Genomic DNA, 1153433 nt, shown 5'->3' on the forward strand with positions numbered 1-1153433 from the left:
TACATATCCTTGCATCAAGAAATACAGTCTGGGAATCTTAGCCAAGATTACAGATGCTTCAGTTGAAGCAAGGTGAAACCTACACCACGGACACCTGAATTTTGAACAGCTGCCTTCAGTGGCAGGGAATTTTAGCAATGCGCAAGTTCTCTTTGTTGGGTGTAACCATCCCATCTCCTCAGGGCTGGATATCAAGACTTCTATCATTCCAAAGACTTGTCCTGCTAGGATATAAGGTAGCACAGGCTATTTTTGTAAGATAAAATAACAGCTGATTTGAGAGGTAAAAGAACTATTGCTCTTATACTGCTTCACACAGCAGAAGTTGAAGGAACAGAAACTTGATGATAAAACCCCACATAATCAGAATATGTTTCTTGGGGAAATGGCAAGAAGTTAGATGTTATGGGCTTGAATAAAATGCAGAGCAAGAAATTAGTAACTTGAGGGAAGCAACAAACAATGAGGGCTAAGGTTTATTTAGAATAAACAGGTTAACAGGAGCACCCAAGCATCAACATGAGCAAGCACAGCCCCATTAAAAACATGCTAATTGCAAGGAAACAAACAGGAACTAGCAATTGTTCATTTTCACTCCTACAGACCTATGTACTCATGGTCTGAGGTCTTCCATCCTGGGAAGCAAGTAGCACCAGATCACAATCTTTTCTGGCAACAGTAAGATACTCAGCCTACCAAGACAAGCTGAGTATAAATGTTTAGAAAAAATATATGACTGTCTGGGCAATAAAACAGCAGATTAAATCCTTTCACTAAAAAAATAAAGTGAGGCACATGGAGGGAAACATGGAAATCACAGTTTCTCACTTAACTCCTACCATTTAAAATAGAGATTCTGGTACTGTGACAGGTGCTGCAGTGAAGCTATTCTGTGTGCTCAACTGGAGTGTCAGGGATCATTACAAAGTAAGGGGAGAAGCGAACAGGAAACACCCCTACACCATCATTATTTAGCCCAGATCTCTTGTGCACTTATATCTCAAATATGATGTGTAGTTCTGGTTTGCTTAAAAGGTGCAAAGGAAAACTTGAAAGACACATGAGAACATAGCAATTGTACCTAAAAGCACATAGAGCAACTAAATACACCAGTATTTCCACCCTAGAAAGGCAGTAATCTGGATGAAATCCTGGCCAATATACTAAAAAACAAAACCAGCATGGAAAGTAATATCAGAGAGAGATACTCATCCACTTAATTTGTGTTTAGAGAAACAATTACTCTTTCTCTAAAGCAAAGGATATCAAGGCAATAGATCAAACATAATCAGAACATAGTAACTTCATACAACATGTTTTCAAACCACAGAACTCCTTATTATAGCACACTGAAGAGGCAAAAAATTTAGGAAGTTTCTTTCTTTAAAGCAAAAATAATGGAAGAAAGTTTAACCAAAACTACACAACACAGAAGTACTATTTTAACTATATGTTACTTGCTGAAAGTGTGCACAGAGGTCCCTGTATGCTACCCAAACTTCCTTCCCTGTGTATATGCTACTGGCTATTTTTCTGGGTAAGGTTTTAAGCTGGTGGACCTTTGGTCTGACACAGTGCTCCTATCCCTATGCTGTTCTCCAGAATAAAATACAAGGTAACGCCCACCTACAGAATGACTAAAATGGAACAGCATGGCATGAAGCAATAAAGTGCACAAACCTGTAAGTAGGTCTGCATTGCAGGCAGCTCTGGCAAAATTTGAGTCTGTGGTAAAAATGAGGGAGCTATGAGGGGCAGTTGTTCGCTGAGAGACAGGGAGCCCTACACAACAGCCAGCAGGACAAGGACCTCACTAGCCAGCCTCATGTACACACACAGGGTAAACAGAACAGGCCCAGGGGCACCATCTGCATTCAGGCACAAGGCCGGGTAATAAAACAGCTTCCAGAAGATGGGGCAGGTCTGAAGTTTGACTGAGAACCCAAGCTGTAGGCCATAAGAAGTTCTGGAGATACATAGAGTAAGGAAAAAGACACACAACCCAAGTGAATACTGAACAGAGTCCATACAGACTAAAAGGGACCAAGCCTAAAACCAAGGCTCTAAAAGATTCCTTAGCCAGGGTAAAGGGTCTGGACCTATGGGCAAAGGATGTGGGTGGAGATTGCAGATGCAGCTCCTCAGGTCCATTAAGACCTATTGGTGCCCTCAGGGCCTTGACCCTGGAAATAGAGCTACTTGGGTATGCTGTCCCAAAACTTGTCCTGCAGTCATCTGGATCAGGTCTCTGCAACACGCACAGCATCAGTCCAAGCTAAGAAAGGTTGGATTGATGCTGAACTTTAGCCCTTCACAAACCAAAAGCTTGGAGAATTACACTGCAAAGACACCTGAGCTATTTTTTAAGGGAGAGATTTGATCTAACCAGGCCTGCTTCCCTTGTAGTGGAAAGATGATACTGAAACATTAGGGCTGTTTGCTTGTGTGATTACAAAATGCGGATTACAGCTTCCACTTTGTATCAAAGCCTGCCTCACATTTATTATCTCAGACTGCAGCACAACAAAGTGACCTGCCTGCTCACAGCCTAGATGTGACTACCTGTGTGCCACACTAGTGTGGGGTGCTGTGCCTGTGAATCCTGGGAAACAGGCCAAACACTGTTATTGCCTTTGAGTTTGTAATACAAATTATCAGATAAAGCACCCACAGCATTGTTAGTTGGCACTGTCTCAAAGAGTAAAAAGTCTTGAACAACATGAGTTTAATGCAGAAACTCTTGAATTCTAATTCATTCCTCATTTAGTCTTTCTTGGCCCTGGTTCTGTAGATAGTATCTACCTGCCTGATCGGCACTCAAAACAGGATAACATTTGTAGGCACATAGAACACAGATACTTTAAGCTTTAATCCCATTTTATGTGAAATAAGGCCAGAAGGAACTATGATTTCATCTTCTGATACCCATTATACAGGCCCACTGCATTTATTCTAAGTATTTCCTAACAGATGCTTCTGACCTGAAGTGGACAGCAGTTTGCTGCCAGTTTCTATTTTCATTGGAAATCTTGGCCCTTACTTCACTGCATGATTGTGCATGAGTAATAAAAAGCATGACAGCAGAATGATTGTGCAGTACTTTGCTGGTAAACACTACATCTGGTGAGACATGGTTAATTGTGCATATACAGACACAAGAGTTTTGGATGCTTCAAGTGTACTGCACTTTTGCAGTAAGCCATGTGATTCAGGGGTCACATAGGGCACACCTCTTCCTGGCTCCTGAAAGAAAGGGACATGCTTAGCCAGAGCAATTTGAAACCCACTGTATTTGCAGGCTCAGTAACTGATTAGTCAAATATTTATGTTCATTAAAGACTCCACTGACAGGGCCTGTCAGGGTCCTGAGGGTGTTAACAAGGCTTCATGGCCTCGACCAGCCTCACCTGAGGCCTCCACCCACACACCTGATTGGTGGGCCCTGAACTCCATTTAAGCTCAGGCCTGGCCAGGTAATTACTTCGTGTTTAAGCTCTAGTGTAGGTGTGTTTGTTTTGGTGGTTGGTTCTGGTCTTGTTTGTTGGCTGATTTGGTTTCTAGCTGACCCTCAGGCTTGCCTCTAGCTTTGTTTTGGGCCTTGCCTTCTGTTCCTTTCTTGCCTCTGTGGCTGTGCTGTAGAGCTGCTTTGTGCTGTCCCTGAGGCTGGAGCCTGTTCCCAGCCCCAGCTCTGCCTGTCCTGCTGCAGGACTGTGCCCTGTCAGCGGAGGTACCTCCTGTGCTGAGCTTGTGTCTGGCTCCTTGCTCACCTCACAATGAGCACTTCTGGCTACTTCTGACAGAGGTAAAGAGAGTTCAGGACAGTACAGTGCTGAGGAACTGAGGTTTGCTAGAGTTGCAATCTGCAAGCTGTCATTTTTGTGGCAGAAGAAGAATTATCGTGTGGGGAGAGTTATGTACTCCTGATATCCGTAGATGTGGTTTGAGGCGAGTGAACAGGCAACTAGACAGCTATTATGTCAGATCACTAATTAGAAAAGACCAGAAGCAAGCCTAAAGACTTAAAAAGCTTACAGAAGTATGATACCTGATGGTAATTTGTACAGCTATCCCAAAACAGGGCTTAGTATACACCAGCATTTTAAGAGCACTGAAAAGACTCTTTCCAGCAACCGCTACTACGAGGACAGTTTACCTAATTAGAACCTTGACAGTCTACTTTAATTGAGATATATTTAGAATGTGTTTATAACTTCTTTAGCAACAGAAAATTTTGGAACAAATTACAATTGCTAAAATGACCTACCTGCTTGATTTTTTTTTTCTTCAAATTTGTAGCGTTGCTCCTGAGTATTGTAATTTTAATGTCTTCCCCCGCTGATTGTTGATTTACTGGGGGAGGATTGCACGGTATCACACATGAGTGTAACCCAAATTGCATTAATATTTCTGATGACTTTTAAGAATGCATCATAAAAGACATGCCACCAGAAAAATTCTGTAAAAGGTGTAAACATTTTGAGGTAAAATGATGAAGTGATAACTGGGAGAATGTTAGGATTTAGATGTGCAAATGAACTACTACAGCCTCTAATAAAGAAAACAGACCTTGAAAGCACTTTATACCAGTAAGTATTTAAAGAAAACCAATAAAGCTAGGTACATAAAGCTCATTGCTAAATTCCTTTGTGTTAATATATCTATGCAAGATGTTCTGTTTAACTTTGCAATGTATTTTTTTTCTGCTTTCCTAAACAGTAAGCATACATGGGGCACCCTTCCCTAAATTATGAGGGCTAATGAAGTATCTTCTTGAAATATCCTGCCCTAGCTAAGAGAAGTGACAGCCCAGCTACGTGATTATTCATTTTTCTAGTATGTGGTGAAACTCTAGGAACTTGATGACTCTCAGCTGTTAGTGCAGTTGCAATGCTTTTCTATGTGAAATCGGTAAGATAGGCTCCTACAGCTGGAGCTGTTAACACAGTATGGTTGCTGTGGTGGGAGGAGGCTTTTCCTGAGCAGAAACCCAAAAGAATATGAACTGGGTAGAGAAAATGGCATCAACAATGGCTAAAAAAACCTGTTTCAGTAACTCACAGAACAGTTGCCTTTCTATTAGAGACTTACAAAGAGTGATTTCAACAAATTAAAAAAAATTTTTTGCAGGTATATTACAAAAGGGAAAATGGCTTGAGGGTTTTCCGCTGTAAAGGACTTATTTAATGTTTTGTAGAAGAAATCTATTCTTTTTTTTTTAGTTGTGGGAAAGAATGAATATTGTAACAGCCATTTCTCACATATATAAATGATGCAATGATCAAACAGAGCAAAATGAAGTTTTTTTCTGATTCTGACACATGCTTAATTTTAAAGACTATAATCTATTGAAGGCAAAAATGAGTAATTTCTCTTGAAGGCAATCTCACATAAGCAAAACAAAAATATTCTGGCAACTTTTTTTGGAAAGTGATTCCTTTTACTCATGCAAGCATTGAGATCTGTTTGACTGGTTTCTTTGTGTTATAAGACTAATTTTTTAAGAAGGCATATTGGTATGTAGAATACTTGAAATCATATGGGGCAAAAAGTATACAAGGAATAGATGAGTAACTGCAGAAAAATAATAGAAAAGCAGATAGCATGAGCTTTCTCACCAGCTGTCACCAGGCATCAGGTGTACACTCCCTCCTTGCTCCATGCACCAGCATCCAGAGGGTACACTTGTGAATTTTTTCTTCAGGAGCTGAAGACAAAAGGTCAACTATCTCCTGCTATTTATTATTATAAAGGAATGCTTTATACACTGTAATCAGCAGAGACATTGCAGCAAATCTAAAAAATTGTCCAAAATGTTGACAGGTGTGGAATCATTGTTTGACCTTTCTGATTATAAAACCACTGATGTTTCCCCTTCACATGCATTTTGAAACTTGCATATAAATAATCACACTGAGTATTTTTTTCTGGGTTTGAAACCGTAATTGCAGACAAAAGAAATATTAATGTTCTAGCCCGAAGTTTAAGTAGCTATTTAAATGGCTAAAGAGCAATCGATGCATTTTACAGCACAGTCTAATTCGAGCTCTTCAGGTTTTGGTTATGTGCACCCATAGGTGTAACTGTACGCGTTTGCTGGCGAAATGCGAGGATGGCTGTTGTCAAGGGGCAGCAAGGCTGCCCGGGGCGTTAGCAGCGGGCTCCAGGCCGCGCCGTGCCGCGGAGCAGGCGGGAGCGCGGCGCGGCTGACGCGGTCCGCAGGCGCCGGGCTCGGCGGGGCCGCCCCGCGCTCCGCCCCTGCGGCGCGGCGGGGGCGCGGCGCCGCCGCTCGCCGCCCGAGGGAGCGGCCCGGCCCTGCCCCATGGCTTCCCCGGCGGCGGCGGGGCCCGGCGCCGCGCTGCCCCCGGCCGCGGCGCGCCGGGACTTCTACTGGCTGCGCTCCTTCATCGCCGGAGGTGGGTGCCCCGGGCCGGCGGGCGCAGGCGGACCGCGGTGTCGCTGGCCCCGGTGACACCGCCGCCGGCTCTCGTCACCTGGGGAAGCAGGGAGCTGGGTTTTCCTTTTTCCCTTCATGGACTGACGCGGTGCCCGACCGTGACTCGCGCGTGTGTCAGAACCAGCGAGGAGCCCCGGTCAGCCGCCAGTTAAATGTTCCCGGAGCCCAAACTCTCCCTTGGGTACTCGGGGAGGGCGGATTATCCCTGGCCTCAGACTGTTGAGGTTGTTGTTGAGAAGATGAAGGTAGTGTGAAGGGGCGAGACAGTAAAATGGCAGGCAGAATACCTCATTACTAACCTTTTACAGAAAAACCTATTTATTCTTTCTGTAAGGTGTTGTCTCAGGTGACTGATTTGCTGCGGGTAGGAGAAGGTTGTGTTTATTTACAGTATTTACATCATGCCACACTCTCTGTTGGATCTCACTCTCTGAAGTACCACAGGGTACACGACAGACATGTAGCCCACCTCCTTGGGAAGATCAGCAAGGGCTGTTTCCCGGAAAAGGGAAGGAGGAAATAGGATGGAAAACTCTTGAGTAACTTTCAGGAAAGTTCCTTCTGCAAGGACCTTAGCAGCTGAGACGACAGTGGCCTGGGTTTTTGTAAACAGGAAAAGTAGCTTAAATGTTTTGGTAAGTCTTCAATGGCTTTTTAGCATTTTATAGAAGCTGTTTACTTGTCACTGGGGCTTTTTCCAGTTCCTAATAGAGTTAGCTACATTAGAAAAATCCCTTATTTAACTGCTGATCTAAAGAACTTTTTTCATCCTGTCTCTTTTCTGGTTCTCTCTTGGAAAGGTGTTGCAGGATGTTGTGCCAAAACAACTACTGCGCCATTGGATCGAGTAAAGATTTTGCTGCAAGCTCATAACCACCATTACAAACATCTAGGTAAGATGGCATCTCATTTTTGGTTTTAAATGCAGTGTGTGTGGTTTGGGTCTAATAATTTACTCGGTGATGAGGCTGATAAAAAAGGTGCTCATCAGACAGGTTATATCTGTCTGGTCAGGCTGCGTGCCATGTTTTGTTGCTGTTTGAAAAGAAAAACAAAGCCCTGTGTAAGTTGTGGTATCAATCGATGTGTTAGAGATTGAGATGTCAGAATAATCCCCAATAAGGCATGTAAGAGCTAAGCTTGATCTTCTGCTTACAGAAGCCAGCAGGAGACTGGTAATCATAGCTTCAAAGCTTGGATGATTTAAGTGAGAACTGTGCTGCAGTGGTTCCCATGGGCTGTGGGGATCCCTGCAATTCAGACAGAGGCATGGCTGGTGGCATGGAGAGAGCAGAGGGTTTGTGCCTGCTCTAAGGTGCAGGTGATCTGTATTCAGCATCTGTGTTGCATCATGGTGAGAGCAAACTCACGTGTCCAGAACTGTTCTCTGTGGGCTGTAACAGTGCCCTCTTGTGCACGGCATTTGAGCCATTTATGTCAGATGTTACTGAAATATGTCATAACTTTTGCTCCAAAATTTCAGTGTTGCAATTGTCAGGGGAAAAAAATATTCAGAGTTGGCTAATTTTGCATGTAACTGAACTTGTTATTAACTTAGACACTAATGTTTTTTAAAAGTTGGAAAAATAAATCATCGCTAAATCATAAAATTCAGTGGATATATATATTCACTGTGGCAAAAAGGGAAACACAAGCAACACAGTAATGCAGACACAAGTATACACTCAAGTCTAAGAACTGAAGGGTGAAATAATTGCTTTGACTGGGATTTTAAATCTTCAATTTGCTTTGTACTGTGCCTTAGCTGGCAAGTAAAATCTTATGTTATTCCCTATTTTGGGAGTCAGATATAATGCTGATGATTTGAACTGTGTCTGACTTGAATGTGTGTCCATGCTACATGTAGGCAAAAAAGGAGAATTATGTGGATGAGGTACCTGTAAGTGCAGAGACATGATGGTTCAGTTCATCAGAGTCCTCCCTCTGTGTTTTTCTGCCTTTGCATTGTGGAGCTTGTGGATCTCGCTGTGTTCTAGGAAGTAGAAACAGTAACTCATCGTTGCAGCATAGAGAGAAATTCTGGTCTTGGCATAAGTAAGTTCAGAGGCATGTGATAACCATGACATCTTAAAAGTAAATTTGCTACTAAATATGTAATAATATATTAATATACAATGATATAGTAACAAAGTGCACTAATCTATTCATATTCTTAGAATCTCAAAAACTAATAGATACTTGTTTTGTTTAAACTTCAAATGAAAGTGTCAGCCACTCTTCTTCCTGCCTGAAAGCAAGATACCTTTTTCATTTTCCATTCTTATTTAGTAGTTGCGTATGAATTAAAACCGTTTGACTATCACAGTTAATTCTTTTATAGAATCAAACTAAAAAGTGAATTTGATAGCAACTGTGCATAGTTAGCGTTTATAGTAAAACTATAGGTTTTGCCAAAACTTTGTGTGATCTTGTGTTATTTGCCACTGAGTAAAATGAAGTAGGATTGCTTCTTGTTGCAACAACTCTGAGATAAAGAATGAGATATTTAAGTTGTAAGTAATGAGAATTTGATTTCCTCAGTGATGGTATTTAATCTATAATTTATCATGTAGCAATATAATTTTGCCAAGGTTTTAGAATTCGAAGCATTATTTATTTATCTAGAATTGACTGAATTATAGGTCAGCCAGTTCCCTCCCCTGTGTTGTTGGCCTTAGGCTGCCCTGATGGGGGTGGCATCTGCAGGAGCATTGTTCACAGTGCAGGCGAGTACTGGGGCCTGAGTGCAGAGCTGAGTCTGGGAGATGAGCAAACTGATAAAACTTAACCTGAAGGCTCTCCCCTCCAGCAGCGTTTGGGCAGTGAAAGGATTTTCCACACTTATATGAGCAACATGATGCAGCCTTAGCTTTATATGCTTACTTTCCCTACAGTAGCATTTCCTTGATTTTTTTTTTTCCTTCCCCAGTGCTAAATACCCTTTTTTGTGTTGCTGCAGGAGTATTTTCTACGTTACGTGCTGTCCCCAAAAAGGAAGGTTACCTTGGGCTGTATAAAGGAAACGGGGCCATGATGATTAGAATCTTTCCCTATGGGGCTATTCAGTTTATGGCATTTGACCAATATAAAAAGGTAGCTGAATTTATTGTTTTCTTTGTCCTTTTGTTTTTTTCCTGTCTGCAGTGAATACAGACTGGTTGAGTAAGTGAAACTAACACTGAAACTTCTGTGTCTTTTAATTAGCTACATATCTTTTCTAAGGTGGTTTAATTTTATCAGAATTTACTCATTAAAAAATACCAAGGCAATGGGGAAGCTTTTGTGATGTTGCTTAAGGAAAAAGAAAATCACACTGATTTCTAAATGCTTGTATTGTTGAGAATAATGCCCTTTCTTTTAATGAAAACAAAAGGTAATTTCAAGTCTACTGCTATTTGTATTGCTATGAGGTAGCCCTTTGTGAATAATACAGGAAAAAATGTAGAATGAAACAACTTTATTGTATTTATGTTGGGATTCCTAGTACTTCATGGATAAAATGACTTAAACTTGAAAGTGTGTCTGGATATGACTGTTACATTTGACCTGACAAATTATCATATCAAGCTGTAGATAAAAATAACCTTGAAGATAAAAATGCTCATTTCAGGGTTCTGCAAGATTGGTTGAGTCTTTTCTGTTTTCCCACATTCACCCTTTCATTAATAAATCTTTACAACATCTTATGGAAGTCAGTTGTTAGCATGAAGGTATTTTTAAACATTGCTGTTTGTGGTAAAAATATCATTTTGTTATTAGTGAGGAGAAATTTAATGTTTGAAAGGTCAGATTTAGTACCCAGCCAAGTAAATGGTGCAATATTCACTGAGGATGATGGGATTGAAATTGTGATTCCCTTCCCTAAATTTCAAAAGACTGATACAAAGAAGTTACTGTAATGGGTTTTGTAGGTTCTTTTCTTTGTGCTCCAGTCATGAATGCTGTTCATCTGTGTGTGTTTTATGTCATGTGGAATAAAAGACAGCATGCCCTCCTTTATAATTGAAATGATTTATGAATCTGCAATTTCAAGAACCTCGTCAGCATCATAGCGCTTTCGTTACCTATTAAGTGACCAGAAACCTTCACAGTATTTCGCAAGGATATGTAAAAGAAAAAAAAAAATCTTAAAGGAGGAAGATACTAAATGATCTTTATAGCACAAAGGGCAAATCTCAGTTATTTGATAAAAAGCTTGGAAAGTAATTTCTAACTTCCTCCCAGGCTGTAATTAACTTACTCTGAAATGTTGTCCTTTTTCTCTTCCTTTTTATTTCTCCTTTTTTTTTATTTTCTTTTTTTCTTTTAATCCAGTTAAAATCTTTATGGGAGTATTTCACATGATGTGCATGTAAGAAAAATTGACTCTTCTTACTTTTCAACTTTGTTCAGTGTATTTTGCTATCTGTATACTCAGTTTGCCTTGTTTAACTCACATTAATGATAGCTAAATAAACAATTAATCTAATTTCTGAAGTGAACAGTACAAATACTTTCAACTTACTGTTTTGCTTTGTTAGTGGAATTTTAATACTTTCATGTTTTTAATAAGAAATTGGAAACAGCAGCAGTGGAGACAGTGTTTAACATTGGAAACAGTGTTAAAAAGTTCTAACAGTAATTAAATGTTCTGGCTTGAATTTGTTTTGTAAATTCGTGGAAACTGCTGCAGAATTTGCACTAATGTGCTAATAAAGTTTGTGCTGTGTTTCCCTGTCTTTTCTGACATCTGACTACTATAAATGTTCCATATCGTGTAGGTAATAAAGAAGCAGCTTGGGATTTCTGGGCATGTGCATCGATTAATGGCTGGATCCATGGCAGGTATAGTTTTGTACTTGGGATTTCAGACTGCCTTTTGCTGAGGAGTTAGCATTCCTTCAGAGGATGACTTGATGACATGATGTTGAGTCAAACTTCTGCAAATTTGTATTAAGCAAATATACTAGTAAATGGCTAGTTTAATGTGGTTGCCTAATTGAAATCTGTTTGTCTAAGAGTATTCTTCTAAAAATGTTCATGCAAGTGGTGAATTCTGTGCTATGCTGTGAAGCACATTTTGTTAATAGTCTTTTATTTTGGCATTTAAAAAGTGTAAAAACCAGTGTGATCAATATGAAATACAAAGCTGCAGGTTCTAGTAGAATTAGCTCATCAGCCCCTCTGCCACTGCTGCTAGGTTGAATATAAGTCCACAGAAATAGAACTGTGGCTTCTTAAATCAGTAGTTGCTTTGGTTTTGTTAGAAATTTATGTACTTTTCCATGTCCAGTGCAGGTTTGTCATAATGCTCTTTAGATCATATTCATGAATATTAAAATTTCTCATTTATTACTTAGTGCAATAGCAACAGAAAAACCTATCAGGAAAGTGCCAGTGTATATTATGATTATATATTTATTTTCCTCTTACTAGTAATTGAGTCAAAAGTAGCTAAGAAAAAAACAGGGGAAGGTAAGTAATAGTGGACTGAGTTTTAATTGAGGTGATTCTTCATTTGCTTTTCCTTTGTAAAATAGGCTTAGTACTATCTAGTGACAGTCCTTAAATAGTTACAGGTATTCATATTTAGCTTCTTTTGGAAAAAAATACACTGATTTTTTTAATACTACCTTCAGTTAAACAAGGGAAGATCTAAATAAATCATTCAGGCTTTTGTGGTGTCAGAGGAAAGAGAATGAAATTAAACAATGAGAATAGTCCTAAAAACTAACAAATGCTGATTGCTAAGATATGTTCCAGAACTTGGCTGGCTTTCTATCTGAAAAATCACAAAAAACCACAGATCTATAGATGTTATTTCTTTTCTTCCTATTTTTTCCTTTCCCCTGGTTTAACTGTTCTAAGGACTATTTTGCAGTTCACTCCCTGCCCCCCTGCAAAAAAGATTATTGTTATTAGTTTTTCCAGGAGCTTTGTCAGAGACTGGGAACCTGACTGGGAGGCACTGTGACAACACTGAATAATCAGCATAGTCTGTCAGTGTTGGATGGGGTAGAATTCTTCCCATAAATAAATTAATAGCATGTGGCATTGTTTTAAGCACTTTACTGGTTAAATCTCTGGTTTGTGTGGTTAGAATAACAGAAATAAATATACAGAGGTATCTGGCAAGCACAATCTGCTTTATGTGCTGTGTTTCAGTACAATATACTCAATAGTTTAATTTTTAGAACCCCAGAAGTGAGGCACTGAGCTTGACTTTGAGATGAGATGAACACAGCAGTAAAATATTTATGTAGTGTCACATGTGAGTGTCTCACTTTTTGTTTACTAGGTGGCATTAACTGCTTATTGGGATATTGTTTAGATAATAAGAGGTAGAGGGTTTATCTTAAGTATATCAAGGAGATAGAGGGGAGGAAGGAGGCACTAAGAAGAGCAGAGAGTTTGAAATCTGGTACAGAAGTTTTCTAGGTTTGCAAACGAAAAAGAAAAGACTTGAAAGCAGTTGGTACTATTTCCTGCTTTCCCTCCTGTGATGGCTCCAATAAAGGAAATTTTTCTGTTTCTTTCACACTTTAACACTAAAGGAGATGAAGTGCTGCACAAACCCCAGTGTTGGTGCAGAGTTTCGTGAGATGCAGTATTGAGACTAGATAACCTGTATTTCTTTGAACTTTTTGTCCCTTCTACACCATCTAGCCAGGCAGCTGTCTGCTTTCACTTCTCTCTACACACTGTACTTAAATCTTGTTTATGTCAGTGTTTCCAACATGACTAGTGGTCAACAGACCTGAATCAGCTCAAAGTGGAGGGAAACATTTAAGTGTCATCTGTAAGTGATAAACAGGATCAAAAGCATATCCACAGGGGAAAACAAGGCAGTGAGGATGGGGGTAGTGGAGGGGAAGAAAAGCCCATTGTAATGCATATATTTAAGGAGACCCAGTTAAAGTTACTGTGGAAACTCTAACTCTGAATTTCCTGAGTCTTATGTGATTCAAATTTCAGCTGTAACACTTCATTAACAGATAAGTAGTGTATAACTTCTTTTAAGGAAAGAGAGCTGGGCAGAAGAGAAATCATAGAGGTTTATGTGGTTTAGGAACTAAATTTATCATATTACAACAAAAATGAACAAGTAACATTCAATAAAACATCACAGGATGATTTTACTTTTTTTTTAAAGTTTTCTAATAGAAAAATCCAAATCAAAACACAGAAATGTGTATTTCCTCTTCTGCATTTGATTAACTTCAAAATGACAAAGCCAAAAGAGACTAGATGTTATCTAGAATAAACTCAAGTCCCATTAAACCAATACAGAAATTATGCTTTTGTTTTTAGCTTTTTACTTTTACTAAAAGTGATTGAAAATACTACTAGCACTATCTAGGAGGACCTAGCACTATCTAGGAGGATATGACTGTCTCCATTTTAAATAGTATGTAATTGACAGTTACCTACTTCAGTCAGCATTTAAAAAAAAAAATCTGGTCTGCTTCTTCAGATGCGCTATGGAGGGAAACAGAATCACATATTGGACATAAAAAATATTAGGACTGATAAATTAGGCATTCTTTAACCTGATAAATATTTATGGTCATCAGCGATTTCTCTGTATGTAGTTTCTGCAGAAAGTTTTATTTTGTTCAGAAGCTGCTACTTGGATAATTTAATCTTTATATTAGCTAAGGAGGAAATCTGCAGTTCAAGGCTGTGTCTTGTGCTTATCAGTTTTTGAGCTTTATTCCTCTGAATCTCCTGTCAGTGCTTAATTTGATCTCTGGAGCTACTGATACAGTACAAAGAGCATGATACAGAGGTCGTAAAACTTGCATACCAGCTGTGTTTGCAATGTAAATGTATTTCACTTGTGTTTTTTTCTTGCTCCAGATAGTTTTTTATTTCCAAAGAAATAAAATTACTAAGAATAGAGAGATAGTAGGGAAATGGGGAGTCAGATGAATCCCTGTGGAGCTAATCTCATTGTTAACTCCCAAAACCTGGGAAGGAAATCAAGGAGTGTCTAATATGCTTCAGTGTCATTGCATCTTTGGTCTGTGTAACCCTGTGTCTTGTCCCCAAGAGTGGCCAAAAGTGCTGAGGACAATATGGGAAGTGAAGGAGGCTCTTTCCCTGACTTCTGAGTAAGCATTGACAGTGAAAGTCTGCTGATTTTGAGGAAGTGGCTCTTTGCAGGGTGTAGCTACATTCCCCTATTATGATTATTTCAGATCAGGGAGTGGCAAGTGCTGTATGTATCTCTGAACTGTTTATACACTTTGGAATCTGTCCTATTTAACCTACCCCTGCAGAGATTTTTGGCTTAGCTATCATTTATGGGAATAGACTTTGATTTTTCAAGCCTGGGACTGAGCTTTAAGATGTTGTGGTCTGACTTCTCATAATGACTGCTCTCAGAGGTGAGATGAGTAGTTTTGTAGACTTCACCACAATGACTTTGTGTCCCACAGCTGGCTGCTGTTCCTCTTGGAAAGCATAGTGTCTCTCTTGAGCCCCAAAAGAAATCCTAATCCCTTCTGTGTACATTTTCCTTAGATGAACAGTAAAGCAGTAACATGCCTCTCCTAATTGCTACAAGACAGCATATATTGTGGCTGATGTCCCAAATCCCATTTTTACTTCTTTATTTTTTTTTCAAAATTCATGGCTAGAAGATTTTAAGAAAAAAGGAAATTAAAAGTTTCTATTTAAATCCTTACTACATACCATTTCTTTCAGTTTCATCTATAGTTTGTTTTTTTTTTTTTTTTTCCTTAAATTGTACTGGTTTCAGAGTATGTTCACTTGATAACACATTCACCAAGCTGTTGGTTGGTCTGTTGCTAGCCTTTGTTCAGAGGAAGTGCCTGGGTAGATATCAGTGAAGAGGGCATAAAGTCTGTTTTCTGAAGTGGGATGGCACTCCTAAAGCTCTGTAAAAGTGCTTCCCCCACCCCCCCCAATTTGTTTTAAACTGCTTGAATTGATTTATTTGATGCTATTTCTGGACATCTCAGGGAATCCATTAGGGAATGGCTCTAGACTGAGGGATTGCATTTTATGTAAGACAGTGAGACAGTGGAAACAGTCTTGAAGCTACTTTAGTGTTTTGCAGCTTCCGACTGTTGAATCCTCTGGGTGAGACAACTTCAGAGATAAACTGCAGATGTCTCCTTTTTGTTCAGAGGACTTTTCCAAAATCTCCAAAAGACATATTTTTGTCTTCAAAAATGAATTACTGGTGGGATAATCCAGAATCCCACAAACTTGGTTCCCAGGTGAGAGTTGACCAGTGTCAGATTTTTGGATAGCTCACTTAGAGTGTTTTTTTATCTCACCATCTAATCCTGGTAACTTTCAGATCATTCAGTTTATCAGAGCAGTGTTTTTTTTTTTGTTGTTGTTTTTTTTTTTTTTTTTAACTCCAGGCATAAAAATTATAAAGAGCTTATCTGCAGGAGTTGTGTTGCATTTGGATTTTGTTGTTGGTTTGTTTGCTTTTTTTCTTTCCCCTGTTACGGATTTGTCTTGGCCTTGTGGAAAGGAGGGGAGAGGATAACTACAAAAACAGGTGTCATTAAGAAACTATTAAAACTTAAAAAGAGGTGACAATTTCCAGACAAAAACAAGTGACAATTTTCTTTCCACAACAAGCCTACTTACCTTCTGTAGGACCAATTTTAAAAAGCTAAAGCTACATTTCCCTAAATCAAAGCAGTTTTTAGAAAACAGTGCCAATTATAAAGGTTTTTTACTTTCTTTTTTGCCTTTCCTCAGATTTTTTGGTTGAGTTTTGGTTTTTTTGGTGGTGTGGGGTTTTTTTTGGGTTTTTTTTGTTTGTTTGTTTTATTGGGTTTTTTTTGGTTTTTTTTTTGGTGACTGTGGTGTACCATCAGAAAATGACCACTGTTGTTAGTCAACAGTTTTATGTATTCCTATTCCTTCCAAAGAATGTCAGCCATTGCGTGGTTTACCTCAATACCTAGCAGATGGAAATAATTTTTACTTAGGTGAGTGTTAGAATTGTTGTTTTCTGTATTGGAGTTGTACCCCAAAATTGCCAGTTGGTCAGCTTTTAAGGTGCTTTGAAGCAGCTCCTAACTGGATGAGTTCTAAGATTTTTTTTTTTCTTTTATTTTGCATCTTAAGTCTAGAAAGCTTTTCTTCATAGTTTTAAAATAGAAGTGCTGATGTAACATGAACTATTAAAATGCAGTAATGCAACACAGTTAAGTACTTCTCATCAGTATCAGCCTGGCTCTATTTTAGATGTAATTAGAATATATTTAGTGTGTTGTTAGAATATGTTTAATATTTTCAGATACAGTAGATAGATACATGTACCTATACCCAGTAATGACACCAAATTCTGACAGAACCTTTTTGGAATAAAACATGTAAATTCGGTGGTTTGAATTTTTTTTAATATTGTAGGTTTAGGTTTCATGGTTGCAATCCAGGAAAGCTGATGTACTTGACTAGCCTGATTCTTAGGAGCTATGAATTTCAATAAGATTGCTCAGGTGAATATAGCCAGGCCTATAAATCTTGGAAAATCTGGGCCTAGGTGTGCTGCTTCAGTGAACACCAAGTACAAACATAAATCCTTTCTGTGTTACTGGAGTTAGTGTTCCTCTTTGCTGATTAGAAGTGACTTTAAGTGTTTATTTGCCCAAATAGTTTGTATATGCTATTGTATTCATTGCCAGAAAAGGAAAGTCTAGTTTTCAAAATAATCCTAGAATCAGATAAGGTGTAGGTGAGTTTTGTTTGCTTGTTTTGTTTTTGTTTTTAATAAAGGTATTACAGCAGTGATTTGTACTTACCCTCTTGATATGGTTAGAGTTCGCCTGGCGTTCCAAGTAAAAGGGGAACACAAGTACATGGGAATTATCCATGCATTCAAGATGATTTACACAAAGGTATTTTTTCTTTTAATCTTCAGTTCTGTCAAAGCAAAGCATGCTCTTAAATAATGGTGTACTGCGTTGAACATAATGGCTTAGTGCAAAGTAACGTGACTTCATTCACTTTGAATTTTTTAATGGAAAAAGTTATTTGGATGCTGCTTTTGACTTAGGCCGCTGAGCTGTAGCTAAGGCTTGTGTACGTGGGAGGTCAGAAACAGCAGAAAAGCTCTTTTCAAGAAAAGCAGTGATGTTACCAAAAAGATTTGGGGAGGTGGGCTATGTATGAATGTTTTCAGTTATAATGGGTGTAGATTTTTCTCTTTTGTTTTCACTTCCTTATTTCCTTTGGAGTCAGGCAGTTGTCCCTTCAATTCTTCAGGCACAGGAAGCAGAGCATGATAGGAGCTCCTTGGTGGTAGATGGTGCTAGTCAGATTGCTGTCATGGGAGTCTGTATGAGCAGCAGAACTCGAGACTTGTATTTCTTGCTACAAATGCTGCTGTGTTTTTCTTTCAAAGGAAGGTGGTTTTAGTGGATTCTACAGAGGCCTGATGCCAACTGTGGTGGGAATGGCACCATATGCAGGTAAGTTAAAAGCAGCAGTTCTGTGCACTGCTAAATTGGTTTAATATATTTGCAGACCTAGTTAATGAGCTTCTGTCCAAATTACATTCAATGAAACCCCTTAAAAAGCGTCTACAATAGTCAAAGCCTAGCTTTTCTGCAATTTGGAGTTGAGAGTGAGAAAGGTAAACTAGTGGTTGTCTTGGACTTCCCAGTTTCCCCCCAAGAAAACGAGGAGGCTGTTTCCCTCCAGCAGGCAGGTCCTCGGGAGCGGTGCTCTGTAAATGCGGCCTCCGTTGGCTCCATCTCCTGGTGGCTTTACACGCTCCCAGCAGCGGCGATGTGGAACAGAGGAGCAGAGCAGCCCGGCTCCATCAACCACCCTCGTTTTTAAAAGCTCAGACACGTCCCTCACTTGGAAAGATCTCAGCAGCAATTCTTAGCGGCAAGGAAAGATTCTTGACAGCAATCTAGTAACTTAAAACTCAGAGTCAAGCTTATTTAAAGTATTCTTGTAGTGTTATGTATAAGCACAAATCCATTTGGACAGAAGTTTCTGTAGAAGTTCAAATTATTGTTTATCTGTTTTCTGCTTAACAAAAAACGTCCAAAAGAACTGGAAAATAGTTTCATTTTGTAAATGCAGCTTTCTGTTTATGATGATACATCAACAAATAGTTTTTTTAATGAAAGTACATAAAATTAAATTTCCTTTTAGGTTTTTCATTTTTTACCTTTGGTACCTTAAAGAGCATTGGACTTGCTCAAGCACCTAACTTGCTTGGACGGCCTTCATTAGATAACCCTGATGTCTTAGTTTTGAAAACACACGTAAACCTGCTGTGTGGTGGCATAGCTGGAGCAATAGCTCAGACAATATCGTAAGTTTGGGTATGGGGTTGGTTGCATCTCTGTAGCTGTTCATTCTAAAGAAACTTTTATCTGACACAATTTTATCTAAGTCTAATTATCAAGGTTTTAAAATTAATCAAATTTATATAAGGTTTTAAAATTAATCAAATACTGAAATGCAGGTTTCCTATTGTTTCACTTACTACATATCTATTTAATCTTCAGGGTCTTTTAAGATTTATCCAGTGAGTCAATTAAACAAATTCAGGCACATCTCCTAAAAACCCACTGGAATCTTTTTTAGTAATGGTCTTGTTTCTTAGCTTCTTTGGAAAACTAAAAAATTTTGACCCTGAACATAATTTGCAGAATTTCACTATTCCAATTTACTTTCAAATCTATGTAAGCTGTGAAGCCATAGGATTAAAAAAAAACCCTAAAACCAGACAGGTCTCAGATATTGTATTTGGCATTTTTATTACTATACTTGCTTTTTCCTTTCTCACCCTGTACTTGTTCTATTTTATTTTGTCCATAAAATAAGTTAATTTAATGAACTTACACAGCATGGATTTTTCACCAAATCCCTGCATTGCATATATCACTGCCTATTAATTTTTAAACTGTCAATTTTATTTTCAATGTAGGTGTCTTCTCCCTTCAGCATTTTACAGACTGTTTCATCCACTCATCTGATCTTCATGTGTCTTCCTTACTAGTGCCAAATAGAATATATTAAGAGCTCTGGTTTGCTGGTTTTGGTTGTGTGAGGGGAGTCTCCCCTTTTGGAGAGCTTTCCGCTGCATTGAGACTCTAAACTGCATTCCTGACACAGTGAAAGGAGAGCTGGGAGTTTGCACGGACTTCTTTGTATTCTTGTTTAGACAACATTGCAACAGTTGTCACACATCTGCTGGAGCTGCTCTTTCAATGTCTTCTGTGTAGATATCCCCTGGATGTAACTCGGAGGCGAATGCAGTTAGGAGCAGTTCTCCCAGACTCTGAAAAGTGCCTGTAAGTATTTCCTTTTCATCTGTACTGAGTTTTTGGATGTCTGAGCTAAGTTCAGTTCTTAATTTTAAACTTTAAAAGAAAGCAACTACCATAAGAAAACAACTACCCCTACCCCCTGAACTACTGTGCTGTTGATTTTTTCATTCTTTTAATAAAGATGTTTCCCCGCAGACAAAAGCTACCATTTTCAACCTGGGATTAAAAAAATACCTGAAATAATATGGCACCCTTGTTAGTAATCCTGTATCTCTACTAGTAAAATAGTTTTTTGTATTTTAAGGCAACTTGTACTACCTTTAATACCAGCAAGATCTTTAAAAAGAGACTGAATGCTTCTACTGAAATTTACTAATTTCAGAGTGTATTTTAATGGTGCAGATTCTGTTCCTTGAGATCATTTTGCATAATACAATTTTATTTGAGCTTTTTTTTGCACTTACAGTAGTCTCCCACACCCTACACATTGTTGAGGTTCCTCCACTAGAAGTGGAAGCACCATAATAACTTAAAAATCCTAATAGTATTAAATCAGGTCTCATCTTGAGAAACTTTCTGAATTTCAAATTGTCTCAATCAATTTCAATTCTTGGACAGCTTTCTCTTGGTTAGTTTCCATCTTGTGGAATTGTGTGTGCCTGAATCCAATGCAGTTCACTGTGAACCTCCTGTGTGGAAGGTTGGATCCTACCGAGAGCAGCCTGAGTGACCTTTCACAAACAACCTTGATATTGCTTAACTGTGAAGTGTGAAGGTTCTGTTCTGTTTTCTTTACTAGCTTTTTTTTTTTTTTTTTGGTTGTGTTATTTTCCACTCCTGATGATTTTAAAAGAAAAATGTGTTCATTGTTCTTTTTACTTTTCGCATTTGTGAGGACTGCTTTTACAGACCTGAGGCTTCCCCATTTAACAATTTTGATGTGACCATATAGAGGGATGTGCTCTGAAGGAGAGACACAGGCCTGTCTTTAGAGGATGAGAGGATAAAGCAAGCAGGAAGTGTCAAAGCTTTGGAACATATGGAAGATGCTCTCCAAGAGCACTGTCTTCAATAGCATGGAAATACCAAGCACTTCAAGTGCTTTCTATTTCATATCTTCTTGGTTTCAATACAAGTATGTGAAGAAAGTTCTCTTTGCACATACAGTTCAATTTCTGCTTTTAAAAAGGTAAAATACTATATACTCAGGTTATTAATTGTAAATGGAATTTATGCTTTTCTGCTCTTTTCCTGCCAGTTAGGCAAGACAGTGTGTGGAGCTGTTCTGGTGTAAAATACTGTAATATGTCTTGTAGGGCAGGTGTTTTCAGGCCAACACTATTTTAGCTGGGACTGCACCATCCTCTTTCCAATTCCCAGTCCTTGGGCCCAAATTTGTTGCAGAAGTCCAGGTTGTCTTTTTAGTCAGATGTGGCTTTTTAGTCATACGTGGCTTTGCTGTGTGGAATGCCATGGGTTTTTCTGCATGGATCTCTTAAAACCCAAGTAAAAAGTATCTTATATTTAAAGAACATGATTTTGATACTGAAGATGTGTATCCACAAATGATTTCTTTTTCTAGTACCATGGTGCAGACACTGAAATATGTGTATCAACAACACGGAGTACGAAGAGGACTGTACCGTGGGCTATCCTTGAATTACATTCGCTGTATTCCTTCCCAGGCCGTGGCTTTCACCACTTACGAACTTATGAAACAATTCTTGCACCTCAACTGATTCTTTCTTTTAGAAGACTTTTCTGTAAAACTACACTATCAATCCTCAAATGATATTGATGAATAAATGACTTGAAGTTTAAAAAAAAAAAGCTTTCTGTTACTGTGGACCTGCTGTTGTCTGACATCTTTATTTGCCAAAATGTGGTTAGTTTCCTGGAGTCCAAACCAGGTGACACATTAAAATAAACATTAGCTAGATCTAAACACTTTTTTTTGTACTTGATCTTTTAGGCTTCATTAGATGAATATTAGGAATGACACAGTTTTGGAGGTGACACCCACGTTTTATACAGGTTCCAAGCTGTTATTATTTAGCTGTAGCACCATTCCAGGAGTTAGATGCTGCTGATTATGCTGCTTTTGAAGCTAGTAATTAGGCATGTTGTTCTTTAAAAATTAAATGGAATAAACTGATTTGAACATAATGCAATGATTTTGGCATTCAGATTCTTGCTAGGTCTGTAGAAGCTGAACTTGGCAGAGCACACTTTAAGCAGCCTTTTATTCTTGCTCTGTACAAATTTTCCATATGCAAGAACAGATTGCTGCCCAGGAAAGTATCTTCAGCCATTTCAGCTAGAACCAGCAAGATGTATTTAGCAGTATTAGCTATCTTGCAATTTGGAAACCAGTTCCTTGGGGTACATTCTATTCTAAGAAAATGCTGTACTACACAAATAAAAGCAGGGGGATTTTACAGGGATGAGTGCTAGAAAAGATGTCCTTGTGGCAGGTAGGGCCTAATCTTAGAGAACTTTTCTGTGGAGCTGCATGTCTTGGTTTGCTTTGTTCAAGGCTGAGTATGTTATGTACTTCCCAGTACTAGCTGGTGTAAACTACCTTAAACCATGGTGCCAAAGAAGACTGCATGTTGCTGTTTAGGCATATAGACCACATGCAACCTCACACAGAAAAGAAAATTAAGATTGTATTGGCTCCGTAGGTATGTGTATGTACTGTTCCTGAAGTCATGGTATGCAGTAGATTATTGCATGTTTGCCTCCTCCTGTAATTCCTTTTCTGGAAGGAATTATTTTATACATGATTTGCATTGGTACTCTTGATTTTACTCACTTGATTCAGGAAACTATAAAACATTTACTTCATGTAAGTTATTTATTTATTGTACATATTTTAGTGTCTTCTAAGAATTGGCAAGGGTTATATTAAGTGGTGGATGGTAAGACTGATTTGCTTAATTTTGACAAATTTAACAAACTGGATTTTCAGTTGTTTGTTCAGTACCAACTTATGTGGCTCAATTTTCCCCCCAGTTTCTTTAAAGTATGTATTTATTTGAAATTTACAGTATAGCAATGAATACAGAGAACGAAATGTATCAGGATATATTTTATTAAAATTTTTGAACTAATATCTTTGTGTGATTTGTGTGTGTTGCAGCCAGGAGGGATACATGTTTCTGGAATGATCTGTTTGCCCTAATAGGCACAGCATTGTAATTCTCAATTAAGTGACAACAAATATGCTTTTTCATCTGATCTTTAGTTTCACATAAAGGAAAGCTAGCCAATATCACAGTGAACTTTTACATTTTAAAGTTCTTGCAGTAGAGATAAATCCACTGTATTAGGAAAACTAAAGTGTCTTTCTTTTTTCTACATTGTTTTGCTATGTGAGCAGATAAGCCACTTGTTTTTCATGTGTATACTGTTAGGGACTATTAAGTTAAGAGTTTTACATCTTAATTCTACTACCAGGGATGTATTTGAGGCATGTCATGATAAGTTAAGCAGTTTTAAGGCAGAATAAAGCAGAACCCAGCATGTTTATGCCTGAGAGGAAGAGAACATAAAAAGTATCTCCTAAATTCTTGTGTCTGGTATTGAATGTGAAAAACATACCTACTTGATGGAACTGTGCTGTATTTTCAGAATTAGGTTTTTCAAAATAAAATTTAACAGTGTATGAAAGTATTTTAATATTGATTCCTGAATTTACAGTTATATGTGGAGAATGCTGATGGATCTTTAAACGGCAAACATTTTTCACAATCTCTGATTTCAGAACACTTGTGTCCAACTTTCTCCCTAGAGACTCCCCAGACTGATTGCATGGCAGATAACTTCAAAAAAGATATTTCAAGCATATTTTGTACTTCATAAACCTGTTCTGTTGAAATATGTATTTTCTGGTGTATGGGAGATAGATAGGCAGCATCCAAGACTACAGTACAAAGGTTTAGCAAGTGTTCAAAACATTTATATAATCTCAATATCACGCCACATCATGACTGCATTTAATATTATCAACAAGGAACTAATAAGTTATAATTAAGCTTCTGTTAGAGAATAATGTTGCAGTGGGAAGCAGCATTAATGTAATTTACTGCATATATTTCAGGACTATCCCAAATAAAACTGAAACGGCTAACCTAAGAATGTTCTCACCTTTTAAAATTCGTCAATTTGAACTCGATTCTTCTGTTGGGATGTCTAGCCATGGGCCAAAGCTGTCATTTCTGCAGCAGAGTGAAACCTGTGTATCCGAAACGTCAGTGCCACCTCAGAAAGCCAGAGACCACACCTTTCTGAGGGGAAAGGCTGGACTCTCGGGCTCAGATTGGCCCATAAGTGAATTGGGAGCGGAAGGCACGTCTAATATGGCCCTGTGCCACCGCACCAGTGGCGGCAGTGGGGCCGGGTGCGCCTCAGCGCCCTCAGCGCCCTCAGCGCCGCTTCGCGCCTCCGGCTCGCGCGCGTGGGAACCGCCCCCTCCGCCGCCTCCCATTGGCCGCGCGGGGCGCGCCGGGCGGGGCTGGCGGAGCGCGCGGCGGCGCTGCGGGGGCGCTGGGTGCGCTGAGTGCGGGCCGGGCCGAGCCGGGCCGAGCCGAGCCGAACCGAGCCGAACCGAGCCGGGCCAGGCCGGACCGAGCCGAGCGCCGCACGGGACCTGCCCATGGCCGAGCGGTAGTGGCAGAATGCGGGGAGCCACAGCGGGGCGGAGACGGCCGGGAGCGCGGGGTTTGAACTTGCAAACCGCTCCCGGCTCCGGGCGCGGGAAGGCGGGATGGGGTCTGAGGCCTTCCTCGGCCTGGGGAGCGCTCGGGGCTGCCGGGATAGCGGGTGAGGGGGAGCCGCCGGGATGGATGGTGAGCGGGAGCCGCCGGGATGGATGGTGAGTTGGAGCCGCCGGGATGGATGGTGAGTTGGAGCCGCCGGGATGGATGGTGAGTTGGAGCCGGCGGGATGGATGGTGAGTTGGAGCCGGCGGGATGGATGGTGAGGGGGAGCCGCCGGGATGGATGGTGGGCGGGAGCCGCCGGGATGGATGGTGAGTTGGAGCCGCCGGGATGGATGGTGAGGGGGAGCCGCGCTGCCTCGGGTGTTCGCGCTGGGCACGGCGCCGCGGGGCCCTGGCGTTCGCTGTGCCCCGATCGCTCCCCAGGCATCACTCGGGACAGGAGAGCGCTGGTTTGGCCGCTCTGTCTCATGGTTTGGCTATTGGAAACTTAACCTTCAGTATGAGTTTTCTAAACAACTCAAGGTCATGGGTAAAACGTACCGCTCCGTGCTCGAGGTGTTTGTGTGGCTGTGGGAATTCATGCGCGCAGGGAGATAAAAGCTTTCTCACAAGCACAGTGTTTGCAGTACAGTTATAATTAGTTTACTAGTGCTTATGGATATGTGGACCCAAAAATGTAATAAATAGCAAACTGCTTAATATTTATAGAGATTTCTTACTCTTTACCTGTACAGAACTGAAAAAAAAAAAACCCAAACAAAATATTTATAAAAATTGAAGGGGAGTAAAATTTGGTTTATGGTTGAAGCTATCTCTCTTTTTGTATGTAGGTCGGCTATTTTCAAAGAGTACAGTATTCTTTGTAATTAGGTGTTCCTTCAGTTTTCAGAAGAAAGTGTCTGACCTACCTCATACGATCCTGAAGAATGGGCTGAACAACAGATACCGAGTGCTGGAGGTCAGCGTAATACAGAGAAATGGAAGTGACCCTGAGAAACACTTGACAATTACAGCCTCCCCCTCACTGGAAGATACAGAACTGTGCATCCTTAGGAGTGGCTGGTAATCCACACAGATACATAGATGTTTGAAAAGAGAATGAAATATTGGATTATTAACTAAATTTTGTTTGTGTTGTCTGTGAGTTGAGTTTTACGGCCTTAAAAGTGATATGGGATCCTGAAAGAACCTTTGTTTAATGTGATATTATCAGTATGCTAGCATAATGGATATCATCTTGAGAGGCCTGATGTTGAGTAGGCATTGCTACCTTGCAGTTTTGTCATTGTAAAAATGCCTTTATTCACTTTCAGGATTTCTTTAAGTCAACTTCTTAAAAGAACCCAACCCAGCATTTCAAAGAATGTTGAATCTGCTCTGTTAATGTGTAAGAAAATACGTTGTGTCTGTTATTTGCAAACATTGGTTGTATGGGTGTATTGCCTTGCAGGGAGTCTGTCCCGGTGGTTCCAGGGGACATTGTTCATTTGGAAGGGGAGTGCAGCTCTGGCACCTGGGTCATCAGTGCCCAGAGTGGATACCTGGTCCTGTACCCAGACCTGCTGCTCTCGGGCACCACCATCTCCAGCAGTATCCGCTGCATGAGGAGGGCAGTGCTGAGTGAGCGCTTCAGGGTGAGTGCTGATTCCACACTGCCAGTGATTTACTGTTCCACTCACACCGGTGGCCTAGCCCAGTGTTAAATCTGGCTGTTAGAAATGTCCTAATTAGCAATTCATAATGTTTGCAACATAGAATAATTTAGGGTGGAAGCTGTCTTTGGTTGAACTTCTCTTGTTTTTTTGAGACTTGCATCTGAAATAATGCAGTACTCTTAAAACGGCTACTGGTCTAAAGAACTGGGCTTTCCACTTATAATTCTGATAATTTTTTTTATAATCTCTTGCTGCATTTTGTGTGGATATGAATCCTTTGTGAGGGATTTGCCTGTTGCCATCCATAAGAAAATATAACCACACTTTGCCAAATTAACAGCTTCTGAAAAATTTAGTTAATTCAGTTAATTGGTGTGGGCTGACTCTGGAGTCTGAATTCAGCTGCTTGATCTTGGAAAGAGGCAAAGTGTCTTGTAGTATCCTTGCTGATACATGTGAAATATGCTGATAAATAGGGAAGCAACAGCTGCCAGTTTCAGCTGATGAAAACTTCCAGACATGGTAGGAATATAAATCCAAATGAATAAGGAAATTTTAATAGAGTGGTAAACAGCCTGGCTGGGAACCTGTGACTGGAACAAGAAAATTAAGTACAGGAGATTAAGACTATGAAATGGTCTTCAACCTTCTATTAGAGGAGTAAGGGGGATAAAATGATTGTTGAGTCAATGCACAGGGTCCTGACTGGGATAACACCATCCACTTGTTGTGAGTGAAGTTCACTGGTCTGTAAGAGATCCATAATACCACAGTGTTTAGGTTTTCAGCTATTTGGTAGTGACTTTCAGTTTTTGTGAGTCTCCAGAGCCCAGCCCTTCTGATGGGTTTCTGAGCCATGTTGGTGATACATGGAATGATTTTGCTGTGAGCTGGTAACAGACAGGAAACTGCTTCGTGCAAGAAATCTGTGTAAGATTGTAAAGATTGTGTTTGCATTAGGAAACGCCTGCAGGCAAAACTTTCTCAAAGTTTTGTTTTAATCTGTGCCTTTGTTTCTCACCTGCCAATCACATAGAGATTGCATCCCGACATTGTCAGGGTTGGGATAGGAGACCCACTTCAGTTCAGCTGCTCTCACAGGCAGGTTTGGCTAGATAACCATTAGTGAGGTGAAAGCTGTCATGATCTTATAGTTAAATAAGTGTAGGTCTTGATGTGCAGCAAATATTGCAGAGAAATTTGGCAGAGAAGTTGGCATGAAATGGGCATAAATCTTCATGTCTGATGACATTTGTTGCAGGGCTCTGAGTCAGGTTCTCACCAAATGCTCGTTGGGACAATTCTTCATGACATCTTCCAGCAATCAGTAACCAATAACTTGACACAAGAAAAGGTGCAAGAACTAGCAAATAAAATTGTGTATGGACAAAAGTACCTCAAAGAAATGTAAGTACCATTACAGCTGCCTTCTATGTTTGGAAGATGGGACAGGAACACTTTGAACTAGTGGATTAAGTTGTACTTTAAAAAATGTAGCACCGGTATCAGGAGAGTATTCTGCCAAATGACTTTGCTTAATGGAAATTGAGGATCTTTTAGTAAGATAATTCCCCTTTTGATAGTTTAATTTTATTTGCCTTCCCTGCTGAGCTACTTCTATATACCTGAGCTAGTCTTTTGGAGTAACTGTATGTGGCAGGGTTTTTTTTACTTTTAGGCCAAGGAGGTTGCAGTGTTTGTGTTTGTAACATTAGATTTGCAGGCATCTCCCAAAGCTCATTTGAATGGGACAAACAGTTAATTATGATCCTCAGCAATGAGCCTAGAACCTTGTGACTGACAAAGAACTGAATGTCTGTTAATTTAATGTCTGTATCAGGTTACTTAGAGTCTCAACTTGTTAGAAGACCTTTAACTTATTTTCTCAGCAAAGCTGATAGAATTGCTAGGCAATGCTTAGTATTTCCCTCAGAAAGTGGGAGGATGAATGGCTGTCAGTTTTAACATAGTACTGCAGGCTTTATTAAAATACAATTCTACTCATGTGAATTAAAAATCATTATATATAGATTATTTTAAATTGTATGTTGGGCAGTGTCAGTATGTGTTGGCCCCAAATGAGTCAGAAGTTAAAGTTGTAGTGGCAAGATTTATTACTCTTAGTTCTGTTATGAAGATAATATTTTGAATTGTGGCTGCTAAGATTACTTAAAGGCCTTTATGTCCCTCTGGGCCTCCATGAAACTGTTAATATGCAATTCCTTTTTGCATATGTAGGCTACTGTTTATTGGCATGGAAAAATAAGTTGCATAAGTCTTCTGCCTGTAGTCATTTGCACTCCTATGAACCTTTTTGTGCAAAATCCATTTGTATTTCCCTGTTGCTGTAGAAAAATGACATTATTTCCAGTGATTGCCAGGACTGAATTATCTAGTGCCACACAATTAGATTCTGTGTCATGTTCTATCAAAATGTGTGTAAGGAGCAGATGAGGATATCCAGACTAAAAGCAAATGGTCTTCTAATTTTTTTTCAAAGTTGCATGAATTGTAGGAATAGCCATTTTTAAATGCATGAGTCTGGTACTCCTTTCCTGCACTCAGACTGTTAGTTTTGTTTCATCACATCTGCCATGCTGATGCTCTCAGTGTGCTGTACCTGTTGTTTCAAAGGTTACATCAGAAATGGATATTCTGGTATATCTCTTGTAATAGATGTTCCATTAATAGTTTGAGGAATTGAGCTGAACCTCTATGCACCTGTTGTTATCTACAGTTCATAGATATTTATAAAAACTTGACAGTTACTTCCAATGATCTTATTGCTACTCGAGGCAAATCTCTTTAGTACCAGCAGCAGATTTAATACTTTGTTTCCTTAATGTGCATGTTTTGGGTTTTTTTTTTAGGTATCTCTTAAATCTGAAACAAGCACAAATAATGCAAGAAGTAGAAGAATATTTGCCATCATTTTTTAAGTGGGCGGAAGACTTCATGCACAATCCAGCAAACCAAAACAAAATGCAACTAAAACTGTAAGAATCCAGAATTAAATTTTAAACCATTCTATGTTGTATATCTTGTTTAATTCACTTGACATTTTTAGAACTTCTTCTGCACATGTATTGGGTGATTTGTAGCTAGTTCATGGCCTCACTGACCGTAGAGCTGACCTTGTGCTGCATGATTAGCTGCCATTGTGAGTTCTGGGCAAGTCATGAAGCCTGAGGGTGAACTGACTTCAAAATCTTAAAATCCTTGTGGACAGCATGGTACAAACCAGAGCTTTTAGTGAGCAAAAGAGCAAGGATATTTGAGCTGCTGACTAAACTAGGAGTTACTGTAGGTATGAGCAAGACTACAAATCAGAACACGCAACTATTAATCAAATGGAGTTCCTGACTGATAGAAGATTTCCTTGGTGAAATGGTGATTTTACTCAACTGCTGCTGAGCGCTTGTCTGTGGCTTCTTGCTGTTAATTGTAATAACCAGAGGGTGCTAAAGTTTCAGTGAAATGGCAGGTCTGAGTAAAACCTGTATGCTACTGTCAAGTGTATGATAGATTGTGGTTATTGAGAAAAGACCAAAAACTATTAAAAACAGTTTAAAGTCTCATTTTAACTTTGAAATTTAGGTGAATAGCAAAGCTAACTGAAGTTAGTTTCTGATATGTTTCTTCCTCTGTTAATGGGAAGATTGAGTGAGGATCAATGCATTTATATTTATTAAGTTAGTGTCTAAAGGCCACTTGTAATGCAGAAATATTATATATTTAGTAGCAACAATTGTAATGTTTAAATATTAATAATTAAGTGAAATTGTTAACTTATGGCTTAATTCTCTTCCTAGGTCAAATGGTGGAAAAACAGAAGATGTATCTTCTAAGATAGAGGTTGTAGATATCTTGGACATTGAAGAGACTATCTGGTCTCCCAGGTTTGGGTTGAAGGGAAAGATTGATGTTACAGCCAGGGTGAAAATCCACTGCCAGTCTGGAGTACAGTCTCGGATAATGCCTTTAGAGCTCAAGTCTGGCAAGGAATCAAACTCCATAGAGCACAGAAGTCAGGTACAAGCACCAAATGTCTAATTTCACTGTTGCTCTTCAGTGGCTGTGTGTACTTTTTTTGTTAGGTGATCTATTTTGTCTTATGAGTATGAAACACTTTGTATGTGGTATAATCTAAATTCATGGATTGCTTATCCTGGCGTGACCAAAGCTGCTGGTATAAAAGTAAAGTGAACTTATTAGGAAGAAGTATACACATTTATCACTTTCAAGCACACCTGTGGTTTTTATCCTGAAAAAAGTCTCTTCTTACTACATTCAAATATGAGGTTGAAGCAAACTGTTTCAGGAACTAGGGTTATACATATTTCCATATAGCTGGCCTGTTTAGAGAGGTAGCAGCCTTGATATAAGGTTTTAAAGATGCTTTTTAATTTAAATCCTTGGTGAAGTTCTTACTACTTACAGCTTCTAAAAGACTTGTGATAATAATGGCTGTTTAGCCATATAAATTGTGAAAGAACTAAACACAGTTTAGAATATGTATTGGTTTTAATGCTGTGCTGGTTTTGACTGGGGTTAGCAATAGTTTTCTTCACAGTAGGTAAATGTGGTCTATGTTTTGGGTTTGTACTGAGCACAAGCTGATAACACAGAGATGTTGCTGCTGTTGCTGAGCACAGGTTGATAACACAGAGATGTTGTTGCTGAGCACAGGTTGGTAACACAGAGATGTTGTTGCTGAGCACAGGTTGGTCACACAGAGATGTTGTTGCTGAGCACAGGTTGGTAACACAGAGATGTTGTTGCTGAGCACAGGTTGGTAACACAGAGATGTTGCTGTTGTTGCTGAGCACAGGTTGGTCACACAGAGATGTTGTTGCTGAGCACAGGTTGGTAACACAGAGATGTTGTTGCTGAGCACAGGTTGGTCACACAGAGATGTTGCTGCTGTTGAGCACAGGTGGGTCACACAGAGGTGTTGTTGCTGAGCACAGGTTGGTCACACAGAGATGTTGTTGCTGAGCACAGGTTGGTCACACAGAGATGTTGTTGCTGAGCACAGGTTGGTCACACAGAGATGTTGTTGCTGAGCACAGGTTGGTCACACAGAGATGTTGCTGCTGTTGAGCACAGGTTGGTAACACAGAGATGTTGCTGCTGTTGCTGAGCCTCACACAGAGCCAAGGCCTTTCCTGCTTCCCCCAGGGCCAGGCTGGGGAGGAGCCTGGGGGTGATGGGAAGTGAGGGGACACAGCCAGGACAGAGAATAAAAGGAATAGCCAAAGGATATTCCAAACCAATGGCATCATGTTCAGTATATAAAGTGGGGGAAAGGGGGAAGGAGGACATTTGGAGTGATGGAGTTTTGCCTTCCCAAGGCACCATTCCACATGATGGGGCCCTGCTCTCCTGGGGGTGGTTGAACATCTGCCCAACCACAGGAAGCCATGAATGAATTCCTTGTTTTGCTTTGCTTGCATGCGTGGCTTTTCTTTTCTCTAGAAAACTGCCTTTATCTCAACCCTCAGCAGGGATGGGGAAGTGAGTGAGCAGCTATGTGGTACTTGATTGCTGCTTGGGTTTAAACCACGACAACTATACTGGAATAATATGTATTCCAGTATGCATTTATGTATATGTTTACAGGTTATTCTGTACACGTTGTTGAATTTAGAGCGGAGAGTAGATCCTGAAGCTGGATTTCTTCTTTATCTAAAAACTGGTACAATGTATCCTGTTTCTGGAGCGCGCATGGACCGAAGAGGTAAAGTTGTTCCCCTTCTGCAAACCATAATTCTCTTAAATATTACTGAAATCTTTCTTTATAACTATAAAGTTTACTCTTATGGAAATAGCTGTACTTGGGGATGCTTCACTTCTTATAATGTTACTAAGATTATGTTAAAAATTCAGTTGTTTTATTAATATGGCACAAGGACTTTGCTCTTTGTGAATAATCAGTTCTTAGTTGACTAAAAAGTTGATAGCTAATTACTTTTGAGGTAAAAATTGTTACAAGCAAGAACATCAGCTTAGTTTATCCTTTTCTTGACAGAATTAATGAAGTTAAGAAATCATGTGGCCTTCTACTTAACACACAGTACCTGTAAATCTGGTGTGGGGAGGCAGAATTCACAGCTTGCTGCTTTGCCTCCTGTGATTGATGACAGTCAAACGTGTAAATACTGCTCCCAAATGCACAACTGCTTTCTATACAGCAGGTAAAAAAAAAGTGTGACTAATGTTTTTAAATGTGATTAGATAATTGTATCTTTTCATGTAATAATTTCATTTTTGTGGTTGACGGTTTTGTATATATTGAAGACTTTTCCACCCCAAAAGAATCTTCCACAGATTTCTCTATAACTTTTATAATTCAGCTCCTGATTTCACAAAGATTTAATATGTTTACTCAGATATGCTTTCTGCAAGACAAAATCTGAGATAAGTCTCAACAAAATACTTGATGACAATAACAGATCTTTTTAAAAATATATTCTTGCAGCTCTCTGTCAAAGGCAGTCTTTGGGCCTGAGTTCTGGCTGGATAACCACTTTTTCAGGTTCATTCTGTAGAAGATTGTTTCCCTGTAAGGCATGACACAAGTAATACATTGATACTTCTCTGCTGAAGTGTTATTGCATCTCCTGGTCAACAGACATAGTGAGCAAATACTTGATGAAATTTCACACAAAGTTATTGAATTATTTTAACAACTGTCAAAATTTTAGTTTCCATGCTGCACAAAAAACAACCAAAATTTTATGTGGAAGAGATTAAATGACGTTTGTTAGAAAAGGAGAGCCTTTGGGGTAATCTTGTGGAAATAGAATGCCTGACTATTTTTAAAATTATAGGGGTAAAAGTGTATGTTGAGGGAGCTTTGTGGGGATACATGACATGTTTCTGTGAAATCCTGCTTCTAATACTCAGTTGTTGCAGCAGCAGGATTATAGCTGGATAGCCATTTACTTCTGAATAAGCTTTTCTCTCTCTGTTTGTATACATGATTTGGTATAATATCTATTTATACTTAGTTTTGGGATAAGTTGACTTGAAGTTTGCTTGTGTATTAACTATTAAATCCCCATTGCTTAGCTAGATATCAAAATAGTATTTGTATGTTACAATAAAAGGAGTAAAAGGTAGATTCCATAAATGTATATGTTACTGTCTTTGAAATGCCTTTATTTGGTCTTTGATTAACTTATTGCTCTTCAAAATCTTAGAGATGATGTAAAGTTACTCATACAAGATTATGCATCTGAACACAGGATACAGATTCTACTTTATTCAAGTAATAATACATTAATCTGTCTGGTATGTTACAGTAGATATTTGGATTGTTGTTATGTACATATGGATTTGCAGGTGAAAAAGGATGCAGGCTGAGCCTTTCCTATGGCTGATTCTATCCCTAGAGCTGTGGAGCAGAAGATGGAAAGTGTGGCCTTTCCTCCTGCTTTGGTGCCTGTCATTGACAGAGAGACCCAGCATCTGAAACCCTCCCACTTGGAGTATTTCAGCCTCTGGTATCTGATGTTAACCTTGGAGCTGCAAAGTGGAGAGCATAAAAAAGGATATAAAAATATATGGATGGCACCTTCTTTGGAAAAGTAAGGTTTAATTTCTAAACTCCCTTCCTTTTGTTTGTTTTGTATTTTGGTTTTGATGGTTTGTTGTGGGTGGTGTGGTTTTTTAACTTGTGGGGTTTTTTTTCTTAATATTTCTTTTTTTAATACTTTCAGAGAGAAGGCTGGAGATTGTGTTGGAAACATGATCAGAGTTGATGAAGTCCATGAAGTTTCTGAGGGACATTATCTACATTTTTTCCAGCGTAGAAATGGTGCCATACCTGGAACAAACCTGTTGGTTGGTGATCGAGTGGTTGTGAGTGGAGAGGAAAAGGGTTTACTTGGTTTGGCTACTGGCTATGTTAGAGAAGTCAGTGGAACGAAAGTCTCCTGTTTGTTGGGCAGGTAATAGGATAAAAAGAAAAGTATCTGTGCAAAAAAGCAAACACTCTGGCACAGCCTTGAGGAAGGGTGCTGCTAGGTGTCTAAAAAGCTGTGACATGTCCTGACTCTTCCTACTGGTGATACCTCAGGTTTTAGTTTTTATGTTTTTCAGATTTTGTGCTGCTTTAGTGGGTGGGTCTGGGCTTCATATTAGGGGATGGTGGCTCTCTGCACAGAGCAGGTTGACAAAACAATTCCTGCTCCAGTTGGGCACCAAGGACAACTGATCCAAATTTCAGGCCCAGGAGCACAAACAACGTGGACTGAAGAAAGAAAAACAAGAAAGATGGGGCTTCATAACCTAAAGCTGTAATTGGACAATGAACTCCAAGGTGCAAATGGAGCAGAACATATAAAAGTGAGAGAACCTGTGACCGGGTGTCCATTTTGGTTCACCTGGGTGTAGCCCTGGCTGGGCTCTTGTACTGCCCAAAGTGGATCCATTGAGGCCTCCGATAAATCCCTACTTTGATCTATAGCTCCATCTTGTCTCTGTTCTAGGCCAGCCTTCACAAGGCATCATTGGCTTTGGAGTAGTACCCTTCAGAAATTCTCCCTTCAGAAATTCTCTTGCCTTTATTGAAACTGCCAGTACTTGGCCTATTTAACTGGTTTATTTGAATAAAAGCAGACTTTAACTCTATTTACTTACATCTCTAGCATGAATCTATATGGATATAGTGATTACTGTGTTAATAGTAACTTTCATTGTTCAGTCTTTATTGTCTTTAAATTTGGCTTATGTTTTATCCCTCATTGGGATAATGCTTTCTTTAGATCAGTTAATAGTGTACTTCAGTTAGTTGTTGCTTCGCTCTGGGATCTTTGGAAGATACCATTTAACATGTAGTAATAATTCTTTAATCAACATACAGCTGGTAAACAAAATTATTTTATCCATGTTCTTGTAATCTTCAGGAATTTGTCAAACCTCCCCAAGGACACTGTATTTAGGTTGGATCATGATGAAGGAGATGTTGGTACAGGAGTCCCTTTTAAAAATCTTTCTAAATTGATGAAAGATTGCCCAGTGAGGTATGAAAAATCAAATTAATTTCATGTTTTCAATATTTTCTGATGAAGTTTCTCAACTAGTAACTCTTACTTGAACTCAATTTTGTCTTATTTTTATCCACAGTGAAAGGCTCCGCAACTTGATAATTGATTTCCAGAAACCATGTTTTATTCAGCACTTGAGCTCTGTCCTTCCTCCTGAAGCAAAGGAAACTGTTGCAAATATTTTAAAGGGTACAAAGCGACTTTCCCCAAAATACTCTGCTTAGTAGTATGTCTCTACAGCCAAAGTATTTATTATGCTATAAATATAAGAGTTTTTCCTACTTTGGGGTCCTGTGATAGTTCTCAGCTTAAAAATTAAAACCAAGTTCTTGCCTTGCGTGTCTTCCAAGTAGCTGAAGGCTCATTTAACCACATGAAGACCTGATCAGGTCCTTGTTCACAGCTTTATTTTACTTTTGCTAGAGGCTGCAGCATGCAGTTGCAGACAGAGGGTCATGTGAATGGACAGAGACAGCTCTTGGGATGGAGGAAGCTGACCTTGAGGGGGAGGAAGGAGATGGGCTTTGGTGAAAATATTCACTTCTCTAATCAATCCCTCTTTCTCACTTGTTGACAGCTCTATGGTATCATGCTTTGTGGCATTTACTTAAAAACAAAACTTGTTTAGGTATGAGGCAGTATCTTGTATTTGGTGGAAATATTTCCTTGTTCTCTGGCGGGGTCTTCTGTGAAAACATAGGTATAACTGAGTTGTCTTAGAGCAAATTGAATTTTTTATAAAAACTGGGTTTGAAGTCTTATTTTGCTTGAGCTTTGCTTAGTCCAGATATCTGAAACATGTTGCTTGTTTGCATCAGACTGGGGCAAACCAGCTCTGCTGTAATGTTTGTTCTAAACAACATGCTGCTCATCAGCCCTTGCTGTGAGCTGTGTGTTTGGATGTGAAAGAGGTATGATCAAACACAAATGCCCATACACAGTATATGGAGGTGGTCAATTAAAATATTAGAAAAAAGTCACAAAGGTCTAAAAAAAAAATGTCTTCAGTAACTTATTTCTAGGAGCACAGTGCAGAACTTCTAGTACTTATCTTGTGTTTTATATTTAATGTCATATCTTCATTAGAACCTACAGACTTTGCTCAGTTCTTATCTCTATTAAGGGCTTTAGTGAAGGAGGAAATTAAAATTTTGCTGTGACTTTAGTAATTATTACAATTATGATAAGTGTAGTAATTTAATTTTGCTTTTTCTTCTGAAAGGTCTAAATAAGCCTCAGAAACAGGCAATGAAACAAGTGCTACTTTCAAAAGACTACACACTTATTGTGGGTATGCCTGGAACAGGAAAAACGACCACAATATGTGCTCTAGTAAGATCATGTACCTCGGTGTTTAATTTTTTTGGTGAACTTTAGATAAAATTAAACCAACTGTGTAGTGTCATGACTTAATCTAACGGTATCTGTATAATTTCAAGGAAGAAAACACACTTCTCTTTGCTTAACCTATATTTGGTAGGACTAAAATTGGATTTTGTGGAGTAGGATGGACTATTGCTTGTGTAGAAATATATGTGGGAGGAAGGAGATTGAAGTGTGATATTTAATCATTTCTGTGATGCTTAGTGTTAACATTCTTTGGCTCCAAATATCAGTAAGTCTTCAAATCCTGAGTTACAGCTTGAAAGAGGGACTCCTATGAACAGCCAGTAACTTGTCCACCGTAAATTGTACCTTAGCAAACCTGGGGTTGTTGATTCTTGCAGATGAATCCTTTTCTGCTTCTCCTTAACAGCTTGTCCTTTTCTTTCCCTTTGCCACTCATTAGGTGAGAATTCTTTCTGCTTGTGGCTTTAGTGTCCTTCTGACCAGTTTTACACACACGGCTGTGGACAATGTCCTGCTGAAGTTGGCCAAATTCAAAGTTGGTTTCTTGCGCTTGGGGCAAGCTCAGAAGGTTCATCCAGATATTCAGAAATATACAGAAGAAGAAATCTGCAGGTCCAGATCAATTAAGTCTGTAACAGATTTGGAAGAGCTGTATAATAGTCAGGTGAGAAAAATGTTTTTTGCTAGGCCTTTAAGTTAATAAAGATAATTACATTAGAATTTTGTTTGGATGCTGAAGAGAAGGAACCCATCCCAAGGGTGTGTACTGCTGTAAGAAAACTGAGCTGAAAGAGATACTCAGCCTCTGCATTGTTTCAATTTCTTTATAGCCTGTAATGACCTACATTAAGGTTGCAAGTTGAGAAGCTTTGTTTATGTCCACACAAAGTAACACATCATTGTAAGTAATAAGCCCCAAAGACTCGAGTGCTTTTATCTGAGGTCTTGTGGATGGGCTACTGCAGCCTCCTTTAGCATTTACATTCTGCTGCTGTTTGTCCCGTCTCCCTCCCACGGGTGCTCCTTGTGCCATTAGTACAATGAGCAGATGGGGAAGTGGAATGCTGTGGAGCTGACCTGGCCAAATCCTTATTTTTGATGGAAAGATTAGTGCTGTGTATATGAATGTTAAATGCAAACCATAATGGCAGCTAGGTCATGTGAGTCAGTGGCAGCTTTCAATTAATTTCACTGACAGAATAAATTCTGATGGTAGCTGGAGTAAATGCCAGTTTCACAAAAGCTGCCATTTACTTTTTATTGATAAGTATTGCAGGGGAATGACTGAAGTCATAAGGGGAATGACTTAGCATTTCTTATTTTGGTCATTTTGGATTGCAGTGGAAGCACAGCAGTGGGACGACCTGTGCTGCTGCTGTTGTATTTTCTTCTCTTCAGTATTGGAAAAAAAACCCAAACCACCTGATTTTTCACAGTAGTCATTTCAGCACCCTCCATTAATAGAACCTGGCATCACTCTGAACACATGACAGGAACAAGTTTGCTACAGTCTGCTCTAAAGCTGGTTTTGTTTATCACTTGCAATTGATATAAGAGCATGTCAGGCCAATATATGTCTAAGGATGCTGATCTGATTTCAAGGATTAATAATTTGGTTTCTGTGATTTTAGAGTTTAGTTCAGTTTAATGGGCAATATATTTTTTTAATATGGAGAATATAGTGCTAAAGGATATAAAATGTACCTTATCCTTGAAGTGTGTCTCAATTTTCAGCCAGTGGTAGCAACGTCTTGCATGGGAGTGAATCACCCCATCTTTGTTCAGAAGCAATTTGACTTCTGTATTGTGGATGAAGCTTCCCAAATCAGCCAGCTTGTCTGCCTGGGCCCACTGTTCTGCTCCAAAAGGTTTGTGCTGGTGGGGGATCATCAGCAGCTGCCTCCACTTGTGCTGAATGCTGAAGCAAGGTAAGATAAAATGCTGCTGGACTATTGCTAGTCACAGATTACGGGAAGGCTCTTGCAGTGTTCTGATTGACACATTTTGATTTTTGTTTTTGTGTTGTAACAGAGATCTTGGCATGAGTGAAAGCTTATTTAAAAGGCTGGAACAAAACCAAAATGCTGTTGTCCAATTAACTGTGCAATACAGAATGAATAGGTACTTTTAATGTTTATTTATTCAAATGTGTTCTTGATGTGGTATTGAAATTGTGAGATTTTTATGCCTTTTCTTGTTCTTTAAATCTTTAGTAAGATTATGTCATTGAGTAACATGCTGGTATATGAAGGCAAATTGGAATGTGGCTCAGAGAAGGTGTCAAATGCCACTGTTAACTTGCCCAACCTAAAGAAATTGAAACTGGACTTTGGGGATGCTTCAAAGACATGGCTGAAAGAAGTCCTTGATCCAGACACACCTGTGTGTTTTCTGAACACAGAGAAGGTAAAGTTCATTATGCTCTTCAACATGTAAAACTTCATTCAGCTTAGGCAGGGTAAAACAGGGAACTTCAGAAATGGTTTTCCCAGGATCATATGAAGTGTGCAGCACACAAAAACATCATTGGCGTTGTTGGCAGAGCTGAGCAGAGGTGGTACAGCTGCTGCTGGAAACGTGGCATCAGAGAGCAGCTGAAAATTTGGAATTAGATACTATTCCAGAAAATATTGAATGGACTTTAACCTTTGTTCTTCCTATTCAAAGTGTGTAGCTGTACTGGATGTCCTTGCAACCAGGGAATGGCCTTGTTTCCATTGGCTGAGGGTCAGTGGTGGCAAAGCTGTGTGCCAGTGGCAGCAAGAACTACAGTTCTCCATGGCATTTTGCAGACATTCTATACATTGAAGTGTAAGGGATGAATAAATTAGTTTAGGCGTGTCCTTTCAAGGAGAACCAAAATTTTGCTGGGAAAGTAAAATTCTAGTGTGGATAAAAAAGTCTGCAAAGCAACTAACTTGCAGGAAAAATGAAGAAGAGTTTAAATGCATGGGGTGAAAGATTAATAAATTAGTACCTGTTTGTGGTCTCTAATAATTGTCATTGGTGATTGGATTATGATTTGAGTCTTTCTTCCTCCTTACCAGGTTTTGTGTTGATTCCTATTAATACTATATTTGCCAATAACTATATCAACTGATGATCTTTTATGCTGACCCTGGTCAGAACTCACCAGTGTTCCTGTGATGTCTTTGACATTGTACAGGATTCATGGTTTTTCCAACAGTTCTGCTAGAATCTCTTCAATGACCTAAAAACAAGCAGTGTTTACTTCGATGACTTAGAGAAATTTCTAAAAATGTCTAAACTAAACAGAGACATTTTCCAGGAATGCCTTGACAGCTGCAGTTGCTTTCCCAGGAAAGCAGAGAGTTGGTCCCAGGGAAGAGGCCTGTTAATAAAAATCTGGCTGAAATACTGTTTATCTAGTAATCATAGCAAAATTGCTAATGAAAAAAGTAGAGTTTCTGTTCCATTTTTTTCCCTAGAAAGCCCATCTCAAGAGTAAGACAATTGTCCTCTTCATGGAGCCAGGAGGAAAGTTTTTATTTCCAAAATATTCTAGATTTGTTGAGACATAAGGCTATAATGTCATTTCTCCTTTTGGACTTCTTGTCAGAACTCCATGTATTGTGGCAGTCATGAAGGGAGAAATGAAAAAAAAAGAACACTGAACATGACAACAAACAAAACCAGCTTTTATTTCCATTAAGTTGGTAGTAGTTTTTTTCCCCTTGTATTGTTTACAGTGTAACCATGAAATGCTTTTGAAGAAGTAGACTTGGCAGGGAGGGATACAAACAGAGAGAGAAGGAAGAGGAAAAAACACCATGACACCACCAGGAAGCTTACATTTATTACGCTGGCTTTAAAAATAATGAAGAAAAAGCCTCTATTGTTTTCTGCTTAACAATGCAACAAGTTTGTGACAGCAGTGGGAAATCTGTTTGTTTCTTCTCTGCCAACCCCTGTTTCAGTCTGCACTTCTCTGACAGCTTGGGGCTGGCAGTTTGAAAAATGACATCCTTGATTTAGGGCAAGTCTCCTGAGAATTTGTAGGCCCAAGTTGTTTTTGTTGGTGGTTCTGCTGGTGTCCTATGGGAACAGGAGAAATAAATGTAAGCATGTGTTACCATAAGCATGATGAAGCTTTTAGAACTTCTTTCCTGAAATTACTGTGTAGTTTTTAGCTACACTAATGCCAGTGTGGTCAGAAATTAACTGCAGTAAAACAGTTCTCTTCTGCTTTAAGAGAACTTGAGCACATGGGGTGTGGAGGCTTCCAAACACACTTTCATTGCTATTGGAATGAATACCCCTCTACTTCAACTTTAGAGAAGGCAGGAGTCAAGCAAAGAGAAAAAATGACAAAACTGTGACTCTACAATGACAAGATTTTACATCCTGAGATTCCTGAGAATGGGAGGTAATAGTTAAGAAATAGTAAAGTCAGTGAATCCTTTATTTAAAAGTTGGGAGTTTATATACAATTTAATACTACCATTTTGGATAGTTCTTGTTGTAGCTGTAAACGTAGTCTTTCAAACATTCCAAAAATTATCCTTTATGCCATAGAATGAAGAAAATTCACTGTAAATAATGCTGTATGGAGAGTGATAAAGCAAAAGTCCCATGTAAAATATAATTTTCTGTCTTACCTTATCAGCAGGAAAATGTCCATTTTTGTGTTTTTTGATTTATGATCTATAATGCTGAACTGTAAAGTCAGAGGATTAAGCTTTGGCAGTTTATTAAGGTGAAAAGCTAGTGCTGGAAAACAATTTTGGGGATTCTTCCAATTTGTTTTGCAAATGCAGTATTCTGAAGTTAATGTACAGTACAGGCTCTTCTGTTTAGTAAAATTCAGCATTTAACTTAATTTCTTTAATTAATACTGTTAGTATAAATCCACATATGACTCAGTGAGTTAGGAACAGAACATAGTACCCCTTTACAGACAGCAAAAGTCATTATTTTCTGTTTGTATTTTTAAAGGTCCCAGCACCAGAACATGCAGAAAAAGGTGGCGTAAGCAATGTGACAGAAGCTAAAATAGTGCTTTTCCTCACATCGTTATTTATTAAGGTATCTTCTACTTTATTACATGATTTGGAGGGAGACCTTTAATACATTGCTTTAGTAGTGTATGTTATGTATTGGGTAGCTCTCTTGGGGATAATCTTAAGGATAAATTTAAGGATAAATTGAAGATTGGCTTCATGTCTGTGTAGTGGGGAGCCTGAGGTCTGCATTCCCTTCCCTGTCCCTTGCCTGCTTGGATCAGAGATGCAAAAAACAAAAGCTGGATGCCAAATTCTTTTAAGAGATGAGGTCTTTCTTGGGAGGGAGAGGAGAGGATTTGCCTTTGTTCCTTATTTAATTTAGAAATACAGACCGGAACCTCTGAGTGTTCACCTTGCCGTTTAAAGAAGAAAGAAAAATGAAGATTTCAAGGATTTCTGTCTTTGTGCCAAGTTAAGACAAAGCTTGAGAGCTTGCAGTAACTGATGTTTTCTATCTCCTTTAGTTAATACTAGTTACACCATTAGTTTAGATAAAATATCTTGCAGCAATATTTAGAAAAAAAAATAATTAGAAGAATCTTTCTGACCGTACTGAGTTTCCCAAGCCAACTTCAGTGACAGATTTTTTGTCCATTTTCTTCTTCATTCAGGCTGGCTGTAAGCCCTCAGACATTGGCATTATATCACCCTACAGACATCAGTTAAAAACAATCACTGATTTGATGGCAAAATGGAAGGAGAACAGAGTGGAAGTTAACACTGTTGACAAATACCAAGGAAGAGACAAAAGTATCATAATTGTGTCTTTTGTTAGGAACAGTATTGATGAAAATGTAAGTTGGTCATTTTAACTTTGTTCCAGTCAATTTTAGTAGTTTAGATGCTTTTTGAAGACGAGTGGTTTGTGTCCATTAAGTAGGAAAAATAAAAGCAAGTGACATTTGTTTTCCAGCTTGGCACCCTGCTGAAGGACTGGCGCCGCCTGAATGTTGCCATCACCAGAGCCAAGCACAAACTGGTCATGGTGGGCTGTGTTCCAACCCTGTGCTGCTATCCTCCCCTGGAGAAGCTCCTCTGCCATTTGCAGTCCCAAGCAATGATATCCTTTTTCTCCATGCTAGTTTGGGAAAGGGGAAAAGGTAGGATTGACTTACTGAGATTTGAGGTAAGAATGGGAAGACCTTTGATTATTTAGGTTATACTTTTAACAGTGATTGGCAACACAGCACAAAATGTGCTGATTAGATTGGCCAGAAGAGTACTTGAGATAAAGCTACTGGATGGGTTTAGAGCCTTCTCTGTCTTCAACAGGAGAAAAAGTCAATGCTGACTTGCAGGTCACCTTGAACTTTTTTTTTTTTTCATTTTGAGGCCTGAATTTATAATTTTTAGTGCTTTTGCATTTTTTCCTGTGATCATTTCAAGTTTCTTGGCATCTTAACATCAGTGTGATTATTTTCTTCCACTCAACACATCTGCTTCATGAATAATCTTGGTGGAAAGGAAAATAGCATCACTTTCAGATGACTTGGTAATTTTTTTATTTCTCTCTGGCATTGTACTGAATAAGCTTTAGCTATTGCTGTTTCCATCTCCTATTTAAACAGGAAAGAACCCTGTTGGCTGCTTTCTTTGCAAACACCAATGCACATTCAAACAGGTTTTGTGAAAGCAAAATGTTGTTAAAGTGCTTCCTTAACTTGCTACATCTTGAATCTTCCAGCCGGGGCTCATGAAGGTATCCACAAGTGTAACATCTTATGAGTGTGAAGATGCAAAGTTTTGCAGGCCTTTGTATCTTTTCTTCTGCTATTGTTTAGTGTAAATAACTGGTAATTGGGGTAACAGTCCTGATATGCACTGTTGGGTATGTAGGCAGCCAAAACAGGAAGCATTCAATTATTTGGAAGTTTCCTTTCAGTAGAATAACAGACATTTCTTGAAAAAGCTGATGGTTACAGAACTAAAGCACACAGCTTACTTGTGACAAACCAGAAATATGAAGCACTCTGTTCCTTCCACTACTGGATATTGCTGTATTCTCTGTTACCTTGATGAACAGTTAGTTACCTGCAGAAGTGAGTGGGGAAGCACTTGAAGAGGAAGGGAGTGTAAACCAATCTTGTACTGAGTCACAGTTTTCTGGGCTCAATTTGGTTTTAAAAACTTGAAAACATAGCTTACATACAATAATTCCTTTTGTTAGAATTCCTAATTAAGGTGCTGTGTTGTGCTGTTTGGAAAAAAAATAGAAAAAACTTCTTCCTCTTCTTCAAAATCTCACCTTGTCCTTTGAAGTCTACTCCTGCTTTTAAAAGTGCTGACTCTTTTGTATTTATATACATGATGTAATTAATCTCTCATGTGAAGATCCCTTGATGACATTTCTAATCTCTTGATTTTGCATACCTCAGGGAGAAATGTGATGTTGATTCACTTAATCCCCTGCTATTAACTTATGTGTTCAGCAGATCAATCTGAAGTGAAATGCCTCATAGTACAACTCTTGTTTTCAGTTTATCTGACCTGTAGTCTTCAAAACAAAAATTTCCCAGAAAACAAAACTAGATATGCAGCTTGCTCACTAAGAAGCTTACATGCTCGGGTTCTATTTTTTAAAAGATGATGGCATATAAACAACAGAAAACACCTTTTACCTGAGATATCTCTGTTAGTTTCTTTGTACTACCTCATATTCTAGACCAAAGAGACTGAGAAGTTTCTTTCCAAGGCTGCTGGTGGAAACATAATTGTTTTTGACTTTTCAGAATCATTAGCATATGTTTTCTCTTGGGTCAATGTCAAGTAGCTGTGTGCATACAGTTGCAGACAAACTTGTTGAATGTGGGCATTTTCACTCTTTTAAACTGCTCCCTAACTTTTTGTAATGTTGAAGTAATAAAAGTTTGCTGTTTGTTTCATTAAAGTTGTTTATACTTAATACTTCACTTTATACAAGGCAAATATTTAGAACAGTACAATAATAATTAAAAGTTGACAGGATATCTGCCTTTTTCAGGTGAAAATACATGCTTCATCAACTGTGTCTGTGCTCTGGGTCTTTCAAAAGATGAAAAATACAGGGTAAAATATACTCTTTATTATAGTAGTGACATCAGAATACTTTTTTAGAAGAGATTTTCTTTCTGTGTTTAGGACCTGTGTGTAGAAAGCTCTTAAGATTTTGCTAATCTGTTTTCTTAGACCAAGCAATGCTTATATAGGAAATGGTTTGCATGCTATTAAAAACTTAATAAATAAATTAAGGGTATTGCCATCCCATCATGAAGTTGCAAGAGAAACAAACACAAGAACATTTCCTTATCCACTTAAAAAATGCATCCTTCCTTGTCATGTGGTAAAAATTACACTGAGCAGCAGATATCCTGAGTCTACAGATGAAACCATGTTATCCTCTGGTAGTCTCAAACAAAACTGAGATGTGATTCCTTAAAACACTTTGTGTTTCAATGAATATACATAGCAAGTGAGTATCTTCTAGCAGTAAAGGATCACTTTTTAAATGTGCTGCCTTTAAAACAGCTTCCTCATGCAGAAGCAGCCATTGGTGCTGCTGGAAAACATGCAGATGCATGCCTGCTGTGTAATGTGCTGCTGGGATCCCCAAAAATGAAAAAAAAAAAGGAAGCTGTTTTATGCTAGACTAGCAGGATCAGAGTATGAGTATTTTAGAATTGTTTAATGTTTAAATGTATAGGTTCCTTTTTCCTTGTAAGAGTTGGGAATGGTGGCTCTAAGAAGTGTCCCTGTCACCATGGGCTGTGTTCTATCCCTGTGGTTTGGTCCTTCCTTGCAGGCCCAGGCAGTGACACCCTTTGTGCTGTTTTGTGCAGTTGCTGAAGCTGGGCAAGGTAAAGAACACCTTTTTATTTGACAGGTTGCTGGTTAGCCTTGCCCAAAAAGTTGTGTGGAAAGAATAATTATTAAGCAAAGCATATTGTAGCACTTAGGGTGCAGTAAGCATCAGCTGAGATCCCATCTGCATGTGACGAATGTTTGGTGATAAACAGCTCAATGAGTTTTGGTTCTTTTCTGGCCAGATTCACATTCTAGGGCTTTTAAAAATTAAACCCAAAAAACTTACCTGTTTTTTTTAAATACTGGTTTTGGTTCCCCAGCACATTACCTTTGACGGTACTAAACTCACAGATTTTTCTAGAGTAATATTTATTCTGATACATGTTATCCAATACTACAGAATTATCGTTTGGAATTAATGCTAGGGATCGAAGCTTTACGTCACAAGCGAAGGGTAGAGCAGCCTCAAGTTTGCGCTGCCTGATTGTGCTTAGCTCCTGCCCGAGGTTTCTGTGCCCAAGGCTGCCCTGGCGTTCTTGCCCATCCCTGAGGCCGATGCCGCTCTCCGGGCGGGCAGCTGGGGCCCGGGGCGGAGCGGCTGTCGCGACAGGGGCGGGCGGTGCGCGGGGCGGAGCGGCTGCCGCGACAGGGGCGGTGTGCGGGGAGAGAGGAGCTGCCGCGACAGGGGCGGTGCGCGGGGAGAGAGGGGCTGCCGCGACAGGGGCGGTGCCCGGGGCGGAGGAGCTGTCGCGACAGGGGCGGTGTGCGGGGAGAGAGGAGCTGCCGCGACAGGGGCGGTGCCCGGGGCGGAGCGGCTGTCGCGACAAGGGCGGTGTGCGGGGAGAGAGGAGCTGCCGCGACAGGGGCGGTGCGCGGGGAGAGAGGGGCTGCCGCGACAGGGGCGGTGCCCGGGGCGGAGGGGCTGCAGCGACAGGGGCGGTGCGCGGGGCGGAGCGGCTGCCGCGACAGGGGCGGGTCCTCCCGCCGCCGGGGGCGCCGCGCGGCGCGGGCTGAGGGCGGGAGGAGCCGCGGGCCCTGAGGGAGCGGCCGCGGCGGCGGCTCCTCCTCTCCAGCCATGGGTGAGCGGGGCTGCGGCAGCGGGAGCGGGCCGGGCCGGGCCGGGCCGGGCCGGGCGGGGGCCGCGGGCAGCGGGGCCGAGGCAGGGCCGGGCCGCGGCCCCGGCGGCAGCGGGCGGTGCCCGGGCGCGGGCGGGCTCGGCCGGGCGGGCCGGCGCTGCCGCGGGGACGGCGCCCGCAGCGCCCGGCCCAGCGCAGCGCTGTCGCCTCACGGGCCCGGGCTCCCGCTCGGAGCCGGTGATGCTGGCGGTGTGCTCGCTGGGGTGCCTGCCCACAGCCCTGCCGGGCCCTGCTGCTGCTTCGCCGAGGAAAGCCCTGCAGAGCTTGCTCTGCCCTCCGTAACACCCCATACGGTACCCGAGCGGCAGCTGCGATTTAGGATTTCACACGCGTTGTTAAATTCTAAATCTTGATTTCAAATTTAAAAGAAATGGTTCGCCATTTATTATTTAAAAGAAGCAGGTGAAGAAAAACATGCAGGTAGATCACAATTTAAACAGACCTAAACTGGATTTGGCCTCAGAAAGAGCAACCGAGGGCTGGTAATTAAACAGCAGACATAGAAGTCTGTCTTGGAGAGGATCACCTCCAGAAGTCAGAATGAGGTCACCTGACAAAGGAATTTTCGTGATGCCTTTGGGGAAATAGCGTATGTAGCAAGGGAGAGCTACCTACCTGAAGTCTGCATTGAGCAAGGCGTTTCCTCCGCCAACACTTGTATTTAATACCGTCAGTAGCAGAGCTGATGAAAAGCAGGATGTCTGCAGGAAGGCTGCTGCTGCCAGCCTCCCCCGTCCCGGGGATGCTGTGCTGGCGCTGCTCCTGGCAGAGCTGGTCAGACCCCAGCAGCTGAGCAGAAAGGAGGGAAGAGACAAAGCACTGAGCTGTGGCTGCTAACTGGGTACAGTTTTGCCAGAGCCCCGTCTCTCATTATCTTATTGTTTCTAATGTCTCCTGGGGTTTTCTGTTGAAGTTCTGGGGAATTATAAAAGCAGTTTTTAAAGCTGTCGCAGGTACATAATCTCAGTCATTATTTTTCTTAGAAAGCAGAGATAGGTTATGTTTTGTGGTAGTTGGGTATTTGGCTGGCAACTAGGGAAACAGAATATTAGAAAGTAGTTTTCAGGGTTTCTAATATCCAATCCCTAAATACCTGAAGGCTGCAGGAAATGAGACAAGTCATTTCACTGCTGTTGAGGAGCTGATAAAATGCCCATCTGTTATGATGATTTGGGTTCTTTGTGCTTTCTGACGTGCAGACAGATACAGTCTGTATCAGATACCAATACTCAGATTTGCAAAGGAACAGGCTCATTTTTTTTTTTTTCTCAGACTCGGGTCTTTCTAGATATTTTGACATCTGTGTCTCAATGTATTAAAAAAAAAAGTTTGTTTTTTTTTTCACTTCACTTGTTGAATTTAATTAAGCAGTAAATCATCAACTCTTTTGTTTCTTTCCAGGTTACTTTGATGATAGTGAATAAACAGGGGCTTGTTTTGTCTCTTAGAAAATAGGGTCTGGCCTGAATGTTTGAATTGCTTTATTATAAATGAAAATAAGCTTAAGAATTTCCTGAGCACTCCGTTCTCAGTAGCAGGATTTCTAAGAAGAGGAGCCTTGTCCATTCTGTCCTACTAAGATGATTGTAAAAAGCTATGGATTTTTTACTGACTAGATTTAATCCTCAAATGTATTTTTGCAGTATACACTTTGTAATGTTTACCAAAAACTTCAAGTTAAAGCAAAACCTTTAATTCTTAAGATTTTCTGTGTAAAAATACTTTGTGGCTAGGTGAGAATGAATTTTCAGTGTGTAGTATTTTCCAGAAAACGCTCCTGGTTTAGTGGCAGTGACTCTGAACAACCTGAGAAGGAGGGCATGTGTTTGTGTCACTGTGCAATTAAAGCTACAGTGGAAAGTGATTATATATAAAAAGTATGATGTCTGCTTCTGTAGGTAGGCTGTAATACACCAAATAAATCTGTAAATTAACAGGAAGGCTGCTTTGATACCGCGGGAGGGGCAGTGGTTGCAGCCATGCAGCAGAGTTGCTGTGTTAATTGCAGTGACTTGGCTGCTTCTGAGACCTGCTGGGACAGCATGGTGCCTCAGAACTGACATTCCCAACCTGGGGTTTTCATTCACCTGTTAAAACACTAAGAATGTGTTTTGGATTGGATGCTTTTCTATGGCATGGTGGTTTATAGCACCTACTGAATTTGTTCTGTTGAGTTTATTAGGTTAAGGTAAGTTTTCCTTTTAACAAGGTGGATGTGAAGCACTTTATTTCTTTGTGTCACTCCTAAAACTTGAACCATAACATTTTTTTCTCTGTTGTCTTAGCTGTAAAGGACCCTACAGCTGTAGAAAGAGCAAATTTATTAAACATGGCTAAACTGAGTATCAAAGGACTCATTGAATCAGCCTTGAGCTTTGGGCGCACTCTGGATTCTGACTACCCACCTTTGCAGCAGTTCTTTGTTGTCATGGAGCACTGCCTGAAGCATGGCCTAAAAGGTGTGGAAATTGGTCTAGCTGCATATTTCTCATCCCAAACATGCCATTTTTCTTCCTTTCTTTCTGGAAGTAGATAAAAAAGGTGTAGTGTTGCATAGAGAACTGAAAAAAAAATTTAAATGGTCACCTTTTATGATGAGTAGTGTAATGATTAATTTTTCACCACATATTTCCACATTTGCTAACGTCTTTTGTACAGCATTTATTGTAAGTGATCCAGGGTTTGCCGACTTGATGTATGTGTGTAGTATATATTTTTAGCTAGACATCCTTTTATATTTTTTTTTCTAGCATATCAATTTTAAATTCACAGCAAAGTAATTTGGAAGTTGGTTTTGGATGCTGGTGAGCTGACCAGTGTCTCAGTTGAGTTACCTGGAACTCTGGACTCAGGAGTTGACCCTTTCACACACCAAATATTATGAAGGAGGCTACTGCAGTGATTTAAATTAATTCAGTTACTTGATTTTTCTTTTCATAGTAAGAAAATCCTTTCTAAGTTACAATAAAACCATCTGGGGTCCTCTGGAACTTGTGGAGAAATTATATCCAGAAGCTGAGGAAATAGCAGCAAGTGTCAGAGATTTGCCTGGCCTTAAGTAAGTAGTTTTGTTAAAATGCAGCAGGAAAATAAAGGACCTGATTGAGAATTTCCAGGTGTCTCATGATTTCATTTGCCATTAATCAAGCCTTTGAAGAGCTAGCACCTGATGTTGGGGAGAGCACAGGTGAATGGGAGGGGGACAACAATGCAAAAAGGAGCAGGCTGTGTATCAGTCACTCTGCATCTAGAATTTCAGCAGACATTGGTGAGCGCAGTCTGCAAAGGCTGTATCAAACCACCAGGTGACATACCAGAGAGGAAAGAATTAGGCAGCTTTTGAGACTCTTGCTTGCACAGTCCTACTCAGTTATAAATTTATTCTCTTCCCATTCCAGTGCACTGTGCTTTTGTATTTAGCTTTATAATTGGCAATCAATGAAATTCCAAAAGGGCTTGGTTGCACTGACTGGTATAGGGCAGCACAAGGGTTCTAATTTCTATCTTTAGACCTTATCTAGTGCACACAGGAATGTAAATTATTATTTACTCTTGTGGCAGGCCAGAGGAAGTAATAGCCTTTGCTAGGTGTGTTACTCTCTTCCTATCCTGACACGACTTGTGAGGGGTTTTTCATTGATGGGCTTCCACTTTTAAGTATGCAAGCATTAGAAGAGGAAGGTCTAAAGGTCCAGGTGTAATTTGCTGGTTATTAGTGTTTGCCAGTTACATGGGTCTTCATCTTTTTTTGGCATTGCCTTCCTAAGATAGTACTGAATTTGTACACAATTAAAGGTAGGATTGAACAGGGGTTGGGCAGAGCCCCAGAGTAGGATTGGGAAGGGAAGCTGCAGTGGTGGCTTGTGATGGGCATTTTCTTGCATTCCCCTCAACTCTTAACAAACTGCAGAAAGGAGTCTCAACTGTTGCAAGCGTTTTACTTCAGCAGAAAACAGGACTTTCAAGATTATCGGGCTCTTGTACAGTGTATACTCCTGTTTTTCCAGGGTCTGCTCCCAAGCTCAACTGAGTAGTTGAAAATCTTTGTTATCCCAAAGCTTGGAGTCAAAAGCCTAAACATTATGGCTTTCCACATGCTGATGCTCAACTAATAATTTAAAATACCCCTTCAGAAATACCAGTTGCTCCACGAGTAGACTGATAAGGTGTTAAAGAGCATGATTTAATCAATATGTTGTTAATTTGGGGCTGTTTGTCCTCATGGCCTTTGTTTCAGGACGCCGCTGGGCCGTGCCCGGGCCTGGCTGCGGTTGGCGCTGATGCAGAAGAAAATGGCCGATTATCTTCGCTGTTTAATCATTCAGAGAGACCTCCTCAGGTAAACAACTCATTGGATTTTGTTTGCAATTTATTTTTCGAGGTTTAGTCTTCTAAAATAATCCTGCATTCCCCTGCTGTGCAGAATAAGCACTAGGGAGGAGGTGACTTCACCCCTACCATGTGTGTTGTTTCCACTGAGCTGGCATTGGAAGGAGGACTCTTGCTTTGAACTTTGCTTTCACAGTTCTAACACTGACATTGCTCTCTCCTGGCATAACTTCTGTCCAATGGAGTCATTAAGAACAAATGGAGAAGAATGCTTCTTCATTTCAGTTTTTGTAAGCTATACTTATTTTTAAGACTGACTTTGTGCCTAGATAACACTGGTATGTCAGGATGTTGTTGGTGTTCACCAGCCATGGACTTCTCCAGTGAAAAGACAGTTTGTTACATAGAATCTAAAATCTTAATTTAAAAATGCAAGGAGGAGAAAGTGCTGATATTCTCTTGTTCACTGAAGTATTTGTATTTGTAGTGGTTTTGGTGCAAAACTATGACAATATTTTAACAGCCTTTTTAGCATTTTAGCCCTTTATGTTTCTTTTTTATCCATTTAATCTCTTCCTTGGATCCTTGAATTTCAAGCATATATTCACTGAATTCCATGCATTTTTTTCACAAAAAGTAATTTTCTGCCATTCTTCCTTTGCATTGCTTGCAGTGCTTCTTAACAACTTGAGTTGTCTGAATCAGTGTGGCCAAGTATCCATTTGTTGCAGTGTCCTCTTCAAGACTGGCTAATAGCAGGTGTAGGGAAGAGCCTTTTCTGGTCTTTTTTTTTGTTTTCTTTTAAAGTCAAAGTAAGTCTTGTCATCCTCCCCACAATGTACCAGCCATCTGGAGCCTAAGGCAGTATCCTTATTTTTAATAGCCTCTGAGACAAACCATGCACTTTGAATTTTAAAATATTTATGAGGTAAAAGTATGGGCAGGGCCAGTTCATCTTTATGGGTGCTGTAGTAAGGCTGCAGTAAGAGAAAATTTAGATATGTATGTCACTTATGATTAATTTATTGGATGCATATAGAATGAATGTACCAGTAAGATGCAATTTTCTTCTCCACACAGTGAGTTTTACGAGTATCACGCACTTATGATGGAGGAGGAAGGGGCAGTGATTGTTGGGCTGTTAGTTGGGCTGAACGTGATCGATGCCAACCTGTGTGTGAAGGGAGAAGACCTGGATTCACAAGTAAGTTCATCCAGGTAAAGGAATGTACATGCAATCCATGAGAGTTTTCTGTACTTTCGTTTGTGGGTTTTGTTACTTCGGAGTGGTAACTTGTTAGAAATCCTACCTGAGACTGTTCAGGCTGTGATGATCCAGCTCCTGGGTCTGTGGGGCTGTTGCCTTAACTTCACTATCAGCAGGGTGACCTTTGAATGGAGATAATGGTCAGAGTGCAAGGGTCAAGTTATGTGCTTTGTCCTCAAATGGGAGCAGCTGTAGCAAGGCAGAGTTCTTTCCATCTGACTTGTGTGACCCATCCTTTTCTTCTGTGGGACAAGTATAGTTCCATGATCAGTTACCCTGCTTGATTTATTTATTGCTGTTCTGAAACAAGCACTCTCTTATGGCCTCATAAGAGGGTGACTACTTTGATTCTGCAAAGCAAGGCTTGGAATTCTTCCTGCTTTGAATGGGCTTTGACTTTTAACCCTGATCTCTTCCAAGAAAATATTAACAGATTCTCTTTAAAGGCAGATGCACAGGTATTTGTAAATAAACGTAGACTGTGTTCAGCTCTGATTGTTTTTTTTTTCAGCTTCTTTGTGGAAAAAAAAATAGTAGCTTAAGTGGTTATTACTATATTCATATATTTGATGAAAAAACAGCTCCTCTGGGAAAGCTAATTGTGTGTGTGTGCTTTTGAATTCCATGGTTAACTTGTCCTCAGTTGTTTGTTCTAGTTACTGTGTAGTGCTGGTTTCAGGCGCTGAATCTTGTGTAAAAGAAGATATAACTTTGACAGGCCTGTAATTACAGAAAACTTATCAACTTGCTCTTAGTGTTGAGAATTAAGTATGTGTATTATAATCCACAAAACCTAGCTACACCGCTGTTATCACTGGGTGGCCTTGCTGCATGAGAGAGAAAATTCAGTTTGAGGTAATGGTTGGCAGATGAGATTCTGATTGCAGTGTGTCCCAGTTTGACATAAGTAAAATGTCCAGAATAATTCTGTTTGTGAAGAGTAGTATAAAGGAGGCACCTTCTCAGAGAAGCCAGAAGCAGCAGGTTTTATTGAGCAGAAAGGCAAACTTCTGAACCTTGATAGAAGTCACAGCCAGGAGCAGAATTTTGGTGTGTTGAAAAAAATGCTACTCAGTGGTGAAATGTGTTTATGCAGCAGTAGTGAATTGAAATAAAGTAACTTTTATAGATAGAACATTTTACCTTATTTATTAGAGATGGTATTTCGCTTTAATCAGAAAAACATATTTTTAAGAAGTTTTTTGTGAAGAGATTTTTTTAGAAAAGACATGGAAAGAAAAACAGGATCCTGACATGATGTATAAACCAGGTAAATATTAAACTTAGTAAAATCTTGTTTAAAGTGTTACAGTTCAGGTTTTTCAACTTCTGGTTCAAACTGGATGAACCTTAAAAATGCTGTAACTGAGGTTTTATTAATTGTATAAATACAAGGCTGTAAATATCAGCAGCACTTATTTGTATGATATGAAACTGTACCTTTGCTTTCTCCTAGGTTGGGGTGATCGATTTCTCTGTGTATTTGAAGAGTGATGATGACATTGGGGGTAAAGAAAGGTATGTCCTCACAAAATTCCTCTTTTCTACGTTAACAAATGATTTCTTGGCTGGGACCTGTTCTTTTAGAAGCAAGTCAGGTTCCCTAAAAATGAAATGTTCTGATCCTGTGTTATTAGTTAGCTGGAGGAATATTTGCAGTCTGAAGCAAACCTCAGCAGCATCACCTGCCTCTAAGCAGGGGAGGCTTGCCGGGTGGCAGTGAAAAGGAACCTGCACACCTTTAAGCCCTGAGCTTGGGATTTAGTCAGAGTTTCAAAAGAACCAGAGTTATGGCAGAGTAAATAAACATCCCTACCCTTCTCAGACTTCATCTTTCATGTAGAGAAATTGTTTGCAGTTAAAGCATTGGATTTTTTTTGTGTCTCACTGATGTAACATCTGTTGTTACCTTCGTAAGTATGAGATGAAGTTGCTTCCTTTCTTTTTGAAAACACAGTTGAGTTGGACATTTGCATATGGTAAATATGTATATTTTCAGTCCATAGTTTAGTACATTATTTTGTTAATTTTATTTTGTGCTCGCTTTAGAAATGTACAGATCGCTGCAATATTGGACCAAAAGAATTATGTAGAGGAACTAAACAGGCAACTGAAGTAAGTATTACTTTGAAGTATGGGTGTCAGGCCAGGCTTACAGGTAAATGCCTTTTGTACCACAGCTTTGTGAGAGAACTTCAGAGAAAAAGCTGCCATTTCTCCATATTTAGACTGAAGATTTAGTGAAGTAGGAAAAGACACTCTCCTGGAGAGCTCAGTATCAGTTTTCGTGCTTTTGGGCAGTCAAAACCTTTATTCTTCAATGAGACACAAAACCAACAGCCCAGAGCTGTGAAAGTCCTCATGATTCATAATATTACAGGAATCAAAAGCTTGGTCTGGATTCTAACTATGTTCCTTTTAACAGTTTGATATGTTCCTTTTAACACTCAAAACAGTGGTTTTGTGTGTGCTGGTGAATCTATGTGTTTTTATTTCTTTGCCTTGCAGAATATTTTAGTTTGTGTCTTTAATGGCTAGGACTGAAACTGAATAAGCTCATTGCTTGCTAGAAGCTACTTATATGTGGTAGGTTGAGGTTCCTGTTAAAACAATTTTCAGGAAAGCAGCTTTTTCCTCCTGCTTTGCTGGATGAAACAAACCTAGTCCACCACTGTGTTTGTTATTGTGCAAATAGAACAACAGTGATTTAAATTCCCTGAAGACTATTCTACAAAAGTAAACAGTCTGAAGGGCTACAAATCTAAAAAAACCCAACAAACCAAACCAAACAACAAAGCCAGAAAGAATTGTAGAATCTGTAGCATAGCTGATCTAGATCCTTTTTGAAATGTAATAATATTTTTAAATTTTTAATGCTGATAATCTGGATCACTGGTTACTCTAAGGCTCCTGTTGGAGTAAGGATATTCTGCTTTGAAATGTTGTCACTGAAGAGAAACCTTCAACAGCACAGAAAAGCTGAGCACATCAAATATGAGCAAAATGAAAGGAGGAGAAAGGAGCTATCACAATTAAGAGCAGTGATGTGTTCTTGTGCTCTGGTTTATGCCATAGAATTTCCTGTCAGATCAGTGATTCAGCAACTCTCCTCTTTTATTTCAGTTCAGCTGTTTGTGTTTAGACATCCTAAAATGCAGTAATCTCTCTGCTCTGCTGTTACAGATGAACTGGCAACTTCTGAGGACACCACAAAGAAATATGTGAAAAAGTAAATGGTGTTACAGAATAGGTTTTCTGTTTCCCTGTGTGTGAAGTGCAGCCTGGAAAAAGGTGCTACCTGCAGAAATAGGTTATGGAAAAGGCCTGGATGTAGTTTGATACTATAAAAAGCAACAGAGTAATAAAAGACAATAAAACTCTGGTGAGATTGCTAAATGAAGTCAAGAAGCATCAAGAAAAGGATAGCTTGAGGACAAATCTCAAAAAAAAATGCAGATAAACAAATGATTTTATAAAATAAATATATTTTGGAGGAAGAGAATCTAGAGCCTGAAGACAAATCCCAAAAAATGCAAAGAAACAAATGCCTTTATAAAAGAATGTATTTTGAGGAAGAGAATCTGCAGAATGGTTTTGTTCTATAGGGGGAACTCATTTATCTTTTGGATGCAATATGGTTGTGAGGATAAAGGAAGGGGAGAGTGCATGGGAAGTCCTAGCCAAGCAGGAGTTTAAGTGACAGGGGTGACATTGGGAATTGGAAAGAAGCATATAAATGTTCAACAAAGGAGAGTAATTTTCTTCTATTTAGGAAAACTTCCAATAATGGGAACAGACCTCACAGTTCTTAACCATTAATCACTGTACCTTGCATTAAAGCTCTTGGGCTTGGTTGAATGAGTTTTGATGTAATCTTGAATACTACTGTTTCTTTTTCCCTTTCAGTAGCACAGTTAGCAGTCTACATGCAAGAGTTGACTCACTGGAGAAATCAAACACTAAACTGATTGAAGAGGTACTTTTTTATTTTAGTAATGTGTAGCATATTGTTTTCTCTAAAAGACTGTTTTTCTAAATATACTTACATTATTTTAAGCTGTGGAAGCTCTGTATAATATATTCAGATACCTTTCTTTTGGCTTAAAGAAGAGTGGCAGCAGCTGCAGGGATTTGAAGTCAGCTTGCCAGGTAGCCTCTAGCATCAGTACATCAATTCTGTAGAACATTGCAATTTCCAACTTTGGACAAAATGAGAAGAGAATCCTTTCTCAGTCCAGCTGTCAGTCTGATTTGTGCAGATGACTGGTCTAGAATGTATGACACCAGTTGCTAGAAAGAGACAGAAAGTAGTTCACCAAGCAATTTCTGTTCCAGTTCCCAGCTTTAACCAAAGGATTGTTTCTTGCTTTTTTACTGGATACTTATGCACAGCTTTCAGACTTGTCTGGTTCTGGATTTGTGTTTATAGCCTATATTTCTGGTTATCTTTGATGCTTGACTAGTTTCCAATATTTTTAGCTTTATAAGAGAGAGCACACCTTTTTTAGTTATTGAAGGGGAAAATTGAAAACTCTAAATTCAGCTGCTGAAGGAACAGCTAGCTCACTCTGCGAGTAATGTATCCAAACAGAGCGAGAACATCTTTTCTGAGTGTTAATTCTCAGAGTATTCTGGTTCCTTTATAAGCCTTCAGCCCAACTGTCCACCTATTTTGATCCTTTGGTTTATAATTCTGACATTAAGCTGTATACTGTAGGGCCCAGTTATAACATGTCATCTTTTATAAATATGTTGTTCATATGGGGGAAGCTTTCTTATGTAAGCTGCTCCAGATGATATATTAAGATGCCCAAAATAGATAAACAAAAACTGGATGAACTTGAAGCCAAGTGGAAAGAAAAAGCTGAGGATGAGAAAAGAGAATTAAGGGTCTTTAAGTCATAATGGAGCAATGAAAAGAAAGCATCTTCTTCACCAGACATGAAACAGTGAAGTATCCTGAACATGCTGCTGCTGTAATGAAAGTGACTCATTATTAAAACCAGGAGCTTCATGCTTTCTTTAAAAACAGCCTGTTCGGCAGGCAGGGAAAATAGTGCGGAGAATGTCTTGGTCTTGCATTAATCAGAATATTTTTTACTTTGTTTCTACTCTCAAAAGTGGTCACAGTACTTCTTTTTTTATTTGTTCCTTTTCAGTTAGCAATAGCAAAAAATAATATAATTAAACTTCAGGAAGAAAACCATCAATTGAGGAGTGAAAATACTCTGATTTTAATGAAAACACAGCATCATCTAGAGGTATGTTAGTTTTACCACTTTTAATATTGTAACATAATGTAGTTATTTTTTGTTCAAAAGTTTGTACATCTCAACTTCAAGTAAGCTTAACTTGTCCAAATCTGAAACAATGTTTATGAGGAGAAGGGCTTACTAAATCCGTGGAGCTTTCTAAATGGCATAAGTAAATTAAAATTCTAGGATGCTAGATTGTTTTACATCCATACGCATGGGTAGTGTATTCAAGTGGCACCAAAGGAGGACAGTACTGCAGTATAGATGTTTTGCTGGTTTTATTCAGTTGTCATTATCAAGCTATGGCCACAGAGCAGAAACAGCTCTTTCCATGTTTTTCTCGGATGATGTGTTTGTAAGGTTTTCTTCTTATTCCCCACAAGCGTTAGATTGTCACAGCACATGTTGCAGTTGGGACGGCCACGATACACAGAGTATCACCATACAATTTCAGGAGGCTGCAAGCATCTGCCCTTCTTGTTCTTCAGCCCAACCTTTTATACCCTCATGTTGATGCATTGCACTGTGTGCCCTCTGTTCCCTGTGTGATTGCTCAGCACACCTGGGCATTCCAGGGCTCATTGCTGGCAGTGCTGCTCACCTGCTTCTCTCAGCTGGACCCACTGGGGATGGGGCTGGGCCACTCCCAGTTAGCACCAGCTGTGTGCCTACTTTAGATTTATTCCATTTAGCTGCAGAACCTCTGTACCTTTGCAGGCAGCCAAGGTGGATGTGGAGGCAGAGCTGCAGACGTACAAGCACTCGAGGCAGGGCCTGGATGAGATGTACACCGAGGCGCGCCGGCAGCTCCGGGAGGAGGCACAGCTGCGGCAGGTGAGTGCTCCTGGCACTGCCCCTCTGCACAGCGCTCACTGTGTGAGCACTGCTACTTCCCTTGGGCTTAGCTCCTGCCTTTCACATACTTCAGTGGCCTTTTCTAACTGCCTCTAATAAAAAGGGAGTTTTTACAGAACATCAATATTTCTGTAGTAATGTTGCTGAAGAACACTAAAAAAACAACCAGATTTTTCTTGGATAATTTTTTAGGTAAGCTTTTAGCAATACTGTATGCTCTCTATCTATGCTAAATTGTTCCTGTGAAAATACAAATACTTCTGTTCTATTTTTGTAATTAATACTTAGGCAGCTCTGTACAACACTGGCAGGGTAATTTCTTATCATGTGACTTGTCTTCTCCCAAAGTTAAAAAACCCCATTGGCCAGTTAGTATATGTATGTCACATTTATGGATAAGTTGCGATGGTAAAGAGGGGCAGAATTTCTGAAGTGGTAAAATAGGTTGTGCTGCAGCTCTGTTAGCGTTTCAAACCAGAAATAAATAATTCCATAATTATTTAAATCCTTTGTGTTGCACTGGCTTGTGTTTTATAGGATATGGAGAATGAGCTAGTGGTTCAAGTTAGCATGAAACACGAGATAGAGCTTGCCATGAAACTGCTGGAGAAGGATATCCATGAGAAGCAGGACACCCTCATCGGCCTGCGGCAGCAACTTGATGAAGTTAAAGCAATTAACGTGGAAATGTACCAAAAGCTGCAGGTAAAGGTTAAACTGCTGAAAGGATCACAGAGAGAGAAATGCATTATTACCATTCTGGTCAGTTGAATGCTGCTGTTCCCTGGAGTTCTGGTTTCCTTGTTCTTCTTAGGTCAGCTTGGCATTTTGGAACATTACCTATGTAAACATGGTTTCATACAAAGGAGTTTTTAAGGCAGTCACTTACTGGCTTTAGGGAAGAAAAGATCATGAGGATAAGATCATGGCCTAATAATGTCCTGTGTGAAATAGAGAGAGTAATAGTGTACTGTAACAAGGATATTTTTTTGGCCTGTGTTGTATAAAAAAAACAGAAGAATGTAGGCACATAATGAGGAGTTGAAGAGAAGCCCTGACCTTCCAAAGTAGAGAAAGGAAGACAAGAATGTGTTAAATGGAGAAAGCTAATTACAATTTCAGATTTATTTTTAAATCTGTTAGCAGATTAAGAAAATATCTTGACAATGAAATGCCTTTTTTTGGGAGCCTATGGATCTCAGGGACCCCAAATGCAGTTAACAAATTACTAAATACCAGCAAATTATTTATGCAAAACATGAATTTGATTTAGGGAATAAATAATGAAAACCAGCACAAGAACCCAGTCAAATCTGTGGCAGAATGAGGGGAGAAAAAATCAGATACTGTAGAGAGATAATTGAAGTGATGGACAAGGGATTCTACTTTTCCCATCTGTGAATGTGAAGAAAATGGACCAGAGGATGACAAATATAAATAGAGCTGGAGAGCAAAATAAGAGAATGTTCTCCAGTGTTAGGATCTGGGGGGGGTTGATTTATAGGAGAACCCTGGGTGATTTTCTGGACTAAGCTCTTTGCTCTTCACTGTAAGGTTCTAATGGGCTACTTGGTCAGTGAATTTAAGTTGACCTCTAAAGTGATTAACTAAGGAAGGAAATCAAAGGGGAACATTTTTACTAATTAAATATTAAATAACCTCTACACTTGCAAAGTATAAAACTACAAATTTTCTAGGCATAAGATTTTACATACTGTCCTCAAGGGTTTTTAGAAGGCAATCCTTAAAGACAATCAAAACTTGAAGCCATTTTTACCATTTGCCCCTTTAGACACTGAAGAAAAAGCTCCCACAAGGTAATGGTGCAATTATATCAATTTCAGTTTTAACCTCTTTTGTAACCCAGGTTTCTGAAGATGCTATGAAAGAAAAGAATGAAATAATTAGTCGATTAGAGGATAAGACCAATCAAATTAATGCAACTATGAAACAACTAGAACAAAGGTACAGCCCCATCTTTGTTTCTCTTTATTCACAACTCCACACCCTTATGTCTTACTGCATTCCCTCAGTTGCCATTGATGTAATTTTCAACTAGAACAATTAAACCAAACCTTCCTGAAACTTCTAATTAGTGCTTTGCTGTTGGACTGTTTTTTTTCTGTATGACAAACACACTCACTTTAAATACAAATTTAATCTTTCAGTTTTCTTCCTCTGCCATCTTTCTTCTGGTCCAAGGTTTTTTATGCTGATACCAAAAGTCATTCTTTCAGTTATTTCAAAATTCTGATTCCTTATTGCCTACTTTTTTTCCCCACTTGAATAAAATGCAATAGAAACGGAAGCATTAATCATGCTTATACTTAAGCATATGCTTAATATAAACATTAATGCCTTCAAAGATCACCGATTGTTTGCTGAAGCTGTTATAATTGTCCATTGCTTTGGAAATGCCATTATTTTCAATGACTTAATGGGTTTTCACACTGAAAGGTTGAAAAGTGAAAGGCTAAAATTTTAAAATATAAATTTACATTATGGTTAGACTGCATGTACTACATAATACTAAGATGTGAATCACATGTTTTAATTTAGTGGCCTTATATGCAACATTGATCTTTCTAATTGTAAAATATAGCATATCCATAAGCCCTGTCATGTTGGTGTTTGACATGTCTTTTTTTTCATTTAAATCTGATTATGAAAAACATGCTTATGTATTAAAAAAATTAGTGACATGAATATTCTTTTATTGACATCCTTTTTTCCTCTTTTTTCTTTTTCTTTTTATCCTTTTATCCCAATTTTTGTTTTTACTGTTTTGCTACCTCCATCTGTCTTTGATTTTTTTGTCCACTGCATTCATAAAGTGACAAAGATCTGTTAACTCAAACTAGGACTATTGCAATGTCATTCGTCAAATGTGCCAGCAATGAGGCTCAGCACCAGTATAAACTTGTCAAGGATATATCATTCTGAGGGCTCCTCCAGATCTCTTGTGTTGAAATAATTGGTGATGAACTAGGACTTCAGAATTATCCAATTCAAACTTGAAAGTGGTATTAGAAATCCTGCACTGTCACTGATAGTAGCTGGGTTCTGTTTTGTTTTCTGAAAGAACATCACCTCCGATCTCACTTTACCCCTCCTAAAAAAAAAAAAAAAGAAAAAGAAAAAAAGTAAATTACTGCACTATTATTAAGCAAATGTAAGCTAGTTTTCTAATGCTATTGAATCGCTTCTTTGTTAGATTTTATTTTAAGAGGTTAGATATCTTTACTTTGACTGTACGTTTTTTTGACACTTGTTTCTAATTACTGATTTTTCCAGTTCTTTGGTACTAAGAGATTTAAAAAGTAGCCATTCTGGCTAAAACTTCCCTTCTCCCCTGCTTATTCCTTTCACTTTTAGGCCGTGTTTATCCCGAAATCACATTCTCTGTTGTGTTCTGTGGTTGTAACTAGCAGTGTTTTCTTGAAGAGAGTGGCAGGAGTTGGAGGGAGGGAGCTGAGCTCCCTCAGGATGGGTGTAAGGAAAGAAGGTGGTGCCAGCATCTTCCTTGTGTGTGTGCACTGGAGGGATGCCAGCCTCTGGGCAGCCAGCAGCTGAAGTTCCACCTCCCTGATGTCCTGGGCTGAAACATTCTCGTGCCTGATTGCTGAGGGTCTCCAGGCAGAGACAGAGTGCTCCAGCAAATTCTCTAGCTGGGACTCCTGCCTAGCACAGCTGCCCTGGGAGGTGGAGCAGTGAGTGGGATGAACAGTTAGGACCCAGATCCTGAACCTGCCTAACCTGTTTGTCAGTTGAGGATCTCCCTGGCTGTGTCTGCACTGAGATCAACACTGTGGTTCTGCCCAAACCCTTTTCCCTCCCTCCACCCATCATTAGGCAGCCTTTACAGCTCCTGTTCCTGCTCTGGGCTGCTGCTTGTCTGCACTGCAGGAAGGTTCAGGCTGCTGACTGCCCTTAATTATTCCCCCTGGTGTTTGCTCTGAAGTCTGTAGTGGATGATGACTGGGAAAATGATCTTTAGAATTTTGCAGCAGAAGGAGATGTGTTTGAAAAAGTGGGGACAGGAAAGGGTTTCTACTGCATGGTTATATACTAGCTTATTCATTGGAATAGGTTGTATTTACTAGCTTATTCCTTGGTTTGGAGGCAGAAGGAGCCTTTAACATGAGCTGGCTACTAAAAAATAACTACCTTCCTTCTTCAAAGAAAACCCAAACCAGAAATACTGAACAGAACAACAGGAAGACCATGGCAGAAATGGGAGCCTTCTTCACCCAGTTGTCATCTATGCAAACAAGTGTTGCCACAGAATCATCTGAATGCCAAATCCAGCTGCAGACTGCAGCCAGCTCGGCATCTGCCTGAATCTCTGCAGTGCAGCCAGCCCTGGTGCTGGGCTGGGGATGATGCTGCAGCTTTTGGGTAGCTAGCTAGCTCCCTTTCTGCCTTGCTTGGGGAAACATCTCTGCAGTTGATTTTGTGATTTAGGGAAGGGTTTAACGTGCTTTTGGTGTTGGTGTCTTGTGTAGCTTCAGTCAGCTTCTGCTCTGGGGAGGGACCTGCTTGTTCCAAATATTCTCCTTCCCATGGCTTGGCCTCTGTGCAGTACCATTGCAGATGTGACTGGGAGCATTCTTCAGGCCCCTGGGGTAGTTGAGTGAGATAGTGCACTCTTGATAAGGTGGTTTAATTCCAGCCTTGTTCACTTGTTTACCAGCAGCTTTTGGAAACTCCCTCTGGTGCAACTTCATCAGCAGAAGCACAAATGCAGACATATTGCTGACACATCTTCTTTTTAGCTGACACTGGGAGCTGGGAGTTACTCTGTGCTCAGGGAGCTGCTGGGAGGTGACAAATCAACCATCTTAACTGATTTCTCCCAACACTTACCTGAGAGGCCCTTGAGACAGTTTTACAGAACACAGAGCAGCAGGTGGGGACATTCACTGTGATTTTACAGGCTCCTGTATTCTCCAGACTATTCTCAGTGTAACCATGATATAGCACAAGTCCCCTTTTAGTACATTTACTTTTGTTACAATACACCAACCACAGAGGTACCACAGTGAGCTAATGTCAACTGAACAAACTTGGAACTCAGAAAATATTAAATCAAATAACAATCCCTTATTTCTTGATTAATCATTTTGATTTGTTTATAGTATGGAGCTATTTTCACCAGTGTAAGAATGCATTATTTTTAATACAGACTATTTAAATTAATGATGATGTAGTTGAGGTAGCTCTATAAATGTAGTGGGACTTGTCAGGTGTATTTTGTTGTATTAGGCTAGTCAAGTCTTTTGCTGTCTGATTGCAGTGCTCTGTATGCAGCCTTATGCCTCAGTTGTTTGGAGCTGCTTTTGCACAACACATGCTCTGCCCTGTCTTAATGGGTGATTAGTGCAAGCCAGGTAATTTTACAGAATTTACTTGGGGGAAAAAAGCTTCAGAAATAACACATGAACGTATGCTAAAGGAAAAAGAAAAGCTTCCATTCTAAAATATGTATCATGCTTTGGCACCTGTTATTCATGAGCATAAAATAAAACAACTATTACTTACAGTGATTACTCTCTTACTGTATGCAAACCCAAGAGCTAAGTTCTCTAGGCATTGTATGGGTTTCTCGTTTGAGTTTGTGAGTTTCCCCCAAACTTAGTTTTTATTTAGAAATGTTTCTATTTCCCCATTTTTCTTTTATTTGTCTTCTTCACCCTCTACACCCTAGTTCTAGCTTCAGTTTTACCCAAAGTTGATTTGAATTACACCAGATTGCAGCAAGCAGAGAAGGCTCAAATGGAGGCTGAGGCTGAGGATGAGAAACTTAAACAGGAATATGTGAATAAATCTGAAAGCCTGCAGAACGAATTCTTCCAGAAGGAGAAACAGCTGTGAGTATTTCTTTCTTGTTTGGAAAAATGCATGGCAGTAAATATTCTACATTGCAATATGTCCTCTGTCCTAGAACAGGCTGCTTGTTGTTAAATGGTTTTGAACAGAATGTAAATACTAAAGATCTTCATGTTAGATACTGACAAGGCAGAAGAAAATATGTCATTCCAAGGAAGCCAAGCTGGCTTTGGGTGCTTCTAAAATGACATACAGCTTGAAAGGAAGGGGAAAACCAGCATTATTTCTTGGCTAAATGTGCCAACTTAATTCAGGAGGAAATTATCCTAAGTTGGGGAAAATATGTTGTGGAGTAGTGGTAAAACACACTTTGAACAAAGCCCACAAGTATGGAGTAGTGTAAACTTAACCAGAAATGGCACAACAATAGTTTGATTGATCCTGCTTAAGGATGAGGTAGAAGTAATTTAACTACCACTGCACAGGAAATAAAAAGTGAAAATTCAATGGAGTCAGAAAAGTTAAAGCTGATTTAAAAGGCAACCCTCTGTCTTTCTCCTGTTACATCCTTCAGTACTAATTAAAATCAGTACATAATGTTAGAAGCTCCCTGTAAGGAGAGGTACTTTCTCTATTTGGGAAGATAAAACATCAGTTAAGTAAATCTTTGGCACAAAGATTGGGGCTTAAAAATTAGTGATTTCCAATCCAGTTATTAGCCCTCCCTTGCCTCTCTCAGAACTCCGAGTTTCAGTCCACTTGTTCAACTGTCATGACAAATGTTCACTTTACTACCACAGTCACCTTTGCAGATTTGAGTAAAAGAACAGTTCAGACCCCAGCCTTAGACTCCTGCAATTCTGAAACCTCCAGGTCATGTTCACTTCTTTTTCCAGCCAGATGCTGAGGTAGTGTCCCAAAATGTAAGTCTTTCCTTTAAAAGTGGGTTTGGTTTTAAAACAGAAAAATTAATGTGGATGTAGATTTCCCATCAAAAGATCTTGCATGAATACTCTCAGATCTTTTCCCCTCTTTTCCTGTGTTGACACAGTTTAAATCTAGAAGATTGGATAGTGTTCTTCCACCCCATAACATTTTAAACACCAAGTCTTCAATGAAACAATAGTAAAACTCTAGCTAGAATGGGTCTTCTGTCAGAGTAGGCCTAATTCCTTTAGCTGAAGTTCAGTTAAGCCAATAGAACCTATATCCCTGTTTATGCTGAACCTCAGCTGTGTAGAAAGCTCAATAAAAACAGAAATGTAAAGTTCTTCCTCCTTTATTTTCAGTTCTGTTCAAAATGCCATAAACCTTAGTCTAAAATAGAAGTTTCACATCAAAGGGTGTAAAATTAAATAACTTTTATGGTACCAGGGATGCCTGCAATGATTGTCTGCATCACCAGTGACACTGTGGCTGGTTGGTTTAGTTTATTTTAGAAAGAAGCTGTATAAAGATAAGGGGCCTTGCCTTATGCATGTTTTAAAAATAATTCAGAATTTTGTGGTTTGTCTTCTCTTACTCATTTATCTCAAAAGTTGGCTCTTCAAAATTATGCCATATTCCTGGTCCTTTAAATAAACTTACTTTGAAAAGCATTTTTGAAGTGGCAGTGCTTTGTTTATTACACTGATACCTAAAATATCATTATATTGACACATTATTTCTGCTTTAGAAATGTAAGTTAATAGTTTGCTATATTAATAATCTATTGCACCCAGAAATAAACTCTGTTTTGTTTTCTTAAGTGATACTGTTGTGCACAGTGGTTTTTGTTTTGTTTTCCCTGTTCTAGGCTTCAGCTGGAAACAGATTTGAAGATAGAAAAGGAGTGGCGGCAAACCCTGGAGGATGATCTTCAGAAGGAAAAGGAAACTGTATCTCATCTGAGAACAGAGACCCAAGAAATAGTTACCCTTAAGAAAGTAAATTCTGCAGCAAATTTTGACTAGTAATTTAAAAATTGACTGCAATGTTGTTTATGGACTTAGACATGGTATTTTAAAGAATTTTTGCAAATATGTGAGGAAGATTACATTAATGTGTTCTCATAAATAGAATAAGGGAAAAAATGGGCTTTTTACTCCCCATTTAGTCCACAGATCAGAGCTCAGTACTTTGGATAAGGAGAAATTAAATCCTTGCTTTCCTTGCTCATTCTGTTGGGGGCTCGGTCCTCACTGTGGGCTCTCTGTGCTCTTGGGCTCTCCAGTCAATCAGGTTTATTTTCCAGGTTTTATCTCCAGTCAGTCAGGTTTATTTTCTCCCTGGAGTGGGATACAGAAGCAGAAATGTTTCCTTATCTCTTGGAGTCTAAGAGAGTTTAATCCTGAGCAGTTGCTGTTCAGGCTGGATTTGGAAGAAGTGTGAGGGATCACTCATGTACTTGGCTTTCTCAACAAGATCAGCTTCAGTAGGAGCAGCTTTCTAGGCAATAGGGCAAGCACAATTTGATAATAATTTGGTTTCATTTTACTTTGTTTGTCTTGTTTTAAGGAGTTTCTTAAACTTCAGGAGAAGAACAAGCAACTGAAAAGCATCTGTGAGGACCAAGAAGCTGCTCTCCAAGAGCTGGCATCCAAGCTGAGCGAGTAATTTTATTATTCTTGATGGCTTATACATTTTATTTTTGTGATATACACGTGAATTAAGGAAAATAGTGGGACAGTGGTAATGCATATTAGACAGTATATGACAATATTGCTATTATTTTGATAACTAACCGGTTATGAGAAGTCACTGTGTCTAGTTAGGTTGGGCCTGTTAATTTTTATTTTTGGTTGGTGGGGTGTCTGTGAACAGAAAGTCCTGGTTTGAAGGGCATTAGGCTTTGTTCTGCAGCAGAACAAAGTTTGCCAGCTGTGACATTGCCAGAGGAGCCCCAAGGAGAAGGTAACAGCTCTGGCTGCAGCAGGGCAGTGCTGCTCTTTGTGAGCCCCAGCCAGACACCAAGCCCCACACAGCTGCTCACTCACTTCCCCACCACTGGGATCAGGGAGAGAACTGGAAAAGCAGAAGCTGGAAAACTCATTAAGGGTTGAGATAAAGGCAGTTTTCTAGAGAAAAGAAAAGCCACGCATGCAAGCAAAGCAAAACAAGGAATTCATTCATGGCTTCCTGTGGTTGGGCAGATGTTCAACCACCCCCAGGAGAGCAGGGCCCCATCATGTGGAATGGTGCCTTGGGAAGGCAAAACTCCATCACTCCAAATGTCCTCCTTCCCCCTTTCCCCCACTTTATATACTGAACATGATGCCATTGGTTTGGAATATCCTTTGGATATTCCTTTTATTCTCTGTCCTGGCTGTGTCCCCTCACTTCCCATCACCCCCAGGCTCCTCCCCAGCCTGGCCCTGGGGGGAGCAGGAAAGGCCTTGGCTCTGTGTGAGGCTCAGCAACAGCAGCAACATCTCTGTGTGACCAACCTGTGCTCAGCAGCAACATCTCTGTGTGACCAACCTGTGCTCAACAGCAGCAACATCTCTGTGTGACCAACCTGTGCTCAGCAACAACATCTCTGTGTGACCAACCTGTGCTCAGCAACAACATCTCTGTGTGACCAACCTGTGCTCAGCAACAACATCTCTGTGTGACCAACCTGTGCTCAGCAACAACATCTCTGTGTGACCAACCTGTGCTCAGCAACAGCAGCAACATCTCTGTGTGACCAACCTGTGCTCAGCAACAACATCTCTGTGTGACCAACCTGTGCTCAGCAACAACATCTCTGTGTGACCAACCTGTGCTCAATAGCAGCAACATCTCTGTGTTACCAACCTGTGCTCAACAGCAACATCTCTGTGTTACCAACCTGTGCTCAGCAACAACATCTCTGTGTGACCAACCTGTGCCCAGCAGGAAGTCAGAGCGTGGTCCCTGCAGCCCCTGGGAGGGAGATGAGCCCCACCCCAGGCAGAGCCAGTGCAGCTTCCCAGACTCAGAGGATGGAAGGGACACCTGGCAAGCAGCACCCTCCTTACTGTTACGTGGTGTTGAAGTTGCATTTAATGATCTCTGTCCTCTCAGTAGTTTGCTGTGATTTATGTGGCCTTTGATGCCCTGTAGAAGAACTTTGTGTGTGTCTCCTGTGACCCAGTTCTCAGTGGGCTGGCCCTGGATGGCTGTGGGGTGGCTGCTTCCTCCAAAATGACAATGTGGTCTTGTACTCCTGTTCAGAGGATTTGGCTTAAAATTTAAGTAACTAAAGCAGTTTTTTAAGTTGTTAGTGCATAACTGACCATGTAAAAGTTTGAACTGGCATTATCTTATTCTTTAGATCAAAACTGAAAATAGAAGATATAAAAGAAGCGAACAAGGCATTGCAGGTTAGTAGTATTTTGAGAAAACAAACTTTTTGATAAACTGGTTTTTTTTGGAATCTTTTGTAAGCATGAGAAGACTTCTCTCCAACAGCAGCTACTCCAGAGAGTGTGTATGATTTCACTGTCTGATTTCCTCCAGGGGAAGAGAACCACAGACTCCCTGTAACGTCCTGGAAAAACTCCATTTGCTTTTGATTTAACTCGTTTGATGCACAGCTGTGCATTTTGGCCCTTTTCTTGCAGTGGTACACACCCTTTTATCATATAAAGAGTGTATCTGGGACAGAATGTGAAGCCAGCTGAGCTTGAATTGCATAGTATAGTACTTCTCAGTGATCAATAAATATTTGATCATCCTAGGAAATAAGTGAACTTGTAGCACCAAAGCTGATAAAATATGATGTGTAATGTCAGCAGGTTTGGGACTTTCTTAAAGACAGCGGGGAGCATTTGAGAGCAGAGACTTTGCACACTTTTGATCATCTGCTGTGTCACCTAGCATATATTACTGCAGTCCAGGGAAAAGTGACTGGAATGGTTGAGCAGACTTCTGGGTTTATTAAGTGGTTTAAACAGAAGGAAAATGACAATTTTTGATACTGTCCTGGTTGTTTTTTTTGTTTGTTTGTTTGTTTGTTTGTTTGTTTGTTTTTTTTTGGCTTCCCTGCATGTTGAGGACTATTCCCGTGTGCTGAGCTGGGACATTGGCTTCACTTGGAGGCTTGCATGCCTTCCTGAGCCACTGCCCAGCTTTAGCACCTCAGGCATGTTCTCTCTGCACCTCTGCTCTGTCTTGTCCCCTGAGGTTTTGCAGTGTTTTGGAGCAGTGCTGTGCTGCTCTAGAGTGTCTTTGTGACATTACACTGGTACCAGGGCACTGAGCATTCAGGCAGTAAATGTTCTGCTCTTGATTTGTCTTGTCCCCTGGAGCCCAGAGTTTAACTTCATCAGCTACATATAATTATGGTAATTTTTTTCTCCAGGGCCAGGTTTGGTTGAAGGACAAAGAAGCTACTCATTGCAAACTCTGTGAAAAGGAATTTTCGCTTTCAAAAAGGAAGGTAAAACTTTAACAAGATTTCTCCCAATGTATTTACAAGTATTATGTAATTATTATTCCAAGTATGTTGTAAATAGTAATTATCTTTGAGGTGTGGCATGAAATGTCAATGATCAGGTGAATGCGGAATTATTTTTGAGATATTTTTCTAGTTCTTTTGTACATACAATGCAGATGAGCCCTAATTTAAAAAAAAACAACCAAACAACAGTGTCATTGTGAAGTTCCACAAAGCAACTTAATTAAAAATTATTTAACTAAATTATTTAACTACTTTGTGGAATTGTTATCTCAAACTCTTATCAGCTCTGGCACTGTTAGAATTTGACATGTGTAGAAGTGTTTTTATGGCAGCTTTTATATACTAGAGGAAGAAAAGACAAGTTTACTGTCATTTTAAAGTAAAATGTGACATTCATTTCCATGCTTTATTAATGTGTGCAGGAGGTTTCCTTTACCTTTTCATGTTAAATCTCAATTAGCGACCTTCACAGAGACATCCACTGTTTCAGATATCATTGCTCATGCTGTGTTTTTCTATAGCAGAATACATTCCTAATCCAAAGTTTGAATGAAATCTTCAGTGCATATATATATATATATATATATATATATATATATATATATATATGCATATATATATATATAAAAGCCTAGAAAGACCATGTGTCTGTCTGTGCTTCATCCTAGACAAACATGATTTGTGTAGGATTGCCTCATAGTTTGGGATGTAGATCAATTATTTTTACAGACTGACTCCAAGAAGGAGTCAGGAATTATGTTTTGGATTGCTATGTGTCTATTGTTTGTTGGTATCGAATTACCAAGTACACTGCCATTGTAAATTTAAATTTTTAATCTTCTGCCCATGATTTAGCATCACTGTAGGAACTGTGGGGAGATTTTCTGCAATGCCTGTTCTGACAATGAGCTGCCTCTGCCCTCTTCACCAAAGCCTGTCCGGGTCTGTGATTCCTGCCATGCAATACTTATACAGAGGTGCTCTTCTAATGTGCCATAAGATATTTATTAATTCTGCTGTTTAGCTCATCCTGTAAAAACCACCACACCAACTAAAGAATGTGCAACAGTATTTCCAGGCTTTCAGGTAAGCAGCGTAGAGTTGCAGTTTCAAGGTACTATGGACGAGTTACTTCTCTGCTTCCTCTTGATACAAATGGAGACAATAGGACCCAAATGTGGAAAATGCACATCTAAAGAGAGAAAAAACCCAGATGGGTATGTTGGTCTACCAAGTGGCTCAGCAGTTTATACAGGAGACTCTGTTAATATGTATTGGATGAATATTTCAGTTGTTAAGATGATCTGGGGAAAGGTGATACTCTTACAGGCTGATGTGCCACAAGTCCAACCTAATTCTGTGCCTGTGCTAGGCTGTTGTGAAGCAAAATCATGCAGTAGCTGGTTTTAAATTGTACTGGAAAAAAGTATGGCAATTAATGCAGCGGTCTGAGAAGTTGTTGCCAAATGCCGTGTGTTTGTTTCCTTCTGTTCATTAGCAGGATTTGGTACATCCCAGAGCATTGCCCTGGCAGCTGTTCCGTGCAGTCCCAGGTGTAAGGGGAGCTGTGCTCAGCCAGGGAACAAACAGTGCCTCGGGGCGCTTGCTGAAGGAAGGTGTGTTCTGCTGAATGTTTTTTTCACATGAGCTGTTAATTTGATATATCTGTGTTTCCACTGAAAGAGAGCTGTTCAGCACAGACCTTTTCTCTGACATTGTCTGTAACCTTGAATAAGTCTCTGCATCATTTTCATGCAAGTCATGCTCTTAAACTTGTACTTGTAGTCACTGCATAGCTCTAGAAACCACCTAGAAAGACTGGGATTAAATACTGGGGATCACATCCTTTCTGTGCTGGCCAGGGAGTTCTTATTTTGTCACCATCTTTCCCAAGCCTTCAGAGCTGGTTCCTAAACTTTGTTTTTTTGCAGAGCACTTTTGAGCCTTTCTGAGTCTACCCACTCTTGTCACTGATGGTAACGTTTTGCTGGAACGTAAGATCCTTGTTCTTTCCATAGGCAAATAGAAATAATATCCTTTGATGGAGTGCCCTCACTTCCAGCTCACTGCACTGCATCCTCTTCCCTTTAGCCACTCCTGGCCTGGGCTCCAGCCCTGCACCCTCCACGCCCCAGGATTTCCAGCCCTGTAGTTCCTTCAGCTGTGGGCTTGGAGTAGCACTGCTGGCAGCAAAAGGGAGGCTGCAAACAGGTCTTTGAGCTGTCCTTGCACTTTGTTTAGCTTGGCTTTGTCTCTGAGGATAGGGATTTAGTGAATATCCTAGAAGCTAACATAGCTATTCTTTTTAACACCTCAATGTAGTTGCTTATGTAGCTTTTGTAAAGAAAAATGTTTTTAAAATGACCTGTTGTAACTTTTTGTAAAATACCACACAAATACTTGTAAATCTGTAAATAACTTTTGGAAAAAAATAAATTTAAGTTATCTGAGAATAATGTCACTTAATTTAAATTTGCAATTCAGAGTATTTTACTTTATTATGTTCAAGTTGCTTAGAAAGCCTTTGCCTGTGCTGGGGAGTGGGGTACCCTGCCAAAGACACAATCAGGTGCTGCTTATGTGCTTCCTGAGAGTGTTTCCAGGTGGGCATGGAGGCAGCAGGGCTTGATGCAGGACAGAGATGCTAGGATAAAGCCAATCTGTATTGCTTTAATAAATAACTTGTCAAAAGGGATGCAACTAAACAGAAATAATATAAAATAGGCAATCTTTAAAAACAAGAATATGCATTTCCATAATGTGCAATTAATGAATTTGTGACTTAATTGCCATCTTTCCTTCCCCTCTGTGCTGTCCTATTTGCATAGGAAAAGCGTGTAATATTCAGATTGCTGTTACTGACTGTAGTTAAGACTTCTGCCTTGAACAAAATGAATGCTGGATGTTCCTCTCATTTTCCTTGGCAGCAAACTACATACCTGGCCTGCATTTAAGTTTTTTGGACACCACTGTGACTAATGCTGTATTTCTGTCTTTCTGTAAAACCCTGCTCCCTTCTCACACGGAGAAGAGCACAGAAGAGCTGTGGGGTACCCACAAGAACCTGGACAGGATCAGAGCAGCATTTTATCCCTCTTGGGACATGAAGCCGCTGCTGCCTTGCTGCCGCCTTGTTCCCCGTGCTCCTCCCCGCGCAGGGCTCGGGGCTGAACCCCGCCCAGCGGGGTCCGTTTGCTCCGGGAGCCGAGGGAGCCCCGGCCCCTCCGGGCAGCGCTGAGCGGCCGCCGCCCGCAGGAACCGGGGCTGCAATTCACGGCCCTGAGTGCGCCGGCCCCTCGGAGCGGACGCAGCTCCTCTGCCGCGCCGCTGCCGGGAGCCGAGGCTCTCGCTGGGCTGAAGGTGCAGGACAGGGACTGCCCTGCCCCGCGCAGCTGAGCGAGCCGGGGCTGAGGCGCAGCGGGCGCTGCAGCTTGCCCGGCTGTGCTCAAGAGCTCGGAGCACAGCCCTGGTCCGCTCTCCAAAGGTGAGGCCCGGGCAGGTGTCAGCTCCTTCTCCCAAGATGGGGCCCCAGGTGTTCCCAGGTGAGGAGGCTGCAGGACTTTGCTGCCTGCAAGTGCACCTTCCCTCCACCTCACTCTGAGGTACTTCTGCAATTGAATTGACTCTGGTGCTACCTACCACTGCCACTTGGAAAACACCTCGGCTTTGCTGGCAACAGACCAAGAACCCCCTAATTCTGCAGAGCAACAATGGTTAAGAACTCCTCTTCCCTCCCCTTCCTGGCCAACTCTGCTCCAGTGCTTGGAAAGCTTCCTGTGCCAGTTACCCTTTTCAGCTCTTCCAGTCCCTTTGACACCCAGACACATTGTCTCGTGAAATAAACTCCATTCTCCTCTCTCCCACAAGAAGACATTTATTACAGATATAACACAGTACTAGCAAAACAGGTGACAAACTTGCAATACCCAAGATCACATTTGACATTTTAAGGGAGGCATTGAGGACAAAGCAGTTAATTTGGGAGATCACACTGGCTCAGAAGAATAAATACCTTTTTCCATTACATATCAGGTATGTTAACGTGTCTTCAAACAGTAATTTTCTTACATATCTTACATGTCACAAATGCACAAAAAGTTTGATCAATGTGTTTGGGTTGTGAGTTACTAAAAAAGTATTGGGCCTATAGATATTTTAGAGAACTTGGCTTCTAATGAGCTATGTAGAATGGCTTGGCAAACTTTGAACAAATACAGACAAATCAGCTCTGTGCAGTGAAAAATAAATGCTGAACCATGTTTAAATACAGTAAATTCAAGAAAGAAAAAAAGTAACTTGCTTTCAAATCCCCCACTCTTCCACTCTCCCCCACTCTTTTGTTTGTGAAAAAAAACCCTAAGTAAAAAGCATCAGAAGAACGACCTATGTCGTGTTAGCTACAAGCTGTGCTGGAGCTCCAGTTAGACTTGCAGGTTACATGTGTGAGGTGCAGGCTCCAGCACACCACAGCAAGGCGGCAATAACCGCGGCTGCTGGGTGGAGGCAGACAGGGCGGTGCTGCTCCTTTACAGGCGTGCGTTTGCTGGGGGCTGCTGGCAGCAGGAGGAAGAAGCCAGAACAATGACTGAGCCTCCACAGCTTTCTGCTGTGCTGCAGTTATTACATACAACTTACCAAAAGGGTTTAGGAAAGTAATTACCAAATAAACTAACCTATTCATCTACCCTTCTCCCCTTAAACAAGTGAATGTTCAAATTCGTTCACTAGACCAAGATTACACAGAACTGAATCAGTGTTCATAGGAGTTACAGTACAACCACCTTTATGGAACCATTTTAACAACATTTTAAACCGACTGTAGTCTTGAATATGTAATACATCCTTAGGAGTAACTAGTATAAAAAGTATCAACATCAGTGGTTTGAATATAAAAATTTATTTAAAGTCAGAGTATGCAACAAATAAAACCTACAGAAAACAGATTTTCCCATCACAATCTGTTGCTTACCAAATAATATTGTGAAAACACATTCCTTCAGTCATTATAAAGTTCTTAAAATACAAAAGAAATTAAATTTTGTAAGAAAGTCTAGTAGACCAGAGACTGTTTCTTCCAAGGTGTTTTGCAGAAGCAAGGCTATCCTTCAATACATCCCACGCCATCCTCCTCCACCCATGCTGCCTTGCCCATAGTATCCTCCACTATTTCCACTGCCACGACCTGCAAACAATTGACACAAGGTCACGCATACATACCTTAAAAAAAGAAAAAACGGGATGGGTAATATGGAACAATGGGATGAAGGTGACAACTTACAATACTCCAACACTGCTGCTCTTAACCAGCAGCATTTGCTGCAGTAGCAGAGTTGGGAGTTTCAAAAAACCACTGCCCCTCTTTCCCTCCCCAGCCCAAAGCCCACCACCCTTGCCCCCTTCTCTGTCAGAATACAGTCACTCACACTTCCCCAGGACATCCAAAAGAGAACTTGTACTTACTATATCCACCCAAGCCATCAGGAGTTCCATATCCACCGCTGTAATTGCTACCCATTCCCATTCTACCAACAGAGCCATAACCTTGATCTGCAAAGCCAAAAGTGCAACATTATAAGCCTGGAACTCATTTGACTTGGCAAAGCGTCAGCTAAATGTGCAGTTGATGCGTACCCATTCCATCTCTGCCATAGCCTCCCATTCCAGAGCCACCTCCAGCAGTGGAATTCAGGAATAGTTCAATATATCGATGCTCTGTAACAAGCAAAAAAGCCTCAGTTTGTATTTTGTTTCCCAGATCAGAAGCAGAGATACAACGCAACCACCTCACTCCCCTCACAGGCAGCAGACAGAAAACAAACAAGCGAGTTTGCAATGTGGAAAAGTGGGAAAAGCTCAGGATGGATCTGCTGCTCCCAGCCCTGCTAGAGCCTGGCCAAGCGGCAGGGAGGGAACACGACACTCACGCATGTGATTCTTGTCCTTGGACATGGCAGCTACTGCATCCTCATGTGTTACAAACTCCACATCTGCCTCTCCTGTAGCTCTTCCATCTGCTCCAATGTCAATGTGAACTCTTATAGGGTTCAATGGTGAGAAAAACTAGGGGAAAACAAAATCAAAAACCAAATCACATTAATGCAGAATTCAAGCCAGGTACTTTCTGTCGTCCTACCGCTTAGATTCAACGACTCATTTCTCAAGTAGTACTTAGTGGTTCTGGGACATTCAACATCAGGTCAACCTATGCTTGCAACCCGTTGTTACTACACAGCTTTGAGAGCTGCAGCTACAGAGCACGAGGAGCTTTCTCTGAATGCAAAGATACAAACAAGTCCTGCCCACACACACTGCTCTGTGCAACACAGTCAAATGCTATGGCACCCTGGACAAGAAAATCATAATTGGTTTTCATTGGCTCTGCTTTTCCAGCTTTCTCAAAACAAGGACGCATTCATGGAATAAAGAGAAGCTGCCTGTCAATCGCACTGCTCTTCCTCACTGCTCCAGATCAAAGCCTGACTTTTGGCCCTTCTTGTCACTGAGTCTTTACCCTAAATGGAACAATCAATCAAACTGGCATAAGAAAATACACCTCCATTTAAGTAAACTAACCCACCCACAAAAGCAAACAAGCACAAGCTTAAGAATGAAGCTCTGCATATAATACATAGGTGCCACTGGCAAGACAGGCTGTCTCCAAGGACATGCTAAGCTTAAACCAGGCCCTGTATGTCAAGAAAGCCTTTTGCCCGACAACACATCTGCACTGGCACAAGAATGCATTCCCAAGATCCTGCAGATGCACCCTCTACCTGCCAGCCGGATCTCTTATGAGAGGGATACAGTCCCCTCCAAGCCAACACAGCCTGCCCACCCTGCCCCTCCTGAAATAAACTCTCAGGACATTAAACAAATATGCAAACTAAGCAATTTCAATTCACACCTTCTGACATGTTCACAAAATCAGATAAGCTTAAAAAAAATCCTAAAGGCCTTAAAATTAGGATACTGATTGCAGGAACTGTTGTCTCTGCAATACACCTTTTATGGAAACAAAAGAGCAGAGTGCAGGGATTAATGTTAAATATAGCTTTGCTGACTCCTCTGGTAATCCCACCTCAGCCAGCAGCTTCATAGAAGCTCGTTAACTTTGTGCAGATGTAGCAGTGACTTGTTTGAGAAGGCTCCCCGAGTTTGGGCTGGGAGGGATCGGGACACACACTGCTGGCATGAGGAAGCCCTTTCCCCGTGGTACTTACGTTAGCAATATCGTTTTCCGTGGCTCGGAAAGGCAGCCCTCTCATGTGAACAAAATGACCGCCACCATGGAACCCCGACCCTGCATCTCCAGCTCCATAGCCATGTCCTCCCATGCCTATTGGAAAACCCAAACCAAAAAAACCCACACACCTCTAAGATCATGAAAAGCCAAAAGTCATCACTACTCTTTTTCTGAAAGCCCTAAATTATACCAGTGAATGCATGGAGTTTACACTTCCCATGTATCAACCCAAACCTTAACCAGAAGCCCTGCTAAGCAATCTGTTTACCTTATGATTACCCAATCCCCTCCCCCTTTAAAACAGCCTTCCTTACCAAATAGCACAATGAAGCTATTATCTCTGTCTTGGAAATACCGTGTCTTGCGACTCAAGTTTAACAGGGAAACCTTTTTAGACAAGCTATTAACTTCTTTTACCTCTCCCATCCCTCATTCTGTCGTCATAGCCGTCGTTTCCATAGCCATAGTTATTATAGCCACCATAATCATCAAAGCCACCATATCCTGTGCAGTGGAGAGAAGGAAAGGAGCGATTACGTTACTGCTCAGAATTCTCAGAGCAATGCACACACAACACTCAATTTTGCAGCCTTTGGGCACCCAGCACTTTGCAAACAGCCTCTGCAGACTGTCAAACCTGGATTTCTGAACATGGTGCAAAAGTACATTTCTTTTTATATAACACAGACTAAAACATGCAAATGGAAAGATCTGATTCTAATGAAAATGGCTCCCTTATTGTTAACGTTCATCGTAAATACTCAACCACAAGTTTTGATATTTAAAGTTTTTTTCACACAAATACATCCAGCCTAATGGGCATTACAGCTACTGCCATTTCTTATTTCTTGACAAGTATGTCAGAAACATGAAACTGCCAAGAGAACCTGTGTTCATTAGATGAACATACCACCGTCATATCCACCACCTCCTCGACGCATTCTGTCATACATACTTCCACGCCCAGCTCCATAATAACCCCCTCTTCCTCCTAATGGTCTATCATATGGTCCAGGTCGCTGTTGTCCCATCATTCTTCTTGGCATGTCAGAGAATCCTCTGATTTCACTCTTACTACTTTTGAAGATTTCAATGTATCTAATAAAAGAGGATTTTCAAGGTACTAGTAAGAACACAGGCAGAAGCAATCTGAATTTTACAAAAGGCCATACTACGTTTTCTAGAGCTAAATGTACAAGCCAATAGCAGTGACTAGAAATACCATACAACTTAAGTTTCTCCTCAAAACTGTAAGAATCTTAAGTGTATTAAAAAAAAACCCACTTTAGAGGGGCAAAAATTATGTGAAAATTCTAGCTGTACAAATTAAGCTTAAAACATGTCTTTCCAGTATGCGAAACATACTGTTAAAAAACAATGTCTGGCTATAGCAGCATTTATCACAAATTACCCAGCACAAGCATGATTGAAACAATTTTCTGAGTTTAGCAAACTACCCAGTGCAATACTGTCTCCCCCACCCCCCAAAATCTACTGTATTTCCCAAGTTAACTTAGGATCAGTTATAAAAATGCTTAAAAACAGCCAATTCCCCAATGGTCCCCAACCCCCCAAAAGCATTACTGACCCACAACCCCCAAAAAATAAAGATTTAACACCATCCCAAACTCTCCATCCCCACCTGTGCCCTATTCTTTCCTTGTGTTTCCCCAGAGCATTTTCTGCTATCTCCTTTGAAGCAAACTGCACGAAGGCCTCCCCTGTGCTTCTCCCCTGGTAGTCCAGCGTCAATGTTATCCCATTTGGCACGATTTCCAACCCTTTAACCCAAGGACAAATAACCCCGTCAAGGGGAACAGTGTTAAAGGCTGAAACATTCCCATCTGTAGCAAATACTTAAAGCATATCTAAACAACAACAAAGAAAAATAAAACCACCTTGTTTCCCCCATCACCCAACAACACAAGCCCACGATCTTTCATTAAACATTTATGGATTTAGCCGTACTTTTCTGTTTAGACTATACAAAAATGCAACCACCTCAGTTACACAAAGGAAATATAGCGACCAATCAAGCAATTTAACTGATCCAAATACTAACATTCAGGTTACCCCAATATGCAAGGTATGTTTCCCACCTCGACAAAATCAGGTACATTTTGTGTTCTACTATATCTACAGTTATTTATGCTTCATTTACAGGGCATAAATCTTAATTAAGATAAACTAATTTTACACAATCCCTCCCCATCCACCCCATTAACAACTATTAAACATGTACAAAACATTAACATTGTGTAAAAGATACAAGAAAAACCTCTAAAGAAACCCACTACACTTTGACTATACTGGAGGTACCTTGGAAAAACTGAACAATCTCTTCTTTACTGCAACCAAATGGCAGGCCTCGGAGTCGTACCACTGTTCCGTCATTGGTTGTATCATTGGGCCCATTGTGTTTTCCACTCCAGTCCATCTTTTATTTAATTTAAATCCTAAAAAAAAAAAATCCAACAAAACACAAATAAAAAAACCCTGAGTTTGCCTAAGTCCCGCCCTTAAGAAGAAATCTATTAACATTGTATTTAGATAACATGGTGGATCATGAGCTTTATTTCTGTTCCGGATTTGAAACTGGGCACCTCAATCCATGCCACCGAGGGATTCACCCCCGGCCCTGGGGCTGCTGCGGGAGCGCCGCGTGGCCGGCGGGCAGCACGTGGGCAGGCACGGCGCATAAAGCCTGGCATTCACTCCGGGTACATTTCACATCCGCTCCGTAAAGCTTTGTGGGTTCTGTTTTTTTCGGTTGCTTTTTCCCCTTGCAGCGTAGCAGTTGAGGCAGGGGCCGGAGCCACAAGGCCTTCCTTTGTCTGCCCTCAGCCGGGGGCGGCGGGGGCGTGTGCGTGGGGCGTGCGCAGGGGGGCACCGCCACCGTCCCACAAAGGGAGCCGCCATCGCCGCCTCGCCAGGCGCGGAGCCATCGCGATCTCGCCTCCCGCCGCCCTGCCGACAGCGCGGCCCTGACCCCCGCCCGCTCCCCGCCGCCATTTACCGCGCCTCCCCGAGGCGCCCGCCGCTCGCCTGCCGCGCTCCCCCCGCTCCCCCCGCCGCGTCCCGCTGCGCACCGCTAGCCCCGGAGCCGCTGCGCTGCGCCGCCCGGCCCGTGCCCCCTCACCGCCCCAGGACCCCCTCCCGCCGCTCTCCCGGGGCCGCCGCCGCCCTCGGCTCCACCGCTCAAAATGGCGGCCGCGATCGAGAGCGAGGCTCCGCGCCGCCTCCCCTCCCCCGCCCGCGGGCGCGCGCCGGGCCCGCCGCGGCGCCGGCCGGGCCCCGGGCCCGCCGAACCGCGCGCCGCGCCGCCCTCCGCCCGCCGAGCCGCCCCGCCGCCGCGCGCCCGGCCCGCGCGCCCTCACCGCGAGCCTCTCGCGCACCCCTGGTCGTGCCCCGGCAGCCGTTCGCACCGGGCAGGACGCGCCTCCTCGCTCACTGCCGAGCCGTCCGGCGGACCCACACTGCGCAGCGTCCACGGGCAGCGGAGCGTCCGGGCCGCGCGACTATCGCGATACCCGCGCCGCGCGTCGCCTCACACCCGCCTGGGCGGCTCCCGCGCACGCGCGACTCGGGGGGGAAAGCGGGGGGAGCGGGGGAAGGGAGCGACGGCGCATGCGGGGTAGGGGAGGGGCGTTCCGCCTCGGCCTTTCGCCGCCTCCTCTGCTGAGGGGCCGCGCGGCCGCCGCCGCTCGTTTTGGCGCCAAGGGGGAGCGAGCGCGGCGCGCGCGTGCTCGCGCGTGGCCCTGCGGCGGCGCGGCCCCGCGCCCGCAGCGCCGCACGGGCCGTGCTCGGAGCGTGCCTCTCGCTCAGCCCGTCCCTCTGCCTCGGCGCAGCTTCGGGAGAGACCGACAATGAGAATGGGGAAGGTTTCCCGGTGTGGGCTGCCGCCACTTCTCGGCAAGCCTGCCGAGCAGGGCAGGATCCCGCCTCCCTCAGTGCGGGGCACAGCGGGCCGGGCGCTGTGGTGAAAGGGCGCGCTGAGGCGTTCAGGGGCTGGTGGCGAGGGAGGTTAAAATGTGTGTTTTAATTAAAAAAAAAATAAATCACTGCGCAACGCCAGGGGCTGGAAAGGAGCCTGGATCCGTGTCGGCGCTAGGAAGTGACGGGATGGGGCTCCGCCTGCCGTCAGGAAAGCATTAACTTGGAGTTGTGCTGCCGGACTGAGTAAAACAGGTGAGAGTGCCTGGCAGAGCACAGCCCGCAGCTAAACAGGTGCACACGACAATGCAGATTCCGGTTATTACGGTCGATGCATTTACAAACCGACCATTCTCTGGAAATCCTGCGGCTGTTTGTCTGCTTGAAAATGTAAGTTAGAAAAAACCCAACTATGTTTTGAGGTACTGCAACGTCGTTCTGTACTTAGCCTGAGCACTCAGCACTCCATTAGACTGCTTTCTTTACTCAAAACATCTGTTTTCCAGACTTGTTTCCTGTGGCACAAGAATACAGAGAAATTAGCACAGAGGTGCTTTTTTTTTTTCATGAAAACAATGTCATACAAGACAACGTTTGAATTTTTTGTGGTCTGTTAAAAATATTTTGTTAAGGAATAGATTGGATTTATATTGAGTTAAAAGAAATGGCTTCATTTCTTCAAGAATAATTCAGAATAAAAATTCTGAAGAATTAAGAGTATTCAGAGTGAAATCTGAAAAGTAATGCTGTAAAACAGAATCAGTACTCGGTAGAAATGCGTTTGGTTTTGGTGTGGGTTTTCTCCCTTTTTTTCTTGAATTTTTCCTGTTTCCCTAGAAAGACAAAGAGTGCATATAGACCTGGATGTGAGTCTTTCACCATTAGTGTGTTGGGTTCAGCTTTAGCCAAGTTTAAACAACCAGCTTATATTGCTTCAGTGTTGCATGATAGTTTTGGTGCCGTTGACACTAGTTATCCTCATCAGGGTGTTGTGAATAGTTGGTACTAATTGGTACCGATTCCTAACAAAAAGAATTAAGATGGATTAGAAACTTACAAGCCTTGTATTGTTTGTGTAGTAGCTCCTGACAAAAATTGTAAATATGAAAATTTATGTAGAGTAGCCAATGGCAACAGCTTGTAATGCCAGTATGAATCCTTTCCAGAGGTTCCTAAGTCTGTCTAAATCTCCTATAACATTGCCTACTTACCAGGTCAGCCAAAGCTATGACTGGGAACCTCTCTCTTCAGACATACCTTTGGCCCCGTAAAATCTAAGTACTCTCAAAATTATCTCTGCATTAAAATTATGAGCTTCTAATTGCATTTTTAATATTAGTTTTACTTTATTGCATCAAGATATTGTGGAGCCACCTTACTTGCATGATGATTTTGGGATGCAGATGTTTAAATTTTTCTACAGTTCCTGGAAGTGTGACAGCTAAAGTCGAGATCCTAATTCAGCATTTTATTCTAAGGCTGAAGAAAGTGTGATGCATCTATGCAAAACACCTATTCTCTGCTCCCTCCAGAGTCTCGGCAGATGCTTTACAGAAAAAATCAGGAAAAATGCAGGAATGACAAAGCCAGTCCTTTCTGCGTTTCAGATGTGCCACAGGATGGCAGTATTTCAATAAGGTTCCTGTTATTAAAAAAAAAGGTTATTTTAATAACGTTTTTACTGGTCTTTGTTCTGGTCTAGGATCTTTACAGTAACTGACAGAACTCTTCCTGAGATAAAGGGAATGTAACTGTCATGTAAAATGTTAGAATGTTGTTTAACTGTGCAGAATTCAGTCTGCAGGTACAGTTCTGTGTACTAATCAGGTATTGGTTTGTCGCTGTAGTATGGGATTATTGGCTGAAAAGCGTTTGTTACTGAAGTCGTTCAAGTTAAATGGGTACGTTTTTATCTCTCAGAGGCTGGACCTGACCAGGTCCCTTTAGTACTTTGTTTCAGTTGAGTTTCAGTATTTGAAAGATCAGATTCTCAAAACTGGCCAGTCAGCATAACCGTGGGGAAAGAGCAGTGGGCCATGGGCCAAGGAGAATGTTATACAATCCCAGGGGCTTGGGTATCTTGGGATCAATGTCCACTGGCTTAAATCACAGGTACTTAGTGTGATCCACTAGTTCTATTTTTTTTTTTTTCTAGTTTGTCTCTTCTCGGTTCCTACTGAGGGAGTGTATTGTCTCACTTACAGTTTTTTTACTCGCAGAGATTATTTTGAATAAAAACTGAACCTATGTTTTATTATAATAGAAAATTAAATTACTGTATTTGACAGAAAGTTTGAATCTGCATTTTTTTTGCCTGCTCTTGACTGGATTTGTTATGTCATCCCTAGGATCTGGATGAAGATCTGCACCAAAAAATTGCAACAGAAATGAACCTTTCAGAAACAGCTTTCATCAGAAAACTGAAACCTGGAGATGACTTTAGCAAAAGTTAGTGTTTCTGCTGACAATAAAACATCAGACAAATGCAGAATGCATTCAGACTTGCTCTGGATTAATTTTTAGCTGAATCAGTTTGCTGAATGTGCTCACTTGTGTGGTGGTGCAGGCCAAGGGGCTCCTCTAGTCCACTAGTCTAGACTTGGATTCTAGGTTAAGGAGTCATGTTTATCATTTTGTTATTTTATGGATTGTTCAGGGAGTAGGATTTTGTACAGTCTTTGTAATTGAAAATATTAAGAATAGTAGTAGTCCTAGTAGTAGTAGTAGTAACTATAGTAGTACTACTAGTAGTAACTATAATTGCTTGCTCCTGTTAATAAATTAGAATTTATTTTAATTGCTTGGAGCAAGAAGTTACAATACTTTTTATTTTTCATGTTAGCACTTCGCCAGTATGTTTAACAGACTTATTTTCAAGTCATCCATACCAAGCAGCATACAAAATGCCAGCTTCTGTATCATTATAGTGCTTTTGGTACTAATGGGCTACTTTGTGGTCTCAGACCCACACAGCTACCCAAGGGGTGCACAGTTCTTTCAAAGGAATTTGGCCACTCAGCTACACCTGAGACTGTGCTCAGGGGCAGTGGGAGTGAACCAGGAACATCAGAATGTCACTTACAATCTGCTTCTGGAACACAAATTGGTCTAGTGAGGGCTCCTGGACACAGCATATGTTTCTGCAGGCCTTCATGATCAGTACATTTCATTTAATGTTAATCAAAGAAAAAACCAAACCAGTGAACTCTGTTATTTGAGGGACATGTGAATTTATGGGAGTGCTTAATGTCCTCTCAGTCCAAGTGCAGCTGTGTGTCTGGAGTGTCCAGGAGGTGTTCTGGGTCGCGTTTGTCCCCACAAAGGCGTGCATGAATCCCTCGTGTGCCGCTCCCGGCGCGGTTTCTGCTTGGGGCAGTGCGTGAGCAGCACGGAGCAGGCTCACGCCTGGGGCTGGCCAGCCCTCACAGCACTTCACTCCTGGGGCCATTAGGTTCCACCACAGGGTTTTATTTGGGTTCTCTTTGTTTTGTTAGAGGGGACTGACTTCAATGCACGAACTTTCCATAGTAGTAATGACAAGACTGGTTTGGATTTAAAAAATCTATTTTGTTTTTTCACATCTTGTTGTGTTTGTATGGTAATTATTCATTTGAAATGCATTTGCAAAAGTTACAGGAAACCGAGTATCGTACATGTGTGTTCCAAATTTTTTAAATAGCAAATAGAAATATGATTTCTAGTGAAATGAAGGATTAGTAGACATTAGAGGCTTTTACCAGTGTTTTAAGCAAAATAATTCATAACTGAGCTAACTTCAGTACAGGTTCTGTTATATCAACAAAACCATCTATAGCCTCTAGATGGTAACCTGGCCTGCAGCTGATACAGATCTTGACTATGCCTCTGCAGGATTTCATAATACACATGGACACAGGGCCTTTATCTTCTAAATAAGACCTGTTAAGGATGAAGAAAAATCTGTGCTGCATGCAAAGGTTGTTAACTTAATTCAAAAGGGATAGCTATTCTGAAAAATCAATGCAAAATGGGTACCTAGAAGTGTGTTTAAGACCCAAAATTGATTGCAACATGCATTTTGATTAACTGAAACATCTTCACTCTGTATATATTGAGATAAAATGAAGATACAGACTTCTTCCACTTAATAGCACTAAATAAACTTTATTTTTTCAAGGTTCCTGCTTTGGGCTCAGATGGTTCACCCCAGCCAATGAAGTTCCTCTCTGTGGTCATGCTACTCTTGCATCAGCTGCTGTGTTATTTCATGTACAAAGTAGGTTTATAACTATGCATTACTATATTTTTTTAGAACATTTACTTCTAATTAACATCTCTATTTTTTAAGATAAAGGCTTTAAAACATTCAGAATATCTATAGAACCCAAATGAAGATACCCTGGGTATCTTTCACTCCTGCTCTGTAGTTACAAGGCTGTAGTCTGATGCCTACCCTCTGATTCCAATGCCCTGCTATTACTTTTGTGTAACGAAAGTGCTAAATAAGCAAATGTCATTTGGGAGAGGTACAGTAGGATTTGATGAATAGGGAATATTGCTCTTTCTGTTAAAAGGACATTCCCATTCATTCTAGGCAAATGCAGGAATGATTCCCTGACAATTGTTGTGCTTATTAGCCTCAGCGGATTTATTTAGTTGGGCATTTTGCCCAAAATACAGTGTTGCTCTGGATATATTTGGGCTTTTTCTGAATCTACTGAGCTGCTCTCAGGGCTATGATAACTTAGGTTAAAATTCTAATGTTTGATAATGTTGCAACATTCTCTCTCTAGAAAATACAAATTCAGTTCTCACGTTTGTGACACTGAGTGGGGAATTAAAGGCCAGACAAGTGAAAGATCATATTGTCCTGGACTTGCCACTTTACACAGCCTACCCCCAGGTTAGTCCAAATTCATGATAGGCTTCCAAGGAAAGTATGCATTTGTATGTGTATGTCAGTATATATGTCTGTCTGTAGTTGCATTGATGCCTACATATATATTACAGTTTTTACAGTGCTTCTATTTTTTTTTTTTCTTCAGGAACTTAAGGAAGTAGAAGAATTAATAAAGGTAAAAGAAGAATCCATCAGTTGTCTTAGAAAAACATTTGTAATAGCTTTGCTTATTTTTATGTATTAAAATGGCTAAAAAATGGTGACAAATGTATTCCTGAATTTGAAACACCAAACTTCAAAGCTCTCAGTATTAACTCAGTAGGTCAGGGAGTGGAATTCTCCAGAGTACTGCAGCTGAATCTGTGTCTCCCATTTCCATTGACCAAAGTGTCAATATTTATTCAAATGGCATTTTCAGCCTTTTGTGTGCATAAGAGGGCAGTCTGTGTCCTTGCCCTCCTTGAGGTCCTGGATTTTTTCCCAAATGGACATACATGGGGCTTGTAACTCACCCATATCCATTCATGCACTTGGTGCATTTGCTTTTCTTGCATTTACTTGAGGGTTGCATACGCCCTCTTCTAGCAGGGAATGTGCTCTACAGAAATGCTAAGGAAATATTTTATATTCAAGTGATGATGGGGTTTTTTCTGTCTCTGCATTTCCCCCCAGGCAGCTGTTGGTGACATGATTGTTCAAGATGTCCGTTATTCTCCTGACACAAAGAAACTCTTAGTCCGCCTCAGTGATGCTTATGAAAGGTATATTACATATATTACACTCTTTTAATTGTTTTAATCAAGAATGCAGACATTGAGTTGGCCTGTTTATTCCTTAAATACTAGGCTCTTTTATCTAGTTTTAAATCAGGTGGAGATTAAAACCTCAGATTTAAATTTCTGCGTAAAGTGGTTATCTTTTAATATGAGCTTATTGAAGCTGCAAAGCTGAGTAAGATCATTCTGAAATCTGTCTTCAAGAGATGGAGGTGTGGGAAACAGTTTTAATGATGGTGTATTTTTTCTGTCCATCTGAGTCTAAAGATGATCCAGTAGTGTGGCAGGAAGCTGGGAGTCCTGCTTCAGTTCAGAGCACACTGACAGTATGCCAGGGACTCTTACTTCCATTGGACTGTAATCTGCTTACACATGCTTAACAGCACCATAAGTAGCTTTAGAGAGGAAATTCCAGTTCAAATTGTTCCAAAGCATTTGTTAATCTCATCTGAATTTCATTAATTCATTAATTTCATTAATTTAGGTATATAGTGCTGAAACATAACTTCTTTAATCAGGCCAAATTACTGTTATTACAAACTTGAAGTTTGGCCTAACTAATGGTTAAAGTCTGGAGTAATGGGGAAAAAGAAGTATTCTTGGCTGAGTACTTAGTATTTCACTCTTTCAGACTGTTTTGTAGGGAGGTATCAGCCAGTTGTAGACTGCTCTAGGGTGCCATGCAGACTCAAATGGTGTTCATTATTTGCCTGCTCTGAAAGGAGGTGGAGCACTTGGTACATTCTGTAGTGAGGCAATACTTCTTTCAATGATGAAAATATTGAAACAAGGTGTGATTTTTTTTTTTTTTTGCGGCTAATATTTCAGGATGCTCTGTTTTCAGAGATAAATAGGAAATGCATGGTTTGATATTTTTTCTCTGCTCATTCACAGCGCATGAGATTCAAGGTGATTTTTTTGTCAAATACCATTGTGAGGACAATGCTAGGGATCTTGTCTCCTCTAGTATTTTAGGGCTTGTTTTGAATTGTAGAGAAGATGATTCTTTATTTTTTCTTTTCAGTACTTATATTCATGTAAAATGAAGAATATGGTCTATTAAAATTTCATAATTATATTCAAGGTCTGTGTTGGAAAACTTGAAAGTGAGTGCACAACACTTTTTATCAGCTGAAAAGACAGGAAAAGTGAAAGGACTCATACTCACTGTTAAGGGAAATTCCAGTGGAAAAGGCCATGATTTTTACTCCAGATATTTTTCACCTTGGTATGGAGTTCTGGAAGACCCTGTTACAGGTATGTGTTTGTATGATAAGCGGCTTGTACTTTTGTTTCAGTTCAATTTTGCTTTCATTGCAATTGTACTTTGGAGTCTCTTATAAATTACTGGTTTATATGGATAGCAAGAGTTCTCATTAAACAAAAAGCTTTTATGACCGAGGCCAACTCATTCAGAAAAAAATCAAATCAGTTTCTTACTGTTATTAGGCCAGATATTCTTGTGTCTTTTTCAGATCATTTCTCTAAAGTATTACAATTAGATGAAAGTGAGAGACTAGTTCAGTACTGGATGAGTATTACAGTGGAAATTTATATCCTCTTCTGTTGGTGTTCTTTTTTTGTTGTGCTTTGGATTTTTGTTTGGGTTCTTTTCCAATGCATTTCAGCTGAGATCTTCCCTAGTTTCATGGCACTGCTGCTGTTCTCAGGCCTGTGAGAGCTCAGCTAGCTGCATGCTTAGGGTAGCAAGGCATGTTCCTGCCTGTTGTTCTGTGTTGCACTCTGCGTTGATGATTGCTGCAGGATGGTGTTCTTTGCTTAGGTACAATTTCATTATTAGTCAGCTGAGTATTGTAGCTAGTGATGATGCCCTCACCTAGAAAGATTTCCTTTGAAGCTAGAGGATGTGGAAGTAATACTGCTTTACCATAAAAATTGAAATTATAAAGCCTTAAGTTCTGTCTGATGTGCAAACTCTTAGGGTTTTTTACCCTAAACACACATGGCACTTGATTTATTATATTTACATTTTGACTATGCTTTTCCTGTAAAGTAGTGATTATAATTTAATTCAGTACTTTGTTTTTCAATTTCTTTTAAGGATCTGCTCATGCTGTTTTAAGCAGCTACTGGTCAGAGCAGCTGGGGAAGAAAGAAATGCTTGGTAAGGAAATTGTTTAATTGCAAAGCTGTCATTTATGTAGATCTACTCACTAGAAAAGAAAAAGTTGTATTACTAGTGCAATCCAAACTGTAGCAATAGCTCCTTATCCATTTCCTCAACATGAATAGAATATTATGTAATATTTTGTGTGTGAGGTAATCTTTGAGAAATTGCTTTCTTTCCTGTCCGCCACCATGACACATCATGCCCCAGGGAGTTTGAAGCGTTCGTTTCTGGATCATAACTCTCTGCTGTCAGTTTTTGATCTTGGCTTTTGGATTTTAGTTCTCAAGGCCTTTTATAACTGAAGCTTGGGGTACCTCGGGGGATGTTAGTGTGTTTTGATTCAGTCAATGAGATATGCTTATTAGATCACATATTTGTTATTCAGCAAGAAACTTAAGAACATGGTGGAAAAAGCCAAGAGAAACTAACCTATGACAATGCTATATGAGGAGGTGTTGGGTGACTCCTTGCTTCTCCTGTTTCTAGTGCTTTGCCAGGGAACAGAAGAACAAGAGAAGCAATGGAAAATACCCTCATCCCCTACCTGGTTCCCCATGAGGGGATGGGGGCAATTCTGCATACAAGGCTTTGGTCACATTTAGTTTAGAACATAGGTTGGATACTTGATCTAATAAGGTTCTTTGTCCATATAAGTAAACACTTTTCCAAACAAACTGCTAGCGTGATTATAAGCCTTCTGTATCGTGTCAAATGAATCTCAGAATGGATTTTCTTCAGGATGGTAAGTCTTTAAAGGATCCACTATGAACAGGACCTTCTCCATCATGGACCAAAGAAAAGATTTAACATTCTGTCCTGAAGATCTTGTATTTGCATTTACACCACACAATATCTTTGACAGCTTAAATAATGTTGGGGGTGGGGGGTGTGAGGGGAATCTCAACATATTTTCTGAAGATGAAAACTGTCTTTGGTAATGTGTCATTATGGACTGACTTTCTCAGAAGATTTTGATACTTTTAGATGTTAATGTGGAACTTAAACCCCCCATAACATCTGTAGACACTGCTTCTTTAAGTACTCAAATAAACTCGAATTCTGTCTGTACTTACAATTGACACTTTCTACCTGTTTTGCATTTTCATGTATTTTGTATGTACTGTCCCTATTCTGCTTTTAGAAAAACTAGCTCAAGCAGCTAGGGCAATTGATACTGTAATCAGCTTCTCTAAATGTGTTTAGCACAAAAAAAGTCCTATCTGTCCACAAGAAAGGTTTGTGGGGTTTGTTGGTTTTTTTTTGTTTTTTTTTTTTTTAATTAATTCATATTCTGTGCCATATATGTCCTCAATCTTCTTCTGTGGTAGAAGAAGTCATACGAAACTGTTTTAAATAGGACAAGTTAATTTGATGTATGTTTATGAGAAAATAACTTTTCCTTACATGTGTCTGTTTAAGAGGTATTGTGTAGTACTGGAGAAATTCTACTACTAATGAGATTATTTGGAAAAGATAGCTGGCATTCAAGGACATTCCATATCAGGAAGTAGTACTAAATAAGAACATCTTTGGACTTTCTAGAAATCTCTGGGGTGTCTTCTGTAATATCCGATGCTTTTTAATGCAAGAATAAGGGAAGAATTTCTTCCATAGAATGAAGGATCTGTTAATTCCCAAATAGATTACATATAAAATAATATAAAAATGTGGAACATGAAATCTATTGTCAGATCTCTCTGCTTATTGAGGCCTTTAGGAGGAGGTCACCTGCAGCTCTGCTGAAGCATCAGACTTAATTTCCTGTGTTTGGGTTCTCTCCCTACCCACCAACTACAAGGAGAATTTTCCAGTCCTTTCACAAGGTGAAATACTTCATGGTCTTTTCTTGAAGCTGGGTCCATGTCCTTGATGTTAAGCTGCTTGTTCAAATCAGTGTTTTGTATAATTCCTTGCCTTTCTTTCATTTGAGGAGTCTCTGCAATCTATACAAATTATAATCTCTCAGATGTATAGACTTTCACAGTTTCTAATGAATGCAGTGTAGAACAACTGTCTGTGTATCCAGCCCTTCACACTGTTGTCATATTTCTAAGGTAACATTTATAAACATGCATAAGGAATTCCATACAACCAAACAGATTAGAGAGGACTTCCCTAATGATTGTGATGAGAAAGGGCTTATCCAGGATACTTTTTATGTCAGTTTAAGCTAGGGGAGTCTTGCTATACCAGTTTACTTGGGACAACTGTATTTATTTGTGTGAAAATTTGTTTCTTGTTACTGCTTTTAACTTCTCTGATTCCTCCCAGTACGGAACAGGTTTATAGCATTTAAGGGTTGTTTTATGGGGGACAGAAATGAAACAAAATTACCACCAACATTACCAACAACAACAAAACACATAAAAAGACAGAAGAAGCTTTGTTAAGGTACAATGAATCTAACTGTATTTAAGTTTTTGCTAATTTGAATTCTCATGAAGTCAAGAGTTTTCATTGCAGTTTTCATATTTTCCAAGTAATCCCAACACATAGATTGACAACATCAGATTTGTGCACAAGTGTAACATTTCTTCAGAGGAGAGGTGTTTCCTTCCATCAATCACCAGATTTGTCCACCTTTTTTCTTAGGATAAAAAAAAGCTTCACTTGGGTTAAGGAACAAATGCATTCCACTATAGGATTTAGAAATTCAAACAAAATACTAGTGGTTTCTTAAAATAGGTATTATTACAAGAATGTCACTTGTTCCTGAGTTGATTTTGATGACATTATGAAGAAAAACCATTAGTCCTTAAATTCGTTAAGCAGGGGTCACTGAGGCTGGTAAGAAGCTCCAGAACAACAGGAAAATGTTTGTACAAGGGCACCAGCTGATGTGTGAATGCAGGGGTGTGATACTGTGATAGCAGCTTACTCAACCTCCCTGGTCTTGTGGCTGCTCCCAAACTTCCATGTGTGTCAGGTTAACCACTGTGAGGTCAGCAGTTAGATGTTGTTTGTACAGTTGTACATTGTTTTCATAGAAAATACGTATAAAATCCATGTATAGGAGGAGGAGGTATTCCTGGTGAATACAGGCATGGAATAGGTGTGCAACAACTTTATGATCTAAAAGGTGAGTGTGCTTCAGAGATGCCAGAATACCTCCAGAGGCTGTTAAATGAAATCCTCTAGGTATTGAAATGTTCCATGCAAGCCTGTTTACTCTTTGACATAGCATATCAGTGCTTTTGTGTAAGAGAAGGAATTGATTATTATTTGCATATAAGCTTGTCTAAAAATTTCTTTTGTGAATTATTTTTTATTTTTCTTCTGCTTTGGAAGTTTCTTTAAAAGTAAAATAAAATGAACCAATATCAAAACAGTCTTAGTAATCCTGACAGGAAGGAGCTAGAGTTTGGACATTTAAAGAAGAAAAAACTAAACCAAACCAACTTTTGAAAAGTTGAAATAATTAATCTCTTTTATTTCAATCTGCTGTCATGTGGGAGTGGAAGAGCTTAGGTGTGTCTCCACATCTGGCAATAATAATTGATCATTTTTAGCTGGCCTGAATCTTTTAGGAGTCTAAAATATTCAGTTAAAGCATTACTCCATTCATAAGTGATGTTCTGACAAGTTAAAAACAACCCATGGTTCTATAAATGGAAAAGAACAGAAAGTATCAATCTCAATCTCTGAATAGCTCCTGTTTCCACTCTTTTGGAGTGTTTGCTTTGTCTGAGAATCCAGTCTGATCAAAGAAGAGCTTTCTTAGCAGCAGTGCCTTAGAAATAGTTTTAAAGCATACAGCATATATGCCATCAGAGAGCCTGTGCTCTGCTGGGATCTGAATACAATCTCTACCCAATTTATAAACTGTGAGTTTGAGAGGGAAAATGTGCCCTTTAGCTTTGGACAACTTCTGGAGCAGTTAGGAAGTTCGTTGACTAAGGAGACTGAACATTATTGCCTCTTCATCCATTTAGAGCCTTTCACAAAAGCAAGACTGCTTGAAACTCAAACCTTTTCTAAATGCTGTCTGAATGAGACCATTTTCTCGTCAAGTCATGCAATTAAAGTAAGACTGCTCAAATGAGGTAGAGACTCCACATGCTAGGTGAACTTCATCCCAACTGTGTACAGCTCAACAGTTCAGGCAAAAGCTTGGTTCTCTAAAGAATTACAAGCAGAAGTCTGTTTCTATTTCAGGTTTATCCAGTTGCAGTAAATTATATCTTCAATATTCTATAAATCAATATCTGTTGCATCCTGTGTAAGAATTTGGTGTCAGTTTCTGACAGCTTAAGCAGCATCTATGTTTCTTTGTAGACTTTTCCCACTGCCTTTGTGAGTTTATTACCATTTAGCCAGGCACATTCTTTGAATGCAGTATCAACTTTTGGTGTTCAGTACCAGTAAAATGGTTATTCATTCTTATGCAGGTAACTCTTGGTGTTCTTCCTTCTTTGCTCCAAAAACTGTATGCCATGAAGGGAGAATTCAAGACTTCTTAGATATATGGAAGAAACTTAATTGCTACAACAAAGCAAACTACCTCTCCCTTGTATTAAGTAGCAGTTTTGTCAGACTCAATAGGCAAGGTCTAGTTGGAAATACACCCTCAGCTGGCCTTCATCTCTAAAGGCAATTCATCCAGGGTGTCCCTGTGCACTGTTTACCCTGGTGCTGCTTGCTTTCTGGAGCCAGAAGCCTCCTTTTCCAAAGTTTTTATGGATTTCTAAATAAATCGTGATACACACTAGTTTTTTGACTCTGGGTTCTTGTTTCTGTTTAGCTTTTCAATGTTCCCGCCGTGGAGGAGAGTTGAAGATTTCTGTGCGCAGTGATGGAAGAATTGACATTGCGGGGCAAACTGCTATTGTGCTAAAAGGAAACCTGACTTTCTGAAAGAACAGGCACTAATCTCCCTCTTCTCTCACTAATCACTAATGACTAATTTTTATGTTACTCTGATTATGTTCATTTTATTTCAGCTCTAGGCAGTGAATGACTACTGTTCTCAAAAGTCTTTGATTACTCATTGGCCATTTAAAAAAAGTGCTTGAAAGTACTCACTTCTGATCTTCAAGATCCTTGGTATTCTTCACTACCATCTTGCCACTTCCTATGTACACTGACCAATGAAAATGTTCAACTACAGCTATCTGGTTTTCTGCTTTTAAATTATTCTTCTCTCCATTTCCAAACTCCATGTCAAAATCCCTTACTACTTCCTGGATTAAACTGTAAGCATCTGTTTGGTAATCAAGCTTTTCCCATACAGATAATTTTTCATGAAATCTGAACTAATTTAAAAATATATATATATTTTTCAGCTATATATGGAAATGCTGGTCATGTTCATTAACTTACTTGAATTAAAATATATAAAAATGTAAATGGTTTATAAATGTGCCTTGTGGTTCTCTTTTATGAACAGTATTTTTCGAAGTTGAATGGTATTGTCTTTGATCATAGCACTGCTGCTTAGTAAATACCTTTAAAAGTTCAGAAGAAAGATTTAACAGATTGACCTTGTGATGCACATAAAGCTGATTAAGATCTGAAAGAAAACTTTATTGGTTACAGCAATGTATTTTTCATTTATTGGTTACAACAATTATTTTTCAAAACCTGAAAATTTTCTCCTAAACTGGAAGTTTCTTCTATGATCTTCATGAAGTGTAGTGCTCCAGATTTTGTCATCATGATGTGGTCTTTCACTGGATTTGTAAGGAATATGGAACTTTCAGTTACTGTAGCTAAAACTGTTTTCCCTTTCAAGTTACCACTCTCTTAAGCTTTGCTTTACTTCTTTGTGATATTTCAGGGTGATATGTTTTGAATTCAGAAGACAGTCTAATACTATGGGAACAGTTGGATGTCATGCCATTAGAAATCATCAGGAACTTAGTTGTGCCAAGTTCCCTTTTTTCCATTTATTTTGAATTTGATCAGAACTTGTTAGTTACATCTTACTTAAGTCCAAGTATCTGGACAAGTGAGAGTGTGAGAATCTTAATTTAAATAGAAAGTTCCATCTCCTGCAGCTACAAAGAACATACAAAAAATGTGATTTAAGTGCACTACTCAGCTCACGGGGTAGGTGGCAAGCAAAAGGAGTCTCCAAATGAAATGCACGTTCTCCTGTATTCAGTCTTGCTGAAGTTGGTGGAGCTGCAGTAGGATTTATAAACACGGACTCGTGATCAGGTGCAGATCACAGCTGTGGTGGCAGCACGGCTGCTTTGGCAGCTTTGGCCCTGGCCTCCTCTCCCCACAGCTCAGATTGTTCCCTGGCTGCAGGGGACGTGCACCTTCTGGAGCAGCAGTGCTGCTGCATTTCATTCTTCCTGCTGGCTTAGGCAAAAACTGAATCTGACCCATAATCAGAGAGGCTTGTGGAAAAAAGCCTTCCTTAGGAGTATAAGTGAACTAAAGAACCAGTTATTGTTCACCCATCCTCATTTAACAAATAGGCAGTACAATAATTTCTTTTACTCAAGAGGACTAATAATGAACAAGGCCCATACATTTCAAAGATACTTGTTAGCTAAATTTCCTGACCAAATGAATATCTTTGCTGCCTAAAGCATTTTTAAAATTGTTTACTACTACTTTGTCTCTATTTCTTTTCAGGATGGAAAAATCACCAGAGCTCAGGTGGGAGGCTATGCAGTAATGTGTTTGTAATCAACATATTAGTTAATCAGCCATGATTTATTAATGATGAATTAATTATACCTGATTGTGCAGTTCTGCTGCCTAAATGAATGTTTAAAGGAGTTATTTTATTAATCATTATTGTCTAATTGCAGACATTTACAGAAATATTGCTAATTAAACATGCAACCATATGCAAAACAAGTAAGGCTGTTGAGAGTGGAAAGAAAAAGAGCACTTATTTTCTGAGGAGCAACTTTATTCTCATGAAATATTGTGTAGCTGACCTGGTGAGCCTGATTATTCACTAAGACTTATTTTAATATATTGCACATGTTCACTTAACAGTAAAGGAAGTCAGTTGTGATAAATTTTGTCTTCCGACCTAAAAAATAGGTTGCAAACTTAAAGTAATATTATTTAGAACTTGTTTCACATCATTTTGCAAAGGATTTGTTTATGGTGCAGAAGATTTGGAGAACTGTTTTGTGCTGCTCTCGTAATTAAGACCGGTGGCATAGAGATGTGTTGAACCAAGAGCAAATTGCATGAAGGGAAATACAATTCCAAAAATTCCTGTGCACTCGAGTGTTATGTATTGTGAGAGTGTCCAGCAGAAGCTTCAGGACACTGTAAGGTTGGAGTAAATTTGTGGCTAGATCCAACAGCCCAGACATGAACATTTAAATGCCCTTTTGCTTATTTTGCTTCTTTGCGTGTTCCTCTGCAGAGGCACAGCTCATGTGGTGTTTGGGAGGAAAGCCCATAGCCTTGAGAAAGGAAGCAAAACAGGAAACTTTAGTGAGCAACAGAAACCGTACAAATTTATTGATATGGAAATGAATGTAGAGCTAAAAGGGATGTAAAGAAAATGGGAATAATTTAATAAGCCATTTTAACAGGTTTGCTTAAAGGAGTCATGAAAATACTTTCTATTTCTTTTGCATTATTTAGATGAGAATAGACAGAAAACATACATTAAAAGTTGTTATTAAATTTGGAAAGTTTTGCAAGAAGAGGAGATTAAGGACTTCATGAATGTGCACACAGCAAGAGGTCATAGAAAGTAGCCATGTGTTCCATGAGAGATGGAAAGGGAAATTAGCAACAGATGAGGCAGTTATTTCTGGGAAAGGAAAGATTTCTTTGTCTCAGTATTCATCAGAGTGACAGGGAAAGATGCTGGGAACGGAGGGAACCTTCCCAGAAGTAAAATAAAAAAAAAAAAAAAACCTAAATTAAAATAAAGGGTGATGCATGGTCAGGTAAAAATTAAATTAGTTCAATTAAAAACTGAAAAACCTGCCAATTAAGCATATTTTATTCTCACATTCATTTTTTCCCCCAAGGATTAAATCTGTCTTGAAATTAATTAAGAGACTTGAACAAAAACACAGAACAAGGGATTTTTCTCAATTGCCGAGTCACTGTCCTTTTATTTCCTGACATTTACTGCAAACCATAAATAAGAATTTCCAAAGAATAGGCAAGTGGAAGAACTAAACCGAGGATATGACCAGATAGTCAATAGTGTGTATGGGTTTTTTTTCCTATGAAGTTGGTTTTAGACTAAGACATTTAGATTTAATGTCTGAAGCAGAATATGAAAAAAATAAACATTTCTAACTCTATTGGTTTCTTCAGTGAGATGTGTACTTTGACTTGGGTTTTGCCTTACTGATTGGGAAAGAAGGATATTCCTTGGGTTTTAATGCTGTGATTCATATTAAGCCCAAGGTTTATTCACATTGCAGCATTCTGTGACTTTTTTGGTGATACACCCAAACCAGGAAACTGCTTTCCCATATATCATTTTTGTCCTGGTAAGGTAAAATACATTAGGCAAACTCAAGGAAAATTCCTCAGAACATTTGTAGGATTGTGAAGAGGCAGAGGTTTTAAGGAGCTGAAGGAGGTGTGTGAGGAGCAGGAGGTGTAATGTCTGTGTGGAGGCTGGAATGTGAGCACCTTGCAAAGACACTTTGGATAATGTGGGAGTCAGGCTGTGAGATGCTGGGCCTGAGAAGAGATAATGTGACAAGAGGTTGTAGTAGAGCTGGAGCAAGGTTTGAGGTGCAGCAAAGCCAAGAACCTGAGTTTGAATTAGATATATTCTTTACTGACCTTTGCTGTGCTTTGGAGCCAAACCAGAGTGCCCATCCTACCAAGGTGGGAAATTCCAGCTGGAATTCTTGAACTTTTTTCTGTTTTGGAAAGCTTTCTTTCTCCATAATTAGTTATGGCTGTAAGCAAAAATAAATTAGAATCTTCATGACTAGAATAATTTCAGTCACCCTTATTTGGGAAGAATCGGCTCATTTCTGAACAATATAATTCTGTTTTAAGAACAGACTTTTGAGCTTTTTTTTGTTTACATGTAGCAGCTTTCTAAAGATGTGTCTGGTTGACTTCCATACTGAACATCACAGTCACTTTCCCTAACTGTTTTTTTAAGGATTATGGGCATTAAAACTTTACAAAACCTTTCAGCAGTCAGTTAATAGCAAAAATTAACAAAATACCCTCTTAATAATAAACTGCAGGCACTTTTAAATAAAGTTACAATTTCAGCAGAAAAAAAAAAAAGTAGATTAAAAGGAAACACCTGCTCCTGTAAATTACTATGCTGCAGGTACCAACCCAGGAGACTCTGCAGATGGTTCTGTATTTGCAAACCTGACCTCACCACCCCTTCATCAATCTCTCACCGATTGATTCTCTCCAGAGCAGAACACACCATATCCCATGGTACTAGAAGACACCTTTGAATTAAATTAGTTCCAGACAGAATTGCAGTTAATTGGTATTTCTGTTTCATTTTGGAAGTTCTTAACAAAGGATTTGATTGTCTTATCAGGCACTAGCACTGACTGAAGAACAGTACAGCCAGTTCCAGGAAGAGCTCCAAAGGGAACTGTACTTTAGAAGGTGGTATTTTCTACATTCCTGCCTGATTAGGAGCATGGATTAAATTGTGCTATGCCCCAGGATTTTGAGATGGGCAAAAACAAAGTGGGATCTTGATTCTTAGAACAGTACAATATTAATTTATTGCTTCTGTTAGGCTTTCCTGCCAGCCAAGGAAAAGTAGGAGATGTCTTAAGTTCTGTGTGTTTGTTTCCTCTCCTCAATTGTTTCAGGCATCTTGTTCTTTTAATGAGACCTGGCACTGATTATGCCAGTCTTTTCTTAACTAGGAGAAATTTCCTTACATGGTTCTTCCAACTGGGCCTGTGCAAAGGCCTTGTACAATTTATTGAAACTCTCTTGCTTTGGGGGAGGAAACATTAACACCCTGTCTGGAAAACAGCCTTGTTTGAAAAAAGTAGAGACAAGTTCATGTGCCTGTCCAGTCATACATACATGTTCCTGTTTTGTCATCCATATTTCTCAAAAGTTTTCCTAGTGTTTGACTTCAAAAGCATCTCTAATTCTTCAAACCGATAGCAATTTCATCGGAGGCACATTTTTCAGTGAGTCTGAATTACACAAGTATAATTATTACTGTGCTCAGATGTTTTTTTTTTAGATTGTAGGGAAATAAAAAGTAATACATATCTTTTTGCTTCTCAATTATACGTGAATAAGGTCAGCTGCAACAGAAATAGAGCTGCCTTCCTGCATTTTCTGTAGGAATTAAAGTCCATGAGTAGTTGACATAAACCATGATGTATGCAATTAAATGATTGTGTAATTTATTTTGTATGGAATGAAGGAAACTTGTATAACTGCAGTGGCAGAAAATATTTCTGAAAAAAATTATTAGAACTCTTAGTTTGAAATTTACACTGTGATAATAATTAAGTTCCACTACTATAATAATTGACTTTTCCATCCTTGAGTTTGTAGAATTTAGAAGAAAACTCCACTGAAATCTGATAGAATGCTGACTTTCAAGGCTCTTGAAATCCTGAAATAATAAGGAACAATTAGCTTCATGGGAGAAAAAAGCAAATACCTAGCTTTTAGATATCAAATGTTCAGTCCTTTTGATGTGTATATGGAGTGCAGTAAGATTTTTGCTCTCCTAGCTATGGCTTATCACTGTATTGTATTGTACCTGATGGGAAACATTGTCCTTTGTGCATTCTGAGCCAGCATTAACTATTAGCAGGCACGACATTAAGTGTTTCTTTATTCACAACTGCCTTTCCTGGTAGCTTTTACAATACACCCGTCACATCCAATTCGTTAGAGCTCACAAATGTGACACTTGGGAGAGCTGAAAATCTGAAACATCAAATGTTACCATGTGCCTAACTAGAACGTCTTAATCTTTTAGAATTGCCTTGCTTTTGATGGGGAAACCTCTGTGGCGTCCTGCTGTCCATCCAGACAAAAGAGCAGATGTGGAATATGAGTGTGTGCGTGGGCACTCAGCTGTCTGGGCAGGGTGCAGAGCAAGAGAGCTCCAAGAGTTCCTCCTAATTTGGAAAGCAGTAATTGCAACATCAGCCCTTAGTATAAACGTTTACTTAAAGTGATTGAGGATTACTTAATTTGCATAAGTTAAATTATAAAGTAAAACTCTAATGGTAAAGTACAATAAAATTGAAGTGAGATCTATATATATAGATTGTATATTTTAAATGTGTGTGTATATGTATATATATATACCAATTTGTTTTAAGGTTTCCTTTTCTTTTACTCTTATACTTGATCCTTGCCGTTTTTGTGTAAGTTTCAAATTTCAGCAGATAAATATAACCTTACTATAGAGGGGTTTTTTAAAAAGCAAGTAAAACTGGGCTTATGGAAAATGTAAAGATTGAACACACATCCTCCCAGCTGAGGTGAAGACTATGCTTTCATGAACAAGGCTCTGCTTTCATGAACTTTGTAATTCACAGCATTATGCACTGCAGTCCTGGACAACAAACCTTATGGCTGTTTTTGCCTGTGGATGCTGGATTAGTCCCATTTGCTGCAGTAGGATTACAGAAACACATGAAGTTAAGCATAAATTGGAAATTAGTATAAAGAACATCAAATTAGAATTCTCATTTTCTTTCATAATGGGATTTTTGTGAGACTTCATTGCTTAACATTCTAAAACATTTTCATGGAATATTTATGTGACAATTCTTAAATATTTCTAAAAGAAAAGAAACTGAATCTGCAGCAGTGTATTTTAAAATATAGTATAACCGTATGGACATACAATATTTAAAATGCCATAAGAGTGGATTTTTGATTTACATAACTGAATACATGAACTCTGAATTATATATATCAAAAGCATTTGATCTATTATTTAAATAATTTCACTGGTTAGATATATATTATTCTGCATTTAAATAATTTAACTGATTATATGTATTCTATATGTATTTTATAGATATATATTTAAATAGGAGTGCCTAGAAGAAGGCACTTAGCTGAGAAACTGGAATTGAAAGCATTTTGCTAGATCTGTTATTGAGAGAATTCTTCTCTCTCATTTTTATGAACACTTGACAGTTCAGATCCTTGAAAATGTTACTGAAAATGCTTTCACTTCTTATTTGTACGTATTTCCTTGGTGGTTATATTTACATTCTGTATTTCTCGAATGCAAAAGTGAAAGTTAAGAAAGCTTCCAAATAAATATGTGGGCTGCATGTCTCTTACCCCAGAAATGCTCATGTGAAGTGCTCTGGAAACTGATAGGAAGTATATTTATGTAACTGTTTTGCAAATATATAAAGTGAAGGATAATCGACAAAAGTCTCATTTGTGTAACAGCTTTGACCCATTAGGGGCTTTTAAATCATGCATCACTGACTTCGGGGTTGCTCTTGTCAAGCTACTTACAGATCCTAGTTAAATCAAGCATTTCGTATTTTTGCCCTCATTCACTTTTGTTTACCAGCAGGAGACAAAATATTTAATTAGTTTTGGGGCATTTATAATCTCCTCTGGGCCAGCTCCAGCCACAAAGCTGGACGCCACTCCTGAGTTAATTCCAGCCAGGCTGGCCCCTCCACTCCAACATATGGGTAACCTCTGAGCCTTTAGCAAAAGTTGCAACTGAACTATGAGAGGGGTGGGACCTCCCCGCTGGGAAAACACTGCCACAAAGCAGAAAGGGGCCAGCGTCACCAGTGCAGGTCAAGGCAACACTTAGACCAAACAGCATCTGGCAAACTGTGCCACGTAGAAATCAATGAGAAGCAGGGCACTGGGTAGTAATTTAATGCCTGTTTACACAAGAAAATAACTCCTGAAGTGAAAAATGATTTTATGAAAAGCTTACAACATCTTTTGGCATCACTCTCTCCATTTTTCCTTGTAGTTTTATTACTCAGTAAACTATAGCACGGTCCATACATGATTCTGTTTTGAGCAAGCAACATTAACTATAACATTAATAATGTTTTTGGGAGATGAGTAGTTTTGACAGTCTTCTTTCTAATTGGCTAGGAGCAAGCTGTATAACTATAATTCATTTCCAAGGTGCATTACATTCTCTTCTCCATGTTACAAGAATCAGTCAGAGGGCTTCAAAAAAAATAAAACAAAGTTCCTGATCTTAGGGACTTTGTGTTCCTGCCACTGCAAACTGTTGCAGCTCAGTCCACTTGAAACCTTCCCATGTTTTATTATTGTCACTTTCTATTCCTGCCTGTATCCCTGCTTATATCTCATCTTGTGGCCCTTGTTTTTCCCCATTCTCTTTTATCACTTTTCTCTTTTTCCCTGAAATTCCAGGTGCTGCTGGCTAATATTGTAAAGAGACTGCCATTCAATTCAGTGAGATTACTTAGGGCTGAATATTGAATATACTCAGGTCTTTAGAGGTTCATGGCATTTAGAGAGTATATTTTATCCCACACAGAGCTTCTTCCTTGTGTACTTTTCGGCTTCTCAAAAAGGAGACCATTCTCTACTGGCTTTTGTTTTTTTGTCTACTTGTCAGGAAGTATTTCTGTTTTCAACAATTTCAACACTATATTTTCATCCCTAAACTACCTTGTATTGTTCTGCACATTCATTATTTCTGTACTTGGAGTGAAGCAGGTTGAAAAGTCTTTACTGTATAGAAACTAACACTTATTTCCAAGTCTCCTTGGGTTTTGTGGCAAAAGTTGCAGGGAAGATGTCAGCTTCAGTCTGAGATCTTTATGCCTTTTGATAGAGAATAGACAGCAGAGAGTGACTTTTCACTATAGGAAAGAATTGAGAAAGCCAATGTTTTTGGAGGCAGGAATAAAAAGGTGAATGTTCAGAGTGACTGTCATTGGTCCTGTCCTCTAGACAGTTGGCATGTAAGGGAAAAAACCTCACTAGAAGTGAGATGGACTAGCTGTTCATGTCTGGGGAGAGAAATGGTGCTTTTACTCAGGGAGTAAAAATTATGTAGTAATGTTTTAATAAAATAGGATGTAATTCAGTAATAAAATGCTGCAATTTTTTTTCCTACTTTTGAAATACACCAAACTCCTGGTTTGACCAAAATCTGCGTATGCAAGCAGTTTCTTTGTTTGCTTGATTGTAAGTAAGATTTTTTCTGATGAGGTATTTGGGAAACTCAGTGGGAGCACATTCTTACACTCCTTTGATACCATGACACACCTTTTATATCTTCCTTTCTCTGCTCCTCTTTTTCCCCTCGAGAGTAAACAGAAAGCTCCACTCCTGTAACAGCTCTCTCTTCTATAGGCTGTGATTAAGTCAGTTCATTGCCAGACTAAAGTCTGTAGATACTGTATGAACAGGTTTAGTTCTCCCATGTATCAGGAATACAATCCCCAGCGATTAAGAGAAAAAGGGTTATAAGAAAATAAAAAGGGGTTGTGTTTTCCCACCTTGATATTTGATGATCTTCAACAGCTGGGGAGAGTCTTATAGGAAATTAGTATGGAAATTAATAATGGAACAGAATTATCTCTCAGCATAGTTACCCATTCAGTTTCTATTTTTAGGACTTTTTATAGGCTTTCTACTCAATAAAAAAAAAAAAAATAAAGGCTAACTTGTGAATGGTCTTGATATTTTTTTAATGTAGAGCAAATGAAATTGAGGGTTTTTTTAAGCAGTGACTGCAATAATGTTGATGTATTTCTTGTGCTTCTGATGTCATAGCAAATAGATAATTTAAGAGTAACTTACTACAGTGTAAGAAAGATTGTTGTCTTGCAAGGTTGGTGTGGGGAACTGACTCAATCTATGACCTCCCATGCTGGTGTTTGGGAGGAAGCAGCTCCTAGGGATAGAAAATCCCTAACACCACATAACCCAGCAAAAGGCTGACCTGTCAGCAGGTAAAATGTAATAAAAAGTCATACTTTCTGCTTGAGGCTGTCTGACCATGTTTTTTGATTAAAGAAGGACACAGCTGATTTCCTATTAAAAGCTTTTGGTTCATCCATTCTTTGCAGCAAGCTTGGGATTTTTGGTTTTGTTTCATTTGTAGCAGTGGTGTTGCTTCAGTGTCGAACATCCCATTAAATTTAGCCACTTTTATGAAGTTCTAAACACAAGTGCACACATCTTAGTACACAGGCAGACTCATAAACAGTTGGGCTTTGGCTGTTGCCATCTCTGTAGAGCAGTTTGGAACAGACATCTCTGGTCTGAGGCTAAAAGGACCAACTGGAGATTCTCCTCTTTGGAGGGCAGTGGGCACGGGGGTAAACATGAGAACTCCCAGCTCTGTAACCTCAAAGATCCCCTTGTATTTTCCAGAGGTGACTGTGATACACAGGTGTGAGGAGTGGGCAGAGTGATAACTGGATCAGAAACACCTGGAAAAGTTAGAGAAGGGAGAGGGGCCAGAAGAGAGAGAGGGATTAAGGTAAGATCCTCAGAACTAAGAGGTAAACAATCTCTGGAGAATTACTTCAGAATCTGGTGCTGAACCCAAAAGTCTTGAGTTTATAATTCCTTCTGCTGTGAGGAAATGTGGTCAAAACAGCTGATGAATTATATCCTGACCATCTACTTAATCTTTTCAATCCTGAGGTATCTGAGCTATGAAAAGATAATAATTTATCACTTGTGCTGCTAATTACCCTGTTAGAGGTTTTATAGAACAGGTTAGGAAAATGTCTATCAGAGATCATAAAACCAGTAATTCCTGTCTGGAATTAGAAGGATAAAGTAGATTCCTTCCCTCATCTGGTTTATTGTTCAGAGCATGCATAGTACTTTTAATAATTCTCAAGCTATATAGTAATGGAAGGTCTTCACTTGAGGACTCTTGTCTTATTGAAACTGAGTACATAGGAAAATAAAAAGAAACTGAACTATATCTTAAATAAATGGGTTCTGCTCTTGCCTGTGTCAGAATGTCTATGTAATGCTTAACAAGTATATGTAACTTTTTAAAATTCATACTGCCCAGTGGTACTGGAGATAGTGCTGATCGAGTTAATTCGCAGCTCAAAGATGAATAGAGAGTCAGTATTTCACCCAGACTAGTGGGTTCAGCTGTAGAACAAAGCAGCCAAGCTTCCTTGCACGGTTCTGCCAGAGCTGTGAACGTTGTGCCAGGTTGCCATGTGTGCCCTGGTCTGTTGTGTCTGTAGGTTCCCTTGTGAAAAACATCAGGACAGCTTTTGCAAATAGCTGAGCACGTGCAGATGCAGTTGACCTTGATAGATAACTGCATTTTTAAGCACATGACGTGTATATAATACTTGGAAAATCCACTAGCTTTGTAATATGTTCGAGTTTTTTGCTGCTCTAGTGGTGCAGCGGGTTGCAGTATCATTCTAGGTGGAGGCTACTTCATGATCTATCCTGTGTGTGGGTATACAAAGGTACATAATGTAACTAAATTCAGTATGTAATGTAGGTGAGAAACGGTTACGCGTTCAAGACATGTTCCTCTAGTTACATGGTAAAAGGACTCCTTTCTCCTTTTTGGGAAAGGTTTTTAAAGAGGTTTCTGACTTCCTGTTGTAAAAGCATGCCTTCAAACAAAGTTATGCTTGAAAGGGTGTTCTGCAGGATCCCTGGGGAATGCTCTGCTTTTTGAGCCTCACCTGAGAGAGGTGAGAAGGATAATGTGGAACAGAAGAGAAGTGGGTGAATTGAGGGTAGTAACTGCAGGGTAGTATGGCAGATCCTGAAGTGTAGTTGGGACAGTTACTTGAGCTGCTAGAAGGAAGAGCTCAGCCCAGAGAGACTGAAGAGGAATGTGAACTATTCTAAGCACTTTAGAGGAAAAGGTGTCCAGTACCAGTGTGGGAAGCTCGGGGTGAAATGACTGCAGACTCCTCCTGCATCTGTAGATTGTTATTCCTTTTCCAGTATTAGTTACTAATTGTCCCTCCAAGATACAACATTCTCTAGTGGATTGTTGGTTTTGGATAGTTCTGTAGCTGTGACACGGAAAAGAGTGCAAATAACCAGGGCAGGAAAAGAAGTGATTCTGCACACCATGGATTTCTAGTCTGCCTTGTGAGCTGAGTCAAATGTTACAAGAAATTGGGCCCTTAAGGATGGCCATATTTTGGTAGTTACCCACCTGCTCTTAATTAGGCAGCGTACAGCATGCCATTCTTTCTGCTTTGCTCAGGGTAAACGACAGTGGTGAGGAGTCTTGAGGCTTTCAGAAAGGATCTAACTGAGAGGAGATAGTTCTGGCTAGAGGGGAGAGGTAAGATTCTTGTTTTGATACATTACTTGTATGTGTTTTTATACATACAGGTAGAGAAAGTAGAGAGGAATTAGACTTTAACCAGAAATATTGCTTTCATTTCATTTTAAATTTAGTATCAGGTCCCAGTCAATCCCCACTAAAAGTAATAAAAGTAATTAGATTGTGTTTTCCATAGTAGTACACGTTCATATCTTAGTGGGTGCTGCACTAATTGCATCTGAGTTTTTAACCTGAATACGTAGCAGACAATTTTGAATGTGTGTATGTATGTAGTCATAAATCCAGAAACTAGCTAATTTCTTTAATGGATTGAAGCTCTCCTTTATTTTCCTAAAATTAGTGGTGACTTCAAGTTGCTAAAGTAATCTGGTTTATGACTGAACTAGCATTCTTATCTGTCTTTTGTTTTTCTCTGAGAGAAACATAATATTTTGGTTAATGATACTGGTTTTGAATTAAAATATGACTCAGGAATAATGCTGTGAGCATCATGGAGTAGCACTAAATCGGTACCTGCGTAGTCAGAGAATCAAAGATTGAAATTTGAGCAACTGGGTAGACACGGAACTTCTTTCTGGTGATTTTGGTGTTTTTCTGCCTTGAGATTATGAGGAGAAAAAAGAGTAAAAGGGATTTTTTTTTGAGAAATGTTTGATGCACAAAACCCATGAAACTAATATAAGTCGGGATTTAAGAAAAGGTTTCAGCACCACAGCAATTTATCACATCAGGATATAGTAATATCTTTTAAAATATTGATAATAATTAAAAATATTTCCAGTAGTAATATATATGAGGAATTATTAAAAGTAAAGAGAGGAGGGAATAAGATTATGTAAGAACTAATTAAGACAAGCTGAAATATAGAGGAAATCAAATTGAGTGAAGGAAACCTGTGAAAACTTCAACTGATACCCTTTCTCTTATTCACTGAACAATAAAGCAGGTGATTTTTTAGGTTGAGGTAACATTATCATAAGGTAATACAATGGGGTTATGCAAATGAACTAGATTGTGTGAATAAGACCTTGATAAGTTTTGTATTTTGCTTTCATAAAGCAGGAACTTTACAAGATTTTAAGTGATGAAAAACAGGTATTTTGATCAGCCAGCATTTTTTAGCTTTGCCTACGAGCTATAAAATCGTGTTATTAGTTTGTTATTAGTCTAAATGGATCTGGGCTCTTGTCCTGTGGTTTGGTAGTAAATCATTTAAGCTGAAGTTACAGCGTGTTCAGTAGGAGAGATAAATCACAGCTTCTCTCCTGAGATTACAGCAGTATGTTAGTCAAAGTATGGTAATGATGGTGAATCAATTAGGAAGGGAAAATTAACAGCACTGCTGTGTACTGGGTTACTGTGCATTAGTGAAGCAAAATGCAAAGTTTCTGAAGCACTGTGATTTTCAATATATTTGAAGTCTTCATTGTAATTTATACTGGCAGGACATACTAAGTTAAAAAAAGAACACTGGTGCCAAGTGAAAAAATACAGTACTCTGTTTTAAAGGGAAGCTTTTCATATTTATGGCATGATGTTAGCATCACTCTTAAGATGAAAAGTGATTAATTACCTGAATTGAGTAACAGATATTTTGTAAGAACACACATGAATACACAGTATTTATTAACTTACAGAATACCATAATTCTCTGATGTTCTTTTGCATGAAGAATCATTTGATATTCATTGTAAGAGACAGAGGGTTTAACTAACAAACTTATTTGGGATAGAAGGCTGCAGGAGCACTAAAATATGCTTTAGCAATAGCATGAAGATCAGATGTGGATTTTCTTTACTGCACATGCGGTACTTCCCACGGAGCATCTTCAGAAACAGAAATCTCACAAGTTCTAATTGCTGATCCTTTAGGGAAAGACATATGTGTCTGTGGGGTTTTTTAAGGGAGCTGTTCTCACACAGATAATCAGAAAGTGGCATTTTAGCGTGTGGTAGTAGCTCTTTATCTCTGGAGAATAGGTCAGCGCACACAGATAGCCAAGTTGAACATTTCTAATGAAACATGACGAAGTTGCACTTCTTTAAAAATTGAAGAAGTGGCATACATTTTGATAATGGAATAATGGAGGCTCCCTACCCCAGCTATCATCTCTGTTCATGATCATTAGGATGCAGAATATTAAGAGCAGAGCAACTGGGCGTAACAGCCGACGTCCAACATCTGTCATGCTGGAGTCCATTAGTGTTCAATTGCATCCTATTGTTTTTGGATTATTCAACCTCATTTCATTGTCATTGCTTTTGCTAGGGATTAATCAGCTGTTTACAACTATGCCAAGTTTTGGAGTCATAGTGAAAACAATTGAGCTATAGTTCTAAATAAATATACAGTATTCAGTCTCTAATGAAAAAAGTTACTAATTTATGAATGCTGGTAACAATTTAATTAAGTTTGAAATCAATACAGATAATAAATCATTGTGTGGCAGGATTTTTTTTCCTGTTTGTGTACATCATAAAAAGATCATGTGATATTTCCTTGTAAGTTTATGTAGTTATGATTTTAGTACAATGCAAGTACAGTAAAAGAAAGATATTTTAGTTATGGGGCGTGGGTATATTGTGGCTCCTCTGGCATTACAGTTGGTAGCAGAATTGATTCCTTGCTGCCAGCAAACAGATTTGTTTTTCACATCCTCTTTTATTCTTGTCACTTATTTAGAGATATTACTAAAAACACACCTTTAATTCACATCAAATACACATACATCCTTGAACAGGATATATTAAAAAGGGCAGTTTTCAGGTGATTAATATACTTACATGTTTTTGTGTATAACTATAATAACCCGTCTAAATAGTTTTGCAGTTATTAGGTAAATCCATAGTTACATTTTAAGTGTTTAAATATGTTTAAATTATTTTATAACTTTGAGTTTGCTGGCAGGGAAATATATAATCCCCTTTTTTCTCAAGATACTACTCTGGTTGCAATGTTGTGTACTTCATACAATATTAAAATTGTGACTGCTGGAGGGTTTCTAAAAATTTAAATTTATTTATTTTGGTACCATATGTACAAACCAGTGGTATTCTTAGTATCTTTTAGCTCTTTAGGCCATGTATCTTTTAGCTCCTTCTCTTGTTTCATTAATGCAGTTATTCTTCTGTCCTCAATACTTAGCCAGAATTTTCACGTGTTTTAATGTACAAATACTACAATGCACAGAGATTTTTTTTTTTTCCTGAGTTGCAACAGATTATCCATTGAAAGGGTCTTTTGCTTAACTGCCCAGAGTCTTGTGGGGCCAGCCAGACACTACTCCAGATGGCAAGTTGTTAGGGCTGGACAGAATGGCTTCGGAAGACTTCTCACCAGATGAAGGCTGCAATGTTGGGATTTTACTGTTTGGCTTTTTTTTCCCCTGTAGTTCCCAGGGTGGGAAGGTGCTGGGATGGCAGCAGTGTGCCGCCCACCCACCTGCTACCACCTGTTCATCTCTTGCAGTTTCTATAAAGCCTCGAGTTGTCCGCTCGACACAATCGTTGCTGGCCGGCAGAGCCAAGCAAAATCTCTCTTAGGAAGTCACGGCTGCAGAGCGCAACCCTTCACCATCACAAAATCCTCTCCTCAACTGAATCAGGACTTCTCTCATTTGAAACAGCCATTTGGAGCTGTTGTGCCTTTAATCCAGTAAGATCCTTCTTGGATTCAACAGACTGTTTTCTTCAGTAGCATAGGTTTTGAGAATGGATATTTCATTGTTTTCTCTCTCTCTTAGAGATTAAAGAATCTAAAAGAATGAAAGCGTAAGACATAAAAATGCTTCATCCTTTCTTTCAACGATAAGAAACGATTTTCAGACATTTCCAGAAGAACTTTTATTTTATTATATTTATTTTTTTAGAACCCAAGAAAAATACTCCATCATTTATATGGGAAGCAGATTCAAGCGGTACGAGGGTTACTCCACGAGTGCTTTCCTTACCACTTTTTTGAAAGCGAATTTTTGCTGGGTGATTTTTGTGCGTGTGAAAGTGAAGCTGCATCGAATATGAAAACCTGTAAATCCAGTCCCCTGGACCCAGTTGTGGAGCCAGACTCGCAGTGCAGAAGCGGAGCAGGCTGTGTTGTGAAGTGCAGCTCGGAAAGGATGGAGAACGCTGCCAAGAGGAGGCTGGCTGCCAATGCCCGCGAGAGGAGGCGCATGCAGGGACTGAACACGGCCTTCGATCGCTTGAGAAAGGTGGTTCCGCAGTGGGGGCAGGATAAGAAACTGTCCAAGTATGAGACCCTGCAGATGGCTCTGAGCTACATCATGGCTCTGACCAGGATCCTTGCTGAAGCTGAGAGGTTCAGTACTGAGCGAGAGTGGCTCAGCCTGCACTGTGAGCACTTCCCTGGAGACAGCTGCCACCACTACCCGGCACAGAAACCCACGGCGGACGGCAATCCTTACACACAGAGGGTGTTCAGCTACCACCCCGAGCACTTCCAGATAGCTAATTAGAACTTGTTGCCAGCTAAGAGTATGCAGCAGGCCAGATGTGTAATTTAATAATTAGCAAGAGTTAATCTGCTTGACTAAGGTAATATTGGCATTATAATAGCTCATTCTTGTTTGCGTCTTATAGTCATTTGGCAAAATAATTTTGCTCTGAGAACATAAAGTCAAAAGGCATTTAAAATGAATTAATTTATTTAATGCTGGTGGAAATTATACTTTTAATTTGAAATATTTCTGACAGTTGTTTCCTAGTTTATCTAGTGTATTTAATGCTTTAACTAAAGAAGTTTTGGAGGTTTTTTTTACTGTGATGAATCATGACAGTATTTCTACAGATCATGGGACAAGTTGACCCATGGTGTAACTAAATAGAATAGCACCATAAATGAACCTTATTCCATATTTTTCTTTTTATGTCAGCTTTAAAGTTGTTCTTTAGTGTCTTTTTGCATAAATGGTTCACATGGAAAAAGTTTTATAATGTATTGGAGTTCTAGTCCTCAGAGAACTAACTTTCTTAAACTTTGTAAGTTTGACATATGGGTTCCAAAGTTGTGTAGGTTTGCTTTAATCCAATTTATGGTGTCTCTTGTATGCTCAAAAAAGAGCTGGTTTCATGGAAGGAATGTTTTATTTTCAGTGATTGTAAAAACACGTGTGATTGTATACCATAAATGAGAACGCTTGTGTGAAAATAGTCTAAGCTTCTAGATTATTGTCGGCTTTAAATGATGGGATTTTATTTTTTAATCTTATGTTATCTGGAAAACAATAACAGATTTTGTAAATCTTAAATAAAGTGTTTCATATGCAATGTCCTCACCAAATACCTGAAATTCCTGCTCTAGGAATTACTTACTAGTGGATTTTCTACCCCAAATGTTACACAACTTCTATCACAATCCTGGCAGTTTAATGTGCTGAAGAAACAACCAGCAATTATATTTTCTTCCCAGTTACAGCGAGGAGTGTATTTTATGTGCAAATTTGGGGAAGGAACGATGGAGTATTTTTGCAGAGCAGTTGAGTTCAGTTTCAGCCCTGGTGATGTGCTGAGTGGCCTTTTGTTTACTTGCACTTTCACTTGTAGGGGACAGAGGGGTCCGGGGAGAAAAGGCAGAAGAGGAAAGGAGGTTGGGAAGATGGAAACACGAGGGGAGGAAGCAGACGTGGGGGAAGCAGACGTGGTTGTAGCAGGGTGCAGCGTCTGCGGCAGCAGCTCAGCTGTCGGTGCCTGGCATGGTGGCAGCGGACTGTGGAGCTGAAGGGTGTCACCCTGATTCTTAAGATTTTCTAAAGCCTTCTGAGTTTACATTCTGTTGGAGAACTTTCCCACACAATTTCTGTAAACAACATATTGTTTACATTCTTTTATGGGGCTGGACAAACTTGATGTACTAGTGGTTTGTCCAATGTCTTTGGAGAGGTGGCCCATTCACTCTCCAATCCAATGTCACCTTTGGGAAAGTATAAATGTCGGAGTCAGAGAATAAACTTTCTTCTTTACCTTGCAAATAGCAGGTGGCTCACGTCGTGCTTTCATGTGTCCTATAGCGACAGAAGGGTGCTGCTGCTGAGGGGAGATTCCAGAGAAAAGGCCTCCCTGGTGTTAGCCCAGAGAGAAGGAGACAAGCTGCTGTCCCACAGCAGCTGCTGGTGGATTTCCAGCAGGGAAGGCTTGCAGGTTCCCTGCTGGCTGCTGCCATGCCTCATAGTTTAGGATTCTTTCAAATGACAAATGAATAGCTTTGATAGGAGTTATTTTCGACAATTAAGCAGCTTTCAGAGGAGAACAAAGGCACGAAGAGGAACTAAGCCGTGTTTGGGGGGAGAGGGACTGCTTTAGGAGCCGTTCAGAGCAGAGTCTGCCCTCCCTGTGTGTCTGTCCCTCGCTAGGGTTCCACCCTGGTCACTGTTCAGGCTCCTGCCTCCCCTGCCCTGCGAGCGGCACGGTGCCTGCCACGGAGGATGGCTTCCAGGCTGGCTTAAACACACTGTGTATTCCGAGCAAGTCTCTCCTTTAAACACTGGCATTCAGGAATGCATTTCTAAATGCATCTTTAGCCTCTTTAAAGGTGATGAATAGTGTTAGTTATTAAAATGTGGGCTTTCTCTTTGTGTGAATTACGTTAGATCTTTATCGGCAAGCAGAAAGTGGACTCGGCCTCAGTGATATGAAGTCATGTTGTTCAGACAGTAGAAATTAATTGTTGTCCATCATATAGTCAAGTTAATACTGTGTGAATGTTACTTACCATTAAGTGGCATGTTTATGTATGTGATAACAATGAATACAGTTCTTAATTAAATAATGTGCTCTCTTACCCTAATGTGTTAGCTGTAAACCTCAGGTAGATACTGTCTCACCTGCACTGCTAACAGCAGTGGGTTTTCCATACTGAAACAGGAATTGCATGCAAATAAGTAATGTGATTATATGATACAGAAAGCTTGCCTAAAGCTGAGGTGCAAAGGGGAATACAGTAGAACAGGATAAATGCCAGGGTAGAGTGCAAGAACACTATTGATGCTTCTGTGCTACTGGCATATGATTTGTTTTTGTGGGACATGACATTGCAGTAATTCAGCTAAAAGTACTTAACAGCCATTTCTCTTCCAATTTTGTTTCTTCTATGCAGCTTTGTACTTTATTTTCTACTGCATATGATGATATAGTTAAAAAAAATAATGGACTAGTGTGCAGGGAATGGTTAAATGGTAATAAACTTACATAAAGAGGAACAAAGCAACACAAGCCATAAAATATCTGTGCTCATGTTACCAAAAGTTCTTAAGAATTGAAACTGAAGTCCTGCAAAGTACTTCAGTGCAGTTTGTAGGTAATGAGCACTTATAAATCAGGTCTCTGCTTCTGATCAATATGGTTAAGGTTATAATCCCAATCCCCTGTAATCCCTATTATCTTAGATTTTGTTGTGCTAATGGGGCATGAATGTTTATTGATACCTTTATTTATAATTAATAATATTGCTGCTGGGGAAATTGTGATTTTATCTAATGTTGTACTGGTTTTGTTTCTTGGGAGGGTGCAGTGCTGAAGTTCGGATTTTCAGTTTACTGTAGTAGTGAAGGGAGCAGGGTAAATTCTGTGTAGTGCACAGACAGCTGTCTATTGATTATCTGCCAAAGCCTTTTGGAGAGTGAGTTGAGGTGATGGGAAAGTTAGATCATTAAAAATTCTGAGTGCAGTTTGAAAAGCAGATAATATCCAAGCTGGTTGGGACTTTTCAAACAAAACAACTATTCAGTAAATGATTGATTTCTTTTAATAGCTTTCCTTTACAAATACTTCAGTGATATTTGTGAAATGCAAAAGTGATTGTTTGACTTGGGTTTGATTATTGCTTCCAAATATTTGTTCCCCACTGACTTTTTGATGCTGGTCAGGTAATGGCTCTGAGCCACCTTCTGTACTGGACTTTGCTGGTGTGGGCATTTTGTGCTCGCTCCCCTTATATAAGTATGGCTTCTATTAGGCCTCCAAATAAGCCAGAGCTCAGATGCTCAGAGCTTGGTGTATTCTCAGAGGCTGAGTTTTGTCTGTCCATAAATCTTTGTCCCACTGAACAGTGCAGTGCAAATCTGAAATACTTCTGTTTGTACTATCAGTACTACATCTGGTCCATCTGTCCAGTTATCACTGTAATTGTAGAACCACGTTATTGTGGGAGCTTTGGGGATGACAAATGCTTGCTTCATTAAATATGTCTTGCATACTTTACATATATGTGTTTCACTATTGAAACTCAGTGTGAAATTCTATGAACTGTTTGTGGGAAATTAACCTCTATTTTTCTGAAAGGACTTTCTGCAGGGTTTTCTATTTGAAGCTACAGGTACTGTGCTTTTGTGATTCTTCTAATCATATCACCCTGTTTTGACATGCCCAGAGTTATTTTTGAGCTTGGAACTAGAGTAACATTTTTAACTGCAGTGACTTTGCAGCAGCTGAAAGCAGAATTAGGGTAGCACATTCCCAAAATGTGTGTTAGCAAAAAAAAACTCAAGTGCCTTCTTCCTCATTATCAACATGTTTTAAACTTCCATTCATCCCAATTTTTTAGGCTTTTGTCTTCCATCTCACCATTTATGAGGTATTTAGTGCACAGACCATCTTGTACTATATGTACACACAGGGCAAGTCTCAGTTCTTGACTAGAATTCTGAAATGGTGCTACAGTACCCATTCTTCACAGTAATAATGTCCCTGACCTCAGCTGTACATTTGTAAAGTCAATGGCAGTGCAGCTTCCTCCTGTGGGGAAGCATGAGTATCATTAGGTATTTCAATATTTAACTCACTCCATCTATATTGTTAAGTAAAATTTTCTGTGAAAAATATTTGTGGAAGTCCCTCCTGTGATGGGATTCATTAGGAACTAATTTTAAAAAGTGCTGTTTCCAGGCCAAAGGAATTGATTTGCCAAAGGAAACTTTTGCCTTAACATAGGTACCCTTACTCTTGGGATTCCAGCTATTTGAGCTAAGCAATATGGATATGGTTCTCTGTAGTTTAGGAGTGAAATTTAACCAGAGTTTTAAAATAATACATGGAAGAGCTGCTTTTTCTCTAAGTATGTTTAGCTCTTCTATTTCTACAAGATATCCAGGGGAAAAGACCAAGTGCACTGAGGATGAAGACATGTTTATTTATGGAGAAGCAGTCCAGTGTTTCTTCTACACAGATATCTTAAAAAAATATTCACCTGGTACTCGTGCCACTTCTTAAAAATTCTCTATATTTTAAACTTTAATTACATGTCAAGCAAACCTGGCTTCAAAACCTCTAACCAGCCCCATGTGTAATATTTAAATGTCTCTTCTACTAAAGAGTACATTTTCATATCATCTACTAATTTGTGGTTCAGTTTTCATTTGTGCAGAAATTAGCATGCAAAAGATACCTTACTAAATTTGCTTGAAGTGTCTGCATATGTAACACCAAGGAATAAGAAATTCATTTTTGACTGGCTTTCTGCAGCCTGGGGTGCATAGTAATATTTTTTCTAATATCTCAGATTGTCTTCAATGTTTTTTCCATTTCCTTACAAAACTGTGTTTCCTGTTGCTAACAGACTGTGCTAACTCACAAAGGATGCTCAGTTTCTGAACAGAATTCCCACTGGCATAAATGGAGAACTCCACTTAAATTCACATACATATGCCCCAAGATTTCTTTTGGTTATGCAATAAATGGTTTCTTATAATGGACTTGATGTATAAAGGCATTAATAGAAGCAACTTGTGCTGCTCAGATGATAAGATGTGAAGGAACTACTTCAGCTCACAGAGCTGTAGCTGAGCTAAAATGCTTTTAAGAACATTTCCTTTGACCTGGCAGGCACAAAAGTACATGGAAATCAGGTGGGAATGGAGAAACACGGTTACATGGGAGTGCAGAAGTGGGCAGGACTCATCCTTTTTTTGGTCCTGTTCTCTTCTCTACCTGAGCTATGAGATCCACATTCCTTCAAGAGTTTGGTTTGGTTCTGCAGCTTATTTAAAACCCATTCCAAACTGTACCGATGGACCCTTACACAAAAAAGATGCTCAATTATTTGTGTTGAAGGCATGCAGAGCGAAGAGGGAACTTCAGTGTGGTTTGTGTGTTTGAGTTGCCCTCATTCAGCTTTTTCCTGTTCAAGTGCTGGATGCACAGCCAGGGTTGCAAAGATCAGGGCTCTGTGCCAGGCCCCTGTGCCTGCAGCACGGGAGCTGCAGCAGGGCTGCTCTGGAGGCAGCACACAGGTATTCCAGGGCACAGGGGCCAGCTGACCCTGAAGGAATTTTTGAGACACCATGGAGTTCAGCTATGGCACACTGTAGGTAGGAGCATGTTTTAAAAAATTTTAAAATGGATACCAAGAATTGTTTAAAAAAGCAACAACTTTATTTCACAGCTACCTACTAGAAGAATTGCTAGTATATAACTTGACAATATTTATTATTTTCTTCTAAATAATGTAGTCTGATTTTATTAATCAGCTGTCACAGCAAAGTTCTGAGAAAACTTCTGGCACTGTTGCACATTTTCACAATTATTTGAACATGTGAAGGACACAGTCTTGTATGCAACTCTGAAGCATTTATTTAAGTTCAGGTGAGATGAAGGGAAATACAAAAACAGGCAGGTGGGTTTTTTTTCCTTTCACATGCAGTTAAAATATACTGTAAAACTGATATGAGCATTTTTCTTCCCAGTGAGAATGACTTTGGAAAAAAAATTAAAAATATCAACTTTAATCAGGAAGAAATATTAACTAGAATGTTAAGGCTCAAAGTGAACATTTTTGTATTGGAAATAATAAGGCAACTTTCAATTAATCACTTACTCAGTATTAACAATATAAATATTTCATTAGGTTTTGTAAAGACGTTTTTCAGAAACTAGTGCTTTTAAACCTGGTAGCATTAAGAACACAGTTCTTAAATGAATCTGTATCCCAGATTTATTGGTTGAAGAACCTACAATTGCCATAAACAATTGGGACTGGCAGTTGTTTGCATATTGAGATGAAAACTGCAGACTTGGGTTTTCCTTTTTGCAGTGTGTGCTCTCATCTCCTCATGTTGGCAGATGTGAGGCATTCAGAAGGGTTGCTCCACCTTCCATGTGGAAGCAAGGAACTCAGTCCAGTGGTTTTAAGGAAGGAGGTCCAATGATATCAGTGCAGCCCCAAATGTAATGCTGCTGTAAGCTGGGTTTGCATCAATTTGGACCAAAAGTTTAAAGCAAAAAGAACACTTTTTGAAATAGAGAATTGCAGCACAAAAGATGTCATTTCTGCTCTAGTGTGCAATATACCGTGCCTCTGATTGGTTGTATACAAAAGCAGGACTAGGAGGAAATGGGAAACTAAATAAACCTACAAGATTGTGCATCTGTGAACACTTGAGAGGTTACAAACGTGGGCGTTTCTGTATCACATTTATACAGAATTATGCTCCACATTGTGGTGGTTTCATGGATTTTGGCAGTTAATAACTAACAGTGACTTTAGTGGAAGGTCTAACATGAAGTTCTGTTGCTGCAGTAGCCTGTCTTGAATGAGAGAATGAAAAGCTGTGAGTGAAAGCTGTGAAAGTGTGAAGTGGAACTGGTTATTCAGTGAAGAGCAGCAATGAGCAGCCAGGCTGTTCAGGAGGGAACAGAGTGGCTCCAACACATCCTGACATGGGGTGGCAACATAGGGCTGTCCTGCTCTCCTTCCTTTCCACAGGCTTTTTTCTCATGTCTTTTCCACCACTTAACAGCACAAATGTAATTTTGCTGTCTTTTTCTTGCAAGTTCTTCCTTCTGATGAGCACATCAATAGCACCTGTGAAAAGCATTGGCATCCATTCCCACAGGCTGCTTTTACAGGCTCACTGCGTGGGCTCAGCACATGCAGAGGAGAGATGTCCTCTAGCAGTTAAGGAACAAAATGTAACAACAGACCATTTGGGATCAGAGTGTGACTTTGTTTTTATCTGAGCTACTGAAAGGAATTGAAATTGCTGACATCTGCATTTTGTAGGGAAATGTGAAGGGTTTTGATCTTTTTGCTAGGAAATACTGTATAGGAGAGACTATTACAGTTCAGCTAACACATTTTTGGTGATCTGCCTTCCATAGCCTGACTCACACTGAGATTTCTGGGGCCCCTTCTTGGATGACTTGAATGACAGATCTTTGGGAAAAATCTTTCAGCTTCTTGTCCTCCCACTTCCGAAAAACAGAATGGACATTGTAAGAAACATTGTACCACATAATGGTCAGCATGTCAGCTCAGGTTATAATGATGTGAGTTTGGGGACACTCCACTGGTATTGCAGAGACATGGTTTGCATGTTTGCACTGTGCACTTTGTTATTTAATTTGCATTGAGTTTTTGGGTGTGATGTCTGATGCTGTAAAATGTGAAAACCACTGCTGCTGTCAGTAATACTGGTCAGTGTGATTCCAGCCCTGGTAACCAGGTACTTGCCAGTGGGGAGTACTAGCATTCCTTTCCCCCACACTGTGTGAAGAACTCTTGTAGCTGGGCTTGCCTAATGGGTTAGATTCCAGCAAAAAGGAAAAGTTTGTGCATGCTTGAATTCTTAGTTTCCACTCAGCTGACAGATAACTTAATCCAGGTAGGATATCTAGACAGGCAGTGGAAAATAAAATAATTTAGGAAGCAAAGAGTGTTTTACGTCTGAAAAAAGCTCAGGGGTCATCTGGTCCAACCCCTCACTCCCAGCCAGGAAAAGGGCCCATGGGGGACTTGCAAGCAGGCAATCTCTTGACTGAGCTTGTGCTTAGGGATAAAGCCTGATGACCTGGAATACTTGAGTTCAAAACCTACTCTCTTTCTGACATGATGGGAAGAACAGGGCTGTAGATGTGAGTTTGATCTTTTGTGTCTTAATTTCCTACCTTTCCATTTCCCAACAGCACTGAATTAAGCAAGTAAAATTCAATAACTTTTCTTGGATTATTTTTCCAAGAGTAACTAATATGGGAAACTTGAAATTTTGGGTGTAGTTTTGGAATCCCTAAGGCATCCTAAAAACCAAATGAAGGTAATAGGAGCAGTAGATTTTCTATCCGAGAAGATCAGAGCCACATTATGTCTTAAGTTCTGCATCTCATTACTGAAATCACTTAACTCAATGCATCGCTTTCAATAGCCATGAGTTTTATTTTGATTTCCAGGGAAGAGGTACAATGTGGGCAATATGCTTTCCCTTGGAAACACCTGTACCTTGTTTTAACTCTTGGGATAAGATTGTTTTACGTTTCTGGTCTGTCCAGTCTGGATTGAATTGCCTGAGATTGCTAACAAAAGTGTAAGAGTTATAATGATGGTTTTGTTTTATGGTGTTCACTCAGGTGGGAAGAAAACATGACATGAAATTCACTTCCTCTAAATCCTGAGGGAATCAATAGTAAGGAACAACAGAAGCTCTGTTTATGGGAATCTCAGTGAAAGACATTATCTTTCTCAGTCTCTGGCTATATCCAATATTATTTTGCTCTTAAGATAACTCTTCATTGTTTTCTTTGCACATGGAGTTTTTGAAAGCTAAAATTTTAAATTTGAAGAATCCCCAAACATAGTCAAAAATGAAAGTATCTATTAATTTTTTTTTTCATCTCTGTGACTTTCTTTGATCATGACTTTGTTGCATTCTGCAGCCATGTTGAAAGCAGTAAGTAAGAAGTGCTTGAAACCATTGTCTAGAGAGAGGGTTAGCAGTGATATAAAGATGCAGGAAAACATATTAAACATTCACAGATTCTAACAGCTGGGGGTATTAATATAATTGTATAGATGCCAAATATATTTAAGTCAATCATTAAGTGCTGTCACTTAACACCTTCCTTTGGGCTTTCATTAATTTGCCTTATTTATTGTTACTGTTGTTTTTTTTAGCTTTTTACATATAACTGCTGCTTAACTTCGTAACTTTTGTATATTAACAGAATTTTCTGTCTTCCTATTAGCCACTACCCTTGTGATTGTTTCCTAAATGGTGGCAAAAATATACCAGGTCATAATTCCTTTCCATTTAGCCATAAAATGAGCTAGATGATAGATGCACATTGAAAATCAGGAAAATTAGACTGATATTTAAAAGCCATGAAGGGACAAGTTTGGTATGATCCATGTTGAAGTCAGAGGATCACTAACATGGGAAAGAAAAAGTATGAAGCACATCTGGTAAATAGTTTCAGTTATGGGCTCAAGAGAACATGCTTCAGACAAGAGGAATTTCCATTTCCTATGCACCTTATGCACATGCCTTGTACCTTATTCAATGAACCCTTACACCAAGAATACACAGTTCATAGAGTACACACACACACAGATATAAATATTTAGGGTATACAGCTGTACCTACATAAAATGCTATATTTACCTAGTCTGGAGTTCAAAAATTCTAGAATAGGCTGGCATAATAATAATAATAGTATATAAAAATGAGTTACATCTTTTCGATTTAACTTGTGCTTCTTGATTATTTGGCATGTTTTTTAAAATTACATTCAAAGTTTTGTTGTTTACCCTCATTCAGGATTGATGTTATTGTAATGTCAGTGTTTTCACTGGCAGTATCCCAGCTAATCATCATCAATCCTTACCATGGCAGCTACAGTGCAGTAGCTCTAATTCAAGAAGTAAAAGTGGTATTGGCTTTTAGGTGCTGAAAACTATGTTGACTATGTAATTCTTAGCAAACTACACAGTACTGAATTTATTGCACAACACTCCATACCACAATTATCCTGCATTAAAATCATATGCAAAAGTCTTGTATGATATATTGCTTGCATCATTTGCAGCAGCAGAACACTGAATTACCAACAAGTTGCTTGTAAACCTTGAGCATCGTGAGTTGTACCTCTTTTGTTTTTATTATTTAGTTTTTCACAGTTCTAAGTATCTCCGCAGGTGCAACTGGAACAAGTGTTTGTTTTTCAAAGTTCTTCACTCTCCACCAACTTTTGGGCTGGGGATGAAAACAGCACAGGGCTCTCAGGAGCTGGAAAGGCAGAGAAGATGTCGAGTCCTTGGCTGCTGAGGTTCGTGTAGCGGCTGCCCCCGGGCCGGAGCTTCAGTGCTTGTGGAATTTGACGGTGCCACTGAGCTGCAGCAACAGAAACACAATGGGCTTTATAAACCTCCAGTTTGGGTCACAAACAAACCGTGGAAATCAATCCACACACCCGGAAAGTTGCTTCCAACATCCCTGAAGAGAGCACAGCATTGGTCTTCCTGGGTTAGGGTCTGTTCTTTCAAATATTATCATTGGCAATGTTTGTATGTTCAGCAATTCTGTAAGATTTCCCCCCCGTTCAATTCCATGGCAATGTTTGCATGGATTTCACAAAGTCACAAATTTAATGATTGAATCTTTGGAGCCTTCTCCAAAACTCTTGCAATCAAAACTAAAAACATAGCTAGATAGCATGAACAGAGATGGACAAAGTGGCCAAGGCTCTGATTTTGTACTGTTTCAGCCTCTGCATGGCTTTTCTTCAAAGAAGTGCTTACAATCTTTATTGCCATAGTAGTTAAAGTTACTAACGTGTTTTCTAGATATTTTTTTTAAATACTAAAAGGAATGTAATCCAAAGACACATATTCAATAATTTTAAAGTACCATTCTACATGTTGCCATATGAACATATGCTACAAATACTGCTACAATTTTGTAAAAATATTGTATTGCATAATATCTAGTAGTTGTTATCCCTAAAACATTTCAGACAAGGGAAAATTATATTGTCTTAGCCAGTGTTTATCCGTACAGGTCTGCACCCAAATTAGAGATATATATCTGTCAACAGTTAAAAGGAAAGGGTATGAAAATGGAAATCAAGCTCAGGCTCCAATGCTATGAGGGAACTTAGTGTGGGAGAAAACAATCTACATGTTAAGCATTGATAAGAAATGTCTTTCCATGCTGAATTTTGACCCTATCTGGAAATATTTTAAAAAGAACTTCCTTTTTTCTTGCAGTGCCCAATTTGTTTCTACTTGTATTGATTATTTACTCATTATTATTTTTCTTTGCGTGCAGAATTGTAAGTATCAGACCTCACCTTCAATCTCTCTACTCCACCCATTCAAAATAGCATAAAGAAAAATTACTTCTGTCACTCACTTTAGGGTGTGAGTTGCATATCTTAGAAAATGTGGTTGGAATTGGGAAACATTTCTTGATTTCTGTATTTTTCCTGTTTGTGTCTTGAATCCTTGAAAATTTATGTCTTTCAACTTTTAGATACCTAAGGAATTTAAAAATTTTGTTTCACCTTTCTTAAATCAGCCTCTCCCTAGCCCTCTCTTGAGCCTTCCATTACTCTTGCCCATATCACCACAAGGTGGCAGGAGGCTGACAGAGATGCACTGGTGCCTTACTTCTGATAATTAGGCAGGGTTTAAAAACCAAAATGGAAATATGAGTTTGGAAACAAGGGCTCTTTGTTTTTTTCTTTTAAGGGTCTGGTTCTAATCCAACCAGTTTGTGGAATATATACATATAGATACAATCCAGTTTGTGGAACATGCTTTCTGTTTTAATATGCTGCTTAAGTGATCAAATACTCTGCTTTTTCTATTCCATCTTGCAGAGATAACAGTTAAATGATGTGCTGTAGCTCTTGAGGTGGGCCCGGGCCTTCTGAGTCCTAGATAAATGTATGGGATGTAAAGTAGCCCCTATCAGCTAGGCTTGCTTTGCACCCCCATGCTCTGTGGAAGAAGGGATCCACTTTCTTGTGTGCAATTCATTGCTCTGTCAGGTCAGGGCTGTAGCACAGACTTGTTAGAGGCAGTAGAGTTAAAGTTCAACTTGAAAATATATGCTTATGTGTCTAGAGATTCTGGGAGGTGGAAAACAGGAGTAGAGAATATTGTGCAAAACTTTGGTGTTTTGTCTTTACTCTCCCTCCTGCCAGTGCAGCAGGGCTGGTTTGGCCATTTAGCTGTATGGTTTTATCTCTTCTGGGGCCTTAGGAAGCTGTGGCCATGCTGTAACACTGATTTCTAACCCATGTCAAATGCAGACTAAGAACCAGTGGGGCCCTGTTTTCTTTCCCAGCCAGTACCCACCATATATGTCAAGCCGAGCAGTACAGGAGACAATGCCAGCTTCGTTCTTTGCAGACAAGGTGTACCAGCCAGCATCTGCTTTCTTGGCAGGCTGGATCAGGAGGCAGACATATCCTGTTGTATCTTGATGCATGCTGGAAAACAAGTGTTTGGGAATTAGTATTTCTCAAGAGAACATCAGCTTTTAGATTTTAAAATATGTATATTAAACATGAAACAGATACGTTGTCATCTTTACTCACAAAGAGGTAGCAGTCTATAGTCAATAGATTTGCTTTCAGTATGGCCTCAAACAATGATCAGGAAATCTCAGATCTGTTCTGGCTCCTCTCAGTTGTGCACAGCCATGGTGTGACTGTGGGAGCTGAGTTGTTACTCTGTATTTGTTAATATTAATGTTATTTATTGAATGCTAATGAGCTAAACCTGTGCAGCAAAGCTGCTGCAGAATCATACTGTATTTTTCCCAGTTCAGAAGCTGGAAAAAGAACATAAAATACCAAGAAGACTTGTACAAAGTTGTGATTTTTTTACAACAGCAGCTAGAGCCAGTTAGAAACTTTCTTTGGGCATGCTTTTCCATGAGAAAATGACCAAGTGGGAAAATCAGAAAGATTTGTTTAGCCAGCACGCTGAAAGAAAGCTACTTGATTGTTCCCTCCACTTCCTTTGCTCTCCAGTGATCTAAGACTTTGTGGCTGCACTTTCCAGGGAAAACCTTTCAGCAGGATATAACAGAAGTGAGACTCCTCTGCTCTCTAGGCTGAGGCTGGTCCTTTTTATCAACCCAAGTGTTTCTCTCATTATAAAGGAAGAGGTGTGAGATGAGCACTTCAGAACACTTGAAGTTCCAGGATGTTCTGAAATTTGAAATTTTGGTTCCTTATGAGCTAGAATGAAACCACGGGCTTGCAGGACAAGAGGACATTTTGTGCTCTAATAAAAAAGGGAGCATTTCACCCTTTGTTCCCTGCATTACACGATTTGCCTTGTGCTGGGGGTGCAGTAGTGCAGGAGCTGGGGTGTGTCCTTGTTGCGGTACCAAAACCTCTCTTGGCTTCAGGCAGGAAGGCAACAGTGAGACAAGATAGGGACAAGCAGGGACGATGCTGCCCGTGGGTCTGTGCAGAGCCACTGGAAGCCTTTGGGGTTTCTGGTCTCAGCTGGCTGAAATAGCAGAGCTGTCACAACTCTTACGCTTGCTCCTGGCACTGTGGGGTGTGGAGGTTTCCATTCCTCTGCCGAGCTGAAGCAAAAATTTGTTTTCTAACCTTTTGTGAAACAACTGGAAATACAAAATCCCTATGAAATGGGAACACATATATGGTGTAATCTATGAATTTGCTAATGGCAGACTCAATTCCCTCCTCCAGATTATCTATAGAGATATTAAACAGGACTGGGTCCAAACCATATAGACTATAGGCTGTAGAAGGTCAGGGTTAGGTGGGGTTTTTGGAGAGGGGCAGCAATCTCTGGGTGGGAACAGGGTGACCACTAGAAGAGTTTTCTAAGAATGCTTTCCCTTGTGCCTGGTGTCCATCCCTAACAGACGCTGCTGCAGAGCTGCTTTCTGTGCTGATGGCCTGCAGGGCTGTGTGTGTGAAGGGTGGTACTTCTTGGAGCTCATCTCAAAGATCCAGTGGCTGCATCAAGTTGTTACTTGGAACCAAGTGAAATTAAATACTAAAAATCAGATATATGCTGAAGTAGAAATCTTAAAAAAAAGAAAGCACTTCATTTATCATTTATAATTACAGCCAGGCACATTATTTCATCAGCTTTTCTTTTGCAAAAATTTAAAAAATAGTGATGCATTGACTGCAAGAGCCAAACTTCAATTTTTTGTATTTTGTAAGTATGGATCAAAGTCTTTACTTTTGTTTGTGACCAACTTTGTTAAGTTTCTCTATCTGACATGATAAATTCTCTATTATCACATACTCTGGGGCACTGAAACTGTTCTGAGTTTGAATTCATACCTAGTTGGAACTAAACTGGGAAAGAATAGCTTAGAGAGAATAAGGTGCTGAAATGCACTAAAATGCCATATCAGGGTATGTTTGATAAGGAGATCCATTCCCTCTGGCAGGCCTGTGGCCCACAGGCTCTGTCCCCACTCTCTGAGGCAGGGGTGCATCATGCCTTTGTTCTGAACCAAGGAAACTGCCATTGTACACCCCACAGGGAAGCAAGATCTCTACAGCTTTCTGTGGGTGAAAGCAGTTGTCACAAAGCACCACCATCTGTACTCATCACAGAGGCTTTCATGGAAACAGTCCAGCCACAAGAGACTTCAGGCATGGGTGTTATGGTGCAGTACCTCATCCTCTCTCTGTTTGATGGGATGGTCTCGTTGTCCTTCTTCCAGTAAAACACGGGAGGTGGCATTCCCACCACCCTGCACTCCAACCTGACAGGATAGCCTTCTGGAACACCACAGTTCTGAAGCTTCTCCAGAAACATGGGGGCTCTTTTGACTTCCTTTGCTGGAAAAAGAATTGTTCGACAACAGATATTTTATTCTTTGTTTCTCTTTGGATAGTATGGGAGAACGTGATAAAAATGATTCTTGTGATACCAAAATAGGTTGTGAATTTTTAGTGGGATGTTGGAAGGGAAGTGAAATGCCATGACATAGCCTCTGTAAGGGAACGTAAAGTAAATAATAGGCAGAACTGAAGTTCGTAAAATAATATATGCATGTCTAATAGGTCTAAACATACAACCATTGCAGAAAATTAATGCTAGATTTATAAATTTCAATGTCTCACATACTTTAGGGCTTTATTAAAGAGCAGTATTCAGATTTAATTTTTGTATTTAAAACCGTTTTTAAACCAATAAAACCTGGGCTGAAATCTGGGATACCTCAACATATATATTATGAATTCAAACCCTAAGCATTTTTTGGGGAGAAAGTTAAGAATGTCATTTTGCCCAGACAAGAGAGGATGGGTGATAATGAGGCAGAATTCTTATGGCTTACTCTCTTGGTAACAGGAGTGCACTCATCTGAGAACCAGGTACATTTCCCTCTATCAGCTGAGGAGGGAAATATATATAGAAAAATTACCTATCTGTATCTACAGCTGTTGGATTTTCCTACTCTCAAGGCATTAACTATCTATAATTGTTTGTAGGGAAACAATATAAGGTAAGATAGCTTAATCACTGAGATGAGTTTTTCAGTGCCTCTTACCTACAACGGTGAGCTCCAGACTGAATGAATTCTGCCCCGTTTTGTTAGTGGCAAGGCAAGTGTAGGTCCCAGCATCGCTTTGGGAGAGAGGGTCGATGAGCAGAGAGTGCACGCCGGTCTCTCGGACCAGCATCTTGTGTCTGCCGTCCGGGAGCACGGGTTTGCCGTTCAGCAGCCACGCCAGGTCTGGAGTTGGTAACCCACTCACCTAAGAGACAGGGAGACAGCTCCAGACAAGTGTCCAACTGGCAGAGAGAGGTTAGGAAATTCAGAGCTAAGCCTTTTCACAAATGCCACCTGAATCGTGCCAAAAGCTAGACCAGGAAGATTTCTTTAAAAAATTCTTTCTCAGATTTTGTTTCTCTGCTGACGGCTTCCGAAAGGGAGAAACCCAGAAAACAAACAAGTAAAAAAGATTTAAACGTACATGAAAGATCTACATTTTCTCAGTCAGAAAGGAAGAAACTTAGTTTGAAATATAAGATTCACGAAAGACTCTTAATAATCTGCTAGTTTTCCTTTTTTTGGTGCTGAATAGAAATCAAATTGTAAAATACTACAGAGTTTAACACAGACAAAAAAAGTTCCTTACAAATTACTTTGTATTTGGTAAAATTTGATGAGTGATATAACACTTCATAGCTGTTAAACTTGCATCCTTTAGAACATTACAAATTAAGTATTTTTTGAAAGATTAGACTGTGTTGTAGTATTAAAAACCTTTTCAACAGGGAGCAGTATTTACTCACATCTAAAATACTGCTTTCCAAACATTTTACAAAGCAGAGAAAGAGGGAAGTGGAACTTCTCTGAGTGAGGACTGCTGTCTCCCAGGTCTGTGCAGTGCCAGACATGCTTTAAGGCTTCACAAGCTCTGCCAGGATAGCAGAGCTAGGAATAACCAAATTCTCTGGCATGCTCCATGTAAACTTAACGCCATGAATTAAGTAGTAATGAGTCTTGCTCATCTTCAGGGCATTAACTTGTGCCTCAGAGCTTCTACCCTCTTCAGGGTAGAGGTCAGTGTCAGCCCTGCCACCTTTGCTGCACTGAAGGGACTTAGAGGGGTTCCAGAACAGGTTGGAGCAGATGTTGCTCCCAAAGGTGTTCAGTAACAGGATGTTCACTCTGTGTACCCTAACGTCTGTCAACTCTTTCATGCCAAGGTTCCAATCAGCAAATGGGGATGTTTCTGCCTCTATGCATGCTGGGGAAGCGTAAAATGAACTGGCTCAGTTTGCTCTTTTCAGGGAGTGTTCATCTTCAGTAATTCAGTCCAATACAATGGGAACATTTGTTTGAACACAAAGCAACGTGCTGCATCCTCTCTTTCTCATGGCTTTGTGCTATTCTGGATTATGTTAAGAATCTGACAATGGAGAAGAACTTCTGGAGTTCATACTGGTAAAGAAGGACAGAGTGAACATGTCTAATAATTTGAACAACCTTGTAAGTGAACCTTCTTGTTTCTGGGTTGTGTTTTCTCTGTTCTTCATCCCATAGAATATTTGTTCAAAAGAAATCCCTGGAATCAGCTCAGAGACAATGGCATTAAGAAATAGTTTTTAAAATGAGATACTGAAACCTGAATGGAAAATGTTCATGCATGCCATACATGCATGCAAACAAGTAGCAATGCATGTACAGAGGTAGGGAAAGTGAGAGTGAACAGAGGAACCAGTTAGTACCTTACAATCCAACCTACAGAGTCGCCCTTCATGTGCCACCATGTCACCTGGAGCTTGTAGGAAGTATGGCCTGAAAAAGTGTTCTTGAACTGCCTCTTTGTCTCCCTCTGGCACCCGGGGTCGTGTTCTGCAACACAAAAATCACACGTGTGTGTTTGGAAGGCAATTTTTTTTACTAATGTTTAAAAAAAAAGGAAGAAATTGAGGAAAAGGATGGAGAGATAGCTTGAGTTACATAAAAGGGCAGCAAGAAATGGACTGATTGTTATTTAATTCTTGCATATTTTCCCTTTAGAAAGATTATAAAGTTAACTATATCATGTAGTATCCTTGGATTCCCAAGCCAGCTTTTGCTTCTTTTTGCTTTTTTTGGCTGAATTTCTTTTTGCTAATCTTGTCTTTAGCTCCACTACAACAAGTAAATGAAATTGTACTCAAACTTCCCTGTATTTGAGGATGACCTTCAAAAACATAGAAGTGACCTGTTGGGAGGGAACTGCTGCTGTTATTTCCATTTTATGACTGAGAATTGAAGTTCAATGAATGCAGTGGTTATTTTGGATGCCTTCAGTAAAAAGCATAAAGAAGGTCTGCAGGACTTTTTTCTTTCACCTGTGAGGCTGAGTTGTGGATATTCGTCCCCGAAAAGGGACACTCTGAACCATCAGGTGTCCTGAACAACTGATCCTCCCCTGCAATTCACAATGGAAACAGAATTAATAGTTGGTTAATGGCTTATTTAATTTTAAAGCATAAATATTGAACTCTTACAGTGCATTAGGTTTTATTTTTATAAAGTAGCTGAACTATAGTGAGAATACCATTTCCCTAAAGCAAATGCTTTCAGCCTGCAGTTGAGGTAGGGGTTTCTCAAACTCTTCCAGGCTGTGGCAATGCATTTAGCAGTGGTGCCTGTCCCTGCTTATTTATTCATGCCACAGGTACTGTCTGCTACTACCTTTGGACTGGTCTGCTTTAAAATGCAGACATACAGAAACTGAAAATGAAAATATTTTTTAAAAAGAGAAACATTAAAACTGGAAAAAGATGCCTGATGAATATACTTCTAAATAAACAGCTAAGCTAGCACATGGGGTCAAGGAGAATGGTGTAAGGGAGTGAGGCTATTTGCAGATCCACATCTTTGCATCCTGGATAAAGAATATAATTGTGTTTGGTAACAGTTCCAAATTTAATGTAACTATTTGTTTGTTCCTGCTCTCTTCTTTCTGCCTGAAAAATCATGCCTGTCTTGTCAGCATATCTCAAAAGGTACCTATCAGCAACAGAGAGTGGAAAGGAGTTAAGGCAGGAATTACTAATATGAAAAATTGTCCTTAGTGCTTTTGACTCTCTGTGTGGCAGGAGAGTAGTTTCATCAGTCATCTTTATATGGTTTCCTCTCCTATGCTCTAAAGCACCTGATTTGTGATAAAGTCACCACTTGATGTCATAGCATGTGGCCTAATTTGTGTTCTTATTAACGTATATTAGAAAAAGATGAAACAAGGATTTCTGTAAAAGAAAATAAAACACCTTACTTGTGGGTTTGCAGCCATAATCGTGTAGTTGCCATCATCATCATTAGTAGCAGCTTCAATATGCAAAGAACATGTTCCATCTTCTTCTCTGTTCATTTTGAAATGTGTGTTTTTCTTTGAAATCTGCTTGCCATCCTTGAACCAGTAGACCTGTAGTGATCAGACACGCCCCCATGACTTAACAGTGACTAGAAAAATAACCCCAGTTGAGCGAGAGCTAATTAAATTTTAGAATATTAAAAACTTTGCAGATCAGTTATACTGTGAAACAGCATGATTCCAGGTTGAGCTCAGGAAGCTGCATATCATAGCTGGGCCTGTCATGCTCTCTTTCCTTGGCTCTAGGCACGTTATTGGTTAGATCAGTTCTCATCTTGCTGGGAAGTTCTGGGGTTTTATGCTGTTCTGTGTCTCCTGGAGTCAGGTGGTTGGACCTCAAGGCCTGATGCATGCTCAGGAGCAGATAGTGTTATTTTAGAAAGGTGGGGGAAATTTTTCATTTGGGAGCTCTCTCCACAGAGCCTAGGAGGGATGAACAGAAACTAGTTGGGAGTTGGGCTTTGTTCCTTTAGCAGTTACAGTGAGAATGACGTACCTTGGGAACAGGTATTCCAACAATTTTGCAGGTGAATGTAATAGGGAATCCTTCCATTACCCGAAAGTGCTTGAGTCTCTTATCAAAGATGGGAGCTATGTATTTGCCTGTGGGGATTTCCTCGTGTTGCACTTCGTCGTCCGATTCATCCACCGGCGTCCGCTCCAGGCGGAATTCGATTTCGTTCATCAGCCTCTGCTCGAAGCTGGAAATGCGATATTCCTGCAGGGGAGAGAGGCGCAGCTCGGAGCAGAACACTCGTGGCAGCCATTGCCATTTTCAGACTAATTCCACAAGTGACAAGAAAAAAGCCGAAGTAAACCTAGGACATCCTGAAACTGTCTGAATTTGGTTTGTGGGCACAGATATTGCATCGTGAGTCTGCACAGTGTAATGACACTGAGTTTTTTCACAGGCAACAAAAGAAATCAAACGTGTAATTCCTCCAAGTCCCTGTCAAAAAAAATTATACTCTTGCACACTGTTGATCAAAAGAAATAATTTAAATATACCAAATTTTTGAGGATTTTGTGTTCAAATCACCTGCTAATTATAGAAAAGAATGCTGTATATTTCAGTTCATAATTAAATATGGAAAACTATACCCACTAAAAGAGAAATTTGGGAAGAAAGGGAAATATTTTCAGAGTAATTAACATCAGATTAAACTTGGACAGATTTCTAGCTGGTGTAATTGAGAATGCAAAATATATTACATTAAAATTCTTCAAAGATTAAACAGATTATGCAATAAAAACAGCATACTCCTACATAAATGAACATCTCCAGATAGTTTGATGTGATTATGAACTTTCTCCTGATCCCCTGAATTCAACTAGAAATGTCTCATCACTTAGCTGTTTTGCATGAGGAAATCTCCTGTCTAGACCAGGAGGCATTTGACCAAATTTCTCTTGCTGTGACTTGTGAAGCCTCAGAGCAAGAGCCAGCTTCAGTCTGTGCCTCCAAACCAATGTTTGTCCTGGGCATGGTGGAGCAGTGCAGCTGCACCTGGATGGACTTCTCAGGTAGCACACTGCCTGCTGCACTCACACACACACCTGCAAAGCTCCTTGCTCAAGTCATTACAAATTGTCTTTTTTGGGGAAATCATGTATTACCTGTAGAAGACAAATCAGTTTGCTCAGACCTGTATTTGTGCAGGTTTTAAGCCCAGAGTTTTCCTGCTTCTATTGAAAATGGAATTTTAGAAAACAACAAGTACTAAGTAAAGATGTAAAAAAGTGTTTTCTAAAATTTTTGTAAATAAAGGTGTTTTGGTAAATAAAGTCGTTTTCTAAAATTTTAGAAAAAAACAAGTACTAAATAATAAATCCTTAGATATATTCAATTTGCTGAGAAAACAAGCTCCAGAAAATGCATCTTGTCTGAAATCTTATAGGAAGTTAATTAAAGAACCAACAGTTATCCCAAAACACTGGCAATTACATCCCTAATCATTTAGCCATTCCATCTTACTGCTGATTATGGTCTTGACCAACAGTTTCCAGATAGCAGGGAGAAAAGATGGAGGCAGCAAAAAATTTTAGCTGACAAACTCTTCTGCTTTCTTCAGGAGACCAAGGAGACAGAAGTGGCCAAAAATTTAGACATTACAGCAGAGTTTTGAGGAGACAGGCGTTTGTAAGACTTGGGCATGAAAATGTGGCAGCCATAAAATAGAAAAAGTTGGAAATTGCTATGGTTAAATAAACAGTGGTAGATGTTGTGTGTTTTCATCTAAAATATCTGTGTTGGGGAGGTTGCTTGAAGATTAGCTATGGTAGGAAAAGGCAGCCAGTTTGGAGTAGGTAAGAAAGGAATTTGGTGAATGAAGCTGCTCCTCTTGCACTGGTCCCTTGTTCTCTGATGCTGCAGGGCTGCTCATTCCATGCAGCTTCAGAGCAGTGCAGGGAGCTGCAAGGTTCTGGGAGTGTTGGCAGGGAGCTGAGGATGCTGAGTCCCCCCTCCAGGATCCCTTCCTTGTGGCATTGGAGTCCCTGGGGTAGCAAGGATAGGTTGGGTTTGATCTGCACAGGGACTCTCAGCCAGAATCATTTGGTTCTCGATGCAGAGGTATCATTGCCCAGGGAGCTGGATGGGGCTAAGACCTCGAGCAACCACAAGTGTAATTGGAGCTCCTATAAAAGGAGCTGGAGGATTAAACTCGAGGCTGTTTGGCACACGGGGCTGTGATGTGTGTGTGGGACAACCACTGACCCCATGGAACATGTAAATACTAAACACACTGCTTCCTTACCTTGAACACTTTGTCCTGCTCTGAGAAGTTTCAGCTCCTCAGCTTTTCTGCTCTCATGCAGCAGGTCTCAGCAAATTGCTTTATAGATCAAATTCTCACCTCATTAAAGCCAGTGTAAAACTGGAGTTTCTCTGATTTCTCACCAACCAAACGGGTCATTTCCCCATGTAGGTGGCAAGAACTGATTCTAGTGTTCCAAGGGAAAGTTTAGCAGTGTTTTACCCTTGATACTGAGAAGAGGCCTGTGTCTTTTTAGGAAGGCAGAATCCTGTAAGAATCAGGGGGTATAGCTGCTGACAGAGAGGTGGGTAATGGGGCTAGAAGGTCATTGCCATTACACTTTCAAGGCATCATGTTAATGGGGAAGGTGTTGGCTGCAGAACAAAATGCTGCAAGACAGAGTTAAATTTTGAAATATTGCAAGCTGATGGCACAGTCTGGCATTGTTTATAGACAGCTGAGTTTAGTAATCAGTTTTTCATATGGATTTTTTTTTTCTAGAATCACTGTTGTCCAAAAGAAGTTATGGTATGTTATAAGAAATTAATAGTGTAGCGTTGCTGTAGCCATGATGGCCAACAGATGAAATCAAATAATGCCTATAGAGACAATCACATCTTTTTTTTCCCCTCTACTCAAAAAGTGTAGATCTGTCTTAAGTGATCTAACCAACTGACATAAATAAAACTCAGAGCAATAATTTTCAAGTTGTACCTAAGCAAATTAACCTTGCATCTGCTTTAGATCCTAAAAAGTTTTCTGTGAATGCAGTGTATAATTTTTTTCCTGGCTGATGTGCTGAGGATATTAAGTAGTCTTATAGACTACTTCAGTAAGAAATATGGGCACTTCCTCCTTTTCAAATGCCTGCTTGCAGAAGAAAATACCATAGAGGAAGGAATGCATTTCATGGGACCCTTTGAAGTTAATAATGGACAGCTTTTCTCCCATGTTTCTTTGCATTTGACCCTGGATATATAGAAAGAGGTATAAAAGTAGCACTTTGTAAAAACAAAAGCATTTTGCTGCACCATCAGCACTGGGTTGTCATTGCTGGCAGCTGCTTCCCTGCCCATGGAAGCCCTGAGCGTCCTTGTACAAATGCAGGTCTCTGGCAGGGAACTGTGCAGGCTGACTGCAGGAGTTTGACTGCTCATTTCAAGGAGTTATATTCAAAAATGCATTTTAAATTAGAAAACATTGAAGTCAATGTTCCCACAGCCCCTGTTTCCTGTGTGTTGCCCTCATACTTCAGTCTTTGCTTTTCTAAACCTGTTCTGTGTGCATATATATATGCTTGTATAAATTTACAGCCAAACAAGAGCAAGTTAACCTTGCTGTGAAAATTTGAACACCAACATTCAGAGGCTGAAGGTGTTACACCAAACTTCTCATAAAGAACAGAAATCTCTGAAATAAGTGAGAATACACTTTTGTATGCAGAGTATAATCTTGGTTGGTTTTGCTTGTTTGGTAGGTTTTCTTTAAGGATTAGCAAGAACAGAAAGGGCTGTTTAAAGAACAGTCCTTTCTAAAGAACTGTTTTTATCACAGAAGCCGTAAGCCTAGTTCTGAATGTGATTACAAAAGTGGTGTAGGTCAAAGTGTTGTTGTTGTGGTTCAGATAAGTATTTCAGAAAGTGTCACACAAATAACAAGCCCATGTAGGCATGGGGTACAATGTTAAAACTAGGCTGCAGTTCAGCATACTGAGGAGACTGAGGGAAAGAGTACAAAGGTTCAGGCCCTGGTTTGGAGTCAAAAGTGTAGCATTGCAGCTCCTTTTTTGGCAGCCTTCCTAGAACATGAAACTTCTACAGGCAGTAATTCACACACTTGTTCAATACAGTAGCCAGATATTTAAAATTATTGTATCCACCAACTAAAAATTCAAGCTCCTCTTCAGTGGTGTAAAGCTCTGTACAAAGCATAATGTATATAATGCATCTATAATTGTATATTATTATATAGGCTGAGTAGATTGCAGCTTTGGAAACTTGGCTATTTCTCCTGCATCTAATGCACATTGTTTAGTGTGCATGATGTGCAAAAGGGGAGCAGGCAGTGGTGCTTGTATTGATATAGTCACAGTATAGTTTGGAGGGTAAAAGACTTAAAACTGGTGAAAGCAAAGCCAGGAAATGTGCTGAATATGTGTCTGAAGGGGTTTTGTATTGTTCTGGTGGAACTCTGTGGCAGATAGAGAAGTGAAATGCAGCTTTCCTTCTGCTGGCCTTTGCTCTGCCTTGGCAATATTGTTGTAGGCTGCTGGTGGGTGGCTGTACTTTGTCCTGCACAACAAACAAAATCTTCTCTCTGTGCCAGTCATGCAGAAGGTACAGGTTCACAGCATTTTATCCTTGTGGTGGATCTGTTTGGCCCCATCACCATCATTTTTGACAACCTGAGAGTACAGCACCCTTCAGGGCAGGGCTGCATTTTACCTGTGGGAAATTGGGACCTAAAGAAGCTGAGGGACCTGTTAAGATAACACAAAATAATGTGACAGAGCAGAGCTGGATCATGGTCTCCTAGATCTTGTCAACTAATTTAACTCTAGGGCCTTTCTGCTACCTGTGAACATTTTTGGCAAAAAAAGAGGAATTGCATAGAGTGTAGTAAATCCCATTAGATTCTAAGCACCTTTGTATATGAATATGAGTTTTAAAATATTGCATCTGTTGTTGTTCAAATTTATCTTTTGCAGGATTCAGATCTTAGTGAATATACATACTAACAGTCAGTAGAAGCTTGTAGAGTCAAAATAATCTGACGTTAGGATAGTAACTCATGGAAATTGCCATAAACAGAAAGGCTAGGGGAGCTCTGCTTGAATGTTGATTATCATACACTATGTAAAAACAATTCTGTTGCCAACTTAATGCCAATGCTAGACAAATTTCCCAATTTAATCCCAGTTTTGTAACTTTTACTAGATTGCCTTTTTGGCAGAATTATTCTAAATCCATGTAACAGTTTGTCTAAGAAAGTGGCATATATTGCATCTCAGCATCTGTTTCCAAGCTGTAACACTCCTTAACTTCACAGTCTAATCTAGACTACTCTGACAGAAATCTCCTGATTAATTTGTGTTCTCTCTCCTCTCCTTGCTCCCCTCTCAGCAGTGGGAATCAAAAGCAGCAGATGCAATGCACAGGCTTTACTCCACTTGGCATGTCCTATGAAGATGTACCACAGGGGTGATACATTTCCTGCAGATGAGTTATATGGGCATGAATCTCATGCTTGCCCAAACATAAACACATGAAGAGCCTGACAAGTCATTGTCTAGCTAGACAATATTCAAAATACAGTTCAGAGTGATTAAGCACGAAAGAAACAGAGGAGAAAGCACATGGAGCTGCCATCTCCATTTCCACAGAATTGCAGCTGGAGTGAGTGTGTGCAAGCACGAGGAGCTCAGCTTCCCTCCCCGACATGGGGAGCTCCGCAAGGAAGGATCCCTGCCATGAAAACCTGTCTGACCTTTGGTGTTGATTAGCTCTAGGTCTTAAGAAGACAGGCACATGTGGTTGTTCCATGTCCATTGCCACAATTAGAGAGAGTTTAGATATGTTAATAGAAATTTGTCTTGGTCAGATTCTCAAATCTCTTTTCATTTCTAGTACAAAGAGACAAGCTTCCATAGGGAATTTGTGGTCAAATTCCCATCCTTAGTCTAAAATTGCTTACATTTGCTGACCTGTGAGAGATTATGTGAAGCTTGATTTTGAGGCAGATTTTTGGAGTGATTGAATGAAGTGTAATTTTTGTGCCCTGGGAACAGAGTTCTGGGTGGCTTGTGGGCCTTTCTGAGACTGAGGGAATGGGAACTGCGAGGAGCTGGCTCTGTGGGATCAGTGTTGAGGCATTACTGGTGTCAGGGCCTGTGTGATCAGCTGGGATCTGCATATGGCCTTGGCTTTTAGTGATCAAAAAGCTTTTGGACAAACTCTGCATCTCTTCTGCTCTGGAATTTCTTATCAAGTATTCTCTAGCACAGGTGAAGAATATTCAGGTGAGGTCTGTGCATAATTTCTAAACAGCTGCAGGTTTTTTCTTTGTCCTAAAAATAAGGCTGCTGTCAGTCTTATGTAAGACACAACCAATCAGCATTGCCACATGATAGTCTTCATAGTAAATTATACAGATATGTGAGCACAATTTGTGGTTCTTACAACTAAAATGTATAAACCAGGCCCTGGTATTTAACTATGCTTTCCTTTATTATTTCATGGGTAATTAATTTAGTTTTATTACTGTACAGCATTTTGAGGTTTAATTACATAATTTTTCTATTTTATATTATTAGTATAACAAAATGTAGAGGAGATAATATCATTAATTTCTGGGTTCTGCTTGTAAAGCCGAATTTCCTCTCTTAACAGAGGAAATATTTATAGATATATTTATATTGGTGAAGCCTGTGAATGATTTCAAATACCAGGGGAAAAATAATTAATTTCCATTACACATTTATATTTTTCCATTTGCCAAAATCTCCCAAAAGTCTCCTTCTTTCCTTTTCTCCCCATACATCTTTTTGTTTCTACATGACTCATTCTAACTGAAGATTACTGAGATGTTTTACTTGTAGGGCAGATGAAAGTCCCAGTGGACTAAAGTGGCAGATTTTGGGAAGTGGAGATAATGCTGACTGTGCTCTCCTTTCATCGAGTGCTGCAGTTATGTGACACTCACTGAGGTTATGAGACTTGGATGCTTGGTCTCACAGCATTTCAATCTCAGTCTCCAAGAGAAAACTCCCAGCTTTGTGCCAATAAAACATTCTGGGGATGGAGAGGAGTGGATGGGGATCTTCTTTGTGCTTCTTGTCCTCTTTCACTTTGCAGAAATACTGAAACATCCACTACAGCAAGGACAAGAGAGCAGGAGATTTTTGTTCTCGTTTCTGGGCAATAGAGTGATTATCTTTTTATTTCTCTGTCTCAGTCTGTCTCTGTTCCTTTTCTCCATCAGAGGACTCTAATCACTGAGCTGAAATGCTCTTTGAAATGTCCTGCTAATTGAGGACCTGTTCTTGATGCCTGAAGTCTTAAGTTTTATTCTTGGACCTGGAGGAGGTGTTTTTCTACCACCTAGCTTTCTAGTTTTTCTAGCTCAAGTCCCCTGTTACAGAAGCTGTTCTGAAAGGTGGAATTTCCATATTTTTCTCCTGCTGTTAAGGAATGTTGAATTATTTGAGCAACCTGGGACAGCACCAAGATGACACGTACCCCTTGGCAAGGAGCGAAGCCTGTCCTTATGGAAGTTCAGAGTTAGGAATTCAATTGTCTTCGAGCCAAGGAAGACACTGAGTCAGATCTCCTCTGTCCTGAGATTTGTCCTAACATCTTCCTGTGATTGCATGAAGCCATTAGTGCCCCTTTTGTTTAAAAGAACTGAGCAAATCTGACTGAAGATGTTTGGGTGTAACTGAATCACATTTTTTTCAGTGCTCCTAGTTGTGACGAAATTTCACCTGGCACTAGAACTTGCCACCATCTACAGAAATTAGGGTCATGGCCATTTTTTCTGGTAAAAATAACAGCTTGTTGTTGCATATACTTGATCAAAGGTGCAGTTATAATCTTGGCAAAGTCATATTTGTATTTCTGTCAGCATCTCCTGGTCATCATGACTGTAGAAGCCCAGAGACTAATCTGTTCTGTCTCATGCAGCATCAGCAAAATTCCCAGCTCTGTTCTGATCCTGGATTTCTTTATTGTTGGTGATGAATGATGTACTGGATGAAACAGAAGGAGTACATCTGGATTATCAGATAGCATGCTGAGCGCATAATGCTGACACTTAGGAAAATCTCATCTTGTGAGCTAAACATTTTTCATACGGAAGTCAATTTTAGATAATAAATAGAGCACCAGAATGCAAATCCCTCCTGTTCATTACTGCCCTTTATGTAGCAGTACAAGACAATACCAGGACGTTAAGGCACAGGCTTGTCATCTGCAGCAGTTGTTCTGGATGATCCCTGCATGCTCTGCAGGTATTGTAAATGAGAATGAGCTCTGCTACTGAAATGCGGGGTCCCAGTACAATGTTCTAAATAAAAATGCACCAGAGGACACATTTTCTGAGAAGGAATTTTTAAAATAGTATGTAGACAATACAAGGAAACCAACATTTGATATTCTTACTGGATGCTACACTCCATTATGCAGTGATCTCACACACAGAGAAGACTTGCATTTGTCTTTATGACAGTGTAAGCCCTGCCCTACCATTACAATAATTGTTTTAATACAGATATTCTATGTGTGAAATGAAAATGTCTCCTTTTTTAATTCTGCGTTAACTGTGAGAGGGAAAATCAGGACAAAATATATGGGTGTGAATGCAGCACTCCAGCATATTATTCTCATGATGTTGATTGTTCTGTATAATGTAAAGCAATAGGAATTTTGGAAAATACCCTTCATCCTGGCTTCTGTTGAAATAACCACTGCCTTCATTGAGGAGAAGACTCAGGCTGGCTTGAATTTGCTGGAGTAGGCTTTTCTCAGATGAGAAGAATAAAATCAGAAGGGATTAAAGTTGGAAATCAAGAGGAAAATGAGGAAACCTTTATTGATTTTAGTTCATTGACATTGGCATTCTAATTGCTGTAACAATTAGAGAAGTGCCACCTTTGAACTTTTCCAGTGTTTGAGGAATTCATGATTTAGGTTTGGTCTCATACAGAATAGCAAATAAGTGTATAAATATCTTTTGCTGTCAGCAGATAATTTTGACACTAGTAGTGACCATTGTTTCTAAAGAGGTCATCATGCAGTTAACTCCAAAGACTGACTGGTATTTCACAGGAGCTCTCTAAATAATTTGTCTTACTAGCATAGCGAGTACAAATTGTAACACTTGTGATTCATCTGCAAAACCTTCTGCTTGCCAATTGTTTTGCTCAAACTGCTTTGGCAGTGTGGTCTGCCAGAAAGAAAGGTCAGCAGCAAAATTAAAAACCCCCAGGGATTACACTGCAGTTGTCCACAGAGGGGACTTTGCTCGGTGGAGTTTTGCTTCTCTCTGCACGTTCTCTGTCAGAAGGGCTGATGGATGTTGGGAAAAGTTCTTTGGTTGACAACAGATGGGGACAAGCCCTGATTTGCTGTGTTAGGCCTGCTGGTGGGGCAGCTATGGAGGGCTCCAGGGCCAAGGGGAGAGAAGAATAATCACCTGCAGGCAGAGCAGCTAACAGTCCTTAGCATGTCCTGCTGTTTGTTCAGGGTGCTTGAACCTGATTTAGTAATTTCAACCTCTAAATACTATTTAATTTTTTATTTCTTCTTTCGTTTCATAGACAGTGTGGAGATCAAGTGCATTTATTGATTCCAGTTAAGAGTGAACTGATGTTTTATTCTTTGAACTTTGTAAAAGGTTTTTTATTTTGCTAAATTCTTTTAAGTTCTCAAAGAAGAACTTTCCCTGTCAATTCATATAAGTTTGGAAATTCAGAAATACAGGATAATGCTAAAAAACGGAAAGCCCATTTTTGTTCAACTGAACTGAAAGAAAACAAAAACTTATACTAAACTATTTTGTTTCATTACTCTTTGTTTTAGAACAGCGTGTATGAATGTGGGTGTGCAATGAACTGAGCAACTTGCAAAGCAAAAAAGTAAAAGCCAATGTCCAGAAGCTTTCATGAAAATAAAGAAGTTTTACATTCATACCAGCCTTTGAGATGATCAGAAATGAAAAATGCTTCTCAGTCACAAAGTGAATTTTCTACAGCTGCATCCCTCATACCTTCTGTTTAAAGTTCCAGTTTCCTATTCCAAACCAGTACTCACACGAAAGCTCCCTCTCTAAAGTAGTGTAGCAGCTCACCCACATGAACACCTTTTTTCTCACATCAGCAAATATGTCTTGTTCATGAGTGCCATTTACTAACACTTGATTTTCTTACCTGCTGACCACTCTGTTGATTAGCATCCTCTCTGAAATGCAGTTTTCTTTCCAGGTCCTTTACAAGTGCGACTTTGTTTTCCCGAATGGAATCTTCTGTTGCTAATGGCAGAGGCTTCAAGTTTTTCTTTAATCCTTGGGTTGGGCTATTAAAAGAAAAGTCTGATACTAGCATGCAACAACCAGCATATGCATATATGTATATATGTATATATTTTGTCACCTGTATGCTATGATACATTATGGTGGAACCTATTCTTTATTTACACAGGAGCCAAAGCACAATACAGGATATTATTTTTTTTTTTTTTTGGTACTATCTTAATGAGGCATCCCATTCTCATGCAGTAGTAGTTAAAAACACACATCTTAAACAAAGTTAGGGTTGTGATGCAGCAACAAACATCTAAGTTCTATTGATATTTACCCTGCAATAATGCTGTCACAGTAAATGCTAAAGAAATTCGTGTAGGTGTTACCTTAGGTGTACAATGTATACATTTGACTGCTATAAGACAATATTTTAAGAGTTAATACAATTTCTCATTGATCTTTATCTCACATCTTCATTGATCATTTACTCTTTCAATAAACTTCTACTTCTTTAATTTCTCTCACCCTTTTATGAGACCAAACATCAACAGTTTGTTCTTATTTTATAGATGTGGTGTGTTTAATTTTAGTGAGGTTTGAAAATAGTTACATTCTGAAATCAGACTTTCAGGAGACAGTGAGAGTGTAGTGCTGGAGCACAGTAACAGGACACTACTAGGAAGTGTGCAATATTCTGGTAGTTTAGTAGAACAGGTGTTGGGATCTTGATAACAGGCTCTAGGTAAAGGCATAACTGGTGATTGCTTGGCAAGGTGCCATCCCTGTATTGTTGTGCAGACACTGAGCTCTCACTCCTTTGGTAGCCAGAATTGCTGTTGTTGATAATGCCAAAAAGGGGAGCTGAAGCTTCAATAGGTATTTACAGATTATCACAGATACTGCTCAGGTTCTTTCCTAACTTTTTGTGCCCTGCTGAGACTCTCTCATGCAGAGGTCAAGATTTGAATCTCAGCAAAATGAGTGCTCGCTGTGTGGGAATTCAGCTCTGGGCTGGGACCCAGGAAAGCTGAAATGAAGAAAACATATTTAACTAGTCATCTGCCTGGCAGGCATATTGTGCTGACTTGTGTGGCCATGCCTGTGCAGCAGTGAAGAAAAGAAAAGCACACGGCAGAATTAAGTGTCATTCATGCAAAGAGAAGAGCCCCTGAGCACTTGTGCCCCAGCTCTGAAGGGGTGGAAGGGCACTGGTGACAGCTGCAGCTGATTTTTGCTTGCTCTTGCAGCAAACAGCCTTTGGTCTGCTTGGGCTGGCCGAAGTGGAAACCTTCACTGTGACCTTACAGCTTTATGCTGTGTGTCTGATCAGGATGCCAGGGCTGGGAAGAGCTCCAGGCACATGCCATGGGGTGATGGCAATTATGGGGCTATGCTGGGCTACTGGGAGGGCTGCAAGGAGCAGTGCAGTACAGGTTTGGAGGCAAGATTCTTGGCACACAGAGTGGTGAATGCTATAGACACAGGGACACATTTTTCTGTTGTAATAACAGATTGGCTGATCTAGTATCAGCAGGATAGTTAGGAGATTGACTTGCTGATAGCTCCCACTACCTTGAACTGTACCATTGATAAGAAGGGAGAATATTCCTTACTTTGTGCAGGATTTGGAGTTCTATGGGTAAATAGTTGTACCAATGTACAGGTGCTAGCCATGCTAACACAGTGTTCACATAGTCCACAAAAGGGAAATTTGCTTCAACTCCACCAGTAGAGAAGAAACTCTCAAGGCCACCACATTGCCAGTACATCATCATCCTTATTTGCTTGTATCATGGTAGCTGTTTTGTCATAAAAATCACGCTGGTTGTTAATTAAAGTATTTATGTGCAAACCATTAACTCTCCTGAGATTTTCTGGGGGACCTCAAATGTTGAAAGTATTGCAACAAAAAAAAAACCTTTACAGAAGTTATTTCTTAGATTTTACCAGGACTAGAAAAACCTTTGCAGTATAAGGTACCTTTAAAACTTTATTTGTTGCTTACAATAGGTATGAATGTTTTTATACCTGGTGTAAGCAAAGAATCTTGGAGTGACTTATCCTGCAAGCTCAGGAAACCTCTTTTCTCATGCTAGTACAGTCTTATGAATCTCTGAGCCCCCACATTCTTGTATACTTCTTTGTACGCTCACATTTCTCTATCTTCAATTCTGTCTTTTTATATCCCTTCTTTTCTTTACTGGATGTAAAGGTTAGATTAAATGCCCAGAATATACGAATAACTCACTTTCCTATTTTACAGAAGACCTGCATTTCAGGGACTCCCCCAGTGAACACCTGAACAGAAATACATCCTAGTTTCCTTTGCGTGTCCCTGCTTTTGCGCCTGTGGTTTCTGCTACTTACGTGGCTGGCGTGCTTCTGGGCAGTCCCATGGCATTGGTGGATGGCGCAGTAGGAAGTGAAGGAAGAACAGCACTGAGGAAAGCCACTGGGTTCTGGATCCGTGCGGTTGGGGAGAGAGGAGCAGGAGTCACAGTCTGGGGCTGAAACTGTTTCACACTGCATGTAGGTAGTGTTAGTGGAGGCACCACGGGTTCTTTAGGGCTTGGGAGGTACTGTTCACTTTTGCTTGTAAACCCTCCTGTGAAGTTCTCCATGTTGTTTGTTCTCGGAGGTGCCTGGGGGATGCTGCTGAATGTGGCTGAGGAGCTGGCAGAGGGGCTGGCTGCCACGGGCGTTTGTGGTGCCACGAGCTGCTTGGGGCGGCCGTAGCCGAAGGCTGAGCTTTGCTTGCACAGGGTTGAGGTGGACTGTTGGTAGAGGCAAGTAGCAGAATTCACCAAAGTGCTGCTGAATGACAGCTCTCTCAGAGATGCCTGGTGCACCTGCTGTTGCTCAAGCAAGACCTGGTTGTGGAGCTGTTTTAACTGGCTCTGATCACTGCACAGAAAATAAAGATGAACAGAATTGGTTTTGAGCCCTGAATGAACCAGTTGGCTGCATTTCCATATATGAATTCAGAAAGAAAAAATCAATGTCCTATGTTACAGTAAGAGACAGAAAACTGCTACATGGCATGTTCTCTAACATTATGAGAGGAGCATATTAGTTTTCTACTAAAATAACCTTTTCCTTCATGTCTTCTTCTTTGCCACAGGCATCAAAGCTTTTTGTCTGCAAATTATTTGACTGAAGATAATTCTTACATTTTAGTATGTGAAATATAAATATAAATCATACTCAAATATATTTAAGGGATATCATTGCCAAAGTCACTTTAGTACCTCTTTGCTTGTGCACCTAAGAGTGAGACTTGGTGTATCATAATTTAAATGAGTGTTTGTAAGCCAGGTTGCATTATTTACCTCCTGCTGAAGTGGTTACTGAAACCAGCACTTTGACTGATAAAGCTTTGTAATAATCCACCACAGGATATACTACCAATGTAGTTTAGGTGGTGTTGACATTCAATGACAGGCAGGAGAGGGTAATTCAGAGAGGACTTGCATTCCATGCAGTAGTTATTATTCTAGATGCTATCTACTAGATAGTTGTTCAGGGATTTTTTACTTTGCAATTAAGGAAAATAATTTGCCTTTTCAAGTGGTTTATTTTGTTATTATGTATATGGAAATACAGCACATGAAGAACAGGAGAGCTTTTTCCCGTCCAAAAATGGAAGAGACATAGAAGATATGGAAAATGATTGTGTAAAAAACTATGGAGTATTAAATAACTACTGATAAAAAGTGGAAAATGTAGATGTAGAGACCAAGCATAATTGCACCTGACAAAGCAAATACATACTCAACCTAATTTGGTTTTAGTTAAAAGACTTAGTTTATACAATATACTTAACAGAAATCACATTAAAGACAAGTAAAGGTAGCAATTTCAAGCTTTCATAAAGTAGAATGTTAGAGTTGGTAGTTGTGTGGGCCTCATTTTGTGCCCTTCATATATACATCTTCATAATAAAGCAATCCTTTGTAACTCAGCTTTTTTGGGAGAGGGATCTGAGAGAAATTCTGCTTTATGTAAGTATTGGGTACTTAAATACGGCTTCTGCCCCCGCTTAAACTCACTACAGCTCAGAAAGTATCTAGGACTATGAATGTATGTGGGCTTCACAAATTCAATTCCTGTGTGCTGAGTTCTTCCTCTGCTACAAGGAATATAAGTTCTGTCTTCTCCTTGAAATATTTGTGCTATGAAATCACATCCTGGCTTAAGAGAACCAGTGAATTACTTTATAGAGTCCTTCCTCAGCTCTTAGGTAAAGCTTCTGCCTATTTAAGAAATTAAATGAAGATGTTTGTGTGCTTGTTGTTAAACTATGTGTAGGAGGTTGAAAAAATGCTGAAAATACTTTTCTTAATAAACTGCAGTGTGAATTCCATAAATTGTCCTCTAAGACAACTACATTACTTCTTCAAATTTCCCCTTGAGCTCCCAGTGCACCAGTCATGCAGGTGCATTTTAGTACAAGTGGTTTCACATTATCAAGCATTTCCAAGTATTTTATCTGTTTTAGGGGGAGATGACGTTTGTGGGACATACAAGGCATGAAGCATGGCCTTTTGGATGACAGTTGCTTGCTGGTTGCCAGTCTGTACTATGTGTAAGCCTGAATATGTCTGCTTTGGGCAATATTTCATACTGAGAATTGAGCAAGATATGTTTGAAGAACCTGCTTTTATTTTGCCTGCATAAGATCAGTGTACTTCACCTTTTGATTGCAGCAGAAAACATAGTGGAATTAATAACATTTCAAAGGGAAAACATTTTCCTTTTTAAACTGGAGATCACTTTTTCTGAGAGGGATATACAGAAAAAATAATCTAGCGCTGGAGAATTTGTTTTCTAAGGTTATGGTTAGTTAGGCCGATGCCATGTAACCTTTATATTCTGCACTTCAATTTTTGCTATAGCGCAATGGTGTTGTGATCAATAAATACTAAATAATATCAGCAATGCTCCTGAGAATTACATTTCTGTTTACTTACAGCTTTGGTTTAGCCAGTACTGGGGGAGGTTCCTTGGATGGTGATGTTGGCTCTGGTATTTTCATTGGCTGTCCATTTATCTTCTCTGGGAAATGGTTGGGTCTGGTGTGGTTTGTGGTGCCAAGTCCATCCTCTGAGGATGATTCACTTCCTTTTTCATCTTCAGGCAGCTTGAAGTGGACACGGAGCCCTGCCTTGGAACTGGACCTGGGTTCGTTGTGGTTCACAAGAACACCTTCGAGTTTGGGTTTGGGTGCTTGGTGGGCTCCGTGGCTGGAAGGAGTTTGTGGGGGAGCTTGGTGCTCAGTGGCTACAAAGTCGATGGAGCTCGTCGTGTGAAGGGCAGCAGCATTACTGCTGTCTTCAGGTGCTGGAAAAGGAAAAGTCAAACCTTTGGGATATGTAAATGCCAGAAATCACTGTGAAATGAAATCACAAAAGTTACAGTTCAAAACACTCACTCTGATGTCCTTCCAGCTGTTGCACTGACTTGTTTGACCTTGTTTGTTTAAGAACAAATTCCCTTGAAAAAGGAATATTGTAAAGGTAGAGGGAAAAGGGACACTGTTCCAGTTTGGAAAATCAATCCGTGGTCTTCAGCCATGTCCCCAGTGAATTATTCCACTACATCTTTGAAATACAAACATTGGTTTTGTTCCAGAGAATTCTCACACTTTTTTGATATGAAGAACATTGCCAGAACTTGAGCTGCGTTGGAGTCAACAGTACACAGCATAAATCACAGCCTGCTCCGCTGTATTTACGAGGAGCAAAAGACTCTAACTCTTACCTTTGACAGCCAGACGAGCTGTACTGGACACTGTGCCATATTTATTGCTTGCAGTACAGGTGAAACTGCCGGAATCTTCTGAAAATACTTCAGCAATAACGAGAGTACAAATCTCCTCTGCAAAGCATCAGAGCAGGGTTAGTCGTTGAAGTGAACACGCAGTGAACAAACACACAGAACCCTGACAACCTTTGGGGAGATTTCCTTAAGGACTTCCACCTTGCTCAGTTTGTTTCTAGTTCTACCAGTATTATCAATTTTGGCAGCCTTTGTGTGCAGCAGCTGTTATCAGCATTGTCTGCAGCAACTGGTACCCTCTGTGCTCCAGCATGCCCAATGAAAGCAAAGAACAGGTGTCAGCAGTGTGTGGAAAACATTAGAAAATGTTTTCCTAACACATGAAGTACAGACTTAAAAGAACTTAAAATTTAATTTGGAAAAGTATATAGTGTACTCCACACTCTCAGCTCACTAAAATAATAGGGATTTTTTATCTCTGAAGATTGAAAGATTAATTATAATTGACTAGTAGCAATTGAAGTCACTCTGTAATGGGGATAAATATAAACCACATACATATATGTTGTGGTTTCAAAAATACCGGTGTTGTTTTCAAAAATACCAGTGCAGTGCAGATTTGCAGATAGAAGGGATTGTGCTAACTGTGCTTACAGAAAGTTGTCTTTTGACTTCTTTGTGAAGATGACTAATGGGCATCAAAAGTATCCTAGCAAAATTGTACTAGAAAAAAATATATTCCATCTAGAAAAGTCAGTGTGGGTTTATCACATTCCTGGCTGACCAGTATCTGACACGTCAGGGCAGCAGTGCCAGCTAATAAATACCTACCAGGATGGGATTTGAAGTCTTTTGGTTTGGCTGCATAGCTGGGAGGAGGAGGAACAGTAATATCTAAAGTGAATTTAAATGTGGGCTGATAACATTTCTTCACCTACTCAGTGATTATTTTTCTACAATTTTGCAATAGACTTTCCTAAAACCTCGCAGGATAAATATTCTATGAGTACTTTTGCACACTTAAACTTGATTGTTATCACCAAGGAAAACCCAATAGCAACAAAGAGATTGTTTCCTATAAACTATAGGAGAATAAAGTTTATTATAGTAGTATGATAACAGAATTAGTTTAAGGCATTATAATATCTAGATCATCGTGCTGGGATCTGCCAACCACTGCATGCATGGAAATCCACATTCCTTCTGAATGAGCAGCAGGTGATGAGGCTGTGACAACTGCACCCAACTGATTATCCCCTAAAAACTGCTTCACATTACTCAGCAGTGATGCCACTGGACAGTAACAGCACAGTGTTGGTGGCTTCTGGCTCCATTTTTATATTCCTAAATCTCAGACAGAGGCAGTTTCTTTCAAGACTCTTTTTGGAGTAAAAATATTTCAAATAGGGCAAGGAGAATACAAAAGTTAATATTCCACAAGAATTATTACTCTTTTGTTAACTTTCCATCTTGAGAGGAGTGGCTTCATATTTTTAATGGCAAAAAGCATAATGAGGAGAGTGAATCTCTCATGGAGAAATAACCAGAGCTATAGGGCTCCTCTGCTCCAACCATGCGAAGTAGCCCACATCCTGCCCTGATCCTTGGTATCAGCAGATCCAGCCCCATTTATAGGATTTGCTGATATCAGGGGTGGAACACCTGATGTGATACTCTCACATTACGCTGGTCGGGAGCACAGGGAATGGCTGACATGGCTGAACATCTGATGCAATGTTCCCTAATGGTAAACGAGATAAAAATAGCTCAGGGCTACCTCATCTCATATACTTCAGTGACGTTCTCCCCCTCACACAGCCCCCTGAATTATCAGGCTAGCCCAGAGATCCAAGGCTGTGAGGGGAGGATTATCAGGAGATGGCAAAGATTTCCAAAAGAGGCTCTTACCCCAGATATGTTGGTTCAGCTCTCTTTATTCTGTGGTGTCCATGGGGAGAGTGGGGCAAAAGAGGATGAACAGGAAATGTCAGGGGTTTATCCAGACTTTGGACAGGGTGGGCTTCCCTGGCTCTCCACCAAGCCCATTGGGGCAGGAAGGAGGGTCCAGGGTTATCTGATCAGAGTCACAGAGTCCCAGGGAAGGGAGCACAGAGTGCCCATGAGCTCACTGTAACACTTCAGCACCTCAGATATACAGGGGACCCTCATACATTAATTTTATTAATCTTTAGCTCATTTAAATCCTGCGTTAAAACTGGGTCTAAGCAAAGTGGAAATATTTTCTGCAAAAGAGACTGAATTAACTCAAGTTCCATGTTTGTGGAACAGTCTATAGTGAAACATGTGCCACTTGTAGCTTTAGAACATGAGGAAAAGAATAAATGTTAATTAAATAATGAAGTTTTAACATTTAATATTTTGTGAGGTTAAACCACTATATCTATGTAATGAAAAATTATGAACCTTTGATGATCCTCACCTGGTTCAGCCATAGATCGTGGTTCTAAAGGGAAGAAGAGCAGAATTATTAGATTTAATATAATTATTTTTGCCAATATTTATTTTTCCTTAAGCACTAAATATAAAGTTTGACCTTCTAAATATGATGGAATACTCTTTTGATCCAATTATCTGTTTAAGGGGAGGTAAAGACAGCCAGGCCTTTTACTCAATGGTATGTCAAGGCCACTGAACAATGTGAACACTCATGAGCACTGTTGAAACTTGGGAATAGGAAATAAATTCTCCAAGTAGCTGGGTGGGGGGTTTTTCAGTATTGGCACAATTTTATTTTGTCTTGAAGACAATTTCTGAAACTCTGACCCACATGAAATCAAGATATGAGGAACCGTTGTTTCACTTAGGTTTACTTTAGTGTGGTATTTAAGGAATTTCTGTTGAATTTTCACAATTTCAGCATTTCAATGACTTAGAGAAAATTGCAGATGTTCTGACTACGTTTGAAAATTAAAATTACAGTTGTAATAAGAAATTCACAGTGTTGCTATGTTAGCAATTTTGTTGCTTGCCTGTATTTTATTAGACACAATATTTTCACACAAGAAACATACTTTTCTGTAATATCCTAAAATCTGGAGAGTCTTCTATCAGTGTTCCTTCTCTATACCATTCAACCTTTGGGGAAGGAGCTCCTTTCACCCGACATTCAAAAACAACAAGCTGCCCCTCAGAAGCTGAAATATCCTGTAACATCTATTAGAGAAAATGAATAGACAGTCAGTAAATGTCTTAATGGTCTGGATGTAATACTGATTTCAGTAAGATTTAATAAAGCCACTTAAACCCTTGAATGGCTTAGGAAAAACTTTTTTTTTTTTTTTTTTTTTTTTTTGAGAGCTCATTTTTAGTTATCTCTCATTACCGTTATCTGACCTCTACTTTTCAAATATGTCATAGAAGAAATTACCTTTGTAAATACAGGAGCAGCAATTATAGGTCTTCCATCCAGTCCTTGCAAATAGTTAGTGGGGCTTTGAGCCTGTAGAATGCAAAACATCACAAGATGATGTTTAGGTGTGCAGACCTTATTTTTCATATACAACAGAAAAGTGCTTTTGGAATGACATAAAAAAGATGTTGGTGGATGAAGTCCAAAGCAAAATACCTAATGCAATGAACAGAAATTCTATTGTGGACAACTGCTGATGATCTTCCTGGATGGGATAACAGCAAAAATGCTGTTAATACTTTATTGCCTTACTCAGTTAATCAGGGCAAGAAAAGCTTTAGTACAGTGTATCGTAACATCTTTTCTTCATATTTCAAACGTAAAGTGAGAAACTCGTGAACCTTTCAGTTTAAAGTAAGTATGGCTCCTCTTTCCTATCAGGAAAAATTCACAGCTGTGAATATGCTGTCAGTTTGCAACAAAAATTACTCCAAATGCATGGTAATGTTAGAACATAGTACTGTTACTTTCCTCTGATGTGGAAAGTAAAATGTTATGTGGCAAGCAAGTGTATCTACATAGCAGTGAAACGATTCAGCTTAAAATAGGTTTCATTGAAAGGAAAAGATTTCAAATGAGCTCTGTAACAAGGGAGAGGAAAACACGCTGGGCTGGAAAGGGGATGAGCCAGTCTGAGATGGGGAAAAGGTGATTCACAGAGCCAGCTGCCCTTCCAGCCTCTGAGCTCCGGGAACGCACCCGGAGCCCGTTTGGGGTAAGGGAACACTGATCTCGTGCAGGATAAGGGAACACTGATCCCGTTTGGGATAAGGGAACACACACTGATCCCGTTTGGGATAAGGGAACACTGATCCCGTTTGGGATAAGGGAACACTGATCTCGTGCAGGATAAGGGAACACACACTGATCCTGTTTGGGGTAAGGGAACACACTGATCCCGTTTGGGATAAGGGAACACACACTGATCCCGTTTGGGATAAGGGAACACTGATCCCATTTGGGATAAGGGAACACTGATCCCATTTGGGATAAGGGAATGCACACTGATCCCGTTTGGGATAAGGGAACACTGATCCCATTTGGGATAAGGGAACACACACTGATCCCGTTTGGGATAAGGGAACACTGATCTCGTGCAGGATAAGGGAACACACACTGATCCCATTTGGGATAAGGGAACACACACTGATCCCGTTTGGGATAAGGGAACACTGATCCCGTTTGGGATAAGGGAATGCACACTGATCCTGTTTGGGATAAGGGAATGCACACTGATCCCGTTTGGGATAAGGGAACACACACTGATCTCGTGCAGGATAAGGGAACACACACTGATCCCATTTGGGATAAGGGAACACTGATCCTGTTTGGGATAAAGGAACACACACTGATCCCGTTTGGGATAAGGGAACACACACTGATCCCATTTGGGATAAGGGAACACTGATCCCGTTTGGGATAAGGGAACACACACTGATCCCGTTTGGGATAAGGGAACGCACACTGATCCCGTTTGGGATAAGGGAACACTGATCCCGTTTGGGATAAGGGAACGCCCCAGAGCCCGCACGGCCCCGTGCACATTCCCGGTGCCGGCCGAGCCTCCTGCTCCTCCGGCAGCGGGCAGAGGAAGGTGCCCGCCTTGGCCGGGCTCCTGGCAGGCAGGGCCTCTCCTCCGTGGGCTGCATGGCTGCCAGGCTCAAAGCTGCAGTTCAACAGCAAAGCAAATGCTAGAAAATTCGGGGTTTTCCGTCACAAATTGTAGAAGAAACACTTTATTAAGAGCTTGCTCTTAGTCCTTGAAATTCGCCATGGTGTCCTCCCTACCTGGGTGGCTGGTGTTGACACAGTCTGGACAAGTACAGACACAGGCTGAACCTCAGCTGATGGTGCCTTGGAGGTTTCTTGGTGCTTGGTTGCAGTTCTGACAGCAGGAGATGCTGAATTCACAGAGGTGTTGGCTGGCTTTGGTTTTCTGTGAAAAATGAACCAAGAACAAGTTCTCTAACTCAAAGCTAGAGCTGTGTGTGTGTCCCTAAGTCACATCTGTCTCAGTCACAGCCTCACTGTTGGGACTGAATTCCCTTGGATCTAAGCTGATCTGTTCTCCTAGGTAAAGCTGCATTTGGTATGTCAGCCTGCATACCTGGCCACTCCAAGATCTCATACTTGCTTCAGCCACACCAAATGCAATGAATGGCCTGGCTTAACCCAGCTGTGGCTGCTACCAGCTCAGAGCAGCATGAGAAAGCAAAGCTGCTTTCCCAGAGGACACTGCTGGTTTCTATTTTGTGAAGAGTTGGGCCTCTAAGGTAATGCAAATACCATGCGTTGCTTGGATACAGATTCAGTAATTAATTGCTGAAAAATAAAAAAGAGACATGCTTTCTGACCAACGTATCATCAATTTTGCTAGTGTGTGGATTGGCACCTCTTCACTTTGTGGTTGTTTATATATGGCAATGCAAGAGTTGACCCTTTTTCATTTTATTGCTAGGTGAAATAAAGCAGACAGTCGGCAGGTAGTCTTTTAATTCAGTTTGAGGTCCCCCCAGGAAATCTAGCCTTCAAAACAGAGGATGCTTTACTCAGACTGAACGTACAACTGTTGTGATCACTGATTTTGAATTTTTTTTAGCACCTGTTCTCATATTAACTCCCTTTAGTTACAGGTATTCAGATTGGTTTGATGGCAGCTGGAAGCTAAGCAGAAATGAAGACATTCTTACTACACGCAAACCTGATCTTTCATAAATGTGATCATTTGAGAACATCCTACTATGATGTAAGAGCAGCATTCTGGGAAAAAAAATTACCTCACAATTTGATCAGGCAAGTGATTTAGAGATATCATCAAGTGATCAGAGTCATGGTCAACCCTACATTGACACCTAATGAGATGAATGTGAAAAAAAAAAAAGCCTGTGACATTTGGACAAGCCTGAGCTAGAATGGAAAACTTCACAATTCATCCCAAACCGATTAGCAGTATATCCTAAGTCTGAGACTTTCTTAACCTTAAGTTTTATAAAGCCCCTAACATTTATCAAAGTGCATAAACCAATTCCATCTGGAGTACTTTATGACCTTGAAGTGTAAATTGCATACAACAGGATTTGCTGTCAGCCTGAGGTCTTCAGTCAAATACACTGCAAATGTCTTCTCTTTGCATTTGAAAAACTGGCATTTGTAATGAGTGTAATTCTCCTTAGTGATGGAAAAAACCAACAGGGTGCATAAATCTATCTGATTAGGGCCTCTTTTATCAAGCATTGCTTGCTTTTGATGTTGAATCTGTGCACACAAAGGAGTTCAAAATAAAAGACTGATTATTTTAGTTTTCAACCAGTCTGACTCCCTTTCTAGTTAATAGAAGGACTTTGATTCTGAAAGATTTTTAACAGCATTGGATCAGGTTCTAAATCATCAAGGGATGGATTTCATTTAGGAAAAATAAATATTTCCCATATTTTAGATTACATCTGATGTGTTTTCTCTTTAAGTAGTATTTTATACTATCACTTTAGTTCACTCTAGTGCATATCTATTAATTTCTTTACCTTAAATCTGAATAATTAATCTCTACCTATATTCTGCCAAAAACCTTGTGTATTTTCATGTGAGAAACTGTACTGCATTCTTTGTCAAGTCAGACACTTAAATCAGCATTTAAGCTGGATCTAGTCAAATGGCTTTTGTTTTAGTAAATTAATTTTAGAATTTTTTCAATCTTTATGGTAACATATTTCCTTTTATATTAATATTTAATATTAAAATTTCAATTCTTAATCCAAAGTTGAGGACACAAAAGCAAACAAATGTTTGTTCCATACTATTTGTAAAGCAAACAAGCACACAAACAAAACCCAACCCACCAATTCAAACTAATCCTAAACAGAATGATGTCTGGAAAGCTGCAAACTGAAATGTCTGCACTTGTGGGTTTTTTAACTATAAGAAATATGGAAGGTGCAATTGATTTTAAACTTACTGATCCATTTCGTCTTTGATGATTTCACCTTCAGAGTCAGAAGAAGAGATGCCTGTTGAAAAAAAAAAATCATTTAGTAGAGAAGTTTTGAGTTTTTCTCTGCATGATACAAACCTTTATTCAGATTTTCTGTAGACCACTTTATGGGTATGTGTTACAAAGCTGTGTCCAGACCAAAGATCCCATGGCAGGAGAAGTGAACCACGTTCCATACTGTGCAAGGTGCAGAACTGCTGTTGGGATAAGGCAGATTTGGGAGGAGTAAGGAGAGCAACATCCAAGAGTGAATGAGTTCCTGGGTGTTCCTTGGGTTCTTTTTCAAATGCCACTATGATTTACTTTGTATTTGTTGTGGATCAATTATGAGCTTTCTTCTCTCAGACACCTGATACTATCAGATACAAAGGAAAAAAAAGAAACCTGGAATTGTAGCTTTTATTCTCCAGCTAGTGCCTTGTACCACGATGTGAAGAAGGTACTTGCTATTTTTGCTAACTGCTGTCACTTACTGAGACATTTTACACTTCTGATTCTGCCTTCGCTGTCTTGGAATTTGCTTTTTCTCTGCAGTTCCTGCCAGTGAGCATCTCCATCAGCCATGGCTCCCATCCAGCACCCACTGAGCTGGGTAAAAGCAGACCTCGGGCCCTGCCTCGAGAGCTTGTAAATGCCTGCCAAGCACAGACATCTCCCATTGATGTCAGGGGCAGTGCTGAAAAAGGATTTGTCCTTTCACTGTCAAATTAGGGTCGTGGAAGAAGAATGACAGCAGAACTAAATTCATGTTTTGGGCAGTGCTTTAATGTATGAATGGCCCCACTGTGCTCAGTGATGGTGCTCACAGTATGCTTCTCTGAGAGAAAAAGAAAAAAAATCCTATGTGTTTAAGTTTATAGTCATGCTAGCACAATAATGGATTCAATCTCAAATCTCACCCAAGAAAATGTAAAAAAGAAATATAATAATTAGACCACTCTTAGGCCTACTAGGTGCACTAAAAAGCGTAAGGAGAAAGAAAATATACCTAAATCTACAAATATATATTCTGTTTGATTTACAGCATCTACTGGGCATGTAGAATATAAAATTGATGGCATATTTCTTTTGATTACAATGTCCCAAGAAAGAGTTAAGAGGAAGCTGTCCTACATTCAATTTGTAATAATGACTGGAATTCCACAGATGAAAAAATACAAGGTAGTTTCAGAATCAGAATATTTTTAGAGTTTGATCTTGCAGTGAGATATAAAATCTCTGGAAAGTAACACAAAAAAATGTAAGGGTTGGTCCCTTGTCTGAAGAGTGTTTTACAGGAAAATAATAATGATATTAGTAATGATGGAAATTGTTGACTCCTGCTATGGTTTTTCTTATGAAAAAACTATCACAGTTAGCAAACAAGATACATAATTATATCTTAATCCTATGACCAGTTTCAACCATCAGTTTCTGCAACACTTGTACCATTACCTTCTATGTAAATCTCTGCAGAAGTGGAGTCTGTTCCATAGATGTTGGAAGCAAAGCACGAGTAACGCCCTGTGTCCTCCTCAAAAGCTTCAACAATGACCAGAGAGTGTCGGTCACCTGTCTGGATAATTTGAATGTCAGGTGAGTTTTCAAGCTCCTTCCCTTCACAGTACCACCTGCAAAGCAAAAAGAAATTGTTTTTCAGTGCAAACAAGTTGATGACTAGGATGATAATGTTTGAAGTTTTTCTGATGATAAAATTGGTAGGTTTAGCCTGAAGGTTCTGACAAAGTACTGCAGGTAAGTGCTGAATCAACAGTCACAGGAATAAAATATAGATGATTTTCATAATAGTCAACAAAGAGTAAAAGAGCTCTGAAATGGAACACTGTCAATCCAGCTCTGAATTTCTCTTGAGGTACAATCAGGCCTGTGTAGTGGCTTAATGTGCAGCAAAAACCACACAACTCTAAGTTAACAAATATCCCTCAAACTCGTGTTTCTTAAGTTTCTGTTAATTCAGAATGTGACTGCAATTTGTCTTTGTTTTGTCATATATTTAACATAATCTGCTTTTTATAAAAGATGGCAGACGTGTATCACAAGGTAAGAGAGTTGATCTCTTGCAATAGGTACTGCCACACAGAAACAGCCAGTGAGACAGCTGCACCTGGAATGCTGTTCTGCACGATGTTGCTGTGTTCCTCTTCAGACACTGCTACATATCCAAGAATTTGTTGGGCCCTCTAGAGCTTTCACACTCTCAGCTCAGGCATTCCTAAGTCCCTCAGTGTTCAGAAGGGTTGTTTCAGTGGAAAATGCAGGAATTCACACAAAAACACCTCCACAGAGAGCTCTATAGGACGTGTCACTGGCAGTAACCACCAGCTCACTCTGAGCTGGGAGGAGGGGAGGGCAGGGCTGATGGATGCTGGTTACAAGGCAGAACAGAAGCACACAAAGCAGGTGGGTCTGCAGAAACAGATTCAAATTAAATCTAGGCTTTATAAAGAAAATGTAGTGTTATGTATCAAGATCCAGAGTTAAATGTTTGAGATAATATTCTGAAATACCTGTAATTATAGATAACTAGCTAAATTTGAAAAGCCAAACTTAACTGCATTCATCTTGACTGTAACTTCTCTCATGAAGATTTTAGATGGATAGATAGACATAAAATGCCACTAAAGTATTTGTATTTTCTTGCTGTGACTTTCTTAATTCCATGTGATTAACTACTGTCTTCTGCATGTGAAGGTGGGAGCTGTCATACTAACAATATTTTTTATTCAATTGACTTTTAAAAAATTAGCAATCATTCAATCTGTCTGTTATGGTAACTTGGTAAAAGAACCTGTTAACATTTGGCTGGTACTACAGAAAATAAGATTGTTGTGGAAAGGATAGGTTTTTAAGTAAGAAGTTGTAATAATTAATATCTTCTGTCTTACACTATAAGGTGCTTCAATGCATTTCCATCTCAGATATTTTAGAAAAACATGAATAAATAAATTTTTTTGATCACCCAGTTGGCAGAACTTTTTAGCAAGTTTGTGCTACAAATTAAGCATGGAGAAAACCCCAAATTAATATATTGAAAAAAAAAAATCTCTAAGCAATCCATATGAGCAGAAACCCAGACTATAACAGAAGTATAATACAGAATTGAGAAAGGAGCCTCAAGGAGTCTCTGAGGTATGGAAGAATACAGATCTAGCACTTAAATGCTGATTCTGTAGCTGAGCAGAAGAGCAGGCCCTGTTTGTGCCCATGAGTCCAAGCCATCCAGAGCAGCAGACAGGGAATTCCCTGCATTTCATTCTCACCAGAGGTGCCCTGAGCTACCTTCTGTCTGTGGACACTGCCTAGGACTGCACTTCACTCCCAGGAGCTTTCAGCAGCCACTCATGCTGTTTCCCAAACCTCAGTGGAGCTTGCTGGAGATGCAGACAGTGCTTTGGCCACCAACCAAACCCATGGAGCATGCAGCACCTTTGGAAGTTGGAGAGGCGGCTGTGCTCTCACAAGAGGGAGCAGGAACAGCAGCACAACTCCAGGGATGCCAGGGGAGCTGGCACATGTGGAAGGATGAGGAAGGAGCCCCTGGGTGTTGTGGCTCAGGTTACAGATCCACCTAACCCAGCACACTCTCCTGCCAGTGGCCCAAAGCAGACACTGAGGGGAGGGTGTAAGAACAGAGTGAACATACACATGTGTGTATATTCACTTATTGCTCTGGAGTGTGTAACCAGAAGTTAGAGACTTCTTTCCCAAGGCGTGAAGCAGCACTTAAAAATAAATCTAAAAATGTGAAATCACTGATCTTAAAATCATAATTTATAAAATACCTCTCTCTTTAAGGATTTCATGATCACAGTACCATTATAATTATTTTCCAATAGCTTTATAGTTTCTTGCTAACATTTATTTTGAAAATACTAATCTTTATTTATGTTATCTTTATTTTGAAACTATTGGTTTGCATTTCCATTCAAAATATATTTCCTTTAAAAATAACTATCTTTCTACCATCTTCTGGTTGACTTTTAGTGGTCTTATTCTGTCACAGATTTGTCAGATACTCTAAAACAAAACTCTTCAAAGAGAAGAAACTACTACATCTATTTTAAACTTTGCCCATAATGGCTTGCCCAAATCTGTAATTTTTACCACTAATAGTTGGATACAAAGGGTTTTTTTTGGTCTGGTTCCCCAGAAGTGAGTATCACATTTTCTTTTCTGTTCAGTGCTGTCCTCACATACGTGTAGGTACAGACACCACAGCTCGTAGTTGGCATCCAGAACACAAACCTCCAGTGCCTGGGATAGATGAACAACCCTACCAGGAGCCAGTAGAGGAAATGCTTAGCAGTCCCGAGGGAGAAGTATGGTAATGTGCATTGCAGGGTCGATTGAAAATATCCTTTGACAATTATTAGTGCCTTTTCAAGTTCCAGACTTGGGAATTATATAGGATTCCTGTGATGCTGAAGGGAGAATTTTAAAAATTTCTGTTTACATTATGGTTTATTCTACTGTTGTTCTCAAGAACTGCAGTTAGTCATCACTGAAAATGTTCACATCAGGAGAGAAGGTTCATGCAGTTGTGTGACTACAGGCACAAATTTGGTATATGAATGTACAAGTTGCCTTTTAGGTGTGTAATTCATGCAGGCAACTGTGTACTTTGAGACATGAGTCATGGCACTTACTCATGTCTTTTTATATACCTACCCCATGCCTCTTCCTTATATTGTAGCCTTGTTTGAGCGTGTGAGCCTTAGCAGATATGAATAAGCATTCAAGAGAATAGCCATGCTCTAGAAATTTGATTTCATTGCCAGCAGCATCTTTTCAGAGCATTAAAATAATTTGCTTAGTACATTGATATTCTATTTATGTGTCCATTTAAATGTGTTTCCTTACTGAAGTGGCACATCGGGCAAAACACATTACACGAAGTGCTGTGATACAATTGCCATTAAGGTAGAATTCACTGTGTTACTGATCAGCTTTTCCAATTAACCTGTTGTGTTTGTGGGGAGTTAAGTCTGTATCACACTTTTGTGAGGCACAATTTAATTTTCCTATAAGCAAATTTTAAAACACCATGTAAGCTAATCTTTACACTTCTCTTTTCAGTATACAAGTATTATATTCCTAAAGTAGACTCAAACTGTGAAGCAGGATTGAGTTAATTGGTTTTTCTGCATTTATTTTTTCCTTTGGTTAGTCCCAAATTTGCAGCATCAGTAATTTAAAACTTCAGGAATAAACTCCTGTTTCAAATCTGTGTTTAGTTCTCTATGCAGTGTGTTCTGTAGTCAGTCTTTTCAGCATAATGTTCAAGTATTTTAATATTAAGTTGGAAAAAGGAGCATGTTGTGTGAACGATGTCTTCTTGCAATGCTTTTAAGTCAAAAGCAATGGTCTCCTGTGAAGTTAAGCTTCCTGGAAAACTTTGGTATGGTGTATCTACTCCTTCCTTGTTAACATTTGATTTTGTACTTGCCGTGAAAACACCATACGTGGTAGCAATGAAATGTCAGCTCCAGGGGAGTTCTGACATTGAGATACGTGGCATGGCTGAAGTAGCAGTACTCTGCCACTGACATTTCACTCCTGCCACGGATTGCAGCGAGAGCTTCCTCATGCGAGGGAGGTTCACATTCAGCACAGGCAATGTCAGCCCTGTGCCAAATTCACCCTAGAGCTTAATCCATTGACTTGACTGGAGCTGAATGTAAGAGAAGTTTGGCTGTAGACTGAACACTAAAACAGAGAAGTGCTTTCATTTGGCAGCCAGGGAGAAAAATCCTAATTAATCTTGCAGAGTCTGAGTTTCTAAAAATATGTGATTAGTTGCAAGTCTGGTCTGTTCAAACAAAGCAGCATAAAATGCAGCTTTTAGGTTTTGTATGCCTATGTTAAAGAATGTTTTCATGGAAACCTTATGACATACAGCCTGTTTTTAGAACATTAAATCCTCATGACACTTCCAGCATAGCCGTGTATGCCAAACCATGCAATGTGATTCATCAGTAAAATTAACCTAAGAGTGATGTGCCAAACACGTTTGGAAAAATGTAGACACCTCTGAACCTGAGGAAAAAAGGAGTGCTCTCCTCACAGAGGGGAGTAAATGTCACACCTACCATTACTCATAGAGAATCAGAGCTGTAGAAGGGAGCATGAGAAGGAGGTCATCAAACACTTTGGAAATACACCACACATTTCTCTCAAAGGTTTGTTTCTAACCCACAGCTCTGTCAGAACAAAGCAATCAACAGGAATTGCAGTAGTGCTCTTTAATTGCCAGCTAAGGTGTGAGCTGGAGGCACACATTCTGTGGTATCAGTCTGCAGCTGATGACACTGAAAAATTAGTCACTTCTCCCAGAAATTTCTAGATAGGTTGGCCAAATGAGCTTCCTCTGAACTGTGGGCTTGTTACATTAAGGCGAGTTATCTTTAAAAACAGTTGGGCAGGTCATTCTCAATTCAGCCAAGAGGACTTAACTTTCCATGTCCTGGTGTTTCAGATCAGTTCCCCATTTCATCTCTTGCTCCACCATCCAGTATTTTTTTCCCTCAGTGAGCCCTGGTGCTGGATAGTTACATATCACACCTGTAATGCTTTATTGTTGCCATTGTTTGGTAATTTGATAAATAATCAAAATGGTATTTTGACCCTGATCCATCACAAATGTAATTTACACCATCCTTTACATCAATTTGGTTCAGTGCTATCTTGCTTTCAGACATGGTATCTGCCCTTCATATTTTCCAGTTCTTTCCGTCCCTGTGATCAGCTCCTTTCTAAATATCCTGTCTCTAATTTCTCTCTTGTAATCCCCATTACATCAGTTTAACCATCAGACTGCTCCTAGTGTTGACTGATTAACTGCATTACAGAGCTTGCTGAATCCTGTTCTTGTTTCACAATGCCCTGGGTTCCCACAGTATGACTTCCACTTTGTAATTGTATCTAATATATGCATTATAAGTCACTTGGGATCCCTTTCTGTGATTAAGAAGTCCATTTTAAGTCAAAGGTCATTGAATTTTCTTTCATCAGTTGATACCTTGGCAGTTGGTCCTTTCCTGGGACTGCTGATTTTTTTATTTCTTTTACCTATCTATTACAATCCTTCTGTCCTTGCCCAGCTCCACAGACACTGAACTAACTCGCCATAAACCTTGGGAAACTCTTACCCTCCAAGCAAGACATTTAGCAATTTTGAGCACAGTTTCACAGTCCCACAGCTATGGCCAACGACTGTGGCCTTCACTCTTTCGGAAGCTTTGCACAGCAGATCAAAGATAATCACTATATTTAGGGAGAAAATGTTGCATTCTTCTGGTCCCCATGATTAATGGTACACAAAACCCAAAGTACATTCTGTTTTCTGGTTTCCTTGTGCTGTAGCAGTGACCAATAAGGCCACGATAAATGGAAGCATGTGAATATTTATCACTCAGTCAAGTGACAATTTTTGCACCCTCTCTTAATGTTACTTCTGCACAGAGGTGGAGTTGAAAGAATCTTGGATGAACATGACAAAGTTTTGTTAATAAATAATTATGATCAGGAAACTCTTCAAGGAGCTAACATTCCCAGCTTTCTCCTCAATATAGCACATACATACACACACAAACACAAGGGAGAGAGAGTTCAGAGTTCTCCCCCTTGTGACTTATCTTTTATTTTTTTAGTTAAAATTGTGAAACTGAAAGCTGAGCCTGATCTTTTTCTTGAGCTGTAACTGCTTGGGACTAACTTTCCCTAGGGCACTTCTTTCTCCATGTCCCTCATTTCCTATATCTGATGGATGCTTATTCTACAGAAGTGTAGTAGCTCTTGTATTGAATGGCATTCACTTAAGTAGCTTATTTAATTAATCAAAATTACCAAAATCAAATGTTGAAATAGAAATTTCAACTAAAAAGCTTCAGTTTTGTTGGGGCACAAATGGACCCAAGTTACAAAGATATCCATCATCCATTTCTGTGGAATCAAGTGGTTCCTGAATTGGGTGTACAGGCATCCTGGTCATCTCTGGATATCTGCAGGATGAGCCATAGTTCCTGGCTTCTCCAATCTGCCCTTGCAAGCCTTCAGTGACTTTATAGTGTCAGCTTCTAATTCTGGTGGTTGTTAAACACCTAAACTTGGATGACATGAGCACCTTGTCACTTTTATGTATGTCAACAGCACAGACATGGCTGTTGTGGCCTTCTGGAAAAACACCTGAATTGAACATTGTGTGTTGGGGTACAGTCTATGAACAAGCAATTCTGTTCTGAATATGAAGAAACCAGACTGAGTTTGTGTACACGTTCAGATACATAAGAGATGATGATCTCACTTGTTGTCTTTGCATTATAAGGTATGAATGATAAAAGGGGGAAGAAATAATTTCTCACTTCCACTGACATTTTTATTATCCAAAGGATTTATCAAGGCCAGTGCCTGGAGAAATAAGCAAAAGAAGTGTTCAGAGTATTGCTTTATAAGCAAAAGAAGTGTTCAGAGTATTGCTTTATAAGCAAGAGAAGTGTTCAGAGAGTGCTGCTAATATCTAGGGGATGATATTTCCTGTTTGTTTTCTTTTTTAAAAAACCCTGAATTTCTAGCACTGTTTTCTCTTTTAGTCAGACTCCTATATGAGTTTATGGGTTGAACACACTACATGATTTGTAATGGCATAAATTCCACCAAAGGAATACCTCAAAACTATTAATTAGAGTGAGTTTAGGCTGAAGCATAGTAGAAATAATATTCTTCCCAAACGAGGTATTTCCAACCTGCACACACCTACCATTACAGAAATACAAAATGACAAGTGCAGAATATGTTTACCTGACTTCAGGTGCTGGGATTCCTACCACAATGCAGTCCAATTGCACTTTGGATCCTTCAGGAACTTCCCTGCTCTTGAGTTTTTGAGTGAAGCGTGGTGGCTGTCCAATGGGCTCATCAGAATATACAGATGCAGAGTCTGACTCTGTTTTCAGCTCTGCACTTGTTAATTGACTGATAGATTCCAGGTTTGCTGCCTGTTGATCATCTGTTTGTTGAAAAGTTTTCTCCGCTTTGTTTTCCAAGTCTTGAGGTGTTGGAATGGAAAGCCTTTCTCTGTTTTCTGATGTGAGAGACAGGCCAGAGCTACCTTTTTGAGCAGACTTGTTCTTAGAATCAATTTTACTCTTGTAGTTTTTGCATGTTCGGGGTCGTATTCTTTCAGAGTTGTGGGCTTTGAAAAGTGAGGAGAGCTCCTCAATGAAATCTGCTGCCTTGTTTAGGAATTCCTTTTTGGATTCTGATTCAGAAGGGAGGTGGTGTTTCTTTAGATCCTGAGAGCTCCCTTTGGACCCCTTTGTATTTCTGACATGTTCCTGGCAAAAGCTGGCATGCAGGCCATTGTCTGATGTTTTCAGAGCTGTAGACTGGGCCATTTGTTTGTGTTTTCCCGTGGTGTTCAGCTGATCTGGGGGGCACTGTGAATGTGCCTGAAGCTCATCCTGTTTAGTTTCCAGTGGATTCTGATCAATAGCTTGTCTTGCCAGGTTTACACTTTGATCAAGCTCTTCTTGGCTCAAAAAGGCAGACAGATCTGGGAAGTCATCCTGGGCAGGTACCTCATCTGAATCACCAGAAGCATTGCCATAGTGGAAATTATGAGAAACTGGCTCTGATCTGCTTCTTTCACTCTTCCCTTGGTGCTTAGTTTCTGCTAAATAACTCTCTCTCAGAAGCTGAGATATTGAAGCTGAGGTTTCTAAACTGTCGTCTTGCATGCTGCCAACAAAAAGGACAAACAGGACCACGCCTTAACAATAGCAATTTTTTGATTGAACACAATGACAGGCAGAACACAACATTTTCAAACTGCATCTGTGTGCTGAATACCTAGAAGTACTTGCAATACTTGCAGCATAAGGATGGCCTTGTGTTAAAGGCCTGCTTGTACACATCCTGCCAGCCACTGCTGCCTTTCCCCAGTAAAGTTCATCTTTCCTCACTTTCTACTGTCAGTAGCTTCACAAAAAGTAACTGAGAGTGTGGTATTTTCTACTCTGTTCAAGGCAAAACTTCAACTACTGAGTTTCAATGTCAAATCTTCATCATTGCTGATGTGTGTTTCTTAGCTAAGAAACAATCTCATCAGATTAGCTTAAGTGATGGATATTTCAGGGACTGAAAGTTGTTGAGAGTAACAGTACTTTAAAGTGAAGTAAATTTAGCTTGAAAAGCACTGAAGTAGTAAGTAAATGAACCCTCAAAATCATAAGAAGGATGTGAGGAGGAAGGAAAAAGAACTAAAATATTCTATAATGACAATTTTTAATGCATTATAAGAATCTGTAATGGGGCTAAATGTTCCAGAGCTTCTTAAATCCAGCATTAACTCTAATAAGCTATTTAAAGTAAGTAGAGAACGATGTCATTATTTATTGAAAGTAAGTAGAGAACCGTGTCATTATTTGATGCAAACATAATTTGTACTACAGGGCTTTCAGAATCATGTTCTTAGGTCATCCTGATTCTGAAAAAATGTACCATATGAGATGAGAGCATCAGGAGGCCCATACTTAACCTGTATGCCTGGTCAGCAAAGCTAAAGCATCCCTTTTGATACTTAAGCAAGTGTAACTGTGTGGTTCTCCCTTTTATTTACATGAGGGCCATGAAGAGTGCAGAGGAATTCAGACACCCTGATAATACCCTCATCTTCTGGTGCCCTAAATATGAAGATAAATGACTGCTCTTTACCCCATTCAGAGAGCTGATTCCTCACAGATACAGAAACAAGTGCATGACTGTTCACTGGATCTGTCTCTCAGACTATGCAGTGATTATCTCTCTCCTACTTCATTTATGGCGTGGCAAATCTTGCTGCAGTGGTTTCAGGCATTCCTACCCCAAGCTGTCTGGTTTTCACCCTGCAGAAGGTTCTGTTCCTGTCGGGACAGCAAGAGAAGAGAACATCCATGCCCCAGCACTGTCCATCTCCATTCACAGCCTTGTGTAACAGCTGAAGTTATCAGGGAAGCAAAAGTTAAAGAGGTATTTCTGCTGTGAAAGGCTTTGGGCTTTTCTAGTGGGACAGTTGTCTCTGGAAAAGGGATGCTTAAGAGCAAATGAACTGGTAATGTCTCATACTGCTGCAGTATTTCTTCCTGGAATATGAGTGCCAGCCCTTATTCTTTATTTACAAACAGGAAGGTTTTAATTTAAACTGTTTATATTCTTCTTCAATGAATAAACATACAGCTGTCATAATCTGATGTGCATTTGAGACCTTAATTCCTCTGCTCAAGATAGGTTTCTTTATACTGAAATCCTCTTCCTTATGTAAATATCGGGCATTTTATATTTATTGATTTTGCTTTATTTTCATAATATTAAACAAATAAAATCACTAAGACTACAGAGGCACCCAATCAAAATATTGCTAAGTTTGTACCTGTACAATGAATGAGAAATAAATTGCCATGTAAATTGTAGGCTTTTAAGCACGCCGTGGGGTCCCTGCAGCTGAGCCAGGGTCTGTGATACCAGCTGAACACTTGGCATTAAATTATCTGGTGCAGTGTTTCAGTGAAGCTGATGCACATAGAGAACATTGATTTGGGAAGCCCCCATGAAATAATATTGTGAGCTGTTTCATGATTGGACAGAGTTTATCATTTAACTTCTTAAGAGTACAAAGAGTTCTCCATGAGGCTTAAAGTTCCTGCTCAGTGGAAACTGCTTTTGCTTGCTCAGCTTTAACTTCTTGGGCAGCTGTGCCCCTTGGTGCAGCTGAACGTGTTTCAGGGGCTCTCGCAGCTTGTTTGTGTGCTGATTACAGACTATGTGCTGTAAAGGTCACAGCCAAAGCTACAGTTTCAGCTCTCAAGAGCTGAAATACATTCTAACAGAGGGAATTTACAGCCTGCAGGACAGACCTGTCCCATGAATGAAGTGCAGCCTAGAACCAGAACCTCCCCACGTGTGGCTGTGGCTGAGTTAGAACATCCAGTCCTTTGTATGGTTACAGTGGAAGGCTGTATTTTACGTGGCTGGAGAAGTGTGTATTTTACAAGGTGGCAAAATTTAGCTTGCTGCGTTTCTTGGACACTCTTTCTGCAGCATTTCAGAATGGCACATCTTTATCTCACTGTCTGTAAAGGTCATCAGAGCTGAAAAACGATGCTGCAGATCTTTAGAGGACACTGGATGCTCCAAGTAGGGAAGGAATACTGTGTGATCAAAACCTGAAGTCAAATGAACTTGAAGAATTCCTATAATGGTTTTGTCTAGAGTATATGGAAATTATCTGACTGAGAGTATTCAAAGTTTCATTTGCTCCTGTTGCACAGACATAAATGCTATTTCACAGTGATATTATCTGTTTCAACAGAGGTTATTAATCACAGTGTAGCTTTTCTGCAGGAAACCATAGTAAAGCAACTGTGTGTTCAGTATGGTTATTTGAGACTTCATTCTGGGTATATTTATCACTTTGTTCTTGCATATCTTCTAATCATCTTTTGATGAATTGAAAACATTGAAATGTGAAAGAAATATTTTCTGCTAATTTGCTTAAGGAGTATTACTGCAACATTAGGAGCTACTCTCAAAGATGTGTTTAGATGTGTTTAGGCAAAATATTTTCATAATTCTAGCTTGAAAAACCCTAGTGAGGAAGCTACTGTTTGATAGCAAAGTGAGGAAAACAAACAGTTCCCCAGCAGAGGACCTGGAACAACTTCCTTCCTTCTGCCCGTTGGTGCAGAAGAGGTAGAAGGGAGCAGAGTTCTCCTTCTAGAGCTGGGAAGCAAGATATTAATGAGAAAGAACCTGATGCCAAATTCTTAATACTTAGAGGCCATCACTTTTCTTTAGAGCTCACTCAGGGCCAGAATTTTATATCTAACTCTTCTCTATTTTCAATTTGTGTAGAAGATTACTTTTTATTCTATTTTTAGTAATGAAGTAGTTGGGTTCTAGTCAAATGTAGTATTTTGAGGCAGTGCTTGTCTACTGAAGTTTTAAAATATTTGGAATTATTTGATATTTTTACTTTAATGGGAAATGTTAAGTTTCAGCGAGTATTGCTGTGAAACTACCAGTAAATCCCATTACAGTTATTAATTCTGCCTTGCTTATGTCTTGAGAGATATCCAGTTTGTTGTGTTTTTTTTTTTTTTTCAAAGACCTGTGCTAATTGTATTGTAATTGCAGATGTCTCTGCTGAGCAGATAAGTGCAGATAGCTGTGCTGAGCACTCAGGAAGAAGGACAGAGTAGCAAAAGCACAGTAGGCAGCAATCTGTGGCAGCAACAAAAGCACTGGTGATTTTGCCGACTGGAAAAGTGTCATAATGAACCTGTATCAGGGGCAGGAATTGCATTGCTGGTTACAAGTAATGTCTCTAAACTGGCATTATTTAGGGGGAAATGGGGTGATGCCACCAGCAGCTTGCAGCTCTCTACTCTTGACTGGCTCGTTAGCTCCAGCACCAAACCACAGTGCCAGGGCATCTTTGGCTTTCCTGGGACACCAACTGTAGTGATCTTGGGCTCCTGCTATCTTGAAAGGCACCAGAGGATGCCATGAACAAAACTGACCCCATGAATTTCTTCACTCTGCTAATTCAGTTTCCATTAGGCAACTAATTGAAAAAGCTTTGAGTTTCCAGGAGCCTATGGTTATGACAATGTTCTCTTACTAGCCACATGATATTTAGGATTAAATATTCACAAAGGTAGAATAAGTTTCCACAGTTGGTTTTAGCAGTGGCTTAATCTGAAAATTGTTACATGGAAGGGAGGAAATGTGTACTGCAGGGGTCTTGCATAATATGATACCAAACACTTTGATTTCTTCTTGTTTGAGTTTTCTTAGACTCATTCTTGAGTCACCACTGAAACAATCTGAACTTTTTCTACAGAAATAGCACTGGTGAAATCTCAGCAATCTTAAGGGAATCCCAGATATATCTCCATTTTAGTTGGTGAGAACAGCTCATGAGAGCTGTTGGTGAGGATACATGGTGAGAATATCTCCATTTTAGTTGGTGAGAACAGTTTCTAATGCTTAACGCCCTAAAGATAATTTTTCAAACTCTCCTGCTCTGTGTCAGAATAAACAGATTATATGCAATTAGATTTAATGCAAAAAGCATTGGAACATCTTTCAAAAGGTAAAAGGAACAATTTCAGTTGGCACATGTTGTTCCTGTCTTAGCTTTTCAACCTCCCATTATTTCTGTTGCTTTTGTGTGAAACCCCAGCATCAGAGCAGCAAACAAACTGCTGCTTCTGCTCTGCAGAGAGGCACCTTTGTGGCCTTTGCACAGCAACACCCTGCATGCCCAGCACCTCAGTGTGGAGACAGGAAAATTTAGCAAATATTAGAGGCCATATCTACTTCATGATAAATTTAATTGCACATAAATTGCATTTACCCGTAGAAAGCTTAACATTTATGGGGATGTTCCAACTGCATGATTGCAGCTGTGGAAAACAAGGTAAGAGGTGACACAAACACTCTGCCTTGCAGACGTTGGAGGATCAGAGTCACATTCTGCAGTGCTTGCAGGAATCTCACTTAGCAGTTGCCATTGTCACCGTTTCTGGTCCTGTGTGTTGACAAGCTGTGGCTGCTGCAAGACAGGCTGAGACTCCAGGCACAGGAAAGGTTAGGCTGGAGTAGAGGACTAAGGTTGTGTGTTTGGGGGGCGTGCATATGAGATCTATTTAAAATAGTGTTTAGAAAACTGTGTGCAAGAGGGTGATTTACTTTTCTGTTTTAGACACTTTGGTGGCTTTGATTTCCATTCCCTGTAATGAGTCAGATAACTAAACTCCTAGTTCCAAGTAATGTAATTAAATATGGAAAATGGAGAATCTCCAGGCTCACGAGTGAACAACTTCTCGTGGAAACAAAATCCCTCAGAAAGGGGATGAGATAAATCCTCTCTCCAAGCTATTCTGCAGCAGACACTGCAGGAGCCCTGTGTGCACTTGGAGTCATGCCCTGGCCCATGACCTCACTGTTACAGTATTAGACACCCTAAGAAGGAGGAAACACTCAACTCTGCTTCACAGGAAATGCACATTAAGAACTCTAACTTTTACAACATTTCCTTTGTACTCTCATATAATGAAAAGACGTTTGATTTTTCACTCTTATCACAGAAAGTCTTCCTTATTCCATAATTAATATTGTCCCTTAGTAGTTCTCAAAATGAGAACTGAGACTCTTTATCCCATGTTTCAAGTTCCTTTTTCCTCCTCAGTGGATCTCCTTGAACTGCAAAGCAAACAATATCTTGAAGAAACAACTTCTCATTGAAACAAATACATTTTCATCTGATTTTTAAATTAAAAGTTTGGAAAGAAAGGCAGGTGATGGCTGTCTTTGAGGCCTGTCTGGGATGGTTCTCCATCCTCCTCTCCCAAAGACCTGTGCAGCCAAGCCTCAAGTATCCGGGTAAGTTATGAGGGAACTTCAAGTGCTCACAATGTAGGACAATTCAAGTATTTTATATAGTCCTCTTTCCTTCAAGGATTGCCCAAATGAGAAAAAGTTCATATGAAAGGCCAAAACAGCTGCAGCAGAGATCCAACAATTTGATGCTGAATGTACATATGGAAGTCCTCAATGAAAATATAATTAACAGGCAACAATATTCATTTATCCTGGTTCAAACACACGCACACCACTCTGCTAGACTGCAAATCCTTTTCCATGGATTGTGAGCCAAATGATCTAAACTCAGCCATTTCTGTGAGTCCTGCTGGCAGTGTGTGGGAGCAGTGCACAAATCCACACATGCACGTGGCTGAGGATTTCAGCTTGGGACTGAAACTACAGCTGAGCTCTCAGTGCTCAGAGGTGCTGCACAGCTGAGCCTGGACTGACAAATGACAGCCCTGCATTGGCACTGTAATGAGAATTTGCACAACTCAACGTGCTGAGCAGAAGTCTCTGTTCTCCCCCTGTGTGTGAGGGCACCAGTGTCAGGGACTCCCACACGAGTGCTGGTGACTGCAGCACTGCCAGCTTGTGCAGCCAGACTCAGCAAGTGCAGGCTGAAAAAGCAGGGCTGTGCAAACCACATGGCATTTGTCTGGAAATTTCAAATCCGTGGGCTGGTTGGATTTAAAATGAGATTCAGTTTTCCTACAAATACAGGTTCCCAGTGGAAAAGGGAACTTAAGTGTTAAATTAGACACAAAAAAAGGCTGGATTGTGTTTTTCTCCTCAGATTTTTCAGTTGGACCTTTCTTTTTTCATGGTCTCACTGTATTTCTTTTTATACACTCATCTGTCTTTTTTTAATGTTTTTTTCAACGGTCTTCCCTAAGAACATTGTAACATAAAAGCCCTCATATTTTAATCATATTTTCAAACTTGCAATGTTTAAATGAGACTTATATTCGACAGGAATAATTTGCCCATTCCTGTACAATATTCCTGTTTATGAAAACAAGCACTAAGCCACTTATGTTTTAAACAGAAAAGTAAACTGATCCTTATTTCTTTCCCCCCTCATCCTGTGGTTTAGATTACAATTGAGGTTGCATTGCCCAATTACCTTTATGGTATTGTGTACATTTTTGACAAATTATCTTAATGTTGTGTTTATGTGCAAATATGCCTAGACTACTAATTGTTACTGGCTTTGGATAAAAAAAATTCCTTTCGTATCACAGCAAGACCTGCTGCAAAGTCTCTGAAGAATGCACAGAAATAAAAACCAGCACAGATCACACAGTTCCCCTTTGTGCTTGTTACTCTGCCATGTCCAAGACCTTTAATATCTCCTGAATTGACTATAAATATTCTTTGATATGTAAAACATTATTCTGCTCAGCTACAGGAACTACCACTCTATTGCTGTTAAATTTTGTTAGCTATTTCTGAAAGTAAAAAAACCACAAACTTAAAGACACACAAAAACAAAGAAATATCCTGACCTTAGGAACCTTCAGGAGGTGTAGGAGAGGGAGAAGAGCAGAGTTGAAGTTTATGAAATTGTTCCATTAACGCTTGCTGATTTTGTTTTCACTCTTAAACTCTAGAGCATCTTCACAAATGGAAACCTCATGACCGAAACAAAACTGCTGATAAAGTAATCAGTGTCTTTAGCATGATTTGTATAATGTTCTATTAATGTATGCTCAGGAACTACTCTGTTCTCTTGTCAATTGTTGATGTATTATTTGGTAACTTAACGTGGGCTTCTGATTACTGCTTAATGTTGCAATATATTGAGCCAAACATTTGCTACTGACAGTCAAATACTTTTCTGAGAGAGAGAAAGAGAGCAAAGGAGATAGTGAGCTCAAGGGTGAGAGCTATGCCCTTCTAGCAGGACTGTTTCTGCAGCTGTTGTGTACATTAATCCGGAGAGCAGATCTCCCTGCACTAAATATAGCCACGGGGGTCATTTTACATGACAGGATAAATAATTAAATAAATAGAAAGCATTTAACTATGGGGGTCACATTAAATTAGGTTTGATTTTGCTTAAGAAGGACTTCCAAATGACGGCATGTTGGTTTTAAGTCTGAATACAATAATGTATATATTTCACTCCTCCATTATTTCATGAAGGAAAGATGAACAGGAAGAGGAAAGAGTCCCAGCAAGGAACTTTTCAGGTCATTAGAATCTTGTTGACTCTTTAGAGGAGTCAGACTGGCTCCAAGGGATTTTGAGAACCCCACCAATGCTATTCAGGTCCTTTATAATGCCGCAGAACACCGTTTCTCTTTCACTGCAATGCACATACCTCAGCATAATCTAAGTCAGTTTAAAAACATATTTGTTCCCTGTATATGCCTTACCAGCTATAATTAGCATTCAAATATACATGCTTGTCAAACCCTTCTGCTACACTCTGCAAAATCAAAAGGTAGACTAATCTGAAACGGAGGGATTACCTTTTTTAATTCCTCCAGATGTTGCTGCCCAACCTGGCAGTGAGTAGCGCTGAGAGTTATCCAGAAGTGTGAGGTTAAAGTAAGGAAGCGAGGGGATTCTTCGAGTCCTCAGGAACAGAAACAGCTAGGAGTCCATGGAGTGAGGGAAGTTAACCTTCGTTATTGTGAGGATGGCTGTAAGGAGCTGGACAACCTGTCACCACCGGAGCAATAGCATTTGTCAGTTTGCAGGTCCCGAGTTATTTTGAGCAGCGTAAACCATGTGCCCGCGGAGCATTCCACCTCATTGGACAGGGAATCCGCTGCTCCCGCAGCACCTATGGGCACCCGATGCCTTCTCCTCGCTCATGCAGTGGCCCCTATAGATGCATATGTGGGTTTTGCTGATTCATCCAAGAGCCTCTGGAGCGGCATTGTATCACTCTTGGCAGCTGCTTTGCATTTCAGCCTTTTCAAATTACTATTTTTCGCTCTTTCATTAAGTTTCCATCAGAACCTGAAGGTTTCGGTCACAGGGAAACCCATCAGATGGTAACGTCAGTTTTGCAACCCTAAAGGCAAACTTGGGAAAATGTATTATTTAAATAGTAAAATATTCCTGACTTTGATGGAGTGTTCGGTTTAATAAACACAGTGAAACAGTGCAGAAATCCTTCAGGATGACCTGTAACTACAGAATCCTCAAAAACCTAGAACTTCTACATTTGTTATTGAATGCACAGAAATGAACTGTTGGAGGAAAAGCAATTAAAAGAGGTAATTGAAACTAAGCTGTAAATAAAACTGAGAAAGAAACATAGGTGGAACAACTTCAATGCACTTGAACCACTACACAGAGAAACCCTGTTACTATATAGAATTTCATTGCTTAAAACCTTGACTTGGCCAAAACCTACCACATCTGTGTAACACAGAGATGAGATTTTCATTGCTACTCTTCCTACACTCCAGCAACAAAAATTGGTCTGTAATTTTAAACAGTTCATCATGCTGCTTGATTGTTGATATTTTATTAAAAATGCTTGCCACAATTCTGATTTTTTAGATTACTAAAATATTATGTATTTATGATGGGGAATTGATATATAAGCCTTCTCATAGCTAATGATGTAAGAGCTGGCTTCTTAACCTTCTCCCAGGTCTCTCAAAATATTATCAAGTGAGCACCTGTGCTAGAAAAGGAGTTCATCTGTGGAATGTAGTTCTTCAGAAAGTTATTTTATGAGTTGCAACAGTATGAAAAGTCAGAGGCAAAGGCAATTCTTTCACGTAAAATTTCCTGATGCATTACAGATACTTTTATGTTTTTTCCCTCTCTTTGTAAAATATTATCATGGTTTAACCCCAGCTGGTAACAAATCCTTACACAGCTGCTCACTCCCAACCCCTGGCAGGATGGTGGAGAGAATTGGAAGAGTTAAAGTGAGGGAACTTATGGACTCAGATAAAGGCAGTTTAATAAATGAAACAAAAGTTGTGCACACAAGCAAATAAAAGCACAGATTTCACATAGAATCACAGAATAAGCTGAGTTGGAAGGGACCCATAAAGATCATCAAGTCCAACTCCTGATCCTGGTCAGGACCATCCCCAAGAGTCATGTGCCTGAGAGAATTGTCCAAACACTTCTTGAGGTCCGTCAGGCTTGGGGCTCTGACCACTTCCCTGGGGATCCTGTTCCAGTGCCCATCTTCCCTCTGAGTCAAGAACCTTTTTCTAAAATCCAGCCTAATCCTCCCCTGCCACAGCTTCAGGCCTTTAGCCCAAGTCCTGTCACTGGTCACCAGAGAGGAAAGATGGTTGCCCTGTTCCAGGTGTAGAATCCAGCCCTTTCCCCTGTTGAACTTCGTGTGGTTGATGATTGCTCAGTCCTCTGATCTGTTGAGGTCTCTCTGCAAGGTCTCCCTGCCTTCAACAGGGTCAGCAGCCCCTCCCAGTTTTGTATCATCTGTAAACTTGCTCAGTGTCCCTTCCAGTCCTGTGTCCAAGTCATTTATGAAGATGTTGAAGAACACAGGCCTTAGGATGGAGCCATGTGGAACCCTGCTAATGACAGGTCACCAGTCTGATGTCTGCCCCATTCACCGTCACCCTTTGCACCAGACCCGTGAGCCAGTTGTTCACTCATCCCATAATGTGTTTGTGGGATGTGCCTTTTGTCCAGAAGGATCTTGGGAGAGACAGTATCAAAAGTTCAGATTCAGATTTACTGAAATCCAGAAAGATTACATCAACAGGCTTCCCTTGATCAACTTGGTGGGCTGCTTTGTCCTACAAGGAAGCCAGATTTGATAAGCAGGACTCCTCTCTCATGAGGCTGTGCTGGCTGTGACCAATGACTGCATTTTTTTCAGGTGTTTTTCAATGCCTCCCAGAATAATCTTCTCCATAACACTGCCAGGCACTGAAGTGACACTGACAGGTTTAATTTCCAGGATCCTCTTTCTTGCCCTTCTTGAAAACTGGGACAACATTTTCCAGCTTCTAGTTACCTGGGATTCCCAACACGGCTCATAAATCATAGAGAGAGGTTTTGCAATGACATCATCAGTTCTTTGTGGAATCTTGGATGGGGCCCATCAGGCCCCATGGATTTGTAGGGATTCAACTGGAGCAGGAGATCCTGCACAGTTTCAGGGTCAGCTGAGAATTGATAATTTTTTCAGTCATGGTCCTCTAGCTTGAGGCACTGAGACCCCCTCGGTCTGTCATCCATGTTGAAGGCAGAGGCAATGAATGTGTTAAACAGCTCTGCCTTGTCCATGTCCCTGTTCATGAGGTGACCATCTTCATCCTGGAACGGGCTGATGTTATTTCTACACTTCCTCCTGCCATTATTACATTTGAAAAAACTCCTTTTTATTGTTCCCTACAGTTCTGTCAGCTTCAACTCTAGCTGAGCTTTGGCCTCATGAATTTTATCCCTACAGCTGCAAGCAACATATCTGTATTCTTCCCATGTCTCCTGGCCTTGCTTCCACTGGCCATACACTTTCCTTTCTTGCCTTATTTCCAAGAGATGATTTCTGTTCAGCCAATCTGGCCTTCTTCCTCACCAGCCTAGTTTCCAACATTTGGGAGTTGCTGCTCCTGTGCACTTAGGAGGTGTTTAAAAAGCAACCAGCACTGGCTGATCCCAGCATCTGCAAAAATACATTCCCAGGGGACCTTGCTGACTAACTCCCTGAGCAGCCTGCAATCTGCTCTCCTCATGCCTAGGGTTGAAGTTCTGCTGGCACTTTTCCTCCTGTCAACAGAGATTTTAAACTCAATCACTTCATGGTCACTATGGCCATGACAGCCCCAGTCCCCACTTTGCTCACAAGATCCTCTCTGTTGACAAGCAGCAGGTCAGTGAGGGGATCTTTCTGAGTCGGCTCCCTTAGGACCTGTTCCATGAAGCTGTCATCTGGAATTTTTAGGAATTCTCTGGCCCAGGTTGTACCAGTTAATTTCTGGAAGTATAAGTCTCCCATAAGGACGCAAGCAGTTGATTTGAAAGCATCAAAGATGCTCAAAGAAAAGTTTGTCAGTGTCATTGTCCTGCATAGGAGGTCTGTGGCAGACTCCCACGATGACATCTGTGTTACTTGTTTGCCTCTTGATTTTATCCAGAGGCTCTCAACTGTGCCCTTGCCAGCTGGGAGCTCCATGCATTCTAACCCTTCTATTCCATACAGTGCCACCCCTCTGTCTCTTCTGCTCTGCCTCTCCCACCTGTAGAGTGTGTAACCATCCAACAGGGAATTCCTGGCACAAGACTCATCACACCAGGTTTCACTTATACAATGATGTCAAGCTCTGGGACTGGGCCAAAGCCTGGAGCTGCTCTTGTTTGTTCCTGGTGCTGTGTGCATTAGTGTAGGAACATTTTAGGTGTGGTACTTTGTAGGCAAACTTTGTGAAGCAGATTGAGGGATCTGTAAGTGCTCGTTTCCTCCTTGTGGCGCAGCGTCCCATCCCTCGGCACTGGTGAGCCTGGTTATGTCTCTTTCCCTCTTCCAAGCTGGTTTAAAGCTCTGTCAATGAGCTTGCTAGCTCCTGTGCTAGAGCACCTTTTCTGCTCTGATTGATGTACCCAGTCAGGTGGCAGAGTAGTACAGCTGCTGAGGAGATCTTCCCATGGTCAAAAACCCCCACATTTTTCCACTGAGACCAACCTCGGAGCCATGCATTGGCCTGATGGATCTGACTATTCCTATTTCATTCCCCACTTCCCATGGCTGGGCAGGTGTTCATCAGGAGAGCAGGGGCCCATCCCATGCAAAGGTGACATGGGAAGACAAAACCCCAGGGCTCTGAATGTCCCTGGAATGTTCTTCTCCTCCCCCCAGCTCTGTGTGCTGAGCATGGCCCCACATGGTTGGGATATCCCTTGGGATATCCCTTGGGGTCAGCTGTCCTGGCTGTGTCCCCTCCCAGCTCCTCACTGGTGGGTTGTGTGAGGCAGAGGAGGCCTTGGCTCTGTGTGAGCTCTGCTCAGCAATGCCCAAAACATCCCTGTGCTACCAGCACTGCTTCCAGCACAGATCCAAAGCACAGCTACTGTGGAAGAAACCTTAATTCTACCCCAGCAAAAACCAGCACAAATACCATTGTCAGAATCCATTATGAGCATGAGTTTGTGGTGAAGGTATGGAAAGATTGTGTGGTGAAGTCAGCCCTTCTCTTGGGCACAGGTGAGGCATTTTATGGGTTGGGTGGTGTATGATGTAAGGTTATATCTGAAATAGAGATCTAAGATATTCTTTATAGTATCTGTAACAGTAGATGTGGCCATACAGTGCTGGCAGGAACTGCCTGTTGATACTGTACCCCATGCTGCTGTGGTTTGGACAGTGTCCGTAGATGCTTAGGCTACAAAGTCTGCAGCCTGAAAATTAAGTCTGATGTGTCTGGTAATAATTGTAAATCTATGGGGAGTTCTGCTGAGATGCAATTATTTACCATGGAGTTTTGCTGGTGGTGTGCTATTTGTGAACTGCTGTTTGTGCATGATTAAGCAAAATTATTTAAACCAATCAAAAAATGAAAAAAAAAATCCACTTTAAGACAGAGTTTAAGATGCTAGAATTGCAAAATCATTGAATAATCTGAGTGACAAATAAACTCAGGGTTACTTAGAAAGTACAGCATTGAGAAACCAAAAAAAAGTTGTGAGCCTTTACTGTGGCAGACAGACCATTGTAATAGCAGATGGTACAAGGCCAAAAAATCCAGGAACCACAAAAAGCTCGAGCCTACACAGTGAATGTGCCAGGTCTTGCAGAGCTGGCATTTTGATAGAGCAACACCAGAGGATTTCAGATTCACTAATTTGTAAGTAACAGTCTAAAGCCTGTGAAGATACTGTGGCTCCTCTGTCTGCATTTATAGAAAAAAAAAAAAAAAGAAATCAGGCTTTTGCCTACTGGGCACTAAAAAAAGCACTTCAAAGTATGATGACCTTCAGCTTTATGTCCTTTTGTCTTTGCTAGCTGGCAGAAGAATGAGGCATAGTGTCCTAGAATAAATTACATGAGCACTATTTCTCTCCAGATTTTTGACAGATGGCTGTCAAAGCCCAGACTACCTTCACAAGCTCGAACAAGAATCACCAGAAGTGAGTTTAAAATGGAACTTTGTACATGGCTGGTTGGATTGTCCAACTTTATTTGTCATACAAATGACAGCTACGGATTTATCATAAATGAAAAATTCTTGATTTTCTAGATATTAGAATGAAATTAATACTATTCTATTATGGCATATGCTGAACCATCAAATGATAAATGAGACATGTCATTTCTTTGAAAGCTTCCTTAAGGCCCTTTGCAGTCAAGTTCCAGTGATTTTGTAGATCTCTCCAGAGCCCTGTGGAGCAAATGTTTACTGCCCACTCCTGGGTTGCACCCCACCAGGCACTGATCCTGCTCTTTCCAAGGCTGATCAGATTTCTTTCTAATGGGTAGTGTGTAATAGTGCATTAGCCAAATTTGTTCTAGTGGGCTGAAGAGAGGCTTAGGCTGTGACCATTCTGCTGATCAAGTATGAATGTTCACCTGTGAAGTACCCACTTGGCCTTTTGCTAGGCTAGGTTGTTCCAGAGGCAGTGAATTGCTCCCTACCTGTGCAGCTTTGGGCAGGAGCAGTGATGTCTTTTCTTGCAGCATCAGTGGCTGTTGCTGCTTTAATAACTGCAATTAGAAGCTGGGTAATTTGAACAGCAGTGGCAAACCCTATTTCTCTTTTATAGACTTTAATGAATTATCGTGAGGCCATTGTCCCTTTGGTAAGGAAAATGTTAATGGCAAATTTCTGGATGTTCCTGGAAAAGCTATTTCAAGTGATTTACAAACCTTGTGTAAGATGAGTTGGGTATTTTCTATTCATATCACTATGCAGCACATCTCTTACCATGAGTCTGCCAGGTATTGTGTAATCCTAATTTGGATTCTAATTTTAGAAGTGGAGAAATATTAGAAGGATGGTAGAAACAGTACCTCTTTTCTATAGAAAGTACAAATAGTAATGTTAAAACATTCCTTGAGTGCTTGTTTCTTTTGCATCCAGCCCAAACCAGACTTTATCATTGCACAGGGAAGCTTCAATCCTCACCTCATTTGAGGATTGCCCAAGTGTTACCAGAGATTTTTTCAGTCTCATTCATTATTTAGATGAAATATACTTGTGATTTATGGGGCCTGATGCTGTTTCCAATGAAATCAGAGTTTGTTCTGTCACTGTCTTCAATAGGAGAGGAGTCAGACTTTTCCAGAAAGTTGTAACTACAGTAATGAAAGCAATCTTCTAGTCATCCACACAGAACCACAACCTCTTGTACCTCAGTGTTCCATCTATTTGCTTTTCAAAATTATTCCATAGATTAAAATATACCAGCAGTTTGCTTTGTTGCTGTAGACAAGGTACAGCTGAAAAATGTTATGTGCATAATCCCCAGAACACGAAGTAATTGATGTTATGGGTGGCAATTGTAAAAACTGATTTGTAAAATTCCTTTTCTTGTAAAAAGCTTCTACTCAATTGTAAGAGCATCAGGTTCTTTAAGGCAGATTCCCTGTGTAAAAAACATGGAGAACACCATGTCCTTATTTTAAATAATGATATTTTTTCTTGACTGTTATTAGCCATTGTACAATATTATCTTATAAATATCAGCCTTTCAAAAATGCCTGTGATACCAAAGAGTTAGCAAAAAGTGTTCAAGGCATTTTGCTGTTCCTGTACAGTTAATATTTTATTAGCTTCTCATACATTCTTCCTTTTCTAAGGGAAATTACTTTTGTTTTAATGTTGGGATACCTAAACAAGCTGTGAACATTCATATTTTAAAGTGAATAGTTTCGCCTTATGGTTCAAATAGAACATGCATCAGCTCTCCCTGGAGAGGTTCATGTGGCTGAGTAGGATCTCCTGGCAGTGGCCACCATGTCTGGGTGCAGAGTTTGGCTCATACCAGCCTTGCTCCCGCGGTCAGCACTCTCAAACCTCAATGATTCATAGAGCACACAGCAAATACCAACACAAAGAGACTGGCAGTTACCCAAAAAGCAAAAGTTGTATGTAACCTCTTGCATTAGATTGATTTTAAAAATAATTTAGAAATTGAGATAAAACTAATGAGGAATCCTATTTATAGGATTCAATGTCTTGGAGACTATGTCTGGTAATTGACAGAAACACAAGACCAGAAAACAATGATTAAAACTAATAACCCAGAAACTGGGTTTGATTACTGGGTGTGGGCTCTTCCATTCATGACTTTCTTTGGGCAAGTGAAGCAGGAGGAATCTTGATTTGACACTGATGCCAAACAACCAGCTTGATTGAAAAGTGTGAGATTTGCAGTCAGGGCTACTGCTCCCAGCATCACCAGAGACTATGGGATCCATTTTGACACTCTAGGATTTCACTGTCCCTATTACAAGGCATGATCAGACCAAAAAGATGAGATGGCATCTGATAATACCAGTTCTAGTGTCTTCACCTAATTTGGGACACTGTGATATATGAGATTTGCCTTCCTACTGACCACTCTCCTTCCCTATCTTCTTTTACTTCATCACTTTATTTTTTGTCTTTCATGTCTTTCCTTCTCTTGTTTTTGGTAGCACCCTGGTGTAGCAGAAAAGGCTAATTTTGCTCTGTTGTTTCAGGTCTCCAACTGAGCCAGAGGTGTGAACATCTCCCTGGAGCTGACACACAATGGACTGTTTTCCTGGGATTTGGTTTTCTCCTTCTTTAGAACATGCATCTCCAAAACATACAATAAGGATATTCATAGCCATAAGAAATACCAACTGAATACATTGTCAGAGTGGCTGGTACAAAGAGTGGCAGCATCTGCTTACTAAATCTTAAGGAAAGGGAAATACTGCTATATTGCTACAATGAAAGCCATATTATGTACTTTATATTTTGATTATTTGGACTTCTTGTTGTTTTACTTGTAGAAAAGTTTAATTTTTTTCTCTTGGTAGCTATTTCTGTGGTTGATATTAAGTAGATATGACATCTGCAGTGTCTGCCTTTGTTAACCCTTTACTGTTGTAACAGGAACATGAATGTTTTTGAGTTGGGGTTGAGATTAAAACAACAACATGTTGTGAATTGTATTTTTAAAAGTGGATTAAGAGCTAGTCCAGGGAGGCATATTTTGTAACTACAGTCTCTATTTCCAATTACACATTTGTCAAATAAGAGATTTACAGTTCACTCCTTATTCTTATCACTTAAATGGCTTCATGCATCTAGAAAAGAGAGCAGAATTTATACCCAGGCTCCTTGCAAAGAAATACCCAAACCCCGAAAGAACAGGGAACATTTACTGAGAGTCTATTTGCAAGTGGTTTTAACATAAAAGAACAAAACAAAGTGTGGCTATTTGTGGAAACCTTATTAATGTGAGTTGTATCGTAGTGAGGAAAATAAGCTCAAAAAATCTTGACTTCAGTCTGAACTAAGAACACTATATATACAATATAGGTATATTCAGTATCTTTTTTCTATGCAGAGGTAGTGTCTTTCCAGTGTTGTTTGGGCTGTGCTGTAGAGGTCCTGAGGCCCACAGCAAATGGACTCCAGAGGGCCGGGCAGGTGGCAGGAGGCTGAGGCTGCTCAGCATGGGGCAGTGTAGATCAGGACCCTCAGGATTTTAGAGAACTCAAACCCAGAATGAATGGCTGGTGTTTTGAGCACCAGAGGTTTTTGAACCTGTTCTGGACAAGCAAAACTGTACAAAATACCAGCTCTATCAGATGTTTAATAGGACAAAACTTTCATAGCTCAGTTGTCAAAATTATACTTCACAAGAAATACCCCTAATTGGAACGTCTTAAATGGTTGGTAGATGAAAATAAGGAGAGAGCATTCATGGATAGTCTGCATTTAAAAAACCATTTCTTGAGAGCCTTTGCTTTCCAGGCACATTCGGATGAGAGTTTCAGTGTTTATCAGTAGTGGCATGACAACCTGCAGTCATGGGATCACTTCAGCTAGGTAGACCTCAGATAAACAATCTGGAGAGCAGCACCACAATTGTTCAGTGAGGTGGCTGGAAGAGCCGGCTGGAGATAAGAGCTTGGTTAGGTAGATTGCATAGAAATGGATGGCTTAAGTAGCAGGAGAGCAGTTTGCTAAAACATGCCAGAAGCAAACTTCATGGAAAGGAGAGCCCGTGTCTAAGTGTATCGCAATGGTGCACCAGGGTGAGCTGAGGGAAGGGGACCGAGCTGGGCGAGCCAGGTTATCTCCACACCTCCAGGGACCCTCTCATCTCCACACACGGGGCAGCAGGAAAGCGTGACTGCGCTGACACGGTGCGGAAGACTCTTAGGGCTTCGCAAAGTTTCCTCCTTCGAATTCAAACAGGGTCATTTTGATGTGAAATCCCCAAACTGTGCCTGCCGTTGGATGGCTGGAGGTCTTGTTTTCCCAGCGCTTCGGCGCGTCGCCTTTGTGGGCACGCCTGGGATCGGTTTGCCGGTTCTGGCGCCGTGTCCCTGGGCTGCCTCATCCCTGGAACGCCTTCCCTCGGGCCGCGAGTCACCTCCCCGCTTTAAATGTCGCACGGTAACACTAGACTGACTTGCATTATAATAAACTGTAAAAATGTCTATGACGATGCACTGCAACATTTCATCTATTTTTTATCTGTAAATTTTATCTATAAATTTTACTGATGAAGCTTCAGAATACCAGGGCGTTTTAGAGATACAACACTACTGACAGATTTAATTGATTTAATTGGGGAAACGGAAAAAAAAAAAAAAAAGGTCTTTCATGTCAAAACACAAGCAAACTTTCAAAAGTGGCAGAGAGGAGAATTAAAGGAAATTACTAGTACCAGCTTATGAAACACCATCAGTACCAGAATCATTCTGTTTAGCTGAAGAACAAATGGTATTCAGGTAATGTAAGCTCTCTTACATGATCATGACTCACAAAATTCCCTCAGAGCAACAATAGTGTGAGGTACTGGCCATTCTGACTAGCCCTAGCTGTGCCAAAGGTGGCTTTTTCACAAGTGTATCAGAGAAAGAATGAGGATAAGAAAAAGAAAGGAGGCTATGCCTTTTCTTTAAGGACCTTAAATAAGATCTCTAAATTAATTCAAATAAGCCACCTTGCAATCAGAAATATCAATGAATACTTTCCCAGGCCAGTGGTTCTGCTTACTCAGTTGACAGTGTCCAGAACCATCTAATTTCATACCAGTCAAACATTATTTACTCAACAGAAGGAGTCAAAAGATCTATCACAGGATTTAAAATACATTGTGATCTGATAAACCATGCATATTACAAGCCAAGTTTAGATCAACTGGTACATCAGTGATATATATTAATACCTTGTGCTATGCCACCAGTTATAGAAAGGAATCCTATTTCTGCCCAGGGTGCCTTTGGAAATTCTTTTCTGAATGTCTCACTTTTTTCTTTTGCTTTAGAAAAGGAAGAATATTGGAAAACTGTGATACTTAGAAAGAAAATGCAAATATGGTAAGTGTTTTTCATTTAATCTGATCAGCAAATGCTTTTTAAAGCACATTGAAACCTTTATGCCATGTTTAATTGATGTGGGGCTGTGGAAAGTCAACATTTGAACTAAATTTTAGATGTAATGCTCTTAATGTTAAATCAGGACAACATGGTAAATCAAGAAAACATCTATTTTATGAAGATATGTTTACTAGTTTGAAAAGCCAAAGGATATGAAAACCAAGACTATATTTTCATTAAATAGTTAAAAAGATAAGCTTTACATTTTATTACATTTTTGTTGAAAATCTAAGTACTTGCCTGTGTAGATCTACTTGTATATTCACATTTGAGGTGTTTACCTTCATATTGGTACAATTAAACATCAGAGTTTGATGTTAAAATGACTAGAGGCAGTCTCCTAAATCTTTACTCACCATTTTTTAAAAATGACAATACACATTTTGAAGGCACATAGTTCAGAAAGTATCAATCACAATGTATATAACCTGTGAGTATGAAAACTATGCCTCCTGTGTGGAATGGATTTGTTGTGCATTTTGCTGCTGAAAAGGATTTAAAGTGTTGCAGGGAATAGGGAAGTGTAAGTGGGGTCTGGAATGGAAGGGGAGCAGAACTGCTGCTCTCATGCAGTTCTGGATAGAGTTCACATGAAATGAAAGGAGTACAAACTTGGGTTTTGTACTGATGGACTCAGCTGTGGGGTTCTGAGCTATGATATCAAATCATCCAGACTCAGCTAGTTTAAATTGGCCATTGACTTCCACAGAGAAATAATTGACCTGTCTCAGGGCTTGACTTAGAGGAAAGGGAAGCAGAGAAAGTGATGTCTTTGAGTGGCTGGAGAAGGTGAAGAGAAAGGGCTCAGCAGGAAGAACTTCCAAAGTTTTCCCAGCAATCAAAATTTTCCCAGTAATCAAGATGATGAAGTTGAAAATCTAAGAGCCAATGGACAAACTGGCTCCCAAGAATGAGCACTCTGAGAACACTCTCTTGCAGGTGTAGTGACTTTCTGTGTGCTCCCACAGGCTCCTTTCAGTTGTGTCACTGGAAGTACCATGGAGGGATAGCAGGGCTCCAAACAGGATTGTTTCCTGGCCTTGGAAAAGTCAGGAAAGAAGATCTTTACATACTAAATGCTTTCTAATCCTGGAATACTCAGTGTCTGTTTCTGAGGCACAAAAGAAAACCTTTGGATCTTTTGCAGAGATGTGAAGATCTCTCTGGTCTAGATTCTAAGATGCAGGATTTCAGGAAGCCAAAGGTTTACATCAGAAAATATTTGATGAGGAATATATTACTAGTTTACTCTTATGTTGAATCAATATATGTCCAAAAGAGTTATAGCACAGTCAAGCACACTGTTTGAATATTTAATTTCTCAAAAATTAGTTTTTAAAAATTTTGAGTTTCTTGAAATATAGCTATAAATATAAATTTATTTGATAATCCTTGAGCTTTTAAATTTCACTTCAAAATATGTATATTTAAATTATATTTCAAAATCCATTTTATTCCACTTGTCAAATGGTATTTCTTCTAACTTGCTGTGGGTTTTCTAAAAAAAATCAGAAATAATTATAATAACAGTATGTGTTTTGTTGTTACTTGGGCAAATAGTTCTGTATCCAGTCAAAATTAGCTGTAAAACTACTGGTGTGGGAAGTTTCAAAAATAAAGATTTTAAAACGGTATGTATTGTTATTAACGATCCTAAACTAAAACTTTGACAAAAGATGACTTGAAAATGTCCAGACACTTTAATCCCAAATACTGGATTCTTGAGGGGTCATTGCTGATACAACACACTGGAAATCACATTGTTTGTAATGGCTATAAATGGAACATTTCTAGGTTCTTGCCTATTATAATTCTGCAGGACTATTATAGTTATGAACAGACTATTTTAATGCTTATGGTTATTATAAACACAGACGACAACACAAACAAGTTTTTTATGGTGATGAACTATTTAGAAACTCAAACTTGAACAAGAGGTCAGGGAAAATTATAAAGACCACATCCTTTGCCTCTCAGAAAAGGGATTTTTAATCCTAATGCTGCTTGCTACAAAGAAACCACTTGTTCATCAGACAAATAAGTATTCCTTTCCTTCATTTTATAAAAAAAATAAAAGGAAAAGAAGTTATAATCAGGGGAATTTAATTTGTAATATTGATACTATCTGTTAAAAAGACAGTTTGCCTGGCTTAATTTTCTACAAGCTAGAAGCATCTAATAGTATTTGTATTGAATTCTTTGTATTTGCAGAGGTTATATCACATTTGGACACAATATTTTTTGACACGTCTACTGGCTAAAATATCATGTGTGATTGTTTTCTGAGGAGATTGGTGTTTCAAGCTGGCTCTCCTGTAATCTGCCTGATTTTGGATGTCTCCACTGGGCTATGGTGAACAGAAGCTCTTGTGTCAGTTGGACGCTCTTGAAATGTTCTGTCTTTTCCTGAGACAGTCTCAGGAACAATCTCACTTAAATTTCCAGGCTCTCAAGGTCTAGGGCTCCTCTCAAATTCATTCTGTGTATTCTAGGCATAATTTTGCTGCTCTAGAACCTTGACCAGGAGCTGAAAATATCTTTGTACTGTTTTCTATGAAAGTAAGTATATATGTGTAAAGTGGGGAGTATCCTGTGCCCCTGAAATGATAATTTCTGACTGGAACCAGTGATCCTATTTATTGGTGTCCTGGTGACTTGCTGACATGAACAGCAAGAAAGCCTTCATCAGGCAGACATAGGTGATGAATCACTGCTGCCTCCTTTCCTATCCAAGAAAAAGGCACAGCTAAATGCAATGGAGGCTTGGCACAAGTGGCTGCTCTACTGTTTCTGCTTCCAAAAGATATACAGTTGCTCTGGCTTCCCCTTTCAAGCTTGATGTCCTAAATGGAAGCAGTTTGTTCTATGCTGGTAGACCAAATAAACAAAGAAACATTACCCCAGAAACATTGAACCAAAGTCTTCTGCAGTGAAATAGGAGCATCCAAATCAATCATACTAAAAAATCAACAACAAAATTGGCAGCACTTTGCACCACTCCAGTGTCAGTAAACAGAAACAAAAGATTACTAATTTGTGGCAATTTTTCTCTCCTAAATAAAGTAAATAATGACTTAGGAGTCCTCTGGGAACATGAGGAGTTACTGGGTTTCTCTACATAGGAATTGTGTTTAGGGAGGAGCAGTGATTCCATTTTTCACACAGTTAAGAGGATTTGATTGCTCAGCTCATACAGCTCACCTCCTACCTCCAAATATATATATTTTTTTAATTCTAATGCCAAGGTTGAGACTTACATTATAGGAACTTAAGAGTTACAATCCTTCAAGGACTCCAAGCTCTGAATGTTCACATACAATTTCTGTGGAACTCCTTAACAACATCTGCAAGAGAAATTTAGTTTTCCATCTGTCTAAGACTCTTTGACCACTGTGAATATTTAATCCCCTTTATGAACAGAGAGGTCCAGTACTGTAATTGATAGAAATGTCATAGATTCACTTTGACACATTTCAGTCCATGCTTCACCAAATATCTGTTGGTTGCTAAGAGCACAAAAGAGATCTTATAGAATCATGACTCTCTGGGTTTCAGTAACACATGTGAAATCATAAATATTATCCTGAATTAAATTCCAAAAGCTACAGAGAATTGTCCAATCATCTTTACTGAACAAAAATACCTGTGTTGTAAAATAGTCCCATATTTCTGAGTGATAACTAATAAGAGAAACAGCTGCATGTAATTTGAATGTACCAGGCACAGTTTACGCCCCAGTGTTTTCTTCCCAGTTATTCTTCCCAGAGTGCTAGCACAGGAATACAGAAAACAGCATGTGCTGACAATTGTTTAGGCACGGGGCCACAGTCTGTCCCACCCAGCTGCTGGGGACATCCTCTGCTTCCTAGAGACATGTGCTGTGCCTCCTTCCCCCAGCACATCCCTCTCATGGCATGCCTCTTGTGCCCTCTGATATTCAAATGTTTCCTTGCTGTTTCTTTTCTCTCCCCATGTGCAAGCGTTATTCTGGGCTGGGACCTTTTCATCCACTGTTTCTGTTCTCAAACACACACATCCACACCCCTGTCTTCCTAGAAGCTGGATTTTTTTTTTTTTTTGGTCTCAAATCTTACTCCTTATAAAGCAAAGGACTTTAATATGCAGTAAGTAGGGCAGGGATAGAACAGAGTATCAGGACAAAATAGTCTGGCTCAATAGAAAGGGATTTTATCATGTTGTTTCTGATTTTCACATCAACCTCTTTTATTCTTCCACTCCCAGTTATATTCCAGTAACAACAAACTTTGTTTTGTAGATCTAATGCCAACTCTCACCACACCCCTAAAAGAGACCATCCATGTAATTGTCCCAGTTAGTTTTCCCTTCTGCTGAATCCCAATCCCCCTGAGAGAACAGGTCCCTCTTCCCCACCTCTGTTTACATGAGCACCTTTTTTTCTTCATAAGAAATTACCTTTAACAGTCCCACATGGAAATTTGCAAAGAAGCCAAATGTGCTCACCATGAAGTGTTGTGACCAGGCTGTGTGTGAGCCTCAGTTCTGGTCCTCTCCTGTGCCTCTTTGTTCTCCTCGGTGCAGGCTGCTACCTTTCTGCCTGCTCTTTAGCAAATAGTAAGAAGGCTAATTTTAGGGTGCTTCATCATGCTGCCGTGCAAAGACACAGTGTCATGTCAGAACCAGCAGCATGTGGCACCACTTGCAGCTATTTTATAAGCTGAGGTTCAGCGTGTTACCAAACTGGTCTCTGCAGGGCGCAACCTGCTCAGTTATTGATATTGTAGACCTGAAGGATTGCATCTTAAAAATCAAAGGTCAGTTTTGGCCTGACCAAAAGCCCAGTTTAATGACATGGGAACTGGTGCCTCAGCATCCATCTCTTAAACCAAAAAACCCAAAAGATTACATGGGAATTTTCGTGCTCGGTTAGCACCTGGCCTGCTGATCTATTTATAACAGAAAAATACATGTAATAGTGTGAAGCATCACTTCAATTGGAAGAAAATATGCCACATGTAGGAATGGGCTGCACTCCCAACCCTCTGTGTAGGATGCTCAGAAATGTTCAGCATCTTCAGCCCCAACCTGCAGGTGCCTCAGCACTTGTGTGGCATCTGGCATACTGCTAGGGCACAGGGGAGTCACTCAGTGCCAGCTTGTGTGGGCCAGGGGACACTGGATCCATACAAGGGTTTGTGAATGCAAGAGCTGCATCTCCTGCACAAAGGTCAGCTCGTTTCCTTCATTATAGATTTCATGTCCAGGGCTCATCCTCACCCTTCACTGCTTTTTCATTTTCTTTGCATGCATCACCCTATAAATAGCTTTCCTTTGGCTATTTCAGCTATAGTTTGTGGCCCGAGAGGATGAGGGGAATGGGGTTGCAGGGTTTTGGTTTTGCTTTTCTTAATTTGAAGGTGTCTCCTCAGTTTTCCCTTAACCAGCTCCCTGTATCAGATGCCTTGAGTTAACCACAGAACTTGCAATGTTGTCAGTTTAGTATTTTTATAGTGATTTATGCTCACAAACAGGTAAAAAACTGTTCAGTGTGTTTCAGCATGTTGCCATCAATTAATAAATGATTGGTCGTACTGGTAAGCACATTTTCATTTGAGCTAACCAGAACTGTTTGTTAGCAGGGTGAGCAGACAGAGAACTACAACACGCTGAGCTATAAAGTGGCAGAGCATATAAAACACATACTCTGTGTGTGTGAGTTCTCTACATGGATACTCTGAAGACTCCAAGGATGAAATGTAAAACTGAAATGGCATAAAAGGGTCTAACTATCCCTTGTTTGTAAGCCTATTTGCATTCTAAAGCCTTTTCTTTGTCTTAATCAAGAATATTCTACACACAGGCTTCACACAAAGGTGGGTAATTTCGCACAGCAAAATGCTGACATCTCGAGTTTCATGTTATCAGCTGTTCTGGACACCCATTTCTGTTTTCTGTAGTCTGTGACACATCGAAGTATAAAGCAAAGGGGTTTGAAATGCAGAATTGAAGTTTATAAAGTATGTCCTGGCTGTTGCCAGGAAAAAATAGAGGCAGAGAGCAGAGTGCATCTCTGTTATTAATACAGAGAGTTTTATGCCATAATGCTGTAGCCAAAACATGCATATTATGTTTTATGCCAAAAACATGTATATTAACTGAAAGATGTTTTTTAGTAATTAAACATGAAGGACATATTAGTTAACCCTAGATATGATTCTTTTCCCATTTTTGTATTACCTCAGTGGGGGATTAACTGGGGTACAATTTAAAGACCATAATTGTGCTGACAGCTATCACCAGGCAGTAGCCAAGCATTGCTGTTTTAATAATGGCAGGGGAACTGAAAATAGTTTCCTGTTTGTTGTGACCATCAATAAGAAGACTGTGCAATGGTAACAGGAAAGTCTTAGGGCTAAGGTACTTACAAGGAAGTAAATACTTTCCTGAAGTTAAGCAGCTTTACATTTCTTGTTTTCACTGGACTTTGAGGTTTTTTTGCAGGTATTAGAACGGACAATGGGAATTTTGAGGTGCAAGCACCCCACAGTTCCCCTGAGCCCTGCAACTGCAGAAGCCCATTGTGGCAGGTCTAGTGCTGGTGGGTGCAGGATGGGCTGTACTGAGTGGCAGGGAGCCCAGGCACCACAGCACACATTCTCTTCTCCTCACTGCCTGTGTGCCCCAAAAAGGGGATGTCATAAGGTACTAAGGCATGGTAGGTAGGATATGGCTCCTCTGGCACAGAAAGAAAAAGCAAATTTGCTAAGATGAATGATAAGTGGAATAAAAATATGGATTGTACTTTATTTTAAGACACACTTGAATTATTCAGTTTACAGTAACCTAATGTTAGGATTAATATAATTCTTTAAAATGAAATAGCTATGTCTATTGCAGAAGGAAATTGAGATTTGTACAACACTGTATGTTGTTTCATGCTTTATATATTTTTTATTTAATGTGTTAAGCCAGTTACACCAAGTGACTTTTCCCTGTATAAAATTGTAGTGGGCATATAATGTTCTCTTCAAGTACATGGGCATATCCCCACATGCTGGTCAGAGGACACATTGCACAATGAATGCCAATATTTAAAATCCATTTCACAGTGTAGTTATTCATAGTTTCTACTCCGTTTGGCTCACAAATAAAGGAAAAAGAAAGTTTAGAAGATAACAAATGAAATGTTTTCCTCCATTTGCTCTGTGTCACACCTGCTGCTAATCTTTGTCTTAGATGCAGAATGGCAAAAGGCAAATCACTCACATTTCTCCTTTAAATAGCAAAATTGGGCATTTGTTGCCCTGAAAAGTGCTGCATCATTTAACTTGTGTCAGCCATGAAGCAATCTAATTTTCTCTAGGTATGAATTTCATATTTCTGGTTTGGATCTTTACTGATAAATCTACAAGTACAAATCCTGAGAAATCCTGTAGGATCTTACCTATTTACATATACAAAAGAGTGTTTAACGGCTGGACCAAGATATCCCGTTTATTGGGATTTTGTTAAACAAAAGGGCAAAAGAACAGCAAACACAGAACTTTCCTCACACACAGTTTGCAAAATCACTTGCTGTGACGTATGCCTGGTCCTGGCCTTTTTTCACTTCCCGACCTACATAAAGGTGGATCCTTCTCTAAAGAGGGTGCTAAATAAGGAAATCTCATTTCGATTACCAACCCGGTCCAATTACATCAATTGCAATGGATTTTCCTCCCAGTACCATGCATAATACCACGGGGGTAAAAAAAAAAAAGTTAAAAAATGTGTCTAGCATGTAAACTTCTCCTTTAGTGGCTCCATTAGAGATACGTGTTCAGTGAAAAAAAAAAAAAAACAATAAAAAACATTTTACTATGCCCTTCTTGTGTATGGACACTGAGAGAAGCTTGTAAGCAGACTGTAAAATCCCAAAAGCTGCCTTTCTTTCTGCGGGAGGGGCAGAGCACAGCCCCAAAGCCACGCCGCTCCGCGGCCGGGCGGCGCGCACCGCGCTGCAGCACCGAGCACCGCGGGGAGCCGCTGCGCGCTCCCACCGGTTAATGACGCGTAACTGAGTGGGGAGAACAGCTTGCTCCTGCATCCCCCCGGCGGATCCAGTTCCTTCCCACTCACTGATCTCACTCCTTTCGTGCCCTCAGAGATCAAGCAGAGGCTTCCGCAGATCTCTGCAGACCACGGATAAAGAACAGCAACACGCGCCCAAGTGTCTGAAGAACTCGGCAAGGCAGCCGACACACGCCACAGGAAGACCCAGAACCACTCAAGTTGTTTAATTCTCAGTTTAAAGCCCCGATGTAACACAACGACGGCTCTGTATTTTCGTGCTCAGATGCGTTCCCGTGCCAAGAACGCGGACAGCTTCAGTCACCACCGGAGGGACCAGCCGCGCCCAGCCCGGCGCTCCCGAGCACCCGGCAGAACCAGAGCTCGCCCCGCGCTCGCCGGGCCGCTGCCAAGCCTCACTTCTGCTGTCAGCTCCTCGCTCCGCCTCCCCCAGCGGCGGGAACCGAGCCACGAGAGGGGCCCGCCGAGCCCGGTGGCGGCCCCGCCCCCGAGCGCGGGGCCGGGCCGGCGGGCGGCGCGGCCGGCGCTGCGGTCCCGCCCGCTCCGCCGGCGCCTGCGCGGCAACGGCGGCCGGGGCCTGTCACCGCGCCCGGGGCCGCTCACGCTGCTCGCGCCCCGGCCGTGGCCGGCGAGCGCCTGCGGTGGGCGGGCTGCGCAGGGGAGCGCGGCGCTTCGCTTCGCTACCGCCGGTGAGTCCCGCCGGGCCTTGGCGGAGCCGGGCGCTGCCGCCCTCGGGCCGCGGCGGGGCGGACGGGAAAGTGGCCGGGGCCGCGCTCGGGCCGCGGAGCGCCGCGGCGGGAGGCGGCCGCGGGAGCGGGCCGGGCCGGGCCGGGCGGCGGCGCCGCGGGCAGGTGCGGCCCGGGACGGCTGGGACCGGGCCGGGCGGCGCCGCTGAGCGGCCCGGGGCACGGAGGGGTCCGGCCGCCGCCGCTCTCCGCACCTCAGCGCGGCGGGCCCGGGGGCCGAACCCCGCCGAGAGAGCGCCGGCGAGCGCCGCGGCGGGCGGGGTCCCTCACGGGGCGCGGCCCGGGCGCGCCGGCGCTCCCCGGGCGGCCGCAGCCCGCGCGGAGCGGCCGGCGCTCCCCGCGGCGCTCCCCGGGCCGCGCCGCCCGGCCGCGCCCGGCGGCCGACGGCGAGAGCTGGCTCCCCTGACCCGCACAGGGGTGAAAGAGTGCCGCGGTTGGAGATCAAAGTACAGAACTTTGGCTACTGACTCTTAAATGGTACAAAACAAAACAATCCCACCTTCTGTGGAAATACATCCGTAGTTCAACAGAATGAACTTTTTGTTTTCCCTACTGGAGATGGAGATAAGCCTTGACCATAGGAATCTTAGAGAGCTATAATCATACATCTTTTCTGATTTCTTGTGTTGCAGGTTGAAGCAAGTCACTGCTACAGATGTGTGACGTGTGCTGTTGCGTAGCTATGTCTTAACTGAAGACGTCATCGTTTCGATGTCCCCTTCCGAATGTGGTAGGATATAGCTAGGGAAATATTAGATCATGCCTCACCTCGTGAGATAGGTAAACAAAATGCAGTATGTTTTAAGCTGTTTGGCTGTTTCGGTTCGGTGTTGCTTTTGGAGTTTTTTTATGCAATCACAAAAATAAGTGTCTTGTTTATTGCATTTTGAAAAATAGTTTATCCAGTTGTGCTGGCAAGAATTCTGCCCTTTGGTGTACATAATGCTTAGATGTTAAGTGTTGGCTTCTTCTGTGAGCAGTTTGGGATTTAGGCAGTTTTATACATGCTATGACCCTGCAGAATGTCTTCTAAATAATGGTCGCAGATGAAAATTTATAGTAATTTCACATTAGATTACAATGACTTTTAAATTGCTCTGAAAATACAGAGACGCTTACTATCATGGAAATGTGGTATAAGTAGAAATGAAAACATTGTCACCGACTTTTGTATGCGCTACTGCAAATGAAAGAGAAGGGCAGCTTTGAATCCTTTTCCGAAAAGGTACAGAGTTTGTCAACACAAATACTGATAATTGGAACTTAGGGATTAGGGGTGTGGACTTGCTTGGGGAAGTTGATGTATATGGCCTCCTGCTACTTCAGAGTTAACTGAAGCTGTAGCTGGTGTTGATTGCAGTGCAAGGCTGGGGACTTGAGTTTCAGCTGTTTATTTTCTTTTAAATTGTGAGTTCAGTTGGTTCCCGGTTGTTTAAATGTAGTGACTGACACAGCATATTGTACTTTGTATTGCATAACTGGATTGATCAGAGCTGACCACTTTGTTCCAAGCTATGAGTCAAGTGTTGTTTTTGGTGATGATCTTGAGGCCATGCACAGTGCTTGCTGGAGTCATGGAACTCCTCAAGTAAAGAACATAGCCTGTACTGTCCCTTTGGAAGATATTTGAAGTCGTTTCCGCTGGCTGGAATTGGCTGCAACTGCAAGTTTGTATAAATTTGGATTGGGGATTAAAGAAGTTTTATGAATAATGATATTTTAAGCTTTTGAAACAAAGTTATGCAAAACCAGTGACCTGCACATCTTAAAAGTTATATCTGAAATGGGAAAGAAAGCATTTTACTGCAGAATTAATGCAAATCTTGTCCAAGAAAGCAAATCACGCTCTTAAAAATTGTTCAGGGTTTTAGTGCATAGAGGAAAATGAGCTCATGGATTACATGCTGTACTAGAAAGTAATGTAAATGTTGGGGACAATACTGAAAAAATGCACATTTTCCTTTTTTTCTTAACAGCTACGCAGAAGGAATATTCTAGAAAAGTGAAGTTGGAAGATCTCTGATAAAAAGAAGTGTAAACATGTTGTGCTGGGGCAATGCATCTTTTGGACAGCTTGGACTGGGTGGAATTGATGAAGAGATTGTTTTAGAACCCAGAAAAAGTGACTTTTTCCTAAATAAAAGGGTCAGAGATGTAGGATGTGGACTGAGACATACTGTTTTTGTCCTGGATGATGGGACAGTTTATACATGTGGATGCAATGATCTGGGACAACTAGGGCATGAAAAGGCCAGGAAAAGACCCGGTAAGTTTAGAAATGATGAGTTGTGGGGATTCTGTGTGGTGGTGGGTGTGGCTTTCATTTTGTTGTGCTTTTTCCAAGCCAAGATTGCTAGTGTCTGTGCATGGGCAAATCCATGCACAGCAGTTCTTCCAAGAATGCACATCTTTTTAACTGGAAAATCATTGCTTGGCTGGGATGGGTTCTTGTTTCAGTTGGAAACAAACAGCTATGAAACATGGCAGTCCCCCCATATTTTTGCATGGTGTGCAGCTGGACACTGCCAGTAGTTTTTATTTCAAGCATGGTTGTGGGAGACTCAGTGACTGTTTTTACTCTTGAGGGGGGCTGACCTGCTGCAATAGGTGTTGTTGGTATTGTACTTCATGTATGGGTTTGGCTGTCGGAGTATGGTGGAAATGAGTATTTGGCATATCACAGCAGAGAAACGCGCAGTTTTTAGTTGTCTAATACATGATGTACAGCAGGTCTGATTAAATCAATGTTCTCTTTTTGTAAGAACTAAAAATAAAGCTTTTGATAAAAGACTTATCAGCATATGCAGTGGTACAGGGAGAGGACGTGGAAAAGCCTAAAGGATGCTGTGTAACACTTCTTTGGGCTTTTTTTCTTCCCACCTATGTTCTGTGTGTGTCTCTGCTCCCTCCTAGTGCAGTTCTGGAGCAGAAGTGGGTAAACATCTTGCAGGGACTGCAGAGGAGTGTGCACATGGGCTCCCATCAGAGCTTGCATGTGAGTCATAGCTGGTGCTGAGAGCCAGGAACAGTGCTGCTCACTCTGCTCAGAGCACAGCGTAGCAAACTGGAAAGGCTTACTGAGGCTTGGTTCTAATCACTCCTAGAGCAATTTCACAACTTGCTTGGCTCAATATTTGCTACAAATTTTTCAAATGGAAATGAGGTGTCATGGGGTATTTTAGTAGATCTCTTTTACACAGAGTTTCAGTTTTGGTTCCAATTACAGATTTTCTTGATTTTTTTCTTTTTAAACTAATGAAGACTTCTCTTGGGAAACAGTATGTGGATATTAAAACTGATAAACTTTATTCCTGTGCAAACATCTGCTTCATGAACATGAAGAGAAACTCAGCATGTCAAACTTATTCTGACTACTTGTCGCCCAGTTAGAAAATTTTGCTGAATTGTCTTCTAGTCTAAAGGTTACAATGAAAATACCTCACTTTTAATTTGTGTGACTTTCATATGTAATGGACCTGCTCTATTTTTTTTTAACATGCTCAGACACATGAGGACTGTAATGTCCTCCCTAATCTTCCTTTCACCCAGAGGTTACTGATTACACTGCTGAGTGTTGTATGAAGTCAGAGCATTGGGATGACTTCAGTCGCACAGCCCAAAGAAGCTTGGTATCTTTATAGATGGGTGGATGCTCTTTTTAAATGTGTTTCTGCTAACTGAAGATAATTTTGTTGCTGACTGTACCTTTCTTCTTTCCTCCTTCTAGAGCTCTACTTGCCGTAGGGACTGCATGGCTGTTCCTTAATCCATTGTAGGCAGTCAGGCTGGCTGGTTCAGCAGCTGGGGCAGATTGCCTGAGCTAATCTGTGTGCTGTTGCCGAGCTGGAGAGTGCTTCCATGAACCTCTCCCACTGGCAGAGCTGTGGGAGGTCCTGATGGGTGAATTGGGGTGGTAACCTCTTTACTCAGACCAGCTGGATGTCATAAAAAGAACTTGTATCTGCTGCCTGTGTTAGTTTATTTTGGAAGCTGAGTGCCTGTCATGCTGCAGATAATGTGAGCTACTGTTGTGAAGCTGACTGGGGCCGGGCTAGGCTGTGTTTAGAGTGCCTGTAACGTTGACAATACACAGGCTTTTTCAGGGGTGAGCCATTCTTAGGCTGGAATAGAATTTGTGTTTGAAAACTGGGGGTAAAATGTCCAAGCAGTCCCTTATTTAAGGGAATTATGAAAAATTCTGGCCTTAATGACAGGCCCTGATGCTATTTCTCTGCTTTGCTTATTGCTGAAATTGATATGTTATTCTTATCACAAATTATAAGCCCAAAACCAAGTTTTGAGTGTTTCCAAATGGTGCAGGCTACTGGGAAAAAATCAGAGATCTTTTAGTGTGTGCTTTTCAGAGGCATGCACTGTATGTCTAGAAAAATTACTCTTTAGGGTCTGTTTCTACAGTATTTTGCATTATAAAGAAGTCATTGTATAGATCACTGCAAAATCAGTAGCTTTAGTCTGTAATTTGCCCTGCCTTGTTTTGCAGGCTCTTTTTTAAATAATGAATAGATGAATTTAATTTGCTGTGGTGGAATGTTTTCCTCTTACATAATGTCTACACGTGTAGTCATTGGACAGTAATCTATTTGACCTTACTGTTGAGTTTCTGCACTCATTTTCAGATGGCACATTTAGACGGGGCTGTTAGATTCAAGCTGCAGGTTTCATGCACTTCTGTGTATTGCTCCAGAAACAGTCATTATTTGGTTACTTCAGGGTGCCAAATTTAACTCACTTCTTCTAGATTTGCATGTTTATAATTTTAAATAAAGGGTGCTTGAGCAGAACTTATGGGCTCAGTTAATGTCTTAGTACTGTGTAAACTGTTTGGAACAAGTCTGGCTTGTTAGTAGCTTTTTTCTTTTAACCAACTAATTTTATTTATTCCTTTTTTCAGAGCATGTTGGTGCACTGGATGCCCAAAATATTGTAGCTGTGTCATGTGGAGAAGCCCACACTCTTGCATTAAATGACAAAGGTCAGGTATATGCTTGGGGTCTGGCTACTGATGGACAGCTTGGCTTGCCAGGAACAGAGGAATGCGTCAGAGTGCCCAGGTTAAAAATAGTGCATAATAAGTTGCCTTTTTTTTTTTTTTAATAATGTATTTAAATCACATTGATTAAGCTATTCTGTTGTTACAGGTATATATAAATATAAATAATAACAATTTCCATATAAATATAGAAAATGTATATTTGCTATGATACTTGAATGCTGTGTGTAGACAGTTTCCTTTCTCAGAAAGTCTTGTGAGAAATGTGTTACAGGCGTGTTTGGTTTGGTTTGTTACTTTTTGGGATGCTTTTGTTTGTTGGTTTTTTTAATAGTCCTCCACTAACAATGAGAGTTACACTGGAAAAGTAGGATGGGTATTTCACAAGTATGAATGCCATTTAAGAGAAGTTAAAGAGAAGTAGTGTTAAACTTCCCATTAGAAGAAGGTACATTTGCTGCCCTATCTTTGTACTTCAGTTTTCACCCCAAAGCTTTTTTAGCTGTGATTGAATAATACACCTTTTAGTTAAAAAAAAAAAAAAAAAATCACGTTGGCCAGGGTCACAGGCTTGTTTTCAGAATGCCATAAGCATTCCAGCTACCTGAAGTCCACACACAAAAGTAACAATTCCTTGGAACCTTAGTAATTCGTGACTATAATATTAAAAATATTATATCTGCACCAAATTTAAAAGCCCACAGGCTTTTTTTCTTTCTTTCTCATCAGAAGTTGAAAGCATTATTAATTTTAGTGCACGTGCTTTTATTTGCAACTTCTTTATAATACTGTGCAATATGTATTATGTCTGTAAACTGAAGTTTTAGAAACTAGAAAGTAAGAATTAATTTCTTCTTGTATTCTGTATTCATTCCTCCATTCAGCTGTGTGAGATTGCCTTCCCAGCACATGAACCTCCCTAATTCTTCATTATGGACTTTTACAGACTTTATTTATTTGAAAATAAGACAGAACCTGACCATAAAAGGTTTAGGAATGAAGCAGTTTTGACTTCATATTTTACTAAATAACATCTAATTGAAGCTGGGATGTTTAATATACTTTGGTGGAAAGGATACACATTTTGTATATTATCCTTTATTTCATACCATGATCTGGTAGCTTAATTCTTTCTCTGTTTTCTTACTCCAATAGAAATATTAAAAGTTTATCAGAGATCCAGATTGTTCAAGTTGCTTGTGGTTATTATCACTCACTAGCACTTTCAAAAGGTAAGCCAAATTCTGCTGAAGTTTTGTGCACTTTCTTACCAGGGAGTTCAGAATTTTTCAAATTTTTTTTTTTTTTAAAGAAAATGTGTTTATTAAACTTGCTACCACATAGCATAGATGGTTGGGGCTGTGTGATTTAATGATGGAAGCTTGAATTTGGAAAACAAACGTACAAACGGATGTTGAGTTGTGCTTTCATTTCTTCTGGGTGTGTGTGTGGTTTTTTTTAAAATTTCATCATCTGGCTTTCATGTAACTTCCTTTGTATTTTGTTTCTTTTTCTTGGTCCCAAATCTTTCTCATTCTGCTGCCACGCTGCTCTGTCCCTGGTAGTTTTAACCTGTAACCTCAAGTTACTGAGGCTGGCAGGAGTGACTTCCTTGTGTGCTTTATTATGGTAAAGCCTATGGTCTTTTGGTGCTTCCATAGTTAAAATGCCATGTCACATATAAGCCACCTTTTGAAAGTTTAAATACCTGTCTTCAAATTTCTGCTGGGCCTGTGAGCACATACTCAGTTGGCTTCACTTGTGTGTCTGGTCAGTGCAGCTCTCCAGAAACAGAAATGAATTTAAATTTGCTTGTTGCTTTTCTCATCACGAAATATGAGAGTTGTGGCCAAAGCTTCCACTTGGAAAAAGTGGATGCTGAAAAAGGTTAATGGAAACTTCCCAACTCAGAAGAAAATTTCAGAAAGTTTGTAGTTTGTCAGTGTTTCTTAATAATGTGTGTTTAAAATATGAATCAAATAACTCTGGGGAGGCAGGTGTTCGTTATATGCTGAATGATTTTTTTTTCCCCTCTGAGTGCACTAGTTTATGCTGATTATGTGTGCCTGGATTCTGTATGTGACTCTTCATGGGCTCATATTGAGCATTTCCTGTGTCATTATGTATTCCAAGGTGTAATTATCATTATAACCCAAGGAATTGCCTTTGTTTCAGGGCAGGCAGGCATAACTTTAGGAGTAACCCTTTGCCTGAGTTGAGATCTAGAGCAGAAAGCAGCGAGTAGCAGAATTGTGTTGTCAAGTGTTCTGTTGGTCAGAGGTGCAAGAATGTCACAGGAATTTGTGATTTAAAATTCACTCAGTGTTTTAAATAGTTACAGGCTTCAAGTACAGCATCACTACTTTATTGCCAGGTCATGGATTTGCATCTCTGTTTCTGTTCTTGATGTGCGCTGTAGGGTTTTCTGAGTTTAGCTGTTAATATAAATAAATAAAATCTGAGAGACCAGTACTCCAGGGGATGGGTTTCATTGTTTCCCCATCTTGATAAAACTGTTATTGGAAAGGTGGAGATGGGAGAGAGATTGGAAGCATTTTGAAGGTAACATTGCTGTTGAAAACATACCACATCAGCACAAATAAATTATTTTGTGTTTGGATGTTGATCTTTAGGATAGTAAGTACCTTGGCAAAACATTGGTTGTTCAAGAGACTATTCTATTTTAGAAGCAGTCTTAACATCAATAGGTCTTTGATTGTCATTCTTTAAAATGTTTTTTTCTTTGTAAATTATCAAATGACATTGTAAACCTTGTGCTTCAGTGATCATGTGATGAAGGCTATTTAAAAATATATGTCTCTTAAATTGTCTGTCAAAATTTAAGTATCTTACCTTAGAAAACCTGAAATGAAGCTTTTGATTGGAAGTAGGAAAATGTTCCATGTCCAGGGTGCAAGTGTAGCAGACATCTGTGCAGTAGTGTTACTTCCCATTGAGCAATGTCTTGCTTTGTAATAACCAAACTCAGTTGATCTAGCACTGTTGAAATAGGAATGTTAAGAGCAGTTTGGAGAGGTTTGAATATGATTTAAATACTTCCAGTCTGATTAAATGCTTGAATTGAATGTCTGCAAATTACACAAGAATGCTTAACTTCAGAAGTCAATAATTTGTATGCGTTTTCAAACTCAAAAATATTTGAAGAATGACATTTGAACTTTTAGCTTTTCTTACAGTGGATAAACATTGTATTATTTAACTATATTAATTGTCTTTCTTGGTTGTTTATTTTTTCCTTCAAACAGGAAGTGAAGTATTTTCCTGGGGTCAAAACAAATATGGCCAGCTGGGCTTAGGTTATGAGTATAAAAAACAAACCTCACCACAAATGATTAAATCTCTGCTGGGAATCCCTTTTGCACAGATTGCAGCAGGAGGAGCTCATAGTTTTGTATTGACTCTTTCTGGAGCCATCTTTGGATGGGGACGCAACAAATTTGGGCAGCTGGGTCTTAATGATGATAATGGTAAGTAAGCATTGCTTCAGGAGAGTTTGATGCTGAAGGGTTTGGGTTGTGAATCTGAAGAGAGCAGTGTTCCTAGGAAAGGAGCAGACACGACAAACCTTGTTCCTTGCTGTCACAATGTGCCAATGCCACATGAGATGGCATGAAGAAGGCACAGAGGTGTTTTCCTCAGCTGTTTTGTAATAAGAATGCTGGCAGTGTTATGTTGAAGTTCTTGGCTGTTTCACTTGTATTCTTTCCCTGTTCAACATCTTCCTGTGATTTAATGGGTTTGAATTAACATACTGTAGTATGCAGTAGTTACAGTTTGAACTGAATTTTATGTGGATGAAACTGTGTGGCAAAAGCAGTAATCTGTCAAAATTAATTGATTTCCTTTAGTCACATTTAAGCCATCTTCATTTTTTACTGCCATTTACTTTTACATGCTTCTCATGCCGCTTTTGATAATTATTCACAATTTTTGGCTAACCATTTCCAAAATTTCCTCTGCTAGGTGGATGGCGCTTGGTGATTTTTAGCAAATTGTTAGATAAGAAAAAACCTGATTTTTTGTTGGTTGTATTGTGTTGTATGTGCAGTATGTGCTCACAGGGTTCCAGGGTAGCAGTGTTTGCTGTCAGGGTCCTGTAGTTCACAGTTTAGTAGTGGATAATATATAGTTGGTTTCATGAGTTCAGATTTTCTTACTGGTTCATTGATGTCAGCACCATTTAAAATAGGAGAAATGGGTTGTAAATAAAATACTCATCTGAATGTGTTAAAAATTGTTATGTAATTCATGTAATAAGAAAATTACAATTATTTTTCAGAAATCACAGGAGACTTCAGTTGCTTCTACGTATTCTTTGGAATGTGTGTAACCCCAGGTTTTCATGTAGTATCACTTGTCAATAAAATTCCTTTTAAAAGTCTTCGTAGGGTTTCTTGCAGACATGTTAGCAGGCCTGACAGGTTTTAAGACGTTAGCAGTAACATTTTAAAAAATTGCCTTTGTGCAGAGTTGACAAAGTTGACTTGTCCTAGTGATGGAGGGAAGTTATGTTTGCTTCCTGTTTGTTCAATGCTCCATTCTGTTATGCAATTAGTAACATTAAAATGTGTGTAGAAATACACTTTCCAAAGAAGCCAAGCTGATACTGATGCCAAAATGATTTTTTGCCTTGTCTTTTATACACCTCTTATGTATCCTCATTATTTTTAGCATGCATCCTTGTAATTCCTTAAGTCTGATACCTTAGCATAGTCCTGGTATTCTCTTAGGCCAGGAGAACAAACATCCTAAAGGCCTCATAGCAAGAGGCTGGAAAACCCTACTGTATCCTGGGAAACCAAGGTTCCCTCTAGAACATGTGCTGTAAAGTAGAGATCTGGCTCATCCAGGGGGGTATTCCACAGATGGGGAAATATCAGGCCATTCATCCAGGTCTCCCACTGGGGCATCCCTGTGAGATATGCTAATTTATAAGATCTGTAAATGGCATATGTGATCTGCTGTGTGTGTGCATTGTGGCACATTCCACCTTGGCAAAGTGGTGCACCAAGAAGGATCCTTACTGAAACACCGAGGTAGAAACCCTTATCCCTGAGCTGTATGTGGCCCTCAAGTTTTAGGACCAAGGAAAAGGCATCAATACCAAATTACAGGAATATTTTAAAAACACGAAACACATAAACAATTAAAAACAATGGTAATTTCTTTTCTTATGGTGAGTGCCAGGTCTAATGTTCCATACTTAGCAGTCTGTGTGCTGACACATGATCCTGTGCTAGTGAAAATGAGAGCATGGGCAACAAACGTTTTCAGTGTAGTAGTCCCTTTTTTCTTCTATAGTAACACTTCCATCTCCAAGATCCATAAACTAAGTCATGGTGATTGTGTTAGGCTAACAAATTTAAACTTCTTGCTTGACTAGAACCAAATTAGAATAAATGAGCAAAACTATTTGGGTCTTGATTTTTATTGTCAAAGTAAGTGACCTTTCTCTATTAAACCTTTCAGACAGGTATGTTCCTACACTGCTGAAGTCCCTGAGAAGTCAGAAAGTTGTTCATATATGTTGCGGAGAAGATCATACTGCTGCCCTTACGAAGGTACAGAACTTAAAGATATGTTCATGCTCCAATTTTTTTATGTTTCCAGGAGAAGATGCTATCTGAACAGGAAATAATAAATTCTGAATAAAATTTCTTCTAAATTTATGGGATTAAGTTGAGGAAAGATTGGAAGAATGGTTAAATATTTGAAAAAAAATTACCAAATACAAGAAATCTTGCATTCTAAATGGTTATTTTCCTTTTTCACGCATAGACATTAACTTCAAACTTACTTTAAAGCTGATGGGCTCGGTTGAGATACTGTATGTACTGTGAATGTTTGTAGAGATTGCCACCTGTGTGTATGGCTCCATTGTCCCCTGCAGAGCCAGGGGCTGATAAACCTTTTGCCTACACAGTAGGTAGTGCTGTGTATATGTGTGTGAGCATTCTCCAAGTCCTTCTGAAGTTCAGAAGAACTTGGCACTGTTTGCTATCCTGACTCAGTGACTGAGGCTGTTGGGTTTTCTCAGTGGATACTGCAGTTTTGGTGATATTTCCAGCTGAGGGCCTGGCTGATGCAGAGTAGAGTTGAAAGATACATTCACAATTTTAAAGCATCTGAAAATGGCAAGTTTCAAAGTTGTTGTGAGGTAAGGTGTATAACTTCTGGAAATATTTCTGGTTTAAACATTGAAGGTGTTGGTTAATTTCTTGATTAATCAAAACTCTTAAATTACTTGCCTTACAACAGTGTTGAAATTTCTAGTTTCTTATGCTTTCAAATAATGAGGCTGTTTCAGTCATTCTGTGTATCATCTGCTGAACAGGGCAGCTTCCTGTTTGCTTATCACGTCAAAATTTCTATTCAGAGATTCAAGGTCAAAGTATACTTTTTAATAGTGTGAGTCTGTATATGGGTGAAGTTCATCAAGAAAACTGGAAAAATGAGGATTAGGATCTATAAATGACACAAGTTAATGGCAGGACTGTTGTATGATAATAAGGAAATTAGACAAGTGTAATTTAACACAAGGTAGTATTTCATAGCTGTGCCATGTTTTCATAACTCCAATAAACTTGTGACTCCTCTGTGTCTCAGGACCCTGTTGTGCTCTGTGTATTTTCTGTCCTTTCCCTGCAATGCCAATGTCGTCAGGATTTATTAAACGCCTGTTTCTGTGAAATTTATTGTTCTGGGATACACAATCATCTTAATGTAAAAAATGTATTTGTTTAGGAAGGTGGAGTTTTTACCTTTGGAGCTGGAGGCTATGGTCAGTTGGGTCATAACTCTACCAGCCATGAGATAAATCCAAGGAAAGTTTTCGAGCTTATGGGAAGCGTTGTCACGCAAATCACCTGTGGCAGGTAAGGTCTACTCTGTGCTAACCCTGTGAATCTTACACGTAACTTGTTTTGTATAAAACTTTATATCTATTGCAATGCCAAGTGGGGGTTTTTGTACCCTTCGTGGTCAGGGAAGACAAAATGACCACTAACAAAAGATATTTAGTGATGTTTTGGGGATTCTAAAAGCATTCACAAGAAGAGCTAAAGGAAGTTGTATATTTGAGAGGCTGTGATTTTCTAAACTGGCAGTGTGAACAATAGTGCGAGGTGTTGAAAGAATTTGTTGCTGTGACTTCATTTCCTATCGAAGAACAAGTGTGTTTGGGAAAGTACAAAATAGTTTACACAAATTCCCAGCTGGTTCTTCACAGGCCTGTGCCAGGAGAGGGGGCATCTGGAGTTGAACAGGATGGGAAGGGAAAGGAGGTGCAGGCAGTCTCTAGACATTCACTTCTCATATGCTCTAAAAGCCAGACAGGGGCTGAGCACTGGCAGCTCCATTCTGGGAACCTTTCCATAAAAAAGGAGGATTGCCTATTGGAGTGTAAATTGAATATTGTCAGTGGCTGGGCATTGCAGGAGGGCAGAGGAGCGTTGGGTATGGCTGGACTTTCACACAATGCTTAGCACAAGTCCTGGCCAGGCCTGCACAAAGCTCCTTCCAGTGCTTAGGTCTGTGTTACTGAATTCTCTTTGCCCTAGGCAGCACACCACTGCATTCGTCCCTTCTTCTGGAAGAATTTACTCTTTTGGACTGGGAGGCAATGGACAGTTGGGTACAGGGACCACCAGTAACAGGAAAAGTCCCTTCACAGTGAAAGGAAGCTGGATTCCCTTTAGTACTCAGTGCCCAATGAGCACAGGTAAGCACCAGCTGATGTATTTACTGCTTGGTTGCCTGTTCCTTTATGGTGGCTTAAAATTCTTGAGATTTGAACTGATGATGGGCTGTAATAACTTTTTCCAAACAGTTTGATTCCCCTGCTGTAGGAATTACATGCCTGTGGCTTGTGGGTGAGGGTCTCTGGTAACACTAGCCCTAGAACTTTCTTCAGGGAAAGGTAGTCTTTACCACTGTATCACTTAACCAGTGTATGAGTGTATTGTATCAAGGTTCTGCCACAGGGGAACCTTTTTGTAACCGACTGTTGGTGGCAGTGTGTGAATAATTTTCAATTTCACATTTTCACAGTGGCCTGTTTTTTATTCCTGTTACAGACAGTGAGGAGTGCTACTGTGTAAAGAGAATCTTCTCTGGTGGGGACCAAAGTTTTGCACACTACTTCTATCCACAGGTAACAAATTAAGTGTAATTTGGCTTGTGAAAGTTGGATTTTAGTTTTTTGAATGTATTTTAAATTATTTTGATGTTGAAGGTGCGTGTTGCACATGTTATGCATGTTTTGATGTTGAGTATTGTAATGTTTGTTGGAGTGGTGTGGAAGCAAAAGACATTGTCATGGTAGCTGCTGGAGGACTTGGATCCAGTTAGGGTGTGTTAGCTGTTAGGAAGCTCTTGAGACTTTTTTGGCATAAGGTTTTTTCTTGATGGATGGATGCACTTCTTTTCATGTCATAAGGGAAGAATTGATTGAATATTTGAGCTCTTTGCTCCTTACCCAGTCCTCCTCATAGCTCCTGACAGCAGCAGCTTTGGTGTCTTCTGCTCTGTAGCCATTTTAAAGTTACCCCAGTGGTAAGGAAACAAATGGAGCTTTTTGCTAAAAATTACTGGTAGTGACATAGTTTTTTAAGTCAGTTTTATCATAGTCTTAATGCTGACATTTTAAAGTAACAAGAATTGATCTGTTTAAATTCTAGTACGTAAAAGAGTCTAGAAGGACTTTACAGTAAAAATGGCAATGTGGAAGTGTGATGGAAAGAAAATGCTATTGGAGGGTGAGTTGGGAGATGAAATAAAAACAAGATGAAGATTCATGGGACTGTTTCCAGTACAGCTCAGCAGATATTAGACCATGGGGATTAAAGAGTTGAGTATGTAAGGTGAAAACTGATTTGGACACAAGGGAAAATGGATTTTAGTGGGGAAGCATGTTTATGAAGAAAAACTGAGTACAAGTCAGACTTGCAGCAGTGCTTTGCGCTCACAGCCTGTTCTGCTTGTACAGAATCAGCAGTTTTTCTAGGATTGACTTGTTGGGTTCTTCTTCTAAATTCTGATAGTTTTAACCATTGCTATATTTGAGAGAAACTTGCTTAGCAGGTGTAAACTGGAAAAATGCTTATAATAGAGACTCAAAACTTGTCTATTAAAGCTTCCTTAATAACTTTATGTACAATTTTCATAATTACTGGAGTAGTTTCTGACTGACTAATTGGGGTGAAAGTGGAGACTGTATATATGCAGTTATTGTGGCTTGTTCTGTACAAAAGGTATTAGCAATAGATGAACTTTGATGCTGCAGAAGTATCCCTTTTAGTACTCTTCAGTTTGGTAATTTGTGTGTAATTCTTCCAAAGTTCTGTGCATACTGTACCCCTGGGGGTTGCGTGTCCCTGCCAGTTAGGATGAACCAGCCAAAAGCAGTTTTCTCAAGTCAGTTTTTGGGCTGCTCCATTCCCTGAGTTGTTTTCTTGGGCTGGACAGAAGGGAAATGGCAAAAGTGTTCCTCAACCCGATGCTGTGGGATGGGATCAGAAGTGCTGATTTTTGGCAGCAGATGGTCATTGTCACACTGAGTCTGCTCATTGTTGTCAGATGGCACCCTCGGGAGGGGTGTTTTCTCTTGATAGTTTTATCTTGTTTTTTGTGCTGTTTGCCATCTCCTTTTGAACCAATGCTCCTATTGAAAACGATGATCTTGCTTCTCCTCCTCTTTACTATTACAGTTCTTAGTGGAATTCATTTCATATGAGCAGCACTTCCAAATGCAGCTCCTCTGATAATGCAGGGTGTGTTCACAGCAGCATGATTCTTTCTCAGAGGAGCCTGATGGAAGTGGGGTGGAAGAACATCTGTCTGAAAAATTGAACAGTTTCCTGTGTGCTCACAGCTTGGCAGGGAGCTAAGTGGCTCCTGGTGGTTGGAGGGGAGATGCTTGCTGCTCACATCTAAAGCTCAGTTAGTGTTCATCGTGGACACAAGCAATGTGTAAGGAGTTGCCATTAAGCTTGGTGTGTGAATTAACACCTAATCGAGATGGTTTTAGTGTATGCTCTGCTTTCCCAGGGAATGCAGAACTGTTAAACAGAGAGCATGAGTCTCACTGCAAGAGTCTGGGTAGGCAAATTGTCAGCTAAGACTGCTCAACCTTAAGCTGATTTTTCCGGAAATCAATTTTTATGTCTGATCCTTTATGCTTTCTTTAAAATTTATTTAGAACATGGTGCCACCAGATGATTTTAGATATCCTGACCTTTTGAAGCAGATCTGGACTGTGAATGAAACGTTTATTCAAAGATTGCTGAGTTTCCCATCTGGAAGACTTCCTGTAGAGATAGCTAAGTAAGTGATGTAAGGGAAAGCAGTAGTCTCTGGTGATTCTGCTTCTGAATTGAGCATTAATGGGGCTTTGGGCATACATAGCAGAGCTATTTGTAATTACTGATTTTATGACGTGCAGAGCTTGTGCTTGCTAAGTAGTTTAGATCCTTCAGACTGTGTCATCTCTGCTCCAGTTTAGATGACTATACAAGATGAAATTAAGTATCTAATTGCACATTGAAAAACAGCAATACATGTAAAGGAATATGAGAACAACTCAAAGATTATTGCTTCTATTTTAATAAAAGAGTATGCAAAGCAATTGAATTCCAAACTGGCTGTGATTTGAGCTGTCTTAAGTGTTGGGTCTTGAATGGAGGTTTAATCTAGTATTGTTTGGTCACATTTGAGTCAGAGTCCCATCCTTTGCACAATGTAATTCATTAGGGATTAAATACAGGCTTTTTTATTGCAAATGCTAATTTTTAAAAGGAAAACCAAATGTAACTTTTCATGTGACCAATTTCAGTGAAATTGATGGAACGTTCTCCTCTGCTGGGTGCCTGAACGGGAGCTTTTTGGCATTGAGGTAAGTGGATGGGTTTTTAACAAGTGTTCCTGTGGACAGCATTAGTGGTGGCTGCCTTCCTGGTGTCTGTTGTATCAGCTGGGACACCTTCCCGGGGTTTCCTGTCTCATTGGTGCTCTGATACCCTCTGTGGAAACTCCTGCTTCTTTCGTGCCCTGTGTTTTGTCAGCTGCCCCAGTGAGAATGGCTCCAGCCTGTCTTGGCTGCTACCATGTAAGCCAGCAGAGCTCATCACATTTGTCAGCCACAGGTTGTTGGTAATTCAGGGGCGGTTCCTTGCGTGGGCTGGTTTCCATCCAAGTCTTTTTGTGTGATTTTCTTGTGGTTAGAGGAGATTTTTTTCCAATTGTTTCTAAGGTCATACAAAACATGGAAGTCTGATATCATTTAAATCCTTGGTCAGTATGTCTGAAATTCAAGGGGTAAAAGTCTTGAGTTGCTGAGAACACAGGATTCAGTCTTTCTGGTTTTTTTCTTCCTGCAGCAATGATGATCATTACAAAACCAGCGCTAGATTCTCAGGGGTTGACATGAATGCTGCTAGACTACTCTTTCACAAACTCATACAGCCTGAGCATACTCACATATCACAACAGGTTTGTGCTGCATATTTTCTCTACATTTTCCAACCCTGTAAAGAGATTTATTTACTCAATAGTATATTGACTGCAAATGTGTGAAACCATGTTTTGTTGTGACAATTAGGTGACACATCAGCATGTTCTATTTTAATATTTACTGTCACTTTCTAAATGTGTAATAATTTTCACTGAAGCTCTTAATTACTGTTTTCTTGATCAGTTTTCATTTGCATGGGCATTTGTTTAAAATCTCAAGTGTGTTAAAATAAACAGAATTTTCTGATGTGCTGTAGGTGGCAGCTAGTTTGGAAAAGAACCTTATTCCCAAATTGACCAGCTCCTTACCAGATGTTGAAGCTTTGAGGCTGTATCTCACTCTACCAGAATGCCCATTGATGAGTGATGAAAACAATTTCACAACATTAGCTATTCCTTTTGGAGCAGCTCTTCTGAACCTAGAAAAAGCTCCTCTGAAAGTTCTTGGTAAGAAACTGAATTTTTACTGATAAAACTAAGGATCTGCAGGTGAAAATGTACAGAAATTCCATCAGTGAAAACCTGGCCTTGGCAGTACCTGCTGTATTTGTACATCTGTACAATTCTCCAGTGAGAAAGTTAAGGCTTAACATTGCTTGGTGTAAGAAAACACTTATTCTGTTTCTTCAGGGTGGGTTAACAGGCCATCCCTGTGAATTCATCTGGTATTGTAGGTTTTGGACTGATGCCATTTGGGAGGAATCAAACCGTGTAGTTCAGTGTAATTGATATGTGTCTTTGCTCTTTAAAGTGAAAATTATGTGGTCAGACAGCTAACAAGCTCTAAGCAATTTACAGAAGTGTTGCAGAACAGATGTTAAATTGTCTTGGTTGTGACTACAGCACCTGTTCTGAGCTTCTGAGGCAGTTGATCTTTTTTTGCTGGTGCCAAGATGTGGTCTTCAAATATGCAGCTGAGAATAGCTCTGTTTTTTTAACTCTACTTCTTTACACTTTCTTGTTGTGACTTGGCTTAAAGAAATTCAGCTTAAAGAATTGTTTTTGGAATATTTTGCTTTTAATTGGTTTCTTTTTGAGAGGGTACTTTCACTTTCCTCAGTTATGCTTTGCTTTGTAATCTTGCTTTAGTTTTTTCAGTAGTTTTTGGTGAGAGTAAAGAAAAGCAAACTGATAGTTTTTTGCACTGTAGATCCCTTTCCATCATTTTCTATTGCTCTCACTACTGTTTGCTGAAGATTTCAGGTTTTGAGCCATCTTTTTTTGATCAAATGTTACATTATGTCACGGTCTGGATGAACAGACTTCAGGGGCCTTAGATTTGATGTGTAACAATAGTGCATTTGTTGTGCTGCAACTTTTTTTTCACTGTCTGTAGTAACTGATGCTTACGCTTTCTAGCCAAACATGTTTCTTAGTTAAGAGGATAACATAACATACTGTGGCAGTGACAAGTACTAAATTTACATGTTCACCATGTGTTGACAGAAAATTGGTGGTCTGCACTTGAACCTCCCTTGTTCCTCAAGATAGTGGAACTCTACAAGGATGTCGTAGTGCACCTTCTGAAGCTGTGCAAGATGGGCCTTCCACCTTCTGACAGAAGAATACTCACAAATTTCCTACACACAGCCTTCAGAGTTCTGGAAATACTGCACAGAGTATGTTTGTAGCATTTCTGAACAGTTCCTTGGCTGCTTGGCTTTGTCAGCATCTCTGTGCTGAGTAGTTTGTAGAAGCTAAGTTACCGATCAGTTTGAAAGATCAGGATTGCATCTACAGAAATATCTGTAGTTGTTCCATCTGGACCTATGAATCATTTGGATTCTGGATTCCAGTCTGACACGATGATGGAATTAACTATTTTTTGGGAACACAGAGTTACCCAGTCGTTTGCTTCTGTGAGGGTATGGGTTAAAGTGAGAGGGGGGAAGGGGTAACAACTCTGGGATATTTTGCAGATTGTGTATCTGGTGGTTTGGAGGGGGATGTGGGAGGCATTTGTGAAAAGTAGGCTTAGATTATCTGGTTGTAAAGGCAGGATCTTTATAACTATCTTGCTGCTTTGCCAGTTAGCAGTGTTTGGCAGTCCTTGGGAAAAGAAGTGTAATAGTATTAGGATAATGTGGAAGCTTCTGGATTAAAATTGTACTGTAGAGACAATACTCTGTATAAAGTTACCTTCCCCAAATCTCTCTTTTTTTAAGCTTATTGTCTTTAAATGGAAACTGTTCCTCTGCTCATAGGTAATAGTGTTCATGCTATAACTAAGACTAGAGTTTTTGAATCATAGCTCTTAAACCTGTGCAAATACAGGAACAAGCATTTATTCCCTTGTGTACCTGAATATGTGTATTATTACACTGTTCCTGTGAGGTCATACCATGTTTCAAAGTGGCAGCCCTGTTATGAAATACTGTAGTGTAGTTAATTGTATTTTCCTTCACTCTTTGATTGGATTTTGAATAGTCCATGTAGCTGTGTCTTTAACATTATTTTTTGCTTTCTTGTAGGCACTCCTGTTTTTCTAGAATTTTTTTGGTAGCTGGGTATCTGTGGCTAACATACAAAATGCTTGAAAAACATGGAAAAATATCCTTTTAAAAGCTAATAAAAAATAAATTGCACTTCCTTAGGTAAATGAAAGAGGACAAGTTATACAGTATGACAGATTTTACATTCATGAGATACAAGATTTGATAGATATCAGAAATGACTATGCCAACTGGTTCCAGCAGCAGGTATTGGGAATGGTAAGTTGTGTTGATTTTTATTTGGGTTTTTTTGGGTTTTTTTTCCTCCCATGTTTTGTGTTTGTTTTATCTCTTCAAAGAAATCCATAGATTCTCTAAATCTGGGATTTTTTTTTTTTTTTTTTTTTTTTTTTTTTTTTTTTTCCATAAAAATACCTTCACAGATGAGCAGTGCTGAGCAGACCTGTGTCAGGTACTGGCTAAGGAGGAATTGAGGAATTGTTAAGGTGGTATTTTTCTTCCAGAGTGTCATTCTTAGGACTGACACTGCTTAATATTTGGATCTGTCAGTTAAAAAGTGATTCCGAATGCTGTCACTGGAGACTTGCTGTGTCAAAAAAGTTAGGAATGTAATAATCCACAGTAGGAAAACATCCAGAATTATCTGAATTGCCATATTAGACAGGTCCAGTCAATGAGAAAGCTGCAGCTGTCTTGGATAATGAATGCAGCAGGGAGCTACAGGGGCAGATAACTGATGGAATTTTCTACTTTGAGTTTAGCAGCCACAACTGAGATAATTAATTCCTGCATCTCTAAACAGAAGAGTGATAAGTGGGAGTAAATCAGTGACGGTGCAGAGAATTAGTGACTTGGATAGGTTTTCACCACAGTTCCTTGACTTTAGCTTTGAAAGAATATTGTAAGTAATTTAATAAGTTTTATCTAGCCACCCATATTGTTTTGCAACAGTACCAGAAGATGTCATTCATTAATGTATGGAAGTAAACATTTTAAGTGTGTAATTTTGTGCTTCCAAGCAAACATGATAACGTTAACAACTCTGTTTTTAAAGACTGATAAACAGGGTGTTGAAAGACAAGCTTGTATTTAATAAATGAATTGGAATGTTTATGGTTAATGTTTATTTCTCAGTAAACCTTCTCTTGGGGGGAAGCAGTAAATAAATATTTTTTAAATTCTACATCAGAGATGAGTAATTAATGCAGACACTAATGCTGCTTTTTCATCTTAATTGTTGCTACCTTTGTGCAAATGCTGTCATAGGATGTCAACCATGGATTAACTGAGGTAAGATTGGTTGCAATCTGATTTCTTTTGAAGAATGTAAGGAAATCAGAATGTGAATGTTAAGGATTGTCTGCTGTGTTCTGTTGGGAGTAAAGCTTCAAATTAGCCATAGCTGTAATCTAAAAAAAATCTTTGTGGTGCAAAACTGTGTAACTGTCTGTATTGCAGATTTGTAACAGCAGTTGGAAAAAAGGGCTACTTCTGTACCCACTAGCTGCAGTAACAGTTCTGAAATTAAAATGTGCTAAGTGAGAGTCTCGTTTGTGCCTGGCTTGATTTGGTTTGGCTTGATTGAGTTTTGCTGGGGTTTTTTTGTTTGTTTTTGGCTGAAGTACTAAACTACTTAATGTTCCTAAGATGCTTTGGTTCTGCATTGATAAGTCAAGGTTGAGTTCTCTTTCCAGTAAAAAATATGTATTGAATGAGTGCTACTTTAAAGGTTTTTTTTTTAACCACGATTGTGGCTTTTCAATAAGCTGAGCTATGACATGGTTTTTTTCATTGCAGTTAACAGATATTCCTGTTATAATTTGCACATACCCATTTGTATTTGATGCCCAGGCAAAGACAACTCTCCTGCAAACAGATGCAATCATACAGATGCAGGTAGGAGGCTCTGTTTTTAATGATATGTATTCATTATTTTTCCCCGAGTTGGGGACCTTGGGGGTTTCTGTTGTTTTTTTGGTTTGGCTGGCTGCTGTTTTGGGTGATTTTTTTAATTGTTTGTTTGTTTGTGGGTTTTTGTTGGGTTGTGTGTTATTTTTTTTTTTAACTCTGTGTAATCTCTCCCCAATAAAAATAAAGGATCTAGTTTTAATCTTAGGGTGTGTACATGATAGAGGGTAGTGGGTTTGGGATCACACTGAAATTAGGCTGTTTTGTAGTTGCCATACATTTCCAAGGAACTTCTTTTCCTTTCAGTAATGAGCTGGCTTTTTGTATGTGTTATCAACCCATAGTATAGGTACAAAACCCCCAAACAGCAATAAAAAACCCAAACCCACAGCCCATACAAACAAACAAACATAAAACCCCAAGCACACACAACCAAAAAAAACCCCCACCTCCCGTTGAGGTGACTTGGAATATTACCTGGGTCATTGATCTGAGTCTGAAAATAACCAGATTATGTAAGTCATGATCAAGTAATGGGCTCATGCAGGAAAATACTACCTTGCTCTTAATTAATAATAAATGTTGTTTCATGTACCTTTAAAAATGTACAGTCAGTACTGACATTTGATGGATTCAGGGAAATGTTCACATTAAATGTTTCTGTTAACAATGCTAAATAGTATTAAAAAAAAAACTCTCAAGAGTTCTGTCATATTCAGAAAATTTGCAACAGCATTTTCTTTTTCAAACAATTTTAATACAGAAATGATGCAAGTTAAATTGCTTTTCATGCTGTGAATTAATGTATGTTTGGTTTCATGCCAGATATATATTAAACAGCTTACTTTTCATTAGGTGAAATACAGGATCTTTTTCCTTCCTTTTGTTATCCTGGAATTGACTGGAATGTCAAAATCTGGGTTCTTATACTTCCCTGAGAGCAATGGGTAAAGAAAAAATATTTCCTGAAATCAAATACTTCTCAAGATAAGAGGAATACAAAGAAAACTTGGGCAAATTCAGTAGCTCTTGTACTAGTTATTCCCATCTGCACTTCTGCAGACAAGACTGCTGGACAGTTGATATTGACAGGGGTGTTTCTCTTTGTTTTTCTCTAGATGGCTGTCGATCAGGCCCACAGGCAGAATTTGTCTTCTCTCTTCCTGCCAGTGTTTGAATCTGTCAATCCCTGCCTGATACTGATGGTCCGGAGGGACAACATCGTGGGGGATGCTGTGGAGGTGCTCAGGAAAACAAAGAATGTGGACTACAAGAAGCCGCTCAAGGTATCGCAGGGCACGCTGCTCACAGCCGTGGAGGTGGTTTTGGACAAACCTTGCTCTGCAATCTCTTTGCACTAAGTGCTCACTGAGTTGTGTGTTTCAGGTTATTTTTGTAGGGGAGGAAGCTGTCGATGCTGGAGGCGTTCGCAAAGAATTTTTCTTGCTCATCATGAGAGAGTTGCTCGATCCCAAATATGGAATGTTCAGGTATTACGAGGAGTCCAGGCTGATCTGGTTCTCTGATAAGGTAGGCTGTGCTCTATATTCAGTCATTTTAACTTACAGTATTTATATTAATAATATATGAACATTGTAGTTTGTGGTTTCATTTCAAGAGTAGGAACTGAAGCAAGTATTTTCAAAAAAAGTTTATTTTTGTCATTGTTAGATCAAAACTTCCCCAATTCCTTGTTTACTCTTTACTGATTGTCCCCAAGCCTACCAGGTTTTTTAGGAAGAAGTAGCCAGGGCAAACTTATTCCAAGGGCAGAATCAGCAAATTGAGGTGGCAGAGACAAATTTTTGAGGTGGTCTATTGAACAGGTTTTCCCGTGTGCAGTTGCATTTCTGGGTGCTAGGTGCTCATGGAGTTATACTTTGTTGGAAGGTTTGATCCCTGGATTTTCAGTCTTCTTCCAGAGAACACTGATTGGGGGTGGCTGGATCCCAAATACCTGAATATTTACATTTCCACAGCTGTGTTTAAAACCTTGGTAATTAATTCTGAGGCTGTCAATAGTGAACTCTTCCCTCTTCTTCCCCAGAATAATTTTTTTTAAAAATTGACATCTTAAATCACTGAGTAGTGCAATAGGAAGTCACTGACAAAACCAGAATCTTAGTGCAGTACGAGTTTCCTGTAACACAGAATATGTTGCAGCTCAGCCTTTTAAATTTTAAGTAGAAAGATTTCTAGTAGATTTGATTTCAGTCTCAGCTGGTTAAACTTTATCCTGTGTTTCCTTGGTATTTACAGATACATGCATATTTAAAGAAAATATTAATTAAATTTACTCAGATTATACTGTACTGTATACTTCTTCCTGGACTCTGCAAGGTTAAAATAACTTCTTTATTTTAAACCATCTTGTCTGTTTTCTGTTCTTAGACCTTTGAAGACAGTGACTTGTTTCATTTGATTGGTGTTGTCTGTGGGCTAGCAATATATAATTTTACTATTGTAGACCTTCACTTTCCTCTGGCTTTGTACAAAAAGCTATTGAATAAGAAACCATCCCTGGATGATTTAAAAGAATTGATGCCAGATGTTGGCAGGTAAGCAAGAAAGGAAAACAGGTGTTGGTAGAAGTTAAATTTGAAATCAGCATTTTCCTCTAAGAACATAACATTTCTTTTCCATAGTAACTGGGTAAGCAGCTCAGAGTAAATTGCAGCCATTGTGTCACTTGATACATTTGACACTTACTGTTGTCAAATACCTGTGTCTCAGTACTTGGTGTTACTGATTGTCTCTTCTGTTTTATGATCCTGCAAGAGTTTTAGGGGGGAAAAACCTTGAAATTCAAACCCCTTGAGTTTTAGCCACTAATTTTATATGCCTAAGTGTGAACATAGTTTCTGTTCTAAATTGAATCCGTCAAGAAAATAGTTTTGCTTATTTCAGGAACAAAGACGTGCTAAATATTTCCTTTTGACACTAGGGATTTGAATAGGACTGACTAGCAGGTAGGAGGCTCAAATGAACAGAAGAGGATGCTTGGTTGCCTCAGTGTTGTGGATGCCACAGTTTTCATAGATTCAAGGAGAAATCAAAGATGTTACTGGAAGAGTAGTCAGTGCTTTTAAGTACCAACTGCCTCTGCTTTGGAAACCCCTTAGGTGAAGTCTTAGGATAGGAATGTTCTCTCTTCACCCTGTGGTATAACCAAAAGGGAATGATTGCTTGGAATTTCCCAGCACTACACAAGGTGCAAGTCAATAAAAAAATAAATGAAATAACAGTAGAAAGATACTTCTTAACTTTTAATTATCAAAGCATATAGAACACTTCAGGAAAATATTTATTTTTCTTTCCCCTGATGCAAGTATTTTGTAACTTATTTTGCAGGGGAATGCAACAACTACTGGACTATCCAGAGGATGACATAGAAGAGGCATTTTGTCTTAATTTTACTGTAAGTTTTATACAGTGTTTGAATATGTCTTGCCAAGCTCATGCCATCTGTTTTAATTGCCTCTGATGGAGTGTTTGAACAAAAGCATCAGCAGCTGATTCCCAAGAGTTTTAGCACCTGTGTCTGCCATTCATGTTGCTTTTAACTAAGTGGTGGGAAGAAGTATTTATGCAGTAAATAAGATTTGCACTATTTTTGTTTGTTTTGAATAGATCACTGTGGAAAATTTTGGTACAACAGAAATTAAGGAGCTTGTTCCTAAAGGTGCTGACATTCCTGTAGTCAAACAAAATAGGTGAGTTGTGTGGGTTACAGTGTTGCTGGCTGCCTTGGGAGTGTTACTGGGCTGCTGTAAATACCCTTTGCTGAGCTCTGACACTGCTGTTGGAGGCAAAACTGCTGTGGCTGTTTGCCCAAGCTCTTCTCGTGTGTTGCTGAAGCAGCTCTTGTCCTGTTGGCACAGACAAGCTGTGGCTGCCCCATCCCCAGCAGTGCTCAAGGCTGGGCTGGACATGGCTTGGACCAGCCTGGTCTGAGGATGTCACTGCCCATGGCAGGAGGTTGGACTAGATCTTCAGAGCTCCCCTTCAACCCCAGTCATAAGCATTTTATAAGATTAAAAATGTTTGAGGTTCTGCTGGTGCCTTGGAGTGCCTAGGACTGGGGCTAGACAAAGTTAAGAGAATAAAGTGGGTGTTTATTAAAGGCCTTCAGTGGACACACCCTGGGCAGCCAAAGCCTTCCAGAGGTTCCACCCAAGATGGACAATGGTCACCAGTTCTTCAGACAATTATAAGTTTGGTCTGTTTGCATATCAGGGGTTAATCCTCCAATTGCAGCTTCAGGTAATGAAATGCTCACCCCCTAATCCACTGTTATTTATACTTTTTGGGGCTGAGGCTCTAGGGTGTCTTTGGGTCACAGGCCCAGAGGGATTGTTTTGTCTAAATAAATGTGAAGAGAATTAACTAACACTTTGTATGGAATTCAGAGTTATGCAATAATGCAGTATAGGATTTGAAAAAATAACAGTTGAAGTCTTAAGGCATCACTGCAGGAAGCTACATATCATTGAAATTCAGTGAATAACGATGAGAACTTTAACTCAAGGGCCATTATTACAACTACTCATTCATACATGAATATGATTTCAGTGAAGTCTTCCCTTTGTAGAGTAGATAACATTAAATAAGTTAATCCAGTGTTGTTGTCAGACAAGTGTGTGACAGGAGGGGTTTTTTCCTCCGTCAAGGATTCTGTAACTTTTATTTATAAAAACAGCCTTTCCTGCCCTTTGTTCCCTTTCTGCTCCTGGAGGATAGGCAGAACATACCTGGTGGTGCTCTTGTCCCCCTTTTGCACAACTTTCCAGTCTGTTCTTTAGTCTTTATGAATTCTCCATGCTTGTACTTCTCCCAGGATAAAGGGAGAATTGAATGGAAAGAGCACACTCCATGAGAACTGCATGCACATGGAAAACACTGTAGCTTTGCAGTTCTCTGGTGTAGGTTTGATGTTCTGTCACTATGTGACTGTAAAATTGGAGTTGAATTATGGGAAAAGTTTCAGAGTGCCTATGGAATGCCTGCTGCATTGTTACCACACATTGTCTTGCAGTAGTGAAGAAATCCTCTTTCTCAAGCTCCAAATATTCCATAATGCTTCAATTAATCTTATAATATAAATGAGTTTATCAGTGACTTTTCCCTGGAGCAGCCTTGCACTGTTAGTGTTACGTAAGTTACCTGCCCTTCTGTAATTACACATCATGGAGAAGAGGGAGATCTCATGGAATGTTGAATGGGAGGAGTGTGGATCACCACTTTGGTCATCTCCAGCATTTTCAGTGCAGCAGCTTCAGTAAACATATCATCTAAATGTGTTCATACAATTGTGTAAACTACTGATGATATTACTCAAAGACTGGGGGTGGTGTTGAAATGCATTTTCTCTTTCCACAGTGAACATGTGTTGGTGGAATAGCTGTAATGTACAACTGAGGTCACTGCCAGTGCAGAAACTAAACGGTGTTCACTGGCACCGATTTCAAAAATTATCATAAATGCTGTATCACATCAAGAAGTTTTAGATCTCCCTTAAGTGCTGCTGGAGATGTTTCCAGCAGGATCTGAGAACTCCTTGTACCAAGCACAGATAACAGGCCATCTGTTCCTCAGTATCCCAGCTCCTTGGCACTGGTCTTCTTACTGTGTAAGACTCAAATGTCCCTCTGAAGTTGATTTGCATTTTTAGTGCAAATATGGTAATCTTTTTAATTTAGAAAAATAGAACAGGGAGTTTGATTAGGGGCTTTCAGACACTCCCTGGAATTCAGGCCTTTCAGCTTGTTGCCAGCAAGTCCAGCTCACTGCAATGCACATAGATAAGGGAGATGTTTGTGGTGCCTGAAGTATATTAAATGTTCCTGCTTTTCTGTTGCAGTCTGCCTTCGGGGGTGTGGTGGGGAAATACATTCATGTGCCATTTTATCTTCACTGTGGTTGTAACATAAAGCAGACAATGCAATACATTAGGCTCCTTGTAGATTCATTTTCTGTGCTCTGTTCTGTACAGAAAGGGCCAGTGGTTTATTGCTAGAAGGATGACATGTACTACTTCCTCTTTATTTCCTTAACATAATTGATTCTTTCTCTTTGTACAGGCAAGATTTTGTAGATGCGTATGTGGATTACATCTTCAATAGATCTGTGGCTTCCTTATACAGTGCATTCCATGAAGGCTTCCACAAAGTATGTGGAGGTAAAGTTCTTCAGCTCTTCCAGCCCAGTGAGTTGCAGGCAATGGTGATTGGGAACACAAATTATGACTGGAAAGAGCTGGAGAAGGTAAGAACCATAGTTAGCTATTGCTTTTGTATAATTCTCGTTTCAGGGTGCAAAAGTAACTAGGTGTCCTCTTCAGCTCTGTTTTGATTAACATGATTCCTGTTATTTATTGACATCTTAAAACATCGGTGAATGAAGATCCTAAAATATTATCTACCTTCCTGATTTAAATTTTTCCATCTAATTTCTGAAGGAAATCAGACTCAGAAGAGAGGCAGAAAAATCCATGGAACCCCCAGGCAGATACACAATCTTTCATATTAGACACGAGAAAGTGAAGTGATTGCACACAGTTATTAAAAGTAAATATTCTCGATTGTCAGAGCTTGGTGAGACTTGGTCTCTATTGGGATTGAAAATGCTTTGCAGTACAGGCATCTGTCCCTGTATTGAATTCAGACTGAACAGCTGAAGAAACTGGAGGGAGGAAAGTGGTACTAGTGTGTTGTTCGCTGTGTCCCTGTACACAAACTGCATTCATTCTGCTGCAGTGTCAGCTTATCCAACTGTTCTGTGAGCAAGCAATAACCCCATTTCCTGCTCATTTTAGAATACAGAATACAAAGGAGAATACTGGGCAGACCATCCTACAATTAAAATATTCTGGGAGGTTTTTCACGAGTTGTCTTTGGAGAAGAAAAAACAGTTTTTGTGTAAGTATTTGAAATTACTTCACAGAAGTTTCTAACTGAACAGGATCACTGGGATTTCAGGCTCGTGCTATAAGAGGGCAAGGTGTATTTGTCTGTAATGATGCGATTAACTGTTTGGGGAAAAAATAATCATAATAGAAAAAATTGATTGTAGCTTGTCTCTGATTTTCTTGGGGGTGTCCTGAGTCATTCTGGGTGATGGGTAGTTACAAATCACAGTAGCTCAGAGCAACATTTTAAAAAAAGAAAAGCCAGCCCCCCAAAACACCAACAACCTAGTCTGCTGGTGACAGTTATTTGGTAACTAGGATATCTTTCTCTGTGCTTTGACATACAGTTGACATCCTCCAGGTTTTTCACTGCACAGAGATGGAAATTTGGAGTAGTAATTGATTGTAAATCTATCAAGGTACTGATATAAGTGATAATGTATAGATGATAAAGTAATCAAAGCTTGCTGTGAGTGAGGATTTGCTTAGAATAGACCACAGATTAGTTTCCAGTTCAAATAAATTATTTACTGAATTAACTAGTTCTGTCTTTACAACATTCTTGGAAACACTCAGTAAAGATACAGCCAATGGATTTTAAGTTAGAAGGTTCTGTTTCATGAAAAACTTGATAGTATTTTTTTAAGGACTGTTTGGTTTCATATGCTAAAATGAAATGCTTTCCTTTATGGATCACTTCTATTAGAGTAATGAGCTCAGATGTAGAAGGTAGAGACAGGGTTAATTCATTATTCCCTGTTTTCCAGACAGAACTTTTGTGTGAAAAGCTGGCCGTTGCTGGAATGATTACAAAAGGCCAGCAATGATTAGAACAGCATATGTGACACAGACAGTGATAGTCTTCAGCTAGTTACAATTACAAGCCTTTGTTTTTTCTTGGCAGTGTTTCTGACAGGCAGTGATCGGATTCCAATTCTTGGAATGAAGTGTCTGAAACTGGTCATCCAGCCAACAGGAGGGGGAGAAGATTACCTGCCGGTAGCTCACACTTGCTTTAATCTTCTTGATCTTCCAAAATACACAGATAAAGAAACCCTGAAATCTAAGTTGATCCAGGCTATAGACCACTATGAAGGTTTCAGTTTAGTATAACTTGAGAAATGAAAGTTCCGTGTAACGTGGGATCATTGAGTTTTTGTGTCTTTCTTGTGGTGGTAAATTCAGTGGATTAAGTGATGCAGTTGATAATATAACTGATTATTTGCAAAAAATGTCCAGTGGTATGGATATACATGGGAGCCAAAAAAAATAATTTCCAAAACTGAGGAGCTGTCTTAATACATACCTTCCTGTACAAAGCCATGTGGATTTTGCCATCTTACAATAAAAATGAGAGTATTGTGAATGGGAGTCAAGTTTCACTAACAAGAATTAACATTTCACCTTATGCAAACAATTTGGCGTGTGAGTGCATGAGAGACTTGCTTCAGTTTTTCAAATCACTTAGTAAGAACATTTAACTTCTTCCCTAATAAATTCACTTGGTAACTTTTCATTTTGTAAATAATAAATTTTTGTGATAAAATAGTTCTGTTCCAATACCAGTATGGTTTCTATTGCTTGTAATTGAATATGAGCTTATTTTATGGCTTTTAACAAAAAAAGTGATTACTCTGATTTCTGAAGATATCTATTTTTCTGGTTTGTTTTAAGAACCTTAATAATGAAAGTGATTGTTCAAGAGACATTCATCTTCACAATGTACAATCCATGAAGCAGTCACTTAGTGCCGATACAAAACCGCATCCAATGGCATTTTTAATATGTGGATGGACAAGCTGACTTAAGACACTGTTTTATTTTTAAGGACTGATTCTGTAATTAAGTGGACACAATTATAAAAGAGGTTAATTTATGATTTGAAACCTCTGCAGTTCATGTGTTGAGAATACAGCTTAAAAGAAAAAGATGCACCAGCCAATTGTTGCTGTCAAGAGGTTAAACGTTTATTTTTAAATGCTGAAGCGTAGTGTATGGTTTCTAATAGAATTTTCACTTTTTTCCAGATAAATGCATTTGAAATAACCTTTAACACCCCTCTCCCTTTTTCTTAAGATTTTATTTTTAGTATAATTGCCCTGAGACGATTGTGCTTAGCTGGACACTTTTGGATTTGACTTTTCTTTCTCTGGTTAAATTCCAGATTTTGTGGTGTTAATGCATATGTGACTTGCAGCTGTGAAACAAATATTTATTTTTTTTAGATTTTTAAATGCAGTGAAAAAATTCAAGCTATAATAAAAGACTTGAATGAAAACCTTTGTTGGTTGATGTGTACAGATGTTTGCAGCAAGCAGAATTCTTCAAGTGGAGAGCAACTTCCAGTGCATTAAATTGGAGAGTACGACTAGGAAAAGCAGGGAAATGCAGTCATTGCAATAAACTATATAACATCAAGTTTCTGTGCTGGCAGTACATATTGATATAATACAAAAGAAAGGTCAGTACAGTTAAAATCAGTCTTTTTCTTTAACACTGCTTTTACAGCTTTCTCACACAGTGTAACCTTTTAGTAATTTCTTTGTATGCAGCCCATATTCCATCTTTTCCAACATTTCTTACCTGCCTTGGAAATCCTCCCTCTTGTGGAAAACAAGAAACCATCAGATACTAAAGCAGCTTAATCTTATTGTACATGGAAGAAAGAAAAGGAGAAAAGAAAAAGGTATTATGCAGTCATTTTACCAGGTAACACTAAAACACGATTTTTAATTACGAAACACCAAGATTGCAAAGGTAGATGTTAAAAAAATTAGGAAGTGGCTAATGTAAATGATCATCTTCCTTTCTCCCTTGTGTATTTTTGCATGTCCAAGTGCTGTTGTTTTTTCCCATGGGAATCTTGTTTCATTGGATGCACACAGTTGGTGTTAAGAGGGGCTTTATGTGCAGTTGTACACATAAAGTGTCATGTAGTGCATATCGTGCAAATCCAGTGGTATATGTATGTGTTTCCTTTCCCTGTGACATATTCTCTGGTCTTTGCTGTATTGGATTTTTAGTCAATGTCAATATTAACCTGAAGGATGACTAAAGAACCTCATTCTGTAGATGAGGGCTCAGAGGCAGAATCCAAGCCGTAATTCACTTGCCCGCTTTTGATGCCCAATTTAGGATGCACTAAACATCACAGAGGTCCTTAATTTTTGATGTGTAGTTCTTGCTGACTGAACTGCTGTGGCAGGTGCTTCATGGTGGCAGCAAAAGTTTCTCCAGCATGAGGCAGACGCATTTCTTACTCTCTTGGAACACGAGTGGACGTGCATTTGGGAGGAGGGTGGTGGTGCTGGAGTGGTTGGTTTAAGATCACCTTCAGAGCCACTGGCAGAGCAGGGCTAGAGCCACTTTCCTCAGGACAGCATTCATCTGGGAATTCCCTGCAGCTCTGGCCTTGGTTTTACTCACTTCTGCAGGAAATGGGGTTGGGTTCTACAGTGCTAAATGCTCCTGATTATCTAACAGGTGTTAGTTCACTCTTTGCAGAGAGGCAGCCTCCAGTTGAAACAGTTGTCTGTGTAACAAGGTAAAGGACTTCTGTGTGAGCCCAGAGCAATGAACAGTCATGGCATCACTTGTGTCAGGCAGTTCTAGGCTTTCTGCAGTGCTCGTGTTGCCCTCAGTTCACTTGACAGTCACAGCAGCCCAGGGAAGCAGCTCTGCTGAAGTTGTGCCCAGAGGAGCAGGGCAGCAGGAAGTGCTTTCTCTTGCTTGGTTCAAGGATCATTTTCCATACAATATTTGATGCTGTGCAGCATGTAAAAAAGGGGGGAAAGCCCCATTCTGTATGTAGCTGGAATAGCTATGATGTTAGTGAAGAAAGCCTAGAGCTTTCCTTTGCCTCAAACTTTCAGTTACTCTGGAAACCTTGGGCACCACTGTTTAAAAGGGTAATGCAAACAACTGGGGAATCACAGTAGTTTGGGCTTTAGTGTGAGCTTTTTACAATAATTAATTTTTAAAGTATTTTTATTTGGGAATTAAATTAACATTTAATAAAGATTCAGAATTCTCACTGGAGGAGATCAGATGCATGTCAGACTTGTCATCATGACTACTGAAGGAGACTTGCTATTGCCAGAGCAGTACAGTCATGGACTGGATTTATTGCACTTTTCACATTAGTATAGGGATGAAAATTGAATTTGCATGGCAGAACTATCCAGACTATTTGAACTACAAGTACAGCAGATGTTTGTCCCTCATTTTCTAGGGCAAAGGTAAGAACACATTGTAGAGCTGTTAAAGCAGTGAGCCCTGCTTAAGCATAATGATTTGTCTCCTTTGACAGTTTGTGGGAGTTGCTATTAAGGGGGTTGTTACTGATCATAGAGCTTCAAGCCATGGTATTCCCTTTAAAAATGTTTATAAACTACTCTGAAGAGGGTTTTAATTCACTGCAGTGCTCTCTGCTGCAATAAACTGGATAATAAATGAAACTTAATGTAATCAAATGTAAATCACTCTAAAAGAGAGCTCCTTAAAGGCACATGAGGTTCTGCAGTTGAGATGAAAGTAGATAAAAGCTTTCATTTAACAGTACAGTTTTCAGCACTGGTAGAGAGTTGAACCCCTCAAGAGTGGCTGTGTTGACCTTCTGTGTGCAACCAGATCTATGTACGTGTATATACTGTGAGGAATTGCCTTACTCAGCTTTTGAAGGGGAGAAGATAGAAGAAGAAAACCAAAATATTTGTTTCCCCTGACAAGTGCTAGGATCCCATTGCTGACCAAGTGAATATTTCTAACTTGCCAGGTCAGAGTGGGGTTTATGTGCACTAATTATCAGCCCTACTGTTTTGGTCCTTCAGTCTACTGTTGGTGTTTGTGTTGGTCAAATCTGGGGCAATGACTTCAAAAACCTTAGCTAGACCTTGAAGGGTGTAGAGCATCTTCTGCCACTTGCTGTCACCAGATTAATACAGCACCTTAGAGCCCCAGAAAATGCCCTTGCCTGCTCTGTGTGCATAATTAATGAATGAAGGAACTCCACCAGCCATCATTTCTGTACTCATGAGTTCTCTGACCATGTGACCGAGTCCTCAGCTTTTTTTATTTTCCTGGCGAAGGAAGCCACTTTGTGCCTATACACATAATTTTTCTCTGTGCCTCTTACACTGACTTCCTTTCTGTGAGAATGCTGAAACTTTGTAACTGCAAACCTTTGCCTGCCCATTCTGCAAGAAGTGTTGAACGAGAAAGATGTGTTATCTAACCACAAGGCAGCTGCGGGGGGAGGGAGCACTGGCAGTAACAGGCACACTGAAATTACCTTATCTACAGCCCTGCTGGTATAAGCAGTCTGAGTTCCTGCATATCCCCTGGGTTTGAACATAACTATTGACTTGACAAAATAAGCTATGGCAGGTGCCATGAGTGTCATCAGAGCCCCCTTACATTTAGCTAGGACAGCACTTGGCATTATTATTTTTCTCCAGCCAAATGCACATCAGTTTCAGATTAGGGAAATGAGGTTTGGAAATCTCATTCCACATAGGAAGTACCAGGTTAATAACTTCATTGTAGTTGGTGTGTACAGTGCTGATGGGGATCTTTATTTCACCAATGCTCCAGGCTAGTCTTACCAGCATGAACCTCACCTGTGCAGCAAATGTCTGCAGGTGCTCACTGCTTCCCTCCATGTGCCTCATTACACAAGGAAACAAGAGATGAATGTTGCACAAAGACCTCGTTTGAGTAGAGTGCAAAAGTCAAGGTTCCTTCCCTTTTTCAAGCAAATACAGCAGCGAATCTGGGAGAAGGAACAGAGATGGCAGACTGTAGCTGAACACCAGCTTCCAGTGGGAATTGTACCTGCAATGTCTTTGGTTTTACCTTTGAAATTCTTCAATGTAATTTTTTGTGGCCTAATCCTGCACAGAGGCTCTGTGGGTGCTCCTGCTAGCAGCAGTGTTTGAGGACTCTGGGGTGCAGCATCTTAAGGAGTCTGAGGCAAGGTGTCCTAACGAGGTGCCAGTGACATTAGGAGTAAGCAAAGGGGGAGGGTAATTGAGGTAAGGAAGACCAGCAGTATCTTTAGATGAGGAAGTAGCTGGAATAGCCCTGCAGGCCGAGGTGTTAATGCAGAGGTCAGGCCCTGCATTGGTTTCTGTTAGTGCCCAGAAAGGAATGCTCAGAGCTTTTGGAACATGAGAGTAGTGATGCTCCAGGGTCCTAAGGCAAATTCTCCATAGCAATCAGCATTACTGGGGTGGTCTCTGTGGAGCCCAGTGCTGGGAGCTCCTGGAGCATCCAGAGCTCCCTGTAGGCTCCCACCTGCTGGGGGGAAGGAGGGTCCCCCTCAGCCAAGGCTTGGACTTCAGACCAGGGAAAGGGTGGTGAATAATTGTACAGTTTAAAAACCCATGGCTAAACAACTAAATCCCACCAAAAGGTGTTTGTGGTTTGTTTCTAAGGACTTCCAGGTTGTGTTTCTTTGTGGCTTTCAAAATGACTTAATTTGCGGTTGATACATGTTTGCTTCGTCCTGGGCGATCCTGGTGCAGGAGCTGCTTGCAGGGAGCCTAGGATGCTCCAGGGCACATGGGAGTGGGGTTTGCTGGGAAACAGTTTCTCTTGCTCTGTGAGAGTAAAAATAACAGTGCAGAGAGCAGCTGTGGCTGTGTCCCTTAAGGAACAGTCCTTTGAAGACCTGTGGTGGTGTACCTGCTTCCACCATCCCCCGAGCAGGGCAGGTGGAGGCTCTGGGTGTGCCTGGCTGGGGTTTCTTGGGCTCTTGTTTTCCCTTGGTGCACCATTATTAGGATCATTAATACTGTTATTTTCCTACTGAGTCCTAACAGTCTGTGTCTTCTTGAAAGTGCCTAGCAAAGAGTAACTCAGTGTACAACTCCATGACTTCTCAAGGATTTACATCTAGCTTAGAAGCCATTGCTACCTAGACACGGCCAGTTGTTTTTGCCTGAAACTCGGCATTTTGCACTGAGTTTTATTCTTCAGTCACTTTATAGATAAGTCTATCGTGCAAATAAATCCAACTGCTTTTCAATTTGACTGTTCTGGTTCAGTATTTAAGCATTAAGATTATTGGTGAGTGGCACAAATGCTTGTACTTTGCTTTTTTTTCAGGACATCTATTCAATATAAATACTGAGCGCTAAGATGCTTTCATAGTGTAGTTATGTAAATTATCAGAAAAATAAGTTGTCACTGAAGGGGTATTGAGGACAAAGGTGATACAGAGACTGCATCATCAGAAGGCATGAAAAAGCACTTTATTATTAGAAATCCACAGTTCTTATAGAAACAATAGGGAACCTAAGACCTGATTGGCCTTTAGGAATCTTCTTACTTACTGGTCAAGAAGGGACCACTGCTTCTTGTAAACATGTTTGACAGAGATTGCCAGAGGTGCAGAGATTGAGATAATAGTTGTTTTAATTCTTTCTCTGAGCTTTCTCACAGCTTCTCACCACTTCCCAGGAAAATCCTGGGGAGAGCAATGTCTCTCTCTGTTCAGAGGATCTGTATTACCACAGTAAGTGTCTCTTTTGGGATTGTACAGATTACAGCTGGACCTGGACATGCTCTGCCATGCCTCCAGACAAATTTTATGCAAGGTGCTGAGTACTTTGGAATAACAAAAAGCTGTGATAGGAAATGCTTCCTCATGCTCACCATTTGCCTCTTCACTGTGTTAAATACTCTTGGAAGACAACATCCTTGCTCTGGGGAAAGGGCAGTTTGTGAAATGGAGGAGTAAGAGATGGTTTGGGGTTCCTCTTGTGTTCAAATAATATTATCAAAGACACAAGGAACAACAAAATACAGAACTTCTTCATCTAAGTATAGAAGAAGGTGCAGCTGTTCTGTTCAAGGGAAAAATGTTTTCAAGTCTTTCAGAGTACTAAGTAATTGATAGGAAGACATCTGTGTGTGTTGAGTCTGTTTTTAATACTGTGGACCTCAAGCATGCGAGTTTTATCACTTTTTGTTCCAATACAAATCAATTTCTATTTGAGAGGTGGTGGTTCAGAAGAACAGTGGAATCATCCACACAGGAAGGTGTTACTGTGGGAAGCTAATTAAACTGGGCCCTGGCCCTTGAGGGCCCCTGGAAACTGTCTGGGGTGTGCTCAGCACAGCTGCAGCTCCCAGGGAGCCACAGGATAAACCCAGAACAATTCAAGGCAGCTTCACTCAGGCTTTGCCACCTTTGGGAAGGTGGAAAAAAGCCATTTAATATGTAATGCCTTCCATTAGCCAGGGTATACCTTCACTTTATAGGGCATCTTTGGTAAGTTTGTAAGGTATAGCTAGAAATTAATGGAAGCCAGAAATCAAATGACAATTTTAATAGACTTTAGAACAGCGTGTACGAGTATAAAACACTGGTTTTGTATTTCAAAAGTTGCAGGAAGATAGCCAGTCATTTTAAACAGTCTTCTACAAAACATATGCCAGTAGATTACATAAAAGACACTATATACAATATAAAAGAGCAGAAACCAATCCTCACTGTAAAAATAATTTAAAACAAAGTATTTCAATTTAAAATATCTCCTATAGCACAAACTAATACATTGTGACATGCAAGTGAAAACTAAACATATTACATTCTTTAATGTAGCCAAATAAGAGCTGTGTTAAATTTGGACAATGAGACAACATGCCAACATTTCCCAATGAATACAGGAGGCTGTTCTTAAATATTTATTAACTGTGGTATTATGTTCAAAGAACAGCCACTATACATCTTCCAAAATGTAATAAATATTAAAGCAAAGTATATGAATCATCTACATCGTTGAGTTCATTTGGGCCAATGTTGAAAAAGTGGTTTATAGAAAAATGCTGTTTCACTGACTACTGCACTGTGCAATTGTACAAAATAGTTCTAAAGGCTTGGAAACAATCTGCACTTGACCATTTGCAACATCCAGTTTTAAGGCAGCCTAGCACTTGAGACGGCAGAGTGGGGGAGAAGCTGCTTCGCTTTTGTCTCCAGGATGGAGCTGGCAGCTGGGAGGAGGTTTCCCAGCTCATGAGGAGCTCAGGCCAGCAGGTCCTTGATCCACGTGGAGCTCCTTGGCAGCACAAACGGAGGCTCCCACCACTGGAGTCAGTCTCTGGCTTGGTGCATCAGTGAGCACATTTCTGTGCCTTCTCACATGCTGGGAGGAACACTCTTCTCAACTCTGCTTCCACACGGGAGCCTTGGCAATTCCTCAGATGCTGTTTATAAAGCAAGCTGCTCTAGATGTGACCACTGGATACAGCGTGACAGGCTCTGACTGGGGGGATCCTTTCTGTTTAAAATGCTGCATTCTAACTGCTAAGGAGCCAACGCCAACAACGCTTCATTTCCACAGCAAGTCATACACAGCAACCTTAGCATTTGCACAGCACTTCTTGATCCATCAAAAAACCATTGGATTCCTCAAGTGCTGCTGTCTTGTTTCCATCTCGCTATCTGCTTGCAATTAAATATGTCTCAAACATACAAAGGAACTGTTAAAGCAAAAAAAATTAGCTGCCACAGTAGGTCTTAGAAAATGCCAGTGTTTAATGACAGACTAGGCGTGAATGAAAGGTTTAGCAGAAGTGTAAGAAGATTTTAAATAAACCAAAGTGTTACAAAGCAAGAGGTGTGAAAATACCATTCTTTGGTCTAAATTAGCTGTTCCCTTTATATTAGTTAAACATTCCAATGGCTTTTTCAAAACTGTTTAAAAATAATATAAGCTGAAATTTATTAAGGAAAAATATGTATTATATACATGGATGTCTGATCAGACAGATGAACTTAAAAGTGAACATAGTGACAGTTGTTTAGATAATCCTAGTACCTTAAAAAAAAGATGAGTTAGTGTTGAGTGCGCAGTAATAGATTTTTATTGAAAAAGGTAAAAAACTAAGCATGAAAATCTGTTTTAGTTATTTAAAAACACTACATCCGTATGGTTTTGTTGCTCTAAATTCAGACGTAAACATTCATTCTGACATGCCAAAGCTCCTAATGCTGGTGGGAAGTTCCTGTAACCAGTCAGTGATCACTTTACAGCGCATTGCTCGGATGTTCAGTCCCTGCAGCTTCATTTGTCTCAGCTGATTCCTCAGCTTCCAATTCCTCCTGTTCTGCTCCATCCTCCCCGAATCCAGGCTCCTCTTCCCTCTCGGGAGCATCCTCATCCTCTATGCCATTGTAAAACTCCTCCATCTCACTCTCATCCTCCACATCTAAGCTCTGACTGCGGCACGAGCCGCTCTCACTGCTGCTGCCACAAGAGCTGGAAGATATGATATCGTCTTCAGAATCCGAGTAGACCTCAGCACCGTGGAAGATATAGCGATTGGGTGGCAAAAACAGATACTGAGTACCTGGAACAGAATTTTAACAGTCAGTCACGTGCTGAAGTAAATGACTGATGCAAGATCTTGTGGTTAGAAGGTGCCTGAATAGATCTGTTCTCAACAGTGACTTAACTGACAAATCAGATGACATGAAAGTGCATTTTTGCCCATGTGTGTGTATTTATTACAAAGGGCAGGAGAAATGCTTCACTGGAAAGCTCAGTGTTCCTCCTCCCCCTCCCTATGATGCCAAAGAGAATTTATACTGATTGTTCAGCAGCTGTTTTATGGGAACACATTCCAAGCTAGACTTCCTCCACCTGTGACAGAATGGGAGCCCCTGCATGGAGTATCAGAAGCCTAAACCCAACCTTTCCTTTGGAAAATTGTACTTTAATTCCTGACTCCTTACATCAGTTACAGGACTACACACAGGCTTCCTTGGAAACTCTGAACTTTCCTTAAATATGTGCCTCACTCCAGCTGTGAGATTTTTAAGTCCTGTCATTACTTTGAATTCCGGCTGCAATACCAAATCATGCTCTACTGTGACCAGGTTCTGAACACCTCAGGATGAAACTAACTTTTCTGAAAATACATTTGAAGATGTTATGAAGGAATTTATTTTTTGATACCTACCTTCAACCTTCTAAACTTTGATCTTTTAGGTGAGGATGTAATCACTGATTTTAAAACCTATTATGAAATACAAAAAATATCTCCTACTGGCTTCTCCAAAATAAATAAATGGTTCGGTGAGAGTTATATAGACACTTGTCTGAACAAAAATAGCCACCAAAACCCACCGATTGAGAGTAACTTATTTATCACTTTAAGGTAAGTCTAGCATAAATGTATCAGCCAAAAGGAAGCAACATACTGAGAAGCATTAACACTTACCATCCAGCCTTTTGCTAATCTGTTCTTTTGCAGATCTGTTTACCCAACACTTCTTCAATATTTCACTCTTTTCTTTATTTTCTCCATCATTAGATACATTTTCCTTCATTGTTTCAGAGTTCATTAGCTCACTAGCAGGATTTTCAGGGTTTTCTGATGACACCTGTGTGTCCTGAAGCGTCTCCTCTGAGCAGGTCCCTTTAGTTTCTGGGGCAGGCTGACAGTTTTCTACCTTACATTCAGGTGGATGTTCTGACGCCCCCACAGAATTGGCTGGGCTCATCCTTTCTGGTGAACTGGAGCCTTCTGAAATGTTCAGAGGGGTTGGTGGGAGCTCAGCTGAGAGCGCTTCGAGCTCCTTGTGCGGCCGTGGAGGCTTTTCTGTGATTTCTGAAAGTTTTACCGAGTTGTAGCAAAGTTTTGTGTATTCACTACCCAACCTCTGACACAATTCATTAATAATGACATCACAGTCTCCAAGAAGCTCCACGTCGAAGTGTAGATGAGGCAAAGGTTCCCTATTAATTAAGATCTGAGGCACTTCATGGGGGATGGAACCTATAGATGGAAAAGAAAATTCAAATGTAGTCACTTGGATTTACTTCCAGCAGGGACCTGCTGAGAAAGCTCGCCTTCTCTTCATGCCTTCACTTGCAACAAGACAAAACCATCCAGGTCAGGCAGAAGACAAGCCAGTCCCAAATTTAACAATGGCAGTTTCACCTGCTATGCCTACTGTAGCCTGGTTAGATGGGTTTTTTTCCCCCTTTTTTTCCAGTTAAAAACACTCCTCAATCACTGAGAAACTTATGCACAGAAATACTGGCTACAGTAATATTAAAAGTACAGTAGTATTAAAAAGATTAAAATTAGTACTGTAATCTCTTCAAATTAGGTTGATTTTGTGCATTTGTTTTAGGTTCTTAAGTGCATGTGAGGAATATACTGCTGTTGAGATGCTTCCTTTCTAAAGCCTTCAAACCTTCTAAAGCATATTGCAAGCACGGAGAGAAATGAATCTTAAAACAAAGTCATTCAGGTTTAAGACAATAGTTTTTCAGATAATCATCTAATTATCTTGACATCTACCTGGAATGTAGAATAAGCACTTAGAATTTGTTACTTTCTCAATTTTCCGTTTGAGCTTTACATAGGCAAACAGCTTTCATCTTACAAAACATGCTGCTCACTAAATTGAGCCAGAGGTGTTTCTAATAGCCTGGAGTTTCTTAACTGAGAATTCCACTTCTGATGCAAATTTTTAAAAGAAAGTATCACCAGAGATAGTCACTTACTTGGGATCAATGCTACTGGTCTTACTTTGAGTGAAGACCCAATGACAATGAGGAGATCCACTTCATTTTTGTCGTACTTCATGGCACGGTGGAACTGCTCAGGCAGGTTCTCCCCAAAGAACACAATATCCGGCTTCATGATGGCCAGCGGCTCCTCGGGGGGACAGCAGGGACAGCGGGGCACCACCTGCACACAACAGCCCTGTTACAGCCCTGCAGGGCTGGCCTCTGAGGAACTCACAGGTCTCACAACCCCCTGTTACAGCCCTGCAGGGCTGGCCTCTGAGGAATTCACACCTCCATGTCTCACAGACACTTATTTTGGCACAGACAGGGAAGTTGCAGTGATATTTCCTCGTTTCATTGTTCTGTGGGTGTACAGGCAGCTACACTTTTCACTGCTGTCTGCAGCAAAGCTACAGCAGGAATAAAGAGGGAGAGACCAGGCAGGTCTATACCACAAGCCAAAGTCCAGCAGTTGTGCTCAACACCAACTGAGCATACCTCCATTTGACAGGAACAGATTTTTCATAGTTTAATCAGAACAAAAACTGAGATTTCGCTGTCAGGTTCCAGTTGAGGATCTGATACAAATACTGTTCTAATCCAAGAGTCTTTTGTAGAGCTTTACCTGCAGTTTCTCCTCTCCTCCAAAAGGTTACATGTGTTATGCTCACAAAGCTGCAGGGCAGGCAACTGGCTAAGAGCATACAGGACAAGAATAGAGGCCAGAACTTGCTTGGTCTCCATTTTAAACTCTTCTAATTCCTCCAGAAATAGAGAGAATCCTGCTTCACTAACCAAAGTGGTCACTAGTTGGGTTTGTGGAGAAGTAGATTCCCTTTTCTCCTGAGCCAGTGAGTTTTCTGATCTTTGGGACTTCTTTCAACTCTTTTCTACTCAAAAAGACTTTTTAAGAGAGAATAAAAGCAAGAAGGTGAGTGATCCACAGACAATACTGAGCAATTTCCTTACAACAGTTCAAGTCTTTTCAGCTGTAGTGTTAAAATATAAAACTTCACAATAAATCCAAGGAGCTGCAATCATATAGAAACCATCACAAGCTACAGATTAGAGCTATAAAGATGTAAAGATATGCATATTACCTATTGGAATAAAAAATACCTGAAAACTGACATTTCAATGCATAACAAGTCCCTACTATTCAGAGAACAACTGCAGAAAAAATAATACAGCACACTGAAAGTTTAAATGAAAATTAATTTTTAGGATGCCTGCAGTGGGACAGAAGACAATACTTTCCAAATTAGAAAATAAGACAAGTAGAAGGCTTTCTTCTAGTGTCAGATAATCTTTCCCAAAAATTAAAGTGTTTGAGCAAAGAAAAACCTTTCGGGATTGATGCCTTGTGGGATAAGAAGCAATTTGGCACAAGAGCTGGGAACTGGTGTGGTGGAAACCACCATCCTGCACCGAAGCAAGAAAGCACCCAATAATCCCACAGTCATGGGAAACCAACTAAAAGATTTCCCAAAAAGGAGCAGGTGGCTAGAATGAGTTTTGAACTTCTCCCTCAAATCTTTATATATTAGAAAGAGAAAATCTAACTTCAGTCAGGTGGCTCTGGAGGTAAAGGAACAAAAATTATCTTTAGAATCTTCTTAAAAATAATACTCTTAATAGCAGAGTAAACCAAATTTCATTAATTCAGTGTTACAAGGCTTCAGGCTTATGAGAGTCACATTTCTTAAAGCTTTAACTCAAAACATCTCTTCTGAAAGGCTTTCACTGAATTCCATTTCAAATGTAATGCCTGAAGGATTTACATCCCTTCCTTGTTTCTCATCTGTGCACTCTGTTGCAACTGTGAACTCTGAGGCATTTATCAAAAAAAAAACAGTGAGCCTGCAGGAGTCCCCTTTCATTTGCATAAACAAGACCTTTTTTGATGACAGAATCATCACCTCTGTTCCTTCAAAAGAAGGGGGAGAGGAGCAAATGTAGATAGGGTCTCCAAGTCAAAGGTTCATCTGCTCTGACAGAGCAGAACCAGCTCTTGCCTTGGTCCTGGGTCACTTCACCCAGAAATGGGGAGTTTGGAACATGGAATAGTTCAGGAGTCCTAGGAACACCAACATCCCATTTGATCCTTGCTCTAGCCTGCTCTGTGATTAGCAATTTCTCCATGGATCAGCTGCATTTGAAACACATTTTTAATACAGATAAATGCTCAAAGAGTAGCCAATGTTATAAAAGGCTTAAGAATGCTTTCTCAGTGTGACTCTAAATTCAGATCAACACAAACCAGGTATAAATCCAGCTTTCTGCTTACCATTTAACCTCTAATTTTTATCAGAGGAGCTATTAAAAATGGGCTCTTAACGTTTTGTTCTGATTTTTGCCATTACCTAATTTTGGAGTACAGTATTTGAATATACTTTTAAATACCAGAGGAAATACTAAAATACAGAGAGGCACTTTTATGAAATACATGCAGAGATCTAGAGGCTTTTAAAAGCAGATCTTGTAAGCAATCCCAGCATGGGGGTTCAGGGTTTGGTTTGGGGTGTTTTTGAGAGAATTACTTCTTAGAAAGCTGAAAGTGTGTTAAAGTAAATTTTTTACCTGATTGAAAATATCTCCTCGAACAACTTCACAATCAACTTTGTATTTACAGATCAGGCAGGAAGCTGTTGCAAAGGAACCTGAAGGGAAAAACCCGTATGGTAGCATCAGGATTTGAAGTCATTCAGATTTGGTCTTATACCCAAGGTGTTTTGACAAAAAGGCTGTTATGTTGCAGTACTACAGAAATCAAGCCATTAAAAAAGGTAATGTAAAATTAAAAAGAGATCCTTGTAATACTAGAAGTTACTGTTCTTCTAGGTGTTAGTGAGTAGAAATCTTGTTTTAGGAGTAGCCATATACCACATGCACGTCATCACAAACGATCCTGTGTCCTCTCACATCTCAGATCCCCTGACCTGTGCAAGCACAGACAAGGAGCAGAGAACAGAACCTGCCCTTCTTGTTACACAGCAGTGGTGCTGCAAACAGCATCAGCAGCACAGGAACCCACAGCAACTCCACACACTGTAGCACAAAATAACTAAGAAATGCATTAATAAAGACCATATGCTTTCAGGGTATTGTATTGGCTAAGACAAAGAGTGAAAGCACAGAAAAACCTGGAGCAGATAATTTATGAGCAGCTGGCAGCTCAGCTCTGATGATCACTGCAGGCCTGCAAACTTCTGAAAAAGTAGAACACAGCTTCTGAAACCTTGCTCAGCACTGCAGCTCCCCCAGTGTGAGGGATTCCAAGGACTATGGGAGGTATGACAGTTATTTGCTCACTTTAATTAGCTGATAGTAATAATTCAGAGCGTCATACAGGGTCACGTCTATCAGGCTTGCAAACCCAACTCAGAGGAATCTGCTGCTACTTCTCTGCAACTCTATTATGTGAATTACTTTTCACCAGCAGAAGTTTGGTGTCCATGTCATTCCCAGCCAGCAAGCCACGCCCTCTGCTCACTCAGCTCCAGAAAGGAATACAGTCTAATTCCAGATGCATTGGTTGAATGCAAGAGCCATTTTAAATACAGCAGAATGCATTTCAGACACCACAGTTTTCATAGGAGGAATTGTGCTGTAGGTCTGCAGTGACAGATGGGTCTGAAGGTTCACATAAGAACTCCCCAAATCACTGCAAGTTTCTGTGTTAACTACTCATTATTAACTTGCCATTGCCCCAGCCACAGGAAAAAGCAGAATAAATACAGCAGTGTATTTATTTTGTGCCCCACAGAAGAGCTTTGGTTTTTCTTCAGCCATCATCATTAGGAAACAACCATTTGTTAAAGAGCAGCAGCAGTAGGTCAGATAAAGCTTGATGGGCTCAAAAGAACCTTTGCTAATTTGCAAAGGCCTCAAAATCTCCAACTGCATATGCTTTTAAAGAATCTGTTTCATTCAGCATCACCTTTTTGTGATCTCATCCCTGCAGTGTGCAACTGGAAAAACGGGGAGCTTGAGCACAGCAGTGATGTGCAAAAACCCAGCCACATAAGAGGTTTGTAACAAATGCCTCAGATGAAATGCCAACCAAAAGAAAATGTGTGGCACATTAAGCACAGAAACCAGCACTGGGGCTGGGAAGCTGACTGGCAGATGCTGCTGTATGCTGCTAGGGTCCCACTCAGAGCACTGTGCTTGCTCTGCCAGGAGAATGAAAATTGGAAACGGATCTGGCACTGAGCTAAGCTTTGTAGGTATGGAAACCACATGAGTTTGGCCCCTGGCAAACGTGCAATTAGTTGGATGGACCTTACAAACATGCCAGTGCTGCTTTTAGATGATCTATGTGTCTGAGGTTTATTAAATGATCCAAACATGCATTTAAGAACTAACTTTCTAAATTCTTTTGAAAACTAATACTTGGACTTTCAGCTTGACATATACAAGTCCTTGGAAATGGAAAGCATATCAAGCAATTAAAGCGATTCCACTTAATTAGGCCTCATAATTACAGAATCTGTATGACACTACAAGATGATCTTCAGTTCAACTGAACTGGTGATTGATGCTCAATGTTTTAAACCTGAGGTGGAGTCACTGAGGTGTCAGGATATTTTAGGATTTCAGTGTAATGTGACATAAAGAGTCAGATAACACCGAGACTCCCATTCCATTATGGGCAGTGAGAGGGACCCATGGCAAGACTGGTTTCCATGCTGTGTTCTCACACAGATCAAGAAGCACCAAAAGCATTTTAGAAGGTACAGTCTAAGCTCATGCCAACAGGGTGTGGATCTTCACTGATACACAGACCCTTTATCGAGCTCAATTCCTGAAAGGAGTTATTTCTATTTGAAACCCTTCTGATTTAAATGTAAGCTGTCTGAAACAAAATTTCACCATTTAAAAATCAGAGTATTTGTTGGCAAGAGACAAGAATTCAAGGAAAGAAAGTTTCATTCCAACAGAGATTACCTTGTCACATGCACCAGTAGGAATTCCCACAGGGAAAATAAGTGAAACTAAACCTACTAACCATGACATTGTATTATCCTTTGGATTCCTGCAACCTGTTCCAGTGTGTCTATGTTCTGAGTATAGTTGCGGAGGAGTTTTCCTTCTTTATCCATCAAAGCGATGAACCTGTGACAGAGAGATGGCTGGAACTGTCCCGGGTAGATTTCCTAGGGAATTCAGAAGCACATTAGACAGTGGAAGTGGATACAGAGTCTCCCCCTGAGCTGGGTACTGTCCCCAGCATCCCAGAGCCCCTTACCCTGGTCCCTCCCTGTGCCCTTTGCCACTGCCCTGGCATCCAACTCCTTTTCCCACTGCTCAGCTCCTCAGCATGGCAGGAGGAACTGCTCCCTGCAACCTGGGGTTTTGGTTTTACACAGCATAAAAGCAATGTTTAGATCTTTTTCTGGTTTTGAGACTTATGAAATAGCAAAGCTTTCTCTCCTTTGTTAAGTGTCAAGTGATCTTAATATTTGTTACTAGAAACACATATTCTGATGAACAGAATAGGAGGGGGAGGAGTGAAAAAGGAGAAAAGTAAAAAGTATCAGCTAAATCAGATTTGGACTTTTCTGGTAAAACCTGTGTGTAGACAGGTTTCAAGTAAGTTGATTTTTTTGCTTGCTGTGGTGTTTTTTGGTTTGGGGTGGGTTTTTGTTTGTGGGGATGGTGTTTTTTTAATATTAAAACCCAAAGGAACAGAGTATACTAATGAACATCAAAATTTGTTAGTATCTGGATAGGAAGCTTTCAGAGAAAGATGAGCAGAAAAAGAATGCATTGGGTTTTCTTTTCCAATCTTTGTAATAAGACAGACCAGTAGTATGAATTGTGAGCAAATGGAAGAAAGAATGAGCACAACCTGTGGTGATTGATTTTCACAAGTCCTTACTGGTCCTGTAGAAATTCTTATATCTTGGGTTTGATTTTTTTTTTTTTTGGTCTGAAGGAAATTGAAGACTAAATGCAATTGGACTTTGGGTTTTTTTTTTTTTTGTTTCTCCATATGTCTACAGTTTCTACAATTCCTTCTTGTCTAAGAGACATAATCACTGCTTTTGATACTGTTTAATATCACTGAGAGATTTTCAGCCATCTGAAATTGCTGTTTATATCATGAACTTACAACAGGAACAGTAAAGTAAATTTTAAAAAGAGAAAGAATGTTGCCAAACAGTTTCTAGTTTTTATCTGAGTTATGCATTTTAATATTGTCATCTGTCTTTACTGACCAAGACAAGAACTGTTGGAAAAGCATACCTTTGCAAACTTAAAAAATGGCCTGGGATCCTTTCTGAAATATTCTATATCAAACATTGCTTGAGGATCTGGAAGGTCTGGGAAGTCTACAGCAAGGCGTGCATAGATGCCATCTCTGGATCTAAAGTCAGGTATTCCACAAGACACTGAAACCTGAAATATATTATTGCAATCTGAAATAAATGAAACTACATATTGGACTGTAAAGTGTTGCTCTGGGAAACCACACATTTCTGTATGCCCAGTGCTCAGAAACATTAAGAACAACCAAACCAGTCTGGGTTCTCTGTATTTATTTTTCTTTTCCTTTTTTTTTTTTTTTTTTTTTTTGGTCCCATATAACAATTCCCAAATCACAACCAGGAGAAACAGCACAGAAACAAAATTTGACAAGTGGACAAAATCCCTTTAGTACAGTCTGCACAGGTAGTAACAGGATACCAGAACTTGCTTTTACCACTGGAAGTTTTGTAAGATGTGAACAAAAATTTAGAGCATTATTGCATTAAATTTAATTATTAATTGTTCACAGATCTGCCAACTCAGGCTTAGAAATGTTGGTTGATATTTTAAATTTTTTTTACATGCTAACACACTAACAGAATAGTCTTGCTTTTAAAAAAATATATTCTTACTTCTGAAGAATAAACCCCTTTTGATAAAAGTTGTTTATCAATAAACACTGCTTATCAAAGCATTGTAGTAGTCAATAAGGACTGAAATCATTGTCTCAGACTACCCCAAAATAGCATGGGAAGAGGAACAGGTGTGTGCAAGTATGGAAAGAGCAAGACTGGGAGTAGCAGTGCTCTTCTAAAAGCTGATTTGAATTACTCATCTGATCTGGATCGTATCATACCATCTGTGTGTGAACAACAGAAACAAGAAATGATCTGGTGCACAGGTACAGAGCTGCAAATGTGCTGCAGCTCAGAAATGTTCTTTAGTCAAAGAGTGAGTAGTTTTATCAGCACCACAGAGCACCACGTGCTGAAAGTAACATTCAGTCTGCTGAAATCTGACCAAACTGTCCTTATGATCATCCTCCTCCTCCCCCCCAACTCTTTTCAAATCCTCTTCTTCCAGTCCCTCAAGCTCCATCTGGGATTTTAAGAGATCCACTGAGATTCTGCTTTAAAACAAAAGACTAGGATAGAAAAAGTTCTGGACAGATAATGTGTTCTTATTCCAAAACTGTTTTGCATGGGAGCAGCTGTTTACAAGTTTCTGTGTCTAAGAATATTTGGTTCTGAGAAGAAAGATGTGTGATTTCCAATGGAAGCTGCAGTCCTTGCAGTGGACTGGACTCTTCCCCCGACAGCTGTTGGCAGATTTACTGCAGGGTTTGCAACCTCTTGTTCCCATCCCTGCAAGCTGTACTGAAGTACTGAACCAACCTGGCTCCACATTTTCACACCGTCATTGCAGCAATACCTACCCCAGCTCCAGTCAAGACCATGATCTTCTTGCACTCCTGCAAAAGTTTCACAGCATCATCAATGGTGTTGATATCTTTCCTCTTCTTCCTTTTTGGTGGCTCTGAAAGGATGTTTATCACGATTTGCCACAGAGTCATGTCATCCAGTTCAGGTGGGGGGATCGTTTCTGGTAGCAGGTCCTTCAGAATCATCCGTGGGTCTGTACCTAACATGAGATGCTGCTGAACAAAAGTGTAGGGACCTAAGAAAATTTAAAAATACAGATATTTAAAACAGAGTTAGGTACTACAAATTATCATGGTTATTGTTCCATTTATTAATCCTTACTAGTACAGTTTCATTAATCCAATTTAATGCTCCATTTATCAAACCCCCTGTATTTTGATCTAAAAGTGAGAGCTGGGCATTTTATTTATATATCATTATTTTATGTTAACCCATGAAGGATTTCATAGAAAGTCGGTCAAGTGAAAATCCCAGTTCACAGCAAAGTTAACCTCTTTTAGAGGTGCAACAGGATTTTCACAATGTGCCTCCATCTGTACTTTCCCAACATTCAGTATTTACAGGAATAAGCTGACAACAAACAAACAACAAACATACATATATTTTCCAGAGATATTATAAACCATCACTCTAACCAGACACATAGAGACCAGAAATCCATGATTTTTGTTGGTTTTTTGGTCATTTAACACAAATTATTTCAGACATTACCTCCTCAAGCCATTAAATCAATCTTTCCAGAAACACTTGAGATGAGGGCTCACTGTCCTAAAATCATACAGGGATCATCTTCTTGTCCCTTAAAGAATTAATACTAAGTAGGCAAGCTATAGAAACATGCCATAAATTAGTCTAATTTAGTGAACCTGTGTGTATGCTTTTCATAGGAATTGTGGCAGGATTTATATTCAAGAAAAAATTAAGACATTGACAATTTTAATCAAAATACAGCAAGTTTCAAGGTTCATTTTTAAACTCCTTAAATAACATACAGAATACAGTCAACACTCTAAGCTGTTCAGAGGCACTAACTGCCAATATTTTTGCAACAGGAAAAATAACTTGAACACTAGGGAGTGATTGTTCAAAGGCAAAGAGCATCCAAGATCATGCTCCAGGCTTTTACCTATACGTGGCCTTGGGGTCCAGTCACTGGAACTTGCATGGGAGGCTCTGTCTTCCTCATCACTGTCACAGGAGTGAAAGCCATTGGCTATGATTTCTTCGCTGAGGAGGAAGTTATCTGCAAGACAGCATGAGCATGGGGTTACACTCCAGCCCAAGGGCACAGTGCATCTTCAAACTGATCACAAAAACAAAAATCACACAGTCAGAAGCTTTGTCACTTAGGCACAGAAAATGTCTATTTCTCTTCACATTTAGAGATGGACTTCCAAGATGTTGGTAGATTTACTGCAGGGTTTGCACCTCAGTGCTGGGCTTCAGGGGGACTGGATGCTGACCTTGGTGAAATCTTGTTCTCTAAAGTGTTGGGCATTATGGGTATTTCACCATAGAAATAATCCAAATGTTTTAAAAGTATAACTGAAAACGTCTTTCCCTTTCCCACTGCATTCAGTTCATTCAAAAACTGGGTAAAATGAAAACATGTCACCAGTGCAGACAGATCTTTGACTAGGTTTTAAGAGCATTTAACAACATTTTGAAAGAAACCCACAAATGCACATTTGCTACAACAAATTCACAGGATTTGGTGAGGATGTTACCTTGCAGCTCGGCTGTATTGCTGACCACATACACAATTTATGATATTTCAGTTGTGACACAGAACATGCTCCCCTGTACCACCTTCACTAAGTTTCTCTCGTCCATTTGGCCCTGCAGCTGGGCCTGGCTCAAAGTGCCAGAGTCACCTCAGCTCAGCCCGTGGCTTTAAGCCAGAGTAACTCAATCTAACTCCATCTCAGACCTCGATGAGTGAGCCCAGGGCAGAACAAGAACAATTTGTGTTACTGAGCTCACGTTGAAGGGGAAATCTAAATTCCAGCCTGAGCAGCTTATTAGAACATAGACTACTCAACAACCTTTTTTACTGGCTTCATTAGAAATAGCCTCAGCACCTGTAGCTTCATTTGCTGAAAATCTATGGACAAAGAACAAATTTCACTCATGCTCTGTAAAGCAAAGAATCACTGACGTAGTTCTCATTCTCGTCTGAAGAACTGAAGAACCCCCTGCACTGTTTTAGCTGTTATTCCGCTCGATTCTCAAATAAAGAACACCACTAAACACCATCATTTTTTATTCAGAGGTTGTGTTGTCCTTCTCCTTGTTAGCATAAATTTTTGATTTGACTTTATTTTTGATTAGAAAATAAAGATCAATGACAGAAATTTGTTGTTGGTCCTTGCTGTCTTGTTCTTCTGAGGCCACAGGTGCTGATGGACATTACTATTTCCTATTAATCTACTTATTTACAGCATTTCAGTTCCATCATGTTATGCATGAAGTCAGTGAACATTGAGAATTTTGGAGAAGGAAAAAGTGCATTAGTACACATCAGTAACCGCGAGGTACAAGTTTAACTTGAGCGACCTTTATGGCTTCTGTATCAAGAAGCAAAATTTACATTGTGAAAGGCTCCTCACAGGCAGGGCATAGGGCCTGGGATTCAGGAAACGCTGACAGATACAAGAAGGATAAAGTAACAGTTCAAACTGTAACACTCCCTGAGTATTCCTCAAAGGACCAGAGGGGATAATGCAGGCCAGAACTAAGCCAGCCACAGCAAAACACCTGAGGCTCGGAGGGACCTGAGCAAAAGGCTTTGTGTAAGGCACTAGTAACAGATCATTGGCTTGGCTGTCAGCTGTTCTAGTGGAGATTTTAAATACTGAGGCTGTTCCAGGTTTACTCTATACCTGTTCCTTTTGTACTGCTTTTGCACAGACATTTGCTACAGAGTTGAAGTACCTCTAACGGCATTCCAAGATAAAATGTAAAGACTATACTGGCAGAATCCAGTGTCTGATAAATTTTAATAAGTCTTTCCAAAGCACTGCTTTAAAAAAAAAAAAAAAAAAAAAAGGCAAGCCAAAATTAACAACTCAAACAAAACAGAACTCAAACCTGATCAGTGTGCACTGTGAGGTACTTTCACAGTGATGCTGATGCTGCCCACCAGTAAATATCTGAAAGAAACTTTTTAGGAAAAGAGAGGATACTGCACCCCGTATCCTCTGAGATCTAGCTTAGTTTTGTGCTGCAGTCACTGAAACCTTAGCCAAGACTGTCACTTGCAGTTCTTTAAAGAACTAGTCAAGACTGCTGCTGCTGAGCCTATGTGCAAGTTTCTAAGGATCAGAAATAAAATAATTAACGCGGCAGAGATTGCGAAAAGGAAACCGGGCTTATATTTGTTCATTTTTAATAACTTGCTGCCAGCAACACAGCAGAATAGATGTTTTCAGGGCTGAGAGCCGAGCCGCTGCCCTGGCCGGCGGGGCCGGGCCGGTGACACGGCGCCCCTGCGACACGCGGGGGCGGCGCTGTGCGGGGAGGAGGGAGCCGCGGAGGAGGGGAGGGAGGGGAGAAGGGAGGGGTCGCTCCTCACCGGGATGCGGGGCCGGCACCGCGGCCGCCCCGTTCGAACACTGCGCCCGCCCGCAGCCCGGGGCCGCCTCCGCCGCGTCTTCGCCGGGCGCCGCCTCCGCGCCCTCCCCCTGATCCCGCCGCGGAGGCGGCTCCGCCCGGGGCAGGCCCCGCAGCCCGGCCCCGCCGTCCGCGCCGCTCCGCGCCGCCGCCGCCTCGCCGCCGTCCTCCCGCTCCGCCCGGCCGCCATCGAACCCCGCGGCCGCCGTCTCCCCCGGCGGCTCCGCGGGCACGGCGGCGAGGGGCGCGGGCGGCGGCCCCGCGGCGCGGTCGGGGCGCGGGGCGGGCGCGGCGCTCCCCGATCCGCGGCGGTGCCGCTTGGCCGCGGGCTCGGCGCCGTCGCTGCCGGGGCCGGCGGGGCCGCGCGGGCGGAGCGGCGCAGCGTCCCCGTCCGCCATCTTGGCGCCGCCGCAGCCGCCGCCCCCCTCGCGCCCGGCCCCCCCCGCCCGCCGCGGGCAGCGCCGCCGCACGTGACCGCGGCACGTGACCGCGCCACAACAAACCGGGGCACGTGACCGGCGGCGCTGCCGGCGTCACGTGGCGCTCGTGCCGCCTCGCGCCCCCTCCCTCGGGCGGCCCCGCCGGCCCCGCCGGCCCCGGGCCCTCCCGTCCTTCCCGGCCCTCCCGTCCTTACCGACCCTCCCGTCCCTTCCCGTCCCTTCCCGAGCCTGCCCCGAGCCTGCTCCCCGCCCTCCTGTCCCTCCTGTCCCTCCCGTCCCTTGCCGCCCCGGCCCTGTGCCGCTCGCCCCCGCCCCTGCCGAGGGAGCGCCCCGGCACCGCGGGGTCCGGCAGGGATGCTGTGGGGCATCGCCCCGTGTCCTCCGGGAAAACACATCAGCCCCACCCGAGATCCTGCATCGCGGTACTTGAGCTCCCGGGATGCAGGGGCTTGTTTGGGGGGGGCAGCACCTGTCTAAATCACTGCTGCTTTAGGAATGGAACCTGCGTGGTGTAGGAGAGGCCTGATGGTAAGCGGCGAGAGTTGGGATTTGTTCGAATAACAAAAACACAAATCCATTGTGTTTCCCGTGCTGCGCGGGAGTGGGCGCGGCTGGTCTCCCTGCTGTCCCGGGGATCTCTCGTTCCCTGGAGTGCAGGAGCAGCCCTTAGAGCCCCACCTGGGCGCTGCAGCCAACAGGACCGTGCCACGCGTGGGCTTCCCATGGCAGAGTTCCCTTCCGCCTTGGAGGTTGGACTGGATAGAACTCAGCCTTCTTCCCAGAACTGCCACCAACACAGAATTTTGGTCTAAACTTCATGGATAGAAATGTAAATGCTGCTTTGTTGTTACTGTTCAACATCACGAGCTATTTGCAGGATAGTATTAGTGGCTTTAATACAATGGAATTCCTAACTTTAGTGGCAAGACCCAGGTTACAGAGGTAGAATTTCTCCCTTGCAGGCCTTGCTAACCAACAGCTTTTAAAAAAACCTTGGGATTAAAAATGTTGATACATGTGGCTTCAAAGGGATTATTTTATGGATAATTAACTTTATAGGTAGTCTTTGTTGGGGGAGAGAGGTTTGGGGATCTTTTCTGGTTCTTTAAGGTATTAAAAACCCTGAAAAATACGTACATACTGGTTTTTCCCACTACCTGCTTCTCAAAACAAGCTGCAGAGTAATCAGATCAGAAAGTTTTTATTATTCTATGCAACTTTGTGTGCAAGCGTTCTTTTTCCTTCTTGCCTCTGGAAGCTGAGGCGAGATCTGTATTTCTTAAAAAACACATGCAAGATGCATTTGTCAGCATATAAAGGGGAGGTGGGGATGTAAGATTGGTTTGGTGGTTATTTTTGTGAAGACAGTTCTAAGGAAGAAATAATCCAAGTGATGCAGAGGTAGTATCTGAGGTTTCTGTGGAGGTACCGGTGAGGGAGTGGCTCAGGGATCCTAAAGCCACCTCTGATCCTGCAGACATTGCTCCACGTCAGCGATGGTGCTGCAGGAGTTACCTTCTTGTGGGAGGTCAGTTTGGCAGTACTTGGGTCCTCTGCTGTTTCTGCAGCTCTGAGCTTCTGTGAGAACAAGGATGGGGCACACCATGCAAAACTCAAATGAATTGTATGGTGCCTTGGACTTCTCATAAATGTGTTCTCTGCCCTCAGGAAGCAAAACCTCTGAAGTCAGTTGAGAAGAACTGGTCCTGGAAGATTTTATGTATTTTACAGGAATAAATTCAAATAGAGATTTCCAGACCTTACTGTTTTATTTCAATGGTTATTTATGACTTTTACAGGTTGTTGGTAAATGTCCTGTTACATTGGAGCAGGATTTAGATTCACTCTAGGCTCTAAACAAACAGAATTGTCAATATGTGTTAGGACTGAGAGACACCTTTTGTTGGTGGTTGGGTACAGAGAACAAATATGAGATTTCCTCACTTCCAGAACAGTTTGTACATCCTGAGCAACACTAACCACGGCATGTGTCTGTGCCATCTCCTGCGCTGCAATTCCCTTTTAAATGAACTTTATGTCCCAGAGCATATCTTTGTAATTTTTTTGTGTAATACACGTGGCTGCTCTTGCACTCCTTTTTGATGATGCCTTGGGAGTTGCCCCTCAGAAGTCAATAGGAGCAGTGAAAGGCTGAGTTCTTGTTCAGTGTATTTTGTGTTCTCCAGACACGAACCTGCACTGGGAGCCTTTGTGCCTCGAGGGGTGAGTGTGGGCACTGCTGCAGTTCGGTCAGAGCCGTGCTGTGTGTGGCAGAGGAGTCCAGGCGGGGCTGAGGCTCCAGGGAGCACATTCCCAGGGAATACCCAGCTGCCAGGTTTGTCACTGCAGTGCAGCCCTTGGACCTGCAGCTGCCCAGCAGCACAGAAATAGCCACTGAAAGCTGGAGGGGAAAAGAGTTAAAGAGCTTCCCTTTCACCTTGCATAAATACACAAGGAATACTTGGAAAAGAAGGGATGTCAGGAATGCTGTTGGGAGGAGGGACAGCTGTTTGTTTTTTGTCCTCCCACAGAGTACAACCTATTTAAATATTTACATGTTCTGTTATTCAAAGACTTTCTTTCCCGTACTTTTGTGGTGGAGGTGGAAAGATTTGTAATTGCTAATTCTTCCACTTGTAGTGACATTGAAAATAAAATTATATTGATTTATTTACTCAGAGAAATATGGTGGTAGTTTTCTATCAGATTTGAATGGTTTCACCCATGATTGTGCTTTTTCTATTAATATTATTGCTTTTAGTTACTGTCTAGGTTTGGAAAGACAGGGGTCTGCTAAGGAAGGCAGGAGCCTCCCCTGAAATGGAAAATGTAAACCCCTTCCCTCCAAGTTGTTATGAATTTGAAATTAAGGGGGGCTCTTGGGCAAAAATATGGGAACAGGAATAACAGCTCTTTATTAGGGAAGAAAATTAAAAAATAAAATAAACAATGTAGTAAACAAAAATAACACTGACAGAGTCAGAATACAACCTGGCACCCTGTTGGAAAGGGTGTTGGCATCAGTCCAATTGGGAATTATGGCTGCAGTCCTCCTGGAGTGGCAGGTGTGGTTCTGTTGCAGCAGTCATCCTGTAGAAAAAGGTGTAGTCTTCCTGCAGTGGAACAGGCAGCTGTTTCTCTGGGAAATCCAGTGCAGGAAAAGCTGTAGGTGTTCCAGAAACTCAAGATTATATCCAGGTAGAAATGCTTGGCTCCTCCCTCTGGGTGGAGCATCTCACAATGGGATGTTCTAGTTCTTGTCAGTCATGCAGTGACATTCAATAGCCCATTATCAGCAGATGTCTTCCATGAGGGGGGACTGATTGTGGAACAGATAAGGAAAACTGTCCACTGAACACAAAACAACTACCATACAGATGGCAAATGGAATGCATCTTGCTTTTCAACCTGGGACAGTTACTTTGTATGTTTTGTAATCTTAGTAGACTATCTGAACATGCAGTAAAAGAAGAAAATTTCAGATGATGCAACCTTGAAGAGAGCATGGTGGAAGATCAATATTAAATGTCATTGCAGAACATTATTAATGCAGATATTAAAGCACTTGTGGGTGCAAAAATTATATACTTGTTATTAATAAATAGCTCTGATTGGTCACTGGGTCCTTCATTGATTCACAAATGGCCTGTTCCAGCCTTGGTCACATCCTGGGGATCTGTTCTCCTACAAGGTCACTGCATCTAGAACTGTATAACCCCTTACAGCATCTATTTGCAACTGTTAAGGAAACATGTTAATGACATTAAACATCTTGGGTTGCAGAATTCATGCAGGGGTGGGAAATGTAAAACCAGAACTAACGCTCCAGGGCAGAGACTTCAGCATGTGGTTAGGTTAGGAAGTAATCTTCTGAAATCAACAGATCATGGGTGACACCAAAGGTGTCCAGAGTCGCTGTTGTGCTGAGGCCTTGGTCATTAATCATAGCTTAAAATTAAGGTATTTCACCTCAATGTGAGTTTCACAAAGAGCATGTTTTGCACACAGTACAGACCTTCAATAGTAATTTGGCATGAGAAAGGGTGTTTAATTTCATAGTAGAAAGTGAGTGTTTCATGTTGTCGGATAGTTTTAGTTGGTCAGATGTAAGTTTGGTTTTGAGGAGTAGTGTCTGTGTAAACCAAGGAGGCCTTCGGAGAGTTAAGGTTGCTCCCTTTGTATTGAGCTGACTGGCAGACCTGTGACAGACTTTGGCAAGGCTGGTGTTTTGTTCTCCAAAGTTTTCACTCTGTAATTGTTATTTTGGAAGTAATCCTTACTCTCTTTTATAATTACCCATCTAATCATCTGGTCAAAGAAGGTGGCAGAAGTTGTAAATAAAAATGGAACAGAAAATGGCCCAGGTGCAGAGCAGCCTCTCGGTGTGTGCCTGGTTTGCAGAGGCTGCCCAGGGGACGGGAGAGAGAAATCTCTGCCACGTTTCAGTGCCCACAACTCTGCGGTCTGGACGGGAGCCAGGGTTTGTGGCTGGAGTGCCTCTGGAACTACAAATCCCAGGGAGCCGCGCCCAGAGCACTGTGTGCGGGCGGGCTGGCACCGTGCGGGGCCAATGGCAGCGGGGAACTCCCCGGCTCCGCTGCCGGCGCTCCGAGGCGCCGCTCGGAGCTCGCCGGACTGCGAGCTGCCTCCTGCCCCTGGCCGCTCCGGATTGCTGTGGGAGCTCCGACTTGGTTCCGCAGCCTCCCTGCCGCCTGCAAGAAACCCGCTGGACCAGCGCCCATGGATGCGATCCTGAGCTGCAAGCCGGAGGACCTGGAGGATTACTACAACTTGCTGGGATGCAATGAGCTATCGACGGTAAGAGCCTCTCCCGCCCCGCCAGCTTCTTCCCGTGTGAACGCGCTCGTGTGTCTGTAGGGAATTTGCAGCTGTGTCTCTGCGGGCAGGAATATTCGAAATGCCTTGTGCACCTTCTTTCTTGCCACTCGCAGGATCTCCCTTGGAGAGCTCAATTTTCTCTCCTGTGGTTTCTCTGACATTAAGAGCCTGGAGTAAGGTTTAGGTTGAAAATGCCATGCGGAACAGGACTGGATTATGGAGAGAGCCAACTGCATGTGTTTGATAGCATCCAAATAATAGTTTGGAGTATATATTACTAGTTTTGAAAACTGAAAAGGAGCTATTTATGTACGAGCAACACAATGAAAGTTCATAGCTTTAGGTGCTGAGTTTCTTGGGCTTTATACATAGTGTAATATTTTTAAAATCTATTCACTTGTTCAGATGAAAACAAAACCAATATCTTTTTATAATTTACCATATTAATATTTAAATGCTGTTTTTAATTAAATTCAATTACTAATTTTAGTAATTTGTTTTGCTAGCAGATAGATGCTTTATAATGAGATTTAGCTAAGCTATTTTTGAGTGATTTACAGCTAAAACAAGTGTGCATCGTGTTAAATGTATCCGCACAACTTTTTGTTAGCTAGTCTAGTATGCTGATTTTCTCTCTCTCTCTTTTTTTTTATTTTTATTCTCTCCTTAATTTAGCTGTTATATTAACTGGAATTATGTTTCTGATTTGGAAAAGGAGTTTTGATTACTCTGCTGTAAGAGGGATGTATTAAGTGGAGATAAAAGCTGTCTTTTGCTCAGTAAATTTAGTCAGATGCTCTCACCCGTCCTAGTAATGAAGTATAAAGACTGGGAGTAAACATCTTCAGTGTGTCCCAGAGGGAAATGCCAAGCTTCTCCTGAGGACACTCCCAGAAGTGATCCCAGCAGAGGGCAGTGCTCAATGCTCCACGCAGCCTTGTTTCGCAGATGCTGCTTCTCACTTTCTACCTCGCACTAATTCCTTAAGAGCTTTGCAATTAATGAACAGTTCAAGTACATGTGATAATGATTTTTCAAATTGCTTGAAAATGAAATAAAAAAGCTGGAATAAATGCTAACGGGTCCTGAAAAACAAGCTGTCAAGTACTATTTGTTGGGAGAAGCAGCAGATGTTGCTGCACTCTTTTTGACATGGCAGAAAGAACTTGGAGATCCCAGGCTGACTGAGCCCCGGGATTGCCTCCCCTCAGGCCCTGCACAGCTCTTCTGGGCTCTCACAGGGATTTAAGTGTTCCAGGGATTTTGCAGCCTCACTACTTTGTACAGGAGTCCAGCATTTGGCACAGACTGCTTTGGGCATGCACGGCACACTCCCAGCTGCAGCATTTTCAGCTAAGCTGCTGAATATCCTGCTCTTGGTTGGATCTGGTTAAATTTAAGCAGAAATACTCTCAGTTTCTACAGATTTATTGCTGTATTCAAGTAAACACAAACCAAGTTCATTCTTGGCTTCTGGTAGAACTGATCTCCCAAACACCTGCTTCATCTTCAGATGTGACAGGAAGAGGGGAGGTTTAATCTCCATCCTTCTTCAAGAACAATGCTGTTTGTGTCTAGTGGGTATTGGATACCTTTCTTTGTAAAACACCTCACTATGTATTTTATATTAATTTAATGTATGTTGTATAAACTTCATTTAAAGTTTTATTTGTACTGATTTTTTTTTTTTTTTTAGCTGAAACCGTTCATCCTACCCTTCTGCTACATTGTAACCCTCTGTACACATTTTAACTTTAAAGTTCCCCTTGAAGTAACTAAGTTTTTGAGATGGTAGCTGGCTATATGGTAACCAGTCTCACCAAGTTCTCTTTACACTTTGTGTGTTTTAAAGTGTTTTACTGACTGCAGATACACCACATTACATCTTTCCCTCTCGAAGGAGCTACTGAAGCAGAGTGAAAACTGTAGAATTCTTAAGCTATTACCATAAACTACATTTTTTCCCAGAATATGGAACAAGATTTGTCCAGCTAGTTGAATGTAGTTTTATTCTAAATAAAAAAATGTTATGAGACCTTATTTTGAAATAAATAATTTAAACTGTATGTGGCTTTTATGGTTTGACAAATTATAAACAGTCTTTGTAGTATGAGGAAGAATGGTAATTTTTGATACCTTAGGGCGAATTGTGAAAGCTTAAGCTGAACTGGAGTAATATAAAGAGTTTTGGCTTCTGAATTGTAAGAACTGGCAAGATACTTGGAAAAACACTAAAGATTTAAAAATCTAAGCTGATGCCCACTCCAGTGGCTTCATGGCTCCACATGTCTTCGTTTTTCCAGTTGATGTAATACTTTATGATATAACAAACTGTGTGGGAATTTGCAATTAACTGATAAACTAATACATACCAATATTTTAATGTTGATTATAAATCTATTCTACTCCAAACCATTCTTCTTGCATGCAAAATTAGCTTGAAGAAAGAATGTGAACTACTGGTTATGGAGCAAGTTATGATGTGTTCTCCAAGATGGAAACCTCATGGGGTACTGGCTGAATTTCCTATGAAGAGGATGTGGAGGAAGTCACCTAAACACACAAATTGATCTTCAGCAATACAGAGAGCCTTTGCTTCTTGCTATGAGGCTCTGTTGAAAGTTGGAGTTGATTAAACAAAGAAAGAGCAAGTGAAGTGATGCATATTGCCTCTGTGGTCAAATGTCTTTGCACATTTTTCTAGAGCTATTACTGGATGACTGAGCCTCACAAAGACAAGACTAAGGATGATTGCATGGAAATGAGATTAAATAAGCAGTGTCACTGGCAGATGGTTGTTGTTGCCTACTTTGCTTGTACTCAAGTTTGTAAAGCTGAATGGAACAAAATATTTCAGTATTCTTTGTTGTTCCTCCCAGGCTCTTTCAAAAAGAAAATTTGCAGTATTTTCTGTATTAACTCACTTTTTCTCAATATTTTGTTTAGGTTGAACAGATTCTTGCCGAATATAAGATTAAAGCCCTTGAATGTCATCCTGACAAACATCCTGGAAACCCCAAAGCAGGTATGTATTGTTTCCTGTGTAAAAACAATCTATTTTTTTCTTATATTAACATATCCAAGATACAAAATTCAGCCTTAAAATTTTATTTCCCCTCAATATATTTTAATCATCATATGCATTGGGCACATTCTATTTAAATAGCAAGCCTGTGATATTCTTTCTAAGACTTGCACACTCCTCTGTGATAAAGCAGGAAGACACTTGTTCGATTTTTTTTTTTTTTTAAATTTCTAGGACCTTGAATCTTTTTTCTTTCCGCAGTAGATCATCTTTTAATACAGAATTTATTTCTGGAGTGTGTCCCTTCCTAGACCTATGGAGTTGTTGCACTTCTACACTCAGTGGGTCTCAGCACCCCACTTAGATCAATAAGTTGATTTACTGCCAGGAACAAGCCCATGAAAAACACATAAATGTGCTGTAGTTTCTTTTAATGTAATTTAATGGCTGGAAGTGAAGAGAAGCAGCCCTATGAGAACAGCAGCTGATGTTTGTGTTCATGAGAGGGGGCAGCTCCTCAGAGCTGGGAGGGCTGAGCAGCACCTGAGTTATTTGGAGCCAATCTTTACCCATTCATAACCTCAGAGAGCCCTGGACAGAGCTCACCAAGGCTGAGCTACAAAAAAGAGCAGCCAAGGGGCAAATATCAGAGCAGCTTTGCTTGTCACAAAGAAATGTTATACTCTCTTTACCTGAACATGCCTTATTTACCTTAAATACCTTTTTACAGTACTAGTGAGAGTTTATTTTATGTGTTTTATTTCATCAGCTTAAAGCTTAATAAAGAATAATTAAAGTAGACTTTTTATTTGTTGAAAACTAGTAACTTTAGAATAAGAAAACCTAGTAACATTAGAATAAGAAAACCTAATACAATTGTTCCCACAGCCTGTTGTCTCTTGTTTGATGTATTGTTATCAATTTTGATTAGTGTTTGGGTGTAGTGTATTTCAAAAGAACTCTCTCTAATTTGTAAACTGGAATAAATGAATAATAGTAATAATAATAGATCACTGTTACATAGGTGAGTCATAGATAAAGTCTAAATCTTTATAACCCTTCCACAAATAGTAACATGCAGCTGCATCCTTAGTAACCATTCCCTGAAGAATTACCCTGTAGGGAAACATGAGAGCTCTTACTCATGCAGTCTGGATAACATTTTAGCATACCTAAAAAATGCACCTAATAAAAGGCACAAATTAGTCAATCTGCACTATATGTAGATTATTATTCATGTTTGTCAGTTCCTGCTCATCTTTTTTTCTCCGTGCTCATGTTCCTTGCTGCTGTTCTCTGCTCTGACTCCTGTGCTGCTGTTGATCTAAGCATGTTGTTCTCAGTGTGTTCCTTCTAAGCATTGTTGCTCTGATTTCCCTTTTTAAGGCGGTCTGCAGGGTCTGACTTGTGCCTTTTACCTGTGTACTCTCTAAGTTTCTCTCAACTTAAGTTTAGGAGCTTTTGAAGCTGGTAGACAAAGGAACATTTCAGTCCTGATTTGCAGGGGTATCAGTCCACCAAAGGTGCCTAAAGCCAGCCAGAACTGTGCCAGCTGGAACCAGAGCCACATCCCTGGGCCACTTGCTTCTCCTTCTGCCTTCTCCTCTACTTTGTTCTGAGCCACTGCTCGCAGGTCCCCTTTCGCACCTGAATTCACTTCTTTGCCAAACAAACCTCGTCCTTTTTGTCTGTGTCCCAGTGGAGCACTTCCAGAGGCTGCAGCAGGCCAAGGAGACTCTGACGGACGAGCAGAGCCGGGCGCGGTACGATCAGTGGCGGCGGAGCAGAGTCCTCGTCCCGTTCCAGCAGTGGCAGGCGCTCCGCGGCTCCGTCCGAACGGTCCGTGCTGCCCGAGCCCGGCCCTCCGCAGGGCGGGGACGGAAAGTGGCCCAGAGGGAGGGGACGAGCTGCGGGATGGCTTCTGCGGCACTGACAGGGTCTGGGGATGGGAATGGTGCAGAGGCATTCCTGCACTGCGGATGGTAAGGAGGTTCAGGAACATTGCAGGGCTTCAGGAGCCCATTCACACAAGGGCGTTAGGCCGGTAATTTTAGAGTGAATTTATCGAGTTACTGCTTTTATAGCAAGTTAAATAAGTTAAGGGCTGTTTTCAAATGGTTCAGCTCACTTTGCTTTAGGAGGAAACTTTTATTTCTTTTCAAAGTTAACTTAAAGCTGGGATATTTTTATAATCTATTCTCCACTTGGTATATTGCTTATCAGATAGATTTTCATGCTGTCTGATTAAATAAAGATGTCATTGGAAAAATCTAGAAGATCGTTCCTTGGAACCCTGGGCTTCCCACAGAGATTTGGAGGGGCCCTGCCAGGCTGGTGGGGTCATCTGGGACAGAGGCAGGAGTTTTGGGGTGATTTCCCTCCTGATTTTGCTATTGAGAAGATTTGGTAGCATGCCCCTAGTAGAATTGAATTCCATCATGTTGGATTGGGCTACATGATCATATTTTAAGGCAGGTGAATAAAAGTTTCCTATGTCAATTCTGCCCGTCTGAATTTTGCTTAGGAGAGAAGTTTGAGTGACTTCAACTACAGCATTATGCCTGAGCTTAAATGTTTGGTGGAAATAACCAATTAGGCTTAGTTCAGTTCCAAACAGATGTTATTCCACAGACTTTGATATTAAATATTTTCAAATTGCCTTGCATTCAAAGGGTTCTCTGAAGTCAAAGACAGCTTTGAAAATGAACATTTCTGAAGTCACTCAAGTCCTCCTAAAAAAAGGTCTGAATTCATGACAGAAGAAACTGGACAAAAGGCCCTTAAAATTCAAATGTACATTTTGTTCTTCACCTCCACCTGACATAAAGTATCCTCTCCAATGCTGTTTGGGACATGTAACCATACTTTCCCCTATCCTGTTGAATGCAGGCTTCTCAATGTTCTTTGTTTAAAGATTTATTGCAGCAATAGAAAAAAGTAATTGAAAACCCTTAAAGCATAGGGCTTAGTTCTTTGCTATGTTTGCATTCCTGTAGTCAATGCACTGGGCTGTCCAAAGTAAGAAGGACCAAATGCTGGAAGCTCCTGACTTGGGAAACACCAACAACACAGCTAAGGAGGAGTGGACCCAACAGATGGAAAACAGTGGGGATGGATTGCTGGAAGGGAGCAGAGAACAAGATGATGTTGCAATCCCTGATGTGAAACCACAGTCTTCAAAGAATCCAGACTCCCCAAGTAAGTGAAAACAGCAGTTACAGAAAATTGCAGTATCCAGGGATTGGCCTGAAATGGGTGCTTTCAGTCATGAGAAAGTCTTCTCCAGAACAGCTTTTTAAATGTGGGTTTGGGTTGGGATTTTGGTTTGGGTTTTATGCTTTTGATCACTTATTTCGTTTTGAAGTTTTCAGATGCTCCTTCCTCCCTATCCCACGTTTCCTTGTTTGTTTGCTAGTAAAAGCTGCAACTGGAGAAGAAGGAGAAAAATAATGCTTCAACCAAAATGGAAAGTTTATTTTTTCTGATATATAAAAATGCAAAGTAAAAAGAGAAGGTAGTTATTGTCAGTGACTTTTTAAAATAAATTTTAGAGCTGTTAAGTAAAATATTTAGGTTTGGGGTTTTTTTATCCATTATTCAGTAGTTTTGCACAGTTTGCATCTGATGAGTTAGTAAGATCTTGAGACTTGAAGGCTTCTTTCTTCAAACAGTTTTGTTTTTTCCAAGGAGTGTATGCACAGAATAAATGTGTGTTTCAAAAGTGTCACCTACCAGTCAGCTCTTCCTGGCTGTGGTTTAGGTCACTGTACCTGATCAAAGCTCCCTTAGCACCATGGGCACCCTCTGTGCTGCCTTGTGCTTCAGGAGTTTCATAATCCTAGGCCTGTGTTAGCACAGAACTATTGTTAAACAAAATCCTGTCATTTCTCCCCAGTTTGATCAAACAGGAAATTTGGCTGAACTGTGAGGGTAGCAAAACCTGATGTAATCCCAAATATTTGTGGAATGCACAAAATTGATAAGAAAATTCTGCAAGGAAGTGTATGCCAGGCCTTACTGAAAACTTGATTTTGAAAAATTATGCTCTATAACTTTATACTATTTGCTCTTTTTTTTTTTTTCGTAATTAAATCATCACCATATCCTTTGCAGAACAGTAAAATTTTGAAGTAAAGAAAACATCATCTTGCTCCTTGTGAAGGTGAATTTTCTTTTCAGGCATCTTCTTTCTCAATTTTTTTTTTTTAAGTTTTACTTTAATTTCCAGATATTTGATTGGGAAAACATCAAATTCATCAAGTGCCTGCTTCATTTATCCAGTGGCATATATTCACATTAATAAATGTTAATGTTATAATATATTTGACAGAAGTGTATGCACTTCAGTGTTTATTCCCAGTGTTAGGATGTTGATAATGTTTTTTGTTTTGATCCAGCAAAAATTTATGTTTTGGGTTCAACTTCGAAACTATGGCCTTGTCTGTTCCTCTCTGCTGGCCTGGATGAATTCTGGACTGCCACCTACATGGCTATTTCAGCTCAAACAACAGATTTGAGCACTAATTCTGCTCATAGGGTCCGTTTTGCTGTAAAAGGCAGGTCACATTTTAGTATTAAAAGGCCCCAGATCACTTACTTGCCGATTTATCACATCACCATCTCCATCTTCTTCCTTAGATTAGGCCAATGCAATTTGTCATTTTCCTTTGTGAGTCCCCTTTAGGAACTGCCAGGGTCCTTGCTGTTCTCCTTTGGACCCTTCCCAGCTGATCCCTGTGCTGAAGGTTGCTTCCGACCTGCCAAAAACTCAGTGCTCATATTTGTCCGTGCTAATCAAGAGCACTGGAAGTGACCACCTTCCTGCTTACTTCTTTTTAGACAAGATTATCAAGTATTATTTCAGAAAATTTAATTTTGTGCATGTTTATAATAATTTAGTGGTCTTTCTCTTTTTTTTTTTCCTCAGAATTTTCAGAGGGGAATTACTGGCACTTGCGTTTCCGCTGGTCAGGCGATGCTCCATCAGACCTTCTGAGGAAATTCAGAAACTATGAGATCTAAAATGAGAAACACACAGAAGCATGAGATCATCTGTTCAGTGTTCAGTTTGGGTTTTTCAACAGCAGTTAAAAGTTATTTGTATTTTGTAATGTGTTGTTCTAGTCAATGTCTAAATACTGATTTATCACACATGCTGTGAGCGTTACAGATAGAGATTTGTCTGCTCAATAAGAAAAACCCTTTTCAATATTAATATAAAGTGATGTTGTGAAGTTATCTAACATCTTGTATTCTCAGATATTGTGTAGTGATTAATATTTCTTTCAATAGTGTGATGTTATAAAAAACATACTCTTAGTAGAACCCTGGGCTCCAGGGTATCCTACTCAGCGAGGATCTTCCAAAAGCTTTATGACAATGAAGTGTAAATAGAGCTGTGCTTATCTATTAACTCTGTGCTCTGCTTCACTTCTCCATTGCATTGGACTCACTGCACTTACTCATTACAAACTTAACTTGTAGGAGAGTTGTGATTTTATGTTATAGATGAAATTAGGAGGTTCTTGTTATCCAAGGTGTCTGTGACAGATCAAGCACTCCTAAAAATCGCTTGTCTTCTACCTTAACAAGAACACTTTTTGCACCAGCTATTTGTTTTGGAAGGCAGTTTCAGAACTTCTCCAGATAGCAATTTTTGTCTTAAGATGTATTGGTGGAAAACTGATCCCGTGTGTATGTGTGCCAGCTTTGTCCTTGCTTCATAGCAATTCCCCTCCATGCTCAGGTGTGCTAGACATGGATTTACCAGGGTTTTGTATGGTGAGGAATGAAAAATCAGACTAGTCAACACTAATGTGTACAAAATCTCACATGAAAAGTTTTTGATACTTCGGGCAACTTTTCAAATTCTACATTGTTGTTTATTTATTTTGTGTTTGTTTTCTTCTTTGCAAACTTGGCTAATATGTCAGGTGTTGACGTGGTTTTGTGCAGGCAGATAATTCCATCAGCAGCAAATAAAACTTCATGCATACAGAAAAGGGGTTTCTTTCATCTTTTTAATTAAATCCTCCACCCACCACAGAGATTCCTTTGCAATTTCTTTTTATTTGTCATCTTAGTGGGTAAAAGCTTAAGGAGTTCAGTTCTGAATCCTAGGCAGTGCAATGGAAAGTGTAACCTGGCAAGTGCCATGTTACATGGAAACAGTCTGATGTCTGTCTCTCCCTGGAGGGATGTGTGGGGCTGGGCTGGGCTGTGCTGCCTGAGTTACTGTGTCCCTCCTGGCTGCTGGCAGTGCAGCTGCTGTTGGTCCCAGTTGGTAAAAGCTGAGCGCTGGAGCTGTGCTGATACAGCCACACTGGCCCTGGAGGGATGGCATTGGTACCAAGGGCCAGTTCTAGAGCACATCATCTTTAATTTTACATGCTTTTCCCTCGCATATTTTGCAGCTGAAAACATTGTAAGATGAGATTAATAATTTTCTGTAACAGTTGTTAAATGTAACTGGTTTGGTTTGTTCTGGTGCATTTGCTGCTTTACTTCATACAAAAGTATTTTTTCAAGAAAGATTTTGGTCCATTTTATATAGAGGGACTGTAAACAATGTTAAACAGTAGTAACAGAAGAAACTTTTACTGTATGTGAAGGATACTAAGTAATAGGGAACAATTTTCCCTTTAACAAAAAGATGGGGATGCAGCCAGCTGGAGCACTTTGAGTCAGATGGCAGCCCAAATTCTCCCCTGCCCATTTCACTTCTGGTAAAGGTAAGAGGGGGTAATTGGATGGATAATTTAGCACCTAATGAGCTGGTTTCCTTTGAGAAGTGAACATACCATAGACCTTTGAACAGCGAACTAATAGCTTGTGTCATTAAAACTGATGTCATTATTAGCCAATTATTGCGTGGTTGGTTTTGGCAAAGAACCTTTGGATGTTTGTTCTGGATGAATAACTGCAGATATTTGGAAGGCTCTTAGCCCAGTAAAAGCTCATGGCAGAAATTGTGTTTTGCAACAACCTGCTCAAGATCAGCCCTGTAATTTGTATTTGTCCTCATGAGGAGGGCAGGTTCTAACTGGTGCTCCAGTACACCAATGCCACCAATACGAACTTTTTTCCCCCCATCTCTTTACATGGAGAAATGGTCTGTTTTTCTGTATTTCTTGAGTTGAATGAATCTATTCTTAGCAGAGCAAACTCAGATTGATTTGAAAATAAGAGGAGCCTGTGCACCCTCTTCTGCTTTTTATTCCCCAAGACCAGGTGGCACCTGACCTGTTGGCCAGTAACAACAGCTAACTGGAATCAGTGGGCAACCCAGTTCTCCCTCGTGTTAGAAAGTAAAGAAAGCACCTGACAGCTTAGTCAGTGTTAGATCACTCAGTGTCCACAGCCCAAAGCATAAACTGCTCATCTGCTTCTTTAAATATACAGTACTTTTAGCAGTTTTTTGCTAGTAGTGTGAAAAGATCCAGTGAATGTCCCACCTGATATTTCAGCAGCAGTTATGGGGTGCTTTAGCCCCTGCACTGGTGAGCACCAAATGTAATTCGCATGCTGGAACTGTAACTGTGGCAGGGGTTGTGCAGTGGATCTCAGGCTCTCTGAAGGTGTGATTAAGGCAACAGAGTCAGACGTTTGTGGTTTTCAGGGGCCCACTGAGATCTTTAACTTTTTGCAAAGTGGAAACAGCAGCAAAGGGTTGTCTGTGGGGGTGGGGAACAAGAGAAACAAGCTCAGACACTATTTATTAGATTAGGGCCTGGGAGTTTCAAGTTGGAGGAGGGCAGCCCTCTGAAGACATGGTAAGCTCCTATTTTATTCTTGAGCTCCCCTTGGGAATTTCTTAGGTGGGCAGTAAAGGGTCCTGAATGTTTTGGGTACGTGAGGGCTCTGATTCAGTGTGCTGTGTTAAGCTCTGAATGATTTGGTATGAAAATAAACAGAGTTGTGAGGTGAGCCCAGATCCTCTGGGGTCCAGACAAAAGCGTTGATAAAACCCAGCCACTACTGGACTTGTGAAGGCTGAGGGGTTTTCATCTGGAAGTTATGAGACAGCAGATGGGGTTCAGGTGTATGATGATAAAATACAGAGTATAGGAGACGTTGTTCAATGCTGTGTTCCTAGGCCCTTGAACTATTTTTAAACAGAAATTAAGCAACTACTTAGCCTGTGAAACTGAATAGCATGGAGGTTCTTTAGAATTATACAAAATGATTCTATCTTTATTTGCTGCTGTTATACTTGTGCAAGTGCAGAATATATAAGATTATCAAAACATTCTCAACCTTTTTGTTTTGCCAGTATTTGAGAAGCTGCTTTGCCAACATTTGCCAAGTGACAGTGCAAGAGTTAGTTTGGACGACAAACACAGACAGTATATGACTTAGAATCTCAGGCTGAGTAATGCTCAATGATAGGTTAAGGTCATTTCTTGATTGTTTGTTTTCCTCTTTAAATGAGATTTTTAACAAAGGCAGTTTATATGTTCTATAATAGCAGCAAGTATCCTGATTATTAAAAGAGATACTGTGTATCTTTAATTTCCTGAGCATGAACATTGCTATCTTACCTTCCCAGCAGGCTCATCTCTTATTTCAGGATATGAAAGTGTAAGCAGTGAGGCTGTTGTAAAGCTGATGAAGTCACACAGCAAAAGATAAAGCCAGTCCGTAGGTTTTTGGGCTGTGTCACTGTCAGATGGCAGATGATTATCAGTTCGTTTAGCTGGGTATTTTACTGCAGTCCGGTGCACAGCTCCCCCTGCCTTTGGCAGAGTTGCCACTTTTTCAGCCCTTGGTTGGTGCTGGGGCCACACAAAGGAGGACACGGACACATCCGGGTGGTGAGAGCTCAGTTTAAGTTAATCACAGACGGTTGGGGAATGCTGCCTTGTTTTGTTTTTCCTGGTTATTAATGGCATAATAACTTCTGTGGTTTTTTCACCATCAACACCATATTGTGTGTGTATGTGCATCATGCATGTGCAGAAGGTCATAAAAGGCAGGAAAAGAGGATTGAGGGCCCTCCTCACTGGAGGTCCAGGAGGAATCAGACCAGCTTCCTTCAGGAAAGGCAAGGTTTGATGGAGCAAATCCATTCCGTATAGAGAAACCTTCTGCTGACAAGATTTAATTTATTTTCTATCAGCCGTAGGACGTGGGGGTAGAACAGCAGAGCTTTGGGTGAATCAGGACACTGTTTGTGTGTACGGCATTGGGTGAATCCTGAGCTTTGCAGCTGACAATGTGTCCTGTCTGCAGGGCCTGGGAGCTGAGCTGTTGAACGAGCACTGAAGCCCAGGTGCTCTTCTCTCACCTCCACCCACTGCTTGGAGGTGCAATGCCAGAACCTTGCCCTGGGACCTGCTGCAGCTTCAGCACTACACTTCCTTTGGCAGGACCAGGGGAGGAGCAGGTAGGCACGGCCTCATGAGCTGTGGTAGCACCAATGTCATAGGGCAACAAAGATGATGGGAGACTGGAGCATGTCATGAGGAAAGGCTGAGGGAGCTGGGCCTACTCGGTGCCACAAAGATGACTGAGAGGGGACCCCTTCAATGAGTACAAATAGCCAAAGGGGGTTAGGAAGGTGGAGCCAGGCTCTGCTCGGTGGTGCCCAGCAACGACAAGAGGCAATGAGCAGGAGCTGCCGCCCCCTCCGTGCCGCGGTCCCGGACGATGGCTCTGGGCGCGGCGCAGCCGTGAGGAGCAAAACCCGTGCGCGGCACGGAGCAGGAGGGGGCAGAAAGAAGCAAAAACGGAAACCGCTCCGGCCCGCAGCGAGCAGGGTTCGAACCTGCGCGGGGAGACCCCATTGGATTTCAAGTCCAACGCCTTAACCACTCGGCCATCGCTGCTGCTGCTCAGCGGCTCCCCGCGCTGCACCCTTATAGGGCGTTCCGCCCGCCGCAGGCCCCGCCCCCCCGCTCGCAGCCAATGGGCGCCGCGGGCCCGGCCCCGCCCCTGCGGCAATGGCGGCCGCGGCTCGGCGGGAGCGGCTCGGGGAAAATCCCGGCTGGGCCTGGGAGGCTCCGAGCCCGAAACAGAGACCGTGTCCGCTCCTCGAGATAAACCTGCGCACGGAGCCTGACAGGCGGAGGCAGCCAGGAGCTCCTGCAGGAGACAGCAGCCATTAAGTGTTGCATTAGCTGCCAGTGGCGTTAATATTTTTCCTGGTTGTACTACTTCTTTCAATTATTGCAAAATCTCGAAAGGCCTCTATCATATGACCTTTATATGTAATTTAATTCGCTGTAGGTATTTTTTTTTTTACCCTAGCAACAATTAATTATGCCATCAGTAGTATAATATAAATTAAATTTGACTTTTTACTTGTATTGCAATGGGTAAAATTAATAATTTTCCTCGACTTTTTATTTGTATACTCAGAGCTTTTGTTTTATTACTATAAGTAGCTGGAGTGATGGAGGTGGAAGCGCAGAGCCCGAGCGAGCGCTGGGACACCCGCGACATCCTGCGCCGCTGCAGCCGGACCCCGCTCCGTGCTGCTGGCTCACGGCTTGCACGGTCTGACTTCAGTGGTCTCAATTTAGGAGCCTTTCTTTCCTAGCAGAACTAAGAAAAATCTTACTTTTTTTTTTTTTTTTTTTTTTTCCTTTTTTTCTTTAAACAACACCTGCTTTGTGTTCACGTATAGGGCTTGAGTTCAAATGTGCAATTTCAGGAAAACAGAATAAATCCGAGGCGGCTGAGAGCTGTTCAGGCACACAGCGAGTTGTATTTCACCAGCTCCACTCGGTGTCTGTCTCTGGAGGAATCTCTGGTTCCTCGAGCAGTGCTGGACTGACCTCCAGTGTTCTGCAGGCGCAAAGAGCAGCTTCCAGCGCTTTGCGGTGACAATCCCTGCCCAGCAGCAGTGACAGAATGCAGAGTGCCACTGGAGTAAGTGGATTTTGAACATGAATTTACCTCCCCAAGGAATCTCAGAAGTTTCATTTCTTAAGCGCTTAAAGGTAGCAAGATCTTGACATGAGAATAGGTGATGGATAGAAGTGTGGTTTAGGTCTGTTATATAAAATAATGGTGCTAGGATAGAATTGCCTATATTTTCTTATGTTTTTAATTTCTTCAAGTAACGAGGACAAATACTGAGAAATCTTCAATAGCACATGGACAGATTAACCAACCAGTATCAAAAATGTACAAGTGGTTTCTTAAGAAATACAGGAACTGAGCCCCAAGTACTGCAGTCCTTCAGGTTTCTTGTCTTGTTGACCTTAAGTGCAATGTCAATTTTGTAATGCTTGTTCCATCCCTTCTCCACTACTTGCTTTCTGGCCTTTTATTTGATCAATCTCTATCAGCTTTACAAATTCAATAGTTTGAACATTTCTGCTTGTTACAAACCTATGATGCTTGCAACAGAAAACCAGAAAAAATAGGTTAGATTCTGCCTAAGTTAACAAGTATTTACAGCAATGTCAGCAGAACAGCAACCGTGTGCTTTGTGTAACTTTGACTGTTCGAGAGTAAATTTTACATCTCCCCTGAAGAATGAAATAATGAACGCAACATAAGTAGTATTTAACAACAAATAATGCTTAAACCACAAGACTACAGAATTTCATGCTTTCTCCCTGAGGAAACATAACAGTAGGAAAACTAATGCTGCATACCGAAGAGTATTTCTTTTGTATTTCTCCTGTTCTGTCTGTTAGTTTTGTAGATCATTTAACAAAGCTGAATCTGTACAATGAAAATAAGAATTTACTATGGAGAATTCTGTATGGCTAAAATTTCACATTCTGTGAATGCCTAAGAATGGATCTGGGGACAAATTTCAGGGAGAGAATCAAAAGTGGCTTTGTTCCTTTAGTTAGGAGATGTCAAAGTTTCCTTGTTTATTTGTCAACGATGACAAAATTTGTTGAGATATAATGGCTGCTGGGCAGCTTCCATGGAATTAATTGGTATTCCACGGTATTTTTTATAAACATTATCTAGAAGAAGAAGAAGAAATTTCTGCTGGTTAGGTAAACCAAAGTGTTCTAGTGCTGGTCCTTTCTGCTCAAGGATTTGAGGCTGCTGGCCAGGGAGTGCTGAGGAAGTGCTGGTGGCTCGGTGGAGGCAAACTGAGCTGCAGCTTCCTGTGCCTGGCTGGCTCTGCTCACAGGTGCTTAATCACCTCACTTACAGCAACATCTGAAATGAAGGCAGCAGGACATCTGTCACCACAAGTGTGTGAATAAACATAGACAGTTTGCCAATCCTGCTCATGCAGCTAAGTATTAATTAAGGTGTCTAAACAGCCATGCATATGTAAAAAGAGGCATACAATTTTATCCTAAAGCTTTCATTTTTCTATTGAAAATGGCTCTTAATGTTGACAGACTGTAAAATCTGCTTTTGCCTCTAATCCTCTTGAATGTTCAGTAATAGATAATTTTTAGAAAAATGCTATTAGTTCTACTTAAATTTTAATGAAATTACAGGACCAGTGTCACAAGATTACCAAATTATATCACTGAATGCTATAGGTGTCAATGCAGCCGAATGTTTTGTTGCATTCTTATTTTTAATAAATAACCTTAGCAAATTTGGGCATGAATGTTCTACTTGATTGGAATCTTTTTCTTTAATAAATCTTTACCAGATTTACTGGGTTTTAAACAAAATGAATGTTCCTGTTTGCAACTCGTTTATCCACACATCTCCTACATTTTTATGAAAACAGAAGGTAAATGGATTATGCTTTCAAAATCCAACTACGCTGAATATAATAGGAAAATGCTACTCTGGGCCAAAACCACCCTCATGGTAGGTTTATTAATGAGACTTGGCATTGATAATGCATCTGCAACACTATTAAGAGTAATATTCTTTCCACCTGTGTGAAAGTAAAATAGGCTTCTGGCTCCCATTTTGTTTTGCTTGGTTTTTGTCTCCATTCTGAGCACAGCTGTTGGTATGGAGACCCTGATTTCCTCACCTTTTGTATGCGTCAAATCTTAAGTTACATGACTTTTTGTTTGATTTATTTTTCATTTAATCATTATTTTCCCATTTATTGGAGTTTTTTTTCCCCCATAAAAACAATATCTGCAGTCTATTTTAAATAGTTGTGATTAAAACCTGTTATTTTGCTTAGTTTTACAGGCTATTTTTCATATTGTCACTGCAGAGAGGAATTATGACATTGGGTAATATCAGCAGGTGTACCTTATGTTAGTACCTCCAGATTAGCAGAAGCTTTAGAATGAAATTAGATGGAGGTCAGTTATGAAAAATATCCTTCATCAGAAAATCTCCCTCTTGGCTGCTCACATTTGTGCCTAACTTTAAATCTGTTTGTAATATTGTCTGGTTGCAACTGTCCTGGGTAAATGACCACTTTAATTCCTATTATACCTCAGAGACAGGTCACAGCAATAAACCTTCCCAATTCTTCAAAATCAAATACTTTGTACATTTTGAATTGGAAGACCTTGAGTGAAGTAAAGCTAAAATTCAGTAACAAATAGACTATAATGAACTTTAATTATGCTTTAGAGGCAATTTACCATGGGTCTTTCAGCTGAATGTCCCATTTTTTCAAATTAAGCTACTACAGATAGGTTATTTTGCACTATTAAAGATGTACTAATCACACTCCTCCTGTTAGCATTGTACTTGCGCAGAAATCTGTGGTGTACAGTATTAGCACTCATGGTTGAAAGTTTGATTTTTGTAGGTCTGTGTTGCTGGTCTCTGTCACTGCTGGGCTGCATGTGGAGGAACACAGTGATCATGTGCTTTTGCTGAATTGTCTGAGAACCTTGGGATCTTCAGGAATAATCCTTTTTAGTCTTCGTTTATTCTCACTTGAATAGTTCACATTTCCTACGCAAGAGAAATCTTCCCGGAGAAAATTCCAAAATATAGTTTGAGGAAACAAACTTCAGCAGTGGATCTCAAGAATTAAGTTTAGGAATTTCAGTCATTGCTATTTCATTTCTGACACTTATGGTGATATGATGAATTTTGCAATTTAAACTCCCAAAGTGCTAATTTCATACTGCATGGTTTCTCAGTGGGAATGGGAATTAGTGCCTTGTAAGCAGGCTGTTTTTCAAGAGTCATCTCTTTAGATAAAATTATTTATTGTTTGTATAAAATTATGTCTTAGGGATTCACTATAATTCTGACAAGGTTGATTAAATAATAATGTACAAATGTGAAATATATTAACTCAATGCTTCCATTAGAAGTAAATAGATGTGTAAACAACTGAAAATAGAAAGAAATTACCAATTACTGGGCTTACTTACAGAAAGCAAATGGAGAGTCAGAATATTGGAATATGCCCTCTTAAAAAATAGATTTTTTTCCAAACTGTTTCAAGTGAGAGCTAACATGAAAAGTTGTTTCAGGACCATGAAATTTTGTTCAAGAATCCAATTACAAAATTTTCTTTTGCCTAGCAGAATTAAGTTTAGAAAATATGATGGCATCTATACTGGTGGGCCCCAGGGTTGTGTCTGTGGTCTTGTGTCTGGTCAGACAGTCTGTCCATGCCCTGCTGCCAGTCTGGGGGTGCATTTAGCCACTCACCAGTTAAGAATTTCTCATTTGCCTTCTGTGGGAATGAAATCCAGGTACATGAGATGCAGAAAGGTGAATCAGCCAAGTTCCTTATGTAGATGATCTCTGGCCAGGACTGGGGTTGTCTTCACCTGACGCAGATATGAATACTATATTTAATTTAAAATTTGCTTTGTTTTCATGGGTACCTTATTTGATTGCTTAAGTTTTAAATGTGTTTCCCAGAAGTGCAGTGTCTCAACAGGTCTAGCTCTCATTCACAGCTGTAAAATCCTACCCAAAGTCTTATAGCAGAAGATAAAAAAGCAGAACCTCGTCTGGTTAATCAAACTGGAGGGGGACTCATGGGAGACTGAAACAACCCAGTACTTGAAAAAACAGTGTACGTCAGGAGGGAGAATACGTGAACAGTGACATAAAATGTTTTTAAATCAATCCCAACAAATAGGCTCAGTGCACAGGTTCCCTCTGTGAGCTAACTACCTGTCACGAGGTGAGGGAAGAGCGGCAGGACCTTCCCTGTGGGCAGGGACAGGGGCAGGGACAGGGATGGGAGCAGGGATGGGAGCAGGGATGGGAGCAGGAGCAGGGATGGGAGCAGGGATGGGAGCAGGAGCAGGGATGGGAGCAGGGACAGGGGCGGGAGCAGGGATGGGAGCAGGGACAGGGGCAGGGGCAGGGATGGGAGCAGGAGCAGGGACTGGAGCAGGGACAGGGACAGGGGCAGGAGCAGGGATGGGAGCAGGAGCAGGGACTGGAGCAGGGACAGGGACAGGGGCAGGAGCAGGGATGGGAGCAGGGAGAGCAGATGTGTGTGTGTCCTCGGGGTGTTGGTGAGGCCGCTTCGGGGTAGAAATTGGGGAGGATTTCGGGCCAAAGGGGCCTATAGATGTCCACCTTACTGAGGAACGTGGCTCAGAGAGGTGTTTCTGGATACTCCGGTGTATCCTGGACCTGGTTGCCTTTTGTTCAGAGCTTTCGGCATTTCAGACTGACTTCTGTGGCAATGAGCATGTAAGTAGGCAAAAATATATTTTATACAGGGAGTTTTGGGAGGTCTCTTTTAGTATAGTGGCTTCTGCTTTTGTCCATCTTGCCAGGGAAATGAATACAGCTGCCTGTGCTGCCCCAGTTTTGGTGTACTAGTGCAAAATCTCAGCCTTGCCAGTGGCTGTCTCAGCAACATCTGAGAACACTTTCAGGGTCTTCTGTAAGAAGGTGCTTACTTTTATTGGGATGGCAAGAACCTTGTCCAAACCCTGCTAATTCTGACTGCTGCCATGAAGTTACCACAGCTTTTGAAATTATGCCTCTTAATAAGCACCAGGAATTTGAAGCAGTTGCCTCTCCAGTTGTGAGAGGTGTTTGAACATAGGTGTCTAGCACCATTTTAGACACTTGGTCTTTTGAAGCATCCCCACATCCCTTGCATATGTGGTTGAAGTCTGTGGGAGACCTGGGGTGTCTTAAGAGGTTTTTCTGATGGATCCTACAGTATATAAAATAGTTTTGGGTGTTTACCTTAAGCAGCCAAATCCCATTCCTCATTTGATAACTCAAAATGATGGGTCAAAAAACTTCCAATAAAATGAGCATTTTTAACACCTCTTGTTAGTGAGTTTATCAAAACAAAGAGGGTTGCTGTTCACCTCCAGAGTAATTTGCTTCATAAATAAAACACTGATGCAGTTACAAAGATCTAATGATTAGAAAAGTGTAATAGGGATCATTTACATGAATCCACTTGTCTATATTGACCTTTGCAGTGAAGTGATTTGTGTTTTTGTTCTTAACTCTTAAATAACATTCATAAAGTAACTGACAGAGCTAAGAAATGCTGAGAAATACTAACTGCAGGTGGTGAGATTTATACTTGTATTGCATTATATAGTTTTAATACTGTACTCAGAAAATTAAATCTTACTCCAGCACCTTTCTTAACTGTCTGTTGCTGTTCATATCTTCTAAATTCATGAGTTGCAGGTGAGAAAAGAAGGATTTTTTTTCAGGGTTTAAGCTTCAAATATGATCATGAGAGGAATGAATTATGATTAAAATTGTAAGCTTAATATGGCAATACCACATACATTTCTCCATAATTAATTATTATATAATCCAGAAAAGTCTGCTTAGTTTACATTAATAATATTGGATGCTTTTGCATCCATAATCCTTTTTTGCTGCATTCCTTCTCCGCATCTCTAAGTGCAGAAGACTCTTTTGAAATCAGTTGGCCATTGCATGACAGGGCTTTTAAGTGTGATTGATTTTTTTCCCCCTGTTCCTTGTAACTGTTTCAGTACTGTCTCTTATGTATGTCCAAGTATTTTTGTTTTCTCATCTCTTCTGTGTAGTCACAATATGTGCTCCTTCCTTAGGTTTGGATGTTTTTTCCCTCATTCCTTGTTGAGCCTCCCCAGTGCTGTTAGGTAGTGTCAGGTTACTCAACCTTGAGTCCGTTTGTGACTTCTTTACCTCTAAATCCACTACAAATAGCCAAACTACTTTGGTTGAAATTTTCCAAAGTGAAAATTCAGGCCGATGTTGTACCAATGTTGAGACTGAATGATTTAAGACCTCCAGTCTCTAGCAGAATAGATGCAAATATTGAGCAGCCTCTGCCTTTCAGAGTTTTAGGAGGGTTTTCTTGTTCTATGTGTATTGTAAAATGCACTCCAGGGTACTCTAATTTGCTGTGTTAGCAGATTAGCAAAACTTAACTCATATCCATTTTTTAAATGGCCGCTTTGGTGGAAAATCTTACAAATGAGGGATTATCAATCTGGAAGTGTGTTTTGAATGTTTTGTGAAGGTGAATGAGGGAGATGTGCATTGCATCTATATTTGAGTGTGGATTTACAGCAGTGGCTTTTGCTTTCCTTCTTCCCCTTTCCCTTCTCGTGTTCAGCCTGAATGGCTTTGCCATTGCCTTCCCTGGTGTCCGATTTGGGTTCCTGTGTCAAACCTGGCTTGCAAGGCTAGGCATGAGCTTGGGTGGCTCTAAGGGGTATTTTCAGTAGCAAGCTGCCACTGAGCTCGGCGCTACTGCTTTGGGAGGAGTCCCAGTGGAGTGCTGCCCTCACATTTTGTTTCTTACAGCTGGGTCTGACTGGCACATTCGCAGCCTCGCTGCCCCTGGAGTCCAGCTGCCTCAGGTGGAGTTCTTCACAGAGCCATTCCTAGGAGCTCCTTTCCTTGGAGTCTTGATTCAAAAGGTAAGATTGGAGAAGAATGTAGGCAATTTTCCTCTTAGTGGTGGAAGTACATGAAGCTATAAATGGAACTGTTGCTGCTTGATAAAACAATCACTCCAAAAGTTTAAAAAAGTTAAAACGCTGGCTTTCTTAGCCAGCTTTCCAAAAAAAAAAAAAAAAAAAAGAACTTTTAAACATGATTAAAAAAATCTGAATATTAAAAAAAATCCTGAATATTCTAAATATTTTAATTGTCATGGTCTTATCACTTCAGGCTAGTAGCTGAAGTTCTGCAGTGTGTTTGCATATTTTCCAGATATGAGAAGCCACTTTGGAATATTGGAAAAGGAAGAATAAGATGTTGTATGGATGCTATTAGTTTAAAAAATTTAGTTTACCTCCTGATACTTTGCTGGAAGTTGCACTTAATTGAAGGAAGGTTTGTGTAAATGTATGTTTATCGCACCTCAGTGTGAAAATAATAAGTTACTGCACAATTTAATGTAATTTTAAAAAAATTCCAAAATATTACAAAAAATATTATAAGAGAGGGCTACAGGAGGGCTGTTACATTCAGTGTAACATTGTGCATATTTCAAGACCCTTATGTGTGCACCTTTCTGTTAGGTTCAGACCTAGTGAAGCCCCAGAGATACCCAACAACAAAGAATTAGGCTATGTGACAGGCATTTAGGAGGAAACCATAATGAATTCTTACTGTTTTCTCCTACTTTGATCAGTGTTGGGAAATTAATTCACCTTGGAACAAAGTTTGGTTTTTTTTTTTCTCTTTATGGCTGCTCTTCAGCCAGATGGTTTTGAGTTGAACTGTGGGCAGAGGTCAGAATGGGCTGGAACGTCCTTAGGCTTTATTTCTGAAGCTGTTTCACCAGAAGTGCTTTAACAGCTTTGTAGGGGTTTTCTGCTGAGCCCTGGTGTGATTTGAAACCAGTTGGAAGAATTGATAAAGGAAATAGGGTGCTGTGCAGCAATGGGAACCCCACTGGAAGAGTAAATCTGCATATTGAGGTCTGTCCATGTTTGCAGGCATGGTGTGGAGGGATTGTGGCTTTACTTAAGTACTATTTTCTGTCCCTTTTCATTAGATTGTGCTGTTGTATGTGCTAAGGAAGCTGCTTGCCAGCATTCAAAGTGAGGCACTTTCTAAGAGTCATTTCTCTCTTATTTTCATGCATATCTCAGAGTCAATATGTTTTATATATATAAGTGTCAGTCACCGTCACCATTGCTACTCTTAATTTTGGGGTTGTTTTGAGCGTGTCTGTAAGCAGTGGGGAAGAAGAAAACTTCTAGAATGCTAAAACACTATTTAGATCACTGGACAAAACAATTAATGCAGACCCTCAATGAAATGGTATGTGATGGTGAAGCATCCTGGGGTAGGCCATGGGTAGGAAACAGCCAAATCTGTTGGCAAAATCAGAAGCAGCTCTACAAAGAGAAGAAACCCTGGTTTTTTACCTCTTTGCAGTTGAGAGTTGAGACACATATTTAAAACGAAACAGCAGAGTGTAATGCTGTAATAGATAACTGTCAGCAAATAGCAATAAGGGGAAATGGGGAGCTGTATTTAAAGTAAATAAAATTTGAAACCTTTTAGTAGCACCTCATGGAATTTCTATTATTGTCTATTATTTTAATGAGTTGAACAACATCCTATTTTTAGTGGAAGGTCAACTTGAACTTTATTTGAACGGGGTCTCTGGTTCTGAACACAGATAGGAGCACGTTAAATGTGATAACAAAAGAGAAGGCTTGGAGCCAGACCTCCTTAACCTATCGTTAGGGGCTCAGATAGCCATCCATGTAAGAACTGTGTGCCACTTAAATGGAGAGCAGTCCTTGTTCTGGGCTCAAACTGCACGCAGTGAAAATAGCACTGAGACTCATGTGGAAGGATTTTGGGGTTTCATTTAAGAATTTAAAATAGATCCAAAAAATAGTAATGATTATTTTAAAAAATGAAATGCTGCCATCTGATGTCACACCACTTTTTTGTGTGTTATTTTTTTTTTTTTAAAGTAAGTGCTTTTTCAGTTTCTTAAATATTAGAACTCTAGTTTTCAGATGAAAAACTGCGGTACCTGCCAAAATGTACATGGAAGAAATGTTACAAACATTAAAGTATATCTAGCCTAAGCAGTATTATTTTAATTCTGCTGTCACTCACAGTTGTGCATATCCAGTAGAACTCCACTGTTGAGTGAAATTATTTTATTTTTCTGGTAGTGAGATACTGTCAGGTTCCCAAGTTTCCATGTTATACTTCACTGGGAAGATGTTTCTTGCAGTGGCTGTAGGTTTAAGGCAGTAGCACATTTTTTGGATAGCTGTTGTTTGAGAAGCAGTCCTGAGTGCCAGTACAAAGCCAAAGGCTGTGGAACTGCTCAGGCTGTAGGATTCACACTTCTGCTGGAACATCTCCTGGAATTAGTTGGTGTTGCAGCTGGCTGAAGTGTGTGCATTCACCAGTGGAGGGGTTCTGATAGGATGTTTAAGGCAGATGGTTTCTGGCCTTACTAGGATGAGCAATACTAATATCAGGGTAACCTGAACATAGGAGTAAGAATAGAGATGATGTTCTATAGAGTTATGGTGTGAATTGTTTCTGAAAGTGTTTTACTCTCCTCAGCCTGCTTTTTGGCCTTGATTAAAGAAAGTGTGGGTAAGGTACTTCAGTGTTGTTATGGTTTTATTCCAGTACTCTGCCACTGGCATTCTCTCTCATCTTGAGTAAATAATTTTTCCTCTGTGATTCTGTTTCCTTCTGTGATACTGGAACACAACCTCTGCTTGAAACAGTGCTTGAAATAGAAAGCACTGTAGGAAAAGAAAACATGAGTACTAAACAAGGAAAAGAGAGCTCGTTCTGAGTGTTATAAATCTGGGAAAAAATCTGAAATTTTTATCTCACTAGCTATAAGAAAGTTTTCACGAGACAAGTTTGTTGAGGTGCAATGCTTTATCCCACCTCAAAAGTTTTTGGTTTTTTTTTTCATAAACCTTAATTAAACCTTTTAATGTCACTACTAGGTCAGTCATGAACCATTGCTTGCCATGGGGATTCTCCAACACCCATAAAGAACTAGGCTTACACTGTTTTCTTGGTAGATTGATTGTAAGGTATGATATATCACATTATTTATGTTGAGAACTGTGTTGAAGAACTTGGTGGAAGTCTTATATTCTTGTGAATTTTAACTGCTCATCAGATGTGGATTGAAAAAGTGCTCTTGGGAGATGGTAAACACAGGCAGAATTGAAAGGAAATACGAAAAAAAAGTGCTATGTTTTTTTGGTTTTAATTTTTGGGGCTGCGATTAAAAAAAATCTTCCAGTTACTTCATTGCTAGCCTACACCTAAATGCAAAGCCTGTTTAAATAAAGTAGCTTTATGTGAATTAATGTTATTAATGGGTCTGAATCTTGCCACCGTCTCCTGCTCTACTTGTGGTGTCTGTGCATTAATAGACACGTGTCTTGTTGCTAGTGGTAAGAAATGATGAATTCTGAGATGGTTATAGAGCAGCCTGACAGCTTTGTTTGGAAATTTAAGTAATTTACCAGGTGCTTTATAGACTTTACCTGGTGTTAAATGGGCCAGGTCCTTTGGAATACTGCTCCATTCCAGAGCATGGTCTGGCCTACAGAGTACAAGTACTCTGCAGTAAAACAGTGTGCACTTTTCTTTGCCTGAACTACAAGCTTTTAGCATCCTGAATGTCTTATTTCATGTGTCAGCTAGCATTAAAGCAAAATGTGGTAATTGTTTTTTGTGGCTTTATGAAGTCTGATTTGCACTCTCTGTACTGACTGTAGCAAAAAGGCTAACAAGTTATATTATCAGAGTGCTGTTGGTAACAATTAATGAAGCTGTAGAGGAAATACTGAAATTAAGAACAAATAGTAAAAAAAATCTGTTATGTATTCTCAGAAATGTTTCGTATCTTGGAAATCCTCAGGTGCCCTGTCCATATGTATCTTGGTAAAAAATACAGATCCTGACTACTTTGTTTAAACATTTCTTCATTTTTTAGAAGGCAATAGGCCTTTGCATTTTCTGAAACTGCTAGGATAATATATTGTGTGTCATTGCAGGGTACCATACAATAGTAAAAAAACAACAGAGAAAACAATTTTGGTGCCAAGTTCTGTGCAAGAGCTTTATGAATCCCTTTGCTGTCCAGCTCAGGAGTCTGAGAGTGAGTCACTGCCTCCAGACTGAAGTTGGCATACAGTCAGAATGTATGGCAAAACAGTTGCTGTGCTGGAAATTACAAGAATTATCACAGGAAGTATAAGTAATTTAATGCTTCGTGTCCTCTAATTGTTCAAAACCTTCTCAGCTCTAAACTTTTTTGCCGTGCTTATGCTCTCCAATACAGCTTTAAGGATGCCCATCCCCCTGCCAGCCCTCCAGCCGCCGCTGTGTGCTGTCAGTCATCCTGAAATACACTGGGAGCTTGTCAGGCTGTCCCTTGCAGATGCCTCAGGAGCCCCATAGCGAGCCAGGGCAGTTGCACTGAAGTTCCTAACCCAAGGAAATTTCATAGGCACTTGCTTTAGTGCTGCATATGGACCATATGTTTTCTAGCATAGGTGAGTGACGCTGTTGGCTTTCTAACAATCTGGCAGGAGATGGATTCTAAAGTAAAGGTTTTCTAATTTATGCAGAATGTCTTTGGCTCTGCTTTCTGACACTTATTAGTTAATGTCTGTATACAGTGTACTTACAGATTCTAAAAAAAAAGCTGCAGGTGCTACGTTCACGTTGCATTGCAGATGGATATAGGCTTCGGCTGGTTTTCCAGTGTCTTTTTCTTATTACACCAAAAGACTCAATAGTTTTGTATTATCTTGAGGTGGGGAGCATTTGGTAGGAGTGTGCAGATGGTTGGTTTTCTGGCTGTTCTGGGACACAGCTATATCTTGTAACACATGCTTAACATCCTAAGTGTTGTAAGAGCTGCTGGTGTACAGGGCTGAGATTGCCTTCTGTAAAGGTTAATCTAACTGAGTGTGAGGTTATACAGCCTTTTACCAAAACATCTCGCAGTTAGGGCCCCTGCTGTAGTTAGGGGGATGTTATACTGGAGTAGACAAATACAGTTAAAAAAAAAAAAAAGGAAGGTGGAATGTTGATTTTAATATTTTTCCTGAGGCAAACATCAGATTTGTCATCTTAATGAATATGATGCGGAAGGACAGAAGTTCAGTTAGTAAGTGGAAATGCCAGAGAAAATCCCAGGATGATCTTTACTGACTGTATTTTCTTCCTATCGCCTCTTATCCTTGCCTTAATTAAAAAGAAATAACTAAAGAGTCCAATTTAAATATTGATTTAGCCAGTATGGTATATAACAATAAAGAGAGCCTGGTAAGCTAAAAATATGCAGTCAGATTATCAAAATGATTTAAGATCTTGTGGTTTTTGCTGCATTGGCTTGCAAAACTGTTTCCATCTTTTTAGAAACAAAAGGAGGTTTCAGGAAGCATTAGAATTTTACTTAAAAAATATTGCTGGAATCAGCAAGTGAACCCTTAAGTGAGCTATTTATAGCTTAAAATATAATTGAAATTTTCAGAGACAATAGTTTTTGCAATTGACTTTCAGTTGATGACTCGTTATGGCCTGACTCAAGGCTAAAAGCTATTATTGCCTTAACTGGCTTTTGAACTCAGGGCTCAAGCAAAGAATAAAAATGCTGATGTTAGACAGTATGCTAAGGGTAAGAAACAAACAAACAAGCAAAAGCCACAGAACAACCCAGAATAGGGAAAGTCATGACACATGGATTCACATTTTTTCTGACCTGCAAAAATGGGGTTGGATTTGTAATACTTTCCAAGTTTGAGAGTGCTCCAATCTGTGGTGGGATTCTGGAGCACGGTGGTCCTATAGTAACAGGAATTTATTACTTTTAATTTAATTACAACGACATATTTATCTGCTAAAATTTAGAAAAAGATCTGATGATTGCAGATAGCATGTAGCAGAGGAGATTGTGCTGTGAGAATGGAGAGCAAGCAGCAAAAAGGCTTAATTTCTCCATTTTGAGTAAAGCAGGTGCTGAGGCCCTTTATCAAGGAATTTATCAAGGTTTAAAGCGTAAGTGTATCTGCAGAAAAACAACCCGATTCACCTCGTGGTTTCTTTAGGGCTCAGCAGGAGCATGAAGTACAGTTCCCATCCCGTTTACCTGTCCCCTTGTAACTGATGTATGTCTGACCAGAAAAAAATGCACAGCACAGTCAATACCATCTGTTTGCGACTGTTATGATGGATTTCAAGAAGTGCCCATAGTTTGGGAGACTTGTGAAAATATCAAAGATAAGGGTTGGTACCCAGCACCATCATAAAGATTTATTATTTTTCCTAGTGTGAATAAAAAGCAGATTCATTGAAATATTGGCCAGAGATTTAGAAAACCAGTGAATTACAGGTGGCAGAAAAGGATCTGTCTTTTCCAGCGTGTGTAATGATGCGGTTTGACGCAATCCCAGTGAAACTGGGGGACAGTATCTTGTTGAATTTAAATGCTTTTTGAAGGAGGGGTGAACACAAGGAAAGGGCTCAGGAGCTGCTGTGCCGTGTGTTCAGAGGCCTCCCCTGGGGACCTGGAGCTCGCTGCAAGTGCAGGGATGACAGACATTAGTGGCGTTCAAAGCTACTTGTTAGTATCGGACAGAAAGATTTAGGGGTCTCAGAGTTTGTTTCCTTGGTGTTTCTTGAAAGTATCTAAATGTTAAATATGTAAAATATGGGCAGATAATTTGCTTTGACATTTCCAGAGTTCTCTTTCCATTCATATCTGTGGAAGGAAAAGTGTTTTTTTCTGGTCGGTCTGATCTCAGGTTTCTTTGTCTTTTGGCTCAGAATTAAAACTGAAAAATCAGTTCTTTCCAAATGCTACCTCCTGGCTGGATGCAGCTGAATTTTTTTGGAACTTAGCTCTGCCATTAGTATAGTTTGTAGTTAAAGATAAACTTGGCGCTTGGGTAACCTTTAATAAGAATGGCAAAACCCTAAATTGCTTTATACCTTAATTCTTTTATTGCTCATATTATCTTTGCTTGTAAGTGAAATGTGAATAACCCTCCAGATTAATATCTACACCCCTTGCTATAGGAACCCTAAACCTACTGTGTTTTATTAAATCAGTGCCAGGTTCACTGGAAGGTGACACTATATCTCTTCAGCCTGCACAATTGCAGTACCGAATTACTACATTGTACAGCAGCAGTGGTTGTAATGAGTTTTGCTTAAAAAGGACAGATAACCGTTATTTGTGTATTTGAAGTCATTATTGGCTAAAAAGGCTTTGCCAAGCTGTATTTTATAAGAAGGTAAGGTACTGTGAAATTTAAAGTGTCTTTTATTTTGGGACAATAATCGGTTGCAATCCAGCTAAAGCAGTTATAATTCTTTGTTGACACACACACACATTTCAGGCTAATGGCCTGAGTCATGGCCCAGTGAACTTGGTAAAAACTATTAATTCACATCAGTAGATTCTGCATCAAGTTCCTAATGAATGATTTATTCACTTTAAAGACCTTACTTAGCTTTACTTTCGTCTTATTGACTTCAATAATAGGTTTTCTCAACTTAATGTGTCTTGACACTTAAAAAATATTTGTTATTACAGGGTATAAAATAACAGAATGTTCCCCTTTTTCTGCTGTTAATTTCTAGAAATTTTAAGGGCTGCCGTATATGCTTGCTGTTCTTAAGGTGCTTATTATATAACCCCTGTAATTTGGTACATGGAATAAGATACAGATATTGTGCACACAGCATTAATGTTTTTGTTTTGTGATATATTCAGTAATGGAATTTAATATCTTTCCTTTAAAGATCCTTTCTAGACTAGTAGAGGACTTTTATTTAATGGTAATCTAATTCAATTATCATTGTATTTTTCAACATGTCATCAATGTAGAAATCTGTGAGTGAACATAAGGAGTTATATGTACTTTAAGCCTATGATTTTGCAATTTAAGTATCAGAGTATTTTTCCCCTAATTTTTTAAATTTAGAAATAGCGAATTGGAAAAGTTAATTGTATTTTGTGACATTAGACTCTGTTGTGAAAAAAGTTTATACTCACATAGGCAGTCTCTGGGCTCTGACAGAAACGAGGCTTGTACTCGTCTTTAATATTGGCTTATTGCACTTCTCTTTTTTTGTACCCAGGTGAAATGTCAACAAAAGTGCCAAACATTAAACTGAAAATTGATCCTCGGAATCTGCAGATCCAGACATTTACAGTGGAGAAATTACTGGAACCACTGATAATTCAGGTATTTTAGAGTTGAAGAAAGTAAGCTGGATAACCATAGAGGGAAGGGAATAAGGCTGAAGAACTTTTGACTGAAGACATTATTCTGAAAGTCACACCCACAGCTCTTCTGCACTTGTACTTTACTCTGGCTCAGGAGCTTTCCAAGGGTCTGCCTTCCAGATTTGGTCACTTCCATCTTTGCCACCAGTCTGTCACAGTAAATGCTGCATGTTCTAGCTGGTCTCTTGCACAATGTTATCTAGGAGATGCTTAAATGTAGAATAAACTGCAAATGGATTTCCAGTGCATGATATAAGTAATTCTTTAAAAATAAAGTTGTATTTTCCCTATTTGAAGCTTTGCCTCTCCCTAACTCATCCAGTTTATTTTCTTTTATTAATTATTCATTGTCATATTTGATTTTTTTTTCCTCTTTTCCTCCCTTACTAATGTTTTCCTCCCTTACTAATTTTTTCCTATCTGGAAGGTTACTTTTCTCAGAAGGTAACCTCTTCTTTTCTATCATGACTTCATATCCAGCTACTATTAACTGAGCTGCCTCTCTCTCACTTTGTCTGCATTTCTTTATTTATTTTTGCCAGGATGTGATTGATGGTGTAAAAATCCTCAGTTCACAGGTCAGTGTTTTGTGGAAGTTGTCAAGGATATGTGGATGGGTTATAAAATTAGTTTCAAAGCAGTAAGAATAGATGTCTTGATAGACTGAATTTAAAAACATCTTATAGACCAGTAGGTCAGACTGTGCTCAGGCAGCTGCAACACTGTAGGTGTTTTTACAGGAGGTAAAGAAAAGCCAATTTTGGTTTGAGTTTTGCAGGATCAAAGAAACCTGACAAAACAAAGTGCAGTTCCAGGATAAAACAAAGAAACCATCTAAGTTTTGTGGTTTTTTTCCCTCCCAGCTCTTCTCAACCATTGAAAAGCTTGGGGCTGTTCAAATTGGAAATGCTTTGGTTCTAATAGAATATTTTGGCTGTCTTTTCCCTCTCTTAAGCTTATTGTTTTGCTTGTTTCATACTTGTGGAAGGAGAACTTAAGTTTTGAGTGGATCCTTCAAAAGAAAATGTTAGAAGGATAAAAGTAGGGATTAAAGCTCATACTCAGTGAAGGCTGATTGAAAGGCTGGAAAGATAATAAATGAAAATTAGTCTGTGATTAGAAAGAGAATCAGACCAGTCACAGATAAAAATTATGTTCTTACCAGATTCACTTTAGAAAATGCTGCTTGGAACACAGTTTAACTTTATTTTGAGATTTCTGTTGTAATTTATTTATTTAATAGTCTTGTAATGCTATGGCAGGAAAGAAACAATGGAAGTGCTTGCGGTTCCCTGAAGTCTGTCCTAGCCAGTTATGCTAAGTGTTAGGGCAGATTAACAGCACCAATATAGAAAAAAATCCAGGCAGAACCAGCCTGGGAAGTAACTAGGAAGTAATTGTGGAAATAGCTGCAAACCCTTTGCTGAACGGACTCTCTTCCCTCCAATGTGCAATTGGCAGTGGTGATTATTATGAACTCTGAAAATAATATAGCAGCTGTTTTGTGTAAAACCCTCTCTGAGCTGGCAACTTGTCTCTCCTTGGAATAAAACACTGTCCCTAAATTGCCCTGGGTGTTTCCCTCTGTCTGTAGCCTTTATTTTATTCCAGGTGTAACTTTTGTTAGTTGTGAAAGGAAAACTTCTCAGACTAGTTCTCAATCAGTGCATCTGGCACATCAAAAAAGGTTTGTCAAAGTTAGCATGGTTCAGCTGACACAATGTGTAGATCACAGTGATCCCTTGGGTCACTGATGAAAGGCAAGTTGAAAGGCTTGTATTCCCACCTATCATCCACACCACAGACTGTTGGTTTTAGTTCTACATATGGTGAGTTTACCTTCTGCTCGCTGGGTGGGATTAGCCAGTGTTTCTTTGTATATAATACAAATACTTTGGATTTGAAACAGTGGACAGGGGTTCTGCTGTTGTCATTACATCATAATTCAGGTCGTGGTTTTCCTAAATGTCTAGGGATTGACATCTAGTTACACTGAACTATATTGTAAACAAAAAAGAATGTTTTACGATTGATGCTTAAAAAGAATATTTATATTAAAATAAAGGTGAACCAAATATTATGATAGTCAAGGTATTAAGACATTGCTTCCTGAACTACTGCAGTATTAAGAGATGGTCTCAAAGTGCTGCCAGTAACTGAATATAGAATTGGAAGAACTGCTTCAGTTTCCTAGAAACTTAGTATTTGGCATATCCATGACCACACAAGAAACCCCACCCCTTTAGCCTAATAAGTAATGGCAATAGCAGGCAACAGTGTCACGATTCAGCTTTGTAAATGTGGTGGCATGTGGCCTGGAAAATGGCTTAGAAACTCCTTGTGCCTTTAGCACAACTCTGTTGCTCCTGCCAGAGCTAGGCTGGGGGATCTGCGGTGCAGGCTAACAACGGCACACTGTATTAGTCTGTGGTTCAGTTCTTTCTGGGTAGGATTGTATAAAGTTTTTACATTCCTCATTGGGGTTCTGTGTTAGAGAATTCAGAGTAGTTTTTCTGTTTTCCATAATTTCCATGAGCAACGAGCTATCTAATAAATTTTGACTTGTATTTGAGATCAGCTGCTGTCTCCCAATATTTCTCGACAATGGCGCTGAATATGCAGGGCCTTACAGTCAAGAATTTTCACCTTCAGGAATGATTTTTTTTTTAAACACTTTTTCATTTGTTTTATTTCCATTCCTCCTCAACATATCAATGAACAGTGTATAGAAGGATATTCTACATTAAAAAAAACAGCAACAAAAATCTGCAAACTAGAGTACATTATTTTCTAGTGAAATAGTAATGAAATACTTAAAATTTTAAAATACCCCTCTATTTGATGGATTTCTTTGGGCTGCTTCTAATTTTTATGTATTTTATGCCTTTCTTATTGCAAGTATTAGCCTGTAATCTGTAACTCATTCTTAAAAATATGGTCATTGAAACTTTCTTAAATGTTCTAAAACTGACATTGGAAGGTTTGTAAAAATAAAAAATAAAGACTTTTATTCCCAGTGCATTCTCTACCAGCTGGCTGATTTATGTGCAATAAATAATTCCATTTTCTTCCTTGGAGCACAGTCAGAAAAATACCCAAGCCTTCTTTAACAATCTGAGCCAGAGTTATTCATGTTGCTCTCTCCCTTGTGATATGCCAAAGCAGTTGATGTCAAGTGGATGGTGCTTTCCCCCCCCCAGATTGCATGAACTGTATAGGGGTCAGGGCTTTTATGTTTGTAGATATGTTTATAGAAATGTTACCCGGAGGATGTTCATCAGTTACGTTTAGAAGTAATGATTCACAAAGAGCACTCAAGTGCATGAATTCCTGGAGGAGATCTGAAGGTGAGCTAAGGCACGTGTATGTAGCATTGCACTAACCATGTTCTGGCAGGGGGAACAGGAGGACAAAAAAGCATCAGTGGACTTAATGAAAATAAGGTGTGCTTTAAAATATCTGTACAACACTTAAGAAAAATATTTTTGGAGTCTTTCCTTAGTGTTGCAGCTCAAGCAATGCCTTAGAGAATAGTCTTTCAGAAACATTCTGTTGGACTGTGGAGGCTGTATTCAGATGATGAGGAATGTGGAGTGGGATGGTCTATAAAAATAGAAAGTTCTTTATGGATGTTGAAGTGCATTAGTAAAAATAAAATTTGGTCTAAGCTGCAGTAAATCTAAATTCCGGGCAAATGGATGTGCAATTTTAACGTTGAGAGCATCCTAAGGAATTTGGAGGTGTTGAGCTCTGGCCACTGGGATACCCCTTTGGTAAAAAGAGAAACCATTGTGAAAGGTGTTGGCACTCATTTCTGGTATTTGTTCTGGGATACCTTGCAAGACTTATGCTGGAAGTGTGGGAAGAGCCAGCACTTCTGGGGAGAAAGAACCTGATAGCAGCTGAACACAAGCCAGCATGTGCCCAAGTGGCCAAGAAGGCCAGTGGGAGCCTGGCTTGTATCAGAAATGGCATGAGCAGCAGGACCAGGGCAGTGATTGTGCAATGGTGAGGCCACACCTTGAGTCCTGGGCCCTTCTTGACAAGAAGGACATCGAGGTGTGCTGGAACCTGTCCAGGGAAGGGCCAGGGAGCACAGGGCCAGGGAAAGGGCTGGAGCACAGGTCTTATGAGGAGCAGCTGAGGGGGCTCAGCCTGGAGAAGAGGAGGCTCAGGGGTCCCTTCTCAGTCTCCACAACTCCCTGACAGGAGGCTATGGCTGAGTGGGGTTGGTCTCTTCTCCCAAGTAACAAGTGCTGGGAGAAGAGGAAATGGCTGCAAGTTGCACCAAGGGACATTTAGATTGGATGTTAAGAAACATTCTTTCCCTGGAAGGAGTGTCCAGCATTGGAACAGGCTGCCAAGGGACACAGTGGAGTCGCTCTCCCTGGAAGTATTTGCAAAAGCACATGGATGTGGTGTTTTTTGGGATGTGGTTTAGTGGTGCTCTTGGCAATGTTAGCTTGACAACTGGATTTGATGCGTTTGGAGGTCTTTTCCTACCTTAATGGTTCCATGATTCCTGTCTTGCTGAAGCGTCCTCAGATAGCATTGGTACTTTTTCATTTTAGTATGGGCAGGTTTTAAAACAAGCAGGGGCAGGAGTTGACATCAGGGTTAATAGAACAGTGACATTTCTGTTAACTTTGCTTTGATCCTACAGAAGGAGGAACACAAAGATGACGCGTATTGAGTAAAATTGCATCAGATTGAATTTGGTACTTTTACCCATTCTTGGTATTTATGCTGAGCTTGCCTGTCTGTCTCTAAAGCAGAAGGAATCTGCTTATTCTTAGTTACATTTTCAATAACAATATAAATTCACTTGTAGAACTTAAACCTTTTTTGTCTCTTGTTTCTTTTAAATGTAGGTTACAACATTAGTGAACTGTCCACAGAATCCTTCCAGTAAGAAAAAGGGCCGTTCCAAAAGAGCTCGTGTCTTGCTTGCTTCTGTGGAAGAAGCCACTCGGAATCTGTTGGACAAGGGAGAAAAAATTGCCAAGGAAGCCGTTGTGTTTAAAGAGGAACTGCACGCGGCTCTCGCTGATGTGCGGAAAGAGAGTAAGTACATGGCAGACAATTCAGGCACCACGAGGAATTGCTTTAACCATGCCTGGTGTCAAAATGAAGCTAGGATATATGTGGGAAATGTGTTGTGATATGCAAATGTTTGAGCTTGCAGTTGTCTGTTATATATTCTGGGATACCACCTATAAGGAGGTAAAGTATGCAAGCTGGGCCCCGTTGGGACAAAAAATTTATATCGATGGAAGTTTTGTCATTTGGAATGTGGTTTTCTCTTCTTTTCACGAGGACAAGATGCCTCTTGATCATTCTAGTGGCTGTTATGCATGACTAAAAGTTAATGTATGTTTTAACTTCTTGAAAAGAACAGTTTACCTGAATCTTGGATTAAGGATTTTTTAATCTTCCCTCTTTTGTGCATTAATAAGGATTTCATTTGGGAAGGTATAATAGTCCAGTGTGGAGGTATGTTTTGAGAGTAGGAGAAAGATGGATCCTTTAACCTACCATACGAGTCCTCCCCTCCTGATAGAGCAGCTCCTCTCAGGTTAGTTGTGTCATATTCTGTGTCCTCCTCACTTCATCTCTCAATTTTGAATCTGATTCCCAGAACTAGGCTAGTTTTTGTGATCTGCAGAGAATGTTGTAGCCATTTTCTTACAGGCTCTTTGTTGTTTTCTTGAGTTTTACTTTTTCCCATGGAAACTGGGAATATTTGCGTGAGCATGAAGGATGAGTCACATGACCAACATCCTAAATGTGTTCCTGCAGAAATCACAAGTTGAAGTTCATGGATGTCTTAATTATAACATCCTCCCCACAGTAAAGATGGAACTTAATCAGATTTTTCTTTAAATTTAAATTTACTTGTTCATCTTGCACATGCAGTGGGGTGGTTTCTAAGTCTCCAGTACCATTTAGGGCAGTGTTTACTTGCTTTTGGCTTCCTCTGAATTTAGAGATGGCTGTGGTTTAGAGTTTGATCTATGCATGTGGTGTCTGAGTTTGATCTATGCATGTGATGTGTGAGATACCTTAAGGTCCTTTGTGATTAAAAGTGTTATGACCAGCAAGTATCACTGTTATCTGTCACACTGAGCAGCTGAGGCTCTTGCAAAATCATTCATTTTGGAGTACTCTTAAAAGGTTAGCTCATCCATTACAGGCTGATAACACAAGGTAAGAATAAAATATATAGTTTTATATTGATTTTTATACATAGAGAAATTGAAAATATGAAATATTTTTTATTACTTATTGATTCTCAGCCAAGACCAGAGGTAACTACAAAAATAAATAATACATAAAATAGGTTATATATACCTCATACATTTTAAAACAAAGTTAAGTCCATGTTATCACCTATCATTATGCAATGATGAAGTGAGTGCTTGCAGCTGATCTTCCTTCAAGGACTTGCTAAACTACACAGGTTAGTTTTAAGAAATTGTTGAAACAATTGTAAAAAAGGTAGAAGGTTCTTAATTTTGCAGATATTTTTAACCTCTGAAGCTGTGTGCTATTTTAAATTTGTGGTATGTCACATGTAACTTAACTGCCTGTTATTCAGGCCACATTCTGCTGCTGTTAAATGTCTCCTGTTATTTACTTCAAGCTCTTTGAAGGGATGTGGGTCATCAGCCACAGTTGCATGTGGTTATCTGCCATGCATGTCATAGCATACAGTATTTAATTTTCTGTGGTGACTGGCAGGGATTTTTATTAATGCAATCTTAAATTAATTAGGAAGTTTTGCACGTGGCTACAGCTTGTATTTCCTGGATAATGGAATTTTGAAGAAATGCTTTAGATAATTTCACTCACATCAGCCAAACTCAGATTTGCACATTAAGATCCATAAAGAATAAATTCTGTCTCACTTCCTCTTGTGTTTTACTTTGTGTTACGTGCTGAACTTGTTCAGTTGGGGATGCATCATGAGCATGAAACACTTTTTCCTTTTGGGTGTCAATTGCCAGTGTGGAAATTCCTTTGTTACTTTTGGAGCTCATTAATTTGGGGCTCCTTTTAAAGGAGTGGTAGACTTTTTTCAGTCTGCTTCTGATAATCTGCTTTGGAGAATAAAGCAGTAAATTAATGGGATAAAAATGAAGAGTGGGGGTCATGTTTGGTGAATTTAATTCATCTGTGTGTGATTCATGGACTCAGAAATCACAACATGGATATGACTTCACTGACTACAGCTTGCTCTTGGCACTGTTAGTAGATGAGATTTTGGAGTCTCAAATTCAGTTGAATTCTGTTAGTGACCTCTGAAAGAAGGTGTTAGTGTAATGGATGACAGATGTGTTACCTGGATAAATAGCGTCTGCTTCCTTTGACATCTGCAAAGTTTTATCAAAGATTTATAGGCGTGGAGCAATTTAAATAGAGGTTCTCTGCATTTTTCTTCATTTCCTCTCAAGAAAGTACTTTTTAAGGCCTGCCCACATCTTGGTAACATCTTCTGGAACTATGCTAATTGGGTGAGCAGGAAGGTTTGTTGGGTGGTGGACTGTATGCATCATCCAGAAAGCCACTGGCCTAGTAATTGAATAACTGCCATGATTTCCTGTTGATCTGATTTGGTGAAGCTTTGTTAGAGGCTTCTTATGTCCACAGTTTATGCTAAAATAGTGTAATAAACCCCAAAGTAAGTGTATTGAAAAACTGTCCTTGAGAGATTTTATGTGCGTGCAGCATTTCGAAAGATTGGCGTCTAATTTAGTGTTCTGTGGAATACCTGAGCTCTATGCATAGATTGTAAGGAGCGTTGTTCAAACCTGAATGCTTCTGACACGTAATATCAGTCTTGAATTCAAGTCCTGATTCTGAGATTTAATAAGTTTTAAGGCAAAACAGTGAAGCTGTTCATGTGGTGAAATGTTGCTTTAGAAATCTGAATTGAAGTCTAGCGTTATCCCTAGGATGATGAATTTTTGCATTTATGTGAAGGTATGATGGCTTACAGTTCTCAAACAGTTGCATGGGCATACCTGAAATGTTTGGTATTTACTGCCATTGCTGACTGACTATATATAGTCAGAAACACAACAGTTGTTGTCTGCCTTGTGTCTATCTATTGCAGTGTCAGTGTTTCTTGTGTTTATCTGTTATCATGTTCAAGTGTGTTCCCAGATAAACCTGTCATCACACAGAGCAGTGAATCAAAAGCAAGTCACTTGCTGGAGTTACATTTTGAGCCTTAAGTTACTCTTTAAAAGGAAATTGTAACAAATACTTTGATGTTTCGAATGGTCATATTTGATGTGTTTTGATATTAAATAGGGCAGACAAGAGTTTGATGGCATGGAAAACACTCCCATTCACGGGCAAGAAATGGGAGCTTACTTAGAAGGGCATTTACTAAAGGAAGGGAATAGGGATCTTTTGTATTATACTATGTTCTTGTTTGTCTCTCCTCTCATCTTAAAATTAAACTTAACTTTCTCATCCTACATGAAGAGGTGTGTGTATTCTTCATCGAAGGGACTTCTGTTCTGGGAGGCAGAACTTAAATGGCTTAAAATAATCTGTGCTGTCCTTTCATCAAACCAAGAACAGATCTCCTGCAGAATAGCTTTTGACATCAGCCTCACTGGATCAGGTGACCCTGAGTGGGAAAGGGAGAATGAAGAGGTGGGTGTAAGGCATGATGGGGATGTGTGCTGGCTCTGATTACATGTTAGGAAAAACTAGATGAAATGTGGAAGTGGAACTTCCTGATATGCAGTGGTGAAATAGTTGCTATGCAACAGAATCCAGTGGTATCTGAGTGGGGTAGGAGACTGTGTGGCGGGAGAAAAATGTCCTGTAACAGCTTCAGAAAGCTATTGTGAGAATCTGAGTTATCACAGTGTTGAGTATTAGGAGCATGCAGGAGGTATTGATCTGCTGTGCCCTGACACTGATAGCGTTGCTTCAGCTGGCTGGCTGAAGCAGAATCCTTTTATTTACTGTAGCAGATGGAGATGGTATTTGTAGGAACAGAACAGGTGATTGCACCGGTGACTTGTATTGTTTAATCTTGTGTTTTTAGAAAGGGTAAATTGTTCTGTGCTGTGATGTGATCTTGATTCCCAGCCTTCTCTGGTACTTATTCTGCTTAATATGTTAGTTCATGCCTGCAGAATTTGAGGCTGCACATACTAGTGTCAGTATGAGCTAAGAAATGTTCTGTTACGTGTGAGATCCCATGTGGAATACTGTATTCAGCTGTGAGGCCCTGAGCATCAGAAGGACATTGGAGCCAGTCCAGAGGAGTCTGCAATGATGCTCAGTGGAATTGAGCCCCTCTCCTGTTAAGGCAGCTTGAGAGAGCTGCACTTGTTCTGCCTGCAGAGAAGGCTCTGGAGAAACATTACTGGAGCCTCTCAGAACCCAAGGGGGACCTAAAAGAGATCTGGAGGGGGACTTTCTACAAGTGGGAAAGGCTTTAAAATAACAAAGGGTGTCTCAGATTAGATACTAGGAAGAAATTCTTCACCATGAAAATGCTGAGGCACTGGCACAGGGTGCCCAGAGGAGCTGTGGCTGCCCCATCCCTGGAAGTGTCAAAGCCAGGATGGATGGGGCTTGCAGCAGCCTGGGCTAGTGGAAAGTGTCCCTGCCCATGGCAAAGGGATTGGAACTAAATGATGTTTGAGGTCCCTTCCAACCCAAAGCATTCTAGGATTCTGTATTATAAACCATAGTGAGTTTTCTCTTTGTTTGTATTTCTGTTCTCTCAAGTTTGAGACTGAAATGTTGGAAATTCTTTCTACTAACTTTGGTATGTTTGTTCCCCCCTTAGTAAATGAGCTCCTATTGTCAACTGTGTTTCTCTGGAGCTGTAAAGCCATCAGTGTCTAACAGTGCAGTTCAAGAGCAGGTGACAGGACTTGGCAGCAGTACCTCCTTGTGGGAGGACACAAGAACGGCATAAAATTCACTGCATTCCATGTGCATTTCACACAGCTGAAGTTAAAAAATGAGATGAGAAAGCCAGTTGTAAATATAAATAGATGAGGGGAAAATGTGATACTCGGGTGAGATTTCAGAAGGAGAAAAACATCTATTCTAATAAATAAAAGAAGAAAGCATAATTTTGTTGATCTTTCCTAAACCAGTGAAGAGCACTTGGCTGTTGTCAGTGTGATGCTGAGCACTGTCTCTGAGGGGTGCTCACTGCCTGCAGTTGGTGGCGTTGTTGCAGTCTCTGTACAGACACAGCCTGGCACAAGCTGTCAGCTAATTGCCAACAGGCTCACAATTCACTTGTTTTTAAAGGAATTTTCATGTAAGTTTTTGGATATTTTTGGTGCTGGGTGTAAAGTGTGTGAATCCTCTAACTTTTTAAAAAAATTACCTGTGGCTGAAGAGGGTTTTTTATATTTCCCTGTGCCTGAGCAGATTTTTGTAGGCACATGTAAGTAACAGTCATTTGACACAGCAGTAGCTGTCAGTAGCTGATCAGCTGATGGTAGACAGACATTTACTTTGGGAGTCATCTTCTCTGGGTGTGTTGAACAGTCTTGGAAATATCTGCCTGACAGTAATTGCACAGTTATGATAGATCCTGGCATTGGTTTCTTTGAATTGCTTTTTGTTTGGTTGTCTGAAAGAATTGAAATACTTTGAATGCTGCTATCTGTCTGAATTCCTATTTGTGCCACTAAAAGGACATATCTTGCGTTTTGTTGTTTGTGACAAATGTAATTATGGAATAATATCCAGTTGATGGGAATTAAAATAAAATAGATTAAATTGCATCAGGCTGTCATACTGTCTACAGCAGTTTAAGAAAGTTTCAACATCGTGTCATTTTCTTCTGTTTGTACTTGGAGCTCCTATCTGTCTAGTCTGCATCTCATAGTTCTATTTTAGGGTTATGATTTTATGTGTTCATCTGGCCATCCCAGCTTATGTCACGTTCATTTTTAAGGGCTTGGTTGTATTCAGATTCTTCTGACTTGTGTTTGCTCACAGAACTGCAGAATACTGAGGGGTGGAAGGGACCTCTGGGGGTTGTCTGGTCCAATACCACAGGTCAGGCAGGGCCAGCAGTCTGCCCAGGACCATGTCCAGTCAGGTTTTTAACATCTCAAGGATGGAGACTCCACAGCTGACATGGCTGGCCTGTGCCACTGCTGAGTCACTCTCGCGGTGTAAAAAACATTTTCTGATGTTTACATGGAATCTCCTGTGTATCAGTTTGTGCCCATTGCTTCTCCTCCTGTTGCTGGGCACCACTGAGGGCAGTCTGGCTCCATCTCCTTTTCACCTCCCTTCGTGTGTTTATGGTGTTTGTCACTATTGTCCATATTATTGAGTTTAATTTACCAGACTTCACATTGGAGAGTAGTATATTGTTGTCTACTGGCAATTACTAGCTTCATGGCACAGATTTCACTTTATGTCAGTCAGATGTTTGAGTGTATGAGGTTTTCATTACATTAGCTTATATTTATAATGAGAAGAGCAATATTTGATTCCTTTCTGTGGCTGGGAATTATTTAATAGCAAGGGCACCAAAGTACACAGTAATAAAACAAGTAGTGACTAGAAAAGTTTAACAGAGCTGCTGGCTTTGTTGTGTACAGTTAAGAGTAATAGTGTGAAGGCCAGGGGAATTATTTCAGAATTAAATGATGCTGTAGAAGAGGAAGGGAACATCATGGAAGATGTGGAACATGAACCTGCATGATCTGTAATAACTGACCTTCATTTCAAGGCATTAGGGCAAGAAGGAGATACCAGATTTGTTGGCAGTACTTGTGACTTGCAAAATAACCGATGGAACTTCACTGCCTTCCTCTCCTCTGGGTGTTGTGATGCAGCCTAAGGAAATGTGTCTCCTTTTGCAGGTCAGGCCCTGCAGGTGTCGGCAGAGGCGTTCACCAGCGATCCCTGCTCCCTGCCCCGGCGGCAGGCTGTTGTCCCGGCCGCTCGCTCGCTGCTGGCCGCTGTCACCAGGCTCCTCGTTCTGGCCGACGTGGTGGACGTGGCTTATCTGCTGCAGCACCTGACCGTGGTGAGTAAGGCTCTGCTCACCTCGGGCTCTGTTAGCCACAGCTGTGTCTGCTCGGGGCTCATGCACATAACACCTGGGCAGCTAGGACAAGTGGAGATTCTAGATGAGATTTGTAAATGGACCAAAAAACTCATCTACTTGCAGCTCAGCATATTTGATCTTTTTTTGGTTCATTTTTTCCCACTAATATTTTCAGTAATTGATCAGAAACTGATAAAAGCACACAAATTTCTGTCGACTTCCTAATATTTCAGGGCAGAGGTAAATAATCAGTGCCATCTCTCATAACGCCTCATGCCACGAGAGAGCACAGTGATTTAGAAGACCATGTTGAAGCAAGTTCAATTTGGTGAGGATGAGAGAATAGAAATTTGGCTCCATAATAAATTCATATGATTCATAATAAAACAATGTTGTGTGGCTTTCAATACTGGGCTTGGAAAATCTGCCACTGACAACTGTTGGAGATGCACCACAGGCTAATTAACACTGACTTGCAGAAGCTTCTGTGTTGTTCTGTATGTTTAAATTTGTCAGCTGTAATAGGAATGGCCTATGTATTTTGTACTGTTCATGGAAAATGATCTTAAATTATGATATTTTTCATGGTAATCTGCTACATTTTTAATATTTATTTTTATAATCCTAGATGTTCTCTTCTAAGATGTATTGAGTATATTTCACATGAGAGAGCTAAAATTAGATGGTTTTCCTTACTAGAGTTTCAGTATTTCTAAACGGCTGTCTAATTCACCTCATGCTTTCCATCTGAAAATGAAAACAAAAAATAACTGAAAATGGTGAAAGAATGCAGAGTATCATTCAGGAACAATTCCAATACTGCAGAGTGCCATTAAATTGTCATCTTCTTCCATATTTCCTCTTTATAGGAGGGAGAACTGAATTTGTAAATGAACCCTTAGAATAAATTAGTGTGGTAAATACTCTCAGTAATGCCTGGGCAAAAGACTCACCCTAGTTGTTAGAGGAGATTGTATTACATTTTGCATATCTATTTAGTCTCTGCTCTGGCTGTTGAACTTGCCAACAGTGGTATTAGCTGTAATGGTGTCTTTTATGTTGACATCTAATTAGGAAATTGACTTAATGTAATTTCAATACATGCTATTGAACATCCCTCAGTTCCTAACAACTTTTGGTCACAGTTAACTGAGCCAGATTTAAAGGCAATTAAATATTATAATGAATTTCAACATGGCTCTATTCTAAATGTTTAACTGTAATCATTATACTTTAAAACTCCCTTAGGAATTCAGTTTTTCATCAGCATGGACTTGCTCCCACAAAAAGACATTGTATTCACACAGTGTCAAAGTAGACCATGTCTTTGCTGTATCAGCTCTAATATTCTTGCATTTTGCAAGCTCATATGCCTTGAAAATCAACTCATGTTTTTAGGAGTGTTTAGCTGTTTTTCTCTGCACTTGTTCTAAAACTTTAATACTTCACCCATATTACCCTGTTCTTCAGACATGGGTGTTACAGCTGTTAAAACTCGAGAGATGGGAAATTTCATTGCTCTTTATTTCCATGTCTCTGAGCACTGTAATTTTTATGGAGTAGAATGAAGACATTAGAAAGGACTAAGACAAAATTTATTTGAAAAATTAAAAAAAGTAATAGTAGAATGAAATACATAAAAAATCTAATCAAGGACCTTTTCTTTGTTTGCAAGTATAAAATGAAAGTTGGTTCAGCTTCATCAAAGAACTCTGTACTGTATTAGTGAGATCTTGCTCAGTATGAAAGTATTTAACGGGGAATTACCCATTTAAGTATTTAATATTTTTCAGACCCATTTATCAAAGAGTGCTGAATATTTTTCGTCTTGGTCACTCACTAAAATTAGTTAATTCCAACACTGACGTATAAAATTATACCTTTTTCTACTGACAGAATATGGTCTGGATCATTAAACTTTAATTTCCTCAGTAACCTGGGAATAAAAACAGAAAGAAAACAAAGACAATCTAACTGACTGTCATAGAAAGCCTCATCTACTGTTACCTGTCGCATCTGCCTGTTGATGTATATCTAGGAAAAAAGGATAAACCTCAGCTGTCTTCCAGTTTATATAGTCTCTAACAATATTGTTTTCTGTACATTTTGCTTAGACTTAGGACTGTTTTGGAATTCTGTGTAATAAAGTCTTCATATTAAACAGTGTGTAATGCTGAAAATACTGAATATTTTTTGTTAGAAAAATACTGAAATGTGACTTTTCAAAACTAGAAATAACAGGTGAGTTTGAAAGGATTGGATAATCCTGGGATGAATTTCAAACCAAATGTTCAAAAACCTAGCTTTGTGAACAGGAAATTAACTTTTTTAGAAGTTTTGGTAATAAAGTAGAGAAAAGTTTGGCTGCTTAATGAATTCTACCCGCTATTCACCAAGCAAAGAGTGAATAAATGTGTGTGTAAATAATGCTTACTAAATGACAGTACAAAGCCTCAGTGACTGGTCACATTCTGGTACAGAACACTTCTGGCCACTTGTGGAACTCAGACTCCTATAAGACTCTGAGGGTGCATTGCAAACAGGAAGATCCTTCTAGAGTTCACTGAAAAAATAAAGTGCATCACACCACAAAGAAAGGTTTTTCTTCTTTAAATAATTTTTTTTAAACAGAGAATAGTTTAAATAAATATGTATCTATGCCTGAGTTTCCATGCTGGAAGAGTTTGAAGTCTCTAAAGAAACAACTGAGTTCTGAAAAATGTGGTCAGACAAAGACCCGTCTTTTGTCTTGCACTCAGAGCTGTGTTAGCAGCTCATTCATTATGGTTAGTAATGCTTGATATTATTTAATTAAGTAAATTAACAGATTAATGATATTGCTTAAGTTTATTGATCGGAAGAGAACAGCAGGAAAGGAACAAGTTTGGAGAATTTCATTCAAAGAGCATTGGCAGTCTGTCTTTCTCTAATCAGTTTCAGATCATGCTGAGCCAACATGTTTTATCTGCCTTTTTCCTCTTCATGTCATGCTTGTAGATTTACTGTGCAAGTCTTCATATTTTTCATGAATGCCTCAGCATGGTCTTTACAAATGCTTGCTTACAGTTATTTGAAACTCCTGCCAGGGAAAAAAAAAAAAAGAGAATGGCTAGTGATAAGAAATAACTTGTGAGGTTGGGCCCTGTGAGCGTAGTGCTGTCTGTTCTTCCCTTTCCTGCAGTGTATTCATCAGCATTAAGAATCTTCTGAGCAAGAACTTGGTAGGGTTACACAGAACAAAGGAGGAAGGTCATCTTGGGCTGCCCTGTGCTTCAGGTTTAGGGGCTTGGTTCAGCTCCCAGAACTGTACTTAACTGATACAGATCCCTGCGGGGAGCCTTCCTCCCCTCCAGTAGATCACTTTGGCATGTGGACTTGTGTGAGCCTTAGATGGTGTAGCTGGTTACTAAACATTTAATTTTGGACTGGGGTGGGATTTGTTCTGCTCCCCATCCTTTGTGCTGAACTTCAGGGGATTGGGTGCTTAGAAAAAAACTGGTCCTGCTGCTAAAGACTGAGATAGAGAAGTTCCTTGTATGTCACTCTGTTTTCCCCTGCATCCAGTAAAGGATGGAGATTGTCCTTAGCCCTCCATTTGTTCCTGATGTGTTTATAGAAACCTTGTTTTTTACAGCAGTAGCCGGATTAAATTCTAACTTCTTGCCACCTTCCTTTGTTGGGTGTTGGTCATTCCCATGACAGGGGAACTTCTGGGTCACAAGGAGTATTAAGAAGGTGACAGGAGTCTTTGGGAGAAGATCTGGTTTCTCCTTTGGTTCACACTCCTATTTATTTTCTCATCAAACAGAGATTCCTGCTATCAATCAGACGTTTGTCTATGGTATGTGGGATGCAGTTGTTTGGAATCAGGCCTGCAGTATTTATCATCACACTCTGCAAATTCCATGGCATTCTGTGATGTGCAGTAAATAACAGAGGAAAAGCAGCTTCCAAAGAACTGCTTTTAGGAGCTGGCTTTTTCAAAGTGAGCATCCTTTTGAGTGCAGCAGGAATCTGGATCCACTTTTGTGCTTGGTATAGGAGCCCCTTGACTGCTCCTTTGTATCTTGTAAAAATAAATAATTGTCAAGCTGTGGGATGATAGATTCTGACTAGGATGTTAAGTTGTAAACATAAAGCTTGGGGAGATCTGTAACATAAAGGTGGTTTGTAGCAGAGGTTAACACAATGCTTGAAGTCATCAGAAGTACAGGTGAGTGTGAGAAGTCATATTGTGTCTGGTGATGAAGTTGGAAGGTGGGGTATTAGAAAAGCAGAGGCCTGTTGGAAATAATTGTTTGGACTGTTCAGATGGCTGCATGCTGCAGTCAGTGACCAGTGCTCCATTGCAGTCAACTCTGTTTGAACCTGTCAGGCAAAGACCATGGCTGAAGGCTTCCCTTGGGAATGTCTGTTTCTGGCTGTGGCCTCTGCAGCAGCATGCATTCACCACTGAAGTGCTGTGCTTAGGAGAGAATAATGTGGAAGTGATGTTCTGAAATTTCCTTCTCTAGGGTGCTGATATGAGAAGGCACATTCTAGGCCAGGAAAATAATCTTGGGAAATTATCTTCTCCTGAGACGTTACTTATTGGTAGTATAGTAACAAAGTTGGTGTAATGTAGAATGGCTTTTCTGATCAACAATTCAAGCATGCAGAGATCATTCTGATCTAGAGAAATGTATTTTATAACTCATTTGTGCTTTGAGAAGCAGAAATGAGGAAATGCTTGCAAAACAAACAGTATCTGCTTTATCATCAGAGTGTATGTCGAAAGACCTTAAAATGACAGCAAAATCATCTGATATTTTCTGAATGGAAAAAGCTGTGAACTGCTTTATGTAAACCTCTCCAAAGGAGGCACATTGCCCATTCCATTACAGCAAAATAGGAGAAGAGCAGTTTTTTTCTCATAAGTATGTGTGTTCAGTAATTGGAATTTAAGAGGGGTTGTGAATGGCTTTTTTCCAACCATATCTTTGGGTAATTTAAATTATACATTTAGTTATAATTCTAGTCTTTTAAAGAACCAGTACCTTATCAAAACAGGAAGGTATATTTTTTCAATGGACAGCTTTCTTTTGTCAAAATAGGACTAAAATTTGCTTCTTGTCCTTAATTCAATTCATATTAATCCATATGAAAATAAAGAGAAATATTTTACCAATGGAGAAAATAGTTCAGTGCTACTGTACTGCCCTGTGCAGTGGAAGATGATGATACTGATACTTTGAAATACAAATACTCTTTGACTTGTGCAGCTCAGGATGAATAAAAAAGAGCCATTTCTCCTAATTTTTGAATAACAGAGTGGCTTTTTGCAGCCCTGGCCCTAAATCTAAACCAGCTGTGTAGAAGGAAACTATGTAAAGGAAGTGCAGCAGGCCCTTTGGTTACATCATCTTTATCCCCAGGCAAGTGACATTAAAGATGTGTGCAGAGCATCATGCACAGACTGGAGAAGCAGGATTGGCTGCCCCCATCCCTCTTCCTGTTTACATGGAGATGTGGTTACCAGGAATATGGCTTTGTACTCTGTATTCAGTGATGTCGCTTCCCACATTTCTGAATTACAAGCAATGAAGCACTTTGCACTGCACGTTTGTAATCTCATAATTCTGTGTCCTGGCCTCTTCTGTGTGGGTGGTAAGCCATTAATTTTTATAGCTCATATGGAAGATGAAATGTAGCAAATTTTGGCTTAAGCAGTATCAAAATTTTGGTATGATTAGTTAGTTTAATATGATTTAATTTTGAAATGTGCAGCCACTCTCTCTCAGCCTCTTTTCTTTGATCTCATTGCCTTATTTTCGTTACATATGACAGCAGAGCAGAAGTTCCAAGGCTCCTGAGTGTAGGTAGAAGGATAGTGGAGAAAACTGTCAAAAAAGCTATGTCAGGAGCTCATAAAGACAGCAGAGGATTCTCAGCTGTTAATCTGCTTTACTGCAGGAGAAGCTTCAGTCAGAGCTCACCTCTCATCTTTGACATTGCAGAGTGTAAGATGTGAGACCATAAGATTTTCAGTACTGATGCTTACAGTCACACTTGTGAATTGGATGAACCGTGGTCAGTATCTGAGAGGAGGCTGCAGGATTCTACCTTACCCTAATCAGGAACATCATACTTCCAAGGAGGCTGTGTTGTAGCACTCTTCTGGCCCATCCACATTTGTGATCCCCCTCACTTTCAGAGTTCTGATGGTATTTGTTGCTTTGTGGTAACTAAAATGGGACAGTGAGAGTTGCTTCACTTAGTTGAAGCATTCACTTTGTGTTGGTTTCCAGTCCAATGAGCATGGAGCCTTCATTCAGTCATGGTGATGGTGCCTGCTCAGGACACTGGGGCTGCTGTGTTATCCACCCTGCCTTATAGGAGCAGGGTGCTGAGCTCTGGTGCTGCATTTGGTAGGTTTGGGGTTTCCTGTGAAAGGAATGCTGTGATATTAATGACTATAAAGGCAGGCTCTTCTCTTTAAGGTACGAAGTTATCTATGTCTGTATGGTAACTTGACAAACAGAAGCAGCTCTGATAAAATCATAGAGATATGATTTTACCATGGAGGGAAAATGAGTCCAGGTAGCTACTTAGTAGTGCCACCAAGAGCAAAAGTAGTAAAAGAATGCTACTTCTCAGCTTCCAGAAACTGTTCAAAGCACTTTGAAAACATAACAGGCAGAAAAGACCTCCTGTGAATCTTTTATTATTATTTATTATTTGGTTATTGGTAAGGGAAAGAAAAGACAGGAATTCTGATATTTCTTTTCACCTCTAGACAGGAGAAATGAGAGAGGTTTTTTTTACCACTCACCCCAAAATGCTGGTTCACACTGATGGAAATATGATGCAGAAAGATCCAGATGTAGTTTTAAGTTTAATATATGTGCTGATAACCTTTGTTATGTCCAAGGCACAGTTGTCTGATTTCCTGCTGATGACAGTGGAAAGAGCAGATCTATGTTTTCTTGAAATGGCTTGGTTGATTTTTTATTTACTTTTGAGTTAATTTTTAAAAAAGTGTTTCTCCCTTACATCTAAAGACAGATGTGGATGTTCTGGCAGTTACCCATCAATTTTATTGAAGCATTTTGTCCTTATAGTTGTACATTTGATTTGTATTTGATCGTGCTCTCATGCTGTTTCTTATATCTCTTTCTAGAGAGCCAAATGTATTATTAATGTTTAGGTTGCTGCAGGACATAAGGAAGTGAGTGATCTTGCTAGCAGAGCTCCTGTTAATGAAGAATTGAAGCTGTGATTAAGTACATCCTTAAAAGGATGATGATCATTCTACAACTGTATTGTAGTCTAACATGATGATTATCTTAAAAAAAAGGAAAAAGGCACCACAAGAAAAGTCTGTGCCTTATGTTTATTTAGTGAGTTTGGGAATCATTGGAGACCTTTTCCCTGTATTATTCAATCCCACAACAGGGTGCAACAGCTTTGGGTTAAGTTCTGGAGAAATATGTCATGGTTTGAAGCAGAAGGTGCACTATGAACTTGCCAGAGACATTACAAGCAGTTTCTTACACACTTGAAAAAAAGCAAGGACTGTGGAGTTCTTTTGGTCACCTTAAACTGAACTGAGGTCTTGTTTGCAAATGTTGCAATTAAGTTGCTTCCAGCTAAGGGGTTAGTGAGGAGTGGGAATTGATGAAAGCAAACATTGCAAATGCAAGGCTTTCAGATCAGCTCAGGATCAGAGATAAAATCTGAAAACAACAAATCATACAAAAATTGGAAGCTAATGAAGTCAAGCAGAAAGAATAGAGTATTGCAGTTTTGTTTTAGCATGTGTGTTCTGTCATATATTCAGGAACATATACTTTTGAGTGAGAAAGTTTTATTTTATTTTTTGGTAGCAAACAATTTAACTGCAGCTTGAAAGTCTCCAGTTAACTTCTAGTAGTGCTGAATGAGGTGGAGTAAGGTAAATTACAAATAGATGAAAACACTGCCTTAGCTTGCCTTTTGGTTATGAGAACAGTGAGACTGAAATAAAGGCTGCAGAGTGGCAAACAAGATATGCTAACTTGCCTGAAGGTTCCAGGCAAGTTTTTGTAAATTGTCAGTGGAAATCCACTGCAGCTGCTTATTATCCCCAAGGAGAAGCACCTGGGGGCTGTTCAGCATCAGGTACAGCCTGGGAGTGAGCTGAGTCACCTGCTCAGGAATGAGGGGCTCTGGAGCACTCCACGTCCATGATCAGCATGGGCTGGCAGTTATTCAGTTATGCTGGCAGTTTCTTGAAGAGAAATAGAAGACGAGTGGAGGTTTGAGGTTTGGCTCTATTTTCTCTATTTTCTTTTTCCTTTTTTTTTTTTTTTCCCTTCTGCTCCGGTGGTTTATTATTCCAATTCAGTGGCTGTAGTTTAAGCAAAAGTATAGAGAAATGTGGGCTGTAGTTACTACAGAAGTGCTTGGTTTTCCAGAACTGACTGGAAACAATCCATTGCCTTGTTTCCTGGGCACTGGTACTATGGATGAGCTTCACCTACGGGCCCTGGAGCTACAGTGGGCTCAGTCAATATTTTGGAAGGATTGACAAGTGTGTAGTTCTTCCTGATTATATCAGTGTAAATATATGTTTATAGACTTGCTTCTGATGGTAATCACAGTGATAACAAAATATTACCGAGCTACCTGTAGCTTTGCAGCTGTCACATGCTCATGAGGTGAAGAAGGATATTTACAGATGGGAAAACAGCAAGTCAGAGGAGAAGGCTCTTGATTTCCTGAAGGTAGCAAGGAAGCTGGACCTCCAGTTCTCCTCTGACACAAGTCTTAACCTTTCTGTTGCAGTTCCTACAGCTGGGCTGGTGTTGTGCATCTCTGAAAAATACCAGTCTTATTTTTAATAATAGTGTATGCATGAAAGAAGTTTTAAATTTAAAAATAAGGTCTATAGTGAAGAATAATTGGAGTTGTCACAGTTTTCATGCAGAATGTGGGCACATTGCCCAAGGTGATTATCCAGTCTTAAATTACTCTGAAGTAAATTAACTTGGTAAGAAGCACCCTGTAATTTCTAAGTTCTACTGTTACGCTTGATTGGATGTGTTTGTGGCATGTATGAAGTTGCATACACTTTTCTTAGTTGAAAAGAAAGTATTTAAATCGATATGAATTTATTACTTCTGGAAACCTGGCACAGAAAAAGGACTCACCTTTAGAGATTGATTTGCTTCTGTTCGGTCTGACCTATGAAGTTAGAGGACTTAATTTAATTGAGGAGGGTGTATGTACAATGCTTTGAATTCTGTGATTGGTTTCAAAACAAAACTGCAGGAATATGTGGAAGGTTAGAGGTGACAAACCTCAATAGCCTTTGTATTTACTAGAAAACAATTGTAATGCAGAATGAAACACAGCAACTCTATGAGTGATATTTTTTTGTTGGCTTTGTTTTTTTTATTTTCCTTCACAGTTTCAAAGAACATTTGAATCTTTAAGAAATGTATCCAGTAAATCGGATCTACAGAAAACTTACCAAAAGTTTCAAAAAGATCTGGAAAATCTTGATTACTTGGCATACAAACGTCAGCAGGTAAGACCACGGAAGCTTGTAAGAAGACAGAATGCTGGGCATAAAGAGGGTGGGTGGTAAAACCGCTGTATTTGATGGAGTTACTGTTCTGTCAGTTGGGTCTGGGGCTTTGTGCAGTGTCATGTAAGGCAGCAGGGGCGAGTTAAGTCTGCATATGATGCTGGACTGCTGGGTTTTGGTTTTTCAGCAGAGAGAAGCACAGGCAAAACAAGTAAGTGAGACTTAGCAGACATTAAAAGTTGCATTAACACGTAATTTTCTAAATGGAAGCGTGTAGAGGTACTATTTGTAATCTTTTACTTGAAAAATCAACCAAATTCACCTAAGTTAATGGAATCCAATACTTCATATGCATGCAAACCACTAATTTTTTTCTCCTTTAGTAGTGAATTGTGAGGTTAGTATGCATCAAACTTTGAAGTGCACATGGTATTTGACTTGTGTTCAAATTTGAATTGTTAACACGTGTTTAATGTTGTATATTCTGTCACTTATACATACCTTATGTGAAAATATCAGCTCTCATTATGGGTATTCACTAATTTTCTTCTCTTGATGATAAAATAAGACTTTACCTCTTCCACAGCATGAGCGTAAATAGCTGTAACATTTCTATGTGGGGTGGTTTGTGTTTTCCTGAATTCTGTCACTTGGTGTCAGTGTTGCCAAACAGTTCATGGGCTTGGGGCAGATCACTTGCAGCTCTTTAGGTCAGGTAATTGATTAGATTACCTGTGTCTTAGTTAATGTGCATTGTTTATCTGAGCAGTAGTTACGTGGTTATGGTCAGGAGTGTTTTACCTGCTTGTTGATACTGAGATTTTCATTTCAGTAGAACTTGCTGAAGAACCTGCAGTGAGGGATTTGAAAAGTGCATGTATGTATGTGTTTAGTGTAGAAGGTGCTTTGAATTTTGTCCAGTTTTAAAAAGAAAGCAGCCTTTTTGTGAAAAGATTGAGAATTGGTTGGATTAATGTGCAGAAATCACTGACCTGCTTTGACACTGAAGCTGTTGTGAATTTGGGACACGTTTATGGAGTGTTTAATTGATACTATGTTTAATTGATAACACTTTTAATTGGTAACACATTTAATTGATAATAATTTATATGCACTTGTATTAGGTTATAGATATATTCATAGTTCTTCTGGCAAAATGCTGAGTAACCACATATGTTTGGAGACAAACGTTTGTATACAGTCTGTGTGAATCTGTTGGTGGTAAAATAAGTGGTTTATATGCTGAAAGCAGTGAATGTTGCTTTTGTAAGAAGTACAGTTATCTGCTTCTTTACCTTTTCTTCAGACATGAGCCATGAAGTGCAATATAGCAATGTACTTCTTAGTTGGGGAAGTTTATAGGACAGATGGGAAATCAAAGCTGGGCTTTTTAAAGGGTTTTCAAAATGTCCTGCCTCAGCTCTGATTAATAAATCTAGACCAAACATCTATAAAGGGCAAACTTGTTTGGGGTGATGGTTGGGCAGCACCCACTAGAGAAATTCCTTTGGGTTGAGAATATGTGTTTATAGCTAGGCTGCCATTTTGAAATGGCCCAAGATATGCCTTCATTTGAGAAATGTAGATTTTCTTTCTTGTCCAGGAGATAGTCTGGCAATTCCTTTGAATTAAAACAAGCTTTTAATTTCCTTGATACTTTCTCATCTCTGAAATGTGACAAAAAAGAACAGCTACATGCCACAATGAGTACTAAAACTTATTTTCTTGCTCTGTGACTTCGTGGAATGTTTCCAGTAAAAGCTAAGTAAAGTTTACATTAGTTTGTATCAACCTAACTATTACCACCTTTGCAATATTAATGTTTTCAGGAGAAGTGAGAGGACAAAATGTTAAAGCACTTGGGGATAAGTTGGGACTTAGTGATAGATCCCAGCTCTGCTCTTGGGATGCTGTGGTAGGTTCACACTTCCTTTTCTCTTACATGGGTCTTTGTTGCTATTGAGGGGAAGTTGTCCATATAGTGTTCAGCTGGAACAGCACTGATTTAAGGCTGTTTATTATAATTGATAAACTGTAAGGTCATTTAAGGTGAGTTGGCAATAGCTGTAAAAAAAAATGGACTTACAGTAAAGTTCAGTGGTATTTAGCACCTGTCAAACTGAAAAATTGCCACTGTTGCTGCTGTTCTTAGAGCTAACAGTGCTTTTAGGATGCCTGTAGCAGTGCTGGCTGTAATCCAAATACATTCAATTTTTGACTAGAAGCCTCCATCAATGTGTCATCTTATAGTTGACAACAGGACTTTAGTATGTGCATACACACAAAAGCAGTATCCTGTTGTAAAGTATTCTAATTTAAGGTTTGCTTGTTTGATGTTGATTGTATGCCCTCAAGGAAATTGTGTGTTAAAGGACACACAATTGGGAATGAATAAATCTATGGGAAATAATTTTGGTTTATCCATTTAAAAAATCATTTTAGGATTTCTTTCTGATATTTGTTATGTTTAAAAATATTCTAAGAAGTTGTGTTGGAAACTGAAGGAGATAAGGGCTGTATCAAAGATCCTTACAGGGCACACAGTGATTTACTTTGCTCATGGGAAATAGTGCTTCCAGAACGTGGAGCAGAGCCATTGCCCACTCGGTTTCACACAGTCCCTTGTTATCAGTAGCAGCTGCCTTCATGATCGTACAAGTCAAATTTGCATATTGAAAGTTTTAATTTTGAATGAAGACTTGCTTCTTCAGTCAGATGATACTTCTTTTTGTTAAAGTGGATTAAATGCACTTTTATTTTTCACCTTTTGTTGTTTGCTTTGGTGGGAGAGAATCAGAAGAGTGAAAGTGAGAACTTGTGGGTTGATAAAGTCATTTTAACAGACAAAGCAAAAGCTATACATAAAAGGAAAGCAGAACAAGGAACTGATTCCCCACTTCCCATGGCTGGGCAGGTGTTCATCCATCCCCAGGAGAGCAGGGCCCCATCACATGTGACAGTGACCGGGGAAGACAAACTCCATCACCCTGAATGTCCTCCTTCCTCCTTCTCCTCCCCCCAGCTCTGTGTGCTGAGCATGGCCCCACATGGCTGGGATATCCCTTGGGATATCCCTTGGGGTCAGCTGTCCTGGCTGTGTCCCCTCCCAGCTCCTCACTGGTGGGTTGGGTGAGGCAGAGGAGGCCTTGGCTCTGTGTGAGCTCTGCTCAGCAATGCCCAAAATGTCCCTGTGCTACCAGCACTGCTTCCAGCACAGATCCAGGTGTGAAGCACAGCCCAGACTGGCATGACGAAAATTAACTATACCCCAACCAAAACCAGCACAGTGCTCCACTCCAGCAGCTGGAGACAAGTTTTTGAAAGAGATTATCACTTACCAACTGGCAGGTTTTTTTTGTGGCAAACGCCTTAAAAGTATGCTGATAATTGGAGGGAGTTCAGGGTGACTTATTTGTTGTCAAGAAAACAAGCATGATGATGGAACGCTGCATAACTCCAGCTCCTTAAGTTATCTGGAAAAGGTTATGGCTTAGAAATGTCAGGAATAGAGGTACTTAACTAAAACTTTATTTTAGTACACAGAAATATGATAAGAGCCAATGGATGGAAGTCAGACAAGTTCAAACCACAAAACAAATGAACTTTTTTGACCATTAACTACTGAGAGGAGTTAGTTAAGGGGTGCAGTACATTAATCACGGCTTGTAGCCATTCTGTCCATTATCCATGCCTTTTGAAAAGATGTGAAATAGCTGAGATGCAAATTAAAGGGCAGGAATTATGGATCTTTCTGTGGCTTGTGCTACTGAACGAATTTGAATGAGAATTCACTTTTTTTCCCCCTCCAGACTTAAGAATGACAGTACATTTGGTTGTTTGTTGGAGGGTAAAGGCAGAATTATGTCTTCTGAATTGCCATCCTGGATTAACAAATGGGTGAATTTCTTCTCTTTCGTATTTACCACTCTAACACTCTCTAATCTTTTAGATTTTAGGGTTGGATGTGTTGAGATCTTATTCAGGAATTTTCAAAGAAACCTTGTACTTTACTCCAGAGTAATTTTAAGGACATACAGGCATTTAAGTCCATTAGATTTCTGAAAATGCCTTCTTTTGTTTTCTGCTTTAATATGTAGTCACACAGTATTGATTATAAAATGAGACTATAGGTTATATTTCCAGTATTGTAGCTGCTTATCTCCCTTTGACATAGGAACAACATCTATCATGTTGTTGTGTAATTAAAATAGTTGATTTATGCATTCATTTTTTAAAAAAAGCAAACAACAAATTAGTCTCAGTAGCTAAGAGTGAAAAATTATGACAATTCTGTTCTCAGCCACCTGACTTGTTTTGGTAATTTCATAATTATAGCTCTGTCATTTGGTCCTTGCTTCTTTCTGTCCTGTGTATCTCCATGGCTTGCTTAATGGGTGAAGGGGTTTTTGCTTTTCCCTGCTCACCTGGAAGTGCTCATATTCTTTTTTATATGTATTCAGAGTTGTAGGGGGAAGAGTTTCATATCAACATTTCCCCTGCCTGTGCCATAGTTTCAGCAGCTCCCTTGTTCAGTTAGATTTGTGTCTGTCTATTCCAGGCTTGAATGATTTTAATTTGTAGTCCATTTGTGCAATTCTTCTGTCTTTGCATGGATGCTAAACCTCTGAGTAAAAAAGTCATGCCTCCCCTAACCTTTCAAAGCTCAGACTATTGCTGTTTCTATGAAACTGAATTAGTTTTGGCTGTGCCCAAGATGTCAGCAGTTTGGATAAAAGATGCCAGTCTAGTCGTGTCTCTGATAAATGTAGCTGAAATGTCTTGGGAGCCAAGGATAGATGATGCTTTACATTCAACTCAGAAGTCACCAGGTAATTTAACAGCAAACAAACAAAACAAATTTGAGTGCTACAGTGGGAAGGAAATGAGAGCTTTGGCTGGAAATTTAAATTACAGAGACAACTATGTAATGTTAAAAGGGCATGACTTAAAAAGCTGTAGAGAATTTTGAGTGCATTCCATGGGGGACTTGGATACACCACTTACTTTGCACATGAACATTTGCTGTGGTACCATGTATGTCTCCTATATGAAATTTGATGTGTTGGGTGGTTATCTCAGTGAGATGACAGTTGCAGTATTTTGTTAGGCAGCAGTGTCTCAAGGGAAAAAACAGAACTGCTGCAGTTTTATACTGCAGGACTAAGGTGAGCCTTTTCACTTTCCTCTGAAGTGTTTCCTCTTAGGTTGTTTCAAATCATACATTGTGCAGCTGCCTGTTCCTGCCTACATGTGATGACTTGTGCTCGTCCTTAATGTATCCTGTGTGAGAGAAGCACACCTATTTTTGAACATTACTGTGAGTTCAGATCCTGCCCTACAGTGCCCTGATGGTTCCTTGTCCTCCCTCTCTCTCAGGAATTCCTCGTCCTCTTCCTCTTTTTTCTTATCCAAGTTATGCTTCATAGTGAGGCAACCAAAACAGACCCCTGTAGAAAATGATTTAATGCATTTCTGTAGTTGCTTGGAATCATTGGTAACTGTTCTGAAGTCTCCATTGATTCCAGAGAAATTTAACCAAATTTTCCCATTTATTTATGTAAAAGTCCTGTGAAGGATGTCAGAATCTAGTCATATTATGAGATACTTGCTACTAATCCTATGACTACCAACCCAGACTAATTTGGCAAGACTTGATCTGGACAAAACTGGTGGCTGTTACTCATTCCTGGATTTATTTCTAGATGAATAAAATAGTGTCTTTCATTATTTGCTGTAACTCTTTTCCTCAGGAATCTAAGCGTAGCTGACTGAACCAATTGCTTTTTTTCTGTCCTTGAGAAAGGACTGGTCAGGTTTGTTCCCTTTCAGTGTCCCGTTGTGATGCAGAGCTCCATTCTCTCACAGTGGATTTTGGTAGCAAGGAGTGTTCAGCAGTGTTGTCATCAGCCCCTGAGTTCTGTCTCATCGCTGGATGGTTCATTCAGCCCACTCCATATGGAACACATTGCTGTTTATTTGGCAGGTTTTTGTCATGCCTCTCCAAGAGAGCCAGCATTAAACTGCAGTGGCTTTCAGAATTTCACATAGTTCCTCCTTTGTTACAATCAAATCTTATAAATGTTATAAAACATAACACTTTGATAGTTGTGCACGGGAGGTAGTATTTCTGTTTGGATGAGGTCTAAGTGCTGACTTCTGGGAAGGGATGAGGAGACTTAACAGACACATGTCCCTACAAAATTGCGTGGCAGTGGACTTTCTACTGCTTGCCCACGGACATGGCTGCTGGGATTTTGAGGGGATGTGCTGCTTCAACCTTTCTTTGCACTCAAAATTCATCCACACAAACATCCAGAAACTGAAGGAACATAAGTAAAAGACATAAACATAAATAAAGGACATAAAAGTGGAGAGCAACCCTGAATAGGTCAATGAACTTTTTGCACACTGGGGATTAACTGGATGGATTTCATCTTTGGTTAAGGGTATTTTATGGATTTTTATTGTGATTCTTACTGTGTTACTTATGTTCCTGTGCCTTTTACATTGCTTTAAAAGAGCTCTTGGGGATGCCTTTTTATTAAATACAAAAGGAGGAGTTGTGGAGAAAGATAGATGTGCCAACCCTCTCCCTTGGAGACGTATCCCTTGAATGGGCTATGATAAGATCTTCCCAAACCCTCCTGGAGTGAGAAATTCTCATTGGTCATGGCGAGTTCCCAGCATCCTTTGGAACCCCATGTAGATTCTTTGGGACCAATTGTTTTTTCCCCCTTTGTACCACCCCTGCTTTTCCTCATAAAAACCCCAGTTTCTGCCCTGTTCAGCAGGGGGCTGTCGTCACTGGTGTCCTTGGCAGGGTGCTGGAATAAAGGCTGCCTCTGCAGAATAGCTTCTTGGTGCTCCAGTCTTTGTCCCTGTGTTGGCCAGGGTACATCTCTCAAGGCAGAGCTGAAATCACTGCTAAGAGCTGGGCTCCCTGCCCCTTGCTGACGTTACCTGGTGGCTGAAGGACTGCCTGAGACCCCTAGAAAGTTGTGTCCTGTGGGACCTCTCTCTGGGAAGGTTGTGGCATCCAGGTTGAGCCATCAGAGCCCCAACCGGCTGCCTCAACAGATTTCCTATCTCTGGAAATAATTGAGGAACGTTATTTTCAAAGACTGTGCTGAGTTCTTTGTCCCTCTCCTAGGTCTACAGCTTTGTATGTATTTATGGGTTGAAATCATCACCTAGTAAAGTGATATACGATTCTTAGCCATAATTGAAGGAGAAAATACATCCCTTAATTTTCTGGGAAGTAACATATCTGCATATTCTACAGAAAAAGCAAGATTTAGAGAGGATGCTTCTTTTGTTGAACACTATAAAAGTGATGTATGTACTATTTTGATTTCACATTCTTTTCTTTAATTTTTTAGAATTAAATGACCTGGAGCAGTAGTGAGTGGTAGCTATAAAAAAAACTCTTTACTGAATCATAAAGGAAAAAAGAGAAGTGGGAGATACGTATATAAATGTCTTGTAAACATTTTTAGATTTGCTTTCTCACAGGTATCTTGTGTGACCTTCAGCAAGCCTCTTAGTACCAGATGTACTGGAGGACCTCACTAAATGCCTCCATCCAAGAGTTAAAGATTTATAGGTGTAAAAGGACTTGCCAGTAAAGTTCTATGGATATTTGAAGTTCCTTGTTTCAGGCTATAACAGATTTATGTCAGACTAGGTAAAAAGTTCAGTCTGAGGACAACTGACATTTTTACAGGCTCAGAGACAGTATGCACCATATAGTCTGAGATACTGTTTTTGTTTGTGGTGAGAGGTTTTTTTTTGTTTGGGGATTGGGTTATTTTTTGTGCTTTTTTTTCTTAGTATGAGAAAAACTGCTATTTAGATGCTGAAAGGATGCAAGTTAGAAGTGCAATAACAGTTTGGAATGCAGAGCTCTGATTACTAAAGTGTGGCTAATGAATGATGCTATGTCCTGGTGAAAATGACAGTAATAGTAGTTCATGAAAGAGTTATCTGAGGGAAATGTTATATTGTATTGATCCCAGCCTGACAGACATACACCAGCTTCTCACAGAAAAATAAATTCCCATGTAAAATGATTCTCTGGTGCTTCGTAAAAATCAGATTAGATGAAGTGCAAAGCCTCGCAAAATAACTGAGCTGTGAATGGAAAATGGTTGGGAATGATAATGCTTGGGAATGATGGACAAATCCTGGAGGAGCACTGTTCCTGATGTGTTTGCTCCAGGAACTCGTAGCAGGCAGCAGCCAAGGCAGACTCTGCCAGGAGCAATTGGGTCTTGCTGTCTTTATCTGAAGGCTGAGCTTGTGGTGCACTTACTGTGGCCATAGTACTTGGCCATTCTTCAGAACATCACCATAGGAAATGAAAAACTTGAATTTTGTGTAGGGTGTAGTGTATTCTTCCCTCATGTGGTAGCAGGTTAGGAGGTAGAAGTGGGGATCTCTGTCTCCTGTGAAACTCGGGTTCTGTAACCAGTTAGGATTATGTACCAGGGAGCTTCTTAGCTTTTCCCTGGCTCACAACCTTGCTGTGGGGGAAGAACTTGTTAGCTCTGTTTATGAGGGTTCTGACCCTTGGTAATCATTCAGCTTTTGGATTTCAGCTGTTCTGGCTAAGATGGAACAATGCTGCACAGAGAGAAATCACTGTTCCATACTCTGACAAATTATTCATTAGTCCAGGACAATATTCCTACTTTTTAGTCTGAGACCTTGTCAAGTTGGCCACTTAGTCCTTCTTTTTATATTGTCGCTTCTGTACACACTCCTGCCCTTTGTCCTGCACGTTCTGCATCAAGTTTCATTCTGTATTTTTCATTTGCATAATCCCATGTGCAATTTCCCTCTAAAACTCATTCTAGTAATTTAGCACTTAAATCTCTTACCCAGTTGTTCTGCATCACTTTTTGCTTACTTTGTCTCCTTATTCTCCAAGCCTTTGTCATCTGTCATCCACACCTCATTGCTGTTGGTGCATTCTAAAGGTATTGACTCATTCATTTTGCTCACAGAAAGGTGCTTATCATATTAGATTCAAACCAACATACCAGTCCTGCCCTCCCAGATGCTGTCTCCTGTTTTCCTGGCTGTCCATGCATGAACAGCACCATGCTGTCAGGGAGGTGTTCATGCAGGGTCTGGGGGTTCACCAGGAAGAGCTGGAATGTGTGCATGTTTGGACAGACACAGGGATATTGTGCATGCAGGAAGGAGGACAGAGGATGGGTCATGACAGAGGGCACTGCCCCAACCTAATTTTGGCCCTCCTGGCCTTAACTTCCTCCTTTCCATCCCTCTGGAGTTTCAGGTTGTTGTCACAACCCAGCCAAAATGCATCTGATTGTCTGTGATATGTAGGCTTGTCATCACTGGCTCTTTTTCTCATCATAGTTTGGGAGAGCAGTCAGACCTTGGCCTTGCTTGGTGGGGCTCAGCAGGCTCTAATATTTTTGTTTATTTGCTGTCTAGCTTTTTTTAGAACATGAGGCTGTATTTTCATTTCTCCATGGTTTGAGAGTGCTGCTTCTGGTTACTTTTCAGCTATCAATGGCTATTACTCAGCTGATCTGCATTGAAGTTTGCCTTCATGTGATTTAGTGAAGTTGGGCCTTTATAGATGGTCATTATGGAAAAAAACTTTATTTGTAGGTAAGATTTTTGACACTTGTAACAGTGCTTTTATAGCTCATAACAATAAATTCTGCTGGCGGGACAGTGAAAGCTTTCTTATGTCCAATTTAAATTTGTTTATTTCCATGAGTAAGAATGTTTGAGTTTTTTCTGCATTAATTTAACCATGGATCTAACTTTGTAAGAACAAGAGATAGTATGTAATAAAATCTTACTTCAGTCAAGATTTATATATGAAACAACAATTATCTTGATTTTAGCTGTAACTTGGCTGGTTAGCACTGGAGGAAGGCTGATCCTTTTTGATTTGTGGGAGAGAGAAGTACAAACTGTACCACAGTTTAGTTTATTTTAGCTAGATCACAAATGATTGCAAAGAAAAAACAACCCCAAGGGCATTTATCAGCTTATGTTATCTGCAGTTATGAAATTCAGCACTGGATTCAACTAAGGTGGAAAAAAATTAAGAGACCACATAGCCAAAGAGTACAGTGTTACATCTTTTCAGGTAAAGAGAACTGGAGGCTATGATCTCCTAGTGATGATTGCTTCTTTTGTTCCTGGGAGCTGGGAAGGAGGTGTCTGAGCAGTTCCTGCAGAAGATGTCTGAAGTGCAGGGTATTTTTGGTTATCTTAAAAAAATACTGCAGCATTTCGCCTCTTCTGCTAAGTTAGTAGAGGTCAATAAATTATTTCAGGATCTGAAAAGTTTTTGCAGCTTTTCAATCAAGTTTCTTACTGATTATTAATTCATAGACAAATAACAGATGTACTGGTCTCTGGGTAAAATTCCTGGCAAAAGTGACATTTTCACTAAAAGCCAGCATTCTTAGAGCAGGACTTTGTATGTCAAGGATATGAACCTAAATGGAGAGCTAAGTTCCCTGTAACTAAAATTTGATTGCAGACCAAAATCTTGGAGATGTTGATGATATTTTATTGGTAAATTAATAGAGAGGATTAGAGAGGATAGGTACAGAGACAATATAAGGACGACTATTACTCCTCTATTTCCTGCCCCCCCAATTTTACGGGTAGGTTATATTTTTTAAACACAAGTAAAATGATAGCCAAATCCTTCTCCACTTGAGCCTTTTCCCATTGAAATCACTGGGAGTGTCTGTGGGAGAAGTGAACTGCTTTCCAGCAGGAATGGTGGGTGTATTCCCTGCTGTGGTGTGAAGAGAGTTGAACCTGGGTGGTCAGGGAAGGGAGTTGGTGAGAACAATAATTAAAGGCTTGCTAAAGAGCTCTTGATCCTGGCCTTGTCCACCTTCTTGACTTAGTGAAAATGAAATGGGGAGGTTTTTATTTGCTTTGGAAAATGGTTCATTAGAATTGCAAAGAGCTAGCTGAGAAGCTGTTAAGAATCTTGAAAAGGTTAGAACAGATGGAGATGAATTTAAAGAAGTGTGTGTACCTGTGCCTGCATGCTACATGAATCTTACCTCAGTAGTAATGATAGTCTAGAAAGGCAATGTATTCTTATTCTAAGTGCCTTTAATAGTTTAGGGGAGAAATGACAGATGCTTCTGATAGTTACAAAATTAAAGCATTTTCAAGGGAGGGAGAAAAAACAATTCTGAAAATAAAATATAGACATTAATAATATACGAAAAAGATGTGAACAATGCTGGGGTCCTCCAAAGAAGATAAGTATTTTAAGATAAGTATTTTAATTTAATGCAACTTGAATAAATTCTCTCTATATCCTTCATTCACTGACTTTATTAGATAATTTTGTCACTGCTTTTAGTAGTGAGCGCTGGTACCTCTCGCTCCCTGTGGGAAGCAGGGAGGGAGCGGAGCTGAGCCACCATCCCCCATGAGTGTACACTGTGTGGTCCTGGGCAGCCAGTGTGCCCTGGGTGCCACTGTGGAGTGAGCTGCAGGGCTGCTGCCCACACACCTGCTCCTCCAGCCTGGATCACTGATGGCCCAAGTTCTACAGCAGCAAATCCTCTAAAACCCCAAGCAGAAAAGCCTGACCCGGTGCATTCATCACTATTCTTGGAGGCAGCTGTGATGGGCCTGCTCCTGTTCACAAGTGAAGGGTCATGGAATCTCAGAGGGCTTTGGGTTGGAAGGGACCTGTAAAGGCTATCTAGTCCAACTCCCCTACAGTGAGCAGGGACATCTCCAGCTACAGGGCTCAGAGCCCTGGCCAACCTTAGCATGAATGTTTCTAGGGATTGCCATCTGCTGCCTTTCTGGGCAACCTGTGCTGGTGTTTCACCCTCTTTGTACAAAAATTCATCCTTCTGTCTACTCTTAAATTTATTCCCTTTTAGTTTAAAATCATTACCCATTGTCTTATTGCAACATGGCCTGCTAAAATGTTGGTTTTTCTTGTTGGGTCTTTAGGAGGTGTTCCATCCTTCAAGGATGCTTTACTAAATATTAGTCTGATCCATATAAGTTTTTTTGTTTTTTTTTTTATTTTATGGATATTGCGTTGTGCATGTGTCCTGTGAAACTGAAGTGCTCTGCCAGGATCTTGTTGTTTCCAGTAGTTCCTGATAGAGATTTGACAGCTGTAGGAAATACATGTGTGAACATGACTGCATGCTCTCAGAGAGCTGCCTCGGGGATGGAACTGACCCGTGTTCTGTGTGGTCAGGTATGAAAACACTTAAGGCACATCTCACACCATTTAAAACAAAAAACCAAAACAAAAACAGAATCAAAACAAAAAATCCAAACCACAAAAATCACACAACAAAATATCCCTCTTCTGGTGGATCTAGGTGAATTGAGGTTAGCCGTAAATTAATCAGGGTTTAAGGTTATTGCAGCACGTTTGCTGTTCTGGTAGTTAAATTAGATTGATGGACACGGGGAGCAAAATGGAAAGTGCTCCTAGTCTAAGGATGTAGTTTGACATAGAGCTTCCTTTGAGATTGATAAATGTGAGTTCTGTAGAGGCAGTGCTAGTGCTAGCACTGGTGGGAATTGTTCTGTAAAATTCTCTGGCATATACAAAATTTATTTAGTTAGAAAATCAAAGTTAAAAGCTGAAGCATGTACATCACTTAAATAATAAAATGCATACTTGCCTCTTAGCAAGATGTACTTAATTGTAATACTTAATCCTCTTCTTTCCAAAGAAGCAATGCTAATAAAATGTAACTAGTTAAATCTTATAAAAGTTTTAAATTAGACTTTTTACCATGCACATAAATTTTACTGTGTTTATGCATACTGTAAGAATGGTTTATGGACCTTCGTATAAAGACTTTATGCCCTTGCATAATAATTTTGCTGCAATATTATTTTATATGTCACAAAAATGTCACAATGATTTATATATGGCTATCAGTTCCTCTGCTTTCTCTTTGTAATTAGAGAATTACAGAATAATTTCTTTTGGAAGAGACCTCATGAGGGTCCTGGTATAACCTCCTGCTCAGCTTGGATCAGCTCAGGGGTCAGTTGAGGTTACTCAGAGCTTTATCCAGGCGTGCCTTGAAATTTTCTGAGGATCAGACTGTTTAGCCCCTCTGGGCAACTGGCTCCCCTGTTGGGGTGTCCTTCCAGGGAAAAAGATTTTGCTTTTATCTAACCTGTATCTTTTTCATTTTATGCCTGTTGTGTCTCATTCTGCTACCATGCAGTGCTGTGCAGGCCTTGACTCTGTCTTATAGAACATCTCTCCTGTACAAGATACTTTTAAATAAAGTACAGTGCATAGACTTTATAAATACTGTTTTCTATATGTGTTTATGGCTTAGGGCTTGTTAAAGGCAGTATCATAAAGCTGCTTTTTGTATTTTTTATGCCTGAAGAAACTTTCTCCTGCAACCCTGTACACTGCTTTCTTTTTGTAATATGCAGCAGTGGCAGACCAAATGACTTAAAATTCAATAGTTTGGTAGAATCAATTGTCAGTCCAGCATGTTTGAGTGGAAAGGCTTTTATCCTTTTTCACAGTTGTTTTGCAATTGTCCTGGAAGATGAATTCTTTTCCAGTATGTCTAATCCATAGGTTTTTAAAATATAGAATAGATTAGTATAGCTTGAAAGAACTCACAGCTATGTAGTTGTAGATCTGTTCATGCTGCACTAATAAATATCTTATGGAAGTAATGGAGTTGTCATAAGACAGAATTTCTGCCACCTCCACTACTAAATCTTTCTGTAGATGATGGGTAGAGACTTGGAGAAGTTTTTTAATTGGCAGGGTTTTACCTGTATGCTGCAATTCATTTAGACATTGATTCTATGCGGCACAGTGGGAAAGTTATTTTTGTAGTAGAAAATGTAAAATTGTATTTTCATATCATGTCCGTTCAGTGCAATGCTGTCATGACAGGAACAGACTAATGCAGCTGCTGCACTGTAATGGAAGAGTGAATGGCAATAATTCCCTGCTACAGAGAATCATTCACTGTTCTTATTTTAGTACAGTTTCTAAAGAAGAAACTAGAAATTTTAGGTGTGGTTTGTGAACAGGATTTTAGGACAGTTCTAGTAGTCATCACACCTGTTTTCTATAAGCTTTGTACTCCATGAATTGGACAGTGGCTTAGTGAAATGACGTTGAGTGCATTTGTACAATTACTTCTTTTTGTGAGAGCTGAATGCTTTATGATACACACTTGCTGCTCTTTCTGCATTTGAAAACAGAGACAGTGCAAAGAAATGTGTACATTTTCTGTTTTGTTTTACACTGCCTGTCATGTACATTACCTATTAAGTTTGCTTTTGTGGTATTGAATAACTGATCCCAAAGAAAAGTCTCTTAAAATGCAAACTATTAAAAAAAGGATATGTAACTACGTAACTGGACCAAGTTAAGAGTTCTTATCTAAGGATTCCAGTCTAGCACTGGTTTGCTTCTATGAGCAGAATGCTTATGTTTTGCCTAGGGAAGTAATCCCCTGTCTTTGTCAGTGTTCCTTATGGTGAAATTGTCACTCTTGTGTTTTTTGCTTCTCACGTCTAATTGTGAATATTTGTGATGCTGAGGTGGAGCTGTGTGAGTGAGTAGTGCTCTGCTGGTACTTGGTGTGTGTAAACACCACTTATTTCCAGAGGGCCTGAGGAGGCTGCCAGACCAAGCTGGGGCACTCCCCCTGTGCCACTGTGTGATTTAGCAAACTGTCCTGGCTGTTGCATTTTAGCAGCTGCAGTTTGCTGTTGTAATGGTGCTGAAGTGTGAGGGCTGGAAGTACAACAGAGAGCAGTAAAGCTGGGTAAATTCCCTGTAGAGTCTGGTCCTTGAAAGCTCTGTGGATGATATGTTGTGTATGACTGTTGAAAACCAGCACGCACATCCCCTCCCCAACCCTACAAAAGCATTAGATTATGTTAACTTATTGTCAAATACTGTGCATAGTCATTATTAGATTTAATGATATTGCATAAATACTAAGCATATACTGCTCCTTTAATTTTCATCTTTTTGCCTTGTGGCACACAATATTTTAACTGTTTGCCTGTAGGGCTTTTCCCTTAAGATTAGGGTCTTTCTTCCCTGTGAATGGTTAGAAAATACTTCATTTTCATAGCAAACGCCTAAGCCACATGTCAGCTTTATTGAAGATAGAATGCTGTTACAGATGCATTTCTATCTGGAAAAAACTAATTTTTTGTCTGGAATAATTTGAATAGGATAAACCTGGTTCAAGTGACCTTTTTATGACTAGTCTTTTTGCAATACTGGTAAACTCTACAGAATTTACTGTAGGTATTTAGCATGTTACAAATTCTTGTAATAATATTTTAATGGTTTATATGTTCTTGGGAATTTAATTATATGGATGATGCTGTTGTAAGAAATTCAGAAAGGAATTAGAAGATACAGGCAGAATAAATCTTAGATTATAAGTATTCCCTATTTTCAGATTATATCCTCTGCATCTGGGAAATAAATTGTTGCATTAAACAGTATTGATAAACAAAACCCCAGTGTTTCAAGGGGATGAAGTGGAGCAGTTTTTCAGGTACTACAAAATCTACCATTGGAAAAAAAGGCAGTTTGCTGGGCTTACAGTTTTTCATCATTTGACTCTACAAAGAATTTATTAAGGAATAATAAATTAATAATTAAGGAAAATGTGAAGAAGCAGTACATTTTGAAGGTAAAATACAAGCAGATGCTCTGGGCAATAGGGGAGCACCATAAGGCAGGTGTAAGGAGCAGCAGGAGGTTTACACAAGTCAACATTCATCTTCATTCTAAGAAATTCAGTGATGAAAACTGGAAGAACTACACTGTTTTAACAGGGCAGTCATACTAGCACTGAGTTACAGTGCACTGGGGAAGGCTGGTGTAGTAGTGAATTGTGGGACTTCTATGAAGTTGAATATTAGTGGGGATATAAGTGATTTAGACTTACTTATGACACCATTAAGATCTGCTTAGAAACATGAACTCTTACTTCCATTCCTCTCTGTCTGCGAAGCCTGTGGACTGTTAATGGTTTGCTGATTTAGGCATTACTTACACAAGCAGTCTTACTGGGGTCCTGTGTTAATCCACCTTAGCATCATGGAACAGCTGACTTCCAAACTGGGTACTTGAAGCAAGAGGTTGTTTTCATGTCCCTGTCTAGATTTGTTGGGGTTTGATGGTTCTTGTGTGTCCCTTCCAACATGGGACATTCTAGGATCCTGTGCTAATGAACACAAACCAAACCGGTGTAAGTACATTATATTTTGATAATGTAAATTATTTCTTACTGTTTTTACTGTTGGACTGAAGTCCAGTGCTTTACTTCAGGAATGCTTATGAAAGAACAGACTTTGTGCTTTGAAAGAGTTAGCTCGTGCTTTTGGGCACAAATATTTCCTTAGGGTCATATTCCATCACTGGGTTAATTCACCCTTAGGAGAGTAAAAAGACAATATTCTTATGAATCAGTAATCCAAGCCAATAGGCCATATGGCTTTGGTTCTGCAGTTTTTTAGTGGATAAATATCCTGTTGAGTCAAATGAGACTTCTGTGTACAGAGACTTAAAGCATCTGTCTTCATGACCCTAATCCACTAAAGCTGTTTAAATGTGTGAGTAGATTCACATGCATGGAGTGGTGCAGGAGCTCTCTAGAAGTTTATGAATAGTTTTTACCTTGACAAAACCTGGAAAATAATTTTATTTTTAAAAGTGTGTTTCCATTGAAAGTAGCTTACACAATATTATTTTAATTTTGTTAACAGTTTGTCTCTGAGAAACTTTTTAGAAAAGGGAGAAAAAAAATGGCAGGGAAGGAGAAGGGAAGAGTTTTGACCAGGTAGAATTGCTGCATTTTGATGTTGGTTGTCAAGGTAATATCAACTGCAGCAAGTTTGAAAGTTCTGTTTAGCACAGCTCAGTCACTTACTGAACAAGACCACAGTCAGCTGTTCAAAACAAGATTCCTTCCTAAGTCCTTCCTGACATTCACAGGGGTGCTGTGATGTTAAATGCTCTTAATTTTTTTAATTTTATGCACTGGAAGCAGATATGGAATTATGTGAACTTAAGGAGTCTCTGGGTCACTTCATGATCTGTCTTGATATATCTGCTTTGAAACAAAGGGGAACAGAAAGAATGGTGGTGGTACTTAAATGCCTGATAAATAATAAAGTTACAGTAATGAAAAGTAAATGCTAAAAATCATGTTGACTGATCAAAAAGATAATTAGTCTGTAAGATGAAATAATCTCTTAACTAGCCCTTCCAGTGGTAGCAACAATTTGTGGAAGTCAGGTTCACAACAGAGCTTGAGATTCTAGACATGCTTTATTAGAACACAAAGCATTTTGGACCTTCATTTTCAACAGTGTTTTTGTTTAAAGCATCTTAATTCTTTATGTAAAGATTAAAAATAAAACAGTAAAAATTCAGAATATTTTAGGGGGTAGGACAAGAAAGAGATTTTTGAAATGCATTGCATAATGATATTTCTTCTTCCATGATATTTCTGGCAACAAGGAGCAGTGATACAGACGGTATTCTTGCATCTCCTGCCTTGTATGTACTGTGCTCAAAGCATTTTCCTCCTCTATTAATGCCCAGTAAGTGACAAATAAAATCTGCCTCTTAGCCCCATGTACCTGTCACTTGATAGTTGAACTCTGCTGCATAGTCCTTCCAGTGACCCTGCCTCAAAAGACACATCAAAGTATCTGTTATGTGGTCCTAAAGAACTGTAAGATTAGTAAGTTTAGTAGGAAATTACTCCCGTTAGTACACGTGCATGCACAGAGTGACAACTGAGAAAATACTTTTTAACTATTATAATCTTCCATTCTAGGAAAGAGGGAGTTATTGTGCACGTCTGTGTTTAATCAGACAAACAAAACCCTGGCTTGACACTTGGTTAGATAAACGTGGTTACAACAGCTGTCAGATCTGCTAGACTTGCTCTAACAAATGAAAGGATGTAAGGTTGCAAGTTATAGAAATGCAGTGATGTTGTTAGCATTTTTTATTGTTAAAGCAAATTATTGTAACACTAGTTCATAGTGTGTAGTGCTTGTAGGTTTTGTGCATGGTTTTTATTTGGTGTTTTTTTCTTAAAGTTCATAAACTGTGACAAGTACCTGATGTTGTTCTTTAGCGCATTTGTGGGATTTTTATCACAGGATGCCACTTTGATCTGAGCTGTCAAGCTGCTCTGGAAAGAAGCTAAATCATAACTGTGGTTCAGTGAAAAATGATTTAATAACAATGGAACAGTACAGGTGTACATTTGTTCTCTGGCTTTGCACTGAATATTCTTACTGCAGAAGTTGAAAATTCGCCAAAATAATCTCCAGTCTTAAAACTGGCATGTGGTAGGAACTTGGTCCTTTAAATGTTCACACAGTAATAAATTGCATCACAGTGCAGCCAACCAGTTTTAATCTGTAGAAATCACATAGCATTGTAAAACCAATGAATAATGAGTCAGTAAGCAGAAAAACCAAAACCCTCCAAGCTTGTATCTCAAGAATCAGATTGATTTTGTTTTGGTACCTGTATCTATACCAGGAATACAGCAAGGGGAATAACTTGCACAGAGGTGTTGGTTCTTTCTCTTTGTCTTCCTCCTCTGCTGCAAAGGGCTCTGAAAAGCCTTTGGGGACACCGTTCATTGGGTTCAGAGGAATTCCAGAAGGTGCAATTCTGGTGACTGGCAACAAGTCCAGCTCTGAAATTGAAGACTGTCTCTGACAGCTCTTCTTGCAAGAAGAGTCTTCAGGGAAAGGAGCTTTTCAGAAATGGGGTGTTCCCTCCAGCCAGGGCATGGTGGCTGCAGCAGAGGTTGCACTCAGCACTGAAGTCTGACTTGTGTCTGAAACTATTTTTGAAGGTACAAGATACAATAAAGACCTGTGTTTGATAAATTCGATATGCATTTAATTACATAGGAATTTTTATAAGGACCAAGTGGGTTAGAACTTGTCACTACAAACAATGGAGCAGATGGTTTATTTAAAATGCACATTGAAATGAAACATATTTCAGCGTTTTCGATCTTTTCTTCCTGCAGACTGTTCCTGAAAGGACATGCACAGAAAGAGTTTTTGCCATGTTTTTAGTTTTGGTGTATATATTGTGCTTGTGTTTTATTTACCACCAGCAGGGACACTGAAAATGAATGTAAGAAAAATACAGGAAAATGCACTTAGGTTACTGTGTATACTGACTTTGTAGTTGAGAAACTACAGCTTTAATTAGTCTTGGTTGGAAGATTTTGGTTCATTTAATTGCAGCATTGGAATGGGAGATAGTAATCCTGAAATAGTATTAAAAGGTTTTAACTAAATAGATAAATAAAATTACACACTAGGGTTTTTTTTTCAGTTTATTTCCTTATACAGAGTGAAATTTCAGGCTATAATCTTTAGAATGGAAAATATGAGAGAAAGATTTCCTGGTATTTTCCTGGCTGGGGGTTGTTAAAAGAAAGTGCAAAACAGACAAGGATGTGTAACTCATTATAATTCTCTATGGGGGAAAAAGCTACCTACAGGTTATTAATATTGGTTCTATAAATAAATTCAGTAATAACTGTACAATATTTTCCCTTATTGCATGCATTTTATCTATAAGAGGAGAATTAATATGTCCTTGGTACAATTATTTAAACAAAAATGTTGTATTTTCCAAAATAAGTGGCTTTTCTGGAGAATTTATTGTCAGTCACTACTTTTAGCAAGGAAAGAGAAAATTGCAGTAGCAGTAGGAGATATTTCTCCTTCAAAACTTGCTGGTTCAAAACACCAGTCTGTGGTTTGAGTTGAAACGCTATTTTGCTTTTGGCATTCTATTTTATATGCTCAGAGCTTTCAAAATATTCATCCTTAAGGCTGAAATTTTTCATGGATGACCTATTCTCAAAGGTGAACTTATTTTTGAATGCTGAAAAAAACCCACTGTCTAGTCCCTTTATTCATAAAGTCATGGAGAAGACAGAAATTTAATCTACTCTGTGAGATTGTTAAAAGTTAGTTTTGAGTATGTCCAACCCTCAGTATAGAGTCTTGATATGTGCTTTGGTGCTTTTAGGATTAAAGTATTTTTAAAATGGCAGGCAGTAGATACCTTGCAAGTCTGTATTACTCCTGATATGATTTTAACCAATCCGTGAATTCTTAAGGAACCATAGCATCCACATTCAGGCATAAATTTAAGGTAACTTTTTAAATTGCCTGCTCCAGTTTTCCCTCTTGACTGATTCATGTAATGCTGGTGTTTTTATCACAGCAGCTGCTGCAGACAGGCAGATACAGTTTCCCTTTTAAGTAAACTCCCCCAAAGCTAAATTAGGGCTCATTATTTATCTTTACCACCCAGAACTGTGGAGATTCTTGGTAATGTTCATTTGTTTTTTGAAACTGCTGGAGTCCTGAATGAGCCTGTCATCTGGGTACCTTTTTAACTACAAGCAGACAGGTATTCCAGCTGTGATTCCTGAATCATGTCCTTCACAGCTTCGCTGTTGTAGACCATGTCTGTGCAAAGCTCAGGAGCAGAGGGCAGGAGGTGCAGAAGGAACAAAAAACTCTTTTTTTCCCCTCCTTTCCACAGAACTGAAAGGGTGATGAAGTAATGAGGAAAAATTAGTGCTAAAAGAAGAACATTTGGTAAAAACATACTTGCAGAACTTAAAGCTGTGCTATGGAAGGTTGGATTTTTTTTCAAGTGGCTTTTAAAAAGCAGTGCTGTGTGACATCTGCATGGAGATAGCTGTGTTATAAGGAGTTATCCGAGGTGTTAATTGTAATGCTCTGCTGCACAGGTTTGCAATAAGATGATTTTCATCCTTGGGAACCTGTTGTGCAGCCCTTTTTTGTGCAGAGCAGCAGTGCTGGATGCTGACATCGACATGTTGTGTAGCTGTTCCGCCTACTTTTGATGTGCTGGCCTACTTGCAATTACTGAAAAATTATGGCAAGGAATTTGGATGTTTCAAATAGATGCAAATTTAAAACAGCCTGCAGGCTGTAAAAAGCTTTAATTTTACATGGTTCTTTAGTTTCTGGCTTGTTAGTGGAATCAGAAGAAACTTTATTAGCAATGTTAAAGCTGCAGCAAAATGTAGTAAGTTTTGACTGATGGTTGGACTTGTGAACTGAATTTATATTTTGCATATAATTTTTGTTACCTTCTGTAGAATAAAATGCAAGCATTGACTAACCATTTCTGGTTTAGACAAAAGAACACCATTCAAGCGTCAGCTTTAGCTCTGTGTGGTACTGAAAAGACATTATTCTGCAAGTCCATTGCCATGTAGCTGTGCCAGCTTGGGACTAGCAATGTGGAGAAGCAATCAGTTGAGACAGAATTTTTTTCCCTTACATCCTACTTCTTCAGTTACTTGAGTATTTCTGGTCATCCTACACTGCAGATATTGTAGCAGTTCTTTTTAATACTCCGTCACACACTGTACTCATCGTTGCTGCCTGGTCCTGAGCTGCTGCTCAGATACCTGTTAATTCTTTTCACACCAGAATCACTTGTCACTATGATCAGGGAGGATGAGACAGCCCTGAGGAGTTGAGGCGTTGTCCGTCTGCCACTCTCTCCCAGGAGTGGTGTGGAGACAAAATGAGTGCTCACATACAAATGAAAGGGAGTTACTGAATAATCTTCCTGCAGAGGATTGTGTGGTACCTATCTCGAGTCACTTCATGTCTGAAAATGGGTAACAGCAGACCTGGGAGAGCAAACCAACTGCTGCAAATTCTACTTCATCACTCCCAATTAAAGAATAAACAATCAGGTGAAAATAATGCAGCTCTACTCTGTCAGTACCTACCTTTTGCATCAACAAATCAGGTCGGAACATTCCTTCAGGTGCTGTAGCCCAAAGCTTTTCCAACAGCACATGAAATATAAGTAATCCAGAGATTGTATCTACAGGTATGTTTGAAACATATGAATAAATATTTCCTTTACTTGTTCAGCTTTACTTAGGCAAAACTGAATGTGTTTGGTAACTTCTCTAATTATAGTAATTTATGATTTCCAGTCTGAGTTGTCATTGTCTCTTACCACACACATTAAGTTGTTGTTCTCGTGGATTTTTGTTTCCTAAAACAGTAGCCAGAAGATAATATATATGAAATTTCCTGTGATTTTGGTTAGTAGCCCTCCAGGGTCTTGATAAATCAGTACAACTGGAACAAATTTTAGAGCCACTGCTTCTGTGTGATCTTGAGACATCCAGATCTTGTGCTTCCCTGCAGCAATTGAAGCTTTCTGGGTCTGTGCTTCAGGCAGAGATATTTGAGCCATCCCAGTAACTATGAGACGTCTTTGTCTGATCTCTCAGTCTTGTAGGAATTGGACAGGGTTTTGCTGCAGCTCCAGTGTGTTCTCTCTAGGGTGAATGTGCCTCTCCTTGAAGCTTTCATTGTCTTCTTTAGTTGGTGATATCCATCGGAAACATGAGGGCAGAAAGCTTAGTTTTCTCTACATAAAATAGAGGAGTTTAGATAATGATACTTCCACTTTACTTTTGTACTTGAAGTGTTCTATTTAGAAAAGTAGTTTAGATTGAGAATCAGAGCAGCATTCTTTTAGCCACATTTGATATAAGTAGTTTTTTAAATCTGCATAAATTGTCTTCATTGTTTTTGCGGAATTTCTCCAGGGGTAGGTCCTCAGCTAGTGATCACAGAATCTTTGAATCACAGAATGGTTTGGGTTGGAAGGGATCTTTTGCATTTAAAATAGATGTGACAGCTGGGGTCAGATTGAAATAAGATTCTAGATCTAGGAACACAGATTCTGTTCAGTGCTAGCACTAATTGTTTTAGTGGTTTGAAAGATGTGATGGCTTGTGGTAACAATTTTGAAGAAGAAATTGAAACTGTTCTTGCTTATGAAAGTATTTCACAGCTTCATAGGAGTTTACTCAGTAATTGCAGTAGTGCCTAGAGACCATTAATAAAGCTAAACCTGTTTGGAATCACGGAGTGTAGAAGAAGTGCGGAAGATGGCTGACATCTGTGATGAAAAAATTAAAACTACACTTAGTCTTTTTAAGAACTGATTCTAGTGCTTTTGGTGGTCGTATAATGATGAAAAATGATGGGAATGGCATAACCTGGCAAGAATTCATTAATCAGTGAAGAGAGAGCTCAGTATGATGCTGTATTTGTTTCGGTTTAGGGCAAATTTTGTGAGTGTTTTTTTTTTTTAGGAAAGTGAATTCAAGCAGCCCCTCCCTCAAGTAGTTTTTCTTTTAGGAGGCAAATTTTTTGTGAGAAAAGTGGAAAAAACCTGTTTATTTAACAAGCAAAGTATTCACGAGCATAAAAATTAATAATATTAAACAATGGAACTTTCTGTTGTTCTGAAGAGATGGCAAATTTAGAGAGAAGAGTCCTTTTTGTGGGTGTAGCTTGGCTCCCTGATTGTGTTACCTGTCACGTCCTGGGCCCCAGTGGGTCACAGGCGTGCACTCCTGATGTTTTTCTGGGTTTTCGGTCCAGAGCAAGCTGATCCGTTCCAAGAAGAAGAAAAGTCATAGTACAGAGAACTTCTCTGCCTCAGCTAGCTAAAAACTGGACTGAAAGTAAAGGAGAGCTCTCTCCTGCTGTCTGTGCTGCAGACAGCACCATCCATGAGAGAGAGTGAGAGCTGAAACTCTTGATGTCTTTGAGCTGCCTCAGACACTCCATTGCTTCTTCTCCCTTCCTTTGCTCTCAAATCTCGTTTGAAAAGCACAGAACTCAATATCCAGCATCAGCAGGGCAGATGACTGGGGATACAAGCATCATAAAGTCACCCTAGGACAGATACCAAATGATGTAGTTACATGATTGTCTTCTACAGAAGAGATTCAGGAGATTTATAAACATTAGGATCTTTGACCTTCCCGGAAAAACCTATTCACTGTTAAATGGCTGTATGTTAATTCATGTGCTTGAAAACTGCAAAAATAAGGGCAGCTATGTAACCATGGGACTACTGCAGAATTTGATGCTCTTAGAGAAGGCTCTGTCTGTTGGGGTTTGGGTCAAACTGGGTTTAACAGGAAGTTGTCAGCATTCCAGTTAGTCTTGGCCTAAAATCCTCATGGACGGCATTTCAGAAGCTTCTGAAAATAAGAGTTGGAATATAACCTGTTCTTTCCAAAGCAGTCTCAAAAAGTAAATGAGAGCCATTCAGTCAATACCTGATGTGCACTGGGTATAAATCTTCCAGGGCTTCAGGTGAAATCCAGGGTGAAAATATCTGAGAGTTGAGCTGCACAGTATCTGGTTCTATGTGAATAGAAGTCTGACTGTTCCTGGGTACCATGAGATGTGGCTGTCTTCCATTTTGTTAAGGAGAAATTATTTTGGATTTTGCAATGTTTAGTTTTTAAATGAATAAGTTTCATCAAAATGAAACTGCTTCAGTATTGTTGCAGTAATACAGAAATCAGGAGATTTCTATTCATTCTAGGGTGTCAGAGAAAATGTAAGATTTTTAACATTACCCAGCTCCCTGGTGCATGAGAGGTGTTCATTTCCCTTCTAGCTCATGACCTATTTAAAATTGAGCAGTGTGATGTGCTTTACATATCCCTTCTGGTACAACCACAATTAATCTTATTTTTTTTCCAGTTTCAACATTTGCTGCAATAATTTTCACATGGTTGATCACAGCAGCCATTAGGGAGGTAAGGTTATAGGATCTGGGAACAAAAAGCTAGTGAGGCAACATTATACCAGGTTTTTTTCAATGACAAACTGAAAATAAAAAGGATGATGAGCAGTGATGTTGGGAGTGTTAACATCTTTGACCTGCAGATTCAGCTGAAGTCTAAACACCGGAAGACTAGAGCATACTTAAAATTTTTGTTCCAAATTTATTATGTAGCTTAATGTTTGTAGTATTTAGGTGTATTTAGAGATCTCTTTTGAAGTCCTATATTTTTGCAGTTTCAGAAGCATTTCCAATATCATGATTTTATGAATCGAATTGAAGCATGGATTTAAATTCTGGTGAATAACCTCTCAGGTTTTTCCTTGGCTTTGTGAAATCACACATCTCTTTTTAGTGTATTGTTATATACATTCCTATTTATTTTGCTAAATTAGTATGACCATAAAAGATAATACACATTGATGAAATCTTTTTCTGTCCTTTTTGTATGCATAATTTATTCAGAAAAAGTGGTGCAACCGTGCCTTTCCTGGAGTTTCTTCTACATAAATAAACTTGGAATTTTTTCATGTAAATAGATAAATAGTTGAATCTTAAGTGCCTGATTATTTCTTCCACTCAGACAGGAGCACTGGGTGTTTATACAGGCATCCTCCCTGGGTGCTGTTCTTTTGGGAGTGTGGGGTGTGCTGACCCCGCTGCCTCCCTTTGAGCTGGACACGGGAGATGTGTAAACCTTCCCTTCTTCCTGTGCAGCTCTCAGCAGGACCAGAAATGAAAGCTGCTTTACGTACCCTGTAGCCCCCAGGCAGTTTCTGATCCTGAGAGCAGTAGCTGGGAGATAGTGAAGGATGCCCTTGGTGACTGGCAGGGGAAGGCTCAGTCAGCATTTGTGTGCTTGCTGAGGGACTCCTCCCAGCTGGGACTGCCAGCACTGCTCTTTGGTCCTGCAAGTGCATCTCCCCATCTCATACAAAAAAAGACAGCTACTTCCCTTTTTTTTTCCCCCTCAGAGTTGCTGAATGGTCCATCCAGGGTAAAGGAGGAGAAAATTGTGCTCCAAGATAAGATTGTGCTTATATTGCAGCCTGAAGAAACTACTTGGTGTGTAGGAATGGCTTTCAGGTCTGTGGGAGCATGGATCTACTGGAGAATTCTGGCATGTCTGATTCAAGGGGTTTGTAAATTCCAGAGCTGGAGTTTGCATTCCTTCTTAAACCTTCTAACTATTTCCTAAAGAATGGACATATTATATGCTGACAGGGTGTGTTTCTGACATAACGTTTCAGGTAGAATCCCTTGTGCATTGGTAATTATGTATCACTCACTGGATTTCATCAATACTTGCTTGTCTAGATATTCATTAGGACATATTTTAACCTTAATAGTTTCATAATGTTCAAAAATTGCTTAGCTTTGCAGCTCATCAATGAATGTGTACTTACTAAATAGACCTTTCTGATTACCTTACTGAACATAAATTTTTATCGTATTTATTAACTTTTCAAGGAATCTAACATTCAGTAAACTAATTGGTAGGTCTATTTCCCATTATTTTGGAAAAATTTCCAAAAGGTCAAAAAACTTCTATTTTTTTTCCTAATTCTGGATCTTAGCACTCTAGATGGAATGTGGCATTTATTCTACTGCTGTAACATACTGATATAAGCTTGGGGTGTATTGTCAAAGTAAGGCTGTTTGAGGGATTTGAAATTGTGCTGTGTCATAATTGTGGGGGTTGGGCTGAAACTGTGTGTAGGTTAACTGGAATCATTATTTTCAAGAGTCTTTTGATTTTGTAATATTTATAGGAGTATTTTTTTTAAGTGAAATGCCAGCTCAATCGTGCTGCAGATATTTCTGCTTTCTGTTTAACTGGTCAGGCTTCACAAATGCTGGGATTTCTTTCTTATGGTCAGACAGAAGAAAGCAATCTTGGCCTTTTTATTTTCTTCTGCAAAATGTCCTTGTGGCCAACAAATATTTTCCTTCATAAATTACATTTGAAGTGCATTCTTTATTTAAGTCAGTGCTGAAGCTGACCTCTGATGGGGCCAGAGTGCCAGCACAAGTATTTTAAATGTGCTCCTTTAAAGCTGTTCCTTACTTCTGTAGGGAGGAGTTAAGGAAATTAAGAAAATCATTTTTTTTAATAATTAAAAAAAAAGGAAGGCTGCAAGTGACAGACTGCTGAGCAGTGACTGTTTATGAAATGCGTAGAGATGTGTGAAAGCTTGTTCTTTCTCAGCTCAAAATTTGTATCAGAAGTTTCACAATTGCAACAATAACTTATTTGAAGCTTTAATTTTAGGATTTTCTGCTCCCAGTCTTGAGGTCACTAAGGATAGGGACTATAAAAACCAAATGTAGGTTTTGATATTGCAACCAGTCTTGCCTTTCTGAAAAGTTATTTCCTACTTTCTGGTAGGCTGGGAGTTGTGTGCAAAAGGAAGGATAGCTTCAGGGGCATTATGAGAGCTGTGATTTCTGTGTGGAAAGCAGGGCTGGGCTATTGATGAGTTGGGTGCTCATCCAGGCTGGATTTGGTGTTTCTGGCTTCACAGACTGCCTCTCCATATTTTGTAAGTGCTGCAGTGAAACGTGGCTGTCCCCCGTGGTCAGCCACTGAGCCCATTTCCTGTGAGCCTGGTAGGCATCTGCTGTGCTGCACTGCAGAGAAGACAGAATTCAAAGGGATAGAGAGGCTATGCCATGGAAATCTGAGCCTGGGGAGCTGGCTCCCAAACTGGGAAAAGCTAGCTGAAAATCAGTTCAGTTCAGGAATCTGAGATGTTCGAATTAAGAACACAGGTTTTCACATTTAGCATAGGATTTACAAAATCAGCTGCTATACAACCAGATAAGGAGAAAAAGAGTGTAACTACTATTCAGATCTTAGTGCAAACAGTACGTCAGTATTTATGTCAGTATTTATTTATTTGGTAACCTACCCAGAATTTCCAAAACATGAAAATGGAAGGTGACTCATTCACTGTAAACATGAAATAGAAAACAAAATATATTAAATGCTCTGAGTCTTAGCCCTCTATCCTTCCACATGTTATTTTGAAAAAGCAGTCATTTTTATATTCTCATGCTGATTTATTCAGACACATAGTGAAGAAATGCATGTTAAGTGATTTAACTGTCCTCCCCTTTGTCTTCTTTCAAATTGCTGTGGTGGTGGAAAATGGGAGACATATGGATTAATCTGGCTTTATGAATAGGTGTGAAATTGGGGAGCAGGAAGATGCTGGAAAAATGTTGTATTTGAGCATTAAGAAGGTGTTACGAATTTTGTCTAGGGGTATGCAAAAACGTGTTTTAAAATAGAACTGGTATAGACTAAGGTGAGTTGTTCTGTAAACAAAACATGATTCTGTAGTTCCCTTGTGTGCTGGAGTGAGAATGGAAGGAGTTGATCGAGGCATTACTTTGTGGAGGGACTCTTTCTTTCCTCAGCCATGAGCACTGACTGCTGGACTTGTCTGGAGTGTGCAGTGCATGCCCCTGGGTGTCCTGGAAGCACACACCTGAGATACTCTTGCCAGGCAGGCCCTGCTCATCACTGCTGGGTTTTGGAGGCTCCTCAGTGCCAGTAAAGCAGCTCCTGAGCCTAAGCACATATTGAATGACTCTGTTTGCATGAAAGTAATTGTCAGAGGTCTTGCAATGACTAAATGCAAAGCTGCCCTGGGTATGACCCAGGTATGGTGTCAGAGGAGATATTTCAGGGTGATTATTGGTTTGGTGTTGTTAAAAAGGACCCAGGGTGGTCTAAGCATAACAGATTGTTGTAAACATTGTGTGTAGGAGGCTTGCAGGGAGGGCTGTGAGACCTATGTTGCCCTTAGAACAGATTAATGCAGTGTCTGTAGTTTGCCAGCTCACTTACAGGACCAATAAAGCAAGAAAGAAAGGGCTCTTAGATGAGGAAATTGGAGAGGAGGGATGATGGCAGATGATGGCAGAGGCTCATCAGAGGCACATCATTTTAATCAGTGAGGGGGAAAAGGCAACACTTGATGGGGATGGATGCCTGTTGAATTCTATGCAACCTTTAACATTTAGCAAAATGATTTCCCTGCTGATGTTTAACCAGGTCTCTCTGCTGCTTTGCAGTTTGTATAGCACTAATTACAGCACTCTTGTGATATGTAAAGATGCTGTGGATTAGTGGTGTGCAAAGCTGTGCCAGGATATGCACCTGATTCATGGAACTGTTGGAAGCAGTGTTTTCCAAGAGATTTTTCAGTCATAAGTTTGGAGATGTGTTCAGGAACATTTGAGAAGGCTTAGGCCTGATAGAGTGTTTGAAGCTAAGCTTGAGAATTGTAATATTACAGATTCCAGAATATGAGTAATAGCGTTTGAACAGGTTATGTGAAAGTTTGGAAGAGACATCACTAAATTATTGCTATTAATAATAAAATGAATATTACTATGAGTCATTTTTCACAGATTCTATGAAAAAAATAAATATACTTCTATTGCTGCATATTTTTGATAAAAATTCATATTTCAGGGGCACAAAGTGCATGGAATGGTTTTCACATGTAGGAGAAAATCAAGAGATTTAACAACTAAGTAAAGGAAAGTGGTTGGCCCACCCACCAAGAGAGTGATGATTCGAACTGTCATATGTGTGTACACTTGTACAGAGATGATCAAGAATCCCAAAGTTGTCCAGCTGCAGCAGCACAAGGCCCATACGATTGGGTTTCCTGTCCCTGCCCTTCTGATCTTGGTAAGACATGCCAGAGTGTGGATCCTCAGTGTCTGCAGGCGTGGGTCTGGGCAGTGAGTGTTCTTTCCCTGCCTGTGTCCCAGCTGTGCTGCTGCATTTCCCTGGGCCAGTGCTAGTGCAGACATCTCTGACTCTTGCTCTGCACAGGAGGAGTGTTTCAGTAGCAGTCAGGATCATCTCAGGTGCTCTGTGGAATAATTCCAGATATACTTGGAAAACAGATCCGAGATACGAACACTGCTGAAATGAGGGTGCCTAAAGCCTGGAACCAAAACACAAGCACTACAATCTGTGTTGGTTTGTACTGTAGTTTAGGAGCTTGCCCAGGCACAGTGAATGTGTGTTTAATAAGTGATTATTTTTAATGTCTTCTTTTTAGATTTTTGTTCTTCATCTGCGGCTTACTCATGAGATTAGTTATAATTGCTGTGTTTTGCAGCATTTAATTTAGAACTGTGTGAGTTGCTGCATTGAGCAAAACTCATGTGCTGGGGTCTGTTCAGCCCCAAAACTGTCTGTGTGTCTGCACAGCAGTGCAGAAGCACAAAGCACAGACCCTGCGTGCTTCTGGCTTGTTCTGACAATGTGCCTGATACTTTCACACAAGTCTCTACAAGACTTGCTTTGGTCACAGCCAAAATAACTGAGATCAATTTACTGACCCATAATGAAAACCTCTATGCCTTTGTAACTCTCTTCTGTTAGTCAGACACGTTTCCTTCTGTACTAGTTGTGAAATCTCTCTTTGCTTAGTCTGGTAGAGAGTTGTGATATTTGATATGTTTCAAAATGTGTGTTCATAGAATCAGAATAGTAGGTGTGAAAGGAGCACAGGAAGTCTTCCAGAATCCATGCATCCCAAACCAGAATTATATATGAGAGAGCAGTTTCACCAGTTGGATTTTTTTTCTGTAGAATGTCTATCCCTATGTGTGCTGCAACTTCTCAGTGCAATCTGTACTGGTATTTCACTATCCTTCTTGTTAAAGTATTTCCCCTTTATTTGTTTTCCTTACTTTCATTTAAATATTTGTGTTTTTTCTCCTGTCCACAGAGAACAGATGATTCAATTCCTTTTTATATACTTGAAAATGACCCACAATTTTTGTAACTTATTTCTTTGCAGCCTCAGTTTCTTCATTTCTCTAAATCCAAGTGCTTTTTTTTTTTTAAGGACTCTCGTGTGTATCCAGTGCTCTCCTCCCCTCTTTTTTCGGAAAGATTTTTTTACAGCAGCAGAGACCAGGGTTTGTATTGCCCACAACTATTCCACATCACTTCAGCTGTGGATTTATCATTGTTAAAGATGATGAAAGGTAACCAGATGTTTCTGCAGGCTCCAATCTATTAATTCACTTCTTTACAATATTGTTCGTTTCAGGCAGAATTGGAGATGGATTTAAAACAGGGCAGCATGTTTCCCGTTGCATTAAGATGTGAATTCTCTGTTTTGGTTCTTTTTTGGTAGGACTGCAATATAGCCAGCAGTTTGTTTTTTCCAATTTGAGTATTAACATTTGTGCATATTGAAATGTATGGTTTTAAATGGCTTTTAGGTGTAGGTCTGCTTATGCTGGTTGTTGAGACTGCTGCAGTTTTCATCTTGCCCTTTGTAATCTTTGTTTTCTCCTTCAGCTTTCTCTCTTTTTCATAACCTTGGTTGAAAATATTTAGGGTTTTTTCCAATTGCAGAAGAAAGCTTTAATTTAATACAAATTTCCATTTGATTGTTGTCCTTCATTGTCTATTCCAGGATGTTTTCCCTGATGATGTTTTTATACAGTCCTTACACTGATTTCATTTAGAGCATGAACCTGCTTCCTGAACCTCCCTTGTCCTGGGGTTAAAAGACATGCTAGAGAAATGACAAACATTATTGCCATCTCCTTTTAGTCACACTCCCTGGTCCTGTTAGAGAAAGAAAGGAGATTACTTGAGCCAGCCCAAATTACTGTAACTTACTTTCAGTTTTCTTTTTCTGTGATTGCAGTGAATTTTTCTTTGAAAAAGTTATAGTAAGACTTGTATTCCATTGCTCTTCCCTGCTTTCCTCTTTTTGTGGAATCTTCACTTTAAGGATATATTATTTTTCCCTAGTTTTCTAATTACCTCATCAGTATTCCAGCAGGGTCTCAGGTGAATCACTTGCAACTCTTGGGCTCGATCAGGGTAGGATGGAATGAAACTAAACAGGTTTAGGCAATTTGAAACATACCAGGTTGTCTTAAATATTCATCAGTGTGTTATTTTCCAGTATTAATATGAAATCTTACATTCTTTCTTGTTTTTAAGTTATGATTGCAACTGACCTTTGAAATAATGTCTGGAAAAAAAAAATCAGTGAATTTATCTTTCAAAGAAGACTGACTAGAGATTTCCATTCAGTGCTCCAGCATACGTAGGTTTACATCAACTTCTTCCTACTCTATCAATGTTTCCAGCACTTTTCTTGCAGTGTTTGGTATCCCTGGCTAATTCAATTTATTTTTCATGTTTTGCTAGTGGTGATATTTGTCCTTTATGTGTTTGACTTATTCTTTTATATTTAGTTCTGGTATTTGATGGAATTTCTATTTTGAATAGGCTACCTTCATTCTCCTAAGAAGGGAAGGAAATTTTTGATGATTAATCCATTTGGTCTTTTTCTCTCAGTTTCTCCCATGAGAATGTCATATGACTGTATGTCATAGGTCACTCCATGTTTGCCCAAGTCATCTTTCTCCAAGGGCATAATTTTTATTTTGGTGAAGTACAAAACTAAGCAAAATGGCACCATGGCAGAGTAAAATGTGTGAGTCCAGAGGCATCCTGGATGTAGTAGCTTCATTATTTGTATTTAGCCTAATTTACAATGGCATGCCTCCTCTGTGGCCTTAGCCTGTTTATTCATTCATATGTGTTTTTGCTTGGCACTGGAGCAGCTGCAACAAATTAAATGTTTTTGCTGACTGTCCTTAGCAAATATTTTTGATGATGAAACTGAGAAAATGGAATTATTCAGAAATTCTCTGACTTAAAATGAAGACTAAATGCGTTACTAAATGTTTTTTTTAGCTTGTTACCCATTTGAATATTTCTGAGTATAGTAAGGCTTTTTTTTTTTCTTTAATGATTTAATATTGTGAGTAAATCATTACAACATGACTGTGCATAAAACTTCTTAATGAAGCAGTGGCATAGTGTAATTTAGCCAACTGTAGCTTCTCCATTTGATCTTTACTGTGATAGTAAACTGCAAATACAAGAGTATAATATTCTTCAGAGCACACATCCATGTGATTTAGAGAACTGTGGATGACATAAATAGAGAAAGTAGTTATGTATAGCTATTATCCTAACACTCCTGTCCTCCTTTAACTGCATATTTCACCACAGAACTGAAAGCAAAGAGGTTTCAGAAAGGTTTACAGGGTTGGAGTAGTGAGTCCTACAGAAGTTAATCTATTGGTGCAAGTATATACAACCATATTCCTGACAAAAAAGGTATCTCTGGCTGTAAGAATTGGAGATACAGAGCAGTCATGTGGAAAGTGGAAAATAAGGCAGTTTAATTTTGACTGTTTCTGGGGTTTTTTGTATACAAGACAGGCTGCTTTGATTTGTTGGCTGTGTTAAGTACACCATGTTGTGATCATTTGGTTCCTCGCTTTCTCATAACTGGTATCATGAATTGTCTACTCATGAAAAGCTAATGCCTTCTATTCATTTCAGTTAAATGTCAGTTTTTCCTTATTGACTGAACAACAGAAAGGTGATAAACTTGTTACCTGTGGTATTTCTAATGAGCTGTTTGCTTTGTGGTTTGTGCCAACTATCAATTTGAAGCCTTGCATTCCTTTAAAAAGATCAAATATTTAACCTTTTATAAAGTAGAAGAATCTGGAAAATGCTGAGCATTTTCTAAGTGATAGAATGAATATTCTTTTAGGATTTGTTACTGACTAGGAAGACTTTATTAGAGTATTTGATTTTTGACATATGGTATTTGATGAACTGTACAGTCCAAGTATTTGATACTAGTGTATGGGGCCCTTGTTTGAAGTCCAGAGGTTCAAATCTTACTTTTTTCTGATGATTAGAGATAACACATAACAGCTGTTCTCTGTTCTACTGACAGTCTGCCCATTTATTAGTCTACCAACGCCCACATCAGAATTATTTTGAATTAAACACCAGGTATGTCTCTAGTCCCACGGAGGCTGGTGGTGTCACTCATGTTTTCCGAGTCACTTCTGTGGGCATTTGCTGAATCAGAGCCTGAGTAAGAGCGTGATCTCAGTAGTGAGTAGGCACAAAGTACCTCATGAATCAAGTCCCTTTTTTATCTTAGAGAACTTATTCCTAAAAAATGCTCCTTGCAGAAAAAAAAGGGTTTTAATGGCTTTGGAAGAGTTTTCTCCAGTCTCAATGAATAGATAGATAGATAGTCTGTGGGAAAATTCTGTACGTTTCCCTGGAGAGGAACTGCCAAATAAATTATTACTTAACCGAATGGTGAAGTTTGGGTCAGTTCTTTGAATATAAATTAATTCTCATTTGAAGGTCATGCTGTGGCTGGTGTTGTTTCCAGCTCAATGATTAAAAGCTTAGTCATTCTCTTCAATTTCTCCTGGATTGGTGCCCTGTGTGTGGGAACTGAGTCTGAGCTTGACAGGGACCAATAGGCCAGGACATTGGTCTGTGTATTGATAAGGAGCTCTTACAAAGAGCAAGAGAGCAGTCACATTCATCTTTTGGGTCTGCTCTCTTTAAGAGGTGAATTAATCTGTTTTTGAAGCAGTTTTTTTTCCCACATCAAAATTAGCTAAAACTTATTTTACTGATTTATCCTCTGGAGTTCTTATTTTCTCTTGTTCTCTGTATGTAAAGAACATTGAGAAGTGAAAATCTGGGGAAACATGGAGCTAGGCAGGCATTGTTTCAGTCTGGGTTTCCACCTCAGAGAAGAGTTCTGGGTGGTTCCTTCACTCTAGGCCCTCTTCTAATCAGAAGAGAAATGACTTCAGATGTTGAAGGTCAGAGCTCTCCCTGGTTCCCCAGCATTAACCTCACCCATGTCTCCCTTGGAGCAGGCTGGAGTTTAGGGAGCTTTCATTCCAGGTGATTTTTTGGCAGGGGAACAACAGGCGTATTTTAGACAGAATACAGGGCTTTTTGGAGCTGCCCCTCTGCAGAGCTTTCCAGGAGCTTCTAATGAGTCCCTGTAGGTTCCACTGAAGGGCTGATGTTATTAACAAGATTTTTCACACTGTGGTGCTCTCAGGGGAAGGAGGAGGAAACCTGCAGTCTGTGTTGGGAAAGTCAAGTAGCCTCATTTGGGAGTAATGATAATTGTCCCATTATTTCCAGAGGGCTGTAGGGAGTGTTGCAGTTCTTCCAAGCTTACAGCAAGACTGAAGTCTCTTGCATAGCCAGTGTGACCCAGAAGTTTCTCTGGTGGGATTTTCTCGTCCAGGCGCTCTGCACAGTTCCACACTCGTGCAGCAGTGCTGCCCCTGCAGCAGCCAGGGAGGGAAGAGTGCCTGAACACTTCAGGTGGATAATGAGCTCTGCTCCTCTTCCATGTAATATGTTGCTAGTTTGCTATGTAGTTTTCTCATGCTAATTGCCTGTAGATCCACTACATCATTAGTGGCATGTAGATCCACTTGCACCACTATTCTTGTAACTTAGTGAAGCTGCGAGTTTAACCAGGTAAGATAAAATTTATATCTTTTTTTGCTGCGTGTTGTGTAATTACTGTAAATGGTCATGAATGATCAGGAAGATTCCTTGCAGTGTAGCACCTATTGAATGCAACATCCAAGTGCTCTATGGAAATAATTTTGTTGTGTTAGGAAAAAAATCATCTTATAGAGATTGTAAATTGCTTTTTACTTGATTATCTTGAGAAGACTGTAATTACCAAAATTGTTTTCCAGGGCAATTGTTATTATGTGGTTGGCTTTTTGGCAGTTTTCTATTACTGTGGCATTAACAGGCTGAATCAGCAGCAGATGTGAACACACTTCAGTGACTTCCACAAACCTGAGTTTTCAGGGCTAGTTGTTTAATACACTGTTCAATAGAATTTCAAATGTTTTGAATTTGGGGCATTTTTCTGTGCTGAAATGATTGATGAGACTAATTTTAAATCTAGAAGTTGTCATTCTGTGACTGTTTAACAAGGACAAATTATTTTTGTCTAAGTTGGAGGAAGAGTGTCTAAGAAGCAGGAAAAATAGTTAATAACAGACATGCCACAGCTGCTGTGTGGGTGTTGTAAGATGAGTAAGTATACAGAATGCAGGTGTATACACTTGTTAAATAGCTTTTTTGGGTGTTTTTTTTGTTGTTGTTGTTGCTGTTAGTGTATGACGGTTTAACAGGAGAATGTTTTCCGTGCTACGCTTTTTACACTTTTAAAGTTTCCAGTTTGGTGATAATTCTGTAGAGAGAACGTGTGATGAAGAACATTAAAATTATATTGAAGACTTGGGCAATTGAAACAAATTTATTTGGTTTCAGAGGATGGTTCCCAAAAAACCCAAGCAATGCAACCCAAAATGACAGAAAAGCCTCAAGCAGAACAAAAAGCTCTCTAAAAAAACTCCCAACGATGCAGAAAGAACCCCCGAAGGCAGGAAATATATGGCTTGGAATGAGATAGGAGCAGGTTTTCCTGATGTTTGCTTAGTGTGGGAAATGCTTGGAGGGCAGGAGTGTGCAGCCTGCCGGGGTGTTTGGAGTCTGCGTGCAGCCCCCTCCCCTCCCGTGCCATGGGGTGAGTGCTCTGTGCCCAGGGCAGCCTACAGGCAGGTGGGGCTGGCAGGAGCCTGGCTGGCTGCTCCTCTCTTTGGGACACTGCTCCTTCCTTCTCCCTTAGCTGCTCCCGTGCCAGCTGCTGTTCTTCCATTCTGTAATTGTTAAAAGGAGTGACGTTTCTTTGATTTTTACTGTTACCATTATTGATGTCCTGAGAATGGCATGTGTGTTTAGCAAGCCTTCCAAAGATTGCTGCAGCCCCAGCCACTTCCTGCTTCCTCCTATTCCGTTCCTTTCTCCCCCTGGCCTGATGGTGAGAACATGAAGCTGAATGTGTGGCTGGAGCGATGGTTCCTCTGCTGCCATGCTGATGTGCTCCTTCCCACGTTTGCCTTACCTGTGAAGGACAGGAGCTGTTGCTGATCCCTGTGTCCCTCCTGCTGGATTCCCAGTGCCTGTGTGCTGAGGCTCTGGGCCTGGTGCTGCTCTCAGTCCCACAGCCAGCTGGAGGAGGGACATCTTCATCTCTGCTCTTACTCCCATTCTGCAACATCAGCTCTGAGTGGGCCACCAACTTCAAATCCACTATGGGAGGACATCAAGGAAGCTTACTTTTAAAATATACAGTTACGCAACTCATCTCACGTTCCTGCTGAAAGAAATTTATATTAGAAATGTTGGAACTTTTTCCCTGAGCAAGAATAATGTCTTCAATATTGTGCAAAAATTGACTATTATAATGAAATACAAAAGATTTGTTCCCTTTCAGGTGGCAGTTATGCTTCTTAGTTTGGAAGATCAGGTCTCTGAAGGATTGCACTTTTTAAAAATTCTGTTCACTTTTCAGAAACTATGTTCTAACAATAATCTAAAAAGTAAATTGATTAGGTAGTCATTGAGTGTGATTTATCATTTTAACAGTGAGGTATTGTCTTACAAAAAAAGTTTTAATGCTGCATTAATATGTCACAAGAATGATCTAGAAGAAAGGAGACATTTCAGAAAGGTTATTTTCATGTTAAATAAACTTTGCAAGACAAAAGAACTCTACTGCAGTTTTTATATAAATGGAATTCACAGTCCTGAAACTATGAGATGATATGTCTCAGCAACCCGAGAAATTGCAACACTCATCCAGAATTGTAAGTGAAAAGTACTATAAATACTTGTAAGCCTTGGGATTTGTGAGTGTACTGCAAACAAAAGACTTGAGACTGTAATGAGAGGAAAGTAATTACATTGAAACTAATTGGGCAATACTTAGCTAGTCAATGAAAGAAATGTCTAAGTCAACTCTTAAAAGAGCAGATCCAGAAATATAAAAGAAGACTGTTGATGTTTATGTTGTGGTCATTTATTCACATTTTTGCAAAGGCTTATTTACTACTTCCCACTTGGTTTGAGAAGATTTTTGATGTAATCTGTGTTTAATCAGATTGTGACACTGTAAAACTATGGGATCATTGGCAATGTGGGATTCATCTCAGAGTGGCTGCTCGTGAGAAGCTCACAGTAGCACAAAGTCATGATGCTTGAGCATGCAGCCCTTGCTGGACACATGAAGCTAAGTATGAAATGGGAAAAAATTAAGTATTTAAGTATTTACATGTGAGAAATTATTTGGTCTTGGGAAATCTGGTTCTGCACAGGCTTACTTTCTTAGCCTCGTTTTTTCTAATGGGGCCTTCCTAGGTGAAATCTAAAACACTACATTATTTTCTGGGAGTAGTTTCAGTGCTGCGTGCTGACCTCTGTTCCTGTCTACCAAATGTTATTTTCTTCTTTGACACACAGCTGGAGAGACAAAAAGTCTTGTGCAGAGGGAGATGGGCCAGAGGAACTGAGCTTTCTGTGTTCTGTGACTTGGGGATGTTGGAATGCCTTTCTCCTCCTGGGCAGGAGGGGCTGCTGTGCTCACCTGTCAAATCCCATGCCCTGAGAAGATCTCGGGCTGCCCAAGATGACCATGTGTGGTGCTCTGCCATACCTGCTCAGTTGCTCTGCCATACCTGATGTTCCTTCTGCTTGGTGTCTTTAAGGAGTCCCCTACCTCTTCCCTTCATTTAGCATCCCTGCTCTGTAACTTAGTTTTCATCCATATCCTCTTCCTCCTTAGTCTGTTCTCTGCAAGTATTTTTCCCTTCAAATTTTCCTTCCTGTAATATGATTTGGATGCAAGGTCTGACAGTCAGTCTCTTATTCTCAAGAGCGTGTGGAGAGTCTGTGAGGGCTGAAGGAAACTCCTTTTTTAGGCAGTGTCTGGTGAATGAAGAAGCTGCTGCTGTGTGATGTGCCCACATCGGTGTGGAGCCCTTCCTCCCCCAAGCTCAGCAAGGAGGGTGCTGTGCACGAGAGCTGCCCAGGGCTGCAGGAGGGAGCAGCGCAGGGGCTCTTTGCAGGCTCCTGATGGAGCACTCCACAGCACTGGCCAACGTTTTGCCAGAAGACTGTAAATCATCAGGTGAGGAGTAAGAAATGTGCCTACTGGTGGTGAGTAGGCTTTGGTGAGATGTAGACTGAAAAAATAGAAGAGAAAAAATAGAAGCGAAAAAAAAAAATCCATCAGGCCTCCAAAGACTTTAATGTGGCAATTACAGAGAATTGCTTTAATTCTGTACAATTTTGCTTCAATTCTGTGCAAAATAGCCAAGTTTTGCACTGAGTGAGTAATTGGAAGAATAGTATGTGATTGCTTCAATACCAAGGCTTATAATTAGTAGGGAGGAATAACTTACTTTCTTTAAGAAGAGTTTTTAAAACCAATTTAGAGAAAATTGCTTTTTCACATTGAGTTTGTGACACAGAGTTAAAGTTAAGAAGTATTCTCAGTTGGACAAATAAATAGGGAAGAGCTGGGGATGCTGTTTCTGCTCTTTCACCTTGTGCATCCTGTCAGAGCAGTCCCTCAGGACCATGGATCCTGAGTTTTCTTCTCTCTGACCATTACTTTGTAGTGTTTTGTGCTTTATATTTATTATTGCTATTTCAACTTCACATGATATCAAAGGAACCAAATCTTAAATCAATTGTTCCAAAATAACCCACAGATAGTGTATTTTCTACAGGAAATGCTGCTCAGGCTTTATTAAGATGGGGAGAATGCTTTCCACAGCCTTTAACCTGAAAGTGCTTGAACCCATGTTTTCTCTGAACAAAAAACCCCATCAAATAAGGAAAAATCAACAGCCCTTTTCAAAGATCTGATGTGAGAAGTTTTAGCCCAACCTATTAATTTGTCAAAATTAGGAACCGGTGAAAGCAGGGGTTTTGTAATGGAAAATGTTACACAACTCAGTGCAAAGTAAGCCAATTTTTTTCAGACTTATTTTCTCACCTGCAATTTTTTTGTTATTAAGTTTCTCCAAACTTTACTGGAACTTGAAGTTCTGTGTGGAGAGGGGATGGGGGGGGGGGGGGTGGGGGGTGGGAAGATCAATTAAAATAATGCCATGTGAGATAATACTTACAAACAGGCTTTGTTTTTAGCGTTCTGTGTCTGACACAGGGGTAAAGCTGAGTTCTGACCAGACTGAAGGGCTTTTATATGACTGAACCTCTGATAGGGCATTTGGTTTAGGAAAATGGAAATTATGTATTGAAACTTCTGACTTTCTGCAACAAAAATTGTAATGAAAGGCCTTATTTCAGACCAGTATGCCTCAGCTGGATTTTTTCATGGAACTTGAACACCTTATTTCTTACCTATTTAGAGATCAAGGAAACAGCATTTACCTACTTTACTGCTACATAAAAAATGCATTTTGGGGAGACCTGGAAGTCATTGAGTCAATTAAAACTGTAAAGGTTTGGTCAGTTCAACTATAAAAATTTGAAGCTGACTTATAATTTAAATAGGAGGTTTAAACCACTGTTAACAGACAATTGTCTCTTAAGTTAATAAATGTACCAGGCAATGCAGTCCCATACTGATCTCAGTCCTGGAGCTGTTTGCAATGTCTTCAGCAAAACAGAATCCTTGTGGCTCCATGGATTTTGAAATGACTTGTGTTAGTAAGGATGTTAATAGAGATTGTGTGGGTGTGTGTTTGTTTGTTTGTTTCAGTAAAAACAACTGTTACAGTGTTTGTTGTCTAGAAAATGTCAGAAGTTCTTCTCCTTTGCTGATTTGCATGCACAAGCTGATGGAAGGTACTTCCTTAGTGAAATATTCAGATCTGCTTCATCCCTAAACAATCCCTTGTTTGGTGTCCACAAATTAGCAACCATTTATAGCTCTTGAGTGGATATGTGAATTTGGGACCCAGAATTTGGAAATGTTTCCATAAAATGAATGACGTTGTGCAGTTTGTAGATACCAGTTACAGTCGATTCTATTTCTATAGCTACTGTTATGTATTTACAGTATATTGGGTCTCGGGCTGGGCACTGTGCTGTGGAGGGGTTACAGACTGCTCTGAAGCATCAGGAGCAATAGGACTGTGGGACATGGTGCCTGTCAGTACTGTTGGTCAGGATGCAGCCTGAGAAAAATCCAACTGTGTAAACCTTTGCCTGTAAGATTTGCCGCTGTGGCTTTGTGTGGCATGTGCCTGCTGTGTAGTGTAAACAGTCTCATCAGAATGCTGCCCTTTTCTCATCTTCTCAAAGCATTTCCTATGTAAAACATAAGCTAATCCTCAGCTTGTTGAGTGTTTATTTTATCAAACTCTTTTGGTGTTTATACTTTTTGAATTCAGTTTAACAGTGGTAAGAATTAAATGGTGTTCTGCACTGATGTGTCACCAGGGAAGATGAATAAAATTTCTTATCTAAATGGCATCTATGTAAGGATAATTTCTAATTTTAATAGGAATGTTAAAAGGAAGAAATCAAGTTCTGTATTTGCAGCATTTCTTGACAGATAGTGATGCTATAAATTATACAGTTGTTCTTCCTCTGTATGGGTTTTGTAGTACTCACAGCAATTTATAGGTCTAGAGTGCAGCTGCTGGAAGTCATTTATTCTCAGTTCTGTATTAAATCTATCACATATAATGCATTAACATTCAGTTCAGAGCTCAAGGGCTTAATGGCTGCTTCTTTCTCTCTCTGAGTTTCTGTTCTGATAGCGTTTGCAAGGTATGCAGAAACCAAAATTAAAAAACTTAAATTGATATACAGGGAAAAAAAAAAAGGGGGAATTGTCCATGATAAATACTTGAAAGCAGCTCATTTTGCAGTTTCAGCTGAGCAGTGAAAACAAACCCTGCTGTTAACATTGCTGAAATTGGTAATGCTAATAAGCCTGTTTTGATGGATTAGCACTTCAGTGGTGTTTGCTTGAGTGATGCTCTTTACACACGTCAATCGGACGTGTCTGCAAGTTGGAGACACTTAATATTCCCTGCAGTTTGGTTTGGGTTCATCTTAGGCTGTAGGAGGCTGTCACTGATTTACGTGATTCAGCTTGTTTTAGTTGGGGGAGGTTTTTTAATTAGAAAAAAGAAAATTACATTATTTTGAATATTTCAGAAGTATTTATAATTAATATTAAAAAGAGTTTAACTACCAGGATTTTGACAGAAGAATTGGGGTAAAGGCCACGAAGATTTATTGAGCATATAATCTGTGAGGAGAAAGCAGGTGGAACAGACTGCTGTGTATAAGTGCTGTACCTGTTTATTGCTGGTGATTTCCCATCTTTCATAATAAGACAATAAATCAAGGAAAACTGCTTGTTCTGCTTGAAATGAAGAGAAATTTGTACCGGGGGAACTGGAGCTGATACTGGAGAAGAGATCCTGAACTCTTTGTGGCATATGTAATATGTTCTTGATCACTTGTTCATGATCACTTACATGAAAAGATGACTTGAACAAGCTAAATGTGTAAGAGTTGTTTGTTGTCTGTTAAACTGTATCAGTGAAATTGGTTGTGGACCTTGTATGAAGTGATCTGCCAGCAGTAATAATTTACTTAGGCTGTTTGTAGGTAACCTAATACCACTAAGGCAGAGAAAGAAACAAGTTTTCAATCCAGTAAATGTCCCCAAATCCCTTCTAATTTTAAAACTTCAGAAAAGAAGGTAACATATGGTGTTGTGAGAGCTTAATAAAATAATGGGAGAATAGTTGTGGATGAAGGCCATTCTGCTGCATTTTTCAGTGAGTCATCTTCCATTGAAAAAAGTCCAGGCCAGAACATTTCCTGAAAGCTTTAACGGCTTAGTTAAAGCTTCCAGATGTGATAAGACCTTCTGAAGGTTTCCTACCTTCTGAGCTCTCTCCTTGATGAATGCTTCCTGCTCTAGTTCTAGGCAAGCTCACTGGTGGCAAATGTGACTGTAGCTGTACTAGGTGAAGAACTTTGTGAGCTAATATATTAATTCTTATAGGGAAAAAACTGCTTTGCTACCTTCCCAAATCAGCTACTTCATCTAGGAGACTGCAGGATAACAGCAGGGTATTGGAGTGCAGGACCAGATCCTGAAATAGCAGATAGAGAAGTGGCAGCAAGGATTGCTCCATCATCAGTAAATGGGGTGGAAGTTGCCAGAGCATGGGGGAGACAGTATTGTGCAGTAGTTGCAATCTGATGCAACTAAATCATCAAAAGAAACTGCATCCTTCCCTGTCTGAATAACAAATTCCTGGAAGACTTCAGTAAATTGCAAGAGCAGGGGTGTTATCCAGTCATGGCTTTGTATGAGGTAACTTTGCTGCTCTGTGGTATTTTATATCACTCCTGTATGATGAGTAGTAAATATGTATTGATACAGAGAGCAAGTCCTGCTGGGAACCTCAGTCCTGTGGATCCCTTCCCTGCCTGCTCTCAGTTATGGTTTCATAAAGACTGCTGCGTTGCCTTAGAGACAGGGGATATTACTGAAAGCTTAGGCTTATGGTAACACTGATATGCATTTGTACTGTAACACTTGATATTTTGTGTATTCATGCATGTGATGCAAACTGCCTACAGTTTTGGCCATACAGTCTGTATCTTGTATGTGCTTATGGTGTTTCTGTGCCCTATACATGCTGTAGGATAGTGATACCATGAGACACTAAGAACTGCCGATGATTTCTCATGTCATTAAAAATGAGTTTAGAGACCAGGTAAGACTTTTGTATTAAAAAGTTAGCTTGGAATTCCTCACAGTCAAGCACATACTATGATCATGCTTGGTAAGGATAGGTTGAATGGTGTTTAAATTGCTGTAAATGCATGTAAGGGAACCTTTGGTCAGTGTAGCACAGCTCTATCATCTAGTGGTGTTTCATTTGTGCTAACAAAGCCTTTGTCCTGCCAGGTGTTTTCCCCACTGTTTGTGTCTCTTTTTTTGTATATGTCATCAGTTCAGAGGTATTTAAAAGCCTTACGTGGAAGAAAGGAGCCACCAGGTCATGCTGTTTGCAACTTGGCAAATTGAGTATTTTGTAGAGCAGGCAGGGTCAGGTTTATGATGAAGCTGATACCAGATGATCCCTGCTAATGGCAAATGCTTATCTGAAAAAGGTGCTGTGGGATGGTCCCTGAGGAAGGGCTTCAGCAGCCAGACATGGACATGGGCAGGAGCTGGGTGTGCCAGCTGCTGCAGCCAGGCTCAGCCACAGTCAGGTCCTCAGGGAGGTTTGGGGTGATGAGGCAGCTCCCAGGACAAGCTGGGAGGTCAGTCCATGGGTGAGAGCCCAGGGCTGTCTCAGAAATGCCCTGGTGACTGCACCAGCTGGAGCTCAGGAGGTCAGACTGGCAGGGGCAGCTGTGGCTGAGCTGCAGCCTGGCACCCCTGTGGCATGGCTTGGAGAGGGACTGGAGGTCCCAGGAGCCTGGCATCCCTGTGGCATGGCTTGGAGAGGGACTGGAGGTCCCAGGAGCCTGGCACCCCTGTGGCATGGCTTGGAGAGGGACAGGAGGTCCCAAACCGTGTGGAACTGGGGCTGCAGGGCCCGGGTGGGGTGTGGGTGCAGCTCCCAGCTGAGGCTGGGCAGAGCCCTGAGGGGTGCAAGCTCTAACAGGTGTGTAGACAAGCGTTCCCTTGGCAGAACTGAGGGAGATCTCCTGTCAGTGTCACCCCGAGGCGTTTTTCACTTGCTTTTGTTGGTGAGATACTTTCTTCCACTGAAAAGGACGACAATACTTAAGAAATTTATCATCTGGAGCCTTGCCCAGATGAACAGTGCATGAATGCACTTGGAAGAGTTTGAGCTTTATTATGTCTTTGAATCAGCAGCTACGCACAATTTGGCAGCCACTTCTGATTGAAAGCTGAATGCTATAGCCCAGGTTTAAGCTGTGATATAAAACAAATGCTTTTGTCCCCTATTTCAATAGTAGCATGAAATTGTGGAGGTTTGTGTGCCTGTGTTTTTCCTGGATACAGAATTTGGTTCAGTAATATCTGTCTCTGCAGAGAGCAGGCTGGGTACTGCAGTGCGCAGTGAAGCTGCAGCTGGTGCAAAATCCAGCAGTGTGATTTGTACCCACGATGATCCCAGCCCCCGTGAGCTGTGCTGATGGGAATGCTCAGTGAACAGGAGCTGCCTTCCTGGTGTATTGAGCTGTCAAACCTTAGATGTATGATTTGGGATAAAGAACAGGGTTTTTTTTTTCCCTCCTTTTTTTCCTCCTTATTGTAGTAGTGCAGTCAAAGCTTAACAGTGAAGGTAGTTTTCAAATTCTTGAAAGTCTTCTTGTCCATTCACTGGGTTTAGGTGGAACAATCCAGAGCTGGAAATCTATGATTTTCCATTCATTTTCCATTCTTGTCATGGACAACCAGATACAAGGAAGACACAAGTATGTCCTGGAAGGACTGGGACAGCAGCCTGGGGAAATGTTACTATAGGGTCTCTTGGATTGGCAGTGGCTGGAAATGGGATTGTCTTTAATCTCAGCTGGTCTCACAAGACATAACTGATTTAGTGTGGAAGAACACATTCTAGTGTGTGGACTATGTTCACTAGTCTAAAAAGAAGTTGGAATAAGAAGAAGGTGATAAACCATGAAGAAAAAATAAAATAGCCTGAAGTGCAGTAAAGTAGCTGGGTGAACTGCAGATATTTGTAGAGACTACCTTCCCCCTTCAAAGAACTAGTTCATTATTCTGATAATCCACATGTGCAGAACTTTGATAGCAAATTCACTCAATCTTAGTGTTTATTTTTGGTCCATGTATGCAAAAGATTAAACTAAGATTATTGCATGTTTCTTCTTTTTCACATGAAAAATCTCAAGGAATAATTTCTTCCTCAATATGGAAAGGAATAACGGTCCTACAGCTTCTTTGGGGGCTCACCAAGCTCACCAACAAAGCTAACCAACAAAGTAGGGATGAATTTCATAGGTCTGAGTATTTTTTTTTTTAATTTAACATGTGACTGAACAAAACTGGGGCTCTTTGTAGGAGAATTTATCAATGCCATGACTCTGAATCTCTCTACAGTATTGTGTGAAACAGAAACATTAATTTACTGAAGGTTTCCAGAAACTGTCACTGGCTGCTCTTACTGACTTTGTGCTACTGGCTTACCAGTTTTGGTTTTCTTATGAACATCTCAATCCTGGTTAGACAGGAGTATTTTAGAGGGAAAAAGTAATTTTAAAATGCTTTTGGGTTTGAATGTTTGCATATGATGTGGCAAAGTAAGAAATGGTTAATAATAGAAGCCAGTTAGGCTGAAGTGTTGCATTGACTTTCCATTGTATCTCTACATCTGTGGCTTCCTTGTAGCACAGGAGAAAAGAGGACAGTCTGCTGTCTCGTAATAATTGCAGGAAAGATAGATTCACTAATTAGAACCAGAGTCAGTGTTTAAATAACACTTCTTTTCTGAGCAAGTCCAGTGCACTGGACAAATTGCAGCTGCTTTACTGAGGTTGGAGATGCAGTAGCATTTAGATTTGAGCACACTGGGCAATAAAATCATTCTTGCACAGTGGTGATTCATTTATATATTTGCTTATTAAAAATTTAAAAATACATTATGTGTTAATACACTGAAGAAAACAGTTTTCTGATTCAGATGATCAGTTGGTTAAACTATTGTCTACTCCTGCTTAAGACTACATCTCTTTCATTTTGTTTGCTATTTTTTTTTTGTTTGTTTGTTTGTTTTGTTATTATATCCCCAAGATTTCCAAGTTAGCCTGAGGAAGTAAGATGCAATCCTATGTCCAATGCATATCTTGGAGTAAATGAGATTTTAAAAATACAGGACTGGTTCATTTAATATCAAATGCTCTTCAGCCATAAGCTTAAAAACTCCTGCAGTGAGAAGTGGCTACTGTGATGCTTTTGTAAATAATGCATATAGAGCCTGATGCAATGCAAAGAAAAATAATTATAGACTTCAGATTGCCTGTGGGCAGGCTGTGAGTAGTTTTGTATGCATTTACTTGTTCGTTCTTCATTGTGCCTCTTCTCATCATTTGAATCTGGTGCCACAGGCTCAGATGTGCTATTTCCCCTATTTTATTTTTCCTCTGAATTTAACTGTCTCCTTCACCCAAGCCATTTCACGAGTATCTATTAGTTTTATTTTCAAAGGGACATGATTCAGAAGAAGCAGGGGAAAATGTCTGTAGTAAAACAGGATGAGACAGGAGGCTCCATACAGCCTGATGCCAACTCTGTGATTGTTCCAAAGCCTGTAACTTTCAGCTGGCCAAATAGCAGCGCCTGTGATTGATTCCTGGAGCCAGTTCAATTGGACTGGGGACTTCTGGCAAGCTGGGTGTCCCTTGTTTCTGCTGATGGGAGGCTTTAGGGTGTCAAGGAGGTCTGGGTGGAGGAGGGAGGAACAAGATGGGTGTGATAAGATCCCCGAGTGCTTTAATGGTGTAGACAGTAGAGACAGAGGGGAAGCAGACCCCTCAAGCACCTCAAGGTGGCTTCTCTCAAGCAGGTTTTTTATTTCCACAACTTCCATGCTTCCCCTTTCTCGGGAGTGCAGGACTGGTATCCCTGACCTGCTGTTCCTTTCTGCAGTGTGTTCAAGACGGAGGCTGCTGGGGCAGGGAAACAAATAGAGGAAATTTGTCCAGATGCAACAGTTACAGAATGCCTTAACTCTGCGTGCGCCTCTGTCCTTCTCTATTGCCACTAAAGAAAGACATGGCTAGGAGGAAAGACAGCTAATTTCCAGGGCAGTTTTCCTTTGAGAAAACAGTTTTCTCAGAGGAAAACTGCTTAAAAACGAACAAAACACAGACAGTTCGTAGTCGTAAGACACACTAAAAATGGTGGTTGTTTTACACATACTTTGTTCATTTCTCTTGAGGTAATGATGATTCAATTGTAACTATCTGTAACAGTCTGTTTTCACAAACTTTGATGAATTTAACTTGATGTTTCCTTAAGCAGAGTAGAGACAGAAATGAAAAAAATGTTTATACGTGTCAGTTTTGGAGTGCTTTTGGAAATAAACAGTGTGTTCTTTTGCTGGCAGGATTTGAAATCTAGCAATCAGCGAGATGAAATTGCTGCAGCACGTGTATCCCTGAAGGAAAATTCTGCTTTCCTACATTCAATATGTTCAGCTTGTTTGGAACATTCAGATGTTGCATCCCTTACAGCCAGCAAGGATTCAATTTGCAATGAAATACAGAATGCTCTCAATGTAATTTCTAATGCTTCCCAAGGAGTTGGAAATAAAGTGGAGCAACCTGCATCTAGCACAGCTACTCTTGGAAGTGCACTTGATGAGCTTGAGGTATGTAAACATGTGAGATGACAATAGTTTTGGAAAAAAGTTTTTTAATTTTTTTAATAACTATTGGTATCACAAATGATGAGCCTAAAGGCATTAAAGACTGTTTCTCTGCTTAGTCCTAGTCTAAATAGTATCACTTGAAATTATTTCATTGAGATGGTTCATTGAAATGATTTCATTTTCTTCAGAGGAGTTTGGAATTAAAGCTTCATGTGTGTTCAGTATTTGGCACTCTTTGAACAGAGGGCAGAGTTAGCTCCAGCTGTGTAACTGCTGCTGGAGACAGACACCTCCTGCAGGAAATGGGCAGATCCCAGGAGTTTGGTTTGCCCAGAAGTGATTCTCACTGACATTGCCCTCTGCTGCCTTGGCTGCATTTGAGCTGCTACCATGCAAGCTGAAGTCCTTATCTCCAGAATGTGTCAGTGGGATCATTCTGTAATTTGTACAATCGAGCAATTCAGAAACCTCATTATATTTACTGCTTATCATTAAATAAAGTGGCGTAGCTGATATGCTTTCACCACCACTGCATTTCTGCTTCCATTATTGAAGCAAATACCTGGGGGAAGGCAGCACTTTTCCTATTCCTGACCTCATCAGAAGCTTTTCTGCGGAGTTTTTCCTTTTTCTCATGGCTGCTCTGGCTCTCACCAGTAATTTTCCATTGTCCTGCCACAAATGGTAAAAGGCCTCCTGTAGGTGAGACTAGAAACCATGATCTTCATGGGGTGTAACTGATAGAGGCTCAGATCAACAAAAGGAATGAATGCTTCTAAACACATTTGGAAATATGGGTGGTTTTGATTGTGAATTTTGGACTTAGCAGACCTCAGCATCCCTGTCCTAAGACTGTGATGCATTTTCAGAATAACTGCTAACTGATGTTAGGACTGATGGTAGTAAATTTTTATCTAAAAATTTCAATGGAAGGTTAAAGAAATACATTGAAATATGACACAAATTTTGTAATGGCAGTTTATTGATCAGAAAAAGGCCTCTCTGGCATGCTCAAAGTCAAATCAGACAGGTTTTTCCCCACAGAGGAACAGGTTACTATTGCACATTATGTGCCATCTCACAACGGGTTTTAAAATTACAGTTCCTAATCTATTTTCCTAACAAATGGAAGTAAAAAGAAACATGTAAGACTAATACATTACTTGTTACAGTGTAATTGTAAATGACAAATGAGATTCCTTATATGAAACCCACTATTTACCTGGATTGCTTAAAAATGAAAAAAAAAAAAAAAAAACAAACCCAAAATGTCAAAAGGAGTGCTTTTTATTACTGCAGACAAATTAATCTTGACTCCATGTAAGCAGTACTATTTAAAAATGCAGTAACATTTATTATTGTTCTAAAATTTGAAATGTTTGGTAATCACAAAATGGGAAAAGTATTTTGAATTTGACTTGCTTTTTTCGCTTGGAAATGTAAGAACATAGAAATCTGACGGTTGTAAAAAGCCATTTGTTTATCGAGTTGTGAATATATTTTTACCTAGGTAGCACAAATAGGAATCGAAGCTGTGTGAGTTAGATAAAGCACAATTTATAGAGCATTTAACTTCTGAAATGATTTTATGAGTTAGATGGTTACACTTTTCTCGCTTTACAGAAAGTTCTATTGGCTAAGGACCTGAAATAACCTTTGCTCTATCTTCTTGTTGCAAATACAGTGCCATGAAATAGATTGATGCAGTAAATAGTCTGGTGGGAACAAATCTCATTAAATGTTTATCATGTGGAAATGTATCTCAGAGCTTGCCCAACAATCTAGTATCTAGATGTTTTGCAATATCATTCTTCCTTTGCCAGTGCTGGCACTGTAAAAGTTATTAAAGATTTATAGGTAAGGGAACCACCAGTAAAATTATAGCAGCTAACTCTTAAATCAGTAGATTCTCAAAAATTTCTCTTAAAGGCTCCCTGTAAATACTGTGTAATTTGTAAATAAAAACAAAATTGTACCTTTAAAATTTACTTGCATATTAAGATCTGTGAAAAGAGCATGTTTGGTACAGGTCCCTGGTCTTTCATCTTGTGAATACTAAGAGATTTCTCACAAAAGGATCCAGGGCCTGCATGCCTGAATCTCTGTTGGCATGCTCAGCTGCTCTGTGGTTCTTGAGTGACCGTGGCCATCCAGCTGAGCAGTTACACATCAGATGCCAAAAGGCTGCAAGTCACTCCAGAACTTCACCAAATACAACCAAGTTTCTGTATACCAACAGGCCTTCTTTTTCTTCCTGGATCACACCAGTGAGGGAGAAAACAGGGATCTAATCAGTCCTCTTAAATGTTCCCTTATGCTTGAGTCTTTGAACTGCTTCAGAGTAGCTGACCACTGTTTAGCCTGTTCAGTCAAACCCACCAGAGATTGCTTCTTGTGTGTCTGGTGAGTTCTCATTGAGTCTTTCCTGTGTAGGTGTACTGATTATTAATAATTAATGAAATTATTAGAAGAATTTTATCTGTAGGGCAGAGTCTGAACTCATCTTTTCCTGGCTGTTATTGCCTAGATTTTTTTATTCAGAGATGAACCATAGTAGTTTTTTTCCCAGTGCTATTTGTCCATCTTGGTGTAAACTTTTTCCACACTGTCTCCCAAAAGAGGACGTTTCTGTTTTGGGTCGGCTGAGATTTGAAGGCAGTCATTTTCCCAGCTAATTGTACAATTGGCTCTGGCCACCAGATGTATTTTAGTCTTCCCCAGTCAATGAAGCTGTTTTTTCTGCAGCAGCACTTCAGTATTCTGCCTGCCAGGTGTGTTTTGCATTATGATGGAGCCCTTTGTACAGCTTGGCATTGAGGGGCTGCTTGAGATACAGGAGCTTGGAGGGAAGCTGATGCTGCAGTGAAGAGTGGCCATGTGGCACAGCTTGAGCAGATGTGAGGGACCGCAGAACACCTTGGTGTTAAGGGCTCTCATGGGAATGAGGGAGGCAGAGTTGCAAATCTCAAACACAGACTTGTGACTTAAGTCTCCTTGAGTCTCACTGTTAAAGCCTTTATCTTACGGTGTTCCAATGTAACACTTTAATTTCAAGCTTAAGCTAGATAGTCCCTGAAATTGTCTTGTTAAAGCTAAACTGGAAAAAAAAAAATTAAATCCTCCAGTTTGCAGTTAGTCTGGCACATACTGGATAAGCACAGATAAGTTTTGATTTACCTAAATTCTGTATCGGGGTATCTGGCATAATTTTCTTCCTTAATATTTCTTCTGAAAGCTTGGAACCAACTATGGATGTGATGTAAGAGGTGAACAGATGTATGTGGAGTCTAGGTTTGGCGATTGGGACCATAATGACACAGTTTTAGATGTTCAGTTACATTAACAATTACTAGTTTGTATTTCTTCAAATGCTGAAGCTCAAATATACTTACTTTCATGTTTCATGAAAATCTCATAGTCTCCTTTTCTTTCTGTTTAGAATATTTGCTTGCCACACAAACATAATTTATTTTATCAAGCCAAAAGAGTTGTCTGCTTTTGTTTACCCTACCTATTGAAAAGCAAAAGCACATTTAGATTTATGTCCTTTGGAGAAATAATTGTTAGACAAAATCTGCAGTTTTTATCTTTACCCATATTCAGCCCATTAAAAGTGGCAGCACTGACTTTCTGCCACAGTGTGGGATTGACTAGACTACTGCTCATGTAATCTAACTCAACCTTCTCTGCTGTGAGCTAGCACTGCTGGCTCTAAGTTAAATCCAGAGGTTCTCCTGATCTCTAAAAGACTAAAGTTTCTAGGCATTGAACCCCTCTTTGAAACAAAGCTTAAGCTCTGGTGTGAGGCTCTGAATGCCAGAGAAAACCTGGGTTTGTCTGCAGATGACCTCCGTGTGTAGTCCCACTAGAGGAGAGGGAATCTGCCATGGTCAAAAGTGTTTTGGATACTTCCAGTGGAAAGGGCTGCAGTTTGTGCAAGTAAAAAACAAAGCAGCAGCTTCATTGAACTGACTTTTTTTACCTGTGCTCCTCATTTTTTCCAGAATCTGATAGTCCTGGATCCTCTGGTAGTGAACAAAGAGAAGGTGAGGCCATCCCTGGAGCAGCGGCTGGAGGCGATCATCAGCGGGGCGGCGCTGCTGGCCGACTCCTCGTGCACGAGGGACTCGCACCGCGAGCGCATCATCGCCGAGTGCAGCGCCATCCGCCAGGCCCTGCAGGAGCTGCTGGCCGAGTACCTGCGCTCCGTGAGTAACAAACCCAGGGAAACCGAGTCGTGAGCCTGGGGCACTGAGTAACAAACCCAGGGAAACCGAGTCGTGAACCTGGGGCACTGAGTAACAAACCCAGGGAAACCAAGTCGTGAACCTGGGGCACTGAGTAACAAACCCAGGGAAACAAAGTCGTGAACCTGGGGCACTGAGTAACAAACCCAGGGAAACCAAGTCGTGAACCTGGGGCACTGAGTAACAAAGGCAGGGAAACCGAGTCGTGAACCTGGGGCACTGAGTAACAAACCCAGGGAAACCGAGTCGTGAACCTGGGGCACTGAGTAACAAACCCAGGGAAACCGAGTCGTGAACCTGGGGCACTGAGTAACAAAGGCAGGGAAACCGAGCCATGAATGTGGGGCACTGAGTAACAAACCCAGGGAAACCGAGTCGTGAACCTGGGGCACTGAGTAACAAACGCAGGGATACTGAGTTGTGAATGTGGGGCAACTGAGTAACAAACGCAGGGAAACCGAGTCGTGAACGTGGGGCGCTGAGTAACAAACCCAGGGAAACCGAGTCGTGAACCTGGGGCACTGAGTAACAAACGCAGGGAAACCAAGTCGTGAACCTGGGGTGCTGAGTAACAAAGGCAGGGAAACCGAGTCGTGAACCTGGGGCACTGAGTAACAAACGCAGGGAAACCGAGTTGTGAATGTGGGGCAACTGAGTACCGAACACGGGGCATTGAGTAACAAACATGGGGCACTGAGTAACAAACGCGGGGCAGCAGAATAATGAACATGGGGCAATTGAGTAATGAACACAGGGCAGCTGAGTGAGGAGCACAGGGCAGCTGAGTAGCCACCACCGGGTAACTGAGTAACAAACACAGGGCAGCTAAGTAATGCAGGGCAACTAACAAAATGGGACAACTGAGAAATGAGCACAGAGCGCTGAGTAACAAACGGGAGGTGCCTGAGTAAGGCACATGGGGTAACAGAGTAACAAACACAGGGCAACAGAATAATGCACATGGGGCCACTGAGTACAAATGTGGGGTCACAAGTAACAAACACAGGGCCACTGAGTAGTTGCTTGGGATGCCTCAGCACCTCCTGCTCTGGGATCTTAGCATTTAACCAAGCATTAAAGTGCATTTTAACCCGTATTTTGTAACATGCTCTTTAGAAGGTTGAAGGGGATGCTTTTCCTCTAGAAATCTAAGTAAAAACTAAATCCACGTCTCCAGAATGATGAATTGTATTATGTCGTGTATATAAAGTCTGTGGAAAATGCCACACCACAGATAAAATATACATTTAGATTATTTTATCCTTGTTGTGAGCCGTCACTGATTCAGAACAATCTTTCATATGCCAGAAGCAAGAATTTCTTCATAATACCACTTCCTAGACAAGAATTTGAAAATGTAATCGCTGCTCCTGTAGAATGCAACAATTTAGATAATAATTTCTTAAAAGGTAAGCAATCTGTTAGTGTTGTTTTCAAGTAGGGTGTTGACACCAGAAGAGGAGAAGAGCACCAATTTACAAGTGTTAGAATGACTAAATTGCTATATTGGGAAGACAGGAGTGTTGGGTAAATCCAGGAATCTGGTTGTCTGACATGCTCGTAACTGTGAATTAGAAAAGGAACGTAGTTTGCATTTTAAAAGTGATTTTTCTTTTAGATTTGACAAATGGATTTGACACTTGTTACATCTGGCAGGTAAATGTTGAAACAGTGGAGACTCAATACTGTTAATATGGGTACACAATGTTAATCTCATGCTTTTTATCTGTAAACATTATCTGTAGGCATAATGTTCTTTTCTAAAGATACCTCAGGATGATTCATTGAGCATATTGAGGGAACAATTGTGTGATACAGATATTTGTTCCCTTTTTGGGAGGCTGAAATTCCTTTCTGTTCCGTAAGTCATGGCAGTTAACACAATCGAAAGCTGTTCTAATGAGACTGTTTACTTTGTCTTATTTTATTGTCCTTAGGATAACGTAGTGTAGGGACTAAAATAATTATGCATATCAAATTTCTTTTTTCATCTCACAGATATTGTACTTTTTGATATTTCTCTTTGTTTATTAGAAGTGTGCCAATGCTTATTAAATTCAAGTTGTGTTTCAGGCCTTATACCAGTGCTATGAAAGCTTTACTCAGAATGCTATTGAATGCAGCCTTAATTTTTGAACCTTTCTGGAAGTGTTTTACACATGGGTTAGATAATGAGATTTCTTCAGCTTTGGTTAACTTAGAATGTAAATCTTTGGTACATTGTTGTAGAAGATTTCTCTTGCAATATGTGTTCTAGGGCGGGTCAGGGCTTGCTGTTAAGCAGCTGAAAGTTTTATACAGGAAAGCATCCACCTTTAATGGTTAGACTTAATAATCTTGAAGGGCTTTTCTGACATAAATGACTCTATGATGCTATCCAGAGCACATGGCAGTATGCTGATGTGGTGACTAGCATCCCATATTAGTCCAGAAGGTTTCTGTGGGTTTGTCCAAAGAACGCTTTCCGATAAATCTCTGGTTGTGAAACTACAAGTTTTTAAGTTAAATGGTCTTAAATTCTTCGACTCTTGAAACAAAATTGTGATGATCTTTTTTACTTCAGAAATAATCATGGTTTTAGGGGTATATAATGTATAATAAGTGAAAGAATAATACATAACCCACCCCACAGATTTGAGAAAGTCAGAAAGCAGCTATTGAAACACGACAGTAAGGGAAAGTGTCACATAATTTGCTGCAGAACACAGTGAATGCACAAGGTGGCAAAGACAAGGAAGCAGAAAAAAAATACAAAATACTTAAAGGTATGAGGTTACAAAACAGGAAGGAATTACAAGTTTTTAATTTTTTAGAGCTTTTCTTATATGAATGGAAACACTCTCACTGAGAAGAGTTTATGGCTATTACTGAGACTGTGTTAAATAAGGTTTTCAATGAGAGGATTATCAGATGTCAGTTACTTATTTCACAGCTCTGACTCACTGAAGAAGAGATGATAAATCCAGGAAACAGTCCTGATTTATCAGTGTCTTTTTGGCTCTTCTATTAGTAGTTTCAGTAAGCCAGGCCTGGGAATTGAATGGGCTGTAAAGATGATAACAGCCATTTGTTGTCATAGCACAATTTAAGCACGATTTAATTTTCCTCTCCTTGGGAATACTGTTGTTCTCCACAGTCAAGTGCTCTGTCTGTGGAATACCTCACATATGTTTGTGTGTATGCTCTCCTGCCTTGTGGCTGTGCTGAGTGAGCTCCAGAGCCTCCGTGCCACAGCTTGTACTTGTGAGAGTGGAAACTTTTCCTTGCCCACAGTCCACACAGGGCGTGCTTTGCTTTGGCTTTGTGCTCCTGGTGTGTGGCTCCCAAGCTCGGCCTCCCTGCTGCCATTTCAGCCCTCTGCGCTCCCTCTCACAAGCTCTGCTGGTCACCTGCTCCGAAGGGTTTGTTTTCCAGGGGATGGGTCTCCTGTTTCTTGCTGGCACATTGGCTTGATCACTTGCCTTGAGGCCTCTTCCTGTTTGAGTGTTGCCAGTGGGAGCTGCATTGCCTCCGAGACACCTCACCCAGTAAGCGCCGCCTCCACAGATCCTCCTCTGGCAGCTGCTTTGCCAGGGAGCTGCACTGTTGGCATCCAGGCTCTCTTTGGCTCTGGTGTTGATGGTGGATGTGCCCTGCCATTAATGTTGAGCTTAAACAAGGCCATTGCCAAGGACTTGGGTGCCTAAATTCTGTGTAGGTTCTGCATTGTCTGTTCTTTTGAAGTTAGGGTCTCAGTGCTTGAGCTTGAAAGAGGGACTTGTCTTTATAAACTCTGGATCTGCTGGTAGATAAAACTAGCAGTGAGAGATAAAAGAAACAGTGGGAAGGATTCCACTGATTGATGAATGGAATGAGAGAGGCTTGTCTTTACAGACAAACTGTAGGTCTGCTGATAAATTGGATACTGGGAGATGAAAGAAACAGTGGGAAGAATGGTAAATTCCATATGAATTCCACTGATTGACACAAGGAAAACAAAAAGCGGGGGGTTACACATTAGAAGGGAGTCTTAGGTATTAGACATTTCGGGAATTCTGTACCTCTGAAGTACATCAGGCAGTGGGGAAGAGAGACCGACGTGCGGCCGGGAAATGGGGATAAAAAGGAGGCTGCATCCTCCAAAATTTTGAGAGACACCAGGAAAAATGCCCCATGGCCTCTCCCTTTATTCAGATAAAGTTACAGGACTCCTCTGTCTCCTTTTGGGACATAAACCTCTGACGTTTGTGGAATAAATTTCCTGACAAACTGTACAGGATTTTAGGATTTATTAGTGCTAACATTTGAAAGAGTATAAGGAGTATAGCTTTTGTGGTTCCTATTTTTTTTTTTTTTTTATTTTCCTCAATTATTTAAAGTGCTTAATAAGCCTCAAGGGCATCAAAGATTAAGAGCCAGTGAGTTAAACTTTGAAAAAGCTTTTTTTAAAGAGTTTTTAATACAAACTCAGAGAAACATTTTTTCAGAAGATACTTGCTTTTATGTGTCTGTTTTTCACAGAGAATGGTACAAAGGAAAGTGAAGCAAAATGCTCTCCACAAGAACTCTGTTCAGAGTAATTCAAACACCCAGTAAATTGCAGATACATTTATAATTCTTCTGAAAGGCAGCAGTTTTTTTCTGAATTGTTAAAAAAATTCTTCAAAATTATTTCTGTACTATTGTTAACCTTTCTGAATTTTACTGAGACATACGTTGTTAGGGGTTATATTTGTGTGTTAGGACATCCAGTAACAGGAATTGCTACTGTGGGTTTGGATATCTTATCAATGGCAGAATCATACTGTCATGTGGGCAATAATGGAATAATGTGTCCACTGGAGCAATCATGTTCTAGTAATAAGCACTTGCTTTTCTTAGTGACAAGCACTTGTCTCTTCATTCTCTACAATGAAAAGTTACTGAACTTAGTGGAGTGCAGCAATATGAGCTCCATGTTTCTTCAGAGCAAAGACATTTCCTGCCCTGGGGGCAGAAGGGATGATGGAGTTGTGGTGAGCCTGAGTGGAAGGGGCTGTTGTGAGCAGCACTGAGTGGTTGCAGGTGCTGCTGTGTCTGGTATCATTAAACAGGGAGGTGTGTCTGAACAATTCTGCATCCTCCTCTGGCTTTCAGTAGAGATGGCTCCTGAATTGTTAGGGCTGGTAAGGAAAGGTCAGATACACTGGTATGAGAGCTACTTTCTTGAACTGAAATCCCCTTACTGTTTGAATGTTGTTTTGTGATATTTGTGCTTCATTAGTTTTAGTTCATAGTTTCTCAGCTTATTATGCCTATAGGTTGGAGATACATATATGTGTGTGTGTATATGTATGTGGGTCAGTGTCTTTTCCTGATTTTTCGGTTCTGATTTCACTTCCTTCTTGTGTATTCTAAAAATGTTTGTTTCTTAACTGGGTTTTTATGTCACGATTACCTAGATGTTTGGGTCAGATGTGGGTAATTTAGTCTGGATGTGCCTGTGGCTCTTGTGCCACAGGTGGTGGCAACTGCTGTGTCCTGCTGTCCCACAGCTGTGCTCTGTGTGTGGCAGGGAGCAGAGTCAAACCAGCCCTTCTTCTTACACCAGCCGTGCTTCCATTTAAAAAATGTGAAGAGAACAATGATACATGTTACCTCGAGGCAGATCAGGAATTGAACTGAAGTTGCCCACCTTGTACATATTTATATTGCTGCTAATCAAGCCCCGGCCATCCATACAGCCTAAGGGCAGGCCATCTGAGGCTGAGCAGGAATGTTGTGTGCTCTGTGGCAGAGCTCAGGAGTGATCAGATGTGCCCTGTATTGCATGTAGGGCATACCTGAACCCTGCTGGGAATGCAACTCCTGAAACTTTATGAACCTGGCTTCCCTCAAGGCTCCGAAGGCTTGTCATTCACCACCAGATTGAGTCCACAGCTTCTGGGAATGAGACCTGTTTGGATCTGAGCACATCAGCTGAAGTGCAGTGAGGGTGAGACGAGGAGCCAGAATCCCTGAAAGCAGAGGGGCAGCTGGGACAGGGAGTGAGCTGGACTGGGTGAGCCCTTAAGGAAAAGATGGCAGTGTGCAGCCTGCTATAGCCATGGGGAAGGGCACACAGTGGAGAGCTGGGACTTGGGGTTGTGTCTCTCTAGATTTCAAACTCTGCATGGTCACTTATTGGAGCCTGAGCATTGCAAATTCAAAACCAGAAAACGGGTGGAAAACCAGGAGTTTTTATTTATTGGTGGTGTGGTTCTGGGCCTTGCTCTTTGTCTCAGCTCTTAAATTTGGTTGCTGTGGAGCACTAATGCCTTGCTCTACCTCTGTGTTGAGTAGTCTTCAACATCATTAAGGTCTGGTCCACTGTCTGGATGTGGAGACTGTAACTGCTGATGTTTCTTTGTGCTATTTTATTGCCATTCTTACTCTTGGAGAGTGGAGGGAGCTAGAGATGCCTCAAGCATGTTGATGTCTCAACTTGCCCTTACTTGCACTTAATGGTTTCCCCATGAAGACTTCTAACACTTTCCTGGGTTGTCAGTGACACCTGAAGAGGTAAAAATAGGGGGCTGTTTGATTTGTCCTTTGTGGTTTCACTTTCTTTCACAAGTATGTAACTTGCAAAGTTCTGTGTAGCTTCTCTCTGAAGAACAGACCCCAGACTTTGTAGATTCGACTAACAGGGAGTTTGAAGAAATTCCTTATTAAAATCATCTAGAACAGAATGGCTTTTGGTTATTTGATGGAAGGGGTTGAAATAACTGAGGACTTGAAATCCTTGTTTTTAAATCTCTTTTTTATTTCTGAACAAATAAAATCCACTCTTATATATGCATTTTTACAAAAAAAGTGGATTTGAATGCTCTCAATTTACTGTCCTCTTCATACTTAAACATCTTAAGAAAACTGGTTCCAGAGAAGTTTGAAACTGAGGTATGTCAAAATGTAAATGAGAAGAATTTCCATGTGTGGGTGGGAAGTGTCACTCAGTTCTTTTCTTATTCATGGCTGTTTTTTTTTTTTTTAAAAAGACTTTATTGAGTATTTTGTTTTTCAAAAAAGGATGTATTCCAGTAAAATTGGTATGCCTATATGGTATATTATGCTGGCATTTATACAAGAAAAGATGTATTTTTCATGATTTTGTTGTTCACATTGTCTGAGTAGTTGATTGAGTTGATTTTGAGCACTCCTACAGAGGATTTTCTTCCATTTTGTATGCAGTGTGTATAATTGAAAATCATTCTTTTAAATGTTAACTTTCAGTGAACATTTTGTTTTATGGGGAAATTAGATATGAATTGTTAAGGAGGAGGATCTTAAGTGTACTTAAAAGACAGAAGTAGTCTAGTGAATTCCCCAAATAGATTTTACAGCTGAAAAATAAGCTGCAGTTACATGTACCTGGTTATAGGTGCTCTTACAGACCTTGCAGTAATCTGGGATTTCTGCACATGAGCTGGAGAAGGATAATGAGAGCTTTTCTTTGAACAGTTGTGAGCTGAGCTGTGTCAGGATTGATCAGATCTGAGCTGGAGGCTTGCACTGCAGTGACGTAGTGTGAGGAGCAGCTCGTGGCTCTGTGGGGATGATTCACTGTAAGAGTGAGTAATTTGTCTTTAGTATACCTGGTGGCACTGAAAATACATTGGGTTCCTGAAGGCTAAATTTTTTTCAAGAAACCTTCAATAAAGCAGCATTTGCTCTCCCCAAGATGAAATAAATCCTTGGTAATGGTATAAACAAGCATTAAAAATAATCAAGTACTTGTTAACTCAGCATCTACCTAGCTATTTAGTTCACAAGAATTTTCCTCTTTTTAGAGGTTATTGAAAATGGTTGTTACTACATAAGATTTTTCTCCACCAGTTTCCTGTTTTTTAGAAGATGTTAGACTGGTCATTTTCTGAAATGTCAGGGTGCCATTTCTGTGAATGCTACTGAAGTCTGCTGTTCCAGATGCATTTGTTTTGGTTTTTTTATCCTCTGGTGTAATGCATCTGATTTTTGTTGCCCAGATACATTTCTAAATTTCATTCTGTTTCAGGTTGAAAGTTAATTTTTGTTTATATAGCAGTTCTAATTAAAAAGATCAATCATAATTGGATTGTTCAGGGAACTCTTTGTAGAATGTTGGTGTTGTAGACCCATCAAAAACCCAAACCAGCCTGGCTGGAGTTGACTCTGCTTTAAGCAGTGGGTTGGGTTGGATAATGTCCAGACATTGCTGCTGTCTTCAATCTGTGGAGTCTGATGCTGAGCATTTGAGTAAATTTCAGTGTTTGTGCAGCATCTTGGATGACCCAAATGTCTCATTTTAATATACAGTAAATCCTGTTATTTACTAATGGAAGATTGAAAGATATTCAGGTAATGAAGCCAGGACAAGAAATTACTTAAAGGAGTAAAAGGAAAGTATCTTTCATTTGAGTAATCTCTGATAATTTTCACATTAGTAGGTACTGTGTTAAATTCTGTTGCAATTAATTCTCTCTATAAAACAATACTTTGTAGAAGTCATTTGGGAAGTGGTTGATTAAAAGCTCTCCCTAAAAATTTCTTCACATGACTGTTGAGGTCTAGTGCATGGCTGACCAAATGCTTTTGCTCTGGTTACTTGAATTCAGGATACGGTATTGCCAGCAACCTGTGAGATGCTGCACTTCTTAACTTCTAGTACCAGAAGTGACTCTGATAGAGGTGGAGATACCTGCATAGTTGTCATCTGACTTTTGGACTTAATTTCTTGCCTAGCTTCTCATCATCTTTTTTGATGAAGCATGAACAATGAAGTTTTATGTGAAATAGCTTATGGCCACTTTTAATGAAATCAGTTCTGTATCATATTGCAGAAAAATTGTAATTCTTGGTCTTAATTGTTCAGCCAGATCTTAAAACAGTGAGTTAAATGAGATCAGGAACTTGAAGATCTAAATCTCAATTCCACATTTCCATCTTCATTCTGAAAAGAAAACCAAAACAACACTTAAAAAACAAACCCTCATCTTTGTCTTTGGTCACAAACAGCATTCATTGGCACTTCTTTCTTATTTTAACTTTCCTTTTAATTAATTCTTTTCCAGTTGTTGTTTGTTGTTCCTGTCTGACATACTACTCTTCTTAAGTAAAATAAAAAGGAAGATTATAATCTTGTATAATTGTATTTTTGACCAATGTGTATGGTCAGAAGGCAGGCTAAGTAAATAATGAACCATCATCCTCCATCATATTAACAAAAAAGATGTACTTCAGTCCTTTCAAGATCAGCTCTTCTCAAGAACTGCTTCTATGGTTGTGTTGCCAATTGGCACATTTTCTTTGAGTATGCAAAGAAAATAAGAGAGCTGCAGTGCTTAGTAGAATACATGCAATAAATAATTCTAATTGCTATATTTACTGGAAAATCCTTTCTATCTTATTCTAACTGTCTTTATTGTTTCATTATCAGGAGAAAAAACAAAGGAAATTTATACAAAGATGGAAAGAAATGATAAGTCAGCTACTTGACTAGGAGCTGTACTCAGGAATATAATTTTTTATTCCATGTAAATAAGAGAAAATAAGAAATATAATAATTACGTACCTCCTGGCAGCAGTTAATGGAAAAAAAAATTGAGCCCAAGGTAAATCTCTTCTCTGGTAACTTGGTTAGTGCTTCTTTTGTGCTTAATACAGCAAAAGAGCACTGTATTATTGATGTGCCTTTACTGACTGTGCACCTGTACACATGGACAGTGCACACAGGAGAGAGCAGATGCACATAAGCCAGAATCATTTTGGTTTTACAGTGCTATTTCTAGTCTACTGCTTGCAGTAATAAGGAAGTGAAATAGGGGAAAACTTCCCTAAGTTCCTGTAAAAAGTGTGAACTGAAGGAGTCCAACCAATGAGTAGGTAAAGAAAATGGGGAATGCTGTGTGAGTGCTCGTAGCTATATGCTAAGGGGGTATGGTCATAATGGCACCTGTGATGTGTCCTACAGTTGGCAAGGAAGTGGAGGTTTTATTGCTTTGCTTTCAAGTAATCAGAAAAACTTGTTTCTAATTTGAAAAACAAGAGGCCTAATAATCTTTTAAATTCTGCCAGCCACCTCCTGTGCTGAACTGTGCAGCTGTACGTTAAAGCAAGGCTTTGAAATGCAGTGCACTGGGATGTTGTAGGTGATGCTGACAGATGCTGCCAGGGCTGGCAGCAGTTTTTATTTGTCCTCTCCTGAGCAGCTGGGGAACAGCTGACCAGATTGTTGAGATGAACAATTATCCTGGATCTCAACAGGAAAGCAGAGTGCTGTTCCGTGTGAGTGAGCATGCAAAAGCTGAGCAAAGCCTGGGTAAGGCTGCCAGCTCCTCAGGCTGTTTGGCTCCTCATTTATTGTGATCCTTGGAACACCTGCCTCTCTCAGCTGTAAGAATGGCATTTTTGTAGAGCAAGGTGGCTCAGTGACTGGTACCTCCAAGTTCTTCCCAGAAAGACTGGGAAGGAACAGCAGACCTGAAAATTTCAAGAGTTTGGTCCCAAGGCTGGCTTACAGAGCTGGCAGGGCATATGCCTATGTTGTGTCAGAAGATCTGTTGTGCTTTCTCTGTTTCCATAAAAGATTCTACTTTTGATAAATTGGCAAAATTTAATAGAAGAAAGATTTCTCTGGAGAATCTCTGGCTATATTCCTGATTTCTGATGTTGTGCTTCAGTTCTTGCTCTGTTTTCCAGTTAATCTGTAGCATTGTCAATGCCATTTTAAATGTCTGATGGAATTATAAGTGAATAGTAAGCCCTTTTTTTCTCATTCCGTGTCTGGATGAAATGTGGTTGGCAGAGGTCAGATAGTAAAATTTACTTGTTTGGCATTTATTCAGATGCAGGTCTAGTAAAGTACTATTACAGATCTATTACAACTATAGCTATTACAACTTAAGTAAAATAGGGAGGCTGAAAGAATGACCAGGAGGAAAGGGTTTAGATTTTTGTTTTGACCACTAATTAAGGAAGGAAGGTTTTTTTTTTTTTTTTTTTTTTTGTTTTTTTTTTTTTTTTTGTCCTCTACCTTATTCTTGTAGTGAAGAGTCTTTGTATATCTGTGATTCAGATGTGTAGGCAAGTTTGTAAATCTGGAATCATCCATTGCTGACAAACAGCAGGAATATGACCCTGTCCTCATATTCCCTGTGGCAGAGGAAGTAAATGAGATGGAGTAAATGAGCAGTGTCCTGGGATTGCTCTGTTACACAGTGCTCCTGTGGGACTCCTAGGAGCCACTGCTGGGAATGCAGTGCTGGGAATGCCCCTGTGGGGCCTGGCTGCTGCAGAGAGACAGAGTTTTTTAGATGGTTTCTAGGCCAGAATGGCTCTTTGTTCCTTTGCCCAAATAACACATTCTGAGGCAAGAGTGATGCAGCAAGGCACAGTCTGATCAACAGTCTGATCAGCACCAAAGGCTTCTTTGCTCAGCTAGAAGAAAGAAGTAACCTGCAAATTTAATAGTGAAGAAAAAGGTGGAAATCTGAGCACTGGAAGTAATTTAGAAGGAAATAATAGGAGAAAAAGTAAAGACCTTTCTAGATGGGGGACAGGAAGTAAAAAATATTGTCTTTTCTACCTGCTTCAGGCTTCCTGTGAATAGTTAGCTGGAACAATTAATGCAGTCAATAAAGCAAAGTGAGTATGTACCAGAAAGAGTTCAGGAATATTTAAGAAAGGCTTCTGTGAACCATTGACCTTGATTGTAAAAATCTGTGAGGAATGACTATTTCCAGCTGACAAAAAAGCCAAATTTATCTTAACAATTAAATTGCTTTATGTAGGGAATTTATAGGTCAGCCCCTCTAACTTGGATAACTGTGAAGTAGCTGCAGGAAATCCTTATATATTCACTTCCTAAAACTGCTCAGGATAAGAAAGTGGTGCTGAGCCACAAGCATCTATTTTGAAAGTATGTTTTGTCAAATACAAGTAGTTGTTTGACAGACTAGCTGGCTGGGGATTAAAAGGGAAGTTGTAAACTGCTGTAATGTTGCACACAGCAATGCACACTGACAGGATGTTTTCATAGGCAAACTTGAGTGCCGCGCTTCCTCGTCCCCAGGAGCCCGTGGATCTTCAACTCTAGCCCCGGCTAGCTCGATCCTGGGGCAAGTAACGGGCAGAAAGGCGCCTCCCGCTGCTCCCTTGACAGGGGTTTGGGAGGTGTCCTGTGGGTCTGGATCTACGCTAGTGACCCTCGGCACAGATGAAAAAGCCGGAACCAGCCTGGGGTAGAACCTTCTTTATTGATGGGCCAACGTGGCCAACGCGGAGAAGTGAAACCTAGAGGCTGGAACCCCGAGTGGGGTTCGGGACAGACTTTTAAGGACTAGGGGAGGGGTTGGCTGTGAGGGTAGAGCCAATGGGAAACGGGGAAGGGAGTGGCTCCAAGGTGGGGTGATTCCGCCTGGTCCAATGGGAAGGGGACATGGGAGCGGCCCCAGGCCCTCGTCCAATCACTCGGTGCCCTGAGTGGAAGCTTCTGGATAGAGGGGAAGGAACACCGAGTGACGGACAAGGCACCTGGGAGGGGACAGGGGAATGACACAGCACTCTTAGGATGGATTGACAGGTGCTGGCAAGGCGGGAAAGGAGGACCAGGTGGGAAAACAGAACAAAAGGATGTACCAACTCAACACCAGGGGGGGAACAGGGACAAACCATTGGGGAATACAAACATATAAAACCGTACATAAAATATATATATAAAACGCACCACCACATCTCCCCCTTTTTTGTTTAAAAAGAAAAGAAGGAGAGGGAGGTAAAACATAAGTCTTTAGACTGGGGAGTCAGAGTCTTTTGCGTCTTCATCGAACCAGACATCGTTTTCAGTTTGGTCTTCTTTTTGCTGCTCTCTGGTGTTGAGGGGCTGGAGCTCACTGGGGTCGGCTATTGCGGCGTGATTCACACGGATGTTGTCGTCGAGGGCTTTTACCAACAGCCTCTTGACCACGCCGAAGCCAACGGCAAAGGCGATGAGCCCCAGCAGCAGCACGATGCCTGTCTGTATTAAGGAACGGATCCACCCAGCGAGGCCCCATCCTTCAAAGAGGGAGTCCAGCCATCCGGCGGACTCCTTCTGAATGTGATGTATCATCTCCTGCATTTGAGAGATGGACGTCCAGACGTCCTCAGCCTTGGAACCCAACTTCACACAGCACACACCAGCGAACTCCAAAGGCTGAGGAATGATCCATGAATGCAGGAGATGTGGGGAGATGGAGAGGCCCAGAAGGATGAGGCACAGTGATGGTAACATGCTGGGTGGACCGGTGGTGGCGTGTGTGACTCTGAAAAATAAACTGAAACGAAAATTAATACTTGAAATTAATGGGGAGGTCCATTCTCCAAAGAAAAAGGGACTCCATGGAGCCGAGGAAAGGAAAAGGGAGGTCATATGAGAAGGATTCGGGGTCAGGGGAAAGGGACCTCCTCCACCTGCGGAGGGCTGCGTGTCCCACCTGAGGACTTGATGGCCCGTTTTCGGTGTTCTTGGGGACGTAGGGCCGGACGAACTTGGAAGGGACCCATCTCAGGCCTGAGGGCGTGGACACGCAAGCATACCCCCGTCCCCAGGTGACTAAGTCATAGGGTCCCTCCTGCCGCCAGGTCTCTGGATCTTTAATGAGAACTGGCGGCCTTTCCCTGACCCGGCTCTGCTCTGACGCACCGAAGTGCCTCACTATAGGGGGGTTGAGGCAGTCGAACGAACAATTTAAGAAGTTTAATGTGAACAGGGCCCGTGATAACTGGGCCTGGGGGGACTCGTGCTTGGATGCTGAAAGTTGTTGCTTCAGCATCCGTTTGATGTTCTGGTGAGTCCTTTCCACCACCGCTTGACCTGAGGGGGAATAGGTGATGCCGGTCTTGTGTTCTATCCCCCATTGTTGCAGGAAGCTGGCAAATTCCCTGGAGGTGTACCTGGGGACGTTATCTGTTTTGATTAATTTGGGGACGCCCAGCATAGAGAAGGCTTGGACCAGATGTTTCTCAACGTCCTTTGCCCTCTCCCCTGTGTGGGCAGAGGCGAAAACTGCCCCAGAGAAGGTGTCCACAGAGACATGGACGTACTTCTGCTTCCCGAAGGAAGGGACGTGAGTAACGTCCATTTGCCACACCTCGCAGGACTGGAGACTCCTGGGATTAGCCCCTGCGCTCACCGATGGTAAGGGGAGCGACTTACAGGACGGGCAGGTTGCCACGATGGCCTTGGCCTGGTCCCGGGTTAGGCGGAATTCCTGGACCAGACCAGGCGCATTTTGATGGTGGAACTGGTGGCTGATCTTTGCCTGTTGGAACTTCTCCGGGAGTGGCGCCAGCTGCACGGGGGTGGCCGCGAGGGCATCGGCACGCCGATTTCCCTCGGCCAAGAACCCCGGCAGGTCGGTGTGGGACCTTATGTGAATTACATAGAAGGGTTGCTCTCGGTGGGAGATTAGCCTAACCAGCTTGGAGAGCAACTCATTGAGGGCCTCGTTGGTAACACCCTGCAGGATTGCATCCTGTGCCCTAGATACTACACCTGCTACATATGCCGAATCAGTGACCAAATTGAAGGATTCAGAGAACTTCTCAAAAGCCCTGACGACTGCGGCCAACTCAGCTAGCTGTGGGGATCCCTCCACCACAGCGACGTCTGACTCCCACCGCTGAGTCTGAGGATCCTTCCAAGTCACTACTGACTTGTGGGAACCTCCGGACGCGTCAGTAAAAACTGTCAGAGCCTTCAAGGGTTTTTTGCTCTGAATCCGTGTTACTTTGAGCTCAAATTGGACATCCGAATCAAAAATTTTGTGGGCCAGTCTCAAAACAGAAATTTCGCCCGTGTAGCTATCTAGAGCAAACTGCAAGGATTCGTTTTCTCGCAGCAGGTGTTCCAACATGGCCTTGGTGAATTGGCCCGATTCCAATTTTAGTGGTATGTAAATGCACTTAAAGTCCTCACCTGCCAACTCCCGGATCCGCATCCGCGCCTTGCGGATCAGTTCCGCCACCAGCTCCTGTGGCTTCGTCAGTCTCTTGGACCTAGCGTGGCTCAGGAATACCCACTCTATGATTAAGAGTGGGTCCCTTTTGCCGTGGTCCGTGCCCTTTCCCAGGGTCTCCATCCATTGGAAAATGATGCCGTGGAGGTGTGGCAGTCTGCCCATGATGATGAATTTAAAGGGCAGGCCCAGATCACACCTGTGGGCCTGCCTGGCAGACATGGCCTCCTGGACCCTCTCTAAAGCAGCCTTGGCCTCTGGGGTGAGCTCCCTGGGAGAACTAGGCTCGTCCCCCCCTTTCAATAAATTGAAAAGAGGGGCTAGGTCTTCGTTGGAAATACCTAACCAGGGTCTCACCCAGTTCAAAGACCCACACAGCTGCTGGACATCTGCAAGGTTCCGAATTGTATTTTTGATCGCCAATTTTTGCGGCACAATGGTCCGCTTACTGATCTCCAAACCCAGATATCTCCAGGGCGGCATCCTTTGAATTTTGTCTTTGCGCAGCTCGAACCCTGCAGCAACCAACGCACTGGTTGTCAGTTCAAGCGCGTGTGTAAGCAGATCGTCATTGGGGGCACAAATCAAAATGTCATCCATATAATGATGGATGATCACGCCCCTCGTGGCTGCGTGCACAGGGGACAGCAATGAGGAGACATACCATTGGCAAATACTTGGGCTGTTCTTCATGCCCTGTGGAAGTACTTTCCAATGGTACCTCTTCATTGGGGCTTCTCGGTTGATGGAAGGAACCGAGAAGGCAAACCGTGGCGCGTCATCAGGGTGCAGGGGAATTTGAAAGAAGCAATTCTTTATGTCAATTATAGCCAAATTCCAATTTTGGGGTAACATCGCTGGGGACGGCATCCCAGGTTGGGGAGAGCCCATATCTTCAATTACTGCATTTATTGCGCGGAGGTCGTGAAGAAGCCGCCACTCGTCTTTGCCCGGAGGAGGGACATGGGCGGGGAGATCCGGGGAAGGGGCGGAGCCTCGGGAGGCGGGAAGAAAGGGGTTGTGGGAAGGGGGAGCACAAGTGGCGGGAAAAGCCACGCGGCCTCCGCCATCTTGTGCCCGGGGAAGAGAAGGAGAAAGGCGGCCATCTTGTGCCGACCCAGGAGAAGGGGCAGAGGAGGAATTTTTGGGGTCTGGGGACAACCGAAACTGAACAGAACTCCTACGGGACGGGGCTGTACACTTAGGGGAAGCGGGGGAACGGGTAGAGGCAGGGACGGCGCCAGTCCCGCCATGAGGGGAGTTAGGGGCAGAGGGAGAGGAAAGAGGTTTAGGGTTGCTACTCCCACCCACAGAACCGGGGAGCGGTTTGTCCGATGGCTGCGGCAAGTTTCCATAATTGTTCTTAACAATATCCCGAATTTGTAAGGCCAATAAGGTGAATTTTGCGAGAGAGAGGTCCGACCTACATAAGAGCTCTCTCCCGACTTGGTCCCAAAAGGGGACTTGATATAATTTTGCAGCCGAAACATCGGGGAACGCTTGCGACAACCATTTGACAAAGCGCTTAACTTCGCTCTTTTTTACTTTAATTCCACCCACTAAAAGGATTCCCGCAACTTGGATATAAAGGCTTTTCTGGGGCACCGAGAGCTTAGCACCCATGGCTCGTTGGTAACTGGTGCCCCAGGAGGTAAGACCCGAAAACTACAAATAAACCAAGAAGACTACCCCCCCGGCTCTTCCCCTACCCTCGAGCACTCCCGCCCGGGAAGGGAGGCAACCAAACCCAGTGAGGGATAGGGGAGAGCCGGACCGTCCCTACGCCGTCCCCACGGCGAGGGCCCACCAAGGGAGGGTAGAAAAGAAAAAGCGGATCTTACCTCTCTTGCCGAGGTGGAGACCGACGCCGGAGGTGCCACCGACGCTGCCGGCTCCGTCCCCCGGGAGCGCAGCTCACTAGAACGGAGCCTGCTCCGACCGGGGGTGGTTGACGGCCACGAGGAACTTCTGGAAGGGTCCGGGAGACCCCAAACTCCTCTTCCGCAGGGTCCTAGACGTAAATCCAGGGCCCCACGTTGGGCGCCAACTTGCCGCGCTTCCTCGTCCCCAGGAGCCCGTGGATCTTCAACTCTAGCCCCGGCTAGCTCGATCCTGGGGCGAGTAACGGGCAGAAAGGCGCCTCCCGCTGCTCCCTTGACAGGGGTTTGGGAGGTGTCCTGTGGGTCCGGATCTACGCTAGTGACCCTCGGCACAGATGAAAAAGCCGGAACCAGCCTGGGGTAGAACCTTCTTTATTGATGGGCCAACGTGGCCAACGTGGAGAAGTGAAACCTAGAGGCTGGAACCCCGAGTGGGGTTCGGGACAGACTTTTAAGGACTAGGGGAGGGGTTGGCTGTGAGGGTAGAGCCAATGGGAAACGGGGAAGGGAGTGGCTCCAAGGTGGGGTGATTCCGCCTGGTCCAATGGGAAGGGGACATGGGAGCGGCCCCAGGCCCTCGTCCAATCACTCGGTGCCCTGAGTGGAAGCTTCTGGATAGAGGGGAAGGAACACCGAGTGACAGACAAGGCACCTGGGAGGGGACAGGGGAATGACACAGCACTCTTAGGATGGATTGACAGGTGCTGGCAAGGCGGGAAAGGAGGACCAGGCGGGAAAACAGAACAAAAGGATGTACCAACTCAACACCAGGGGGGGAACAGGGACAAACCATTGGGGAATACAAACATATAAAACCGTACATAAAATATATATAAAAAACGCACCACCACACTTGAGAAGCACAGTTGTATAATGAGGAAAAATACAGGTCACAGAAAAACAGTGTTCTTAGTGAACTGGTATTTAATCCATTGTGGGTCAATTTGGGGTCGCTTAATGAAGTGTGATGGGACCCATGTGTATGGTGTACTTCCATTAATAATAAATGAAATAAAAATAAATAAATGGCTTAGGGAATGAAGAGTGGAAATAATTGAGAATTTGAATGATGCTACCCTGGTGCAACTTCAAAGGATTTTATAGGTCAATAAAAACATTACCCCTCTTTTCTTCTTTTTTTTTTTTTTTTTTTTTTTTAGTTTGGGGAAATGGTCTGAAATCTGCAGATTGAAATGATAAGTACCAACAATTACTTTTGGGAAGAAGTTCACCGAGTTCACTGTATACATAAAAATGCAGGGTTTGTGGTACTGCTCTACAGCTCCCAATGCCATAAGAAAATCAGAAATTAAATGATCTGTCAGTAGGGCTCAGCTCAGCAGAAAATTTTAGACATCACAGCTTAAGAGTAACAAGGACTGATAAAAGGAACAAAATGAAGCAAGGAATTTAGAACTTAAAAAGTAGGAAGCAACTGACTTAACAGAGTGTATGTAACTTAGGAAGAGGTGGAGGAGAAGAGGAACACGCAGATATTTTCAGATAGAGAAGAAGTTTTTATAAGGTTTATGCTGTTAAGTTATTCTCTGTATCCATTCAGAGAAAGACAAATGAAATTGGCAAAATGCAAAATCTGTGCAGTATTGAGTAAAAAAACCCAACCATTTAGATGAGAAAGCACTGGACCAGTTCCCTTGGGAGGCCATGGAGAGTTGCTCGTGCACACAGGTGGGACTGGTTGGGCTGCCTGGGAGCTCTAGGAGCACCTGGGCTGCTTCGGAGTGCTCAGGATGCAAAGTGACCATGAGCTTGCCTTGAGCCCCACTGATTATTGGTTTACAGTTTTATAAAAGTAATATTCCCAGTCTTCAGACTGCGTTTTCCTACTACAAATTGCTTTTTTTCCCCACAGATTAGTGTAGGTTTGTAACAGTGAATGCTTTTTCTATGCAGCAATCAAAACTTGAGTGAAATTTTGTGGGGCTTTTAGATTTTCAGGCCATATACAGATAATAACTGTCCTTTCTACAGTTTTGTGTTCTAGCATCTGGGGAAGGCAGGTCAAAAAAAGAAGCTATTAATGGTTGTAGGCATACTAGGAGTTTATTTTCTTATGAGCTATTTGTATGAAAATAGTACATTTATCAGTGATTCAGCTTATCATATCAGCAGGATTTTTTTTGTATCCTGACAAATTTATAACTATATTGGAAAGATTTATCTAAATTTAATATTTCAGGACCTACCTAATCATTTTGCATCCTATAATCTGTTCATAAACTGGAACTTAAGTACAAGAAATAGAAAATAGGAATTTTGCTTGACAAGATTAAAATTTTAGAAACCAAATTGCATTTGTGTAATGTAATCTGTGAGCTGTTCTCTCATGCTGACATGTTTTTCTGAGGAGAATGGGTATGCACTATAAAAAAACCCACAACCAACCAACTAACTCTTTTTATGATTTGGTTGTATGGCAGAAATCCCCAGTAATTTCCTGGTGCTAGGATAAAATCAGGCTGGAAGCTGCTTGCAGCACGTTGTGGCCAGGGGACACCTGGCAGCAGGAGGCTGCCCCAGGCTGGCATGTCCCTAGGGAGTGCACTTTGCCTGAAACGAAGGGAGATTTCCCCAGGGTTCTCCAGGAGGAGAGGAGGTTCTCCAGGGCTGGTGGAAGCCTGGGTGCTGCTGCAAGGTGCTGGACTGGGAGGCAAGGAAAGAGTAACCTGCTCATGTCAGGCTAGAGGTGAGGGGGACGCAGGCACTGCAGTCACTTGGCCACCTGAGTTTTCTTTCTCAGAAAGTTGCTGTGGTCCGTAGTCTTCCTGTTCTAATAATCAGAAAGCTGCAGCAAACCCAGCTGTAGAGATGGAGGATGCCTCTGCTCCAGCCAGCCAAAAGGAAAAGCTGGTCCTGTGCCTCCCCGGGACCCTGCCCCGCTGTACCTTGTCCCCAGCACAGACGTGTCGGTGGTGATGGGGTTTGGTGTGACCAATTGCAGAGCTCCTCTCCTCAGGAGCTTCTGCTAAACAGCAGGGAGAGTTCTTGTAGGAGAGCACTTTGTCTGTAGAAGACAGCGCCAGGCCAACTGTGTCATTGAAACTGTGTCTCCTGAAAGGTCCCTGGTAGTCATGGCTTGGTTTCACTGACTGAAGTTCAAGAACAACCTAAAATGTGTCTTTGTAAACACAAGACAGCTTTGCTGTTCTTCCATAGTTTTTACTGGTGCTTCAGGTACAAAATAATGGATTTATTCTGGAATAGACAGGTAGTCTGTTTGCCTGATCTAGATGAAACAGCTTTTTCTCCTCCCTACAATTGAGTTTGGTGATCATAAAGAAGGAATGATTTCATTATGTGTTGAACTGACTTTTTCGCAATAAACTTGAGAATCTAAAAACATACTATCAAATGTGATGTATTTCACAGTTTAAAACACAATTTTTTTCCAGAGTTGAAATTAGAATTGTTGACATTAAGGAAATGAAAATGATTGATGGAGTGGTTTTACTTGACCAGCTGCTAATGATTTCTCACTCAATATCTCGTTAGCTTGTGCTGAAGCCATACATATGACAACCTAGAAAATAGCCTGAAGTTCCTGAAACTCCAAAGAAGAAAAATATAAATTATTCTGGTGCTTTTGACCGATGAACTGTGATATAAAATGTGACTTTTGATGTTCTGGGATGGTGTGATCGATAGCATCAATTTTTGTTATTAAATTGTTTACTCTTTACTGAATGTTACAGTGCATTATATTTTGGCTCAGAGGCAGGGAGAAAGGTCACTTAATTTCCTTGTTGGCCACTGCAGCCCTTGCTCAGGTGGAGCTGTTTGGGAGGGAGAGGGCATTTTCATTGGGAAAAGATGAAAATGCTCATCTGAGTGAAACTTCTGGAGCTTCCTAAGCTGGGGACTGGTCTCTCTTGGAGGAGACTGTGGAGAAAGAGAGGCACATTTCTGTGGCTGCTGAGGGAATTTTATAAAGTTATGGTATCTCAAAAGCCTTGCTGAGAATTCTTAGCCTGAGAAGCAGGTTTGTAGGCAAGGAAGGGTTCATGATGAGCAAGGGAGGGGTTGTCTGACCAACGCTTGGATTTTTAGTTTCTCCTGCCCATCAGGACAGCTGTGCTGCTCTCTCAGAACTGAGTTACTGTAAAGCACAGTCCTGATTCAGTGGCTTTTTGCTTCTCTCGAGGACAAGGTGGAGGAGGCTGTGGTCAAGAAGGGGGCAGTCTCTGCGAGGCTCCCAATGGCCACTTCTCAGTGACACAACGTTTAAATCCCTAAATCACTACATGGATGAGTTGGTTTCTTCAGTGTGAGAAGGAAGGAGTATTTCTCTAATCGAGTGCTCACTGAGTATAGGGAATATCTCAAAAAGCTGCAGGTGAGCATTTAACTATGGAGAAACAGTGTGTTGTGGCTATTGCCTCTGGCCAGCTGTGCTGCATAAAGTTCTCATTCTTATCTCCAGTGCTGACTCCCAATTATCTCCTGTACAAGTGCAAAAAACCTAATACTTGAAAATACCAAATCCTCTAAAGCCAGTGGTGGAGCTGAAACTGGCTTTAATGGAGCCAGAGCATCACCTAGATTGAAGGAGTTCAGATCAGCTCTTGAGACTCTTAGGACTTTTTTAAAGAGTGTGGTCTGTATTGATTATTTTATGCTGTTCTTTTTTGATTTTACCTATATTGCCTGATACTCTGGTTTATTGTAGTGTCTTACAAACTTCATTTGAACAATTTGCTCGCTATTTTTGTTAAAATACTGTCCTGGTTATATCTTCCTTTTTTTTCTTTCTTTGAATGGTGCTGGCGTTTTGATGTTTCTGCTGACACTTATGATGATAAAATGGAAGAATTTCTGCAAAGCAGAAAAATGAAATTACTGTTTGACCTAGTGTTGAAGCTGAGCAAATTAGCAAAGGAAAAACTGTTGATAACCAGTGAAAATTCAACATATTTTCCTTGCACATTTTTTACAAGTATTAGGTGGCAGCTAAAAATTCTGACCAGGACTAGTCTCTGTCTTTTTTGGCCTCAGACTGCATATAATTATTCACAGTATGCCATTTCTTTTTTATAGGAAGCCTTATTACCCACAAGCAGATGTGATCTGTCATCTTTTCTTTCAACAATTCCCCCTTTCCCCCTACTCTGAAATAAATCAGAAAAGATTTATAATATTCTGCAGCCCATAAAACCTGCTTCATTATCCTTCAGTCACATATATCTGATTGAAAAGCTCTTATTTTATAAAAATTTTGGGAGCAGAACTATAGAGTTTGGTGTAGTTTTGCTGGAGGCAAAAATGCATTTTTTAAACCTAATTTTTTGCAAATTTTTGCTGCAAATTAAAAGCTCTTTTAGACAGAAGGAAAAGAATGGATCTACCTTGAGATGTCCAAACAGAAGGAAGTATTCCAGCTGAAGTGATAACATCAATGCGAATGGTGCTGTCTGTCTCTATTGTCACTGTGCTGTCCTGATGTAACAAATACCTTTTTTTTACAGCCCAGGCATATTTGGATGGGGATGTTGTTTTTTCACTCCCCTGCCCCAGGGGATTCAATTTATTTTCAGACCAACCATTGTGAAGGAGCAACTGGGTTTGTTCTCTGCCATTTTCATTCCTTCCTTAATCCATTACCATGATGAAAGTTACAGTTCTGTCAAGTCTGTCTTCATTGAATCGTTGGGATTTCCCTTTTCCATCAGCATCTCTATGATTTTCCCTACTTTTTTTTCAATTTTACACATCTGTCCCTTCTCCCGTTAAGGCAGAATGAATTTTTCCTTCTTGGGTGTTTTTCCTGAAGATGATTTTCAGTGAAATGCTGATTTATTTTTGGACAGCTCTAATGGAGATACTGGTTTTAGGTGAGAAGTAACTGTTGGGTTCCCAAGGGTTGTTATAGGGAATTCCTCCATTTCCCCTCTTTGCTGATGTGCTTAATCCCTTCAGTCACACACTGAATTTACTAAGCAGCTCCTGCTATTTCGCCTTAGCTAACGACTGATGCTGCAATATCTGTAATAAAGATTTTGTATTTATGATGCTTTCTTATTTTTAAATTATTTTTCAATGTTAACTTTATTAACTGATAGTCCAGAAAACTGTGATGTTAATGGAAAAATACACCACTGCAGCAGACCAGTGATCAGCTCTCAGTGGGCAGCATTGCATGTCTTCACATCTAATTTAATTAATATTCATATGGGCAGTACTTTGGTGTCTTTATATATATTGTTATTTATTAATAATTCTGCCTTTGATTTACTTTTCTACTTCCCTTGGTTTCTTTGAAGTCCTCCTAGGTGAAAGAGGCCAGTAGCAATGTTATTTTTAACATAAGAGCACTTGATTGAGGGTGTAATGTAGGTCTACTAGAGCTTCTTTGTATTCATTTGCCTCCCTGAGAAGTTTTGCAGATCTGGGTCTGTCTTCCTTTTTTTTTCTGGGGTCACTTACTTTTAGCTCATGTGTGTAAAGCCAACTTTTCTATCCCTGTTAATGATTTACATTCAGATACTATGCTACTGGTTACTGACGTGTGCAGCAGATACTTGGTACTAAAGAAAATGGAAATGGTTTTCACTTTTGGAAAGGCAGATTCCATTCTCTGGTAGTTTGCCTGTGTATATCCAGTCCAGACTTAAATTTAATCCTTCTCATCTTCTGTTTTGTGTTGTGCCTTATTAGCCTGTGCCCCCTTTAAAAGCCAGCCTTAGATAACTTATCTTCAAAGTCCCTGTAAATTTTGAAAACACTTTTTTTTTTTCATTCCTGAAGCATAACTTAGTTGCATTTATATCCCCTTTTCTTTATATCCTCTCTCAGGAATAATGCTGAATTATTTCTGCATTTAAATCTTCAAATTTTAGCTAACAGTGTGAATCTTTTTTTGGGTAACTATTTTATTTTCTGTGGCATTAACAGTGCCTCTGCATAAATTCCCTTCCTTCCTCCTTATTTTGTAAAGGGAAAACACACAAACTCTCAAAACAGGGAAGCAAAAAAAAAAAAAAACCAACAAAACAACCAAACCAAGAGCTAAAACTTTTTTTCAAAAAATAATTCTGGTTTATAGTAAGATGTTTGCAATATTACAAGAAGGAATCCTAGAATGTAATTTAGCAGTATAACTGATCTGAAATAATTTCTTTATTCAGTGGGTATTTTAACGTCATTGCTAAAGTAAAGGTTTTAAGCCTTAAAATGCATGTAGGTAGGGAAGAAAAGAGTGAATGAGTGCCAAGGTATGTGAGGAGACTGGATGGGTTCTGCAGTACAGATCACAGGCAGGTCTTCCTGCCCCTTTGGGATCCAGCTATCTTCAGTGAGACTCTTTGTAGATTCAAGGAGGCATTCCGAGAAATAAAGAAATGGAAGAAAGTTTCAGGAAGAAGGCAGTATTGAAGTGACTGTTTAAGCCAGGCAGGAGATAGGATTATACAATTACACAATATACACAAGTATAATTATTGCATTAGACAATACAATATAATTATTGATTAGACAATGATGTTAATTCCCACTCGGGTTCACAAATTCCATTCCATTGATGTAGATGCTGTGTTCCCCAGAGACTGAAGGAGTTTTAAGAAGTTAGAGAAGCACCTTGAGAAGGACTATCTGGTTTTTATCTGTTCCTCAACATAAGTTACACGTGAGGTGAAAGATTGCTGTAAAGACTGTGACTGTGCTGGCATCCCTGTCCCAGGAGAGAGGCATCACCTGGCAGGCAGTCAGGGCAGAGAGAGCCTCCAGGGTCGGGCTGTGAGTGTTCCCACACACACGCACACACACACACGCACACACACACACACACAAACACACTCATGGATGCCCGGCAAGTGCAGCTGGGGAGGGACCCTAGCACGTGGAACCAGCTGGCTGTGACAGCTGGCTGGGAGGTCTGCTCCCTTTATTCCCTGTGCTCCTGCTTCCCTGCCTGTTCCTGCTCACTGCTGCCATGGCCTTGTGCCCTGTGGGCACTGCTTCCTGTCCCTGCCTGTCCCTGCTGTGCTTCCTGGGCACAGCTGCCTGTCCCTGCCTGTCCCTGCTGTGATTCCTAGGCACAGCTGCCTGTCCCTGCTGTGCTTCCTGGGCACAGCCTCCTGTCCCTGCCTGTCCCTGCCTGTCCCTGCCTGTCCCTGCCTGTCCCTGCCTGTCCCTGCTGTGCTTCCTGGGCACAGGTGCCTGTCCCTGCCTGTCCCTGCTGTGATTCCCAGGCACAGCTGCCTGTCCCTGCTGTGCTTCCTGGGCACAGCTGCCTGTCCCTGCCTGTCCCTTCCATGATTCCTGGGCACAGCTGCCTGTCCCTGCCTGTCCCTTCCAGGATTCCTGGGCACAGCTGCCTGTCCCTGCCTGTCCCTGCTGTGCTTCCTGGGCACAGCTGCCTGTCCCTGCCTGTCCCTTCCATGATTCCTGGGCACAGCTGCCTGTCCCTGCCTGTCCCTGCTGTGATTCCCGGGCACAGCCGCCTGTCCTTGCTGTGCCTCCTGGATGCTGCCGCCTGTTCTCGCTCCACCTGCTAAGCTGTTGTTGACACAGAGTGGGGTTTCTTGTGGTTACACTGTCCCCGTCTTCTGTTTCTTTCCCCTCCCCTCTTTTTCCTCTCTCTGCGCCTTGTCCTGTCCCTTTTTAGTAGGAGCACTTATCTTTTTTTTACCAAGAAATGGTTTTCAGATATAATATTGCTGCGTTTGCATTTTATTTATGTCCAATAAATCTATCAAAAGAATCTTCCGTGACTCTGGCTCGGCGGAATGGGACACACCTATACACCTATATATAAGTTGTTTTTGCTTTGAGATGGGTAGGGCAACATGTTCCTTCTTTCCAGAAACTTCTCAAGTTTCTATTATAATTACTAGATGAAGGTGGAAGTGGGGAAGTTCATACTGACATTTGTTAACCATATCTCTTCACAGCTTTAGTCTGCAAACAGATTGTAAAAAACCCGAAACTTTACATCACCTTGTGTAGTGGTAGAATTAAAAAAAAAAAAAGGTTGATTTTTATTAGCATAATCTAGCATTATTATATTTATGAATCTATATTTGCAAGAGCTAGTGATGAAGAAAAGGAGTCAGAGCAGCTACAGCATGTGCTTGTTGGCAGCAAAGCTTCTCAGCTCTGGAGGTGATACCTGAGAGGCATTTCCATCCAGGATCTCAGTATGAATAGTTCTGTTTTACTGCTGGCAGTCTCACTTGTGACAGCTAGACTTTGGAGAGCTAGAGTGCAGAAGGCAAAGAGAAGTATGAACTGTCTAGGTAATGCTGAAGCAGAAGACAAAAATAAATCTTGTTCATGAATCCTATTTGCATATTTAGATACACCATTGATAGCTATATTTTTTCCTTTCCTGACAATGAGGATAAGGCTTTTGGGTAGTAGAGGCTGGACTAATTGTGCAAGTTTACAGGTTCTTTAAAAGTAAAGTTACCAACAGCAAGACGTAAAAGGGAGGTGCATCATTATTACTAGAAAAATAAATCACTTTCATTATTTCTTTTGAAAGCATAAATTACAACAAACTATTCAATATGAATTGTTCAGTTAATGGCTTTCCATGCCTCATTTATGACACATTCTTGTATAAAACTACTGAAATTATTGAAGAGCACAGTGCTGCAGAGACACATAATTTTTTTTTAATGAGTATTCTCAGCAAAAGTTGATGAGGTTTTGCTAAGAAATACAGAATTAGTGTATAACAATGTTTAAATTATTGGGCTTTGAAATATCTTTCAATGAAGCACTCACTCTGTGATTAGATTGTAGATAGAAGCATTGCTGAAACGCATCCACCTTAAAAAGTCTGTTTCTTAGGGATTACAAAGTGGGAAATACTCTCTGTGAAAGCTGGAAGAAACATACCCTTGTGTAACTGCACACTGAATTCTTCTGGTGTTTATTAGGAGACCATCCGTCCTGGTCACGTCAGCTGACCTAAGGCAATTAAGAAGGCAATAATCACACGTTAATCCAAACCAATGCTATATGAATGCAGCACTAATTAATGCTCATTTGTGTATTATTAGTGTTACATCTGTCGGGGTGGGACTTTGAAGTGTCTCCTGTCAGGAATGTGTGGGAGCTTTACTGTCAGAGGGCTGGGCGTGTGAGCTGTGTGTCACTGGCTCATTTGCTGTCCCACAACAGGAGCTCCTCTGTGGTTGCTATCTAATGAGGCAGTTCCTAGAGTGGGTTATTTGCATACCAGGTTGATGGTGATCAAGTAGAATAGAAGCTCCGTGCCATGTGGGATTTTCACACTTGTACACGCTGCACTTCAGCTTACATAAAATATCTTGGCAAAGTTCTAGTGGTAAAATGTTCATTTCTTGGGGATTCATTAGAATAACATTAATCATGAACTCTGATTATATTCACCTTATTCTGAAACTTTATAACTGAAATTAATCAGGTTTTCTAATTAGGTAGAACAATAAAATGGAACCTGGCCTTGTTATTTTATAATAGAGCTATTAATTCACTCAAATATTAGAATTGTTTTGAGGAATTTAAGGAACATCTGCTTTTAAGTATGGATCATTATGGTCAAACTTGTACCTGTTAGAACTTCATAAGTATCTATCTGTGTTGAAAAATGTTTGCAGTACTTCTGACAAGCAGGTTTATTTTTTGTTTACTGTTGTGATGGACTTGAGACACCTGGGAAAAAGCATTTCTCCTTTCTGGTTAGCTGAATCTTGATTATAAGATACACACTCCCCACCCTCCCTCAGAGAAATCTCAGGGTTTCAGATGGTGCCTGCCCTCTGGGACGCTGAGGGGATGCTAATTGTGCTCCCTGGAAGTTGGCAGTGTGTCATTACTAATTAGGTGAGAGTCGTGTTTCTGGGTCGAAAATGGAGATTATTCATTCCTACCAGAACCAGGAGAAGAGGCAGCTTTCCTTGCTGCAGCAGTTGTGAGTGTAACCCATTGCTGTGGCCTCAGAGAAGCTGTGTGCCCATTCAGAGAGGGACTGGGCGCGCCACGTTTGGCTGAGGAAGTGCCTGACCTACAGAGCGTTGGGATCTGTGCGGGCTTTCCAGGGAATGACCGCTGTGTGCTTGCCCCAGGCTTCAGTTCTTCCTTGGGCTTCTTTCAGCTGCTGTGCCAGGCACGTTATCGAGGCTGGGTGTAGCTCTGATGTGACCAAGTAAAGCCATTATTAAACTAACTTTTACTGGTTAGATTTGCCTTTAGGAAGCCCAGGCCCTCGGACCTGTACAAAACTGTGGAGCAGAAAGACCTTTCCCTCACGAGAGGAGGATCAGGCTGCAGGACATGAATTAAGCTGTGAAACTTCTCACCTGTTCAGCAGACCATCTTTTCTACCACAGCTGGGAACTGGATCCAGCTGCTTGTCTGTGACACTGTAGATGATCATATAATTAATTAACATTCACTAATTTTGATGACCTTCATTGCTAGTGTAGCAAAATCAAGAATTTGTTGCAGTCCAGTGACACTGTATCCTGCCTTACTTCTTAGGTCATAGTGTTGCCCTTGCACTTCCGTTTTGTTTTTTTTAGCCTTCATGTTACGTTTTTTTCCACAATTGCTGTTCTCATGTCCAGTCTGAGGATGGAAATAATAAGAGATAAAACATGCCTTGAGAGAGAGAGAAATGAAAGGACTGAGTAGAGCAAGCCTAGTACACAGCTTCTGAGGCTGGCATTTTCCATTGGTTGTGTGCTTCCAAAAGAAGTCTGATGTTTGTGATGTCTATCTGGAAACTGTGTATATTTAATGGATTTTTATGTTAGAGGTGTCTCTCAGACCACTTGAGAATAGTTTGTACTGCAGATTTTAATAACTTTTTAATTGAAGCAGTCATTTGCTTTCTTGTTTAGATGTTTTTTGTTTTTTTTTTAATTATTCACTATCTTGAGATACATGCAGGAATTTGTCAAATTAGTCATTAATCTTTCTATACACCCCCCTTCCCTAAGGACCTCCAGTCAGATACTTGGGCTTGCTTTGATAATGGGTGTTTCAGCCCTGTGCATTGCTGGACAAGCATGATCCACTGATGGATGATGGTGGGAATTTTGCTTGGAGCTAGGTTTATTTTTAAAATTGTCTTGGGTTTTTAATTTCTAGAGGTTATATTGTTTCTCTGTATTGTCTTTATTTTGCAAATGTAATGACTTCCCCCAGCCTTTTCTTGGTAAAAGGACCTGCTAGGGTCTGCTGGTGTCACTTAACTGAGACAGAGGTGGAGGCCATTGCCTACCTCTGTTCTTGGTGAGTGGCTCTCACTGCAAAGGGAAACGATACATGAGAGTGACCCCCTCTTAATAAATACTTGAACCCACAGGCTCCTTTCTCCTTGCTAACTTAGCTAGGAGGCTGGGACTTTGTTAGGGATACTGATCTGTTTTATCCATGGAACTAAAGCATTTCCTGTTCCTGTGCAGCCAGAATCAGAACACAGCTGGCAAAAATCTGTTGGCAAGCAGGTGTACATAGGCTAAGGTCAGAATTCAGGAGTGGGTCTTTTTCTGGGTTAGCCTAACCTAGATTTTTTCATCGTGAGTATCTTTTAGAGAAGGTACCTACCTGCCATCTAGCTTTCTTCAGGACACCTGTCTTACTGAGAATAACAAGTTTCAGGCTGAGGTAGTCCATTTAAAAAAAGTGTCCACTGAATATGTACAGAAAGGCATGTTTTAGAGTCTGGGATTGGGGTGAGCACACACCCCCTGCTGCTCTGGGCCCTGGATGTTGGATCCATCTTGCAGAGCACTGGAGTGGCCTGCTGGAGTTACAGAGAGCCTGGTGTTTCAGATGCCTGGGAAGTGATTGTGAGAGTATGAGGAGTCTGTCAGGGGCTAATTCTGTGACTCTGCTTCTGCCATTTGTCCTGTGACATCTGGAACTGGGGGTCTTTGATTCACGATTGAGGAAGAGAAAAGGGGAAATGTTGATGTGTATGTGAATATCTACCCAGCCATGCCTCTTTAATCAGATACATCCAAAACTTCTTGTGTCTCTGCATAAGAAAATATTTTCTCATGTTCCTCAGTCTAAGCTCTCCAGGGTCCAATGCTGGGAATGGAACTTTTGAACACTTGGGCATTTTGAGTAGCTCCTTTGTGCCAGGACCATGTTCACACACTGCAAATATTCGAGGACAGTGGGTCGAAGTACAGAGTAGGAAGGACAGAGTAAGAACAACTGAAACGGCCTTTTGGGAGGGTGGTATTTGCTCCTTCCAGCTCAGACCTGCTCCAGGAGCCAGAATGCCAAAACATTACACCTGAAAACCAGCTGTGGAGTGATTCAGGTAATTTCTTTCTGCAGTCCGAATGCCACTGAGCCCCAGAGTGACTCCTGAATGTTTGTTGGCAGTGGACAATTAGCAAAATATATTTTCAAGCTGTGTGTAGGAAAATTCCAGCACTGTGGAAGGCAACCACAGAGTCAAGAACCAGTGTAGTGAAGAAATACAGAACTGAAGTGTGAGGGTGTAAAAAGACAATGTTTTGAAGAAGAAATAATTTATGCAAAATATGTTACAAAATCTAAGTGCTAATAAATAAGCAGTGCAATGTATTATAATCTTTTGACACATTGTTTCCACTTAACAGGTACTGAATACAGATTGATTTGTTACCAATTTTTGAACCTAATTTTCATTCTCTTTGCCTTGTTTTGTACAAACAGTTGCCCTCTAATTTTAAAATTTGGTCTTCCGCTTTGTAGCTACATGAAAATATGGTAGGATAAAGATCCAGAAAAATAGATTAGTGGTTATATAATTTCTCTTTATTATAAAAAAGTTGCTTCACCATATGAAACTCTTTTTCCTATATTTTGGAAGGCTTGTGTTCCCATTCTGTTTTTCACAGAGTCAGCATGATATAATGTCTTCCTAATTTCTGTAATCTTTTATGATTACAGGGTAGTGTGTAGTGGTATAAAAAGTTACTCTCATACTGTATTGAGAAACCTTGAAGTTTTAAAGCAAAAGAATGGGGTATAAAAATGCTTCAATCCAGATATTAAATGACAGACAAATAAGCAATGTAGTAATTGAAGACTTAATACTACATTAATTGAAGACTTAATACTACATTAATTTCTTTTTCTTTAAAGGTTTTGGGTTTTTTTTCTTTGTTTGATTTATCATAATGTCAAAGGACTGTAAACTTTAAGTATTTGTTCCGAATGACTAGATTTTTCAGCAAGTGAATGTTTCTTTTGCATGACATTTTACATTCTAGGAGTAGTATAGGGATTTGTTTCTGTTGCCACTTCTGTTGCCACAGCAGCTGTCTGTGACAGAAGTAGGTTTTGGACACCTTTGTCTTTAAGCAGAAATACAAATGCCTGATTTGGCAGACTCTCACAGCAGATTTTGTAGCTGCCTGTTGAAGTGTCCTGTCTTGTATTGTCTTGCAGAACAGTGAGACTTAATAAAATACCATCAGCCTTGACTAACAGTTGCATAACCAAGCTTTGTTGTTAAAAATAAGACTGTATTTCAAGGCAACAGGTAAGTTTGAGGAGAATTATTATTTTCTTAAAATTTTCATTGCTAGGAAAACTTGGCTATATATTTCAGATATTTCTTAGAAGTTCGAATAGTTAAACCCTCCCTCTGGAACCAGTAGATAAAATTCTACACATTAAACACAGTAAAAATGGTGCATATTCTGCAAAGGACAGAATTTTAGATTAAAGTTGTCTGGGCACAAAAGCAGTAACAAAATGATCCCTACAAAACAGAGTAACTTAATAACACAAGAAATAACTTTTGTTAATTTGAAGCCTTAGAAACTGAAGCTTGTAAAGTAAGATGTAATTAAATTATGGCACTGTACATACCAGTTGTTCTTGGTAATTGAAACTTTACAATATGAAAAATACATTACATCTGTACAGTTTATACAGGTAGGTAGGATGAGTTTTGAAAAAGATTAACTTTCAAGGGTCATACTCTAAAGTCAAAAAAATACTGCACAACTGAACTAATTACAAATTGTAGACTGGAAACAATTAATCTTTGTGATTGACTTTTAATTTGCACAGGGATCCCACACTCCATAGAATTGTCTGCTCCCGCGTGTCCGTCGCTTGCCGTCGGTTTGGCTGCAGCCCTGGCAGCCCGTGCAGCAGCCCCTAGGGCAGCTGCTGCCCGTGCTCCTGGATCCGTGCCGCCGTGGTGATTGTGCTCAGGTCCAGCTCGGCCTCCAGGCCGGCGCCCGCTGCCTCCTCCTGCCCGCCGGCCTCGTAGGGCTTGTGGGCCAGCAGCTCGTGGTGCACCCCGCAGTAGCTCAGCGTGGGCTGCTCGTAGGCCAGAAACGTTGACACGTTCATGGACAGTGGGATCTAGGGCAGAAACAGAGGGGAAAAGCACCAAGTGGCATTACCCGATGGTTCTTGCCTGAATTGGGTGTTGGAAAACCAGAGTGTCTGCTCTCTGTATCCCTCTGCCCAGTGCTCTCCACCCACACCCTGCTCTTCTCCAGCGTGTTTTTAACCCTGACCTCCATCACCTTGGATCTCGAAGCCCAGGGCTACGTACATGCTTGAATGTGTTTGAGAAGGTTAAGATGTGATTCAAGTTAAATTATCTTTAGAATGTAGTTAACCTCAGCTATAATCACTCTGTCATGGAATATTGCACATAAAATGTAAATGCTTTTTCAAGTAAGTGGCTTGAATTTGTCAGTGAGTGTGATACCTGGAAATACAGGTGAGAGGCTTCCTACTATTGAAGTGCTTGGGGAAGGAGACCTCATCTCTCCTGGCATTGTTACTGAACAGGGATCCTCCCTATTTGTATTTCCTCCTTTGCAGCTTTCCTTCCTGTTTTCATTCCTTGTGGGATGTGTGTCAAAAAAATTTCTAGTTATAAAGAATGTCCTGTTCTTTGAAATGAATAAATAATCTAATAATATCACAGCAATTGTAGTAGTTGTCATCTCTGGCAGCATTCTGGAGTAAAACCCACTGCAGTTTTTAATTACCAGCAATATGTGAGCTTCATATTGTCTGGAGTTCAGCTTCAGATGAGCATCAGGACGCCCTAGCTTATATTAGATTTACAGTTCAGAAGCCTTAAAATTGCAGTTTCTATTCAAGGAGCATCTATTCTGCAAGCTGAATTTCATTGCATAGTATTAAATTTCTGTGCAGTGAGGGGGAAGTTCCAGCAACCCTCTGTCTTTTCAGCTGGGAAGTGTAAAGCTTTAGATTTACTTTACATAGAAAGTGCAGCTGAATGATTGTATTTACAAAACTGTATGGCAAACCAGAATATTTTTTTAAATAATTCTGTTCAGTCATGAAAAGAATGAAGTCCAGTGTTTGGAATGTTGATTTTTTTTTTCTTCATTTTTCTTTTGATCATCACTGGCAGCTGAAAGGTTACCACAGACTAAAAGGAAAGCTCCTTTTTTTTTATTTTTAAAAAAGAGGAGGCAGACAATTTGGGTCTGGTCTCTCTGTAGCAATTACAGGGATTTGCAGGAAATGGGTTATTTTCTCTAGCCTGCAGAAGTGTATTTGCTTCTAAGCAGATGTGAACTGGCTGGGGAGGAACACTCCTAGCTCCAGATGAATATCTCAGCAGTTGGCAAAGGTGGGAAAGGTTCTTGCAAAGGCCTTACAGCGTTTATTAAACTTCTGCTATTGTGCCTGTGTTCCTACCTGATTGCTTGACCTTGACTGCACTTTCATAAGACACAAGATTGCATTTTTTTTCTGAATGTATTGTATTTAGAATTAGTGGCAATATTTTCAGCCTAAGGATTTTGGTATTTTTTAAATTTCATGGACATGGGGTGTTCAAACCTCTTGGGGCAATTTCAAGACTCAGCCATAGAATCCTGAGAATGAAAACTTGGAAAATAAAGGCATAAGGGGACAGCCACAGTTCTGGGTGGCTTGAGAATATTGTGATAGGAAATTACAATAGGGCAATGGAGTATTTTCTGTGAAGATGACAGAGGTGAAAAACAGATGATCATGAAGAGGAGGGATGAACATAAACCACACTGAAACAGGAGAATGAAATGAGCTAAAGGATGGAAGCAATGGAAGTGATAGAGCTGTGATGTGTTATTCTGAAAATGTACAGAATTACAGTGTAATGAGTCATATACAGAATAGTCATGGGAATGTGGTATATCAGCATATGGCAAATATGTGAGAATTTCAGCTGTTTCATGCTCAGTTTTGGTGTTGCATTCAATTAAAAAAGTAAGCAAGCCCTTATAATACATACCAGGGAACTATACAGCTTTTATGTACACAAAACAAAACGAAATGCTTTATTTGTGGCCATGGAAAGATTCTTGTTATTCAAATGAACCTCAAAACAAAGCTGATACTTCACCATCCATCAGTTTGTGACTTTTTTTTCCTTAAGGAGTCTTAGGACAGAGCTATGATGCTTTGTACCATTTATGTCTCCTGCCTCTGTTCCCCTGCATTTAAGTTCTCCCTGTGATTTAGGCAGGTCTTGCATGTGACAAGTCCCTTAATTTCTCTCTATAATGCCCTAGAGCTGTCTGATAGCCAGTTATGAAAAGAAAATACTTATCTGATTATCATCTTGCCCCTTTTCTTTCATAGTCTGCTTCTTCAAGCCCTTAAAACTGCTGTGCTGTGAAACAAGGGAGATACTGAAACTTTTGTTTAAAAGGAATAGATAAATCTGTTACAGCCAATTTTATGATGGTCATGGATTTAGAGTTCAGATCCCTCTTACCCAGAAGTAATTCAGCTGTGGAGGTAAAGTTACCAGAAGTTACTTTTTGTGGTAATTTGCATACACTGTGAGGAGGCCACACTGTAAGGCAGTGAGTGCCTTGGGCTGAGTTGTTGTCCCTTGAAAATGCTGAAAAAAGATGGCTGTGGGAATCTCTAGTCACTCTTAAAGACCATTGTTTTCCTTCAAACCTCTTAATTCCTAGGTGGTTCTTTCATGTTTATCTATTTCAACCTTTCCAAGTCCCAGTGCTGCAGGCCTGGTAAAGGGCAGTGTATTGTTGGATCTGCTGGTGAGAGCTTCACATGAGATGTCCCAAGGACAGGCATCAACTCCGCCAGCTTTCCTGTCAGTGGCATGGAGGAGTTGAATGCAAAGGGAAAGATTTTTTCAGGCTTTTTCCTGCTTCTCTCAAACTCATTTTCTACTCAGTTCAGGCTGTAATTAAAAACCTACCAAAAGTATAAGCAGCAAGAATAGCTTTCACTGAACAGCAGAATTGTTCTTCACACAAATGTTAATGGCCTCTTGGTGAGGGAGAATTGTGTTTTCAAAAGGATGAAAGAATTTCCAGTACTGAGGAACTCTTGCTTTTTTTTCTGCTGCATAGTCATGGGATGTCTCGTGTGTCCTGCTTGGCTTTGGCAATTTTTCTATTCTAACATGTTCATCTGTGGTTAACTTGGGGTCCCACAATGTGAGAAACAATGCAGCTGAATCCAAACAGGTGCTTTGTGCCCAGCCTTCACTGCTCTGTCAGACTAAATTGCACATTCCTGGCATAGAAAGACCAGAGTGAGGAAGCAAAGGGCAGATGAGGAACCTGAAATTCTTTTAAGTATTTTCAACCATCACTTGAGCCACTCTTAAGGGAAGGACCCATTGGTTCCATGGCAGTACAAACAAAATGATCTCTTACTGAAGTAGCTGCTGTGTCTAGGCTTATGTTGATATTAAAAAATCTTTACTAAGTGCATGATTGGAATTATAGTCCATCTGTAATAGTTATCTTTCCTGTTCAGTGTTCAACGTGACTTTTCAGTAATTCATGATGCAGCACATTCCCTGGGAAAGAAAGGGTGGCATTAAAAACTAAAAATCACCTTGACAAAAAAAGACCAGAACTTCTGAAGCTTTGCTATGAATGGTGAAAACTTGAGCAGTAAAGTGATATTTTCTGAGGATGAGAAGTGAATGTAGAGAGCATTCAACCACTGATAGATTCCATGGGAAAGCCAGGCTATTTTTTTATTTCAATGTAGATTTGATAAAGTAGAAGTAATTGAAAAAGAAAATCAGCAATTTGCACATATTAATTTTGACAGTCACCTTTGCCAGTTTTTGAAATGCTAGAGTAAACAGCTGCTAACAGCTGCTAAGCCCTTCCTAATTTTAAGATGATAACAAAGAGGAGAAAGCCAAAGGAAAAGGTTTTGTATTCCACTGATTCAGTTCACTGGTGTTCAGGCTAAGACATAATGAGCCATGGTTTCCTAGTTGCTGGACATTTTGTCTTTCATGTTGTTAATTTTCCTAAAATTTGTACAGGGTGATATTTACTTAAGATCTTTACTTCCTGCAATGAATGTGACATTTGTGAGATGAGAACAACTTGTATCTTGATTAGCTCTAATTGGGTGCTTGACTCTGAAAGGAGCATGTATTACATTTTTTCAGTTAGACACTTATGCTTGCTAATAATGTTAGAAAAATGAACAAGTATACCCTTCTGCCTGACAAAGTAAATATCTCCTTTCTTTTTTTTTAAATTTGTCTGTGTGGATTTCTTTGTCTGTGTGGGTTTTATTCGTTGGTCGGTTTTGTTTTGTTTTGTTTTTAATTTGAACGACCTACAGTTTTGGATTTTTATTTCCTTTTAATAGCAGTCCTTGAAGTTCTAATGTAGTAAAGTAAATTAAGGAAGTAGGTATGAGAGTGTGTGACTAAATAAAGATTAATCCATTCAGTTGCTTGAAATATAGTTAATAATATTTAATAGAGGTGTACATTATCTTAAAGTAGCTCTAAAATGTTATTACAATTAGATCCATATCTAACTAAGCACTAACCTTTTTAGGCTTCTCATTTCTTTTTAATTTGTATGCAAAATTTGGTGTTTATCAGAAAGGCTCTGAAGGCATAATTACCAAGGTATCATTTAAAAACAACAGCACTGAACTTTGTGGGACTAAAAGTGAATCAACACAGATAAAGCTTTTACTTTGGATGCTGGATAAATGATAGACTCAAATGGAAGTATTGCCTAGCAAGCTTCTGTTGCAGATAGAAGGGAGCTATCTTTTGTCTTAGTAAGTTTGTTGCAGCTTGGAGAACCTGAGCATCATACTGTATCTTAGTTATAATTCTCTATTTAGCAATCTATAGATTATCTTAAAATATAAGGGAATTGTATGAATAAAAGCACATTAAAAAAGACACAGTGAATTTGCAGAGATGTCTCAGAGAATGTGTGTTTGAGCCACATACGTAATTAATGTGTGTATATTGTACATGCACACTTGGTAAGTCATGTGAACAAGCCCTGGAAGAGGCCAGTGCACCCCCTTCCCTTCTCCTCTGAAAGTTCTAGAATGCTTAGAAGAAAACCAATGAAATTAATTTGATTTACATTATAGATACATTTCATGGTTAGGGGAGGTCTCTCTCCCTTAAATCAAAACCTCTTGTATCACAAAGTAGAACAAACAGTGATTTAGAGTTCTTCAAAGCTTGTCCAAGCCAGGCTTAGTGGAACATCAGGGTGCCTTGTTCAGTTAAAGAGCCCGGGGCCTGCTTGTGCAGCAAGTCTTCCCCAAGCCCAGGGGCACACTTGGTGTTTGGGAGAGCAAGATCTGTGCATGGTAATCAGGGGTATTTCTCATAGTGAGCAAAACCCACTCGAGACTTCCAGCTGCAATATCCACTTATTTACAACACCAACTGCAGTTATCTTCACAGATTTTTATTAATTGTTCCTGTTTCAGTTGATAGCTGAACTTTTTGGGCCATCAGAGGGCTCTAAGTAGCATTGTTAGTGTTCCTCAGAGGATGGGTTCACATACCTTGGGTAGGCTTCTGTAGAGTGCGATTAATATGATCTTATTTTCTTCTCTAATTATTTTAATGTAACAGGCAATTTTCATATCCCCTAAGTACTATAACAGGCAATCTCATTACTTTTCATCAAACTTGTTTACAGAGAAATAAAACAGCAGCAGAATAAACAACAGTGAATGAACCAGAAGTTGAAGTATTAGCTACTCTGAGTATTCAGAACCCAACTCAAACTCCACAGGTCATGAATTTACCTTAAGAAAATGAAAGCATTTTTATTGATACAATCTTTAGCTGGTTTTAGTTTTCAGTATGTGAGCAGTTGGGAAATTTTATATAGTTTGTGCATCTAACTATGAAGGCTAAGTTTTAAATTTAGTGAAAGCTGTAGTTATTAAAAGCCCAGTGAGAGGGGGTTTAGAAAATACCAAGGAACTTGGTAAACTGATGATGTCGACATCATCCTTTTTATGCTTTGCCCTTTGTCTCTCTTATCTTCCAAATCTTAATCTTTCTTGCTTGCTTTGTTTATAGTTTTCCCCTCTATTTCTGTCTTAAGGAGGAAGAACCATTATTACTGACCATATTAATAATTTATGTATGCTCTCCATCTTCCAGTTATATTGATGTTGGCTGCCATTAGTCTATTATGTCATTCACCTTTGCTTTTCTTTGCAGTCTACACTGTCACTTTGGCTGCTTTTCACTGAGGTGCCCTGATGCTCTCTCTTCCCTTAAGTGATATATCCCAAAAGAGGCTTTCAGAAAGAGGAGAGTCTGGTGGTGCTGAGGCAAACAGTGAAACCACACTCTGTGGTTCTGAGTTTAGAGTATTAGTTGTCAGTGCTTGACACTGAAACAGTTTTGCTGCTGCATGGGCTGGGATTGTGACTGTTCTGGGCTGTCCAAAGGCTGATTCAGCCAAGTGTTGCATGAGCTGTGGCTTGCCTGATGGGATGAGCTGATGACACCTGCATGTCTTTGGATGAAGTGGCCTTCCCTGGGATGTCATAAGCCAGGACCACAAGACTTGTAGTTCTTAAGGGAAGAGGGACTTGTGTCTGAAAGTGAGGAGGAGGGCTTATTTACTCTGCTAGCTTGATTTTCCCGAAATTTAGTGTGTAGAAACTGAGCTGAAGACAAACTATGCATTTCATTTGTATTCTGTATTACAGGTATCTTGAGATTAAAATGGGGCACCAATTAAAAAAAAAAACAAAACACAAAACCCAACCAAAAGTTGGTGTTTGATGCTTTTCTCCTAATATTTCTGTCATATCTGCAGCTGACAGAATCCTGTCAAACAATCCACGATGTTCTGGTAGCTAAAGCCACGACACTGGCTCAGCAGAGTGCTGGCAAAGCCCTTCCTGCAGATGCAGCCATGCTTAATTTTATTAGCTTGGTGTGTGTCAAGGCAGGATGTTCTTCAGCTGGTGCAGGGGTGTGCAGCCACATTGCTCTGCTGCTACTGCAGCACTTGCAGCTGAGTGCCAGGGACTTTGAGGCATTCAGTGGTCAGTGATACAGCATCAGGGATATTCCCATGTGATCCCAAGTCCCAGAGCCATAGGAATTGTGTAAAAGCACACGTAGGAATGGTTTAAAAACACAAACAATACCCCTCTTCCCCCCCCCCCCCAACCCCTCAGTTCCCCTGCTCTGCTACCACTGTGTCCTTTCATGGTGCTGTGCTGAGGCAAAGCACACCTCAAGCTATTTGGTGTGTGCTGATCATTTAAAGGCATAACATCAAAAATGCCCCTTTGGGCATAGGAAACTACTGCTGAAAAAAGAGGATATTAATCACAGGGTTTTGATTTCAGTCCCAGGCGTGTTGCAATAGAAATTCTTCTTTATATTTCAAACAATTTGTTTCTATGGAGTGGTGTTGCTTTGTGCACAGTGCTCTCAAATTATTTAAAAACCTAACATTCACAGCCTGCATCAGTTTAAAATATGAGTAATATTATTCCAGTGACTAATCCAGGCATAGCTATCAGAGATGGAAAGCCTATACTGAGTCTGCTTTAATCCATTTGCTGATTTTTATGGTCTCAGAGTCCCTTAAAGTACCTGACTCAAATCCAAATGTGCCCCACATGCTGAGTTTTGCATGCAAATCATTAAATTAGTTGAAAGATACAGACAGATTCCCTTGGGATTTAATAATTTGCTAAAACTTAAATGGTTTGTTTATTGCAGGAAGTATTCCCTATTTGGAGTCTATTTTGCACTGTGTAATGCAGCTGTTCTCATGAAAATGTAATGCATGCTGCACAGAATTCCTGGTGTTCTTGTCGCATCCTTCCTTCCTTTGTTCTGTGGGGTGGGTTTGTGTTGTTCAAAGAGCAGTGGATGATCATCTCTTCAAAGAATAATTTAAACTGGCAAAAGACCAGTTCGCCATATAGCTACCATTGCACTTCAGTTGAATAACTAGCATATTGATGTTTTCTACTTGTTGGAACGCAACAGCATTTTCATATATCTCACAAAAACCCTTTGAATGATGCCAAAATGTTACTGCAATTTTGGCAGAAGCTCTCCTGGAATCAAGTCCCTCTTCTTTGTTAGTGGTAGGAGAAATTATATGTTCACACAGAGAGAAGAGACATCCTAATGGATATTGAGAGAAACAACTCTAAACACAGAAGAATTTAAACCAAAAATTTCTAACAGAAAAGTGAATAGAAAAGAATATATCTAAAAGAAGAGTGAAATTTATGTTTAATGTTTAAATACAATACTTTGTCAGACTTGGTTCTTGGACTTTATCATGAATTGAGAAGTGGTTGTTTTGTTTAGTTCTACAGAACAGTATAATTTCATAAAACTCTTCTGAATGAAGTATTTCCTATTACATTACTGAATGGGCTCTGTGTAATTATTTAAGTAAATTAAAGAACAATGTTGGTTAAAAATTGAATGATATTACAACAGAAGACTAATACCAGACACAGCTTGAAAAGCAAGAGCAGGGCTTAATATGATTTATAAATTTAATGGAGGGGGAGCATGGGATATATTGATCATTCGGTTCTCAGTAAAGGTTCTTAATAAGGTTACTGTATATACCTGACTGATAAAAAATTGTTATTTTCTGATGTGATGGAAGTAATAATAGATTGTTTCTTTTCCTCAGCTATCACATCCTGTACATACATTGTTTGATATTTATACTAATGAAAAAGTTTTCTTTTTTTTAACTTATTTCTCACTTTAAGTGGCCTTCATACTATATTTTATGACCATGTAATTCTTGAGGGAAAAGAACTCTGTTACGTTCCCAAGCAGTATGTCAATATATGCTAGGTTTTTTTATTTCTAAGTTGTGTTACTGTTTGCACTTGTTAGAATATTTGTCATGTGTATTAGTTGCACTGCTGTTGTGACATTTGTGTGGCACTCAGGCTGGCTGTTCATGTATTGAATTGTCCAAACTGAAACCATTCCTCAGTTTAGGACTACAAATTTCTCAGGGCAAGAAAGCATTGCTTGGTCAACTTAATATTAACTCCTCTAATATCTGGGACAGACATTCCAAATATGAAGTGACAGTTTCTTGATAGCCAGGCTATCCTTTCCACTCTTTCCTGCTGTCCCTGGATGGGCAGCAGGAGCCCCTCTGCCTCTGGGCCATCTATCTGTGCCTCTGGGCTATCTGTCTGTGCCTCTGGGCTCTCTGTCTGTGCCTCTGGGGTCTCTGTCTGTGCCTCTGGGCTATCTGTCTGTGCCTCTGGGCTCTCTGTCTGTGCCTCTGGGGTCTCTGTCTGTGCCTCTGGGCTCTCTGTCTGTGCCTCTGGGCAATCTATCTGTGCCTCTGGGCTATCTGTGCCTCTGGGCTATCTGTCTGTGCCTCTGGGCTCTCTGTCTGTGCCTCTGGGCTATCTGTCTGTGCCTCTGGGCTATCTGTCTGTGCCTCTGGGCTCTCTGTCTGTGCCTCTGGGGTCTCTATCTGTGCCTCTGGGCTATCTGTCTGTGCCTCTGGGCTATCTGTGCCTCTGGGCTATCTGTCTGTGCCTCTGGGCTATCTATCTGTGCCTCTGGGCTATCTGTCTGTGCCTCTGGGCTTTCTGTGCCTCTGGGCTATCTGTCTGTGCCTCTGGGCTATCTGTCTGTGCCTCTGGGGTCTCTGTCTGTGCCTCTGGGCTCTCTGTCTGTGCCTCTGGGCTATCTGTCTGTGCCTCTGGGCTATCTGTCTGTGCCTCTGGGCTATCTGTCTGTGCCTCTGGGCTCTCTGTCTGTGCCTCTGGGCTATCTGTGCCTCTGGGCTATCTGTCTGTGCCTCTGGGGTCTCTGTCTGTGCCTCTGGGGTCTCTGTCTGTGCCTCTGGGCTATCTGTCTGTGCCTCTGGGGTCTCTATCTGTGCCTCTGGGCTATCTATCTGTGCCTCTGGGCTATCTGTCTGTGCCTCTGGGCTATCTGTGCCTCTGGGCTATCTATCTGTGCCTCTGGGGTCTCTATCTGTGCCTCTGGGCTATCTGTCTGTGCCTCTGGGCTATCTATCTGTGCCTCTGGGCTATCTATCTGTGCCTCTGGGCTATCTGTGCCTCTGGGCTCTCTGTCTGTGCCTCTGGGCTCTCTGTCTGTGCCTCTGGGCTCTCTGTCTGTGCCTCTGGGCCATCTGTCTGTGCCTCTGGGGTCTCTGTCTGTGCCTCTGGGGTCTCTGTCTGTGCCTCTGGGGTCTCTGTCTGTGCCTCTGGGCTATCTATCTGTGCCTCTGGGGTCTCTATCTGTGCCTCTGGGGTCTCTATCTGTGCCTCTGGGCTGTCCTGACTCTCTTGGCTATCTCTGCCTCCCTGGGCTACCTCTGCCTCCCTGGGCTCTTCTGACTCTTTGTGGCCTTTTTGACGAGGAGTGCTTAAAGCCCCATCCTGCTCACCACTTGGTGCCTTTCAGTGGGATTCGTTTCAGATTTGTACAGGTAAAATGCATTTCTTCTTTACAGAAATCCTGAGCAGTGAGGGAAGGGCAGATTGGTTGGGATATTTCTTTAGAGCCAGCCAGTGACACTCAGTGGCTTTGATCTTCGCTGGAACCCATACAAATACGTTTATTTCCTTACTTCAGCTGTGGAGAGAGCAATCCATAGCCCTTGCTGCATGGCTGTTTTGGGTCACCATGTTTCCTTCAGGTCAAAATGGGGTCAGGTTGCCTTGTGGTAAAAGAAGCTGCTTGCAGTATTTTCGGTACTATGAGTAGGCAGAGGATGGTTCTTTTCATGCAGTCTGAGATGTTAAGCAGTATTAAACACCCCATGTCTAGCAGGAGCCCACAGGACTTTGGGGAACACACAAAATGGGTGTGGAACTGGCAGTGCTTCCAGCAGGTCTTGTCTGGAAAATGGGAATGGAGCCTGAATTCTTCTGAAACAAATGATAATAGGACAGACAATGCAGTAAATACATTTGGTTTATGTAATTCTGTAGGGAAACTTGCACAGAATTTACAAGGCAGGGTGTGTTTCTATTCAGAGGTCTCGCCCTTTGAACAGGTGAGGGAAATCTGTGGCAAACAGGACAAACTGGGAAGGCTCAGAGCTAGGCCCAGCTGTGTGCAAGGAGCAAGGATGTGCAGGTGCACTGGGTGTCCCTTGGCCTGCATGGCCGGCGTTGGTGCCTCCTGCCTGCAGCTGCAGGGTGGGGAAGGCTGTGCTGGTAGTAAAGGATTTCCCTCTGTGTTTGAGAAGGATAAGATTGTGTGAGCCACCTGTGTTAATGGGCCTGTGTGTGTTAAGGATAATAAGATACTGCTGCTTTGCAAAATGAGACATTTACACTCTGAGGCCTCATGCTCCATCTTCTAGGCAGATCCCGATGCTGGAACATGAACTTCCACTTAGATGGAAATTCAAGAATCTGAGAAATGTTGGTGTGAATTAGAATGAAAAAAACAATTAAGGACTTTTGACATTTTTGACATATTTTCAATTTGAATTAGAATATTTTGTTCTAACTGGTTTTTGTCACGTGCTGTCTTAGTAATTAAACCTTCATCAATATGGATTATCAAAATTGATATTTGAAATGTTGATTAAATCTGTAAAATGGCAATAGAGTATTAAAATTGTAATGAGAAATTGTAGTCTAATCCAACTAATTCCAGACTTTTTAGTGAGATATTGTGTATATATTTTTCTATTTTTAAAATTAATTTTGTTAATTGCAATTTTCTGTTGAAAAAAATCCATCTATGTCTTGTTGACCAATTCTGAGTACCTTTATGATAATTTCAAGGATTGGTTCCTTTGCTCAGGCCAGACCATGCCATTAGCAGGATGGTGGTCACAAAGAATCATCACATCTCATCTCAGACATTAAATACAGACAAAAAAGGTAATCCACCAAGAATAGATGGAGTTCCTAGCAGTGCCAGTGCAATATTTGATGGCTGTTACTAATTAAATGACTCAATTAAGTTGTCAGGACAGATTGTAGATAATCCCTGTGTCAGTTGTTCGTTATCATCTAGCTGCTTGGGCAGATCAGTGTCTGGTGTGTGTCATGCATCAGGATGTGGTGTGAACCCCAGTTTTTTCCTTTCAAGTCCCTTAGTCATGTCTGCATTCTCTCTGAACATAGCAATCAAAAACCAGGTGCAGACTCTGACTTGTCCCATATGTAGGGCTCTGATGGCACCTGTAGAGTGTCAGGAGTTTGAAGGCAGAAGTGGTTCTGAGTAGTGTGACTATGCAGTCATAAATTCTGTTTTGGTGTTTGGCAGCCATAAAGCACCAAAAGGTCAGAAGCTGCCCCTGGTGAGGAGTGCTGCTCTCTGTACAGGCTTGCTGGCAAAGGAGCAGTGACAGCTTGCTCACATATTGCTGGGCTGGCATTCCCAGCTCCAGTGCCTTCTGTTGGTGAGGAAGAGCTGGGTTTCTCCACCTGGTGGGTCACTATGGAGTGCTCTTGTGGTTCTGCAGTTCTGGGTGGTAGGAGATCCCTGCTGAAAACCTGCTCTCAGTCAGGGGCTGCTGGCAGGCGTTAGGGCTGTTCCTGGGAACCTGCAGCCTGCTCCAGGCCCACTGGAGCCCCACAGGGATGGCAGGCAGGGTTTGCCTGCACCACTGGTTCTGAGTGCTGAGCAGACCTGCAGAAGGGCCAGCACAGCTGGTGGACAAGCCAAGGGCTTTGGAGACACCATTGTGTGGTTCCACAGAGAATTGTCTTAGCTAACTTTACCTCTCACAAGCTCCTCTCTAAAGCCATCTGCTTTGAAAACCTTTGTGTAAAACTTTGGCTACTAGAATTTGCATGAGAATAACTAAAGCAAAAGTAATTTCTTGTACTGCTTTCTCAAAATCTGGGTTTGTGTTATTTAGTATGCACAGCAGGTGGGCTGAAAAATCTGACCCAATTTCATAATCAGATGTCAAACAGAGGTTGCATCTGATTTGCAAACCTTTTTTTAAAATATTTGGGCAGAAGTTCTTTAGGGGGATTTTAGAATAAGAGAGAAATATTTGATAGAACTTTGTGACAGAGATGTTTTCTGCCTTTTAAAATAATAGTTTGCTATTTTCATTTTGTTCCTTTTGGTAATGTGCTTTGCACATTAAAAATAGATGAACAGAGAACTATTCAGCTGAGCTACCCAAAGATGCAGGTGGCTGGTGCAGAAATCTGCCAGTCTGAAACTTATACTGGAAAATTCCCTTACCTCAAAGCTGGTGAAGTTAACTGGAATGAGTCACGTTTGTTTTTTAGCAATGGATTTTACAGTTGTACAGAAAAAAAATTCTCCAACCTCATGAATATTAGTAACACATTTTGTAACTCTTATTTGATTTTACAAGCACAAGGATTTATAAAAGGGAAGCTTATGAAGATTTCAGTGCTGCTCACTTCTCCCCATTATGCACTGACTCTGTGGCACTGCTCCTGAGTCAGGCAGCTGCCTTTGGTCACCCAGGAGTTTATTAGAAGACTGTGCCTCTGAGGGACTTTGTGTCCCAGCCACACAGGCTGAGCTTCACTTGGAATTTGCCTTCCACAAAGTTTTTGATTGCATCTGCACTCTGCATCTGGCATTGGCAGGAAATGGGTCTGGGCCAAGTGCTGCCCAGAGAAGATTGCTTTTTCCTAGGATTATCTGAGGACTTAGTAGAAATGTGGGATTTGGCAGTGTGTTGGAAGAGAAAGGTGATAACATAATTATTTGAGTAGCATGATTTAGGAAAGACAGCCAGATTACTGATTGGTGAAGCACTTACTTCACTTCTATGAATTTCTATGGTAAGTGAAGGCTGGCTTGAGAATGAAGTAACTTTAAAGGAAACTGGTGTGTAGATTGATTAATGCTGCAGTGGTTGCCCCAGAAAATACTCTGGCTTCATAGTCAGCACAGAGCAGTCCTTTGGAGCTTTCCTGCCAGTTAAGCACGTACCTTGCATTTTCTGTGTCACTGTGTTTGTTCCCTAAGGTGTCACAGGTCACATGTGAACATGATTTTGGCATTGTTGGGCTCTGGATGTCTGAGAGCACTGTGCAAAGTGCTCTGTGCAGGAAGTCCTGCCTGCAGGGCAGGGAGAGGGCTCCCAGGGAGCTCCTGCACTGCTCCCTGTGCTGTGGAGCTGCTGCCTCAGATCCCATCCCGCAGCTCACAGCAGGGCTGTGTGCCAGGCTGGCACTGCCAGCTCACTGCCTTTGCTCAGGCAGGGCTGGATTTACTTCCTCTGTTTCTACAGTGCAGATTGACTTTCAAATCTCAAAGCAGAAATGGTTGAAAGTTGGCTTATATAGAAGTAATAACTGATGGTTTAAAAGAAAGTAAAATTATACCCTGTTAATCATGAAGAACACCATATTCAGATATAACCCTTTTCTTAAAGTTACTGAGAAAAGGGATGAAAAGAATTATCTTATGAACTACTCCAGAGATAAAGTGGCAACTTGAGAAGAGTGCAGCAAGGAAAGGAGGAATAATTTATTTTAAGCTTGGTTTGTATCTGTAAGACAAGCCACTTAGCATCCTAGATAGGCAACTTTTTCAGTACATGCCCTCATTCACTTTCTGGAGTAAATGTAAAAATTGCAGTAGATCTTTCAAAACACTCTAATAAATTCATTTTCTGAGAAGTAGTTATGTAATTTGAATAAATAACATCCTTTGTATTTTGTTTTGTTTTGTTTAAAAAGAAGAGCTTTAAAGAGCAAAAATGAGGAGAGTAAAAGTTATTTACCATTCACAGAAGCTAATACAATTGCTTGGGCTGATGATTCGTATTGAATTTTCGATATGATAATTTCTTCTTCATTAACAAATTATCTTTTATTCTTTAAGAGCAATACATACAGCCTAATGGATTTTCAGTTTATGATAATCTTTATTTTCTGGTTTTTATTCAATTAGCATGTGGTGTTTTCACATATGTTGTTTGACTAAAAGGAAGTGAGGCAGACAAACAAACAAATCCTGAAAGCATTCTAGGCTCAATCCTTCATCTACCTGTCCTTTCTGTTCCTTTCCACTCCTGAAGAGGCTTGAGCAACCTGCTGCTGTTTTGTATCACCTCTTGGCTTCCCTGCAGCAGTCAGAGTCTCTGGACTGTGGGATTTTCGCTGCACCTGAGCAGCCAGCTTGTTACCTGTGCTGCATTTGCTGTGCCTCCTGCACTGGTGCTGCTGTGCTGCTCCCGGCTCTGAGGGGCGAATTCCTGCTGCCCACAGCCCAGGAGAAAAGCCCGGCTGAGCTGTGCAAAGATCTCGGGGCACGGGCAAGGCAACCTTGAGCTCCTGCCGCTTCTTTGGGTAAATTAAGGAAATTGCAGCTCAGCCTAAAGATGAGAAGCATGATGATATTGCTGGGATAGGACCTCCACTGAAAAGCAGCACGAGTGCACGTGCTGTAAGAAAGTTTTAGAAAGCTAAGCTTGTCTAGGTGTCCGACTGGAAAAAACGAAGGCAGTGAGAGCAGGAGTGGGAGCCTCAGTACTCGGTGTCAGAGCTGTGGCAATCTTTGCCACAGTATAATTTACTGATGTATCTCTCCAGTGTTGTCAGGGACCTTTCAGTCTGCCTGCTGTGCTGGGCCTGTGACCCCCTGAGCTGTGTGCAGCATCAGGGGAGCTGGTGGGACAGCTCCTTGCTCATTCCCTTGTGTGCTGCAGCTGGGGTGGCTCAGCCCTGCTGCTGACACAGCTGTGTGTGGTGCTGCTGTCTGGGTGTCTCTCTGTACCTGTGGCTCAGCTGAGCACTTACTCCTGAGAGCTCCGTTGTATGCATGTGGTAGAATGAGGACTGGCAGAGTCTTTATCTGCTTCCATTTTATTCTATAATCAGGAATGTGCCTGCTCAGTGTATTTTCTAACATCTAAACTACATTCAACAAGTGTGTTTTATACTGATTTTATGGAATCTTCTGCTTTGATGGATAGAACTGTATGTCCTTTTAAATTCTTTCTTTTTCTTCAGTGTTGGAGAATTATGAATACTTCTCAGCTTAGTCTTTAAATTTTTTCCTCAATTAGAGCCAACTCTAACTTGATGGAACAGGTGGTTGCTTAAACAGCAAATTGCTTAACATAAAGCCCTGGCCAGGACATAGCTTCTTTTAATTAAACAACTCACAGTGCCCCTGGCAGCTCTCTTTTCCCTTGCTCAGCATTGCACCACTGCTTTGGGCAGCATGTGCAACATTAAAAATGAACCACATCTCCAGTGTGAACCCTGTTTCATCCAGATCATTCAAACTGTTCTTGTATGTGTTGTGATATTAAGGTAAGTCTGGATGGGACCTGCTTTTCCTGGTTTTCCTACATTTCTTTTGATGATACAAATCCCTTCTTGTTTTAGGGGGAAAAACCCCAAATTAAGCATGTTATTCCACCTTTCCATTGCAAAACACTCACTCAGGGTCTTCAAAGCCAGGGCATGAAGGATTGCTTGGCTTGCATGTTACTAGAACACCAAGTGAAGAGGCACTGAGAGGAGCACAAAGAGAGAGGCTCTTGATGTCCCCCTTGCCTCATGTCCTGACTCCTCAAAGACTGGCCCTGGCTAGCAGGGAAGGGAAGTGATCATCTGCAGGGGCAAGAGATCCCGTGTGCACATAAAAGTCCATTTTCCCCCTCAGTAATTCAGGATGTATTCAGAACCTCTAGGATACTTCCTCTTGGCAAGTACTTGTTGAACCAACCAGCCCAGTGGCTCATTTTTAGGAGATTTTAAACATCTAAGCACTCTCATCACATGGGTGATAGAGTCAGTATCAGTTTCCAGTGAAACAGGTGGACTCCTCCATCACCTAAGCAGACATTGCTCCATTGCCCATGTGAAAGCCCTGTTAATCATGAAGATGTCATAACTCTGAGATATTACAGGCTCTGGAAACCAATTGGTTTGTAGGTTATGTTAAAATCTCTAGTTTTGGCTCTTTCATATTTGCAGAAGTATTTGCTGCAAGTCTAAGGTAGATGTGCCAAGAAGCACAAGTGGCAGGATGAGGCCCTACTTTTCAGGTTTGAGAAATGTAATATAATTCCAAGTATTTATGGTGACCCACTTACAAAAAAATGCCATACTGCCATTACCATACTGTTTATATAGATGTGACAAATAGAAGTCTGATACATTTATACTATAAAATACCATCTCTGTTTTTCTGAACTGTAAAGTACTTTTCTCATGTACTGGTTAATTGAGTATGCAAAGAGTTTTTTACCAGATGTCTGAAAAGGGATCCCAAGGTGCTTTGTTCACAGCAAATCTAATGTTGATTGCCACCAAAGGGGGTATTGGGTCCTCCAGTAGAGTTCAGCCTTTGTAGCCTCAACTAAGTAACTGGCAGCTTGTTGACAGATAAATCTGGACTGAATAACAGAAATTCCATTTAATTTACATTTTTTAAGTTAAAATCTTTGTGCAGAAAGATTTTAGCATAACAGTTTTCCTGCTACACTTTTTTTTTGGTTTTTTTTTTTTTTGGCTGAAGCTTAAACAGTTGCTTATGGTATCTGTACACACAAGTAGACTTTGGACTGAAAAGAATGTTTAGATTAGAGAACTACATACATACTCCTGATGTTATTGGTTGCTTATTGCCAAATTAACTTGCTGAAAGTATAGGATGGAGATCTTTAAACTAGTCACTGTAAACCATTCCTTTATTTTTTAATTGCTAATATCCTACCAGTTTCATAGGCATTTCCCATTTTTGTGGCACCCACTTAAATGTGATGCATTGCTGTATCTCTGTTCAAATACATGGTAAGAATTGGAGGTTGATGTCTCATCTCAGTATTGGATCTGATCTGTTACAGGCCTTTAAAGCATTTTGGATACTTTGATCAAATAGTATTTTCAACTGACTCCTGAATCAACAGTGAGAGACTGACATATATTCACTCTCATTGACAAAGATACTCTTAGTCCTTGGATAATCCTCCAAATCCAGGCTTTGGATCATCACTCACTTACTATAAATTAGGGTGAAAGGATTCACTGAATGAAGATTTCAGAGTATTGGGAAAGTATGTAATTTGCTGTGCTCTCAGAGGTCTCCCAGTTTGTTCGGGGCCATTTGGGCTCAGTATGTGTTAGTGCTGTACAAGTACAAAGCCCCAGTTTGGTACTTGGTGCTGGGCATCTGGTTCTTGTCATGGGATTTTTACAAGCCACAGTCAGGTTGTGCACTGGCTGGTATTTCTATCCCATGGCCCCCCTGTGCAGTCAGACTGCATTTGGCTCTCAGCTGCAGTTACAGCTCTTGGGGAGGAGTATGGTGAGTTACACTGTGGTTTGGTGTGTGTAACAGCCTGCAAAGTCATTGAAAAGCAGTGGTGATGATGTTACAAAAACATCTGCTCCTGTCATAATTGATACCACGTTTCATCAAGATCAGCACTTTAAGCTGAATCAGACGTTAATTAATATAGGAATTGGTCCAGTTGTGAAGAACTTTTCCTCTGGAAAAATCCATTTGGGCAGGATAGCAGTACTAAAGGAGATTTCAAACCTGTCTAGGTGAAAAGTCCTTACATTTTTTGTGATTTTCAAGGAAATCCTTTATGTTTTTGGACTTGTGTCTCAGTTCTTTTGGGGTCTGCTGTTTCTCTAGGTGGGGAGCAAAACAGAAATCTCTTTAATGCTGCCCTTGAAGAAGTACTGTGCTGCTGTACTCTTCCATGGCAATTCTTTAAGTCTCTTCGTTGTGCATACGTGTATTTTAATTTTTTACTTCAATACACACATACAATATGACAGACTTCTAGTTGTTTTGGGAACTTTAATTTCCAATGTTCTTATTAACTTTTAAAATCAAAGTGTTTCACTAATGCCTATTTCTTCTGATAAACTTTCAAAATATGTATTTCATTCTCAGCCCACAGCTAGGACTGGTTAAAGCAATTTTCACAGCACCTGTAGACAAATGCATGGTAAGTAAATTAACTTTTATTATAATCACAGTGGCTTTTCTTCTCTATTTGATTTTTGCATGTTCTTGTGTGAATTCTCAAACTTAAGTATATTAAAATGAGAGAGAGAGGGTTTGAAAGTGCCTGCGTGAACATTTGCTGCAAGGTGCCTCTGTGCTTCTGGGCTGCACATGAGAGCAGCAGAGCACAGGGTGTGCAGGGGCCTGCAGAGCAGGGCCACGAGGTGTTGAACAGAGCTGTGGGACATACCTGACCTGGGAGCTCTGCCCAGGACATGTGCCAGGACACCAGAATATCCTGGGGGTTCAGGCTGCTTGTGGCACTTGTGATACACAGGGTCAGCATCATGGTTTTCTTCCTGGGAGCCAGAGAAGCTGCAAACACTACAGAAGAAATCTGAATGCCTGTTTTGTGTATTTTATAGTGTGTTTAGAAAGCAGGGATTTGATGTGTTTGTAACATTGGTTGTCTTTCTAGCCACTGATAAAATGGGTACTGTAAAAACAATGATAAAATGGGTACTGTACACAGGCCTGTTCACATGTGCTGATTTGACTGAGGTACTAGACAATAAGCTGGCAGTGAATGAGAGCATGGTAGAGAATGTGAACTGGATGGTGAACTTCCTTATTACGTGCTGAAATGACGGTGAGGGCATGGGGGAAGCTCTGTAACAGCTGAGCTATGTGGTTTCACTCTCAGGTCGGGAGAACAGCAAATGAAGGCTTGCAGAAACTTCTCCTGGATGTGTGGGTCATAGGGCAGCACCTTAGTGGAGCTGAGGATTGGAATTGCAGGAGGAGACTGCAGGCATGTTGTAGGACAGAACTAGACTTTAGATTGGCAGCTGGGAGAGGTGATTTGCAAAGATGGGGTGCCTGGTTCTGCCTTCATGAGGGGCTGGCCAGGTGAGGCCCCATGGTGGGGAAACAACTGAGTGAGGGCCAGTTCAGCACAAAGTCTGCATGGGCACCATCAGCACACTGATAAAAAAAGATGTGGCACACGAGGTATTTCAGTGCCAGGGCATGTCTTGGAATTGTTTTACTGTGGCCAGCGCTGGTGAGGCCTTGGCTGGAGAGGAATAATGTCCACTATTGAGCTGTGTCATTAAAGCTATAACATAAGCAGAGATTTCCTGAAGGACAGCATTAGGAGAAATTGAAGTCTAGAAATGATGACTTATAAGAATGATTTGGAGTCTTCAGTCAAGAGAGCATGAAGTAACATGTGATAAACCCTTCCAGATATGATACAGTTCTGCTGCAAAGAAGGGAAGATCTGTTCCCCGTTGTAGTGGTGGGTAAAACAAGAAGCAGGTCTCAAATGGGATTAAATTGGATTAAACTTCTCCTATTAGGAATAATTAAGTACTGTAATAGCTGCCAGAGGAAATAGAGAAGTGTACTTCACAGGAAGCAAGCCAGAAGCAGATTAGTCAGACTTCTGTCAAGAATGCGTTGTGGCCATTGCTGCTGGGGCAAGTGATGGAAAAGGTGATATCCCCCCAACTCTTCTCAGCCCCACTCTAAAATGCCAGTTTTCAAAGACACTTTGAATTGGAACCAAACTACTTCTCTTATGTGTTTTTCAAGTCTGATTTGGATTAAACATTTTCTCATTAGGTTTCTGGATAGCAGGCTTTTTGTTGTTGGAATTTAGCATTGGCATTCCATGCCCTCCTCTCCCCAGCTCTCCAAAAAAAGAAAAAAAACCCAACTTTTTAGTCTTGTGGAGTTCCTAGCTTAGTAAGAGATATTGATTGTTCCCAGAATTAAGAAGGTGTAGATCAAAGAAATACACTTTTGAGTGAGGATAGTTCTCATAAGAGAAAGAGCAACAAGTAGGTTAAAAGAGAATTTGGAGATTGGTGTGTTTTGTGTGGGATCAGAGACATTCTTGCCAAAGGCCCATCTGTTCACTCTTTCTTCAGCTCTGTTTTCTTCTCACCTCTCTGTTGTGCTTGCACTCCAGAAGGAGACTTTGCTGTCTGACTGAAGTGCTGAAGTCACGCTGGTTGTCTCTTCAAATGCAGGAATCACAAAGAGCAACTGAGCTTTCACCTTCAGAAACTCAGAGATTTCACTGGTAGTAAAATCACTAGGGATAATCTGATTCAGGAAAGCCTCAGAAACTGTCTTCAGTAAATGGGGAGCAAGTAAAAGCATGATTGTGCTGTCCTGGACAGAGATAACAACCTCACTCCCCAGGGTTTATGCAACTGACTGTGAAAGTGTGTATTCAGGACTCTTGGCAAAATCTGTCTCTTAGTGTGTATTTTAATCACTCCTGTGATGCTCCTCCTTGAGTTAAACTGTGAAAAATTAGAGTTCCTCTGCAACAGAACCTGGGGAAAAGACGTGCCTGAAAGCTGAGGGATGAATCCTCTGTTGCCACCATGTAGCATATAGTGGATGGTACAGCTCTGTCAGAAGGAAACCCTGGGTAGACTGGAGCCTGGGAATGTCTTCAGAGGCTGAGTGACTGAGAGGTGGCACCTGGAGCAAGCTTCTAACACTGGAAATTCTGCATTTGCACCTCAGCACCCTTGTGTGTGGCCCTGAGGAATATTTCTATGTGTTGGTTGTTGGTGGCTCACCAGAGCAGTGGGAAAATATTGCCTCTTGAGAGAGGCATACCTAGTGGAAGAAGTTATTTCTCTTTTATCTTGAACTGGTTTGGATGAGGAATATTTTGCTCAGAGTACCTACCTGCCATTTCTGTGTGCTCTCTGTAGAAGTTTTAATAGAGTTTCTCTCTTTCCCTGTCCTGAAGAAAGAGGATGAAAGTGATAGCAGTCATTGGCAGAGACAGTCATGTAGGATGGACAGCACAGGGGCTTTCATGTTTGAATTACAAAAGATTTGGGCTAGATGGAATCTTTTCCTCCTCATCAAGCCACTTAGAATGCTATATATCAAGTTTATTTCTGGGAGTATGGGTTAATGGATTTAATTATTCTCCTACTTTCAGTATCATAAATCAAAACTGATCTAACTGGGTTTATGCCAGTAGCACAGTAGATGTAAAAGGAAATCAGGGGACTAATCTGTTGATATATTTCAACTGGGGTTTAATAAATTCACCACAATTGCCAAAATAACTTTTGAGTAATTTGCAAAACTAAATGTGTACCTGTAGGGCACTGAGTTGTCCCTTGGAAGCTGGGCATCTGCTGGCTGGTGCATCTTTCAGAAACCTCAGTTCCAGCACTGGGCTCTCAGCCAGGTTCTGTTTTCTTCTGCAAGTGGCAATGGATTCAGTGTGCTGCACTACTGGGGCAGAATGAGTGTAGAAGCAGTGTAGAGCTTGCACAGGCTACATGCTTAAGGACAAATTCAAAAAGGATTAAAAAGTTCTCACTGTCAGATTTATTTGTAAAGAAAATTATTCAGTTGCTGGGGGGATATCTGTAATTGCATATAAAGCAGTGGGGAGTGTCTATAATTGCTGTCTATTCTATGTACTTTCTCCTGAGAGCTCAGGTCCATACAATTGTGAATATTCAGCTTGAAATTCGGGAGCTGTTAATTGGCCTCAAGATGTATTTTCATCTCTCTGTAACAGTTTTGCCCAGGCTTTTAGAGAGCCAAGTTATTGGCAAAGTCAGTGGAGTTTTATTGGGAAAGATTTATTGGTTTTTTGTAATGCAGCTAATGAAATGAAGAAGATTCACAGTTTTGTCCTCCTCAGTGTGACTAAACAGCAGGGCACGGTATGCAGGAGAATCAGTATGGAGGTACAGCCTGTGTGCAGCACAGCGACCTTGAGTTGCCTTTCCAAGCACAATTTGTAGGAAGTTCCCATCTCTGCTTCTCTTATCAGCACCACTCTTAACTGAAATGGTATTAATCTGATAGCAGTCCTGGGGGATAGCACGCGAGGGGCTTAAAAGCAGCTCTGGGGGAAGGGGCCTGCTTTCCTGGGCTCAGATTGCTAGGGCAAGCAGCAGCAGCTTCATCTGGCTTAATACTAACAGTGCCAAAATGTTGGAGCAGTTTGTGTAGGGCAGGTGAGGATTTTCTGTCAAGGGGACACTTTCTAGGTGTGCCAGAGGGAGCAGGCAGCTGTGTCCTGAGGCTGAGGGTGCACCGGGTGACTTGATAGCAGCGTTGCATGCCGCAGTAAAAGGAGAGCTTTTGCCATTGGGCCTGCAGCAGGAACAAACTGGGTTTGTAGTAGGATTGCAGATGTGTCGGAGGGCAGCCCTGTCGGCGCTGTGCTTGCCCCTGCCTCCCTGTGCAGCAGCAGCCCCGGCTGTGCTCAGCTGTGCCCTGAGCTTGGCGCTGGGGTGGGCTCTGCCCAGCAGGGATGCACAGCCCAGCGTGGACTCCGGCTGGTTCCTCAGGCACTTTCCTCCCTCCATGGGCTGCCCACCTATCTCTGGCATGTAAGTGGTTCTAACAAGGCATCGTATTTCTGCAGCAGGTGATTTTCCTACAGGAGTTCAGGGAGAACTAAACTGATCATTGTACAGACCTTGGAAGATACATTTCAGTTTGCCCTATATGAAAAGAATGGAGTTATTTTAAATGTTGAAATCATCTTTACTGGAGCAAAGACTACCAAAAACTTTATGGTTAAATACTTTGCTAACTCCAGTTGATAACTTTCCTAGGGAAGCTGATCATACTTGACAAGGGAAATAGGATTCTACAGGAGGTTATATGAAATTATGAGATGCTGCAAATGGAAATATACTTTCTCAGGCAGAGGAGAGAGAACAACTTCTCCGTAATTGAGTTGCAGATAAAATTTAATTTAAAGGGTCCAGCAAACTCGTTTGAAGTTCAAAGAAGCTGGTGCATAAATTTGGCCTGCCTGGAGTTACTGCATCTCTACACATACAGCTTGATCAAAAGAAAAGCAGAAATGGAGTAGTTCCAGAAATCCAGATTGATTTAGTCAATCTTTCTTACCCAGTGATGGAATTCAGAAAAATATCATTTGGTCTTCTCTAAAGTATTATCCTCATGGATCAAAGGATTTCTCTTCTAGCCTTTCTATACTAATCATACAGTGAAAAAAAATGAACTTGTACAGCAAAAAGATTATGCTCTTTATGATCTATTCAAGTTAGCGTTCATGGGGACTTCTGTCCTGCACAGAAAGCTACAGAAATGCTAAGTCAGTAAAAATATTACTTAATAACTTACATTTACCTTTGTGACCAACTTGGGGAATAAAATAGTGAAATGTAGCATGATCTGTAAAAGTGTCCCTATTTCATATTATGATTAATTTTTTTCTATGAAATGGAGGGCTATTATTTGTGGAACTCTGGAGGATCCTGCCACCAGGGCTTTGCAGCAGGAAGAGCCCAGGAGCAGTGTTTGTGGGCTGAGATCTGAGTACCCAAGAGTGCACAGACTGTGAGTTCTTGGGGAGGTACACAATACAGCTGGCAGGAATAGATGCTTTTAATTAGCTAGTCTGAAAAATCTCCATAGAGGCAAATGCCCTGGTACTGTTCTTAGAATATATTGTTTCTGCAGGCCTTAATTCAAGGAATCAAGGCTTGAAAGTATAATTTAGGCCCCAGAGTGGGGCAGGGCTGGATGAAGATTGATGAGGACAGACAAAATCTTTGGGACTGTGACCTTTAACACAGCAAATTCTGTTCTGTGATCCTGATAATTTCAGAGTGTTTAAAATCTAACAGAAGCCAATTTAAGGGAAGTAAGTACAAATGTTTTCCATGTATGTATTTCCATCTATGCCATATATACTGGAAGTGCAGACAAGGAAATTAGAAAATGTCCTATTTAGTGAATGTTGATCTGCTAGACACAGAGTAATTTTGGAGCTTAGCTGCCTGAGAGAGGTCTCTGCAGGCCTGCTGATGTAGCAGTGGGAGGCTAATTGCAGTGTTAGAGCCTGCCCTGTTTCACACACGTCACGCTTGCCTTTGACCGTGCTGGTATTCAGAGCATTGCAGTGCCTCGGAAATACCCTTTGACCGTAGAAAATACAGATAAGGAAATACATTTAGATGAGGTAGTTTTAGTGTAATGAGTAATTTCTTCTTTTCCAGCAAGGTTTTTTGCAGTTCTAGAGGCCTGGAAGAGCCTTGGAGGAAGCTGACTTTTATGGAATGTGGGAAGTGTCATAATTCATTTTAAGTACATGTCTAATATTCCTACACGCCTAGTACCTTAAAATCCAGTCTCTCTTTGAGGTGGCACAACTCTTTTATTCTGTTAGGCTGTTAAAAATAATACCAATCTGTTCAGTCACTGACAGCAGGTTTTTTATTGTGTGGTGATTTGGGATTATGAGAGTTATGGGGGAAGGTGACCTTGATGCAGGTTTAAGTGCAGCACTTCTTGACACAGTGCAGCAGAGAACAGCACTAGTGTTAACTTAATAATGTTGTAAAATCTGCTAGGGCTGAATTACTTGAAACAAATTAAACAAGGGACGTTCTTATTTCATCAACTGCATTTAATCTCATGCATGGCTGTGTTTATGATAGAGTCACAGCAATACAGTAAATTAAATGTGAGTAGAAGTCACACCAATATCTTTATAAGCAGATGTTTTGTATCTGAGCTAAAGTAGAAATAAGATAAATCTAAAGTCATTCAGGGCAAGAAGATTGAAGTCTCATGCATTTACTAAAAAAAGATAAATTTGTGATTTTGAATAGTTAACATTTGTTCTCTTTTTCAGTCTGAGGCACACAGAAGGCTGGTCATTATGTCATGGAATAAAATTACACTTACCAGAATTTGCAATGGAATTTTGCAAGGAAATAAGCGGAGGTGATGGTATAATCAACATCAAGGCTGCTGCTACTTATTCAGTATGGGTCTTGACATTTTGGGCTACTTGCAGGAGTACAGGTTTTCAGTGGTGGTAATTAGAACAACTGATGTATGTATAAGTTGTAATTAAATTGCTACCTGTCACTACATTTTTTTACTGTCCTTACTGAAGTCTCCCCTTAACCTTTTCTCAGCAATTCTAGCTAACTATGGGAAAACCTAAATAATGAGTTGGAAAACCTAAATAATGGAGAAAAGGTTTGAGTTACATTAGTATTGTTAATACCACCCCACGCCCCCCCGCCAATCTTTTAGTGTTTTAGCCAAAAAAAAAAAAAAAAAAAAAAAAAAAAAAAAAAAAGCAGCTAGATTCAAATGTTTTGTCCTAAAATTATTTTAGGAAATTTTTGTGACTTTTTGTAGTGAATAAACTGTTTGGAAGGAAAAGTCATTTAGCTCTGCTCCTTAATAATTCTGGTGCAGAAATATACTCTTATAATACTGTAAAACTTTATGTACCCATTCACATGTGGGTGGAATTCATAATTCAATAGTTTATCTAATGATTGCATTCCATTTTCTAGTGACAGTTTTCATTAAGACTCCATTTATTCAGAGAAAAGCGAATCTAATAAGAGTAGCCTTGAGTTAAGGGATTTATCACTTTTTTTAATATTTTCCATATTTTGAAATATGTATCATTTAGGCATAACATAACAGTTTGTGCTTCTTTAAATCATGCCACATTTTTTCTAGTTGTTTAATGTGTATTACTTGGAGAATGTGCAGTAGGTATTTGAAAAATCACTTTTTTCAGATACTGAGGAGTGAAATGATTGCAAAAAAGGGGGAAAAAGGTGAAGAGATGGTCAAAACTGTAGTCACAAATTTAATATGAAATTCATATGGACTTCCATAAGTTTGCCTTCTGCATGGCATTTTTAATTTTTTTTTCTTCAGTGTTAAAAGGAAGGTTTACATGAGGGGTGAATGGGGCTTTTCCAGGTTGCTGGTTTAGACACACAATGCAAAATATTTGCTTTTATTATAAAGTTAGTGTTTAGCATAACTTTTTTATTCTGTGTCCCATCTAACACTATAACTGTTCAATACATTTTGAGGTAAAATCTAATCAACCCATAGAAAAGAAATTCGGAGACAGGAACCATCTGGATACAGAAGCGACCGGCCCAGCAAATCTCAATTTCACTGCAATTTGTATTGCAGCAAAATGGAGAGGGTTGATTTGAGTCCCACAGTTTGGGCATAGCTGTTTTTGAGAGGCTCTGGTGGTGCAGGCTGTGTGTGCAGGCTGCTGCGGGAGGGGGGAAGCTGCGCCTTGCTCTGCCGCAGTTTTTGGGAGCTGCTTGCTCAGGAAAGGCTGTGCCCTCCCTCTGCTCTGCTCTGAATCTTTTTCCACCAGGAGCCTGTGCTGGCCCTGCAGGGCTCGGGGCTCCCTGGCCTGGCCTCTGCTGGGTCCCTGCACACAGAGCTCAGTCCCCTGCACATGGAACTCGGTCCCTGCATACAGAACACTGTCCCTGCACACAGAACACTGTCCCTGCACACAGAACTCTGTCCCTGCACACAGAGCTCGGACCCTGCACACAGAGCTCAGTCCCTGCACTCAGAACTCTATCCCTGCACTCAGAACTCTGTCCCTGCACACAGAGCTCAGTCCCTGCACACAGACCTCTGTCCCTGCACACAGACCTCTGTCCCTGCACACAGACCTCTGTCCCTGCACACAGAACATGGTCTCTGAACACAGAGCTTGGTCTCTGCACACAGAACTCAGTCCCTGCACTCAGAACTCTGTCCCTGCACACAGAGCTCAGTCCCTGCACATGGAACTCAGTCCCTGCACTCAGAGCTCGGTCCCTGCACTCAGAACTTGGTCCCTGCTCTCAGAACTCAGTCCCTGCACACAGAGCTCAGTCCCTGCACATGGAACTCGGTCCCTGCACACCGAGCTCAGTCCCTGCACACAGAACTCAGTCCCTGCATTCAGAGCTCAGTCCCTGCACTCAGAGCTCAGTCCCTGCACTCAGAACTCAGTCCCTGCATTCAGAGCTCAGTCCCTGCACACAGAGCTCAGTCCCTGCACACAGAACTCAGTCCCTGCACACAGAGCTCAGTCCCTGCACACAGAGCTCAGTCCCTGCACACAGAACTCAGTCCCTGCACACAGAGCTCAGTCCCTGCACTCAGAGCTCAGTCCCTGCACACAGAGCTCAGTCCCTGCATTCAGAGCTCAGTCCCTGCACTCAGAACTCAGTCCCTGCACACAGAGCTCAGTCCCTGCACACAGAACTCAGTCCCTGCACACAGAGCTCAGTCCCTGCACACAGAACTCAGTCCCTGCACACAGAGCTCAGTCCCTGCACTCAGAGCTCAGTCCCTGCACACAGAGCTCAGTCCCTGCACTCAGAGCTCAGTCCCTGCACACAGAACTCAGTCCCTGCATTCAGAACTCGGTCCCTGCATGTAGAGCTCAGTCCCTGCACACAGAGCTCAGTCCCTGCACTCAGAGCTCAGTCCCTGCACACAGAACTCAGTCCCTGCACACAGAGCTCTGTCCCTGCACTCAGAGCTTGGTCCCTGCACGTGGAACTCTGATCCTGAACACAGAACTCTGTCCCTGCACTCAGAACTCGTCCCTGCACACAGAACTAATTCCCTGCACATAGAACTCGGGCCCTGCACACAGAGCTTGGGGCAGAGGCAGCTGCAGTGAAGTCAGGGACACAGCACAGCTGCCCTGCTGCTGTAACAATGGTCCTGATGGTTCCAGAAGCATCATTCTCCTGCCTAAAAACATTTGGTTTTCCTCTCCTCTAATAAAGACCTCATTCGTGCCATACATTTCTTATAAAAGTAGAGCTGCACACTCAGGGCTGTGAATTTCTGTTCTGAGTATGTGCACAGTGTTCAGGATTTTGCATTTCTATGTTTTTAAGGAAGCCAGAACCAACCCTGTTAAGTCTAACACAAAAGTAAAGCAACAATAAAATCTAGAAAAAGCATCTTCAAATAATTACCTAATGAACTTTTGGGAGTTAAACAGGACATGCCTTATGGGGAGAAAGTGAATTTGAAAGGCTCCAGCAATATGAGTTATCACTCATCCCTGGACAATACATCACACTAAAATCCTGTTTATTTAGACTGCTGCTGTTGGCAGTTAATCTCAAGCAAGGACATGGAGCATACTGAGAAAGGTGAAATGGCAAAGCAGAAGGGTTGTCCATTCCTGCTCTCAGATCTGTAATAGCCTCAGACAGAGCTCCAGAGGAGATTTCTCCTATGTTCTTCCTGTCTCTGTTCATCTGAAATCCTGTTTGACACTTGCAAAACATCTTGGTGGTGTAGTGTTTTTCTTAATCTCACAAATACATAAAAATTTACTTTGTATTGCTGTCACCAGAAGGGTTGGAAAACAAAATTTGTGCATTGTGTAAGCAAGAATAAGGTAAATCCTGACCTGAAGAGTTTTTTATTAGTTAATAGTATTTTAGAAGGTAAATATGGCTACCTGATTATCTCCTCTTTTTTTCTTTCTTTCTTACTTCTCCTGCCCTCCATTAGATAGGTACCTGGATATTCAGGAAATTTGAAGATTAATTTAATATTAGTGGAATTAGACTTGATTTGAATAATTTGCATCCAGATCCTAATATCTTACTTTTCAGAGTTCTGGGAGACATAATTTGTATTATAGTGCTTGGGATCTACATATGAGTTTATAATTCAAATACCACAAAAATAAAGGTATTTTTGGGTTGTGCCTATTTGTAATTGTGATGAATGCAGAATCTGTTGGTTAGGGAGGTCTCTCCCAGCAGTTGTGTACAAAGTAATTTGCTCATTACCCTTCCCTTCTTCTCACACCTCATCTTCTTTGAAAGTTGCTATTTATCATTATATGGCACTGGTGAGTAAGTTCTGCTGAGTCGATGCTCGATCAGGTTCCAGCTGGGCCTGTGTGAGTGATTTACTGAGATGCCAAGCAATCCAATTAAATTTGCAGAGCATCATGACTTCACTGTGACCGCAGCGTGGTGCTGTCGTCACCGTGCCATTCCCAAAGCCTCCGATGGCAGTGGCTGCTCTGGAGTCACCTGCCCAGGCTGGCAGTGATACCATGTGGCCATAGGGCACTCTGCGTTTTCATTGCCTCCTGCAGCAGTCCCACCAGTGGCTTCCACTGGCATCACCTGCAACTATTTCGACAAGAAATACTGCAGAGGAATTTTTTGCTCAAGAGCATATGAAATATTTTCTTTTACTGTGGAGGCAATGTTTTACAAAGAAAATGACCAGTGAAATAATTCTTTTTGGAAATTTCTACAGTGGTGGTAGATAGTCTATGCATCTGTGTATTTATGTATATTTAATTGTTATTATTAAGAAAGTCTGAAATTGATGCAACAGGAAGGACAAAGCATTCGTTACTCTGTCAGATGAAAGTTCTGGAAGTTGCAATTAGCTGTTTTTTATGCACCTGTGTTGATCTTATGACTCATTTAATGTGGTTGATTCAAATGTCAGATTTTACTGGACGATTAATGTGGCCAGGTTTTGTAGCATCTCATACTTTATAGTCGTCACAGCTGCTGTGGAACAGGTTAAAGAATTGAAAATAGGAATGTTGCTTATATAAGATGGCCTGTAGTGCACAGAGTAGTTTGAACGTTTAGAGCTGTTTTGTGGGGACAGTGGCTCTGAGTTTCAGGATGGTGCCTCTGCGAGAAAATAACCTCTTTTTCTCTACTCTTCAATCTTGTTCTAGGGTCTCCTTTGCTGTACAGCAGTTTGTGATATGGTACCAGATTAAATTACTATTACTTCTGTCTTTCATTAGGCCAAAAGAGAAATGGCTGATTATTGACTTCCCTCATCTTCCAGTGTTCCAAGATTGCCAGAGCTGCTGGCAAAGCTCCTGGCTGGTGCTGCCTGCTGTTCGAGGAGCCCTGGGGCACGGGGGGCACGCCTGGCTCAGCCAGAGCCGCCACTGCAGCTGCTGAGGGGCACGGGCAGCCTGCACTGCCTGGGCCACAGCTCGCCTCACCTTGTGCAGGGGTGCTCCCAAGCATTGCAGCGTTCCTGGAGGACATGCTCTGGTTCAGCTGGCTGCAGAAGGAAGGTGGTTCGCTTCGAGACCCCTGCGCAAATCCAGCCCCAAAAGTGCAAAGCTCCTGGAGCGCCTGGCCGAGTGCTCCGGGACGCCTGTGTGTTCAGACGGGGAAGGTGGAAATTCCCAGCCATTGAAACTGTGGCTTTTGTCAGATGTGCTAAAATAATTTTTAGTACAGCCAATCATTTTTAGTTCAGCCAGTCCAGTAGACCACAGCTGCAGTTAATGGACAATGCCTCTTAGTAGGTGTAGGGTCAGCATGGATGAGAGGTGGTAAGGGACTATGTTGCTGGCAATAAACTCCATGTGGCTCCTGGATTGCCACTGGTTTTTTCAAATGCAAATACTTCAAGTGCCTTGAGCATTTACTATGATCTGTCTGAAAGCTACAACACCTTCTGTAAACAAGAGACTGTAAAAGTCAGTGAATTCAGGAAAGTCATCAGTTCCCCCGCTTTCAGGTTTTATTATAACTCTGAAATTCTCTGGAGAAGTATTAAAGCATTACAGAGTAGGATATTTGGCATCCACATTGCCTCAGGAATATTTAAAGGCTAAGGCTTGTCATTCATCATCTTGAATCACTGAGAATTAAACCAAATTTTATACTAGTATAACTTCTGGAACAACACAGTCAAGAAAGCACCTAGGGCAAATTTCACCTTTAAGGAGTTTGGTAAATGAATGAAGTAGTGCCATAAAAACCTATTCCAACTCATCTCATAATTGAGGATTCACTGTAGAAACCATAATGGTTATGTTACACATTCTGTGTGCAAAGTGGACTGTATAACACGCGTGTCAAAAGGTGCTGCCTCACTAGAGGATTGTTTTCTAGGCTCTGTAGATAGCTCTGCTCCTTTTGCTATAGTAATCTTCACTTGTGTTTGAAGGGGACCTCTTAGGGACTAGAAAAAGGTTTTTGTTGTTGGTACTTGTTTGATTAAATCTTGTGATGGCCAAAGAACTCTGCTTCTGAAATCTCAGGAGCGACACCCTGAAACTAGCTCAGTAAGCATTTCTTGTGTGATTGAAGCTCAGTTTGGCACAGATCTGGCAGAGCTTGGAGCTTTCCCAGAAGGCAGAGCATGGAGCCAGAGATGCTGTTTGGGATGAACATGAAGTTACTCAGGAGAACCTAGGGAAGTAGGTTAGCCTAAAATCCTGCGTGGTTAATCCAAGTACAAGATACTGTCAGATATAGCCTGGGGGAAAATTGCTTTATCTGAGGAGAAAGACTTGTGGAATGACACTTTGCCTAATCCAGCTTTTGATTCCCATAAAAAAGGGCTCTAGAACTACTTCCAACCAACTCAGGGACCTACACTGATCATTTCTGGGGGTTCCTTTAGCCTAGCAGTGTGTTGGAATGAGTTGGTATTGCTGAGATGTCCTCCTCATCTGCTGCCTGACTCCCCTGTGTTCCCTGCACGCCAAAGGTGCAGCAGTTGCTGACAGAGGAGTCTCCATCCCTGCCATAGCCTTGGGCCTTTGTGCTGATACAGAGCCACACCAGAGCTCTCAGCAAGGTTTCCACCCAGCTGGGGCTTTGGGATAAACAGAACATAAATCTGGGGGTTCCTCTCTTTTGCTGCTTTTGCTCATTCTTGAAACTCGTGTTTCTTACCTTCCCTGTTCTTTTGCTAATTTTGTTGTAGGACCTCATCTTTCTGCTTTAGAAATTCTTCAGTTTCTGATTACATTGTGATGGGGTCAATATAAAGACATTTAATTGCCTTCCAGTTTAAACTAACCTGCTTTTTCTTGGGGGTTTATTTACTGAGATATACCGAATTTTCTCCTCTATCCTTAATTTTTGTATAAGTTTCCAGGCTGTTAATGCCCTTTCATCCATCTTTGTGATTGTCATAAAGGTTGTTCTCTCCATCAGAAATTAATTTTGAATCCCTTTCACAAACACAGCTGAACAGCCTGACGTATTATTCAGGAGAAATTACTTGTACCTCTCATAATAATATTAACACATCTCTTTCTTTACGAAAAATTACTCAATTGATGTGTTTAGAATCAAGTTCACCTTTTCCCAAGCCATATTGCATTGCTCCTTTATATTAAGGTTGGAATTGATGAATATATTAATATTTTTCTTTCCCTGCTGCTATCTCTGGTGAATAAGCCCATTGTTTATGGGAAAAAAAAAAAAATGTTTCTAAATGCATGCCTGTATTATTTCCCATCAATTTTAATATTTTTCTTTCTACTGCACTCTTCTGTGACATCTCCCTCTTTCAGTTCAATGTCCCCGTGTTGATGATACTGCATAACTTTGTGCATCATCAAATTTCATTAGTATAAATTTACTCTTTTTGTTAAATTACTTTGCTCATTAATGATCCTACGATCTCTCACCAGGCCTTTATTTTTTTAGTCAAACACTGAATTTTTGCTTATTTTTAAACTTTATCTTTAAAGTTTATCCACCATAGAGTTCTCATTACTAATTGCCATCTTGTCATCAAAGCTAGCAGGTTTTTTTAGTTTCCTGAATTATCAAAGTGGTGTGTCTTTGAAGGTAAAAAAATTCAGAGGTGGAATGTAGAGTTGATGAGTGAGTAGCAGTGCTTCACAGGGATGAGGGTCAGAAAACAGGATGTTAATTGTGGCACATGACAAGGCAGCAGGGTTGCCAGAGCGAGCTGATAACATGGTCAGTTTGATAGACTTAGGTGAGATTTTAGAAGAAATTATAGATGCATATGCTATGAGTTTGGGGCAAGGGCAGTAATACAGTCCCTTGGAAAGAGAATCAGCTGACACACAGGGAATGTATTTTTCGTGCAAAACTGATCTCCATTTTCTTTGATTCAGGAGCTAGCATTGCATTTTTAGACTAACTGGTGAAGTTTGGTGATTGATGCTGCTTTGGCAATTGTACTTTGCTAAATCCTTCACCCATAACTGATAACCTCCTGTAGGAATTCAAACTAAAAATACATTATTTGTCCTAAAGTGGCAGAATTCAGAAATCACAGCTGCTTCTTTTCTTGAAAAATGCAATTAATTTGTTGCTGCTGACTGACTGACACTGCTCTCTTGCCTTTGATGCTGTATTATTAAACCAGGTCTAAGTGCTATAACTGTATTCAGTGTGAAAATGATGACTCTTTTAGACTCTTAAGTATTTAAGTAATTAGAAGTAGTTGGATTAGATCTATTAACATAGTATCAGGAAGTGATGCAGCTTTTTATTCCTGAAGCTGCCTGACTCTGGGAGCTCATGCAGTCCTGAGTCAGGTCACACCAAGTGGCCATGAGCTGGACCTGCTGCTTTTTGTCTTCTGCTCTTCCTATTCTTACAAAGGAAGTTAGAAATTTCCATATTGGAAGTATGAGCTTATTCCTTGGTTATTTGTTAGAAAGATGAGTGGATGAAGTTGTAAATCTGATTACATTTATTAAATAGAGCCAGTGCAGTTTAGATCTGAATAGGATAGTAAGAATCTGAAAGAAAATTACAAATGCTGTAATTTATCCTTTTAGAAGTTCACTTTAATTGAACTTCAGTGGGAAAACAGACAAACTATATAACATTTTGACACATTTAACCTATCCTTCCTCTGTAACTATTGAGACATTAGTGAGAAATGTATCATAATGCTGAGCTTTTAACACATTGTCATGTGCTAAATGAATCCTGGCTGGCTTAGCCATTCCCTTTTTCCCCTGGTTTCTGGGTGCCCCATGAAAAGTGACTTCCAGCAGGTGGGGGAGAAGCCAATACACTAAGGATGCATGGAGGGGATGAGTAAAGTTAATTTTCAAATACTCCTGATGAGTTCCTTGGCCGTCAGCTACTTCCATTAGGCAGAAACCTGGTGAGTTCCAATTTGTGCCTTCAAAAAATGCTGAAAAGTATCTGCTGATGCATTATTAAATCTGTAGGGCCAAATTTCCAGCCAGTGTAAAAATTCCACTGATGACATGTAGAGCATCCAAAGATTTGGCTCATTATTAGAGAGTTCCTTAGGATTAATTCCTTGTATTGGCACTATAATTTATTTGGGAGACTAAGACATTCAATTGCAATATTTTATTTTAAGAAAATGCTGGTAGATGCTTATTCAATCACAGAATTATTTTAAAATCACTGAAAACTAGTGATTGCTGTTTGAGAAAAGCATTGGGTGTGAAGATAGAGGAGTGAGTGGTAAAATCCAGTCAGGAACTGGAAGTAGGTGGTACTCACCAAGGCTTTCAATGTCTCTCAGGCCATAAAGAAGACAGACCAGTGGGAATGTAAAGTACTAATGGACTACTTCCCTAATCCAGACAGCTTCCTAAACACCTGAAATAAAGTAGTGCTAAAAGTTGTGGCATGCTGGATAAAATGGATGACTTTGAAAATGATGCTAATTCTGCTTACAGTATAGCAAGTAAAGTGCTTTACCTGGTATTTTCTTTTGGCAGCAAAGACTTTCTGTCTTTTGAGCTTATAGCATTTCTGCCTCGCATTTTTTGCATTCAGTGTTGTTATATTACACTTGTTCTGCAGTGGTCAAGGAAAGAATAATTCTAAATACAAGTAACTGTTTTGGGAAGGAAAAAAAGACATTACAGAAACTGCATTTTTTTAATCATCACTTGATCTTAGAGTTTGCTGCAAGGAATTGCTTGGCTCTAATCATAGATTATTTACTGGAGAACTGGGTTGTGGAATTATCTAGTAAAGATAGAGAGTAGCACCTTTTTATCTGTCTCTTGCTGTATTCATAAATCTAGCATCTTTTAAACCTGTGACTGTCAGCAAGTCACGATTGCTTTAACTGCAGGCAGACTGGGCTGAGGACAGTGGATTCTTCCCTTTAGTGAGTCTCCAAGTGTAAAGGTTGCTTCAGCTGTTGAAACATCCTCAATTTCAGGTGCTCTTTGACAGGGAGAAAAAGCAGTGTTTCTGGATAGTACTTTCTGGACTAAATGAACAGAAGTTTAATCAGATTTAATGCACATCCTCCTGTTGGCCCTACGATTTGCTGTCTGTGAAAGGTGCTAACCAAAGTCTGGCAGCTCTACTGGGGCTGAAATAGTTTCCTGTAATTTCTTCCATTTTAACATTCCTAGGTCGGCAGCAGTTTTAAGAAACATTATGGATAGTAAGAATTTATTCATGAATGGCGAAACATTTAAGATCCACTGGAGAAGCACTCTTGGAAAGCATATGCCACAACATCAGCTGTTGGGGCTCCTGAGTGTTCCCAGAGGGGATGTGTGAGTGAGACCTGCCTGGACTTGTTCATTAGTATCAATGCATGAGTTTCATAAAGAACATGGTTTATATCCACATTTGTACCAAAGCTGTACTTCTACTAGAGTTGGGCTTCAGTACTGAGGCTTTTAAACTCTCACTTCAAAGGTGGCATTATTGCCAGTAAGCTGGTTTTATCTTTAATGATTGATATTACATACTATGCTATACCTGAAATCCTGAAATTTAGCCATGAAATCTCAATTGACTGCTCAAAGAAAGCAGCAGTACAGGGGACTGTTTTGGGTCAATTATCCTGAACAGTGAACAATTTGCTTGAATTGACACATTTCCTTTTTAACACCATTGCCTGGGTTTACAAAGGGTCAGCATACCAGGGGGTTTCTAAGTTTTGTCCAGTGCAGAGGGTATGAGATGCAGGAAGGCTGTCTCCTGTCACCTGCCTCTGCCACTGGCTTGGTCATCTCTGAGGTTGCTTATCTCTCGATTACAGATGTTAACACTGACCTTTGGACAGGGCTGTTTGATTCACTGCTCAACTGGGGGTTTTTATCAGTCATTAGTTATTCATGCCAACCACATCTTTATAAAACTGCTCTGTGGCTTGGGGGTTTGGGCTGATGTATTCTCATGCCCTGAGACCCCAAAGCTGAGATGGACAGCGCGAGGGGAAGGGCCAGGAACAGAATGTGAACGTTGCTGTGGAAGAAGCACAGCAGAAGGGCAGGACGTGCTGAGCTGGTTCTCCTGCTCCCATAAAACAAAGAGCCAGCTGGAATGAGAACAACTGGAAAAATATCCCAAGTGCAGGTGTATGTGAGATGTGATGTAGGAGAGTGGTGCTTGGAGCCAGGCTATCAGTGGCCAAGGGCAATGCCCTTTTGAGATCTGCTGTTTGTCTTGCAGCACAGGGAGCACCCTGGCAGGGCAGGTTAATTGGCTCTCCAGCATGAGCTGTGGTAGGCTCATACGACAAACACAAAAGTCTCTCTTCTGGCAAGACAAGCTGCATGGGAAGGGCTGCCTGGCAACTTAAGCCTCCCTCAGAAACATTTTGAGGTCTTGCACTATGGATACATATTGCATACTGGTGAGCATAAGAGCTGAGTACTCTACCATTTGTTCAGCAACATTTAACATTTTTATTCCTGATAAAAATAAAACTTATGCTTGCCTGTGATAGGTTGAGAATTAAGTGGTTCCTCACCTTTTTTGCAGTCTTTTTTTGCAGTTGGTTTAAAATATATTTGATTTTTCTTGCCTGTGGAAACAAGCACAACTGAAGGATAAAGCTTGCTAGGAATAAATTGGCACCTCTTTCTATTCAGTGTTAAGATGAATAGAAAGGTTTTCTTAACTTTGTGCTCTTGAGAAGTGTTTTGAGCCTTTAACTTCTCCCTGATTCTATGTGTCTCTGCTTTCTTACATTACTTTTCTCATGTCACCCTTAAAATTGTGCAGTCAAAATCAACGTTAAATTGAAGAATTGCATCTGCTGAAGACAGAATTTCACATGTCTTTTGTATACAGTGAAAATACTTGTGGAAATTGCTTTCTCTGGCCTTAGACCATTTTTCATTTTTAGAGATCATGTGAAGAACTTAATCCAAATGAGATTTTCAGCTTCAGTTTTTCCAGAGCATTCTTCCCAACATCAATCATGGTGTGTAAAGTGGCCTAGCACACTTTTTAATGAGCCATGCATGGAAGTATTCATTTTTCTTTGGAAAAAGGAAATGCAAAGTGATGTTAAGAATCAAGTTATAAAATATGTAGTAGAGATTGAGTTGCTTATGATTTCCATTACTCCAGTGCTGTGAAAACACCAGCTCAGTAGACATCTTGTTACTCTAAATGCAGCAGAGAAAATAATTTTCTGCGATGGCTTTTGCTTTGATTCTTATATGAAGCTCTGGCAATTTTTCTGAAATGATCAAAAGTCATGAATGGGACTGTCCAAAATCAGAGTATATGGCTTGGAAAATGGAGATGAGGAATTTTATAGTAATTAAATGTATTTAAAAGTTATTTTTATTTTTCACCTCAGTTTTGGAGTCTTCAGTGTCTGCTCATTTCAAATTTTCAGTCTTTTCCTCACAGCCAAGAGAACAAGATTTGGATTATTTTTTATGTAGTAATATACAATTCACTTTTCTCACTGTTGTGTGCTGGGAAAATATGCATACAACAAATTCATAGGAGATGAGAGGCTTGTATCTCTTTGTACAAAGGTAACAGATATTGCTAAAAATTTATAATAGTCCTGCTTAGGACAAGGTCAGTTTGGATACTCCTTAGTTATGGAAAGGAAATACTTTGTGTTGGGTTTGGGCATCACTGTTAGGATGTGAACACCCTGGAGAAATAAGAGGCTCAAATGATAATACACGTGAGGAAGGATTGAAAGAGTTGGACTTGCTAATTCTAGAAGCAATAGCGTGAAAAATAAAGAAAACACTTTTGCAGTTCATAAAATCCTGTTGAACTTGTTCAGTGCCTGCAGAGGATTATGTATCCTATCTATTTAAATTTAACCCCTGAAGTCAAAGTGCCAGACTTAAAGTGTAAAACCAAAATCCGAGGCACTTTGCAGCCTTACAAGGTGAGGTAAGAAAAAACATTCTGGATTTTGTAGTTTCCTTTTTAGTATTCTGTTCTTGAGATGCATATGACCACATTTTGATGTTGTGACAGACAAATATTTTTAACTAAAGGTCCTTGGTCTTTGGGCAAACCCCTGATGGTCGTGTGGATTCTAGAATAATGAATGACAGTTTGGGCACACAGGGTAGGTGTCAAGATAGCTCAAGGATGCTGATGTAGTCTTCTAAACTTCAATGAACCTGCTGTGACTGCTCCACAGAATGTCACTCAATATTACTTCACTTACACAAGATGCAGCCCAAAGGGCTCAAGCATTATACTGTGACTCTGACAGAATTAACAGAGGGAAGCTGCTTCCTGCAAAGACTAACAGATACAGACCATCAAAAGATGAAGCTATGAAAGAAATTTCAGTAGAGTTTTGACTACAGATATCTCAGGTGTTACCTTAGTTATTTCTTAGAGTTCAAATCACTGATCTTTATCCTGTTCAGCAGCAGAGATCCCCTGACATCAGGGAAATTACCTTAATTCAAACTTGCTGAGAATATTTAAACTTGCTGTGCATTGTTGGAAAGAGTCAAAAATAGTTCTTATTCTAAAGTTGCTTTTGATTAAAGTATCTTTAGTCTGGGCAGTTCCCCAACTGATGTGTTACAGTACCTTCAACATAAGTTATGTTTCTGAATGTTGTTTTTCCTGGTGCAGAGGTAATGATGTCCATAGGGAAAAATGGAGTGGAGAGGTGCAGCAGCATAGTGGCACAGATCTGAATTTAGGTCTGGATCCAGTTTGCTGGTGCTGCAGGTGGTGTAATACATCAGCACAGCTTCTGTCTGATGTGATCTGAAATACATGCTTTGGCTGGGGATCCTGGACCACAGGCAGCAGCTCTTCCATCGCTGGGAGGTTTGCCCCTGGTGCTTTGTGTACTGGCTACAGGTCATCTGCAGCAGCAGTGTCTCTCACAAACATCTCCAGAATCAGTTTCTGACAATATATGCTTGAGCCAATACAATCTTACTGAGGGAAGAGCTGTACTACTTTAAACTGACTCATGCACAGTAATTTATAGGGTGGCTGCCTATAATTTCCAGGTGCCATCAATTTCCTTGGTAAGATAATTTCCTGCCTTCATATATAGGGAGGAGGAAAGGATACACCATGAATTTCTGATGATGGGGATGATACTTAGCTTTACATAGTGTTTTTAGCCTTCCAGCAGTTTACAAGTGAGCCTTAATGTTCGTCATATTCTTCAAAGTCATTAAATGTTAATATTCCCCTTTTATAGAGGAGGAAGGTGAAGGAAAGAAGTTAGCTAACTTTCTCAGGACTTTGGAAAGAGCCATGGGAGACATTTCGAGCCTGTGCCTACATTAAGTGTCCCTTCTTTCCCTCCAAGGCTCCTGTGTTTGTGCCAGTTTCCTGACTAAAGGCCTCTACCAGCACTGGACAGGCTGCAGGGTCTGCCACAGCAGGTGCTGACTTACTGTAAGCAAATGAGTGCTCTGGGACATTAATGAGAAATTTGTCAGCTAAGAGTTTGAAAACTTACAGAGAATCTTCCTCAGTGGTGCTTAATGTGAACACAAGCTATTGCAGTGGCTCTGAGAGGTATCAGGTGCTTCTCTGGGAGGCACAAAGTCTTCAGAAAGCTTTCAGCCACCAGCATGCAGTAGTGGCACCGTGTGGGGGGAATCCTATTCATTCAATGCTGTTGGTTTTTGCCATTAACTTCATTGAACTTAAATGAAAGTCTTGGAGGTAGCATTTGTCCATTTTTTTATTTTAAAGTACATACTTATTTTATTTCTGTGTCTGCCATAGCTCCTAGGTTTCATATATCTTGAAACAAAAATACAACCGAAGGCTACAAATGCAGGTTTCTTTTGAAGCAGTGGGGAGTCTGCCAGGGAGACAAGAGTGGAAAACATTGATATTTATTTAGAAAATCCTGGTGTCTATCAGAAATATGTTTTATTCATGGAAGACAGCTCATAAAAGGTCAGAAAATAAGAGAAAGCTTATTTACTCCAGTTAAACAGAACATTGGCACTGTGGAATGGAAGTGCTCTCTAATTACATAAATGTTCTCATTAACCTCTGTTCAAAAGAATTAATTACAGGAATGTTTTTAAAATTGGGAAATATTGAATAATATTTTAATTTTTTCCCTTTTAACCTACTTCTAGTCAACTTCTGAAATTTTCAGGAATATAAAGAAGAGTGAAATTATTTTTACAGCTCAATTTTTTTGATTAATTTAGTTTAATTTAATTCCTAAGTGCTTTAATGGCAAGCATTGTAAAAATTCAGTGTCTTTAAGTTTCATGTTCATTTACCTATCCTGTACAACTTACAGTTTTAATGATACAAATTGTGCCACCTCCTATCTTTCCGAAATAAAAATAAAATAAAAGAGGTCAAACCGGGCCAGAACAGGTCAGCTGGTTAAAAGTGACAGGAAAGGAGAAAAGTGGAGATGGAACTGATCACTACTGAAGTGTGTGTGGAGAAAAAAGCATTACCAGATGTTTGGTGTTTATGGGAATGTTCATACAGACACTCTCTCATGCTCTTTTCACAGAATTCCTAAGAATCTTTATTTTTTAGAGCTTTGCCTTCCGCTAAATTAGGCCAAAATAGGCTAGTTGGCTTAGAAGCAATGAGAAATGAGAAAATGGACATTTGCACACAGACATGCTTGGAAAAGCATGATTTCCAATGGAAATTCGGCTTAAGAGATGGACTACAAGTAGCAGTAACCTTCAGAGCTCAAACGCAGCTCTGCCCCTCTAAACGATCTCCCCTTCCCCCTCCTTTTTGGAAGCATTACAGGAGATGTGATAAGTAAATACAAGCTTAATATAGCTGTTTACTAAAGCTCTTGGGGAAAGTCTAGCAAAATATGCTTTCATAAATAAACCAGAGCTAATTAAGAACCACTTGAAAAGCTAGCACAGGGGAAGGATGTGAGAAAATTACCATGTAACGTGTGTGTGGTTAGCAGAAGCATCATTCCAGCTGAGACGAGACAGAAACCTGACTGGGAGCTGGATTTATTCATTCCTTCTCATCTTGGGTAGTATCCTATTAAGCAAATCATGCCATTAAATTTGATTGAATTACCTGACAATAATAATGGCAGCAGAATAAGACCTTTCCTAAGCAACCTGCACCTAAAAATCTGATAAATGTCTGATAAAGTTAGAAAGATGGGTGCAATTACAAGGAAGATCAATCTTAATGCATGTGTTTACTTTTCAAGTGCAAAGCAATGAATTCTATACAAAATAGAAGGGGATGCTGGTTCTCTGTAATATACTGGGAAATGTTGTACCTGTCCCGAACAGGAATTCCTGCGGCACAGTTAGTGAAGGAGAGAAAGCCTGTGCAAAGTCAGTGAGTGGGTGTGCAGTCAGTGCCAAGGGGTGTTCACACAAAGGGGGCAGCTGTTGGTGCTGTTCTGTCTGCTGTGGGATTGCTTCTGGGAGGGCAGCTTGGTTGGAATCAGTCCCAGGAGGGGCACAGCCCTTGGAAAGGTGTGTGAGCACTGTGTGTGGGTGTGTGCACTGTGTGTGTGTGAGCACTGTGTGTGTGTGTGTGTGAGCACTGTGTGTGTGTGTGTGTGTGTACAGTGTGTGTGTGTGTACAGTGTGTGTGTGAGCACTGTGTGTGTGTGTTCAGTGTGTGGATGTGTGTGAGCACTGTGTGTGTGCACAGTGTGTGTGCACAGTGTGTATGGTGTGTGTGTGAGCACTGTGTGTGTGTGTGTGAGCTCTGTGTGTGTGTGACCACTGTGTGTGTGTGTGTGTGTGTGTGTGTGTGAGCTCTGTGTGTGTGTGAGCTCCGTGTGTGAGCTCTGTGTGTGTGTGTGTACAGTGTGTGTGTGTGTACAGTGTGTGTGTGAGCACTGTGTGTGTGTGTTCAGTGTGTGGATGTGTGTGAGCACTGTGTGTGTGCACAGTGTGTGTGCACAGTGTGTATGGTGTGTGTGTGAGCACTGTGTGTGTGTGTGTGAGCTCTGTGTGTGTGTGACCACTGTGTGTGTGTGTGTGTGTGTGTGTGTGTGAGCTCTGTGTGTGTGTGAGCTCCGTGTGTGAGCTCTGTGTGTGTGTGTGTACAGTGTGTGTGTGTGTACAGTGTGTGTGAGCACTGTGTGTGTGTGTTCAGTGTGTGAGCACTGTGTGTGTGCACAGTGTGTGTGCACAGTGTGTATGGTGTGTGTGTGAGCACTGTGTGTGTGTGTGAGCTCTGTGTGTGTGTGTGTACAGTGTGTGTGTGAGCACTGTGTGTGTGTGTTCAGTGTGTGGATGTGTGTGAGCACTGTGTGTGTGTGTGCAGTGTGTGTGTGTGTGAGCACTGTGTGTGTGTGTGTGTGTGTGTGAGCTCTGTGTGTGTGTGTGTACAGTGTGTGTGTGTGTACAGTGTGTGTGTTCAGTGTGTGGATGTGTGTGAGCACTGTGTGTGTGCACAGTGTGTGTGCACAGTGTGTGTGGTGTGTGTGTGAGCACTGTGTGTGTGTGTGTGTGAGCTCTGTGTGTGTGTGTGCAGTGTGTGTGTGTGAGCTCTGTGTGTGTGAGCACTGTGTGTGTGTGCAGTGTGTGTGTGTGTGTGCGCACTGTGTGTGTGTGTGCACTGTGTGTGTGTGTGTATGCACTGTGTGTGTGAGCTCTGTGTGTGTGTGTGCAGTGTGTATGTGTGTGAGCTCTGTGTGTGTGTGCAGTGTGTGTGTGTGTATGCACTGTGTGTGTGTGTGTGTGAGCTCTGTGTGTGTGTGAGCTCTGTGTGTGTGTGTGTGCAGTGTGTATGTGTGTGAGCTCTGTGTGTGTGTGTGCAGTGTGTGTGTGAGCACTGTGTGTGTGTGTGTGAGCTCTGTGTGTGTGTGTGTGAGCTCTGTGTGTTTGTCTGAGCACAGCACGCTGAGGCTGAGGATCACCTGTGCCTGTCAGAAGAATGAGGTGCTTTCAACATGCTTTAAATTGCCTTTATGAAGAAGAGAACACCTTTGGAGACTGTAGAGGAGGTTGTTTGGGGTTTTCAGTGTTTGAAGATAAAAGGGTATGTCAGACATGGGGAAAAGTTCTCAGGACATTTGTCTTCTGCTGTTCCCTTTCTGTATACATTCCATGCACATGGAACACTCCTGGCTGACAGTGCTTGGTTTTCTGTGCCATCATCTTTTGGTTCAGATCTGCTTACAGATTGCCTTAATGTGGTCTGAGTACTGCAAGACACTTTATCATACCTGTCTCTCTCACCTGTTGGGTGGAGACCCTGAGAACATCTGGAAAGAAACAGAAGAGCTGCAGGTACTTTGTCCCTTGCAGAAAACCTTTGTACCTGCTGTGCTGTGCACACACCTCCTTTGTCAGTCCCCTTTTTCCACTGGCACACAGCTCTTCCATCCACCTGCACTAACAAAATCCCTCATGATGGGGGTGGCTTTGCCTCCCCACGGGGATGCAGTACTCTTGCCCAGCTTGCATCCTAGCAGGCTTCTAAGCACAGGGAGATCACAAAGCTTGCAGCATATTCCTTAGGAGGACTGTCCAGCACTGAGACATTGCAAAGTTCAAGCTGCTGGTCAGGTCTAGGGTTTTGATCCAAGAGCTGCTCTGGCTTGCATTGAGGTTTGCTGCTGCTGCTTTAATATGCAGTGTTTTATTCAGGCCTAGCCTGGCTGCTCTGTAGACTTGTGCTCTGACTGGGAAGCCTGCACAGACACAATACCCCTCTGTGGGATGTGAGGTCTCCAGTGGCTGCTTCTCCTGGAGACTGGGCAGTCTCAGCAGGCCTGCCCTTTCCTCCTGGTTTAGGTACAGGAGAGAGACCTGCAGGAATGACAAAGGTCAGTTCTCTGCTACAGTTTATTTTCTCTATTACATGAAGCAGAGTTTGTTTGTAGCAAGAGCTTTGGCAGTGAAGTGAGAATTTAGGTAAGGACCAAGAAGCAGAACTATTCAGTCATTGTAAATAAGACATTTTTAGAAGTTTTAATGCCTCATGGTATGAGCTAATGGAAAACTAGAGTTTTGTCTCGATATGGGAGAACCCCCAAATTATTGTCCTCTTTGCCTAATTGTCCAGACAAAGAACAGCTATTAGGTATTATAGGATCTACATACATGCATTACAACAAAGGCTGTTCTTCTCAGATAATTTCTTAAACATTTGGACTGTGGAAGAGCAACATGGAATGCTGCTGGAAGGACCTAAGAACTGTCAAAGTCCCATGGATGAGATGGGCTGTCCTGTCCATGTACTGCAGGGTCATATTTGGTTCAGACAAATATGGTCTCTTCACTTTTCCTTTAATCAGACAGACTTGTGTAAGTCTCCTGTTCTGGAAATCCATCTGTATTTTCTTTCACAGTTTTGATATTTCTAATCATACTTTATATTCATGTTCTACAGCTTTTGAATTCCAAAGTGCTGTCAAGTTCCATGATTTGACCAGGACTGCCTAGGTGGCATTTCCAACCAGCTGGTAGCAGAAATAGTACATGGCACTAAGGAGAAAAACTAAACTCATATAATCTGTTGCCTTTACACAATCTGCTTGCTGAATGAATTTTACGGACTGGCAGCAGGTTGAAGGAAGGTGAGAACATCAGAAAAATTTTGTTAAATGGCAATCCTTAACTCCATTTTCATTGGAAAGAGCCTGTCTGGAGCCTGTGCTGTACACTGGGGACATGAGAGGCAAGTCTGGTTCCATTTACTCATGGGATTTGAGGGGCAGACATGCTAAAAAGGCAAGGTTATTGTAAGTTTTAGTCCCTTCATGCAAAGGGCAAAGGTTGTTTTGTACCTCAGAACTCTCTGGTGAGATAACTGGTTTTTTTTTTTTTTTTTTTTTTTTTTTTTTTTTTTTTTTTTTTAACACATGAGCTATCAAACTGGTCTCCACAACTAAGTGCCATGCACATCACTTGTCCTCAGTGTTGTCCTTTTGTAGCCTCCAGAAGGTAAATACCTTCCAACTATACGTATTTACACATACTAAAAGGTCACAGTCATCTCTGAAAAGCTCTGTATGCCTAAAACACTTGGAACTGTGTGTTCACTCACTGCTGCCCAATTCCATGCCACACCAGCAGCCTCCTAACTGAGCTGCATTGAAATACACCACTGCCATTTCTGTAGAGAAGGATGTGCTTTGAAAAGCTGAATTTATTCCCAGCTTCAGGGACATGTAAGGAATTAGGAATCTATGTTATCCCTTCACCATGTTTCCCTACTCTGCAATGGACAGATAGACTTGATTTATCCTGAAAGGTGCTTCAGCCTGGCCTGTTGTAATTAGCCTTAGGTAGATTTTAAATGAGCACCATGACATCATATCTGGCTACTTCTGTTTTTCCTGTATTTCTGAGGCATCTTTATTACTCATTGTGCTGATTCTGTGATTTGTAGTTTCTATATTTAGTGGTTTAGAATCTTTCTTTACTGGAATAAGTGTTGATTTCACTCTTTGATCCAGGGGAGAGAAACTTCTAGGGCATGTTGTCATTCCTTGGTCCTGGAATCTCACTGTTCACCTCATCTGCTATTCTGTTGGCAATCCTCTACTTCCTCTGTATGTGTCATTTATACAGCAAACTGTTTGTGTCACATGCAAATCTTTTTTTTAAGCCTGGCTTTCTACTTACACTGACAAATTTGTAATCCATTGCATTGCTTTAGCCTAAGACCACTTCATATTTTTGATAGACTAATGTAGGAAGTAATAAAGTTGCATAGAACCTCAGATAAATTGTGGGGTTTATTTGTGGCTTGTAAGAAGCTTATGTATTCTTTGCCAACATCTGGCGGCTCGGAAGCTTGGGTGGAACTGAATGGAAGTTGCTCTGAGCTGCAGATTGTGTTTGCTCCAGTGCCCAGCAGTGTGCCTGTACACAGGGGTCTTTCTGCACACCAGCCTGTCTTCCCTGGAGAGGAGAGGCACCGAAGGCTATTCTGGGAGAGAAGGCTGAAGAGAAAACTGTGGATGGACATTGACAAAGCACTTTTTGCCACCCAGCCTAATCTTGATTGCAAAGAACTGGATTTTTTCCCCCTTGTTTGTTTCCCCCTCACCCACCCCCAATTTGTTAATGATAATGTTGATTATTACTCTTTTTGCCACAGGTTTTTGTCAAGTGGGGAATTGTTGTGTGGATTCTGTCAGTCTTTTCTAAATGCAACTGATTCAACACGTCATAGGAAACTTGAAAATAATTTTCTTTTCTCTAGATTTTTAAATTTCTTTTCTGTAAAATGCAGTATCTGCAACTGAGTGCAGTGTATTAGCCCACAGCAACTGAGTGAAATAATTCTGCTAGACCTCCTGTGCTTTATAGAAAATATATTGGAGCCAATATTAATTGCTTATCCAACTTGAAGGTAACTCTTGTCTCTGTTCTTTCCTCTCCCAATTCCATTTTTTATATAATCATTCCCATCAGCATTATTTTCAGGTTTTCTTGATTTTTTCCCTCCTAAATGTAAATGTGCCAGGCTAATTAGAATTGTGGGGCAGAATTTTAAAGATGCTCCCATTCATCTACAGTTCAGCTGAAATATAATTAAGCAACAAAGATTACAATGTCTCATGCATATAAATTTTAATGACATGTATCCATAATAGTCATGCACCATGGATTAGGTAGTTTTAATATCTCTAGCCCTTATTCTGACCTGTTCTCAGATATTTTTTAAATCCTTCAGGGTGAATTATTAGTGGGGATCATGTAATTTCTGAGATATTTGTTATGGCAATCAGCTTCTCAGACAGTTGTTTTCCTTGGTTAATCAGAATCACTCTCTCTCCTTTGCCCACTGCCTTCCCTGGGGCATTAGAAAGAGCGAGGGGACTGGTGGCCTTTGGCAGTGAAACAAAGATCAGGCACTGTCCAATTCCCATGGCAAAACACTGGCAAGTCTTTTATTCACTTTCTTGGAACTTATTTCAGAGTGAGACCAGTTATCCCAATTAAATAGCAGGAAGACTATTTCTTTAGGCTTACAGCTTGAGCTATATCCTGCATTAGATTTTATTCACCATTCCCACTGAAGGCAGTTCTACTTATTGTAGTATGTTACAAGCTCAGGGATTTTTTCTGGTTGATGGTTAATCAGCATATTATCAATAACTACCTCTTAATGTTGGCTTGCACTGCTTAAACTTAGCATTCTTTTAACATTAAGGAGTCTTACATCTTTCTGTATGAACTAAGGGCCTGCTTGGATGATAAATCCAAAGCACTTGTCAAACATGTTTCAGAAGTTCATTTTGCTTGCCTTTCCCTTGTTGTGGTGTAAGAAGTGTGTGGCCTTTGGGCAGCGGGGTGAGTGTGTGCCTGCCTTCCATGCAGCCGGGCGCCGCTGCTGCTCTCACCTCTGCACGGGGACATTGCACTGTGCTCTTGACTTACTAATTGGGCAAATATGACAGCACACACTTCTCCAACATGAGCAGCGTGCCCGTGTCTGCTCCTTTGTTTGGCTGTCCAGCCCTGGCAGCAGCACAGGCAGTTCCAGGCTCCCAGGGGCCCTTCAGGCTGCTGAGAGCTCTGCTGGGGATGCACTGTTTACACGCAGTCCAGGGCTTCTCATCCAGCCTGCTCTGAAGCTCTGGGCTTTTGTCAAGCTTAAGATTTGTAGGAATCCTACCTAAGCTGCTTTTTGGCAGAGGTTAATGGAATTAACTGTTCTGCTTTATTTTTGTAAATTAGGCCTCTATACATCCTCATTTGCAAAGCTGTTTCCCAGCTTTCCTCTTCATTTCTCACTGAAGAAAACAATGGCTTTGTCCTCAGGGAGAAGGAACAAATGAATTTTTCACTCATCTCATTCCAATTGTCTCTTTCAACTCGGTGACATTTAAAAAGTGATGTTTTCTATAAACATACTGCCAGGTATTCCATGCTGCATGTTAAGCTGGGTAATGAAATGTTGCAGCAAATACGTGTTGACTGTGGTTACATTACATAAAAAAACAGAAAGAAATTATCTTTTCATTTTTCATCAAGTGTAAAAGATACTCTGGGATAAATTGAGTTTCACATTGAAAAGGCAGAGAGTTCTAATTTTAATTAATGGCTAAGTAATCATGTTAAATGAAGATCAGCCAGCTCAGTGTAAGCTACTTTTGAACAAAACTTGGTTGTTGTAAATCACTTCTATCTATACTGTCAGGCAGATATTTAAGACTTCATAAAGCTTCACTTTCATACCACTAGAAAATTCTACAGTAGTGTAGAAAACTTTTCCACTTACTTCTTCCAACCATGTTTCAAGGATTCAGTGGTACCAGCCATCATTTCAGACCTATGGAGGTCAATAATTTACAGCATTAGTTTTCTTTGAGTCACTAACTTCACCTTCATTTTAATAGGAAATGAAAAGGGGAAGGATATTTCCTGGTGGTTAAGAAATATGGGAAAATACTAGTTTTTCTTAAGAGTAATCTGATTCCACTTTTCAGTAAAGAAGCTGTGTTAGGAGCTGTATGTTGTCAATCTCAAAAAACATTTTTTTAAATGATCTTATATAACTTTTTCCTTTTTTCTCTGTGAAGCCCAAGAAGCTGGTTTAGATGAGATTAAGACGTACTATAATTACTTCTATTATTCATCATCCTCCTGCAAATTGTACTGGAATTTACAAAGTGAAGAATCATCTTTCATATGAGCCTTGTTTATAAGTGGTCTATGCCTACAGGATAAAGTACTTTCTCTTGCTGTCTAATAAATTGTGAGAGTACTGAGGAGCTCAAGCTAGATTTGACTGTATCTGAATGGTGTGGAATATTCATGGCAACAATTATCCAAGAAAATGCTGAAATATTTTCAGTTATTTCAGTGTTCTTGGCAAATACAAGTAAGGTCATAAGGTGTCAGAATTACGGCTCAGGAAATGACCAGATAAAATCTGCAAAATTGGACTTAGGTTCCTAAACCTTTCTCTGCAGGGATGAGCTCTCAGTATTCAGTGGCTTATCCATAGGGACACCTTCCACTGTCCCAAGCTGCTCCAAGCCCTGTCCAGGCTGGCCTTGGGCACTGCCAGGGATCCAGGGGCAGCCCCGGGTGCTCTGGGCACCTGTGCCAGGGCTGCCCACCCTCCAGGGAAGGATTTCTTCCCAAGGCAGGAGTGGCTTTTGAGCAGCTAAGCAAGGACAAGGGCCCCAAGAATTGCCAAAAGGCAATTCTTGCATCTATTTAATGTCATTGAGACACAGCAAGGAGAAAATTCAAAGATGGCTTGTCTGAGCAGGTGCTGATAATAAATAAATTGCTTATTTGCCGACAAGTGAAGATGGCAATTCTGCTTATAAAGATATTCTTACTTAATTTTTTGAATGATTACTAATTGATTTGCAGAACTGGAGCTGCTGCCATTTGATTCCTCTTTTCATTTATCACACAGATTAATTTCTGAGCTTTTGTATCTGTGAAGTATCTTCTAGCCCAAAACTGCAAAGATACCTATTTTAGATCTTAGAAGTATGAAGTCTGTTCTGAACATTTATATGAAACAATGAGAAAAAACCATGAAAATAGAAAAGTGACAGATTTCTAGAACTTGAACAGCTTTTTTTTCAAATTGGCTATTTGTGGAATACTGGTAGCCAAATGTTCTTTCCTGCCATCTTCCTTAGCTGTGTCATGTTACTGGAAGCCTGAGGTCTGTCATCAGTGCACACTGCTATGTTGGAACTGCTTATTTGCAGTCTGGTGGCACACAGGGCCTTTCTGCCTTGGAGCTGTGGGAAAGAGCTGAGCAGGATGAAGTGCTTGGAGAGCAGCAGAGGCTGGGACTCTGTAAGAACCAGGGGAGTTGCTGTGAAGGTGGAGGCCTGCCCAGGACCCAGGGTGTTTCTGTGTCTCTAGATGGAGCTGAGTTCTTTGTCAGATGGGGTTTCATAGCTCATTTAATCTAATGTTCCCTTGAGGTGCTTGGGCTGAGCCAAAGGAAGGAACTGATCCAGCCTAGCAGTAACTTGTTAAGAATTCGAAAAAGCTCAAAAATTACTTTTTGAGTGAATAAAAGCCTTGTGTGAAACCCCAAATCCTGCTCAATGTGCTCAGTACCAGGTCTAGCAGGGGAGAGAGAGAAAATCAGATAGCCTTCTTCAACAGTCTGTAATTAGGTCAGTTTAAAGTAACTGTGAAGTTGCAGCCTGGAGTGGAAATGATCAGTAAATTCTCCTCCTTGATAAGAGTTTCTCTCATTATCTACTCTGCTAATTTTCCTGAAGGCCTTGGAGACAGTACATAAACTTTGGATTGCCTTGTCAGCAGCAGGGTCTGGCTGAAGGCTCAGTCCTCTTTCCTTGGCACTTGCCTGGTGCTCTGAGCCTCCTGGCACTGCTCCTTCCCACCTCTCTCCTCACTTGCTGACCCCTGGCAGCTCCCCTTCTGCTCCTTTATACCTGCTTTCACTGCTGCTGTAGTTTGCAGCCAGAAGGGCTGTCAGGAACCTTAGAGAGGAGCTTTGCCCTGCACTTGCTTTTGAAAGCTGACATCGTTAAAAAAAAAGGAAACCAAAAGCACAGAGAAATGTGGTTACTTTTTGTTATGCTGAAGATGAAACATCAGCAGCTGGATGAAATGAACCAAGTTATTTGAGGAAGAGATTGGGTAACTGGGTAGTTAAGACACTGTTGGAACAGTGGTGATAAACTTGAAATCATAGCTCTACCTGCTTTGAAAAGAACAAATTTAATAAAAAACACCACACCAAAGCCACCCAACAGTCTGTCTCTCTCTAGCTGCCTATCACAGGCACAGCCCAGGGCTTAAGAGCTGATTTTCTAAATAATGTTTCTAAAACAATGTCCGAGGCACAGGGAATATCATCTTTTCCTAGAACAAAAAGACCATCTGAACCTCACTGGTGCTTTGTCAGACTAAGTACAGATTCGATCTGGAGAAGGGACTCGTTAGCAGTGCTCAGAGGTACCTGACAGACCTCAGAGTGTTACCTGAGGGAGCCCTGTTAAAGTGAGACCTCTTTGTGCATCTCCTGGGGGTGTCTGCTGTCCCAGCACAGGTGCTGCTGCTTCCCCTCTCTGAAATGCTGTTCCTTAGACTATGTTCCAGGCTGGAGGAGAGACTTCAAATGTGCAGGAGCTTGGTTTGTCCTGAAAGGTAATTTTTTCTATTCTATTCCCAGTCTAATGTAATTTCAGACTCAGACAATGGTGTCCTTAGCTCTTGTGGACACAAGTGCTCATACGAGTTTCAGGAAACACCACTGGTTGTCATTAGCCAGTGTAAGTAAGAGGATCATGTTCTGGCACTGAAGGTTTTTCTTCTTTATAACACCTTATTACACATTTGAAGGCAACACGAGCCCTGACTAACTCTAGATGTGGGAGAATTCTTCACAACGGATAATTTGCTCTGTACTGTAATTGCTGATCTTGCAATGTTGGGAGGGTGAATTCTAAGGCCAGATAAATAAAATTTTCATTCGTATTACTGTTTTCAGTATTGATGGTCAATTAAATAATTGCTTTGTATTGATGTTTAATTCCAAATATTAAAAAAAAAGAAGGGATGTTATTATAGTGGTATTATTTGGGTGAGTCATGTGGGAGGACTCAAGTTTTCTAACTGCTCAAGAAGATAGGCAGTTTGCCTTGCATACAGATGTAAAATGTTTTAAAAGAATAAGTTTGTGACTCAGGCCAGGAAAGCATTATCACTCATAAATGTATGGGAAGCTGACAGAAGAGGGGTTGGTAATAAGGAATCAATTTTAAGATGCTGTTCTGGAAGATAAGCATGGTTTGGGCAATCCTGATTGTGACAAGAAAATATGTCTATTGTGCAGAGCTCCTGCACAGCAGGTTTGTTCCTGCAAGCAGGATGGATTCCTATTGCACTGCTGACAGGGAACAGATACCTTGAGTTAATCTTTATATTTTATAGATCCCTGCATTTGCATTTGTGTTTGTATAATGAGGCAATATAGATCTCATAAGCATCTTTCTGAGCAAAACTCTCCTTCAGATTTTTTTTTTTTTAACTGAGTGGTTTGGCTTTTTCAGAGATTCTGGACATGGAGCCCTTTCTGTAGCTGACTAATAGAACTCTCATTATTCCTTTCTGCTTTAAAGGAAACACTGCATCATTCCTTTTTACATTCCAAGTCATCTTTTAAACATAAATAATAGATGGGTTATAGTAATCCCTGTATTTTGAAAGGCTCTTGTTTTCACATAGAAATTGCTTCATGTTCTACTGTTGCTACTCTGAACAGTGATGTTGGGTCACTGAATGTATGTTTGAAAGATCATCTGCTTCTGATTAGGAACAAGTGTCACGTATTCCAGCTCTTCAGAAGCTGGGTTTGGAGCTGCTTCTGTGTCATTTCCCTGAAGCTCACAGGACAGTCCAGTCACACCAAGGGAATGTTTCCTCATGCACCAGCTGATACAGCAACTATAGCTGCACTTGAGTACTTAGTTAAATGAAAGCACTGCTGGCTTATGAACTGTGCATTAATGCAGATATATTAAAAGCCTTCTGAAGATGTTGGCAGAATTTTCATACTGCTAAATGAAATACAAATGAAGGTTTAATTGCTAAATCCAGATCTCTGCTGCATTATAAAGCTTTTTCTTTGCTCTCTTACTGTTGTAAGAGAAGTACTAGCATAGCATATTAAATTAATGTTTCTTCTGGAAGTCGCAGTGGTAGTCTGTAAGGAGAGCTGCTCAAAACTGTCTGGTAGAAGTTAATGGAAAAATATTCAAAAGCTTGGCAGCAGAAGGTTTAACTATGAGCTGCCCAACGTGCCTGGGCAGGAAATGGATGCACTGCCTGCCGTGCCTTCAGTGTGCTGAGCAGCCCCACAGCAGTGGAGGATTTCTTGTCCCAGGGCTGTGTTTAAGGGTGGGCAGGCGTGAGCAGCAGCAGTGTCGGGGCAGCAGTGCCATCGAGAGCCTGCACACAGGGCACACAGTGCTCAGCCAGGGTCACTGGTACCCAGGACATGAGGCCTCCAAGGCTGAGCACACAGTTCAGCTTGTAGGCATTGAGGAGCTAGCTGTAAAACTAGCCTCAATCAGTTTGTTTCATTTCCCCTAAGGGTCTGTTTCAGGAAATAGTATTTGAAGTGGAGATGGTGGCTGTGAAGGGTTGGTTTTGGAAAGAGTGGATGTATGACTTGTTTCCTACACTCCTGGTTTTTAGCACAGATTTAAAGATCCATTTGTAATTTCTTTTTCCTTTGAAGTGTATGCAGGACACACCATGCACTTTTGTTGAGATTTATAAAACTTCAGGCCTTTAGCGAGTCTCTAAGGCTTTTGTGCTTCATCTTGATGGACACAGTGCCCTTCCAAAAGAGAAACTGCTGCAAGGCAGAAGCAGAGAACAGTGACATGCCTGTGTTCTAGTGCAGTACTCACACTGCTGTGTTCACCTGCACAGCTGCAGTCATCTGGTTCTTCTAATTCCCTTATGCCTCCAGAAGTGCTTGGATTTCCCTCTTCGTTATCCCACTTCACTTCCTGCTCTCTCCCCACACTCTTAACTTTATTTTTCCCTTCACTTCTGCTTTCAAAGCTCCCAGGGCCTCTGTACAGACCCAGAAGCTTGCTTCGGGGTCCTGGACCTTGTGTGGGCTGGTGGGGACATGTTAAGGGGAAAAGGAAAAGAGCTGCCACCTGAAAGGGGCACAGGCAGCTTGGCTGTGGAGGAGAGAGGCAGTAAGAAATAGAAGCAGGGGGCCTTGTAACGTGGGGTCCCCCACCCATCTCCATCCTCCTTTGGTGAGCTCCTGCTTCAGCCTTCCTTGGGCTGCAACTCTCATACAGGCTTCCCTTTCCTTGGGAAAAGGGAGAGGTCACAGACCTTCCCTGCCTGGAGACTTTCTTTCCTGCTGTAGACTTTAAAAGTGTATTTGTGTAAAGTGTCTGTCATGGTGTTAGCTGTGGAATACCTGGGACTGGGGTAAATTGAGGCTGGAGGGGTTTTGAAAGTAGGGAAACAGCCATGGCAAAAGAGGAACAATGTGTCTATTTTAAACTTGAATAGCTTGGATTATTAAACTTGGATTTGTATAATTACAATGTTCAAGCAGAAAAGTGACACCACTCCAGGAATCAACTTTACCTTGAAATAGCAAAGTGACTTGGAGGAAATTGTTAGTGGAATGGCTGGAGCTCACTTTGTCACAGAACCATATCAGAAAATGTTCAATTCCAGTATTTAAAGAATTACCCATTGGTGCCCAGTTCTGTTAACCTCTGAAAATCCCAGATGAGACAGGTGGGATTGAGAGTCCAGAAGACTTAATTTTATTCTCTGTGTGTGCCAATTTTGATTTTACATGTCAGTCTCTCCACAGATACAGTTTTAATAGGTTTCTAGATATTTTAAGAACTAGTTGTAAAACTCTCCCAGCTGTTAATTGAGTCCTACGTAAAGTTTCAATAGCTTCATGAGGTATGAATTTTCTTTTAAAAACTCTTCCTAACCCTTTGCTCAGTATAATTGACACAGTACTTGTCCATTTGCCTATTACTTTGGTCCTTTATTATTGTCCCTGCCTACAGTCTACATTGGATGGATGTTATCTGCACTGGTCCTTGTGGTCAAAGCTTCTTAATAAGATGCTGTCATTTGTGCTGTCTTGTGTTCTTTTGATGCTGGTGAGGTTCCAAAGTGTTAGAATGTATATTATAGTGATTAGGTTATTATTTTATTTGTGAATTGCTTTTCATTTGCTGGGTGAATTCTGTCTGGTCCTAGTGAGTTCTTACAGTTTAGTGTTTCAATTTGTTGTGCAATAAAATGTCAGCTCATTTTTGGTCACATTTTCAGCTGCATCACTCTTTCATCTATGGAAACCTCCCAGCGATTTTCTGTACTAAATGTGCAAAAGATCCATCTGGTTTTTGTACAGTCACTGTGTTTTCTGTGGGTAGTCCAGCTTGATCCCACAGACTTTGGCAGCCATCCTGCTCCTGACGTAATGATGAAGGTGTGTTAAAGATTACTGCAGTGCTGCAATTCTGTCTACTTAAAGCCTTTTGTGGCCTGTCATACTGTGTTTTTTACAACTAGCCTGCCATGGCTTATATTCATTTCTGTTACATGCATATGCCATAATCTCTTTTGAGGCTGTTGTTGGTAACACCCTCTCCTAACCTGCCTTTCCAACACAATGCTGGTTTGCTGTTAGCCTTTCAGCAAGGTGCTTTGAGGTGAGTGGTATATTCTCACCTCCTAGTATGCTGTGCTTACATAGCCTTCACATACTTTCCAATACCTAAGATTTGAAATTTTGTTTCTTTTAAAAAGCTTTCACTTTTAGTTATAGCACCTTTTTAAAATAAAGTGGAATTTTTTTAAGCTTTTGTCTACTTTAGAGATAATGAATCTTACTGTATCAGGGTCTCTCTTACAGACTGCCTTTTGGTAGTAATATTCTTGATGAGGACCTTGACACTGCTGTGATTTTGTCACAAGGTGGCTTTTTGTAGTGGATCCCCTATTTGACACTCCCTGAAGTCAATCTACAGATCATATTTGTCACACAGCATGTCTGAAATAGCAAAACCCTACCATTACTGCTGTTTTCCTGTGCTAGCAATCATTCTAGTTTCTCTGGGCACAACAGGGTTGCTCTTCTCAAATGAAAAAGATTAGATTGTCCTTAATAATGTATTCTTCCTGTATTTGAACATGGACTTGGAGTTTCATAGAGATTCTATTTTTCTTGTTGGTACATTTCACCAAGCTCTGATATGATTCTAAGATATTTGTGATACGATTTCTTGACATGATTCCTGTACTGACATGAGTTTTTGCATTTTTTATATCCTTTATCTAGATACTAAAGTACCAATAATGATCTCTTTCCTCCAAGTGTTTGATATTATTCAAAACATACCTACAGGTAGGTGTTGTAGTCTACCCATCTTTTTTTTAATCTTCTCAGCATTTGTATAGAAACACATACATATTTGGATAGGGTTTTTTTGTCTTCTGTATCTTTTGGAAAGCACAGCTTCACCTTTGACTTTGGCCAGTGCGTTTTCTACCTATGGGCCTGTAGACAGACAAGGAAAAGGAGACATAAAGTCTCCCCACATGTGTCTCCTTCTCTGGGGTTCTCAGCTGGTTTTGCAAGTGTTAATACTCAGATGAATTTTGCAGTCAGACTGGTGAGTGTCTGTGCTTTATTAGGGGTTTATGTTATGGGAGTGGGTGACTCGAATTTTGTTTCACTCAGCAGCTTAAATCTGTTCTTGAATCAGTATTAGTTAATATTTTTTTGTGATGGATTTTGAGCTTAGCTGCAGACACAGAGGCTGAAGACTTGCCCTGAACCTCATAAAGACTGGCCCTGAACCTTGTGGGAAATGCTGTTTGTTGACAGCATTTGATACATTTTTGGTACTATTCTGGTTTCACTTTAGAAATACAAGGCAAGTGATACAAGGACAAGTGGAAACTGCAGTATTTTTCGTGAGGAAAGAGAATGCTTCACTGGCTAGTGAAGGATAAGCCCTAAACAATTAGGGTAAAATGTTTTTCCATGCTGCTTTGCTCTGGAAGCTTGTCCAGATCACTTCCCAAAATAATGGTAGCTGTTACTGTCAATAATGTATCATGGAGAGAATAATGCAAGCAAATCTTCAGTCTTACTTTTGCAGTGGATGCCTAAAGCTGTATAATAATATGGGATTTGAGCAACAGCAGATTTTGGACTCCTATGTCAATCACATCCCCTCCTTTCTCTCTCCACCAGATGCTGTTTTACATGTATATAACATTTTATGTGCAAGAAGAGAACAGCTGATTTATTACAGAAATGAAAGAATATTATACCTTCCACAGGGCTATAAGGACAGCCTTAGCACAAATACACCTAATCCTGATCTGATAATAGCAGGCAATGAACTCACAATATTCCATATTAAGTTAAAATTTCTGTAACCTAGTTCCAAATGGTTTTTCATTTAAATTTTGTTTGCTTAAGTTTATTACAGAAAGTAAAAATAAGCCCTGCTCTGATAGCACCTGCAAGATAAATATTGCTCTATTTCTTTGTAAATAAAGGCCTGCATTTTATTACTGTGAAAATTGCTGTACTTCTGCCTTTTCACATCAGGCAATTTTCTGAAGCTTCTCTCAACAGGTATATAATAATGGCTTGGTATGCTGGTATATTTTCTAAATATACATCTACAGATAATTAAGTACATTAAGAATGAACACTACATAGAACTGTGAAGGGAAAACATGTATGGACAATGTTCAAACCAGAGGTAAACTTCTAAATCCCTGTTCTAGCCACCTAAAGGGAAATTGCAAATGGAAACCTGAATCTTTAAAAAAAAAAACAAAAACAAAAAAAAACTAATGAAGTAGTCATCTAAATTTTATTTCAAAAACATCCATCACTTTGTTCAGCTTGATGGAATGAAGCAAGACTATTAATGCCACTAGGATGATAATGAGTCTCATTTGTGGATTTGTATGAGTGGATGACAGTAGAACCTTCATAATTTAGAGAGGAGTTTGTTCCCATGAAGGTCAGGGTGGCTGTCTGTCCTTCTGCCCCTCAGCCCTGGTGCCACTACCAAACTTCTGGAATAGCAGGGACAGTGCCCAGCCCAGGGTTTGGTGCCCAGCTACTGAGCACACAGGCCAGTGTCTTTTTATGTGGAGCAGCATTCCAAACAAGTTCTGTTTGGATTGTCGTGCCAGGAAGGTATCTGGGGATACCATTTAATGGTATTTAATTATTGTGGTTAATAAGCAGTGGCTTCTGGGTATATATGTGTAGGGTGGCTGAGAATATGTTTTCTTAGAGTATGTTCAACTGTGGTGTATTTATCTGTGGGATGAAGAGGCCATTTTTCTTTTTAGGGAAAAACAGCTCAGATAAGACAGTATTAATTTTTCATAAGATGGTGTTTTAATCAGCTAAACAAAAAATGTGACATATTTCATGTGTGTTTTACAACCAAATATTTTACATGTTATATTTCGTCTCTTTTCAGTATATTCTAGAGGCAATCATGCATGGACTGTTGGAATAACAAAAATTACTTGAAGTAACTCTGCCTTTTTCTGAACATCTGCTATTCTTGTAAACCTGCTTTCTGTTTGTGTCTAGTATTACATGCACTTCCATTTGCCAGCCACAAACAGATTTTAATTTGTGCAATTTACACACTTTTGCACTGTACAACAATAAGACCCTAATCAAATTTAATTCTACACCCATTACTGAATGATAGTTTTTAGCATGATAAATCTCAAATTTCATATTCGACTGTGTTGTGCCTGTGGAATGAGAGCTCTGTGATAAACCCCACAAGGTTTAATCCAGTGTGTGAAGCTGAAGAGAACAGCTGGATCTTTACACCCTGCAGAGCCTTAGTGCTCTGTAGTATGTCTAGGATAGTAGAAGCATGTCCTGTTATAAACTAGCACGAAGCATAGTTAAATCAGAAAACAGCTGAATTAAGGATAACGTTACAGGCACTGCCTGAACTTGGCATAGAGAGAAATTCTGAACCACTGCTGGGAAGTCCAGTGCAGGTGTGTTTCCTGGGGGGTGGTACAGCAGATACTCGACTGACTGCACAAAGCTGCAGTTTATCAGTCCCCTAAACACCATTTTGAGGGGCTGTGATAAATGGGGGATGGTAACTACTGCTGTCTTAGGTGCTTTCAAGTAGCACCAGCCCAGAGAATATTTTCTTTCTAGGGCAGCTCTACCACAGCAGCTAATCAGTGCTGTCTGCCAGGGTAAAGAAGAGCACATTGACAACATTGATTTAACTCAGACAACCTTTGCTAGCGTTCATCATAAGAGGCTATTTGAGAAGCTAAACATTGCTGAAGTGAAAGGGGAGCTGCTCTTCTGTAGTAGAAACTGTCTGGAGACAGAAAATGAGAAGAAATGAGGTGTCAGTTTTCTACATGGCAAAAGGTTAACAGCAGGGAGCCCTCAGGTATTCAGGTTAGATTTGTGTGCTGCAAGATGAAGTCTCTGGGAAAGGGAAAATGTCAAAATGTGCAGGTGATATAAATTGTTTGGGTCAGTCAGATCTAGGAATGCAAACAGGACCTTCCAGAACTCGACAAAGCTATGTGAACGAGCACGAGTTTACCAAGCAGAATCAATTCACAAATGTGAAGTATTGCCTGTTGGCAATGGTAGGAATGATTTTAACCAAAGACATCTGCTCTTAGTGTTATCAGTGAAAAAAGACTATGTTGTGTCCTTCTGGACACAGTTCAAAAGAGTACATTAATATAACTAATTATATAATTAACAGTAACATAATTGTTAAGAGTACATTAATAATGCCTTTGTGTAAATATTTTGCCTTTTATCCTTGGGTTTGTGGTCAATTCTAATTACCTGTTACCAAGGAGGATTAGTTGAAACAAAAATGGTTTGGAGTTTTCTGAGGAAAATGTTTAGGAGCATTTGATTCAGGGGAAAAAGAATTTATTTTAAAATGGCTTATTAAAATATTTTTATTCGCAGTCCATAATTCATCTGTAGAACTTGCTGCCAGACCTCAGTGATGGTAAGGTTTTAGTGGAAATTCTCTATAAAAAGATTTCATTTCTAAGTATGTAATGAGAACACTTACAGGTATGTTATTTGAAGTATAATACGTGATCCACATTCCTGCATGGGTATGTCAAGGGCTGAGACATCATTTTCTAACTATGGTGAGCTGTCTTTTTTCTTCTGGTTTTTTTTGGTATATGTTTGTTTCTACTTGTTATACACAGGTTGCACCCAGTCAGAAAGCCTGCTAGGCATGTCTGATATGACATTTCCTACTGTGATTGTGATACCCTTGGTTCAGGAGAAAGCACAAACATTTCAATGCCCTGTGTATAAATTCCTTCCTTTGTGAGGTGTTGCAATTGTCTGTGCTGATGCAAATACATCCTTGCAGTCTAGGTAGGTTATTGTATCATGTATCATCATGATCTGAGCTTTTTAGCTTTTTAAACAGAGGCACAGTGGAATGAAAACGATTTTCCTGTTGGCATCTGTTCTGGTTTGATTCTTAGTTTCTCCAGGGCCACCTCTCATCCTTTGTGATGCTAGTGGGGTCACCAGAAGTTGGATCAGAATTTTTAACCTGTAAAACACAGTTTATACCTGCCCATCATGGGGAAAAGCAGCCTTTGGCAGTTTGACCCCATCTGGGAATGCAGGAGAATTCTCCTAAGCTGCTGCTGTGGAGGATATGGGGTACAGGGTGGGGTAGCAGCTTCCTGAGTGTAGTCCAGTTTTGGACACATCTTTCCACACGTGTTATTAGTGGTGCAGTGGTGATATGGTCATTACCAGGTGGGTCACTGCTTATTTTCATTTCAGCTGGATTTCATCAGTTTATCATGGACAGGTATGGTCAGTGCTACTTGCTGGTGCTGATGTAAGCACTGGGATAAAAGTGGGTTGTGTTTTAAGGAGAGGGTCTTTTTAAATGATTACCACAGCATCAATATGCTTCTGCTAAGTCATCTCGGGGAGGACAAATATGGTTAAGCAGTAGAATTAATTTTGTCTGGCACTGTGAAAACGAAGTTATTATTTCTACTGACATCAGTTAAAAAGCTTATTAATAATAGGTTGTTAAATGACAAGTATAAAATCTGATTTTAGTCCCTATCTCAGTTTTCAGAAAGTTCTCATCTGAATAGACATTCCCAATAATAATTTCCCAACTTTGTGACTGTACATAAATCTCTGAGCAATCAGATTAGGAGCCACTTTAGAAAAAACAGCCATAATTCACCAAGTGGAGTAAGTATTTTAAAACTAGTAAAATGAAACCCTCTATTTATTCTGGTGGTGATGATTGCTAGTATGAATCTTGTGAGAGTTCTGGCTTGTTTATTTTGTTGGAGGTGATACAATGCTTTTCCATGCAGTCTTGCTCTGCTCTCAGGCATTATGTTTCCCCTAAGTTCTGTAGGCCACCATCATCTGTTTTATATTTGACACTGGAGGAGGAGAGCATGCCAAACCACAACAGGCTACGTGGTGATTATAAGCACTGAGTAATTGTATTTTATGGCTTGACAGTCTATAGGTTTCAAGCAACATTTGTGGAAGTGTGCTGTTATAGGATTAAGGTTATATTTTAGTTTAGAAAATTCTGTACCTTTCTGAATTTGGATGGAGGTGTCTGCTCCCTTGCTGCTGCATGATGCTGTGCTCTCATTTCACATGACTCATGTCTCCCACCCAGCTTCCACTTTCCTTGTGAGTAAGAAAACAGTCAGTAAAATAATGGCTGTGGGGGACTGAGCATCTGCTCCCAGTGCTGCTGTGGCCTGAAAAGAACCCCATTTCTGTAGAAATGGCATTGGTAATGTCTTGCAAAGTGTTTTGAGACCCTCTAATGAAAGGTGCTTCAACATTTTTGATGTTGAGATACTTTAAGGAGTGACATTTATTTCTAATTAGAACTAATTAATTCTATTGTTGAAGCAGCTGAGGAGAAATGTTATAATCTTTAATTTATTAATTGATAGATAACTGACTTGATGAGCTGTTTATTCCAGTTTGGAATTACTGGAAATGTTTCTTTTTCCATATTTAATACTGAAACTCCAAATAAGGAACTATTTTCCAAGTTGATGGCTTTAATTTCTGCGTTCACCAAGAAAATCAATGAAAGAGAAGAGATGTAGAGATCCTACAGAGGATATAATCTGGAAGAAATCTTTATGTCCCTATGTACTAAGTCCTGAGAACATAAACAAATTGAAGGTTAGGAATGTTCACAACAGATATTTGGCTCACTGGGGGACTGACTTGACTTGGAAAAGTGAAAATAATTTGGTGGTTTTTGGCCTCCTTTGGTCTGGGAGGAAGTGGTGGGCAGTGCCCTGCCTGAGCAGCACTGCCTGCATCCTGTGCCAGGCCTTCCCACCTGGAGCAGGAAGCAGGAATGGCCCTGGAGTACAAGGCTTACAGAACTTACTGGGAGCCAGCAGTCTGCAACCCTCAGAAAAACCAACCCTTTTCACACTCTGGGTTGGCTCAAGGCTCTTTTCCCTGAGGAGAATCTGGGACAAGACACAAAGTGTATGATTACCTGTTCTTCACCTACAGGTCAAGGTGGCCTGAACTCCCCAACCCTGATGTATAGGAGATGTAAAGAATCAGTGGTGCCACCTTCCTTCCACTGCAGACTGGCCTGTGGCTCTCTGGTGCAGTTTTGCTGTGTAATAGGAATGAATGGCTCATATTTAATCAGTCAGGCCTTTGATAAACAGAATGCAAAAAGGGCTGTTTATGATGAAACCCTCCTTCTCTGCACTGCTGCCTTACCTTGCACCTTGCACAGTCTTTAGGTTTTATAAATTTTAAACAAAACGAATCTGTAAGTTGAATAAGGGATCCCAGTTTCAACAGGAAAGATGATGCATGTCTGCTTAGGATAATGCATGTCTGTGAGGGTGCAGGTGAAGTGCAGCTGTTAGTGTAGTGCATGTCAGTGTTGCTGTGCAGCTCCTGAGCAGGAGCAGCTGTGTGTCCTGGTGCTGTGGGGAATGGATTTGTTGCAGTCACCACAAGCCAAGCTTATTTAGTGAGGAAGTTCCTAAATGCCAAGGCCTCTTGTCAGCATGACACTACTGTCCTACTTTCATGCCAGTTATTTACAAACTGCAGTATGTGGGAGTCTGTGGAATTCTGCTCACCTTTGGGAATGCTCTGCTGTATGAATGATGTGTGAAGGGTAAACTTTCTGAAACAGCCTCAAAGTCCTTGGGCCAGTGGGCTCTCACTGAGCTTTCTCTTGGGATTTTGTGGCACACTTGCCCTTTGGTAGGTGTTTTTGTCTTGACTTTTGGCTTTTGTCTTGAGTTTCAGTGGACCAGCTTGAGTTGAAGAAAAGGGGAGCACGAAGGTACAAGAGGGATTTCCTGCTTTTTAATAGCAATAAGGTTTTCTGCTGGGTTCATTTGGGTGATAGAAACAAAGATATGAATGTGCTGTCCTAGCCATCCCTCCAGCCTTGATTCACCTTGTCCACTGATAAGAAATCCAGTGTTTGAAAGACAGTCAGGTGTTGCCTACTCAGTGTGACTTGTTGGGAACTTCCTGAACTGGCCATTATCAATCCAGGAGGTATTTCTTTGTTACAAAAGCAAAAAACATCTCTTGTGCATTTACTTAAACTCAAGAAAAAAAATTACTCAATCCTTTGAAATAAATTTTGCCTTAGAGCTAGGAGAAATGACATGGGGACTCAGGAAAAGCTCTTTTGACTTATGCTAAACATTTGCTGTTTTGCTGTATTTTACTCCAGTCTAAACTGTGCAGCCCTGAAGGCTGCAAGCCTGAAACTAAACTCCTGAAATTATAAAAGTGTAAAATAAAGTGAAGGTTAATGGTCACTGGCTTCTTTCCCACAGGCTCTGCAAGCTTTGATGAGTGGAACACTAACAGAATAGGAAGGCATAAGGCAGTTATATATTGTTGCTCTTGCAGTCAGTACTGTCAAGCAAAACAACACTTGCTAAAAAATAACACACCTGCACTGACAGTTATCCTGGGAAAGCTGCTCTTGGAGACTCTGGGACAAGCACTGCTTTGTCCATTACACACTCTTAAACAGAATGAAACTAGCAGAAAGGGCATGTGCCATGATTCTTCACTGGCCTGTGTTGCTTCAGGGGCATACAGAGAGTGTAAAGGTGTTTGCTGAAGTTATCAGGCTGCCCTCAAATCCCTTTCAGTAGGATTCTGCCAGTCCACTTTTGCAAGAGGAGCTCTAATGAATTTGCCCATTGGAAAGAAAAATATGGCTTTAGACAACAGCTTCTTTTCAGTATTTTGTGGGGAGGCTCATTGGAAAGGTAAATGTAAAGCAGATGAGACCTAAGGTGTAACCCTTTTCAGAAGGATGCAGGAGCTGCCAGCTTGCTGGAGACTTCCAGTACTGCTTGGAAAAGATACACAGGCAACCCAGTGAAGGTATGTGCCTAGAGCTTTTGAGTTAGGGGTATGAATCAGAGAATCATAGAATGGGTTGGGTTAGAAAGGCCTTGAAGACCATTTCTTTCCACCCTCCTGCCATGGGCAGGGACACCTTCTACTGAACGAAGTTGCTCACAGCCCTATCTAACCTTGAAACAGAGGATCATTTCAGATTACTGCCAGATATTATCTGGGGGAATGACCAACTGCTCCAACACGGGAAGGAACTGACTCAGATACAGTCAGAGCTGAAACTGAACTAAAGGTGATTAAATTTCAGGTGTCTGTCCACATGTTTTGCCATTATTGGCTAAATGCGCTTTGTAATTATCACAGCGATTTTATGATGTGTAACAGAAATAGAGAGGGGCTGTGTTTTCAAGTAATTTTGTTTGGTTGACTTTGAGGCATTCCTTTCTTCCGGGCTGTTTTCCAAACAGTTTAATGCCCATACATCTGCACAGATTTGCAACCCCCCTCTTGCTGTCACTGGCATTAGCATGCAGCACCCTTCAGTGTGTTAGCAAATGCTACATTGCAGGTGGGTTTCCACAGGATTTCATTCCTGCTCCATCTACTGCCTGGACAGGTTTTCATCAGCTCCTGCACTTCACTGCTTACTCTTTCCCTTCAAAGCTGTTCATTCATTCAATAAAACTGGACATAGAGATTTATGCTGGAAACCACATGTGACAGTCTCTGTGTCTTCTTTGTGTTGGGGATGAAGAGAAGTGGAAGAGGAGGCATTAAATTTTATAAAATAGGTATTAAATTGAAAGAAGGTGCAGGTAAGGGGCATAGGCTACAGATATTCAGAAAAAAATCTCTACAAAAAAGTGTTTTATTTGAAGCCTTTTAAAAAGGGGAAGATTCCTTGTTCCAGCATGTAAATCTTTAATTAAATCCTGAAACAACACTATTAAATAGACACGAAGTGTTCTGTGGTGCTGAGGAAAGGGATCATGGGTTATCCAGCTGCAGCTCTAAGAGCCTGTTATAACCATGCATTTTAATGAACCCATCAGCCCAAGGAATGCTGGCTATACACTGCAGCATCCCTGCCTGCCTGCCTGCAAAACTGTCCCATCCATACACAGAGCACTTCTATTTGCATAGGCCTTTTCAAGTACATTTAAAAAAACCCATTTGGGAGGGATTGATTAATAATTAAGATAGCGTGGAATTAATCTTAGGCAAATCTGCTTCCTTTTTGCAGTGTAAGGAAATGTCTCGACTGTCATATCCATATAGTGACCCAATAAAGCATTAATACCAAAAATTCAATTCTCTGTAGCTAATCAGCATCCTGTTACAGCAGGGCCATCATTTGAATTAGATTTTGTTTTCTCATGCATAATAATTTTTGAACATTATGTTAATTTTCACTAGAAGTTGATGGGATAGGGTTCCTGCAGAGAGTACAAATATTCCAGACTGCTTTATTTTATTGTTTTTTTTTTCCATGTTTGAGCATGAATCACTTCTGTGTACCTCACTTTATTTACTTGATCAATGAGTGTTCTCTGTGGGGGGAAGCAATTGTGAAAATGTCTCTAACATTTCTTTGTTCCTGGATGCTCACTTGCTGCTGGAGCTGAAGTTGTAAACAAGGCTTTACAGGGGCACAATGCAGTAGAAATTCAAGGGCACCTAGTACATTTAAATGTAGCTCTTGGATTTTCTTTTTCTTTCTGTGAACTATCTAATCAAGAGAGGAGAGGAGCTCAGACTGAAGGAAAGAAAGTGACTAGACTGGGAGAGAGAAATCTAAGGAAGAAATCAAATAATGATATTTTTCCTTTCAGTGAGAACTAAGCCTGATCTAGGGGTTTTCTGCAACTGGGATTTTCCCTTAATAAGCCTCCCTAAGGTTATAGGCAGAGATGGGAAATACTGTAGTCTGTGAAAAGGATCAAAATTCATATATCCTGATGTTACTTAATTGAAATTAAATTTGCAAGTTTTGGATACCAGGGATATATTCCTTTAACTCTCATGGTCTCCCCTAGCCTGCTGTAGTACATCCTTAGTTCTGTAAATCTCTTTCCAGTGCTCTTATGAGCTAATTTTAATAGGGGATCCATAACAATTCATTATAAAAAATACATAAGCTCAGGCATGCTTTGCAGTCAGCCATTAGTGTTCATCCTGTTTGATGACTTAAAATGCCAGCAAGTTAAGGTGAAGTACCATTCTGACAGTATCCCCTACTTCAGGATAGGGGGTACTCCTCTTCTAGGAGCCTCTGGCTTAGGGAAGGAGGGCATCCATCACTCCTGGAGGTGCCTGTCAAGCCCCACTTATGTACACAAGCACATTTACAAGCAAACAAGATTATTTTGGTATCTTTCTCTGTTGATACTGGGGTGTTGACATAAATGTGGGACACTTTCAGAATATGCACTGGGTGGAAGTAATGAGGACCTGTAATAAATTCTCACTACAGAATCTGCAGGAGCATTTTCTTTTCATCATCTCATTAACGACTTAGAGCCATTAACAGCTTAAAATGCTGAGTAAGGATTTACATTTAATTTAAGTCTTCTCTTCTTAGCTGACAAAATGTATTTTACAGACTTGATGGATGTAATTAGTGTGATGAGGCTTTAAAAGAAATTAGCTTGGTTAAATTTAGAATTTGCCATGTCAGTTTATACATGAAGCCAAAGCATACGTATCAGTATTTCTGTGGCATTGGAAAATTGCATTTTATTAATATTACTGATATATAGACGTTTTTAATTTATTATACCAATACAGTCCAAGTCTAACATGCTTTCAGATTTGACAGTGCAATCCATTATGCTACAATTTCAAATTCTTTTATACTGCTTTTGCAGTATAAAAGACCTTAACATTATGTGCTATGGCTGCAGACCAGCTGTCCTTTGGATAGTAAGGAATTATGTGTAGCTGCCTAAGTTCCTGTGCTTTACTAAACTTCCATAAAAGCAGACCTCTATGGAAACTGCTGGACTTCAGTACCTGCAAACTGAGGGCAGCTCCATTGCCCTCACTGCCCTTTTTCCCTGCAGCGTTACTGCTTTCTGCTCAGCCTGACTCAGTGCTCAGGATTCCCATGTGGAATGTTTTCCCTCATACCTTCTGTGCTTGTTGTTTCCTCACTAGAAAAATGAAACTCTTGTTTGTGCTGCCAGCAGCAGCAGGGATGGCTAGAAGGTGTTGTCCAGTGTGCTTGGAGTGAATTTGTTCTTTAATGAAGGATGAGTTTCTGTCTGGTAATTGGAGCTCCTGAACTCATGCCATAATATTCCTGGATTTGCCTGCAGGCCTGCATTTTGTGTCAGAAGTGTAACCTGGGAACTGTTGTTGAAGATAAATGAAAGTAGAGACAACAAAACATTTAGTCCCCAAAGCAGCCAGCCTGTTTGACAGCCTGCTTGTGCTAGGTACAGGTAGGAGTTCGCAGAGGAGCTGCCATCCCTGCCTGGAGGGATCCTGCTCTGGAGGAGGGCAGCCAGGCCATCCCAGTGTGAGTCCAGCCCTGAGCGCGCGGGGCGAGTCCCATCGGCGGTGGCTGCGCAGGCACAGCGGCTGTGTCTGGGCAGCTCGGGTGGGATGGAGGAGCTGGGGGCCTGCAGCAGGGTGGGATGGAGCTGGCTGCTCTGAGGATATGACTCATCTCACAGATGGCTGCAAGGCTAAGGCTGCCATCTGAAAGCGGCAGATTACAAGAAATAGTGCACTGCCAACAAAACTCGCATGTGCTGGAATGGTTATTTGATGGTAGTCTTTTTTGAAGAGGAAAAGATGATACTTTTCTCCTAATTTGACTAAGTGTTTTTGTATAAGATTACTATGATTGTTATTAGTGGGGAATATGGGGAATAAACTCTTTTAGGTAAAAAAACAAAACAACAAAACAACAAAAAACCAAACAAAAAAAAACCCCAAAAAACCCCAGACTTGAGAACCTGTAGCTGTTTTTTAAAGTTAACCATAGTAGATTATCTTCTGAGGTGAATTCTCTGTAACTGCATGCCAGGAATTAGTGGTCAGAAGGCAGTTCCCCAGGTAACAACATTCTTTTTCAACATGCAGCCCTCTGAGTGTTACTGAGGTAGGTCTGCCCCACCTGCACCTCACTGAGTTGCAACTGTTCCCTGTCCCTTGCAAGAGGATTTGCCAGCATCTCTGGGGAGATAATTGTTTAGAGTAGCTTCATGGAGCTGGCCAGAGCACTTCGTAGACCCTTGAGAGTCTTGTACAAATGTCCAGTCTGGGGAGAAATAGAGAGGAGATAATGTTTTGTAACAAAGGTTAAGTGCTCGACCGGTGCAACAAATGGGTGAGATTTGGGTGTTTAAATTCCAGTTTGAAGTTTTGAAAACCTTTGCTACAGTCTGTTTTAAAATAAACAGGATAATCTGTAGGAGACTGAAAAAAGAGTTACAGCACACTAATTAAGATGAACTATGAAGTGTTTTTCTGTTTGACTTCAGTCTGTTGTAAACTATGTTCCTTTTTTCTACTTATATCATCTGCAGCTTTTGCACAACTGAGTACAGGCCAAATAGATGCTTCTGCAATGTTAAACAATGCATTTTAACAAAGAAAAGCAAACGAGACAGTGTGTATCCTAGAACATATATTATGAAGTCTGTATTTTTGGAACAAGGAATCAATTTCTGATGGTTGTGTTTTCAGTGGATTTATATTACTAATGTATTACTATTGCTTATTAACTCCCCTGGGGTGTTCAGTGTTTCCAGCTCCTCCACCTCCAGCTGTTTGTAATCCCAAGGGCAGCACAGGGAGCAGCTACCAGGGCAGCTGGGATGCCCAGCTTTCATTGGAGATCCTGGCTTGTCCCTTGGAATGTTTGGGACACCTTTTCTCCCCTGACTCAGAGCTGAACCAGAAAGGGCATAGTAATCTCATTACGTTAGTTTGGAGTCTATTTGTGAGTTTTGCAGCCTTTAGGGAACTGGAAAATCTGAATGCCCAAAGAATCAGAACCATGAATTCTACAGTGCTAACTACTGTAGCCACTCGGTAAAGAACTGGCATTCAAACATTCAGTAAATTGTTCCTGACCATAAAGGGCACGTGTAAGAGCCAACAGCACAACCTAGGATTGCCATGAAGGTCAAAATAAATGCCAGGAGGATGTGCTCAGCTAGAATAATGTACATGTTACCTGTTAGCATTATCTCACCATTTCTACAGCTGTTGGAAATAATCACGTAAGAAACAATAAAAATAAGATGGAATATGTTTAGATTTTTTTCCAATGCCAGCTCAGTCCCACATCTTTGGAAAGAATGTCTTACATTATAGAAAGGTATTCTTTTCCTTTCATTTATTAAGGTATGAAAGAAAAGAGAAGTTTTTTTGTTTGATGTCTAAAGATGCCAAGAACCTGACAGTAGCAACTTAAAAAAAAAGTTTAAAATACTTCCAAGAGGTGCAGAAATATTTATTTGACATTCCATTTTTATCTGTCTGTCTATCTATCTATCTATCTATCTATCTATCTATCTATCTATCTATCTATCTATCATTCTATCAGTCAATCATTTTGTATCTTCCAGTTTTTGTAAGTTCTGGAAAAGCTGAGTGACCCTTCCTGGCTTTTTACTAGTGCTGTAGCCCACATGCAGTCCTTTCCCTGAGTTTGTTTCTTTTTTCCATCTCTCAGTATAATTATGGACATGAACAGAGATGCCTATGAAAATGCAGTGTTTTCTTATTAGTACACCATACTGTGGGATAGAGTGTCAGTATAACCCTTGGCAAGTATAGGGGGTACTGCTGGATTTCAGGTGAGAATAACCAATGAAGGTTGAGTTCATGGTGGCAGCTTCTGCAGGCTGCTGCCACTGTCACTGCAGTTAGGTTTGCTTTCTTCTGGCATTAAGGAATTGGGGTCCTGAGAGACTGACCTGGCTGGGTAGTGGGTTTGTTAGTTTTGGGAGGAAATGGATTTGCACACAGAACTGAGCAGGTGATTTCCCCTCAGTGCTGTAGTGAAGCACTGAACCTTGTAATGCATTTCTGTCCTGGTTTGGGGGGTAAGCAGGTGAGTAATTAAGATACTTTGTTTGTCATGTGTCCTTGTGATATATTAATAGACTTTGTCACAAAATGCTGGGAAAGTTGGCAAGGTTAAAATATAATTATGAAGTCATACATGGTCTCAGTGCTGGTGTTGGAAAATTCAGCCTTCAGGCAGGAGTGTAAACTGTGACGCATGGGCAGTGAGTGGGTCATGAACACAGGAATGGAATGGCTTTAGTGGTTAAGAGGACCCATGAGGGGTTTTTGGAGGACTTTTTTTCAAGATTACACCTCCAGTCATTCAGTTGCTTTTTGGCAAACAAAGGAGTTTGTGAGAAACAGTAATAAACAGTAAAGTAAAGAATGAAATACTTTGTTTTGTTGAAGAGTTTGGTTGATTTTAGTGATGAAGAATCTTAAACTTGTGAATTTTCACATGAATATCTAATATTTCCTGTAACAGTATCAGTAGGTCCTTAAGCTCTTTAGGAAGAAGTTAATAAATAGGAATTAACTAGCCTTTTGACCCTTCTCAGTAAACAATGCTTATTTTTACATTAGAATGCCAGTGCTGTGGTCATTATGGTATAACAGCATGAGCAAGACAAGACTTGCAGGGAGATGTGATTTCTGTGATGGATTGGTTGTATAAAAAGATAGTGCCTACTTGCAAATCTATTTTCATTCCTGCTTTTATGATACTTGTGCTCATTCCAAATGAGATTTGCACATTCTCTGGTAGGTGAAACGTTGGCCATCAGCTCACAGCTAATTGTCCCAGCGGGTCTTGGATAAAAACCTTTTTATTCCATTATGACCTCCTTGGTGATGTGCTCATAGCTGTTGAGCTCAGACATGTTTTACTGCTTGTGTGCCCTGCTGTGTCCTGTTGGTGGTGATGCCAGGGAAGAGTTTGGCTGTAATCCTGAGAATCACACCACAATCAAAAATTTTGTCCCACTGTGATGATACCCACTCTCAAAAGCCTTGCTAGGAATGAACAGCAAAGCACCAGAGCATGGACTGATAGGTGACCTCCTAGAGCACCTGAAGCCATCAAAAGCCAGAATTACAACTGCATTTCCTCCAGTTGGAGTGAAATGAGTTCCTGTGCACCTCTGAGGGGGCAGTGAAATCTGAATCTTATCAACAGAGCTGTAATGCTGACTTCATGGTCTTCTCTCCCTCACTGTGGGTTAGGATCATAGCAGGAGCATTGGCACAGAGTTGCTGAGACCTATTGTAGTCACAGTAAAGTGTTGCAGAGGTTTTGCCCAAGCAAATATGCTGCATATTCATGTCATATTTACCACTATGTAACTTTGCTGCTGTATGTGAATTTGATCTTCATTGTTTGCTTCTTGTCTCTTTGGAAATTTTGTATTTTTGAGAGGAAGTCCTTACTTGGACTTGTTCCCAGGTATTGAGTTGCCCTTCTTTTAATGTCTAATAATATCTTTCATTATTATAAACGAAAAAAAATTTTTTTTTAGTCTTCTGTTGTTAGGAGGTTGAATTGGCCTGAGTTTATTTTCTAGTCTAGTAAAGTGTTTTCTAAATAAGAAGTTCTAAACCAGTGGCTGCAAACTTATTAGAGCTCCTTGTATACTCCTTGCCTTTTTCTGGCAGTAGTGATTTACACACTGACCATTTCCTGGAAGTTTTCATCTACTCTTACTTTCTTCTCTGTATTCACTACATGCAGGTTATGGCTCCTGTACACAGAGCCAAGGGTTTGATCTCCTGTGTGAAACAGGATGCAAAGACAAACACATCTCTGTGGGAATTGATTTATGCAGGAGATACCTGTGATTAAGCTCCCTACCCACTGGATGTCACTATTGTTCCACAGAAATTCATCCATGGAATATTTATCTAGCATTGAGGGTTGACAGCAAAGACCATTTGCTTGCAGCAAACTGAAAATTTCTAATTGTATTTGCAAGAATACTGTACATTTGTGTTCACTTTGCAATTGAATTTTATATGAAGATTACAATTTTATAGTAATAAGAAAAGGGAGCTTTGCCAAACCTTCAGCTCTGATGACTCTGGAAGTGCAGATAGTGAGTCATGAAAACCAGCCAACAGAGAAGCTTGCAGTCATTATACTCAAGCCACTTGTTCTCATTATTATTCTCTTACTCTGCAGTTGCTGGAGGTGATCTCAACATAGTGAATGAACATTACCAGTCTCCTCAAATTTGCTTAGTACATCAGTTATTTTCTTTTCCCAAAGATGTGCATTCTATGTGGTGTGTTACTCCGAAATAGCACTTGAATATTCCAAGAGCTGGTTCTCTGAGAGGCCAAGCAATCCCCAGGTGAGGAGGAGATCTGGCTGTGAGGAGCTGGGTTACACTGCCAGTACTCAGCCTCTGTGTGATCCAGCAAATTACCTCAAATCTCTCACGTCTGTTTGCCATGATCTCTTGTGTCTCACAGAGAAAGTCCTGGCCACCCTTAAAATTTTTGGGGTGCTACAATAAAATGAAGCAGTCTGGTGATTCTACCTAACATTTGTCTCAACATTGTCTAAATACATGTAGCTGTCAACCCAGTGAAAATGACAATGGGCATGGAAGAATCCTGCACTTTGTATGCAGCTTGAAAAGCCCTGGTCTTCAGTGGTAGCCCCAGAACACCATACATGTCCCAGGAAAAGGAACAGTAAATTACTAAAAATACCAAAAATGTACAGGGGAAAAAAAAAAAATTTACAAACATCTTCAAGACCCATTGCTGCTCTCCTAAAATTGGAATATGTTGGTGGTATCAGCTCCATTAAAGAGGAGCCAAGTCATTGGAGGCATTTGGCCACATCTCCTTCCTCAACTGAGTGCCTAAAATGCTTGTGTGAAGGCTCACAGGTTTGTGAGAGGCATGACAGCTGCTGTGGCTCTTACTTCGACATCCTCTGAAGATTGCTTGGCATCACCCCAGTGAGATTTTAACAGTTTTGTGAGACTGGCACCAAACTATCCAAAAACCAAGACAAAGTGGGATCAAGATTTTAGATACTGGAGAGAAGAAAAGGAGAGATTTCTTTGCTATAACCTTTGAGGCTTCAGCACTTGATTTGTATTCAGGACAGGGGCAGCCTTTCATGGGGACTGAAAGTTGCTCAGCTAAGACTTAAGTCATTCCCAGCAGATTATTAGAATTTGTGGATGATGTCCTTGCCACCCAAAACAATTCATTTCTGGAGTGTTTCATTTGACAGTGGTGATGCTCAGTTTTGCTAAGTTCATGTGGGTTTTGCCTGCATGAAAATGTGGAGTTCATGATGTGTTTTAAGGTGCTGTGGAGCTGGTTCAAAATGTTTTCTTAGCCATAGGCACCGGAGTGGGATTTAAAACCTTGGCTTACAGGACTTGGGCTATGCACAAGGTCCAGAGAGTTACACTGGGTGTTTTTTGTGTGTGGACAGCCAGTGGCTGCATTGCCAATGACAATGGCAACACACCGACCCACGTGTTTGGAGATACCTGCAGCTGGAGTTCTCAGGCAGTGAGTGATTGATCTGAGCATGTCCGTGCATGAATACAGGTGAGAGATTTTTACTGTATTTTTGTTATCCACCCATGATTCATGGCAGACTGGCCTTATTTCCTTCTTCATGCTTATAATTGATTATTCAAAGGGAGCTGGTGATGGTTTTACAGGTATCACTTTCTGAAGGACTTTGTGGATTGGTTCTTGCTAAGTGATTATGTTTAGAACAAGGCATTAAAGAAATACTAAGCATATTAAGTCCAGCTCAATTATAGACAACTCCCAGAATCACAGTCCATTAAGAGGTTTTAGATGTATTGAATATTTTTGAATAACAAAAATTCTAAAGTAATAGTATGAAATTATTTTCTGATTACAGTTAGCACTGCTAAAATGAAATATAAAAATTTAATTTCATTTTTATGTGTATTTATACTTGTACACACACACACGTGTGTGTGTGTGTGTGTGTATGTCTTATGTATATATATATGAACATCCATATGTTTTGGGGTAAATCTCTTGTGTTTTGGCTGTGCCTAATGTTAGTCACCACTGCAGAGATGAAAGACAGGGATGGTTCTTAACATGAAGTTTATAGCAAACTCTAATGCTTCAGTACAGAGATAACCAAGACATGCTGGTAGAAAACTGAATCCTATAGTAGCTAGGATAATTAAATGTGTATTGACTTTTTAATAGCAACTTCCAAGGTGCAACTGAGGTGCAGCTCTGCTGTGCTGCTGAAGTGTCTCAGGCACTGGCACTGTTAATGGTGTGGGGAAATGGGGTCTCTTGCAGGGCTCAGTACAGGCTCCAGCTTCCACCCTCAGCTGTTTCCTCACTACACTCCTCGAAAATGAGAATGTTTTCATTCCATTAAAAAAACCCCAGCCCAACCCCTTTCAAGTGTATTAGTTCTTTTAAGAGATGTTTCTAGCTTTGTTTTTGTGTATCGAGTATGTTTCAAGGTGATTTGCTGTGATTGGGTTTTTTCAGTAACAATTCAGGAGAACCTTCTGTTAAAGGTTTGCTTTTTCTAATCTGCTGCAGTGAAACTGCCTTGTAGAAATATTCCATCCCAAGTTATTGAAGACGTGCAGTTTAAAAAGCCAAATCAAGCTGCAAAATGGAGATAATTAAATTAGTGACTTCTATAAAGGTGCTGCTGTATTGTTTCATACCCTCCCTTCCTGATAATCAAAATAAGAGGTATGATTTATTTGCAGATATGGGAGATATTATATTCTTCTGCAAAATACATGATTTTGGGAGGAGGAAGGCAGAGAACAGCTGGGTTACAAATCTGTATTTTGCCCAGAACCACTGGTCTATGACTAGACATTAAAATTGAGTATATATATGAATTCTGTAATGTCATTAGGGTTTTGGTGAGAGAGGAAAATGATTTGTCACTGATTTGTGTAAAAGGATTTTTGTGTGTACTCCTCTCACATCAGTGAGTAACCAGTTTTCTCTGAGAGCTCTTTGCAGCTGTATGTCTAAAATGCACAGTGTTTGGCATTTTAAATGATGAAGCTTTATTTAGTTATTAGAAGGACACTCTGCAAAACATAGCACACAACCTTAGCAAGCCTAGCCCAGCCAGTAAACAGAAATAGAAGAAAATGACGGATTTTAATTGTTTCCTCAGCTACATTAATGCCTTTGACAGTCCTGAAAAGAGAATTCCAAATGAGAGCTGAAACAAATGTGTGCAGGAAGTGGTCTTGCTTTTGCTGCTGCACATTTGAGTTCCTCTAATTGCACCAATAAGGAATTTCTGCTTCTCATCTAATGAATGCCTTTTGACTATTTTCTGAAAGGCAACTGGATGTAGGGATAAACACTGGCACCTTTTGTATGAAATCACATAAGCAGGTTTCAATTGCTAGCTATTGGCCCTAGAAACATGGTGGTATAATGCAGTACAGTAAATACCACTGTACCTTTTTATTTTTAATTTTTTTATTAAGCCCAGGTTTCCCTCTGTTTTGCCTCTGGTGGGACACTTAAGAGTGCTTTTTAGTCTCTCTTGTGTTGGGCAGCAATCAGGAATTTTTTCAGAGCTATTCCTGCACCATCTCTATCTTCAGGCAACTCAGAATTCATATGATACTACAGTACCTGGATCTTTGCTTCTTTCTGGGCTCAAAAAGTGAGTTTTAGAGTAAGGACTGGAATTGGGGAGGCAGAGGGGGACACCCTGAGTTTGATTTTTTTATCATTGTTGTAATTTTTCTCCCTAAACAGAGGCACAGTTGGTGCAGGTGCAGTGGATTACTTATAAAAGAAGTTTTCTATTTAAAAACAAGAGAGACTTTAATGAGATCAGTAGAGAGTTTGTACAATAGGTATTGTATTAAACCAGAGCTCAGGCTTCACATTGATTGCGGTATTTAAATTTCAATGAGTTGATTATGTATGAGAGTAAAATGACCAGTATTATGAATGTACAAAAAAGGGACATGGAAGAGCTGTGCCAGAAAAGTGAGAAAAACGTTCCCTTTATAGTCCCTAGAGTTCAATAAAGCACCACTATTTCCCAGCTTTTAAAAGCTCTTTTATCACAATGGTTCATACCTCGCATTCCCTGGAGCCTGATTTGTTATACGTGCAGGGTCCTGTTCCATTCAGCAGCATCTCAGTGGTTTCAGTGTTGGTAGGTTTGTAATCTACATAAAATTCCTGTGTGCTTGGAGTCATTTGCTTCAGCGACTGTCTTTTCTTTTTCCTGTGCCTTCGCATGAGAGAGCGCTGCTGCAGCTGCTTCATGCTGGCAGGGTAACGCTTCCATGACACATAGATCACCAGCAGGATCACCAGCACCGACAGGAAGAGAGCCACGCTGCCTGCTATGATTTTATGGAAGGAGATGTGTTCTGTGTCGTGCTCGGGCTCAGAGCTGGCTTCGGTGGCTCCCATAGTTGGGGGCAGAGGGGGCTTGCTGTCGTGTTTAGGCCTGGTGAGTTTTGGTTTAAACGTTGGCTTTGGGAGAGCTCGTGCTAGTTCAAACCTTTCCGTGGTACTCTTGCCACAGATGCTGTAGTTTTTCACCGCATCAATAACATTCACCCCTTGCAGCTCTTTGGGGCTGGCACAAATAATTGTATTTTCCCTCAGCCCTTTAAAACTCTTTAGCCAGTTTACCAGAGAGCAAATGTTTCTGCTGCATTCCCATATATTCCCGGCAAGGCTGATGTCATTGAGAGATATCCAAGAATCCAAAATTTCTTGACCAATAAATGTGAGCTTGTTTGAATCCAGGTTGAGGCGCTGTAAATTGGGCACACACTGAAAAACACTAGGTCCACTGAAAGCTTCTATTTCATTGCCAGATAAATCAAGTCTTTGTAATGAGCTCCAGGTCCAGGACATAGTTTGTCCTATCACACTGATTTTATTCCACTGTAAATAAAGGTTTTGAAGGCTGACTAGCCTTGGAAAAAGTGCCAGGTTGAGCTTAGAAAATTGATTGTGCTCCAGATGAAGCTCTTTCAGTCTGATCATACCTGCAAAGACATTCCTTGCTAAACTCCGGATGCGATTATAACCCAGGTCCAACAGTTCAAGGTTCCTACAATCTTGAAATATTCGAACAGGGATGGTTCTTAGGGAATTGGACCGCAAATGTAAACTCAGCAGCTTCCTTAAGCCCCTGAACTGTTCAGATCCCAGAGACTGCAGCTGATTGTATGACAGATCCAAATTCCGGAGATTTGTCACAGGTCTGAAGGTATTATTAAGAAAATAGGAGATTCTGTTGGAACTCAAGATCAACTCTTTTAGTCTGCGTATTCCACTGAAAGCATTTTCGTCAATATTGCTGATGTGGTTATGGTCTAAATAGAGCCAGGTGAGTTGATTAAGACCTTTAAATTGATTGTATTTTAGTTTTTGGAGGCTGTTATATCGAAGGGACAAACCTAAACAACCAGCAGATATACTTGAGGGAATCTCCTGCAATTTCTGAGATTCACAATATACCATTTTGCCTTCACACCTACAGCCCTTAGGGCATCCTCGTTCAGCAGAAGAAAGCATTGTCAGTAATACAGTAGGGGCTATTACCAGAGCTACAGCTGATCCGCTCAGTAGCCTAATTACATTGAAACCTGGAAATAAAAACAACTTAGAAAAGTTATCCCCCCACACATCAGTCATTTTTTTCAATCATGCTAAAATCTCTTACTTCAGCAATAATTTACAAAGCCCTAGCTTGACTCGACTACTTTTCACATTGGGTTTTTTTTTAAACTCATCTATTTTTTTTTTTGTTGTTGTTGTTTTAAGAATACCTCGATATAAGTACTGAAAAACAGTTGGGTAAAAGGTGTAATCCCTAAGCCATTTAAGTCTAATAACAAATCACATCAAGGTAAGTTTATGGAGTAATTAAAGCACAGGCTATGCAGTAACTATGAGCTATAAATTAAAAAGGTAACATGAAAAACATACCCATCCTTTGTGTTGTTCAAAGGTCGTCCTTAGGTCTTTTGTTTTTTGCTTAGTGTGCCACAAGCATGGCAGCCCCTGTCAGCTGCACTGTAGTGAGTCAGGGCTCGCTGACACCCAGGAAGAAAAACTGGACCCCTTGGGAGATGGACCGATTTTGGAACATTATTCTTTGCCAGCCGCGCAGAACACTCCAAGAATTAATCAATCCCAACACAGCATCCGCAGAAAAATGTCAAATTCTTCCTAGGTAATAGGATCTTCACGGATATTACGGTCTTGCATCTTTCTAGTTAGGAGCTGTCTTTTAGAAGGTGGCTGTGGAGGAGAGCATGTTGGCCGGCGCTGCCCGCGGCGCTCAGCTCCGGGCGCGGCCGCCGCCCTCCATGGGCCCGCGGCTCGCTGCCGGCCGGGCGCGCCGGCTGCGGGGAGCCGGGCCCGGGACGCGGCTCCGGCCCGGGACGCGGCTCCGGCGCGGCCGCGCTCGCATGCCGACAGCTCCGGCCGGCTGTGGCGGGCTGGCGCCGGGCGCTGCCTTATGTAAAGCTGCCCCCAGCGGCAGCAGCACCGCGGGCATGTGCAGTGCTTGCCTTCCCTTGCAAATGAGCGCGCTCTCTCGGGGGAGCGGGCGCCGCTCGCCGCGCGGTGGGCAGCTCCGTGCGCGCTGCCGAGAGGTGCCGGACTGCCCGGCCCGCTCTGCGTGCTCGTCAGAGCTGCCCTGCATCCCTGAGCTTCAGAGCTCAGCGGCAGCTGCCGAGACTTTCGTCTTAGGGGCTGACGTGATGTTTGGAGGACATACAAATTTCTGGTCGGAAAGATTTTTTTTTTTCTTACTGCATTAGACGTAACCTTTTTGCAGCCACTCACTATTTTCCAGTGAAGTATCAGACTCCTCAGTATGTCTCTTACCAAGTGCTTTAGAATGTACTCTATTTTTTTCAGCGTGTAAAATGTTTTTGGGGTTGACATTTTCCATTTTTGCTTTCTTCTTCTCTGTTAAAAGGCTCAGTGCCAGGAGGTTAGAAGGGAGTACTGTGCTCATTTATTTCCCAACTCGCTGTCACTTTGTTCCACAACACTAACACTTCAACCACTGGCTTCCAGAACCTTTACAACATAGCGACTAAGCAGCTTGGTGTAGTACCGTAATGAGGTGAATTGTTTTTATTGTCGTTCAGCTCATGGACAGGATTTTACGTGAAGGTACAATAATGCTGAGCTTTTTATATGTGTGATGCTCTACAGTTGTCAGATACTACCAAGAGAGCCACCTTGTCTCTCCTTTATTTTCCCTTCTTCTCTGCATGCTGTGGGGAAAGAACACATCCTCTCATCTGGGCAGAGCAAGGGTAAGATGGTGTTGCAGCAAATCCACCATGGCAGCCTCCCTTCACTGAGAAATATGTGATCACAGATGATGGTGGGCAAGTGGAAAATCCTGGCTCTTTTTTGTGTAAGGATGGGCAGGGAGCTGGAAAGAATTGTACTGCTCCTTAAAAGAGGAGTGCAGAGTGCAGTCCTCAAAGGCAGCCAGACAGTGCTGAGAACTGCCTTGCCTTTCTAGGGGTGAATCCTGACCCTTGGAATAATGTGCTCTGGCTTTTCCCTAATTAGTCACTGCTGTGAGAATAGGATAACTTAAACTGAGGTGAAACCTAAAATTTTCCAGGCATTAAAATGCCACCTTTGCTAGTACTTAGGCTGTGAATGACCTCAGTAATCCTCCCACAAGTATTAATGCACCAAACCAGAGTTCCCAAATGAGGAATGTAGTCATTCCTGGCTAACAGCTACTAACATCTTTCTTGTCAGAATTATATTCCTGCATTGTGGCACATTCTGTGAGAATTCTTTTTGGGGCAGACTAGTGGAGAGGGAAGGGGTTAATTGCTCCATTAATCTTTGTCAGTGTCACCATCTCCCATGCTCTGCTACAGCTTGTTTGGGGCTCTGCAGTCTGGTCTGTAGGGTCGAGGAGCAGTGACAAACTGCAGAGTGCAGTGGGAACTGAGCTCTTCTGCTGACAGCAGTGTCATGTGCCAGTCTGGTGTCCTGGTACAGGCTTTCCATCACTGCCTTGGGGTGTCTCTGTTCTTGATGGAGCAGGAAGAAGACAGTTCAGACCTTTGGTAAGTCAATTTGTTGTTCAGAACTGCTGCTCTTCCTCTGTTGACAGTAGATGTCTGTGAGAGGTAAACTGTTTATTGAAATGACTCTTTTAGGTTCCTAAACTTAAATGGCCTGAAACTAGGTCTGACTCTTCACCTGGTTCAAACACAGCATGCAAAATTTCTAATAACATCCAGATCCTTTCTCCTGAATATTTGGTGCAACTTAGTGTACAATCGGCACTCAGCCTTCTTCTCAAGCTTAGCCTGTTCTGTGGCTTTTCCTTTTTGTTACTCTCTCTCCTCCACCTTGGTTAAGGAATTAACAAGTAAGTTCTTGGCCACCATGAATCAGCAGACCTTCAGCAGCTTTCCTAGGATTTTAATAATTGCCAATATACTGGACTAATAAGAGGGAACAGCCACTCCTTACCAAGAGTTATTTTCATTTTTCTGGAAGGGGTGAGACATCAAGATACGAACAGAGAGAGCCTCAAATCTATGTTAATGGATTGCCAAATTGAATTTTCTTTACTGAGATCCTTTTTGAATTACACAAGCAGGAAAAATGCCAGGGTTTTTTAAAATTACATTTCTGTATACAGCAGAATAAGTTCTTTTCCAGTTGTGAAAATAAAGCTCCCAGTATCAAACAGATGCCAGTATGAAACATTTCTTATAAAATTTCAGGTCAATCTGGCCATATAGACGATGACAGATAGAGAATGAAGTTAAAGCTGTGTTTTACATAAGAAGATACCTTTGCCTTGTGTCAGCTACACCTTGTCTATCAGTGCACCCCTATGGGGTAACCATTCAACTCAGGGAACTGGGAAACGAGGCCTCGAGGCCCACGTGCTTGGCTTCTCTTTTGGGTGAGCTGTGGATAGCTTCCCTTAGAACTAATCCCTTAACTCCCAAGTGCCCAAAACCCAGGAGTCTGCTGATGCCTTGGTGTGAATTTAGCCTGTGCTCTGTGTCAGTTCTCTATCCATTCTGCAGGACAGCTGCTGTAGGCTCCCCTCTGTATCACTGCCAGGCAGCCCTGCCTCCTGTCCAGTCCTGGAGCAGCAGTTCCCAGGTGGGAGCAGGAGCCAGAAGGTGCAAGTGACCGAAGTCCTGGTGACTACATGCTGGCTGAACTTCCTGTTGTGCTCAGGAACGTTATTCCATCTGCCTGACAGAGAAGTATTTTAGCCTGTTCTGCAAAGAAACCTCTTCAGAGAAGTATTTTATTTATTTGTGTAGTCTTGAACACAAAGTTCAAGTCTGTGTTTTGGGGTTTCAGCCCTAAAAATAAACTGAAATACCATAGAACCTGAGATGCTTTGAGTTTTATGTCTCCACGACCTCTCTAATTTTTTTCCTGAGCTTTTTCTGAGGAGAAAATGGCATAGATCAGGAAATACACTGGCAAATGTGTTACTAGATATGTCTTAACATCCATCCAGTTGAAAAGAGATGTGTTGGGCACAGCCTGTGATAAACACATAATTTTCTTTGTCTACACAACAGAGAAGTTCAAAGTTGTTTGGAAATTATACACTATGCTAAGGTAGTGATAGTCCATGTGTTTCTCTTGGTGCTAAACTTTCAGTAGGTTTTTTATCTGGGTATTGTTCTAGATTAATTTTACTGCCATCTGATTTTGCACTAATTTGCTTCAATTTAATTTCATGTTTGTTTCTGGGTTTTCTTAGGTGGTTAAATGATAGTGTATTTTCTTTTTCCATTAATTCTGGCTGAGTTCTCTGTACCTGGATGCAACTTCCCTATGGAAAGCCAAAATAGTAAATGGTGAAAGGTGGCATTCACTGTGAAAGCCTGTTCCTCTGCAGAGCTGGCTTGGAATTGAAACTTTGCACAGAGCAAAAGGGAATCAGCAAATCACGCATTTTTTAGGAGTATGAGAAGGCACCTGTAATAGCCAGGTACATCTGTTTGCTAAGTACATTTAAAAAGGAGGGGGTGACAGGGAAGTGATGCAAACTTCCCAGAGTGTAAGAAACCAGCTGCTGGTGGGATTCCATGCAAACCAATCTAAAGCCTTCCCCTGTTCTGTTGCATGATTCACCTTCGCCTTCCTCAGGTTATTCTGTGCTTACTCTTTAAAGTCCATTTAAAGATGATGTTACAGAGAAGAAAAAAGAAAAAAAATTGATAGGTTTCTGTTACTCCTGTAAGAAGTACATTCAAGAATGCAGTCTGAGCTTTTCTAGACACAGGGCATTATATTCATAGAACACAAATTTTGGAATTCAGACCAGACCAGAATACAGCTTCTTTTCTGCTCACACACAGAACTCTCAGGTCTGGGAGTGCCTTTATGTGTGAATCACACATCCCTTTGGGGACCTGTAGTTAGCAAGTGCCGCACTGTGTTCTTTTTGGGTTTATGAAGTGACACCGTGTGTCGTTCCCTTGGCTTTATTCCTCTATAAAGGAGGCAGGAGTCAGCTGGGTTAGCAGTAGTAGCTTGCTCTAAATGGTACTGTAGTGTGCTATCACTGTATCGTTAGGAGAGATAAGTCTAATAAAAGTGTCTGCAATTTTTGAGCCAGTGATTAAATGAACCTGCTGTTCCATGAGGATCAGATTAGAGCTGGGGGCGTGTAACTCCCAGTGTAAATATCAGAGCGTGGGATGCACAGGAAAACTCAGGATGCAGCGCTGGCTGAAGGCAGACATGAGGAGAGGGAAGTGTGAGAAAGCCATGTTCAAGGGAATGCAGGCAAAGGAAATCGAGGCAACAGAAAATGTTCTGAAGAAAATAGAGAACGAGGACTGAGACTGGAGTGGATCTTATCCCAGGAGTTGAACTAAACTGCCCTAAAGGACTGTGGTGCTCAATGGTCGATGAGCGAGATGGATAAATTAAAATACTCTCTTGCTCTTCTGCTAGGAAGTATTGTTGTGCAAGGCCTCTCCCACCTCTGTGAGGTTGTTACACACACCCAGACTCTGAAGAGTGTAGGAGCCATGCTCTGCTCTGTGAGTCAGTGCGCCCTGTAATGTGGGATGGCTTGCAGAGGACACCAGGGACACATCTGCCAGTGTGTGTGCCCCAGGGTCCCTCAGTGCCTTGGCACAGGGCCACTCCAGCTATTGCTTCCTCATGCACAGTTACACACGGTTGGAGAAGGAAGCTTTTCCAGCTGGGCACTCCTGGTTAGCTCTGACCATTGTGGACAGGTCCCAGGGGCCTCTGCAGTGCCCTGGGGGAGGGGAGGCTGCACACAAACCTTTGTTCACAGCATCGCTGCCTGCGTGTTTTGTGACCAGTCAAAAGGCCTTTAGCCATAATGAGGCACTGTTCCCAGGCTGGCTTTTTGTCCTCTGATTTTGAAGCTGTTTCAGGGTGAAAGGAGTGAGGGACTTGTCTTTACAAACAAACTGTGGGTGTGCTAGTAGATAAAAGTAGCCGTGAGAGATGAAAGAAAGAGCGGGAAGGATTCCACTGATCGATGAATGGAATGAGAGAGACTTGTCTTTACAGACAAACGGTAGGTCTGCTGATTAATAAAATTGGATACTGAGAGATGAAAGAAACAGTGGGAAGAACGGTAAATTCCACTGATGGACACAAGGAAAACAAAAAGCGGGGCAGGGGGGTTATACATTGGAAGGGAGGCTAGAAAGAAAAGACATGGGATTTAGATGACCTATGGGATTTAGATGACCTATTAGCTCATCTTCTCATTTCTACCTGAGATAATTGTCTTACATTAAATGTGATTAAAACAAACAAACAAACAAAAACCCCATAAAACCAAACCCCAGCATGTTTAGGTGATTTTAAATAAGCGCAACAGACTCCCAATTAATTCATCAATTAAAAAAAATTTCTGCGTTCCTGCATATCTATTTTGGATTCTGTGGCAATGTACTCTACTGTTTATCAAAACTAAGTGTCTTTTTCCCGATGGACAGGACAGCAAACAAATGACAAGCCAGCTCAAAGTGACTCAATACACGTGTAAAACAGTAAATATCTGCAAACTGCTGATGGACGCAATGCTGAAGAGTAGAGGAGAGGAAGCTGACATAAAGAGAAGCATTGGAGTTTTCGCTCTTTTCTTTCTTGCAAGAATACTTGGATAGCCATGTTGTATTTTTGTATTTTGTAAATCCTTCTACCCAGCATTCTTTATCTCCTAAGTAGGTAAGAGGCTTAAAAGCACCTTTTCCCCTTGCAGCTTAGTTGCATACAGTAGTGGTTAGAAAGCAAGAAATGCTGCAGCTGATAACAAGGTGGGGACTGTGGCCAGCCCAAGTGGTGGAGACACAGGAGAGCTGAGCCTGAGCTGAGCTTCCTTTTGTGTCCCTGGATGGTAACAGGAACTGAGAGGAAACAGAAGCACTCACAGACATGGACTCGGTTTTAAAACCATTTTGCCTCCAGGCAGACGAGAGCAGGGGCACCTCCATCCACGTGCTCTTACAGGAACCCTCTTCTGTCACAGATAGGTGACAGGAAGATCTTCTGTGTGTGTCATGGGGAAATAGAATGGCTGCTTGCTTTGGTCTTCCAGCATATCTTTGTGTCCTCATTTATTTGTGATTTAGACTGACCTTATTTATTTGTGATTTAGATTGACCAGGTTGAAATACAGAGCAGGAATAGAAATGTGCCAATATAATTAACACAACAAAAATGCTTCCTGTGGCCATTACTGCTGCTCTGGGTTGAGCAGTTTCCTGTGTTTCTTTGTAAGTCTGTAAACTTCTAGGAAATGAATGTGCTTTATTCTATCAATGCAGGACTAAAAAGAATGCAAATCTTAAGATAACTGTGTACAAATCTAATATACAGAGCAGCTGTTAATAGAGTGATGCTACAATGTTATTTAGTTTGAAATTCGTAAGAAAACTAGGAAAGAAGAACTTTTCAGGGAAAGTCAAATATACCTTTGTTTTTTTCTTTGCCTCACTAGTATATCTCATTTCAGTTGTACAGTTTAATTCATACTATGATAATTGAACCCCACAATATAGTTCTTGAGGGATTTCTAAGGTGATGTGCCCTGGTGCTGTTCAAGTGCATAAAGAGTTCACACGGGATATTTAGTAAAATCTAAAAGACATAAAAGTTTCGTGTTTCAATGTAAAAGCCATAAAGTAACTAATGGGTTGTAGGAACAGAAAAAACCAAGGTACCGTATGGCCACGTTACTGAATAAGAGCTGTCTCTTATGAGGATCTTTGCAGTTTCCTTTAAAATACCCAGGACTTGCTGCTCCGAGACAGAAAGCTGGAAGAGATCCAGTGCTCTTATCTGACATAGCAATTTCTTCTCAGTGTGATTTAAAGTCAAGTAGAAATGTGCTGTTAGAATTGAGATATTTGTAAATGGATAAAAGTCTTCAAGTTGTATCAGAACACCACTGCCTTAGAGCATTTCCAAAAGGAAAACGATAAATGTCCTTGAATGCATTTGCTCCTTACATAAATACCGTGGTATTTGGAATTCTGTATCAGATACTTGCTGATCAAAATATTAATACTTTAAAGAAGACAGTAATTCATATGTTCATGTAAAGACCAGGATTTAATATTTCACCCTTTCATAAACACAGAAACGTGAGAGAAAACAGTGTCAGCCTCTGTAACAGTTGAACTGCAGACTTCTTCTATTTGATAAAACAAAATTTTACCCAAATCCAGCTTTAGAAAAAGTTTCCAATAGCTGTTACTGCTGAGGTTATTCACAAAGTCCAAATCTGTTTGTGATGGTTTTTGTACCTTTAGTGAGAACTGTAGCAGCCTCCTTCTGTCATTGCTCATTGCTAATGTGGTGGGAATTGCCATGGTACTGAGAGACTTCAAACTTGGATCTTTTGCTTTAAACAGATTGTTGTAAATTACATCAGGGATGCTGAGAATGAGAGGATTCCTGCTCTTTGTAGGATTTTTTCCCATCAAATGACTTAACTGCTGACAGAATTAATTATAATGTGAATGTGGTTCAGTTGCAGAATTTCACAATGAGAGAGGATTCTCCATTGTTATATTTCCTCTCTCTTTTTGAATATTAAATCTCAGATCATATAATGAACTAATACAATATGTTACATGCAAAAATCAAGGGCTGGAGAGTTGCTGATCTTCTTAAGTATGTCAAAATTAGCCTCATAAGTGTTCAGTATCTCATTTGATAGGTATACCAGTGACCTTTTTCTCAGCTACTGGAAGTACTTTACAACTATGTTCTTGTTTTGTTTTCAAGTGCTTTTCTGGGACATTTGTATTCTTTGCTTAGGTTGCCACTTACCTGGTACATTTTATTTTAGGCCACTTGCAGCATAAATGTATGAAATGCCTTACATCCCACTGTGCCTAGAATGTATTTGAAAAAGAGTAAATGTTTTTATTGCTTCACAAGTTTGCAGCCTCTGCCATGTTTTGGTGCTGTTTGTCTTTTCCTTTCTGCACAATTTGCTTGGCACAACACGCTGCTGCCTTGTCAGAAGCTGGCTCCAAGTGTTGTGTGTGTTCGTGCTACCTTATTTTACTTGCCACAGTTTAATGCAAAAGCAGCCAGCAGCAGCAGCAAAGGAATCTGCTCTGTTTCAGTTCCTATTCTTTCCATTGTTATGATTCAGCAAAGGCAGAAACCACATAGAAAAGCATTTATGAATTCATTAGAGTTTCTCATGTTCTCAAACACAAACAAATTTAAAAAACTGGGGAGGTCTTTACACATCATTCTATGGAGAGGTGCACTATTTCACCACTTTCCAGGAATGCTGATGAACAGGAATAGCAGTGGGTTGGATAGGGATATGTATGGCAGAGCAGCAGTGTCCTCCTGCACCTATGGATACGTCTGTCAGAGGACATCAGTAGGAACATACTGATCAAGTTTTGTGGTTTAACAGAACACTTACTGGGTGTTTGTTTTGCTGATTTTTGTTCCTTATGGAATTAATTACTGTCTCTGCTTGTCTCTAATTTGTACTTTACGTGATTAGAACAGAGGTCAGAGATAAATCTTTCATGTAGTCACTGTTTGGGTAGGTTTACTCCTGATATTCAGGGTGATTATTCTATCATATTTTATACTGATTCCATTAATGCATTTTGAATTTGAGAATTATAATTCCCTAAGAGTTTGTGAGTATGCATTAGATATGCTTGTGTGTGCGGTAGGTTGTGTCTTTAGAAGACTGATAAAATCTGAAATGCAAATACTCTCTTTTCTTGGAGTCTAAGCCTATAGGAGTTGTTGGCTTTGAAACAAAATGAATAAATGGGAAACTATAAAGTGCTGCTGCCTCTCCTGAGTTTTGCCATTACCTTTATTTAATGGAATACATTTTGACATCCATCAGGCAGCTGTACTGGCTTCTCATTCTCTTTACTTCCCCATGAAAAGGAATTATTTTATATGATGAAAAAGCAGTATGACTCTTCTGTTAAATGCAGTCTGCCAGCTGAAGTCAGGAGCTATGAAAGCACCATACACCCGAAATGTTCTTGGCTCTGGTACCACCAGGGGTGTATACTGTTAAATCTAAACATCCTGGCATGAAAGATGTTCTCTTGTAGGTAGCTCTCCCTCACGCAGTTGAACGTCTTTGTGTAGGGTTAGGGAAGACAGGCTCTAACATTGTGTCTGCAATTTGCAGCTCAACAGACTTGGAACTGCAGCAGGTAGTTGATGTGGCATTCTAAAGGGGAACTTTTGTGTCCTGTTATTCTGGATTAGGACTCTGTGGGGGAAGACACTGAGACAGCCAGATTATCACCACCTTGTGGAAAGACCAGTGTTGTGTGCAAGGTTCATTTCTGACAGTAGATGAGAACCTAGGATGGCACACTGGACCTTTCTCAGCCCCTTCTTGGTGCCACAGTTAAAGGTCAGTTTAAGTTGTGCATATTCACTCACATTGCACCGGGGTGTGAGTAGCTCCTGGCTGTGTATCTGCATACTGGTACCACTTGCCAGGTACCAGCCTTCAGGTTCCTCACAGCCTCATGTCAGTGGCATTCTGGGATTTGAGGTGTTTTCTTTCTCTCTGCTATGTCTGTTAATCAATACATAAATCCAGGTTGAATCACTGTGTAATGCACAAAGAAGTAATTAAACATCCACATGATCTTTCATACAGGAGTTTTACTATAGCAGACAAGAGAGATTTTGATTTTTGGAAGATTGTTGCGAAATGTTATTGCTCTGGAGAAAGATTACAAGGGAAATGCAATAATCTTTTTATCCAGGTCCTTGACATTCCCATTTAGTTATAGCTGAAACAGCAATGGATGCTTCTGACACAAGTCCATGGGGACAGATGGGACCCTCGGGGGATCGGAGGGAGGTGGCAGAGGCACTGCCCGAGCCCCTTCCCATCATTTCCCAGCAGTTCTGGCTGACTGGGGAGCTGCCAGGTGATGGGGCTTGGCCAGTGGGACACCTGGCTATGAGAAGGGCTGGAAGGAGCATCCAAGGAGCTGCAGGCCTGGCAGGTGTGAGGTTCAACAAGACTGAGTGCTGGGTCCTGCCCTTGTGCAGCAACAGCCCCCTGCTTTCATATCTGGGATCTCCCAGAGTTTATAATTAAACAAGCATGTTTGCAATGAACTAAGGAAAAAAGAAACAAAACGGTTTTGATTTAAGGCACTGAATGGTTAACCTTCCTTCTCTTACTTCTTCTGTGCCAGATAAAACTCCCACCACTTTAGTGTTGCCATGCAATAAATTTGTTTTGTTTCGTTTTTTCCTTCCTTTGACTTGATGATTCATTGAGCTCAAACATTTGCTAAACTGCACTTTTAAAATAATTTCTGTATTTCTGTTTTATTATTTTCCTGTGCTTGGTATTTTTGAGAGCTGCTTGAAAAAATTGACTTTTTTTTTCACCAGGCTAATCCTAACTTTTTTTTCTGTAGGCAACAAGCCAACAAATGTATTTGCTATTGAGCTTGCATGAATACTCAGGATACTGCAATGCTCCTCTCCTCTCCTCTGGTTTTTTGTGGGTTTTTTTTTCCTGTCTTGGGTAGAGTTTTTTTAAAGCTGTTGTTTTGTTCTGCTCCTTTTCCATGCCTGCACCCAGACAACTTCACCTTAAGAGCCCTAATTAGCTTAGCTGGGGTGAAGAACAGGCACAGAGCAGGGAAAGAACAGCTGGACTGAGAAGGATCAAAGGTGGGTGGCTGGCATAAATGAGTTCTGGATTGTAGGCATTGTGGAATTAGGTTAGAGGAACATAAATCCAGATACTACAAAGGCAAAATCATTGGGGAAAGGAAAGAGAAAGGAGACTGCTGGATCTAGAAGAGTATTTTTTGAGAAAGCAAAAGCAGGACATCTGATAGTAAAAACAGAAATACATTTCTTTAGCACCAAGAAGTCATGATTTTAAAAAAAGCAAGATTTTATTAATTGTAATTAGTTTTAATGAAAATGAGCCTAGTTCTTGTAAATGAGAAACTGAGGCAGTTTAAGGAAGAAGATTAGGAGGGAACTCTGTCAGACAGGGTTTGCAGTATAAGGGGAAAATTCTTGCATGGATTAAAATTGTAGTAACTCTGGAATAGACACCTCCAGGAATAGATGAGAGCTGTGGAGAAGGTTGTGGTATTGAATTAAAGCAAAGAGTTAGCACAAAACAAATAGGTTTGGAACAGGGGACAGCTCTCAGAAAATGTTGTCACCTTACACTGAGTCCCTGTTTTCAGGTAATGCCACAAGCAAAAGGCTGTTTGCACACTGCAGAAAGGCTTGAGGCCATTCCTTGTTCTCTTCTTATTTTACATATGTCCACAGCATCTCTGATATTCCAACAGGACTCTCCATTTATCCGACCAGTGCCCGGATCCAGGATCAAGGATCCAGGATCAAGCATGTTTCTTCAGGACCAGAGTGGGTTCCAGCAAAGAATGTAGAACCACATCAAACACAAAACCACATTGACAGCTCTGAGAGCAAAAAAGTAAGCACACAAACATGAACTGTGCAGAGACTACAGCTGGAGACTAACACCTCTTACTTCACATACAGGAGCTGTGAACATAGAGTTGGACCTGATGTCACGTTTATGTCTTTTCATTTTGTTTGCCATAGAGTGGAATCTGATCTCATGTTTATGTCTTTGCATTTTGTTTGCCTTCAGCAGTACAGCTTTACCTGTTAATCAACCAAAATGCATCAGACTTAGATACTCATTCAAACTCTTAAAAAACATTTTCATCTTCAGTCAGTTTGCAATTAGATACTTAGCCAATATCAAAAACCATTCCTCCACATCTTTCATGATTTGTTATAAATCTCTCTTGATAGAATGTTTAGACCAAATTCCTTCCTGAAGTGTCCTTTAAACCCCGAGAATTAGAAATCCTTAGTTCTGTGAAAATAGATTTTTGCATCAAATTCAGTGTTTGTAGGCTTGAACAAAACAAAAACATAAGTTTAAATATTACTCCCTATCACTCTGTGTGTAAAAATACCGTTTTTTTATGTAATTATAGATGAGTTTTGTTTTCAACACCTAATCATATCCCTTTACAATTACCACAGGAAATGTTTTTCATTTATATAGAGATAGAGCTTAACCAGCCATTCCATCAAATACCAAAAGCAGTCCATGTAGCATTAGAAGGCTTACTTTACTGACACCGGTATAAATAGAATTAAAGACCATAGATACAGAGAACAAAAGTTTGTCCATCAATGTAAATCAGACTATAAAGATAATTTTAAACGTTAGCACTTTAGAAAAAGATTTTCAACATCTGTATTTTTACCCAAACTTACCTCAACAGTAACCCTAAAACAATTAAATCAATTAAAGTACTAGTTAAATAAGACAATACTACTTCTCTTACATTAAATTGTTAACCAATGTCAAAAATATGAAACATACAACTCTACAAAACAAAACAACAATGGATTGTCTTTTACTAATACATAGACATAAGTGTAAAATTTTTAATGAAATGTATTACATGAACCTATATAATAATTCAGAATCTTTTCATAAAAACATATAACAACTTAAAAAAAGTATAAATAAGATCAAAATTAATAATAAAACATAGTTAAATAGTCTACTCCATAAATTAAATCTTACACTGTAGGAAAAACAGATTTTAAATATAAGCATATATATATTAATTATCATCATAATTACCTACTCCAATACATACAAAAATAATTAACAAAACCATCGAAAGAGTATTCTCAATAGAAAAAGAAGGAGGAGATGTTGGAATTCAGAATGGAAGGAACTCTCAGAATTTTGGGCCTGTAAGCCAAAGCTTAGAATTAAACATGGGATTCGATTTGAGACCTTAGAAAAAGCTTCCAGACTTAGGTGCTAGAAGTGAGAATATAGATTTATAGTTTAAAGCAGAAATACATTAAGTAAAGTAAAGTTTAAGGTTTTAGAGTTTATGATATAGAAAAAATAAAAGTAGTTATAAGGGTAAACAAGAAGTTTAGAATGCAGTACTGTAGTTTTGTGTGTCATCATACGATAAGAAAGCTTACACTGTTACAGGAGTCCGTAAGACGAAATATTTAAAGATTGGGTCAATATTTAAAGATTTGTCAATAAATCCTTAAAAGGTCTTGTGACCTTCTGAGCCATGAAGCAAAGGTGTGAGCCAAACTCACCCTTCCTGCCTGTGTAGAAGATAAAAAAATAAAGCACATCATCAAAACCAACTCAGAGGTTCCATATCTAACTCATTCAGAGCTCCTTCCAAAACCCCCATAAGGCAGTACAGAGGTAGCAGTGCCAGATGCTGTCCTTGGGACACAGTGACTCCATGCACCACGACACAAAGGGGCAGAGTGCCTGGAAGCTGCCCGGGGAGGGACCTGGGATTTATCCTTTGGACCTCACCACCTCTTAGGAGTAAAGCATTTACCAGCTGATAGGGACAAATAGCCACTGTAATGTGGCTTACCTCGTTTATTGGAGGTTCAAGGTGCACTGGGGGAAGCTGTCACTTCCCAGGGAGTTGGTGTATGGTAGTCCTTGGATGCATTTGACTCAGGAAATGTTCTCACAGCAGCCCAAATCCAGCTGTGTTCTGCTGCCAGACATCTAACCAAGTCTAAACATTGGATAGTTTAATATTCTGGTCATAATTTCCTCTGAACACCACTGCTGGTATGATTGTTGTGTAGTAATTGAGGTGGATGTATTTGGTATTCTCAGACACTCACTGGTTGTTGATCAGGGCTTTTATGTAACACGTACTAGAGAATAGGTTCTGGTGGCCTTTCCCTGTTGGGAGGTCATGTAATCATTCAGTTCAATGAAATCATTTGGGTATACTGAATAAGAGAAAATCAATTTTTGAGGTATTGATTGGAACAAAATTAAAAAGTTGGGTATAATGCTTGATCTTGGAGTCTCTGGCTTAATACTCTTTTCAGGTAGGTATTAAGTATTAGGCTTGGTTGCTCATTACAGATCAGGATCATGAAACAGAGAATGAAACGCTGTTGAAGGCAAGAGTAGATGGCTGTCTGTATATAGGACCACTGAATGGGGAGTGTTCAAGGATGAAATGGCTCTGGTTTTATCAATCTTCAGCACTTGCAAGCATACCTTCAAATTATAACACAAGTTCTGTTTAGGTCTTTAGTGTATAAATTATTAGCTGGAGCAGAATCAGTGGACAATATACAGAAAGTAATTGCAGTCCTACGAGTTCATGGTATCACGGATAAAAAGGCATGACAGATGTTATCAAAAGATAACACTTGAAGAGTGACAGAGATGGTAGTTCTTTTCAGAGCTGCTCATAGACTGACCTGTACAGCTTGATGGTGTGACATCATTGATCTATATTGATTTCATTGGGAAGTTGAAAATATTTGCTGCCATTATTTAATTAGTGCTTTGAAGCTATTACAACAGACAGAAAGCACATACAGCAGCTTCCGTGTTGTTGGAAATGTAATGCTTCACTTTCACAATGTTTTATACACTGATAAACCTGGGAAACCTGCCAGCTGTACCTGAAGATTTGCCTTAGCACAGATAGGAGAAGAATATTTGACAGCAGACAGACAATTAGAGGAAGAGGAAAACCTAGCTGTACTTTGGATCTCAGTTCTTGGTGTGTTTACATCTTTGATTCAAAATATTGTCACACATTCTCTGATGATAGATTTTTGAGAGATTTCTTTGGAATCACTAAATATTTAGTAGTGTTTTATTACTGCTTCTCTTTTCAGAGCTATAACTGTGGAACGAAGTGAGCATTTTTCTGTCCATCTCCACTGTTTTACTTCATGATAGCACATAAGCATGTGAGTCTATTCTTGTATTGGTACAGAATGCTCATCTCTAGGAGTGCACATCTCATAGGGTCCTACTCTACATCAGAGTGGTTTTCTTCTCCCCTAGTTGGGGTTATGGCAATAGACATCTTGGAGACTGAAAGGTGTGGTGAATAGGCTCCGTGAAGAGAAATTGTTTGGCTGCAGTGTAACGTTGGACCCTGCTTGGAATGAGTTAAACTTCAGTCCTGAATCTTTAAAGTTCTGTTTATCTTGCAGCGAGAGAAGGTTCTTCTCTTTAAGGGAAGTTAAAATTGTTCAATGGGAATAACATTTTTATGGCAGAAATTGCTCCCTGAAGAAGAATGGAATTATAAGAACACAGACTTGGCTGCCAGTCTGGTCTCTATGGGAATGACACCTTTTATAAACAGCACTTGTTTCTTTTCTGAGTGTGTATTAAAGTGATATCTTTGGACATTTGTGGTGATAGAGCTTTCAGACCACAGCCAAATTCCACTGTGGAAGGCATTTGAATTGAAATAATTAGAAAAGTTCTGTTAGAAACATTTTGGTTACGGGGTTTTGCTATTGCAACAAAAGGCAATCCATTCCTCGGGACAAGAGAAAAATATTTACTTCAAATCAGTTGGAAAACTGAATTTAACTAACACCCAATAAACACAGAATTAATAAAAACTAATGCATATACAAAACAGTCTTAATTGATTACACATTGCATTAGCACTTTTAGATGACATTGAATTTTAAAATGTATAATGTTTGAATAAATACATCCCCTGAGATTGCAAGCAGCTCAATATTATTGCAAAATAAGACATGCTGGTAGCAAAATAAGAAACCAGTGATTTTATTGTTTTGATTTGATTCCAAAAATCAGAGGTGAGGAACAACACAACTGTGTTCCTAGATTTTATTGGTAAATTCCTCATTGGCATTAGTGTGACTGAATTAATCACAGCTAAATGGTTTGATGCTGAAGTGAGGAAGGATGCTTTAGAAAAGGTTCTCTACTGAGGGATTTATCTTTCTTTCAAGGAGCTGCTCCCTCCCTATTCCCCCATGGCCCTCATCTTTGTACTGCCCCGAGACCAGGTTCACCCCCAGGGCCCCTTGGGGGAGAGAAACCTGGACCCTCGATGTGTGTGTGCCTGGGACCTGAACATCTCACTGTGCAGCTGAATTAAACATCTGTGCATACCATGCAAAGCCCTTTTTGCTTCCTTACCCTAGACTTTACTAGCAGCTCTTCCAGCTGCAACAGGGTATATGCTGTTGTCTTTAGGTGGGCTCTAAAGGAAATTAAATAATTTATGTTTTTTCCTGTTGTAATAGAAATGTATTTTTTGTTTACTGGTTTGATGAGTTAACATCTGATTTCCTCTAAGAACCAGAGAAATGAAACTTTTTATTTTGTATCTTCCACATAAGCCAAGATGCTCTGAGAAATCTGTGTCACTTCAGTGAGCTGTGCTCCTAAAATTCTCTGGGGGCCAGCAGGCATTGGCTGTGATCCATTAGTTGGCCAATGCAGCTCTCCAGTGCTGATTCCCCTCTCGGGGCCAAAGTCAGATTTTCATAGAAATAGTTGTGGTGCTCTACAGTGTAGAAGAGCTTAATGAGGTTTAGGATGCCAGATTTCGAGTCTCCATTCCACAGTTACTTCCATAGATGTTATAACTGTATCCAGCTCTGTCATTGTGTAGTCTGAAAACTTTGGTCTAAAGTGGCCAGAGTTTTTTTGAATGTGTGATTCTTACCATAGGGGCTGGAAGCTAAATGGTGGGGAAAAATTCCAGTAATTTAAACACAAATAAGCTTGTAATTGCATTTTGTAAAGTATTTGAAATATTTGAAAATATTAGCTTTGGTGTTTAGCATTAACTTTAATGGGCCAAAAAAACCCACCAAAAAACCCAAATATTGCAAGTCTTCCAAATTTCCACCTCAGGGTCAAAACCTGAAATCTAAGTTGCAGGAATGTCAGTAATAGTTTGATCTGAGATGTTGAACTTCAGAAACAGGCTGTAAGAGTATAAAATATTCTTTGTAGGGAGGTTTAGATTTCTACATTAAAAATATTTAGAAATTCTTTGATTTTTTTTTTTCCCAATCAGATGCAGGCTTGAGACATTATATGTGTGTGTTGACTAAAATTACCTTTGTAGACATGTGCATGTTTTCAAGTGAAGTCAGATCTTTGGCATACCTGTTGGGAGAGGCAGAAACAAAAGCAGAAGTATTGATACTTTGAGATGCCCTTGAAGACCTGTGGTACTGCATGAAAAGTGAGTGTTTTGGAATGCAGGGTCAGAGCCTGGGCTTGTGGATTTGTGAGCTGGGAACCGCACAAGCATGGGGGATGGAGTTCAGAGGGAGGAGATCTGAGGAGTGGGTCTGTAAGGCAGGATGGGAGGCAGTGAGGGCATTAAATACTCCTTGGAGAGGACGTTTCTGTGGCATTTGGGAAGGCTGGCACTTGGGGATGACTGCCCCACAGCCACAGGACAGCTGGGGCTGTGTGCCTCCTCTGTTCTCTGCAGCACAGGGCTGCTGGGTATGGCCATCCCAGGGCTGTTCTCTGCTGCCTCACAATCCCCACATCCCAATTTGATTATAGTGCAGGAGCTGCTAAGGCAAATATTAGCTGTATGGAGGATTTCTCTTTGTCAGGAGACAGATTCAGCAGGCACGACAAACTGCATGTGTATGTGTTCACAGGCACATCCCCTGCTTGGGTTACAGAAACATATAGATTCACAGTTAGGTATTTCAGTTATTAATGAAAAAAAAATAACATTTTAAAGGTACTTGTTTCATAGACATTTTGTAGTTGCACTTGGAAGGCCAAGGAAAACATATTTTTCAGAGTGCCTGGCATAATGTGCTTGGTGTGATGGCAAACTCTTTAGCACTGGTAGATTTTGTCTTCATTGCTGTTCAAAACAGTGAGGAATTCTGATGTACGAGAGTATTTGTTATTAAACTAAGACATCCATAAGTGGCATCTAGAAATGTGCTTTCTGCTGACATTAATTCACATGGAAAAGACTGAAAATAGTAGTGGTGTGTACAGTGAATACTTCTACAATACCATATGCATTTTATGAACTGTGAAGTGTAGAGGATAACCTACTAAGTTTATTTTGGTGGAAAAGATCCAGAAGTATGAAAATACCTGTATAATTTCTTTAGTAGTTGGCATAGCTGTTGGAAATACACTGGCTTCATTTACTATGGATTATTTTAGTTCAGTATATATTTTAGTTAGTGTGCTATGTTATTGTTTAGTTTAAAAGAGGAGGAGACTTTTATAGGAATCTTCAGTATTTCAATACGAACTTTTCAAAGCAGTGCAAATGATTTAGAAACCTAATTTATGGATTGTGATGACAAATCTAGTAGCTAAGGCTTGTTATCATCACTGAGTTTATTTGGTTAACTGGAATACTATTGGATCAATCCCTCTCTCTCTTGTATTTTAATCGTTTAATAGCGTATGTGACACCTCCAACAAACAAAACCAACAAAACGGAGCTTTTAGCTTTGTTTTGGGATGAAACCCTGCCCTACCTGACCTCTTCTGTCTGAAGTGAGACCTGGAAGCAAGAGGCACAGGCTGAAACCATATCAGCCTGAGTGGTGTGATATCCTGAGACAGCTGTCTGATCTCTGAGTGAGGAGGGGAACTGGATGCACTGTTACTTTCTGCTAACAATCTCTTCAGCTGTTCTTTTTGTGTATCATTTTCTGAATTGCCCTCTGGGAGCTGGCTGTCTTCTCCCTATTGATTGATTATAGAGGGGATGTAGAGTGCTATCTCTAGATGGCCTCCAATTTTGTGCATTGAAGTTACTTGGAGAAATTCACATGGATGCCTGGATCCATCCTGAAATTTCCAATACAGGTGGAGGTACTGCATTTAAGGATTAATTCAGTTGTGCCTCTACTCAGTACATATTCTTACTTTAAACCCTCTAGCTGTTTTGAAATGTAGTTTGAAAATGCTGCAAATTGAAGGGGATTAACAAGATGTGCACTGAATTTGGGACAAACATTCAGAAGGGGCTTCCACTGTTTGGTACATAATCAACATCAGTGTGAGTTATAGGTAGTGTGTTTTTCAGCAGACACTTCCTGGCAGTCTGCTTTTCTTTCAGATAGAAGCATTGAAATGTGATTAGGAATTCCAGGAGACACACACCACTGACACGTGATTTTGCTTCTTGTGTTAGGTATCATCTTGAATTGGAGGGAAGGGAAAGAGGGAAAAGAAAAGTGTCTTTGAAATAGTTACAGTTCATGGAAAACAGTGGAGCTGATTCCTGGCTGATTCCTGTTTGCCTCATGCTGGGGAAGTAAAGGAGTCAGAAGAGATGGAGCACAGGCAGCCTTGCAGTGCCCATCCCTTTATTCCTGATGAGACCTGCAGATGTGAAGAGAAGGGGAAAACACCAGAAATTAGCAGCTCTCCAAGCACAAGGTTTGGCCAAACATTTTGTCGCAAACAAATTATCTGGCTAAAGCAGCATTTGTTTGTGAATCATTCATGAACAAGCATTCCTCTTCACTTATATATTATTAACTTTGACATAGTTTGTGAACAGATGTTAGCCTTTGGGCATAAACCCTTTGCTTGAATTACTTGCAATTTATTGCAAATGGCGTGCAGCTGCTCACCTGGGTCAGAGTGTTGTTTCTCTTTTGAGGTTCAGTGACTGAAGAGTAATGAATTACATGTAGGTAGCAGTGAGACACGGTTCTACTCACTGCAGCTGTGGATTTTTACTAAGAGGTGGATGCCAGCCCACCAAGGGCTGGCTTCCAAGGCCCAAGGTCAGCAAATTGTGCTGCACATTGCCAATAGGTGAGAGCACACAATTTGGAAATTACCAGTGTGTATTTTTTCTGTCCTACATTCTTTTCCTAACATTTCTGGCTGATTACTGTCAGAGACAGGATCCTGAGCAGCGGAGACCTGTGGCCTGATTTCTTACATTTGCTCTTGTATTTGTGTGAAATCCCAAACACTTATGTGTGTATCTTTTTTGGATGTGGTTGGGTGTAACATATCACTAAATTAACTGGGACTGATCGTTAGGAGACCTGAAAAAGCATTGCATGTGAGCACAAACATCATACATGGGGTCATTTGATGGTTTGCTTTTGTGTTGGGTGGATTGTTCTGCTGAATTATGGCAAAGATTATTTTTTTCTCATTTTACCATTGTAAACTAAGTTAATGGTTCTTTTTTGGACCTGTATGGTAGCAGAGAGAAAGTCATGAAAATTCAATGACTTGGAAGTTTGGGAAATAGGGAATGATAATAATAATAATAATTTGTATTTTTTAGTGATTTTGAGTATTGTTTAGAATAGCTGAATAGAAAGAAAAAACTTAGGAACAAGATACTAAAAATACAACATTTATTCATTTGAATCTTTCATATTTTTTCTTGAAGACATTCCTCCCTCTTCTCAAGGGCTTCCTCACTCCAGTCTATTTCTGCAGTTCATTATTAATGCAGGATATATATATGTATGTATGTATATAATACAGTCCTGTACAGAAATGGTAAACTTCCCTGCATGACAGTAGATTTTATATTATTGTTTAAAAATGCAGGGGAAAAAAGGGAAAAATATAATAAAAACACAACATCATTTTAGTGGCACATTGAATTTGTTTATCTATTCATATGTGTTATAAGTAATTGGTATTTTTTATATACTACTATTTGTATTTTATAGTGTATTCTTGTAGGCAATACTATTAACACAACTCTAGCTACTATTACTGAGCAATGTAAAGCCATATTTTAGTGGTTATATCTTCAATAAAAAAGCTTTTTCAAAACCAGTTTTTCCACATCTTGAAATTTTGTTTGAGCTTCAGATGAAATTATATAGATTAGAATGAATGCTACAACAATTCAATATATATTGTTTTGGCTATAAAATACCTGTATTTAAAAACAAAACCAAGGGAAACCTTCTAAAGACAAGGAGATGAGTACAAAATCAGTGCAGGAACTGACATGAGCTCAGTAGTTCTGTCTCAGTAGTTTCCAGTGCTGTCTTTTCTTGCTGGTGGGAGAAGGTGAGGCCAGTGTGAGGAATCTCTTTTTGTTGGCGTGCAAAGTTTCACTGCACTCAAAATTCCCTATGCTGTGCTACTGCTTGTTAGGTTGGACTTGTTCACACTTAAAATTGGAAACTTATTTGATGTGTTTTCCTGGCTTGGGGCTTTCACAAAATAATTGCTCTTTAGCTTGGGCTCTTAGGAAAATGAGGCTTCAGTGATGACATTGGTGACTCTGGACCCCCTTTGAGCACATCCCCAGCCAGTCCCATTGTGGGCAAGCTCTGCTCAGTTCTCAGAGGCCTGTACAGTCTTACAAATTGTTACAAGAAGAGTCAAGATTGTGTGTTCTAAATATGAGCTGGTTTTACTCTTGATTCGTTTTGAATTTCATTATATTGTCTCCTGGGGCTTTATTCATATATTACTCTATTTACATTGTCTCCTGGGGCTTTATTAATATATTACTCTGTAAAATGTTATGGTAAGAAAAAAACCCTCTGAAAACAATGTGAGGAACTTCCTTGTAATTCTCAATCTACTAATGGGTGTTCATGGAGGTTTAGTAGATGAGTCTTGAGGACGTTCCAGACACTTCACAGAATACATGTGTTCTCCCAGGTATTTAGCACTGCTGTGCTGATGAGTTGGTTTGTCTGCAGCAAACAAGGGACAAGGGATCCTTGTCCATGAACTGCAGCAATGTCAGAGTGTTGTTAGAGCACCAGGCAGCCAAGTTGTAATCCCAAGGTAAGGGCATGGGTTTGAGTGCACACTGCACCTGGAGGAGTGGGCTGCTCTCCTCCTTTCACCTACTCTGAATCTCTTCCTGTGACCTTAAATCCAGAGAGTGGGCAAGCAGCAGACACCCTCTGCCCTCCCTGCAGCGACTTGGCAGGACTGTTGTGAGACTTGGCCATGCTCCTGCAGGGCTAAGGCTTTTGGCTTCAAAGGGAGGGGAAGTGGAGCAAGGGAGGGGTGAGTGTTTTCAGGGTGCTGTTTGTAGTGTTAACTAACTTTGCTGGCTTTTGTGGATATAGAGCTAGTAAAATCAGATAGCCTACTTAATTCTCATCCTTAATGGCATGCCAGAGACCCTCTGCCGTACACAACAATGACAGTGATGCATCTAGGATGACTTTGCATGAGCAGAGTGTGTCACATACCCTGAAGAGGCATTTTGGGTGATGGGAAACTGCTACTGTCTCCCACAAGTCACCATCATGATCAGGATCCCCAGATTTGCAGGGCTGATTTAGCTTCTTTAAAGGGGATATGCAGGGACTGCTGTGGTTGCAGATCTCCCAGAATGGGGGATGAAGGCAGGACAGTAAACTTGTGTTGTCCTTTTTCACATGTGACAATCTTAAGGTTGTGGAATGGCCCCAGACTATGTGCTCTGAGATCTTTTGCAGTTCCTGAGATGAAGGGGTGCAGATTCACATTTAAAGGGGGGAAACCTTCCATGAAGGACCTCCAGGGTGGGCTCTGGCTCTTCAAAGATACAAAGTCTGTGAACGGGGGATTAGTAATCAGAGGAATTCAGGGAAAAAGAAAGCTTAGGGAAGAAATGAAAAGAGAGGATTGTGATTTCATAGCAGATGCAATGAAGGTAGCAAAAGAGAGGCTGTGCTAAATGTAATCAGGCATTGATTCCCTTTGGGGAGTGACAGAAGCAGCAGCACTGCTGGGGCTCTGTGCCAGTTCCATCCATTGCCAAAGTACCCATACAGCTGTTGTTTGGAGATAGCATTTCTCTGGAATGTGCCATTTTCTTTTATTCCTGGGAGGGGGAAGTGATAGCTCGTTTATTTGAAATCTATCAATGTAAAACGCATTGTAAACAAAGGCTGCACATGCTATCGTGGTACACTTTTCCCCCTTTTATAGACCCTGCATAAATATGTACACCCTCCTTCAGGCTGTTCAATGAAGGGGCTGTACATGTGTCACTTGTGGCATACGCCAGCCTCTTGCTCTGAATAACAAGCAAAATTAACTTAATTGTGTAGAAAAATGTGTTATTTATGCTGCTTTGAATGAGCCAGCTCAGGCCTTATGGGAAGTGTCCTGCTGTATCTTGTTGGCTGTGTGTGTGCTGGTAATTGCTTGGTGATTGCATTTCTGCCACACCCTGGGCACTGAGTTCTGTCTGTCTGTCTTTCTTTCTGTCTTTCTTCAGCTCTGGGGAAACGCCTTTTGCTCCCCTGTATCCTCACACCTATTGCTTGGGATGCAAGTGGAGCTTCCTCTGCGATGTGAGGAGGGTTCATGGGCAGTCAGGCCCTTCTGTCTCTCAAACATTGTGTCTGAAACAGCTGAAAAGCCAAATCTAGGACAGGCAAAGAGAAATTTTAGACCAGGAGTTTAATCTTTAAAAATCAGAATATAGAACCAAGCTGATTCTGAACAGTAGGGTAGATAATTTGTCATATTGTTAAGATATATTTTAATTCCATGTTTTTAATTGTATTGAAAATCCAAACTCTTTAGCAAGTTTTGCTGGGGCAGAACAAAAATTAGGAGCAGTAAAAACCAGGAGATGAAAATTTGGATCTATTTGCAGACACAGAGACTCAGTTTCTGTCATTCAGTGGATCAGTTCGCTCTAATCATCTAGGCCAGCTGCTCTACATTAAGCTACACTAATCAGGGTAATGTCTATTAAAAATACTATAAGATATATTGTAGAGAATTTAGCTATAACTATAAAAGAGAATGATAATTAAATTAGGTCTTTGAATGAAGTTAAACCCAAACTTCCCCCAGTTTTTTTGCACTAAAACAGCAAAATGTTCTTAAAATGTATATATCTAATTTATACCTGTACAATTCTAAAATTTCTAGTTTAGACTTGGTCCAGTGTATAACATGGGCTTTTCTTTGACTAAACAAATGCTTGTTTCTCTGAAACTAATGACAGGCAGTACTGGAGGTTCCATGCTTATGCATTTATGATAGAAAATAAAATTAGAATTAGCTTTGTGAGCAGAGTTTAAGCATTAGATGAAGCATCAGCCTCTGTCCTGTTTACCCCTCTCTGGCTTTTTATCAGGTAAATGTTATTTTCTGTTTTCCCTGAGCTAATACTTGCTTTCTGTTGTCCTGTTCTTTTTTGGCTGAGGTTACAGACTGTACGTGTGACTGCCATTCTTGCTGTAAAAAGCAGCTGCGTGTACGACAGTGGTGAGTGCAGCAGTGCAGATGTGGCCTTGCACGGTAGCGTTTGTGGCTGGGGTGGAAGGACGCCCCTGTTGGGAAGGAAAAAAGCACATTTCAGTGTGAGGGAGCTGATGGGAGCTGGGCTGAGGGGCTGCTGTGGCAGGAGGAAGGAGCTGTGGCTCACCAGCTCGCCCTCTATCACCCTGATTCTCAAGATTTTCTAAAGCCTTCTGAGTTTACATTCTGTTGGAGAACTTTCCCACACGATTTCTGTAAACAATGTATTGTTTTGCATTCCTTTATGGGGGTGGAGAAACTTGATGTACTTGTGGTTTGCCCAATGTCTTTGGAGAGGTGGCCCAATCACTCTCCAATCCAATGTCACCTTTGGGAAAGTATAAAAGGTGGAGTCAGAGAATAAACCTTCTTCTTTACCTTGCAAATAGCAGGTGGCTCGTGTTGTGCTTTCATGTGTCCTATAGTGACAGCCCTCAGCCCTGCACAGGTTCTCTCCTGTGAGCTGAAGTTCTCCTGATGGAGTGCACTGGAAGGAAAAGGAAATGCTGGGCTTTTTCTATGCTAACTTCAACTCTCCATAGCACTGTAGTACCATCAGATCTTCCTATTTGGCTTGGATTGCTGGAAAAGAATATGTTACTGTGACTTTTATATAGGGAAAACTCAATAGCATTTTTGCTATATAAATTCTTTGGAGTTTTTGAAATTAAAAATATCTCAGCAGAGAAAATGTAGTTAATTTGAGTGTGTAATTCCACAAAGTACATGTTTTTGAAAAGAGATGTTTTAGTTTCCAGTATTTCAAAGCTTTCTTGTGGAAAAAATCTTCAGTTCTGCTTCCATTTGGACAGGTGGTAGTGTTCCTGCTGCCTTCAGTAGACGCAGCATCGTCTTCTACTGTTTTCTATCAAATTTGTGAAATATTTCTTATATGTTCTGTATGTTTTCATCCATCTCTCCCAATAGCCAATTTCCGCTGTTTTAATTTAGTGGCTAAAGAAATTGTAAAAATTTTACCTGACTCAGGGGACATGCCTTTTATGGTTTCTTGTTTTATTTTGTTTTGTTTTGTTTGGGTTTTTTTTTTTTAATTTAAAAACAAAACAAAACAAGAAAACCTAAAACATCAAAACAGAATATAGACAGGCATTTAATTTGCAGTTATACCGTGAAAAAACCTTTCACAGTGATGTCATCAAACCCTTACCAAAAACAAACTGGGCTGTGCTTTTCTTGGATGCTGAGAGTGGAAGTCAGGTTGGTTAAATTTCTGTTTCTGCAGTGCAGTGCTCTCCACCCAGCCCAGCCACGAGGTCTCCATCCCAGCACCAGGGCATGAGTCGGTGCAGCCAGTCCAAGTTCAGGCTGAGTTTAGAATGACAGGGTCCCCTGAGCTGAACCCGACTCCGTTGTCTGTGTTGGTTCTCCACTGGCCCAGGAGGAGTTCAGAGCAGCTCACTCCGGTGTGGGTGTCAGGGGATACCAAAAGTCAGATGGCTCAAGGGGAGTGAGAAGGGTGATTTTGCTGCACTCAATATGTGCCTTTCCTCATTGTTGTGTTGCCAAGCGTTGACGAATCAATGGACCCAGATACTAAAAACAGGGACTTGAAATTTAAAGCAACAAACATTTGATACACTAGGGCCTTTCAAATATTGACTAATGGTAACTAGAAAATAGATCAGTACTTTCATTAGATTTATACTGTTAAAGATCAGTGAGCTTCATCAAAATACAACAGGCTGGAGCAGAATTCAGAGGACAACTGATCTTTAAGATCAGAAGCATAAATTCTTACACATTCCTCCCTCTTCTCCTCCAGCTGCCAGACATGTCTTGTCAACATGATGCAAACAAGAAATCCTGAGATCTCATAAACTAGCTGGGGAGTAGGTGTGAGTTGTTTGAGACTATCCTAAACAATATAGTTTATTTTAGAAAGCTTAATTTGCAGTTCTGAATGTGATGCTAGGTGTCCAGCCAGCATATATTCCCCTTCTGTTTTACATTCAATGCAGCCTTTAAGCCGTTCAGAGGGAATTGATATTTCCAAGATCTATGACTGTATCAGTGACCTGGGCCCATTTGTGTGTAAATCCCAAGCACTACACAAATAATTTTAAAGTAAAAAGAAAACAAATTTAAGTTTTGTGGTAGTCAAATTCAGAATTGGGAAAGCTTGGGGTTTTCTCCTTCATCCAAACGGAAATGACTCTGCAGAGAAAAATGAATACCAGGTTAGAAACAGAACAAATAAAAGAAATTAATAACCTCAATGCAGCACAATAAGATTGGTGTCTTAAAGGCTGAGAAAATTAAAGGGAACTTGGCTATAATAAAGGTACTGTATCATAGTGAAGTGTAATGCAATTATAATGTTGAGTCCATTTTGTAGAAACAATAAAAAAGATCCTAAAAAGAATTTTTTTAAAAAAACCTATTCCATGTGATATTGCAAGTAAACGATCCAATATTTCTCATTCTTAAAAATTACTTACTTCAAGCAAATCTTCTCGACATGCACACCACTAACACCACTAAGTAAATTCCCACTACCTTATATCAGTACTGAATTGGTCCTGTACTTCCTGTCAGTCTGTACAGTTTGATAGTACTTATTTTTGTATTTCCATAGCTACTGCTTCTGAAGTAATTGATTTTGGATGTCTGAGAATCTTTTTTCTGTGCTGAAGCCAGTCCACAGATATTTCTCTCTATATAGCGAATAGTTGTGTTCCTGTAATGGTGGTAAACAGTATTTCATGTGCATATCTCATGTAAAGAATGCAGAAGCAAAATATGAATAGCACTGAGACTGTGCCTTTCTCATTATATGAGGTGCTACATTACAGGATCATCCTGCTGAGTTATTATATTAACAAAGGCTTGGCTGGTTGTAGACACTCCATAACTTGCAATCTGGGTGATACTAACAGCCTTTTAGGCCAGAGTATTTATCATGGCTAAATGCAGTAGAATTTGGCTTATTATCTGTGATTGGAGTCCCGTGTGGCAAAGCCACTCTGTGGAATAGCGGAGCTGGAGAGCCGTACAGGCAGAATGGCAGCTGTGAAGTGAAGCCTGTAAAGCAGCTCTGGCTGTTTCTTCTGCAGTGATCACAGGTCATACAGCCTGCATACTCAGCCTCCTCACTGGGAAATGAAGACAAGGCAGGTTCTTGGCTCCATGTCTGGATCCCCATGGCCGCCTGTAACTGGCAGACATTCCCTAAGCCACTATACGCTCAAGTTGCAAACCCCAGTTTTGATCCCATCGTAATGGATTTGTACTTTCTTTTGGAGGTGGCATTGTACTGAATATTGCACCTTATCAAATGTTTTCAGTTAGGAAACAGGTTGATAATACAGCTATTAGGGATTTTTTACCACTTTCTTGTAGATGTAGTTGAATCTCAAGTTACTAGTGACCAAAAAATGCCTGCTGTGTGAAGGTTCAACATTGGCCCATGTGCAGCAATGATCACAGTTTGGAGTTCATATTGGTTGCTGTGACAGGTAAAAGATGTGCACAAGTGGCTGCTAACTCAGCCTGGGATGGTTGTTTCTGGCCCTTCCATCCTTCGCCTTTTGACTGGATATGATTTTATATTTAATGCGTCCTGCGTTGACTTCTCATCAGCCACTCTGAGGTACCAAGTGCAGGTACAAAGTGCCTCACTATTCCCTGTCAGACAGCTGCTGTATTGATGGGGGACTGTTGATTTCTAAACCCTCTGAGTGGAGAGTTTGGAAGCTCCATTGCTATCTTTTCCCCAAGAGACTCCTGGGGGACCTCTGCCCACTGGCTTCCACCCATGCAGTTTGTTCAGTGTGGTTGCTGTGAGTGTCAGTCCTGCCTGTTCCCTGCAGGACAGGGGCTGGGGCAGCCTCTGGGGACAGGCCTGTGGGAATTGCCCATCAGGGCTGATAAAACCTCTGTGCACTCCAGGTGGGCATCCTTCATCCTTTTGGAGAGACAGACCTCAGCGTACACATGCATTTTCTCAGTGAAGATTCAGCAGTGCTCTGTAGATGGACCAGAACAACAGTACCTGAGAATGTGAGGGAGAAGGAAAAGGGCTTCTGAGGTTGTGTTCTGTGTCCTTAAAAAATAGGAGTTAAACTTCAAAACATGCAGGTGTGTTTGTTTTGTTGAAAAAGAGTCTAGCAACTGCAGTCAGAAGGGCAGTGCTTACTTTTATTTACTGGCATCTTTCTTTACTATCTTGACCCCAAAAGTAAGCACTGTGTGGATGTGTAAAATGAATTAATTTCATTTTGAGAGTTATTTCCTAAAGTGAGAGAAGAAGAAACCGTGAATTTCTGTTTTTTTTAATTATTATTAGGGTTTTTAAAAATTTTTTTACTGAAATTAGAGCTTTCTGTGCTCTAACCTGCCTTTTGACTGTAGTTTCATAGCTAAACAAAGAACTCTTAATTTGAAATACTCTCAACTGTCACTTTAGAGAACTTAAATAAGATTCATCCATCCCTAAATTCATGGAACAAAGCAATAAAAGAAAGTGTTTTTCACTGCTGCTTGTTTAATGATGACCAAGACAGAGGGATGACACAGCCTATAAGAATATATGATGTACACTGAAACCACCTGCAGAGACTCTTTTATCTTGGCAGTGACTGATTTAAGCTTTTGCTGTAATATTTAATTTGTGTCTTTGTAATGTGCATCAGTAGTTTGGCCACCTCAGGTTCTTTCTATAGCCCCAACTCTGTAACATTTGCAGAATACATTTCTGGAATTTGTAGGAATTTATTCAGGCAAATACATCTAATTTCTGTGTCCTTAGGGTGAGTGCTACACAGAGTAAAATCCAGGTTAAGAAGAATAAATGAAATATACTTATTCTAGTTTGCATAACCTGCAGATGATTTTGTTCTTGAACAAGTTAATTCTTACCATAGTTATCCTACTATTACCCTTTTTTTTTTCCTTTCAAAAGTTTTATTGCTGCCAGTAGCTATGATAGATTTGTACTGATTATTGTCCTAGATTGATTTTTGGCTAGGAAAACCCAAGGAAATTGGCATTCCCATTCCCCTTAACCTTGTCTTGGGCTGATGGCTAACTTTTCCATTACTCAGCAAGTCAGACTGGCAAAAGTAGAAGATGGACCTATCTGTTGTTTGAAAGGGGAAAAATGTTTAAAAGATGAAGACATGGCTTTGTAAAGCAGAGGCAGGGAGACTGAAAGGTGAGATGATGCAGCTGGTGGTAAATGGAGCTGTCCAGCCAGTTTCCCATGCCTGCCTTGTCAGTGTGGGATTGTTGGCTGGATAGTGGCAGATGTTTATGTGACATTGCATTTCCTCACCACAGTGAGTTACAGTGACAACTCGTGCCAGTGGATACTGAGTTTGTGTTGTGAAATCCTGACTTGTACTGGGAGTCTTGTCTCAGGAAACCCAGATGATTTTTTCTAGTTTGTTGCACTGGCTGTACTGTTCTTTACCCCGTGTATGTGTTCAGTTGGATTTTCACGTGTGACTCCTTTGAGTTAAACTGCTTTTTTTAGTTTTATTTTGTGTCTCTGGCTTTGCTATTGGCCTGAAGGTGGCAATGGCCACATAAGATCATCATTTTGTGCCTCAATTTTCTCACGGAGAAATCAGGGAGGAGGACTTGCTTTCCTTGAACAAAACTCGGAGAAAACCTTACTGCAAGAGCTGACTTCTGCTGTTGTATTTTGCAATTCTGCAGTGGTTCCCATTGCACTGTGGATGATAAGTGACATTAGACTGATCCTATTGACATAATAACCAAGTACAGATACTGATGGATCGGTGTGTGTCCCTCAAGTCACAGAACTTTTGGCTGTATCTGATTCTTTTGCAGGCAGAGTAAATAAAACAATAAAGTAGTGGGCAGTTGGCTGAGTGTCTCTCAGGAGAATCTCTGCATTTTGTAAATCCTGAGCTGTGAGCTCTCTGTGCTGGATTCACTGAGAGGGTCAGGGCACTGCTTATTCAGTCTGTCAAAAGGCAAGTGCCTAAAATTGTCTCAATTCTAAAGGATCAGAAGACACTGCTGGAGAAAAGCTACTGTGGATCTCATGCTGCTGAACACCTATTTAGTGTCATTACGCTCAAGTTGATTATTTGCTTTGGAGAAGCAGAAGCAAGGCAGATAATGATATTTTATTCTTTTGGTGTTTACAGAGGTTTTAATGAGAGAGCTTTAACAGAACCATTAACATTTGATGTGTGTCTCCCTGCCATATTTCTGAGGTAGTGTGCTGTACATTTGAGCTTACCCTTTTGATTATAGACTTCATAACTACAGTGGTCTGCTGTACATGAGACTAAGCTGCTTTAAATTTCAGTTTGCATGGTTGATACAACTGGGCAGTTACGTAGCAAGTGGTGCCTCTATGTTTTGTCATCTCTGTACAAACCTATGTTGTTGGATTTGTATCCATCTCAAAGAGAGGTTTGTCTTTGAGTAATAGCATAACACATCTTTAATTTGTTTTCTACTTGTAAAGAATGGCCTAGTCAAAATGCAAAAGTTCATAGAATTGTCTCTGAATCTCAAAGTACCCAGAATTTTTGCTTTTTGCCTTTCAAAATATTTCTCCTTTAAATTAATGTTACAAAATTGTCTATAACAAATACACTGAAAAAGCCGTTGATAAATTTAAAATGGAATTAGCAGTAGCTAATTGTAACACCTTTCTATGTGTGTTTTTTTTTTTAATTAAATGTTCAGTGATCAGTAATCAGCAGCAATACTCACTTTAGAAAACTTTTAAATGAGACACTGATTGACAATTTCAACAAACAAGCCACATGATAAAAGGCTGTGAGCAGACGTGGAGTCACTCCTTCATGAGCAACTTCCATTGGCTTCCTTTAACACAGAGTTCATTAATGAACTGTGAACATTTGCCATGTGATTAATGTAGAAGTGCTACTGTACGAATGAGTCCCAGGAACACTTACTTTGGAAAAAATAAAAAAGGAAAAGAAAATGAAAGAAAACAGCCAATTTCAGCTTCAACATGCACAGTACACACATTTTCCACAATGGCTGCAAAAATGAAGTGCCAAAGTGGACAGGTAGAGATGTAACCTAAGAGTTTACCACATTTTCAGAAACAGCAAAAGTAAAATCATCTGGGGTGCTAGTGCTTGATTTGGAGCAGAGGAATTAAAATAAACAAGAGAAAGAAACTAAAAAAGTCAGTCACAAATGAACTCTTTAAGATGTGGAGAAGGTTTGAGGCCCAGAGCATAGCACCTGTCAGAGGAGACTTTGAAAGAGCCTCAGAAAGTTTAAATCACTGAACAATAGCGTGAATGTGAATACAAAATAGAAAAGGTAAATCACGGTGACTTTAAACTAAGACATGCATAAGGGCTTGCAATAATTGCATATCAGGTGAGCCAGAAATGACTAAAAAATTTTCAAGAGTGGTCACTGAATGCAAATTCATCTGTGTTCATTAGGAAAGTAGTTGGTAGGATCCTTGCGCTCACTCTTGCAGTGGACATCAGAGGTCATCCTCATGAAGCACAGGCAAGGAAATCACAGAAAAACGGACAGAATGAAAAGCAATAAATCTTCAAACCCCTGTAATCTTCCTTCTACTAAAGGTGATTGCCAGAGTACAGCTAAGCTGTGCCTCTGTACCTAGAGCACTGCTGCTGCTGTCTGTTCCTACAGCTGTCATGTAAACTTCTAGTGCCAGGTGATAAACAGCATTGAGGCGGTAGAGATGTTTATCTGGAGAGTTTTAGTGACAATCTTGTTCACTGGTAAACAAGGACGTGAGGCACAAAAAGAGCTCAATCCACTGCATAGTGCTTTATATGATTAGACAGACTTTTTCATGTGATGTGGCTTCAAATCCTGTTTGCTCTTCTGCCCTCAGAGACGCCTGTATTATTAAAATTTTGAGACCAAATCTATGAATACATTTATAGTTGTATAACAACCTTATCTGCTGTTACAGGAAGCTGCTGCTGCTGTTGTTGTTGTTATTATTATTGTTGGTATTATGATTGTCACATTTTGTTCCTGTGTTCAACAACGTGGCCCACTAAGTTTTGGCAGCCTGTCTGCTCCTTCCAATATTACCCAGTCAAGTTTTAAAGGATGTAAAAGAGCTTGCTAAATACAGTTTTAATATATAAATGTTCTTTTCTACCAGTTAACATAAAGCCGCTTGTAGTGTAGCCTGTGAAACCATTTCAGTGTATGGTTATGAATAAATACCTGACTGTGATGTTGAAGTGTAAATATTTCAAAGTAAGCCTAGTACTTGGGGTACAGTCTTACTCATGTTATTACAACCTATTTGGTGTGTCAGTAAAGAAATACTTTTTGAAGGCATTGCAAGTTGCAGATGTACTGTTTTCTTGTCTAGTAAGTACTATAATTCTTATTTTACAATAGACTAAAGATGAACATGTGGGAATCTAAGAGCATTAATCACTGTGATAAAGGCTGATGAGGAGGTTGATACCAGTCCTCCATTACTGTGATGAGTGTTGTCTTCAGTGCATTTACTTGTTTCCAACAGGGACCTCATCCAAGTGTATTGTGTGTAAGGAGATGAAAAAGGTTTTCAGAGTTCATCATGCACCCAGGTGAATATTAGAGACATGGTGTCACAGCATGATTAATGTGACAGCTGATCCAGTCTTCCCAAAACAGTGCCAGCTCTTTGTTGCATTGACTGCGGCTCCACTTTATCATCAGGCTTGGTAATACTCTGCAGCAAAATTTGCTTGCCACAATAGCACAGGAGCTTTGGAGAGGACGTGGTCCTGCAGATCAAAGCAGGCTGGTAATTGCACTTGTCTGTTCTGTGTTGACCTGTGTCAGCTCCAAATTACTTCCAGTCTTACATCTGAATGGTGGTTTTTTTTTGTGATTGTATCTGTGGCTTGACCTTGCTTTTATTTCCTAGCAGACACATTTCCCTGGCCCTAGAAGTATTATTCCTTGATACCAACTGTTTGCCACTCAAGGTGAACTTGTAGGAGTCTATCTCCATATATTGTGTTTTGCATGTGAAGATATGCCCAGTTAATACCTGCTGGTGAATAATGTCCAGGGAATCATGTGTTAAAAGTATTCCTTAATTTTCTTTGAGCAATAGTGTGAAAATGTGCTTCCCTGTTTTCTAACTGGCCAGCACATTTTGTCCAATTTCCCTTTTAAGAGTAACAGTGTTAATCTAATAGAAAATAAGTTGCAAAAATACTTTAAAAGGGACAGACATTTCATAATTTTTTTGAAATATGACACTAAGGTTAGAGGGAGAATTTTTCTACCTGGGGCTCACAAACATCTTTCTCCTTCATTTCAGGTAAATGGAGAGTATATGTTTGATTTCTTTCTCTTATTTCTTTTTGCTGTTGCAGCTCATGTGCTTTAAATTTCCTGCCACTTGAATATTCCTTATGCTATTTTTTTTCTTAGCTTCTTTGAAAAATTGTTTTTCTAGTCCCATATCCCTCTTTTGATGGATATAAAGAGTGTATTATGCATATTTGATATTAACTGTGGGAGCTGAGTAAAGAGACCATATAGTAGTCAGAAAGCTCCAGGTAAAAATATCTGCAAGTAGTTTGTGTTGCTGGTACTAAATTATCCATCAGGACAATGTTTAGCTGCATTGACCGTGTGCTGTGTGTTCACTCATGGGAGACAAATCAGGAAGATTGCTGCTTGCTGTAGACATTCTTGATTTTCTGGTGAAAAACATTATTGCACTACAGAACAGTCATGTTAATTTGTTCCATTTATATGAAAAGAGGACAACTGTCGCTATAGGACACATGAAAGCACGACGTGAGCCACCTGCTATTTGCAAGGTAAAGAAGAAAGTTTATTCTCTGACTCCGACATTTATACTTTCCCAAAGGTGACATTGGATTGGAGAGTGAATGGGCCACCTCTCCAAAGACATTGGACAAACCACTAGTATATCAAGTTTCTCCACCCCCATAAAAGAATGTAAACAATATGTTGTTTACAGAAATCGTGTGGGAAAGTTCTCCAGCAGAATGTAAACTCAGAAGGCTTTAGAAAATCTTAAGAATCAGGGCGACAGACAACCAGAGGATCAGGCGCAACCTTGGTTTTTGAAAGGCAGGTCCTGCTTGAACAGCCTGAACTCCTCCTCTGCCCAGGTGATCACGCTAGTGCAGGAGGGAAAGGCTGTGAGTGTTGTCTGTCCGGAATTTAACAACGCCCTTGACACGGATTCCCAGGGGTTTTGGTGGCAGAAGCAGAGCTCACGCCTGGGGCTGGTGCTCTGTTTGCTGGGCTGGCACCTGGCGGGGCCCAGGGAGCGCCGCGCGCTGCTCCGTCCTGCTGGGGCGGCACCAGTGCTGCTCCCCAGGGTTTGGTGTTCCTTGTCTTCAGTGCTGATCTGGGCAGGGCATTGAGGCCACCCTCACACCATCGCCAGGTGACACCAGCCTGGGTCAGGAGGGCTCTGGCAGGGATCTGCGCAGCCTGGATCCATGGGCCGGGGCCAAGGGTGTGAGGTTCAACCAGGCCAAATGTCAGGTCCTCCCCTTGGATCACAACAACCCCCTGCAGCTCCAGGCTGGGCAGAGGGGCTGGAAGGCAACGGGAAAAGCCTTGGAGGTGCTGGTGACAGAGGCTGAACATGAGTCCACGTGTGCCCAGAGGGGCAGCAAGGCCAAGGGCACCTGGGCTTTCACTGTCCCTGAAGGTGTTTAAAAGCCTGTGTGTATGTGGCACTTAGGGACATGGCTTAGTGGTGAGCTTGGCAGTGTTGATTGAATGTTTGGCCTTGATGATCTTTAAGGTGATTTCCATGCCTAATCTTACAGGGATTCCATATTTCTCCTGTGCCAAGCTCTAGAGCTGCTTGAAGTTATCTGGGACTCTGCCAGCTGCAGTCTGAGCACACTGATGTCCTCCTCTCTCCTGCACTGTGTGGCTTGGAGGATTCCTGGTATTGCACAGAAACCCTGAGAAGGATCTGTTTGAATTCTGTGTGGCAGGAGGCAGAGAAGAGCGATTTAAACTGGGCTTTAACTCTTTAGATGATGGTTTATTAGTGTTTGCAGCTGGAGTTCTGAGTGGGGTGTAACAATGTGACACAAATCTATTCACAAAGCTCTTCCCGCTAAAATTATTTGCAATGCAGATGTACTTTTGGATACCGAGTACTGTCTTTGCTCAGTGTCTGCTCTGTGTCTGGCGACAAGCTCGTTGAGGAAAATGAGAAATAGCTGTAAGCAAAGAAGGACTTTGAAGTTCGTCTCCCGCCTCTCTGATCACTAGGGGTAGCTGTTCTTCGGCATTCCATTATCGAGAGCTACCTTAATCTCTGGGAGAATGTGGCAGAGAATCTTTAGCTGGTATGGTACAGATAAAAGGTGTCACTGTATTTTTAGGGCCATGTCATGTGAGAGATATATTAATGAGAGATTCAGTAATGGATGACAATGTGTAATTTTCCAAAAGCATTTGACTTGTCCAAGTTGTATTTAAGGTATAAAGAATAAAAATTGTATTTAAGGTACAAAGAACAAAAGGGATGGAATCTAAACATAGTCTTGAGCAGAATCTGAAAATGCTTATAGATTTTGTATTGTTAAACTAAAGTGGCACTTAGGTATTCTTTAGGACAGTGTTTTGTAGTCTGCAGATAGGAAATGCACTGATCTTGATTTGTAATTGAATCAAGTCATCTTCATTGAGCCTTAGGTGAATGGGACTCTTGTTAGCAAAATAAAGTAAGGAAGGCTTGAATATTGTTCTGGCATGTGCTCAGAAACAGAAGAGCTTTTTAGAGTGTGTTAGAAATGTGAATAGTCTCAAATCTTGTCGAGGTGAATTCTTCATGAGGTCACAGATGGTACTCGGCATTCTTTGTAGGAACCACCAGCTTTTAGAGTTTCGGTCTGAGTCTTCTGTGCTGGCTCCTGTCACTTTAGAGTACATGGTGCTAAGGAGGGGAGTGAAATTGGAAGCATTTTTCTGTTTAGCAACATTTTCTATTAATTTAAATTCAAATTCCAGGAGTGGTGCCAGTGTTGTTTGTGCTCTAAATAGGTACACACATAAAATAAAACAAAAATGTTGCGCACACATATAATTTAGGGTATTTTCTGGCTTATTACTAAATGCATTCAATCAGAAATAGGTCTTATTTAAGTATGGAATAAAAATTAGATCAGTCTTTTCTTACACTTCACCTGTTTCAACAGTGTACATACCATTATGCAGCAAGGAGCGTGCCCCACGTTTTGTGGAAGCTGTGTTGCAGTGGGCGGGTGTCACAGGACACTAATTGCTAATGAGAGAGGACTAACTGTTGCTAACTGCAGAGGATGCTCACTGCTTCTGTAACAGCTGAAACATATTTTAAACAAAGATTTTGTTTCTTGAACTTCGGTTTTTCTTCCAAAAGATTGGAGAAGAACTGCTTGGTAAATCCCTGCTTTGCAAGTCCACATTGCTCTCTAATAAGTCCAGAAGTAAACTCATTGACAGTTACAGATGCTGTCTTCAGAGCTCCCTTCTGAGATGCCATTCTGTCATCTGGCTCATTCCTGCTCAGCTCTCCCTCTTCCATTACTAAACTTATTCCGACGGTGGAATTAATTTTCTGCCACAGCCTCAGTCGGTTGGTGCCTTCATTGCATGGCAATGTCTCTTCATAGTAGGCTTGAAATGGATAAGGCACTTGCTACTCAGTGATGAAGTGGTTTTTAATTCCCATTAGTCCTTTATAAGTTCAGAAATGGCAGTGTTGTATGAAACAACGTCCAAAATTTAAAGGTAGCAAGAGCTGGCATTTCCTGTTGTTCTCTGCCCCATGTTGAGTGTTTACTGATGCTGGAATTGAGTTCCTTGATTTTTGTTTCATCACTGATTTCCATCATATATAATTTAGAGCCCCTGAGTATGCTTCTCTTTGATATTTCAATTATATATGAAAATGAAAGCAAAGTGTTGTTTGTGCTGCTTGTCCTTATTTTTTTTTTTTAGCTTTGTCAGCAAAGTTGTGTACAGGGTATTGAGGTTTACCAGCTGTTTCAACTGGCATTGAATACATTGAACCTTTCAGTTTTGTTGTCTTGGTTTTATTTAGGCTCAGGTTACAGATAAAATTTGAGTGTATTTATCTTTCAAAATTCTATTGGATGGCATTAGGTTAGATCATTTTTTAGTGGATGAAATTTGTTAAAAGCATAGCAGTTACTTGTGTACTCCACGTTTCCCAACCTTGTGATTGCTACCGTTTAAACCACTTTTAAAACTGTTCAGAATGCAAATTAAAAGGGCAACATTTTCAGTAAACACCATACTTAATATATAGTGTGATAAGTAGTTAAAGATATTTTATATAATATGGGATCTTTATTTTTTTATCGCATGGGGACGAAGTGGATATTATAGTGTATTTCCTTCAGCCTATTTGATCTCCCCCCTGCACATAATTTCTGCTGGCACTTGGGTAGTGTTGGCTGCTTGCTGCAAAAACAGCCACGAAATAACCATGCTAGAAGCATCTTTTTTGAGCTTCTGCAGGGTATGTGTGCACTCATGTTCTAAACAAAACCTGCCCTTAAAGTTTTTGCAGGCGCGACAGTAACCTTCTTCCCTCCCCAAATTTCTTGAAACATGGATAAGAATACCCAGAAGCTCCCAGTGCACATTGCCCATACATTGTCAGGGACTTCTCAGAGCATTTCTGCTGTGCTGCTTATAGTGGATTTAACTGACATGTTTTAAGAGTCATTTGTCCTGGTCCCTATAACCTCTATCTACCAGTATTGCTTAAAATTTAAGAGAGACAATGCTTTTTTTTTTTACATGCTTCCAAGTCCTATGGGATTATCATGATGGTTTAATGAAAGCACATTCTCTTGGCCATCTGTCAGCTTTTGGCTTTGGACTTGGCCAGTATGGGGTACATGAAGTCATCCTGTTTGACTGCATAATTTGCAACACAAAGTTCCTTTCTCCTTTTTCTCAGAGTGGTGTAAATCAGACATAGCTCCAGTGCCCTGCAGCTCTGTCTGCTGTTCTCTTCTGATCACTTGGGGCACGAGTAGTTGTACTGAGAGATTTGATGGGATTCCCCCAAAGCCAGAGAATCTTTTAGCTGGGACCTGCTCTGCTAACACAGGCAAGGAGAAGTCCGGGGCAGGCATCATGGCATATCCAGTTATTGGCATCTTCTGGCTCCAATGGTGTGGTTCTCTCTGGCTTTGCTCAGCTGTCAGAGGTCCTTTGGATGGTGTGTGAGGAGCCAGGTGTGTCTGAGCCTGGATTAGCAGAAGGACCTCTGGGGACATTGAGGCTCTTCTCAGCCAAGGTGCCATGCTCAGCATGGCTGAATGATGCACCAGGATGCATGAGCCTTCAGCTGTGTGGCTGTCAGGCCTTAGTGCTTGCTTTGCTTTCCTCAGCTCAGTGTCTGTGTGCCTGCAGTGCTCTTATGTCTTAATGCCCACCTGAGGTTTCCTCAGTGTAGCAAAAATGTGTGTTATATTTAATTTGCTGTTGTTATGGATGAGTGTAGAAGTGTATCAGTAACCTTAAAAAAAATCATGAGCTGGAATTGTATAGTCTTAAGCAAGCAAAACTAAGCCCTGGTTCTGCAAACTCATTTCATTTCCAAGTATCCTTCTCTCTCATGCCTTCTGAGTAGGAAACAACTCTTCCATAATTCATAATTTAATTTCTTTTTTATAATTACAGAAGAAACCTTGCCTGGAATATTGGCTTTGCCTTTTCTACTTAGCTTTCCCAATCTCATTCTTTTATAATTTTGATTTAACTCTTATTAACATTCTTTGCAGATGCAGTGTCACATCAGCTTTGTGCCTTAAGTAATATGGTTTACTACAGCATCCATTTTCACTTAGGCTATAAGCACAATCTGATATAAAGCCTTTTCATGTACAATTGCTCTAGAGTTTTCTTGAATCTCATTTATGTGGTTTTGTTCAATGATTATTTTTACTTGTTTTTAATAGATAATATTGTCATTGAAGGGGTATTTTGCCAATTTTGGAAGACATAGTCTAATTAAAAATGAACATATGGCACCCTTGAATATCCCTGAAAAGCAGATGTTTAAATGTATACTTTCCATGTGAAAATTTTAGTAAGTTAATAAAGGAGGATTCCAGGCTTTTTTTTTAGGCAATGCTTGTTGTGGCAGTCTGGAAGCATGGCTCTCTGAAATTTCTTACATTCAGCAAGTGCATTTGAAAGCGTATTTATTTACATACAGAAGATTATGCCAAATTGAAATTACACTTTCAGCACTGGGCCTTTTAATGTGTTTTATACTTTTGTCAGCGATTGATATTTGAAGTGATTCCACTTTTTTCTCCCCCACAAACAGACATACAATTCTCCTTGTAATTTTCAAATAGGGAGGTCAGGATATCTTCTGGTGGAACAGGAATGAGGGGAGGAGTTACAGAAGAGGGTTTCCATTCTGCTATATTGTTCCTAGTGTGAAAAAGAACTGTTCACTTTGAAAATTTAAAAGGTTTATTAAACCTTAGGAGAAACACAACAAAAGAACTACATAAGGAAAAATTTGTACACTGGGAACTGCCCTTGTGGCACCACGTGGCAGGTTCATCTTCAGGATGGATGCTCAGTCATTTATACCCATGGGTGGGGGGTTTGCATGAGCCAACCCTGGCCCCTCCCAAAGTCTGTCATTCAGATCTTTGCTGTTTACTGGTGGAGTTTGCTTTCTTGTAACTGGATTTTGGAGGGTCAGGTGTTGCCATGCCTCCCCCCCCCATCCCAGAACCAACCTTTTCCATTCCCAGCTGCCCCATGCAAGGGGCATATGTGTCCTTTCTACCTAGACAACCCAGGCTGTCTGACGGTAACAATATTGGGAAGGGGAAGGGGAACTATGGGGAGAACAGAGGACATTTAAACTACAATAACATAACTATATACATCAGTAAAGCTTCTCTTCATAGTCACACAATAGTTATTTCGTAATTGTGAGAGCCAGTCATCTCATTATCCATCTATAGCAGTAAAATAATAGCAAGTATTTTATCCATGGAAGTCTGAAGTAAAATGAATATACCTAGTAAGTATCACATTATCTTTATTCTAGGAGTCATGCTACCAATTTTACTACATAATTAAGTCTCTTTTCATGGAACTTACAAAAGGTATTTATATATAAAATTAATATAAAATTGGCTTTTCTTTGATTTGGAATGTTTAAACGTGGCTCTCAAATATGGTAAATTGAGAGGTTTGTACACTTGCTGTTTTGAGCCTCTCATCAGATCAGCATGGCAGCTCTTTCAGTCCAAAGTGGGTTTACAATGTAAGATAATACAGTCTGACATACTCACCTGTATTCATTTTTGCATTTCTGTGTGTGAGGGTTGTGATGTGTGTGAAGAAGGTTTCTGTGTGCTGAGGTGCAGGGATGCAGGCCCAGCGGTAGCAGCAGCTCCTGGAGCAGCAGGAGCAGTGGATGAGGAGGTTCTCCCGGTGCCCAGCGCTGTGCCCAGCAGCTCAGGGAGCGCTTCAGTGCCGCCCTGCCCGGCTGCTCAGGCTGGCACCGTGTCCCACGGCTCCTCGGGGGACCCAGCGTGGCAGGGGAGCCTGCTCAGCTGTGGCAGGGCTGTCCTGCTCCAGCCAGAGCCTCTCGCAGAGTCCTCCCTGGCATCCGGCACTGCAGCTCTGCACGGCTGCTGGCTGCCACCCGCACTGGCACCGCGGCGTGGCTTTTGGCAGGGTGGCACTTCATCAGCAATTACATGAGAAACTTCAGAACTGTCTGCCAGCTAAGGGATGGAGCTGGTAACTCTTGCCCGTGCTAGAACAAACACAAGCACTTGAATAAAGACTTCCCTAGCAGTGAAGTGTTGTTGGAGTGCTTTGCCCCTAGGTGCCCTTTGTCACTCCTGTCCAAGCAGCCAAGAGTTCCTGCGGGGTGGCAGCTGCTCTCGGTGCCTTTCCTGGGGAAATGTCTCACATCTTCCACACTGGAGTATGGAATGTGCCCTCTTCTAGGCTATGCAAACAGCAAATCTTTCAAATACCTTGATTACAGGACCCACAACCTGAATATTTACTTAGTATAAGTAGATCTTAGATGCCTTTATATAGAAATGCAAACTATAAATGTTTGAATTTTCATGTACAACTAGGGAACCATATTTATGAAGATCCTACTTAACCTTTTGCTTTTAATCTTCTGACTGTATTTTTAACATGTCTTAAACTTCACATGAAATTCAGTAGCACACATTTACAGCAAAAACAGGTTGCTCATTAGATTTCATCTAAGTAGTTAATTTATTTCATTGAAAGTTAAAGGATTTAGTATAAATCTTAAAGGAAAAAGGTCTTTGAGGTCCATAATATTTTTGCTTTACCCCACATAATTCCTAATGACTTTCCTGCTGATTCTGTTCTAGTTATGTCTAGGAGTCTACATATCTCCTTTCGTTTTTTTGCTATATTCTTCCATAGGGCTGATGATAATTATATGAAAATTTAGGTTAATTTATAATAAATTAATTCCTTGGCCAATTGGAAATGTGAATAGTTTAAAAAATTAAACATGAATCTTTGCATTTTCACTTTAGACAAAAGTTCTCTACAACATTTAAGGTAAAAGTCCTCAGAAAATGAACTTCCAGCATGAAGTATGATTGCTATGTTGGAATGTCAGAAATATCGCATACTGAGTTTGAATGTTTCCACAGGTATACTTGGGGTTTTTTTCTGTGTAAAAATAAATAGGGCAAAAGCCAGGGAATTTCTGCATAGGACTGCAGAGGAATATGCCCTGAATAGCAGACTCTCCTGATCTTATGCAGGATTCTGCAGATCCCAGCCCTGCAGGAGACTGTAATTTTCAGTTGTCTTCCCTGCATGCCATCACATACAGCCTCCCTTGTTCCATTTGGTAGCTGCTACTTTTAACAAATTGGGGCTTTTTTCTCTCTTGTAGCACAGGAACCCAGGATCTTCAAGCTTGTGCTGTGAGTCTAATCACGCAGCCCAAGGAATGCACTGATTTCTCACTCTGCAAATCCATCTGTGGAGTAAATGGCTCTGCAAGGGCCCCTTTCTGGAGTGCTCAGTATGAAAGCATCATTCAAGCTCTCTTCTTCCAACCTCTTTTGTGTGTCCTCCCCCCCACAAGTGCTAACATCAGAAACTTTCTGAACTAGAGTAGATCTCTAGCTAACAACAGTGAATTTTTAAATAACAGAGTATTTGAAATGTTTAGTCATGAGCTTTTAGGAACACCACCTTGGAGCTATTTCATGGTGCTGCTGTAAACAGGGGTATGTTTTGTTCAGGTGTGACTGAATTCACCCAGTGAAGTGATGGCATCAACTCCCATTTGCAGTATTGATCCCCTGAACCTTCTGTGTTCCTCCTTCTTACCTTATAGTCCTCTGTACAGACTGGACATGTGTCAAAGGAATTCACAGTCTGGATCACCACACACACAGGATGCTGGATAGTGTTCAGTGGAAGTATTTGTAAATTTGAGAACTTAACTTATACCTTTCCCTAAAAGCTGGACTTTCATTTACTGCACATGCTGAACTGCCTCCCAGCTTCCTAGATTCACTGCATCACAGTGTGGTGTTAAATTAAATGAATTACTCTGGATTACAAAGGGATTAACTAATACAATTAATACATAATTAAATGGAATGACATTTTTTGGTCTGTTTGGGATTTCAGCATTTAACTTTTATTTAGAAGTACAGTTTTGAACAGAGCCACATCCATAGCATGTGTGTTATTTGAAATTACCAAGCTCTGCCTGGTTCAGAGCTGAAGTCTTGGATAAGTAGCTCTTTTCTGAGGTTTCTGTCTGTAGGCCAAGTTCTGTCCTGGGTCCACCCATATTTATCTCAAGCTGCTTCCTTGTGGGGAGCTACACAGAAGTGTTTAAGTTATGTGGGAGTGAAAATCAGGGAACTCAATCTTCATTACTCATCCAGTGTGATATAAGAGTGTGCTCGGTTTTCTGTTAAAAGAAAACACCACATCATGTCTGTTCTATGAGTGATCATGAACAGTATCATAGAGATTTTCCCAGAGTAATGAGTGTGTCAACACAGTAAACTTAGTTTTCCTGTTCTACCTTCCTTATCTCTCCATGGTACTGTGGCAATACAGGGAGAAAGCATGAGGGTACTGGAGGGCATGGACTGGCTATGAGGACTTGGAAGATTTTTTAATAGAAATACAATTTTTTAGTCACCCTGTATATTTTTAAATAGATATTGTATGTATACATATTTATAATGCTGTTTGAGTGCTGTCTCTTAAGTGTACAGGAATCTATATGTGTAGCACGTTGTGCATTAAAATACCACCTCAAAAGCCACAGTAAGCTTGTGTTTGGTTCCTTAAAAAATGCAGGATGTGCCTTTGCTGCACCACTTTGGAGCCTGCACGAACTTGTTCTGTCCCTAGGTATGGCAGAATGTGAGTGCTTGGTGCTGGCCATTTTTCTCTATTTATGGCTGCTATTTAAGAATGTAACTTTCAGATTTAAAGTACAGCTAAGAGTTTTAAACAATCTGAATGAGAAGAACTGTCTCAGCAACTCTACTATATTTTATTTTGAATTTTCTTCTCCCTCCATCCCTTACCTCTTTCTCATAACAGCATATAATCTCCAAGCAATTCATATGATAGTTCATCATAGGAAAGTCTTGTGCTGCTGCTGTAGAATGAGATTTTCTCCAACTAATTTTCTATTTTCCTACTGTAAAACTGCCAGAACACTTTGGTGAAAGGTAGATGGATATTCAATTAAAAACTAGTATGGACTAGAAACTTAGAAAATTGCTTCTTAGTAAAAGGCAGATCAACCTCAAGTATACTTCTTGCTGTCAGTTCAATGGTATTGCTCTATTTCTACCTATGTTTGCCATTCCTTCCTGCATCATCTGTGCATGACAGTAACATTGGATTAATAGAAATTTAATGTCGTTTTTACTCCCTGCTGATTCCTCTGATAGGTCTGGAGTTGAAATACATACCAAAATAAAGTCCTACAGGCCTTTAAAGTTTCTCTATCAAGTTTTAAGACTGTCATATTTCAAATATGAAGTGTCTGTGGTGTTTGGTTTTTGCATTAGAAGTAGTAAGAGATGGTTGATAGTACGTGATGGTTGTACTTGCCCTGCAACACGCTGGGTATGACACATGCACTTCCTGGGACACTTCTCCCCCAATAACTACTAGAAAAGTATGGGTGTTTTTTCAGGATCACCTTGGAGTCATGCTGAACTTTTATAATATTCCCAATGTGAAAAAGTAGGAGAAAAACTGTTATAAGGAGATATTTGCCTTATGTATCAGAAAAAAACAATAAAAATTTAGAATAGTTTAGGTTCCTCGTCTTCTCTCATGACTGGATCCCAGTCACTTCCAAGAGAATTTATAGTCCCAGGGATAAAGATCCCAGCTCTGTCCTTTGAATGGACATCCTCCCCACCTGCAGCTCCTGGCAGGGTGTTTAGGAGAGTGGATGAAGCAGCGGTGCAGGGCCCCTCTCTATAATGAGAATCAGTTCCACATGAAAGAGTCCTTATTTGCTCACTTGCATATGATTTTCCATACCCCTTTTTAAAAAAAATGCTTACCTGTTTATCACAGAAATGGGTTTTCTTGAGCCAGGTGTCTTTAAAAAAATCACACTGGGGTGGGTGTGTTAAGAGTAGGGAATCTGTGTCACTGAATGGAAGTAGTGAGTTACAACTTGAAGTACTTGTGGGTTCTTCGTTTGTGTTTCCCATATTAAAAAAAAAGATATTAAATGTACTTCTAAATTAATTTCCCTTTCCAGGCTTTGAGGTACAGTAAAAATAGGCTTTGAAATGCTGTATGAAAAAGCCTGGGAGCTTTTACCTTTTCACAGGAAAATGTCAGAAATGTCAGGTTCTGCCTTAACTGCCTTGTCAGAGGATTCCTTGAATAACTTCTGCAATATTCATGTCAGAGATTTCTCAGGCAGTGAATGCTGTGCATATAATTGCTCATGCATCTAAATAGTTCCATGTTTTGATGGGGTTGCTTGTGCTCAAGGAGTTGTTCTTATCCACTTCCAGGATGGGGAACCAGGAGGTATTTAAAACATTTTGTTTGAAAGTGGGACACATGCATGAAAAGAACTGTAAACAATCAGTTTTTCTCCAGCTCGACACAGGCTTGTCCACTGAGTTCTGCAGGTTTGGAGAAAGTGATTGTTTTGTTCTGGTGTGTTTAACCAGACATGCCTCCTCCAACAAGCAATCTTGGTTTTTACTTGGACATTGCACTTTGAGGAACAAGCTGAAAATTGGAAGGGTAAAATAATATTTAAATGAATTCTGCCTTTAAGGGGCAAATCTCAGGGCCTAGTGGTATCCAGATGGGTACAAAGGAATGCAAGGGGGTTCTGCCCCACACTTGGTGTTTCTCACATAGCCAAACTGTCATTTGGATATTTTCCTCTCTGTGTGACCTTCAAGGTAACAAATCCTTCATCCCCTCCTAGCAAAGAATGTAGGAAGTGGTATTAGTTTCATTTAGTTACTGATAGCTGAAGCACAATGTTAACTAATTCTGGCAGCCATGAAACCAGCTGGGATAAATCAAAGACTGCCACAGGATTGAACTAGATCTTCCCTTATAAAAGCTTATGGGCTTCTTTGGGGCTTTTTTGAGACAGATGCTTGTAGATGTCTTTACTTAGTTGAGTTTCACAACAGGATTTGACAGATCAGGGGTTCTGTAAGCTGTATGTGAAAAAAAAAAATCCTGTTGTTGCACAAAAAATTGAGGTCTGGAAATGTCCCAAGTAATGACAAAATTGTTTCATCATGCAAAATAAATTGTAAAATTGCTTTTTATACAATTTTCTTCTAAACTTATGGTTTTCATTAGAATTCACAGTGACTTTATAAATGAAAAGAAGAACCATTTATAAATTCCATATGCAAAAAAAAAAATAAAGTATGTTACATGCTAAATTGTAACAACAGATATAAAATGCTTGGTGTCTCTATAGAGGCTGTGTCTTTGCTTTAATGTCCTACCTAAGTTGTGTGAGAGTTTGTTTTTTGGTTTTTTTTTTTCTTTTTTTTTTTTTAATTAAGGTGCAATATACAGGACCCTCTAATTGCTGAGCATAGGATTATTTGCAGTCAACACAGAGGCTGAAAAAGTCAGTCATTTAATTAGAGCTCTGACATTTACTAAGTTATTGTAGTATTGATTGGTGTTTACTTTACAGCTTGGCTTCTTTTTTAAGAAGAGAATTTCTATAGAGAAATTGATTTTGATAAATGTGCTATTCTTTTTTTAACTAAAACTGGTTTTGGATACATAGAACTATATCAAAAGCTGTTTATCACAGAGTCATGGTACAGCTGCTGCAGGCAATTGACAGAGGGCAGGTTTAGAAAAGACATAGGGAAGAAATTCTTCCATGTGAGGGAGATGAGGCCCTGGCACAGGGTGCCCAGAGAAGCTGTGGCTGCCCCAGGATCCCTGGAAGTGCCCAAGGCCAGGCTGGATGGGGCTTGGAGCAACCTGGGATAGTGGGAAGTGTCCCTGCCCAGGTGTCTCTGCCCAGGGGCTCGGAATGAGATGGGCTTTAAAATCCCCTCCAACCCAAACCATTCCGTCATTGTGGAGTAGGCAAAGAAAACCATGCTAGTAGATTGGATTTTTAATTTTTTCTTTATTCCTCCCAAGATTGTTCAATGACTATTTGGGAACAGACACATCCCATGAAACAAAACATATTCTTAACTTCTGGCCACAGACCTTTAAATATGGGATATTGGCCTAAGTACTAGAAGAGATTTAGATGATCACTTAAGTAGTTCTGCCCATATCTTCCTTATACTCTACTGATCAGTGCACCTATCAGGTAAACATTTGTGGGCCTTCAGAAGTATCAACAAAGTGAAAATAAAACCCTTCTCAGAGTATCTGTATAGTCCTTTAGGGTCAACTTGACAAAGTCTGGAGCTTATGGAATTCCTGCAGTCTTTGTTGCTGCTGGCAGCTGTTGGCACGTACCTACAGAGGCTTGGCTGGAGACTGGTTCCTGAGTCCTGCAAGGCTGTGCAGATGTCGTGGTTTGCACCTGAGGACCTTGGGGTGCAGAAGGGTCTGGAGTGCCTGGGAAGGTCACAGTTCCCTGCTGCTGTAAATGAACTCCATCAAAACTAGAGGTGATATGGCCATGTGTTTCAACTGAGAATCTCCCTGTATGTGTGTCCTGGTTTAAATGGAAATCCAGCAGAAAAGATTTTCTGCAAATGTGGGTTTTTGAGACATTCAACTAATGTTGTTTGCCAGTGTGTGAAATAGATGGGCCTGTATTATTTCCAGTACCCAGCATTTATCTTCAAGCTATCCAGTGTTAATTAAAAATACTTCTTTTCACTCAGTGGAATATTAATAACACTGTGACTTAGTGCTTGTAAAATGTTTCAAATGTTAAAAAATGCATTGAAATAGGAACTGGATATTGCTTTGAGGATTTTCACAAGGGAGCCATATAGGTGTTATTACTTGTATTTTACAGGAAAAAACAGTAGGTGAGTACAGGATAACTGAAAGGCTCAGCTGCCTGATTTTTAAAATCCAGACCCAGAATAGTGTGCATAATTTTCCTAGCCCTTTCCTAATCCAGTCCCCCTGTACAAGAAGGAACTATTTGAGGATAGGTGTGCTTGTTCTGAAGGACAGCAGTCACCAGGAGGATTTCACTGCCAAGCAGAGGCAGATGAGTGGCTCCATGGCTGGGGAGCTGCACTCTGCTGGGTGCCGAGGTGCTCAGGTCACCTTTGGCTCACTGTGCCAGCATTGCAGCGGACACTTGTCAGACATGACATCTGCTCTTCTTTGCTTATTCAACAATGTGAGCATCTCGTGCAGCTCTTGGACTGTTGGTGCCAGGTCCAGGTGGAGTCTGAGTCTGCAGGGGAGCGTGCAGCCACAGCAGGACTGCAGGTCCCAACAGTGGGACAGAGGCAGGAGAAGGCAGCTTGAGGCCACTGCTGTTTGAGAGTGTTCCCACAGGAGACTTTGTAGACAGCTCTTCCCCTGACTGGAGAAGACTGCACATGGCTTAGAAGTCTTTGTAAGTAGGATTTATCCAAACAGTAGTGTGGGGGTTTTGATGTTTAAGTTTCTTTAGGAAAGAATGAGAGTCTGCAGTTATGAGGTTACTTGCAGTCTGGACTTGTCTATATTCTACAGCCTGAAGCTGCATTTACAGTGCATTTATAGTGTGTTTTATTTCTTAGGGGAAACATGAGGTGAAGAATAACTTCATTTATAGTTGGATTTGCTTTCTCAACATTGACTATTATGTTAAGAATTTGAAAGTAAAGTATTTTTAACTTGTTCACTGTTCAATATTTTATGCCACTTGATGCCTGAGGTTATTTCAGAATAGCTGCTTCAAAGATTTAGGTTAGCTGAAAGCCAGTTGTATCATTAGTAGCCACCTTTGAAGTTACAGATTATCAGGCAATTTGAAAAATATCCCAATATTTTACAATGATTTTGTCTTTGTAGAAAAATAGGCTCTAAATATAAAACTTCCAAAGGATATGCCAGTGCATTTTTGTAGTCTGAAAATGCATAGGCATAAGCTGAGTTGTATCCATCAAGTTTTTCCTGGCCCGTTTTACCTGGCAGTTCAGATGGAATCATTTTGTTGTCAAGGCTGACAAGAGGTTGCAAAGCATAATAGAGGAGTGATAATTTACTTTGGTTCCTGTGCAAGCCTTGGTACAAGAAGTGATAGCATTGCTGTGGAACAAAAGTGAGTATCCACCCCCAGGGATTCCCTGAAGGTTTTAAGGTGAAGTTCAGACCTTTCTCCAAGATCTGGTTTTGATCATCTGTTCCCTGCAAAGCCTATAGCCAGTTTCAGAGACAGAAGGTCACAGGAGATTTTCTAAATAAACCTGAAAGTACTAGTTCAGTTTTTAAAGTAGTTTTTCCTTTCAGCTGATACAGAATGTGCTAATAATTTCATTTATGACGCTGCACATTCAGTTTTAATGTAAGAGTTATTTTCTTGCACCCTCTAGTCTTAGTTTTAATATTAAGCATATTGTCCTGTTCACAGGTTTCTTTAGTAAGGAAATAACTCTGATTGAAGTATGATACATAGATAATAAGCTTATATAACTCTTGGGTGCCTACCACAATATTACTATTTCCATATTAATTTTAATGTTATTTATAAAATGACACAGTCATGTTTATAATAGAGATTTCTGGTGCTTGGTAAATGGTGTGGTCATTGTACATAGGTCTTGCTTAGCATTTATGACAGACCGGTTCATTGTGCAGTAAATATCATGTGTGCTGACTTTGTGTAAAGCACCACTATTTGTGGTTCTTTCCTTTAGACCAGGGCAGTCCAAGGTAGTCGACAATGATTGCTTGCTTTAGGCAAACAAACTTCATCAGGCATTTTGTATTTTCATGTAGTTTCTGTACTAACAGGAAAAAAAAAATCCTAACCAGCTAGGAGGCACAGAAGTATTACGGTATTGTAGGGAGAAAAGGCTGAGTGATCCAGTGAAGTGTGAAGTACTCTTTTCAAATAGGTAACCGTGATAGAAGCACTTTGCTTATAGGTGGAAATAAAAAAATTAAAATTGTTTAGAAAGTAAAACCAATTCTCTTCAGACCTCTCAGATATCTCAGTCTTCTAGATGCTGAGAATGAATGTGCTGTGTGGAATGGAGAGATTGTCATTTCATGGACAGTGAAACATCTTGGACGTTTTGAAACTCACCCATTCTGTTTTACAGAAGGAAAATGAACACGACAAACAAAAGCATAACTGCACTGCATTGTGGGCACCTGAATTTATACATTGTTTTTTAGAGAGAGAACATTATTTTTCACATGAATAGGGTATAATGGATTGCCATATTACTGTTGCTGTTACTATTATTATTACTAATCATCATCATCATCACCACCATCATCATTGTCACTATAATCAGAATTCTGTTCATGCTGTTTATTACACTGGTAGTATTACAGCAATTCAGAAGTTAGGAAGTGTTTATTTTGTTCCTGTGCAGTGCTTCTAAAGCATATATTTTGACTCAGCAAATAATGCTTAACATGACAAATTGGCATTCTGTGAACATTGTGGTACTGGCTCTTGAAACGTACGAAAAATTTGAAAACTTCTTCAGCATGTATGATTTACCAAATGCACTGGGGACACAAAGGATGTGCTTGCTGAGGGATTCCAGACAGCCACTGATTGTTTTCTGTCCCATTGATTGCAGACTGACAAGGCAGAGAGAAGCAATGCCCTGAATGTCGCCATAGATGGTATGTGCAAGAAGACCAGAGACCTTCGCAGACAGGTGAGGCCTGGCCAAATGAAAGGTAGAAAAATGTCTTGAGGGATTCTTTTCCAATTTGCTATTTTCAGTTTATGCATTTTGAAAATACTATTTTCTTTTCCATTTTATATTGAAGACAATTGCACCATTCCACTGAATATTTACATACCAGTTTTCAAAACTCTGGGAGGAAACCCTGCTAAATGATACTGTCTGAATATATATCTGTATGTATGCATGTCTGAATATATTTGCTGTAGATAAATATCAGTAATGTACTCTAGTCATCATGATTTGTTTAATTTTCACTAAGCTTGAATTATTACTGGTTGGAGCAGAGACCTTGAAGGAACTATTGAGTCACTGTGTGTGGGTCTTTACAGCTGTGGGAACTCATACCACACAGGAGGGTTTTTGGAATGCCCAGTCCACAGTCTACCCTACATTTTACATCCCAGTGTCCTAAAACTAATGTGAGACGTGGACCAGAATCCACAAGTTCAGTGAAGGGCAGAAGGTTAGCAGTAGACATCAGCTGTATTTATACCCTTTCTCTGTAATAAATACCTTTGAGAAAAACTGCAGATTATGCTGGATGTGTATAATGTTCCCTTTCAGAAAGAAAACCCCTAGAAAGTCAGTAGTTCTTTCAGCCAAGCTGCCCCAACCAAGTACATGAAAATTTACAGCTACAAAGAACTTGAACACAGTCTTTCATCCTGTCTCCAGCTTGGGCTTTTGATCAGCTCCCTGGTGGAAGATGACCCCTCCCAACTTTGTATTCAGTCTCACAAGCCAGCCTGTGCTTCAAGTTGAGGAATAAATTCCTTCCTGCTGCCATAATCAGCCAGGGGAAGCCTTGAAAAATGAGAATAATATAATAGAAATACAGTGTTTACAGATAAGTAGCTACCCAGTTTCTGCTTACATTCTGTCCAAAATGTGTTCAGTGCAGAGGCCTGCATCACCAGCTCAGTGTATCTAGGAACCCTTCAATTCATTTTCGTCCATGGGTTAATTAAACTCCAGCTTAAAACACTTTATTGACTCTGTTACAGTGGTTAAAAGCTGTTAACTGATTCAATTTATGTCTTTGTGTAAACCTTTGGAAAATGTTCAGGCTGAATGTAATCATGCCCAATTTATAGTCAATCTAGAACCAGTAATTTCCTCTTACCAGAACAGCTCTGTGCTTCTTGACATTTTTTCCACTGGAAAGGATTTATGAGAAATATTTTATATATTTCCTTCAATTCTATATTCATACATATGTATTTATGAGAATTGTTTTAGGAAGAATGCTTACTGCATGCCTAATTCCTGTTCTGGGAGACATGAAATTGTGAATTTTGTGCCTGCAGATATTGCCGTAGAGTCTTATTTGCTTTCACTTACAAACATTTGTTACTCCGTCTCCCAGCAATTTTACAAGAAACATGAAAATTGTTGTTTGCTCTACTCTTACAGCTTTTGTAATACTGTATTTTTCAATGACAATGTACACCTTTGCTGGTATTGCATCAGTGCTCTCAGCTGATTCTGGGCTGTGCTGTGAAGTGTACTCTGCTTTCAGTCATGACTGGGACTGCCTCTGCAAAATTTGGGTTAAATATGAAACCTTATCAAGATGTATTTTTAAAATCTCTTCAGTGATGCCCAATAAACCATCAGAGAGGGGCTGTCCCAGCTAGCAGCCTGGCTGTGGGTTATACCGTGGGCCCCTTTGGAACACCTTTGCACATCACAGCAAGGAGAGTGAAGGAGTGCATTTGTGTCTGGCAAGAGTGGGGGCAAAAGTAGCTGTCCCCAGAACAGGACATTCTGGGAGCTGTAGAAACTATCTGGCTTTTCAAGGGAACTTACTTACATTCATTTCAGGAGCTTGGCCAGTACTTATGAGGATTTTAAGCTGTTCAGCTTTGTTTTGATTTGTACTTGTATTGTGCTGGAGGTGTGCTTGTCATTTCTGTGGGTGCAGTTTTACCTGGATCACTGCTTCACTGCTGAGGAGAGCTGTACAAATATTTAGGAAGGAATTGCCCATTCATTCCAATTTATAATTACATGAAATTACCATACTCAGGTCTTGCCTCTCAGTTCTTTCCCAGTGCAGCATGAATGGACTGCAAAGATGTTTCTCCTGTGGCTGTTCTGCAGTTCTGGCTGGTTGGTTACTTTAATAAATGTTATTCCTGGTGATATTCTTATATTTTTATGTAATTTCTTCATCATGAGTAGCTGTTTCTGGACACAAAAGAGATGGCCTTCCTGGCTCCCCTTCAAAAGGGGAAAGGGGAGATCCCTCAGTAATAACTGCTCTGAGCTTTGCCCAGGACTTTTGCCAGGGTAGTCTGGTAAGGCAAGAGGTGAGTAGAGGCCAACAGAGTTTTCTGTGCTTATCAGTACTGATGCTGAATAGTGTTGCAAACAGCTGCTGGCATTTTTTTTCTCTACCCTCCACTGTTTTTGACAACCTTATGCCCCATGTTTTATAAATGACATGTTCCTGTGTTATTTTTTAATGCATTTTGATACCAAAACTAAAAATTCTCCATGCTTCTGTACCAGTCTGCTCAAAGGGTAAGACCTTGCATCTTAAGAAGAAAACAATTTGTCAGACATCATCCTTCCCCTCCTTTCCCTCTTCTACTGGTGTCTCTTTTGCTTAAAAATACGAGAAGAAATTTAATTATAGCACAATAACTTCCCTAGCATTGTGTGCTGGCACTACTGATGCTGTCCTTTTTTCATGTGCCTCCCTTCTGCCTAGTTAGCTTTTAGCATTTTGCCCTACAGGTGGCCAGGGTCAGAAACAGACTTACTGAGTCATGGAAGAAATGCTTGTTAGGATTAGTATGAAAAGAAATAGATATTGCCTCAGATATTCCTTTTTTCTTTTGTCTTTTCCTTTTTTTTTTTCTATGTTGTACTTCTTTAATGCTACACAAGCCATCCTTTGCAATTCTCAGCTTTGTATATTCCTTTGCAGAGTTGCAACAGGAACATAATTTCAAACTTGTTTGTGTTCAGCAAAGACACAGCATTATCTTTGTTTTTTTAAAGAAACTGTAATTTGCTACATAATTGCAGGATAGAGCATTTCTTATGAACGAAATAGTAATGATAATTTCTGTGTGAAAGGTTAATTAAGCCAAGAAAACCAGTGAAAAGCTATAGCAAAGAATTATGTTATGAGAGATAAAATTAGGCTGTTGGTTTGAAATTGGGTATCTCAAGCTTCTCCACAAATGTGCCTGAGGTTATTGTAGTGACACTGCGTTAAGGCTGTGAAAGCCCTGCAGTCTGGACTGCACAGAACTCCAGAATATTTCTGCTGGAGATAATCAATCATTGGCCATGGATGCGATGGTTCCACAACTTTTTGTTGCTGTTTTTTGTAAATCGAAATATTTATTTTAAAATTCTGACTCTTCAAGGTCACATTCATGTACCTAATTTTAAACAGGCAAGAATATCTGTTTTCTTTAGTGGAGCCTTTACAACAGAGAAGTCTTAGCAGGTAACTTGGCAGGACTGGAGGTTCGATGTATTTTATTTCTGGTAGTGAAACTTTCTAATAGTTTTTTGTATTTTAATTTCAGCTTGAATAAAGCTGAGAATGCATGAAATCCTATTCTGCATTGGAATCCCACAGCCTCTGTCTTTGTAAATGACTTTGCAGAACATACAGTGTATCCAGACAGTATATCCTAATGTGATGGGCTACACTAGGTTAGGAGACAAAGAAACCATTCCAAACATGAATTGCTGTGCTTGTTTGGAATGTTTGTCTGTCCCTCTGGTGAGTCAGGGTGAGCTGGTTTTAGGTGGTGAGGCTATCCAAAAGCTAGTGGTGGAATTCATATTCAGATCTTGTCTGATAATCAGCAGATTTTTCTCCACTGTTCTTTCTGCTGTGCATGGTCACTGCCCTACCTACAAACCTACAAGCAGCAGCATCAGAAAGACTGTGCTTTTTTCCATTTTTCTCGTGGAAGGAGTTTTTACTTTTACTGAGTATTCACACAGATACATTGGAGCAAAACACCAAGTGAAAACAGTACTTTGGCAGCAGTGTTATGAGCTTAAAAACATTTAGTGTCCTTTTCTGTTCCAGTCAAAATCTTTTCTATAGATTGTAAAAATACTGGATTTTGAGTAGGAAATTCAGTGCATTTGATAATTATTTTTACATTTCATGTATTGTTTCAGTTGGTAAGTTTGTTGTAGTGCTGCATGATCTAAATGAACAGCGTTCACGTGTAGGTAACATGCAAAATAACCTCTTAAGTGATGTAGCAGTGATACAAGCTTCTGTGAAGCCTAATTTAAGACAGGTAATTTATAGCAGAATGTTATTCTTCTTTACTAATTTAAGTTAAAAGTTCAAGAACAATTGACTTAAGCAGAGAAAATTGAACTCCAGCCTCATTTATAGATCTTCTTGCTCTATTAATACATTATCAGGTGGCACAATCAGTAATCTCATTCACATAATTACCATGAAGGCTGCCATTCTGCAAAACAGACCTTGTTTCCCAAAAAGAAAATACTGCTGTAATTTTGCAATTATTAAATCATGGGATGTAGCTATTTCTCGAGTACAAACATGATTAAATTAATATTTTCTTTGTAAAATGAAATAGCCTTCTCCCTTGGCATCTGAATTACAAGGGAGAATACCCAGGAGATATGAGGTCTAGGCTAACTAATTTTGCACATGTGCAATGAGTTAAGTAGCCTATTCATCAAGGAAGGGTAATATTTGTTTGGCTCCCTTGATTTCAAGAGAACCAGAATATGATGTAGTGTTTTGTGTATCTGTACAAACAGGCATATTTACCTAGTGACATATTAAAGTTTTCCTTAAAATTAAATACAGTTTTTTGTGTAATACATAAATTGTAGCTGCCATAGGTTTCAGACCTAGGGTGCAAATAATGCATGAATACAGTGTGGATGTGTTTATGTTATAAATAGGAATGGACAATAATTCCTGCAGGCTTCAATGAAGACTCCAGTTAGCAGGTACTGATGTATTGCTTTCTTTTGCAGCTCCGGAAAGCCATTATAGATCACATCTCAGACTCCTTCTTAGACACCACTGTGCCACTGCTAGTTCTCATTGAAGCTGCTAAAAATGGAAGAGAGAAAGAAATAAAGGAATATGCTGCTATATTTCGAGAACATACTAGCAGGCTTGTGGAGGTATGTTTGATGGAATTGCATTTGTTTGGAATATATGGTGTAAGTGACTTGCCACTGAACACTCCCTTTGCTGGCAGATATCAAAAATGTTTAAAGCTGGCATTTCAGGAAAAGAATAAATAAGTGGCCTTGGGTAACAGTAAATGTACTCCATTTTCTTGTAATGGTATGTAGTAAGACAGAGGGCTTTGTCCTTGTATAGCATTTCATTGCATAGAAATTCGATGGTGTGGAACTGTAATTTGAGAAATCAGTGTAAGCCTTTCCACCAAGGTGTTCAGTGGGAACTTGATTAAATGTGTGTTTCTGGGAGTATTAGCTCGGGTGCTCAGGATCCTGCTGCATCCATCAGCTGTGAGCCTATCAGAGGTAAAACAGAACAAAAATGAAAAAGTACAGGAGGCACCATGTTAGTGCCAGTTGTTTGCCAGCTTTCTCCCTTGCAAAGTGTGTGACCTGTGCAGTGATCTGCTGAAGGGGCAGTGGGGTCTGACCCAGCCTAGAGCCAGGAGCTTGCTGGCAGAATCACTGAAGATTTCGGGTAGAAAAGGACCCGCAGCAATCGCCAAGCCCAGCTCTTGCCTGTGTGGTACATGAATCCCCTCATACACTGGAGACTCAGGATTCACTTCTAAAGGATGTACTTCCTTATTGCTTATAAATGATACTTCTTCAGCACTAAGAGACTTGCAGATACAACTGTGGGGAGATTTTCGCTTGTTGGGCAGTCAGTCCTGCAAATGTGACTGAATATCCACTGACCTAAACTCATTTGAACTGGAGCTTGGAGCACTGCTGGAATACTAAAGTCAAAAATTCACAGCACTATCAACTCAAGTGCCTGGAAGGAACGCTTTAGTAATTTTTGTGGGGTTTTTTAGCTTTTGGTGCTTTTGTGTGCAGTAATGCAAAAATGGGAAAAAATCAATGAATTCACTCTGCAGCTGAAAATTTACTTAAGAAAACTATTTGGCTCAGAATTAATAATTAATCTTGAGTGACCTAGAGATAATGAAAGAAAAATGGGTAAAGAGCTAAAATAAAAAGAGGGTATTGCATTTTTGTTTCTCTTCATGGTCATGGGATTACAGAATAAGAAAAGTTTTTATTCTTTGATTTACAAGAATATCTGATTTTGATCGTGCTGCAAAATCAAATGACAGCTGAAACACAAACTCAAAGTTACAAGGTTTTCCAATTTTTAATACTGAAGCTAAGCCATCCTGTAGTGACTTCATTTTTAGAAAGAACAGGTGATCACTGAAGACAAAATAACTTGACTGAATTTCTGAGTCCAGCTGAAATACCCAAATCATTATTCATTTTAGATCGCATAAGCCTAAAATACAGAATTAGTTTTCTTTCATGGGTTTGAATTTGTGCCCCAAATGCAAGAACTAGCTGGCCATGAGTGTGGGTGTGTGATTAGAGAGACTGATTGCTGCACAGATTCACTGCCTGGAATAATCCACAGCCTGATCTTGCTGCATGTGTGAATATACAGTGTGTGTGTACATATTTATATTTATGCTGTGACTCAATGTGCTGCCTACATTGAAGAAAACTTACTTCTAAAGAGAGACTGTACACAGTCTCCTATTGTTGAATTAGTTGTTCCAAATGTCACTTTACTGGGGATTATATTGTGGGCTGCTATTCAAATTAACTTCAATTTTACTTTATGTTGCCTTCTGGATATCTAGTAGAAGTAAGTATCTTACTTAGAAGTTGCTTACATTGGTTTAATGCTGTTACCAGAATATCTAAGCAAGAGCTTGATTGATGGCTTTTTGATAAACTATATTTATCAATTGCTAAACTCTCCAGCAAATAATTAGGTGGTAGTTGTAGTGCATCCATCAGCTGTGACCCTATCAGAGGTAAAACAGAAAAAAAAATGAAAAAAAACCACATCAACTAAGCAAGTGGCCACAAAAGGTCTTTGTGGAGATAAACAGATTTATCTAATTTTTAAGAAAAATTCAGACATTTCCGACAGCATCATGGAAGTGAGAGAAATATGGCAGCTCTTTTGGGGAATGTGTAACACCAATTAAATTTATCTAAATGCAATCAATTTTAAATACTTTAGAGCAGTTACTATAGCAGTTCCAACTGGAAGCATATTTGGGTTTTAGTGGCCACTACAGTGGCCTAAACCATGTTAAGATGAGAATATATGTATTTTTAAATTGATATAGTGGAGCACTGCACTCTTGCTTTCTCAAGGAAGATAGTATAGATAGGCTTGGATCTGAGTAGTTGTGGTTTTCAGAAGCATATATACCTAAACATACACATACTTCAGAGCTGAGGCATGGCCAAGATGCTTGGAGCTTGGTTTCCAGCTGAACATGGGCCATGGATAATGCATGTGCTGTAGAAGTCAGGTCTAGCTAAAAGTGCTACCCAAAGCAGGGAGCCTGATTCTGCCAGAAAGGCAGGACAGATCAAAAGGAGATGAGTTGTGTTTGGATCCTTGTTATTTCTATTATCCCTTTATATAAAACAGAAATCATGTTTCTTGGTGAAGATTCTAATGTCTAAACATCACTTGTCCCCTTTGGGACAGATGCCCAGCCTTTAGCCAGGGAAGTTCCATAGCATGGTGTTGTCTGCATTCTGTGAAATTTGGGGTTGGATGACAGGTGAATTCAAGATCCAATCCAGTGTAAAATTACTATAACTTAGGAGGAAGTTTCCAAGCGTTATTGTATTTTATTAAGGGGTTCTTAAATGAGAGGTATGATCTGCATGTTTGCAGGGGAGGCCTCACATTCTTTCCTTGGTTGTTTATTTCCTGCACTGCTGCCAGAGCCAAGGAAACAAATTCCCTTACAACTTGGATGTTCTAGAATACAACTCCAAAAGCCAGTTGTATGCTATTGCAGAAATGAGCTTCATCTCTGCTACTGAAAATAAATTTAAGTCTTGAAATGCCAGATCATGAGTGGCATGTACCTGGCTATGGAATACTAAGAGACAGGAGGTGTAATTAAAACATTTTAAACTTGAACAACTAAGAAAAATGTTGCAAAAAAAGGCACAGAACAGTAACTGTACCAGAGAAAGCTGGTGGTGAGGGAGATGAGACATCAGGCTTTTGAAATACAACTCTGGAAGCAGTTTTACCATCTAGGTGCAGTTGTGACATCCAGGGAGTTGTGTGGCTTGTGGGCACCAGATGATAGAGCACAGGCCAGTGGTGCAGGCAAGACGGTGCATATTGTTAAATACACAATGTTTAGCAGATTAAAAAAGGGTGTTTTTTTCTTTTATCAGCTGCAAGTAGCCTTGGTGGGGCATGCCCAACACAGCGGAGCTGTTGCAAGCTTTGAGAGGTGAAAACCATCTCAGATACTGCCAATCCCTAGGTTTTGTCTAGGGGATCAAAGGCTAAGGAAGAAGCCTATTTGCATTCTCACTGTGCTTTGTTTCTGACTGTAAAGCACTCCAGGTGTGGGTCTGAGACCACTGTAAACCTCTGACATTTGGAGCATCCTGTGCTAAAGAGTTTCACACTCTGACTACCCCCACATATGATCTTTTCTTTTGCTGTCTGTGAATTCTGGTATAAGAGAAAATGAACACCAGTCCTTATTTTCCTTCTCCATGCCACTTATTCTTTCGTTTTTTATTGTTTTCAAGGTATTTTTGTTTTTTTTAAAAATGTCCTTATTTGGAAGCCACAAAAAGATCTGATTGCTCCCTTCCCTGTACCTTTTCCAGCACCTTGCAGCCCATGAGGTGGGAGGGCAGGACTCCCCATGCTAATAAATACAGTCAAGATTCTTCATAGAATCACAGAAACTGTTGGTTATTTCCTCACAAAACTGCTCACTTTTAAACTCTCTAGACTGAATTTCATCACTGTTACTGTTTAGTCATCTAGTACCATTGCATCCTTCTGCAAATCTTCATTAGTTATTTCCTTTACTGCTCCAAATAGCTTGTTAAAATATGTGTAAACAAAATTTATAAAAAGTTAATGCAGATACTGCAGAAATTCCTGGCTCACAGCTTTCTCCCAGTTTCCTGCTGATTTGTTCCTGAGGCTGAAATAAGTGATGCTAATCTGTCTGAATCACCCGAGAATTTGCGGGTTATTCAGCCACCCTAATTCTTGAGGAGTCTGGCATCCACATACCTGGATCTCATACACAGTACAATCAGTAGTCCAGATCTTTCATTCTTCCATTGCTTTCATGTACGAAAACAGGGGTGTCCATTCCTGTTTATTTTAACATTGCTCTTCTAAAATATATTTATAGCATAAGGAAGATTTATGACTATTTCCTTTTCATTTACAAAAGGTAACTTATTGCACTTGAAGATGTATGCTGTGAAATTAGCTGTGTAATGAAAAGTAAGTCTCTCCAAATTAAGGAAAAAGTGTTTTTAAAAAAAGTGTAGGTTTTCCTGAATCCAGTCATGAGTTCAACTTCAGTGAGTCTCCTCTTATAAAAAACAGTGTCTCAGCTCTATCCTGTCAGTGTTCCAGCTGAACATGTTCCACACATTGTCAGGCTTCAGAGCAGTTGTTGAGCTGGACAGATGATGTTAGTGTTGCACCAAAGTTGAATTTGATAATAGTAATTTGAGAGTGAAGGCAGAACAACATGTCAAAAGAGAGGGTATTGCATTCTCAAAATAATCAGTGAGCAATAATTTGAATCAGCACAGTGGTATTGCCTGCTCTCATATATCCTTTGTTAATGCTATTCTGTGGCTCAGTTATAAATATGCTGTTGCTGCCATATTGATTAACCCATCAGTGTTTAATTTTCCTGTCACAATATTTCACTTGATTGCAGAAATTTATTAAATAAGTTTCTGAATCTGGACCACAAAGACCTTTGTATCTGTGTAGCCAGGTCCAGTCACATAAGAATGGATTTTATTATTGCAGCCAGTGAGTGCTGTGGTGGCAGTAATAAAATGATTTTGATGCTATAGTGTTACATTTCACATCCACGTGTTTCGTGGGGCGGTGGTTGGAGATGGGGACAGCAGACACCCCGATGTCCACGTGGAGTTCATTGGGCCTGTTCCATAGGGAATGGTGAGAAAGCACTGCTCTGGTCCTTGACACCACCCAGCTGCAGAGCAGGGAGATGGCTGCAGTTCAGGGTAGTAGGAATGAAACGCTTGACTCAGCCAATATACCAAGCAGCAATTCAATTTATTAATTAATATGGTAGCGTATGAGCAAAGACAGCGCTGGGTGCAGTGGTGGGGGTTTTCTCCTCCAACTGCACACCAATTATTGGGCTTGCTGGTATTTATTGATCATATTCATGCATATTCATAAGCTTTTTCCAGTAGTTTCTATTTTCCATTTCTTAGGTGAGTTTCCACAGTTTCTATTTCCCAGTTTTTACGCAAACTTTCGGCAGTTTCCATTTCTACCTTTTGACGTCACAATTCTGTACTTTAGGATAGTAAATCTATGATGGTGGTGTTCGGTTCCGTTCCAATTTCTGTAATCTGTTGTGTACATCCCAGCATGTGTGTCCAGATGGTGGGGTCTAGCTTCTATTTTCTAAGTCATTAATCAGTAACCCTGATGTCCATCTTCCTTATCCAGGAGCTACAATTTAAAATCCTTAGTACTAAACAACATTCTAAGGTTATAATTCAAAAGTTCTTATTACAAACTAGCTTCAGACTTTTACATTCTAGAACTACAGTTTACTATCCTTAATACTAAGCAACATTCTAAAGTTATAATTCAAAACTTCTTACTACAGAACAGCTTAAGACTTATATTTGTTATATGCAAACAAAAGATTGGTTCAAAAGCCTTCTTTTATGCTTTCCTTGGTTGTTTATTAGAATTCATCTTTACAGCTGTCCCATGGCCATGTTCTACACATTTCATAACCACAACTACAGAGGTTGCCTTTATTTACCTGACATGAGACACAGCTTTGTATTTCACAGGGTGGAAGGAAATTGGCTGAGATTCCTGTCTGTCAACCCAGAGGCTGGTTTGATGGAGCTAGCTGGGTTTCTTATTTATAGCAAACTTAACTGCCCTGTGCAAGCCAGCAGGATCACAGGACTAGGCTGTAAGTCCATTTTTAAGTAAAACAAGCCATTGATATTTATGTTATTTCCAGTTTAAATATTTCCTTTTGTGCTCAGTTTTAAACCTGTACTAATAACACAGGCCTGTATGCCCCACCCACCAGAATTACTCCTCTCAGTGCTTTGCTTCTTTTGTCTGCTTTCAATGTTGACAAATGCAAGCAGGCTTTCTGAGATTTTATTGTGTTGGGCTGTTTTCAATTTAAAACCTTATCTACCCCATTGACTCTTAACTCAAGATAAAGATTTTCCGAAAATGTCTTTGATTACATAAAGTGCCTGTTTCTTCTTTGACTAAATGATTAGTTTAGTGTGGATGCCTAATTTTTAGAGGACAGAAGTGAGGTGAGTAAATTTGTACATAGAGAGCTGACTGTTGGTCTATTTTGAGACATGGCATTGTGTTGCATTTTCTTATGCTTTGTATAGCAGTTTTAATCAGGCATATCCTGTATTTGAGGGCAGTTTTTGAATCTCTTCTTGAAAGATCAAGGATGCTTGAAGAGTAGATTATGAAATGTTTTGTATGTAAACACAATAGACTGAGTTGGATATTACAAAAACAAAAATTCATCTTCTCATAAAATTTAATCCAAGAGTGAATTTGGTATGGAAATTAGAAGAACTGCTTAAAATATCAAGAGATATTTTCTTTGGTTTCTGTTTTAATCTGAAAAGGAAGAATTTTCTAATAGAAACAAGAAGTCTTCAGAAAGAAGATACTTTACCCCCCTCTCTGAATAGGAAATCTTAATTGAGCTAAGCTAAATTGCTGCTACACTGGCTCACTGCTCATACTATAATGTAAGAAACAGACAGTAGCCTCATAGGCCAGTGACCTTTGTAAATCGACTTGAGCAGTGAGATCTCCTACAAATCTCTCTTCTGAAATAGCATTTGGAAGTTACAGGCCTTCCTTCAAAAAATGATTTAAGATATAGCAAAGTAATACAATTCAGTAGCATGGATATAAATTCAGTGAGGTACAAAACATCAGTGAGATGGAAAGACTGAACACCATACCAGCTCTGGGGCAATAATATTTCCAGACATAGTAGTAAGGAAATGTCTTCTTTCTTGTGTACTTAGGTTTTCTCTCTGCTGAGTTTATTAACTGCTCTGTGCTTGTGGCCTGGAGATTCTACCTGCTGTTAAAAGGTGCACAGGCTTGGGGTGTCAGCCACACTTCCCAGGAGCATCAGCTGGGCTTTGTGGCCAGCACTAGTATTGGAAAATACAGACAGTGGCAAAGGATTTGAGATACCGTGGTTAACATCTTTGCACTGCCATAGCTGCACAATAATTGCACACACCAGAGTGTATCAGTTTTAAATGTGACTAGGGTATTCAGGTATGTGGAGGAAGCAGAATAGTCCTAGTTACATAGTGAAAAGCCCCAAAACCACATTAAACTGCCCACTTTGGCTATGATATTGGACACTTCCCACATACGAAACGAACACTCAGCTGCTGAAGTATTTTGATGAGCACCAAGGGTCACGTTAAACATTCTTCTGATGAAGGTTATTTTAGGCTGCAGTGCCTTATATTCCTCATATACTGCATCAAATACTTCTAAGTCTGAATATTGATTATGTTACATTGAAAAAAAACACCCTAGAATATATTGCAGGATGAAAAAAATGGGGTTAAGATTCTCTCAGTAGTCTTAAGCCTTTGTTTGTGAGCCTTGGCTAAAAAAATTCTTTAAAGATTTGGGTTATTTTATAAAATGCTTGTTATTAATGGGAATTCCATACTAAAATGTAGCAATTTTGAAAAAAAAATCAAAATATAAAGATTAAGTACTTTCAGATTTGACACATTTAGGTTTTGCTTTGAAATACCTTTTAAATACTGCAATTAAATTACAAGTCTAGTTGAAATATTTGACTGGAAACATTTTCAAGGAATCTTCTATAACATTTCAAAATTACCTCTGAATATAAACACCATTTTGAATTACGAAAATTAAGGCAAAATAATAATGAAAAGCCTTAAGGGACCCAGGTGTTCTTTCTAGTCCCCTCTAAGATACACAGCTGTTTTTAGTGACTGGAGTGTTCTGGCCTCTGCTTCATTTCTACCAAAGACAAAAGCAAATTCTGCTGTTGAGATAAAAAGTATATAACAGTGCACAAAATTAGGTAACAAGAAGACTGAAATGTCACATCTACAGGAGGAGAAAAGCAGGCAGGCCCTGTGTAAGTGGCAGTTTCTTGTTTTGGGGAAGCTGACAGACTGTTCTCCTGAGCTGATCCATCACGGAGATGCAATGCTTTCTGAGAGGAGGAGTGATAGGCTGGCTGAACTTGAGATTAAAAAAGGAATTTGATGGGAGCAGGGAAGAATGCTCTGATTATCTTTTCTTTTGGCACAGATGCAAATCTCCCACTGCGGTGTTTAAAGGTCAACTATACCAAGCAGAGGCAGAGAGATTTAATAGAAGTGGAGGTGATGATGAAGTGAACTTTGTGTTCTTCAGCCCTTCTCTCAGTACATGAATATACTTTTGTCTCTGTCGCTTGATCTAATAATCTGCTGATACATAAATTTGACACTTTGGCCTGTGGCCTCATTCTTGCCAGCGTGTTTTTCAGGTTTGCCTGTATTGCAGTTTGATAGTGCTGGCTTCTGGAACTACAGACAAGGGACAGTAACAAACAGCACATATATTTACGTGCATCAGTGTTGTGATGTGTTGATACAGAGCAGCAGAGGTGTGCAGGACAAAGTGTTGCTCAAAAAACAAGTTTGAAATTAGTGCAAAGATTTCCAGTGCAGAAAATGCACATCTATTGAAGGTGAATTCTCCTTAAGAGAGCATTAAAAAAAATTAAGTTAAAAGCTGTAAAGGAGAAAAAAACTTTGAGTTATAAAAATGTGTATTGTTTCTATTTCTATAAGGAAATTGAGGTTTTATATATACCTAGATTTGTTTGTTTGTTTGTTTGTTTGTTTGTTTAATGCTATTGTAATTACAATGCCATTCTGGCAAACAATATGGAAGAACTTACATATGGTAAAATGAAATGTTTTCCGCATTTGCAGTTTATTTACAAAATGTTTGCAAAATGAGGACAGTGGAAATAATAGAAAGTATCTGGTAACAAGAAATAATATTGACAGAAAATTAATAAGCATGTTCAAGAAAAGTCTTCCTTTCTTCCAAAAGGCAAAACACAGCCACTCACTCTTGAACTAAGCTGTCTGTGTCTGCCTCCTGTAGAAAACAGCTCTGCCAAAAGTCAGTTTTAACATGGAATCTGCAAAATCTAACAGGTTGCTTACTATTTTCAATGCAAACAGTAAATATTTCTCATTAAGTACAATAGGAGGACTCTCACACTTCAGTCTGTTTTACTGACATGCATCTACAAGATAATAGCTCTTCTTTGCCACTGTGTTTGATTGTGTATAAAATTTGCTACATCTTTCAATGTCAAATTTTAAATATAGTGACCCAGAAAATTGGGTTGAGAGCAACTTTCCATAGGTCTGGAAGATGCAACAAAACCATCCTAAACAATCTCCTTTTTGTACTTTCCTGGTGTACAACAAGCACTGTTACTTTTACCTCTGAACATCCAGTACTTTAGGACTGCATTCTTTTACCTTATTCAGCTTTTGCTTGGAGCTAAGATCCATGGAAATAAAACTACTTGAACTCTGAAAACCAAATCCCCCTGATATGATATCCAATATACACTTGCACAGTTTCCTGTCAGATAGCAGCTTAATCTAAAATGGATTTAACAATCCTTTAATTTTGCCTTATATATCAAAGTACTGCATGTAGAAAGTCCTGTCAATTGGAGGACTCTGATTTCTTTCTACCACCTTCAAAGACAATCGGGAATAGAGTAGTCTCAGCACTACTCCTCTTTCTATCAGTTTTAATCCCAGACTGGTAAACACAAAATAAAAAGAACATTTTAATCCTTCATTGCCTCTTTTAAAATATTGATTTTACTGAGTTATTGAAAAACAAAACTACTTCTGACAATGGCAGCCTATCAAAACTGCATGTGTAGAGGTCAAACTGACAGATTACTGGAACATCTTTATTAACTTTCAGAATATCAGAAGAGAGAAGAATCTTTTATCGTTCTCCTTTGGAGTATTATTGAAGACAAGAAGCATGAATCCTGTTACATGGAAGTTTTTAGTTTCAGGCTGTTTAATGCTAAGGGTTTTCATCCCCAGATGTAAGATCCAAGTCGAAGGCTTGTCATTTTTTTTCTGTTTCCTTTGCTCTTACTATTCTTCTTTAAGCCATAATACACTTTCAGTGGTGTGGTCATGTATGTCAAAATAGCAGATGAAGACTGTAAGCTGTAGAATATATCCTTGTATATATTTTTGTGGTACAGTTTGTCTGTTAGTCATGTACAGGAGCATGCACAGCAGCTGTCCTGAGGATCCAGGGTCTCTTTGCACAATGGGATCTGCAGGCACAGAATTCTAGTGTGGCTTTCTGCTTCAGAGCACATCGAATTGTGGAGCAGTTAGCATATGGAGATGTGATTGCAGAACAGTGGTCAGCATTTTGGGAATAAAATGTATCTGTCAGCAGATTAGGATGTCATTTTTGTAAAAAAGATAAACTCTTTTAAGTGTGATCAATATTTAAAAAATGGGAAGTGGATTTTCATTACATTACCATACTGATTAACCCTCCTCTCTTATCACACATTCTTTCTTTGGTGTTTTTTTTTTTTTTTAATGCTCAGTTAATAAGCTAATGCTCTGTTTTTGAGAGGAAAATCACCTAATTTTAGTTTGCTAATTTCTGTGCATCCTCAGTTTGTGTGATTGGGAATTCCCTTTCAGGCTCCCCTTATTGCTGTGTGACTTTTTCACTTTCAGGAGAGACCCTCATGCCTCCTCCAGGCTCAGGAAGGGTTTAGTTAACAGAACACTGGGACATGTGGGCAGGGGGGATTCCTTCCTTGTAGCTTCTTCATTGTTCAGTTAAATCCAAAGACCTCAGTGGAGCCATTTGAGTAACCTGACTTCTGACACTGCTAATTTTAGCAAGCCTGTGATTACCAATACTAAACTAACCACAAAATAATAATAATTAAAAAAAGCAGTACCTCATTTTACTTAGTGATACTTTTTTTTTTCTGCAGCTGTTTAAAAATGAACTTTTGATGTCTGAAACACAAACTCAGTGCTGATGAGCCCAAGAGTCATGTGTAAACCCCAGCGTTTCCATTTCAGTGAGTTTGCAGAGTTGCTCAGCAAGCTGACCTGCTTGGCAGGAGGGTGTCAGGGTTCTGGGGGCAGTCTACAAACCCTCTGCTGCCAGGTGTTGCTCGAGTTAGGTGGGTGTTAGCAGAGAGCCTGCAACAGGTAAAGGTGGTTTACCTAAAGATGGTAATGGCATTTGAGGGAGAGGGTTGTGTGGAATTACTTCTAAAATGAAAGGCAACACAGGAATGATGCACAAAGTCTTTAAATGCAAAAAAAGTATTATGTTCTAATAGAAGCAGTCTGGCAATAGTAATTGAGATGTAGCAGGCAGATGGAAGGAGGCCTTTAAAGACAGGTAACTTGTTTCTGGATGTTTTGGAGCTGGCAGATGGATGCTTAAGGGAGAGCTCATGTGGTCATGACAGTGAATTAAGAAAAGTAATTAAAAAAAATTGGTTAAAGTCAGGCATGTACTCCTAAGTGTATGAAAGCTTTAAGACTTTGAACCTTGCTGTTTAGTGCCTCAGAGGGTTCTAGCAATTTTCAGCGCCCTGAATTAATGCAAGTATTTTTGCACTTCTGTATAATTAATCAAATAAGATTCAACTTTCCTATTGCTGATTGAACTTCAGGTGATAAATGGTGACATTTTCATTTATCCTCTTAATCATAGCCTTTATTGCCTAAGTGTGAAGCAAGGGAACAAAAGATAAACAGCCCAAGGATTTATCAGACTTTCTGTGTCTGAGGGGCACATTCAGCAGCTGGAAATGTCAGGCACCTCCAGCAGTGTGCTGGGAGTTCCGTGAGCTCCAGGGGGAGTGGACTCCTCACAGGACACACTGGTTAACATCTGTGATACTGTACAGAGAGCTGGCACAAGTGCACTGGCACTGACTTCTTGCCTCTTATTACCACAGAAATGAGATTTAGAAGTTCCCCAGAGTATTAGAAATCGTGATAATTGTGATTCCATTATAGCCCGAGAAGTCTCATAATTTTGATGCATTGATCTGTAATGAGCCAGTCAGCTGTAACAGAATAATTCCAAAGGTGCCAAAAAAAAGCACTCATCATCTAAATATTAACATCATTTTACTAAAGCTTGTGCTTCTCAAATACCGAACAAGTCTCTCTGTTTTTTGTTAGGTTTTCTAGCTTGTTTTTATTTTTTCCCCTTGGAATCTGAGTGCTGTGGCAATTGTTAAAGGAGGTTTTACTCTTCATAGTTTTAAACTGAAAGTGGGTAGGTTTAGATAAAGTAGGAGAAAGAAGCTCTTCCCTGCAGGGGTGGTGATGCACTGGCACAGGTTGGCCAGGGAAGCTGCCCCATCCCTGGCAGGACAGGGCTTGGAGCAGCCTGGTTGGTGGGAGGTGTCCCTGCCCATGCCAGAGGGTGGATGATCACTTTCAACCCAAAGCATTCTATGATTTATCAGTATTTTCATGATGATTAGGCAACAATGGGGCTTGCTCAATTTAACTACTGCTCTAGGAGACTTTCTGGTTATTTTACCACTGGCAAATGGCTTTTGAACCAGTACTTTTCTGCCACTGCCTATGTGATGCTTTTTACAAGACTGTACTTTATCACATGAATTTCTCAATACATTGAAATAACTGATAAGCATCTTTGTTCTGAAATGCAGTTTGTACACAATACCTAGAGGAGCTATGTCATATCTTGTATTTGAGACAAGAAATCAAAAAAGTAGGGCAAATTCTTTTATAATTACAGAGTAGCAGCATAAATGAAATTTAAAACAAAGAGTGGCTTGGGGAAAAAATAAGGAAATTGTCAGAAAACAGTGTAGGAAGCCATGGACTAGAATTTCTGATTACAAGGAAGGCAAATGATTATTGCTTATCAGGGAAGTTGGATATGTTTTTGTTTATGACAGCTTAGCTGAGACAAAAGGAATATCCTGCTAGGTATTTCCCTTTGGTTTTATTCATGTTCTGCAGAAGTTTTTTAAAAGAATCCGAACATCAAACTTGAGCAATGTGCAATAATGTCAGTGTAGTTACTTCCAAGGAATTCACATGGCTTACATTTTAACATTGTTGTATTAAATTGCTTCTTAATAACTGTTGGCCTAGTATTCAGAATACTGAGTTCATGACAAATTTCTAAAACCTTCTGAAAAGCACAGGCTGGTCTTACTAGGTGTAAGGAGCCTTCTTGCTCGGCTCAGCAGGACAGTGCTAACGTGTGCAGTCACATTTTCTCTACATGAGCTGGCCTCAGTCACACTATCACAGCTGAGGCAGTGAGGGGACAGAGGACAGCAGCAGCCATATCCCAGAAACTTTTGTGATGGGAAGTTCAGATCAGTATACTCTGAGATTTAGCTTAATTTACCAGGAGTCATTTGTAAATTTAAATTCTACACTTCCTTGCACAGTTTCCTTTGAAATGTGACTCCTGCATGTGTTTTTGTTGCTGTTGGACAGGTGTCTGCTGTGAATGAAGATCATTTCTCATCAGGGCTTCACTTTGCAGTAAATAACAGTCAATTCATTTGCCTCTTTTCAAGGACAGTGTACTGTAAAAAAGATAAAATCTCCTAGGAGTTTTTCAGTGAACTTAGTATGATCATATTCCTGCAGTTTGAATTCTACACACACGCTTTTGGGTGAGCCCACACTGATGCTTCAAACTGCACTGCAATCTGCGGTTTGCAATCTGGACAGTTTTTTGTGTGAGTTTGTGTTGCAAGGCTTGAACAGTTTTAAATGTTTTCTTTGTGATCAGTTTCACATTTCCTAGATCAGAGATCACACAGCAAAAATTAGTCAAGGTTTTCTTATAAAATGTTTTATGAACCTTTAAACCCTATTAACAGAAACAGGGACTTCACTACCACAGAAACATTTTATATTAGTACAGGGTTTGTTCCATATAAACTACAGTAGCTATGAGCTTATGTCCAGCTGCATTGGCAATTGGAATTGGTTGTCTATACATGGCTTTCATGGCACCATTTACAAAGAGGAGAATAAAAAGCTAATAAACCTGAGAAATCACTGATGCATTTAAGGGATTAAGGAAGGGTGAAAATGAATGAGAGGATTAATTATATTTTTACAAGATATTTGAAGTGTAAGCTATAGTGAATGCATAGGAACTTACTATAATATGATAATGAAGTAATATAAGGCATAAGGATGCACAGTGTGGCTGGGCAGGCAGAGGCAGGTGGTGCCTCCTTGCAGTGCAGTGTGAGATGGGAGCCTGGCACACACAGCTGTGAGCAATGGGACCCTGACACACACACACAGAGGTGTGATAAATGGATATGATTCCTGCTAACTAAATTGTAACTGTATCAATATTTTAGAAAATAATTGTTATAGGGTAATAAAAGGAAAGCAGATGGGCTCTTTGCAGATTTACATGTAAAAAACAGGATACAGGATGTAGTATTGAGATATGCAAGATCCTAAAACAGAATTGGCCTTGGGATGAACAAATTTGGGACTATTCCCAAAGCAGAATCGGCCTTGGGATGAGCAAAGTTGGGATGATTCCAGATATGGAATCTAAGGAAGTGGTCTTATCTATGAAATAATAAGGCTTATTTGGAACATAATACTTACTTACATAACACAAAGCTTAATGCACATGCATAACCTGCTAGGTCATTCAGAGGACAGCGAGGAAGATGGTGAGCCTTCCTCAGAAAAAACCACCAAAAAGCCAGAAGACCCCCTAGCAAGAAATGCAGAATGTGCTATGCAATATAGTGACGTCGATTTAAAAAATTGAAAATAGGAGTAGATTTGTGGAAAATTGTTGATGAATATGTATTAGCATACAGTATATAAGGTTTAGTTTGGATTCCGTTGTTTTGTACATGAGGCAGGGTGAAAAGCCCTCCCCATTCCCCTGTTGGTTTTGCTTATGCTTTAGATGAACCTTAATCATACTTAATTAATCACTGCTTTATATATACTTGATTATATTTAATATACTTGATTGTATTCATTTATACAAAATTGCTGTTCAGTTAAAATTGCTGCTAAATTAAATTTTACTGTTTATTAAATTAGACATATAGAACTTCATTTATGACACAGCTGTGAGTGATAGGACCTTCAGACACACACACACACACACACAGACACACAGAGCTGTGAGCAATGGACACAGACACACAGAGCTGTGAGCAATGGACACACACACACAGAGCTGTGAGCAGTGAGACCCTCACACACACAACACACACCCACCTGCAGCAGGGCCTCCATTTCTGCCTGCTCCACACCTTGCCCTCTCCTGGAAGCTTTGGAGTGGGCAGCCAGTTCTGCCATGGGTGGCTTTGGCTGCACATCCCCGTGTGGAGCTTTTCATGTGAGTGCTGAAGGTGACCTGGCAGTGGAATCCCGTTGTCTGTGCCACTGGAATTCCACCGTTTTGTCCATTGAATTCCACCTTTTTGGCTGCCAGAGTTCCGCCATGCTGGCTGCTGGCACTGAGGGGAAGCAGCAGCGTAGGGCAGGCATTTAAAACCTTCCATAGCCATGAGTTTTCTGCTTTATCTTCTACTTGGACATGTTTTTTGTCTTTTGCAACCGGGAAGCTTTGGTGGCCTTGCTGCTTTAAAGATTAACTTGGTTCAGCATAAGTTCTGAAATAGCAATCTGTGAGGCAACAACAGAAAACAATACGTTTGGAGGTTTTTCTCTTGACTTATAAAATTTTCAGTCTCAGTTCTTGGAGACAGAATGGCATTCGTTGAGCTGAAGGGGTGCGGCTCAGCAGTGGTGAGGGACAGACAGCCTGCTGTGAGCTGGTGTTTGAGTCGCTCCTGGGGCTTAGTTTTTGCACGTTGTCCTTTAGTTTGAAGCTGTCTGGGGATAGACTATTACAGTAATCCTCTGCTTATCACTTTTTCAAGTCCTGTTACTTGGAAGCAGGACAACAGTACACTAAAGGTCTTTTCCAAAGGTTGGAGGGAGCCACTTGGGTTTGTTATTGATACATATTATAATATTGGCTTTTCACAAATATTAAAATGGATTTTCTATGTGTAGTGTTAAGGTAACTTTGTTATAAAGATATAATTTTTATTTCTTTTGTTAATTAAGTTTAGATGTAGTAGTGGAATAGCTATGCTTGTGTTAAAATGCCTGCTTGGATGGGATATCATCCAGTGAACACGGGATGAGGGCACTGCTGCAGATCTGCAACCATCAGTGCTCACCATCTGAAGGCAGAGTGGACCAAGACCCAAACTGGAAGTGATAAAGAGAAGGAGCCAAACCCCAGCCAAGAAACACAAATGCTGTAAAATGTGGACCCAAGGAGGGGCCATGTAAAATAGTTCCTGGGAAATGTAGACTACTTTATGGATATGCATAAGGGACTATGAATATGCAACAGGCTGGTATAAGGGAAAAGGCATTTAAGGGGTGTCCCCAAAGGTAACAGGGTGGCCTTGGCTGAGTGCCAAGATGCACCCGGCCGTAATAACCTTTGCTCTATGGTACTTTTGTCCTTTATTAAACTTTTATAATTTTCACAGGAGAGTGAACGTGTTTTTCACAGGTTGGAAAGAGGTTCCAGGAGTACTGCAAGAGAGAATTAACTTCTTTAATAATAAGCTTTGGATGTGGGATTGGTTTTCCTTCTGAAAAGCCACTACTTTAAAATAATTCTTTAAGCACACATGATTTGTTTTTGTGTGAAGTGGGTGGGCTTGGTGAGCTGCCTTACATGAGCTACATGAGCTGCCTTAGGCTCTTACTTGCTTTCTTAAGTAAATCTCTTCTTTTAAACTGAGAGATGGACTTATACTTGCTCTGGGAAGGCTTTCAGAATGCTGGATTACAGATATTGCCACTGGCAGAATATTGAAAGATGGGTGACCTTTACTTTTATTTTGTTCCCTTTTTGGGTGAAATATTTGACTAATGAGTAATAAGAAAACATATAAGGGTGCATTCATGCATATGTTTGAATCTTGCCTGTGCTTTATAGACAAAAAAACCTGAAATTTTGAGTATTCTGTTGACAGTTTATTGTATCTGTTGTATTTTCCTCTTTACTACTGAAGTGCAGGGAATGGAGGGTTTCATGCAGTTTTGAGAACTGTTTGATCTGTCTCAATCCTTACTGAGTTCCACTGGTGATAAATGTTGATCAAATCTTGCTACTGCCAGGCAGTTAGGGGAAGTTAAATAATTTGTTTATCTGCACTTATGTGTACCTTGTTCCTTCAAGGGCTGTGTATTCTGGCAGGGAGTTGTGATTACTCCTTCTCTTGGTTGTTCTAAGGAATTGGCTAGTTGTGTATGACTGGTGTCCTCTTGCTGTATGGCTAACTGCTGTCTTGATTTACCATGTTTTGAGGCTCAGATAAGGAAAAGGAGAAGGCTGCATGTTTACAGAATTGGAGTTGCCACTTTATCCTTTGTAAACCCTGCTTTCTTCTGGTTCAATATACAGCATGCTTCTGGAAAGCCTCCTGTTACTAATGCTCCAGTAAATGGTGCTGAGGGGGAATCATCAAGTAGTTCAGCTTTAGAGCTTTCACTTGCTGTTACGTTCAGCCTGTGGAAGGAGCTTTCTTCAGGATCAGAGGCCACTTCAGAGAGATTGCAGTGGACTAAGTCTGGTGCTAGTGCAGATGGGACATTTTTTGAAGAGACCATTAGTGAGACACAGGTCACAACTACAAGCAGTTTCTGCTTTACTGGAGTCTTTGGCTAGCTTGCCAGGGCATGAATATAATGCAAATACAGTATTTGTTCTTGGATGTGCCTACAGCTCAGAGGTCTAGAGAGGGAATCCTTACCTGAATTCTTCAAATGTAACTCTGACCTAAAGGAGTGAGAGAGAGCTTAGTGAGGCTCTACATCAGGCCTGGCACCTTTTTTGAAAAGGAAATGGTTTCTGGAATTTTACTGGACAGAATTCTCCCTTGCACATGTGCTGTGCTTGTCTCAAAGTGTGTGTATTATCTATTTTCATTTCAGTTGGGGCCCAATTCATCAAGGCAATCTCCTAGATGAACTTGTGTGAGATAAGACTTGTCTGAGCACATGGAACTTGTAACAAACCAGTTGCAGTTACGTAGTTAGGAAAAAAATCAACCTTGCAACAAAACTCAACAATCCAGTCAATGGGTATTTATATATACTTTATTAATTACACAAGCAGAATATTGGACATGCTTGGTAAGAAACAAATACTCCAAGGAGATTGAACCATCTTAACCAGGTGGTTGGTAACACCTGGAGGGGCAGTGGTAAGGCTCAGGTATAGCAAATTGAGCTAATTTTGTCAAATTAGCAGTGGGTTAGGCAGTAATGTAGCAGTGCCTAATTCAGCTCTGCAGAAAATGGAAGGAGACAGAGACAGGTAAAATTAGGAACAATGGGAAAGAAACCAAAAGGAGAGTGCAGAAACTTTCAGGTGTGTAGTTGCCTACTGTAGCTAAATGAGGAGATTCAAGGGTCTTTCTGAAAGAGTGGAAGGTAAAAAGTTAAAGGAGGCAGGGAAAGCAGCATAATACATGTTAAGTGTATGTTTGAGTAGAGTTTGTAAGTTTTTTCTCCACAAAAGTAAAAGCTAATAAAGGTAAGAGTGTAACTTTTGACCTGTGGTATAACTATTTGACTTGATCTGGAAAGAAATTAAGTTTTATGGTAGAAAATGGATTGGAAAACAAGGAACATTGTGATGCTACTTTATTGCCAACTGGAGGTAAGGTTTTAGTCCACAGGAATGTGTTTTTTCACTATAAACAAATAGTGTAGTCTATATAAGTTTTATTAAACACATAAAAATGCACATAGTAATCATAAATGCATATAAAAATGCAGCAACAACTGGAAGACATACATACATCACTGTAGCCTTTTCCTTGAAAAAAATATGGACTCATTATTTAATGTTGACCTTTGTAGTTTTTTCATGGTTCTTTTTGGTATGAACATTCATTTTCCTCAAAAGAGTTCTTGAGGCTTCATGAATAAAGGTAATGGTAGAAACTGAGAACACATAAAAAACCTGTAGAAGATATTTCTGTGTACCACAAAATTAGAAGCAGAAAATTCATGAGTACATTTTTTCATTTATGGTTTGAAGAGAGCAGGCTAACAGTTATAATCAGTTTACACAGAGTATATAATTTATATTGAAAGCTGTATTGACTGCTGTAATGCTGGAGTTCAAATGTTATTCCTCAACTCAGTGTTCAGTTGCTCTCCTACAAATGAAATATCATCTGAATTGCGGTTATTCAGAATTAACCTCTACCTCAGTGGATTGATTACTGGGCTGTTTTTGTGTCCATTTGTGCATTGCCCTCCTTAGGCCTTTTTAACTCCCTGCCAGTGCCAGGGAGAATTCATATATATATTGAAGTGACACTCTGTCTGGTTAGTGCTCCTTAGAGGTGTGTATAAGAAGTCGTTTTGCCTGGTTTTGTGGACAACCAGTAAGTTTTTATGTTATTCACTATCTTTTTAAAAAAAAGAGGCAAAATCATAGGATCAGTACTTTAAACTTTCTAAAGCCTGTATTTGAAATCTTGTGACACCCGAGTTCATATTTTGTGAAATTTGAAGCACACCAGTTTTTATTTTGGTAACACTTCCCCAGTATGGTACTAAGAATTTCTGTAGGGTTATCAGTGGGAGGGATAGGGTTGTATCAGAGGGTTTGTCACACTAGGCTAGAAAAATCTCAAAGTACAGACTTTGGGCTTACCCTGCAGTGTAGTTAAGGACCCGGGTAACTTTAGGCTAGGCAGAGCTTTGGAAGATCCTTCCTCAGTGAAACAGTTTCTTGACAGAAGGTACTTAATACGAAGAACAGGAAATCTTCACCAACAAGAGGAAACAGAAGCTTTCATGGCATTAACGACTTAGTTATCCTTAGTGATTTGCAGAAGAAGTGCATTGGGACTTTGGGTAAAATAATGAAAAGAAATTGAGCTTCTACTGGTGGAGCAAAAGGGATCACATCTAGAGAGCATGCTGCTTCATTTTGTACAATTTATAGAAGAAGAATTTAGCTAGTTAGCAGACAATCTGTTCCTGAGCAAATACTTATTTTTGGGAGTTAATGGAGTGAATTTGACTGAAAAAAAATCCTTGGGGGTACATTTAATTCTTGCTGTGCAGTGTGGACAATATATCAGCAAAGCTGTTCTCAGCTGTGAATGAAACAGGTGGCGAGAGAGTGCAGTGATTATTTACTCCTCTACTACTTAAAAATCCTGCTTTTGCATTTGACTTTGCATTTTGTTTTAAACCTGGAGTTAAGTCTGAACCAGGATTCATTCCTGAACCACTGTATTGCATCTTTAAGTCATGGCTGGAAGGTCTCTCCCAATGTCTTTTCTCCCTTTCCATCAGAATTAATGTCAGACCCCTCACAGGGAAGAGGCAGTCTTTGCATGTGAGCTTCCACTTGCCCCGAGGCTCTTATGGGATTGGGAACATGTTCCTTTTGTCTACAGAAAGGATGTTATCTCTGTTACTTTCACCAACTGATGGCTTCAGGGAGTTGGCTGTTAAGAATTACCATGCCTTTCTGGAAACCCACTGGAAGTAATTAGTGGCTCTCCAGGGTGTTTTGCCTAAATGTGTCTTCTGTTTTGTGTTAATACCCAGTGGAAAGTACTGGGAAATCTGAGGTTGAATGAAGCCGGAGCCTTCATCTTCACTTAAAGCCTTCATCCTCTGCTTGGGGAGAGAACATTAGGGGCTCCACAGTATGAATGCACTTGTGAGAGCATAGGCAAGGGAAAAAGCCTTCCACCCCAAGAAAGTTTGGACAACAGAGTGGATTTGTTCATGTATAATGCATCTCTCATGGCCTTTAAGTGCATCTTTGCCTTTCAGTTGTTTGGGAAAGAGTAGGAACTGAAAAAATCTGGATACGCATTTCTACTTGTGCTCTCTCCTAGATACACAACTCCCATGTAATGTAGAAATTGAGGAGAGCAATATGATTTGTTTTTTTAACCAAGTGTATGTGCAATACACAGATCATACTCTTCAGCAATTTCTAGCCTGAAAAGTTGTTGTGTCATCAACCCCTCCCAAACACAGAAAGGTAAACCCCCACCAAACAGTAAAAGCTCCAGTTAAAGTGGCTGTAAGAAGTTGTTCAATAACTGCAGGAATAAAAGAAATGTGCATTGGCATATCTTCTGTGTACAGGTAATGGACATGAAAAAATGCACTCTTCAGTGCCTTCAGAATCTAAAAATCCATCCGGCTAATGAAATATTTCATCTACTGCTAGTGCTGCACCTACATGCTCAGTTCAAAGTCTTTGTTTCCCACTGCACCTTAATTAGTGTATTAATTGATGTTGCTAAACCTCATCAAGCATAGTTTGTTTTCTGTTTGTTATGTTTTCAAGGAAAAGCTGTTTAACTGCTTTCTTAGTGTCTTAAAAATGTTTGGAGAAAATGATAATGTTTTTTTTGGCAGAGTTCTGATTTCAATCAGACCAGCCTACAAGAGAGCCTTTTATTTGTCCTGACAAACTTTGCTCTTCAGAAGGACAATTATTTTCTGACTGAGGGCAATCTTGGACTTTCATTTTGCAGTTTTGTTTTTGAAGTTGCAGTGTACTTGGGTTTGAAGTCCCCTAGGGGAAGCTATTTTCTTCCAGAGAATACAGAAGAAATGTGATGTATTTGTGTAGTCGGTACTGCTTAAGGGAGAGACTGTGGTGTAATGAAGATTTCTCAGATTGCAAAAACCTTTCGAGATGTGTGATACATGACAGTAAGGTCTTATCCGAGCTAGGGTTTGATTTTTTTCCTATGAACTACAGACATTTACCATTGCTGAAACAGCTTCTCCTCCTTATTAGCAACATTATAGCCTCCAAAGAGACTTCTGGTTCCTCCTGCTTGGAAAAATTAACAAAGGTCTTTGCCTTCTTCCATGTGATTTATTTGAATTATTGTGTTTTGGATTTGTGTTAAGATCTCTTCAGGAGCTGGTGAGGGCAGTAGCAGCAGTGAGTGTGCTGATGGCTGAGACCATGTTAATGACTTCCAGGGATCTGAATTGGCTTTGGGTGGAATAGCTGTGAGCCTCATCACCTCCTGCTGAGACTGACTGAAACCCTTTTACTTATGCATAAGGTACATGTGGACAAGTGCTGCTTCAATGCCGGGAGAAGAAAATTCTACCCATTTTCTCGTGGAGACAGAAGCCTTATTAACAGTGAATGAAATGAAAGGCAAAGGTCTAATTTTGCTGCTGGCAGTGCACTGTAGTATGAACTCCATATATGCATCCAAAATACAACATGTGTTTATTCCAAAGTAGCCAATACTACTTTGTTTAACTTAATAGATATTTTTAAGACACCTTATGTAAATATTGCAAACCTCTATTTGCTGTTGTAAATGGCCTAACATAAATTCCTAGTGCTTATACCTTTGGTTTGCTGCTTGTGCTTTGACAATGATATTCTGAATTGGGCCATCAGCAAGGAATGCTTAGAGCAGAAGGATTAGGAGGGGAAACATAAGATCAGAAAGTTGTTCCTCTTTATATTAAAAAAAAAAAAATCCCTTATTCCTGTTGACTTCAAATAAAAAGGAATACTTTTGTGTTAAGAGCTGCTTCCCAACTGACCATGCTTTGTCAGAGAAGAGTCACACATTTTTACCCTGCTCATCTCCCACACGATCAGGTAACACACAGAATTTGTCCCCAGATGCTGATCTGTTAGTGAGCCATTGGCACCAGTTGGTTTCAAGTTCATTCTCATATTTTGAACAGGGGATTGGAGCACGTGATCTCTGGAAACCTCTTTCATCCTAATTTATTATTCCGTGACTGTGACAGAGTGTATATCAAGGACTGTATTTGTACTGAAATGTTGGAGCCAGTGTAACTAGGAAACAGGATAAAAATTTGCTGTAAATGGCTGTAATCTGCCTTGCTCATCAAGACAGGGACAAAACTGCTTAGAGCAGTTCCTCACTGATAAACAGGAGCTCCATATTGCACGTGTTTGTACTGGATTCCAAGAAATGAAAGTAAAGTTTTTCTTGAAACTGTGAAATGAATTTGAAAAACCTGAGGAATCTTATGGTAAAGAGAAAAAAAAATAAAGCTGCTGAGAGTTTTTGTTCTGGTGGAATGGCTGGCATTGCCTTTTTTATTTTACCCTTGACATGTTACTGCTTTAGATATAGAAGAGTTCTTTAAATCAGTAATATTTTGCACCGAGTCCTGTAGAGTGCTTCATTTTACAAAGGTGATGTAGGAACGAACACAGATTTAAATTAGGGATACAGAAGCACCTCAGAGACTGGGGCAAAGGAATTAAAGTACTGAAGCCAGTATGATTTAATTGTTGGGAACAGTACTGAAAAATTCTGACCTGCACTCCAAAGAAAAGCAACTAATTTTTTTTTCTTTTTTTGGAGGAGAGGGAATAGCATCTTTTAGGGTTGTATTGTGATGATATAAAGTCATCTGTGGGTAGTTTAAGCTGAAGAGTCGGAAAGGAAAGCATAGAATCAAACTAATTTTTTCATTTACTGCATTAAAAAATCAAACTATGGTAGTTTACTTTGTAAACTGTCAGTGCATTGATGAAAACTGGATTTCTTCAGTCTTAACCATTTTTTTTTTAATGTGGAAAAGATAATACATCACATGGGTAGGGAACAAGTGAATTGTATTGGAATACTGGGGAAAGTTGTACTAAGTATTTTTGTGTAGGCACAGGTGTACATGGAAGGCCCTGCATTCTAAATCTCATCCCTTTCAGAAAGCATTTCTTAATATCTTCTGCATTTTCAGTAGGAGAAGTAATTTATTTGTCTATGTACTGACTAATGCCTTGTAATTACTTCTATCAATTAAGTAAGAATAATAAAAGCCTTTGGTGTAGTAGATTATTCTTGAACTAGTAGTGGTGTCCTAAAATGTTGATAAAGGAAGATTTGCTTTATTTTGTGGCAGCTGAACTGTGGAAGTTGCTGTATGAGTTTTGGGTAACTCCAAAATAACCATGGCAGTCTGTGTTGATATTTGCAGCACTGCAGAGCTCTGGCTCTCGGGCAGTTTTTGGTCTGCACTAACATTAGAGTGGTTGTAGGCAGTGCAGCTACTTCAGGGAAGGCTGTGCTGGTGTCAAGTGTGGAGTGGTTTACAGAAGGACTCGGTATTACTACAGCAGGATGAAATGATCTGCTGGATGCCAGTGTCCCAGCCTCTCTTGTACCTTGCTCAAACCTGTCTCTTTTCAGCCTGTTGATACTCATTTGCAGTGAGATACTTTTTCCATCATCCTGTCAAACTTGTGGAGCATTGTGGAAGAGATTTTTACTTTAAAGGAAGCTGTATCTTTATGGTGTATGTTATAATAGAAGACAGATTTGTTCTTTCAAGTTTCACATTTTAAATTTCCATATACATTGTCACTGTTGGTTGCACTGTATATTCTGTCTGATATGAGCATTTCAGTTGAAAACCATATCACTCACTAAAATAATAATTTTTTGACAGCTCAGGGCAGAAATTACTTTGTGTTTAATTACAAGTCAAGATAAATTTATTGGAGCTTTAAGGTCTTAAAAGTAAGTTTAAAGGAACAGTGTAAAAGCTGGTTATGGTTTGAAGGGCTATGAAAAATTAAGGGGCAAGATCACAGGCAATCTGCTGAAACCTTAGGCTCTTACTTTGAAATTTCCTTCTATTTTCTAAACACCACTCTGCAGCTGTTACCTGCTGAGCCTAAATTGGGGTGAGGTGGTAAGATTTCTCATCACTGTCACCTCATTCCACAGCTCTTTTTCCCTCCTGCAGTGTTTCCCTGTTCAAAAACACTCTTTGACAAAATATTTCTCCCCTAAAATGAAGAAGGCTTTGTAGCAGAGATGTTTTTTGGCAGGTTTGAAGGCTGAGCAGCAATACTTGCTTACAAGGCTGAACTTTAATTTAAGTTTGTCTGTTTATTTTATTTAAGGTTGCCAATCTTGCTTGTTCGTTGTCAACAAATGAAGATGGAACGAAAATTGTCCAAATGGCAGCGAATCACATCGAGACTTTGTGCCCACAGGTGGGACTTGTTCACTTCATTCCCACTGCAGTGCCCTCACAGGCACAAGGGTGTTGTCACACAATGCAGAGCTTTCCTTGTGTTCCTTTAGTCTAACTTCACCTTCCATTTACGCAGCTCAGCGTAGCAAATGGAGACCAAATGATAAATGCAAGTACTTAGGTAATATGTTCATTTGCTCAGTGGTTAACACAGAAATTATTAATAGTCTGTATTGGTTGGGAGTTCTTAAAAACTGCAATTGCAAAAGTATGGTGCTCTGTTTCTGAAACACCTGATGAAATGAGCAATTGTAATGTGAAAAATCTGGGATAATTTAGTCTAAAATAGTACCTATTTTGACCTTTAACTTGAAACTCACCACTTGATTTGGTTTTTGTATGAATTCTTCTGATTATCACCAATTTAAAAACTTGAACTTTGATCTTAAGGAAATGAATGGAAAAAAGCACAGCTACAGACACACTTTTTCTAAGATATTAAGTACCAAAAATGTGTTCACTTTGTCAGGTTCAGAGTTACAGAGATAAACTTCAGCATAAATCTTTTAGAGCAAAGATTTTACAGATTCCTGTGAATCTGATCTGTGTTGCAGCCTTGAGGCTGCATAATTTCAAGATCATTAGTTCTTTGAAGTACACTGTAATTTACACAGTGGCATAAGTATTCTTACCCTTTTGTGGTAATGTAGTTGAAATAAAAGTTGAAGAGCAAACATTAATATGTTCAATAGCAAGCTTGAAAAGTCCATTTTATGCCTGTTGAATAAATGCAAGTCTTGGAGAAATGAAAAAATCTGTCAAGGAAGTGTGATGTTCTGAAAATGTCACAAATCAATGTTTTCTCTTGAATAATTCAGTTTCAATGTCTGTTTTTAAAACTTGAAGAGTTCTGTGTTTCAGATCACACTCTTATGTGATTTAATGTGTTCCTGGATTTGTAAAGAAGGCTTCTTGCAGCTTCTTGATTTCTCCAGGGGTCAGGTGCACTTTTATAATGGATTATTATGCATCCCAATACAGCTCTTTAATTGAAATTGAAACCTCCATATCTGATACCAGGATAAAATCTAATTTTGACTAAAATATAGATTTTTTTTTCTTTGCAGCCATTTAAATTTCTAGGCTTTTAATTTCCTATACTAAAATGAAAGTTTCTTGGGTTTATTTCTTTCCTTTTTGTTTAACCTCAAGGTAAACTGGGGTGAATTAGTTGATGACTACAGATCTAACTAAAAAGAGAATGTGGAATACACAGAAGATTACATTAGTACTAGTGTTGTGTTCATTGTGCAGGATTTGCTGCTTTCTTAGATAAGGACCATGCCCTGTGAAAGTAATTTGCATTTTACCTAAGTAAGAAATAGCAGATTATGGCTCCTGCATTTTTTTCAGTACACCAGATTATGCCACATAATTTAAAAACATTCTGTAGGGAAAATAATTATCTCTTAAGTTCCCTGTGAAGCATGCCAGAATGGGGAAATTCACATGCAGAACTCCCAAATGTTCTTAACTCTTCAGAGTGAAGAGAAAGGTATTTTATGTGCTTTACAAAATATTTCTTGAAGGAAAGCATGGTATGGATTGAAATCTGATATAGTAGAAATAAAAGTGCCTCCCCACCTTGAATGCCCCAAAAAGTACCAACCCAAAAAACCCCCACCACTTACGAAAACACGTTGGAGTTTGGCAGACTTGACAGCAAAACTTCCTATGGAGCACAGAGGGAAAGGCAGCTACAGAAGTGGCAAACACTTCAGGAAAGCCTTTCAGCTTTTGTTACATTAATCATACATCTCATCTATTGTAGATAAAATTTCGAGGGTTGATTTTGAACCTTCTTTTTTCTGTTTTGTCAAGTGAAATGAGCAAATATTTTGACTGTTCAACAAATGAAATAAGCTGACCAAGAGTTGAGGGATACTGGAGCCAATGCAAAACACATAATGATCCTAGAATGTTATGAATGTTTCATGAGAAATGAATTTAGCATTAAATCAGTAATAATAGAAAAAAATAAACAGCTGATTACATATAATTTGGTGAAGAATTGTTTCTGTTCATATGACTCGCTGTTGGTTGGGAGAATTGGGTATTGTCAGGTAAGTAAGATCTCCAGTGTCGCTTGTATTGTAACCAGGTTACTGTCCTGGTGTGCCAGCAAAATCTTGACTTCAGCTGAGTGCCTGGGAAAGAAAGGGAAGGGAAAGAACCAACAGAGGCAAACAAGCTTTTATTTTCAAAAGCAAGGCTATAAAACTGTAGAACTGTTTTGCTAATACCCATTTTGGGTTTGTTACTCTTGTGCTTCAGTTCAGTGGTGTGTTTGGGAAGACTGTGGTTGCTCTAACAGTCCTCTGGAATACCTGATAGATGGTAAACCTGTAACATAGAGAAGGAGAACTATTCTATGGGAAACCAGAGATTAGCAGATGAGAATCTGGTTTCTCTATCTAAATTCTTCATAGTTTTTTACATTTTTGTGGTCTAATCAGCTTTCAAATCCTGAGCTGCTGCTTTTGAGAAGAATTCCTTGAGCCTAAAGTTGGAACAGTTGTGTCAAAATGGACGTCAGAGGTGGGTGGTCTTAAGGAAAACAGCTTAGATGCTCTTCAGTGTGTCAGAGGGCTCACCTAGACACTTCCTATTGGCATAAAGATCCCTGGAGAATTGTAAGGAGCAGGGGGTTTGGGATATTTTAGAAGAACTGTATCTGAAACAGTGAATTTTAGGCTCACTTCCTTTGAAAGGGAGCTCTCATTGGAGCTTGCTGCTAGTTACCAGAGTGGTACAGGGTAATTACTGGAACATCATGTAAGGAAGGAAAATGCAAGAAAAGCACACCAGTGTTCATGGTTTTGCTTTATCTTCAGATGGTGATAAAAAAGAATTTTGAAAGTCATTTAATCCCATGGACAATTTTACCAGAGAGTTTAAAGAAGAGGTGTAAGCACTGATATAAGCAGAACCTTGGATCTTAGTGAGCTCTGTGGATCTTTTGGTGAGCTCTGTTTTTCTCTGAAGTATTGAGAGATGGATAGAAACCATCTGGTTATAAACTGAGGTGGGAAGCAATTCTGTGTAACTAATGAAAAGTGCATAACACTTGGCACAGTTGTGAAGGATTCAGCTGGGATTTTGAATGCCATCTTTTCTTGCTGCTTAGAACTTAATATGCTGCTAGTAGCTTTTAATACTGCCTGGTATGTGATAAACCAGTATGTAGCAGTGTGGGGTTTAGATGTTGGCTGCTGCTACCTAATCCCCAGCAAGCACCTCCTGTGGAAAAGGGGCTTGGGTGAGCACTCAGGCAAGGCAGTCAAGGCCACCCACCACACTCACCATGGCTAGCTCAGCAAAGAGAGGCAGAAGGGCCTTTGTATGGTCAGTTCCAGTGAGATTTATTTCAGCAGGCCAAAGGGAAACCGAGGTAAAAGCCAGACTGTGTGCTCTGTACAAGGTTTTGGCAGGGAAGGGCGTGGGGCAGCACAAAGGTCAGGACAGAGGGCAGTGGCTTCAAGGGAAGATGGGGCTGGCCACCAGGAATGCCACCACCAACGAGGAAACAGGGAGAGGAGAAACCACGAGAACTAGGAACCTACAGGGAGCGAGAACTGGGGTGGTGGATCAGTGTTGGGAGGCACCGTGGGGAAGGTTTCTCTTCCAGCCTGGGTGGAGACTCTCCGGTATATAGCCCTCCCTCAGGGCAAGGCCTTGGGATTTCCCTGTGGGGTTCAAAGGATTCCACACCACTCAATATAGAAGGTGATTTTTTGGCTATGGTAGTAAATAAATCACTGTGGCAGTTCAGGTAACACAGAGAGAGGTATTGGAGTAAGCAAGATCCTGAGCTGATCAGTGGGAATATATTTATACACATCATGTTTACAGACCATTGAAATACTGATCTGACAGCTGTCTTGAAAACGTTGTATTTGGCTTGTCCAGCTTAATTTGTCTGTTTCTTCAATGCCCACATGACAGTCTGGAAAGGACTGATATTATTTGGTATTATAGAGCTGTTTCTCTATTGACACACGTGTACCTGCAGTGAGGAGAAGGACAAAAACCACCAAGCCTTGCAAGAAATCAGCCCCTGCAGCCTTCCTTTCTTTGAATTTTAATAATTTCAGCACTGTTATAGTGATGCTTTCTTTCCTATCTTGCTAGCAGAGAGTATTAAGCATGTCATGTGTCTTTCAGGATCATGTGAAATGGTCTGCATTTATCAGTAAATTCAGAAATACCAAGAACCAAGAGGTGAGGGATTGAGGGTTTTTTTGGAGAGCGTGTGTGTATCTGCAGAAGAGATCCAGGCAAAACATCTCATTTCAGTCCAGCAGCCACTTGCATTCTCTGCACTCTTCCAAGTACAGCAATGACCTCCAGTTTGGTGCAAAGTGTCATGGAAGCCTTGAGCAGCCCAACATGCTCTGTGCCCCACTCGCAAAAATCCCAACTTGAGAAGCTTTACTTCCCAAGCAGGGCTTGTATGCTCTCTGCTTGCTTTCTTAGAAAATGATTGTGACTTTGTTATGCTTTATAAGTTTTGATCAAGCTTTCATGTGAATGTCCTATAATTTTTTCTCAAAATTAAACACTGTGTTTTTCTGTTACAAAAATGGATGGAGGAATTTAGCTCTTCCTTTGAGAAGAGCTAAAGAATTCTTTCCATGGATTTACACTTAAATTGTTTAACCTTTTTTTGTTGATACAGACAAATGGATATTATTTCGTTCTGTGTAATTTTCTAGGAAGTAGGTAATAGCAAACATGAAAATTCTTACTCACAAAAATGAGATTTGGTAGCTAATCAGTGGGCAGGATTTTTGATGTGTTGCATTTTTCAGGTATTGGACTTTAAGTATGTATTTTATGATGCTGTGGATTTTGGAAGCTAGGAGTTCACATTTCCTGTATGTTTACTCTTTCATGAGAGAAAAATCAATCATCCATTTTGTTATTTGCTCTGGCACATTAAATAGTGTGGAACATTCAATAAGACTTTTTTCTTAGCCTCATAAAGACTCTTCACCAACATCACTTTAATAACCACAGTTTCATCTTCTTGCTTGAACCATCTTTGTGGCATCTCCTTTTATCTGTATTAATACCACTTCCTTCAGATACAGGGCAGAAGTAATGGGGGAGGAACATGGTAAATCAGTGAGTTCTCTACCATCTGCTTTAAAAGACAACAGATGTTAGTATCCAACAGTATGGGACTTCTTAGGTATCATCTCCAGCCTTTCAGTGGAGAATTTAATTAAAAGTATGTATTGTGCCTTAGTAACACTATTTCTGAAAGGAAAGTTACTCTGGTGAGATGATGGTTTTCATGTAGGTTTTTACCATATTGCAAAGTTCACAGACAATGATGCTGAAGATGAGGATTTCATTGTGAACCTTGATATTTATGGTAGACTTCTTGAGCACTCCTTTGTTTAGTTCTTCCTCATGCATCCTGGTTCCACAACCACTTGGTGTGGTTTACAGCATCAGTGCTGCAGGAGGCTTCCCTGTCTCCCTGCTCCCGAGCCCTCATTTCTGCCCCTTCCCTCATGAGCAGCAGCAGCAGGCACAGAGCTACTCAGCAGTCTGGGTCAGGACACTGCTGGGAATCCACCAGGGCAGCAGGAGGGTTAAGTTTTCCTTCAGCTCAGCTGCCCAGTGCAGTTTGCTGTGTGGATGCCTGAACTCAAGGGAGGGGAGTGAGGGCAGTCTAGAGCAGCAGTCGCTGCTTTTGGTGCCACTACAGACTCATTGATGCCAGCTTGAGCTGGCGGTGGCACAGCTTTGGTGACAGAAGGCAATGCCCAGGATTGGTGGAGAGCTGTTGTTGCTGGTTCCCAGGAGGAAGAGGTTGGAAGAAGTTGTTAGTCTAGTCCTCAGTGGAAGCAATGCCCCTGTTTGGATGGATGGTGCTCTGTACCATCAGAGCAGTGCAGTGTTATGTGAAGGGCAGTCTGCACTAAAGGGGCGTGTAGAAAACCTGTCTGGCTATATGACAAAGACCGAAAGTGGTACAAGGAAAAGCTTTTTTTATATCCCCTAGCATAAGGTACTGCCACTAGTAGTTACAGGACATTATCTTGCTCGGTTTATGGAAATTGAGGTTTGTCATTTTCAAGACCTTGTAGCAAGCTTATTGGGATACTATGAATCCTAAAGCTGTGGAGCACCAAAATGTGTTGGAAGGCACAGTACTTTATACTTCTGTACAAATAGACTTAGATGTTTACTTTGCCTTGAACTTCTCTAATAAACAGTTCGAAGGGGGGGAACCTCCCCCCCCACTTTACTCTTAGGTTCCCCTGAAAGTCTTATGCTGGCTGTGACTGCCTGGCTCACTTATGATAGTGCTTGGAGAGAGAATAATTAGCTACAAAATGCCTTGAGGTTTTTTCAGTCTTAACTTTCATCTTCCAGCATCTGTTGTGTTAGAATAGAATCCTGAACAAATTCTCACTCTGTAACATTAAACAAAAAACACAAACCCCGAGTAGCCTCAGCTTCTGTAGCAATACAGAGGCTGCCCTGTTTTATCCTCTTCATGTCTCACCTGTAGTCAGTGTACATAACACACAAGACTGAGATTTTAAAGTTGCTGGAGGGCATTTGCTATAGATTCATATTGCACCAAAGTGTTATGAATGTTTTATAAACAATTTGTTTTTCCCTTTGCCTTTAAAACTTGAAAGTGTTTTTCTTACAAAGGTATTTTTTATCTCCTCAACTTCATCCTGTTTTTCTGGATTTTTCAGTTAGAGATGGTACATTTCATTTGGTGACAGTCCTACAGCAAAATGCCAGGAAGGGAAAGAATGGCAATAAAACATCATTATTAGAGACTTCTTGTAGTAAAAAACCTACTGAGTCTGGGGAGGAGGGTAGGAAAGTTTAGAGTAGTACAAGACAGCACTGTTAAAAGATAGTCTTATGTGGTTTTTGGAAGAGAGGGATGAGCAGCAATAAAGAGCCAAACATTTAAATGGCTCTAGCATGTAGTAATAGAGAGACGTAAATAGTACAGGCTGACAAGGGAATTCATTGTTCTTATTGAAACAAGGAGCTAAAATCACTGATCCATGAATCCATCCAACATGGCTTTTTTTCTGGGACATTTTGCATCTCTCTTACCAGCTTTATATCTAACCTGGAGATGTTTCCCAGCTGGAATACTGGCAGTGTGATGGGGATGCTCAGCACCCTGCAGTCATCTGGGGATGAAGATGAGGAACAGATGGAAGCACTTAGGGAGGTGGATGAGGTACACATGTGTGGTGTAGCTGCACTGATGACAGGATGGGCTGCATGAGCTGCGTTCTTGTGTGTATCTCTGTGTCCCAGAAGCTGCAGCTGCAGAACAAACTTTCTGGAGATTTCTACTGCCTTCTGCATGAGCTTGAAAGCCAAGGTACAGCAATTTCTTTTTATTCCCTGCACGTTATTCCCTTGCCCTTTGTGCAGGGTCAGACTTCAGTGATTGGGGGAAATTCTGGCACAGCTCTGAGGGAGGATGTTGAAGGAATCATGTGAATGTGGTCCTGCCTGGGCCAGACTGACCCCCAGCAGTCCCTTCAAGCTGCTACCATTCCATCAGTCTGTGGAGTATCTGACCTGGAGAGGGCTGAAAGTGCAAATCTTACAAATGTTGGTTGATTCATGTCTCTGAGCTTCTAGGATTTTAAAAAGAGATTTTAAGTGGTTTTATAGCAGTGTTATTAAATTCAAGGCAATGGATGACTACCCTTCTTGTGTTTTCATGATTTCTAAGTGCAAACTACAATGCTATAATGTCATTAAATGTAGCAAAAAGATCTGTAAGGGGATTTTCTGTGTTCCATTCTGCATTCATATTTGCAAAAATAATTTGCCTGCTTTATTAAATTCCTAATTAAAAGTAATTAGGAAAAATCACAGCAGCTTTGAAAGTAAAAGTAGCAAGTACAGCAGCAGTTTGTTTCTTTCCTGTATCTCTTAGATGATTGTGCATTGTTATTGACAAGGAGGCAGAGTCTCAACTTGCTATTCTGAGTTAGAAAAGCTCTGTTTTATGTCATAAAGCTTTTGCTATTATTGCAAATAGAGTAATTTCAGGTGTTGTTTATCAAGCTAATTTCCCCCCCCCCAGTATATCTTTAAGTGATGAATTGATGGGAATTAAGGTTCAGTTTTAGGTCATGCAATTATGTGTATCTTGGGATTGTAGTTCTTTCAAGGCTATTCTTGGGATTTTGTAGGCTACACAGGCAACTTGATGTGTACTTGCAGATAATTTTGGATTTGTTAAGAGCTCTATAAAAGTCTTTGGTGGTGTTGGTTTTCATGTTTTATTTCCCATGTGTGCTGGTATTGGCATCCTAGCAGGAAAAGATGTGGACAGTGTGTTTGGCTAGGATGCCATAACCTTACTCTGGATTTCAACTGTCCCTTTCTGTAACTTCCTTGAATATTGAATATTCCATGTAGCTTCTGATACCCAGAAACTGAAATGAGACCTGGCTAACAGGGTGGTGGTTGTTGTCCTGTGCAGGAGCATTTGGTCTAATTGACCTCTAACAGTAGGAGGATGTATGGTAGAGAATGTTCTGACCACATGGCGATAAGAAGAACATCAGAACAAGCACAAATGACTTTGGGTGCAAAACCAATGGTGGAGCCCTGTTTTCCTGGGGTTGGCTGAATGTGTGCCTGAAGATGGGAGTTCTTTGTTTTCCTTTTCTTGCATGAATGGCTTTCAAGTATGGTTTTAATTGCTGGCTGGGGTTAAACCACAACTACGGAATGGTCTTACTTAATGCTAGCAGGCTCTTCCTATTGCTGGTCCTGCTGTAAGTGAAGACAAACACATCACCTGAGTGTTATTCTGGTCATAACTCTGCTAGAGGAAATATCTGGTCTGCATGGGCTGATGGCTTATTTGTCTGTTCACAGTTCTGTTGTGTTGAACTTGGAGCAAGTGTAGGTGTAGAAGAAGGGATGATAAGTGACCTCACCCCTGGTAAGTCACAGTTGTACTAATTACCAAAGAAGAAGAAGCCTTGCCCTTAATGGATCACAGCTGTGACTAAAAAAAGCTAAGTGTGATAAAAGGGGTGGGTTGGCTGGTCAGAAGGATCCTAGAGGAAGAAAGCCTTGAGGAGGTTGAGGAGCCCTGAGGGAGAAGGAACATCCAGAGAGACACAAGGAAGAACAAAACAAGGAAGAGGCTTGCTGCTGCAGCAGATCTGCTGTGAGGTGAGTCTGATGGAGTTAGAGCCTGCTATTGGAGCCTGCAGTCATAGTGGAGCTAGGTATACATATATCCATAGTGGAGCTAGGTATACATATATTCATAGTGGAGCCTGTGGTTAGAGGCAGCAAGGAAATACTTGCAGTCATATGCCAGAAGCCAACAGCAGAAGTTTGCTGTAGTCAGAGTCAGGATGGTTAAGCTGTAAAGAAGAATAAACCAGGACCTTTTTCACATTGTTAAATGAGAGTCTGTGTCTTGGCTCATTTCTACCCCTAATTGAAAAGTCTGCTGCAACAGGAGAGAGGAGCAGCCCAGGAAGTTTGCAGTGTTTGTAGCCTGCAGCAAGGAAAGCCTTAGTTGTGCCATAGCTGTGGGAGTGTGATGTGTGTTGGTGGCTGAATAGCTTGTCCAGTTTGATCAGCAAACCCAGCTAGGCCCAGTGGGAAGAAGTTTTATCTCAGTGTAGCTGGTACTGCTGGTGTGCTTTCACAGAGCATTTACATAGCCTAAGAAAATGTAGAAAAAGGTTTACATCTTTAAAAAGCTTTGTTCCATGAAGAGACTTGGAACACAAAGGTAAATACGTTTATAGTGAACTGCAGGTGATCTGGATGGAGCACTGTTGAAGATAAGACTTCTACTATGTTTTGTTATTTTTATACTCAAAACCATTATAAGCAGAACTCAGATTTTTTTTTTAAATTTTTCTTCTTCTGTGTATCAGTAAGTCTTGAGGATTATTTTAACCTTCCATTTTAAGAATATGCTTATCTTGAAATCAGGATTTCGAGAATGCATTGCTCAAGTCTTGGTAAACTTGAGTGAACTGTTCTGTAGCTTTCTGAGCAGAATCTAATTGTTCTTATGTATACAATCTGTGGCTACAGGAAAGTAATTGTTTAGTTAAAACATTCCAACGGTAGCTAAAATTATTTAAAGTAATTGCCCAGTGATATGATTTGCTGGATCCTAGGTGAGATCCTGGATAATGGGTGTATAGCTAATATAAAAAATGCAGTTGGAGGAACAGAGTTTTTTTAAATTGAGTCAAAAAATTCACTTTTGGCTCTTGAAATAAACTGGGCAATTTGTGCAATCCACCCCCATACTTTGAATATCCTATCCAAAACATTCCCTCGGTCACTTACAGACACTATTCAAAAAGGTGGAAATGGAATTGTTTACTCTTCTTACTTGAGTTTCAGTACTGCAAAATAAAGTGAAATTAACTGAAATTATGGTTCCATGCAAATCAGACACCTGAAATCTGTCCTGCAAAAAAGCCCAATGTATTTGGGGATCTGCTGTCTGCTACACTTGTCAGGTCAAGTGAAGTAAGTTCTGGAAGGAAAGTGCTGTTGGATGCACTTCAGAATCAGTCTGTAAGTGTTCAGCCTATTCTGATGTCTGTCTCCAAAAAATAGTGACTGTTCACCCATATGTAAATAGTGAATATTTAACTGCGTTGTCAGTTCTTTTGTGCTTTTGTAACACTTAAATAATGGAAATGTTTGTTTTGTTACAGGTGACTTTGTGTGCCTTTTTGGTAGAAGGGTTTCAAATTCAGTCAGAAATGTGCATGTAGTCCCTAAGTAAAGCCAAAACACAAATGTGTACAGGGGTAGGAAGAACTTTAGAGGACTGCTTGGTGTGTGTGGGTTTGGTTTGGTTTTGTTCCTGAGGAGTGCATCATGCCTCTCACCAGGGTTAGACTATGCTGGAAGGTTTGCTTTTGAGTGAAATTACCCAATTTGTTTCAATAAAATACAAAAAATCTTATCCCAGTGTAGCAACAACGTATTTCTGTGTATCACTGGCTGCCACTGCCCAGACACCAGGAGACAAAACCATGCAGAATTTTATCTTAATTTCTTGCCTGGTGTATCAGATCAGTAATGTTTGTAGAATTGCTGTGTTACCCCTTGCCCACAGTTCTGTTTGTTCTTGAGGGATTGCTTTATCTGTGTGCTCTTAATTTATTCACAACTTCCTTGGCCAGTAGCTTCTAATAACCATGTAGAAGTTTAATCTTCCTTTAGTTGTTGGTATCAAGAAGGCTTTTGCTAGATTTTAAGGTGAGGTACTATAACTATTTGTTCATTGATGTTTTTTGCAGAACTTCAAGTTGCCTCGTATTCTGAGAACAAGTAAACTCATATACAGAGTTATATATAACTCTTTATAACTTACCAAACTTACTACCATATATATAACTTATATGTGTATAACTTATCAAATTTATCACCAGACATAGTCAAGTATGTTCAGTGTTAAACCACGTGCCTTGAGTAAGATCCCTCCTTCCTGATTTTAAACTGTGAGAAAGGAGAAAGAATCTTAGTAAGTTCTTTAAATACTAGCTATCCTAAAGTAGAGATTGCAAATAGGACTTTGAAATTTTATCTTGGATCATAATTTGTCTTGTTTTCACCACAGCATTTATTATTTTAGGGATTGCTAAGTTCTTATTGCATCATTGATGCAATTGATTTATTTTGGACTTTTGAGTCTCTCTGAAGTAGCTGTCTTAATCTTGAACATAATGTGAAACTTCATGGTCATGTACCACCTGTACATTTACCTCCTCTTACCTCCTCATAACTATCAGGACTAGATAATGCTGCTGAGGTCGCATTTTCCAGGATGTTGTGAGGAGAGGAGTGGGCTGTGGATGGGAATTCTCCTATGTTCAGAAATGTGTGAAAGGTTTTTGTGGAAGTACAATCTTGCTTTGTCTTCATATGTCACTTTCAATATAATGATTAAATAATCTCCCTTTACTCTGCATGTACTTTCAGCTGTTTCCAGTGGGGTTTTTGAATTTGAAAAACAATTCAAGTAAGTTTTATTAACAAATATAGCCAGTAATTTATTTATTCTTGGAATGCACTTAGTGTTTGGGTAGAATCTGTCTGCATTGGCTAGAGCTTTAAATTGTTATGGGTTTTTCATATCTCTGTTACTGCAATTGCTTTATAGGCCAGATGCCAAAGCAACAGTGTCACGTATCCTTGCACCTTTTTACCATTATAGTGGGGTTTTTTGCTTCCAAGTTTGTTTTTTGACTTAGTAGTAAATAGATACTCTTTTTTGCAGAGCTTGGTTATATCTGGATATTTAAACTCCCCCACTATGTTAAGAGAAGTACAAGGCACAGCTTGGCAGAAGTTCCCCACAATTTGGTATTAAAAGAACAAAAATAGCAGAGTGCCAGCATGTTTTTGTGGTTTCTTTAGTAGAACCATTGTGTCCTAGTAGTGACCTAGGAAATCCTGTAATGGTGTTTGCTGTATTGTTTACATTTCTATTACCTTTTCCTCAATTACCCTGGGGAAGTGTGTCACTCTTGCCCCAGAAGGAATTGATGTCAGTATTTATCGTAGAATTACTCTGTAACTGCATTTCAAAATAACAGTAGATCAGGTTGGAAGGGACTTTAGGATGTCTACAGCCTTTTGCTCATAGCTGTTTGTTTCAGTGCTCGGTTTCAATCTGAACTCTGACCTTTCTCTAAACTTAGACTGGTAAAGTGTTGGAAGTCCAAGGGTAGAGACTGCACAAACTGTTTGGGCAACTTGTTCCACAGCTTGACTGAACTTGGTGTGAAGTTGCTGCTGTGTGCGTCAGTGCTGTCTCTCATCAGCTCCTCCCTCTGGCTGATTGCTGTCAGAATACCCTTCCAGCATGCATGGCTGTGAAGAGCCTGCCTGTGCTGTTTTTGTCATCTCCTGTGTGTTGAAGGGTTACTCTTGGGGTCCTCTGAAGCCACCTTTTCCCCAGGCTGCAAAAGCTCACTTCTCTCTCTCTTCTTGCAGGGTAAGAGCTCCAGCCCATAACCTTAGGTGGCCTTCTCTTTGTCTTACTTGTTGCTGTCTCTGTTGTATCAGAGAGCCCCAAACTGGGCACAGTTTTCTAGGTGTGATCCAGCAAGTGTCACCTCTTCCTCTGCACCATGCCCTTTGAGCTCACTGTGCTGTCAGCTTTCACTGGGGAATGCTGCTGACAGGAGCAGGGTGTCAGCTCCTCTTCCAGCAGAGCTGCCCCCCAGCCAGCTGCTTCCCAGACTATGTCATGATGAGTATGTTACTCCACCTCAGCTGCAAGACTGGATTTTAGATGTTCAGGTGATCATTTTTGAAAGAAGGAAGGAAAACCTCAGGTTTTCTTCCATCAAAACCAGCTGGGCATGAGTTTTCTGCCTTATAGTCCCAGGCAGTGCAATTTCTTCTGTGATGTAGCATGAGGTACTTATTTACTAACAGCTTGGAAAAAAAAAAAAATCTACCTCTAAAAGCTCAAAAACCAGTTTTCTGTGGTTTTTTGTGTTATCCATGTACATACTTCAATTAATGTTGTTCAGGGATGCTTAGAAATTGGTCACATTGCATAAATTAATTGGGGTCAGTGTAAGATGCACAGAATAGCTTTGATTTTTAAACAAAGGCATGAATTCTGATCTCTAGAAATGACAGACTCAAATGACACATTGAGGTACTGTTCACATTGAATATAACCATCCTGTTATACTTCCTTTAGCAATAAAATATGGAGTTACAAAGTTTCACCTTACTATAGCAAAACTCTGAAGTTCTAAAAGGAGTTGGTCCTCGGGTGAGCTCTTACAGCATTGCTGTAGTAGCTTACACTAGGGCAGAACTGACCCTTCTGTTCTTAGAGGTAAATTTCTCAAGCATATTTGAGAAATATTTGACTGAACTTGGCTCTGCTGTTACTATGTCAAGTTGATGTCTTTGCCCTCCTAATTTTGTTGGTAGTCTGCTGGATGTGCAAGTGAATATAAATAATGCTGGGTGGCCAGCTCCTGTTCATCTGAAAAGAAAGATAATCACCAAACAAAATCCAAGCTATTAATTAAGGTATTTTTCTTATTTTGGTTAGAGGGGCTAACAATTTTTGGTATTCAGAATATCCCTATATTTAATTTCTAAGAAATTTCTAGTTTTATTCTGCTGTAGTCACTGCTGTAGCAGACATTTGCCATTGCTTCTTTCCTTTTTTTTTTTTTTTTTAATTGAAAAACTGTAAAAGTATTATCTTGTAATGTTGATCCAACCCTTCATATGTACTTTTTACTTTTGGGTTGTCTCCTTTTGCCTGACCTTGCTTGGGCTGGAGGATTCATCCTTCCCTCAGGGCACCATCTCACTGAACACTGCTTCCCTGCCTCCTGTGGCAGGATGGATGTCTGTTGTCCCCACATTGTTACTTCTGCAATAAAGGAGTAGCTGTGCTAGTCTTGAGCTGACTGTGTGAATAGTGTCCAGGTGTGGCTTGGTGGGCCTGTCATGGTCTTGGTGTTTTGTTTTTCCACCCCCACCCCACCATGCACCCTGTTTTGGCCCATTGTGCACAGGAGTATGTCCCTGAAAGCTTCATGTTCCGTGCATGCCTCAGATTCCATTCTAATTTATCTGTATTTTGATGTAACAACTGGCTGTTCAGAAGTTAGTAGAAGGTAGGATCTTATTACTGTCATAATTTTGCTGTGTCCTCAAGCTTCTCTCAACTTGTGTAATCACTGTGATATTAAACTTCAGACTGGTTTTCATTTGATGGAACATATAGAGAATGATGTATCCTGTACTTGATGAGGACATGTGGCTATTACTGCTGTGAAACTAATAATAGCACATGCTGTCCTCACCTAGGTTCTGCTCACAAGTCCAAGGATTTATTTGAAAACTGATGATTTAGCTCCTAGTGAAATGCCCCAGCAGTGAGTAGGAGTAGTAGCAGCTTTTTGGTAACCTGAACTGTGATATTTCTGTGCAGGAATACAAATGGGGAAAAAGTAATAATGGAATTTGAACTGCCTAATATTCTGTAATAAGGTAGAATAAGGCTGTATTTAATTAGCCAGTGACAAATGTTAACCTTATTTTAGATCAGGAAGCAGTGGTGAAACAGACTTCTGATGAGCTTTGCTCTCACTGTGTCTTGAGGCCAATTCAGATAAATCTATACCATGAATGATAGTTGGAGTGAAGTAGGAAAGCTGATAAACCTCATGAAGGCTAAGAAGTGACATTTTCAACTTGTTTTCTTGTTGGTGAGTCTGAGTATGTCCCAGTGTGAAATTTTGTTTTATTTTCTTGATGTTTTTTTCTTATTTTTACGGAAGAAGAGGGTTTAAAGTTTTCCTTTTACTTGTGTGATAATGTATGTCTTCAAGTTTGTTGGGGTAGATTGAGAGGGCACAGTCTGATCCATTCATGTGGATCATGGCTTTGGGACAGTTCCAGATAGAACAGAGCTCACATTAGATCTGTGTTTAGCCATAAGTCTCATACCTTGATGTGGTTTCCTGGCAGGACAAAGGCATACAGGGTCTAGAGTGTGCTCTGCAACTTAGATGTGACAGGATTTGGTTTTAATTGCTATCAGTCTGAATTGTCCTATGGTAGGTTTTCCTGAGTTGTTTCCACACTTCTGGAAGCCACGTTTATCCAAAGTGAAATTAAGTCTTTTCTTAATAGGGCATTAAGGGTCAGAGCAATTTACCAGGGGAACAATAAGGAAGAGTGTCACCTTTAATGCTTAATTCAGGATTAGCTGCCTTTGTGTGGGATGGACCTGATTTCATTTGTAGCTGTAAATTTCCTGAATTCCTAAATTAGGTAAATGCTCTGGTTGGTGTTGTTGAGGTGGTTAGAGGTGATAGTTTGCAGCCCTTGTGCAGCCTCAGCCCATAAGATGTGCTGTTAGAGGAGAGTGCCCACCTATCTGGACTGTAGTTACTGCAGGCTTCAGGACTTTTTTCCCCAGAGCTATCTGGAGTCATAAGGATTTCTAAATGCATCCATCTGATAAAGTTTGCTACATTCTTTAACAGTTGTGATGATCTTCCCAAGCAGTTCACCTCTTTATTGCATGTGTCATGACAAAAGTTGGTGAGCTAAAAGATGCTGGCTCTGATACTGGAACAGCTTTTTGCACCATCTCATTGTTATTTTTGGCAAAGCCAACCTGGTAAATCTGTCAGAACAAAGAAGAAAATGCAGTGAAAAAAGGACTATTGTATTCAAGCAGAAATAGAGTTTGACTTTCACTTAATATCTAATGAGGGGCTTAAACAGAAAAGTTAGAAATTACCTGTTCAGTATTTCAGTCTTAATGGACACATTTTAAAACCTATATTAGTTAGTGTGGTAAGTCATAACAGAACCAATGTGACCTAAGAATTATAGAGGGGAAATTTTGAGCCTCTGGCTTAGAAAATTGATCTTGTGAAAATGGATCAAGCATGATAGGAATGAAAACAGTTAAAGCCTCAAATCCTACAAATTTCTTAATTTTAGAAGTGTTGGGGAGGCTGCTGTAGAGCCAAAGTGGTCTTTTATATATTGCAATGTCTGTGGAAAGTTATGTATCTTGGGTATTGTTTTCGAAATAGAGAAAACTGGAGGCGATACCTTGTATGCAACTGTACAGCACTGAATTCAGTTTTTGTGTGTGCTATGCATCCTAACAAAATGTATAATTTGGACAAAAATACATGTGCTGACTGCTTGAAACCTGCTTTCCAACATTTTCAAATGTTTAGAGTTAGAACTGAAAAAATTAGTGTAGTGGTTTTGGTTTGCCAGTTTGAGATTTGCCGGCCAATGCAACAAATAATGTGGTGGGCTGAGTGCTGGCTAAATGCCAGTGCACTCACTAGATTGTGCTTACTCATTTCCTGCTGTGAGATAGGATTGGGAGGAAGGCAAAGCAGGCTCAAAACTTTAAAAGGGTACAAAGAAAACAGTATTACTAGTTTTTAACGGTTAAACTAACTTTTAACAGTATTATTTAGTTATTAATAGTAACTAAAATAAAGAATAATAAGAATCAAAACTTCTAGAACATTTTTCCTTTGCCCTACAACCTTTTCTTTCCTACTAAAAATGTACAGAAACAATTCAGTCAACTTATCACCTCTAGAATAATCTTCATTCACTTAGGGAAATGAGTGTCCCTTGCCATGTCATGGAGACTTCTCCACAAGGAACAGTTCCTTCATGGCTTTTAATTTTCACAAATAGCAGCTGCCTGGGACTCTGCAGTCGTGAAGACCCTCCCATCTTTTTGCAGCCTTCTCACAGCTGTGTTTATGGGACATGTCAACTTTAAGTTCTCTTTATCTATCTTTGAAATCATCTTCATCTCTGGGAACAGAGGTCTTCTTCTCTCCTTGGGGGCACAGGGTCTTCATCACTCTTCTCTCTCTCTCTCTCTCTCCAAACTTCTGATGGGATCACAGCTACTTCAGCATCTGCTTACTTTAGTATAGATACCTTTGCTCGTATTTTCAATTTGAATGCTTCATCCCACATACTTTTCAATGAGTTACAGGGAAAGAGAGCCTGATGTGTCAATTATATTCTTCTCCATAGATTTACAAGAGGATTTCAGCTTAAACTTAAGGCATCTCCCCATTCTCCTGCCATATGGGACTTGATTCTTTCTTTGCTGACCTTGATGTCTTCCTGTTGTTTCTCTATGTGTCTTCACTCTGTCCTTTTCTCTCACTGAGGGAGGATTGTAGCTCTACCAGCCTTATTTGGGCACTGAAAGAGTTAAGATCTCACCTGGGACTTGCAGAGGGTGATCCCTGCAGGGATGTGGCCAGATCACTCGTGGTGATGGATCTTCAGGTGGTCTGGGGCTGTGTCAGAATCTCAGGGGCCCGGGCTAGGAGAGCAGCAGCCACTCTGGCCACATGGCTGTCTCCAGCCCCCGCTGCGTTCAGCTCCAGCCGCGGGGCTGCTCTCTGCGGGCTGCAGAGCCACCGTGGGTTTTTGGGTGGCCACGCTGTGGGAGGGCTGGGATCTCACGGGCCAGGCTGAGGCTCAGTGGCGATGGAGCCCCTGCAGCTCTGGAGCCCACCTGGCCCTTCCTGGGCCAGCCCGGGCCGGGGAAGTGAAGGTCGCACCTCGGTGAGTCCCTTTGCGTGACCTGCGCTTTTGGGCCCAGAGCACTCTGGCTAAAAAGGAGCTAACAAGTAAAGCGAGGGCAGGTCTTCGTTTGGAAATCCAAAGGTTGTTTGTTCTAAGAGGGTCCAGGGACAAAGACAAAAACAGGGTGGGAGGCACAGGATTAAATAAGGGGAAGAAGGGGTGGATGTGAGGGACAAGGGCCAATGGAAACAGGGAAATGTGGTGCAGGGGAGCAGCAGTAAAGCAGGGGAACCAATAAGGCACCAAACGTGAGCCACTGGGGATGGGAAAAGGAGAGAACATTCTAGAGGGAGTGCTAATATGGAAAAGGGGGCTGAACACGGGTGACATCAACTGGAGGAGCCAATAAAACTTTAAAAATTAACGTGTGCTTGCAAAAGCTTATTGGGGGGAGGCTTTTCTCGCCCTAACCCAGGGGTGTTTCTCCCAGCCTGTTTCTGCCCGGCCAAGGCTGAAGTGCTGTAGTCTCTGTGGCAGGGCTCCCAGCCTCCACAGGGAAGAACTTCTCTCTCCAGATGCCAGAAGAGAGCTTTTCCTGGTATTTTTTCTTTTTTAACGTGTGTTCACAGGGGCATGTTCAGCTTCCTAGTGGTTTAACAATGTGTCAGCCTTCAAAACTAGTCTGTTTGGTGTTTTAGACATGGAGGAAGCTCTCAGCAGCTCCTCTCAGGAAAATAATTTCCATAGGTGGCTTCTTCCTGCCTCACCAAATGCCACCTAATGGAAAACCAGCACGATTATTAATTACAACTTGCATCCCCAGTTTTATAAGCATGTCCTCCAGCACACAGGTGCTTCTTGTTTGATTCCAGCCTTGATGCCTTTTGCTCTTGGCAGTATCAGAGCTTCTGCTCTTTTCCTGTACCACAAATGTTTGTTACCAAGTCAGGAGCCCAGCTGACCCAAATGGGGAAGGCAGAATTCTGATTGTTACTGCACCAGCATATTCTGGCCTATATTGCAAAATCTTTTTATGATAGTTTCCAGGGCCACTGTACAACTTGAACAGTTTCTTCCTTTTTCAGAAAGCGAAAGATAGCTTGTAATAGATCTAATTTGGGATGTTGTTTTTTTTTCTTTTTTTTCCCTGCTGCTCTTCCTGTGCTTTTTAATTCTCTGCCATGCTCAGCAACAAGGGTGTGTTGTTTTTATTCTCCCCATATTTTGTGTGGTGTTTGGTTGTCTTAAAATCATTCCCCCCTTGATAAATAAGCAGCATTCAGAAGGAAAGGCAAGTTGAAAAGTTAATGTTCAGCTTCAACCTGGCATATGTGTTAGTTTATTTTAAAAATGTTTATGTATATAATAACAATAAACTTCCTTATTAGGAAAAAGCCTCTCTAGATAATTGACTGAATATGTATCTATAGAAATAATCACTTTGGGATCCAGTGTTTGCACCTTCAAACACTAGTCTTTTCTGAAAGAGGTGAAATCTACCCTCTTCATGTGGATATAATTTCTAGTTTTAGTTTGAACTGATTGAACACAACCAGACTACTGCTGATATCTAGTTGTAGTATGTGTTGTGTCCCATGCCTCTAATCCTAAAAGACACACCTGTTGTTATGGGAAAAACCTCCCACTTTTACGTGGCAGAGGCTGATTTTCTGTCTCTCAGCAGAGATACTCCATAGCAAGCTCTTGATGTTAAACTCAGAACTGAAATGATGGTTGCTGTTCTCATAAGTGTGTGCTTGAAGTGTGTGTGAGTGAAAACCTCCTTGTATTCGATATCCTGCAAGCTGGAAGAGTGTGATTTTCCAACTAAAACCAAAATGCTGGGATTTTGCTGTCCTCTTCCATCAGCTTCTTAATTTATGAAGCTGAAATGGAAGTTGGCCTAAGCAACATCTGACTGGCACTTGTGCTTGAGAACAGAACCAAAAGCTGAGCAAACTTTTGTTTGGATGATACTTTGCTATGATAAGTAAAACATAAGTGTTGTATTGCACTATATTTGATTTCTGAAGAAATAATTATTTAGTTGGTTTTGTCTGTTTTTGGTACAGGTTATTAATGCTGCTTTAGCTCTTGCTGCCAGACCAAAAAGTCAAGTTGTGAAAAACAACATGGAGATGTATAGGAGTACGTGGGAAAATCACATCCGTGTTCTTACTGAAGCTGTGGATGATATAACAAGTATTGATGATTTCCTTGCTGTATCAGGTATGATAATTTTCAGAATCCAATTGTTCTTTTATATACTTAGAAAAATTTTCAGCACTTTCCACTAGGAAACCAGTGAATGATGAGATTGTTTAGTGATTTGTGAGCCTATTGCTGTTATTTCAAATGTCCCCACCCAGTGGATATTCCTGCTGGACAGAAGTCCCTGGGGCTGACCAGGTGGGTGTGACAGGGGTACATTTATCCATCCCCAGAGCTTCATTTACCTCTGTAGTTTCAAATCCTCTCTGCAGCTGTGAGAAGTCTCTGAGGAAAGGAAGTGCATATCCCTGTGCATATAGCTTGAACAAGGGGGTTGTTGTGATACCCTGTGTTCCAGTTACTGTGGCATGCACAGTAGAATTTCTGGAATTTTCCGTGTCACGGATATTTGTCACACAAAATATACTTTCACAGATCTCTTCACTGAAGAGGCCTTGAGTAGTAAACTGTATTTACTGAAGCAGTGAGTGTCTTCAGCATTTAAAAAGAAGAGAGAAAACAGTTGTTTCACTTTTTGCAGTTTAAAGATCCCTCACTGACTCACTTTCCTTAGTGAGGAAGACAAAAGCATTTCAGTTGCACAGTGCCTTTTTTTCTGTTGCTTCTGCAAAAATATACCTTTGTATGCATAGTTTAGAAATCCTTATATTGTGAAGCACATGTAAATTTGTATAATTCTACTTTACTGATTTCTCTTAAAGTAGCATAACAGGGAAAGGAAGGAAAAGTTTGTCTCATCTGCCTTAAATGTGGTCTAATTCCTGTGTGTCTTTATGGTCAGTGGGTTTTGTGCTTGCCCATTTCTCTTTGGGCATGTCCTTTGGGCTTAGCTCCATTAGTTAGAACTACTTGGTTTATGCAGCAGTAGGAAACATGAGTAGTTCTGCAGGTGTCAGTAGTTTAAAACCCGTGTAAGTGAACTCACAGCTAAGTTCATGCTTTGCTCATTAAACCTGAGAGTAGACTCTTGCCTGGAAGGGGCAGAATTTGGGCAGTCACTGCTCTAAAGCTTACTTGGTATTGTCACTGTGGGGACTGGAAGCTGCTGGAACAGAGCCCCAGTGAATGGTGTTATTTGTACCATCAAGGTGTGGATATTCCAGTGCAACCAGAATGAGCAGAGGTGGCTGTTCAGCCCCTTTGTGGGTCTGCTGATGTGGGATACAGACTTTTCTAAGGGTAGGAAAATCATCCTTGCTTTACAAGGTCAGCTGGTGTACCTGGCAAGTGACTTAGGTCTGAGTGTAGAAGAATTTACTGCAAATAGTGTGGCTTAGTTATTCATAGTTACTCTCCTGTGGGTATCTCAGCATTTTCATACAGAGTGGCACAACCTGAGAATTATTTTCTCCCTCTGTAAGTTAGCCTTTGATGGAAGTGCTTTATGAACCTGCCTCTTGTTTATAGTGCAAATCTTCCCTGTTCCTGAGATTTCCTGAAATTTATGCAGATATTGCTAAAGCTGTTAATAAAGAGATGAAACAAGTCAATTGCTAATGAATAAAATACACGAATCTCTTTAAAACTCAGGAGATTTCTTAGTAGGTTAAAAATCTTCTGTCAGATATATTGGGCTCAAGTGATTATTTTTATCTATACAGCTATGATTCATTGAAATGGCACGTTTCAGTTGGGTTTTTTTTTCAAAATTTCTTGGACTTGAAGAATAAAATTAAGCATTCCAATAATAACTGTGTAGAAGAAAAATCTGTCATTAGGCAGCTGCTCATTTCAGAGAAGACTCCAGGCTTTTAAGTGTATTTACATTCTTTGGTTGAACACATTTAAATGATTGACTATTTCACAGTAAGTAAAAGCAGAAACAAATTCAGGTAGCACTGATGTGTGCCATGAGGTCCAAGAAAGGTAAACATTGCTGTATTTCCTTTAAACTGTGTGTAGAACAGCTTCTGCAAGCTTTGGTAGAACCCTTTGGCACATGTTAATTTAATTTGTTTAAACTTGAAGTGTCATGCTTATTCTTAAGGGCTCTGTTGAGAAGATATTTTCTGTGGCAATGTCACCTTTTTGCTTTGGGAAGCTTTTTTTTACTAGTTCACGTACAAAGAAGTAATTATTAGCACTACTTGTAAGGAGCAGTGCAAACCACTCTTGGTTTACTCCACAGGGTATTAGCACCATTGCTTTACTCTGAGGGATTAAAACATTCACATACTGCTCTATCTAAATAGAAGGGTTAGAAGTGCAATAGAAGATGCCCTTTTTGGAAATTACTCGGTAATTAGGAAAGGTAACGTGTATTGAGGATTTTGCATCGTGTTTGAGAGGAAGGGAATTCCAGGACCAGTGTTTAACAGCTCTGGTTTTTTCTACAGAAATTAGTATTGTACATCTCATGCCAACATGGGCATTCTGGGCAAGAAATACTTTTTTAAATAGCAGATTTCTTTCAAAACGGGTTCTGCGCTGTGTCAGCTCCTCACTCAAATGACTTAGAGTTGCTGACTTTGCAGGTGATGGGGGAAATGATGACTCCTGGAGTATCAGAATTCCATTCAGAGTTACAGAACACTTTTTAGGAAATACAGTAAACACACCTTCCCTAGTGGTTCTGGTGATTCAGAACTCTGCATTGTACAAGAGAATTGCCTACTTTAAAGTTCATTTAAAATTTCTTCTTGGACCAATTGAGAGGTCAATTATTTCTGACAATCCTGCTTGTCCCACTAGCACTCGGGGAATGAGAATTTGTGAGCATTTGGAAGGTTGGTTGTTTTTTCCTTGTGGCTTATTTTTTGGTTTTTTTTTTTTTTAATACTCTTATAAATGACATCTAATAATAAACAAAATGCTGCTCTTCTTTTTCTGACTGTATTGGTCTTTGCTTCAGATTAATGCATCTTCTTGAAATTGGATTTTTTTTTTAAGTTGTGTTTTGTTCTAGCCAAGTATATGGTATTATAATAAAGCAAAACAGCACTACAGAACAAAAAAAAAAGATTAAATCAGGTTTATTACAAGTGAATAAGAGGTCTGATTGCAAATAGTTGAAGTGGAGGCCTGTTCCTTATAAAGTAAAGCAAGAGTTAATGACTTGTGTTAAAAAAAAGTTATTGTAATTATGAAACATTATGAATTATGATACTGTTGTTCATAGATTTGTTACACCTTGTAGGAACAGAGAATCAGTCTCAGCCTATCAGTTTTGGATAGTTAATTTATGCAAGGAAGAATATGGGTGTTAATCTTTACAACCCACTGACATTAAGTTAAAAAATTACTGTCATCCATTTATCATGATGATGTGAAGTCTGCAGATTCATAAATTAAAACGTGCTGTTGCATTTGATGAATGCATTTCCAGGAAACTGGTTTTGTTCTGCTTGTAATTGCATTCATGTTGGTAAATCTGAAGTTTTATCCTCAACCCTCTGCTCTTGTAAACTGGCTCGTAGTGTTTTCTGCCTCATACAATTAGCCTGAAACAGAGTTTAAGGCTCATTTCCTGATGTTGATTCTTCTGTGTAATTTTAATACTCTTTTATTCAAAACTGCCTTAGTAAACCTAGTGAGTGTAGGCAGAAAATCTGAAATGTCAGTATTTCCTTCTTTCGTGTGTATGTTTTCTGCTACTGAAGATGGTGTGTAATTGCAATGACAGGCTAATTGCAATTATTAAGTATTTAGATTTCGTCATGTGTTAGAAAAACAGTAAGAAAAGATTTGGATCTTTTAGTCCCAGAATTAACTTTTTCAAGGACCATATAGCTGATCCAAAGTGTGTTTATATATACAAAATTCTCAGGACCTGTGGTTTCTGTTTTTTCCTTTCTGCTGTCTTCTTGAAGAGCTTCCATGACAGACCCCTATACTGCTTCTGTGTCCATTCTGTTAAAGTCCTTGCCCAAACTAAGATTTCATCAGCTGGGCCTTCTCTTCAGCCTTCCTAAAGCTGTCTTGAATTTTGCTCATTGTGATATTTATAATATCACAATGCTTAAATTCCTTTAATAGTAGTTCCTCTTTTACCAAAATGGAAGTGCCATGTTTCGATAAAATTGTTTCCTTGTTCATCTCTTTTCTCATTCCTCCACATGTGTGAGTAAATCTTTCTTCTTCAAGTACAGTCCACAAATGACCCAGAGCCTTTCCTCTTGTGCAAAATGAAGTCTGTGCTCTCTGCCCTTTTATATAACTTCTTAAAATAAAATTTGTCTAAAGTGCATTTTGTCCCTTCTAATTGCATCAGCACTTCTAATTGAATTAATCTTCTTAAGGTAAATCCATTCCAAATAATGGGTAATAAGTCATTAGACACTGAGAGGGTTTTGTCTGATGTCCAGTTTATTTCCCTGCCAGAAGTTCCGTTTGCTGCTCTTTACCTGATGAAGTCATAGGGAATGATGTCACTTACATGTCTGCCTCAGGTGAGGATTTGTGCAATTGCCCCCAGCAGTTTGCACTGGTATATTGATACTGGCAAATGTGGACAAGGCAAATCAATCTGCAGTGGAATCTGGAGAGGCTGCCACTGTTAGTCCTGTGAACAGGAGGGTATTTCACAGTGTATCCACAGGTGCCCCACAAATTCAGCTCCTTACAGGAACTGGCCTGAGGGGCCTTAAATAGGTAAAGACTTCAGATACTGCTGAGGAAGTTCTGTGATGGGATAAAGGATCATTCCAGATTACCCGAGTAGGCAAGAGAGAATAGCATTTATACTGAAGAGCTGGGACCAATCAGTGACTCCTGACAAGGAGGACAAGAGCCATAGTTCACTTTCCTATGGTACGTTTGTTTTGGGCTGATGGGAAGACTTTCAGAGCAGATCCAAGGAAACCTTGCACATTTTTCCCACCAAATGGAGTAGAGAAGATTGCATTCCAAATGTGGAGCGTGCAGGGAATTCTGAAAAGTCTGAAATCATGCAAGCTGGATGTTTTTTCCAGTCTTGTAGTCTTTCCTTTGGAATCTAAAAACTAAGTTTTTCCAAACATGGTGGGAAACAGTATGATGCAACCATGTTAGAATAAACGTTGCCTTTTAATGTAAGCCTGTGCCATCAGAAACTACTTTTAATTCAAGGAAAGCAGCAAAAGACTGGATTTCACAGTAAAGCTGTTGGAGAAAATCCTTTTTGTGGGTGCAAGCAGTCTTATGGCCATCAACAACAGCTAAGAGATGATATTTTTGACTGCTTTTATTTGATTTCAGTGAAGATTTCTCAGTTAAACATCAGCAAAAATAATCAGGAAAAAGAACCTACCTTATGTATTTTATCCACAGGCTTATTTTTGAAGACGTAATTTACTGATCACAAAGAGGGAGCAAATACTCAAGCTTCACTTCTTTCCCCAACGTTTATAGCTCCAGATCTGGAGCCCCAGCTGCTGCTGCTGCAGTTTCTAGAGCTGGAAGAGATCTTCAGTAGTTGATTAGGAAAGACTGGGTCAGGTAGACTTTATGACTATGTGGGATAGCATGTACGAAATAGCAGAATAGAGAAGCAGAATTAAAGACTAACAAGGATTAGAAGAGACCTCTGAAGATTCTCTACTAAAGCATCTTGTGCAGAACAGGACAAATTTCCAACTTCCTGCAGAAGTTCAATTTGAGACTTCTTCAGTTATATGTGGTCCAGATCTTGATTTTAATTTGGTCTTGGCTATTATTGTACAACAAATCTTAAGCAATGCAACACAACTAGTATTAATCTACTGCAATAAAATGTAAAAAATGTCTGCTTGGCAAATCCCTTCTCCTGCTTGCATCACTGAGAGAAGAATGAAGCTCATCTGAGTCACACCAATCAAGAGTAGATTCATGTAAGTGTATTTCCATAAGATATTTGGTTTTTGGAGTATGGAGACTGGAGAATGAAGCACTGACCCAGTGCTTCATTATTTCTGTGTAGTACTAAACCAGTTGAGCACTTTTAGAAAAGATCCTGACAGAAACCTCTTGGTTTGTTTGTACTAATTCTTGGCTGGATTGCACAGAAGTTAGTTTCTCTTCGGAAATGTTCTTCTCCAGCCTATGCCAGGTTTAAGGGTTATTTTTGGTGTTTGTTGCATTCTTTGGAAGAGCTACATGAGATGGACTTCTGTGTCTCAACTCTATTCCTGTGTATATTGTTGGTGTTCTTTGTAGGCTTTATATTAATGTCTGTTTGTGATTGATGGCATAAAACAGCTGCGTGGAGTTTGTGCAGTTCTTTGCTCATGTTCTCCTGGACTCGGGTGCCACTGATTGTACTGAGCAGTTGTCAGTCTTGCCATGCTTCAGCCTTAAGAGACCTGAAATTAGACAGTTGCAGGCTTTTTATATCATTGTCTCTGCATTAGTATTAATCCAGTGTTTGTTACAAACCATAACTTTTTAAAGAAAAGTAGTTGTTAAATAGGTGATTTATTTTTTTTTACCAAGTCTCATGAGCATTTCTTCCTCCATCTCCAGCTGAATACATTTCCTAAGCTTAGTCTCCCTTGTTTTTCTTTGGTACTCAGTGGACAGAGAAGCTCATTTTGGGAGAGTGTGACTGCTTGTACTGGATGGTGCAGTAATTCTTTCATAAATACAGAAAACGCTTGCTGAGATTAGACTAATATAAAATGTTATTAATTCTCCCCTTGATCTTCTGGTTTGATGTATTTCCTGTTGGTAGTGAGGTTTTTTTAAATATGTAGCAGATCTGTAGCATTATCCAATTCTGTGCAATTGAGGCAGACCTTTCCTCAATTTCTTCAAAATTACTTTGCATCAGTCATTTTTAAAAAAAATACCTCTTATGTCTGTTTAGTTCCTCTGCCTTTTCACATCCCTAAATGCAATTATATGCGAGTACTCTTCCAGGTTTTATAATGATCTCTGAATATCACACAGCCTTCCTTATCTCTGCCCTGTGGTAGTTACTCTGCTGTTGAGCTGTTCTTCATTATTCAGTGTCACATTCTGTATAAAGGTATTCTTAAGAAATAACTTTCTTGATACTTCCTGTCCTGTTAATGGCATCATATTCATTTATCCATGATTGTGTCATAGTCTACCCAGTGCTGGGCTTTTTTTTCCCCCCAGAACCTCAGGTAATCTGAAAGAATAATTTGTAGTTGCCATAGGAGGCAGGCAGGCAGGATGGAAACAGGCCAAGATATGAAGGGGGTGTTAATATCTTTTTGTTACAGTTGAAGGGAGGAGAAGGCTCTGGGGTTTCAGTATAAAACCCCTTTTCCTTGTTAGCAACAAAACCAGCAAACTTCAAGCTAAAGATACCTTAATTTAACTTAATTTCTGACAGTTTGAGAGGGGAGGGTGCAGAGCAGCAGAGGTGGTTAATTTATTCTCCTCTGTTCATTGTGTCTGCTAACCAGTGGTTCTGCTTCTTTTAGGATCTGTGATGATTCCCACTGATGACCACGCATCAGCAAACTGTGTCCAAACTAAAGTGGTAGTTATTCTGGAAAAGCCTGTCCATCCCTACTAATTCTTCTCATATTCCATTGGAAGCTTAAGATAGGCTTAAACATTTATTTAAAGACAACTGCTGAAGTTCAGGTTAGAAGTTCTGAAAGGCTGTATCTCGTGTTGTAGCATTTTGAAGTTTAGAAACCATTTTTCAAGTGATTTCTCCTCATTTTATTCTTAAATTTGCTCGGTTCTTTAGTAGTGTGCATTTCCACTGAAAATTTCTTATTTCCTTCCTCTGCCACTCCAAAATCTTCTAATTTCTTTCCTTTGAAGTTTATATTCTAAAACTTTCAGTGTCCTTCCTTCCTCTATACTGTAAAACTTTAATGCTTTGTCTGCTTATTTAGGGTAGCCACTTGGAAACAGTGTATGACATCTCTGCCTTTTTTTTTTTAATGCAATTTAATGTGTTGTCGTTTTATTCAGTGATTCAGGAATGCGTGTCAGTGCTCATAGTGCTGAACAGCTACACTAAGCCTGCATTATGGAAGGTGGTAGTCTGAGGTCACTACAGTTTGTACTTCTGCAGGCACAGCTTTATGTGCTTTATTGGTCCCTTGTTTTTTGTCAAAATACGCAGTTCTGCTCAAGTCAGATACAAAGTGTTGGGTGTAATCAGGGCTAATGAGATTAGATAATGTAATAATGCAGTAATTTTATTCTTTGTGGCTACTGAAATGCTCTTAGTCTGGACTCTGCAATTGAGATATCCAAGAGGCTCCCTAGTAGGGCTTGCTTGTAGAGGTAAGATCACCCTTTTAACTTTGTGACATTGCTACATCTTTTATTATGTTAAAAAAACACCACTTGATGAGTAGCACTTCTGTGCATGGAAAGTCTGGGTCTCAGCATGGAAGTATTAATAGCAGAAAGTTTTGGATTTTGACCAGGCTCTGTTTCACATAACTCTTGTTATGTGTTCACATGACACTTGTAGTCATTAAGATGGTAATCTAGACAGTTGAAGTCACTCAAACTGCAAAATACACTGTAAATACTTGGCCAAGGAGTAGGGGAATGATTCTGATTTCTGTATTGCTTATCTCTCTTGATATAATTCGTTTTCCATCAATAGTTTAAAGTTCTGGTTCCGTTTATTACCAGTTTTTCAGTCCATGTAGTATGTTTACAGATAAATCACAAATATTTGCAATTGCAGATTCACCCTTAGCAAATGGAAATCATGGGGAGAAAACCCAAACCAACCAGATGCTATTCAGAGACTTAAGATTAAATTTGATGTTGTCATGCTGGCCTTCTGGCACCTGCAATAGCAAAATACTGTGCCCTGCTTTTTGTAGGAGAATAAGCATAAGAATTGAAGTTTAACATAAGAGATGTGTGCACTTAATTACAGTTCCAATAGGAAGGTAAATGACACTGTGGGTTTCAATAACTTGTATATCAAGTTTGTTCAGCCTGACTGTAATGTGCTTCAGGATAAATATGAATTCGCTGAACTAAAAATGGCCAAGCTCCTTCTTTGTTGTTCTCACCTGGCTTGTAAGAAAATAGCCTTGGATTTTTCCTTTTTTTAGCAATACTAAGAGCTGGATCTGTGTGTCACTGAGTGTGTGCAGTTTGTTCTTGGTGGTGCAGCTCTTAGCCCTTGATGACCCACCTGGAAACTCTGCCAAAACCATCATAATGCTTTGCCCCTGCTGGGAAAATCCTCTGCTTTTCCCTGCTCTTTCTTTTAAACTCTTTTTCTTCCATAACATTATAATAGGTGTATTTCAACAATGTAGGGGTGTATCTTGTGGAGGAATAGGAGGTTCAGTTGTGCTGCTTACTGAAATGGATATTTTTTAATGGAAGTAAGGGCAAGAACTATTTGCAGTATCTTAGATATGTCTTTACTATCAGATACTCTTTGGGAAATCACAGCATTATTTGCTTTAATTACTGTTGAGCTACCATGCTTCTAGTGTTTTCTTAATTGACTTCAGAACTTTCTAGGCTCACCTGTAGTAACTAATTTATAGGTCAGTATTTTGTGTAGGCTTAGGGTTTTTTTTCACTACACATTTAAGTTCATTGACATTGAACTGGTTTGCTTAATTCACTGATCACTTGGTGCTGTGATACCATCTTCAGTTCTTTGTTGTCAGCTTTGACTGCCTGGAATGAGAAAAGACAAGAAAAATTCCCTCCTTCATTACTTTGGTGCTCTCCTTTTATATTGCTTTTGAAAGCATTGAATTGCACTATTTCAGAGCCAATCCCTGTGGAAATGCTCGCTTACAGAGTTGGGAAGACTGTCTTCTTGTTTCTGCCCCTTCTTTTGTCTTGTGTAAGAGGTAAGACCAATAAATCTGTCATTTATCCTGTGCCATCTCAGAGCTCTCTGGGAATAGCAGTTGAAAGCCTTTTAGAAATCCAGTGTACAGTTACCAGCTGCAGTACTTACCTCACTTTTTGCTGGTGCCTCCAGTTTGTGACACACAGCTTCCTACTCTATTGGGCTCATTCGACTCCTAATTATGCAATATTCCTGTCTCTCCTATTCTTTTATACAGTAGTTAATACCAGTTTACCAGCAGAAAAACTACATACAGCTTTCTGATTGCCCTGATTCCTTACAGCTGCCTCACAAGTTACCACCACAGTCATCCGTTTTTCTTACTCTGTTATAAAGATAAATAGAACTTAAAATGCTGCATGTCACAATGGATAGTTGGAGTAATTTTCAGTTTTCTTCAGAGGAATGCCTTCTTCCTGGAGATTTGTTGATGTCATGGTATCCATTTTGTTTTAATTTAAAATCTTGCATTGTCTCCTGCCTCCCTTCCAAATACATATTCCATGTTCTTGCCTCAGAAGTAGCTTACAGTCCTGATACAGTGGTTTAAATGTAGATAGCTCTTGCAACACTCCAGGCCTAGACCCAAGAGCAAACATTACAGTGTGTTGCACTTGTTTGGCCATGGGTGTGTTCTTGGGGGCTGCTTGGTTAGGTAGGTCATGTCCTATCACTGGATCTGACCCTGCATCACAAGCTGATTTTGGGAACCATTCTGACAAGCCTTGTCCCATGAAAACCTGCTATTCAAAAGTAGTATTTTATAAATCAAGATTTTCTGTGCTTGTTAGTGAGGTTACGGGAACATTTTAGTGGTCAACTTCTGGAGAGCTGTAGAGGGGTAAGAGTGAATGGGATGCATGAAGTCACTGAGCAAGTAGGCAGGACCAAGGAGCTGGGTAGTGCAGTTCAACAGTGGGCTTGGAATTTTGATGACTTGAGGATTTCATTCAGAAACTGAAATTTCATATTGAATTCCTGCTCTGTTCTTACCACATTTCAGTAAGTTGTTGCTGAGACTGTGTTAGCTGTGAGATTCATTTCTCATCACGAGCTTTGCAAACTACTGGTACCTTTCTCAAATGTTTTGAAGGCTGATGCATTTAGAATTCACTTTGTATGGGATTTGGATGAGTTGAGATTTGGCAGCCTTTGAAGCATGGTCTAGGATGCATGGGTTTGATGCAGATTTGGATTAATTTTTTGTGTGTTTTATTTCCCAACAGGCTGCTTGCTATATGGCTTTCCAGCTGCAGCTGTGGCAATAGCTTTTAATGGTTTTGTGTAGCTTTGCAGGAATTGATTTGCTTGCTTTTTGTGATGAGGCCTACTGGAAACATACACAAGTGTTCCAGGAACTGGTATGAAAATAAGCACAACCAAATGGTAAGGGAAGATTTTGGTCAATGGTATTAAGAGTTTAAGGTGGCAGTGCTACTGCAGTGCAGAATGTGGGACTCTGTTTCATGGATAAGATACAAAATCTTTATCTGGGAGAGCAGGATCCAGTTGTGTTGTAGTTCTGAAACTGGAGTGTGCTTTTATTACTGGGAGCAGCGTGTTAAATCTGTCCTTTCAAAATGAAACATGAGAAAACAGACTTGCACATGTGCACAAGATGAGCAAAAGCTAAGTCCCCTCTTGTGAACTGTTATCAAGCAATAGTATACAAATGAGGTTTTCTTGAAAATCCAAAGGCAGCCTATCTTTGAAATCTCCAGCAGCCGGATAGGGCGTGCTTATTTGCTGCAAACCTGGGAATCCTTAGCACCTGGGGAGAAAAAAGCCAAGTGTGAAATCAAAGAGAGTGCTAATTGAGTATGTGGGGTGCACCAAATCTGACTCATGTCCTGACTTCTGTTGTCCATAAGTTTAGCAGATAGCTTAGATTTGGTCCCAGAAATTTGATGGATGGTAGTGTAATGAAACTTAAAACACACCTCCCAGACTTATGTCCTCCAAAACCCAAACAAGTTGAAAACAAACCAGCAGCACCTGTTTTCCACCACGAGCAAAAATGTTATCAGCTTAGACTTCAGTGGGAAAACTGATCTAATGAAGAGGCAGCTTTTCTTTGCAATTGAGAGACTTTCCAACATCAAACAACACAGTTTGCAGAGTGACCACCAGGAAAACTGACAAGTTTGTCACAGCTTTGCTACCATTTTTGTATGGGAGACTTGGGGTTTTCTACCCCAGTTGTCTCTTTTCAATGAAATGTTTTCTATCTGTTAACACTTGTCCCTCTGTGCACTGGTTGTTGTATCAAAAAGTATTTGCAGGTGTTTATCACTTGCTTAGTACAGCAGGTACAAAGCTGTAGCAAGAGAATATTATCATAAAGTCAGAATTTTCACCTGAGCAATTATCTAAGAGTGGCAGATGGCTGTTATCTTTAAACAGTATTTTATAGACTGATGAAATAGCCACCATTTAACATAACAGTCTGCTTTGTTGCACACACTGTGAAACAGGTAATGCAGAGCTCTCCAATTTTACACCCCTGATCTTGCAGAAGGAATTAGATTATATATGATCACGTTTGTTAATTCTCTCCTCTCTTCACCCAAGGAAATGAAATCTTTTGAAGGTAACAAATTGTCCAAACCTTCCAGCTGATGCAAAGACAGACATTCTCTAGTAATTGCAAATTTCTTCTTATGCTGTTTGGTCCAAACTGGGAAGATTGCCAGCTCTTCATGCTGTAGCATGTGCTCTGAAATTATGAACTAGGTTATCAGCTATGTATTGATTTGTATGATAGGTGCTATGAACTATTTCCCTGTAATCTGGCTAGTTATTTCTCTGCTGCAAAGATTTTTCCTTTCCAATGAGGTACGTCTCAGTGTAATTCCTGGCATAAACTAATTCTTTCAGATAATCTTAATTCTTTCAGATAATCATTTACTCAGAGATCATTGCTTTTGCCATTTTAGACTTAAAGATTTGTGATTTATCAAAGCCTTTCTGAGTTTTTAAGAGATATTTTCATGAAGTTAGGCAATATTTTAGCTAGATTTGGATTATGAATGCAGAACTTAAAAAGCAAAATAAATTTTCCATTTCCCAGCCACAGAAGGGCAGAAACCAAATTTATTTATGCCCTGTTTAGGGCCAGCTCATATTTCACCTAGGGCAATAAAAGTGCAGACTTCAGTTCTTTCTCTTTTGGCAAAGCAAATGGTATAGAAAATTGAATCTCAACTTTCATAGCACTGAGAATACTTTTTTTTTTTTTTTTTTTTTTTTTTTTTGTAGCTTCCATCTGCTTTAATTAATTGGGTGTTTAAGTAACTCTGCATTGAAACCAGGCAGGCAGGTGAGGCACAAAAGACCAAGCCAGGGCTTATGGAGCATTTTATTTTCTGTAGGACACAGTTGTCTGCTTACATGCTGAAGGAGAGTGCTCTCATGTAGCTCAGAATTCTCCTGCAGACAGTTCCAGCAGGCTGCTGCAAAACTAATGGCAATGAAGAAACAAAGGAGCAAATTGCCAGGAAAAGTCTCTCCTGTTCTGTAGTTCATCTCATGGAAAAAAAAAAAGCCTCCCAGAATTTTTACCTGAGGTTTTATAAAAGTGACAGAAAGGGAAACTGTCTCCTGTATTTTTTGAGAGGGAATGTTCTGAGGAGGATAATGAATGCTCTGGCTGTGCAGTGTGGTGGAAATGAAGGGAACAGGCCCAGACTGAGTATAAAGAAAATGTTATCCTGTGTATTTTTTGAGCTGACTGGCACATACTAAAGGAAAATGTGACAGGATTTTGTAAGGCAAATAATTCTCCATTATCCAGTAGCTAAAATGAAGAGTGAAAGGTAATTATTACATCTAAGATAACAAGCTCAAAAGAAAAGTCTTAAGGCCAGCCAGTGGCAAATGTTCTGAACAATTGTATGTCAGGGTCTGTAAAAAGCCTTGCTGATGTGGAAGAGGCGTGTTCCAGTCATTTGGGGAGTCTGGTGTGCCCCATCTCTCTTTGGCTGGCAGTTCTTGCTGTTCTTCCCTCTCTATCACAGAATCCTAAAACCATTGTGGTTGGAAGGGATATGCAGGTCTAGTCCGTCCTGCTGCTCACAGCTGGGTCTGTATTGTATTCAGACCAAGAGCAGCCTCTCTGAGTTCTTTATTCTGGTGAATCCCATTATCCTTGTAGTGATTCCCCATCTCTCACACCCCAGTCCTCAGCAGCTTCATTTTGTTACTGCTCATTCGCCAGCCTCCTGCTGAAGAAATGAAAAACCAGAGACAATTAACCTGTTAATGCAGAATTAAGGTTACGTGGCAATGTTTTTCTAGTATTCTGCATTCACTAAAACTTAAATACCTAAAAAGCATTGTAAGAGGAGAAGGATGTGTGCTGATTACCTCATAGCTTCTTGGATCTGTCTGGAAGCACTTTAAATAAAATATTTACACCTAATGCAGTCTTAGCTACTTTTTGAAGCAATCTAGTAAAGCTGGGTGTATAAAGCAGGTTAATTGAAGTAGGACTTGCTATGGAAGATGAAATGGGGACTATTTGTCAGTTTTGGAGCAGATTTTGATTGTAGAATCATTGAGTGCTCTGGACTGGAATGGGCCTTGAAACCCATCTAGTTCCAGACTCCTGCCTTGGCCAGGGAATGCATCAGCTAGACCCAGTGGCACATGTAGCATGAGAATTCTAACATAAATAACTGCACATTGACCTATCAGTCTCCCTGCTGTAGTTGAGACAGAGAAAGGTTCCTTAGTCTGATATTCCTAGAAGAAGGTTTGCTGCCTCATGTTGGCCCAGTGGTGTTCTGGTCATTGTTGTCAGGGGTTAATGTGGTCAAATCAAGGTTGAAAGGGTTTATTCCATTGTACTTCAAGAAGCTGAAGTTGATGAATTTGTTAAGGTAAATTACTCTCTTGGAAGCAATTCATTGATTTTGGTTATAGCTACTTTGGTGGAAAGAATGCTCTTCTAGGAGAGAGTTATTACTAAGATCATGATTTTGTGGGTTATCAACATTACAATTACATAGATTCGTAGCTGAGACATGGCTAGTCTGAGTAAAATTTGCCATGTTTATTCTGGAATTTAGTAGCAGTTGGAAAGGAGCAGGAGGGCATATTGCAAACACAGTTTGTGGTTAGAATGATTTCTAGGGATTAAAACAAGAATATTTTATTTACTCTCCATTGTCTCTTTTCCTGTCCATTTCCAATTCCTTGTTTTTCCCTTCTGGTCCTACAGAGCCAGCAGCATATTACAGAGTATTAATACATAAAAATTTTTATATTGCCTCTGTACCTGGTGGAGGGGAAATATGAACCATCTCTTGTAAGTTTAGAATAAAAACTGAGCTAAGGTTCTTAGGTAATTGTAGTCAGAGAAGAGAAATGGGCACCTCTGAGTCCCAGGCCCTTGCAGACCTTTACATGTGTATGTGGAAGATGAGGTGAATTGTCCTAAAATCAGTAATTTCTTCAGCTGACACAAGGAGGGTGTGTTTAAAAGGACTGGGCCAAATGAAGGGGCTGGGGCCAAGCTCTGTGAGTGTGTTTCTGGGAAGTGTTTTCCTTGGGCTTGCAGCCCAGGGGACAGCTGAAGTCGGGACTTGGAGAAGTGACCCCTGCCCAGCTGGATAGGTTGAATTTTTGCTTTTTCTGGCTTCCCTTTATCTCTGTCCTATCCCAGTGTTCATGCTTCTGGTCTGCTTCTTGTCTGCCTGTGCTCTGTCCAGATCCTTGCCTGGATCCAGGTTGGCCTGTGTGCTTCCACAGGGAACTTCCCTGTTGGCAGAGCTCTCTGAGCTTGGCTTGTGTGAAGCTTTAGGAGAGGAGAGACACTGAAACATTCTGAGAGCCTAAGCTGGTGCTTCCTTCATTTCCCCAAGGTCCTAGAATACATCTGGATGCTGAATGGGGAAGCTGACAATCCAGAAACCTGTCTGGAGACTGAATTTTGTGCCCACGAAATGGAGGGCAAGGATTTGAAGCAGAAGCAATTAGCATCTCAAATCAAATCTTATGTGTTCATGTTAAAAGAAATGAGGGAAAGAAATCAAACTCTGGAAGGGATTACTATTACTGTAAGATTCTCACTTATGCAGGGAGAGAAATTTTCTGTAATGTGAAACCTTTATCAGCTAGTTAAACTGATAATTTTGGGTTGCCAACTCTGTAATTAGTAGATACTTATTTAAGACATATTTTTATACTTTATTTCTGTTTTGGTGGTGATGTGGCAGAGAATTTTGGATGGGTTTGGTCTTACTGTGTGGGTTGGGTTGTTTTTATTTATGGGGTTTTTCTGTGGGTTTTTTTGTGCTTTTTTTTTATTTTAGCTTTCATGAGTTTAGATACTGACATTTTAGATTCATTCATGCATATGTGAATGAAAATGAGCCTTAAGGAGAAGCTGCCAACTCAATCAATGCTTTGTTTGTCCTAAGGTAAAATTTGGAAGAAATACACACTTTGGTTAGTATTTTCTGAAAACAGAAGTAAAGCCAATGTTTCAGACTGCAAGTTGAAGATTCTAAAAACATGAAGTCTTTTGTCTCTTCTCGCTGAAAAATAATCTGGAGGGACTTGCACAGATAATGATAGATCCTGAAGGACATTGCCTAGGGGAGTACCTTTATGCTATTCCCTCTTTTCTCTCCTCAGTCATCTTCCATCCTTTTTCTTCTGTTGGCTTTTGGCTTGCAGCCTCCAGCTCACTGTTATAGACAGACACCATATTTCTGTCTTATGTCCTGTGGTGTACTGGATACTTTTAGGTTTTACCTTTTTTTTCCAAGGTAGCCTACTGTTTCATGGACCACTCTGGCAAAATTTTGGAGACCTATTCCTTCAGGAAAATCTGTCCCATTAACATGAGGCATGCCTGTTCCCTTGGGAGCCTTCTCATGTAAGTGCTTGACCTTTCTTGGCATCACAATTCCCCTTTCAGAGGGAGGTTATAGTTAAATAGTGCTGAAAAAGTCTGCACAAAGGGAATAATAAATTCATTTTCTCTGGCACCTAGAAACAACAGCATTTGCACTTGTCTGCATCAGTTGATTTCTGGTCCTCACAGTTGATTTGTTCGAATGTTTCCCTATGCTCGTAATGGAGGAACTATTTTTTTCCCTTATATCAAGTCCCAGGTTTCCTTTACTTTCCTGCTGAGCAATTGCCTGTTGGTGCCTTTGTCCAGCTTGTTGGGGTTGGTCTGGGTGTCAGCCTGTCCTCTGGAGTATGAGCCAGCTGGGCTGTCCACTCCATGTCACCTCCAGAGCTGCTCAGGATGTGCTGAGTCTGGCCTTAAATGGTCCCAGCCTCCCCGTGCCCCTTCCTAAGGAGCAGCCATCAGCTTTGTCCCACTGCCTGCTGCTCAGTGAGCCTGCAGGGCTGCTCACCTGCCCAGGTACTGCCACCCCCAATTCCCTCTCGGGGGCCTGGGGACATTGGCACAAGTGCCCTTCCAGTCAGGGGTAACCAGAGCACTGCCCCATCCCCAGAGCCAGCCCTTCCTCGCTGAAAGCAGTGAGTTTGTCCATGCTTGATTGGCCCCAGCAGCACATCAGTACTGTTTGTCCCTAATAATCTTCTTGTCCTTCTGGTGCCTGGAAATTTTTCCTTGAGGTCTTGCACCGTAATTTTTACAGGCACTGAGGTGAAGCCTTAGCCTGTAGCTTTCTGGAGCTCCTTGCTTTTTAAGCCAGAAAATAGACACTTCATGCTTCTTATGTTATGGCTCTGTGTGTCTAAAACAGGAAAGTTTTGGAAGCATGAATGCATTTGGCTAAAACCCAGATAATTAAAAACCCTGCCTGTCAGTACCACCCTTGTCTGAGACAGAATGACAGAGCTGTCAGATGGATTATCAACAAACAATATTAGAAATTACCATTTAGTTTCTTAGATTTGGCAGATGAGGAATGTTTAGCTAATACAATTAGGGAAGAAAGGATATGTGTTTTCCTTGTTCTAAGTAATTATTTTTCTGTACTTTTCTATTAATTTAAAAATTCTTCTCTTGAAATTGCCAGAAACTTTGGACATTAAGTGATTACCAGTGATTTTATTTCTGAATAGTGACTAAGACAGTGTCTTGCTTGTAGAATATAGGTATTTTATTAAAAGAGCTCCAAGTGCCAAGAAAATCTGTTTCATAAGATGGAAATTTAGCCTTGAGTGTTGTCTGAACTTCAGTATGTAGCAAAAAGGTGGGAATTTGATTAACTTGTTGGTTTTTTTTTGTTTTGTTTTTTTTTTTCCTGTCTGAATACAAGAAAGGTGGTAACAGGGAGTTGTATACTGGGACTTGCACTTTCCACTTAATTGCTTTAGGTTCTCTTAACTTTGGCACTAAAACTTGCTAAATCTTTGTATGGATTGCCATTCTTCTTACCATTTATTTGATGTCACATATCTTTCTGGAGTTCATCAAAGCATTTTTAGTCTGTGGGAGTGTGTCTTTTGCTGTACTAGGTAGTGCCTTTATTGGAAAGCTTGGAATCCTTTTCTGATGAGCACTCTAAGGTACCATGCTGGGGGAATAGGAGTTATCTGAAAGGAAGCTGCTTTTTTGTACAAAGCTTCTATGCTTCCCATTTTATCATGTCAACAGATGGGAAAAGATAGAAATAATTTTTTAGCTACACTATCACTGCATAGATTCCTAATTTTATGGTTTAGGTCTTGCAGAAAAGGAATGTTGTATTTTCTGTCTTCAGGAGACCAAATTGAGTTTTATAATCCTTCTTCATGTACTAAATTTTTAAAATTTTTGGTAAGTATTTTTCTTTTCTTTTTTCATAATGACTCCATTTATTTCACAATTTTAATTTTTTTTAGCTGAGCAGAGAAACTTGAATTCAAGTGGTTCAACTGAGGTCATATCAGTGCCAAATGGAGTGGAAGGGCATCACCTGTCTTTTTCTTGGATGACATGCAGAGGAAGAGCTATTGATTTTGTCCCAGAGACAGTCTGAGTCATGGCTTTGTCAGACAGCTTTATTAGCCATTGGTTAGCTCAACTGAGATATAATTTTTGGCCATTTTTGACTAACACCAAAATCCCAGAGGGAAATCAGAAGGTGCAGTTCACTGCCCGTGACAATTGCTGTTGCAACTATGGCAATCTGACAATTTCCTTAAACATCTATCAATCCACTGTTACAATTAACTCTTCTGTTAGACATTGACTCATGACAAAGAGATGGTCCATCATCCTTATCTTCCTTTTCTGCTTTGGGTAAAGTAAGATACTTGGCTGAAAATCAAAAGTTGACCTAATGCATTTGTTATGGAAGGAGGAAATATCTGTAAGAAAGATAGAGGCTGAAACAATCTTAGCTGGAATGTGATCAGCAGTGTTCCTTTTCTATTAGATCTCCTAAGGCTAATGTATAATCTTACTTGTGCCTTGGGAAAATGAAGTTAAGCAAAGTTTTATTGATTGTGAAGTAGCTCATGTGGGAAGAGCTTCAGAGCATTGTGAGAGACCGAGGTTATTCAGCACGTGGAGCTGGGCAGTGCCTGTGCTGGGGACACACTCACTTGTGATGTCTGTGTGTGCAGATTGCTGCCAAGGGCTTGGGCGTGTGTGATATGCAGATGGATGGCATCAGACAGGTTCCCTGTGCCCCCTGACGTGTGGCCATGGACAGATGGGGCAAGAAAACCTTGCATTGCTTTTCTAGTACAAGGTGGATAGACAATGCAAAATTAATAAAATCTATATCCCTCTTTGTTGTCTTTAAACACAGTATCTGAGAGCATACATCACAGTCTAATTTATATCCAATTCTAAAATGGCTTAAAAGTCGTCTTGTCATGCATACAGGTCTAATTCCATTTCTGCTGAGCATCTGCTGTCAAGTTTGCTGTTCCATAAAAGTGGTGTTTGTGACATCCCTTAGAAAGGTTGGGAAACAGGGAGCTTTCCACTATGTGTTCCAATCATACAATATGTCCATGAGACCATGGGCAGGTTTTTTTTTTTTTTTTTTTTTTTATTGACCTTGAGATTCATATTGTATGAAATAAACAGGTAACTGTTATCTTCCATTATGGAGGTTTTGCTTGGTAGGTCCTAGAAAAGCCTTGCCTTTCTGTTAAGGATTAAGTCCTTAAATTGCTGTCTTTGCTGGACAGCAAAAAGCAGTGTATTCTTCACAGCAAGGCTCTTAAAGTGGTGGTTGTACTATCCATTCTGTCATTGTCTCTGCTAACACTTAGACAGTATTAAAACAAATACAATGGTGGCCTGTACTGCTTCATTTTGGCTGTAGCTATGGCTTTTTTAGTTGTTTCTCCTGTGTTCTGTGCATGTCAGACCTCTCTCTCCATCGTTGTGCACATAGACTGTTTGTTTGGAAGCCTCCCCCTCCTCTGCCAAGTTCATACACAGGAAGAGAAGCCTGGAAAAGGAAAGGTGTGACATAACTTGTGCAGCACGGGTTGGAGCCTGGAACATCTTTGTGCACCTGCTCATTTGGCCCCTTCTTTCCAGCTGAACGTGTTGTGTTTGACACTGGAGGAGCTGAGGGAGCTGCCAGTGCTCTGAATGTCCTCTTTGCATAGAGCTGGCAGTCTGTGGGTGCAGCTACCAAATCTGCACATGCTGAACACACAGTGCTGACGAAGTCAGCATTGCTAAACTCTTCTTTTTCTGCGCTCTGTGGAGGTGGTGACATGGATCTGAAAAGGATAAGGATGTTTTTTGTTTACAGAGGCATTCTGTGATGCAGCCATTTCATAAACTGAACTAGAATTCATAGGTTTCTGCATAGGCAAAATCCCAAGGTAGTCATGCCATACCCAGTTAGTAGTTTAGGCTTACCTAGTGGTGTGTATTATCTGTCCAAGTTACTGTGATTGTCTAATTTATTGGATAACATAAAACATAACTTAATACTCATGTACAGAATGGCAGTCATGTGAATTAACGAGAAACCTGTAAGCTCTGAATTAATTCAAGGCTTAGTGCAAGGAAAGTTTCACTGATACTTCTGAACATGGATCAGATCTATTACCTTCACAAAATGTGCTTCTAATGTTCTTGTCGTACACTCTCTTGTGAGACAAAGCAGATTGCAGATCTGTGTAGGAAAGGAAATTCAATACCAGCACTAATGGGGAAGTTTTTAGGAGGTATTTAAGCTTTAGAGCAGTAAACATATCATTTAAAGACATATTTTATGATACTAACTTTGTACCATAAGTTTAATTTTATATTTGCATTACTTTACCTGAAAAAAACTGAATATGTCCTTCAATATTGGTTGTATAGATGGAAATATTAATGTACCACATAACTCTTCTCTCTGTAGTTCCTGACATTATTGTCTTCTAGCTTGATTTGAATTCTTACTCATGCTTGTTATGCTTTGGTTTAGGACCAGTCTTTAGTGTCAGTATTTTTTCCTTTGTCCTTCCTGCTGATGTTTTTTTCCCCATTTCTACATATTTGAGTATCAAGGAATGGTGTGGTAAGTACAAATTGCCAGTGGAAAAAATTATATCTAGAAAGATAGAAAGGTGATAATGTACTTCAGAGTTTGATTTAGCATGAGCATCCTAAGGCATCGATGTAAAAGAAGTTAGTTTAGTTGTTGGGCAATTGTCATTGGAGACTCGTCTCATTATGGAAAATGTTTTCACAGTGGCTTAAGGTTTCAACAATAAAGTAGCATTAATAATAGTAAATAAAATAATAAAATAAAATAAAAAGTAGCTTTAATAATTTTTTTCTTTATTTTGAAAATATTTACTTTGTATGTAAGATTTGTGGTTTTCATATTTTTGTAGCACTTTCTGACTCAGTATTTTACTGTTGCTCTTGCTTATAGGAGAGTGTTACGGTGGCTTTGAATTCTAGGAATCGGTAAATGGTTAGAGAACTTTCAGGCAGTTCATTTTGCCACGGTAAGCTTTGCAGCCAGCTGGGCTGTGTGAGCGGTGTGTGGGTGCTAAAGCAGTGCCCTTGTTCTTGCAGAGAGCCACATCCTGGAGGACGTGAACCGCTGCATCGTGGCGCTGCGGGAGCAGGACGCCGAGGGCCTGGACCGCGCCGCGGGCGCCCTTCGCGGCCGCGCCGCCAGGGTCGCGCACGTGGTGGCGGGGGAGATGGACAACTACGAGCCAGGAGCCTACACCCAGGGCGTCATGGGGCATGTGCAGCATCTCTCCGGGGCTGGTAAGGCCGAGTGGAGCTCTTGTTGTGGGTCGCCTTTTCTCGGTACGCTGCGTTGAACACAAATCCTGTGGGTCACTGGTGAAACACAAGGGTGGCGCACCAGCGATTCCCTTCAGCAAGCTGTTGAGTTAGGACGAGACCGTGCTGTTCAAAACTAATTTTTAACATTTTATTTGAATTATGTGATCTATGTAAGGTTTCTTGAGTTATGGAAGACTGCTACTGGGGTCCTTAATGCACGTGACTTTGTTTGGAGACTTGTAACTAATGATGTAGCATCTTCCCACTTTATTGCACTGGCCTCACCATGCCTGATCTAAGCAGATGAAAGGCAAAATCAGAGAAGCAGGTGCATTATTTGCGTGTTCTTCCACTTTAAAGACTCTTAAGCAGTAATCAGATGTCCCAAAAGTCTTCAGTTTTGCAAAAAAAATTTGAAACTTTCTAAAATGTTTAACAGTCTCCTTTACGTTTCCATAAAGAGGACACCCTATATTGGAAAATGCCTGTACTGGCCACAGGGGTAACTGCACTATTCTCTAAATAGCTCTGTGTTTTCTATAAATGAATCTCTGGCTTTTCATAATTTGTACTTAATTTTAAAAAATAAACTATATGAAGCTCACAGTACTTCCATGTTTTAAATGGTTGCATGTCTCATAGCTGGGCAGTTAAACTGCTCCTAAGAGATTTTCTGGCAAGTCTGTACATACCTGTAATATAGGATTTGGCTTCCTGAACTCAGAGTTATAATTCCCTGCTCTGTCAATCTAAACAAATGTCTAGTACCTTACATTTAACTGACATTTTACCACAAGAAAAGACAGGAATTTTGTTTGAGCTCTTTCTTGGTAAGTTCAAATATGTCCAGGGTAGAACTGTCTTCATGTGAACAGGAGTAAAGTGACATTGCAGTGAAGTGGCAAAAGAGAACAATGGGAAGAGTTTGAAATAGGCTTGCCTGTTTTTATCTCGTTTTCTGATATTTTGATGGGAAAATGGAAAAATTTTCACTGTTGCACTCCTTTCTTAATGATTTCTGGAAGTACTGTGATGAATACTGAGAGGGAAGCAGCATAGAAAAGCATAGTTTATAGATTCTCATGTAAAAGCTGAGCCTGTTTTTCTTGATACTGACAGTGTTTAAAGACACTGGGAGTTGTCATTGATTTCTGTTCTGTTGCCTTGCTTTGACAGTAATATAATATACCTAAACCTGTCTGTCTCCAGAAGACAGGGAGGCATAAAACTGGTTGTGGTTGGAATGCTGGCTTGTTCCAAGGGACATTAAGCATGGTCACATCTCCAATGACTTTGCAGTACTTCAAAGAATTCATTGTCTTTACGTTGTTCAATAGGAGTGCAAAAAAGACACGTTTTTCTCATTTTCGCCTGTATTTGTGATCTGCAATGAACAGATATTGTGCTGTGAGAGAGCTGCTTGGTTTTGTTTTATTTAACTTTTTCAGCTTACAGGTAAAATGCAGGTAGGTTGCAGCCCACAGGTGTAACCTAAACCATTCTATCCCAGCTGGGTCTTTCAGGTCCAGCTGATTGCAAGGGGAAATTCACCAGGAGAGAACTCTATTTATGCTGCCATGAACACCTCAGTTAACTTTCACAATAACCAGTGAAGGGCATCCTTTATGCCTAAGGAAGAGGTAAAGTGTTACTCATGAGAAATTACTGTAGGCACAGTATAGAATTAGTGAAAACAAAATTAAAGACAAGGAGCATGCATGGAAATAGCAGAGAACTAAAAAATGGAAGAGTGAATGGGAGAGGAAATAGGAAGGATGCAAATTGGAGGTAACAGAAGGGAGAAAATGTGCATAGAGGAGCAGGTATATGTACTGTTTATTAAAGATCAAGGTTAAATTGTAGAATATATGATGAGGTAATCTATAAGAAAAGAAAGATGTTCAATTCTCTGCATTGCAGTATGCAAGGAAAGAGCAAAAGATCACTGTATCTGTCTCTTCAGCTGGAAGACATCAGATGAATTTAAGATAAAGTAGAGCTGTTCAACAGTAATATCTTAATACTGCCACAAAATGAGTCTTAAAAACTGGAGCTTAATTTCTTAGCTGAGGTATAGTCTCATGTACATCCAAGCTGTGGGCAGCCAAGTGTATTTCTTTGGCACCCTACAGTGGAGTGTCTGCTTTCTCAGGCATATTTATCCTGTTCCTCTGTTTATCCCTTCCCTTTCCCTGAACAAGAAGGAAAACCCCGAGGGACCCACACCAAGGCTCTGGGAAAGCCCCATCTCCATGGTGTGGAGCTGAGCTTTTAGCAGTTAGATAATACCAGAGCTGAGGTTGTCTCTGCAGCCTTGCTGTCCCTTGGTTTGCCCGCTGTGGGTGTGTGCCATGCCTTAGGACTGGTTATGTGCTCATGGCCAGTTGTTACCAAGCAGCTGCTTGGAGCAGGTCGCTGCATGGGCACGTGCCCGGCTCTCGGGTTAGGTGACAGGAGGCTGCTGTCCACAGGCTCACTTTGGAACACAATGAAGCACAAGGCTGTGGAAGAGAATGATGATCTCACGTTGGACGTAGTTCTAGAGAGACTGGATGATCTTGGTCTGGTACTGTGACTGTAGCTGCACTGCCAGGGGCTGTGCAGAGCTCCTGCTGTGCCCAGTCGTGCGGCTGTGCTGACGGGGTGCAGGGACGGGGCTCTGTGCTGGCCGTGCCTTGTTCCACAGCACAGTGGCAGCAGCCGTGACCCTGGGCCCGTCTGTCCCTGCTCCTGGGTGTCTGTGGGAGCAGCGTGCAGGTGCTGTGGCTGGGGAGGAGCAGCAGAGCATGGCAAGGCCACAGTGCACTGAGAATTGTGGCCCAAATCTGTGTGAAGCCCTGGGGACCCTGGGGAAGATGTTCAGCTACGGGGGGAGTGTGTTCTGGGGACGCAGGAGGTTTAGCCCAGCAGCGCCTGTTTGACTGTACAAGGGTGCAGAGTTGAGCTTGAGGCTGTGTTCTGCTATAGGTAAGGCTGTGAAAACTTTACTACTGGTGCCTCTGTCATTCCTAATGTCTGGCACTGTTCATTAGATTGAAATGCTCAGATTGTTGCATTTTGGTAGGGTTTGTGTACTGTTGTATCAAAGAAAAATGAAACCTTTAGGAGCTTTGTAAAATCCTTAAGATATTTTTTCTTCAGAACTGGAAGGGTGATCTTGTTCTGTACTTTTAAATACCAGTCTCCTCTTATTTTATTTCCTGCCAGAGTCTGCAGCAGTTAAATTTAAGTCAACAATTTATATTATGGCATATATTTGTTGGTAGAGTAAAAAGTGAATTGTAAATTTGGTCTGTAGTTCTGCTTTAATGCCAAAGTATAATAATATACATATATGTGTAAATAAATATATAAATTCTTTAGTTACTTTGATGTCTACAGATCTTGAAAAAAAAAACCAAGGAAAAGGGTGGAGACAAAGATGGGAAGTATTATAACTGCCTCAAGTCTGCAGTGGGCCAAAGATATTAAGCTTTTAGACTTTTTCTGGAGTGCTTGGGTTTGTGTTCAGTGATTTTCTTTAAAACCTTCACAGCCTTCAGTTACATTTTGGCAGTATATTTTAGCATGATATTATCTGCCAGTATGAATGAATTTATTTAGTTACACTAATGTGTGTATTTATTTAGTTCCTGGTCCCAGGATTGCTATTTTGGTCACCTTCCAGTCTCCCCTTTCCCTTCATAGCCCTTTAAGTGTGGGCTGATTATTAATACTGATCTACTATACCCGAAACAGAGCTTTCTTGTACAGTAATTTATTAATTGATTCTCCAGGGTGGATTAAATCTACTGCATTGCTTTTCTCTGGGAAAAGATAATTTACCATAGCCATAAAAAGACAAGGGTGATTTCATTATACAATCCTCCTTCTATCTTGGGCTTTTTATTCAGCTTTTCCATTTCTTGCAAGCCTATATGCACAAGCTAATGGCTTGTATTTTCTTGGCTGCTTCACTTGCCTTTTTCAATTCCAGTTTACAGGTTTGTCACAGCAGCTTATGTGAAATGACTGGCAGTTTCCTTTGTCTCCTGCCTCGAGTCTTCTGCAGTAGGGATTGTCTGTTCTTCAGAAATGTGACTCTCTCTTACCCAAAGGGCACCCTCCAGAGAGGAAATGCAAGAGGGGCTGTCTCTTCCCTCCTGCCTGCTCTAACAGTTACTACTTACCTTGTCATCTTCTGGCAAAGCCACCTGAACCACCATGGGGGACAGGAGCACTTCCAGAGACTTCACTGGCTTTCCTAAGGTGTATCTTCAGATAGGATCCTCAGGTGGGCTGAATGGGCAGCTGAAGGTCCTTATCTCTTGTAGAACAAGAGATCTTGTTGTAGAAAAAATACCAATATGGCTGATTTTATTCTAAATTTTTTATTTAATTGTTGGCTAAAATGAGGCGAATGGACCTTATTCTGTGGGGCACCCAAAAATCGTAAGTTTTTATTAATTTAGAAAGATTAATTTATAATTTTATTAATTTAGAAAGTTTTTAATGAAAAAGTATTTTAATGAAATAGTTGTTCATCACTGTCAGAATAAGATCTAAAGAGAATACTTGCTGTTCAAGTCTGTTTAGTATCCATTGATTTTTACTCTTGCTTATGAAACTTAAAGAAGAAGATTGATTCTTGTCACTTCAAAATATGTAAAAAAAGAAAATCCCCAAAACATTTGAAGAAGGAGAGAGGCCTGAGTATGCATACTTATGGAATTGATGAACTTGTGAAATTGGTGCATAGCTCAGACAAGGAACAGCTTAAGAAAAAAAAAAATGGGCCAAGAAAAACACTGAGGGTATTTGCATGACTTAACCTAAATTATGTTTTTTGTTAAGTTACATGATGATTGTAAGATAATAACTTAAGAAATAGTCCTTGATTCTTGTGGTTGTTACTCTATTACAGAGTCAACAACCTCCATTTGGTGGAGTTTGTAGGGCTCTGTTTGGATTCCTTCTGTGAAATTCTGTTAAAAATGCTGGCTTTAGAAACTCAATTTTGCTTCTGATGTAAGAATGTTCTGAAAAACAGGGGGAAAGACCAACATTTTTGGGTTCCAGGTAACCAAAAAATCACCCTGAACATTGTAATTTCTTTTTGCCAATCTTCTCTTCATTTCCTCTAGCTCAAAAATATCTTTGCTTCACTGTTAATAACAGTGTAATGCCCATGTTGATTATAGGCACTGTGTGGGTGTTAAAGTGCCTTTAAGTGCACATCTGCTTCTTTAAAATGCTGTTGCACTTAGTGATCATTTAAAGCACTGAGAAGAAACTGCTCTCCAGTGCACTGCTCCCCCAGGCCTTGCTCAGTGCCAGCTTCAGAGTGCCCAGCACAGATGCACTGTTCAGGGCAGTCCTTGAACACACTCAGTCTCCTTCTCAAGAGAAATCTTAGTAAGAGCAGCATTGAAAATGCAGCGTTGTTTTGAAAGAAATATGTGTTTCTGAAGGTAATAACTTTGTTTTTGCGGTGTTCAGTTGAGTTTTGATGCTTTTTTGGTTGTTAGGTCACTTTCCTGGATTAGGATCATAAATATTTTTCTGCTGCCGGCTATGGATTTGGCACATGTGGTCTTGCCCCAACTACGTTTCATGGGGAGTGGGAGGGAGGTAGGGAGTGGTCTCTTGGTTTGAGTGACATTGGTGGAAGAACTGGAAAAGTGAGGCTGTTTTATGAATTCTAAATCTTGCTCCTATGCTAAGGAATTTGCCACTTCGATGAAGCCTGGTTTACCTGCAGTCTAGTTTTGGAGCAGAGGACACTTGGGGAAGCCTTCTTTAAAGTCAGAACACCACTGAACACCAGTGCTGTCTTTGCTTCTGCAATTTCCACAGCCCCTACAGGGAAAGTGAGGATGGCAGTACACTAATGGGCAGTAATGGCTTTTCTTTCCTCTCTCTAGTGTTTTGTGGGCTGGGATTTTTGTTGGTTTGTTGGGTTTTTTCAAGTAGAATTACCCTTCTGTAGTCATTGTGTGTAACATTTTGTGATAAATCTTCCCTCACTTGGAGCTACATTAGGAAGTGACTTGTGACTTTCCAATGTCTGTATAACTTTAATATATCCCTTTTAGTATATCTCTCTCTCTCAGATCTTAAGGACCACTAGATTGGTCTGGTTCAGTAGAGTCCCTTCATTAATGACAGCCCTTCCCTAAGCTGATAACAAGATCAGGGAGCTCTGCTCTGCCTTTTACTGTGTTTTTTTAACTGAAGCAAACTCTCGAACTTGCACAAGATTATCTCTATGCCCATGTCAAAACCACTCCTTTAATTTCAGCTGTGACTTTCTTGCACAAGCTCTGAAGTGCCTTGACCTCCGTAATGTTACAGACATTGCATTCACTTCCAGCTCTGTAACCTTTCCAGTTATTTGGAATGTATTTTCCAGAGCCTCTGGGGACACAGTTTTATCTCATTACTGTTGTCATAATGTTTATCTTGCAGTCTTGCATCTACAAACCCTCATGATATTGCTACTTTGCATTTTTGGGGAGTTGCAAGTGTGCTGTGTCTGTTGCACTTGTTAGTGGTTAATTTGCTGTGTCTCAAGCATCAGTTGATTATTTATTTCCTTTGCCAGTCCACATTCAAAGAATCTTTTCATCCTGTCGTCTTTTAGAACAGTGTAATACGTTGGAGATGGCATCTTTCTTATAGAAGCTGAAGTTTTTGTCTATTTTATAATTTTTTTGCAGTACAAACATTTTTGTTCTCAATGAGCTGCTTTGGCTTCATCTTCACATTCATGATGTGTCCTGGAGCCAGCTGGTCAGATCTACCTGTTGCGTTATCCCAGTACATACTAGAGTCTTTGGAATACTTTGGAATTTACCACTCTTCTGACCATTTGTGTCAGAGCATGATTTGCCTAATCCTAAGCAGGATTGTGAACTGAGTAACTTGAATCCAGTCTCAGTAAGGATTTCATTAGACCTGAAAAACTGCAGTATCTTTTTGTTCTTCAACTGTAGCTCATTCTTAAGTTCTTAGAAATAACTTCCTACCTAGAATTTACAGAAAGCACCTTTCACAGTTTTCATTTTTGCATGTAATACATTATGTTTTATAGTAAAAGTTATAATTTTTTGACATGCTCTATCATAATCAGAATTAAATGATTGCCCCACCTTCTTCCAATAATACTTTCAACTACATGCATCCAACTCGATTTAAGATATTTTTAGTGATTCCTTGCTGGCAGCATGCCCTCAGCTCTTCATGCTTCCTTCCTTAGAAACCATGAACTTCTAGATCTGGAAATGATGCAGTAGCTCTTGATGGGGGAAGCATATGCATAATTCAGTAGCATTTATATATGCCTGTATATGTGTGTTTGGATTATAAATCTGTTAGCGTAGTAAAATTGATTCTTGCTGAAATCATAAATGATAAGCTTGGCTTCATCATGTCTCAGTAAGTCTGTCACCACCATTCATTGTACTATTTGGAGAAGTGGCATTGAATTCATTACATACCAAATAAATTTCTGTAAATAGGGCTTCTCCTCACTTTCTGGGGACTGTATTGTGTTTTCTGCTAGAATCCCCCTGCTGGGCAAGGTCGTCTCTGAAGCTGGTTTTGTTTGTTTTGTGTCACAGTGGATGAGAACACCAGACCACCTCAGTTTACCCAGTGCTATTAAACAGCTGCAGTTGTTTGGAATGATTCAGTAGGCAGCAGATAAAGTGTAAGGATTGCATCCATCAGAATTGAAGCATTTGTCATGGAGTTTCATGCAGAAATGTACAACTGTCACTCACACGGGTTTTTGATTTTTTGTCAGACATAAAAATTCAAGGGTAGACAGCTTCAGTCAGCAGATGGGAAGGTCTGTATCTTGGTACTGTGCAAAAAAGTTGTCGCAGAATTCCTCATCCTTCCCAAGCACTGTGAAATAGCAGCCATGCTTTGCTCATGGAGTACTGGGCCTTAGCAGCCAGGCAGGCAGGAAACTGGTGATGACCCCCTGATCAACCAGAGCGTTTAGGGAAAACCCATTGATGTTTCAACAGCTTGTTTAGTTCAGGGGTTTGTTGTTCTTGTCCTTTGGGTTCAGTTTTATAATTTCTTTCCTTTCCTGAAGCTTCAAGTAGCACTCCCTGTACCAGAACATTAGTGTTTTCCCAGGAACCTTATTTATGGTATTGAGGGAGGCTTGAAATGATTTCCTGATACTGATTCCTTGGTCTGAAGTCAGAAGTGTTTAGTGAGCAGTTCTGGATGATATCAGCATGCTGTTGGTTTTGATATGCTTATTTTTTAGGAAAAGGAGACTAGATTTCAGGAAATAATGTGAAGCAGATCTCTGAGGAAGCATTCATGATAAAAGAAACAATATTTAATGATAGTATGCCAAAAATCAAAGTCAGTACATGAATTATAACAGGAGTGCCAAAATAAGATGGGAAAGATCTAAGAATGTGATCCTTGAAAAGAGGATGGTATTCACTGTACACTTTCCAAAGTAGGCCTTGTCAAACTGAAACTGTTGGGGAAAAGCTTTCTGGAGAGCAGGGATGCTGCAGGATGGGCTGGTCCTTAGTGCAGGTGATTTGTGAGAAGGGGGAGAGACTGAGAGTTGAACGTGGGGACGTGGCAGCCAAGGGACAGTGGACAGAGACCTGCAACTTCCCCAGAGAGTTCAGTGACTCTGGTGCCACTCACTCTTGGTAGAGACACGTGGCACAGCTAAGGGCAGTGGCCACAAGCTGCAGCAGAGAAAATCAGGGAGAATGTGGGCAGAGTGAGGGATTTGTTCACTGCAGTACAGCACTAGAACAGAGATGCAGTGACATTTCTGTCTTTAAAGGTTTTCCTGACTTAGCTAGACAAAGCTGTGACTGACCTGATGTTGTGTTGGTCTTATGTCTAAGGAGGTGATACACAGAATCCTTTTCAAATTATGTATGTAGGATCTTTTTCCTTGTGTTAGACATCAGCTGCATTCACTTAAGAGCCATATTTTCTGGGTTATTAAATGTTTTAATGTGTGCATTCATACTCTGCTGTAGTAATCTCAAATTCTTAGGGAAGAGTTCTTTCTGTGCTTGGTGACTTGCTTGTTATTAGAAATACATATTGTTACTATTAAGAAGGACTTTGAGTGTAAAAATGCTTGCATATGCTTTATTCAAAATCTGCAAATTTCTCCAGGATGTTAATACAGGCCTCTAATATGAAGTGTTGTGTATTAAATGGTGGTCAAGCATAGAACCATTGCAAATGGATGTAGTGCATTTGTGTGGTTTAGTCTGATATGTTTCCAAATAGGCAAAGAAGCATTTAGAACCTGTAGGTGCTCTGTTTTCCACAGTGTTTGTTTATTCTTCAGTGTGTTCTTTTCAAACCATGGTAATTACTTTCTTTTCCTGAGAACTAATAGTAAAATTTTCAGCAGTGCTTCAGATTTCTTTCCAGTAACAACATAGTCCTCTTTTGTTTATTTAATTTGTCCACTTGTTGTACTTCTATTTTATCCTGTGGGATAGGTAAGTAAGACCTAAAAACATATTTAGAGTTTGTATCTTAATAGTATTAGAAGCAATTATTCAGTTTTTAACCATTGTTTGTGAGCTGATAACTGGCTTCCTTGAATCTTCAATAGTCTGCTGTTATGTATCTTGGAGGAAAATCATTATGTCTGCATTGCAGGTTGGGAGGAGGCTGTCTTGCAGTCCATCTTTATAAGCTCTAAACCCCAAGAAAAGAACAAAACCACCTTGGGAACCTTTTCAGTCTCTTCACAGAACTGGATGTAGCAGGAAATGCAATTGGCAGTCCTTCTCGTGTCTGTCAGCAGCCCAGTGCAGTTGGAGTTCTCCCTCAGTGTCTGTGCAGAACAGTCAGTACGTGTTGTTACAAGTGATACTCCAGCTGTTCCTTTGCTTTCTTTAGCTGAAGAACTTTCCCCTGCTGATGACAGTAGCGTTAGCACTAATAGCCATAAATATTGCTAATTTATTTAAACTGTAGTTGCTGGAGAGATTTCAGGTAAATACTGAAGAAGGTTCAGTTGGTAGGCAGTTGGGTAAGGCAAGATTTCTTTGTTGGGCAGAACGTGTAATACAGGATGCAGTTATGGTCAGCATGCTGAGTGCCAGCAGCCCCTTCAGGTTCTTGCTTTGAGCCCTTAGAGAGAGCCACTTTGTCACCTTGGCCACAGACAAGCTGCCCATTGGTATTTTACCTTCTGCAACTAGCAAGTTTATTGCTCTCAAGCTATTATATGCTACAACTGAACATTCTCATTAAATGTACCAGCATCCCTTTATCATTGTTGATTTTAATCCATTTCAGTTTACTGTGTTCTAATAACGAAGCTTACATGGTGGCCTTCAGCAATTAGAACCTGGCAGCAGCTGCTGCAGTGGGTTTGGAATTGGCTCCTTGGTAGTCGTGCAGCCCTGGGCTTCCTCTTCCTTCTGACTGGTGCCAGAGTTTGTGATCCCACTGAGCAGAGTCCCACTGCTCTGAGGGGCTGCAGCAAAGGCACGAAGCACACACACAGTCTGTCACGAGTCACTGCTTTCTGAATCATTCTGAAGCTAGCTCTGAATATTAAATTTAGAGACAGTGTTTTTCTGGCACCATTCAGAAAAATATCTTCTCTGCAGTTGACAGCATTTATTGGTCTTTCACTGTAATTAAGTGTTTGAGGATTTTGGCTACCGAGATGTATTTTTCTTCTGCTTACTTTTTAAATGTCAGCAGTCTTCCATGAAATATAATTCTTCTATTCTTCTTGATGAAATTATTTAAATTATTCCAAGTTACTATTGTAGTAGACATAGAACTAAAATGTAGTGACCCTTTTCCCAATACATTTTATCCAAGGAGATTTTGTCTTGTATGTTTTTGTTGTTTGCTGATGTATGTCAAAAACACAGTATCTGACTGCCTAAAAACCTAAAAAGCTGTATTGATTTTCTGATGTTTCTGAGTGGGATATGCTGCTTTTTTCCTTTTTTTTTTTTTTTTTTTTTCTTTTTTTTTGTCTTTGGGCCAAAAAAGCTTGGAATCTTGTGCAGTTTTATTCTTTATGGCTAATTCAATTAATTTCAGGCTTTCTAGGTTGATGCTACACTCACTGGGAACCAGATTTCTAAAAAGACAATATTTCTAGTAATCTAGCAAAATATCTGGCTGCATTTCAAAATTAGTAGTTTAAATTGTTGTCTGCTGTTACTGTTTTGAAGACCAGCTCATTGTCAGAGTAGTTATATTTGGGAAAATATGTCTCAGTTACATGTTCTGAGCTTCTGAAACTGCACTGGTGTCTCCTGAACTAAAGTTACTGTAGTACATGAAGTAAGTTCAGCACCACTGCTGCGCCCCCTCCATAAGGACTGGCTGGGGATCACAGACAAGTCTGTTGGTAACTGCTGTGCTCAGTTGTTTCTTCCCACTTTTCTCCCTTATAGGGTGACTGTAAGGTCTGTGTGAATTGCCCCATTCTCTAGTTTTGGTTTATAGCACAGTGCATCTACAATGCAACCCAAACAGGGTTCACAGAGAGGGGTTCGGGGTGACTGCAATTTTATTTTTTATTAAACTCTCAGGACTTTTCTTTCTCACTTAAATTACAAAAAAGCTGCTCTCTGTTCAGCCAGTCTCTCTTACATAGAATGAAGTTACTTGCTCCCCACAAGGACTTCAGTTTCCTCTTAATTTCCTTTTTATGGCATTTTCTGTGTCCTTCTCAGTCCATTTGGAAAATCCCAATTTGGGAGTATCAGCAGCCTGTAGAAATTGCCTGGTGCGTTAATTGCCTCTTTGCTCTTGCTGGCTGAGCTTCGGCTGTGTTCGGGGTTTTTTTTAGGTACAGACTATGGGTATTTACTAGTCTTAGTTTCTGTGTAGCTATGTGCCTTTCCATGTAGTGCAGATTGCTCTAAATGAAGTCCAGAGACTGTACTTGAAGGAAGGAAGGGCATGTTCTGGGCTGTGAACTGAACTGAGGAGTAGTTCTTGTTTCCACAACTTGTGGATGCCATGCTGTAGCAGGGGACTGATGAGACAAGACAGGCCCACATGGTCCACACTGTCTGCTGTGAGAATGAGAAATAAATTCTGAAATTCCTCTCATCTGTCCTAGGGGGAAATGTCATTCTCATCTGGGATTTCATGGTCAGTCTGTCCTTGAGCATGGCAGCAAAATGTATTAGGTCGAGGACTTCAAAAAAAGGAGGATTATGTAAATGATTGAAATTATCTTTCTGCTCTTTTGGATGCTGTGACCTGTCTCTAATGAGGTCCTTATAGAGGGAAATTCATCTACTCCCTCCAAAGCATGCCCACAAAGAAAGGCTTTGAAGATTGCTGAGAGAGGGATCCCACTGAAGCTTTGAGCTGTGATGTTCAGATGCAGGGCACTGCTTTGATTCCCAGGTGCAGTGTTCCATGCCTTTGCAGGCTGTGGTCCAGGGATTCCCGAGTCCCAATCCCCTGTGCCTGTACATTACAGAGAGCAGGGGCTGGGGTGTACATCTGAACTGTCCTGCTGCAAAGCAAAACAACTGTGTACAGGTAGGAAGCTGAATCATTGTAATGGGTGTGTTTAGGGGAGGAATAAACTAGGGTTATTTCAAAATTAAAAGCAGAAATTTACTGGATTGTTACTCATTAATTACACATGCTGCCAATAATTAGGTCTCACTTGCTATCAATATTTTCTCATATTCAGGACAGTTAACTCCTAAAAATCTTACCCTTGTTAGCTGTGAAGATCTAGTACCACAAAATTGCTGTCATGTTCAGCAAAGTTTATGTATAAATATGTCTGGAAACATATGCATGCAAAAATATTCATGATGTCCACTTGTATATAGCTAAGTAATTCTCTGTATATTTATATATATACACACATGTATATACATGCTCAGCTGTGTGCTTGTCTGCCAGCTTTGCAAGCTGCAAAATATACAGCTGCAGCTGGCACAGGTCTGAGTTAGAGAAGCAGATACTGATTACAGCTTGCTTTTGTTAGGAAACTTTTTATGTGCATCAGGCCTCTGCCTGAGCTACTTCATGTTGTATTACACTGTTATTATGCAGAAACTTTGGCATGAAATACTAAATTCCATTAGGATAATTTATAGATCTGTATGTTCTAAATAGTCAAGGAGGGGACAGTGGGGGATTTGGAGATCGTGCCTCTCGTACACTGGCCTAGGATTGAAACTGCCAGAGGAATATAAACTCTTTCAGGTGTTGTAAGTTCCACCAATAGTTAATCTCTTCTCCTGCATAAAACCTATAAGCTTGTTACCAAATAAGGTGAATGTTAATGTGAGGGGTATATCAAATACATATGGTCACAAGGCTCTTCTGCTTCTTTCATATACATATATATGTATATATATGTAAATGTGTCTCTTAGAAAGGCATTGGACATAGTGGCATAGTAAAAAGTTACCAATGTAAAATTGTATCACAGAAATAGAGGCTTGAATGAAGGGTCTGTACCATAGTGAAATTAGCTTCAGAAGCAGCTTCATGTTCTGATTGCGTTATGTGGATTTGTAAGAGTCACATGTGGTTGGAGTTGCAAAACCTGCTTGTGTTATTCAGTTCAACCTTTTGCAGTGAGTGCACAGTACTCTCTTCTTGCAGTAATTCCATTATTGTTTCAATGTATTTTGGAACACCTCTAATGAAGCTATCTCCATCAGTCACTGAAACAATCTGTTCCATTCTGAATTGTGTATTGGGTGCAGTGACTCAGGCTTCTGCCAGCAGATCCCTTTTATTTCACATGGCGTCCCTTAGCCAGCACAGTTGCCTCAGCTTAGATGGGTTTTATGTTTTAATTCTTTATATACCATTCTGGATTGCAGTGACATCAAGAGTACGCATAATACTTAGCAGTAAAATTGGCTTTCTGGAATAAGCAGTGTTCTTACCATCTGAAATTCTTAAATACCTTTCGAGAAGAAATTTGCAAATGCTTATTTTTTAATCACAGGAAGTGCAAACTATTATTTGATCTCAAAGTGTGTAATTAAAGAAGTACCAAAAAAAGGCTGTGTGATTATTAACTAGATTTCTTACTTTCTCTAGTATTACCTTGCATTTAACAGGTGGCTGGTTTTAATCTTTACAACCATTCTTTTCTTTACTTCCACTGAATTTTTGTAACTGGAAAGCTACTTAAATCCTCTGTAAGCAATCTGTATATACCCATCACACTGACTTCCACGCTAGGTGATCAGATTTTGGGGGAGTAGTAAAGTACTTGAGATACACACCTCTTGTGTCAAGTCACTTCTGATACTGCCACCACCTGTGCCATAGGTCTGGGTTGCACACACCTCTTTTAGCTTGCCTGCCTGCACATTTACTTTATTTCAGTGCTCTGCTGTCCTGCTAGTTTCATATGAAACTCATCCAGTAGCCTTTTAGGTCTCACTTGACTGTACTTCAGGTGAGCTTTTGCAAGTTTTCATCCTCTTAGAGTCCTAATTAATGACTAGTAACTTACCCTGATTTTCTTACCTTCAGAAGGAAAACCATTTTTTCACTCCAGCTTGCCCAAATTAATTTTTTAAAATGACCTTTTTTTAATGGCTTTTCTTTGAGCACTGAGGATGTCTGCAGGTGGCTGAATCCCCAGGAGAGTGGTGGCCTGTGCTGAAAGGCCACTGGAGTTAAGGCAAAGCTGTGGCAGGGTTCAGGGTGTGGAGCTGGGCTCTGAAGCTGTGCTGCAGGGAGCTTCAGGCACTGCCTGTGCTCTCACTTCCTTTTCAAAGCTGCCTTTGAAGGAGTCCTTCTCCAATCTTTGTTCCAGTGGGAGCTCTCCAGCCTTTTCCCAGTCTGCTGGCAACACTGGATGAGTTGTTCACAGTCTCTGTACATGCAGATAAACACCGAAGGGAAAATTCGGTTATTTACCACAAATTCTTTTTCTTAAGATAAATTGTGGGTTTGCTAGTTTCATCCCTTTTTTTTTTCCCTGAGTGAAGAACTGTAAGGATTTTGAATTAGAAGCAAGAAGTAAATTTTTTTCTGGTCAGTTCTAGGAGGTGGTGACTGCTCACGTCTGGTCAGGTGTGTTTGTTTTGCCAAGACACTCCTTAGGTGAGTGTTGGACACGTGTGGCCAGTTTGGCTTTGCAGACTGTTGGTTTTTCACTGTAAGCTGCTTTAATGGTGACTGAAGTAATCACTTAACACAGCTGAGTTAAGAGGTACAAGCACAGTGGCTTGTGCTCTCACCTATTGGCAGTGGCCTTCTGCAAAGCTGAGAATCTGTTTTCTTGATCATTTTACTGGTAAAAATAACAGGCGCAGAGTTGCAAATTGGAATAAAGGGCTTAGTGAAATTCAGTTTTCTGTGTGAAGAGCTAAGCCCTAACAGCTATTAAACTACAAGCTGGGTTCATTAGTTGGTTTTGATTGAAGCTTACAAAATCAAGCAAAAATATTAGAGGACTAAGAAGACATGCCTACAAGGAAATATGAAAGTGTTATTTAAAAAAACAGGAATTAGGAAATACTTGATGAATTTTAAAGTAAATTGGGTTAATTTCAGGAATCTATTTTTGATAATGTGAATTGTTTAATTACTTTAGGGACTTTGAACATTATGCTTATGAACATATTAGTATTTTCCAAACATCCTCGTTTCTGTATCTTTCCCCTCAGGGAAAGCAGAATTACAGATGCTCATATTGAAATTTACTTTTATTTTTTGTTGCAGAGAAACAAAATGGAACACAAAGAAAATAGAAATAAAATGTACAAATAAAACAAACAAATCCCAATAAAAATTTAGTAATTGTCAGTTTCCTAACACTTGATATTTTTAAATTTTACTTGTTTTATTTTGTTTTTGAAAGACTGAAAAAAAATGGGTAATTTCTACCTGTTCTCAGTTCCATCCACTTCTTCGCTATATTTAGGCTGTCTAGAAAAATAAAACCAAGTACAGGAAAGATGCACGTTATTGTTGTAATCCAATCCACTTAATGCAGTATTTCAGAGTGTTGCCTGAACATTTGAGGCCTATGAAGTATTTTGGATGTCAGTTATCCATAGCTAAGAGCTCATATATGCACCAAAATGCTCTTTTTTAGAATTCATTGGTTGGGAGCTCAAAACTGAAATAAATCCCAGTAGTCTTGGATTTGAGGGAGTTATCCTATCACTTACAGGGGAAATGACCAGGAAATAAGGCCTTTTTGATAGCCCAAGTGTATTTTCACACTTCATTAGCAGGTTGGTGTGTACATGTTTTAGAACTGCAGTATAGTCTTGTGCTTTAATTGTCTGTGTAGAAGTGCTGTTGCTGCAAAGCCCCATCTGAAATGCTGCTGGAGGAGGGCCCTGAGGTGGTGGTTCTGTACTCAAGTGCAGCCTGGGTTGCTCCCCTTGGAATTATTTTGATAGTCTAGAGGCCAGAATCTTTGTTTAACTAGAAATAAAACCATTATGAAATGATGAAAAGTTCTCAGTGGTAGTTCTTTGATTTTTTTTTTTTAAGCAATAAATAGATACTTGTTCTCCTTAATTATTTTATGTGGTTGCAAATGGAAAAATGTACCTTGTATTTTTTCTGTTCTATTATAAATCTTTCTACTGACCTTTTTGAAGGTGAGACAATTCCAGTGATATTCTGAAGAGGGTAGCTCTGATTTTAAATACCCCATTTTTCAAATTAAGTGGCAGCTACTTGTTGGCTCAAAGACAGAATGAATTCAACTATCTCCAAGTGTTATGTTGGGTCTCCTCATCAACGTTAGGGAGGAAAGCATTATTACTACTACTGCTACTTAATACTAAAGTATTCAGTTACCAGGTTTTCTAATTCAGAAATGCAGTTGTCTTCAGCTGAAGCTTTGTCTGCCTGCAGATTTATTATATACTTCAAGATTTGCCTGGAATGTTCCACATTAATTGTATTAGTAGTAGTGCTTTCGTGTGCTAAGAATTTGTGAATTGCACAGTGTGGAATTGTGGAGTGGAGGCTGGAACACAAACAGTATTGGTGTTTGAAACCAACACATTGCCGGAGAGACAGCTTTAGTACCACGAGGTTTGTTATTCATATTGAATGTTACACAAGTTGAGTTTTATCCTTTTGCATTTATTTCTTCTATGTCCTCAGACTTCAAATGACAGGAAATGGGTTTGGTCTGGGCTTGTTTGAGGTCCTTCTGTGTGTGTGATGGATTTTCCATCTGCATTTCTTCCATATTCTGTGCTTGGCTTCCTTTGCTTCAGGTTGGTGTGAAGGGTTGAGGGCGATACAGTGCTGCAGGGTCACTATGCAGAATAAGGCCCTGGAGCATCAGAAGGAAATGCCCAGGCCATTCTGGGCAAAGCACAGGTTAATATCAACCCGACTCGAAATGCACAGTTTGTTTGATTCAAACAAGATGAATTGCCCTGGTAAATTTGGGTCACAGTTGTGGAACTTTCTCAGTGGAAGAATAAGCATCAATCTTCTGCTGGTTACATCTCCCTTCAGACTGAAAGCAGATTGTGAAATAGTGCAAGTCTTTTCAGCACTGGTTCCAAGTTTAAGCCAGGTTGTTCATCCTGATTCTTTGGGTAAAATTGCTATTGAAGTCAACAACAAATATTTACAACTGCTTCCCCAGCTCCCCTTTTAAAATTTCTTTCTTCTTTGTAGTACTGTACAACTACCCACTTACTGTGGGCATATTTATAACTGTAATAAAAACTACAAATGTATTCTTGCTTAAAAGTAATTGCACTATTACAGTAATGCTTTTTAGAAAATAAACTTTTTATCAATGTCAGATGTTGTGCCAAAAAGAAAAAAACCTACATGTTCTATCCCTTTTATGCTCACTGAATTTTGTTTGTTTGTTTGTTTGTTTTTTTAAATAGTGATTCCGGAGTTTATTAGTCAAGTAAATATTGCATTGGAGAGCTTAAGCAAGAACACAGTGCATCTGTTTGATGACAACCAGTTTGTTGACATTTCCAAGAAGGTGTATGATACGATTCACAGCATCAGGTGCTCTGTCATGATGATTCGGGTAAGTTTGGTATTTGTTCTTTTCATATTCATGTCTGAGATGGATCAGGATGTCAGAGCATTTTTGGGAGTGTTTGGAACTGTGTGTGTGATAAGTGCCCCCAAGCTCATATTCAGGTTGAACTGGCCTGGGAAATTTGGGTTACAGTGAAACGTGTGGTTGTAACTCCAGAAGTCTAGAACTGCATTGAGTACCACATCAGAATGTTGCATTAAAATGTGTTTACTTCTTTAAAAATACATAGTTATGTTTGGTTGGTAAAGATCTTTGTTCACTTCATTCATTCCTAACTTGCAGCTACAGAACCAAATCTTCTTGTAGTTCTTCAGTTTTAACCTGTGGAATGTAGGAGAGAGAGTATTTCCAGGTGATTCTGATATTCCCATATCAAATTCTTTCAGCCTTACACCAAAAGACTCAACCTGATTTCTTTGTCTTGCACAATTATGATCACTGCGCTTATGCTTGTGTTTTTCCTGAAGTTCAGAAAGTGAATCAAAGCAGCTTCTTTTTAAAATTCAAGACAGAATTCTGTCAGATGCAGAATTTCCCCAAATATCTTCATAAAAAATGGTAAAAAACTAAACTGCAATGTCTGCATGTTCAGTAATTTCATTTTAAAATAAGATTAAACATTAATAGCAATATAGATTTTTCAAAGAAAATTTTTCTTTTGCATTGACTTTGCAATTGAGGACATGGTAAGAAACATTCCTTTTCTTGTGACTACAAACCCATCAGAGCCCAGCCTGACCTATGGAGGTGGGTATGCTGCTCCACTCCATTTCAGTGAGACCCTCCTGCAGAGCTTCTCCAGCTCTGGGGTCCCAGCACAGGAAGGACAGGGAATGTTGGAGTGGGTCCAGAGGAGGCACAGAAGTGATCAGAGGGATGGAGCACCTCTCCCACGAGGAATGGCTGGGACAGCTGGGGCTGTTCAGGCTGGAGAAGTCTCTGTCCTGCAGCCCTTGGGTACTTACGGGGCTTATAAATAAGATGAGAACAGACTTTTTAGTAGGGCCTGTTGTGATAGGGCAAAGGGTAATGATTTTAAATGAAAGAAGAGATTTAGCTAGATAAAAGGAAGAAATTTATTGCAATATGAGTGGTGAAACACTGGTAGGGGCTGCATCCCTGGAAGCATTTCAGGCTGGGCTGCAGGACCCTCTGAGCAAACTGATCTGCTCATTGCAGGGGCTGTTGGACTAGGTGGCCTTTAAGGGTCCCTTCCAACCAAAGCCATTCTAATGTGAAGGACATTTGTCTTAACATACTGTAGTGTGGTAAAGTAGGAATTCAAATGTGCAAAATGATTACAAGGTCTCATTCCTTACTGCAGTTCTTGTTTGTATACTGAAGACAGGCCCTGAAACATCCAGCATATGTCCCATAGCAGTAAGAGTTTGTGAGCTGGATGTAGGTCCAAACCATGTTGTAGGTGATGCTTGGTTAGGTCTTCAGATCAGCTCCTGTATCAGTGAACACAGGCTAAGGAGCTTTCATTAGGGCATACAATTCTTTTCTAGATAAGCTTCATTTAATGCCTGTGTTGCTTATCCCTCTCTTTGTGACTAAGGGGCTCTTGGGTCTTTTAAGATTACAGAGTTGCTTATGTTTCTCTGTGAAATAAGAGTCTTCTTTATGTCAAGTCCTCTTAGACTTGAATTCCATGATCATGACTGAGTATTTCTTTCTGGAGTTTTGCAGTTTTGGGGAATTGGGAACTGCACTGAGGAGTGTAACAGGGCTTCACTCAGCTTCTGTGAAGAGGCAAAGACAGCTCTGCAGGAACCTGTGTTTTCTTGGAGTGCTCTGTAAGGGGTGTATGTATGTGGACAGTCACTCAGAAAGGGACTATGGGGGGAAAAGCCTCAGATGTGAAAAGGCTGTAATAGACCCAAGGGCTGCCCAGAAAGTGCCCAGTGTGCACTGCATGAGCTGTGCACCCATAAAACAGCGACTCACTGCCCAGCCCCTGAATGGACAGTAGTAATAGAATGGGTTCTGTCAGGGCCATCTTCCACTGCTGCTTTGCAAGTCCTGATGAGAGCTCAGAGATTTAAAAAAAAAAAAATTGTTAGAAAGGATGTGTGCTTTCTCCTTAATGAATATCATCGTTCAGCCACAGCCATGGGAAGGTTTTTTGAGGTTTGGTGCAATGTTAGTCAGCTACTCCAGCATCCCTTAGAGATAGTGATTGCCAGCACAGAGAGTGCTGAGGAAAGCCTGGCATTCATTTTCTGAGTCAGGCATTCCTAGTTAGGTACATTCCAGACAATGCCTGTTTCCTGGAAGAAGCTTTAGGAGATCTTATGGTTACTCAGAAGTGCACTGTTAGCACAGCAGCCAAGGTGAGGAAATGAAATGTTCTGTGGCCAGCATGCTGCTAGTGCCAGAGAATGGCACCTCACTGGTTACAGGGGAAATGTAAATGGTCAAGGCCACTCATTCACAAGGGACAATTTTTCAACATGGCAGTAAAAGCAGAAATTCTCCAGATCAGTTTCTCAGGAAGCATTTCAAACATGTAATTACACAGAGAGAATGTTTTTAAAAATAGAGCTCGTAACAGTAAAATGCTGCCCAGTATTATTGTTAATGCAAATTACCAGCTATGCATTTCAATGTCCAAGCTTAACCAAAGATATGTAAAACATTCACTGCAGTCCTGCAAGGTATGAGATGACACTTGAGAGCAGCTACATAGAGGCAGGTGTGTTGTTCTGCTGGGCTGTAACAGAACTGCCTCTGGAGCATCAGGATGCTGCTCCCCTTAAGACACTTTTCACTATTCACTTGCAAGGACTGCTTAATGCAGTGGTAGCTGTCAATTTGGAATAACTAGATAGTTGATCCAGGGCATATGCAGACTTCTCTGTAATTTTTTGACTCTAAGCATCCCATTTTTGTTGTGTTTTAGCGATTTTTGTGGGCTTGATCTTGCACGGGAGCATTTGTATGTTATCTGGATAACATTGTAATCAGGATATTGATGTTACAGAAATAGATTAGGTTAGATAGTACGGTTAAAGGCAATTCTGCCATGTGAAATATGTAGGAAACAGGTTGGTGGTTTTTAAGATAATACATATTAAATGCTGCAGAATGTAATGATTAATGGTAAAACTTTTTTAAAAAATTCTGTATGAAGGTGGTTTTAGTTGAAAAATATAAGCTGGATTGAAATTACAGTTACCAATATCCCATTAGGGTATAAACTCAGTGGAAAGGAATGACTTTAAAATAATAATAACTGCGGGTAACTAGAGCACTAATAGTCATCCTAACAATTATACCAAGAACAGTGGAAACAAAGTCACCAAGTCAAAAGTTTTACAGAATTCTTTGTTCTTTTTGGAAGATAAACAAGTGAGCAGCTGTCCAGGTTTTACAGAGACAAACAAGAGGTCAAAAGGCTCCTATACTCTATGCAAGATGCTTTTACTATTCTTATGTTCATGGAAGCAGTGACTGAGGAACCCAAGTTCTCTAATTCTGTAAGAAGTGGAGAATGTGCATTGAAATTGTTGTTCTTAGCACTTTAAAGCATTTATTAAAAATCCTTTCTGCTGAATGGGTATCCTCTGTGCTGTTTCTCTCAAAATTCTGGCACGGAGACCACAGGTTCCCTCAAGAGTTTATGGTGTTAGGCTTTTTGAGTTTGTTTTGCATATTGTTCCTTGATATCCATGCACCATGATGTATGAGATATCTATCCCCCAGCCCCTCAAAAACTGAAGCAAAGCATTTGTTTTTCTTTTTTGTTTTACCTAGATAATTTTATTTCAACTAGATCCTCCCTGCACCTCCATTCAATTCTTAATATTCCTGTTTCTTTAGCCAACAGTCTTTTACTGTGTGTTTCCTTTGGAAGGTCAAACTTGGTTTAGGTACACATTCAAGAGCCTACAGCATAAATGCTTTTTCATATGTTTTGGCTTTCTCAGAATACCCTTGGATGGGTTCCTTTTTTTTACTTCTTTTGTTGGTTGCAAATCTGGCATGGTTTTTCATTCTGTTTTAAAGAAAAGTAAGAATTCATCCCTAACAGAGCTTGAGTTTTTCAGTACACTTGGTTTCTCTCAGTAAGAGACATCACAGCAGAATTCATTATCTTACACCCAGCAGAGTTACAGGAATTTTTAGAATATGGACCTCTAGGACAGGAAGGTAGCAAGTGGTGAAAACCTTTCAGTGAGTGTCTAGTTTAAATTCTAGCATGGCTTTTACTAATGACAGAATTATCCTACACTTGCAGGGTTTTCTGCCTGTTTTTACTTCTGTAGTCCAAGTGAGTTAGAGCCTGTCCAGTGTAGGCAATAACAGGCATGAATTGAGCCTCTGTTTTAAAGTTAAAGAAGACAAAACAAAACAGGGAAACACATGAGAAAGGCAGACATTTACTGCAGTCCTATTGTTTGTTTTTCCAGGAGGGCCTTGAGACCTCATGGAACAGACAGACAAAGAACAGTTCATACAGCCTTGTTAAACTTCATTGTTGTTGGTCTGAAATATAGAAGTGATGCTAATCCATTAAAAATGGCTATTGAGAAGTTTTTTATCAAACTTTTTCTTCATGTTTTTCTATCCTACACCAACTGCATAAGAGGCAGAACCTTTGCAGCAGTAGTTATCCACTTGGTCCTGCACCTCCCAGCACTTTCTGGTTGTTTCTGACCTAAGCAGGACAGGACCTTTCCTTCTTCAGCTCCTTGTCAGCTTCAGTCGTGTCACCCAAGGATTGATACATCTAGATGCAGTGTGACTGCAAAGGAATGTGTTCATGTGATGTCTTTTTAAAAGAGTGCACAAAAAATACCTCCTCTCTGTTAAGGATAGTGGCACATTCTTCCTTTTTCAGGTTGTTATCCTGAGTCACATGTTAGTTTGTGGTGTAGAACTCAAAAAGGATGTGAGTTACAAGTGTCTAGTGCTGTAATCAGCTGTGCATCTCTGCAAGTAAAACCTTCTGACAGCTGCTTGTCCCTACCATATTATTTGGTTTTTAACATCTCGAGTCACAATCACTAACCTTGAAGTACCATTATGGGAAAACTTAAAGGACTATCCCACATAGGTTACATTTAATATCTTAATTCACCTACATACATATTTTCTAAAAATGTATATGTTCTTTACAGTATATCTGGGAAGCCTTCTCATAATGTATAAATACTTCTTATAATGTATACCAGTATTAGCATCATAGAGTCAGTCATTATTATTATGACTCTACCTTGCATATTTCTTACCAAAATGCTCTGTGCTGAACAGTTTTGGGATACACTTAGCATACATTTCAATTTAACATGCAGACATTTTTAAAAATGCTATTCTCCATTTAGTATGAGGGGAGTTTGTCTTCCCAAATAAATAAAGCAAATCCCTCTTTTCTGGCAAACAGCTATACATGTCAATTTGATTCTACTTCATGTTTATGTACGATGTAACAAAATTCTCAAAGGTCTCAGTTTCATTAGTTTAGGGCCTTTAATATCTTCAGCAAATCGGAAGACTTCTGGTTCTCAGTGAGATAATGTTGCTGACTTTGTTGCTTTACAGAGTAAAAAGCTGCTCAGTAGTCTGTCTGTTAATAATACCCACTTCTTGTTTTTTCCTTGAAAGTTGCATCCATTTGTCTTAACCTGTGGGCAGGATGTTACCCTAAGAAATATCTTTAGTTTGGAGTTGCTCCAATTGCCATAACAAGCACCTGTTCTTAAAAGCTGAGGTATTTCCACTAGGTAAATAGTGGAAATTGGTAAAAATACAGATAGGTTATTGATTTAAAAAACTGACAGTATGTTCACATTGCAATTACCTGCTTTTGTGTGTTTCTACATTTCTGCACTTTGAGATTAGCAGGTCTTAACTTCTTGGTTCTTTGTACATCTTTCTGACTGCTGCCCCATTCCCACACTTCAGGCATTTGCTCAGGCTTTACAGGGAGATTGCTGATTTTAGATTCTGGATTCTTTTTTACATACCAAATGAACAGTGACTAGAAAAATAAGTACCTCCTTTATCCTCCCATGTGCAAGTCCAAAATGGCCCTTTTGTGGCCACATGTTCTGTTATTTCTGTACAGAGAAATCATCCAGAGGTTGAGGAATGCCAAAAGCAGCTGCCCTCCTTCTGAGGAACAGCACGTAGAGCTCCTGTGCTGTTTTATGGATGTGCTGGAGGAGAGATTCCCTCTAATTGCAGCTATAATAAGCTTGTGATGCTGCATTGGTGTGGTCAGGCCAGTCTTATGTACAGGTGTGATGGGGGAAGATTTTTTTCCTCTCCAAAGCAGCAGCTCACATGCACCCCCCTGGTGACTCTAACAGAGTATAAATGGAAGTGGGTATTTGGAGTAGTAGCAGGAACTCACTGCTTGGGCAGTGCTATGTTCAAACCTGTCATTTCTGTATGTTAGCTCATATTATTTTTCCCCCCATTTAATTCTTTAAATTCTTTTAATAACTGCTTGTTTGTCTTTCATTTTAATCAAAATATTATGGTTAATGGTGCCTTCTTTTTAAGGCAGAAATACTGCAGTATCTTTTGAACTCCATCGTAATTTTCACTGTCACACATTTCACTTGTCTCAATCTCTTCTCAAGTGAGGGGAAGGAGGAGAGAAATGTGCACAGAATACTTGCTCAGGGAAAGGACCTCAGAAGATCAGCAGGTCCAACCTGCTGTTGAAAGCAGGGTGTTATCCAGGGCCCTTTTCAAGATGTGTCTGACTTCACTGTTTGCTTTTTAATTTTATCTGTTAGAACTAGAACAGTCATGGGCTATTGATGGGTCAAACAAAGTAATAGTGTGTTAAACTTACAGAAGGAAGCTGCTTGCTACACCTCATGCTGCTGCTAGTCTATAATACTTCCTCTATTGTTGGCTGTTTATGCCTCATTGTTTACATTCAGCACAGGAATGTATGACCCATTTTTTCCAGTTAAAAATGGACTTTTCTTTAGGATGGCTTAGGTTTCCAGTTTAGGTGTCAGCTAATGGAAAGAATCTTGTGTTGTGTTTTCCTTGAGAAAAGAAAGAAAAAAATAAAAACATTATGGGTGCGCTCAGACAAAAATAATAAATTATTTCAGAAATGCTGATACATATACAGTGGTGATGATGTCCACTGCATACTGCATCCATTGTAAGATCCATATGCAGTTATCCATCCTGGCAAATCTCTGTTGTCTTCTGCCCAGACTACACAGCTGTAGGCATCATGCAGGGCTGTGAAATAAGAGCTCCTCAGCAGCAAATTGCTGCATGGCTTTCCATGGAAATCTCCTAGTGCTGGGATTACTGGGTCACACACAGGAGTCAATATGCTTATGGATGGCATAAACATTTGAATTACAATTACTTTAAATGTCAGTTCTTCCCATTCTAGGGATTAAATTATGTTGCAAGTGTTACACATGATTATGCTTTTAATTGTTCACAGAATTACCCTTCTCTTTCAGAAAGACAGAACCTTCTAGAATTATTTTATAGCTTCGGTTTAGTGGTTCATTGGAAACTTAAGCACATAACAGTATTTTTTCTGGAACGTTAAAATCTTTGCTGAGGGTTTTTTTTTTTTTCTTAGAGCAAGAAAAAATGATGTGTATTCCTTCCTTGCCATTTGGTGCTTACTATCTAATATAAATTATATTCTCAGAGAAATGGAATGAATATTATGCTGTTAAAAGGGAAGGACTGAATTACTGGAACCACAACTGGGAAACACAGTAAAAGTGTTACAAATCATAGATACTCTATTAAAATATGCCTCCTGCCACATGGCTCACTGGAGTAGGAGCAAGGCAAGCCTGGGGATGGGGAGTGCAGCTCTCAGAGCACTAAGTGCTCAGGCTGTAGCTGTGATGCTGCAGTCAGCACTGTCAGTGCTGGTGCAGTTCTGCCTCAGAGATCCTCCTTGCTCAGGCTGGCTCTGGCTGTGTTTCCCTTCACTGCTGGTCACAGTTATCTGTAAGGTCCATGGCCTAGTTGAAATTTCTCAGTTGCCATTACCACTGTGGAACCTTTTATCTGGTAGGAGGGATCGTTTTAGTGTGGGACAGAAAAGCAGCGAGGTCACTGCCAGAATGGCACTGGGCTTCAAAACCTAATGCTGATGATTTCTGTTAGATTGTGGACTGAGTTCTGCTGGCACGAGAGTGGGGCAGCAGTGCTGGAGTCTGTGGCATTCTGTTCTGTGATGTCAGTGTAGCAGTGTCTGATCTGCTCCTCTTGTGCATGTCCTTGCTGACAAAGCAGTGTGATAGTGAACAAGGTTTGGGATTAATTGGTTCTTTATCGTTTCCTTGAGTTCTTCTGGTTTCTGTTTTTGAAATTTCTTAATATTCCATTGGCATGTTTGAGTTACGGTTCTGCTTCTAATGATGGCTTCCTTCCATATTTTAAAATTACCATTACTTGCCAACTTGAATCACACCAGGTTGTTTCCTTGAAAGTGTGCTGAGGGTTGGACTGCAGTTGATGAAGGGAGGTGGATATAAGGGGGCATAGTAATAACAGGGAAACTGACTCACAAAAAACAAAACAAACAAACCTTGTAAAAATTCTTTGGAGAATTGAAAAAAAAAAAAAAAAAAAATCCTTCACTGAGCCTGGCAAGCTGAAGATGGTATCTGTGTTTCCTTTTCATCTGAAAAGATTCTGTAGAGGTTTACAAAACTGATGCTGCCTAATTTCCTATGAAACTCTGGGACTTACAGCCTATTCTTAAAATAGAGACAGAGGAGTCCATTATATTATCAACAAAATCAGTATATATGAGTACTGAAGGGAAGTGTGTTGCAGCAGAGGAGTGTTGTGCATCCTCTAGCACATGGATTGGGTTGAAATTGCTGTTTTACTGCACCATTCCTCCAGTGTAGCCTAGCAAACAGCAACAGGGCCTCCAAAGTAATTGCTATAACAGGTACTTCAATTATTAGGAAAGTAGAGCAGTAATATTAATTTAAAATTAGTTTGTTACTCTGAGTGCCTTGTGATCCTGGTCTTCGTGAAGTAGTCTGCATAGAATTATAGAAAATAGAAGAAAATGTGATTATTTAGCATGTTGAACATAATTCTTTGGAAAATAGAAGCCTTCTTTCTTGCTGAACATGGTCCAGCATGAAATAGCACATGAGAAATGATCATGGGCCAGTGTGATTGGGCCTTTGAAATCTCCTGGAATCTGCTACAGTGTTAAATCCACCCACAGAAGGAGTCAGAATTCCATGTTAGGATACAGCAGAGCAAGTCCACTGAGGGATGAAGAGCTGCTGGAAAGCAGCCTGGGGTGCACTCAGAGCTGTGTGTCCCTGAGATTGGCTTTGTCACCCGACATCCACCTCGGGCAGCCCAGGGCCCATCCCAGCAGCCTCATCCCTTGCTGTGCTGTTCATGGCCAGCCCCCCTGGAGGAGCATCCTGTCCTCATTATTGTTGTTATTATTATTATTATTATTATTATTATTATTATTATTATTATTATTATTATTATTGCACTGCCTGCCTGTGTCGCCTTGCAGGGCAGGCACAGCCTTGGCCCCAGTAATTAGTGTCAGAGCTGCCTGGGGGGCTGGCATCCATGTTTCCTCTGCCTATATGTCTTGTATTAATCACACCTCTGCCTGCCTTTTGCCTACTTTGTGATCAGTGTGTGGTCTGTGTGTGGAGGAAATCAGATCAGCAGGTGTCAGCCGTGTGTGTTTCTGATGTCTTCTCAGAATGGGGATTGGACCCTTGTGCCCTAGTGAGAAACCAGTCTGGCATCCCACCATGGCTGGGAGCTTGGCTGGCCCCACAGAGAGGCCGTGTCAGATACACTCTGGAATGCTGTGGATTTGGAAAGCTGCATTCCAAATGCATAAAGAAACAATCATTAGACTTAATTAACATTCAGCAAATGAAGAACAGACATGAATAATTGTTTGATGTTTTAGTGAAGAAATGGTAAATGCAGCAAACAAAGGCAAAGCCATCGAAATACCTGGGTTATGTGCTTGAAGTGATGTGAGGTCACACCAGTGCCCGGGATGCATGGGAGTGTGGAGCTCAGTCTGGCCACTCAGAGGGCAACCAACAAAACATCTGCTTGTCACCTTGGTAAGTGGAGCCAGAAGCAGAACTTACCCAGATTTTAAGCACAGCAACATCAGTGGAAATTGTGAATTAATTTACCAATGCTGGGGTTTGCAGTTAACCACTTACTGCTGAAATGGAGCCAGTCTCCAAAAGAGATGAAGCCTGAAATTGTGTATGCCTAAAGGTAGGCTTTTCTTGGTGGTTCCATTCCATTAATGCAGTCTGAAACCTTGCATCTTCCAGCTTCCTCCATCTGGGACTGGTCTGCTTGATTTGCTTGTGCAGTTTATAGAATAAACTCGCAGGTCAGAAATCAGGTGACTCACCCTGGTTGTCCTTTAACTGCAGAAAGGGAGTTATTTTTTCCTGAATGAAAAGATCATCCTATCTGATAGGGTTGCTGCTCTCCTGTTGGTCCTGTTTCCATGTTTGGGTTATTAAACGGCATATTAAATTGCATCATGCATTTGTAGAACATGCTGAATTTATAACTCACAGGACTGTTTTCTCCCTCTAAAATTCTCACATTTCTCACCTGGTAGAGAAAAACTAAGATGAAATTTTAGGTTGTGTTTAGTTCATTAGTAAAAACTTCTTTGTCCCCTGATATTTCTCCTCTAGAAAGCTCAGCAGCAAGTACTACTTGCAGCCTGGCTCTATAGAGATGGCATGGTTCAGTCCTGCTCATCCAGTGGGACTGCCAGATCGCTCGGGGCTTTGGCAGGCAGCCTCTCCCTGGCAGAGTTTGGGTTTAGGCTGTGATACGTTTCCGCTCCTTTTTGTTTATTCTTGGGTATGTTGATGAGCTCTGAGATTTTTCTACTGCCTGGGGAAGGAAAAAAGTTGAGCAGTATTAATTGCTAGAAAATACCATCCTCCACAAAGAGAAGGTAAGAGGAACAATTGAAATTCCTGTCAGGGACCATTCAGCAGCCCACACAAATAGCTTACCACAAGGATGTAGCATAGCATTCTTTGAGGACTCATGGTGTTGCATCACAGGCATAGCTACACATTGTCCTGCCTCACACAGTGATGTTTCTTTGTATCCTCTTAATTTCTTTTCCTTCCCCTCCTTTTTTTCATTTCTTTTATATTTTCTCTCCTTTTACCTTACAGTTTGTCTTGTATTGTTTATAGGCAGATTCTCCTATTGTGCCTCATGCTAAGGTAGTGTAAAATTGTCTTTTGTAAAGCCTGAAAACTGGCCTCCCCACAGGGTGCCAGTCTTTTTGGAAAAGGGTAGCTAATGCATACATTCTGATTTTTATTTTATCTGTCCTAAGATAAATGCAAATGCGTACTCTAAAGATACTGAACTAACTCTATCAATACTGTCTCCTGTGCAGCTCAGGATTAACTTCAAATAACTCTGTGTTCATTTGTCTGATCTGTTGTTGAAATATCCACAGCTGGCAACTGGAGGGTGCCTTCAAGCAGTCAATCCCAGCCCATTCCCTTTAGAAAGTTCATTCTTAAATCTGCTTCATACATCTCCTTATGGCATGTTAAAGCACTTCATGTCCATCAAGGATGGATGACCTCCTTCTCCTTTTTTTCTGTGTACTTAAAGTTTGGATTTGTTTTGTTTTGTTTTTTCATGTCATGCTGATGCTTGTTGGATCCTGCTCTCCAGTTGTGTCCTTCCTTTGGGAACTGCAGTGCCCAGCCTCAGTTGGAGGCTCAGGTCTCAGTTGAAGGGAGGCCATATTTCAAAAGGTTTGCTCTCTTTGTGCCTGCAGATATTTACAATCTGGTTGCCTTTGTTTTCAGGAATGTGATGCTGCTGCATGCTCTTTAGCCTGTGCTCCCCTGTAATTTGTAGTGCTCTTCTAGCAAGTATGTATCATGTGTGTTTTTCTCTTTGTATTAAAAAAAGTACCCATACTCTGTTCTGTTATACATTTTTTTAAAATCTATTGCCGTGGGATAAAAATATTTCTCAGTGCCAATTATTGCTTAAATTTAGGCTGCTTATGGTTAGTTTGTTTAGATTTATTAGTTCTTGCTTTTCACTTACTGTTCAAGTCAGATAATACTGGAGATTTCTGAAAGACTAATTTCAGCCCATGCAACCAAGCAAGGTTTTTCTGAGTTACAGTTGGTTGCAGTAATTCAGCTTTGTAGGTACCACAGTTAAAAATAGAAGTGGGGGTTTATGTCCCAAAATGACTGGTGAGAACCTCCAAGCTCCCCCTAGTTGTTTAAGCAAGTGCACTCTGATTTATTGCAGCTACAATAATCAGAGCGTTGGAAATTGTGATCTATGAAAAAAACACTGAATGTGTTAATCCTAATTAGACCAGGGAACAGAGAACTAAAGATGGGAGAAGATGGGAGAGCTGTTTTCATTGATGTAAAATGTTGTTGCACAGGACTGGAGAAAAATCTGTGTTACGTATTCATAATGGATAGAAACAGAATAAACTCTGACTACAAGGGGAAGATTCAGGTTGGACATGATGTAAACCAAATTTCATACATAAGGTTTTGGTCAAACTTTATATGTATTTAAGGCACATGTGTTTGACTTTGTGCCAGTTTTATCTCTGCCAGTCTGTTAGCAGATGACAGAGTTGTGTTAAGTCTCTCCTGTTTCACTGGCCAGAAGAGGCTGTCAAAGCTGCATATTGTGAAAAACATGCAAAATACTGATCTGAATTAACTTTCTCATTTGATGTCTTAGAGGGGAAGATTCTGTACTGCCCTTCACAGAACTTGTTCACAAAACCTTCCCAGATGGAAGAACTAATTTCACATACAGGAATTTTAGCATCTATAAAATTTCTAAGAAAATCATGTAATAAATAATTTGTTCAGAAGCTAGACCCAAACAAGTGTTCTTTGAGGGGCAGCGGTGGTGGGGGGGTTATGTGTGTTTAATTCTGCTTTGCTTGGAGAGCCTGCTTGGTAATGAAGGCTCTCAGCCTCCCAAAGCACAATAAAATTTGTGATTTGGGACATATGAATGCTGGTTTGCACAGTGGTGGCTTTAATGGGTTTCTTAATTCCATGTCAGCTGGCACAGATCATTCACTTGAACATTATTGGTTACTGAATGGCTGAGGGTGGGTGGATGTATGTTCTGGGCATCTGAAGCCTCTTGATAATTAAAAGTAGGAATGAAAGTGATGCATACAGGATTCAAAGCTAGGGTGGTTTTATTTCCATTGTCTGAGTGTCTGGGAGGAATAGCTTCGAAACCAGAAATTTGTGCTTAACAATTGTCAAGTTCTGGGTGGCAATGTGTGGGAAGGATGACAGCAGTGGTACCTGTACTTTGAGAAGCAGGCTGTGCATTACAGGGTGCATTTCTCAGTGAGGCATGAGTTTGTGATGGACAGGCTTACTCTGTGTATCTTTCCTAAAGATGATGTGTTTTACTTGAGCTCAGATAGTGCAGAGGGTCGGTTGAGACTGAAGAGACATGAGCAGATGTTGAGGTTGTTGTTAATAATTTCATCTATTCCAGTTTGAGAAATGCACTTATCATTGGCAACCTTTTGCTGAGGAATATATTAATCTATCCGAGGGATTTTTTTTAGTGTGATCATTTAGCATAATTCATGTAACAGAAACAGATTGATTTGGCATGTTAGAAATATTTTCTGATGGGCGCCACCATTGCTCAAGCTTTATTCATCTGATAAACCTACATTTCTTGTGGATTTCTGAATTGTCTTTTTTTTGTCTCTTGTTTCTTGTCCTCTCTGAGCCCTGAAATCTTTTTAACACAGTCAAAATGAGATATTCACTGCACTTTTTTACCTTTAATATATTGATGTATTCCAAAAGCAGTTTCTTTTCTGCATTTCATCTGCCTGGAAACAATTATTTTGTTTTGGCTTTGGGATACGCACTCCTCCACAAAAATTGGAGGCTTCTGGAGAGGAAAGGGAGATTCTGCAAGAAGGCAGACTTTATTATGTGGTTTTAAAGTGTAATTTCAACTCTCTGGTTCTGAGAAGTAGATTTATTTTGCCACACCTCACTCTATCCCAGGATGCTGTGTGTTGCTGCCAAGGAACACTGTTGGCTCCTGCCCAGTGCTCTTTGTGCCAAGAGCCCAAGGTCCTTTTCAGCTGGTCTGCTCTGAAGTCAGGCAGCCCCAGCTTGTTTTGTTTGTAGCTTCTGCCTTCCTAGGTGCCAATATTTTCATTTTCCCTTGGTGAGTTTTAGAAGGTTGCTGTCAGCCCGTTCCTGCAGAGTGCATCAGTCCATCTGATGGCAGCCCTGCAGCTGTGCCCACTGCAGGTCCTGCCTGGGGCAGGTGAGAACGTGCAGAGTTCCTGTTCCAGCAGCTGCCACAGCCCTTGGCAGGGCTGTCCTGCAGCCCTGGCTCCAGACACACCCCTGGGATGCTCCTCTTGCTCCAGGTCAGCACAGCCTGGGAAGCACTGCCCTCTGAGCCTGGCAGCCCAAGGCTCATGGGCCAGCCTGGTTACAGCACCTGGGAGATGGTGGAGAGCCTTTCTCAGTGACAGGCCATGGCACTGCAGGAACTGATAGGAGGGTGAGCAGCCTGTACTTGGCCAGTTTATTCCTCTGGCCTTTATTAAAAATGGGAACCATTGTGCATTTTTGCAGAGGCAAAATACAGAGCCCCTCTCTGGTAACCTTTGAGGTTAGCCAGGCTGACAGTAAAGATGGTTTAGTTTAACACATACAGTTGAGAGAGAGAAAATAAGGTCTAATCTCTTCTCATTTTCAAAGGTTGAGGTGGTGTTTAGAAATCTGTTTCAAACACAGCTATAAACTGCTCATATATAAAGCCATATATGATTTGCTTTATGAAGATTACTAGCAAAAGAACAAGGGCTTAATTCATTTTTCATGATCCATTTTTAAACAGCTTAGTAAGTATTTCCATTATAAATGAAATGTCTTAATTAGCTTTCCACTAGATGGAGCAAATGTATGTCAACCCAGCAGAGGAAACGGGGAATACATTTTAGATAGCTGAAGAACAAATCACTTGTATTTAAACCTATTGTTCTATTATTGTTAATTATTAGTTTTCTGAGTTTAAAATGGAAGCTTCTAAACCTTATGGTCACTTTTCCTACTTAATAAACATAAGCAAAGGCTGTGCTTTGCATGAAGCTGTGTATCAGTTGTCATGGTTCTTGTGGAATCAAGGCAGGGGCTTGGGCTACAGCAGAGATGTGTGATTGACCTATGTTTGATCATATTTTGTTCTTAGGGATTTAAAATTCTTTTTTAAAAGTTATACCCAAAAAAGTGCTTCCTTGAAATAAAATAACTGGAAAAAAGTAAAGAAGCTTCCAGGTTCCTAAGTGATTTCTTAGGTAACCTGGGGAAGGATTTTCAGCCCTGAAATCTGAGTTTCTTTTCTGGTCATGCTGTTGGTTTTACAACTGTTAGCTGTGGCAGTTTTGGAGAGAGGCCCAGGGCAGAATGGGCTGAGGGTCACACGGCAGCAGCCAACATCCACTGAGTGCTGTTCTCCTGCCACAGCTGTGAGAGCCCACGGGCTTGGGGGTCACTGCTTCTAGAGCTCTGAGAGCCCACGGGCTTTGGGGTCACTGCTTCCATGGCTGTGAGAGCCCACGGGCTTTGGGGTCACTTCTTCCACAGCTGTGAGAGCCCACGGGCTTTGGGGTCACTGCTTCCATTGCTCCGAGAGCCCATGGGCTTGGGGGTCACTTCTTCCACAGCTGTGAGAGCCCACGGGCTTGGGGGTCACTGCTTCCAGAGCTCTGAGAGCCCACGGGCTTTGGGGTCACTGCTTCCATTGCTCCGAGAGCCCACGGGCTTTGGGGTCACTGCTTCCAGAGCTGTGAGAGCCCACGGGCTTTGGGGTCACTGCTTCCATATCTGTGAGAGCCCACGGGCTTTGGGGTCACTGCTTCCAGAGCTGTGAGAGCCCACGGGCTTTGGGGTCACTGCTTCCATATCTGTGAGAGCCCACGGGCTTTGGGGTCACTGCTTCCATGGCTCCAAGAGCCCACGGGCTTTGGGGTCACTGCTTCCAGAGCTGTGAGAGCCCACGGGCTTGGGGGTCACTGCTTCCATGGCTGTGAGAGCCCACGGGCTTTGGGGTCACTGCTTCCATATCTGTGAGAGCCCACGGGCTTTGGGGTCACTGCTTCCAGAGCTGTGAGAGCCCACGGGCTTTGGGGTCACTGCTTCCATATCTGTGAGAGCCCACGGGCTTTGGGGTCACTGCTTCCATGGCTCCAAGAGCCCACGGGCTTTGGGATCATTCCTGAAAGGTGAATTTGTCACCACCCAGCTCATAGGCCAATAGCTGCCTGTGTCTCCAACAGCCTAGACTGGCTCCCCAGTGGCCCAGACTGGTTGAGTTATATAATTACCATGTATGTAATTACTTATAGAATTACAATTAGGATTATTTACAGCCGTAGGGCCTCCAGGCCAGCTATTAGCCACCACAGTTTGTAAATCTAACCCTGCTTGTATCTTTGGACCCTTTAGGCTTCAATACTATTACTAGATGGGATTTTCAGGCAGCTGTCAAGTTTCCCCCAACTTTTTAGAGTTAAACATGTGTTCAGAGCTTTTGTGCAGCATAACTAGGTCAGTATTTCCTGCAGTAAATCTCTCTTTGAATTGCTGTAGGCATCATGTGAGAGTGGCATACGTATACAGTACTGTCGGGGAAATCAAAGAGGAAGCAATGAAAACAGGGCTGAAATGCGTGTTCCCAGCACAAAAAATGTACTTGGGATAGAAAACAGGTGCTAAAACTCTCTGTGCCAATTTACTTAGCTGTGCCAACTTCACAGATTCTCTTTAAAAGGATTTTCAGAGGGCAGTACTCAGAATTTCCACTTTAAACTTTTCAGTTATGCTCCTCAGCTCAGATCTTCCCCGTATCCTGCCTGGTTGTTGAGAAGCCTTTTATCCTAATGTATGCCCTGTGAGACCTGGAAGCACAGGAATTGTCACATAGAGTCAGGCTATTGATCTGCCTTGCTGTTTCTAATGGTGATTAATTTTAACTTTTTTGGTCCCAATCTCCTGGAGCAGAATGTTCTAAGATGACTTGTGAAACAAACAAACAAAACCTCCAAGCATCCAGTAACAACACAGCAACTTTTGCCCATACTGTGGGTTCACAGCATTTCTTAGTTTTAAAACATGTATGCTTTATCCTGTAACATCTTTTTTTACTAAAAATAGTTTCATCTTTCAGTGTTAAAGGTCAATACTTATTCTCATAATTAAATTCTTTCTTTTCACCAAAGATTACATTTTCACTGATCATAACGGGAATTACAACTTCAATATCTGAAAAAGCATTTTGCAAAATTTTCTCTGTTAGTAACAAGAAATGTCTAGTACCTACATTTGAAAGTAAAAATGTGTGTGGGCTGTGGCAGGATAATGATTTTACTATTGTTTGATGACAACTTATTTGGCAGTGCTTGGTGACATAACTGCTATCAAAGACAGAATTCTGCTCTCTGGCTTAATTATCATTTGCTGGTTTTTTGTTAATAATATCCCCAGTAATGTGTTATGCTAAAGATACCATTTTAACAGAACTGCCAAGAATAGATTGGACGAATAGGCAGGTGATAATCTTTAACAGAGGGGATGTTATTTACCATGGTATTGATATGTCACAATATTGACAGATTAAGAATGTAGTATTTTAATTTTACTTTTATGATGTGGGATTTATTGTTCTCAACACTCAACTGCTTTTAGCAAAAACTTGATAAGTACTTTAAAATACTAGATAGCAACAATTATGTGGGGCTCTTACTCAGCTAGTCAGAAAAGATAAACAATGCATGTGGTTTCTTGTTGTCTTTCTAGTGCATCAACACTCTTGCCCTGGCAGTGTGTCATCTGGCAGAATTGTGTGTAAGATAATGGTGGTGTTGTGACTAATATACAAAAATATCACTCAGTAGCTAAATATTTGCAGAGCATGACATTTTTGCATTGGTGGCACGTGTCACAAATGTAACTGTGGTTTGTCACACTGAGTGAGGTGCAGCCCAACAGGATGAGATGTTCGAAATCTGGCTGTTAGGCAATTGTCCACAGTAGAACAGGTAATCTCTGTAAACCATTGTGTGCTCATTGAAGGACAAAATGGACAAACTCTCATCCTCCTACAGTGCATGCAGCATGCATTTCTGCTGCTGCTGTGGGATTTACATAGCACAAATAACTGCATTTGCAGTAGTAAAATAAAGACATCACTTATCAGCTTAGCTCCTGTTAAGGTGTTAGTCTGCTCTGCATTTTAGCATTGATCTGTGAAAAAGAATGACTGATGGGGCTGTTGAAACCAAGATAAGATAAAGTATAAGAGCATATAATAACAGTGTGAAGGTCAGCATTTAATTGAATGTTAGATGAGAGAAGATAGATTCCTTTTACACCATAATGCCTGTTTGTCCAATTATGCTGCATATCTTGAGATTTTAGACCAGGCTCTACATTATATTCTAGCAGGTGAAGCCCTTTATTGGCAGGATTGCCAGTTCCATAGGGGTTGTATGTGACCTTGAGAAGCAAATGATATAGACAAAGTTCTTTGGAGAACCACTTCTGAGGAGGGTTTTCATAAAAAACTTTGTGTTGGAGAAGATGCTGTGAAACTTAGTCAAATTGTTCTACAAAGCTTGGATTAAAAACCAGAGAAATCAAAAAGCCTATTTGCAACCAGTTTAGGAAAACTGGCAGCAATCTAAAGAGTAGGGCCAGACCTTGGTTTTATAATTATTTATAATTATTCCCTTTAAAATCCTCATAGAAAAGCAAATTAAAAGGCTTGTCATCAGAGAGTGGTTTTCATTTTCATAGATGAAAAGGTAATTCATATCCTGAAATCACCTGGGTGCAATAGTAATGATGTGCTGCTGTGGCTTGCAGTTGAGTACCAGCAAGGTGTCAAATTCATCAATATTAGACTTTGCTATAAATATGACTTTGAGTCTTCAGCCTGAGTTTTTCAGTAGCAAGCCCACTGAGAATGCAGACTTATTACGATCATTGAAATGTGAGAAGTACATGCTACTTGTGTAGCTTGTCAGCCACAGTAATGGAATTACAGCCTAGAATTGATGTGTAGGAATGTACTCGAATGTGTTTTTGTCAGGATCAGCAAAGGCTTTTCACGAAGGACTGAAATCTCTTTCAGTCCTGGGCCAGGGGCTGGGGCAGGTGTCCTGCCTGCCCTTGTGTCTCACTTTTACTGCCATAAGCTGCTCCATCACTTTGTTTCTAGTGTAGGCTTCATCTTGGAAGGAATTTCTCCCCTCCTCCAGCACTTCCACAGGAGACTATTCAAGAGTTCTGCTCCTGTGACAGCTGGAAACTTAATTTTTGTTTGTCCAAATTTGTTTCTAGACTCCATTTACCACTGTGTTACATATGAGTCTGTAGGTTGTTGCTGAATGGAGTCTCGTGCTTCATTTTACCCCTCAGCATTTACTGGAAATCCCATACTTCATATGTCTCACAGTGAATTTGCCATTTATGTCTTGTACTCATTATGTCACTGAGTACAGTACTCAAATCTCTCCCTCTTCTGTCACTTGCCTGTTAGGAGTCTTAAACAATACTCTCAGCTTCCTTCCATGCTTCTCACTCCAATCCTCCAGCTGTGCTGTTCTCCCTGTGCACAATTTCTTCTTATTGATGCCAGCACACTATTTTGTGTTGCAAGTCCTCATGTTCATACCAGTTTAACCATGCAGTCATCAGACATTCCCTTTGAATAGACATGTGTTAGCACATGGAATATTCCTAAAAGCAGATACAGGTGTGTTTCAGGGATTTAATAAATAGTGGATCATGAGAGCAACATGAAAAAAAACAAATTTTGCTCTGAATTGCATAAAAGAGCTTCCAAGGAGAGAAAACAATTAAACAATTGAGTAACTACCGTTCTCATTATTACAGTGGGGAGTTTTTTCATTTTTTGATGTGTCTGAAAATGACAGCAGCTTATGGTTTGTGATTTAAGGTTTGATAAATCAGCAGCTTATCTCTGCTTGAAATGTCCTTAGTCTTTAATAACTGGCTAGGTTTGTTTTGTTTTTCTGAATTCTGTGGTACTAACAATCCAAGACATGGCAGATGTGGGCTGTGGAGAGAATGACTTGGGAAGAGCTCGAGAGGAGTGCAGTCCTCTGGCTGGGAGAGAAATCTTTGTACAGGAAACTCCTCATCCCAGCCACAAACATGTTTTACTGACAGGAAAAGGGCATAGGCAATTTAAAACCAAAAAGGTTTCTGACAGCATTTAGCCCACGAAGGGTTCAAGTGAGCAGCACTTAGACTCTGAGTCAATATTCTGCATATGATAAAGAATTGGAGAGGGAATCCCTATGCCAGTGCCACTGGAAGGAGATCTCTATGATTTGCAGTTTGTAAAGTGCCAGATCAGATTAATACAGTGATGATTTAATCTTTGGAATGCTTACCTGAGACTGCCATTGAGAGTTGTCTTATCCTACTGTCCTTTTGCTGACCTCTTTGTTAATGTTTCCATGTTGAGGCTAGTAATATTTTCATAGCTTGACTTCACAGAGAAATGGTGTCAGTGGAATTCTGCAAAATTCTCTTGATGGCCCTAAAATAACCTTTTTGTAAATATATACAGTTTGTCATGGGGTAACAATGGCATAAAGGTCTTAAACACATTACCTAAAATTCACATATCTATAATGTGACTGTCTTAAAATTATTAAGCATTCTGCCCTGTCACAATATTTTGAATTCTGTGTTTTAAAAAGAAACCAACCCTTTATTGGAAGTGTGGGATTCTCAAGTACCTCTTCACCCCAGAAGAAATGGTGCTCTGCTGCCATTAATCCAGCTTTATGATCATTGGGGGAAGAAATTCCAAACTAGTTTTTTTGAAACCCAAGAGTTGCAATGTGGTATTTAAAATTGTAATTGTAACCCAAGTGTAGTTTAAATTTAAAAGGAATTATTTTTTTCTGTAAACTTAATTGAGGCTCTTACCTGCCTGAGGGAGTCAGTGTAATCCTGAGAAGCTGAAGTTACTCTGTTTTAATATCCTTTGTTATTGGTCCTCTAATAAGAGCGTCCCTAAATGTTTCAATTAAAGGGCGTTTGTGATTGGTTTTTTTATTGTAGGGATATCCATTACCACCAAAATTTAATTTTGCTTTCATACTGCAGGTTTTTCCAACAACTTTTGTATGGTAACAGCCTTAGGCTACTGTGGAATTCTTACTAGGTCTAATTCCAGCCTTAAAACTGAGACTTCATAATGGTGTTAGTCTTTGCCTGAAAATAAGATGTTCCTCTCCCTCACTTTGACAGTGTAGGTTTATGCTTATCTTTGTCCAGAAATCGATTGTCTGTTTTTGCGAAGAAGTTTAAGTGTATTTGTCACCTCCAGTGTTCTATTTCTGCCAACTTGTACACCAATACTGAGTTATTTCTTGCAGTGTTATCTCATAGAAATGATGATTTTCTTCAGTGAGTGAAATTGTCTGTGTGCTGCTGAAGCAATGGAGCACTATTTGAGCCTTGTTTGAAGGCTGCTGTTGAACTCTGTGGTTAATGTACCACCTCTGACCACGGAGGTTCTTTCCCAAGGGGCACAAATGCACACAGATGGATTTATTCAGCTTAATGCAGTCCCATTACAGTGCTATGGACCCAGAAATAAAATGACAGAACCCTGCAGTGTCCCCCTCAATAGATCTTCTTTGTATATGCCTTGACAATAAAAACATGAAGGTGAGAATATACAGCAAGTCTGGATTAAAACATTATATATGACTTGATTGAAAATCGGGTGAAAGTAATGGCTGGGTTATCTGATAGCCCAGGTCTTGTCATGTTTCTCCTGGAATGTCAGGCTTTTGGGGGACTCAGAACATGAGGATTTCCCCCTAATTGGAACTCTAGATGTCAAGGTGGTGGTAGATCTGTCACGAGTTTTGTAGAGCTTGGTTCTGTGTACTTTTGCTTTTTAGAAGTGTGAATTTACTTGATAAAGGAAAGTTTCTTGAGCTCAGGATTGCATTGGCAGAACCAATAGCAAGTGATTCACAATCCGAAAAAGTTTGTATGCTTCATTATGTAGTGTTTTGCTGATAGAATAAACTTGCTTTTAATGTTTTATTTAGTGTCCTTTATAAAGCCATGTTCAGTGTGCGGTTTTTGCTGTGTTATTTATTATAAAATTCAGAACTTGTGCATGAAACCCCTTTTAATAATATTTTGGTAAAAGGGAAGCAGTAAATAAATCTGAAGATCTGGATTATACAGAAAATTTCTTGTCGTAAATGAAACAGAATCATAGCATCAACTGGAAGTTTGTGTGGAAGGAACAGACAGTGGTATATTAAATAATGCCATGTATAAAATAGCAAATTAAGGACACTTACTTTTTCTGGTTGTGCAGGAACTCATGCTGCTTAATAGAGTTGGTAAGTGACACCTTCCCAATCCATCCTTGTCATGTAAAGGTTTCTTGTTAGACACCTTTGCTACCACCACCAATTTGCACACAGGGTTTAGTACGGGCTCCAGCAGGGCTGCCTGGTGTTTGTCAGCCCTCAGCTCAGAGCAGATCAGTGTTTGACATGAGCAGCCAGCTGCCCAGTCTGGCAGACCATAACCCTGTCCTGCCTTTTCCGCAGACGCCCGAGGAGCTGGAGGATGTGTCTGACCTGGAGGAGGAGCAGGACGCGCGCAGCCGTACCAGTGTCCAGACCGAGGGCAAGACTGACCGGGTACGTGCAGCCAGGCCTGGAGGAGCGCCGTGAGCTGGGGACGTGCTGCTGGCTCTTCTCCTGTGAAGTCGCTTCACGTTGGAAGTGCTCCTGCTGGCAAGACACAAATAGTAGTTTGGACTTAGTATCAAAATGTAGTAAGATCCACTAAAGCTTTCAAAGGTTACACTTTCACGCAGGGTCGTCTACTTCTCAGCTAAATCACGGTACTTCTTTAAAGGGAGTGCTTTTCTTTGGAAAGAAAGCCATAAATAACACATACTTGAGAGGACACAAAGCAATAAGTAGATGCTGAAGACAGTGGCAGGTAGGGAGCTGGCTGTCAGCAATCACAGGCACAGACTGGTGCTGTGGGGAGATGTCTCTGGGATGTGCTTCTCCTTGTGAGGTGGAAGGGACTGTTGCACACGGACTGTGTTAATACAGCTAAAACCCCCAGTACTTTAACATTATAGTACGGGCATTTATATTTTGCCCCCATTTCTCCCTAAAACAGTACAGCTACTGTAAATGTTCCTTTTTGTGGCATCTAGATAGAGGTAATGGCTTAAAGCCTGATTCTGTAGTTTAGAAACAATTTTCCTAGATTTCAGGTCCTGTTATTTGGGCCATAAATGGCACATAACCCCCCAAAAGCAGTAGAAAATTATAGCTTTGACTAAATTATATACATATGCACTTAGGCTGGAGTAGGATATTGACAGACACCTGCACAAACTTTTTTTTTTAAAAAAAATGTCTTAACAAATCTGTTTGCTGCTGCAGCAGCAGCATACAAGAGCAGTGATTGTAGGCCTCTTTGTTTGGAGTGCTCTTTGATATTGATATTTGAAGATTTATTCCCAGAAGCTGTTTAGCAATATGAGGGATCTTTGTAGGGAAGGTAGATGTTAAGCTTTGGGCAGTGGGTGGTTTTGTGTGGTGCAGCAGCTTTGTGTCCTGTTGGAAGGCTGTTGTGTGCAGTGCTGACGCCAGGAGTGACTGTGTTCCAGAAGTCCTTTGGCAAGATTGCAGAGCAGCCTTTTTTCCTTCTTGAGTTCTTTCTCTTGGGCATTCCAGCTATAATAATTCAGTTTAATTTATACATATCTGGCTCCATATTCATTCTGCATAGGAGCACTCTTGATTCCTCTTGCTTTGTCAAGAGTGTTGTAATTTCTTCGATGTCACATCTCTCACTGCTCCAGTGGGGAACTGGTGCCTTTTTTCTTTCTGTTTTTATCACAGCATATAATACCAGACGTGATGTGTGTATGCCACTTGTAACAAATGCTACATCTTAACTAGCAAATCTTGTTTCCCTTATGTATGAAAAAGTCATGTATTATTAATCACACCTTCAGACTCTATCTCCATAAAGAGAGAGAGCAGAGATTAGTGGTGAGATAGTAGAACTAAGATTTGACCTCGTACTTATCTTCCTCACTCATCTTGAAAATGTTACTTCATTGATCTTTCCTCTCAGATAATTTCCCTTTTCTGAGATAAATATAATAGTGCCTGTGGCACCATCCCATGCTGGGGGATACAAGGGCAGTGTACTGTGAGATCTCTGGGTACTTAAACTGGATAAAAATGCTGATGATTGTTTGTAGGTGATTTTACATCCTTGAAGAGGAAGCTCCTTAGGATCAAACCCTTAGCTGCTATAGAAACAGGTACTGTTCATGAATCCAAGGACTAATGCAGTTTTTCCCAGCTGAAAGTTAGCTCTTCCTCTGGTGTTTGTGTGTAATTTGTGGAGTCAGCTCTGGAAGCTTATGACAGACTTATTTATGCTATCATGATCAGTGTAATTGTACTGAGGGAGGTAGTGGCTTGTTATTATGGGATTCTGTGTTGAAGAGAGGGGTAAGTAAGATTTTGCCCAGTTAATTTTCAACATAGAGAACAATGTACACGTTAATGATCAGGTAAAAGTACTTTAAGTGTTTGAAGTTAGTAAATTAGTGATGAGAACAGCTTAGCTTAATTTCAAAGTTGCTGCTGCAGGTTAAGGTCATCATATTGAGGAAGAGGCAAAATGTTTTAGCTCACAACTTAATCCACTTAGGATTGCCAAGAACAGAACTCTTTCAGGCAGCCACACGCCCACTTTTTTTTTTTCTCAGAGTTCTGCAGACAGTTTTGTGAATGCATGGACAAAAATGTCTGAGATTAAGATAATTTTTAATACAGTTTCATTGCACACTGTGTTTGTGCAAAAATTCCATGCTGAAAAAGAGTTGATTCAATGTGTTCTGTGAATGAAAAAATCCAGGCTAAGTTATTTCATTGTTGCATTTGTATTGCATTTTAAATACAGTGATTAATTATATAGCTCTAAAAATATACTAAACTCCAAGAGGAAAGCCTGGATAAAACAGCAAAGACCGAGAAGAACTGTTGACACTTGCATAAAAAGTAGTTAGAGGAGAAGCTACGTTTGCCTTCAGATAAATTAGCAATTTTTATTTAAGTGGAAAATATTGTGCATTTAAGTTCCTACATCAAATAAAATGCTGATGTACATTAACAGAAAGCATGTCCTATTTTGTTAATATAAAAGCCAATTTTGGAATATTTTTAAAATTTTTAACAAAGCCCTACACAAGCATGAAATATTGGTAAGAATTCAAGCATAATGAAAATAACTGCTGTAATTTTGAGTGGGTTCTATGAATAGTAATTTTGACACCTGATTCATAGCAAAAGATTCCGTGTCAGGAGTCATGAGCTATCAAAAGCATTTCATTTTCTTGCCAATTTTTAAACCAATTTCCGTAAAGAGATGAAGTTACTGAAGTACTCAAGGTTGTAGCAGTATATTATATACTTCTACAAAGTAGAGCTGGAAAGAACCTCAAGAACTTGGCTAATCCAGCCTTTTGGCCCAGGCCAGAATAAATACACTTCTTCATGACACACACATATATATATATGAACAATTCCATTGCTCTCTCTACTTAGCTCATTACTGGACTTGATGGTTTATTGGAAAGTTTTTGTCCTTATACCTCATATATTGCAATTAACACATTAGCACTCATCTGTAATGGATACAGAGAGTGAGGTTCCTTCCTTTATGTATTTTTTTTAATGTACTTGTGCATCCTTTTTCTATGGTCTCTTTTGGAGACTCCTGGTGAAGAACTCCAGTAACCTTGATTTATTCTTCGGGGTTGAGTTTCCTGTATGTTCTTTTAGTCTCTCTCTCCTCTGGGTGCTCTGCAGCTGGTTAATGAATTCTTGAATTTTGTGTCCAGACTATTTATATGGCCAAGTGTGTGAGGTCACCTGTTATCTCAACATCACAAGTGAGAAATTTGCACTCTTTGCTGCTATGTGCATAGTTCACAAGGAGCTTTGTATGCAGTTTGCCTTTCTGCCATGAGCACAACCTTTTGTCAGCCACAAATTCCCACCCACACAACTGCCTATGGCTGGTTCTGTCTCAGTTCTGTGTGTGTGCCAGTGTTTTTTCTTAGGGGTAAGCCCTCTCATTGTCTCAGCTGCACTACACATCCTGTGATGTTTCCAGATCAGTTCTCAAGTTCACTTTGAGATGTAAACCAGGCCTCTTCCACTGAGTGTGGTGTGGACTATTGGTTCTGTGGAAACACTGACTAATGCAGCTCCCTTCACAACTTTTCCTGATAGATCCCTTGGCTCGGTGTGTGTTCTTGATAAGTGCTCTGCAAGCAGTTTTCTAACCAATATTACATCCACCCACTGGATATTACATCTAGATCTTATTTCTCCAGGTTATTTGTAAGGATGACATGAGAGCCAGTGCAAAGCTCTGGTGAAGCCCAGACTTAGGACGATGCTTTTTTGATCCATAGGCCTATGGCCTTGGGAGAAAGAGAAATTACATTTAATATGCCATAGTTGCATAATCCAAGCCAACCTTCTTAGTGAAGGCTGATGCAAAAATGGCATTAAACACTTTGTTTGCTATCTCCCAATACTTTCACCCCTTTAGCTGGCTTATGCAATTATATTGCATTTAAAAAGACAGCAGAACTGTCATGGCAGAACAAATGAGGCACTCTCTGAACTTGTTTAAGGAATGCTGCACTTCAGCAGGCTTGCTGCAATTCTTGAAATGGGAAGAATGCAGCTGTGACAGCAGGTGGTAAAGTATTGAAAGAAACACAGCTTCTCCCCACTGTCAGCATCACACACCCACACAGTTCATCTCTGGGGATGTGTATTCACTTAGCTGTGAATGCTGAATATCCAGCATATCTCTGTTACCTCTTCATCCAAACTCACACAGCGATTCCCTCGGTAGGAAAAGCAGCAGTAAAAGGTTGTGGACATCTTAACAGTCCCTTTGACTCAGTGGCATCTCTGTGAATTCACTTATGAACACACTGGCATTCCCACAGAATCTGACTCGGGAATGGTTTGGAACAGACCTCAGACATCCCCTAGTTCCACAGCAGGGATGCCACTCACCAGCTCAGGTTGCTCAGGGCTCAGCTCACATGTGTATTTTATGACAGTGGTCTGCAAAGTTTGTTCAAGGAAAAGACAGGTAAAAGTCATGATTGGAGCTATTGTGAAACTGTTGTGAAATATATTGCTGTACTTTGAGTGATTTGCAGGGTCCTGTTGTTTTCCACCAAATGTTCAGCTGACTGCAGCAGGAGAGGAGGAACAGCCCAGAGGGCTTCTTCTGGCTGCTGAGGCTCTGGTGGAATGAAAGCCTCAGCTCTCAAGACAAAGTAGGGACACAAATCCATTCTTCTGGGATCTCTGACATTTTCTTATAACTATGTGAAGAACATTTTCTTATAAGTATGTGAAGAGCAGGTTATTTTGTGTTCTTGTATGTAAAAGCCCAGAGAAGTTTTTCATATGCTCATTTGGGAAACTGGGGTTTGTTTTGTTGCAGCCTACAGAGTTGCAGTAAACCAGTGTTTTCATCTTTTCTTCTCTGTAGTTAAATGACATATTGCAGCCTACAAAGCTGGAAGTGTTAAATAATTTTCAAGGGAGATTCTTTGATTTTGCTTGAATGTATTGTGCTGCTTTCTGTTGCCTTTGTTTCCTTCCTGGTCCTTGTAAGTGGTAAAAATGGTGATGGTGTGAATCTGGCCAGTCACTTGGTGTTAGGGGTGAGGAAAGAAAAAACGTATGTCCATCTGAGGTTTTAAGACATTAATCAAAGTTTATGTGAAAGTCAAATCCTTGGAGAGCAGCCTGAGACACAGGTAAGCAAAAAGCCAGTTCTTAGGCTTGGGATGTCACTGGCCAGCAATATACCAGGGAGAGAAGAGTCTAAATCATCACCACTTAGTTACCCCCCATGTGTCCTTACATGGCCTTGAAAGTTCTGTTTCATTGGTGGAGGAATGACTAAACATGGAAAGGTAATGAAAGGAAACACGGGGTCAGTCAGGTTGCAAAGGAGACAACTCAAATAACACAAACTCCAGTGTTGGAGACTTCAGCCACCAGGGACAAACAGCCTTCAGAAAAGTTAAGTTAGGGAAATTTTTTTTAAAATTGCATACTTTTTTTTTTAATAGAAGAAAATATCACAGATATAACTTCTTCTCTCACCTAGTCCTTACTCTGTTACCTGCTACTGTAATAATAACATTTTGTCTTAGAAGTAGTAAAAAAATAATTTTTCTCTTGCTTGACAGAATAAACCTGCACTCATGTAACAGTCATTCAGTTTAGATCTTTATTTCACAATTATGGTTATGCTGCTTATTTTGATACAAAGTTAAATCTGTGCTTAAAAGGCTCTGTATACAGTTGCTTTTTTTTATTGGACATGGTTTTAAAGCAGCATGAGGGAAGGGAGAGAAAAGACAAGGTTAGAATTATAATTTCCTTTGCCCTTTGTTCCAGTGGATAATGTCTCTTCCACCTGAAGCTCATTATTGTTGGCAGATAGCAGGATGCTGTATGTCACAGTTCTTTCATTAAAATGTCATCTTTCTTGTCGTTTCAAGATCCAGGTCTGTGATCTTGAACTCAAAACAGGGTTGAAACTGTGGGCTAGGAAATACCCCAGCCATCCACCCATCAGCAAATATGCATGAGATCACAAAAGTTCTCTTTCCTCTGTAGGCCATTTCAGGATTTTTTAACAACATGGGAAAAGTAGCCTCCAAATAGCTGGGCTTTCTAATTCTGTGACTATAGGGTAATTCTGACCACTGTGAGATGGTTCCTTCCACCCTTAACCATTCTGTGATTCTGTGTGATTTTGTGACTGCAATTACAGGTACATGCTGAGAAACCTGTAATTTTCAGTAATTTGTCTAAGTGAGAAAGCTAACCCTGTGACAGTGATTCTAGCATAAATAAAACCTCTGAAAAGACATGGCTTGGAAAACATACATATTATGTACAGAACTGCTTACCCATTTTATTAATTAGAAGCAATTCAACCACGGCCTTAACTTTCTATTTTACTGGTGGTAGACAATGTTTTCTAAGCAAGAATGCTTTCTAAACAAGTCACAAAATATTTATTGTGTAATTATAGAGTAATGACAACATGTTGATAATTGCTGTGTGTAGTTGTGAGTTCCTGGTAGCCTGAAGGGGAAGGTGTCAGATAGCCAGCATGGCAACAGAGCCACCAGGACCAGCGTGGCTCCTCTCTTCTGGGGATGAAGGGCCAGGATCTCCATGTGGCCATGTAATATCCCAGCCCATGGCTGCTCCCTGGCCTGTTGCTGACACAGGAGGGGTGGCTGACCCATGACTGCAGCAGGCTCATGGAGCGCATTAAACAAAAACATTTCTCTGACAATGCTACATTTTCAAGGGCTTTTGGTAATCTTATTCACATCCTGATTTCTGTCACCTATTTGTCTTCTGCAAAGACAGAAGATGCATATTTGAACAATTAAATCTTTTTCAGTTTCTAGAATGATGATATAGAACCCTCTCAGAAGAGAGAATAAGTATAGCTGAGTGTTTCAGGACCATTAACCCTTTTCATTGATTATTTTGTACCTGAATCAATACTGCATTGTGTAACTTTTACATGTATCATACTCAAAACTACTTAGGCTCCTTAGCCCTAAGAAACTGGGAAAATTTTCAGTCATATTTCATAAAGGCTGTTTGGAAGAATTTAATCTTCTCTCTCTCTTTCACTATGTTAAAATGAATGATTTCAGGAACACCACTATCCCCATTACACTGAGATTATTTATTTGGTCCAACCCAGTGACAACTTACAAATTTTGAAATTATAAGTGCTCAAACTCAAACAGTTGGCTCAGGCCATAATGGGTTTAAACTATGTATTTATTAATGTGCGCTATTTGTTTTTTTTTTTTTATAAAATACTCTGACATAGATGTTTTACAAATCAAATTATTCTGCTTTAGGCTAAGATGACTCAACTGCCAGAAGCTGAAAAGGAAAAGATAGCTGAGCAAGTGGCTGACTTCAAAAAAGTCAAGAGTAAGCTTGATGCAGAGATTGAAATCTGGGATGATACCAGCAATGACATAATTGTTCTGGCCAAGAGGATGTGTGTGATTATGATGGAGATGACTGACTTCACAAGGTAATTACGTAAAAAATGGTTCTTATGTATTTAGAAATGCTGGAGGCCATTGTCACACTGGAGCAGCAAATACAGAGTTTAATGTCAGCTAGCTCTCAGCATTTCTGCACAATTGAGTGCCTCAGTTAATGCAACACATCAGGTAGGGGCATTGAAGGGTTGGGGGATTTAATATTTTGGACTATGCTTATCCCTAATTTTTTGCCTTTGTCCTCTCTTATTAATTTGTTGGTAGGGTTTTTGCACATGCTTTAGCACTCTATTTCCGCTCTCAGTGAAAGGGGAAAAGTAACAAAATAACCTTGATTTTAAGCTGTAGATTTCTCATCTGTTGTTCTGTCTACTTCTATCAGAGCATGCTGTCAAGCATGAAACACTCTGTACAGAGCCCATGTGTGACAGTACACAGACTCATACATATTTTATATCCCATTATTGCTGTAGCTTTCATGAGAACTCTTGTGCTGCTAGATGTAGTTTAAAGAATGAGGAGTACCAGAGCAGATAGCTCTCAAAGCCAGTATTTCTTTCTGCTGCCATTGTGTGTTTGATGATGGCCTTACAACAGCAGACAAGTTTAAGTGCAGGAGCTTTTCCTGCCATACTCTGAATTAAATTATATATAAATCTCTATAATCAAGTTGATTACAAGAAAGGAAGATACTGGTGGTGGTGTCTGTACTTCTTTCTCTCCCTGGTCTAGTTAGCAGTAAAACAGTTGCTGACAGGTACACACAACCACTCTTCCAGGACACTTACTGCCTCATGAAACCAATTATTTCATGCAAAAGACAAAGAATGTTCTCTTTGTATCTTTGTGGATGTCAGTGAGCAGGGTTGCATCGAGCTGAACCAGCTTAGGACAGAGCTGGGCTCTGCTGCAGGCTCTTTCTGGGGAAAGCAGCTGTTGCATTTTATTACACTGGCACTTTCCAAATCCACGTGCAAGTGAGAGGGGGTAAAGACCTGCATGGAGAAGTCTGCAATCTGTTGTAAAATTTGTTTTAAATATCTCCTTCAGAAGGAAATTCTGTTTCTTCTTTAATGAGGCCAGATGAAGTCTAGTAAAAGGAAGATTTGCATCTGTCTCAGTAATAGGTGAGCTCACGTGGCTCTTCCTCTTGTTGCTTATCAAAGGTGGCAGTTGTAAGTGCTGAGAAGCACAGCTGCCTCTTCATTTCCTGCTCTGTGAAAATCTGGGAACAGATCTCAGAATTCTTAAGGTTGGAAAAGATTCTTAAGATCATTGAATCCATCCATTAACCCAGCACCACCATGTTCATTTGCTAAACCATGTCCCAAAGTGCCACATCCATATGTTTTTGAACTCTTCCAGGGATGGCGATTCCATCACTTTCCTAGACAGCCTCTTCCAATGCTGGACTACCCTTTCCGTGGATAAATTTTCCTTAATACCTAACACAAACGTCCCCTTGGTGCAACCTGAGGCCATTCCCTCATCTTGTCACTTGTCCCCTTGGCGCAGAGCCCTATATCCCCTGGCTGCACCCTCCTGCCAGGGAGTTGTGCAGAGCCAGAAGATCCCCCTGAGCCTACTTTTCTCCAGGCTGAGCCCCACCAGCTCCCTGAGCTGCTCCAGACCCTTCCCTAGCTCCTTTCACTTCTCTGGACACCCAGGGATGAATATTGCAGAACACACAGCAAACATCAGCTCACCTTAGGGTCTGAGCCCGCCACTCTGTAACCCCCAAGTTCTTGAACGTGGAAGAAAGAAAAGATCCTGACATTTTGTATTTGTTACATCAGAAGCTACTCAGACAAACAGTAAATTTGTGTATTTGACTCGCTCATTATGTAAGCTGATTGCTGTTATTCCTCATATGGTATTACCTCGCATTCATTCTTATTTAATCTCAGTGAGTGGTTTTCAAAGTTTTGGGGGTTTTTGCTCTGTCTTCTGTGTAAGTAAATAGCAAGAAATGGCCTGACCTGCTATAACAGTTTTCATAATATTTTAGTGGAAACACTCATTTCTGCCCTGATTGGCTAAAAATGTACAAGAAAATGCCAGGGTTGCATTTGTTTTGTTCTTTTGTCTCTAAGCTTTATGTTTAAATGGAGCAGGATCTTTGTTTTCCACTGTCAAAGCAGACCTATGATTAAAAAGATATTTGCCAATAAACATACCTAAGTCTCTTTTGCTCATATAAGGGAATGTGTATCTAATTCAAGCAGTGCTTTGGATCACAACACTGGAACTTGTAATTTCTGTTGAGAAGGAGCAAGGAATGGTCACTGGTTTAAATATAAAGGGAGCTCTACTGTCAAGTTTTGAGAATAGTTTGCTGTTTGAACCCTGTGCACTAGGGGAAAGTTCCTTCAAACAGAGAACTGCAGGATGTCTCTGCACTTTGATGAGAGGAAAGGTACAACTAGGGCTCAGGTAAGATCAGGACACCAGACAGAGCCTGCTGCTGTGTCAAAGGTGATTATGTACATGCACCACAGAGACACCACTGCTGGTAATTGGCCTGGCTGGGATGTTCCACAGCCTGCCCTGACAGCGTGCAGCCCATGGATTCAGGATTCACAGTGCCTTTTGAAGGCTCTGGGACAATCCCTCTCTCTTTTCTGTGGTGTAAAGAGTAAATGAGAATCGCTGGGCTTTTACCCCTTACTAATTCTGTAGATTGGTATATTCCAAATGGGGCCATATGAATGCTTTCTTTAAACAAAAGAGTGCAGCTCTCAGCAAACTGTTCAGAAAGCGTCTCATATTTGTTCTTTCTACTTGACATTTGTTTCTAAAATGGCATCAGTATTGGAGTTAATATGAGAAATATAGTGAAAATAGCAAAACAAACTAACAAGACTAGAAAAAAATAAATCTAGCAAAGTCATCCTCCAAAAGCCGTCCCCCTTTATCTTTGTAGTAAGACTAAATGTAATTCTCTAGTACTTCAAGGATTGCAGCTTGCCTAAACGTTTCTCTTGGTAGTACTCCTGGTTCCCACCAAGTGTGGCTGCCTTGTTGGGCAGGGCTCCTCACCTGGTAATAGCCACAGTCTTCATTCACAGCCTTAATTCATCTGGGCTTCTAGTCTTTGCTTGGGAAAGCAAATAGAGATGGCAGTTCTGTAGTTACTGGACTCAAAGAGACCATGAGACACACATATGAAGAAGAAAGAGGGCAGAAGAGGGTTCTATTCCTAGCCAAGTTCATCCATTAAACTCACTATTTGATTTACTTTTCCTGGTGCCCCTTTCCAGTTCAGAGTTACCTGTGATCCTCCATTTTCCCATCCAGCAGCCAGATGCTTTTGAAATTCTTTGGAGCTTTTTCTTTGCATCCTGAAATCTGCTGCCTTCCTTGCCTTTTTCTGTCCCTTCCAGCCCTCAGATTTGTATCAGCTCCATCCAATTACTCTTACCCATGTGGAAATGCCACATCCCAGCTCTCCTGCTCAGTCTTGTTCCCATCACCAACCTGGTTCATCAGTGCCACGAAAGGTAATGGTTCCTTTATTACTAACCCCCTGAACCAAGTGTCTTTGCAGTCACAGTGCAGCTTGAGATGCATGTAAGAATTGCCCCTTGCCCTCCCTGCTCATCTCAGGGCATTCACTGTTCAGCACTGTTTCATTAAGGAGTCTGGGATGCTTTTGAGAGTTCATAGCTGCTCAGTGTTTGCATCATAAGCCTGAGATGAGAACAAACAACTTCAGCTTTAAATTATTTCATAAAAAATCACTTAAAGATTGAAGGTTGTAAATGTTTTGCTAACAGAGGTGCTTTCCAGCTGAGTTATTAGAAAGGACAGTTATTTTGGAGATAGTGTCTTTGGGCAAAGAAAGTCAGCCTCTCCTTTGGGTTCTGTGTTAAGAGCAGCTTCTGCTTGTGTTACTTACAGGAAGACGTTTTGTAAGGTAATTTTGTTTCCTGAGCAAGAACAGTTCAGTTGTGTGTGTATGCTTGCACGTATTTATCATCTATGCCTTGTTGAACAGAGCCAGCAGGATTTCCTTGTTCCAGCAGGGCAGGTTAAGCAGGTACATTCTGCTGTTAAAATGAGCAGCAGAATTGCATTAGCTGCAGTGGTACCAGGGCAGTGAAAGGGTTTGCAGTGCTCGGGGATCCTGACTGTCCTGCCAGGGCTGTGTGCAATGGCCTCGGGCAGGTGTTGCTCTCAAACTTGGCTCTCAACTTTGTGATGGATCCTTGAGCGGGGTGTCAAGTTAAACCATGTAGCACAATCAGCTGATACTGCTCCTTCTGCCTGAATGTCACAGAGCTTCTAATATTTACACACATAAGTCAGGATTTTGAAGGCAGAAATCCAGTGTCTGTGTCCTCCTGTCCATCCCAAAAGCTTGTTACTGAGCCTGAATTTCCTTTACACTACTACTGTGTCTTTGCTAATGGTACCTATATAGAATGTGATATTTCATATGATACTTTTGTGGATGCTTCTGCCACTTTTATAGTAGAAATCATTTCAACTGGTTCTTAAATACATACATCAGCAAGTATTTAATCTGATTTGACAGTTGCTACTCAATATCGTTCTAATAGTTACTGCTACATAGTCATCCTTCAGTAGCAACATTTAAAAAAAAAATATAAAATTCAAATATATTACTTACTTTATGCAACCCTTATTCCAAAGGGAAAATCACCTGGTGGATCGAAGTCTTAGAAGCAAGCGAAATATTTAAAGAAATAAAAATACTTTAACAATTTGGATCTGTGACAGTGTTACTTCAAGTATTTATATATATCCAATTTCCCTGCAAGCTAAATGGATTATTTTTTCCTGTAGTAGGCACAATTGCCAGCAATAGTAGTATTATTAAACAAACCCAGTAGGTCATGAATAAAGAGTCTGATTTAGATCCTTCTACTAGGGATTAAAGAGTTATAATTCCCTCAGTGCCGCAGGTTCCGGTGGTGGCAGCGTGCAGCTGCAGAGGATGGTGGATCAGAGGCACACCCTTCACATGGCTGCTCTTTGCAGGTTAGCAAAGCATTGTAAATACTTGTAAATCAGTACAGGAAGCAGCTAATGGCCAAAATAATGAGCACGACATCTCTTCCTTTCCTCTGCAGCATTTCTCTGGCAAGGTACAGCTGGCTCATGTACAGCTGCAGTCAGGAAACAGGTTTTGCTATTACTCATAACTGGAGTAGAAATACTAAAGGGAAAGAATAAACTGGAGCTGCCTGTCAGCCTTAACAGTAGGAAGAGGACAGGTACATAGACAGGCCTGCATCAGCTTTGTTTTTGCAGTCTTGTGTTCTTTTTTGTGTCACCTGTTGCTCCTTAACCACAACCGTTTTAGGCACTTCTGTTCTCTGCCTTTGCTGTCAGAGCCAAAACATACATTTTCTTTGATCTCTGAGTGCTGCTGCTCACTGCAGGCAGCACATGACATTCAGAATGCTCTGGTACAGGCAGAAGAGACTTCTAAGCCCCTGAAATTGTTCTTGGAATTTCTGGGAAAATAAAAGCTTTTTAGCAAATGTCAGGACAGAAAGATGTTCTGTTATTATTTCTTCCTTCTCTCAGTGAGATAATTACATTGTGGATATCTTTCTATACTATAAGCATGTGTAATTATTTCACAGTTTATCTATTGCATCTTTCCGTGGAAGGGTGAGGCATTCACAGTTTGTTCTTTCATTTAAAAGCTGTTTTTAAAAAAGGTACTGTTGCAGAAGATAGATAAATATGATTATCCATAAATAATACAGCCAGGATGAGAACACTTCTCCCAGCTAGCAGGATAATGCCCCTGCTTATGGATGGGTCCTGGGGTCAAGTGGACTATTCCATCCCACCCCCCAAAAGATATCATCCTGCACCTGTATCCCTCCCCTAAAACATCAAGTGCCTGTAACCCCATTGGCCCAAGCCTTGTTCCAGCCCACCTTGAAGCTCCTTGAAAATGGGGCTTCGAGGGGCCACACGTTCTCTTGGAACTTCCTCCCCTCTCTTGGAACTTCCTCCCCTCTTGTAACTCCCCCTCTCCTTGAGCATCCTTTTGTCTCTCCCCTCCCGCACCCTCTCAAGCCCTGCTACGTGCTATGTCTGGGAGCACGAGGCAGGACCTTTCTGCATCCCCAGTAAACCTTATTCCCCAAGAGCAAACTTCAGAGATCTCTGCCTCAATTCATCTGCACTGTCCTGGAGAGGCAGAAATATTCAACAAGGTACTTCATTTGTGCAACTTCCATTTCCTTGGAACAGAAATGAAAATGAACGTAATACTGTCTTTTAATTGAGCTTAACAGTTACAGTAGGACTTCTAAATGAAAGGTGACAAAAATTATTTTAGCTTGACATTTGATCTTTTTAAGTTTCAACTTTTTATATTGCCAATGCTTGCAAACCATTTTTTTTAAATTCTTATTTTCCTGCAAGAAAACCAGATTATGATACAGGGCTGAGAAATTGAACCTTTTTTATGAATAGCACCTTTTTCATATGGACTTGAAAGTTAATTTAAGATGATGTTTTAATTTATTTTAAACAAACAGTCATTTTCAGCTAGAATGGGAAATGACTCCTAAATTTCATGTATACAGGTAGAAATCCAGACACATTCTCACAGAGAATTCTCCCAGTCATCTGATTAAAAGCCTTGTGTAAAACTCTTCAGCTTAAAAATTATGGTGGTGATTTACTTGTGTGATGTGTTTAGTTGACTTACTGCTGGACTGTGTGAAGCCACTTCTGAATCATTTCTTGCTTGCTGTAGGATGCCTTGTAGTCATGAAAACTGTGAAGATTAATTCCTCTGATTAGAGCAATTACATGCTCCACATCCTAAAAGAATTTTACAAATTGAAGTCCAAGAAAATGTGCACCATTTTAAACAGTAAGGCTTAGTTGTGCTGTTTGTGTAGAAATGCTTAGTTTGTGCTGATGTGTTAGTCATACCTCATGCGTGGATAAGCACAGGGCAAAGCAGTACTGACACAACCTCCCTGTCCCTGTGTCCAAACATGAATGGTATTTACTTGAATACAGGGGATCCTCAAAATAATCAGAGGAAGCACCTGATGCTTGTTTTTTATTTTTCCTGTAGTTCTGTGTAAGATTTCAGCGAATTCCTTGCATTCTTAGCAATATTGCAATTAGTGTAACAGCTATTTCAGAGTATTTTGTACTACAACCCTTAGAATAAAAGTTGAAAAAAACATGAAGAGATTGAGATGTTTGTTGATTGGGCAAAGAAGATTCTGAGGACCTATTGTCCATACCTCAAATGTATAGTCAACAAATTAATAAAATGGCAACATACTCGAATATAGCAAATTCACAAATAAGGCAGACAAACAGATCTATGTAGCCTCTGTCAGAAGTCTGTCCAGAACCAGAAGCAAATCAACTACAAATCACAGAGTACATTACAGCAAATGCAACCCTATTTTAGTGACAAGCTGTTAGTCTTGTGCTGAGAACCACTCCCCAGGCAGGAGCGGGGAGCAGCCCCGCGAGCCGGGCTGTGGCTCGTCCCTGAGCCGCCCGCGGGAGAAGCTGCAGGCAGGGCCAGCAGCAGCCAGGGACAAGGCTGGGGCAGCTGTAGCTGTGAGCCAGGGCTGGGCTGGGCTGCAGGGCAGAGCTTTACTGGGGCTCTGGGAGGTGCCCGGCCAAGCTGGGGCTGCACCGCTGATGCCACTGTGCCAGGGCTGTGGCACCGGGCACGGCAGGCCAGAAGCAGAGATCACCTTGGGATGCTGGATGCAAGGCATTCTGTCCTCACGAGCATTGAGGGAACTCATAACAATGTCAGTTTTGTAGCATTCTCCAAAGGCACGGCATGGAACCTGCCTTTGATCTTCAGTGTCTTGTGCAAGTCTTGTTTTTATGTTTATTTTTCTCAAGCTGTTGTTGGGTGAGAGCACCCAGTAATGTCTCCTAGGAAAATAAAGAAGCAGTCATTACAAAGGCAAAACACCTCTCCCAGCTTCTTACCCTTTAAAATATAGGCCTATTTTTATGGGATTTATTTGCTATATTTTGTGTATGCTATATATTTTTGGCTATAACACCATATGTTCAGGTTCTTTCTGAATTAATTAGCAGAAGTTAGCAGCTTAAACCTTTGGAGGGCTTCCAAGAAATAAGACTGGAAACTTTTGCAGTTATCAGCCCCTTCATTGGAAGGGTAGGCACACCAGTGAATTAATTATGACCAGAAACTAGACGTAGAATATTAGTTACTTTTTTTTCGCTGTGAATTTAATGCTGATTCAAATGGAAGTTTTGTTTACAAGAGATCAGTCATGTTCAGAGTATGATGTTCCCCCATTTTTCTCTTGACAATTTATTATCTGAGAATGGATGTATGGCAGTTAATGCCCTGTTGACCTGGCTGGTGAAACAGAAGACTGGTGTTGTCACTGCCGAGTTTGTGAACTTGATAATAGAGATAGCACTTAATGGGGGTACATAAAAATGAGAAGTAGTTGCAGATAGTGAAATAAAAAGGAAGCAGATCAGTGGGAATTGCTTTTGAGGCTGAATAGGCTTTGTTGAGGTGGTGATTCCTCAGGGGGCTGCTTGTGGCTGCTGGGATGAGACAACTGCAGTGAAGGGGGTGCTGCTGTCTCAACTGACACTCTGATCTTGCTGGGCAGTCTAGAGAAGGGAATGAGGTACAGGGACTTCTCTTCCCCCTATGTCTTTTCCCTTAGCAATACTATCAACTTTGTATATCAAGGTTTTTCTATCAGAATATAAAATGGGAAATATTTGAGGTCTTAAGTCATGTTTTCCAAAACAAAGAAATTTTATAACACAAACTATTTTCTTTTACATTCACATATATAATAAGTTCATAAACATTGGAGGCAAACCATGTTTTGTCTCTTTGTGTTCTGGATGTGTCTGCTGTTGTGTGTAGGTGAGGTGATGGCACAGCATACCCTGAAAACCAGGTTGATGTGGTACCCAGCTGTACCCAAATCAGCTACAGGCTCCCCAGATTGTATGTCTGGCTTTGGTTGTTTAGGATGCCAGCAGTACATTCTAGGCTGGGGAGAAGAAGTATAGTTAGAATTTTCTCTATTGAAGTATATTACTTCAGTCATTCCAAAATCATTATTTTATTATTGCTTTCCCCTCCTCCCTAGACTGAGAACTGTAGCCCTTGCTGCAGTCACCCTTTTCTGTGCAGATGTAGGCATGATTATTTCAAGAGAGCTAAGTCTTTTATTTTTCCAGAATCACTTCTCCTGTATTAGTTCTCATTCTTCTCTTCACCCTACCAAATGTCTGACTTACTTCTCTCTGAGTGATCAACCCACATGAAATAATTTCCACAGAGAAAGAACCTTTGGTTTCTTTATGGCCAAGAGTCAGGCCATGGAGATGCCATCAAATAAAATATAACTGTTCCCAGAAGCTGCAGGGTTATAAACACTCTTACTATATTTCCTATATAATTAATTTTATTTAGTAATATTTTATTTCAGTTTTCTTCCTGGAGCATGCATACTTCTGAGAAAAACTATGCACAAATGCTCACCTTGGGAGCACAGTGAACAACAGAAACCGTGCTGAACTGCTGTTTTCTGCTGAAATTATGACTGGAGGCTGTTCCAAACTTTTTTAATTAAACCAGGACCTTTCACAGTTTGCATAGCCTGCCAATGGTTTTCACACTTCCTTCTTCCAAAACTATGTAGCATTTTTTAACACACGTTTTTCAATTCAATACCTTTGGTGGATGATGTTTTGCTGCTTTTGGGAATCAAAACTGTCTCCTTAAGAGGGCACTGGCAGAGTCATTCAGCATCTTTCAGTACACCTCAGACCTGGCTGGCATACTGCTGCTCATAAAGGTTAGCCAATAGTTTTGCCTCTCCATCCTCCTGCCTTGTTGCCAGGTTGAGGCACAGGACAGGAGGGCAAAAAGAGGATGCCCATAGTGAGCTTCTAGCCCAACCCCTGAGCTGATAAGAAGATGGCTTAAAGGCAGAAGTATGGAGGGATCTGCATGGCAGATTGCAAATGTAAGGTGTTCTTTCAGAGCATTTTCTCAACACTGTCTCAATCCTGCACTGTTAAGATCATCCGAGAGCTATTCTTACTGCTAGGAAGTATGGATCACATAACCCCACTGCTTGGGGGTGCTCTGTGGTGGCAGAGGGAAGGAGTGACACTGCTCAGTGTGTCTGTGGTGAGTGAGAGCTAGTGGAAGGAGCTTGAGAATTCAGTAGGGTCACTTCATCTCATGGTAAACCTATTGAAAAGCTAGTTTAAAGATCTCTGTGTAGTCATAGTTCTACCACAGATCACTGAGATCATCCCTACACAGGCACCTCTATTGCTGCCTTAAAAGAAGCAGCTGACACTGTCATTGAGGTTCTTTAGGCTGATGGAAAGGCCACAGGTCCTCAATGTACCAAGAAGAAAAAAAAAAAAAAAAGTAGAACCAGAACTGGAAAGGAGGAGGGGAGACGTGTTGTAAGCATACTTCTTCCTCCAAGCCTGCCTCAGGAATGAGTGCTCTTGTGGAGAAAGTGTGCTTCTGATCATTGTCAGAGAAGGAGGAAACAGAAACGTTGTTCCTGCTTTTCAACATTCCGATCAGCTTCCCACTTCCACCTGGATGACTTGATCACTAGTTCTCTTGCTGTCCTGATTGGAGTCTGTCTCTCTCTAGAGCTGAAGGCAAACTGTGGAAGCTAGGTGTAAAATTAAGAGACTATTTAGCCGTTTACACTAACAGCTTTGACTTACTTTTAGCATCAAGCAGTGGTTTCTTTTCAATTTTGTTCATTGGTTTAAACATCTTTTTCCTGTTGGCCGAGTCATCTATGCAGAGCAGCATATTCAGAGGGTAATGGCTGAGAAGCCTCTTGGGTATGTATGGGCCTGTGGTAATTGCTAGACATATGGTAATGCTCTGCTGTTAAGTAACTTTTTTTGCTAAGTAGTTATAAACAGATCATAGATCCCAGTTAATTTAGTGCTTCAAGGTTTCTGTACTGGAATATGCACGATTCTGTTTCTCTCTCTGGAATGTCTTCATTATTGCTGCTTGCTCTGTGGATACTGCTTTTCAAGTGGGCCAGTCAGAGGTAGCAGATGAGGATAGCATGAATATTCTAGAAGTGATTTCCTTAAAGGCTTCTCAGTGTTTGTACAGGAAGGCAGGAGCTGCAGACACCAGATGCTGGACATCTGTTAGCAGGAACTGCGAGAGCTCAGTGGTGTGTTACACCAAGGGTTTGGCATGGTGTGGGAAACACAGGATATGGCAGGAAGGAGCTGCTGCCAAAGGAGTTACTGCTGCTGGAAAGGCCTTGCAAGCATCCAGTCAGTATTGCCTTTAATTTTGCATGGATGCCTGAAACATATTGTTTGCATTTCCAAGTGTTCAGGGCTATGCATGGGCAGGTCCTGTCCAGATCAGTCATTGCAGTCTATCCGTGTCAAGAATGTTCTATTTCCCACACAGTTGCAGCTTTCATCTGCACAAGCCCTAACTTTGCTTTTGGAACCAGCAGTTCAATCTGGATTAATAAGAGAGTTCTCTTTAATTTCCTATACCTTTTTAAACTAGCTGTTGGATTTTTACTTTTTTCCTCAAAGGGCACTTCCAGAGTTGTCCATCAGATTCTCTGCAAAAGCAGTTGTTGTCCACAATGGAGCTGGCCAAGGGCCCCAGGATGCCAGAGCTCTCTGATGGTGTGTGGCTGGTGTTTGAGCAACAGCCCATTGTTGGGTTGGGAATGCACATCCCACATTCCCAAGGGAGAAGCACTCAGATAAGGTCTCCTCCAGCTTCTGACAGTAGGCAAACCAAACAGAAGGAGGGTGGGAGGAGGACTGATGATGGGATGTCATAGAGGGAAGTCCTCACTAAGTTACTCAGGGCCACTCTTCACATCTTTGCTGTCTCAGCAGCAGAAACCCTCAAGATTTTGGATTTCAGTGAACAAGCAGCTGTTGTACTGCATTCTTTGCCAAGGCAATAACCTATTCTAGAAGTTCTCTTCAACTTTAAATCCTGTAGGCTTGAGGAAACAAGCTGCCACTATAATTTTAGGCCTTAGAAAAAGTGTGGTTTAATACTGATGGAAAAATCAGATGAAGTTGTGTTTTTGTTTAAGACGACCACATTATTTTTTGGGCCTGTTATATTCAACTTATATGCTCCCTTCCCCCTTTCCATCTGTTCTGGTTTGAAAGCAAAACCAGTGAAAGACTTCAAGTCAGAAATACAGTTCATTATGAAAAGGGAAAATAAACAAAATACATGCAATAATACAAAAGAAAAACCACTGACAGAGTCAGAATACAGCCTGACATCCTTTTGGTCAGGGTGTTGGTAGCAGTCCAAATTGGAGTGGCTGCGGTTGTCCTGGAGTGGCAGATGTAGTTCTGTTGGAGCAGTGGTCCTGTAGAAGGGTGTAGTCTTCCTCTGAAGGTCCAGTGACAACTCTGTCCCAAACCCCACATCTAGGTGGGGGTGCCTAGCTCCTCCCCACTGGGCAGAGCATCTCACCATGGGCTGATGTCGTTCTGAGTCACTGGTGTGTCCTTGATCCCCTGTTAAACAGAAAGGGCTCCTGGAGGAAGATACCTCTGAGCCAGGTGGTGAGGCATTGATGGGCCCATTAACAGGGGATAAGGAAAACTGCCCACTTAAGAGAAGACAACTGCTACACAGATGGCAATAGAAAACATCTTGCTTCTCAGTCTTGGACACATCCTAGGCAATTTTGCTTACCATAATACAAGAAAAAAAGTTTCATTCACTGGAGAGCCTGTCCCAAAAATATTTTCAAATGCTTTGTCTTGACACAACAAAGTTACAGTGATACAGATGCTGATGCCAAGTAACTTGCCTGGCTGAATTGTGTCAGTTGTGTTAATACAATCTTCTGCAGAAACTATGTGTCCCGTCAGAAATGTCTCATGCCTTCTTTGTTGTTAAGAGGACCTGGAAGTACCTAATTAGTGTAATCAGCAATGGCCTGTCTTGCTGAGATTGCACCAGGCAGTCCAAGACAGTAAGGAATGATCTCTGTAAGCCCCAGATTCTGGCTGCAGTTGGCAGTCTCTCAACCAGGCCTTTCAGCAGGTGAGTTCTTGCATCACTGTGGGGAAGGAAATCCCTTCCTTACCCCAGTGTTCTGTAGAAGGAATGATGGATGCTCTCTAATTTGCCAGTAGCAAATTCCTTGTTCTTAAAATGGTGTAGAGAAAAGCAAAGTGATATAAGTTTTGAACAGCACTATAAGAGAGAGAACTGCCTGCCAAAGGCTTATTCTAGCAAACAGCACCCATGTGAATAATTTTGCTGAAGTCTTTGCTCTGGTTTAGTTTTCAGGGGTTTTGTTTGTTTGTTTGTTTTATTTTGGGGTGATTTTCTTTGCATCAGTGGTAGATTCTAGCCAGTGCCAATATTCTCCTGCCATATTGCCACTTACCTCTCACCACTGTGTGGCTGCAAGAGAGCTTCCTCACTGCCATTTGATGAGCAGACAGAAATTAAGACCTTGCATATTTTAACTGCTCTTTTGTTAGACTCATATAACAAGTCTGTGCTTCTAAGTCAGAACATTATTAAAAACCTTTGTATGTGTATTATTTATTGTTTTAGCACTGGACATATGTTATTGTAGGAGAAACTCACCTATTTCCAGCATTTTTTAATTAAGTTTCATGGCTGCTGAGCAAATCCCAAAACTGGGACCCCTGAAGGCTTCAAGAGAAAGGAAATACAAAGAACTGCAGATGTATTATTTCAATTCTCCTGATGTTTATTCCAGTTCTGTGGTATTTTGGAGCCTGACTCATGATATTTGAGTTGCTTGGGGCTGACAATACAAATTTCATTCACACAGTCTCTACATAACACTGTTTATGTAAGCAGAGCCCACCATGAAAAATGGGGGAGATGTAGGAGGATGGGAACATCATAATCCTTTTACTTTGGTTCTGCAGGGCTGTTGGTAACTCTGAGTCAACCATATCAATAAGAATTTTTTTTACTTACTGTTTTTCCCAAAGTGCAAGCAAGGCATGTATCAAATTGATGAAGTACAAAGAAAATACCTTTCAGTCTAAGACTGTTGTTTGTCATTATGCAAAGTAGATATTTTTATTCTGAAAGTAGCTTCCTCTTTGCATTTTACAGCCAGGTACTTTTTCCTCTTTAGTGAAGTTGCATGAAGTAAACTTTATCTGTAACATCGTGAGGCTTAGAAAAGAGAGGAGTTGGTGAGAGAATATGTCCACAGTGAGGGTGAGGCATCAGTAGTTAAGGGCTGGCATATTAGAAAAGGATATTAGGATCTTTAATTTAATAAACCATCATTATTTATACAGTTTGAGAAATCTTAAAACAGTGATGCTCAGCTCATGTCAAACAATTCCTTAATTAACTGAATTGTGTAATTGTCTAATAAACTCGCTCACTACAAGCCAGTAATTCAGGTAAGGGCGTGATCTGAAGTGCTGTTACAAGAAGAGGGGAGATTTTCTAATCCTGGGAGTTTGAAGTTTTGTTTAAGTTGCTATATTAGAGGGAGTGTCTTTAAGTCTTTCAGACAACATACTATAAACACAACATGTTGTAACTCTTGTACCCTGTTATTGAAACCAAACTGCAAGTTAATGGTGCTTTTCACAGGCCATAGCAGTAAAGCAGATTTTTTTTTTGAAGTATTTTGATAATTGGTTCTGCATATATTCAGATACTTGTGTGGTATTTAGAAGATAGATTACTGAGCCATTAGCAGTCTAGCAATATGATCTGATATCCATATTAATAAACATCTGTCCCAGTGGCATAGCAGATGTGCTAGGTGTATATATAATATAAAATGTACATTTTTTATGAGTACTTTGTTCTTTTTTTACTGCAAAATATTTTAATTATATTACAGATCATGCCATTAGTTTCAGGTTGCAACACTGAAAGTGTGTTTAAAAAAAAAATGAACAAATGGTGTGAGGACAGTTTTCTGAGAAATTCTGAAATACTACTCTGCTAGTGGAATGAACTAATTTTGAAAGGTGATTTTTACTATCTTCCACTACTATCTTTGAGCCTAACATTACAGGTTTGGGGCAGCATTTTGGTTCTGGTGATCCTGGTTTGGTTCCTCTCTATGTTCAGTAGGCCCTTTAATTCCAATTGCTGCTGAGTTTATAATGAATGGCATGCAGAGGGCTCAGCTTCATGACTCCCCTTGAGAAATGTTCCAGTCTGGCAAAAACTGCCAGATTGTTTTCTGGAGATGAAACTTGAAAACTTGATAAATGCAGGTATTGTAGTAGTATAAGATACAAAGTTGAACTACCAGAAACTTCCCTAACTCCAAAAATTTCTTCCATTTATGCCTCCTAAACTTCATCCAATTTAAAAAGCATTTATCATAGTTACAGAATCTTTTATAATTGCTTTTTTTTCCTTTGCAAAACACAAGATGGGCACTCTGAAAGACAGTTTTGCCATAATGTAATATCCCTTTAGCCAAATACATCTTTTTAAGCAAAAATGTTAACGGTTTGCTGGTAGCCCAGGTGAGTTTTTAAATCAGAATTTAGTATTAACTTGTATTATTCTGGGGGTTTATCGAAGACTGATTCCTTTGTTGTGACATTCTGGGTAGTTAAATTATAATTACACCACTGGGAGGTCTTGTTCTTTCAAGTAGCACTGAGAAGCTGTTGGTGAACAGCTTGTGAGCACCAATGTTGGGAGACAGGGCTGTTAATATCCTGTGCTCACAGCACAAGGAGCTGGCAGTGGCAGCCAGCAGCACGGGCTGTTCCAGGGCTTCCAGGCTAGGGGAAGAGTCCCTGGAATTTCCAGGGCTGTGACCAACCCTGCAGGCCAGAGTACTGCCCACAGCAAGGGCTGCCCTGGAGGAGGGAGGGCAGCTGCTGTGAGTCAGCTTTGAGAATCCCACGTATATCAGAGGGAAGTGAAGAAGGGATTTGCAGAGGCTCCCTGGCACAGCTTCAGGTGCCTGAGACAGATGTGGCCATCGCCTGGCCTCTCCTCTAGCCTGGGATACTACTGCTGTTCAGCAGTTTTACCAGTTCTCCCAATTTTCTGTCCCATCTAGGAATACAAGTTTCTTTTTCCCAGAAATTGCTACTTCTGAGGACCTGTGGGTAGAGGAGCCTCTCAGACGTGTGCTTCACTTGGGAAGATACTTCCTTCTTTTTAGTTCTTGCAGAGGTGACCCCAGTGACTGCAGTCTGGCAGTTCAATAACCTTGATTGGAAGGTAAAATGGTTTGGGCTTCATGATTAGAGATAAATGCCTGGAAACATGACCAGTGTGGAGTCTTGAGCCTTAAAAATACCTCCCTTCCTCCCAAGTAATCCAAACAGCAGAACTTTTTGGACAGTTTTGTGGTTTTTGAGATCTGGATGAGACTTTTTAAATTACTGTGGTGGAAGACATAGTCAAGGGGAATGCCAAAATTTGAGATAAGAAGGGTTCGGAGTTAAAACTGCATTGTTGATCCAGCTCTTCACTTAGTTGTGTTAAAAGTCCTCTCAGCAGCTGTTTTCACACACCCAGCACTGTTCCTGTGTCAGGTTTCCCAGAGTTTCCAGTTTGCTTGGCTGGTACTTAAATCTAGATACAGGGTCTTTGCTTGCAGGGTGGGTTCCATATAGAAAGTTACTCCACAAGGTCTGTTATTCTCTTACTGAAAAATATGTGTGGTGGTTAATGCTGTGACATCTGAGAGCAAACTGAAAATAATTAATCTACTTTCATTTGCAGTTTCTCCTGTCAGATGATCAGTGGGATTGTGGTCAATTGGATTAAGGGAAAAACCAGATCAAAAGTGTAAACTGCAAAGACAGCTTGGTCATAGAGCACATGCAAACACACAGTTACAGCTTTTTGGGTATGTCCAATACTGACCCCACAGTACTGAACCACAGCTCTCCTGCTGTGACTCTTGTTCATGGCAGTCTTTCTGTTTTTCTGGAGTTCATGAAAAAGAGCTCTCTGAACTCTGAATTTGGAATTTTTCAATTTTTATTTTTGGATAATCAGTTTACCGTCTTCTTTGTTAGCTGATGAAAAATCTAAAAATCCTTTAGAAGTCAGTCCTTCAATGTCTACGTTTTCTTTTGCTACCATCCATTTTTTGCCATGGGTAAGTGAAGTTCACCATTGTGTTTTCATCTGGGTTTGTGATGATGTAATTAGGGTTCTTTACAGCTCCTTGTCCAGAGGGTAGTTGGCACCTTCAACCTGTGCCTTGGACTTTCTGAATTCAGATGTGCATGCATCTGCCATGATGGTCTTCAAGTAGCTTATGTTTTTAAATTGCATGGATGTATTTTGTGTTAGTTCATTGTCTATATCCAGCAATGTTTACCTGTTTGAGGCTGAGGAAAAGTGCTCTCTGCTCATTCATACATGCCATTAAACAAGTGAGGTCAGGTCCTACCATGTGTTCCATCCCTCCTTTGTTCTCTGGGAGAATTTGATGTTTCAGAGAATGTGTCTCCATTAATTTGATTGCACAAATGTCTCTTGTGGTGTTTGCATCCATGAGGCAAAGGATGGCCTTGGGACAGTGGCCATAAGTGCAGGGCAAAGCTGCTGGCCGAGGACAGCCACGCTGCCTCTCTGTAGTCGAGAATCTGTGAGTTTGGTTCCTGACCAGCAGTGCAGGGGTTTGGCACAGACTGGGGAACACAGCTGAGGGACACAGGGATGTCCTGGGAGGTCTCACAATCCACCTGAGGATGCTACTGGCAGGACACTGGCACTGGAGAGGCCAAAGTCTGGGTTAGAGAGGTGGTTTCCCCCAGGAGCATGACCCTGGGGCAGGCTCCTGTAACTCAGTTTTGCTGCTCAGTTCATGAGTGTTGTGCTCTGATGGGAAATTCCAAAAGGGAATGTCTGCTATTAATGTCATTTTTTAAAATTACATAATTGAGGAATAAAAATCCTAAAAAAATGATAGTACAGCAGTCGTAAAGCCATAAACTCTACCTTTTGGGATTCACTGAGTTGTTAAGTTGTTGAACAGGCCTTGCTGCAGGGCATGCTCTGAAAGGATAAGGAAGTAGTCTGGGTGTAGTGGTTGGATTCTTTTTAAGAAAATACATTAATAATGATATTCAGGACAATCTTTGCTTCTTGTTATTGGAGAACTGAAAAGATACACTTTTAAAAGCAAGGAGAATTTTTCATTTCTTAAAGGTTACAGCATAGCTGGAGGATTTTAGAGGAGAATATTAACTTACTTAAGAGGCATTGCTTTATTTTTGCCCTGTATCATTCACACCCCTACTTTGTCTCACTAGTACCCCTCCCATGGCACTTTTTCTCCTTCCAGGCCCTTAAGACTTGGCTTTTCTAGAGCAGGTTACAACTCCTGTTCAAAGTTAAGCACTTGGCCCACAGGAGTGGGAAGCAGGTGGGACTCTCTGCAGATTCCTTAGAGCTGGCCGGGCTGCAGTTCACTTGTGTGCTTTGGGAGGATGCAGATGTGTGCAGCTGCAGTTGATACATCCTGCACACAGCCAAAGACTTCTGTGCCTGCTGTGCCAGCTTTGCAGGAGACAGCTGGCAGTGCCCCTGCAGCCAGGCTGGCAGTGCCCAGCAGAGCACGGGCAGTCCTGGCCTGCTGGGCAAGGACAAGCCTTGATGTGCCCTTGGCACTGTCCCCTCCCTGCCCAGCCCAGCTCAGAGTGCAGGACACCCCTGCATTCAAAGCCTAATGTGTGCCTACAAGTTGAATGTTAATTGTTCAGAACCCAGTCGCTGCTGCTGTGAGTTCAGAAATTCCTGAAACAGTCTGTGAGGCTCTTGGGTGGTTTCCTGTAATAGAGAGGTTAAAATCTTCATATAATTTATGTTCATGACAGAAAAAAATGGGAGAATGCAGATTGACGAGGCAAATAGCAGAGGCTTTTCCTGCAGTTACTGGAACAGGAACTGTGGGTATGTAACATAGCTATTAAAATGACAGGCTTCCAAATGAAAGTCCATGACTGGTAAGGTCTGCTGACCTTAGCGACTGGAAATGAAAGTGTCCTTTGAAAAGCTGGATCTGGAAGCAGAAGGAGATGGGGAAGCATCTGAGTGAGACTGAGAGTAAAAAGAGGTGAGAGGCATACACAGTTAATGCATGGTTGAGGTGGCAGAACAGTTGAGAAGTTGTGGTGTTCCCTCACCTTGCACTAATGGTGTTTGTGTATGGCTGTGAGGAATAGATCACAGGGAATTTGGGGAGACACTTCAGGTGGCACAGGAAATAGTGGCTGGGAAATTGCAAACTGGGGAAACCAGATTCTGCAGCTATAAATAATGTCCTCTGGAACTAAACTTGAGCTTCATGGATGCCATCTGCCTAAAAGGTAGATGGCTTAATCAGATTTATCCAGGTGCACTATCTTGTACAAACCACTGCTTTTATTATAATTTAATGTCTTTTTAACAAACTAGTACCAAACATAGAAGTATCTCTATGTTTATATGTGCTTACAGAGCTGAAAATCCAGGACATGCCATACTTTGACTTGTGCACACAGATGGACACCTTTGGATGTTTGGAATTCTCTTGCAGTCTTTGGTAAGATGCATCATCAAAGTCCACTTTATACCCAACTGAGACAAGCTGCAGGACAGCTTCCTCTTTCCACTTTTTTCGTCACTACAGACTTCTGGCATTCTTTTATTTTTTTTTAGTTCAGTGTAAAATCCACTGATTGAATAGTTCAGCAACAAAAACGAGCTTTGTAAAGTACTTTTTATCTTTAGATCACAATGAGAATTAGATAATGTTATTTTTTATATATAGATGAAACTACTTAATTATATGGTTTTCTGTTTGTTTATTTAATATATGTGTCTCCTGCAGCTGGTCTCAACTGGACAGAAATTACACATTTTCACTAACACATTTCATCATGGTTGCAAGAGAACTGCAAATGTCTTAGAGAAGATTTGGACTTTGAGATCTAGAAGTGAAGGGAAAGGTTGTCTGTATGTGTGCACAAGTGTAAGTGTGGGAGGATGGCACAATTCTTTGATTTTCATCTCTATAAATAGTGTTTGCAAACATCCAGACACTGCTGTGTTTGGTTGCTGCACACATGAATATTCAGTGTATCAGTCAGACATGTACAAACATACCCGTTTGATGCTTTGCTTCCCGCGTGCTGCTGTTGCTGTGATGAGTTTTGTCAGAATTATGATTTAACAACTTACAGTCAGAATTTCAGCTGCTTTTCTGCCTCCCAGGCTGCAGGTGCAGCTTCTCTCCTAACATACCCTCCTCTGTTCCCACCTGACTGCTGCTTTGTGTTCTCTTCCATATTATTTTGAGAGGCAGTTCCAAATTGTGAGGCATCCCTGATAGGTAACATTATTATCAGCAACTACTCAAATAGTATCAGCATTTTCCCCTCTGAATTATATCAGGATTTCTCAGTTCCACAAGTGATATGATCAGTATGGTACAGCAGTGCTCTGCTATATGGGACTGCATTCTGAAACAGGAATTCCTTTCTGGTTTTATGCTTTTTAAAACTAGGGACCAGAAATAGTTTTAATGATAGTTGTTTTGCAGTGCTCACCTTTGACCATGCAGCCAAGTTCGCAATGCCTGGATTGCTCTAGTGAAGTTTATTCAACTGACAAAATAGTATGAGAGTGTAGAAATACTCCTTGTCATGTTTAAATAGCTGGATTGTGACTTCATTTATCCAAGCAGAGAGGAAGAAAACTCGGGATCATTAGGAAAAGGTTCCTTCTGTGTTTATGTATCCTCAAATACATTGTCCAAGTAGTGCTACAGATGAAGGGCATTGTGTTTGTCATGGTGCAGTCCTGCTGTCTGTTACAGGTGAGAGATGGCCAGCTCTGGAAAAAGCATGGGGAGGTCAGGAGCAGAACTAGTGTGGGCTGTAGCAGACGGAGAGCCAGGGACTATGTCCTTGGAAGCAGCTGGGGAGGATGGGGAGGCAGGGCTCTGCTGCTTGGTGGCCCACAAATCTCTGCCACATGGATGTGGCACTGGAGATAAGCTACAGATGTACCACAGGGTCTTCCAGGTGGTTTGTGAAATCACCACAGCACTCTGGCTTTCCTCAGAGACCACAAGTGATCTTGGTTTTAGTGAGATTCAGAGAATTTTGGACATGGCCATCAGAATTGAAATTGGTAGTCACTGATGGTCTTAGAAAAATTTGTTTCTGTATTGTATGAAGCACAGAGAAAATTTTTTGTTAGTGGTATTTTGGTCTTGGATTGCACAATACAGCAAGTAAGAGAAACAAAAACAAATGACTGGGTCCGTTGTAGAGCAAAGCCTTCTAAATAATAGCTTGGCTTTATTTTGTAGAGCTGGTGAAAGGACAGGGGGCTTGGCGTGGGAAGGATGACCCAGATAAGAAAACTACCAGTGTGAGATCAACAATGAGTATCTAGATAGTAGAGCAGAAAAAGAAAAAATCATAGGACTGATAGAAAGTTCTATTGATCTTAAAAAATTGCTGTAAATAACAGTAATTTTCAGTTCCCATTTTACTGCCACAGAGGTGTAAAGCCTTTAACTAATTCCATGGATTTTTGCACTGGTCTTCATTTTCACTATTTCTTTAGCCCAAGTTGCATTACCATTCTGCCCTGGAGAAGGGGAGAGTCTGGAAGTACAGCTCCCAGGAACAGGGTGGCCCCTGGGACAGGACAGGTGCCTGTTGGACAGGACCAGGCAGTGGGCAGGATGTCACTGGTGCCAGACCTTGCTCTGTGTGAGTGCCACAACCTCCTGTGCACAGCACCAGTGACTGCTGCTGGCCAGGAGGAGCCTTAGTGCCTGTTCCTGGAATAAGCTAAAGCATAGAAGCAAACCCAAACCTGCCCATTCTGTTGGGCACTCAGTCTCCTCTTTCCTAAACAAAGTCTTACATCTTTCCAGGAATTCTCCTACAGAGACCTCATTACTGTAAGAAAGACGAGAAGTGTTTATTTCTCCTCTGTATTGTTATTTGTCTGTATTTCCCATTACCACTTCTGCAGCATGCTAGCGCTAATTCCTGATGGATTTGTGAGCCACTAAAACTTAGTGCCTCTTACTGTCCTGTTGTGTAGGGACTGACTATCCATGTGTATCTCTGTGTTTGATTTTCCTACCTGAGGGTATCTTTTTTTTATTGTATTGTGGGTTCTCTGCTTGTTTTTTCTACCTCTGTCGAGGTCGGGATTGAAGACAGAGATGGTGTTTCATGTTTGGACTCAGGTGTTTATTATTTCTTATCAGTGAAGCAGCCTCACAGCTGTGAGTTCTGCAATCTTTCATTAGCAAGGCACAAAATGGCCAACTGTCTCTTGTAACAAGATCTTTTAAGAATAAACTATCCAATTAAGAGATGACACCTAGATTATTTTCCATTTTAACCCAATAACTGATCTCTCGAAGCTCGCAATGCGGATTTTTCTGTCCAATCACAAAACTCAAACCCAGGAAGAAGGTGAAGAAGTACAACCTGTCTCCACCCTAAAACCTCCATATTGCTTCATATTTATTTATAGGATTTAAAGCCCCAAACTAAGTTTTCCACCCTGTGATAGTACACACTTCTAACACCCATAATCCCAGTGCTATTAATCAATTTTGGAAGTCTTCTCCACAGCCTCAGGTCAAATGCAGTGCTGTCTTGCAAGTCTGTGTCTTTCATCACAGAAAGTTTAAAATTCTTTGCATCCAGGATTCCAACATTGCATCTTCTTTTTCTTCCAGTTTATCTCAGGTAATTCTTAATTCCAAATATGGCCTTCTTCTTTAACATCGGTATCAAATGTAAGTTCATTAAGCATTTTCTTTTTTCCCTTTACTCAAGCCGTGAGTAAAGAGGTGAGCAGCTCCAACACCAAAGCAGATCCCAGAGAAACCAGGTTGCTGCCCTCTGCTGTGGCAGTGGCCCTTTGATAACCAGTCCCACTTGCAGTGTGTTCATCCAAGTTTGGCATCTCCTCAGCAATGACTTAATCTATTTTCTATGTATTATTTAGGCAGATCATGAAAATGCAACAGGAGAAGGTTTCAGAGCCTGCCTGAAGATACGTGGTATTTACAGCTTCTAATCTTTCCAGAAGCCATAAATGTTTGTTTTCCATTAGTTGGACAATATTTATGCTTGAAAAATCATCTGGGCTGTTACTCATACCTGTTACATTCTGCCTGCTTTTTCTTTGTTTGATTTCAAATTGATAGGATTTATTTGCCCTCAGCAAACACCATTTGGAACTGACAGACAACTGGGGCAGCTGCTCTGCTGGCATTGCTGCCAAGAGGTTTGGAAGGGCACCAGGTCAGGGGCTGACTTCTGCACAGTCAAAAAGGTACCAACCCAGAACAGCCTTTACAGACTTTTTTACTTTACAAAATACTTTCTTTACAAAATATTCAGGTTGGGTTTGTGGGTATCACCTTGCTCTTGCTGGTCAAAGCCAGTGCTTTTTGACCTCCTCTGTTTTACTCCTGTTGGAGGGAGATGCAGACCCCATGTATTACCAGTGCAGGAGGGCAGCAAGGAAGAGAAAATCCTGTATTAAATGAATTTTCACTTCCAGAACAGACAGATACATACATATGCTGTGTTCACATTGCCTGGAACTCCACTGCCCCATTCTTGAGTCCACAGAAAGCAGATATTTTTGTAAGGCTTAAATTCCTTTACTCCCCTACAAAATACTATTTATTACAATGAGTTTATGGTTGTTTACTTCATGCCTTTGAATGCTATTTTCACTGTGCCCTTTTCTCATCTGACTACTCTTCTATTTGTAGTACATTAATTTTGTTATGGAATAGACCTGCTTCAGCCATTGTACCTGTAAATGTCGAGTAGGGGTTTGGCCTTAATTCAGTTACTTAGTTTTACCAGCATTAAGAGATCTTCTCTTGTAATTTTCAAACCTGTACACCCAGCCAGTGACAGAAAATGCATGATACAAAAATCTTTCTTGCTCTTGTGTCTACAGCTGTAATGAACTGGCAGAGGTCAGCTTTAGGATCCACCTGTATAATCTCCAATTACCTTTTCCCTGTGTGGACTTTCTGAGGAGCTCTGCTGCCTCCTGTTTGTGTAGATGTAACTGATAGAGATGTGCAACCACGTGTAATAAAAGGAATTTTTGTTTATAGCCCTGATTTTAAAAAGTGTAATCTTTCCTCCTTGAACACCAAGCCCTTCACAGATTTAATCTAAAACTCTGCGCATTCACCTGGGATGGGCAGGCAAAGTGATCTGCAGGAGCAAACTATTGACTCAGTAAGTTTAGAGCATTTTGTAATGAGGTGTGAATCTTGCTTCCTTATCCCCGCTCTCAGGACTGCACACAACCACTGGGTTAATAAAAGAAAAAACAAACTTCAGAACAGCTCACAGAATAAAGATCAGATTGTGAGACTGGAATCCAGATTTCCTACCATGCCAGTACTAAAGCACTTTGCATAGCAGCAGTGGGAGGCAGAAGATAGTGTGTGTTTGGGGAAGAACTACAGGAGGTACAAATGGTACCCTGTAATGTAGTGACAACTGAATTAACTAACCACAATAGTGTCTGTAAAAGGTAATTATTATTTGTAGGAGTATCTTCCTGTGAGTAAAGTAATGGCTGTACCTTATACAATTGCACAGCAGTGTAAGTAATGCACTTTCTCAGGACAAACGTGTACCTGAAGTAACACTTTCATCACCTGGATAGGAGCTCTGACCTTCCTCACCTCAGGAAATGTCCCAGTCCACTCCCACCTCCAAGGAGCCCTTGCCAGCACTTGGTCTCCTTCAGCCCGAATTGATGGTCCAGACTGGGGCTGCTCAGGTGGACACTGGCCTGGCTTTGGCCAGGTTTGCCAGACCTGATCCTGTTTGGAACAGATTTGCTCAGGTTTGAACAGCAAGAGAGAGACGTTGCCGGGTTAGGATTGGTTTGTAGTTGTGCCTCCTCTGCAGTGCCCCTGGCAAACTTGCAGTTTAAGTGGCAGCTGTCAGGACCTGCTGAGCTGTAAACCAGAATGGTCAGAGCCTGGAGCTCAGGGCCAGAGAGTGGCCGTGACTTGGAGCTGACAGAGAAGCTTTCAGCTCACACCGTGGAGTGCTGTGAAGTGTGTCCGTGTGTTGGGGTGTGAGGTGGGAGTTCCTCAGCCACTGCTCCCTGCAGCTCCCTCTGGCTGCTTCTGCTGCAGGGCAAGCGTGGAGATTTGCTGAGGGAACCACAGCGTGGAGGGGAAGGCCACCAGCTTTGCTTGCAGACAGAAGAATTTCTCTTCCTGGAAAAGGTGATGGCAAAAACATTTTGGAGTTGACGTAGAAGTTTTCATTACTGTAAGAATTAAGAGTAGCACTGCTTTTCAGAGTGAAATTCCAGTGAGAAGGAAAACAATAATAATGTCCCATACTGGTGTCTGCTGATCGCTGTGGTTAAGTTTAGGCAGACAGGGATGGAGTTGCTCTTGGTTTGTCCTGGCTTGGAGCAAGAACGATGAAATTTGAGAGGCTTTAGGCTCTCTTTCACAATTAATGAAAACCCTTGGTGTTGTACTAATTAACACAGTCCAACTTCTTTCCTCTTGTGATTGTACCTTTCAAGAAACATTGAGATGAAATATTGGGGTTTTTTCTCCTATACCTTTGTGGAGATACTCCAAATGGCTTTCTTTGTACATAATCCATTTTCTTTCTTATTAGACTTAGCTGGATGTCTCTCTGTGTTATTTATGGCCTACTTCCAGTTTTGTTGTTGGATAGAGTAGTTTATTTGAGCTCTAGTAACAATCCATCACTACCTTGGGGAGATATAATTACTTGTAAGTATAGTACTTCGTGTCTTGTCTTTGTTATCAGCTTGCTCAACTTGTAAGGCTTTTTTCTTGGAAATAGTGAGGTGTGAGGAAAATAGATGTATTAGATCTTTCATGCAATGAATCCAGGGTCTGCTGTTGTAGGTTATGAACTCAATGAAATTACTGGGGACGAATGTCAGTAAATGCGTGTGTGAGGTGGAGTTTGGCGTTAAACATTAGAGACTGGCAGCAGGAAAGGAACAGTAAGATGAAAGCTGACTTGAAAAAGATTTTTTAAAATATTATAATTTTCATAGCAGAGAAATTAGAATTTCTTTAGGGGAAGAGGTGAGAAATGGAGAAATTTTGTGATGTTGTTGACCAGCAGATGGTATTTGGGTGAAAAGGTTTTTTGGATTAGTTTTTTGAACAGCTGTAGGTGCATGAGCTATTGCACGCAGGTCTGCGCTATCCACCATGATTTGGGATGCTTCAGAATGAAGTGGAGGAGGATCAGGGAGGTCTGTAGGAGGAAAGGGATGCTGTTACAGTGATACAGAGAAAGACCTAAATATCTGGAAAAGCATTCCAGAGAGTGAGATGGATAGCTCAGGGAAACATTGCCTTTCAAGCAAAGTGTTTTTTCATACTTCAAACTTACCAGAAAGAAGTGCAAGTGCATATAAAACTGGTAGGAAGCTGTGCAGTGGCTCGGGAAAACAACCTTGATGATTTAATGGACTTTATGTGTCTCTAACATCTGGATTCAGGAAGTTAATCTGAGTTAGTGGCGTTCTGAATCTACTGATTTTGTGCTAAATCAGGTGAAGTGGGAATTCACAAAGTGCACAGCTGCACTGGTATCATTTGAAGGCAACACGCATTGAACCTGGTAGTTACTCACCAAAACCCATGGAACTCCTTTGTTGAATTTCCAGCAATAAAATCCCAGGACTGCAGAGCCCTCAGCAGAGGATGGCATGATCCCACCCTCAGAGCAGGTGCTGGCCTCTCTCGCCATTGGCAATGGTGCCATGACCCCAACGCGGCTCCGCTCCGAGCCTCTCTGAGCCTGCTTCTCCAGAGGGAAGCTCTGAACCTCCTCCCGACCCACCACAGCCCTGGAGCCCCACAAGGGCTCTCCGTGTGTCCCACAGCCTCTCTGGCTGGTCGTTCCTCCTTTGCCCCACTCCAAGTTCCAGGCTGTTGTGGGGTAAACCCGTCTGTGTCTCCTTACGTTTATGACATGTAATCATCCTTTTTGCACAGCTTCCCACCGTGTTCAAGCTTCCTTCATGGAAACCCTCACAGAGCTGCAGCCTTACCAAAAGAGGGAAAGCTGCAGGAAAGCTTTGTGTAGGATATTACCCGTGTGTGTACCTTGGTGTGCTGTCTGCTGTTCTCACAGCAGCTCTGCCTCAGGGGCTCCTGTTCAGACTGATGGCTGAAACAACCCCTCTGGCTTTGTACAGAAATGCTATAGGGACTCTCTAAGCAGTAGATTACTTACATCCAAATATAGTGTTTGCAGTTGAACTAGCATCCTGTTCAGGGTTTTTTGATTTTTCTCTCAGTTTCTTCCATTTGGCCAGTGATTCAGCAGATCCAGTGTTGTTTCCCATGTATTCTTTTTAAAGTACTCAAAATTTCCCAGCATCATCAACTGGGACTAATGGCTTATTATGCTATATCCTAAGGCAGCTAAGGGTAGAGCATATGCTATACCCGTGCTTTATGTCAAAGGCTCTGGATTTTACATGAAGGTAAAAAAGGGAGCACAGATGGTTCTTGGTTGTGTAGCAAAGGAGCTTTCTTTGTGCCTGTATCTTAATTTGCTGGAGTTTCAGCACATTTTAACACAAGGCTGAGGCATTCCTAGGTATTTAACTTTTATTTCAAGACTGAGCTGTGGCTGAAAGCTCAGAGGCATTGCACCCCATATTTCTTAGGGGCTTTAGAGAACTTGAACCATTGGTGCATTAGGTGCCCTGTGGGGCACAAGTCTCCAGAGCAGTCATTGCTGAGTGCTCCTTTAGTGGCTCTGAGGGTGGCCATGTCTGTGGTGAAAAGTAATACTTCATTTTCATTTGTCTGAAGTAATTTTTTTGGGTGGAATTGTTTCATTCTCCAAGGGTACAAGGAAACTGCTACTTTAATTGGAGAACTTTACCCTCCAAGCCAGCTTCAAAAGTCAGCAGAGCTGCTGCAGGTACAAGAACTACCTAAGCAGAAATGGCTTGAACTGTTCGTGCCATCTCCTTTGCTGGCTATTTTAACCCTGGGTTGTGTTCACCTTTGGTATTGTATGGCTGGTCCTGGGTTGGACCTTGCCAGGACAGTCCTGGGCTGCTGGTAGTTTGTGGAGCAGCTAAAGGATGTGCTGTGGGTGCCTGACAAGCCTCTGGAACTGCTGCAGTGCAATTAACAGTGAACCAGTGGCCCAGAATGGAGGGAAGGGTCAGTAGGCACACAAAAGAATTGGGCCTAAGGATTCAAAGGGAAGAGACCAGGAAAGGCAAATGAAGGATATGGGTGAGGGCTCAAGTAGTTAATCCTAGATACAGGGGATTGCATTTGCATTTCATTCCCCACATACACTGTAATTATTTTTATCACCACATAGGTTTACTATAACAAGAAAGTGCCTTTCTGTGGAACAGTGATGTGTAAAATACTGGATTCTAGGTTGTTCGAAATGTGGGCTTCCAAAGTTGAGAATAAAGAACTGTAATTAGTAAAGTATGCTTTCCTCCAAGAACTAATAGTTCTTTGCTGAGCAATATGATTAATCAAGAAGAGATTAAACATTTTCTGTCATCTTGTGTTGTTACCACTGTTATTTCCTGACTGCAATGTTGGTACAGGTCCATACTATAATATTTTTAGGTTAAATGAGTTTTTTTAGTGGAATGCTCTTTACACATAAAACCATACTGACTTGGAGGAAAAGGGTCTTCTCATTTAAGCAAAGAGTTACATTCATTTTTTTCATGTTGCCTACTTCCTTTGTCCAGTGCAGAACTTGTAAATTGATTTGGGGCCTTTGCAAATGAAATACTTAGTAAAACTAGAAGTATTCCTGTCAAAGATGTTGGAAGGCAAAGCTCAGTTCAGCAACATTGCTCACTTTATACATGCATGAAGTACAATTAATTTTCGTTCAGGTGAAGTGTTGCAAGATTAAAGAGGCTGAGGCTCAAACAAATGTAAATATAAGGCCCTTAAGTATTCATATTTTATTTCTCAGTTCTTAGAAACATTGTCCTGTAATTAAAGCAGATTTTTGGGCTTGGGAGGAGGGCACACATAAAGTGTCTGACTTTTTGGCAGACTATTCACAAGAATTTGGCTGTTTTCCTAGACTGAAATTCTGCAGAAATTCTGTAATTGTTAGGGAAGTATTATTCCAGTATGGCAGATCTGTGTTCTGAGTGGCATGTGTAAGCTGATTTGCAGCCCTGTTCATACATCTCTGTTTGTACGTGGGTGCACCGATTAAATTTTTGGAAACCCCAACTAAACCAACACCGCTGTTTTTCTGACCAGATATCCATAATGATTCTCAGAATACACTGAGCAGAACTTCCTTGGAACATATTACTGGAAAATTCATGGAATAGAAAGGAATTTCATATAACTCTGGGAATAGCAAACTACCCAAGAAATTTCTTAAAATCGGGATATGGCACGGGTTGTACTTTCAATATGAAGAAACTGTAACATCCTTATGGTGCTTCTGCATCCTCTTGATGTCAAACAATACAAATCTGTGGGATGTGAAAACAGTTGTGGGGGGATTTAACTGCTGTCGCTTGCGTATGGGTTATTGCTTTGTTTAATTGAGTTGTTTTGCACCTAGTTTGCAGAGCAACTAAATTAAACAAAGAGCTGTGATTTACTCTGAATGTCTGTGCTTCCTCTGAAGGGGAAGAGGCCCACTGAAGCACACGTCCGATGTCATCAACGCCGCCAAGGTGATCTCGGAGTCGGGCTCGCGCATGGACGTCCTGGCACGGCTCATCGCTGACCAGGCGAGTCTCCACTGCAGGAACCCTGCCCTGCTCAGCCCAGCACCTCCCAGGGTCACAGGACTGCCTGTGACACAGATCCTGTCTGAGCCTCTGCCTGCATGCTCCTCTCCGTGTGTGTCAGGGCTCTGTTCTGTACACTCTGGAATGGATGGGTACATGCATCAGACGCGTCTAGGCACACGCTTCCACCTGTGCATGCATTGTACATGTGTGTGAATATTTGTGAGCTCTTTAGGCTATGATTGCAGCATCTTAGACATACACATAGATATGTACATACATCACACGTGTCTAGGCACGCGCTTCCACCTGCGCATGTATTGTACATGTATGTGAATATTTGTGAGCTCCCTTAAGCTATGATTGCAACATTTTAGACATACAGTATATATGAATATGTATACATACATATGTATACAGATACATATTTAATATATATATATATTCATGGCTGTGCTTATATATATATAATTTTTATTAACATATTAAGGTATATGTTAGTATATAAATAGTTGTATAAAAAGCTGTTGTCCTGGTTTAACCCTGGGTGGCAACTGAGTACAATGCAGCTGCTCAGTCACCTACTCCTGGAACTGGAAAAAAAGGAAACCTAATGGGTTGTCATAAAAAGTTCAGTACTTTAAAATATAGTAGTAGTAGTACTAATATTGATGCTGAAAGAGAGAGAGGGAGAAAGGACTGAGACCAGAGAGAAAAAAGTGATGCCTAGCACAATTCCCCAGCATGTGCTGACCAATGCCCAGCCTGTCCCTGAACAGCAATCAGCCCCTTCCAGGTGAGTTCCCCATACTGGCCATGGTACTCCATGGAATTGGTATGGAAGAGCCTTTGGCCAGTTCACGTCACCTGTCCTGGCCATGCTTCCCACCAGCTGCCTGTGCTCTACTCATTGGCAGAGGGTGGGACACTGAAAGGGCCTTTTGTGCCACCTTCCTTCCCATTCTTAATCCAGCAGAGCATGAGGCCAGCCACTGTGGAGAGCATGAGCTGTGTGCCAGGCAAAGCCAGACCAGCTGTGCAGGCAGCAGTGCAGGGTGCAGGTTCGTCCTCTCCTGATTGACCTGGGTGAATTACTCAGCAGCAATGCAGCTGCTCCAGGTGAGCTGTGGGAATGCAGGATGGAGCACTGGCACAGAGCTCTGCTGCTCTGGGCAGGTGCTTGGTCTCAGCACCATCTTAGGAAGGACAGACATCTGTGGCTCCAGAATGGTTTGTTCTCCACCCTCTGCAGAGTTACAGAATCGATGCTTTTTGCTGTACCTTCCTTCTCTGCCCCCCACCCCTAACACTGGCTGTTTTGGCCTCTGCAAATCTGCAACTTGAAGGTGATTTTTGGTTTTGCAATTAATTTTTATTTATAGTTATTTTAAGTAACTCTTATCACCATGAAAAGCCAAGTGTTAGAGCTGGAAGGTATGCTGTATTGCTGTTGGATTTTTAGATCATCAGATGGCTCAACCTCCCACCAAGAAGAGCCCAGCCAGGAGCAGGGTAACTCAGGGGATCTGCAGTGGCATTTGAGCACCCCTGAAGCATCTCTTCCTTTGTGGCTGCCTTTCAGGTCCAGGGCACCGCAGGACAGTCTCTCTTTCCTCTTCACTCTTTATTTTCATTCTGTGCTTGATTTCCTACCATCTAGGAAGCAACACCAGTCTGTTGCTAACCAGTCTGTTAGTGGTTGTCATGTGTCTCTCTGAATTCCAGATAACAAAGAATTTCTATTTTGCATCTATACAGTTGTGATCAGATTTGTGGATAAAATAGGTAAAATGTCTGGATTCCCCATTCTGGATCTTAACTCACTTTCTTCCAGCACTGGAATACAGCTGTTTTCAAGATTTTATCTATTACAGATTAAAATTCAAACCTGTCACTGATACACTGCAGAAAACGATGAGATAGAAAAGCCAAAGATGAATAAAGGTCGTAAATTCCTGCTGGATTTAGGACAGAGAATCCACTCTCACTAAAATATTTCTTCTATGAAAGAAAGATTTCAGCTGTATTAGTAAAATGATTCCAGACTAGAAACATGAGCAAATCAGTGTGGGGAGAAAGTATTCATGAACTACTAGTGGTGATAATTCATGTGTCCCCTCAGAGCTGCTGGGAAATGTGACATAATTCAGGTTATTGTAACCCGTTTACTGAGTTGACTCCAACTCCTTGCCTTTGTCCTTGCTCAGAGCTTGCACACAGCTGGCACCTGGGAGCCACCTGACCCCTGGGATATGTTCTGTGCATCTGAAGGACACTCCTTACTTACATGTGTTGCTTGGATTTTAGATGAAGTTTTACATTACATTGCATGTATTAAAACCAGAGAAATCCAAACACAAAAGATGAACCAAGGCAGTTCTTCCAGTTATGGTGAACACAATTGCAAATATTGCTAGATAGGTGTCAAATTTAGTAAAGAGAATCTTGCTTTATTCCTCCTGTTACAGACAGTATGATCCTCTCATTCCTTGCATGGCTAGAGAGCTTTTAACTTCTGTTAAAAGAAGCTTTAAAAGGTTTTTTTGGTTGTGCAAAGTTATTCTTCAACTGCAAAAGCTCTTTTCTCATTGTGGTGGTTTTCTTTAATCTTGAAGGTATTTTCAAATTCCTTTTCTCAGCTGTTATTTTGCCAGGTCTCCTATGCCCTGCACTCCTGGGGTCTTAAAATAAAATAAACTTTACATTCCTCTGGGCTACCAAATAACTGTTCTCTGAATTTGGGCCAAACTGAGTAAGCCCTTCAGGAATTTGGTACTCAGAGTAGACCATGAGTGCCAGCAGTGCCTTCCTGAGCAGCATTTGCACTTTTTAGTGGAGTATTTCACATGTTGCCTTTTACTAACAACTAAATTCTGTAGCATTTCTATTATGTGAAGAAGAAGGATTTGTATGATTTTTATACCTCCCTGTTGCTGTGTTTGCAGGGAAGGCATAGAGTGTGGTACAATTAGCAGCACTCAGCTATTTCAGTCCACAGTCACATGCACTTCTAGGATGGCTCAGAGTAACAAGGGTTACAGCATTGGCAGCAACCTATACAAATGAATCACAAGTGCATTATAAATTCGTTATCAGGAGACGTTCCCTTTTGTCAGAAGATTTTTGTTCTTTGTTCCTTCTGTAAGAAGATTTTTGCTACTTAATGTGACCTGGAAGCCCTAAGATAATGAAGGCAGTGAGTACCTCACCCTGGGTTGATGAAATATGCTGGAGAGTGAGGTCTGTATTAAGAGCCTCCCATTAGGTTCCCAGTCAGGCAGGCCCTGGCTGGGTCATTCAGAATGCTATTTGTCAGAGCTAATTACAGTGGTCAGGAAAGCACTGTTCAAATAATCCCTTTGGGTGACAGAACCCCATTGGTGGAGCAGCAAAGCTCCCTCCTGAATGTGCACAGCATACATTTATAGTAGGTGGTGGGTGATTATACCCAATATAGATCTCCATAAAGACAGATTTGGATTCTATAGAGAAATGCTTTGGTCTTTTTTTAGCAAGCAGATGAAGTGAGAACAAAGCAAACCCAGAATGGTCTGTGGTCAGAAGCTCCTGTGATTGTTCATTCACACCCCCTGTGCAACTGCTGTGCCTCTGGCTTTTTCTCTTGGATGGTGAATGCTGCTTTCAGTCTGGTTTTAGTCACTGCATTATTTTAATTTCTCAGGGTTTTTTTGATGTTCGGGTGGATATTCTATCAGGTGAAATACCCCTGCATCTTTGGGATGCAGGTCACTTCTGATGCTGCTCTTAACAGAAAGCCCTTGTTAGCAACAGCCTGCAGGATGTGTGGGGAAAAACCTCGCAGAATCTGATGGGCTCTCCAGTCAGGAATGTGCAGCAGTAAACTAATAACTATCAATTGTCTGTGGGATGATGAAACTCAGAATTTATTGATTGTCCTTCTGTTTGGTGAGCAAATGCTGCTTCTACCAGCTGCTTCTGAGCAACAGGTAGATGATTCCTTATGCAGTGTCCTCCCTGCAGTGCATTTGTTCCAAACGTCTGCTGATGGCTGATCTGACACGCTACAAGGCATGAGGTTTAATTTTCTGCAGTGCTTGTTGCTGGTGAGAGCAGTGCAGACCCTGCCTGCTGTGTGAGCGGGGTCCTGGCCAGCCCGCCCCTCTGCTGCAGTGCTGCGGCCAGAGCTCAGGCACGGATCCTGTGCTGCCAGGAGGTAACTCTGGGTACTGACACAGCTCAGGAGAGCGTGGCCTGACTTCCATGGTGCTCCCAGCCTCCAGCAGCCATGCCAGAATTTACATCACCAAACATATTTCTGATACACTTGACATGGGAGATACTCCTTGATACTTTCCCATTTGTTTGTCCAGTAATTTCTTTTACTTATGTAAAAAATTAATATAACCATTCTGTAACAAAGATTTCTGCAATTTAACAACCCCACATTAAAAACCATTTCCTTTTTTGTGCTCCTGGGAGTCACTTTTAATGACCCCTGGGGTTTGTAGTGGAGGAAGAATACCAGAATTCAGCACAGAATCCTCCTTCTGTCTGGGCCTTGGTGTGACTGGTGCAGGACAAGGATGCACTGTATCTTCTCAGGTAGTGAAGCTGTGGATATGGCACAGCCTTGTACAGTAGCATAATTACATTTCAGGAGAATCTTCTTATCCAATGCCCTGCACTTGCTTTTTTGAATGCTTTTGGCACTGAGAGTGTTTCCACAGAACCTCAAGGTCTTGTTCATGAGCGCAATTTCCTCACCTTTGATGTGTATTGTCTGTACACTCCTAAAATGGTACACATTTCCTCTGTACTGCTGTGTAAGGGAGACATACCTGTGACTGGCCTGACACTAGAATATAAAAGAGTACTATATAATAATAATTTTTGTCTCTGAACTTCTGTAATTGGACTTGTCACTGTTTGAAGTGGATAAGGAACTATACTGGCACCCTATACACCTTTCTCTATAATTTTTCTGGCCAGAGGGATAAAATCAAAGTGTAACTAAGGAAGGAAAAAAATTATGAAGAAAGAATGTCATTCCAGGAATACACACCATCTTGGTATTATGAGTTCTGATGCTCTAAGGAATTGTATTGTACTTTACTTGAAGTATAATTTTTTATTAATTAAATTAGATAAACAGTATCCCAGCTTTCTAAACACTGAGATACTATTATATAAATACTGCTTTGGACAGTCCTTAAAGCAGTGCTTAATAAGGAAGAAATAAAAATATATTTTAGGGCATTTTCCATCACATAGAAAGATAATATTTCAAGGAAATGTTCTGGTTTTGTTGTAACCTGTGACCAAATACAGGAAACAATAATGAATGTAGCAGAACATGAGGTAAGGACTGATGTTAAGTCATATTAATTAATTTAAAATTGTACACTCTGACCTTGTTTACTGTTAACTTGCTACTATTGCATAGCCATGAAAAACATCATTGTTACACCAGCCCTTTGAACATGTACTGTTGCTTCAGCAAAGCCAGGAGCTGAAATATTTTTGGAGTTAAGTAGAATGGGTGCTTTTTCTGGTTCCTGGTGGGTTTTGGATTTAAATTCACTAACCACAATTTTAAAAAACCACAGGTGATTGTTGACAGTGTGCAGTTGGTGGGGATGTATCTTTGCTTTTTCAGTATGCAAAGCTGAGCAGAGATACAAAGCTGTCAGAAGGAAGGGGCTGTATTTATCATGTGTGTACCACAGCCGGGCCAGCACCATGTCTGCAAACCTGCAGGGATCTCGTACTTATTTATCACTCATACTCTTTCCAGCTGTGGGAGCACACAAGGGGCTCACCATTCCCCTTTAAGATCCCTTTATTCTGCCAGAGCAATGAGAGTCAGCCTTAGAACAAATTCATACCCAGCCTTTCATCACTGGCCTGGTACCCACAGAGCAACATTGCTCTCCAAGTACTCCATGTATTTTGGGAAAAAATCAGGTTACAGCAATCCTATTTTTATTTCTATAATAGAAATCTGCATTGTTAAAAATATTGACAATTTTTATTGTGACTTTTCCATAAGACATTCTACTTTTGCTGTTGTCACAGTTAGAGAAGATGTGCAGATTGAGTTCAATACAGCCTGGATGGAACACAAAAAACCCCATAGATCACGTTACAAGATAAAGCATAATATATAGATGTTAATATGTCTCTGCATGTATGGTTACATAGCCCACAAAATCTGTTTGGATTACCCTCATCACTGTTAATAGAGGTACTTTCTTAGAGATCATCTAAGGACTGGAAGTAACTCCATACACTAAATACAGAGTGCATATGGGGAATCTTAGGCTTCATCTGGGCTTCCAACTATAGCTTTAAAAAGCTTCCCAAGAGGAATGAACCTTGCAGCCTGATACAAGTGCAGTGTATCTGGAGCAAGGCTCCAGTAGTCTGCAACTGGAATACTCCTCAGTGAAGTTTCAACGTGATCCTGAGACATCATTTTGAATCAGCAGTTACTGAAGTGCTTTATTTATTGTTCTTTTCAGTGCCCAGACCAGTCGTGCAAACAGGATTTACTAGCTTACCTGGAACAGATCAAGCTATACTCCCATCAGCTCAAGATCTGCAGCCAGGTTAAAGCAGAAATCCAGAATCTCGGTGGAGAGCTCATCATGTCTGCAGTAAGTAGAAAAATAGCATCAAGTACTCTGTTAGTCAAACGTGGTGTTCCATTTGAGTTGGGCTTTCCTGTGCTTGCAGCATGTTCCACTGTCACTCCAAAGCCTGTTTTCTTTTCTAATACCCACTTAACAGCAAGAATCTCTGACCGTGATGCATACAACTTATAGCTTTAAAGAAATAACAATCACCTTTTTAAATTCTCACAGCACATTATCACTGTTATTCTGAAGTAGTTTGGTTTGAAGAACTGTAAGGTGCATTAGCTTACACATGTGGAATATGCTCGTGTGTGTCTGAATACAATAAAAACAGTCCAGGAGTGAAGTTCAAGGCCAGAAAAAAATGTTGCAGGACATTCTACAGGTCAACAGAAATAAATAACAGGAAGAGCAAGGTGACGTGATTCCTGAGTGAATTTATTGACTTTGCTTTAATTTGCTTTAAGAGTTACTTGCTCCCTTACAGCCAAGTATCATTAGCCATGGAAAAGACATTTTGTGATTTTATGAATCTTTTATGCACTTGGCCTCAGCATAACCATCCATAAAATGCCTTCACATTCCCATGTGTGACGTGTTACTACCTGGAGTCCATAGGATTGTGATTTCGAGGTATAAATCTGGCAGACAGCACCAAAACCACCTATGACACTGGGCACATTCCTACCACTTACATGCTTTGCAGTATGTTCAAAGGAACTTCCATTCCCATAGTTTGGAATGCTCGCTCTCTCTGTCTCTCTCTCCCCACCTGTTCCCCTGTCTGTGCCTGTACGTGTCCCTGGCTATCTGTGTTCATCTACCTCTGTGTATCCTGACCTGTATCTGTCTGTATGTATCTATACCTGTCTACACCCAGTGATACCTGTCTCTATGTCCCTCCATCTGTCTGTACCTATCTATACCTGTCAATATTTAGCTCTCCCTGTCTAAACCTGTTTGTCTATATGTATCTATATCTCCACCTCTCTGTTTATACACATCTCTACCTATATATCTATATGTATTGCTAGTCAGCTATACATGTCTATCCATCTATACTTGCTCCACCTGTCAGTCCTTGTCACTCTCTGTTTATATATATATCTCCCTCTCTGTACCAATCAATATATGACAAAATCTCTGTCAAAGATCTGTCTCCACCACTGCCAATATCTCTGTCAGAACCCACCAGAATGCAAGAGAATTTGTGTCAAAAAGTGTAAGAATCTGCCAAAATCTAACAGAATTGGCTAAAATCTTAGAGAATCTGTCAGGATCTATCTGTACCTGTCTCTATCTGTCAGCGTCTGTGTACCTGTCACTACCTCTCCCTGTCAAAAATGTCTTTTATCTAGATAGTCAGTATCTACCTCTGCGTGACAAAATTTGTCAGCACCTCTCTGTCCATTTCTGTCAGCCTATCTGCCCCTGTCTATACCCACACCTTGCTCTAGAGCTGCCTCTACCTGTGTCAAGATCTCTGTACCTGTCTCTACCTTTGCCTCTCCCTGTGCCTGTCTATTCCTGTCTTTACCCATCAATATCTGTACGTACCTATTTCTGTCTCTCTCTAGGCCTACCTATCCCTATTTATGTTTCACTAAAACTATTCTTAGATTTGATGTGGTTTGTAAATAATCAGAAATGAGCCTTTGTTGCTGAGGTGAGATTTGAAACACTCATTTCTATAGGATACTTGTGCTGGCTAATTTAAATGGTAATTGAGACACCATATTTGAACCTCTGGAACATACAGTTAATTTTAATTGAATATACAATTTCTGAAGCCAGTGCGTGTTTTCACTTGCGCTGCACATTAACAGTTTCTCTTCCTTACCTGTTTCTATTCACAAGCACTTCTGTGACCAGTGTGGGTTACAGTAAAGCCAAATATTTGAACCAAGTTTGGTTCTTGCTGTTTCTGCTTCCTGCTGCAGAATACTCACATTGTTGTCTTTACCTTTTATGTTGTGTAACTCCTGTCAACCGTGCATAATCTGTCTGGTGCAAAAATTTTAAACTCTAAAAATAAAACCCCAAATTTAACTTGATTGATAATCCCAAAGAGATGACTATAGATCCTAAGCCTGCTTCAAGGCAGGAGGGTGAGAACTTGTCCTGTATGCATCCAGAAACTTGAGAAAGCCAACTGTGTGTTTGTAGCAGTGGGAACAAAGCTACACGGATCCCCTTATGCATCGGAAGGAGATCCCTTTATTGTAGAAATGGGCCCCTTTTTATACCTTTAACTTTAGCCTGACGTAACTGAAACCAAACCCGGAGTAACAGAACTCAACAGAGGAAGCACACCCATTGGCTGGCCCAGCTGCCATGCTGCTGTCCACATTCCTCCCGTCCAATCAGCTTCCTACTCATACATTCCACATTCCTCCCGTCCAATCAGCTGCCTACTCATGCATTCCACATTCCTCCCGTCCAATCAGCTTCCTACTCATACATTCCACATTCCTCCCGTCCAATCAGCTTCCTACTCATGCATTCCACATTCCTCCCGTCCAATCAGCTTCCTACTCATGCATTCCACATTCCTCCCGTCCAATCAGCTTCCTACTCATGCATTCCACATTCCTCCCGTCCAATCAGCTTCCTGCTGTTGTATCGTGGCGCGATTCCCCGAGCCGTGCCGTGCTGGGCGGTGAGGGAAGAGAACGGGCGGCCGCTCCCCCTGTGAAGCTCTGCTGTCCCAGTTGGTGGCGCGGGAACAGACGGAGGCGACACGGGACTTGGGGGTGAACAGGATGGTTTTATTCAGTGAGCCCCAAGACCCCCTCGGGAGCGGGAGCAGAGGTTTTATACAAGAATTCAGGGAGACGGGTGTAGGAACAGCAACCAATGAGGGAACAGCAGGGGAGGAGTTTAGGGCAGAACTAACATATCACAAACCTATCAGGGGAAACAGGGGAGTGGAATAACCCAAAATAACCAATAGGGTTTCGTGTCTCACTAAACAGACAGGGAATGCTCTGGAAGCAGGAAAGGGAGCTAGGAGGAATGACAGGGAAGGTTCCAGGGAAAGGGGCAGGGAAAGGGAGGATTGACAACTGGGGAGAGGAGGAGATTAGGGATGGGGGAGGGAACAGATATTGAACAAATATCTAATTAAAGACATACCACTGCATCCTACTCATACATTCCATGTGTCCTCCCATCCAGTCAGCTTCCTACTCATACATTCCACATGTCCTCCTGTCCAATCAGCTTCCTACTCACACATTACCACATGTCCTCCTGTCCAATCAGCTTCCTACTCATACATTCCATGTGTCCTCCCATCCAATCAGCTTTCTACTCATACATTCCATGTGTCCTCCCATCCAATCAGCTTTCTACTCATACATTCCATGTGTCCTCCTGTCCAATCAGCTTCCTACTCATACATTCCACATGTCCTCCCGTCCAATCAGCTTCCTACTCATACATTCCACATGTCCTCCCGTCCAATCAGCTTCCTACTCATACATTCCACATGTCCTCCCGTCCAATCAGCTTCCTACTCATACATTCCCACGTGTTTTCCTGTCCCAGCTGCCTCTGGCACAAAGCAGCCGTGGACGTCGCTGTCGCCCCAGGCCTGTAGCTGCTCAGGCCAATGCTCATTGCCCTGCTAGCTCAGCACACACAGCGTTTCCTTTGGGAGCCAGTGGAAATGAAGAATTGTACTTAGAGGCCTGAATGGCTTTGCGGGTGTTCTGTGAAATCAACGTGAGATGCTGCAAGGTTGCTACTCTCTTGTATAATCTTTGAAAATGCCCCGATAATTACTGTGTTCCTTTTTTTTTTTTTTTTTTTAATAATATGGGTGCTACATAGAAAAGAGTTAAATTGCTAGCCAGTGTCAAACGAGACCTGTGTTCTCACCCCAGGTCTTTTAAAGACAGTGGAGACACGGTTGGTGTCAGTGGTTATGAAAAATTTCAAGAAAATTGAAAAAAAGTTTTCCTGGTCTCTGCTGTGGGAAGGGAAGGTCATTCATGACTGACTGTGCTCTTCTGCCCCCCTGCAGTTAAAATTGTGGTTATCTGAAAGTGCAGCCCAACCAACCAGTGATGGCCTTTTGTATTAATTTAACTCTATATGCTTTAATTGCTTCAGTTTTAGAAGAATAGTGGGATTTATGTTGATAAGTTGCTCAGTCGAGAGGGAGAGAAATGTAGTAGTGGTATAAAATGGCTGGTTATTGAATTGCTTTTCTTAAAAGCTGGAGCAAGTTCCAGTTTTGAAAGTGCATGTGGGGGCTTTAGAAATTGATCACATTCCTAGGTTAGCTGGCCTTGAAAGAAGTGACAAACCCAAGTTATGTATGAGGCAGGAGAGGGGTTCTTCTCCCCCTTCCCACCTTCTCCCTCCCCAGAAAATAATATCAGAACTCCATTAGAAAATACAGGAATTGGAACTGTAGGGGGAATTTAATTATATTTTGTATTCTACCTAGTCCTGATCTTGTCTGAATGAGAATCAGAAAAGGAGACAGCAAGCCCTTGCAGATAGTAAAGGTTTTATTGTGCATTAAGTAAAAAAAATTGAGTCTCCAAATACCTGAAACTGAATCCATCATCTGGTTAGTGAAGATCTGCTACAGGAAAAGAAATCTGCCAGAAAGAGCATTAGGAAATAATCGTACTCACAGGTTTCTCCATTGTTTGCCCCACCCCTGCAACCGTGTAGGTATTGTGCAGGAATGACCTCCCTGGTCCTTGGGCATCCTCCCCTCCTCTGGCTGGCATTGGCTCTCACTGGGACAGGCAGCACAAAAGTTGAGGGGAGAAGCTCCTCTCCTGTGAGAAATGACACATTTCCACGTTCAGATGGGTCAGTACCATCTTCCACAGTAACAAATCCACCCTGAGTACCAGCTGGTGGAATCCACACATAAAATCACTGTTTTGAGATGGCTCTTACATTCACCCCACAGCTCCTTTCTCCAATCATTAGAACTGTGCACAAGGATCTTGGGTTTGAATCACCTTCAAGGAAAGTTCCTTCTCACAAGAGCAGGAGTTCATTAAAAAAATAATCCAAACCAGCCTCCCTTGAAGCCTTAGGACCAAGTGAGAGGGATGAAAAGCAGAGGATGTAGCGTCAGGTGTTTGCAGATCTGCAAAAGAAAGCACTGTCTTCTTGAAACAGAGCAGCCACAGTTGCTGTCTTGCCAGTTCTGGATGATGCTGTGGTAGATCAAGGAACCCTAAACGAAAGGAGCCCTAAACTGGTGTTCCAGGCTGTGGATAGTACCGTGGAGCAGTGGGTGACAGTGCCATGGCACAAGGGCAGCTGTGTCCCTGTCAGCAGGAAACTGTTCTCACCTACATGCTGGTCTGCACTGGAGGAGGTGCTGCTGGCTGTCAGCATGACAACAAAGACCATTATGCATATGCAAAACTGTTGAAATCCATAAACACAACTCAGTCCTCTTCAGCTGTTTTTGATGTGTGTGCTCTGTGCCCATGTCTGCCCTGCAGCAGTGCTCATTCCACACCCCCCTCCTGGGGTGTTTTCCTACAGTTCATACCTGGCTGTAGCATCAGTGGAGGTTAATGAGGCCACTTTCCCTGGGACAGCTGGGATGCTTTGTGGAGCTCCCAGCTGGCAGCTCTTCTCACTGCTGTCCTTGTTTAGTGGCTTTTGGACTTCAGGCTACACACACTTGTAGTCTGCCTTTTCTCACTGTCCATCCCCAAGCTCCGGTTCTTTCTTTCTATTCAGTTCCTCGTTACGGAGTTTAGAGGGGGTCTTGTGCAGAAAAAGGGAGGAAGAGATGTGGATCATCACCTTCTAGGTCTCCATTCGTTGCAGTTTTATTGTTTTCATTCATGAAAAATTCCTTGCTCGCTATTTAGTCTTTCATAGGCCCATCCAATATTGTGAGTACTTGCATTGCCAGGTTCTAAGCTGCACAAGTCCAAATGGTGAGGACTCACTAAGTCTTTGTTAGAAGTGAATAAATAGCAAATGGACATTTCCTTCTATTAATTAAACTGGTGCCTCTTCAGGCACAAAATAATGGGGTAACATTTGCAGTATGTAGATTGACAGTAATTGCATTCATTTATGCAGATAAGCTGATACTTCACTTACAAGCACTGCACAGCAATAGGCTTGCACCTTACCATGCCAGTTTGCTCTTTTTCCAAAAATGGCTTTAACTAGAGAGAATTATATCACAGGGCAGAAAATGAACATATCTTACATATTAATACTGTTCTCCATTACTTTTGTCAGGCAATTCTGTTTTGTGCTATTTACAGTCATTATCTTATGTTTCATTTTATATTGTACTCGGTGAGAGAGACAGAGCTTTTTCGCCTTAAAAAGGAAGGGTCTGGAAGAGCAAACTCTCAAGAGTTCCAGTATCCCAGAATTTGCTAACTGGCACAGAAGCTTCCTCCCCCACCCCACATTGGCTAGCATTACCTCTGCACTAAGGGCTGTTTCCCGTTGCTGTTTCTGCAAATGTCTCATTTATCTTCAGCTCTTCCCCCTGGTATCTCAAGAGCCAGACTTAAACACTGGCATCAGGCTGCTTTGTGCCAAATGGAGGTGGTTTAATGTGTCTAACCTCATGTTCCAAGGCTGGACTGAAATATTTGTTTCCCTTCCTGAGTTCCTGGGCCTGTTAAATCACAAGTTTCCAGCATGACATTTGAGATAAATGTGTTCAAGCTTTGAGGGCTGAACCACAGGTGAAAACACAGAGGCAAAGCCAGAAGTTAGAAAAATTCAAGGCAGGGTCCCTGCCCCCAGGCCTTTGGCTGTCACAGTCCCAATCCCTGGATATCCATAGTCCAGGAAAAGGCTGTCCTGGCCAAGGTGCACTGCTGTGGCAGCTGGCAAATGGCCCCATGCCTTCGCCACTGGAAGGGGTTCAGCTGCTGCTGCAGAGGAGCTGCCTCTTCGGCAGGGCAGGAGATGGGAGCAGGGCATTGCAGCTCCTTTTAGGGTCTGGATGTGCTTTCCCCCTGGAAGAGAAGTGAGATGGGCAGAACAGCCTTGCTGTGGACTGGATGGAAGGAACAAAGGGCTAAAAGCAGCAAGCTGGGAATGACAATGGAATAGGGGCTGCCCTGACAGCCCACTCAAGTCACTACAGTACCTGCTTTGTTCCTCTGGGGGAACAGCATCCCTTTTCCCTTGCTTCTCATCCACAGTGGCTGCTCTGGCAGCCGTGCCCCTGAGCACTAGGGCACAGCTCTTGCTCCGGGCTCAGCCACTTCACTTCTCCTGGCTGGTGTTTCTCCTTGGCTCTTGTTAAGAACTCTTAGTTCGGCCTGTTGGAATGGATGGGGGAGGTTACTTATAGGGCTTCACACCATGCATGAAATCACTTATTTCAGTATTTGACTCTGAAAATACTGAACTGCTCAATTTCTAAAAGCTGACATTAACCCCCAAGAGCTGACACAAGTTTTCTTCTGCTGAGAGCTGACAAAAATATTTCACTCTGGGTTGGTTTTTTTTTTTTTTTATTTAGTAACACTATACCTTTCTAGCTTTTACATAGTGTATGCTGGCAGGTGTGTGGATATAGAAATCCTGGCTTTTGGAAGCAAAGCAAGGGACAGATTTTCCTGTCAATCACTTACAGAGAGCTCAGTTACTACTGTATTCTAAACTGCAACTACTTAGAAAAGCTAACTTAAAGGACTAGGAAATATTTCTGGTAATGTACACTAAAAGGACATACATTATTTTTCCTAGTAATAATTACTCTGGCAATTAGCAAAATCAGGATGTGTCTCATAGCTCTTAGCTTCAGTGTATGTAAAACATTATTGCAACAAACACTCAATTTCTTCCTCGACAGTAAGGAAAAGATTTATATTAAGCCAGTCTTCTTTTTCTCAAGGGCCTGTTTTTAGACTTTTAAAATCCTCCCTGGAAGTGAAAGCAGCAGTATTGGGGAGAGACTCGGCTATCCGCCTGGCTAAGCATCTGCTCCATTATGGTGTTGCACGGAACAATTTTGCAGCCCTTAATGTGAGTTGTTTATCATTTAACTCAGACACAGGCCTAGCCTAATTATAGAACTTAGTTTCAATTCTTTGAATCCTGCTTAGCCCGAAGCAGACTCTGGTAATGGTTAGTTTTCAGTCTATTAGATTCAATTTCCCGACCTGAAAAATGGGTAAGACATGAAACAGACCCCAGACGCCCCTGAGGTGTTTAATGCAATCACTGGATGGACACAAACATAGATAACCAATGGAACAAACACATTTCTAGGAACACTCAGTTCCTTGAAAAGAAACGTGAGAGGTGGAGCTGTTTTCCTGAGACCATGTCCATGGGGGTGAAACCTCTCCAGTGTCCCAGAGTGTGAGCATGGCAAAGCAGAGGTGAGCGAAACACTGAGGGAACAGTTCCCAGAGAAAAGAATCACAATGGCAAGGCTGCATTTGGCTCATTGCCCATCTAAGCTGCACTGGGCTTGAATCTGTGACAGGTTCTTTGTGTCATCTCTCAGCTGCATGAGCACACATGGCAGGTAACCAAGGGCTTCCAGTTCCAACTTTGCTGGGCTTTTCTTGGACACCCATCTTCTGGTTCTGCTGTTAGACTAAGATCTCCATTTCCACTAAAAAGAAATTAACACTACTCTGAGTGGGGAAAAAAAAGGAGGCTCAGAAAAGCAGGCAAGTGGCATTAAAATCCTGGCCAAGGCCCAGTAAAAACTCCAACGCCTTCAGCAATGGAGATTTCACTCTTTTTGGATTGTTCTGCTACTTTTAATCTTAAGGGATTAAATGACTATTTTATACAGCAACCTCAGTGAAAGAAACATAAGATAATTCAAAACAGCAATTATGTACACCTAGTAGAAAAGCAGGATTAAAATCAAAAGCACAATTTAGTAAGGACTCCTTACCTGAAATGCAGCAGTACTCAGACACTCACTGCTCTCCACAAAAATGTAGAACTCATGTTACTTTCAGATGTAGCTGTCAGAGAAATAAAAATTTAGTCTCTCAGTATAGTATACCAAAGGAAATCTGCTTCTAGGAATTTACATAATGAACCTTGTGTTTCAATTAAAACCAATTTTTAATAACTGACCTTATTTCCAAAAGATTTTTAGGTTCAGACTTCAAATGCTGATAAAAAAAAGTCTGTATTTGGTGTTTAGTTCTCAGCTTCCACCTGTATGGAAAACCTAAATTTGGGTGAACTGCAAATGAGACTTAGGATACTGGAAACAGCCAACTAATACATCTGTTCTCAACCAGCAAAACCGTAGAGTTCCCTGCAGAACTGCAAGAACACTCCCAGCAGAGGAGTGCAGGTGTCCCAGCTGGGGCTGCAGGCACTCCAGGTACACTCTTTGGAAGTGCTGTTCTGCAGCCCCACACAGCCTGGTTCCCCAAGGCACAGAGTGTCTGTCCCTGCCTCAGGGCAGGGGACAGCACCTGCACAGCACCAGCAACGGGAGCAGCAGGGAGCCTGGCCTCTCTGCATGCCCTGCAGTAAGCAGAGTTTGTATCTCACTGCTGCTCAAGTTACAGCTACTGCTGACATGGGACAATGGAAGCATTTCTTACTGCACTGAACACTGAACTGGACAGCAGAAGGGTTTCTTCAGTTTCTAAGTCATTATTCTCTTTGTTATTCTAATATTAAAAATAACTGCCATATCAGTTATTACATTGTTCAGCATTTTGTAGCAAGGGATTATCACTACTGCCATGACATTAAATTACCAAAATAAGAAAAATACAATGCATGTAAGCAAACTGAAAAAAAAAAAATTCAAATTAATTTCTTGTCTAACCTTTTCCTTCAGCTTTGTTATTCAGAGGAGAGTTTGCTTTCTTGCTCTCAGGACTTACTACAGAGGAGGAATAAAAGTGCTGGAGAAAGGAGAGTGGATCTTAGCATGAGTGCTGCCAGCCTGATTTGTTTTTTTTTTTTTTCTTAAAAAATACTGCCATCTGCTCTGTATCATGTGTGTTTCACCCCAGTGTGAAATTACAGTGGTCAGAATAATTCTGAATTCCTTTTGCAATGGCAGCCAAGTACTACTGCCCACAGATGAGGACAGGTGAGGAAAAAAATGGCAAGGGATATTTTTCCTGAACCCTTGAATGAATTACTGGCTTAATTTACACAGTCAGACTTGTAAAATCTGAAGGCTAGGACGACTAGATCTTTCAGCATCTCCATGGAAAATGCTGAAAGATTAAAAGTGAAGCTAGTCAAAAATAAAACAGGTTTTAGTTTGGGGTTGGTTGGTCTGTTTGTTTTGCCAGTGAATCTTTATGTACCACTTGCTGTGCTTTGAGGAGTTTGCAGCTACATCTCTCTAAGTGAAATGGACTTAAACGCTCAATGAATATTTTATCAGGCTTTCATTTATGCCAAGTTTCATTTCTTCAGTTTTCCTGGATATGAGACCTTGAAGAGCCTGCTGAATATGTGAGATAAAAGCATCCAAGTGAAGACAGTTCTTGAGTACATCAGTTTTATGGAACAGATTTCCACCAAACTGTACAGTGTTACTGGCATTGAGGTAGAAAAACAACTGTTCTCTAAAGCCAAAAAAGAGGAAATTAAATGTATGGCCCGATTGTTACCATCTGTAGTACACACCTAAGAACATCTAAAAGCTTCTCCAAAATTCTGAATGCAGTTAATACCCCACCCCAACACAACATTCCTCTTTAGAAGGCAAATGCAAGCTGCATTAGAAAGGTGAAGGCACGGGCAGACACAAGGACACAGCCAATGCTGTGAGCAGACAGCCTGAAGGGCAGCATTAGCTGAGTGTCCCTGCCCCTCCCTCCTGTTCTGACTCAGCCCAGCCCCAGGTAATGCAGCAAAAGCCAAGGTCAAACACCCTTGGTGGGTTCTAGGTCACTGTCTTGCAGCAGGGGACACACAGAGCTGTTTCTCACATGGAGGTACCTCCATGGCTCTTTGTGGCTCAGGGCATCTTTTGTAGAGCTTTAATGCTATGGCAGAGGTCCAGTTCCTCTGGTGTGGCAAGGGCAATTCTGCCACTTGGAACAGTTCTACAGTTGGGCTTGGAGTCAGGCTTTGGCTCTTCAGCATTTCAAATGCTGGAGGTGACGGGTGACTCCTCCCAGAGCCTGTGTCAGACTCCGTGGCTGACGTGGCTGCATGCTGCTTTTCAGATAAAGCCTCAGCAAAGCTAGGCATCCCTGCAGTTTCTTTGCTGCTTGGAGTAGATACCTATGATTATAGTTTAGAAAACAATAAAAACACAGTTTGCTTGATCCCAGTGGTGGGGTGAAGGAGCCCTAGACTGTTCCACAGCCATTTGTGGAAAAAGCCACAGGGGGCAGAAGGAGGATGTAACTGTTCAATGTCCACAGCGGAGGAAAGACCAGCTAAGTTCTAGTGCTCACCTCAGCATTCTCCATGTTCCACACTACACACACTGAAGTCACAATAGAGAACAGCTGCCTGGATGCTACCAGTTTCTTCAAGAAGCATTTTCCATGCCATGCAAACAAGAATTTTTTTGCTGCCCAACCTGCCACCCCTCCTCACATGCCTCTATCACTCAGCAACTTTAAAATGCTGGAGCAGTTGCACACAGTGCAGTCACTGGGAGACTTCAGGGAAAAAGCTTCCTCTGAAGCTCATTACTATCTGCCACAGAACCAAAACAATATTATTCTTTGTCCCAGCAGCCTCATAGTAGCCTTACTATGTCAGTGCTGGAAAAGGAAGTGTTAGGGTAGGAGGAAAAAAAAGGTTATTCAAAGTTTTCAAGAAGCTGTCTGGATTATGGTGTTGTCAGCTGTTCTAGACAGCAACAGATAACTGAAATTTTGTGAAATGGAAATGAAAGAAAGAAGTTCCTATGAAGCTGTGCCTCCTCCTGCTCCAGTAAACACTGTGTGACAGCATCCAGCAGTGAGGTGTGGCTAGGGCCTCCCTCCATCTGCCCCTGAGCAGCCTCCCTGGGGAAGGGAGTGCACAGCAGAGGTGTTGGGAGTGTAGGGCAGGAACTCAGAGCAGAACCTTCCCACCAGCCTGCAGCTCTGGCAAATGATTTGTTTTCTGTGTGTTAGATGCATACAGAAGTGTTTGAAGTTTGGGGGCCAGTACATGCATTGAAGGTCACATCAAAGTGTGTGCAGCTGTGCTGCAGGGCCAGGCTGTTGAGGGGCTGGGTAGCCCAGCTCCCTGCTCAGTTCCTACATCCCAGTCCCCAGACACACCCACCCACCCCTGATGGCAGCAGTGCCCTGCAAACAGCACATGCTGCTAGAGACTGGCAGCCCTTTCTAGAAAGTTCACATGCTGCAGCACAGAATGAACTTTAGAGGCCATCTGGTAGATTTTACACCTTTTCTTGGGGAATTGAGATAATTTCAGTTTGCCATCACATGTATGTGTGCATTCAACCAGATATTTTTTTTTTTTTTTCATTTCTAGTGAGCAACAGTGTGTGTTGTATTAACTGGAAGATTTTTCTGTCAGTTCAGAGGCATTTCCATATTGCAACTAAATCCAGCCTCTTGGCTGAATTTTTTATTTCTGACTTATTTGTATGTATGTTAGACAATCAGAATGAAGACAGCAATAACACACCTCTTTCACCTGATCAGTTTGTTTGATCTGGCAGAGGGAGAAATCCTCAAACCTCTCCTAATAGCTTCATTTGTAAATCTGTGCCTTGTCCAAGGCTCTGGGGTTGGGCTGGATGGCAGAGGACAGGATCACTCTGCCACTAAACCCACAGACAGCCCTTCACAGAACTGGCTTCAGTGCTTTTACATAAATGTTTCAGCAAAGGAGATGTTTAGAAGGTGAAGTGTGAAGGCTCTCCCATTTTGAAAAGTAATCCTTCTATTTCTCCATCCCAGCCCTAGAGAGCTTCCTCAGTGTTCCCATTTCCTGGCCATGAGCAGTGATAGAAGATGCCCTTGCTGTGGCACTGGTATGGCTGTGCTGGATGCTGGGGAAGGTGATGGGCTTTGTTTGTTCTGCATTCTGCCCTTGGCTGGCACTCCCCGAGCAGCTGGAGAGACCACACAGTCACTGGGATTTCTGGGGGTTGTCCCACTTTTAATATCCCATACAAATCTTGGCTGCTAAGAACAGGTTTAGCAGCTCTAACAGAGCCAGACTTGAGTATCCCAGCACTGCTCTTGAGTACCTGTGGGAGCCTGGAATGGGACAGGAGCAGTTGGAGGCCTTACCTAGTGATGAAACAAAGGAAGCAAAGAGCTCACATTTTGACAGCTCTTCAAGTTGGTTTCATTACCCATCAGTAGTAATTGCAATAGAACCCTGAAGACAAGTATTATGAATCCCTGTTAAAGAAAAAAACCAATTAGCATTATCTTCCAAAGCTTGTATATATTCCACCAGCACTAATTTCCATACATCACAATAAATCTGAGCAGCATAGCATGAGCACGGGGATCGAACACATGAAAGGAAAATGTGGGAATTATAGTTTAATCTCTGGTAGTCTTACTTTTTAACTGGTGTTTATTCCTGTGCCTACTGTGGTTAACAGCACACTGACTTCTAGGCTGGTGTTTCTGTTTCCTGTTACAGCTGGACAGTGTCACTTCACTAATTCAGGCTGCCAAAAATTTAATGAATTCTGTGGTGCAGACAGTGAAGATGTCCTATATTGCATCCACAAAGATTATCAAGATTCAGAGTCCTACTGGCCCACGACATCCAGTTGTGATGTGGAGAATGAAGGCTCCAGAAAAGAAGCCCCTGATAAAAAGAGAGAAGCCAGAAGAAATCTATGCTGCTGTCAGAAAAGGTTCTGCAAAGAAGAGAATCCATCCTGTTCAAGTCATGAGTGAATTCAGAGGCAGAGAAATAGTCTGATATTTTGCCACTATGTTTTCCTGTCTTGAATTTCCAATGATATTTCATCTTCCCCCCACTTACTTAATAATTATATATGCCAACGTTTTGCTCTAAATCTGTAAGATAACACTTGCTTAAATTATTTGAAAATGCTGCTGCATTAGTTAGAAGCACACAGTTGAAAATAATACTGATCCTCCTGCAGTGACAAGCTCTGACACAGCTGGGCCCATGCTGCAGCTGGGAGGGAGGAATGTGCCAAGTGCCCAAAGCCAGCCTGCTGTCCCCAGGCCTCAGGAGCTCCTTCAGCAGGGCTGAGAGTGGCCCCACTGCAGTGGATCTGTTTTGTGACACAGGATTTCTGACAGGTGCTGTTGGGCCAGGTCTCTGATGGGCATCGTTGCCCCCAGGTCAGCTGGGCTGCCCAGCTGAGCCTCGAGTCTGAGCCCTAAACCTGGTCCAGACTGCAGCATCCAAAACTTGTCCTTGGCCAAGCCCACACCTTGGAATGTAAGCTTGAAAATGTTTGATGAAAAACCCAAAGTGTTGGAACAACTGGATGGAGTAATGTAGTAAAGCACTGACTCTGCAAGCCAGCAGAGGTGACAGCTCTTTAGAAGCATGAACAGGAATCTGTGTTCTGCTCCCTGCTCTCTTCCATGAGCCCAAATAAATCTGCTGGCTGTTGTATTTGGCAGTTCAGATAAATCAGACATTAACTAGAAAAAAATTTTCCTGATTGCCACACAAGAGAACTTCGAAATAAATAATTATTCTGAGACCAGTGTGTGGCCTTGCATCTTAGGAATGAGAAGACTTTTCCAAAGCAGCTGTAGGGAATTAAGTTAGTTCTGACAGACTTCTTAAATGCAGGACTGTATTGGTGAGTGCTAAATGGCTGCACTCAATGTGTTCAATGAAGGTAAATCCAGCTGGTCCAGAGCTCTGCAATGTACTTAAGAAAAACTAGTTTTTTTTAAATAGTTTTGAATTTGAAATCCACTTGGACTAATTTTTTTAGAAGGATCTAGCTTGTCTTTTTGCCATGTCATGAATTCTTTCCAGGCTACATTTGTTCCACAAGACATCTTTGCTTGGCCATTCCGTAGATCCTTTGGCATGGCCTTCTTCATTTGCTAAGGTGAAAGGGCTCCCTCAAAAGCCAGAGCTACCTGTGTGTCACTGGCTGCCATTATGGGATGGCTCCACATTCTGGGCCACTGCTCCAGGGTCATTTATTACCATTTATTACAAGAATTTGTACGCTAGCACAGCAGTGCCTGACCTGGGCCAGCATGGACAGCAAGAATAACCCTAAACTGTGCCTTTCCTCTTGGGGCTGCTATGTTTGTAAGCTCAGGATGCTGGGGCAGAGGAATTTCTAGGCTGTTGGTTATAAAACCCCATGAAACTACAGTGCTCATGAATTAAAAATCCTACAGATCATTCTTCCACCTTCCCTAACTTTGCAATCAGTTAAATGGAACAAAAGGAGAAGTTTGGAAGAAAATCACCTTTTTCCAACTCCAGTTCCCTCCAGCATGTTTGCAGCAAGATGTCAGTAATGTTTCCTGGCTTTGCTGCTGCTCCCAGGGCTCCAGAGGCAGCAGGTAAGCTAACACAGCCTTGGGAGCTGCTCTGGGGGTGTGACTGTCATGAAACCCTCCTGTCTCCAGGTTACACCTTTGATCCTGGTCACCTTTATGTCAAACATTTGTAACTAATGCCTTGGTACCACATTATGAATAAAACATGTACACCTCTGAGAAGCTGCCATCAGTGTTGTGGGATTTTTTCAGTGTGTCTGAAATTCAAGGCCTGCCAGGTGTGCTAACAAAGCACCAGCTTCTGTTCCTTCCAGTACACTGTGTGTGCTCCATTAGCTGCTCTACAGGAGAGGTTTTCCAGCAGCAGTATCACTAAAGCACATTTTACTGCTTCACTTCATGCTCCTTCCTGCACTGTCAGTCTGTTCCTTCCCTGGCCATGCTCAGTAGCCAGTTTGATCTCAACACAGCAATTTATTACACAGAATCCACTCTCTAAATGAACAAAGAATTTGAAACCCACTGCAGGTTGTTGAGAAGAGCCAAAAGAGCAATAATCAAATCTAGACTAAATTTTTCTTGGGTTAAATTCAATCCCAAGTGAAAAAGTTTATTCCTGGCTAAGGAGTCCTGGAGCTGTAAGAAGCCCAGCTCATCACCCTTCAGCCAGTCTGGGAGGCAGGGAACCACCACTTCCCTGCCACGAGGGAGAATTCCGAGGGAGGATGAACTACTCAGTGTTATTCCAAGCAGCTCCTCATTCTTCTGCAGTCTCCTCATTCCCTGCTAGCCCAGCTTTCAGAGCAGAACCTCTCCCCCAGGTTCTGCTTGCCCCTCACCAGCATGTCCCCTCGCACTGTGCCCCCGGCTGCTCTCAGCCTGGCAGAGCTGCAGCTTTCTCACCTCAGCAGCTCACATTCCTTCATTAGCCTGCCTTGGCCTCTCCCCATTACCACATCCTGGAGCAAAGTGTGATGGATGACTGAAGGCAATTTTATATTAAAAATTGTCACTAGAGCACTAGAGAGTCCTGTTGCTGAAGCCCATTAGTTTGAGAGTTTGCATCATTTCCATGAATCCCAAAGTGGACTTTTTGGGTTTTTTTTGTTTTTTATTTTTAATAAACAGCCAATGTGCTTTTTCTCCCAGCATAACCTGGTACCACTAGGGAAGCTCTGTAGCTTCATCTCTACTAAAGGACACAGCTAAGCAGCCTGACATCAGGCCAGGCATGGTGTTTTAAAAGTATTGCAGTGATTTTTGAAAGGCTTGTGTCCTTTATACTCTTTGAGTCCACAACTGAAGCATTTGAGAAAAGTAGGTTGATACAGAAAGTTCTTTCATGAGCCTTTAACAGTTTTCTTTTTGTTTTAAAAAAAAAGTCTCTATCAGCAGTAAATAATAAAATTCTATGTAAAACTTGCCCCTTGTATATTGCTCCTAGTTGAACTCTGAAGACTTGCCAGTACGTTGGGCTCAGGAAATGAGATAAATAAACCCCTCAGCTGTGGCTGCAGCGAGGGGTGGTGCCTGTTCCTGCCTCACAGCTCCATCCCAACAGCCTGGAAAAGCAACACTCGCCTCCCCCTCTCTGCCAGCAGCTCTGGGACCCTCCCCAGCCCTCACATCCCACATCCCAAACACCCAGGGAGCTCTGCCAGGCTGCACCAGGTGATGAGCCCCCTAATGCCCCTGGGGGCTGGAAAAGTGGCAACAGATCAAAAGCACTCATCTGATACTGTCCAGAGGGGCAATTTAGCATATGAGTAATTAAATAATAATTAAGGATCAAGCAGGTCACACTCTCTCTCCCCAGGGTGATCAGTGGGCTTGGTTTTTGCACAAGTACTTCTTAAAGGAAAGAAAATGCACCAGCAGTGTTAATTAAGAAGCCATGGATTTTGTGCTGTGCACTGGAAGTGGTGTTCGGCACTGAAAAGTCCCACCTTTCAAATAATAAACCACAACTCACTGGAAACTTCCTTGGCATAAAGAAAAAATCCATCCAAAGCAGAAATGGCAAACAAACCATGAAAATACTTTAAAGCCCCTGATGCCTCTCATCAACAGGAGGAATGTGCTGCTATGGTCCAAGGAACTGGAAGCTGAGGAACTAATTTCTGGCTCCAGCCTAAAAGCAATAGTTAAGATGAAAGTTTGCACTGCAAGAGGTGGATCTAAGAGTTTTAAGGAGCTTTTTTTCAGGATAGGAAATTTTCACATTATACTTCCTGACAGTGGAAATGACTGTGTTAAGGCAGGCTGGAGACCACAGAGATGTCCTGTGCAGGATGATGTTTCCTCTCAACCCTCAAATCTTTTATCAGCCTGGTCACTTGAGAGCCATTGGCTTTTCTGCTGCAGTTTTGTTTCCTTCATAGAAGGCAGCACATGACTCGAGGTGCCAATACCCCACAGCTCTGGCTCTGTGGGTCGGGCACTGCTCTTTCCAGGGGGTGAAGGGTTAAAGGAGCTGGTGCTCTCTGCTCCAGCAAGCCTCTGTGGCCTTGGCTGCTCCCAGAGCTCACTCACATGGGAACAGGATAGGATACTGCTCCCACACTTTGTACCATTCTCAACCAGCCAGCATGGCTGAGAGAATGGGAGAAACCTTATTGGTGGGTTTGTAGCTTCTCTGGTGGAGGAAGAGTCATTTAAAGCAATGATTTCTCCAGGAAAGCAGAATCTCCCTGGAGTAAAGGCTTTCCAAAGAGGACAAAACAGCAAAAGGCTCTTTTCTGCCCTCCACTCCCTCTACAAACCCAGTCTAGTCCTCTCAGGCATCACTGTAGGCTGGGGCTTTGCAGCTTGCTGGGGGTGTGGTCCTTGGGACCTCAAATGAAAATAAGTAAACAGCCAGTGCAACTTGCTGTCAGGAAGGGTTGCATTGGTTTCTCTAAGAGAACATCTGAATGCATATTGCACAATTTATATTTAGCTCATCTGCACTTAGGAGCAAGTTGAGGACAGAAAAGAGAGGACTAGAGCTCTGCTAGTTAATGTCCTGGGTACAAATTCAGAGGGGAAATGTAGTTTAGATATGGGGAAGGAATCCTTTACTGTGTGGGTGGGTGGTGAGGCCCTGGCACAGGTTGCCCCGGGAGACTGTGATGCCCCTGGATCCCTGGAAGTGTCCAAGGCCAGGCTGGATGGGGCTTGGAGCAGCCTGGGATAGTGGCAAGTGTTGGACAAGATGATCTTCAAGGTCCACTCCAGCCTCTCAACATTCTGTGTTTCTGTGTGGATTCTACAGATGCCACAGACTTCATACACAAATAGTAAACACAGAGAGGCAGACCCCAAGCATGCACTGCAAACCATCAGCCCTTAAGGTGGCCACCTTCATGGCTGGGGTATCTTTGCACTTGGCTGACATTGAAATAACCCTCACTTATTTATCTATTGATATAATTACATAATTTACCTATCATGTATTTTATATCTATTACAACATGCATTAGGAGTGACTATTATAACACATTCATAAATGCAAATAACCTAAACCAATGCAATTATTTTTAATATAATTTAATATAAAGATATATTTATAGTTAAATGTATTTATATAATTACAAAATATTTAGTTACTGATAAACTGAAGTTGTTAGAATTCATAGCAAGTACACAGAAGTGCATGGATGTTTCACTTTATAAAGGTGCAGCATCTCAGACACACAGCCTCAATTTTCTGCTTTTGAATTACTCTGACAGGGAAAAAAATGGCTGTATCTTATGGCAAAAGTATAGCAACTGCATCTAGTCAGTCAGAAAGCAAACTGGAACTTAAGCCCCCAACAGTTAAATATAAGCAGAGAATAATTATGACTGAAAACTTTGGAAGTGTTTGAATAGGATATTCGTACCTATTATGCTGTAAAAAGAAAGGGAAATGAGACAACTTTTTGGCTCAGGATGAGCTCTATTATCACTGAAATAATTTCTGTCTAGCTGCAAGCATTACACAAGCCAATATAATTTCAAGACAAGTAGTTGTTATGTTAACAAGGATGACTAAGATGCTTCACTTCCCACAGCATCCTATCCTTCACCTACTCCTCCTTATTTTCCCCCTTGGAAGAACCTCTTGTTCTCGGGGTTCTGGAATGAATACAGAGTATACAAATGTACTAACATTTCAGCAGCTGTATCCATCCTGGAGATTCCATCTGAAACTGTTACTGTGAATTAAACTCATAATCTTGGTTAAAAATAAACAGTATAGACAACCCTATCACTGGAATGAAATTCATGACTCAAGCTTGCCAAACTATTCTGTTCACTCCTCTTGTCCCAGGCCTTCTCTATTTGATTTTAATTTTTTAGCTTTTATGTAATACACTACCTGCACTAGATATTCCCAGATATAGATCTCACGATAAAATGGGTTTAGCCTGTGATCAAAACAGAAGTTTGGTTTTTTTTGAAAACCACTCACAAGCCAAACTCTGTTATAATTCCCTGGAGCTGAGTATCTAATGGAGGCAAAACTTTAAGGTGCCAGTCTCCTCCACCCCTGTCCCAGTACCTCTACCAATTCCAGCTGCTGTGGAACCTGGTCACAGCTCCACCTTCCCCCTGCCCAGCTCACAGCAGTCTCCTTGGGCTTCCCAGCTGTGTCCACACCCTCTTGGCACCTTCACCTGGTGTGTGGAGCCTGTGAGCTGGCAGAACACTGTGTGTGGGTGCCAGTGGCCACCCCAGCTCTCCTCTGTGCTGCTGCTGGGAATGCTGCTGCAGGAGAGAATGTGTGCCCCTTTCTGAGCACAGGGAAAAGGAGGAGAAATGGAAAAGTGGCATTTACAAAACATGGAAAACTTCTGGTTTGTAATTCCATCATTATTAAGGCTGCATTTCCCAAGGGGCCAGAAGTGCTGCTTTCCTCCAGAAATGCCTCTGGGAGCGTTTCTTTGTATGGAGTTCCTCCAATGTGTGCCCACCTCCTACTCAGTGCTTTGAGGCCACCAGCTCATTTTCAGCATGCAGTAAGGATTTTGAAAGCCACCAACCACCTTCCTAAGGAAGGTCACTTTTCACTGTCACCTGAGTGCTCTTTAAGAGAGTCAAGGAACATTTTGCTTGTCACTGAGGAAAAAGGCTAGGACTGACACATGCTCAAGCACTGGATAACAAACACTTTCATGGGCAAACGTGCTGGAAGCAGATGAGCTGGAACAGCACTCTGATCACTTTGCAATGTTTTTAATATTTCTTTTATTTATACATGTCCAACGTTTACTTGAATTCCATCCTTGCTTCTTGAGTGAAAGTTTTCCTTTGTCCTGTGAAATGAATATGATCCCAACCTGCTCATGCCCTCCTGCTTGTCTAACCTAAGGGACGCAGACAGAGATAAACTCCCCATATTTCTTCAACATACCTCTTTTTCCCTTCTAGACAGATTTTTCCTGTAGTTAGTTTTCCTTAAATGAATGAAAGATCCACTGACCAGCTTCAGCCTAATTGTCATCATTCCCACACTGCCTCCCTGGCAGTAAGACTCCAACCTTTTTTACTCAAATGCCAAGCTGTTTTGGCAAGCTGTGTTAATTGCTCACTGTAATGCCTAAAGATTGTGATACCCTAAAGGGAGGATAAAACAAGGATTAGTAGTAAAATGCTAAAGAATTAAAGTAGCACATACAGAAGAGCTTACAAAGCACTCAAAGCCTTAGACTGCAAAGGAGGCAGGCTCCACCTATGAACTCAACAACCTTAACTGCAGTGGCCAAAGGCTTCTCCCCCCAGTCTGTGCTTTGGCAACAGCAATAGTATGTCCTTGTTTAGAATAAGGTTATATTTTCAAAATTCCCATCCGTAAACTTGTGTGCTCTGAGAACAGATGGCAAACCATGTGTCATAAAAGAAAACAAAACTTTTAGACAGAGATTAAAAAACAAGATTTCTCCTTTAAAACCAGGAATCATTCACTAGACTCCTGAAGCCACTGCATTGCAATCTCTTTTTACAGGGGCCTCAAGGAAACCAGCTCTCTCCTGTGAGCTACAGTAACAAAGGGGACAATCAGAAGTATTTTAAAGACCTCAGCCACCTCTCTGTGGCTTACTATTTCTGTACTGCTGTCTCTGAGTTTTGGAGACACTGCTTTCAATACTCTGATCTCTGAAGTTTAGCTCTCCCCAGAAGCACAGCAACCATCAGATTTATACTTGTATTTTAGTTCAGAATCTCTGAGAGAGCCATTTTATTTTTCTCTTAGCCGGGTAGGTAAGGATGCAACAGATCAGCAACATGGCAGGGAAGTTCTGAGGAGCAGTGCCTGCTGCTCTCCATGCAAAGGGCTCTGGGATGCAGGCAGTCCTGCCAGGATGCCCCGTGCCAGAAGGGCACTGGGAGGGCCTGGGCTGGGCATGCAGAGGCAGCCCCATCCATGCAGCCCCATCCTTGCAGCTCCCATCCTTGCAGCTCCCATCCTTGCAGCCCCCATCCTTGCAGCCCCCATCCTTGCAGCTCCCAGCCCTGCCCCAGGCTGCTCCCAGCAGCAGGAGGCACCGGGGCTCTATTCCAGCCTTTGGAGCAGCACATCTGGCATCAGCTCCACCAACAGAGCCCGTGCCTGTGCATGGCACAGCCCTGGGCACGGCACTGCAGGAGGGCAGCATAACAAACACCAGGACTGCTGTTAAATACACAGCAACAAAACGCTGGCAGCAGCTCTGTGAACTCCTGCTAACGTGCACATTGCTGTGTTTTGGGGATGATGAATTAGTTCAGCATGAATTCATAAGTACAGACCAGATTTACTTATTTGGATAAATCTTTTGTGCACAAGACTGTATCTGGACTGATAAAATGAACTTCTGTAATTTTGTTATATCTGATTGAAAAAAACCCAGCAAAATTTTAAGACTTAGATAAATTAATTATCTAATCCGGTTAAATTTTCTTCTTTCAATGATTTCCTATATTGAGAGAGTGGATTTTTATAATAGAATTGGATGTAATGAAGTTTGTAAAATGAGAAATTGAAATTATTTGAAAACATTGATTTTTCCTCTACAGATGGATTTTCTCCTGATATTTCTTTTGCTTTTTCCACTGTCTTTGCAGGATCACTAAATACCACATTCAGAAGGCACCTGGCACCTCCAAAGCATAATAAATTAATTTTTGTCCTAACACTGCAGCACAGTAGCAAAACCACTGCTTTTATTCACCCTATTGTGTTTCATACTGTTAGAGGAGGGAGACTGGACATGAATGGAGTGAATGAGTCTGTCCATGTGTTCTGGCCACATCCATTTATTTTCCCATTAATTCAACTGTACAAAGAATAACTCCATATATGGTACATTTTATTATTAAGATATAGTATGACTTTATGTTTTTAATAAGCACACATTTTAACTGTGTTTTATTCCATACCAAAATTTTGTGCTAAAGCTTATTTGTTGTCCAGAGAATGAGGTACGATTTCTCTCAGCTTTTTAATGTATGGTCTTGGGAAAGTCACTTGGCCTGAGACTTATATTTAAAGCAACACAAGTGATGTAATTTAAGAAACGTATGTCATTCACTTCTGTAAAGCCATTCAAAATTGATGTAAAGGCTAAGACAAAATTGATTTTGCCACTGCAACCAGTTTTTCTTTTACTCCCCATATCAGCACGTTGAAAGGCAAGTTTCATTCTTTCTGCCTTTATACAGGAAGCTGTTTTACTCTCCATAGTTCCTTGTGAGAGTTTGCATTCACCCGACCATTGCTGGGATGACTTAAATGTTCCCTGCTATCACAAAGTATATTTTATCATCCCCATGCTCATTTCTCTGACTCTCCCATAACAAAGTTTATTTGGTACCCTGTTTCACAAGCACACAAACAACAGAAGAGGAGAAAGCCACAGAGAACTTATTTCAGCTGAAGAACAGCAACATATAAACCAAAACCCTCAGATGAAATCCCTGATAAGATGAGACAAAGGCACAAAGAATGACTAACGAGCTTAATGCAATGTAGCAGGGCTGCACACTGATGGCTGGAGAACAAGGGAAATGCTCTTACAGTTAGCAAGTTCTAAGCAAGACAGGAGAGTAGACTGCAATAAAAAAATTAAACTTTGGCCTGTTTCAGAGAGGGGAAGAGAGAGCAGAAGGAGATGGCAGGAAGTCAAAGCATTTAGTGTTTAGAAAGACATTAAAATTTCTTCAGTATTTAACAAGTAAATGTCATATTTATTAAAGATACCCTACAATCAACACTCCAGTTAGTTACTTTTACTTCCTTTAGACAAGAAAGGCCACTGACTGTGCCACCTCTTGAAAAATAAACTAGGACACAATGCTTTGGAGTTAATTTTACAAGTAAACTGTGCCTTTCATGTGACACATACTACATCTGGCAGCCCACATTCCCAGTCCAAGGCACTAGTCTGTACCTGTTATTCCAACCTAAATTACAGGAGAAGGTGAATAACATTCAGCAGGAGAGATAAATTACATTACTCTGCAGGTTGACAGTACAGCTATAGGAAGTACCTCAGGAAAAACTACTATGCTTCAACATCACTGTGCATTGACCCAGTATTTTACCCTGTTCTAATAAATGCTCCTGATCTGCCCATAGACATTCAGAACCTAGAGAAACACCAACAACAACACTCACACAGTGTTAAGCTGATCATCCAGAGCAGCAAAATCTGAAAAATCCATTGTCAGGGCTGTGAAGATGAAGTCTTTCCACTGAGGGGGAATTCCAGTGCAAGGGGCTGGGTGCTTCTGCCAGAGAGTATAAATTAACCTTCTACCTTGGAAAGCTCCTGGCACTCCCAGAGCAATTGAAAGGTATCTTGCTATGAATAAGAACCTGCAGCTGACAGAGGTTCTGCTAGAAAATCGTGTTCTGCTGTCCTAGGTGCTTGGACACTCTATTTTCACATTTGCTGCTCCTGGTATTCAGGACAGTCTAGCGTGAATATGAGACACACACTAGCTTCTTCACAATAAAGAAGAAAAAACTTAATTTTCTGCTTCAGAAAACAGAATTGCTGGTTCAGAAGGCCAGATAATACCAGTCTTCTCTATGGAGGGAAACACTGAAACAGAATCTTGTAAAGGAAAGCTCTCATATGCCAGCGGTCCTTAACAAGCTGAATTTGGGTGGTACATATGACAGAAGGTAGAGAACGTACTGAAGGCAGATTTATAATTCTACAGAAAGACTCACTTTTTTTCAGAAATATTTCTGTATTTATTTATTGTGTCCTGCATTGATACAGTACTTGCAGCTGAGAACTATTCCTCAGAAGTTTATGACTGACTATAAGAAATATTTAACAAGGCAATTTTCATGGTGAAGCTATGGTTAAAAAAGCAGACTATTGCAATGTTTTGAATTATCCCTAAACAAAAATAAAATTTTCTTGCACTATTTTACACACTGGAAGTGCAAGACAATTAACTCCGAACTGTCTTTATTAGCACAGAATTTTAATGAGAAATCTAATGTAAACAAATAATCTACACAAGTATAGGAACCAACACTACAAATTCTGTTCATGCAAATCTAAAAAAAAACCTCCAAAAATCTTTATCTCAATGTGAACTAGAAAAGATGGGTATGAAGCACACCAGACTGATTTTACCCAGCTTCCAGCCAAGACCTGCCCATGGGTACCACTGTAATACCAGGGGCTTTCCCAGCCTCAAGACTTTCCTTCAAAGACTGCTCCAGAATACAGGATACAGCTTTCTGCTTGATCTGCACTGACAACCACACTAGTCTCTTTTCTCAAAGCTGTCCCATAGTGAGTCAAATCAAACAAACCAACTAAACACCATGACAGGGGCATGACTTTTAACTTTTATATCTATGGAATGTGCTCTTATTAAAATTCTCTTTCTCTGTGAGCCTGTAAATATATACATTTTACTGTGGAAAGTGGAGCAGCTTCCACAGATAAGTATATTAGATGGGAGGCTCAGACAATGAATGCAGAGGTTGCATGGATTGTAAAACAGTGATATTTGCAAAGCTTATGAAGGGACTATACTTAGGAGACTTGCATAACAAAAAAGACGTGCTATTCCAGAACTACCTAACTACAGACAGCCTTTACCTACCCTCTACTAAAACCCATGTCCTACACCCAATATTTTTATGTTATTTATTGAATAAAGACTGAATATAGAAATAGCAGCACAAGCAGAGTTTGGCAAAATCAAAGGTAATCTTCAGATTTCAGAAGGTTACACTCAAGTGTCCCGACACCCATTGGGAACATAATCCTGATCTGGCCTTGCATGCTCCCTGTGGATGAGTGTCCTTGTGGATTTGAGTTGCCTTGTTGACTGCTCACTCATCAGCATCTCTTCAGAAACAGTCCAGAGAAAACAAGATTTTTTTTTCTTTAATATCTTCCTGAACCCTTTAAGTTTAATTTAAAGAAACACAGCAGGTCAAATAACAATGTTTCAACCTCACCTCTTTTACTGGGATCTTATTTTAAAATAGGAAATAGAATTAATTTGCTTCTGGTTACACACTTCCATGACTGGAGCTCCTTATATATACAGTACTTATTTCCTTTATAAAGCAAGTCTTAGCAGAGGCATTTTTCCCCCAGTATTCACAGCACTACTGATGTTCTATTGTGACCTTACATAATTACAAATTGGAATGGCCAGCTATTCAGCTACATCAAACTGAGAAAGATTTCTGTGTTCCTTAGAAATGAAAGCAGATACTCAAGACAGTGCTTAATTTTTACTCAGTCTGTAGTTAAGAACAAACTTTCATAACCATAAGTGTAACTGAAATTTTTTCTAAGGTGATAAAGCAGCTCAGAAATCAGAGCCTCTTACTCTATGTTCAGATCAGCTAATTGGGAAAATTTCCTTTTTAAATGTTTAAACCTAAAGAAATCTAAAAGCCAAATTACTTTGGAAAGCTTGTAGTGCTTATAGAACAGATTAATACACCTCAGAACGAACACATTAGCAATGAAGTCACAGAATGCTTGCATTGGGTTTTCCTGCAACATTTCATGGTATATTAAATAACTGGTAGCACAGAGCATAGCAGAAATGCATTTGCAGAAATCCAGGAATAATGCACATAATTACATGTGCATTTTAAAAGTTCAATGGATTATGGAAATGCACGAAATGCAGCACATTCAATGCACCTCAAATACAGGAAATAAAAATAGAAATCAAAGGCATGAGGTGAAAAGTATGACTCATAAACCCCTAAGAGCAGCCTGTATGGTTTGAGTCCTCATAAAACTTAGAGTTAGAAAAGGGAAACCTTGGGAACAAAACAAACAAAAACTCCTAACACAACCCCCCTCACTCCCTGGCAAACCACAAGGCACTCAAGAGCTGGACTGCACATAACAATGGAGGGAGGCTCTGCAGGGAATGGCTGGGCAGCTGCCAGGAAGGCAGGAACACAGAGTAAGGCATGGAGCTGCAGGGAAAAGAGTGAAAAGGAGCTGCAGGAAAAAAGATTAGGCATTAGAAAGAAGACAGACTGACTTCTGCATCATTGATTAAAGACCTAAATATGAACATGAGTAACAGAGGATGAATATGAGTGATGTGATTCAGGAAAAGAATTCAATTTATTCTCAAGCCATTAGGGAAAGCACCACTTTCAAAGAAAGAATTGAAAAGGTAAAATAAAACACTACTATCTGGGATGAGAAGGCACAATTACTCAAGTGCTAACCTGAGCAGATTGTCCATCTCAAATTTCAGCCTGTAGGCTCTAGTACATAAAGAATACTCCTGTACTGGAACAGCATCTCCCTACAGTACCTGACTGCTTCCTTCTCCTCTGCCCCAAGGAATGAAACCCGTCAGGGCTGGAGCAGAGAGCATCAGTAAATGGCAGGTGCTGACAGGCCTCCTTAGCTCCTACCCTTCCTTCCCTGCCCTGCTGGAAGCTCTTTCCTCTTTTCTGGCAGCTCCCAGGGAAGGTGAGGGTCCTTTTGGGCTCCGGACACAGCAACAAGGCACTGCAGCAGAACAGTTCAGCTGAAAGGCAGCTTCCCAAACAACATTGACAGTAATTGGTAGAGGTAATTTTGGAGAAATGTTCTCTGTACTATGGTGATCTTTCAGCTGGCAATAAAGATCTCACCTGTAGCCACCTTTGCTTTAAATGCTTCTATGGTTTTGCTATTTAGTGTCCAGCCTGAATTTAATAAAACTACAGAATTTAATCTGAATTTTAAACCCCCACATGCAGACACAGTGTTAGCTGTTACTCTGGCATCCCAACAAAGGGTTGTAAATAATCATTTTTCTAGTATGAAACATGTTGCATAATGGCTCAGAAATCAAGTTTCATTAACACTGGTATTAACTATTGAAAAACGGCAGAAATACCATTAGAAAATGAAGCATCATTTAATTTAAAGGCTCCATTTGTATTTTTTTCCATCAAAATTAATGCATAGGAAATGGGCATACCAAACTTCAGAAATAATACTTCTTGTTGGTGAGGAAGAGAGTGAAAATGAATTTTCCACTGAATAAAATTCAAATTACATTTATTTTGTTACATATAATTTTAGAAGCAGAAATAAACACTTGACTCACTAGTTTTCAATATAAATGTCGGCACTTCTGAAAGAAATTTCAGTTGTTTTCAAGATTAAATTAGATATCTAACTCTGATATCTCTATTTGAAAACCTCTACTTACATTTAATATAGCATGATACAATAGTTAGGAAAATATTTTGCTGTAACCTTGCCAAGTGACAGGTCCAAAATGAACAAAGTGAAGGGTTCTTTCTTCAGCATATAATGTTGGAATTCACTGCCTCAAATTGTAGTGGTAACAAAAAATGTAAGTGGGTTAAAAAGGAGAAGTTCTAATGAAGAATTGATTGTCTCACAGATTAAAGGACTGCATGTGCAAATCCCTCATTCAGAACTAACTTCTTTCTGGGATATCTTCCCACTTTCCAGCAAAGAATCCCATTACATGTGTCCTGCTCCTACACAACTTCCCTCTGAATTTGTTGCTGCAAGTTTCACATGCAGTGAGCCAGATAACCCTCTCTGAAGTCAGAGCTAAATGTGGACATTTTCAGGATTATGCACCAATGTCCAGCAACTACAGTCAGACTAAGTTGTGCTGGGAGAAGGCAAAACCACTGAGAATTGTATCCCCCCAAATCTTCTGACCCTCAAGAACAATATCTCATGCTCTTGTTATAAATGAGAATTTATTCAGCCGGATTAAAAATAAAAATAATTGTATTACTGGTCAAATTCTATCTAGCCAGCCATGAAAAAAGACAGTGCCGAGCCCGGGGTCGGCCCTGGGTGTGCAACAAAGAGGTCAGCCTCAGCAGAGGTTTTCCCCTATGCCCACACACCTCCATCCTGGCACAGGCAGGTTTTTATAGGGAAAATTCCGCCTGAGGCCAAGATTTTCTGCAATCAGTCTTTTCTTCTATTTAGAGTCTATATGTTAATAAGATTTTCTTTTTTTTTTTGGTGATGAGGAGGAATAATTCAGTGTCCGGAGTAGGTGAATCCCTGATGAGATTTACAGGAAGGCTGCATTCACATGGATCTGTCTGAGGATTTCCATGATATCCATCTTGGGCCGTTTATGTGATGATCAGCACCAATGATCAACACCTGGAGCCCAGACATAGCCCTTCTCCTGGCCAAGCGACATTCTTTTACTTGTAAATCATTTTCTAATATACACCCAGTCTCACCTGCAAGGGTGGGGAACTAATACAAACGGGCATAATCTAACAAGAATCCAATATTCCATATTTCATACAAGGGATGGTGTGAATTATATTTACTAACATAACACTCAAAGCAGCAGCTGCTGGTCCGTGTCCCCCGGTGGCAGCCGGGTGTCCCTGGCAGCTCTGCGGGGCGCGAGGGAGCCGGGAGCGCTCCCAGCCCTGCAGGAGCTCTCCTGACCCGGCTCTGGGGCTGCAGCCGGTGTCCCCTTCAGGGAAGGCAAGGTGACCTGGTGGCAAGGAGCAGCACGGCAGCCCGGGTTTGCCTGGGCTACTGGGGCCAACAACACACGCTGACACCAGTGTGGTGGACGGTCGAAAGCGTTTATTATCTTATCTCATGGGTTTAAATAGTCTCGGGGGACTTTGCTACGTCAGGGGGGTTTGGTAGGGTCTCTAGGGATAGTCAGGAGTGGAAAACTACTGGGTTAGGTGTGGTTACATTCTTTGGGGTAATGGATAACGTGCTGCAGGAGGAGAGGGGGAAGGGGGTCTTTCTTTCTGTCACATCTCGAAATCTTCTGTCTGCCTGTCCCTATCTACTACAAGCCAGGACACTGCTCGGTCACCAGCCAAGGAATTGACATTCTGCTCTGTAGCTGCACAGGCCCCCCTGGCTTGCTTTGCTGTGGTTTTTCCTACAGGAGGAGAAAGGGAGGGATTTACTGCAGGAAAAGACCTACAATATTCCTAGGCAATGCATGTGAAAACAAGTAGATGCAATGTCAGTAAATGCTAATTATACTGGAGGTTCTTAAAATCTTAATAAAAAATTCAGTATCCAAATCAAATAATGGTCAAATTAATACACCAATAAATTAGCTTCAGTGTTGTTTGAGTTAAATGAAATTAATTAGATCAAAGAATTAATACCATGACTAATCCAGCTTTAAACACAAATGGTAACAATAAACTAACATTGTTGGCAGGTTATATATTCAGCTAAACAATTTAATTTGTCTTGGTCATAACTCAACTTTGGAGCTCATTAAATATCCTAAAACTGAAAGCAAAGTCTAAGTCTCAATATCAAAAGCAGCTCCTCTCACATAGCTTACACTTTTCTTTCTGGTTTAACATTCTTTTTTCCCCAGCAGAAGCCAACATGTATTAAAAGTAATCCCTAAAAAGCAAAATTGTTATAACCCTTGTGATTCTAATGGCAGGATATACTTTAATGGGAACTTTTATGATACATTCTCAAAGGCCATTTTTCTCTATTTTTCCTCATCGGTCTGAAGCAAACTTTAAACTCTTGTACCTCCTGCATTTCCCCCACACTCAAGTGCTGGTGCTCACATGCACATGACCATGGATTCCTACTATAAAGCTGATAACCAAAAAAGGGCTGGACTTGCTCTCATTGTTCAGATTTCTAAAGTTAAACAAAAAAACTATGAAACAGAAACAGCACAAAACCTCTTTCTGAACCACTGACCTCTCACAGGCTTCTTGCCTGGGAGCAAAACTAGGGTTACAAAATATTTCCTACTGGCAGAGAGCTTTCTGATCAAAGTGTTTTTCCTAGGAGGGACACAGATCAAATACGCAGGAAGAAAATGCCTAAACATCACCACTTCTTCTACCTAAGGCTGCTGTCTTTTGAAAGAGTATGACATTTACCACTGTCCCTTCAGATTTTTCACTACTATAGAAGGCAACAGGGGAGTCTTTCTGTTGTCAAAATCAGCTTACTCTCAATGATATCAAGGGCTCCAGGGAAATCTGGAAAAATGCTACTCTGCAACCACAGAACTTGGTACAAAGTTGAACGAGTGTCCAGGCTGGCTACTGTATTTCTCATCTGTCTCCAAAGCACATTCATCAGTGTCTCTTTCTTCTTTACAGTTAATTTTTGGCTGTTGTACAGAAGAAAGTGAATAGCTCATGCTGTTCAACTATTTGTTGAAAAAGCTCTCAAAATGAAAATAACATGGAAAACACAACCAGTGGGTCAAATTATGGAAGCTCAGTTGCAACTTCCACCTTAGAATCTCTAGCCATTAGTAGAGATATTAATAAAAATAATTCCTGTCACTGCCATTTTAAAGCAAAATCCAAAACCATGAATTATTTTCAACAAGATTCCCAAAAGGTCTGAATAGGTATGGTACAAAATGAGCATTTAAAAAATCCTCTAGCCATGTATTTATGTCATGGGAGCTATTCTGCTTTATGTCACATTGAATAAAGAAGGAAATACCAAATAATTAAAACAGTTTCCTTTAGTGATATGAAGTTGCAGCTGTGTGAATAGGAAAAAAAACCACCACTGGTCTCCTTTCTGTAACACTGAAATACTGTTTCCAGTGTGTCTTGTAGGTTTCCTATCAACAAAACCACTAACAATGGACTAATATTTGAATAATTACCTCCCTTCCTCCCTATCCAGAGAAAGGGGGAGCTTCAACATCAACAACTTCAACATTAGTTTCACAGAAAGGCAAACTGATCACTGAGGCTCAGCCAAGCCAAAACTGTAACACCATGGCTTTATCTGTTTTTATAAAAATATACCTTCAGTGAGAGTGGAGGAAAAAAAAGGAAAAGGCAATTTTGGAACTAACACCCAGTATTAAATATAAGCCATGGATGATCTGTTTTATGTGGTATCTCTCCTTGAACTGAGTACATGAACTGTAACGTTCTAACTCACTAGTTTTTTGGGGGATTTCAGGAGAGCACTTCAAAGCTCTCAGGATAGAGCTGGGTTCTCAGACTCAGCCACTGAGGTTTCTGGTCCCAGCTCCATGGTCTACAGACAGATGTCACTGTCATTACCATACGAGATCAATGACTGATTACCATATAGATCAATAACTGCCAAGTCATTACCATACTACAGATCAATGACTGCCAAGTTCCAAAGGGCACAAGCCAGATGAGAAACATTTACAGAAAAAAGGTGAAACCATGGTGATGCATTTCCATGCCCTTAATATACCATAAACATCAGAACCAAAACCCAAAGTCTAATACACAGTCATATGGCAAAGGGAGAAGTAATAATGATAGAGACAAGGAAGCAAAGAGTGAAGTGGGAGTGACTGGTCAAGCAGATCTATGAGGCTGCAATTCTGGAGGGTTTAAGTTAGTTAAAAAATATAAGGACACAATAGCAATTATAAACAAAAGTCCTGTCTTTTCTAGCAGTTCTGAAGAGAAAGGTGCCCTGGATCCATCCATATTTCACTGACTGCTCTATCCAAATAATGATACTTATTAAGCAGAAAAGCATTACTTGAAATCTGTTTGACAGTGTGATCTCTATCTGAACTTTCTATGAAACCTGCCAAAGGACATTGGAGCCATATGGTAACAAGCTGGGTTTGTACATCTGCTGGCTTCTGCATGTCAAGTGTTCCAAATAATTTTTTTTGTCTCTTCATCACACAAAAAATTAAGGTAAACAAACAATTCAACTGGTGTAACACCACCTGTGATAGGTGCAAAGGTGCCCAATGGAGAGTTGGTACATTGCTTCTATTTTTCATTAAGTGTATCTCCACTGCAAGGACTCATTTACATATTACTTTATAAATACATATGCAGTGCCTAATTTAATATAATGGTCCAATCAGTTTTTTTGAAAACTGCATAATAAAACCAGACAAGAACGAATCACCAAACACAACAGATTTTTCATATATGTGGCTTATCATCCAAAACCGAACAAAAATCTGTATTTCATGAGACATTTTCCCCTTCTTAGAAGGCAGCACACCATTTACCAGCTGTAACTCACTAATGTCACCTATTGTCTAAACACCAGCCTCAGCTGTATGAGCCAGTAAGACTGGCTGTGTAACCACCTTAACAAGGGAATAGGGAGTTTGGTGGTACAGGAATTCTTATTTCATAGAGCTGCTTATCTACATCAGGGCAAGTCTTCATGCCCTGTCATCTTATGCATGTAAGCACTGAAGCTTGTCAAAGAAATTAGCTGACAAAAAGGCAGGACCCTGAGTCAGTAAGATTTTTTTTAATATATAAAGAGATTAAAACCATGCAGCTGTAAACCTCCTACAGGCTGCGAGAGACAAATCAATCTCCTTTTTGAAAACAGGCAATTTTGGATGAAAACTTCTACCTCAAACATCAGTTTTTTCACATAAAAATATCTCCAATGTTTTTCATTTTCTATTCTTGCTAGAATGTAGAAAAACTCTAGGAATTCCTTTTGAGTTTTAGGACTTGAATGTTAAAGTGCTAAGCCTCCTATAGGAGACTCTCACAAAAGCATTCCCTAAAACAGGGAAAGACTCAGAGACAACAGAATAAAGGGCTAGGAGCAGTGTATTTTTAATAATAAAAAGGGTAGAGTTAGGGTGTTGCGGTATGGGGTTTTTTATTATTGTTTTCAATAGCTGGTTTTGTACCCCCTCCCCCCTACCCCTGAGGCATTGGTGCAGTGCTTGCTGTCATACCTACCCCTTCTTCCAGAGAATTCCTTGTCATTTGTGTATCCCTTGATGCCCTGTTGGTTTAGTTAGCCCGCTCCCCTTCCCTGGAGCTCCCTCTTGGTTTATGTTCATACCCTGCCACTCCGCTATTGGTTCCTAGTCCCAAATCCATCCTAGTCCTGTCCCTAAAAACCCACTGCCTTGCTTGTGCCTGGGTCTGCTGCGTCCCTCCCTCGAATCCACAGGGATAGAACCCCTGTGGAGCCCGGCCAGCTGGGCAGTGGGGCGAGGCAGGCAGAGGGAAGGAACTTCTCCTTGGATCCCAGGGGGTTGGAGAAGCTCCCTCGTGAGTCCAAAGACAAGCTGGGCCCACAAGCAAAGGAAAGAGGCGCTCTCCCTCAGGATTAGTTCCAAAGTTTAATGAGAGCCTGGAGAGGTCCCAGGCCACATGCGGCTTTGAAGGACCTCCTGAGAAAGAGAGAGTGAGCCCTGCCCAGAGCATCCAGATATAGGGAGGGTGGGGAAAACCGAACAGCCAAAGGGGAAGGACAGGGGAGTGGCTCTTGGGGGGCGAAGGATGGGAAAGCTGGGATAGACTACACAGGTACCAAGAGGGGATATGGAGGGATAAACCAATATGAGGGGATATACATTGGAAACACAACATCGGTCCTTGCCTCTGCTGTATATTTGAGTTACGGATGCTTTTTGTTTCTCCCTTTTGGATAATGAACGATGCTCGGATAAGCGAGCAAGGCCCGTCCCATCTTTTCTACGCCGATCGCTCGGCTTTGGGGGTCCGGGCTCCCGGGGGAGGTGTCGCACCCCGCTTCTGTCGCTCACACCCAGCACGCCTTAGGGGGCAAGTGTGCAAAACCCAGTGTATTTTTTTTTAAACTGCAGGCTGCCAAATCTGATTAAAAAAACCTTTGCATCCCATTTGTGTAAGTGCATGCGTTTGTAAACCACTGTGCGATCTCCCTGAAGGTTCTGGCCTAGGGCAGGGGTTCAAGGGGTTCAAGGGCTGCAGAGATCAGTGTCCCAGCTGCAAGGTTTGCCCTCAGCAGAGACACCACAGCTGCCCAGGGCACCTTCAGAACAGCTCACTGAGCTCCCGCAGGGCCAGCACCACCAAGAGCACACACCCCTGGGACACCTCCCTTCACACAGGAAATAAAGCCCAGGAAACTTCCTAGCACTACAACCCGAATGCAAAATGCACCAACTGTACTCAACTGCAGCCAGAAATAAAAGCCCCAAACAACCCAACTTGCATCTCAAATAGCAGCTGAAATGAAGGTGTGGGGTGTTTTCTGCCCATTTGAGCATCAAATGCTGCACATGGGTGGAGGTTCAGAAGCAGCGCTGAGTGTCCAGGTGAAGTGAAAAGTTATGGAATCAACAGTTCTGGCAGGGATGATCCGAAAGTGGGACACATAGGAACAAGAACTTGAAAGATAAATTTCTGAGGACAATGAGAGTGATGGTGGGATGCCTCCAGCTTTAGCCCCAGGCTGACTGAAGGCAAATGAATGCTTCTCCCTCCAGACTGCAACGCTGCCTCAGAACTGCCATCATGAGCCCTCTGCTGCTGAAATCAAATTTATTTGGACTTAAAAAGCTGGTATGAATCCTGTCTCAGTTTGATTTCTGTTACAGACAACCGTGGGGTAGATAAAAAGCATCAGTTAGTGATACATAATTATTTAAGCACCACTTTTTCAACTTTCTAACTGAATATGGATTTTTTTTTGTGTTTTCTGTTGTAGGCAGAGCAAATTCTGATGTACAATGATTTCTGCATAATTCACACAGCTTCCTCCTCAGCCAGAACAAGTAGTTTTTGCTGAGTAATACCAAACTCAGTCCTTAGATACTGGTTACACTAATTATTGTGCTGACATCAATGATTCAGCAAACGCTTCTGTTGCAAATACTCTCTAAAATTAAAGCACACTGTTACAATAGTGGTTTAGTGACAACAGAGTTTTCAGTTCTGTGGAAAGAGTGCTGTGTTAAAAAAAAAGCATTCAAAAGCCTTTACCCAAACACTTTGCGCATGTAGTAAAAAGGCGTCAACATTTTTGTCGTATTTGACATTTCAAGGATATTCCTAAGATTTGTAATAACAGTAAACCAGGTCGAACAAATCTCTGAGGAGTATAAAACAGAATATCCAATCTTTTCTAATTACTTTCCAAATCTTTATGTCTACTTCACATCTGTCTCCTCCCTGCAAGTCAGATTTCCCCCCAGGTGAACTTTGAAACAGTTGTTGCATTCTCTGACTACTAAGGAATGCGACATCTGGATCCCATGACAGCCAGATGGCAGCTCCTCATCGAGGACACACAGTTCCCCTTCTCCCTTGACCTGCTGCAACCCATGATGCCAGCACCAGGGACAAGGGATGTTCTGCTCTTCCATGTCTTTCAGTTCTCATTTCTGTCCTTATGCCTGAGGAAAGCCAAATCCTACACTGTTGCTCTGCTCCACACACAAGTCTACTGCTCAGAATACTGGATAAATTCTAATGCACAACAGTGGCAAATCAGAAATAGAAAACCCAGGAAAATAAGACCAGATTTCCAGTACTTAAAACCTTTTATCCCTTGCATTCACATGAGAAGCAAGTATTTTTCAAGAGAAAATAATTATACTCATTAAAGGACATTTTCTTTTAGAGAAACAGGACTACCCATGACTGCAAGGCTGCAGAATGAAGTTTACAAAAGATTGTGAAGTCAACAAGTACATACACCTATTTGCACACACATACTAATTCCAGCAAAGCTTTCAATATGGCTTGAAAATATTTTCCATCATCTCTTCTGTGTCAAGTTAGTCTCAAAATAATTTCTTTAAACTTAATCTTTCATATACATAGCCCCAAACCAAAATATTTCTTCTCAGAATGCTTGAGATTTAATTCAGCTGGTTAAAGAGATCTGAGGCTTTTAGAAAGTATTTTCCATTTTTATACACTAAGGACATCATTTTATGCCACTGTTACTATTAGAAAAGCTACTGCTTAAAACTTCAGTTTGTGTAACCTCCATGCAGAGTATTCTAGTGTTAAACTGAGAAAAAGAAACAGAAGATAAAGAAAGTACCACGATGCTGAACATGTGCAGTAAGTTTTGGCGAGACCATCAGCACAATCACTTAGGACATCATGGAGAGAATTGCATTCTTTCAAGTATTTACAACACACTTCCAAAATCTGAAAAAAAACCCAAAAAACTCCATCTCATTCTAAAGTACAAGCACCTCCTCTTAATGGAGGAAAAAGCCTGTAAACCAAACAGTCCTATGAAGCAGGAAAAATAATTTCCAATTCCTCAGCAGAAACAGAAGCACCTTTTCCAATGCAAGGGCAATTCATTTTCTGTTAGGCCATGCTGAACTACTTTACCTGGCAGACTCAAGTAAGTGCAGAAATCACTGAGACTTCCCTCAATCCTCTCCTGCTCTCAGTAAAGTAGAAAATCAGTAGGTTTATAATGGAAGATAAGGGACAGACTTTGAGAAACCATTTTTATAATGCAGCAACCTAGCCAAATTCAGATCTAGTGGCTACTGAGCGCAAAAATCAAAATAAAAAAAATCTAAGAAAACAAGTTTGCAGATGTAATTTCTATGCACCTTGCATTGCAATAACTGCATTAACTGTAAATGAATTACAATTAAACCAGCAGATATGTTGGAAATTTTGCCCACATCAAAATAATTTAAACACTTCAGCAAAGAACACAGTGGTCTTTTATACCACAGCAGGGAATCATAGTCAACATGGCTACTCATGCATTAGGAATGAATGAATGAATGAATGAATGAATGAGGGAGTTAAACAGTTATATTTTCATAGGTCTTAATATTTTACCTTGGTGAATACGGAAGTTGGGAAAGTAGAAGGAAAAAAGTCAAGAATAAAAGAAAACTAAAATGAAAGGCTAGTAACTAGTGGAATCCTGTACTGAAAGTCTGTCCAAGCAAAATACGTACACCCTGATATTGCCAAGCCTGGTGCAGGTGTGCCATTAGCTGTATTCAAGTGTCAGAAGGTAACACGAAAAGAAATTTTTGATATGCTGAGTTTCAGCTTTGTGTATCTAACAGAACACAAACTGCAGATAATGGAACTTGTTAAAACTGAAAGCAAGAGCCAAACAAAGTAGCAGAACCAATTTTAGGAAGACATATTAGTAAATTTTCTTGAAATGGCATTGGAACATTACTAAGAAACAGGGCTGCCTCCTAGATAAGCAACCAAGCATCATCAGGATACAAATATATATATAATTAGAGAATAATTTATACTAATTCAGCAAAAATTTGAAAAAACTGCAATGAGGAAATCAAAATATGTACCAATACTGACATAAAATTTGACTCAAGGTATTTTTAACAGTGTCACTGCCGTGTTACTGAAAAGCTCCTGTCATGGGTGCCCAATGGAAGGTGACAGAGTCTGGGGAGATGAGAAGTGAGCCCTGGCAGACAGAAAACATTGGCAGAGACTATATAAGAGTGAGAAACAGATGAATGGCATCCCCTGAGCAGGTAACACAGAACCACCACTGTTACACTGCAAAGCAGCACAACCTGCTAGAAGAATGAAGAGAGGAGTTCAAAGACAGGATGATGCACCAATGTGGCTTCCTGGACAGCAACAGTGGCAAAGCTGATTTCAATCATCATGAAGCTGTGACAAACTGGAGGTTTGCCAGGTTCCTGGAAAAGATCGATGTACATTCCAGGACCTAAGAAAGAAAACTGAAAGAAACATAAAACTACAAATAAATCTCATTGATACTGCATGAAAGCAAGGTTGTTATTCTGAAAAGAATGCAAAGATTGAAAAAACAACTCAGAATATCAATGTGGATTGATATGACATGCACTTGGATGAGGCACAAGGAACAAACCTCAAGAGGTCAACCATGTGGAGACCCTGGGAGGCATTCCTTGGTTTAGGGAGACATAAGCTTCCCTCAAAAAGCTGTTAAGATCCCTTTGGCTCCTTCCGCTGTTCCCATGTTCCTGAGCCACTCCCTCCCTATTCCCCCATGGCCCTCATCTTTGTACTGCCCCGAGACCAGGTTCACCCCCAGGGCCCCTTGGGGGAGAGAAACCTGGACCCTCGACGTGTGTGTGCCTGGGACCTGAACATCTCACTGCAGCTGAATTAAACATCTGTGCATACCATGCAAAGCCCCTTTTGCTTCCTTACCCTGGACTTTACTAGCAGCTCTTCCAGCTGCAACAGGTCAGTCATGTTCAAATATTTCAGTAATCATTTCTTGTTTAACTTCACTAAAGCCTTTGACTCATGATTGGCTCTGGCTGACAATGCTTGAAATAGGTTTTCTATCCCTCTTAGACAAGCTATGGTGTAGAACTTAATCAATGCTAGAAGTGAGAACAACCTAAGAGTGGCTCTCCAACAGGAAAGGTATATAGGAAAAGGGGAGATGGAATATCCTCTCCCCTGTGCTGGTGGGGACAGCACAGATAAGAGCAGCAGAAGGCCTGAGAGGAAGCCTGTGACCTTACACATCCAGAGTGTGCAACACTGCTGCCCAGCCGGCCTGAGGACCATGGAAAACATCAACATGGAACATGCACTGCCTAGGCAGATTCCCAGAGCAGCTCTCAAGAGGCTGGGGAGGCACAAGGAGTTGGGAGGGGACCCAGCAGGACAGCTGGCCCCAAGAGACCCATGGGATATCCCAGACCCATCCATACTTACTTCATTACAAGTGCCACTTCCAAGATTGTTTTTAATTCATTACATCCATCCATATAGGAATTGTATGAGGTGTTTAGAACAAGCACAGTCCTAACTGTACTGTAGACAGAAGCCTTGTTAATGTACTAATTTGGCTGAGATTTAGTGATTCTTAGCATGGCTTTCCATTTACTTACACTGGACAAAGAAGTTCTAACCTCATTTCCATCAGGATCTGGCACAGCTCCAATGAAGCCAAATTAAACACCCTGTTTTACATGCTAGTGTAACAATGGAGGCACAAGAGGACATCAAATACAGCAAGAGTTCCAAGCGAAGCTACAAGGTAATTAATAACATGCTGTCACAATCACAGGTCTCAAGGTGAGAAGAAAAAACAGTAAGTTAATTGCTTCTTAATGATCTATTAATACAGTCTTTTATTTTGTTATGTATACACCCAAAAATGTATTTAAGCAATTATCTAGATTCAAGTTGCTTAATAGCCTCATTAAATTCTGTGGGCCTCCTCTCTTACAGTCATTGAAACCTACTCTTCATTTGGTACTGGGGACAAGCAGAGGTGAAGGAGGCAGCAGAGAGGTAGTTATGAAACTGCAACAAGAATGCTTCTATGATGTGTTGAATGCAAGACATTCAGCAAAGTAAGTCAGGGATGCAGAGTGAAGCTCTGGTGGGCCCTGAGTACATTCCAGGAAGCACAGCTGTATCAAAGTCATAACACAAAATATCTAAGACAGGGAGTACTCAGCAAAGACATCTTTGCACTACAAAAAACTGTGTAATATAAACATGCATGACTTCCTTTCTCCCTCAACCACAAATTGATGCAATCTGCCAACTATAGCAGATGAAAGTCTCATTCCTTAAGTATCCTGCAGCAACAATCTGAGAAGCTGATCTGATAAGAAAGCAGACAATAAAAAGCATATCTTCAATCCCTAAAATTAAAATGAGCAAATGCGACAATGCAAGTGAGAGACAAAAGAGCAAACATTGAGAGAATGACAAACTTCTATAAATAAAAAGCAACAAAACTGAACAAAGAGTGAAGGATGATTTAATTACATTTTTAGAATGAATGAGGGGATGTGTGATAGTAATCCACTGCATGAACAGTTTGTATTTTTTACCTATTTTTCTAAAATAAAATCATCTTCCTCTCTTACTGGAACAACCTTACTTCTGAGAATGCAGAAATTTTACATAATATTTTGCAGAAAATTCTTAATTTGGTCCTACAGTTCAGTGTAGCAGCCTCTGAGCCTGGTCAGCTGTGTGGCCTTTCTGCCCTGGAAATGAAGATGTTGAAGCCTCTCCTAAAATGGCTTTGTCCTACAGACATGGGAATGGAAAGTACCACCAAACACACTGGATTCTGTGACTTTTTGAAACTCAAATGGCATGAGGCTTAGGGATACAGTAAACTGAAGAGTTTTTTTACTTACATTGAGTGAGAGTTCAAGAAATGATCTGGGGATAGGAGAAAAACAACAGGCAAAGATGATGCTTTGTTAAGATGTCATTCAGCATCCCCTGCCTACAGTGTTTGGGGACAGTAAACCACAGGGGATGGAGAACATATCTCCTCTCCCCTTTATAAGTTTACATTTAAAATAGAAATAGGCATAAACAAAATTTTCTTTGTTCTGGATATTAAGAAACCTCGTCCCTATTGGCTTATGTGGAGCATTTAACTGGGAAATCTACTACTTTTAATCAGAACAGTTTTAGGTAGGTATGCTTTGTGTAACATTTATGTACAAGATGCTCAACGCTGAACTTAAACTTTGTAGTTACCCTGGGAACCAAAAGCTCCTAGAGCTGCCCCAGAAGTGCTGTTCAACTACGTGACCTGTTTGACCTCCACGTTCTCAGGCTCAGCACTTACAGCCGGGGCTTCTGTCACAGCTCAGCTGGTCTGGGAGAAGGATTTCATTAACCTTTACGGGAAGCACTCCCTTACCCCAGTGAGGTTCCTGAACAGCCCCAGTGTGAAAGCAGGACATGCTCTGCTCAGGTTCTGCCAGGTCCTCGCCCCAGGTGATGATCCCAAGTTCACTCAGCCCTGGCTAGCTCTCCAAGGGTGAGCAGGGCAGCAAGAAGCACGCCCCACGGGGCCCGGGTGGGTTTTAGGGAGCGCCTCCGTGGGTCCCCAGGTGCAGCAGACTCCACTGGCAAAGGAAGGAGAGTCTCTTGTCAGGGGTTGAACTCCAAAGATTTACTGGGGCTCCGAAGAGTCCACCAGCACCCAAACGAAAGCAGCACGGGAGAGGCGCAAACCGCAGTTTGAATACCGAGAGGGAGGGGAACCGACTGCCCAATAGGGAGTGGCTCTTGAATAGACTGACAGACGAGGTATCCAATGAGGGAGCAACGGGGGAGGAGCCCCAGGCCCTCATCCAATCACCCGGTGCCCTGGATGGAAGCTTCCAGACGTAGGGGAAGGGACGTCGAGTGATGGACAAGGCGCCTGGGAGGAGACGGGGGAATGACTCTGCACTTTTGGGGTGATGGACACTTGAGGAGAGGCAGGAAAACTAGGGACAAACCAAAGGGGCACAAAGGGATGAACCATTTGGAAATCGAAATAGAATGAAAATACAATAAAGTATAAAAACACAACTCCACAAAGTACCAAGGACAAAGGCCCTGACCTGAATGTTCACCCTCGAAACCAAATAGGCACAGACCACCAAAGCCTTTCAACTTCTAACTCAAACTGTTTGTAAGACACAAACCAAACTCAGACCTGGTGGATATGGATATCAGAGCACCTATAAGTGACTTGCTAGTCTCATAAATTGATTATTTTACTCTCTTAAAAAGGGGCCAAGGTAACAGAAATAAAGCAGTGAAAGCAATGCCTACAAGAATCTACAGATTCTGAAGCATATTCCTGTGAAGAATGTTAAGGTCATGGATGAACTTGACCTTCGCAGAAAAGGCTTAATACAGTTCTGCAATTCAGAACAACTTTTTCAGTACAAAACTAGATTTCTAATTTCCACTTAACTATGTAAAAATACCGTGAGATCTGTCAAGATAATCCAAGTTCCTACAGTTCAACAGAAATTCAGTGTGTATTTTAACAGGTCAGTTGAGTGAGTAAGGCTGCAAGATGCCAAGAAATCACAGTTAGAAAATAAGCAAGATCACAACATGTCTGTTTAAAAAAACCCATAATAGTTAATTCCCTCCTTTTTGGACTGGTATTTAGAGCCCTGGGGCCCATAAGTAATTTGCTTTTGTAATAAATCTTACATAAGCTGAACTACAGAAGTGACTCAAGCTCCTCTGACACTACAAGCTGCAAAATGAGAATAGAACTTTACCATCAGAAAAGCAATACTCTATCAGATGAAGGTCATCCTGCCTCCAAGAGTGGCAATAAGCACTTCTAAGGTAAAACTGTTCTAACTGTCAAGTATTTTTGGCCTAGGGATGTCATGACTTGGATGGTATGCCTGTAAATTTAGCATCCCTTCACAGCCATCTCTTCCATTAACCAATTTCTTTAATTTATCCCAACTGTAGCATCCACAACTTCTTTAATGGGGGTTCCACTGCTCACTGACTTGCTGCATAGGAGACCCTGGCCAGGTCTTTGAGCTGAAACTGGCTCTCACCATCTTCACTGGATCTACCTCCTCCTTCTGTGACAGGAGCACAAACACCTGATCCCAGTTTCCTCCCTTCTCTTGGTTTCGTGCATCAGCACCAACCCCCCCAAGTACTCTCAGTTTATGGCCCTCACCTACTTAACTCAGGAAGCAAAGGCAGGAACACGCAGTCGAGTTTGGGACGCCGAGGGGAGGAGGCCCTACTGTGTCAGGGATGCACACAAGCCCCTGCCCACGGGCTACAACCCCAGCACAGTAATTGCTTTCACAGCCCTTGGGAGCAACCCTTCCTTCATCAGAAGCCCTGATTATTCAATGTATTTTTAATTAACTTCTGACCCATTATTCTTGATTTTGGTTTTCAGAGTGCTTTCTGACCAATGAAATACAAATAAACCTGGGCTGCTTATCATAGAAGTCAACCATTTTTCTAATTGTAAGATAGTTGTAATCATGTATTTGATCAAGCTGCATATCTGCATCCCTTTGTGTATTTGGGAGCTCTGATTTAAAGGGGAATTTAGACCAAAGTAAATATGCAAGCAATTCAGTGTTTTGTCATTTACTGGGAAAAGTTTTGACCCCCTCCATGCAAAATAATGAAATGCACTGAAATTTTGGTGCAGTTTTGTAACACAAATAAGACAAGCATACTAGCCAGCTGCTCAAGTACTGATCAGAAAACAGTTTAAGGCAAAACTCTCATCTATGTCAGCCACTGTCCATAAGAGCATCACAGAGACCGAGCTGATGATGTGGGAAAAGGCTTCCTATAAGGGCAAGTTCCTGGAATTCCTAATGTCAGAGTTATGCCTATGCACTAAGTGGTTTTTTTACTAATACACATCAGTCAATGATACTGTTCCTAGCCAAGTTTAAAATACCTGTTTTGATTACAGTAAATTCTCCAATTCTGCTGGGTAACACATCCCATAACTGAAAACAGATTTTAAAAAACTCAATAAAGATTGGCATTTTATTTCCATTTAAAATGCTCTCATATATAATTTCCCAATAAATAACTGAAGAATTCAGAACTAGCTGATGCAAAAATAAGTTTAACATGCCTGCTAGTGGCCTTGCAAATACATGAGCGATTTCTTCTTACTCGTGTATACCATTCAAATGGCTGCAAATCACTTCATTGCTTACTCAGAAAAAATGAGCCCTGCCCACCCACAGCACTTACAAGCCAAATACATTAATTACATTATACAAAAATGTAATTTGAACAATTATTGTTAATGGGGAAAAAAGAGTTTCAAAGTGGGCTGTGTACCCACAGAAATAACCTACTCCCCTGCAGTCTGTCCCTTCCTTAAGTTCATACCATGATTAACAACCAGCCTTACACTTTCCAAGAGGAAGCTATTCATTGTCTTCCATTTATAATTCCAGTGATTTGTTTGTTGTTAAGCAATAAAATACAATGATAACATGACCCCAGCAGATACAATTACTGTCATCTACAATTAAGAGAGAAGTACTGGTGAGTAAAAATGAAAATTCACTCCAACATTTCCTGCTTTTCTCAACTGTCTCTGCTCATCATTGCAGCTACTACAACTCAACTTTCTCATGACTTCTTGGCAGGAACCATAGTGACAGGCCAATATCTAAAAATTTCCCCGATTTCAGGACCAATGAGGAAGTCCCAGATTCCTACAGGCCAAAAATAACTGAAAACATTTGCTCACTCAAATGATCATTTGCTTGTCTCCAGCACTGTAAGTGAAAATGAAAATTGCCATGTGGCTATAGCTATGAAATAAACCAAATGCACCATGAACACTTTCAAGTTTTCAAAGTTTAGCTTCAGACTACCAGATTTTAGGAATACCTAAGAAAATGGATAAGAACAGGAAAGACTGGGAATAAAACTGAAAGGACAGAGTGGTAGGTACAGTAAAGGCTGTTTAAATACACCAGATATTTTCTCTGCTAGATGTAATTTAGGCACTAATAGAATCCTTCTGATTCTGGCCTGCCATTTTGTATTAATTATTGGGGGGAGGAGGAATTAATTAGTAATTTGGTAGAAGTGTGGCAGGTGGTACTTATTCACCAGCTGAATACTTTTTCCTGTTAGGGAGAAAGTTTCTTTTCCTGTCTTTAATCAAAAGACTGGCTAGGGAAGGGCAGTCAGCACTCCAGCTAAATACTTCCCAGCAGTCCTGCCCAGTACCAAAGAAAGGAGCATGAAGCAGCACACTGGGACAAATGCTATCCTGCTTTTAATATTAATATGCTTGACCCTAACTATTGAAGTAGCTGAAGGCAACTTATGCTACACTGAAGAATAAAATACATCTGAAAATCTAGCATGTTCTAGCAATGACCAGTATTTTAGAAATTCTAACATAAAACAGAGTTGGATGGATACAATGCCTATGAAGGCACACTGCTAATGAAACAAATGTTTCATTAAAAAAAAATAAACCAATAATCTTTTACTCAACAATAAGACATCCACATGCATTATTAAGAAGCTATAAAATTATGATGTCCTGTTGCCTCTGAAATTTACATAAACCAGTAAATCCTTTAATACATCTCTTAACAGATAATGAAAAAGAGGCTGAGGGTTTCTCCAAAATAAGATTAAACAACACTTTATCTGTTGCAAGAAGCCTTGATATAATCCCTCAGTAGCAACTGAGACAATGAAAACACTTTGTATAAAACATTAGCTTACTGATTCTAAGCTGTTAAGACTTTTAAATCCATTCCCCCTTTTCCCCCCCACCCTAGTTATTCCCAGGCCAAGACATTTTCTTGACTATAATGCTTCCATTTTCAGCTGTCATCTTCACATTTTATTTTTATTGAGAAAAACATGAAAGCATTTCCATGTTGCCTGTTTTTTTTAATGACTCTTCCTGAAGTAGTTTCTCTCCTCACCAACCTTGCTTGGTTTCAATGCAGGAGAATATTTCCTCTCCTGATGACTTCTTTCCCTCTTTCAGTGCTAGCATTATTAATTATGAGCCTTGAAATTTTAGCAGTTGTCATATGCCACAAGCCCACATAAACTATGATAAAACTGTCTCCAAAAGGCTGATACACCTCAATACTGACAGTGACAAGGAGCATTTGTGGAACATTCATTTATTTTTGAAGTGCAAGAGGCACTTTCATTGAGGTAACCTATATAAAAATTGCCTTGACCTGTATTATGCCCATAATTAAGATAATTTCAGTGAGCATTGGATCTCTAACTGGCAGTTCTATAAACATAAAAAATTCAAATTGCCTATAATCTGAACATCAAAAAGATGAAGAAAGTATTAGAAAATTCCAACTTTGAAAATATATGGGGAATGGGTATATAAATACACAGAGAGCAGCTTTCACAGCAGAAATAGTTTCTTAAAAGTCAAAATACGCTTCTGATTGTAGCATTGCTCCAATACAACTCTGACCATTTCAACACAAACATTTTGCAAAGTCTAATCACTAATGCAGGAACCTGCTTTCATAGTTTTACCCATTCTTCTCTACTCAAATTTCCAATCAGTTCTCACCTTTCTCTGTAGGATGTGGCTTTCAGGGAGCAAGAACAAGGCAGTTTGAGGGGGACCTTTTCTGCAGACAGAACTGCACAGAGCCGACTGGTGCTGCACTAACATTAGAAGCACTTAGAGGGCAAAGTCCTTCAAGAGGCAAATAGGATTAACAGTCCCAGCTGAAGAGGACAGAACAACATCACCCATACATAACCATGGCCATACACATTTTCTTCACAATCCAACTGTCCTGAAGAGACACACCACATCCCCAACTCCCTGCTGCAGGGTGTATGTGCTCAGTGCAGCAGAAGTGAGGCCTTTCCACACCCTAACTCACCATGAGCTTACCCTAGGAGACAGCAGGCTTTTGTCACTCTCTGCCAGGTACCAAAGCTAGAAGTTTGTGCTAGTTGGATCAGATTTGCAATGGGGCATGGTATGTACCTGCCCCAGCAGGATCAGCAAAAATCCTCACTGTAAATAGTTGCAGTAACAAAACTGGTTCTACTACTATGACTACTGTGGGTTCATTTTGATCCTGGATAATCCTACACCTGTAAAGAAACACTAGAACTTTCCAACGTGCCTTCACCAAAATCCAAAGAAGTGTTGTGCTACTTCATGCCTCTGTGCCCATCTGTTTGCATTTTATTTCTGGTTATCTTACCTTGTTCTCCCAAGGCTTTAGCTGCTTTTCCAGTAGGTCACAGTCCAGAACACCTATACCTACAAGAGGTAAGCAGAGGGAAGTATTGGGCTACAGGCAGCCCAAGCAGAATTTTGAAGCAGTGTTCTCACTTGTGCTTTGTTCCTCCTTTGTTCTCAGTCCACTGAAACACTGCCAGCTGTGGCTGGCTGGGCTGTGCATGTTCCACAGGGGGATTTCATTTGCTACTCAGACACAGGTGAGAGGGATGATAAGGCCACACCAGATTTTGGGGCAGGGAGGCTGCTGGTCCTTCCTCAGGTGTTCCACATTAGCTGCTCCCCATAGTGGGATCTCAGGAGCTGCAGGTTTTGCAATATGCAGACAAATAGCAGATCCCTCAAACAGCACTGTCTAGCCATTCGCCTTCAAAATGTCACATTAAATAATAAAAAAGCTACATTAAATAATGTTGGCATGTTTTAGTTTTGTTTCAATATTCATTTCTATTGTTCAGAAGCTTGATTTGAAACAACTGAGAAACACTTCTTGTGTCTGTAGGTGGAGGAGCTTCTGTTTAAGTGGGCAAGCACCAGGTCCATGAAGGGCAACTCCCCTTCTCTTACAGCCCAAGGAGAGCTGAGGCACAGTCAGATTCTGAGGTAAAACACAGCAACTTCAGTAAAGCCAGCCCATTTTTACAGGTAGAGGACATGACTCACTGGATTCTCTGAAGAAGCCTTTGGCTGTTCAGAGTTTGTTTATTGATGGCTCTTCGAGGGACACACTTTTTGTATGATGAGCTCTTGTATTGTTATGGAATACTGAGAAATTTCCATCCAGTAACTTTTTCTAGATAAAAAGAAAGAAAAATACATCAGCTAGGATCTGAAGAACTCTACATGATGTGCTCTTACTCTGAGCTGTTTGGGGTTTTTTATAGGCTATATGGTCATATGGCACAGTCCTCACTAAGGAGAGCACTGCAAAATTCTGGGTGTAGCAGTTTGCAAAGCACCACAATGTGGTTTAATCCAACTATAGCACATAAGTAATAATAATTTCAATTTTACATCCATTTACATGAAGTGTATCAAGTACAACAGCCTGGCTTTCCATTGTTGCTCCTAGTAACTCACACTATGAATAAGAAGGTGTATTTGCAGTGACCAAGCTCTAGAGTTCTCAGTCCCCAGCCACACTGCAGCACAGGGGTTTCCACAAGTTTATAACCATTCTCTCCTTGCTTACTGAAATGCCCCAGGATATCCTTTGGTGAGGAAGCAATTTGGGGTGGCCAAAAGGACTGCTTGAGAAAGCTGTCTTCATTACCAAAAACTAAAGCTTCTTACTAATATCTGTCCTGCACATGCATTTCTAACCTTTGAAATCTCATCTGCTTGTGTTGCTGGTATTTTTTCTCAAACTGCTACACTCAGCACTTTTTCTGCCAAACTTACATAGGTCAGGCTTTTACAGTTTTAACAACTTTAAGTATTCTCTAGACAAATTTCTAATATAACAAATGCTTATGATCTCTCTGGTTCCAGTACCCCTAGTTCTGCACACTTGTTCAGAGGATTTTAGAAGTGAAATATTTCTGTGATATGTCTTGATACAAGACCACCACCAGTACTAGACTGAACAGGAATGTTAAATCCGCTCTCTTCCATCTAACCCTGCCTTGGAGTCAGGATTTCTTGGATCTAGGGCAGTGGTAAGGCATTAACATTATAACCATGCTGGAGAAAGTCTGTTGGCAGACTCGTGACCCTATGGGGGACCCACACTGGAGCAGGCTGTTCCTGAAGGACTGCACCCCGTGGGAGGGATCCGTGATGGAGGAGGCTGTTCCTGAAGGATTGCATCCCATGGAAGGGACTCACGATGTGGGAAGAAGGTGAGGAATCCTCTCTCTGAGGAGGAAGGAGCAGCAGAAACACTAGAAGAACTGACCCTGTCTCCATTCCCATCCCCTTGTGCCACTGTGGGGAAGCAGGTAGAGAACTCAGAAGTGAGGCTGAGCCTGGGAAGAAGTGTGGGGTGAACAAAAGGTATTTTAAGACTTCATTTTACTTCTCATTCCTACTCTGATTCAAGCTAATTTCTCCAAGCTGAGTCTGTTTTACCCAGGATGGTAGCAGGAGCCTTTGACTGCATTTCCTTACCCTGTCCAGCTGAGGAGGGCAGTGACAGAGGAGTTCTGGGAGCCACCTGGGGTCCAGTAGATGTCCACCCCCCACAACTGGATACACTGAGTTGCTGCATTGTAGATGAAGGAAAGGTAAATGTATTGCTGCAGTAAATTCACATAATATAGGAAGCTTTCCAGAATCAATTCTGATTAAAGAAAATAAGGAAAATCTATTTAAGGCCACCAGCTAGATGATGAAACACATCTTTCCACAGAAGTCATTAAAGAGAGATTAACATAATAAAAATTAAGAAGTTGCTGTTTTATATGGCCAGAAAATAATTTTCACTTGGTTGAGAATAAAAGACTGTTAAGATTACTGATAACATACTGCAAACAAGGAGCAAAAATACATCCCAGTTATCAAATTAATTACTAATATAGCCTTCAATATGGAAACTTGACCAAATCTTCCAATCAAAGTGTAATTGTGTATTAGCATCTAACACTGGAGATAAATTCCATTTTTGCATATGTCTTATTTGCTCATTTTCTAGTCACGGTTTTCTCCCAGAGTGTTTTTGGTGTCAGTCTAACAAAAAAAATCCCCCCCAAAAAACCAAAAACCAAACAAAACAAAACAAACAAAAAAAACCCAACAAAAAATAAACAAAACCAAATAAACAAAACCAATCAACCAACCAAACAAAAAAAGCAGTGTCAGGTATTTGAATCAGCGATGTGCCCTGGATAGTTTTATCTGACAGTGCCCACCTTGGGGAGCCCTGCAGAACTCCCCAACTTCAGGCAGCAGTAAACCAGTCTTTTGGTGTGATGATTTTATTGCTTCTCATGAAGCTTCCCTATCTTTTAAATGTAATAGCTCCTTATAAATAAATAAAATCCTGTTCCTGCTGGCCTTGGCCATGGTGCAGGGCTGTGTCCACACAGGGCAGCGTACACAGTGCACACAGGCAGCTCCACCTTTCCCAAGGCAACACCACAAACATCCTGCTGCCCTTTCAGGCTGCTTTGAGTTCCTGCTCACATAAAACTCCATTAAACAGCACATTCTAGAAGGAAAGTCACTGCCTTTAAAAATCAACAAACCACAACCTTTAAAAATTGTAGAATCCTAGAATACCTTCATCTTTGTGTTCCAACAATTCTGTATTCTTCCCAGCCTGGAGAAGATGTATGCAGGAGCCTCAGTGCCATCCAAGAGCTTCTGACTGGGTGTGAAACATGCCACACACAGAGATTCCTCATGGGACAAACAAACAACTGAAACTGCTTGGAACCAAGCTGCAATTGCTGGTTTTGGTTTGAAAAGCACGTTCAGCATATAGCTATTAAATTTTTCCAGAACAGTCTCAATGTAAAGGATGAGAATAGTAATAATGACCAGGAAAGAAGTTAAACAGCAGTAAAATATGTGACAATTCTTAGTAAGAAATGGAGCTGAGACTCAAATTCCATACTTTGCTGATTAAGTATATACTTTTTGTAAAAGAAGTGAATTAAAGCAAAAATGCATACTTAGCATTAGCATAACACTGTATCTGTAATCCCAAATCCCAACAGCAGTTTGGATATTCAAATACCAAACTGGAAGCCAGCTAGCAAGTCTGTGATAAACAGGAAAGTACTGGCATCTGTATAAATAAGAACACAAACCAGCATAACAAAACAAAGCTGTTCTAGCACAAAAGAGGCTGGATGAGGCAGTTCCCACAGCACAAAACACAAGGCAGCCTGACACACATACAACAAGCCTATTTATCATGCTGTCTCCTAAGTCTACTTACATTTAAACATCACTCTTTTAAATCTATTTTATTCCATTTATAGATGCACCTGCAGCAAAATTAGAGGTACTATAAATTAGTTTTTAAGAGCATATTTTAAACTTTATTTATTTTCCTTTGAATTTTGATTTGAAGAGGTAAATTACAGACTTCTCTAAGTGAAAACAAACCCAAATAAACTCTTTATGAAACCCTTAAAAATAAATTCTTAATAATTGCTCTTAGCCAGCTAACTCCTACTGCTGTGCTTTTAACCAGTCAGAAAAGGAACAGAGTTTGGTTTTGCAGTTCTTTTTTTACACCTCCAAGGTTCTGCATATAAAAAATATATATTTCTAGATGCTGATGTAAGGTAGAAGAGATCTTAAACTCCACAGAGTGGAACTCTGTAATAAATACTTTTGTATAAAAAAATATGAGCGACATTTAGAAGGAGAAAGAAGAAAGGGGAAGAACCGTCAGCTAAATATTCTATAAAAATATACCAGCATTTTTATACTAGTATGAGCTGTGAGGCAGTGATTGACAAAGATGCTGGTGCACTGGATCTGTCCTGATGGGTTGCTGAACTTGCATCTGGTCTCTGCATTTGCTCCTCCTGAATTCCACAAGATTTCCAGCACCCCACCTGTGACTTCAGCACAGCTCAAGCTACAGTTCCTAAATTCCATATATACATGAAACAAGAAGAAGTTTAATGCAATTTTTCTTTATCACAAAACTTTGCTCCATAAGGTGACCACAATGAGCTGTGCACAGCCAGAACTGTTATGGGGACATGAGACAGTAGAAGAGTAAAAAGTTAATGAAAAAATTAGAACTTAGGTTAAAAGTTAGAAACAGCTTATCTGCTGGTGGGGGTAAAACTGTGACCGTGCCACAAATAACAGTTATAAATCTGGCCTCAAAACTCTAGTGTTTACCCCCTGGAAGTCTTGCTTTGTACTGATGGATGTGCATTAAAATGTTATCCTATGTTATAAGCATATATAATTGCGCATACTCATTATTTTCTTTACCACTACCTCTTTGCTACCATACCTCAAAAGCAAATTGTTTTCTCAACTCTAAATTATAATAAATTTTGTAATTTACTGCTACAGTGAACATGCAGGGTGCATTAATATAATTTTGAATTTTAGAAGAAAAGTGTTGTACTTTAAGTAGCAGCTTCCTGAACAAAATGAAAAAATCACTTTTGTTGAGGGTGTTTTCTTCAACAATTCACCTCAAGCCTGTTTTTTCATTTTTACATAATTGTAGGTCATTTCCTTAAAATTATTAATCCTATTTCATGTAATGGTGTATAAAATCCCCCTGTATGTCTCATGACACCTCATTAAATTCTCATTTCTTACTGAAATTTTGTATGCAATGTACCTAACAGTTTTCTGTTTTGGATAGAAGTCAAAGAATATTTCAGTGGAACAAATCAGATGGTTTCTAAGCAAAGTCCTTCCTAATGAACTTAGTAGGTCAGCTTAATAGCTCAAATACATAATAACAATAAAATTATAATTTCATTGAAAACCATACAACTCTAAGTATATATTAAAGCACTTCAAAAATTATTTGAAAGGTTTGGTAATCTAAATTCCCATTGACTTTTTAATAGGGTTCAACATTCTTAAATGTGAAAATGTGTTGAGAAAGCATCTACAATAAACTACCCTGTTTTTACTAGTTCTGGGGAAATAATTTATCCATATTTTAGTATGTTGCTGTTTAAAATGTTTTTTTATTCTCGAGTGATAACAAGAATTATACGGAAAACAAGAGGCATTGTGCTATGCACTTCATGAACACAGAATAAAAGAGCAGCCCTGATCAGAGGATTATGGTACAGCTTGTAAAGTCAATGTTACACAGCAGGGACTGAGGCCTGGCTTCAGTTCTATGGCCTTAGCAGCAGATTTTGTTAACGTAGTTCCAATTCTTACTGGAACTGTTAGAAACTCGAAGGAGTAATTTCATAAATGTGGTGAAATTCACATCTAGTGAAAAACTGTAGAATAGATTTATTAATCAACATTAATTTGCCTAGCACATTCAGAAATTATCTTCACAAACAGATTCTTTAAAATCACTTGTGAAATTAAATGGTATTCTGCTCCTCACTGAATAGTTTAGATAACAAGAACAGTGGGAATTTTGATCCACATATTTTGTTGTTCAGTCAGATCCTGCTCAGGCAACTTGTGAGAATTCACATGAAAGAAGATGATTCCCCAGATACAAATGAACAGTAAATACAGAATTATTTCAAAGCACTTCACATTAAGTAGTTTAAAAATCCAAATGAATATTCGCAGAAATAAACTGAGTGATTTGCTGAATGCTTTGTTCCCAAAGACTTTGCACACAGATAAACTCTAACTAATATCCCTGTGCACTGGCAGGAGAGTCAGTGCTTTTGTGCATGGGCCGAGGGGAGCTTGGCAGGCTGTGCCATGTTTCCATCTTACACAACGCCTGCAGGTGTGATCTTGAGGGAGTTTTCATTGCTGTTTGGTGGCAAAATTCCCTGAAGAACTTGGGGAGGCCTGGAAATGACACTGGGAAGTGAATATTGCTGTAAGTTACGGACAGTAGAATTTTAGTCTATTATGCAAAGGTCCAACAATCTTCCTTTACCTGCATCACCCTGAGCTCATTGCAAAGGCAGAGGCAATGCTCTGTTCCTCAGCACTTGTGCAGGTAAAGAAGGTCCTTTTTCACCCCTTATCCAAGGTGTCTGCTGGGTGGCAGCACAATCTTTAAGAGTGGGCTACAGGAAACATCACCAGCAGGCCTTGGAACTGAGATGGTTCTTACTTGCTGAGGACTGATGCAGTGATCTGGTGCACATGTAGGTGTCTATATCCTACAGCCTCAGAAGTGAAAATTGCTACCTTCTTCAGCAGAATACTGCCCAGAGAGGCACCATTCCAAATAAGTAGTTTTGGATCAAAAAATCAAAAATATTTTCTAGCCTTTATTCTTTTAAATGGGGAGAGGTTTCTGAAAAACTCATTTGCATCAAAGTGTATAGGATATTCATTTTTATAGCACCTGGATAAAATAATGACAGGATTTCAAGACCCCGTGATGGTTTATTAGATAAGGGATGAAGAAGGAAGAATAGATTGAATATTATCAAGAATTAGAAAGTATAGCCATAGACTAGGTTATTAAAAACCTGTCTTGAAGAATTTATAGAATGACATTAGGATTTAAATCTGTCAGTCTATCCTTGAAAAGACATCTGACTGAAATTATGGGTGGTGGATCTGTGTGTAGGATTAAAAGCTTTCAGCTCTCTGGCAGCTCTGTCTCACTGCTGAGGTATTTGATGCTGAGGACTGATGACAGCAGACCATTATTTACTGGGTGACAATTTCTAGAGCACACGCTAAGAAAGTGCTAGGGCAGAGAAACAGAATATTTTGAAAGAAAGCAAAACTGTAGGGAGGCTTCTCCCCTGGAAATCTGTTGAAATACTGCTAATGGTCTCAACACAGGTTTTGAATGCTCTGCAGAGTGCAGTGCGTCAAACACTTGGGAAAAAATGGGGGCTCCCCCCCAAGGGAAGCACTCCTCTACCTGAAATGGGGCAGAAATTTGAAGGCAACAGCACCCTCTGGAAAGCAGGAGCTGTGGATCTTGCTGTGATTTCAGAGCCATATCCACTCTGAAGAGTAACCCTGAATGTGTATGTTAAGTTGTCTGATGCTTGAGACCTTTCTTGCTCCTGCTGGAATTAGGCTTGAATGGGTCTTTTAACATTAAAAACATTGGTGGCCAGCATGAACATTAGTGATGAAGTGGGAAGTAGTAGGAGACAGTAAAGGATTTCACCAGGAGGTGATGAGAGAAGCTCCATGCTGCTCATGCTACTTGGCTTCTTTCTGTAACAAAAGCTGACACTACTGAAGGAGTCAGGATAGCTGAAGAAAACTCTGTATACCCTCAGAGGCAGTAATTCCTATCAAAACTTAAACAGAAGGAGCCTCAAGATGCCATGTTTAATCAGAATATGCAAGCAGGCACAGACTGGTAATACACATTCATTAAAGATGAAAATTTTTCAGAGGACATCCTCTGAGGTTGCTAGTCTTTCTGATAATTATAGGAAGAATGTTCTGACAACACCTTCCTGCAGTCAAGGCAGCACATGCTGTCAGTGCTAAACAACTCAGCCTGAAAGAGTGCCCTTTTAACAAAGAGCAGTTAGGAATTTATGAGGAGAAAGAAGATGTGGGATAAGATAAGAATGGCTTTAGATCACCCGTAAACACAGATTTGTCTTCTGCACTGACTTGGAACCTGCACATTGAGAATGTATTGTAGTGTTATTTTCAACAAGCAGATCCAGGGAGACTCACCATGGACTTGGTGACTAAAATTTCCTGCTGCATGTTTCTCCTGAATAAGTAACTCAGACTAGCTCCTGGGCCTTCTTTCCTGGTGCACTGGTTTCAACTGGAATAGAGCTAATTTTGTTCTCAGCACCTTGTCTAGCACTGTGCTTTGGATCTGTGCTGGAAGCAGTGCTGGTAGCACAGGGATGTTTTGGTCATTGCTGAGCAGAGATTTCATAGAGCCAAGGCCTCCTCTGGCCTCACCCAACCCACCAGTGAGGAGCTGGGAGGGGACACAGCCAGGACAGCTGACCCCAAGGGATATCCCAAGGGATATCCCAGCCATGTGGGGCCATGCTCAGCACACAGAGCTGGGGGGAGGAGAAGGAGGAAGGAGGACATTCAGGGTGATGGAGTTTGTCTTCCCCGGTCACTGTCACATGTGATGGGGCCCTGCTCTCCTGGGGATGGATGAACACCTGCCCAGCCATGGGAAGTGGGGAATCAGTTCCTTGTTCTCATTTCCTTGTATGTATGGCTTTTGATGTATCAACCTACAAGTTTTCTCCCTTCTGCCCTTCCAATTTTCCACCCCCGTCCCACTGAGCGGCTGTGGGGGGCTCAGTTGCCTGCTGGATTTTGCCCCTAACACTTGGAAAGTTTCTGTCTTGGAGCTGAAAACCTCCCATCCAAAGAGCTTCACACTGGCTTTTGTCCACAATGCATTTGTGCATCTTACATGACTGAATGGAAACCTGCATTCTTGTGCTGCTATCAGTATTTAAATATTTACATCTTAAAAGCTGCAAATTGCTGAGGAGCTGACAAACACATTCCTTGTCACTCCTCATATCGCATATAGGGTACACAGGGTACAGAATATCACTAGTGCTGCCATTGTCCCTCTGATATTCCAGATGTTACCCTCAGCTCTGTATTGACTTGAAAGCAGCTCCAGGGGCCATGAGTGAATTCACCATAGCTAATCACAAAAAGATGATTGGCTGATTTCAAGGAAATACATTATAATGTAAATGAGCAGGAAAACCAGGAAAAACCATCCAGTTTCCAGGATCTGAGCAGACCAAAGGGAAGATAGATATTTTACTTTTCAGACATGCAACTGACAATCCCTCTCTCTCCTTCTTTTCATTGACTCCTGTCCCTGCTGTCCCAGTTTCTATAAAAATGACCTAGCTTTCAGTAATAATCAGTATGTCACAATGACTTTGGAGATCCCCTAATGTCCTCACTGACAGCTCCTCGGAGTGACACCTCTGTAACACCTAACTTGTGCAAACAGACTTCCAGCAGTCAGGCGTTAGGTTTTGAAATACAACAGGTCACAATTCACAGCTTCAAAGCAAACTAAGCCTTACATGAAGATCCCCAAGTATCTCAGTATCTTGCTAAATGTATAAAATACAGAGCAAAGGCGGATTCAAATAAAAGCATCCTGATGAAAGGCTTACTCAAAATAAAAATGAACAATTTTTGTCCTTCCCCAAGACACCACGGATGCACGTGTCCAGATATAGCTTAAGCCTCACAATAAAATATGAAACATTAACAAAAGGTGTCAACATCAGCAATTACAGAAAGCACAGAAAAGGCATAAGCCTCAAATCCTGAGCTAGATGGTGATCTTTGGGTTCAACATACTAGCTTTACTTCCTTTTCCTCTTTCACTTCAGATACTTCAGGAGACATTAAATATATTCAGGCTAAGATCACTGCAGAAGTACCTGAAAGGGAGATTGAAATGGTAACTGCTCAGCAGTGCTGATGGGTGGCCAAAGAAATAAGCTGGCATGGAAGGCAGAAAGGCCCAGCTACAGCAGGAGGAGTTGGCTGTGGGCTGGAATGCCAGAGGCCAAAGGACTCCCTGGAACAGAGTGAAGTTTCCCTTGCTGCTGAGATTAGGAAAACCCACAGCATTTTTTTTTTTTTTTTTTTTTTGTAGAAATCCTGGAAAGCCATGCCCAGGGGCCACATTTGGGCAGCACAGCTGGCACGAGGGGTGGAAGCCATGCTGAGCTGAGGCACCCCATGCTCCATGCACTGGCGCTGCTCCAAGTGTTTATAAGGAATCAGACTGTGATGCATCTTGGCAGCCTCTGTGTAGAACCACTAATGGTGGTAGGACCCTGGCCAATGCACTTTAAAAACATATTTTAATGCAAATTCACACTTAATTTGCCTCAAGGAGTACAATGAAAGTTTTCTATCATATTACTGAAATTAGGTTCCCACTGTGAGAGATTATTTTCACATTGTAAATCTATTTGAACTTTGTTCTAACAAGACATCTTAAAATATTTTTTAAATCTCAAATTACTGTCCCTTCTCTACCCCACAAATTCACTCTCACCTGAGGCTGAATTGCTGTATATACAAACTGACAGCAAAATGGGAACCAGATCTCTGTGATTCAAAGCATTTATCTTCCATTACACTCTGGAATAAATTAGGATGGACAGTTTTTAGTTATTAATATCTCCTTTTAAATTATGCTGTAATAGCATGTGCCATATTTCCTGGATGTGAAACAAATGTTTCTGTGTGATTTGTTTACACCACTGAAAGCCTGGCATCAATAAGCTCCACTCCCCCAGGGACAGTTCAAGTTTGAAACATGAGTGCTGTGTAGGGAGCACAATAAAGTACTGTGAGGGATGAGTAGTCTCCTCTTGCACGGTTGGGGGTGTTGGGAGGCAGAGATCTCTGAAGCTTGCTCTTGGGGGAAGAGGTTTATTGGAGAATTCAGGGATGCTCGAGCCTTGTGCTCTCAGGCGTAGCACGTGGCCGGGCTTAGGAGGATGGGGGAGGGGAGAGAGAGACGGAGGGTTTAGGAGAGGGGAAGCCCCAGGGAGGAAGGAAGTCCAAGAGGGGAGGAGAGGGCCAAGAGAGGAGAGGGCCAAGAGAGGGAGGAAGTCCAAGAGACCGCATGGCCGCTCGGAGCCCCCTTTTCAGGGGTTCCTAGGTGGGCTGGGACAAGGCATGGGCCAATGGGGTTACAGACTCTGTTTTAGGGGCAGGTACAGAGGTGCGGGATGAGCCACAATCTTTTGCGGGGTGGGATGGAACAGTCCATTTCACTCCATGATTCATCCAAGGGTAGAAGTGACATTCGGCTAGCTAAGATAACAATCATATCTATCTATCCTCTGCAACAATTGCCCTTTTTCGTTAAACTTTTGAAAAGGTAAATACAGACTTAATTACTATTTTTGCACAACTTGGGGTATATAACATATTGGTACTGAAACTATACTTATTACTCTTAAAACAATCAAGCTTACTCTACAGAGTTCCTTCAGCCAAGATGCAGAGCTCAAACCTCCAGATAAACTGTTTAGCTAGATTATTAATTGAAATTGAGGTGGCATTTATTTCTTTACTGATTGAGCATTTTAACCTTTTGACTGCTTTAGTCTAATGGAAGAATTTAACTGAGGTAGTGTTATTAAAATCTTTTGAGGAAGGTTCTATAATTGACTAGGTTGAAAAAGTCTATTAGAGCTTTGTATCAGTTAGAGATATGGTATCAGAGCTTGCAGTCTTGGCCAGAGTTACCCAGGCATTTGTCTTTGGTTAACCTATAGGTGAAATCTCAATACAAAAATTTGAAATACGAGAACAAATGTAACAAGGGTACAAAATTAACATGCATGTGAAAATAAATGTCCATAGTCTTGAATTGTTTCTGGCAGGTAGTTTTCATCTCGTCTTAGCACAGTTCAAATCTGAGCGCTTGCTTCTTGGTTTGCACCTGCAAAGTCACTGCCATTGGTGAGGGCACTGCCAGATTTCGGTGTATGGCCTTACATTCTTTGCCGGGGTCCATCTGAGTCCTTCGCCTGTAGAGACACAAGCAAACCCTCTCTCCCATGTTACGAGGTTGCATGGGCTTTCTATTTGTCCTGTGACTGAGGTCTTGATCAAGACTTTTATTTTTACTTTTTTGTTGTTCAGAAAGTGTCTGTAAATGGGCATGTCAGGCTGTCCTATACAGCAATTTGAAAGATTGTATGCGTATGGGGCTTTGCTGAACCAATTTTGGGGTGTGGCCTTATATATTCCCCTTTTCTGTTTTAATAAGCTGCTTTCTAGGGCTTTAGATGTCTTTTCTATGGTACCCCCCAACAGCTGGTAACCATAAGAGAAACGGAAGCAACTATCTCCTGCTGCTACTAGGAATTCTCTCTTGTCCAGAGATGGGACAGCCGTCCACTCTCTGGGACCATGAGGCTTGGATATATGCCTGTCCATCAGTTGGAGGCCATCAATGCTTCCCTGAGCATCCTGGGAAACTGAGGCAGCAGGGGTGGTACTGGTAGGGCTAGCACAGTTCTCCGTGGATCCTGTACTTGTCAAAGCAGCTGTCAGGTGCTGTTCCTCTTTCCCTGGCTGCATGCTAAGCTGTGAATTAGATGCAGCAGCTGCCAACAGCTGGGGCAGAGGGGCAGGAGTGGAGACTGTCAGCAAAGGCTCGTGGGAGAAACCTGAGGATGTGGAGGGCTCTCTCCAAGCTGAGGCTGCAGCTGTGGAATGTGGATGCAGCCTAGGAGAGGAAGTGGGGGCATCCAGGGGCTGTAGGGGCGGCGGTGGGGTGACGAGAACTACTTGTTGCACGGCTGGCCGGAGTTCCGGGCGGGCACCCGGCACGGAGGGCTTTAGCGGCAAACCCGGAAGCGACTCGGTGGTCCCCGGCGTCGGCGGTGGGGCTCCTTCTGGCGGCTCCGGGGGTTCTGCCGGCGCCGCCGCTGAGCTCGGGGGTTCTGGCTGATCGCAGACCGCGGCACGGGGCGCGGGGGGAGCGGCGGGCTCCGTCGGCGGCACGGCAGGGGCAGCGGGAACCGGCCGGACCGGGGGCACCGCGAACCGCGCATTCGTGGGGCGCACCACGTGGTCCGCCGGCCGAACCAAGATGGCGGCCGCGTCTGCCGCCCCGCCGGAGCCGTCTGATGTTGGGCCCGCACCGCGGGGGGGTTGCCGGGAGGCGGGGGGTGGTGGGGTCGCGGCACGGGGCGCGGCGGGAGTGGCAGGCTCTATCGGCGGCGCGGCAGAGGCGACGGGGACCGGCCGGACCGGGGGCACCGCGAACTGCGCATGCGCGGGGCGCACCACGTGGTCCGCCGGCCGAACCAAGATGGCGGCCGCGTCTGCCGCCCCGCCGGAGCATGCTGACGATGGGCACGTTCCGCGGGGGGGTTTGCGGGGGGGTGGGGGGTGGCGGGGTCGCGGCGCGGGGACCCGGGGTGTCCCCCCACGGCCGGGGCTCGGGCTGGGGTGGGCGCACCGGGCTTCCCGGTGCTTCCTGTCGCACGTCCGGGATTGGGGGCGTGGCCAAGCGCCCTCCCGGCGCGGGCAGCGGCGGCAAGGCAGCGGCGGCGGTGATCGCCGGATCGAGCGTTTGTAGAAACGCGGCGAAGGCGCTTTGTAAGGAGCCAACGAAAGTAGCAACAGCCGCTGCTAGGGGGGTTTCGGGGGGAGCCGGGGCGGGCACGAGCCCCGCGGCCAGTAGGGGGGGCGGGGCGGCAGCGGGGGCCGGGACAGGAGCGGCGGCCGCGGGGGGTGGGGCGGGGCCGGGGCTGATCGCGGCGGTGGGGGGTGAGGTCGCGGCGGAGGTGGGAGGGGCGGGGGCGGCCGCGGCGGGGGCCGCCGAGCCCGGCGGCAGGCGGCGCGGCGCGGGGATCGGGGGGGTGCGGGGGGTGGTCGCGGGGGCCGGCGCAGCCGCGGCGGTTGGGGGTGGGGTCGCGGTCGCGGCGGAAGCGGCAGGGGTGGAAGCGGCCGCGGGGGCCGGCGCCCGGCGGCGCGGCGCGGGGGTTGGGTGGGGGGTCGCAGGGGCCGGGGCGGGGGCGGCGGGAACCGCGTCACTCAGGGGGGCGGCTGCGGCGGTTGCGGCCGGGGCCGCGGCGGGAGGGGGAGGGGCGGGGCGGAAGGGGATCGCGGCGCGGTCGTCAGCAGCCGCGTGGGCCGGCCACATGGCCGGGACCGGCTTTCGCGGAACGAACAGTTCGGCCACAGCTCTAAAAGCTGGGAGTAACTCACAAGCAACGGCGTCTCTCCTGGAAATCTCAATAAAAAGCTTATCACCTACTGAGTCCCAGAATTCTTTGGTAAAGGCGGCTGATCGATCCGCATGAGGGAAGTGGGGCAGGACCCATTCCAAAAGGGCTTTTAACTCTTTCTTAGGCAAAGTACTATTATGACTACGTAAAAGATGGTTCAATTGTTTGTAGAGATCTCTATCTTGGGTAGAGTGGGATTGTCCCATATTTTAGACCTGTGTAGCTCACCTCGAGTTCGCTAAAGCAGAGATCCTCTCCTCAGGACTCTGCACAGGTCCCCTCAGAGCTCCGGGCGTCTCTCCGGACGGCTTTTCCGTGCTCGGGACCTTCAGACCTCCCCCCTCGGGGCTTCCAGCGCAGGCAGTGCTAGGCAGTGCTCGATGCGCTCTCTTAACGTGGCCACGTGCCACCAGCTCACAGCTCCTTGTCGGGCAGTCCCAAGAGCTCCAAAAGCCCGCTACTAACGGCCTATGGTTCTCGAGGGTAAATTGCCTCGGCAAACTTTAAAGAGATAAGGCTTCTACGTTGCTTAGCAACGACAGCCTGTGCTCAGAGCGAAGAGGAGGCTATCACAGGTAATTACCGTGCATGGAGGTGTCGAAATTCGTGGATTCCTTTTTCTTTCACGTTGGGCGCCAGTTGAGAGAAGAGTAGGCTCCTCTTGCACGGTTGGGGTGTAGGGAGGCAGAGATCTCTGAAGCTTGCTCTTGGGGGAAGAGGTTTATTGGAGAATTCAGGGATGCTCGAGCCTCGTGCTCTCAGGCGTAGCACGTGGCCGGGCTTAGGAGGATGGGGGAGGGGAGAGAGAGACGGAGGGTTTAGGAGAGGGGAAGCCCCAGGGAGGAAGGAAGTCCAAGAGGGGAGGAGAGGGCCAAGAGAGGAGAGGGCCAAGAGAGGGAGGAAGTCCAAGAGACCGCATGGCCGCTCGGAGCCCCCTTTTCAGGGGTTCCTAGGTGGGCTGGGACAAGGCATGGGCCAATGGGGTTACAGACTCTGTTTTAGGGGCAGGTACAGAGGTGCGGGATGAGCCACAATCTTTTGCGGGGTGGGATGGAACAGTCCATTTCACTCCATGATTCATCCAAGGGTAGAAGTGACATTCGGCTAGCTAAGATAACAATCATATCTATCTATCCTCTGCAACAGTACTGCACTGACTTTGGAAACCTTCAGGAAAATGAAATTCCTATAAAATAAGCACTGGTCTCTATATTATCCTCCTAAAACATCACCTTTTAATCTTTAAAAAACACTCCTGTTCATGCCAGGAACATGCTGAGGCTGCATGAACAAATTCTCTCTGCTATAGCACAGCCAGGCCTGTTTCAGGACTGTGAGCTGTGGGAGCTGGCATCACCTCCCATCCTCTTCCTCAGTTTGATTTATATTGACATTCCTTCTCCCCCTACAGTGTAAGTGATTTGGTTGTGAACAATCCTTTCTTTTCCCTAAAGTTCTAGCTCTCCTATCTTTTACTGTTGTGAGTCTCACTGGTAGAAGTCTTGTCAGAAAGCTCAGCAGAATTTTTCTACCTTTATTATGATAATAAATTATAGATTCTGATCTTGAGGAGAATAAGCAAAGATTAAGTCCCTTTGTTTGAAATACAACAGGTCACAATTTTTCCCTCACCCACCACTTCTAAAGACTGTAATTTCTCCTTGGATTATCATTAATTTCAGTGCTCCTCAAAGAGAGAGATTCAGACTGAAGCTGAGGGTTTTTTAACAACTTGTTGGCAGCAGCTTTATTTAAACTCGGCACAGGTCACACACCTTGCATAACAACTTCCACATCACACCTGAAACCTGCTAGATAAAGCAGATCTGGTAAAGAGCTACAACCTGGACCCAAACACTGCAGCTGGGGGAGGATTTTCCTCTTTTGTGGATTTTCCAGTTCATTCGAACAGTGTAACTATGTTTGGCACTGAGAAACAAGAGGAGACAATAACTGTATTCAGCAACTGTCCTTTCTTATGGTCAAAGAGTTCAAACTTCCCGAGTTTGGGAACATTATTTATTTGATTTTATATGCAGAAATGATAACTCACATACAGAAAAAGAATGTGGCAGTGTGAGTCACCTCCAAGGGGAAGTGTTTGCTAGCAGCCCTATATATTCTCATTAAGAATGATAATGCAGGCAGTGAAAGAGTATACAAAGTGATTTTCTTTATGCCAAACTTTCTAATTAATCCTGCATTGTACCTACTGACATAATTTTATCAATGTCAATGCTGATTTTATGTCTGCTGACAGTCATTTAGCAAACACAATATTCTGAAGAGGTGGAAGGCCTCCACCGTAAAAACTGCTTGAATTTAAAAACTAAAAGAAAAATAAAGAAATTCCTGATAATAACTAAAATTTGGAAGTCTTATTTGATTAATAAGAAGTGGGAGAGCAGTTTCCTTCCTGGAATACTACTGTATGAAATAAAAAAGAATGCACATGGAACAAATGCTGAGTATAGGGAACTCCATGTTATTTCAGCTATGGAAACACATAGTACAGAATCCATTTGTCCATCAGTCATATAAAGGCCATATATACTATAAAGCCAGCAAGGCATTTCCACAATTAAAGTTTTATTTACTTTAAGGAAGTGTGGGAAGATACAGGAGAATGAAGCAAGTCAGCTTCATCTGTTTCTTTAAATGACACTGCCAAGTTCATCAGCAACACCATCCTGTGTGGCTGCTGGAATCCATGTGCTCTTAGCATGGGGGTTTGGTCTACTGCAGCCACAGTTAGATAAATGACTCTTCCTCAACCAAAATTGGCTTGCCCTGCATAGGAGATTTTATGAGCCAGAACTTGTTATCCAAGAATTCACAGTACAGAAATTATTTGGCATATTATCTGGCATAACAAACCTTGAGAGTGGCATATATTTTTTAAAGCCTTCAGCTTTAAATTACTTCGGCTTTAATTTACTTTAACAGTCAGACTTTATGCTTCCTATCATTTGACTTTGGTCAGAACCAGCCACTGTAATTCATTCACCATTCCTTAATTTTTCCACCTTTTTCCAAAACCGAACCAGTGAGAAAAAAAAAATCTAACAACCAAATTACTACTCCAGAGTTTACCAGGTCATGGAGGAATTGGAAAGTGATGTTTTGACAGAGCAAAGCCCTGCTCTATAAGCACAACTCCTTTTTTTGGGACAAAGCAAGATGTGTGAATGTGGAGCATTACTTGTCCAAGCTGTAAGACTCTGTGGCTCTGACAGCAGCACTTCCTCACCAGCTGGGCTGGAGCTTGCCAGGAAAAAGGGAAAAGGGCAAAGGACTCACCAGCACTGTGGACTTGGAGGGTGACACTGAGCAAGGCCCTGTTACCTCTCTGCACCTTTTTCCCCTTACCTTCACAAAGACAAACCCCTCCACAGGCATTCCAGCAAGACTCTCTAAAATCTATAAGTAAAAACAATGCTGTGATTTTATTTATTTATAAGGAGCTATAATACTTAAAAGCTTCATGAGAAGCAATAAAATCATCACACCAAAAGACTGGTTTATTGCTGCAGACTAAGTTTGAACAAGTTTAGGAAGACAACTGTGAGGATTCACAGTAGATATTTTTCCTCTACATAATGAGCTTTTATGATTGGCTACTTATTTTTAAACAGCTGTAACTAAATATCAAACATCTTTATTTCAATTAGTTTCTAAATAATATCTATAGTTTTTTCCCTCTGGAATTATGTTTTCTTTGTAGAAATAAAGGATATACAAAACTAAGGCAACCCTGCAATCCTGTCTTCACCTGCATCTTCACCGTTGAAACAATTCACTCAGGTAAGGATGAACGATACGAATCAAAATGCACTTGGAATAAATTTGCTTTGGTTGCACATTTGGAAGACCCTGGAAAGTACTAATATATTGATCAAATTGTTGGAAACAATGACGTAGAAATTCTCTTGCTGCCCATAGCACTAGCAAAATCTTTAAATTATGCAATTCAGTCCTTAATAAAACTTCACAACCCAAGACAAAAAGAGACTGAGAAAGAAAAACAGGAGAAGGAGAGTATTTGCATTAATAACAGCATAAGGATATTAACATTCTTGAGGCATTTCTTCCCCACAAGAAGTACCTTCATAAACACAGACATTCAGAAAGCATTTGTGACTTGCAACCTTCACAGCTCATTTTCTGGTTTATTTGGAAATTCTTGATTTATTATTTTTAGCATTGAAATTATCCAGAGGAGTACAACCTGCCTTTCTCCCCTCTCACCTACAGCATTTTGGATGTAGGAAATGGTAACAAGTTGTCACTTTCTGTCTGATCACAGACACTTAAATCCAAACCAAGAACAAAATGCTGGAAGAGGCCCTGATGTCTCACAGTAGGTGTGCACAGGTAACACTTAGGAAAACCCACTTTTGCACCAATAGCAGCTCCAAGCTGGGCATTTTACCTTGGCAGCTCAGCTAAGCAGATAGGCAGGTACTTTTTTTATTGTTCTTAGGAGGATTCCTGGTCTCATTCCTTAGCACTTTAAAAAGATTCCTCAAATCTCCTGTGTTGACACACGTGACTTCTGAGATGTGCCTGATCCGTGCTACGTTATGCCATAATCAGTGTACAAATATCATGCCTCATGCCACTGATTCCAATAAATACCCTTCCATCACTTCTAGGGGCGTTTTATGTTTTGTTCTTTTTTCCTTGGTTCACAGTTTTTAAAGTTGTCTTTAACGTCCCAACCCATATTGCTCAGCAATGGTACTGGTTAGCAGAGGTTTATTGCCAAGTATTTTTAGCAAGTACCTATCATTAAACAGGTGTTAAGATAGACTTGAACTTGTTGGAATTAGCTGCTGGATAAATATTGAGACAACATTACTAAATCCGTAAGAATCTGCCCTTCAGTGCCTTACATGAACAACATCAATAAACTACAAGCACCTTCTGGAGACTCAGAAGTCATAATCAATCCTGAGTTACCTACATTTCATCAATTCATGGCCATAGATCACACTAAAGGCAAAAAATCTAGGAAAGCATAAAAATGCAATACAGCACAAGAAACCTGAACTCCTAAAAACGAGCTTGAGCAGTCACTTGATGTATAATAAAAACCAACATACAAGGCTTGAGGTGGGAATGAAAGGTGAGGGAACATTATTGAGTTATTATAGGCAAACAGCTTGAGCTGTGCAACCTGGAATCCAAACAGAAGCATCCCCCTGCTTGCAAGAAGCCAGAAATGTCTAGAAGACACTCCATTAAGAATAGTAATCCATGTACCACTCTGGTTTTGCAAAATTTCACTGAGTATTTCAAACAGCCAGCTTCCTTTAACAAAATCATTATATCCAGGACAGCCTGAGAAAATTAATCCATCCCCTGGTTTCTAATGTGCTTTCCATAACCAGTCCTTACGACTCTTACTGTACAGATGACAAAACAAAGGAGGTATTTTCTGGTTTCATATGCAGACAGGCTTAGAACATACTATGAACCTAATAAAGCCAACTATAAACAGAAACAAAAAGGGGAAGTGTCTTCTAAACACTTGACTGCAACCCTCTTACATCTTTCTCCCTGAAGTAACACCAATTGTTATTGTTGGGTCTAAGAAGGTCAAGGTTTAGATACCCCAGGAGGTACCAATATTGATTTAGGCACTTCTGTTTCTGACAGGAAGCAGAAACCAAACCATCCAGGGACCTGTAAAAAGTTAGAGACTTCCTAGGTTATGCACCACCAAAATGTGGTATTTGGAAGTGTCAGTGATGGACTTAGGTACTTAATGACTTTTACATGCCTGTCTCTTCACTTATTTAAAGCTAAACTAATGACAAAATATCAAATAAGTTAGCTCAGGCTTAATCTTCAGGTATTTGCACAAGGAAATCTTTAAGGAGTACCATCAACAACTGTGAGACTTGTGTCTCATGCTGAACATCAGTCTGACAGAGCACGCTTTGAAGTCAGGAAAAAACCCTGTGTCTTTGAAGGATCAAGAATTTTGCTTACTTGTGGCTGCCTGCATTTTCTACTTGGTTTTTCATCTCTTTCCTCTACTGTGAACAACACAGAAGAAAGAAAAACATTAAACTTGTCTCATAGGTTCAGTTTCTCAGACCTGTGATTTATACTGGAGATTATGGATAGGAACCAAAAAGCAAATACAGAATGAAGTAAACATCCAGAATGCATATGCTATGAGAAGAGGGGAGCTGTTCGCTTGCTGGATGCTGTCATTTAATGTAGTTTTAAATTAACAGCCTGTTATTTAGGTAATTTAAAGCTACAAGTTGATCCCTTCTATTATTTTTCTCAAAAGATTTAAAATATTGGAAGAAAGCTATTCCACAGTTTCTGAAGTTACAGAGAAAAGGTGTGCATGCTAGCAGAGGAGACAGAATGGTTTCATAACCAGACTATGTCAGTATAATAGCAGTTAATTTCACCTAAAACATCTTTCTCACCTTTCTGTTTCCACTGTACTCCTGTCTTTGCAGCTCCAAAAATTAGAGCAGTGAATGAAATGTGAAGCTTCTTCTGCCATGGCAACACACTGTAGGTGACCTCAAAGGATGAACGATGAGAAACAGTAAATACTAGATCACCCCCAAGAGAAGAGGCCATCATATGAACTAAGGAGAAACCTGAGGTAGTTGCCAACATGGTAAAGAAAACCATTTTATATTCTCAGATAGGTAGCCAGACTGAACTGAGCAGATCTGGTGTCTGCTCTGGTGTTATAATTCACTACAGCCCAAAGTGCCAGCACCTGATAGAAGCAAGATCCAAACCCTTGGGATGCTCATGGCTGGAGCACTTGTGCTGTCTGGGTTTGTTCTTTCAGACAAGAGGTGACTTCAGCCTCCCAGCACCTCCAGGCAGCCCCAGTTCAGAGCAAAGGGGAAAACACCTGCAGGAACAGCAGTAGGAAGGGGCATGAAAATATAGTGGGCTGAACCTGACCCTGGGAGAGAGGAGGGGAAGTATTTCTCTAAGGGATAAATTGCTTGGCTTTTTTTCTCAATATATGAATCACTAATTAAATTTGTGTTAATTCCCAATAAATTAAGGAAAATTCCCTAAGTCAAGCATTGCCCCGACAAATATGCTATTTGATGAAGTACATGTTATCCTTATATTAAATTCAGATTAATTTTGCAAGAACCACTCCTGCATGAAAACAATTTTTCTTGATGCCAAGGTGCATTTCCTCCTGAGCTAAGAAAAAAAAGGTGTAATAGAAACCACAGCTTAGAGGTCTGAGGGTACCAACAAATTCCCTCATGCCAGTAAAATGACAAGAACTGATTCTTATGAACTATTACCAAGCTCACACTTAAAAGAAATGAAACAATGCTCTACTCAGCACTGTCAAACATAAGGTGACAGCCAGAATAAAGGCTTTCAGTGATTCAGCCCTACTGTGCCCATTTCAGACAGCAAGCAAGACAACTCTCATGTTTCATCTTATTCTGATGGGTTTTGAGAATTTCAGTTTCTGGCTTTTAATAATAAAATGTGGGTTTCAGGTGGACCCCCACCTGCCTGATGCACAAATGATTCTGATCATTTGTGTCAGGACCTGGGCTTGGCAGTTCTGTGACTGCTGAGACATGATGAGCAGAGCAGGGTCCAGCTCACACACACAGTCCCTGAAGTTGGACCTTTATCCCTGGGAAAGGATTCCACAGCCTGTCTGGGAACCTGTCCATGTTTAGCTGTCCTTGCATGAGAGGCCTTCACTGGGCAGCTATGGCAGAACTTTTGTCTTCTCAGCACCAAATGGCCATTCCTGTTCAGGATGTATTGATAATGCAGATCTCCCGGTCCAGCCAATTCTGAAAAATGGGATATCTTCCCGGGTGACTGACAAAACCCAGCCAAATCAATCCTTATGGGTATCACATTTAGACACACTCTGCATATCCTAAATAATGCCAAATCCATGATATCTAATTGCAAAATAAGGAGCTTTCCAGTTTAGATCAGATCAATGTGGTTGTTGTGCTGTACAATCTGTACCGCAGGCACACGGAGGACTGCAACAAGAGGCAAAGCCAGCAACCACACACACTCTGCTAGTCTGACACTTTGCAATCAAGAATTAATTAGAAGTATCCATGCATGTTTATTAGCTGTTCTCTAGTTTACAGTTATTGACATGCTCTCCTTCAATTAGTAAACTGCAACGCTTAGGGCTTCTGAATTAAATTAAAAAGAAGAAAGAAAGAAGAAATATTTTCTAGAGAACTACCAGACATGTTGTTTAACCAACATTCTTTAATCATTGTCTTTGTTTAAAAACAGTGCTATAAAATCATTATTAACACAAGTACTGGTGATCTACATTCCATTAGTCCATAAAACTTGATAAACTATCAATAGTTCAACTGCCATCAGCATTTTTGACTGCTTTATGATACAGATAAATTGAGTAGGCTGAGCTTTAATTCCAGTTTTATAATAATGCCCCTGGTAAACTTGATCTGGCTTTCAAATCACTGCAGCAATGCAGCTGAAAAAAAATTAAAACATATTTTACTGTGAAAGAGCATAAACAAATCATTTTCATTACAAGCTACTAGCATTCATTTTATTTTTTTATGTAGGTACTCGTTCTGTATCTTTAAATATTTCACTGATGATCTGCCTGCTAGAATCCAGGAGTAAGTAGAAAGTTAGATCAGAAATCACTGTCTGTGAACTTGCATAACTGACAGTCTAAGGATTGTCTGCATGCTAAGGACAAATCCATCTTTGTGTACTTTTTATGGGGGGAGCTCTAAGCATCTTTCCTTTCTCTGGTTCTGAAAATTAACACCATGAAATATTCCCCTGAGAAAGTGCCATCCATTTCCCAGGGGACAAATGCTGGGGCAAGGGAAAGAGGTGGAATAATTCAGGAGACAATAAACTAAACTGAGCAATGGCAGTTTAAAAAAAAATTATTTACATACAAAATCCCTAAGTCTTGTCAGCCAATACAAGCTCCAACTCAAATAAAAGCCTAATGTAGTAGCTGTGGGAAAGAGATCTTCACAGTGAGCAGAACAGTAATGAAAAAATGTCTAAAGGGTTTTATTAAAAACACATTGAAGAGAATAACCTTCCTAACAATGAGCAGCAAACCCAGGAGCTGAAGAGATGAGAGATAATTTGTTCATACGGTCAGTGTAACAGTGGCACTCAAGGATTCCACCCTGCTGAACAAGCAAACACAGGGGAGAGAGACTCAGAGCCCCAAAATTCAGGCTTTACACCAAACAGAAAACTAAAGGGCAAATGGAAGGAGCTATTACCCTTATTTTAATGCTGCAGAATTGAGGCATGGAGTATGAGTGCAGCCCAGGGGTAATGCTTTAACACCACTATAAGCCATAAGAAATTAATAATTGAAGACATTCCAGTGAATACACCAGCACGACAAATGTACTCATCATTTGCATTTTCAGACGATCTAAACTGCACCTATATTGATGCAATATTGCTTCCAATGCTTCCTATTTGTGCAGCTAGATCTCTTATTAAAACACATAAAAAATAATCAAAACAATAAACCAAAAAACCACATTCTTCTTTCCTTGATTTTAATTAAGAAACCGTAGAGAACATCTCCCTTCAAAAATACCACTCTAACTGGTACATGGGTGGTGACAGGAGGCTAATTTAAGTAAAAACAATAATGTGAAACAACTCTGTAAATGCAATGCCCATAAAATGCCAGTTCTTTATCATTTAAGTAAGAACTGAGTCTCACTAAAAAAAAAACAAACAACATTTTTCTCTGCAGGAAAAAAAAAAAGGTTTATTAGAAGATCAGAAGCATATGCTTTTTTCTTTCCATCACTGCTTTCCAGCACATAAATTCAGATTAGAAATTGAGTAGTTCACTAAAGGTACTTAAAGCCAATTATTAATAATAACCTAAACTGATCAAATATTACTGGCATTAAAACTTAAGAAATAATTTCAAACTACACCACCAAGTTGTCTTGAAAGAAATAATGATATTATAAGTTTCTTCCCTTTTTCAAACTTCTGTTGTTTGGCAGAGCAGGCTAGAAACACATATCATCATTCCAATCCTCCAGGAAGTCTTTTACTCTAAGGATTTAAAATATTAATACATGACTAAATGAAGTGCCTGTCTCCTGTATCATTCCGAAGGAGAAAACAGGAGTTAATTCAGATGTCTATTCAGATGTCTAATACTATTCATTTTAAATCACATAGCTCCATTGAAGACAATGGAATCATGGCACTGTAATAGCAGAGTTACACAGCAGGCAGGTCTTCAGGCCGAGCAGCACCAAACTCTGTTAGCACGATGATCAGAGAGAAGTATCTTAATAAAACACTCAGCTGGGAGCAGTGGTGCCAACTGACTGGGCCCAAGGATTGTGTCCTGTGTGTGACTGGAGGCAATGTCCTGTTCCACACCACAAACTGAGAATGTACAGGGACACCTTCCTTGTACTTTACCTTATTTATGGCTTGCAAAACCCACCATACCCCCAGGTTCTGTCAAACCCTGGGTACCAAAACCTCAGAGAATCCCAGCTTGCATAAAATATTCCACTCCTAGGACAGATTCTGCACTGTGCTTTTAGCAGCACATCTCACTGCCAGCCTGTCTAAAGCTCTGCTGACTTGCATGGCCCCACTGCCTCTGCCCTTAGCTCTCAGTGTTTTGGAAAGGCAATTGTTCTTCTAGGCTGGTTCTGAGTCAGCAAAAATATGTCTAACAGAAAACCCAGATGATTATTTCCTGACAGATCCAAGCATGGTGTCAGTGACACCTTCTGGACTTCTCTCTTGACCAAAGTCCAACTCTAGATCAACTGTCATTTCCTCTGGAAATCTTAAAGGTGTCCAGTTCATTTTGTATCTGCCTTTCTTTGCAAACATCGTAAAAAGACAATCTCCATCAAGTCTTATGGAAGCATTGTCTGAAGCTCATTAGAACACAGAATACCAGTTTTCTTCAGGTTAGTTCTCATACCTTGTTTATCAAAAGGAATTTTTAAAACATCTCTAACATTTTAGAGGGAGAAAAACACAGCTGGCTTCTCTAAGAAAGTACTAAAAATAAAACCTACTAAAACCTGTTTTCTAAGACAGCAGTGTCACATCAGTGCTACAAAATAACTTTCATCATGATATTATTCATAGGAGAAAAGGAAATTTCAACACACTGCTGGACTGTCTTTCTACTATGTAATTGCAGACCATAGCTTCCATCTCTTTCTATTACAATTTTCCACATCCAACAACCTATTGTCTGTGAGTGAAGAAACTTCTAATGCCTTGAACTAATACCCTGAAAATCTAGAAAATAAATTCGAATAAGCTGTTATGGACATCCCGGGGAAAGAATGATGTGTGTTTAACCAGTGTTTCTCCTTCCTCTTCCACCCTCCCACTCTCCTGGCAAATCTTCATTTCCAGGGTGCTAAAATGGAACAAAGATTAGTTGCAAGTAATTTGTTTTCCTGTTTCTTCACAGAATTATCTAACTGCAATGACTACTCTTAATTAGCAATTAAATTGTGTACTCTAAGGATACAGTCACATTAAAATAGAATAGAATAGAAAATAATGCCTGGTTGTGAATCCTTTGTGTACAGTGCACCTAATCATCCTGTAGAGCTGGAAAAAGAAGGGTCTGCATATTGTCCTACAGTGAGAAAATAAGTTCAAGATCAAAGAGAGCTGAGTACTCTGAGTTCTTGCTGACACCAAAGAAGTCTCACTTCAACAGAATATTGGTCTGAGAGCAAGAGAATCAGTTGTGAATAATACTGCCTCACCCTGTGCCACGTGAGACAAACATGAGCCAACCTGCACATGCCTGTGGCCCAAGAGAAGGTCTGACTGTGAGTATGATCTAACTCTGCCTAACCACTGAAAGACTTAGGGTATTTTTGCTGCTGTCTGAGCAAGACATCCATTTTTGGATGCCTGTGCTATTGAGAAGATGGTGTCTTGAGGGATGTGTTGAAGATCTTTCATTCCAATCCTAGAAGACAAATTCCCTGAGACATTCTTCTCATGCGCATTCCATGGGCCTGGATGCATAAATGACTGGCAGATGCTCCATGTAAAAATTACCTCTCACGTGGGAGGAAGAATTCCACAAGTGTGGATTAAAAATATTTCATAAGAATGTAAGAATATAAGAAAGTCATTGTACAAGAACAGGGAGATATTTATTCTAATTTACTTTCTCACAGGACCAGATGCTACAGGCGCAAAAATAATCTTGGTTCTGGCATTTGGTATCTCTGCAAACATAATCCATTCCCTTGTGCTTGAGCTATAAGCATCTTTCATTACATAATCACAACTCTTTTTCCCAAAGAACTTCAGCCTCAGTTATGGCTCAAAGTGAATACTGGTCAATTAAGCACCAGCAGGTATTATTTTGTTTAATTCTTATTGTTCTTTATAACGCACACTAACATGTCAAAGTATTTATTGCATGCTATTCAACCCTTAGTTTAAAAACAGATTAATCCTGGATAAACTCTTTCACATCTCTCATTCTGAGGCTCTGGTTATGTCAGGAAGATGAAGTAAAAAACAATAAACTATCCATGTGAGATGTTTTTCCTGAGAATCTGGAGGATTTTCTTGCATTATTTTGGCTGAACTTTAGTTTGCTCCTTGCCAGCTGGTGGAGAGAAAGCCTGACCTCTGGTACCAGAGCTTCTGGCCCTCTTACAGTGGTCCCATTGTTTTCTGTGCACACACCACATTCCAACCCGGCCCGTCTTGCTTGGAACCTGCTCTTGTCTCTGTGACACAGTGCTCAGGGAGGCTCCCCTGCCACACAGGGAAGCAGCAGTCTCAGTGCTATGATAGGGAATTTATATCACTTTGTGTGTGTGAAAGACACACCTGTCTTCTGCAAGGAGAGCAGATGGAGATCAACACCAGACAATACGGAAATAAGGATTGCTGTATCACATACACCAATCCTGATCCACTAAAATACCATCTCTCTCAGTGCACAGGCAAAATATCACTTCAACCCCCTCCTCCTCCTCCCGACCACTTCACTGAAGTTCACTCTCACACAGCTCAAGCATCACCAAGTTTAGTTCTAAACAAACAAAACTTGCTGCTGGTGAGCATCATGAATTGGAGACTGAAAGGAGAATTTAAAAGTCAGTAATTTCCCAACAACTATTCTTTTTCATCACATTTACAGGCTCTGAAATAAATCCAGTATTCCCATAAAACATAGCTGACTCCTTCCCAGGTCTGGCTTTGGGCCCCTGCAGTAATGCACTTGGATCTAGGAAAGGAATGTTTAAAAGACAATTCCACAGGAGTGTGTCACAGTGCTGCTTTCTCAACCCTGGTAATCCCCATTATCCCATCAAGTTGTGCAGGTAACTCCTGCAACACCTCTGTACTTTATGTGAAAGCAGCTCCTTCTAGGAACATATATGTTCTATAAGCAAACACCTGGGTGAATGAAAACAAGAAAAAACCCCCAACAAAAAATTAAAATTTATTTAATTTCCACTGCCCTTATGCATTTCACAAGACTCTTCGTGATGTGGTCTCTGTAAGCTCATGGTAAGAAAAATCCCAATTCTTCCTGAATCTAATAAATAATAAATGGTTTATGAGATTTATGGTAATATCTTTTATTAAAAAATACAAATTACATAGTATTGGTAATTACAGGAGGCTTTAACTTACAAAGTTGCAGTATTTTACTACTCACCCACAGTACCCAAATCACAAAACCAGCCAAAAGGCTACTTCTGTGCATTTGTGTTGAAAAGATGTTCTTCTTCAGTAAGATGTGTCTTTCATTTACTGTCAATGTGTCCTATAACTCCATTTTGTTTTCCTCCTCTTTTAAAAAAAGAACAGCTGTATTAACAAACATCTGCTGTTCACAATAAGATGGATTCCTGCCTAAATTTGGTGTTTGGTTCATGACTCTGAGATAACTGAGGTCTTAATTTTGCAAGTCTTATGCCTTGAGATATTTTGTTCAAACTTAGAACAAGCAAAGAAACAGGGAACCAATTTCAGAGGGATTTTTGTATGGCAAGTGAGACCAGTTTACTGTTTCAGAGTACAAATCACAGTCATATTCATAGACCAGACTAGTCTGTGAGACCTCCAGTAAGAGAGACAAAAAAGAAAATGTACCCATCTCCAAATCCTGCTGCCTTTAATTCCACCTCCCCTCACAGCTGCTGCTGGCAGCTATGCTGTACATAGCTGGGCTAAGGTGACTTTCCACTCCTGGGAACTAATGGAGGTGCCTGCTTGATGGCAGGTGGACATGGAGTGCTAGGGTCCCTCTCCAATCAGCAGCCACAGACCCCTGCAGGGAAAGCTCCCCTTGTGCTCTTGAAGATGTCCTGAATTACCCAACAGAAATGCCCATTTCCCATGTTAACAGGAAGGGAATTCTAATCAACAACCTATAACTTGCACTGTAACTTTCACAGGGTTCATGTTATTATGTCACAGCTAAGTCCATAGTGAGGCCATAAAAGAAAAAGAGCTTTGGGATTTGTTGTGTTCCCCCCCAACTGCACTGGGTCTAGAATCAGAGAAATGACATAGCACATAAGGAACAAGGGGAGCCGAGCCAGATAAGAAAGAAGGTTTCCAGATGGGCTGGGACCATGCTATTTTCAAGAATACCACAACACACAATTTGATTTCAAACACATTAAACTTGTGGCATAGAAGAAAATTAACTGTCAGGAAAGATAACAGGGCAATACCTGTAAATAAAAAAGAAGGGAGTCTTGAGGCCAGGAAATGTGTTGTGCAGACCAAGAAGATAAAACCGCCTTTAGGACAATTTGTTTAGACTACAGAGAATAAAAACAAATCCAAAGAGATGAAAGGGAAAAATGAAGTTTAATGAGAGAAAACACAATGATCTAGAAGAGAAAAGGTTCAGCAGAGTCAGGCAGCTATTTGGTGAGATCTAACACTTTCTGTGGATCAAAGGGTGGACTTCAGACAGGAGAGCTTCTAAGGCAGATTGCAGAGCAGAACAGCACAAATGCCAGAGAATGGAGAACACATTGCACAGTTGCACAGTGTCGTGGTTTGACACAGAAAAGAATTTTCTTGGGAGGAAGAGGGTCAGGCCAATCAGTGGTTGGGGTTGGATATTGGTCTGACCAAGTGAAGGCTGAGAACACAGAGGGGATAAAAGCAGAATTCCCAGAGGAACTCTCTCTCTTTGGTTCTGGTCAGCGTGCAGTGCAGCCTCTCCCCTGCCCGGCCGTGGCTGGGTGGGCAGGGGAAGGCCCATGGCCTGACTGAGGTGGGCCCAAGGGTGGAGGGACTGGAACCGGGCTGGCCCCTGCAGATGGAAGGATGGAGAAATCTGGGATGTCTGTGTTCCCCCTCAGAGTATCAATGGAGAGAGAGAAAGAGACAGCAGCAGTGCCAGTAGTACACTGCGGGAAGGAGAAGAGCAGGGTGTGGGAGGTGCCCAGCGTGGAGCTGGAGGTCTGGGCAGAGAGCCTGGCCAGCCGGGGAATTTGAGACTTTTAACCCCTTCTTGGATGATGAAAGCTTTGTGAAATATTACTCCTCCTCAATTTGAGAGAGAAGAAAAGACACAGTCTGGGACCAGAGATGTTAGAAGGAGAAATTCTAGGTGGGAGGAGATGATGGACTGGCTTTTGGCTGAACTTTTCTTGTTAGCCATAGACTGAACCAATTTTCTCTTCCAAAAGAGACTGCATTTTAGGGGGATGTATGGTGAGCCAAGAGACCTGCTTCAGTGACTATCAACACAGGAGTGGAGTGAACAGAGAAGAGTTGAGGAGAGTGTGGTGATGCCCTCTGTGTTCAGAAAGAAGAAGATCTCTATTCTTGAGACCCTCGGCACCAGGGGGAAATGGTGGGGACTGTGGTCCCAAAAATGAGAAACTAAACTGTTGTTTTTCTTTGGTCCATGGCAAAGCATCCTTGAAAAGAAAACCCTATGAGCAACTCTGTCCATGTACAGTGGTGAGTGCACTGTGACATGGAGAGGAGAGTGTCACACTGGCAGATTTTTTCTGGGCAGTGCCATGAGTGACATGGAAGCACAGGATGTGGCAGCTGTGTTTCTTGGGGGTCTGTGGCACAGGAGGGACTCCTCTCTCCCTTGATGGACTGAGTATTGATTATCTGAAGGGTGGGAACCTGATTGGGGGTCCAAGTTGTGTCTCACTGTGGTTTGTTGGAATTGTGGGGCAGGACGAGGAATGTTTTGGAAGGTTTTCATTTTGGTTTTAGTGTGTGCTTTTCTTTCTTTTTCTTTTTATAGTAGTAGTAGTTTAATAAAGTTTCTCCTTTGTTATTGATCTTGGGCCTGCTCTGCTCTGTTCCTGATCTCACAGCAATCATTTGTGGGGTTGCATTTTCATGGGGTGCTGGCCTTATGCCAGTGTCAAACCATGACACACAGGGCAGAGAGTGAAAAGGAACACCTCAGAATGAGACCTCAAACAAGGACAGGGAGTTCTGGACGCAGCAGGATAGTGCAAAGAGCTGGAAAACTCTTGCTAGTGCTGATCTTGCTAGATCATGTCAATTTAATCTTAAGAAAACATGAGACAATCATGAGCTCTGGGGTAAAACTTTTAATTTTCTCATTCTCTTTAAGAAGCAAGAGATTTGCTGCACTCAGATCTCACTCTACTTATCAAAATGTGAACTGGGGTAGCAATGTCTCAAATATAAACACAGAGGTTGTCCCCTCCTGTTCCTGAGTCCCTCATTTCTGTCAGCTATATTTGTTGGTTTAATTACAACCTACTTCTTCACAGTTAAATTTAAATTTTAAAAATAACTTGCAAATTTAAAACTTCCAAAAATACAAATGCATACTACAAAATGCATTTTCAGCTAGAATAATCAGTCATCAAAGGGCAAGCAGATAAATTCCACTTCTAAGGTCCCTTTCTACTACAAGTGTGTATTTGTTGCTAAGAACTGGGCCAAGTCAGTACAATGGTAACTTGAAAAGTCATGTTCCACATATAATTCCTCATTACCTCTTGCCATGTTTTAATTTAAACATTATGATTGGAACTGTGATTTTTATAGCTCTAATTTGTACCCTAAATCTTACATATTTCCTACTAGCTCATGTTCAAATACAGTACTACTCCATACCAGCACTCTTCAAATTTGTTTTTCTTACTTTTTAGAGTGACTAGTTATTATGAGATTATTTATTATCACAGAGTGTTCTTTAGAATCACATTACGCCAACTACCACTGTTATTAGGCCTTTACAGCAATGCTTAAACAAGCACCAATGCCTCCTTCATCAGCATTCAGTTTAAATGAAAGCTTCCAACTAATTGTTTTTGTAAAATAACATGGTATAGCAATTTATAAGATTACAGAAAAAAATTGTGTACATTTTTCTTCTCTTCAAGACATTTGCGGCCTTCTGCACTAAAATGGATTAAAGGTCAATAAAGTAACAACTGAAGACCTCAAACTGCAAGATATACATATATTTTTGCATTATTATTGAGTAAATTATTTTTAAGTACAATCCAGTAGAAGCATACTACAGGTGCAATTTAGACTGGCAATAATGCATAATTGCCAGCATGATCTTACACTGCTTTTTCTAGACAAAATGTGCAAGTATAGTAAGCCCATGTTTAGATAATAATGAACTGAGAAGGAAAGCTGCAGATTGTTAAACCAAGGTAATTTTGGAATTTTTGTAAAATGTCCTTGGAAGCATGGTACTCTTCTGCTCTTGAGCTGCAGAGAGCAAGAGGCATGGGGATTGGAGGTAGGAGGGCAGTGCCACCCTGCTTTGTGTGCAGTCTGAGTTGGTGCCTTGTGGCCTTTGGGATGATCGAAGACCCACTTTAAACACCCTGTAGTAGTAAAGTAGTGAAGTACCCTCTGGTACCCAGAGTAGGAGCCAGCCTTGTCCAAACACTTCACAGCCTAAGTAGAACATATGAGAAGCAAACAAAGTACGTGAAGTGAATTGTCAAGAGTCACATACCACATCTCTCCCAAACCCAAGCATAAACAAAAACCTTTTTGCTATTTTGCTCCCATTTCTGTGACTCCTATTCAGTGTTTCACTAAAGAAGTGTGGATTTCCCTTCCCCTGAAGTCACTGGAAACCCCACCAATACACACCATGTTCTTCATGCCTAAGTGTCTTCAGTGCTCTCTCTGTCTTGTGTGAACTCTATGGTTACAGACCTACCCCTGTTGCATCATCATTAAATTATAAAATCAAAATATCCCTGTTGTTATAAACTAAGCAAACTGATCTACTGTAAATGTGATGGCTTTTTCTTCCAAATCATATATTTCCTGATCTCTTATTATTTCTTGGTGATTCAATTTAAAGCTATGTGAATTACAGTTTAATGGAAGAAGCTGTTCTATCCATAAATTATACAGCCAAGGCCATGAAGGAGTCCCTTTGTCCATCACAGTCTCTTTACAGCTAAATTTCCAGAGGGCAGATCTTACTATACAACATTATTTGTTCTTAAAAGAAGTGAAATAAGTTCCTTACAGCTTTGTTACAGAATAAAAGAAACCAAATTGTTACATCAGTTTCTTGTCCCCCTGCTTTGGCAAACTTATTGATGTCCCTTTTCCATTTTCCTTTGCTCAGCTCAAACATGAAGAACTGGATGCCCCCTAGCAGGAAATACACTTGCACAATTCCTGACATTTCCTCTGGACTGTACTCTGCAAAAGTGCTGCCCTCTTTGTCAGCTGTTCAAGGACTATCTGTTGTCTCTGAGAGACTTATTCATCCTCTTGTCTCTGATTCCAAAATTTTGAAAAATTTTTCTTAATTTCCATGACCACAGCTGATATCAGTAAGGGTAGGTACTTCTGATTCATCTGTCCTTTTATTTCTCAGCAGTTCTATCTAACACCTGCTGTTACCCCAGAAGCTTACCATGTGTCTAAGGGATTTGCAGAGAGGATACAACTTTACGTATGCTTCATTACTTCAGAACTAAGAACTTCAAAATTCTTTTCAAGGTAACTAAACTAATCTTACCCTAAAACAGCCAAATAATGTACAATATATTGCATTCAGACATAATTTTAAAAGTAAAATAACAGCTTTGTTTCTTTTGAACAGTAACATCCCCAGCCTGCCATAGAACTCCTGTGCCACCTGTATAGGAATTGCTAATAAGAGTGTTCAGTGAAATATGTGGTACTCAGTCAGGACAATGCATGCTATGATCAGACAGCTTTACAGGAAGAACAGCCACTGCTTCAAACAGAGCAGTTGTTCAGGTGGTGAAGAATTTTATGTGTCTAGTTCATAACTCTGAAGCTAAAATTGCATATGTCTTTGCATTATTAGACCAAAAGGGAATAATATGAAAGTGCAATCCAGAAGATACAACAGTAGAGCAAATGTACAGTGTGAAACTAACAGCTATAGCTTGCAGCAAGTTAAAACCAGAAGCATCTGTCAAAAACCATATAAAGTAGGATTCAGATGGCAAGACAGGAAATAAATCAACAGAATGCTGAAAAGAAAATTAATCAAAGAAGCCTCTGAAAGATATCTGCAAGACACCATTTATAAAGCACAAGTCAGATGAAAGTTGTTGGAAGTAGAAATAGCTGTAATAGAAGCAAAAACATTCAGCTTTTTCCTCCTTTGGATTTCAATTTATACAGCCCTCCATAACTGGCTTTATTTTAATTTAGTGGTAATGGAAAAGTTGATGATTGACCTAAGGAGAGCACAAAAACCTTATTTTTAAAAAAAAGTTCTCCTCTATTCCTTGTAGCATAATTTGTTTTCAGCTGCAAAGACTATGCACAAAAGGTCATCTGAGCACAGCAAGAAGCACAGGGAAGTACTAGAAAAACAGCTGCTGGAGGAGTACTTGTTCTAGGTTGCTCCTTAGGTGGAGATTGAAAACTCAATGGGGAGATGCAACAATAAACAGGTCATGCAGAATAAAACAGCAATTTTAACTGTTCTCTGCACAAGAGGAGTAGTGCTCTGCCAGCAGGGCAAAGACAGAAAGGCTCTAAGGGGAATTTCTCTAATGCCATGTGGGAATGATCATAATTTCATCTACAAAGCCTTTTGAAAAGTCAGTTCTGAAGAGAGAATTATTTAATGGAGCGCATCAGTGTCAGTTTGAAGTAGTGACCCAGCAGAATATTTTCTCTAACAATTCTGATGATACTGCTTCACCCAGAGAATGTTCTTTAAGAAAACTCTTTCTTCTTAGTCCAAAGAAAGGGAAGTCCTCTTTCAACTGTATCCCCATAGTTGCATTTTTGTAGCAGCAGCATACTGCATGCTTATGTTCTATTTAGCACTGCTATGATCCTACTTCTCTAATACTGTTTCTTAGTCAGCATTCCCATGTTTTATGTTTTCATTGTTGGCTTTTACAGAGTGAGAACCTCTTTGTATTCATCTTGATTACATTTTACTCTTAACATCTGCCTCTCTTAGCAAGCCCTGCTAGATTTGTTTTTGTCAACAAATGATTGGTGCAATATTCTTCATTCCTCCTTCTGCTTTCTTTTCTCCAGACAATTTTCTTGCTGAGTTTTTTAATGCACACATTGCTTCAAAACCATGTGAAAGTAATGCAACCCACTGAATATTAATTCATTAAATGTCCTGTTTTCACTAATTTCTATGTGAAAACATTCAGATAAGCAGGGGTGAACAAAACCAGATTTCACTGAGTGAGCTCCATCACAACCAGAGTATACTCCAACACTGAGGCAGGTAAATGCTACACAGCATGTCCTGAAATGTATTTTTACATCTATATTATCAGTAATTTGAGGTCTCTTTTTTTACCCCACCTTGAAAAAAGGAGAGTTTATTTACTACTTATTTTACAAGCTGTACACAGCTGTGACTGCAGAGTATCAAACTGGTCCATTAGGCACATGTCCTCTTCCATTCCTCTATACTTCCTGATGTTCTCTCTCAACATAGAAGTTTCCTGCCAACAATTCTGAACTCCTTTTGCTAGCTCTTTATGAGTTTTGCTATCTTGTACTGCTGCCTTTACACATTAAAATTACAAAAGGAAGCAACAAAGTCATACCTCCCTAAAGCAAGTCACTTGCATGCCAGGCTCACTCCTGGAGGTTTAGACAATGCTTTGGAAAAGGTATTCATTTAAGGGAAGTCCATTTTACAAACTCTCTGTAGACATGGTTTTCATGTAAGTAACTAAAAAACAAATTAAAAGCAAAAGGTATTACAAAGAATGTCACATCAGTCTGTGGGCTTCTGGAGGAAAGTTACATCTTTATGAAGGTAAGTGAATTATCAGAATGAAAGAAAGGAAAGATTAACATTTTACTTTTACCATATTGCCCTTTGGTATCTAAAAAAAATATTATGGACAAGAGAAACAAAATGTTTAGGAAAAGGAACCTAATAAAGACTGACTTTAAGCTTCAGAAATTTAAATTGCCTTCTATTGTTGTTGAGGGTCTGTAGTGATGCAGAGTCCCCAGGCAGGTGCAAAGAAGAACAGCTTTATTGTAAAAACCCAGCCTTGTTAAGCAGTTAGCCCATTATCAGTCACATAGTTTTAAATCATAACAAACATAATTCAATCCACCACCACACACCACAGTGTGAACACACAATGGTTATATAACTTGTTTTCCTACCCATAATTCAGATTAATCTCTTTCCCACACTTCTTTTCTACTTAGCTGAAGGAACAGGCCTGAACCATGATTTTACAAAGCCTTCCTTTTTTAAAGTTTTACTTATCCATAATATTTTATCTCCTTAATGAATTGTGTTTTTCTCTTTTATCTAAGTGAAGCTTAGGAAGGGCCCAAGTGAAATCTGGCTGGACCAGAAACCATAGAAGTGCAGCCTGGGCTGTACGAAGCACTGGGCTGAAAGCACCTAACCCACTGCAGAAAGGAGCACTGCAATACTCCTTGAACCATATTCTGCTGTCTGGGAAATTAATAAACATATTGATCAGAAGTGCAGAGGCTGTTCTTTACTCCTACTGTACACCGCCCAGCAGAATTCATTCCTGGTACTCAACAATGTCAAGCAGCCTCCCCAACGAATCACACCAAAAATATGGGCTAGAATGTGCAGATTCATTATCTTCACTTTCACAGCCTGGATAGGAATATATTTAACACAATTCACACTGTTTCCTTACAATGAATCATACCTAGTGCTCTTTTCACAAATCAATTCTTTCAAACCTTAAGAAAACTTTAAAAGTGCAAATTTAGATGTCATATTCCCTTCCCCCCCCACCCCCCCACCTTTGGTTCCCTTTGGTTTTCTTCATTTTTCTAGTAGTTAGCTTTCCAAAGAAATGAATCTGACTAGGATACTGAATTCTATTATAAAAGCAATTTAAATCTAAAAATCTCAATGCCTTTCCAATCAAGCAGCTTTACACCCTCTAGCAAAGGGGTTTAACATTAGACATGTGGAGCCCAAGTGTTGATGTTCACATATGGCTCAAAAATATAATGCATACCACACATTTTGAAAGTTGGGTTTTGGGAAAAACTCAAGAAAACAGAGCTCATAGGAAAAATCCCTGAAATTATTTTGTTCAGAAGATATTATATGCAATGTTGGCCAATTTTACAGCATTTCTGGCATTTTAAGAATTGAAAATCTTGTCATACTAACTCTTCTTCTGATATCAGTATACCTAGATCTGAAGAAAATAGTCTTTTTGCTTCCACTTATATAACCAAAGGAGGTTGTTGAGGCCCTGGCACAGGTGCCCAGATCAGCTGTGGCTGCCCCTGGGTCCCTGGCAGTGCCCAAGCCCAGGCTGGACAGGGCTTGGAGGAGCCTGGGACAGTGGAAGATGTTCCTGCTCAGGGCAAAGAGGTGGGAGAAGATGATCTTGAAAGTCCTTCCAAGCCAAACCATCCAGGTTTGCTAACTGCAGGCTCAGGAGCCTCTCTGGAGTGAGGGGTGCAGGGGATGGACCGGGCCAGACTGGCAGAGAGACACTGAACGAGGAGCCCTCCAGCCAAGGCAGTGGCCACTGACTTCTACAGGCTCACATCAGTCCAGTGGCTCCAGGCAACTGAGCACACCCAAAGTGAGCAGCCTTCCTGGAGCCCTGCACCTGTGTCTGCACATTGATCTGCCCAAGCTCCCCAGCAGTTCATCCTTCCTCTTGCAAGACTCGTCACAGACAAAGTTCTTCATACAACTGCATCCAGACAGAACGGCAGAAACTCAAAAAGTAGCAACAGGCTACAGCTGACAGGGTCTTGAGACTCCAGTTAAGGGCAGTGGCACTTATGTGTGAATCACCACATCTAAACCTCTTGTAGTTTACAAACCTCAATATAAATCTTACAACACAATTCCAGTTCTAGGCACTGCTACAGGTAAGAATACCAGAAGGTAGTGGCTCACTCAAAATCAAAGAGAGACTCTTGAGTCTATCTTACTGTTATTTGAATTCTCCTAATTCCTCTTTTTTTTTTCTTTTTTTTTTTTTTTGTCTTTTCAGACAAGAATGCAAAATGTAGAAAAATAACTAAATCAAGCAGCTCATGGGATTACTTATTAAGAAGCATGCCAGAAACATATACTTGAAAACACACACTTTCATGGTTGGGCTAGGGTGTTGACCAAATTGAAAAGTATTTAAAGTACAATGAAATGTCAAGACAATATCTAGAGGTACACAGCTTTTGCAGATTTTCTGAGTTAACCTCTGTTTAATTTGCACTGGGGTTTTCTCAGGGATATAGTCTAACACAAAAGCAAGTCTGATTTATATTGCTTTGTCTATAGCTTTTATCCATTTACTGATAAATTGAATTTCACACAGTTTACACAAAAGCCAAAGAATAGTATCAAGTGAAACAAGTCTTTGGATTTTCTCAAACTGTTATAACAACTTCAAGTGTAGCTGTCCTACAAAGAAACATTTACTTCAACAGTTAATGGAAGACTGAAATCAATATTTAAGGTAATTTTTTTTTTATAAACAAGTAAAAGCCTGCAGCATCAATTACTTCTCACTGGCACAAGCTTTCAGTGGAAATTGTAGCAGGTTTCACCAGGGCTGATTTGAATCCTACGCAGGTGTGTATGTTTAGAGCAGAGAAGGAGCAGAAAAGAACCTGTGCTCACACAGGGCAGATGACAGACAAGCAGTACCAGTAGGTAATCTGAAATAAAGCTGATGCCAAGAGAATGCTTTACTAGAATTATCCTAGCACCCTGTGCAGATTTGTATAAAAATCCTTAGCTTAAAAGAATTAAGCTGGATATACCTAATCCCATGCATCCCCTTCCTTAAAATGCTATGAAACCACACTCCTCCACCCAGGAAGCGCTTCCTCCGTGCTTGACAGCCTTTTCCTCCTCTCTCTGTTCCTATGCAATTCAATGACAAAAAGACACAGTATGGCTATCTTTTTCCAAATGTGGAATGAAGTAATGGCTATGTTAAATGAGAAAGAAAATATGTGAAAATTATCTCAGCTTTCCATTGTTTGCAGTTCCTTAAAAGAGCTTTTTCAATTTTAAACACCAATAAGGAACATTTGAACATCGATGCCATTTGGCTGAGAGCAAGTGGCTATCATATATAAACTTTCATTTATTTATTTATTTATATAATGCACTGCATAAGTAAGACAACAGTGACAAACTGGCCCCTGACCATGCAGAGCAAAATTTGGTGAGGCCATGGAGTGCCTAAATGAGTATTTATTTGTGTTGTAAGATTGCCTCAGTTTTACCGAGGCCATCCACTGCTGGCATGAAGTCTTCTCAGACCTTTAAGCTCATTCCTCCCAATTTCTAAGCACTGAAAACAAAAACATATAGAATATATTATTTCTTTGACTTCTCTAAGACATATAACGTGTACAGGTCTCACACACTTTTTCAGGACAATGGGAATGACAAGGCAAAGCAAGTGGAGCAGGAATTTCCCAGAGCAGGCAAGACACCTGGCCTGAAGCAGCTGCACAGTGTTCAGAGAGACAGCACATGAGAGAGGATAGGAAGAGGCCATCCTGTGCAATTCAACTTCTGCTTTTCTGGAACTATTTATCTTCTGTGCAAATTACATCATACAATTTGTACTACATTTTAATGTAATCCTTAAAATTGGCTCTTGAGAACAGGGGGAAAAATGCTAACTGATAGGAAATAACACATAAAAATTCCATAGTCATATCGTTTATTGGCAGAACAGAGATTTGAATCTGGAACTCCCACAATGTTAATAAATGCTACCACACAACCAGCCTCTGAATTAATTTGACACAGGCTTATCCCAATTTTTCCTGCTGGAGCTGTCCCACTGTGTAATTTGAATAATAACTGGAGCAGAATTTGAACAATAGTTTGCCAGGGGAGCTCCAAAATCACAACTTCTTAGTCTACCTCTATCCTTACCAGCTGAGAAACATTTCATCTCTAACAGCTGTATTCGTACACAACGCCTAATATTGAATGAATCACAGTTCCTGATAAAGCCAGTTAAATCTGAATTCATGACCAGATATGACACACAGTCTTTATTTCTCCAGGGACTGAAATATCCAGTACAACCTTTCTTGTGATCCTAATACAATTTCCAAGAGTTAGATTAAATGAGGCAGAAGCTAGACACATGACTGATTTAAAGTCTACAGACTACATTTCAGCAAGACCTCACACAATTCTATTTTAACAAGCTAATTAATTTCCACTGAATAAATTAGTATAAAAATTCAGGTTCTGAGGAGGAGCTGTAAGAGTTTATTTTCAATAGGCAAATTAGATTATTGAGCAAAGGAATCAACTTACTATAACAGACAATTCAGGGAACCCATCATCAGGTAAGGGGAAGCTAGAAGTGGCTTAAAACCTGTTCTCTGCTGAAAAAAAGGGTAACTTTCAATCAAAATTGCTATGTGAAAGTAGAGAACAGACAGATTGAAAACCACTGTTGCTAGGGCCAATGCAAATGGACCTTGTTTTCCCTTCCAACACACACATTCCAACTTCCAGTTATTATCTCTCTGGATGTTTGGAGATGCTTATCAGATCTAATTAAATGATATTATAATAATAGTTTATTAATGTGCAATGTACTGTTGTTAATGAATACATATATTGCATCTAAAATATTTACATATACATATTTATGAAATCTAAACACCCCTGTATGTTTACAGTTGTTAATTAGAGCTAACTAAATACACTGGGCAATGCTCTTAAGTAGCCACAGAACAAAAAAATTCCTGCTTGATGCAAGAGCAATTGTGATAAAATGCTAAATCTGTCTCTTTTCCTAGAGCCCAAATATGGAAATGAAAAAGACTGAAATCAAAGCACAGCTCTAAAAGCCTCTAGAGGAGAGAACACAAGGCTGAAAAAGCCTCACAGCAGTGATTCAGTCTCTGCTTTCAAGACATCTGGCTAGGAACCCCCAGATATTACTGAATTATTAAGATCTAACACATTGCTTTAGGAACACCGGAGCTGTCTTTCCCTGGCCAACTACAGCACAGAGCCACCACCACCGCTCTTTATGGAAGGACATGGTTGTGCTGGGCTGGCCTTTCTGAGAGGGAAGAGCTGGAGCATTTCCCCCGGTCCGTGGGGTTCTGCACAGAACCGTCGCGGTGGAACGCGCACACGCCAGCCCTGCAAGGGCGCTGGGGCAGAGCCGGGCGCCTGAGCCGGCTGCAAACAGCGCAGGAGTCCCGGGGCTCGCTGCTGGCTGCCACTGAGGGGACTCAGAGCACACACTGGTAACTGAGGGACATCTTGAGTACCTCTTGGCCTCAGTTACACACACTGGAGACGCCTCTGTGGTACCCTGCCGTATGGTCTGCAGCCAGTGAACATGGATTCTGTCTCTTGTGCAACCCTGCCAGTAATTTGTTATGGTACAATATCACATCTTCTTTCCACACAATGCCCTATCTCTGTTCACCTTGCTGACTCACCTCTATCTTTTGTTTCTTCTTTGAAGTGCTCTCTGGCATTTTTCTCTGATGGAAGAAAATAATTACCACATCTACCACAGTTTTTATGAGCAGCTCTGCTTATTTAATCCTAACAGAGCTGCAGGGCTGCACGAAGTCTATCAGCTGTGGTCAACTTCTTCAAAGGCAAAAAAGCCTTTAGAAAATAAACTATAATTTGAATATATGCCCTATCTGGTAATTAAAGATTTTCTGAATGTAGAAGAATAGCTAGGAGTCTGTGACTGTCTCAGAATGCCTATGAAACACTGCTGGGAGAGTTCTCGGATCTTGCATCTCTGAATGATTTCTTGTCAGGCTGGATGTAAAAACTCCTGAGATGAATCCATGTGTCCATGAACATTTCTAATTCTTCTTCTTTCTCTCCTTCTAGTTCAGTGCTCAGACCACTTCCTTCAGTTTGTCCAAGACAGTAAAAATGAGCTCATCCAAAAAACCTCTATAAATTTGAACAATTCTTTCCGGATGGGCTCACAAAATTATCTTTCTAGTTCAGTCAAATGAAAGACAACATTGTCTGATAATGGTTGCCAGTGGTGTAGATCTTTCAGGGAAAAGACACTGCCAATGCAAAAACGAGATACTGAATTTGAAGACCACATTTGTTTTATGAAACTATCCATCCTACATGGACTAAGAATAAAGCTGAGCTGTAGGCATACCCTAATAATGTTATTTATTTTTGACAACACAATCTGAATATTTGGACTGTTCCTCCTAGAAATTCCACCTTTTTCCCACCTTGAGGTTTGTGTGCAGAAACAGTAAGGGAAAATGAATAGATTTTGGGTAGCTAAATGATACGCACAGTTATTTTTCATTAAATGTCTTATTTTAGTCTTCAGTTTTCAGGGAAAAAAACCCTTCAGAAACCCCTCCTTGATAAGATTTTGAGATCTGAACCTGACCTATGGCTTAACATCAGACAGACAAGAAACATATTAGTAATACCAGCAAAGTAACATAGATACTAAGGTAAATATTTTATCTCAGGGTGATTATACTGGAAGCATCTTCTGGTATTTCTTTATTCTTTTTTTTTTTTTTCCAAGAACTAGTCTGGCAATGTAGTGGCATTCTTTATTCCATATTCACACAGCTGTCTGTTGCATCTGTTGGTACACTTTTTTGTGTGTATGTTGGGCTTTTACCCCCTCATGGTTATTGCCCAATATTTTCCTCCATATATTTTATATAAATACTAATAAATTGTTATTTCTGCAGATCATTCATTAAAGTTTTTTTTTTATTCTTATGTAATGTCTTAGAAGATAAATATCATTGTTATCTTTCATCTGATAGATGGCATTTTGTCATTCAGTCTTAAATGATGCCTGTGGGATAAGTTGATTCCTCTGCTTCCATACTTCTGACATTGTTAGATTGGATTGCAAAATGTAGGCACAGAATAATTCACTGAGATGTTCTGCTCACTTGTCAGCTGAAAAGTTCCTCTGCACATGGCTTGACACAGCCTGTTTTTCCTTAGCAGTATCAAGCTGTGTCATCTGAGCCACAATAAAGTTTCCACTTAAGATAAAATCCCTTAGTCTGTGTTATATCACAAAGACCTTGCTTTCTTTGCTTGCTCATCTAAACTGCAGCCAAAGAAATTGGCTTTTTTGGCATGGCCATTCCTTAACAGTGATGGAAGTAGAATTCTGAGGTTCTGTATTTGGGAAAGTGAAGTGGGTCTCCCTGTGCATTTCCTCCCTTCCTGTGTTTATTGTTCTTCCCTTTTCATGTCATTTGGCTGCAGTATATTTGTGTGACCCATAAAGTGAGCAAATTGCTGTTTGCTGACAGTGTAAGCTCACCTTTTTATATTTAGGTTCTATTACCACCTGATGCTCTACTGCAGCTGTTTGTGGATCCTCCGTGGGTTTAGATGTCCTATCTGCTTGTTTCGCTTTCATTTGATGCAATTGTAAGGCTCATTGTCTTAAGGTCTCCTTTTCTCACAGTATTTTTTTCATATTTGATAGCTCTTGATCTAATATCTGAAAAACTTCAAATGAACTCTAGACAACTCTTGGTTTCAATTTCTACCAGCTGTAAACCTGTTGCTTTACCACCTTGCCACATTTCCCCTAAAAATAACCTTCATAGTAAGCACTTACAATCAGCACAATCACCACTTGTCTAGACTGTGGAAGGCAGAGAGAAATTAATGTCTGGTGTAGTTGTACTGAGAGCACAACACTGGCTTTGCCCTTTCATCTTAGATAGGTTATGGCTGTGATTAACAGGCTAATCTTATGACTTGCAGTAATGTTTGGCTAAGCAAATGGTTTCTTGTATTGAAGCAAAGCATTTCTTGTATTGTCCCTTCAAGATCCAAAAGCCCCGAGCATTTTGAACAGGAAATGGATTTCTGTCAGATCAGTTTTCAAGAAGCAATTTTGTGTTTATAGGTTCTATTTGTCTGGGTCTTTCTAATTGTTTATCAATCTCAGCAAAGGTACCACAGGCAATGAGGAGGATGACTGCTACTTCCTCATTGCCAGGAGATCCAGTGTTTCCAGAGTCAATGGCTATACTCTTCACCAACACAGGACACTGAGTATGTGCTGTCCTAAAGCACTTACAAGCTGAACAAAATTGATTTGACCCACTGCTTGACACCTGAAGAACAATACAATTCACTGAACTCAGGAGGCTATTTACAGAAAATGTGATAACAACTTCTCTTGCTGAACCCATAGAAAACTCCTGTGCTTAGGCCAGTGACCAAATGACAAAATAGGACAGTGTCTTCTGGCATTCTGATGCCAAAGAAATGACCCTGTAATCCTGATATCATCAGTAGTGTAGTTTAGAAATTGTTCAATAAATAAATGAATAAATGTGTAAGGTAAATGAAGAAGTAGTAATAAACAGCTAACCTTTGTGCTTTTGAATGCAAGCTATAGACACAGACACTACATTCCCCCACAGGTCCCTGCATACACATAAGATGGGAAGATAACATTTCTGTCAGAGGTTTCCCCCTCTAGAAGATATCCAGCCAGTCTTTGGCTTGAGCTGGTCCTTAAGGAAGCTCATCCGAGTTCTGCTAGTTTGCATGGAGCAAACTCGGGCAGACCCTGGGACAGCACTTTGGGCAGAGAGAACCAGGCCACACTGATTTAAAAGTACACAACAACCTTAAGGGATGCACATGCACAATTTTAAAGTGATCTTTGAACACAGACCCTCCATAATACCCTTTGCCACAAAAGATGATTTATATTTCTACAGAAGAGAATGGAAACTTTGTGAGTGACTTCATTTGGGCAAGAACAGCTCAGATGTTTTTCACAGTCTGGAAGACTCATATCCTGTTCTGCTGTTTCTCTTCCTCTTTTTCCCCAATTACAAAGAAATAAACACAGAGTGGGAGTTGGGCAGTGTATGTCATGTTGTGCTTTGAAACCAATAAGTATTACACTTTGAACTGCTTCACACTGCTTAGGCATATCCTCTAGGATGGTTTCATAAAGAAATTGTGAATTTCATCAGTGCAAAAGTTGTAATCCTTCCAAAACCCTTAATAGTCTCACGGTCCCATTTCATTTCAATTACAGTCATAACTGTATCCTCTTCCTGCCTCCCACAAGATACTGTAGGCATATTCAAAACCAAAACAGAAGTAAAAATCGTATTAACCAACATATTGCCTACTTGAGATGCTGAATCAGTCTGACTGTCCACCCAACTCCGATTACTCTTTCAAAAGCCAGGAAGTGACTGGAAATGAGATTTGCTAGTTTGTGAGGTGATTTAGCATATTAAAAAACAATACTGAGATCTTGACAAAGCCCCACACTTAAACCCTGGCAGGCCAAGGTTTGCTCTGTGAATCCTAGAAGAAGAGTGGCAAAAAGCTGAGAGGGCCTCACGAATCTAAATCAGTAGGGAAGTGGAAATGCAAGGCCGAGTATGAAAAAGGCAAGAGAAGAGAACTGAACTAGGGAGGTAAAAGGGCAGAGATTATCTATGTATAATCTGAAGACTTTCTGCTCCAAACTCATAACATCAAACACAGTGCCTGGTGTGTAGCCACAGCTGTTGGCTTTCATTCCTTAAAAACAAATGCTTGTGTTTGACAAAGAATAAACCCCAACACAGATGAAGGCTGCTAACACTAGTTTTAGTATCAGTAGGCTTTAAAGTGATGAGCAGCAAAAAAAACATATTCTTCAAAATATGTATGACATAAAGTTCTGCAGAATCTTTAGCATGCAAGGTTTCATAGACTCCATCTGAGAGAAAGATCTTAGTGCTTCCATATTGTTGGGGAAGATGAAACAAGAAAGCCTTCTAAATATGATTGCCTGGCAAAAGATTTAGAAAATACAGAGACTGAGATGGTAACAAGTTTTGAGATATGAAACCTTAGTTGCTGCACAAGTAGAAGACAATAGTACAGCCAGGATGAAGACAATCCCCCCTTCTGGTTGAACAATGCCCTTACCTACAGATAGGTCCAAGGGTCAAATGGAATGTTCTATCTCACCCCAATATGTGGCTCATCCCACACCTGTAACCCTCCCCTGAAGCATCAGGAGTCTGTGACCCCATTGGCCTAAGTCTTATTCCATCCCACCTTGAAGGCCCTGACAAGGAGTCCTTTAGGAGCCAGATGCTCTCTTGGAGCCTCCACCCTCTTGGAACTCCCCCTCTCCTGGAACATCCTCTTGGGATCCTCTCTTATCTCCCTCTACCCCTTGCCTCTCCCTTCCCCCACGCCCTAGGGCCTGCCATGGGTCACATCTGGTGACTCCAAGCAGGGCCTTTCACCCTCTCTAATAAACCAGAATTCTAAGAGCAGCCTTCAGAGATCTCTTGTCTCCATCCATCCAAACCGTCCTGGAGTCCAGCGACCCCGCACATATTCTTTTCCAACACTATGCTACATATAATTCCAGAAAAAACAGTCCTTAAGCATGTGATGAAATCCTTCAACAGAAAAGCTGATCATATAAACATATGGAAAACACAATTAGCAAACAACCCACAAGAGGAAGATTTTCCTCATTAAACGTTTGCAAAATAACTCATGAGAACAAAACTGTAGAATTTGAAGTCTCTTGTAAAACAGTATGCAAACAAAACAAAAAGATAAGCTAGTGCAGCAAATGGTTTGCAAGGAACTGTTTGTTTCCAGAATATTTGCAAAAACAACTTCCTGCTTCACCCTTCTTGAAAGTTATTTCTGAACAGTATTGGAAAGTAACAATTTGTTCCCTGCCTATCAGAACTTGTTTGAAAACCTTTTCTATGCTCCCAAAAGGGACATGTCCTCCCTCAGTGACATAATAGATGCGCTTCTGATTCTGTAGCTCCCACAGAAGAATGCAAACACACACTCAGTGAACTCCATTGAAATCGACCTAGGAACTTAACACTAAGCATTTGTGCAGTATTGACATACTCCTGTACATCCATGTTAATAAGAACTGCCTAAAGACTAACGTCTTATTACATAAACACTACCTACAAATGCACTAACTCTTGTAAAGACATTTTAGGAAAACAAGCAAAGAACCAATCTTTTTCTACACGGGTTAATTTGGGGACAGTCTTTGCTCTTTCATACATCTCATATTTGGAAGGAGAGGGTAGGTAATGTTACACTTTTTGTATTTTGCCAAAGCTTTAAGCAGCTTTCTGAAAAGCATTCCCTTGAGATTTGCTCAAAGTGATCCAAGCTGTAATTTCTGTCTTTTGCTGGAACTGTAATCAGCAGAAGAATTCAGTAAAGCATTTAAACATGTACCTCTGTGAAAATGTATGATATTGTGTATGTTGCCTGTACTACTCAGTGAAGACAGACTATGGTCAGTAATTTGTGAAAAAAAGTAAGACTCTGAAAGGAGAAGGCAGGGATATGAAAGGTGTGGAAGTAAATAAAAAGCATAAGGAGCACAGCAGCAGCTAGAGTAGCTGACAAAGTTGAAGGAGTTACACTTCAAGGAAGGAGTTGAGGACAGCAAAAATAAAGAAATAAGAAAAGGTGGTGCAGGGTTATGAAAGAGGGAGGCGAAACAGGTTAGTAAAGGAAAACTCTCATCATCAGCAAGCCCTGAAAAAATTAAATCAGGGCCACAAAAGTAATTGAAAATACCTCTGTTGTCTATTATGTGGAAGGAGTGGTGAGCTTGTGCAAACTGAGTGCCCCTCTTCTGCTGTAATTTTGTAAACAGAATTCCAAAATTAAGACTCTAACAGTCAGAGGCTGATACCTCACTGGCCTCGAGCAGGCAGAGGGAAATAAAGCTGCTGTTCCCTGCCATAAGTGAAAGCACTTCACCATTTCTAGATGAGTTCAAGCCACGATGTACGTGTGCAGTCATCCACAACCAACATGACCCATGACTTGTACCACTACCAAGTGAATATATGACCATCACCTTTGATTTAGATACAGTACAGCCACTGAAGGACTTTAAAACTGATGACAGTGAGCTGTTTCATGGTGAGAACCTGAATCAAGTAATTACAGAAACAGCTTACCAAAGCATAACTCAGCGCAGTCCTCTCTTCTCTCCCTCCTTTCTTTACATGGATATATAAACCAGAACCATATATAAACCATGGATATATAAATCAGAACAGAAGAACAAAAGGTGATGACAAAAAAATTGGAAATATATTTTATAGCAAAACACTTCATTATTACATGAAGCATCACCTTCCAGACAAGGACAATTCTAAACCCTCCAAAAGACAAATCGCTGTTTCAGGAACATATAGCATTGTTTTCCTTCAAATTGATATTTAAAACAAAGAAATTAGATTTTTTTACAGGAGAGATTCTTACTTCAGTCGAAAGAGATTATTTGAGATATGTGTATCCAGACCAGTTCACCCACTTTCTAAACCCATAATTTCTCATACTTGGCAAAACATCCAAGCTCCAGATCACGCAAATCTAAGATTTGAGACTTTATCTCCAACGTCTTGGGAATACTGACCATGGCACAACAACAGATGTGGAAGAACAGAAGATCTACAAAATGGAATTCTCAGCAAGAATATCCCTTAATCAAATTTTACACACGAGCAAGCCAAGTCAAAAAGCTGAAAACATGAACACAAGATACTTCATCAACATCCTTCACTACTTGTTTTGAGTTCTTTAGAACTTCTTACCCATGCTCCAGCCCCAGTAGGCTCTGTCTCATCAGGGCTCTGTTATAATGCATTGTTTACCATACATTTTGTCTCCAGGTCCTCCACAGAGAATAGATGTCTGCTAGATCTATCAGCTCAAGGTATTCAGATGCCTTAATGTATATCCAGGTGCCTTGCTAGGATTTCTAATGCACTTGGTTACAACTTCAGGTGAGTAACTACCCCTAAAAACTGTGACAATTTGCTTAAAGAAAGAGTGGTTTGTGCCTTGATGTATCCCTGTCACAAGCTCAGTTTCTGCTAATGGGAACTTGCCCTCAGTATGTTCAAAGGCAGGTTGTTTATGTTGTATTTTGACCGAGACAGATAAAAAAAGGAAATAGGAATTTTTAAAGTACTTTTTTTATATAGTGAGTATCACAGAAGATAAACTTCTGAATATTGCTTAAGCACATGCATTATGCAACAGCACACCTGATGGTTTTTTGTTAGTTCCCCTGTGTTTTCCCTCCAAACAAAAAAAAAAAAAAAAAAAAGGAGATAGCATTCAGTTTGACCTTCAGTACAAACCCCAGCAGAAAGTTACCAAAAATCAGACGTTTGTCTTTAGTTGTAACTATCAGCAACTGCTATGACAGTTATCACATCTCCAGTGCTTCTCAGAACAAACTGCATAATGTCTGTACACACCCATGCTTTCAATCTCAGCTAGCAGGTAATTGGTTGAAATTGGTGAGTTCTGTTTTTTCCAATAACCCCTTGTATCCAGCAGCATTTTTATTTCATTACATGTTTATGGCATTTACTAGTGCTACTCTGCAAGTAGGCCTTTTGGAAACAGTGACATCTAAAATAAGACATAAAGTAATAATTATTAAGTTTAAAAAAGAAGGAAATAAATTGAAACAAATAATATTGCTTATATTGCTTTTGCCACTTTACAGAAACAGAAACGGCTAAAGCAATAGAATGGCCTTATGAAGTCATCTGGCTGAAAGCAGTGGGCCCGTGTGTTTGAGTTCTGTATTAACCAGAGCAGTGAAATGCTGGAGCAGCAGCCTGGGAGTTTGCATTCACCTGCTCATTCGTGAATCATTAAACTGAACTTCTGAAACGTCCTCAATTAGAAATGCCTGTCCCTTGGAGCCACTTACAGATTCAGAAAAAATGAGTTATGATCATGAATAGCACAGGGAAGAAAGCAGGGGAGAACACTGAATTGAAACAAAGGAATGAGTCAACACTGAGGAAAAAAAAAAAATATTGGAATTAACAACTTAAAGAAGAAAAAAATACTAAATGTGGAAAAATTATAAGCACCTCAAGAACAGAAGAAAGTAACACTCGTGTTAATTAACAGAGTTGTCCCAACAATGATCAACAGTGAGTCTGTGGAAATACTGGTTCAGAATGTGGAATATCCTCCAGAATACTGAACTAATCAAAGGGCAAATCAAAGGGCACTGTATTAGACTCAGCCATGCTACACTTAGATCTTTAACTCAATGACTAATGTTAACACAGATTTGAAATATAAAATCTGCCCTAAGAAAACAAGATATACTCAAGTTAATGTTGCACTGCCTCACTCCTCAGGAACTCTTTAACTACAATTGCCTCTTAGTTGCTGTTCTTAAGGAGAAGCATTTTCCATTTCAGCTGAATTTTCTTACCATCTTGCTCTTTCTAATTGCAGAAGTCCCTTACAGTATAGAAAAACATTAGAGAGCTGCAGAAAGATTTCTCTGGCAAGTTCTTTTCCCTTATAATCATAACACTATTGTCTGGTTTAATCTTTTGTTAGCATTCTTTATGTAGGATTTTTTAACATGCTGCATTTGAGTAGAGGCCTTGTCAGATGAAGAACATTTTATCAGATCAAAGGAATTCTCTCCCTTCTGCTAAAAATTGCCCTGCTAAATTTAGATTATGCTGTAGCAAGAATCTGGTACCTTAGAACTGAAATTCTGAAGTGTCTAACCATTGACGCTGCTTTATTCACTTAATGTTGTACACAATTTTCTAACCAAATTCAACTTAGAGAAAAATGAGAAATATCACAAAAACTTACACCAGAAAAAAGTCCCTGAGTACACTGGATCTAAATATTTTTTGTGCCTATTAGTGTACCTAGCACAGGTTTTACTAACTATTGATCAACAACATTGCCTTTAAAGTTTGTGGTTTTGGGTTATGTCTAGACTTTAAAACAGAAAACCCCTTCTAAAAAAGGAGTTCAAAGAAGTAGTTTGAGGACTTTAAAGGAAAATTTTATTGTCTAACTTTGTATTTGTTCTAATTTTTTTCCTCTCTGTCAACATCCATTCTGTGAATATTCCTCTTTATAGAATTTGTCCCTTCCCTGTGCTTTATCAGCCTCCCTTGCTGTGTGTAAAATTTCTGCACTGTACATTATGTGATTCTTCAAGGATCAGAGTATTTGTAAGGTCTTTCATTCCTAATCCACCTTCCTGTCCCTTCACTTTTCTAGGCCTACTATCTAGTATAGATAGTATCTAGCTAGGAGGTACTATCTAGATAGTACCTACTATCTAGTATACTTGCTCTTCGCTGATTATAGAACCATGCAATTCTAAAATAACCTACCTTACAAACTCAGTACTTTTAAGATTCACTTTGCTCAATATAAATTTTAATAACTTTAATAAAAATGCTACTTTTTCGTAATGAGCTTTTAAGATTTCCAAACCCACTTCCTATTCATGTGAAATTTACACTGCAATCACAAACTACCAAATATTCATTTCATTTTCTACAGCCAGATGGAGTTGCTTCCCATGTACTCATTAAATGAATTTCACTCTTAATTAGAATAGTTGGCCAGTGGTGATCAATGAATATTTTGGATATTTAAAGAGTAAGTATCATGAAGAACAGCCACAGACTAAAAGGACAGAGTGGGAGAAAAATCAGTAAGATTTTATTTGTTTAGTTAGCAATGGTGTCATAATCTTCACAGAACATGAATGTTTCTAGTACCTAGTAAGTTACTCCCCCACACGCCTCCCATTCACTATCTTGGTCTTGTAAGCAAAGATGACTTCAGGTAAAATCACAATCAAAGAAAAATTTCAAAAAATTTTTAGACCAGAGATGTGTATCGGCTTGTGATTTGGGAGGAGCTCAGAAACCAAATCAAGGTTAAAAACAAGTGTAAACCCTACATTTGTGGTAATAAACCTCTCAATTCAAAAGGCTCCAGATGTAGCATGGGATCAAAAATTTGCCTGGCATCCAGATTTCATGTTCTGCAATATTTCCTTTTTTATGGAACAAACAAAATTCAGAAGGAACAATGAGGCACAGAGTGTAACAGGTGCCTGGATAAACATGGTGAAAAGTGCAAGGGATCCAGGAGCTTTGATATGCTCAGGGAGAAACTTGGTGGGCACACACAGATGGAGTGCACTGCACTGGCTAAGGGCACTGGGAAGCATGGCACATGTCCTGTCCCACGGCCTGTCCCTGCTGACACATCTGGGACTGTCCCTGCTGAAACATCTGGGACTGTCCCTGCTGAAACATCTGGGACTGTCCCACTGACACATCTGGGACTGTCCCCCTGACACATCTGGGGCTGTCCCACTGACACACATGGGACTGTACCCACTGACACATCTGGGACTGTCCCACTGACACACCTGGAACTGTCCCCACTGACACATCTGGGGCTGTCCCACTGACACACCTGGGACTGTCCCACTGACACATCTGGGGCTGTCGCCCTGACACATCTGGGGCTGTCCCCACTGACACATCTGGGACTGTTCCCACTGACACATCTGGGACTGTCCCTGCTGACCACTTCCACAGATCCTGACCCAGCCCAAGCACACAGCCAGTACAGCCACCATTGTTCTGGCCAGCATGGCAAACACAGGTAAACTCCCCAGTGGGACGAGGACAAGAGAAGCCCTTACTGTAGCTCTTGAAGAACTTCGGGTGTATTTAAAACTGCTGGTGTCAGTAATTGGTCCAATCCCCAACTCCTGTTTATCTAAGTGCCTTGTATAATTGATCAGTCGTTTTACTATGATTTTTTATCTAATGACTGAAGCCTCTGGACAAATGTTATGCCTCTGAGTGTGACAGAAGACTGCAGGAGTGGACACCACAAATAAATGTAATACCTACAAACATTCTGAGCTGAGAATTTTCTGCACAGGCAGTGCTCATGATACTGGGCATATAATGAGTAGGTCTGGTTTTGTCCTTGCAGAGGAAACACACCAAAAACACTGACATTCCAGAGGAATTGTGCAATAGGAAATTTTTTATTCTAATAAACAATAGGCTAATTCATAGAGGAATAGTAATTTAATTTCTCCAACCACTCAGAATAGTACATGTGGAAGTTTTTTCTCATGAGAAGCTCAGGAAGCCTGAGCTTTTAATAACATGGAGACTCAATACTCTTAAAGTTATGACCCATAATTTAGAATCATATCCTTATGCTCAATTAGCAATCTGCAATTCCTAAATAAAGCAATTTAATCCCGTTTGACATTCCCAGATTTTCATATCCATTCTGATTGATATTTCTTGTAAGTGCTTTTTCCACAATTTCTACACTATATCCCCTTTAACCTGTCTTTTTATATGATGTTTCATATTAAAATAAATCATCAGTGTAATTAGTTATCTAGTATCAAAATGACATTAAAAACACAAAAGAAATGACAGAGTCTGGGAAAGCAGAAGAAAAGAAAAATACACACTTCCACATTTTCTCCCTCTTCTCAACATTTACATGAAACTTCACTTTGAAAATGAGCTGCCACTCAGAGATGTGGAACTTGTGAGTTCATTAAATGTGGCATAATCGTTCATTCCTTCAATGCAGATGGTTGCCTGAAGCCTATTTCTTTGCAAAAAATACAAGAAAAGGATCACATTAATTTCAAGAAATCAGCAGAGTATTAGACACAGTGGTATTTTTGCACACGAATTTCAGTCATGTCAAACGAAATGAAAGAAATAGGTATTTTGAGAAAAAAGGGATTAAAGGGGTAACTTACAAATAATCAATAATATAATTTAGTCAGAAAGCAAATTACTTGGAAAAAAAAAAATTGCATCGCTAAAGCTCCTCCTTCTCAAACCTTTTATGTGGTTCTGCGCCGCTCACACCAGGCTGGGGTTCCACTCCAATGTCCCAGTGAGCAGGAAGAGCAGAGCAGTGCTGGAGGGACCTTCCCTGCCCACAGCTGGGGCCATGGCACTGCAGCTCTGGGGGACACCTGGGAGCTCACCAGCACAGAGTGGCAAAAGGAAGCTGAAACCTGCTTTAGCTCAAGGGACACAGATCTGATTTCCAAAGCACTGGTTCTACTAAGGCATTTCATTCTTCACAGCACATAGACCTTCAACCAAGCACTTAACTTTTTTCTTCCACTAAAACTCAGTGTACTGAAATTCAATCCGTGTGGAGTACCGTGTTAGTAGTTTTTAATCACAATTGTAAATAATAAAATTGACCAGCTATTTCAATACACATTTTTAATACAAATAATTCTAATCACCACTGTAATAATCTAAAATTGAAACAACTGCATCAACAGTTCAGTCATCCCACACTCCTCTGAAATAAGCCTTAGTGTCTGTGGCAACTTAGAGCTGTAAATCTGAGTTGTCACACTATGATAGCTGCTGGCCTTGACACCTCAAATATTCAGTGGCACTTGCTATGCATTATCCCTTCATAGCTGCAGGTGAGGGAGTCAGGAATAGACAGCATTCATGACTCTAATCCCTAACTAGATTGGTTTCTTCAACAACAGCTATTTCATTTAACATTGGTACCACAATCATCTTTCATTTCAGAAAAGTAACTTGCATAAGTTTTATAAATTAAAACATGAAGTGAAATAATAACTTTTTGAAAATGCCATGCCCACTCAGAAATCAGGAAATGTTAACACAGGGTGTAAAAGCAGATTTGAAGGAGACTGTTCCTGGTAAATGAACAGACACGAACAGTAATTACCATTGTAGTTATTTGGGCCATATTCCCACCTCTCAGCTAAATTTAAAGAGGCAGCTATAAAGATTTGAGAGTGTCACACTCATTGAAAACCAACCTAATTCTAGTAAGAATTATTAGGGGTAGGCAGTAACAAAGGAGGTACCTGTTCCAGTCTCAATTTGCAAGTATCATTTTGCAAACAAGTAAAAAAAAAAGCCGTCCCCTTCCTTTTTCATGCATTTGAAAACTATAATTATTTATCCCTTCTAAAGCTCCTTCTAAAGTCAGTTTAATTTTTCCAACTCTGTTATCTCTGATTTCAGAAACTCGAATGTAATTTAATTATAATTAACTATATCTTCAAATTAACATAATTCCTTTCCAATCCTAAGTAATCAGACACAGCTATTTCCTCCTAAGCCATCCATATAGGCATCTGAAGTGTTCTTCATACCTTTCTTCCTTATCAGTATTAAAGGGGACATTGGCATCTCTCTTCCTCAATGCTGCAGTTATCTCAAAACTCAAAATTTTACAAGTAAAATTCTTAAAACTGGGGTTTTGCCTTGACAACGCTTAAAATGAGGTCTGTGATACCAAACAAGCATTGTAAATTTTCAGGGTAATATCATAACATAAAATAGAAGAACAATAATGTCTTTCCCACTTTCCACATAAAATTCACTTTCTCCAGTCCACCGAAATAAATTATTTTATAATGGTCTTTGACTTTTTTGTTTTATACCAATATACCCCAAGATTCACACTCTAAATGTGAATTTCCCAAGACCTTTCTTGGCAATACCCCATCCTCAGGACAACTTTGCCTTCTTGCAGTAAATGAAAAAAAAACTCATCAAAGTCAGATTAACATTCCCAGACTATTACACAGTTTAAAAACTACAGCCTTGTTTTGCTTTGCTTTCTGAAGTATTTTTTTCCTTAGACATCTTTTACCTCTATGAGTTAAGTAACCTCTTAGATTTTTTTTTTTTTTCACAAGAAGAATGTTAGCTTCTGTCATGGTTTGACACTGGCACAATGTCAGCACCCCCATGAAAATGTAACCTATCAGCTGAATGCTGTGAAATGTGATCGAGAAGAGAGCAAAGCAGGCCAAACTTAATAACAATGAGAGAACTTTATTACACTACTACTACTATAAAAGGGAAAAAAAACCCAAAAACACAAAATTCAAAATTAAAACCTTTCAAACATTCCTCCTCCTCCCGCCCAACTCCAATAAATCACAGCAAGACACATTTGACCCTTAATCAAGTCTTCACCCTTCACCATAATCAATCCTGAGTCCATCAGTGGGGAGAGGAGTCTCCCTTGCACCACAGACCCCCCAGGAAACACAGCTGCCACCTCTTGTGTTTCCATGTCACCCATGGCACAGCCTGGAGAGAATTTTCCAGTGTGACACTCTCCTCTCCATGTCACAGTGCTCTCACCACCATGCATGGACAGAGACTGCTTATAGGGCCCCTTTAAGGATGCTTTGCCAAGGACCAACAGGAACAACAGTCCAGTGTCTCTTTTTGGGACTACAGTTCCCCCCAGCATTTCCCTGGGGCCGGGGGTCCAAGAACAGAGATCACCTTCTCTTCTTCTCTGAAGACGGAGGGCATCCTCACACCCTCCTCCGCTTTCCTCTGTTCATTCCTGAACTGGTAGTTGCTGAAGGAGTCTCTTGGCTCACCGTTGCATCCCCCTAAAATGCAGTCTCTCTTGGAGGAGAAGTTGGTTCAGTCTATGGTCAACAACAAGAGTCCAGCCAACAGCCACTCCATCATCTTCCCCCAACCTTCTTTCCCTAACAACTGAGGTCCCTGGCTGTCTCTCTTTCCTTCAAATTGAGGAGGAGCAATATTTCACAAAGCCTTCATTTCTCAGGAAAGGGTTAAAATTCCCGGACTCCCCGGACGGCTGAAATCTCTGGACCAGGACACTGTCTGCCATCTCCCATGCTGGGCATCTTCCCCCCACCCCAGTTCTACTTCTCTTCTGCCAGCAAACTCCCAGCTGTCTGCAGGCTCTCTATGTCTTTTCCTCTAGGCTGGGCGGGGGGAACAAAGACATCTCAGACGTTCTCCACCCTTCCGTCCGCAGGAACTGGCCCAGCTCGGTTCCAGACCCTTCACCCCCTGGCCTACCTCTGCAGGCCACATGGCTTCCCCTTCCCCACCCAGATCATGGCTGGGCAGGGGAGGTTTGCACCCTCTGATGACCAGAACCAAAGAGAGCGAGTTCTCCTGGGAGTTCTGCTTTTAACCCCTCTGTGTTCTCAGAGGCGTGTCCACCTTCAATTGGTCACCCCAAGTGTCAGTATCCAAACCTGACCCCTGACTGGACTGACCTCTTCCTTCCAAGAAAATTCTTTTCCCGTGTCAAACCATGACAGCTTCTCAACTAGTATGTAACATTATACAGCATTCTACCTGAATTTATTGCAGAAACAAAACCAGCAAGCCTTGCTGGGTATGTTTAGGGTATTTTCTGGACTGTACAAATCTTGAATAGTCACAATTTGAGTGATGCTTCCCAGGACCTCAATGTCTAACTACACTGTGGCACTCCATAAGCAGGTTAGATGACACAGATCTGAGGCTCCCCTTGAAAAGGACAATCCAGAGTACCTTCAATGATATTATCATGACACAATCCATGTGGAAGATTCCAAATCTTTCCTATAGAAAGATCTGACAGTGGATAATGAAAAACCCTCACTGACTGGGATTTCTTTGGCTGCTTGTTTTTGGTGTTGTTTTTGTGGGGGTTTGTTTGTTTATTGTTGTGGTGGTGGGTTGGCTTTATTTTAGAGTTTTAAGCCTTTTCCTGGAATTATTTTAAACACACTTCAAGTGACTCACTCACAGAGTGTGTTTAAATTTCTTAACCAGCTTCCAGAGTCTGCTCTTTGCAGAGTTCATACATCCTGTGAACATAGCAGGCCCTCATTTCACATTTGTTCATATTTGTACCAGTTTTGCAATAAAGCACTGCCAGACAAATTAATTTCATGTCATTATTTTACATACAGCCTAGGAAGTGATGATAACGTTTTAGAACACAATTCAAGTCTATTTTCATTAAGAGACAATGCTCTATACTCAAAAATCCAGTCAAGAGAATCCAGTTGAGCACTCCAAAATAACTGTGCAAAAGGCAAAATACTGTATTTCTAACTCAAACATAGGAAATAGTGTAAAAAAGAAATATGACATGATACATCAGAATTATCTGTAGTGATTACCAGGAAATAAAACAAATACTAAGTTGCTGAAGCCCACCTAGGTCGAGGGTGGCTCCATGTGGTGGAAAAACTTCTCCTCCAACTCGTGCTTCCAAAGAAAGTCTCAGCAGTCTCTTCTTGTTCAGTCTCATGGTTGTTTATTGCAAGTTATCTAAAAGATTTTCTCCTGGGGCTGCTGTGGTTTGCTCACAGCTCAGGCAGAGGCACACACACACCCTGACATCCTCTCTGACCCCGACTGCTTCTTCTCTCCCCGCCCGGGGCTGCTGCTGTCTTTTACATGGTACATTACGTGTTATATGTTTATAGTTTTCCCCCAATGCCTACTACCTATATTAAATGGTGCCTTTCTACTCTAAACCAATCTGTGAGTGCCAACATCACCAAAAACATGGAGGTAAGGAAGAAAAAAGAAGGAGGACAGGGCAGGCCCAAATCCTTCCACCTTAAAACCTCTGACCCCCATGTACAAAACCAAAACCCCCCTGTACAGCACTCAAAAATTCTTCCCTCTACTTTATAACTACTTCTACTCTAATATCTAAACTTTGGTGACTTCTTGTTCTTCCTGCAAGGTTGGTAAATCATTCCATGGCTCAAACCCAAAATCACAGCTGTTTCCAGCTGCCTGCCAGAGTCTCAAATGCTTCTGACCTGGACCCGGATCATCTAAAAGTGTCTGAGGGACATTTTGAGTTCTGATAGTAAGTAATAGGAGCTGGACTCGATGATCCTTGTTGTTCCCTTCCAACTCAGCATATTCTGGGATTCTGTGTTTCTATAAATTAAAAGCTTCAGTTTTCTCCTTCACAACACACAGTATCTTATATATTGAAAATAAATGACAATATTGGAAATTTAAAAGTCTTATCTATTTAAACTGACAGATAAAGACAAGAAACTAATGCTTACAGGAGGAAATTTCTATAAAACTTACTTGGAAACTTTAAAAATATTTTTTAAATTACACCTGGCTCAAAGGGAAAAGAAAAGCAGTAAATCTCACTCCAAAGATGAAGACATGAAGGAAGAAATTCTTAAGTATCTAAGCTCCTTCTGCAGTTCTGATTTTGTGCACTGCAGAGGGAGAAAGCGTGTCTGACAGAGCTGTGTGAGCTCCAGGTTTCTGCGATTACAGCCCTGGGGAGAATTGTGGCTGGCTCAGAACTCCTAGCTGACAAACACTCCTCTGGAGGCCTCTCCTGTAGCACAGCACTGGAAGCTCTGGATGTGGTGGTGAAGAACCCTTCAGAAGAGTCCACTGTTGGGCTGCTCCTATTCCCATTACCTTGAAGAGCATTAACATTTTGCTAAAGAACATCAGCACAACTGAGGTCCAGCACTTTCAAAACCCCAGCTTGATGGGGTGCTTTTCACACATTTTCAAAAGCACCACCTCCGTTTGCCATTCACCTTCAGAGAAAAAACACTCGAGTTTACACTTCATTATGGCCCTCCAGTGGTGCAGAGTAGAATCCAGAACTGTTTTCAGCACAGTAGCAGTCTACTTATACTTTGATAATTCATTTTCAAAGACTTTCTTTTACAAAGCATGTCATACAAACATAGACAGCCAGTACTTGTTTCTCAAGCTGAGTAACTGTGAGCTGAAGTAAATCCCCCAGCAGAATGTCACTACAAGTTATTATGTTGTAGGTGCTTTATTTTTTGAGAACTGTGCTTGACTGAAACAGAGCTGAAACAATCATGGATTCATATATTACAGTGCAGTCTGAAAGCCTCTTTGGGGCACATGAGAACTTGAAACAACCTTTGGTTGCTCTAACCTACATTCTGATTCAAGGGGCTCTAGGCAGTAACCAGGAAGAAGAAAATTTGGGGGGAATATAGCCCAAAGTAGTCCTTCCTTCAGCATTGCACTACTGTGCAGGCATTCACACTTTGCACACAGTCAAGACTACTTATGTATGTCATAAATAATTCCCAGTTGAAGGGTTACCTGTGCCAAGCAGTCTTGGAACTGTGGCAGTATTGCTTTGTAGAAGGATATACCCTGAAAATAATCAGTTCACTACTTACCTTTCTTTTCTAAAAAGATTTTTCAAATTAGAGCAGAATAGCTGGTCTTTATGCTCACACAGTTATTCTGGCATAATACAAATTCCTTTTGTATTTTACTGAAACTAATATAATTATGGAAAAAAAACCAAACTCTGCCAGACCCAACCATGTTTTTGTTCATTTGAAAACTGCATTCCTCAAGGACAGAGAACTAGAGCACCACGGTGCAAGGGAATGGACTAGTGTCTATGTGTAAGGTACTCCACTCTCAGAAGTGGAAGTAGACTTACCTAGACTTTAATATTTGTGTAAGAGATTTTTTGCACATAATGATTGGATGAGGTCCATGAGATTTAACATAAAGTTCTGCTAAAACAGGAAATTTCATAACCACATAATTACAGTTCCTATCAATATTCTTAACCCTGTCCATGACTGCTGTGATGTCCCCCTGCCTCTGGCTGCTATCTCACTGCTATGCTGTTCTGTAGAGCACACTGCTTATCTGGACAGCTGAGTCTTTTTTTGTTCAATGTTATCCTTTGGCTATTTTGCAGCTCCTGCTCATCAGCTGTGCCACAGTTTGATTTGTCTGCCTTTGTGCTGCACCCCTCTGTTATCACACCTCAGGTGACTGCTCTGCAGCACCTGGGCAGGTTTCTCTCTCCATTTGTTCTCATTTCCTTTGACATGAATGGCCCTGGTTACTACAGGCCAACTTACCAAATCATAAGCTGTTTTTCAGGCCTAAGAAAAGTGGTTAAGGTGCTGTACAACAAACCCACCATGACCGTACCTACACCTGGCTTTATGTGCTTATTCTAAAATTAAGTGTCTAGGATACTTGAACTGCAAAATGCAGTATATGCTCCCACACTTCAGTAGCAAAATATACAGCAGCCTATAGAGAGAATTCCACTAATTAATAAGCATGCATTGGAATGAAAAACAAAGTTCAATTTGCATTTACCAGCTTCTAACATCTGAAAATTTCAGCAAAGAAAGCTAACCAAATTTCTCTCTCTTGTTGAAGAGATTTGCATGTACATTATTTTCTGGAAGTCCACCTTTTTGCAATTAAATTTCCAGCACAAACTGGATGCCTGGTATCATGTTCATAGAGCACAGATGCATATTCTGCTGTGGGGCTCCTAATCACTGTGTTTTCTTTGTCCACTCAACCCAGTTGGAAAAGTAGTTATCAAATGCACACAGTTATCACAACTAGACGTCAATGGATTGATATGCATCACATATAATGCCTCCTTAATTTTTACCACCTCCATAAAATTCAGACTCCTGTGTTCATTTGAGGACCATTATCCAAAATAATTTATACCTCATCCTCTTCATGAAAGGTTTATTTCATTCATTCATTAACAAAGGTAGCAATTGTATCATGTTTTCACCATTAATGAAACTGTTTTCTGACTTCCAGGTCAGTACCTGCATACCAGTACTTGCTTCCAAATCCAAGTTGTGTAAAAAAATTATTTCCTACTATTCTGCTAATTCCAGGCTTATTTGGAGAGGTTTAAACACTAGAAAAGGAGTGTACTGTGGGAGGGGACTTGGGAAACTGTCCCCCCGAATTACCCTGGGAGGTGACAGGTGTGTAGTTCCCCGCCTCCCCTGTTATCAATCAGTATGTCTGTCATCCCTTGGTTCTAGAAAATTCTTTGTTCTTTATACCTCCATTGGTTCCTTCCCTGAAGCCGCTCTTTCCCCTTACCCTCATTGGTTATAACCCTGCCACTCGACCCTGACTCTGCCCCCGAAGCCTTCCTTCACTGAACGCTTCATGCCTGGACCCTCCCTCTCTTGTCCCCGTTATAATCCCGATTCCGCCCCCTGTTCGAGGCTCTCAGAGCGAGCTCCCTCCCGGAGTGGTTGTTTTCCCTTCGCTCCCTGAATTGCTGTTCCTCAATAAACCCTCCTGGAAATAAAGCCGCCTGTGAGCCGTCCCGCCTTCATAGAGGAAGATTTCATTACGCTATCCGGCTTTCGAGGACTCGGCTCTCTGACAAGCAGAGTGGTCAGAGACCCAGAAGCCTCAACTGGCGCCCGAACAGACTGGCCCCTCTCAGGAGTCAGCCGCAGAGCGTCTCCTCGGCTGCCTCGGCTCTGTGATCCGGCTGCCCGAGGACTGAAAGCGCCGTTCGCCGCCAGTTCCACGAGCGGCTGCTCTTCGTTGAAGAAGATCGCCTACCTCGCGGGCTGCAGACACCTCGTCCTGGTTCGACTTCGAGTTTGGGAGCAGACTCCGAACGGGACGAGACCTGCAGCGCTTCCTCTCCCCCTCAGAGGCTTTTTCGTTTTGACAGCGGTCTTCTTTCTGGTGAGTTCCTGGTGCCCTGTCTGGCACCCGACCCTGTCTCTTTTCCTTTTCGTTTCTCTCTTTGTCTCTTTGGGGATTTCCTTTTTTCTGCAGTGAGAATGGGCAATCGCCTGTCTCCTGCCCGGCGGGATTTTTACCTCCACGTTAAATCCTCCCTTGTTTTGGGTAACATTTCTTTTAAAAAGAGGGACCTTAAGGCTTTTGTTAATCTTATTTTCGATAACTTCCCTGACACCTCCAGGGATGATTTTTCTTCTCTTATTTTCTGGGGAAATATTGGGAAACTGTTATACGCATTACAAGTAAAGGGGAATTTTTCTGTGGGGCATTTTTTTCCACTTTTTCATTCTATTTACACTTTATTTAAACAAAAGGGTGAGAGTTGGGTCCACGGTTCTCCTAACCCTCATTCCGCCCCCCCCACTCCTAACCCGGTTTCCCCTAAGGGTGGGTCGGGCAGCAGACCCTGCCATAACCAGGCACAGGGCTGCCACCGTCTCCCTGCTGCTCCCCGCCCCACTCTGTCCTCTCCTCGTCCTGGGACTGGCCATCCCAGTGCGACTCTTTCCTCTCCCCAAAGCCCTCAAACCCCTGTACCCAGTTTAAAACCATGTTATTCGATTCCTGATCTCTGTCACCACACCTCACAAAATGGCGCCGGCCACATGGCCGAGCAGCCCGCCACCGAGGGACAAAATGGCGCCTCCTCTCCACCTCCTCACTCCCTTCGGGCCCCTGCCAGTCCCCCTCAGGCTCCACCTCCGTCGAGTGCCGCCCCTGCGTCGGGTCCCGCCCCTACCACCGCGTCGATTGTTACGTCGTCGGGACCCGCCCCTCCAGCCCCCATGGCCACACCCCTGGGTGGGCCCCCGGCGGGAGGGACCGGCCTGCAGGAAGGCCACGCCCCGGTGGGAGGGACCGGCCTGCAGGAAGGCCACGCCCCGGTGGGAGGGACCGGCCTGCAGGAAGGGCACGCCCCTGTGGGAGGGAACCCCCTGCCGGAAGGCCACGCCCCGGTGGGTGAGCCTAGCCACGCCTCCCCTCAGGCCTCTTCTGGTTCCCACGCCACTGGAACCGGAAGTCGGCCTGGCCGGAAGCAGGCCATCTTGGCCTGCCGGGCTTCATGCCACCGAAGCCCACCGGCCAAGGGGAAGGTCCGAGCCCTTGCTCGTCCTGCCTCATCCTCCGATGAGGATGAGGACAGCGACAGCCCCCGGCCCACACCTAGGCCGGGAGGTGGGTGGGCCCGGATCAGGGCAGAGGCAATTAAGGATGGGGATTTGGAATTCGCAAGAGATCTGGGGCCATTCGCAGCACCTGTGGTGAGGACCAGGGGGCAGCGGCCACACTGGGAGCAACTCCCATATGTGGAGATTAAAGAACTGAGGAAGGCTGCCAAAGACTATGGTCGAGACTCTCCTTTCTTTAAGAATGTATTAGACCTCACTTTCTCGGGCCATACATTGGTCCAGCATGACGTTAAATATATTGCCAAGTCCCTGCTCACTCCCACCGAGCTTTTATTGTGGGACATTCAATGGAGAAAGCTCCTCAAGCCTCTTCTGAAAAAACACAATTTAGCAGAGGCAATTGGAGAGGGAGAGGAAGCCATAGAAGCCCTGGCAGGGGAGGGGGAGTTCAGCCAGCCAGAGGACCAAATACTGTTACCCACGGAGGTCCTAGATGACATCAAGGAGGCTGGCCGAGCGGCACTGTTAAAAATCCCCGATGGGAAAACCCCGCTCCAGAACTTTTCAGCTATTACCCAGGGCCCAGAGGAATCTTTCATAAAATTCGTGGACCGGCTGAGGGAGGCCATCGACCGGCAGATAGACCATCCTGCAGCGAGGGAAGAGCTCCTGAGAAAGATGGCCATGACCAACGTGACAGCCGAGACAAAGAAGATATTAAGGACTTTACCTCAGGACCCCGAACCCACCATCGCACAGATGGTGGAGGCCTGCACGAAAGCCGCCTCCACCGAGACCACTGTCGCCCTTGCAGTAAGTAAGGGGATTGGGGAGGCGATGTTGACGATGAACACCATCCGGTGCTTCGGGTGTGGCCAGATGGGCCACATACAAGCCAACTGCCCATACTGGCCCCCGGAGCAACCACACTACTCGTACACACCCTCCCCAAGACCAATACCCAGGAACCCGATGCCCTACCATCAGCAGGCGGGAAACGGGTCGCGGAGCGCGGGGAGGGGCCACGCAAGGACAACAAGTGGCCCCTCACAGCGCCCAGGCCTCCCCACCATCCGGGAGGACCGGTGGCCCAGCGGACAGTTCCGGAGGGTTGGCGGAGCCACGACGACGGGCTCCGCCTCTTCCGTAGAATCCGCAACTTAGATTCAGACACTCACCGGGTCCTCAAAAGCTCCATCACTGTGACTCTCCAGGATGAGGACCTGGTGAGAGTTCCCGCTGGGTTCCTAGAACCCCCTTACCGTAATTGTGAGGTAACAGTGTTAATACTCGGAGATTGCAGGCTCACACCAGACCGTGTTACCGTCGTTCCTGAAGTGGTGTGTTTTCAGCCGGGGTCCGAGGTCACCGTCTCGGTCGTCTGCCATCAACCACCTTGCACCATCACCAAGGGGCTCCCCTTCGCTGCCATGTACCTCCTCGACGTGGCCGACCTCACCGATCCACCAGCACAGGACTATTTCGCTGGACATGACTCCGGGGAAGACAATTTTGTCTTCCTCACACAAAATGTTTGCAAATCCAGACCAATGATTGAGACTGTTTTATCACTTCAGGGAAAGTCCATCAAACTGGACCTGATGGCAGACACCGGGGCAGACGTCACCATCATACCCCGGTCAAAGTGGCCCCGCGACTGGGAGTTGGTGCCCCCTTGTGGCACAATCTCCGGAGTGGGAGGAGCTGTCAACTCCATGCGCAGCAAACACCTGGTAAGTGTGGAGGGCCCTGAGGGACAGGTTGCCACCATTCGGCCTTTTGTTGTTTCATCTAACATCATGTTATTAGGCAGGGACATTTTGTCCCAATGGGGTGCCCGCCTCGATATCCCTAGCCCTGCATGGGATTTTTAGTATGGGCCACTGCGGAGCGCACCTCCCCACCGCTGAATTGGAAGACCGATGTTCCAGTGTGGGTGGACCAGTGGCCCCTTGTGGAGGAGAAATTAAAAGCGCTCCATGAATTAGTAGAGGAGCAGGTCCGCCTGGGGCATTTAATACCCTCCACTAGCCCCTGGAACACTCCTGTCTTTGTTATTAAAAAACCTGGCAAAGACAAATGGCGCCTGCTCCAAGACCTGCGCAGGGTCAATGAGGTAATCGAGGACATGGGCCCCCTGCAGCCTGGCCTTCCCTCACCCTCCATGCTTCCCCGGGATTGGCAGCTCGCAGTCATTGACATCAAGGACTGTTTTTTCAACATCCCATTGTATCCCGGAGATGCCCCCAGATTCGCGTTCTCCGTCCCTTCCATCAATGGGGCGGAGCCTTATAAGAGGTACCAATGGGCCACTTTGCCCCAGGGAATGAAAAATTCTCCAGTGCTCTGCCAAACTTTTGTGGCCCAGGTGCTTTCGCCAATCAGAAAGCTGTTCCCTGAAGCGATCATCCTGCATTATATGGATGATGTCTTGATCTGCGCTGAAACACAAGCTTATCTGCAGATCACACTTTCCAAGACTGTTAAGGCCATTAAAGCTGCAGGGTTTGAAATTGCCGAAGAAAAGATCCAGCTGTCAGCGCCATGGAAGTATTTGGGCTTTCACATTACGGGAAGGACTGTCGCGCCCCAATCTGTCACCGTCAAAGACGACCCACGGACCCTGCGGGATCTCCAGCAGATCTGCGGTACCATCATGTGGATCCGACCTCTCCTGGAACTCACCACGGAGGAGCTGGCGCCGCTCTTCAACCTGCTACGAGGAGATGGCGACCTAGCTTCCCCTCGCGAGCTAACACCTGCCGCCAAAGGAGCCCTGGAGAGAGTCGCTGAGGCCATACGATCCCGTCAGGCCCACCGTGTGGATCGGCTCCTTCCCGTCACCCTTGCCATACTGGGTAAGTGCCCAAACTTCCATGGTCTGCTTTTTCAATGGGACGCTGGGCGGAAGGACCCACTCCTTATCATTGAGTGGCTGTTTCTCCCGCACCAGCCAGCGAAAACTATTTCAACTCCTGCAGAGTTAATGGCTAGGATAATAATAAAGGCCAGACAACACCTCCGGACCCTCGCAGGGTGTGACCCAGCGTGCATTTACCTACCTCTTAATTTGGAACAATTGGAATCCCTGCTTCAGACAAACGAAAGCTTGCAAATTGCTTTAGACAGTTACCCTGGACAGATTTCCATTCATTACCCTAAACATAAAATATTCAAAGACACGTTATATTTGGCCCAAAAGTCATTCAAAAATAAAACACCTATTAAAGGTGCTCTCACGGTGTTCACCGATGGGTCGGGAAAATCCCACAAATCGGTAATCACTTGGAAGGACCCGGAGAGTCAGAAGTGGGAGTCTGACATCCAACTGGTTGAGGGTTCCCCCCAGATCGCAGAACTTGCTGCGGTCGTGAGAGCATTCAAAAAATTTCAGCAACCTTTCAATCTGGTAACAGATTCGGCTTATGTTGCCGGGGTAGCAGAACGGGCAGAACACGCCCTGCTCAAAGAAGTTCAAAACAAACAGTTATTCGATTTGCTCACGGAATTAATCTGGCTGATCTCCCACCGAGAGCAACTCTATTATATTATGCACGTCCGGGCTCACACAGACCTGCCAGGAGCTATTGCAGAGGGGAACCGGATGGCCGACCTCCTTGCAATGACATCTCATTACTCTGCACCTGCACTTTCATTAACCTTACCAGACATCTTTGCACAGGCAAGGCTCAGCCATGCGTTTTTCCATCAAAATGCACCTGCCCTTGTCCGACAATTTAAAATATCAAAAGAACAAGCCAAAGCCATACTAGCCACATGCCCAAGCTGTCAGTCCTTCGCCCTTCCACCGCTGCCAACGGGGATAAACCCCCGAGGGTTGGCAGCATTGGAGCTGTGGCAAACAGACATCACTCACTATAATCCTTTTGGCCGCCTGAAATACCTGCATGTGTCCATAGACACATTTTCTGGGGCCGTGTTCGCGTCACTCCACACTGGTGAGAAAACAAAAGATATCATCAAACATCTATTCATGGCATTTGCCACATTAGGAGTCCCAAAAGCCATCAAAACGGACAATGGGCCTGGATTCACCTCAACAAGATTCGCACAATTTCTACAACAATGGGGAATTGCCCATTCCACCGGCATTCCCCATAACCCCACAGGACAGGCAATAGTGGAACGCTCCCACAAAGAGTTAAAAAGGCTGCTAGAACAACAACACGATTCGGCTCTGGCCATGACACCAGTTGAAAGATTATGCAAGGCACTTTATGTTCTTAATTTCTTAAATTGTTCTGACCGGGAGCCGAATCCCCCTGCACTCAGACACTTTTGCAATAACACCAGGGCAGTTTTGAAAGAGCGTCCGCCAGTCCTCATCAGAGACCCAGAATCAAAAATCATCTCAGGGCCGTACCCTCTGATAACGTGGGGGAGAGGGTACGCTTGTGTTTCCACAGCCCAGGGTCCCAAATGGATTCCTGGAAAATACGTCAAACCGTACCTGGAGAGCACTACCACAGACCCCCCAGCGAAGAGCAACCCAGCGACCCCATCACAATCACCACCAGATAATGCAGTGGCGTGGCGACGGAGAAAAAAGAAGAGGACCGGAAGACCACCCAACATCGTCTCCCGGGTCCTCATCACAAGGACATACCTACCTCTGCAAGACTTAACAACTTCCGCCACCCCATCCCCTCCTGTGCCGTTCCCTCTACCCTCATACCTAACCCGTCATCCCTTTACCCCTCCGTCCTGAAATTTATTTTTATTTTAACCCAAAAGGGGGAGCTGGGGGAGGGGAGGGAACCAAATGTATGTTGGTAATATTGTTTTGTTTAATTTTAGTACTAGGATGGCTGCCAGAACATCATTCACCCAAAAGGAACAACAGAAGATGTCCCACTGCGCCCAGCTGGTTGCAGCCACGCTTTCCATCCTCCTGTGGCTGCATGTAGCAGATGGCTGGGTGGTACCACAGCCGAAAGAAAACGTCTGGATCACGCTGGCAAAGTCCTTGCAGCAGGATAACCTATGTCTGGCCATGGGCAACGTGGACAATCCCCTGTCCACTTGCCTGGTAGGGGTCCCCTTGGTAGCTGATGATTGGCCGGTATCCAATTCCGACCTGCTCCGAACCACGGGTAGGAGGCCTAACCCGGTCGATACTTGGGATGAGTGGACCAAAATTTTGCCCAACAGCAAAGAGGAACCCCAAGAATTGGACTTACTGGGGTCCTCCACAGCTAGGTATTGTGTCAAATTCTATTATAGAAGGCCAAGTCAAAATTGGCACGGAATTGACTTGGCCAAAGACACATACCGGAAAGATGTAACACCTATCAGTAAAAAATATAACAGCCAAACCTGGTGCAATTATACTAGCCAGGTGATTTCGGTTTCATCCACTCATCCCAAGACATTGCCCAGGGGGATGTTTCTTATCTGTGGGGACAGAGTATGGTCGGGAATTCCATCTCGGCTCCAGGGAGGCCCATGCAGCCTTGGCAAGCTTGCTACCCTCACTCCAAACAGAACTCAAATTCTAGATTGGAAAAAAGAAAGACAATTGGCACGCACCAAAAGATCATATGCTCAATTCGACGAAAATTGTGAATCCGAAATTTACGATTAGGGAAAAACAAAGAGGGTCGCTGTATCCATCTTTTTACCATGGTATGCAGCAGCAAAGGCCCTCGGTGAGCTTTCTCACCTGGAGTGTTGGATAAGTAAGCATGCCAACGCCTCGTCTGCCGCCCTCTCCGATCTTCTGGCAGACCAGCAAACCACCAGGCAAGCCACATTACAAAACAGAGCGGCTATTGATTTCCTGCTGCTCGCCCATGGTCACAGCTGCGAGGACTTCGAAGGATTGTGTTGCTTCAATTTAACATCACGGAGCACTTCCATCCAAGCCAACATCCAGCGGATCCGGACCGAAGTACAGGACATCAAAACGGAAACTTCGGCTGTGGACCCCGTCCACAAACTATTGATGCAGTGGGGCATTCCCGGGTGGGCAGCCTCCATTTTAAAAGGACTCTTTTGGATTTTCATAATTATCCTTCTCATTTCAGTTGCCTTAACCATCTTCAAAAAGACGCTTACCAAGACTTTGGCAAATATTTATTTAATTAACAAGAACGGGGGAGATGTGGGAGGGGACTTGGGAAACTGTCCCCCCGAATTACCCTGGGAGGTGACAGGTGTGTAGTTCCCCGCCTCCCCTGTTATCAATCAGTATGTCTGTCATCCCTTGGTTCTAGAAAATTCTTTGTTCTTTATACCTCCATTGGTTCCTTCCCTGAAGCCGCTCTTTCCCCTTACCCTCATTGGTTATAACCCTGCCACTCGACCCTGACTCTGCCCCCGAAGCCTTCCTTCACTGAACGCTTCATGCCTGGACCCTCCCTCTCTTGTCCCAGTTATAATCCCGATTCCGCCCCCTGTTCAGCGCTCTCAGAGCGAGCTCCCTCCCGGAGTGGTTGTTTTCCCTTCGCTCCCTGAATTGCTGTTCCTCAATAAACCCTCCTGGAAATAAAGCCGCCTGTGAGCCGTCCCGCCTTCATAGAGGAAGATTTCATTACGCTATCCGGCTTTCGAGGACTCGGCTCTCTGACAAGCAGAGTGGTCAGAGACCCAGAAGCCCTCAGTGTACTAGTACCTAAGCAGAGTGCACATTACTTGCTTTGAAATAACTTCTCTCAGTGTTATGTAGGTCTTTACACCTGCAATCAACAGAATGAGAAATAGAAATCCTTGAAGCTCTCCCAAAGCTCACTCCACATGTAGCAGATTTTTGAAGTAACCAGACTGTTCACATTAACTTGCATGTTCATAGGCACACATTTTTCTCTACTAGAGCTCTCTTTTTTGCTTATTCTGTGGAATGGATTTTGAGCCAGCTCAACAATCTATACCCCTTTGTTCCCAAAGGAAATACTCCATTATTGTTTCCCAGGCATAAGTTACAACAAATAAGAAACCTGTTGAAGGGTGGCCACAACAGACAAGTTTTGTTATTAAGTCAGCACACCCTTCAAACCTGATGAGAAGAGCAGACAGGTAATGGAGCTGCATATGCTGCTGAACAATCTCACATGCACAACAGCAATTTTCAGCCCACCATTTATTTCCCACTTTCTTGTCTTCAACAGGTCACAGGACTCAAGTAGTAGATTAACACAGACAGGGTTTAATTTCAAGATTCAAAAAACCTTTTCAATGCTTAACATACATAAGGCCCCCTGCTTGCTAGTAACTGGAAAACAATAAAAGTTCTCCTTTCAATAAATAAAAAAAACCCCAACAAACAACAAAACCCAAAACAAACCAAGAGCCCAACAGCAAGAGAAACACAAGACTGAACATTAGTGTATGTATTAAGTTTCTCTAAAACCCTTTTGAACAAACCTGAAAGGCAACAATTATTTTGGCCTACACAGAGAGATATGTTCACAATTATATTTGATTTAGTTTATACTATTTTCTATTTCTATTTAGTTTTCTATTTTATTCTATTTAGTTTTCTATTTTATTCTATTTATACCCAGAAAGCTGTTCCTTCAATGGCAGTGGCTCTGATTACTTGCTCTGCTCCTTTGTGTCACAAGCCATCATCTGACATGGGAGAAATGTCACAATTCACTACTAAAATAGTACTTTTTTTTCAGACTACTGGAGCTAGGTCTTCTGTGGCACTCAGGGATGTTATAAAAATGAATGCACACATACCAATAAAGTCATTCATGCTTCAAGGCACTTCAGATCCGGCAGACTTCATGCACTGCTCAAGTCTTAATTCCTAGCAGGGACTGCAGCATACCTAAAGCAACAGGCCCTTCTGTCAGAGATACCACACACAGAAGGGAAGGGCTGTTCTGGAAGAGCTGGCAGGGGGCAGAAATCCCCAGCTGCAGGAGACTGAGCCACCAAAGGTACTTGTCACCACAGCTGCATCTGAACCAGGAGTCTGCTGCTGGCATGCAGTTTGTTCCCAATTCCTCAGAGATGTTACTATGGGAACTTTTGTAGTGGGAATTCCTTATATCTGATGCGTATTTCAGAAAGACAAAGTAGGAACAAAGCAAAGAAAGTAATGATAGGAAACCATATCAACACATTGTGTCCCATTTACTGTCCTACTGGAGAATCCCAGTAGAGATGAGAAACTTCTTATAGACAACAACCAGGTAAGATTAGCAGCACATCACTGATTTACACTGTGCTTTATGTTCTTAACTATTTAACTATTGAACATTTTTTCCATTAAATAAAATATACTAAAGCTTTACCCAACCGCAGTGACATAAGACAAATGTCTGCTGGTCAAAACATTTGCAAATGCTTCTGAAATACAATTAGATATACATCTTGATACAGCTCTAAATCCCACAGTTAAAAGTTAAGCAACAGAAATGTATATATTTGGCCCAAAAGCTTAATGCCCTAGCCCAAATACACAAGATCTGCTGGCTGGCTGCCAGAGAGAATAAACTACCAATAGTGACACAGATTGGATTACCCTACAAAGAGAGCCAGATAACTAAATGGAGAAATTTGTGTAAAGCTTAATAAGTACACTGACCGTTTTTGCTTTCACATACACCTGAAAAACCTGTGTAGGCTGTTTTCACAAAAATATTTTAGTATAATGGTAGCTAGGAAAATTGACCCAATTACGGGGTAGTCCTTGTCTGAAAAAAAAAAAAATAAAGGATTGCAGCAGTATTACTGGAATCACTATTTGTCTCAGGGAAATTAAATGGGAGAAACCGACACAAAACATTTAGCATATGAGAAGTTGTACTCAATATTAATCATTTTGCCACTATTAGTGATGACAAAGAACGGTGCTCAGCCTCTTTTACTCTCCAGTTCTGGAACAGCATTTCTGTTTCAATATACATTTCAATATTAATTTCCCCGGCAGAATTACTGTCATATCTAATGAGCAAACACATGTCTTTTTATGCCCTTGATTTTTCAGATTAATTAATTCAGATCACTAATAATATATTTTAAAGTTGTCACAATTAAAAAGATGTGCTGTAAGACCACGCAAATTTAAAATAATGCACAAACTCACATACTGGGTATATATTCCTATTCCCTCCCGCAAGAGTTTTCCAATTTTTCCTTTCAGATTTTACTTTGAAAAACCCATCAAAGACTAAACATTGAAGCTTCACAAGGTACTATTACAGTACTAGAAAAAATGCAAATACTATTTGCCCAGCTATTTCACTCTAAACACAGTATTTAATTAATGGTGATAAGTTGGTTCTGCAGATGCACATCCTAAAAATGGCATCTTCTTCAAGACATGTATGCTCTAGACCAGTCAAGCACATTGATAGTACCTTTGTAACAATTCCATAAAAGAAAACCCATTTTTAAATTTAGGGAATGAATCACAGTTTCAAATTAATTTCAGGTATCTCTTTTCTTCACATAATTTCAATTTCATATTGGATCTCAATTGAAACACTCATGATTGCTGTAAGCCATTGCATCAGTCAACACATTTTAAGGAAGCTATTAACACACCAAGAAGTACAGTGCCTTTTGAAACAAAGAGCACACAGAGCAGTCCTGGATTCACTGCTCATGTCTGTATTTGCAAATCCTGTGGCCTAGCAGTAGCAGACTTACAAAATGAAACAGCAGCATCCAGAACTTAATCTCCAAGTTAGATCCATTTGAGAGCAGCTTTACTTAGATTAGCCTTACTCTCCTCCCATGGTCTGACTGCTCCTTTGAGTGTGCAAGGTGTGCTTCTGAAGTACATCCTCAAGCTCAGTCTAATTCAAAAGGATCTCAGTTTATCTCTACAAACACTACAGGATGTAAGCCAAAGCACAGTAAGTGCTGATCATCTGCTTCAAAAGCACATTTCTGAATCACAGAAAAGCACTAAAGATGTGGGCATTGAAACCAATGGGACCTTTGCCATTCCTTTCAGTGAGATAAAACTTACTTGATGCTTCCCTCCCTTTGTGTTTTTTGAGTTTTTTTATCTCCGATCATTCAATTTAGGTTTAGTAAGAGGCAAAGAGTAAAACAGAATTGATAAATACAATGGAAGAATAGTGTGTTAAATAAAAGGAAATTTTGCTGGTGTGGTTATTCAGATTGCTTTTGTTTACTCTGGTTTTTCTCATTCTCATTCTCAGCAAAGGGGTAAAGCTGGTGATATTTTCATGGCTGTGCTTAGAAATTCACTACAGGATCATACTGCTGTGCCCAAGTGGATTACTTCTGGAGGCACTGGGGTTCTCCAGAGGCTGAACAGCCAGCTCACATTCAGTTAATTCCAAGCATTAAAGAAAATGCCTATGATGGCAAAGGTAACATCTGTCAGCTTTTTAAGATCCTTTGGTCCCAAGTACTTTCCTCAAAAACACCTCCCCTTGCTACAGGGGAGGGAATACAGAGGGGAAATAAAAGTGCATGTGAGGTATCATCACAGGTACTACAGGGTCATGAATCAATATATGAGATTCTAGTAATCATAAAAGTGCTGTTTAAAAACATCACACCCAGAAATGAGAAGAGTTTTTTATTTTGTATTATGCCTCTCCATAATCTCCTGTAGAAGAACTTCCTTTGTAAATTATGTATTTTTTCTTTTTCTTGAAACTGTTGAAGCCATTTATCTTGTGATTTATCATGTACATAGAAATGATGAGATGATTAGGCATACTTATTGTCCACCACAGAGATACACACCAAATCCAAACATATATTAGGAAGATGGTGTGTATGACATCAAACAAAGATACTTAATAACCCCTTGATATGGCCATACAGCAAGTGACAAAATGCTGAGCAGCCTATAAACACAAACCCAGTCTTTGAGCCTAGTAGTTCCTTACACATCTTTTCCATGAGTCAGATACCACCTCCACCATATGAAGTCCTAGAACAGCTACTGCTTCTTTATAAGAGGAGGATGAATCCTGCATATCTACCCTTTCCAAAAGCACATTCAGTACAAACTGCAGTCCTAGCCACTGTCAGGTATGGGAGAAAAAAGTGAAGTGAACTGCCTTTTTTTTGCCCTGGTCTTTAATAAAAGTGTCATGACTTTACAATGTCTACATAGGCTTGTTGTCGGTTTTGCTCCTGGGGAAAAGGCATCTGCAGCCTTGAAAATTGGGAAGATTTTGTTTTGAAGACATAAAAGATTTGTTTGCCATGAAAGAAGTACCTCTAACTGTAGAAAGACCATGCCTAACAAAGCTGAAAGTGCCAGAACTCTGTAGGACTCACCCAGGCAAGACTGATCGCTGAGAATAGGTTACTGATGTTTACAAGAGCATTTGAACAACTCTAATCCAGATTACACACTAGCTCTCAGCCAGCATGTGTTTCTGACAGCTTTTACTAGATTGTCTGTGGCAGCTGAGAGTTTTTACATTTTCAACAAATGGGGAAGAGTTAGCAGCACTCCTAAGACTATCAAGGACTCTCACATCTTGAGACTTAAGACACTCATGATTTAAAGAGCCCTTTGGAAGCACCATTTAACAGTCGTAAGGTCTTCAGTGTTTTTGCCATTTCCAGCAGTGCAGATGTAGAAATGCTGACAGGACCTGGCACTTGCAGAACATCCCTGTGCTACCAGAACTGCTTGGGCAGCACCTCAGAGCTTCCTGCAGAAGGTGTGATGTGGGCCAGCCTACACAGTACCACCCAACAGTGCCATTTTAATCCACGTGCCACTCTCCTGGAGCACACAGCTGATGTAACAAGAATCTGGAGTCAGGTCTGCCTCTTACTTCTTATTCATCCAGAGGCCCAAAGGATGGCCTTCCTTCTGCTCTGCTGCATGCCTTGTAGAGCACACATGGCAAAGCAGTCCTGAGGGTAGAGTACTCACAACCAGCCTGCCTCAGAGTAAAGATCATCAGGAGGTACACAGATCCTGTAATGCCTCTTGTGTATTCCTACTCATTTTTTTTGGAAATGGCAGTGGATGGCAGGAGTATTAAAGCTGTACTGCAAAATTGCAGCATATCATTGACAAACAGACCCTCTAAAAAGCAAGAAGTACAGTACAAAGTAAACAACAGATTTCTGTTTTGAGACCAAGGAAATGTCATCCTACAATGAACAGCCTTCAAAACAAAACAAAAAAAGGCACTACCTATGAACTTCTGTCACGTGAAAATTTTCAGCTGAAAACATAATGCCCCTAAACAGTTTTGTATTCATTACAGAACTTACTTAGATCTTCTCTTTCAGAAAATTGAGCAAACCACAACTAACATTTTGCAGATAGCAACACATAGATTCAGCAGAATCTGAGTCCAAACCATTCAAAATATTGGAATGGAGGGCACACAGGCAGGACTGGGGCAGCCACACATAATCCTGTGGAGCACTGCAAGGAGCCAGGTTTTTCATTTCCTTGGAAGCTACAAAGCCTGAATGCCAAGGCCAGCAGAGAAATCATAGTCCCTGTTCAGGTTGTTTAATACATGAAGGGACTGACACAACTTTCAGCTGCTGGCTTGTGCTTCTCACTGTACCTAACAGAGGCCTGCCTACACACTTACTGCCGAAATATAACTAAAATGTACTCTAACATTAATATGCTGTTACATCATTCTTTTAAGACCACTGTATGGGTTAAATACACTAAATGACCTTCTAGATTCAAAATATGTGGAGCTAGCAACACCTAGAATATGATTGCAAAGAATACACAAATACCTGTACCTATTTATGCTCTTTAAGTATTAGTATAAAATTGACCAGCTATTCCAATATTACCTGTGGTAGCTGTAGGCTTTTTCTAACATAATTGTTTTCTGTTTGAAATTCCAATCGATCCCATTTGAAATTTTAACATAAAAATGTCCTGAAGGATTTAGTATTTAAACATCTTATGATATCTTTAAGTGCCTCTTGCCCTTTCTGTATTTGCCACACCCTCAGGCTCCTGCCAGAGCTATAGGGCATTACATATTGCTATAGGTAATGTACTGAACACATAACCAATTGAGATACAGAGCTCCTTCTGCACCTTGGAGAACCAAGCAAAAAAATTCTACCATCTATCTTACTATTTAGAACATCTAATTACTCTGAAATGGTAAACTAAGATGAGATTTGACCAAATATAGATTATACAATGTTCTGATTTTAAAACAAAACCAGTGAGAGGCTCCAAGTCAGAAATACAATTTATTAGGAAAGGTGAAAAATAAAACAAAATACATGCAGTAATACAAAAGAAAAACCACTGACAGAGTCAGAATACAACCTGACACCCTTTTTGGTCAGGGTGTTGGTCGTCATCCAAGTTGGAATGGCTGCAGTCCTCCTGGAAATCCAGCAGAAAAGCCTGAGTCTGGTGTCCCAAAAACCCAGATTATATCCAGTTAGGAATGCTTGGCTCCTCCCTTTGGGTGGAGCATCTCACAATGGGATGTTATCGTTCCAATAACCCACCAACAGCAGCTGTCTCCCCTGAGAGAGGATTGGTCATGGAAGAAATAAGGAAAACTGCCCCCTTAACAGAAGACAGCTGCCAAATGGAATGCATCTTGCCTTTCAATCTGGGACATACAATCACAAAGGAATACAGAATTCTTAGTTGCTGATAATTTTTGAGTATAAATGTCTGTAGAACAGCTAAAGGAAAAGACTAAATGATTACTAAAATTTAATTCTTTCAGCGGGAAAAAAAGAAAATTCCTAAGTCACTGAATGAATAAGACAGTCAAAGAATATAAGCCTACGCTACCCTGCCAACCTAGATCTACAAATCCCAAGAGCTGAGATTCTGGCCTCACTGAAACTTTAGGAGCCAGTATCTGCTGACTGGAAACAGGACACAGTACCTCCTGTGATGTACTGGCAGCACTTCCACCCTGTTTGCAGTTTGGAATGCTAATGTACCACTCCTGCACGTGTACACAATGTGCTTTAGGAAATGCACCTGTAGGGATCTGTGGGGATGATGTACAGATGCCCCACACACTTGTTTCACTTCCCATAGCAGCTCAGTAGGCACTGATTGTGTTGTCCCTGTGCCTGAACTCCTCTGCTAGCAGCTCATCCATCTCACTCCTGCTATGCTCAACATAGAGCACAGGGAATTACAGCAACAACTGGAGTCATGAAGAAGACAGTAATGCTACATATGGACTTCATTATATTATCACATCCCATTTCCTTCTAATATTTCACAGCCATCAAGCACATAATAAAAATAAAGGAGAATGGGACAGATCCCCACAAGTATTTAGAAAGGATTTAAGGGTTTCTTTGATCAAAAGCAGAAATTAATTGTGTATTCCCCCTTTCCTCAAATCCAAAGAAGCAGCCTCATGCCTTCAGGATGCCCAAATTCAAATGCTGACACTCCCTTTAAAGGCTTGGCATGTGCATTTACAACTCCCTGGACAGTTCTGATCTCACCCAAGCTTGGGAGTCTCAACACCTGAGTGCTGAGCAGTTCCCACTGATTTTATGGATGACTGATAGAAGTCTGAGGGTTTATGCATTAGCAGACCCTGTAGCAAAGCACTGACAACTCCATTGTTTTCCTTTTCTAACAAGATGAGAGGAATCTTGCACCATCTCAGGCTTTTACCCCTGCCAAACACAAATAAACAGATGTTTTCTTTGGCTTCTGCAAAATATGTGGGAAATATGTCAGGAAAAATGCTGTGCCATGCTAAACCAGCACAGTACTCCACACATCATGGGATTTACATGCTAACCACAGGACAAAACCATGGAAAAAATTCCTTAAGGACAAAAGGTAAAGCAAGCACAAATGAAACTTACATAGGAAGACAGACTAAATGATCTTATATCTTTTCAACTCTGAACACAGATTTATAGTGCTCTTTAGGACAATTCAACCACATAATCAGAATAATACAATTCTATACCTGTAAGACAAATCAACCCAAAACACAAGTAAGTCTTATTTCAGTTGTAATTTCTTGCTAGTTTTTTATATTATGGAGCCACTGTGATCTGTCTTCAAATTTTATATCACATAAACTATTAGACAGTATTAAAAAATTATGAAATAGCCAGCTGCTAATGATCTCTTTGGAATGCTTTAGCAAGTGGTAAAATCTCAAATTAGCAAACAACTGCTCTCTTTGTCTCATTATAAAAACAACCTTTGCTGTTCACAAAGTTTAGATGTTCATGTGGATTACAGGGAGAAGGAAGAGGGTATAATTTCCAGGTATCCTCTACATAATGAAAAATAATTTTGTAACACTAAGTAACAACCAAGCCACACATTAATACTGTGTTGAAGTGCCAAAAACTGTCAGTGTGCAAACAGTACAGTAGAACTGAACAATGACAGCTTTGTGAATTCCTGGGATACTTCCTAAAGGATGTGAGAATGAATATTTTAAAAGGGTTCAGTGAATCATCACCTCTGATTGATTACATGAAATGAATCACAAGACACAACTAAACAGACTGCATTACAATTTATAACTTATGCAGACTTTTTGTGATTTAAATTTTCAACACACTGAAAAGAAAACCTTTAAAACAAAGCAGCTCTGCAAAATCCCCAAATGCAGGGAGTCTGTTTTGCTGCTGTGCCAAGTAGCTTGTCCTTCCCTACGAAAACCAGGAACAGCACAGAGACCAGAGATAGGAAAGGCAGGATTTTTATCTAGTTCTAAGTGCATGCTCATATAGTCTTCTGGTTAACAATGGGAGGAGGCAGAAACAGAACCTACAGCTTTCCTTCCTGCTGTGCATCCTTTCCTACAGTGCCTTCCTTGTGGCCAGACTGACAATTCACACCTTCTCCTTTGCAGCCAGAGACCAGGTCCTGGCAGGTTCCTGGCAGCAGAAACAGAAGCTGGATTGAACAACTGGGCAAGCTGGCAGCAGAAGGTGCGAGATTCATATCTCCAAGAAAGAGTGAGGTGAATACAGACTGAAATGGGATGCACCAAAGTTCTGATATACACTCAACAGGAACCTTTAGCTCATGTTCTTTCCTCTTCTGTTCTGGACTCGGCATAAAGAAATGTAGATGTTCGCTGTGGACATGAAGGATCTCCCTAGAAGGGCTCAGAGCTTGCTGAGTCTGGGGGGAGCCAAGTGGTCTCTGTTCCTCTGTGTGGCTGAGAACTCTGGGCTCTGGACCCTGCTCATCACATGGCTTCACTCACTTTCTCCTTGTCCCCAGCTCCTGGGCCAGCCCTGGTTGTTTGTCCCACAGACCTAGCAGCCCCAGCAGTACCTGGAGCATGCTCAGCACTGTGTCCATCCATGGGCACTGCCTCCTTGCTTGCTCCTTCTCCTCTCATCTTCCACTCCACACATTTTTTCCCAGTGCCTCTCCAGCTTCCTGGAGGGAGCCAGACCCATCATTTCTCCTGTTGGCATTGAAGATGTGGCCCATTACAGCTGAACTGGCCATTGTCCCATTTGATCCACTCTGTCACCCCTGGAGACAGCAGCAACACAGTGCCAGGAGATCTGTTCTGCCTCAGAGCAGAGTGACACCCACAGCTGTCCTGTGGCTGCAGAGCCATCACTAGCTGAACCCTGCTATGATAAAACTTGAAATAAAAAAAACCTTAGCATGAGCAGGAGGGCCACACACTCCCAGTGCCCATGGAGCAAACCATAACAACAAGACCCCAACCCAAGGCAACTCCTCAGCTCCAAACAGTTCCTCTGGAATTTGCTTCCATCTCCTCCTCCCTAAAGGACCCTGTTCCTCTTGTCTGGCTGCCCTCCCACACAGCATCCTTTTGAAAGGGATTCAAGAGCCCCTGAGATGTCAGCCCTCACCTGCTTCTGCTGTGCTCTGTTTCCATGGTGGGACTCTTCTGGATCCCTCAGTTTCTCCTGGCAACACCATCAGCTCCCTGCGACAGAGACAGCCTGATCACAGCCTCTCTCTGCTCTGCTCTGCTGTGTACTTACCACCAGGCTGAAAAACCAATTGCTGTGTCTCAGTAATTGCAGTAACTTGCCCAATTGCAGGTTACTATCCAGCTTCAAGAGCCCACTATATTTTATTTTAACTAATTTCTTCCTATTACTATTACTTACACATTCTCAAATTACTTCCTGTAATTTCTTCTATCAGTTTAATGATGATGTTTTTAATAGACATTGCATTGGTGTGCCATAACAGACCTCAAGAACACAGATATATTTGCCAAGCTTCATCGCTTCTGCCTACATGCTGAACTGCTGCTCAGGCACACTTTCCTCTGAAGCCTAACAGGAGCTTTTCTCATGTAAGACATTCTTAAACAGGCCATTTGTGAATTAAAATGATCAGTAGCAAACCTTTTAAGTTCCCACTTATAATAATTGCTTCTTGCTACTAGCCCAACTGTAATCAATACGATAACTAATTTAATTTGTATTGAAGTAGAAGCTGCCTTTCATTCACCTGTAATGAAAATATGGGGGGGAGGGCAGACACAGGGGAAGGAATTCTCTGAATAGATCACATTTCTTTTCATGAAAATATCCCACCTCTGTTGTGACCACCAGGACCATGATCATGTAATGAAAGCCACTACGTATTACAGTCTCATTTGGCAGTCATTACTGCAGCCTATGTACAAAGAAAATGGTGTCCTAAAGCTAATGGGAAGTTACAGGCCAAAACTGCCCCAGAACCACACTATGAACTAGGTTACAATGCCTCTCAAGGACCTTCAAGGACATGCTGCAAAATGGAGCTTCAGAGCAGGAAAGGAAAATTCCTTTCCAGGTAACAAAGTTCTCATGAGCACAACAGTCCTGACAAACATTTTCATGACAAAACAACACTTTCAATAATGCCGTAAAGGCCTTTGCCAAATTTAAGCTAAGCTTGATTTTTTGACTTTTGATTAAGTATAATCAAACAATTTGCATTCAAAGAACTGAAATGCTGATGAGGTTGCTGCAGCCAGTGGAAATGCAATTAGCAGTCCCCAAACACCATACAGTCTGTACAACAGTTTCTTTACCACTTTGCTTGGTGGGAAAAATGTCCAGTTCTGAGAGGGGAAAAATTAACCACCAGAGCACTTCTAGTTGGTAGCAGCTTGCTTTCAAGAAACCCATACCAGAGCTCCCAGTACTAATTGATTTGAGGCTTGCACATCAATCACTGGTAATATTTCTATTTCAAATAATATGCAACAGATAATCTGCTTTTCTTAGCTTGGCACCACTTTGTCTTTCAGACTGAAATAACATTCTTGGAGCTATTTAAAGCACGCATTTTGGGGACAACCCCAAACAGTTGCTAGGGAAACAGCAAGGTAAGAAAATGGATTGCTATCATGAGGCTAATAAGTCACATCCACATTCATTTCCTTTCCTTTCTGTCCTCAAAGGAAAATTGTGTTCCTATGTAGAGTTATGAATATGTGCTTCTAATAAACTTAAGTCTCTCAGAACTGCTGGGAAGCATCTTTAGGTTTAAAGGCATTATGAGGTGTCAGAGAGAAGGTGGTGAAGAGAAGGTTTGGCTGTGAATCTGAACTGCACTGTGACCCTGTACAGCAAAGAAAATTACAGCTTAACTTGCTGATGGCATATTTAAACTTACACCAACTACACAAGAATGTTATGGAACAGTGCCAGGAACTGATTTTCAACGGAGTAGGGCAGTTAAGTAAGTAAAAAGTGGATTTTGATTTTGGAAAAGACCCCCATTTCATTACCATTTTTTCAATTTATATCTATTCACATTCATTACTGAGCACCCCAAACTAATCTGTAAACTTTTAGTATTACTGAGGAATGGAATCAGCTCAGTAAAAATCTTGGAACACCCAGTCACCTGCTGTGTTAATATTTGCCTGTATTTCAGCACAAGAAACTAAAAATATTACATATTATTTATTTTAGTTTTTCAGTGCATTCATAGTTTTCAGTAATAAAGGACAGGGGCTATGTAGCCTATGCCCTCGCCAGCTGTCTCAATTTATTTAAGTCATTCTGACATATCTGTTTCTAATATGTTCTTTAATATTTCCAACACAATGGACAGCTTTTCCAAGGAACCTATTTTCATGATTTCTGCCACAAATAGTTAATAATACATCACTTTTTATTTTTCCCAGTGAAACTCAAGCTTATTTCTACTTACCAGTTAATCACGGACAAAGAAAATAGACTAAATTATAAGAAATTATGCCAGAAGTTATTTATCCCAGATCTTCTTTGGCACATATCTCGGTCACAACTTTTTGTCCTGTAATTTCAATTTTAAACTCTTTTCTTTTTACATTGCTGATTTTACCATAACAATGTACAGTTTCAGATTCAAAAATTCTCCTAAGCACTAAGGGGAAAAAAAATCAACTTTGCTCTGTGTAAGAATAGATGTTTTAAAGTAAAAGAGCATTAGACTAAAGCTGAAAGTAATTAGTAAATTAAAGTCTGTATGTAAGAGTCAGAAACATGTCTAAAGAAGCTTGTAAGACATTATTTCAAAATAGGTGTGCTCTAATGTTATGCCATCCCTTCAACAGGGCTCTGTCCCTCCATGTGCCATACATGTCACTGCTGCCTCCCAGCACAGGACAGAGCATGAGTGTCACACATCCCCAGGAACTGCAGCACTGCTCCAGACACAACTGCACATCACAGCACATTCTGCAACAGCACAGAAACACATCTTACAGTGACACTATTGTATCTTTGGTGCTCTTCTCAGCATAAAAAAAAATTATATTTTTTATTAGTTGGAATCCATTTAGAACTATTCAACATTTCTCAAAAACGTAGGGATTATGCATAAAGCCCAAATCATCAATCTGTCCCAGACTGCCTTTTTAAAACTCAGGCAATATTACTCAGGCATCTTATAAAATAGCTGAGGAAAGTAATTGCTGTTTCCATCCATCCATGTCAAATAGAAAAAAAAAAAGTTGCTGGCTGCATATGAAATTCCCTCTTATTCTTATTTTGTTATAGACAAATCTGAAAGCTTGTCCTTTCTGTCACAGACATCTTTTTGCCATCTTCAATAGGACAGTGTCAACAAATCTCTGTTAGTACAGAAATAGAGCAAACATACAGCCTGGACAAAAACCTCAGAAAACTATCTGCAGGCTACAGTTTAAAGGGCAGGAAGAGCAGAAGTATCATTAAAAATCCTCAGCAGGGCTGGCTTGCACAGCCCTCGAGAGGAAGAAGGGAGTAGTATGAGGAGTAGGCCAAGAATGATTTACTGTGAGTCAGGATGGAAGAGGATGGTGCAGAAAAAATGCAAAGCTTGAAAGATACAGTGAGAGCATTTTTTATTCAATGTACAAATTATCTTCTTGGCTTGTGATTTAACCCAATTTCCACCAGCAATTACCTGTGAAACCTAAGAATCAAGTGTCTTTTGTAGTCCTGGAGTTGCTGCAGGTAAAAAATAATCCCTAACACCAGCATCTCAGTATACAGAGAACACAGGCCTGTAAGGGAAAAGCAAAGTTCTGCCCTTGGGCACTGCTGGGACCCCCAGGGGTCTGAAGAATACAACCCTGATGTAGTGGGTTTTTTCAGCTTTTTTTTGAAAAAGTCATAAGAAACCAAAAAAAAAAAAATTAATAAAAGTTATTACACTTACAACATTGAATGTTAAACCAGTAGCAACCATTAAGAACAAGGCTGCCTATAATATTTGTGTCTCATGTATCCAATGTGAGCTTGCACATTTATTGAGGGATACCTCAGTCTCTGTCCCAGGTTCTATCACACACAGCCACCAGCACTGACCTCCTGAGCAACAAACAGGGCACCTGCCCTCTGCAGAAATAACCTGCTGTGACAGGGCTGAGTGCAGGGATCAGTCTGCAAAAGGAGAAGGGTAGAAATTTTTATCCTAATTATGGATGTTTCTCGCTTCTGAATATTTGGAGGGACAGGAAAGGTACCTGGGAGAGAGAGAAAAAAATCTGCAAGTCAAAAAAGCCCTAGGTGTTCAACAAACCTTTTCTGTGGCTCTCAGTTCTGGTATCAGTCACAAAACAGCTGCCATGGGGGGTTGATTTGACCAATGTTTTTACTTCAATAGGGTGTTGCTTTAGCTATATTTCACTCCAACATCTTTTATGTTCACTTCTGTCAAAATTCCAATAAACTGATTTAAAGGATTATCAGTGGTATCTTCATGCTAAGCTTCTCTCCTTTAATTCTTAGAATTTTTATTAGCAGGGTGTATGCACTAGTAAGACTGAAAACAAGTTTGGAACTGCTAGACAAAAGGAGCAACATTCTGGAATTACTTGCTTGGGTTTTACAGATCAGCTTTTATTCAGTGAAATCAATTGTCCACTCAATGTGATCCATGTCCACTGTACTGTATGTAGTGTTTTTATTGCAATTCACTGGTTATTGCTCCTATGTTTGAATTTTATGGGAGGCTCAGCAGGAAGATTTGGAAGAAGAGTATTCTGCAGTCAAAACACATTGCTCTAAATACTAGTGATCCTTTAAACCATACGTGACCAATTTTGCAAATCCCTTAATCCCCTCCTCTGTACTAGGTTAGTACATGCTGTCTGACACTGTCCCGCTGTTTGCAAAAATGAGTAGGGATTAATGTGAGCACTGACTCTATCCATTACCACTTCTGGGTCAGAAAGATTTATACACAAACAACACCAGTGAAAAATTCTATTATTCCACAAATTTGAAATGGAAATAAATAATAAGCTTCAACACAAAGAAGCAGATATAATTCAGACCACTAGCCATGGTATGGGAACAACATCCAGGAGTAAGATTACAATCCAAGAAAGATCCATTCTACCTGATTCAACAGGAGAATGCTATACAATGTATTTACATTCTATTTTAAGAGATTTGGATCAAGCCAGTAAGCCTCTGTTGTGTTTTGGTTTTAACTTCACCAAAAATAAAGGCTTTGAAAATCAGACTTTAGAGCATAGTAGGTTTTCAAAACTGAGATTTTTTTTTTTTTTTTTTTTTTTTTTTTTGGCAGGTGGGGGGGAACCAATAGATGGTTGTTTGGGTGTTTTTTTAAAAGAAAAAAAATCCTAAATCTAAACCATTCCAAGAAATACTTGTCCAACAGCTGCACCTACATAGATGGACAATAATTTTCTGATGACCATAAACTTGAGGCTACTGCGAAACTGATATTCAGGTCCTTTAAAGAATACAGAAGTACTTGAAACACAAAGAAAAGAAAACAGAACTAAATACAACTCTAGTCTTGCAAGTCTAAGAAAAATTTCAAAGTATGGAGAAGTAGCCCTAAGAAAATCAAAAACCTCATTATGAAGAAAATGCTGAAAATCTGTAGAAAAGGAGAAAAAACCGAAAGGTATTTGATGGGGAAGGAGTAGTAAAAAGCCATGTGAGAAGAAAGCGTGGCAAACGTGCACTAGATCCCCTTGAGGTGTCTGTGACTTGTTTAGTGGTGTGCTCCGTGGGCTTCAGTCCTTCCCTGAGTGCACTTGTAGAACCAGGGTCATTTCATTGTAGGGCTGCTGCAACCCAGCCTCTGCCACTGGCCTGTGGCAGCTCCAGCATTGCTTCCATTGGTGAGTGCCTTTCTATTCCTCTATTCTCATTCATGCACCAAATGGATGTTTAAGAAAGCTTTGAGGGTATTTTAGAGTAGCAGGCACCATTATTTAAGTCTTGTGATTTTATGTTAATTTTATGTTTGCTCTGCTGTCATTTTCCTAAGTTATTAATAATTTTATGCTATATGGCCTCTATGTCTATGACCTCTGGATATCTCTGGGCCTCGCTATATCAGGCTGCAGACAAATATAGCAGAAATTTAGTCTTTGATACACAGATTGCATCAAATCAAATGTTATGAAGTATCACATAAATAGCCAACATTCATTGAGTTCTCATGTCTATAAGAAAAAAAATGACCACAGAAAAACTCCACAACAAAGCACAAAAAACCCTCCAAAAATCCAACATCACCCCAATCCCAAAAATAACTGAAGATAAAAAATAAAAAGTGAAATATTAAACAGTGGATGAAAACATTTCAGAGAAAATTATTCCACACATACAAATAGTTTTGTCAGCTATTTTAAGAATTAAAAAGACACAAGTGTCTCTGCTTACAGACAACATGAAAAAAAAGATTATTTATATCTCGCAGAAAAGGTATTTCTGATCTTATTAGCTATAGAAATAGTCTTTTGGAGATCATAACTTATTTACAAGTACAGCAGAGATTGTAACTTATTTACAAGTACAGCAGAGTGGAAGCAGTAAAGATGTATACATGCAAAAAAATTTTTTTCCAGAACAGGTGGGAAAAAAACCCACTAGAAAACCTTGTATTTTCTTATTGCAGCTAGAAATGTAAGAATTTATCTGTAGTGCATATACAAGAAAAACTTAGCAAAATGAACTCACAATACAATGATATGGATGTTAAAAAAAAAGAATGTAAATCTATTCATCTTTCACAAATCAAACATGGAAAATAAATTCTTACTCATTTGCCTCAACTTTAAACCCTGTTAGGATTTCTGACATTTATGTTCAAGAATTGCCAATGTCCCAGTATCTATTCCAAGAGGCCTGTCACCTCAGAAGAAGACTTCATTCAGCTGTGGCCAGTTTCACACACTGATCCACATCCTGGCCTTTGATCGGCCACTGAAGATCACTGGGAAACCCCAAACCCATCTTGTAAATACTGAGCAGTGAGGGCAAAATGAGAACTTCCCACTTCCCTGCAAGTAGGTCAGCCCCAAACAGCAGTGAAGGGTCTGTGGATAGAGCTCTTCTTGAAACAGCCACTGCCACTCACTTTTGTCGTGTAAAATATCAGCAGCAGGTTTCAAGCCTCTTAAATTATTTCACACTCAGTTGAGAGCCTGGGAATGTTGGTAATACTTTAAAGACCATAAAAGGTTCCTTTTTTCTCCCTTCAGTGCTTCAGTTCTACAGATAGAGTGGGTTGAGAATATTTAGGCATTTAGCACTATCTTAGGGCTTTCAAGAAAGGAATACTAATTAAAATACAGCTAATAAAGCTATCTCAGGTTTGGCTTTTAAGCAGGTCCACTTCTCAATGTGTCATAAATCTGGTCTAAAAGCATGTTGGACACACAAAGCTTTGACTGCTCAGGTTTTAATCAGAGAATGGACTTCTTATGGAGATACTGCTAAGTGCATCTGACATTTTAAGTTCCAATTTGTCCTCCCCTCATTACCTTTAGACTGGTTTTGTATTTGAAAAGCCCTTGCATAGCTTTAAAGAGTAAGGAGAAATGTCCTGTGAAATTTCAAGACAACTGGTCAAGGGTCCTCAAAATGTTAACTATTTTTTTCCATTTTGAAATTTTTAGTCTGTAATGGACTTGTGTATCTTCTTTATTGCAGAAAAGCTTTTATTCAGCATTGTGGGGCAGGCAGGAGGAAACTTCACCATAACAGGTAAATACAGAGGGAACCAAACCAAGCATGTGAACACATTTGCATGATACCCTAATTTTGGCTGATTGCATGCCATGAAAATCTTCTGCATAGGAACCAATGTGAGAAGGGATTTTTTTTTTCCTCCAGTGTATGTGCCCCTTTTCATGCATACCAGGATAGGCACAAAAGATGGATGGGCTGTAAAAACCTCTACTGTTTATTTTCTTTCCTTGTCCAAAACACCTTTTAAAATACAAAGAGTCTTTCCCCTCTTTTTGTAGGTATAGTTACGGGACATCAATTTAATAGTCTGTTTGCACACAATGCTAGGAACTGTTGGAAAAAATAAAGCAGCACAAGCATTCTGGACCTCTGCATGATATTCACACAGAGGGGTCAAAAGAGTATAGAATAGAATGAAACGCCCCATAAAACTGTATAGTTCAATAATAATGTGCCTGGAATTTCTTTCATGGAATAGCACTTACTAAAAGCAAAAGAGAAGTGGAATCTGAATCTGGATGCATGTATACAGAAGAAAACTTTTCCAGTGCAAGGATTTTTTAATTATATGTATTTTCAACCAGATTTAATATCTAGACATATGAAATAACAATATTCTTTGTGTGTTTAAATGCATCTTGCTGCTTAGTGCTAGGGAACAGTACAATACTCCTCCTGCCTGTCTACCATAGAAACCAACTTCTTAGGTGCAAATGCTTTTCCAGAAAACCAAATTACTAGAGAAAGTTGCATTTTGTAAATTATCACATATTATCTATTTTTTCTTATAATTTTACAAGTTACTAATACTAATTTTAAAAAACAACTTTTGCTTCTTAGTTATAATAATAATTTATTCTGATGCATTTTCATTTCAACAGGAAAAAATTGAAAATGAGGTAGAAATTGAGTCTTCTTACTTAAAACATTATCTAGCTAGTCTTAAGAAATTTCCTGCTCTACTTGTGTCTATAAAACCATTTAAAAATATATTTCCCCCAGAAGCAGGTAGCTAACAAGTGCAAGAGAAACACACTTTGTTGTAAATAATTTTATTTCAAAATGAAAATAGTCTGCTGTTTCCATTTACAATTTTTCTCTTGTAATTTCACCTAATACACCTCCTCATTATAGTGTCTTTCACTTCTACTACTGAAATAATTTCTCCTAATAATCCTATGACTATAATTATATTTTATCCCAAGATAATATTAGCATAAGGAATGCAACTTCCTTTAATAACCATTTTCAATAATTACACTGTATGCTTAAAGAATACTGAAACACACCCTTCATTCTCACAGAAATGAATGGAACAGAAAGCTCATGGAGAAGGGCTGGTTTAAAACATACATAAAAAGCCTGGAGAAAACTCCTATTCCAGTGGATGCTGAGTGTACTGGGTAAGCAGGTTAAATAAATAACCCAGGAGCACAGCTCCATGTCAGCCCTGCAGCTCAGTGCCAGCATTCCAACATCCCTGAGGATGAGCTGATTCCCAGAGCACCTGTGCTCCCTGTGTCTCAGCCCAGCAGGGGCACACTAAAACTGGTGACATTCCTATCATTACCTCCTCGGGAGAATACTGGAAGGAGAAAAATATTCACTAAAACACTGCTAAGTAGCTGTTTCTTACTCTTTTTCTAGAAAGAGTAAAAAGGCAGATTTCTGAAGGACTTGGTATTTTACCTAAGAGGTCAATTTTTTAAGTCCCATGTCAAGTATTAAAACCCAAGCACAGAGCACAGGCTAACCAAGCACTCCCACAGAAAGCACGGGTCTTCAAAAAAGTAGTTGCTTCTGAACCTTCCACTCAAACAACAAGAATAAAAAGAAGCTACACCATCTGCTCCCGTAACATGCTTTTCTCTATTAACAGAGTCAACATTAAACCTTTTTAGAGGAAATCTGTATTTAGTAGAATTGCCATCACCCCAAGTATGTTCACCATGAAATGTGAGCTGTTATGATCATAAATATATCACTCCTACGACTGTAGAAGAATATTTTCACTTAAAGCAACAAAGAGCACTGGGATCATGCTCTGAATATTGCTGTGGCTCCTCTCATTCCTGCAGGAAGAGGAGGGTGAGAGCACACTGAAAACCTGTATGAGTTGCAGCACAGTGATTTTCTCTACTGCTTCAATTCCTCTGCAAGGCACATACCTGGATGCATGCTAAAATTCTGCAAAGTACTGATCACTTTGGTGAACTGTCAAAATTCAGGAAAAATTCCTGTAAGATGTAGGACATACAAAGAATCTCTGTTCTTTTAATTCTTAACTGATATAAGCATCACTCCGTTTATGGGGTTGTGGCCTTTTACCTACCCCAAACCACAGGTCCATTAATGTATTACTGTTCATTAAAGGTACAGAGGTGTTAAATGGAAGGAAAAACACCTTTGGACCATATGAAAATGAACACAGGCAGTCAGGAGTCAGGAAGAGCTGGTATGCACCTTCAAGATGCTGTCTGATTTGTTTACTGAGTAGAGCAGAGGAGATGGCTTTTTAGTAGCATCTCCCCTCTCAGGGGACTAACCAGTCAGAACGTCCCATCTGTGCCTCTTCCCACCAACACGGACCTCAGCTACACAGCTCAGAATCACAGAATAGCTTGGGTTGGAAGGAATCATGACAAGTCATCTGGCAAAAGGCAGCCTAGATGAGGTTATCTAGCACCCAGACAGCCTCTCTGTCTTCAGTCCATCAGTCAGCACATGCAGGACTGGTCCTACTTGGATGTGTCATTCATGTGTTTAAGGTTAAACTCCACACAAGCTGTCTCTGCCCAATCCTGAAGGCTCCTGTCCCCATAATAATCTTTAATGTCCTACTGGGTCTGTTCCAATTCATTCAGCATTTTTAAAGTTTTTAGTCAATGAGCATGTTCCCTGGACATTTCATTAAGCCATAAATCAAGCTCCTTTGCTGCCTGATGACAACTTCTGTTTCTACTGAATTCCTGTGGCACAGCACTTTTTGACTTTACTTCAGGTCTATATTCCCTGTTTCTCATCAGTTTCTGGATCAGGACACCTCCAGCTCACTGGCCCACCAGCACTGCTCCTTACACGTCATATTTCTTCTCTTTTCTGATATAGCTGCTGTTCCAGTCTTCTCGTTAGCAGCAGTTTTCTATCTCGAGGCTTTACATTCATTCATCTCTTGTTCAGCTCCTCATATAGGAGAGTCACAAAGCATCTTCTCTGTCCTTCTCAGCAGCTCACTGGATGTTTTTTAAATCCTTCAGACACCTTCTTCTTTTGTGTGTGTGTGGTGAGAAATTCTGGAATGATGGTATTCCAAAACTGTGCATGTCCTTCCCTCATCCCTTTCTTCTCTTTACCAACTTTTTTTACTTTGTAGAAAGAACTGCGTGCTCCAGTATGCACTATGTTTCCACTTCTGAATGTTGGGTGAGATCATTTACACTTGAATGTAATGGGAATTGCTTGGGAGATACCCGAGTGTCACAGTGAGAGACATACATGGGTTGACTCTCTGCCTACAAGTGAAGGTGAAAAGGCCTCACCAATACTAAAGAGTTTATCTTTTTTTGCAGAATGGCTAACAACTTACAGTTGTGACATCCCACTCCATTGCTAGTAGTCTTCCATCTCTGCAGGCTCTTATTAAATCATAAATTAATAATTAGGTTTCTTCAATTGCCCTTTCTGGAACTGCAGTTTTATTAGGATGAAAACAGACCCTCTTATCTCTGAGAATTCACATTCCTTACTATTATTCTTCAACCTGGCTTTGAAATATTTAGGCAGCCTTTTTGCAGATGATTGCTCCATCTTTGGCACTCTTTTGTTATATACATGACTTGATACAAATGATGGCATTTCTATCTGGATGCCGAGATTTCTGAGACAATGGGCACATACTAATTCACAGACGTGAACTCACTGCAAATCATACTTTTTTTTTACTAGTTAAGAAAACGGCCTTATGTATTTGCAATATATTCAGTTTATAAACTATGATGTGCGTACTCACAAAGATAAAATTATTTATTAGGTTAGCAAGCTGACTCTCATGTAGAAAATCTTTGCCTACTCTTCAATGTGAAGTACAAGGAATATGTACTTCATTGAATACATACAGAATTTTGTTTTGGCTTAAATCTTGAAATGACTATGCAGTGAATGGATAATCCTTCTGTGATATGTGAAAACTACATGGAATAAACAACATTAAATTACTGAAGTTCTCTAATTTGATACTTTGTCATATCATGGCTGCAAAACCCATTTTAAAACCTGCTGATTGCACTCAGAAACATTATCGCCTGCACATCAGGAAACATCATTTATGCCCCACTGACATCTTCCCACACCAATCTGCTAATTATAAGAAAACCAGCAAAATAGAATTATTTCTCTACTATCTGCAAAAATCCCCCATTGTAATCAACATGAGAACAAGACAGTGAAAGGCATCTGACTACCTTTCATACACCTCCCAGGCCACTGGTAGGCTTTCACACTAATAACCATTTAAACACTTGGAAACTACTTCTGAAGACTCCCACCACTTTCCATCAATCAGTTACCACTACGCAGTGATCACTGTAGCCCTATGTAGCTAATTATTTTCTATTTGCATCTAAGACTAAACTTTTAAGCACAATTTATTAGACTATATTGATTTATTACACAATTTATTGATTATATAACAGATAGAAGCTTTATTAATACTGCCCAAATGAACATTTGTCCCCATTAATTCTACCACAGGAAACAAATAAGTGAGCAAAGCCCAAGATTTTTCCAAGCAGACAGACATGCTCATTAACTCTCATCTATTACTGTGACTGCAGCAGTTTCCTGCAGTGGTGAGCAGTACAGCCAGTCCCAACTTGTTACTGGTCAGGCAGGCAGCAGGTCCTGCCTTGACACTGTCAGCCAAATGCAGCAGTTACCACAAGGAATGTAAATGAGCATCAAATGCTACTAATGGCAGGAATGAGCCATCACAGCTTTTCCTTCTGGATGAAAGGCAGATTCTCCTGACTTTGCTCAAAGTGAAAAATAAAGATGGATCCCCAAAGCACAAAAGATTAATGACATAGTTATTTATAAGGGGAAAAATAATCTATTGCCCAGAGAACAGATCCAGAACAGCTTTATAAACACCAAGTCAAAAGCTTTTCTATATAAGGACATACTAGAAATATATTTGAATACAAGGTTCTGAGAAAATAAAGACCTGAATCAAAGAAACCTGGGTTTCAGGTATTGGGAAAAGGACGCATAAGACCATGCTACCTGTGAGAGGATCTTTTCAAGGATCTGCAATCATCTAGTGCTGTGGTTGGTTATGACAGCAATGGTTCTATACAAATGCTGAAATCCATCAACTGCAAAAAAAATGTACAAACTGTGACTGGCAGAACTATAATGCAGGATGAGGTCTGCAAAACATGAAGAAGAGATTTCTAACAGCAATTTTCTGGGCTTTTTTTCTAACAGTTTGTAGTAAGCCCTGAGTTCTAGTTTGTTTTTTATTTACTATAGTAAATAAATGTTTATAAGACGTTACCAGGGGTATAGGGAATTAGAGAAAAAGGATCCCCCATGCATAACATGGAAAGATTAATTTAAAATGCCTGTAGGAAAATTAGGTACCTGTAACAGACTTCAGCTCTCAGATCATTGACATTGACAGGATGCCCCTGATGAACAACAGGTCATGAAGATCATATTGATTTTTGCTAGGCATGCTTACAGAAACTGCTGTGGTACCTGTGGATCCTGGAGAGCAGAGCACAGACTTATTGAAAGAAAGGTTGGCTTTACATGTAGGAACACATAGTTCTCATTATTTTTCATCTACCACTTGTAGTTAAAACGTGACTGAAATACAAAAGAACAGTATTTTTTTGTCCATAATAATTGTAAGAAAACAAAAATGCCATATAATCTTGAGATTATATGCAGACCTCAAAGTGAAAAAGTTAGTATTTATGTAATGTGTGACTGAAGGAATTAGATTTGCAACAGCACATACAGATAGAGAATGGTAAAGCAGAAAGCAATAGGATTTTCAAAAGATGCCTGAGTCTGTGAACATGGCCCATGGTTCCAAACAGTAGCTTCCTTCAGATCTCCCCTAGATATGGGGACTCTCCTCCACAAGGGTATGCATTTATGAACACTTAAACCACATTTCTTCTGCTTCCAGAGGGAGGGAGATTTTGCCCAAAATAGAAATAGGCTGAGAAAATGGACTTTTACTATGCAACTGTAGTTTATAAGATATATTTAAAAGTTAGATTTAAAAGTCTAGATGTCTTTACAAGACACTCAAAAGCAGCTGAGTGTTGCTGGAAAGCTACTCAGTAGATCAACTACATGTATTTGGAATGGTATTATAAGAATTTGTGGGAAAAGCAATATTGTTAAGAATTGACTGGAATAGAACAGTGATAAGTGCATTACATTTCTGTTTTTACAATGCATTACAACTTAACAGCGTAAAACTTTGTGCTGCTGAACAGGTTCCACTTTGACATCACCCTTACTACAAATTAAAATTCTGTTTTAAAGAGAAGACATTTGTGTTGTCTTCACAGGCTGCTATGAAATCCACAAACACCCTCCCTGTGCCAGAGCCACAGCCCTTCCTCTGAACCCTGATTCAGAGCAACCACAGCCTGGTAAGGCAACACTGGAGAAAAGCAAAGCAACTGCTTCAAGCGATGTATGTGCCGTGTGCTGATGTAAGAACTGCATCAATTCAGCCCAGTCAGAACCAGCAAATATTTAAGGATCCTCATATTAGACTTATTTCATCTAACTTCTTTTATGTATTATTGCTGGTTTCCAAGGCAAGTGTGGCATTACTGTTCCATCACTTAGACCTAGGTCCAAGTAAAAACCCTTGTGACCTTTATAATTTGGTACTAGTACCACAGCAGTTTTATTTCCAGCAGAAATTCTAGACTGAGATTGTTCTTCTTTTCATGATGAATCTTCTCAATTTTTAAATTTTGTTTTTATTATCTAGAATATCTAAGGATATGCTAACAGTGCCTATACATTTCCCCAAAGGTTTGGCTTGAAACGTTTTGCATTCCATCTCTGTTGAAATGATTTACTGTCAAAATCAAAACAACCACAGCCCCAATGTGGTTTTGCAGCCTAATAATTCTTTCACAAAGAAAATGTAATGTCTCTCTGCTTATATCCAATGTGACACTCAAAATACTTTCAAGATGATTTATGTATATAATATACATCAATATGTGGAATGTCTGTTTAAATTAATTTCTTGTGACTCAGTATTCTGTTCTAAATATTTCAATTTAGGGAACATTTTAGTTGGTTCAGTAGAAGTCAAGACATGCTTTAACACTGGTCTGCATGTTTATCATGCAAACATTACTGCACTGATACATCCTGAAGCTCTGAATGCCTGTTGAAACTTGGGTAATTGCAACGCCTTTTCTAGGGCTCTTGGTATCCAGCAGTTGTTGATGGACTACATCTGGACAGCTCTCATTGTATTATTTTAAGATGAGTCAACTGTCAATTTTTAGATTGTCACAGAGTTAAGCTTTATTGCAAATTGTTAAAGTGAGTTTCTTCTAGCAGAGCGTTTGGGGTTTTTAAAATGTCTTGTTATTTTACACAGTTTTACATTTATTTTCTACTGAAATAATAATCCATGCTATTTTTCGTGTTGTTGTAATTAAAAGTACTTTAAAGTAAGGTTGACTTAAAGTGCTGCCAAATTACCAAATCCATAGCCAGTCAGAATATAGGCTAGCTTTTCTAATGTGCTGTAGCTGATACTCCATTACTTGATGAAATGCAAATAGAACCAGGAAAAGAGGCAGCCAAGACTTATTATTTCAGCTGAAATTTTTCTCAGCTCTGCAAAAATCAGCAGAGATGCTGATATTGATACTGATTTCGCTGGAACCAATAATTTCCCCCTAGGAAGGAACTGTGATGACTACTTGGATATCTTGTAGTCATATTTTTCTCACTTTGTATTTCACACTCCATAAAACCTCATTTAAGAACTCTCCATCCTTGCAGCAGTAATGAACTAGGAAAGGATAGTGGTTGAAGTCCATTCCTCCTGTCAGAGCCATGGTGGAGGCCAGGAGTGCAGGAGGTGACCGGAGCCCCACCATAAGCACAGCTGGACTTGGAGCACAACCAAGGCACAGCCAGGGTGTGCAGCAGCACCAGGATAAAGCCACTGCTCTCTGCCTTCCGAGGGGCAAGAACCTTCCTGGGCAATAATGGAACTAAGCAGAGGCAAGATGCTGCCATGGGTAGCACAAGGAAAAGGCAAAGTTGTTTGGCATAAAGGAACCATGGCAGAAGGATTTTTGCATAAATAGGAAGTACAGTAAGGAAGAAGCTTTGCCTAACACCAACATATTCCTAAAATTGCAAGTTTCTGGGACGGAAAATCCTGTGGCAGTGCCATAGGTTTAGATCAGAGAACAGGAAGAGGTCTGCAGGTTTCTGTGGCTTGCACTCTGTTCTGAAAGTCCTCTTGCTGGCCAAAGTTTGCACAAGCACACAAGGGATACCTTCTTCAGAATTCAGAATGCTGCACTGGATTAAGAAGATGATACACCTTGTCAAATCCTTTGGAATACTGGCAAGGTCAGGGTAAATAATGCTTTCTAATACATATCTTTTAATATAAGGACAATAACAGTGCATGGAAATATAAGTAATTGTTAGAAGTCAGTTCTAAGTACATCATGAAACGGTATTATTTTAAAATAAGAAATTATATTTGAGATTGATCTCAGAGTATGTCAGAACAGAGTCATCAGAACATGATGCTGGCCAAAACACTACAATGCAGACCTCTAAAGACAGAAATAATTTTGTTTTCTTTTTCTCTCATGTCATTTTTCTGCACTCTGGAAATCTCTCTCTCTCTAATTAGAGCATTTGTAACTAATATGTGATTCTCTAGGTCAAATATTTTCAAAATGAATGCATTTCATACTTAAATATATATTACTAAATCAAAATAAAAATGCCTGGACTTCAAAAGAAGCAGAAAATGCAAACTTGCAGTTCCCTTTATTTCCAGAAGTGGGTCTGCTTTTCTATCTTACTTGGGATTTAGAATCTCAGATTCAGGTACTTACAAGGCATAATTTGACACACCAGAGATTTCATCAGTGAATATGAAGCCTGAAGTCTCAAATAAAACTGCTGCCTTGATTCACAATAAAATAGGTTAATTTGCCAAGAGATACACTACAGCTATTCTTCCATTCTGATAAAATCAGAAGTATGTAACTTTTTAGCAAAGTTGGAAAATACACTCTCACAAAAACAGTTCTTGCTACAGGCAAAAATAATTTTACTTTTGGCAGGTTTACAGTGAAGCAAGTCAGTTACATTTTCACCTCAGGTGGTTTGTGGTATCAAAAAGGCAGTTCTTGCAGATGGAAAACTGTCATTACATGAGGACAAGCTGTTTGCTGGGGGAAATGGAAATATTTTGCTCTCTGTCAAACCTGTGAATACTGGAGAGAAAATCTGTTTTCATGTAGGAATGCTCAAACCAGCAGCTGATAGTTTAATGGAGTTCTACTAGACTGACAGAGTGGCTCACCAGACTGGAGACTGGCCACCTTGTGCTTCAGTTACAACACAAAGTTACCCTAAAATTTCAGCAAGTAGTTGCATATGCATGAGAACAGTCATGTGGACTGAGAGATTGTTCCAGATCGCCTCAAACAGATCTAGTGAGCACAGCAGGGGCGAGTGCCTCTGAAAACAATGCGTCACCAAGCCAAAGACCTCACAGCATATCTCCTGCAGGAAATGCACCTGGTTGTCCAGGATGCTTGGAGGGACTTTGCTCCTGGTGGAAACTGCCCATTATTAATGCCCACCAATGCCAAAAGAGCTCTAAAGAGGGCATATGAACAGGTGAAGAGCTGCTAGAGAAGGTGGTGCAGCTCCTGAGCTTTCCACAGGCCTTCCATGTGGCTGCAAAGCCAAGGTGTGGAAGCACTGCCTGCTGCCACTGCATGGTAGCTGTGTGTTCATTCAGCTGGAATTCAGCTGTGGGTGGAAAGCATCGGAAGAAGAAAGTCTTCAGAGGTGGCTCTGGGAGCATCTTTGAAAGGACTCATTAATACTACCTTTAATAGGACAGTCATCAGACCCAAGATTTACACACACAAAGGTTGCAAAGACCAGAGCTTTAGCACTGCTATATAAATCAGACAATTTGTCATAGGGAATTGATCCAACAAGGAAATCTTTATCTTCTTAGCAGAAATTCAGACTTGAAGAGAAACAAAATTCAAGATATGTAGCCAGAGAGTAAAAGGGATAGATTTACATTTGGTTGATTCAATATTTATGATGTTTTCAAAACTCAAGTATGTCATAGCACAGAGTCCCCAGCCAGGTAATAATTAGCATTGACTCCATGATTCCAGAAGCCTGATCAATCCCTTTATTGTGCTATACTTATTAAGAAAACCATTACCCTTGCACACATTCTGATACAGTTTTACCTAATTGGTCCTTGAATCCAAACACCATCACCACTGGCCAATTAAGAAATCACCCTTTGGTAAACAAATCTCCATAACGCATTCTGCATGTTCACAACAGGTGCATCAAGTGAAGATAAGAATTGTTTATAATTTTTTTTTCTCTGATCTTCTCACAGCTTCCCCAGGACAATGCCTGAGAAAGTTGTGCCTTTTGCTTTCTGTGGCCAGAGAACTGCTGCTGCACAGGGTAGATGTGCCTATCCTATTACTTAATTTAATTTTACTCTTTGCTCCCAGACTCTGGTCTTATTATCCATACTCCCCACAGTCCCTTGTGTGACAAAACTCAGAGCAGTGAGTTTATGTAGGCGTGATAGGGATGTGCCTGCCATGCTGAACAACTCCCAGCACTATCCAAATAAATCCTACATTTCTCTATGTCCACACACACCCTCCTGCACCAACAAGTGAAACATGTTAACAAAGCTATCAGACCATTTCTGCTGATGAACAGCAGCATACTCATTATTGTACATGATGGACAAGAGCATCAAAAAGCAAATTAAATTGACCTTCCCACAAGGCACTAATTTGCAGGCCCACAGAATTTCACAGGAAGCCCAGACAAGACCAGTGTAGTCCCACCTCTACTGCCTGGAGTAAGGCCAGCAGCACTGTGGCTTCTCTGGGCCAGCACAGGCTACCTGGCTATTCCAGCAGATATTTATCAATCTCCAAGAGCGTTCCTTCAGGCACTCACTGCACACAGAAATGTGTTTCCAAAATGCCCTGCTCACCAGGCAGGTATAGTACCCTTTTGGGGGAGAGGTGGGCAAAGCAGTCAGGCATCCATCACAGTTTCTTCATCTGCCTCTGCCTAGGATGGGAAGAGGCAAGTACAGAAAGGAAACAGTTGCTTCTGATAAGGTCTCTCCAAGAAACACTCCCCATGGGAAACAAGATGAAATTCCAGTCTCTTGGTCAGGTTTTGGTCATCCTTGCTGCAAAGAACTGTATGAAAGCACATGTGTGCAAGTCAGAGCACAGCACGGCAAAGGCAGAGGCACCTCCATTCCTGTCAGCCTCCCACAGCTGCTCACAGCCAGTGAAGGGTGTCCATCTCCAAGAACAAGCAGCCAGCCCACAGCTCACAGTCACCCACTGCCAGCCCACACCTGTAGCAGATGCAAAAAACTCACAGCATACACTGCCCAGAAAGCTGTCCCTTTATTTCCATCTTTCAGCATCAGAGAGATACTCAAAGCATAAGAAAAATCACAAAGATGATGAATTGGAAGGTCCAGCCATTATTGATAAGTGCCAAGGTATTTCACAGAAAGAAATTTTATTTCAGCAATTTGATAATTAAGGAGACAAGATAATACAAAATGAAGATGAAAGACTGAATGGATTGTGATGGTTAAGAGAGCTTAGAATTTAAAATCAAATCTACAGTGAATGACGAATATAAACCTCACATAAATCAGAATACTTTATCTTTGTGTTTATTTTACTCACAGAATCAATCAGAATACTTTCACTTTGTGTTTATTTTACTCACAGGCCATGCCAGATGGGTGACTGATGATGATACTGGGATGACAACACTAGTTGCTGTGGGAACCTAGGGCAAGGGGAATATGCCCCTGTCTGCCCTGGGGTGCTCTGTTTCTCAGGAAAACACTGACTTTGACCCTCATTCATGGAGAAAACTTCCAAAACCTCAAGGTAAACTAGAAACCACAAAAGTGTGAAATAGATTGTAAAGATTGTAGATAGTAGTGTAGTACATCACATGGGTGAGAAATTTAGGTTTTAGGATTTTTAGTATGTTATAGATGGGTTCAAGATGGAGGATATAGAGTGTTGAGTTCCTTTCTTCTCTCTCCTTCTTCCTCTTTCTTCTTGGGTTTAGGTGGTATCTTGTAATTGGGTAGAAAAATCTGCATGGCGGGTCTTTAGGGGTCAGTTATTGGGTTAGAAAGGAAAATAATTTAGGTGTCACTTCTTAATTGGGTAGTTTAGGTTTTGATTAGACTTAAAAAGACCTTGCAGCACGAGGCTTTTGGCCATTTTTGTGCTGTTTTCACACATGCAAGGTCTAGGCACAGACAGTGCTGAAGTCATGATAACAATAAAACAAGAACCTGAAGACCTTAGAAGTACAATGCATCTCTTGTTCCTGACACAGAATTGCTCCAGGAGGGTCTCCCCTGCCAGGGGAGCCCCCAGGGAGTTTCCCAACTTGGGGCCCTCAAACTCACAATTGCCAGCAAAGACAGCTTACAAAACACCCAGTTTTTAAGGGAGCTCTGACGAGATGACAGCCTCAATTAGGTCTCAAGGAGCATGCAGGAGATGAGTGAGACTCACACAGTAAAAAGCATGCACAGCACTGTGAGCACTCCAAAGGCCAAGGGACCTACAGGGCAGCCTGGCAGTGGAAGGCAAAGACTGTCACTTATAAAGAAATACCTAAGAAATTAATGCACATTCCTCTTATTTCCTGAAAAAGGGACACAGCTGGCTCAAATAAGCAAGCAGTCAATAAGCACAGCATCTGTGTTTACCTCTCTTCTCTGAGCCAAGAAATCTGTTATAACTTAGAAAGTTTGTTAATTTTGGGCCCTTATGAGATTCTAAAGTATTTTTTCATCACAATTAAAATCCATTCACACAGTCCCTTCCCCAAGTATTCTTCTCTCTCCAGAAAGGTCAATTCCCATCACACCTAACTCATTGGTTTCTACCTGAAGGTTCAGACTTGTAAAGCTTCAGAGGAGCTGGACTCCACTGTGGAAGTTTGCTTTAGGTTCCATCTCTCACACATGAGTATTTAAGGAATGAAGCGTCCAATGTTTTATAGTTTAACAGATTCCACTGTAGTGACTGCTTTCCTTCAAATCTCAAAAGGTCTTTTTACTCATATTTTTAAATGTTATAAATTATAAACTGTTCTTATTCTAAATTTTCTTTGATAGCTAACACTGTAGTACATTTTTCAAACAAGTTCCCACCACAACAAATTTAATTTAACCTATGTCTTCATAAAAGACATCTTCCTCTTCTTAATTGCTCTACTGTGATTTTCATTCTATTATGGGGGATTCCCCGTAGATTTTCAGAGGTACTTTGCATGATCTTCTGGCAGTGGTCTAATGCTCTTTATCACAGAAACACAGTAGTTTTTATCATCTTTTTTGGCAATTTATGACATTCTACAAGACTACTGTGTGACAATTTAAAACACTGTTCTACAAGATTAATCTACAAAAGTGAAAAAAGTACAGTATGTGCTTGGAAAAGGTCACAGAGATGCATTCCATAAGAAGGAATCAATATGATCAGAAACAGATTCTGAAGTCATATTACCATTTTAATTGGCTGGCACAGCCTTTTCACAATTCCACCTCAGTGGTAACATTCATTCCAAGTGTGACAGTACAAGGCTTTGCTAACACAAAGAGGAAAATAATTATTGTGCACTGCCTGGCTACCTTTTGCTACTACCCAAATGTATCCAAATTATCACATTAAATATCTACCCTTATTTTTTACTCAAGAGATTAGTCTCTTTCTTGGAGTGATTTTGACTGTTCTTCAGAATATGATATTTAAAAAATTAAACCCAAGCACTTAAAGCTGCAGTTAAGAAAAAAAATTAAAATTTTAATGGAAAAAACCCAACCAAGCAACCTTCTAAGCCACAGTACTCAGCAGTATTAGGTGTGGCTAAAGGCAATGAACTGCTCTGCCAGGAAAAGAAGAGCTGCCAGGCAGATGTTGTCCTTTCCTGGTGGCCTCCAGAGGCTGCTCAGGGTGGAGGATTAGGAAGGCTGCCTGACCCCACTTTTCTTTCTTGAGTCCTGTAAAAAGCCAACCACATCCCTCCTACTCTGGCTCCTACTCACAATTTTTTTTTTTTTTCAACTGCTTATCACAATCTTTTTCCCAGACTCTTGTCTGCAAAGATCTGTTTGCTTTCTCCTCTAGCCTTTACACATTACTGACCAAGTGAAAGCTGCCTCTCACTCTCTTGCTCAACATGTGTGCCCCCACTAAACACCACTGGCCCCAATTCTGTCCTTCCTCCTTGGTTACCACATCCCAAGCTCCTCACACACACAAAAAGCTCCACTTCCTTGTCTGCCACTCCTGTATCCTCATCTCAAAGTATATATAAATATATACCATGCACACTTTGTCTGTACCTTAATTTGAAATAATAATCTTCTGCATATTCTTGGGGGACAGGGGCTTTGGGATTTGTTTCTATGAAGTAAAGCTTTAGTGACATTTAGTGATTATAGAAACAAGCCCATGTACAGTTTCTTAATGTAAACTGACACTATGAACATATACACAAACAGATTAATGGTAGGATTTGGAAAATATCTTCTATCTGGAGGCTCTGTGCTAGAGAGAGCCAAGTATAAATAGAAGAAGGAACTGTGATACATTAAAATTCATTTTAGAAATGAATCTGATGATCTGTAGCTGACATTTGAGATAGCAAAGAAGCTTCATACAGGAGAAATCTTTCAAAGAATAACTCCATCATGTGAAAAAAATGTCAGCATGTTCTATGAACAACCAGGAATAACGAGATTAAGGCCATGTTTTAACCCATCTGAGTGACTTTTATCCCTGATGAGACCTTTGGACATTATGAACACAGCTTCAGGCTCTTCTGTAGCAAGGTACCTCTGACACGTGCAAATGCAGTTTGGTCAATTAGCAAGAGAGCTTTGCTACTTGATAAATATTTAGAAGAGAAGCTGGCTTATCCAAGAGAAACTTATTTTTTTCTCCCCCATTAAGACATTTCAATGCATGTTTTACTGCAAGGATTTTAATAACCTGTCAAGGAGGAATCTGGGCCCACCCAAGGCTCCATGCCAATCTGCTGTGACCAGCTGGGATTTGTTTTGGTGTAGGCAGATAAACAAATAAAGGACTGCCTAGTGGTACTTGGGAATTGCACTATGTTTTCCCTGCTGTCAAAAAAGGGCTGCCAAATCAGAAAACTTTTCTGCTTTGAAAACAGGGCTAAGCACTGGCACAATCAAGACATTTTAGGAACAAAAAAAATCAGGTATTTCTGTAGTCAAGCTGAACAAAATGTAGACAGCTGTACCTCCTCTTCTCAAGACACTAAACTCTATACATCAAGGCAGAAACCCAGGAGAACAGGAGTCAAATTAGTTCCAGTTACACAATTTTTCATGGTTAACCTAGTTTTGATCTAGGCTGTTTCTGGGAATAATCTCATTAATGTGACTGGTGTTCCACCAATGGTCTGCAGTGGTGAAAGATTTTTTTTTTTTTGTTTAACCATTACTCTCTTATTTTAAGTAAAACCCAATTAAGCAGATACACTGGTTCATGAAGTTGATATTTTTAATATAGACTAAGCAAAATTAATTTAACTTTACCAATGCTTATTTTAATTTGAAAGGCCAAATTCTAAAAACTAGATTTTAAAGGCTAAACAAAAATCTTCTTATTGAATTAGTCACAAGAGGTGGTTACCTAGCTCAGAGCACATAGAAAATTACTGGCATTGGCAGAAAAGCTAACCAGCTAATTAAAATTTACAGGGTGTTCAGAAAACCTCTCAAATGCTGCATGCATTGCTGAACATACCTAATATATCAAGACTTTAAAAAAAAAGAAGATAATTAAAGAAAGGGAAAATAATAGGAAAAAATAATTGGAATAAAATAAAACTGTATCTGTCAATCTTAAATTCTTCATGCAAGCCACCTTTCCTTGGTTGGTTTTGGTTGGTTAGTTGGATTTTTTTAAAATCTTGCAATATTCTTAAACTATCTAACAAAATTCTGAAGTTTAAGGCTGATAGAGATAAAAATATCAGCACCAATATTACATGGAGGAGAAAAACTGCAATGGAACATTGTGAATAAAAATATCACTTTTGTAGAGGTGGAACTTTTATCCACTCAGCTACATTCTTTCAGTGGTAGCCAAGAATATGGAAGTTTTTAATTAACTATTGGCAGAGGAAAGCAGAACTGCAGTCTCAGTAAGTAGTAAATGAACCAAACTGAAGTGCATCCTAGTGTTTGGATGGGACTTACAAAGTTATTGTCACCAGAATTCAAAGAGCATTTTATAATATATTGTAAATAAATTATTATAGAACCATTAACAACACTTCTTTTTACAAAGGTACGAAGACTAGTCTGCCTTTATATAATGTGTGTATCATCTACAGGGCGCCCTTACCAATTTGTACATATTCTCAGAAGCCCTTCAGAAGTGTCTTTTTCCCTGTACTGTGTTTACATATATATTTCAGCATAAATTGGTTGCATAAGCATAGTTAAATTCAGGTTCATGTGGAAAAATTCAAGTTAATCTTAGAAGACTTCTTTTTGGTACAGGAAGCAGTATCCAGGGCTGGGTTGATAATTCACCAGCCTGATTTTCCAGAGTTTTGCTATGAAGAAGCTCTGTTGAGTGTTTTAACTGAAATTCTGTTTGTAAAGATCAGGTCATGCTCATGACCCAGAGGAAAACTCACTTAAAAATAGAGGGTGCCATTCAGATGTCTCCTCAATAGTGAGGAACTGAGGCTGGAACAGATGAAGTGAATGATCACCAGGATGATGTGGAATGGAGAGCCTGTCTTATGAGACAATGTGGCATGCAGCAGAATAATAAATTATATGAATAAGCATCATGGGGCTTTGCCCCAAAGAGAGAGAACAGCCATTTACCTGAAAGGACCATCCACTGCTAATTCCAGGGAACATTTTGTATTTCACTCCTCCATCTCATGAGCACATGAAAGGCTCAATCAATCAAATCTGTGCAGAGCTGTATTATTGATTAAACCTTGCTTCTTGCTTCTAGTATTGAACTTGACCTGAAGAAACCTGACCTCTTAGAGTTAAGTTTAGCCACATCCTGATACAAAACTCTCCTTATTCTGTTTTTATTACTTTAAAGCACCATTGAACTGCACACATGAAGAACACAGACACACCTTGCTGCTTAACTTGTCCCAAATTGCACTAATGAAGGCCTCTTGTGCCTGGATTGTCCTCTTAAAACCCAGCGAGGGAAAGGCTGTGCAATGCTGTGCAGTCAGTGGGAGCCAGTGCAAGAGTTCAGCAAGCAGAGTGCACGCAGGGCTGCGTGGAGACACCGCAGAACACAAACTCTCCTGAAAGGTCTGGGCATCTTTGAACTTCGCAAGAACTCTTGAGAATATCTGCATTGATTCAGCACTGGAAGGACAGGCATGTTTTGACAGAAAAGCTGCTTTAGCATACAGGCACAGTTTGCTCTGAGCCAGGGAAGATACTGTAGGATGAGGGCATGGGTTCTGTGAAGCTCTGCTTGGAGAGCTTGCTCCAGCAGGCTGGAGATGGAAGAACCTGGCCAGAGGGAGACAAACACCACTAAATGCCAGAAAGAAAAATGTGTTACTTGCTCTATGGGAATTTTGATGATTTGCTCTTCTCCAAACACCTTGCTGTCTGGAATTACACCAACACTAAAGTAGCTCCATTTTTCCCTGATAAAAATAGAAAGAGTTGGCTGAAAACACTTTTTCCTCTGTGGCCAGCCCTGCCCTAAACAAATACCAAAATGTTTCTGATAGCTGTCTTGCCATTCACGTGAAAGAAGAATGATTATCACCTTCATTATGACTTGCAAAACAGAAATGAATCTGCATTAAGAACCTTTGAAAATACATTAAAAACACAAATGTTTTTAAAAATATGTATTAAACTAAAATTGTTTGAATTCTGATATGTATTATTTTGCATAATGCTACTACCAATACAGAATATTCCTTTCTGCCAAGAATCAAATAGAAAAGGGGTCTCTGTTTCCACCTAGTTATACAATTAATATACTGCTAAAGAAACCTACAGTTGAGTCTTCATTTCATCTTCTGTAAAAACTTCTATATGAGTTTTCCTATTCTCTCAATAGTGTTTAAAAATTACGGAGATATTTTAAATAGTCTTCAAAGTTGAGTACATGGAAATGTTAAGCAAAGTCCCCCAAAAAATGATTATCTCTATGTTCTTCAGCAGTAAATAAAAAATATTCTCCAGCTATAAAAAATAATTATTTTCCTCAATTGCGGACAGCCAGTGGCTATTTTAAAGTTCAGTGGGGGTTGGAAGGGAATAAGGAGGATGCAAAAATGCTTCTAATGGCTGAATACTGAATATATTTCCATCAGAGACCAAAAATTAGAAGAAATCAATCTAGTATATATTGAATTATAAGATGTAAGCATCTGCTTTTGTGTCACTTGAGACCAATAACTGGTATTTTAATTCTTTAGTGATAAATGTAATTCCTATAAATACAGAACTCAGCAAAGCAAAAATGCAATCAGATTTAATTTGGTCATAACACCAGCTGTCCAACACTTGATGCAATTTTTTTTCCCTTCAAGAAAAGTATTACTTTAATCTAGATTAGTTACTTTTTCTTTGAAAATAAGAGAAATCTTAAAGAATGCCTAAGCTCTAAGCAATTTGACAGATGCTTAGTTATGGGCTATTAATGTGAGAGAGTATTTTCTCAGAGGCTCTAGAAAGTATAGTTGCCCATGCATCTGCAAACAATCTAATAATCTATCATTAAATTCTTTTTCTCATAATGCCATGAAGTTTCTGCAAATTATTACATTGAATGCAGTAATTAATAATATTTAAGCTGTTTTCTGAATAAGCCCTTGATTTAAAATTTGAGGAGTCTCTGGTATCTGGAGGAAATAAATTTGGTTCTTTATTTGGATATAGTTGAGCTGCATCTTGTAGACCTGTTTCTTCTGTCTGTGCTTCTTTATAAAACTGTAATACTGTTTCTTCTGCCCCCTCCCTGTAATAGTAGAAGTGGTGTTGTAGCAGGAGGTTGCCAGTCTCGATGGTTACAAAATGGTTTTGTGTGGGAATGCGTATGTTCAGTATAGGGGGTTGTTATCTTGTTGTATGGAAAGTTTTTGTAGGGTGTAGTTATTTTGTTGTATAGAATTTTTTTGTAGGACATTACTATCTTGTTGTATGGAAGTGTGTATGTTTTCTATTGATGTAAGGAATACATCCTCACATGCTGAAATCAGGTTTCTGTGTGACAGCAGATCTGCAAAATCGAGAGACGTTTACCAGGCCCTGATTCAGTAAAGCTAAGCTCCAAATGAACATTGATTTTATTAACATTGCATGTCTGAAGCATTTTACTGATGTTTTAAAATAAGAGATGCATTTCTTAGTTAGCTTGTGGAAAGCATCTCAGTTGTCTGTCTCTCACACCAAGGAAGTTGTCTTGATATTTATTCCTTTTAGTCTCATATTTCTATGAATTATAAATTTCAGCAACAGTTCCTACACAGGGATTGCCTACAATTATTTAATAAGAAACTGATACTAATCCAATTGAAGTCAAAGGAGTTATTTCCACAGACTCCCACTGACATTCATCCATGCCCTAAATTCTTAATAACCAACAGATAAGTCTTTGTATACTACTGTAGGTATAGATACAATGAGTAAAATAATCTTCTTTCAGTATTTATTATATTAACCAATTGGCTCTGGCTTTCCTCAGCGGATTAGTTTAAAAACTGAAACTACTGGCACACTAAACTGCCTTGAAACATGAGGGTATCATTTAATGAAGAATCTAAAAGAGATTACAGTTTAGGAGGCTTCCTTCCCTCAGACCATTTTCTTAAGACTTGTTCATCTAAATGCCAATGCCTATCGATTAGGTCTATATTGTAAACATGCATTCTAAATTAGATAAGCAAACTGAAGTTGTATTTTGCTCAGAAAGGGATCACTACAGCAGCTGGGCTGAGATTTCTGGGACTTTGTGTGAACCACTGCTATGGTAGAAACACTCCAACACTAACACACTGTATCTCAGAGATGCAAAGAAAGTCAAAGAGATAACCACAGAAAGACTTTTTTATTCTTTCTGAACATGTTTTAGAGTAAACCCTAAAACATGTTCAGAAAGAATAAAAAAGCCACAAGATACATTCAAAGATTTGGTGCATGAGCAAGGCAGACAATGTTTTAGTAACACCATATTTTTTTAGGATACTTGCCAACCTACTCATGACACCTTTGTATTAAGATGACTGTTTTCTTGCAGGCACTCTGCTAGAATAAGCAACCTTTCAGATGGGAATTACATGTAAGCCAGCTAAGACAAATGCACACACCGCATGAAACACCAGTCCAGAAAAAAATCCCTCCCTCTTCTGTGGTTGATTAAAACCCTTGGCAGATGAGGACAGCAAAGGAGCAGGGCATGTGCAGCAGGAAACTGTTTAACTCTCGGGGCAGAACCAGAAAGGCTCACACATGAAGTGGCCCATGAAGAATCAAATGCAGAAATAGCAGGGAAAGAGGGCATCCTTCCCTGAGCACAGCTGGTACAGCTAGAAGGTGTGAATGGGGAAAAGAAAGGTTATCATGTGAGGGTTATCCCTGTAGTAGTGGGATTTTTAAGTTTATATTTAAGAAATTGTTTAAAATATTGTAATGGTTTGTTCCTATGCACCCCTGTTCATTTTTCCTAATAGTCTCTCCCCAAAGTTGTTTTCCACCTGTTTTCCCACCTTTCCCCATGTCAGTCCTGGTGTATGCCACCCTTATTTCCAGATTCTTCCCTGTCCATCCTTCAAATCCTGTCCCTGCAGCTTGTCTGTCATTATTTGCTACACCCATTTGTCCAGAACCTTCATTGTCAGTTATGATACTTCCTTTCACTCATAGGTATATTAAGTATGCACTCTCCCCTTCTCCTTCCCTATTGGTTTATGTTTATATATATCCACCTGTTATAAATGAAAGTTTTTCCAGCCAAATTAAAAATGAAATAAAAAGAATTTTATTTATGATCAAAATCTATCTTGCCAGCCAGAAGGAAAAAGGGCAGTGCCGAGCCCGAGTTTGGCGCTGGGTGAGTAACAGACAGGACGCCTCAGCAGAGGTTCCTCTGGACACCCACACCACCCTCTCAGACCCCACAATTCTTATAGGAAATTTTCTGCCCGAGGTGAGGATTTCAGCCATCCGCCTATTCTTTGCATTCTGAGTTCCCCATATTCATATTCATAAAGTTATTTTCTCCAAACAATCCAAGTCCAGGTGTGGACGATCTTGCTGATGAAGTTACTGATGAAGTTATGGGAACTGTGGCATTCAGATGGATCAGCCCGGAGGTTTCCCGAGATCCCAGTCTCAAGTCATCAGCTTCCAGGCGTCCCAGTATCAGTTCCTGGAACAGCCCATCTCCTGGCGAGCCACATGTATTAGATTGTAAATGAGACATTGTTTGGCTTAGGTGGAACCCAAATATGGGGGGGTGGGGGGTGTGGCTGGCTGCAGCACTGGCACGTGCTTTTATGTTAAACTAAACATTTCATATGTTGAATCATGTTTTCTACATTTAATACAACAATATCTCAGAGGCACAAATTATAATCATTTATATCACATTTATATACACACTCCTATCTAGATCTTGATTTGTTGTTAGGCTGTCTCCCCACTGGGGACATCCCCCCTTTAAAAGTTGTCATTTTTCACTACTTCCTGCCCTAGTGGCTGTGGATCAAGCAGAAGTTTGCATACTGTTGCTGGAAGGAAAGGATAAAACAGGGAAATAAATGAGTGCATGAGGAATTTAGAGTAGGGCTATGAAAATTGGGAAGAGGCCTACACTAAAACAGCAGATGAGAAAGTCTGGCTTTTCACACCCCAGGAACTGGTGTCTAGTACACAGAAATAGCTAAAAGGAAAAGTGGCTATCCACTTGCATGATGGAGATGACCTAGACAAAATTAATATAATCTCCTTCCCAGACTTTCAGAGCTCAGAAATTTATCAACTGTACCAGTGGAAGTTACTTAAAACACAAACACTTTTGTCCCAGCTTTCCCAGCTCAGCAGACCTGAATAGAAATTCATCCAGTCCCAGAGCAAAAAAGTGAGCAAAGATTTTAATGGGCCTTTCAAATGAAACAGCTGCATATGCATCCTCATATAAAGAATCCCCTTAAAGAAATGATCAAACACTTGTATCACTATAGAGTAATTCCACAGAAAAGGTTTTGTTGTTTCTGACTAAAGTGTAAAGTCTTGGCAATGCAGGGTGAAAAAATTGTTCTCCTAGAAGAGAGTGTTATTGTCTTAAGTTAATTACAAGAGATACAAAATACTGGCACAGATTTCAGAAGATACCCTTCATGTGTGTACTATTTGCACAGTAGCTTCTGCCAAAGTGGAGAAAGACGAGAGAGAAAACGAAAAAACTGTGTTCTCAGAACAACAGAGGAGACATCCCTGGACTTCTAAAACACTTTGCTAGAACCTAGAGGCAGTGGCACAGAGAGATAATGTCACATCCCCATAAACAGTCCTAAAGTAAAGTTTATCACCAGCCTCTGAAAAAAAAAAATGTAGATAGGATAAAGCCAAAACACCCCTCTGCCTATGAAAAAAAATAATTAGAAAAAAATATGTAGGATTTTTCAAATAATCTGACTTGCAAATTTAAAATACAATTAAAAAAAAAAATTCAAGCTGGAGTTTCAATTCCTAAATTAAATCCCATAGATTTGGTGTCTGGAATTGGGCTGTTTTTTCTCATTTGCATTCAGTTCTCCTGCCACAAAAGAAGCAGAGGATATAAAACAACAAAGCCAAGAACAAAAATTGGTTTCTGAATAAATTCTGCTGAGGATTTTCTTTTCTATTCCCTCCTGAAATAGCATAATGTATGTGACATATGTAGAATTCTCATAGAGGCTTTTTGGTCTGAATAAACTCAGCTATTTTAAGAAGAGTAGCATTAAAATCAGTAAAAAACAGTAGATGCTAAGACAAAGCAAGAAGCTGCCACCTCCATGGACAAATACTATGCTCCAAAAATACATATTCAAGTTAGGAAGTAAATATGTTATCTTTTAGAAGGTTAGGTATTATTTTGCCCTTTGTTGTTGAGGGTAGGACAGTACGAGCAAAAGCCTGACAAGTAACTTTGTTCCACACAGGATGGGTGCATCATTCCCTGCCTGTGGCCTACATGTGGCCAGTTCATTATCAGGAAGTATTTGGGGTTTAAGCCCCAGACTTCTCTGTTACCACTGAACCCATGAACTGCATGATTTGCTAGGAAGAATTTCCACAGATTTTTTGTATGACTGGTAATAAATTTTGTTATGTGTAGTAGATATAATTTGCACCATTTCTAATATGATATATGTGATATTGAATATTTGTTAGAGTATACACGTTTGTATTAGGATTCCCCCCACCCTCACAGGTGAGACTGGGTGTATATTGGAAACTGATTTACAAGTAAGAAGGTACTGCTCCCCCAGGAGATGGGCCATGGCTGGGGAGATAGGGAACCCCAGGTGCTGATCCTTGCCTGAAGGACCCGAGATGGATCTCATGGAAATCCTCGGTCAGATCCATGTGAATGCAGCATTCCCAAATTCCCATAAATTTCATCAAGGGGTTCAACAAACTCCAGACGCTGAATTGTTCTCCCTCATCACCAAAAAAGAGAATCTTATTAACATATCGACCCTGAATAGAATAAAAGACTGATTGCTGAAATCTTGGCCTCAGGTGGAATTTTCCCTATAAAAACCTCTTGTGCCAGGATGGGTGTGGGCATGGGGAAAACCTCTGCTGAGGCTGACTCCTTGTTGCACACCCAGGGCCAACCCCAGGCTTGGCTCTGTTCTTTCCTTGTGGCTGGCTAGATAGAATTTGATTGCAAAATAAATATTTTATTTTTTCATATTAATTTGGCTGGACAAATTTTCATTTTTAACAAATTTATAACCTGTTTCCAAGACTACGTTCCAACATTTACTCAGCTCTGTTTCCATGGACAAACATCCCTGGTTACCGACAGGGCTGAACCAGAATATTTTGGAAGAGCTAATGCAGAAATGAGTTAGTGCAGCCTAGTACATGGTCTAATCCAAGTGAATATTCTTTGAAAACATGCTCAGCAGGATTGACCACGGCATTAAAATGCCCTGATCCTGCATGATTAAAGGTAATGGGATCTTTGTCACTGACTTTCAATGAGCACTGGAATGAGCCTTAAGCTATCAGAAAGGGCAGCTTCTTAAAATATTTATTGCTCTTTTACTTGAGAGGTATCAGAATAAAATATACAGTGCAAATACATAGCCCTACAGAGATGCAAAAGTGCCCACATGCAAAGTGTTAATTTTTCTGAGGCTTTTGTAGCTGCAAACATCTACAGATTCAACAGATTGTCTGGGAAGCTCTGCCAGAATTTTACATTACCAATTAGTCGGCTTCAAGGACAGTGGTTTCCCTGCTAGCACCATAAAAGGGTGGCAATTTCTCAGACTTGGATCAAACCCCTGATATTTGCTTCACTCTGCATTCACTCAGGATACCTGAAAGCTGCCTGACTCTCCTTTTAGTTCAGCACACCTGTGGATTTGCCACTTCTTAATAGCAAGAAACCTGAACCTAAGAGATCGGGACCAAACAAGTCTTGCAGCTGATTACTTTAGTCAGCATCTACTTTAATACAGGCCACACATTCAGTCTAAGAGCTGGTCTCTCAACTGTGCAATGGTAAAAGGGAGCAATCCAACGCCTGAAAGTTCTGCCTCCTTCAGGAGACCTCTGCTTACAAGGTAAGGAAAAACAGCTGAGTTCCCAGCTCAGCACTGCAGGGGAAAGGTGAATGGGTTTGAGCATGTTTGCAAGAGAAGCCAGAAACACTGCATTGAGATTTACTAAAGTAAACTTTTGTTAATGGAATGTTTGTTAATGGTCAATAGACACAGTATTTTAAGTAGATGAGGAAGAAGTGAAGGGACAAGAGACATGTTTTTCTTCACTCAATTTCTTCAAGTGTTTAGAACATGTTTAACCATTTTGTTCATTACCCAGCCCTAGCTACCTTTCAAGGATCAAACTAACAGCTTAGCTTTCTCCTCCTATCCCATCAGTCACTCCTTCCACCTGAGCTTTTTTGTTTGGTTAGTTTTAGGCTCAGGCTTTCCGGTTCATTTCTTTTGTCCTTGAAGAAATGAAATAAACAGGGATAGAGGTACTTTATGCTGATCGATGAAGTATTCCCAACAGTAAGCCCCCAGTTCTCATCCAGAAACTGGGGGATGTTGAAAACAGTATTCATAACTTTACAATGGCAGACCCTGGATGACTTGAACATCATATGAAATACTGGACTGCATTCAACTCTCAGCCCTGTTGTCCCCTTTTGATCTACCATATAGCAATATGTTGTTACATTAATAATGTGGTATATAGTAATGCTGGCTATTTAAGTATTGTCTTACTGTGAAACTCCTTTTGTTTAGATGCCTTTTGTGTTCCACTATATTAATAGAACATTAGTTCTAGATTCCTAGCCATGAAACTAGCAAAACCAGCCTGTTTCACTACAAAAAGATTTATCACTAAAATGATGGAAACTATGGTTTTAAAGCATGCAGTTCTCCCTGTTTAAACCCCCTGACTTTTATAGCATTTTTTTCAGGGATTAAGATATGCAGTTTTCTCACCACTTCAGTTTATTGTTCCTTCCTTTCCCCCTCTCATCCATTCTTTCTTCCACGAGATACCTGTTTGTGGTATTTGTATTTATATTAATAACAACATCTTATTCATTAAAACACATTCCCACAATTCTGCTGCCTGTCTTTTTTCACCACCTCAAACACTAAGCATTTGAATTAATACACATGGAGGAACTCTGTAAGGGTGCTGACAGCTGCTGCAACTGTCCTATGCCCATAAAATGCATATACCATCACTAGCCAAGGGAAGGCAGAGACACTCAGACTGCTGAGGATTCTGCTTATGCAGGATGATGATGGACACAAACTGCCTAGAAATTCATGATTCACACATGGAATCTGACCAGACAGAGACCATGCTATTTCTGAAATGTATTTTGAGTGGTTTTTTTTTATTTCTGAGTGAGTAGGGAGCTGTGAGCAATTTAAGATGTACCTTTTTCTTATGAACAGCAGGAATGTATTACCCAAAGGTTATTACTTCAAAATATGAAACTGAGCTCTGTAGTCATCCTCAGTCAATCTCCTTCCTCCCTGGCAATTTGCATTAACTGTGCAATTTTTATTTTGAATTTTAGATGCACAGTTGTTTACCATTTGCATTATGTTTTATTTCTCATATCCATTGATGGGGTCTTGATTGTAGTCTTGCATGAAATTTTGACTTACAAGCAATTTAGTATACATTTTCATGGTAGCAATTACAATATGTTTTTGAGGCTGACATGTTTTTAGTGACGACTACTGAAGAAATCTCTCCTCCAAATATCTTCAAAGCAAATCCCTAGTTCAATGTGAAAACCAAAACTAGTGGCTTTCAGTACAGACTTTCAGAGATAAGCTAATATATATTTTATAACTGCTCTCAGTGAATTTTTCTTACATTAACTTAGCCATATACTCTTTTAAATCAATACCTAATTTTGGAATCTACAAGTATGTAAATAGTCTTATTAGCCTTGACCTTCCCCAAGGTTGTATCTGTATGCAGGTTTCAAGGCAACTATTCTAAAATCTCAGTGCTCAATACTACAAGGTTCATGTTATGTGTGCTGCTTCTTTCCTCTAGGTATTGGAGACTCATCTGCTGAGAGTGACAACAATTTCTCAGAATACAGGAAGAGAGCAGAAATAAGATACCTGGAAAAAAATACAAACCATACTGAAAGGCAGAGTTACTTGAAATGGCTCAAGCCTACATTTCATCAAAATCTCAATCTCCTATGTATTTTGTTTATCTAATGAACATGGGGAAAACTCAGCATTTCTTGTTCTTCCTGTAGTCACCTGGTTGGCCTGGCTGGATTTTATGCAAAGTGTGCATCCCAGACCATCTTTCCAAAAGTACCTATCAGGTCCTATTAACAAATTCATATACAGCCTTGCGTTACAGAACCAGTGGAAAAAAAAAAATATAAAGAATCCAACATTCATAATTGGTATATTTTCATAAAATATCAATTCTCAATTTAAGGAATTTCACTCATTATTTTTATTTCTGAAGTTCATAACATCCCCAATGAATGTCTGAAGGATTTGACCTCCTATTGTACCGCTTTTTATGCCGGAGTCAGATGGATAAGCAGAAGAACTGTGGTTTTGCTAAAACTTAAGTATGTGTACAAAATCCAAACCCAAATCTGTGCCTATAAATAAGACTGTAAATAAAACCCTGCAAAACAAACTCCCACAGCATGAACAGAGATTGCATACAGTAAGCAGAATATTCTGGCCCATTTCAATTGCCATGAGCACTGCTGAATGATAACTGCTGACTCCAAAGAGGGCTCTGCACTTCTCCCTGTGCCAAAGTTTGTGCACATGCGCTGCACACCCATACCACGTGGACCTACCTGCAAGCACTGCAGCTTCAGTAAGAGGCACATGATGCTTAACAAGAACTCAGGATGATTATTTAAAGAGTAAAAAACTCATCCATTTTCATTATTCTGTGAAACACAGACAAGATGAGAAATAGAGAGGTTGGCTCAGGTCTAATGTACCCATATGCTGCAGAGCAAGGCTCAGGCTGGTATCCCTGAAAGGCAGTGACAAAGAAGGAATGCTCATTCGAGAAGACACAGCAGCAAGATAAACTATTGAAATTGCAACAATGAGGATGAATTGTTGGGAACTCAGATATATGAGGGAATGAGAAACCACTAACTTGGCTACAGAGAGATTACAGAGAGTGCAATGCATTCTGTGCAGCTGCTCAAGAATCGATTAACTCCTCATGTGTTTGAGCAGCACCTCTCCAGGGCTGCCAATGCTCAAGTGTCCCTGCACCAGCATGCACCAACAGGAGAAGCTGTGGTGGAATGCTGCTGTCAGCCCTGGAGCAGAGATACATTTAATCTAGGTTTTGTCCTAAATCGGCTGTCATTCTTTGAATAATGACATCAATACTAAGAGTTTTTGCAGTAGGTGAACTATAATATAGATAATGAGTTGCAAAGGCTGGTATGCCAGTTGCCAACTTCAATATTTTTCTCTTCTTTCTGGAATTTTGTAAGTGAAAACCTAGTAAAATATTGAACTATGTTTTCACATTTGCTGTCAATGAAAGAGCACAGAAGAGTTTCATCTTTCAGGATGCTAATTGTTTTTTAAATGAGATGTTCAATGATAAAGCTGATGATCATCTTTACAATTTTTATAGTAATTGAGACATTAGTCATAGATAAAGATTTGCTCAGGGAGGAAGAAAGAACAGATCCCTCTGTGGGTTTTATTTCTCCAGAGAAAATAGATTCTTATTGAAACTATGGAAGGGTCCTGAGTGTAAAGGCAAGGAGTAAACAAAATCTTTATAAAAGTCGTTTTCAGAGCAAATTAAAAAAAAATGATAAATTGCTTCCTCTCAGATATTTTGCTTTACAAAATTTTATAGATTCCCCCAATGCCCTGGTAGCCGACATTCAAAACAAAACCAAAGAAATCAGTTTCTTGCCCTTTAGAGATTTCTAACAGCTCTGCCACCCTCACACCTCTTTCCCCTGCCTTCTGCCTTTAGGGAAGAGTTTGTAAATTGTCAGCTTACCCCTTGAAAAGAGCACTCTAGGACTCTACTATACAACTCCCCTTTTTAGGGGTACCTCAGCATTCTGGCTCCATACCTTAATGGAGTTAACAACCTCACTTTCTGTAAAAAACATCTTCCAGCTGCAATACTGGGATTTGTTCTGAGTGCTGTCATCCTCTTTTTCCTTATCTCCAGTTTCATTTGCTGCAACAAAGACTGTGCTGAAGCCTCACTCTCTTTCACTGAAGAATTTCAAGGCTTTTATCCTAACATATCACGACACTGAATTTTGGCATTTCTAAAACATCCAGTTCATCCACAGAACATCCTTTTGAGGCTGGCTTCACTGCATTACCCATGGTCTAAGGATGAGATGACTCAAAGAACATAAATCCCAAATTGTCATTAGGCTGCAGGGTAAAATCGAGCTGAAATGCAACGAATGAAGCTGTGACCAGGAGAGTGCAGTCAGCTGGGAACTAGAGCCAGGCAGCAGGTCAGTCACCATCCTGCTACCCCAGTTGTACTCCAGTCCACTGAAGCCATTTTATTCAGTTTACTGGGTACTACTCAGGCTGCAACGGGCTTTAGAACAGCAAGAGCTGTTCTGATAACAGAGGTGGAGAGTGACCTTTGGAGCCTATGCAGAACTGCACTTTACCTGTTGGGATTGTGCCCACATCAGTCTTTCTTACATTTACGTGATAAAATTACTGCTAAATTTTGTATTTTCTTGATAAGTGTACAGAAAAGGCTTTAGTATATTTTGAAATTCTTGTGGTTTTTAGAGGAGTAGAATATGTCCTTTAAGAAATTACATTACGATTTTCTAAAGAGGATCTAGAAATACTGTGACAGTTGTCACCATCCACTACTATGCTGAAGACAAAAAATCATGCAGAAGCTTGTAACTCTTGAGTAACTGATCAACAAATCACATTAAAACTGTTCCAGAGAGTGATGTGCAATCTCACAGTTAATAAATATATTTTCACTGATTTCAGCAAGTTGTACTTTGGGGCATTACTTACTGGAAAAGAATGTCAGCAGTAAATACTTAACAAATTAAGTTGTTAATCCACTTGGACTTTTAGTAGAAAGTAACCAGGTAAGTTTCAATACTTTCTGCTTTATAACTGACAAGAGTATTCAAAGATGAGTATTTGCAGTAAGAATTTATTATCCTTTCAAGTCCTTACTCTCTTATTTATATCAATTTCCAGCTTTCTTAGTTTGAGTTTACATGCCTTCCACATCCTATCTGAGCTAAAATAAGACAGAATGGAGCAAAACCAATGCACTGTGTGCTACCTACAAACATGGTATGTACATGTTATGCTTTTTGATTTAATTATACTCTTTACCATTTAATTACACTCTAATGTCTATATGAATGTTGGTCAAGATCTTCCCTTGTGTTGTCTTTGCCTTATGTCTTTTCCTCATGTCTTCACAAAGAAAGGCTCATAGGGAACAGTAGAAGAAAATAAGTACATTTTGCAAAATATTTGCTAACCATTAATCAGCTGGCAGCTCCTCAGTACTGGGTAATCTTCTGAATGACACATGTACAGGAAACAACTCTACAGTGAGTCTGCAAAGTCATGGCTTTGGGAAAAGCTGTGAAGCAGATTTGAGGATAGTAAAAAAAAATGGTGCAGGTTTAAATTAAGTGGGTGAACCCACACCCACACGGACATTCCCATCCTATGAAACCAGTGACAAGACCTCTGGAGAAGGATACCATGGACGCTCAGAACATGAACTACTTTGGGAATTACATCATTTGTACACTACGTGATGACTGACCAAAACCTTAAGATAAAAGCTGTTGAAATTTTTTACGGTATTTTCTTGTTACTATTCTAATCACTTCCTATGTGCAAAAGTATTTCCAAGTGTTTCAGTGTATATTAAAAAAAGATTTCAATTTGTCTCAATTTTTTCATATAATTCTCCAGCAATGATAAAAAAAAAAATCTAAAAAGAAATTTTGATATATAATTAGCTGAAAATGTAATCGCACTTTCAAAACCACTGTGGAAACTACCAGTGCAATATTTAAGACATAAAGCTCTATGATTAAAAAAATTAAAGCAAAAACAAAATTAAAGATCCCAAAACAAACCAGCAAGGTGCGGAATCATTACTTCAACTCATTAGGTAAGCATCCTTTCCTTCAGAGGCAAGTCTTTTTAAAAAAGAATCTACAAGCACATTGGCTCTGATGCATTAATTTAAAATTCTTACTTTTCCGAAAAAGACAGATATGTTAAATGATCATTATATTCACTGTGTAAATAAGGCTTTATTTAATTGTAAATCCAAATAAATCACTGTAAAAATATACTGATCTTACCTTTTAACATCCACTCTGTATTGTCTGACCAGAAGAGGGAAAAGTACTCTAACTGCCAGCACAGTCAATCACTGCCTCCACTGCCAATCCAGTAGAAACTCCTTGTCATTAAAAAGGCAATATCCTATGCATTATAGGATATTTTTTAAAAAAACATCTCAGGGAACTAGTGCAAAAACTAGAGAGGGATTAACAACTCCTAAAGATAAAAATGCTAATAATATAAATCAATAAATAATTAAAATTAGAAATAGTAATAGAAAGGAAAAAAAAGTGTCATATTTCAAACTTCTTTATAGTTGTTTGATATTTATTTGACCAGTTCTTGTTTCATAATGTATTTTAAAGTTCTTTATGATTAATTTTTAACCAAGAAACACCTTTTCTGTAATTTAGCCCACAGATGTTTGAATCACCTATTTCCACTAGTACATTTGCATAAAACCAATTCACCTCTAAAATTCATCTGTTTCAATACCTGCTTTTTCACCTGAAGTCATACAGGTTTGTATGGGATGTAGGCATTTTTCTGCTGCTTGAGGCCATGTTGAAGGACTTACAGGAACATACTCTTTCTCTGTCCAAGAGACTCAGCTGATGGAGCAGTATGGAACATGGCACAAAAAACTGTCAGAGAAAAACAAGATTTAGCACCATTAAGTGGCAAAAAAAATTGTCTGGAAAACAGTGCATATATGTGTCAGGGAAAGACAAAACACAGGAATTTTGCATACTGCATACTTATTTACATATTATAACAAAATACTGCCTTCTACAATTCTCCTCAACACAGTGGAACAGATCTTCATACTTGAACCTCTTTTAAAATAAATTTTCACCATGTCTGTTTAATGTCTTTTACTATACTGGCATAGGACTGTCATCAGTTGGGGTATATTTAGAATTTAGAAATTTCTAATATAAATAACATTAACATATAATGTCATCTGGTTGATGTTTTTTAAAATCCATCTTTAAAAAATAATAGTATTTTTGCTTTCAAAAGGCCAAAGACAAAATACAAGGCACTATTTTGGGATTTCTGCTGATCCTATTACTACTTACCCAGTAGTTAAAAAAACAGTTGTATTTTTAAACTATTACTTGCTTCATTATTTTTATAAGTCACTTTCAGTGTAGAGAACTGTCTTTCAGAACTTTGCCTATACTGAGACTATTAATCATAAATCAAGACAATATGAATTTGATAAGATTGCTTGTATGGACTAATTTATCCTTACTAATTATTCCATTAAAAGACTCAGTTCAGCTTCCATTCCAGTTGTTATAAATGAAAATTTATTCAGCCAAATTAAACAATAAAAATAGTTTTATTTGCGGTTAAATTCTATCTAGCTAGCCACGAAAAAAACACAGTGCTGAGCCCGGGGATCGACCCTGGGTGGCCGACAAGGAGTCAGCCTCAGGAGAGGTTTTCCTCCTATACCCACACACCTCCATCCTGGCACAAGCGGTTTTTAGAGGGAAAATTCCGCTTGAGGCCAAGATTTTCTGCAATCAGTCTTTTCTTCTATTTAGAGTCTATATGTTAATAAGATTTTTTTTTTTTTTGGAGATGAGGGAGAATAATTCAGCGTCCAGAGTTGTTGAATCCTGTGATGAAATTTATGGGAATGCTGCATTCACATGTATCTGTCTGAGGATTTCCATGATATCCATCCTGGGTCCTTTACGCGATGATCAGTGCCTGGGGTCCCCGTATCTCTCCAGCCATGGCCCATCTCCTGGGGAGCCAAACCTTCTTACCTGTAAATCAGTTTCCAATATACACCCGATCTCGGAGGGGAGAAGGGGGGGGGTGTGGGGTGGGGGAAGAGGCTAGTATAGGCGAGTATAATCTAACAAGTATTTAACATGATATATTCTATACAAGGAATGGCGCGAATTATGTTTATTACCCATAACACAGTCAATGAAATAATGTGTGAAAGTGACTACAGAAACTTAAGACTAAACAAGTGAATAAATGTAGAAGCCAGACAAGGGTGTTGTGACAGCATTGCAATCTACACCCACTGCCCTGCTACATGGCAGAGGAGCTGCCTTGCCAGGCTGCATTAATGCACAGAGCAGGGCAAACCGTGGTGCTGTGAGAAGCTGTCTGAGCAGAGACAAACGCCATCGGCTGCCATGGGATACTGAGATACTCAGAATGCTGCTCTGAACACACAAGGGTTCTTCCAAAACTGTAAGAGCAGAACCAGCAGGAGTCCGAGAGGAATACAATGAGCATCGTTAGGGAAACAGAGTCTCCTGTGAACAAATATTAAATGATGCAGTTCACCTCAGTGATTAATTAAGTTAGAATATGCCAGAAAAACCCAAAGCGATGGAGTGTATAGGCAGAGTAAATCAAGTGCTCTCTCACAATGCAGACAAGAGGCATTTAATGAAATCAAAGGCTGCATTTAAATACATTAAAAACTGATTAAGTGGGTGTTTTAACACAACACAAAATTAACCAGCACAATTTACTGGAGGAGAAGAGTAAGAGATTAGAAAATGGATACATTCAGTGACTGCACTTAAAAAGTGTGTCTGATCTCATGTTTGAGGAAGCAGTCAGCTGCTGCTGAACACAAATGGTGATTTCTCTTTCTCTGAGCTGTCCATTGACCTGTGAGCAGTAAGACCTAGAAGAGTTTCCCTTGGCAGGGGAAGCTCTAAAAAATGGCCAGCACACTACGCTGCAAATAGGAGTTACCCTTTGTGAAGTGAGCTGGCCATGTGTCTGCTCTTAGACACAGCACTCCCAAAGCACTTAGGCTGAGTTTACTGCTCTTTCAGAAGAAAGGGCAATGACAATCACTGAAGACTGACTCAAGGGAACAGTTATATTTCTTTGCACAGCCAAAATGCATGGACATAAAAAATTAAACCTACTTCCCTACACACATTAACATGACAGTAACACTGTGCTCAGAGACAAGTTAGGAAGTTCTTTAGGCCACAGAACAATAGTGAGAATTGCATATGGAAAATTGTCCAGCTGGATCCTGAGTTAGGTCTCAGAAAAATGCTGCCATAGGCCAGGGATTTGCCAGCTCCAGGCTGTCAGAGAAGGGCTGACTTCTACCCACTGTGAATATATGAACAAATCCTGACAAAAAACCAGCCTGAACTGCATGGGTCCTGCTCCTGGGTGACTGCTCAAACCTCACAGGAATTTTAGCTTGCTGTTTCAGCTAATACTTGATATTTCACAAGCTTTCAACAGCTCCCAGGCACCTCAGGAGGGATCTACATTCAATCACTGGAGGCTGGGCCTAGTTTGTTTCATTTGCAAAGTTAATGAAGTTCTAGGAGTAGCTTCTTTCAATGGTACCTTGAGTATGCTCCCGCCTTGACCCGCCTTACACTCCTTGGTAACAGGAACAGAGAGAGCTTTTACTGCTGCTGCTGCTCCTGGGCTGGATCTTTCCTGGTTTTCAAGACAAAGCTGACATGAGACACAGCTAATGCCACAGGCTAAATCAATATTGAGGCACTAGGTCAAGAAACTCCAGAGAACAGTCCTATAAACCTGAGCATGGAGGCCTCTGCCCAAGAATAACACCATGTTAGCCCCAGGCAGCTAATGCACGAGGAAGCTGTGGTATCAATCATGAAATAAATATACTTCCCCTGGCAAACTGGGAGATACCTATGTTGAGACAGATAGACAATCAAAATGACAGTGTTCCCACTGGATTTTTGAAATAAAGATATGTATAGTGCCACTGCTCATTAAATGGAGCTCTTCACAAAAGTTAGAAAAAGCTGCATTTATAAATCAAACCTGGATTTCTCTAAATGCCTCTCAGAGCTCAGCTGAAATGCATCCAAGTCTAAGTGTCTGGTTTTATCTTCTTAATCTGACAGGTAAGAAGAGCTAACATCAGGATACAGGAATCTCACTCCCACCAACCAGACTCATGCCTGATATCCCGTCCAAGAGAAAGACAGACAAGTAGATGATTTTTCCCCATGAGTCCACTCACACTTGCCAGACAAGGCTTAGCCAACTAACAGTGGCTTGAACATTCAAAAATAAAATAAAGTTAAATAAAAAAAGGGGGAAAACACCCGAAAACAACAACCCAAAACAAAAACAACCCCCAAAAACCAAACAAAAATCCCAACAAACCCCTCAATTCGAAAAGGTTATAGTCAGGGGTCTTTTCCCACTCAGGACTGTGAATAGAAATGTTAACAGGAATATTAAGAAGTTTCCTTCAAGTTGAAACTGTCATAAGCAATGAGAAATCATCTTCACTCTACAGTGATTTTTTTTTTAGCTTAAAGGAAACAGAATAAAGGCAGCCCCACTGGGATGCAGCAAAAATATTGATGTCTTATTAATACCACAGAAACTCAGAAAACAAAATGGCTGCTGTACCACACAGCTCAAATGAGAGAAGCCCTTCCCAGAACATAGTCACATTATACCATATTTCATCATCACATATGCCACAAAAAACCTATGTTCTCTTGCATGATTTATAATAGAGGATATATTCTGCATTTTCCTATCCTGCAATAGCCTATAAGCTTCCTGGGTTTGATGCTGTCCCTCCCAGCCAGGCAATGCTGTCACTGCTGGCACCAACTATGATACAGACCATTAAATCTATAGCTGAGCTTTCTGATGCTCCACTCCCAGTGCTGTTTACATCTATTTCTCTTACAAAACAATCTTTTGCTAACAGATTTGACTTTTTTCTTTCCTTCTCTCTCTACCTGGAACTATTTGCTGTCACTGCTGTTCAACAAGGACACTGCATCATCAGGGCTAACACCAAGGCACCTGATTTTACCAGAGCTTTTCCACAGGATCCTGTCACAATGCTGGATTATTGGGGCCCAAAATCAGAGATGGATTATTTATTCCCCACAAAAGATACAGTGCAGATAGAGGAGGGATTAAAGAAAGAAAGAAAGAAAAAAAGCCTCACATAAATAGTAGTTTTTTCCCGCTACTGCTGGAAGTGCCTTCAGGCCACCCTGAGATAAATGGACAAGGAGACCTTTTGGATGCCTTAATTAAAATTATCAGCTCTGGGTGGGGGCCCGAGGGGTGGCACACACTGCTGCTGCTCCCTTTGGCGATGCAGAGGAGGAGGTGAACAGTTTTCACAGCAGAACTGGGGCTTCTGTCCTCACAGGCGTGCCTGAGAAGACACATTTTGGCTCATCATCCAGGGCCCTTACTCTGGCTCAGTTCTACTTAGGTCACAGTGACACTTAAAACCATGTTGGTAGAGTAGAGGGACTTCCTGCCAGCAGGTCTAGTCACTTAGTTCTTCAAATTTTAGATTGGCTCGTTGTTTCTAAGGTCTTTTGTTGGATTTTCTTGAGCTTCTGTTAATTCGCATATTTCCTGGGAATGTTTTTGGTCGCCATTCTGGGGAGTAGCGGAGGCAATACCTGATGGATGCAACAAGGGTTCACAGGTAAGGTGAGGGGGTACAACCAAGGTGTATTGTTGGAAAGGATGGATAAATATAATTGCCTGGCAAAATATTTACAATAGTACAGCCAGGATGAAAACAATCTCTGCTACTGGCTGGACAATGCCCTTACCTACAGATAGGTCCAAAAGTCAGACGGACTGTTCCATCTCAACCCCCAAAATGTATGGTTCACCCTGCACCTGTAACCCTCCCCTAAAACATCAAGTGTCTGTGACCCCGTTGGCCTAAGTCTTGTTCCAGCCCACCTTGAAGCCCCCTGATAAGGGGTCTCCGAGGGGCCAGATGCGCTCTTGGAACTCCCCTCTCTTGGATCTTCCCCCTATTGGAACTCCCCTCTCTTGGATCTTCCCCCTCTTGGATCTTCCCCTCTCTTGGATCTTCCCCCTCTTGGAACTTCCCCCTCTCTTGGATCTTCCCCCTCTTGGAACTTCCCCTCTCTTGGATCTTCCCCCTCTTAGATCTTCCCCCTCTTGGAACTTCCACCCTCTCCTAGAGCATCCTCTCTACCCCTTGTCTCTCCCCCCCATCCCCTCAAGCCTTGCCATGTGCTGCGTCTGGCAGCTCCAAGCAAGACCTTTCACATCCCTAATAAACCTGATATCCTAAGAGCAGCCTTCAGAGATCTCTTGTCTCCATTCATCAAAACTGTCCTGGAGCCAAGCGTTCCCTACAGTGTATGTAAGGGGTACAACAGTGGGGGTACAACAAGGGTTTAACATTTAACAACTATTTAATCAACATAACTAGCTTATTACAACTTTGAGTGCATTAACTCTAACCATATTAACCTTTGAACTTATTCATAGCAACCTGGCTACAGCCTCTCTGACAGAAGTGCCCCAGCTATAGCCAGCAACTACCGACACATTTTCTTTTCTCTTTTACTTTTTTTTTTTGTGGTCTTCTTTAAGTCAGACTTGTTAAGAATTACCTCTGAATGTTTGTTTTTCAGCTGAGAACACAACTCTTGCCCTCAGAGAAGCCATGTAAGAGCCTCTCCCCTGCCCAGCACTCTGTGCCCTGCCCATCACTTCTGCCACCACTCACTCCTGCTTTGCTGCCTGCCTTCAGCCTCTTTGGAGCTAGCACCTTCCACTCACACAAAATAATACACAGCTCCACCAATTAAATGGAACTCAATTCTAATAAAAGACAGCTTCTTTGTTTTCAATAACACAGAAGTGGGTTTGATTTGCATTTGGGTTCTTTGTTTCAAAATATTTTTGTTGTTCTGGATGCTAGAGTAAATTTTAAATTAAAAAAAAAAACATCTAATGCTACAGAGTTCTGAAACGTAGTACTTCTGTCAGAACTGGGACATACATCTCACCAGTGACATTAAACAACAAAAGAACTATTTTTCTCCCTGACCCAGTAAAATATGCTCTTTGAGTATGGACTGTCATTCTTTGAACATATATCAGAGTGCCTTAAAGACATCTAAGAATCTAGCATATAAAATATGGAATATACCAAAGAAAGACTTGCTTCTTATTAATTTTAATTAAAACATTTATTCAGTGCACTCAGATATTCAGACTTTACCTTATTACACTGATGAATATAAATCTTCCTGGTTTTGTACATTGTAATGGAATGCATCTAGTGATCAATATGAAACAGGGACCAATCTTAACAATTTTTCAAATAATTTTAGAAGTGCAGATGTTGTTTTAATACAGCTATAATTTCTTTTATTGTTCATGTGAGTTTGCTCTATTTTATATAGGGATTGGAACTTGCATTTCACCGTTTGTGACAGTCATATGACCATTTAGAGCCTTCCTTGTATTTGCCATTCTTGGAATAAATGGAACTTTATGAATTTGTAAACAACAAACATGGTCCCCTTGGCTATTAAAATGTTTCTGAGAGTTAATGAAAGAGACCAAAGAACTTGTAACTAGGACAATACTCTTCTGTTTCTGGACTGCAGTAAGAATTGATACAGCAGACATGCACTAAAGGTAAAAGTGGTAAGAGTTGTCAAAACAAGCTGCATAAACTCTTTAGAGTCTCATATCTCAGATATTGTATTTCCTTATCTGTCTTCATCCATCTACCAAGTGAAACTAAAACCACAATTCCTTGGCTTTGTTTTGACAGAAATTAAGTATGAGGCTTGCTATTTTTGAAATAGCTGACGGACACCCTAAGTTAAATTTGTGCTGAACTGAAGATGTCAGGTCACTTTGCATTTTCCTGCTGTTTGCTTCCTATTTTGGGGATGTAAAACCATGAACAGTTTGATGGACTTCTAGAGTCAAAGGCTATAGTGTAGTTTTGACCTTACTATTGCTAAACATCTGCTTCATGCTTCCCCTGTGCAAGTTTTATAGCATCTGTACTGCAGAAAACTGCAGAAGTTCTATTGAGTGCTGTATTTTATTTACCCACTGGTTTCAAACACACTGGTGGGCCCACTTTCTGGTGGGCCAGAAAGAGTGGACAAAAAACAAAAGAATTGTTGTTCCAGCACCAAAATCAAACCAGCACCATTTATAAAATATGATAAGAATGATTTCAGCAATTGGCACACTGAGAAAATGGTAAACCAGAATAGTACAATATATAGGCACAACTAACATTTTCAAACAAACTACTCCGTTTGTTTGCTCTGCCCATGAGAAAAAGGTTAGAACTTCTGAAACTACTGGAAACTCTGCTGATGTTTCTTTCTGCCTGGACTATCCACAGCACTCTGTGGCCTTTTCACCAGAGATGAAGACCTTTGTGCCCCTTTACAAGATCAGCTCCAAACTGATAATCCCATATAACTCCCTGCCTTCCTTTGATTATTATTCCCTACAGTGTTGTCGAGTCACCAAATATACTCTTGGTATTAAAAAAAAACCAAAACGTAATTTTCAGCATAAGAGAAGTCAATATACAAGGCACATATTCCCTTTAGACTCTAACACAGAAAGCCTGTCTTCCCTGCTTATTTCAGCAGCACAGCATTTCCATTTATGTGTTGCCTCCTGCTTTCTAAAACTTGGCAATGTGAATCCACAATGTAACACAACCTCTCTGTATCAATGAACACAGAAGATCAGATGTGAATTACGGGTTGAATATCTAATTGCAGGGGTTGCTGCTAACAAAACACTAACAGTTTTATCTTTAAGATGAAAGAGATTTAAGCAATTGCAAGTCCCTGAATAAACACATACAGTACCTCTGTCCAGGCACATTATACTGCTTTATCAAACTCATATATTTCATTAAATCTAGTAAAGTATTTTTCTGCAGGTTGCATAGATCTCTTCCTGCACATCTTCTACAGACATTTCATGGCTGAGTCTGCACATGGACTACTCATTAGCTTGAGAGGAACTGTAAACAAAGGCTGGAAGAGCACACCCTGGGGTTGGAGGTGTATTTTACTGCATTAAAAAAATTGACAATTCTGCTATTAGAGGCTTTTCCTCAGCAATTTAAATTCCAAATAAATACTGACAAGCAGAAAGCTGATAAAATTGCCAGCTCATTATAAAAGCACAACTGAAATACAGTTAACATAAAAAAACATGATATACAGAAATCTGCAATGTCCTTAATTCCCTGCCTCTTTCAACCCTCCCAAGTGTTTTTCGTCTTTCCAAGATACATTATCAGATTTCAAACTGGGATAACAGCCCTCTGAAAGGGTTTCATTTGCTGAATAATAATTCTTCCAAACATATTCAGCTGAGTTGTCTCACCAGGTATCTACTAAACAAACAGGATGTTGAAAATACTCTTCTCTGGCAAGCACTCTCATTTTCTTTCAAAAAAGGCTCATACCCTCTCTCAAACAATTTTTAAAATATAGTTCTTGATATGTCAGATTAATCATAGCCCAAAGCTTGCTTCTATCATGTGATTAACTATTTCTACCTGTCTCAAAGGACACAGGCCAAAACATTCCATCCTTGATGCTCTTTACTCATATCTTGTCCCTAAAGCTGTGAAGAATGGAAAAAGAGAGGGATTGCATCATTCATACTTTATAAGCAAAAGGCCAAAAAGTAGTATAAGGAGCAATATTTATACAATTTGGTGATCTATTTTGTTTAAGAACTGTCCCAGAATTAAATTTCTCTGCATTTATCATGACCCAAGGATGCAATGATTTATGCAGTGTATCGGAAGCTATTTCAAGGTTTCTCACGTCATAAACACAGCTTATAATGCATCTCAAGCATGATACACACCACTAACAATTTCACTTGATGAAAGCTATCTTTATGCCTTTTATCATTCAAGCATGTTAGTGAGTTCCCCCAAAAGATTACTGAGGGGTCTAATAGACTAAAAACCTATTTCAACAATTCTTTTACAGTCTTTCAATTAAGCAATGTGAAATTCTGCATCTAAATGATCCTTCCCTTAATAACTCAGGAATAATCACACCCTCTTGCCCTTGTGCCAGGCCACTAGGGTATTTTAACAAATTAATGAATTTATAATTTCATGAGAAGCTGTACCAGGAGAGAAATTATCCTTTGGAAAAAAACATCTACCTTGAATGAAAGATGTTTGCATTGAAAGGCTTAGACCCTCTTCTTCCAACAAGGAGGTGTAAATGAGGAGATTAACAAAAAAAAATCGGTGTTGTTAACAAGAAATACCACAAGCCATTTGAATCAACTGGTTTGAATCAAATTCTATTTGATCTTAAGGTCATTTTCTAACAGAATACCCAACATCACTGGAAACATTCCATTACTCAGAGGATTTCCTTCCAGTTAGTTATTTGAATATGACTCTACACCTCTTAAGTTCCAGGGAACGAGCAGGTTTTATTGTACTACTTAATAGAAAATGCTTAATGTCCCAGCAAAAGTACTTTCCTCAAGAGTCAGAGAGACAAAGCCCCACACAGACATTCTGGACCTACAAGCTGGGTGTGAAACGCAGCTCCCCATACGTGACAGAGAACATAATTCAGTAGAACAGTGTGTCAGAAACTGCTCCCCACCTCCTTCACCAGGCCTTACAATCACCAGGATGAGCTACAGCACTTGCTCAACTACTCTGCTAAAGATTTTGGAGGCTACACGTGGATTGAAAAAGAACTGCAGGCAATGCCAGTGGCACACCCAAGGTACCTCCCAGCAGAGCTCCCCAGGCAGAACTCCTGCACGGGCTGTCAGCTTGCTGCCCCTCACAAGGGTGTGCCAAGAGCACCTGCATCTCCTCAGCTCAGCGCTGGTTTGCACTGACACTACCAAGTCTCCTTCTTCTACATGAGGCTCCAGGTTCCACCTGAGACAGGGAGGTTGTTGACAGGAGGATGGTGCTCTTTGGGCCCACCTTCCTGGCCTGTGTGACTGCGTGAAGTCATGCACATTGCTTTGCTCTACTTTCCAGCATAAGCTCATTTAGTCTGGAAAACTCTCTAATAAGGAACTGTACTTTTTAAGATGAATGAATTTCTGCCCTTCCACTAGTTCAGTGACTTTCCTCTCTTGCCTGAATGTGTTAAAGAAGATTTAAGTGATGATAAAAATTACAATAAATTACATTAAATTCTTAAACCTGAACTTTGTATTCTTAAACTATTTTTCTCCCTATCATCATTTCCATCAGCTTATTTTACATAACCAAATTATTTTCCTAAGAATAAAATGTTTAGCAGTGCTCAGAAAGAGTTCCTTTGCCCTTGTCTAGGCTGCCATCAGACTACTTCTTCGTCTTCACACTTCCTTTATTCTATAATATACCTTGCATTTCAAGTACTTCAGTACTCTTTTTATGTTCTCCTTTAAAGATCAAACTACAAATTTGTTTTATCATATAAAATGAGTTCTTACCACAAACCCAATATTATGTTTCCTTTTTCCAGTTACATTCCTAATTCTTTAGTCGTGTAATTTGCCCAAACCATTATCTTGTATTGACATAGTTGGGAAGCTGCACAATGCAAAAAACATACTATTACTGCATAATATTCAATAAGCAAGCTTTGCTACATTGAATTTTACATACTCTGCTTGAGCAAGGTCAAACCTGCATTTCCAATTATTTCCTATATCAGTTGGTGTGAATAAATTGAAAATGTAAATCACTGAATTGTTCAGTCTTGAACTATAAATAAAGACACTAATAGGCCATTTCCTAGTGGGTCTACTTGCCGAGGGACAGATTTGCAAAATACTGTAAAGATTTTAGATTATGTAGAAGATTTTTCTCTGCCTCGCTAATATTTTATTTCTAGATGACAACAATCTAGAAAAAGTTCATATCCACAAAGCTCTTTTTGCTTACTTCTTTGAAATTTCTCAGTGAAAGAAGGCCTTGCAAGCCCCCTGGAGTCTGCCTCTTTTGGATGTCCCTATTAGAGATTTCAAGAGTCTTATGAGAGAGAAGAACTACAACAGTCTCTTGTTATAACTACTTACACTAATACATTTCTCAGGTATTTCATGTGTGATTATTGCCATTGGTATTGAAAGTCTGAAAAGGGAAGATTTCCAGATTAATAAATAATGAAATGTAAAAAGAAATCAAATTAATATAACTATGCCTACATTTAACTGAAAAGACGGGACAAAAGCCGACTGGTATTGGATGCTAAGCTGTGATCTAAAACCCAGGAAATCAAAAGCAAGGATACACACCACAGTGCAACTTTTCAGACAGCTCTCAAGGAGTCACTGATGCTGCAGTGAATTTCCCTTCCAAAAGAAATGGTAGCAGCTTGCTCACTGATGACAGTGTTTTTCAATACTTTATTGCTATATTTCATCAGCTTCACAAGTCTTCATTTGTTTGCACATGTATTTCCTTTCAGGAAACTCCATGGGGTTTCTGCTGAGCCACTTCACCATCACAGTGTGATTCTGCCTAGTAGCAGCACAGCCAGTGCTCCCAGTCTTTTGCCTGCACCCTTGCCATGGGGACACTCTGTGTCATTGCCCAGGCCATTAATGAAGGCACTTGACAGTGCTGGCCCCAGAATCTGGGGTGTACTGTCCATCTGATCCATTCTTTCCATGGTGCTTCCCCAAAGTACCCCAAGTTTAAATGTCATCACCTGAGAAGTCAGTAACATGCTGTCAAGAAAATTACAGGTCAGACTACTTTCTTGGATTTTACAGGAATGCTGTGGCATAGGCTGAGGTGAAACATAGCCAAACTCCATTTCTCTGGGGCAGCTTTTTACTGAAAAGAAACTATAAAGCTATGGTTTTTTATCTTCCTGAAACTCTCACCCTGCAGATTCAGCTGGAATTAGGCAGGAGGAGTGATAACATCAGTCTTTCTTATCTCATGACACTGATTTATCCCCAGTGCTCTACAGGACACACAAACCCAATGTAAAACATCATTAAGAATCATGAAATTTAAAAGAGTTTTATCACAATGAAAGCATTTCAGAGGGGAATTTGTGTCTCATTAAACAACTAACTGCTGGGGAAGATAAGCTCCTTTCAGCTGGAGGAGGTAAGCAGTTGCAAGAAATGTGGCTACACACCTAGTGAAAGATTAGTAAAACCAGTCTTCCTTCTAAACCAGAACATTGTTTCACTTGGGTATATTTAAACAGCCACAAATCAGCTGTACAAGCTTTCTCCAAGTTCCAGTGATTAGATGGATTTTCTCAGATTATCTATTAAAATTTAAGGTAAGGAATCTCCTGGAGTACTTCTCTTTCTCAAAGTCACTCCTAAAGCAGATTGAAGGATGACAGATCCAGTTTATTGTAATTTTTAAATTCTTCCACCCCGACAAGAGGTTTGAAAAAGTTTTCTCTGAAATGATAACAAAAACACAGATAGGAGACTTCCATTTCTCTTTTAAAAGGTAGTTTCTGTGTATTTTTCCTCATGATGGAAGTGTTAGCTTGGCATAAAAGCACTGTTAAGAGCCCAAGTCTTTGTACTAGAATATAGGAATTCTCCTTGCATTCTGGCCTTCTTCCTTTTCTCCGTTGTTCACAGAAAAAGAGGATAAAACCTGACCAAATCCGATGTCAGTATTGTCAAAAAGTCTACTTCTGAAATACTCTGACCTGTAATTACCCAGCAAGTTATTATTTCCTTTATTTTGTTTTCAAAGTGTTTGCACTCTCACTATCTTTGGTCATCTAGTCTATGAGCTCCAGAATAGTTTCTGTGTCCTTTAAAATGAAAACATACCTAAGTTTGTCCAGAATCATTCACTTTCGAAGTACACAGCCCTACTATATCTCACAAGTACCTAAACTACCCTCAGTCAACAGGACTATAGAAATTTTTTTGTTACTTTGAGACAATTGCATGATGGGATGCAACATAATGAGATGATTACAGTCACTGAAGGGGAAAATAGCATCTCTTACAAAAGATGAGGTCCAGAGAGGATTTATTACCCAGGTGTTTCTGCAAGAAAACCCAGCATGCTCAGTAATGAGTTAAACAGACACTAATTTGTCTTGTGCTTGTGCTATTCCTTTCAAATGAAGCAAGGCAGGAACACCTGTCAGATTAAGGTATGAAAAGAGATAGAGATATTTTTCAACTGTCTGAAACTGGCCAACTTCCCCTCTAACTAAAGTACATACATGAACACTACAGACACCTGGAGACCTGCAAGGCAGAGACCCCACAAACATCCTGAGCTCTACTACAATCTAAACATAAAGAACAACAAATCATTTAAGCAAATTCTTCAGTGTTGCTATAGGACACGTGAAAGCACGACACGAGCCACCTGCTATTTGCAAGGTAAAGATAAAAGTTTATTTCTCTGACTCCACCTTTTATACTTTCCCAAAGGTGACATTGGATTGGAGAGTGAATGGGCCACCTCTCCAAAGACATTGGACAAACCACTAGTACATCAAGTTTCTCCACCCCCATAAAGGAATGCAAAACAATATGTTGTTTATAGAAATTGTGTGGGAAAGTTCTCCAACAGAATGTAAACTCAGAAGGCTTTAGAAAATCTTGAGAATCAGGGTGACACTTCAGGACTAAGTTAGTGTGTCTCTGGAGATTACTCTGCAAAGAACAAGACACAAATGCAGCTTCTTCAAAGTAAAGAAGTGAGAAGAGAACATGTTCTTGTCACTGAGAGATGTAAATAATGATGCCCTGGAATTAAACCTGGGCTGAACTTCCCAGTCTAAATTGATTATTGTATGATCTGACATTCCATTGCTTTTGAGAAGCAAAAATATAATATATTTATGAATCGGACAGATGTCTTCAATATTACAGTGATACCTGATGTTTAATATTTCATACCATAACACAGAGTATTTTCAGAGAGCCACTATGTGGTAAGAAACCTTTGAGGGGGAATCTGGGGCCACTGATGTCAATGACCACTCACGCTGTGCTCTAGAGAACACTGGAGTGGCCATTTCATGTAATACTGGCTACAGAATGCAAACTGAATTAAACAGAATTTGAAACACATTGCCTTTTGATGGAGCTGGATCAAATCTCATTGTAAGACTACTGAATCTTTTTCTCTTTGAAATGGAAAAATCCTTCCCTGTTCAGACCAAAGGGATTCTGGCACCTACTTTGAAAGGATCATGCTGTCAACATTAATAGGTGTCAGGTCAAACACATTTCTCTTTATGCAGTATTGCTGAATAAAAGTTTGAACATTCGTGTTTAATTTCACATTCCCCATGGATTAGCTGTTAATACATAAAAAAAAGGATTAGGTTGTGAATCAATAGTTAAATCTCAACCACCCTGATGCTATTCCCTCAAAACAAACCCAAAAAACCAAACCAACACCAAGTCAACCAGCCAAAACAGAAATCAATGATTGTGTTTACCTGCAATGAGCTCTAAGGCAGATTCCTCCTCTCACAGCCAAGTTACATGCCAATGGATTTCCACAAAAAACAGGAATTAAGCTCTCACTCTTCCTGGCACCATCCGACAACATCAATAACTGAAACATTTTTTGGTCAACTAATGCCATCACAATAATAAGCTACAGAATGAAAAGGGAGAAGCCTGTTGAGCTGCAGATCTTCCCCACATAAATTGGTGTTGATCCACTTATTGAAGTTTAATATAGTTCTAGGCCAAACTAAAGATATTGCAAGAGGAAAGAAATTCCTCTTGCGTGAATAAACTCTGACACAGCTCTAAATCTGATACACAGAATTACCAAATGAATTTTTCAATACCTTTAGAAGACGAAGTTCAAAGATACCTTATGGGCTTATGTCAGGTTAGGAATGCAGCTGGTGAAATAAGGGAAGTTATTGAAATAATTTTAATTGCTACCCTGTAATTCAGGAAAATTTATAAATATCCTTTCAGTCTCCAAAGAAAGTAGAAACATTATTTCATCAGCTCTGTATTGTAAATTAAGTTTCTTTTAAAGTTTCCTTCCATTTTATGGAAACATGGAAGCTCTTTTGGTACAGATCCTTTTGGCACACAGCGTTAATTATGCATTTATGCTGGCCAGCTATTTATTGTTGGATTTGTTCCCTATGGGCACACAACATATCTTCCAGAACTTAATCTAAGTATCTCATCTAAGACAAATTCTAATTTTGGAAACTTGTAATTTTGTCTATTTTAACTTGTCATTAATGTATATTTTCTGTTTATAAGAGAGTATTTATTAAATTACTATGGTTATTAATACCCTGTATTATTCTGAACTACACTATACTGTATATATTTGGTAAGTACATACACCCACACACACTATATTTTGCTTGTTTTTTTTTTCTTTTCCCAACAAAAATATCACTTAGAGATCAGTTTATTTTCACATCTATGTTTCTTTACTATTCTGTTGAATCCTTGAAAGTGGCAGGCTTGTTAATAGGTGCTACATGGATATTCATAGCAACTGATATCAAAGCCAGCAGATCAAATGAATTCTTACTTAAGATAGCACTGTTTGTCACCAAGATAAAATGTCTTGTTAATGTATGCATAAAATCAATTGATTTTAATTTTCTGGCATCTGTTTCAGTTCTCACTTATTAGTGACTAGCATTCATGTCTCTAAGGGAAAATTACTCAAAAAAGATGTGTTTCATCTCCAGCTAGAGCTAAGCAGCTGGTAAAATTTTCAGAGGCACAATGGTTGCTAGAAGACTGGAAAGTTAGACAAGTTCAGGTACAGCACTGGAAATCCCTGTGACACATGAATGGTAGGACTTGCAAGATCCCATGTGCTCCACATACACAGTACAAAGTTCCAGCCCCAATCAAAAGACCTGGAAACACCCTCAGATTCTCTATCATATCCACATATACACTACAGGTGTCCAGTTAAACTTTCTGGAATTGCATCACTGCAGTGTCAGAGCCTCCACAGAGCACATGGTTCATCCCACACAAATGTGGCACCTGCAATAGCCAGGCTTCCTCTGGGCAGCTCTACTGGAGCCACTGAGAAATCCAGCCAGAACTCATGCTCTGGAATAGCCTAAAGCAGAACAAATATGTTGAGAAACCTAAGTATGATCTCCTGAAATGTAAATTACATGAGCCTTAATAAAATGTAATTTCATTTGTCCTGGGTCTTAGGGAGTGAGAGGCAGCTGGGAAGCACAGGCAGCAGAAGACTGACTCTGCTGATTAGTGCAAAGCAGGAAGTCAAAGCAAGGAGGACGTTTTCAGCCAGTTACATGCAGATGGACCAGCTATGAAGGAGATGACAAAAGACTCCTAAAACAAATTCCTGGGAGTCTGCAAACTGAGGAACACATTCAGATTCCAAGGGGAGAGCAGCAGAAGGACTATCTCAGATGCTGTACTTAAAAAAAAAATGCATCTTGGTAAGTTCATAAAAGAGGAAGTTTCTTGAGGAAGGAATAGTGAAAAAATATGGAAGTGATGCATAGTGCACCAAAAGACAGAGTAGTGATGAAAACCCAGAGAACTATAACCTAGCTTGGACGAGATATCAACCATGGTGAAGTCTCAGTGGAAAAGGCAAACTGGCTTTGATAGATATTGAGGAAAGTAAGTCTGGAAGTTCATGGTGTATCAGAAGGGCCCAATACAGCTAATAGTGAACAGATCTATAAAAGCATGGATGAGGCAGTGATTATCTATAAATATCCTCAATAAATAAGGAAGTTGATTCTAGTAATAATAACCCAAAAGATACTACAAGGATTTCAGAAATATTTTGCCTGTGCCAAAATTTTGTTTTTCATGGGAAGATTCAGAATGTAGGAGGAGAACATTTCTATTCTGCTTTTTAAAGAGAGAGAGAGATGTTGTAATAAATCTTGTGCCTGAGGCTAACCACAGACAACTCCAAGTCTGACAAGAAGTTTTTGTGATGCCTTCTGCTCCTGGTGTCTTGAGGACAGGGCTGATTTCAGTAAACAATCAGGCTGGGATGCAATCTGGGCTTTTCACTCTACTAACTCTGCCAAAAAGTCATTACAAACAGGTGAAATGGTGAAATTAGCTCACCAGTCAATGGTGAGCTAATGAGTGCTGCAGAACAGCACTCACCAGCATGAGAGACAGCCAGCATCACTCAACACCCTCCTAATGATCAGGGCCAGCAGTCCTGCAGGAAGAGCACTGTGCTGGGGGCCAGTTCCCTGTCACAGGGACCTCCTGCACCTGGAGCCCATGGACCAGGGACCATGAGCAATCCATGGTCATGCAAACCCCTTGGAAGAATCTGAAGGTGGTATAAACTCTTACAGGACGCAAAACACTCGGGCTCCTCAATATGAATGTGTGCCATCATTTTGATCAGGATAACTGTAACATCAGCCCTGATTCTCCAAAGGCCTTTAGCAAAAATCTGCTACTCTTGGAAACAAGGTGCTTGTGGTAAACTGATATGACCAGGTCAGACGGAGTTGATGACAAAATGTAACCATGTTAAAGATGCTGTGACTTAGGAGAGGACCCGGCTGATCCAGCTGGTCAGATCCCAACCAGCCACGGGCAGAACTCTGCTGCTTTTCTCTGGACAGGGGGAAGTCTATCAGAGGCAGACCAGAAGGGGCAGCTGTCCCCCAAGGAGCTCCACTCACTCAGGCAGAGCACCACACGTGGTTACAGCAGCAGTGCTGTCCCTTCCCTCCACCCCTGAACAGAAAAACCAACAGGACTGGACACAAGGTCCTTACCTGGCCTGCAAGCAGCACAAAACCTAAATTAGGTACCTTTCCATCTAACAATAATTAAAATACACAACAGAAACTCTCCAACCAGAATATGTGTGTGGAAAAGTACCTGTGGTGACCTCAAGTCATCACAAGTGACCTCACGTGAAGAAATTAATAATTTTTCACTATGTGGATCTTAAAATACTCTAAGTAAGCAGTAATTATTCTACCTATAATACTCCTTTGTGTTCTCCTCTGGATTCTGAGCCTAGGTGCTGCCATGGAAAGCATCTGAAAGCAGACTCTTCTTTTTAATAACAACACAGAAGTAGGAAGATGAAAGAACAGACTAAGGAGGATGGCTGTGTGAAGAGTGACTGCTAGAAAAAAAGGGGAAGAACCAAGTGGCTAACATAAATACTAATCAGATTTTTCAAGAATAAATTACTTTTGCACTTAAAGATTAGGTTTTGGTTTATTTTGGGATGTACAGAGTCTATAAAAGGTAAAGTGATTTATAGTACACATATACCCAGAATGTAGAGAAATGAGAACATGTGATGAGTTATGAAAGTGTGCTTTGTAAAGACCACCATAAAGTCATAGCTTTCACACCAAGACAGTTCTGTACAATGCAATTCAAACTTCATATTTTACAAACTCAATTGACTCATTGTTCCTCAGGCAAAGCTAAAGAGGGAGGCATGATTTGCTGACGGGAGCTGTTAGCTGGGAGTGCCACTCAGCAGGCCACAAACACATGTGAAGAAAAGGAAGAACAGAATAAGCGACCACCAAGGACCAGCCATTCTAATGGCATTCCTGATACTGTAAGAACTGTTTCTGTAGGGGATCCAACAATAGGAAAGGGGATCCAATAATAGGAAGTTAACTGGGGCTTGGGAAGGGGAATAATGGTTTGATTTGTTACTTAATGGAAAGCACTGCTGGAAGGAGGGAATACCACTTTTATTTATACAGAAGTCATCAATTTCTTAAGCGTTGCTGTACCTACTTGTTAGATTCTTTTATCTTCCAGTAAAACCATTGCTATAATTGTATGCTACTTTTCATAAGATGCATTTTTATGCAAGAAATCATGATTCATTTTGGGGCCATGTAGATTTAAAAATTTCAGTTTCATCCAGAAAAATATATGCCTGATCATTATCAAGATCAGTTTGATTTAATTACCTTATTCAAATGAATAATAAATGAATTAAATGAAAGAGAAATCTTCAATGATCACTGGAATATACTGTGTGCAAGGGCAAAAGCTTCCCTAGCATCCATTTCAGAAGCTTGGTGTAACTTGAGGGACTTTGGTTACAGCTACTGAAAAAGACCTGGAACACATTTTAAATAAAATTAAATATCCAGGCAGAGGCAAAATGGGTCTTCTGATTTAACAATTCCCTTCCACAGATGCAGGAAAGAATTACAGGGACAAATTTGATTTTAGAGCATATTATACCTGTCCAGTACATTTGTTTAAAGGTTCCTCAGTTACTGACAGCTCAGTGTCTTACTGAGCTATGCTTTTTTAAAGCTGCATTTAAAATGAGCACCATTCTCAGCAGCTCAGAGAACCCTGAGTACAGCTCTGCAATGCTGTGTGACACACATCAGTGTTTCCTAAGCCTAACCCCAATGGTAAGAGGGTTATTTTATAGTCCACTTTTTAAAAATTACTACTTTTTCAAGTAGATATTTCATTTTATAACACGTGAGGCATTATATGACAGATCCTTTTACATACGGAAGTTTATAAATATTTTTCTCAGATTTGCTGTTTTCTCTGTAAGTTTTACCCCATGGTGTAAGAAAGATATCAGTTAGAAATTGCCCACTGCAATCCCACTTAGTAGCTTAGAAGAAACAAACATCTAAGATTAATTTACCTGAATTAGGGAAAGATTCACTTTATTAGGACATTATCTGATGCACTGTAGACAATTAGTGCCAACTACCCCAAAATTCTGTTACTTTGCATTTTTTTGGTTTTGTTGCATCCAAAGTTTTGAATATGAACATTGGTTTAAAAAATTATTTGGAATGAAATTAACAGATAAGAAGAAATGAGTGAAACAGCTGTTATAAGGAAGTTTCAGATCATTAAGTTACTATACAGATGACCAAACCTGCCCAGAACTTGCACCAGCAATGGAGATCCATGCACACATGTTGTATGCATGGGGTAAATCCTCTCCAAGAAAGAGAATCACCAAGACCAATTGCAAGGGAGTTCTGCAGTTGTTCTGCAGTATTTGATTCAATGTTTACACCACGAGTTCCAGATTTATTGTTTTGGCTGCTTTAGAGGCAAGAGAATGCCTTACTTCTTTAGAGAACTGTCGCTGCAGGCCCCCAGCTGGGTAATAATTAGCATTGACTCTTTGATTTTGAAGGTTGATTAATTGCTTTATTATATCATCTTACACTATATATACTATACTTATTATAAAACTCAGTAACTTTTACAGCCACTTTGATACAGCTTTCACCTAATTGGTCAATCAATCTAAACACTATCTAGTGTCCAATCAAGAAATCACCCTTTGGTAAACAAATATCCATGACACATTCCACACATGCACAACAGCAGATGCAACAAGCGGAGAGAAGAATTGTTTCTCATTATTTTCTCTGATCTTCTCACAACCTTCCCCAGGAAAATGCCTGGGAAAGTCTGTGCCTGCTCTCTGTAGCCAGAGAGCTGCTGCCTCAGAGAAGAGCCAGATTTCAATGAAATAGCCTCTAGATGGTAGGATTAGTACCACACTGTGCAGGAAAGAGCTAGTGACAAATGCTATCTACAGCTATGCTCTACATTTTAATATCAAGCTCTAATGAAGGCACTCATAAGATATCCAAAGTCACTCATAAGATATCCAAAACTGCTTCCAAAGTTATTGACAGTTATGAGATGATGGCAGTGATCTTCCCATAAAAACAGAGAATAATACCAAAGGCCCCAGGGATATAATCTCTGTTAGTTAATTACTGCCTCAGAAGGAATGTGACCATTAAATTGGCTTAAGAGACAGCAACATGAACAAAGAGCACAGAAAAATAAGTGTGCATAAGGTGAGCCTGTGAACTCACAAAGAAAAAAAAATATTAAAGCGATCCTCATCATTCATGAATATTACAGAGTAGGAGCGCCGCTCTGTTCCTTCTTTTTTTTTGCCTCCCTGCAAAAAGGAGGGAAAAAAGGATTAACTATGTATGTCCATGCATAACTTGAAATATTTCCTTACTGTCTGACACCCTTCCAGTAAAAGATCAGCTAGATTTTCTTACATCCTCTCCAATATTTTTTTTCTCAGATCAGCTAAACCTGAGACACGTTAAATTTAAATGTGACTTTTTTGGAATTCAGAATTAAGTGAACAAGCTAATGCCATTCAATAGAATTCAACAAAGCAGTTACCTAGACAGTAATTAAAGTTAAAGCAGTGATTTACGATGGCTACCAGCAGAGATTTAAAACAAATCTTTGTAATCAATATACAAAACAGGCTTTGAGAGCAATGTCTTATGCTGGCAATACACACCCCTGATGTTGTAGTTTGTGTTTATTTCATTAAGTTATTGTTAAATGGCTCATCAGGCAACCCTGCCCCTTTTTCCTGAATGTTCCCTGCCACTCAGCCCCTGGGCCAATGACCGATTGAAACCCCCATTTGGAAGTCCCCTAATCCAGGATGCCCCATTGGCCCCTGTGCCTTTCCCTCTGCTCCCCCTATCCTGATGGTCCCACAGTGTTGATGCAATCCCCTCACTCCTGCCCTGAGGATTCCCTGTTGCTTTTCTGCTTGTGCCCACCGCCTGAATTGGATCTGAGCAAAACCCCTTGCAAACGAGGGTGAGGGGCTCCTTTTTATCCTGCTCTCTGCACCTCGAATAAACTTTCCATGGAACCCATGGCAAAAGACTCCTCCTTGGCCTGGTCCCTGCCATGGCTGTAGCAGCGTGCAGGGCAGAGCTTGCAGCTCTCCAGGTCCAGCTGTGGGCAAAGCCCCATCCCCAGCTGTTGCCAGTCCTGTCGTGGCTGCTGGAGTGTAGCTACAGAGCTAGCCCGGGTTCCAGTGGGCTTTGGCACCCTGAAGGCCAGAAGATGTTTTTATTTTGGGCTCTCCATATCCACTGTCCTTATTCCCAGCAGTTGTGACCCTCCCTGGCAGTCCCAGGGCAATGCCTCCATCTCAGCAGTGTAAAGGTGTCCAGCTCCCTCTGGCAGGCTCAGGCTGATGATACACCTGAACGCTGTCAACCTTGCACCAACATCACACTAGGTAAGAGGATACTAAAAAATACTTGGAGGTTAAGAAATGCAATAAAAATTTTAAAGCAGTGACAAATATTTGTCTCTAAAAAGCTCTCACTTTTACGATGACATCACTTTTCCAAGTCCCTTTCAGCTCCTGCTCATCTAAGCTGGATTTGGTGCTTTACAGTTTTCTGCACACTCAATATTCTTTGATTAACAAACCTTCACAGTTCATCTGTGTAGAAAAAATACATCACTGCAGCTGGTACTGCCTCATCCCTGAATAAATTGCCATTTTTTCTTATAAGAATTGTCCTTATTCCATAGCCAGAGCCAATGCCATTTTTTTATCACCTATATTACTGCTGATCCCATTCAAAGAACAGAAAGAAGAAAATCTGTCTCAATTCCTACACAATTAAAATGGATGAGGGAGAACAAGGAAGTATAATCCCTAGAAATTACATTTCCATTGCATTCTTCTAGTCTAAATGGAGTCAAAAGCAAAGAGAAACAAAGTATTTGAAAAGTGGGGACCTTCAGATACTCATGAACTCTGAACTTATTTCTAACTGCTGAAATTAATACATGACATGGGGGGGAAACAATTTCTCCACATGAATGTTGTTTTCCTTTTTCCGTAGGGCTCTTGGAGAGATAAAAACAGGAGGCAGTTTTCAGCCACGATTCACCATCACTAAGCAAGAATTCCAAGTAAGCCCTAAGTATAACTTTTAGAGTAATCAATCTCCAGCCAAAGAGTAGTGTAGTTTTCAACATGCTTTTCTTAAGATTTGGCATCCGAAGAAAAAGCAGTTATCTCATATTAATATGTCATACCTGAATAGATCTGATCTTAATTTAAGCAATCCAAGAGACTGTTTCCAGTATGGAACCAACTGTGCAGACTCAAGTAATGTTTAAAGGTTTTTGGAATATTTTGCACATCTTCATTGGTTGGTTTCTCTCTAGCTCTTAGCCAAGAGTTAATTCCATTACTGGGGAACTGCATTCAATAATCTACCAGAAGGACAACATTTTAATTTTACAGAAGTAGTGCACGTGTGAGTTGGGAAAATCTACATCACATGGGAAGCCAAGGAGGATTGCTACTAATTCTAGGACTGTGGTCAGCTTCTTGTCTAGGAAGAATCTCAATACCCACAGTGATCTGGCTGAAGACCTCTCTAGAGCAGTAAATATTATTTCCAGCCTGTAGAATCTGGACAGTTTTCCAGAACAAAGAACAATTTCTGTACTATTTTTATTTTAAAGGCTCATCTCCTTTCCATCATAAAAAATTAAACTTGACCATGACATGTACAAGTGACAAGTGCATTTTCATTGCTCTTTACATGCCCAAAGATCACAAAGGAGCATTAAATGTGGATAACTGTTAGTATATACAGGCACACTACTGGAATACATACATAAAGAAAGATTTACATTTATTAATAAGCAAATGTAAAAAAGGCTGAATTGATGATTACAAGATGAGACATGGTGGGGTTTCCGGTAAAGTATCTGTCAAGATATGTCATAAACTATAGATTCAATGTAGATTTCATGAACAGCTGCACAGCTTATGGTATGAGATAATGATGTATATGAATGACCATTAGTTTAATATGAAGCTGATATAACTTGACTTCCTGCTGTTCAACACAGTATTTTTAGTCTAAGAAATACCTCTTCTTAGTTACTGAAGCAGCAGAGCTTCAGTTCAGAGTGAAGAACATAAATTTTAGCAGTATTAGGCTGTGGAATTTCTAGCTTTGATCTCAAGTTTTAAGTTTAAACAGTAATAGTGAGAAGCCCATAGCACTGCAATATTTAACTTACCAGTTCTCTGGTATTTTCAAATGTTCATCAAGGCTGCCTATGTTCAGTGGCAGCAACATGCCTCCATAAAACTTGCAGACACTTCTTTTTCATCAAAAAACCCCATTTATGTAATAGAACAAAAACTGCCCCATCCCCAACTTGGAAAGATTATTCTGTTACACGGCCAGCAAAGCACTGATCCAAACCTTTAGAGAGCAGGAAGGAGAGCTGTAATGTTATTATCAGTGGCCTTAAAATAAGAACCAAGTTACCCTCCTGATCTAGAAGGGCTGCAGTTGTGAACTAGAGCAACTGAGGCTCAGCCCACTGCTGAGTTTACTGCATCTCGGAAGGGCAGCTTGGAATGATTACCAAGCCCCCACTATCTCCCCACTGAGATAAGAAAATAAATAAATTAGGAAGGAAGGCAGCACCTCTGTGACTGACATTATTAGGATCAGCTGGATCCCCCAAATGAGTGTTGGATAGCTTATCTCAGCTGATGGCTCCCTGCACTGGTTCCAGGCTCCCACCCAGCATGTTGCTTACCAAAGTGCAGGAGCTGCCAAGCCCTGCCCGGGGATTGCCCAGCCCTCCAGCAGGGCCACCAGGACACTGCCACAGTGTTGGAACTCAAAATGTCTCTCAGACATTTTTAGAGGTTCCAGGCCTTGGTCAGAAGCATTTTAGACCCTGGCAGGCAGCTGGAAACAGCTTTGATTTTGAGTTTGAGCCATGGAATGAGTTACCAACTTTGGAGGTGGAACAAGCAGTCACAAAAGGTTAGATAATATAGTAAAAGTAGTTACAAAACAGAGGGGATTTTTTTTTAGTATTGTACAGGGGGGTTTTAACACTTGTACAGGGGGGGTTTTACTTTGTACATGGGGGTCAGAAGTTCTAAGATGGAGGAAAGTGGGCTGATCCTGTTCTTCCTCCTTCTTTTTCCTTACCTCCATGTTCTTGGTGATGTTGGCACTCACAGATTGGTTTAGAGTAGAAGAGCACTTTGTAATATAGGTAGTAGGTATTGGGGGAAAACTATAAACATGTAATACGTAATATATCATATAAAAGATAGCAGCAGTCCTGGGCGGGGAGAGAGAAGAAGAAGACAGCAGACAGGGAGGATGTCAGTGTGTGTGTGTGCCTCTGCCCAGGCCACTGACCAAAAAGCTGCAGCCCAAGAAGACAATCTGTTAGATAACTAACAATAAACTGCCTTGAGATTGAACAGCAAGCGCCTGCACAGTTTTTCTTTGGAAGCACGGGTTGGAGGAGGAATTTCACCACCACATGGGACCCCAGAGCAAGGCTGGGGTTCCCACACCACAGCACTACAGAAACCTCTTCCAGCCACCTCCCCTTCTGGGAGCTCCCTCCTCCAACCCTCCCAGTCTGTGTCTGGCTCTGAGCACCACAGTTGAGCTCAGTGCAAATCCTGGGGATGTCAAGAAGAGGAAAAACAAGACATGAAAATATTGATGACACATTTTAGTAACACTAATGACCACTTCAGTGTTCTCTTCCTACAGTGGACTCCCTTAAGCCAAGATTTATGCAGAATACATTCTCATTTTTTTTTATTCCTGCAGACTGTTATTTTTTCCTACCTTAATTTGCCAGTGAACTGTCTACCATCCAATTAAAAATTATGATTTGCTCTTCCTCCAAGAATTACACTCAAATCCAGCTATTGCATTTTTGTAGGATTTGCACCTCTTGCAAGGTATGCTCACATCTCAAGGCATGCAGACCTCCTGCTACCAAATCCTGAAGTGCCTTCCTTCCCTTAAAACTTTGTTCAAGGGACTGGGAGCTGTTGAGAACCAACTACCTCCCCTAAATAATGTCAAACTACCCAGAATTTCTATCCCTGATTTTCCACTCAGGCGCTGCTCGTGTTACAAATCTTATCCTCCCTGGAAGGCAAACTTGCTTTCAAAAGCCCTTCTCCTGCTCACTTCTCTGCCAGGCAATCCCTGAGCCCTCATTTCCTCCACCAGCAGAAGCAGCTGCAGCAGACAGAGGTGAATCTGAGCAGTCAATTCCCTTGCAATTCCATGCAGCTGCAGAAAAATCGTTTTACTGCTAAAAAATGCTAGAGTTCTAGGCAATATTCAATGGGGTAATGGGGGCCCTAACACTGACAGGAACTGTAACTGAAATACTGTATCTGACATCCCTGTGAGGAGAGGATTCCTCACATGTCCTTATCCATCAATTACAATTCTAACTAGGGCTTTTAGCAACTCCTGCAGCATTGCTCCCTCACATTCCAGGGAAGCCTTTGGGAGTCAGAAATACACAGCTGGAAGGGGATGCTGGGGCACTCAGTCCTTCTACTTGCTCATATGAACTGCATGGAAAAAAAAATTAACATAAATGTACTTTTTCCAGTTTTCCACTTTCCCATGCCAGGGGATTTATGTCTGTCACAAGGGGATGTTTTAGAGAAGGAGTCCTAACAAGTCCCAAGACCTGAAGTAATACACTCATCACAGGGCATTTTTTCATGCTTGGATGTGGCATTTTTAAAAACTTGATGCTATCATCAAAGAATAAAGCAAGCTTCAGGCTTCACTATACCCCAAGCTACACTTCCACAAACAGTAACTTTTGGAAAAGCAAAGCAATACATTTCCCTCACCTCAAAAACCTTGTATCTCCCCTTGTTACCAATCACAACAGCATCAGTTCACTCAGAGATGTACAGCTGACCTTGCATGTGCAACACCAGTATAATGCCTCTGTTTTACTGACAGCCTTTCCCCCAGCTGACAGAATGATAATTTAGAATAACATAATATTCAATCAACAAAAGTACTGAAGAAAGAAAAAAAAAAAAGGTTTTCATTGTGTTGAAAAAACTGATAATAACAAGAACTATTAAGTAAACATTTTCTTACTAGAATAGATGTGACTGGATCTAAAGGAATATTTCACTTTGAGTAACTTTTTCTTTTAAGGGAGTGTCCTGGGGTGATGTTATGATGCTTGTGTCCCCAGTCATCTGTTATGTTTATGCTGGATATTATGTTCTGTGCCTTCAAGACTGGCTCTGAAAAGTGAACTTTTGTTTTGTTATCAGCCTGCTCACTCCCCACAGTCTGCTGGACACAGATGCTATACATAGTGTAGTGCTGCTTTTGCATTTGGCTTTTGCTTTTTGCTTTTGCTCTTGCTCCTGCTTGTGCTTTCTTTTGCTTTTTGCTTGTTAGTTAGTGTAGCTGGGCAGTCTGAATTTTCCCTGGACTGTCTTTCTTTCCCTTTTCTTGGAGCCATTCGAACCTGCTCCAGACTGGGACCTGGAAGACACCGAGAGCCTGAATTTTGTGATCTGCATCAGCCATCACCAGCACCCGAGGGACCCATAACAGAGCGACCACTCCCAGGAGAGCCTTACTGAATTTGTCATCTCTTCAGAGCACTTGTCCGTGCTTGTAAGATAAGCATGTGTTCTATTTGCCATCTGTTGGAGGTTGGACAGTTTTCTTATCTCTTGCAAGAACAATGTCTCCCTCCAGGGAGATATCTTCTGTTAATGGACCATTGAATGACTCACTGCATGACTGGTAAAGTTCCATCATCCCATTGTGAGATGCTCCACCCAGAGGGAGGAGCCAAGCATCCTTACCTGCATAAAATCAGCATTTTTGGGACACCAGAGCAACCCTTCACTGGATTCCCAGAGGAGCAGCTTTCTTCTCTGCTGGATTCTCAGAGGAAGACCAGGCCCATCTACTCCATCACCAGACCTTCAGAGAAAACTCCACCCGTCTACAGATCCCCGCTCCAGCAGCATTTCATCTGCCACTCCAGGAGGAGCAGCCACCATTTAACTGGACAATTACCAACACCCTGACTCCTCAGGGTGTCAGGTTTCTGACTCTATCACTAGTTTTGTTTGTACTAATTACATTTTTTATTATTATTTTTATTTAGTTTTTCTCCTAGTAAAGAACTGTTATTCCCATATCTTTACCTGAGAGCCTTTTAATTTTGAAATTGTGGTAATTTGGAGGGAGGGGGTTTACCTTTTCCATTTCACAGGAGGCTTTTTCCTTCCTTCACAGACTCCTGTCTTTTCAAACCAAGACAGTGGTGAAAGAGTTTTGTCATCTGTTTTTTTGTTTTTGTTTTTTTTTTTTTTGTGCTGGGAAGTGCTTTGCTTGTTAAATAAACAGGTTTTTTTCAACTTCTCTTCAAGGAAATTCTTCCCAAACCAGGTGGGGGATGGGACCATGGGGGTTTGCTTTCTGGGGGCTCCTTCTGAAGGTTTTCTTCCAAATTTGCCCCAAACCAGAACAGCGAAGTAGTCTAAAATCTTTGTATGCCTAGAGAAAAGAACAAAACCCCACAACTGAACATCTACACAGGGAAAGCTTTTGAAATTACATTCTTGACAGAGCCGTGGAAGGGAACAAGTATAAATGTAGCCAATCTTGTGTTTCTCTTAAACAATGGTTGAACACACATTTGTGCTAACTGGTAACAACACTATTTTTCATTTCAGGGTCAGATTGGTATATACCTCCTCAATATTAAATCGGCATTATTCTTAAAAGCAGTAGTGTGGGAGTCAAAGAATCATTTTTATCAGCCTGGTTTTAATTTCTCAAGTCCAAAATCAAGTCCTTGTGAATCTGTAACACTAGAGAGGTAATTCTGAGTCCATTTAACAGCTTGACATATGTCAGAGAAAGAATCTGGATAAATTCTTCAGCTGACACAGATGCAATGAAACATACAAAGCTTCATGGATTTACAACAAAGGAGAGTTTGATCCAGAGACAGTTACGTGACTTGCCCACAGTACTAAGTTCAGTCATCAGTGGACATGTCATCACTTCAGACATCAGTGGACACAGATTGCAAAGTCCTTAAGGTCCCTTCCAACCCAAACTCTTTAATGATTGCATGATTAAGAATATGCAGAGTTTTGATCCTCACATGTAAGGTTTAATGTGCAGTGGAAGACAGCTGGGGAAGAGAAAGGCACTGACAGCAGGGCATTCCATCCCAGAAACCACAGAATACCCTGAGCTGGAAGGGACCTGCAAGGATCATCAGGTCCAACTCTTAGGACTCTTAAGTGAATGGCCCACACAGAGATTGAACCTGCAACTGTGGCATTTTTACCCACTGAGCTCATCTCAGTCTAGCTACTGTCTACCACCAGTTTTGCAAGACTAGGACTTATAGAAGAAAATATTTCTGCCCATAAACACTCTACAGTGGGCATGAGGGAGGGAAGAGCACTGCTGCTTCAGGACCAGAGAACAACGCCTCCAAGGACAAAAGTGTGTGAATTGATCATGCATATATTAGGGCTACACCAGCAGATAAGTTTTTAGCTATTCCATCATTACATTAGTGAGGCACCTTTTCAAGAGAGATGGTGGAACATGAAATTCACTTTTATTTAAAGTTGTGTAGATTAAGTTCATAAAAGCAGCTGCACAATGTTGTCCTGATGAAGCAGAGGATCATAATTAACCACACAGTATTTTCCAATCCCCTGTTCTTATTTTCTTTTATGATAAGGCTGCAGAGAACATTAGAATGAGGGAATTAATTAAAAAAACTAAGACTATATGGGGATCCTCATGTCCACCACCAAAGTCCACTTACTGTTCATAGTATCATACAAACAACATCCCTCATTCCAATCCTGCATCAGCAACAATACCATGCAGTTTTCCAACCTCAGACCAGGAGAGATTTTGAGCTAGAGACCTGACAGCAGTAACCTTTCAGCTGATTTGAAACTGCAGAGAATGGGAAGAGTCAATACAAATTGGTGCCTTGGTGTCCTCAGTATTTGTTACAAAGCAGCACATTCAACATTTGCATGTGAGAATTTTCAAATCTTAGTGTCTGTGTGCAACTAAAGCACAACTGGAAAAATGGTGGTAAGACATGAAACACATTCTGGTGATGCAGAGCATTCAAGTTTCATTTGATGCTGTAGCCTGTATAATTTAAAATGTTGATTTTGCACCTTAAAATTTGACAGCTGCAGTTACTTATTCAGCTAACTTCCATGATATTTCTGGTATAAATTACTATAGTTTTAAAGAAAGAGGTATTTTGAAATTTATGTAAAGATGAGCAGACATATAATTTTTACACTCAAAACTTTCTGTGAAAAGGAATACTTTAATATATACACCTAAAAAAGAAGCTAGTTCAGCAGCATCTGGGTAGCATTTAGACAGATGTATGATGAATGATGTTTTGAGAATATCTGAAGATAGATTACTAGTTCAAACAACATTTGAAAAGAAAATATTTATTTAAAATATAATAACTATGTGGGCTTTCAGGTGCATATTGAATATTCATAGTCAGTCTTAATGAAATATTTCCTGCAAGAGTTCTCTGCCCCTTCACAGTGGCATATTTATCACATTTTCCCAAAGACAGAAACATTTTCCATTAAAATTTGATTGCTTCACTTACAGTTATAAAGATTTATAGTGTCTCTCAGTTGGTCTGAGACGCATCACTAACACAGAGGTGTTGCTCTCAGGGACAATTGAGAAACTTTTAGATTTTTCTTAGATTAGAAAAACACATGCAGAGACCAGTTTTGGTTTTAGCCTTTGCTGAAATCCCTACATCTTCCATTGCAATTGGTCTGCACAGGTAGCCCTTGCTTTGCAAGAATCCTGTGTACTGAAGAAAAAATTGCTCAGCTTGGATACAGCAAAACTGCTGCATAATAATGATCCCACAAAGCATGTTGGAGAGTCTGGTCCCTCCCTGCAAGCCCAGCTGTTTAGACCAGGGACCTAATTTTCAGAACCAACTGATATTGTGATTTCCATGGGAGTCATTAGGAACACTCTGCACTTCAAAACATCAGACACTCTCTGCACTCTGAACTGCATTCCAAGAAAATTCCCTTAATCCAAACCCATGGAAAGCTGCTGCAGCTGCTATTTGGTACTGAAGAAGTCTAAAGTCACGAGGGGCTTTCTAACTGTGGAGTGCTGCCAGGGCTGCTTCACCTCTGGCCAGGAGCTGGGTTCGCTGCTCCCCTTATCTTAGAAAATTCAATATTCCCTGTCCAGGGGAGCTTCTTACCTGGCCACTGCTGGGTTTCTCTGGAGATGAGAATGGAATAGCCATACCAACTGCTCTTCCTAAACCTGGATCACTGAGAATTGAAGATGAGACAAGGACCATCAAGATACCATTTAAGAAGGAGATAAACCCTGGAGGTAGGCTGGCTTTGTCTTTCTAGCCTTGTGTAGCTGTCAGGCTGCTGCAGGGCAAGATTTTGCATATAAATCAATGCTACAGGGTGATTTTCCCAGAAAAATTATGGCTTGTATCCGAATCTCATTTACCTCCTCCCCAAAGAGACATGAAAAGAGGCAATATCTGGATATGGGGGAAAAAATAAAGATACTAAATCCAGGGATTTAAACAAATGAAGATAAGCTGATAACAGGATTTGCAGAGTGAATTAACCTGCATACCACCAGAACTTTACTGCCACCAGTGCCTGCTGACAGCACCTCAGGGGAATCTCCCAGGAATGCAGTCACTGTGGTTTGTTTCAGGTAATGCTTCATGTAGTCAAAATTTGCCAGTTGCCCTGAGCAACTGGGTGTAAAGAGATCACTTTTCTGTCCTAATTTGATGATGTGAATTTCTTAAGGAGAAAAACTAGTTTTTTAATGGCAAAACATTTTGTCATTATTTTATTGCCAATTTTCCTTATGAAATACAAATACCAAGAACTATGCTGAAAGCCAATTGTCATGTAGTAAGGGTGAAGAAAAAAAGCTCAGTAATATCTGATTTTCCTCATCATTGGCTCTTTCATATCCCAATAATCCATTTTTGAAACACATTCTAATCTCAGGCACAGTGTGGGCATCCCAGCATACCTAGGAAAAATCTGTTAGGGGCACCATGTTTGATATTAGAGTCTAGCCCTTCCACTGTAGATGGAAATTTGCATAAAGTTCTTAAAACTTTTTGTAATAGCCATATTTTCTAATATTTGCCTGGACTGCCTTTCATTCCACAGATGGCAATTATGAAAAACCCTCACATATGGCAACTACAAAAATAAATTTGTCTGAGACTGCAAATGCACAAATTCCCCACAGAGCTCAGATCCTGAACGTGGTCTCTTTTCTGAGAACTTTGGCTGGCCTTAGGCCCTGCTCCCACAGTGAAGTCAACCAGCAACATCAGAAAGTCACTCAAATCCAAGAGATGACAATTTATGTAATTTTACAGCCCTGGCAGGAGGGGGCTGGTATCCAAACACACTGGGCATCTTAGGATGTTGGATGCTCTTCACTAGTGGAGCTCCTTAAAAGTCTTTAAAACTATTTTCAATAGCACAGGTAATTTTTCTTCAGAAAGACATAATCTGTTGTTTGCCAATTCATTTTCTTAAAACATTCTGGTCAACTCTACTGCAGCCTCAAACACCAACTATTTTGTTTTCCAAGGGCTACTCAACATCTAACTATGTGTTATTTTTTATTAAACCTAGAAAGAAAGTACTCATTCTCTTACTTTTTAAAAAGTACCTATAATTCCTTAGTCCAAACCCTCCAGTCTAACACCAACTTGTTCAATAGCTACAGAGGCTCTAGAAACATGGCATGGCCTTTCTTTCCATGCTCCTGAGATCAGTGCAACTTTCTACGTGATTGAATGGCCATACAATCTTGAAAAGTTAAGTGCTAGATAAATGTATATTATTGTTTTGCCTTACTGATATGCTCACAGCACTTTCATTTTGATTTATCACCTGTTGTTGACTAAACTGTCACCCAATACTGGCCTCAAGATTTACACTAATGTCTGCATAATAATTTTCAGAGCTTCAGATCAAGCTCCACAACATCTCTGATTTTTGGTAGGAATCCAGCTCCAGGTTTTATGGAGACTGCTGGTTTTTTAATACTACAGTAATAACATAATTTTTTCATTTGCTGCATTTTTCCTCCTATATCTCTCTGAGAGGCAAAATACATACCATTCCTACAAGGACATTAATATCCTGATGTGTTTTCCTGACTTATCTTTCCAAGTCTGTTGTCTAACTACATACTATGTATTTGACAAAAATATGTAGAGAAAAGGCTGAGTTCCAGACCTGCACTGGCATAAATCTGTACCATTTCCTTGGAAGCAGTGACATTCTCAATTACATTTACAGCAGGTGATGATTTGGTATGAACGCGTTAACCCTTGTGCCTGCCTTCAGCACACACCTATATAAAAAGAATAAAAGATGAAGTCTTCTAGTTTAGCAGTAGATACCTGAACCCTCCAAATAACCATCAGCAAACTGTGACCATCTCTACTGTTTCTGGCTCTAGTAACTCCTGACTTGAGGAATACCTTGTTTGCTTTCATCCAGCCACTGCAACAGGTTCTCAACTCGGAGCTTTTGGACTGTACTGTTTCTGTCCTGTTAACTCAACATCCCTCTGCACCTTCAAATCACCTCTTGTCCTGCTCGAGGCTAGCAGCCCCCTTTTCAGTTGCTGTTCTCATCAAGGATAGTAAAAGCCTTCAAATATCAAACCAAACTAACTTGTCCTGCTAACATCAGGACATAGTATTTGGTCTAATTTACACCCACTGAAATCTCAGTAAGGCACATAGGATGCAAATCAACCCACAGTGTAACCCACTATCAAGTTTTCATTATATGCTAATAAAATTGACTTTTCCTCATTAACTAAACTCTACAACTCTTTTCTTCTGATACCTTTCTTTAAGTCTTCAGATGTTCATTCCTCTAGCTCCTCCACATTTTTCCTCTGAAAAGAAAGCTTTTGTTCGTAACACTTCAGTGTTTCCCTGCACCCTTTTCAATTTCTTTAGCCTTATCTTTCCAATAGTTTTCATCCTATTGAAAGCTAACAGCTTTGTTTGCCATCCTGCCTTTTTGTGCTATTATACATCAGAGCCTTCACAACAGCTGCTTTGAAACACTGTACATCATCACTGAGCCACTTTGCTCATTAAAAAACCAATAATTAAGAGCAGTTTGTTTGTTTTCAAATAAACAAAAATTCAACACTAAAAATTCAACTGAGAGACTCATCTGTCTCTATCCATTCATCTCACTTGGCTTTCTTGAAACAAAATAATCAATTACAGCAGCTGTTCCAAAAGGATAGGCCTCTCCTATAAACCAGCCCCAAATATAACCTTGGAATAGCTGTGCATTAAGTACTGCAGGAGTTAACCAGGACAGAGTGCTTAGTCAGAATGACATTTCCTGTCTCCCCAAGGTTTTCCATGCATCCAGGCAGCAGTTCCCAGCTCATGTAACAGAATTCTTCACAGTCCTTCCAAGACAGATCAACGTCTCATAGTTACAGTCTGACAAGCAGTAATACATGGCCAATGGATTAATCATTTGTCCTTTAGAAGTTTTGCTACAAAATAGGAATGTTTGTTTCTTCTTTGGGTGGGAGGGGCAGATAGCAGGCTTCCAGACAAACAGGAAACATTTATGCAAACCTTAGGTCTTTGTTCTCTCCTCATTCTGGCTTTTCCAAGACTCCTCTGGCTGGCAAGAGCCCAACTACAGTAGCACAACATTGAGAAGACAGAAATGATGGTATTTAGGCAGGGAGGGGTGCTTCAAAAGCACTTCCATGACATCTCCATCTGTGTAGGACACCTGCAAGAGGATCGGGATAAGCTGGAGTTCTGGACTCCAGATGGACTCTTTGAGGCTACTGGATGTCCAAAGAGGAAGATCTATACAAGCAGAAAATCCACTCAATATCTCAATAGCCACACTGCCTACAGCACCTGGTCACGGTAAACTTTCTCTTTGTGAGCTGCAGACTCAAAGTCGATGGAATGAAGCCACAGTTGACTGAAGTAGTCCAATTACTGTGAGAAGCAGCAGCCCATCTGCTCACTAGCAAGGGCCATGGAAACACATCCCTTTGCATACCTCACTGCTCCCAGGGAAATCAACAGCTCTGGCCTGAGCATCAGAGCAATCACAACCTGCTGGAGTGCTTGGCAAAGGAAAGAACACAGCCAAGCTCATTGCAGCATTGCCACAAAACTAAAAGGTGCTCTGTGGAGAAGAAAAATTTTTTCATTTCCATTCCAGGCATAAAGGTCTCTGCTAGAGCAGCACAGCTCCTACACAGGCAGAGGAGCTGGAGTGAGGGCAGGAGCTGTTTTGCCACATTGTGCAGGCTGACAGGTGCAGGTCATGCAGCTTTCCACAGCTCACCAGATTCAAGACAGAAGCGAGTCCTTTGCTTTATACAGAGGGCCTTCCAAGCCCAGTCTCCAGGGGAACCTGAACTGTAACTGAGATCACAGGCCACTAGGCTTTGGAGAAAGGCAGTGAATAATTCTACACCTACAAATGAGAAAAAGATAGCTCAAACGAGTCAGGCAGTTCAGAACAGCACTGCCCCTGTTGTCAGCCAAACACTTCAGTTATGTAAAAGTCTACAGCACAAATATAATTCTTATTTTAATCTGTGTACAGTAGGAGAGTTTGGGTTTTTTCAGCCACTGTTATCATGTATCACTGACAACATAACTCTGCTGTCTTGGTCAGCCAAACGGTTCTGCAGTTCAGCACACAATTTCTGACAATGATGGTTTAGGAGAAGAATATCAACCACTGCAAGACTATTTCATCTTTCCTTTAGCAAACCCTTCAAACAACCTGAGCCAGATGTGGTATCTTCATATTTTACAGCTTCTTACAAGATTTCCTTTCACAAACTTGCCTTTATAATACTGTATTTAATCTAGCTATATTTCTAGTATCCACATTTTTGAGCAACAAGTCACACAAGGTAATGATGGGTCTGGGGAAAAAAGACTATTTCTGTTTTAAAACCCAGTTCCCAGTATTATCCCCACTACAAAAAAACATTTACTAATCCTTGCCTTCTCACTATTTTCTATTTATTATTTTACAGGCTCTCTATTTCATACCACTACAGTTTTCTCTCCCTTAAGATGAAGACTTGTCTTCTTTGTCATTCCTTGTATGGAACAGCTTCAAAAATTCAATAAGCCTTGTTGGGCTCCTCATCTATCTTTCTGAGAGGGGAGAGTGCCAAGACTGCATCTGAGATGTGGACTCTGAGCACTGAAGTAATGCAATCACACAATTATCCAAAACTACCTCAAAGTAGTAACTACCACTTCAGTGCCCTTCTTGTTACATGTACACATCAGGAGTGGCTTCTACAATGTACAGTAATCTCCATTTTCAACACTGAGCTTCATTTATCATTTGATTCCTTAATCACCTGTTATTTTGAGATCCCACTATACCTCTTCACAGCCACTTTAACTTTTATTACCACAAACAATGCCATGACTTAAGCAATACCTCCTCATTCCTGATACACTTGCCTGAGACTATGAGTGGGTGATAGATCTCCCTGGGACATGCCAGTGATCTCTGTCCTCAGTGAAAATTAACCATTTGGTCCTTCTTTTGTGTTGTTTTATATCTTTTATCAGACTTCAAGTCACATTTTCTTTGTATCCTTTGACTCTTTTTGTTCTTGTAAAGGCATTGAGCACAGAGACCTCATTTGAAATTTGTTCCATATCTTAAGGCATTTTCCAAAATTCTGTGCATTTAGGCATCAGATTTTCTCTCAGATAATCTCACATTAGACTTATGTATAAGCTACAGATTGAAAACACTGACTGTGGACATACTTTAAGGAAGGAAGAAGTACTAGGCCTAATTTTCATCAATTACAACACTGCAGTATGATACATCTACACAAGGTAGACAGAAAAAAGAAATCAGCTACTTACCTGGTCACCTTGAAAGAAAATACAGCTATTTTTATTGAAAAATAATCTGTCGTGCACTTTAATAGTGTCAGGGGTTGCAACTTTTTTCAAAGAGGAGCATGACTAGGCTTCCTTAGAGTGACATGTATCTACCCATAATGTCAATTAAGACCTGATGAGGTTCTTGAACAGAAAATAATTTACTTCCTTGACTGCTCACAGCAAAATACTTTCTCCCTCAAGATCAGTTTTCCTTCATTTTTTTCTCCCCTACAAAAAATACCTTTAAAACCTCCCACAAAAGGAAAGAAAACACAGAAATTAAATGGCAGCCAAAGCTTCTGGGGGCTTTTGAGGCAGAACCTTCTTTCACAAAGAAGGAAAATAACACGGTAATACAGAAAAATATTAGAAAGATATATTCTCAAACTCTCTGGAAAAACTAAGTATTTTCCACTTAAAAAGCAAGGGAAATGTAATAGGCACAAACTCAAGAGAAAACAAAAAATCTACAGGAGCAAAATATTTAAGATCTGGCAGTCTTCGAACGAATCATAGATGGACAGTAAGACAGGGTGGAAATACTGTCTAAAACACTCCCATGGCCAGTGTGAGCCAGTTTCTAGACACAGATAAAAGATCTGGAGTATAGCTCTGGCAACACTTCCCTGCTTTGTCATGCCAACAGTATAATGGAAAAGAAAACATTAATGGGTGGAGGTGCACATGACTTGCCATGAGATAGGAACAGTATTACAGGACCATGAATGGCTTCTCAATAGCTTGGCTTTGTAACAAGCCTAAGTGTCATTTTGAACCTCTCAGAGCCGAAGCACACAGATGGAAGTGGCTCTCACAGCCCTGCTTTGCTTTACCTCATGCCTCAAACACTGCTGTGCCATGGCACAATGTCTAACCAGAGTACTGCAAACAAACCAGTGAATATGCAATAAGGTCCCCCTTCAGCTTTAGTTGTGTAAATGCTATATTCTACTCTGCATAGCAGTCCCCACAGGCAGGCAAATATTACTGAGCTGGGCTCTCAGTGGAGCCAAATCAGGGCCCAGTAAAATGTAGGTCCTTATTCAGCTATCGTGAGTGGTGTCCTCAAGTGTGCCTTGTAATTATAGGACAGTGCTTTCCCTAGACAAAAACTGCATTCACTTTGGCACTTGCTGCCAAGGTTGTAAAAGGCAGCAAGCAATTGCTGCTAAAATGCCCAGATCCTGAGAAGTGTGCAAAGCAACAGTGCTGCTTAAAGCCATTGACTGTGTGCAACTTCCCTGATATTAGCCAAGATTACCACGTCAGTTGGCACATCCCAGCACATTTTTTATATTAAAGTGATGGGAAACTACTTAAATACCCACGCATTCATTACAAAAACATATTTTTTGGCATTTACTTCCAATTAATGCTTGTGTCTTAGCACAGCCAGTTTTCCTCATTATAATCAAACATTATGGTTGTGTGACCGACCAAACATGATTATGGAAATGTTGGCTTCCATTCCCCGAAATTGATATTTGTAAGGAGGCTGTCAGTTGGAAATATTTGGAAATCTATCAGGAGTTTAAGCACATTTTAAAAGGCCATCTGTGTACAAGAGACAATCACACTGATAACGTTTTCGTGCTGGGCACAGCAGCAGAGGTGCAGTTGGTGACACTGTGCTGCAATCAGAGCATCTCCTTCAGCTGTGCTGTGCCACTGCCAGGCCTCGCTGTGCAGGCAGCAAAGACATGAACAGCCAGGGACAACTACAATCTGAAAGCTAAATCATGAGGCTGCATCACCATCAGCTGCATATCAAGAAGGGAGTAATTTGCTTCAGAAGCCAAAAGGCTAAATACAGGACCTGTTATTAAAGAGTGTTCACAGTACAAAACCAAAAGCTTTCCTGGCACAGGCACAACTGGAATCACAGCCATGTCTATCATCCAAGTGGTTTGCTTTAGAAATGAATTCCATAAATTTTCAAACAGCTGCACAGGACTTAGCTTCAAAAATCTATTAAGGTAAATAAAGCATGAACCCTGCCTGTCTCCTCATCTAGTTGGACTTGACTGTTTTTAAGCTAGCTGCTGGATTTATTTGTACTGCTGGATTTGATTTTTACTGTGAGGGAATTATTCCCATTAAACATGTGGGTTACAAACATTTCACTGTAAGAGACAGAAGGCTGGGTTCAAGTTTTCTGATACGTTTTAGGTAGCATTTCGGGTCACCAGCAGCATCCTCCCAGCTGCTCTCCCAGCTAACTGCCCCAGGCTGAGCTGCCCACGGTGCCTGGGGGTTTGGGAACAGAGCTCCCCGTGCCTGGAGCAGCTCTGTCTGCAGCTCAGGAGCAGAACTGCCCTCCTGTGCCACAGCAGGAGCATTTCCCCACGAGGCTGCTGGCTGCAGGGGAACACCTTGCTACTCCAGCCACAGTAAATTCATACATTGAATTAAGCAGCACCAGATAAATCTTGAGACCTGAGCATTTGGGTTTTTCTTTATGGGGTTTGTTCTGTGCTCAGCCTCTGACAGGAGGAATGCTGCCTGTAAGGCTGTGAACAGCAAAAACAGGGAAAAACAAACAGGAAGAAAACAAACCTATTTTAAGTTTGTTGAGTGCTTTTGTTGGTGACTTTTTAAACGTTATTTGTAACTATCTTCAACGTCTGCTTATTTACAACACACAACTGCATTAGCTTGCAAAAATGATACCTGAAATCTGACTCTAAAAGGTTAGAAGACTTGTGACTATCAGACAATAAAAAATCCAATTGCTCAAGTTTTAAAGCTATTTTTCCAATATTGAAAACTGCAAATATTTTTAACATTCATTTTAAACAGATCAAGTATTTCCATTTCCAAATGTGCAATTAAAGTGGTCAAAACCAGAGCTAAAATCCAAGAAATACTCACAGGGCATGTTATGGGGTCTTGGTGCAGGCAGTTTGGTACCCAATGGTTGATACTTTTAATGATTTCTCAAGAATTTTACATTTATAACTTTGTTTCAAATTTTAATGTCTGTGAGAGCAGACATTTTTCTGAAATGCCTAAAGAAAGCATAAAAAAAATTAAATGCAAAAGAACGGAAGTACGAAATCAGACTGATTTGTATAGCCAAACAAACTGTAAGACTTCAAACACATGAGGGGAACAGAGGGATTCCTTCCAGGTGTTCATCGAGCAGATACTAATTCAGAAACATGTATACAGCTGTATGTGCCTGTACATGCCCTGGCCAGCTGCTTCTCTCTTAACAAAGAAAAGCAAACACAAAACTCCAGTGTGGTCTAAGACAGATGGGTAGAAACAAGTAAGAAACAGTTGTATAAATACAGAGGCCATGTTTGTAAGAGCTCATTAATGCCAAATTAGAGTGAGAAACATGAGAAGGTCTGTACCAACAACAACAGTGAGACTTTACCAGTGAACTGTATTTTGTGTGAATCCAACTGGTTTCTTTCCACTCACAAACTCCTACTGAAGCATCCACCAGGTTGTTCTCAGGTATTTTTGGTTGACTGAGTGCCAGAAATTATTTTTGAATGGGACAGTGACTGATTACGAGAGGCAGATGTTCAACTCTGTGTATTAAAATACGCGTCCCTGTAAGCTGTTTCCTGATGCACTTGTACGATCCACAATCCACTTAGGCAAGCAGGAGGGCACACAGGTGGCAAACCTCACCAGTAATCCCAGACTGAACTGTATTTTAATGAACCATGTTCTGCAGGATTTTATTATTTTTCATCAAGACCAAAGTTACTTCTTCTGAAATTAGAAAATTGGTGTTTTCTGTCTGATAGTACAAACCTCCTGTTACCGACAATGACTTTAGGACTCTGGAACTAACCCCTCTTCCGTGGTTTACTTCCAGTAGAGTGACTCTCAATACAAATATACCAAATGCAGGCAATAAGCTCTACTCAGTGCACCCAAGCACTGTCCTGTCAGATCAGGTAGCCATACCAGAATCACATGGTTGATGCAATCTGAAGGGCTTCACAAAGAAGCTGTTTAACAGCACAACATACTTAAGAGAAAACATAGGAGAGCCACTTGCTGAGGTGCCCTTCTGTGTAACAGGCATATAACCAAAGACACTATGAAAGTCAAGAACACATCAAACACATCAGTGTGTGTGAAGAGCTCTGCCTGGGATTCTTCAGCCCCACTTCTGCCATAAAAATTAGTGTTGTTTTGTGGAAAGTCAATCTAGTAGATACATACTTTCAGCCTGCAAAACAACTGCTAGAAATAGTGGGGGAAAGTTTGTGTCTTGGTCAATCTGAACTCCAGTAAGGAAACAAGCAGCAGTCCACTAGCCAGCACTGACAGGATGAATTGAGAAAGGCTGCCCGTCCGACTGGGAAACTAAAAACTCCAAAGTGTAAAGAATATCCTGCACTGCTCAACAGATGCAGCAACAGCAGCTCCCTGGGGGCTGATGCTGTCAGCACAATGCCCAGCAGACAACACTTCCAGGCCATCAGCTCCTCTTGGATGGAAGGAGGGTCCTGACCCCAGCTGGAAATGGTGTTCATGAGAAATCCTCCTCATGAAAGGTAACTACACGCTTGGGTCAGGAACCTTAGTTACAAGTTGCAGCCTACAATGCCAGATAATTCACCTGCCAGGAACAGGGCCAGCTTTGTGCAAAATTGCTGAAACAGAGAAATAGAAGAATGCTGATGGGTGCAGAAAAGCTCTCTGGGGAAGTCAAAATGATTTATATAAAAGATAGGATGAAAGCTAGAAATAATCAAATAGGAAACAGCAAAGAAAAGTAACAGTTCTACATAAAAGAAATAGCTCTACAAAGATTGAAAACAACTTATACATGTTTTTCTGCAGCCATGTAAGCAGTAAGATGGGGAACCTGGTTGCCTGCCTTGCTGCCCTACACACTTTGAACTGACAACATTAAATATGGGAATAATAAATATGCAGGATGCCTAGTGGAAAAGAAAATAATCAGAACCCATAGAACATGAAAATCAAAGAATATAGCAAAGGTGCAGTAAACTGTACCAAGTAGTAAGTGGAATCATATGTTAAAGAGTAGTTTAAAACTAACTGGCCAAGCCCTCTAATCAGTTTAATAAGCTGTGATCCCACAAAACTGATATTCTGGGCAAGAAGAAGAAAAATTCTATTACGGCTATATTTCAACTGTGCAACAATATGGTGATGGGATGGCTTCACTTATCCCCAGTGCAGAGTGGCAAACATATTGGGACATGTTGCCTGGAACCAGAATTTCATGGACATCTAGGAAACTCAGAGAGGTGGAAGCAACTCTTGGCTGTACTCGAAGAAGTGCCAGGACCAGGTTTTCCTTTTTTCGTTTTTAAACAAGTAAAATTCCTAAAGGCATCAGGAAGGATATTATAGACAACTTCATTTACAAATAAATCTCTCCTACTAGAAACTTAGAAGAAGCCTGAAGAACCCAGTGTTACTGAACAGCAAAGTAAGTGGTTCCATGTCCAGATGAATAAACCAGAAGGGGCCATAAGCTCAGCAGATACAATATAAATGACATGATGTCCTAGGGTGAATTTATGATGCTGAATTTTATCCCCATTCATCTGAAATAAGTTTTGCACCTTTAAGACTGGTTCCAAGGCCAAAGGTGGGGAGAGAAGGAGCGCAGACTTTGTTACCAGAAACTGCACTTGCTCTCCCACACCACATCCCTCTCCTGGACAGTGTTGTCTGCAGACAGAGAGATAGCAGGACAGAGTTCTCCTTTGCTTTTTAGTTGGATTTTAGCTGGCTGAGGCAGAGAATATCCCTGGACTATGGCTTTTCTTTTTCTTGGAACTGTTTGAACCTGCTCTGGACCAAACACACAGAAGAACACTGGCAGCTCTCACCTGTGGCCAGCTGGGCCGGGCGTGGGCTGCAGCATTTCCAGAGGGACTGATAAGAGACTGAGAGAGCTGAGCCACAGCCCTCAGAGGGGACTTTCTGAGTTTGTCATCACTTCGGGGTGGCAAGAGATTTTATTATTTAATATTGTTCATTTTTTGCACTGGTGAATGCTTTGCCTGTTAAATAAACAGTTTTTTTCCACTTCCCTCCAACGAAATCTTTTCCCTAACCAGTTGTGAGAGGGGCCACTTGGATTTTCTTTCTAGTTTGGAGATTCCCTCCAAAATTTGCCCTAAACCAGGACACATTAAAAAAAAAATTGAGGAACAGCTTTAGAAAGTCACAAAAAACACAGATGAAAGAATTCTGATGGGAATCTGTAGGGTGAAAATGATGAAGATATAGAAGAAGAACTTAGTGAACAAAAAGCCATAGATGGAAAAAAAATCCTGTGTGCATTTCTGGTAGAGGAGACTGGAAAGTCTCCTACTCTGGTATCTCCTCTCTCTATAGCAGTACGCAAGAGAGTCTATCTCAAATCAAACTTAATGACAGAAGACACTCTAAAAGAATTCTCTGATGAGCAAATGAGCAGCAACAAGTCACCAGCACCATATGATAACTGCCTACAGCAGAAGAAACTGAAGACTTAACTGCCAATGGTGTTGTTTGACTTCTGGCTTAAATTTGCTTTGATCCCAAAGGAGTTCTGGGCAATCATGAACCAGAAAGCCAAGTAAGTTGGTGAAAACAGTTTTAAATAATAGAATGAGTCTCTTTATAGCCAAATTGGCATTTCCAGAAACAGATTTTGGGAAGGAAGTTTTGCCTTATTATCTATCAAAGTATTTTCTACAGGTATCAATATATCAGGTATACTGACAACAGAAATCCAGGCTGTATTTGTATACTCAAAGGCATTTGACAGAGCCTTAGCCAAAAAAGCCTCAAAAAAACCAACTGGTATAGAGCAAGAAAGTCCTCAAATGAATAAAGAAATGTTTAAAGGCAGTAAAGAGAAGTACATCTTGAAAGAACAAGGAGGTGATTGAAGGTGATTGATGCAATTTATTAGGCAAAACATATCAGCAGAGAAACAGAGGGCATGTTTTGCTGTTTGCACCCTCAGGGTCCCAAGCAGAGTGACTGCACTGCCATGTCCATAACCCACACACAGGGTATGCTCTCAGCAGAAAATACATACACCCATACAGATGGGTCCACACACCTGCTAAGGCAGAGTCTATTATATGGAAGATGGCATTTATCAACAGAGTTTTCCTCACAAAAGGCAAAGATTTAAATACCTGGTAGCTAGTGGCAAAAGAACTTTGGAAATTTATTTTTTCATCATAAAGACTTGTCAGGTATTCATGTAAAAAGTTTTGGATTAAGAACATGAAATACTAAAGAAAGAGTGAATTTATATTTCCCTTCAACTGTCATTTTATCTTATGCACTTTTACTAAAATGAAGTAAAATCAAGAAAGGTTCTCCATCCACACAGAGATGCTCTCAATTTAGGCCTAAACTAGCTTTCAGTTCTTCCACAGATAATATTCATAGCAGTGTTATAAATTAAAATTAGTCCAGCCAAATTAAAAATGAAATAATGAAAAATTTATTTAGGATCAAATTCTCTCTGAGCCAGCCACAAGGAAAAGGACAGCACTGAGCCCGGGTTCGGTGCTGGGTGCGTGACAGGAAGGAGCCTCTCGGCAGAGGTTCCCCTGGACACACACACCACCCTCCTGGGCCCGCCAGTTCTTATAAGAAATTTTCTGCCTGAGGCCAGGATTTCAGCCATCCACCTTTTTTTCCTCTTCAGAGTCCCACATATTCATAAAGTTCTCTTCTCCGAGCCGGGGGCTGAATAATCTAGGTCCAGGTGTGGACGATTTTTCCTGATGGTAGAACTCAGATGTATAAGCCAGAGGGCTCCAGTGATCCCAATCTTGGGTCGCTACCAGCATGATCAGCTCCCAGGTGTTCCCGTATCACCTTTTGGGACAGCCCATCTCCAGACCAGCCACATGTATTGGATTGTAAATGAGGCATTGTCCAAGAAAAGCTGGCTCTGGTGTAACCGAATATGTGTGGGGGGGGGGGGGACAGCTCACAGTGCTGGTGTGTGTATTTTGTAATAACTAAATATTATACATGCCAAATCATATTTCCCTTGATTCAATACAACAATATTTCATTGGCACAAATTATAATCATACATAACAGCAGCTTTTAGAGAAGTTAAAGTGGGGAAAACCATCCCCTTTCAACTTCTGTCATGGACTTTGCACATTCTTCTCCATGCCAGTTAGTTTTGTTATGTGTAGTAGATATAATTCATGCCATTTCTTGTATGATATATGTGATATTGAATATTTGTTGGAGTATACATGTTTGTATTGGGAGGTCCCCCCCAACCCTTGCAGGCGAAACCTGGTGCATGTTTAAACCCAATTTATATGTAAAAGGACATGGCTCAGCCAAAGGATGGGCCATGTCTGGAGAGATACAGGGTTGGGGGGGGACCCCAGGCGCTGATCATCGTGTGAACGACCCGGGATGGATATCATGGATATCCTCTGGCAGATCCATGTGAATGCAGCGTTCTGTAAACTTCATCAAGGGATTCAACAACTCCTGACACTGAATTGTTCTTCTTCATCACCAAAAAAGAAAATCTTATTAACCTATGGACTTTGAATTGAAGAAAAGACTGACTGCCAAAATCTTGGCCTCAGGTGGAATTTTCCCTATAAAAACCGCCTGTGCCAGGATGGAGGTGTGTGGGCATAGAGGAAAACCTCTGCTGAGGCTGACCTCTTTGTTGCACACCCAGGGCCGACCCCGGGCTCGGCTCTGTTCTTTCCTTGGGGCTGGCTAGATAGAATTTGATTGCAAAATAAATATTTTATCTTTTCATTTTAATTTGGCTAGGCAAATTTTCAATTCTAACAGTTTCTGTAGTTAGTTACATTCAGTTCCATGCTGTGGATGCTGTGCTCTGTGGATGTGCAGGTTTGAGCTGCCTGAGAGCTGCTGGAGTGCAGCTGCTGTAGCAGAGCTGCATTTCCACTGGCGCTGGAGCTGCTCAGAGCAGCGGCTGCAGGGATGACACGGGATGGGGCCCTTGTGGCTCTCCAGCCTCTGCTGCCCATGGGCTGGCACCCGAAACATCCATTTTAACCCGTTCAACTGAAAGCCTCAAGCTGCATCTTCTGAAAAATCATAATGGAAATTTCATGGAAATATAGGAGGCCCTGAAAGGAGAATGGTGCTTCCCAGTGCCACTGCTGGAAAAGCAGGAACTGCTGGTACTGCCCCAGCTCCTGTGGCGCCTTGACTGCGCACAGAAGCTGCACTGGAGACAAGCAGAACTGGGGCAGAGCTCTGTTATCATCCACAGACATTTTGTGGAAATTATCCACAACAGTAGGGTGGGTTCCTCACAGAAGGTAATGTGGGAAAGGACCGCTCACTTTTTAAAATCTTAAAGGCTTATTAAACCTTAACAAAAAATAGAACAAAAGGACTAAATGAGGAAAAATCACAGTGCTGGGAGCCCCCTTGTGGCTGCTGGCCACATGGCTCATCTACAAAATGGATGCTCTGCCTTTCCTATTATCAGCTCTCCTGAAAGTTTTGTCAGTCAACTCTGTCTCTGCCATCCATTGGTGGAGAGGAAGTTTTACATCTCGATTGGAGGCCGCATCTCCTGGTAACAAGCCTCTAAAAGTCCTCTAAATGTCTTGACTATTACAGCTATTACAAGGAGGGGAGGGAGAGACGCTATGGAATGACATATTACAATAACATTACTATGCATCTATATAATATCTATATAATATATAGTATATATTATTATTTATATTATTTATATATTTATATATATTATATAATATATATTATATATTTATATATATAATTTATATTATTATATATATCTATATAATATAGAGTAATATAATATATAATATCTATATAATATATAATAGCCTCTTAATTGTGAGAGCCAACTATTACATTACTTATCTACAACAGTAATATATTTTCTATTGTGAATATAATAGGAGAAAACCCCCAAAACATCTAGTTCATATGAAAAATGTTAAGACTTTAAATACTGAATGTAGGTTAGCAAAATTAACTAAGTTTAGTTCTCTTTCAAAAGTAAATTTTATCCTGCATAAAAAAGAGCTATATTCCCTTCTGACTTTTCCTTGAAACACTCTATGTGAAAATAAAATTAAAAAATATTATTTTTCAACATTTTGTGAGCCACCAGAGTGGTATCTCTCTACTGCTATTTGTAGAGGCATGCCAAGTATTCAGATAATTAATTTTTATCATACTCCTTGATCCTGAATTTGATTACTAAATTTTAGAAAATATGGTGAGAATTTAAAGCAGATATTTCCCAGTCAACATTTCACACACCTTATGGAATTTGCTTGCCTGAAGCTCTGCTCATGCAAGCCCATCAGTGGGTCTCCAACCCACCCACTCACCAAACACAAACCTGCAGAAAAACTGAAATATTCAGGAACTGTTACCAGGAAATTAGCTTTCCAAGACTACTCATAACATACTGATGAACAATGACTAAATTTACATCTATTCTGAGGAGATTTTGATGCAGTTCTTTATCTGTATGAAATGACAACAGAAAAACAGAATTCAATAATTCCTATATTGGTAAAGGAAATAGGTAAGGAATTACTTAGCCTACAAACTATGACAAGACACTGAATTTGCAGCACATTTTTTTTCCACTCCACACTTCAGGCCCATCAACATTTGTTTCACACTAGTAGATTCTATGAAACACATTCCCATTTAAAATAGCATAGACTCCTGTGTCTGGTCCTTCCTGCTCTTCATCCCACTTATGTTTTTCCTGATGTATAGTAAAAATCAGGTAAATGTTATTTTTATTTGTCAGTGGCTGGGAAGATGCTTAGTGAACATAGCAACAACAACAACAACAACAAAATTAAACAAAATCTCAGAAGTAACTTTAAGAAAGATAAGCTCTTCAGATTAATACAGTGTTCTATCATTATAGCATTAATATAGGTATGTTCCATCTAATTTCTACAAGTTTGAAAATAGCAAGGTTAATTATGTGAAGAACTGTAACAAAGTAATTAGATTATCATGTGATTATTTTTAGGAAAAAAAAAAAATCCTAGAGGCTAAGAAAGCCCCCAGGAGATGAGAGTGGAGCTGTTAGGAAGCCTTAACTATTACGTCAATTTATTTGCATCCAGCTGTGATTATTGAACAATAATTAAAAAGGAAAATTGCCTACAAGATATTTTGTGGGTATGGAAATCAATACTCCTCCCTACCAGGAAGCTGGCAGACTGTTAGCCACAAACCAGAAGATTCAAGGCATCCTGAACACAGTGGTGATGGGAACAGTTCTGTGTTTAATGAGCTATTTTATCACCCTGAGCAGTGCACCTGTAACAGTCATGGGAATTATCCAGGGGCAGGGAGGGGAGGAAGTGCTGCAGTCTACAGCTGCCAGGAAGAAACTAAGAATTCTCCAGTTTTGACTAAAAATGATGAAGTAGTGTGAAGACAGCAGACACCACCCTGGAAAAGAGATAGAAGAAAGGTCCTACTAGGATTTCACGTATTTGAGTGCAGCAGCTGGCACCTGAAACAGAGGGTGCCCCAATTCCAGCTGTGAGGCCACTGGCTGTGTGCCATACACAGCAGCTGTGCTCACAGCACTCTTGAAAAGCTTTACCTCGGCATCCTCTGGGCTCCTCACTGCACTTCAGAACTGCTATAGTTTTCAAGTAAACCTTATTTCTGTGACATCCTATTTGGAAGCTGGAGTTTGGAGTGGAGTTTGCTCTGCTGTGGAATTTCTACAGCCTGGTGGAAGTCAGCACAAATTGCAGCTGGCTAGAGGTTTCACTCACATCCAGCTTACACTAAGTCCTCCAGCAGCACTAAACTACACAACCTCATGAGGCATTTTCTCCAACATATTCTTGTAGCAGGCACCTGAAATAACATATCTCTGGGCTGCATATCAGCAGTTCAGGAGCCTAGCTGCTGTAATCTCCTGAAGGCTGCTTTATCCTGGGGAAACAAGCCATGCAACACATTATCCACAGCACTTCTTGCACCTTCCAAGAGAGACAGAATGGTAAAGACAGCCACCTCTCTCTGAAATACTGTGCTTCATTTGATTTAAAGCATTTTATATGACAATCCAACCTGACTGAAGTGGGTAATTAATTTAAGCTATTCATGATGTCACTTGAATCTGAGCTCTGAATGTAGGACTTTTAATCCATCTCAAACTTGTCCAAACTTGGAGCACCTGTTTTAGGCACCCATGCTTTCAAAGAGTTTGGAGGAAAAAACAACCAGCTTTAAACTTTGCTGATCAGTGTGATATGTGTGGCTGATTCACTCAGTGGCAGTAATCAAGTCCTTTATGGGAATTCTTAAACATTAAGCCTCTTTTGTTTTTTTTCCCAATTCTCTTATGAGAAAGAAGTGCTTTGGAGAAAAGCATTTGAAGATCCTAACTGCTGCAGTCTTAGTAAAGTTTAATTCAATCCAATCCTGTTAACACTATTGGCATGAACAAAGGAAAGTACACAGCTACAGCTAAAAACCCTGTTTGGGAGCCGTATGCTGTGAAAGAAAAGTTTCAGTCTGGCAAAATAGAAAGGCTGATCTCAGAGGCCCTAAAAGACGTAAGAGATACTCCAGAGGGAGTTATGAGTTAATGACAGTTCTGACAGTTTTTACGAGATCATGTGAAATACCAGAATTTTTGTCTGTTGCCATCTATATCCTACTGGATGAATTTACTGAAATCTAAGGATTTTTTTACAGAATTAGCTAGAAATACTGACAACTGGGATAGCACTGCAACCCGGGCTTTTCCAAATGAAAGCACCGAATATGAAAAACACTTTTTGCCTCATGAGGCTATAAAAAGTAGTGGAAAACCCAAATCTAAAAGTGCTTACAAACTGGTAATGGATGGTAGCAGCAATACTCACCTAAGCAGTAAGCAAGTAAGGATATTAACAGATCAACTCCCAGACAAAAAGTATAAGTAGGTGTACTTTTATCTGAGGACTAAGGGAAGGGGTGTATGGCTATGCAAACCAAAGTACAACACAGAAGCAGTATTTATGTAAGCTATAGTAATTGTAATAACCTATATCAATGTACCAATGTATTAATGGCTGATTTTTAGTTACTGCAGCTAAACTACTTCTATCATTCTCAGTTAGGAAAAATCATGCAAGTCTTTTTAAATTACCTGACCATTAATCCTGCCTTCACTGCTGGGTTAAAACATGACAAATAACAACCCTGAGCAGAACTTTTTCATACAAAGTCCTTAACACTGTAATTTCCATTTTACAGATAGAATAAAGAGGAGTTATTTGTCTATTCCTATTTAAAGAGCCAAGAATCAGCTACACCGATTTCAGCCTCCTAAAAGACTTTAAGACACTACCCAGCTGAGCATCAGGTCAGGATGCAGCTGAGGCAGGCTCAGAGGAAGGTGCCATGCCCTGAGAGTGGGATTGTTCCCTTCTGCTGCCCTCGCCAGCGAGCACGGGCACAGGGCACAGTGAGCACAGGGCACAGTGAGCACAGGGCACAGAGCACAGTGAGCACAGGGCACAGTGAGCACAGGCACAGAACACAGTGAGCACAGGGCACAGTGAGCACAGAGCACAGTGAGCACAGAGCACAGTGAGCACAGAGCACAGTGAGCACAGGGCACAGTGAGCACAGGCACAGGGCACAGTGAGCACAGGGCACAGTGAGCACAGGGCACAGTGAGCACAGGGCACAGTGAGCACAGGCACAGGGCACAGTGAGCACAGGGCACACTGAGCACAGGCACAGAGCACAGTGAGCACAGAGCACAGTGAGCACAGGCACAGGGCACAGTGAGCACAGGGCACAGTGAGCACAGAGCACAGTGAGCACAGGCACAGGGCACAGTGAGCACAGAGCACAGTGAGCACAGGGCACAGTGAGCACAGAGCACAGTGAGCACAGGGCACAGTGAGCACAGGCACAGGGCACAGCGAGCTCAGCAGAGATGCACTCACATCCCCACACTGCTGCATTCTGCCTTCAGCAGCCTCCTTGCAGGGTACGTAGCTAAGCACTGCAAGGGATGAAGGCAAGCACAGAGGGAAGCCTTGCAGAGATGGTTTCCCTGAGAGAAGAAAGCCAACCACTACCAGCTGAGTAGGTTCCCCTGTGCATACCTTGTTTTCTGTTTGACAGGATTGCTTAGAGATTAAGAAGAAATTACCCTAACTCTTCTATTTCTTATAATCACACTTCCACTGCTATGCTTTTACAATCTCTAAAATCTTTAAAATTTCTAAAAATATGATCCAATTTATGACTAAATTGTTTATATTTTGAGCCTGGTAAATTATTATTATTAGATGTTATTCAAGTTTGGACTGTCTTCTTCTGTAACTGAATGAGATTGCTCTCACTCACCAGCATGGTCACACTAATTTATTTTTACTGGATAACTGAATTAATAATTTCTAAGATGTACAGGATGCACCACAACCTCTACCATTCTAGAGAGACAGAGAAGGACAATGTAGCACATGAACACATGCTACTATTATAAAAGTAAATGCCATTTTCAGACACTAAATTAGGTTTAAAAAAGATACATTAAGTGTTAGAGAAAGCAGATTTGGCAGTGTTCATTGTGTATTACTTTGATATCACAAGAAGAGTGGCTAATGATAAGCGGTGTATTTGGCAGCTGCTAAGCTCTGACGTCATTATGGACTATTTCTTGGCACAACTGGATTATTTATATGATGAAATTTCACTAAGACAGTTTTTTCTCCAGAATTCATCATCATGTCACTCAGAAAAAGAATTTAAATACTGTTTAGATAGTGTTCATAAATATATTATTATATTATATTATATTATATTATATTATATTATATTATATTATATTATATTATATTATATTATATTATATTATATTATATTGTATTATATTAATCTCAACATATTAAATAGTGTTTAAATAACATTCAAAAATTCATTACTTCAGTGACAAATGCATTCCTTGTAGGAACATGAAAAACAACAATATTGTTCAATCTCTGATTTTCCAAGATTAGCTGTCTGATTAATATTCTTCATAGAAGAAAGCAAACTAAAAAAAACCCAAGCAATTACTGGTTAAGCTCTAATTGTATAAATAAGGCTAATTATACAGATGGGAAATCTTTTCAGTTCAGAAAATCAGATACTAAACACTCCTCCCATTGACAGAAAAAGCCCTCATACGAGCAAACAAGTGCATGAAGACCAGTGAGCTAATCATGCTGATCCTTCTATAAAGAACTGCCTTGCTCTGCAAAGGAAGAAAAAAAACCTTAATTCTGTTTCTATACTGAAGACCCACACAGATGCTACTACACTGAGGGCCCATGCTTTGCAATGAAGGACATGGCAGAAGCAGAAAAGAAAGTAAATTGCAAACTGCTCTTGTACTTTAGGATGCTGCAGGCAGAGGCAGCAAAACCAACTAGATGATGCTTCAGGTCATGCTAGATGCATAGAACAGGGGATTTCAGGAAGACTGGACAAGTTACTTATACAGAAGGCCCAGAAATCAAAGAATGCTAGAATGGTTTGACTTAACTTCAAAAAGACCTTGAAGCTCATTTAGTTTCAATCCTCTTGCCAAGGGCAGGGACACCTTCCACTATCCCAGGCTGCTCCAAGCCCCATCCAACCTGGCCCCGGCAACTGCAGGGACAAGGCAGCCTGAGCTTCTCCAGGCAACCTACGCCGGGGCCTCAGCACCCTCACAGGGAAGAATTTCCTTCTGTTATCTAAACTAAACCTACCCTCTTTCAGTTTCAATCTCCTTGATTACTCCTTGTCCTACCACTACTTGTCCTTGTAAAAAATCTCACTCCAGCTCTCTGTCTTGGTACTGCAAGGATGATGAAGTAAAATTAAACGCAAATTCCATTATACACAGGACCTGGGTTACAGGCAGGTCTCAGCCCTGAGCTCTCCAGTGGCATGCTGCTCTCAAAAACAATTCCCCATGGCATCATGCCCAGGCAGACAGCCTACACCTTGAGTACTCCAGCATACAGCCAAGGAAAACCTGGCATCCTAAAAGAGCCAGGGCCTTCCCCCATCAGAGGCACACCTAGCAGCGAGCTGGGACTCCACAGCACTGACACAAACACATGGGAGTCCAGCTTCAGCCTAAGAAACCAATTAAGGGACTAAAATTAACAGTACTTTCTGCAGCATTACATCTAACATGTACTTTTCATTTGCTAACCTGAATTGTGCATGTGCATATGAACTTTAACATTCACTTTATTTCATTGGCTGTGACACCAGAGCTGCATGAGTGCAGAGGAAATACTGGATAATTAGTGAAAGAGTTTAATAATGATACTATTCAACTATAAAATTTTTACCCAATATAAAAATTATATTATTTCAATAATTACATTTAATTTCCACAAATGCTACAAAAACATGTAATAGTTTAAAACCTCTTTCATGATACTTGCTTTCTAAGTGGTAAGTGCAGGATACAGTCAGTATTTCTGTTCTGTTATATGTAATAAACTAGAAATGTTGGTTTCTAAGAGCATTCTAAGAGCATTTTAAAAAATTATATTACTTGAATCTACATTTCTAGTATTTGCATTTAATAACAGAAGCAGACCACATCTCAGTACTGAGGGAACCTCTTGGCTTTGAAAAGTCCAATTCCAAAATTCCACTAAGTTTCAAGGCTGGTTTCAGCTTGTACCTTCTGACTTTGGCAGCAATGCTGTAAGGCAGTATGAATGCCATCAGATTTTTAGGGAGGACTGCCTAGAATTCCAGCTGCTGGAATTGGTGAGGGCTATGACTGAGCTGGGGCTGCCACAGGAGGTTTGCAGAGGTACACTGCAACTCAGACTTCCAGCATGGAAAACAGTAAGAGCTCTTATAAAGAGAGGGCATGTGCACAGTCTAGTCAGTGGCAAAATTTTGTTCTCATCAGTCAGTCAGATGAACAGAGTACCCACTTGGTACCCTGATTTTCTAGATTTCAGCAGCACATGGTCCCAAGCACACTCTATGTGGACCAAGTGCTCCTACACACACGGAGCTTCACCAGCTAGACTGAGGCAGACAAAAGACAGTGTGTTTGTTTTCCATAATGCTATTTCCTTGTCAACAGTCTGACTGATGGACCAGACAGATTGCAGAGGATGCATCAAGCCTTGAAAATTGCTTTGGAAATGGACAGCTACTCATGGATGCTTGTCTGACAATATAAACATGTACCAAAAATGACATATGACTGGCTATAGAAGTGCCTGAGAGCATGAATCTGTGAAAGCAGCAACATGCTTTCTCAGAGTGCTGGTGAGTGCAGCTGCTCCCAGTGTGTCATCTGGCAAATTCTCCTTTCCTACTGCACCATGTGCATCAGGAAGAAACTGAACTACAATCCTCCATCCTCATTCCTTCTCACTATACATTTCATGTCCCCTTTTCCTTCCCTAAGGAATTACAGGACTTGTCATACTTCAGTCAGGTATTGGTAGCTCACAACAAGGAAAAAGTATTGTTTGCAGATGCCAAGCAACCTATTTTTTTCCCCTCAGACTGAGACAGTCTGGTGAGATATCCTGAGGCTGCCCTTCAGAGACTCTCATGGTAGTCAGCAGCAGCCCCACACTGCCACTAACTTATTTGCCTCAGGTGGGATGGTGGAGAGAATTATAAGAGCATCAGTGAGAAAACTCAGGTGCTGAGATACAGACAGATTAATAGGTAAAGCAACAGCTGCTTATGCAGGAAAATGGAACAAGGAATTTATCCCCTACTCCCCATGGACTGTCAGGTGTCCAAATGTCCCCACTTCCTTCTCCTCCCCCCAGCTCTGTGTGCTGAGCATGGCCCCACATGGCTGGGATATCCCTTGGGATATCCCTTGGGGTCAGCTGTCCTGGCTGTGTCCCCTCCCAGCTCCTCACTGGTGGGTTGGGTGAGGCCAGAGGAGGCCTTGGCTCTGTGTGAGCTCTGCTCAGCAATGCCCAAAACATCCCTGTGCTACCAGCACTGCTTCCAGCACAGATCCAAAAGACAGCCCCTAATAACTACTGTGAAGAAAACTACACCATCCCAAACCAGCACAGAGACACAGCCTGAACATCAACAGCATAACAGTACAGATATCCCCCAGCTGCCTGACCAAAAATAATGAGCAGATTGAGCCCTCTGGCTCCAGTTTGGCAGAAATCATTGCCTCACCCTTTTGGGTAGATTGAGATTTCTAGGGAAATCCATGTAGAGTCAAGCACGGCTCTGTGTGACCACAAATCACTGAACTGTTACTGCTTTCTCTGTACAGACTTGTCTCATTGTTTATGGAGCTGAAGAGAGTAATGATAAAGGTTTATGTAGCACACAATAGTCCAGACTAATTTTGAAGACTTGACATAGCAGAATTTTTCACACTACTTTACCCAAGCAATGCCTGAAATCTATAAACTATAAACTAAACCAGCTCTAGAGCTCCTAAATCAAGTGAAAAACATGGAAGACATTCCCTAAATCAAAATACTGATTCAATATCAATTTGCACAGTGACTCAAATGTGATCATCTTACTATTTTATTTTCCCTGATTTGTACCACAGTTCCTCTCAGTGGCTCATCCAACCTTCCTGTTATGCTTGATCCAGCATAAGTTGCTTTTCTACATTTGATGTGAAAACTTCAAACCCCGTAGAACTGCTCCAGCACACAATGGGTGGTTTCAAAGAACTGGATCCCGTGCTGCATATCAGATGAACTTGGTGTGTCAAGCTGTGTGTGACTAAGAAAATCATGGAAGCAAAGCCTGCTTCCAGCTGCTCTTGCTGCTCTTCTGTGTTGCTTTGGTACTGGAAGAGAGGGCTGTGTTTTTAGTTACTGACACACATCTGCTGATTACATACAGAGCCTTGAACTTGTCTGTATTCTGCACCGCAGGACTGAGAGGAACAGCTTTGCTTAAATGCACTCAGAATTTAGCTGGTATACTGCAGAGGTGACTAATGATTTCTTGCAGCCTGCTGATGCTTCCTTAGCCTGCACAATTAGCTCACCCAGCTGCTTTCAGAGAAAATGTGGGGATCCTTACTGGGCACCCAACAGGAACTGGCAGAATGTCTGTTCTGCTACGTACTGTCCTTGAGCACCTTAATTTATGGGGCTGGTTTAGCTCTGGGCCACTAAAGAGACACAGAGGAAACTGATAACAGCTTTCACCTGGGACTTTATAATAAACTGCTTTCTCTCAGGGCATTGTTTGCTATTGGTGACAATGACTTCCTCAGCCAAGACTCTCTCTGCTACTTGTTTATAATAATAAATATTCACAAACCTGGCAACATGAAGAGACTGGGTTTTTATTAGATTGCAACCTGCATACATAAACTATATACTTCTGCATCTTTTTCTTTTGGCATCTCTGAGTGCAGGAATTTTAACAGGTATGTAAACTCCCTCTTGATGACCAAGAAATTTAATGACCACAGGAAGGTATACCATACATAATGCAAAAAAAGCCAACCAACAAAACCACCAAACAAAAAACCTGGACATTTTCAGAGCCTGTCGAAAGGAAAGATTTCTGCAGACAAATTTTACTTGAAAGTTTCTAAGAGGTTAACTGTCAGTGTAGGCTGTAAACAAGAGAAGTGAGAGAAAATTTTCATGTAGCCGCGATCTGATTTATTTACAACAAATAAAGGAACATTCAGCTGAAACCACCTTCCTTCTTTGGTAAACTTGGCAAGCATTTTCAAGAAGGCTGGAATTTAGGAGTTTGGGTTTGTTTGTGGGCTTTTTGGAATGGAAACATTTGAAAACTGTTTTGAAAAAAGAGATACACAGTAGAAAGAGCTGTTAGGGTGTCCTGGCAAGGCACTAAGACCACATGTGAGAAAACAGCCTGTCAGAACCTCGACTGTGCTTCTCCTTTTCCCATGAGAACCCTACAGCCTGTAAGGTGAACCAGTTGCCATGGGCTGTCAATTGCATACACACAGAGACTTTGTCCACTCTACTACATCAATACTGCACGGTACAGCTGAGCCAGCTTCTAAAATCTAATTATGCCACTGTTCTGGTCCCAGAAAGGGAAGGAATGGAGGGAAAGAAGTAAAGTTCAAATGTTTTCAGCACTCTTTAGTTATGGGGTGTGTGTGTGCATGTGTGTAGATCTTAGCACCACACACAGGTTTGCATTCACAACATGCTGCTGTACCCAGCACTTCCTCCTGAACACACACCTGGGGCTGAACCATGCACATCAGCGCAAAGCACCTGATCAAACACGTCAGTTCTCTTGCAAGATAATCAGGAAGGCTGAGTCTGTCCTCAGCACTAAAAGTGGAAATAGCTATATGCTAATAGTCTGTTCTCCTTCCTTGATTCCTCAGAAGAGTCCTCACAAGCTGAATCTCAGCACAGCATTGGCAGGAGACAAATCTGTCTTGTGTGGTCTGGCAAAGAAGGGGAAGAAATAATCTCTGCATCTACAGCAAAAGACCAGGTAGTTCTGGCAAAGATGGCCACGCAGGGCCCAGGCACTCAGAGGCTGCTGTGCACAGCCCCATCACTAATCTGACATTGTCAAGATAAAAGAGAGAGAACTGTTGTGTGCTTTACAGCATAGAGCTGAATGAAGATTGCCCATCTGTTTGTGCTGGATATTCCCCACTGGTTTACAGACAAGCTGCTCCCTGGCAACATATTCAGCAATTCAAGAAGTCCCATAAATGCTCTTCCCTTTATGTCTTCTGAAGAGAGCAAGTAGCACCATTTCCTACCCCTAGAAAAAGCAAAGGGTCTGGGATGCTGATGGCAATGGTCAAACATTTCTGGATCCAAGGCTCCCACAGAAACTTTGCCATTCCTCAGTGTAAGCAAAAGCACATGGAATGGTTCACTGGAGTCCCTGTAAGTTACAAATCCAATGCCAAAACATAAAAATACAGGTATTGCATCTAACATGGACTTAGGAAGAAAGAAAATAATGCTGCTTCGTTGATCTAAAATAGTTTCAGCTTTCTGGGAGTCTTCCACCATCCTCTAACTCTTGTAGTACTGTTACAGAGGAATGGTGGGACCAGAATAAATCATGCTCTGTGCAATATTTGTTCCACACAGCCAGTTAGTCTCTTTGTCTGTAGAATAAATAGTAATAAACTACAGGGATTACCTAGCAGCAGTTTGGCTTGGAATTTACTTAATCTACTGGACATCCTGAACTTCATTCTGTTTCAATCTACGTTCTGTAACTTGCAGAGAACATTTATAGCCTGTGGAATTGAAGCCTAATTTTTCTTCTGAACCAATATGGTATCTACAACAGCAGCCTGAACAGTTGCCTAAACAGTGATATACAAACAGCATCAGTCTCCATTTTCTAAGATCCAAGATGTGAGCACTGCCTACAAGGTGAGTTTCTACAGTGGGTCTTCATGTTCACATGTAGCTCAAGATAGAGGAAAGCTGGCTGGATCAAACACCATTATCAAAAGGGGAGCGAGACCTTATTTAAGGTCCTTCTCACTCAGTGAAACAGAACGGAATATGCTGATTTTAGAATTGCAGTTGTACAAAAGTTAGATTTCTTTCTTATACATCAGCTTCTTAGAAAGAAATAAGATGTTAAAAGAAGCCAGTGAAAGCATCTCTTGAAAATTTTCACTGGAGACAATAATAAAAAAGTTATAGCAAAGATTAGTAGTTTTTAATTCTAATGTTGGTTTAGAAAGTTTTTTTCTGTCTGGTAGATATGCACTGCAAAAGTTTCTAAAAGAAGTTCCATCCTCCTGCTCTGTTGAAGCAGCTTCTGATACCACAGTTGAGAAGTGGATAAGGATGTAAAAAGTGCATTTGATCACCTCTGTAATTGCTGCTATGACCTTATATGGTCAGAGAGTCTAGTGGTTTAAACTACCTACAACCTCTACAAAGAGATTTCTGAAGCAGTGACATACTCCATATCATCAGAAACATATCAAAAGAATTTGATGGGGGAAAGAGTTAATGAAAAAGAGAGAAAATTACAGTATTGCCAAATTAGTAAAGCATATTTCAAGGGCATTTACTAAAGATGGAGATACGATATACATTCCATAGAATGTTGTAATACACTGAATGGAAAGGGACCCATCAAGATCCTTGAGTCCAACCCCTGGGCCTGCATAGGACACTCCAGAAATACCACCCTGTGCCTGAGAGCGTTGTCTGAATGCTCCTTGAGCTCTGTCAGGCTTGAGGCTGTGAGCACTGCCCCGGGGAGCCTGTTCAGTGCCTGGCCACCCTCTGGGGGAAAAAACATTCTCCTGCTATCCAGCCTCAACTTCCCTGATACAGCTTCAAGGATGTTCCCTTGGTTCCTGTCACTTTTTCAGGTGTAGTTTATTAGGGGAAATAAAGGCTACTTCACCGTTCTTAAGAGGGAATAAGTGGCCTTGGCATTTTAAACATCTTGATTACTTGTTTTTCCTTACATTATAGAAAGCTTTTTGGATGGTCTGTCATTAACCTCTCTGGAATAGCCAACAACAAATAGGAAGCTACATCTTGAGCAGCTTGACTCATAACAGTATTTCTTATCATGTAGTTTTGTTTAAAAAAAAACCATTGCAAAACCCAAAAGCAGGCTCAGACCTAATTACATGAGGATTTTCTAATGCTCACCACCAAAAGGAGACTTGTGTTTGCCTTGATTTTCCTAAATTTTTATTCCTTCAACTTCCCCTACCTGTGCTTTGATTAACAGACTCTACACATGGAGCTAGCTGGAAATCCAGAAAAACATTGCTCCTTGTCATTATGAGTAATAAAATACTCAGAGTAATAAAATACCAGTTGGAAGCTTTACCTGTGCTTTCCAGAGAGTACCTCAGGACTCTTGCTTTTCAGGAACAGCAGGATGAAGTGAAGTTAGCAGACTACTTGGTGTTCCTAGAGCATGTTCTTGGTGCCCACGAAGGTCTCTGTGGTGCTGCAGGGAACCCTTTATCCACAGAAGCCATTCTCTGCTGCAGAAGGAGTGTCCCTGTGGCCAGTTTGCATCTCACCACAGACACACACATCCAGCACTCAGCTTCTGGCCCTCACCCACAGCTTTGCCACAACCGGCAATTAAAGGAGTTTCTATCTAAAGGCATTTGAAACTAAAGCAGATGCTCTGCAGTTTGTAATGCCAAATAATTTCAAGAAGAGTATCACTTGAAAGATGTTCCTTTTTTTCCTATCATTTGTGCTATTCAGAAATACATATATCTGGATGAGTTATTTCAGTAAACCTCTCTTCTAAACTCTGTATCAAGAATTAACACATGCTCATTGCCAAGTTCTGTGCACTTTATCTGGAATACTAGAGATATCCAGGTCAATCTAAGAGCATTATAATTAACAGGCATATTTTATCAAAAATTTAGAATACCTCTTTACTACAGAAATCTGAGGGCTTTCATAATTTCCTTTTTCCCCCCTCCAAGCACCATCCAGAGTGGTCTTAAAAAACATGAATTCATGGGCAACTGAATGAGACTTCTTAATCTGGATAGAGCTGCAGGTTTTTCATTTGTCTGTGAAAATGTTACTTGAGCTTATGAACACATTTCACAGCATGTTCTTACAGCAGAAATAGACTCTTTAAAAGCACTATTTCCCTGAAGTTTCAGATGCTCTTTAATAGCATAGTCATTCTTTTACAGTTCTTAGATTTTTTTCCTGAGCCCATCTCTGACCAAACATCAAATATGGGGGGTTTGGAGTGGGTTTTTTTTGTATGTTTGTTGGTTTGGGTGTTTTGTTCATTTGGGGTTTTTTTGATGGCATTGTGTTTGGTTTCTATTTTTTTATTCTTTGCTATTTTTTTGCAAAGATTTAGCATTAAACTGTAATAATACCTACACCTGATCAGTTCTACTCTATCTCAAAGCCCCCTTCAGACATTCTGCTCCTTCTCTTCTAATTCTTCACCCTACCTCTCCAGAATGCTGCAAATTGAATCATTACACCATTTTTCAGCTTCATCACTGGTTCAACTGTTTTATATCATTTATGATCTGTGTCTGTTGTTTTATTATCTCATCTTTTTATGTCGGAAGCTTTGTTAGAGGACCAAACTTCTATCTGTTAATAGTTATTTGATGATTAGTGCTTATACATGTATGTCTTAAACATTTTCATTTTCTCTGAAAAGAATTTACAATACTATAAAACCTGTGCATTTTGCACCTCATATAGAATTTATTTTTTTCTATCTCTGAATTTGTATATTTTTATGTGGTGGATATTTACATATAATATATCCTTCTCAGGCACAAATAGCTGCCTCTTCTAACATGTACCTTTATACCTTTATACCTACTGCAACTCTCATCCAATATGCTGGGGTTTTTTTTGTGACCCACAAGCACAACAACATAGACAGGAGGAAAATCGGTGCTACTGATACTGAAACTGTGTTTCTTATACTGGCAAGAGTTTCATTTTATTCTGCACATTTATCAACAGTTCTCTAATTGTCATTACTTGGAAGGTACTTACGGTGATGAGTGTTGTATTTTATGATTTCTAACTAGCCCTTTATGTTATAAGTTCTTATAACACTTAAATATGCTGTTAAATGCTGCATAAATTTGATATTGCACTTCTGTAATTAACTAAAATATTGCTGTTGACTTCAGCCAGCAAGATGTTAGGCTCCAGGGAGAAAGATCCCTGTGAGCACTTCACTTTGAGCACAAGTATCACTCCAGGGTGTTATCCCTTCAGTATAAAAGCTGATCATACCCCATGGTTAAAATTACTGTATCTACTGTGTATGTTTTTAGAAATGCACAGAAGTCTCATTAGTTCCTATATTCAACAACATTTACAGCTTTACAGTATAAAGCTCTTTATTGCCACCTGAGTGAACATTTTCATCAAAAAAACTGGAAAACATTGGCTAGTTAAGTTAGCTCAGTCATGACAGAAAATGTGTACTGGCTTTCTCTTTGGCTGGGATATTTTTGCCTCTGACCCTCAAAAGAAATTTCTATAACCACAGAGAAAATACAACAAACGCTAGAAATACAGCAAAATATAAATTGCATTTTCTGTTTTTCACTTGTGTGCCTCAGAAACATCTCCAGTAGAGCAGCCTATGGAACATTCCCATTGCACAGCCAGGAAAGATTCTGGTTTCTGTATGCTGAGAAACAGGAAGGCTCCACCACAGCAGTGTTCATGTCTTGCCAACAAGCCATGATGGCCATTTTGTATCAGTCTTTGAATATTCATGAGTAAGCACAGCTGAACTAAATTTCACCGTCTTTCCCTTTCTCAGATTCCATCATGTTCAGATCCTGGTCTCACCTGTGTCTGAATCTTTCTGCAGTGTTTTCCTGTGTCTTTTCCTGAAGGTTATAGACCAGTGGAAAGTTCCCATAGATATAACATTATTTATTGTCACCATTGCATCATCTCTTTAGAGATGATCACTTACTCTTTAATTCTTGAAAGAACTGCTAGTCCTAATTTCTGGGATAAACTGTCTCATTCTATGAATCAATGACACAAAATAACCTTATGACCTTCATTTCAGGGCCATTCCTTCTGCAAAAAGATTTATCCCACTGCCTGTAATATTTTTACCATATGCCTGACACATCGTGAAGGAAATAAGGATGCAGAAAAAGCAGATGAAAAAAAACCAACTAAAAAAAGCCCCTGACAAAAAAAAAAAAAATTCCAAACCCAATATGAATTACCCTAACACATCTGGGAATCTTCTGGAATAGTATTATTTAAGTGCACATCTCTCTGCATTTAAAAAATATTTGTTATTGAGGTAGCCTAGTTCTTTACAATGAGCCAACTTCATTGCTGTATTAGCATTTAGAAAAGGAAGCATTACCTCTGTTAGGCTTTTGGGTAGTTTAATTTCCAGTCAATTTGACCATCAAGTAAAATTACAGTGCTAGGCTGAATTTCTCCCTGTGGTGAAAAGCCCCTTCAAAAGCTATCTCCAGTCTTCCTTGTAATGCTCAAAAATGTATGTAAAGAGAAAATCACTGAAGCACTTGCAAATTGGATCATAGTCGGAAAATCTCAAAAGCAATATATGCTGCTGTCTACAAGGATGGAGAAACAGTAGAAGGGATACAATTCCAGAATTAATTTTAATTTCTAGAATTACACAAAAAAAACCCTCCTTTATTTTTCATTTTCATAAAGATGAAGCTGAACATCAAAGGGAAAATGCTAAAAGGAAATGTGAAATGGGATAGAGAAGGGACAAGTTAAACCTAGAAAGTTTTGCACAGCAATCACAGAAAGAGAAAATTAGGAAAACAGTAGATTTGTTGGATTTCTTTCATGTTCTTTTCTTTTTTTAAGTGAGACATGAAGAAATATTTTTTCATGTGTAATTTTTGTTAATAATATATTGAACATTGTAAGAGAACAAAGGTAACATCTGATTCAAGTGAGCAAGGAAGCTAGATTTCCTGAAAAGAAGGATTAAATGGAAAATCATAATGAGAAAAAAGTGAAGAAAGATCCTGTTTCCTCTGCAAGAGCATGCATTTCCATAGGCTCAAAGCCAAGTCAGAGGTGCAGCACTGTACATATTACCACAGGGGACACAGCAGCTCTAAGGAAGCACCCTGAGGTCCAGCCTTGGTGCTCAATGTGTTTCCAACACAACAGTAATCCTTACACAGTGTTAGGAAATGAAGAAATACGTACAGCTCTCAACAGGTGGAAGGTTCACAGAAACCCTGGCTCAGATTCTTGAGAAAATAAAAGCCCAGTAAGTCATAGAGTTTCCTGAGCGTCAGCAGATGATGCTTCAGGCATTCAGATATGATGTATGAGACACCTGATGGACATTCCCAGTCCCACCTGCACCTCAGGCTGGACACCTGGGTGAAGCTCCCACCAGCTCCTGTGATAGCTTAGCCCTGGTGAGACTCAGGAACGACTGCAGGCTCGAGCACAGTTCTTTGCACTTCTGCATACCCTCAACAGCCCTTACAGGAGGAAGTCAGGCACCACTGAGACACCATCTCCTAGCTGCCAATCTAGCTGTCAAATCTCTCTCTTTGCCACTGGCCACACACTTGCACTTACCAACGTCTGCTTTAAAGCCGAAAGTGGGAGTAAATGTAAACATATTAAATGCACAAGAAAAAAAACCTGGGACTGAAGCTACACGGATGTACTTCCATATCACAACCAACAGAGGAGAATCAGTGACACGCCATTTTATTGAAACTGAAGAGCTGCACACAGTATTTGTTCTGTTGCACATTTCAAGAACTTTAATTCCTCTTGCTTCAGATTAGCTATGACACTCCTACCATTAATAACTCACAACTGACTATAGTTAGCAGAGGAGTAGAGATCCAATTCTCCTTTTTCATCATAGAAATATCAGAAATATTACTTCCGGCTCCAAATATCCCAGGCACTGTAAGGAGCAACTAAAAGCAATGAGCATTTCATTACGAAGTAATCATAAAACAGCACAAGTGTTCTTTTCCTGATCCTAACAGACAGAGATAGATCTGTGATGCCATGCAAAAACAATTGGCAGTACTTCCTTGGGTTTAGAAAGCAGCTGGGTAACACACACCTCTCTTCCCCACAGCAACACAGCCTCTTTTATAATCAAAAGTGAAAACATGCCTTGAACTGTAGGGCATTGCTCTGCATCCCCAAGTTAAATCCACTTATACAGGAAAACCAAGAGCCTCCATCCCAGCCCCGACTGGTCTTGCACAGTAACATGTCTCTCCTCTCCTAGAGGCACATTCCAAGCTGCAAGGGTAAGAGGTACCTACCCTTTTTTGCATTGTTTGCATTGTTCCTGAAATACGGATTTCTGCATTATACAGGAAATATGAATAGACTTGTGAGCACTTTAGCTTGAAAATAAACTAACAGCTCTGCACCCTTTGTTCTCAGTCTCCAAGGTTACCACTTGTGCTTTTCATGAATGCTACTGTTTACTTCCTTCCTTTCCTTCTTGTTTACTTGTTTAGAGCATGGAAAAACATAGACACTAAAACGCCCTGCATTACAGACAGCTTCCATTTCCAGATGAGGACAGAAGGTGGACAGAGGTGCCAGTGACAAATCTGCCAAGTATGTTCCATCTCAGCAGTCTGTGAAAAGGGCTCAGAGAAAGCTACCTGGCTCGGGGGAGCTGATGTGTATGGCTCTAATACAGTCCTGGATCACAAAACCCTGCCTACACCAGTTTTTCGCACACAACCTGGAGGAACAAGCAGCAAGAGATGTTTGGGGAATGCAGAAAGGGAAACAGTGTGGAGTTGTGTTTTCCCACGCTTTGAAAAATGTAAGCTCCACAATTAAAACTATGCCTCAGATAACATTTAGCTTCAAGTGAGCTAGAGGGTAGACCTCACTTTGGAAGCTCAATGAGGCCAAGCCCATCTTTCCAATAAGCTTGCAAAAAAGATCTTAGTCTAGGACTGTAGCTATATCTGTACATCGAAAAGAAGTAAGGGTTGCTGTAAGAACTTAGAATATAATTAAAAATGCTTGTATTTACACTGACACTATTAAATGAGGCTTCCAAAACTTTCTTACTGCTGGAGAAAAAATCCATTGAATCCTAAAATATCTATTGCAGTAATGGCTTTAATATTTTTGAACCACAAGAACATGCATTTACTCTACTTGTATTTTGAGCCAAAAGTACAATTAATGAGATCTGAAATTCCATTGTTTTTAACTGAAGTAGTTTTATTCACATACCTGCTGAGCTATTTGGCATGTGGAACCCAAGACACAAAAAGGAGATGTGTTTCAAACCTCAAGATACACTCAAGCATTCTAGAGAGCTTCTTGTAGGAGAGCACAAGCATTTGAAATATTTGAAGCTAGATTCAAAAGAGGGTGCTGTGCAAAAACACTGTAAGTATCAAGTCTCCTGTCTGTTAATAATTTCTCATCTATCAGAACTATGAAGTGGAGAAACTGTGAACAAATCTTTCAACAGGTAAGCAAAACATACTTTGTTATAACATATGAATCATAAAAATGACTCTTGAAAATATTAAAAATTACTTTTTGTAATTTTTAATTACAAGAGTAATTAAAAATTACTCTTGAAAATATTGTGGTTTGAAGTGAAGACATTTCAGGAAGAAAGGTATTAGATAAGGAACAAAATATGACTCAGTGGAGCCAGGTGGGAAAAGAGACTGGAAAGCAAAGGCAGGACTACAGTCACCAGTTTTCCCAGGTGCACTGAAAACCAGAGAAGGTTACTGAAGAGAAATTTCGCACTAATCAGAACTTGGTTTACTTTTCTTTTTCCTAGTACAAACCCTACCCCTTTGCCTTTCTGGATCCCATCTGTTGTCATCCTTGACAGTGTCCTCAGGTGACCATGAAGAGCCCCAAAGCACAGGGGCAAATGAAGCACCAATAAAAATGTGCACATACCCTTCAGGCCCATGCTGCTTGGGCAAGCTAATGAGTTCCTGGATTTCTGATCTATTTTTCACCAAACTGAAGTGTTATGAGGCTGGCACAGCCCAGGTGTCCCAATGAGCTGTTTCCTGTATGTAAGGTAGAACCTTTACAGGAAAAAAGGACAGCCAGCAGAGAACAGCTTAATACCCCAAGTGACTAAACTGTCATACCCTGTAGTGGCAGGTCTCCAAAATCCCTCATGCACTCCCCAATACTTCTGCATTCCCCAAACATCTCTTGCAGCTTGTTCCTCCAGGTTGTGTGAGAAAAACTGGTGTAGACAGGGTTTTGTGATCCAGGACTGTATTAGAGCCATAAACATCAGCTCCCCCGAGCCAGGTAGCTTTCTCTGATGGATCTTCCCTTTCAAAGAAAGGAAGAGTGTTATCAAGATAAAAGTTTATATTCTTCATGACCCTCATTTTGAATCTCACCAGGAAAATGTGGAAACTTCCCTTTACCTAATGGATAGTATTTTTCAGAATTCAATGCCATAAATTTTATATATGCTATCAATTACGTCAAGCACCAGGAAAAATGCTTTACACAAATGTGCGGGAGGGCAGGAAGTCTGACATAGCTATTCTTCAAAGAAAACAAAAATGACACATGAAGATGATGGAGAAATTCATTTTTTCTGAAAGTACAGACAAATAAAGGCCCTGGGTGTAGCACCAAAAACCATGTCTGAAAACACATGTAAAATACACTATAGCCATTGTCTAGTTATATAAAACACATATACAATACTTCTAAGGCCTCCTCTTAAACATGTCTATTCCAGTACACTGATGACAATTAAGCTAATTAATTACATTAGTTATCACAGTTATATTTGTTACTGTAGTAAACAGGCTGTATGTTTAACAGAAGTACCACTAAAACACCATCTAACAGCACTGGAAATAAACACAAACTGAAGTGGTTACCTTTTGTTGAGCATTTACTAAATTTTATGTTTTTTGTAAAGATTTATTCATAAGGATGTCTAGGAAAACCAAAGGTTTTTTAAATTAACATGCACATCTAAACTAAATGTAAATGCATGGTCCATTTTTTAAATGCTTGGGTCTGTCTCAGAAAGGCCAGAAAGCACATATGCTGCTCTAAACAGGCCCAAGTGGTTTTTGTTAACTCAAAAGATGCTTAAGAAATACAACTACAAGCACATATATACTTCACTGACTAGGCTCGATTTGATTTGAAAGGCAAAGAAAGAATGTATAATCTGTTCAGTGTAGATGAAAGATGTAACATTCTAAGTTTAGTGCACAATTTTTAAATTTTAGAATTTGTGGTTCTAACTTTTGAATATAAAAGTAGTCTATTTTTATTGGTTGAGAACTCCAGTAAATCTTTCTTCAGTTTTTTGACAATAGTAGTAGCTTTTTGCCAAGCTGCATTGGTATTTTCCCCTCTCACACCACCATATGTACATGCAGGGCTATCAAAGTCCTCCTCATTACCCAAAGGATACCCTGGCAAGGAAGTGGAACAGCAACCCTACAGAATTACTCTGTACTTGGTCTGACATTATTTTCCAAAAAATTCAATTCTGGAAAATTAAATGAAAAACTGAGGAAAACCAAGCATTTGACCAGAATCCCTGAGAGGTGTATAATGTCTCTCACATGGATTTTATAATATTGTTTTGGGACTTTCTTTCATGTGCTCTGTGAATCTCAAATACTGACAGAATGGCTCATATACCAGAGAAAGTTTATAAAAAAATGTACCAGCATGCTTCACGTCATTCCAGGAGGCAAAAATTATCAGAAACATTTGTATAAAATGCTTTCAGAGTGAAAACTACTGTATTACAGGATATTTGATCATAATGGAAAAAAAAAAAAAAAAGGAATAACCAGAATTTTGTCTGACTTGTGTCTTGGTTCAGGAAAAGAACGCCCTGAGTTTTTTAGAATTCTTATCAACATGGTGGTGTCTATCTCAGTTATAAGAAATTCTCATAATTGTCTCCTCATGGACATTTCCCCTTCCAAAGGTAACCTCAATGATCCATGACTGACTCACTAAGATCTAACCCACCATAATTATTGGTATTTCTATGTTTGATGTTACAGAGGCTGAAAAAAGTAAGTTATAGTGGAATGAATACCACAGAGCAGAATCTATATTTTATGCTGTTGGCATGCGTAGAATTTAGCAGGACATTTCTTCTGTTTATTCATTTATCCTGAATTCATGTTATACTGAATGGAATTTCTACTTATCCTCAACTGCACTCAATACTGCAATGTTTTATTAAAAATTGCATATTGTTACAATGAGTACAGAAGATAAGTTACTTTCAGTCAGTATGCATGACTTTCTTACACACACTCTTAAAATTCCAGTTATCCAAAGCTAAGCTTTACTCACAATACACTTTAAAAACAGTTGGGACAGATTTTTCACTCTTAGGAAAGCCAGTTTCAAATGAGAATCACAAATACAGAACAAATCATTCCAAAGAACAAAATGTCTGCTTGCACAAAGCAATGCTGCTTCACAGTGTCCTTACTACATTTAGAAACCTGGAGATATTCATTTCACTTTATGATTCTTCCCTCAGAAATGTTCATAATGCATGAGATTGACTTTGCACAGGTTCACATATGCAGGAAGCGATTGCCTGTGTAAGTGGCTTATCTTTGAAGAGTTGTTTAATAATTTAGGACTTAACTTTTGCAGTCCCACAGCTCATAATTCACTTCAAAATTTTATGCATAAACATTTCTTATTGCTCCTTGCTCAGCTCAAAACCAATGTCCCTGCATGCCAGAACAGGGTGCTTTACCACATCAGTTTGGGACACGTTTACAACTGAGGGAAATCAGTCTTTCAATATAAGGAATGTGTATCACTGTCATTGCTTCTCTTACAGATCTTATGTGGACATTTTAAAATGCAAGGGTAAGAAATTTTCTCCAACTCACTGTGCCAAGCCTCAGAGTCCCTTCAAACACAAAAGGCTGAACTTCTATTTCTCTTTTTTTTAATGCCATGAAATTACAGCTGCCAATACTGGTTTGCCATACAGATAATACCTTTAATTATCTAAAGCATGTTAGGAAATAACTGCACAGAATTTTAAAAAAAAGTAATACAAGATAAGAAAAACTGGAGCCACTATTTTAATTACATATAGAATTAATCTTAAAACATGTAAATAACCTTATTAAAATTTTAACTAGCAAAGAGAATGTAATTTTTCTTTTGCAATCCTTGGCATAAATCTACTAAATCTCTGAAACTACAACAAAAAAATGTTTATGTTAATAAACTAAATAATTCAGTGTCAAGAAACAGAGTAAAATTCAAAACTAAACATCAAACTAACTCTGAAAAATCACATACCCATGCAAATTACAGATGGTTTAAGTTTTTGATGAAAAGAAAAAGAAAAGAAAAATAAAGTCAATGCTTTTGTTATCTGTTTTACTGAGAAAAACAAAAACTATTTCATTGTTTCTAAGCCATACAAAACATCTTGAGCAACAGGAGCATTATTAGGCACAAACTGTCCCATAGCTCAGAGAAACAAACTTGTCAGAGTTCATAATTCACTAACACAATAATAATTCATTACTTTCAAATATTATACCCTTGCAGCCACATTATTTTTCATATTTGTAAAGCCCTCATTTTCTGGTCTTTGTATTGATGGCTAAAATTTTAATATCTGTAAAATAAAATAGAACTTCTTTTCCTAAGTGAGGAAACTGCTACAGGCTGAATTAACAATCTGGATTCAACCAATTGGAAGGGTTAATTGTGTAGAGGCCCATTTCTAAGAAGATATCAGGACTTGCCTCCATTCAGTACACAGACTGAAGACATCAGAACTCCCAGTCAGCCCATTGCTCATCAAGAAGTGAGTGGCATCCCTTAGGAAGCAGCCCACACTCTACCTGGGGCTCCTCCCAGTTCATACTCACAACCCCAACAGCAAAGGCACTACCCCAGTGATACAGGAGTTTCTCAGGATGCACTGAGCCCTCTTCAGGAGAGAGAGGAAGACAAAACACCAAAATTTATTCTGACTCCACACACAGCCAAATGTGCCACGCTTGCCACGTCCAGCCCCCAGCTCTCACCCACTGGGCTCCTGCAGTCACTGTTCTTTGTGTGAGAGCTGGCATCACATCCAAATGGCTCGGCACTGGCAGGAGGCCATGCCTGCAGAACCTTGGCAGAGCAGATTAGATCCCTTGCCCAGAGAGGTTGTGGAATCCTCATCCCTGGGAATGTCCAAGACAAGACTGGATGAGGCTCTGAGTAATGTGCTCTAAAAGAAAGAAGTCCCTGTCAGTGGAACAGGGTGTCAGAAAAGGATGATTTAAAAAATCAATTCTGGCCCAAACCATTCCACAACTCTTGTTTTGTGAAAGACCTGCACAGCCTCTCCCAGTGTCTGGAGCTATGCATAAGCAGAAAAGAATTTAGAATTTGATAGACTGGGCTGAGCCACACGTTCTGCTACTCCATTAGTCGCAAGAGGCTGAATGAGGTAAATCCAGGCCTGCTGGTTGATGAGGCAAGTGACAAAGAGCAGACAAATGGAGTCAGCTATTCAACATCACCTCTGCTTTGGCCTTCTCCAAAAATGCCTCTGTGCTTGGTATCAAGGGGTTCAAAGAGAAGCTGAACTATCAGTAACATACAAGAAACTACTTGAGATCAATCTCACAAGTCATTGAATCCGACAAGTCTCATTTCAGCATACAGAGGAAATTGGGTATTTCCCTTAGAGGCCATTTTCTGTCACTGTTAGAAATTCATGGAGACCAGAAGAAACACAACAAATGGAGAAAATGTCTTCAAAAATGTCAAAAGGCCTGTGTGGGAAACAGGCCAGACAACCCAAGCAGTCCAGAAAATGGCATGAGTCCTCTTGGAGCACATTTTTGGGCATACAGTGGATAAGGTGACTGGGAACAGTCAGCATAGATTTATTGAGGATAAAGCAAACCTAACTAAAGTGATGATCTTCTATGATAAAACAACTACATCTGTGGGTGAGGAAAGAGCATAAAATATCACTTCTTTTGATAAGGCTTTCAACACCATCTCCCACGATTCTTGTTAGGTCATTACAGACTGGAAAGATGAACTGCAAAGATCAGGATCAGAGGGTGATGGTAATTAGGCTGCACTTTATCTTGATGCCTGTGACAAGTAAAGCACTGCACACACAGATCAGTCCTGAGATTCTTCCTGAACATCTTTATCGATGCCATGGAAGAGGTGACAGAACACACACTTTTCAAATCTGCCAAGCATCAAAATGAGGGCAACTGTCAATACACACGAGGGCTGGGCTCCATCAGTCAGAGTCTGTATAGGCTTGAGGAACAGGCAGACAGAAGACCTTTCCTCCATGAGAAAGCCCAGCAGTGCACCAGGTTTTCCAGAGAGGTCGTTCTGCCTCCCTTCTTGCAGTTTCCAAACTGTGACTAAATAAAGCCTCGAGCAGCCTGGTCTGACCCCAGAGGCAACTGCCTAAAGCAGAGGGTTGGACTCCAGCCCTTCTGGGGTCTCTTCCAAGCTGAACCATGCTGGGATCCTATCCCTGCCTGCAGCCTCTTGTAACCTGAAATGATGAGAGTATTTCAGGAGCTGCCTTCAAACACAGGAGAGAAAGCTTTAGGCAAGATTTAAATAAATGGTTTGGCTTTGCTAGTCAACTGCACTGGGCACTTGTCTTTTGCCAATGTCCACAAATTTGTCTGCACCCAGTGAAAATGTTCTCTGGAGTCTCTGTCTTGCTTTAGAAAAAAACTAACAAAATCTCAAATAAAAAAAAAAAGAGTATTAAAGTTAGGCAATTTTAAAATGGAGAAAATGAGGACAACAGTAAAACTTTATGCAAATGTAGACAACCAGTAATTTCAAATTTCTGTCCCTCTTTACAGAGGAAAGAAAACCAGTGCTCTGAACAGTGCATGGTTAGTTCCAAGCTACTTGACTATTTAAAATCAGAGTCATTAGGGTTGGAGGAGCCCTCTAAGATGATCAAGCCAACCATCAACCCAGCCCACCACCACATTCACCACTAAACCATGTCTCAAGTGCCACAGTGACACAATTTTGGCATTTCCAGGGTTGGTGACTTTCCAGCTTCCCTGTGCAGTCTGTTTTGGTGCTTGGCAACCCTCTCCATGAAGAATTCTTTCCTGATATCTAGTCTAAACCTCTTCTGGTGCAACTTGAGGCCATTTAGGCTCATCCTGTCACTTGCTACCTGGCAGAAGGGACTGACTGACTCTCACCTCACTACAACCTCCTTTGAAATACTTGACCATGAGTGGAGTCCACTACTGGATTGTACTCCTTTAGGAATGCAATTTCCTGCTGAAGGGTGACTTTGGCTTATGGGGCTCTTGCTCTCAGTTCCAAGGACAACAATGGAGCCTCTTGCAGCAAGACCTTTGTGTATATGTGAGTGATGTCCAGGCCTAATTTGAATTTTTCTTCTGCCCTAGTGAAGGTCAGTGAACAACTCCTCATTACAGTCACATGTTCTTTGTGTACTACACTCAGTCCTGCTTACATAGAGGCTGAATAAAATTACATCAATTTTCTATGTCTCACATTTAAGAATGCCTCAGCACTTAAATGTGCAAGACCTTAAAATATTGGAATGATTTTTGAATTGGAATCTTGAAATAATATTAATATATCTGAAATGTAAACTTTTACTTATTTTTAAGATTTATTTGAAGTAACATTAACACAGCCAGCAATACAACATCAGGGATCTATTTCCTTTATATGCACGAAGCAGCAAAGTACTTTAGAACATATTTGAGTACAAAACCCCAGCTATTTAATTTACTAGTGAATTTAATGCAGTAAGTTTAAATGAAAACCAGAAAGTTTGTCCTGAGAAGTTTAATGGCAGTTTTTAACTGACACCTTTCAGCAGCATCCCCAGCTATTGAGCTCAGTGTTAAAACCTTTAGCATTAGCACCTGTGATCTTCCTCTATAAAACAGCAAGCAGTAGATGAGTCAAAAGGACAATTAGGAATGGATCAACTGATTGTGTAGGATGTGCAGGTGTTCAGCAGGTTTGGAAGGTTGTGGTAAATAAGTAAGGCCATTATTTTTGCATAAGGAAAACTCAGCTGGGAAATACAGAGAGGGGGCAGTCAATGCCTATAATACAGGCAATGTATTTGCTCTCTTTCACTGAGAATTCCCTTACTGGAATTACTGCATAAAAGTGAATAAACTGAAGGCCAAGGGGAGACTGTCTTGAAAAGAACAAATGAAGAGAGATTGGAAGAACTGGAAAAATTTAGTTCCAAGAGGGATACATGAAAGACAGCATGTATGGTTTTCTAGCAAAAAGTTCACTTTTGAGCTTTATTGTATTTTACAGTCCTTTATTTAGACAAAAATATTTTAATAAAGAAAACTAAAATTAGATATTTCAAAAGTTCTAATTATATTATGAACATTTGTCCATAATGTATGTATTATATGAAATAGAATGTGCTCTAAATATTGTAATTCTGATTTACTGTAATTTCTTGAACCCTGAATGATAGGTTTTTATCAACTCTGTGCATCATCTTTATTCCTTTTCAAAAAAATCTGTATCAAAAAATGTATGGTTTAGAAAGAGAACAAGAAAATTATATTCCTCTTGCCCTGTACCGTTTTGATTATTTTCTAGTAGAAGAAATTAATCCTTCTCCCTTTTTGCCATGTAAAATTCCCATTTTTGTTATGTTGTGTTACTTGGTTTGTTCCTGATTTCCCTAAGTTGCCTCCCCTTCCCCAATGTCAATCCTATCCCTGTTCCTCCCATTCCACTGGAAAATTCCATGTCAGTCCTCAAATCCTCTCCCTGGTATCTTGTCTGTCACTCGGCTCTCCATCCCCTTCCCTGGAAATTTCCATAAAGGGCACTGAGTGATTGGTCAAGGACCACCTCCCACCACGTTCCCTCATAAGTTTTCCTAGTTGTGAATTATTTCCCAGTTCTCTCCCCTTTGATCCCTTATTGGCGGATAGCTGAACTCCTTCCTTGTTGCTGTATCTGCAGGCTGCGGTCCCAGGAGATGTTCTCCAGGCAGCTCGTTCCCCAGCCCGGTGTGCAGGCACGGAGGCGCTGCCCCAGATCTGCACTGAGCTCCCCTGGCTGGCGCTGCACACAGGGGCTCGCAGCTCCTGCAGCGACGGCTGCGGCGTGGGCGACACAGCAGCAGCACAGAACCAGGAACCAAGGCACAGGAACGGAGGGGGCACTTGTTGGCATCCCAGGGAAGTTTTATTCCCCAGAGGATTCAGGGACAAATGACGATAATTGGGGGCAGAAAGCTGCTATTTAGGAGAGGCAGGAATAAGGGCAGGACACAAACTTTTACCAATAGGAAGGCATTAGGGGAGGAGTGCAGGGTAAGAGTTATCCAACAGAAGCCAGCAAGGGGAAGGAGCAAACCCTGCACCCCAATCTTGCTTCAAGGAGGGGATGAAGGACAGGGAACATTCCAGAAGGGAACAAAGGAGTTACAAGGAGATTGACAGGTATATTGACAGACACTTGGCGGGAGAATCCAGGAGTAAACAACTCAGGACTGAACATTAGGGAAGCCAAAGAGGGTACGTGGAATGAACCATTACAAACTTATAACACAGAATATTTAAAACCTACTACAGAAGAACAAACTGCAAAACAACAGACTATCATTACCGCCCCTGAATAAAAGATGCTGCTCATACTGTCTCGGGGGCTGTCCGGAGTTGTACCCTCTGAGGCTGGGAGCTCCTTGTGACTCTCAATGAAGCTTTGGACTAGGTATCCTCTGAATTGCCTACACCCTTTCTTCACCATCATTGGCCATGTCCTCCCAAGGAAAGGGCAGACACCCTTAGCCACCCTTTTGCACTCCAAAGCATGGAAGAGTGTCCCCGCAGTCTGCAGTGTCGGAGCTAGCAGGGAGGCACTGAATGGCAGCTTGGTGGATGCTGTGACATATTTTGACACTTTATATTAATGAACCAATTTCAATAAAGAACAAGAATTACATGAAGGAAAAATGAAACCTCTCTGAATCTGAATGCAACTTGTCTGACAGAAAATGGGCAGAGACAACTGAATCACACAGTTACTGAAGTCATCACCAGCAGCCAAAAACTTGATTGTCCAATAAAAAGGTCTGCAAAGATAGTGATTACATCTGGGACTGGAATATCTCTTTGGTGCTGCCCACTGTGAAAGTAGCATACCAAAAGGAATGCTTGGTCCTAAGGAGCCATTGAACCATTTAAGACTATGAAATTCCTCACTTGCTCAGCAGTAGTTTTACACTTCAGGATTCATCAAAATATTAGCTGCTAATGAATACATCTGTCTTCCCTCATTGATTCAGACATGACTATTTATGATGCACAAGTGAGTTATTTGAGTAATCTGAGAGAAACACTCTCATTCAGAGTCCTTTCTGGACAAAAAAAAAAAAAAATCTTTAGGATATAGTTCCAACTCTAAAAATGTATGAAAGCTAAAGCAACACTTCTACCACCCTGAGAACAAGACGGCATCATCAAAAGAGAGACTCCACCTGACCACCTGCTGTAAAAGATGGTATCATTCACATCTCCATAAACACCCAGTGAAATGGAAAAACCTCAGCACACCTACTGTCTCCCCCTTCTCCAAATGCTGGTGTAACCAGATTGACATGGGCTTGAGTCTCAGAATATATCCTGGATCAGAACATTGTGTCACATTTTGAAGATAAACATCTTGGTAAACAGCACAGATGGTGCCCAGTCCTCCTGGCATTTTCTGTACTCCTCTAAGTATAGCAAGATTCATGGGGGTAATAAAACCAGTTCAAAATAAATAGTAGGTAAAGGCAAAGCCTAATACTGATTCTGGTTTACTATAGTTACTCTAATAATAACTTGGCAATGACATCTAATTTAATGCTTCCCACATGGGATTAATAGATTTTTGTATATTTTCAGTAGTCAAATAACCACAAATACAGTTTTCCCTGTGGCAGCTGCCTGTTTCATACAAAGGTAGTACCTGGCAGAAGACAATAGATTCTAAAAAACCTCCTAGTGCAAGTATGTTTCAGTTGCATGTGGTTTCACTATTTACTATTGTCTTAGTTTGAAAAGACAGAAGTCTGTGAAGGAAGGCAAAAGCCTTCTGTGAAATGGAAAAGGTAAACCCTCTCCCTCCAAACTACCACAATTTCAAAATTAAAAGGCTCTCAGGCAAAGATATGGGAATTTGAATAACAATTCTTTACTAGGAGAAAAACTAAGTTAAAAAAATGTAATTAGTACAAACAAAACTAGTGATAGAGTCAGAAACCTGACACCCTGAGGAGTCAGGGTGTTGGTAATAGTCCAGTTAAATGGTGGCTGCTCCTCCTGCAGTGGCAGATTGAATGCTGCTGGAGTGGGGATCTGTAGAAGGGTGTAGTGATGGAGTAGTTGGGCCTGGTCTTCCTCTGGGAATCCAGCAGAGAAGAAAGCTGCTCCTCTGGGAATCCAGTGAAGGGTTGCTCTGATTCCCAAAGTGCTGATTTTATGTACGTAAGGATTCTTGGCTCCTCCTTCTGGGTGGAGCATCTCACAATGGGATGCTGGACCTTTACCAGTCATGCAGTGAGTCATTCCATGGCCCATTAACAGAAGAGATCTCCCCAGAGGGAGACATTGTTCTTGGAAGAGATAAGAAAACTACCCAGCCTCCAACAGATGGCAAATATAACACATGCTTATCTTACAAGCACGGACAACTATTACAGCTTTTTCATGCATTTCCATGTTTGTATTCATGACAGGTCAGGTGTCTGTGCTCAGTGAATGTCAGACTACCTGAAACTTGCTGGCTGGCATGCTGGTTTTGCTCAAATCGTTTTTTAAGGCCCTTATGGTGACTACCCTGCCCAGCAGGTGGCATGCAAAGACTAGACCCTTCCATTAGTAGCCAGTCTTTGCTCTGTCAATAAGGTGAGGTGTGGGGCAGCAGGAAGGAACAGACCAATAGGGCAGTGCAGTATGACACTGATGCTCAGTGCTGAGACAACACCCCCAGAGCTTCAGCAGCCTCAGCATGGTCAGGTTGTTTTCATGACTTTTTTCATCAAGAAGAAAAGAAGAAGAGCACCTCCTCCTGAGAGCAAGGAGTAGCAGAGCAGAAGGAACAATGGTGTGTTTTCAAAACACAACACTTATGTGGGGGCCTGGCGTGAAAGGCTTTATCCCACTGAGGCACCATCATTTTGTATGTGAGAAAATGGTATCATTTAATGAGGCAAAAATTGTAACTGACACAATAAAACCACCAAGAGAAGTGGTTTGACCAATGCAGATAGAAAAAATGAGCTAAGCAGCAGTAACCTACATGGGCACTAGACAGATATGTCCAAATTTGTTAAAACCTTAGAGAGAAAGCCTAAAAAATTCTTTCCCTAACAGTAGGAGGAATTCAGCTGTGAAAACTCTGTGTCTATATACGCTGCACAGCTAGGATTTCTGCATGCCGGGACTTTGGTACAAGGACAGAAAAAGAATGACATAAAAAGGTGACAGCTTTGTTTCCTTCCCACGGTGGCAACTTGAACTTGCCAGTTCAGTGCATCTCAGCTGCAGCCATGTTCTTCACTATTCCTCTCCAAGGAGAAATCAAATGATATAAGAGGCACTCATGCACCCCAAGCAAGCACAAAAGGTCATTGCTTGCTTTAAATGACAGGGAAGTCAGGCTTACATCCCTGTTATAAAAAGAAAAATCTTCATGCTGAGAAAGGAAAATTCTTATGTTTCCCCCCATAACTTCATTTTCAACTTTAGTAGGCACAGGAAAGCAGAGAACAAAACCATTTTATTCAGCTCTATTGTTACTGGGTTGAACCTTTCTTTCCTCTGCACAGAAAAGCAGCAGAATCAGAGCCACATCAACACTCATGCAATGGGGGGAAACCTGCTTCTTCCCACTGTGGGACTTCCAAACAAGACTGCATGTAATCACGGATACTCTTGCGGAAGCAGATGAGGCATTGCTTGTTCAAGTCATATTTAATATATCTTGTGTCCTTCAATCATTCGTAAAATTCCATTTCTTTTAAAAAGAAACACAACCGCCCCAGGCTGCCACTCCATGAAGCCCACACTGCCACCTCACACCCCACAGTACTTGCCTTGGATAGTATGGGGAGATGAAGGACTTATCCCAAGTACCCAAAGCACATTGATTTCCTTTTTTGTTTGTTTCTAAAGATGAGCCCATTTTGCAAGTGCTCCAAGTATATAGATGTATCCTCCTGCTGATCATTTCAAACAACTAAAAAAGTTGTTCATGAAAGTCTGGAGACATTTTTCACTTTTCATTCACTCTTAGATCCCTACTCCCTTCTTTCCACTTCTGACACTTCTCTCCCTCTCCTCAGCCTATAACAGCACTTTGCAAAGATCTTTCTCAACACAGAACAGGGTGGGCAGGTTTCCTGCTATCCCACTCCATCAGTCTGGATTTGTAGATACACTGCCTTCAACAAGTTCAGGAATCACCTGAGGGACAGGTTTGCCATATTACATGTCAAACCACTCATCAGCTACAAATCAAAAGCTCTTCTCGAGGCTGAGAAGTCAATCAATCTTTGATCACACTTTCTACTTCCAGCTGTACTGCCTCATTTTACTACATCTTTTTGAATCTTAAGTTCTATCAGAACTGTGCATTTTAGGCCATGTGTGTGTATCCTAAGTAAATATAAGGACTCAATATCTTTCTGTTCTCTATTCCCAACCAAAATCTTTAACACTCCTCTTTATTGAGATCATTAGTGACCAAAACTCCAGAAATTTTATGAATTGCCAATTATAAACTTCCATGTTAATGTTTGTGTTCAGATCAGAACCAAGCACTTATAAGGAATTATTAATTCTCATGTGTATTATTTTGCATTTTATTTACATTCTATTTCATTTGCCATTTTATCACCCAGTCACTCAGTATCATGAGAGATCTCATCTCATATTCACATCCAGGTCCACTTCACTGTCTTCCTGAATAACTTTATCTCACATGCAAGTTTAATTATCACACTCTTTTATCTCCTGAACATTTCTTTGGATGCCTGACTGACTGTTTAGTCCTTTAACAAATACAGTGTGGCTAAGTTTTATTTTTAAATTACTGGAAAGGTACCTTTTAAAATGCCTTTCCTAAAATCTAAATAGACCTTATATCATCAGGGTTTACCTTATCTACCTGCTTAGCTCCTCCTTCAAGGAACTGCCATGGATTTGTGGTGTTTGACTTGTCTTCTGAGCTACACTGACTTTTCCCCAGAATATCATTTTCATCTCTGTGTCCATTCATTCTATTTCTTATTATGGTTTCTATATCTTTTCCCCGCAACAGACATTGGTGTTAATTTTTAACATCCTCACCTACCCCATCACTTGGGAAAGTGACTTTCCTTGGATTTTCCTGGGGTTTTTTTTTGACTGGTGGCAGACCTTTGCTCTGCCCACTGGTACCCATACAGTGACTAGAGCCATATGAGACATAACATCCATGGTGTGAGCAGATTCTTACAGCCTCACATCAAGGAGATCATCAGTCTCAGCCCACTGCCATCGCTCCTGGGATTTCTTTGGTGGAACACCACATGCCTCTGATGTCTCCTTTGTGGACAGTGCATTGCCTTTTGGTAGCACCATTATTCTTCATTATTGTGTGTATTTGGCAAGTCAACTTTGCAAGCCTGCAGGGCCATCTAAGGGGACCTGAGTATTGAATTTTTCAGCAACAGATTGCCACAAGGATAATTCCTGCCACCTCTAGCCTCATATGTGGCGTTTTGTTTTGCACAGCCATTTTACTTCTGCAGAACCTTGGCTATGTTTCCAGCACTGTAGGTGTCCTGGTTCTCTGGTTTTGCTAAATGAAATACTATCTGATGAAAGGCTGCATTTCACTACTGCTATCCTGTAATTAAGAAAGCTAACATAGATCAGATACTGTTTCTCAAGGTTTTTTGTTCATTGGATGCTTCATTATTCTGACCTTGTTTTCCATTAGCATATTGAACAGAATAACGGATATGTATTGCCACCTATTTAAATCCAAAGCACCCTGCAATCTGCTTTAACTTAAATTAATAAGTAAGTAATTGCTTTTGGATTTATAATCAATTTTAAAGTCAATATGTTACTGAAAAAGTAACTTTTTTCTTGGAGGATGGCTGTATTTTCTGGTCAGCTTAGTGTTTCGTCTGTGTTTCAAGCAATGGTGTCCCAAACAGACAGAGACATAAATCGTTGAAACTAGGACAAGGAAAACTTCTCCTAGTACAGGATATTGATGTTTAGTTTCTGTGAGAAGCTGCAGCCTTTTAAGTCAGTTTGTATCATACCCATGAGCAGGCTGTGGCAATGCCCTTAATGAAGGGCAGTATAAAAACTTGAGTTTTATGGTAATTTCCTTGGTGGCCCAAGGACTTATACCATGTCAACTCTCCCCTTTTGAAAGCTTTTTTAAACAAATGAAAGAATACCATATTGTGTTTATTTAACAACTTGTATTAAATGGCTTTGCAGTACACTTTTCTGTATACTAGAGCATATGAAGAATCTGTATACATCCTCCTCATGTAAACTCAGCATTACAAGTGTTTTGTAACAGCTCCCAGTGGATCAAAAGAAAAATCTTGAGCAGTTCTAGAGGCAGCATGATAATAAAGTTGTCCCTGATGCAAGCAATGATGTTCACTCATAAGTGGTTTGAGCTGGTGATTAAATAATGGCTGCAAACAAAATTTTTCATTTCATTACAGTGACCCAGTTTAGCAAACATTTCCCAGTATTACATAATGTTCTTTGTTCCTACTGTCCTCTGTATGTTCCAATATGCTTCATACCATAAGGGAAGCCTTTCAATGTTACTCTGAAATGGCACCAACATATACAATAACGTCCTCAGGAAAGTTAGGGAGTCCTTCTTGAGCCTCCACATGAAGCTCCAAGCATTTAATTAGTACAGTTAGGCTGGTATAGGCATAAAAAAATAGCTCTGAATGAAATTAGTTTGAAAAAAATAGTCTCCAAATCCTACATTGTTAACTGATTCAGGTAGATATTTTAATTCCCCCAAAAAGGAGGAGGGAAATATGAAATAGGGAACAGTTTCTGATTATTCAAAACCCAAATAAGTATTTTGGAAGTTCTAACTTGTTTTGCTCAGAGAAAAGTGCATTTAAAAATCCAAAATTATTACAGAATTTGCATCAGATTAACAAGTAGGTTTGATTAGTCCAATCTCTAAACTGAGATCTAGCATTGGGTCAGTATGTCAGGGAAGACAGAAGCCTGTCCCTGGCAGTGCCCCTCTCCAGCACACAGCAGGAGCAGTCTGAGTCCTGGGATAGCCTCCCTCCACAGCACAGACTCGACCCCCTTTTCACAGGGATTACCACAAACAGGTGTCCCCCTCCCCTAAAAACCAGACCCTTGAGATGAGCAAAAAACTACCAAACAGCCAAGAAAGCCATCTCAATCTCCTCAGACAAGGATGCAAAGTGATGGCATACCATCCACACAGAGTGTGAGGGCTACACTGCAAAGAGGTTACCACGCTGACCAAGGCTCTCACACAGCTGTAAATGTATGTGCACACAGACACGGGCACACATGGACCCACTGAAGTTTTTTTAAAAAGTGCTTGCAAAAGGTTATGGTAACGACATGCTCCCTGCATTCAAAAGCAGGGACAAGCACCTTCTCCCACCCACGAATACAAGAGGGAGCCCTGCACCAGTGTGATAGAAACTGCTTCATCAAAGCTACAGGCTTTAGGAGGTTTTATTTATTTTGCTCTTTTTAGTCTCCCAGCAAGCACTAAAGCCCACTGAAAACATCAGTGCAAATGGAAAGAGTATGTCCTATACAAGCATAAGCCTTAGAATTTTAGCAACTCCTGCTAAAAAGCCAGGAAAACTATAGCTAGCTGTTCCTGCAGCCTCCTGGCTCCTGGAGCTGGGCCTCCAGTGCAAAGCAGGGACCAAAGTGGGGCCAGGCTGAGCCCGGAGCTCCCAGGCTCTCCTGGCCAGGAAATCCTTGCTCCCTTGCTTTTTTCTCTGGGAAACACAGGCTTTCTTGAAGGTCACAGTGAAAAGGATTTCTGCTTTTGTGGGGCTGTCTTAATGACTAGTTTTCCCAATTCAAACTGCTCCACCAGCAAAATAGTATGTCACTGGAAAAATATTTCTTTGTCATTTTCTCAGCAAAACAAAAGGATTAAGAATTTATTTCCATATGAAATAGATAATTTGCCCTGAAAGAAGTAATTTCACTTTATTAAAAAAGTATTAAACATTTAAAACAGTTTGAATAGATTTTTATAATATTCAAAATTAGCACTCTAAAACTGGAGAAGACTTCTGTGACTCTCTCACAAAATAAATAGAAAAAAATTATTTTGAAATTTCCAACTATGCATTTAGTCTAATAAACATTTTTTAAAAATCCGCTATACCTTTAATAGATTCTCAAACATCTTCTCGTATATATCCTACAATTGTTAGTAGATGAACATTAAAGACACAGGTTTATTCAGAAGTTAGGAAGAGGTGGTGGCTTTTAAAAACACAGTGGGAATTTGGATTTTTTTGTACAGGGTTTGATCCAGTGTTTCCAAAAGGATGAGATGAAATGGGATATAATTTTTTAATTATGTGTATTTCAGTATTATTTTATTCTTTTTCAACTTCTATTTTTTGCATATGCTTTATACTATACATAATTATGAGTACAGTAGTAAAATAAATACATAAATGCATTGAGGAACTGTGCTGAAACATATTTTGAACTAATAGGGGTATGCAATCATGAAAAGTTTGGAAAGCACTGATCTGAATGTGAAATTAAATCACTAAATATGATCTCATGATGATGACTGCCCTCTGCATTATACAGCTCCTCCAGAAAAAAACCAAATGAGTGAAGACCTGAAGTGACAGAACACAAAAAATGGAAGAACAATGAGTTTTTGGCTGTGCTCCTCTTCACATGGACAGCAGAACAACTCTGTCACAAAGGGAAGTGGATCTACAGCAGGGATACATGGCCACCTGTGTGCTGGCACGACACCCTGCAGAAAATACCCTTCACAAAACACAGCAAGCCACATTCTTTTGTCCTTTGCAGGCAAATTTTCTTGAGCAGCAACTTGAAGTGCTGCAATTTGATTTCTCTAAATGTCAATAGTGATAATGGGGTTTTTCCACCACTAGCTGCCTTAATAAATTGCTCCTAGAGTTACTGAAGGTAGTAATGGAAGGAGCATAGCTGAAGAGTAACACTCATCTCACAGTACAAATGTAAATTCACTGATGACTACCTTGTTCTAGAAGTTCTGTCATTGATCTATATTCAGTTTTTACTCAGCTTTTGCTGAAGATAGAAGAAATTCCATGCTTTATAGTAATTTGTTTGAACTAGACCTACAATTCTGACTTTCTTTTAATACAATAAACTTCAATATTCACTGGCTCCACAACAATTCTTTCAGTAAATCTTGAATGTCAACAGTGAGAACACAGGCTTTTCTTTCTAGAAACAATAGTACAGCCAGCAAAGAACAAAGGTGAAACAGAATTTTAGCATTTCTAGTGGGGGTAATAAAAAATTTCAGGTTCTTCTCAAAAACATCAGTCATGTCCAGCCACCTCCTGTTATGCTGCAGTAGCTGCTTTTCACAGCATCTAAACAGCAAAGTAAAAAAAAAAAAAAAAAAGAAAATTAAATAACAATAACATTTAATTGTTATTCTTGAAAGCACCCATAAGGAGGTTCTGGTAGCTGGTGCTGTACTGTCAACTAAAGACCATATTGGGGAATCGTTTTTGAAACTTAACCTTCCCAGTCCTGTGGAGGAGAGCTTCTATTGCCTTCTGTTTATTTTAAACAGACATATTTTATGCACACTGTCATTATACTCATTTTCTAAAAGGTAATTATTAAAATCCTTTTGAAGAAAATCAATTTCTTAGACTCCTGTACAGGTGCTGCTGACATCTGATTTCATTTGACTTTCTGTTTGTCACATTGTATAATTTCTCCCACTACGCCCTTCAATAAATTGTTCTGGAGATGCCTTCAAGATACAATTTGTATCTCAACCTTGATCATTAGCTCCTGTTTCTAGAAAAAGCCTTGTAGGAGACATTGTGAAATGCATTTGCAATCACCCAGCAGCCTATGCAGAAATTCAGGTGAGCAATCTGAATATATTGCTTGAGTGCAAACCCCTGATTTATGTTTTCATTATGTTTTCAGCCCTTTACTAGAAAGTCTTCCAACTATGTATCCCAGAACTGCTAAAAAGTGCATAAGCCTTCCAAGCAGCATTTTTGTCTGAAATCTTATGAGGTAATGATTGACTTGATGGGACATTCAAGACTAATAACCTATTACAGCAATCAGTAACTTCAGCAATTATCAAGCTATGGGATCCACTCTATACATAGGAGAGCTATAAACCCGTGGAAACATGCTTTTGTCACATAATCCTTAAATATGAGAAACCCATCTCTACCCTGAATATGTAGATGAGCAGGAGGAGCTGCTTCTAAAATAGCACAGCTGGTTGCACACATAGAGCTGGGGAAAAGCCACCACTGCTGATCCCTGCGGAGGAAGCAGGTTCTTGGCAAGATCCGTATCTGCGTGCCCGTAACCAGCACACCGTGGGATGTGCTCACTGGCCAGGGCTCTGCAGAGCCACCCTGAGACCTGCCAGACCCCTCTCAAGAGAGAAGAGGTAAAGCAAAACAACCCTTTCCCTATTCAAACATTGGCTGATAAGAATAAATTCCTTCCCCCTGTATTTCTCTCCCAGAGCATAACTTGCTTTACATAATTGCCTAGAGCCTGCACAGCAACCCCGGCACTTAGAGATAACCTCCATTCTGGTAAATTCTGGTTTCCAGATGATTTTTAATTTGAATGTGGTATTATTAGCAGGCAGACAGACAGCTTTTTCTTAGCACTACTGACCTAACAATGTCCTCACAGGCACAGAAAAATGATGGTGTCATGTCACATCCAGGTGGCAGTCACTTGCCTGAGTATGACTTAAAGAACAATGACCCTGAAAAACAGATTGCTGAAGATCCTCAGGAACTGGTAGAGTAGAAAGAGTATTGCAGCACCTTGGACACAGTCTATGGTCAAGTAAATGCTTGATCCTTTGAGATGTGCTGTTTCTTGTCAGCTCTTGATCAGAAAATACAGTTTTCTTTGCCTTCTCTCCTCTGGTTATGTAAATTACATGCAAGAATAAAAGCCAGCATTAAGCTCCTGTGACTGACTCTTACAAGGCCATTTTGGTTATAAAAAAGGGTGGTCCTCTAAGCTCACACCTTTCTTTGGCAGGAATTTATGAACTAGTTTTAAGCACCATTGACAGCCTGATACATGGGTCACTTGCAAATCAGTTTTTCTTGCTGAATTATTACACTATTAACTATACAGCTTTCTCAGCTTTACAAAGTGCACTTCTGCAGAGTGTGTGAAGGATTAATAGCCTCAATAAATTCTACTACAGAAAGGAACAATGAGGAGAGCATATTGCTGACTTTAGGATAATGAAAGCAACACTGGATTTCAGATTGTTTTGATGTGATTAACATTGTGCTCTCAGAGGTGAATGATTTTTAAGATTTTCATTTTCTAGAAGCATATCTGAGAAGTGGATTCAGGAGATGAGGCGGGATTATATGATTATTTATCCCAGGATTATTGTTCCAGGAGCATCCCCATGAACCACCCGACCAAAGAGGCTCACAAAGTTTTCTATTTGGTGCATGTGGACAAGATGCAAGATCCTCCTGCCCCTGAGAGCCAGGTTAGAGCACACACAGAGCAGGCAGGAGGAGGGGGGACACAGCTGCCGTCAAGACACTGGGAACCGAGTCACAGAGCCCATCTTTGCCAAACTTCAACCACATGCCTGAGTGGCCACAAGATGTGGCGAGATTGAGAATGTCTTTTAAGCCACATTTCTTGGCAGTAGTCTACTCCAGACTGCATGGGCCAATGTCAGACCTAGGTATCATTAATGATACCCCAAATACTGGCTGTTGGAGAAATCACTGGAGTGACATTCTCTAGATAAAGGTACAGGACTTCACCAGTCCAGTACATATTTAGCAGTTGCCAAATCATTGCCATAACACAGAGCCTTCATAATAAATGTCTCAAAGGAGAGCCTTTCATTTCCCTAAGTACCTACTTTGATTGCTTCTCATGGTGTCAATCAAATGTTAGTTGTCAACATTTACTGGTTCATAATATGTGTTGGAAAAAAAAACCAAAAAAACACCAGAAATTATTGTTTGATTATGATCCTCAGTAGAAAATCCAGAAAAAACTCCTATCTGTAACCCATAGTCTGATAACCATTTTAAACTGACCTTTTCAACTTCAGCCATGGAAGCTGTTTAACAGACATGAGCTGCTCCTACTCTTTGACCAACACAACTGAGATTCATTATTTTAACCACCTCTGCAACACAGAGAGGCAAAACTCTCTAAAACCAAGCCAGCTGTTTTTTCTTATAGGCTGAAATTTAAGAAACTGAGAATACAATACCTGGAAAACCTCAGGCACTATGTAATTGTGTTCAGGCTGAAAAGTACTGTAAGTGAAGAAAAATTAAGTCCCCAAGGAAAAAGACCTTGAAATATAGAAGTAATTTTCTTTTCAAACCTCTTCTGACAAGATCCGTCCTTTGATTAACTGACCACAATCATCATATGGGCATCTAAGTTAAAAAACAAGGACATAACAGCTTATAAGAGACTTTAAGATTTACCGTGAAATAAGATAGTACCTAAGCATCTGACAGAAAAAATTAAGAAAACCAGTATCTTTTCACTTACCCCTGCTAACAGCCAAAGGATCTGCACAAGCAGGGAGAGCAATGCTGGAATTCAGTTTGTAGTGCTGCAGTTCCACGTTGTCCTGTTCTCTGTTCACTGTTGTATTCCCTGCATGCAGGTGACTGGATACTAACAAGTCTTAGGGAGAAACAAAAGTCATTTTAAGAGAAGAATGGGTTACTCTCATCTCTGCCCTCAGGGATTAATGGCCTCAGAGAGCTTGCAGTATACCCCAGTGACAAGCTGTTGTGGATATAGAAGCAGAGAATGGATCCACTCACATCCTTATTAAAATCTACCATCCATTTTCAGCAGAAACTAAAGAGAACAACCTTGAATTTGCAGCACTCATTTAAGCATTCACAGAGGTAATGATTTTACCTAAAATATCATCTCTAGGAAAGCACATGGAAATTCATTTACTTTGTTTATCAACTTACTAAAATACCCCTTCGCTACACTGAAAGACAATCAAGGATTATTCCCAGCAGGAAAAAAGCAGATAATCCCTGTTATGTGTAGTAAGCATAATTCGCACCATTCCTTGTATTAAATATATAATATTGGATACTTGTTAGATTATGCTTGTTTGTATTAGAAGCCCCCCCAACCCTCACAGGTGAGACCTGGTGTATATTGGAAACTGATTTACAAGTAAGAGGGTGTGGTTTGGGCAGGAGATGGGCCATGGCTGGAGAGATACAGGGACCCCAGGCGCTGATCATACCGTGAAGAACCCGGGATGGATATCATGGTTATCTTCGGGCAGATGCATGTGAATGCAGCCTTCCCGTAAACTTCATCAAGGGATTCAACAATTTTGGACACTGAATTGCTCTTCCTCATCACCAAAAAAGAAAATCTAATTAACCTATGGACTCTGAATAGAAGAAAAGATTGATTGCAGAAATCTTGGCCTCAGGTGGAATTTTCCCTATAAAAACCACTTGTGCCAGGATAGAGGTGTGTGGGCATGGGGGAAAACCTCTCCTGAGGCTGACTCCTTGTTGCACACCCAGGGTCGATCCCTGGGCTTGGCACTGTGTTGTTTTTTTTTTTTTTTCCGTGGCTGGCTAGATAGAATTTGACTGCTAATAAAACTATTTTTATTTTTAATTTGGCTGAATAAATTTTCATTTATAACATCCCCTTTCCTCAGTGAACGTAACTTACTAAGTGGTAGCTTATGTATAGATTCAACATTGAGATACCATGAACTATCAATTACACACTTTTGTTTGTCTGGAAAAAATAATCCTAAATGTTCCATTTCATTTCACATGAAAATAAATTCTTTTAGGAAGTCTACCTGTAATGGTTCACTGAGAATTACATAGGCAAAATTCTACATCCGTATCTCCCAAGCACACTACCCTGTGGCAACAGAATCTGAGAATTCCCCTTCTCCAGCCCAATGAGTTCCATCAGCAGGGGGAGGGGAGTTCTGTGCTCAGCATCATTCCTGGGCACAGGGCACACATGCAAGAAATGTTCCCTGACAGGAGCATGTTTGCAAAGAATTTGTTTCACACGGTATTTTGGACAGGTCTTAACACAAAAGGGATCTCAGCAGGGGATTCTAGATGTTATTTAATATGGATAAAGAATAACAATGATATTTATCAAAGAATTTCAGATGAAATGCACTACATCAGTGCAATCTATTAAAAGAATTTAGTCTTTTCTATCGACAAACTTGCAAGCCACCACTTAAGAAACCTAAAAATGATGAAGCTCTTGCAGATGGAGTGCATCTTGCTTTACCATGAAAACATCCTATTATTTGAAAACATGAACAGCCATATTATAATTAGACTCTAAAAACTATTTTTCATAACTAAGTTTCTTAATCCATTTGGTATATGAATAGAAAAAATTTTCTTATGTAATATTTATCATAATCCTTAAACTGGCCATCAATAGCGCAAAAATTTTTAACTCTAAAGACCACATCAAATTATGAGAAGGCAGCAGAATGCTTAGTAAAATACACAATCAAGTATTTTAAACTACATTAACACAGCTGCACATGACACATAACTTCAATACTAATCAATCAAATCATTAAAGGAGGTCATCTTGTGTGGCATGTTTAGATTTTTGTAAAGCAAAAAAAGGGCATTCCACTGCTTCCCCACCCCCACCAAAAATCCTTTTTGGGGTTGATTACATAACCAAGACTAAATTAATGTTTCTCTAGTGCTTCCTAAACTTCAGCAAAAGCATCTCATGGAGAAATTCAACCCACCTTCCATGTCCAAAACATTTCAAGCTCCATTTGCTGCAGAATGCTGATACCCACCATTACCTGACCTAATTGAGAATCATTATGTGCAGCTGGAACTAAAGGTCCCTTGTGATCTCTAAAGCTCCTCAAACGTCTCCAGGAGAAGCAGCACCCGGAGAGAGTTGTACTGGTGTACAGACCCCTCTATAAAATGCAGGCTCAGGAGAGATTCCAATGTATTGTTTTGAAAGTGTGAATGGACATTTAATGACTCTGGTTTGAACATATTCAAGGACTACTGATACAAAAGTGTGTAAGAATTTTTTTCATGAATATTTATAATTGACATTTAATCACTTTACCTTTTGTTCTATTTTGATTGATTACTCATGCAGTAATTTGAGCTCTCAATTTTAATGCCTAAGAACAAGTTTACTTAGTTGAAACCTACAGAATGCATGAGGCTGAGCTTTGTTGTTACAATTTTAGACAATTAAATAAAACACCTGCAAGAAAATGTAAAATAATGATCTATAATTTCAATAAGAACTCCATTAATAAACACTTTTTAAGAGGAATGAACAGTAATACAGTACGTTACAGTCTTAAAATGTAAACCGAGTTGAGAAAACTATAAGCAAGAAATAGCAAGGTTTTCTTGTTATCAATACTATCAGGTATTAGAGAATGACACAAAACCTGAGAAGTGTTTTGTTTTCAAAGAAGATTATAAAACTGCTCTAGAACAAATAGAAGGCATTTTAATAGCATTTGACAGACAGAAAAACTTCTGTGTTTCTGGTACACTTTTGACAAAATTTGGTATTAAAATTCAGATACAGTCAAGGTTAAAAACACTGGATTTAAGTAACAAAGAGACAATAGAATTAAGGTCCTTAAAAGACAAAGACATCTAAATAAATCAGCTGTTTCACAGGCAGCCAGCAACAGGATTTAAGTGGTGCATAATGTGCCCTTTTCAAAACCCACTAATATAAACTGAAAGACTCCCCCTGACAAAAGAGGTCAAATCACTCAGCAATCATGGTACTTCACTCAGCCTTAGCAGCAAATAACAGAGTAGCCCAACTGAGATAAAGACATAATAACTAAAAACTCCATTTTCAACTAAATCAACTCAATCAACTAAACACATAGAGGCACTGAAAGAAAAGATTGAGTCAAAAAGCAGAGCTGATACTTGCAGTCTCATTCAACACATCAAAACAAACCCCCTCCCTTCAGTAAGTGAACACAGAGAGGGCTTCCATCAGCCCCCCAGACTTTTCATACTCAGGTAAAGGTTTCACTCAGCACCAGTGAAAATCAACCTAATTTTTGTTTTTCCTCCCAGACAGAGTGAATTTGATGTGGTTGTGATTAGTAGCGCTCCTCCAGCCTGGAGTACAAGCCTGCCTCAAATCTGACAATCCCTTTAACCCCAGGGTGCTGAAACAGTAGTGACAACCCACAACTCGCCCACAAGCACTGCACAGCACCAGTGTCACTGGGCTGGTGGCCGTGCTTGGTGGCATCCAAGAGATGATGCCCAGTGTGACCTGCCTCAGCCACTGCCCCATTGCCACGTCTGCCACAAGGCAGAGCTCTGCACACCCAGAACAACAAGCAGCCCTATCCTGTTAAGGACACCTTACCCCCTCAGCAAGGACTTTGCTCTAAAAGCTGCTTTTCCTGCTATTGTTTGCTTGTTTTTTTCACATCATATTAAAAGTGCTAGATCTGCATCTTCATTTTCATGTTATAAAAATAAAGTAGAACCAGCAGAATAACAGTGAACCACTGACAACAGAACACACAAATATCTGTACTGGAGACAATATTAAGAGTCTCTTGTTGTCAAAGTGAAAAAGCATGGAACACCTGAAAAAACAACAGAAGTTTATCATTGCAAGTCGTTTAGCATCCATATGAAGAGGCTACCTAGATTCTGTGACTGCTATAAAAATAGAAAAAATAAGTACTCACCTTTGCCCTACTACTAAAAAGAGAAAGAAGAGGAAGTAAATTATGGATTATAGTGAAAGCCGTTGAAATCATTACACCAGCAAATAAATTCCCTGAAGCTTTGCCTACATGTTATGGGAGAGAGGATCATTGTCACAAACAACAGAGAGAAGGTTTCTGTAACTACTTGCTCCAACTGGCATTAGCTACACTGGAAGAAATACAAAGGTATTCCAAAATACTGGTAAGTGGGAGGATAGACAATGTCATGATGAGCAGTTAAGCAGAAGAGATCATGCCTGTGCTAAATAAGACAGAAGGTCAATCCCATAAACAAGAAAAGGAAAGCAAAGAAGGTAAGTTTTGTTTAATATCATGTGGGAAAGAGCAGACTTAGAAAGAATTAACTTTAAAAAATGGCTCTGAATACAAAAGTAGAGACAGTCTGTTTGAAATAAGAGAAATACTGACTGTCCTGTTCCTGGCCACTGACAGAGCAAATAGCAGTTACGGAGACATAAATCTGGCACCCACATCTGCACTGAAGAACAAACTCTCTACTTCTAGAGAAGTACTCAAACTCTGTGGGTATGCTTGGGAAGAGTAAGGACGTGAATCTATTTCCAACTTGCCAGCACTGGGCCAGGTTGTGCTGCAGTCCCCAACCTTCTCAAGCTCTCCGTGGGCCACAGAAGTGGAAACACAAGGCCAGGCATGGTGTAGTTTCCTGGATGCCTCCTGAAAGGAGGCTGCAGTAAGCTGGGAGGTTGGTTTCTTCTCCCTAGTAACAAGCAATAGGTCAAGAGGAAATGGCCTCAAGTTGCACAAGAGGAAAAACAAAAACCAAATTATAAGAATACCAAAAAAATTTCCTAAGTGGAAAGGGTTGCCCAAGGAAGTGCTGCATCACCATCCCTGCAGGTCTTTGTAAGACGTGTAGGTGTGGCTCTTAGGGACATGGGTAAGTGGTGCACTTGTCTGTGTCAGATTTATAGTTGCACTCTATCTTAAAGGTCTTTTCCAACTTAAATGAGTCTACAAATCTAATTCCAAGCCTTGCTGATTTTTTTTTTCTTTCAATGTAGAGTTAAAGAATGAAGAGCTTTGTGCAGCACAACAGAAATTATAATGCTCTTGTACCTGACCTTAGAGCACCTTCAAAGGAAAATAAAAGGTTGAGGGGTTTTCCACAAGTATTATGTACTATGGATAAAATCTATACTAGGTGATTATACTTGTAATTTTCATGAGCAGGCACAAGGTTGACTTAAGTATGCTAGTTTTGCTTCTTACTTTTCCAAGAATTTTAAAACAAAGAAAGAAAAATGAAGAAAGCCACCACCATATACCCAACTATAGAAAAGGTACAGGGGAAAAGTTATTTACTTTTCCGAAGGGTTTTGACCCCCATAATTTTCAGTTTGTTTATGACCTGTTCTTCTACCTTCCTGAAAGCAAAGCCATGTGACTCAGCACATTACAATCCTCTACAACCTTCAGTTCACCTAATCTACCGGGACACAGTTTGCAGTTCTTTTAGATGAAAGTGGAGTTCAGAAGAAAAAGGATGGAGTTGTTAGCAAAAACTGCTAAGCTAATTTTTGCCTGCAGCAACATTCATAAATCTGGTGCAGGCAAAGTCTTAACTCTTTCACCTGCAAAACGAAGGCAAGAAAAATGTTTTTGAATCCCACTGAAAACAAATGAATCATGTCCACCTTCAAATTTCTTAGAAGTGCGGTTCATGAGAAATAAGTCTGCAACTGCAAATGAAGTTTAGCAAATGTTCTACATAAATACACATCTCTATACTTTTAACTAACATTACAAGGTTTCTGCAAAATGAAAGAAAAGAAGCTATTGAAATATAAAGTAACTTATAATCAAATTACTTGCTTCTCTACTACAGTGAAAATACTATATTTAATAAAAAGTAAAATGCTAAGTGAAAAGCAATTCACTAGAAGTCTTGGTCTTTACTGATAGGCAGACAACCTGTTTGATCCAGTTCTCTTCATCCCACAAAGAATCATATCAAGGCACAGCATTTTTTCCAATGCTCATTGATCTGTAAAATCTGTTGCTTTGTTTCACTGTTCTTTTGGCTAAAAAGCAATTGGCAAGAACTGCCTTAACCACACATTCTAAAATAGTTTCAGCGAGGCTGAAAGGCTTTTTGAGAAACACTCCATTTTGATCTTAGCTCAAGCAAGTCAGTGGTGATTACAGGCCAGTACATGCTCAGAAGTACTGTCAGATAGGAAAGCCTTGCTCTCAGAGAAGACTGATAATGTACAGGTTTGTACAGGTTTGACAGTCTGCACATCCTGAGCAAAGGATCCCACAGCTTTGATAAGCAGTTGATATTCTGGGGATTTTCCAGTTTAAAGGTAATATTTTTATAATCCATATCCTCAGAAAATTCTGAAATCTTGAGAAGGCAACCACTCTTTGTTAAGATGATGAAGATTTTATTAGAGAGGCACTCTGAAAGCAAATCACTGCATCCCAGTTGTGTCTGTGTAACAGTACTGGGAACAGGCAGGTTTCTATGCAGTTACTCCTCACTCTTGTAAGAATGAAGTCCAAGGAGTAAAGCCCTCTATAAAACCAGGAATTTTACTACAGATTTTCACATTTGGATCCATTTCTAGTTACCTCCAATATCTGAAGGAAAAGGAAAATAAGAGAAAAACAACTTTATCAGAACAGCAACTTCACAGGTGCTTCTGCTGGCATGGAGGCAAACAGCCCAGTTCCTCCTCCTCCCTGGGCTCCTACTGCTAAACAGCAGAGGAAACAACCAGAGGTGGTTGTGTTCTCACCACTAATACTGACCCAACAAGCTACGAGTACTGTCTGCTCAAGTTTCTGTGACAAAGCTTTATGCACTTCCTTCTGTGTTCCTTGGAATCCTTAATTTCCAGAATAAGACTGTCAAAACCCAGCAAGAACAGACAAGCATTTCCTTCCTGGGAAGAGCAGCAGTGCTCAACAGAAGGCACTAGAAGACAGCACACCATAGCTGAGCTGCAGATAAATTTTGTTTCTGTTCCCTAGTTACAACACCAAATGAATGTGTCTTCTTGTTGCTCACTGCTGAGACTAAGCCCTTGGCTGACTCTCAGTGCTTGTGGAGCAGTTCTGGGGATAGATGCAGATTGCAGAAAACTGCTACAAGAGAAAACAATGGCAAAAGTAGCACCGAACGTGCTGGTCTTAAGATGTAGCTGCCTCTGCAGAAACAGCATGGATCACTCAGCTGTTGCTCCCTTGGCTTCAAGGTCATCACTTCTTTTCTCCCAGGTTGTAAGTAGGTCTTCCAAGAAACGCCACCATCTTTTGTGCATTGCCCCTTCGGGTTCTGGCAAAAACAACCCAAACTGAAGCTATGGCAAATCTTTTATGCAAACACAAAACTGAAAAGGTTGGGGAAAGAAAAGCTCGAACATTGAGACAGAAGCCACAGAAGGAGTGTTGCTTGTGCTTTTCTGCTCCAAATCTACAGGAGATAATTCAAGTTATGGAAAACTGAACTTTTAAGTCTTTCCCACTAACCTTTCTACCATCTGTTTCTTGATTCTTTCAGTGTTTTACAGGTCACAAGTGTATTGGTTACTGTCATCCATGGCAGTCTGACTGCTGTAAACGGACTGTCAAAACCACACAGGATCCAAAACAAGACCTTCCTCGAGGTACCCAGTATATTTTCGTCTAGTTCTCCCCCTCTACAGTACTTCTTTCTGTATTCACCTGTACCACCTCAGTTGCTAACACATGAGCATTTCAAACAGGCTACAAAATTACTCAAATTTTCCCTCAAACAATGTCGCATTGTAGCTGATCTGAAGCTGCCCCCTAAACTCAACCAATCTAGCAGAAAACAAGACCCTGGTTAAGGCAGGGATAGTTTGGATTCAAACCCAAGCAAAGACCTCAGCCAACCCTGTTCTAGCTGAGGTAAAGATACACCACTGGCCAGAGAGCTGGGCAGAGCGAGGTCCCATCCCATCAGCTTCAGAGTCTGGGAAATACAAAGTCCTATAGAAAGGGCAGCTATACTAAACTCATGGCTGTTTGCTGAGGACTCATGGTGTTGTGTTGTGTGTCTGTCTCCAGCCCACAACTCGATGTAACAATAAAAATGTAGGAGAATTGTCATCTTCACAACAGTATAGGCTTTCATTTATACCTCAACAAAATACAAGCCAATCAAAACAAAGATAGACATTTTGAAGTTAAACTCACAAATCCTTTCTAAGTACACTTATTGTTCTGTGCCAACTTTTCTTCCTATGTCCTTCTCCTTGCTAAGTATGAAAAGCTCTTTGGTCAGACTCTGCCGCTTACCACCAAATTGTCTTTTATTATCATCTACTCAGGAATGGTCCCAATAGTTATAAATGGCCTCACACTGTTGTAAGAAGCTAAGATGTAGCTTGGAGTTGGAGTCTTGAATTTTCTTTTGTTTCCAGTTTTATAAGGAGAAAGACAAACTCATTTTCTGTGATCTGCCAAGACAATTTGGGACATGAAAACTGACCTTGATTTTCCCCTCCTATCTTATTTTCTTCAAAGTGAGCAGCACTTTAAAAACCTCTGCTAGTGTGGGTTTTGTGAAGGAACAGGAGTGTTCCAGTGGTGGGTGGGGTACTGATACTCAGCAGGGCTGGTACTCAGTGGCCTCCAGCTGCCAGGAGCACGATGGAGCCGTGCTGCCTTGCACACTGTCCTTGGGCACACACACCCATCAATACAAACAAATTCTGAATTGACTGCCACCCTCACTCAGCCATTAGCCTCGAGTCATTGAACTGCGTTTGGCTTGGCCATTCACTCCAACGGAAGAAATTTAGCACTGGCTTTCTTGGTATCAGCTGCTTTGTCAGGGAAGAAAAAATTCACTGCTTGTTCTGAGTGGCAAACACAAAATTCCTGCAATAATTACAGCTATTGTTTGAAGAGGAGAAACAAAATGCATCCTATCTTATCGGTGTTTGCAGATGGAGTGGTTTGTAAGATTTTGATCTCTAGTTTAGTTTTAATTAATTTCTTTATCTATCTCAAATCTACCCAGGTAGCTACAACTTTCAGGCTGTCTGGATAGGAGGATCTGTAATTACTGAATATATAAAGATTTTTGATCCATTCTATTGACAATTGTATTTTCATCCTCTAACTATGAATGAGGAGCACGCAAGCAAACTATTTTGTGTCTACAGCTGTAGGCCAGGTATTCTGTAATAAGAAACTGACCTAATTCCACTAATCTCAAAGGAAAGGCCCTTATTAACGTTCATGGGCTTCCATTGGCACTTGAAACAATTGTATTTAGATGAATAGGGCAAGATTTTCCTTTTCATTCCTGTCTGAATCATGCTTTTCATAATCTAGAGATATATTTTGTGTTAAAAATAAGACAAGGTTGAAGGACAGGGCAGTTTTACTGGAAAATCTAAACAAGGCTTACCCAGCTGTACCTTTGAAACCATTCTTTTCTGTGATTGCAGGTAACTATTACTCAGTGAAAAAATGTTACTCAAGTCAATTTCTATCTAGGTACCAAGTTCAGGATTCTGCACAAATACCTTGTAGGCATTTCTTCTCTTTCACTGAAATAAATTTGTACTGACACCTAAAAAAGCCTACCATCTTCTGGGAGCAGGTGAACCCTTATTATTCCTTACCTGAGGATCATTCCTTACCATGAGCAAGCATTTAAAATTCTTTTTTCCCTGAATGTTCTTCATGTTCCTTTGGTTAGCAAGCAAAGCAAAGCCCATGTCACTGAGAAGGTCGAGAGTTGTCTAGTGAATACTCTAAACATTAGCAGAATAACTGGGCCTAGAATATTATAAAAGGTCTGGCAGAGGAAAAAAAAAGCTAAGAAAATTTCACTCTTCTTTACCACCTGTGGAAGTAAGTCTCAAAAGTGTCAGAAATTACATGATTGAATACACCAAAAAGTTAGATTTTCAGCTTTCAGTTTAGAGCTACCACATGTGAGCAAACAAACTTAGAAGTTTGTTTGGTTTGGGTCTTGATCTTCTTAATGAGCCCAAACCTATCAGAGATTTTTATCTGAAAATCTTTTTCTGTACAAAGCTCCTGCTTTACCAATGATCGAGTAGATGTAGTCTGTATCAGCCTCCACTTCCTTATTCTGAATATCTCAGTTCCCATCAATAATGCAGTTCCATCTGCTTCCAGTTGCTCTGCCTCTATTTAAGAGGGTGACATTACTATTGTCTTGCACAAGCTGTATCCTGAGGAAGTGTAATTTGTCTTCAAAGAAAAAAAAAAATTCAAAGTCAATCCAGCATCAAAGCATCTCCAAAATGGCATTGGGCTATGCCATCAGTGCAGAAGTGACTCAGAGCAGAGCCATAAAACTTATACTCTAGCACAGACTCTACAAGGCAGAACATGCCTGGAGATGAGCAAGGAACCTGAAGGGGAAGCACTACCAAAAGCACATGGGAGGGCCACAGAAATGTCTTCTCAGTTATATTTAGGAAACAGCAAAATATAGAATCTTTCTCAGGAGCTGCATGAAGGAATTTCCTGGTTTGAAAAGTAAAACCAGTGAAAGGCTCTAAGTCAGAAATACTATTTATTAGGAAAAGGGAACAAAGAACCAAATATATACAATAGCACAAAAGAAGAACCACTGACAGAGTCAGAGATACAACCTGACACTCTCTGGCTAGGGCAGTGGTAGCAGATATGGTTCTGTCTGAGCAGTGGTCCTGTAGACTGATGTAGTTTCCCTCTGGAGGTCCAGTGCAGAGAAGGTCTCAGCTGTTCCTCTTGAAGAGAGGATCTCCTTGCTGCCTGCACAACCCCACTTATATCCTTGGTGGCATCGTTTGGCTCCTCTCTCTGGGTGGAGCATCTCACAATAGAGCTCTGTGATCTTATCAGTCATGTGGCTAAAAGAACAGGTCCCCCTGGAGGGACTTATCTCTGATTCACGAGATAAGAGAAAAAAAAGGAATTGCAGCTCGAGGTGGTAATGGAATACACCCCAATATTATAACCTAGGACAAGGAACCATATCAGAGTATTATTGTGAAGGGTTTGGTCCCTTCTGCAGTCATTGTTGAAAGCTGAAGTGTAGAGTGTTCTTTAAGAAATTTAGCAACATTTTGGGTTACTGAGACCAGTTATCTTAAAAATCAGTGACCCTGGCCAATCTGAAAATGCATGAGGAAGTCCTCCCATCTAGACAACCTAAATCAACCTTGCTCTAGGTAACATCTTTCCCACATTCGATTAAGGCAGATAATATTTCCTAATTACTCTTGCTGATCTGAATAATTAGGACTTCATTCTTTTCATAAAAAGTTCCCTAACATGTGTGAGCAAAGTGAGTTAATGCCAATTAACCTTGAAGTGCTCGTTACCAAATTTCTTGAAGTGCTCTGTTATCAAAGCACATGCTTTCAACACATCTTGAGATGCAGCTCCTTCCTTTGTATAGTTACTGACTTCAGTGCCATGAAAAGGTATCATTCTGAAATACGGGGGGGCTTAGACAGCATTAGCTGGCAGCAATCACTGAACTGTTCTGAACTGTATTTGGATTTCTTATCTGTTGCACAGTCTCACTGGTTTGTAATCCTCTCTAAGCCCTTTTATTTAACATGCAGGTGAAGAGAATCTCTCCTCCTGGAATGTAAATGATTCACTGTGGCACAGGTCTCCCCATCCACGTTTCAGCCATGTGCATTAGTTATCACTTTCTATCGCAGCACAGCAGTTCGCCTGGCTCTCAGCAGCCATGGGATGGAGGTTCATCAGCAGCTGTCCTGCTGGTGGCCAGAGGGCAGACACCTGAGTGGCCAGATCTGCTTGTAGCAGGGTGTTGTGATGGTTCGTTAACGGATCCCAAAAGTGCAAAAGATAAACAGCAGGGGACTATCAGTTTAATCACAACAAATGCACCTTTACTGGGGCCAAAACAATAAATGCGATAGTGGGGTCAGAAAAGAATATAAGGATAGAGAGAGAGAGAGAGAAAGAGGGGGGATGGGAATAGCTACCAACACAGGTGAGATCCTCACTGGTCTGGACGATTGAGATCCATCTTACTGTGTCGTGGAGAGTCTCCAAAGTCCTACGCAACCCAGGGGTCCAGTTATAGTCCACTAGTGAGAAAGGGGGGAACAGGCAGAACAATGAGAGTCTATTGAAATTGCTGTGGGGGAACACATGAGTCCACTGAAACCACCAAGGCAGGACAAACACAATGAAGAATAAATCCATTGAAGTTACTGGAAAAAAACAGGTCATGTCCTTAGTGGTCACACCACCATTTCCCTCACTCCCTGTGGTAGGGGTCTCAGTCTCAGTCCTTGGGAAGAGGGTTCTCGATCTCCATTTATCACAGTGGTAATAATGCAGATGAGGGGTCTTCAGTAAGAGACCACCAGAGTCACCCCAACAGTTTGTTCAACTCAAGGATGGAGAGTGAAGCAAGAATTGCAGTAGGCTGCTCCGTGCTGGGTCCATGCCAGGTCTTTGCCAGTTCCTTGCCAAGTCCTTGCCAGTTCCTTGCCAAGTTCTTGTCAGGCTTTGTTTGGAACAGCTAGCGTGATGGTACAGTGGCTGCACCTGCACTGTCATCTACTCCAAGCTGGAACTGCAGTGGGGGAACGGGTTCCTCCTCGTGGAAATTGGAAGGCAAATGGAGAATGAGGGGGCTTCAGACAGCCTCTTACAAGGGTAGGCACACAAGTGGCCACCCCTGAGTCTCTGCCAAGACTGCTGCAGGTGGTGGTGGTTGCTGCAGCGTGGGTAGCACAGCAGAGGCACACAGCATGAGGAAACCGAGGCAGAGGAGTAAGGGAAGGACACATGTCTGAATCTCCAAATACTTAATGTTGAAGTCAGGGCAGAGCAAGTGACCAAATCTGAACCTGAACAGACTACTTTTACAGGGTAGAGGGAACATGGGGAGGACACAACATTTGACCAATAGGAGGGCATTAGGGGAAGAGTGCAGGGTAAGAGCTCCCCAGTAGAAGCCAACACAGGTAGGGAGCAAACCTCACAATCCAATTCTGCTTTGAGGAAGGGACAAAAGACAGGGAACACTCCAGAAGCAAAGGAGTGTGCTATCTTTGACAGACAGAGGTAAGACAAGGTATACAGGTGGATTTACATGTGGATTGACATATATTTTGGCAGGGAAAACTATGGTAAACAACTCAGGACTGAACCATTAGGGATGCCAAATGGGGTACATAGACTGAACCATTAGAAACTTGTAACAAGGAATATTAAAACATACTACAGAAGAACCAACTGTAAAATAACAGACTACCGCACTATAGGGCAAGAACAGCCTTCATGACAGTTCACCAGACAGCATACCTGTACTTGACTGCCAAGTGAGAATTTGTGCCAGGTCACCATCCCACACTGAAAAATTCTGGGAGGAGATACCATACCAAGCCTGGAAATTCATTTTTTTATTAAAATAGTTTTTAATTTTTATTTTCTCATATATCTCTACCCGGAGTGAGAAAACGTGAGTCTCACAGTGCATCCTGAGCTCACCACAGCTAAAGGATGCTGTAACACAGTTCTGCTGCAGAGAAGGGCTTCACTATTCCTAGCAATTAAGCATCACAAAGGAGAAGTACATTAAAGTAGATATGGAAGGCTATAAAGAAGCCCTATGGATTTCCAGAAGTTTTATTTTTCTGTGATGCTGATGATACTCTGCAAGGCATCACATTTTTTCACCAAATTCCAGCTTTATGTCTCTCAGGCTACACATTGCACTAGAAATCCCCAGGAGCACTGCAAATTGAGGGCAAAACTCCTGTTCATCACACTGAGACAGAAAATGCCCTACATACATGTACCTGGCGCTGCCCTGCACTCTGCCCAGGAACCATTTGAGTTACAGCCCCCAGAGCCAGCAGGGCCAGCTGTGTCCTTATATAATTTTGTCTTCTGATCCAACTGGTGCTTTCAAAATATTTCAGAAGATACAAGATAAATGTTTATGCCATTCTAAAGTCCCCAGTGCAGGATGCTGGCTGTAGACAACACTACCAGGTGCTAAAAATGCTCTGCCAGTTTTTCCAGTTGTTTCTAGACCTGGTCTGTATCATGTGCCATGTTCTGCCTTACACTGAATCCTCAGTTTTGATTTCCTGCCTAATTTCTCAATTCAGCATTTGTTTGCTACCAGAGTCTGCCCTTTGCCAGGCTACCATGTATTTTTCCATCATTCTGCTTCACTGGTAGAATTGGTTGAACAAACAATCCATAATTCATTCATATTTCCACATTTAAAATGCACTGTTTGGTCCAGAGAAATATGTAAAGATGCTATAATACTAATTTTTGGTATGTTTGTATTTGATTAAATACACTTAAATATCTTCTCTTGTGCACTTCTTTCAGAAGGTGCTTAATTATTTTTCTCTAATAATCTCCAGTGTTTCTGTCTAAATATGCAACAATGGGCATATGAAGCTGAGTCTGAAGCTGCTGTGGCCATGAAAAGTCCATTGATTTTAAGTAGAAACACACTTTTGTTAAGCTGAGTCTGAAGCTGCTGTGGCCATGAAAAGTCCATTGATTTTAAGTGGAAACACACTTTTGTTGAGAAAAAAATATTGGTTCAAGTTCAAGCCCTTATTTCTGAAATTAGATAATCTGAAAATACTACCAAGTACATACAGAAAAGGAGCTCCCATGTGCAGAGTGAGCAGTTCAAGAATAAGTCTCAGGGAAAGTTCTTTCCTTCAGGCTGAACCATGATGCCACAGATAGAAGCAATCCACAGCTCAGATCACAAACTAACCCTTCCTGCCCTAAATTCCAGAGCCCTTCCATGTTGCAGCTGGAATAGTTGACAGTAAAGTAAGGAAGCAAAAAGAGCCTTTGCATGGTATCCACAGATGCTTAATTCAGCTGCACAGTGAGATGTTCAGGGTCCAAAGCGGGGGACTCAAGGGGAGAGTCCAGGTTTCTGTGACTTGACTGGTAGGGGTGCCCAGTGGTCTTGGGGCAGTACAAATATAAGGGCCAGTGGGGGAATAGGGAAGGAGTGGCCCAGGAACACAGGAACAAGGGAAGGAGCCAATGGGGTCTTAACAGTGGTTGAGGGAAGCTTCTTGTGTCTCCCTAACCCATGGGATGCTTCTCAGGGTCCCCACACTTCCCAAAGAAAATCTGGGTGTGTGCAGATGGAGAAAGCCGTGCCAGAAGTGCCTACATATCAAGGCAAACTGAGGCACCACAGCTCCAGAGAGCCATGCTCAGTGTCCCTCCCAGTTAGTTTTCTGTGAGCCTATAAATAACGTGTTCCACAGTTTTATTAATTATGTCAGCCTTGAACCAAGGCTCTTGAATCCATCTTTCTTGGGATGCCTAACTTTAGAGAAACTGCTTTGAATAAAAGTGTATTTGACCACTTACTTCTTGTAAACAGGGAGAAAATTGTGAGAGAGCATGTGCAAACTGATATATCTCAATTAAACTTGAGAATAATCTCTCTCAATGAGTTTGCATATACTGTCCTTCTCTTTGTATAATGAATATAAACTTTCTCCTGCACATTTGAAGACAGAAAGAATTCTTACCTAGATAGTATATTTTGCCAGTATAACTTTGAACACCTTAAGGCATAAAATGCTATCTATTGTACTAAAAGAACTAGCTACAACAACCATAAAACATTAATTTCCTAACTTGATGTCAGAAAACCCAGTTCATTCACTTTACCACTGTTTCTTCCATTTTCCTTATTCCCTAGTGCAAAGAGAACTGGCTGAGATTGTTGCAGGCCAGTCTGCATTACCTTTGAGAAAGATGATGGCCACTGGGAGAGGACTGGAAGAAAGATAAACACCACTCCTTTTTTCCAGGGCAAGAAGCAAGAGCCAGGAGCTACAGGCTGACCTGCCTCACCTTACTCACAGGGAAGGTGGTGCAGCAAATAATCCTGAAAACCACTTCCAAACAGAAAGGACAAAAACATGATATGCAGTAGTTAGCATGGATTTACAGAGGGGGAATGACATTTGCTCAGAGTGATGTCCTTCTGTGACAAGGAGAGTGGCTGGTGGACGAGGGGAGCCAGCAGATGTGGCGAGACACAGGCAGGCCTTTCAGCACAGTGCCATGTAATATCCTCATGGACAAAGTGAGCAGTTTTGGCGGGGGTATGCAGAGAATGTGCTGCATTCGCTCAAGTGTCAGGCTCAGAGTGCTGTGGCCAGAGGCACAAAGTCCAACTGTACACTGGTCACTAGCAGAGTACCCTGGAGTACTGGGACCAATACAGTGGATGATGGGACAGCACCTCTGCGAGCCTGCAGGTACTGTGGGGGGAGGAATGACCCATGGACCAGATGGACCTTGAGGGGGTGGAGAAATGGGCCCATGGTAACATGGTAAAGTTCAACCAAGTTCCCTGCAGCTGAGGAGGATTAAACCCAAGCCAGCACAGGCCATGGAGTCTAAATGGCTAGAAAGCAGCTAAGCAGAAATATGGGCATAGCAGAAAGAGTCCATGAAAGTGCCACAATTTTTATTAAGAACCTGGAACACTGATTGTTACATTGCGCTCAGGCCATGTTTTCCCCCATTCCCCTGGACCTCTGTGACTCTGATCAAGATAAGCCTGGTCCCCTCCTTCCTGCCCCAACAGGGCTGGCAGAGAGCCAGGGAAGCCCTCCTTGTCCAGAGCCTGGATAAGGAGATGACCCTTTGTGTTCGCCCTCTTTCCCCCCACTCTTCCTCCTGGATCTCATGGAATAAAGAGCTGGACAACTACATCGGGGTGAGAGCCTCTTTTGAATCTATGCCCATCTCCTGATGTTTCTCCCCTCAAGGCCTCGGATCTCTGGGCTAGCCTGATAGTTTAGGGGCTGAGAGAGGGAGAAGCGTCAGCTGATCATATAAAAAGAGGCCAAGAGAACAGGGATTGTTCAGTCCTGAGCTGAGGAAGCTTCAGAGGGACTTTGTCAACACCTGAGGATGGGAGAAAGAAGATGGACATAGATCCTTCTCAGGGACTAGGACAAGAGGCAATTTCCATTGAAATTTTCATTTAAAATATACAAAAAAGCTGTTTTATTGTAGGGGTGGCCGAACACTAGAACAGGTTGCCCAGAGATGGTTGTGTGAGCCTGTTCTTAGAGATAATCAGAACCTAAGTGCCCCAGTTAAGCAGGCTGGTGGGACATAAATCTCCAGAGGTCTCTTCTGGCCCCCATGACTCTGGGAAAAACAAGGCAAGGGACAAAGCACATTCAGCTTTGTCCACTCAAAGAATGGTTGGTAAAGGAGACAGACCTGAACACAGCAAAAGGAAAGTGATTTACAAAATAACATTGCTCTGGCTGACACATCAGGCTTGGCAAGCTGCACTGCAGCCTCACAGCAGAAGCACCAGCCAAACCTCCCTCTCCTTCTGGCTGCTCTGTCAAAAGCAGGGAAGTTTCTGGCTAACTGAAAATACATCAGTGAACTGAATTTCTTTCCTTCCAAACACTAAAGGTTATTGTACAAAGAGGTGATAAGTGAATATTTTATCTTTATCAAACATCTCCATTAGCTTTTAGTGAAATGTCCAATGAACAAGTCACAAAATAACTATTCTCAGAGGCATCCTAAATCATAAAAAACTAGCTTCTTGTATGCAATTTTCAGTGTGTCTTCATGGTCAATTCACCAGCATTCAAAGTTTGATACCCCACATAAACTTTAGAGCTATTCAGAACTGATTGTTCAACTGTTCCTTAATTCTTTGTACATACATGTCCATAAACAAAATACATTAAATAATAATAAACACAGCTGCCCCTCCACAGAGTGCTGCCAAAGATGAGGAAACTGATCCTTTCATAAAGTTCTACCAAGAGAACAATCTGCAGCCTAGGACACAGGCTGCAGACAGGGAAAAGTTCAGAGCAAGATGTTAAAACTTCTTATCAAATATTAAAACTGCCTAAAATCAAAGGCCTAATTACAGGATATAACATCAAGTATTCAAACAACTCTGCACTATTATGCAAAGAGAATTAGAAAGGTTAAAAATATTTTGTCATTTTAATCTGAATTTAAAGAGGTTGGGATTTTTTTCTCTCTTATAGATCAGCTAAAAGCCTACCAGAAAGGCCAGGAAAGAACAAAGTAAGAAGCAAATAAACTGAAGAAACAGTTGAAATATGTCTGAAGAATTTATTTCCCCCTTATTATTTCAATTAAATTAACAACTTATTCTGTTGTGTGTTGGTTGCCTTTTTTTAGTTTACTGCTAGTCCATTTCTTCATGTGATACCAAAATGATGAAATCTCCAGATTTAGATCTCCACATTTTGCTTTAAAATGTATCAAGCAGTAGGTCGCTGCAATCACTGTGAGTTTTCTAACCCAGAATAAGGAAGTTTGTGAATCTACCTGGTGACAAGTGACAGGGTTAGAATGACAAAGCCACTATTTTTCAGAAGAATCCATACATATGCAGCATGCCATTGTATGACTATTCTGACAGATTTTTCTAAATTGGCATGTCATTTGGGACCATCCCTCAAGGAGATTTTTGCTCCTAAATTCAAACAGATAGAATTTTACATCCAACTTCTTTCCCACAAAAGTAAGTTTTGGTGAAGTGGCAACCTTTAGTGAAACAGCCATCTATTCAAAAGTCATCAGAGGAGTCAGTCAAATTTACAGCTGGCCCTGGCTTAATCCTGACATTGTTAGCTTGTCATTAAAATGGGGAGACCTATCTACATATGGAGACTAACTCCAGTGGGTGAAAGCAAATGACACAATTGACTTTGCATTTGACAACAGGCAGGGCCTTGGGATAAATGTCACAATGTCTTTGGAGACAGGCAGTGAGATAACCATCTGTGATGGCTGAGTATGAGGGAGAGCACAGCAACACCCAGTCACCCAGCTTACCCCAGGCCAGCAGAGGGGAGCAGCACTGCCCACCCAAAGGTGCTGGTGGGCACAGCCTGGCCTCACACCTCGTGTCTGCTCCAGAAGCAATGCTCAGGTACTGTTTCCCTCGCTGCTCTCTGCCCTGCACACCCCAGAGTCTGCAGAGGGCAGAGGTGTTGCCTCCTCACAGCAGTCTGGTCCTGTGGGCTGTCGGGGCTCCTTTATGGTGCTATGGACAGGCACAGCCCAAACAGCACAATCCAGCAGCTACAAAAATGACAGGGAATTTTGCAGAGCACAGTTAACCTGCACACCTGAGCTGAGAGTACACTGAGAAATAAGCACTTATGTGACTCATGCTAATATTTAAAACTCCGTACTACTTTGGGTTGTTGCAGTTCATCAGAAAATGTGCTCATCTTCCCACACTTACACCACAGAACACCTCCAAAACCCAGAGAAGAAGGCGATCTAGTCCTGGGGCAGGCACAGCTCACAGCACAAATGCCTAATACGACATGAAATTAATGCCAAACCTAATAAATTCAGCTGCTGTTCAGCTAATATGGTAAACGCATTCAACTTAGATAGTTTAGTTCTTTATGTTTCTACCACCTGGAGTATAACTAATGACACTGCCTAGCTCTAGTGAAAATGGGTTTAATTCTGACAGACGTCTTGGAGCAGGCTGCAGCCCATGCAGAAGTGAGGTAAATGCTTTGGCTGTCAAAGAGCAGAGCACAGCGTTCCTGCTGCTGGGCTGCTGCAGCGCCTCCGAGTCACTTGTGCCTGGCCCACAAAACACAGCACTGAGTCGCTCAGCTGCAGCAGGGGATCTGCACAGTCCACACAAACTGCTCATCAAGAGCTAAATGTTGAGTGCACTGCTCAGAAGTAGAGAGTATTTCCCCACAGGCAGCTCATAGAGACTTCAGAGCCATCCCAGCTGAATCCTGACAAGTGAAGTTCCTGCTTTTCTGTAGCACAGCCTAGGAACAGATATGCAATCTCGCAAGTGTAAGATCTGCTCTGCTCTCAGTGTAACTTTCCTGTCACTTAAATACTGCAAGGGTGTCACAAGGCTTCTGCACACACAATGTAGTACTGTGCTGAAGCTGCAGAAATGCTCACTGGCAAATCAAATTATGCACACACACGCTGTTGTGTTTTGTGATTTTGTCTTTGTTGCTCTGCACACCCCTTTGTTGCCCTTGCACTCTCTGACCATACAATCACAGACAGTGCCAATAACAGCAGTGAGTGTTTTACACTGGTTCCATCCATCCCACACTGCCTGAGCTTCAGCACGTCCCAGGATAGCAGTGCTACTATTACAAGGGTTTCTGTCTTCCTTCCTAACTCCATAGAGTTAACTATGATTTTAGTGCAGGAAAGCTCCCTGTACTTTTGACAAAGACTTTATTTAGGATTGGCACTGAAAAGTGTAACTAGACATATTACAGAGGCTATTTATTAGGTAATAAATATTAGAAGAATGAAAAAAAAAACAAAACCCTCAAGAAAAATCAGATTTTGACAGTTGTTTAACCTACAAAAATGTTTTGGTAGAGAAGACTCTCACTGCCAACCCACTGAAGCATAAATTGCTCCTTTTTTGAATACCTTGACAAAAGGGGAATATAAAGATCATTATTTACATTAGGAGGCCTGATGCCTTATGCTTCATTGAATTTGAAGAACTGAATTGCCCACTTGAAAGATCCCTAGTAAAAAAAGATTGCTATAAAACTTTCCAGTAGATTAATAATGCTAAAAATATCTGGTAATTTTCCAGTACTATTCAAGAAAAATATATCGGGTTCAAATCAGAAAATGCAAAAGGAAATCCTGACACATGAAAAGGTGAGGGGAAGAAATGTAGGCCTGCAGAATTCAAATACACCATCACAAGACTCATTTTGCTCCTTTCAACAAAGGTGACAAGGATAGAGAAGTTTCAGAAATTCCCTAGCCAAAAATGGGTGCCTTGAAAATCCCAAACTATCAATTCTGCAACTTCTGTGAGCTGCTGAAGATACAATCCAGGTAATTGTCATGTTTCTACAAAGCCTTGAAAAAAATAAAATTAAAATCTACACATTTTCAACAAACCACACAATAAAATTAATCTCAATTTTAATGGAGGACTTCAAACATTGTGTTAAGCCAAAAAGTTATCACCCCATAGTACCACCCTAGGCGTCACAAGTCTCATGTATTTGGCAGAGTCTAGTAAGCACAAGAAACTCATCTATACAATACTGACCTTATATTAGCAAGATAAGATAACAAATGCTTTAAATTTAAATAAATTTGAACCAGGAAACACAGATTTGAAATATAGATATGACAAGCACTGGTCATATTCTAAAACCATTCCTTTTTATTACTTGGATATTTCCACACACACTCATTCTTTTTTTCCAGGATTAATGGTTTAAAAGTGAGTTACCTCCTCAAATAGCTGAGCTATAATAACAAACAGCTGCCTGCCAACCCTACCACCTGCATATGGAGAACAGGAAGGGCTCAGACACCTGAGAATGGTCCCCCCTGAAGAACCAAGGAATTTAGCCAAGTTCTTGCCTTGCTGCAGGCAAGCACCAGCCTTACCCAGAGCAAAGGGGCTGTTCAGGTCCCAAGCATCAGCTCAGTGCTGAACTGATGCAATGATCTGAGACCCCAGAAAGCCTAAGAAACAACCTTGGAATGCAGCCACCCCAAGCACTCCCATTTCATTATTTTGTTTGGTTTCCTGAGGACTAATACTGGCTTTATTCTAAAAATGCCCAGTTGGAAGCATACGAGATGCAGCACCTTAAAGCCAGCACAAAAAGCCTGATGGGCTGGAGAACACTGACCTCTTTCCCCAGGTGAGAACAGTTTATTGAAAAGACACTGCTGCATATTCACAAACTCCCCTTTTCTAGACCATTTCCCTGCCCTCTGTAAGTCATATTTAAACAAAGGAAGATTTGACTGGGATTTTTATGGTCTATGTTCCTATTATCAAATTTTTGAGATTTTCTAGAATACTTTTTATTGCCACTGTGAGAAGACAACTCAGCTTACATTACTGGGCATCTTATAGTGGGAAATACACTGGGCATTTTATATTGTCTGTTGAGAAAACACAAGGTTTCAGACAAAACTACTGTACTTATTTGTGCAGAAACTTGATGTTTTGGGTGAGGCAGTTTTATCATAATAACACATAGAAGCCTTGGAAAGTTAAATTTATATATAAAACTAATTTATAATAAAAAAAAAAATGTTTTTGTTGATGCAGTTGTATATCACTGTTATTAACAAACTAATGAAAATCACTAAGTGCCCTGATTATAGATTTCTATGAGTTACTCTATTTAGATTATGTACTGAGACCTATCTTTAAAGCCATTTCTAAGTTGCTACTATTTTTAAACATGGATCTAAAAGTTTCAATAATAAGCTGAGAGATTAGTATAAACAAGCTAGAGAAAGTGTACAATAGAACAAATATAAATCAGAATTCTACAGTATTTTGAAGGTTAAAAGAATTGAAAACACAGTGTACCCAGAAATTGGTTTTCTATGCTTTGATTCCTATTAGATGGTTTTCTATAGTCTCTTAATTTTTTTCTAGTATTCTCTAAAAATGAAGTCAAGTCAAAAATAATAGTTGTATTTAGCAGCTTCACTTTCTAGAAGAGCTACGAGTTAAGGACTAAAGTTCATTATGAATTGAATGCTAAAGTGTAATTGTCATCCTTTTATTAAGATATTCTACAGTACTGTGAAATTATACAACCAACTACAGCTGCAGCCCAAATCCAGGAGAGAGATCCTCCTCTCTAGCTTATAGGCAAGGCTGGCGGCAGGGCCAGAACTCCTGAAAGCAACACTCCAGCTGGATTTTTATTTCATTTTCTTGGCTCTCAATTCCCCCAGGCTTCATGATCCTCTCCCTGATAACCCATGTGGGCAATTAGAACAATCTTAATTTAACATAGATAAAACACTTCCTGCCCTGCCAGTCACTCAAGCACAAATGTTTAATATACTTTGGATATATGGAAAACAATTCCAGCTCAGTACTAAAATCTCTGCAGAGATTCTCCAATGCTAAGTACCTCAGGATTCTAAAAAGGCCTGATCGGACTGGCTGACCTCCAGCCACCTCAATTAACTGTGAAAGTGAAGTACACAAAGTGCAGTACTCAGGGAATAAATATACTGCAAGAAACCAGAGCCAACATGGAGCAACCTGTTGTTCAATTTTTTTAATATAAAGACCAAACTTTAATCAGCAACACACAGATAACTCAGATACAGTATCTTATTAGTCAGCTTTATCGTAAATGCAAATGCTTGACACAAATCCCTGACACCTGCTAGGAAGTGCAGCCAGGCTCTGGGAGGATTTCTGCATCCCTTGCAGCAGGCTGTCAGTTACTGAGGTAATGTGCTTGTGCTTGCCATGTAAATTGGCCTCACAGAGCTTGTAGTCCCTTGGAATACACATGACAATCTTGGAACATCTCTGCTCATTAATGGAATACTATTTCGGATTTTATACCCATTAAAGGTTTTTAAAAAAAATGTAAACAGGGAGGACATTATAGCTGATGATATGCTAAGGCAGGCAGTCAACATGAAGATTGTCGAGAGCCACAATAAGTCACAAAAGCACAGTCACAAGAGAAAATCTCTTTCCAAGAGCTAAGTGCTGTGAAATTCCATACCATGACCACGCTCCTGTGATATTTGTGATACAAGTGATGTCTGAGTTACATTAGCTACAGCATTTTCAAAGCCTGTCCATGAGCAAGCTTTCAAATACAGGATGCCTAAAATACCTAAGGATGCAAGTTGGATGATTCTTAAAATCACAGAATAACCTCAAGTTTTCTCCAAAGAAGCTATGAGGAAACCAGGAGACAGCACATAAACTTCATGGACAGTGAAGGCTTTGCAAAGCTAAGTCCATTGTATGATAAAGGGGTCCAATCCTCAATCACATCATACACATGGGGCATGGGGATGACAAATATCAGTAGCTATTTTTTTCCAGTTTTTATGTATACCTGAAAGGCAGAAATAATGCTTTGATCTTCCTCTAAGCACAGTGCAAGCACATGGACAGAAAGATACCACTGTGTGACTGTGAAAGACTCCCTGCCCTTCTGAACTCAGGTCCCCATGCTCTGAATCACTTAAGTTGCTACTGAAGAGCTCTACTCAATCAAGGCTAGAGGTCTGAGAGCCAAGAATTCTCATCTGCTAATTTCTGAGCAATTCTCTCAGAGAAACCCATTGGGCTAGGTCTGCAGGAGGTACTGTGTGAGCATCACAAGCTCAGCACTTTCAGCACTTGAAAAGTCTTGCTCTACAGAACAGCCCAATACTTGTGGTGTAAGAGCTTCTAATTACAGAAAATGAAGAGGCTGCCCAGCTCAAGGGGTTTGCCTTCTCTTTGTAACTGACCTGAGTGAAAAACATTCTGAGACACAAAAAAATCCATGTCACAGCGTCTGTCCCAGGGACCAGGGAAAGCAGATGGCAGAATTCATCTCTATGGTGCACAATCACAAATTCCATGTGTTACATGCACTGCCTCCATATGGGCCTGCAGCCTGTTGCACTGATGAACTAGCCCTTCTTTAGCATATAATACTTCATATATGTACTATACCCTGATATTTAAAAGATACACATAGAAATCTATATAAAATATGAAAATATTGTTGTGCTTTTATCAGTTTTAAATTTCACAAATTATTTCTTTTTAAGAAATGTAGGGACGATGAGATGCTACCAATATGGAGAATAGTTCAATTACTGCAGTACTCATTGATGTGTCTACTTCAAAAAGAGCAAACAGATGCATAATTTCTTACCTCTAGCCTCAATGTAAATAAATATTACAACATACAATTTGAAATGTCTTTTCAAAATGTATTTGGGGACACAGAAATGACCCATCTGTTCATAACATAGATTCAATCATCTCATCAAATTATCAAATAATAGTGTGGTGAACCAATTCTGTACCAGAAAAGCTCTCACATTTTGATTTGTTAACATATAATGATTTTCACGATCAAGATTGCTCTTAATCAACAAAGAAGTAACTACTTGAGTGATTATTCTACTAATTGCTCAGCTACTCAATTGAAAGGGAAGTAATTACTAAAATAATTCAACCATCACCAAAGAAATGATGGACATGCAGAGGTTGGAAACACAAAATATAATTTTTAAAATTATATGCTTAGTTAAAGAATGAATATTTAAGATATATTTCAAATTCCATGCTATTTAGTTCCATCTAGAATGACTGCTCTCAAAAATGCAACACTAACTCCATCAAAAAGGAAAATCCAATACACATGATTTAGCAGTGGGCACTCATATTTATTTCCACTGTAGGAAGTATCAACTACCAGAAAACAAAATGAATTTTTATGATAGAGATTTAGACAGATATAGCACTCTACTGAGGCCCTCTGCAGATCAGTCTATAACAGTGAATTTAGAGAGATACACAGAGCCAAGGAAAAAAGTATTACCAAGGTTAAAAAGAAATTAACAAACCCCCACACAAATAAAAGAAATCCTGGGTGTGATCAGTTCAATTTATTTTCTCTTGATGAATACAAGAGAGCCTGAAAGAATGAAGAACAGAATTCACAATGATGTTCCACAGGGAACTGCTGTAACAACTGATTTGCAGTAGTTGAAGGACTGGTTTTCTTTGTGGTTTTTTGGGGGTTTTTTTTAATCAAGTTTTTAAATTAGTATTTCCCCAGCATTGAAACTATGGATTTTTGGTAAAGTAGACCAATTTCAGGACACTGTATCATGTATGAAAATAATGTGCACCATTTCTAAAAGCAATATGGTACAAAGCCTTAGCTGCAGAACTGCCCAGCTGATTTGTTCCCTCAGGGGCAGTGGACAGCAACGCCTCAGTAGGAGTCTCTGCAGAGCTGGGTGCTCTCTCTTTGTAGGCAATGCACCCATTTGTCCAGGATTAGTGAAATGTGGCCATCACAGCCAAACCTCACCAGACGGGAGCTCTCTCCAAAGGCACAGCTTGCACTGCAGACACTGCTAGAACAGCACCTGGAGAGGTCTCACACAGGGAGACAGGGAGCTTTAACTCAGCAATGCCCCTAAGGAGGAACAGCAGAACAATCAAAGAATGGTTTCAGTTTTGGTGAGCTGCAGAAGTCAGCAAACCAAGCTTCTCTGTTCTCCATCAATTCACCTTGCCACCAGTCAAAAGCAGAGGCTAATGAAGCATTAAAATGTTCCCTAACTACTTCCTGGACCAAGGATGATCCTTTTCATCTTCAGTTTTCCCTATTATCACTTAATATAATTTAAATGGGGAATCTTTCCACTTTATATCATATTTAAAACTTTTTTTTTTTTTTTTTTTACTTACTACATGCTAGGTTTCAGTTTGAGTGCAGAGATTTTTTAAAGCAATTTTAAAATTCTTTTTTCTAGAACTCCTACATACATATTAGAGAAAAGGAAGATATTAGTAGCTTTAACCAAGGGCCCCCCTCATTTATTTCAGCACAATGTTCACATAAAAAAATCTTCCAGGAAGGTAGAGAAAGAATATTTGGAGAGCTGCTCTGGGACAATGATTTTAAAGAGTTCCCTTCCTCCTCTTGAGTTTTCACTCTCTCTTTACAAGTTAGGTCAGATGTAGAGTCCTCAGTAGGACTTGTACAGCTGTCCCTCACTGTTAGGCCTTTCATGGGCTGTTCTGCAGTGGAGCTGCCAGGTTTTGAAGGGATAACCTGGTTATCAAGGGAAAGATGTCCCTCTAAGAGCTCCTCCAAACTCAGGGGCTGATTGATTTCTTCCTCTGTGATGTCCTGAAGAGGATCAGGAGAGAGTACTCACACGGCATTAGTGTCTGAAGAAAGCATACTGACTAAAGGCTGAGTTCTATTGTGCCATCAGCTGCAAATCCTTTTCCTCTCCCTGACATTTCCCTTAAAAAAACAGGAAAGCCATAAATCCAGAGTTCCATCTAACCATGAGTTTGTGAGATAAATCTTTGCTCACATGGGAAAATCAAGAAATTGAAATTAATTACAGAAAATAAACAACTTAAACCAGTTCTTTATCAATGATTTTTGGCAAGTTCTAACAGAACAAAATAAATTACAGAACTTCTCTACAGCTGACACAGACAGTTACACAACTATTATGCAGGAGATTTTATTTTCTAGTATGCAATTGTAAATATAGATTTAAATCAAGATCTGAAGGTTACATGGGATTCTCTTGATTTCCCATACTTGGGAAAAGGTACTGTAAAAACTAGGATACTCTTAAGCTTCCACACTTTTTGCTCTTTAAATTGTTCTTTGATAATAATTTCTCATTCCAGCCAGGTGCTGCCCTTTGTCCCTTCCTTCTTCCTCTCTTCAGACCCATCTCTAAAGCCCCATTCAGCTGCAGCACTCCTGGGAGCAATTAATGAACCTCCATCCGTTGGCAATTTCCCATCTCCTTGAGACTGAAGTTTCACTGAATCTGCTTGAGAACAACTGGATACCCCCTTCACTCAGAGTGGCAAATCCTCAGGTGCTACCCCTCTATGCCAGGCTGTCCCCCCACCTCCTTTACACATCTGACAGCAGGAGCAGTCTTTCCATGATTACAGTGGCAAAACCTGTGCTACAGCATGTAACCCCACATGGAAATACAGGAGTGTGGAAATGGCATCATAGTCTCCAACAAATAAAGGTTTTCAACACAAGCAAGGAGCCACTTTATTTATAGACACAGCCACTTCTCTTAAAACTGTGAACTTGTTTCCTAAGATGGCAAATTTGGATTACATGGCACTTCAGCAATCCTGTTACTTCACAGCAGCACATGATTCATTAATGGGTTCATCTCCATCTGTAAAATTCTAAGGCAACTAAATAGGAATTGGTATTTCTCCAGAGAGGCTTCTCCAGCTAAAACTGAAATAGAAGGGCTGTTGCCACAGCTCTCTCCACAGAGAGGAGTGGGTACAACTTTGCCAGTCATTTTCCTGGGGAAGCTGTGAGAAGATCAGATAAAAGAATGACAAACAATTCTTATCTCCACTTGCTGCACCTGTTGTTGTGCACATGTGGAGTGTGTAATGGGGATTTGTTTACCAAAGGGTGATTTCTTAATTGGCCACTGGTGACAGTGTTTTGGATTCCATTTACCAATCTGGTCTGTCTGTATCAGACTGTTGGCAAGAGCAGTGAGTGTTTCTTAATAGTATAGTATAGTATAGTATAATAAAGCAATTGATCAGCCTTCTGGAATTATAGTAAATGCTAGTTATAACCGGCTGGGGGCCAGCGATGACAGAAGTGCGACAGTGACTGGCATTATTTATAACAACAATTGTACTGCTATGATAATACAGCAGCTTTCACACAAAAATATACATGCATTTAAATGATTTAAGATGGATTAAAATAAGGAGCTTAATAGATTTCTTTACTTGTGCTCAATCTTCTAATTTGATTAATAATCTTACATAAGCTGCCTCTAAAAGCAATTCTTTTGGATTGTAAAATGTCATTATACTACATTAAAATATTCTTGCCACATATGAAAGAAACTTCAAGTAGTTATAAAGACTACTAATAGTTTGTTATGAAAAAGTTTAATCAAATCAGCATTCAACAATGCACTAAATCTAAAAAAATAACCAAGATGTTTGTTTGAACATGTAATTGTCTTGAAGATACTAAAGCTTTCAAGAGAGTATAGGATCATTTCCACAAGATCTATAGTTTAAAGACTGACCTCATGAATAAATAGGAATCTACAATAATTCTTAGCACACTTGAAATTACAAAGCACCATCAAAATGGGCTGGGTCCCACTGCTTGTATCTCAGTCCATGCAGTAATGGTTCCTGTCCAGAATTAGATAAATAAAAAAACAAAGTCATGTCTGGGAACTTCTGTTTGTGTTTTCTGTGTAGCATTCATACATGGGAGAAATACTGAAAAAAAAAGTTAATTTACACTCAATTTTCACAAGTGTATTTTCTCTGCCAATTTTAACACCCTTTAGTAACTGTAACACAATGCTACAGAGAAACACAAAATCAGAGTTCAGATACCATTATTTAATTATTTGAAGAACAATACCTTGTTTGCAAATTACCACAATACAAGATTTTCGTATCATGAGGTATAACTACAGAAATAGCACATGTGTTTCTGAAGAGCCATATACACACAAGGTTTTCCCTCCTAGTTTATGCTAAATTCTTTACCTTCACTTACATCAGCATTACCAGTAACTAAACAACTGCACACAGCTCAAATTTTTCTCCTAAGATTTCTGATCCTCATATTCCTATGTTCAATACTGAATTAGCGCCGACACTGAAGGGAGATTTCCATTTCAAAAGTCTAGAAAGGAAAACCAGAATCAACTTTAATATGTCTACACAGACATGAAAAACAAACAGATGTTAGTTAATAAAAAAGCCTCATGCTTCCAGCCAGTAATAATTTTTAACACTTCAGACCAGCAAGTATAATCCAAAGTATGATTTTTTGTTTTATCTGTAGATAATTAATTAGCATTAAATTATTAAATAGACTATAGATTATTAATTTACACAGTCTCCATATGTTTGGGTGGACCTATTTTCATGAAATCCACCATTGCCTACAGTGTTTGTGCAGGGGACAGCATCTGTGTAATCAAATGTAGAAATATTTATTTCCTTCATGTTAAGATCTCAAATTTAATGACTTTCATTTTTAAGTTTATAGGAAAAAAAAAATTAACAAACAGTTATCCAAGTAAATAGAATTTAAGTGTCCTGTGAGATTTCTGATTTTAAAAGGCTTTCACAGAAGCAGACTTCTTCACTGGGCAAAAATATATTCAAAACTTCCTGAGCTGTTTATCAGATTCTCCCTTTGTACTCATGAACAAGGTCTCTCCCTATATTTAACCTCTAACCAGCATTACAAAAGCACTTGTGTAAAGTCACTGGTGGTATTTTTCAGGCTTTCCTAGGAAGAAGGTCAGTAGTCCCATGACTGGCCCTGCTATTAAAGAATGGCTGGCCCCAAGTTTCCACCTGCTGGAGCACAGAGAGGCTGAAGCTTTGCAGTGGAGCCACCGATGCACTAAGGCTGACTACAGGAAACCCCAGAAGCCAAGGAGTGGTTCTTCAAAACTCACTGTGGCTGACACAGCACACTTCCTGCAGTACTCTGGGGCACAACAATAAAAATAGACAATTTTCAGAGCAGCAAGAAAAAGGGCCTCTTCTGATCCCTACAAAAGCTATGGAAGAGACAAAGAACAAGGGCTGGAGTAAGTACTCCATGAGCAAAGATACTCTGCTTCTAACTCCAACATATCATGACACAAGAATTGGCAAATAATGCCAAGCTATCCACTCTGCCTCACTGGACTTGTCCCTCATACATGAGGATAAAATGTGGGAACAAGAGTCAGAATCCACATCTGTTCTTTGGAAGGAAATGCAAACAGCTATAAAATTCAATTTGTATGTTACCATATCAAAAAGATAAGCATGGATGGATGCTTGTGGTTTATGTCTTTAAAGGATGCATTAAAGACAAACCTGACCCATCTCCTTTTTTCTTTCTCAGTTCACTCCCATCCACTCTGTATATAGAATTCCTTTTTTGTGTCCAAATGCACCCGATGCCCCCAAACCTAGAAAAAAGTGCTGAATTGCATGGCAGCACAAACAAGAGGTAAACTCCAAGAAGGTTTTCAGGAAGCTCTGCAAATAGTCCCTAATTTACATTTCCCTAATTTGCAGACATTTTACACTGAAAGAGCACCAGGATTTTGCTTTACAGGCAACGAGGTGACCTGGATTAGCCCTGAAGTGCTGATTGCCACCAATGATGGCAGCGCAACAGGCCAGGATATTACTGTGCCTCTGAACCCAAAATCACAGACAACACACTTTGTGCTGATCAATCCAGGTGTTTCATTTGAGATCTTTGTTAAAAACCTGCAGAGTCAATCATATCTGTTTTACTGCTGACCAAATATTCGTACCAAAGCAGATACTGAAAATTTGACAGAATTTCATAAATCATTATCTAAATGTGGATGTACTTTAACTAATTGATTTCACTTCAAGTGCACCTTATTACATTGGTTTTACTTTAAGTAATAAACACAATCTCAAGTGATAAATTACAAGTGTTCCAGGGAGACTAGTGTGAGTCTTTCTCACTTTTTCACCTATATTTAAATTGTTAATATTGTGCTCTTGGCAGAGGAGTCTATGGCAGATGCTTCCTAGAATTTTTTCCCTTGTGGAAAGTAGAGAGTAATGGTGTTGGTTCAGACCTATATTTTATTTGTTTTACCCATCCACCTCTACCAGTGTCTTAATCTTTCACATTCCCTCCACAGCAAGTGTGGACATTTCCTTATCGCAGATACTTTTACTTATTGAACTATTTTTACTGTATTATTACATAATAAGAAGTTACTCTCAGCCTGTCATAAACCTGAAAAACAACTTTTGTCCTGGACATGGTACTGTCCAGGACTACTGTTTCATTTGTGCCAAAACAGATTTTTGACGAAATGTACTGGGTTTCTTTCTTCCATATCTGTATAATTTTTTTTCAATGTAACTTTTGTTAAAAAATAAAAAAAATAATATAATCAGCTCTCTAATGAAATTGATCTTTTCCCTAGAAAGAGTGAAAAAACCTTTCAACTTCTCAATTACTTCCCATTTAATACTTGAAAAAACTTAAAAATTGCACTCACACCCCCTCCCCATATACATATGAATTAAGAAAGCAACAAAACAAACCTATAGTTTGTTTTCCAAAAAAAGAACCATAGAGAGCAAGTCAGAAACCCAGGAGATGTGCTGGGAGACAGAATAGCAGCCAAGGCAGCTCTATCAGCCACTGTCACTGAGAAAGGAGAAAGTAGCTGCACACATGAAGGATAGGAAGGGTGACTTGGATATAAGAATAAATGGACCCTAGAAATTAGTAAATCTGTATAAGCTGTACAATAGTTTACATTTCACAAATGCAGAAAATCTGAGTGGTTAGCCAGACCAGATGCCATCCATAAGTCCTTCTCAAATTTTTTAAATTCTACAGAAGTTTCAGAACAGCCTATTCCCCAGACACTCTCCTCCATATCTTCTAACAGTTAGTCCATGTTTTGATTTCAAAATCTCAGATACATTCTGGTTCCAAGCTCTGGTAAGAAACAAACAAAAAACTTACTCCTACAGAAATGCTTTTACTTTAGGTCAAAAATATTCATATTGTTTTTTTTCTGCAGTTCTCCAAACCGATAGGTGTATTATCACACAACTGTTAATGAAACTGCTTTACTGATCAGATTTCAAACTTCTGAATGAAAACAGAAACCAAATTATTTACTAAAAATAATATTTCTCCAAGAAAGTAAAGAGATAGTCAAGGGGCAACATATGCAACAGACTTTTTATTTTCCCTTGGGTCAGTACGGCAACTGAAATAAATGGTGTAAAACTTGGTATCTAATACAAATACTTACTAACAAAATTTTAAGAAGTCAGTGGAAGCCTTTATGGGATTTTTTTTGCTGGTAACTGATTCTAACAACTTGCAGGTGTATACTTCATTCATTTTCTGCTCAGAGAAAAACCTGTTGGACTTTCTAGGATGATGGAAATGTTCATTGCTGTCTTTGTCTACTTTTAACTATTCCAGTTAACCCTCTTCCCAAACTTACAAGGCTTCCAGCTCACAGTTCCATTATTTAAAGAATTGAAACATCAACTGTGGGTGACTTTGTAACAGTGCATCTTGAGTTTACCTGGGAGAATTTAAGACAGGTATTTTAAAAGGCGATAGACTGACCTCAGCTTACTAAAATAGTCCTTAAATATAACCTTATAAAGCTGTTGCTGAGCTTGTTACCTAATGTGGATGACACACTTTGCACGGCTTAAACAACACTCTATAGAAGGACAAAGTATAAAAAAAGTTGTAAATCTGCAGTACTGGAAAGTAGAGAATTGTAAATCACAAACAACAGGATTTCAGCTCATTTCCTCCATGCACATAAGGAAAAAGTCAGCTACCTTATAAAAATTCATAAGGGAGTAAACAGTTACTCTTCATTACTGCTCTCAAAAGGATAAAAACCCATGGTTCTTTTGGACACTTGGTACAATACACTGAAGGCCAAGAACTAATAAAGTCCAAGCTTCCTTTTCTAGAGCTGGGAATGTGAACACAAGCCAACACAAAGTAGCACTGTATTGGAAAAAAGTACTTGAAAAGCTCTGAAAGCTGTCATTAGTAAACAAAGCCCCAAGGCTCAGGGCACAGAGAGAGCTGAACACAAGACTACATTCAAAGCAATGTCTGAATCCAGAATGTCTCTTTCCAGCTGTCTTTCAAAACCCAGAAGCTGCAGTCTGAGGTGAGGTAAACCCCTTCACTGTCCTCTTTCCAGGTGCACCTTCCTGTCAAAACAGTTTTGACTCCCAGAAAGGACCCCTTTCACTTCCCAAGGCTTAAATTTTGGTCCAGTTGACCACACACAAGCTCCTTTGCTTTGTTAAGGCATCTGCCAGCCAAATTGCAAGTTTCTTTTTAAACTTTTCAACACTGCTGCTCCCCAGACACACACAAATGCTTCAAAGCCCAGAACAAGAGCCAAGATAAGGTGAAAAGGAGCCTTCCTTTCTGGGGCCTACCTAGTGTCATGGTTTGATGCTGGCGCAATGCCAGTGCCCCCATGAAAATGCACCTTCCCCAGATGAGTGCTGTGAGATGCGATCCAGAACAGAGCAGAGTAGGCTCAAACTTAGAAACAAAGGAAAAACGTTATTAACCTACTACTATAGTACAAGACACACACAGAATCCAGGATGAAAACCCTCCAAAACATTCCTCCTCCCCCCACCCAATTTCCACCAAAACACAGTGAGACACAACCCTGGATTCCTGATCAAGTTACCACCCTTCAGAAAATCAATTCTTAGTTCATCAAGGGAGAGAGGAGTCTCTCCTGTGCCATAGACCCCCAGGAAACACAACTGCCACTTCTTGTGTTCCCATGTCACACCTGGCACCGCCCGGAGAAAATCTACCAGCGTGACACTCCATGCACAGTGCTCTCACCACCCTGCATAGACTGAAACTGCTCAGAGGGTTTCCTTTTAAGGATGCTTTGCCAAGGACCAAAAGAACAACAGTTTCTCATTTTTGGGACAACAGTCCTCCCCAATTTTCTCCTCCCCTGTGGCCAAGGGTCTTGGGAACAGAGATCTTCTTTTTCCTGAAGAGAGAGGGCACCACCACACCCTCCTCAAACTTTTTCTCTGTTCACTCCACTCCTGCACTCCTCTTGGCCCAAATCATTGCATCCCTCTAAAAATACAGCCTCTGTGTTGCAGGAGAAAATTGGTTAGCCTATGGCTATACAAGAAAAGTCCAGCCAAGGCCACTCCATCATCTCCTCCCACCTAGGATTCTTTCCCCATCTTCTTCTGACATCTCAGGTCCCAGGCCGTCTCTCTTCTCTTGCCGATCAAGGCGGAGTAGTGTCTTGCAAAGCTTTCTTTTCCCAGGAAAGGGTTAAAAGTCTTGGGCTCCCAGGATGGCTGAGATCTCGGAGCAGGCTGCCAAACTCCCACCTCTGTTTTCTCTGTGGCTTGCTGCCAGCACATGATATCTAATTTCCAGGTGGAACGGGCTCTCTCTTTCTCTCTCTCCTTTTAGGGGGCTGCCTGGGTCATCTCAGTGTTTCTCCACCTTTCATCCTGTGGAGGCCAGCCCGGTTCCATTCCCCTCCCCTCCCCTCTGTTTCTGAGGCTGCATGGCTTCCCGCATGGCTGGGCAGGAGAGAGTCTGCACTCTTCGCTGACTGGAACAGAAGAGAGCATTCCCCTGGGAGTTCTCTGCTTTTAACCCCCTGTGTTCTCAGAGGTGTGTCTAATGCCTTCAGTCACTCCAAGTGTCAGTATCCAAACCTGACCACTGATTGGTTCGACCCCAGCTTCCTGAAAAAATTCACTTCCCTGTCAAACCACACACCTAGTCAGTCTCCTACTCAGAGCATCCAAAATACAGCTCTCACATATTAAATTCAGTGAGCCTGAACCATCTGTTGCATGCATACTTTGGGTGAGATGCTGAGGACTGAAGTCAAGAGCCAAAGGATGCCTCTTCTCATGATGAGCTCATCCAGCTCTATCTGCATGCTGAACAGGGCAGTTCTCTGGCCCTACACAACCAAACTATGTTCAGCTGGGGCTGTCCTACTCCCTGCTGCCATCCAGTACAAACCTCAGAGGGCTACAGGGCAACTCAGACTACTCAGATGAACTGCCAGAAACTTCTGGGCTTTTTGACCACTGAAATGATCTGACTGTGACACTGCTGAGTCGCTACACATTGCTGGGAAGACCAAGCACAAGGTTAGGACTCCACATTTCTGCTACAGCCCTCAGTCAGGCTAAATTTGATGCGGAAATGTACAGAGGTCCCCTATGTTTTGAAGGGAAACAAGGCTTCTAGAGATCCACTTAAAGCATTTCAGAAGCAGAATGACAACCCCTAATAAACTTTTTAGAGACCCAGCCTGGCCCTCAATGCTTCCAGGGATGGGGCAGCCACAGCTTTTCTGGGCACCCTGTGCCAGTGACTCACCACTCTCACAGGGAAGAATTCCTTCCCAATCTAAACCTACTCTGTTTCACACTGAATCCATTCCCCCTTGTGCTGTCACCATATGTCCCTGTAAAAAGTCTCTCTCCATCTCTTTGAAGGGCTTTGTTCTGGTTTGAAAGCAAAACCAGTGAGAGACTTTAAGTCAGAAATACAATTTATTGGGAAAAAGGGAAAAAGACAATATACATGCAATAACACAAAAGGAAAACCACTGACAAATTCAGAACACAACCTGATACCCCTTTGGCCAGCGTGTTGGTAGTAGTCTAAATTGGAGTGGCTGCAGTCCTCTTGGTATGGCAGATGGGGTTCTGTTGGTGCAGTGGTCCTGCAGAAAAGGTGTAGTCAGTCCAGTGGAAACCCCAGCTGTGTCTTCTTGGGAACCTGTGAGACAGCTGCCTGCTGTGTCCCAAACCCCAGAATATATCTAGGTAGGAGTGCTTAGCTCCTCCCCACTGGGCAGAGCATCTCACCATGGGCTGATGTCCTTCTGAGTCACTCCAGGTGTCCTTGATCCCCTGTTAAACAGAAAGGGCTCCTGGAGGAAGTTATCTCTAAGACATTGATGGGCCCATTAACAGGAGATAAGGAAAACTGCTCAGAAGACAACTGTTACACAGATGGCAATAGAAAACATCTTGCTCCTCAGTCTGGACAGGCTTCCTTCAGGTACTGGAAGGCCTCAGTTAGGTCACCCCTCAGCGATCCTTTCTCCAGGCTGAACAAACACAATTCTCTCAGCATTTCCTCATAGGAGAGTTGTTCCATCCCTCTCATCATCTTGGCAGCTTCCCCTGTACTCGCTCCAACAGGCCAATATCCTTGCTATGCATTGTGCAGTAAAAATACAGTATTGTTAATGATATGTTTTCTCCTCGAGTCAGATCTTATGAGCTCTCAGAGGACTTATCACACCTGAGATAGCCCAGCTACCTTAAATGGCATAAAATTAGCAGGATAGCTTCTGAGGTAGTGTTGGAAACAGAAGAGTTTTAATAAAAGGCAAAATAACAAAGCTCTTACAGAGAAAAACCCAAGCCAGGGGCAAGATAATCTTGCTCCTGCTAAAACACCCCACAAAAATGATTATTTCCTTTGTTATCTTCTTTTTCTATTGGATTACTCAGGTGGAACCTTTTGGTCTCTGTCCAACTGGTTTGAGGTGAAGTCCTAAAGATCCTATGAGGTGTCTTTTTACCAAATTGAGGAGAGAAACTTCTGGGCTTTTTTCCTTTTTAAGGAGGCAAAGGATAATTTGGCCACTCTGTCAACAGGGAGTACATTCCTACATGTTAAAAGTACTGAACTAATACACTGAGTGGGGCACCAGCTCTGTTACCTGGCAGTGATATATCAGTTTGGGGAATTTTTCTGGGTTTTGAATTAATTGTTTGGGGTTTTTTTAATAGCATGACTAGATTACGTGGAATTTTTCTGGGTTTTGAATTAATTGTTTGGGTTTTTTTTAATAGCATGACTAGATTACGTGGAACCTTCAATGTACAAGAAATAATTGTCTGCAACAGGTAACTCATTAGACAAGATAAAACATTGACATGTAGGCAGCTAGGAACCTTTCCAACCACAAAACTGGGTTAATCAGATAGGGTTTTCTAATTGGAAATAGAAAGCAGTAACCTTTGTTGGGCTGTGAGTTCTTTTCACACACATGCACCACCACTCAAGTTTCCAACAAACTGTTATTTGAAAATTAAATTTCATTTCAATATTTTAAGTAACAGAAATGAAGATGCAGCAGAAACTTCAGCAAAGTAAAGCAAAAAACACTTTGAAACAGGAATTATTTTTAAGAATGCTATTACTTAAACTATATGTGGTTTCCACTGCAAATGCCAAACACTACTTTTTGGGAGCTTTTGACTGGAAGAAAAGCCAGTAGGGCAAGTGTGTTACTTAAAGCCTGAAAGATTCTAAACTAATGTGTACCAGCAATGCAAGGAAGTGAGCACTACCCAAACAAGTGACCTTCTTGCTGTGTTTGTTCACAGCCAGCAACTACAGTGTCACCAACTGAAATGTGATCCACAGCTCTCTCCAGCATTTTGACAACTTTTGCCTTAAATCTTCTGCTTTAGTTGTTTTCAGGAATCCCTGTTGTTTCCACATAAAAGCATTCTCCAGAGGATACCATGTTAAACACTATTTGTCGCAGACAAGGGTAACCTTTAATTAATTCTGAACAGACACTGAAACAATTTTTCACAGGAGAGCCTGAAAAATAAATCACATATAGCAACAAATCATCTTTGCATTTGAAAATTAGACAGAATTCATATGGAAGAGGAAAACGGGTTGTTTCACCAGGTGAATAATAATGAATTGTTCTATCTTGTATATGTAAACTGTAAGCAATGAGCAACCACCTAATTTTTTAATCAACCCAGCATCAGTTTACAGCAGCTCTCCCATGGCACTAAGGCATGGATTCAAAACACAAAGCTACATATTTAGCTTTCTTTTGACCACCTACACTGCAGTTCAGCACAGAACAGTTACAGAGACAGATCCCGTGAATACAAATTCCTTCACTCTTCCACCAACACAGTTCTCTTCCACTGTGCCACATAAGAAACCTTCAAATAATTGCATTATAAATAAGTGAAACAACTTTAGTGGGAAATCCAACAGCTGTTCTGTTTGCTGCTCCATTCGAAGGCTCGGTAAACTTTGAGTATGTCAGCTCTGGAAACAAAATCCTTCAAGAACAACAAAAGACTAAACACACAATCTCTTCTTAACCTCCCTTCTGCTGCTGAGTCTGACTAAGAGCTCTCACTGCATTCCTGTAAACTTTGCCTTAGCAGTTTTGTTTTTCCATGCCTTAGTATGTGAATCATGGAGAGCCATGAAATCTGGATTCTGGAAATCAATGTAGTTTGACACAGTAAATACTGCAGGCAATTCCATATGTCTCTAAGGAGAAGGATGGGCAGTACAAACTTCCCCTGGTTAGTTTTGGGTATCAAACCAGAATATCCAGTGAGGCATCCATCTCTCCTTGACTTTTATGAATGGGAGGTGTTGGAAGGGATGAAGCTATGGAAGATTTCCGTATCTTACAGAAAGATGGATGAATGGATGAAACATTCGCTCCACAACTGGGCATAGCAAAAACTTACAAACTCAATCGATTGCTATCAAAGAGAGGAGTTGAGAGTGCTGAAAATTAAGATAAATGAAAAGTAAAAGATGGCAGAAAAGAAAACACTTTCCCCTATTGATTATTATGTTATTAAATCTTCAAAAAGGCTGTCCCATTCCCAGCCCCCAGAGCTTTTTTCTCGCAATGTCACTCTGATTACAGAAAAATCTCTATTAAGACAGACCTCAAAATTCAGAATTCCTGCTAGTTCTCCATTCTTCAAAGACTATTATCAATTAATTTCATATCTCTCTGATCAAAGAACCATAAATTTACTTCCAACATTGTGATATAGGTGACTATCAACACTAAGGTCTGAAGAACAGACACAATGTACTGAGGAAATTTCACTGCAGTAATCAACAACAAAATAAAAATTATGGAACTATGCCAATGATAAACAAACTTGAAATTATGATCAACCACAGGGCTTAACACAATTGCAAGCAAACAATTGTCAGATGCCACCAAGTCTGAGTTTAGGAATTAGTCTAATAGGGAACGCCAAAAAGTAGGTATTCTTGACAATTATGAACTTGAGTGCAGGTTTTTGTCATTACAATTTGGTATTTCTTACAAAAACTGAAAAGCAACACCAACACCCAGCAAAAACACATCAAACTGCTGCCTGTAGAGTTCTTGAGCTTATGTGCTCATATCAAAGGAGCACTGACAACCTGGGGAAGTGAAGCAGTTCAAAGTGCTAGGTTTGTGACTTTATAGGCTACAGGACACACCTACCCTCTGCCTGAAAACCACAGAAATTAGTGTCTCACAAACTCTGTGGAAATGCAGCATGTGGTGATCTGGGGAGCAATGTCAAGAGAGATGCAAGTTGGGCTCTCTGAGTTTATACTGACACATCCAGTTGCAGGATTCCTTAAAATCAGAGGGTTTTGGGCACGTTGCAAAAGGCAGGCCTCAGACACAGCAGGATGGGGATTAGAGCTAAGCAGTAGCTATAAGATTTGTTAGCAGAAAAATCATATAAGATGTAGAAAGAAAGCACAAATAGAACAATATTCTGTGTATTAACACTTGGGTAGAATAACTCCCTAAGTTGCAGAAAAATATAGCTGGTGAGTTCTGGAAGTTCTAAGCTTACTAATGGAGCTCTGTGCATTGTGTCTTAAGGATTACAAGCAGGTATTGTATTCAAAATGAGAGAGCATTGTTTTAACCAAAGGTACATGTATTTATAGGGATTGGACAGAACTACTGTCCATATGTTTTTGCTTTGTGTGATTGTTCAAAAAGCTTTTAAAGTAAGTTGTAACATTAAGTTCTTGGTCTGTTGCCTGGGATATGAGCTGCTGGAATCTTCCCATTGTCATAACCATGTAATGAGACTGATGCTAAAAAATAAACAGCTCGAGATGCATTCCAGAGGAGTCCTGTCCCGTTCGTAGTTTGTACATAGCCCCTGGCTGGCAATACCAGTCAGCCTTTGCCCAGAAAAAACCCCATAGCCTAAAGAAAGTACAAGATTAGGACACACTTTATACTCATCCTCTCATCCTCTTGCCTCAAGTCCAGTTGTTTAAGAACTGGAAATACACACAACCACTATGTACTTTTAACAAAATTAGATTGCAAGTACTTTTATTGATGTCTTTGGCAACTATCAGACAAGACTCTAAGGCTGTTCCTTTCACAGTGCTGTTCTGCTTGTCCAAAGGAAAAGCCAACACCTCTGAAGGAGCAAAAAACCAGCAGACATACCAAAGAAAGAACTTTACCACTGGTCTTCTGTTGCATCATGGATGAAGTACACTGAGACCAAAACCTAAATACTGCTCACAGAAAATTCATCAGCATTTTCAAACTTGTGTCCTTATTAGAAACGCTTGTAACTTCCCTGGGGGAAAGTATCAGATCTGCAGCAGCATTCCAGAACTAATAGGTTGGCTTCACTGAATGGAGGCTTAAGGGAAGAGCACTTAATCTCTCAAAATCCTCCAAAATTCAACAGCCTTTCATAATTACATTGTTTCTTATTTCTTGATAAGGATTTACACAAATAGGTTTTAGTCTGAAAGCTGATTGACAGTTGTGTTTCCATCAACCTATTTAAGCTGAATACCTAAGTACATTGGAATCCTCATGCACCGTCTTCTTGTTAAGCAATTATTCAAACTTCCTTTCAGGCTGTACTCCTACAACAGTCCTGCTTACTGACTCTATGCTAGAGGATGAAAAATTTTGAAATAAAGAACATACCAATAACCACCTGCGCCAGACAAGTTGCTCCAAGTATTTTTGTAATTTTTGTAGTGATCAATCATTTTTCATATACTGTTTTGTATTTTTTACATTTGCCATAAACATCCTGCAAAAAAACATTCACAAAATTATATGATCAGAATTGAGAAACTACAGGGGAAAGAAATTGCATGTATATATATATATATATATATATATATATATATATATATATATATATATATATATGTGTGTGTGTGTGTGTATATATATGTATATGTGTACATATATATATATATATGTATATATATATGTATATATATAAAGTATGTATACATGTATGCATATCCTAGTACCTCTGAAGAATCCTTTTAATGTCAAGCATTCCTTGCAGGTTCTGTCTTCTCCCAGAAGAAAAAAAAAAAAATCCAGGTAATTTCATGTCATTTCTTTGGAAGCATACATTTATTCATTACACAATCAGTTTATTGAGTGCTTTGGGAGGTCCAAGACTCATAAACAAGCAGCTCCACAGTATGTTTGCTATTTGTCCTCTGTCTTTCAGCGTGACTCAGTGATAAATTAAAAAAAAAAATCATCCAAAGGAAAAACATAGTCTGTATTTTCATTCAACTTTTAGCTTTTCTGCTAAAACTGATGACAACTGGGGAAATTGCTTCTCTTATGTGGATTTTTACCCACTGTATGCTACACAGCTAAGAAATAAATCTACACTGGTGCAGCAGCATGGGGTTTAGATGTTGGCTGCTGCTACCTAATCCCCAGCAAGCACCTCCTGTGGAAAAGGGGCTTGGGTGAGCACTCAGGCAAGGCAGTCAAGGCCACCCACCACACTCACCATGGCTAGCTCAGCAAAGAGAGGCAGAAGGGCCTTTGTATGGTCAGTTCCAGCGAGATTTATTTCAGCAGGTCAAAGGGAAACCGAGGTAAAAGCCAGACTGTGTGCTCTGCACAAGGTTTTGGCAGCGGAGGGCGTGGGGCAGCACAAAGGGCAGGACAGAGGGCAGTGGCTTCAAGGGAAGATGGGGCCGGCCACCAGGAATGCCACCACCAACGAGGAAACAGGGGGAGGAGAAACCACGAGAATTAGGAACACATGGGGAAAGGAATTGGAGTGGTTAATTGTTAAGCAAGAGTCCATGAGGAAATCCTTTCTGTTCACCCAGGTGGGGAAAGAGTCTGTGGTAAGACTTTCCAAGGCAAGGCTCTGGGGATTTCCCTGAAGGGAAAATTCTACACACTGGCTGCTCTGGTCTGTCCAACTCAACCTGAGCTCTTGAGGAAGTTCTCATACAACCAGAATCATGAACCTTTAATTAACTGTCTCAGACCTCCAAGACTTCATAGCTGCTAACAATCTTGTTATTTGACTCTAGAACTACTTGGGAACTGGAGATATTAGGATTTTATATACATGAAAGATGATGTCTGATAAGGAAATCAGCTTAGTTATTAAAAGATGCAAATGAGAAGTCAGTGACAGCTGTTTCTGTTGATATCCCATGTGAATGATTTCTTTGCTTTAGTTTGTAGAAGTCATCTGAGAGCCCTGAGTGGAGGCAAGGAATCTTTTTATGGCAGAAGATTAATAGTGAAACATTTAACCATTAAATCATATAATTAGGGGAAATAATTAGCACTTCACAGACACGACAAGATACATCTCAAAAGGCAGTTTATGAACTATATTACAACATTTTGTTTGAATGAATGGGATGTACCAGAATAAAGACAGTAATCACATTTTATTTCCTTGCTTAGGAAAAGCTTAAAAGGACTATGAAATAAGGCTTCACTGAGGGTCTAATATCGGAGGATTTACCTCTGCTTTATCCAGCACAAGCAGTTTATTAAATGTCACTGGTAAATGGTCTTCTGAAACAGAGGGTTCAACCAGTGGCCAAAATACACCGTTTCACATGTGGATTATTTTTCAGTGATGTGAATGTAGTTCTAAACAGCCAAGGAATGTTACCACATCAAAAACCCAAGCACTGAGGAGAGGGAGGAGGGCAGAGCTCTGTGCTCACATGTCAAAGCCCTGCACAGGAAAGGTAACCTTTACACAGATCATGGCAGCACTCACAGACACGGCAGGAGCCCAAGGCAGTTTGTATTCTTGCCTCGCAAGCTGCCCCACCAGGCTCAATGCAGGATCCTTTTCCGAAGTCACCACCTTTACATACATTTGTTCCTCAAATCCTATATGCCACATGGGTGATTAAATATCCTAGATGGGCTGCCAGATATGGGAAAGCCAGGAAATAACACTTCAGGACAGCCTGACAATGTTCTTCCACATGAACACCTACTTAGCTGGACAATCCATAATTAAAATAACATCCAGATTGTGGTATTTTTCCAACTTACACTCTGTATAACCAATTTTAATTCTGCAACAACATACAAAATGAATATGTCCCTCCCCACAAATTTAGGCCTTACCTATCTTTAAGTATGAAGAAACTCCCACAAAAAATTAACAAAAGCTTGCAATTTTCAAGCTCTCTTTCTCAGTATTTGTAAACAATTGAAAAGACATTTAACACAACTTCCCCCTCAAACTTACATCCATTTGCCTTTGTTGCAATACCTTTCATTTATATTTTTGTTACTCTATTTTTGCTGTATTTTGTTATTGTGAGAGTTTTTTACTACATTTTTTTGTGCACTGCAAAATCTTTTCTCTTGGCTTCTTGCAATGTCTTTGTCAAAATTCTATGTTGCCACTCACCCAGCATCATTTTATCTACCTAAGTTTTAATGAAAAATCAGGCTTGCTTGTAGGAAGTAATTCATCTTTATCCCTAAAACTGTATCTGGCTGTCATCTCAAAAAACTTCTGTGCAGGATTAAAAATAATGCTGTAGCACAGTAACAGGGAAATTACTTTTTTCCTAATTGCCTCATTACTGATATTGCTAGTATTGTATATCTGCGTCTGATACAAAAGGTATCTCAAGGGCAGTTTTAGGAACACAAATGATAAATAATTATGTCCTCATTTATCTAACTAGAAACTCATACAGATTTCCATATTCATAAGCCATTAAAATTATTACCAAATGCCATATTCCTTAATTGCCTCATGGTAAGATAGAAGTCATCACCGGAGGTGTCCAGAAACTTCCACTATCAAAGGCAGTAAGAATGCTACACATCTCCCCTGAAGTGTTACAGCAGCAAGTTTTCTTCCTGCAAGGTAGGGCCTGTGAAAGGGGAATGAAATCCCTCCAGTTTCACTAAATGCACCAAATATCACCTTTATTTAACAATCACTAAAATAATAATAAGCTAAACAATGAAGTGCTGGTAACTACTTGTGTATCAGTAGCAAAAATGCTGTAAAGGGAAAGATTGGAGATTTAGTCTTTTATTTCACACCACACTTTCCTGCTTTCAGAAGAAGAACTGATCCTCCCAATCCACTGTTTATTATCTCAGCACCTAAAGCTGAGCAGTGGAATGGATTCTCAATGTTTACTCTGCTGCACTCCTTTTACATCCTATTCCCCAATGTGCACAGATATGAAGGCAGACACAGCCTTCAGCCTGCATTTGAACAGCACAGCTCTGACAGGGTGATTACCCTGCACAGCCACATGCAAAGAGATTTTTCTTTCATGACTGCCGAGCAGTGTTCTGGTACAGAAGATGGCAATACCTGCATCCATCCTCCGCACTCCGGCCTATGGCTCCTGGCAGATCTTGGGCCTAACAGTCCAGTTTAAACTCCTAGAATGCATTTAACAGCAGTAAAGAACAGACTCCTGTGAAAAGTTCATAAAGCAAAGATTGAAAGACTGAGATTGGAATTTAATACCACAAATTCTTTTAAACCAAGTAGTTAAGGAAACCTGGGCACATCTGAAGGTTCTTTCACATATCGCAGGCCCTTGCTTAAATCAGATGTCCAAGACAATTAGTCCTTTCTTGAAACACACCAAAATAGAATAAAATAACTGCTTAAGATACTTAAAATTTATCTATCCTACTCATGTACTCTATTGCAGATATACTAATCTACTGGAAAGTCCTATGCTTTTTAGTTATTCCACAGTATAGTAAAATTGTTACGAATATAAAAGCTGCACAGGTACATACGAACACAAATAAATTTTCAGTAGTATATAACCATCCTTTAAACACCACATAGCAATCCTGTTCTTTTAAATAAAAACATAATCTTATTTCACCAAAACTACCTGAAGAAAATTTAGAATACTCCAGGTTAATGTACCCTAGCACTGTATTTCTTTCAGAACTTCTATTGCACACTTAATAAACACCACACAAACATCACCTGTAGAGAGCAAACAATATATTTCCATTACAGAAAAGAAGGAACAGAGAAAGGAATGACTGAATGGTGTGCTAAAGCATGTGACAACTTAACAATTAAAAACTATCTGGATAATTTAACTAGTTATTTTTCAAACTGAAAAAAGAGGCTTGTACTCTCTTATGGGGAATGGGCTTTTAAATACATAGTATTAGGAAAAATGTATACTTTGTAAATATTAGCTGAACTTGGTATATATTCAGTCAATGGATCCATTGTTTTTCAGAGAAATCACCTCAACAATTACACTAAGTTAAAAAGCCTGACAAACAGAAACCAGACTGGGTAATATAGTCCGTACCTCAGAAGTGAGAGAACCTGTCAAAGACAAAAACTATTTGAATCCCACAAAGAGACCAATTTTTGAGAGTCCTCATATGAGGCAACAGAAAGCAATCACCAAAGCTTTGAATTGACAGCAAAGTCAGAGCAAGGCTAAGGGAAGAACAGAGCTCACAAGAATGTCTCAGTATCTCATACTATGGCTGTTTCCTCCACATCACTGCTATTGCTGTATGTTATGGGTCACAACAGAAACATAAAAATAAACCTTTTTATTGCTTATTCATTTCACAGTTGGCAGCTTGCACACAGTCAATAGATGTCCTTAAAATTCTAAATTCAGACAGTAGAACTCTTATCTAATGTAACCTGTTAAAAAATAAGTTAAAACTAAAATTAGGCTGGTAAACCTACATATAGCTCTCAGAGCATGACACTCCCTAATTTACTAATTTGGAATGAGAGCTGTGAGGTGCTGTCAGTGGCAATTGCCAAGTGCTCATTATTTCTCAAAATACCTGTCTGAGGTATCTCAAGAGGCTCTTAGGGATGGGCCTTTCAGGTGCATTTCAAATTCTGTGCCTTTTCTTACTTCCACCTTAGTTGCTTTACAATACAACCACAGGATAGGTTCTGTAAGTACTTTCTTTACTCCCTCCTTTGGTTAATTTTCCCCTACTCCACTCTAAGAAGTTGACCCTGTAAAACTTAACTTCTTCCTTCCAAAATCCTAATGCACGAATATAAACTGATCCAAATTGTGATTAGAATCCAAGTTCTGTAAACAGCTTAAACTTCCAAGTTAAAGTTACAATGCCTTGAATTCTGCTTCTTTATTCCATTAGGTAACAGATCAGAAGTCATTAGCTATGGTCACAAGAAAGTCCCTAAATGTTTTCTCATGCTGGGTTCCAAGTACAAAAAAAAGCAAAGACAACGTAAGATCAGATTCAAAACATCTATGAGAAGGTTTTAACAATACAAGGTATTTTATTATTTAATTTAGAACCATTATTCTGCCCTTATTGATAAAGAAAGGGATAGTATATTTGAAACTCCCTAAAAAGCTGTATTATCCTTTTAAGAAGTTTTCAGGAGCACTATGTGACTGAAGTACTGGTGCTTTTCAGACATTCACTCAGTAAGGATGACTGATTCACAGAAACATTTTCACATTTATGCTTGGGGGTGGGAGAGAGAAAGCAGGATGATGGGGAGGCACAGTGATTATATGAGCAATACCACAGGCAAGGGGCAACCCCAGTACTCGCACCCTTTTCATCTGTTCACCTTTGGTACCACATCAGCAAGGCCACAGCCTAAGTTAGGGATGTTTTTTTGGTAAGCTTTACAGTTAAGTACCACACAATAACGAAACACCTTTCCACAGACTTCACAAAAGATACAGTGGAAAATTTTCCTAAATAATATTTCTTACTTATTTCTTACTTTTCTGGATGTGTCTTGTAATTTTCTTAGCACACGGATTCACAGGAATGCCAGCTTACAGGTAAGGGGGAGGGGAAGGAAACTTATGATTTAATGTTATCATTTAATGTATATCCAAAAGAAAGATGTAACTACCTTCATGACCTTCATGGAACACATTCTATCAAAGTGTTTTGCTCTGAAGAAATAATGGCCATTGTGAAAACATGGCTCTGGGAGGGGCCAGTACACAGCTGTAGAGCACTACTGAAGTAAGTTTTACGCCTGAAAATTGATGCACATTATGGAGTCATCTGGCTGTCTGAAGTGTGTGGAAGAAGCAGGCTAAGCTATTGGACACAAAGATCTATGCAGTGCTGGAATGCTCTATACCAAAAAGCAGTTGGGAATATAAGCACTTGATGTTCAAGAGACTGAGCTCACATACATGAGGAACAGGGAAGAACAAGTATGAATCAAGCTGTGAAGTTTTGAATTTGCTCCCCTTAAGGTAGAACAGCACCAAAACTATAATATAATCAATTACATAATAAATATAAATATTTATCCTGAACTATACTATTTAATATTTCAATCATCTATTTTTAAAGCATTTTGACAGCTAAAATACACCAGATTCCTGCAATTCCAGTTTACTTTTAGCAAAAATTCGATGATGCAGCCACCACTCTCACAGGCATGCACAATCCAGAGGACAAGATCTGAAGATGTCTAGTGCTACTACAGTTTACCAAAGATGATTCATACCTAATAAGGCCAGAGATTTCACAGAATTTGAGCAGATATTCTGGGGTCCATCCTTATGATATACATTGCTGTTGCAGCACAACCCAGGCTTTTAAACATTTCTTTTTGCAACTACTGCACTTGTCTGCTTTTCCACTAGGAGCTCTCTGTGCTGGACTTCATTAAAAACTCATTTACAATAAAAGAAATGGATGAACTTTTTGATGCTGACGCAACAGTAATCTTCAGACACAAAAAAAACCCAAATCCACCCAAAAACCCCCACCCAAAATCCCAAAAAATCCCCTCAAAACTACCAGACTCTCAGTTGCCCTTCAACCCCATGTCTCAGAATACTGCATAATGGACAAGAAGCAGGGAAAAATAAGATGAACAGCTCTGTTTTAAGATGATATTAATATAATTTCTGAGTAAGTGTCACTCATTTACTGCATAGAATGCTTAGATACTCTGGACTGTTAGAAACCAAACAGAATGAAATCTCTTGATTTTTTTTCTAAACCCACTGTTTACTTAATTTTTTGTTAATCTGTAACCCCATTTTGACTACAATACTGGCTGTTAATATAAATGATGGGTTTTGGTCTCCTGAACCATGAAAACAAAAGCAAGCTGGTTCTCAGGGTCATGCGTAAGGGGAAGACTGAATCTTGTCCAGCACTGCGGCCACTAGGCAGGTGGTGTCAGGATGGCCACCTTCCCAAGAGTGTCCCTGGGGTTGAGATGACCAGCTCCTTCATCCCACCAGACGCTCAGTGCCAGATGTATTAATGTAAAAAGCTGAGCCAGGAAGGATGAGAGGATGCTTTGCTTGAGAATCCAACTTGGGTTTCTTGGAGGGTAGCTGGAGGGTCCAGGAGAGGCAAGGTGGAGGGTTTCAATAGCAGGGTAAGGCAGGGAGGGCAGGCAAGGTAGGAACACAACCCAAGCTGAAGGAACTCAGGCAAAGAGCCCCGGACAGGGGAGGGACCAGGGTATATAACGTAAAAGTAGGAGGGGTTGGGCAGCAAACAGGCCAATAGGTTCAGGGACAAGGGGAGGAGCTAAGGTGGGGTGATACAAGTACAACCAGTGGGGAAACAGAGGAGGAGTGGCTTTCCAAGACCAATGGGGACTCTAGCAACACAGAACTTTCTATTCAGGGGGGAGTAAGCTACTAGAGATTGACATTACAATCTTTGCATGAAGAGTGGAGGACCATGGGAGAGGGTTCAAGTGTCTCACTCTAAGTTACATGGCAGTGTCCTCCCAGGGCATCCTTGCCCCATCATCTCCTAAATGGTCTCCTAAAGAGCACATGTGAAAATTGCTTCCTGAATGCATCAATATATCCAATTATGCACACATACCAATTATACAGATTTTTACTTTGCCCCAGTGACAGTTCTTACCTGTAAGAAACCAAGCAACAGCCCTGAGAGAAAAAAACAAACAAGGGGTGAGGGGTGAGATGAATTGTTTCATCTAAAAGAAAATTTTGGTACAGCTGGATGTTGCTGAGAAATCCTCAGACCATTAAGAATATGTTTTTTTTTCCACTGAGATGTGATCTTACAGTTAACATTATGAAAACAAAGCATCACGAACAGCATGAAGCTCTGGCTGCACCAATTTTTAAAATTAATGACAGCATATTTACTCAAATGAATCACAAGATGAATGAGAACAGAACACAACTTTAACAAAAACCTCACAGCTGACTCTCTACATCCTAGGTGAGACAGAATCACCCACCAAATGTCAAACACATGTAGATTTTAGGAAAGTGAAGATCTATATCCAAGTTTTCTGATTAGTCATTTAGCCCTAATTTCATATAAATCTGTATTTATTCCAAAGAAACAGTTCCAGAACTTCAATCTGCACCTTTAGCTGTCATATGCTGACATGATGAATAAAAGCTATCCAGCTGTATAGGAGAAATAGAGAAGCACCTTCACATGGTTTTGCTTTTCCTCTATACTAGCAGACTTCTCTGCTGTTCAGTGAGCTGCAAGAGATATGTTGGGAGAAGTGTATCAAATGCTTTTCTGACCCCCCATTCAATGGCCCCAAATTACAGAATGCAAGCAGTCATGTGTCATGTAATGTGTTAAAAGATACTTGGCACTCAGTTAAATTTTAAAAAACAGCACAGGAAAGCAAAGAGAATGTAATTTTAAAGGTTCCATGCTAATCACAACTGGACAAATGAAGGATTTACGTACCAAGATACCCAGTGAACCCCTGTGATTTGGGAGAGTGCCAGTCTAGTTCTTCCTATGGCCATCCTCAAGCGACGTTTGGCTACCATAGTTCAAGCCAATTCCAAAGATTTTCTTTAAATACCAGACAGACAGACAAAAACAGAAACTGCAGTTACCCCTCATCTTTAACAGGTTTGAAAATGAGCAAACATGAAAGTTTTACACCATTCCTCCTAGTACCCTCCTGAACAACTTCCTTAGCAACTGTTCTTGTACCCACCAGCTGAGATGGGTGGGAGAAAGCATCACCTGTTTGGGTGGAGAGACAAATCCCAGTTAGCTTCTTTCCTGACTCCTCGGAAGCAGATAAACTAGGCCTCTTGTCTTGTCTCTGCAAGCACAACTGTGCAACTTTCCAGAATTTGGCCACCAGATTCAGTTAAATATTTCCCCATAGCCCTGTGCATTCTGCAACAGAAAAACTTCCTCAAAACCAGCAAAACTTTAATTTTGTAGTTGAAGCAAAGCCTTTTCACATAACTACAGATTGTTTTCTTTGAGGTGAAGGATTGACTGCTGATGTTTTATTTCCTCAGGATATTACAGGCAAGTTAGAAAATGCCTGTAGTCTACTACAACTAGGAGAAACTCTCCAAAACATTTGGGTTTGCTGACTACAACTAGGAGAAACTCTCCAAAACATTTGGGTTTGCTGTGTATTTTTGGTTATTTTCTTGTATTTGCATTATCTATTAAAGATACTCAAGTAATTGCTAGACAGCAGCTTACATTAAATGTTACTTCCTCCCACCTTATTTTGTACTTAACTGCCAACTAGTAACACAAATTCATGAAGTAAGCTAGGGCAGTATAAACCAGTTTATGTGATACACCTGAAATGTACCCCAGTAAATGAACATGCATGCTGTTAAAAGAGAAGTTTAATACTACATTATTACTCTGGATAGCTATTGTATTATATATTGCATTGCAATATATATAATGCATATAAATTGCATTGCATTAGAGCAATCAGTCTTAAAAGCATTCACATGACAAATACACTCAGAGGCCTCTGATACCCTAGACAATGATCAATTTTTTTAATATTCAGTATAGCAAGGATTACAGTCATCTGTACTTGTGCTCAAAGTTAATTCTCTGTGCAAACTGGAGTCTGAGGGGAAATGAGAAGCTAAATAATATAAACTACAGAAACAAGTGACAAGACTGTTGAGTTCTTTCCCCTGCAAGGGGGACAGACATCCTGGACCAAAGAAAGTCAATTAAACACAAAAGACAATCTGAATTAATGGCTACTAGCCCTGATGCAGATGCTTGCTGAGTCAAGAAAGAAAGGGACAATGATAGACTGGTGTATCCAGGGATGCCTTTGTTCTGTGCTTTGTAAGCAATTACAAACAAACCTTGTCAGTGCTCCATGTCAGGAGAAAGCCATGTGTGACCAAGGCAGGGTCAGAGTCTCCTCCAGGATAAATGGACCATGTCTCTTACCCAGTCCTGCACTGGAGGCATTTGTTCAGTTACAGAAACAATCATTTTTCGACTCGGACCAGGTGGGGAATGAGTTCTTGTTTGTCTGTGGTGCACAACCTACACTTGTGCACATGGCAGGACTGAGCAGGGAGTGGGGAACCACCCCCACAGGGGAGCTGCTTATTGACTCAACACTTATCAGCTCCACACTGCTGGCTGCTGTAAAAAAAAAGACTACATCTTGGGAAAGGTGGTTAATTAACTCTGTCATTATCCCCAAATTGTTCCAGAGCCCAAGATACTGCCTACAGCTGTACCAGAGCTATTACTTGACTGTCAAGGGGCACAAGGTGATAGCCACAGTGGGAAAGCAGTGATAAAGGCTATTGCCCCAGAAGGAGGGGATCCCCTATCCCCCAACCATCTCCTAAACATGACACCATCACACAATGCTTTCACACTATAAGAGACCAGTCACACTCTTGTGGAGCTCCACTGATTAATTTAAACACTGTTGACATTTGAAAAATTGAAAAGGAGTAATTTCGTGTAGCAAGATCACTTTTCTTGAACCACCCAGGTCTCAACACAGCAATTCTGCACTCTTTCCTAGGTATTTGTAACATATGCCACTACAGAACATAAGTATTCTCTTTTTCATTACTTAAATCAGAAAGTAAAAGGATATCTCAAAAGAGGAGCAAAATTTATATAAAATAATAATCAGAATGGTAAAGCTGGAGTTTTGTTCTGGTTTTGAACCTTTTGGATAATAAAATGAAATGATATCACTGATTTTTTATTCATTCTTATTATATTTTCTAGAAATAGTTATACTAGAATTTCCATTAGCAATCACATTATTCCTACTAAATACTTAAGCCACTCACTGACATTATTATCCCCAGTGTTATTTTTACATATTCATACCAGAGTTCTATTTGCTAAGATATTAATAGCATGGTCCATACATGAGGATGCATCCAAATCTTACTAAGGACCAGTAAGCCAATATGTTGATTCCTGGAGGCCCTAAGTCCTGGTTCAGAGCAGCAGAAGGCAGATTCCTCATGCCAGCAGCTCACATCTGCTGGACACAGTGCTGCACTGCTCCACCTCACACTCCTGTTTGCAGGTTTGGTTGTGCCTTGCTACACAACACAAGAAATTTGGAACAAGAAAGCCTCCAGAGCAGTAATGGGAAGCTCAGAAAAATATTTTGCCAAGTCCACTCCTGGAAGCATGAGGCAGTCTTTGAGCACAGCCTGAATTAACCCTATCAGCCCTTCCAACCTTTGCCCTGCCACAGCCCTGCTCCAGCCTGGCAGCAGCACACACCTGCAGCTCCTGCTGCAGCTCAGGTGAGCATTGTAGCTTTGCCCCAGCAAGAAAGGGGAGACAAAGGAGGGAGAATGTCCTCAAAGGGCAAACAGGGACAGGCAACTGCAGAGGAACATGTCTTTCTCAGCAGAGCTACAGAATGTTTTTCTTCCTCTTGTTGCTGTGCTGACTAATAAAAGCATGCTGATCTAACTTCAACTCATGCAATGGTTGACAGGCAAATTATTTTAAAGACAGCGCGTATGAGCTTTGCTTGAAAAAGGCAAAGCTCCTGTAGGAACCCTATGGACTGCAAGTGAGAAAATCAATACTTCTCAAAAAAAAAAAGCCTCCAAAAACCTCACCAAAACCCAGAAAAACAAAATAAAGCATCTCATACACAACCAACCAAACAACAACAACAAAAAAAAAACCCAAGTGAGTCAGGTAAAAATGCAGATGAACTAATCAGTGTAAGTCACACCTGCTGTAAGAACAGAATGGTAAATCCCAAGGTCCCATTACTGTGCTGTATTAGAGTGGCACAAAGTCTCATGTATCAAGGGGATGCTGTATTAATCCAGAACTGTAACAGCATTATTGTAAAAAGTATCTATATTTCCAATGGATAGTGGTCAATACATTCCAATTCACAATGCTACATTTTAATTAAATTATCTTGCAGTAAATACACTAGAACCCCCATTACTTGATGTCATTTCAATTTCAGCTTTCAAATTCTTAGACTTGCTTGTGAAAGGTAAGCTTGGAAAACAGTGCCACCTAATGCTAAGGAGCATAAAAATAAAAACTAATATTTTTAAAAAATAATGTTGCAAATTTGTTTTGTACTGATTTTCCACACTATTCTGTAATATTCAATAATAGCTTAAATAAAAGTTTAAAATAATCTGGCAAATTATTTTAACAGATTTGGCAATCAGCAAGTTCAAAAGTATCTTTTGCTAGTTCAAAAGTATCTTTTATATAGCAAGAACACCTAATTCAGGTGAGGGAAAAGTATTTTTACTTGAAAAGCAAATTTCCAAACTACTGCATTCACTTCACATTGCTTGAGAGCATCAAGGAATCTGAGGATGTGCTCCAAACTAGATCTATTTCTATCAGTAAAATATAAAGGGTGACAAATAAGATTACTTACAAATCATTATACTGAACAACTCCAAAGAAGATGCAAAACTGTGCTGTCATTAGCCACAACTCATAAAAAAGATAATTTACAGTGAAAGAGTTAACACCATTCTGTGGTGTTCTTGGTCAGCTTAGTACTATATATGTTTTTAAATGTTCTTTTGCCAAACTTCTATGCAGGAGAAGGAAAATTAGCAATATCCTGATGTACAGAGAAAGAAACAAAATGAGCATGCCTCTTCTAGGACTAATCTCCCGGCATCCATCAGCTTCATGCAGTCTGGAGTGAGGGCTTTCCTCTCAAGACATTATGGCAAGCAGCTTCCTGAGGTTGGCTCTTACACAGCAATGAGGTCTGTGCACAACTGACAATACTAGATTTGTTTTCCAGAATCTGAACTACGTATTTAAGAGCTGACAGGCACACAGACATTACCCTGAGTGAATCAAAGACAGCGCAGCAAGACATAACTACAAAGTTCATGGCAAGTTTAATGAACATGGGAAACCAAGGAAAAACTGCTTCTTTACAGTTCAATTTACATACTCAAATCCAGCTCTGACCATTAGAGAAATTCACAATGAACTAAATTCATGTATTAATGCTGCAATGTATTCATTCAAATTACGTGAACAGAGAGCATCTGCAAGAATTTTCAGCCACTGGACTGCTAAATCATCCCATTACAGATTGTGAGGAAAATCCCATTTGCACTTAAATATACAAGCACTTTTTAAAACTGCCTTCAAATAAAGCATATGTAGTAGATTACTTTAATGCCAAGTCATTAAAAAATTTCATGTTCCTCCAAAGATACCATGACTTTTGATTTTAATCTTTCCTTGTTGTATACAAAAATACTCTTCCTCTAGCTGATGTGCTGAGAGGCTACATCTGGGATTTCTCCCATCCATCCTTCACTAAAATCCCAGAAACATAATTTCTGGGTTTTTCAGTACTTATTACAGGACTAACCAAATATTAAGAAAAAGGAGGTATCTTGCTATGACCGTAGCCACTGTATCCTAGCCCTGTTATGTTCAACGCTTTCACACCAAAAGGCCAATAGTTCACACAACACTAATTTTATCTCAATTGAGAATTAGTCCTGTAATCTTCAGCAGGCTTGCTAGGGAGATCAGGAATGGATGTGTGTTGAGTTGTTCATGGGCCCTGGGTCTTCAAATGGACAAGAACAGTTGTTGGTTGCTGTAAAGTTGTTTATTGCATTAATGCATCAGTCTTGAAGGTGAAGAGTTCAGAGTAATAAAGTCTGTGCTATGAGATTTCTGGCACAGAGGCCTGATGCTCTGAGCAGAAGCAGCAGCAGCAGAAGCTCCCACACCTTTTTTCTTCTTCCCTCTTTCTTTCACCCCAGTACAGGGAATTTTATTCATAAATTATCCAATCAGCTAAAACCACAATTCTAAAGCATTCTTCCTGCACCTGAGCTTGATTCTAATGTGCAAAAATAGGCTCAGTTCTTACACAAAATCTACCCATATAGTTCTATCTGTTAATGCAAATAGTTCTATCTGTTCTATCTATAAATATAAGTAATGTTCTGCTATATTTTCATTATGTCTAGAACTAAGTTAAATTTGTGAATGGTAACAGTACTGAACTTTAAACTTGGCTTTAGGGCTTTTACTAGCTAACACAGTCTCTTAAGGCACTTAAAATATATTTCTACTTCCTTAAAACTAAACTTACATTCCTACTTCATGTCTGCATGGCTTAATCTATTTTAGTTTCTCTAATCCCTGCATTCCTTTCTCTCTCTGAGGGACTCAGAGAGGATTCTGTTTCATGCATTCCAACAGATGTGGATCAAAAAGTTTCATTCTTCATTTCTTTTAACTTTCATGGAATGCAGAGTTACATTATTGTGTGGGGCTTGAATGATATAGATTTTCTTTATTGAGGCAAATACCAGCTTGGATTTAATCTTCTTTATTTATTTTCTCTTGTTCTGTTAGTATACTATAAATAATATGCTGCACTAGACTCTTACTATCACAACATCAAAGCTTTTTGCTTTGATTCTAACACACTTTCATTAAATTCTCACAAATACATACAAAACTAGAAAGTACTTTTCAGTAAAAGAGAGCTGGCAAGGGACATTTCACAAGGGCTGGTAGTGACAGGACAAGGGGGAAGGGCATTAAACTGCAGGAGGGATGATCTAGATTAGCTATTAACAAAAGTTTTTTCCTTTTGAGGGTGGTGAAGCAGTAGCACAGGTTGCCCAGAGAAGTTTCCCCATCGCTGGAAATGTCCAAGGCCAGGCTGGATGAGGCTTGGAGCAACCTGGTCCGGTGGAAGGTGTTCCTGCTCATGGCAGCAGGAGTGGATGATCTTTAAAGTCACTTCCAATCCAAACCATTTTATGAATAAAGACAGGCACTACTTTGGAGCCTCAAGGTAAGTGCTTGCCTTCAAAATCAAGCCAGCATTATAAACATCATACGAAAAACAGACATGGCTAAACAGTGGCTAAAATACCAAGAAGTCATCTCTAGGAAAATTGAAGGTTTGTCTAAAGGAGATAAAAAGGATCACAAATACTGGCAGACTAGATGTCAGAACATGGTCAAAGATAAAAAACACAGAGTATTTTAACATCAGCTTATAAGACTCATAGAACCTAGTAACACATCCTTCTCCAAAAGGAACAGAATACCCATCTAGGAATGTGCAGAAACAGTTGCTGTTCAAAATATAAAAGGAGTGCTCAGGGAACACAATGTTATTGCATTAAAAAAAAACAGGTTTTGGTTAATTTTGAACTAACTTTTAGATTAAGACAGCTTAAAGGTATTTCTTCACAGGATTCCCTTACAGTATAAAGCATATGACAGCATTTTCCCACCATCTTGTAATTAAAGGGCTGCTGGAAGACACTGTAATATAAGATGAGCACTATTACTCTGAACACTAAAAAATAACAAGCCACTGGCACAGATGGTACTCATCTGTGACCTTCTGGGTAAATCCACGGGGAAAGAACTGCACTGTCAACTATGCTGGGAAACCTCTGGCTTAAAAGTGCCAATATAAAAGAAGTCTGGGTTACATGTAAAGTTCCCATTTTGAAAACCAGTTCCAGGTCAGAGAGGAAAGAACACACCAATAGATCTGACATCTGTTGGTGGAGAACTGCCAGAAACTGCCTATTCTAAGGGTAATCTGTGATATAGGTGTGATATACTGGGAAAAGGTCAGCATGGACTGTGTAGAAGTCATCATATGGCACCAATACATGGGAATTCGCTAGTAGCCATAGAGTTAAGGACTACTCAGTTGACATAACATTTCAAAGAAGCTACAAGATATTAAATTGGCATAATTGGAAGGAAGAACTTGCATGCCTAAATAGCTAGTTTTCATTTATAAGCAGCTGCAAGTTAAAGACCCAGAATAAATAAATTAAAAGATCGTTTCCTTTTTTTTCCTCTTACACAACTTAGCAATTTACAAGTGATTCTACACAGAATTCTTATCTTTCCAATTCCATTGTTGTAGCTATGTGGATTTTCTTTGCTAAAACCTCAGATTAATTCAGAATAAACTTCCTTCACCTTCTTTCAACCATGCAATTCTTTTATGATATCTAAAGATTTAATCCTCACTTCTACATACCTAATGCTCAGATAGTTTTCCAAGTAACTGAACCAAAGCTGGTGTTTGCAAAATAATTTGTTTTATCTGTGGGGAAAGAGCTACATTTGCCCACAGTTCTGAACAAAGCTGTTCACATTTCTATGCTATTTCTTGTGAACATGACTTAAACAAAAGATGGTACAGAAGATGCAATTCTGCTCTAAGCTTCCTCAGTAGCCTGCTTATCTGGGTAGACACAGAAACCTCTCTCTTCAAGTCAGCATAATTCACCCAGCTTTCTCCTCACAAGATAATGAACTGGTCACAGGACAAGGATTTTCAGCAACAATGAAAACAATGTGAAAGAATGGGACCACAGTGAAACACAAGATAAAAGAGGGACGAGGGAAACCTATTTGGTTCTTCTTTCAAGTGTTCTATGATGGCATGTGTCATGATCTGCTAGGACAAACACGGTCGTGATGGTTTGTTTACTGATCCCAAAAGTGCAAAAGACAGCAGGGGACCATCAGTTTAATCACAATAAATGCACCTTTATTGAGTACCCACAGCAAATGCAATAGAGGTATTAGAAAGGAGATGAAGGATAGAGAGAGGGAGAGAAGGAGGGGAAGGGGCATATAGCTACCAACAGAGAGACAAAATCCTAGTGGTCTAGCCAATAGATCCATCGTGTCTGTTGGGGAGAGTCTCCAAGTCTCTATTTAACTTAGGGGTCTTTTATAGTCCTCCACTGAGGGGGGAACAGGTAAAAGACAATGGGGAATTGAGTCTATTGAAAAATGGGTACAGACAGTCCATGTTCCAAAGCAGGGCAAGTCAACTTCAGCAGTGAGCAGGACCCATTGGTTCAGGACTGGTTACCATGGGAAACTAGTATTGGTCCAGCAAACACATCTGCAGGTAACACTTGGCAAACATCCCGCTTCAGTCAGGCCAGCACCCCTGTGTTAGGGTTATTGGAGTCTCAGTCTCAGTCCTTGGGAGGGAGCTTTGATCTCTGTCTGTCACAGTGGTTGTGAGGCAGATGAGGGATCTTCCATAGGAGATCACCAAAGGTACCCCAGAAAGTTCATTTGGCCAAGAGGGGAAAATTCATGGGTTTGGGTATTGTGAAGCAGGTGCAAGTGTATAGATCAAGCTGCTCCTTGCCAGGCCCTGCCAGAAGCTGTGCAGTGTGGGGACACAGCAAACACACCTGCAAACAACCACTGGGTGAGCATCCCCCTCAGCCAGGCCAGAACTCCCATCGGGGTCTTGCGGATCTCAGTCTCTGCCATTGCGAAGATTGTAAGGCAAAAAATGAGGGGAATTTCAGACTGTCTCTTACAGCATGGCTGCACAAATTAGTAATAGTGTTAATCAAAGCATGTTTATTTTCCTCTCTGTCATATTCAAATTGGATAACCCTAGATATAATGTTTGGTTTAGTTTCCATGCTGTATCTGCCTAAATGAATATGAAAAAATGGTTTTAACAATTCTGCAGCATAGGCAGCTTTACACTACTCACCTCTGTAAGTACCTCTGGTACAATGAATAGATGAATAGATTAACACATTAATAGATTTTTCAATATAAAAATACACATTTATCATTTTGAACCTTGCTGTAAGTTCTATATACTAGAGAATGTATGTAGGTTTGCTCTTCTTTCTAGATAAAAATGTAGTATAAATTGTTTTGGTGGTTCACAGCCATTTTAAAATGTATTACCATGTCTAATACACCATGTGCCATTATGAATCACCACAGGAAGACTGTTTTGATGATGTATGTCACAATTTACAGGCTCTCCTGATGAGGTAGTTAATACACTAATGTAATGCATTCCAGAGATTTAGCAGGGAAAAAAATCAGTTTTGTTCTCTTTAGATGATTATACAAAGATGTATGCTATGCTCAATCACCCCCACTGACATCAGAATTTATAAAATCAGATAACCATAACAATGTCATGGTGTCAGGAAAGGATAAGGCCCATGTCTAGCAAATACGTAAGCAGCACGTTTAGTTGTCTTGCATCTTTCCGTGACCTGTGAATGATGAGAGCTTTGATTCCCACTATTTAGCAACAGTATGATTGTTACAGCTCGACATGCCTGTGACACCAAAGAGATTCACTTATTCCATGTTATAGTCATTGGAGGAGAGAACCAAGCAAATACAGCATTATGATACTGCAACCTGAATGATAGGAAATCATAAACTGTTCTATCAACCTGCCTCTAACACTTCCTGTAAGATCTGGTCTGAAGAGATCAAATTAACTTCAAGTACAAGGTGGGTGTGGGATAGCAGAAGATGGAATTTTAGATTTTGCTCTGTTGCCTTCCCAGCTCAAAGGAAAAGAGACTTTCAAATTTTACTGTGTTTCAATTTCCTGTTGTAAGTCTCTTACAACCTGGTAAATATTAGAATAAATATTGTTCCAGATAAGTGTAATTGTCATTACTCTGCGGTCAAAAGCGAGGCTATAGCTCCTTCAGAACACAAAAGTTCTCTGCAAAGGATTTGAACATTCTAATTTAGTTTGGTCTGATTAACAGCGTAATGTGACAAAGTCACCTGCCATTCAGGATATTCACACATCTGCATTCCTTTCTTTGCAGTATTATTCTTTTGCTGCATCTTCATGCCCAACTCCAGTGACTTCTCTGGGAAGCCACACTGCTTGTGTCACCCAGGGATGGCTGTCCCACAGCTGCTGTAGATACACAGTGGGCTCAGAACACTGATGGCTTAAAAGCATTGAGGAAGATGCATCTCACTTGTAAAACAACTATCGTGCCAGTGCCACTGGTGTGACCAGGCAAAATCACATTGATCATGAGAGGCACAGGGGATGAGGATCACTAGGCTGCATCTTCCACTGTGCCTCAGCACTACCACACGTTGCCAAAGGCAGCTTTCCTCCAATTCTCTAACACAGTATACAGGATGCAGATGTTAGTCCTGCATGCCAGGTCCCATACCAGATGGAAACTGAAGAGTGTGGGTTCCTGTGTGCCACAAGAGTCCAACATGCCCCATCATACCATGCAGACAGGTAGTGTCCCTTCATTTTTGTCACATCAGCCTCATCTTCAATTCTCTCCGAAGGCCATCAGACTAATTTTTGGAATTGTATGAACATTACCAGAAGCAAAACCTACAGAAGTTACATTTTGGTTCACAGTACATTTGATCATTCTGTTTGCAAGGCCCTTTTGTCTCATATGGTCAGCTAAAGCACAAACACTGCCATGTTTTGACAGCATGAAGCATTAAAAACAGATTCATCTTTCAAATTTGTGTTATTAAGCAACAATAATACAACGGACTTCTAAATACTCATCTAGTACATTGTTCTCACTATCTAATGCAATTATAAGTATAAACTAAAAATGCTTGTTATAAATTCATCATGGAGCAATTAACAGGCAGTACTCATTTCCTGCCCAGAGTACCCATGGCTTTTTGAGAAGATAATTCTGTAAGTCTTGACAAGACTAAAATGCCTTTGAGAACTCTAATGAAAAGTAGTTCTTGTGCTGTGCTCCTCTGCACACAAAACTAACAAGAGAACAGCACAGCTGCTGTTGATAACTAAGGAGAATTTTGACTACAAAGCTGAATGGGAAAGTGTTTATGGCTACTTTGGGTTTCAGACACTTGCAGAGGAAAAACAAAATAAAAGCAAAATTCAACAGGGAGATGATCCCATAGTGTTCAGCTAAAACAATGCTAGGCTTATACATTTGTTATTCTATTCCAGTAAAACTACTTCCATACCATTCTTCATCTCCCTTTCAGCTGAGCAGAGATCCTACTGTAGAAATGCACAAAGACCCCCAAAATGATCCTACAGCAGCATATAGTCATGCTAAATTAAAACCCAGATAATTGTCTTTCTTAGATTAAGTATTCCCAGTAATTCAGAGCCCCACTGTCCAGGCTGTACTGTGAATTTATGTTCAGCATCTCCACTGTCCTAGCCTTGCCCAGTTTCTTAGGGTGTCTTTCATTTTTGGGGAAAGAAAGCCCTATTCTTTTTAATGAGTTACATATCCTGTTGCCCTGATTATTAAGATTTTCTAAAGCCTTCTGAGTTTACATTCTGTTAGAGAACTTTCTCATACAACTTTCTGTAAACAACATATTGTTTTGCATTCCTTCCTAGAGGTGGAGAAACTTGATGTACTAGTAGTTTGTCCAATGTCCTTGGAGAGGTGGCACCTTCACCCTCCAATCCACTGTCACCTTTGAAAAAGTATAAATGCTGGAGTCAGAAAATAAACTCTCTCTTTTTTCATCTTTGCAATAGCAGCAGCTCGCGTCATGCTTTCACGTGTCCTACAGTGACAATATCCAACCACAAGAATCAAGTGTGCTCTGTGCACACTTTCAAAGCAAATTATTTCTGGCATCAACATGTCATCTTAGATTTACCTAGCAGAGAGAGACACATACTCTTGGTTACTTTACATACTTATTAGGTTGTATCTCAGATAATTTTATCACTAATGATTCAATTCTAGTCAGAAAGGCAGTAATTTCTACAGGAATTCAGCTCAATATTAACAAAAGGAAACTGGTTTGAAATTTTTCATGCCTCATTTCTATGAGCCCATTGATTTAAACCTTGATGGGTCTCACAAAAATACTGAGAAGGGACAGACAGAAATAACCAACTCAGCTTCACAAATCTACCTCCAGCTTACCTGCTCTTCTTTCTCATCAGAACACTCATCAGAATCAATAAATGGTAGTTCATCTGTGAATTAAATTAGTTCCATGGTAACGGGTATCCATAAACAAAACTGAGTTTTGTGTTAGTATTGTCTCTACCACACTTTCAGAAAATAAACTGCTCAGTAAAGTCATGAAAACATCACTGGAGTCAGTCCCTCTTTCAAAGGATGCATTTATGCCTAAAACTCACGTCAATCAAAACTGGCCAGCCTGCCAGTCTGAGCTATTCTCTACACTCAGCCACAGTTTTATCTTGCACATTACAGTCCTCTCAAAGGCTGTTTTTTCTGTAGTCTTTACATATCCCCACTCTGTAGTTAGAGTTCCTTCCAACCATATACTGAGAGCAAAACCAATTTAAAGGAGTTCTTCTCCCCCTGCATCCTCATGTTGTTAGCCACAGAACAAAATGAACAACAGTGAAATATTTCCCTATATCCAAATTGGGACAGTTCACTGATATAATTTCTAAGACACATTCATAAATGTATGTGAGCTTTCCAGAAGCAAAGCAGGGCAACTCCTAACCACAAGACCAGATAAGTTTTAACAGCCACCTACTTTGTGGCAGTGTAAACTGTAAACACCAAGTGAGTCCACCCTGTACTGTCAGTATTCCCAGCCCCCAAAGCCAGAACAAACATGGCATTATATTTCCAGGACATGTCCCCAGGATTACTTGTAAAAACAAGCAACAAGTTTAAGAGGGAGGTAATTTATTATATCACACAGTTCACTCCAGATGGAAAAGAGGTTAAGACTTCCCACACATCCAGCCAGGTACAGCAACAGGTTACCCAGAGAGGTTCTGCAGTCTCCATACAATTTTCAGCAGGAGGTTGAACTAGAACCATCTGGAAATCCTTTCTAAAATGAGTTATACAATGACCTTATGATGCACCAAAACAACTTTCTTCTTTTTTATTTTGTGAAAAGTATGTTCTCCATTCTTTATATGTAAAACAAAACTTTATTTGGCAATAGTTATTGAAGCTTTGATTCTGTTGCCATAAATAAAGAAAGTATTCACAAAAAAACCAAATGGAATCACAGAAGGTTAGAATACAGCTTTTCAGAATAAATGTCACCTACAATAAACAGGAAGAAACCAAGAAACAGTCTGCACTAGCAATGTATTCAGAGAAATATATTTGAAATCTAAATATCTACACCCACTTGTCCCACAGACTGGCAGATTTACAGATTGGCAGAAAGAGCAGCACTCTTGATTTTTCACTTAAGTATTTTCTACATTGCCAGCTGAGGGGAGAATCTCAGATAGATCTGATGGAAATACGTGCAGGAACTGTCTTTTTTTTTTTTTTCTGTAAACAACAGAAGTAAAGTAGAAGAAGAAGTAAAGAAAAGAAGAAGTAAAAAAAAAGGCAAGAGAATAGTTGCTTTTTCATTATTTGGACAGAAGGAGTTAATAGAGGGAAGAAAGGAAGACAGGTCTTTACTCAATGTTTCCTCTCTCTCAATTGCAAGTAGAATTAATGATGGACAATCCTGCCAGCAGACTTCTATTTTCCTTCCTCTATACCCTAGTCTTTCTCTGGACTGGTATGCTGCTCTTGCCATTTTTAGGGCATGTTGTGCAAGAAACTATTACTTACTCATAATAAAAGGCTCTCCACAGTCCCTGAAAGGACATGGACAAAACTCAAACTACAGAACAAGCTGTGCTGAAGAAGCACCCTGAGAACATTTTCAGCAAAGCCAGCAATGGGGCTGTGACAAGCAGTAAACAACCTAACATCCTCTTTCAGATGCCAAGAAGAAAATGAGTAAGTCTTACATCAGAAGCACCCCTCTGTTACTGCAAAGACTTCTGCTTCTACTGCCTCCAGATGGAAGGGGGCAAGAAAGAGTCTGCATTTCAGGCAAACAGAGGTGTTACATCCTTGACATTGAAAGTCCTAAATCAGAAGTTTACCGACTTGCTTTTGGCACAGAAGGACATACAGGATTCACCTCTGGTGGTTAGCCTAGAATTAAACCCAGAGTAGGAATGTTGCCTTCTTCCCTGATACTTCTCCTTCAATCCTATGATTAGGGTGAGGTATTCGACTCATCCAGATCTCTGGATGGGGAGAAAATAAAAAAAAAAAGAATTATTCCCATCTCAGAACTGGATTAGTCAAACAGAGTTTTATGGCTAACTCACAGATTCTGGACAAGAAATATCTGTGGCTGTGACAGCTCAAAAGAAACAACCTCTATACAGTAGTTAGTAGAGATCCACTAACCTTTGTTTTCCCTGGTATCATCACCTAAAGTGACAGAGCATGCCCTCAGAGCCTTTGGAAAAGACTTCTTGCCTCAGGCAAAATCCGATTTACCATTTCTCCTGCTTTTGGTGCATTCAACCCTACATAGCTATGTTAGCACCAAGGTCTGCAAGGTCAAGGAAAAAAATACTCTACTCTGCTGTTATTTTAGAAACACACGTTTCAAAAGTTGTTTTTTACATCTCTTTGAAACAGTCTACTTTGCTCCAGATCTCTAAGCAGTCTCAAACTTGGCAGATACTTACAAAGAAAGACAGACCTGAAGGATGATGTCAGGAAACTAATCACTAAACCAAAAGGATGCTCAGGGCAATGAACATGGCTTAAAACACCTTTCAGGTGACTCACAATTTTTTTCAGTAAGCTCACTGCAACTGATACAGATTTACCATTTAGAATCTTGATAGATGACTCAGTTTACAAAACCAGCCACATAATTTGCCATTGTTTTTTCAATTAATATATTCTTTGGAAATAATCTGACATACTATAAAACTATTTCTAGTAGCAACAGCACCAAATTATTTTGCTGCAGTGTATTTTGTAACAGCTGTAATAAACACAGGCAAAGGGTCTTACCTAGAAGCAGCAGCTTTCACCAGCACAACCAGCACTCCTTGAAAAGAAGCAGTTTCCAAGGTACACGAGTTGAGCAACACTGATCAAAGTTCAATTCTCAACTGAGTAAATTATTTTTTTAAAGAAAGGAGAATTTAAAGTTAAAAAAAAAATCCTAACTTAAGACCACTGAGAACATAAATACAACCCTCCTGGAGAAGTATTTATTGAAGAGAAAAATAATGCAGACAAACATAAGGAAGTACAGATTCAAGCATGTACCAGGTTATCTTGCTTTTCAGCACAGGACAGACAAAGGCAAATGTGTTCTCAGTAGGGAGCATATCAGATTTTCCTTTAGAAAGGAATAGTTCCCAAACCCTTCCAAAATTCTACATAAACAATTCACCCTTGTACAACTTTTGCAGCTATTACAAACAGAAAACTCCTTCTAATTTGAGAAAGACAATTTACATTTTTGTCTATTCCAAACAGGTCAATACACCCACTTTTTAGTTTGCCATTAAAACATTACTGGTTTTTAAGGTCTGCTCAAGAGCCTATGCTTTTCTCCTTATCTACATAAACTGCACTTAATGTCTCTTTGCAAATGAATTAGTTTGATACCAATAGAAACCTAGTACTGCAGGGTAAAATAGTTCCTGATTTATTTAAGAGAATATATTTACAAAACAGAAAGTAAGTTATATGTAGCTTTTTAGCTTCATTATATAAGAATTAGTATGACTCCATTTACAAACTCTTGCCTGCATTAGGGAAATATCAATACCTTTCTATAATTTTAATGGTCACAGGGTCAGCTGAAGCTAAGGGAGTTGGCACTGTGGATTAACTCAGACCAATTAGGATGGTAAATTAATTGAAGGTTTGTCACTCTTGCACAACAACAACAACAACACAACCAAACCCTTGCATAATTTTCAACTGCTGCTGCACCACCTCTCTGCTCAAACTGGAGCTGCACAGCAGTGCTGGTTGAAGAAAACATGTACGTATGCTGGAGGCCCTGCTGAAGGGCCTGAGAGTTCACAGGATCCTGAGGGAATCCAGGCTGGAATGCAACTCCCACCTCCAGCCACTGCAGGGGAGCAGTACCCCTGTGCACAAGGGTAGCTGTTCTCTGAGGAAGCAATTTAAGCCATTACTACTGGATCCATCAGGGCTACCTGGGGACACCTCCACAAAGGGTCACAAAGCAACGCAGGTGCATCCTGCACTCCATTCTCAGTGACACAGAGAGTGCTGCTGTGTAACAGCATCCATTCCTCTCTGATCCCTTGGCATCAGCTTTTACCCATCTGAACTAACTCCTCACATCAAAGAGACTTCGACACTCTAAATGCTGATGGACTTGTACCCCTTTACCTGTAACAGCATTTTGGATTTTATGTAACTGGTTAGAGGTACTACCCTAGTGCCTGGAACACTGCAGGGTGTATCTCCTACAGCCTTTGCTTCTCCCTGCACTTTATGTTTCTTATCAGGTGTTTTTTAAAAGGCTAATTTTGAAAAAGTGCATCACGCATTCACCCTTCATAAAAATTGCCTTTAATTTAACCGTTTCAAGTGAATTTTCACAGATTTCTGTTTTTTATTACCAAATGTCTGTGACCCATGATATTCTATGATTGGGTAAGAGTTTTCTTTTTTTTTCTTTCTTTTCCTCCTGATGGACACTGACATGAGAACTACAGTGAAATACATCCTTCCTACTATGGTAATAAGGTATACATTAAATTTTAAATTATAGAAGGCATATGTTTTTTTGGTGTTGCTACTTTCAATAACACAAATCAGGCTGGCTGGAGATGTTATTTCTACCCTGGAGAGTCTTGTGCAATGTTTTAAATTGTAAAGGGAAATAAGTGATTCTGGCTTTTATGGCAACACAATTCTCAGTGACTTCTCCTGGTATTATTTTTCTGGGAATTGCTGCACAATGCAGACTAACATAAACTTCTATGAGCACCTTGAGAGAAACATGTGTTTAAAAGTTTATTTAGGCAAGGTAAAAGATTACACTGAGAAGACTACATTTACACATGCTAAGCAGAATAGAGCCTGATCTCCACTCTGCCTACATTTCCCTCATACTTCCACTTGGATGCAAAGTCCTAATCTTCACATTCCAGTCAAGCCAAACAGACTGATTATTTTGTGAGAAACAGTTCTTCCTAGGCAACAAAGAGTGACAATCTAAATGATGTAAGTGTAACTGAATTACATAAAATGTTTCCATAAGTAATTTAATAATATTGATACTGAAAAATTAATTTCTCAAGCCAAAAGGGAGTAAGCATCATGAGGAGTTCTGTGGTTTTATTCAGCATTAGCTCAGTTTAGATCCTGGGATAGATGGCACAAACTGAAAACAAGCAACTATAATGCAGGTTAGTAAGCCTGAAGGAACAGCGCTGACACCCTGCAGAATTCTTGTGTCCTATTGGCAGTTTTTTCACTCTAAATAGTTTCTGTAATGCCACTCCACCCACCTTCCACATCACATGAAAACATAGCTCTTTCCTGAACAACTGTGTGCAGACAATATCAATTATAGTGATTGCCAAATCAATGTGGAAATCAAATTGTCCCACACCCCACACTCTGATGCAGCAAGCAGTTTTTAAAGGAAAACCGCCAAGTTCCCTTTTTACTAATAAGCTTTAAAAACATATCTGTAGATACTAGTAGAGAGGGACAAGAAGAACAATTTAGAAACAGCACTCCATAGTACCAGGTGGCTGAACACAGAAATATATTCTGTTTTAGATTTTCAACAGGTTCTAGTTCTTTCCTCAGCCCATACATCCATCTTTTTAAAGTACCAAGATTAATTCAAATAAACACTCTTAAACAAATGAAATTTGAAATCAATAGCATCTTATAAGGAATAAAGTGACCTTTTTCTACCTGTTTCACTTCTTTGGCTGTATTTTCCAAACACTGAAAATAACACTAACTGCATGGACAAACAGCTAAGATAAAGTTATCTTCTGGCACAGCTGGCAAGAAGCAATGCACAAAAAGAATGAATTAAAACTTCATTCTGCAATAGGAATTGGTATTTTGGTTTTAAGTACATATGAAAAAATTACTCCAATAAATTTTCTTCACTCAGGAGACATATCAGCCTAATAGATCTATAGAAATGGCAGGAAACTGCTAAAAAAGAAACTTGTTTCTTTGGGGAATATGGAAAGAATTGTAGACGCTTTAATTTATCCCTGCATCTGACTTGAATGATTTCTATTTAAATATACGATTTATGGATAAAAGTAGTCAGCCTTCTCCCCAGCGTGTTCCCAGCTCCACAGAAACATACGCAGGTACTCCATTAACAGCTAAGCTAACTGCTTTGACTGAAAATTAGGATTTTAGTTTTCTCACAAAATTACAGGGATTCCTTAGAAAAACATATGAACTGGATTTCCAGTTTGCTGGTTTTGTTATCAAGTTCAGTTCTTGGAAAAGTGTGTTTGCATGCACAATGTTCTCTATCCTAAAATGATGACTAATTATTGTATCTTCCTATAATTATTATATTATAATTATTCTGTCTTTTCCCTTGAGTGAAGTTCAGAATAAGCAGTTCTAAAGAGTTAATGTATATAAACTTTTGCACAAACAAAAGCTACAACAGAAACACAGTGGGAGTGAAAGAGTTTGGGACACAACATGGTTGGTGTTCTTTGTTACCCTCCTAAAAGTGGGGGAAAAGAGATATACACCCTAACTTGCTTACAGTTTATATAAAAAGAGCCAAGGTTAAAGCATCAGTTAAAAGGTAGTTTTCCACACAAGAGACAGATATTCAGAGGAATTACATCTGCTTAGTTTTTTTTAGTTTTTTTTTTTTTTTTTTTGGTCAGGAATTCATATGATATAGATTTTAATATGCTTTAGTTGATTTCTTCTGAAGGGCTCTTGCTGGAACTAATATCTATTTTGTAAAAATGTAACATGCATAAGATGTTTAGTTGTTTTTCTGAATGAAACCCTAAATTTGTGAATATGAAACAGTTTATCCCCAATATGTATTTAACAGCTGCATTCTTCTGAGACACTGGAATGTGGAGAATACTGACAGAAATTAGTATGGGAGAGTTGTGTTGTGCAAAGGATTCAATAGGAAAGGTGTACAAGGAGTTCAAAGTTTTAATAGGACAACAGAGATGACATGCAAAAAGAAGGTATGAAAAAACTCTACATGGCAGAAAGAGAATGGTGCAAATCTCCAAAATCTGCAAGGAGCTTGGAAAAAGCAACCTCTCAGCACCCTGCTCTGTCCCCCTGCACTTCAATTCTAACACCACTGCAACTTCAGTCTTCTTGAAGTAATTAACAAGTCTGTTGCTCAGAACAAACATCAGACTGGATCATTAGAGCTAAATGATGCTTTGTCAGGCTCCCAGAACTCTTTAAAAGAAATACATTACTACAATTTTAAGAAGTACATTAATGTCACAAGTACAACTGGCCTTCATTTTCCCATGTCAGTGTTAGGCATGCATATGTACTGCTGCCAGGATAAAGGGCAAACTCCTGCTGCAGCTATTCTACTTCTTTCTCTCAGCTTCCAAACTGTGCTAGTTCTTCCCTGCTTTGCAGTCATATGCTGCAACTTCAACTAAGATCAGGGCTCCTGTGGCAAGACACAATTCTTGCCTCAGAGAGATTACGGGTTAAATAGCCAAGACTAGCAAATGGTAGGAGAAATAATGGATGAAGCTGGAGACAAAGTTACTTGTCCAAGGTCACAAAACAGGACACAAACACAACCCCTATCTAGACTTCCCTTCCTAACAGGTCTCTGAACTTTGGCTGAACTTTCTTCTTGCTGCTTCTCCTCAGTTCTGAATAATTCATTCTTCAGCTCTTAGGTCAAGATTTCTGTTCACACATGATAATGTTAACCAGGCAAGAAGTCTTATGCTGCCATATTAAAAGCACCCACAAAATCAAAACTTTTTAGCCAAGAATTTTGCTGCTGGTTTCTTCATCCATATACATTTAAAGTTGTTCCTTCTTTACTGATACTGGCGTAATTACATCTCTCTCTGCCCAGGGCAAGGACTTAGTATCTGCCATTCATAGCTCAAGACATGAAAAAAGTCTGCATTAAGGTTAGCTGCAGCATTTCTTCTGCCCCATAAGAATTTTGATTTTGTAGACTTCACTGAAATTATGGCAATAAAACTTAGCAGCATAAAGGCAAACCGTAAGTTCTGCTACTAATAAAAATTCATTACTTTCACATGCAAGACTGGACCACCCATCCAAATGACTTGGAGCCGGAAAGAAATTCTAATTAGCAACTTGTCCTAGATAAACAAAATTATTGTCCTGACATTAGACAAAGTTAATGCATTGAATGAAGTTGACAGATGTGATTTCTGAAAGGTCCTATTGACCATAACTGCAGTAATAAACTGACATTTTTAAAACTGAGATTGTCCACTGCTCAATTACCCTGAATCAGTTTGTCTGGGAGAGTGTCCTTTGGCTACCTTCTATTAATTGCAGCATAGCAACCAAGGCAGTCATAAGTTGTAAGTGCCTTGAGCCTTTAAACAGAATGTTGTCACAACATCTTCTGTCATTCTCCTTGAACTCCACACCCAGATTCTGTACCTTCCTGGTTACATTATCTATGAGGGGTACAATACAAACCACTATGTAATTCTAAACTAGCCAGAAAAAAAAAAAAAAGGAGACCATGTGATGATTACTAGGAAACTGGAAGTGTATAGACAGCGAGGATGAGTAATAGCAACAGTAGATTTCTTTCTATTGTCCAAACCTCCCACAGCAGCCCTTCTTAACCAGCCATCAGCTTCCAGTAAAAACTTCAGGATATTGGGAGTCCTTTATCTAAATGTCACAAAGCATTGTTTGAACAGAGGACAACGTGAATAAAAATCATCTAGGATTATTCTCTAACACTTACATAAATTACATCACCTAACTTTAAATCCTGAAATACATCATTATCAAGTATTTAATAGTACATTTTATATAATAAAAATTCAACGGAGCAGAAGGTGGTTGCTATAGTGACTGAATGAAATAGCTCCACATGAACTAGATGAGAGTGAGAAAACTGCGCGAGATGTCCTGGTAAGAAATTTGGATGCTGATGTCTGATTACAATGCATCAACTTAGAGATTGCTCAGTACTGTTCAGACTCTATGGGTGAAGAAAGAAGAGGTAAACTCCAAACAAAGGGCTGGCTGTCCCTTGGTCAGGATAGAAAATGGGATAGCACAGCTCTCTTAGGCTGTAGTTGAGTATTGTGACAAAAGCTGGATGATAAATTCTTTGGTTACAAAAAACGTGCAGGATTCCGTGAGTGAAGTGTAATTGTTGTCCCTAAACAATTTTATTTATAACAAATTCCATGTCAAAAAGTGAAGAGAAACACAGAAACAATGAAGTTATAAAACCAAAGAAGTATAAATCTTCAAGCTGAACAGTGACTTTACTGAGCAATGTTGTAAACTGGCTTATATGTGAGCAAAGAATTAGATGTAAGGACTTCTGGAGATGCTTTAAAGCCTGCACACCACTTTGTGGTTCTATTTAAGCTGCATGTTCAGCCTCTTGTTTGAAAGCTTAATTCAGGCCTACATACTGTTTCTCTTGAATAGAAAAGAAATGGAAAAGGGTTTCGAAGGCAGAAAATTCTCACTACTTACTCATGTTTAAATTAAGGGAATTTTCAAATAGGATGAAGAAATAAAATAGAATCACTATTTTAGAACCATTTATAAAAAAGCTCATTTTTTCCAAAAGAAATTTCAGAAGTAGTAGTTGCTGCTTCAGTTTCAGTCAAATAAATGACTGAGACCTCAGGATTAGAAGCACTGAAGAGAGGGTGCTTAATTATGTAACCTTAATCTAAAAGCCTCACATTTTCTACCATTTTCATTTAATTCAAAACATTAATGTTTTATTTTTGCAGTAGTTTTCCCTACTGTGGTGTTATTTGAAATCCCATAGCAGTGTGAGCATATAGTAAATCAGTCTGCAGTCATTCAAAGAGAGGCTGAAAGATGGACTAGGAATTAAATCAAAACACAGAACTATATTACTGTGGTAAGTATTTGAGCCAATACTATACATAATTGCACTGCTAATGCCAGCTTCAGCTTACAGAATCCCAGGTGCCCACATTAACATTGTAACACAAGAAATATCAGAAATGAGATAAAAAAGAACTGGTGCCAAATATGACTTTAAACCTCTGGGAAGATAAAAGTTGTGAAAAAACCTTCTCAGAGGGAGAAACCATGTGGTACATTGTACAGCAACTGGTTCCTCACCATTTCCAGCACTGCACTGGATGCATGTGAGGATGAGCAGCAACCCATTGCTGCTGTGAGCTGATCCTTAGCCGTAAATACAATTTAACAAAGGCATCCTAAGCAAAACAGATCTCCTGCAGCTGGCGGGGGAAGAGGAGAGATATCAATATCTCAAGGTTCCCTTCCACTGTTGGACATTAGACTAAGTGGCCACAGTTACAATCAACACTGCTGAGAAATTAACTTACTGGAAACACATCGCAGTGAAGAGAAACAACCATTACACACAGGAAAGACTATCTGAGTATGAGATGATACTAAATTTCATACTGAAAGCTCTGTGTTCACATCACTTTCTGGCAAAGTACTATTCACATATCTGAAACAAATGGGACTCACCTTCCCTTTCAACTAAAAACTTAAAAATGTTATGAGGAAACTAATGTGAAATGGTTCAAATGTGAAGTTGACCCATGAGCCTCCAAGAGACAGTTTTTCCTGAAAGCATTTTAAGGAGCATTCAGGTTCTCTTTCCACTGATTTAATTTATGCCAACCAAGCATATTCAAATCTTCAGCTGGCTGAAGTGCCTTCAAAATCTGGCTACTGCTTTACACAGTTCACCACTTTTAACTATGGTTCTCTACCTAATTTTCGATCCAAGTAGTGCTTTACACTCAAAAATTCAGTATAGTTTTAACGCAATGATTAATCTAAAAAGTTATGTCATATCAGAGTGTGTCAGTATTCAAAAAAATTAGGAGGAAACATTCTGAAAAAGTATCTCTTCTAAAAGAAAGGACCTCTGTTGAATACCACAGTCTACAATCACAGCTTGTTTTTGAACACAGAGCTCCGAAAGAATTCCACCACCTTCCTTCCCCTTTGAGCTTAGAGGTACAGGACTCACATCTGGGCATAAAGAAAATTATAGGGGACACAGTACCGTTACATCACCCCAGGACACAGAGACATACATAAAACCATTTCTTACTAGTTTTGAAGTAGGTAAGCAAAAACTCACAAACATACACTTAAGGGGTGGGGAGGGGGCCTCAGGGAGATATGGTGACAGAAATATTTTGGATAACCAGAAGCTATATGCAGATTTTTAGTTTAGTTTATTTAGTGCTATGAGAGAGGATAAATATCTGGGAATGTAGTTTATCTTTTTCAAACCTGCTGTCACAGGATTTGGGGGAAAAAAGATAAACATCTCTCAGTTTAGTACTACCACAAGGAAACCACACATACATTTTTGTCTAAACACATGGTACATCTACATTACCTAAAAGGAAAGCAAGACAAGGCTTTATCTTAGTTATAAGTGTTCCAACAGCTGCCTGCAAATTCTGTGAACAATTTTCCACTGCCTGTAAAAAACCAAAAAATTGTACTATTCACAAAAAAAGATCCATGTATGACCTTTGCTAATCCCAATCCCCCATAATACTAAGTACTCTATTCCAACTGTGACAGCACTAGCACCTCTAGCAGTATGACATTTGATTCAGTGACAGAAGGTGCAATAAAAAGAAAGAAAAAAAAACAACAAAACAAGCAAGCAAACAAAACAAAACACACCAAAAAAAAACCCCAAACCAAACCAAAAAAATACCCATACCCTAATCTGAATCAGTCTGAAAACAGACTGAAAAGGAATTATTTCCAGAAATCTTAAGTTTATTATTTTCCATTCTACAAAGTAGCTTGCACAATTAAACTGCAATCTAATTACATTTTCAGAAACCAAGAATTAAAGTATGGTAAAATAATTAATGCCAACCAGGATGTATCTAAGGGAAAAGCATCTTAACTAACTTCATGAAATTAAAAGTTCATATTAAAAAGAAAATTGCTTGATGTAGTTAGAATTTTATGTGGATAAATTAGACCTTGTACTTACTGAAATGTTGACTGAGATCTTGAAATAAAAAAACACACATCACATGCTAATCAAATTTAAAACTGATAAAATGACAAATCTCAGTTGAAAGTTGTAGCAGAAAATCCTCATCAGGGGAGCAGAGCTTTTAATGAGTTCCTGGAGGTTCTAAAGGCTTTTAATAATTTACTTTTTAGAATGATAAAATTTTTTTTCCAATGGGAAAAAAATTACAATAAAATTTGGAGATGAGACAGAGAAAAAAACAAGAAATAGGGTGTGCCATGAATGTACAAGGACAAATACCAGCCTGTATTTAATACTGCACTTTAATACTTCCAACCAGAAACACAAGCAAATATTCTGGCACACTTAATGCTGGGAGAAGAAATCTTTCTGAATCCCTATGCCACAGTATACCAGTAGGAGCTCCAAAGTGTTTCAAAATTGCTCATTCTTCTCACAGAGGAACTTCAGCTCTTTAATATTTTTGATTTCCAATGGCTACTCTGTATGTTTATGTGCATGTGTGCACTCATTTCAATGCACATGCACATCTACAGAACAGCACCTTCTTCCTTGGGGTAACATGCTATTTACACAAGAGGATCAACATGTGGCCATGGAGATATGATACATTTTTTGATGGATACAAGTTCCTCACTAAGGTGAGGGATGAAATCAAACATCCCCATGTCACTACACTCCAAACAATATATAAGAATCAGTGACAACCAGCAACTCTTCCTGTCCAACATGCTCCTGAGAAATGAGAAATTTATTTACAAAATAGATACAACAAAAACTCAGCTGAAGACAACAAAAACTTCCCATAAGTCAAAATTCTGTTCTCAAGCTATTACTGTAACTCCAATATCACTTTTCTCCTTTACTATCAAACTTTTCATTAAAATCTTTCATTTGAAGTGGCTGTGAACAGCATTTTAAGCATCTCCAAACAACCACTTGCAAAAACCACAATCTATGTGCAACCTTGAGACCAAGGGCTATGTCTTGGTTTGAAAATGACAGGTATCTGCTAAGAAATGCAGGAATCTCCCTTAAAATGGAAAATGCAAGCCCCCTCCCTCAGAATTATTATGATTTTGAAATTAAGGGGCTCTCAGGCAAAGATATGGGAATAGGAGAAACAGTTCTTTACTAGGAAAATTAAAATACTAATGCAATAGTACAAAAAAAAAAAAAACAACAACAAAAAAAAAAAAACCTACTGACAGAGTCAGAATACAACCTGACATCCAGGGTTTTGGTAGCAGTCCCATTAAATGGTGGCTGCGTCCTGGACTGCCAGATGTGGTTCTGTTGAAGCAGTGATCATAGAAGGGTGTAGTTTTCCCATGAAGATCCAGTGGTGGTGTAGCTGGGCCTGGCTTCCCTCTGGGAATCCAATGGAGAAGAAAGCTGTTCCTCTGGGAATCCAGTGGGAAAAGGCTGCTGTGGTTTTCCAGATCTTAGATTATATCCAGGTAGCAATGCTTGGCTCCTCCTCCTGGGTGGAGCATCTCCCAATGGGATGATGTAATTTTATCATTCATCAGTGACACTCAATGGCTCATTAACAGAAGATACCACCTGGAGGGAAGACTGGTCATGGAAAAGCTAAAGAAAACTGCCCCACCTGGTTTTTATAGGTGACCCAATTAACAAAAGGTAACTGCCCCATCTCTAACAGATGGTAATAGAAAACACACCCCCAGCCACATCTTGCAACCTAAGACATTATCCACCCCTTATTCTATTACCATCTGCATTATACTCAAATCAATAAACTATACACAATGAAACCTTACACACAGTTCTCACTTAAGACTAGGTTTCCCTGTGGTATACAATGGGCTTCTTCATCTTTCTGCATTACCCACCAAATGTAAACAGGTCCTTGAGCAAAAACAATCCCATGGATGGGTTTATTTTTGCCTGAGGTGGGATTAATCTAAACAGTCTTTCCTAAAATACCTTTCATATGTATCACAGGGACTTTATCTCCATCCACTGTGTGCAGGGTTTCAGACTGGGCAGGACTCTCACCCTGTTTTTTGAGTGTTTTAAAGTTCTTCTAAAAGTTTCTTATGCCTTCTAATATTTCCATATTTCTACTGAGTTTTCTCATACTGTTCATATACACAATGATTGTTTTGCATTCTTCTTTGCAGGTGGAGAGAATTGATGGACTGTTGGTTTGACCAGCATGGTTGGAGAGGTGGCAGTTTCACCCTCCAATCCACTGTCACTTTGCTATTGTATACATAGTGGAGTCAGAAAATAAAGTTTGCTTTTTTGGGTTCCTTTTCTTTCCTTTTGCATCTGGCCTGCTTATGTGAGTTATTTCATGTCATAGTGTGACACAGGACCAGCTTGAGTGATGCACCCTCAGGTGTTGACCATCCAGGTGGCTTTTGATAAGCTCACTTCCCAATTTCTGAAGGTTCCCCCACCAAGAACCTCCAGGGTAGTCTTAAACAGTCTGCTGTACCATTCAACTTTCCTGACAGCTGCTGATGATAAGGGATATTGTCGCTGTTGAGGCGGTCGCGACACAAAGGATAGACAGTAAGCAGTTTCAGATGGCAACTGTTTATTCTCGAAGATGGTGGACCTTTTATACACTTTCTAATTGTTTATCCTTCTTCTACCTTAACTATTGGTTACAATAATTCAACATAACACCATTGGTGAAAAGTGACTTCAGCTAACTTTCTAAAAAAACTTCAGCTGCAAAGTTCTCTCCTTACCTTTCTTCAGCTCCTCTCTTCTTTCCTTGGTGACAGCCTTCGAGAAAGCTGCTTTTCAGCTTCTTCTTGCTTCTCAGCTTCTTCTCAGCCTCTTTGGCTAACAGGCCCGCTGTTAGCCCCTTCCACAGGATATGATATATCCATTCAATACCATGTTTTCTGGTCCAGGTGTTTATAAGGCTGTTCTTGAAATGGGTCTCATTGTCTGACTCAATTCTCTCAGGGGTGTCATATCTCTACAGGACTTGCTTTTCCAGGCCTAAGATGGTGTTCTGGGCAGTAGCATGAGGCACAGGGTAGGTCTCCAGGCATCCCGTGGTGGCATCCACCATGGTCAGCACGTAGAGCTTGCCTGGGCACGTCTGGGGCAGTGTGATGCAGTCAATCTGCCAGGCCTCCCCATACTTATATATGGACCACCACCCACCATACCATATGGGCTTCACCTGCTTGGCCTGCTTGATCTCAGCACATGTCTCACAGTCATGGATAATGTGAGAAACACTGTCCATGGTTAGAGCCACCACTTGGTCTTATGCCCACTTACACTACTTATAGGTAATATCTCTAACCTGATGACCTCAGGCATCATTGGCCCATCAATCTAGGAACAACTACCCCTTGTGTTGCTGATTTAAGTCTATCTCTGGGACCCCTATCTTTGCAGCCTGATCTACCTGCTCATTGTTTCGATGCTCCTCACTAGCCCAGCTCTTGGGGACATGGGCATCTATGTGATGGACTTTCACAGGTAGCTTCTCTACCCGAGAGGCAATGTCCCTCTATTCATCAGCAGCCCAGACTGGTTTTCCTCTATGCTGCCAGTTGGCCTTTTTCCACTTTTCCAGCCAACCCCATAGAGCATTGGCTATCATCCATGAATCAGTGTAGAGGTAGAGCTTTGGCTACGTCTCTCTTTCAGCAATGTCTAGAGCCAGCTGAACGGCCTTGAGTTCAGCGAGTTGGCTTGCTCCACCTTCTCCTTCTCTAGCTTGTGCAACTTGGCGTGTGGGGCTCCATACGGCTGCTTTCCACTTCTGGTTCACCCCTACGATGCGACAGGACCTGTCATTGAAAAGAGGAGTAGCGTGTTTCCTCTGCTGTTAGTTGGTTGTACGATGGAGCTTCTTCAGTTCATGTCATTTGTTCCTGCTCTTCTTTGTCAGTGAAATGAAAAAAAAATCACTTTCTGGCCAGTTTGTAATTATTTCTAAAATCCCAGGGCAATTCAGGTTTCAAAACAGGAGCACTGTGTGATGAGGGCAATCCATTTGTTCTCTGTGGTGTCAATGGCGTGGTGGGTAGAGGGAACCTTTCCTTTAAACATCCACCCCAGCACCGGCAGTCAGGGTGCCAGGAGGAGTTGTGCTTCCGTGACAATTTCCTCTGAGGCAGCTTGAACTCCTTTATAGGTGGCCAAGATTTCTTTTTCTGTGGGAGTGCAGTTGGCTTTGAACCCTGTAATTTTGGTTCCAGGATCCCAGTGGTCAGCCTCAAGTCTCCCCAGGCACCTTCTGCCAAAGGCTCCAGGACACAGGCTCCATTATTCCCGGCTGCAGAGTAGAGCACATCCTTTACCTCTGGTCCCATCCTGACTGGGCTAAGGGCTACCACATGAGTGATCTCCTACTTGATCTGGGCAAAGGCTTGTTGCTGTTCAGGCCCCTGGTGGAAATTGTTTTTTTTTGTGGGTAACCAGGTAGAGAGGGCTCATTGAAGAGATAAAGAAAACTGCACCACCTGATTTTAATACGTGACCCAATTACAATACAGCCCCACCTCTAACAGATGGCAATAGAATACACATCCCCAGACACATCTTTCAACCTAAGACAGGCCAGCAAAGTAATTGCAGTGAAAAAGAAGCCATTTGCACTCACACTGATTTCCCTCATTGGGTTCAGAAATAATGCTGGGAAATTTTTCTTCACTTACTTTTTTTAAGCATCCTATCCTCATAAATTCCCATCATACCATGATAGATAAAACAGAGAACACTTGCTAGGAAAGAAAATAATAAATTTGTAGGACTAAAAATTTTTTCTTATCATGATCAACAGTCTGGAATAAAAACTATTCTGCAAGGTAATGATTGTCCTTTATTCAAACAGGACAGTTTCAAGAATAATAAATCATATCATATTCACTGCCACAGGTTGCCCAGAGAAGTTGTGGCTGCCCCATCCCTGGAAGTGTCCAAGGCCAGGTTGGATGGGGCTTGGAGCAAGCTGGGATAGCAGAAGGTGTCCCTGGCCGTAGCAGCAGCTTGGAACTGAATGATCTTAAGGAGCCTTCTAACACAAACCATTCTGTGATTCTATTAGTTTCAGAGCATCACCCAGTATTTACTTCACAGGCACAGTTTCAAGGAATCAGTTTGTTCAGCTACAGAGGTTAAATAAATGAAAGTGATTCAAGCATCTCAAAAGTTAATTACAAATGTAAGTCACTTTTCAGAACTGAAATGTGGTACAATTTCATGTTGACTATAATCCCGTGCCCTTGCTAATTGCTCTCAGAAAAGCAAACTATCACTCTCATCCTCCACCCTCAAGCACTTATTCACAAGCCCCCCCTGACCTTGTGCACATGCTGATCTGACAAAAAAAGCCAGCTCAAAAATCAGAATAACCCCCATCATCTTGCTATTCAATGACACAAAAAATGATATTCCTCAAGTTTTTAAGGGATGCAAAGACCCGTTGTCCTAGTTTAGAACAAATTTGGGAGAAAAGCTCTGGAAGGAGCCCCCAGAAAACAAACACCCACGGCCACTCCCCCCCACTTGGTTTCAGAAGAATTTTCTTGGAGAGAAATGGAAAAGAACCTGTTTATTTAACAAACAAAACACTCCCCAGCACCAAAAAATGAACAACACCAGATGACAAAAAAACTCTTTCACCACTCTGAAGAGATGAGAAATCCAGAGAGTCTCTCTTGGGAATGATTGCCCAGGTCTGGGCGCTGGGGATTGCTCTGGGCACTGGGGATGGCTGCTGCAGGTCACAAAACACAGGCTCTGGGTGTTTCTGGGTGTCTCCCTGGTCCCAGTCTGGAGCAGGTTGGGATGATATTCAGCAAAGAGAAAGGGAAAAAAACAGTCCAGGGAAAAAAGTGGACTGCTTAGCTAAACTAACTAACAAGCAAAAGCAAACGCAAAAGCAGAAGCAGGAGCAAGAGCAAGCAACCAAGAGCAAGCAAGCAAACACAAGCAAGCAAAGCAAAAGCCAGCCAGCCAGCACTGGCCTCTTCTAGACAGCAGACCATGGAGGGAGGTGAGCTGGCTGATAACTAGGCAAAACAAACCTTCACTTTCTGAGTCAGTTCTGAAAGCACAGAACAGAATATCAAAAATAAACAGAACACACAATTGGGGATACAAACACCATAACGTCACCCTAGAACACCCATGCATATGTGTAACTACCTTTTGAAATACAGGCCTTGCTTGTCAAAAATCTAAAATGTTCAAATGAAAAATAGGATTCAAACTTGCTATTAAATGGCACATACGCCTCAGATGTGACTACAGCTGTTAGTGTTGATATATTGTATTTCAATATCTCCTGTGGTAAATAATTTCCTGTAACTGAGAAGAAATTATGACAAAGTCATTGGTTTATCAGACTTCTAATGATGTTATAATTGCTTTCATTATACAATTGATTTTTCACAAATGTTCATATTACAAATATTATTGACCTCCTGCCATGCCTATAACATAATTAAAGTTTTAGTTCAGTTTAACATGTTGCCCTCCTGTGCATCACAGAAGCCACAAGTGACCTGCAGTCACTCTGCATTTCAGCAGCTGTGTGAGAACCTGGCCAGATGTTATTTTGCCATCTCTTCTTCAAATTCTTACTTTCTCGATACTTCACCTTGGTGTTTCAACATCTTAACTTTGCTTCCTTATCTCACCATGCTTCATCTATCCCCGCTGTATCATATTTCTTTCCATGTACTTAGTTCCTGTTCTGCAGTTTTATTTTGGACACTCACTACATTTGCACCAAAACCAAGTTAGTTTCTGCTTCCCCTTGCCCAGTATTTTTCTTTTTGATAAAGTAATAGCCCAATTAATTCACTTTCTATTTTTTTTCTGAGTGTTCAGCTTCCACCTCTTTGCACTATTATTTTTCTCATTCATTTATTTCTGGAGATTTTGTTGAATCTCTCTGAAAGTTAAGAACAGACCAAAGGAATTTCAAATACACTAGTTTCATATTGTCTTGTTTTAGCAGCCCCGTCAATCCATGCCTGTTCAGATAGATATGCTATGGAATCTTACCTTCCACAAGCTGTTGCTCTGAAATAACATGAGAAATCTCTGAGTAACCTTTTGAAAATGAGAACCCTAAAATCTAATATAGTTGACACCTTTATTCAGCATTACTACCTTCACACAAACCTAAGCAAGACCCATCTTTCCCTTGTTTTTCTTGCTTGGCAAAGTCCAGCTGATGGAGGCTCACCAGCCTTCCAGCACCAGGAAGTTCATATACTTTACATAATGACTTCTGTGAGTCTATGAGGTCATTAAACCATCCATCTGCCTATACATTTTTTCCTGCATCTCAGAGACGTCCACACTTTAAAAGCCATAGAGTATTAAAAACTTAAGGGGAGGGAAAAAATCACGGTTGGTATTATTCTGTCCTCTATAATCAAGCCAACAGGATTAGGAATTAGGGAACTACATAAACACAGTACTATAAAAAACTGATGTCCATTAACAGTAGAAATTCTACAGTGTGAGAGTTAAAGCATATCCTTTAGGTAGTAAAAAGGGAAACTAATACCAAAAACAAGTGATATTAAAAAAAATCTAAAATACATGAAACATTAAAGACTCTAGAGAAAAATCTTTGTCAAATAAAGTAAAAAATAATATATATTTTAGTTGTTGTGGCATTGTTGGCATTTAAATTACTGATTTACTAAATTAAAAGGATGAAAAAGACCCTCAAAAGTTATGTAACATGTATATGAATCACCGTTGTCTGCAGTGAGAAACAAATATCCAGTAACTCTTCTAAAATGTCTTTATATAGACAGAATTTTTGCCTGCGTGGGAATCTGTGTGGGAATGACAGAAGTAGGCTACATCTGACTCCAGGAGTAGAATAACTGCCTGATTTATACCAAAGATACACCTGTGTAGATCAGGAACAACTTCACTGAAGTGAAGGAATTGAGAACAAACCTGGCCCTTCATTCAGTAGCCATATATCCACACTCCAATAGGCAAGAAGAACATTCAGCAGTAAACATGCAGATGAATTTTGAAGCATAAATTTCAGAATCCATACTGTTGTTCTATAATGCCCTTCACATTGTGTCCCCATTTAAATACTTGCGAGGATCTCCACAAATTCTGAATATTACACTCTAAGAACCTATGGTCAGTTGTGTGATTGTGATGAGGTCTGTCAAGACGTGGGAATCACCTGTCTCATTTAGATCACAAAAATGCTAGAAACAATAGGAGAAACACCCTTCTGAAGCCAGAGTTACAATCTCTGCCTTAAAATTGGCTTAATTGGTATGGACATCTGCATCTCCCAAAATGGCATTAATCTGCTTATGACAACTACCAGAATGCCAGAATATATGTATTAGCCCTATGGACTTGGAAAGAATGGGAAGTACCTTACATCACACAAGGCTTTTGCAGAAAACCTTCCAAACAGACCTGACCAAGGGCAGCTTCAGTTACGGAATTCAGAACAAACAACACAGACTTGGGGGTAGGAGATGCTGGCTAAAAAATACAAAACTCTCACACAAAAAATAAAGCTTACATCACATAAATATTTTAAACTGCTACTGTACTACCAGTTGCTTAGCAATGTCTTCTCCTCTACAAAAAGCTGTCTTATGTTCCTAACAAGTTCTAACACCAGAGACAACAATCCCAGTACTCAGGCTTTAAAGACACTTCAGAGGACAGCAAAGCTGATCCTGAGAAATCACTGCACACCAAGTGTGTGCTTGCACTGCTCATCTCCCTCCAGCTTGCTCGGTGCCTGGCTCTGCAGCACTGTCTCTTTCTATGCCCCCCACGCCACAGACCCATTGACTACTTCAACCCAGTGACACAGGAGCAAAGTGCTCACACTTTCCACTTGTGTCACCTCCCTGCAGCTTAGGGAGCTGCAGCAGTCCTCTGTGGGGTCAGAGGGCCACACACAGGCAGAAGTGTGGAAAGAGTGAGATAGCATCTCTTACTTGGCACAAGCTGTTCCACTAGTTTAGATCAAATCCTCCAGCTTCCACTATAAGGAAGCGTGACTGGAGACTTGGTTCAACTTTCTATTTAAAGCCAGAAATGTTTTCTTGCTACAGTGGCGCAGGAGAAAGACAATACTGCCAGTCTACCAGAGCTTTTTACAGGAATTTCACTCTTCTCAACAATCTCTCTTTTCAGAAGAACTAATCTCTAGCACGCTGATGATGCTCCATGCAGAGAGGTGGAAGAGATAGACAGAACCAAAAAAAATAATCAGGCATTTTTCTGCCAGTCTGGAGGCAGAGTTTAAATAAATATCTTACTTGACATATACTCCCTGCCATATTGTATTCTGCCCATAAATGCAAAAATAAATTTGAACTCCATTTCTGAGACATCAAATCTCTCGAGCATGCTCCATTTGGACTTCAGGGAATACAGGGCTAAAATAAGACACACAAAGTTACAGCAGCAGGACCAAAATTACAGACCTAGTTTAAAAATATCCAGAGCAAATGTCTTTCAGGGCATTCATCATTCACATAGCAAGGCATGACCTGATGGTGCAAATGTCCATTTGTGTTTTGTAGGTTTTATAATGCAGAGGACAATACTTAAAATTATTCAATTACTTATTTTTCCAGAATCCTGAAATACTGAAACATTTTCCCCCCAGAATCACACCAAAATAACAGAAACAATTTCACTTGATGTAACAATTGTGAATTATTGATGCCAAGATATGAAACTAGTTATCATTACGTATACCCTTCTCTGTTGTAATCAGTTATGTCAGTTCAAGTATTTGATTATATTTTTAATGAATCATGCTACTGAAAAAAAAAAAAAAAGCAAGAACACAGATGATTATTGCAGTTATTTTCTAGCTACTCTGAGCTTAAGCATAAAGAATGTCTTTTGGGATCACAGTCCTTTGTTTTCTGGCAATTGATGTAATTAACATTCACTAGCATGATTAAGTAATTGTTAATTATACAATCAGTTGCTTCAGGAATTTTTTCACACAACATTCATATACATGTACCCCTTTCCTCTTCTGCACATAATCTAATGACTGCTGAAAAATACTGTGGATACTGTAGATCCATCATTTCAAAGAGGACGTATAGAGAAACTGACATCTCATTATTGAATCTTATCAGATTTAATTAATCACTCTGTCAAGTACAATGTGCTTATTCCTGTGCTAAATTCAGGCTCAACTGGCAATACCATTCATGACTCCCATCAAACTCTCAATGTGTCACTGAACCATCCATCAATATATTCCATATATAAAGATGTATAAGAACATTCACGTTGGAATTCATGCTTCATACAAAGCAATCCTCTAAAATATAAAAAGAACAATGCAGCAAACTGTGATGATGCCTGCAGACCATGTAAGCCACCAAGATTTTGTGTTCTTTCCCATGGCATCTTAAAACAGGTTCTGTCATGTTCACTGCGTAATTGTCATCATTATCAGCAGCCTAGTGACTCTACAGGGGAAGGTGCCATCAGGGCAGCTCAGGATCCAAGGACAATCCTAAGATTTCCATAAAGCTTGCAGAGGTGAATGTTCAACTGCAGCTCCCAGGCTATTTGCTGCAATCATCCTGCCAGCCCTCAGAACACCAAGCCTGGCCGTGTTACAGTCATGTGGAGAGTGCCCTTTACAACATGCTCTAATTTCTGATCAGTAACAAAATGCTCCAGCAGCTGGACTGGGGGATCATTGTAGGGCTACCAAAGAAAATCAGGCCAACCAGAGTCACTAGCAGCCCCTTAGAGAGCTTACAATATTCTAGCAGAGTAGGCAAAATCTCAGAGGTTTATGAGAGTAAATATTATTAGTGCTGCCCAGTCAGATAGTGGCTCTATTCCTGACATTTGAAGCCATTTAATTTGAAATGAAATTAAAATTGAAATTACCAGGAATGCCTGACAGGTATTAGCAGCCTGGTACTGCAAAATAAAGAGGCAAATTCGGAAGTTTCCTGACACAGGACAGAGTCAGGCCTGTGCATTTAAAAGGTAAAATATGAAACAAGGAAACAACATTTAAATAACTTACCTAACCCTCCTACTAGATAGAAATGGGAAAAATACTGAGAATTGAAATATAAGTTTCTCTGGTACGCTCATAAGCAGAAACCATCCATGCACTTTAAACAACTACAGTGAGCTCCAGGAAAGTCCTCAAGGTGCTCTCAGGGCTTTACACTCTTTGAAATCTTCAGGAACTTGCTAAAAGATGGTGGGTGTTTTGTTTTACAGGATTTTGTATGTTGGTTTCTTGATTTATATGATAGTCAAAATATTTCACAAAACAGCAGATTCCTAAGATAACTTCCTACACTTCAAAACAAGTTTAAATGTACTGAAGTGCTGGTAAGCAACAGCAAGGTATCAGACCTGGATTTCAAATGCTAGGTTTTAACTGGACGGAAAATTATTTAGGAAAAAAATCTTATTTAAAATAAAAATTTCAGAAAGCTAAAATACTTGGCTAAATTAATTGCTGTCAAATTTCATCCTCCATCCCTATCAATGGGCTTGTCTTTGTGCAAGATCTGCTTTAATGGATTTTCCCCAGTCCCCACAGTAATACACATGAAAGACCATCTTCAGCACATCACCAGTATAAAATAAGAAACCCCCACTCATGCAGCAAAAGAACAGGAGGAAATGAAAACTACTTTCAGTGAAGTCATGCATTAAGCTGATTCTCATTGTGAAATATTTTTACTTTATTTCAAATATGCAGATAAAAAGAAATATTATTTTTGCATCCAGTTTTACTTTATAAGAAAAAAATCTTTTAATGGAACAATTTTCCTTTGAAAGGATGTTTCAAAAGTAATTTTCTCTCCCAGACTGTCATTTACAAACTATTAAGTTTGTTCATGACAGACAAGAACTCTTGTGGTGATGGATTCTATCAAATCACATTGGCCAAATAATATTTTCCAGATGATTTCAGAGGTGAAGACATGAGGAAAATTATCATCATTCTGCAGAAGGAATGAATTTCCAAGCAGTCTTTACTTTTGTACTTTTCTTTGCACATGCAGTTACTCTGCATAAGCCCAGGAGGGAAGGTCCCTCACAATGAGCACTACCACAAATTCAGAGGAGCTTTCACTCAGTGCAGGACTGAGCAGCTCCTTGGGTCACTCCTCAGAAACATGCAGGGCTGTATTTCCACAGCACAGCACTGCCTTCGTCCAGACAAATGTGTCACTTAGATCTCTAAGCAGCAACTCAACTATTTATAAATTATTGGTCTAAGCTCATTAAAAAAGAAAAAACAAACAAACAAAAAAAAAAACCTTTATTTTTCCCCCCCACATACAATAGTTTGGTGTTGGTAAATTCCTTCCTGGAAAATCTAAAATGCCAAACCTAGATGAAAGGCTTCAGAGACCAGGGCAGAGCCACAGGGCCAGGGCCTTGTAGCCTGTGGTACTCAGCCCTTGTTGGAGACTCACATGAGCCACAAATGTCACCACTCACTAAACACAGTATTTATTATTACATGGCACCTTTGTGAATTCTGCAGTTGCATGAAGAAGAAACAGTAAGTTCCAGGAAAAAAAAAAATGCTACAACTATCTCAGGAAAGAAAATAAAGGAAGCCAGTGGAAATGCCTTCACATTTTGACATAACTGCTTTCAAAGTAACTAACTCTTTGTAATTTTTGTACTTTATCTTTGAACTTTCAAAAGCACAAAAAGGAATTACTCCAGCTCTAATTGCTCCTCAGAATACTTTTTTATCAGATTTCATATTATCATGTCTTTTAAAGCTTTACAAGCATTACACAGCTGTGCTATCTTACATTAAAAGGGATGAGTGACTCTATCTGTTCCTAAATATCACTTGCATTTGATAAAGTTCTTCCTTTGTTCTTTTCAGTTTAGTAACTACCATCACTGCAGAAGGCTTTCATTTTTCTTCCTTCATATTTTGAAAATAAATCCTGCATGTTTTAGGATCATATTTAATTCCCATTTTCTTATTAATTAGCGGATTTATGATGCTGACAACCACAACACAGACACAGGATCTGTGCTTTGCAGCTCCCAGTAACTGTTCTAGCAGAAAAAAAGCAAGTCACCTCTTAGCTCCTTTCACCTTGCAGCTCATTCTCCAAGATGCAAATTGTTTACACGGGGAGGGGTTGACAGTCCAGCATCACACAATGAAGAGACTTTTGAGGAACTCCCCACTCCAACTAACAAACGTGCATGGTACTTGTACCTCATAGTACACACACTGGAGTAGCTGTATAGCTCTACAATTTGTATTTTTCATATAGATCTAAAGGAATACTCTAAAGTGATTGCTCTATATGCTTTAAAATCTTAAGTATGAGCAATTAACTGAAAGATATAAATCTTTCACTACTGAAAAAATGAGTAACACATCTTCTAACTAATGGACTGCAAATACAAAAACCTCAGGTTTATAGAAGTCTTCTACTCCCCAGCCCATAATGCTTTCCAGATAAATATCTAATTATTTTAAAGTATAATTTCAATGCATAAATAATCTCAGCAGAATACTGAAAGTAGATATTGATGTATTCCTACAAAGATATCTTCACTGGCTCTACAGCCCATTTAGACTTGTTAGGCTTTTTCTGTATTTTAAAATGTTGGGGTTTTTTAATCTGCTATCAAAGATTTAATAGATCATTAGATAATAGATTAAATTAGTAATTACCATATAATTAATAGATTAAATTAGATATGTTTCTAATATACAATTTTAAATCAATTAGAAATCAGTCTGGAATTGACACAAAGTCAATAGAAGCTATGGGAACCTGGCTTAGAGACAACAAATCAATCATAAATTTCATCTGAAAGTTTAAGAAAATACTTTCAGATTGACCAGCACTTTAGCTATTTTATTAAATAAAATATATTGCTTATAAAAACAATTCATACTTAGTAATATAATTTTAAAAAATTCCTAGCAATTGAAGATGTAAGGGCATTAAAAAATCCTAAACTTAAAGATTAATTAATAACTTCTGTAATTTCCATCACCCTAGCATCTATTTCTTACATACCCCTGCATAAAAAAGGTTCTTCAGTTTTGGAAATTTAAAAAAATGGTAAGTCTATTGATCTACTGAGTCCATTGTGTCAAAAAGGTTACAGTAACTTTTTTGCTTAAAAGTGAAAAATCAATTTTCCATTCTAAGTGGTCTCTCCAAAGCAGCCCACTCAGATTGTTAAGAGCATGTTTTATTTAAAAATGAGCTAAGCAACAGAAGTCAGGGTAGAACGTACTCAGGCAAATGTCTAACAGTAAAAGCATTCCAAGCAGAAGAGGAATTTCTATTGCTACATGAAACTAAACTATCTATATATTTAGAAATAAGAAGTACATAAAAAAAGGTGCCTCAAGAATGCTCAAAGAAAGGAGAGATCTCTTTGTTTGTCCCTTTGGCCCCACAGACTGTGCCAGGCTCCTGTTATAACCAGAAGGTACTGTGACATTTCTGCTGAAATGAACCTGTGCTTTTCTCTAACAATTTTACAATGATGCGTCAGAAGAAAACTTAGCAAAAGCAAAGAAAATTGGGCAATCTGGTTTTAGTCTATTTTGACCAATAACCAAAAGTGATCCATTTTTATACAATACACTGCACATTTCTAAAATCAGCATTTGCTTGACTACACCCTTTGATACTAGAATTGTGCCCCATCTCTCCAGACTGATTGTTAAGGCTCCAATAGGAAGCAACTCTGAAATAATTTTATTAATGAAGATGCTGCTGATCTGAATATAATGAAAAAGGTAAAATAAAATACAGCAGAAATTGGTTCTAAAAGAAGGACTCAATAGTTTAGAAATTACACCAACACTGGAATTAAAAACTGGTAGCAACTTGAAGCTTAATTGCTGGGCAAAATCAGAATTTAGAGCTGGCTGGTATGTAATTGAACGCAATACACTGTGCTACAAGAAAGACTTAGCAATGAAGATGGCTGTTCAGTCCCTGGAAGAGTTTTGCAAGAGGTTTATCACCTAAACACATTGCTAGAACTTTGTATGTATTCCCTTTCCCTAGACAAGGATTTAGTTTTTGGAGCAAAAGGCAGCACTTCAATCTATCGTGTTGTTAGTAAAGAGCAAGAGTACAATATTGTTTGTACACACACACACACAAGATCACAGCCAGTATGGACAGATGCAATTTGGGAAGAAGTATTTTGCTACACAAAGTGCTTGGTTAATGAGCCCATTTGAAAGAAGTAATAGCTTAGCAATTCGTGTTTTGCCTTCTTGTAAGAGAGTGGCCAGCTGTCTAAGAACACTGTCAAGAGAACCATCGTTTTGTAAGGCTGATGTTACACTGACCCACTTTCAAAAGCAGTTACAACCATTTATCAGCTCAGGAAACTTAAATGTCTGTAAGTGTTTTACTTGCACAGTGAAGTGAGCTTAAAATCTAGCTTATTTTGCTTTTGCAAGGAAATGTGACCAGCATCAGAAGAATACTGGAATATTTTACCATTTGTAACTTTGTGAAGTCTGACTGCTTGACTCAGCATTGCTGTTTGACTCACCATTACAGCTCCTACAGTCTTTCCAAACTAATTAGAGATAAACTAATTGTGATACTCACAAGAAATGCACTTCATGGATGTATGAGTTTTAATAAATTAAACATGTCATTTTATTCAATGCTTTCCTTCCCTATTGCATGTGACATACATCACATCTACTGGTTTTCACCTGCCACAGGTCACAATAAAGCAAAAAAATTTAATGCATTTGTCATAATAAGATGCCTTATTTTATAATAAAAATATTTCTACTGCATACCAAGCTAAGGTCAAAATCAACAAATGCTTTCTGAAATGCATTTAAGTGTAGTTATGTGAATGGAACATCCAGATTTGACTTCCACAAAACTCTTAAAACAGTCAAACCTCCTAAGGGGCCAACAAAATTAGGTAAGAGAGAATGCCTGCTTTTCTAAACTAATACTGGGAATGTTGGTGGTTTCAACCTAAAGATGTAAAGAAGTAAATGGGCAACCTTCTACTGATTTCTTTATTCTGTGTTCTTCATAGACATCTCAGGTAAAAAAAAAAAAAAAAAGAAGAAAAACCAAACAAGTGAGTCAAAAGACAACAGAAATGGGACTAACTGAACAGCTCCAAAAGCACACAGAAAAGCTCCCTCCAGAAAAAAAAAATGCCATCTACATCTGGACTGCAGTAGAGCATCTTCAAAACAAATGGTGCAAGATGGGAGTTATTCCATTTCACCCCCAGCTCAAAAGGAAGAGCTAATGGACACATACAAAAGGTCTCCAAAGACCTCTGCCTTACATGATTATTTCCATGGAACCTCCCAAATCTCATAGCATGATATAGCATGAGGACATTTATTTATTGACTACCCTAAGTTGAATTTTATGCCAATAAAGACAGAGTATTTACATTATATAGAATCGTGTTCAATTCTGACTTGAATTTAGTTTAGGTTATTGAGTTGTTTGGGTAGGGAAATTTTTCATTTGACTGGCTTTTTGGTTGGCTGGTTGTTTTTTGTGGTGACAAAGGGGTGTGAGGGAAGGTGTCTTATTACTTCATATTACAGATCCAACAAAGTGAGAGAATGAGCTTGGAGTTCCTCCAAAAGGGTAGCAGAACACACAGAAGATTATTCTGAAGACTTGAAACTGGAAAGATTGTAAACAACACAATACTCCATCATTAGTTTACTAATCTTGCAAGGGCAAAACAAAAAAATAACATTGTGCTAGCAGGGAAGAGAGTGGATAGGGTCAAGGCAAAACATTTGCTCTTCTGTTGGAAAAGAAGTTCAGAAGCAGAGTTCTCAATTTCAGATGGGCAGGACAAAGGCACTAAAATCACTTCATTCACATCTTCCATATACCCACACTGGGCAGAAAGAAGCAACAAAGACACTATGGAAAAACTTTCTAGTCTGAAGTAATTAGGCACAGAAACAGACATCATTAGCACAAACACGTGGACACCGAGGAAATTTGTACTTCTTAAAGCAGCATGCCGGCACCGTGAAATGGATTCAGCACTCCAAAGGAACATTGCTCCAGCCCCCTGGTTAACAAACATAGACCACTGCTGAGACACATCATTTACCTCTCTCTGAGCACTGTTACCTCGGGTGGTTAATTGGATAGTGCCATGGTGTAATTGCACACAACTGTTCAGTATAAAATCCTCAGTTACTGGAATCAAAAAGTTGAGAAAAATAGAGAAAAACTCCAATAATTGTTTTAAAGTAAGTTGACAAGATGTTTTTGCTTCCACTCCACTAAGCAGACTTCTGCCTTTCTTGTCGCTCTAAACTTATGCTACTAGCATATTGGTTCCATGACAAAAGACAACCTTAGCAATGCAAGGAGACAGTGTCAGATTCTAATTGCTGACATTTCAAACTATCTTTGTTGAGACTCAGTCACTGTCTCCCATATCTATTTTAATAACCACAACTGCCTACCTGGTGTCAAATTTAGAACTTTAAATTACTCTAGTAGCTGTTACATGGTTTTGAAGGAGGTTTCCAATGCACCAACACCTCACATGAAGAAAAACATTCAAAATACACATGAACTAAGTAATTAAATGCTGAAGTAGATCTAAAGCCACAGAAAACTGTATGCATTTTAGTTCAGAGAAGAACAAGAGTCAGAATTACTCAGCAGAGGACCACCCTGGAACTTGTGTTGTCTTTGCTAGCCAGCAGTGAGGGGGGCACACCAGGACAGCAGCACTGCAGTCCACTCAGCAGCTCTACTGCCCAGATCTGTGCACGCGCCCATTTTCAATTAGGTTTCAGAAAGTCAAATGCACAGAAAGCTGTGAAAATTGTCAAAAAATTGAAGCAATTCTTCACCATCTGGCCTTTATGGCATACAATCCCTTCAATACCATAATGCACAATTAGCTCGCTCAATCTTTTAAATTATTTTTTCTGCTGATATTAACAGCCCTTATAATCAAACACTTCCTAAGTGAATCGCTGTATCTGTTGGCTGGAGTCAATTGTGCTCCATTTATCAGTTCTAGGACTTTTAGATCATAAAGATCATCAAATCAAAACAACATTTAATGGTGTTGAGAGAAATATTTAAAAGCTACATATACAATTACTCTAAACAAAGGCATCATTTTTCTGGCAATAAACTCACTCTCCTGAGCCTGGCCAGCTGAGAGAAAATTTAATCTCTTAGAATCTTCCTACAGCTCCAAACCTCACTGGTACCCTTCTGTATTTCTTGTACGCTTCCAATAAGTGGTGCAACTTTAACATCTTCTGACTAAGGCAATGGTTTATGACAGCCAGCCATCACTCCTGATATTAATAAATTAAGCTTTGCAAAGACACAGTACATTCAAAAAGCAAGACACAGGTATATGCACTGGCAAGAGAATACTTAACAAGAAACAAATAGAAGCAAATTTACTTTATGGATTATCAGGTCATTTCAATAATGAGTTACTTGAGACCTGCATTCCCTCTAAAATCTGGCCTATATTTTGGCCTTATTTGTTGGGAATTTCCATTCTTGTTAGAATGAGCCTGGTCCACTACAAATGCCTCCTCCCTGATCCAGGCCCAGCTTCCTCCTGGCCTGTTGTTACTGCTGGGGCTACTGCCGTCCATGTCCTCTTCAGAAGACACGGCAGGGAGAGCAAAGCCATGGAACCTCCAACTGACCAGTGGGATCTGCTGACTTGGATCCTGGCAGGCTGAAATGGCCTGCTGCCAGTCAGGCCCACCTCTGGTTCTGGTGGTGTGGGAACCAGAAGGAGCTGGAGGAGGAACGGCGTTGTCTGATGTCAGGCTCGACCCACCCACTGGGGCATGGCCTTCGTGGAGGCTGGCACCACTCACAAGGAGCCCCACCCAAGGGAGCGGGCAGAGGGGCCAGGTCCCGACACTGACACATTCAACAGAGATGGGGAGGAGGGACCCGATGCAGGGGCAAAACTCGACATGACAGGAAATGCCTCTGAGGAGGTGAGGACTGAGAGAAGTGAAGGAGGAAAGGAGACACCATTTTGTGTGCTCGTGCCATTTTGAATATTGCCTATTCCCTTATTATTATCATACAATCAGTGAGTTGAACTAGGATCAAGAGTTTTCAGGAAAAGGATGCAAGTTGGGCTCGATCCAGGGTGGCCAGTCCCGGTCCAAGAAAGGGACTGAGTGGGGCAGGAGGCAGCAGGGAGCAGGTGGAAACCCTGTGACTGTGGGCAGATTCTGGGTCCTGTCCCACCCATAGGGGATTTGGGGTTAGGAATGGGGAGGGAGGAACACAGGGAAGGAGAATTGGGATCCCCTTTCTCCCCTTTTTCCTTCACTAACTTAAAAATTTAATTTAAAAAAAATAGATTTTCCCCATTTTATAATTTACCTTTACTTCAACCTCATATATACATTGTCCCACTTTCTCCCAAAGGGAAATACAGAAAACATCTTCCTGGTAACCCTGGGAAAATGAGCAGAAAGCGAATAAAGGATTTAAGTTCTCTTTTTGAAAAACAAGTTTCCCAGAACAACGGTTGTTTTAACTTGAGAATAAAACTCCCGCTGGGCTGTGGACAGTTGATTTCCCATGTTCTTTTCCCCAAGGCCCCAAATTTTCCTCCCATGAAGCAAAAGAACAACTTAAAGGAGGCGAGCCCACGCAGGGTGCCTCTCCCTCAGGCACAAGACAATCACCGCAAAAGGGGCACAGGCAAAAAGAAGAGACCTTGTGGGGGCTGGTGGGTTCCTGTCAGTCCTCTGGGTCCTGGGGGCTTCCCTCGGAGCTGCAGTCTTCTCCCAGAACACCAAAGGGCCACTGAGAGGCCAGGAGAAAGCTGTCCTCACCACTATGGAGACTAAGCTACTCCTGGAGCTGGTCCTCGAACGGTGATTCTTTCCTGAAGTATGCAGCTCACAGAGCTCTCGGTCTCCAGGAGACATTCTGAAGGACTGGTCAAATATCCAGGGTCCCTGTTCGGGTGCCAGCTGTGGGTCGCCCTGGGAAGGTCCTTTCAGGGTGCCTGGTGACCTGAGAGTGTTTCCGTTTCGGGTCCTGTGAGCGGCTCTCCCAGCCAACCGGACACCTGAGCCCGGATGTGTAGTAATCTTCCACCTCACCAGAAGTGGCAGGAGTGCACTCCGTGTAGCAGTCCAACAGGGTTTATTGAGGGTAGAGATGAAGGTCCAGAGAGGAATGAGGAAGGTGGGAAAGCAGGGAGGGTAGCAGGCAAGGCTGACAGGGCAGGAGCACAACCACTGTTGAAGGGAGACGGGGAAGAAGAGCAAGTGGCAAAAAGCAGCCCCAGCTGGGGGTGGGTTCAGGGTATATCAACTGGGAGAAGGTAGGAGGGGACAGGGTACACTGGGCCAATGGGGATGAGGGTTGAGAGAGGAGCTGTGCTGGTATGATTCATGAATAACCAACAAAGAACAAGAAGGGAGTGGCTGTGGCAAAGAGACCAATGAGGAGGCAGAGGATACAGAACTTTCCAGACTGAGGGAGTAAAACTCTGGGTGATTGACATGCATCAATTTGTGAAACGCCGGACTGTGCCCCACAGGGCGACCCGCTGTTGGCCAGTTGATGGGACCACAGGTAGTGTAATCAATGGTCCACCAGTGATGAGAGGACTCTCAGGCTGTGTGAATCCATGAGCGCTTATTGCAAGGAAGTCTGAGTTAAAGGAGGCAGGATGGGAACAGGAGGACAACCACATGTGAAGGGTAGAACACAGAGCGACAGCTGAGGGAGGGACCAGGGTATATAACTGGGCGCTGGTAGGAGGGGTTGGGGTACAAACAGTCCAGTGAGGAAAGGGTTCAGGGCAGGAACTGGGATGGGGTGACATAAACAGGACCAAAGGGAGAGAAGTGAGGGAGTGGTTTTCCAAGGGAACCAATGGGGAAATGGGGAACATAGATCTTTCCAGAACTGAGGGAGAGTAAAGCATTTGACAGGCATGAACTTCCTTACATGGAGACGCAAGGAGCTCTGGGAAATTACTCTGCCTTCTCTAACTTAATCAAAGGTGCTCTCCCAGGGCATCCCAGAGCTATTTTCCCCAGGGGCAACTCCCACAAATTTGCATCTGGGAGTGAAGGACCTTGGGAAGTTGTTGCACTGTCTCACCCTAAGTTAAACATAGGAGTCTTCCCAAGGCATCCCTGTTCTGTTACCTTCAGCTCCAACTTCCACAAATTGACACTCAGTGACCTTTGCCAATGTGATTGATATTACTACATAGCTAAAAGGCAGTAAAGAATATGCAGTTCCCCATCTGTATTACAGTCATCATTGCTGGTTTACATTTTCTGGGATTTGAGCACAAAGATAGACTTGATTATTTCTGGTACAGCAATTTTTTTCCCCCCCAAAGTGTTGCTACACCATCTGATTTTATAGAGGAAGAGTTGGCAGCAACTTCTGCAGTTAAAGCATAGAGTTACAAATATGAATGATGTTATACTTAATTAGATAATCTATATACAGTTTTTCTTCATCAACTAATTTATACACAGATTAGGGCTAGTTTATTATGCTATTACATATTTTATATATGCAAAAAATATATTCAATCTGAAAGAAGACAACTTGCAGTTAAAAAATAAAATTAATCTAATTAACTTCAAGTTATTTAAGTGAATAAAAACACAGCTAAAAAATAATCATGCCTGGATTATTAGTCAGCGGTGATGCTGCTACAGCAATGGTGGTAAACAGTTTCAGAAGTGTACTATATAGCCATGGAATCTTGAACGATTTTAGCTCTTACTTATCTCAGCTCTTCTGCATTTTTATATTTTTTTTTTGTTGCTAATTCCATGCACAGTCTTGTAATGCATCTCAATGCTTTACATTTTTGAATTCAGAGGCAGTTTCCACAACATGCTAATGTGTATTTTTAGGGAAAATCTGCTCATTATATGGATACTGAGAACAGCAAAACTGTACTCAACTTGAGAAAAATAATCCCTTCTGTCACATGATGCACAGACACTCATAAACCACTCAACCCCACATGTCTCCTATGGAGCTTCCATCTTGTTTGGAAAAAACAAGAAGAATTTAAAGAAAAGGAAGAATTTAAATTTTAACCACTTTTGCTGATAAAAGAGTCCAATTTGAGCCCATGGGGAACTCAAAGAAGGGGATTCCCCTTCAGATGCCCATTTCCCCACACCAACCCTTGCAGCATGGCTCCCACCTCCTCCTCACTGCCCAGACCCACCTTTTCTCTGCCGCAACCTTCCCTACTCCTGGGCACTCCTGCCAAAAGTGCTGCTCTCCTCACTGCCTTGGCATATGATGGTGCCACCCTTCCTCTCAGCCCTCTGCTTTGGCCATGCTGCAATGCCTTCCCACAAAACTGTCTCGACAGTGCCCTGCCCTCCATTCCATCCAGTAGTGATTGCTTCAGCACCTGAGGCAAGTTGACAGTATAGCAGGAAGTGCCCAAGTCCACAGACAATCAAACATCAGAAGTAAATCCCTCCCTGTGGACAGAGAGCAGGGTGCCCAGAGGAGATCCCCAGCTTTCTTCCCGATGGACAGCTGATCTAAGTGTCCCCTCCACACAGCCTCTTACACAGGGGAGGTGGCACCCCCAGAGCCTTCCAGCAGATTTGTGCTCCTGCCCTCAGGAGAATGGCCTGCCCCTGGGAGTATATGCCACATGTTGAAAGAGCCCTGGCTGCAGCACCACACACACACATGGAGACTGGGAAAACCCTCACTTCATAACCCCTGCCTCCACAGGAAGGTTTAGCATGCCTGAGGAAATACAGCTTCTAAACAAGACATGCTTCTAAACAAGACATGCTCCACTAAAGGAAGGAGTTTGGTGCTTCAGAGCAATTCTCTTCTTCAAGTTTTTCCTCTGTGAGAAACTATTGTAAATGCAGGCAAACCTGGTGGGAAGAAATGATGATGTCTGACTCCAGCTCAGAAGGCTGAATGATTTCTTTATTATAACTATACTATAATACATTAATATACTATTTAAAAGAGCTACTAAAACTACATACCTATTTTTCTAACTGCCATATCTAACTCACAACTTGTGACCCTCTCTCCAGAGTCCAGACACAGATGGATTGGATTGGATTGGATTGGATTGGATTGGATTGGATTGGATTGGATTGGATTGGGTTGGATTGGATTGGATTGGATTGGATTGGATTGGATTGGCCATCAGGCACAAACAATCCTCACCAGAATCCAATCAAGCAATCACCCCACACACATTCCACATGGGAAAAACAAGGAGCAGAAATAGAAATTGTTTTCTCTTTCTTTCCTCTGTGCTCCTCTATACAAAATCCTGAAAGAGAGAAGAATGTGCCTGCCACAAGAAACAACTGCTCACTTTTAAAAATTTTATTAAACTTTAACAAAAACTACAACAAAGGACTAAATAAGGAAAAATTACAGCACTGGGAGCCCCCATGACTACCAGCCATGTGGCTTGTCTTCAAAATTTATATGCTCCCACTTTTACATCTCTAGCCCCTCCTAGAGTCCTATCAGTTGAGTCTTTCCTTGCTGTCCAGTGGTGGAGATCACTTTCTTACACTTGGTTGGAGGTCAGATGTTACTATCGTAACAAGCCAACCCTCCCAAATATCCCAACTACCAAGGCCATGCCATGATAACAGTGCAAGGGGGAGATATGTATTACAGTAACACATCTACAAAAATTCTCTTAACATACAAATAATGTAGTATAAAGCATTAATTTAAGGGGTATTAAAGAAGTGGTCCTGCAGGGCCAAAATACTCATAAAGCATTTGATGAACAAGAAAAGAGAGACAAAACTCCAACAGAATTGCCAGGAAGATTGAGGAAAAATATGAGACAATATTCAGGTATCAACCTGGAAACAGTAGCCAGGCAGATCTTACTAAAAACAATTTGTCACCTGTGCATGGTTAGATATATGGAGAAAATTGGAGAAATTAGACAACTGGCAAGAAAGGGAATTGGAGGATCTCTTAAGAGAAGCACAGAAAGTATATGTCAGGGGAGATGAAGAGAAAGCAAAGGAAAAGGCCAGAGTAATGTTAAATGCCATTAGAGAAGGACACATTTGTTTTTATTGTAAGGAAAAGGAACACTTCAAGAGAAAATGCCCCCAAAGGAAAAGGGACCTGAAGGTTTTTAAGAACAAGCAAAGGGAGGTAGAAGACTTAGAGATGTCAAGGGCTTTACCTCCTGGAGAAAAAAATATCATTAGAAATCCTTAACAAGATAACACAAGAATTTAAATTTTTGGTGAGCATGGGAATTAAGAACAAACAACTTGTGTTTATAGAATTGCAAGGGGACATGGGAAGAGTCAAAATGCCATACAGGTAGACAGTGCAAAAGGGGAAGAGTTTAAAAGCATTAATTCATAATATTAACCCTAGAGATTAAGTACTGATCAAATAATGGAAAGACCAGCTTCCAACCCCTCAGTGTGGAGGTCCCTTCCAGGTACTGCCAACCACTGAATTGCGACTCTCAAACAGAGATAGAGAGATAGCTAAAGAAACACCAAGAAGTCTGAAGAAGAAAAAAATAGAGTCAAGCTCCCACCAGCCAGCTGGAGGACTGTTTTAAGTAATACTTTGGACAGGGAGTTTGAACCATACCTGTTATTGATGTAATTGTCCTGCTTTACTAGGTGGAGGTTGCAAGCATCTGTTGAGGGGAGGTACACAGAGAACCTTAAGAGGTGCTGGGGTGGTTTACTTAGGAAGACAAGAAATAGAGGGCAAGACCGGGCTGGCCCCTGTGTTCACCACTGAGAAGATTCCACAGCCCTTTTGTGGGCAGCAATCCTGTAGGCAGGGTAAGGTGGGGGCAAAAAGGCCATAGCAGACCTCTATATTTCCTCAGCTGTCTTTTCTCTTCAACACTCAATACAGGTGCAATTAACAAGGACTAGAGGGCAAGACTGAATTGGCCTCCCTACTTGCCACTAAGACACACCTGCTATGAGTAGCAACCCCATAGGCACAGTAGATGGGGATAAAAAGTCATACCAGATCTCTATGATTCCTTTTTTTGTCTGTCCAACCAATTCAACAATAAGTGGCTTAAGGGAACTTGAGATTTTTTTTCTGTTCACTCTGTTCCCACCCATATCAACAGATGCTAGCGTGACTCTTTCAAACTTTTTTGTTTTGAGAAGTAAATTATCAGAATTGAAAATAAGAGTAAATTGTTTGAGCCAAATTACTTATAAAAAGAAAAAGGGGGAGTTGTTACAGATGAGTAATGAGATAGTTGGCCCTCACAATTAAGGAGTGAACATTATGTATATGTTAAGAGAAGTTTTGTAGATGGATAGTTACATTACTGCAACATTGCCTCCCCTTTGCATTGTTATCATGGCATGGCCTTGGTAGTTGGGGCATTTGGGAGGGTTGGCTTGTTACTACAGTAACACCTGACGTCCAACTGAGGTGTAAGAAAGTGATCTCCACTGCTAGACAGCAAGGACTCGACTAACAGGACCCTAGGAGGAGCTAGAGATATAAAAGAGGGAGCATATCAGTTTTGAAGATGAGCCACGTGGCTGGTAGTCACGGGTGGCTCCCAGTGCTGTAATTTTTCCTTATTTAATCCTTGTAGTTTTTGTTTAAGAAAATTTTAAAAAGTGAGCAGTCATTTCTCACACCTCTACTGATGCCATTTTAATGATTAAAACATGTCTTCTCTTGCCTTCCCTGACAGACTTTTTTCTCAGAGTTGCAGGAGGTTCCCATTCTAACAGCAGCAGACAGACAGCCATTGGCAGAAACCCAGCCAGTGCTTCAAAATTTACAGAGACTCCCCGACACCATGAAGAGGTGGCACCCAATGCTCACAACTCTGCTGATACTCTTTCCATCAACAAAAGGAGGTGTTCCACAATAAAAGGAACTGTCACTAGAAAAATTAAAATACAGTCTTATCATGTGTTCTTCCTAAGTTTTCATGAATAGGTATCAAGGAAAGTTACAGCACACAAATCTCTCTGCTCCTGGAGGCTTCTGATCTACTTACCACTGAAGTTTGCCCTTTACACAGAAATGGAATCTATTCCAAGCAAGAATGTCATTGAAAAAGATCCAAACACAGTCTCTGATTTCCCAGGGAGAAAATTAAGCATGTTTGTTTGAAGAGGAGATAAGAAATCCAACAGGCAGAAAAGTTAACAGATGATGGGATCTGCTTTAAAAACTCTTATTTTGTACCCCATATATAGTTTTCCTACCATGTAAATTAAAAGGGACAACAAAGCAAAAAGAGAAATGATAAAAAAATACCATCAACCTAATATACTCCAGGCCAAAGGGAGTATATCATTCATACCCTCAAATACCTGACTGAAGCTTTTTATTTTAGCATTCAAAGGAGCAAGGAATGGTGAGACTAACACCAGGAAAAGAGATTGAAACTAGTTAGTACTGTGTGTATGCAATAGTTTTACCTCTGTTATTAATTACTGGGATATAGTTCTGCATGCAGCATTGATTTCCTCTGTTTTCCTGCAGTAAATGGATGTGGACTAATAATGATTCTTTGATTAGACGGTGAAGATTTCTATTACACTAGCAATAAATTATTTTATAATAATAAGGTGTGTTTCCTTTTTGTCAACAAGGCTTGGCCCATAACAATGCAATCTGGACACTCAACAATAGAGTTAAACCCAATCAAACATTCTACTTGTGATTTTTACCTCATTCCTTGCACACAGCAGGGTCAAGACACAAGAACATTCAAAAGACACAGCTTTTACTCCTTTCATGATACCTTGGGTTCTAATCAACATGAAGAAGCTGGTTGTAACAAACTTGATATATTCCAGGAGTATATTATCTCTATCTCTGTACATGGGTTTGAGGGCATTTTTCTGTCAGACTTTTTGTTTTGTTTCTCATGAAGTTCTTTATCTCTTAAGAAATTTTAATTATGTAACAAAATTGCATCATCTTTGAAAATAGATTTCTCACCCTTAAGGCTTTTCCCTCTAAGGCATATATTATCAGTAATAACAGACTAAAAATATACAATAAAGTTTTTTAGTGAACTTCCTGCCAGCAACAGCAATACACATTTGGCAATATGCCAAATATTGGCACTCAATATCATTATAAACAGAATTTTTCCCAGTGTTGTTGCCATATAGAATTAAATAGAAGATTTTTCAGAAGCCAAGCAAAAATATTTGTTTGGTCTATGAAAATAGAGGGGTATAAATCAAAGAGCCTAGCAAATGTTATCTGAGCCTTATGGTTAAATATCACTTTGTTATCTTCCATCTTTAGAAGCACATGAAAGCTGAATATTAACAAGAAGAATGTAACAAACTGAGTATATAACATAAGGCATGGCTTATTTCATTTATACTACTATTACAAAGGGACCTGATTTTAAGCATGTTCTGAATAAGTCCTGCCTTGAAGTCCTCTATTAACAAAGAGCCCCATTGTACCTCTTTCCCTACTGATCATACTTAATGAAACAGTAGTAAAAATCAGAAAGATCACAAGACAAAACTGAGAGCTAGCCTAGTAATTACATCTCCTGGGACTCCTTTATGTTTTACCTTAGGAAACTACAGGTCATCACCGTCCCTTTTATTTGCCTTTTACTTCTTTGAGCAAACATTTCTGCCTACCAATCTGCAAACATAGTGATTCCCATAGTTACAGTTTTCTGTAAAGGTAATGGCTAAAAATCAATAGTCACTATAATTCTTCTGAAGTTCATTATAAATTTCAATGCAACCAGAACTAGTTAAGATCCCCTGGTTGCAATGACTCAACCACATGAATAAATCTACACAAATGAAGAACTATTTTGGGGTCAATGCAATTTTTCACCAGTGTAAAGCAAGTTTCAAAGATCTTTTTATAAACCAAAGATTAGGAACAAGGCAAAAATCCTCCTGGGAGAATTAACACTTTTGTACATTCACTGCTGTAGTTTTGCTCTGACGCATTTTCTGGGAACAAATGTTTAGTCTTTCATAAATTTCTATAATATCCCCTATCTGACTGCATGCTCAAGAATGCCTCCTATCCATCACTACTTTATTCAAAATTCTAACACTCTTAACATTAAAGTAGTATCTTTTCCGTTGCAGTAAGGAGACTCAGTTATCCCATTACACTGTAGAAATAGCATGTCCCTGTGTTACCTGAAAACATAAAAAGTTGTTTTTTCCTTATCTCTAAATCTTTGTTTTCAAACAGGGACCATGAGGAATCCACTGCCCTGGTCACCACCAACAGAGGAGAAGGGTTATACACCAATTTCTGCAGCACAAATCCCAAAGGTTTGCTAAGCTCATGCCGTTCTTCATGGATCTAAAATATCTCCCCAAAATGCAGCGCAGAATCTTTCAGTTGAGCAAGCATCCAGCATATAGGAAGAAAATGCCTTGTGTTTCTGCTGCCTTTGACAGATCTGCTGAGCAGCAGCAAAAAACATTTGGGAGCACTAACCAGGTCCTGTCTGGAGCCCAGGAGCCAGCAGGGAAACTGAAGAATTGTGTCAGTAGTGTCTCCAGAAAACACCAAATAGTTCTGCACAATGACTCTGGCGCATACCATCATCATCTTCCTGGCAACATTGTCCTCTTGCAGGAGTCTGCCAATTAGATAAAAGTTTTGTGGAAAAGCTTAAACAGCAAGGCCTATTTCTCTAGAATGCTAAAGGCTGCTAAAAATCAGTGGATGCCCAACATGCAGGCTGCTGTCTCCCAAAGCTTTGCATATTCTATGTCTGGCTGAAAACTCAGTAATACAATTACTTTGTTGGCAGATGTCAATGAACACTTCTTATGCTCTATCATTTTAATTTAAGTGCCTTCTCAAACTCAAATGTTTAACACTACTATTTTTATGTTAAATATTTTACTACATATTTTTCTTTTACATTTCGCTAGGACAAATTGGGACCAGACATCACTTCTATCATAAATGACATTTTACCATGCTTGCTTCCCTTTATTATCCCTTCAATTTAGACACAGCAAATCATCTCAAAGTGCTCATATGTCCAGCCCACAATTCAGTTGGGTTACTCAGTTATCATACTTTTTTGTAAGTTTCCACAAAACAGGTGTTTCACAAGGAAGAGTGAAATATCCAAGCTACAACAGGAGATAATGTTCAGTCTTTTCCACTGGCAGACAATTTAAACTTCTAACATTCTAGTTTGCAAGGCAGCATTAGTTTAAGAGGAGTCCGGATGAAAGCTCTCTTTTGCAAAGGTTTTCCATAATTCTCCATTTCATGACTGTTGATTTGCTCTGGGAGGTCAAGTCTCACGCAGAACACAGCAAACCACGCAGACCTTTAGCCTGAGTTATGTCTCCCTGTCACACACCACTCAATTTCAAGCAAACAAGAATAAACAGAACAACTCTCACGTAGGGTTATTTTTCTCTTCCCTCCAGCACAGTTGCACTGATGGAGTTGCCATAAGTAGTCTAGCATGGTGTAAAGCCATCTTACATAACCTAATGGAAATTACATGCCAGGAGAGCAGGGGCTCCTGAGCAATGGGAGCATTCCTTGAGGGCCCTGTAAACAAAGTACTTCATTGTGTACTGAGGCGGTGTGCTACCTTGATCCCTTTTCACTGCTTTGAAGTTGTATATAATCAATACAACATTATAACAAGGACTGAAAGAGCGGCTGCAAATGTCTTACTGGTACCATATACACCATTATACACGTGCCACTGCAGACCCAGGCTTTTAGATTGCCTCAGAAGGTTGTTATAAAGTTATTTTTCTAAATCAGTAAAGAACATAATCTACAAACCATCTTACAATTAACGACGTAATGTATTATGTTTCTGAAATAAGAATAAAAGCCTTTTAAGGCTGAGAGAAAAACAAATTACAAGCAGCAATTCCAGAGTTAAGGTTTCTGTTTCAAAAAAGCAACAAACATTTAAAATCCATGGCCCTATTGTCTTCAACCACACTTACAATCTAAACTGCTTATCACTTTTCAGATAGAAACACTGGATTATAATTTTCAAAACTTCTGGTCAATCCACTGTGAGAGATCATTATCTTTTACCACCAGAAGCAATTTAATACTACTCCATTACAGTGTCTGAAAGTCCAAAGATCCTTTGAATTTTACCACAAGACCACAAGGCGGATCACATCTCAGTGATCAGGACAATGTGCTTCCCCCTCCCTCAATATTCTGTGATATTTACTGCAGAAGACCTACTGCTATAGACACTTCAATAATATTGCTACAGATATTACCAATAAATCCATAAACCTTGCTTAAAGCTCAGTTTTACACTGACTCCTGCTATGGTTTTTTGAGTATTTATAGCTCAGATGATGGTATTAATGCAATGAGACTCACTCTTACTGTCATGACAATGAAAAAAAAAAAAAAAACATTGCACATGATTACATGATTGAAGGAAAAATGGGACAGAAAGAACTTTAGACAAAACTGATGACAACTTTATAGCATAATAGATACACACTGTCACTATGTGTTCTTCTACAGCATTTTACTTTATATGCACTTGAAAGTCCTCAAAGTCAATTTTTGATGGGTTTTTCCTTGTAAACTACTTTTTATAATAAACTAGTTGGTTCTCACTTACTTGTATGCAATCCAAAATTATTCAGAAATTTAATAACAGAAACTATAATTTGTAGTACAGTTATTTCCTTATAATTAACTTTGCTATGCATTTTGTCAGGCAGCCTTTAAGATTGAAACTATGACATTTCTGAACATAATTTTAAATCAAGCTACTCTTGCTGATGAAAAATGGCTCCCTATTGCACAGCCTTCATTTCTCACTGTCAAAATAATATAAAACTTGCATGTTCTTCTGTCAGAAACTCATCCTCCAGATTTCTTTAGTGTTCCTGGTAAAACAACTTTTGGGTTTATACCTGATTCTGAAATCCTTGACATTACACCAAAGACTTTTCTTTACACCATACTGAAATACAGGAAAGCCTTTTGCTCTCAAGAGGCTTTAACTATTTTCAGTGCTATGCTATTTCCACAAACTTAGGGTAAGTGACAGCAAAGGGCCTGCAGGTAAGAGATCAAATCACCTGAAATACTCTCTAAGGAATATGGAGTGCAAGAACAATGAAGTCTAAATTGCAGTGGCTTGTCTGGGCTGTTTGCATGACACAGCCTGAGCAGACCTTTTGTCGTCTGGGTGCCAGTGATACTGTTCTCTCTGCATGTCTCCATGAGGAAGGCTGAAGGGAACAGATTTACAGGTACCCTTCAGAAGCCTTGTACAGCACCAAGGATGGCTCCACAGCAGCTGAGAGAATTTTGGCTTCCATGTCACACCTCAGACACTGCTCTGTGGGCTGGCATAGATCACAGGAGTGATCCATCAGCAGCTTTCTGTCGTGCAAAATAAAGCTGATAAAAGCAGAGTGTAGTATGCAAACTTGAAGGCACATTGAGCTTCAGAAAGTTGATGTGCCTTTGGCTTAGAGTTACAGCTAGGTGATAATGACTCCTTTATTTCTCATGTGATAACAAGAAAGTCGAATAGTAGTAGCTTCAGATATCTTAAATTCCATCTGATACTTTCCAGTTCTCACATCCATCAAGGCTACCATATTAGAAATACCAAACACAGGTCTGTGAAAAGTTCAGTAGATTTGTTTAGGGATGTTATGATCCAAAGATTTAAATGCTGTGATCATACTGAAGAGAACCATGAAACAATCTCCTTTTCTGTTGCCATCTTAGTGATGAGATGTGTACTTTAATACCAAGATAAATCCCTTAGTAGCATGATGCCCAGACTGCCATGTGCAAAACAAGGGCCACAGTACCAAACTCCACAACCCAACAGTGCTTTGAAGTGGTACCTAATGCAGGGGCTCAAAGTCCAGTGCACTCAGAGTATCACAACCAGCAGCAAGACTCAGCTCTGTGCAAGACAAGGCAAGCTCAGGAGGAGCTGGGCTTTCACACCCACCAGAGCTACACACAGGACCTCACACACACAGCGAGTTAGGTGACACCGCAAGACATGTTTTCATGAGGGGAGGAAGACTAAAAGACTTCACACAAGAGCTAGGGTGTGATAAATAGATGTGATTCATGCTGAATAAGTTCTAATTATATCAATAATTTGGGCAAATAATTGGGAAAGTATATGTGATTAGTGTTATGAAGCAGATGGGTTTCTTCAAGAATACATGTGGAAAGCAGGATGCAAGAGTTAGATTCAGCCTTGGGAATGGAGGAAGTCAGGAACTGACTCCCAAACCAAAACTGGAATCAACTGAAGTTGGAAGACAACTCCTAGAGCAGGATCAACCTTGAATATGAATAAAATTGAGACCATTCCAGATAGGGAACCTAAAATAGTGGTCTTATCTATGAAATAATAAGGCTCAATTGGAACATAATGCATCATGCTCAACGTGCATGCACAACCTGACAGGTCATTCAGAGGACAGCAAGGAAGATGGTGAGCCTTTCTCTGAAAAGACCAAGGAGACCCCTTAACAACAAAGAGCCAAGGAGACCCCTTAACAACAAGAGGTGCATGTGCTGTGCAGTAAAGCAACGCAGATTTCGAGAATTGAAAATGGGAGGAGAATTACGGGAACTATTGAAGAATATGTATTAGCACACAGTATAAAAGTTGTGCTTGGATTCTTTTGCCCTTTGCACAGGAGGCAGGGTGGAAAGCCCTCCTGTACCCCAGTCAGTTTTGCTTACGTTTTATCTGAACCATTGCAAAATAACTCTTTGTAACCACTTAATTCTATTTGATTGTATTATTATGATTTTACACCTCAATTAAAACTTGATGCTAAATTTTAATCTTTTGGTTTATGAAATTGGACATATGGGACCCCATTTATACCATAGGAGTAAACATGTTTAATGATATTTAATGACATTCAAAGAACTGAGTTATGATGGTAACGTCAGCCTCTCCATACCAGGGAGGCCTCAGACTGTGGCAAGCTGCTACAGTCCAGCAGATCAAAGCTAGAGTTGTTTAAAATGCCATATTTATATTCTAGTCCAGCCTACAAAATTTGAGTACATCAGAAGAGCAATGTTACAAATGCACTGACATAGCATTTGGCTTTTAGAAAGGAAGTTTTCAAAAATTTCAAACATCCTTCTCATGCTGTGTTGAAGTCTTTTAAGCTTTCCCCAGCAAAGTCACCTCAGCTTTACTGATTTGCAGTAATGAACTTACTTTTTCCTTCCAGGATTGCGTATCATTTAATGGCTTTGGTTACAACACTGACCTTTGTGAACCACTCATGCTCCATGGCACCTTGGCACAGCAATTCATTATACAATAAACCATTTCAAAACACCTGAGTCACAGAAATGTGCTAATCTGTGGTCTAGCAATTTTTGACTCTTAAACTTCAGATTTCCAGTTACAGTTCTCACTTATGGAAGCTACAAGATTTGGGTTCCACTTGGATCTCATCAGAAGAAACCTCAGATATTTTTCCTGAAGAACTAGAACACAAGGAAGCAGGATCTCCATGGTAGGCACAGAGTAGCTGAGAATGCTACAAAGCAATAAGGATTTAACACTCAAAAAGTCTGGGCAATTAAGGTGTCTCAACAGCAACAATTGCTTTTAAATGCAATCCTACTTTGAAATCCCTTGGCTATATTAACAATTATGTGGAAAGGCTACAATACAAAGGTTTAGATGCTACTCAAAACTAAGCAGTTCAGTGAATATTTGTTAATTCATTTTGCTTTTATGTTGTTCCCATCCAGATTAAACCTGGCTGAGCTGCTTTTAGTAGTTTAAATTTATAACCAGCTAGGAACTCAAAGGTATTTTCACGAAGTATTTTACTTGAATCTCAAGAGATGCTCCAACAACAATGAAATAGGAAACAAAAAAAGCAAGATTCAATGTTCCTGTTTACTTTTGCAAACTAGACTAGATGAAATATGAAATAGTCGTCAATGTAAACTCTTTTATACATTTTTTTTAATAAAGAAATGAGATCATCCAAGGAACTGCCCCTAGATAGCAAGAGAAAATTGGAAAGTAAAATGCATGACATTTCAAGCAAGTAAAAATGCATTGACATTTTATTCAAAGCTCTATCAAAATAAATAAGAAAAACCTTCTCAATCTTCCAATTATTTTAGTTATTAAAGGAGGCTGGGGGGAAAGGTCCATCTTTGGTTTATACCTCATCAGTTCTACATACAGAAGGCTTCATGTTGGAAGTTTTATGCTGAATCCAGCTTAACATCCATTTGTATAATATAAAGAGGGAGCCATTACACAAAATATTATAACAAGGTCCTGGCCTGTTTGGCTCTTTTCTTGCCTACCTTCTCTCATCACATAATAATTCTCAAAATGAAACAGACTGCCCCATCAGCTTTGCTGTGCAAAATCTGCTTCATAAAAATTCTATTTCTTCATGTCACAATTGTTCTTCTGGCACAACTTATGTTCTTCTGAAAATGTACATTCTTATTAACACTGATTATGTGGAAGTATCGCTTATTAATATTACAATTATTTGTAGAAAGAGACAATATTGCTGTGTTTTTTAATATATTATCTGACATAAAATATTCAAGACTTATCAGGTTCCTGTCCAAATTCATACATCTGCTACAAAAAAATTCACACCTTCAGATACACTACTGCAATACAAATATCACGAGATACTACCCCAGGTAATCTATAGCATGATCCCCAGATATGGAGGATCAAACAGGAGCCAATTTACATTTACAGATCTGGAATTGTATTCCAGGTTTGATGAGTAGCCACACAAAGGCTGTGTGACTAATCTGTCTGATGCAAGACACTTAGATTTCCTTTTTCACATGCTATTCAAACAAAAGTGAACATCCTGTGACACCTAAATTGCCTGTGATTCCCTACTACTGGGTTTTCATCAGTTTTGCTCCTTTTTTAAAGTTAAAAACAAGTACACATCCTTATATATCCCTTAGCCAATGATATTTACAGCCAGCCTTGTAATAGTGTGCTCTGTGCAGCAAGAATCTCACCTAATGCCTCTCTTCACTCCAGGTGTTTCTAACTCAGCCTCTAAATGTTATGGCTGACCCCTCACCTTACCTTGTTCCCCCCTAGGTCGTAATACCGAGCCCCTGCCATCCGCTCCTCCAACCACCAGGAGTATCCCTGCATCCTGCTGAGTAGGAGGGAAGTCTTCCTCACTTCCTCAGCTTCTCCTCCATACCCATGGGGCCCAAAGAGGGCTCTTCCAAGCAGCCAAGTTCACACTCCCAGCACCACTGACCCCTGCATGTTTTGCAGAGTGTCTATGGTGCTGTCAGCAAGTCAGTATTGGTTTCTGCCCCTCTTGTTGGGCCCCAAGGGGCTCAACTGATGGGGGAGAACCTCCTTTAACAGTTCTGTGCCAGGATTGAGAGATGCACATGAATCTTCGCTCTTCAGGTTGCTGTTTATTTATCTTATCAAAAGTTTTGGTACGCTGTCTGTACCAGACTTTGCATGCAGGAAAGCACAGCAAAATGGCTACAGAGATGTACAGGTTCAAGGTCTTTTAAAGCTGTTTTATCCAATTAACTCTTAAAACATTCTTTATTTCTATCTTTCTACCAATAAGTCATCCCTTGTCTGTCCACATAACCTCTGCACTGCAGCTTTCCTCACCCAATCACCCTGTGCCACCAACACTGCAGAAAATTAAGCAGATGAAGAAGAAGCTCAAGACAATGTCTAAGAACTTCCATCTTGCCTCCTACCTACTTCCATACTAAAAGAACACAAAACCTAAATTTCATACCCTTTGACAAACTACACTATTCTCTATTATCTATTTCACACTCTTGTAGCCTCTAGTCTATCCCCAGGTCTTGGAAGGCCTCTCCATGGGTGAAGGTCAAAGGCAGTGCTTCTCTGGGGGTCAGGACACCTCAGAGCAGGCAGAGAAATATTCCCTTTGCCCTGGGTTCCAACAAGTCGGCTCCCATGTGCTTTGTGTTGCTACAGAGAGACTTGCTACAGAGAGACTTCCAGCAGTTCAATTCAGGTACCTTTGTATTACAACCACAGTTACTGCTGAAAGCCATGAGATAACCTGTATATTGGACAGGAACCAGAACTAGGCTAAAACACAGAAAAGGCAGCTGTCTGTGGCCTGTGTTTTATCAAGAGGGCAACAGAGACCAATTCTGAAAGTCATCAGTGAAACTGTACCCAAGTCAGTTCCCTCCTACTAAGAGTTCTCCATTTTGTAACTATCTCAGGTGCCCACAAGTTCAAAATCCTTATGCTGTTTAAGCACTCATACGTGCACATACAAAGGACACAGAAGAGTGGCAAGACAAACCCTTCATGAATACAACACCATACCAGATCCAGCCAAGTCTTGTCCTTCAACTTCAACTTCAACTTCAACACAATCAACTTCCAAAATCCAATGTCCACTGGGCCCACAAGAGCCCAGTGGCTCACACACAGGAGAACTCAGAAGCTCTTTATGAAAAATCACCCATATCCAAGAAAACAAGGACAGAACAAGCATCTATCTGTAATGCAAAGATGAGCTATGCTTCTTTCATACATAGTTTAAATGTTTAGTCTCTCATCCTTATGAAACAGGAATTGTGCTGCACTCTCAAGAATCTAGAAAATTACCATATTTTGTGTCCATGCTGTGTTCTCTCCAGAGAAGTCCAGGAAACACCACTGAGCATTCAGCAATTTAACAGCCTTCCTGCCACTTGGTCATTGTCTTTAGATGTCACAAGCACTCCACAACAGAGCAGGAAAAAGCAAGATGGAAGAGCACCACCCATAATAGCAAGGGTTTGCACTGGCGACAGCAGACAAGGTCAAATCCTCAGTGAAGTCTGGTTTGTTTGAAATATACAAGGTTATTTTAACAAAGTTATTGTACCACTTAAAAATAACTGAACAATATAATCCAATCCTAACATCCGACTGCACAAATACAGAATCTCTAACCATTCTTTTCATTTAATGCATTAAAAACATCTGATTTCACTGCAATATTTTTGCACTAAAACAGCAAGCCATAAACTCTCCTGCAAATGAAAACAAATTTAAAATTTAAATGAGAACTAAGTCAACAATTTGGTGATACAATCATGTATTTTCAATTAGATATTCAGAGTCTGCAAGTGAATTTATTTAGGCCCATGTATCAGCATCAACAAAAAAAAAAATTCATCATAATTACCACATTTATCTGGCAGAAATTAGTAGCAGATGTTACTGAACTTTTCCACATTTATATTCATAGATGCTTGACATTCCCCCATTGAGTTCAAAATATGAAAGCACGGTGAATAATAGCCCTATGTTTTGAATCATAATCTGCACTTACTTTCAAGTCTCATCCTAGACTGCAGCAGCCACTGCTTTTTAGACTCAGTCTTAGCAAGACGATTTATTCCACACAAAGGACATGAAACACTGAAATGGAACAATGGCTTGCAGGTGAATTACTGCCCAATCACTGTAAATATTCCCTGGCCACTCTGATTTCTATGGACACTGCACAGTTACTTCACATCATCACTAAGAAGTGTCAATCCTACTCTGTAGCCTCCTGGTAACCAGAATATTAAATTTTACTTATAGAGTTGGACATGTTTCTAAATGATGTACAGCAAACTCTTCTGCATTATCCTAACCAGACTTACAAATAAAATTTTTACTGAGTGACGATAAGATTTTTGATTCAGGGTTGAAAAAAAACAAAAAAAAACCAATGAATGGAGGAAAATAAGCAAATACCACTACAAAAATCCCCACAATAGCAATTCATTAGCTGTCCAAGCACAATTATCCAGATTATCCCCCTTCTTTCTGCTGGTTAGGAATCACATAATACATAGTGATGGAAAAGTTTGGGAAAGGCAGAAAAGAAGCTCGTCTTCTTGTTCTTGTTCTTGTTCTTGTTCTTCTTCTCCTTCTTCTTCTTCTTCTTCTTCTTATTATTATTATTATTATTATTATTATTATTCTGCATTGCAAATAGGGAAATCTAGGGAAATCATGAATCAGATTATGAAACTCAAATTTCTTAACATACCTACAGATTTTTTTTTGCTTTCACATGACTACATCCTCCAGGAACTACGTGTACTGAAGATAGTTTTTTTTCCCTTTTCTTCTTCAAAGAATTAATTTTTCAATAAATTGATTTACAGTATTAATGTGAGCACTCAGACAAGAGAAGTGGCAGAGACCTGTGGCAAGGAGCACACAGAGAGGAGACAGCTGCCTTTTTCTTGGATACTGTGTGTGTTTACACTGCCTCCTTAGATACAACAACCAGGGATTAAATGCAAAGGACCCACCCTATAAAGATGTAACAGGAACAGACAGATTTGTTCCCACATCTTTTTAAATCCCCTTGCTCTCCCAGATGATATGAATTGTCCAGGATTACCCTGCTGTGTTTTTCTAGTTTGCTATTTTGCACTCTGCTCCAGTCTGGCCCCAGACAGCCTAGCCCCTGGGCAGTGTGAGGACTCCCAGCACACCCACGGAATGCTCCAGGGGGAAGGCAAGACAAGTAGGGAGAGGAAAACGAACCCCAAATCTTAATTTTTATTTTCCTTCTAATCAGGCAGGTACAACTACCAGCATCCTAAAAGATACCTCAGGGACACAGAGACAAAACCTAGAGAAGGTGGCAGGAAGGATAAGAAAAATTACGAGATCAACAGTGGCACTCTAGCAAGAAGTAAAAAGAAAGCCATGGTGCCTTAGATAAAATACTAACGACAATAGCCCATAGCTAGCAAGGTAGAGAAAAAGTCCTGATGTGCCTTTAATTCCTATTTTACAGTACACAACACAAGCAAAAGATTGCATTGTAGAAAAAAATATACAGACCACATAAACTGGTAATAAACCTGAAATATTCATGTAATGTCACTCTGTCAAAGCATGTTCAGTCTACCAGCTAACGCACTAGCATGAAAAATTCCATGGCACTGCAATACTCCCATTTATGACTGCAAAAAATCAGAAATACAAGTTTTGTCTCACCGAAACCCTGCATTTCCTTAAAACTACAGAACATTGTACTTTAATTAAAATGTATTGAGGGAAGTGTATTAATTTGCATCTGATTACAATTACAAATAGCTATATATCTGTACTTGGAGTTAAATATTCCTGCAAACAGGTGTACAATGTTACAAGTATTGAACTGGATAAAGTGTATGTCATTTGATATTACAGTAACTGGATATCAAGATTGAATGAAAAAAAAATGCTGTATATATACCTTTAAGGATGTTTGATTAGTTAAAATGTAGCTACATTTATAATATTGAGTTAATGGTGAATAGCAATGTTTTAATGCAATATAAATTGTTACTGAGAACTGGGAATACATGGAGTTTGTATTGTTGGTTTAGGTGGGGGTCTTTGTTTCTTTTGGTTTTAGTACAGTAAAAAAAAATAGCCCTCCTTGCTTGCATCTGTAAACAGAGAGACTCTGCTCCCATCCCCAAAAACTCTTATTATTTTCAAGATAAAAATGCAAGAAAACACTTCAAAACTGCACAGCATAGCCATAAGGTTTTTATCACCATTCTTGTAGGTCTCCTGTTTAATGAAATACCAATAAGAGTGTAAGGAGGTAATTATAAACAGTAACCTGGAGGGCAGGAGAGCAGGAACCAGTTGTACTGTTCCCAAAGCTGGCTCAGACATCTAAGAGAAAGATAAGTCTTACAGAGTGTGAGCATTGTAATATTAACTATTAATGTATTTGAATCAAAGTTTTCTAGATTGTTCTGGGAAATGTAATGCAGCAGGGGAAGGGAGCAAGCACTCCCATACCCACTGAGCTCAACTTTACTTTTCATACAATACTCCGGAACATTTTAACAGTATTTTTTACAAACACAAAAGAAAGAGTGTTTCATGTCTATCAGCTGCTGTGTCCATGGGATACTTCTGCTCCCTCCAGAACTCATTCCTGATTCACAAGGCAAGAACCTCTTCCTTCCTCAACTATTTGCCATTCCTTTTTCCTTTAGTGTTCTTAATATTTTCAAACCCTTAAGCTACTCAGAGATAAATATACCCTGTAGAATGCAGGATGATCCAAAAGTTTTCAAATAATGAATCTCTCCTTTCAATCAGTTTTCTTTTACAAGCAAGGAGTTTCTTCTTCTATCAAGTGAAATTTTGGGGAAGTTCTTTTTTAGCAAGCTTGACACAGAAGAGATATATGAATTGCCTGGCCTCCCTAAAGACAAGCACGAATATTACTTTATGACTCATAGACCAAAAAGATGTTAAGAGGGTGGGTTACATTCTATGGCTGTAGAGATTCCAAGGATTTCATTACTATGAAGAACCAAGTACCACATAAATAGAGGTTGTCTATCAAATACAAGGAACATGGCTGTTCCTCTCAAAATTGGTGTTACAGGGCAATAGACAAACCAATCACACATGGGGATCATATATTTCATACTACATCAAGTCAGGGTAAAGCACAACACAACCACTGTGAAAATAAAAAACAAGAGGAAGTTGTAGCTCAGGGTCTGTCTTACATAAAATTCCAGTTCTCATTCCCATTTAAAAAAAGGGGGTATGGAGAATGGAAAAAAAAAATCTTATATTTGAACTTAACACTACTGAAGTATATGTTCACCTCTTGACAGCAGTTTCCTCTTGGAAGCAACTATTGGCATTTCCAGCTGTTTTTTTTCTTTCCTGCTGGACAGATCTTTAGACAGTGTTAATCAGGCTGAGGATTTGCATAGTTCCATTTGTCTGAAGCACAGCTGTTCCAGCTTGCACAGGTACCTGCCCACACAAGCAGAGCAGGCAGAGCATGGCTGAGCGGATCAGAACAACAAACATTCCACCCTCCCCAGAGAATCCAGGAGTGACAGCCAGTGTACTCTGCAGACCAACACCACATCTCAAAGTACAGTCATGTGTGATGTCCACCTTTGGCAACAAGTCCAGGCAAAATGGGGGGACATACATTTACTCTAGGAAGGGATTTTCCACTGTCACACACAGCACATGGCACGGGAAGATGACAAGGAGCCAAAGAAATGTGCTCCCCTGTGCAGATCCATCGGCCCAATAGCACCGAGCAAAGCAAGGCTGTCCCTGCTGAGTGGCACTGCCCCACAGCAATACCAGCACACAGCTGCCCAGGGAGAGCCCATGCTCACGCCGTGCCACACCACAATCTACCTCAGGAAAAACCAATCAAAAGCATCCCGTGCTTGCCCAAGGTGCTCGGTGCCATGCAGGGACACTTCCTTGGGTTCTGGCTCTTGTGGCCGTGCACAGTCATTGCTAATGTCACAGAGAGTCCAGACATCTGTGAGCCTTCATTTCCCTACTCAGAGCTCCATGTAATCCCTCCAAGAGTTATTCTCTGTGTTTCAGCATTCCATAATAAGTCTTCCCATATCTGAGTTTTCCCTTCACTGCTTGCAAACTGACATTGTTTAAAGTCAGCGAAGAAGAGAATGCAAAAGACTGAAGTAAATATAGCTAGAGCTAGACTGCCTGATTTAGCTTCAGAAATGGGGGGGTAGAGAGACAAAGAGCTGTAAAAATTACACACATTACAATGCTAATTAAACCATGTCTCTTCCATCTCATTAGAATATTTCAAGTTTTCTACAAACTATAGCTCAATACCAACTTCAGAGCAATCTGTAACTTTTAAGTTTGTCAAATACCCAGGTATAGACTTCTAAGCCTAAAATTAGTCACGTATTTTGAAAATTTTTATCCTAAAAGGGATTCTGGAGGAAGCTTCTCAGTTGTAAATTAGGGTTTGTGTGCATGTTCAGACTGAAGCAAAAGACATAATTCAGGAGCAGAGCTTGTTTACTTTAAAGTGTCTGTGCATCAGATCTGTGCTTTTAATCACAGATTCTCACATATTCTTAAAGGGATGTACGATTTGAAATTGATGGGGTCGGAAATGCACTTGAGTGCATTTTGGAGAACTTCTCCCACACGAGAACAAAAAGATTGCACTGTTTGGGTTTGAAATACTAGCAAGAAGACAAATCAAATCCCATAGAGAGAAGTTATCCTTAATTAAGCAGTACAAAGCCATCTGTGACAGCCTGGTTGATAAATCAAACCAGAGTGGCTGACTACAACTACAGCAGTAGAACAAAAAGAGCTTTAAGTAGTTAGATGTGATCAACATTCAGAGATAGAAAAAACCCCATCTTGCACACGTAAAAGAATGCCTTGGTTTTGCTGCTCTTTAGGACCAGAGCTAGTCAGGAAGAACCAACTGGGCTCTCCGAAAACATTAGGCACAATCCATACATCCTGTGAGTTGCATATTAAATAATACTGAAAGCTCACATTGGAACTTAAGCTATTTGGAGAAAATCATGGAAACTATGCATGGAGAGGGGCCAGAAAGGATTGGATTGCAATAGAAATTATCTGAGTCAATGAAACTGTAAATGGAACATACTAAATGGAGACCCAATTGCCAAAGCAAATTTATTTTCCCTGAGAAAACTAACCCCTACTTTTAAAGTTATTTGCTACTTTTTCCTGAGTTTTGTACGATTCTTCATTTTTGGCAGGACACCTTTTGCTAATTCAGCATTGTTAGTGTGACTGCTGGATTTGTGGTAAATTCTAAACATGAGCAGAATACAAGATGCAAGCTCTGAAGAAGAGCTGAGGGCTGGCTGCTAAGCCAAGTCCTGTAGTTGGACGCCTGAATTAAAGCTCTCGTTCCCATTCACTGCTTTTGTCACTGAACATAAGAAATGTTGAATGCTTGCACAGTAGATGAGCCCTAAAACTCGGGTTGTTTATCGAAAACACTTTTACAAACCTTCATTAGACTGAAGATGACTGAGTTTATTTGATTTTAGTAAACAACATTACACTTTTAACTGTTTTATTATTTTAAAATAACAGAACTTTAGGACATTTTAAAACATGAAGTGCATAGAAATTTTACATTGAACATCAGGCATTAGAAACTTTTTTCTTATTTTCCAAGAAAACAACTGGGTACCTACAAAACCATTTTAAGATGCTCTTTAAATCATAGTCATATTTTATACAGTGAGTAAAGCTGTCAATTCCTGACCTCACAGAGCAGACAGCCAGACAACTAAGACTTTTGCCTATAATGAATTGCAAAAGATGGATTTAAAACCGAAATTTTTTAGGCTTAGCTTTAAAATTAACTGAACTATGGTTTAACTTGCTTTATAAACTGTGAATCAAATTATTTTGTAGGTTTCACAGCTTGTTTCAATACTCTTTCATCACAGTATGTTCCGACTATTCTAATCAACATCATGAAAGCCAGGCAATTTTCCTCCTTGCTGCCACATTCCTGCTCATGACTCTGCAATGGGAAACAGAGCAGAAGGAGAATTTAAGAGCATTGTGTTGGAGAACAAAACCTGGCTTCCAGTTTCCAAGTCACATAGACCATGAAGCACTGACAGATACAAAGACCCCAAACAAACCAGCTTTTAGGGCCTGGCCCTTCAATCTTTTCCACACAAATAGAATCTCGTGTGCATGTCGGACATTGCTCAACTCCAAGTCAGTCTGGCTGTACAGGGATTTGTACTGACCAGAACAAGCATTTGGTCATTTTCTTCACAGCTTTAAATGCCTGGGGGAATTACAAGGGGTTGCTACAGCTAAAAGATCACCCATCTGAGTAAGAAAAATCTCAAGATGCAAAGGGCAGAATTAATTCAGTTTGCAGTGGAGTTAAGGCCTGTTCCTCCCATCTCAATCACATCCATATGAATAATAAATGCAAACACAGAGTGGGGCAGGTGAGACACTGTGACCAGAGCCCAGCTCCCCCACACTCACACCATGTGAGAAGGGAGGACACACACTGGAAATGGATGTACAAAGACACACACAAGAGACTGTTATTACCCCTTCCTCTCCTGAAGAAAGAGGATGAGGAGCTCACACTGCTCTTAACATAATCCAGGACCAAGATGTATTTAATGGTTACCAACTTGTTTAAAGCAGTAGCAAACTGCTGATTTACAGAATACCATGATCTGTTGTTAACCTTAGAAACCCACGAACAAGACAGTAACCATCATGATTCCTGTGCCAGGTTTACAATTACTCACATGAATATATAGGCAGGGTACTCCAGCCACTATTAGAATAAGAACAACACTCTTGCTTGGTGCTTTTTCCCTGCCGGAAATGAAATATATCTTCATGATTGCAGACATAAGCACAGTGGCTCAGACCTTCAGCTGGTCTGATAAATGTTATGGTGGTTTTCCAAATCTACTGGGACTAGTCAGGTGACAAACGATTTCCATTAACTTCAGCAGAATGGAAACAAAACAGATCAATACAAATGATTTGCAGCATGTTCAGATCATAAATTTCATTTTGCCCAGTTCCATCATTTTAAAATAGAAGCATTCTCCCCACACAATATGAAAAAAGGCAGTAGTGATCCAGAGACTTGATCATTCCAGTTACAACAAACTGCTCAGGATTTCAGCTTGGAGTGTTTTTTAATCAAATGTTAATTTTACTTAGTGATACAAAATGGTGGGTTTTTTTAAAAGTATGTCAAACAATAAAAATTGTAATTACCATATTATTGAAAATTGAAATTGAATTGGATACTACTGTTATGCAAAGCCTTGTAACAGTCCTAAATTCTACTTTTACTCACTAAGGTTACCTGTTAATTTTACTTTTCCCCTTCTTTTGTCTATAACCATTTCTAAACCCTATTTGTGAAGGGTATTTTGGGAGTTACCAATTCTTGTATCTTTGAGATCAAACAACAGATTATGAGCCTGAACTGCAAAGTACATCTTGCACATAGCTCCTTGTTCTACATAGCTGGCTATACTATTTAACAAACTAGAATCCCAAAATATACTCATCTTCTGTATTGTAGAGGAGATATACTGATTTATGAATCCAATGTTATGAGTAAATCATCTGTAATAATGAAGAAGACACTCACAAACAAAAAACATTCAGTGAGGCAGGAAAAGCATTAATTTCTTCAGGGCAGGCTCAGTGTAGCCCACTTTGAGAAGTACATAATACACCTCTACAAGAACATGTTGTGGGAAAAATTGTCTTGTACATAGTTAATGTAGTGACAAATACAGATGTTTCTTATATGCAGATGTATTGTCTTAATATTTCTATACAGTTATCAATATTGATGATGGCTCCTTAACTAGCTCTAACCCTAGGTTCATCTACATGCCATAGCTGGTTCTACAGGTTCATTCTTAGTCATGAAGGGAAAACTAAGTAGTCTCCCTTTCAGATTCAGTGTATTGCCTTTACTGCTTTTATCACCCAAAAAAAAAAAAAAAAAAAAAAAAAAAAAAAAAAAAAAAGAGGGAGAAATTTGTCTTTTTTTCTCTATTAATACATTAGTAGAATCTTTTCCAAACATTTCTCCTCTTGACACAAGGGAAGGAGGTGAGGGCAATTTTCGCCTCAGGACTGCTACACAACACCCTGCATGGGGGCACATCCCCACCTGCCTTGTCACAACACTTGTCCTTGTCACTTGCCTCTCTCCAGTCAGAAGTCACACAAATAGGCTGCTGGGAGAAAACAAATCTTTCCCTGATATAAAGCAATCCTACCTTTTCATTTTCATACTTGACAACAGAAACCATAGAATTGCTATAAATCACAAGTGAATTCAGTTAAGTGGTGGGATCCTATCTAGAAACAAAGCTTAAGAAATCTGAACTGAATCAAAATAGTATCATGGGTTATAAGCTATATATCAAGTACTCTCATCTATCAGTACATACTAAATATTTATCTGGAGGAAAAAAGTTCAGCAAAATGTGATTTTAGAATTTATTTAAATAAACTAGAGAAGTCTTAGCTGAAAGGTGTCTAATTATCTGGAAACTAATTCAAATCAAGTAGCCTCCCCTTCAAAAGTTAGAATAAAAAAAACTAAGAAAAAATAAATTTTACTTAAGACAGAATTTCACCAATATTGCACAATGCTCTGTGCTGTAAATTACTTCAAATGCAGAGCACCATTAATCCATGAACACTAAGAAACCCAAATTCACAAACATGGCACCTGATGAAAACCCACCTTCTGTTGCGTTTTTGAACATGATATGAGAGGCATTACCATGATTTTATTTAATGTGGAGAAAGCAGAATGGGTTTGAACACAAATTTCTTGTGTACAAGAAATTATGAGATTGACTGTGGGATTTAACCTCCCTCTCTTCCCCCTTGCACCCCCAAGGTTTCCCAGCAAAGTGGGCTTTTTTGCACGCACAGCTTTTCCCATGTCTCAGCTGAACACAGAACTGCAGGTTCTGTATCCCCATTTCAGAACAGGTTACACAAACCCCTCTGCTGATGAACAGTGGAGCATGACACTGCCTTTGTGTGACTCAGGTACAGCCTTGACAAACCCTGTGACAGCTCTGCTCTCCAGGACACTTTAAGGACATTTGCTGAGAAGTTTCCCTTAAGAGTCATCTTCTGGGCACTATCCCATCCAATACCTGCTAAAAAAAATCAAGCGACACAATGCAGACAGGTGGGTTTAATTTCACTATTTCAATCTATCAGGACTGAAATATGGTGGAGGGTGGGAAGCATCTCTGTGCTGTCCATCAGTATTATTTTGGATCTCCCAACCCCTATTCACCCCTGGTGCTCTTTTTTGTTCAATCCAATTGAAGTAATTTGACTATTTTAAGTCAAAGGCTCAGATCTTTTAAATTCCTAAATTGATCCAGATCATAGAAATTAACTTCTCCCCCAGCAAATATGTAGTGAAAAAGTAGTTAATCCAGTTCACAGTATATTTCATCAATTGTTTTAACATTCAGGAAGAAGGTTAACAAGGTTTTTAAATCAGTTTGACAAGTATCAGCTCACTGTGATGCACTACAACAAGAAGATGGAGTAAAATGCAGCCATTTTGTGCATTTGAGAGGCAGTGATCAGGAAAACAATAATGAATTGAAATGTGTCTTTGTATGCCCATATAGAAATAAATGCAATGCCTATACCACTAATGCTGATGCTTCATATTTGAACTGTCATATTTTTCAGCTTTGCAGGTGTGTGGGAGAGATATGACAAAACCACCAACAGGAAGGACTGCAAGAGGCTGTCTGCCAGCTTTTCTAAAAGCCTCCATTAGGCTTCCAGCTTTTCAGGAGGGAAAAAAAAGAAAAACAGAAAGAAGAGATGTGCCTCTAAAATGGTGAGCAAATGTCACTTTAGGACTGCAGCTGTTTTTCTCTGCAGGAGGCACAGCAAGACACCAGAAGAATATTTGGCAAAGATGTTCAATACATAGAGAAACACATAATGTGTGATCTATGGTGCTATGCTTTCCCCTTAAACAAATCCCATTCCCAGATGGCCTGCAAGATATTAAACTATTGCTTGTGTTTGCAGTTCCAGCTGGAGACTGTATATAAACAAAACTACTTCTGTAAGTCTCTTTGCAGTACAGTAGAATGTTTATTCTTACTTATAAATAAATCCCTTGAACAACATTAGATACAGATAAACACAAAATACATCAAATTTTGACATTAACTTATCACTTTACTGCAGTTATTAAAAAAAAAATAAAATAAAGCAAGGAAAACTTCCCTTGGTCCAGCCTACTAAAAAGAAAAATCAGGAATTCTAACTAGGTCCTAGCTGCCCTCCTGACTTTAGAAGACTTCTCCAAACACCAATCCATGAATGAAAGTTGAAAAAAAAAGATCCAGGGAACCCAGGAAAAATTCTCAATTTATAATCATGTAATGAATTTACTAAATACACCACAAAGCATACAGCCTTTGGTACTCTAATTGGTTGCATAATCTTTAATTAAACAGCTGCACCTAAAACAAAAACCACACTCTGCAAGAAGAATTCCCTGGGTACAATAGATATTTGGAATTGTTTGGCTCCTAATTAACTTTCCATTAATGTACATAAGGGGGGAAAAAAGTGATGTCAGAAGACAATATTGAGAGCACAGACTAGATCTAGAGACAGCCAAGTATTTTAAAGGAATTAAAAGACAGAAGAATGCTAAAAATGTCCCTGAGATAGCAAAACCTGGACTGGGAGAGTAGGAGCAGCAATGAGCTCTCCCATCAGTGCCATATCAGCACCCAATGACAGAGGCAGCTGGCCAGGCACTTGACAGCTCTCCACTCTGGGGACTGCAGGAGAGGAAAAACAGTTTAGACCATGCAACTTAAGAGAAATCATTCTCCATGGCTTTTTTTAGGAGTGAGACCTGATTAAAAAAAGGAAGGCCCTTCCTCCCAAGTGGTATGGAAAGACAGCCCTATTAAGCACAATGCTTCTTCTCTCTTCTAATCTGTGTTATGAAACTCAGCTGCATCCCCCAGGCCTTCCAGAAAGCAACATTAACATTTCTGTGTTGGGATCTTTGGAGGTCTTTTCCTTTCTGTAAACTTCCAATCCTGCTTTTACTTTCTACCTTTCTGGATTCTGGTAATCCATCTGCTTGTTCTCTTCTGCTTTGCTTCATTTCTCCTCACAGCTCTCCAAATAAAAGACTACATCAAAGCATGGAATTTCAGACACACAGTGCTTCTGTGCTCACTTGTTTGTTGACAGGAGTTCAAAGCCCATTCCATAATGTGGAATTGTACAAGGATGTTAGTAACACATACATGTGTAAATGATGGGCAGGAAAAGCCACACAGCTGCTACAGGAGCTATGGGACAGAACCCTTTCTTGCATCCTGGGCTAAGGGGAACACTCCGGGGTATTCCTCAACACATGAGGATATTGAGTATTCTGCTAAATTGCTCCGCTATATGTTCCTCAACACATGAGGATATTGAGTATTCTGCTAAATTGCTCCGCTATATGTTCCTCAACACATGAGGATATTGAGTATTCTGCTAAATTGCTCCACTATCCCTATTGTTCCTATCCCTTTCTGCTGCTTCCCTCTCCTTCCCTTTATTTTTTGTTCCTGCAGGTTAGTGTCTAAGGAATTCCAAGAACTCACAGCCCATGCAACCCAGAGTTTGTTTTAGCTTTACAGACAGGCAGTTTTTTTGTTTTTTTTCTGATGCTAGCCCCTTTCTGCTCATTTTATTTATGCTGTTCAACAAATTAGTATAACAAATCACTATAGGTATGGGAAATAGATAACAAAGTTTAAAAAAATACAGGGATTATTCTACACATGTTCTGCTTAAAGCAGTAAATCAACTTAAGGCTTCCATTGACAGAGAAACCTCAACACTATGAACAGCATTTAGCAGAACAGATAGCATCCATCTACTTTCTTTACTTTTTTTTGAGCAGAAGAGTGACTTCTAATTTACGTGTATAATAAGCATTAGCATACTGACACCACCCATCCTTCCATTTGTCTAAATCCAATTCTACAATATATTTACTGGATGTAAATACCACTCCGGGCAACTGATTGTCTCCATTTTCCATACACTAACAATATGGAACTCTTTTGGCATTTGCTGCACTGCTAAGATGATTGGGATCAAATATTCTAAAATCTAAGACTGATTTTGCAAGAGCACTTTTAGCAATTATTTAAAATGTTCTTGTAACTTGATTGCACTCAACAATACATTCCAAATACACCACTCTTTTATTGAGACTGCTGCATCTTTAGGTTCTTTGCCTGAATCTGTACATCTCTCCTGACAGACAAGGTCTGAGCTGCAGGCAGCCCAAGGACTTCAAGAATCTGGAAAGTATGTGGAGCTTCATGCCTTGGCCTTCCTGGTATCTCTAGTGCAAGACATCAAACTTCAGATGGGCACTTAGAAAAACAACAACAAAACCAAACAAATAATACCACTAAACCCAACAGCTATCATCAAACAAACCACCCAAAACCCCCAAACCTCACAGTTAGCCACCTTACTTAAACACAAAAGACTTTGAAAATCTTGTTCATTAGCTGATGTCAATCTCCAAACTGCAGTTTCTCAATTTCAGGTTTCATTTGCAGACAGAACAAGTTCCAGTGCATGTTTTACCTCTTATTTCACTGCTGCAGCTTTAAATAATCCCTAGGAAGATGCCAGGATCCCTCAGTTGCCATTTTCCACAGGTTAGTGTTATTGTTCACTCTCCTCCTGGGCCTCCAGTACCCACCAGAACTGACTGCACCACAGGATCTCAGCTGGCAGAGAGCAAAAACCCTGACTCCATTCTCAGCTTCTTGAGGCAAAACCATTGAAGAAGACCTTTTCAAGTTTAACAGGGATATGAGCCTTGCTCTGGAGTAAGGACTTGCAGCAGGCACTTGCCAGCAGCTCAGACGAAACATGACCATCCCAGAAGAACCCAAAGCAACACAGAGGAGATGAAAACAAACACCAAAAAATGCCCACATATGTGGATGTGACAGTCCGGTTAGAGAGAGAGAAAGCTAGGTAAGTTTTGCCATTAATCAGTCTGGGAAGTTTTAGGGAGCTGGAGAGAAATAATAATAATCAAATATTAAACAATCTGCAGGTGGTTGTTTTTAACAAGTTGTTTTTCTCATAAAGTTCTTTACAGGTGGTGTCTGATTAATTAGCCAATCATGTGAAATGTGTTGATTAAATGACCAATCAGGTCCACCTGTAGTGCACCAAGGCATAAGAAGGAGAGGGTTGAATAAACAATCTGTCTGCTTTTGCCCTTTGCCTTCTAATTTGACTCTGTGTCATTTCTGACTCAACGGTGACACACATAGAAAACCAACAGAGTAATAAAATATCCACAAACAACCTCAAAGCAAAAACCCCCATAATTTTATGCCACACCTCAAGACAGCAACATCCCCACCAGTGCAGGCAACCCTCTCTTTCCCAAGCCCTGGTGGTGAAATTGCCATTAAAATGAGGGTACCAGAGCTGCAAGGAATTCAACTCCTGCCCTTCCCCTTGCAGACACAGAGGCTATCCCCACAACCTTCCCCACGAACTCTGCCTGTGAGCCCACAGGTCCTTCTGTACCCCAAACAGCTGAATTTCAGTCAGCATTCAAAATGCAGCCTGCTGGAATTTACTTATTTAGCTCTCAGTGACCTGAGCATTTCACAGCTACTGTTCTCCTGCCTTTTTTCCCCTTGAGCTTTATTGGAAAAACACTTTTCAATTCAGTTCTTTCGGCTTCATTGCCAATTTCTCTTTCCTAGGAAGCTACTACCTTTTTGACCATCTATTCTAAACTAAAACAACGCCCCAGAAATCACACAAAAAGTCCACCCAGCACAAAATCAGTTTTGCCTTTGTCTTCTCTAAACCAGGGATGTGCAACACTTGGATTAAACAAAAGCCTTTTGTTTTATTAACTATAAAAGCACTTCAGTTTAAGACATTTCATGCTTCTGGAAGGAACACGTGTTAGTATAATTCTGCTCCAAATCAGTCCTGTTTGATTAACACAAGAATTAGTTTTAAAGGGTAGAATACAGCAGAATCAGTGGCTGATCATTTGCCAAAGTCAAAGCACCACAGGTAACACCCTACTGATCACAAAAAGACAGAGAAAAGTCAAGCTGCTCTATTGATCTGTGTGAGATCTTGCTGCCAGCAGAGTACTGCAATCACCCCACACTGAATACTTGAACACGTGGCATAGGTACACTTCAGCTGGTGTCACCTATGTCACCTGCACCAGCCCTACTCAGTCCCCACAACACACATTCAGAAATAACTGTAGTTGTTAAAGTCTGCTTTAATCTCTCCATGGATTTGAGATTTCTTTGTTAATAGTACTTGCAATTAGGATTAAGTACAAATTCTGCTTTGACAGCCTATCAAATGCTAACACACGTAAAGCACAACAATAAGAAGATGGAGAAGGCATAGGTCCATCTGCTGCTGCATTATATTGGCTGGATTACCACACTGCACACACCCAGCATGAGCTACAACTTCTAAAGCCAGAGCTGCCAGCATCATTCCTAGCATAAAAAGCAGTCAGCCTGATCACAGAACACATACTGGTCATTTCAACAATAGGAAGGTGCAAAGTTGGGCACTGAAGAATTCTAATCTGCCGAGCAGTATTAACTGAACATAAATCTGCAATGAAGCCTTTGGCTGGGGATAAGGCTGCATCCAACTTCACCAAGAGCGTCAGCAGCACTCTCCCTTCCCCACAGAGAACACAAAGGCCTTTCCCTGGCAGAAACCTGCAGGTCCACTTCCCCAGCTCCCGCTGTCCTAGCAGATCCCACGGCCACCTGGACGCCAGAGCCTGTGTCAGTGATGCTGCTGTGGCAAGGGAAGAGCCACTGCTGAGCGCTGACACCTCTTGTGACAGAGGCACTTTGCTGCATGTGCCGTGCTCTGGCTGGGATGCATGAGGTGCAGTTCCTACTTGCTGGCAATAAAGCTCTTTGAGCTGGGTCATTTGCTTTCTGGCTGCTTCATGCCTTGCCCACACAGTTCCATGAATAGAGAAATGCTCCTCCATCACTAAGTCCAACTGTGGAAATTGCACTGCTACCCAGAGACGCTATCAGGTCATTATGGCCTTTCAAAGCATAGCTGACAAACACTCTCCTGCTCCATTCTCCTTTCATTGGCATCATGAATGAGGAATAAATTGGCATATGCCAGAGGACTGGTATTAAATTTAAAAACAAAAAAACTCTCCACTCCCTGCCCCCTAAAAAGCACACAAACAAAACCACAAACTAAGACATCAGTTACAAGTAAGTCAGTAAAAACACTCACATGAAAGCAGGCAATGGAAATACAGAACCACAACAATTTACCTGAGGTCAAAGTAAAACCTACCGTTTCTGGTCACTCCAGAAGTCTCCATCTTGCCACAAATAAATATTTTATAAATCAATGCTTGTGGAAGGTTCCCAAAATTTAGCTCACATTATTATGCCTTTTGTTTGATGTTTGCCCTGTTGAGAGACTAAAGTCTTCTTAGAATAACGGTGATGTTATCATTTTTTAATGCCTATTGAGAGTAAAGCAGCTAATACATGTACACAGAATTAAATAGTCTGAGTGCAAAGGAAAACAAACTATATTCCCTCAACAAATAGGTACTTGGTTAATTCTCAGCAAGACCTACTCTCCACAGCAGCTCCCAGAGCTCCATGGAAGAAACCATGTAAGGCCAAACAATGCAAAGTCAGTGGATTCTTGCATTTCCTCCTTTATGCAGGGAAGGAAGAATGAGATACCTACTGCATCATAATATCCCATTTTCTTTAGAAAGTGACAATAAAAATACACAAATCTGCTCCTGGGAGCAGTGGAGGGAATAAAATTTGAACAGTTGTGTTATTTTATCAGGCAAGAAGTTTGAGAACCTTACTTGGCTTGTTTCACTGCCAGTTCTTTAGCACCAGGACTGAAGTTCAGCCCTTGGTCTTGTGTCACTCTCAGCCACAGTCTGCAGCACAAAGAGACTTCTGACACAGAAAAGAACAACTGAATCTCCCCACAGTCAAGTTTGCTTTTCTAAGACAAACATCATGCTTCAATGTGCTGAAGCATATCAACATTTGTCAGAGGTGTCAGATACAGTTCCTAGAATTTGTTTTTAAAAGTCACAGATGTGCCCAACAGGTCTCAGTTGCCTTGCTATTTCACATTAGATAAATATCAGTCAAAAATTTCCATCACTTTAAACATACCAAATGTTTCTTGCATTTGCACTTTGATGTTTGCACATATTTAGAAATATACAGCATTTTAAACAAACAAAAAAGCAATATTAAAACAGAGACAAGTGCTGTGAGGTAAAAAAATATTTTCAACTTTCAACAAGGTCTACAGATGAGAAATCACTCTTTTTAGATGCAGCTTCCTAGATAGCATTTTCATGTGATATTCTTAAAGTAGAAGTCAACTTCTCTTTTTATTAGCAGAAGAAAAGCCAAAAGCAGAGTATGGTCTACTGCGATTCTCATTTTGGGTTCATATGAACAAACCAAGACACAATCCTACTGGATCCTATTGTTTCTTCCTAAGACCACAGAAGTATAACAAAATATTGAATGTGCTCATATTGACATTATTTTTTCATGTCAAGGAAAATACTTTTCCAAATTCACCCTGAGGGGAAGAAGGCAAGAACTATGGACAAATCAATGTTTATGTGATGCTGTATTTAAAAACAATTTTTAAACCAGCATATAGCTGTGATCATCTAAGCAACCCTCCACTGCTGAGCCAGGCACAGCTTGAATGGGTGGCCTGCAGCCAGAGCCACGTTCCACAGTACAGGGCCAGGCACTCACCCATTACTGACAGTATGCAAAAACCATCTTTCTGCACCCTTTCCCAGAAAACCCATCCTGTGGGATAGCAGCTGGACACCTTACTCATTAATTCATGCTCATTCCCATAGTAGCTCCCACTTCCTTAAGGGCAAAATCCTAGATTTTGTTATGGAAGAGCTCTAGTTACTTCATTAATGCACAAGCCCAAATGGACTACAGATCAGTTTAAGACTCCGCACTAGAAAACTTTTTTTGTGAACTGCAGCGTCTGAGTTAAAGTCAGTTTGTGATACAATTAAAATTGTAAAGAAATGTTTAGTGGCAAGTAAGACAGTCCTTATCTGATAGTGCCTCCATACAATATATACAAAGATCTCAAAAGTAAGCAAAAAACAGGAGGGGGAAAAATAAAGAAAAAAATTAAAAGAAGTGCCTGGGATTCCCTCTCACAGAAGTCAAATATTTTTTGAAGACTTGTTGTATTCCTATCTTCACTGCATAAATCTGGTCTCATTCAAAGTAACAATCACTAACATTTTGAGAAATAAATGTTATACCCACCACACAGAGGATCATAATTAAAACAGAAAATTCATCATTCTAGTCTATTAATATTCACAGAACCAGAATCCAGTTCACAACATACCTTCAAGCCTTGGTCTGCAGAATGCCGAACCTAATTTGTTTGAGGTGCTCTGGTAAAGTTCTTGTAGAATTGCTACAGGTATTTGAAAGTTAAATCAAAAGAATTATAATTTATGGGATTTTGCACATAACCACTAACAGATTGCTGCAGAATTGGATAAGGCTCTCATCTTTCAAGCAAACCACACTATGGAATGTGCAAATCACAAGCTGCTACCCTTTTAGTTTCCCCTTCTTCCAGGAGAAAGGCCAGAGTGCCCATGTTCAATATGGATGAGGGCAGTTCATGATGTCATCCCCATTCCAAATTCCAGCTGCAGCAGCTTTAACATGAATTATGTTAAAACTGAAGGTGTGAAGGTTTTTTGTTTGTTTCTTGGTGCCCATTTCTTCTGGGGGCAGAAAGCAGAGAGCACCTCAGAGCAAACCCACTTCCTCCATTCCCAACCCTCCCCACATCCTCTCCTCAAGTTCATAGGAGGAGCATCCTAAGTCAGAATGGCTGGTTCATATATTTCAAGTCCCTTCAATTCCCTTCTTTTCTGTCAAAAAAATTCAAGTGCAACCTGTCCCCTGCCCAGCACCCCCTCCCTCTCCACATATACCCCCTTCATGCTCTGCTGGGTGCAGCTCAGTGTCTAAGCCATGGAGCTGCACAGCATCTCTTGGACAGAGCTGCTTTGCACTGAAGGAGGGCCCCCACTCCAGTACAGCAACTACTCCCCCTCAATGGACTCCATTAGTTTGCAGCAAAGTATTGAATTTGTTTTACTCCTGCCTAAAATAAGTTCCTCTTGTATATCATTAATGATATTTAGTACATTAACTGCTTTCTAACAGCATAATGGACTAGAAACCATTTTCACAACTCTCAATGCCCTGGTCTCCATCTGTTGCTACTTGAAGAATAAATCAAACGTGTCTGGAATGTTTCACATTCTCTGTGGTGAGATAAATGACTGAGCACACAGAGCAAGAGAGATGCAATTCTAACTTTCTTAGTGCACTCTTTTCTAGGAGCGTATCTGCTATGATACCCCCTACAGAAAAGAGATCTGTATTAAAGGAGACTGAATTTTGTTAGCCACCAAGACAAAATACTAAACAGAAATATAAAGATGCTCAAATAGAAATTAATCAATCTGATACTCTAAACTCCCTCTAATGACCTAAGTACAGAAAACTATTTCCCTTTAGCTGTCTGTGGAAATTCAATTTACCTCAATAGCCACCTGCACCCAAAATGTGAATATTCTCCAATATACATATTCTTCTTTCCCTTCTTCACCTGTTTACACAGGCCCTGCACAGGAAATGCTCCCATACACCTCAGAGAGCATTAATCATGGCTACATTCCAGTAATGTATATACCATGGCCTTCCCAATTAAACAGCAGACAGCAACTGTACCACAGTGCAGACAAGTAGAAAGTACAAATATTTGCTTAATCCAAAAGCCTTTCTGTGTATCTATAAAATACACACACATGCTCCTAAATAGTTTTTCAGTGTTGTCCTTAAATGTTCCTTTAATTTGTGCTTTACATGACTAGTAGTATTTCACAATTAATATAAGCCCCAGACACCAGCAGGAGTGTTGTTACATTCCAGCTCTTGATATGATTCCACCTGTGATCCAATACAAAGCTGCTGTAATGCTGGGCCTCTCTTCATGTACCTGAAAGCTCTGCATAACAAAAGCACCCATCCCTTTGTTCTTGGTCTGAATTTCACCTTTCCTAACCTTTTCCAATTTAGTGCTTCCTTTGCTCTACCTTTGTTTCAAGGAGATGAATCTGGCACACCAAGCCCACAATTCAGAAAGTATAGGTCAGCTGACAAGGCAATCAAACAAGCAAGACACAGGGACACAATACAGGACATGAACTCCAGATCAGTAATGAAACCATCACAACCCCATGCCAAACCTCCAAGCCCTCTCCTGCCAGGTGCAGTAGCTCAAGAGCAGCAGCACCATGACAGCATTATATTCCTCTCCACTCTGCTGCCAGGCTGGTGTCTGCCAGCCTGTACATCTTTGTCCAATAAACCAGTGCATAGTAAAAATATGCATACTATTTGCTTAAATCCCACAGCTTATGCTAAACTTCAGGTTGTCAAAGCATCTGGAAGACAAGTAGTAATGTGACTGACACACAGGGGGAAGAAAAAATTATATTGTCTTCTTTCTAATACAGATCTACCACTAATGTGCCTACTATTTCCTCCCACAACTCAGCACCATCTCTCTTCTCCTCACCACCCTGCCACTGCCCCTACATCTACTCTTATAAAAGTACTTTATCATGGTTTGCATTAAAGATTTTTCCCCATGAAAAATCTCAGTCTAATGGAGCATTCCATCAAAGGCCCACGGCACATAGCCAGGACTCTGAAAGAGGATTTGGTGATAGATAAAGGTAATTATAGTGTAACATTGCCATGCCACAATTTAAGGCTATGTCAGCACTTCCCCCCCCTTTAAGAGGCTTATAAGTCTGAAAGCCTCTGGCCTGAAACTTGATAAATATATCCAGTGAAAAATAATCTGAATTGCAGAGTCAGTGAGATGCCTTAAATTGAAAAGCAGTCACACCAAAAGTAGTCTTGAACTCATAATGGATGGAAGATTAGATATGAGCTGCAAAGAGATCTAAAAATGCATCACTTCATGCATATTTTAAAGAACTGCCAATGGACAAAGTTTTTAGAATACATAAGTTTCTTGGTAAAATTATTACTAAGAATGAAAAGTTTGCCTCAACAGGTTCCAGACCTCAGCAACTGCTGAACAAAAGTTCTAGCAAACCAGCAAGTATGTCCTTTCACCAGGGCAGCCTTCCTATTGCACACTACTAACCATCAAAGTGTTTAGGGAACCTGCTGGAACATTTTTGCATTAATACCCCATACATAAGCCCTGAACTCACATCTGCACTTCACAGACACCACTCAGGGCCTGGCCATACAGTTGGGTACAGGTGAGCATGGCCTTCTGGCCATGTACACAGCACTAGCCCACGCCAGCTCTGGTCCAGGAGTGCTGTAGACACATCAGCTAGGTGATGCACCTGAGCCAGGGCTTCACTGGTGAACACCTCAGAGACAAGGGGAAAAAATAAAAAGGAAAAAAAAGGAAAAGGAAAAAAAGAGGAAATTAAACAAAAGCAGGGGGGTGGGGGTGTCATGGTCCAGCTGCCATGACCTTGAGATGGGACCAGCCAGGGGTTGTGGTGAAAGAAATAATAGGGATGGCTTTGATGCAGTAGACTGGGAAAAAACTTTAATAATGGAGCAACAAAAACACAAGCTGCAGGTTGTACAGGGTGTCCTCCAAAGACCCGACAATGGGGCAAACTCAACAATATATAGGGTTTCATCTGAAAGCAGGGAATCAATCACCAAAGAGAACAAAGAACATTGCCTTATATGTAACATGTTACAAACCAATCGAGAACAGGAACTAGAAACATAACCTTATATGGAACAATAACATTAACATAACCATTCCCATGATCCCATTCTTCTCACCATAACTTGGCTAGGCATTTTCCTTCCTGATATCCCATTTCCCACAGCCTTAAGTTGAGGCCTTTGTTGTCAACGAAGGCCAGCTCACCACCCATTCCAACCAGCTGAACTCCCACAAGGGAGGAACTCCCAACCCATACACAGTAAAAGTAAGCCACAGCCTTCTGCAGTTGCCACAGCCTAAGGACAGTTCCGTTTGTGCCAATACAGTTTAATTACAAATTCAGAAATACTGAACTGGACTATCTGTAATTTAGCTGCACACTCCATAAACAGGCCCTAGTAGCTGAATTCAAGCACCCTGAACCAGAGCTGTGTCCAGGCTCCAACTCATTTGACAAAGCACCTTAGGCAGTGTAAAGATGCTGATTTGCCCCAGTTTCCATCAAAGCACAGGGCCTGTGATGGCTGGCACAGATCAGGACATGGTTGTGGAATCCAAGTGCAACTTGAGCTGTAAAAAGACTCAACAGTGGCACCACAGACATTTTGGATTGTGCCTTGCAAAGTTGTAACAATGAGCTGCACTACATTTTTGAAGCCCCCAAATCCCTTTTGTTTTACTATCAAGCCTCTCTCAATTCTACAGCGTCTTCTGGAGCAGGACAGAAAACAGAAGCCTGTCCTGCCTTCCCCTCCCATGCTGTAATTTCAACATTGCGTCTTTTACAATAACAGCAAAAAAATGTCATTATTTGTGTATTCAATGCAAATAAGAAAGAAATTTCATGTAGTCATAAAACATTGCCTATAGTTGTAATCTGTCCTCATTAACTATGAAACAGAATCTTTCCATTTCACAGGTATCTCTCATATATTGGGAAAAATACCACTCAAGTCAGTAAAGTTAAATACCACTCAAGTCAGTAAAGTTAAAACCAGTATTCAGCATTTCTTCTGAAAAATCACTCCAAACAGCAGGAACAGTTCCACTTCACAACCAATTTTTTTCTTATCTCTACATTCCATGGAGAATCTATGAACAAGGTGATCTTATTAACTCACTGCATACATGAGAATTATATTGTAGAGAAACGTGACACCAAGTACACGTGTCAAGCAAGAGGAAAAAATTGTGGAAAATCTCACAGACTGGAAACAAGGACAATGTACAAAAATAAAGTAACAGTGGAAAAAAAGAATATACTAATCAAGCTTATATATTAAACAAAAATGAGAGAAAGTTTAAGTGAAAGTACACAACAGTAGTAATGATCAAGTTACTCTTCAATTCTCTTCTTTCCAATTTCTGTTTAAGATAGTCCACAAGTAGCCACAATGAGACTGGGGAGTGTAAAAGGCACCTGTTGACAAAAGGTCTTTTATTTTACTCTTACAAAGTTAAAAGACAGCACTCAGTAGTTAAAAGGTCCAATTAAAATTCACAGAGCTATTGATCTTAACCCTGTTCCTGTGAACTGTCTTTCTGCTTCTAGCTCATAAACAAGATGACGTAGAAAAGAACTATCAATTTTTGTATGATATCTTTTGGAGAATTTTTCTTAGAATCCTAAAATTGCATCAAGTGTTGATAAAACAAATAGACTTAATGTGGTCACGTCTGGCAGATGGCACAACCCATTTGCCAATTATTTTATATGGGGGAGATAAACCAGACAGATGAGTTCTACTTAACACAAACTCAAGTTTTCCACCTGGAAACCAACATGTATCATCATTCTATATGCACTTGTCTTGTACATGACAGAGCAATAACTTTGTACTCCATATAAGCACAGGCTGATCAAAACACCCCCAGCTGACACTTGCTTCAACCCTGAGGAGGCTGAACCTCTCTGAACACTTCCAGGGCTGTAGAGAAATGCTCCCAGACACTGGAGTGTCTGTTCCTAAGACACCTGCAAGGCTGCTAGGGTAGTGCTTCACCTTCTTGATCTCCAACTATAAACTTGCAAAATAAACTATAAAATTTGGCTCCAACTTGCAACACTTTTAGGCAGCAAATTATGAAACAATTGAGCTAAAGTTTAACATCTGAGTGGGGAAAAGGCTGTTAAAACACAAGTATTAGAGAAAACAGAAGTGTCAGGGTGCCTCTGCTAAAGAGCTTAGACAACAACTGACTGTGCCCAGAGAGTTCTGGATGAGGTCAAAGCCCAGCACATTTCCCTGACATCATCTCCCAACAAGTTTCAAGACACACTGCCCACAGTGGTAATACCAGAAATTTTATTTGTCAGTATTAGAAGAGGTAGGAATACTCTCCCCTCCCTCCTTAGCCTGCCAGCCTTTTCTGTCAGACTGGGTCACAATGATACACTGACTTGCCATTCTTAAACTATGCCTACAGGAGGGAAGCACCTGTGTGGAATAAACATTATCCCACCTGGGATTGTCATTTACTTACCTGGGAAAAGGGAGGAGCTGAGGTTGTTCAGATGGGAAGCACTAAAACTGCTTCTTTTACTTCTGTCCTCTCAGTCAAGAAACTCATTACATAAGCCAAGCAGCCAAAAATCAGTAATTGTGCAAAAATTTGGCTTTCTTATTTACTTATTTACAACCTGATGCAAAACTGATCATGCCTAGATACAAGAGTCACTCTATATACAAGCATGCCAAAACTAAGATATTTGATAAACTCAAATTATATACCTCTCATTGGACTAAATTTTGAATAAGGGACAACATACTGGTAATATTAAGCCTAAGAGAGCAAAAAAGACCCTTCACAGTATATAATTAATATTCTTCTTCCAGGAATAAAAAAATATAAAAATAGTTCAAGGAGTCCTTTTATCTGTTAATAGATTTGTTCTTGTAAAACAGGGGAAAAAAACCCACAAACCATGGTATAATACTTGGACAGAATTATTTTGTGATTTCCTGGTTTTCAGCAGAAACCACTTCAAAGCATTAATTTGCTTCAGGGATTTTAAAGCTGAGCAGGTTCCTACACAGTTTCTTTTCAAGACAGAGACTAAGTTGTGGACTGTTTCAATTCCCCTTTCCTAGACATATCACTCCATATAGTATAAATAATTACAGAACTTGCCTATAAACAAACAAAAAAATACTCCTAAGCCTTTGCTTTCTGCTGTACTAGTGATTACCCTAGAAGGCAGTATATAGACTAATTCCTACTACCAAAATTCAGTTATAAGGGATGTCCTTACTGACAGGTTTTTATCTATCCTTGAGCCAGCACCTTCCTAGGCACCCCATCCTTGCGGCTATCTTACTGCTAGGAAGCTCTCAACCCATACCTTGCATCTTGCCAAAATAGAACTTTTTGACTTTTTGTTTGAGCCAGTAAGAGAGAGCAGAACACATGGACCATTCAGTTTTCAGAATCCATTTTGGGTATTCTATCCTCATCCAAACACTCCACCACCTTCAGGCTTCATCTCTGGACCGTTTTTGCCAGCGACACTCACAACTCCTTTGCTCTACTGACTGCCAGATGGGTAATTTACTGCTCTTCAGGTAAACTGTACCTAGCTGCAGTTATTTCATGAGTGTTTCCATTGCTGGTTCTAGGGAATCTTTTATGAGATATCCAAAGCTTTACTAAAATTACTGCCTGTGTTTCTCCTGTCCTATTTTTCTCCTTAGAAGGAAGTCAAGTGTGTTTACCAAGGACAAATTGTGTCCTTGTCAGTGTGGGCTACTGACATAGCTACTGGAGCCTGGGCTAGCTCTTAGAACTCCGGCACCACGCCAGGAGTGGGGAAGAGCTGAGGTCTGGATTTTACCCACAGCTGACCCTGAGGAGCAGCTTGCCCTATAGCAAAGAATGTCAAAGCCACGGCAGGGATCAGGGAAAGGAGAAGGAGGAGGTGCTCTGATCTTGAGGTTCCAGTAGGGAAAGATTTATTCCAAGTGAAGGGATCAGACACAAAGACCCCCAGGCACTCCCGTGCAAGGGATTTTGTACAGGTACAAATCAGGGGGTGGATACAAACAGCTACCCAACAGGGAACCCTCACAGGAGGAGTGAGGGGATTACATCAAGTGTCTGGGGCCACTTGGGGTAGGAGGGTGGAGGATGGGTCACACAGGCCAATGGGGCCTCGAGGATTGGGGAATCCTGAAAGGGTGTTGCAGTCAGGGATTGGCCTGAGGTCAAAGTGGCAGAGAAGGTTCAGGAACAAAAGGGGCTAAGTTGCTATGACAGGCAGGGAAAGAGTTGGAACAAGGGGCAGGGAATCCATGAGGGACAGCTTTGAGAGAGGCTAAAACCCAGGGGTAAACCAGCTCAGGGAGAATATGAGGGTACAACAGAGCAAACCACTTAACAAGGAATCAATAAAATTAATTTGAACCGCAACAGGCTACTATTTCCTTGTCTTATCAGTGCTGACAATAAGATTAATTATTAAGTTCTTTTGTTTTATTTATACTCATGGTTAGATTTGATATAATATACTTGATCTCTACATATCTCACTCACCCAAGAGCAATAAGAAGATGTAATACCTGTGCATTGACAAAACAGTTTATTGACCTCAACTAAGATGAAAACAGTTTATTGACCTCAACTAAGATGAAAAGATGAGCCCTAGACCTTACACCTTTACAACTCTCTGATTATGGAAGCATTTAAGTCAAAATCAGAAGGGCAGTTCCTAGCACAGGAACAGCTCAAGACAGCAGCATTTCCTGCAAGAAAGCAACCAAAAACCTGTAAGTCATTAAATCTTCAGGCCAAATAGTTCAATTCAGCATAAACCCCATTTATACTGCAAACCAGTGCCACCTGTCAGGACCCCACTTTGCAAACACCATCAAGAATGACTATCTTATTGTCATTGCCTTGACAAATTAAAAACACAACTCAGGGCATCAGAACGTACCTTTGTGAATGAAGCTCATGGCTGCAGATCCCATGCCTCACCTCTTTGGCAATACTGGGACATTTCCCAGAAGAAAGGTTTGCTCTGCAGATTATGTGGGAGTATGGATGGTCAGCAAATTTTCTGCTGTCCTGTTTCTGTGTAACACTGGTTATAGCTCTTGTTACAGCTGCTGTGTGAGCCCCAGGACTGTAACACTGATATTCACAGACCAATTCAATTCACACAGTGCAACATAAAGTTAAAGTACTTTGTGCAAAGTTAAAGTACTTTGCCGTTTCTATGCCTGTTGTTCATAATCAACCCTTAGCCATCACTTCCACATCTGAAGGTGCTCTCCCTCCCTCACAGGTTGTGCTGAAACAGCAAAGAATCACAGCACAGACTGCAAGGATTCAGCTCCAGAGTCAAGAAGTGTATTTTTCTATCCTTAATATTTATTTAACAAAACATTTCATAGGGAATTCAGCACTTGATTCTCTCTTTCAAATACAGATTTCTTCAGCCATTCCTCCTTAAAGCAGAGAAACAGAATACTGTTAAGCTCCTCTGAATATACCAAAGTGAAGATTTCAGGAATATAAAGCAAATGGCTATAACATCACGATAGAGCTAGTATCTGCTGCATTCAGAAATAAACTAGGTATTAAAAGCTACATATGCAGGAAAATTCAGCAAAGACTGATAATATAAGGTACAAGTCTGATTTTAAGAACCAGAACAACAGCATCATCCAGTATGAGCTGGCACAGCTTAGCTGGCACCCAAACTACTCTATATTTCAACTGAAATTAAGTAAAATGCAACAGTTTGACACAAATGCAGAAAATAATAGTGTTAGCAATGCTCAGATATAGCCAAGGCTGATCCTTTCTAATCTCTTAGATACAAATCTCACCTTCTTTAGGCATTCTCTCAAGATAAGCATAAAAATATATCACCTTCCTCATTCCAACTATGCAGCTTGAAAAAGTAAAAAATGAGGATGGCATGGAGTACAATGTGCATAAACTTCTTACACTTCACTGCATGATCCAGATTTGTCAGATGTGAAAGATCACTGCCACCATCTGGTGCCTTCCCAAATCTTGTATCTTCCTTTCTAATAAAAAAGCAATTCACCGTTTATCAAATTCAATACTGGAAAGAGGGAAGTGGAAGAGAAGTGGTACTGAACAATAGCTCAAGAGGCTTAAAAAGCCCTTTCTGTGCAGCTGTTGCAAAAGGAGACCAATATTTTGATGGAGCAAAACACAAATATCAGAGGTGGAGAAGAATTAAGAAAATAAAATAAACAAGCAAGGTCTTATCAAAGAAAAAAGGTTAAGATTTTTTTTAAAAGATTCAATTTTTTAAAAGATTCAAATCATATCCATAAACATCTAAGGAGTTACGAACTTTTAAAAATATTTTTCCAAGTACTGCTCACAAGAAAGTTGGAAATCATCCAAACAAAGCATTAGATATTCTTATGAGCATCACATATGGAAAAAAAGCCAAAACAAAAAACAATCACAATTCAAAAGTTCTTGTTTTCCTTCAGTTATTACTCTCAGAAAACAAAAACACCTGGCACTATACTCAATTTAAGAATTTTTCCTAAAAAACAGATAAGCATCTTGCTTTTAAAACTGTTTTATATGTATTTCAACTGATTTTACATTGTATTGGAGGATGTTTGGGAACCCTCTGGGATAATCCCATCCATAGCATTCTTGAGATCAGGAAAAATGACAGAATGCAGTAATATTTCCTCCCTTTCTTCTTTGAGTGGATCCTTTAAGTGGGAGCTTCTCATTTCTGTGCTTTGCTGGGGTCAGATGAGCCTTCTCTACCCCATTGGTAGCAAGAGCAATCACAGCCCTGCTCAAGATGCAGAACCAGCTGTTGAAATCCCTCCCCTGCCCATTTCTGGACGCAGACATTGTGACCTACCTGTGCTCAAGGAGAAGGAGCACTTTGTGACACATGGGAAACTAAAAAGCAAAGACATAAGTTAGACAGGCAGCGCCACAGCATTGAGGATGTGCAGCCAAGGCAGGATGTGCAGCGCCTCAAAACAAGGGAGGAGCATGGGGGCTGGCAGGTCCTGCTCTGCTTGATCAGGGTCTGACACCAGCCCCCATGCACAGCCACACCAGGGCACTTCAGGCTACTTTCAGCCTGTTCCCAGCCTGGACACGCTGCTTGGAAACATGCATAGACCTCCCAATTCCCTCTTACACAGATCCCGTATTTCCATCTCCAATGTGACTTTCCTCCTCTCCTGCCTTCTCTGGCTTACCCTGCCAAAACAGCTCTAAAGGGTACAGCAAGTACCTGGAGTTTTGCTAACAGAAACACACTCTAATTCTTCACAAGTGCGAAATGGAAGCTGTAAATCTGAATATTAGACATGGATAAAGGTAGCAGGCAAGGCAAAACTGAGAATAGGCATATACACAGCCGATTTTATTCAACTCTGGTTAATCAAAATCCAGGCAACTTAACATTCAAACCTGACAGATTCACTTTTCCATCTTCCTTGAAGTTATAACTGCACAAACAGGACACACAGCTTGTGCTACAGCAAAAGTCCTTGCAGCTTCTCGAGATGCACCCACTGCCCAATTAACCAGCAGTTCATTTGCAAAGCCATCCATCCACAGGATCTCCTTATGGCTGTGGGTTTTGTCATCCTGACTCTACCCTTCAGATTCCTTCCTGGAGGCAGCCTGAAACATTTGTCACAAAGCTATAAGGATGAATTATTGGGCGGATGTTGCCAATACAGCTTTGTATTAATTATTCATAATCATGGCAAAATATTTCCCATATTCATAATTTAGTAAATTAATAATTTACGTGCATGTTAATCCAAAGATGATGATTCACACAGCAGCCCACATGATGTAGCGTTTAATCACTCCTTCAAAGTTAAGACACCTGTCCCATAAAGTTTACAAGAGCAATATCTAAACTGCAACAAGTTTACAGATAAGTAACACAATAAATCTATATTCATATCAGAACAGTTGGATCCATCTTTGTCATTTCTGCCCAGCAGCATCATTTAATTGCTTTCTACTGTTCACTTCTCATTGGGCCAGCTTCATTGAAAGGGTGGTTTATGTAAGCAGCTTTTTTAAAACATTAACTTCTAAAAAGCCTGAAGTTGGATAATGATAAATGAAGATTCGCATATGTGGTGGGTTCAGCGCTAGCTAAATGTCTATGTACCCTTTAGAATTATTTATACATTTTCTTGCTGTGAGATAGAATTAGGAGAAAGGCAAAGCAGGCTGAAAACATTAAAAGGGTTTTAAAAAAAAGGTTTATTAACAGTAGCTAAAATAAAGAATAATAAGAATAATAAGAATCACTTCTGCACCCCTACAACCTTTTTTCTTTTTTTCTGTACTAACAACATACAGAAACAGTTCAGTCCGTTTGTGACTTCTAGAATAGTCTTTCTTCAGTTCCCTTCGGGGAAGGAGTTCCTTTTGTCAGTTTATGGAGACTTCTGCACAAGAAAACAGTTCTCTCATGGCTTTTAATTTTCATGAATAGCAGCCGCCTGGAAAATCTGCAATCATGGAGTCCCTCTCATTTTTCACAGCCCTTTCCACAGCTGCATTTATGGGCCATGTCAACTTATGGGGTACTATTTTAAAGATGAACTTTTTAAGAGTAACAGTTCTCTTTATCTACCTTTGAAATCATCTTCATCTCTGGGAACAGAGGTCTTCTTGTCTCCCTGGGGGCACAGGGTCTTCATCACTCTTCTCTGTCTCTCTCTCTGTCTCTCTCTCTCTCCAAACTTCTCATAGCATCACAGCTACCTTAACACCCACTTGCTTTAGCTTTGCTTATATCTACAATTTGAATGATTCATCTCCTCATACTTTTCAGTGTGTTACAGGGGAAAAAGAATCTCCTGTATCAATTATATTCTTCTCCACAGCTTTACAAGAGGATTTTCAACCTAAAACTAAAAGCATCTTCTCATCCCTCCTATCTGGGACTTGGCTTCATCATCACTGACATTAGAATTTGCCTGTTGTTTCTCTACGTGTCTTCACTCTGTCCTTTTCTCTCCCTGAGGGAGGATTGTAGCTCTACAAGCCTTATTTGGGCACTGAAAGAGTTAAGATCTCACCTGGGACTTGCAGAGGGTGATCCCTGCAGGGATGTGGCCAGATCACTCGTGGTGATGGATCTTCAGGTGGTCTGGGGCTGTGTCAGAATCTCAGGGGCCCGGGCTAGGAGAGCAGCAGCCACTCTGGCCACATGGCTGTCTCCAGCCCCCGCTGCGTTCAGCTCCAGCCGCGGGGCTGCTCTCTGCGGGCTGCAGAGCCACCGTGGGTTTTTGGGTGGCCACGCTGTGGGGAGGGCTGGGATCTCACGGGCCAGGCTGAGGCTCAGTGGCGATGGAGCCCCTGCAGCTCTGGAGCCCACAGGGCTGGGATCTCATGGGCCAGGCTGAGGCTCAGTGGCGATGGAGCCCCTGCAGCTCTGGAGCCCACAGGGCTGGGATCTCACGGGCCAGGCTGAGGCTCAGTGCCGATGGAGCCCCTGCAGCTCTGGAGCCCACAGGGCTGGGATCTCACGGGCCAGGCTGAGGCTCAGTGGCGATGGAGCCCCTGCAGCTCTGGAGCCCACAGGGCTGGGATCTCACGGGCCAGGCTGAGGCTCAGTGGTGATGGAGCCCCTGCAGCTCTGGAGCCCACAGGGCTGGGATCTCACGGGCCAGGCTGAGGCTCAGTGGCGATGGAGCCCCTGCAGCTCTGGAGCCCACCCGGCTGGGATGGGGCACCAGCAGGACCCCAGGCAGCCCAGCTGAGATGGGCTGGGCTGGCCTTGTTACCTGTTTGCCAGCCAGTTGGGAAAGAGAATTCCTGAGGTCTCTTCATTTTTACATGTGTGTTCACAGAGGCATGTCAGCTTTCTAAGTGGTTTAACAGATTGTCACTTCTCAAAACTAATTACTATTTTTTTTTTGTCAGACAGAGGAATCTGCTAGCAGCTTCTCTTAGAACATCACTTCCGTGATGCAAAACCAGCACAACATATATCATACATGCTGTAACTGATATGCCAGCATAACAAAGTGGTATTTATTAATATGCAGCTTTGAAAGGTAGAAATATGCAGTATTTATTTAGATCATCTGTTAGTAGATATATTAGTATTGTCAAAAACACCTGGTGAAAATCTAAACTATTGCTGAGGAAACATTCTGGGTCTACCAAAGTAAGATTTGAAGACCAAAGCAGTAATCTGTTGATACCTTCCCTCCCAATGCCATGTAAGGGTTTTGTTATATATTAGCTCCTAGGAAAGTCTGCTCTGTGAGACAGCAAAGTTTGCTTTTGAATGAAAGGCACATAATTCCAAGACTTTCCTACACAAGATGTATTTTATAAAAACCTGATTTTCCTTTCCCCAAAACTAAAAAACACTTTTTTTTTTTTTTAATACATATCATTCATGTTTTTGCTATTTCAGAGGCAGGATTAGGCAAGTCCTAAGTCCATAACACTATGGACCTACTCCATCGCTTTCATGATTGTAATGTGACTCTTGGCAGGGAGTGGGCTAGAGACAAAGACCACTCACCCCAGTGTTCATGTGGCAACACAGAGAATTTATTTCCCAAGCTTTCCTTATGTAGGGCATTTGAAAAACCCAGTCTGGATACTTTCATTGGTCTATGCTACTTCAGGTTCTGGCCAGTGAAATGCCTGCAGCCTTGGGAGAGATGTGACTGGGCAAGGCTCCTGTCAGTCAAACCAGGGCTGGGTTGTTTGCCTAGCAAAACCAGCTAGTAAATGGCAACACATGATAATATAAGAACCAAGCGTGTTTACAGTCTGAAAAATCATTCACATGAACAGCTTTCCTAAGGAGGTGGCAGATACACCACCACTGGCAGTTTTTAAGACGTGACTGGACAAAGGGCTAGATAATCTCACCTAGGCTCCCTTTCCCACAAAAGCTGGGCTGGTTGATTTGAAGGCTCCTTCAAATTTGGTCTTCTCTATGATGATTCTATGACTTCTGGTCCAGTGCCCATAGTACAACCCAAGAACCAAATATTATTCTTTTTTTTATAAAAAAATATCACTAGGACACTTTCCCTGCTCTCTGGCTAAGTCTTTCATGCAGGAGCTCTGGCGCATTATTCCTTGTCCCTAGACATAAGGAGGGGAGCAGATAATTACTGGGGGCTCTACAGATCTCTCTTGCATCTGAGAGCTGATGTCTTCTCCAAACCTTCCTGTTTTGTTTTATATTTGCAAACCTATGCATACATAGTTCTTCCAAGATCACATTTCATGTATCTCTCACCACTTTTCTCTTTCCTCCAGGCTACTTTTGCCTGGCTTATAAGCTGCTGTTAGACCAGAGCTTGAACTCCAGTCTTCATCAGGCAGCATGCCAAGCAGAGTGGGCAGATGACTCCCCCTTTCCTGCAGAAATATAAACCTCCCTCAGACGTCTTAGCAATGTTAATACTTTTCACAAAAGCTTGACCTTGCTGGCATCAGGATTCAGGTGAATAGAGCATACTAACTCCCAGCATTCTCTTCTGATTGGGTATTTTTTATCCTGTGTTTGTGCAGATGCTTTTCTTACATTTTTCCCTGTCCAACTGCTGAATCTACTGTGCCAGTACAATTGGATGCTTTGGCAGGGAGATGTTCATTTGGAATTTATTCCTTCCAAGTTTCGTTTTGTGCCGATTTGTTAAGTGTACTCTCCATCCCTTCCTTCAATTCATTCACAAATAAAAGCCATACTTGAGTGTTACTAGGCCCAGGCCAACCTGCTGAGGAACACTCATCCTGTTTCACAGCTGCCACTTATAACTATTCCCCAAATGCAGTTTTCAGCCACTCACACGCCACCAGTAGCTGTTCCCACTGACAAAGTTGCTCACAAACCCTGAACTACAGCAGGCAGTCTCCCATTTGTCATTCTGCAGCAGCCAGAGCTGCCTCCATCACAGCTGGCTCCAGCCCATGGCAGTGCAGGTTACCTGTGCAAGGGGAAAGGGTGGAGGAAGTGCAGCAGCCTGATAAGAGCACACACTGATTCCACCAGGCAGAACACTTTTACAGCTGCAGTAATTGATTGCCTTTGCAACAATCACACTCTGCCAGCTTCATTTTTCAGGAGAAAAACTTTAGATTGGAACAGATGGGGGCAGATCAAAACAGATTGCACAGAACAGGCGCAGTCTAATGGTTTATTGGGAATACGGAGCAAATATAAGAAGCCCACGTGCTTTGTATCTGAATTGGAAACAGAGCTCTTTCATTGCAGCTTTCAAATGCTGGTGTAAACACTCTTCTATCTGTTCTGACAGCTGATGGCAAACGATCACATTTGCAATAGCTTTACTTGGGGCTCAATACTGCAGTTATGACCAGAATCACAGAGTTGCCTAAAGATGGGCACAGACTTCTCTTGCTCACAGAAAGCAAGGAGATGCAAGCACGGAGGGTGTCCTCAAATTGCAGCTGCTCCAGCATTCCACAGCTCATCCCTCACCTGGTCACCAACACTGTATCCACAAAGTCAACTGTGCTCAGCAATGCTGTTCCATCCACATCCATCTTTTGATGAACATAGAACCAATCTTCCACTTGGGAGGTGATGATACAGAAAGTAATTCTGGTAAAGAAAAAGTAAACTTTTAAAATTAGGTTTTCTACACCAATGAACATATTTTCTGGTATAGTGAGGCAAAACAAGAATCCAGATAAAAACGTAAGTAGTCTGTCCATTAAGAATCAGTTCATTTCTGTTCTTTCCTCTGCATGATTGTTAAATGCTGACTCTATCCCCTTTGCCTTGTATTTCTAAGGTGCAAGGAAAACTTCCATCTTAAATCTTAATTCTTGGTTTAATTATATTGGTGGAGTATTGCAGTGAAATGAGCATCCATCAAATTGTCCTGTATTTTCACTCTGAGTGATCCTACTTAGGGTTGGAGCAGGGAGGGTTACACTCATAGCACTGACTTTTTTTTTTAGTGACTGAATCTAATCAATCAATCCTTTCTTTACATGGCAGGTTAAACATAGTGTTTTCACCCAATTTCTCTACAGCCAAAAAATATGAATAGCTCTTTGCCAAAAATGTAGCCATCTTTTTCAAATAGGAATGCACCAAAGACCTGGAATTTCATCAACAGATGTACCAAAAGATATTAAAAACTTCCAGGAATCCATGTGGGAAAAAAAAAATTACAACAGCAGGCTATCACTGAACCCACCAAGCAGAAATAATTAACACTTGTTTATCTTTGTGAAGAACACATGGTGTCACTGATGGTGGAGACAGGAATGTGACACATACACACTAAGTGTCATGCAGCAACAGCCAGTGTTTATTGAAGGGCAGCCCCTCTTATAGGGGCTTTCAATTTTCCGCTCATACAGAGTTGATTGGACAAAGGTTTAAACTCCACCCAGCTCCTTGGGCAGTGATGTGGGTGCATCCTGGGTTTAAAGGAATTGGCTGGGGTCCACTTGTCTGGGCTTGAGTTCAGCCAATCACTTTCATATTTGGGGACTTGTTTACTTCCACGAGCTAACTGGTTGAGTAAGTGTCTGTCAAGGCTGAATTGTTTGTGCAGCTACAGACCAGCTATAGCTGTCACAGCATAGGTGTAATAACAGGTTTGCTTTCAAGCAACCACTATGCCATGTAGCCAGGAGACACAGCCAGAAAGTAAAGCAGCTGTGTTCTCCTCTGCTCTTCCCGACAGGACTGATGTAAGCACTGAGGAAAACAGATCTAGGGGGAAGGACAACCTCCCCTCAGTCCTTCTGACAGGTCTTCTATATAGTTTTCTTCAGGCCAGTGCACAAAAATCCCACAAATAGCACTTCATTATGAAAAGGAAGCTTACATTACTTTGAAATTTATTTTTATTCTCCTACTGGCTGGGTTTTTTGGTACTTTCCTTTGCATTATGAGTGCCTCTGCCAAGTATGCAATACAGCTTGTTAATGGAAAGCTTGAGGATAAACCAAGCTCTGCTAAACTGGTTTTCCTCACACTGTTGCTGCTTCTATTCCAGCTTCTTAGTCAATGTTTCCAGTCACCACAATCACCTAGTAGGAACACAGAAGAATATTCAATGCCATTTGGGAAGGGTGACCCTCACAGAAGACCCAATGCCAATCCTTGGTGTACTTCTACTTTAATTATTTATTTGGGCCTACTCAATTTAAACAAGTCTGCCAGGCTAGTAAGCTGGGACACTACTGGTGCTCCAACCCATCACTTGTGTCCTTACCACAAGCAGTGAAAATAGCCATGGTACGGTGAAGGTAACAATTACTTGCAAACCTACCTGCCCAAAACCTACAGATGCTGCCACCTTTCACAGGCTGCAGAGACAGAGACCTCCCAGGCCCAGGACAATACAGGCAAGCTCTAGCACCACCTTTCCTTGTATCATGATAACCTAGGATGCATGACTGCTATGGGCAAGTATCTTCAGAGGATTTCCAACACCAGAAAACTACTGGGTTTGCTTCCAGGATCACTCATGTGAAAACTGCCCCAGAACACCCTATTTCAGCAGGGCCTAGAGAGGCAGCTGCACACACATCCCACAGGCACAGTGTGCATGGGGCCAGAGCCACCCCTGCTTGGCACAGGAGCCATGCAGGCTCCACAGCACTGCTGCTGCTACAGCACAACTGCAGAGATTGTGCTCATGTAGCACAACTGTGAACTGTGAACAAGCACTGCCTGTCCCTCAGCAGCTTTTCTGTTTGAAGGAGAGAATTTTCATATGAAAAGGTGAAAGAAAATCCTCAACATTTGTTTTGCTACCTGAGCACATTATTAAAAAAAAAAAGTACAGCAATACCTCAGACCAAACATTTGAATCTGAACATCTTCAAAGAGGAAGGCTAACAGCACTTCTTTCATTCTTTTTAATTTAACTTGAACTAAATGGTTTGCTGCATACATGCTGTTCACTTCAAAAGACCATTCTTAATCCCTTAATAAATAGCAGCCTAGAAGGAATCACACAAAAGTAAGTTTTTAATGCATTAGCCAAAACAGCAGCCAGCAGATGGGCAGGACTGAATTAACTGTGTGAATCCTTCTCACACGTATCTTTGCAAAGTGGAAAATTAACAGTAGGAAAGTACTATTAGAAGGCAGAAATTTTTTTAGGGTTTTCAATTAAAGAAATAGGTTTCATTGCACTCCAGGTTAGGTGATATAAAACATGAATCTATTTTTAAAAACACAGTGCAACAATACAAATCAAACTGTATTTGTACCTATCAATTATATCCAAAGAGTAATGATGATGTGAAAATGGCAATGAAAAGAAAGTAAAAAGCCCCAATCTTGTCACATAATTGCTCTCTGGTTTCAGTACCTACTTCTGGCAGATTTGAACTAGACTACTCTGAGTATCACACTTTACAATAATCTGAAGAAAAATATCTACATGAAGACTAGCTTAGCAGGTTCATAAACTGATAATTAAATAGGAAAAAAAGTTAATTATTTTTTTTTCTATTTAATTTAATAATTAAATAGAAAAACCCCCAAATTTCCACTTTTGGTACAACTCTTCCTGATTCTTGCTTGGCTGTGAGAACTTTTGGCACTGCCTTGTCTCCAATCACCCATGAGATAGCTGAAATCTGAGTTTAAAAGGAAGACTCCCTTCAATAGAAAGGATGAAGATTTCCTTGTCTGTAAGAAAACTTTATCCTTCTCTAAACCTTAGCATGTTTATTTACCATCAACTCATTGACTTTCCAGCACAGATCAACATCTACCCTTATCACCCACTTCAGCAAAGCCCTGGCAATCAAATGACAGCTATCAAACACCAGCCACACACTACAGAAGAATCATAACAGTTTTAGAAGACTCCTTTCAACCCTTTTGGGACTTAGCAGCTTTTGAGGGAACACTACTGAGTCTTTATTCTGATAGAAAGATGTTTGAGCTGTGATCCCTCATCCTCTGAATTTTAAGAGCTCTGGTGACCTTCAGCAATTTTGGTATTTATCACAAAATCAAACACAGTTCCATAAGCCTTGTTTCTGTTATAGAAGTAGCATACACCTGTGCTGTGGTGTGGTTTTTCTTTTTATTAATGTTTGTTCCGTGTCTGTTCACCCCCACCTCCCTAATCTCCTCCCCACCCCAGTTGTCAATCTTCCCAAGCTCTTCCCTAACCCCCTCCTCTCCAAGTTGTCAATCCTCCCCTTCCCTGCCCACATTCCCTGGTTACTTTGTGTTATTCCACTCCCCTGTTTCCCCTGATAGGTTTATGATATGTTAGTCCCACCTTAAACTCCTTCCCAGCTCTACATTCATTGGTTGCTGTTCCTACACCCCTCCTCCTGAGTTGTGGTATAAAACCTTTGTTCGCCCTCCCCGGACGCCTTGGGGCTCACTGAATAAACCCATCTCCTTACACCCCAAGTCCCGTGTCGCCTTCATCTGTCCCTGTGCTGGTAACTGGGGCAGCAGAGCATGCAGGGGGACTGACCACACCATCTCTCTTCTCTCCTGCTGCCCAGCACACCGCCTGCTTGGGTATCACACACGACACAACACACCTGCATTACCTAATCCTACATCCTACACTTCACACTCCAAGTTAAGGCCAAAAAGAAGTCACCCTAGCTGGGTATATAATCCAATGAGCACCACTGTGCATACTGAAACCGTGCGCACACCAGTTCATCTCTCACTTTTGGTCAAAAAAAAAGGAAAAAAAAAAATAAAATAAGCTTGTGATTTCAAAGAGAGAACGACACATACGAGCATGTCAACACTCAGCTCAGCCTCCTCCTGAATATTTTGTACAGATCTAGCCTCTCTGAAAATAAGCATACTGCAGATTTTAGAAAGCAGAAAGGTAGAGTGGATGATCAGAGTTCCTTCTGTGGAAGGAACAATTAGGCAGATTAAGGCTCTCCCTGGCAAGACCGTGACTAAGCAGCAATGTAACAAGGTTCTGCCAACTCAGCAGTGAGATGGGAAGGTAAATAAGAAATGTCCATTAACCATCTCACATTAGCTATAAGAAACAGGGGACATCAAATGAAGTTGCCTGCTGTAGAGCCAAACCAAAGAAATACAAAGGCTTCACAAAACTGACTAGGCTGGGGAGCTCATTGCCCTGGTGGCTGCAATGAGGACATTTAAAAGAGGTCAGTAAGCAATCAGTTACATGAATATATTGTTTACAACATCATTTGGCCCTAAGTGCAAAGATGCCATCACCTCTCCTAGAAGGTATCTCTGCTCCATTTCAGGAGACAGAGTTTTCTGAAGCATCATTCCTATTCACTTTCTTTTCTTCTCAGGCACCTGTTACCAGCCACTGACAGACAGAGCCACCCTTATGCCTTGGGACAGGTGTTAAAATAGTCTATACCTTAAAATATAATGTAACCAAACCTAAATGAGTGCTTGCAATAGTCCTGATGGCCAGGAGTCTTGTGATCCACACACAAGAAAGATTCCTTCTTTGTGCAATGGTGTTCCCTTTTCATGAAGAAACTAGGGTTAGCTTTTTTTCTTTCCCACTGTACCAAGACCTCTCTTATTCTTAAAGCCTTAAGGTAAAAAAATTATTTTCATTTGCAGCAGAGCAGTTTAGTTTGTGTTACACCCCAAGGTGTGAGGAACAGGGCACGTCTTTCCCTAGGAGAGGGTCATAAATGAGCTGGGATGGCAGCTGTCCCACACCACCCTGGGCTAGCAGAGGAAATCACAACCATGCCACAAACAGCTTCAAGTGATTCAGCCAATTCCACAGCAGAGGAGCCAAGAAAGTCCAGCTGCCAGGCTTGGCACAGAGGCAGGACAAGGAGTACTCCTACCCTGCATGGGGGCCAACACTACTTGAGTGCTGCAGACACTGCTAAATAAAATGCATCTTGACGCCAAAAATCCTTTACACCCTTTACACCCCGGTGAAAAGACTGCACCAAAATTATGTCCTATTTCACTTGGAAAAAAGAAGCAACTTTCACCTTAATCCTTTCACTTTAGAAGGGGAACACGAACCATCCCCTTCTAATTTGATGTATTAATTGATCTGATTGACCAAGTTGGGTTTTTCCTTTTCCTCTGAGCAGACATGCAATGCCTTTCACATCCCTGTGGTGAGCACCCCTCTTCCCTCAGGCAAAGCCTTCACTCGGCTCTTGCTCCCCTCCTGCTTGGCCTCAGAACCTCTCTGGTGCACAGCTGTCACCTCCAGGATGTTGCCACGCTCAGCCAGTCCCAGGCCAGGCCTGACAGAGCCACCTGAAGCTCCTCCCTGCACTGGGGCTGGAGCTGCCAGAACCCTCCTCTGCACTCTGCGAGACAACACTCAGGCTGCTTCAGACAGGTGACTCCATCTGAGAGATTTCCTTTTCCACAGAATAATTAAAAAGCTAATCTAGCCAAAATCTTAGAATACATAAAAAAGCTGTTTGATTGTCACTTCTTGTGTCTATTTCTCTTTCAACCAAATAAACAAAGGACTTGCCCTCTTTTCTTTGTGATCATTATTTGAACTGTATAGTTTCAATATAGCTTGAATATAATTTAAAATTTGCTTAGCTGATTTTCATTCTATTATCTCTTGTTCTCTGGGCAAGTATATATTTGATTTGAGAGTAAAATTGTTGCAATCAAATCTGTGTTTTTAAAGGTAATATGAATTAGAGGGTAGAGCTGAAGTAATATGTAACAGCTTGCAGGCATTATATAGATAAAATAATAACTCACTTCTCTGAGCAGCACAGCAGGACGGATTAGTTGTTACCCAAAGAAGTTTTGTTATTCAGATTTTAGAACCCATTGAAATAGTACATGATGCTTAAATATATTACAAAAGTATTTGCAGAAATACAAGTCTATAATAAAGATGCAATTGGAAATGTCAGCCTTTCAACTCAAACTGAAGTTTTGAATGCTCACCTCCCAGCATAAATCCCCAAGATGATGGCCAAGATGCTGCCTAGGGTAGAGACAATACTTTAGCCTCTTTTTACTTCACTGTGACACACAAGTTGAATAAAAAAAGATGGGTTCGAAGAAGGAAGAATGAAATCTCAATTTCCTGTGCTTTGTTTAGGACATCAGGTCTTAACAGCTTAAGTTTGGCCTGGAACTGAAAAAGCCACTTTTTACTTCAAAATCTGCACCTATTTATTTAAGTACAATTATGTGAACATCTTTGCAGCATAAGACTAACAAATGCATACTAGATTCACTTGCCCTCTTTAACACAAATGATTCATTTGATACAAATGAAATACAAATACAAATTTACTTTTTAGTTCACTTCCATATTCTTGACAAGCCAGTGAGAATGAGACAAGTGCATGGGAGGCCTGCACTACTGTGTCAGACAATTTAGCTTCTAAATGCATAATCCTGGTACTTGCACATGTTTTTCTTTATATAGCACATGAGAATTCCATGTGACTTATGTTTCACAAGTTAAATTTTACCCCTAATTGGTACTTCATAATAAAATGCCTGAACAAGACCTGCTCTGATATGTGGGGAGTTTTAGATTGAAATTGAGTTAGGGATTGATTTCCATTTCAAAAGTGGTTTGAAATTTAACAAGTAAAATACAGATACTGTTTTCCAAAAGGGACACAGAAGATGAGAATGCAAACTATTTGGTCAGGCAGTTGATGTTTGGACAGCAGAAGTCTTACACATATGAAAATGTTTTTCACTGTGTTACTGTCCTCTTGATTTAAGAGAACAGTAGGGTGGTCATTTTAACAACTCTTCCATATGATCACATACTGATAGGTGGAGTGTAATTTTCTGCTACTCTATCTATCACTGATACCTTTTTTTTTTTTTAACCTAGAAATGCATTCTTCCTAAAAAAAAAAAAAAAAAAAAAAAAAAAAGTTGTAAGTTGTGAAATAAAGATCATAAGGTAATTTTGTTACTGCTTAGTAGGACATCCTGAAATGACCAAGAGATGAAGAAATACTGTTACTCTGAAATTAACAGGAAGACATTTATTGGCTTTGAAAGCCATTACAAAAGGCAATCTCCTTTTTGAAGAGTTTATCCTTGTATAAATTCTGTTTACACTTCCATAAACTCCATAGCACAACTTCTCTGTCCCCAAACTCAGCACAAGCATCAAGCTGGGCTTTTTATTTTTTTTTTTATTTTCAAGCCCAATGTAGCTCCTAAAAATACTCAAGAAAATTTAGTATAATGCTGCTGAGAATGAAAATACTTAAAAATTGAAAAGTGAAGGAAGATTTGGCCTATTTTATTCTGGTCTGCTAGAATTATAAGAAAATAAAGAAGGTTATCTTTTTTGAAGACAATGCTTTACTGGTAAATAAACACCTGCCTTCTGATTCTGCCTGCCATAGGCTTACAATTAGGCTGATCTTTCCTGGCTCCTCCATTCTCCTCAGGAAAATCTTATTTCTTCTTACCTACACAACGTTGCTCTGAGCTGCTGCGCTGACTCCACCACTATCTGTTACCTAAACTCAAGAATTTTCCAATCTGATGGAAGCTACAAAGAGCACAAGTGTGTTCACTGGGGAAATACCACACAAAGCCATGGATGTCTAACACCACTCCCAAGTGCTGGGCAAGAACAAAGAACATACCAACTAAAACTTCCTAACATTAAACTTCTAACTCATATAATAAAACATTGTAAAATCTTACAAAAGACACACCACCACATCAACTAAAGAAAAAATGAACCTCAAACAATTAAAGGCTCCTTTAAGCATCTAAAGCCCCAGTGTTTATCAAAGCATCTCTGTACAAAAAGTATTAGGTTGATGGAAAACAAGTTTAACCTGGTGGAACTGGAGCCACTCAAAAGTCTTAACTTTTCAAGGCATCCAACACCTCTCTCTGCCTTAGGCAAAACTTTAAATAGAGACTTTAAAAAATGGACAAGATTTTCTGAAACATAAAAACCCTTGACTCAAAATCAGATCAATTTGGATTAAATCTCTTTTTATTTAGACACAATGTCATAAATTTTGTGTTGAAGTAGGGGAGAGGGGAATAAAAAAGCATGATAAAAGCATTAATCAATCAAGATCAACAAATATAATGAGAGAGCTGAAAGCACAACAGTCACAATTTCTGGATGCACATAAGTAATAAAAAACCTCTATTTACATGCAAAATTTAAGTTGAAAATTGTGACAACACCACATTTTTAATAATAACTTCAGAAAAAGGAACAGGCAGGTCACGAGGTCAAGCACCAGGGGCAGAGTTTGAGAGGACTCCACACGTGATCTATCTGGACAGCTCAAAAGCCTGGGAAGTAGCAGAGCTGCCAGTGCTGGGATGCTGCCCTGGGATGTACCAGTACAGAGCTGTAGCACACCAGTACTGGGGGAGACTGTTCAAGAGGAAACCAGATACCCTGAATACTGGGAATCACAAAATTACCAGCAGAAAGAGCATAAAGGATGTTCTCACACACCACTTGGAAGGGCAGATGGGCAGCACTTCAGGGCAAGAGAAACAACCAACACAGCTTTGACCACCTGCAGTTTCTGCTGCTGGCAGCAAACAGCTGCACAGGGACAGCTGAGGGGAAGCAGTGGCAGGATCATGAAGGCAGGGTTGGTTTATTGAATTATTGATTCTTTCTTTTAGGTGGGAGATTTTATCGTAGAAACAGAAAGTAGTGGAATCACAGAGGCAGCAGAGTCTGGATGGACAGATCAGTGACTACAAGGTACTAAGACAGTGACTGACAGCATTGCAGAGGGTATCACCTGAACAAGCTCCACTATTACTTTCAAAACTAAACTTGTGAGAAATGCCAAAGTGTGGCAAAAGCTTCTGCAATTCTGGAAACCAAATTACAAACTGAGGCTCCCAAAAGGTGGTGACTGGGCTGCTCCCATGCCCAAGTGACAATGGTCACTATCCTGTCCATATCCATATCCATATCCATATCCATATCCATATCTATCTCCATCTCCATATCCCTCCTGGGCACAGAGGACCCAGCCCTGCTGCAGCTTGCCAAGTGCCCCACTCCTGACCCATATCAGGCAGGTGGCAGCTACTGCCCAGATTGTCACCTCCACCTTGTATGAAGCTTCTCACTCATCCCTCCTCTATCCTGGTGCACACCTATGTCAAAAACCTCCAAACTTCCTTCCAAGACTAGTGCCCATGGATTCATTTTCCTACCATGTTTTTCTCATTCTAACTCATGTTAACACAGCATAGTAAATAGTCCTGCTTTTCTCAGCATACAAGCACTAGTCAGCATCAACTACAGACACTGGAAAAGACCATCTCCTCTCACTGGAGCCACTCACTTGCCACCAGGTATTCCCGGGCCCCTCCCCTTTGCACCAAAGTCCCTGACTGTACTGGAGCAACAAGAGGTGCAGCTGCATGAGCCATGACTCCCAAGCAATCCCTGCCATTTGGTTTTACCCTAGTTCAATGAAGGAATTAAGCTGAAAGCTAGGAACAGTTAAAGGATCTTTCCAAGATGTTTTACCCTGGGAGCACTGCATTCCAACATTCACCCTGTGAAGCAGATGTCAGAGTACATGAGGTGTCCAATGGAGTAACACTACATGTAATCCTTTCAAAACCTCAACATACAGCCACTGTTTGCATCAATGACATGAAAATTTAAGTGTTTCAGTTCTCATAGAACCATTACAGTGCAAATTATCATCTCAGCTATTCTTCTATGAACACTTTCAGGAACCTTTTTTTTTTGCCATTGGATCTTGTAAAAAACCCACAGCTTAGTAGAAAATGTATGTATTGGTTCTATATTTCTTCCAAGAAGGACAGAAAATTTCTCAATTTTGTACACTAGTCTCATGACACAAAACATACTTTGCATGAGCTAAAGCTGTGTGTACACTAAAATGATCAATGTTGAAAGCTTCTGAAATTATTGCCACAGTTAGAGACTGCTTTTTCAAGGCTTAAAACAATTTTCTTCTGTATTTTTATAGATTGGGAATCAGACATTTAGATGAATATGTTCAAAACACTAAGTGCTTTTCTGGCATTTTCATTTCTAGAGTACACAAAAATATTCTGAACATGCCAAAAGTCACATTTGCAGATAAATTCAAGTACCTAACTAGCTCCAAATATACAGGAAATTTCCTATGATGTAGCACAATAATAATTTAAAATATTTGAGTGGTTAGATGATAGATTAAATTCCTCTAGTATTTAATGAAAAAAATAAGTTGACTATATTTATTGAGTAAAAGCACCAGTTGTAAAGGAATTTAAGATACAGTGATTAACTTTGAAACCACAGATGAGTCAAATTTAGACCAAAACCCCATACAACTGACCCACAAATTATAAGAACAGATAACTGTTGTAATGCTTCAGCACTTGAACCCTATTATGAGAAGTGTGAAAATGAGCTTGCTTTTACAACCTTTTTCTACTCCAGAAACAGAGAACTTCCCAGGACAATTATTAATTGTGACAGATATGTCTTGGAAGTGAAAGAACTGCCATTTTTTTTTACATAAAGATATGCATTGCAGATTTCAGTTGTAAAGATGACAATATTCCTATCAAATGCTCCTGCTCTATATTTGTGTTTGTACAGAGCTGGGTTGCACCCTTATGGATATAAGCATATGTAAAATTGAAAAATTATGTGTTAAACTGGGACTCTTAAACATCTTCCTGACAAGCTCTAAGAGTTGACACAAGGAAGTTGATTTTGGTGCAAGGTTTAACTGCATTTCTATTAACCTACTGCAGCCATTAGAGCTTTATTCAATTAATTTACAGTAAATGATGTTGGTTTGATTTCTGGTTAAAAATATTTTCAAAAAGCAGAACCTACGCTGCAGTACTTACTCTTCTAGCAATAAATTAAATAGTTATTCCAATTCTGTATATGGGGCAAAAGATAACCAGTCAATACTCAAGAACGGACTACTTAAGTGCCTTCAAAATTAAATTACATTGCAGCTCAATGTAATTTAAATTGTCAGAGAAATCAGAGGCTCTCACAGATTTTAATTAATCTCTCTATTCAGACCTTGCCTTTTCCTCACCCTGCTGCTACTATTCCTTTAAAGTTTATTCACTGCACTGCATAAAAACGTAAAAACAACTAAATTAATTTCATTTTATTTACAGGAGAATAGTTTTTAAATAAACAAGGACAACATTTCCTATCTTAAATAAAGAACTGTTTTAAACAATGGCATTTCAGAAACTCAAGCACACTCATGGCATAATTTCATTGACAAGTTGCCATAGAAACATCCAGCTCAAATGCATGCTATATCTCAGTCACAGTCCACAGAGTAGTTCAATATTCTTCAAGCAGTTTCAAGGGGGGGCACAAAGCTGACAGACAAAGCAGCAAGTCACAAAGAAGAGGCTTTGCAGGGAAGCTGTTGGGAGCCAGGAGCCCATGGCACTGAGGGAAGCCACAGATGTGGGGTCACGGGGCACCTCCAAACCTTCCCTCCCCCAGAGCATCCTCCCAGGGACCCTGCAGGGAGCAGCTGCAGATGTTGGGGTCACAGGGCACCACCACGGGTGGAGTTTGGCTCCCATACCTGCCAAGGGCTGTGGGGCACCTCAGCAGGCACCTACATGGCTATTGAGGCACAGGAGGGATGGTGTATGTGGCCAAACACACCAGGAAAAGTAAAAAAAAAAAATCCCAAACAACCCCACCTGGTGTGTGCAAAGCATCAGAAGGGCCCTACAAAGCTGTGCTGGGCTGAGCAGCAGAGCAAACAAACCCTGCAATTGTCACAAAGCCCAACAACCTCTAGACTTACATAGCTCCCTTAAACACAGACAAGCTATTCCCCGATGAAAAAGCAAACTCTCCTTGTCAGTCTTCCCTTATCTTTTACCCCAGTAAGCACATGGGGATCAAGCCAGCTGCCAGGACGGGCCACACTGGGGGCACTGAGTGCTGCCCACACTGAAATGGGGCAGGTGACACAGGGCAGGCTCAGGGGCAGCTCCTCAGGGCAATTAACCTCAATCAGACCCAAGCAGGAGCTTCCACCGTTTTCTTTCCAGCCAACACCAGTTCCTCCCACTGGAAATGTGGCAGCAGAATACCATGATTGACAGTGCCAAAGGCAACTCCCAGAGGCTGGAGTAGCCACTGGTAATTAATTTTCTATGACAAATTCCATATCTTGTTCTATTTTTTTAATATATTCAAAAATTTGTTATTCAGAACTATTCTCCTGACCACTTCTAGAGGTTGTTTTCCTAACTTGTTTCAATTCCCCAGGTGAAACAGTTGTGATTGCAATCTTTGTATCTGCATTCTGCAAATATATTGAAATACGTATTTTAACAGCTGTTCAAAAGACATTTGATAGCAAGGAAGTCCGCTGCCAGAAGCCTTATAGAGATCAAATTTACCTCACAGTCAACAAAATTATAATTGGATTAGGAATTCAATATTTTTCATAGTCTGCAGGCCACTTAATGCTACATATAGCCAGCAACATTAACATTTATATGCAGAAATTGCCCAATGGCACTGCTTCCTTAGGAAGTAACTGGATTTCTGCTACAGTGTATTTAGCTTTTTCTACCTTGCTTGATATATTTTGAATGCTGTAAAGTGAGAAGTAATCTATTTTCCTTCCTTGGTGAGGTTTTTCTGGTTACAGTTTGTTGAATGATAATTTTTTGCTGAGTAAAATTCCTAGGTTTTCAGTTTCTGACTAAGGCAACATATGGAATTAGGAGCTATCGTGTGCCATAGCTTAATCAACTTCTCATTAATATTCTTATCACCATAGTTTTACAAAAAAAGAATTCTTTTCATGTGGAATAATCCAAAGGAAAAAAAAATCAGTCTCAAGACTGCATTGCAGTACTCTCTTCTTTTCACACAGCATGTTAAGAGGAAAGCATTACTAACTGTTGTAGTAACAAAACTTTGTTACCAGCATTATTTACGGTTTTGAGCAGGATTCATCACCACTCTGAGCTTATAACCACCTCTCAAACCTTTGATAATTTTTATTTTCATTCTGGATTACTCCTGTCATGAAGAAGATGACACTGAATAGATTCTTCCCCCTTCACAAACTCCTTTTTATTCTTTTTGGGCTATAGAAAGAGGCGTTTCTACCCCTGTTTCTATGTCTCCATAGCAATCCTTCTGCATCAGAAAGAGCAGGCAGACAGAAAAGGTGACTGAGTCTTCACCTGAGTCCCACTGCTATGAAATATTCCCAGACATCATTCCCAACCCCAGAAGTCTGGAAGCAGTCCCCACCTAACAAGGGGCTGGTAGTGGCCTCCCCACTGCTCATCTCAGCACCAGGCTTGAGGCAGGCTTGGGGGTGGTTCAGTTCCAGTCCAGAGTGTTCCCTTTTCCCCCAGTCCCCTTCCTTCTCCAGCCACCCCTGCCAGCTCCAGTCCCTGCCATTTGAATGCCAAATGTAGCTCTGTCCCCTGACACCTGTCCTGCAAAAAACAGAGACTCATTTATATAAAATTCTGAAGTGGACTAAAACTGAAGGAGTTTGAATAAACCCCCAACTTGCTCATCCGTTTCAGCCTTTAAAAGAAGGGGAAGAGACCCAGGGGGAGCATCCAAGTCTTTCTGCAGAGAGTATCAAGACAGCAGGAAAGAAAGGATAAAACAGAGGGTCCTTGCTCCAAATATCTGTTGTCCCTTGTAACATAAACAACTGGAACTGAATTGTGACCCCAGAACAAAGACCTTCACCTCCACCTCCATTACTGATTTCCCTACTCATAGATCCTTACTATCAGTTAGTGTTTGGGTTTAGGGTTTTTTTTGGTTTTTTGTGAGTGTAACAGGAGGTAAAGTGTTATATGATGTTTAAACATGAGAAAGGCATTTGTTTACTCACAGCAACATTTTGAAGATTGGGAGAAAAGGAAGGAAAACCCCCAAATCCTCATACATTGTTACATAAGTGGCATGTTGTCCTATGTTTCAAAGGAATATAATTTTCTTTTGGATAAATTTGTCCTGGAATATGTCAGCTGACATTTCTCACTGTTAAAGACTTTATTTTAGATCTATGTTTTTATTTAAGCAGTGGATAAACCAAACACCTGCGTTTTAGAAAATCCTATGCTAGTACTGATTTTCTTACTAGTAATAATTTACTACCAGTGGCAGCAGCAGCAATGCTGGGAAAGCTGCTTTCATAATGGTATTTAAACATCTGGGGACATTTTGCAATGAAAAATACATGAACTACAGTCATACATTTACCTGCTTAAGGAGAAGACAAATTAGACAAAATTAGACTAATTAGACTAAATATCTCTAATATAGCTTTAGTTCTAAGTATACTACACTGTCACTTTGACTCAGAAGTTCCTCTGCCACTTGCAAAATGAAGAAAGTCACAATTTGAACAAAAGCAAGGAAAAATGTGACAAGGAAGACAAACTTTAATTGAATGTATGAGGCTGTGGCTCAAGTGAGAACAGAGTGAGTGTGGGCTTCTGCACAGCACAGCTTGCTTCTGCAAAAACCACTGCCAAGAAGAGATGGTTTATGAAAACAAAATTTTGATCTAGCATAGCCTCAAGCATGAGGCAGACTCAGGGCTGAAGTTCAAGTCTGGACTCAGCTCATGTCCAAATGCAGAGGAGCACTGCAAACACCCTGCAAATTCACTGGCTTTGTGTAATTTCTACACCTGCAGGCAGAAAATACTCCAACAGCACTCGAGCCACCGCGCAACCTGCCTGGGAGCATGCAGGGGCACCTCCCTGGCCTAGGACATGGACCCCCACCTTTCCTCTCTGTATAGAACTGGAGTCAGTACTTATCCTAGTCAAAAGCACTTGACAAAAAGTCCATGTTGTGGCAGATAAAATTTAGTGATCACTTAAACAGGAGTCCACTATGGTTTTAGCATATGGCTTCATATTTCTGTCCTAGAAAAAGTTCAATTTGAATATTTACTGAAAATTACTGTTTTTTTTCCTTTTGTGTATTTCCTCAGAAGTTGCAAGAGATACTGTTTCCTTGAAATATCATTTTCAAGGATACACTAACAATTAATATGTTTGCTAAAGAGGCACCTTCATGTCAGAGTTGTGTGTAGCAATCTCTACTGACGCCTGCAAACAGGCTACACTGCAATCCTACAGTACAAGGAAGAAAACATATACATTAGTCCAAAATATTTCTTTCCAGAAGTTGTGTCTTCCTTCACAACTTAGTAGTGAAGATGGGCAGTAAAAAGGAGAGCTGGGAAAATGAGACTGCTGTGGGGAAGACAAGCAGAACATCAGTGGTAATAGTGTGAGGCAAACACAGAGGATGAAAGAATAAGGAAACATGAAAAGATGCAAAAAAGATAATTGCTTTTGATATGGAATACAGTCAGAGTACACTGCTGAATCCAACAAAAAAAAAAAAAAGTTGAAAGAAAAACACCTAACCATTATTTAATAATATTATGGCTTAATGTTTGTTTAGTTTTCATTGAAATTTTCTTATCTGACACTAACAAAGCCAGATCCTGGGAGTTTCTTGGCAGAAGCTGATGACATGGGTCTAGTTAGGAATTGTGCTGCCAGTGTGCCATGAAGTGCCTCACCTAACCTGACAATTATACCCAACTCAAATGTTAGATGCTGGATTTGAGCTTGGTGTGAAAACAAACCCATAGATAGTAAAAGTGGAATTGCATAATTAGGATGTCTATATATATCCTTAATTACAGCATGAAGCTGCACAGTGGAGAGGAGGATTAAATTATAATCCAAGACATATCTGTTTTTTTTTCTCTAGTGTGCAAACACAAATACTGAGATGCCTTAACTACAGCCATATGGCCAGTGCATGGAGTCACTGCAGGATATTGTTAATGCAGTCTGAGTGCCCAAACTATGCTCATTCACATGTTGTTGAATTACTCTGAATAGTTACAGATAATAGTAATCAACTTGGAAATATTGGTTGCAAAGGTTGTTGGTTTTTCAATAATGGTAATGCTCCTGTGCTCTAACCACAAAATTCTAAGCACACCAATTCCATATCACATAAACATGCAACCACAGAGTGGCTCTGGTCTGGTTACCTCCACAAGAACATGATAGTTTGGAAGGAAGCCCAGAAAATTCCTCCAGGTATAGGTTAAATTACTGATCCAGGCATGTGTCATTGTACAATCTTACCATTTGGAGATAGTGCACAGGGGCACTTAGCATCTTATAAAGTTAATCCACTATATATTTTAGAAGAGTCACAAGTCAACAAATAATGAAGTAAGCAGCACAATATTTCCCAAAACAAGTTAGGAAATTTTTGGAGTGGTTCAGTAGAGAGCCAATGCATATAAACATTGCATATAAATGCATATAAACATTGATTTCACATGCAAGGACAGATGAAAATAGCTTAGAGTTAGGAGAACTTTATTTCTAGATTATATTCTAGTGAAAATCTTAAAATATAAAATACTTCAAATGTATTCAAGTGTTGAATGCTGCTTTGATTTGTATTGCCTTATCACTTGATGCTCAAGAAGACAGATGTTTCTCTAACTGGCAAGTAAGGAGGAATAAAGGCAAACTTAACATGACGCTCAACTGAAAGTAGGAAAAGTCCTGTGTTATAAGGCAACACTTAATAATAAATGGTGGAAAAGTGGCCACCATGCAAATAAAAGCAGTCAGTAAGTTACTTGTTGACGATAAACTATAAATTGTCATTTTTCCTCTTTCAACCTTTCCCTGCCTCCATATCCTTTAGTAGAACCCCGGGGACACCAACCCTTCCCACTGAAAGCACCTGCACGTGGATGAGGTGTGGTCATTCCCAGCAGCCCCGGAGCTGTGGTGGCCATGCCAACTGAAGTCCTCCCATGTATTCAACAGTAATTGTCACTAAGAGATTTGGGGGGTACAGAGGGAGAATAGCACAAGTAGGAGCATTTTTACTCTCTATTAAAACAAAAAAAAAAAAAAAAAAAAAGAAAAAAAAAAAAGAAAAAAAGAAGGAAGAATAAAACATAAATAAGGAGGATCACTTATCACAGAAAATATAACCAAACAAACAGACCAGGGAACGCTTTCTTTACAAAATGAAAATATGTTAAAAGATTTATAAAGGCCAAAGTGGTATCACAAGTGAAGAATAATGTAAAGAGGCTTCTTAGTCCATCATATAGGATATTAAAATTTGGGGATAACATTGCAGATAGAAGAATTTTTTGTTTTCCTTTAGCTTACATTCAGATTTTAAATTAAGAAAGATTAAAAAACCTTCAAGAGCAGTATCTTCTTTCCATGTTTACTATCAGACACCACAATAAATCAAACACAAGCTGTACCTTCAGAGCCCCATTATTATCAAGAATTGTCTGTTAATTCTATCGCCATCCTTCTTTTTATTTCCTTTGTGTGTTTCAGCTCTATCTCCCATTAACTAGGGAGAGTGAAGAGCTGAGAAGGGAGACAGCAGAAATAATGAAAAGAATGTTTCCTGTTCTGTGCCTGCCTATAAACTGTGGTGGACTGACCCTGCTCATATGGCTGCTGTTCCTGTAGCTGCTGTCCAAACTCACTAGGCAGGATATTAAGGAACTCATGTTTCTGCTTAAAAAAAATAAATTAAAAAAAAAATCAAAGAAATGGAAATCTCCCCAAAAAATCCTGCTCAGCAAAATATTCTGGTTTGCACTATTTTCTTATCCTTATGAATAAATTTTACAAACCAAACAATCTTTTTAGCATACTTTGATACTTTGATGTATTCTGGAACTGTGCATATGGGTTCATTATGACATTGATAAAGTGAACAGTGTATGAAGAAACACAGTGCTTCTGAGTTTCTGCTCCAAAACTCAGATGTATTTGTAACAAGAATTCCTGATTTCATTCTCCAGTAATTCTATATCCATGAAGCAAACAAGGTTTCCCTTCCACAGAATTTCTCCCTATGTTATTTTTAATATTATTTCTTTTATATATGCAAAGTAAATGTTTAGAAACAGCATTAGTTTGAAAGTTAATTTGAAAACTATGTTAAATTTCTTTCACAAGTTTTCAAATATTTTAAGTTTGCATTTCTTGACATTACTTACAACTGTAATTAATACAAAAAAAAACAGCCTTGCTAGAAAGTTCTTATTAGTATAGGTATTTGAGAACATTTTCACTTATAATAACATTTGGCAAACAAACAGCAGAAGACATGGCCCGGATGCAAACCCAATTAGTACATTTTGAAGGTTCTTAGTCGTTACTTAAAAAGCCCTCCTAAAAATTGTGTCACAGGAAGACAGTGGGAATAATTGGTTGTTTGTTGCTACCTGCAGACCTGGAAACAGGAGGCTACATTTGGTAAAAGTGCTGCTGTGTAGGTAGTAAACTCTCCACTGTGCTGTGCAGGACACCCCTGGCAGCAGCATCTTCTCCTCTCTGAGGTAAAACACGGCTGAATAAATCTGATGACAGTTAAGTCACCCAAAGCCGTGCTGGATGCTCAAACAAAACATCCTGTCTGTTTTCTACCAAAGTTGCTCTGATAATTTATAAGTAATTTTCAAAGGATGATTTCTTCTAAATATTGAAAATATTTAAAGGAGTCACTTGTAATTTAAAAAACATAATAAACTATAAAAGTAGTATTTCAGTCCAGATAATTGTCATTCAGTATGCAGGAAAAGGGTTTCACTGGGAGTGTCACTGAGCTATAATCTCCATTAGAAGACAAAGTATCCAATAATAAACATCATTAAGACCCAACTGACAGGCAGAAAGAGTCTAAACCTTGGACTGCTTTGAAAGATGTGTTAGAAGTACTGCTGAGACAAATTAACCATCAACAAAACCTTGCTACATGCAGGTCTAGCTAAATTATCTCCCTCAATTGTCACAGCATATTAAATGCTGTTGAGGAAAATCATGGGAAGTTTGTAATACAAAAGAGATTTGTAAAACTCAACAGAAGTTTGTAATACTTACAAAAGAAATCTATATCAACATTTCTTACCAAGGTATCTTTAAATCAATTTAAAAATTTATAGAGACTATTTTTCCTGCTAGCATATAGCTGGCCTCAGAAAAAATGTGCCACCTTCCCTTAAGAATATCTCTTTGACAGTCTAGCAACAAGTTAAACAGTATTGCGTTGGAAGTTTTCCAGGGAAAAACCCTCATAAGAACAAAATAATAATAATAAAATTCCCATAGAACTGTGTAAGCACATTAGAAAAATGAAACCAGCTGTGACTATCATCATACACAGAGAATCACAGGGAGGTCTCTGTGAAAGTACAGAAATGGATGGGGTTCTGAGCAACCTGGTCTCATGGAAGGTGTCCCTGCTTATGGGAGGGAGTTGGAATGAGATAAGCTTTAGGGCCCCTTCCAACCCAATCCCATTCCGGGACTCTGTGATCAAAGTATTTTACCTATAATCTTCTTCTAGATGAAAGAAGTACAAACTCTCCAACCCTCCAAACATGGAACTGGCATGGATCATTGCTCCCCCAGCTTTGGAAGGCTGCCTTTGGGCTTCCCAAGAGCACATGCTGGATCCCAAACTAAGCGTAGCTACAGCTTTGGTGACACTCTGGGATGTAAATGTTCTTTCCCCATGCCACTGGTCTAACACCTCTATGTCTGCCATCTAAATTGAAGGGACATGCCACACATTTCAGGAAACAGAAGTTCTGGAACTGTGGTGTGGAGCAAGAAGAACACACAAGCACAGGCCAACACCCTGCCATGGCTTGCTTGGGCACAGGCAGCTCAGCTGGAGGCTCATCCCTGGATAAAATAACACTAGTGATGGCAGGGTAAAATGGGAAGCTGCATAATTAATCTGGCAGAAAAATAAAATACCATGCAGTGTGTTGGATGTGAAAACAAAACTACTGTCAAACCAAATCTTTGCTCTTGTGCCTCTCCTGAGAATGTGCCCTCTTATTCTGAATCATACAGTTCTCCACATGACAAAACCTTCTAATTTGGCAAAATAACATGAAAACATATAAATTACATATGCTCTGGGGTGACTTTATGATCCTTGTATCCCCATTCATCTGTTTGGCCCAGAAATAAGTTTTGCACCTTTAAGACTGGTTCCAAGTGTGAAGGTGGGGAGAGAAGGAGCGCAGACTTTGTTACCAGAAACTGCACTTGCTCTCCTGGACAGTGTTGTCTGCAGCATGGACAGACAGCAGGAAAGAGCTTTCCTTTGCTTTTAGTTAGTTTTTAGCTAGCTGAGGCAGAGAATATCCCTGGACTGCACTTTGTCTTTTTCTTGGAACTGTTAGAACCTGCTCTGGACCAAACACCCAGAAGAACACTGGCAGCTCTCACCTGTGGCCAGCTGGGCCGGGCGTGGGCTGCAGCATTTCCAGCGCCAGAGGGACTGATAAGAGACTGAGAGAGCTGAGCCACAGCCCTCAGAGGGGACTTTCTGAGTTTGTCATCACTTCGGGGTGGCAAGAGATTTTATTATTTAATATTGTTCAAATTTTTTTGTGCTGGTGAATGCTTTGCCTGTTAAATAAACAGTTTTTTCACTTTTCTCCAAGGAAATCTTCTCCCAGACCAGTTGGGGGAGGGGCCACTTGAATCTGCTTTCTAGATGAAACCCCTTTGGATTTGCTCCAAACCCAAATTTGCCCTAAATCAGGACAATATATTAAAAATGTACAAACCCAGTATCACACTTCAAAATGTGATGTTGTCTTCCAGTAGAAGTTCTAGACACTGACCCTTCTCACAGTCTGCATGACAGAAATCTCCTCTTGATCACATCATCATTTTACTATTAAAAGAAGATAATTACCAGTAGCACTAGTGTTAAGAATTGCCAAAGTGGGGATAGGCCCTGATATTTTAAAACCTTTGATGCCTTTGTTAATTGAACAGGAGCATTTATCTTTTGCCACATCTGTTGTGTTCTCCCCACTGCACACAGCTCATAGCTTTCACCAAGTCGAGTGATCCCACCTCACAGTAAAATATTATCTCAATAAACTCAATAAAATATGCACATACCCAAAACTGAGAATATCAGGCAGAAACTGGCTGTCAAAATTACTCTGTCCCTCTGGCAGCAGGATATTTTCTGGTAGCTATGAATTTTCAGGTGGCTCCATTCAGTGACACTGGTTATGTTAATTTAACCTCTGCTCTCGTTAATTTACTCTCGCTTCCTTTTTACTCTCTTAATTGCAGGTCTTAGGTTACCCATAACTGAAAACAAAGAAAAAAAACAAAAACAAGTCAAAAAAATTAAACAAGGCATTGTCAATGCTTCTGTCTACCTACCCTTAATCCTCCTTTTTTTGAGGGATAAAACCTCTTTGTTCAATAGCTGGCATCCACATTAATTGTATTTTTTAAAACCTAATTTCAAGATACACAGAAATTAGGTATTCTCTCTCTGTATTACAGATCAAAAAGATCTAAGCCCTGGGCCATTCCAGAGATTTAAGCTGATCTACTACAGTCTTCTAGGCTGGCAACGTTTAAAGTCAGCAAGTACAAGGCCTGGAAGCAGCAACACTTCAGATTTCAAAGTTTTATCACCTTTTGTAATTCTAAGTGGTTCAACTTAATTCATGTGCAGTTTTCAACCAAAATCTTTTAGGAGATCTATTTATTCAGACTGTTATATTTTTTATTTTGGAAATAAAGAACTGTCAATATGGAAGTCTACTTTCACTGGACTTACAGATTTTCTCTAATGGGACTTTTGACACAAATATTTCAGTTTAGGATTGCTTAGTGTCTGCAGGAATTTTTACTTCAAGTAGTCTGTCTTAGTAACCCCTAAGTTCCAATTTCTTGATAATTTATATATGCATATACATATTGTTACTGGCTGTCTTTTTGAACGAACACCTTGGGTCTGACATTCAGAGGCCACAAAGAGCCTCTGGCACAAATGAGAGAACAGAATGGATATGGCTTTTTTATATATATTCCCAATTCCAGGACTCTCTTCATTATATTCTCTTGAAAGTTTTGCAGCAGAAATTTTTAGCTTTGCTCAGAGTTTGAAACTTGGAGTGGAGAGGGCAGAGGAAGAAACACCAAGTCACTTTGTGATTCAGCAAATGAATTCCTAACAGAATGTCTTGAGAGATGAGACAACTGGGCCATGACAGGAGAAGGATGTCCCAGTCAGACTCAGCCTGAACGATGCTGCTCAAGTCTGAGACAAAGAGTGACCATACTGATTGTTATGTTGCCTCCTATTCAAAAAATAAAACTTGGAGCTAGTTTAGGGTTTGAATAGCACCTGTTTCAAACAGCCAAGCACAAACATTTGTTTTGCTTATTTGCAAAGAGACTGTGGAGAATCTTCCACTCCTCTCTTCTTAACAAGTAAGTCTCTGTGTGGAAAAAAACTTTCCAAGCAGCATGTACAGCCCTGAGAACAGCACAGAACAAAGACTGATTCAGACGATTTACAAAACTTTCAAGAGTTGGCTTTTCTCTTTCTCTTGTGATAAGACAGGAACATTTTTATGAACCCTGGAATGAGGGAACAAACACAAATGACACATTCCTCTCTTCAGGTTCCTTGCTGCTTTCTGTTATGAGCATTTTTTGTGAACTGGTGAAATTAAGACCTGCTGTAAAGAACATAGGTGGCATTAGGATAGTTGATAACCTCAAGCAGATGGATACACTTTTTCCAGTTCAGAGGTGAACTCGGTCCCATCCTATGTACCCACCAAATTCCTAAATAAAATTTGTGCTGCTCGAAGACTAAGCAGTGCCCTGTAACAATACCTAGATTTGAACAAAGGCAGGAGGAAGGAAACTGTTTTCAGCAATTACTATGAGCATCTTCATGTGACCATTGCTTAATTAGGTGGTGCCATGGTTCCAATCTGACACTTCATTAACTGAAAATGTTACCTGATTTTCTGCTGGAAAGCTTAAAAAGCCTTCATGAAAAAATAACTTAATCATTCTACCTGGTTCATTTGTGCTCTCACTCAGTGTTACATTGCGTCTCAGGCATCTCTTTCCCCATTCCCTGGGACCTCTGTGACTCTGATCACAGAACCCTGGACCCCTCCTTCATGCCCTGACAGGGTTGTCAGAGAGGCAAGAAGCCCTCCCTGTCCAAAGCCTGGATAAACCCCTGACATTTCCTCTTCGTCCTCTTTTGCCCTGCTCTTTCCCTTGGACATCACAGAATAAAGAGAGCTGCACCATCATATATTGGGGTAAGAGCCTCTTTGGGAAATCTTTGCCATCTCCTGATGTTCCTCCCCTCAAAGCCTCAAATCTCTGGGCTAGCCTGATAATTTAGGGGCTGAGAGGGGGGAAACATCAACTCAGCTGTGCACTTCAGCAGCTCAGTTGCAGCAACCCCGGGGGTACCTGTGTGTACTTCTCCTTTACAATTTTTGTATGCCCACTAATTCTGCAATTCAAATACTCTTTTGCAAGAGAAATGCCACTTCCAGACAAGTTACAAATCTCTTGCCCTGGGTTTGTACCTCTATGCTTTGACAGATGAGGGCTGGACCCCTGCTGAATGGCCAGTTCAGCAACCCATATGCAGTGACTTGTGGTGTGTCCTCTCTCTGAGAGTCCTTAATATTTCATCAGGGTTTCACATAGAATTCAGACTGCAAGAGCTGCCCAAGGGAAACAAACACCCACAATTTATGTTTTCAGGGCACTTTAAATGCTTCCAGTAACTTTGAAAACCTTGGCCTTTCTAGTTACCGTTTCTTTGTACTTAGGAAAACTAAGAGAAGAAATCTTGCTCAGACTAAAAATCAGTGCAAGTTTTGCTGTTAATTTCAATGGCACCAAGAATTCACTCTAACCCTGGCTGACTTGGACCACAGGTTTGTAATCATGGTGCAGCATTTTTACAGACACAGAAATCAATCAAGGCAGTAATACCATGTCAGGGGGCTGTTCTTCCAGTTCTGATCATAGAGACAGCTGCACTTGTCTGATTGCTTATGCCATGCTCAAGTCCATTTTTATCTGCTTTCCAGACAGGGTCTGAATTAGACATCCCACATGGACAGACACCATTACTTAACCCCAGATTACTCTATTCTCAGTGTTGTTGTTCTGAAACTCCTTTGCAGTTTATTCCCCACCATGAAGTCTATGGCACTCATGCACAGTGTTCCAGATCCCAGTCCAAAGTCTGATGCCTTCTTCCATAAATACCAGCAATGCACCCAAATTTGCAAACCTTTGCATATGTATCTTCATGCATATACTTTTAAGATAAATAAAATAAAGAAAATACTCCAAATCTTGATTTTCCTGCTTCTTAAAAATACCATCAATTGCAAATATTCTTACTGTATCCTTACTTAGTATTTGTTAATAAAAAATATTAACAAGAGACAGGCATGGGTTTGAATCTACATTTGAAAAGGTAACAGGCCAAAAGCTTCTTAAATGATGAGAAATTACTGAACTAGTTTAAACAAAATAAGCACACCCTTGAGACAGTCCAGCCAAAACTTTCCTTTAAAATATCTGGGAGCACTCAGTACCTTGCAATTTCCAGTCAATTTGCCAGAAGTTATCAGCTGTGCTTTCAGTGTGCATCTTAATGTTTTAAGAATTGCAGGAGGCAAAAAAAAAAAAAAAAAAAAAATAGAGGAAAGATGTTCTATATTGAGTAGTATTGAGAATATCATAGTGTTTAACAAACTTAATATGATGCACTGGAAAAATAGTCAAGCGAAGCAATATATATAAAATGTTTAGTACAGTTATCTTTCACTTTCTGCCTTCCTGTACTAACAATGAGTATGAGGAGAGATGGCTGTGAGACACGATGCATCAACCACCTACAGATAATCACCCACAGCAACAGACCTACAGTCCATTTATCAGGAACATCTTGCACCACCTATAAACCACGAAGGCAAACATTTCTTGTGGCAAAAGCATCAAAGCCAAAGAATACCAACAGCAAAACTCACAACGTTTAAGTTAAATGCAGCTTTAAGCTTAGCACAGAATCACTGTGAGAAATATCCCATCCTGAACAAAATGCCTAGTTAAGAGTTCAAACAGGTAAGATAGCTGTCCTTACTGTACTTCCACAATTAGACAAGATAGTTTTAGCCTGTTTCCTGTTTTGAAAAGTGCCCATCCTCCACCCTTCTCTTGGCATTAATAAAAAGTTCTGATCTCTTATGTTAAGCCTATTTCCACTACTTGCTTTCTTTAATCCTGTGCATGCAGCTCAGCACACGTACCTGCCCACGCTATTTTACTGCTTTCCTTTTGTTTTATAGGGCCTTACTGACACGTAACAAAGTCAGCTGCAATTTAAAATGCATGAAGATGTCATTATTCATCAAAAACCTATCTAGGCTTTATATTTAAGAAGAGGCTGAGTAAACTACAAGTATGTTTTTCCATCCTGTACCTGGGAACAATTCCAGTTCACTGCTTTAACATTTCAGAATTGACTAGTGTATTCTTAAATTCATTTTATAGCAATAGGAAAATTTCACAGACAGTAGTACACTTAAATATTTATTCAGGTCAGACATCATTCTGCCATTCATAAACAGTAAGTAGCAATGAAAAACACTGCTCACATTATTCATTAGATGCAAGAAGGGGAGTTCAGGAAATACAACCCTGTGCTAATCTCTGGTTCAGGGAGTTTCCAAGATACTTGCAGTTGAGCAGGTTTTTCTGCTAATAGATGTTTGTATATCAGACCCTCAAGTAACAAATGTCAGTACTGAGTGCACACCAACACTCAGAATGAGGGCCCTAGTTTCCATAAGCAGTATTTCAAGCTTCCTCAAATTTCTAACTTAACTGATTTATGCTACTTCTTAGTCTTGGGGCTACATGGAAACCTGAGAGAGTTAATACAACTCACAGCTTTGTTATGCAGGTGTTAGCCAAAAGCACTGCTTTTGGCCTGTGTACTCTAGCTCCACGTAGAATGTACAGATCTTATTCTTAACCTTCAGGAATGGAAATTAGGGGGGAGATACCTCTCTCAAAAGAATTACTAGAAATTTTTATCACCAGCCAGGGGCTATGTACAAGTCACGAACGGGACGGGACTGCTGTGGAATGTGTCTCGAGCTGTTTATTTTTAGCATCAGTCTCATTACATGGTTATGACAGTGGGAAGATGCCAGCAGCTCACATCCCAGGCAACAGACCAAGAACTTAATGTTACAACTTACTTTATAAGCTTTTTGACCAGTCACACAAAGCAAAAGCATAATGACAGTAGTTCTATCCAATCACTGTAAGCACACGTACCTTTAGTTAAAACAATGCTTGCTTATTTCAAATACAATACCTGCTTGTAAGCCTTAAGATACAATGCACAGAGCTCCATTATTAAGCTTAGACCTTCCTAATATCTCACCAGAGATACTTTTCTGCAACTTAGGAAGTTATTCTACCCAAGCGTTAATATACAGACCATTGTTCTATTTTTCCTTTCTTTCTACTTCTTGTATAATTTTTCTGCTGACAAATCTTATAGCTACTGCTTAGCTCTAATCACCATCCTGCTGTCTCTGAGGCCTGCCTTTTTCAACTTGCCAAAACCCCTCTGATTTTAAGGAATCCCACAATTATGTGTAGGAAACAGAAAATATCTCTAAGAAACACTGAGAAACATATCAACTTGCAGTTTAATGAAGAGGGTCCCTTGAAAGTTCAGTGCACTTCAAACTCCAAATAAAGTTTTCTATTGCAGCAGTGAGATGAAGCATCTTTCCTCTGGTTACCTTTAGCACTATGATACAGTGTTCACACAGCAACTGAGAGAAAGAGCATGAGGTGATACGAATATGGATGTGAGGCAAATGTGCTATAACAGTCATCTCCAGACAAGTCTGGTTCATGCTTTAATGCCACCACTTTTAAGACAGAAACCTAGGATTTTAAAAAGTAACCAATTTCTTGATCAGTTACAGAAGACACATCCAGTTGCTCTGAAAGACATTTGATTAATAGCATTTCAGAGGTTAAAATAACAAATTGAAGAAGCACAAGGTAATTGCTCTGGTGGAATGAAGGCTAGGGGTTTTTTTAATCTTTAAAGAGAGAAAAGAATTTCAAAGCTCAATCACACATTTCTGCATTAAACTCCAGCTTCTCCCTTGCAATGCTGATAGATAATAAATTACAGTACTTAATGCTTCCAGAAGGATGAGAGGGGAAAGTAAATGGTAATGGATCATTTGCCTTTTTGAAGCATCATCCTACAGAGACACAGTGGTGCATCTACAGGATCAGGTTGGCTTTTACCAAAGTCGCACCATGTGGAATTCTCTGTTGCTCTGGGCCAGCATGGTACTTGTCACAATCAGAGAACAAGGTTCACCTCCTCACATTTGGTTTTAGGAATGTTTCCAGTCAAAGTCTCTCACACTGTGAACTGCTGAGCTTTCCACTAGCAAGGCAGAAGGAATTACATTCCTGATATTATATTGCTCTCCAAACAGACAAAACTAAAGCCACTGCTGGCCCATGCCAGTGTTCCACCTGTCATTACATTTTCACTTTTGCTCTTCTTGCACTTTGAAATGTCATTCCCCAGATGATGCCATCAGAGCAGGGAAATATCAACATTAAGACACAAATCCATAAAAGCAAAAGGATTTTAATCTAATGAGCTTTTGTATAATTTTTTTTGTTTGCTTTTCTTAGCTTTGTCAAAGCGACAAATTAATTGTTTGCACAACTGTTCCCATAGAGCAGGAACAGTATTTTAGTTAACCTGACTAAAGGCACCATCTGGATCAAAGGAATAACTTGTTTCATCACAAGTGTTATGAGAACAGTTGAGAGAAAACCCTAATTTGCAAACAAGGCAAGTCCAATTTTGAAATAATTTCCCTAGAATTTATCAGATATGAATTTAAAGTAAGGATGGCACACTTGGTGCAGTCACTTGAATACAAATAACCTGTAATGTTTTTCCAGTGCCATATTAGTTGAAATTAAGGAACAAGTTTTACTAGAATTTTCAGATACATTTATTTCCTGTGGGATTTTAATGACATATAATAGGAGATGCTATAAAAAGAAATGTATCTTAATGCATTAGCTGTTATGTTACCTATGTTTCAAATTAGTACATTTCTTAGGTCTCACAACAAGAAGCAAAAAATAAAACCCAGAAAATAAAATGGTGCCAGAGCATGTCTGGCCAGGAGGCTAGGAGGAGTGTGCTTTTTGCTCAGCATCTCCCAAGTATTTCCACACAGCCGTCATACCCTAGCATGCAAGTATCCTAAATGCAAATATCCTTTGCACTTCAGAACAACTCAGGACAGACATGGGATTGATCAGGTTTCTCAGGTCACACTAAGCTCTTAGTGCTTTCTTCAGTAAAATCAGTATTGCAAACACATCAGTAACCAGCTAGTTGGCATTTGTAACCTTTTGAATCTTTATTTTATTATGAACGATGAGAACCCAGGCAGTCCTAAAGGTACAGGAGGATGTGAGGGTTTCAGTTCCACAGCATACCAGAGCATGGATGGTTTGGATAACGTTACTGAACACAGCACTGTTCCAGCTGTGTCTCAAACTGTAACCATTTCCATTGTTGCCCCAAATCACTTTCAAATGTGCACAACATGGAGACTTCATAAAAGTGCACATCCAGCACTTTTCTGCCAGAGGTTTTATTAAGCTAGTCATAGATCTTATATGCTAGCTGGCACTGTGTGCTAATGGATTTCCCCCTAAAGTCATATCTCCCATTCCTTTTAGGATTCTTTTTAATTATTTTCAAATTAGCATTACTGTTCCTTCCTGATGCATAGTTCTGCCACTTCAAGTGAGATTTTAATTTTATTCCTGGGATCAGTCTTCAGAAGAGAACACCTCTTGGAAGGTTTCACTATCAAATGTGAACTTAATTTTGTTTCATATTACAGGCTTAATATGTAAGATGCAGGTAGAGATGTAGGTACTGTTTAGTTCACACTAAACCTTTTTGCCTTTAAGAAATAAAGACTTAAAAGTGTATATTTTTCACACCTCTCTGCAATATTCTTTCCTAAATTGTCTTGGTTCCATAGAGGCTTGGCCATTCCAGAAAAAAGGAGGTTTGGCTGTAATATAAGACATTTCAACTATGTTCAACTCTGTTCACTGTAGATAAAGCAGAACAGGATGGCAAGACACAGGCTCAATACTCAGAGGAAACTGTCTTGAGTTGGCTGAAGGATCATTTCAAGTTATTTCTAATTTTACCTTCCCTTGCCTTCAACCAGCCTAGCATTAGCCTGTCTAATGATGTGGGAGTAATTGACAGGAACAGACTAGGTGACAGCTTGCTTTGATTGCCTGTGCTTTGGCAAACCTCAGAGATGCATTGAACTCAATGACTTGAGTTTTGCAGGGTTTTCAAAACTTTGTGTGGCAGCACACTCATTTAAATAGCAATATTCTGGGTCTGCATGGAGGAGTGGTATCAACCCTGAATTACTGCTCCAAAATTGAATCACCATATAGGAAATAGAGTACAATCACCCAAAGGTCCTGTTGCCAGCTTCTGAGCTACATGAAACTACTGAATCTACCTGTAATTCCCAGACAGGTTGTTACCTCCCTGTGGGTTATTTCCTACTTTATACCTACCCAGGAAAACAATCAAGACCTGATCTGAAACACCACCAAAATTCAGTCTGAAGTGGTTTCTTCTCTGTTTCAGAAAATTCTGTATTTTACAATTTGTCAAGCTTGCACATCAGGAAGGATGGTTCATCTGCGGGAGTACATCATAGACGTCACTTAATTCAGTCTAATTTGAAGTAAGTTATGTCAACTTACATCATATACAAATAAAAATAGAAAGATAAAGAGCTTAATCTGAAATTTCTAGTAAGAATCCTGGAAATAATGAAGCACTCAATAGCATAAAGAATTTTCTTTTTCATCTGTACAAATTACTATATTTCAAAATGTATCACTTTTTTAAAAAATACAGTCCTTTGTATTCTTAGCTAGTAAGATTAAAAGGACTATAGTGATACTCAGGTAGTGGGATAGTCTCCTGTGAGCTTCAGGAACCTCCCTGGCCCCAAGAGGCACAGCACCTGTGTTTTTCCATCCCATCCCCATGAAGGGAGGGCCTCCCAAGTGTACTCCCCTTGGTTGAGTCTCATTAAACCTCTACAAATCTCTTATGTAAGCTCTCAATAGAACACCAGTCCCAGGCACATCAGCACATACACCATCCTACCCTCCCTAGTTTTTCTGTGACAAACACTCAAGTGTAACTAATAGTCAGATAAGGCAGGATTTACCAGGTCACAATTTTCTATGTTGCATCTAATGATGCCCATATCACCTGTCTCAATATCTAATTATGTTCCTTGACACACACTTAGTCTGCTTGGTGTTTTCAGCAGCTGTTCTGCAAATCCCTCTCAGGATTATAGACTACTCAAAAACAAACAGTGCCTTACATTGTGAAACAGATTCCCAGATTAAAAAAAAAAATGTTAACAAATAAAATAATTTTAGTTTAAAGGTAACTTGTTAAGGTGAAGAATATGCTTGTGGGCTTTCATGTCCACCTTCCTGTGAAACAAAGATTTAAATGCCTTTCCTTTTTACCTACCTTCATTCACTTTTAGACAAGCTGGTTTGATGCTCCTACCTCTCTCAGCCCCTAAATTATTAGGCTAGCCTGGAGATACGAGGCCTTGAGGGGAGGAACATCAGGAGAAGGGCAAAGATTCAAAAGAGGCTCTAACTCCAATGTGGTTGTCCAGCTTCTTTATTCCATGAGGTGAGGGGGGAAGAGAGTGAACAGGAAGGGTCATGGGTTTATCTAGGCTCTGGACAGGGAGGGCTTTATGATTCTCCGCAAACCCCATCAGGGCAGAAAGGAAGGGACACTCTTATCCGATCCCAGTCACAGGGGTCCCTGGAAATGGTCAAAAGCATATCCCGAGCACAGCTGTAACACTGGTTCTGCTGGTGGCATGGGGGAGGGCAGTGAATCTGGCACTGCCAGTGAAATAAGCTGAATTTTGAACAATTGAGTTGTGAAGACATTGGAGGCAGTGTGCCTGGAATTCTTCAGTTTCAGTAAACCTCTATCATGGTTTGCCTTAGAAGAGAGGGTAAATCATGGTTTCTCAGTGTCCCAGATTGAAAGGCAAGATGCATTCCATTTGCCATCTGTATGGGAGTTGTTTTGTGTTCAGTGGACAGTTTTCCTTATCTGTTCCACAATCAGTCCCCCCTCATGGAAGACATCTGCTGATAATGGGCTATTGAATGTCACTGCATGACTGACAAGAACTAGAACATCCCATTGTGAGATGCTCCACCCAGAGGGAGGAGCCAAGCCTTTCTACCTGGATATAATCTTGAGTTTCTGGAACACCTACAGCTTTTCCTGCTCTGGATTTCCCAGAGAAACAGCTGCCTGTTCCACTGCAGGAAGACTACACCCTTTTCTACAGGATGACTGCTGCAACAGAACCACACCTGCCACTCCAGGAGGACTGCAGCCATAATTCCCAACTGGACTGCTGCCAACACCCTTTCCAACAGCGTGTCAGGTTGTATTCTGACTCTGTCAGTGTTATTTTAGTTTGCTACATTGTTTATTTTATTTTTTAAATAAAAATTTAATTTCAAATTTATAACAATTCAGACAGAAGGGATCTACATTTTTCCATTTCAGGGGAGGTTCCTGCCTTCCTTAGCAGACACCTTTCTTTCCAAACCTGGACACTTGGTCAGTTCCACAATTCCTCCCATAAGGATGGAATGCTGCACATCTAGCAGGCAGGCAGAACAAAGCTGTCGGCTGCTGGGCTGAAATGGTCACAAAACCTCCTGTGCTGTCCCCAGTGGCAGAGTCTGAAGTACCATCACTTTGCCAGTTGACAACTGTGCTCATCCTTCCCCCTGCCAGCCTGCCGTGACGCTAACCACTGCAGAGCAGCATTTGGAAAATACAATGTAGGGTGTGCTTAAGGAGAGACTGAGGGGACTCACTCCCACCACGATGGTTCCCCTGGTTATGGGTACATAAAACTTGTTTGTCTGAGGCCAGAGGGAAACAAGAATCATGTTTGTAAAAAGCACAAGGAGATAAAGGCTTAAGCATCATTTTCTCTGAAAAAAAATGGGAGAAAAATGTGTTTCTTCCATAGCACCCTCAACAGAGAGAGACATTTATCTCTGCAGTGGTTTGTCAGTTAGATTCAACCTGCAAAACTGCACTGCCCCAGACACAAAAATACTGTTCTGCAATAAGCCACATAACAATGTAATGTGCATATATAGATCCTACCTCATATTTTTATAGGAGACAAAATTCATGACAGTAGATTTTTTCAGGTTTACGTACAGGAAAAATGAAGTGAATATTATCTCCCTCCTTACTTCTCCTCTAGGGAGAAAGTGGCTGCCTCAGAGCATGACATTCTCTCATTGGAGTATCTGGTAGCTCATGCTATTAGCCTTTATAAAGTAACAAAATTTATTTTTCTGTGATATAAAGGATCAGGATGGCTGCACTTCTCTAAAAATATCACCTGGCATTCCTCTGTGATATTTGATCTCTTCTGGGTTTGGTAGCAGTGTAGAGTTTGGGTCTTTTGTCCATTGAAATAAATAAAGGTTATTAAAATAATGCAAAATAGGCAAATTAATAAAATAAAAAGTCTGAGTCACTAAGATGAGACATGTGCTAACAGTCCTCAAGGTCTGGTGTCATGGTTGTCACATGCAAAGGGGAATACTGAAGTGAAAGGAAGTGCAATGACAGAAAATAAAGGCGTAACTTTTAGCTTAAATTTATGCTTTGAAAATGGAAACCACAGATATGTTGCACATTAGAGAGCAAACATGCCATAACCCTCCTACTGACCTCTGCATGGAGGTGCTAAGAAATTCCATACTTGAAAGGGATGTAATTAGCAGTAGTGATTAAGAATAATTCAATAAATAGTACTTAAGAAAAACATTTGTTCTTGAGAGCTTTCAATTAACAAGAAGAAAAGGATTAGAGCAAAAGTTATTCACATCAGTAATATGATACTTTGGAACAGAAATGGAATCTGCTTTTATCTATGGAAAGTCAGGCATGTTCAAGGTTCTAACTGTAATTCCAGTATTGGAAAAGACAAGAGCAAAAGATAGAGAGCGCAACTCAAGAATATTCTGGGCCAAGAAATAAATAAGCAGGTATTGATATGCAAACTTCTGAGAAGAAAATATCTGTATAACATTTAGAAACATAATATAATGAACTTTTAATTCTAACAAAACTTATTTGCCACTGCAAGGTTACCCCAGAGAGGCCATATCACATTCCTCATCATCTGTGTCCAGATGATCTCAGCTTCCCACCTCTGAATCCTCATTCCCAAAGCCTCACTCGATGATTCGGTTCTTGTGCTAGCAGACACTGCTACAGCTCTGGTTCACCAAAGTTAACACTCACTAACATGAGTCTCAAACAGAGATCTCCATCTCTTTTTCTTTCATAAATCTAATATTTTTCCTCTGGTCCTCATACTGACTTCTAATAGTTTTTCACTGACTCCTATCTGCAATTTCTCTGTGTCTCTACTCTGCCCACTTTACTGTGATGACTTCCACGCCTTTCTGAAACTCCTCCTTTATTGTTTTATAGGATATGCTATTGCTCCTTGGAAGACTAAGATCTCCTGAACAACTAATAAAGGCACAAGGCTGATCATCTTCATATGGCCACTCTCTCATTATGTCTTTTCATATAAAATTGTAAAGCAAAAATCAGAGCAGTGCAGGAAGGGAATCCATCATCAACACTGGTAGGGGTGAGAATCCATCCTATTTCATTTTACAGGCTATTGTAAAAACACAAGACTATCAATACCACTGTGTTTTGGTGCTTTTCTCCACAGAAAACACCAAAAAAGCTCCACACTTTTTTATTAGTCCTCTCTTCAGTTTATGCACCCTGCAGGCCAAGACTCACGTGCTTGCCCAAGTGACAGGCTCAGCATTACCTGGCACATTCAAAATTCACAGACCAAGGAGAGTTTGGAGCACTTCATATCTGAAGTGATTTCTGGAGTGAGTGTTTCACAAACTGTGCTGAAACTTTTTAATAGAACAGCCAGATCATTCATAGTTAAGCCAAATGTCATTTACAGGAGATTTCCAAGTCAGAGAGATTGGTTTTATAGCAGGCACTCATGCAGTGTTCCCAACTTCATTCTCCCTTATTCTGGATGTGTTCATATCTGTCCAGAAACTCATTGCTTGCTTTTAACCTAAATGTATTTTTCTTCTTCACTGTTTTCCAAGTCTCTAAATCTGTTCATTACCTTATAAAATTTATTGCCTTCCTTGAATACTGAATTGTTTAGCAGCTTTTTGGCACTATTTCTGATTTTAGACCTCTTTTTAACACTTCACCTACTTCTGAGAGCTTCAGAGTCACTGCAGCCAAGACACAGAAACTCCCTCTTCATCCATGATGCATTGCTCCACAAATCAGTCATCTTCACTGTTTCAGAGATGATATTCCCTCCTAACCAACCATCTACTTCCATAGCTGAAAACAGGCCCTCAGTGTTGAACACCACTGTTCCCATCCCAAGGGATTCACACTTTCTCTCTAGCTCTTAATTCCATCTTCAAAGAAAAAGAAGACAAGCCTTTCACTTTTGCAATAGTTTACCTACCAGGCAGCTAAACATCATATGGCTGGTCACTCACTCCCCACTGCAACAGGATGGGAGAGAACTGTGGAACAAGCAATCAATCACTCACCAACAGCCCCTGAGCAAGAGTCCCTGGCCAGCTTTCCCCATGTTTACTGGCAATATCATCCACCTTCAGCTGAAAAGATAAAGTACCTCAGAAAATAGAGGGTTTGTTTGGCTGGCTCAGAGGAAAGCTCTGCATGTTCCAGAAGATGAACTGCACTTGGTTTCAAAAGCTGCCACCTGTGACTCTCCCCTTCTTTGAACAGCACAGGCTGTTCCACACATTACACTGCTTATCAGTGCCAGTCAGGAATCAGTTTTCTTGCATTTAGTTTTACCCCGATTCAAGTAAGAGAATCAGACACATTGGCAAGATTTGTGCATATGTGGCTGAAGAAAACCTACATATCGAGTTTTCTATTCAGTTTGTTTCTTATATAATACTACTCAATGTTTTTGGAGATGTGGGAACAAGGACACAGAAAAGGGAAGACAAAAGAATCTCCTGACCAGATTCACATCATTTCTTATGCATAATGTAATAAACAAAAGTTACATGGGTCACCAAAGGGCAGATTTTTTTGTCTGTATGATATAAATAGTTTTGTCCTTTCTCCTGCCCTTTTTTCCTAAATTGCTTCCAGCACAGCCACTGCCTGCCAGGGTAGTGCCTTCCCTGCCTCAGCTAGGCCAGATGCCACCCTGCTGCAGTGCACACACAGAGACCAGGCTCAGCACAACAAGAGAGCTGGCACATTCACAATGCAGGAGCAGCTGCCTGAGCTCACAGTTGCCCAGCGTGGCTCCTAATCCTGCAAAGACATGTGGCATTGTTTGCAAGCCAAAGGAGTCCCTTACAATGGTGCCTTGGGCAGCACCTCGGCAAGAGGGAAGCTGTGTGAACACCTGTTCATGTGTGTGTTCACTTGATTGATTCAAGGCTTCATTCACAAGTGAAAGTGCAAAATCAATTTCATATAAATTGGAACATGCATACAAAATCTTAACACTGCCTCAAGATATATTTTCATTACTATGTTCTCTGTTTCTTTCAATCAACTTAGTATTTATGGGGTGGCTGGAAAAGAATCCTATACATTATTTATAAACATTGATTTTAAGCAAGTAATTCAATTCATAACCATGAATTACCTAAGAAAATAGTGTTTATCTTATTTTTTCTCTCCAAATAAAATTAGGTGTTTAATTATTGATGGGATTTTATTGCCAAATTCAGCAAACAGGTCCTTAAATGTAAGAAAGGGGGGCAGAGATAACTACCCATTGTACAGTTAAACAATGTCAGTAATAATTCCAGTATTTTCTGCATTTCTTAATGTAAGGAAGTATTGGTTTAGAAAGAGAGCCGCGTCTAATAAAAGCCAAATAGTACCTTATTCCAATATTTTCAGTATTTACATCTGAAAAAGGCTCATTTTCACCAGAGGCCTTTATCTTCTGTTTAGAGCAGTTCTGCTCTGCAGACCACTCATTATGGCAACAGGCTGCACTGAAAAATACAGATCAATTACTCAATGGCATTCACTTACTGATATTGATTAGGGCATGCATTGTTTGACTTCCCTTGTGATTCCTTCTGTCACAAGGAAATAGTTACACTCCTTCTGAAGGGCAGAGTAAACAGGATTCATGAAAATGAAATTACTTTGAGGTTTATAAAAACCCAATGCCACTTGAATGGAAACTGGCCAATGAAATACTTAAGGGGAAAACACAATAAAACAGCACAAGCCCAGATCTTTGCTCTAACCATTCAACTCGGTGGTGAGATGGTTTTGCACAGTATCTACCATATAAGATAATGACCACATCAAGAGTATCCAGGGATGCAACTCAGCCAAGTACTGGCTTTCAAGCAATTTTTTGGACAATACTCTTTTTTTCTTTCAGTCTTGATCTCTTACATATTCACACAGCCCCTGTTTCAATTTCTTGAATTTTTGGTTACCCCTAGTTTTTTGTTACCCTTAACCTGTAAAAATTGTTATTTTTTTGTCATATATAGCCGAGAGTATACACAGTTGTTCTGCTAACACATTCTTCTGATAAAACTGTTGCTTTAGCAGTCCTTAAAATGTCAGCTTTTTCATTACTGCAATATTTTTTACTCCATTGAAAAATTTAAAACTAACTATTAATTTTTTATGGGTTATCAATTGCAATCCATTTATATCCAGGCAAAGTGCAACAGTTTATAAAATTGTGTGTTGTATGGTATGTGACTGATGAGATGCTGTAACCTATTAAGCAAAAAATATTTCCCTTAGTCGGCTCTTCTGAAATTATTCTTACAGCTGAGAAAGTGTCATGGTCAGGCAAAAGCCTGTCTGCCTACAAATCCATCTCCTTGTGCTTATTGCTCTGGCTAAGGAAACCATCAGCAAGGAGATGTAGCCTGCCAGAAAGAGGACAGCTTGTAGTCTTAGCAGTTCTGCTAACTTCCTAAGCCAAGGCAGCCAGGAAAACACACAGGGACCAAAGGCTCTTGCAAGTCCTCACGGTGACCACTGTGCAGTGTCTCTCATCCTCTACATCACAGCATTGTACATCACTTGTTCACTAACACTGCTGTAGCCAAAAGGAGTTCTCAATCCATAGCCTTACTCTGCTGTGCTTTTTACCCTAACCCTCTCTCATGTGCTTGGAACTCTGCTTTTCAAAGGCCAAATTCTGCAGCCCAACTTAGACACATAGTATGGCAAGTGTCACCATTGCAGCTCCCTGCTCAGGTCTACTTGTGTCTGCTGTGTTTCCCTGTGCTGCCCTTTCCATGCCATATTTGCCATGAAGCTCCTAGCCTCCTGAGCACACAGCAGCCTCTCCACCACCACCCACCTCTCACAAAAATCCCTAGTATCTGCTTGTTTTCCCCCACAGCCTGGCTCTGACCCTTTGCCTGCCCTTCAAGCTCCATGCCTTCCCAGTGATGCTTCTCGTTCCCATTTCCCTGCCAGCCAAATGCCAGCACTGCACCCTTGCTGTCACTGAGACAGCAGAAGGCAAAGTTAATGCCTGCTTTCTGAGCAGTTCCCTCCTCCCAGCCACATCTCCTCCCTCCTCTCTCATCTTCTGCCATTTCAGGGAGGCCACAGCTTTATGTCCTGTGAAAAAAATGCATCTCTATAAACTAGATTCTTTAACAGTCAGTAAAAATTCTTTGTAGCTGTTCCACTAGAATAAATACAGGCACTAGAAGGACTGAAGTGCACCAGAGCACTTTAGATGTGTGTGTTCTGCCCACCAAGCTACTCGTAGCTGGCAGGATCACTTTCACACGGGTAATTCTTCTGGAAAGAGGAGTTACATGGCAGTTTTGGAATGGTAGGTATGCAAGGGGGAAATGACAGATAAATTCCAAAGACAGACTACAATGCAGAAAAAATCCTGGGCATTACTTTGAAGTTTCTAATCCAGACCTCTGGAGTTTTTAATTTGAATTAAGGGTGTTATTAGATGGACATACTGTAGGTCTGATTCCTTAGCTCAGGGAGCATTGAGAACAGAAGATGTTGTTCATGTATCTTAGGGACTCATGGGTGCTCCAGTATTTAATCCAAAAGGAAAATACCAAAAAATTTACCAAACTATTCAAGGTGGTCCAAAGCCTCTTCATGTTGGCTGGAATCTGCTCTGACTTCTTCTCTGGTCCATTTAATATTTTTGGCTCATCTGTGTCTTCGCAGTTATGTAATTTGAAAACTAAGGCTAATTTTTGATTGGCAAAAGATTCATATAGAAATATTTATTTTCGCTTCAAACTTCTCTTGAAGCAAGCCCAAGACAATCCTAGGCACATTGGATGAAAAAGCCTGTCCTTGCTGTCTCTGTCAATGAAATACAAAATCCAAATATCACATACCTCTTTACATTTGCATCAATAATGTTTCTAATTTATTATTCTTTCTATTAATATCTTGCTAACTGCCACACTTTGACATTGCTTCTGAAAGCTACTGCATTGCAAATAACCCAATGCATTCTTTAAAAAAAATAGAACAAAGATAGTAAAGTTATTTTGTTTGCTTTTTTTCCCACCCAGTTTCATCAATAATTACTACATATGATCTGTAACTTTGTTACTTTCATAAAAGCTTCTCATTCATTAGGTTGGGGATATATTTTTCAGAAGTTACTATATTTAGAAGCTGACTGTCCATGTAATTTTTTAATTTACCAAAACTTCTCTTTTGTTCACGCAGAGGGGGAAAAAAAATAGAAAAAAACCTCCAGTAGGTGTGTAACTGAATTCAAGTTACAATATCCAGCAGATTTCAATGTCCTACTCAGTCTTCTATTTTTTTTTTTAATTGTCTTTTCTTTTCCCTTTCAGTCTCTAGAAGAGGCAGGCCAGCAGCGCCTTCAGCATCTCAAAGTGACCGTGTGTCCCACACAGCAACTGGGGAAGGATGTTGTTTTAACATCCTGAAGTTTGTATTTGCTGCACATTCCAAGGGCGCTCCTCTTTCTTAGGCAACCTGCAAACTGCTGTGAGATTTCCGTGCTCTGCCTGCTCCTGCCCAGCTCTTTGTAGCAGCGGGCACATTCCATCCTGGCGAAGGCAAAAAAGCCCGAGAGATGTCAGAGTGCAGAGGTGGAGCACAGATGCTGAAGAGTGGCAAAGCTGAATAGCCTGGCTCAGCTTCACTCATGTGCCATTCACAGAAGGTGAAAAACAAGGCAGCAGAGCACCGGGTTTCTGTGCATAGTGAAGGGAATTGCCACGAAGAGGTAATTTGTTATGTACAATCCCTGCTCTTTTCTGCATTTAGGGAAAACCACCTTTTATAGAGGCATGAAATGCATTTTAATGTCTATTAACTATTTTTCCATAATTTTAGGGTTTTTATCATTTTAGAGCATAGATGTTCTTTCCCAGCTAAATAAAATAGTGTATATAACACATGGGCAGATTTACTTAATAATAGTACTGTAGATACAGGTGCTAACATACCTTAAACATCACTAAAAGTAGAACAGAGCAGTACAGAAGTTGCTCTGCTTAAGTGTTGTAACATCATAGGAATGCTTGAGAAGAGAAAGAAGTACAATATTCACTCTTGGTATTCACAGCCTGGTCATAACACATTTCTAGAAATGTGCTCCCCCCTCCTCCCCCTTTAATTAAAAAGAAAGCTGAAAGAGTAGGAGGAACAAAAATGTTCTCAACTTCAATGACGTTATTGGAAAATAATTATTTACAAATTGCTTATCTGTTAAAAAACGCTGGCAAACTACCAGGATCTTGATTGCTGTAAGCAAATTTATAACTGCTCTAAACAGATAAATTTAACAAAGAAATTAATTTCCATCCCATAAGTCTCATCTCATTGCCAAAATGTCTGTACTGCAATGGGAGACTTGTGCAAAGAACTGCTGGGAGAGGATTTTGTCTGCAGACATTCAACAGCTACCTAGAAAAACTCCACCTCAGAATGCTGAATGCCATTTAATACTTCCTTCTAAACATAATTCTTCCTAATTGTAAAAAAAGTGAAAAATTGTGAAATTAAGTGAAAGTTTTCCCTGTTTTGCTTGTATTTAGCCCACAGGATTTGAGAAAAGGCCCCTGACTGGGTAGGTTACCTGGAATACCCTGCAGCACCTGGATGTGAAGGACAAGGCGCAGCTATGGAGGCAAGGTACCCTCTGTGACCTGTTGCTTGTTGACAGGGAGGCTCTTGTGACTGACGTGGCCACTAGTGGCCATCTGGCCACAGTGACCACAAAGCAATTGAGTTTAAACTCCCTGGCTATAGGAGGGAAAGTACTACCAAGACTCCAGCCTGTCGTGTGCTGGGTGAACAACTGAGCCCCAAGGATTACAGTGAGAGGGTCATATCAGCTGGTGACCTGCCACTAGTGGGGCTCTGCATGGTTCTATCCTCAGTCCTGTGCTCTTCAGCATCCTTCTCAGCAATGCAGGACTAGGAGATCTTCAAACTAAGTTTACCAGCACCATCAGACTGGCAGGAGCTGACTCCCTTGAAGGCAGAGGGGTCCTGCAGAGAGACCTCAACAAATCAGGGAGTTGGGCAACCACCAAGTGCAAGGTGGGCAGTTATAGCACACATGAGCACACAATAATTTCTGCAGGAGTGCCCAATTACTTCATGCACAAGTGACCTTGTGGGTCCCTTCCAAGCCATGATATTCAATGTTTCCTAAAGAAACTGGCCTCCTTCCTTTACACCACCATGCTGCCTTTTACTGTGACTCCTCTTCACTCAGAACATGTCTATTACATCCCAAACTCCTCCAACAAGTCTTTGAAAACACTGGAAAATACAACATGACCAGGATCCAAAATTGAAACTTGACAGCAGATACAGCAATAAACTCTGGAAGCTTTGAGCCAATTTATGGTTCCTGTGCTTTGCAAAGAAAGGCACAAAACAATTAACAGGTGAGTAGGAGCCCATCAATCCTGGCACAGCAGCACTCATGCTTGCAGCTCTCAGATGGCACTGAGCAGCAGCATTATGAATAGCCTGGCTTTTTTCTTTTACTATTCTTACTGGTGTTTTTGTTATGGCACATCAACCAGGGCATAAAAAAAGTGAGGACATGATATATCCTGATGAAAATCCTGCTATGGATTTCAGTTTTGCTAACGCATAACTTGGCTGCACAGAATCTCATCTGCTTCTGGACATCCCACACAACAAGCAGAGAGCAGATTGACTGGCACAGAAGGCATTTTATCATGGGGTACTCCTCACACATTTGCTGCTCTACTTGACCATGCAAATCAATATCTCTTCACAGAGCACACACTGTGAGCAGTTAGAAAACAGAGCATTTTCTTCAATCCAGCACATCATTGCAACTTCAAATTTCTCAATTACAGAATTATTCTGTTCATCAATTTTGCTTCCTTTGCACAAACTCATCTACACTTTACACATATTTAATATAGTAAATAAACTTTTTTTGTTTCTTGAACTTTTTCACAGAAAATTAAAATGTTCCTGTGAGATGTTTTTGTTTATAACTAAATGTGTCTGATTTTTAACCTAACCTTCCTGACCTATCTCCTAAAATATGGGTTTTATCATTGTTGCTTTCCTTGTTTCCACAGCAACCTTTATACAACTCTCATGAAGCCTTTTTTCCTGTTTTCTTCTAATTCCATAAGGAAACCATGACTTTAGAGTTTTGTTTTATTATGTTCTTTGTGTTGTAACAAATGCAGAGATATTTTTTATTTGTCTTAAAACAGAACAAGGATTCCAGTACAATGATCATCTTCATCTTTCTTGCAGTAATTTGATAATTCAATAAAATTTCATTTAAATCAGTAATAGTTTCATCAGCCTGTCATTTCACCAGGTTCCACAATCATCACAAGATTTTTACAGTCCCAAGTGGGGCAGGAATCTTCTCTGGGGCCCTTTTTAAATACTCCATTTGAGAACATAAGTCAGTAGGACTGATGGATGGCATCCATTTAATTTGAAACTTTTCAATAAATACTAAATAGAGGAAGTCTCCAGGGATTACTATAACCCAGTTTGCACCTAGGGGGATAACACTGAAAAAACATTACCAACATCACAGCTGAAAATGTTGATGGTAATCCACATAAAGACTGCTCACACTCATCCAGGTTGTAGAGGGTACTATTTCAAAGGAAAACAGAGACTTAAGCCACAAGCAGTGTCCATTTATGCTATTATTGTCATCTGTTTTTTCCCTTTCCTTGTTCTTGCTCCCAGTATATTTTCTTAGATGCACTAGAAATTACTCCACAGATTGATAGATGCTTACATGTTTCTGTGCTGTAACTGGCAGAAATGCATAAAAATATTGGAATAGCTCATTTAAAACAATGGGAAAATCATGTCAGGTTCTGTGCAACTGTTTCCAGAAGGTATGAAAATAGAATTTTCCCCCACCTGAGACTGCAACTGAAGTCAAAGACAAGTCTGTTTAGGAGCTGTTGTAGTTAATAAACTAATCCAGATGGACAAGCAGTTCTTTCTCTCTAAGCAAAATGCAGTTGAAGTTCAGAGGTACATCTTTTTCTGAGGCCAACAGGTAACAAACAAAACTTCAATTAGACTTCATTGCAAGCACTCTTAGATTTAATGTTCTGTTTTGTATAAATAAATAACAAAGACAGGAAGTTTGCATCCAACTGTTTCTGGACATTGTTTACACTGAATCTACTTCAGTTCTGGTAACAGATGTGGAGTGGAAAAAGGGGCTGTTCCTGGCACTGTGCATTTTGCACACTATGACAAGTGGCTTCCAAACCTCAGCATAGTAGGAAAATGTGACTCAGAGCATTAGGCTCAAATTCCAGCCCAGACTTTTGCCAATCATAGCTTTTCTTCCTCTCCTCCACTAAAAGCAAATGCAACATTCAATGTCACTTTTGAATTTATTGAAAAAACATATGCCTGAGTCTTCTTAAAAGCATTCTCTTCATGGCCTGATTTTTTTCTGAACGGGTTGTTAACGGGACCTGCTTGGGGTTTTCCTACCTTAAAGACAAGTAATTTCTCAGTTTCCAGACCTCCTCATGTTTTATGCCACTTGCATCAAGGGGTAGATTTGCTATAGCAGCTGTTCATTCAATAGTCTGCAGATTTCAAGCTTTTAAAATGGTTATCAGTAAAACCAGAACAAACCTTAAGGACTGTTAATTTCCCCAGTTTGGAATATACTAATAGCTACTTTAAAAGAACATATTCCTATACTATGTGGAAAACAAAAGTACAGCTAAATGAGAAGTTATCTTGAAAGATTCTTCTTTGCAAATACACCTTTCTACTGAGGCCTGACCTTTTAGGAAAGTTACCAATTTTAATTTAAAAAAAAACTTCACTGACAAAGATTCCTCAGCTCCAAATTGAGGTTTCAGTCCAAACCAGATAAAAAATTTGTGTGCACCCATTCAGAGCCCACATTGACTCTCCATGCTGTAACTTGGCCAGGGAAGTGAGAGCAACACATTATGCCAGCAGTAATAGGGACCTAACACAGCTTTTGGTGTTTGCAGGGTGCTCATGCTTCCAGCACAGGTTTAGTCAGCTCTGGCTTTCTGGTTTGCAGAAAAACACACATTCTTCTCCTGTGGCCCTAAGGAAGTTTTTCTCTTCAGCACTTCTGAGGTTTGGCTGGCTCTGCTCCCTGTTCACCTGAGCAGCTTCTCTGCTTGAGCTGCAAATTCTGAGAAGGTTGCTACAAGCCTTTCCTTCCTGAACCTCATCTGCCCATCACACTAAGAACATGAAAAGCTTCCCTCCCCTAAAGGGCTGCATCCTAAAACATCTCTAGGTGCAGCCCAAACTTTGCTTGAAGGAGAAGAGCAATACATGGTTCTATGTAATTTTAAGCACTGGAGCATGTGAGTACTGCAGAACCATGTGGCAAGGAAAATCAAAGCTGGCATAAAACCCTACATGCTGGCTGTTACCACAGAACTTCCTGAGGTGGGAGGGACACCTCAGCATCCTAGAGTCCAGCTCCTGGCCCTGTGCAGGATACCCCAACTCACACCCTGTGCCTGTGAGCCCTGACACAGCTACCAGAGACATCCTGAGCCCTGAAGAGCACAAGATCAAAGTGCTGCCATGTGCCAAATCAGCTGCATGTCAGCAGATTCAGACACTCCTGACTACAGCACACCTGGACAGAACCAGTGCAGAGCTGCCAGGATTACTATGCCAAGGAACTTTCACTTTAGATTTAGTATCTCCTAGAGATCAGGAATTGCCCACACTCATAAATTTTCCTCTTTAATGCCACAGTTGGTGTTTTTGATCACGGTCTGATCTTCAAAGTCATGGAGAGTTTGTGGAGCTGGGATTTTTGTTTAGCAAGTCAAAATACTTGAGCAACTTTTCAAAATTATATAAAAATTATGGACAGGAGAAAACTTACTCCTGACAGATACTGTAGATAGTTTCTTTGTCTTCATAATAGAAAGACCAGTTTAAACACATTTCATTCTAACTTCAAAGCTTATCTGCTCTTGAAAATGGAATTACAATACCTCAACTGAGCTCTGAATAATTCTTATGAAAATTAACTCTAGTCCATCAAAAATTAGGTACATTTAGACATTTGAGGTTGAATTTCTTGGTACTATCTTTCCATACAAGCTAATTTTAAAGAATTCTGATTGAATGGTATTGCTGCTTTTTTCAGCTCATGGATTATTCTAGAGATAAGTAAGTAATTTCTTTCAACTGTAACTTGTAAAATTTGGGATTAATTGTAAAAAATGTAACTTAATTGTGAGGGAAGTGGACATGTAGGCTGCTAAAAGTAAATCATGTGCTGAATAGCAACACAGTAATTTCCTTACAAGCTGCCAATTAATTCTGAGAGAAATAGAAATCAGGTGCTAAGTAATATCTACCTATTATAGCCCTCTTCAGCCCTCTGATGAGTGAGTGACTAGAGAGGTTCTGACTTCTTCTGCTCTCTCTCAGAGGATGCATATGAGACTCCACTTCAACCCCACAAAGCTTTGGCCTGTCTGCAGGCAGTCTGCACCTCAGCACTTTGCACATCTTCTTTTATCCCACAATTTTATTTGATTTAGTTCCAACGTTATGGCAGGCCTGCAGCAATCTAAGATACACAAATCACAAAATTACAAGTACAGCAAATTCAATGGACTTCTTCAAGGAATTTTTGTGCCCAGGTTTTGGTGGTGTGTTCCTCTCTAATCAATGCCATTTACTCCAAAATATTTCCTGGGAAGTCCCTGTTTTACAGATTTTCTCAAAGCAGTTTTCACAGTATTATAAGAAGCTTGGTCATAAACTTTACAATTCATTTAAGCCAGTGGTGGCTGAGGAGCTGAGCTGACAAAAGGCTGAGTAATAAAAGGGTTTTAACTAGCTCCATTAGGGCCAGTAGATTTTTTAACTGTATTCTTTCAGTGCCTTTTAGGAAATGCTCCAGAAACAGATAGGAGAATTTTGTCTGTAATCTGTTAGCAACTAGTGAGGGAGCAGCACAGATCTGCTGCAGCCCATTTAGGACCAGAAGACATTTTTAAAAGCCATTAAACTCAAAAGGTGATGCTATAAACCAGACTACATGTGCAAAAATCCACATACAGCCCACTTGAAGATTGACCTACAAATAGCTACACATTGTCAACTACCTGCTTTTCCAATTAGTGCGTTTACACAAACAGTTTAGTGCTCATTGATTTCCACTGAAACAAACACTTTTTGAACATCCAGATTTTCAGAATAAGTCAAATTCTTACCCCGAGCTGCACTGTTAAGGCAAAATTAAGCAAAACTTATCTGCTTTCCATGTTGTTTACAAGGTGAGTTAGATGTTTGTATGCAGGGAAGTTTTGTCAGACTTACGTAAGGCATGTCTGTTTTCTAGCTTAAGCTTTCAGTTTTATTTTAACATCAGATCTAGAAATAAGTTTAAGGTTAAATCAATCAGTCTTAAAACCATTACTGTCCTTCAATGGTGACAGATCACCTCAGTACAAGGCACTTAATTTACTTTGGCTTTCAGTTTTAAATCAATCACTCCAAAAGTTCATACACATTATTCTTGTAACTTCTTTTAGTTAATTATGGAAGACACAATGACAATTAGATCTAAAATAAAAAAGCTTAAACATTCTAAAGCCATCTGATTTCATTATGCAAATTAGATAACATGTTAATACATTCCATTTCAGTAATATGACTTGACTTTGTACTTAAGTAATTTCAACTTCATTAATGATGTATAAGGTGGAAGAATCAATTTAGGTCATAGTCAGGTAGCACACACATATGGAAATACACCATAAAGAATACCTGTGATAAAAATCAAATAAAAGTTTCAATGTATTTATTAGTTGCCCTCTGAGTTTACTGTGTGAAGGGAAGGATGTACTTGCAGCTTTATTGTCTGTGTCATTGTACGACCCATTTTTTAAAAAGTCAGCCATCCTGGCCCCACAGGCTCTTTTGGGGCATTTGAGCTCTTGCACAAAGGAGCTGCTCCCTTCCAGCTGGACAGAGAACACAGTCCTCCTCCACTCTAAGCTCAGCTCTCTGGCTTGCAGCAGCCAGGACACAGGAGACTGGTTTTCACCAAGCACACACAAGCCATGTCAGAGGCGCCTGTCTGCCTGCCCAGCACTGCTGAGGAGAAAAACAAGGCTGGGATCCAGGACCAGCAATGCCAGGACTGTGAGACTGTGCCTCTTTGAGGAGACTGGAGCAGCTGAAAGGCACCTTCTGTTCCTGTGGCACTGCCCATCTGCCCAACAGTGCCTCACATTTGCTCAGCACCCTCCTCAGCCATTAGCACAACCTGCTAAACTGCAGCCCTGAGACTGGTTGTATTGATTCACAAGCAACTAACTCTGCAAGTGCTATCTCAGACTGCCAGCATTACTTTGTAGGGGCTGCTGCTCAGTTTGTTCAAAGAATGGAAAACCAACAATCAGGCTAAGAATCCAGATGCAATTTTTCTAAAGGCTCCCTTGAAAGAAGAATGCTCTCTGATAGGAAAGGAAAAAAAGGTATTTTAATCTAAGGAAACAGGTTCTCTGTTAGCTTGTTTTATACAAATCCAAAAATAGACATTCAGAACAAAGTAACATTTGAACTTTCTCTTAAATAAACTGCAAAAGCTTTTAATAAACAAGGGCTTTAACTGAAAAGTGTCAATCAGTTTTGCAGTAATATGAATTTGAGTTGAAATGCAATAAAAAGCTCTTACACTAGCAAAAAAATATTTTCAATATAGATATAAGATTAAAGTGTTAAAATATGGGGCTAAAATTGACTTATAACCCTTGACTGTACATATGCAGCCTTACTGAAAGCCACACAGATGTAAATCAACTAAATTTTAGTTTTGATCTCATTTTTCATGTAATATTTCTGTGAGATTTTGAAATTCAAAATATAATGATGGAATGCATGTGATGTATCCTGCATTCAATATATATGTACTTAAAAGTGAGAAACAAAATCAATTACTTTGATGGTCAAAGACTGAACACAACGGTCCTGTAAATCTTGTGTCAGCACAATTACAAATACAAATCCTGCCTTCCAAAATAGGAAATACAGAAGAAGATGGGTGTTTGCCCCATCAAATTGGAAAACCTAAAAGCAAAAGGTGGTGATGAGTAGTGAGCACATGGGCTTAGTGACCTTGCACAGCATAAACCACTACCTCCCACAGCAGCACAAGGTAGCAACACAGGCAAGGTGGGAGTGCACACCTGCATAGGTGATCATACATGAAGCTCAGGGGTCCCCATGGCAGGGGGACATGTCCTGCAGCCAGAGTTCATATGCAGCTCATCCTGACTGAGGGGAGTTAGCGGGTTCTGGGGCTTCTCTGAAGGTAAGTTAAGAAGGCACATCTCCCACAGAGGCAGTCTGTACAGGAACTGAACCCGAGCACACAACTTGGCAGAGACTCCCAGAGGTTTTACATTGACAAGGGTTGTAAGAGCCACAAGTCAGTCCTGAAAACAACCAGAACTAACTCACACAAGAGTTGCTTCTGGGACATCAACAAATCATTTGTTATGTTGCACCTTTTAGGAGACAATTAAAAAGTTATGTTGAGTTAGAATGAAAAGCGTATTTCACTATCCATCAAATTTATTTATCTTCTCATAATATTCATCTTGATACAACAATTTTGATGCTACCTCAGGAGATTTTCAATTTACTTCCCATTTTGTTTAGCATTTGCACTTTGGTGGAACGTTAAAGTCATAGTCAGGATTAGGCCCCATTCCATGAAACACCACACGTGCTAATCCTTTTAAAAAGCTAGTTATTACTCAGTCTCTGTGGGAGGCAGCCCTTGGCAGGCTTTTCAAGGACAAACTACTTCCAACGTGGAATTTATAACTGTAACATATTTATTTGTTTTTTACATTGGAAGAATTACTTGTTATAATTGTAGACTCTGCATAAATTCAATATGCATTCAGTCTTCATACAAGTTTCCCTTTTTTTACAATAATTAACAGATTTATCCTAGAAACCAAATCTGAACAGGTTCAGCTGAGACCAGTGTAAACATCTGTGACTGTTGAACTTCACTGTCATCAAACAAACAGCCAATGAATGTTGGCAATAATTTATAGAGGATAATCCAGACCTGTATCATTTCTGAAAACAGGTGTAATGTGTATAGGGCAAGAGCTCCTTTCCAAGTGAATTAAAATCCTGAGGAAAGGCTGTACCTGCTGCAGTGAAAGCAGTGAACAGTTGTCGTGGTTTGACATGGAAAAAGAATTTTTTTGGCAGGAAGAGATCAATCCAGTCAGGGGTCAGGGTTGGATATTGACACTTGGAGTGACCAATTGAGGATGGACATGCCTCTGAGAACACAGAGGGGTTAAAAGCAGAATTCCCAGGAGAACTCTCTCCCTTGGGTACCGGTCATCAGAGAGTGCAGACCTCCCGTGCCCAGCCACGAGCTGGGTGGGGAGGGGAAAAGCCATGTGGCCTTCGGAGGTCGACCCAAGGGTGGAGGGACTGGAACTGGGCCTGGCCCCTGGCAGATGGAAGGGTGGAGAAATCTGGGATGTCTCCGTTCCCCCCCAGAGTCTCTGTCTCAAGAGAAAGAGAAAGAGACAGCGGTTTGTCAGCAGTTCACCATGGGGAAGGAGAAGAGCGAAGGGGCCGCAAGGTGCCCAGCTGCCTGTGGGAGCTGGAGAATCTGGGCATCGAGCCATCCCTGGGAGTTGGGACTTTTAACTCTTCCTGAGAAATGAAAGCTTTGTGTAATTTTACTCCTCCTCGGATTGAAAGAGAGGAAGAGAGACAGCCTGGGACCTGGGATGTTAGGAGAAGAAGATTGGGGGAAGATGATGGGGTGGCTTTTGGCTGGACTTTTTCTTGTTAGCCACAGACTGAACCGATTTTTCTCCTCCAAGAGGGACTGTATTTTAGGAGGATGCCGGTGAGCCAAGAGACCTGCTTCAGCAGCTGAGAAAGACAGAAGTGGAGGGAACAGAGAAAGTTGGGGAGGTTTGTGGTGGTGCCCCTGTCTTCAGAGAAGAAGAACAGAAGAAGATCTCTGTTCCTGAGAGCCTCTGCCCCAGGGGAGGAAGAAAATGGGGGGGACTGTGGTCCCAAAAAATGAAAAACTGAACTGCTGCTTTTTCCCCTCTTGGCAGAGCATCCTTGAAAGGAAAAATCCTAAAAGCAGTCTGTCCATCCATGCATTGGTGGTGAGAGAACTGTGCATGGAAAGGAGAGTGTTACCATGGCAAACTTTTTCTCCGGGCGGTGCCATGTGTGACATGGAAACACAAGAGGTGGCAGCTGTGTTTTCATGGGGGGTCTATGGTGCAAGGGAGACTCCTCTCCCCGCTGATGGACTCAGTATTGATTATGTGGAAGGGTGAAGACTGGATTGGGGGTCTAAGTTGTGTCTCACCATTGTTTGTTGGAATGGGCGGTGGGAGGAGGAATTTTTTGAAAGGTTTTCATTTTGGATTTTGTGTGAGCTTTTCTTTTTTCTTTGATAGTGGTATAGAAGTAGTAGCTTAATAAAGTTTTTTTCCCTTGTTATTAAGCTTGGGCCTGCTTTGCTCTGTTCTCAATCGCATTTCACAGCATTCAATTGAGAGGTTTCATTTTCATGGGGGCGCTGGCATTGTGCCAGTGTCAAACCATGACAACAGGGCAGCAGTTGTGCAGAACAATGTGCAGGACTGTCCAACAGAGGGGCACAATAAAGAAATCATGGGCAGTCCTCATATTGCATTTCCAAGCACATCCTGTTTACATCCTGGATTTTGAATTATCTCATTGCTAGTTAACTCAGAAAAAAATATCAAAACGTCACACTGAGCAATGTAAAGCTAACTTGAATTTTTAGTGTGAGGACAAATCGCAACATCCACTAGGGAGAAAGCTGAGCAAAGAAATATCACATTCGCCAAAGCTTAGAGTCAAGATAAACGAATGCAGGTGTTGTACCACAGAGCAAATATTGCTCCTTTTGACCAAAATAAAGGCATAGGTATTATTAAATTATAACTCAGTCACCATTAAGAAAATCTCTAATGTTACTTTTGTTCCAGAATAAGAATCCTTGCTTGATGCAGCATCTTACTCATCCTGCTTAGAGCTTCTGATGTAACTCAGTTTTCTGAGTGAACCTAGATTTATAGTATCACAAATGTTTTTACACATAAAAACATCTTTAATATTCTATTAAAATCTATTCAATAACTCTTAGATTTCCCAGAAAGGATGATGTCTTTACTACTGATTTTCAGTGAAAAAGAAATAAGGACACATTCTGAATAAGATTTTCCATAAGTTTATATAACTTCTTAGTGGGACAGATTTGCAAAGCAAAAAAACATTATGAGAGTAAGTGTCCATAAGCTTCTTTCTACTAAGTTACTGTGTCATCACATGGTTTGGTCATGTCACTTGAAATTCTTCATTTTCCTTCCTTCTTACTCTACATCTCAGAGTCTGAACTAATACTAGTAACTTCTCCATAAAGCCAAAGAAACTGGAAATACATATTTAACAGTCAAAGGACCCAAACACAACATCCTTAAAAACTTTGGAATTTTGAGGAGGCTGACAAAACTCTTTAAGGCTACTCCTTGAGTTCTTTCAAATTTCTGTGCAAGTCACTCATCTTTTAAAGGCCATGAACTGTTTAATATTGTTATTTGTGTCACATAAACACATTCTGCTCCATGCTGCCCATGCTGCTGTGCCCCCCTAAGAGACCTTTATTTCAACAAGTACTTGATTGAGCCCAGTGGACAGAATAGCCAAAGGAACAAAAGATTTCACATAAACTGTTAACAAAAGAAAATAAATATTCAAGCAGTTGTACCAATTATTAGTAAATTTTACATGGCTGGAAAATTCTACAAGGTTTACAGCTCTTCCTTTATAGAATGGGCATGATTTTTTTACAGCCTCATGTCCTGTAGCCCTTCCCAAATAAATGACACTAATAATGCTTTAATGCCTACTCTGCAGTGTGTGTCCAAATATTTCTACAGAATACACACCATTTAACATCTACTGTTACACTCTGTGATCAAGGCCCCAGATTATTACAACTGGGATATGCAATGCAGAGAAGCAGATGTGTGTTCCCGATGTGGTGTAGCCCAGTCTCCCTTCTATCCTGCACGCAGGGCTGGATGGCCTCCGTTGTGTGCCTACATTCCCTTGCTGCTCGGTGCTGTGCCTCAGTTCTACCTCACTTGGCAGCTCTGCTCCCACTTGTTAGGATTCCCTTTGGTGCTTTGGATTTGTAACCTCCAGCAACAGCCTGGGGAAACACCAGCATTTGAAAAAAATCTCCCTTTTGGGAAGGAGTTGTCAACTTCCTCAGAGAGGAATCCCTCCCACTAACAGGTGTTCCTGATGGAGCCCAGCAAGCACACAGTTTTTTCTGGCTGTGAACTGCAATCAAACTGACAATTATGTGTTCGCTCGTGTCCTTGACAAAAGTTCATTCAGCCACAACGTTAGGCTGATTGTTTTTTCCTGACACCTTCTTACATATAATTTTAAGTTACGCATTAAGTCTTTCCCTTTCTCCCCAACAAAATTCATGCAATAACCAGGTTTCAGAGCACTTGGCAAGTTTAGCAGATTTGTAAAAGTAACAGTTGGCAGAGGCATCTACTTGTTATCTGCTATACCCAGGAAAGGTTTCATTGCCCAAATAGAGCTCGGTAGTGGGAGAGGTGATGATTATTCTACACTGCATGTATCTGCAGCACAGATATCCCCTGCAGGGGAACTACCTAAGACACAGTACCAGGTACCACCATCCTTCAAGAGCCAGCACTATTTACCTATGAGCAGCCCCAGCAATGGCAGCACATGTGCACTGGCCAGCCTGCTGCTGCTGTCTAACCACACAGCCTGCCCAGAGACAGCTGCTAACCTTGGGCACAGCTTCAGTACACTTCCCACAGCTTTTCCCACATGTTGGTCCTGCCAGATGCAGCACAGCTCCCTGCCAGAACCAGCCAGGAAAGATGTCCCTGTGCTTTTTTGAATAGAGACTTACTATAAGAATTGTTACAGGCGGATATTACTGGACATTTGGTGGATGTTTTGCAGGCCTCACAAATTGTTCAGGTTTTGACCGGAACAGAATTAATTTTCTTAGCATATGCTCATTATATAAACTGAGGAGGGAGCTACCTAGAAAGGGCTGACTTCTGTTTGGGGATGGGCTGGGCATCAGTCAGCAAGCAGAGAGCAACTGTATTGTGCATTAATTCTTTGGGTTTGGCATGTTTTTTGCCCTGAGTTTAGTTAATTTTTATTATCATTAGGAGCATTACATGTTGTAATTATTATAATTAATAATTAGTATTATTATTTTTCACTTTGTTTCAATTACTAAACTTCTCTTTTCTCAATACCCAAGTTTTTTCCTTCTTCCCTGTCTCTTCTTCCAGTCCCACAGCAGCAGGGATGTGAGTAGCTGCATGGCACTTAGTTGCCACCCAAGTGAAATCACAACAGTCCTTTTTTGCTGCCAGTGTAGGGCTTGGAGGTTTGATGTAACAGGAGATGTGAGCAGAGCATATTAAACCAGATTTGTTATAAGCATCCATTGCATTGGTTTAATAACCACTGATGCCACTCTTGATTCATTTCCTCTCCGAGCTGCTGTGCTTGGTGTCAGTGTTTCCTGGGGTGATGTTTATCACACTTAGGGCCTACACTAGTTGGTACATTGTCTTCTGATCCGATAGAGCTGCTAGTCATGATATTACCATGATATGTGCCCTCAGCATTGTCATCCCCTCTTTATTCTGGGAGCCATCTATTGGGAACTAACAACGATTACACTTCAAGCCTTTTCTCCTCAGAGAGCCAGCCTATGGGGGAGCATCTTCCTGCACCTTCCTGTTTGCCTTTCAGAATCTTTATTCTCCTCCAGGTTGATTACAATAGCACTTGAAAAATTTAAAACACTTTGACTATCCTTTGAACACCCTAGAATCCAGCCTATTCCTTTTGCTAGGAACCAGCATGTTCAGGTCTTGTTTAAGGTAAGCAACTGTTTAAGAATGGCAGCAAGAGATCTGTCTCAAGGCTGGAAAGTTACAAGTGTGTTGAATAATATGTCAAGTGCTTAGGACTGTGCTGCTCCTACCATTCCTTCATTTCTCCTTCCTTTTCCCTGAGTTTCTCAAGCACCCATGTCTTCCCTCCTGGATGACTCCTTTGACTGTCCCCTCCTTCTGAGCTGTCATTGATATCTCTTGCTAAATAATAAGAACCTGCAATTGGAGCGATAGGCCGATTAAATAAATAGACGCCACAAGCTGGGGTAGTTATGAAGTGGATATGTATTGTCAGCGCCCAGCACAAGTGAGATATCTCTCCAAAAACTTGTGCCCCGAGCTTCAGTCTGACCCACACTTTTATTCAGAAACGTGTTCTATATGCAGTACATTACACAACTTTTCTGTGCATATTCAACCCCTGGCCCCACCTGTCCTCGCCTCTCATGCTAAATATGTCCACACCCTTCTGGGCATGCATGGTTTGCTGTGGTGCTCCCCTGCAGAGGTCTCTGGGTGGTCTTTTGAGGCTGAAGATTGTGGTCTTCCTCATGACTGAACTTTTGAACTTTTCTCCTTTGCCCGTGCTTTTGGTGTTTTGGTGCTTATCTGAGTACATCTGTCAGTCTTGATAATCTTGGAGACAGGGGAGCTTCTTTATCTGGGTTCTTTGCATCCCTAGGTATTGTTCTTTATGCAAGAAGCTTCAGAAATTTGCATTTTTCTATGCCCTTTGTACCATGGCAGAGGTTTCTTAAGTAAAAGGTTAAAATTCAACACATAACTCTACAAGCTAGAATATAAATGCTTGATTAATTTTGTTAATTTTAAGTGAACTCTAAAAATCTCTATTTTACAATAACCTCCTGTTTCCTTCTGCCCTCCCTCATTTTACTGTCTGTGTTGGTTTTGCACGGGAGGTATTCACAGAAGCGATGCAAAGCTTCCAGGCACTGGAAAGCTGGACACGCCTCTGTGAAAAACACATCTTAAAGACAAAAGAAACCTGGAAAATTTCTCTTATTCCTTCCGGCCAGCAAAGAGGTAACACGGCTGGAGCAGCTCGTCTTGGCTAGGCTGGGCTCCCCTCCAGCCAGATGCCAGGCAAGGGGAGAGGAGAAGCCCCCGCAGCCACAGCTCCTGCTGCAATCTACTGATCCTGGCCAGGGTCAGGAGAGCCTCTGCAGGCCCCGGGAAAGATGTAACTCTTTCAGTGCTTCAATCATCCCTTGAGTGATAGAAAGGAGCAAGATGCATGTAGAGGAGCAACATGAAGACGTTGAGATCAGTGAAGAAGAAGTCAAGTCCCAGATAGGAGGGATGAGGAGATGCCTTTAGTTTTAGGCTGAAATCCTCTTGTAAAACTAGGGAGAAGGACACTTTTTTTCCTTATACATAAAGTATAATAATAAATACATTATATATATATACTATATTGTGTAAAATATATAAAGTATGGGGAGATGAAAATGTTCAAATTGTAGATACCAAGCAAAGGCCTCCATGCTGAATTAAGCAGATGTTAAAATAGCTGTGATCCCTTAAGAAGTTTGAACAGAAAGAGTGATGAAGACCCTGTGCCCCCAGGAAGAGAAGAAGGTACCTCTTCTTAGAGCTTAAGATGATTTCCAAGATAGACAATGAGAACTTTTGTTTTTGAACAGCTCATCTTTAAAACAACACCCCAGTTGGTAGTATAAGTTGACATAACCCATAAACTCAGCTGTGGGAAAAGCTTGTGGAAAATGGGAGGGATTTCACAATTGCCAGTTTCCCCAGGCAGCTGATATTCATGGAAAACTGAAAGCCATAAGAGAACTGTTTTGTTGTACCGAAGTATCTGTAACATTAAAAAGACTAGCTTCTCTCCCTAAGTGAACTGAAAAAAGACTATTCTAGAGGTGGTAAACTGACTGAAAATTTTAGGATTTGTCTCTTTATATAGTCACTGGGAAAGAAAAGGTTGTGGGGGGAGAAGTGTCCTGAAGATTTTGTTCTGATTCTTATTGCTCTTTCTTTTAGTTACTGTTAATAAATTTTTATTTATACCCTTTTAAAGTTTTGAGCCTACTTTGCCTTTCTCCTAATCCTATACCACAGCAGGAGATGAGTAAGTACATTCTAGTGAGTGCACTGGTGATTGGCCAGCACTCAACCCACCACACTAATTGGTGCATTGGCCAGGAAATCTTAAATTGGCAACTCAAAACCAGTACACTGTCACTGAAAATTTTAAGAGAGGAAGCACTCAAATGAATGGCAGTGCCACATAGAATTTGTCCAGTGTAAGCAGAAAAAGTGCATGGAGTAGATTGTACAGATGCACATGGTAAAAATCATTCCTAGGATGTTAAACCCTTATTCAAATAAAGCATATATTCTTGCAGTTTCTTTAACTTTGGGAATCTTATGGTGACAATAAGTTAAAAGTTTCAAAGAAGGAGCATTATAAAACCTTCTTTGGTTGTGTTAAATGCTAGACTTGGAAAGAAAAATTAAGGTAAGAATTTATGTTAGGAAAAAACCTCAGAACCCAGAGCCCATATGCAAACATTACTCAGCACTGAGGGTTGCATTGTTCAAACCTGTAAGTTCACTTTTCTTGATACCTCTCTTGCCATACTAGCAAATCCTCAGTGATCATTTGTAAATTATGGAATCTTATAGCTGGAGAAAAAAGCTGGGAACATGAAGTACTGGTGTTTTCTGACTGAATCCTATATTTTTACACCACTCCTTGAACATGGCTCATCACTGATGGACACAGGCAGTGCCCATGAAGGGACACAAAAATGTCAGGACACAGTGTCACCTCACAAGTTACATCCAACCAAAACATTAACAGCCCATCCCCAAAAGCCTGCACTCCATCATCCCCAGTCCAGGGGAGCATCATCCCACTATAGTTATTCACAACTATATACTATAGCCATGCATCAGTTAGCATGCTGCCTCGTCCTATCTACTCAGAAAGTCGTGATATATAACATTTCTAGTTCTCTGTTCTCACAAAAATCCTTTCAGTTCTTGTTTATGGGCTGGCTTTAAACAATACAGAAACTTTATTGTCACAAATAAGTTTTACGGTCATTTTCGCTCAGTTCAAGTCAGGCAATCCACAGGCTGCATTATAATTATGTAGAAGTAGGAGGTTAAAAACTACAGTTCAGGTTAAAGACACTGCAGGTGTTCAGTTTAATGAGTTCTTAATTGAGTAGTGGGAGAGCATAAAAAGGAAGTGCAGAGAGTGATTACAGGGTTCTTTCTGCAAAGAGACCAGTGCAAGCACTGAACTCCATAATCAAGAACAGAGAAAAAAAGTTCACCTCTAATTTTCTCTGTGCTATAGCCTTTGTTCTTCATGCTCAGAATGTACAATTAAAATTGTACCATCAAGTTAACAGACAAGATTAATCTTTTTTGAGATGTACTTGTTTTAAGGCTAAGATTTAAAAAAGAAAAAGAAAAACTACGTAAAAAATAACTTTAATCTGAAAAATACATTGCCTTCACTCCTGTTTGCAAATCAGTCGGATTCCTCTCTGGCTTCTGCTGTTGAATTAACTTCACAGTGGAACTGCAGAGGGAAAAATGGAAGGAGCCACCACATGGAATGGAAAAGACAACTACTTGAGGCTTATTTTGATCTCCCTCCTCTGTCCAAGAAACAAACACCACAAAACCCCAAAGCCTCTTGTCTCTGTTCAGGGAAGCCACCTACAACATAACAGTGCAGTAGTGCTACTGCTTTGGCAGGTACTGCGGGAAAACACTCACACATTTACATAAATGCTCAGGAGAAGTTATATATTGCACCTACCAGCAATCCTGGACATCCTGGACATTGACTTCACTCCCACACATAAATCTGAGAAGTGCTCAGAGCTACTTCCACCTTCACTGGGGGAGAAGAGTCACTGAAAACCCAGTGCACTATCACTTAGCACAACTCTTATTTATTTCTCAAAATAAGATGACTAAAAAAAAGATTACTATCTCCACTAGTAGTTCACTGCAGTTCAGGTGTTCTTGAAATGTGGGGGGTTTTATACAAATTTAATATTTAGAACTCTGAAATTTATGAGAAAGCACAATCTGCCTCAACCTCTGAGGAAGTAAGAAATTTTTATACATAAAGGTTTCTTCACTATCATCTCAGTTTTATGAGAAAAGTTTTTTATTTGTATAGCTACATCAGACTCCTGTAATCACTTTGTATACTACATGGGCTTTATTTTTTTTTTAATCTAAGGATTTTTTCAAGTTCTTTTACATCAGGCTTTAAGACTCAAAATTTTTGTTTTTGTTGTTGTTGCTTTCTCCCACAAACCTTTAACTGCATGTTGCTGGCAGGGAACACTTAGCTGCTGTTCACAAAGCCACAGCAGCCTCAAATTCCTGAAGGTGATTGCAGTTTAGATTTTTCCCCAGTATTGTGGTCTTTGTTTCTGACTCCAAGAGTCCTTTCCATGTTCTGTACAAGCAAACAAGCACGTTTGTCCAAGAGGTGCCTATTGGCATCAGCACTTTACTGCTTTCTGAAATTCCCTCACATTAGTGTCGAAGACCACCCTAGGTTGTGAGATGGCTTCGTGTGGTGGAAAAGTCTCTCTTCCAAGCCGAGCTTCCAAAGAAAGGCTCAGCAGCCTCTGTTGATCAGTCTCATGGTTGTTTATTGCAAGTTATCTAGAAGATTTTCTTCTGGGGCTGCTGTGGTTTGCTCACAGCTCAGGCAGAGGCACACACACACCCTGACATCCTCTCTGACCCCGACTGCTTCTTCTCTCCCCGCCAGGGCTGCTGCTGCCTTTTATATGGTACATTACGTGTTACATGGTTAGTTTTCCCCCAATACCTACTACCTATATTACAAAGTGCTCTTCTACTCTAAACCAATCTGTGAGTGCCAACATCACCAAAAACATGGAGGCAAGGAAGAAGAAAGAGGAAGGACAGTATCAGCCCACTTTCCTCCATCTTAGAACTTCTGACCCCCATGTACAAAGTAAAAACCCCCCTGTACAAGTGTTAAAACCCCCCTGTACAATACTAAAAAAATTTCCCCTCTGTTTTGTAACTACTTTTACTATACTATCTAAACTTTTGTGACTGCTTGTTCCACCTCCAAAGTTGGTAAATCATTCCATGGTTCAAACCCAAAATCACAGCTGTTTCCAGCTGCCTGCCAGGGTCTCAAATGCTTCTGACTGGGGCCTAGAACCTCCAAAAATGTCTGAGGGACATTTTGAGTTCCCACACATAAGTACTTCTTAAATGAAGGTCGGGTTCTTTTACCTACTATCTATCCTCTTTACTTATTAGCTCATGTGTAAAGCAACATGTGTTCTTTTAAAGCAATTTGCTCTATAGTAAAATCTATAATGGAGTCTATTCTGAAATACAGACACACTTTTAGGTCTGCCTTTGTTTCCTTTTATCATCTCACTATGTACAGAGATATGTAAATATAAAGCAAGGAATATCTATCAATATACAAAAGAGACAAATTTCTATCCTTTCACTTCTACTATACAGTAGCTGTGCAGAAAACAACTTAAAGCAAATGTGAATTAATATCCTGAAACTTGTTTTTAAAAGCCACCCTGTACCAGAGATTCCCACGGATGGATATATCAGAGATGGCTATTTTTATAAAGCAATTGTTTTAAGAGGAAATAATCAGTGGGAATATTAGTACCCAACTACTTATTGCTGCAAGAACCATGGCTGGCCACACTTCCATGAATGAGACAAATTCAACTGGGTAAATATATTAGAAAAAAATGTGTAATCAACTAGTGCAAATTTTTCCATATTTACTCCACTTTACAGAAAGGTTACTTTTGTAACCTCATTTTGTGAAGTTACAAAACAGTTTTTATATTTATTTCAATCAGGCATGTTAATTAATTTCAGCCTTAGATGGTCATGTCACTTAAATTTTGTATCACTGGGGTATTTATCTATTTTTCTGTATCCCATCCATATGAGAAAAATTGACAAAACCACAAAAATGTTGGACTGATAAAGGCTGTCAGGGTAAAAAATTATGCACACAAGCAAAAGGGTAAAATATAATTACACAGATGTCAAAATAAAAGAAAGTAATTTACAACTGATGCAGAAAATTACTAGCTTAATAAGCCTATCCCATAAATCAGTTAGTTAACAATCTAATTTATAACTTTCTGGAAAAGTGCAAAGACAAAGTAGAGACTAGAAAGGAGTTTAAGTGCCTCATGTCTTTCCTTTCAGCAATGCACCTACTAAGGACAACATTAATACACCACCAGCTCAATAAGTAATTTGATGCCACATGATCACCCCACTCCTCTCTCCCCTAACAGGCAATTATTTCTTCTGATAATTGATTCTTTTCAAAAGGGAAAATAGGAAAAACTTTGCCATACAGAAATGGCAGAAGTCCATAGGTGTGAGGTTATCAGCTCTAAACCTATTATTTTTTACAGACATCAGCAAACAATCCTCAAGCCAGAATCACTGAGGCCCTTCAGTGCATTCTTACAAGTTCATTGGAAAGCACCATAGGAACTGAGACCTGTCTTCTCCCTGCACACCAATAGGCACATCTGAGGATGCTTTTTTGAAAAGCTATACAGCATTAACTATTTTAATAAGACACCTAGAGGGATTTTAAAAAATTTTTAAAAAATGGTAACTCAGAAGGAATGAGTAAGGTCATGGTAGTTTCTGAGCCCCTAACTTAACAAAATAATCTAGCACAACATAAAAGTTAAAGATGTCTTTAAGTCCTACTGACTTAATGAAGATTCAGTCACAAGTTTAAAAGGGAAAGGGAAAAAACAAAGATGATTTTTGTACACAAGGATGTTTGAGGAGGAGTACAGGAGTTAAATTAAAAAACAAATGCAAGAACACATGGCACACACAAATAAGCTACCCGTTAGCAAAGTGTTCAGGAAAGGTTTTTAATTTCCAAGGAAAAAGCGATCACCTGATAACAAGGAACAGTAGGGTGGCATAACACAGGAGTAGGTACAGGTAGGGATCTGTAGCAGCATGTGGCTATAGTGATGATTGTGATCCAGGAAGGCCACAACAGTGACAGGGAAGATAGACAAGACAAGTCTCTGTTGTTTAGCAGGGGAGTCCATTTTATTCCCCTGCCATGCCGGGGGGAGCAGAGGCCTGGGACCCTGAGCAAAGCCCAGAGAGCCCAGAGCCGAGAACTGAGAGCAGAACAGAGAGCAAAGAGAGAGGCAGTAGTCCCAGGGCTGTGGGCTTTCATCAGGTGTCCATGGGAGGAGTCTTAAAATCAGATTACAGCCTCTTCAGAATAGGAAGGCTCCATAGGGATCCCACATGCAGCCCTGTGACTCAGGTGTTGGAACTGCAGTGTTTGCTGCAAGGAGGGAAGCAGCAGCCCTTAGAGTCTGTATTAAGGCTTCAGAAACAGTCTTGGCAGAAATGAATAACAGGTAACTGCAAGGGCATATAATTTGTGACATTAAGTCGTTAGTCCATCTGCTCTGCTCTGCAAATTTGCCTTCTGTGTGCATTAGCAATCATAAACCCATATATATTGTGACACAGGCTAGGAAATACATGTACAGTCATGAGCAGGGCCCTGAGAGCATTACAGCTACTCGGTGTCATAAACACTAATGACTGAATTGTGCAATTAGCTGTCTGCAAGTGAGCACGTTCAGAGCAAACAGAGTACGAGGCCTACATCGAGGAAATAAAGGAATTTTCAGTGTAAATGCACATAAACAACTTTACCCTACCAAAACAGAGAGAGCTGTCAGTGAAGAGAGGGTTCAGGATTGTAACTGTTAATCAGCACCACCATCTTCCCTTCTCACTTGCATAGTGGATTCCATTACAGACAAAGGTACCAGCCATTTGTCTCTGCTTCTCCTTCCATTCACGGGTCTGAACTCTGCTTGTCTCTGTGCAGTGAGATGTAGCAATACCAAAGCATTGCAAAGCATGCTCTGACCCTGCCCTGCAACAGAAGCTCCTGTGCTGCAGAGCCACGCTCCCCTCACCCTCCCCTTTGTTTATGCGGGTGCAAGAGTGCTGTGCTATGTTGGCATCAGGTCAGGGAGCCAAATCCATTCCTGCTGCTCTTACAGGGATAAGCTTGGTGCGGGTGCTTAAGAATCAAATAAAAACCATGTTCAAGGAGCTAGAACTCCTCCGGATGTTGAGGAAGGAGAACCCCTCCAAGAGCCATTTAATGGTTTGTACATTATGACAGCTAATAGTTGGATTATTTACAGAGTGTACAGTTGTACTGTAACAGTATTTTTGTTAGCTATGTATTCATGGCAAGGGAAGCAAAAATAGTACAGTTCTAATGGATGGATTTCCATTAGTACATTCTATGTTTTTCTCATTCTGCCCTAAGGCTATCTTTATCTATGGTAATGAAGGAAATTAAAATGATTCCTGTTGCCTCTCTTTTTTATTAATATTTAATGATTTTTAATTTGAAAGCTTTAATCCATCCTTTCATAAAAAGGATAAAGCAGTAATTCTTAAAAGCCTTTTGCCAGTTTTTTTTTTCCAATTTGTTGCTTTTATGCAACAAATCTCAAAAAAAACACATAGGAATTTTGTTTCTGTTTTAGCAGCATTGAGAGAACCAACTATGGGCATGAACCTGCACCCATCACCAGCACAAGGAATGATTCAATACAGCAAGTATTAATGTCTCTATAAGCAAATAACTATGTTGTTTCTTGTTCAACAAAGCATTAAAGCAAAAGCTGTTTACTATAAGTTGTGCTCACTGCCAGGAATAATATTTCTGTTATTTAAATGAGACTAATAAATGTAGAAATAATAAATGTAGAATAAATGTAGAATAAATGTAGAAAACATGCTGCCTATAAGTGGTTTAGGAAGAGAATCCAAGCTTGATGAGCTTTTGTTTTCATCCAGCCAAGAGAAAAGGGGAGGCAAACATGGATTGTGGAAGTCCATCCTCTGCAGCTCACTCAGGAGCTAAGCCCAGGCTGACCTCAGAAATCACTGCCTGCTAAGGGAGGTCATTGCTGGGTGCCAGAAGCAAAGCTTTCCACAATCTCTCTAGAGATATGCTGTCACAATTCTGACCAAAAACCATTCACCACTCCTGTCCTTAACCAGGCCTGTCACATTGTTCCTTCCCACACTGCTCTGGTCTTCAGGGTCAGCAGAAGTATCTGCCTTGGTCACTTCAGAGCCACATGGAAAACAAGTAGAGAATTGAAAAAATAAATCATTCCCCACCACCCCAATTTAAGAGCTGAAGTAGCTCATTTTCCAATTTCACATTTCACTGATTTTCATTAAATACACTGCCCTGAAGCCTTCCTAGTACTGCCCAGACATAAACCAAAATTAGAGTGGCACATATACCCCAAACTACTCTTCTCCTGGAAAATGGTATTTGAGTAATACACAGAGAACATGAGAACCATTAGCTATGCCTGGTCCTTCACGTATACTGCATTTCCTCATGACACTTACCAAAACACAATTAGTCAACATTTGGAATATTTTTTTCTTAATATATTAAACATTTTGCATCACAACAAAAGTTTGGAAAAATTCTTCTCTGGCTACAAATGGGCAAACTGCCTTTTCCCTGGATACAGGAGCGATGAAGTGCAGAAGGTGGGTCTTTCTGTGTCCTAATCAGAGGGGACAGGGGTAGGGCACACCGTGTTTCAGCTTCAGAGGAGAAGGTATGTGTAACAGAGGCTGGTTATAACAAGCAGGGTAACTGCCTCCAACAAATATGTCAGGTTATCGATTTGCAAAATTCAAATGTTCTGATTCATCCACCTTTCCCATTGTAACTGTTCCATTATGTATAAACACACACATATTTGTTTATATACATATCTTCTGCAGACAAAGAGAAAAGGAGCCTGAAGGCTGGGTCTGTTTTTGAATTAGAGGAAAGCTTAGCCAAGCCTGCACTCTAAGAACAGCAAGATTTTGACCCACACTGGTACCTTACCTCCCCACAGGTCACCCTGTACACTCAGCTGCTGGGTTATGTTGATATTGACTGGAGTTACTTCTTTGAACAGAACAGCTAAGAAAAGCTTCAAGTTCAATTAACTAGCTTCCATTTCATTTATCTACCTTGAATAAATAAAAAAACAACATCAAAAACCCTGACCCAATTAATTAATACATAAAAGGAGCCTTGTAGCAAGTGTAATATTCCTAAGAGGTGATTAATGAGAAATATACATCAGACCTTAACTGGAATGAAGCTTTGATGTTGGCTGGATTATCTGGTGTGCCACTGAAGAAAAAGATCTCAAGGGAAAGAGTGAGCAGGCATTGCATCTCTACTGGGGGAGGCTACAATCAGCTAGGACACAGGCTCCTGGGCTGTTGTATTCCACCTGTTATAAAAGAAAATTTGTCCAGCCAAATTTAAAATGAAAAAATAAAATATTTATTTGCAATCAAATTCTATCTAGCCAGACACAAGGAAAGAACAGAGCCAAGCCTGGGGTTGGCCCTGGGTGTGCAACAAAGAGGTCAGCCTCAGCAGAGGTTTTCCTCTATGCCCACACACCTCCATCCTGGCACAAGCGGTTTTTATAGGGAAAATTCCACCTGAGGCCAAGATTTCAGCAGTCAGTCTATTCTTCCATTCAGAGTCCATAGGTTAATAAGGTTTTCTTTTTTGGTGATGAAGAAGAACAATTCAGTGTCAGGAGTTGTTGAATCCCTTGATGAAGTTTACGGAATGCTGCATTCACATGGATCTGCCCAAGGATTTCCATGATACCCATCTCAGGTTGTTCATGAGATGATCAGCACCTGGGGCTCCCTATCTCTCCAGCCATGTCCCATCTCCTGGTTGACTCACGTCCTTTTACTTGTAAATCGGGTTCTAATATCCAACAGGTTTCTCACAAGGGTGGGGGGGAACTCCTAATAGAAATGTGTATGCTCTAACAAATATTCAATATCACATATATCATACTAGAAATAGGATGAATTATATCTACTACACATAAAAAACCCAACAGGCAGACACATACCAGGACACCCATAACACATAGAGCCAGGTTCCCCTAGCTCTGCCCATAAAGGACCCACTTCCTGATAACTAGGGGAGCTTTGACTCCAGGGAGTTTACTTCAACACCAAACCCTGCCAGGTTTCACAGTCCTTAAGATAAACTAAACAACATTCTAAACAACAATTGAGGTAGAAATAAAATATATTTTAAAAAGCCAGTGTCTGAAAAATATAGAGTAGATTTTTAGTTTCTCCAGAACACTGAACTTAACTGAACCAAGAGGATGTAAACAGGTTTCTAAGAAATGTAGCATTCAGAAGACTTGCTTTGCTCAGACAGTCTTTAAAAATTTACAGTGACAGGGATATGTGTGTGAAGGCCATTTGATCAGGATGAGCACAGCACTACTGCACAAAATCATCATGGTTAACCAGAGGACCAACAAAAACTCCTTCTTCTTTCCAAAAGCAGAGGGAACTCCTTTTGCCTTGGGGTCTCCAACTCGCTTAAACTTAACTTTGCCATCTTTCTTTTCATTACTTGACTGGCACAGTGAGAGTTCTCCCACATCGATTTATTGTAGCCACAGGAATGGGAGCAACCATATATTCACATGTCTTTGTGCAGTAAGCACAGCAGGAAACTTACCTTTACAATAAAACCTTTCCAAATTCAAAATACAAAATGGCCATATGCTTCACATGCAATGTCCTGGTAATGAAAGAGGTAAATGACTGAAAACTGTGACAGACAAGAAACCATACATCCTTTTTTTCATTTCATGCTATTTGAAAAGCCACAGAAACCCCTCCAAAATACAGCTGCCTATTGCTGTATCAAAATGAATATTAGAGGTCTCTTTGCTGTGGTGCAATGCATGATCACTGCATGATCCATTCCACAAGGATGAGATGACAGAGCTTTCAGCATATGGAAAACAAGAAGCTGATAAGAAAATGATCTGAAGAAAATTATCTGAAGTACTGCAGCTGTTCCTAGACTGGAAAAAAACATTCCATGCCCACTGCACTTGAGCTTTCTTTTCCAATTGCTCCTCAAATTTACTGTACCTTCATGACAGCAGTCTCAATAATGGGACTAATCTGAGCCCCTACAATCATTCCCCCATCTCTCCCCAGAGTATCACTCATTATTAACTCAGTATTTTTAAAGCAAACATGGCCTGGGTTTGTGCCACGATTACAAGGGTCCAGAAAGTGAAAGTGGTTTAGCAAAAAGCTTATGAGAAATTTTGGGTCAAGTCACTGATCTCACCATTGTTGAGGAGCTCACCAGAGAAGGCCTGGCAAGGAGCCCATTTCCTTGTGCAGAATCCAGATGGCTGAGGACACATCTACCTTGTCCTGCACCTTCTCACTCAGTATTCACATTTCACATTCTGCAAGGAACAAAGCAAACACCCCTTTTCAAAATTAAATTACTTGAAACACATTATTCTCTCGTCCAGTAACAGGTCAGTGCTCTATACACCAAATAAACCATGAGTTATTTGGCAGCTGTAAAACTACTACAACCTTAAGCACTATCCTAATTCCCTCCTATTTACCTGTTCCTTTCCATCTGCCTTAAAAAAAAAAGAAAAAGTAGTTTACAGAAATTGTTTAGGTGTACCATTTTCCAGATTTTTAGGTGCTTGACTTCATAACATTTAAGGTGATTCTTTTCATGCCTATGTTAGTGCAAGAGGGAGTAGGTTGGAGACAAAGAGACCACCCACCTGATGTTCATGTGGCAACGGAACGTGTTTATTCTCCAGCTCGTCTCTATAAAGGTCACTTGAAAAAAACCAGTCTGGATAGCCTGTTGGTCTGATCTTTATGCCCGCAAGTCTTGGACCAGTGATATGCCTGAAGCCTTAGGAAAAATATGATTGGGGAAAGCCCCTGTCAGTCAACCCAGGGGCTGTTTAATTTGCCTAGTACAAACTAGCTTGTACTGTGATATGTGGCAACATCTCACAATTCTGTTTTTATAAAAATTGCAATCTGCTGTATGTTACCTGTTTGCAAGGGCCCTTTGCAAATGGGGTGACAGAAGGGCAGCATGGATTTAATTTGCATGAGACTATGTATCACTGGAGCTGCAGCATTCAGGTCCAGGATCTGTTAAACAAGAACTTAGGCTAACATGTCACACACTTAATGCTTAGAGGTTACAAGTTACAACTTACCGCTAAAAAACAAGAAACAACTTTTAAAACTGTTAAACAAAAATGCAACTACTAAAAAAAAAACAATCTGTAAACAGAAAAACAGTTTGTAAACAGGAAAAACAATTTGTAAACAAATCAAGTCTTTATACAAACTGTTACTTCAAGAGTCCCAGACTTCCATGAGGTAGGTCATCATTTGTTCTCTGTGATGTCTGTTGAGGAGTTATCAGGTGGATGCTGACTGTGGTTCCAAGCAAGACATAGCATAAGCCAGACACATCTAGTAGGTATCTAACATGTCCCATTGTCCATTGAAATGCATTTACCTTGGTTTTGGGCAGCTGAACATTATAGGATTATTGTATTGCTATATGATTGATTGAAAGACATGAGAACATTATATTGCCTAAGACTTAAAGGAGGGTGTGCATTCACCCCAATGTTTTTTCCCCCTTTTCTTTGTATTAATAAATAAACATAGGAATAAAACATGGATTTTGAACAGCATTAATAAGGTACTATTACTTAGGTGGTTGCTGAGGGGTTTTTTTCACTATAAGGACCTCTTCCAGATGAGGCTTTCTCATTTATCTCAAAGGAAAAAGCATTTAAGCTATTGCAAAGTTTGCATAGAGTCATCTAGATTTATTAATATATTTTTCTTTACCAGCCAGGCTCATGAATTGATCAAGGCCATGAACTTGGTTGGGAGAGGTTTTCCTGTAAAAACAAGCTTTTATTAATATCTAGTGCAAAACTATTTTTTAACATGGACAACTCATGAATAATTAAAGAAATACATTGTCTTGGTTAGACAAGACAGGAGTCTGTGAAAGAGGGCAAAGCCTCCTGTGCAATGGAGAACGGCAAACCCCCCTCCCTCTGGATTACCAGGATCTTTAAATTAAAAGGCTCTCAGCAAAGATATGGGAGTGGGAGTAACAATTCTTTACTAGGAGAAAAACTAGACAACAATTTAAAAAGGCAAATGCAATCGGTACAAACAAAACCAGTGAAAGAAAAAGTCTAGAACCTGAGGAATGCCAGTATCAGTTTTGCTGGGACAATTGCTTTCCCTTGCAATAGTTGATGAGTTGCAGCTGAAGTGGTGATCTTTAGAAGGGTATAATTTTCCTCTGAAGATCTGGTGGCAGTGGGGGCCGGTCTTCCTCTGCGCCGGGGTTGCCTCTGAGCTCCGCTGCCGTCGCCTCTGCGCGCGCCGGCTGCTTCGCTGCGAGTGCCGCCCAAGAGAGAGCGAGAGAGAGCTGCTTCTCTGGGAATCCCGCGGAGAGAGAGAGAGAGCCGCTTCTCTCGGAATCCCGCGAAGAAGCGAGAGAGCTGCTTCCCCCCTCTGGGTGGGACCCCTCACGGTGTTACATTTTTTCAGCCCTTCATTGAATCAGTCAATGGTGTATAAACAAACCATTGCCTCTACAGGACAAACCATTGTCTCTGAGAGAGATAACAAAAACCTGTCCAACCGGTTCGCCTTCGACAGATGGCAAATGGAATACAAGCTTATCTTACAACCCAGGACATACATGCATTTAAATTTTTTAGTTTTTACGGTAAGAGTTTAAGCAATATACTTCCTTTTGTTAGAAGTTAGAAATTTGTAATTGACTTCAATACATACTTAGTTTTTATAGTGATGACAGGTGGTAAATTTTTCAGTTAGAAAACTCCTTATGACATTATGAAATTAATGTTTCTGTGTTTGTTTTAATGGATCTAGAATGTTAGAATTAGCAAATTCTTTGAGTTTTCCAGGTTGATCTAGTTGCACTGCAAGTAGAAATGATAGAAGTATTATGAATAAACTTTGTAACATACATTCTAGAATAAATTTAATACATAGTATTCTATACTTGAGACAAAGATATAATACCCTCTTAGTAACTATAACTGAATTAGTTAATAGAGACTTAGCTCCACTTATGGGTTTGACATCTGTAGGAACTCTTGCGATGTATTCCCAGACCTGTCCATGAAGGCAGGGTCAGGGGTGGGGCCATGCCCACTAGAGGCATGGCTGTATTCCATGGAGGTTGGACTGGGAGCAGGGCTCTGCCCCCTGATGTAGACTGGATTGGTTATATAGTGTTGAGAGTTTTTTACAGGATAATGGACAGATGCAACATGTGCACAATCTAGCCTTCAGAGAAACTGAGTAAGGTCACAATGCCATTGAAGGACACAAAAGAAAAAGGACATGCTCAGCAGCAGACAGTTCAGGATGTAGAGGCAGACAAGAAAACCGCAGCAAGATGCATGAAGAAGAAAAAATAACTAAATTAACTAAATAAAAGCTTAAAACACCTGCACAGAAGGATTTAACCAATCATGTATTAGCTTGGCATGTGTGAACAATAAAATACAGTATAAATATAGCTTTCTTTTTTGCAATAAATTGGCTACATTTGATCATACTGATCATGATGTGATGTACTGTTTCTGATCCTCCTCAGTGTAGGTACGTCCCCTGATGGAGGCATGACTAAGCTCCACAAAATTGGGGGTGTACCACTGGGGCTGGGCCACCCAGCCTCAGGAGAAGGTGGTCCTGTTGTTTCCATGTGATGGGAGGAGCAGGCTGCCCTGCTGAGGAAGGTTGGGACGGGGGGGTGAATCCCGGTGACCACATAGGGTGGCACCATGGCTGCAGGATTTTCATCTAGCTTGGTGGTACAGGGAGGGATTGGAAAGGCTGCCATGTGGTCTGGTCCTCCAGAGTAGGGTGGCATGGTGTGACCAGCTGGACTGGTGACATGGTAGCCTGTGGTGGCTGGATAGTGATTCAGCTCAGCACAGCAGTCTGGAGTGGGCATGGAGCATCTCAGCACTGCCAGAGCTGCAGGGATCACTGGGACCATGGTGGTCACCATGACTCCACACGGCTGGATTGTGTAATCTGTTCCTCTTTCTCTCTGGGCATTGTCGGCAGCTGTGGCACAGGCAGCCCTTGGATTGTCTCTGTTTGCCAGGATTCCCCCACTGCCCAGGGCTGTGCTGCTCTCCATGGTTGCTCTGCAGAGGTCAGCTGTGGTTCCACTTTGGTAGGGGGTGTTTTTGCTGTGGCTGGGGCTGGCCAGCGTCAGCACGGGGCAGAGCATAGTAAAGCAGCTGTGCTGCTGCCCAGTGTGGCTTGGCAATGCAGTGTTTCCCTGCCACCTTGCCCTGTGGGGGAATGCCCTGCCAGCACTGCGTCCTGGCGTTCACTGGCCCTGCGCTGTGCACAGCGGGAGAATGCCTGGTCAGCATATTGTCCCAGCCCAGCGTGGTTTCACAGCTCTACATGGAGGTTTCACTGCCCTCTGTGGCTTCTCTGCCCATCTCTTTTGCTGCTCATAATCCAGGACAATTCTCCATGGCTTTGTAACATCAATGACTGTATCATCGCCAGTGGAGTCTGCTGCAAGTATACATTGTCCAGCCTGCTCCCAAATTGATGAGTCTAATGATGTTCCTTTAGACAAATCAAGTTCATGGCTCATGCACCATGTGAGCAGGGCTTACAGAGCCCATTCATCGTAATTAATCCTTCTTTTTTAAGAAGGAAAGTCCATACCTAAAAATGGGTATTCTGGTGCTGAAGTCCAGGCCCCCATAGTCCTGACAGTGATTCCAATCAATAAAAACAGGGTTGGAAGCTATGCAGCAGTCTCCACTTTCTGCTGAGGGGAATTTTGCAATGGCTTTCCACTGCCCACAGTAGTTCCACTGCAATACTGCTATTTACCCAGTGTTTCTGGCTCTGATGCTGTTTATTCTGTCTCTAACACCAAAGTCCCAGTTCTGACACCAAATTCCCAGCTATTACGCTAAAGTCTCAGCTATTATGCTGTTTGTGTCACTTGTGACACTGAATTCCCACTTCTAACACCAAATTCCTGTCTCTACACCATTTATCCCAGTTCTGACACCGTATTCCCAACTATTACACTGTTTGTCTCTCTTGCTCTGTGCATAGAATATAGCTGAGTCACATCACATCATGGGCCACCACATGTGAGTGCATGAGGGAGTGGGTCAGAGACAGAGACCACTCACCCAAAGTTCACGTGGCAACAGCTCTTCTTTATAAGAAGGCATTTGAAAAACCCGGTCGGGATACCCTATTGGTCTGATCTTTATGGCCCCCAAATCTGGTACCAGTGATATGCCTGCAGCCTTAGGAAAGATGTGATTGGGCAAAGCCCTGCTAGTCAACCCAGGGGCTGGTTAATTTGCCTAGTACAAGCCAGCTTCTACTGTGATATGTGGCAACACATGTTCTTTATGTTGTGTCCACCTACAACTGTGTATTTAAAGAATTTGTGGTTAAAATGTTGCTATTAATACATTATCTAGCTCCAAACATCTACAAATTACAACTCATTTTCAGGCCACCTCTTTTAATAAATCAAAATGCTATTTTTTGAGGCATAATTAAGTCACCACATCTGACAAATGTGATAAATCTACAATCACAATCTTATTATAATTAAAACAGAAATATTGACATGAAAAACTTACATCCAACATTCCTAATAATCTCTAGTTAGTCCATTTGCAGCAGCTTTTTGTCTAGTAACGCTTGCACTTCTGTTTAAAAATTAATTAATTTTGTAATGCATGCAATAAATTCGAAAATAGAAACCACACACAGGTCAGGAACAAAAAGTGATTCAGTGCAAAGCCTCAGGCTACTGCCACACCACTTTTTCTGGTGTGCTTTTGAAATGAAGGTCCTGCAGCTGCAGGGAGATGCTGCAGGAGCTCCCAGAATACCAAAGCCAGTGCAGGAAGTGACCTGGATGATCAGTCAGAGAAAGGGAGCTGGCACAAATAATCTTGAAGAGTGAGCTGCATCATTAATTATGGAATTATGGTTTTGATCAGTAATTATAGGATGCAAAGTTTTGCTTTTAAGATTATTTCAGTTGCAAAGCCAGGAAGGCCTTAGCACTGTTACACCTTTCATCTGTTAATTGAGGTCATTCTGCTCCTGGACCTCTTCACTGCACATTCTGAGTGGCATGTTAACAGAGGTAAGTGAGCAATACAGACAGGCTATCCGTCACCAGGCAATGCTGTCCAGGGGAATAGGGGATCCAGGTCCAGACTCACTATAATTAGGTGTCCTGGTTTCAGGAAAATCTGGGAGAAAACCTCCAGAAGGAGCCCCCAGAAAGCAAAACCCCCATGGTTCCTCCCCCAGCCTGGTTCGGGAAAAAACCTGTTTATTTAACAGGCAAAGCAGTCCCCAGCACAAAAAATGAACAACACGAGATGACAGAAACTCTTTCACTGCTCTGAAGAGATGACAAATTCAGAAAGTCTCTCGTGAGAGTGGTCACCCAGTTCTCAGTCTCCAGTGCTGAGGATGGCTGCTGTGGGTCACAAAATGCAGGCTCTCGGTGTTTCTCGGTGTTTCCCAGGTCCCAGTCTGGAGCAGGTTCAAATGATATTCAGGAAAGGGAAAGAAAAACATTCCAGTGAAAAAAATTGGACTGTCTAGCTAAACTAACTAATAAGCAAATGTAAAAGCAAGGGCAAAAGTAAAAAGCAGGAGTGGGAGCAAAGTGAAAGCAAGGAAGCCAGCAAATAAGCAAGCCAGCAAGCCATAGCCTCTCCTAGACACAGACAATGCAGGGACATGAGCCAGCTGGTAACAAGACAAAACAAACCTTCACTTTTTGGAGCCAGTCCTGAAGACACAGAACATAACATCAAACATAAACAGAACACACGACTGGGGATACAAGCACCATAATGTCACCCTAGGACATTAGGGCATTACAAACAGCCAAGACAGTTCATGGATCATCCTGAAGATATTTATTTTCATGTCCAACAACCTGTTGAGTCATCAAAGCAGTTTTCTTATCACAGCAGTTTTCTGGTTCCATGGAGTCAAGTGTGCACTCATGGATAACATTTGTTCATGGGAGATGCACTTAAGTGCATGAATTTCTGTTCTACAACCTTATTCTATCACGTAAAGCTTCCAAGTGAAACTTTGACTTCAATCTATTTCCCAATAGCCACTGATAAAATTCTTTGAGGATCTCCAAGTAAAATAAATTAATCAACTGAGGAGCAATTCAGTGTGCTAAACATGAGCAGCACAGATCAACTTAACATATATTTATGATTCCTTTTGGAAAGAAATAGAGTTGTAATCAAAATTTTTTCATTCACTGTCCTGAAGGAGGGAGTTAACCCTGTATGGGTGACCTGTACTGCATACAACAGACTCAAGGTCACACACTGGGCAACCATATATCCATTTGGAAACAGATTAATTTTAAATAGGACTCTTACTTGGAGATGAAAACTTTCAGTGCAAATCTTATTGATTCACATACACCTTTCCTGAGAATCCCCGTAACCAATACACAGGAATGTGATCCTAAGGGATTGGGACCCATTCCAGAGTGTTAATTTGCAAGTTGCAACAGGGAAAAAGTCAACCCATTTCTTGTCTACCTCTGCACACAGACCCTTTATACAGCCCCATTTTTTCCCTCCAGTAAGAAAAGTCTAATTTAAGATAATTTAAGTATGTTTCCTACCTATAAGGAAACATATTTGACATAAGTTCATTGCAACTTCCAATAAGGAAAGAATAAGACATGGTCTTGAGCAACAGGAGGAAGGAGACTCCAATAGTTTAACAGAATAACAATGTTTTATGAAGGGAAAACTTCACTGTATACCTAAGATAGGACCATCTGTTCAGACCTACATGTTCAACAAAGAGTTATTGACCAGTCTAGATATCTGTCTGAGGCAGTAATTTGCCTTCCTACTCCAAGAGACCTGCAGGAGTTCTTAAAGATTTTTATGGACATCTTGGTTCCTGTCAACCCTAGAAAATTCATTTATCACTTTTCCTGTGCTGCTCTTCAGCTGCAACCTCAAATTCGCACAGCAACAAAGGAGTCTGTAAGTAAGAGCTCTGAACGCCAGCCTGAACAGCACATTTCAGCACTCACAGGTGAGAAGAGCAGAGCATCCAAAGCATCAACACCATGGCACTCCAAAGGAAGAGGAATGGGAGCCCATGCAGCACCTCTTTCTCTCCCAGGGTCATATGAGTCCACTCTTGCTCAGCAGTACCCTTGGTCACTGTGTTAGACCATCAAATCCAAAGCACAGAACAGTGTAGCTCCAAAGAAATATACAGAAAATATAATACATAATACATATATGTATGTATGTGTATATATGTATGTGTGTGTGTATGTGTAGATAGATAGATAGATAGATAAAGTTGGATAAAATTAGTGTTAGGATGAGGAGGAACTGATATCCATGTGGAAAAGAGAGCATGAAAAAAAGTTTCCAGTGAGATGGCAAACAGAGAGAAATATTTATGGTGTGCAATTCATCATGCAGAAAACCCAGCTCAGAGGGTGGGAGCATGTGAGGGAACCAAAAAAGCACTGACTGAGGTAGCAGAGTAAGGTAGCAGAGTAGCACTGCAGAGTGGCTACAGCTCCCATGCTGACACTTTCCAAAGCAACTTTAAGAGCAGACAGCTCCTCACACCACCAGATTCCCTACAGTGTCTTGTTGAAGCAACTGGAGACATACTCACATTATCCTCCTTTAAGCATCTAGCTGCCTGAAAAGCTGTGTCAGGTGAGCAGCAGTTCATGCCCACAATGATTTGCAACAAGCAGGACACAAACAGCCCTGGCACAGACTGAAAGGCTCTTCATTAAGTCTTCTAGTTGGATTTAGGGAAGGTTTCCTATCCGTTCTTGCACTACAAATCCTCATGAACTCTTTCTGAGCCAGGACACAGCAAATTTACCTCACAATATCTGAAGGATTAAGGAGCAGGATTTATTTTAGGCATCCATGGGCCAGAAGAGGACCAGAAAAAACAGAAGACCCTTCATACTCCAAAAAAAATCCTTTTTCAAGATGTCAAGTGCACAGTGGGCTCTTTTCCTCCCTGAACCTGCATGGGAGAGAAGTGCCAAGCATAGCATGTCTTTCCTGGCTGAGTTTAAGAGCTCACCTCGTTTGATTTTCACAAGTGTTTAAACAGAAGACCAGCCCTAATGGTCACAGTGCTTTAGCATCTGCTTCTTTGCTGATCTGGGTGGCTTCTCAAGGACTTTGTTGAGTGCAAACCCTGCCTGAGGGTTTCCCCTGCCTGAAGAAAGGAGCAGAGGTAACATTCTCAGCTGCTTCATCTCTTCTGCCTTGTAACAGCCAAGGAGAAAGACACATTTGTGCAGACTTAGTAGGGGAAAGTCTTAATCCAAAACAAAGGTATCTGAAGGATAAGCGTGGGAGATTTGGGTACAGGGGAGTCATTTGTTCTTCACAGACAATTATTGGCTATGAATCATTTACAAGGAGGATAATGAGACACTGGAGAGTGTGATACTGAATTAAAAATTATAGTCTTGATCTTTACCCTTTTCCATTTTCTACCTTAATAAAATTGCATGGGATTTTCCTACATAGGAGAAGCCCTTGCTGCTAATTAAACTATCTTAAAACATTCGGAGGTAAGACTATAACATTTGGAGAATGTTACAAAGGAGAAGGCAGCAGAATAGCAAGCCTCTACCAAGACACAATTATTTCATGTTTTTGTAACTACCAAATTGATGCCTTCAGATTTTAGCTTTTATATTTTTCATATGTTTGTAATCCTATAATTCTGTAGTGTATAGTTCTAAACTCCCCTTGCAATGCTAGCTACCGCTTTCCCATTTTGGTCAGACAAAACAATTCCTCTCTAGGCCTGGGAATCAAGGACACGTCACTGTCTCAGGCCCTGCAAAGTGTAAACAGAATGAGTTGGGGGGAACAAACTTGGAGTAAATTACTTCATTTGCTGAAGGTGTAACTGGAAGATTAACCCCAATATACAAATGGACCAAACTTATAAAAGTGTGAAAACTCATGATCCATCATCCATTTTTGAGTGTAGCCCCAGGGGTGGGGGTGGGGGGGGGGGGTGTGTGTCTTTGTCTGCCCTAAATGTACCTGAAGACCTTTCAATTAATATAACCACTTTTTAGTCCCTTAATTTTGTCTGGCCTCTGTTTTTAGGTAGTCCCAAAATCCATTTCTACATGAAAAAAACAGCTTTAGGAAAATACTGGTTTTAATAATGTGTATTTATGGGAAACCAAGACCAAATTATCTTGTTTCAAGTAGTTTGGCTCAAATAAAATTGCTGGGTGTGATGCCAGGAAGAAATTCTGCTTTGAATTCAACTGTGAACTACTGTTTTTTACAAGCTGCAGAATGGAACTGCCACATCCTCCTATCCCATACACAGGATCAACTCCTAGAGCTGACCAAAAACTTCCCACAGTGTTTCTTCCCTTGCCTAGCCATCACTCTGTGTCATGGGAGATGGGGTCAGTCAACAAGCAGTGACAGAGTTCACCCACACTGCAGCTAGCAGAGCTGGCAGCTTAGCTGAAGGAGCTCAAATTTAGCCTTAAGTGCAGCCAAAGTCAACACTTTCATTTTTCTCATATCGGGTTTTTAAATATTTTAACTAATTGATACGATTTAGGAAGGAAAAATGCTGAAATATATAATTTTTCTACAAAATAGAAATGTTAATTGTGACACGGCTCTGGATTTTGCTGCCAATGGTTTGAATGACAAAATAAATTATTACCTCCATCCACAGCCGTCAGTAAATGCTTGATCCAACATATTTATCTGCTGCTTTTCATTTTGCTAATCATACTTGTTGCAATCCAGAATCTTCCAAAGTACTTATCTGTAAATGTATGCTGAATTGTTAATTTTTTTCTCTCCATTCTCCATATGCTTTGAGCACTAGAGTCAAATCTTTACAAACTATTGACTATTCTTTCTTAAGAACTTTACTTTGCCATACTTTCTGTCAGCTTATCCTGGGGCCAGGATGGAAAATACCTGCACATTTAAAACCCCTTCCCCAAAATGCCCCACTTACAGTAATTGAGCAAGTCCTGGGCCCAGCACTGAGGTCATGACAGCCAACACAGCTGCTGAGCACCCCCAGGAGCTCTGCATCAGGTTTTTACTGCACCTGCCTGCCTACATGTAACATAGGGCATAAATGAGATTCTTACAGACAGTAGAAAATGAACATCATTCCACTTACAGAAGGGAGTGAGATCCCCAAAAATACACTGTGGTTTTCATAATTTCTTTGCACAGAGGCTGCAGTAAGGCACGTTGCTACAGAGATGTTCTGATGTACAGCTCACAGTAGGCATGTAGGTAACTAGTGGTGCAGAACTAGTGAACAAAGGTGAGTGCAATGGACAACTCAGCTGCTTTTAGCTGACAGCAAGCATGACAACACACAACCTATAAAATCTTTATTCTTCTCTAATAACTTTAGAAAATATTAGGATTTTTTTTTTCAGTTTTAATAGAAATCCTAGTACACCACAGTTTAGAACATGTGCAGTAAATCCCACCTTAGTGTGAATTTTTTTGGGAAGTCCAGAAAATATGGGTTAACTGCCTAAATGGTGACACAGTCATAAATGTAATAGAGAGAACAGAACTGATGTAATTTTTGATACAATCCTATCAATATGGTTAGTTGATAAAGGTTGCCCCAGGAGTTTTATTTTTTATTTTCATTCTCCTTTTCTCAGTTGGATTTCTTGGGGGTTCCTGTCATTTCCCTAGCTTTTGTAAAACAGACCTACCAAATGTAACCCCTTTGCTCATGGTGTGCTACTTACACTAGGTGACAGTCATCAGGAAATCTTAGCTGCAGGCAACCAGTGCAGAACCCAAAATCATTGGCTAACAGTTATTTCAAGGACAGCCTTGCACACAAGCTGAGATGAAAGAGTAAGTTTATGTGAAATTGAAAGAAATGTCAAATGAGAAAAGATAGAGGACATTCTAGCTCAGTTACACATGCATGAGCTACTAACACAACCTCTGAAGTCTGGTCTGATCTGACCCTTAACTGCAGCACCCCGAATTTGGCTGAAATATCTGAGAATATGAACTACTTTATCAACAGTCCTATTAACTGGTGTAGTTGGGCTCCAAACAGCTCACAGTTTGTGCATTCCTTACTTTGCCTGCCACTTTTGGAAGATGGAAATGAGGAGACACATTGCTCCTAGGAAGATTGCTAGCTAGCTAGCTCAAGGCAGTGTCAGCACCACAAGCTGGCAATGCCTGTAAACTGGAACACATTAGGGGCTGTTTCTTTTCCCTCCCCAGACTGACCAAACTTCCACCTCATGAAGAATGAGGCCATCTAATAGTGCCCAAAATACTCTGCAATATAACCATTCAGGCACTCTGCAGCAGGCTGAGGCTGGGGGCTTATTTCAGATAAGGAAACAGAAATGAGACACATAACCAGCAACTAATGGGCAGAGCAAAAAAAAAGAGGCCAGGTTTCTCAAATGTATTTTCTGTTGGGCTACACCATCTACAAGTGAATGATTTACAATCTCATAATGCCAATTTTTTAAGCCAATGATGCCTTTTGTGTCTCTTCACCATGAGGGTTATTATCAGGCAAACTGCATTTGTCATAACTGTTCCACTGATTATTCATTCAACTTTATGGCACACTAGCACATTTCTGATGAAGAAAACATATAATGCTCATTCAAAGGGAGCAAAGAAAAATCCAGTTTTCATTTAGACCCAGCTACTGTTATAAACCAGTTCTGTCAGTGACAGTTCACTGCAGTTCCAGCTTTGTCCAATGTTTTCTAAAATATAATGCAACATAAAATGTCCATTACTGTACTTTCAATAGAGTAGCCAGGTTCATTATCATTCAGCTATGCAGAATTTCATATAAATTACCTGCAATTACCTCTCCATGATGAAAGCCAGTTAGTGGTAAGTAAAACCAAGTCTAAACAGAGACATGAAGACTTTCCATAGGATGCCACACAGACCCTTTCCTCTCACAGGGAACTTGCAGCAAGATGTCCAAAATCAAGTGGATTTTCCTAGGCTGAAGGACTTCTTTTGAAACTTTCTAAGTTCTACAAACTTGTGTTCCAAAGCACAGCAGCTTGGAAAGACTGAGTTTCATAATTTCTAAAATGCTTTTTACTTCCTCTTCCCCAAAAGAGTTAAGAAACTTTCTGGCAGTGGTCCAGCTACAAAGCAACAAACCACAGTTCTGTGCACTTTTATTTATATATTCAACCCAACTGAATTCTCCAGGTTCCACTGGTTTATGTATGATGTTTGCTACAAAAGCAGTAATTTCTTCTGCCTTCACCTACTTTCACTGCTTAGTAGGAGGAAATTAGGCATCACATCACTCTGCCCCAAGCACTGAGTTTTGGAGAAGCTGCCAAAGTACCTGAAGTCATTCCTTGCCCACTCCTAGGTTATGGATAGAGACTGAAATTAAAGTAGTGCTGTTCCTCCACACCTTCACAGGGCCCACCTGAGCTGAAACAGTTTCTACACCACAAACACAGCAGTGGGTAAGGATGATGTGAAGAAGGAGTCAAGACCAATCTAATTTTTTATTTTACTTAATTTTTAAAAGAGTACATCACCTGAAAGATCCCTCTAGCACTTCAAGTGCTGTGAGCTTCTCTCCCTTTTCTCACATTTGTCTTATGCTGTATTAACACCACAATTTGATGCAAATCAAATCAGCTTATCTACTGTGCAAAATGAATACATGTCCTGCAAACAGAAGTTTTTTGAACTTGTTAGTGAGGGAATTTTTTGAGACCTTTCTTCATCTTCCTGCTCTTGACTCACTTGTGAGGTTGCTTTTAGAAGTACTAATTGTGACTTATAAGTAGAGAGTGGTATTTAGCTTGCCATTACACTCAAGGGCTGATTTATGTATTTATTTATTTATTTTAAACCCTGGAAACATTTTCTCTTTTATTGCTTGTGTGGTGGTTTTGGTTCACCAATTTGGGTTTTTCTGGCTAATGCACTATTTAATGTGGTGGCTCTAGCACTGGCTAAATGCTAGTGCACTCACTATAATATACTTACATATTTTCTGCAGCGAGATAGGATTAGGAGAAAGGTAAAGCAGGCTCAAAACTTTAAAAGGGTATAAAGAGAGCTTTATTAACAGTAACTAAAATAAAGAATAATAAGAATCAGAATAAAACCTTCAGAACACTTCTCCCCCATACAACCTTTTCCTTCCCAGTCACAATGTACAGAAACAATTCAGTCAGTTTATCACTTCTAGAAAGGTTAGTCTTCAGTTCAGCTAGGGAGAGGAGTCCCTCTTGTCGATTTATGGAGACTTCTCCATAAGAAAACAATTTTTTTGTGACTTTTAATTTTCATTAATAGCAGCTGCCTGGAAAATCTGCAATCGTGAAACCCTTTCTATTTTTACAGCTTTCCCTACCGCTGGGTTTATGGGCCATGTTAACTTATGGAGTACTATTTTAAAGATAAACTGTATAAGAGCAAAGGTTCTCTTCATCTATTTCTGAGATAATCTTTATATTTGAGAACAGAGATCTTCTTTCCCTGGGGCAGAGAATCTTCATCACTCTTCTCTCTCTTTCTGTTCAAACTTCTCATGAGATTATACATCTGTTTACATCTGAAACAACATCTGTTTAGTTTGACATGGAAGCCTTTGCTCATATTTACAATTTGAACACTTTATCTCCCCATACTTTTTCAATGAGTTATAGGAGAAAAGAGCTAAATGTATCAATTTAATCTTTCTCTATAGGTTTATAAGAGGATTTCAGCCCTAAAATTAAGGCATCTCTTCATCCCTTCCCATCTGAGACATGACTCTTTTTTCACTGATCTTGGTGTCTTCATGTTGTTCCTCTACTTGTTCTCACTGTCCTTTTCTCTCACTCAAGGGAGGATTGAAGGTTTACAAGCCTTATTTGGGCACTGAAAAAGTTAAGATCTCACCTGGAACTTGCAGAGGGCGATCCCTGCAGGGAACTTATCCTGGCCGGGTGGTGTCGGTGGCTGTGCTGGAGCAGCTAAGATCTCAGCAGCCGAGTCAGAATTCAGCAGCATAACACCACGGCTGATGGTTTTCCTCCCCCTGCCCACTAGTTGCAGATTAATCTCAACAGTGGTAGGGTCTTGGCTGAGCTCGCCAGCCCCAGAGTGCTCCCAGGGGATCCCAGGGCAGGGCTGAGTAAGAGCAAGGTGTCAGCAGCCACGATGCGCCCGGCCTCGGCCCATGGCCTCCCCTGCTTTGCCCAGCCACCACGCTGCGAGGGGACGGGGAACTTCTCTCCAAAAGACAGAAGCAAGAGAGTTCTCCTGGGCTTCCGTTGTTTTTACATGTGCTTTTCTGTTGGAACTCAAAATGTCTCTCAGACGTTTTTAGAGGTTCCAGGCCTTGGTCAGAAGCATGTTAGACCCTGGCAGGCAGCTGGAAACAGCTGTGATTTTGAGTTTGAGCCATGGAATGAGTTACCAACTTTGGAGGTGGAACAAGCAGTCACAAAGGGTTAGATAGTATAGTAAAAGTAGTTACAAAACAGAGGGGAAATTTTTTTAGTATTGTACAGGGGGGTTTTAACACTTGTACAGGGGGGTTTTTACTTTGTACATGGGGGTCAGAAGTTCTAAGATGGAGGAAAGTGGGCTGATTCTGTTCTTCTTCCTTCTTCTTCCTTGCCTCCATGTTCTTGGTGATGTTGGCACTCACAGATTGGTTTAGAGTAGAAAAACACTTGGTAATATAGGTAGTAGGTATTGGGGGAAAACTATAAACATGTAATACGTAATATATCATATAAAAGATAGCAGCAGCCCTGGGCGGGGAGAGAGAAGAAGAAGACAGCAGACAGGGAGGATGTCAGGGTGTGTGTGTGCCTCTGCCCGGGCTGCTGACCAAGTAGCCACAGCCTGAGAAGAAAATCTTTTAGATAACTAAAAATAAACTGCCTTGAGACTGAACAAGAGCCTGCACAGTTTTTCTTTGGAATCATGGGTTGGAGGAGGAATTTCACCACCACATGGGACCCCAGAATAAGGCCAGGGTTCTCACACTCTTCCACAGGGGCATGATTAACTCTTAAGTAGTCTAACCAGCTGTCAATCTGAGCTAGCTGAGTGACCCTTTAGAACTAGCTAGTTCATTGTTTCCAGCAGGTCCCCACAGGAAACCATCCTCCATCCCCCCAGCTGAAAACCAGGGTTTCATCAAACCACAACACTCCCAGCAGCTGAGTGTCTGCCTGGCCTGTTAACCCTGATCCTATGGATAAAGTGGTTCAGTTCCCACCACCCAGTGCTGCCAGCACACATCCACCACACAAAATGGCTACACTTTTTCCTACTGCAAATATTAGCTTTTAGGGGTCAGATCAGTCTATGCAAAGTCACTGGAAGATTAGTGAAGGCTTGAATTCTTCCCTCCATGGCTTTTACTTCAGGTTTCACATGTATATAGAGAAACTGATGACACCAGCATCCCAAAGCCTAAGGTTTCCACAAATGATCAAGTTATGCTGCTACAACAAGTCCTTACTCTCATATTTCCTGTGTTTTTTTGGTATCTGTGGGGTAAATGAGCACAATTATTAGTTTTAATTTCTTCAGTTTGGTGTAAACTCTGAAAATTCCACCTTTCTGTTTTCCTGCTATTTTTCTGCCTCCTTTGAGGCTTCCTAAGTGATAAAAAATTTCAGTCTTGTCTTCCCTTACACCAGCTTTAGTTTTTTTTTTTTCATCAAGGTGACATCATTGCAGATTGTGCAGAGCACAAATAACAAATTTAATTGAGAGCAACAATAATGTCCCATTAAAGTTTATGGACTTCTGACAAGGATGAGAGAAGGCATTCCAGGCTCACCTTAAGTGTGTATAGCCACTAACTTGACCCCACTGAGGACTGTGTTCTTGTTATTCTTTTTGCTCAGAGGGCTGGCATGCCACTCACAATGGTTTTGCCAGCACTGTCACATCCTCCAGCCTCCTGGTGCCAGTGGAGATGTGGCAGCCTCCCCTTCAATGCTCCATGTGTTTTCCATGCAGTCCTCTTCACCTGAAGGTATGTCCTTTGTTTTGTCTCCATGTGGAATCTGTGCATCCTTCTGAACGTAGTTATTATACTTGAGACTTCAGCCAGTTCAGGACGATGGAGAAATGAACAGGGCTAATGACTTTATTAATGTTTAGCTTTTTATTAAAAAGATCAGCTTGGCAGGGGGCTTGACAAGAAGCTCACCCTCGTTGTTGTAGCTTTTTCCAGGTAGCTAAAGGGGGAGGAGGTGTGAAAAGACTATTGCTGAAGTCCCAGCAGCAGCTGTCCCCTCTCTTTTCCTTGTGGTAACACCAGGAAGATCTGCCTCTTTGTTCCTGCTTCCCACAGCCCACTCCAGTTTAGTCTTCCATAGGTGATGGTGACAGGTCAAACATCAAACAGGTGATCTTCAGGTAGTTTAGAGAAAACAAACAGAGCAATTAGCTAATTAACATTTCAATATCAGTTCTTAGGTAGAGCCCGCAGTGTCCCAGTATTGCCATGGGAACCGGGAAGACTCTTCTGTTCATTACAGCTGTGAGGAATAATCCAGCCTGTGCTAGAGAGATTTTTGTACTAGAGTTCTCTTCTAAGGGACCGGGATCACCATACTCACATCCCTGGCATGGGTTACAGATGTGACTGCCAGGTTTATGTTGCCCCTTTCTCAAGCATGTCCCTGGTGAGCCCTCTATCCCTCCACACTACCTGGCAAACTTGCTATTTCCTGTGAGTGCTAATCTGGTGGCCTTAAGAAT

General features: G+C 40.5%; 13 protein-coding genes, 4 long non-coding RNA genes and 1 other non-coding gene across 90 annotated transcripts; 10 read left to right on the top strand and 8 right to left on the bottom strand.

The window, feature by feature from the left end:
• The first annotated feature begins 6269 nt into the window (after nucleotides 1–6269).
• On the top strand, nucleotides 6270–23394 carry SLC25A16 (solute carrier family 25 member 16). Of its 7 annotated transcripts, none has more exons than XR_014956384.1 (10): nucleotides 6270–6413; nucleotides 7255–7347; nucleotides 9414–9547; nucleotides 11215–11278; nucleotides 17204–17325; nucleotides 17832–17898; nucleotides 18596–18758; nucleotides 19675–19743; nucleotides 20629–20908; nucleotides 21302–23394. XR_014956384.1 is itself a non-coding variant. In XM_021529059.3 (10 exons), the coding sequence occupies exons 1-9, from the start codon at nucleotides 6320–6322 to the stop codon at nucleotides 20447–20449; spliced, it is 918 nt and encodes a 305-aa protein (XP_021384734.1). In that variant the 5' UTR covers nucleotides 6270–6319; the 3' UTR covers nucleotides 20450–20494; nucleotides 21302–21396. The 7 variants fall into 7 exon arrangements, 6 of the variants coding, with proteins under 6 accessions (XP_021384734.1, XP_021384733.1, XP_085439963.1 ...); XM_021529059.3 differs by lacking the exon at nucleotides 20629–20908 and adding an exon at nucleotides 20338–20494 and having other exon boundaries at nucleotides 21302–21396; XM_021529058.3 differs by lacking the exon at nucleotides 20629–20908.
• Nucleotides 23395–24233: 839 nt separating this feature from the next.
• DNA2 (DNA replication helicase/nuclease 2) lies at nucleotides 24234–44411 on the top strand. 2 transcript variants are annotated; one of them, XM_031505159.3, is made up of 21 exons: nucleotides 24234–24387; nucleotides 25325–25504; nucleotides 25893–26076; nucleotides 27359–27504; nucleotides 28968–29093; nucleotides 29910–30129; nucleotides 31720–31837; nucleotides 32129–32294; nucleotides 33495–33689; nucleotides 33822–34052; nucleotides 35010–35126; nucleotides 35230–35339; nucleotides 36373–36482; nucleotides 36940–37164; nucleotides 38235–38428; nucleotides 38532–38621; nucleotides 38714–38906; nucleotides 41457–41546; nucleotides 42136–42318; nucleotides 42438–42584; nucleotides 43193–44411. In XM_031505159.3, the coding sequence occupies exons 1-21, from the start codon at nucleotides 24377–24379 to the stop codon at nucleotides 43247–43249; spliced, it is 3093 nt and encodes a 1030-aa protein (XP_031361019.1). In that variant the 5' UTR covers nucleotides 24234–24376; the 3' UTR covers nucleotides 43250–44411. The 2 variants fall into 2 exon arrangements, with proteins under 2 accessions (XP_031361019.1, XP_085439970.1); XM_085583844.1 differs by lacking the exon at nucleotides 24234–24387 and having other exon boundaries at nucleotides 25431–25573; nucleotides 25805–26076.
• Nucleotides 44412–46233: 1822 nt separating this feature from the next.
• Nucleotides 46234–71864, top strand: RUFY2 (RUN and FYVE domain containing 2). Of its 4 annotated transcripts, none has more exons than XM_021529054.4 (18): nucleotides 46234–46383; nucleotides 48726–48899; nucleotides 49381–49498; nucleotides 50678–50779; nucleotides 51850–51973; nucleotides 53493–53554; nucleotides 54086–54151; nucleotides 55943–56012; nucleotides 57196–57297; nucleotides 58009–58125; nucleotides 58684–58851; nucleotides 60014–60111; nucleotides 63897–64016; nucleotides 65771–65900; nucleotides 66472–66566; nucleotides 68252–68300; nucleotides 69281–69358; nucleotides 70235–71864. In XM_021529054.4, exons 1-18 carry the CDS (start codon nucleotides 46380–46382, stop codon nucleotides 70376–70378), a joined length of 1821 nt encoding a protein of 606 aa, XP_021384729.1. In that variant the 5' UTR covers nucleotides 46234–46379; the 3' UTR covers nucleotides 70379–71864. The 4 variants fall into 4 exon arrangements, 3 of the variants coding, with proteins under 3 accessions (XP_021384729.1, XP_021384730.1, XP_085439971.1); XM_021529055.4 differs by having other exon boundaries at nucleotides 55946–56012; XR_014956387.1 differs by lacking the exon at nucleotides 68252–68300.
• A 1373-nt stretch (nucleotides 71865–73237) lies between these two features.
• HNRNPH3 (heterogeneous nuclear ribonucleoprotein H3) lies at nucleotides 73238–80207 on the bottom strand. Of its 24 annotated transcripts, none has more exons than XM_085583854.1 (10): nucleotides 80048–80207; nucleotides 78942–79078; nucleotides 78265–78403; nucleotides 77578–77720; nucleotides 77040–77126; nucleotides 76600–76715; nucleotides 75304–75439; nucleotides 75011–75091; nucleotides 74840–74926; nucleotides 73238–74561 (listed from the first exon to the last, which is right to left on the bottom strand). In XM_085583854.1, the coding sequence occupies exons 2-10, from the start codon at nucleotides 79057–79059 to the stop codon at nucleotides 74485–74487; spliced, it is 984 nt and encodes a 327-aa protein (XP_085439980.1). In that variant the 5' UTR covers nucleotides 79060–79078; nucleotides 80048–80207; the 3' UTR covers nucleotides 73238–74484. The 24 variants fall into 24 exon arrangements, with proteins under 24 accessions (XP_085439980.1, XP_021384720.3, XP_085439974.1 ...); XM_021529045.4 differs by having other exon boundaries at nucleotides 77533–77720; XM_085583848.1 differs by having other exon boundaries at nucleotides 76600–76725; nucleotides 77038–77126; nucleotides 77533–77720.
• A 74-nt stretch (nucleotides 80208–80281) lies between these two features.
• On the top strand, nucleotides 80282–188668 carry PBLD (phenazine biosynthesis like protein domain containing). 12 transcript variants are annotated; one of them, XR_014956388.1, is made up of 10 exons: nucleotides 80310–80945; nucleotides 82904–83003; nucleotides 84712–84810; nucleotides 85328–85437; nucleotides 85580–85609; nucleotides 86107–86195; nucleotides 87295–87467; nucleotides 88273–88335; nucleotides 88828–90164; nucleotides 93083–93687. XR_014956388.1 is itself a non-coding variant. In XM_085583870.1 (9 exons), the coding sequence occupies exons 2-9, from the start codon at nucleotides 82943–82945 to the stop codon at nucleotides 88941–88943; spliced, it is 741 nt and encodes a 246-aa protein (XP_085439996.1). In that variant the 5' UTR covers nucleotides 80282–80810; nucleotides 82904–82942; the 3' UTR covers nucleotides 88944–93687. The 12 variants fall into 12 exon arrangements, 9 of the variants coding, with proteins under 9 accessions (XP_085439996.1, XP_021384728.1, XP_085439993.1 ...); XR_014956389.1 differs by lacking the exons at nucleotides 88828–90164; nucleotides 93083–93687 and adding exons at nucleotides 109007–151397; nucleotides 151752–155520 and having other exon boundaries at nucleotides 80311–80945; XR_014956390.1 differs by having other exon boundaries at nucleotides 80313–80945; nucleotides 90051–90164.
• ATOH7 (atonal bHLH transcription factor 7) lies at nucleotides 109554–155520 on the top strand. Its single transcript, XM_085583872.1, has 2 exons — nucleotides 109554–151397; nucleotides 151752–155520. Exon 1 carries the CDS (start codon nucleotides 109554–109556, stop codon nucleotides 110007–110009), a length of 456 nt encoding a protein of 151 aa, XP_085439998.1. The 3' UTR covers nucleotides 110010–151397; nucleotides 151752–155520.
• MYPN (myopalladin) lies at nucleotides 115896–186655 on the bottom strand. 3 transcript variants are annotated; one of them, XM_021529040.2, is made up of 21 exons: nucleotides 186534–186629; nucleotides 170992–171553; nucleotides 161909–162847; nucleotides 154547–154722; nucleotides 153077–153128; nucleotides 150913–151060; nucleotides 149083–149154; nucleotides 148727–148868; nucleotides 148135–148158; nucleotides 145677–145793; nucleotides 144887–145256; nucleotides 142284–142820; nucleotides 139825–139969; nucleotides 129641–129862; nucleotides 129046–129195; nucleotides 128117–128196; nucleotides 127505–127631; nucleotides 125817–126024; nucleotides 124938–125103; nucleotides 122615–122748; nucleotides 115896–120644 (listed from the first exon to the last, which is right to left on the bottom strand). In XM_021529040.2, exons 3-21 carry the CDS (start codon nucleotides 162844–162846, stop codon nucleotides 120475–120477), a joined length of 3978 nt encoding a protein of 1325 aa, XP_021384715.1. In that variant the 5' UTR covers nucleotide 162847; nucleotides 170992–171553; nucleotides 186534–186629; the 3' UTR covers nucleotides 115896–120474. The 3 variants fall into 3 exon arrangements, with proteins under 3 accessions (XP_021384715.1, XP_085439969.1, XP_085439967.1); XM_085583843.1 differs by lacking the exon at nucleotides 170992–171553 and having other exon boundaries at nucleotides 186534–186655; XM_085583841.1 differs by lacking the exons at nucleotides 170992–171553; nucleotides 186534–186629 and adding an exon at nucleotides 170023–170974.
• On the bottom strand, nucleotides 149420–150816 carry LOC146766995 (uncharacterized). Its single transcript, XM_085583865.1, has one exon. It carries the CDS (start codon nucleotides 150667–150669, stop codon nucleotides 149695–149697), a length of 975 nt encoding a protein of 324 aa, XP_085439991.1. The 5' UTR covers nucleotides 150670–150816; the 3' UTR covers nucleotides 149420–149694.
• Nucleotides 188669–190657: 1989 nt separating the features above from the next.
• On the top strand, nucleotides 190658–220219 carry HERC4 (HECT and RLD domain containing E3 ubiquitin protein ligase 4). 4 transcript variants are annotated; one of them, XM_021529038.4, is made up of 26 exons: nucleotides 190658–190789; nucleotides 191479–191626; nucleotides 192823–193112; nucleotides 195759–195918; nucleotides 197013–197089; nucleotides 199124–199345; nucleotides 201348–201439; nucleotides 202623–202753; nucleotides 203438–203598; nucleotides 203954–204030; nucleotides 206077–206201; nucleotides 206710–206769; nucleotides 207254–207365; nucleotides 207644–207833; nucleotides 208833–209005; nucleotides 209981–210097; nucleotides 211106–211129; nucleotides 211637–211735; nucleotides 212866–213033; nucleotides 213134–213277; nucleotides 214139–214305; nucleotides 215099–215165; nucleotides 215378–215460; nucleotides 217828–218011; nucleotides 218562–218664; nucleotides 219559–220219. In XM_021529038.4, exons 3-26 carry the CDS (start codon nucleotides 192887–192889, stop codon nucleotides 219765–219767), a joined length of 3171 nt encoding a protein of 1056 aa, XP_021384713.1. In that variant the 5' UTR covers nucleotides 190658–190789; nucleotides 191479–191626; nucleotides 192823–192886; the 3' UTR covers nucleotides 219768–220219. The 4 variants fall into 4 exon arrangements, with proteins under 4 accessions (XP_021384713.1, XP_021384712.1, XP_085439240.1 ...); XM_021529037.4 differs by having other exon boundaries at nucleotides 191479–191576; XM_085583114.1 differs by lacking the exon at nucleotides 211106–211129.
• A 6753-nt stretch (nucleotides 220220–226972) lies between these two features.
• SIRT1 (sirtuin 1) lies at nucleotides 226973–242894 on the bottom strand. Its single transcript, XM_021529036.3, has 9 exons — nucleotides 242459–242894; nucleotides 240011–240127; nucleotides 238878–239119; nucleotides 237440–237592; nucleotides 236199–236346; nucleotides 233768–233847; nucleotides 231182–231368; nucleotides 229887–230444; nucleotides 226973–229013 (listed from the first exon to the last, which is right to left on the bottom strand). Exons 1-9 carry the CDS (start codon nucleotides 242892–242894, stop codon nucleotides 228691–228693), a joined length of 2244 nt encoding a protein of 747 aa, XP_021384711.2. The 3' UTR covers nucleotides 226973–228690.
• Nucleotides 242895–243057: 163 nt separating this feature from the next.
• On the top strand, nucleotides 243058–256802 carry DNAJC12 (DnaJ heat shock protein family (Hsp40) member C12). Of its 4 annotated transcripts, none has more exons than XM_021529035.4 (5): nucleotides 243058–243464; nucleotides 250722–250800; nucleotides 252500–252639; nucleotides 253797–253998; nucleotides 255728–256802. In XM_021529035.4, exons 1-5 carry the CDS (start codon nucleotides 243432–243434, stop codon nucleotides 255820–255822), a joined length of 549 nt encoding a protein of 182 aa, XP_021384710.1. In that variant the 5' UTR covers nucleotides 243058–243431; the 3' UTR covers nucleotides 255823–256802. The 4 variants fall into 4 exon arrangements, with proteins under 4 accessions (XP_021384710.1, XP_085439253.1, XP_085439252.1 ...); XM_085583127.1 differs by having other exon boundaries at nucleotides 243086–243464; nucleotides 252500–252782; XM_085583126.1 differs by lacking the exon at nucleotides 243058–243464 and adding an exon at nucleotides 247559–247754 and having other exon boundaries at nucleotides 252500–252782.
• Nucleotides 244687–247426, bottom strand: LOC146766996 (uncharacterized). Its single transcript, XR_014956244.1, has 2 exons — nucleotides 245928–247426; nucleotides 244687–245337 (listed from the first exon to the last, which is right to left on the bottom strand). It is a non-coding gene; the product is annotated as an uncharacterized LOC146766996 (long non-coding RNA).
• A 1722-nt stretch (nucleotides 256803–258524) lies between the features above and the next one.
• CTNNA3 (catenin alpha 3) lies at nucleotides 258525–685472 on the top strand. 8 transcript variants are annotated; one of them, XM_085583117.1, is made up of 20 exons: nucleotides 258525–258572; nucleotides 260032–260185; nucleotides 268411–268526; nucleotides 276724–276830; nucleotides 281743–281935; nucleotides 288745–288911; nucleotides 298363–298482; nucleotides 346061–346324; nucleotides 350329–350532; nucleotides 512222–512302; nucleotides 517337–517489; nucleotides 542745–542837; nucleotides 563050–563206; nucleotides 584896–585096; nucleotides 602973–603124; nucleotides 625839–625931; nucleotides 633281–633462; nucleotides 663152–663257; nucleotides 669761–669895; nucleotides 683429–685472. In XM_085583117.1, exons 4-20 carry the CDS (start codon nucleotides 276729–276731, stop codon nucleotides 683714–683716), a joined length of 2691 nt encoding a protein of 896 aa, XP_085439243.1. In that variant the 5' UTR covers nucleotides 258525–258572; nucleotides 260032–260185; nucleotides 268411–268526; nucleotides 276724–276728; the 3' UTR covers nucleotides 683717–685472. The 8 variants fall into 8 exon arrangements, 7 of the variants coding, with proteins under 7 accessions (XP_085439243.1, XP_085439245.1, XP_085439241.1 ...); XM_085583115.1 differs by lacking the exons at nucleotides 258525–258572; nucleotides 260032–260185 and adding exons at nucleotides 260697–260906; nucleotides 261428–261672; XM_085583116.1 differs by lacking the exons at nucleotides 258525–258572; nucleotides 260032–260185 and adding exons at nucleotides 260697–260906; nucleotides 261455–261672.
• Nucleotides 260546–260627, bottom strand: TRNAS-UGA (transfer RNA serine (anticodon UGA)). The gene has a single exon. It is a non-coding gene; the product is annotated as a tRNA-Ser (tRNA).
• On the bottom strand, nucleotides 381166–461702 carry LRRTM3 (leucine rich repeat transmembrane neuronal 3). Of its 9 annotated transcripts, none has more exons than XM_085583123.1 (4): nucleotides 461270–461700; nucleotides 459395–460926; nucleotides 431570–431620; nucleotides 382629–382753 (listed from the first exon to the last, which is right to left on the bottom strand). In XM_085583123.1, the coding sequence occupies exons 1-3, from the start codon at nucleotides 461271–461273 to the stop codon at nucleotides 431615–431617; spliced, it is 1542 nt and encodes a 513-aa protein (XP_085439249.1). In that variant the 5' UTR covers nucleotides 461274–461700; the 3' UTR covers nucleotides 382629–382753; nucleotides 431570–431614. The 9 variants fall into 9 exon arrangements, with proteins under 9 accessions (XP_021384701.1, XP_031361021.1, XP_085439249.1 ...); XM_085583124.1 differs by lacking the exon at nucleotides 382629–382753 and adding an exon at nucleotides 427037–427140; XM_021529026.3 differs by lacking the exon at nucleotides 431570–431620 and having other exon boundaries at nucleotides 381166–382753; nucleotides 461270–461702.
• LOC116183802 (uncharacterized) lies at nucleotides 672622–727845 on the bottom strand. 6 transcript variants are annotated; one of them, XR_014956241.1, is made up of 6 exons: nucleotides 720192–727845; nucleotides 716935–717765; nucleotides 683065–683178; nucleotides 678762–678834; nucleotides 676989–677163; nucleotides 672622–676854 (listed from the first exon to the last, which is right to left on the bottom strand). It is a non-coding gene; the product is annotated as an uncharacterized LOC116183802 (long non-coding RNA). The 6 variants fall into 6 exon arrangements; XR_014956240.1 differs by having other exon boundaries at nucleotides 716935–719175; XR_014956239.1 differs by having other exon boundaries at nucleotides 719082–727845.
• Nucleotides 727846–826042: 98197 nt separating this feature from the next.
• Nucleotides 826043–856735, top strand: LOC110476532 (uncharacterized). Its single transcript, XR_014956245.1, has 3 exons — nucleotides 826043–829752; nucleotides 831731–835008; nucleotides 837622–856735. It is a non-coding gene; the product is annotated as an uncharacterized LOC110476532 (long non-coding RNA).
• An 8881-nt stretch (nucleotides 856736–865616) lies between these two features.
• On the top strand, nucleotides 865617–882256 carry LOC146766997 (uncharacterized). The gene is made up of 2 exons (XR_014956246.1): nucleotides 865617–867887; nucleotides 872616–882256. It is a non-coding gene; the product is annotated as an uncharacterized LOC146766997 (long non-coding RNA).
• The last annotated feature ends 271177 nt before the right edge of the window (nucleotides 882257–1153433 follow it).

The sequence above is a fragment of the Lonchura striata genome, chromosome 6 (genome assembly GCF_050655825.1).
Source record: "Lonchura striata isolate lonStrDom1 chromosome 6, ASM5065582v1, whole genome shotgun sequence".
Lineage (NCBI taxonomy): Eukaryota > Metazoa > Chordata > Aves > Passeriformes > Estrildidae > Lonchura > Lonchura striata.

Excerpts from the sequence above, each read along its gene's own strand:
- SLC25A16 (XM_021529058.3), top strand. The coding sequence starts at position 6,320 with ATGGCTTCCCCGGCGGCGGCGGGGCCCGGCGCCGCGCTGCCCCCGGCC. Across the intron at positions 7,348-9,413 it reads CCACCATTACAAACATCTAG|GAGTATTTTCTACGTTACGT; the intron begins GTAAGATGGCAT and ends GTGTTGCTGCAG. Across the intron at positions 19,744-21,301 it reads CCAGACTCTGAAAAGTGCCT|TACCATGGTGCAGACACTGA; the intron begins GTAAGTATTTCC and ends TTCTTTTTCTAG.
- DNA2 (XM_031505159.3), top strand. Across the intron at positions 34,053-35,009 it reads GTCTCCTGTTTGTTGGGCAG|GAATTTGTCAAACCTCCCCA; the intron begins GTAATAGGATAA and ends TGTAATCTTCAG. Across the intron at positions 38,429-38,531 it reads GTGCTGAATGCTGAAGCAAG|AGATCTTGGCATGAGTGAAA; the intron begins GTAAGATAAAAT and ends GTGTTGTAACAG.
- RUFY2 (XM_021529054.4), top strand. Across the intron at positions 54,152-55,942 it reads GAACTAAACAGGCAACTGAA|TAGCACAGTTAGCAGTCTAC; the intron begins GTAAGTATTACT and ends TTTCCCTTTCAG. Across the intron at positions 65,901-66,471 it reads AAATAGTTACCCTTAAGAAA|GAGTTTCTTAAACTTCAGGA; the intron begins GTAAATTCTGCA and ends TCTTGTTTTAAG.
- HNRNPH3 (XM_085583848.1), bottom strand. The coding sequence starts at position 79,059 with ATGGACTGGAGTGGAAAACACAATGGGCCCAATGATACAACCAATGAC. Across the intron at positions 77,721-78,264 it reads AAGGAAAGAATAGGGCACAG|ATACATTGAAATCTTCAAAA; the intron begins GTGGGGATGGAG and ends CTCTTTTATTAG. Across the intron at positions 74,927-75,010 it reads CTATGGCAGAGATGGAATGG|ATCAAGGTTATGGCTCTGTT; the intron begins GTACGCATCAAC and ends TTGGCTTTGCAG.
- PBLD (XM_085583871.1), top strand. The coding sequence starts at position 80,862 with ATGCAGATTCCGGTTATTACGGTCGATGCATTTACAAACCGACCATTC. Across the intron at positions 84,811-85,327 it reads TGTGTTATTTCATGTACAAA|AAAATACAAATTCAGTTCTC; the intron begins GTAGGTTTATAA and ends TTCTCTCTCTAG. Across the intron at positions 87,468-88,272 it reads TCTGGAAGACCCTGTTACAG|GATCTGCTCATGCTGTTTTA; the intron begins GTATGTGTTTGT and ends ATTTCTTTTAAG.
- ATOH7 (XM_085583872.1), top strand. The coding sequence starts at position 109,554 with ATGAAAACCTGTAAATCCAGTCCCCTGGACCCAGTTGTGGAGCCAGAC.
- LOC146766995 (XM_085583865.1), bottom strand. The coding sequence starts at position 150,669 with ATGTGCACGGGGCCGTGCGGGCTCTGGGGCGTTCCCTTATCCCAAACG.
- MYPN (XM_085583843.1), bottom strand. The coding sequence starts at position 162,846 with ATGCAAGACGACAGTTTAGAAACCTCAGCTTCAATATCTCAGCTTCTG. Across the intron at positions 151,061-153,076 it reads ATCAAAGACGAAATGGATCA|AAAACCAAAGCCAGCCAACA; the intron begins GTAAGTTTAAAA and ends CATTTTTCACAG. Across the intron at positions 145,794-148,134 it reads ACGATCTATGGCTGAACCAG|AGGAGATTTGTACTCTCGTT; the intron begins GTGAGGATCATC and ends GATGCTTTGCAG.
- HERC4 (XM_021529038.4), top strand. The coding sequence starts at position 192,887 with ATGTTGTGCTGGGGCAATGCATCTTTTGGACAGCTTGGACTGGGTGGA. Across the intron at positions 207,366-207,643 it reads ATACTCACATATCACAACAG|GTGGCAGCTAGTTTGGAAAA; the intron begins GTTTGTGCTGCA and ends GATGTGCTGTAG. Across the intron at positions 214,306-215,098 it reads TTGATGCCAGATGTTGGCAG|GGGAATGCAACAACTACTGG; the intron begins GTAAGCAAGAAA and ends CTTATTTTGCAG.
- SIRT1 (XM_021529036.3), bottom strand. The coding sequence starts at position 242,894 with ATGGCGGACGGGGACGCTGCGCCGCTCCGCCCGCGCGGCCCCGCCGGC. Across the intron at positions 237,593-238,877 it reads TGGTCTTGACTGGAGCTGGG|GTTTCAGTGTCTTGTGGAAT; the intron begins GTAGGTATTGCT and ends AATATATTTCAG. Across the intron at positions 229,014-229,886 it reads GATTAGCAAAAGGCTGGATG|GTACTCAGTATCTGTTTTTG; the intron begins GTAAGTGTTAAT and ends ATTCTGTTCCAG.
- DNAJC12 (XM_085583126.1), top strand. The coding sequence starts at position 247,677 with ATGGATGCGATCCTGAGCTGCAAGCCGGAGGACCTGGAGGATTACTAC. Across the intron at positions 250,801-252,499 it reads TCCTGGAAACCCCAAAGCAG|TGGAGCACTTCCAGAGGCTG; the intron begins GTATGTATTGTT and ends TCTGTGTCCCAG. Across the intron at positions 252,783-253,796 it reads GCATTCCTGCACTGCGGATG|TCAATGCACTGGGCTGTCCA; the intron begins GTAAGGAGGTTC and ends GCATTCCTGTAG.
- CTNNA3 (XM_077784793.2), top strand. The coding sequence starts at position 273,101 with ATGGACCATATGTTTTCTAGCATAG. Across the intron at positions 276,831-281,742 it reads TGGAACCACTGATAATTCAG|GTTACAACATTAGTGAACTG; the intron begins GTATTTTAGAGT and ends TTTTAAATGTAG. Across the intron at positions 517,490-542,744 it reads ATACTAGCAGGCTTGTGGAG|GTTGCCAATCTTGCTTGTTC; the intron begins GTATGTTTGATG and ends ATTTTATTTAAG.
- LRRTM3 (XM_085583121.1), bottom strand. Across the intron at positions 427,141-459,394 it reads CAGGCTCCAGGGAATGCGAG|GTCTCTCTCCTGTACCTAAA; the intron begins GTATGAACCATT and ends TCATTCCTGCAG.